Source organism: Rana temporaria, chromosome 1, assembly GCF_905171775.1.
Source record: "Rana temporaria chromosome 1, aRanTem1.1, whole genome shotgun sequence".
Taxonomy (NCBI): domain Eukaryota; kingdom Metazoa; phylum Chordata; class Amphibia; order Anura; family Ranidae; genus Rana; species Rana temporaria.
The window spans coordinates 164,263,282-165,276,646 of record NC_053489.1 but is presented as its reverse complement, the minus strand read 5'-3'; the positions used below and the strand labels follow the sequence as shown (position 1 = coordinate 165,276,646).

General features: G+C 43.3%; 3 protein-coding genes across 5 annotated transcripts; all 3 read left to right on the top strand.

Moving 5' to 3' along the window:
* The first annotated feature begins 27,505 nt into the window (after positions 1 to 27,505).
* HSPB8 (heat shock protein family B (small) member 8) lies at positions 27,506 to 110,570 on the top strand. The gene is made up of 3 exons (XM_040345564.1): positions 27,506 to 28,314; positions 66,228 to 66,291; positions 109,400 to 110,570. Exons 1-3 carry the CDS (start codon positions 27,936 to 27,938, stop codon positions 109,557 to 109,559), a joined length of 603 nt encoding a protein of 200 aa, XP_040201498.1. The 5' UTR covers positions 27,506 to 27,935; the 3' UTR covers positions 109,560 to 110,570.
* Positions 110,571 to 266,844: 156,274 nt separating this feature from the next.
* CCDC60 (coiled-coil domain containing 60) lies at positions 266,845 to 609,791 on the top strand. Of its 2 annotated transcripts, none has more exons than XM_040345544.1 (15): positions 266,845 to 266,933; positions 274,255 to 274,559; positions 412,752 to 412,841; positions 432,227 to 432,309; positions 487,704 to 487,901; positions 493,576 to 493,689; positions 521,912 to 522,013; positions 527,305 to 527,395; positions 534,231 to 534,501; positions 548,700 to 548,787; positions 567,038 to 567,121; positions 571,328 to 571,468; positions 572,684 to 572,818; positions 573,310 to 573,499; positions 609,092 to 609,791. In XM_040345544.1, the coding sequence occupies exons 2-15, from the start codon at positions 274,260 to 274,262 to the stop codon at positions 609,203 to 609,205; spliced, it is 2,001 nt and encodes a 666-aa protein (XP_040201478.1). In that variant the 5' UTR covers positions 266,845 to 266,933; positions 274,255 to 274,259; the 3' UTR covers positions 609,206 to 609,791. The 2 variants fall into 2 exon arrangements, with proteins under 2 accessions (XP_040201478.1, XP_040201486.1); XM_040345552.1 differs by lacking the exon at positions 609,092 to 609,791 and adding an exon at positions 574,047 to 574,214.
* Positions 609,792 to 619,963: 10,172 nt separating this feature from the next.
* Positions 619,964 to 940,246, top strand: SUSD2 (sushi domain containing 2). 2 transcript variants are annotated; one of them, XM_040345523.1, is made up of 27 exons: positions 619,964 to 620,327; positions 739,915 to 740,119; positions 742,437 to 742,588; positions 747,408 to 747,575; positions 750,117 to 750,291; positions 754,075 to 754,279; positions 759,738 to 759,823; positions 763,045 to 763,313; positions 763,400 to 763,534; positions 776,392 to 776,616; positions 783,379 to 783,627; positions 794,543 to 794,809; positions 796,348 to 796,524; positions 797,330 to 797,534; positions 799,438 to 799,589; positions 800,747 to 800,914; positions 802,038 to 802,212; positions 804,942 to 805,143; positions 807,435 to 807,520; positions 808,405 to 808,673; positions 816,846 to 816,989; positions 818,889 to 819,044; positions 822,953 to 823,201; positions 826,175 to 826,441; positions 826,874 to 827,050; positions 924,820 to 924,916; positions 939,351 to 940,246. In XM_040345523.1, exons 1-27 carry the CDS (start codon positions 620,261 to 620,263, stop codon positions 939,403 to 939,405), a joined length of 4,782 nt encoding a protein of 1,593 aa, XP_040201457.1. In that variant the 5' UTR covers positions 619,964 to 620,260; the 3' UTR covers positions 939,406 to 940,246. The 2 variants fall into 2 exon arrangements, with proteins under 2 accessions (XP_040201457.1, XP_040201466.1); XM_040345532.1 differs by lacking the exons at positions 924,820 to 924,916; positions 939,351 to 940,246 and adding an exon at positions 835,257 to 835,359.
* Positions 940,247 to 1,013,365: the final 73,119 nt, after the last annotated feature.

The window sequence follows — 1,013,365 nt, the reverse complement described above, 5'->3', positions numbered from 1 at the left end:
TTTGGTAAGTTGCCAAGAGGGACACCTATGGAGGACAGACAATCATGCCCAAAGAAGCTTCCAGGAGACAGCAAGAGACTACCCAAGCTGGCTGTAGCTGTCAGACCACAGGAGATCGCCAGTCACAGATCACTCAGCAGCAGGCACACAGTTGGCAGGTTAGTGGGGAGATAAGGCCGAGGGTGAAAGAGGCCCAGAGCAGTGGAGTAGAGGTAGGCAAATGGTAGAGGGCTGTAAACTCCAGGATACCACTGCTGGCACATAAAGGCAGTCTCTGGCAGCACACTAGGCCATAACAGTGGTGTGCAGCGGTGACTGGGTGGGTGCATGGTTATAGAAGATCCGAGGACCGGAAGCTCGGCCAGGCCCACCGCGGCTCCCTCTCGCAGGATAGCAGCTCAGGAAACTGTGGTTCTTTACAGGCCTCACTAGACTGGATCGTGCCACTACGGACATCCACCAAGGGTCAGACAGGCCTCCGGACCGTGGTAGGTAGACGGATGGGCAGATAGGAGAGGGTTGTTGACCGTCCCTACCTCCAGACAGGCCGGGATCTGCACTTTCCCAAGAGACACATGCCAGCAAGATGTCGGCGGGCACGGGAGGACTGAGCTGTGCTGGGCAGGAGACCACTGGCGGAGCCACTGCAAAATAATGGCCCAGGACACTGCAGGGGACTGAGGGAGACAGACTGACGTGGATGTCGGCTCGGTTCAGGCTAATAGAAGCACGGATGGCTACGGATTATGGTCAGGAATGCTGGAGGTCCCCACAAACACGTCGGCCGCTGTTCACATCAGGACACGCCCCCGATTCAAAGTACTTTTTATGAAGACATAAAAAGGAAAGCATTTGGAAAATAAAAAGCTGCGCCAAAAAACAAAAAACAAAAAACAAAATACCACTAAACCAATATTGAGATCAATAATTCAATACAGAAAAACAGTTATAAGATTGAGCCAAAAAAGTCTATGGTAGCCAACGAATGCACTGAGTGTTGGTAAAGCTGAATTACACTGTTCATTGAACTGCAGGTGAAGACTCCTTAAAGTCTAGCATATTAAGGTTATACTTCTGAGACTCCAGACCACCAGGTGACATGCATACAATCAGTGTCAGCCCTCCACCGCAATAGTAAGCAGCTTACCAGATGGCAAGCTTTTCAAACGTTTGGCTATAGCCCAGCCACGGCCTTTTGATGCCTCAGGGACACTGGATAGAACGATTCGTCTCGGATCACCGATAGGTCTCTCCAGAACTCGTAGCAAACAAACTCCTAGCGGAAGACTGCAAGCCAGCCACAGATTATGGCTTCCCCAGGGTGACGAGTGGACCAATAGCCTCCCCAAATATTGGATCATATGGGTACAAGAGAAGGACGCAATAGCGTGATACCGCAAGGTAACAGTTTAATAAAATAAAGTAATGTACTTACAACATCGTGGAATAAAAACAGCATATAAACAGATAATTTTCAAAAGCCGGCTGGCTTGAAGGAGCCCTCCTCCTTAGCGTGGTGACGTCACTGACGTAGCCTCCCAGACGCGTTTCGTCACTAGTCGGACGTTCTCAATGGGGGTAGGGCTTGCGGCAGTGAGACACCAATAAATAGCAACCACTCATTGTGAAGGGCGATCCCGTGGAACCAAAAACACCATCTTTGTTGAGGTAAGCATGCCCATTCTAGCAGCGCGGCGTAACGCAGCCAGGGCTTATATCAACTCTAAAAATTAAGTATAAATTTAGATTTGAAAAACCTGCCAAATTGATTCTCCAGGTTGTTACAAATAATACGACTCAATACATGTCTGTAATTGAAGAAAGACGAAAGTGTCGACACGGAGGGGAAAAAAGTACATCCGGCACAAGATGCCTCCCTCTTTGCAACCCTCGCCATCTTGTGGCCAAAAACTATATTAAAATATATTAAAATATATTAAAAAAGAATAATGAGAATCCTAACCGTGTATATAAATTAAATCCCCTAACATGGGGAATAGGTGAAAAATTGTGAAAAAACAACTCTAAATGAGAACTGCTAAAGGAAAATTTCGATCTAAATGCAAATAGTTAGAAGCAAAATTAGATCCTTATATAAAGTGATAGGCAACAACTAAGATGCCCTTCATGCTAAAAGACACGACCTTTGGCCTTGGTGGCACTAGGAAAAATCGCCAGTTTGAGAAAAAGAGCCCCATAGGGGGCATAGAGTGCCTAAAAGGGCATCCGTGGGTGAAAAAAATGTTTTTATTACTTAATATCCACACTATATATCTGTGAAAATTAGTGAAAAATTATATATATACAAGTGAAATACCTAATTAGTAGATATTTTGCATGAAAATATATATTAAATAAAAATAATAAATAAAGAAAGAAAGAAATTTCTTTCATAACCTGGAGAAGTATATTTAAAAATATATTTATATTAAAAAATGTACATTCTTAATAAACATCTGTCCCCATAGGTGCCCTTCACAAAAAGTTCACATCAGGCATTATTTATAAAGGCGTTCACATCGGTTTCAATGTTTAATCCGTGGGGGGTGTAGGATTTCAGGCGATGTATCCACCCCATCTTCATTTGGAAAATTTCCCTGACCAAATTGCTGCCCCTCCAGTGTGCCTTAAACTTATCTATTCCTAGGAATAGAGTATTAGAAGGGTCCTTCTTATGTTTTAGTCTATAATGGTTTGACACGGAATGGTTCCTGAAACCTGCTAAGATGTTCGTAATGTGCTCGTTTACCCTTATTTGGAAGGACCTTTTGGTCCGGCCTACATATTGTAGGCCGCAAGGGCATTGTAACAGGTATACTACCCCTGTTGAAGCACATGTTATACACGGTGTGATCTTAAATTCCTTGGTAAAAGGCACAAACCCGACACTTCTTACATTTATAATACCCTTTGAGTTGATCAAAGAAGCCAATGCCTCTGAGGGGAGGGTCAATCACGTTGACTGAAATTTTATTTCTGAGGGACTGAACCCCTTTAAAAATCACTTTGGGTTTTGGGGGCAAGATATCCTTCAACACCGGATCACTCCTGGCAATATGCCAGTGTTTTTGAATCAAATGGGAGATAGACCGATGTTGAATAGAATATGATGTGACAAATGGCACACCCTCAAAATGATTATTCACCCCAACCAACCCTTTTTCCCGTAATAGTTCACTCCTATCCATGGCCTTAACTTGATTGAGTGATTCCCTCAGGGATTCTGGGCAATAACCCTTCTCTAATAAGCGGTCGGTAAGGACACCAGCTTGGATCAAAAACTCATGGGGATCAGATCCTCCTCAACCTAAGGTATTGGCTTTTGGGGACTCCCTTCAGCCAGGGGGCATGATGGCAACTGTCTATGGGGATAAATGCATTGCGATCCGTATCCTTGAAATACGTAGACGTAGAAAATGCACCATCTTTAATCCCGATCTTCAGATCCAGATAATGAATGCTGGTCTGGCTTGCCTCATATTTAAGCTCTATCCCCCTATTATTAGAATTGAGCTCATTGATAAATTCAATGAGGTCATGATGTTCGCCGGTCCATTGGAGGAGGATGTCATCAATATACCTTGCCCAAAGGGCAACTTGGGGTATAACTTCCGAATGGATGACATCCTCCTCCCACTTGGCCATGAACAAATTAGCCAAACTCGGGGCATATTTGGCCCCCATGGCTACTCCCGTGTCCTGTCTGTAGAATTAATTTTCAAACCAAAAATAGTTTGATGCGGCCGCAAATTTTAATAAGGCCATAATGAATAAAGAGCCCTGATTCCTTGGAAAGAAAATAGTGGACCGCCTCCACTCCCAAATTGTGGGGTATGATGGTATAAAGGGACTTCAGGTCGATGGTAACCATTCACATCCCGGAAGTGACCGTAAGGTCAGACAGGATGTTCATGATATGCCTCGAATCTTTAACATAGGAGGGGATTTTCTTCACTATAGGTTGCAAATAAAAATCAATATATCTGCCCACCCGGGAAGTAATGGAATCAATACCACTTACTATAGGACGTCCCGGGGGCAGACTGGATCCTTATGCAACTTTGGAAGATAGTAAATAGTCGGAGTCCGGGGGGCCTTGGGTATAAGGAAAAGTTTCTCCTTAACCGTAAGTATACCCTCAAACACTCCCCTCTCCACTAGAATTTCCAACTCTCTTTTGTACTTAAGTTTGGGATCACCGGGTAGGCTAGAGTAGGTGTTGGCATCATCCACGATGTTATGCATCTCCCTCAAATAATCTACTTTGTCAAGAACGATAATGCCCTTATCCGCCGGTCTGATAACTAATTCCTTGATCTTACAAAGGGAATCTAATCCCTCCTGTAAAACTTTATTGCGTCTAGCTTTCTTTATATCCATTGCCTCCAGGTCTCTAAGTAAAACACCCCTAAAAATTTTCAGGGACGGTGCCAGTCCACCGGGAGGGTTGAATAAAGATGAATAGGACAGGCCAGAGTGTACATAGCCGTTATGAAAATATTTATTAGTGGGAGATATGCCGACCATGTACTTCTTAATATTGATTTTCCTGATGAATTTGTGTATGTCCATGTATGTTCCGAACTTGTTCAGACTCTGAGGGGGTGCAAATTTAAGACCCTTATCCAACAGGGATTTTTCAGAATCTGTCAAGGTTTTTGTGCTCAAATTAAAGATGCCCCTACCCCCTAGGTTTTGGAGCGTTTGGGCTGCCCTGCGTTTCCTCCCCCCTCTAGTCCCTCTCCTCTTTCGCCTAACCTTTTGGTGCCCTGACCGGGCCTGTGAAAACCCCAATCCGAAGAACCGTTGGGGGCCAAAGAGGCACCGGACAAGGTGGGGGCATTGTGATGTTGGAATGGAGGGGGTGCAAACCAAGCACCTCCACCCGGGGTAATGAAATTGGATGTATCTGAGGTTTGATAGTTATCAGGTCCCACTCTATCACTCAAAGGATTGCCTACCAATATGCACCAAAATTTGCAATGTGCCATTTTTGGGCAGTTTATTTCTGCACATATTCCTGTAATCATCTTCTTACAAGTAATCTTCTGCAAACAATTTGTTGAATTTGCTTGCATTTTACAGCTCTTAAACAAATAAGTTGCTCTTAAAATTGGTTCCTGACAATTCTTATAGGGCTTCTATTCAATGATTACAGCAATATGTGACTTGGTGGATTTCAGTTACAGGTCTTTATCTTGACAAGATGTGTTGGTGTTGCTGAGAAGGAACACACCATACTTCTTTAAAGGGTTTGTGTCACCAGAATGTAGATATGAACCCATGCATAGCTGGCTGATGCTTACAAACAGTAAAAGATCAGTCTACTCCACACTGATACTTCTATTTTTATAAATCACAGAGACTCCCACAGGAGATCACCTTGTGTGCTTTCCTGGCTTTACCTCCTCATTCATTGGAGCTCTCCACTGATCTGATTACAGCAGGAGTCTGTGTAATAGCTTACTACATTCTCTTTAATGGAAAATTACAGACACAAGCAGCGTGGAAATGGATTTTCTGTGTCAGGTAAAAATTCCAGTTCGGGTGCAAAGAAGGTGCCTCCAGAATCATCAAGAGATATAAAAAAAGCCAACAAGTTATTCAACTCCCTGGAACATCTGCCAAAATGTAAATGCTAATACTGCAAAGCATGACTCAAGAATAATAATAATAATAATCAAATGAGATAAGTGAATTGGTACATCTCAGTGCTGCTGATCTCCTCAAGCCGCTTTCTATATGAACTCACTCCAGTATCAGCTATACATCTCAGTGCTGGTGTCAGTGATCTCTATCCCAGTTCTGGTGTCAGTGATCTCTATCTCAGTTCTGGTGTCAGTGATCTTTATCTCAGTTCTCTCTATCTCGGTACTGGTGTCAGTTCCCTGTATCTCAGTGCTGGTATCAGTGCTCTCTATCTTGGTGCTAGTGTCAGTGCTCTCTATATTCCTGCTGGTGTCAGTGCTCTCTATCTCCCTGCTGGTGTCTGTTCCCTTTATCTCCGTGCTGGTGTCAGTGATCTCTATCTCAGTTCTAGTGTCAGTGATCTCTATCTCAGTGCTGGTGTCAGTGATCTCTATCTTGGTGCTGGTGTCAGTGCTCTCTATCTTCATGCTGGTATCAACACTCTCTATCTCAGTGCTGGTGTCAGTGCTCTGTATCTCAGTGCTGGTGTCAGTTCCATGTATCTCAGTGCTGGTGTCAGTTCCCTGTATCTCAGTGCTGGTGTCAGTTCCATGTATCTCAGTGCTGGTGTCAGTGATCTCTATCTCAGTTCTGGTGTCAGTGATATCTATCTCAGTTCTGGTGTCAGTGATCTCTATCTCAGTCCTCTCTATCTTGGTACTGGTGTCAGTGCTCTCTATCTCAGTTCTGGTGTCAGTGATATCTATCTCAGTGCTCTCTCTCTCTCAGTGCTGGTATCAGTGCTCTCTATCTTGGTGCTAGTGTCAGTGCTCTCTATCTCAATGCTGGTGTCAGTTCCTGTATCTCAGTGCTGGTGTCAGTGATCTCTATCTCAGTGCTGGTGTCAATCATCTCTATCTCAATGCTGGTGTCAGTCATCTCTATCTCAGTGCTGGTGTCAGTCATCTCTATTTCAGTGCTCTCTATCTCGGTACTAGTGTAAGTGCTCTCTATCTCCATGCGAGTTTCACCACCTCAGAGGTCTCGTCATCCCAGTCGGACAGCAGTAGGTCCCACCAGGACTCCCTGTAAGGGACGAAGAGCTCCTGTCTGGAAATAGCAACAGAATAGCCAATCAGCAGGCAGTGCTAGCGCAGGATGCAGAGTGGCTGCCCCACCAAAGCTGAGGATCAGCACTGGAATGAGCTGGGATTTCTCAACACAGTGGGGCACTGCATAGGCGAGGATGAGGGAGGGGTCGGGGACTGTCAATCACAGACAGGCACACTGGGACACAGGTAAAGAACTGAGCTGTCTTTACTGTTTGTGGCACTGATAATCAGGAGGAAGGGAGTGGAAGAGATGGGGATAGGGGGTGGGTATAATGGCCATTTGCTGTGGCTCAGAGAGGCTGGAGGAGGACAGATGGGGGCCTGGCTCTCTCTTATGGTGGTAGCAGCCATATGCAGAATGGGGTTGTGGCACAGTAGCTCCATCTTTCAGCTGGAGCCCCTGATCCCCCCGCCCTGATTGACAGTCCTGGAGAAGGGCAGCCCCGACAACCCTTCTCCCCAGGACCCCCCCCTACCCCTCTTCACCACTGGTAACCAGACATATGCCTCCTCTAGGTGTGTTGGAATCCTTTTTGAGGATACCCCAGTTGGGGGTGACTGGGGAAGACCTGCGGCTCCAGTGCAGTGAGAATATTTAATTGCATTATTATTTTGCTCCGGCTGCTGGAAGGTGTCTCCTCCCCTTCTCCAACTCCCTTGGACAACACAGCGCTGACCCCGCCTCCTCCACAAGACACAAAGCAAAAGTTCCAGTCCTCTCTCTCCATTTTTGTCAGCCATGGTCCTAAATACCCAGAGGTGGCTCTTTAATTAGGCAGATTAGGTGGCCGCGAAGTCCCTGTGATTGCGAGGTCTTGGGCAGCCACCTAATTAAAGAGCCACCTCTGCTGGCCATACAAGTTTGTTGATCCATCCTCTTTCAACCAAAGCTACCCATGGTTGGATTTGTTACAAAGTTAAAAAAAATAATCAGTTGAAACCTGGACAAAAAGTAATAATACCTTCTACAATGCAAGTTGAAAGATAACTTTTGAATGATTTCCCCACCAGTTTTTCATCTATGAGATACGGGGTTGGTTTGTGAAAGACAAACTGTGATGCAATTGCCTATATGTCTCAGTTTAATTCTCCCTGCTAATTTAATGCTGTGGGTTAGAGGTAACAGGTATTTTCATGTGTGACTCATCTCTCTGTGAAGACTGGTCATATGTTAAATAAGGCTGGCTTTTGAAAGGCCTTTAATTGTGTGATAACACTGTCTAAAAACCTATTGATGCTCAGAGGTGTTAATAGGTGTCAAGCTGCATGCAGGGACGAAACGTCTGCCTAGGAAACTCAGTGTGTGAAGGTGGTTTGTTGTTATGCTGTTTAAGGAATGTGCAGTGATTAGACATGATAATTATCAGTCGGTGCCGACCTGTCTAGAATGTTTAAGTAATTAGCCTTAGTGTGTGATTAGGGGGGGGTGGAGATCTCATTGTTGCTTTAATGTCTTGGACTGTATAAAAAGCTGAGAAGAAAACCATTAAAGTGTGTTGTTCCAGCAGTAAGCTTGGCATGTGTGGCTTATTGGGGCGACTCCAGGAATATTCCCCCTTGTGGAATATTGGGTGATTATCTTTATGGGAAGAAGGGAAGACTTTGACGGGGATATCATTCTAATACCGTCACAAATGGTTGAAAGCAGCGGGATTTTCCCTTCTATTCCCCTTTACACCCGGATTCCAAGCAGACACTGGAAGAACTACTGGAAGTTCGTGGAAGGATTGCTAGCAACAAAACCAAGCGGGTCATCATAGCAGAATTAATGGAGATAGACCAGGAGGACGGGATTGCAGCAACGCCAGCAGTACAAGAGATGGAGACACCAGTGATTCAGGAAGAGGAATCACCAGCCAACAAGCTAATGAGAGAGAAGCTAGCATGGTTCGGTCCGAACCCAACAGCGGATGTGGTGCTGAAAGTGATGGACCTGTTAGCGAAGGAAGCTAAACAAATAAGAGACAAACAAATAAGAGACACAGAACTACAGGAGGCTAAACAAATAAGAGACGCAGAACTACAGTTAAAACTGGCAGCAGTCCGACAAGCAGCTGCACATTCTCCAAACAGTGAGTACAGCACAGCAGACACAAGGAAGATTCCGTTTAGCGCTTTTAAAGCTTTTGATGAAAAGGACTGTGAAATTGATAACTACCTGGCAGACTTTGAGCGACAATGTAACCTGCACCGAATAGCTAGAAGAGAGTGGGTTGCAATATTGTCAGGCAAACTGTCAGGCAAAGCTTCTGATGCTTTCCGGACCGTGCCAGATCAGGATATCCATAGCTACTCCAGGGTTAAAGAAGTGCTCCTGGCTCGTTATGCAGTAACCCCAGAGTCCCACCGACAGAAGTTCAGGGACTCACGCAAAACCACGAAAGACTCTTACGCGGAATGGGCATGCCAGTTATCCCTGTCGGCCTCTAACTGGGTTAACAGCAGCCAGGCCACCACCGCAGAGGACATTTTGCAACTAATGCTCCTGGAGCAATTTTACAATCACATCCAGACGGACGTCAAAGACTGGGTGAGAGATCGCAGGCCCATGACTCTACCAGAGGCCGCTAAGTTGGCGGATGAATATGCGGAAACTCGCAAGACGAACCAGGTCACACCACAGGTACAACCTCCACGACCAACGGTGCCCTCACACCCACCAGCCGCTAGATACCAACCTCCTAACAGACCGGTGACATCTAGCCCTCGCTATCCACGCCAGGAGGACAACGAACAACGCTGCTTCCGGTGCAAACAGCTGGGTCACTTCAAGCAGAATTGCCCCATGAATGACACCAGGTCAAATTGGTCTCAACCTGGGTACCGCCCACCAGCAGCAGCCCATTGTGTAGACTCGGCTTGGGATCTCCAGGAGCTGGGTCAGGAAGAACCATTGGACACCCTTTACGAAGTCCTCACGGTACAATCTGTTATTACGGACAACAGGGAACACCATTGTCAGCTGGTCATGGGTGACAGCCATGAGCCGGAGGGGCCTTGGAGGGAGCTGGGCAGAAAGAGGCACCGCGACTCCAGGAATATTCCCCCTTGTGGAATATCGGGTGATTATCTTTATGGGAAGAAGGGAAGACTTTGACGGGGATATCATTCTAATACCGTCACACAAACATACTGTACTAATAATTGTGCAAAGGAAGTAGCACTTTGTAAGGGGATTTTCCTTAGTGAGTGAGGTGAAGCTCTGCGGACTAACATCATTCAATCATGTGCAAGCAAAAATGCTGTTTTTTTAATTCCCCTTGTGCATGATGGGGTGTTCATTTCAAAGTGACATTTCACCACATTCACTAAGCTCTGCAAAGTGCAACTTTCCAAGCAAAGTGCAGCTTATATACTGTATATGATGCAGCTTCAACCTTGTTGAAGGGTCTGTCCAGTGATTATGAAAAGATCCTGTGCAGTTTTCTGTTTTTTTTTTGTCTGTGATTGGATTCCAAAATTCATCTGTCTGAGATTAATTGAAATCTTGGGAATGTGCCACAAATTCATCATGGTGTGAATTGCAATATATCTCTACATGTTACAATAATAAGTTATATTAAAACTGAAATGTATTATTTTAGTTTAGGATACAATAGCAAAAGGTTAGAGATTCTATTTTTATTTTATTTTTTTATTTCTGTCTCTGTCCCCATTGAGAAGGTTTTCTGTCAAATCTAAAAATGTTGCAAATGGAAAAATCAAAAATATTGCTCTTGACAATAGCTTAGCTTTCAAAGTGAAAACTTGACTTATTTTATTCATCAATGATATATAACCATGAGTCTCAAAAGTACTATCAATCTTTGTTATTTATATCATTGATGAATAAAATATGTAAAGCTTCAACTTTTGGTGGCTGAGCTGTTGCCCACATCCCTATTTCTGATTTCTTCTTTATACAGTCTTTTGGTATGGGGCATCAGATTTCAGTGTATATTATACAGTATGTATGCATTCATGTTTCTTATTATCCCATAGTTGGCTAAGGCGATGCAGTCCCTGTGTTAGATTTGAAATGCTGTCTATATCCATATTGTAAGGATATTTCTCTTGTCTTCCTGCTCGTCTCAACAGAAAGTGAGGGAAATTCTCCCTAATGGGTACAGAGGGCCAGATCCACAGCCGCCGAGCGCAACTTAACTTTTCAGAGTTAAGTTACACTGCCGCAAATCTCCCAAGTTAGGTGCCGATCCACAAAGCACTTACCTGGAAATTTGCGGCGGTGTAACTTAACTCTGTCCGGCGCAAGGCGTTCCAAATACAAATGGGCGATTCCCATTTAAATTAGGCGCGCTCCCGCGCGGGACGTACTGCGCATGCTCCGTCGGGTAACTTACCCGACGTGCATTGAGCTAACTGACGTCGCTCCGACGTCATTTTCTAAGACGTTAACGTAAATGGCGTCCAGCGCCATTCACGAACGTCTTACGCAAACGGCGTATAGTTGAAAATTTCGATGCGGGAACGACGCCCATACTTAATAGGGCTTAGTCAAATAGGACCTATTTTTACGCGGCGTAACTCGACGTAAACGACGTAGATTTAGCGCGACGGGCCCGTCGGAACGTTCGTGGATCGCCGTAAGTGTTCATTTGCATATTCTAGGCATATTCTAGGCCGGCCGCAATGGCCTCGCCACCTAGCGGCCGGCCTAGAATTGCATCCTTAAGATCCGACAGTGTGGCCCCATACACACCATAGAATCTATCCGCAGATAAATCCGTGCAAACGGGTTTCAGCGGATAGATTCTATGGTGTGTACACTCCGTGGGATATTTATCCGCAGATAAATCTCCCCTGGGATGGATTTCCAGCAGATGGATATTTGCTGACATGCTCAACAAATCCATCTGCTGGAATCCATTCCAACGGATGGATCCGCTCGTCTGTACAGACTTACCGGATCCATCCGTCTAAAGGGATTCCCCGCACGCGTCGTAATGACTTGACTCATGCGTGGAATTCCTTATATGACAGCGTCGCGCCCGTCGCCGCGTCATAATAGCGGCGACGGCGCGACACGTCATCGGCAGAGGATTTCAGCGCGGATTTCAATGCGATGGTGTGTACACGCCATCGCATTGAAATCCTCTGAAATCTTAGAGAGGATTTATCCGCGGATACGGTCCGCTGAACCGTATCTGCGGATAAATTCTATCGTGTGTATGGGGCCTGTAATTCAATTACACATGTCGGATCTTCTGCCTATCTATGGTAAACTGATTCTGTGGATCAGTTCAATAGATAGAAACAGGGATACGACGGCGTATCAGTAGATACGCCGGCGTATCCCTTTTGTGGATTACCCCCAGAGATTCTAAAACTATAAAGACTGAGCTTTAAAGAGTTTGTTTTCTAAGAAAGCGCACAAACAATGTACAAGGTACAATAATGGTGTAGGTGTATACTGTCCTCTACTGTCTGTAGGTGGCTCTACTGTTCAGAGAGAATATTTATGTACATTACTTCCTGTTTCCCAGACCCCCAGAAGCAGAAAGTGGAGAGAGAGAGAGAGAGAGACAGACAGAAAACTAAGCCACATGAACTTGTACTCACAGGGGCGGCTACTACTTCTGTATTTTCACCCAGACCATAGGCAGAGACTATTCAGGAAGTAGTCTCATGCTCTAATAGTTTAACTGCAGCTGCCCATAGCTTCATAGAGTGTGCATCTAAATCCTTGTGACAGACTTAACTCTGTCCTATTGTTGTTATCTTACTTGAACAGTGTCAGATAACTAGGGGGGAGATTCAGAAAGAGATACGACGGCGTATCTCCTGATACGCCGTCGTATCCCTGAGATCCGACGGTCGGATCTATTCATAAGAATTAGTTACGCATAGATCTCCCTTAGATCCGACAGGTGTAAGTGACTTATACCATCGGATCTTAGGCTGCAATCTCCCGCCGGCCGCTAGGTGGCGCTTCGGTTTTTTACGCGACGAATATGCAAATTCCGGTTTCCGCCGATTCAGAAACGAACGCCCGCCCGTCGCTTTTTTTTTACGTCATTTGCATTCGGCTTTTTCCGGCGTATACTTACCCCTGCTATATGCGGCGTATCAAATGTTAAGTATGGCCGTCGTTCCCGTGCCGAGTTTTGAATTTTTACGTCGTTTGCGTAAGTCGGTCGCGAATACGGATGGACGTAATTTACGTTCACGCCGAAACCAATGATGTCCTAGCGAAAATTCAGGGACGGCGCATGCGCATTTAAATCGGCGCGGGGACGCGCCTGATTTAAATACTACACTCCCCCTAGCCGCGGAATTTGAATTCCGCCGGGGGAGTTACGATCCGCCGGTGCAAGTTTCGAGGTAAGTGCTTTCTGGATACTGCACTAGCCTCTCAAATTTGCGCTGGCGGATCGTAAATCAGACAGATTACGCGGATCTAAAGATCCGCTAATCTATCTAAATCTAGCCCTAGGTCTGTAATAATGTATGTGTGTAGTGGTCACCTTCCAGTATATTACATGCATACCCCACTTTTAAGTACACAATGTACTTGGTGAACCTATTTATTGCAGTAGAATTTATATGCAGCCTCTGCTATTTTAGTTAACCCTGTTCCTTCTGGTCTGGGATTCTATTGGTAGTTTTAGCTCTATAACCAACATAGGCTAGAGACAGGTTAACCATCCGGAGGCAATTTCTGATAGTTTAAGGTCCAGTTGCATGTCAGATTAGAAACTACTAGGGACTAAACTGTAGAGCAGATAGGCAGACTCTGAGTTCCAGTGCCACACCTTGGTTTCTGTGTGTGAGAAGCTGCGTTCCTTGCTGGTTGGACAATGGATGAAGGGTCTTCCCATTACCACTGTCTTTTAGCTAGATTCATAAAGAGTTAGGCCGGCGTATCAGTAGATATGCCGACCTAACTCGGAATCTGCGCCGACCTAAGTTTAAGTGTATTCTCAAACAGAGATACACTTAAACCTATCTAAGATAGGACGGCTTGCGCCGTCCTATCTTAGGGTGCAATAATTAGGCTGGCCGCTAGGTGGCGCTTCCATTGCGGTCGGCGTAGAATATGTAAATCACTAGATACGCTTATTCACGAACGTACGTCCGCCCGTTGCAGTAAAGATACGCCGTTTCTGTAAGAGATAGGCCGCCTAAAGATAAAGCTGCCCCTAGGAGGCATAGTCAATGTTAAGTATGGCCGTCATTCCCATGTCGAAATTTGAAAATGTTACGTCGTTTACGTAAGTCGTCCGTGAATAGGGATTTACGTCATTTACGTCCACGTCGAAACCAATAGGCCCGTGCGGCATACTTTGCCGCATTGCACACTGGGACATGTAGGCGGACGGCGCATGCGCCGTTCCTAAAAAACTTCAATCACGTCAGGTCAACACAAATTAACATAGAACACGCCTTCTCAGCCTATTTTGAATTAGGCGCCCTTACGCCCGCTCGCTTTAGGCTACGCCGCCGTAACTTAGCAGGCAAGTACTTTGAGAATCATGTACTTGCCTCGCTAACTTACGGCGGCGTAGTGTAAACACGATACGCTACGCCGCCGCAAAGTTAGGACGCCCTTTGTGAATCTAGCCCTTTGTCTTCAGGTCTCTGACACAAGGATGGTTGCCACATCACAATCACCCTCAGGGGCCCCTGCAAACTTTACTGCAACATTCACCTGAAAGTATCTCTATTAATACCTACAGTGGTGATCGAAAGTTTGGGCACCCCAGGTAAAAATGTGTATTAATGTGCATAACGAAGTCAAGGAAAAATGGAAAAATCTCCAAAAGGCATCAAATTACAGATTAGACATTCTTATAATATGTCAAAAAAAGTTAGATTTTATTTCCATCATTTACACTTTCAAAATTACAGAAAACAAAAAAATGGTGTCCTCAAAAGTTTGGGCACCCTGCAGAATATATAGCATGCACTGCCCCCTTTGCAAAGCTGAGACCTACCAGTGTCATGGATTGTTCTCAATCATCGTCTGGGAAGACCAGGTGATGTCAATCTCAAAGGTTTTATAAGCCCAGACTCATCTGACCTTGCCCCAACAATCAGAACCATGGGTTCTTCTAAGCAGTTGTCTAGAAAACTGAAACTTAAAATAGTTGAAGCTCACAAAGCTGGAGAAGGCTATAAGAAGATAGCAAAGCGTTTTCAGATGTCAATATCCTCTGTTCGGAATGTAATTAAGAAATGGCAGTCATCAGGAACAGTGGATGTTAAAGCAATATCTGGAAGACCAAGAAAAATATCAGACAGAACAGCTCGCAGGATTGTGAGAAAAGCAATTCAAAACCCACGTTTGACTGCACGATCCCTCCAGAAAGATCTGGCAGACACTGGAGTTGTGGTACACTATTCCACTATAAATATACTTGTACAAATATGGTCTTCATTGAAGAGTCATCAGAAGAAAACCTCTTCTCCATCCTAACCACAAAAATCAGCATTTGAACTTTGCAAATGAACATATAGACAAGCCTGATGCATTTTGGAAACAAGTTCTGTGGAGTTTGGAGAATAAAGGGCACAGAATTTAATGAAAAGAACCTCTGTCCAACTGTTAAGCATGGGGGTGGATCAATCATGCTTTGGGGTTGTATTGCAGCCAGTGGCACAGGGAACATTTCAAGAGTAGAAGGAAAAATGGATTCGGTACCATAATGCTTATGTGGGTGGTGCTTAACACACCCTATTGGGGACACTTTGGAACAACATTCGCTAATGACTGCACAGCAGGCGGAGGCCGCAGTCATGCAGCATTCTGTGCAATGAGACCAGTCCCAGTATTTGGGGAGCCGGTGTCTACTGAGGGGGTCAAGCACCACCCCTTCACTACCAGAATATCCTCCACCCTTGCTATGTCACCTTGTTTCCTGGCTGGTTGGTTGCTTTAGCAAGTGACACAAACATGGTAGTCCTTAGCAATGGCAATATAACCTCCTTAGGATAACTTCTCTGCTCGTTAAACCCATGTACTGTATCTTCTCTGTTGTCTTTTCAGTCCCCTGTTGTAAGCCCTTTTCTTTTTATATGCCTTACGTGCACCAATTTAAGGACTTCAGACTAGGCAATTTAGATGAACAATAAAAATCTTTTACTGACATTATAGTAGAAAGAGACATTTGAGGAGTACTTGATAACATATTTTAACACATTCCTAACACAGTTCTCTAAATGTGAGAATGGTTGACTCATGAGGTAGTCATACCCTATTTAGGTAGTAAGCCCATAAAAGAGTCCTTTCCATTGCAAAAGTCTATAACTGGCAGTAATCCACATGAGGTAGTGATAATAAGCAACAGGTAGCACAAGTCCAGGTAAGTACATATGCTTGGCTCCCTCCAAGAGGTGGTCCAATCAGGCAGAGTAACATCTACATTTTGGCAGGCTTTCCCCTAATAAATATCCCAGGGCACTGATGAGCACCTATTTATATGAAGTGACATGTAGGGGGCAGTAACTTTCCTGAAAAGCGTGTGAAAACCTGGCCAGTAGCTTTAACCCTTTTTGCTCAGTAATCCCAAACCCACAGGTCAAGCAAGGACACAGTGCAATCTGTATACATTGTAACAAACAGCTTTTATACTCAACTACAGTTGAAATTCGCAAATTTAGAGTATATACCCAAATAGAAGAAAAAGCTTTTACATTTTGGGAGCATCTAATTTAACATTAAGTTTAAAAAAAACAACATATTCCTTTACAATCACTTTAAAAATAACATACAATACTGCTATAACTATGGCGTGTTAGTAATCTGAATACTCTTCTAAATGATGTCATTCAACATGTTTCATCTTTTCAGATGTGTGGGTCATATTAAAGAATTAATGGCAGAATTCCTGCTTCTTACAAGCTCTAGTGCTAGAACGTCAAGGATTTCACAGAGTCATCAGCTGGAGCTACGTTGGCACATTCCTAGAAGGTTGCTAATTTCAGCTCACTAGTGTATGAAAGCTTTACTGGTCAAGGGGATTTAGGGATCCAGTTTGTTTTCTGCTGATGAATCATAATGCACCGGTTTGTATTGAAGGCTACCACGTGAAAAGAATCGTTTTTAACTTTAATCTAATTCTGTTGGTCATTTTTGTGCCTAGAATATGGCAAACATTGTTATTAACACAATTCGTTCAGTTTGTATCCAATGTGTAGGCCCTTACATTACATAGCTAGTGGGAGAGCTAAATAAGATTGTACAATCATATTTTATAGTGTATGCTCAGCTTTAGGGATTCGTTGTGGCTAGTGTTAGGCAAAGGGGTTTAGAGTTTTAGGAATCAAATTTTGGGGTGAAGGGGTAAAGTGTTAATCTAAATGCTAAAGTCCAGTGTTAATAACTACATGGTAACATACAGTATTTAGTGTTGTGGGGATGGGGGGATTGTTGGGGAGCACACATATGCTCTGGAAGTGAAGTGTCATGTATTATAGGAGTACCTTATTGCAGGGGATACTTTACTACCTTGTAACGATGGACAGCTCTAATATGCGGTGTGGCAAAGTCGCTTGGTTTTTGGCAGAAATATTGATAAATGCAGCGTAGCAAAAGTCACAAAATAGCAATAAATACGGCTTTATTGCATCCAAAAATAATACAAACAAAAAGGCCTACTCCATCTTAGGAGGCTAACTAAACAGTAGTATCCCTTACTACGTTTTACTGGTGCGGCTATTCCGGCCCCCAGTATAAACAAACAAAACGGCAGTTCAATATAAAGAATTGGTTCTGACAGACCTTATTCCTCAGGTATACAGACAGCCTCCAGTCTGTCCATCCAGCGCAACCTGGATCTCACACTGAGCTCTCACTCTGCCCAGTCTCTATCAGGTGTAGGCTAATTAATAGGGAGAGAGAGGAAGTTTACCTGTTGGGCCAGGCTTAACCCTTTCCAAGACAGGGAAAGCTGACCTTTCCAACCTCTCAGGCCTCATACACACGACCGGACATGTCCGATGAAAACGGTCCGCGGACCGTTTTCATCGGACATGTCTGCTGGGTGATTTTGGTCTGATGGCTGTACACACCATCAGACCAAAATCCCTGCGGACAAAAAGCGCTGTGACGTGGCGGTGACGTTTACGCCGCGACGTCCACAAACAAGGAAGTAAAATGCTTCCACGCATGCTTCGAATCACTTCGACGCATGCGGGGGATTTCTGTCCGCTGGTTAGGTGTACTAACCAGCGGACATGTCCGACGGACAGCTTTCCAGCGGACAAGTTTCTTAGCATGCTAAGAAACTTTTGTCCGCTGGAAATCTGTCCGCTAGCCTGTACACACGATCGGATCTGTCCGCTGAAACTGGTCAGTATTTGCAGTGTTGACCCTTCTTTTTCAGGACCTCTGCAATTTGACTGGGCATGCTCTCAATCTACTTTTGGGCCAATTCCTGACTGATAGCAACCCATTCTTTCATAATCACTTCTTGGAGTTTGTCAGAATTAGTGGGTTTTTGTTTGTCCACCCGCCTCTTGAGGATTGACCACAAGTTCTCAATGGGATTAAGATCTGGGGAGTTTCCAGACCATGGACCCAAAATGTCAATGTTTTGGTCCCCAAGCCACTTAGTTATCACTTTTGCCTTATGGCACGGTGCTCCATTGTGCTGGAAAATGCATTGTTCTTCACCAAACTGTTGTTGGATTGTTGGAAGAAGTTGCTGTTGGAGGGAGTTTTGGTACCATTCTTTATTCATGGCTGGGTTTTTGGGCAAAATTGTGAGTGAGCCCACTCCCTTGGATGAGAAGCAACCCCACACATGAATGGTCTCAGGATGCTTTACTGTTGGCATGACACAGGACTGATGGTAGCGCTCACCTTTTCTTCTCCGGACAAGCCTTTTTCCTGATGCCCCAAACAATCGGAAAGAGGCTTCATCGGAGAATATGACTTTGCCCCAGTCCTCAGCAGTCCATTCACCATATTTTCTGCAGAAGATCAATCTGTCCTTGATGTTTTTTTTTGGAGAGAAGTGGCTTCTTTGCTGCCCTTCTTGACACCAGGCCATCTTCCAAAAGTCTTTGCCTCACTGTGCGTGCGGATGCGCTCACACCTGCCTGCTGCCATTCCTGAGCAAGCTCTGCACTGGTGGCGCTCCGATCCTGCAGCTGAATCCTCTTTAGGAGACGGTCCTGACGCTTGCTGGACTTTCTTGGACACCCTGAAGCCTTCTTCACAAATGCAGTGGAATTTTTTTATGGGATTAAGTTAATTTTCACGGCAAAGAGGAACTTTGCAATTAATTGCAATTCGTCTGATCACTCTTCATAACATTCTGGAGTATATGCAATTTCCCATCTCAAAAACTGAGGCAGCAGACTTTGTAAAAATTAGTATTTGGGTCATTCTTAAAACTTTTGGCCATGGCTGTACACTAATAAGGCTACTGATTGGTGCCTGTAAAAGTTCACTTAGACTTAATGTACACAAGACGATTTTACAACCTCTCCTGAACGATTTAACTTGACAGATAGTAACCCATGTTTAAAACGTCTGATCTGCCGCGTTTTGCATGCTGCATTTAGCCGCGTGTTGCCGCGTTTGCGTTTAGAAGTGTTTCTAAAAAAAACATATGTATATATATATATATATATATATATATATATATTTAAATAGGCAAAAACAAAAAATGCCTGTAAATGAAACGTGGCTAAACGCGGGTTACCACGTTTAGAAGCATTTGGCGCTTGAAATGCCTCTAAACTCAGCATCTGAACTCATTTTTTTGCTTTCCAAGAAAAGCTCTATACTCAACTGCCTAGAAACGACTATAAATGACCCTGTGTACATTTACTGATAAGATAACATAGAGGAGAGTTCAGGAGCAGTTGAAAAAAATGCCCAACTTCTCCTAAACGTTTGTTTACCAGAAGCAGTGTACACAAGGTCTTACATTTACAGTCTCCTCACAATCCATCCCACAATGTTTGATGACGTCATCGGAACATGCGCAGTCTGTCCGTTCAGTCATGTCGGGCCATTTCTATCCCCTGTAAACGGCATAGCACGGAAGCATCGCGATAGTGTGCCCATCTCCTATCCTTCCTGGTTCTCCACTTGTGACTGTTTGAGACGTCACACAGGGGGAGTATACCAGGGCATTCATTTTAAGTCATTGCCAGCTATGAACAGCGTAGCTCGGTTGCAGTAGTAACGGCGATCAAGATAGAGGCTTGGATTAGACGTGGTACCTCAGATAATCTTGCTCTTTCCTCTTTCTTACCCTTACCCTGTTTTTTTATGAATGGGCTGTAAAATACAGGCAGTAGTGTGGACCAAAATTACAATCAAATGTGAAATGTAGATAGCAATATTTGTTCTCTGTTATAAATCAGGCCCTACATATTGAAGCAATGGTAAAGGGTTATACTTTAAAAAATATATATCAGAAATGGCAGCTCCTATATATTTCTATCCTGACAGGTTCCCTTTAACTATGTTCAGATAGCTTTAGAGCCAACATTACATCATAGGTTTACATTTAATTGAACAAACCCTTCTCCCATTAAGGCACACCTTGTACCTGCATTATGTGCATTATTACTAAGCCTATTGTTTTCTAAATCCTCAGATCAAGTCAGGCCTTGTAATTTATTTGGTTTACATTCTATAAGCAACTAAACATTTAATATATCAAAAAAAAATCTTCATATATTAGAGCAGACTTTTATATTATTTCTATAATGAGACCAGTGCGGCAATTAATAGTGCAGTTTTGGACTAATCACGGAACAGGGATTTCTTTTATATTTTGTGATTCAAGCCATTTAACCTGTATAGCTGCACTATTCTCTCGCTGGTGATTTCTGCTAGTCCCATGGTTGCCTTTTATTTAATTCTTAGTTTTGAATAATCACAGGCTATTGGATAATGGATTTGCTGTCATTAGAAACCAATAGGGGTATTGCCATGAAGCTTTACAATACAACATTGTAAGAAGGTTAAAGATAACATAGGATTTTTAAGTAATAATTTGCACAGTTTTCATGGAAGGTTGTTGGAAGGTTCAAAGTGAAATTAGCCTAGCATTCTTTTTAATTTTATTGGAATTCTTTTACAGTTAATTTGTATTTGATCTGGCAATCATTTTTTTTTCACGGCTTTAAAGTATATGTAAACTCTAAATGTATTTCCAGTATGTATGGTATCCTTCATCACTTTATACAGTTTTATTAACTAAATCATTTGTTTGAGAATATGTTGCAAAGTTTTTACCTGGAGATTCTGCCAACATCAGCACTTCCTGTTAGGCCCCGTACACACGACAGAGTTTCTCGGCAGAAATCACCGAGAAACTCGGTCAAAACCCGGATTCTGCCGAGAAACTCTGTCGTCTGTACAGTTTTGGCTCGATGGAGCCGCCGAGGAGCTCGACGAGAAAATAGAGAACATGTTGTTCTATGGGAGAAGGCGGCCCGCCGAGCTCCTCGGCGGCTTCATCCCAAAACTCGACGAGGAACTCGACGTGCCAAGCACGTCGAGTTCCTCTGTCGTGTGTACGGGGCCTTACACGTCGACGATGTTAAGCCACTGTTTCACAATTAACAGCATTATTATCAACTTGATCAAGATGGTTTTCTTATCTTAATACATAGAAAATGAGTTCAGTTATAACACCCCCCCCCCCCATATTTTTACTTTTATCCTTGGCCCCACTCCATGCCAGCATTCTGGCCTAGGCCAGAATGACACATATCTGGCCCTGCAGCCGCCTGGGATGCTTACATCACATCTCCCAGGAGGCAGCAGGATTAGCACCCAAAGTGACTGATTCGATGGTTGGGGGGGTAAAAGGGAGATACTGAACTAGGTTGTCTCTTCCATGTGTAGTCCCTTTTGAAGTGTTTGACAAGGAGGCAACACAAGAAAACAATTGGGATACAGTGATAGAGTGTTGTCACAGAAACAGAAACATGCCATTGTGCCCTCTACTGATGTACACATTTTTTAGATACATATTTATTTGCCTGGGACACACCAAGAGGTATATGTATGACTCCACTTTACAGATGTCTTAAAGTGGAGTTCCACCCATAAATATAACATTACATCAGTAGTTTTAAAAAAATGTCATTAGTCCTATAAGAATTTTTTTTTTTTTAGATGCCTTCAAAGTGTTGTTGCTAGGCAGAATAGTTAATCTTCCCTCTTCATGTACCTAGGTGCTTAAGCTTCCTAACCTACACCGCACACACTCCTGGGAATGTAGTGGGTGTAACTTTCCAGGAGTCTGTGCACTCCCCAATCTCGAAGAATCATGTGACTTGGACAGTACAGGTGCTGAAACCTGATCTGAAACCTATTACACTGCTTGTGCAGCACTGAGCATGTGCGAGATCTGCAAGGCTGAAATCCAGGAAGTCATACAGTCTGGCTTCATGATGCCCACACTTAAGATGGCCCCAGTCAATTTCTATTTTATAAAGTGTCTAAATGCTGTAACAACCTAACAAAACGGACCTTAGTTTACAGACTAACTTTACTAGAATACATTAAGCTTGTGTATTACAGGGGCATTTATATTTAAAAAGTGAAATTGTGGCCGGAACTCCGCTTTAACCAGTTTCATGGACACTATGAATGTTTACTGTATTGTTTGTAATATAATTATCTCCTGTAATCATCAACTCCATCATATAGTAGTATTTTTTTTTTTTATATGGATTAAGTTATTTCAGTAAATATACTGCATTATGGCCACTAGATAGAGCTAACGATCATAGGAGATAATTATATTACAAAATACAGGAAACATTTGCATTGCCAGTGCGAAAGTTTAAGACATTAGCACAGCGAGTATTTTATACATAGACCCCCAAGTCTTACTTCTTACTTCTGTTCAACATTATAAGGCAGTTTTCTAGTAGTTTCTAGTGTTTTGTGGATGTTGTCACCTTTATATATTTATTTCTGTTGAATGAAAGACTTGCCAAATTTCCATTTGAAATTATTATTTGTTTCATTGTAACATCACCTGTGTGAAGTGGCAATTTTTTCTTCTAAATGGACTTTTTTTATTATGGGCAGTAGCAATACTGCATTATGGCCACTCGCTTGAGCTGATTAGCCTAGGAAATCCATAGGATTTTTTTTGGTAATAGGAGATTCAATGTAGACACTACCTGCCTGAAGTTTGCATGTTCTCCCTGTGTCTATATGTGTTTCCTCCGGGTACTCCGGTCTCCTTCCACACTCCAAAGACATGCTGGTAGGGTAATTGGCTCCTGTCAAAATTGGCCCTAGTATGTATGAATGTGAGTTAGGGACCTTAGATTGTTAGATTGTAAGCTCCTTGAGGGCAGGGACTGATGTGAATGTGCAAATGTGAATGTAAAAGCGCTGTGAAAATTTACGGCTCTATATAAGTACCTGAAATAATTAAATAAAATAAAACAAACAGTTCTATGGAATGCTAGAAGGAATTAGAAGATACTTGTAACAAATGGCAAGTCCCTCTCCAATAGTTACATTTATTTGCTAATTCCATCTAGCGATATCTGGAATTATTCACTGGACAAATGGCTATGCATTTTTTTTTTATAATGCTGTATAGGTCTATTACACTATTCTAACTTAAACGAGCCACCTAGTGCTCCGGGCATTATAGACTTTGTTTTAAAGTGTATGTGTAGACAAAACTTTTTGAATTACTTAGCATACGATTAGAACCCTTGTTAAAACAGTATTAAAGTTTGCTTATGACTTGTACCTACAAGTATAATGAATACATGTACCATTTAGGAGATATTCACATTTGTATAGGCCAGTGACATCACCGTCACATGCGCACTGCACTCTGAATGGACGGCATACTGGAGTATGCTGTCCATTAAATCACTGTACTGTGACCGTGACTCCAGCATGCATAAAAGGGAGTGACTTAATTGCACCCTGGCCATTCAAATGGCTGGAGCTCGCCAACCAAGAAACAAGACATGCAAATGAAAGCGATAATAGCAGCGACAGTGCGCCTCTGGCTTAATTTTAAGGTAAGTCTGTCATAATATGATAGTTTGTGGTGCATACTAGCACATTATGACTTAAAATGATGGGGGCTCAATTTTATTTCTTGGACTTTACAACCCAGTAGCGTAGCTAGCACATCTGTTACCCAGGGCTGGTAATTTTTTTGCACCCCCAAGAAAAATGGTATGTGGCAATATAGAAGTGCCGTGCCAAAACTGTAGGTGTGGTAAGATTGCAACAATAGTGGGAGGGGCTTAAATTGCCATATGCTTTAATGACTGTGCCACAAGCGAATATGTAACAGACAGTACAGGCTTTAGATCCAGGCTCTTTCTCTCTGAGGCTGGAAGGTTCTTCAGGTACCCTCTTTCTTAGTCCAGAGGGCTTTCACTATCCCCCTCTTATGGTCCAGGGCCTCCAGACACCTGCTGTCCTAGGCCAGGGCCTCCAGAAACACCCTCTCATAATCTGGAACCTCCAAGCACCCCCTAATTTAGTTAAGTATCTCCCTTGTAACTTCCTATTCAGGGGCCTTTGCCACACCAACCACCATCTCCTAGTCAAGAGCCTCTTCTGACCCCCCTCTCAGTCCAGGGATTCTTTTGCACTTCCCCCTATTCCAAGGCCTGCTCTACAGCCCACCCCCCACAAGTTCAGTGTCTCCTCTGCACCCTGCCTTCCAAAACTAGGTCCTTTGCCACACCACTTTTCAAGTCCAGGACCTCCGCTACACCCCCCAGTCCAGGGCCTCCGATGTACTCCCTTCCTAGTCCAGGGCCTCTTCTGTATTACCCAGTCCAGGGCCTCAACTGCACCCCCCAGTCCAGGGCCTTCTGTGTACTCCCCTCCTAGTCTAGGCCCCCCTCTGCATCCCCTAGTTCAAGGACTCCTCTGCGCTCCCTTGCTAGTCCAGGGCCAGCTCTGCACTTCCCAGTCCAGGGCCTTGTGTATACTGCCCTCCTAGTCCAGGGCCTCCATTCCTAATCCAGGGTATTTGCCACACCAACCCTTTCCTAGTCCAGGGCCTCCTCTGCACCCCTCCCCCACTCCAACACCACCTCTGCACCCCCCCATCAGCCCAAGGCCCCCACTGCACCCCCAGTCCAGGTCCTTCTCTGAGCCCCCTCAGTCCAGGGCCTTCTGCACCCTCTCCTTGTCTTAATAAATGCCTTCCAGTTCCACAAAGGCTCTCCCATGCTGAAGCGTCACTGTGGAATGCCTTTCTGCAGGAGGAGCAGGGTGATTCAGTGCTAGTGCGCCTGCGCAGTCTCCCTCAAATTTGGTTCTCCGCTATTTGGCAAACTATGTAGACTATGTACACTTGATGGGGTGGCAGTGACACTCTTAGAGCAGCACTTCCCAGCGTGGGTGGGGGTGATGGAACCCCTGGCGGTGCCCCCCTAGATGCATCACCCGGGACATGTGCACCCCTGCCCAGCCCCCCCCTAGTTTTGGCCCTGCTACTACCACTTTAAGTTTACTGTTGTCTATGTCCCTGCTATGTAGATTCACATTCTCCATTTGTCCTGGTAATGACAGAAAGTGATGGGAAACCCCAAATTTTACAGTAATGAACACATTTACAACTGTCTAAAACAGGAGAACTGTTTGCTTTGTAGGGGTTTACCCGTATTGCATCTCTGGGACAAAAAGTGATGGGAAGTTAGGAAATCTCCCCAAAAGAACTAAAAATTAACCGACCCTTCCCTACCTTATACAAAACTAAAAAAAAAAAAGTTTTGACCATATATATATTTTACAGGGGAGGATCATCTTCTGGGGAGGAGGGACACTTATTAGAAAAAAAGTATGTAGGCATAGGATACACACCCCAATATGCCCCGTTAAAGTAGAATTATATAGAATTTTTTTTTTATTTAAACCCACAAGTGTTTTTTTTTTTCTTGTTTCTTTTTTTTTACCACCTCTATTCCTTTAAACTGGCTTTTGAAATTTACAGAGGCGGCAATTTAGAATTTGGATAGCCATTAAATGTTTAGCACTGGGAATCACTATCTGAAAGATAAAAAGTTCATTTTATATACAACTATATAGATCAGATGAAAATGAGGGACAAATGAGGATGAAAGAGGGACAAAGGGACTTTGTTCCAAATCAGGGACTATCCCTTTGAAATCAGTGACAGTTGGCAGCTGTGTCGTTATGTAATGGTTTATATGGCAATGACAACAAGACGGCCAGTAGTGTTTTTTATAGAAAAAGTGACTACAATATCTCTCTATCATCTGTCTTCCATATGCAGTATACTATGGGCTAGATTCAGATAGCCCGCCGTAACTTTGTGCGGGCGTAGCGTATCTGAAATACGATACGTCGCCGTAACTTAGTGAGGCAGGTTCTGTATTCACAAAAAACCTGCGCCCTAAGTTACGGCGGCGTATCGTAAATCTGCCGGCGTAAGCGCGCCTAATTCAAATTGTGAGGAGGTGGGCGTGTTTTATGTAAATAAAACATGACCCCACGTAAATGACGTCTCTAACGAACGGCGCATGCGCCGTCCGTGAACGTATCCCAGTGCGCATGCTCCTAATCACGTCGCAAATAGTCAATGCTTTCGACGTGAACGTAATTTACGCTAAGCGCTATTCGCGAACGACTAACGCAAACAATGTAAACAACGTAAAATTCGACACTGTCCCGACTTCCATACTTAAAGTGGAGATTCCCCTAAAAAAAAACTTTTAACATTGCATTTATGAGATTAATGACTATTAGAATCGGCTGTTTTTTATAAAAAAAATATGTCCGTACATACTGTTTCCTATATGTGTTCTCACCGCCGCTTCCGGGTATGATGGTCGGGACTGGGCGTTCCTACTTGATTGACAGGCATCCGACCAACGCATACAGCGCGTCACGAGATGCCGAAAGAAGCCGAACATCGTCGCGGCTCTATACGGCGCCTGCGCACCGACGTTCGGCTACTTTCGGAAAATCGTGACGCGATAGATGCGACCGTCGGAAGCCTGTCAATCAAGAAGGAACGCCCAGTGCCGAAGACCTTACCCGGAAGCGGCGGAGAAGATGTATCTCTAAAATGGTAAGTACTGCTTCGTTTTTAAAAAAACTAGCCGATTCCCCTAGACAAAATGAGCATGAATCTAATCTTAATTTTTTTTTGAGGGGGAACTACCGCTTTAACATTGGCTATGCCTCATATAGCAGGAGTAACTTTACGCCGGAAAAAGCCTTACGCAAACAAAGTAAAAAAATCCACCGGGCGCACGTACGTTTCTGAATTGGCGTATCTAGCTCATTTGCATATTCTATGCTGAAATCAACGGAAGCGCCACCTAGCGGCCAGCATAAATATGCACCCTAAGATACGACAGCGTAGGAGACTTACGCCGGTCGTATCTTAGCAACATTTAAGCGTATCTCAATTTGAGCATAGCTTAAAGTTGCGACGGCGCGGATTCGGACTTACGACGGCGTATCTACTGATACGCCCGTTGTAAGTGTTACTGAATCTAGCCCTATACGTATAATCCTTGATGTTGAAAACAAAAATATGAAGCATAAAAACTATATTATGTACCGGATCCAAATATATAAGAGAGAGAGAGAGAGAAAGAAATGAGCAAATTTAAATGATTAAAGTTTAATTCCAGTAATGAAATCATAATTCAAGGAATGGCATCTTCTAAATGCAGATGCACACTCATACTAATGTGTTCAGACACATCCCTGCTGAGCATAGAAAAAATGGATGAGAGGAGAGGGGGAGGAAAACGAAAGGAGGGCCCTGCAAGAGAAGGCCGTCTAAAATTGGACACCCTGAGTAACAAGTCCAGTCCCTTCTGGGAGTCATCAGCTGTTACAAAAGCAGATTCTTGGAGGGTGTTTCATAGGCTCCAAATACCCAGCTGACAGGCCACAGGCTGCAAGCATTAGAAGAAGATATAAATAGGAGCCATTCACTGCAGCACAGAAGTTTACAGAACTTTCTCGGCTGATGGCTGTGATGTTTATTTTAGCCAGTGCAAGGCACTTGCAGTCTGAAGCCGGAAGATCAAGAAGCTGTACTCACTCCCAATGACTCTGCTTAATTCCCTGAAGAATCCAGGTTACTTTTAATTTATCTTGGCTCAACTTCGCTCCTTTCTTATTCATTCATTGGAAATATACGAGCTCGACTGCAAACATTATCTGACCGTCAGCAATATCATTTGGAAATAACAGAGACTTGTCTCCTTTGACATCTCTTACATCTTTGTTGCAATATGGCTGACAGTCAGTTACCTTTCACTTGTCATTATCCTGCAAACAGGACCAGGGGAGCCCGCGATCCTTTCCGTGATCAGGGTCTGTCATCCCGTCTCCTGGATGATGATTTTGGATTTCCAGAAGATTTAACCATGGACTGGCCTGACTGGGCAAGGCCCAGACTCACAGCCTCCTGGTCGGGTCCTTTAAGATCAGGCCTAGCAAGGACTGCTGGTGTCTCCCCTCCTGGATATAGTGCCCGCTATACAGGATACCCCGAAGGCCGTAATACTGTGCCTGTCCCCAGCCAGCCCTGGAAGGTGTGTGTTAATGTACAAAGTTTCAAACCAGAGGAGCTGACAGTGAAAACCAGAGATGGATTTGTAGAGGTGTCAGGTGAGTGATGATGAAAGTAAAATAAATGCTTTTTCGTTGACGTTTGACAGTCTTTTCTAGCAAATTTATCTTTACAAAATGCGTTATGCTAAAATAAGATCCTGGAATTAATAAATCATGTATAGTTTAATCCTTAAGAACACACATTTGAAACAAGAAAACTGAATTAAAGGTGTTGTAAAGGTTTGTTTTTTATTTTTTAAATGTAAGCTAGTGCATTGTTGTTTCACTTACCTTTTCCTTTGATTTCCCTTCAGAATGTTTTTTTTCTTTGTCTGAATTTCTCACTTCCTGTTCCTCTTCAGTAAGCTTGCCCCCATCATCCGAGCAGTTCTGGCTGGGGGTTAGTCAGCTTGCTCGCCCCCTCCCTTGGGACTACATCCCTTTACAGTGTCTCCCCGCAGGCATGTAGTTTAGTTTATGTTTTTAGTTTATGTTTAGTTTAGTTTATGCAGGAAGCATAAACTTTTTACCATACATGTGGTAGAATAATAGATAGAAAAGTAAGAGATTTAAGCATGTCATAGACATGACATGACATTTGTCCAGTTTGGCTGTTTTATAATGTGTATGGTGGTAGGCAAACACCCCCAGTCAAAAACTGTAGAGGAACATTGAAGGGCAGATAAAAAACCCTGCCCGGTTTGCTTTGCTCTTGCCCAGGAAAACTGGCACTGACACCGTCTGCCTGCATTTCTGTCCTTTCCCCCACTGACATATTCTTGCTAAGTCAGCAGAGCTAACTTGCAGGTTTATAGAGCACTTGGCAGTACTCAAATGATTTGCAGTACTGAGAGTAATCAGGCTTTTCCTATACACCGGCCCTACAACTAAATTGTATGGGCAAAATTAGGGCTAGTGTACACAGGTGTTTGAGACTGAGATGCATTTGCCATTCCTTTCCCTTGCATTCATATTGACATGATGGAGGAATAAAAACAAAGCACAAACCAACTTTACATCAACCGTAAAAAGGATCTCGAAATCCCTCATACCAGAACTCTTGGTTTTCTACAGTCCTGGTTTCCTCTGACTGACCATGTGTGCTAAACTTCTGAATTATGAGGGGAACAATAACTGTGGCCAAGTGAGGACACCACACGTGACCATAGTGAGTGCCACACATTTTTGATATGTAAGCAGATACATGCCAACCTTGAAGAAAGGGCACAGTCATACAAAACAGATTATCATTAGGTTAGGTTCTAAATAACCTTGCTGGCCTGGAAATTAGGAACCTTTATGTTGTTTCTTTAGCCAATAAAGGTATACCTGGCTCTATTTTATTTTATCAGTGGCTTCAAGTGCTCACACAAAGTTTGAAGCCTAGTATACAGGATGAGATTATCGTTTTTTTTTCATGCTAGTCTCCATATCGGAAATGAAGATGTTATTAAAGTATGAAAATTCTTACATGACAGAATAAAAAGTTGGAAGTGATGTACGGTAATTATTGTAGAGTATTGTTGGTTTAAAAAAGTTTTTGCGTTTGTCCCTTCAAAAAATTACGGACGGAAGCTGTACTAACGATCAGATTATCGTACGATCGCTTCAAAAGCGGTATTTTTTGTACAATTTTCTGATCAAGTGTATGACCCTTGAGACCAATTCAGACAAATTGTGTGACAAGCTTACAGTATATGTGGTGCTAAATACTGCAACAGCAAACCTAAGGGACTACCAATTCTTTCTTACAAATGTAAGACATATAAGTTTGCACTCACTACCACCTTGCAGCCATGGCTACCCAAATTATCCGTAAAAAATTCTTGTGACGTTTGTGATATGTACTAAAGGAATGTTTGCATTAGTACTAGGGTTGTCCCAATACCACTTTTTTAAGACCGAGTACAAGTACCGATACTTTTTTTTCCAAGTACTCGATACCGATTGCCGATATTTTTTTATGTCATGTGACAGTGGAGCTAATCTGCAGCACTGATGACGCGCGTGGACTGTGTCAGTAGTTTCTTTATATTTTTATTTTTAATTTGTTTTACAATTTTTTGTTTTACAATTTATTTTCTTAAATTCTTTTTTACAATAATATTTGTTGTTATTTTTTTTACAATGCTTTTTTTTTTATTTGTTTGGTATGGGGGGGGGGGGGGGTAGGAGTGGACGGTGTCAGTGTGTTTTTTATTTTTTTTTGTTATTATTTTTACAATTTAACCTTTTACATTTTTATTCAAATGTTTATTTTATTTGTATTAGCCCTGACAGACCCCTGACATCTCTACTTTGAGGCATGGAAAGGAACTGAGGATAGAGATTACCCAGTTACTTTCTCTGCAGCCTCATCTGCACTGAGATGAATGTACAGGAGACAGAGGCTCCTCTCCATTCATAAACTGAAGCATCGTAAACATGCTTACGATGCCCAGTTTACAATGCTCAGTTATGAATGGACAGAGTCACTGACTTTGTTCTTTCAGAAAAGGAAGGAGCCGATAAATGACAGATTTACCGACTCCTTCCTCCGCTCTCCATCCTGACAGATCCAGGACAAAGGGGGCAGAGGAGCACGGAGGAGGACAGAAGCATAGAGGGGGAGGGGGAGCGGAGCAAGGAGGAGGACAGAAGCACGGAGGGGGAAGCGGAGCACGGAGGGGGACCGGAGGAGCCTGGAGGAGCATGAAGGACAACACAGAGGGGAACTGGAGAAGGATACAGGGACAGTCAGGGGTGATCGGTGCGGCGGTGGGGGGGAGTTACAAGCACTGATCTCCCTGTATAGATCTCAATATAGCAGCTGAAAAACGCAGTGGGGAGAAGGAGAAGCGTCTGTAAGCTGCTACTAGTATTGGTATCGGGACAACACTAAGGCCCCTTTCACATGTATGGATCCAGTGAGGATCCGTACATGTATTTCCTTTTGCTCAGCGGGGGTCGCTCCGTTGATCCCCGCTGAGCCGGCAGATGACAGGATGGTCCCTGCACACTGTGCAGGGACCGCCCTGTCATTAACGCTAATTGGGCACATGCTTAACCCCTTGAGTACCTAGAAAAGTCAACCCCATCCCAATGTTATTAGCACAGTGACACTGTATAGTATGATCACTGATCGCTGTAGTAATGTCACTGGTGATGTCAGTGTCAGTTAGTTCTCACCCAGTGTCAGTTAGTGTCAGATTTTCCGTGGCACTGTCCCACTATAAGTCACTGATTACTATTATAAAAAAAATTAAAAAAAAATACAAATTCTAGTATTTATACCAAAGTTTGTACTGTAGATGCTATAACTTCCACACAAACCAATCAATATACACCTTTTGGGATTTTTCTTCTACCAAAGACATGTATGTGTTTTTTCGTTAATATAGTAAAAAACAAAAAACACGTGGTGATTAAATACCACCAACATAAAGCTCAATCTGTGTGGGGAAAAAAAGGACAAATTTCATGTGGGTACAACGTTGCACGACTGCGTAATTACCAGTTAAATGTAGCGCAAGTGCTAAATAGCAAAAAAATTGCCTGGTCATGAAGAGGGTAAAACCTTTTGGAGTGGTTAAAATGTACTATATGTATTGAATATCTTCTGTTTTATGTTTAGTTTTATACATTCCTTGTCTGCTTCTATAAACCTTAAAAAATGTACATTTATTGTACTTGAGGTAACAGAATTGTACTAAACAGGGAGTGTTACATGCAAGGCATACAATTCAGTTTCAACTGTACTTTACTCCTAATCTATAGATAGGTCTGTTATTTTATTGCTAAGATCACTTTACTGTCGGAAGGTTTTAAAACATTTCTAGAACTTCTGTTCTCTAGCTTTTATGTAAGTACATTTCTCTGCCAAGGAGTATAGTTAACAAGCTGTGTGGCAAAGGCCTCGTGACAACTACTGCTGGTAAACGGACATTTAGCAGTTGGCCATTTTTTCAGCTGCTCCTGTCCTGAACTCTCCTCTATGTGATCTTATCAGTAGATGTACACAAGGTCGTTTATAGTCGTTTCTAGGCAGTTGATTTTGGAGGCATTTTTTTGGAAAGCAAAAAAATTAGTTCAGAGGCATTTCAAGCGCCAAACACTTCTAAACGTGGCCGTGTTTTCAGTTTTGCCTATTTAAAAAAAAAAAAAAAAAAGATTTTTTTAGAAACGCTTCTAAACACAAATGCGGCAAAACACACCTAAACGCGGCATGTAAACACGGTAAAAACCTCACAGGTGATTTCTGGACATTATGACATCAGCTAAAAATAGAAGTGATTCACTAGTGTGTTCACCACATGATTGTAATATGTCTGCTTGTCAGCAACTGTGCAACTCAACACTAGTTCTTCATAAATCACAAGGGATTTCAGCAAGCCTTGAGATCATACGACTCATCTCCTTCTTTTGTAACTGGTTTATGAAAGGCTATAAAGGGTTACTTACTGACATATTTTATTTATCATTGCTTAGGCTGCATTCACACCTCGGCGTACAAAATCGCGGCGTTTTGTCCCGCGAAATGCGGCGACAAATAGCGGCGTTTTGTACCGCGATTTGCGGCGACAAAACTACGCGATTGTGAATGCAGCCATAGTCGTGATCCCGCAGACATTGCTCCGCACTCTGTACAGACCGGGAGATCAGATCCCTCCTGCTGGCCGCCTGGCCCGCACTCTGCCCTCCTTCTACCAGCCTCTGCCATGCTGACAGCACCTACTACTACCACCAGTCTGCAGCCTCATCTCAGCCTGATGACTCATCGTGCCATGTCCGCCCGGCTTGTCACATCGGCTTCCGGGCGGCCTCCAGGTCAACAACAATCCGGTGATGAGCTGAGCATGTTGTGATGTCTCCCTGCCAGCGTCTGAAGAGGAAGCAATGATTTCATTCCAGCGCCCGCAGCGGGACTGTGACTGCTTGTCCCCCGCCTCCCTCTGCCCAGCGGGGAGCCGCCTACCCTCTATGGAGATGGTTCACATCTCCTATGCCGAACGCAGAAAGACGCCTGAAAAAAAGGCTCGGGACTTTTTTTCAGGCGACAGGCGTTCGGCGTGGAGATGTGAACCATCTCCATAGAGGGCAATGTTACATCATCCCTCTGGCGTGTCGGGGCGGCAGCGGGCGTCACACTACAGGCGACAAAACGCCTAGGTGTGAATGGGCTCTTAATCTGTCATTTATGTGGTCAGGGCCAACTTTGGATTTATGGCCTTCCAGTAGAACTTCCGTTTGTCCTAACCACTTAAGGACCGCCTAACGCTGATATACATCAGCAGAATGGCACAGCTGGGCACAATCACGTACCTGTACGTGATTGTTTAATGCCCAGCCGCGGTTCGAAGCTTCGTGGCCGCAGGACCCGCGGACCCGATCGCCGCCAGAGTCCCACGATCGTCCCCAGAGCTGAAGAACGGGGAGAGGTGTGTGTAAACACACCTTTCCCGTTCTTCACAGTGGCACTGTCATTGATTGTCTGTTCCCTGATATAGGGAAAGGCGATCAATGACGTCACACGTCCAGCCCCGCCCCCCTACAGTTAAAAACACATATGAGGTCACACTTAACCCCTTCAGCGCCCCCTAGTGGTTAACTCCCAAACTGCAATTGTCATTTTCACAGTAAACAATGCATTTTTATAGCATTTTTTGCTGTGAAAAAGACAATGGTCCCAAAAATGTGTCAAAATTGTCGATGTGTCCGCCATAATGTCGCAGTCACCAAAAAAATTGCTGATCGCCGCCATTAGCAGTAAAAAAAATTATTTTTATAAAAATGCAATAAAACTATCCCCTATTTTGTAAACGCTATACATTTTGCGCAAACCAATCGATAAACGATTATTGCGTTTTTTTTTTTCAAAAATAGGTAGAAGAATACGTATCGACCTAAACTGAGGAAAAAAAATGTTTTTTTTAGATATTTTTGGGGGATATTTATTATAGCAAAAAGTAAAAAATATTGTCGCTCTATTTTTGTTTATAGCACAAAAAATAAAAACCACAGAGGTGATCAAATACCACCAAAAGAAATCTATATTTGTGGGGAAAAAAAGGACGCCAATTTTGTTTGGGTGCCACGTCGCACGACCGCACAATTGTCAGTTAAATCTACACAGTGCCGAATCGCAAAAAGGGGCCTGGTCCTTTACCTTCATTTTGGTCCGGGTCTTAAGTGGTTAATCTCCAGTCCCTATCTTGGTCCTACTCTAAACCAAAGTTGCAACTTCAGATATCATTCATTGGTGAAGGCAGCATTCTTCTCAAGGCAATCTAGATAGGCAGGGCCGTCTTTAATGTTGATTGAACCCTGGGCAAAAAATTTCTTGGGGGCCCCCATGCAATTTTGCTCTCCACCTGCTCTGAGACATACAATATGTATCAGCTAGACCTAAAATCAGTTTAATGTATCAGATCAGGCAGTAATTGCGATCGGTTGCCAGAGGTTACAACATATCATTACCACTCACTGACTGGTTGCTAGAGGTTACAGCACACAATACGGCATACTGATTAGTTGCTAGAGGTTACAGCACATGATTTATTGTTGTTGATTGGCTGCTAGAGATTACTGAACAGTAATACTGCTCACTGATTGGTTGCTAGAGATAACAGCACATCATCTCTTCACTGCAGAGGGGAATGATATACATATGAATGCGGCCTTTATTTACATATGAATGTCACCGGACTAAGCTATTTACACATGAATACAAATGCTATTTACATATGAATGCTCCTCTTATTTACATATGAATGACGGTTATTTACATGTAAACACAGGGTCTGCAGGTGAGTCATCTGTACACAACAATAGAGCAGAGCTGGGCAGTATTAGTAGCAGTCCTTCACACTGAGATATCAGGACACAGCACAAGACTAGAACTTCAAGGGACAAGGGAATTTAAACTGGGATAGTTGGCAAGTATTAGGCAGCTGCTTTGGGCCCCACAACAATGACAGGGCCCAGGGCCGCTTCCCCTTTTGCCCTGCCTTAAAGACGGCCCTGTAGATAGGAAAAAGGAATGTAGTAATTGCACAGGTGAAGAGTGTTGATAAATAATAAAAAAAAACAACTGGCATAAAAATCAAAAGATTGCCGCACTAATAACTTATTAACAATATAATAACTAAATAATTGCGATTAGTCCATTAACTGTCCAAACATGAAGAAATCCTTGAAATTGTGTCTCTTGGGGTGATAGATGACAGAAACGCCCAAAGTGCACCTTCCACCGTGAAAATAAAATATGTGCCCTTACCGGATAGCTAGACTCCACATTATAAGACCCTGTAAGACATAGATTCACACATCATTGAAGATTCATCCATTGGAAACAAACTAAAATGGCATTGAAGTCAGCCTTGCTGGTTTCTTCCTTTCTTTCCCTAAGATAAAGGGAGATAAGCACTTGGTAGTAATGTCCCTCTGGTCACAGCTGTGCTGGTGGCTCCCAGCACTTCCTAGTCCACAGGTACACTCGGGGGAGGCCACCGACATCTCTTCTGGAAGTGCTGGGAGCCACCAGCACAGCCGTGACCAGAGGGACATTACTACCAGCTGCAGCTCATCCGCTCCTCAGAGATGAACCCTGTATTATGTCTACCAAGCACTTGTCTCAATACAGGGACAAGCTGCAGATGGTAGTAATGTCCCTCTGGTCACGGCTGTGCTGGTGGCTCCCAGCCCTTCCATAAGTGACATCAGCGGCCTCCCCAAGTGTACCCGTGGACTAGGAAGTGCTGGGAGCCACCAGCACAGCCGTGACCTGAGGGACATTACTACCAAGCGCTTATCTCCCTTTATCTTAGAGAAGGAAAGGGAGAAACCAGCAAGGTTGACTTCAACACCATTTTCATTTGTTTCCAATGTATGGATCTATGTCTTACTAGGCTCCTATCACGTGGAGTATAGCTATCCGGTAAGGGCACATCTTTTATTTTCACGGTGGAAGGTGCACTTTGGGTGTTTCTGTCATCTATCACCCCAAGAGACACGATTTCAAGGATTTCTTCATGTTTGGACACTTTATGGACTAATCACCACAACCTAAATAGGAGCTTATGGCCTGGTGGATGTTCATGAAATCAGCCGCATCTGTCAATGTTCCTGCAATAAACCAGTGGGAAGGAGAAATTGATCAAAGTTGTGCACCTGTCTGTTGCTTCAAAGAAGAGGATACCATTGTAGAGAGTTGGGGCCAGATTCACATATACTTGCGGCGGCGTAACGTATCGTCTATACGTTACACCGCTGCAAGTTTTCAGCGCAAGTGCCTGATTCACCAAGCACTTGCGTGTAAACTTACGGCGGTGTAACGTAAAGGCGTCCGGCGCAAGCCCGCCTAATTCAAATGGGGCGTGTACCATTTAAATTAGGCACGCTCCCGCGCCGGACGTACTGCGCATGCTCCGTTTTGAATTTTCCGCAACGTACTTTCGTATTCCCGGTCGTCTTACGCAAAAAAAATTAATTGAAATTCGACCCGGGAACGACGGCCATACTTTAACATGGCTCGTCTAAAGTTAAGCCATGTTAAAGCAGGCTTAACTTTGTGACGGGAAAAAATGACTAGCGACGACGTAACGAACGTGAAAACCTTTGTGGATCGCCGTAAAACCTCATTTGCATACCCGACGCTGGAAAACTACGCAAGCTCCACCCAGCGGCGGCCAAAGTATTGCATCCTAAGATCCGACGGTGTAAGTCAATTACACCTGTCGGATCTTAGGGCTATCTATGCGTAACTGATTCTATGAATCAGTCGCATAGATACACTCAGAGATACGACGGCGTATCAGGAGATACGCCGTCGTATCTCTTCTGTGAATCTGGCCCTTGGTGTCTGGTGAGATGGGCTATGGCTGCACAAACAATGCAAATTAGGCATTTCTTGGTACCTATTGCAATCCTTGTCAATGCCAATCAAAATGATGGGGGTCCAAAGCTGACACTTTGCCTGGGGCCACTTTATGCCTTAATTTGTCTCTGAGTGACAGCTGATATTTCACCAGGATCATACATTTATAACAAAGTTCTGTAAGCATCCTTTTGCAGGAAAATTGTTGGACTCCAGCCCAGCCTGAAATGTAAATAGTAGCAGTACGAAAGGGACATGGGGACCTGTCCACGCTGTTGCATATTATGGCTTAGCAGATTGGACACTAGCTATAAAGGGTACATTTTCCTTAGACTCAAATAAATATGTTCATGAAAAACCCTGTTACTGTGATACTTATTACTGGGGTTGTTAGTCTTGTGAAATTACTTTACAGTTCTCATAATCACACATTCTTTTTTTTATCAGACAACGGAATTACGCTTTACAATTCACAACTAAACATTATGTGATAAATGTTCTAGTAAAACATCAGGAAATGTGAAAATCATGTTGTTCACTAACTCTTTTAACTGAGTTTAAACAAATAATGACTACAATTAAATTGTTAATGATTAAAAACTAAGGTTGTAGATTGGAATTAACAAATGTCTTTCTGAATTGGGAACATTTTGATCTGTCTCTACCCAAGATAAAGAACTTTCAGAGACTAGAAGAACACTGCGCTCACCTTTGTCTTAGTTGTAGTGCGTTTTATTACTGTTTAGTGGGGCATACTGCTGTTTGGTCTGATCTGGAACAAAGAAATACTGAATTTACATGCAATACAAAGCTATTTGGGGCAACACAGTATAGTGCCACCAATTGTTATTCTATACTGTTCCTTTAAATGTATTATCATCATAATAGTAGAGCCAAAATCATCATAATAGTGCTAGTGGTAAATCAACTATTTTTCAGGTTTGGCTTTGTAGCACAACGTGGGTAGAATTTTGAGTATAAAGTCCAGTGTATACTGTATATACTGTAAATGAGCTGGACTGGTGGAACCTAAGGGTTATCTTGCAAAAAGATGTATATGGGCAAATGCTGAAAGAAACCCCCCCCCCCCGGGGGGAAATAGGGAAGAAAATACCCCCCCAGGATAAAGAAGCCACGGATCGTGCCACATTTAAAAATGGTTTTATTGGTTCAAAATTGTCAAGAACATAAATTACAGACACTCAAAACCCTTCACCAGCACCCAATGTCATTAAAATTAATAAGACAACGTTGTCTATATTAAAACTTGGCTACGTTACAAAGTGCATGCATGCAATGATACTCTAGCTGGGTAACCAACTGGAAAATATCCAGTTAGCTACACAACAATAAAAAGGGGTCAGCCAATTAGACTGACCAGATCATATTAAGGATATAACAGTGTATAGTGAAAATTGACTAAGCACAGGGGCTCATCTATGAATGTCATCAAACATTATAGTGACATCACAATTGGATATAAACTCCTGTATTAAGGGGCTGTAAATACAAAACATTCAGTAGGGTGGATCAAAGACACTTGAAGCCAATGCTGGGGGGCAGAAGGCAGGATAGCAAAAGTGGCAGCATGCAAAACAGGTCCAGGATAGCAAGATAGCAAATAGCTAGATAATGCAACAGTCACAAAGCAAGAGCAGCTGTATATTTGCTTTGGACCAAAGGTCCGCTCACCAAACCCGGATATGTAGAAGGGATCATCCTAAATTTGAAAGTTCCTCCTCTCCATTTAATAGGAAGTCGGTCATAGCAGGCCGCTACAAAATCAAAGCGGCGGGATATACCCACAGATGCTGTGATAAGATCTTCTGTTATGCCTTTAGCACGGGGGGATACGGATGTCCTTGGTGAGGCTTCCAGGTTGGTGATATCCAAAGTGATGGTCCGCATTTAGTGGCTGCCTTTCCTGCTAATGCCATGGCTCAAACGAGCGTATCAGGAGCCGACTTCATAGTTGTGTCGGTAGGGGCAAGCCCAGCTAAGCGCAAAGGGCATGCGTCCGTGTAACGTAGACTGTCAGTGACGGTATTGACGTCACAACAATGACATTTGACCTGTTTTAACCAATAGCAATGGTTTTCATCAAATGCTATCTGGGTCGTTCTTGATTTTACAGATAGATGTTGACACTGAAAAGAGCAACATGGACATCTGTAGGGTTATCCTATATACAGGCAGTCGCCTAGTTACATACATCCAACTTACATACTTGCAAATAGAGAGAGACAATAGGAAGTGAGAGAAAATCTACCCCATGGAAGGGAAATTCACTCCTGTAAGAGTTATCATGGGAAAAAGGTGTCTCCACTGAAGTTTTATCGCCAATCCTTGTTTCCACGACAACCCAAAATTTTCAAAATCCAATTGTCACAGGGACAGTAAGTGAGGTTAAATTTTCTTAAAGCGGAGATCCACCCGACTTTTTTTTACCTGTCCAGCGTGCCCGCGATGTCGGCAGCCGAGGCCGCGCAATCGCTCGTCTCTCGGCTGCCCCCGCCGCCATCCTCGGTGAGGGAATCAGGAAGTGAAGCGTTGCGGCTTCACTGCCCGGTTCCCTACGGCGCATGCGCGAGTAGCGCGGCGCGCCCTCACTGGTCTCTGCTCTCTCCTGGGACCAGTGTGTTTCCCAGGAGACAGAGGGGTGGAGGGGGAGGGGAAGTGGCGTGACTCCCATGGTAGTCTATGCCTGGAAGTGGGTGCAAATACCTGTCTTAGACAGGTATCTGCACCCCTTTCCCCCCTGAAAGGTGCCAAATTTGACACCGGAGGGGGGTGGGGGAGTCCGAAAAGCAGAAGTTAAATTTTTGGGTGGAACTCCGCTTTAACAGAGGCACAGACAGTAATACAAACATTACAGGGGTGTTGGCCCTTCCCTATGCTATCCAAAAAACGTAAAGATATTTTTTTTTTGGCTGTAGTTACAGTTAAAAAAATTACCTGTTCAAAATTAGATATAAATTCAACTTAAAGTGATTGTAAAGTCCCGTGTTCCAGCACAGATGTCTAATGAAATTGCCCCTAAATTCGCCAAAAGTAGACGGTGCCATTGTCGGCAATAAGCGGCGATTTGACATGTCAAATCGCATGTCAAAATGGCCCGATGTGAACATTCAGCTCACTGTCCCTTGAGCCACGGTTTAGGCCTCGTACACACGACCGGACATGTCTGCTGAAACTGGTCCGCGGACCAGTTTCAGGGGACAGATCTGATCGTGTGTACAGGCTAGCGGACAGATTTCCAGCGGACAAATGTTTCTTAGCATGCTAAGAAACATGTCCGCTGGAAAGCTGTCCGGCGGACATGTGCGCTGGTTAGTACACCTTACCAGCGGACAGATATCTCCCGCATGCGTCCAATGGATTCGACGCATGCGTGGAAGTATTTTACTTCCTGGTTTGGTGACGTGGCGGCGTCAACGTCACCACCACGTCACCGCGCTGTCTGTCCGCGGGGATTTCGGTTTGATGGTGTGTACAGCCATCAGACCGAAATCTCCGAGCGGACATGTCCAATGAAAACGGTCAGCGGACCGTTTTCATCGGACATGTCCGATGGTGTGTACGAGGCCTCAGAAGACAGTTGATGGCATCACCTGTAGTACCCAAATTTATAGAAAGATATCAGTCTTGCATTGATAAGCAGTTATACTACTAATTAGTATTAATATATCCATATTCAAAAGCATAGAGTATAGCAGGTGATTAGAGCGGTTTATTTATATACATGTGTTCATGATACTCAACAACATCTTAGTAGAAGGTGCCAATTTTCTGATGTGTGATGTGAAAAATTCTAGAAGGTGCTCATTTGTTCAGTTTGTAAGACTGCTGTCAAATGTGTCAAATGGCTGTGAAAAAAGGCAAGGCTGATACAGCAGCTGGTGTCAATGCTGTTAAGTGCAGTGTAGGGAACACCTACAGATTCCCAACATAACCACAGCTGTCCTTCTAGGCCAAGCCAACTTCACCAGTGGTGTCACAGGGTACGGTCATTTCTGTTCTAGTTTAATAATAAATGGAAATAAACTTATATTGGTTATTATGTCTTGCCCTATAAATTCTTTCTAGTGATGTTTTCCACTCACTTAGGTATGCATACCTCCCAACTTTTTGAGATGAGAATGGGGGGCAGGCATTAGCAAAAGTATGTAGGCATAGGACACCCCCGCTACGCTCTCTTAAGCACTTCAGAATTTACCCCCTTCCTGACCAGAGCATTTTTTTTTGCGATTCAGCACTGCGTCGCTTTAACTGACAATTGCGCGCTCGTGTGATGTGGCACCCAAACAAAATGTTTCCCCACAAATAGAGCTTTCTTTTGGTAGTATTTGATCACCTCTGCGATTTTTTTTTTTTTTTTGCGCTATAAACAAAATAATTTTTAAAAAAATTTTGCTACGCAAAACCAAATGTCAATAATTCAGCTCTGGCCTATTCACGAACCTGGAAATAACTTCAGGAGACATGTCGCCGGTCACAGCGGTGTGCGGGGCCGCTGCAAGAGCTTTGAGTAAGGCCCCTTTCAGACTGGGGCGGGAGCTGCGGTGGCGGTATAACGCCGCTAAAAATAGCGGCGCTATACCGCCGGAATTGCCGCGTGTATCAGCCGCTAGCGGTGTGGTATTAACCCCCGCTAGCGGCCGATAAAGAGTTAATACCGCCCGCAATGCGCCTCTATAGAGGCGCATTGCGGGCGGTATTGCCGCGGTTCCCATTGTTTTCAATGGGAAGGAGCGGTGAAGGAGCGGTATACATGCCGCTCCTCTCACCGCTCCAAAGATGCTGCTGACAGGAGATTTTTTTGTCTCCCGCCAGCGCATCGCCTCAGTGTGAAAGCCCTCGGGCTTTCACATTGAGTCTGCAGTGCAGGAGTTTTTCAGGCGGGATAGCAGCGCTATTTTTAGCGCTTTACCGCCTGAAAAACTCCTCAATGTGAAAGGGGCCTTAGTGATCTAAGGTAGTGAATAAAGAGCTCATTATGCCTTTGTCTCACTGTTTTTTTGGGGGGTTTACAACCACTTTAAAGAGGAACTGCAGTCTGCTCATGTAATTTGTAATAATTTGCCATTCTTAAGCTTCCCTCCAACCACTTTGCATATTATTTTATATATACTGTGATTCTGTACTTGCCAAATATGCTGCAGAAAAAAGTCTGGCTGCATTAATTTTAACTGTGAGCAGCTGAAGCTGCTGCCTGTTCACTTCCTGGATTTACACAGACACACAGAGGAACTGCAGCTCTCATTGACCCTCTCGTGACTCATTCCCCCTCCCTTCCTGGCAAACTGGCAAGAGAGTGTTGTGCTTGATATCATAAGCCTAGGCTTTTTATAAGAAACAGGAAGTGGGCTGTATAAGGTATTTACAGGAAAAAACAGAATATCCCCCAAAGGGTGGGACTTTACAAGTGACCATAAACGAAGTAATAATTGTATAAAAAGTTGCAAATTTTATTAATTACACATAGTATACCAATTGTATCAACAATATGTACATCATGAATACAAATCATTCAAATACGTAATTGAACAGGAAACACAAGGCTGCTTAGAGTCACACCCTAAATTTGCTACTTTTTATACAATTGTTACTTCGTTTATGGTCACTTGTAAAGTCCCACCCTTTGGGGGATATTCAGTTTTTTCCTATATTTACAAGGGATGTGGTGACCTTTAAACGCACACAAATTCGTGAACGACGGAGCTTTTCTTTTATAAGGTATTTACTGGCAGAAAAAAAATGTTTTACTATCCAACGTTAAAACAAGGGCAGAAGATTTAGTAGATGGAAAGATGAAAAAATTACTGAAGTTCCGCTTTAAGCACTCCAGAAATTCTGACATGTGGGAAGCACATACTGTACTGTGCAGAGATAACTAAAAGCCCAGAGGGTCAAGCTTTGGCTTGGCCTCCTAATATAAAATTAGAGCAAAGAAAACTATAGCACTAGTTAACCACTTGAGATCCGCGCTATAGACAAAAGACGTCCACAGCGCGGCTCTCAAGTGCCAAGTGGATGTCTTTAGACGTCCTTTTATGTGCATTACCCGCGCGCCACTGGGGGCGCGCAGCAGGTTAACACTGTCCCGGCGCATCGCCGAAGAGCTGATGCGTGTACCTGGCGGCCGCGATGTCCGCCGGGTACACGCGATCGTCGGTAACACAGAGCTCCACGTGCTGTCAGAGGATAGGAGACCGATCTGTGTCCCTTGTACATAGGGACACAGCCTCCCCCAGTCACCCCCCCTCCACACACCCAGGGAATACATTTAACCCCTTCCTCACCCCCTAGTGTTAACCCCTTCCCTGCCAGTCACATTTATACAGTAATTAGTGCATTTGTATAGCACTGATCGCAGTATAAATGTGAATGGTCCCAAATTTGTGTCAAAAGTGTCCGATACGTCCGCCGCAATATCGCAGTCTCAATAAAAATCGCAGATCGCCACCATTACTAGTAAAAAAAAATAATAAAAAAAAATCATAATTCTGTTCCCCATTTTGTAGGCGCTATAATTTTTCGCAAACCAGTCGCTTATTGCGATTTTTTTTTTTTTTTACAGAAATACGTCGAAAAATACGTATCGGCCTTAACTGAGAAAAAAAAGTTTTTTTAAAAAAAAATTGGGATATTTATTATAGCGACAAGTAAAAAAAATATATATTTTTTTTAAATTGTCGCTCTTTTTTTGTTTATAGCGCAACAAATAAAAACCGCAGAGGTGATCAAATACCACCAAAATAAAGCTCTATTTGTGGGGAAAAAAGGACGTCAATTTTGTTTGGGAGCCACGTCGCACGACCGCGCAAATGTCAGTTAAAGCGACGCAGTGCCGGAAGCTGAAATTTCGCCTGGGCACGAAGGGGGTTTATGTGCCCAGTAAGCAAGTGGTTAAATATATGCCAACAGCAAACAATCAAGTTTAATCTTGAAGTAGGGAATGAAGGATGGATGGCCGCACTCCAAAAACCGTACAGGTTGTCTTTTATTAAATGAACAGCAAAAGCATTACCAGATCACAGCAACAGACATTGACATTCTAGACCAGACCTGGGCAAACTACGGCCCGCGGGCCGTATACGGCCCGGCGGACCTTTTAATCCGGCCCACCCCCGCCGCCGCTGCCACGTTAATCACCGCGGCGGGGAACATTACAGACAGCGTTCGTTTGAACAGCTGTCTTCCCCGCCGCGCATAGACACTCCCCCTTGGACGGATCTGTCCAATCGTGAGCAAGGGGGAGTCACATAGACACTCCCCCTTGCTCGCGATTGGACAGATCCGTCCAAGGGGGAGTGTCTATGCGCAGCGGGGAAAACAGCTGTTCAAACAAACGCTGTCTGTAATGTTCCCCGCCGCGGTGATAACAGTAGGCAGGGCTGGGAGGGGTCACTGTGCCCATCACACGCAGCCACTTGTGCCAACACATGCAGCCACTTGTGCCAACACATGCAGCCACTTGTGCCAACACACGCAGCCACTGTGCCACCATAAATTGTCGCCACTGTGCCAATCACACGCAGCCACTGTGCCAATCACACGTAGCCACTGTGCCAATCACACGTAGCCACTGTGCCAATCACACGCAGCCACTGTGGCAATCACACGCATCCACTGTGCCAATCACACGTAGCCACTGTGCTAATCACACGCAGCCACTGTGCCATCACATTCAGCCACTGTGCCCATCAAACGCAGCCACTGTGCCAATCACACGCAGCCACTGTGCCAATCACACGTAGCCACTGTGCCACCATAAATTGTCGCCATTGTGCCAATCACACGCAGCCACTGTGCCAATCACACGTAGCCACTGTGCCAATCACACGCAGCCACTGTGCCTATCACACGCAGCCACTGTGCCAATCACACGCAGCCACTGTTCCCATCAAACGCAGCCACTGTGCCAATCACACGCAGCCACTGTGCAATCAATTGTTGCCACTGTTCCCAAACACAGCCACTGTGCCAATCACATTCAGCCACTGTGCCAATCACACGCAGCCACTGTGCCAATCACACGCAGCCACTGTGCCAATCACATGCAGCCACTGTGCCCATCAAACGCAGCCACTGTGCCAATCACACGCAGCCACTGTGCCAATAACACGCAGCCATTCTGCCCATCAAACGCAGCCACTGTGCCAATCACACGCAGCCACTGTGCCCATCAAACGCAGCCACTGTGCCATCACATGCAGCCACTGTGCCAACACACGCATTCACTGTGCCATCAATTGTTGCCACTGTGCCCATCACACGCAGCCACTGTGCCATCAATTGTCGCCACTGTGCCCATCAAACGCAACCACTGTGCCATCACACGCAGCCACTGTGCCATCACATGCAGCCACTGTTTAATCAATTGTTATTGATTAAACAGTGGCTGCCTGTCCCCAGCCTCTGTCCCCCTCCTGTGTCATGTCCCCAGCGTCTGTCCCCCTCCTGTGTCATGTCCCCAGCGTCTGTCCCCCTCCTGTGTCATGTCCCCAGCGTCTGTCCCCCTCCTGTGTCATGTCCCCAGCCTCTGTCCCCCTCTTGTGTCATGTCCCCAGCCTCTGTCCCCCTCCTGTGTCATGTCCCCAGCCTCTGTCCCCCTCCTGTGTCATGTCCCCAGCCTCTGTCCCCCTCCTGTGTCATGTCCCCAGCCTCTGTCCCCCTCCTGTGCCATGTCCCCAGCCTCTGTCCCCCTCCTGTGCCATGTCCCCAGCCTCTGTCCCCCTCCTGTGCCATGTCCCCAGCCTCTGTCCCCCTCCTGTGCCATGTCCCCAGCCTCTGTCCCCCTCCTGTGTCATGTCCCCAGCCTCTGTCCCCCTCCTGTGCCATGTCCCCAGCCTCTGTCCCCCTCCTGTGCCATGTCCCCAGCCTCTGTCCCCCTCCTGTGTCATGTCCCCAGCCTCTGTCCCCCTCCTGTGCCATGTCCCCAGCCTCTGTCCCCCTCCTGTGCCATGTCCCCAGCCTATGTCCCCCTCCTGTGCCATGTCCCCAGCCTCTGTCCCCCTCCTGTGTCATGTCCCCAGCCTCTGTCCCCCTCCTGTGTCATGTCCCCAGCCTCTGTCCCCTCCTGTGTCATGTCTCCAGCCTCTGTCCCCCTCCTGTGTCATGTCCCCAGCCTCTGTCCCCCTCCTGTGTCATGTCCCCAGCCTCTGTCCCCCTCCTGTGTCATGTCCCCAGCCTCTGTCCCCCTCCTGTGCCATGTCCCCAGCCTCTGTCCCCCTCCTGTGCCATGTCCCCAGCCTCTGTCCCCCTCCTGTGCCATGTCCCCAGCCTCTGTCCCCCTCCTGTGCCATGTCTATAACAAGTACTCGTACCAGTTTTCCAACAATGATATTTACTGCTTTTTATAAAGAAATACAATTGATTTTATGCAGTATTGAGTTTAGCCTTTTGGCCCGGCCTTCCAAAATATTTTTAGTTTCTCATGTGGCCCCATCGAAAAAATAATTGCCCACCCCTGTTCTAGACTATCCTAGACATTGACCTCTATGTCCATATATATATGTAGATGTATTTCTAATACACCAACATAGTGATCTACAGCACACCTCCCCCGATCATGATTCATGACCGGGATGAGGCTTTCTTACACATGCTTACTATCTTCGACATTGACCTCCATGTCTATATATATATGTAGATGTATTTCTAATACACCTCTCGGCATGTGTCACTAATATAGCAATTTTAGAGACGGAACCTCTTCACTTTCACTTATATATTTATAATGAATCTTATTTTTCATTTTCACTCATACACATTATTTCATAGTCACTTTTATCACATGTTAAATATGTATATATAACTCTCTTTATTTTTACACCTTTTTTATATTTATTGCTTTGTACCAGCATTTGACAGTATTTGATTGTATTATCTTTCTTCATATTTTTATTCACTCATCCATGCACAATTGGTTCATGTATAAATGTATGTTGATTATGGTTGTATTCTGGCACTTTTGGTTTTTTTTCACATGTCTTTTGGTATGCACAGGTAGGCTGTGACTTGGTATTGGCTTCAGGTGTGTCCTGTTACCATGGGCCACCCCCAGCCAATTATTCAATCAGGTCACATGTCAGCTTTGGATCTCTCTATATATATCAAACAGTTTTACTGCATGTTAGCCATGAATGAGCACTGATTTTGTGCGAAATGTCGGCTGTCCCCTGTTTCTGTTGCTGTGATCTGGTAATGCTTTTGCTGTTCATTTAATAAAAGACAACCTGTACGGTTTTTGGAGTGCGGCCATCCATCCTTCATTCAACCTTTATGCTTGCCTAGTGCACCGCCAGCATGACCATATAGTAGACCCACCTGGAGCGGTGACTTTCTTTCTTGAAGTAGGGAATGTTTTGGATTACTACGGGTATTGGGTATCATAGAGACATAACTTTTCTCTTGTTTTTTTGCAAATCAGCTTTACTGTGTAATATTTCAATGGTATTCTCTGGTCAACATCTAAGAGTTTACTAAAAGACAAATACTATAGTTAAAATATACAGTAGGTAAACACAACATACATAAACATATAATTCCCCTTCGCATAGCTGCTAGAATTTTGATGCCGAACAAGTGTCAGCCAATCATGCATGATATTATCTCAGAGGGCCTTGATTTCCTCATTATATCATGTCTCACTAATTAGTCTCTAAAATACTGTTTGCAGCTAAAAGACTCGTTTCACAAAACACTTTTAGTGACAGTTTACCCAAAGTAAAACAAAGGCAGTGATTGCATTTAACATTTAAAATCAGATTTTTTATTTATAGTAAAGAGTTAAAGATTAAAATTACAATGCAGTGAAATCAAAATCTTAATTCTACACTTTCTGGCTGAATTAAACACATTTCAAACCCTACTCATCCCCCAAGAAAACCAGACATGTATATATATATATATATATATATATATATATATATATATATATATATATATATATATATATATATATACACACACACTATGGGGCAGATCCACGTACCTGCGTGCAATAATACGACGGGCGCAGCGTATCTAAGGCCCCGTACTCACGACCAAACATGTCTGCTGAAACTGGTCCGCAGGCCAGTTTCAGCAGACATGTTTGGTCGTGTGTGGGCGCGAGCGGGCCGAATTCCAGCAAACATTTGCCCGCCGGGCCTTTTCCCAGCAGACAAATATTCCTGGACTTGTTTTAAAACAGTCCGCTGGAATTCTGCCCGCTCGGACATGTACGGTCGTCAGTACAGACCTACCGTACATGTCCAGGCGCCCGCCGTCCCTCGCATGCGTCGAATGACTTCGACGCATGCGTGGAAGCATTTTAAAGGCGGGCCGCCCACGTCGCTGCGTCATTGTCGCGGCGACACCGCGTCATCGACGCGGCGACACCGCGGACACGCCCCTCGTATTGTTTACGCGCGGACTTCTGTACGATGGTGTGTACAACCATCGTACAGAAGCCCTCTGGCAGACATGTATGGTGAAAACGGTCCGACGGACCGCTTTCACCATACATGTTTGGTCGTGAGTACCCGGCCTTAGATACACTACGCCGCCGTAACTTTTTTTTCCGATTTATCAAAGAATTTGCGCCGTAAGTTACGGCGGCGTAGTGAAAAAGCCGAACGCAAACGACGTTAAAAAATGCGCCGGCCGGATGTACGTTCGCGGATCGCCGTAACAAGCTTATTTGTATACTCGCTGCGGAATTCGACGGAAACGCCACCTAGCGGCCGCTGAAAAATTGCAACTTAGATCCGATGGCGTACTAAGACGTACGCCTGTCGGATCTAGCCGAGATGCTGTCGTATCTTGTTTTGAAGATACAAAACAAAGATACGACGCACAAAATTTGAAATTACGCGGCGTATCAAGAGATACGCCGGCGTAGTACTTTTGTGGATCTGCCCCCCAATTACCAAAAGTACTGGGACGCCTGCCTTTACATGCACGTGAACTTTAATGGCATCCCAGTCTTAATCCATAGGGTTTAGAATTGAGTTGGCCCACCCCTTGCAGCCATAACAGCTTCAACTGTTCTGGGAAGGTTGTCCGCTAGGTTTAGTGGTGTGTCTATGGGAATGTTTGGCCATTCTTCCAGAAGTGCATTTGTGAGGTACTGATGTGGATGAGAAGGTCTGGCTCACAGTCTCTTCTCTAATTCATCCCAAAGGTGTCCTATCAGGATGAGGTCAGGACTCTGTGCAGGCCAGTCAAGTTCCTCCACCCTAAACTCGCTCATCCATGTCTTTATGGACCTTGCTTTGTGCACTGCTGCCCAGTCATGTTGGAACAGGAAGGGGCCTTCTCCAAACTGTTCCCACAAAGTTGGGAACATAAAATTGTCCAAAATGTATTGGTATGCTGACACCTTAAGAGCTCCCTTCACTGGAACTAAGAGGCCAAGCCCAACCCCTGGAAAAACGACCCCACAACATGTTCCCCCCTCCACCAAATGATTTAGACCAGTGCACAAAACATGAATGAGCGAGTTTGGGGTGGAAGAACTTGACTGGTCTGCACCACCTGACCTCAACCTGATAGGGCACCTTTGTGATGAATCAGAGCGGACACTGTGAGCCAGGCCTTCTCGTCCACATCAGTGCCTGACCTCACAAATGCACTTCTGGAAGAATGCTCAAACATTCACATAGACACACTCCTAAACAGGGGCGGACTGACAACTCATGGGGCCCCCGGGCAACAGGAGATCATGGGCCCCCCTGTATCCCTCAAGCTACACCCACACACATCATGGGGGAACACAGCAGGGCCTAGGGGCATGGGAGCAGATAGCTGGGCATGGGGCACAGAGCAGGGTGTGGGGCAGACATCAGGGCATGGGGCACAGAGAAGGGCATGGGGTAGACATCAGGGCAAGGGGCAGAGATCAGGGCAAGGGGTCACAGAGCGGGGCATGGGGTAGACAGCAGGGCATGGGGGCACAGAGCAGACAGCAGGGCATGGGGGCTCAGGACACATCACAGGGCCAAAAGGAGGGGATTGGGCACACAGTGGGACATATAGTAGGGCATTGGGCACACAGTAGGACACATCATGGTGCACACCGTAAAGAAGAACATCATGGGGCACACAGTAGGGCATATCACGGGGTACACATTAGGGCATGGGGCACATAGAAGGGCATGGGGGCACACATCGGGGCATGGGGCACGCATGGGGGCACACATCAGGGCAGGGGGCACAGAGCAGGGAAAGGGGGCACACAGAATATGAGGCAAAGAGCAGGGCATGTGGGCACAGAGCAGGGCATGGGCAGGCATCAGGGCATAGGACATATATCAGGGCATGTGGCAGAGAGCAAAGTATCGGCAGATATCAGGGCATGGGGCAGAGAACAGGGTATGGGCAGATAGCAGGGTATGGGGCAGAGAAAGAGAGAGAGCAGGGTATGGGGCAGAGAGAGAGAGCAGGGTATGGGGAGAGAGAGAGAGCAGGGTATGGGGAGAGAGAGAGAGAGAGAGAGAGAGAGAGAGAGAGAGAGAGAGAGAGAGCAGGGTATGGGGAGAGAGAGAGAGAGAGCAGGGTATGGGGCAGAGAGAGAGAGAGCAGGGTATGGGGCAGAGAGAGAGAGCAGGGTATAGGGTAGAGAGAGAGCAGGGTATGGGGCAGAGTGAGAGCAGGGTATGGGGCAGAGTGAGAGCAGGGTATGGGGCAGAGTGAGAGCAGGGTATGGGGCAGAGTGAGAGCAGGGTATGGGGCAGAGTGAGAGCAGGGTATGGGGCAGAGAGAGAGCAGGGTATGGGGGAGAGAGAGAGAGAGAGAGCAGGGTATGGGGGGAGAGAGAGCAGGGTATGGGGGAGAGAGAGAGAGCAGGGTATGGGGGAGAGAGAGAGAGCAGGGTATGTGGCAGAGAGAGAGAGCAGGGTATGTGGCAGAGAGAGAGAGCAGGGTATGGGGCAGTGTAAGAGCAGGGTATGGGGCAGAGTGAGAGCAGGGTATGGGGCAGTGTGAGAGCAGGGTATGGGGCAGTGTGAGAGCAGGGTATGGGGCAGTGTGAGAGCAGGGAATGGGGCAGTGTGAGAGCAGGGTATGGGGCAATGGGAGAGGAGGGTATGGGGCAGTGGGAGAGGAGGGTATGGGGCAGTGGGAGAGGAGGGAATGGGGCAGTGGGAGAGCAGGGAATGGGGCAGTGGGAGAGCAGGGTATGGGGCAGTGTGAGAGCAGGGTATGGGGCAGTGTGAGAGCAGGGTATGGGGCAGTGGGAGAGGAGGGTATGGGGCAGTGGGAGAGGAGGGTATGGGGCAGTGGGAGAGGAGGGTATGGAGCAGTGGGAGAGCAGGGTATGGGGCAGTGGGAGAGGAGGGTATGGGGCAGTGGGTGAGGAGGGTATGGGGCAGTGGGAGAGCAGGGTATGGGGCAGTGGGAGAGGAGGGTATGGGGCAGTGGGAGAGGAGGGTATGGAGCAGTGGGAGAGGAGGGTATGGAGCAGTGGGAGAGGAGGGTATGGGGCAGTGGGAGAGGAGGGTATGGAGCAGTGGGAGAGGAGGGTATGGAGCAGTGGGAGAGCAGGGTATGGGGCAGTGGGAGAGGAGGGTATGGGGCAGTGGGAGAGGAGGGTATGGGGCAGTGTGAGAGCAGGGTATGGGGCAGTGGGAGAGCAGGGTATGGGGCAGTGGGAGAGGAGGGTATGGAGCAGTGGGAGAGCAGGGTATGGGGCAGTGGGAGAGGAGGGTATGGGGCAGTGGGAGAGGAGGGTATGGGGCAGTGGGAGAGCAGGGTATGGGGCAGTGGGAGAGCAGGGTATGGAGCAGTGGGAGAGGAGGGTATGGGGCAGTGGGAGAGGAGGGTATGGAGCAGTGGGAGAGCAGGGTATGGGGCAGTGGGAGAGGAGGGTATGGGGCAGTGGGAGAGGAGGGTATGGGGCAGTGTGAGAGGAGGGTATGGGGCAGTGTGAGAGGAGTGTATGGAGCAGTGGGAGAGGAGGGTATGGAGCAGTGGGAGAGGAGGGTATGGGGCAGTGTGAGAGCAGGGTATGGGGCAGTGTTCAGGATGCTGGGCACATGTACAGGGACACAGCAGGTCAGGACAAGCTTTCCTTCAGATGCAGAGTAGCGCGGGAAGCGGCTGTAAACATACCTCTCGTGATGCGCTCCTCCCCGCCGGCCCCCCCTCTCTTCTCGTTCGTCCGAAGTGATGACCAATAGAAGCACCTGGGGTAGACGGAAGGGGAGGAGGGGCCGGCCGGAGGAGCGAATCACAAGAGGTCTGTTTACACTGCAGTCTTAGCAGGACGCAGTGATTCGGGACCCGATCTACCCGTCAGCAAGATGTGATTGACGGGTAGATGGAAGGGGAAGCTCAGCTGTCATGGGGCCCCCTACTGGTCACGGGCCCTCGGTCCGTGCCCGAACTGCCCTATGGTCAGTCCGCCCCTGCTCCTAAACCTTGCGGACAACTTTCCCAGAAGAGTTGAAGCTGTTATATCTGCAAAGGGTGGGCCAATTCAATATTGAACCCTATGGACTAAGATTGGCATGCCATTAACGTTTGTGTGCGTGTAAAGGCAGGCACCCCAATACTTTTGGTAATATAGTGTATATAATATATATATATATATATATATATATATATATATATATATATATATATATATATATATATATATATATATAATATATGTGTATATATTTATGTTATGCATTTTTATGCATTTATATTTTTGGATTGTGGGAATAAGCTCACCCAAATACAAAGACAATATACAAGCTCCATATAGATAGTGGCTAGGGAATGTAGAAACTTGAATCAAACAGAATCAGTCATGGCTCACCTAAGTGTAGGAGTATTACGTGCCTAGTGCTTTTTGTACAATTATTATACCTTATACCACACCATGTGCCAAGGATAAAGCAATGCAATCCCACACAATTGGATGCAAAACAATGCTATGCAAATACTGGAATAATGCAATAAAAAACAAAGCACACTCCCATAGTGAAGTATTAATAGAATCAAATGCAGTGTCTTATGAAAGTAATTTATGTGGGTGATTGGAACAAAAGGTTTTTCCAAACACAATAGAATGTGGTGCTCGAAAATGTCTCAAAGGAAACATATTTGTAAGATAGGTAACATATCCATAATGTTCATGTAATTTGCAACAATGTCCCTGGCAGCTTGACCTGTAAGAATAAAGTTTTATTAAACCCAAAAGTGAACATTTATTATATTGCAGTTTACCAATTCTTCGATGTGATGGCTGCATATGTTTTCTTTTTAAGGCATTCTTTCTTTTATTTTCACCCGGTGATCTGGCCAATAAGTCTGTTGTTTTTCAACAGAACAGGCTGTCCTGCAACTTTATCGGTTAAAAGTTTTGAGACAAACCATTTACCACTGACAGGGGTGCTATCAATGACCAGCTTTTATTTATTCATTTAGGTTCAGTGCTGGGACACGGTCATCTATCGCCAAGGCCAAAGATGCCAAACTGTCCCCCCCCCCCCCCCCCCCTCCATGATGTGCAAGCTTAGGAGATCCTACACCCAGCAGTCACTCGCTTGTTAAAGTCACTGCTGCTGCCACTACTTCTGTCAGCCTTGGACCAGAAAAAAGGCGCCCCCCCATCCCTACAGTAAACCATTGCACCCAAGGCAACTGTCCCTCCCGCCCACCCCATGTCTGGGCCCTGGCTAAGTTCACGCCTATGCAATTGTTGTGACCCGTGTTTACGTAGTATGGCCCCCCCTAAAGTCATAAGAACCGTAAACTGGTTCTTTCTTTAGAAAGTTTGGAGACCCCTGGCATAGTGTTTGGCATTAAAGTGGTAGTAAACCATTCCATATACCCAGTGAAGTGACTGGCCTCAGGTGATACACAGAGATGAAACAAATCCTGCTACATAAGATGTAGCGGTTTATCTGCAGTCTTCTCTACGTCTGTTCAAAGTCTATAATTTATAAAAGCTTGTCTAAAAGTTCAGATAAAAAGGGGGCGGGGAGCTGAAACAACATTCTGAAAGCTCTGAAAGCTCTGAGAGCTGAATGGAGGGAAGGGACACGCACCCCTTCATACAGCACACAGGAACAGAGCTGAGGCTGTCAATCAGCTGGCGTTCACTCCCTGTCACCATGTTTCTCTTGGTGTCAGGAAAACTTGTCAGAAGCGGTTTATGCTGATAGCAAAAGAATGAGGCAGCAGACAGAAATTACAATTTGTGCTCTTAATTGAGGCAAGTACACACTATAGAGGAATATGATTTCTTCATATTTCATGTCTGAGGTTTACAACCACTTTAAGTTTTAAAATAGCTATGCTAATATTGTGCAATTGTACATTGCAATATGCTATGTATTTAATGAGCCTGTGTCTCGGTGTAGGTTTGATGAATGACTGACTGTGGGGGAAGGCAATGTTTTGTAGCTCCGTTTACTTTTATAGGGAACACATTTTATTCACTAGATTCAGTAGATTTCCTCAGCATGCTGAAGCATGTTAATGGAAGTAAAGCAGTTTTATTTCACAGTTTTTTCTATGGTCTTTTACTTTTTTAAGCATATTAATTTCCGTTTACTCGCATCTCGAATTATTAAAAGTTTTCCTGCATTTTTATTTATTTACATGTGTTGAAATCAGTTGCATTTTGTTTTCAAAAATTATTAACCCAACAAAAATGTCACGCTGCATGTACATACATGTATGTAGAAGTAAGTGTTTGTTAACCATATACACTTTAACATTTCTAAACTAAACTACATTTATTTGATTCAAAACTGTAAACATTTGCAGTTTGCTGCTCTTGTAAATGTGACGTAATATGCTCATAGTCAGTAGGTCCAGCTTTGCACTGCTTGAACAGCCAGATTGTACTAATTATTAGCTGGATTCAGAGAGAGCGCCGCATCTTTAAGGCGGCGTGGCGTATCGTATTTAAGCTACGCCGCCTTAAGTCAGAGAGGCAAGTACAGTATTCACAAAGTACCTCCTAACTTACGGCGGCGTAGCGTAAATGGGCCGGAGTAAGCGCGCCTAATTCAAATGAGGATGAGGGGGCGTGTTTTATGTGAATGGGGGGTGACCCGACGTGATTGACTTTTTTTACGAACGGCGCATGCGCCGTCCGTGTACATATCCCAGTGTGCATTGCTCCAAAGTACGGCGCAAGGATGTATTGGTTTTGACGTGAACGTAAATTACGTCCAGCCCCATTCACGGACGACTTACGCAAACAACGTAAAATTTTCAAATTTCGACGCGGGAACGACGGCCATACCTAAGATTGACTAGGCCAGCTATTTGATGGAATAACCTTACGCCGGAAAATGCCTTACGTAAACGGCGTATCTTTACTGCGACGGGCGCACGTACGTTTGTGAATCGGCGTATCTAGGCATTTACATATTCAACGCCGAACTCAACGGAAGCGCCACCTAGCAGCCAAAGGAAAAATTGCATCCTAAGATACGACAGCGCAGGCCGTCGTATCTTAGCTAGGTTTAAGTGTATCTCAGTTTGAGCATATGCTTAAACTTAGGACGGCGCAGATTCCGAGTTAGGTCGGAGTATCTACTGATACGCCGGCCTAACTCTCTCTGAATCTGGCTATAAGACACAAAAGGGAACACTAGGGGACGCCAGACTAATGCTGGCCATACACTATACGAAAAATCGGCCGAAATTCGGTCGTTCAGACAATACGTTTGTTTTTCGAACAGTTAATAGGCACAAAATCGATAACCGTTGGGACGTTTTTGAGCCAAAAAGACGAAGGGCAAGTTTGGAAATTTTCTGCCGAACGAACGATAAATCGGAAGGTTAATGTGTTTCCCGTCCGAACTTTCTGCACTAGGTATATGTAAAAAAAACTAACCAAATGTTTTAATTTATGTCCACTGAACGATTTATCGGTCATTACATGATGGCAATATCGTTTGCGCTAATGACCGAACGCTCGTTTTTCGAAAGTTCGTTCAGACGATTTTTCGAAGAGTGTATGGCCAGCATTAGTGTAGCAGGTAGAACAAATGGATTTATTAAAAGCCAAATGGCAATTTACATAAAGGTTAACATAGGTAGACATATTAAGAGGTTTATGGCCAATGTAACTGAGCTTCCTGAGGTCATGAGGAAGCCCCGTTACTTCGGCCGTAGACCTCTTGTATGTCTAATTATTGTATCCTTTATGTAAGTTGTCATTTGACTTTTAGTACATCCATTTGTTCTACCTGCTACACTTAGTCTGGCGCCCCGTAGTGTTTCCTACGGAGTTTACCTTTCTCTATGGGTAGCTGCCACTGAGGCTGCACATATATATATATATATATATATATACAGTGCTTTAAGTGGGCCGGAACGCGGCGGTACTCAGTACCGCCACTTCCAAAAATGGCCCTGGAGAGTACCAGCACCTCTCCGTGTGCCCAGTACGTGGGTTTCCGGTACCGGAACGCAGCGGAGAGCTAGCTACAGCATTGTAGTCAGGGGCGTCTCCAGGGTGGGGCCTGAGCGGGCCACGTCCCCCCCAATTTTACTGTGTGCCCCCCCAAGTAATGTTGTCTGTTTGTATTGCAGACAGACCGCGAAACAATAGCCGCCGCGGCTGTCCGCGATCCGTCTGCGGCGCTGAATGACGGAATCATGACTGTTATTGTCATGTGACGTCGCCACAGTGCTGCTAATTATCATGGGAGTTGTAGTCTCCGCGGCCATGCGGGCGGCGTCGGCTACGTGCTTGAGTCAAGCTCAGCCTGCTCCCGGGGGGTGAAGACGAGTCAGTCAGTTACTGTGAGAGCAGCGGAGCCAGGCCGCGTGCTGGACCAGACCTCCCATTTGCCCGCCGACTTCAGTGCCTGCCTCGCTCTGCTGCCACAAGGTAGGTCAGGAAAAAACATAATTTGATGGCAATTGGAAATACCATTTTATTGGTGGTGATGGACAATTTTCATTTCTGTTAGCTCCCTCCATGTTACCTCCATGAGAGCTCATTATATATATATATATCAGTATTGGGGGGGGGGGGGAGCACCGGCGCCTAATAGAGTACCGGCACCTCTTTTGGCCCACTTAAAGCACTGTATATATATATATATATATATGCTTGTCTCATTTGGACTTTAACTAATAGGCTTGTAATTTGTGCATACCATTAGAGCATATCGGTCTTTCCTGCGCCATTCAGAATATTTTTTTTTTAATGAATGCACAGCATCTGTTAATTCTGAACTGACATTCCCACTGTGTGGGAATGACAGCTTCATAGATATAAATTGAGCCTGTCTCTCGCTAAACATTACCAACTCACTGCTAACTTAAAACTACCAGAGTTTTTTGTCCAAAAGTCTCATACACACGGTCGGACTTTGTTCGAAGGGCGTCGGCCGTAAACTTGGTATGCATACACACGGCAGGACTTTTCCAGCCAACAAACATGAACGTAGTGACGTAATTGGCGTACTATGTGTTTTCTGCTCTTTAGTGCCACCCTTTGGGCAACTTCTGCTATTGCTGGTTTATCTTTTGCATTGGTTCTGAGCATGCATGTTTGTACTTTGGACTTAAGTCCGATGGATTTCTGTACACACGATAGGACTGTTGCCAGAAAGTTTGTCTGTTTGCAGAGCGAACTTTTGTCAGATGAAAACCGGAAAAGTTTGTCCAATGGAGGGTACACACGGTCAGATTTTTTTAAAAACCTGGTCATTTAGAAGCTTGTTGTCAAAAAGTCTGACTGTGTGTATGGGCCTTTACAAGACCAAGCCAGATTCCTGCAGAATTTTCTAAAGGTCTCTTGCATGTGAACATAATCATTTATTTTTGTTTATACACAGAAGCGTATAGGCGTGTACAGGTGCATACATGTATGTAAATCTGTGCAAACAAAATTCTAACCATAAATGTGAATTTTGTTTTGGAAAAATTGTACCTACTGTAATGCACATGTGCCAGGTACAAAATAAATCTGTTTTAAGGTTAGTTTACACTATGAATTGCACATAGTTACATAGTTAGGTTAAAAAAAGACACATGTCCACCTAGTTCAACCATAATCGCACTGTGCGTTCCTGTGTGATTCACGTGCAATCAGGGTGCAGTGTGATTTCAGTCCATTCATTTCAATAGGCTGAAATCACGTTGGACCGATCCAAAAGTAATGCCTGCACTACTTAAAAAAATCACACAGCAACTGGATCACATGATACTCTAGTATACCATGTGATCCAGGGCAGTAAATCCAAAAGTAATGCCTGCACTACTTAAAAAAATCACACAGCAACTGGATCACATGGTACTCTAGTATACCATGTGATCCAGGGCAGTAAATGCACCTGCACCATGTTTTGGTGTGAACTGGCCCTAATAACATCTGAGATTCCATTTGAGTGGCAGGGCTGGATTACATTTTAGAAGCTTTCAGACAAAGTTAGTTGACTCAATAATGGCAAGATGGAAAGCCCTGACAAAAAGATTTTTAAGAATTTCTAACAAGAGTTTAAATGAAATTCTACTGGTGTATAGCCAGCTTTCCTGTTTTACCAATTAGTAGCCTTTCAATATCTTAACCCAGCCCTTTAAGAGGTTTCTGATGCTGGGGGTGGGGCAGGGTTTATGATCACGTGACCGCTAGTTTTTTTGGGGGGTAGGGGCATCCGGTCGGTCAGTTAGGAGCCTGGCACTTACCCCCTCTATGATGGGCAGCACTTCCCGACAGACAACAGCTACCCCTGCTCTCTTCCTAGGCATCACTGCAGCTTTTCCTTCCCCTCTATTGTGGGCAGTGCTTCCCGACAGGCAACGGTTTCCCCTGCTCTCCTCCTGTTATGTACTGGAACGTACCTTGTAGCCAGAGCCTAGTGTGCAGGAGGAGGCCTCTCTTACAGCCCCGGCTCTGGAGCTGCTGGAGTTGGGACAGCAAGCTCGGGAGCACGGCGAGGTAGGAGTGCCTGGTGATGATAGCAGCTCGGCACGGTTGGTGGTCCTTCGGGACGGTGGTTGTAGGAGACAGCGTCTCTGGAGCTGGGACAGGCACTGGATAGCAGAAGCTGGTGAAGCAAACCGGGTAAGCAGATAATCAGGTGGGTTAAGCAAGCGTAGTCAGATTCAGGCACAGGGTCTGGTAACGGTGGGCAGGAGAGCAGAGCGGAGTCAGAGCAAGCCAGGGGTCGGAGTGGAGAGGGTCGGATGGTCAGACGGAGCCGGGTCGGTTTGAGGTAACAGGTTACAATAGGTCACAGATCTCACTGATACAACGCTGCAGATCAGACAGCAAAGTGTCACTGCAGCTGCTAGCTTTTTAAAGGCTGAGTGGCGCCAATCGCGCATCAACGAGCACGCGCGCGTTCTCGCCATCGTGCACGTGCGCGTGTAGTAGGCACATGCTCGCGCATACGTGCGCGCACATTTGGCGCGCAGATGCGCACATTTGGCACATATCCGTGTGCATGTGAGGCGCGCCTGCGCACATGAATAGGTGACTGGTTTTGATTCTGACCATTAGTATGTGTGCGCATGCGTGCACGCCGGAGCCTATTGGCAGGTCCCTGACACCTCCTCTGCATCACTGCAGCTTTTCCTTCCTCTCTATGGCGGGCAGTGCTTCCCGACAGGCAATGGTTTCCCCTGCTCTCCTCCTCTGCATCACTACAGCTTTTCCTACCCCTCTATGGCGGGCAGTGCTTCCCGACAGGCAATGGTTTCCCCTGCTCTCCTCCTCGGCATCACTGCAGCTTTTCCTTCCCCTCTATGGTGGGCAGGGCTTCCCGACAGGCAGTGGTTTCCCCTACTCTCCTCCTCGGCATCACTGCAGCTTTTCCTTCCCCTCTATGGCGGGCAGTGCTTCCCGACAGGCAATGGTTTGCCCTGCTCTCCTCCTCAGCATCACTGCAGCTTTTCCTTCCCCTCTATGGCGGGCAGTGCTTCCTGACATACAACGGTTTCCCCTGCTCTCCTCCTCAGCATCACCACGGCTTTTCCTTCTCCTCTATGGCGGACAGCGCTTCCTGACTTGCGGCATCTTCCCCTTCCCCTGCTCTCCTTCTCTGTATCACGGCGACTTCTGCCATGCGTCTCCTCCCTCCTCCTCCTAGGCAAATTAGATTGCTTCTCCTTTTGGCCAGTCGGGAAACGTGTCTCAAAGCCACGGTTTCCTGATTGGCGGAGTGTGAGAATAGTGAATATTCATTAGCTATTCTAACACACCTTGGTGGGCTCTGAGCGCAATGCTCTGTGCCCAGAATCCACCCTATTTTGAAGCCTATTATAAACACCCCCACCACTGTAATTCATGCGCCTGAAGTCCTGAAAAGGGCCCGACACATGAATAGGGGGTGGCATGGATAGGGGAGGCGGTGCCTGTGTGGCCTTAATGGATGAGGCTGCCTCTGGTGACTGCCACGATTGGCAGTTAGAAGCTGACTGGCTACCATGCGCAGCTGCACCAGAGTCTGAGAGCACCAGTTTTAGTAAATCAACCTCAGAGGCTAGCATGCAGGGACATTTAAAGGCAGGAAAAAATGCCTTCAGAAGCAGCAGAAAAAACATCCGATATGCATGAGACCTAATGCTTCCATTGTTTCAACCCATGCTCAGGCCAACTGTCTGAATCCAAAATGGTGGTGTCTCCTGTAGATTACTAAAATGCCACACAATAACTATTATTAGAGCTAAAAAAAAGAGAGTTCTATTTTCTAACATCTTTAACCAACTTAAGTGTGAAAAGGATTCTTGGTGGCAAATGACCCTTCTTACACCCTCAAGTAACAGCTGCATCAAAGGACTTTGAGGATGCGAATAAACCAAGGAACAGCTGACAGGGAGGGGAGAATCAGGACAGTGACTGCTAGCATAGATCATTTTTATAATTAAGATCCATTAAAATAACTAATGTACTGCCTCATTACTGCCACGTATATAGTGCGTTTTCCGCAAATGAAACATGGAATGTTCAAAGGTCAAATGAAAATTATACAGACTAGCTCTCTAAGTGTTTCACTGCTGCTTCCAGTGTTCATCAGGCCAATTAGAGGAAATAAAAAAATATACACTATTTGTGCACGTTAGCTAAGTAGTCGACTGATGTGATGACACAGTGGAGCCAAAGCTAAGATTTCTGTCTGGAAAAAATGACAGGCTGGCATTGGAGAAAAGAGGCATTAGTACTACACTGATGCATTGCTGGATGAGTACCCATACGTCAGTTGAAAATTGTCTATCCTCCTGCGGTTTACAAAGCGAGCAAAGACCTTTCTTGTACTAAGAGAGGTATGGACTGCAGAGAGAGAGATATAATTTTTCCCCTGTACAAATCATTAGTAAGACCTCATCTGGAATATGCAGTTCAGTTTTGGGCCCCAGTTCACAAAAAGGATATCGGAGAACTGGAGAAAGTGCAGAGAAGGGCAACCAAACTGATAAGAAGCATGGAGGAGCTCAGCTATGAGGAAAAATTGGAGGAAATTAATTTATTCTCTCCTGAGAAGAGGAGATTTAGGGGAGATGATAAGCATGTATACATTAGTGGTCCATATAGTGAACTTGGTGTTGAGTTATTGACTTTAAGGTCATCACAGAGGACAAGGGTTCATTCTTTATGTCTGAAGGAAACTAGATTTAATCTCCAAATATGGAAGGGCTTCTTTACAGTTATGCCGTGTACACACGGTCGTTATTTGTGATGAAAAAAACAACATTTTTAAAAACGTCATTTAAAATGACCATGTGTGGGGAAAACACCGTTTTATGTCTTCTGAAAAACGACAAAAAAAAAATTCGAACATGCTTCAATTTTTTATGTCGTTTTTCAAAACAACGTTTTTAAACCTCAGAAGCAAGTTATGATGCGAGCTTGAATGGAACAGAGTACCGTCGTACGTGCTGAACGTAACCGCGCTTTGCTAAAGCATTTTGAAAAAACGATGGTGTGTAGGCAACGTCGTTTTTTAAAATGAAGTTTGAAAAACGTTGTTTTGTTTAATGATAAAAAACGTCATTTTATTTCATCACAAAAAACGACCGTGTGTACACAGCATAAGAACTGTAAAAATGTGGAATAGACTCCCCCAAGAACTGGATCTGGCCAGCTCAGTAGATTGTTTTAGGAAAGGCCTGGATTATTTACTAAATGCACAAAATATAACTAGATACTAATATTTATAGGTAAAGTTGATCCAGGGAATATCTGATTGCCTCTTGGAGGATCAGGAAGGATTTTTTCCCCCTGCTGGAACAAATTGGATAATGCTTTATTGGAGTTGTTTTGCCTTCCTCTGGATCAACTGAGTGTATATTGAGGTTTTCTTTTTGAGTATGTTTTTTTTTTCTTTGTTGGTTGAACTGGATGGATTTGTGTCTTTTTTTCACGGCTCGCAACCCACGGCTGGGCTCTGAAAGGGGATGTATACATACGTCCATGTGCCCATCCGTGCCATTCTGACGACGTATATCGTCGTGCGGCGGTCCTTAAGTGGTTAAAATAGAGCAATGGGTAATATCGTGATAATGACTGCCCAGACTGTATGACACTTTAGGATTGTGGTCTGCGGTGATTCCAGGGTAGAGTTCAAATCAGCTGGCAGATAGACAAGCCGTGTGGTCAGCTCTAGACACGTTTCGTCATTTCGTATTTGTCAAGAACATTAGGTAAATGTATGTCGGAAGATATATATATTTATATATAACATTAGCATCGGATATAAAGATCACAGTGTGTCCCTACATTTCAGGTGTAAACATAACAGAGACCCTTCTGGCCTCATATTTTGGGGCATCGATAAACTGTTCCCCCCTTGGAAGGGATGTAATCTGGAGCAACTGCACTTCACAAAATGCACAGTCTATTTGTCTTTAGTAAATCAACCCCACAGTTTTGGCTCCTTGCACACAGGTGTCACAAGTTCCTGAGTGAACATCAGTAAATTATGACACCCGTGTGCAAGGGGCTTAATATAAAAATGCATGTCAATGTACCAAAATGCATACAAGTCTTTTCCCAACAAGCTGTCATATAATGCTGATTTTCTGCCCTCCTTGGATCTTATATTGATTTTATATAATGGTGTATTCAGCAGCGAGAGGTGGAAAGGAATTGTGAAAGTAAATTTCGCAGTGACCAATACAGCTTATCATGCTTCAACGAACTAAACTATTAGGTTTGGTGGGATAACCCTTTGGTAAGGCAAAAAGCCTTCAGCAATGCTAAATTCTGTTTGGCCGCTATGGGTATACAGGCAGTCCCGGAGTTACTAACATCTGACTTACATATGACTCATACCTAAAGTGTTACTAAACCCACAACAGTAAAATCAGTCTATATATGCAGGAAAGCATGCTTGTTATGCTCACTGTGGAACCTAAGGGGTTAATCCTCTGAATTGTGTAAAAAGGCTGTTTGAACCTGTCTTCTCTGATCCTAAAATATTTACTGATAATACAGAGCCAGGGGACAGGCTGCACATGCCCAGATTGGTGTGTATTGCTTTTTTTTTTCTTTTTTTCTTGGGAGGGTGTATGTGGTAAGCACAGGGCCAATCAGCACTGAGGGTAAGGGGTCCTGAATTCTGATAGGACAGTCGGTGCAGAATGAAAACTCCTCCTACAAGCTTTAACCAGACATGGATAGAAGTCACAAGACTTCTTTATACTGCTGATGAGAAAAGGTATTTAGCCATTTATATTAACTAAAATAATTGCATTTCCATGTTCTGTGTACTGTGAAAGACCAGGTATAGTGAATGCAGGGTCCTAGGTTTAGTAACACTTTAAGAACAGAGGCAGCGTGACATCAGGCTGGTCCCAGACACTGCCGGGTGGCCATCTCACCAGATGCTACCACCTACTGCAGCCCTGTCGGCAATCCCAAATCACTGCATGGCCAGTTAACCCTTCCCTATGCTATCTACATTTTTGGGCTGGAGTTACACTTAAAAAATATATTTTTTTTAAAAGGATCAAGTATATATATATTTTTTAAATAACAAACATGTTATACTTACCTCCACTGTGCAGCTCGTTTTGCGCAGAGTGGCCCCGATCCTCGTCTTCTGAGGTCCCTCGGCGGTTGTCCCAGCTCCTACCCGCATCAGCTAACCCCCTTCATGGGAACTTCTCTCCCAAGGGGGTTAGCTTGCGGGTGTGCTCCCGTGATGCAGCCGGCTCAGGTAAGCAAACATCAGATGTTTTTTCATCCTAATGCATAGAATGCAATAAAGTGGATGTAAACCCGAAATGTATTTATTTATTTTTTTATGTCACAATTTACATTATACGATTTCCTATCATCTGTGCCCAGTCTTGCTACACAGAGTTCATCCAGCTCTGAGCAATTCTCTTTTATTGTTCAGTGAAATAAAACGAACTTACAGAGAAAAACCTTAGTCCGTTACGCCCCCTTGCTGTGAGTGACAGGTTATTTACATATCTCAGGCACTAGCCTGGAGACAGCTATTATTTTTTAATTCCCACCCCCACTCCTTTTCTGAAGTCATGTTGTTACTTTTCTGGATTTTGACTGGATGTTAGTGATCATAGCATAATTTAGTGTAAATAATACATAGGAAAAAAATGCATGTTGACAAGGGGAGTGTAGAGGAGGGCGGGGAGTCTACTGACATCACGACTCCACCCACAGAGCTCCAGACAACAGATATACCCACAGAATCTACAGTTTTTCAGTTCTCATAACAGACAGAGGGGAAACATTTGACAGGTAAGGATACATGCAGTAGGCAAGTATATCCTTATAGATCAGCACTATGGTAGTAGTTTAGAAAGGATGAGAGTGGCTTTACATCCACTTTAAGGTGAAGAAACATGAACCTTTACAACCCCTTTAACCACTTCCCGCCCGGTCAATAGGAGATTGACGTCCGGGAAGTGGTTGTGAAATCCTGACTGGACGTCTATTGACGTCCTGCAGGATTTCATGCCGGCGCGTGCCTGTGGGGGCGGGGTGTCAGTCTGTCTGTCAGTCTGACACCCTGCATCTCCAATCTGATCACGATGTAAACAGGACGAGCCGTTGACCGCTGACAGAGGTGAGTAGAGGAGAGCTTAATGGCGGCTCTCCTGACGGGGGGGTTTGCGCTGATTGTTTATCAGCGCAGCCCTCCCTCGTATCCCCACACTGGACCACCAGGGAGTGCCCCCCAGTGCTCAATAGAGCACAAATAGATAAACAAAAAAAAAACAATAACAAAAATATATGTTTTGAATGCAATTTATGCCAATCAGTGCCCACAAATGGGCACTGACTGGAAACATGGGCACTGACTGTTCCCAGCAATGCCATCAGTACCACCCCTCAGTGCCACCCAGTGTCCATCAATGCCACCCAGTGTCCATCAGTGCCACCTCTTAGTGCCCATCTATGCCCAGTGCCCACCTATCAGTGCCCATCTGTGCCACCCATAAGTGCCCATCAGTGCCGCCCATGAGTGCCCATCAGTGCTGCCTATGAGTGCCCAGTGCGCCTATGAGTGCCCAGTGCGCCTATGAGTGCCCATCAGTCCTGCCTATGAGTGCCCATCAGTGCCGCCTATGAGTGCCCATCAATGCCGCCTATGAGTGCCCATCAGTGCAGCATACCAGCCCCGCCCATCAGTGCCACCTATCGGTGCCCATCAGTGCCACCTCATTGGTGCCCACCAGTGCCACCTTATCGGTGCCCACCAGTGCCGCCATATCAGTGCCCATAATTGAAGAAGAAAATGTACTTATTTACAAAAAAATTAACAGAAAACAAATAAAAACTGAATTTTTTTCAAAAATGTCAGTCTTTTTTTAGTTGTTGCGCAAAAAATAAAATTTTATTTGGGTACAGTGTAGCACGACCGCGCAATTGTCATTCAAATTGCGACAGTGCTGAAATCTGAAAATTGGCTTGGGCGGGAAGGTGCGTAAGTGCCTGGTATGGAAGTGGTTAAGAACAATCCTAAAGAATCTATCTTGTTTGTAACCCATTAACTTCCTGTACTGCCCTTTGCACATCAATATTCTTCACCTTGCCTTATAAATTAAGCCAGTTTAAAAAATATAAAGTAGTTATGCTGAATGAATACATTTCCCACAGTCATTTTTTTTCTAAAGCTATAAACTAAATACATTGTTAGCTGGTGTTTCTATCTGTGTGGCTAAATCTGTCTATTGATGTTTCCTTTTCTAGGTAACCATGAAGAACAGCAGAAAGAAGGAGGAATAGTCTCAAAGAACTTTACCAAGAAGATTCAGTGAGTACTTTGTTGGCTGATCACAGCTAGTAGAAGCGGCTGACTCCTTGTTCAGTGTCATTTTGTGAATGCCAGCAATGATCCCTATCAGCTTGCGCTATTTAAAGCTGCATTCACGATTATATGAAGTATTAAGATGACAGCAGGTCATGTGCTAGTAGCACTATACAAAAGCTATACATCATCATTTCCTTCCATTAACATCCTGGTAAATGGGGTGGTTATTGACACGTCTGCCCCTCTCCTGTCTAGGCTCTTTCTCTTTAGATCACCGATGCTACAATTTTTAAGAGAACATGGTTGAAATAGACAGCAGCTTAAAACGAGGAACATAAAAGTGGCTCTTCGAAATCTCTATTAAACTTGATCCCTTGACAGCACTTAAAAGTATCAAAAACATAAAAGAACAGTAAAGTATACACCGTAGACATCAATATTTTTTTTCTTCCTCATGCAACACAGTAAAGGCCCCTTCAGACAGCTGTGCATTTAAAATTTATACAGTATGTTTTCATTCGAGTGTTCAAGTGGAGTTTTAGCTCTACAAGGGTCTTCATGCTATTTGTGCTTGTGTATGTTTTGAAGCTAAGATATATGTAGCAAACCCCCGAGGGAGCTGCTTTTGTTTGTTCAGTCCCTTACTCTGCCTTTCAACCCCAATGAACTGTCCCAGCCCCTGTGGCACACCTAGCAATGTGATTAATGGAATAACCTAGCAGGAATACACAACACAGTTCTTCTTGTAGTTTACTTGAAGAAAAGTAAAATTCAGGTTAACATTAGTCAGCCAGGACCTGAGTAAGTACCCAGGACTTGGTTGAAACAGTTTAAAGAAAACAGTCAGGAACACTATGCAAACAACAAAAGCAATAGGCAACAATGAATGAATGAATGAATGAAAACTTATATAGCGCAGCACATGCGAATTTAACCGCCTCTGTACAGATTAAATAGACTCCCCAATAACTTTTGGTGTGTGTGGGATGCTGTGGCTAAAGGGGAACCCCAGGCTGGCCTACGATACCTCCAGTACACACCCAGTGAAATGATATCAATACCCGTGGTGTGTCCCCTTTAACCAGTTCCCGACCCCCGCATGTACATGTACGTCCACAATATGGCACGTACAGGCACATGGGCGTACACGTACGTCCTCGCCTATTAGCGGGTGGGGGGTCCGATCGGGACCCCCCCAGCTACATGCGGAGGTCGGGTCCGCTCGGGGAGCGATCCGGGACCACGGCGCGGCTATTTGTTTATAGCCGCTCCGTCGCGATCGCTCCCCGGAGCTGAAGAACGGGGAGAGCCGTGTGTAAACACGGCTTCCCCGTCCTTCACTATGGCGGCGCATCGATCGCGTCATTCCCTTTATAGGGAAGACACGATCGATGACGTCATTCCTACAGCCACACCCCCAAACAGTTGTAAACACATACTAGGTGCACCCTAACTCCTACAGCGCCACCTGTGGTTAACTCCCAAACTGCAACTGTCATTTTCACAATAAAGAATGCAATTTAAATGCATTTTTTGCTGTGAAAATGACAATGGTCCCAAAAATGTGTCAAAATTGTCCGAAGTGTCCGCCATAATGTCGCAGTCACGAAAAAAATTGCTGATCGCCGCCATTAGTAGTAAAAAAAAAATAAAAAATAAAAATGCAATAAAACTATCCCCTATTTTGTAAACACTATAAATTTTGCGCAAACCAATCGATAAACGCTTATTGCGATTTTTTTTACTAAAAATAGGTAGAAGAATACGTATCGGCCTAAACTGAGGAAAAAAAATGTTTTTATATATGTTTTTGGGGGATATTTATTACAGCAAAAAGTAAAAAATATTGCTTTTTTTTCAAAATTGTCGCTCTATTTTTGTTTATAGCGCAAAAACTAAAAAACGCAGATGTGATCAAATACCACCAAAAGAAAGCTCTATTTGTGGGGAAAAAAGGACGCCAATTTTGTTTGGGAGCCACGTCGCACGACCGCGCAATTGTCTGTTAAAGCGACGCAGTCCCGAACTGTAAAAACACCTTGGGTCTTTAGGCTGCATATTGGTCCGGGGCTTAAGTGGTTAAGATCAACTGCGGTTAAGTATTTGGGGATCTAGATCACACGAGATGTCAGCGAATACACTGGAATAAACCTGGCCCCTCTACTATCTAAGCTCAGGCAGAAAAAGGAGATCTGGGGGCGCCTCCCTCTGTCCACGGCCGGGAGATGCAGCCTGATTAAAATGGTTTGGCTTCCCCAGATACTCTACATACTCCATAATTCACCAATGTGGATTAATCAGGGGTGGTTCAAACGATTGGAGACCCTATTTCGCGAATTGATGTGGAAAGGTGGGCAGGCAAGAATTGGACTTAAGATCATGCAGCAGCCGGCCGGGGGGGGAGGGATGGCGGTTCCGTGCCCAAGAATCTATTTTCTTGCATCTCAATTACAGCATATGGCAGGCTGTGACCATCGAGAAGACCGCTTTAAAATATTGCTGGTAGGGTCCCCACATAGAAGGTTAATAGAAGTTTTGGAGGCAAATTCATTTGCATATAAATGTCCGACCATCGAGTTATTAAATAAGATGTGGAGGACAACAAAGATGCTGTTGGGATACAGTGGCATATCAGAATTCGCTCCACTCTGGTATAACAAAAATTTACCAGAAGTTGAGGGGGTAGAGAGATGCGGAATATGGGAAAGACAGGGAATCACACGACTGCTCCATTTGTATAAAGGGGATACAATGAAGACGTTTTCGGATCTAAGATTAGAATTTAACATCCCAAACAAAACTTTCTTTAAATACCTCCAGGTTAGACATGCCTTTCAGACCCAGTTCAAGACCCTCCCATTAATTAGGGCTAAGACTCCTGTCATTAATAAAATAGCCCAAAAGGGTTCATATCTGAACTATATAACAAACTGGGCGACAGGATTATAAACCAAAAGGGTAATATAAGGAGTAAAGAAAGTTGGGAACGGGACTTGGGTCCAATAACCCAAGAGAGATGGGACAGGATCTTGGCCAGAGCGACATTAGTGTCTATTGCCCCCCGCACAGAGACTGTCTCACCTCTTTTTGCTGCATAGAGTATATTACACCCCCAAAAAAATGCACCAATTTGGCTGGAAACTGGATGACCAATGCCCTAGATGCTCTGCTACCGGTGACCTCGTCCATATTTTTTGGAGATGTCCTAAATTGTTTAGATACTGGACTGAAGTCATCAACAAGCTTAACAACGTTTTTGGGACCTCATTGGTACTAGAGGCTAGAACCTGTCTCTTGGGAGACATGGAAGACGATAGTCTTCCCCAGGGGACAATGGAGGGGGTATTGAGAGGCCTATTTCAGGCACGTAAATTAATTGCCCAGCGGTGGCAGGCGCATGATCCTCCATGTGCTAGGCACTGGTCTGAAACAATAAATAGGTTAATAGAGAGTGAGAGAGTGATATATGTTAAGCAAGGAAACCACAAAAAATTAGAGAAAGTGTGGGGACCTTGGTTGAGATATATGGGCCTCCCGAGGCAGAGGTAAAATGCCTATGAGTAATAGAAATCTCCCTCCAGTCAATAAGGCCGGGAAACCTGAAAATAGTCAAAACAACGGCAAACCATATTTGAGTTGAATTTCGTATCCTTCCTTTTTGAGTCTTCCTCTTCTTCTTTTTTTTTTTTTTTTTCTTTCTCTCTCTCTTTTCTCCTACCTGATTCCTTTGGTTTGAAAGATACGGAGGCGACCTGAGGGGGGGGGGAAGGGAGGGCGGGGAAGGGAGGGTAGGGAAGGGGGGTGGGATGGTAATGTTATTATATATATATAGGCAGCAGGATAAAGTCACTCTGAACGTAGGTACTATGTAAAAGTTATAATACTCTTGTTTGTTTGTAAACATATCACATTTTGTAAAGAAAGAAAGAAATATAAAATAAAAAAAGTATTAAAGTAAAAAAAAAAAAAAAAAAAAGATCAACTGCGGTAATGTCCTGGAGGCAAAGCTTTGCGTTTTATTATCTTCACTGGCAATGTAGGAGCTCTGTGGACAATATTTGGATGTGGTATTCTATGAAAAGCATTAAAGGTTTCTGGGCAAAGCCCTCTCACCAAATCCTGTACACAGTCAGCGGTCCTCCCCTGATCGATCGATCTTCGATGCAGGTTTGTCGCAGTGGCATTCAGTCCTTGAGCTATTGCAGGGTGTCCTTCTTTAGCATGGACAGTCTGTTCCTCTGGGCTGGAGCTGCATGAACAATCTGTTCCTCTGGGCTGGAGTTGCAGGCTGTGTGCCCCTTGGTAGGGCGCAATTCCATACACACATAGAGTGCAGGAGATGCTCTCCTGATGGGGTGCAGGCAAAAAAGAGGCTCTGGCCTAGTTCCTCTTGCTTTTTATCTCCTCCCCCACAGTCCTTTGCTGGTGCCTGATGATTGGCTCAGGCTCTTCCAATAGGGAGTTTACAGACAACTTCCAATAGGGAGTTTACAAACAAGCAGTTCTGGGTGTCTGTGAGAAGAGAGAAAGGGGAGGGGGGGTGAAAAAGCCCACGCTGCTGCAACAGACAGCTCTGCCCTACAGCTCTGCAACTCTGCTCTACCTGCTACATATATATATATATATATATATATATATATATATATATATAGTGATTAAGTGCAGCACTGTCCTATATTATCTTTCAATTTTGTCTTATATTACCACCTACAAACATATATTTTAATGTGTATAACGTGTGTAATGAGTGATGGTGGGAACCCCTCTCTGGTGTATCTCACCTTTGTACATATATATATATATATAATCAATAAACAAATTATGTTAATAAAAAACACAAAATTATACGAAATACAAAATCATAACTTGTGAATAGTGTTGGGCAAACGGTTCGGCCTGAGCATGAATTAGGGTTGTACATTGGCTGTTCACCCGCATTTCCCCCACCGACTGCCCTGCAAAGCACTTCATGCTGCACAGTGCATTCTGTTCCCAGATTGGGCAAAGTTTTGCCTGATCAGGGCGCAGTAAAAGCTGGTTGTTAAGGAGCAGGGCTGGGAAGCCGGGCACGGCATCCTTAACAACCGATGAGTCATCAGCTGTCAACGGGCATCCCCGCTGATAGCTTATGTAGCGCTCACCCCAGAAGGAGCCGCTGGTTATAGATTGGGATGGCGTGTTACCTCTATGAGCGTCTAGGGGTAGATAGATGAGAGCAGCAATGATGGAATGTCCAAACAGCAGGTGTCACTTGGATGAGAGCTAACTAACTCTCTCATCCCCCTCTAAATTTAGAATAGCACCTGTACTGAAAGTACACAGGCGCTACACATAGTAAAAAAAAAAAAAAAACATTTGCTGGTAAAAAAAAAAAACTTTGTGGGCCCGCCCCCCCAGTGGGACCTTTGGTCTGGTATAGATTTTAAGTGGAGTACCATGCTAAAATTAAAAGAAAAAACAGCATGGGGTCCCCCCCAAAGTCCATACCAGACCCTTATCCGAACATGCAGCCTGGCAGGTCAGAAAAGAGGGGGGGGTAAGCGAGCGCCCCCCTCCTGAACCACACCAGGCCACATGCCCTCAACATGGGGGGGTGTACTTTGGGGTGGGGCTCTTGCAAATCCAAAATAAAATGTTTTTAAAACACTGAATATGTGACCATATATACAAGAAAAAATAAAGTCCACGTAAAGTAAAGTCTTTAGGCCTATCTAGCATCATTAGACAACCCTGTTTGACCATCTTGTAACAAATGTATCAAGCGTTTTACCTGGTGTTCTGGTTAAAAGAGCTGGAGAATCCTGAATGGTGAATTTGGAGAGAACCATCTAGAGCAGGGATATGCAATTAGCGGACCTACAGCTGTTGCAAAACTACAAATCCCATCATGCCTTTGCCTCTGGGTGTCATGCATGTGGCTGTCAGAGTCTTGCTATGCCTTATGGGACTTGTAGTTCTGCAACAATTGGAGGTCCGCTAATTGCATATCCCTGATCTAGAGCATGGAGACCCTTGATTTAGAGAGATTTTTTTTTTTTAACCTAGTAACTATGGGCCAGATCCTCAAAAGAGATACGCAGACTTAACTGCTGTTCAGTCTGTGTCTAACTTTGGAAACGATCCTCAAAAGGCTTTTTCCAAAGTTAGGCAGAAGATCAGGCATGTGTAATTGAATTACACTGCCGAATCTTAGGATGCAGTACCGCATCCGCCGCTGGGGGCATTTCGAGTCGAAATGCCGTTGCTAGTATGCAAATTAGCACTTAAGGCGATCCACAAAGCTTTCCAGCTTCGTTTTTTCGCCGTAAGTGTTATTTTGCAAGTGTAAAACTAGGGCTGATGTTACAAAGTGTAAACTAGTCACACCATGTAAAAGCCCATTCCAGCGACGGCATTTGGTATGCATTCCCGAGGGAGAACTCCACGGCAATTTGTAAAGACAAAACCGGCATGGGTTCCCCCCCAGGAGCATACCAGGCCCTTAGGTCTGGTATGGGTTGTAAGGGGACCCCCCTATGCCGAAAAATCGACGTAGGGGGTCCCCCTACAATCCATACCAGACCCGTATCCAAAGCACGCTACCCGGCCGGTCAGGAAGGGAGTGGGGACGAGCGAGCGCCCCCCCCCTCCTGAGCCGTGCCAGGCCGCATGCCCTCAACATGGGGGGTTGGGTGCTCTGGGGCAGGGGGGCGCACTACGGGCCCCCCCACCTCAGAGCACCCTGTCCCCATGTTGATGAGGACAGGGCCCCTTCCCGACAACCCTTGCCATTGGTTGTCGGGGTCTGCGGGAGGGGGCTTATCGGAATCTGGGAGTCCCCTCAAATAAGGGGGCCCCCAGATACCGGCCCCCCACCCTAAGTGAATGGATATGGGGTACATCGTACCCCTATCCATTCACCTGTAGGCAAAAAGTTAGTTAGTAAACACACAACACAAGGGTTTTTAAAATATTTTATTATTCTGCTCCGGATGCCCCCCCTGTCTTCGTTATTAGCTCAATTAGCAGGGGGGGCTTCTTCCGCTCTCCGGGGGTCTTCCACTCTCCGGGGGTCTTCTCCGCTCTCCGGTGGGGGCTTCTCCGGACTCCGGGGGGCTTCTTCCATCTTCTCCCCTCTTCCGCTGTTGACTCGGCGAACCCCGGTTCTTCTGCAGCTCTCCGGTGCCTTCTTCTTCAGCGCTGGCTGCCTGCTATGTTTGTGTGTTAGCTCGATTTCAAACAGGCAGCCAGCGCGGTCTTCTGTGACGTCAGGGTCTTCTGTTCTTCTCCCCTTCTTCCGATGTTGACTCGTCGCCTGTTGTCGCTGTAATGATGGAAGCGCGCCTTGCATCCCATTTATATAGGCATCACCGTCCCATCATGCTCCGGCAGGTACCCACGTGGTGGGTGCACGTGGGTAGGCACCCACCACGTGGGTACCTACCGGAGCATGATGGGACGGTGATGCCTATATAAATGGGATGCAAGGCGCGCTTCCATCATTACAGCGACAACAGGCGACGAGTCAACATCGGAAGAGGGGAGAAGAACAGAAGACCCTGACGTCACAGAAGACCGCGCCGGCTGCCTGTTTGAAATTGAGCTAACACACAAACATAGCAGGCAGCCAGCGCTGAAGAAGAAGGCACCGGACATCTGCAGAAGAACCGGGGTTCGCCGAGTCAACAGCGGAAGAGGGGAGAAGATGGAAGAAGCCCCCCGGAGTCCGGAGAAGCCCCCCCCGGAGAGCGGAGAAGACCCCCGGAGAGTGGAAGACCCCCGGAGAGCGGAAGAAGCCCCCCCTGCTAATTGAGCTAATAACGAAGACAGGGGGGGCATCCGGAGCAGAATAATAAAATATTTTAAAAACCCTTGTGTTGTGTGTTTACTAACTAACTTTTTGCCTACAGGTGAATGGATAGGGGTACGATGTACCCCATATCCATTCACTTAGGGTGGGGGGCCGGTATCTGGGGGCCCCCTTATTAAAGGGGACTCCCAGATTCCGATAAGCCCCCGCCCGCAGACCCCGACAACCAATGGCAAGGGTTGTCGGGAAGAGGTCCTGTCCTCATCAACATGGGGACAGGGTGCTCTGAGGTGGGGGGGCCCGCAGTGCGCCCCCCTGCCCCAGAGCACCCAACCCCCCCATGTTGAGGGCATGCGGCCTGGCACGGCTCAGGAGGGGGGGGGCCGCTCGCTCGTCCCCACTCCCTTCCTGACCGGCCGGGTAGCGTGCTTTGGATACGGGTCTGGTATGGATTGTAGGGGGACCCCCTACGTCAATTTTTCGGCGTGGGGGGGTCTCCTTACAACCCATACCAGACCTAAGGGCCTGGTATGCTCCTGGGGGGGGAACCCATGCCGTTTTTTTCTTTGAAAATTGGCATGGAGTTCTCCCTCAGGAATGCATGCCGCTGTCATTTTTTTTTTCTCGACGCAACTTTTTTAAGCCGTCGCGATCCTCAAAACTCGGCGTAACGTAACTTCGCGCATGCGCAGTACGGCCGGCGCGGGAGCGCGCCTCATTTAAATGGGACTCGCCCCATTTGAATAGGAACGCCTTGCGCCGGCGGAATTTTAGTTACACAGCCTGAAATTTCTAGATAAGTGCTTTGTGGATCGGGCACTTAGGTAGAAACTTTAAGGCAGTGTAACTTAAATGGGATTTTTTAAGTTACGCCAGGTTTTTGTGGATCTGGCCCTATGTAACTAAGCCTCAAGTACTTAAAGTGTCTCTAAAGGCTGAAGGTTGTTTATCCTTATACATTCTATGCATGAAGGTAAAAAACTTTCAGCGAGCAGCTCCCCCCTTAGCCCCTCCTAATATTTACCTATGCACGATCTTGATCCAGCAATGTGCATGAGAGCCGTGGCTCTCTCGGGTCTCTACCACTTCATGGGCTGAGATGCATTAGCAGGAACCATTGGCTGCCACTACTCTCTGTTACACCAAGTGAGGAGGGAGCAGGGGGCGGGGCTGAGCCGTGCTCTCTGTGTCTTATAAACACAGAGGCCCGGATTTAGATACATTGGTGTATCTTTTGGCGGGCGTAACGTATCTCAGATACATTACGCCGCCGGAAAATACTGCGCAAGTTCCGTATTCAGAAAGAACTTGCGCCCTAAGTGGTCCGGCGTAAGCCTGCCTAATTCAAATGGGGATGATGTGGGCGTGTTTTATTTAAATGCATGGTGACCCCGCGTATTTCACGTTTTTTACGAATGGCGCATGCGCCGTTCGAGAAAGAATCCCAGTGTGCATGCTGGAAATTACGCCGCAAATCGTCCTTACTTTAGACGTGAACGTAACTTACGTACAGCCCTATTCGCGAACGACTTGCGCAAACGACGTAAAATTTTCAAAACTCGACGCGGGAACGACGTCCATAGTTAACATAGGATACCCCTAATATAGCAGGGGTAACTTTACGCCGGAAAAAGCCGAACGTAAACGACGTAAAAAATGCGCCGGGCGGACGTACGTTTCTGAATCGGCGTATCTACCTAATATGCATATTCATCGCGTAAATATACGGAAGCACCACCTAGCGGCCAGCGTAAATATGCAGCCTAAGATACGACGGTGTAAGACACTTATGCCGGTCGGATCTTAGGGAAATGTATGCGTAACTGATTCTATGAATCAGTCGCATAGATACGACAACACAACTTAGAGTTACGACGGCGTATCCGGAGATACGCCGTCGTATCTCCTTTCTAAATCCGGGCAAGAGTGTTTACTGACTCGGCAAGGGAGAGGGGCCCAGAGCGCCTGCAGGGGACCTGAAAAGAGGAGGAGCTGGGCTGCTCCGTGCAAAACCACTGCACAGAGCAGGTAAGTATAACATGTTTGTTATGTTTTTTTTTTTCTTACAAACCCCTACCGTAAAAAATAGTAAAGATTATCCTGTCCTTACTCACTACTACAAAACAACGTTGCCTATAAAAGAAGAGAAGATATACTTTCTGGTTGCCCATGTGTTGATAAGCCACATTTTTGCTGCTGGGCAGAGCGGCGCGCTGTCGTCACCCAAGAGCTCCAAACGTTTCCCCAGAGGACGGGTGTCTGGAAATTTGTGTACCAGCCGGCACCTCAGATTTGAAGGCATTATTTTACTGCATGCTTGTAAGTGCAATACAACTTTTTAATAAATGTTTCTACTCATTTAATGCGCTATGTGGAGCTGTTATTGTTTTTTACATGGTGGGCATTTATGCTGGTGATCTGTAATCACTTTTGGATGAGACCCAATGTTAAGGATTAAATTTGTTTGAACTGCGTGGCTGGAAGTGACTACCTATTATATGCTGTTCATGATCCCCTGTCATAAGGGATCATGGCGATCTGGTAAGAAGCCAATTCATTGTTTGGTGGAGGATACATCACTTTTCTTTGGACACGTTTTCAACATATTCTGGAATTTGGCACAGAGCACAGGTGTTTAACATTTCATATGTTAAACATTTATGGACTTTATTTGCTATAATATTTTAAAACTCCTAATTTAACATTTTTGCTTAATTTTAAGTAGATTAATTTGAACGCATTATTTTATTTTCATTTATTTTGATGTTCACTATTTAATGTCATCACTGACTCACTGTTATTGAGGGGTATAATAGTGCTCTATAGTGGCAATCAACCTCTCCTGTTTTGGTATATTAGTGATTTACATATACCATCATGCACTATTTATGTACATTTTTGGGATATTTTTAATGTTTTGTGATCTTAACATTTTTTTCACATGTTTTAGAGGTAGCGCTATTTATATTTTTCTCACATTTTTGCTGCTCCCTGGCTTCCATGCGTGTAGAATAATTGCTCCCCCTGCCACAGGCTGTGCTCTCTGCCGTACGTTTTCCATACTTCTAGTACGTCTCTACAGAAAGTACAGGGCAGCAGGAGGAACCACAGTGTGCAGCAGGAGTAGCTAGGGTGACCACATGTCCCAGATTGCCCGGGACAGTCCCGCATTTTGCAGGTCTGTCCCAGGCACATTCATTCCAGGACAATACAGTGTCCCGGAATGAAAATGACACAGCAAACCCCCGGGCCAATCTTATGCCCCCAAAAAAGGGCGCCACATCACCGCTTTACTCACTGACAGTACTTGTCCTGGCCAGGAATCCCTGGAGGAGCACAATCCTGCCCTCTGCTTGTGATTGGAGAAATCCAAAACCCCGCCTCTTGTGTTCAATCACTGTGCTGTGATTCATTACAGCACAAGCTGATTTTTGGGAAGGGAAGGTGTCCCTGAATGGTAGGCATCGTACAACACGACCGAGAATCTCATTGTAAATGAAACATCGTTTTCCTCGAAGAGGTTCTTGTCAGGCTTGTCGAGAATCTTGTCAAGCTTTCCTTGCATACACACTGTCAAGACAAAATCTTGTCGTTCTCAAATGCGGTGACGTACAACACGTACGACGGCACTATAAAGGGGAAGTTCCATTCCATTGAGGCCACCCTTGGGGCTGCTTTTGCTTATTTCATGTTACTGCGTGTTAAGTAAAAGTTTGGTGAGAGATGATTCACGCTTTTCAGTCTGTTACAGCGTGACGAATGTGCTATCTCCATTACGAACGCTACTTTTACCGAAGGTGCACTCCTGTCTCATACTTTATTCTGAGCATGCACAGGTTTTTAAGCATACACACGAACGTGTTTCTCGTCGTAAACCAGCCCGACGAGAAACACGACGAGGAAATTGAGACTCCGAAGAGAAATAGAGAACATGTTCTCTTTTTTTCTCGTCGGAGTCTCAAAAAAGAGGACATGTTCTCATTTTTTCTCGTCGAGATCCACGACATACACACAACCGTTTTCCTCGGCATAAAAGCTCTGCCAGCATTTTTCTTGATGGACTTTGTCGAGGAAAACGGTTGTGTGTACGACAAGTGACAAAATCACTCTGCTCATCCCTACCTACAGCTACCAGTCAGATCTTATGTTTCCTCAAAGAACCGCTGAACAAAAGAATTTCTGACCGATTACTATGGCCTGCTGCCTTCTGCAAACATAAGCACAGTTTACACACGGTATAAATTACTTTCTATTGTAAATGATTTCTTTTGTAAAGTTTCTGAATGCAGAGGATCTTTCTAGAATTCCTTGTATGGTTGAAAATGTGTGATGACAAATTTGGCTTCTTGCCATAATCCTAGCTGATTCCCCTTTTCTCTGCTTACAGAACAGAACTCCAAGGCATGCGTTGTAGATTAAACAAAAAATTACAAGGATGTGTAAAGCAGACAGTTTGTCAGTTTATTTATACAGATTTACAGGGTTAAAATACGTCTCATGGAGTATTTTGCTTCTGCAAGTTATGTGGATTATGAGGGTACTGTGGGTAGTTTGTTAATAAGTATTTTAAACATTATAGTTTAAAGTGGTATTAAACTTAAAAGCAAACATTTATTATATTGCAGCTTACCAATATTTAAATGCATTTTTTTGGCTTTCTTTCTTTTATTTTTACTGAGCGATCTGGCAAGTATGTCTGTTGCTTTCCAAAAGAACATGTTGTCCTTCAGATGTAGAAGTTTGAGGACTGAAACAATCAATTTCTCACTGACAGGGGTGCTTACAATTATACGCTTTTATTTATTTTTGTAAAACCTTTATCCCAAATAAAATAAAATAAACTGTTGCTGTAACTGCTTAACCACTTCAGCCCCAGAAGAATTTACCCCCTTCCAGACCAGAGCACTTTCAGCTATACGGCACTGCGTCGATTTAACTGACAATTGCGCGGTTGTGCAACGTTTCACCCAAACAAAATTGACGTCCTTTTTTTTCCCCAAATATAGCTTTCTTTTAGTGTCGCGCACATGCCCACTAAGCCGCAATTTAAAGAACACGTACCTTTACACCCATTTGCACAGCCGTGCCATTGTGCCGACGTATATCGTTGTGTACTGGTCGGCAAACGGTTAAAGAGTGTTAGCTGGAGTTTGTTTTCAAATTGTAGGTAAATCTAAATCTGCTAGTACATCTAACACTACCCTCTACCCAGATTACCAATGCTGCTGTCCAAAGGTATCTCTGTTGCGTTTAAATTCAGAATGCAGACATCTTAATAAGGGAGATGTTCTACTGGCTGGATCACCAGGTAAAAATAAAAGGAAAAAGCCTAAAAAAAGAAAACAAATGCAGCTATAGCACATTGTGTAAGAAATGGTAAAGTGCAATATATTAAATGTTGGTTTTAGGCCTAATACTGCTGAAAATGTCACCCTTAAAACAATGTTTGAACACATAGCAGTTCACTAACTAGAAAAAAATAACATAGTTTTGCAAGGATTGTTCATATTTGATTACTTTGCTAATATGATACGGAATGAGCACAGCCATGGTGACCAATTATCTACAGTGATGCTAGGTTGACTGTATTGATGGCCATGGTTTTAGGCCTGGTTCACACCTATGCATTTTTTAGTGCATTTTCAGTTTTGCAGAAACACACCACAGTCCATTTAACATGGTTTCCTATGGGTCATGTTAACATCTGTGCATTTTATGGTAAGGGCCAGGAACTTTTTTCTGGTTTTTGGTTCCATAGACTTCAAAGAATCAAAAGCGTGCATTGAAAAAACGCAAAATACACCTGCAATATGCAAACTGCAACCTGAGAATCAGGCCTTAAGGCTGGATTCACACCTATGCAGTTTTAGTGCTTTTTTGCATTTTGCAGATTTGCACTACAGAACGTGTTCCATAGGAAACCATGGTAAATGGGCTGTAGTGCAAATCTGCAAAATGCAAAAAGCACTAAAACTGCATAGGTGTGAATCCAGCCTAAAACTGTGGGGTTGATTTTCTAAAACTGGAGAGTGCAGAATATAGAGCAGCATTGCCAATCAGCTTCAAATACAGTTTGTTCAATTAAGCTTTGACAAAAAAAAGAGGATTGGTTTATATGCAAAGCTGCATTCAGATTTTGCACTTTTCTGTTTTAGTAAATCAACCTTAGTTTGTTCTGAACTCACAAATTCCATAGACATCCTCTTTATCCCTTGGGTATTGGAGCCACTGTGTTATCGAAAACTATTCCAGCATTGGATACATGTCTGCTAAAAACAGACGGATGGTGGTCCTATTCCCCATTGGTTCAGCAGATCGGATGGAAAGGGACACACAGTCCCTTTCCATCCGATTGCCCCATAGAGGAAAGCGGGACTGTGTTCATGTCCTCTCTGCATAGTGGAGCGGACACGGACCTGTCGCCCGCCTCCTCAGTGGGGATCAGGGGAGAGATCCTCACTAAGCAAGTGGATTGCGCTTAGCGGAGGTGCCTGTCTGAAGGGGGCCTAAGAGAGTACTGACATCTGCTTTTGATGGTTTACATCAAACTGCACTTTGATGTGTTTTGAAAGAGAAACTACATGGACCCATACTAAATACAATACAAACAATAATAAAACGGATTGCTTGTGGCACCACAAACTTAATAGATAATGTGAATTATGGTGGCTACCAATGCTGACCTTTGAAAATACTAGTTCCTGTGTTATGAAGTCTCAAAGGGTACACACGATCGGATATTTTGACAACAATTGTTTGATGGACGTGTTTTAACGGATAAGCTGACCGTCTGTATGCTCCATCGGACAATTGTTATCAAAATTTCCGACAACAAATGTTGGATAGCCAGGCTCTCAAATTGTCCGACAATAAATGTGTTACGTCGGATCATCCGATCGTGTGTACACAAATCTGTCGGACTAAAATCCAAAGTACAAACATGCATGCTCCGAACCAATGCTAACCATCAGACAACATAAGCCGAAGTTGCCCAAAGGGTGGTGCTAAAGAGCTGAAAAACAATGTAGTTTTGTGTATGTTGGCTGAAAAGGTTCTGGCGTCTGTATGCAGAACAAGTTCACGGCCAACGCCCTTTGGACAAAATTCCACGGATTTATCTGATGGAAGTCCGATCGTGTGTATGAGGCTTTAGGCACTGAAACTTGTTAGTTTGTAGAGAAAAATAATTAAAAATATTAACTGGGTACATAGGGCCAGATTCACAAAAGAGATACGACGGCGTATCTCCTGATACGCCGTCGTATCTCTGTTTTAGGGCCGTTCTAACTATGGGACTGATTCATAGAATCAGTTACGCATAGCTAGCCCTAAGATCTGACAGGTGTAATTGAATTACACCATCAGATCCTAGGATGCAATACTTCGGCCGCCGCTGGGGGGAGTTAGCGTCGTAAACCAGCGTCAGGTATGCAAATTAGCAGTTACGGCGATCCACGAAGGTTTTTCCCGTCGTTACGTCGGCGCAAGTCTTAGTTTCCCGTCGCAAAGTTAGGGGTACTTTAACATGGTGTAAAATTACTCCACCATGTTAAAGTATGCCCGTCTTTCCCGCGTCGATTTTGAATTTTTTTGTTTTCCCGGCGTAAGTACGTTACGCACGTCGCGATTCTCAACACGTCGGCGCGTCGTAATTTCGCGCAAAGCACGTCCGGAAATTTGCGAACAGAGCATGCGCAGTACGTCCGGCACGGGAGCGCGCCTAATTTAAATGGTACCCGCCGCCATTTGAATTGGGCCGCCTTGCGCCGGACGTGTTTACGATACACCGCCGCAAGTTTACTGGTAAGTGCTTTGTGGATCGGGCACTTAGACTCAAAACTTGCGGCGGTGTAACGTAAACGGGTTACGTTACGCTGCGCCGCAGGTACGAGAATCTGGCCCCTATAGAATAACATTAGCACCTACTCTAAATATCCTGCTTCTTCATTAAATCAGATTTCTGTGTTAATAAGTACAAAGAACAATATGCAAAAAGTAAACACAACCAACCAGAAATCACAGGTCATCGCTCAGACTGCACTAAATTGCTGAAGCCTGATCTTTGATTAGATGCTACTGTTTACTGCATATCTTTACCTCTGTTCACTGTCATGAAATATACCCTAGAGACCGGTACGTCATGGTAAGATGCTTAAAAACCAGAATGACTCATAACATTTTGGCTGCTACCATTGTACTGTACGCAGATTCCAAGTGGCTCCCTTAAGCTTTATGTGATTTTACAGAATCTGGAACTTGAAAGGAGGTAATTAAAAATGTATGCTATGTGGTAAGGTACAGACGCCAGCTACAAATAAATTGTAGGGGCATTTTTATACTTGCTTGTCTCTTGATGACGCACAAGTCAGGGTTCATTCATAGGTTTCTATACATATAAAGAAGAGGAGATAATGTAATAATGAACTTTGATTGCAAACATTGTATGTATATTTCATTACAAAAACAGTGGGGGAGATTTACTAAAATTGGTGCACACAGAATTAGTTGTAGCCGTGTATATTAACCAATCAGCTTCTAACTTCAGCATGTTCAATTAAGCTTTGACAATAAGCCTGGGTTCACATTGGAGAAATTTGTTATGCGATTTGAGAGATCAAATCGCAGGACATGTGGCAGCCTATTGGAGGCAATGGCACTGTTCCAATTGGTGCGACACCGATTTTGCAGCGCCGCATCGATTTGCAAAAGTAGTTCCTGCACAACTTTTGCCAATTTCAGGTGCGACTTCAATAGACATCTGTGCATAAAGCCACACAGATGTCCATCTGAAATCGCATTGACCTTGCTCAAGTGAAGTAGCGCGATTTCCAAGTAGCATCAATGTGAACCAGGGCTCAAAACTAGAAGCTGATTGGTTACTATTCACGGCTACTCCAGATTCTGTGTGCACCAGTTTTAGTAAATCTCCCCCCAGTATATTTAGTACATAAAGTAAATAAAGTCCTGGCATTGCTTGATATAAAAGTATAGATCCCAAATGGGCATCGACTCCCTTTGTCACCTTTTCCTCCTCAGCTGACCCTGCTTTGGGAAAGGTGTGTCTATTAACACTTGATATCACTTAAAGCAGTATTAAACCCTGAAGCAAGCATTTATTACATTGCAGCTTACCAATTCTTAGATATAATGGCTGCATTTGTTTTCTTTTTAGTCTTTCTTTCCTTGATTTTCACCTGGTGATCTATCCGGAAAGTCTGTTGTTTTTCAAAAGAACACACTGTAGAGGTAGAGGTTAGAGGGTCGAGACACACCATTTACCACTGAAATTGGTGCTTACAATGATTAACTTTTATTTATGTAAAATCTTTATTCCGAAAGGAAAAAAAAATAGTTACTATTACTGCTTAAAAAGTGTTACCTGGGACTTTATTGTATCTAAATACAAGTACATCTAACAATCAGATTGACAATGCTGCTTGTCAAGGGTGTCTCTATTGCTCCTTCTTCCAGAGTAGGGGCACTTTAATGCAGGAGGTGTTACTGGCCAGATCACCAGGTGAAAACAAAGGTAACTAAGCCAATGCAGCCATCAATGGCTTCAATGGATTGGTAAGCAACAATATATAACATTTTTAGTTTTGGGTTTAATACCACTTTAATTATTGTATATGTTATGTTAAAACAATGGAAACGTAAGTGATAAGTAGATATGACAATTTTTGTAAACAGAAAAAAAGTATGGTAAAGTAAAATCAAAGACATTTTTTTTTAGATTTGCTAATGTGAGGGATTAGAACCATTGTCAGGTTTTATTTCTGTCTTTATTCCCATTAGAGAGATTTACTCTCTCTAATTGTGCTGATCACCAATATCATCGGGAATAAAAGTGAGGCTTAATCTAAAAATGTCACTTGCCACCAGAACAGCAATAGAGGGGAATTTTTCCAATAGGGACACTTACTTGTTCATGTGATAACTGTCTAATGGCCCATACACACGATCCGACAACAGCGGTCCGACGAATGTGTTTTATCAGACAATCCGACCGTCTGTAGGCTCCATCGGACAATTGTCGGAATTTCTACGGACAAATCTTCGCTGTGCATGCTCTCAAACTTTCCGACAACAAATGTGTTACGTCGGATCATCCGATTGTGTGTACACTAGTCCATCGGACTAAAATCCAAAGTACAAACACGCATGTTCTGAACCAATGCTAAACATCGGACAACAATAGCAGAAGTTGCCCAAAGGGTGGCAGTAAAGTGCTGAAAAAACATGTGATTTGGTGAATGTTGGCTGAAAATGTTTTGCCGCGTGTATGCATACCAAGTTCACGGCCAATGCCCCTTCGGACAAAAATCCATGAAAAAGACAGATTGAAGTCCGATCGAGTGTATGAGTCTTAAGAGGGGATAATCCTCACATAGGAGAGATATTCTCCCACTGCTGGTTGCATCCACGGGACAGGAAGTGAAGGGAAAATTCCCTATGATTTAGAGAAGGCAAAAAATGTACCCTATTGAAAATGAGAAAACATTTTTTTGCCTTGGATGTACTTTAAATAAAAAAAAAGTTCATCTAAAGCCATAATATTTGTGTTTACTTTAAATGGCGTAGGATATGGTTAAAGCCCCTGTCAGGTTTTTCTGTATCCCTGGTGGGGAGATTCACCTTGCCTTTTTGTCTTGAGGATCATTGTCATAAGGACAGAAAGTGAAGGGAAATGCTAAATTCTAGCTGTCACCAGAACATAAATAAAATAGCAATAAAATAAAATAAAATATCTTCTAATAGGGACATCTGTTTCATTGGCAACTAAAAGAGTATTTTTTCTCACTTCCTGTTGCGTCTCCAAGACAGGAAATGAAAGCAAATTTCCTTAAATGGACATAGAAAGCCGAAAAGAGAACAAAATCTCACAAGGGTTTTAACTAGGAGGAGAAAAAAGTGTTCGGTCTCGTACACACGACCGAGTTTCTCGGCAAAAACCAGCAAGAAACTTGCTGGGAGATATTTTTTTGCCGGGGAAACCGGTCGTGTGTACATTTTCGTCGAGGAAACTGTTGAGAAACTCGACGAGCCAAAAAGAGAACATGTTCTCTATTTTCTTGACGGGAATGAAGAAAATTGGCTTGTCGAGTTTCTCGACAGCCTAACAAGGAACTCGACGAGGAAAGCGATGTGTTTCGCCCGTCGAGTTCCTCGGTCGTGTGTATGAGGCCTTCTACCTGGAGATCTTGCTAATACAGCACTTCCTGTTGCAGGCTGACAATGCCTCCCAATTAGAAGTGGCGTTGTCATCCTTCTGTGTGCTAGGGTTGCCACCTCATCCCTTTAAACCCAAACACATATGAATTACATACGAGGCTAATTTAATGCAGATAAGTGAGTTTAATTACCACCTTAATCAGTCAAAAAACCTGTGTTTGAGGTGGCAACCCTACTGTGTGCGCTCCTTTAGTTGGCCACTGACCTGCTCTTTAGGTTTGGCCAACTGAAGGATGTCCAGTTAGGAAGCTTTGCAACAGATTCACAAAAAAATAAAAATAAAACATTTTTTAAAAGAAAAACCTTATGCATGAAGCAAAACATACAGAAAAATAGATTTTGAGATTACATACGCTTTTTTTTTGGTGTAACATGGTAATGTATCCTCATGAGGATAAGACTGAAAACTACGAATATTTTCATACACATAAACATTTTATAAACATAGAAAAGTGACAGCAGAGAAAAGACAGAATGGACCATCGAGTCTGCCCCTTGTTTTTTTTTTATACATTTTCTTTTTTTAAACTTTATCTGGATATAAATATAAGCAGACTTGAGTATAGACATAAACAGTTGTAACCGAGCTTCGATCTAGAAGGATACATAAACCAGGCAGGCTACTACACGCTACATTTTTATTTGAGCCTGGTAATACAAATTGGAGGGAGGTGTTACCCAAAGCCGTCAGTTAAGTTCAAGCTGTTCTTCCAGTGTAAAGTGTATTTCTAGAATGACATCTATAGTGGTTAGCTTAGCTCCAGTTGGTCTGAATTTTATTAAATAAACCCCATAGATTGTTGGCAGCAGATTCAGGCTATGTAATCAAATCTATTTCATTTGATCTTAAGAGAAATCTGTGCTGTCTCAATATGTCTTTGATTTTCTTGCTGTTTTTCGAGCCATACCTGCCATAATGTCTATATCACTTTTCTAGGCAACCAGACAAATGATAGGCCAATGCAATAATGCTGACAGATTGTGCAGCAAAATATTACGTGCATTACCTTGAAAGTCTTCATGTCAAATGTCTTCCATAAGTCTTTGATAGGATATGCCACTTTTATTTTAGTTTTCCTTAACCGTGATATTTCTCCTCTCTTCCTCTAAAGCCTCGTACACACGACCAAGGAACTCGACGGGCGAAACACATCGTTTTCCTTGTCGAGTTCCTTGTTAGGCTGTCGAGGAACTCAACAAGGCAAGTTTCTCCATTCCCATCGAGGAAAAAGAAGACAGGCCTCGTACACACGACCAAGTTTTTTGGCAAAAACCAGCAAGAAACTTGCTGGGATTTTTTTTTTGCCGAGGAAACCGGTCGTGTGTACTTTTTTCGTCGAGGAAACTGTCGAGGATCCCGTTGAGCCAAAAATAGAGCATGTCTTCTTTTTCCTCTACGGGAATGGAGAAACTTGCCTTGTCGAATTCCTCGACAGCCTAACAAGGAACTCGACGAGGAAAACGATGTGTTTCGCCCGTCGAGTTCCTTGGTCGTGTTTACGAGGCTTCATGCTCTCTTTTTGGCTCGACGGGATCCTCGACAGTTTCCTCGTCGAAAAATGTACACACAACCGGTTTCCTCGGCAAAAAAAAAATCCCAGCAAGTTTCTTGCTGGTTTTTGCCAAGAAACTCGGTCGTGTGTACGAGGCCTAATGGTGACCTCTCAGAAAACTCTCCAGTGAGGATACAGACCACCGTATTAGACTAACAGAGATTTTAACCTTTTCCCACTCTGTCCAACACTGGAACTAAGATCCAATGTCTAACTTTAATAATTATAAATCTGCATGGGTTGACATCCTACTAGCAATGTATGAACTTGAATAGTGTGCCAGTGATAGGGTAAAATATGACATGGCAGTAATAGAGGGGAAATTCTTAAATAGGAGCATCTGTTGTAAGCTGTCTAATTCTCACTACATGTTACTTAATTTATCAAAACATTGGAACCAGAGGTCCTAACTAAACTATCCAATCATTTTCTATACAATCAGGCTGGCTTTTGCACTACAACGTTTTTCGTTGATTTAAAAGAGTTTGCATTGTGTGTGGTGAGCTTAAAGCGGATGTCCGCCGAAAAAAAAATATTAAAAGCCAGCAGCTACAAATACTGATCCTCGATTTAACCCTAATGCCATGTACACACAACTCTTTTTCCAGTCGGAATACACTCTGATGGTTTTTCCGACAGAGTTCCGACGGAATTCTGCTCAAGCTGTCTTGTATACACACAGTCACACCAAATTCCGACTGTCAACAACGCGGTGACGTACAACACTACGACGAGCAGAGAAAAATGAAGTTCAATGCTTACAAGCATGAATCGACTTGATTCTGAGCATGCATGGTTTTTAGTCCGTCGGGAATTGCATCAAGACGAATGGAAATTCTGATAGAATTTTTTTTCATCTAAAAAATTGAGGACATGTTCTCTATCTAATTCTGTCCGAATTTCCGACGGAAAAAGTCAGATGGGGCATACACCTGGACGGAATATCCGATGAAAATCTGACTTTTTCCGTCTGAAATTCCAGTTGTGTGTACGAGGCATTACTATCCATGAAGGGGGTGGGCCGGGGACAGTGGAGAGACACACAATGCATATTTTTAAAGGCTCAGATCAGCAAATGTGAATATCATTTTTTCCTGCTGTATAGAACACTGCCATGTATAAAACATATGCCATTTGCAAGATCTGTACAGCGCAGTGCAGCAAGCAAGTAGACCTGATTGGTTTACTGGCTTCTCTGTAAGGCTGCAGGGCGGAAATAGTTAACAGCAAAAAATTTCAATCCATCTGTTTTAATTTCTAGTTACAACAGTAAATAGGACATCATTCACAAGAGCAGCCATAAAAGAGGAAGATAAAAGTGATTTAAATACCTTAGAACTGCATTGACACACCATAGGATGCATCTGTTGTACACAGAGACATGTATAAATCAAAGTGCTGGGAAGACCAGGTCTGTTTAATACTCACCCACTGAAATGGAGGCATAGGGCTACAAAACTGGATCTAAACTAGCATATCGTTTTGGTGGATAGGTCTTATGAAACACAACCAGTTGTTAGAGTACAGCCATAGGTTATTATAATTTAGATGGAGTGGAAGAAGGTTCCTATGTAAGTGTTTAAAGTAGAACTTTGACCTCCTATCAAAAAAGTATGTGCTGCTGCACTTACTCTTTTTTCTAAGTCCCCCTACAAAGTCCCACCTGTTTTGTTTGCCAGTGAAGGACAGACATCTGCAGCTTTCTGTGATGGTGTGGCAATGATGCTGCATTGCTCCACAGAGCAGACTTGCCACTCTTATCTGTGCTATGTCTGCTTGCACAACAGCGACACAAGGGTTGCAGGGGGCAGGGCTATTAGTATTGTCACTGCTGACCTTCCAGACTTTAGCTTGTTAGTTAGCATACTGGCACACCTAGCCCTGCTTTCTGGTTTGACTCTGCTGCTAAAATCTTCCCACTGTAAACTGCAGTGTATGGGAGGGGGAAGAATGTGTGACACAACTGAAGGAGGATCAGGGACAAAAAAAGAAAGTTTTCTGTTTACTCGAGAGTTGTGCATCAAAGAGCATTTGGATTTGGCATGTGTTTAGACTCTCAGTCTTACAGTAGAGTACTTAAACTGTAGTGTCCCCTTTCATCTCAGTTATTGAGTTACTTATTGTAATTGTTATAGACAAAAAAACATGTGGTCAGTTGCATACTAAGTAGGGGGCGGGGGGGGGGGGGGCGTGCCGCACCAGGTGCCACACACTGGGGGGGGGGTGTCAGGCCGGCGCCCCCCCTCCACGACTGAAGAAGACTTAGCGGGCACCGGGCGGCATGGCATGGTGACAGGGAGGCAGCGGCAGTCTAGGTTACACACAGAGCAGGCTGAAGCCTGGCTTTACAGGGGGGGGGGTGTGACTCGAGTGATACCCGTCGGCACAGATGTGGTATAGCTTAGTTTACTGAGCCTGATGTATGTCCGTGGGCAGGACAGTGCTAGCCAAAATGCACTGATGGACCAGTGTTTGGGACAACAGAGCAAGAGGGCAGCACCAAAGCAAAATATTTATAATCTGAATTTATTTTGTTTCCCTCTAACTGGTCATCTCAGGACACTTGGGGGTAAATTCAGCAGTGGGACTGAAAAGGAAGGGGAGTGCATGGGTTGCAACAAGTATCATCAAGGTACCGCATAGACCCCAAGATCAAAAAAAATATTGTACTACTGCACATACCACTCAAAAGAATATGGTTTAGGTCACCTTTCCAGAGTGTTCTCTGACTCCTGGGATTTACCTGGGTTGCATGTATGTTTGAAGGTCCTTGCAGTTTGTTTTCAGCCAGGTGCATGAGCGGTAGGCCCAAGAACTTGTGCTAGGGATTAGAGCTGCACAATTAATCATTAGAAAATCACGATCTCGATTTTACCCCCCCTCACAATCTCTATTGCAGAGTTTCCCGATTCTTTCATGTAACAAGTATAGAGAGCTCTCTGCTCACTTTGGCAGTCTGACAAGTTTTTAACAACAATGTCTGTGCTAGTAGATAAGTAGAAACATTGTAACTCTTTTTAGTTAGATTAAAGGGATAAAACTTTTGTGTGTAAATGCAGGAAACGTAACCACTTAGGCCCCTTTCACACCTGCGGACCGTATATCTGCCTTTTCATCCCTCCGTGTGCGGATGAAAAAGGGACATACATTGGTCCCTATGAGATTGCAGGTGTCAGCAGATGAACATCCTCTGACACCCGATCTCACCCACCTCCGCATTCCTCCGATTCTGCAAATGGAGGAAAACCCTATTTTTCCTTTCGTCTGCGGATCGGATCGGGTGAACACGGACAGACGGTCCGTGTTCATCCGATCCCCCCATAGGGGAGAGCGGAGAAAAGACAGGACGGTCCCTGCACAGTGTGCGGGGACCGCCCTGTCATCCGCTGGCTCAGCAGGGATCAATGGAGTGATCCCCGCTGAGCAAGTGAAGGTTCACGGGGCGGATCATTACTGATCTTCCCCGTGTGAAAGGGCCCTAAAAGTATAAACCTTTTTCTGACACTTGCTTCTTACAAAGTTAAAATCAGTATTTTTTGCTAGAAAATTACTTGGAACCCCCAAACATTATATATATGTTTTTAGCAGAGACCATAGGGAATAAAATAGCGATTGTTGCAATATTTTATGTCACACTGTATTTGCATAAAAGAAACAGTAAAGTTAGCCCAATTTTTTTGTTTAATGTGAAAGATGATGTTACGCCGCGAGAATCGTGATCTATCTGCAAGCAAAAAAAAAACATGATTCTCATTTTCGCCAGAATCATGCAGCTCTATTAGCGATGGAGCAACTACTTGAATGAAGCTGGACTGAAATATTATCTTTTTGCTGAAAAGTGTCACAAAGTAGCTGGCTAGAAGCTGCCTTTTAAACATTGTAAAAATAATTCTTTGATTGCAGACCCAGGAAACTTTGACAGCTCTCTTAAGGGCCAGTGATTACCGAAAGTCTTCCCCCAAAGGTCCTTATTATTACTACTACAACTTCACCAGACTTGTCCTATGTGTGTGCTGTTGTTGGGTATCCTTCATCTCCAAACCCTCTCTCCAAAACTTGAGTTTAACAAAAAAAAAAAAATACTAAAAAGATTGGTACCCAACTTAAATTCTGCCCCATCATACAACAAGGATCAGGCTACCTAGGGGACCTCATTAGCCACCAAGGTATAAGGGTGCAAAATTTTGCAAAACATTGTGTCTGTATATATTATGGATCTTAGTCTGAAAGGGAATGAAAACATCCATTAATCTAGTAAATGTTACAATACTGTATTTTATGCTGAAGAGCAGCTGAATCACTACTGGCTGTATGACTCTTGCTTGGATCTGTAAAGTACAAATCCAGTGATTTGCAGTATAGACATTAGAATAATAGGTTTGTAGTCATTACTTCAAGTGACTGGAATGCTTTTTTAAAAAGGTAGGATTTCACGTGGGAAGATATGTTTTTGACGGCTACTGAAAAGGGGGAGGAAAAAGCTCTCTACATCATGCACACAGCAGCAAAATAGCTTTAGACGACATGTTTATAACAATAATTGTTTCCCTCCTCTAAAGGACCTTGAGCTCATGCAGATGAGCCGAGTGTTGGTTTAGCTGAATTCTTTTCATATCAGCTCTGTGCCAGCATAGACCTACTGCAGACATTGTTCAAAAGTTTATGCACATAAGAGTTTTTCCTCTGGCTCTTGTGATCAAAAGAAACTTTTATATGGCTTTCTTTCATGGATTTAAATGTTCTATTTCTAAATTATCCCTATTTTTCATGTCATGCAAAGGTGAACTACTGTGATGAAGTCCATCTATCCATAAGGCCTGGAAGTCCTTGTTAATCTTGATGGATGTTATCACTGAACTCTCTTCACCATCATTAATCTTTTCTCAGGAATTTGCAACTGGTTCTTGGCTTTAACTGAACACTGCACAATGGTGAATGTTCTGGATCTTCCAGATATATAGATATAGCTTATGTGGGAAACAATAGATAACCACCAAGAGCAGTGTAAAAGGCACAACAAGTCAACACGTTATATTAGTCTGCTTACAAACCAGTCAATATGGTGGATTAATATATACCTCTATTCTTTGTATAGACACTTTGAGTGATGGTAATGTATTTGCAAGCCATGTGAACCCTTTTACCTACATCTGAAAGTCATTGTAGGGTCAAAATTTTGTTATCTTGCCTGTGGTTATTGCTGAAAAATATGGGATCACCCACCCCACATCTACTAAGAAAAGTGATCTATATTCTATATTTATGGTCGTTACCCTCTGCCCGAGAGAGATGTGGATCACATAAACACGTGACAAGACTTACAACATAAATAGACCTGAAGTGTGTCTTGGTGGTCTGGTCAGTATGCCAAGAAAAGAGGGCATACCCAAGGTAAGTAATGGGTAGTTAATTGAAGAAGGATATGCTGAGAAGTGCCCTGGAAAAGGGAAGGGCGGGAGGGTGTCGAATGCGGTTGAATGGGCAGACTCAGGGACATAAGGTGAGCTGGGAAGAGTCAGCCCAGTGACGTGTAGTACCGCACACTGAACCGACAAAGAGCATGTGTGAGTGGGCTGCTTAAATACCCATTGGGCTCCTCCCATAAACTCAGGCCACCATACTGGCCTTCATATTTATGGTCGTTACCCTCTGGCCGAGAGAGATGTGGATCACATAAACACGCGGCAAGACTTACAACATAAATAGACCTGAAGAGTGCCTTGGTGGTCTGGTCAGTATGCCAAGAAAAGAGGGCAAAAGACTCAGATAAGGAAATAGCTTTTATTGATTTCTTGTATTTATTGAGCCAGCTTGGTAACGGCTTGTGCCATTTCTTCCTGAGGATTTGGGATGTATGTGGCAAAACAAGGAGACTTCCATCAGCCTGGTATCTTGATTACGTGGTCTGGTACTCCCTGTTGGGACGCAGCTGAGGCTGATCTAATTCAGAAAGAATGTCCAGAGAACTGACTGGGGTTTGAAGCCCAAGTTACTTAGGAGGATTCTGACATGCTTGACACACTTGCTGCCACTCAGGGAGCTGGTTTAGAAAGGGTAGCAACGAGCTACCATCAGATTGGCTGGGTAGATGGTGCAGTAGTTGGTCGAGCACCGTCACTGGGCGTCAGGCATTGTTAGTCTGAAACAGGTTGATGTCAACCCCCAGGGCTGGTTTGTTGCGTTTGCACACTGAGAGTGTAGTGGTTCAAAAGCAAGTCGGGTGGCATCGGAACAGTGTCGGACTGCTGTAGCCGCTGACTGTAAATTCACTAGGTCGTAGGGAACCGTAGAAGGCCTGGTAGATGGCTGTTTGGGTGACTAGGCTGGGCAAAGCCCTAAACGGAGAACGAGTAAGGATTTCAGACATGTCCCTAAAGAGGGCACTCTTAAAGGGTAGGCACTTGCCACTGACTACAGGTTGGTGCTTCTGTATGCCCTGTAGGAGGGACTTGACTGCATGGGTTCGAGAATACTGACAGTTTCCTGGGGTCCTGCAAGGACAGGAAATGCTGGGCACCATCTAGATATGGCGTGATAGTATTGTGAGAAAGGGTCAGCTGCGTGTGGCAATATGATATGAAGGCTAGGACTTGTCTAACTATTGCTGCTCCGGGGCAGGGGGCCAGGTGAGATGCGACTTCAGTCCATCGTCAGCAATGACCAGGGTGGGACAGGGATAGTTGTTGGGTCGGCTCCAGGCTCTTGCTGGAAAAAACAAAGTAAGGTTGGAATGGGACAGCGCATCAGCTGCGATTTTGCATTTGCCTGGAATATGTCTACAGAAGATATTAACTGGTGACGGAGTGACAGCTGCGCGAGCCTGCGCAGAAAGGATGTAATGGGGAGTGACTTAGATATACCTTAATTGATGATGTCGGCTGTGGCCTGATTGTCTGTGGTGAAGAACACTGTCTGTCCTGTTCAAGTGTGGCCCCAGACCTGGGCAGCTGCCACGATGGGGTACAGCACGAGGCGCGATGAAGACTGGGTGAAGCAGAAATTTAAGAGAATTTCTGGGGGCCAAGGTTTGGAGAACCAGTGGAAGCCGAAAAATGGCCGCAAAAGCCTGTGGTGACTCGGCTGACACTGCCGGAATGAAGATTGAAATGCTGTTCTATCAGGTGGGGAAGTTGTCCCACATAGCTAAGTCTTCTACTGATGCTTGGTCTAGTTTGAGAACTTGGACTGGATCTTGCATTGGTGTGAGAAAATAAAGACAATACACAGGTGCTCAACAAGACAATATACATGCACTCGCTGACCAACGTGCGCTTGGAGACCAACGTGCGCTTGCAGACCAACGTGCGCTTGCAGACCAACGTGCGCTCGCAGACCAACGTGCGCTCGCAGACCAACGTGCACTCGCAGACCAACGTGCACTCGCAGACCAACGTGCACTCGCAGACCAACGTGCACGCGCAGACCAACACGCACTCGCTGACCAATGTGCACTCGCTGGTGCTGGATGGAAACCTGAACAAACCTCAGGGAAAAAGACAGAGAAAAGATGAGTGGCTCGCGTGCCACTGAAGATAAATGGTCAACTGGGTGCCACTGTGTGTTTGTGTGGCTGATTGTTTGTCACTGAGGTGTGTTGATGCACAGGCAATAACTTTGGTAAATAAATGAGAGAGAACCGCGTACAAACAACTTGTAAGTTCCGCTGCGGGAACTAAAACACACACGGAATGGGGGAAACAATGAATGGCAACGGTAGAAAGTATGCAATGTATCTGATACAAATCGGTTATAAAGAGAAATGACTGATACAACACGGTTGTAAAATGCATGAAATGAATCTGATACGAATCGATAGTAAGGAGTATTGAACAAATAGGTTGTAGAGTGTATGCTGCCCCTTGCTTCGAAACCGAACACCTACCAACCACCCATCCCCCCAGGCTAATCAAGTGCAGAAAAGGCACTAGGTGGGTCCAATTAGCACCTCAATCTGCCAAAGAACCCATACAAACAATACATGCTAATCTCCAAATGGATGAGACAGCAACCATGGACAGTAAATTTTATAACCAGCGAAGCCTGTGGCGAGTGATATCAGACAACGACTGACAGTGGCTCGGAGGCTTGGATTTACAAATGAATTGTATGTTTGGCAGGAGGAAGTTACAAATGTACCAAGCCTGTGCCGAACGATGTTCGAACAAGAGCAACAATAACTCAGAGGCAGTTTTTTTACAAAAGGGATGCAGGATAAGAAGCATAACGAATTGCAAGATTGCACATGATACGAAAAGGTTTGAATACTACCTGCGACAGTAAGCAGGAACCGCCGACGAAGACCATGAACGGAGAAGCCGCAATGCACTTGGGATGTCGAATGAGATTGAATGCGCAGACTCACGGACATGAGGTGAGCTGGGAAGAGTCAGCCCTGTGACGTGTAGTACCGCACACTGAACTGACAAAGAGCATGTGTGAGTGGGCTGCTTAAATACCCTCCGAGCTGCTCCCATAAACTCAGGCCACCATACTGGCCTTCTTATTTATCAGTACATTTTTTAAATTAAAGGATATAGGAATATCCATAGGTGTGCGCACAGGGTGTGCCGGGTATGCCCAGGCACACCCTAATCACCCTATGCGCATTAGTGTTATCACTCTGTGTAGCAACAGGAACATGGGAACGATCTCCCTCTTATCGGTTCTGCCATAAGAGAAGTGTTTATGCTCTTCTCTTTCACTGTGCCAGCAGGGAGATCAATGGATCAATGTGCCAGGGTCATATATATATATATATATATATATATATATATATACTCATGCATGTGTGTTTGAGTTTAAGGGTGCACTAATGCATTAGGCTGCACACACCTATGGGAATATCAAAGCTATCTAGAATACTGTAATTTTTAAATACCGGTAGCTATGAGGCACACCATACTGGGCCCTTTATAGATACTGTGTATTACTGCATGTATCAACATATTTTGCAAGCATTAGACATACATTGTAAAATACTATGACCAAGTTTATAAAGGCTTAATAATAGGGTGATGTTACTGTAACCCACTAGGCTGAACTGACAATTCTCAAGCCTATAAACCCAGTACAGGAGAATAATAAGACGTATACGCATTCACTAATTTAATGCTCAGGCTATTTTAAAGAAGTATCCTACTTTACAGTCTCAATATTCTTTCCTTCTGGTTCCTTGCTAGTTGACCCGACTGTTTACAGCTGTCAGGAGCAACAGCAAAATGATATACCATGTTAGATATTGACAAAAGTAGGGAAAATAGATTTTGGGTTGATACCATTAATTGGCTAACTACAAAATATGTAGTGCAAGCTTTTGAGTAAAACTGGCCACTTCTATATAGTGGAATGAAATAGTGTGTGTATGCCACTTATATAATTAGGTGAGACTCGTGGACTCATTCTAACAATTGGATTATGGATGGGCAGATAACCTTCTTGCCTATTTATGATCACTCTTATGCATCATACACACGATCGGATTATCTGATGGGAATTATGTGATGGCAGGCTGTTGTCGAAAAATCCGACCATTTGTATGTTCCATCGGACAATTGTTGCCGAATTTTCAGCCAACAAATGTGGGATAGCATGCTTTAAAATTGTCTGCCAACAAACGTGTGATATTGGATTATCTGTTTGTGTGTACACAAGTCCATCAGACAAAACTCCAAAGTACAAACACGCATGCTCAGAAGCAATGCTCACCATAACACAACATTAGCAGAAGTTGGCCAAAGGGTGATGCAAAAGAGCTGAAAAACCATGTAGTTTCATGTTTGTTGGCCGACAATTCTTTGCCGTTTGTATGCAATACAAGTTCCTGGCCAAAGCCCTTCGGAAAAAAAATCCTACGCTTTGTCTGCAGAAAATCCAATCGTGTGTATCAGGCCTCGTACACACGACGAGTTTCTCGGCAGAATTCAGCCAGAAACTCGATCGGAGCTGAATTCTGCCGAGAAACCCGGCGTGTGTACACTTTCGGCAGAGGAAGCCGACGAGTTCCTCGTCGAGCCAAATAGAGAACATGTTCTCTATTTCCTCGTTGTTCAATGAGGAAAGTTGGCTCGCCGAGATCCTCGGCTGCTTCACACAGAACTCGACGAGCAAAACGAGTTTTGCCCGTCGAGTTCCTCGGACGTGTGTACGGAGCCTGAGGCTTTAGTCTACCTCTTTGACAACTGAGACAAAAAAAAACAGGCAAACAGTGAACCAGCTGTTTTTACTCAGTCAGATCTGACTGCTAGACTGAGAAAGAAGACCGTAATCATACGCTTATTTATGTTTTCTGGTGAGCTGTGTCTCTGGATGCAGCTTTCTGATCTGCTTTTACTCTGGAGACAAAAAAAGTTTTTAAACGCCAACTCCGTGCCCCACCCTATCCCCTCATCCTTTACCAGCATGTTATGTTTTTTTTTTTACCTACCTGTTTCTGATGTTTTCAAAACCAGGTAAGCATATTGAAGATTAATGGCAGAATGGACATTGACATGCACAGAGATACATGAATGATGTATTGCCAGTGCACTCACGTGCAGAGAAGGGACAGAGAACTTAGCATGTACCAAGTTCCCATCATTTTGCAGCACGGCTAAGCCAATGGCATCCTGCTAATGCATTGAGCAAATATGGCTACCATCATGTACACATGGCTACCAAATTTCACACCAAAAATAGATACATTAAAGAAGTGTTCCAACCTGGGAAAACAAAATTAAAAGTCAGCAGCTACAAAAGTAGCTGCTGACTTTTAATATATGGACACTTACATATAGAGGCACCCCAGCCGATGTTCATATCGGCTATCGGGTGCTGCCTCCGCCATCTCCTTCAAAAGAGAACGGTAGTGAAGCCTTTTGGCTTCACAGACGGCTCCCTACTGCGCAGGCATGAAGCATGCTGCACTGTCTAACTGGCATGGCAGCGGAGGAAGGAACAGCACCGTCTCCCGGAAATGGGGACAGGAACAAGCAGAAGTTTGTACTTTTGGATGGAACTCCGCTTTAAGCCATTCCCATTCACATGCATATCTGCTGTTTCCCATAACATACAAAAAAAAAAATGATTGGAGATGGTAAATGTTCCAGTAATACACTGCACTATTTTACTCCTGACAAGCATATGGGTTGTTTTCATCTAGGGTCAATCATCTGTCCTCAACCACAGGTAATTGCTTAATGTACAATTACTGTACATCCAAATACAGCTATGGCCCATGTCAGCCTGTCATTGTTTTTTTACAGGCTGAGCGGCTGCAACTATTCACCTTCACCTGTGAATCCAGCCACAGCTGGCAATGTGCGGATGAGGTCCTGATTTGCTTTTGCACTTGATTTCATACTGCTATCACATATAGAACTCTAATGCCGCATAAACACGATTGGACATTCTGACAACAAATGTTCGATGTGAGCTTGTGTGTATGCTCCATCGGACATTTGCTGTCGGACATTCCGACAGCAAATGTTTGAGAGCTGGTTCTCAAATTTTTCGCCAACAAAAGTTCTTGTCGGAAAGTCTGACTGTTTGTACACAATTCAATGTAGGAAAGGGTTAGATCCCCCTGTCAAGTTTGTATTGCTGTCTGTATACCTACTGAGGAGGTTCACCCATTCATTTATCCTGGTGTTTCCTATATATTCTAGTGTTTTTTAAAAACTGAAAAACGCTAGAAAAAACGCTGGATAAAAAATGTGGCTAACAGCATTTTTATGCTAGCTTGTAGTAACGTTTTAGTAGCTTTTATTAGAGGTTTTACAGTGCATGAAGGAAAAGAATGCTTAACAAAAGCTTTTTAGTAGCGTTTTTTTTTCTGCTGGGAAAATGCTCCCAAAAAGTCTACAAAACCATTTTTTTTTCTACTCCTAAACACTGAAGCTTGAAAAATGGTAGCATAAAATAGTGTGTATAGACACATAGCATAACACTATTAGCTTCTAGGAGCAGAAAACAAAATGCTCATAATAGTTTTTAGGAGCTTAAAAAAAAAACTTAGTGATCTTTTGTTCTGGACTAAATGATATTCAGCAATATACAACCCTTTTCATGTGAGCCAAGGGGTCCAATGCTGCTCTCCCTGCCGTGGGCAAAACGGTAAATGCTGTAGAGAGCGGCATCATGTCATTTTGTGGCCCCATTATCTTCAGCATTAAGGATCCACAAGCTTATATGAGGGGGCAAAGGGAAATAAATCTAGAGCCCCAAGTTGGGCTTTTAATATGTAACCATTATTTAGATTTCATTCCATTAAAAAGAAAACTTTAGCTCCTCCAATCTTCTGTATCAACTGTCTTATGAGAATTAAACCATATATACACATTGTTATATTCATATGAGAGTACAAACTTCAAATATTTATCTGCTTTAAAAAGGATACGATGTACTTTTGGCATTTAATGAAAACATATTTTTGCTAGTGAAATAGTCTGTTCTATTCTGTATTGTAAAAATAAGAAAATGGCTGATTTCCTACATTGTGGCTGGGTGAGGGTTTGTTTGCAATCTCTACATGTGGCAGACTATCAGAAAGATTTGTCTGCCAGCGGTGAAATAGCTGGATTTGCTGGTGTATGGCCATTCTTTTTTTTATTCTGCCCTAAACAATCTGAAAATAATTGGAAAAGGAATTCATTTTCGCCATTCCCATACTCTGAATATCTCAGCTAAACCGCATAAAAATGTTCTGCATTTTAATGCCCATTTACACTAAAGTCTCCATAATCTGCCTCTTTACTGTCAGTAACAATCTACGCCAAGCATATGCCATAAAACTTTATAATATGGATTCATCAGACAATTACACTTGTATGAAACTGGCAGTCAGCAGACAAAGAACAAGGAGTAGATGATAGGTTTCATTGAAGTTTCTACAATGGAGACAGGATCATGATTCATATATTTAAATGGAAATTGTACCTCTGAGTGAAAATAAATATTATCATGCAGAAGTGCAAAAGAAACACCATTCGAGTCTATGTGACTAGTAAGGGAGACGTATTAATGTGGCAAGACACATTATTATTGCTGTAGTTATACATAGGTCTCATTGTGTGATTTAGAACAGCCTATTATGTCATGACAGATGCATAAACATAATCTAAAAATCACACAGTCATACGAATGTTCATGGTTCAACACACACCTGGCCTAGCCATACATAATTCAGTTTCTAGTGAAGGGACCATGCCCCAAAGATTAATTTTAATAAATACAAACAAGAGCAAAAAATACATTATTTTTATATTATATATATATATATATATATATATATATATATATATATATATATATATATATATATATATGTATATATATATATATATATATATATATATAGTGTCATTAGCTACTTTTCCCTCCCTGCGAGTCCACTTAAAATATAAGCTTGCTCAATTTTAAAATGTTAATAGTAAATGTTCTACCTCTGAGTATGCACAATGGGGATTACAGTATTTACTAAAGGCAAATCCAATTTGCGCTTGAAATTGCACTGAAAGTGCACTTGGAAGTGCAGTTGCTGTAGATCAAAGGGGGACATGCAAGGAAAATAAAAAACAGCATTTTAGCTTGCACATGATTGGATAATAAAATCAGCAGAGCTTCCCCTCATTTCAGATCTACCCCTCAGATTTACAGCTACTGTACTTCCAAGAGCACTTTCAGCGTAATTTCAAGTGCAATTTGCACTTGTAGTTTGCACTTGTAGTGCAAAGTGGATTTGCTTTTCGTAAATAACCCTCAATGCCTACTATTGCCTTCATGATTTTTTTGTGCCCCTATCTGATTTAGTTTTACTCTGTTACTGAGCTGGATTTCAAATTTTAGCCCCCCCATCTTTATGGTCAAGCATTTACTAGCCAATTAGAAACCCATTCTGGTCCCTGGGAGGGCAGTTGGTGGAACTTAACCATGAAGTCAAAGGAGGTCAAGCCGCAGTAACAAAGTAAAGCTGGAGAGGAGAACAGATGAGCCTTTCCTGGGTTATAAATAGACATGTGCACACTGAAAAATTTTGTTTGGAAATTTTGTTTTCGTCCGAAAAATACATGTATTTAGTTACTCCTGAAATTTGTTTTTATTTATTTTGTTTCGTTAAAAAATGCATTCGTCTGAAAATCTGAATTACGGTCGAATCTGTCAATTGAAGGCTTGTGGTGTCTGTCGAATGTTCTAAGAAGATTCGACGAAGCAGCTAAACTGTACGACACCGCAATTGTACATTTCCGGTCGAATGCTCCGCCCACAAGCTATAGTAGAATTCTAATGTTGTGCGACTAGTAATAATTCGAGATTTTCCTAGCTTGTGACGGAAAATATTGATTATATGAAGACAGGAGGCGAGTATCTTATGCATTAATCCTTCTTTATTAATGCTCACAGCAGAAGTGTAAAACATCTAACGTATGTAATAAAAAGAAAAAACTGGTAGAACCACACCTCCCAGCAGTCCCATGGCCTAAACCACTCCCATACTAGTCTCTATAAATGGACTGCTCTCATCTAGGATCTTCCTCTTTCTTTGTGTGAATGCGAGGTGTCGTTTCTAGCCTCTGATTATCGACTCTTCGACCAGCCGGCCCCTTATCCGTAACCGAAGACTTCCAAAGAAGAGTAGGCTGTAGGTCCCGACTGTGCTGGGCCACGGTGTCGCGTCGACTTGCTGATTGAACCGAACAGGGGAACATCACCCTAACCATAGTTTAAATGAAAATTCCAGGTAATAGATATGTCAATAACCTGAAACAAAACACAAAACGTGAAAGGGTTGGGAAGGGAGGGAAGATACTCGCCTCCTGTCTTCATATAATCAATATTTTCCGTCACAAGCTAGGAAAATCTCGAATTATACATCAGACAGGAGGCTCATATCTTATGCAAGTTCAAAGCTAACACAGCAGAAATATATGTATATACCAAAAGGAAAAACAAGACAGTACATAACAATCAGCATCATAAAACAGACATGGCAACATGATCTTCTGGTCTGAAATAAAAAAGACGGAAGACTGATTCAGAAGACCAGTCGGCCGCCATTAGCAGATCAGAGAGAGAGCCTCCGGTCGCCATCACCTTGGTAGCCATGGCCCCTCTGGAGGAGTGTGCTCCAAACAGGGTGATGTCTATACCAGCCAGAGCCATGGTGGATCTAACCCAACGTGCCAGGGTGGCAGTTGTGACTGGGTGATGGGGTCTGACGTAAGAAACTAATAATTGAGAGGAGTTTGGACTACGTAGGTCCGCAGTGTGCGCTTCGTATGCCTGTAGACATTTGACCACACAGAGTCGTGGGTGTGAAGGGAAGAAGGGATAGAAGACCGAGTGCAGACCGGTCTTCGTCCTGCGGACTATCGTGAACTTGACACCCTGAGGTGAAAATTGGCGTCTTGAAATGTCCAAGGCTCTAACGTCGGAAACGCGTTTTATAGAAACCAGGCAAAGCAGGATAGTGAGCTTGAAGGACAGCATCTTAAGAGACAGCGAATCGTTGTCTCCCCAGCCCGAGAGCATGGTAAGGACCCTAGAAACGTCCCAGGTGGACTGATACTTAGGCCGCGGGGGTCGTTTGAACCTGATACCCCGCAGAAGTTTGCAAATCAGGGGGTGTTTGCCTACAGGCATGGAATCCACTGGGTAGTGGTAGGCCGATATGGCTGACCTGTAGACATTGATGGAACTATAAGCCTTGCCAGAGGAGAAAGAGTCTGCCAAGTAGTTTGCAATGACGTTTACAGGGGCACGCAAGGGATCAACTTGCCGTTGGTCGCACCAACGTACCCAGAATTGCCAGGCTGATCGGTATGCCGACCGAGTCCCGGGGGCCCAGGCCATGGCGAGGAGGTCTCTAGCCGAGCTTGAAAGGCCGTCACCCGGGTCCGGCACCCGGAGACCAGCCACGCCAGGAGCGTCAGAGTGCCTTCCTCCACCAGGGGATGAATGCCCTTGGTCGGGTGAGACAGGATACGAGGGAATCGGGGAAGGAGTCTGGGATGGTCGATGATCGAGTCCAACAGCAGGGGAAACCAGGGTTGAGCTGGCCACCACGGCGTGATCAGAACCACCGTAGCTCCCTGATTGGTAATTTGTAGAAGGACCCTGGGGATCATCGAGAATGGGGGAAACGCATAGTGCGTACCTCCTGTCCAAGAGTGGCGGAAAGCGTCCACAGCCGAGGACCCTGGGTCCGGTCTCCAGCTGAAGAAGTGGGGCAGTTGGTGGTTGAGGCGAGAGGCGAAAAGGTCTATGCCCAAGGGGCCCCAAAGTAATTCTATTTGGGTGAAAACCGAACGGTCTAAACCCCAGTCGCTGGAATCTACCAGATACCGAGAGTTCCAGTCTGCTACTGTATTGGAGACCCCCGGAATGTACTCCGCTATAAGAGAGATGTCTCGAGACAGACAGAAGTGCCAAATCTCTGCAGAGATGTCCGCTAGAATTTTGGATCTGGTACCTCCCAGGCGGTTGATGTATTGAACCGCCGCAATATTGTCCATGCGCAATAATACGCAACAATTGGTCCGTGTTGCCAAGAAACTCTGAATGGCGAAGAGAGCCGCTGAGAGTTCCAAAGCGTTGATATGCAACAGGGATTCCTCCCTGGACCAGATCCCTCCCGTGGACCTCATCCCCAAGCGGGCGCCCCAGCCCCGTCGGCTCGCGTCCGATTCTATGACTACGTCTGGTCGTGCGTTGAAAATCGTCCGGCCGTTCCAGTCGGTGGCGTGACGGAGCCACCAGCGTAGTTCGGCCCGAGCTTCTGGGGATAGGGACACTTCGTCCGCGTAGCGAAGGCCCTGACGCAGGTGTAGGATTTTTAACCTCTGGAGGGCTCGGTAATGTAAGGGAGCCGGAAAGATGGCTTGAATGGACGCAGCTAATAGGCCCACTATGCGTGCCAGGACGCGTAGGGATAGGAAACCTTTGCGCAAAACCGCCCTGATCTCTTTTCGGATTAGGGCCAGCTTTGCGCTGGGCAGTCGAAGGATAGCGAGGTGGGTGTCTATCGAGAAACCCAGAAATTCCATCTCCTGAGCCGGGACGAGAACCGATTTCTCTCGGTTGATAATGAAGCCCAGGGTTTGTAACAGGTCGATGGTCCAATTCATATGGCGATAGGCCATATTCTTGGAGTGAGTTAGTATGAGGAGGTCGTCCAGATAGATGATCAGACGCACTCCCCTGCTCCTCAACGCTGCCACGACCGGTTTCAGCAGCTTGGTGAAACACCATGGGGCTGAGGACAGGCCGAACGGTAGGCACGTAAATTGCCAGATGCGACCCCACCATCTGAAACGGAGGAGATGTTGGGAGTCCGGGTGCATGGGAACTGTGAGGTAGGCGTCCTTTAGGTCCACCTTCACTAACCAGTCCCCGGGGGTGAGTAGGTCTCGGAGGCAGTGAATGCCTTCCATTTTGAAATGTCGATAGGCGACATGTTGGTTCAAGTCCCGGAGGTTTATGACCGGGCGATAACCCCCCCCTTCTTCTTGACTAGGAAGAGGTTGCTGAAGAAACCCGGTGATGGGGTGGTGACTTCGGTGACCGCATGTTTGGCTATCAATTCCCGAAGTTCGGTGTCTATGAGGGTCACGTTTTCTTCTGAAAAATGGATAGGGGGTGGCAATATCCCCAGAGTCGGTGGGGACACAAGGTCTATTTGGAAACCTGTTACTGTATTCAGAAGCCAGGAGTCTGCCGTAATCGCAGACCAGGCGAGCGTAAAAAACATTAGGCGGCCTCCCACCGGTATGAGGGGGAAGGGAATGGGTGTGGTACTCACCGGAATACGGGCGTGAACGAGGGTATCCTCTCTGGCCGCGTCCCCTCCAGGGTCTCCCACGGGGAGGGAAGAATGGTGCCGGTTGCGCGGTGGTGGTATAGTGGGTGGGAGCCTGAGTATAGTGCGTTTGAGCGGAAGACCTCTGGAAGGGTCTGCCCGAGTTGTATCGGCCGGCAGAGCGGCCCCTGTATCTGCCGGCCCGGGGAAAAACTCTGGCATTGTTGGGTTTTTTCAGGGACGTTTGTGCCTTATCCAGGCTGTTGAACATACCGACAAATTTATTAATGTCCTTTATTAAGGACTCGCCAAAAAGCATGCCCCCTGCTGAGGGGCCTGGCTCGGACTCCGCTAGATGGGCTAGCTGTGGGTCGAGGCGCATGAGTATAGAGCGCCTGCGTTCAACTGAACAGGTGGTGTTGGCATTGCCCGTAAGGCATATGGTTCTTTGGGCCCAACCGCGAAGTTGTGTTAGGTCAACCCCTTGGCCTGTTGTCGCGGATTGTTCCGCTAAGTTCAGAATTTTGGTCAAAGGCCCGAACAGGTCCAGGATGCGGTCTTGGATACTTGTAAAGGACCGGTCTATCCTTTCTTAGGCATTTTACCTGTTTTCAGCAGGTATTTCATTAAAATGGGGTCCACTGTAGGTGTGACAACCGCCTTCATGGGGATATGCGGGCGGGGGCACTCCGCTCTAAGCTTATTGCGATTGGATTTATCCAAAGTTTTGCGTGCCCAGAGTTCTACATATTGGGACACGTGGGGCAGTGGGGACCAGTCCCCGGAGTGAGGATGGGAAATAGTGTCCGGGTTAAATAGGGGTTCCCCCATGGCGTCTAGTACGTCTTTGCCCTGGTCGTCAGGGTTGGCATCCGGGAGGATTGCCGAAGCCCCCGCATCCTCTTCCTCATAGTAATCAGATCCTGAGACATCTGATTTATCCGACTCGGCGGATGAATCGTCGTCCGACTCTAAAACGTATGAGTCTGGTTTGGCTCTCTTAGCTAAACCGTGCCTTTTTGTTGACTCTCTGAGGCTCAGAGGTTGAAAGGGATCTGTAGGATGCGTGGGGTGGCAGTCCGTGGAAGGATCTGCTCGCCGCATATTATTAGCTTCCCCTGCCGGGGAGTCATAAACCGTCACCACATTCTTCCTTTTATAGGAAGATTTTCCTTTCTTTGTGGTCGGTTCTGTGCCGAGGGGTACGGGCACAGGGGGATGAGTGGATTGGGATGGTCCGGAAGCGGCAGCTATTGTCAGTGCTGCTTGGACAGATTGGTTAATGATGTCCTGTAGTTGGGTTGTACTAAGGAGATGAGTTGGTTCTAGAACCAAGTCCTGCTCTAATGGGGAGGGGGAACCTTCCTCTGTCATGTTAGTGAGAGACAGCTGCGGTTGAGGAAAAATATATATAAATAGAGAGCGATGGCTCTGTAGTACTTAGAGATTCTAATAGGAAGTTTGGAGAGAACTGTGGGCACAGGGCATGGGTGGGAATAAAATTCCCAGGACAAAAATTGTGGCAGAAATTTGTGGCAGAGAACTATACCAGGCTCTCCCTCCGGTCACCAGCGCTGACTGGCATGCGACGGGAGGAGAGCCTGGGATCGATTGCGCTCTGGGGGCGAAGTCTCGCGAGACTACGGCTCCCAGGCGTCCATTGGCTGAAAAGACCGAGGGGACCCGCCTCCCGAGTCCAGCACGTGAAGTGATAGGACGGCGGGGGCGGCTCTGCGGGGATAGAGCGAGGCGGTGGATCCGCCTCCTTGGCGACGCGCGCTCGTTCTACAGAGGGGTGAGGAGAGGGAACATGCCCAAGATGGCGCGCCGCATGGGAGAAGGAAGGCAGGTAAAGAGAGAGGATGCGTATGGCCGCTGGTGACCGCTGACGATCGCGGTCCCAGCGGAACAGGGGTAATGTAGTACAGCACAGAAAGGAGTTAGACAGGTGAGAGGAAATAGCGGTAAAAGAGGATGCAAAGAAAATTTTTTGGTGAATGAAGCCTTGGGTGGCAAGGCAAGGTTATCTGTAAACCGTACTATGAAAGATATATATAATGACAAATAACATATTATCAATATCAATATCAATATATATCAAATCATTTGGTGATACTTAACTTGCTCCGCCGTGAGCAGAAAGAAAGAGGAAGATCCTAGATGAGAGCAGTCCATTTATAGAGACTAGTATGGGAGTGGTTTAGGCCATGGGACTGCTGGGAGGTGTGGTTCTACCAGTTTTTTCTTTTTATTACATACGTTAGATGTTTTACACTTCTGCTGTGAGCATTAATAAAGAAGGATTAATGCATAAGATATGAGCCTCCTGTCTGATGTATAATTATATTTATTAATTATTATTACTAGTCAACCAACATTAGAATTCTTCTATAGCCTATGGGCGGAGCATTTGACCATAAATGTCCACTCGCGGCAATCGTATGGCTTTAGCTGGTTCGTCGAATCTTCATGTCTCTATAATGTCAAGTCTTTTCTCTCTATGTCGAATAATCTTCAACTAACAGAGTTAGGTTAGGCACATTCGACCACAGGTTCGATAGACACAGATTGCTATTGTCACAGTCATGTTGAATCCTCTATCTATATCAAACTGTTGTCGCAACTAAATGAAAATAAAGCATTTTATATGTCAGATCTTTCAGATTTCGGATTCTGCACGTTTGTTATCGTTTGTTAAAACGTACGCAAATATCCCAGAAATTCAGATGAAAATGCATTCGGACGAAAACGAATTCACATTTCTAGTAATAAAAAGGAATTATGGGCCAGATCCTCAAAAGGGATACGTCGGCATAACTGCTGTTACGCTGTCGTATCCCTGTTTCTAACTATGGAACTGATCCACAGAATCAGTTTTCCATAGTTAGGCAGAAGATCCGGCATGTGTAAGGGACTTACACTGCCGGATCTTAGGATGCAGTACCGCATCCGCCGCTGGGGGCATTTTGTGTCGAAATGCCGCCTCGGGTATGCAAATTAGCACTTACGGAGATCCACGAAGCTTTTCAGCTTCGTTTTTCTCCGTAAGTTTTAGTTTGCAAACGTAAAATTAGGGCTGCTTTTACAAACTGTTTACACCATGTAAAAGCAGACCCTTCTGTCCAGCGACGCGATTTTTTTTTTGTTTTGAATTTTTTTTTTTCACCGTATTTTTTTTTTTTTCCTGACGCAAATTTATTGACCCGTCGCGATCCACAAAGCTCGGCGTAACGTCATTTTGCGCTATGCACGACGGGAAAATGACGTCACGAGCATGCGCAGTGCGGCGGGCGCGGGAGCGCGCCTAATTTAAATGGGAATCGCCCCCATGAAAAGAGGAACGCCTTGCGCCAGCGGAATTTAAGTTACACAGCCAAAAATTTCTAGGTAAGTGCTTTGTGGATCGGGCACTTAGGTAGAAATTTTAAGGCAGTGTAACTTAAATGGGAAAAAATAAGTTATGCCGGATCTTTGTGGATTACCCCCAATATATTGCAAAGGAAGAGACTTGGAAATGTAAAGACTTTCCTTACTTTTTTTCAGTTTAAAGGCAATTTGGAATGGTGCATATTGTGTATTCTTCCTGTTCAGTATAAGTCAAGTTTAGTCAGTTGGAATGATGCTCTAGTATACTAAATCACAGGTGTACCTGTTGTACTTACTCCTGCTATAGGCTATTCTGAAGACACAGCTATGGGGAATAGCAAAGATCATTAAGAAACAAAGAGCACATGTAGCCTCTAACCTCTGTGTACCCTCAGGCCTCGTACACACGATAGGTTAAACAGAGGACAACGGTCTGATGGACCTTTTCATCGGTCAAAACCGATCGTGTGTAGGTTATTTAACCATCGGTTAAAAAAAAAAAAAAAATGTTTTTAAATAAAACCGATGAATTCCTAACCAATGGGAAAAAAATGATCGTTAGTAGGCACAACCATCGGTTAAAAATCTACGCATGCTCAGAATCAAGTCGACGCATGCTTGGAAGCATTGAACTTCATTTTTTTCAGCACGTTGTTATGTTTTACGTCACTGCGTTCTGACACGATCAGTTATTTAACTGATGGTGTTTAGGTTAACCGATGAAAACGGTACATCGGTCCGTTTTCATCGGATGGACTGATCGTGTGTACGCGGTAGACTTGAGCATTGCAAAGTAGACACCACACAACTAGTTGTTTTTTTATTATGAAGGGTGGGGCCTTAAATCGTAGGCCACTGTAGTCTTCAAGATCTAACAACAACAATTGATTGTTGGTGCCACCTTTTCTACCTTCTTTGTGATTCCATTGGCCCATTACTATGATTTTCAGGACACGGAGAAGGCAAGTGCAGTAAGGTTTAGTGATTACGATCTCTGAGCAGAGGCAAACCAGATTAGAGCATCCTAGGATTCTGATTCTAGGTTCCTTAAAAGTATTTACAGGAACTGCTTTGTCTGTAACACGGCCTGTTACATACCTTAAGGTACTGACAGGTGTGCTTTATGAAAAAAGTTACAAAATAGTGAAGGAATCTTGTAAGCATCTAAATATCTTGCCATATTTCATCATATAAATACTGTATGTTCACTGCTAATTTACAGTTTTTGAAGTCATTGGTTATATATTTTTAATTTGAAAAATTATTATTACATTTCCTTCATAACTGTGGTTTATAGGCAGCTAAAATACGCCACTAAGTATTCCTTTTAATGCTTTACAATGTTTGTATTTTTGTTATATGAATACTACTAAATTGCATATTCTGTATCTTCTCTTCCAGGTTTCCTCCAGAAGTTGATCCCCTGACAGTATTTGCCTCACTTTCTCCAGAAGGTCTTCTTATTATTGAGGCTCCTCTGGTCCCTCCCTACCACCAGCAAGGAGATGACACATATACCTATGAGCTGTCTCTTGACCCCCAAGAAGTCGCTTCTTCCTAAACTTTGCCATCTGAAATATTCTCTGGAGAGTCTCTCTAGTATTCCATACACAGTTGCATTAGTGACCCAGTGGATTTGATTTCATATGTTTCCTTTTACAATATAAACCATTTTTTGGATCTCTAACTATAGACATCTGGAACAAATGCACTAGATAGGCTTTAGCTGAAGTAACGGCAGGTCTGTTTTGATTTATTGGTAATATGGATTGGTGTTTTTATATGTAGGCACACATGAACAATTATCAATAGAAATATAGAAATATATTAGGTTTATCTGTATACTGAGCATATTTTTTATGAAATAGGTGTGCCATTTTTACAAAAAAGGCTGTCTGTGATTGACTGGAGACAAATCTAATCTTATATAGAAGTAGAGGATAGGTTCATTATTATGTATATGAACAATCCATGCTAGGTATGCAGGGGATTACATATTCTAAAGCAGGAACCCACTAAACCACATAATCCAAATTCTGCAAATATGTAGTCTGATGCTGAAAAAAATTAAATAGAAAGAAGTTCTGTAAGTTTACATTTTTTAAGAAATAATATTGTATCTATTTCATGACTTCAAGATCAAAATTATCACACAAGACTACAGATTGATTTAAACACTATTGAACAAAGGCAACAGTCACAAGGGCATTTAAATATAGGTCTGTACACATCAACATGTTTTGTTGTGAAACAAGGCCTATACAAGCAGTTTACAGGTAAATAATGATTATAATAAGCCACTCAAGTCATAATTTCAGAAAATAACAGACCAATTTGCAGCACAAATGCATATTCTTGAGGTCTTACATGCTCTTTAACTTTTGTTGGTATACTTTACTTGAGATCACAAAAGCTGAGCTTTTCCATTGTGCACTGTGGAATGACATATACAATTAGCTTACCTAGTGTGTGAAATAAACTAGGTCTGTATGTATATTCGATTTTAAGGGGTGTTCTTTTTCATTTGTTTGTCATGCTAAAACTATTGAGATTAAATATTTATAAACTTTAATGGAATGTGTCTGTGGTTTTAATTTAATTTGACCTAAATGATAATTAACCAGTAAACTTCTTAATGATTCTGTTAAGCAATACTTGACTTTAAACTTGGTCACATTGCATAACTTAAGTAAAAAAAGGAAGAAAAATTGTGTTCCGGTGTATGGCCTCTTTTTTATTGTGTGTCAAAGTCAAAGGTCTGAACCAAGACAGAGGGCCAGATTCAGATAGATCAGCGGATCTTTAGATCCGCGTAATCTATCTGATTTAAGATCCGCCGCCGCAAGTTTTAGAGGCAAGTGGGTAATTCACAAAACACTTACCTCCAAACTTGCGGCGGCGGATCGTAATTCCTCCGGCGGAATTCAAATTCCGCGGCTAGGGGGAGTGTGTTGGGCAGTATTCCAACATGATAATCCCAAACACACCTTCAAGACGACCACTGCCTTGCTAAAGAAGCTGAGGGCAAAGGTGATGAACTGGCCAAGCATGTCTCCAGACCTAAACCCTATTGAGCATCTGTGGGGCATCCTCAAATGGTATTTGGAGGAGCGCAAGGTCTCCAACATCCACCAGCTCTGGGATGTCGTTATGAGGACTGGCAACCTGTGAAGCTCTGGTGAACTCTATGCCCAAGGGGGTTAAGCCCCCAAAATAATGGTGGCCACACAAAATATTGACACTTTGGGCCCAATTTTAACATTTTCACTTAGGGGTGTACTCACTTTTGTTGCCAGTGGTTTAGACATCAATGGCTGTGTGTTGAGTTATTTTGCAGGGATAGCAAATTTACACTGTTATACAAGCTGTACACTCACTACTTTACATTGTAGCAAAGTGTAATTTCTTCAGTGTCGTCACATGAAAAGGTATAATAAAATATTTACAAAAATGTGAGGGTGTACTTATGTGAGATACTGTGTGTGTATATATAATGTGTATATATATATATATATATATATATATATATATATATATATACAGTATGTATATAAGAAGGCCAGTATGGTGGCCTGAGTTTATGGGAGGAGCCCAGAGGGTATTTAGCAGCCCACTCACACATGCTCTTTGTCGGTTCAGTGCGCTTTACTACACGTCACTGGGCCAACTCTTCCCAGCTCACCTCATGTTTGTGAGTCTGCGCATTTAATCGCATTCCATATGAATTGCATTGTGGCTTCTTCTTTCGTGGTCTTCGTCAGCGGTTCCCGCTCACTGTGGCAGGTAATATTCAAACCTTTTTGTATCATGTGCAATTTTGCGATTCGTTATGCTTCCTGCATCCCTTTTAAAAAAAAACTGCCTCTGAGTTGTCACTCATGTCCTGACATCATTCGGCACAGGCATTGTACATTCGTAAGTTCCTTCTGCCAAAAATACGATTCATTTGTAAATCCAAGCCTCCAAGCTGCTGTCGGTCATTGTCCGATATCATTTACCATAGGCTTCACTGGTTATAAGATTCACTGTCCATGGGGTTGCCGTCTCATCTATTTAGAGATTAACATGTATTGTTTGTATGGGTTCTGTGGCTGGTTAAGGTGGTAATTAGACCCACCTGGTGCCTTGTCTGCACTGGATTAGCCTGGGGAATGGGTGGTTGGTAGGTGTTCGGTTTCAGAGCAAGGGGTGAAATACACTCTACAACCAATTCGTATCAGATTCGTTCAATACTCCTTACTATCGATTCGTATCGGATTAATTTCATTCATTTTTACAACCGATTTGTATCAAGAGTCATTTCTCTTTACAACCGATTCATATCAGATACATTGCATACTTTCTACCATTGCCATTTGTTGTATCCCCCATGCCGTGTGTTTTAGTTCCCACAGCGGAACTTACGAATCATTTGTACACGGTGCTTCTCTCATTTAAGTTACCAAACCAAAGTTGCTTTCTGTGCGTTATTCACAGAGTCACATCACACTTTTCGGAAGTGTTGCACACCCGCTTCAGTCCAATGCGAACCAGTCGCATGATCACTGGTAGGATATGATACCGTGTTTTGTCATGTCAAAATTCGTGGCCACTTGCAGTACCTTGTTCGGTTCCCGCAGTGGAACTAACGAGTCATCTGTACGCACTTCATGCGTTATGATTTCCACACCAAACCTGATGGTTTTGCCTTGTGCACAGCATCACGCCACACTTTCAACATATGTTGCACTCCCGCCACAGTCCGCCACAAACTCACTCGCATTGGCCCACTGTCGCAAGTAAGATTCGTTACCATAATCTTTATATCACACCAATTCGTTACCATTCGTTGTCTCCCATATCCCATATCGTCGTCCCTATCTCTTATACTGCTCGTCTAAGGGTACGGTAAGTCACCAAACAAACATGCAGCCATGCAAAACCATCTCAGCAACTGTCACTCTTGTCGAGACCCTTGCAAACGCAATATTGTCGCAATATTTGTCGAAAATAAATAAATAAATACACTCTTTTTGCCACCACACAATTTGAGAAACATGCAAATCATCTCCGCAGCCTGACACTCTTGTTCAGACCCTTGCAAAAACGCAACATCATGTCAGCGACCTCTCACTTGTCAAAGAAAAAAATAATAAATAAAAATAAATACCCCTTTTGTCACCACGCAATCTCGTCCCAGTAACCGGACACCTGTTGAGACCCTTGCAACCATGTAAATCGTCTCAGCAGTCTGGCACCCTTGTCGAGACCCTTGCAAAAACGCAACATCATCCCAGCAACATCTCACCTGTCAGAAAAAAAAAGAAAAAAAAAGAAAGAAGTGTAAATAAATAAATAAATACCCCCTTGGTCACCACGCAATCTCGGCTCAGCAACCTGACACCAGTTGAGACCCTTGCAACCACGCAAAATCATCTCAGCAGCCTGACACCCTTGTTGAGACCATTGCAAATGCAATACTGTCTCAGCAGCCCCACACTCATCAAGACTCTTGCAACCATGCAATACTGTCTCGAGAAACCTCCCACTCATTAAGACCTTTTGTGACCACGCAGCCTCGCCCCCAGCAACCGGACATTTATTAAGACCCTTGCATCCAGACAAATCATCTTAGCAGCCTGACACTCTTGTTGAGACCCTTGCAAATGCAATATCGTCTCAGCAGCCTCACACACACTGAGACTCTTGCAAACACAATATTGTCTCTGCAAACCCGACTCCCATTCAGACCCTTGCAGTCATGCAATATCGTCCAACAGTTTGACGCTCATTTGAGACCCTTGTAGAACGCAATATCGTCTCAGCAATCTCACACTCGTCTAGACCTTAGCAACCATGCAATCTTGCCTCAGCAACCTGACACCAGTTCAGACCCTTGCAGCCATACAAATCATCTCAGTAGCCTGACACTCGTTTAAGACCCTTGAAAAACGCAATATTGTCTTAGAAACCACTCACTCGTATGGACCCTCGCAACCAGGCAGTATCATCATAAAAAAGAAAAAAAACTCAAAATTCATCGAGACCCTTGCAACCACGCAATGTCAGTCTCAGCAAACCAGACTGAGACCCTTGCGAACACACAATGTCATCTCAAAACAAACCTTCATACTCATTGAGGCCCCTGCAATCATGCAATATTGTCCCAGCAACCTGACACCCTTGCAACCACACAATATTGTCTCCAGTAGTATAAAACACTTGGCGGCACGCACCTACGTGCAAACCCGCATACAAACTAACTTGCAAACACACCTCAGTGACAAACAATCAGCCACGCAAACAAGCAGCGGCACCCAGTTGGCCATTCATTTTCAGTGGCACATGGGCCACTCATCTTTTTTCTGTCTTTTTCACTGAGGTTAGTTCAGGTCTCCATCCAGCACAGCGAGTGCACGTTGGTCAGCGAGTGCGTGTTGGTCAGCGAGTGCACGTTGGTCAGCGAGTGAACGTTGGTCAGCGACTGCACGTTGGTCAGCGAGTGCACGTTGGTCAGCGAGTGCACGTTGGTCTGTGAGTGCACGTTGGTAAGCGAGTGCACGTGTATTGTCTTGTTAAGTACCTGTGTATTGTCTTGATTTTCTCACACCAGTGCAAGATCCAGACCAATATCTCTAAATAGTCCAAGCAGCAGTTGCAGACTTAGCTATGTGGGACAAGTTCCTCACCTACCGGTACAGCGTGTTCATCCCGGCAGTGTCAGCCGAGTCAAGTCCCTCCTACAGGGCATACAGAACCACCAACCCGTAGTCAGTGGCAAGTGCCTACCTTTTAAGAGTGCCCTCTTTAGGGACATGTCTGAAATCCTTACTCGTTCTCTGTTTGGGGCTTTGCCCAGCTCAGTCATCCAAACAGCCATCTACCAGGCCTTCTACGGTTCCCTATGACCCAGTGAATTTACAGTCAGCGGCTCCAGCAGTCAGACACTCTTCCGACGCCACCCGACTCACTTTTGTACCACTACACTCTCAGGCCCCGTACACACGACAGAGGAACTCGACGTGCTTGGCACGTCGAGTTCCTCGTCGAGTTTTGGGATGAAGCCGCCGAGGAGCTCGGCGGGCCGCCTTCTCCCATAGAACAACGAGAAAATAGAGAACATGTTCTCTATTTTCTCGTCGAGTTCCTCGGCGGCTCCATCGAGCCAAAACTGTACAGACGACAGAGTTTCTCGGCAGAATCCGGGTTTTGACCGAGTTTCTCGGTGAATTCTGCCGAGAAACTCTGTCGTGTGTACGGGGCCTCACAGTCTGTGAACGCAACAAACCGGCCTCGGGGTTGACATCAACCTGTTTCAGACTAACAAGGCCTCACGCCCAGTGACGGTGCTCGACCGACTACTGCCCCATATACTTAGCTAATCTGATGGCAGCTCGTTGCTACCCTTTCTAACCAGCCCCCTGAGTGGCAACCAATTTATCAAGCATGTCAGGATCCTCCTAAAAAATTGGGCTTCACACCCCAGTCAGTTCTCTGGACATTCCTTCCAAATTAGAGCAGCCTCAGCTGCCTCCCAACAGGGAGTACCAGACCACGTAATCAAGAAACTCGGCCCATGTAAGTCTGCTTGTTTTGCCACATACATCCCAAATCCTCAGGAAGAAATGGCACAAGCCTTCACCAAGCTGGCTCAATAACCACAAGAATCAATTAAGAGTTATTCCCCTATCTGAGTCTTTTGCCCCCGTTTCTTGGCATACCGACCAGACTACTAGTGTTGCTCACGAATATTCGTATTGCGAATATTCGGCTCGAATATGGCATATTCGAGTATTCGCGATATATTTCGAATTTCGCAATGAATATTCGCAATTCCGAATATTCACATTTTTTCAATTTTATTTTTAAAACAGATCACATCCTATCGAAGTCTAAAAGCATTGCTGGTATGATTAGAGACCCTGGGCCGAGTAGCTAAGCTGAGGCGATCCTTTTATGTTGCCGAATATAAAAAAAAAAAATTGCGAATTTTCGCTAATGCGAATGCGAAAATGATTGCGAATTTTCGATAACTGTGGTAGGAGAACTCTGATTGTCTCTGATGCAAAAGGGGGGGCTTTGTGTATGTTTCTGTTATGAATATTTGTATGTTTGATATTATTTTTTTTTGTAAGAAGGAAAAAATTGCGCATACCTTAAAAAAAGGGGAGAATACAGCAGCAACTCAAAAATGTTATACAACATAAATTAATACAAGACAGAAAATGGAGTCGCTCTACAAGAATAAAAAATATGTCTAGTGACAAGACATGTGGGCAAATTATAAAATAAGCAAGCGCAAATAACTTGTGAAATACACAGTGAAACAAATATATAAAGAAATATAGTCCCAATAATAGAAAAATAATCTTTTATAAAAATGTCTTTGATATATGAAGTGAAAAAAAGTCCAAAGCATGCAGCATGAACGTGTTCAATCTTCAAGGTGTTTGATTGACAAACGGCTGTGACAGATGGATAGAGTAAAGAATCACCACCAATGCAAAACACTTTTTATTTTCTATTGTAAAATATCAAGAATATTCTGAGCCAATCAGAGTGCTCCTTCCGCATTTGCCGAATATTCGCAATTATTTTGTATTGTAAAATATCAAGAATATTCTGAGCCAATCAGAGTGCTCCTTCCGCATTTGCCGAATATTCACAATTATTTTGTATTGTAAAATATCAAGAATATTCTGAGCCAATCAGAGTGCTCCTTCCGCATTTGCCGAATATTCGCAATTATTTTGTATTGTAAAATATCACAAATATTCTGAGCCAATCAGAGTGCTCCTACCGCAGTTATCGAAAATTCGCAATTATTTTCGCATTCGCAATAGCGAAAATTCGCAATTATTTCATTTCGATAAAATATCACGAATATTCGAATTTAGCGAATATATCTTGAATATTCGACTATATATTCGAGATATATCGCGAAATCGAATATGGCGTATTCTGCTCAACACTACAGACCACCAAGGCACACTTCAGGTCTATTTATGTTTTAAGTCTTGTTGCGTGTTTATGTGATCCACATCTCTCTCGGTCAGAGGGCCACGACCATAAATAAGAAGGCCAGTATGGTGGCCTGAGTTTATGGGAGGAGCCTGGAGGGTATTTAAGCAGCCCACTCACCCATGCTCTTTGTCGGTTCAGTGCGCAATACTACACGTCACTGGGTCGACTCTTCCCAGCTCACCTCATGTTCGTGAGTCTGCGCATTCAATAGCATTCGATACCCTTCCGTTATTCCCTTAGCATATCCTTCTTCAATTAACTACCCATTACTTACCTTGGGTATGCCCCCTTTTCTTGGCATACCGACCGGCATACCGACCAGACCACCAAGGCACACTTCAGGTCTATTTATGTTGTAAGTCTTGTTGCGTGTTTATGTGCGATCCACATCTCTCTTGGCTAGAGGGCTACGACTATATATATATATATATATATATATAATATACAGTACAGACCAAAAGTTTGGACACACCTTCTCATTCAAATAGTTTTCTTTATTTTCATGACTATGAAAATTGTAGATTCACACTGAAGGCATCAAAACTATGAATTAACACACATCTGGAATTATACATAACAAAAAAGTGTAAAACAACTGAAAATATATTTCATATTCTAGGTTCTTCAAAGTAGCCACCTTTTGCAGCAGACACATCTCTAGAACTGTTAAGAGGAGACTGTGTGAATCAGGCCTTCATGGTAGAATATCTGCTAGGAAACCACTGCTAAAGAAAAGCAACAAGCAGAAGAGACTTGTTTGGGCCAAAGAACACAAGGAATGGACATTAGACCAGTGGAAATCTGTGCTTTGGTCTGATGAGTCCAAACTTGAGATCTTTGGTTCCAACCCCCGTGTCTTTGTGTGACGCAGAAAAGGTGAACAGATGGACTCTACATACCTGGTTCCCACCGTGAAGCATGGAGGAGGAGGTGTGATGGTGTGGGGGTGCTTTGCTGGTGACACTGTTGGGGATTTATTCAAAATTGAAGGCATACTGAACCAGCATGGCTACCACAGCATCTTGCAGCGGCATGCTATTCCATCCGGTTTGCGTTTAGTTGGACCATCATTTATTTTTCAACATGACAATGACCCCAAACACACCTCCAGGCTGTGTAAGGGCTATTTGACCAAGAAGGAGAGTGATGGGGTGCTGCGCCAGGTGACTACCTCTTGAAGCTCATCAAGAGAATGCCAAGAGTGTGGAAAGCAGTAATCAAAGCAAAAGGTGGCTACTTTGAAGAACCTAGAATATGAAATATATTTTCAGTTGTTTCACATTTTTTGTTATGTATAATTTCCACATGTGTTAATTCATAGTTTTGATGCCTTCAGTGTGAATCTACAATTTTCATAGTCATGAAAATAAAGAAAACTCTTTGAATGAGAAGGTGTGTCCAAACTTTTGGTCTGTACTGTATATACCATATATCGGGGCTCAAAATTTCAAGTCCTGAGCTACTAGCCAAGCCTCAAGTGTTACTCGCCACCAGTTGTCCCACCGAGCCCGCCTGCCCCTAATTCTGCCCCTAAACACACTCTCATAAAATGACATTCAAATGTATTATGCAGAATTAAGTTATTAAAATAAATATTAACAACAACTGTTACTGTGCCAACCAATGCAGGCTGCGTGTGTCCACCATGCAGCCTTGTGCCCACCAATGCAGGCTGCGTGTGTCCACCATGCAGCCTTGTGCCCACCAATGCAGCCTTGTGCCTAGTGCCCACCAATGCAGCCTTGTGCCCACCAATGCAGCCTTGTGCTCACCAATGCAGCCTTGTGCCCACCAATGCAGCCTTGTTCCTAGTGCCCACCAATGCAGCCTTGTGCCTAGTGCCCACCAATGCAGCCGTGTGCCCACCAATGCAGCCGAGTGCCCAGTGGCCACCATGCAGCCTTGTGCCACCAATGCAGTCTTGTGTCCACTATGCAGCCATGTGTCCAGTGCCCACCAATGCAGTCTTGTGTCCACCATGCAGCCTTGTGTCCACCAATGCAGTCTTGTTTCCACCATGCAGCCGTGTGCCCACCAATGCAGTCTTGTGTCCACCATGCAGCCGTGTGCCCAGTGCCCACCAATGCAGCCTTGTGTCCACCAATGCAGCCTTGTGTCCACCAATGCAGCCTTGTGCCCACCATGCAGCCGTGTGCCCACCAATGCAGCTTTGTTCCCAGTGCCCACCAATGCAGCCTTGTGCCCACCAATGAAGTCTTGTGTCCACCATGCAACCGTGTGCCCAGTGCCCACCAATGCAGTCTTGTGTCCACCATGCAGCCTTGTGTCCACCATGCAGCCGTGTGCCCAGTGCCCACCAATGCAGCCTTTTGCCCACCAATGCAGCCTTGTGTCTACCAATGCAGCTTTGTGCCCACCAATGCAGTCTTGTGTCCACCATGCAACCATGTGCCCAGTGCCCACCAATGCAGTCTTGTGTCCACCATGCAGCCTTGTGCCCACCAATGCAGTCTTGTGTCCACCATGCAGCCATGTGCCCAGTGCCCACCAATGCAGTCTTGTGTCCACCAATGAAGCCGTGTGCCCACCAATGCAGTCTTGTGTCCACCATGCAGCCATGTGCCCAGTAATGCAGTCTTGTGTCCACCATGCAGCCGTGTGCCCAGTGCCCACCATGGAGCCTTGTGTCCACCTTGCAGCCTACCTGTGCAGCCGAGGAGAAGAACAGGAGAGCCGCCCAGGTGTTCAGAGCGCAGCGGGGGGAACACAGTGATAACAGCTTTCATTTCAATAGCTGTGTTCCCGCCGCGCAACGTCATATACAGCCCCGCCCCCTGTGACGGGTGATCTGTCAATCAAAGTCCCGGGACCAGGGGGCGAGGCTGTATCTGACAGCGAGTGGCGGGGAACAGGGCTATTGAAATGAAAGCTGTTATCACTGTTCCCCCGCTGCACTCTGAACACCTGGGCCGCTCTCTCTCTCTTCCCCCTCCGTGATCGCTGGGAAAAGGACTCCCATTTGACACAGGCTGACGGCTCGCCCCCCGACTCCCAGGCAGCCCTTCCTCACCAGCCCTCAAAATCCACTCGCAAAATGCGAGCAGAGGGCTGCCGTATATAATATAATTTCTATATTTGCATGCCCATACTAATGTTCACATATACCTGTACATGTTTACACAAGCACATACTAGATCTCAGTGGTCTATCCTGTATTCACAGAGCCACTCTACTCTCCCACCCTATCTAACCAGTCTGATTCTCCTCAGATGCTGAAAAATCAAACATGGACATAAAATGACTATATAAACATACATCAAACTGCATAGTTATTACAAAATGTATATCCGGATTAGAACATTTTTAAATAGCATTACAACAAATAACCAAGATTGAATTATTTATAAAAATAGAAAAGGGCATTTTTTTCATTAAGGCCCAGATACTCCACATTGCCTTTACCCTGTATATCCATTTACATTCTGATAGTAAGAATAATTTGTCACAATCTCCACCTCTTTGGCATATGACAATTTATAAATAATTTAGGAAAATTAAAGGTGGGGCAATGAGGTTTCTGTTGAAAAGATTGACTGCTTCTGCAAAGCAGATGTACCGTATATGTTTCAAATTCTGAATAAAAGGGAAACAGAAATGCACAGGCTGGCATAGCTGACCTGTCCTTATGAAAAGCTTGGCTGCCTACCTGTCATTCTGGTCCAATGGATCCAATGCTTTAAGTTACTGACCAATAACAAATATGAAGATAAGGTGTTCTGATATACTTTGCTGCTGCTTGTTCTGGGTCAGTGACTGTAGAAATATTAAATTAAAAGACAGCCATGCAGTCTGCATGTTTAGAATAAGATCAGCAACAGCAGGCTACATATTCTTTTCAGTACTGGTTTCCATGATAGTGTGTGCATAGTCAAAACATTTATCTTCTGTTTAGGGTGGAATAGGGATAGATCCAATCAAGCTTTTATTGTTGTTCCCCCACTAGGTAGATTCAACCTCTATATTTATCTGGTGACCATTGTCATAGAGACAGAAAGTGAGAGAAAATCCAATGTATTACAGCTGTCACCTCTTCCAGTGCCGATTCTCCAAGATGGGTGTTACCTCACTTTGTAAAGATTTCCTCCCACTTACTTTGTGTCGGGACAGAGATTGAAAACAAAACTCCACCATGGGACGCAGACAGCAAAAATATAAACTGAGGTTTTGTCCATTTCCTACTCTATACCTAAAAACTAGGTTTTGGCATATACACACTTTCTGATGTCGTAGTGAAATAGTTAAATATATGATAACTAATATTAGGTCACATTAAGAAATTACAATGCCTACTGTATGTACAGATGAGTGCAACCAAAGAGGAAATTAAGTTGAGCACTCAGTCCTACATCTATATGACTATACTTCAGAAAACATGAACTCATTTTTTCTAAATGGACATGCAAATGGCATGTGTAATGGTCAATGATCACTTGTACCAACATACACAATGATGCATACCACAGCTCAGCCAGACATGGAGCACAGACCCATCTTTTTTTTTCTTAGAACATTGTTTTATTTTCACTTCAAGTTAAAGGGGTTGTAAAGGAAAAAAAATGTTTTCATAATAAGCATCCTTTACCTGCAGACATTCCTCTTTTCACTTCCTCATTGTTCGTTTTTGCTCAGAAGTTGCTCTATTTCTTCTCTGTTCTGTTCACTTCCTGCTTGTCTGATTTGTACTCACTACCGTGAAGGGAGGCTTTACTGCGGTGGTTAGTGACGTGCTCGCCCCCTCCTGGGAACTACATCTGTGCGGCAGGACGCTCTCTACGTGTTAGAGACTTCAAGGAGGTGTGAATTACTGGTCGTGCCGCAATGCATACTGGGAAATATAGTTCTTACATGAACGAGCACCGCAAACCAGGAAGTGAATGAGAGAACAGAAACTAGAACGCTGGAGGTGATATAGACGAAGAAGTTTAATATGTATTTACTCATTTTTTAACAGAATCATTACACTATTCTGTCTGTCTACCTTGCAGACATTAACTTTAGGCAAAACATTTTTTACCTTTAAATAAAGAAGTAGATCTCATAATCTGTTTATGAATGTGGCCCAGTAACCCAGAACTCACTTTAAATAACAGTTTTTGATTGTCAATCCATGCTACCAATATATTTTATACCATTGTGATCGGTAGAGATGACCTCTTCCATACAGGTTACTACAAATTGAATTGAGTGACATGCAAATAATTTATAATCATATCATCAGAGATGACATCAATCACGTAATTTCCCTCTGTTTAATGAGCAACTCAATATTTTGCTTTGGGCTAAATTAAACTTTTGTTTCTTCAGCTTGAAATAAAAGCGCGGACTCACTGAAATCTTATCGAGGAGTTTATAATGATTTCTATGTCAATTACATTACGCTTTATGTGTATACAGCTGTTATTGTGAGGTTTTTATGAGTAAATTTGTTTTACATTTTATAGTTTCCTATTTTCCTTAACACACACTTATTGGCGCCTAGAATTTTAAGGTGAATGTATATGGGTCATGATGCTTAGGCCTTATTTACAGAAAGAACCTAATGACACTCATAATTTTGTAAATGTAATTTTTTATTTGGCTAATGTTCAACTTGGCCCAATCATAACCCTTTATATAATGACTGTGTACTCTCTCTTTATGTTTTTAAACTTCAATTCTGCTGTAATATGAGCAGGAAATAAAGTCCTAATGATAATTAGGGGGTTGAGAAAATCAGCATTCATTTATTAAAATTTTAACTTTACATAGATCAAATCCCAAAATAGGCTAATTTAATAAAGGCATTTTGGGCCAGATCCACAGCCCGGCAGTGCAACGTAACTTTTTAGATTTAAGTTACACTGCCACAAATTTCCTAAGTTAGGTACCGATCCACAAAACACTTACCTGGAAATTTGCGGCGGTGTAACTCAAATCCGTCCGGCGCAAGGCGGGCCAATTCAAATGGGGCGAGTCCCATTTAAATTAGGCGCGCTCCCGCGCCGGACGTACTGCGCATGCTCCCAACGCTTTTTTCTCGACGTGCATTGCGCGACGTGACGTAATTTTTTGAACGGCGCGGCGTGTAGCGTATTTCCGTATTCCCGTATGGCTTACGCAAACGACGTAAAATTTAAAAATTCGACGCGGGAAGGACGGCCATACTTTACACAGCAGAACGCCTGCTGTGTAAAAGTAGGGCTGCCTCACAAAAGTGTAACTAAGCGACGGGAAACTAACGTAGCGGCGACGTAGCGAACGCAAAAAAGCTTTGAGGATCGACGTAACTCCTCATTTGCATACCCGACGCTGGATTACGACGCAAACTCCCCCCAGCGGCGGCCGCGGTACTGCATCCTAAGATCCGGCAGTGTAAAACAATTACACCTGCCGGATCTTAGGAATATCTATGCGTAACTGATTCTGTGAATCAGTCGCATAGATAGAAACAGGGATACGACGGCGTATCAGTAGATACACCGGCGTATCCCTTTTGTGGATCTGGCCCTTTGTCTTTTGACTTGATCCCTGTAATCCTTTTCTTAAGTTATTCTAATAGTCATTAAGGTCACTCTGCAATTGTATTTAGTGTCACAATCTGGAATCAGGCTTTGAGGACAGTGGCTGAACCAGTAGAGAGGTTCATGCAGTAGTCAGCTGGATGAAGACGCAAGCAGATCCCCCTAGTGAATGATGTGGGCTCACTCGAGGTGTGGGGTCTAAGCACTAGTTGTTCTTCACCAAAATTCCTGATGGTGGAGATGGGTTTCACTGCATGCTATTGCTGAGTCGCAGCCCTCTGGATTGTCCCAGCAAAAAGAGAGCAAGTGAGGGTCAGGTAGTGGATGTAGCAGATAGGGAACCAGCTGAAGCATAATGGTAAATGAAGGAACTCCCGCGCTGTCTCAAGCTAACTCTAGGGGGCACTGCTGCAAGACACCTGTAAATCTAATTCAAAGAAATGTGTAAAAATTTTAATAAGGGGGTGCTGTCTGCGCTGTGAAGGGACAGAGAAAGTGGATGGCTGTCCTACAGCCAGTGAAAGAAAAAATATGTAATAAAAGTGAAAGGTAAATGAAAAATCTACCACAATAAAACTGTGAAACAAATACCAGAGTGAATGTGTGATACACTTAAATGGTCGGCACGAACAAATGCATGAAGCTGTGACCAGTGCATGTATTGAACACACAATCCAAATAGAGTCCAAAAAACAAAGATCCAAAACTTGCTGAGACAAATGTCTAAAAGTTCTGGGTGATAGTGTCTCCCAACACCAATAAATGAAGTGTTGTACACACACAATACTTGTGAGATTCTTCAGTGATACACATCTGTGTCTGCAAGCAGCTTACCTCACTGCTGTAAGATACACAGCAAACGCAGACCACAGAGTGTAGACATAGATGGTATATATGGCATGATGTAGTAGTTTCCTTTCTGTTGCTGCAGTCCTCTCATAAGCAGATATACACCTTACATGGAGATGCAAAGACAGGGAGAGAAATCATAGCATACCTCAGACAAGGAACCAAAATGGGACAGATAGCAATCTCACACAGTTGCACTCACTTGTATTAAATGAGCGTGGGCAATACTCCACAAACGCCGAGTTCGTAAGCCCTCAGTCAGTGTGTGGGTCTGATCTAGTCCCCTTCTGTTAACAGGCTCACACACTTCCTTCTCACTAAACTCCACCAAAGCTCCCTCCCCCTGAAGCATAGTTGATAACCAAGCTTAAAGGTCAGCAACAAGTAATAATTGAATAGAATCAGGCAGAAGCATAGTTGATGAACAAAAAAGGGTTGATAATGAGTGGTAGCCAAGAAAAGGACAACAGCAGGTATACAAGGAGCAAGATATTGTCTGGAGAGAGCACAATAATCTGGCAAATCGGAAGTGCATGGTGTGAATATAGGAAAAATGCACTCAGGATTCGCATTATGACAGAGTGCTAAGCTTCGGAGCAATGTTTTTGAGTAGAGAAGACTGGCTCATCAGAATTGGTAGTCCCAAAACGGCTGGAGCTTGAAGTGTCTTGGGTGGGATGTAGCCTTCAATCCCAGTGTACAGGTGTGCAGATTAGTTATAAGCCAGGCCTGACTATAGCTCATTTGGAGACAGAACTCTATCAAGAGAGAGCCAGGAGTGACGTGTGTTCTTGCCAAAAGCCTTCACCCCATGTTGCCGGTATTTCTTGCCCACAGCACTGGGAGAGTCAGAACAGCTGCATAAGTCTGGGGAGACTGAGAAAACTGATGCAACTAGTGAGTCTAGGAGAATGAATGCAGTCTGTAAGTCTCAGAAGAGTGAGAGAGCTTGGGGTCTCAGAGGAACCCTCCTGCCCAGCAGTGTGCCTGTGCTGGGGGCTGTAACTAAAGGCTGAGTGAGCCAGGAAAACCCAGAGAGCCAAGTCTGTGTAAACGGAGCTTCGCGCCGTATTGCGTTCCATGAAGGAACGCATACGGCGACCGTGCACTGACGTCATCACCTGGCGCCGCGTGCGTTCCAGCGTGGAACGCGGAAGTGCCAAGCGTAATCAATGCTCAATTCGGCACATATGCTTTACTCTAATAAATAGAACAGTGTGTTTACTACACGCTGTTCTAATATTGTCGGCCGTAGTCGGACCATGCTACAAACAAATTACTGGCACAAATCCCCCTCAACTGAAGATCATCACAGCCGGATCAATGCACCACCAAAAGCTACAACTTAACTCTGCTAAGTACAGACTACCCTTAGTAGCTCAATGCATTCCTATATGTGAGTGAAATGATGTAGTGAACCCCCAAACTCTTTTTCTCTGATTAGAGTGACGCCTGGGGTCCCGTACTGATAATCGCTTTACATAGAGTAGTGCATTGAGATCCTTTCCTTAATGCAGTTGTGCTTCACTCACATTCATCGTAACCTTTTAAGGCTAGGGGTTGAAGGTATGTTGTAATACCTCCACCCTTAGTAGCTCAACACATTCCTATATGTGAGACAGATGATGTAGTGAACCCCCAAACTCTTTTTCTCTGATTAGAGTGACGCCTGGGGTCCAGTACTGAAAAATCACATTGCATAGAGACGTGCATTGAAGTCTTTCCTTAACCGCAGTTGTGGTTCACTCTTGTTCACCGTAGTTTGTGACAGTCTGAGAGGCCAGGGACAAGAACAGGGATGCTGCTGGAAAGAGAGCCAGTTGGCTCTGCATTTTTGTTGACTTTTTTCTGCGGGAAACTGGAATTCCCTGCATGGTCAACTAATGTGCTGAACTTTTAGTCTGAAAGTATGCCAGAAAGCCTCAAACCACAAGTTTGGACCGTCACAACTCATTGAAGCTGCTCACCACCACTGAGCATAATTACCCCAATATCACAGGACATGGCTTAAATAGGAAGTTCATGTGAGGAAAGAGTTCAATATTTAACAGAGATGAGGTATAAAGCAGGAATGTCTACCAGACTGGGTTATTTCAGGTCGCACAATGAGAAGAGACAGACAATGACGAGGTTCTGGATTCAGATCTGGATCCTGGTATTTCACCTTATTGACAAATAATGCTGATTCTCTGTCCAAACATGAGGCTTGAGAAGCAATGTAGGAATGCATTGCTAAACCAATTATTTAAAGCCCAACCCATAGAAATGTCTTGTGTTGAGGACGGGGATTGTTTGTAGCCGACCGGCTTCTTATTTTTATTGTTTATATTCATCTGCGTAAGTGTAAGTGTATTTTTTTTGTTCCAATAAACAAAGTGTTAGACGTTTTTAAGCTATGGTTCAATTTATCCTTTTTCTGGGCTGAATATTGCTTACTTACTGAATATGGATTGTTGGTTACTCTCTTATCAGTCTTATAAGCTCACACACATCAGCTGTGACACTCCTGCAAAGTTAAAGGCCCTGGCTGGGATTAGCCATCTGCAATCCTTTGAGTGTTATCTGGTAAGTAGGATCTCCGTGTGGTGGTGGTGCACATGTCCTATTAATATTCACTGGGTGTTTTTTGTACAATTTGCCATTAAGACATCTATCTAACATCTAAGTGAGACGGTGTCACACTATGATCCTTCTTTTTTTTTTTTTTATTTGATTGTCATATAAACATACGGGCCCGGATTCAGATACGAGTCTCCAGGTACGCCGTCATAACTCCAAGTGTGTGGGGTCGTATCTATGCGCCTGATTCTTAGAATCAGTTACGCAAAGATTTCCCTAAGATCCGACCGGCATAAGTCTCTTGCGCCGTCGTATCTTAGTTGCATATTTACGCTGGACGCTAGGTGGCGCTTCCGTATATTTACTCGTAGAATATGTAAATTTGGTAGATACGCCGATTCAGAAACGTACGTCCGCCCGGTGCATTTTTTTACGTCGTTTACGTAAGGCTTTTTCCGGCGTAAAGTTACCCCTGCTCTATGAGGCGTAGCCAATGTTAAGTATGGACGTCGGGCCAGCGTCAAATTTTGCCGTTGTTTACGTTGTTTGCGTAAGTCGTTTGCGAATAGTGCTTTGCGTAAGTTACGTTCACGTCGAAACCAATGAGGCTTTGCGGCGTAATTTGGAGCATGCGCACTGACATACTTCCACGGACGGCGCATGCGCCGTTCGTAAAAAGCGTCATTTACGTGGGGTCACGAGTAATTAACATAAAACATGCCCACCTCCTCCACATTTGAATTAGACGGGCTTACGCCGGCCCAGTTACACAACGCCGCCGTAACTTACAGCGCAAGTTCTTTCTGAATACGGGACCTGCCGCTGTAAGTTACGGTGGCGTAGTGTATCTGAGATACGCTACGCCCGCCGAAAGATACGCAAATGTATCTGAATCCGGGCCACGGAGTCTGTGGGGCTTAGGAGTCTGCACATACTGAGATTTGGAAGTCATCGCCATTCATATAGCATTTCCGTGAACACCCATTAGGATAAAGGCTGGGGCCGGGTTTAAGCCATCTGCTTACTTAGCTTACTATCTGGTAAGCAGGTTTTTTATTTGGTAGTGGTGCACCTGTCTACGAACTATTCACTGGGTGTTGCAATAACATTGTATGTTTGTGCTGGACTGTGTATAACCTCACCATCGGACTTTTCTATCAGTGAAATTTTTCTTTTCCAACCCATAGAAAAACCTTAGTTTAAAAAGTTTTTCCTGGATCTACAGTGATGTCATGGGTCCTCTTCACATTATTCTGCCTATGGCATTAGCTAGCTATTACTAAATGCTGCAGAGAACCACAAAAAAGTCAGACCACTCTCTGCAACATTCTCATGTGAGTCCAGAACAAGAGGAGTAGCCCTGACATTTGCATGACGTGGGTTGAATGGCAATGGGATTCAATTCAACCTGGTAGAGGACTGATGCTGGATCGGTGAGCTGATGAATCTGTCAGGAGATTGCCAAAGCCACCAGAGTTATTGTTAGTAGCTTCTAGTATTACACTAGCTGTGCAGGGTAGGGGATCCCAGTTACTTGAAGCTCCTTAGGGGGTGTGCTACATTTACAAGCATGGCTATACAGAGAAACAAACCCCTTGGCAAGTAAAACAGTAAGCTCAGTACTCAGTAACTCTGCTTGCATTTAGCTGTTTGCCTGAAATTCATTTTAATGCAGTTTGATACATTGGGCTTGATCACATTTATAAAAACATAAACCTTCAAATTCCCTCTAAATGTGTAGACATATTTGCAGGAAATATGAAAGCAGCTTGTATACATTTTGTACTGCAGCACTTTAGGTAGGCATCCATTAAAAGACAACTTCAATATTAGTGTAAAGGTAAACCCTTCACCCACCTAAATGTATTGGTCATAGTTAAATTCTTACCTTCATCCCTATTCATTGCAGCTTCCAGCCCTCCAGTACGGACTATCAATTGAATGGAATTAAAGAGGGTCTTGGCGTGTGAGTGCACTAGACATAAGAACTGGATGGGACGTTTTGTCTTCAAAGTTGTGTGGCTGAGGACAGGGCCACATAATAAAGAAATTGTGATAAAGATATTTATTTAGGTATGCTGCCTTCACTCAGGAGGTTTATTCAAAGGACTTCATTAAAAGAGAAGTTGTACTTTAGATAACTTTTAGACCGTGTCAGCTTTTTATTGTTTATCTACCGATAGAACAAATATATACTAATGAACATATGAACATCTAAGTTATTGGTAATATATTGTATAATAGCCGCTGTTGTCATGCACAGAAAAAATTGTTATGGATACTTATGTTGTGAACAGGGGTCAAGTCCTGGGGAAAAAAGTGTGGGAACTCCCACCCAAGATCCACTTCCCCACCAAAGAAAAAAAAATGATACGCTCATATGCATAATTACTAAACCGCATGTTTGTTTTTTTTTTCGATCCACTGTACCTTAGTAATCCTTTATGTTACTGGCCGCTTCCTGTATATGGATTCATCGGGTAGTGTGAGGGTATTCTGTCACTTCCTCGATGCCGCAATGTCTCCTGGGAGCTTTTGTCATTGTTCCCAGGAGCAAGCAAGTTCTTTCTAAATCCTGCGATAACTCGCAGCAGACCTCCGCAATGTCTCCTTGGAACAATGACAAAAGCTCCCAGGAGACATTGTGGCATCGAGGAAGTGACGGAATACCCGCACACTACCCGATGAATCCATATACAGGAAGCAGCCAGTAACATAAAGGATTACTAAGGTTCGCCTGCCCCTGACAGTGACTCGAGCTGGGCATCGCCGCTTAGTGAAGGATTGGCTCGGGTGGCTCGGCTGCTCTCGGCTGCTCTAGTCCTGCAAAGGGAACTGCATTCCTGCTGTGAAAAAAGTGCAGGGACTCCCTTCCCATGCGTTCCCGCAGGACTTGAGCCCTGGCTGTGAAACAATGTGTAGCGCTACCCCCGAAGGAGCCGCTGGTAGTAGATTGGGCCTGTACTCTGTACTCTGTACTCTGTACTCTGCTTTAACACCCCCCAAAATGCCCCAGCTACATACTCCCCCTGCTTTGACTCTTTGGTCCCCAAAAACATTCAAAATGTTGGCTCTGTTACACATGTTTGCCTCTAGGCGGTTGCATAAGTCTGACAGAGGAGCCTCCCACCAATTCTCATGTGATGGGGAGCTGTTCTGTGCACTCACAGCTGTCACTATGGTATCTAGTACAGATGTGTCAAGGGGTGAGATGGGGTCGAGGCTTTCTGATTCAGCAATAAAAGGACCAGGCATCTCAGAATTTCTTCTTACAGCAGGGCACATCTCTTCAGAGCATTTTTCCAGCTGGTCATAGGTCGGTCTCTTGGATTGAGAAATGACTCTTTGTTTCCTTTGCTTCACTGGTGCTGACACCGAGGGCTCACTGGCCACCTTTTACTGTTTAGCCGTTTTCTTCTCATGCAGTTTAGTTGCTTTTGTCTTTGTTGTGGATCCTTTTCCATCCACCAAGGAAGAGGGAGGCATCTCTGGCCTTTCTGTTGGCAGAGAAGATAAGGGATCACATTTGAGGATACCAGGGGCTAACAGCTGCTTCACCAGATCTGTGTTTGTCCCTATGATTAGCGGACTGCTTGGGGACCCTGGCAACCGAGGACACACAATAGCTAGCGTGTCAAATTCCTGAGGCTTCCCAGTCCTCAATGGGTCACATGACAACTTGATCCGCAGATATCCGTCACAAGGGTAATCTTCTGCTTGAATACCCTGAATCTCCATATCTTCCAACTTTTGCAGGGGCATGTATGACAAATACCTCTTGTAAAAACCTCTGGTAAACAAGGTTACGTGACCCACACCTCCACAGCTAAAACAGACACCTTGGTTTGTTGGCCCCTGGCGAAGTGCAGCAAACGAGAGCGGGGGTCCATTCTGCCCTGTGGCACCATTGTCGGACAGCTCAATATGTTTTGTTGTCGGCTGGTTCATCGCCTCCGGCATCTGGGCCACCTACATCTTCAGTGCAGCTATCTCAGACCTGAAATCCAATGCATCGGTCACCATCTCCATTATTCTGGTCAGCTGAGTCTTCAGAACCCCGATCTCTGAATCGCTATCAGTTGTGCTGACCACTCTGACTCCCACAACAGGTTCAGACTAGAGTTGAGCGAACCCGAACTGTAAAGTTCGGGTTCGGTACGGACTTTGGGGTTTTCCCGAACCCGAATAATTGGAAAAAGTTTGGGTCCGGGATCGGAGTTCGGGGAAAAAAAATGCGCGGAGGTCCCCGCAAATTCAATAACCAGACCCTTCAGGTCTGGTATGGATATTAAGGGAAACCCCGCCGGCAATTTAAAAAAAATGACGTGCGGTTCCCCCTAAATATCCATAACCAGACCCGTTATCCGAGCACGTTGACTTGGCCGGCCACAGAAAAGAGGGGGAACAGAGTGCGGCCCCCCTCTCCTGAACCGCACCAGGCCACATGCCCTCAACATGGGGAGGATGTCCCCATGTTGATGGGGACAAGGGTCTCATCCGCACAATCCTTGCTCGGTGGTTGTGGGGGTATGCGGGCGGGAGGCTTATCAGAATCTGGAAGACCCCTTTAACAAAGGGGACCCCCAGATCCTGACCCCCCCCGTGTGAAATGGTAATGGGGTACACTGTACCCCTACCATTTCACGAAGGAAGTGTAAATTCTTGTAAAAAAAAAAAACACACACACCGTAGAATAAAGTCCTTTCTTTAATAATTAAAAAAATAAAAAGAAAAAAACTCCAGCGGTGATAATCCACTCGTTCCAGGCTTCCTGCTCCAACGATGTCTTGATCCAGCGACGAGTGCGGGTGATCTCCAGCGATGAGAAGATCCAGCGAAGGGTGATCTCCGCTCCAGCGATGAGAAGATCCATCCATCCTGAGCGCAGCATCGCCGACCTCCTCTCATCGCTGGACACAGTCCAGCGAATGACGCGCTGAAGCTGTGACAGTACTTATATAGAGAAGGCAGGGCCACCCGTCACGTGACCCCGCACTCTCTGACGTACCCTCTGCTATGTCACTGGGGAAGCCCAGGAAGAGGGAAGACTCTGTGTCCAGCGATGAGAGGAGGTCGGCGATGCTGCGCTCCGGATGGATGGATCTTCTCATCGCTGGAGCGGAGATCACCCGTCGCTGGATCTTCTCATCGCTGGAGATCACCCGCACTCGTCGCTGGATAGGGACAACGTTGGAGCAGGAAGCCGGGAACGAGTGGATTATCACCACTGGAGTTTTTTTCTTTTTTTTTTTTATTAATAAAGGACTTTATTCTACGTTTTTTTTTTTTTTTTTTACAAGAATTTACACTTCCTTTGTGAAATGGTAGGGGTACAGTGTACTCCATTACCATTTCACACAGGGGGAGGGGTCAGGATCTGGGGGTCCCCTTTGTTAAAGGGGTCTTCCAGATTCTGATAAGCCTCCCGCCTGCATACCCCCACAACCACCGAGCAAGGGTTGTGGGGATGAAACCCTTGTCCCCATCAACATGGGGACATCTTCCCCATGTTGAGGGCATGTGGCCTGGTGCGGTTCAGGAGAGGGGGGGGGGCTGCACTCTGTCCCCCCCTCTTTTCTGCGGCCGGCCAGGTCAACGTGCTCGGATAACGGGTCTGGTTATGGATACTTAGGGGGAACCGCACGTCATTTTTTTTTTTAATTGACGGCGGGGTTCCCCTTAATATCCATACCAGACCTAAAGAGTCTGGTTATTGAATTTGCGGGGATCTCCGCGCATTTTTTTTTTCTAAAAGTCCGTGTCCCATTGACTACAATGGGGTTCGGAGTTCGGGTTCCCGAACCCGAACTTTTTTTTTAAAGTTCGGGTTCGGACCCGAACCCGAACATCCAGGTGTCCGCTCAACTCTAGTTCAGACTTTTGACTTGTCTTGTGCTTCCACTCCCTTTCCACCTCCATATTAGCTGCTTCGCCATTTTTTTTCTATGAGTACTTCATCTGGAATGGAAGGATCGTCTAGATACTGCCTTAATTGGAACTTGACACAGTCACTCCTCAGCCCTGTGGTCATGGACCTCAGGAATTTCTTTTGGATCAGTTCAGTCCCGAAGTGTTCATCCGAGTCTTCTTCCTGTGAGGCTAACAACAGTCGGTCCTTCAGCTCAATAGCCCTGAACAGGAAATTCTGAGGAGTTTCTCCACTGTCCTGTGGCAGATTTATCAGTTGGTGATAAAGTTCAGAAGCATTTTCCTGCTTGAAATGGCTTTTTAATATTCTCCTAAGTTGCACTAGGATTAGTCCATTCTTCATTTCCAGCATATTTCTGAGGCTTAGGCCAGGACTAATGGCTTCTACCACAGCTTCCACAATCTTGGACTCAGGATACCCTTTCTGTAGCCCCATGTCGATCTGACGCATAAAGTTTGTATAGGACAGCTTGTCTTTCTGTTCCTTTTCGCCTATCTGGCCAGCAATCTTAAAGTCCTTTTTGATTGTTACTTCTGGCAAGTCACAGTGAGGAAGTCTTCGAGTAACTGAGACAGGTTTTTGTTTTAGATGGCTGTCGCTCGAGCCCTTGCTCTTAGTACTTAGCTCTTTTACCTGCTCCTCAACCATTCTAGAGGTTTCCTGGAACTCCTCTTGTATAATGCGATATTGTCGCTTCAAAGTGGCTAATTGCTGTTCCAGTTGGGGATCTTTCTTGTTGGAGCTTGATACTTCATCATCGTCCCTCCTGGGTGTGACGAACTCTAGCCCACTTGTGGTCAGAGATGACCGGGAGTACACTTTCCTTGTAGCTGACTCCCCCTGCTTTGAACTGGTAGTGCTCTTGTCTGGAGCCTGTGGATGTACTATGCAAATCTTCATCTCGTCAGTCAGGTGCACACTCTTTCCACGGAAACTCTCTGGTATTTTCTCTCTCCATTCCAATAGTGCATGGGTGCAGTCAGTCCCTCGAGCTGGCCTGAGGGCAATCTCCCATGCTTTCCTATGAGGAGATAAATGTTTTACAATGGTCCTGACCTCCTCTTCATCCCAGTTCTCACCAGGGAGTTCAACCGCCACACTTGCTTCTGGGCGCGCGCCTTCCGCTTCGCACCACTGAACCACTGTAAGGGGGTCCATACTAGCACCAAAAGGGCGGGCTTTACTTGCAGAGTGACAGGATTCAGGACGAGCCCCCACATGTAGCGCTACTCCGAAGGAGCCGCTGGTAGTAGATTGGGCCTGTACTCTGCTTTAACACCCCCCAATAATTTGGTCTCACTGCCCTTGACACAGCTGTGGTGCAGTGCTGATGTAAAGCTCAATAATAAATGACAGATAAATAGACACAGATTATATTCACTTTACCTGTGTTGTCACCCAGGCATACACTGTTAAACCTGCTTGGAGAATTAACAAGCCTCACAACAGATTGTGTTAAAGCAAAAAGATAACTTTACTAGAACAGGTTTTATCGTTAACATGGAATCACAATTGGTATACAACAATGAGACAAGAGGCTATAAGTGGCAACCGCCTGAGAGCCTCCTGTATTGCTTCAGCAGGAGTGTCTCCAAGTGGGACTAATGCTCAGGCAACAACCTCAGCACTGAGCACCTTCCCACTTCCAGCACACCATGTAGACACTATGAAACCCACTATGTGGCACACAGTATTTGGCAAGAATGATATATCACAGTATAATTAACTCAATATCCCCCCCTTACAGTCTCTAGTAAGTGGTAACAGCACTGCAAAGCCTTGCGATAAGAATATAGTATAGTCTCTGGTCTTCTTTCTTCTGCTATCTATAGTGAAACAAAGATTGTAATCCAAAGGGCTTTCTGATCAATAAGCAATGTAAACAACATGGAACTGTAGTTTAAATTGAGAAAAGTATCTGCGCACTCCTTCCCAGAAGCGCACCTTCAGCAGCAGTCACCAAACAATCAATTCAGGCTTGAGGCCTATGCACATGTGGCTCTATTGAACTGAACCACACGATGTCCAGGCAGATGGATGCCTCCGCTCCACAGGATCGACCACACTGTCACGCTGTTCTGCTTCACAGATGACCAGGAGTTCTTGGTTACCTCCTTCAAGAGTCGCTGGTTTGATCACACTGCTGCGTTGTTCTCTTTCACAGACAACCGGGTGTTCTCAGTTACCTCCTCCAAGAGTCACTGGTTTGATCAGCAAAATGTAGGCCAGAGCTCTGTGGAACACACACACACACAGAGCTCTGCTGCAGGCCATGCGTCCCAGGAAGAAGAGACCTAAGATCGCCGCTACAGGGCTTTTCTATCTCCTTCCCAGCATGCACTTCAGCCCCAAGTGTTCATGGGTAGGTGATTTGCATAATTCACTGTGCTCTTGAAAAACAAAATGAATGAAGTCCATTTCACATTTTAACCACTAGATGGTGCCAAATACCAGTTTATAGAATTTATAGCATTAGTCATGAAACAATACTGCACAACATTAACATTACATTAAAAGGCAAAAATGCCCCCGCTACAAATGCATAGATCATGTGCTCTGCAATTTCAGAAACGGTTGCTGTGCCTGATAAAGATCGTTCTATTTTTTGTACTTTTGAAACGCGTTGGATTTCGCTGCCTGTTATCTCCAAGAACTGTCTGTACAATGTTCTTGGTGTCTGATGCAGTTACTATGTATCCTTGTTAGATGTTCATGCATTTCTATTAGGGATGCACCAATTCCGATACTGGTATCGGTATCGGTGCCGATACCGGAAGTTACGTCGTTTGGGAGAGGACCGCCTCCTCCTCCCCGGGGCCAATCGCAGCTTGTCACTTGTGGAGGCGGGACTGGTCTGTGAATGACCGTGGTGTTCCTGAAACAGTGGCACGTGTGAGTCCTGCCTCTCTGCCTGGTGCGCTGTTTATCTCCTTCTGAGGTCTCCCTCTGATCACTCTGTCAGTGCCCCCCCCCCTCTGTCAGTCAACCCACCTCTATTAGGCCCCCCTGTCAGTCAGCCCACCTCTCTCGATCAGCCCACCTCTCTCTATCAGCCCCCCTCTGTCAGTCAGCCCACCTATATTAGCCCCCCCTATCAGTCAGTACACCTCTATTAGCCCCCCTCCCCCTCTGTCAGTCAGCCCACCGCTCTCGATCAGCCCACTTCTCTCTATCAGCCCCCTTTGTCAGTCAACCCACCTCTCTGTCAGCACCCCCTCTCTGTCAGCACCCCTCTCTGTCAGGACACCCCTTTCTGTCAGCCCCCCTATGTCAGCCCCCCATCCCCCTCTTTCTGTCAGCCTCCCTCTGTCAGCCCCTCTGTCAGTCAGCTCACCTCTCTCTGTCCGCCCCCCTCTGTCAGAAACCCACCCCAATTCCCTCTCTCTGTCAGCCACAGCAGAGTGCACTGTGCCAGCCACACACTCACTCTCAGTAGGGAGCTAGGCCAGCCACCCTGCAGCAGAGTGTACAGTGCCACCCACCCACTGACTCACAGCATGGAGCGAGGCTAGCCAGCTACCCACAGCACGGTGCACCATGCCAGCCACCCACCCACTAACCAACAGCAGGGAGCCAGGCCAGCCACCCACAGCCACCTACAGTGACCCACCCACAGCAGGGCCAGGGTGCCAGTCAACCACCCATGGTGACCCATGGTCACACCAGGAAACTAGCCAGCCACACACAGGAGCCAGCCAGCCACAGTGGTTGACCCATCCACAGCAGGGCCAGGGTGCCAGCCAGCCACCCACAGGAGCCAGCCACAGAAGACACAGGAGCCAGCCACAGCTACAGTACCCATAGTTAAGGTAAGAGGAGTGCTACACAGTGCCAATTTTATTTTAATGAGGACCAGAGTGAATTAAGGTGTTCACTGTACACTCTGTTGGAAGGGGGCCCCCCTCCAGGTCCCATTATACTCCTTTTCAGTCTGTAATGGGGCCTGGAGGGGACTCTTTCTAACAGAATCTCTAATGGACACCAAAAGGGCCTCTGTTAGAGAGACCCCCCAGGTCCCATTAGACTCCTTTGAAGTCTCTAAGGGGTCTTAGAGGGGGGTCTCTCTCTAACAGACTTTCTAATGGACACTGTTAGAGAGAGACCCCCCTCCAGGTCCCATTAGTTTCTGTTGTAGTCTGCACTGATAGGGCTGCACTGATGAGGCTACACGAGCAGGGCGGGTCTTAAACAGGAGGGGGTGTTGCCTAGACAGGAAGGGATGGGTCATATTTAAATTAGGGGGTGCACGAGTTTAGTCAGGCCTAGGGCAGCACAAAACCTAAATACACCACTGCCATGCCCCCATATTTCCCAATAACCCTCCTATCCCCATCCTCTTCCCCCCAGCGATCACAGGCTTTTCCATCCCAACACTCCCACCCCACAATTCCTATTTCATCCCACCCTCAACTACCGCTACCCACAAACCACATCTCTTCCTAGGCGATAGGTATCTGTATTTGGTATCGGTGAGTACATGATGTCAAATATCGTACTCGGTGTCAAAAAAGTGGCATCGGTGCATCCCTAATTTCTGTGTAATCTACCTTTTAACCATTGTTGTTCTACTTTTGTGGAGCACTTATGTTTTCATGTAATCTTTGTAATAAACATTTTTTTGAATTTCTATTGCCTTTAAAATCCCAACTTTTGAGGTGCAACCTATTTGAAAAAGTACTATTCTTTCCCAGTTTTTAGCTAGTAACAGCTTTAGCATCTGACAGTACCAGCTTTGTTGGGAGAAATATAGACACCAGCTTGTCAGTGCGCATACAAACAATGACCCTCCCACATTCTGTTCACTGGAAGTCTCTACAGCTGCTGCTGTACATTGATTTTTAAACTCCACTGCCAGCAGTTCTGGATCTCATATTATATTAAACATGAGTTTGCCATTTTACTTCTAGGTCATTCTGTTTCAAATGACTTATTTCATGCTCGGTTTTATTCGAGTAACGGAAAAGACTTTATTTATATCAAGCTCAGCAAAGCTACATCTATGACATCACCAATGATGCTGTTTTTTGACAACTAATTATACTAAATGTATATTTAATTTGTATCAGCTATTTGTTAATCCAGAAAAGACAATGAAGGGGAAGCATTTGGGGATAATGTGCCTTCAGTAAGAGGGTCATACAATTCTAACTTTGTAAACATTGATTTGCAATAGCCGAAGGCTGCACAAACTCTGATTATAAACATGATTACTTACATTAATTATTCTTGTCGGAATAGCAATGTGGAGATTTTACTGCAAATAAAGCCCACAGGGGTTTCTAAATCTTTCGTTTTCCATATAACTTTGTCATATGTCACTATCCCAAAAATTATATAAAAATAATATTCAGCAAAATGCTTTAGAATATTAAACTTTTCTAGGAAACTAGTGAAAATAATGCTGCGGGCAGACAAAAAAAAATATATATATATATTTAATTAAACCTCTCCCAAGAGAAATGCAGAAGTTGCAATTGCTGACCTCCTTCTGTAAAAAACAAGTTACCCAGTAGCATTGGCAGAACCCACTGGCATCAATACTTTCTGAGTCACTGATCCAGTACAAGGGCATCTCAAAAAAGTAAGAAGTTCTTGTGCCAGATTCAGATACATTGCAGTATCTGTCGGCGCGGTGTAACATATCTCAAATACGGTACGCCGCCGTAACTTAGGGCGCAAGTTCCGTATGCAGAAAGAACTTGCGCCCTTAGTTACGGCGGCGTAACGTATGTGTGTCGGCGTAAGCCCGCCTAATTCAAATGGGGATTTTATGTAAATTCACTGTGACCCCACGGCATGCGCCGTTCGTGAAAAAATCCCAGTGCGCATGCTCGAAATTTCGCCGCAAGTCGTCATTGCTTTAGACGTGAACGTAACTTACGTACAGCCCTATTCGCGAACGACTTACGCAAACGTCGTAAAATTTTCAAAACTCGACGCGGGAACGATGTCTATACTTAACATTAGCTACGCCTCATATAGCAGGGGTAACTTTACGCCGAAAAAAGCCTAACGTAAACACGTAAAAAAATGCACCGGTCGGACGTACGTTTCTGAATCGGTGTATCTACCTAATTAGCATATTCATTGCGTAACTATACGGAAGCGCCACCTAGCGGCCAGCATAAATATGCAGCCTAAGATACGACGGTGTAAGACACTTGCGCCGGTCGGATCTTAGAGAAATCTATGCGTAACTGATTCTCTGAATCAGGCGCATAGATACGACCACGCACACTCAGAGATACGACGGCGTATCCGGAGATACGCCGTCGTATCTCGTTTCTGAATCCGGGCCCTTATCTGCATAGTTGTTTTAAGTCAGTGACTGAAATCATTGAAGGGAAATTTTAGCTGGCAGCCAGTTGACTGGCATTTGCATGCTTCTATAACCACTATAAAAGAAAAATAAACTCAGTCCAAGCTTTAGATATACTTTGTAGTGTATCAGGACCACATGTAGTGTACTTTACCCTTTCTCTTGTAGCTTTGGTGATTCATGTGCATCCTGAGGTTTCTTGTCATAGGGCCCACTAGGCTTCCCATAGTTTCTGGGTAAAAAACTCTAGACATCACTCCTCCGGGGGCACCCTATGGGCAATCATGTCTGGCCTAACCTGATCCCCAGGCTCCTCTGATCTAGTTCGCTGTCCCATCCAGCCTGCTTTCTCATTCCCTTCTGCACAAGTCCATGTCCAAAGTAGCTCCCAGCTGGAACAGAATAAACATCAGGCTCCCTAACAAAATAGTAACTTAATAGTCAACCATATAGAATAATGGAGACACAATACTTTTAAAAAATATATATGTTTCAACATTTCTTGTAAAAAGGAAAATAGATTAGTTACAACAATCCTTGGAGGAGAACGATGAGAAGACCTTCATCACATCACCAATATAATGTGTCCAAGCCATCCTAATGAGGAGGGGTGCTATATGTAAGTTTTACCTCCCAAGCAGGGGCAGTCCCCACATTTCTCTGACCCTACATTGTAATTTCTGTGTGGAGCTCATTTAAAACGGAATAACATCCTCTGTTCTCTTCCTCAGCACTGGGAGGTTCCTACATCTCTGTCCAGGGGCTCCACCCACTTAGCCAATTACACAATTGCAACAACACCCATGAGTGGCAGGAAGCATTGGCCAACAACAACCATAGGATGAGATTGTAGGCAGGTGCAGTCTATATTCTTCACTGCAGGTGGTACTCATCCACAGCAGAAATGCAGATGGGGGAGGAAGTTGAGATGAACCTAGTTCCTCTATGGCCCGGCAACCGTGGGCCGCGATCTACCAGTTGTAGCCAGAAAGGCAAAACATTTGTACAGTATATAGATATGAAAAAATTATGAATATTTATTTATTTTTTATTTTTTATAAGTGATCCCATATGCTCTGTTCTCAGCAGCACAAGAGCTGGGGGAAGAAGAAGCAGCAGTACACTGAACTTCCCAATTAATGGCTGTGAGGGGGGGTCAGGATAAACTTGCTCATTGGAGGAGAGCACACTGAGATCCTAGCACAGCTAGAGAACCGAATACGCTGCGCTGTCCTGCTTAGTGTGGTCAGTTTTTAATAGGAAAGAAGAGGGGCTTGCAGGAACACAAAGGAAGCAATACAAAAAGAACAGAATTATTTTTCATACAGGTTCGTGATACAGCAGGCACATATCAGGAATATGAAATGTTGGGTTTATATATTCTTTAAATTCTCATATAAGATGTAACATATTAATGTAATTTTTAAAGACATTCAACATTTTTAAATCAGCAGGTTTCATTAAAGTAATGCATATAGCTAGATTCAGGTAGATTTCTGCATCTTTGAGGCGGCGTAGCGTATCGTATTTACGCTGCGCCGCCGTAAGTCAGAGAGGCACGTGCTGTATTCACAAAGCACTTGCCTCCTAAGTTACGGGGCGGCGTAAGCGCGCCTAATTCAAATGAGGATGAGGGGGCGTGTTTTATGTAAATTACTTGTGACCCAACGTGATTGATGTTTTTTACGAACGGCGCATGCGCCGTCCGTGGACATATCCCAGTGTGCATTGCTCCAAAGTACGTCGCAAGGACGTATTGGTTTCGACGTGAACGTAAATTACGTCCAGTCCCTTTCACGGACGACTTACGCAAACGACGTAAAATTTTTGAATTTTGACGCGGGAACGACGGCCATACTTAACATTGACTAGGCCAGCTATTTGTTCGACTAACTTTACGCCGGAAAAAGCCGTACGTAAACGACGTAAAAAAATGCACCGGGCGCACGTACGTTTCTGAATCGGCGTATCTAGTCATTTACATATTCTACTCCGAACTCAACGGAAGCGCCACCCAGCGGCCAGGGTAAATATGTACCCTAAGATATGACGGCGTAGGAGACTTACGCCGCTCGTATTTTAGCCTAATTTAAGCGTATCTGGTTTCCAGAATACGCTTAAATTTAGGACGGCGTAGATTCAGAGTTACGCCGACGTAAAGCTATCTGAATCTAGCTAATAGTGATCTGCACTCACCACCAGTTCAGGCACTTTCTAGTTTAGGGTGACAATGCTCTGTCCCATGTATCCCAAGTGTCCTTCTGTGTTTTCAGCCTGTCACACAGGCTTCCAAAGAGACCACAAGTGACCATTTTACCATAAATTCTGAATGTAATGGCCCACTGTTGACACTATTAGGAAAACCTCCCTGAAAAACTATATGCAGTCATTGCTGAAAAATGCATGCTTGTAGATAGGTAATGGCTGCAAAAAGGGTGCAGGAGATGAGCAGTACTGAGATGCAACCATGAATGAAAAACAGGTTGAAACAAGTATTTTAGGATACAGTGCTTTAGCAAACTAATTGTCATTCAGTTAGCTTACAACTAAGTGACGCTAAACTCTTGTTTAAAAAGAAAATATTTTATTCAAGTATGCATTCGCGAACAAAATAAAATCTTGCTGATCTGGGATTATTAATAACTAATGCTTAATGTGCTATGACACACTGAATGTATATAAAAAACATCATAAAGTGCAAAAAATAAAATAAAATAAAAATAATAATATTGAAAACACTTCAAAGTCTGTGTATAAAGTGAATCCTGATAATTGATGAAAAAAAGTCCAAGAATAAAAAACAGGAAGATGTCCCCGGAAGACGTCACATGTGTCGAAACATGTCAGGCAGAGCTACATGCTGACAGCATCGCGCCCCACGTGACCCCGAAAGTGCGGGTGATTGCTTTTATTTGCCGGCAAACTTTTATCCATGTGTGTTAATATTTTATTCATTGTAAGTAACTATGTGTCTTTCCTCTCAAGAAAATCATCCTAATAGTATTACACTATTGGAGCTTTTCATTTATTTGGTTCATCTCCTGTTCCTGGATGATTTAAATGTCCCGCTGTGAGGGGAGATTACGTTGAAGGACCCATCTAACCTCAGATTGCCCCAGTGGCTTGGTTTCTGCTACCCTGCAGAGGTTATTTTGCCTGCTTGTTTGACCATCCTAGCGATAGATAGTTCCAGCTATCTGGTAAGAGTCCCTGATCACTATGTGTGGGGTGCCACAGAAGGCTTTGCATCACGTCACTTGGTGGTGGTACATCTGTTTTTTATTCTTGGACTTTTTTCATCAATTAAAAGGATTCTCTTTATACACAGACTTTGAAGTGTTTTCAATATTAATATTTATTTATTTTTCACTTTGTACTTTATGATGTTTGTTATATACATTCAATGTGTCATAGCACTTTAACCACTTCCATACAGGGCACGTATACACCTTCCCGCCCAAGCCAATTTTCAGCTTTCAGCACTGTCGCACTTTGAATGGCAATTGCGCGGTCATGCTACACTGTACCCAAACAAAATTGGCGTCCTTTTTTTCCCACAAATAGAGCTTTCTTTTGGTGGTATTTGATCACCTCTGCGATTTTTTTTCTGCGCAAAAACTAAAAAAAGACTGGAAATTTTGAAAAAAAATACGTTTTTATTTTTTTCTGTTAATTTTTTTGTAAATAAGTACGTTTTCTCTTTCAATTACGGGCACTGATATGGCGGCACTGATGGGCACCGATGAGATGGCACTGATGGACATCGATGAGGTAGTACTGACGGGCACAGATGAGGTGGCACTGATTGGCGGCGCTTGTATGCAGCACTGATGGGCACACATAGGCGGCACTGATGGGCACACATAGGCGGCACTGATGGGCACACATAGGCGGCACTGATGGGCACTCATGGGCGGCACTGATGGGCACTCATGGGCGGCACTGGGCACTCATAGGCGGCACAGATGGGCACTTATGGGTGGCACTGATGGCTAGTTATGGGTGGCACAGATGGGCACTGATAGGTGGGCACTGGGCATGGATGGGCACTGTATGGTGGCACTGATGGACAATTTGGGGTGGCACTGATGGACACTGGGGCGGCACTGATTTACCTATGTTGCCAGTCAGTGCCCATTTGTGGGCACTGATTGGCATCTTTTTTTTTTAATGCTTTTTTTTATTTATTTTTTTACAGACTTTTTTTTTTTTTTTTTACAGCTTTTTTTTTTTTTTACGGACTTTTTTTTTTTATATGCCCTTCCCTGGTGGTCCAGGGTGGGCTTCCCTGGTGGTCCAAGTGGCTACCCGAGGGGGGGCTGCGCTGATAAACAATCAGCGCGAACCCCCCCTGTCAGGAGAGCCGCCGATAGGCTCTCCTCTACTCGCGTCTGTCAGACGCGAGTGAGGAAGAGCCATCAACGGCTCTTCCTGTTTACATCGTGATCAGCCGTGATTGGACACGGCTGATCACGTGGTAAAGAGTCTCCGTGAGAGACTCTTTACCGAGATCGGTGTTGCGGGGTGTCAGACTGACACCCCGCAACAATGATCGCCGCGATGCACGCCCCCGGGGGCGCGCAGCGGCTCAGAATCCTGAGGACGTCATATGACGTCCAGTCAGGATTCTACAACCACTTTGCCGCCGTCAATCTGTCATTGGCGGGCGGCAAGTGGTTAAGAATTAGTTGTTAATAATTTTTATTTTGTTTATGTATGTTACTTGGTTTATATCACTTGGTTAATTGCTGCAGTCCTTATTTCACATTCTAATTACATTCACTTTAGCGCAGTATGTCACCCTTTTATTGATTAAACTATGCATTCATAACTTTAAAAAGTGCCTTCTAATTCACTCAGCCTTCTCCAAATCTCCAAATCCCTTTGCTTTTGCTGCTGTGATCTGACTTCAGTGCCCACCAGTGCCAACTCATCAATGCCCACCAGTGCAGCCTATCAGTGTCCATCATTGCCACCTCATCAGTTCCAACCAGTGCAGACTATCAGTGTCCATCAGTGCCCCCAGTGCAGTCTATCAGTGTCAATCAGTGCCACCTCATCAGTGCCTATCGGTGCCACCTCATCAGTGCCCATCAGTGCAGCTTATCAGTGCAGCCTATCATTGCCCATCAGTTTATATCAGTGCCACCTCATCAGTGCCCACCAGTGCAACCCATCAGTGCAGCTTATCAGTGTCACCTCATCAGTGCCCACCAATGCAGCCTATATGTGCCACCTCATCAGTGCCCACCAGTTCAGCCTATCAGTGCCCACCAGTGCCATCTCATCAATGCCCCTTCCAGTGCAACCTACCAGTGTCCTTAAATGCCACCTCATCAGTGCCCACCAGTGCAACCCATCAGTGCCCACCAGTGTATCCCATCAATGCAGCCTATCAGTGCCACCTCATCAGTGCCCACCAGTGCAGCCTATCAGTGTCCATCAATGCCACCTCATCAGTGCCCACCAGTGCAGCCTATCAATGTTCATAAGTGCCACCTCATTAGTGCCCTTCAGTGCAGCCTATCAGTGTCAATCAATTCCTCCTCATCAGTGCCCATTAGTTCAGTCTATCAGTGTCCACCAGTGCAGCCTACTTGTGCCCTTCAGTGCAGTCTATCATTGTCCATCAGTTTCTATTTGTGCCACCTCATTAGTGTCCACCAGTGCAGCCTATCAGTGCCCACCAGTGCCATCTCATCAATGCCCACCAGTGCAGCCTATCAGTGTCCATCAATGCCACCTCATCAGTGCCCATCAGTGCAGCCTATCAGTGTCCATCAGTGCCATCTCATCAATGCCCACCAGTGCAACCAATCAGTGCCCAAAGGTTTCCATTAGGATCACCTCATCAGTGCCCACCAGTGCAGCCTATCAGTGTCCATCAGTGCAGTCCCATAAATGTCTATCAGTGCACCCTTTCAGAGGCCATCAGTGCCACCTCATCAGTGCCCAGAAGTGCAGCCTATCAGTGTCCATTAGTGCCACCTCATCAGTGCCCACCAGTGCAGCCTATCAGTGTCCATCAGTGCAGTCCCATAAATGTCCATCCGTGCACCCTATCAGAGGCCATCAGTGCAACCTCATCAGTGCCCACCAGTGCAGCCTATCAGTGTCCATCAGTGCAGTCCCATAAATGTCCATTAGTGCACCCTATCAGAGGCCATCAGTGCCACCTCATCAGTGCCCAGCAGTGCAGTCTATCAGTGTCCATTAGTGCCACCTCATCAGTGCACATCAGTTCAGCTTATCTGTGCAGCCTACTATTTCCCATCAATGCCCATAGGTTTCCATCAGTGCAGCCTATCAGTGTCAATGCAGCCTTAACAGACAATCCACACAGGCATCTCATTGGGGAGAAGCCAAATAACCTACCTGCCCTAGCCCCTCCCTCAGTGCAGACTCCCCCTGACCTTTAGGATCCAGCATTTGAACTATTTTCACTTCTTCATTTATGAACTGTATAAAATCCTGAACAAGAAGGGCTCTTTTATTTCAAAGGTGCATCTAGAGAAAACGAAAGCTTGAATATCCTCACAAATGCTAGGTGGATTATTCTACAATTGTTTTTTGTTTGTTTTTTGCAGCTGTTCAGTGTGGGTGCTGACTGTATTGTTTAGCATGCAGATAATCTGAAAATATGTACAGCTAACAAAAGGAGGATAAGTACTTTTTGGAAACTCTGCAAAAAGATTTAAATGTATTATCTGTAGCAGATTGTTATTATTTATTCTTTTGTCCCATAACATATATAGAGATTGGAATAACAGTAAAAAAGATATTAGTGCTGCTTCATGGAACTGCTCAGTCATTGTATATGCAGGAGTTTGTTCCAGTTATGCACTCTAGCATCTAATGCAGCGAACATCCTGTATAGAAATGACTAATGCCGAAATCAAGGCAAACTGCTGCTAATAACTAGATTGCTTAAAGCTCTTTTCAAATACATTTCTTTAAATGCTGTATTTTATGTTGCTATAAATTGTTTTGGAAGTAGTAAAGAAATTAGTATTGAGGTGAAAAGAAAGTGTAGTGAATGTTAAGGTGCTTTCATACACATGTGGTTTGTAACTGGAAATACAGTCTCATAGCTCCCAACTGTCCCTGATTTCGAGGGACTGTCCTGGATTTGGAACAAAGTCCCTCTGTCCCTCTTTCCTCCTCATTTGTCCCTCATTTTGGTTTGATCTAAATATTTGTAATCCACTGCTAAAACATTCATCCAGTTTCTAAATTTCCACATTGGTAAATTTCAAAAGCCAGCATAAAGGAATAGTAGTGGTTATAAAAAAAAAACACACATGTGGGCTTAACTAATATTTTTTTTTTATAATTATTTTTTAAGGGGGCGTGGCAGTGGGCGTGTCCTATGTCTACATACTTTTGCTAATCGGTCGTCCTCGTTCCTATCGCAAAATGTTGGGAGGTGTGCAGTCTGTATGCTACATTTTCTGATTATTCTGTTAAATAGCTGGATTCAGGTAGATGGACGCATCTTTCATGCGGCGTAGCGTATCGTATTTACGCTACGCCGCCTTAAGTCAGAGAGGCAAGTGCTGTATTCACAAAGCACTTGCCTCCTAAGTTATGGCGGCGTAGCGTAAATGGGGCCGGCGTAAGCGCGCGTAATTCAAATGAGGATGAGGGGGGCGTGTTTTATGTAAATGATTGGTGACCCGACGTGATTGATGTTTTTTACGAACGGCGCATGCGCCGTTCGTGTACATATCCCAGTGTGCATTGCTCCAAAGTACGCCGCAAGGACGTATTGGTTTCGACGTGAACGTAAATTACATCCAGCCCCATTCACGGACGACTTACGCAAACGACGTAAATTTTTCAAATTTCGACGCGGGAACGACGGCCATACTGAACATTGGCTAGGCCACCTAGGGGGCAGCTTTATCTTTACGCTTGCGTACCTCTTACGGAAACGGCGTATCTTTACTGCGATGGGCGCACGTACGTTCGTGAATCAGCGTATCTAGTAATTTGCATAATCTACGCCGAACTCAACGGAAGCGTCACCTAGCGGCCAGCGTAAATATGCACCCTAATGCCGCGTACAGACGGTAGTTTTTTGTGTTGAAAAAAAACGACGTTTTAAATCATGAAATAAAACGTCGTTTTTGAAAATGAAGTTTAAAAAACGTTGTTTTATTTCATGATTTAAAACATTGTTGCCTACACACCATCGTTTATTCAAAATGCTCTAGCAAAGCGCGGTTACGTTCAGCACTCTTTTCCATTGAAGCTAGCTTCATAACTTGCTTCTGAGCATGCGCGGGTTTAAAAACGTAGGGCCAAATCCTCAAAAGGGATACGCAGGCGGATCTGCTGTTCCGCCTGCGTATCCCTGTGCCTATCTTTGGAACTGATCCTCAGAAGCAGTTTTCCAAAGATAGGCAGAAGATCCGACATCTGTAAGAGACTTACACTGTCGGATCTTAGGATGCAGTACCGCATCCGCCGCTGGGGGCATTTTGCGTCGAAATGCCGCTTCGCGTATGCAAATGAGGACTTACGGAGATCCACAAAGCTTTTCAGCTTTGTTTTTTCTCCGTAAGTTTACGTTTGCATGCGTAAAATTAGGGATGCTTTTACAAGGTGTAAACTGTTTACACCTTGTAAAAACAGACCTTTTTTTCGATCGCCGCTATTTTTTTTTAAATTTGATTTTTTTTTTTTTCGCCGTATCTTTTTTTTAATCCGTTGCAACTTTATTGTCCCGTTGCAATCCACAAAGCCCAGCGTAACGTAATTTCGCGCGATGCTCGTCGGGAAAATGACGTCACGAGCATGCGCAGTACGGCCGGCGCGGGAGCGCGCCTCATTTAAATTGTCATCGCCCCCTGGATAACAGGACCGCCTTGCGCCGGGAGAATTTAGGTTACACTGCATGAAATTTCTAGGTAAGTGCTTTGTGGATCGGGCAGTGTAACTTAAATGGGAAAAATTAAGTTAGGCTCCATTTTTGAGGATTTGGCCCGTAGTTTTCAACGTCGTTTTTGCCCACACACTATCATTTTAATTGACACATTCGAGCATGTTCGAATTTTTTTTTGTGATTTTTCAGAAGACATAAAACAGCGTTTTTCCCACACGCGGCCATTTTAAATGACTTTTCAAAAACGACGTTTTTTTTCATCACAAAAAACGACTGTCTGTACGCGGCATGAGATACGACGGCGTAGGAGACTTACGCCGCTTGTATCTTAGCCTAATTTTAGCGTATCTGGGTTCCTACGTGAATCTAGCTAATAGTGTACAGTACATAATGCTAAGAAAATTAAAGCGGAGGTTCACCCTAGAAACATGTATTTAACATTCCATTCAGCATAATTCCAACATTTACACTATGCCGTTTTTTTTTGCTGTACATACCGTCTTATTGTTATTTTCCACCCGGCTTCCGGCTTCTCACTCCCGTGGGAGTAGACGTTCCTATGCAGAGGCTAGATGATTGTCGCCTTGTGAAAAACTTCCCCCCATCGCATAAGGCGCGTAACCAGTTTTCCGAAAGTAGCCGGCTCTATACGGCGCCTGCGCAGTCAGCTCTACGCGGCAGGCGCAGGTGCCGTATAGCGCCATGGGGTCGTTGCGACACGACCCCATGCTCCAGGGGGCCAGTGCGCCCCCCCCATATGCCTGAATAGGAGGGCAGAGTCATGTAGAGGAACTGATCCCTCCATGTAGCTGCTGAATTGAGTTTTCCCTCTTCTCCCTCTCACAGACATTCAGTGGCTACAGGAGGGAATTGCATACCTCACAAATTTTTGAGATGGGAATGAGGGACACCTATCAGCAAAAGTATGCAGGCATAGGACACACCCTTTGCCACTCCCCTTAAAGGGGAATTGTACAAAAAAACAAGATTGGTTAAACCCACAAGTGCTTTTTTTATCCACTACTATTCCTTTATATTGGCTTTTGGAATTTACAAATGCAGCAATTTAGAAATCAGATGAAAGGTTTAGCGCTGGAAAACACTTTTTGATAGATACAGATTTAAGTGTAAAAGGTAGTCTTATACGCCAGCAAATACAGTATGGGCCAGATTCATGAAGACTTACGACAGGCGTATCAGTAGATACGCCGTCGTAAGTCCGAATCCCTGCCGTCGTATATTTAAGCGTATTCTCAAACTGAGATAAGCTTAAACGTTGCTAAGATACGACCGGCGTAAGTCGCCTACCCCATCGTATCTGAGCTGCATATTTACGCTGGCCGCTAGGGGCGTGTACGCTGATTTACGCCTAGAATATGTAAATCAGCTAGATATGCCTATTCACGAACGTACGCCCGGCCGTCGCAGTAAAGATACGCCGTTTACGTAAGGCGTTTTCAGGCGTAAAGATAAACCACCAAAAAGATGGCGCAGCCAATGTTGAGTATGGACGTCGGAACCGCGTCAAATTTTTCACGTTTTACGTCATTTGCGTAAGTCGTCCGTGAATGGGGCTGGGCGTAAGTTACGTTCACGTCGAAACCAATGAGTCTTTGCGGCGTAATTTGGAGCCTTCGCACTGGGATACGTCCACGGACGGCGCATGCGCCGTTCGTTAGAAACGTCAAATACGTGGGGTCACGAGTATTTAGCATAGAACACGCCCCCAACCAGCCTATTTTGAATTAGGCGGGCTTACGCCGGCCCAGTTACACTACGCCGCCGTAAGTTAGAGCGCAACTTCTTTGTGAATACGGGACCTGCCGCTCTAACTTACGGCGGCGTAGTGTATCTGAGATACGCTACGCCCGCCTATAGATAGGCACATCTCTGTGAATCTAGCCCTATATGTTTTTTGTATGTATTTATGTGTATTTTGAGAATGTTTTGTATTTTTATGAACGATTTGCAAATTGTTTTGCAAAGTATGTAAGATTTGTATCGGTAAAACATGTAATAAAAACTATTTAAATAAAAATGAATGGGGACCAAAAAAGATCACTATATATTCCCTATAAATCTCTGCCTGGTTTTTGGTATACTTTAGAAAAAATTACCCTGTTATCTGGATTATTAATTTTGGATGATAATAAGCTTTCATAACATAGTTGCTGTGGCTAGGGGCTTATATATACAGTATACGTGTTTATGTATATATTGCAGTGTTTTGTGCATGTGTGTGTAGCAAGGTCTCTGGCCTTGTCCAGTCTAACAAAGACCTCCAAGGCCAAAAATCTCCCAGCAGGTCAAGGGATTCAAGAAAACCCCTACCTACTGGCTGAGATACCCCATATACCCATAACCTGACCTTGGGTTGCCCTTATTATATCTAGTACCACCAAGTTCCTGGACACCTAGTGGTAGAAGAGAAAAGTGCAACAAGGCCAAACTTAGGGAGAAATCAATATATCTCTATCAATCGACCAAGATGACTACTCTTGGCAAGAAAATTTGTGAGGAGCTCCCTGACTAAACCCCAGGGTGCTACATGTGTATAGTGCACATTGTGTATATGTTTGGTGTATGGTGTAGATTGGGTGTATACTTGTGATTATAGTGCAGGACTATGTGTAGCTTTGTGAGTAAAGTTCAGATTTTATGTATGCTTATGTGTATGTTTATATGTAAAATGCAGAAATGTAGGTGTTCTTTACTATCAGGCAGAAAACCTGTCATTATTATTGTCTCTTAACCTCCCTGGCGGTATGATTATTTCAGAAAAAAGGTGCTGAAAGCGGTACCATTATTTGCAAGGAAATTTGGCGTTTTATACTGTAGGCCTGTAATTTTTAGGAATAACTCACTTAAATCTGACCAAACAAGAGACTAGTAGGCATCCCGGGTATGACATTTTTTTAAAAACAAAATTATAAATTATAATAAAATAAATAATTATAAATAATTATAACAAATAATAATATAATTATAATAAAAATCATTCAATAATGTAATCAACTCAATTCCACTGAAATTTGCTCAGTTGCAGAATTGTCGCTGTCATTACTTTTATTTTTTTATGACGAATTTCCCCACAAATCGCTATCGCACAATTCTGCAAGTGATTAAAATGTATTATCGCTGTTTTCTAGCTGCTCTAAAACCATTTTTGACATAAAGGGACACTTTTGGTTGCTATGGACAATCTACAGTTTGCAGGCAGAAAGAACAGTTTTTATTATATAAAAGTGCATGCAGGACACTGGGCAGACCACTAGGGACAAGGGGTGTGTGTATTTTTTTACATACAGTACTGTAATCTATAAGATTACAGTATACTGTATGTATTGTGTTTGTTTACGTTTTTGAATTTGGCGCCGTTCTCCACTCCCGTGCATCGTAACGTCGCAGGGAACGGAGATCGGCGGCACACAGAGGCACTGTGTGAATCAAGCGAGGTCCCGCTCGCTCACACAGCGCGGTGGCATCGCTGGATCCAGGGACAAGGTAAGTAACTGTGTCTGTGGCTGCAGCGAGGCAAGCCCGAGTCTGACTCAGGGTTACCGCTTTTGGTATACAAATCTCACTCCGAGTCAGACTCGGGAATACCGCTAGGAGGGTTAATAAACCAAATTCCAGCTGCATCTTCCAGTAGCGCTTATCCACTCCTGCTTTCCTCTTCACATTACTGACACTCATACCCTCTTTCTCCCTTCCTTCCTTTTCTTTCTCCCATAACATCACTTATCTCCGCCAACTCATCTTCTCCAATTCACCAATCCATAGTGTTGTTCTCTTCACCCACCTCCCTTTTCTATAGCACTGCTTATCTCCTCCTTCCTTTCCATAACTTTGCTTACCTCCTCCACCTTCAATCTCTATAGAGCCACATGCCTCTGTCTCTCTCCATAACATCACCTATCTTCTCTACCCCCCCTCTCCATAGTGCTATCCCTCGTCTCCACCTTCCCTCAACTATAGTGATGCTGAGCTCCTCCACCCCCCTTTTCCACAGTGCCTCTCCTTTCCCCCCCATAGTGGCACTTAGCTCATCTTTGGTCAAATCTCTTAACATTTGCAGTGACAGTACTTTGTAATTATGAATCGTGACACTGCGTCTTATGTCTTGTTGTTATTTTGCTAAAACACCACTAGTCATGAACCATGTAAAATAGCTTTAATTCTGGCTCTGATAATTGGTCAATAGTTCCTTCATGGGCTAGGTTTAACTGTTAATAGCATTTAGTGTACTTATAGTATGTAACGTTGATAATGTAATGTAACAGCATGACTATATCATAACCACCAACATAACCCACTCTATATTGTACAAAATGCTCTGATCCTCATCATCTCTTCATGAACTCTTGCAAAAAGTCAGTTCAACATCTGCTGACCCTCGATCTCATCGGTCCCTGCTATGGTCCGATTCTGCAGACGGAGGAAAATCCTATTTTTCCATCTGTCTGCAGAACGGATCGGGCGAACACGGACAGACGGTCTGTGCTCATCTGATCCCCCCATACGGGAGAGCAGAGATCTGACAGGGCGGTCCACACTGTGCAGGGACCGCCCTGTCATCTGCCGGCTCAGCGGGGATCAACGGAGCAATCCCGCTGAGCAAGCGGATATGAACGGTACGGATTCTCAGAGGATCCGTACGTGGAAAAGGGCACTTAGGTGATTAAATCAGAAAGGTAGGAAGACACACTGGGTGGATTTACTGAAGACAAATTGACTGTGCTCCAGAGCTTAATAAATAAGGGGAACCTCTGCTGATTGCCATCAACCAATCATGTGCAAGCAAAAATGCTGTTTTTTTTTGCATGTGGTTGGGTATTCTTTGCAAATTGAATCTTCCTATGATTTACTAAGCTCTGGAACAACTGCACATACAAAGTGCACAGTCTATGTGCCTTTAGTAACTCCACCCCAATGAAGCAGAATAATGAAACACCTTTGAAGTGGCAGAGAGGAAGCAGTATTCCAGGCAAAAGAGACCCTTAATCTTAAACTAGCTCTTCAGGTGGGCATGAATACTCTTCTTTTGCAGGGTGTGTTTTATTTTTTGAAGTTCCTTCAAGCTATTCCTTAATATTTAACCACCCAACCCTAACATTTATAATATCCCCTAATTTCAGCCATTAAAGTCTAACTCAGGGCACAATAATTTTTGTAGCTACAGTATATAGGGCTTATTAAGTGTGCAGTGCAGTAAGCTAATGTCTGATTTGTTAGAAAGGTTTAAAACATTGCTCCTGCTGAACTTCTGCCCCCCTCCACTGTTATGAGTGTTATGTGTATAAATAATACCAACCCTGGTGTTGTGTCTATGCTCCCGCTGTGATGGCCAACGTAGACGGGGACAGACATGGCATCAGTGCTGGTGTCTGTCGCACACACAGCACTCTTTATGGTGGGGGGCAGAAATTACAGTACTATCCAGCAAAACTGAAAAAAAAAATCAACTTCACTAAAGAGGTAAACCTTCAATAAGCCCTCTAAAATAATGAAATCCTTACCCTTAAAACACCTAACCCCTAAGGCCCCTTTCACAAGGGTGCCCCCGATAAGCAGAATCCGCTTGCTCAACTGGGGATCTCTCTGCTAATCCCCGCTGAGCAGGTAAATGACAGGTCCGTGTCTGTTACACTATGCAGAGCAGACACAGACACAGTCCCACTCTCCTCTATGGGACAATCGGATGGAAACAGACCGCCTGACTGTTTCTATCGGATGCCATCCTATCTGCCAGATGAATGGGAAATAGGACCACTATCCATCTGTTTTTGGTGGACAGGATCAGATCAGATGGCGGTGGGTGTCCGCTGACATCCGCTGCTCCAAAGAAGAGACTGGAGGGTCCGATCAGGTCCACCTGAAAAACAGACAGGCGGACCTGATCTGACAGTCCGTGTGAAGGGGGCCTAAGTGTAACACTAATCTGAGCTAAGCCTTGAGACTAATTAAGCCCTGTACCACTGGATACTCATCTCATTAAAAGCCTCTGTGCTAATAACATGGGGCCAGATTCTCTAAGATCCTGCGGCGGCGTCGCGTAAGCTATTTACACTACGCCGCTCCAACTTACAGGAGGAAGTGCTGTATTCCCCAAACGCTTGCTCCGTAGTTTGCGGCGGCGTAGTGTAAAAGGCCCGGCGTATCCCCGCGTAATTCAAAGGGGGCGGCTTATATTTAAATTAAGCGCGCCCCCGTGCCGATCGAACTGCGCATGCGCCGGGCTAAAAATAGCCCAGTGCGCATGCTCCAGTTCTCGACGGAAAACGTCAATGATGCCGACATGTGCGTCATTGACGTAAAGTCGTATTCAAGAACGACTTACGAAAACGACCTACCCGACGGGAAAAGACGACGTGGACCCGACGCCATACTTAACATGGCATACGTGGGACTGGCATAAGGTTACCCCTCATATAGCTGGGGTAACCTTACGCTTATGCAAACGGCGTAAGCGACGGTTACGCAACGCGATTTCGTTCGGGAATCGGCGTATCAGGCTCATTTGCATAAACAAATGAGACCTGAACGTAAACGCCACCTAGCGGCCGGCGGCGAATTACATTTAAGATCCGACAGTGTAAGTGATTTACACCTGTCGGATCTACAGCGTATCTATGCGAAAATGATTCGTGTCAAAAAACACTTGTGTCAAAAAACAGAGATACAACGGAGTTTCCTGAGATACTCCGTCGTAACTCTTCTGAGAATATGGCCCATGATGTTCATGATTCAAAAGCATGCAGCAAAGAGATCTCAGAACCAAGATAACCTGGTTTAGATATTTCTATAGAAAAAGTGGGTGCCCCTTTACAATATTTAAGGGTACATGACTTCTGCAAAAAACATTATGACTATAATCAGTACAGACTGAGCCAATTATTTGGAACATTTTCCAAGAAGCCATTATAAAAACACCTATTAAGTTTGTATTCATGTATTCTTTTCACAGCACAAAGGAGGCAAAAAATATTTGTGTCAGTGATTCAGTATTCTGATACAGGAGTTTAGATTAATAAATATACATTGTGTACTGCTGACAAAGCTCAGCTTGGAAATGTACAGACAGTTTCTTATTTTTATGGAAAATAGAAAATCTTGCTAAAGTGTTTGTGACAGAAGGTTACATTTATTGTCAACTGAAAGAGTTATAATATTCAAAGTGAATACTAAAGAAAGCGTTGGATAATTGTTACATAATTCCCAACTGCATAATTCTAAACCCTAGCTGGTTAGTGTATTTATTGATACACTTGTATGAAATGATCCCTTAAAGAGCAACTTTTCTTTTTTTGTTTAATTTTGATAAATTGTGGAAGGCTTAGAACTTCCATTGGCGGTTTTATTGCTGAGTGTGTCCCTAATAGACCATATTGGATGCCATGCTTCCCTAGGCACACCTAAATAATAATGCCCTTGTACATGTTTCGCCCCTCCAGCTGCTAGAATGTGCTGCTGAAGGAAACCTTTAAACTATTTAAACTGTATTGTTCACCAAACAAGAGGAAGCAAAGGTGGTCCTGTTTCCTTCTACATTTCCATTTCTGCATTTAGCCAGAAACAATCAAATGAGGGCAAACATAATAAGGAACATGTTACTGTAATTTATACATTCTGAGGCTTGTTCTACCCTATCCCAGGTATTTATGGTGAACCCTAGAATGGCAATGACAGCAATTAAATCAGTGGTAAATTAATAACCACTTGCTTACTGGGCACATAAACCCCCTTCGTGCCCAGGCGAAATTTCAGCTTCCGGCACTGCGTCGCTTTAACTGGCAATTGCGCGGTCGTGCGACGTGGCTCCCAAACAAAATTGGCGTATTTTTTTCCCCACAAATAGAGCTTTCTTTTGGTGGTATTTGATCACCTCTGCGGTTTTTATTTTTTGCGCTATAAACAAAAAAAGAGCGACAATTTAAAAAAAAATATTTTTTATTTTACTTGTTGCTATAATAAATATCCCAATTTTTTTTTAAAAACTCTTTTTTTTCTCAGTTAAGGCCGATACGTATTTTTCGACTTATTTTTGTAAAAAAAAAAAAAAAAACGCAATAAGCGACTGGTTTGCGCAAAAGTTATAGCGCCTACAAAATGGGGAACAGAATTATGATTTTTTTTATTATTTTTTTTTTTACTAGTAATGGCGGCGATCTGCGATTTTTATTGGGACTGGCATATTGCAGCCGACGTATCGGACACTTTTGACACAAATTTGGCGCCATTCACATTTATACAGCGATCAGTGCTATAAAAATGCACGAATTACTGTATAAATGTGACTGGCAGGGAAGGGGTTAACACTAGGGGGTGAGGAAGGGGTTAACTGTGTAGCCTGGGTGTGTTATAACTGTGTGGGGGGAGGGGGGTGACTGGGGGAGGTGACCGATGCTGTGTCTCTATGTACAAGAGACACAGATCGGTCTCCTCTCCTCTGACAGCACGTGGAGCTCTGTGTTTACACACAGAGCTCCACGTCCCTGCTGTCACCTGCCGTGTCACCGACGATCGCGTGTACCCGGCGGACATCGCGGCCGCCAGGTACACGCATCGGGTCTTCGGCGATGCGCCGGGACAGTTTTTACCCGCCGCGCGCCACCCAGTGGCGCGTGCGGGTAATGCACATAAAAGGCCGTGTTTAAACGGCCACTTGGCACTTGAGAGCCGCGCTGCGGACGTATTTTGTCTATAGCGCGGATCTCAAGTGGATAAATGTAGCATTTATAAAATTTACTGGTGCATATGTTTGTTACTTACCAAAAAAAGAGTAAACATGAGTTAACTTTCCAGCTGCTAATGACAGATGAAAATTCCTCTCAGCCAGGTTTCCTCTAGAGGTCACTAGGTCATCCTTGTGCATTGACCCCCAACATAAGGGGACAGTTTTCCACTAAAATCCAAATTACGTTTTTTTCTCCACTAACTATCAATGTAAAGACGTACTATACTGACTACCAATATAATGTGCCACTACTGGACATCCAATATACAATATCACTTTTCCACTGACCATCGGTGTAATGGAGCCCTACATTCCCTACAATATAAACCTTTTCAGGGTTCACTTCTGTATGGGGCTCTATTAGATACATCCCCCCTTACTTTCTCTTTTGGGGGCAGTATTTTACTAGACAGGAACTGAGGGAAAATCTGCACCAGGAAAACAGACAACAATAAGCACACCACAATTTAAGTAAGAATACACATCCCTCTTGAATTTAAATAATATTAACTTATTTTAGAGCTTTTTAAAATAAATAAATCAATTATTGTTGTATGTCTAATTTTTGTCTGTCGCTTTTCCCTTGTAGCTTTAGCCTCTCTTCTTTTTGCATCCTACCTTCTTCTGATATCACCTAAATTCTCTACTTTAACCCTGTGATATCATCACAAGGGTTGCCAAAGTCTTAACTTAGCTGGAAATGGCAGTAGACACCCCCATGCCATTCCTTTTAGATGCAGGATGCATTCTTGGATCCCTCCTCCTAAATGCAGCAGATAGTTACATAGGACCAGATTCTCAAAAGAATTACGCCAGTGTATCTACAGATACACCGGCGTAATTCGGAAATCCCGCCGGCGTATCATTGTTTTGTATTCTCAAAACAAGATACGCCAGAATTAGGCTAGGATCCGACTGGTGTAAGTCACTTACACCGTCGGATCCTAAATGCAATACTACACTGGCCGCTAGGTGGCTTTTACGTCGATTTCAGCGTCGCATATGCAAATGAGCCGAATACTCCGATTCCCGAATGTTTTTGCGCCGCTTTGCCGTAGTTAACGTAGTTTCCGTAAGCGTAAGGTTACCCCTGCTATATGAGGGGTAACCTTACGTCGGTCCGCCGTATGCCATGTTAAGTATGGCCGTCGGGACAGCGTCAGGTTTTTCCATCGTTTACGTAACTCGTCGCGAATAGGGCTGTGCGTTAATTACGTTCACGTCGCAACCAATGTATTTGCGGCGTACTACGGAGCATGCGCAGTGGCCTACGTTTAAGGCCGGCGCATGCGCAGTTCGTTCGGCACGGGGGCGCGCTTAATTTAAATACAAGCCGCCCCCTTTGATTTACGCGGGGATACGCCGGGCCATTTAGACTACGCCGCCGCAAATTCCGGAGCAAGTGCTTGGAGAATACGGCACTTGCTCCAGTAAGTTGCATAGGGCATATGGCATACGCTACGCCCCGCTCGTAGATACGCTGATCTACGAGAATCTGGCCCAGAGTTGGTAAGGTTAATTAAAGACAGCACTCCATCCAGTTCAAACTGTGTGGGTGTTTATGGCAATACCACTTCCCATATCCCTGTATATTGAGTTTTTTTTTTTAATTAACAACACTTTCTGCTGAGACCACCGATTGTGGGAGGGAGTTTTGTATCCTTACTGCTCTGACAGTAAAAGACACCCTATGCATGTAAATTGCTTCTCCTACAACTTCATTGAGCGGCCTTGTGTCTTCTTAAGCTCACTAAGACTAAATAATTTTCTCCCTATGCTAGAATCACTATTGAGATATTTGTACAGGTATATTGCTATCATATATCCTTTTAAACATCTCTTCACTTAGGTGATTATGTTTAATGCTTGTAGTTGTTCCTCTTAACTGAGGTCCTCCACTGACTTGTTAACTTTGTTGCCCTTCTCTGGACCCTCTCCAGCTTCAGCACATGCTTCCTGAGAACTGGTGACCAGAACTGGATGGTATACTCAACATGTAAATACCCTTTTTATGCACACTAATAGTCAGGCCCGGACTGGGACAAAAAATAAGCCCGGGCATTTTAGACTGAGCAGCCGGGGGGGATTTATAATTTTCCTTCCACTTCACAATTATGTGCCACTTTGTGTTGGTCTATCACATACAATCCCAATAAAATACATTTAAGTTTTTGGTTGTACCATGAAAAAAATTGGATAATTTCATGGGGTAGTAATACTTTAAGCACTGTATACCAACTCTATATAATTTATGAATAAATTCAACAGAATTGGTACAGGACAAAGCTTTGGTGTACCCCACTCATGATTCCAGACCTTTACAGACTTTACAGACTACTTATCACCACTCTTTGAATGCACTCCTGTAACTAGTCCAAGTACATACATTGTCCAAGTACATACATTGCATTATTATCCATGCCAACAGACCTCAATTGTACATTAAGGCCCTGTACACACGAGGAGACATGTCCGATGAAAATGGTCCGCGGACCGTTTTCATCGGACATGTCTCCTGGAAGCTTTTGGTCTGATGTGTGTACACACCATCAGACCAAAATCCCCGCGGACAGAGAACGCGGTGACGTAGAAGACACCAACGTTCTCAAACATGGAGGTGCAATGCTTCCACGCATGCGTCAAGTCAATTTGACGCATGCGCGGGATTTCGGGACGCTGGTTACATGTCATAACCAGCGGACATGTCCGATTAGGTGTACTAACCATCGGACATGTCCGACGGACATGTTTCCAGCGGACAAGTTTCTTAGCTTGCTAAGAAACTTTTGTCCGCTGGAAACCTGTCCGCTAGGCCGTACACACGGTCGGACATGTCCGCGGAAACTGGTCCGCGGACCAGTTTCAGCGGACATGTTCGACCGTGTGTACGCGGCCTAAGAGTTCATGGGGAACTGTATGAATGATTTTCCAAAATCCAGATACACCACTAGGGATGGGCCACCCGCTGGTTCGGTTTGCACCAGAACGCCTCGAACAGGCAAAAAGTTCTAGCGAACATGCAAACCTATTAAAAGTCTATGGGACATATGAACATGAAAAATCAAAAGTTCTCATTTTAACCACTTGCTTACTGGGCACTTAAACACCCCTCCTGCCCAGAGCAATTTTCAGCTTTCAGCGCTCTCACACTTTGAATGACAATTACTCAGTCATGCAACACTGTACCCAAATGATTTTTTGTCCTTTTTTTCATACAAATAGAGCTTTCTTTTGGTGGTATTTGATCACCGCTGGGTTTTTTATTTTTTGCGCTATTAATGAAAAAAGACTGAAAATTAAAAAAAAAACGTTTTTTTCTTAGTTTCTGTGATAACATTTTGCAAATTATTAACTTTTCTTCATGATTTTTGGCCACAATTTATACTGCTACATGTCTTTGATAAAAATAACCCAACATTTTGGGAAATTATTTGGTTTGTGTGAAAGTTTTATGCCGCATACACACCATCACTTTATGTGATGAAAAAAAACGACACTTTCTGTGAAGTAAAAAATGACGTTTTTGAAACTTCAATTTTCAAAGACGAAGTTGCCTACACACCATCGTTTTTCTCACAATGTTCTAGCAAAGCGAGGTTACGTTCCACCACGTTTTACCATTGAAGCTTGCTTCATAAGTAGCTTCTGGGCATGCGTGGATGAAAAAACGTCTTACAAAACGACGTTTTTTGCTACACACGGTCAATTTCTGTGAAGTAAAAAGTGCACTTTTGAAAAACGACACATAAAATTGAAGCATGCTTCAATTTTTTTTGGTCGTTTTTTACAAGACATAAAACTACGTTTTCCCCCACACACGGTCAATTAAAGTGACGTTTTTAAAAACGTCATTTTTTTTCATCACATAAAGTGATGGTGTGTACGCGGCATTAGAGTCTACAAGCTATAGTGCAAATCATAAAAAATTATCACATCTGATCACACCTGATGTACTGAAGGCCTATCTCATTTCTTGAGACCCTAACAAGCCAGGAAAGTACAAATGCCCCCCAAATAACCCCTTTTTGGAAAGTAGACATTCCAAGGTATTTATTAAGAGACATGGTGAGTTATTAGAAGTTGTAATTTTTTCCCACAATACTTTGCAAAATTAAGTTTTTTATTTTTTATTTAAACATTTTCTCAAAATTGTCATTGTAATAGCTTATTTCTCTCAGATGACATGTGCATACCACAAATGACACCCCAAAATACATTCTGCTACTCCTCCTGAGTAGAACGATACCCCATGTGTGAGACTTTTTCACTGCCTGGCCACATATAGAGGCCCAACATGCAGGGAGCACCATCAGGGGTTTTAGGAGCATAAATTGCACATCTAACTAATTGCACAGCTGTGCACTGATGAGGCGGCACAGATGGGCAGTGATTGGCACAGGTGGGCACTGAGGTGGCACTGATGAGGTAGCACAAATGAGGCGCACAGATGGGCACTGATTGGCGGCACAGGTGGGCACTGATTGGCGGCACAGGTGGGCACTGATTGGCACAGGTGGGCACTGATGAGGTGGCATAGGTGGGCACTGTGCAGATTATCACAGGTGGACACAGATCCCTATGGGCACTGTATGGGCACTGGGATGGCACTGGGTGGGCACTGATTGGCGGCACAGGTGGGCACTGATTGGCGGAACATGTGGGCACTGATTGGCGGCACAGGTGGGCACTGATTGGCGGCACAGGTGGGCACTGATTTGCACAGGTGGGCACTAATGAGGTGGCATAGGTGGGCACTGCGCAGATTATCACAGGTGGACACAGATCCCTATGGGCACTGTATGGGCACTGGGATGGCACTGGGTGGGCACTGATTGGCGGCACAGGTGGGCACTGATTGGCGGAACATGTGGGCACTGATTGGCGGCACATGTGGGCACTGATTGGCGGCACAGATGGGCACTGATTGGCACAGGTGGGCACTGATGAGGTGGCACAGGTGGGCACTGCGCAAATTAGCACAGATGGACACAGATCCCTATGAGCACTGTATGGGCACTGGGATGGCACTGGGTGGGCACTGATTGGCGGCACAGGTGGGCACTGATTGGCGGAACATGTGGGCACTGATTGGCGGCACATGTGGGCACTGATTGGCGGCACAGATGGGCACTGATTGGCACAGGTGGGCACTGATGAGGTGGCACAGGTGGGCACTGCGCAAATTAGCACAGATGGACACAGATCCCTATGAGCACTGTATGGGCACTGGGATGGCACTGGGTGGGCACTGATTGGCGGCACAGGTGGGCACTGATTGGCGGCACAGGTGGGCTCTGATTGGCGGCACAGGTGGGCACTGATGAGGTGGCACAGGTGGGCACTGCGCAGATTAGCACTATGGGCACTGGGATGGCACTGGGATGGCACTGTATGGGCACTGTAGTCTTGTGTATCACTGTAACACGGTCTGTAACACTCACAGATCTTCTCCCTCCTCACGCGCTGTCTCTGTGTGGGGAGGGAGAGGCGGCAATGAGAGATGATCTCATATGTTTACATTTGAGATCATCTCTCATTGGCCGCACAGATCGCATAGAAAACGGCCACTCTTATTGGCCGTTCACTGCGATCTGTGATTGGCTGTGTCCAAGGGACACGGCCAGCACAGAATTTCCCTGCTGCACGCTCGAGAGCGCACGGGAAACGAGCAAAGGGGCGGACGTCAAATGACGTCCTCCTGGATTTTCAGGTCCGCGCTGAAGCCGTCATTCGGCTATAGCGAGGGCCTCAAGCGGTTAAAGGCTTATATGCACGTTATTGCCATAAAAAGTATATGGGGACGTGTACCAATGCAAAAAAAAAAAGTTTTTAAAATAATCGTTTCAGGAGCAGTGCTTTAAATGATGTTTAAAGTGAAACAATTAAAATGAAATATTCCTTTAAATATCGTGTCTGGGGTCCCCTTAGTCTGCCTGTAAAGTGGCGCATCTGTGCGATGTGTAGAACAAGCCGCAGCAATAATGACATTTCTAAAGGAAAGAAAATTCCTTTGGGTCTTGTATGGATTTTAAGGGGGACTCTTAAATTTAAAATGTTCTTTTAAAAAAAACTGCCGTGGGGTCCCCCCCAAAATCCATACCAGGCCCCTATTCGAGCATCCAGCCTGGCAGGTCAGGATAGGGGAGGACAAGCGAGCGTCCCCCTCCTGAACCATACTAAACCACATGCCCTCAACATGGGGGGTGGGTGCTTTGGGGCAGGGGAGCTTTGCGCCCGACCATCCCAAAGCACCTTGTCCCAATGTTGATGGGGACAAGGGCCTCTTCCCGACAACTCTGGTCAGTGGGGCCCCCAGATCCCCAGCCCTCCCCCTGTGTGAATGGTTAGGGGTACATTGTTGTTTCATATTTCCACATCTACAGTCAGATATGTTATTTGTAATTAGTAGATCAATCAATGCATTACTTTTAGCCTGGGGCATCCACCAATTCACACATGAAGTTGTCCTGCAAGACATTTTAAACGTGACAAGCCTTAAATGAGTGAGCAGTCAATATCTGGATATGTGAATTCTCCCATTATAATACCATTACCCTGCATCACCTCCATTCCTAACTGTGACAAAAGATCAGACTTCTCCTCATTCTTCAGGTTAGGGGGCATGTAGCCTAGGCCCACTATTAATTTCCCATTAGTTTTTTCCCTTTGACACTTCAGCCACAATAATTCCACCTCCTCCCTTGCCCTAATAGCAGTGTTGTCCCTAATGTTCACTAGCAAATCATTCTTGACATACAGGCACATACCCCCTTTTCTACCCTCCTTGTCCCTCCAATGCAAGGCATACCCCTAAACAGTCACAAGCCAGTCATGTGAGCTGCCAAACCAAGTTTCTGATATTCCTACAAAATCCTCCTCATGTATCAGCAGCTCAAGTTATTAGCTAGACTTCTAGCATTTGTGTACATTAATTTTCATTTTGTACAGACACATATTATTTTCTTCTTAGTTGCTCTGAGGCTGCAATTTGATTCTGCCAACCTACTCACCTTGGGTTTAGGTATTCTAGGCACTTTACCCCTATGTGTCCTTCTGTGATTGGTGGACATGGGGAGTGCTATCAGTGGTGACAATGCCTTAAATCTTCATTTACACTTGTATGACTCCAAAGTTGTGCCGACTTTGGATGGGTGCAACTTGGCCAGTGATAATGGACAACTTGCTCACAAATGTCATTGTATAACATTCAGATACAACTTTCATGCAATTTATAAGGGTTAACATTGAAGTCTATGGCCCTTATGTTGCATGGAAGTTAGACCAAAGTAGTGCATGAACTACTTTGAAGTTGCTGCAACTTTAAGTCGCACATATATGAATGGTTATCATTGGAAAACCTGGGGAACGACTTGTCAGGCAACTTTAATGTCCTCAGTTGCATGACAAGTTACACAGATGTGAATGGAGCCTAAACCCTCCTCCCCAATGTATGCCAGGAGGCGGCTGCACAGAGTGACAATTTAATTAAAATTGCATTGTCACTCTGCAGGGGAAGGCTCGGGGACTGTCATTATAACCAGGTATTTTTTTTTTAATGAATTAATATTGTTAAAGGTAACTTTGTGGGTGGGGGGATAGCAAATAAAGAAAAAAATAATATAGCACATTTAAGCATGTTATTAAAAATTACCTTTCCTTTTTAAATCTACAGCCACTGTAATTTTCTGAGAATACAATGCAATATGGCTACCTGGAGTTGTTCTGTACTAGTGTTGAGCAGAATACGCCATATTCGATTTTGCGATATATCTCGAATATATAGTCGAATATTCGAGATATATTCGCTAAATTCGAATATTCGTGATATTTTTTCGAAAAGAAATTATTGCGAATTTTCGCTATTGCGAATGCGAAAATAATTGCGAATTTTCGATAACTGCGGTTTGAGCACTCTGATTGGCTCAGAATATTCGTGATATTTTACAATACAAAATAATTGCGAATATTCGGCAAATGCGGAAGGAGCACTCTGATTGGCTCAGAATATTCTTGATATTTTACAATACAAAATAATTGCGAATATTCGGCAAATGCGGAAGGAGCACTCTGATTGGCTCAGAATATTTGTGATATTTTACAATAGAAAATAAAAAGTGTTTTGCATTGGTGGTGATTCTTTACTCTATCCATCTGTCACAGCCGTTTGTCAATCAAACACCTTGAAGATTGAACACGTTCATGCTGCATGCTTTGGACTTTTTTTCACTTCACATATCAAAGACATTTTTATGAAAGATTATTTTTCTATTATTGGGACTATATTTCTTTATATATTTGTTTCACTGTGTATTTCACAAGTTATTTGCGCTTGCTTATTTTATAATTTGCCCACATGTCTTGTCACTAGACATATTTTTTATTCTTGTAGAGCGACTCCATTTTCTGTCTTGTATTAATTTATGTTGTATAACATTTTTGAGTTGCTGCTGTATTCTCCCCTTTTTTTAAGGTATGCGCAATTTTTTCCTTCTTACAAAAAAAAAAAAATATCAAACATACAAATATTCATAACAGAAACATACACAAAGCCCCCCCCCTTTTGCATCAGAGACAATCAGAGTTCTCCTACCACAGTTATCGAAAATTCGCAATCATTTTCGCATTCGCATTAGCGAAAATTCGCAATTTTTTTTTGTATATTCGGCAACATAAAAGGATCGCCTCAGCTTAGCTACTCGGCCCAGGGTCTCTAATCATACCAGCAATGCTTTTAGACGTCGATAGGATGTGATCTGTTTTAAAAATAAAATTGAAAAAATGCGAATATTCGGAATTGCGAATATTCATTGCGAAATTCGAAATATATCGCGAATACTCGAATATGCCATATTCGAGCCGAATATTCGCAATACGAATATTCGTGAGCAACACTATTCTGTACATGCATTCTGACAACTCCCCAGAAACATCATTTCCTCCTTGTGTGATTGGCTCACCAAACTTCCCAGAAGTCTGCCTAAGATACATGTCAGATTTCAGGCATCCCCTGCAACAAAAATTTCATTTTTGGAGAGATACTCATGAGTTCTCTACAGGTGCACACCTTATAGTTAATTATGAAACCACTCCCATCAGACTCACTCACTACAGAGGCACAGATAAACACACTTCAGAATAACAAAAGGTAGGAATCTGCAACAAAGGTTGTTATAATCATTGCAATGTGCATAGATCACCCAGATTACAATTTAAATATATTTGTTAGCATTACAACGTTTTATTTTATATTTTTACTGGTTGTTGAGTGGCCCAAACCAGCTTCTCCTTGAACCCCTTGTCATCAGGAGCCCTGGACCGATGGCTACGGGAGCAGGGTGAAGAGAGACCGGGAGGGAGAAGACCTCCCTGACCACCAGAGAGGTGAGGAGCAGCAGATGCAGCATACCTGATACAACAGTGCCATACAGAGCCTGGATTCCTCCGCCCTCCTCTCCACTCCCAGCTCTGACAGTGGCTGGAGGACAGGCGGATCGGGGCCCCCTGAGGACCCGCAGGAGGCGCAGGCAGCCAGAGACTGCTATCTACCCTCCTCTCGACTTCCAGCACTGACAGCGAGCCTGGAGGAAAGGCAGATCGGCCACTCCCAGGACTGGTGGGAGGTACATGTAGCCAGGGACTGCTATCCGCCCTCCTCTCCACTTCCAGCTCTAAAGGCAGCCAGTGGACAGGCTGATTGGGGCCCCCCTGAGGACCATTGGGAGGCGCAGGCAGCCAGGGACTGCCACCGGAACAGTCCACGGTTTATGAATCCGCCTTGACGGAGCAGAGCACCTCACCCAGAAGGAGAATGGGACCTGCCCGTTGCTGGCCAGCATGAATGTCTTATGGAAGGCTCTGGGCATCTGTCTAACCTCCCTCTCTCACCCACCTTTCTGACCTCTCTCTCACCCCTCTATCTCTGAACCCTCACTCACCCCCTCTCTCTCTCAAACCCCTCTCCCTGACCATTCTGTCTCTCTCACCCTCCCTCTCTGACCCCTCTCTCTCTCTCATCCCCCTCTCTGACCCGCCCTCTCTCTCATCCACCTCTCTGACCCCTCCTCTCTCTCACCACCATCTCTTTGACCCCTCTTCCTCTCTCACCCACCTCTCTGACCCCTCTCTTTCTCTTGCCCCTCTCTCTCCCCCCCTCTCTGGAACCCCTCTCTCTCTCTGACCCCTCTCTCTCACAGGGGGGATATGATCAACATGTACAAATATATAAGAGGTCCATACAGTGTACTTGGTGTTGAGTTATTCACTTTACGGTCAACACTGAGGACAAGGGGGCACTCTTTACGTCTAGAGGAAAAGAGATTTCACCTCCAAATACGGAAAGGTTTTTTCACAGTAAGAGCTGTGAAAATGTGGAACAGACTCCCTCCAGAGGTGGTTCTGGCCAGCTCAGTAGATTGCTTTAAGAAAGGCCTGGATTCTTTCCTAAATGTACATAAAATAACTGAGTACTAAGATTTGTAGGTAAAGTTGATCCAGGGTAAATCCGATTGCCTCTCGGGGATCAGGAAGGAATTTTTTCCCCTGCTGTAGCAAATTGGATCATGCTCTGCTGGGGTTTTTTGCCTTCCTCTGGATCAACTGTGGGTATGGAGTTGGGTGTATGGGATTGTATTGTGTTTTTTATTTTGTTTGTTTATTTTTTTGAGGTTGAACTGGATGGACTTGTGTCTTTTTTCAACCTGACTAACTATGTAACTATGTAACTATGTAACTTTCTCTTGCCCCACATCTCTCTCTCTCTCTCTCTCTCTCTCTCTCTCTCTCACCCCTCTTTTTCTCACTCCCCCTCTCTGGCCCCTCTCTCTCTCACACTCCTCTCCCTCTCTCTCTCACCCCTCTCTCTCTCACCTGCCTCTCTCTCACCTTCTTCTATCTCTAACACGCTCTCTCTCATTTGCCCACCCACCCTCTCTCTCTCACACCCCTTTCTCGCTCTCTCACATGCAGGCAGGGGGAACTGAGTGGACACTTACTAATAGGTGACAGCAAGTGAGTGTCACTGATCCAATCTGCACCCAGCACTGCCACTGACCACATCCACCCTAAGCACTGCCACTGGTCCCCCCACACCCTTCCACTGATCCAATTCCCCCCTCCCAAGCACTGCTACTGATCCCATCCCCCCAAGCACTACCACTTCACTCATCCCACCCCCCAGCACTGCCACTGATCCCATTCCCCAAACACTGCCACTGATTCCATCAACCCCCCAGCACTGTCAATGGTCACACCTCCCTCTCCCCTCCACAGCACTGCCATTATACAATTCTACCCCCCCCCCATTCCTCCCACCACCACAGCCACTAATCACACCGACCCTATCCCCACTAACCAATGTGGTGATGATGTGCAGTAACCTCTAGAAACCAATCAGCAAGCAAAAATTATGTGTATTTACCTCTAGCAATCAATCACAATTACTGCCTGATCTGCTACACAAAACTGAGTTTAGCTTCTATTTATTGCAAGTCTCAAATCAAGTGGAGAGCGAAATTGCATGTGGGGGGCCCAAAGAAAATTGTCGCCCAGGGTCCAGTCAATATTAAAGATGACCCTGACCCCAGTAAATTGAGCCTGGTATCCACAAAACAGGTATATATGTCAGATCTAACTGCAGCTGTGAATGAGTAATGACCTATTCACACCTTAGTGTCCTGGTACATTGCGTTAACATATGCGCATTTAGGAGCATGTGCACAACCTTTTTAGGCAGTAATGTGGGTGAGTGGCTGGAGGGTGGGCACAGCAACTCAGCTGCCTGATCTTACCTCCCCCAGCCGCTATGTGAAATCCCCTAGACAGCCCATTTAAAACGTGTGAGCTGGCAACACAGAAAAACATAAAAAACAAACATGCACCTTTTTGCAATGCAGCACACCACAATGCACGGTGGTCATGAGTTGTGGTATGCATTACCATAGGGCATTGGGGTGGCAATCAAAATAAAAGGTGTGTAACGTGATGCACATGTTATTGTGCACATTACTGGAAAGTACAGTACCAGACATGTGTGAATGTGCCCTATATCTTTTGCAGGTATGGCTGTGCACAGCTGCAAATAAGAAATGTTTGATTGAAATTGCCAATGTTCAGCCAGTTTACCTGTATTTCCTTCCACTTAACAATCAACTTCCACTATATTTATATCGTTCTCTGTGGTTTGATTGAATTTCACCTTGAACTGTTTGTTTAAGCGTAGGAACATAATGAGCAGCACACATTCAAGTGATTGGAAAATAATGAACACGTTTAAACAACCCGGAGAGCACAAGAAAATGGCAGCTGTTCGTTCCATAAATGATTGTTCGTTATTCAAATTGGGAGATAACACCGGTTCTTCTTTGCTAAGGCTCATCAATTAGATGCACAATTCTTCTAGCTAAGTTGAAGTATATCTTTGTAAGGGGTAATTTTCTTCCTTTCCAGCTGCAGAACCACGTACATTTACCATTTGTAGAATGAATAGAGAAATGACAGACACACCTCACTGAATTTGTCCAGACAAATCATTTTACAGAGGAAAAAGTCATTTCACGTAGACAGCTAACTCGTTTCTTAGAACTAGGTACATGCATGCAATCAGATTCATGCTTAAAATGTCTCCTCATTTGTAATTCTCGTAATGTGGGACCAGTGACTTGTGACTGTTTACATTGCATTGATGTTTTTTTATTGAATTCAATTGGTTCTCTTAAACATGCAATGCCTCCAAACCAGGCAGCAAACAACCCTTGCTAAATAATTATCACAGCCAAAACAGCAGCATGTTTACATCCACTCACTGCAGAATAATTGCCACCTGTATTTCTTCAAAGACTCTCTCAATGTACATTTTAGTCTTAGCTAAGGAAAGGAAAATGAGGAAACACAAGTAATACGATGTAATTGAATTACAGATCATAGCAAAATAATGCATATACCGTAATTGAAAGGCAATGATTTTTTTTTTACAAAGAAGTGACCTTTAAAGGTACTGTAATCTATAGCTTTTATATGAAATGTTTTTTATGTGTATGAAGTAGTGTTTAAAAGAAACATAGAAGCATGTTTTAAAGATTTAATACTTGTAAACAGTAATTGGCAAACGTAAAAGCATTATAAATTGTCCTACCTTCACCTGCATAAGATTGTGTTTCATTGTGTCATTTGGTGTCCTGTACATATTGTACATCCTATAGTAGTAGGGTGACCAGACATCCCCGGTTTCCAGGGACAGTCCCCGGATTGAGGATTCTGTCCTGGACCAAGTCTGTCCCCGGATTGGATTTGAACAGGGGCTGGGGCAATTTCAAAGACAGTCAGTGCAGAATAAAAAATAAAAAAAAAGTCTGAATTACATGCCCCCCCTCTCTTCCGATCCTTCTAGCTTAGGGGGTGTATTTTTTTCCATTATCTGTGCCCCTTTCTGATGATCATTTGCTGGTCGGAGCGGAGGGAATATTTCTTCAGTTTTGGGTGCATGCCCATTCAGCTCCACTCACATGTTCTTCTGCCTTGGCTCAAGTCCCGGCCTGCCGCCTGCATGCCTATCTTTTTGCCTTCCCTGGTGGAGTGATTTTCCTCCACTCCCCACCCAGTAGTAGCCGAGGCCTGGAGAGCAAGACTTGATAGGCTATGAGGCGGGCGGCGGCGTCAATGGGCAGAGAGTCACTGATTTCCACCATTACTAGTAAAAAAAACCTTATACAGTATAGTAGAGTAAATCTTCACATTCTGGTGTTAAAAGTTTCTGCCTGTGTTCAAACATGTTGCATGGCTGTGCACAGGTTAATGTATGACTTCTGTCTGTAATCTAAGAACTGACACTTCCTGTGAAGAAACCATAATCACACAAGCAGGAAACTATGTTACGTGTTTTATGTCAATACGTCGTGACCCGACGTAAATGACGTTTTTTTGGAACGGCGCATGCGCCGCCCGTGGGGATATCCCAGTGCGCATGCTCGAAATTAAACCGGAACAAGCCAATGCTTACAGCGGTGACGTCATTCTACGCAAAGCCCTATTAGACGTAACATTTTCAAAATTTGACGCGGGAACGTGGATCGCCGTATCTAGCTAATTTGCATACTCGACGCGGAATTCGATGGAAACGCCACCTAGCGGCCAGCGTAAATATGCACCTACGATCCGACGGCGTACTAAGACGTACGCCTGTTGGATCAAGCCCAGATTCCGTCGTATCTTATTTTGTGGATACAAAACAGAGATACGACGGGGGAACTTTGAAATTACGCGGCGTATCCATAGATACGCCGGCGTAATTCATTTAAGGATCTGGCCCTATAATAATGTGAACAATTCAGAATGCAGGAATGTGTGTACATGTAGGCACACTCCTATGAATACATGTGCATATGCGGGTGGATGTATACTGTACATGCATAGGCACAATTACCTTTAAAAAGCAGAAACTACCTAAAGTAGGCTTACATGCTAATGCATTAAGTTAACCAGTGAGAATAGAAATGAACAAGCTGCTGTTGCTGTTTGAAGGTGTGGCCTTTATTTATTTATTTATATTTTTCTGGTATTTATATTGGGAAACAATTTATGTAGAGCTTTACATACCATACATTTACACCATTTTCTACCCTCAAGGAGCTTAAGGTGGCCATACATGGATCGAAATTTCTAATTTCAATCAGTGTGTCCATACCTGTTCGATAGAAATTGATCGTCAGATCAACTTTTGTAGAAATGTCAAGTTAAAAAAACCTTTGATGATCTGCAGATAATGGGCTGCAGCTGCTAATCAGTGTATTCTGACAGCACCGGTTCTGTTGTCAGAACACAGTGTCATAGTGGCAGGGGGAAGGAGATTCCTCCCTCTATTTCTCTTGTGGGGATTGAGGAATATATTCATTATATTCCAAGGTCCCGACAGCCTATTACTCCATCTCCAGTTCTTCCAACCAATAACTTATCCCATCTGGGGTGACCAGCTGGGTATTTAAGGAGACCTGCCCCCTGCCAATCCAAGTTGAAGATTGGTCAGGGCTCCTTAGAACACCCCATGCAGTTCCACCTCTCCTCCTCTCCTTCTAGAATCCTATAGAAGAAAGAGGGAAGTCTCAGTGATGCTGCCTGTGAGTCACCAGCTGCTAACTCTGAGCCAATCCCAGCCCACATAAACCAAAACAAACAGGCCTGCCTAAATTTACCTACTCTACAAAACAAACATCCTATTCTAGCACCTACCTAAATAGAGGGTGCTACACTTCTTTTAAAGGGGTTGTAAAGGTAAAAGTTTTTTTACCTTAATGCATCGCAAAAGCTTTCCACCATGTGACGGAGCTCGCATGAACGTGGAAAGCTTTTGCGAGGAGGAGCAGAGACAGCCGCCGAGGGACCCCAGAAGACACGGATCCGGGTCACTCTGTGCAAAACGAACTGCACAGTGGAGGTAAGTATAACATGTTTGTTATTTTTAAACCAAAAAAATCTTGCCTTTAGTGTCCCTTTAACTTAAAGCAACTCTGCTGCTAAAATCCATGTTGAAAACAAAGCTATTGCTGCAATGAAGCCATTGAATTCTCATCTCTCATCCACCTGTGCTGTTGATCTGCACTGTTGTGGAGAGTCAATATGCAGAACCCAACACTTCACAATCCAACTCCCATGACTTTTCTTTACAATAGCACAGATCGGTCAGTGAGTATTCAATTTCTTCTTTGCAGGAACAGCTTTAACATTGATCTTAGTGACAGAGTTGCTTTAAGCAAAAGCTATTTCCTTTCCTGTTTTGGCAAAGGATTTTACGACAATAAGCATAACCTGGGCCGATTACTGTTTATTGTTGCTAATCTCTTTATATAAAGAGCTATATAATTGTAGAAATTATGGTTAAAATGATGCTATATACTACCAACAACCAAGTATATAATACATTATGAAGGGCAACCCCTAAACAGGTTTTATGACATCCCAAAGGAACATACATCCGAGATTGCGCTAGGTACTCAGTAGTTCCATCTGTTTAAATAGGATTCTAGAGCTAATACAGTAATAGGAGCTTAGGAAGGTTTAAAGAAAGAAAGGAATTAGAAGGTATTACCTTTTGTAAATGGTAGTACAAATCTTTTCTGTCTTAAAAAAATTGAGACATTGATTAAAGGTACTGAGCTATCTATTTTTTTAATTGCTTATTTATTGTCATTCTAATTTCTCTTAAGTTTATTTTTTGGTATCTAGGTTTTTGTTTGAATATAATATTGTTACTACATTTATGTATTTTGTGGCGATATCTGTACAGTTGAATACATTTTTTTTTTTTAATTTTCCAAGTAACAAATAATATTTTATTTACATCATTCCACAATCAGAAAATCCTATTCCTTCTACACTCGCTTGTGGTTCCCCTTCTTAAATACTCAAATTATCCCACACAGACTGATTCTTTACAAAATATAAAGATTAGCTTACATAAACATAGATTGATGGCCCCCAATTTTTTTCCAATTCCTCTTTTTGATATCTTATTTCCTTCTTTACCTTTTTATTTTTTACTCCTTATTTTAAAGTATGTTTTTGGTTCCTTGAAAATGAACCACTCGCTCCAATATGTTCAGAAACGTATCCAAAGTATCATTATATGTATGCATTATTTCTTGCAAAAAATGTCACAAATATAGGGCCTGATTTACCAAGCCTTTACTCCATGACTCATGGAGTAAAAGCAGGAGTAGCAGCCGTTTGGCCATTTACTAAAGAAATACGCTGCTAGTGCAGTGTATTTCCCTAGTTACTAATGTGCTCCGTGCGCCCAGGAGAGGGTGCATTGTGCACCAGTACAGACCTGGCGCACGGCACATTAAACTGTAAATTGCGGGGGTTTGGGCGGGAGTTTATTAGGGGGGGAGGTGGGGGGATGCAGGGGAAGTGAAGTGACATGTGTTTTAAAGTGTTTGGCGGGCCGAATTGAAAGGGAAAGTGTTTTTTGAAAACAGATCCCCGTACGCTTGCACAGTGCGCCTGAACCTCGGGAGGTTCATTTGCATACTGGGCATGCGCAGAGAGAAAAGTCAGGGATTCCCGTGCGCCTTGTCAGTACGCCGTGAAAATCTTGGTAAATACCAAGCGGCGTACCCGTGATTGCGCTGCGTGACGCAGCACACGGGAATCTCCGAGCTGTTTTCAGCCCTGAAGGGGAACTCGGCGCCAAATTTCAAACTTGAAATCGGCGCGGGTCCCCCTTCAGGGCTACATTAGGCTCTTAGGCTTGGTCCGGAACGTGAGGGGTTAAACCCGCGCCGATTCGGCGCGGGGGTCCCCCCCAGATCCAAACCAAGCCCTCATCCCAAGCATGCAGTCTGGCCCGGACAGGAATGGGGGAGGGGACGAGCGAGCGCCCCCCCCCCCTCCTGAGCCGTACCAGACCGCATGCCCTCAACATGGGGGAGTGTGTGCTGTGGGGGAGGGGGGCACTGCCCCCCCACCCCACAGCACTCTTGCCCCCATGTCGATAGGGACAAGAGCCTCTTCCCGACAACCCTTGCCATTGGTTGTCGGGGTATGCGGGCGGGGCTAATCGGAATCTGCGAGCTCCCTTTAATAAGGGGGCCCCCAGATGCCGGCCCCCCACCCTATGTGAATGAGTATGGGGTACATCGTACCTCTACCCATTCACATGGGGGAAATGTAAAGTAAAAAAAACACACCACACAGAATAAAATATTTTATTAATCTGCTCCGGAGCCCCCCCTTTCTTCTTTAGCTCTCTTAGAAGGGGGGGTTTCTTCTCTCCCGATCTTCCGCCGGGACCCTGGGCTTCGGTGATTTCTGCCGGGGGAGGGCGCCATCCCTCGGTCCTCTCCGGAGCCTTCCGCCGGATGCCCCCACCCCATTTAAGCTCTTTTTCATTAGGGAGGGGCATCCGGACTTCGGGGTCTTCTGCCGGGGGATGGCGCCTATCCCCCGGTCTTTCCGGTGCCTTCCGCCAGGGTTCCGGTCTTCCTGGTCTTCTGCCGGGGGTGCGCCAACTCCCAGGTCTTTTCTCTTCTGTCTTCTCTGCTCCCTCTTCTGCCTGGCTCCCCCGCGGAGCCAGGGCTTTCTTCCGTCTTCTTTCTTCTCTCTTCCTTCTTCTGCCTGTCTCCTCCGCGGAGCACAGGGCTTGTCTCCGCTGTCTTCTTCCTTCTCTTCCATTCGATGTTGACACGACGAGGTTCCGCGCTGACATGCCGTGTCAGCGGCGGGCATGGACTTATATAGGGTAATGCCACCATGTGACCTCAACCCATGTGACATCACATTCCCTGGGCATGATGGGAATGTGATGTCACATGGGTTGAGGTCACATGGTGGCATTACCCTATATAAGTCCATGCCCGCCGCTGACACGGCATGTCAGCGCGGAACCTCGTCGTGTCAACATCGAATGGAAGAGAAGGAAGAAGACAGCGGAGACAAGCCCTGTGCTCCGCGGAGGAGACAGGCAGAAGAAGGAAGAGAGAAGAAAGAAGACGGAAGAAAGCCCTGGCTCCGCGGGGGAGCCAGGCAGAAGAGGGAGCAGAGAAGACAGAAGAGAAAAGACCTGGGAGTTGGCGCACCCCCGGCAGAAGACCAGGAAGACCGGAACCCTGGCGGAAGGCACCGGAAAGACCGGGGGATAGGCGCCATCCCCCGGCAGAAGACCCCGAAGTCCGGATGCCCCTCCCTAATGAAAAAGAGCTTAAATGGGGTGGGGGCATCCGGCGGAAGGCTCCGGAGAGGACCGAGGGATGGCGCCCTCCCCCGGCAGAAATCACCGAAGCCCAGGGTCCCGGCGGAAGATCGGGAGAGAAGAAACCCCCCCTTCTAAGAGAGCTAAAGAAGAAAGGGGGGGCTCCGGAGCAGATTAATAAAATATTTTATTCTGTGTGGTGTGTTTTTTTTACTTTACATTTCCCCCATGTGAATGGGTAGAGGTACGATGTACCCCATACTCATTCACATAGGGTGGGGGGCCGGAATCTGGGGACCCCTTTATTAAAGGGGTCTCTCAGATTCTGATAAGCTCTCCGCCCGCATACCCCGACAACCAACGGCCAGGGTTGTCGGGAAGAGGCTCTTGTCCCTATCGACATGGGGGCAAGAGTGCTTTGGGGTGGGGGGGGCAGTGCCCCCCTCCCCCACAGCACACACTCCCCCATGTTGAGGGCATGTGGTCTGGTATGGCTCAGGAGGGAGGGGGGCGCTCGCTCGTCCCCACCCCCATTCCTGTCTGACCAGACTGCGTGCCTGGGATAAGGGCTTGGTTTGGATCTTGGGGGGGACCCCACGCTATTTTTTTTTGCGCGGGTTTAACCCCTTATGTTCCAGACCAAGCCTAAGAGCCTGGTATGCACCTGGAGGGAACCCACCTTATTTTTTTTTTGGGGGGTCTGGAGTTCCCCTTCCTGAACAGCGATCTGTCATTTACACATGTCAGTCCCCCCCCTACAGTTAGAACACACCCAGGGAACATATTTAACCCCTCCCTCGCACCTAGTGTTAACCCCTTCCCTGCCAGTGGCATTTTTTGAGTAAGCAATGCATTTTTTACAGCACTGATCGCTAGAAAAATGCCAATGGTTCCAAAAAAGTGTTCGATGTGTCCGCCATAATGTCGCAGTACCGATAAAAATCGCTGCTCGCCCCAATAACTAGTTAAAACAACAAAAAAAAAAAATTTGTAGACGCTATAACTTTTGCAAAAACCAAACACTAAACGCTATTTGCGATTTTTTGGAACCAAAAAGATGTAGAATACGTATCGGCCTAAACTGAGGGGTTTTTTAGTTTTTTGAATATATATTTTTGGGGATATTTATTATAGCAAAAAGTAAAAAAATGTTTTACATATGTGGGCGGGACTTACGCAAGTCCCGCCCACATATATAAACATCGTTCAAACCACACATGTGAGGTATTGACGCGTGCGTTAGAGCGAGAGCAATACTTTTACCACTAGACCTTCTTTGTAACTATAAACTGGTAACCTAGAAAAAAAAGAAAAAGGTCGCCTATGGGGATATTCACGGAATTCATTTTGGCCCCATTGCAGGAGTGTTTCCAATAGTAAAGCGTGACATGTAAGATATCTATTTACTCAGTGTAACATCATCTTTCACATTATCCCCAAAAATTGGGCTCACTTTTGTGTTTTGTTAATTTTTAACCACTTGAGCCCGGACCATATTTCTGGTCAATGACCGGGCAAGTTTTTGTGATTCGGCGCGGCGTCGCTTTAACTGACAATTGCGCAGTCGTGCGACGTGGCTCCCAAACAAAATTGGCAACCTTTTTTTTCACACAAATAGATTATTAAATGTGCGTGTTTACTTCTGTCTTTAACACCTCCCCTTCAGGCTGGAAAGCATCAGATCAGGGGAAACAAAAAAAAAAAAGCTCTCATTCCATTGCAGCTTGGTTCCTACATGTGTGATGAACTGAGCATGCTCAAACACTTAGAAAAAAAATATCCTTTCTTTTTAAAAGGTGAAAAACACTCATTGGATGCTCATAGAGCGTGGTTTGGATTAATTGCAGGTGTGCCCAATTACAAGCTCACCCAAACTAGAGACTGCAATTTGTTCATGTGATTTCAATTGCTTCATTACTAGCACTGTTATAAAAAGCTTGGATCGATCAGTCCTCAGCTGCCCTCAGAAGGGGCAGGCTGGCAGAAATGCTGTTGCTAAACACAAATGTGGTTTGTTGCATGGGTTTTGTTTTATTTTGCCAATGGTTTTGGTTTATTTTTAAATGATGTTCACTTTGATGTATTTGTCTATGTGGCCTTATTTTATGAAAAATGTGTGAAGCTATGGTTATTTAGAATTTTGAAATGTATTTTTGTTTGTTTGTCTTTTTTTGCTTTCCTTGTTTTGTTGACCAATAAAAATTACTTTAAAATTGTTAAGTTTGTCTTTTGTTACTTTTTCATGCTACATATGTTGACAGCTGCAGCTGAACTAGGTTTGGGCCTAACAAATTATGTGTGATTTTTGTCTAAGCTTCTTTCCTGGTGTGTAATCATGAAATGTTTGCCATGTTTATTCTCCATGACTTTAAAGACAAAAACTGGTAAGTATTTTATTTATTCTGCAGTGGTCCTCAGCCCTCAAGTACCCCCGACAGGACATGTTTTGGGGATTTCTCTTATCAAGAATTGCTGTCCAGACTGTATTTTAAAGCACATGTGCAAGATGAAGGAAAACCTGCAAACATGGCCTGTGGGGGGGGGGGGTTTGCTATTGGTGGACAGGCTTGACGTGCTGATTTACAGCACTGTGCTTAAATCTAGCGCAAGGCAATCCTATTCAAATTGTGGGTGTTTGAGGGAAGCCAAGTGAGTGTTAGAACCCCTGCTTTGTGTTTTTTTATTTTTGTGTTGAGCTTTGTGTCCCTTTTCTTAAAATTGGCTTCACTTCCTGTCACACAGCTGAACAGGAAGTGAGGTTAAAACCCTACCAGTGTCATTAAGTAAATTGCACTCCAGCACTGCTGTGTACACCCCAAATCATGGGTCTTCAAACTACGGCCCTCCAGTTGTTCAGGAACTACAATTCCCATCATGCCTAGTCATGTCTGTGAATGTCAGTGCATTACAAGGCCTCATGGGATGTGTAGTTCTAAAACAGCTTGAGGGCCGTAGTTTGAGGATCCCTGCCCCAAATGATTATTTAGTTTGGGGTTTAGTAAAGGCAAAGCCACTCTGCAGTACAAGCATAGTTGCTGAAAATCAGAGAGGAAGCACTGATGGTTTTAACATCCAATCCTGTAGAAGCAAAGTTGTTTTGTTTTCTTTCTTCCTTGCTTTGCACTTGTAGTGCAAAGTGGATTTGCCTTTAGTCAATGGACCCCAAAGTCCAAGATCCCTAATAATTTGGGGTGTACACAGCAAAATGCTAGAGTGCAATTTACATAATGGGAAACTATTTAGATTGATCTCTGTGTCCCCAAGAAAAGATATTAGTAAGGTTTTACCCTCACTTCCTGTTTGGCTATGTGACAGGAAGTGAATGAATTAGAAAGGGTGAAGACACCTCACAAATGTTGTCACTATCAGGGGTGCAGACATCCCCAAAAAAATTAGCAGATAATACTTATTTGCAAATTAATAATTTTTTAGTTAACATTGGGTGGGGTGCTCTAACACACACATTCATACATATTAGCCACGCTGTATCCTGGCCTATTGGCATGGTTATATTTTCTTAGGCCTCTCAATAAAACTCTATGAAATTTGTGCTTAAACTAGAACCAGGGGCGGACTGACAACTCATGGGGCCCCTGGGCAATAGAAGATTATGGGGCCCCTCTGGCTTACAGATGGCCACCACGCCAGGAGGTAGTGCAGAGGCGGGCAGCTAAAATCTTGGGATATTCACATTAAAAGCATGTCATTTTCGGACATATCAGGGACAGATCTAAAAAAAAACACAGATTTTTACATACTGTCCCTGGTTTTACTGAGCCTGGCAACCCGGATGGGGCCCCCTAGTGGCATGGGGCCCTCGGGCAGTGCACGAGTGACTCAATGGTCAGTCCGCCCCTGACAAGAACTATAATCAACAAGTTTTATTTTCTTTAATTTTGGATAGTGAGGAAGGGTTATAGGCCCTGTCAGTTTATTTTGTATTATCTGTGTCCAATTGGGGAGATTTGCCTTCACTTCCTGCCCCATAGCCAAACAGGAAGTGAGAGAAAAACTATGCAAATTAACCACTTCCCACCCAGCCTATGGCCGATTTACGTCCGGGAAGTGGTTACACAATCCTGACAGGATGTCCTGCAGGATTTCATGCCGCGCGCGCCTGTGGGGGCACGCAGCGCGGCGATCGGTGATGCGGGGTGTCAGTCTGACACCCTGCATCTCCGATCTCGGTAAAGAGTCTCTCACGGAGACAGACGCGAGTATAGGAGAGCCGATCGGCGGCTCTCCTGACAGGGGGCGTTCGCGCTGATTGTTTATCAGCGCAGCCCCCCCTCGGATCACCACACTGGACCACCAGGGAGTGCAAAAAATAAATAAATATAGAAATAAAAAAAAAAAAGCATTAAAAAAAAAGAAAAAAGATGCCAATCAGTGCCCACAAATGGGCACTGACTGGCAACCTTGGAAAATCAGTGCCACCCCACAGTGTCCATCAGTGCCACCCCACAGTGTCCATCAGTGCCACCCCACAGTGCCCACCTATCTGTGCCCACCTGTGCCACCCATAAGTATCCATCAGTGCCACCCATAAGTGCCGCCCATAAGTATCCATCAGTGCCACCCATAAGTGCCGCCCATGAGTGCCCATCTGTGCCGCCCATGAGTGCCCATCTGTGCCGCCTATGAGTGCCCATCAGTGCCGCATAGCAGCGCCGCCAATCAATGCCACCTCATCTGTGCCCGTCAGTACTACCTCATCGATGTCCATCAGTGCCATCTCATCGGTGCCCATCAGTGCCGCCATATCAGTGCCCGTAATTGAAAGAGAAAAACTTATTTACAAAAAAATTAACCTTAAAAAAATAAAAACGTTTTTTTGTTTTAAAATTTGCAGTATTTTTTTAGTTGTTGCGCAAAAATAAAATTCGCAGAGGTGATCAAATAACAAAAAAAGAAAGCTCTATTTGTGGGGGAAAAAGGACGCCAATTTTGTTTGGGTACAGTGTTGTATGACCGCGCAATTGCCATTCAAAGTGCGACAGTGTTGAAAGCTGAAAATTGGCTTGGGCGGGAAGGTGCGTAAGTGCCTGGTACGGAAGTGGTTAAGGGAATCCAGTGCCCCCCAGAACTAGTGTGTGGGTCCCCTGAAAATTACTGGGCGGGTCATACAAAAACAGGGTGTGGCTTTGACAGGAAGGGGTGGGTCATTTTTCTATTAGGAGGTGCAGATATGTAGTCAGGCCTAGGGCAGAACAAAACCTAAATATACTACTGCATATTAGGGCTTATTTAGACCGGATCCGATTTACAGCGTGATTTTATATTGTGGGAGGAAACCCACGCAGGCACAGGGAGAACATGCAAACTCTATGCAGATGCTGTCACGGGCGGGATTCGAACCAACGACTCTTTTGCTGCTAGGTCAAAGTGCTATACACTACACCACTGTGCTGAACGAACATGATTGCAGCTGAAAGCATGAGAACTTTTATTTTTTTTTTCAATACCATGCTTTCCAGCCTTATTGACCCCGCCTCTCTCCATAAAGAGGACCTGTCACACACTAGTCCTATTACAAGGGATGTTTACATTCCTTGTAATAGGAAGAAAAGTGATCCAAAATCAAAAAAAGTGTCAAAAAAGTGCAAGAATAAAAATATGAGGTAAAAAAAAAAAAAAAAAAAAAAAAATAACGCCCCTGTCCCTAGAAGCTCGCACTCAGAAGCAAATATGCATGTAAGTCCCGCCCACATATGTAAACACCATTCAAACCACACATGTGAGGTATTGACAAGTTAACATTTAACTTAGAAGGTCATGTGCGTCAGAGGGGGGCGGGGTCACAGAGCGTCACACAGCGGGGGAATTCAATTTCAATCGCGCCGCCCGGAGAAGAAGTTCCCGCCGTGTCACACTCATGTGACCCCGCCCCCCTCTGACGCACATGACCTTCTAAGGAGTTTACTTGTGGCGTCAGAGGGGGGCGGGTCCCAGGAGCGGGAAGACGACGGCCAATTCAAATTCAAACGCTGGGTCCAGAGAAGACACAAGATGCGGACGAGAAGGCTGGCGGACCGAGAAGAAGACCGCAGAAGACACAAGATGCGGGACCAGAAGGCTGAAGGACGGACGGAGAAGATAGAAGACGACGTCGGGCAAGATGTGGACGAGAAGAAAGAAGCAGCGGAAGAAACCCGAAGGAAAGAAGAAAAGAAGATTTTATTAAAAGATTTGTCAAAAACCGGCTACTGTCATTTTTAACACTTTGACATTTTTTTTGGGGTGAAATGGTAGAGGTACAATGTACCCCATTACCATTTCACACAGGGGGGGGGTCAGGATCTGGGGGTCCCCTTTGTTAAAGGGGTCTTCCAGATTCTGATAAACCTCCCGCCCGCATACCCCCACAACCACCGGGCAAGGGTTGTGGGGATGAGGCCCTTGTCCCCATCAACATGGGGACATCCTCCCCATGTTGAGGGCATGTGGCCTGGTGCGGTTCAGGAGAGGGGGGGGGGCCGCACCCTGTCCCCCCCTCTTTTCTGCGGCCGGCCAGGTCAACGTGCTCGGATAAGGGTCTGGTGTGGATTTTTAGGGGGACTCCACGCCATTTTTTTTTCAATTTGGGGTGGAGTTCCCCTTAAAATCCACACCAGACCTGAAGGGCCTGGAATGGATATTTGCCGGGAACCGCACGTCTTTTTTTTTTTTGTTTTTTACGGCGGGGTTCCCCTTAATATCCATTCCAGACCTGAAGGGCCTGGTAATTTAATTTGGGGGAACCCCTACACATTTTTTTTGTTTGTTTTATGAATGAATCCCTTTAGAATTGTCAGAGCCGACAATTCATTATAGCCGCGTGTGAATTTTTAAATGACTTTTTTCCTTCTGAATGTCATTTTGTGCAGGGGGAGTTCTAAGTGCGGGAAAAATGCGCTATTTCACATGCTGACATTACACCCCCCCTAGGTACGAAATTTAAAGGAATATTTCACTTTTATTGTTTCACTTTAAGAATTATTAATTTCACTGCTCCCGAAAAAACGGCCGTTTTAAAAAATAAAAAAAGCATTGATACATGTTCCCTGGGACAGGACTGAGGTCCCCAAACACTTTTTAGGACAAAACTAGCAGATTAGCCTTTAAAATTAACACTTTTGATTTCTCCCATAGACTTCTATAGGGAGTTTGGCGCGGCTTAACATATTACTTTCAATGCGCCGGCTGCTACGCTGGTTCATGCGCCCAATTAAGCCTCCACCCGGAGTACTAATTAACGCATGAACCAGCGCAGCGCACAGAGCATAGTAAATCAGGCCCATAGTCTGCTTTCACATTCCATTCCTTAAAGTGGAGTACCACCCTTACATGGAACTTCCAATTCTGCGGTTCCTCCCCTCATCCGGTGTCACTGTTCTGTCTCTAAGACAGATAGCTAAACCTTCTTGTCCCATAAACTTCAGATACCATATTTCTTTGATCTCAGTTTTATTAGAACAAGCCAGGTGAAATTTTTCTAAGTTCTCTAAGGGGTGATTGCGGTAGATTGAGAAATACATGTCTTGCTTCCTGCAGTATCTTCTCAAAGAATGGTGGCTACTTCACTTCCTGTGAAGATTCTACCCAAAATTCCCTGCTTACTAACAACTTCCTTAACTACACATACAGTAAATTAAATAAACAGAACAACTGCAGCAATATCAAAATAGAACGCTAGATGGAGCCTGTTGACCACATATGATTGTCTTATGTAAATTATGAACCTTACATGTAATTTTAACAACAGATACAAATAATCAGCATAGACATCTGGTGGACAGAACAGTCACATTTGTCACCTTTCGGGGGGGGGGGGGGGGGGGTGGAACAGATAACTGTATAATACAGGTATTTGCTCCCACTTCCGGCGACAGATCACCGCAGATTTCGTGGTGATCTACACCATGTCCGGCCCCTCCTCTGTCCCCCCTGCTGTCTTTTGAGAGACACACAGGTCCCAGATGACAGCAGGGACCAGTCAGATCATGCAGTAGGGAACCAGGCTGTGAAGAAGCAAGGCATCACTACCTGATTCCCTTACTGAAGATGCCAGAGCCTGCACCTGGGAGCCGAGGGACAGATCGGCTTTGGGTGAGGACATTGTGGGTGCCCTGGACAGGTAAGTGTCCTAATATTAAAAAGCAGCTGCTGTATGTGTAGCTGCTGACTTTAAAAAAAAAAAAAGGTGGAACTCGGCTTTAATTTCTTTGATTTCCAATACTTTGGAATCAACACTTTGGCTGGTATTTCTTGAATAATGTTGGCAATTGTTCCTCAAAACACCCGGTTCTCAGGCACTGTCACCAAACAGGTCCAAATAAAATGTTATATATTTTAATAAGTATTAGGTAGGTTAGGTATTGTTTAGAAGGTGGCATATACAAATAAACTCTCTCCCTTCCTTGTGATGGTGTGAAAGGACTGCCAATGCCTGTGGTATTGTCACTCAAATATCCATGTATTTTCTCTTGCATTCCAGGATGATGTTACCCCAGGTCTTCTGAGTACCCAGGGTATAGAAAAATTGGTTCTAAGGTCCCCAAACCAGAGAGCCAAAAGGGGGGAGTTGGGCCATGGTTGGACTATCGTGGTACTAATAACATAGGTATAAGATGTAAAAAGAAACAGGTAAATAATAAAAAACATTTTTATTGAATACAGTATCAATAAAGACATAAGGGGGGGTACAGAGTTAAAACATACAATGACCAACAAAACACCAGTGTAGTGGTCCCCAGAAGGGGGAGAAGAACAGTGGGTTGAAAGTCATATCAAACATCTTTACTAGTTTCGCGGCTTCAGCCGCTTCATCAGAAGAAGGTCTAAAATTAAAATGACAGGCGTCAAACAGTTAAAGATTAAACAGCAATTGCAAAAGATACATTGGGGAACAAAGGACTCAGCTGCTCACCTAAAGGCCCCCCCGCAGGAGGCAAGGAGGGCAGTCGCCACCTCATTGGGTCCCGGAGGGCGACAGAGGGGTACATGTATGGACGAATGGACCTACTGATGGGATAAGTGAGGTAGGAAAAATAATTAATATACTAAGCCCGGACTGTAAATAAAGATGGTGGTGCAAAAAACGTGATAACACCCGGTGGTACAATTCAAATAAATAGTGGTGCAAAAATTGAGTAGTGAGGTAGGGTGGGGATAGGGAAGCAGATAGAAACAGAGAGCATAAGGGGAGGGAGGGGAGAGTAGGGAAGGGGGGAAAAAAAGGAAGGTGATAGGGAAGAAGGGGAGGAGGTAGGAAGGGATGAGGATAAATAAGAAAAGTAGGGATAGGGGATGAAAAGGAAAAAAGAAAAAGGAGGGGAATGTGAGGGGGTTACCTTGAATACAAGGAGGTGTATTACATGTAGGGGGCCCTCGGAGAGAGAGCCCTGGTTAGGGTTTCTCGATGGAGCCACATATAACCTCCGCTGAGGGGTGTCCATGATAATGGACCCCGGAAGGAGGGGGACCGCAGGAGATCCCATGGTGGCGTCAGGGTAGTGACGCCTACCAGTGGCACCTAGATAGAGAACACAAAATTTAGTGAAAGGTAGGTCAATAAGGATAGGAAGGGGAACGGGGGTGGGGTGATGGAGGTGGAGAGGTGAAGGGAAGGGCTGATAGCAGTCTGAAGGCACACTAAGGGAAAACGATAAATGACTTACTGTGCACCTGGTGAGGCCACAGAGAGCCCGGGGTCCATCGGCCATAATGGGGAAAGCAGGAAGTACCTGCTTTTATACCCCTCTTCGAGTCAGCTGGCAACCTGCAGCAGACGCTAATGGGAAGCGTCGCCGGGTCTGGGCGCGTTGCATGACGTCAGCGCAATGGTCTGCGCATGCGCCATGCAACAGGTGTCCCGCGATCTAAGGGCGGAAGTACACACTACCGATTCTCCCTGAAGGGCACAGCCCCAGGGGTGGGGCTCGTGTTCCAGTGGAGACGATGACTGAGTCACCAAGGGGAGGCGCCCAGGGCCAGCCAAACCAACCCGCAGAGAGTGGGAGTGGTGAGCAGCCGACTCCAAATCAGGGGGTGAATAAAATGTAAACACATAGGGCCTGATTTACTAAGCTATGTGCGCTGCGCTGGTTCATGCATTAATTAGTACTCCGGGTGGAGGCTTAATCAGGCGCATGAACCAGCGTAGCAGCCGGCGCATTGAAACTAATATGTAAAGCCGCGCCGAACTCCCTATAGAAGTCTATGGGAGAAATCAAAAGTGTTCATTTTAAAGGCTAATCTGCAAGTTTAGTCCTAAAAAGTGTTTGGGGACCTCAGTCCTGCCCCAGGGAACATGTATCAATGCTTTTTTTATTTTTTAAAACGGCCGTTTTTTCGGGAGCAGTGAAATTAATAATTCTTAAAGTGAAACAATAAAAGTGAAATATTCCTTTAAATTTCGTACCTAGGGGGGGTGTAATGTCAGCATGTGAAATAGCGCATTTTTCCCGCACTTAGAACTCCCCCTGCACAAAGTGACATTCTGAAGGAAAAAAGTCATTTAAAATTTCACACGCGGCTATAATGAATTGTCGGCTCTGACAATTCTAAAGGGATTCATTCATAAAACAAACAAAAAAATGTGTAGGGGTTCCCCCAAATTAAATTACCAGGCCCTTCAGGTCTGGAATGGATATTAAGGGGAACCCCGCCGTAAAAACCAAAAAAAAAAAAGACGTGCGGTTCCCGGCAAATATCCATTCCAGACCCTTCAGGTCTGGTGTGGATTTTAAGGGGAACTCCACCCCAAATTGAAAAAAAAAATGGCGTGGAGTCCCCCTAAAAATCCACACCAGACCCTTATCCGAGCACGTTGACCTGGCCGGCCGCAGAAAAGAGGGGGGGACAGAGTGCGGCCCCCCCCTCTCCTGAACCGCACCAGGCCACATGCCCTCAACATGGGGAGGATGTCCCCATGTTGATGGGGACAAGGGTCTCATCCCCACAACCCTTGCCCGGTGGTTGTGGGGGTATGCGGGCGGGAGGTTTATCAGAATCTGGAAGACCCCTTTAACAAAGGGGACCCCCAGATCCTGACCCCCCCCCTGTGTGAAATGGTAATGGGGTACATTGTACCTCTACCATTTCACCCCAAAAAAAATGTCAAAGTGATAAAAATGACAGTAGCCGGTTTTTGACAAATCTTTTAATAAAATCTTCTTTTCTTCTTTCCTTCGGGGTTCTTCCGCTGCTTCTTTCTTCTCGTCCACATCTTGCCCGACGTCTTCTTCTATCTTCTCCGTCCGTCCTTCCGCCTTCTGGTCCCGCATCTTGCCCGTTGTCTTCTCCGTCCGCCTCCTCGTCCGCATCTTGGGTCTTCTGCGGTCTTCTTCTCGGTCCGCCGCCTTCTCGTCCCCTGCGTTTGAATTGTAATTGGCCGCCGTTTTCCCGCTCCTGGGACCCGCCCCCCTCTGACGCCACAAGTAAACTCCTTAGAAGGTCATGTGCGTCAGAGGGGGGCGGGGTCGCAGAGCGTCACACAGCGGGGGAATTCAATTTCAATCGCGCCGCCCGGAGAAGAAGTTCACGCCGTGTCACACTCATGTGACCCCGCCCCCCTCTGACGCCACAAGTAAACTCCTTAGAAGGTCATGTGCGTCAGAGGGGGGCGGGGTCACATGAGTGTGACACGGCGGGAACTTCTTCTCCGGGCGGCGCGATTGTAATTGAATTCCCCCGCTGTGTGACGCTCTGCGACCCCGCCCCCCTCTGACGCACATGACCTTCTAAGGAGTTTACTTGTGGCGTCAGAGGGGGGCGGGTCCCAGGAGCGGGAAAACGGCGGCCAATTACAATTCAAACGCAGGGGACGAGAAGGCGGCGGACCGAGAAGAAGACCGCAGAAGACCCAAGATGCGGACGAGGAGGCGGACGGAGAAGACAACGGGCAAGATGCGGGACCAGAAGGCGGAAGGACGGACGGAGAAGATAGAAGAAGACGTCGGGCAAGATGTGGACGAGAAGAAAGAAGCAGCGGAAGAACCCCGAAGGAAAGAAGAAAAGAAGATTTTATTAAAAGATTTGTCAAAAACCGGCTACTGTCATTTTTATCACTTTGACATTTTTTTTGGGGTGAAATGGTAGAGGTACAATGTACCCCATTACCATTTCACACAGGGGGGGGGTCAGGATCTGGGGGTCCCCTTTGTTAAAGGGGTCTTCCAGATTCTGATAAACCTCCCGCCCGCATACCCCCACAACCACCGGGCAAGGGTTGTGGGGATGAGACCCTTGTCCCCATCAACATGGGGACATCCTCCCCATGTTGAGGGCATGTGGCCTGGTGCGGTTCAGGAGAGGGGGGGGCCGCACTCTGTCCCCCCCTCTTTTCTGCGGCCGGCCAGGTCAACGTGCTCGGATAAGGGTCTGGTGTGGATTTTTAGGGGGACTCCACGCCATTTTTTTTTTCAATTTGGGGTGGAGTTCCCCTTAAAATCCACACCAGACCTGAAGGGTCTGGAATGGATATTTGCCGGGAACCGCACGTCTTTTTTTTTTTTGGTTTTTACGGCGGGGTTCCCCTTAATATCCATTCCAGACCTGAAGGGCCTGGTAATTAAATTTGGAGGGACCCCCTTTTTTTTTTTTTTTTTTTAATGAGCAATGACTCTATTCTTTATAGCCATGAGTACTTTAACCACTTGCCCACCGGGTTAATTCTGGCACTTCTCTCCTTCATGTGAAAATCACAATTTTTTGGCTAGAAAATTAATCAGAACCCCCAAACATTATATATTTTTTTTTAGCAGACATCCTAGGGAATAAAATGGCAGTCATTGCAATACTTTTTGTCACACCGTATTTGCGCAGCGGTCTTACAAGCGCACTTTTTTTGGATAAAAATCACTTTTTTGAATTAAAAAATAAGACAACAATACATTTTGCCCAATTTTTTTCTATATTGTGAAAGATAATGTTACGCCGAGTAAAATGATACCCAACATGTCACGCTTAAAAATTGCGCCCGCTCGTGGCATGGCGTCAAACTTTTACCCTTTAAAAAACTCGATAGGCGACGTTTAAAAAATTCTACAGGTTGCATTTTTTGAGTTGCAGAGTAGGTCTAGGGCTAGAATTATTGCTCTCACTCTAACGATCGCGGCGATACCTCACTTGTGTGGTTTGAATACTGTTTTCATATGCGGGCGCTACTCGCGTATGCGTTTGCTTCTGTGCGCGAGCTCGTCGCGACGGGGCGCTTTAAAAAATTTTTTTGGGGTTTTCTTATTTATTTTTATTTAGTTTTATAATGTTTTACACTGAAATAAAAAAATAAAAAAAAAATGATCAGTTTTCTTCCTATTACAAGGAATGTAAACATCCCTTGTAATAGGACTAGTGTGTGACAGGTCCTCTTTATGGAGAGAGGCGGGGTCAATAAGGCTGGAAAGCATGGTATTGCAAAAAAAAAAAAAAAGATCTCATGCTTTCAGCTGCAATCATGTTCGTTCACCACAGTGGTGTAGTGTATAGCACTTTGACCTAGCAGCAAAAGAGTCGTTGGTTCGAATCCCGCCCGTGACAGCATCTGCATGGAGTTTGCATGTTCTCCCTGTGCCTGCGTGGGTTTCCTCCCACAATATAAAAACACGCTGTAAATCGGTTCCGGTCTAAATAAGCCCTAATATGCAGTAGTATATTAAGGTTTGGTTCTGCCCAAGGCCTGACTACATATCTGCACCTCCTAATAGAAAAATGACCCACCCCTTCCTGTCAAGGTCACACCCTGTTTTTGTATAACCCCGCCCAGTAATTTTCAGGGGACCCACACACTAGTTCTGGGGGGGCACTGGATTCCCTTAACCACTTCCATACCAGGCACTTACGCACCTTCCCGCCCAAGCCAATTTTCAGCTTTCAACACTGTCGCACTTTGAATGGCAATTGCGCGGTCATACAACACTGTACCCAAACAAAATTGGCGTCCTTTTTTCCCCACAAATAGAGCTTTCTTTTGTTGTTATTTGATCACCTCTGCGTTTTTTTTTTTGCGCAACAACTAAAAAAAGACTGCAAATTTTGAAACAAAAAAACCTTTTTCTTTTTTTAGGTTAATTTTTTTGTAAATAAGTTTTTCTCTTTCAATTACGGGCACTGATATGGCGGCACTGATGGGCCCCGATGAGATGGCACTGATGGACATCGATGAGGTAGTACTGACGGCACAGATGAGGTGGCATTGATTGGCGGCGCTGCTATGCGGCACTGATGGGCACTCATAGGCGGCACTGATGGGCACTCATGGGCGGCACAGATGGGCGGCACTTATGGGTGGCACTGATGGATACTTATGGGCGGCACTTATGGGTGGCACTGATGGATACTTATGGGTGGCACAGGTGGGCACTGTGCATGGATGGGCACTGTGGGGTGGCACTGATTTTCCCAGTCAGTGCCCATTTGTGGGCACTGATTGGCATCTTTTTTCTTATTTTTTAATGCTTTTTGTTTTTTTGTTCTATATTCTTTTTGTTTTTGCACACCCTGGTGGTCCAGGGTGGGCATCCCTGGTAGTCCAGTGTGGTGATCCGAGGGGGGGCTGCGCTGATAAACAATCAGCGCGAACGCCCCCTGTCAGGAGAGCCGCCGATCGGCTCTCCTATACTCGCGTCTGTAAGACGCGAGTGAGGAAGAGCCATCGATGGCTCTTCCTGTTTACATCGTGATCAGCCGTGATTGGACACGGCTGATCACGTGGTAAAGAGTCTCCGTCTCCGTGAGAGACTCTTTACCGAGATCGGAGATGCAGGGTGTCAGACTGACACCCCGCATCACCGATCGCCGCGCTGCGTGCCCCCACAGGCGCGTGCGGCATGAAATCCTGCAGGACGTCCTGTCAGGATTGTGTAACCACTTCCCGGACGTAAATCGGCCATAGGCTGGGCGGGAAGTGGTTAATTTGCATTGTTTTTCTCTCACTTCCTGTTTGGCTATGGGGCAGGAAGTGAAGGCAAATCTCCCCAATTGGACACAGATAATACAAAATAAACTGACAGGGCCTATAACCCTCCCTCACTCTATCCAAAATGAAAGAAAATAAAACTTGTTGATTATAGTTCTTGTCAGGGGCGGACTGACCATTGAGTCACTCGGGCACTGCCCGAGGGCCCCATGCCACTAGGGGGCCCCATCCGGGTTGCCAGGCTCAGTAAAACCAGGGACAGTATGTAAAAATCTGTGTTTTTTTTAGATCTGTCCCTGATATGTCCGAAAATGACATGCTTTTAATGTGAATATCCCAAGATTTTAGCTGCCCGCCTCTGCACTACCTCCTGGCGTGGTGGTCATCTGTAAGCCCAGGGGCCCCATAATCTTCTATTGCCCAGGGGCCCCATGAGTTGTCAGTCCGCCCCTGGTTCTAGTTTAAGCACAAATTTCATAGAGTTTTATTGAGAGCCCTAAGAAAATATAACCATGCCAATAGGCCAGGATAGAGCGTTGCTAATATGTAGGAATGTGTGTGTTAGAGCACCCCACCCAATGTTAACTAAAAAATTATTAATTTGCAAATAAGTATTATCTGCTCATTTTTTTGGGGATGTCTGCACCCCTGATAGTGACAACATTTGTGAGGTGTCTTCACCCTTTCTAATTCATTCACTTCCTGTCACATAGCCAAACAGGAAGTGAGGGTAAAACCTTACTAATATATTTTCTTGGGGACACAGAGATCAATCTAAATAGTTTCCCATTATGTAAATTGCACTCTAGCATTTTGCTGTGTACACCCCAAATTATTAGGGATCTTGGACTTTGGGGTCCATTTACTAAAGGCAAATCCACTCCTACAAGTGCAAAGCAAGGAAGAAAACAAAACAACTTTGCTTCTACAGGATTGGATGTTAAAACCATCAGTGCTTCCTCTCTGATTTTCAGCAACTATGCTTGTACTGCAGAGTGGCTTTGCCTTTACTAAACCCCAAACTAAATAATCATTTGGGGCAGGGATCCTCAAACTACGGCCCTCCAGCTGTTGTAGAACTACACATCCCATGAGGCCTTGTAATGCACTGACATTCACAGACATGACTAGGCATGATGGGAATTGTAGTTCCTGAACAACTGGAGGGCCGTAGTTTGAAGACCCATGATTTGGGGTGTACACAGCAGTGCTGGAGTGCAATTTGCTTAATGGGGACACTAGTTAGATTGACCGGTGTCCCCAAGAAATGACACTGGTAGGGTTTTAACCTCACTTCCTGTTCAGCTGTGTGACAGGAAGTGAAGCCAATTTTAAGAAAAGGGACACAAAGCTCAACACAAAAATAAAAAAACACAAAGCAGGGGTTCTAACACTCACTTGGCTTCCCTCAAACACCCACAATTTGAATAGGATTGCCTTGCGCTAGATTTAAGCACAGTGCTGTAAATCAGCACGTCAAGCCTGTCCACCAATAGCAAACCCCCCCCCCCCCACAGGCCATGTTTGCAGGTTTTCCTTCATCTTGCACATGTGCTTTAAAATAGTCTGGACAGCAATTCTTGATAAGAGAAATCCCCAAAACATGTCCTGTCGGGGGTACTTGAGGGCTGAGGACCACTGCAGAATAAATAAAATACTTACCAGTTTTTGTCTTTAAAGTCAGGGAGAATAAACATGGCAAACATTTCATGATTACACACCAGGAAAGAAGCTTAGACAAAAATCACACATAATTTGTTAGGCCCTAACCTAGTTCAGCTGCAGCTGTCAACATATGTAGCATGAAAAAGTAACAAAAGACAAACTTAACAATTTTAAAGTAATTTTTATTGGTCAACAAAACAAGGAAAGCAAAAAAAGACAAACAAACAAAAATACATTTCAAAATTCTAATTAACCATAGCTTTACACATTTTTCAGAAAATAAGGCCACATAGACAAATACATCAAAGTGAACATCATTTAAAAATAAACCAAAACCATTGGCAAAATAAAACAAAACCCATGCAACAAACCACATTTGTGTTTAGCAACAGCATTTCTGCCAGCCTGCCCCTTCTGAGGGCAGCTGAGGACTGATCGATCCAAGCTTTTTATAACAGTGCTAGTAATGAAGCAATTGAAATCACATGACCAAATTGCAGTCTCTAGTTTGGGTGAGCTTGTAATTGGGCACACCTGCAATTAACCCAAACCACGCTCTATGAGCATCCAATGAGTGTTTTTCACCTTTTAAAAAGAAAGGATATTTTTTTTCTAAGTGTTTGAGCATGCTCAGTTCATCACACATGTAGGAACCAAGCTGCAATGGAATGAGAGCTTTTTTTTTTTGGTTTCCCCTGATCTGATGCTTTCCAGCCTGAAGGGGAGGTGTTAAAGACAGAAGTAAACACGCACATTTAATAATCTATTTGTGTGAAAAAAAAGGTTGCCAATTTTGTTTGGGAGCCACGTCGCACGACTGCGCAATTGTCAGTTAAAGCGACGCCGCGCCGAATCACAAAAACTTGCCCGGTCATTGACCAGAAATATGGTCCGGGCTCAAGTGGTTAAAAATTAACAAAACACAAAAGTGAGCCCAATTTTTGGGGATAATGTGAAAGATGATGTTACACTGAGTAAATAGATACCTTACATGTCACGCTTTACTATTGGAAACACTCCTGCAATGGGGCCAAAATGAATTCCGTGAATATCCCCATAGGTGACCTTTTTCTTTTTTTTCCAGGTTACCAGTTTATAGTTACAAAGAAGGTCTAGTGGTAAAAGTATTGCTCTCGCTCTAACGCACGCGTCAATACCTCACATGTGTGGTTTGAACGATGTTTATATATGTGGGCGGGACTTGCGTAAGTCCCGCCCACATATGTAAAAATTATTTTTACTTTTTGCTATAATAAATATCCCCAAAAATATATATTCAAAAAACTAAAAAACCCCTCAGTTTAGGCCGATACGTATTCTACATCTTTTTGGTTCCAAAAAATCGCAAATAGCGTTTAGTGTTTGGTTTTTGCAAAAGTTATAGCGTCTACAAATTTTTTTTTGTTGTTGTTTTAACTAGTTATTGGGGCGATCAGCGATTTTTATCGGTACTGCGACATTATGGCGGACACATCGAACAGTTTTTTGGAACCATTGGCATTTTTCTAGCGATCAGTGCTGTAAAAAATGCATTGCTTACTCAAAAAATGCCACTGGCAGGGAAGGGGTTAACACTAGGTGCGAGGGAGGGGTTAAATATGTTCCCTGGGTGTGTTCTAACTGTAGGGGGGGGGGGGACTGACATGTGTAAATGACAGATCGCTGTTCATGAAGGGGAACTCCAGACCCCCGGAAAAAAAATAAGGTGGGTTCCCTCCAGGTGCATACCAGGCTCTTAGGCTTGGTCTGGAACATAAGGGGTTAAACCCGCGCAAAAAAAATAGCGTGGGGTCCCCCCCAAGATCCAAACCAAGCCATTATCCCAGGCACGCAGTCTGGTCAGACAGGAATGGGGGTGGGGACGAGCGAGCGCCCCCCTCCCTCCTGAGCCATACCAGACCACATGCCCTCAACATGGGGGAGTGTGTGCTGTGGGGGAGGGGGGCACTGCCCCCCCAACCCAAAGCACTCTTGTCCCCATGTCGATAGGGACAAGAGCCTCTTCCCGACAACCCTGGCCGTTGGTTGTCGGGGTATGCGGGCGGAGGGCTTATCAGAATCTGAGAGACCCCTTTAATAAAGGGGTCCCCAGATTCCGGCCCCCCACCCTATGTGAATGAGTATGGGGGTACATTGTACCCCTACCCATTCACCTGGGGAAAAAAATGGAAAAAAATAATACACCACACATGAATAAATTAATTTATTAGTCAGCCGGGGGTCTTCTGCCGGGGCCCCCCACCACCACCCCATTAGGCCCCGGGCTTCGCCATCTTCTGCCGGAACCCCCTTCACCAGTGAGGCTCCTGCCTTTGGGGGAGGGTCCCGGGCTACTACGACGGTTTCTGCGGGGGGGGGGGGTGCACTGGCACCCCACCCCCGTCTTCAGCGACGTAATTCACCGGGACCCCCTTCACCAGGGAGGCTCCTGCCTTTGGGGGAGGGTCCCGGGCTTCCACGACGGTTTCTGCGGGGGGGGGTGCACTGGCACCCCACCCCCGTCTTCAGCGACGTAATTCACCGGGACCCCCTTCACCAGGGAGGCTCCTGCCTTTGGGGGAGGGTCCCGGGCTTCCACGACGGTTTCTGCGGGGGGGGGTGCACTGGCACCCCACCCCCGTCTTCAGCGACGTAATTCACCGGGACCCCCTTCACCAGGGAGGCTCCTGCCTTTGGGGGAGGGTCCCGGGCTTCCACGACGGTTTCTGCGGGGGGGGGTGCACTGGCACCCCACCCCCGTCTTCAGCGACGTAATTCACCGGGACCCCCTTCACCAGGGAGGCTCCTGCCTTTGGGGGAGGGTCCCGGGCTTGTACGGTGTCTTCCGCCGGAGGGCGCCACTCTCCGGGCTTCTGCGATGCCTTCCGCTTCTGCCTGTCTCCTCCGCGGAGCACAGGGCTTGTCTCCGCTGTCTTCTCCCTTCTCTTCCATTCGATGTTGACACGACGAGGTCCGGCGCTGGAATGCCGTCTGAGCAGTGGGCATGGACTTATATAGGGCAATGCCACCATGTGACCTCAACCCATGTGACATCACATTCCCATCATGCCCAGGGAATGTGATGTCACATGGGTTGAGGTCACATGGTGGCATTGCCCTATATAAGTCCATGCCCGCCGCTGACACGGCATGTCAGCGCGGAACCTCGTCGTGTCAACATCCAATGGAAGAGAAGGGAGAGGACAGCGCAGACAAGCCCTGTGCTCCCGGAGGAGACAGGCAGAAGAAGGAAGAGAGAAGAAAGAAGACGGAAGAAAGCCCTGGCTCCGCGGGGGAGCCAGGCAGAAGAGGGAGCAGAGAAAAGACCTGGGAGTTGGCGCACCCCCGGCAGAAGACCAGGAAGACCGGAACCCTGGCGGAAGGCACCGGAAAGACCGGGGGATAGGCGCCATCCCCCGGCAGAAGACCCCGAAGTCCGGATGCCCCTCCCTAATGAAAAAGAGCTTAAATGGGGTGGGGGCATCCGGCGGAAGGCTCCGGAGAGGACCGAGGGATGGCGCCCTCCCCCGGCAGAAATCACCGAAGCCCAGGGTCCCGGCAGAAGATCGGGAGAGAAGAAACCCCCCCTTCTAAGAGAGCTAAAGAAGAAAGGGGGGGCTCCGGAGCTGATTAATAAAATATTTTATTGTGTGTGGTGTTTTATTTTACTTTACATTTCCCCCATGTGAATGGGTAGAGGTACGATGTACCCCATACTCATTCACATAGGGTGGGGGTCCGGCATCTGGGGGCCCCCTTATTAAAGGGAGCTCGCAGATTCCGATTAGCCCCGCCCGCATACCCCGACAACCAATGGCAAGGGTTGTCGGGAAGAGGCTCTTGTCCCTATCGACATGGGGGCAAGAGTGCTGTGGGGTGGGGGGGCAGTGCCCCCCTCCCCCACAGCACACACTCCCCCATGTTGAGGGCATGCGGTCTGGTACGGCTCAGGAGGGGGGGGGCGCTCGCTCGTCCCCGCCCCCATTCCTGTCCGGGCCAGACTGCATGCTTGGGATGAGGGCTTGGTTTGGATCTGGGGGGGACCCCCGCGCCGAATCGGCGCGGGTTTAACCCCTCACGTTCCAGACCAAGCCTAAGAGCCTAATGTAGCCCTGGAGGGGGACCCGCGCCGATTTCAAGTTTGAAATTTGGCGCGGAGTTCCCCTTCAGGGCTGAAAACAGCTCGGAGATTCCCGTGCGCCGCGTCACGCAGCGCATTCACGGGTACGCCGCTTGGTATTTACCAAGATTTTCACGGCGTACTGACAAGGCGCACGGGAATCCCTGACTTTTCTCTCTGCGCATGCCCAGTATGCAAATGAACCTCCCGAGGTTCAGGCGCACTGTGCAAGCGTACGGGGATCTGTTTTCAAAAAACACTTTCCCTTTCAATTCGGCCCGCCAAACACTTCAAAACACATGTCACTTCACTTCCCCTGCATCCCCCCACCTCCCCCCCTAATAAACTCCCGCCCAAACCCCCGCAATTTACAGTTTAATGTGCCGTGCGCCAGGTCTGTACTGGTGCACAATGCACCCTCTCCTGGGCGCACGGAGCACATTAGTAACTAGGGAAATACACTGCACTAGCAGCGTATTTCTTTAGTAAATGGCAAAACGGCTGCTACTCCTGCTTTTACTCCATGAGTCATGGAGTAAAGGCTTGGTAAATCAGCCCCACAATGTAGCAAACGGTATGATAATTAAGAAAGAATACACACAGTGTAAATACCATAGAACTACATAAGAGTTGTATAGTAAAATTCCCAATAGGTAGTGGGCATCAAGGTAGACTTAGAACAACAGCTTGGCAACGCTAGGGGCATATGTAAAATGGGGGCAAAATACCTAAGATGGCATGGTCATGTGTTCCACTGCGGCAACAATTGGCCCAGGGGAATCGCAGCACCCAGATGGAACCAGTGACATATACCGAAGGTGGTGGGTAATACTAGAAGTGTCCTTGCGACGGTAGTTGCGTTGGGCACAAATAAGTATAGGATCTGGACACGTGGAGATTATCCGGTCCAGCCTGGTGGTGACTCAAACTAAGGACCAGAGGGACAGACCCACTTCTCATGTCTGGAGTTGGCATAGCGAATAGCAAGGTAGGTTTTACATATGCCCCTAGCGTTGCCAAGCTGTTGTTCTAAGTCTACCTTGATGCCCACTACCTATTGGGTATTTTACTATACAACTCTTATGTAGTTCTATGGTATTTACACTGTGTGTATTCTTTCTTAATTATCATACCGTTTGCTACATTATGTGTTTACATTTTATTTACCCAATGATTTGGACCTAATGGCAGTCAGGGGTCCATTGTCCAGCCTGTAGAGTTCTGTGCATCACTCTATGGATATGCCTCCCCATACCATCACTGACCCACCACCAAACCGGTCATGCTGAACGATGTTACAGGCAGCATAATGTTCTCCACAGCTTCTCCAGACCCTTTCACGTCTGTCACATGTGCTCAGGGTGAACCTGCTCTCATTTGTGAAAAGCACAGGGCACCAGTGGCAGACCTGCATGTGACTTGCATGCCTCATAAAGTGAATAAAACTTAAACCTTTCGGATTGAGCCAAATCCCCCTTTATTTGTGTTTCACATGCTTCTCCTCCCAGACACTGTAGCTTGCAGTGGGAGGGTTTCAGAACAGATGAGCTGAAGCTACAGGCTTGTGAATCAGCAGGGACAATGCTGATAGCCATGTCCCCTGCAATATATTTTCATCCCACTGGAGGGCAAGCAAGCACAGACTATGTGAGAGTGACAAACAAAACCAAAGAAAATTCCCAGCTCAACTTACCGACCAGCCTGCAACCAACTGAATTATCCTGTCTAACAGTATGCATTAAAAACGGGGGTTTAGCTTGCACACATTTGCAAATACATGCATAAGCTGCAGAGCCACTTCACTGCCCCCCCCAGTATGCTAGGTGTCCAGTGCGCCCATGTGCCTTTAAGGAGGGTAGGCTCCCTCTAGGCTCACCTGCCCTCAGGTATGTACGCAAAAAAAAAAAAACAGCATACTGTCGGTCTCATAGGTCGCCTCCATGCAATGTTAGAATTTTTTTTTAGGGTGAACACCCGCTTTAAGGAGGGGTGGGCTCCCTCCAGGCTCACCTGCCCTCTGCCTGTCCATTATAATGTATGTGCTTCTACCATGGTGGCTCTCAATATTCAGAGTTAGGACTGCACATAATATTGGGGTGCCGTGAAATGGCTCTGCAGTTTATACATGTATTTGCAAATGTGTGCAAATGAAACCCCTGTTTTTAACGCATACTGTTAGACAGGATAATTCAGTTGGTTGCAGGCTGATCGGTAAGTTGAGCTGGGAATTTTCTTTGGTTTTGTTTGTCACTCTCACATAGTCTGTGTTTGCTTGCCCTCCAGTGGGATGAAAATATATTGCAGGGGACATGGCTATCAGATAATTTGGTTGGTTGCAAGCTGGTCGGTAAGTTGAGCTGGGAATTTTCTTTGGTTTTGTTTGACATGCTTCACCCTTCTATGTGCTCCTTGCTGCAAAGTTATAGGCATGGGCAGTGGCCATTTGTTTGTACTATATGAGAGTGCCAACTCTGCTGTGAATTCAGTAGCAATGCAGCACTGTTGCCACACCATCACTGGAAGTTACATCATGTGGACTATGCCAGATTCAACAGGTATTTGTAGAACTTTGCAGAGGGCTAAGAGAAAGCTGTAGGTGATGATTTGCTTATAACCAAATGCCAAAGCACATACCTGTATTTTCTTTGAATAGAAAACCATAGTTCTATAGAGCAATTTGGCAGGTCATATGCAATGGTTTGGAGGATGCCCTAGAGGTTAATAAAGGTCAAATGCTAAACCAGATAAATACAACCTTGGCAGTGTGGCACACAGATTCCTTATTCCTCTTCTATAAATGACAGCTCCAGGAACACAGAGAAGCTTTTATTATAAGCATTCGAGACAATATGCACCTAATTTTATTAAAAGGCTTTTCAAACTTGGCATTTTTACAGGACAGAGAATGGTTCAACCTGTCAAGCAAAGTTTGCATTAATGCAGAGTCATTTCCGTATTTCACCTCTTTATTTGCCTATGAAAGGAAAAATGAACGGAAATAGCTAAAGGCCAACCAATCTACTATAATAATGGCAAAAATAGTTTTTTTCCCCCTTTGATCAGCAGCAAGGTGAAGCTTTTATGAAACAGGTATGTATAATCATAATGAAAAAAGTGAATTCTGAAAACTACACTCTATATTTTTTTCCCAGATTTTAATATATTTTCATTTTAATATATTTAAATATCCATATAGTTATCCTGGTATTATGTGCAAAAATATGAGAAATTACACATTTAGAATATTCATACATGCTTCTGTCTAGTTACTAATAGGAATTTGCTATTAGGTTGGCTGCAATTACAAAGGGTGCCTTGTTCTCTCCTCATAAGAAAGTCATCTTTAGGAATTAACAAAACTGAAGTTTTGTCAAAAAAAATTATAATTTTGATTAAATGTCTTCATTTGGCAAAATGTTTTTAGCTTGTAAGGTTGCAGCGAGGGTTAACTTGCTCTTGAGAGCACCTGCTCTTCTGCCAAAAGATGACCTCTCATTAGTCTTATTATTTTATCTTTTTTCACAGAAAAAAGAAGGAAAAACAAAAAACTGAAATCAACAGTGCAGGAATTAAGATCAAATAATATTCATAATAATAATAGTAATAATAATAATAATAAAAAAAATATATATATATACATATATATATATATATATATATATATATATATATATATATATATATATATACATACATATATATATATGAAGGAGAAAAATGGGATATACTGCGCTACTAAACACATCAAAATTTAAATGCCGCAGCTCATAATGTAGGACCATACATTAAAACAAATACAAAAAAGAAAAAGTAGAGCTGCGCAACACAAAAAATGATAAAGTGAATTACCATGAGTGCCAAAGCTGAAAAATCAATAACCAATGTGATGTGAAACATAAAGAAAAAACATATAATATATATACATTTAGGCCCAGATTCACGTAGGAGATACGACGGCGTATCTCCAGATACGCCGTCGTATCTCTGAGTCTGAGGCGTTGTATCTTGGCGCCTGATTTAAAGAATCAGATACACCAGAATTTCTCTAAGATACGACCAGCGTAAGTCTCCTACGCCGTCGTATCTTAACTGCATATTTACTCTGGCCGCTAGGGGCGTGTACGCTGATTTATGCCTAGAATATGTAAATCAGCTAGATACGCCTATTCACGAACGTACGCCCAGCCATCGCAGTACAGATCCGCCGTTTACGTTAGGCTTTTTCCGGCGTAAAGTTACCCCTGCTATATGAGGCGCAGCCAATGTTAAGTATGGACGTCGGGCCAGCGTCGTTGATTACGTCGTTTGCGTAAGTCGTTCGCGAATAGGGCTGTGCGTCATTTACGTTCACGTCTAAAGAATTGGCTTTTTGCGGGTTAATTTGGAGCATGCGCACTGGGATACTTTCACGGACGGCGCATGCCCCGGTTGTAAAAAGCGTCATTTACGTGGGGTCACAATAAATGATCATTAAAACACGCCCACATGTTCCATATTTGAATTAGGCGGGCTTACGCTGGCCTATTTACGCTACGCCGCCACAACTTTGCTTTGAGAATACTGCACTTGCCAGTCAAAGTTGCGAAGGCGTAGCGTTAATAGGATACGTTACGCCCGCTCACAAATACGCGTTCCCTACGTGAATCTGGCCCCTAAAGTGCATATATAGTCCATATTTGAACCAACAAAAAAGAAAAAAGCAATATCAAATCACTGATGAATTGATATGATAGTCCTATAGTAAGATACACAGTGCAGCAACCAGTGAGCAAATATAAATACTGTGCGAGGAAACAGCAGAACCACAATGTGTCACCAATCACACCTGTGCACCACCACCTATAAAGTTGTATGCTTACCAGAGGTAAGCTGTAATGGGCCAAAAGTATTGGACTTGTTCCCAGTAGATAACGGTCTCCAATGGAAGGGAAAGCAAGCGATCAGATGAAACGATCTGAATAGGCACAAAGGCTGCAAAGCTCATCGTGGATACCCAAAATGAAGAGAGACTCACATAGTGTGTATCATATGGTGAATCAGATTTAATAACTAAAATGGCAACTTAGGCCCGGCTTCTCAGAGGACTTACGACGGCGTAGCGCCATGTACGCCGTCGTAAGTCCGAATCCGAGCCGTCGTATCTATGCACCTGATTCTTAGAATCAGTTACGCATAGATTTCTATTCTATCCGACCGGCGTAAGTGTCTTACGCCGTCGGAGCTTAAGTGCATTTTTACGCTGGCCGCTAGGGGCGTGTAAGCTGATTTACGCGTCGAAGTATGTAAATCAGCTAGATACGCGAATTCACGAACGTACGCCCGGCCGGCGCAGTACAGATACGCCGTTTACGTTAGGCTTTTCCCAGCGTAAAGTTGCCCCTGCTATATGACGCATAACTGCTGCGTACCAATGTTAAGTATGGCCGCCATTCCCGCGTCAAAATTTTACGCCGTTTGCTTAAGTCGTCCGTGAATGGGGCTGGACGTCATTTACGTACACGTCGAAACCAATAAGTCCTTGCGGCGTACTTTGACGCAAAGCACACTGGGATATTCCACGGACAGCGCATGCGCCGTAAGTGCAAAACGTCAATCACGTCGGGTCACAGCACATTAACATAAAACACGCCCCCCTGTTCAACATTTGAATTAGGTGGGCTTACACCGGCCGATTTACGCTACGCTGCCGCAACTTACGGAGCAAGTGCTTTGAGAATACAGCACCTGCCCGTCTAAGTTGCGGAGGCGTAACGTAAATCGGATACGTTACGCCACCGCAAAGATACGCTGTTCTACGAGAATCTGGCCCTTACAGTTTAAAAGAGTAACAAACATCCGTATAGGACAAAGGAGAGCCGGCCGGCATGCGATCTCCCGTTCAGAGCGATGACGTCAGCTCTGGAAGCATTGAACTCACGCGATAGAGAACGTCGGTGTCGTCTACGTCACCGCGTTCTCTGTCCGCAGGGATTTCGGTTTGATGGTGTGTACAGCCATCAGACCGAAATCTCCGAGCGGACATGTCCAATGAAAACGGTCCGCGGACCGTTTTCATCGGACATGTCCTGTGGTGTGTACGAGGCCTAAGAGTCCAATTTTTTACCACACATTAAACGTTTTTACCAAAATTACTACACTATAGTAGTCTCCTCTCCTCCTTTTGGGCTTTGGCTGGAGCAATCCCCCAATGCCCCCCTCCCCCTAGTTCAGCTACCCGTTTTAGGACACCGTACTGTGATAATTAAGGGACCACTCGCTTGGATGCCCCACGGACACAAGGAGGCTGGGATTATCCGTATGTGCCTATTATACAGAGTTGGGAGATGAGAGTTTTGGGAGACAGGTGGAGGATCACCAAGATGGTTCAATACTTCAACTAAAGCAGGGGTGTATCGGAATTTGGACTGTCAGGAGGTCTTGCAGCCTCCCATCTATGGGAACAATCTCATTATCTACTATTTTCTATTTATTTCATTATTGAACCATTTTTCATCATGGACATTGATGGTCTAGGTCGGCACGTTTTGCACTTTTATATAGAGTCGTTGCATCCAGCAACAGTTCACGTTTTTTGTGTTTAATCACTACTTTATACAGGAGCACTTTTACATTGGTTTTCTATGTTTATGCATATTGCTATTAATGTCTGATTCTACACGGTAATATCACATTGCCTGTTAACTGTATCAGCATCACGTCACATGGTGTTAGTATTATACATATATATGTATGTAACTTTAGTGCTAATCATTTTCTTTATATATATTGTGGTTCCGCTGTTTCCTCGCACAGGATTTCTATTTGCTCACTGGTTGCTGCACTGTGTATCTTACTATAGGACAATCATATCGATTCATCAGTGATTGGATATTCCTTTTTCCTTTTTTGTTGGTTCACATATGGACTATACAGGTGGTTCTAAAAAAATTAGCATATTGTGATAAAGTTCATTATTTTCTGTAATGTACTGATAAACATTAGACTTTCATATATTTTAGATTCATTACACACAACTGAAGTAGTTCAAGCCTTTTTATTGTTTTAATATTGATGATTTTGGCATAAAGCTCATGAAAACCCCAAATTCCTATCTCAAAAAATTAGCATATTATGAAAAGGTTCTCTAAACGAGCTCTTAACCTAATCATCTGAATCAACTAATTAACTCTAAACACCTGCAAAAGATTCCTGAGGCTTTTAAAAACTCCCAGCCTGGTTCATTACTCCAAAACGCAATCATGGGTAAGACTGCCGACCTGACTGCTGTCCAAAAGGCTATCATTGACACCCTCAAGCAAGAGGGTAAGACACAGAAAGAAATTTCTGAACGAATAGGCTGTTCCCAGAGTGCTGTATCAAGGCACCTCAGTGGGAAGTCTGTGGGAAGGAAAAAGTGTGGCAGAAAACGCTGCACAACTAGAAGAGGTGACCGGACCCTGAGGAAGATTGTGGAGAAGGACCGATTCCAGACCTTGGGGGACCTGCGGAAGCAGTGGACTGAGTCTGGAGTAGAAACATCCAGAGCCACCGTGTACAGGCGTGTGCAGGAAATGGGCTACAGGTGCCGTATTCCCCAGGTCAAGTCACTTTTGAACCAGAAACAGCGGCAGAAGCACCTGACCTGGGCTACAGAGAAGCAACACTGGACTGTTGCTCAGTGGTCCAAAGTACTTTTTTCGGATGAAAGCAAATTTTGCATGTCATTCGGTAATCAAGGTGCCAGAGTCTGGAGGAAGACTGGGGAGAGGGAAATGCCAAAATGCCTGAAGTCCAGTGTCAAGTACCCACAGTCAGTGATGGTCTGGGGTGCCATGTCAGCTGCTGGTGTTGGTCCACTGTGTTTTATCAAGGGCAGGGTGAATGCAGCTAGCTATCAGGAGATTTTGGAGCACTTCATGCTTCCATCTGCTGAAAAGCTTTATGGAGATGAAGATTTCATTTTTCAGCACGACCTGGCACCTGCTCACAGTGCCAAGACCACTGGTAAATGGTTTACTGACCATGGTATTACTGTGCTCAATTGGCCTGCCATAGAGAATCTGTGGGATATTGGGAAGAGAAAGTTGAGAGACGCAAGACCCAACACTCTGGATGAGCTTAAGGCCGCTACCGAAGCATCCTGGGCCTCCATAACACCTCAGCAGTGCCACAGGCTGATTGCCTCCATGCCACGCCGCATTGAAGCAGTAATTTCTGCAAAAGGATTCCCGACCAAGTATTGAGTGCATAACTGAACATAATTATTTGAAGGTTGACTTTTTTTTTATTAAAAACACTTTTCTTTTATTAGTCGGATGAAATATGCTAATTTTTTGAGATAGGAATTTGGGGTTTTCATGAGCTGTATGCCAAAATCATCAATATTAAAACAATAAAAAGGCTTGAACTACTTCAGGTGTGTGTAATGAATCTAAAATATATGAAAGTCTAATGTTTATCAGTACATTACAGAAAATAATGAACTTTATCACAATATGCTAATTTTTTGAGAACCACCTGTATATGCACTTTGATTTATATATATTATATGTTTTTTCTTTATGTTTCACATCACATTGGTTATTGATTTGTCAGCTTTGGCACTCATGGTAATTCACTTTATAATTTTTTGTGTTGCGCAGCTCTACTTTTTCTTTTATATATATATATATATATATATATATATATATATATATATATATATATATATATATATATATATATATATATATATATATATTCAGGGTTTGACAAATTTGCTTGGAATCTAGGAGCCAGCTAAAAAAAGTTAGGAGCCAGGGCTAAAACCTGGAAGCTGATTCGCTACTATGCACAGATTCTGTGCTCCAGATTTAGGCTGGATTCACACCTATGCATTTTTTGTGCTTTTTTGCATTTTGCAGATTTGCACTACAGAACGCATTCTATTGGAAAACAAATTATATGGACTGTAGTGCAAATCTACAAAATGCACAGGTGTGAATCAGGCCTTAATAAAACTCCCCCAATGGCTCCTATAATCCCAGCATGTATTGGTATACTGCAATCAGATTCCAATAGGCTGCCCTATGTATGTGCAAAAAAAAAAAAACATGCAGGAACACACAAGCATTTGCTAGATGCATTGGGGGGGGGGGGGGGGGGGGGGGGGTGGCATGCATAATGGTAGTTGTGCACGGCTGTGATAAGAAAATCAAGATGATGCATCTAGCGTGAGGATCACCCTCTTGTAGGCAGGGGTGAACTCTGACCTTCCCCATGTACTGGCAGACAGTGTATTCCTCCTCTGATCACACCTTATGTCTGTACACAGGGATATGTTGTCATCATGGCAACTAAAGACACCGATAGGACATCAGGTCCGTGAAGTGACGACTGCAGCAGGCAACCATGTTCCCAAATCACTTACCTCATAGAAACACAATGGAGGGTCACATCTCTTTAATTACACGTTGGGCTCCATGGCATTGCCTTCCACATGCATGGTGCAAAATACTGCACGGGTGCCCCGAGCCTGGAAAGTTGGTGTACAGGAACCGCAGTGTCTGGGATTTTTCTCCTTTGGTTACAAGACTGAAGCGACAAGTACCGAGCGGATCACTATTTGCCATGAAGAGAACCGGATCCTCCCGTGAAGGTGCTCTCCTCGTTCACACGGATAGGCTCACTATCTGGCAGCTGTATAGGGGAGGCACTGGAACAGGCAGGGGTTTTGCATGTGGAGGATGGAGGGCAGGGACTGAGCTGTTGTGGGCCACACACTCCATAGCAAGTAGTGCAGTTCGGAGACAAAAAAAGGTGACGGAAGAAGTCTCCGCTCAGTCAGACAGCAGACTCCTTCCCGCTGGGCTGCCGGAGAGCATTCCGGGAAATGTAGTTCCGAAGTTGTTAGATAGCAGTGGGTGTGGTCAGTGGAGCGCAGCGGAGTGATATGTATTGGGGAAAGCCGGCCCAACACGCCCCCACTTCCCCCGCCGCGCGATCGCGTTGGACCGCGGCGGCAATTGAGGCCGCAGCTTTGCGGCCTTCTGCTGGCCTATGGATCCTTCCTTCACCAGGCGCCAGGCCGCGAATTTTAGTCGCAATGGCGACCTGGCGTCCGGATTTTGTCGAGCCCTGATATATATATATTATTTTTCGCTCTATAAGACGCACCTGACCATAAGACGCACCTAGGTTTAGAGGAGGAAGGCAAGAAAAAAAAGATTCTGAACCAAATGGTCTACTAAACTATTTACCAGTGCCCATGAAATGCAGCCTGACTTGTGCCAAAGAAATCCCTCCCAGCATAAATCCTCACTCTCAGAAAAAAATCCTCCCCCATCTCAAACTTGTGCCGTCGTCTCTCCCCTCCCGGTACAAACCCTCCCTCCCCCAGCTGCTTCTCCTGTTATGTAAGAGCAGCCTGCTCTGCTGGGACTTGTAGTGCCTCTGTGGGGGGCTAAGATATGGTAACCCGCTCTGCTGGGAGTTGTAGTTCCCTAGACTGTGGGGAAACTGAGGAATCCTCAGTCCCCCCACAGAGGCACTACAAGTCCCAGCAGAGCGGGTTGCCATATCTCAGCCCCCCACAAAGGCACTACAAGTCCCAGCAGAGCAGGTTGCCATATCTCAGCCCCCCCATAGAGGCACTACAAGTCCCAACAGAGCAGGTTGCCATATCTCAGCCCCCACAGAGGCACTACAAGTCCAAGCAGAGCGGGCTGTCACCTGTCCTTACATACACAGCATTAGGAGATTGCACAGCCTTCCATCCACTCACTCATTGGCTGCCATAAACTCCTCCCCACTCTCCCCTCAAAATAGTGTCCTACCTGAGTCTGGGCGGCATGTCGGGCTACATAGTGGGGCATCGGCAGATGCGGCCGCGAGTGCGCACTGATTGGGAAATTTTAACTGTGCAGGAGGAGGCCGCGGTAACCGGGACTTGAAAGTACAGGTCGGGGGGGTTTTCGTGCGGGTAGGGCGGCTTTTTTGTGGGGGGGGGGGCATTGACAGAGGCGGCGGGGGGCAGTGCCTGATGTTCATTCTGACCATAAGACGCGGAGACATTTTCCCCCATATTTATGGGGGTAAAAAGTGTGTCCAATGGTCCGGAAAATACGGTAAATAATAATAGAAAGAAAATAAAGTAAAATAACCGCGCTTAGGAAGCACTAAATGGAGATATGTAGCAGTGTTAATAGGAACATAAGTAAAAACCAAACATAAAGTATATAATCCAATATAAGAATAGAGGTGAAAGACTGCAGCCCCCCCAAAAATGTGATCCCCTAGAGGATACAGAGAATAATAGCAATGGTGTGGGGGTAGTGGCGCTGTCTAAATGAAGGCTGATAGTACTCAGAAGTTGGTATGTAACGGACTATATTAGCCTCAAAGCCGTGTGTGACTAATGGGTCTACAATATAGTGCCTCCTTAAGTTAGTAAGTGATGTACCAGTGGTATAATAATTGTATAATTGTATAATAACTGACATGAGTGTTGCTATAACCACATGCAGTACATAACATAAATTAGTGCAAAAAATACAAATGAATATAAATGTGACCAACGTTGAATAAAAATGATATGGGATAGTAACAGACAGCACTGATGCTGAAACTAAAAGTGTCCAAAAAAGTATCCAAAAAATGAAAAGTATCCAAAAAATGAAAATATTAGTAATCCATAAATAACAGCAGTCCATATATATGAACCAATGTGAAAAAATAAATAAAGTGACAGCAGTCCATAAAGGTGTATCAAAGGTGATAATTGGTGACCATGTGACTTTCCAAGCAGGTAGGTGATCACAGTATGCGATAGTGCAATTATGCGCAGTGGGTCCGGTGCTCCCCCTCCTGGGTCCCTACTCACCAGAAGCACTCACCCCTGCAGGGGTAAAGTGCATAAAACGTGGATGATGTCCAAACGACTCAGGTCCTCGCTCTCCTTATGGATCCTATAGTCCAGCTGGTGCCAAAGGTCCTAGGTAACCGAATTCCAGCACCAAAGCAGTCCAATACTACAACATTTCCTTCCTTCCTATTGTGCTATAGCCAGCAACACTAATCATTGTTTTCTTCCCTGCTGGCTGAAAACAATGATGTGCTGGAATTCGGTTACCTAGGACCTTTGGCACCAGCTGGACTATAGGATCCATAAGGAGAGCGAGGACCTGAGTCGTTTGGACATCATCCACGTTTTATGCACTTTACCCCTGCAGGGGTGAGTGCTTCTGGTGAGTAGGGACCCAGGAGGGGGAGCACCGGACCCACTGCGCATAATTGCACTATCGCATACTGTGATCACCTACCTGCTTGGAAAGTCACATGGTCACCAATTATCACCTTTGATACACCTTTATGGACTGCTGTCACTTTATTTATTTTTTCACATTGGTTCATATATATGGACTGCTGTTATTTATGGATTACTAATATTTTCATTTTTTGGATACTTTTCATTTTTTGGATACTTTTTTGGACACTTTTAGTTTCAGCATCAGTGCTGTCTGTTACTATCCCATATCATTTTTATTCAACGTTGGTCACATTTATATTCATTTGTATTTTTTGCACTAATTTATGTTATGTACTGCATGTGGTTATAGCAACACTCATGTCAGTTATTATACTCACTATACCACTGGTACATCACTTACTAACTTAAGGAGGCACTATATTGTAGACCCATTAGTCACACACGGCTTTGAGGCTAATATAGTCCGTTACATACCAACTTCTGGGTACTATCAGCCTTCATTTAGACAGCGCCACTACCCCCACACCATTGCTAATAATAGAAAGAACGCTAATGAAATTAACTACGTTACCCTAAACACCTCCCCAAAAACACACTGTCTAAGAAAGAGATAACAGTCGTTTTTTTCAAGAAAATTTTGCCTCAGTAGTTCTTTGAGCAGAATTGAGAGCTTTTGCTTCAGAAAAATGTCACCAATCGTGAGTTCGGTCATTTTACAGCAAAACCATTTCACCAGAATTTATCTTCCTGTTCCTAGGTTTCTGGACATTTTGCTTACATTTTAGCATGGCATCTTGAATAGGCACTAGTGTTATTGGGTATGTTTGAAGAATTTTATTTTGTGCGCTAAATACTTATGTTCACCACCTATACCAAGGGTCCTCATTTCTGGCAAGTACAGTACCTTGTACTGTAGCTCATGAAAGAGAAGCTATAATGGCTTATGTTTTAGTGTGATGTTTTATATCTTTTTACAGTCTTTACAAGTGAACATTTTAAACTTTCATCTGTGAATGGCACTTGTGTTAAAGAGCATACTGGGAATGCTTTCAGACTGTCTCGCTGTAACTGAATCTCCACCAGGGGCGGATACAGAGGGGGGGCAACAGGGCAATTGCTCCCCCTGAGAAAATAATGAGCGAGTGAGCGAGAGGACGGGCAGGCTGGTGAGTGAGCAATCATGCTGGGCGATAAGGCTGGTGAGCGGGCTGGAGTGTCACTGAGCGAGCGGGCAGGTGTTCTGTCAAGAAGCCGCCGCTACCCATCTAGGGTGACCACATTTCCAAACTACCATTCAGGGACACCCCCCTTCCCAAAAATCAGCTTGTGGTTTAACGAATCGTAGCACAGTGATTGGACACAAAAGGGGGGATATATGATTTCTCCAATCACAAGCAGGGGGCGGGAAATGTGCTCCTTTAAGCATTCCAGGCCAGGACAAGTACAGTCAGTGAGTAAAGCGGTGATGTGGCGGCCTTTTTTGGGGGCATCAGATTGGCCAGGGGGGTGGATGTGTGAGTTTCATTCCAGGACACTGTATTTTCCTGGAATGAAGGTGCCCGGGACAGACCTGCAAAATGCGGGACTGTCCCGGGTAATCCGGGACACGTGGTCACCCTATACCCATCTGAATATGCAACTAAAGTGACGTTGCGTCTCGGCCATCTTGGTACACCTGCACTTGTCCACAGTAAGCCTAGAGTCGGCAAGCGGACATCTTTATACACCCACCGGAGTCTTGTTTTTCAAGGTTATTTTTAACAGTAAACTCAACTTATATTTCACTACATAAGCTGAGTTTACTGTTAAAAATTACTTTGAAAAGCAAGACTCTGGTAGGTGTATGAAGATGTCTGCTTGCTGACAAGTGTGGGTGTACCAAGATGGCCACAATGCAACATCACTTTGGTTGCATACTCTGATGGGTAGTGCCTTTCTGACATCATCTCTCCCTGCCTGCCCTCACTCTGGGGCACAGCCACTGGCAAGTGACAATCTGCATCTTGTGGCAGGCAACAGTGGCAAGTGACACGCTCAGGGCTCCCACCGATTCTGCATTATGGCGAGTTGAATTTTTTAATTTTATATTACAATGTAATAATAGTAATAATGCCCTTCAATAATCCTGACACCATATCAACCAGCCAATTTTCTGGTAGTGCCCCTCCCGAGACTAGACTCTGGATCCGCCCCTGATCTCCACATGTCCAGCAAGGAGAAGCTTAGAGTAAATATGGGCAATGATGTCATAGGGAGCTCCAATGACCAAGTTCTTTGAGAAATTATGTTGTAGGAAACTCCCAAGTTCCTTGGGCACATAAAACAATATCTGGATTTGACATGTTAATTTCAGAAAAAGGAAGACATCTCTGGGAATTGCAGGACACTGAAAAGGTAAATATTAGTTAAAGAAAAGATTAATAAAATATTTTTGTGTGGTGTCTTATTCTTATCGTGTTAACTTACTCACACGGTTAACTGGTCAGTGGTTTGAAGTCAGCTGCCTGAACTTCCCTTGCTGCAACCTTGTCCTGTGCATCAGTTCTTTGGGAAAGAGACCTCCATTTTTTATAGAAACCCACTGCCAAAGTGCACCCCAATGCTGAAGGGCATATGGGCTGGAGTGGCATTGCTAGGCGGGTGCGGGCTGCACCTAGGTGACACCCGCCAGAGGGGTGACACCCGTGGGTATCGGCACCACCAATCCCGGCCGCTGCCCTGTACCTCACAACGCGGCTGTGTTCCTCAGCAGAGCGAAACGAACCCGCCGCCCCCTCCTCTCTGTTTACATCCACAGAGGAGGAGGAGCCCACGCTCGAGGTCTGTTCTGAGGTCTGTAAGGTAAGGGGGGCGTCTATACTGATGAGGAAGGGGTGTCTAATGCTGGGGGGGGTCTGCACTGAAGGGGGAGGGGGGATCTGTAGTTAGTGGAGGGGGGTCTGTACTGAGGGGGGACTATAGGTGGTGGGGGGTGACACAATTTTTTTCCGCACCGGGTGACACCAACCCTCGTGAAGCCACTGGTGGTCTGGTATACAAATAGCAGTGAATTTGCAAACTTGGCCCTCCCATGCTATGGGAATACCAGCCTATATTTTATGTCAGCCTGTATTTTTGTACCATGGACAGCAATTGCTGCAAATGAGGGATTTGCTTGATTTTGCTTCTCACAAAGATATGACCAGACTTACAAAAACTCTACTGTACTTCAAATATTCAAATGGCATTTGCCTCATCGACATTTGATTTTACAGTATTTGTCCAACACTAGTTATTCGTTTATATTTTTTCTAAAAGTTCTGAACTTTCAGACATATTTCCTATACTTACCAATAAAATAAAGTTTCCGGGAACACTGACGTGATCCAAAAAAAAAAAAGAAAAAGATATATAGGAGAGATGGGATATATAAGCTTTTACTCTTACCAGTGGGAGGTGGAGAAGAGCATCTTTCTGAACCTGAAAGAAATACAATGAAAAAATTCCTTTCTGCACTTGAAGAAAAAAATATTAAATGAGATTCTGGGCATGAAAAGAATAGAAAATGCCTTTATGAAAAAAAAAACATTAAAAAATACCTTTATAAAAATTACCAAAATGTCATGCAGATTTGCTATACTTTCCTTTTGTATATCCTTACTTAAACCAACAAATTCTTGCATGTTTGTATATTCCCCTGATAAAGAAAGGAAGGAAGGCAGAGAAAAACAAGGGATATTTCCGGTACTTGGCAATTCATGGGTAACTGTTAAAAACTGAAAATTTATTGCCAACACTTACCGTAATTTTCCTTTCCTGATAGACTCCATGGCAGACTACGTGTGGGTTAACTCCGCCCCTCTCCACTGCTATAGGACCCCCTAACCATAAATTTGAGCTCACCTCCATAGACAGTATTCCGTAATTAGCCGACTCTCAGTCCGACTCTTATATTCGTATTTATGGGTAGGAACTCCGTCTGCCATGGAGTCAATCAGCAAAGGAAAATTACGGTAAGTATTGGCAATACATTTTCCGTTTTCCTGACAGACTCCATGGCAGACTACGTGTGGGAAATAACTAGCCAATCCACGTGGGAGGGTATGCTGAACAAAATATTAAATCTTTCCCGTCAAATGACAGGATTCTCAGACCAAAATTAAGAGGAAAAGGAAGCAGGCTCGATACAATAATGAGACATAAAAGCGTTGATCTAAGACCACGAGGCTGCCCTGCATATCACATCAGGAGCCACATGTCGAGCTGCTGCCCATGAGGCTGCCATGCCTCTGGTGGAATGAGCCGTCACCGCCTCTGGAGGAGCCAAGCCCTTTGCCCTGTAAGCTTGTTGAATGGATTGAACAATCCAGGCCGCTACCGATCCTGAAGAAGCGCATTTTCCCTGTAACAAAAAGAGATGATTGGAACGTCTGAACGAAGAAGTGACTCGTAAGTATTCCCTTAGGGTTTCACCCATATCTAAGGAATGAGCTTCTGCGGATTCTGGAGATAGGAAGTACTATCTCTTGGTTTTCATGTAACACCGAAGTAACTTTTGGCTTGGAACCAGGGATGGGAATAAGGACCACCTAGTCTGGAAAGAAAGTCAGAAAGGGTTCCTGACATCCCAAAAGCTTATCTCTGATACTCTTTTAGCGGAAGTAATGGCCACCAGGAAGGCCAGTTTTATTGACAAGTCCTTAATTGAAAGATCTTTGTTGTTGAGAGTTGACAATGCATCAAGGACGAGTGGAAGATCCCATTTGGGGAATCTAGGTTTCCTCTGAGGCCTGAGTCTTGATGCCCCATGAAAAACAACTGCCGTATCAGTGGGTGAGATGCCCATGATGTTCCTGAGAATGCTGATAGAGCTGAGGCTTGCACCCTTAAGGGAACTAATAGACAAGGAAAGAAAGGTCCGAGCCAGACTGGAGAAACTGAGGATGTCCTGAACTCCACATGATTTTCCTGCAGAAGTAGAAAAACTTGGCCCATATTCTACTGTAGACTTTGTATTAGGCTTTCTGGAACTCATGAGGGTAGAAATAACTCTCGACGCACACCCGAGTCTCTAGCCTCTCCCCCTCAAGAACCAGACCATCAGGCCTAGTATCGCTGGGCAGGGGTGCAGGGTCGCCCCCTGAGAAAGAAGGTCCGGCCCAAGAGGGAGAGGCAACGGGTCCCAGAAGCTCAACTGGTTGAGAAGGGGAAACCACGGTCTGCTCGGCCAGTAGGGTGCAATTGTCTTCACCTCGACTGTCTCCGTCTAAAGCCTCTGTATGAATTTGAGAATGATCGGAGGTGGAGGGAAAAGCATACGCCTTGTTGAAATTCCACCGACCTGTTAATGCATCCACTCCGAAAGCTTGACTGCAACAAACTCGTGTAGTACTTGTAGATTTTGTAGTTACAGGGGAACGCAAACAGATCCACCTTCGAGATCAATTCCCAACGATAAGACCCACTTGAAGGTCTGTGGGTGCAGTGACCATTCGTTGTTGTCTAGGTTGCTGTGAGACAGGAAGTCCACTTGAATGTTCTGCTCCCCTGGAATGAAGACTGCTGACAGATTGAGCAGGTTCCTCTGAGCTCCCAGGTCATGATTGGCTCGACCTCTTGGAGGAGGGAGGAGCTCCGAGTGCCCCCTTGTCTTTTCACATATGCCATAGCTGTGGTGTTGTCCATCTTGACTTCCCCTTCAGAAGGTGGGAAAAAAGATAGAAGTGCATACCATGCCGCCCGAAGTTCCAGAATGTCTGAACCTGGAATGTGGATACGGGCATACCACTTGCCTTGTGCTAGTTCTGATCCAAAAATGGGCCTCCCCAGCCCGCATTGCTGGCATTGGATGTAACAGTCGCCCAATGGATGGGGGCAAGAGAGTGGCATGTCAATAGGTTTTTGTGTTGAAGCCACCGAAGGAGACTGTTCCTCATTAACTGAGTGATCCGGATCAACTGACTGATGTCTTCCAACCTTCATTGATGAAGGAAGCCCGCTTGAAAGGGGCGCAACCTCCACATTGCCCATTTGACCATAGAGTCTGTGGCCACCAATGTGACGAATATCTTTAGGCACTGTAAAGCCCTCAGGAGTGAGGAGTCTAGGGTTAGGGAGAATCTTTCCCGAATAACTGAAAACTTTTTTTTTTTTGAAAGAGAGATGGTGTTCTCTATGGTATTGAACCGGGCTCCCAGATAGATTAGGCACTGGGTTGGTTCTAGCTGTCTTTTCTCTCTGTTTTTAGAAGCCATACTAACTCCATTCGTGTGGAAATCACCTGTTTCTTGTGAACTAGAAGTTGCTGCCTGTCTTGGAATAGTACTAACAGGTCATCCAGGTAGTGGTATAGTCGTACCCCTTGTGTCCTAAAAAAAAACACTCCTGCCAAAAGATCCTTTGAAAAGACTCTTGGAGAAGTCGTCAATCCGAACGGAAGACATATAAACTGTAAGTGCTCTTGTCCGACCTGGAACAGAAGATATTTGTGGAATAGCTCTGCCACTGGCACATGAAAGTGCTCGTCCCTTAGATCTATTGAAATTAACCAGTCGCCTGGTTGAACTCTTCTCTGGACGGTCGAAAGTGATTCCATCTTGAATTGTTGAGATAAGTAAGATCCATCACTGGGCACCAGAAGCCATTTTTTTTATATAGTAGAAAGAGGGGGGAGTATACTCCCTGGAATTCCTCGTTCTTCTGCACTGGCACCACCGGCTCGCGATCTTTCCGAGCGTTTACATATGACAGCAGGACTTGTCATTTTCTTCCGATCATGGTAGTGATGTGGACATGTCTGTGGGGAGGAATCTTGGTGAAGGACCACGTGTGGCCTGTGGAGACTGTTTTAATGGTCCAATAATCTGAGATCAATGCCACCCAGACGTGCCGGAAAAGACGTAAGCGAGCTCCTCTATTCCAATTCCAACTTCTCCTGAAATCCTGTCCGGATTTAAAAGAAACATGCTTCCCTTGAGTGTTCTGTACTGCATCTACGCTGAGGTCTTCTTTGGTTAAACAGGCGCCTATCCCGGGTAAGGAACCCCGACTTCCCGCCTGTGGCTTTTAAAATAACGCTATCCCGCTTGTTACCAAACAAGGATGACCCCTCAAAGGGAATTTACATCATGCCTGCTTAGAGGCTGGGTCAGCAAGCCAGGGGTGCCGCCATAATGCTCGTTCGGTCATGATTGATGCTTCCCCCCAAAAAAAAGGCAACTGTCAATTTTAGTTTTTGCACCACTGATCCTTGTGCCAGTTCTTCTGAAAACTCCTTTCAGAACAGAATCTACCTTTTCAACCCAGGCCTCCAAAGCTTTGGAAGTAACCGCAAGGGCCAGGGCTGGTTTGCAGGCCATTCCAGCTAAGCTGTAAATCCTTTGAAGTCTTGGTTAATTCTGCATTCTAGGACATCTTAAAAAGATACCGTATCCTCTAGTGGAAGGGTGACATGCTTCGCTAGGCGCGTCACTGCTGCATCAACAAGGGGAGCATTTTCTATATGCTCTTCATCCTCGGCTTTAAAGGGATAGAGTTTTGAGGTTTTGTCTAGCATAGAAACCTTCTTATCCCCCTTACTCTATTCTTCCTCAAAAAACGTCCTTAAGTCCAGAGGGAAGTGGAAAGTTGGAACATTCTTTCCCTAGTTGTTTGAACAGCTTCCTCTGTTTCTCTGGGGAAGCAGCAGTATCCTCCAATTTTAGGGTCTCCTTGACCTCCTTGATTAGTGGGGAGACTAAAGCGTAGTTGAACCCACAGAATAATCATCTCCCTCCATCTCGCTGTGCGAGGAATCATGGGAGGCACCATGAGGCTGGAATTGGCCGGGATCCTCCTGGGCCTCGTCAGCCAGAGAGCCAGAGAAGGTAGTGGACTGGCTCCTCATGTGGGAGGTGTCTAGTTCCTTCATAGACTGATGCACCACATGTTTAACAAGAGACTCAAGATTTTGCTTTTTCGTCTCTTTCTCACCAACCGCTAGGGCATAACATGGGTCGCATAGCTATTTGTCCCTGGGACTCTGGTCTTACATCCCAAACAAGCTCTGTGATCCGAGCGACTATTGCGGTGGTGGTAGCGGTGACTAGAGGAGGAATGGGAACATCTCCTATGCTTAGAGGAGGAATGGAACGTCTCCTATGCTTAGGAGGAATGGAACGTCTCCTATGCTTAGGAGGAATGGAACGTCTCCTATGCTTAGAGGGGGAATTTGAACGTCCCCTGTGATGAGGAGACTCAGACGGAGTATACGTCTGGATCTCAAAGAAGAATGATGGTGTTGCGGCCTGGCAAGGTCCCTGTCCCGTGAATGACAACCCGACTTAGCAGGGCTAAAGGAGAGACGTACGCTACAGAAAAGGAGAGACACACAACCAGGATACTATTCACATCTCCTAATGCACAGCGACATACACCATCCCCCTTCCCTCATCTGCACATACCTTGTGCGAAAGGGCTGGCCAGACGGAGGCATAAAATGTGTCCATGATGTAGAACCACCAGGCACAAAATATCGAGGAAAAACAAAGGCACAACCAGAGCTGGGGACACGCAAAACAAGAGGAATAGAAATACCTTAAAAATACACATATATATATACCTATACATATATACACATACATGTATACACACATATTCAATTATTTATTTATTATGTTTTTCTTATACTACCCCTTTAAGAGACCTGGTAGCAGTTGCATTTGGCCTGCTTACCTGCCCTTAATGCGCGCCGTGCTCCGGGATGCTGCCGCAGTAAGCCCACAGGTATCCACCTGTTTTAGGGCTACACAGCATTTTAAAAATAGTGCCAAGATGACGTCACGGCCGGTCTTCTGATGCGCGCCTGGGGTGAAGGGACCGGCCGTACTGCGCCTGTGCAATCTCGGTCCCCTCCGACTCACCGCGCATGCGCGAAACCAAGCCTCGGTTTCACCGCGGCCTCGCGCATGCGCAGACGTGCGCCGCTCCGGGAACCCGGAAGAGATGGGGCATCTTGAAACGCAGGAAGCGTTCCATGCACCCAACGAAGAACCAGGATCCTGGAATTAACTGAAAACAGTAAAAGGGGGGACACACACAAAAACGATCTGCCATGGATAAGAAAAAAAAATAAGAAAAAAATATAGCGCGACACATGCGAACTTAATCGCCTCTGGGTGCTTGATGTACCTGACTCTTTTGATATCAAAAGAGATGAGTTTTGATCTTTTTCCTGAAGGCTAAGTGGTTCTCCTCCAACCGAATGCTGGTTGGTAAAGCGTTCCATAGTCTGGGACCTTGGACCGCGAATCTTCTATCTCCTTTGGTTTTGTAGTTGGCTTTCGGTATCTGAAGAAGATTTTGATTGGTGGATCGCAGAATGCGATTGGGATTATGGGCTTTTATTTTTTCGCATAGATAATGGGGAGCATTCCCATGGATACATCTATGGGTTAGACACAGTGCTTTAAAAGCAATTCTGTCTTTTATTGGCAACCAATGAAGGGTTCTCAGTGAAGGTGAGATTGATTCCCAGGGCTTTTTCCCGGTCACTAGTCTGGCGGCCGTATTTTGAACGACTTGCAGACGAGCGATTTGGTACTTTGGGAGTCCGAGGTAAAGGGCATTAGCATAGTCCAGTCTAGAGTTCACAATTGATCCCACTACGACCGCTATGTCTTCTTTGGGAATAAAAGGAGTCAGTCTGCGTAGTAGGCGCAGCAGATGGTGAGATCCGCTGACTACCGACCCTATTTGTGCGTCCATTGTCATGTCGGAGTCGAAGATGACCCCGAGACTTTTGACTTTGGCGCTAGGGGAGATGATTTTGCCCAGAATGGGCAGGGGTATCCACAGTGTTGCATGTTGATTCCTCCGTTTGGCGTGAAACAGGAGAAGTTCTGTTTTTGCTCCGTTGAGTTTAAGGTAACTTTTTGTCATCCAGTTCTCTATCAAAAGAGGCATGTCTCTAGATTGAGGTGGTGATCCTTTCTATTGCAAATGCGGAAATACAGTTGCGTGTCATCTGCATATGAGTGATAAAGCATTTTTTTGGCTGCTGATGATTTCAAAAAGAGGACGAAGATAGATGTTGAATAACACCGGCGACAGAGGCGATCCTTGAGGGACTCCGCATGATACTGTGCGTTTCTCAGAAGTGAAGGGTCCTAGCTTCACTGTTTGAGATCGGTTTTCCAAAAAAGAGGAGAACCAAGATAAATCGCCCTCTGCAACCCTGGCTACTTCAGTTAGCCGTGACAATAATAGTTTGTGGTCTACAGTGTCAAAAGCTGCGCTTAGGTCTAACAGAACCAGAAGACAAGATTCTCCTTCGTCTGCGGCCTCGAGAGAGTCGTCCCATATTTTAAGCAATGCTGTTTCCGTCCCGTGTCCTGGTCGGAAACCCGATTGAAATGGATCAAGTAGGTTGTGGGTATCTAGATGCTGTTGCAGCTGTTGTACCACTACTTTTTCCATGATCTTTGAGAGTACATTTAGGCATGTTATGGGACGGCGGTGGAGAGGGTCCTTGGGGTCTAGTGTGGGTTTCTTCAAGATGGGTTTGATTATGCCCTCTTTCAACAGGGAGGGCACTATGCCCTCCTTGAAAGATTGGTTTATAAGCTGCGTGATGGGAGGTGCCAGGATGTCGACACATTCCTTCAGCAGTTTAGTGGGGATGATATCATTCGGTGCTGTGCCGTTACGCAAGGCACCGATGATGTTCTTAGTGGCATGGATAGAGATGGGTTCCAGCGTGAACTTACCTGATTGTGGTGGATTGTTGTGGGTATAGTGTGAATAATTGCAGGGGGATTTGAGGGGGGTATTGTTTTGCTGAATGCTTTCACGGATTTCCCCGATTTTATTAATGAAGTAATCCGATAAATCATTGCAAAATTCTTGGGTGTCCGAATTGGGGACTTCAAGACAACCTGGATTCATGGTCTCAGTGACCAGCTTGAAGAGTTCGCGGGGGCGGTTGAGGGCGCTGTTGATAGCCTTAGAAAAATAATTTTTCTTGGCTTTGAAAATTTATTTGTGGTATTTTCTTGTTATTGCTTTGTAGAGGGAGAGGTTTTCCTCTGAAGTGCTTCTTTTCCAGGCGGCTTCCGCCCTTCTGCGCTCTTGCTTCAGTAACGCCAGTAGGTTGTTGAACCAGCTGGAGGAATTTTTTCGGATGCACGTTTCACGTTTCGGCGCTATTAAGTCAGCGGACTGTAATAGGGCTGCGTTTATGGCATCCAGTGTTTCTTCGGCCGTTTGATGCGGCTGTATTGTTTTTATTTTTTCCCTTAACGTGGTTTTGAAGAGTTCCGAGTGGAGCTTCTTCTGACATCTAGTCCAGTGTGTTGTCACTGGTTTTGATGTTTTTGTTAGAGGGGGGATTTCCGAAATAATTAATTTAATTGCATGGTGATCAGTCCATGGCAACGGTTCATTTTCCAAGATTTTTATTTCCAGATCTTGTCTGAAAATAAGATCGAGTGTGTGACCTGAAGCATGTGTGGTTCCACATACTAATTGTTGTAGCCCTAAACCTTCCAGATGGTCAATACAGGCGTCGGCAACAGGGTCTTGTGGGGAATTGGCCCAGAGGTTGAAATCCCCGAGCAGCAAAAAGTGTTTGCCGTTAAGGGTGTAAGTGGAAATAAACTCTGTCAATGATGGTTACAGCTGCGATTTTGGACCGGGTGGTCTATAGCAGAGTAGAATCCGGACGGTCTCCTGGGAATTTATTTGCAGTTGTAGAGTAAGGGTTTCCATGAATGGAAGACGGTTCTGAAGGACTGGTTTGGTGATCGCAAGATGAATCTTATGGATCACCGCCAGGCCTCCTCCTCTTTGCCCTATTCTGTTTTCCATTATGATACGAGCCATGGAGTCTGTCAGGAAATGTATAATTTTTATTTCATCTTGTTAAAAGCATTTACAGACATATGCTATTAATAAAAGATCATTTGTTTTATCAAACATATACATACTATTAATATAGTGCATTATCATTTATGCTATCTCCATATCTACCCAGAACATATTGTTGATCATATTAATCGCAATATCGCATTGTCACTTTAAAGTGCATTAAACCCACATCATTAAAAACTATCAATAAATGGTATATTGCATGATGTTTAGTCACTGTGGGATTTGTTTTCTGTATTCTACAAAAAAAAGAGTTGATCATGCTGTTCTCTGTCTCCTCCTTGTGTCCACATCCCCACTGCAGTTGTGGATTTTGCAGAGCAGTGTTGGCAGCTAGTGCACATGCTCAATTTTTACTCTCAGCATTTTCTTTCTATCACATCTGAGAAGCCCATGTGACTATAGAGTCACACATGTGGGCATATATACAGTGGTAAATTACATCCCACTCCCGACCTTCTCATCCATGCCTACTGACCAGCTAAACACAATGGGGGCTATATATTATATGTAGATTAATGGTGGCTTCACCTCCCAATTATTCTAAGACTCAGGCTGGGGGGGCTTTGCACAGCCTGTGACTGGCAGAAATCCACCCACAACATGTTATTTCCACAAAAAATAAAATAAAAAAGATGTTATACTTACCTGCTCTATACTTACCTGCTCTGTGCAATGATATTGCACAGAGCGGTTCCTTATCTGGAGTCCCCCACTCCGTCTTTCTCTTGGTGTCTCCTAACGAAGTTGTGTTTCAAAGGGGCACCTGTGTTGGCGTGCTCCTGAGCCAGTCTGTGTGCGTCCATAGACACACACAGCACTGGTAAGCCATGCCTCCGCTCTCAGTCAGTTTAATTGACAGCAATAGGAGCCTGTGGCTTTACCCATTGTGATGGATCTCAGAAACCCCAAGTGGGCACATCTGCCAGACCTGTGTCTAATGTCCTCCAAACGCACCCGCAGCCTGCAACCTCACCATACCCAGCCCTTAACCCCTCAATCACGAGGCAAGCCACACAGGTGTTGAGGGTTAAACATGCAGAGCATCAACTGTTTATTAAATACAAAACATATACCTTTACACACAGTTAGGGACAATCCCCTTAGTTTTGTCATAGAGGGGAGGGGGTAGGGGACAAGGAAGAACCAATGGGAACTGAACACTTGTACATTGAAACAGACTACAATTAAACATGAAGGGATTATGGTAAGCAGACAGCCTCTCAAGACACATCCCCTGCGGCGAGATCTACACTACAGTCCAGACCATTGTCTATTAGGTGGATTCAGATAGAGTTAGGCCGGCGTATCAGTAGATACGCCGACCTAACTCGGAATCTGCGCCGACCTAAGTTTAAGTGTATTCTCAAACTGAGATACACTTAAACCTATCTAAGATACGATGGCTTGCGCCGTCGTATCTTAGGGTGCAATATTTAGGCTGGCCGCTAGGTGGCGCTTCCATTGCGCTCGGCGTAGAATATGTAAATCACTAGATACGCCTATTCACGAACGTGCGTGTGCCCGACGCATTAAAGATACGCCGTTTACGTAAGGCATTTTCAGGCGTAAAGTTATTCCATCAAATAGCTGGACTAGTAATGTTAAGTATGGCCGTCGTTCCCGCGTCGAAATTTGAAAATGTTACGTTGTTTGCGTAAGTCATCCGTGAATAGGGCTGGAGGTAATTTATGTCCACGTCGAAACCAATAGGTCCTTGCGGCGTACTTTGCCGCAATGCACACTGGGTTATGTACACGGACGGCGCATGCGCTGTTCGTAAAAACGTCAATCACGTCAGGTCACCCCCTATTAACATAAAACACGCCCCCTCAGCCTAATTTGAATTAGGCGCGCTTATGCCGGCCGCATTTACGCTACGCTGCCGTAACTTAGCAGGCAAGTACTTTGTGAATACAGTACTTGCCTAGCTAACTTACGGCGGCGTAGTGTAAATACGATATGCTACGCCGCCGCAAAGATGCAGCGATCTATTTGAATCCAGCTATATGTGCCATTTACCAACACAATTAGACACAGCAACAAGAGGGTGGGGGAATGGGGGAGAAGGGATGTAGCATTATATTACATGACATTACATTACATTAATGCCAGCTTGTCCCCAGGTCTCCAGTTTATTCTGGGCCATAATCTGTGGGTAGGAGGCCAGCCCACAGTCCCTTTCAAAACACACAGTGACAGTGGGTTCTGCCACATTTCTCCCCTTTTAAAAACAGACTAACCAGGTTCCTGACCCTTAACTGGTCTGGACCTTCATTAGTCACAAACTTCCACCCCAGGCAAACAGGAAAAGGAAAAGTACGACTCTGGCGCTGGGGAGCAAAACCACACATACGGTCTCCCGTGAATAAAAACAGCCGCTGCAGAGTAGGGACAACTGTCTGCACTCCACTGATCCAGGGCTGGATTGCAGATATTGGGGCGAGCAGAATAATCCTCTGCACCGATGCCAGCGCTTTAGCTTGTAGGGAACGTAGGCTGGTAGTGCTATGCATTTGGGGAGGAAAAGGTACTTGCTTTTCTCCTGGTGTAGTTACCAGCCGCCGAGAAGTTATCTTGCAGGGACTATCTCCCAGACTCTCCATCTCTTTTTCTGATGCTGGGCAGAGGCCAACAGCGCTCTGCTCCGTAGCCAGCGCTTCTGCTAGGGGGACATATACAACGGTAGAGTTCAGCCGCTGGAGAGGGGGAAGGGTTTTCTCCCCTCCTGGTTCTGTGACCAGCTGCTGAGTCAACTTGACAGGGGCTGTCTCCCAAACCCTCCAAAAACATACTGAGGGCTGGGCAGGGGCCAGCGGAACTCTGCCCTGTAGCCAGCGCTTCTGCTGTGGCACTGCATGCAATACTCTGGCCTTGCTGCTGATCACCATTTACCAGCCTTACAGCGCCCGTCTCAACTCCCCCTTCTGAGACCTTTATGCTATTAGCTTGTCTCGCTGCCTAGGGAACCTCCGGTGTGTTCTGGAATTCTAGAACTTGCAGTGCCCTCTGTATCATCACCGCTTCTTCCATTGTGGTTAGGACGGGAAAACGTAGGGGCACCCCTGGCCCCATTTGCTCCGCATCTTCGTGACTGTCCGCTATTTCTCCCATACAGTCTAGCTGCCACTCCTCATCGCTCCCAAAGTCTGGGTCTCCGTACATTTTTTGATGGAGCAGCCCCATGCCGCCGTAGCCAATGCCTTCTGTCGGGCTGCCATCTGCTGTACCTGGCCACAGTTGAGCCGCAAACCACCAGAGGGCTCTGTAGCTGGCGTCCAGCCTCATCTCCTCCTGGACCAATCTTCTGAGCTCCGTTTTCCACTCATCTCACAGTCATTCCCTCAGGAACACCTCTCGCGCACGTTCGACTCGAACATCGTATGTTCGTCCGTTTGTTGAAATACGAATGTTATGGGCCGTTCTTGCCAAATTCGAGTGGCGTGTCACGCCCCATAATTCAGTGCATTGCTGGCTGATGATTGGCCAAGCATGCACTATGACCGGCATGCTTGGCCAATCACAGCTTACAAAAAACGGAGAGCCATAATTGGCCAAAGCCAGGGTGGCTTTGGCCAATTATGGCTCAGGGGGTTTAGTACACGCCCCACACTATATAAGGCCGCCTGGAAGTTGGCCTTATGTAATGTGTTGCGGTGGTTTACAGAGACAGACAGAGAGAGAGAGAGAGAGAGAGAGAGAGTGTCATTTTTTGGAGTTAGATAGAGCAGGCAGGCAGGCAGGCTAGTCAGTTAGAGTTAGAGTGTGTAGAGGATATATATGCATCCCAGGTGTTATATATACTGTATATTTATACACTGTATTGAGTTTAGCTGGATCCGCTCTTCCTAATATACTGACAGGCAGGCAGGTGATTGTGCTAGCTGCAATATTTTCACTTGGTGTACTGTCTGTGTTCTCTGCACAGTGTGCACCTAAAGCTACGTCAATAGATTTGCTGGTGTTCTCATATTTATTCCTACAGGCAGGGATCTGCTCATATTAATACCACATGCAGGGGATCATTCTGCAAGTATTTTCACGTGGTGTACTGTCTGTGTCCTCTGCACAGTGTGCACCTAAAGCTACATCAATAGATTTGCTGGTGTTCTCATATTAATTCCTACAGACAGGGATCTGCTCATATTATTACCACAGGCAGGGGATCATTCTGCAAGTATTTTCACGTGGTGTACTGTCTGTGTCCTCTGCACAGTGTGCACCTAAAGCTACGTCAATAGATTTGCTGGTGTTCTCATCTTAATTCCTACAGGCAGGGATCTGCTCATATTAATACCACATGCAGGAGATCTGCACGTATTCTCACATGGTGTACTGTGTCCTCTGCACAGTGTGCACCTAAAGCTACGTCAATAGATTTGCTGGTGTTCTCCTATTGATACCACAGGCAGGGATCAGCAGGTATTGTCAGTATTTGTGCAGCTACATCTCCCTGCAGGCCATTAGTATGTCTGGAAGGACAACAAGGAGAGGCAGAGAGTCACAAGCCGATAAAAGAGGGCAAGCAGGCTCTGCGTCTAGAGGCAACAGTGCTGGTCGTGGACACGGTGCATCCTCCTCAGCATCTGGCCGTGGGACACGCTCGTCCTTTTTTTCCACAGCTGGCCGTGTTGAGCCGCAACATGCCGAAGACTTGGTAGAGTGGATGACCAAGCCGTCCTCATCCTCATCATCCTCTCTCACCCAGGCTCAGGGTACTTTGTCTGGCAAAGCAGCTGTCAACGCAGCCTCTTCCCTCTGCTTAATGGCATCAGTCACTCCTTCCCTAGCCCCACCATGTCCTACTGCTGCCTTTTCAGTTGGTAGATTCTGCCCCCTTCCGTGAGTTTATGGAATGTGCCGTACCTCAGTGGCATGTAGATAAGTGATAGTGAATGGGCTGTGTATCTAAATGAACAAAAAGTGATACAAAACTCACTGGGTGGGTGAATTGACCACTAGGGGCAAATAACCTCCTGTTAAGTGAGATGAAATATAAAATATATCAATAAAACATAAAAGCAACATGAACTACCAGTGCAAGTACGTGGATGCTCAAAACAAGCAATTGAAATAATAAATCATAAACAAAAAATATATATGAATAAATCCAGTGAATACACATAAGCGTGTAGTGACAGGTACACAGGTGTGTAATAAAAAAAGTCTTATGGACGGTGATTCCAAAGAAAAGCCAAACTCCAGTGTTGAGAGAGCAAACTTCAGGGCAGACACCTCTTGTGGTTCCTATGTACACCTTTGTATATAGCTGGAGGGCTCCACATCAGATTGGCATATAAAAGAAACAGCAAAGGGATAATGGCGTAATACTGTGAGGGTGCTTGAGAAATAATAAATCACATAGACATGCACTCACATGGAGGCCATGAATAGTGGGCCTATCTCCAACAAACGCCGAGGTCCCAAGTGATCCTGTGTGTGTTCATGAATTTCTCTCTTCCAAATCCTTCACTTCCTTCACCTCCTGACTTGTCACATAGTAACAAGTGTATCACTCAGAGGATGTAGGTAGAAGGAAAGAGAGGGAAGCACATAGTATAGTTCCACAATAAAATATTTAATGAAAAGATAAAAATAGCACTCACATTTGCAACGATGGTACAAAGTCAAAACACATACGAGCGGCCAGCTCGTCTCCCTGCCGTCAGAGCGTGTTGGATCTAGTGCTCCTGGTCCCTACGTGTGTCGTCACACCATGTGACTTTATCAGGGGATGACACTAGACGTGAGCCATGGTCTTAAATAGACTGTTAAAATGTCTGCTGCAATGGGCGTCCGTCGGCAATTTTGCTGAAGCCCACTATATTCCTATGTGCGGCAGGAATGGTATAGCTGCCGCCATATTGCCTAGGTCTCCAATACTATAGCATATGCTCTAGTGGGCGGAGATGACACAGGGCTAGTATACAGATAAGGGGCACACATTGGTATGCACAGAATCTGTCCAAAACAGACATGTGGATATTTTAAAACTTGATGCAAGAAGGGGACAGAACGTATCTCAGAATAAGATAGGGGTAAACAATATGATATAAGTGAGATCAGCGGCATAACAGTGTTGGGTGGCTGACCAACATAAATACATACATCTTATCACAGAATGGGACAGCTACATAGAGCTGACCGTATGTTAAATATAAAAGCTTAAAAACTTGGATAGGGCCAGAGCCTTGCTGGTATCTATAACGAATGAAGAGACATGTGTATGAAATATAAAACAATATCCTATTTATTATTATTTAAAAAAAAATAATAATAATATTTGAAAAAATATTTTATTTTATAGTTTAAAATATATAAAAAAAAAAAAGTGTGAAAGATAAAACGGGGGGGGGGGGGGGGGGCACTGGGATATATAGGAGCTCTAGAGCAGGGGTCTCAAACTGGCGGCCCTCCAGCTGTTGCGAAACTACAAGTCCCATAAGGCATTGCAAGGCTGAAAGTTACAAGCATGACTCCCAGAGGCATGATGGGACTTGTAGTTTCGCAACAGCTGGAGGGCCGCCAGTTTGAGACCCCTGCTCTAGAGCAAACACTCCTGACATAGAACATATGAATACAAACATACAGAGTCTTGGTAACAAAATGCTGGATCAGCCTGTATAGGCATATGGAAGAAAAAATCTGAAAAAAAAAAAATCTATGGCCCGGATTCACAAAGGAGTTACGACAGCGTATCTCCAGATATGCCATCGTAACTCTGAGTGTGAGGCGTCGCATCTCCGCGCCTGATTCATAGAATCAGATACGCCTCACAGTTGCCTAGATACGAGTGGCGTAAGTCTCTTACGCCGTTGTATCTTAGGGTGCATATTTACGCTGGCCGCTAGGGGCGCTTCCGTATATTTCCGTGTAGAATATGCAAATTAGCTAGATACGCCGATTCACGAACGTACGTGCGCCCGGCGTATCAAGATACGTCGTTTACGTAAGGCGTCGGACCGGCGTAAAGTTACCCCTCATAAAGCAGGGGTAAGTCATGTTAGGTATGGACGTCGGAAACGTCCGAACAGCGTTGTATTTTACGTCCTTTGCGTAAGTCGTCCGTGAATGGGGCTGGGCGTAGGCTACGTTCACGTCGCATTAGCATTGAGCAGGCGTAATTTACTTTGAAAATTCGACGTGATACTGAGCATGTGCGCGCATGCGCCGTTCGATAAGAGCGTAATTTACGTGGGGTCACAAAACATTTACATACAACACGCCCCCTACCAGCCTAGTTTGAATTAGGCGGGCTTACGCCGTGTCAGATACACTACGCCGCCGTAACTTAGAGCGTAAGTTGTTTCTGAATACGGGACCTGCCTCTCTAAGGTACGGCGGCGTAGTGTATCTCTAGTTTTCCTCAAGGATTTTCATCCATATTGCAGGGACCAGACATTTCATTAAAGCCGCAAGCAGTTTTAAATTACTTTTTTCTTATAGTAATGTCATTTTGTGCAGGGACAGTTCTAAACACGGGAAACATGTGCCACTTCACAGGCATACTATAGACACCCAGCAGGTACGATATTTAAAGGAATTTTTCATTTTTTTTTCACTTTAAGCATCATTAAAATCACTGCTCCGGAAAAAACACCAGTTTTTAAAACTTTTTTTTGCATTGATACATGTTCCCTGGGGCAAGACCCGGGGCCCCAAACCCGTTTTAGGACAATAATTTGCATATTAGCCTTTAAAATGAGCACTTTTGAACTTGAACGTTCGAGTCCCATAGACTTCAATGGGGTTCTAAAAGTTTGCGCGAACGTTCAGTCCGTTCGAAGGTTCTGGTGCAAACCGAACGGGGGGTGTTCGGCTCATCCCTAGCCATAATCTGTGGGTAGGAGGCCAGCCCACAGTCCCTTCCAAAACACACAGTGACAGTGGGTTCTGTCACACCCATATGCATCAGGATTTGGCACTCCATTCTCTTGGTTTACTTACCTATAAATATTCTAGTGCACCATATTAAATATATTTAAAACAAATGTGAATAAATGTACTAAACAGCAAGACTAGTTCACCATTTTATAAATGCGGAGTGAAAAGAAGTGGTATACCAAAATGATCTCCAAACCGTTCCTCAAAAATAGTATATTTTTGGGGGTTTGTCACCTGTATTATTAGGTCCCCATTTTGCATTAGAGAAGGCATCTATTAACAAATTGTGTAAAGACTGTACATTGTATTAAACCCAGAATTTTGTGGAGAGGTTTTTTTTAAAGGAAAGGGCCAGGGTTCATCTCCGTGAGAGGGTCAGTAGTGCATTCAAAACCTTTTTGTGCTGACAAGAGGGAGAAGGGAAGTCCTGTAAACTTTAACGGTATTGTGCACTTTCAGCTGTTTTTGTTGTTTTAACCAGATATTAGTGTAGGTATATTCCCTGTGCTGTTTTTTTGCCTTGCCCTATTATAATTGACTCACATGTTGTGCCTACAGTTTGTAGTGTCATGGCTGATCAGCTTCCCTATGTCCATGTTTTGCAACCACTAGTCTGTCCCTATTCCAAGAACATTTCCTGACACAGTGACCAATGCATGCATTGCCATCTACTTTCAATTGCATCACCAATATGGAAGTCATACAAATAAATACAAATAAAAAAAAGGCATCTTCCAGCTGTTTTGTAAGCTCTCTGTATGTCTGTGAATGCTTAGCCTGTTTGTGGCTGTGTCAGAGCTAATTACTCTGTAGTTCTCCCCTGAAGAGCACTAGACTGAGAGGCCCAGTGTGCCACAAGTTAGCCTGCAGTTTCCTAATTGTGTATTCTTATCTCCTTTTTGCAGTGCTTTTTTTAACCTGATTCCTTTCACAGGTGTGGTTATGCTGTACTCAAGTATGGGCATCATCTGCTATTCTACAGGCTTAATTTCCTTCCCTTCCATCACTTCCTGACCCGCCTCCTAGTTTGCATGCTTATATAAGACATTGCCTGAGCAACTTCTGTTTGCTTGCTACTTGTGTATCCTGTACCTAACTGCCCATGTACCGACCCCTGCTTCATTCAGCGTTAATGCATGTTTGCTGCCTGTCCTGACCCCAGCTTGTCTCCAGGATTTTCTGTGGTCTCCTGCTGTTTGTACTCTGCACATGCGAGTGGTTTCTGCATCCTCAACTGGGCATACCTGGGGGGCCGTGACCGGGTTCTAGCTTGCTGAAAGTCCATCCCCACCATCAGGGGCTCTGGTGAGGAAGCAGGCTGTGCTTAGACTCCGTGCCCTGGGGAACCTTGAGTTGGAGATCTACAAGGGTTTACTACCACAGACACTTGACACAGGGATTATGGAATATGTTGTTTCTTCATAGGAAATGTTAGTTCTCACACAACAAACAGAGGTCATGCATTAACATGTGCAGTGACATGCGACATATAAAAAAACTGACATTTCTGACACAGTCATTCTTAAAATGCAGGCCATGTTTGGAGGATACATTGTCAATTAGAGTGTTCTCTTCACAATGCTGCAGAAAACACTACATGATAGAGGGACTTAATCACATAACTTTGACAGATCATGTGACCAGCCTTTCTGGATTCTAGTACTCTTTCCCTTTATTCATGTGCCAATATACAGTCTTACAGCCTTACTCAAAAAGGTCTGGAATGATAAGTGCGGTACCCCAAGCCTCTGCCCTGTACCAATTCTGTTTAATTTATTCATAAATGATATTAAATTATAGAGTGGGTATACAGGTATTTGTTAAAGCAGTAGTATGACTGTGATGAAGCCATACCACTGATTTATAAATTGGCCCCCTAATTGATCATACAATTATAGTAAAGGCAGACCCTCCCACTTAATAGTCAATTTTTGAAAATTTACAAATATCTCCAAAAGACATTTATTAATATTTACAGAACATAAGCTGGTAAGACTTGCAGTGAAGCAATGCATATAGATGATGTGTTTGTAGCATCTTCAGTAAAATACTAAAGCTGTTTACTGTACTTACTATTTACCCATCCTCATCATGAAAATAGTAACCTGTCATTTGAAATTTGAAAATGTTCCAACCAACATTACTTTTCCCCTTTGTTGTATTTTTCTCCCAGTGGACAGTTAAATTAGTTTTCGTTTCGTAGTTGAATTACTCTAATAATGTGAAATGTAATTGTTTCTCTACAACAATGACTGCAAGGTAAGAAAAACAAAGGCAACATTAAGAAGATGTCAAAGGACAAACACACAACTTTTTATTCACCCAGCCTCAAGGGATACTGTTAACTGGATGCTTAATGGCCTTACAGTTTAACGATCCTGGCATGCTGACACAGCAAATTCAGGCTGCCAGTCTGTGGGTGAAGATTTGGAAAATTACAGCAACTTGAAGAAGAATGTTCTAGTCCTGCAATGTGCCACGCTGGTGCCCTATGTTCTCAATCATAGACATCTACAGCTATTACTCTAAAAAGTTGGCTCGGAGATGAATACTGCTGACAGATAGCTAATGGCAGAGATATACTTCGATTAAGCTGTGTCTTAAATCTTACAGACACTAGCATAAATATCAGTCTGTAAAGTCTTGTAAGGTATTGACCAATGTTATACTTTGTCATAAAGGAAATCTTCACTTTTAACCTTATTTCACAACATTCCCTTCACATGGTTTCAGAATTAATGAACTTCTAATCTACCATCATACATTAATACACTTCTGATAAACCATCATGATGTACAATTCATGATGAGATTTCCACGCTCCAGTGTTCTCCCACCTACCAACTTACCAGATCTGCCATCACACTCAATTCTTTCCTCCTCTGACCCAATTACTACTGAAGATATAGCTAAACCCCTTTCTGAGATTCACCCCACCACCTGCTCCCTAGACCCCATACCCTCACAACTACTATACCCTCCTCTTCACTCTGTTCTACACTAGCTCACTACACTACTCCAACTTACATTTTCAATCTCCCCCTCTCCTCTGAATTTGTTCAATCCATTCTCAAACATGCACTGGTTACCCACCAGTTTAAAAAATGTAAGTGTAGCGCCTGGTTACTTCCTGGTTACTTCCAAGTACCGGTGCTATTGAAATTTAGAGGGTGATCACAGCATTAGTAGACTGTGTTCCAAACTGTTATGTTCAAAACAAGGTCTCTGTCTCAGCTCTGTGCTGTGGGCTTATTCTGTCGTACTGGGGCGTTCTTCCCACCCCAGTGCAGTAGATGGCAGCAGTGGATTCAAGGTTTAGGCAATCAGGAGGTTTGAGACTCGCTGTGCATGCTGGGGGAGGGTATTTATGGGGCAGATGCCATTAGTCTGGGCTGCTTCTTCCAGTGTGGCACCCAACATCACGGCGCCCCAGCGTTATGGCCCACCTGACCGGGGCGTGCGTGCCACGTGGTGTTCCTGGATCCGGGACCATGTTGGTCCGGCACATTTGAGCAGCGGCAGGGATCCAGTGATCGACTGGGTTCATATTTTTGAAGATCCCAAGCGGCATAGCTGTTCGGTGGGGAGTCCATCTGCAGAGAGCCAATGAGAGGCTGGCGATCCAAAAGGATTACGACAAACCACCGGGGATCAAGGATTTCTCATCTGTCAGTCGGTACCTGAGCGACTAGAAGAAGGAGATCCAGGCGCAATTCCTTAAGGAGGGTAGTCTCCGTAATTGTAATCAGTGAGGGCCTGTGGCAGAGGTTTCTCCCTGAGTCCATTCCAGGAGGGTCTGTGGCAGAGACATTTCCTCAAGTTCAAGTTCTTTCCTGGAGGTTCTGTGGCAGAGATTTTTCCCAAGAAAGGTTTGAGTGATACTCCGGCTGCCAGGTCAGTGAGAGAGGCCTGTCCGGGTACGCTAAGCCCACTCAGGCAGGAGTGGTCCAGAAAGTGGTACATGTGGGAGCAGGACTGTTTCCAAATACTACGCCTGAATCTGCTGTTCTCCTTCTTCCTTCAACTCTATCCTTTCATCACCAGTTTATTGTTTTTACCCGGCTGGGTAATAAAGAGCAGAGCAAAAGACACCTGTTGCGGACAATTGTTTTACTACTGCTATATGCACCATACACCCCTAGGAGTTCAGAGAGCCACGGGGTAAATGTGTCACCCAAAACAAACCAGCAGCTCCTCCGGGGGTAGTGCTACAAAAGACTAAACTCTTTGATCCTGTTTGCCTCCAGTTTCATTGAACACTTTGTCCACAACTGTGTAAATTGTTACTGTCTGATTACATCCTTTTAGACGCCTACGTTTTTGCTTCCAGCTGCAACATTCCATTAAAACTGCCATACTAACACCAAAGACTTGCTATCTGATAAAAACCATTGGCCACTATTCCATTATACTAATATTCTCAGACCATTCAACTGTCTTTGATGCAATTGAGAATCAAGTCACTCTCTTGGCCTCCATGATTCTTTGCTCTTTCCAGATTTTCCTACTCCCTGTCTCATCATACCTTTAGTGTTCCCTACAACTCTATCTCCTCCTCACCTATTCAATTTTCTTTAGGGGAACCCCAAAGCTTTTGTCTTCAGACCTCTTCTTTTTTCTCTCTAGACATCTTCCCTTGGCCAGTTGATAACTCCCAGTGGCTTCCAATACCACTTGTATGACAATGACACCCACATCTATCTCTCTACTCCTCATCCCACCCCTCAATCTCCTCATGTATCATTAATTTACTGTGTGACATCTCAGCATGGATGTCACATAATTTCCTTAAACCCAATCTTTTAAAAACTAATCTTGTAATATTGCCTCCCTGGACCACCCCCTTTGACTTTACCATTGAGCTTAACAGCATACATATCAGTCCCTCAATGCATGTCAGGGTGCTACAGTAATCCTAGACTTTGACCTCTCCTGTGGGCCACACATCCAATCACTGTCTATATCTTAACCTCTGTAACATTTCCAAAATTCACACCTTCTTAACTAATGACACCATAAAACAACTAATTCCTTGCCTACTGCAACTTTCTTTTGCAGTAGTCAATGAAAGTGTCTTTGACCTTAGATTTCTAACATAAGGTCCATCTTGAAAGGTGAGCAGGTTTCCATTTTAAGGTGGAAGCGCTATGTCTTATCAAGTTAAGGTGGAGCTGCACAAGGATCATCATACTTTTTTTTTAAATCATTTGTTTTTATTTGATTTTCTTAGTTCAGCAATTGACAGATACAAATAACATAGTTACAAAATAAAGAAATAACCAAGTAGGATAAATGAACAACAAAAAAAGAGGTGTACAGTTATTTTAAGACAACAAAGAATATCTTCTTCCTACTATCCCCCTTGTGTCTGTTCCCTTGTGGCTCCCTTACCCCCCTCCCACCCTCCCTACCCCATCCTTGAGGAGCGTATCTCCCTTATAGTTGCTTGCCCTAGGAAGAGAATAGACCACACAAATATACTCCGTGAATCCTTAGGTTATTGACGGGGAGAATCTTCCAGGAAAACACTGTGAATAAATACCCTGCTAGGGGGCCCCACAAAAAAAGTGACGGGGCGGATAGACCACAAGAGACCATTGTAAACAGAGAAAGTGGGCTCATGGTGAGCCAAGGCGGATTCCATCACTGGGTCTCTCTACAAAGGTTCTCCCACAGCCCTCAACCAAGGCCCCCATAGTCTTGCAAATTTCCCATAGTTCCCTTGTCTAGTGAGGCTCACTCTTTCTCTGGAGATGGTTAAGTTATTGGTCGCTACCCAGTTTTCTACAGACGGGGGATATGTGATTGCCATTTTTGGGCTATTATCTTGCGTGCCTGAAAAAGGCATCTCAATACTGCTTCCAGATTGCCTGATGGGACTCTGTTGTCCTCCATGCACCCTAGGAGGCAAGGCATAGCCTCTGGGTCAAGGGAGGACCCAAAAGCCTTGTTGATCCTCTCAATTATCTCCACCCAATAGCTATAAAGCCTTGGGCACTTCCAAACCATATGTATGAGATCTCCTTTAGCTTTACATGTTGGGCATTCATTGTTTTGCCTCCACCCTAGTTTGAACTTCTTTGGGGGGTATAATATACCCTATGCAATAAAAACAGGTGGGACAGTCTCTGCACTGGAGCAATCTAAACCAATGCTCCTCGTTGCAACATCTTGTCCCACTGTTCAGGGGTTACTATCCCCACGTCCCTTTCCTACCCATCTCTGCTCTTAATGGGGCCCGCTCTGCTTATTGCTCTAGCCCCTGGAGGTATTTATAGAATGTCTTATTTGGTATATTGTATTCCCTGGTCAATTCTAAAAATGTTTTCATGATATCACCCTCAAACAGGTGTATTAAACGGTTAATGCCCTGTCTCTCCCACTCCCCAGATTTCTCTATACTCATTACTTCCTGTAAATTTTTGTTGCTCCATAGGGGGAAAATTCTGTTACCCAACATACCCCAGTAATACCTTTGTGGTCTGCCATGTTTTACTAACTAATTTTCTAGTCGGGCATTTATAGAAAAAAAAATCTGCCTCTAAGGCTTCCACAAGTAGTCTATGGGGATTCCCTGTTAGCAACAATCGGCTATTGGGACTATCTAGCTCTGTGGTTCCACAACCCGCCAGATGTTGCAACTGAGACGCAACAAAGTATAGTCTTGGGTGTGGAACCGCCATGCCCCCTCTTTTACAGGGAGTTGTAGCGTTTGCAAGATAATCCTGGCTTGGCCCCCCCCTCCATATTAATTCTCTGAATAGTGACTCAATTCTCTTAAACCACATTTGCCCTATCCAGATCGGGGAATTGTGGAGCAAGTATAGTATCTGCGGGTGCCATATCATTTTTATTACGTTGCACCGTCCTGCTACAGACAGCGGGAGTCGTTTCCATATGTCGCTTTTTTGTTTTAATCTAAGTAAAAGTGAGGCAATATTAGTATTAGCGTATTGGGTAACATCCTTTGTAACCCAAATCCCTAAGTATTTTAATTTGGTGACCACACTCAGTTGGGAAACACCTGGCAATATCTGGGGACCAAGTGGATCCAGTGGTAGCAAGGCGGATTTTTCCCAATTGATGGCCAGGCCTGAGAACTGTCCAAATTCCCCAACCATTTTCATCACTCTATCTGGTGAGGTTCCAACATCTCCTAAGAAAAACAGAACATCATCTGCGAACAATGCAATCTTGTCTTCCCCCGTCTGTCTTCTAAGCCCCCTTAAATCCATCCTCGATCTGGCCATAATTGCCATAGGCTCCATAGCGAGGGAAAACAAAAGGGGGGACAGGGGACACCCCTGTCTCGTCCCTCTCTCCAAGTGGAACACTTCTGACAGCTCGTTGTTTATTCTGATTTTAGCTCTTGGTTCACTGTACAGTAGTTTAACCCAACTTATAAAAAGAGGTCCAAAGCCAAAGTCCTCTAGCACGTCAAGTGACAACACCGCTCTAGAGCCCTCGTTATCTGTTGGTGTCTGTAAATTTAGAAAGAGCCTTCTAATATTGGTGCTATTTGCCCTGCCTGGTATAAAACCTGACTGGTCTGGATGGACAAGATAGTTGATACATCTATTTAAATGAGTGGCGAGTACTTTGGCTAGGATCTTTACATCAGTGCATAATAGGGAGATTGGACGGTAGGATTAAGGGTCCAGTTGGTCCTTCCCCTCCTTGTGAATTACGATGATAGTCGCTTCCAACATTGAACTAGGAAGTACCCCCTCTCTTGCTGCTCCCTCCAGTGTCCTCAGCAATTCTGGAAGCAGTATTTCACCATAACGTTTATATACCTCTATTGGAAGCCCATCAGGGCCTGGGGACTTCTGGTTGAGCATTTCGGCCACTGTTTGCTGTATTTCCTCTAGGGTAATTGGTGCCTCTAGATCCCGCTTGTCCTTAACTGGCAGAGTGGGGACTGATATTGCCTGAAAAAAGCTTCCATAGCTCCACGCCCAACCCCCTTTTTGGATTTATACAGCGCTTTATAATACTCACAAAACGTGTGTATCACCGCTTGACCATCAGTAGAAATTTCTCCTGCTGTTGTCCTTATTGCTGGAACATTTGATGGAGGGGAGTTGGTTCTACACAAGAGAGACAGCATTCGCCCTACTTTCTCTCCCTCCCCAAATTGGCACTGCCTCTGTAGTATTCGCTTGTTCTCTGCCCTTCTCCTGATAGCCGTTTTATACTCTAACTGCTTTTCCAACCATTCTTTCTGCCTGGTTAGAGTGGGCTCCTCAATATACCTCATCTCTGCTTGGGTAGCCTCAAGTCCAAGCTTGCCCTCTTGCTCTCTGCCTTCTCTTTTTTCTCTTGCTACCTGCTGGATCAGGAGGCCCCCAAGGAAAGCTTTCAAGGAGTCCCAGACCACCCCCGTTGGCGCCGACCCCGTATTAATTTGCACATACTGTGGAGTGTATTTCCGCGCCAATGTGATAAGCAAAATTATTATATCACTATGTGAAATAAAAATAACTACTTATAGTAACAAGAAGCTCCTCTGAAGACAAAATATAAATATATACTGTGCAATGGAATAGAAATGTGGAAGAGGGCGCTAGTAAAATAAATCACCTAATGTGATTAGTTCCTAATAATTGGGACACCCTCACTAGGAGGATCCCAAATGGCAGGGTGATACTACTAAATTAAACACTCTGATATGTATGGATCCAACAATCAATAAATCTCTACCTAGAGATATCTAATGTGTACACAAATAAATCCAAAGAATAAAGTCTGTGAATTTTTTTTTTTAATAAATGCAACAAAATAGTATAAAAAACAATAAATAAAATTTGAAAAAAAAAATTTGTGGAAAAAAGTGTGTCTCTCGATTAACACAATTTAACACAGTTCATAAGAAATCGCCTTCACAGGATAATTCCACATTTCTATTTCAATTTAGGCACCAGGTTTCCCAAGTCACCAATCAACTCGAGCTACCCCGGATTAATTTTCCACTCGTTGCAGGAAGCCTTAGCCCCGATCTTAATTGTCAGCACCAATGGGGAATGGTCCAAAACCCCTCTAGGACCGTACTCAACTCTATCCCCTTCACCAGGGGCAGTGCTTCCTCGCTACCCAGAGCCATGTAAATTCTAGAAAGAGTGCGATAAGAGCTAGAATAGCATTATATTGACGTGTCTGTGGGCAGCAGGTTCGCCATATGTCCCTCATCCCCATTTCCTCCAGGAACCGTGCCAGTCGACCCTCACTTGGTGTGCTGGTTTTGTTCACAGGAGGAAATCTATCCAGGCTTCTTTCCAGGACCTCATTATAGTCACCGACAGCTATTACTGGATCATCATACTTTGAAGTTTATTACAGACAGACAGGATTAGAGGAAAGTGCAAGCAGGATTACTTATATGGCACTTAATTTAATGGAGACTTTTGCCACTTTTGCCACTTGCAGGATTATACAGGCATACAATCTTGGGGACCAAGTTGAGTGGCATCACACAATGTGAGTGTTTTAAACCACTTGTTTTATGGAAAGCACTATGGATTAGCTTTATGTTTTGTTTTGAACAAAATACCTGTGGATTTAAAATCTCTTTAAAAAGTCTGGAAAAGTATATGTAACCCCTAAAGGGATACACTTGGGTGTAGACCTTCTTGTTTATAAGAGGGCCAACAAAGAAGGTGAGCACACACTTCAGGTGCTTCTAGGTACCAAAGCTGCTAAAGCAGAGATTAAGAAAGTGGAAGGATTCGACGGAATATGTTACCAACGGAAAACGGATTGATATTGAACTGTGGGTGTTTATAGTAGGGTATAACTGTGACATAGGAAGCACTTATTGCACTTTCAGGTAATAAAGTGTTTACACATCAAGCAAAGAGCATGTTATATTTATATTTATGTATTGTTGCTGTGACCAAATTTTTTATGTTTTGGTGATTTTAGTTTTTGTAGACAGGTAGGCCCAGATTCACATACGCCGGCGCATATTTTTGCGGGCACAGCGTATCTAATATACGCTACGCCAACGCAGCGCACAGAGGCAAGCAGTGGATTCACCAAGCACTCGCTCCCACTCGCTCTTAAAGATACGCTGGGTTTCCTCGGCGTAAGCCAGCGTAGGTGGAAGTGGGCGTAAGCCATGCTAATGAGGCGTGACCCCATGCAAATGATGGGGCAAGCGCCATAGTAGTACTTAAAATGAACGGCGCATGCGCTGTCCCGTGGCCGCATCCCTGTGAGCATGCTCAGAATCACGTTGAAACTACTCCCTAAGATACGACAGGTCACTGCCTACGACGTGAACGTAACCTACGCCTAGTCATATTCACGTACAACATAAACGATAAAAGATACAACGGCTTGTGTTCCCTGGTCCATACCTTTGCATGAGTTGCGCCTCCTATATTGGGAATAACTTTACGCCGGACATACGACTTATGCAAACCGCGTATATTATGCGCCGGGCGCAACTACGTTCGTGAATCGGCGTATATCCCTCATTTTCATATGTGCATAGAAAATCAATGGGAGTGGAAAATGCGCCCAGCGTAAATATGCGCCCACGAAACGACGGCGTAGGCAAGTTACGTCGGTCGTAGGAAGCCTATTTTAAGGCGTATCTCAGATTGTGGGCACGGCGCACAGATACGACGGCGCATAGATAGACTTACGCAGCGTATCTCGAGATATGTCGGCGTAAGTGCTTTGTGAATCCGGGCCGTAGTTTTTGGTTTAGCACTGCATTCATTGAATTACTATCATTATTTACAAAATGTGTGAATCACAACGGAATTCTGGCTTGATTGAATAATTGATAATCACTTTTAGAGTAGTGCAGGAGGATCTCATTATTTTTTAACACTTGCTCTGATTTCCAGCATGTTGATGCAAAGTCAAACTTCCTCTAGCAACCAAGTCCCTTGCACTGAAAGCCCACCCGGGGCTAATCTTCAGCCCAGCAGGCTGGCAAACATTCTAAGAACTTTCTACATCTTTGGGGGGAAAGTGTTTCCCCAACCACATCACCAAGTTGGAAATCCACCAGGCAAGGGAGAACCTGGCCTTTAAATTCAAATGTATAGGATGATCTAATGTCCATGTCTGTTTGTTCCTTGCTTCCAGAATGTTGAGTTGTAATGGTCTGAAGTGAAACTGGTTATACAGAAATGCCTTGAAGGTGGATACCATCACTTCCAAGACCCTCACGCAGGCACAAATCAATGGCTACCATTGAACTGAAGGGTCCAGGTATAAAAATGGAGGGAAATAATTGGCCATATCCAAAATTGGTGTTAAGTACTACATTCAGTGAGTTGTCCAAATATCCCACAACATAGAAACAATCTAGAACAAGGGCAAGCAGCTTGGTGAAGACCTTGCATGCTGTGGGCAGACCAAGGTGAAGGGCAACAAATTGGTAATGGTAAGCTCCCACAGAAAAACAGCAGGGTCTGGTCCCTCAAGGCTCAGCTAAGGAGTCAACCTATTACGAAAGTTGTAGAGGGAGCCACAGTTACTGTGGAGCAGCTAGAAAGCTTGTGAGAAGAGTCTTGGGGGGGAAAAGGTAAGCTTCTTTCAATAGAGAGGAGACTTGGTATATCAAAGAAATTCTGTAGGTATAGAATGAAGTAAAACTTTGACTACAAAGTTTCAGACAGGCAAAAAAAGTCTAGAGCTGTAACTACTGTCACAGGTATAGTTAATTATTTGTTTGGTACACACATAGAACTACTTTAAATGTCTGCTTACATCACATTGTTTAGAAAAGTAATGCAGTAAATGACGCATGAAATGACATTCAGTGGAATGGAAGATAATGCATTGTTAACAGCTTATTACTACATTGCGCATTCTGCTGGATGCTTGTTATGTGCTGCATTTTAAAAACAAAGTAATCAAAAGGAACATTAAATATAAACTCTACTTTTGTGAAAAACCACAAATAAATATTCGATATTGCAGACACAACCAATGTGTAAGAAAGTTTTAGCACTGTATCATGCTCTTATTTCACCAGCAGATTCTTATTGTAGAATGGATTGGGCATGTGCTCTCTGTGTAAAGCCATACCCTATAGACCAACAAAGCTGATTAATCCTTAAAGTAAACCTTCATCCATATTTATAACTTATATCCTCTTCTCTGACTCTTTTTTTTTTTATATACAAAATATTGTATTCTTTTTTATTTAGGTGAGGATGAAATATGCACTGAACTCTCATATACTGTGTTTCCCTGAAAATAAGACACTGTCTTATATTTGTTTTTCCTTTAAGAAGACACACTGCGGCTTATTTTCAGGAGATGTCTTATTTATTAAGTATGGTACAACAATCTACATTTATTCAAATTCAGTTAAGTCGTCTTCTTCTGGAACATCGTCATAACTCTTCAAACTCAGAATTCCACCCTGAATTTCCTGTGACTCTATTTCCTTTAGAAACATTGTCCCCAATCTTTCATGTCGAGCAATAGTGCTCTCATTAAATGAGCAGCTCTTATCCATGTAACCAGCTCGGAGTGCATTGGCAACAACGCTGTGAGTGATTTTATCCCATGAATTCTTCACCCAAATTATGACCTATTGCAGGCTAGGTTTCACAAAGTTTCCACGCTGATTTCTTGTCATTCTATTTTCAATGTAGTGGTTAATTTCCATATGCAAATGGTCTTTGAATGGCTTGTTTATTGCAATATCAAGAGTCTGCAGATAGGCCGATATTCTTCTCTCTGCAAGGAAGTTATTCATGTCTTTAGTGAGTGCTGGCTGAATCCCAGACTAGCAGACCACTTTGGCCACCTCGCAAAACAAGTGGAAGCATTAAATCAAGCCACTTCCTTAAAACTGCTTTTGTGCACCCGGCTTTTTCGGTTTCAAGAACATAAATGCCGGACACACGTTCAATCTTATCTTTCTTGCCCTTAGTGATGAAAACAGGTGTGGCTTTCGTTCCATCCAGACGAATTGCCAAAATACAGGTAACACGTGAACTTTAATGACCAGTGGAAGGAACGTAGATTGAGGAGGCACCCCTCCGTTCAATTGTTGTTTGGGCTAATTGACCCATAAACACTGCAAAGTTGGTATTTGGAAAAGTAGATGCCATCAACAAAGGACTTGAATGCAAGTACTCGCGTAATAACTTCAGCATCTTCCAACTTAAACAGTGTTGTTGATTTTCTGAGAGACAGTTCATATCGCTGAAGGAAGCCATCCAGCCAGTGTTGTGATGCTTTGAATTCTGGGGATATGTCGAATTGTGGTGCCATTGCAAGGGCAAATGCTTGAATATCAGCCCTGCGCACAACCAAAGCCTTTGCTCTCCTGTCAGCAACCCATTCACTGATCATGTCTTCCAGCTCAGGAAATAAAGGTTGCCGTCCTGAACCACACTTGCGCTTCTTAGCATTTCCTCTGTCCACATGTAGACTGAGGTTATCGTATTCTGCCCGCCATTTTTGGACCATTTGGATATAAAAACTTATTTTGTTTGCAGAAAGTCGTAGGGCCAGATTCACAAAGGACTTACAACGGCGTATTTCCTGATACGCCGTTGTAAGTCCGAATGTGAGGCGTCGCATCTCTGCGCCTGATTCATAGAATCAGATACCCCTCACTGTTGCCTAGATACGAGTGGCGTAAGTCTCCTACGCCGTCGTATCTTGGGGTGCATATTTACGCTGGCCGCTAGGGGCGCTTCCGTAGGTAGATACGCCGATTCACGAAAGTACTTGCGCCCGATATGCCGTTTACGTTAGGCTTACGTCCGGCGTAAAGTTACCCCTGCTATATGAGGCGCAGCCAATGCAAAGTATTGACGTCGGCAAGCGTATCTTTTTACGTAGCAAGTGCTTTGTGAATACTGCACTTGCCCGTCTAAGTTGCGGAGGCGTAGCGTAAATAGGATACGCTACGCCCGCACAAAGTTACGCGCTCGTATGTGAATCTGGTCCGTAAGATTCTTGCCCTGGGAGTCCTCCACAATTCCTTTCTTGTACTCAACAGAATAAATCTTTCTTTTTGCACTCTTGTCTGGTTGTACAGATACTCAGGAAAAGCAGAGATAGGCCAGCAAAGCTGATGTGTAAGGGATGACTTATTTATCAGGGATCCAGTGAGAACTGGATCCAATCTGCACAGTGGAGCTGGGATGATCTCTCTGGGCTCAGTAGCAGACTGCTTGCTGAAGCTTTTCCCCTATCCCCTGGTGTTTGTGTGGGGTGAGAGAGACCCACAGACTGATGCTGGTCAGTGCTGAGGAGCAGCTTTACTTCTTCCCCTGTGGACACACAATACAGAGCATCCTGCTCCTCACTTCACTGAGGAGACTTTTACTTTCACTTTCAAAGAACGACCAGGACCTGACAGGGGGAGTCGACCTTATTGATGGGGCTGCCTGCACCTCTCCGGTCACCTCCGAGATAGCAGCTGTCATGATGGGGCAGATGAGAAGGGCTGCCCGACTTCTTTTCCGCTCCACACCAGTATGCTACATAGTAGCCACGCCTATCACTATGTCTTACGTCTTCCTTACCGATCTGTGCCGGTACGCATAGCCACGCATATTACTATCTCTTATTTTCTGGGTATGGCTTATATTGCACAAATGATTAGAAATCCTGCTACAGCTTATTTTATGGGTACTGTATGTATTATTTTTGAGGGAAACACAGTATGCACAGACACGCCATGGGATCTATAGGACCTGGCAGAGCTAGGCTACATATCTGCGTATTTGCAGAATTGCAGTCTTTGGGACATGGCAGAGAAGCACAGCATCTCTGTGCATACTTGAAGTGAGGTTGATGCTATTCTGCGCATGTGAAGACATAGCACATGTCTCTTCCAGATCCCAATGATCGCACGGCATAACAGCGTATGTGTAAAATGGCACAACAAGATGGTGGTGCCGAAGCACAGTGACAAATAAGAACATTGGAAATCAATTTACAGGGAACAAAAAATACCAGATATGGGGTGATGTTCCTCTTTAAACATTAAACTTTAAGAAAGTTTTTGGTATTTGACACCTAAACTTCTTCATATTATTCACCCAACAGTGAGTGATCACTGCTGGAGATGCTTTAAAGAGTGGGATTATTTATTACATATACCTTGGCAGTGTCAGCATATCGAACCGTATTGGCAGATGGACTATCACTTACTCCAGTGGTTATTCCATTTTTTCTTCTCCTTTATACCTAAGGTACAGTGAAGGAAAAAAGTATTTGCTCCTCTGCTGATTTTGTATTTTTGCCTTCTTACAAAGAAATGATCAGTCTACAGGTATAATTTTAATGGTAGGTTTATTTTAACAGTAATGCCGCATACACACGATCATTTTTCGGTATGAAAAAAACAAAGTTTTTAAAAAATGTAATTTAAAATTATCATGTGTGGGCTACACATCATTTTTCGGGTTCTAAAAAACTACAACTTTTTTTTTTCAAACATGATGCATTTTCTAACGATGTTTTAAACGATGTAGTTTTTCAGGTTGTAAAAAATGATCGTGTGTGGGCTAAAACAACGTTAAAAACCCACACATGCTCAGAAGCAAGTTATGAGATTGGAGCGCTCGTTCTGGTAAAACTACCATTCGTAATGGAGTAAGCACATTCATCACGCTGTAACAGACAGAAAAGTGCGAATCGTCTTTTACTAACAGGAAATCAGCTAAAGCAGGAAGAAATTTTTTCCCCTGCTGTAGCAAATTGGATCATGCTCTGCTGGTTTTTTTTGCCTTCCTCTGGATCAACTGTGGGTATGGAGTTGGGTGTATGGGATTGTATTGTGTTTTTTATTTTGTTTGTTTATTTTTTTGTGGTTGAACTGGATGGACTTGTGTCTTTTTTCAACCTGACTAACTATGTAACTATGTAACCAGGGCCGCTGATAGGGCAGTACAGGCAGCCCTGTTGTACTGGGCCCGGACCCCAGCAGCTCCACAGGGGGGCCCAGACAACTTTACAGTTAATTTCTGTCTATTAAAGAAATACAGCTTTCTAAACTTCACCTCCTTCCCCCGCTACTACTTGCTAAGGGAAGGGGCTGTAATTACACATTCCTGGGCCCCATCAGGTCATCAGAGGGGCCCAGGATGTGAGCGCAGTGGTGGGACAATTTCTTGTATTTCGGGCGGATGTACATAAAACTGTACAGCACATTACTCTGCTTTTTAATTAGTCCCGGATATTGCTGCTCACTGCCTTCCCTGGTGGAGTGATACGATGCTGCAATCCGCCTCCTGTCCTCAACGCCTCATGTGCAGAGTACTGCAGACTGCCGAGACTGAGATGAGGCTGACAAGGGAGCAAGAACCCGGGCACCATGGCTGCAGAGCACACAGTGAGTGGAGCACAGAGGATAGACTCCTCACTGTGTATGGCTTACACACAGCATGGCAAGTTACAGTATGTTTATTTAGAACTATGATACTTACACAGGCAGCATAGTTAGCATGTGCTCTGTAATGATCTGTCACAGTGTGTCAGATTGCTGTTGGGTGCTTACTTTGTTATGGCTGTACTGGGTTAAAGTTTGTAACGCACAGTACAGCCAAAGTCAGAACCCAAAAGCCATTTGACACTGACAGATCCATGACAGAACACATGCTGACTGTGCTGCCTGTGTGATTTTCATAATGCTGGTGAAGATGCAGTGAGATGTTGCTTTACACTTGCATTTGGGGGGGGGGGGGCAGTAAACATACATGTGCCCCCCAACCACCCCCCTTTAACCACTTCCTGTGCAGCGATGTACTGGTACATTGCTGGATTGTAAGGGTGATATCTTGATCATCGCTACAGCGATGATCAAGATATCATTTTTTAGCCCCAGCGATTCTGCACAAAGTAAAAAGTAATCTTAGTGGTTAAAAAGCCCCTGGATTACTTTTACAGTCAGTGGAAGGGGGTTCCACCACCTTTGCTGGGCTCTCCAATGCAATAGGGTCCTGTGAGCAGCAGCATCAAGTTCCTGGGACACAGTGAGTAGAACTAATGTAGTTCCTCCCACTGTGTGCTGTCAGAAACCAGGAACAATTACTGGCTTGAACAAGCAACTGATCAAACCGATCTGGGTTTGATCAGATGCTTTGGAGGCCAGAGGATAGATATGGGGTCTAATAGACGCCAGATCTCTCCATAAAGGGGACCTGTCACTGCTCCATGCTATAACTAGAGAGGTTGTTCATTACTTCTGATAGAAATAAAAGAGATACAAAAAAAATGAAAGACACAGTGAAAACATTTTTTGTTAATAAAATAAAATTGAAAAAAAAAAATTAAACCGTCTCTTTCCCCCTGTACTGATAAGCCATAATGATTGTGTGTGCATATGTAAACGGTGAGAAATCTGCAGAGGTGGGGGGGAGGGGCCTGGGGTGGGGTTGAGGGCGGGATTAAAGGGGGCCCCGTCAGGTAGTCTGTACGGGGCCCCATAATTTCTAACAGCAGCCCTGTATGTAACTATAAAACGTTTTGTAGGTTTCGCAAACTTTTACAGAAAATTTATCAGAGGATTCTCGGAAATCATCTCTCCCATCACTCAACTTACTAAACAAGGTGTCAGATTCCATTGGTCTCCTGAGGCTCAGACTGTATTTGAGACTCTGAAAAAGCTGTTTACCTCCACATCTGTCCTGAAACACCCTGATTCGGCCCAGCCATATGTTTTAGAGGTGGACGCATCGGAAACGGCGGTTGGAGCTATACTTTCCCAGAGGCAAGGACCCAAGGCTCTGTTGCACCCTGTCGCCTTCTTTTCTCGCAAATTGTCCAGTGCTGAAAAGAATTATGATGTCGGGGATCGCGAACTCCTAGCGATCAAAGCTGCACTGGAAGAATGGAGGTACCTATTAAAAGGGGCTGCACATCCAATTTTAATCTACATGGACCACAAGAATCTAGAATATCTGAGACTGAATATCTGAGACTGAAACCCCCGGCAGGCCAGGTGGGCACTTTTATTTTCTAGATTTACCTTCCATTTAACATATAGGCCAGGGTCAAAAAACATAAAACCAGATGCGTTGTCCCGCATGTTCAGCAAGTCACAAGAAACCTCTCCGCCAGATACCATCCTGTCATCCGGCAACTTCCTCCTATTACAAGAAAACTTGATGACCCAAATCAAGCAAGCTTGTGTAGGTAACCCTTCGCCACCCAGGCCCACCCTATTAGCAAGAGATGGGCTACTTTGGTATGGAGACAAGGTCTTTGTACCAGAAAGTCTGCAAATCCCCACCTTGCCACGACCACATGCTTGCAGGACATTTTGGCATTAATTAAACGTCCTAACTAATGTAACGAACATTTTGGTGGCCCGGAATAGCGAAAGACTTTAAAAAGTATGTGGAATCATGTATTACTTGAATTCGCAACAAAAACAGCAGATCCAAGGCCTGGGGTCTATTAAAGCCACTTCTGGTCCCGAGTAGACCTTGGCAGATGATTTCCATAGAATTTATTGTGGAGTTGTCGCCATTCGAGGGCTGTAATACTATTTTGTGGTCGTCGACCGCCTGTCCAAGATGGCCCATTTTCTGCCCATGAAGGGCACTCCCTCTGCACAAGAGATTGCACAAATCTTTATCAAAGAGATTATAAGGCAGGACAGGAAGAGAAGGGGGGAACTGATCTTAAACCCAGGCAACCAAGTTTGGTTGGCAACCACAAATTTAAAACTCGCTTGCCCCTCGAAGAAGCTGGGACCTAAGTTTGTGGGGTCATTCCCAGTGAAGAAACGGATCAACAATGTTGCATACGAGCTTGAGCTACCGGACTCTTTCAGGATCCATCCCGTATTTCATGTAACCCTACTAAAACCTGCCATTCCTGATCCGTTCCCTGGTCGAGATGTTGGTCTGCCTGAACCCGTGTTGGTACATGGCGAGGAAGAGTTTGAAGTGGAAGCGGTATTAGATTGCAGGAAAAGGAGGAATCAGGTTCAGTACCTAATTAATTGGAGGGGATACGGACCGGAGGACAATTCCTGGGAACCGGAAGGCAATATTCATGCCCAAGAGCTCGTCCAAGCCTTCAAGAACGCTCACCCTGACAAAGTGGCCAGATTAGGCATCCGGAGGCTGCCTGTTAGGAGGGGGCAATGTCAGGAAGGGCATGCCAACGTCCAAGATGGCGGCCGTAGAAGACGGCCAGTGACTCCAGTTCCTGTGAGAGCGCCGTTGGCGCGCATGCGAGCGTGCGTGCACGCGCCGCGGCGTGTACCCCATGACCGTTAAGTGCCAGAGAGGCCATTTAAACTGGGTCAGTTCCCGGACTCAGGTGCTGTCCGTTTTACAGCGTTTGTGTTCCTGATTTCGGTATCTGATTCCTGTTCATGTTACCCGACCCGGCTTGTCACTGACGCTCCTGCCTTCTGCCTGCACCTGACCCGGCTTGTTTGACCTTGCTTCTGCCTGCCTCTTCTGCTACCTCGCTGCCAGCCCAATACCGACCCGGCCTGCACTTTGACTCCGTTCCTGCCTTCACTTCTGTTCCTGACGTGCCCGCTAGTGTATGACCCGGCCTGCCTGAATCCGCTATCTCTCCAGTCCTTCTGAGTCCTGTTGAGCACCCATCCATCCGCAGCCTCATCTGCTCTCCTGTCTGTGGTGTTCCTGCACGAAGTCGCCCCTGCTATCTGCTGACAGCTGTTCCTGGTCTTCTCCTGCACCGGTGTCTTCCGCGGTCTCTTCAAAGGGTTCCAGCCCAGTGATTTCATCAGCGATCCTTCCAGGCACTCGTGCGACTCTGTACTCTTGCGCTTCCTGTCTGCTATACCAGGGGCTCGGAGTCAGAGCTGTAAGAGAGGCCGTCCTCCGCACATCATGCTCTACTACCAGGTACGTGACAGAAAGCCTTGCAACAACAACAAAAAATTGCTATTATGAGGAAGGTTGCTAAAAGTAACACTGACCTCAAGTCCCCAATAATAAGAACAAAAAGGCAGCAAAGGGGATTGTTGCCTAAAGAGCTAGAAATCAGAATTAAGATATGGTTCCCTAACTGATTCTAATCTCTCCCTGTGCAGTTTGTCAGCTTTCCCTATTCTTTTCCTACCGCAGCTTCCAGTGCAGTAACACTATGGCTGCTCTGTGCTCCCTTATTATACAGTGAGGGGGCTGGCTTATTAGAAAGTCCCATTTTGGCTCTTCCATTCCTGCTGGCCATGGTTCATAGGCTATGCAGTGCATTGTTTTTTTTTTAATCTTCTAAATTAATCTAGACAAAAACTCATCAGGATCGTGAATCTCAAACCCACAGGAATCACCTGCAACGCATGCTTCTACCTAAAAGTTATTTTCAGATTAATGCAGTTAGTGTTCATGGTTACTGCATTTAGAAAGAGAATCCTTTATTTGCAGTTACTGTGCTATCACTATTACACAAGAGTTTGTTTACCCCTACCTACATCATAAACGGCATAGATAAGTCATTCTGTCGAAGAGAACTGTATGGGCAATCACTCATCTGTAGCTTGAATTTCAAGCTGTCACAACTCTGATTGACAGTGCTATTTTTTAAAAGCTGTGGATTAATTTTCCATTATACGAGTACAAAACCAGAAACATACTGGGGATTTTATGCACAACACGTGATTCTTCTAAGAATGGTAACTTAAAGCGGGGGTTTACCCAAAAAAAAATTTTTTAACATTACATTCAGCCGAGTTGTCAGAATGACAATCGGCTGTTTTTTTTATTTTTTCCCCGTACATACCGTATTTTCACCGCCACTTCCGGGTATGTCTTCTGCGGGACTGGGCGTTCCTAATTGATTGACAGGCTTCCGACCATAGCATACTGCGCGTCACGAGTTGCCGAAAGAGTCGCCATTCGTTCGTGAAAACATTTACATGGGGTCACGGCTAATTTGTATACAACACGCCCACTACCATCCACATGTAAATTAGGCGGGCTTACGCCTGCCTATTTACACTATGCCAGCGCAACGTACGGCGCCAGATCTTTGTGAATACTGGTCTGGGCGCCCTATTTTACGTTGGCGTAGCACATATGAGATGCGCTACGCTGGCCAAAATATACGCAGAGCTACGTGAATCTAGCTCTTTGTGTACAAAAATGTTTTAATAAACACAAAATGCCAGTACAAAAATGTAATAAGTAGTATCACATCAACAGTAAATAATACATCCTGGTAGTAGTTGAACAAACAAGCAAGGTTACCCGGTAGGAGCAAGGATTGCAAGGGGAATTTGAGCCTTATGTGGATCATGTTTAAAGGTTAAGAGCAATGATTTAGATCATGGGTCTTCAAACTACGGCCCTCCAGTTGTTCAGGAACTACAATTCCCATCATGTCTAGTCATGTCTGTGAATGTCAGTGTGTTACAATGCATCATGTGGTCATGCGACTAAACTCAAAACAGCACAAGGTGTCGAGATGTGGGCGGGCAACTATGCATTTCAGGGTCCCCCACCCCTTTGTTAAACTTGGAAAAGGGAGTAGGGCCCCTGAAATGCATAGTTGCAAACTTTTGATTCTGATAGAAGTGTGCATTATTGTTAAAAGTGGATACTATTTTATTATTCTTGTGCCCTGGCAACTTTGTTTCTTTTTATATGCTGGACTGGATTGTGCCCAGGAGCCTTAACCCTTTGTCACCACTTGCGGACTCACTTTGGACTCTGTATTCTGAGCACCAGGAAATTTCTGCTTCACCTAGAAGCTGTAATTCCCTTCTCACCCTTTTGTAGTCACTTCATCCATCTCATTTATTGACTCACTCTGGCTTTGCCTAATTATGTGCTGTAAGCCCTGGAAACATATGTGCTGCTTGCACATATAGGCCCAGATTCACATACATCGGCGCATATTTATGCCGCCATAGCGTATCTCCTTTACGCTACGCCGACGCAGCGCAGAGAGGCAAGCATGGAATTCAGGAAGCCAGTGCTCCCAAAGCTGCGTTGGCGTGGCTTAGATTTCCAAGGTTTAAGCCGGCAAATGATGGTCCGAGCATGGTGCAGTGTTTTCCGCCCGGCGTATCATGAACGGCACATGCGCAGTAACGCTGAAGTCTGCCCAGCACCCCTGTGCGCATGCTCACAACTACGCCGGCGCAACTTCCTGAGATACGCCGGCCCACCGGCTTACGCCGAGCACATAAATACGCCCAGCCATACGCCCGTCCAGCGCAAAAATACATCCGTTTGCTTTTTTCCCCCCTGGAGCAAAGTACTTTTGTGGAGCCATGGCAGCTGCTAAGATGGATAAGGAGAGGAGGAAGAAAAATTTCTCCATGGAAGAGAGGGCTATCCTGACCTCTGCAATAGGCCAGTACGATGCCTACCTCCATGGTGCACACAGTGCCAGGACCAGCAAGGCACGGAAGAGGGAGATATATGAGAAGATCACCCTGGAGGTCAATGCTCTTGGGCATGAGACCAGGACCCCCGATTATATCCTGAAGAAAATCAACGATATGAGACGTCGGGTCGGGGATAATCTGGCCAGCATGAGGAGGCACCTCAGGGGCACGGGAGGAGGACCAGCTTTATCTCTGAGGTTGACACCGGAGGAGGAGGTGATCGCTAGCTGTCTGGGGCAGGAGCAGGTGGAGGGCATGGAGGGCTTTGACTTGAGGAGAGGTAAGTGTGTTTTATTCCACATTCGGTGTGTAGCATGTGAGGGGGTGGAAGGGAATATGTGACAAGTGTGTGGGTCCACCAACATGTGAATGTTTTGTGTCATCCACAGATATGCTGGAGGGAGCTGGGCCGTCGTCTGCCGGTGTCCGACCCATGCCATCCCCGGAACATCCTCTGCCTCAGCCTGACCCCCTGGGAAGCCCGGTTATATCGGTGGAGGGGAGTGCCCACACCTCTCCTCTAGAGGTTGTTGTGGAGGAGCCGGTGGATCTCCACCAGGAGGAATGCCTCTATTTTGAGGAGACTTCCACCTTCCCCGGACCCTCAGATACCTCCCCGCCCATCAGGGCAACCCGCTCCAGGGCTACCCCATCCAGGGGAACCCCCTCCAGGGCTACCCCATCCAGGGGAACCCCCTCCAGGGCTACCCCATCCAGGGCTACCCCGTCCGGACGGGCACAAGCCTCTCCATCCCCCAGGAAGGCTTTACGGAAGACCAGGGGTGCAGCAGGATCCCTCCAAGAAGGGCTGCAGAGGGAGCAGGCCCGGCAGACACGCCACATGGGTGATCTCGCCTGTGACCTGTGCCGTGTGGCTGACAGCCTGGCCTCCTCAGCCAAGACCCAGGCGGAATGCACAGTGGCTGTGCAGGGCACCGCAGCTATAGAGGTACCAAAGTGAGGTTAGTTAACTTGTGGAACGGGACAAGAGTTTAATGGTAGTTTCTCCAATGGCAAGTGAGCATTAGCTCTTTATAATATTCATTAATATCATCTGCCAGTGCTGAGAGAATATAGGGCATCATTATCTAGGTCTAAGGATAACATGTAAGTTGGTAGTTGAGATAGGTTAAAATAGGCATAAAAAAAAAACAAGATTGTGCCCTTGGCCTATAAGGGGTCAAGAAATAGGTATTCAAAGGTAACGTGAGGCTTTGGGAAGTCTGGGGGTAGGTGGACAGGGAATAAATATTTAAGCTGCAGATTTTGGTATCTTTCTTTGTCCAATATGCACCAATTACAGAAAATGAGTCTAAATAAATGTAACCACCATCAAAAAGTCATTATTTAAAAGCATCTAATAATAATAGTGCAGCGCAAAACAAACAATTTTAAACTATACATACAGAAAGTTAAAACATATGATATATGATATATAATTAAAAATTATATAATAAAGTCCATATAAAGTGCTCAAGTGCAAAAAGATGATCCAAATCGGAATATAATAGTGCAAAAATCCAAAGGGTGATATCCAGAAGGAACCTCCACCAAATAGCAGGAATGGCCTCTCACCTTACAACTTCGACCTGCAATAGGTCACAAAGCATAATCAGAGAACCACCTGTTCTCAGAGGACAGCAAGCAATGCAGCAGTAGAACCACGATATCAGTCAGACTCAGGATCAGGACATGGCAATCAGGGCATAAAAAACAAAGGAGAGGAAATCTAGTGCTCTCTGAAGCCAAAATACATTTATTTAAGAATAAAAAACGAATACACTCACTGTATAAGCACTCTCAAACGAGTGCAGCGAAACAGCATAAAACATCCATAAAAGCATGGGTTTCAGTCTAGGTCGGCGATCGCGGTTGACGTCTCATGTGGCCCCTTCCCCTCGTACGACGTTACGTCCCTATGAGCGGGACTTCATCAGCGTGGGGTGAAAAAAGGCTGCCTTTTTTCACCCCACGCTGATGAAGTCCCGCTCATAGGGACGTAACGTCGTACGAGGGGAAGGGGCCACATGAGACGTCAACCGCGATCGCCGACCTAGACTGAAACCCATGCTTTTATGGATGTTTTATGCTGTTTCGCTGCACTCGTTTGAGAGTGCTTATACAGTGAGTGTATTCGTTTTTTATTCTTAAATAAATGTATTTTGGCTTCAGAGAGCACTAGATTTCCTCTCCTTTGTTTTTTATGCCCTGATTGCCATGTCCTGATCCTGAGTCTGACTGATATCGTGGTTCTACTGCTGCATTGCTTGCTGTCCTCTGAGAACAGGTGGTTCTCTGATTATGCTTTGTGACCTATTGCAGGTCGAAGTTGTAAGGTGAGAGGCCATTCCTGCTATTTGGTGGAGGTTCCTTCTGGATATCACCCTTTGGATTTTTGCACTATTATATTCCGATTTGGATCATCTTTTTGCACTTGAGCACTTTATATGGACTTTATTATATAATTTTTAATTATATATCATATATCATATGTTTTAACTTTCTGTATGTATAGTTTAAAATTGTTTGTTTTGCGCTGCACTATTATTATTAGATGTCAATGTGAGGTGTTTTATTTGAATTTACCTTAGTGCTGGCTTGCATTTTTTAGTTTATATTTACATTCCAGCGCTGAATAATTTTTCTTTATTATTATTTAAAAGCACTCTTGAGTCACCCATAAAGGTTGAGCTCTGTGGTAAATTCTGGGTTCCATAAGAACCCACGTAGAGAAACTGTATTGGGAAGTTAGGTTAAATTTAGAGTGGTACATTGACCAAACGTGCAGGATATGTGCTGCTGTGGTGCTAAAAGGAGTAAAGTCTCTGGGGCAGATCCACGTACAGCGGCGCATATTTCCGCCGGGCGTAGCGTATCTAAGATACACTACGCCGCCGTAACTTACTTTTTTTTCCCCTAATCCTCAAAGAATGCGCGCCGTAAGTTACGGCGGCGTAGTGTATCTTTGGCAAGGTAAGGGCGCGCAATTCAAATCAATGTGATGGGGGCGTGTTTTATGTAAATACGTTGTGACCCGACATTTTTTTTGAACGGTGCATGCGCCGTCCGTGGGGGTATCCCAGTGCGCATGCTCGAAATTAAACCGGAACAAGCCAATGCTTACGACGGTGACGTTATTCTACGCAAATCCCTATTCGCGAACAGCTTACGCAAACGACGTAAAAAATTCAAATTTCAACGCGGGAACGACGGCCATACTTAACATTGAGTACACCACCATATAGCAGCTAAAACTATACGCCGGAAAAAGCCGAACGCAAACGACGTAAAAAAATGCGCTGGCCGGACGTACGTTCGTGGATCGCTGTATCTAGCTAATTTGCATACGCGACAAGGAATTCGACAGAAACGCCACCTAGCGGCCAGCATAAATATACACCTACGATCCGACGGCGTACTAAGACGTACGCCTGTCGGATCGATCCCTCATTCCGTCGTATCTTGTTTTGTGGATACAAAACAAAGATGCGACGCGGGAACTTTGAAATGACGCGGCGTATCAATAGATACGCCGGCGGAATTTCTTTGTGGATCTGGCCCTCTATCTGTAACTGAACCCCTCACAGGGACCCTGGCAGTAACTGAGCCCCCCACAGGACCCCTGACAAGTAAAAGGGCCTAACTATTTCTATTTCAAACTCCAGACAAAATCCAAAGAACCACAAAGAGAGCACTGGAGGACTGTCAGTTGACCATCCACACTATGTAATATTCCTAGATCCATTATTAGATTATAACGTTTATCTCAGGACTTTTCTTTTTAGTTTGGAATAGGTTGGGTAATTATTAAAATCCCTTTTTTTGTTTTGTTTTTTGCTGCTTGTCTTTCATTGGGGAGAGAGGAAATCTCAAGGTAAGGGAAAATCCAATCCTAGATAAATGTCACCATATTTCTGTTGACAAGTGTAACTTTCATGATTTCCTATCACTTTCTGACAAGTGGAGATTAAAACCCAACAACGCTTCTAATCCTTTCCTACTCTACCCAAAAATAAACACTAGTTTGTAATAACCCTTGTCACTATCACTTTTGCTAGCTAGTTTTTACTTTTCCCCAATCTATTAAAACCACAAAAAAGTTGACTTTAAATGTTTGAATATTATTCCTTATGTATTGTTTGAAAGTACCCACACAACAAGGCTATCTTTCCAAGTTATATGAATCAGATAATGAATGCAACAAAACAGATTTATATATCATATTAATCGATTTTCATTTATGCAACATCCATTATTCCCCATTGTGAGCTCAGCAATCAATCTTACTTCATGTTTACTGGAATATAAACAAATTTCTAATGAACCAATACAGGGAGATAGTAACATTCTAGTAAGTAATGGAAAAGTGAAATATCATTTTTTTTCATAATAAAACCTATTATGTTATGCTTACAAAATAGAAACATGTTTTAACATAGCTAGGGGCCTGTTCACACAAGCATTAAATACACTGGGGTAGATTCAGAAAGAATTTACGACGGCGTATCTATTGATATTCCGCGTAAATTCAAATCTGCGCCGGCGTATCTTCTTTCTGTATTCAGAAAGCAAGATACGCTGAAATTAGGCTAAGATCCGACTGGCGTAAGTCTCTTACGCCGTCGTATCTTAGGGTGCATTCTCACGCTGGCCGCTAGGTGGCGCTTCCATCGTTTTCGGCGTAGAGTATGGAAATTACCTAGATACGCCAATTCACAAATGTACGTGCACCCGGCCTCGGCGTAACGTTGCTTCTGCTTCTATGAGGCGCACGCAATGTTAAGTATGGACGTCGTTCCCGCTTCAATTTTTTACGCCGTTTGCGTAAGTCGTTCGCGAATAGGGCTGGATGTCATTTACTTTCACGTCGAAACCAATACGTTGTTGCGGCGTACTTGGGAGCAATGCACACTGGAATATGTACACAGCGTTCGTACAAAACGTCAATCACGTCAGGTCATCATAGATTTACATAAAACACGCCCCCCCTTCCACATTTGAATTACGTGCGCTTACGCAGCCCCCATTTACGCTACGCCGCCGCAACTTAGGGAGCAAGTGCTTTGTGAATACTGCACTTGCTCCTGTAAGTTGTGGCGGCGTAGCATAAATACGATACGCTGCGCCACCGTAAGATCAAGCGCAGCTACCTGAATCTAGCCCACTGCATTTAAATCCTTATTGCATACAGCTGTAGTATTGTATGCTATGGACCCATTCACACAGTTTTGGTGCGTATTAATTGCTTAGTAAACCAAAATAAGAAAAATCTGTACCAACTGTTTTTTACTTGGTACACCAGTTTACATTTGTGTAAATGTTTACCTGAGTAATGTGTAAATGGACATGGCCATATGTGCCACTGCTGCTGGGAGAATGCAAACATGAACAATGTTCATCAGCAGTGGTAGCTGTGCATGCATAGAATGAATGACCAAATGCTGAGGTCATACTTGCGCTTGTGACACTACCTACACATTTTTGAGGTTTAAAAATTCCACCTTGGCCCCAAATGAGTCAATCACTAACCAGCAGTGGGGCCATACCGCCCAACTTTTGAACTTCCAAATGAGGGACAATCAAGGGTGTCCAACGTCTTCATGGTGGGAGGAGGCATGGTTAACCAAAACCCAGACTTATTTGTGCCTATAAAAATATGTGTAGCACTACCCCCGAAGGAGCTGCTGGTTTGTTTTGGGTGGCATGTTACCTCTGTATCTCCGCCGTCTAGGGTACTTGATGAGAGTTGTAGTAAAGGGAATGTCCACAGGTGTCTTTCTGTGCCTTTATTACCCAGCCGGGTAAAAACAATCAAACAGTTGAAAGGTGAAGGGATAGCAAATAGAAGACAGCAGACCAGGTGTAACTGCATACGGGGAAACAGTCCTGCTTCCAACAATACTTTACTTTGCTACTCCAGCCAGAGTGGGTGTAGCGCACCTGGACAGGCCTCTCTCACCAGCCTGGTAGCCAGAGTGTCACTCGAACTTAGGATTAAGTCTCTGCCATAGACCCTCCCATAGACCCTCCCAAAAAGAATGGAGACAATTATGGTCCAGAATCCTCTCTCTGTAGATTCGGCTCCTTCAGGTAAATTCCGGAGGATGACCTGAGTCCCCGGACGAAAGGCTAACCCACAGTACAGCCAAGCTAGAGCAGAGACCCAATCAAATGAATTCAGAGCCAACAATTTCTCTGAATTCTCCCCCTAAATTTAACATAGCACCGGCTCTGAAGGTAGCCCGGCGCTACACACTCCCCCTGTCAAATAGACACTGTCCTCAGTGTCAGAGGAAAAAAATGGTGTTCAGTCCTGAACACCTACCTGGATCTGCTTGACAGTAAAGTAAAGAGAAGAAGAGGTACAACAATATAAAATATATGTAATACTTTTTTTTCACATTATGATACACTTGACATGTCTAACTATCTAGTCTGCCCATTCTCCGACAAAACACTGTTTTGATGAGATCACCAAACTGGTCAGTCGCAGCCAGGACGCTATCAGTGACATCGTACCTTACGCCTTCTTTCTGGAGCATGGATTGCATTGTGTCATTGATCAAGCCATCGAGGGGCAGGAGCAGGAAGTTGAGGAAGTCGCAATGCTGAATGAATTCCCAGGAGGGGCTACTCCACCTGAGACAAGTCAACAACGGGAGTCTGAAGAGGAGTCAGAGGAGAATGGTGCTGGGGGGGGGATGAGGAGGAGCAAGAAGAGCATGCTTTAAACCTTTATTGGATCCCTGGTGTTGTCCGTGGATGGGGGGAGGAGAACAAGGACGACATTATCCTAGATGATGAGCGGGAGCCAGGCCACTACACCGCTTCCAGTTTAGTGCAAATGGGGGCCTTCATGCTCCGATGTTTAAAGAGGGACCCCCATATAAAAAGCATAAAGGGCAAGGACCAGTACTGGGTGGCAACGTACTTAGACCCCTGGTACAAACAAAACAAGGCGGAAATGTTACCACCATCACAGAGGGCTATCAGAATGCATCACTTCTAGGCCTTCTTTCGAGAAATGCTGCATTCTGCTTTTGCGTGCAGAAACAGTTGCGGGTACCAATCCAACAGCGCCTGCAAGAAAAGGGCGGTTTGAAGATGTCACTAATGATATGAGATCATTCTTTCAGCCGACCCATCGACAGCTGTCCTCCGGATCCAGCATCAGGGAATGCCTAGACCGACAGGTGTCCGACTACATCGGGTTAACGGCCGATGTGGACGCACTTAGAAGTGATGAACCCCTGGACTACTGGGTGGGCAGGCTTGACCTCTGGCCAGAGCTTGCACAATTTGCAATGGAACTGTTGGCTTGCCCCTCATCCAGTGTCCTGTCCGAAAGGACGTTCAGCGCAGCAGGTGGGGTCGTGACCGATAAGCGCACTCGCCTAGCTCACAACAGTGTTGACTACCTCACATTTATAAAAATGAATGAAGCATGGATCTCGGAGGAATTCAACACATGTGACCAGTAGACCATGTTTCATTCAAATTATGGTGAACGCCTGTGGGCTAATTTTTTGGGCCTGTACTGGCCGACACTTTATTCTGTATCCGGTGAATGCCTAATATACCACCAGCCACAGAATACAAAGTTGTTTGCTGCTCGGTGAACGCCTGTGGCCGTGGGCTAATTTTTGGGGCCTGTAATGGCGACACGTACTTCTGTATCCGTTGAATGCCTAATGTACCACCAGCCACAGAATACAAAGTTGTTTGCTGTCCAGTGAACGCCTGTGGCCATGCGCTAATTTTTAGGGCCTGTAATGGCCGACACTTACTTCTGTATCCGGTTAATGGCTTAATGTAACTTCAGCCACAGAATACATAGTTGTTTGCTGTCAGGTGAACGCCTGTCTGGTAATTTTTGGGGCTTGTAATGGCCGGCACTTACTTATGTATCCGGTTTTTCACTTAATACTTTTGGTAGGTCAGTGTCCATGTTGTGGGACTATTTGTGCACAGCTAGTAAGTATTTTGTGGCTGAAAATATGACCTGAAGGTTTTTAATATTTGCCTGCCATTAAAGTCAATGGGGCCCGCCGCGAACTTGCGGTTCGCGGACATTTGCGATCGTTCGCGGTTAGCGTTCACGAACCGTCCCGTCGGATGTTCGTCCATCACTACCCACCACCTCCTACTGGTATCCTGGTCTGTCAGTGTCAGTGCGGCATAAGTACATTAGATGAAGAATGTGGTACTACAGCGCTACTACTATATAAATCACAGGAAAAAACACACAGCAAAAATACCCAAATGATAAAGCTGCACACACAAAAACGGCGTACAAAACCAATAGTGCAATTAAAACATAGGTGTTGCGCTAATACCAACAATTGCTGCTGTAGATACAATAAGTGCTAATGATACCACGTACACACCCTAACTTAATAGAAGGTATCAATCAATAGTGCAAATTGAAAAATGCAAAAAATTATAAAAATTATATATATACACATTAAATGAAAAAAAGGATCCTTCCTAATACCAAGATCCTAATACGTGCACAAAGAACAATAAACCAAGGGAGGGTTATTGTTAAAACAAGTAGTGACACACTATTTGCAAAAACAGTCCTTAATCAGCTAACAGACAATGCAAAAAAGACTTGATTGAAAACGAAGGGATTTGTCCTTGGCTGTATTGAGACTGCTGTCAATATGTGATGTACTGCAACGAATGACCATCCATTCATCCGGAGTGAACAGCTCATATAAGGAGAAAGAAACAAACCATAGTGAAAAACTGTATGCAAAGGGAAAAGGCAAGGTAAACAGTGCGATAATACACTCACGAAACCCCAGATAAGTGTCAGCTTTCAGAAGGCAGCTTTGAAACTGCTGCTCAGTGTTGCGATCTCCTCATTCGGACAGATCTCCCGTCGATCGCGCCACTAGGCTCCTCCCCCACGCGTTGCGTCACTAGGCATGTGACTTAATCATGGGTTGCCATGTGACCATGTTAGCCGAGCTTTTATCTGAGCTGGCAATGGAGGAAGGCATAAGGAGGAGGGACCAGTCACATCATTGCCAGCAGACATCAAAATTAAAAGAAACCGGATTTAAAATATACAATGATACAATGACTTTAATTACACACTTTGAACAAATTAAAATTCAAGTTAAAAAAGGTACTTTACGTAAAACGGAAGCATACTATGCCCCCAGAGGTGACGTGCGGTGACGTCATTACGCTTGGAGGAAGGGCTCCGCTCTGTATACATGCCGGCCGGCAATTTTAAATGCTCCTTTGATTACCATATCATGTGAGTAACCCCTTTATACTGTTTTTAATAAATATCTTAAACCACGGAGTTACGCTATGTCTGCCGTTTTCTTTTTTGTGCGGTGACGACTTTGCTAACTATCGAGGGTGCAAGTGGCGATTCCTACCAGGAAGTGGAATCTCCCCAAAGGCCGCGGCTGGGTCACAGCCGACTGTTGTTTGAGACTGGAGTTCTGGTAAGCTGCTTCTAATACCGGTGGTGGGATCTCACACATAGTGTGCTGTGAATCACGGTGGACCCTCTCTCACATATTCGGTGTCTCTGTTAATCTCTGGGGAGCGAGTGCTACATCTAGGAAGTGGTTGTTTCCCCCCCCCCTCCTCTCCTTAAAGGCCGCGGCTGGGTCACAGTCGACTGTCGTTTTAAGTCAATGACCTGGTAAGCTGCTCATGACTCTGGCAGTTGAGTTCTATTAAAGTGTGGACCATCAGGGTGGAATTCATCATTCCATATATTAGGATCGTGGAACCCCTGGAGAATATTATTGACTTTCCTTCCTTTTAACCCCTGAGGTTTACTTTATTTAATTGACTTTATAACACACGAAGTCTGGGTGCCATGGCGCAGTTCTAACCCCCCTTTTTTTCTTTGCAATAACAGTGGTTGTTCTATGAACATGGCCAAGCACACATCAAACCAGCGCACTCCCTCCAGTGGATAATAGTATTATTGTGTTCGACCAAATACCTCAGATAAGACCTTATGTAAGCGATACATCGCCATAAAAAAGCACAGAATCATACAATTACATGGCCACAGACTCCCTGCTTGTAGCACAATATATTAGCACTTAATAGCCAGTAATCAATGTATAGCCTACATTCACATTCTACATGTGATAATTTATCCACATTTACATTATACATCTTTAAAAATTAAAAGAGAAGGTTATATAAAATATATAAAATAATAATAATGTTACCCATGATTAATAATCCGCAATAAAACAATTTTTAAGTACATTAGATGAGACTCTCTCTCTGCGCCACTGATCGGCTGATGAGAGAGAGAGACTTGTGCACGATGGGCAGAGGAAGCAGCAGCCACAGAGCAAACAAGCGAGTGTGACATGATGATTGTCACAGCGATTATCTTGGGGGGGGCAATTTCCCTGTTGCCCCCCTGGGTCCGCCCCTGGTTCTGGCACTGGGCTCCAGGACACCAGCCCAGATCTGCGGGACACCGGCACTTACTTCTCGGGATGGTCCCGCAGAACCTGGGACAGTTGGGAGGCATGCTGCCAGCAAGATCCTGCATAAATGTGAAAATAATTATTTCAAGTTTGCCTTTACCAATGAGAATTCTTAGCCTGGAGACTTGTTATGATTACTGACCAGAGCCATCATTTTTGTAAATACTCTAATATTTACATATTGTATATTGGTTAGTATCACCCATCGACATTTAACCGTCATTAACTGATGCGTTTCAAGTATTTTCTCTTTATCAGACTGAACCTTAATTCAATATTGTCAAAAAAAGCATGGATCAAATTATGCCAATCAATAATATCTACACACAGGAAAGAAAAAGAAAATCACTGTCCGATAAAAAAAGGAAAACTTACAATATCAGTGAGAAGTATAATGCCGCGTACAGACGGTCGTTTTTTGTGATGAAATAAAACAACGTTTTATATCATGAAACAAAACAAAGTTTTTGAAACTTCAATTTTAAAAAACGACGTTGCCTACACACCATCGTTTTTTCAAAATGCTCTAGCAAAGCGCGGTTACGTTCGGCACTCTTTTCCATTGAAGCTCGCTTCATACCTTGCTTCTGAGCATGCGTGGGTTTAAAAACGTTGTTTTAAACATCGTTTTAGCTACACACTGTGATTTTTTATGACACAAAAAACGACACAAAAAATTGAAGCATGCTCGAATTTTTTTTTTGTCGTTTTTCAGAAGACATAAATTGACGTTTTCCCCACACACAGTCATTTTAAATGACGTTTTTAAAAACTTTGTTTTTTTTTTTCATCACATAAAGCGACCGTGTGTATGCGACATAAGATAGTCAGCCTATGAAGGTTAAACCAACCCAGTCCATGCAATCCTATGATGGTCAGGTCCAACAAAGGGTAAATGCATTGGTAAAAGACAATGAAATATTGGTGATTGAAATGTTCACGTCAGTTTATTTATGTTCAGGAGAGTATAAAAATTATTGACAAATGTTCAGCCCATATCTGTCTTTTATCTATCTTGTTTTTTGGAATGTTATTATAATAAAAACTGCCAGACTTTTTACTATATGGTTGTCTGTAAAATTGGCTGAACTTAAAATCCTGCATACACCTTTTAGGATGCTTGCACCAGTGGTAATGTCAAGTCACACTTAAGACAATTACATTCATGGAATTTCATGTTGAACTTAAGGAAAGGGTAATCAATTGGCAGGCTTTTTATATTGAGGGAAAATGGGCTTTGTTATTTCTGATCTTCTTCCGAAAATGCCTTTCTGAAACGTTGAACCTCTGACTTCAATATTCTTTCAGCCACTGACGCTAAACATTTATGTGGCGTGTGTCATCCTACAAAGTATAATTTCTTATACTGCCTGCTTGTTCTGAGTCAGTAATTCAGAAAGTATTGAAGACAGTGGATTACAATGACAGCCAAATGAATAGCATTTTGCAACAGTAGCCTCTATGTTCTTCTAGACGTGGGTTTCTATTGATTTATAAATTCTCTATCCACTTGACCTCTGGAAAATTTACCCCACCTTCATGACCAGGCCATTTTTTGCAAAATGTCACTGAGTTATTTTAACTGACAATTGTGCAGTCATGTGACACTGTACCCACAAAAATGTTATGTTTTTTTTTTACCTACAAATGGAGCTTACTTTTAGTTTGATCACCATTGCTTTTTTATTATTAGTTGTGCTATAAACAAAAAAAAGAACAACTTTGAAAAAAATAAATTAAAAAAAATTACTTTCTGCTATAAAACATATTCAATAAAAAATAAAATAAAAAGTCTTTATCAATTTAGGCCAATATATAATCTGCTACATATTTTTGGTAAAATAAAAAATCACAATAAGCGTATTTTGATTGGTTTGCAGGGAAAAGAAGAAAGGTAACAGCACTCTCTGCAGGGACAACCCAATCCATACACCAGATCCACTCACAGGTGCTGAGGTACTCTCACTGCATCAGATAATGGAAGTATATGATTTCTATGCCACATCTTCAATTGCCCCTTTTCCCCTTCAGGTCTGATTTGATATACTAGTAGTCCAGGGAGCTGTTTACAAATAACATAAGGTTGCGGCCTCCATCAATCAGCCAACTTATCTTTCCCTGGTACCCCCAGGTTTTTCAGCAGCACTCGATCTCCCAGTTGTAAATCCTGTATTCTCACTTTCAAATCAAATTTCTGCTAATTTCTCGATTCCCTAGCAGAGGCATGTTCCATTGCTTTCTCATATGGCTGTCGCAGGTTCTTCCTTAATCTGTCAACATAGCCTTTATGGGACATCAAAGAGATGTTGTCAATTGAAGTACCAAAAGCTAAATCAGCAGGAAGACGAACTTCTCTCCCAAACATGAGCGATGGGGGGAATAACCAGTGGCATCACTCACAGCACTGTTGTAAGCATGCACCGTTGCTGCGATATGGTTACCCCAATGCAGCTTCTTTTCTGAAGGCAAAGTCGAAAGCATAGTATAGTAGTAAACCTTGGCTACATATAAAACTAATTTGGGTACATTTTTGCATGACCGAGTAATTGTCAGTCAATGTATCACAGCACCTAAAATGTAAAACCTGCCTGGACAGGCAGAGAATTCAACATGCCATTCCACAGGTGGTTAAGCATATCTGTTGACTTATCACAGACTGACTGGCTTCTAAGATTTAAGGAGGATCTGACAAGCTGTCACTGTCCTGTAGTGTATCCTGTATACAGTGTACAGTAATCAGATGAACCCCCATATTTAGGTGCAGTGCATTCTAAACATTAAAAGCTGACTAGTTATCTGTAATCAATGTAATTTGTCTTCCATCTCTTAAAACATGTCATATTAACAATAGAGCTTCAGATTAAATTGATAAGGCTGATAGTAGGCAGGTTATATGATTTCCTGAACTAGGCACCAAGATAAAATTTGTTTTTCATGCCCATTCACCTTAGGACCACTGCTAGCCAATAGAAGCTAAGCATTTATACCCACCCTGTCCCCTGACAGTTGTGACTTTTTTAGACTTAAAGCGTTTGTTACCCCAACACTTCATATTCTTGATATGTGTCTGCTGTTCTTTGTATTGCTTCCTTTGTATGAAATCCCTGGTGTTCTTGCCAGTCCCTTGGCATTCCTATTAAAAACTCACCACACTAATGCCCTGTACACACGATCACTTTTTGTGATGAAAAAAAATGACATTTTTAAAAATGTCATTTAAAATTATCGTGTGTGGGCAAAATGTCATTTTATGTCTTCTGAAAAATGACAAAAAAAAAATTTGAACATGCTTGAATTTTTTATGTCATTTTTTTAAAATGTCATTTTTTGTGTCATAAAAAATGATCGTGTGTGGGCAAAAATTACGTTTTAAACCCACACATGCCCAGAAGCAAGTTAGGAGATGGGAGGTAAAACTACCATTCATAATGGAGTAAGCACATTCATCACTCTGTAACAGACAAAAAAGCACGAATCGTCTTTTACTAACAAGTAACCAGCTAAAAGTAGCCCCAAGGCGAATAGAACTTCCCCTTTAGAGTGCCGTCACTTTGTTCATCATTTTTCAAAAACGATGGTGTGTAGGCAACATCATTTTTAATGATGAAGTTGGAAAAATGTCATTTTTTTTCATGATAAAAAATGACATTTTTTTTTCATCACAAAAAGTGATCGTGTGTACGGGGCATAAGAGCTGAAATCCTGCTCTAAAAGTACTATTAGGTCAGGAGCTATCAGTATTATTTCTGACAACTAAAGAAAACTTGTACTGAAATTAATGTATAGGTTACCATTGCTAATCTGTTTTTGAAAATATTAGTTGCCTGGCAATCTCAAGCCTATCTAAAAATCATTAGAAGTCGGAAGTCCTGGTCTGTTTACTTCTCATATGTCAGTGACTTAAAATGCTAGTCACTTGGCAATCATGCAATTCCTCTTTAGGTATTGGCCAATGGAATTTTATAATTGCTAAGCAAATAGAATTTTTAGAAGGAAAAGGTAGTATTGGCAGCTTTTATACTACATTTCGTACAGTTTTTGCATACTCGATTTGGCTTTTGGGGAGGGGGCACGCTGTTTACAGTATCATTGTACATGCATCATCAATCACTCCGCCTTCGTTTAAGGGACTGCTGTCATTTTGCTGTGACAGCTGGTATATAGGCAAGAGCGGGACCACCCGGTGACGTAACTGGATGACCCCGTCCCCTCTAACATCACATGACGTTAGAAGGGGCTGGGTTACTCAGTTACATCATCGGGTGTTCCGGCTCCTGCCTAACAGCTGTCACAGCCAAGAGACAGCAGTCAGCAGAGCTTTTTTTTTTCTGGTCCATCAGGCGGTGTGATTAAAGATGGATGGACATCGCGGGACACTTTTTTTTTTAATAAAGGAATTGTCAAAAACTGTCTTCTGTGGTTTTTACCTTTTGACACTTTTTTTGGTGAATGGGTCGGAGTACAATGCACCCAATACCAATTCACATAGGGGGGGTAGGGATCCGGGGGCCCGCTTGCAGACCCCCACAAGCAATGGCCAGGGTTATTGGGATGAGGTGCTTTGGGGGGTCCCCAAAGCACCCTCCCCGTGTTGAGGGCAAGCGGCCTGGTATGGTTCAGAAGGAGGGTGCTTGCTCGTCCCCCCCCTTTCTTGACCTGCCAGGCTGCTTGCTCGGATAAGGGTCTGGTATGGATTTTGGGGGGACCCAGCGGCAATTATTTTTAAATAGACCCAAAGGGCCTGGTATGGATATGGGGGTGGGGGGCGCACGTTGTTTTTTTGGCATGGAGTTTCCCCTAAAATCCATACCAGACCCAAAGAGCCTGGTATGGACTGGGGGGTGGGGGGAACTTGTGCTGTTTTTTTCTTAATTCTTTCATAGGGTTCCCCTTAACCACTACAATACACTGTATGACATACTGTACACTGCACTGTGTATATATATATATATATATATATATATATATATATATATATATACTAGACTGCCTACTGTGTATGTACGTGTATATACTGTGTATATTAAAATGCCTGCACGCCAATAACTAACCTGCCTCTAGCTAATGTTCTCTCAATCATAACACTATATATGTCCACCATGTAAGCAGTCATATATAGTGTGGGGCGTGGACTTAGCCCCCTGAGCCATGATTGGCTAAAGGCACCCTGTTTTTTTTAGACTTGGTTCCACTTTGATAGACTTAAAAGAGGGACTGTCTATTAAAAAAAAAGTATTACTGGGAGCCATATCATTTACAGGCACCTTTACTCCCAGTTTATATCCACTAAACAGGCCTAACTAGATTCAATGAATATATTTGATAGGGAATTTAGTACAAACCTAGCAGACAAACAATGACTTATTTAGTAATTGGCAGTTCATTTTCAAATGCCCTGGGCTGTACAAGATTAAAATATACTTGTAAGAGCAACTTTGGTTTGTGTTGTTCACTGGCTTCCCTGTCATTAGTAACGCAGGCACACAACAAAGGCAATGCTGCTGTCTCCGGTTACACTCAGAACCATTACCTCCTACACACACTATATGAGATCTCTCCAACAAACATTGCACTTCTCAATAGGCACTGATCATGTCCTTAGTTTACACTCCTTCCATCTCCTCCTACTCCACTCACAGGACAAAGAACTGACCAAACTCCAATAAAAGGCTTAGAGACAAACCACTTTACACTCATGGGAGGGGAAAAACATGATTTCAGTTTATAACTTTAAGTATCTGTATTTGTTTAGTTACGTGTTTTAACTCTATTGTAAACAAAAATGAATAGTAGACACACCTGTAAGTAAAGCTAACTGGTTCAATTGTATTATTAACTATTTTGTACCCCCCCTCCCTTGCTAAGTCTAGTGACCCAAACATTCTGGTAACTAGTGGTAACCTTGTCTGTGTCTGCTTCAGGCTCTGCTAACTATTATTTCATTCATGTGGAGGGAAGTCCTAGGATTTCCAAGCAGATTCTACGGCTGTCATTTGAGGTTTGCATTTTACCATTTCACACAATTTTTTTTATATATTTCATATGTAATGATATAATTCGTTTTTATTTTTCTAACACAATATATATTAACATGTTTAACATTATAATGGAATTAAAATGTAAAGATATATATATATATATATATATATATATATATATATATATATATATATATATATATATATATATATATATATATATATATATATATATATATATTATATAATTTTTTTATTTTTTTTTAACACATTTAAAAAAAAATAAACATATTTAAACACATTTCTTATTTGTTTCCAAAGACAATCCCAGGTTTCCAAGTTATTTTCATTTCTGGAAACATAGAAAAGTGACAGTAGAAAAAGGCAGAGCAGTCCATCGAGTCCGCCCACTGAAACTGTCGCACTTTTGGGGATTAATTTCCGCTTAAAAAAAACAAATTTGCAGCAAAATACTGAAATTTAACTGAAGGTGCTACTCTCAATTTCTTCTTGAGTAGCTTATTAAAAAATCTACAAGTTGTTAAGTGGGTGTATTTTTTCATTTTTCTTTGGATTACTTTGATTTTTTTTTTGTGCATTTGATTATTATTAGTGTGATGTCAATTCACATTTTTATTTTACTATTTTTTTCACTATCTGTTCTTTTCTTATTAAAAAAAAAAAGTTAACAAGCCCAACATAGGGCTGTTTTTTTTTTTTTTTGCCATAAAAATAAACAGGTCCAGAACAGTTGAAAAGAGCTTCTTAAACCATTTTATGCCACGTACACACGATTGGTTTTCCCTTTGTAAAAAGTCAGATGTGAGCTTTTGGACGGGAATTCCGACCGTGTGTATGCTCTATCTGACTTTTTCTGTTGGAATTTCCGCCAGCAAAAGTTTAAGAGCAGGTTCTCTATTTTCCCAATCAGAAAATCCGCTCGTCTGTTTGCAATTCCAACGTGCAAAAAAACATGCATGCTCAGAATCAAGCAGAAGAGCAGAACTGCCTATTGAACTTCATTGATCTCGGATCGTCGTACGTGTTGTACGTCACCACGTTCTTGACGGGCGGAATTTGGTGTGTATGCAAGACAAGCTTGAGCAGAATTCTGTCTGAAAAACCATCCAAGGTCTTTCTGACGGGAAAAACGATTGTGTGTACGCATTAGAAGCTGTTTCAGGGATTGTGTCGAAGCACATTTTTTTTTTTTGCATCAGACAGGTTTGGCATTCCTATAGAAGTCTAATGCCACGTACACACGGTCGTTTTATGTGATCAAAAAAAATGACGTTTTTAAAAACGTCACTTTAATTGACCGTGTGTGGGGGAAAACGTTGTTTTATGTCTTCTAAAAAACGACCAAAAAAAATTGAAGCATGCTTCAATTTTATGTGTCGTTTTTCAAAACGTCAACTTTTACTTCACAGAAATTGACCGTGTGTAGCAAAAACGTCGTTTAAAACGACGTTTTTTCATCCGCGCATGCCCAGAAGCTACTTATGAAGCGAGCTTCAATGGAAAAACGTGGTGAACGTAACCTCGCTTTGCTAGAACATTCTGAGAAAAACGATGGTGTGTAGGCAACTTCGTCTTTGAAAATTGATGTTTTAAAAATGTCGTTTTTTACTTCACAGAAAATGTCGTTTTTTTTCATCACATAAAGTGATGGTGTGTATGCGGCATAAGAATGCAAATCCCACTTGATAAGGAAAAAATTCAGGTTAGGAGAAGATCAATTGCACCTGTCACTGAATTGGATACCATCAATACAAGCCCATTGCACCCATAATAGTCATCTAAAATCACCTTTATTTTGCCCCCTACCTTGTTTTTTCTGAGAACCATCACCATGGTACCATTTTTTAGCCCAGGTTCACACTGGGCTGTGGGAGTGAAGCCGTGTGAATTCAGCTGAACTCGCACAATTTCACTCCCGCTGGCAGTCCCGATTTCAGAGACATCTTTGCAGGTTTCTGAACAGATATCAATGAAAATCGCGGCCTGAAATCGCAAAAAGTAGTACAGGAACTACTTTTTGAAATCGGTACAGCGCCGCAGATGCGGTGTCGCATCGATTAGGACGGTGCCATTGCCGACGATTGCCGGCAAATGCTGCCAATTTGAGATGCGATTTGACATCTCAAATCGCATCTCAATTCGTACCAGTGTGAACCAGGCCTTAGAACTGATGGTCGGCTCTCTTGTAATAACAACCAATGTGGCTAAGCAGCCACTCCATTGCTATCACAAGCTGAGGGATGTCCCACCGGGGGACCCGAGAGATCAGCCGACACATCTGCCCGAGACCCGAAGAAAGCCGGGATTGGCTTTGATCGGGTCTCGGATGTAGTAACCCAGAAGTGACATCATGACATCACTTCTGGTTTACTGGTATCTTAAAGGCAGCAGTTTTAAAAAATCAAAAGTATTCAAAAACGCAGATCCTGGCGTTTTTAATGCTTTCAAGTGCAATGGAGGGATTTGGGGACTTATAGACCCCAGATCCCTCCATAAGAATACCTGTCACATGCCTATTGCTGTCACAAGGAATGTTTACAATCCTTGTGACAACAATAAAAGTGAGCAAACAAAACATTTTTTAAGCAAAAAAAAAGCGTAAAAAATAAATAAAATAATAATAGAAATTAATAAAAAACAAAAATTAACCTCTTGACCACCGCCCCATGTCAAAAAGACGTCCTCTTTTTAAAGTTGCTGCCACAACCGAGATATTCATCTTTTCAGGGGGCGGTGGTGTACACGATAACGGCGGTCTCCGCGGCGGATTCGCCGCGAGATCGCCGTTATCGGTGGCGGGAGAGGGCCCCCCCCCCTCCCGCCGCTCTCCTGCGCCCTCCGCCGCTTACCGGAGCCGTCGGTAGCGGCGGAGGGGATCGGATGTGTCCGGCAGCTGAGCGGGGACGGGACTGAAGGAGAAATCTCCTTCACCCGTCCTCATAGCTCTGCTGGGCGGAAGTGACGTCAAAACGTCAGTCCCGCCCAGCCTCTTAAAGAAACATTTTTTTTTTTGTCATTTGAAAAAATGACTTTTTTTTTTTTTATTTTTTTTTTTTTACCTCCCCTCTCCTCCTTCCCTTTCAGAAAACACTAGAACATTCTAGAAATAAGTGAGAGGCCTGCGAGTCACCCATCTCTACTCTGAGTCATTCCCAACCCAAATCAAAACACACCCAGGCTTCTACACCTGTAAATAAAAAGTGCCAGAAAAATCCTGGTCTTCAAGTGGTTAACCATTATGCCCTGTACACATGATCGGTTCATCTGATGAAAATGAACCAATGGATTTTTTCATCAGATATCCGATGAAGCTAACACACCATCGGTTAAAAATCTGATCGTGTCCAACGCAGTGAAGTAAAAGTTCAATGCTTCCGAGCATGCGTCGATTTGATTCTGAGAATGCGTGGATTTTTGACCGATGGATTTCCCCACAGACGATCGTTTTTTTCTATCGTTTTTTTTAACCATACGAAAAATGTAAAACGGGTTCTATTTTTTTTCACCAATGGGAAAAAAACTGATGGGGCCCACACACGATCGGTTTGTCTGATGAAAACGGTCCGTTTTCATCAGACGAACTGATCGTGTGTACAGGGCATAAGTATATATATATATACACAACAGTACAAAACATCCTTTATATCAGAGGTGCTTATTACAATACATACATTCACCGTACAAACAGATATTATCAGCGAAGGGCCTGCTATTGCATTCTGGTGGAATTTTGCACATATACCTGGGTGTAGATATATATATATATATAATATATAATATATATATATATATATATATATATATATATATATATATATATATAAAATATATATATATAGATATAAAATATATATTTATTTATTTAAAAAGATACCTTCAGATGAATGTTGCAGCAACGTCCTGTTTCAGGGGCTCCTAGGGATGATGCAGTGTCTGCATTGTGTCGCAAACCTGAAGACAAACCTGTTGTAATGAGGAGACCCTCTAGCCATTTCTCAACCAATCTGGAACACAGTCCTAGTTATCTGACACTGTGCATGTGAGATGGTGATAGGACAGAGGATTCATGAGGAGTCAGCAATATAAATACTTGCATAATTGTCTCTTCTGATCTGGTATTAGTAGCATGGACAGAGCATGTGGCAAAGACCCTGTCCCTTTCCACTTCCTTCTTTCAGGATCTTTTTCCAAGAACCCCGAGTCAGAAAGTGATATACATAATTTTAAATTACAGTGATAGTAGCAGCTGACAGTGTAAGGCAACAGATCTATACACAGCCAAAAACAACTTAGTGGTTAGCATTGCTGCAACTTCTTATGAACCTTTTTCAATATTATAGTGTAGCACCCTCTACCTAGGTAGGTGCTAGAGTTGAGATTTGTGTCAGTGCAGGTAAATTTAGGCAGGCTAGCTGAAAGCTAGGCCTGTTTATTTTGATCTGTGTTTGGGAGTGGTTTAGAGTGGCTAGTGATTTACAGCTAGTTTCATCTTTTGGTTACCTCCCTTCTGCTTCTAAAGGCTTCTAGAATGAAGGCAGGAAGAGAGGTGGATATGGCTGGGGTGTTCTAAAGGAGCTCTGACCAATAACCAACCTGGGTTGGCAGGGAGCAGGCCTCCTTAAATACCTAGAGTCAGCGCAAAAGGGGGGAGTTGTTCAGGTGGAAGAACTGAGAGATGGAGTGTTAGGCCGTCTGGGTCTTGGAAAGAGCCCCCCAGACTGAGAGGGGGGTCACCTTGGGCCAGGGGCTCAGAGCTGTGAAGGAACCCCACACAACTCAATGGGTGTCCTGAGCAGGAGAGGACAACAGGAACACTTCTGGGCAAGTCTTCAGGAGGTATATACTCAGTGTCGGTGAGTGACGTGCACAGTTAGGAGAGCTGGGAGAGGCATGCCAGGAGTGGATGTAGAGCCAGCGGAAGAGACTGTGATGTTACTGGCATTGAAGTGGGGCGGCTGCAACCAGGAGATCTGTCAGCACAAGACTGACTGGGATCAGTAGTCCACCTCAAATACAGCTAGCACTAAAAGACTTTCTTCTGTCATTGGTTGCTACACCAAAGGGGCCCGTAGTCCCTGCCAGCAAATGGCAAATCCCTGAAGTTGAGTTTAATTCATAGTTGGGCCTAACCATGTGCTAGCTGTGCCAGGAACCAAGTATTGCACAGGTGGGAAAGTAATAGTCTAAAAAAAGTGTTGTGCTGGAGAAGTCTGGAGATTTAGAGAATGTGAATAGAGGTTCCAATCAATCATCTCATCAATTAATACTATTGATTCTGGGCATCCCATAATCCCTTTACCCCATCCAAGTTTAATCCCTCGATAAAATAAAATAAACAAAGCTGTTGGACTGTTCATTGTCTGGAGACAGGGCCGCCATCAGGGGGGTACAGGCAGTACACCTGTAAGGGGCCCGGATGGCAACCCCCTTTTTTTTTTAGATTTTTTTTTTTTTTTTTTTAGGGGTCCGGAGGTCCCCAGGGGCCCAGAGGCCCACTGGGCCCCATATGGAAACTCCCCCTTTTTTTATTATTTTTTTATAAAAAATATATAAATTTTTTTTAAATATATTTTTATTTTATTTTTTATTAAAGGGCCAATTTTTTTATTTTTTTTAGAGGTCCAGAGGTCCCCAGGGGCCCGAAGGCCCCCAGGGCCCCGGATGGCAACCCCCCTTTTTTTTATATAAAAAAAATTCTAATATATATTTTTATTTTATTTTTTATTAAAGGGCTATTTTTTTAGGGGTACGGGGGGCCCGGAGATCCCCAGGGCCCAGGATGACAACCCCCCTTTTTTTTATAAAAAAATAAGTATTTTTTTATAAAAAAAATAAGTATTTTTTTATATATCTTTTTATTTTATTTATATTTATATATATATATATATATATATATATATATATATATATATATATATATATATTATTATTATAGGGCCCAGAGGTCCCCAGGGCCCCGGTTGGCAACCCCCTTTTTTTTAATAAAAATGTTTTTATATTATTTTATTTATTTTTTTCTTTATATATATATATACATATATATATATATATATATATATTTTTTTTATTATTAAAGGGCTCAGAGGTCCCCAGGGCCCCATGTGGAAAAAAAACTTTTTTTAATTTTTTATAAATGTTTATTTTTTTTTTTTATTATTAAAGGGCCCAGAGGTCCCCAGGGCCCTGGATGGCAACCCCCCTTTTTTTTTATAAATGTTTATTTTATTTTTTTATATATATTTCTTTTTTTATTAAAGGGCCCAGAGGTCCCGGATGGCAACCCCCCTTTTTTCTAATTTATTTTTATAAAAAAATAAAAATCTGAGGTCCCCAGGGCCCCGGATGGCTACCACACTTTTTTATATATATTTTTCTTTATTTCTTCTTTTTTTTGTAAAGGGCCCCCCACGCTTCTCAATTCGCACCAGCCCCCCCCCCCCCGCTTCTCAATCTCAGGCGGCACCCCCCTCGGTTCTCTGCTCCAGGGGGCCCATGCCTGAAGCTGTGTAAGGGGTCCCATATTTCCTGATGGCTGCCCTGTCTGGAGAGTGACTGGAAGTGAATGCCAGGCTGGGGCAGGGTGACAGGTGGAACTACAACACTCATCGGCCTCACGGTGTACCGGTACAATCGTTTGTCCCAAACGCTGTCACTGTCATTATTGCTAACAGCTTGTCCTGTAAATGTGGAAACAATATAGATAGCAGGTGAAATGAAAAAGGAATCTGCACACTAATTACTATTATTATATGTAATAAATATTGTCTGCAAAAACAATAATACATAATTTGATTAGAAGTGCCTTGTATATGACTCCACCTTGTAATGCAGTTATTTTCTGTGATTAATGGACTTGAACGGAAGTTGTCTTTTATGACCCTGCTTTCTCTGTAATGGATTAAAGTTATCTACCACTATGCTGCAGGGTTGCCAACTTTCAGTAAATTTACGAACAGTTTGTAAAATCTGTACTTTTTGCATCTGTCCTTGATTGTCCATTACGGACATGTAGGCTGCATGTCCGTAACTGACATTCATTACCAGATGCAACAATTATGGATTTTACAAACTGTTTTTAAATTTACTGAAAGTTGGCAACCCTGCTATGCTGCCTTTTCTTCAAAACAGTCCTGTACCTGTTGCACTTGTGTACCATGACTCACATGGTCTGACACAGTTAATCTCAGGGGTGCAGCTGCTAAGTATATACCCATGGAAAATCAGCTACTGGATGTGGGATCCATAAAGGAATACTTCAGCTTCAGGAGCATGCAAGTAATATTGTAATGTTTAGAAATGGATTTTGTATGTTGTTTAAAGGTTTCATGAGGACAGAGATGCCAGGAAATGCAGGACATAGTGACCCCAGAAGTTATATGGTCATTCAACCTCTTCCAATTCCCAGCCAGAAGGGACTGAAAATCCAAGCCAGAAGTGCTACCCATTACAACTGCTGGGTACCCTGCCGAGATGAAATATTTAGGGACAACTACTACCGCAGACAGAGGCAATTGTCTCAACAAGGATATAATTCGCCCAATTACAAACCCTTTGAAGAACTGGGACAGCCTCTCTTCTTGGAAGTGAAAAAACTCATCCTTCAGTCACTGGGACAAGATGAACTGGTAATTGATGTTTATTTAGTTTTTGTTTATGTCATTAACACAAGATTGTTTCTTCTTTTGCATGTACATGGGTTAGTGGAGTTCTCAGCTGCTGATCACTAGATTGTTAGACTGAGCAGCAGGTTTTCTCTTCACAGATGTGTCTACATCTCTGTAATCCATGTGGCACCAAAACTACATTTGCAAATTTGCAGACAACAAAAGTTAACATAATGTAGCAGCATACACTCAAAAATATGTTCTTCTTTCCTGTTTAGTATCCAAAAGTATATTATTCTGTTGCATTTTAAAGTATATCAAAGCCAAAGACAAAAATTGGACTATATTGTAGTTTACTAATTCTAGATGTGGTTGTATTAATATTCTTATCTTAAAGGGGTTGTAAAGGTTAGGTTTTTATTTTCTAAATAGGTTCCTTTAAGCTAGTGCATTGTTGCTTCACTTACCTTTTCGTTCAATTTCCCTTCTAAATGTTTTTTTTTTCTGAATTTCTCACTTCCAGTTTCTCCTCGGTAAGCTTACCCCCATCATCCGAGCCAATCTGGCTGGGGGTTAGTCAGTGTGCTCGCCCCCTCCCTTGGGACTACATCCCTGCAGGGAGACAATGTGAACCCTGTAGACTGTACCTGGACCCTACTTTGTGGGGCTTGCCTGTAATGTTTGCTTTGGACACTAGATTCTGTGTTAGTCACTCTCCTTGGCAAGAAGCGCAATATGTGAAGTTAGCTTCAGAGTGCAATACAGGTCCTCTATGTTTCCCAGACCCCTTGGGGGATATGCCCACCATGACGAATGAAGCATGGAACTTTTATTGGCCCAGTGTTTTGGATATGGTAGGACCTGGCTTTCATGTATTAGGTTCCTGTCTTAACAATGCTATCCAAAGAGCATATGCTATTGTTCGTTTTTGTGGTATTGTGGTATCCCCTGCCATATTGTCTGTCTCTAACGCTTCTCAAGGAGTTGTTTTAGAATTCAGTTTGTTTTTCCCTCATATCAGAACAACTCTGTTTGGCAGAGAATGCAATAACTCTACTCAAAGAAGGTAAACCTTTCCAGGCATAAATCTCTAAACCAAGACTTAACACTTGCTTTCATTGCAATTCCTGGCCTACCAAGCCCACCAAGACTTTCCAGAATCCCCACTTCTGGGTTTTCTATGAACCCATTGCATTCCTGTCTCAGGTTACCTTGATAACCTCGTGTTCAAGGACTCCTCAGCCAAAACCGTATATCTGCTAACATCCAAAGGACCATCCAGTTCCTTCAAACCTTTGGCTGGATGGATAACTTTCCAAAGTATGCCCTCCAGCCCTTCAACCCTCCAACTGTCTGCAGTACCTGTGTCTAATCTTGGACGCAGCCCACGTCAGAATCATCCTCTGTCAAGAGATTGTCAGATGCCAACTCTGCCCCAGTCTTACAGGGAAGAGATTACAACTCTTTGATTGTTTAGTAGAGCATACTCCCCACAGGTATCCAAACTAACCATTACCTTTCTGAAACTGATAGCCACCAGATCATCTCTACTCCCTTCTACAAGGTTACCCACTCAAAGTACAGTCGGACAATGCCATAGCAGTGGCCTACATAAATCATTAAGGGGTTATCAGAAGCATGAAAGCCCTGAAAGAAACACGTTGAATCCTCTCAGGGGCAGGAATATACATTCCAGCCCTCTTGGTCATCCACATTCTGTAAATGGGAAACTGGAGGGTAGATTTTTTTTAAACTATCAATGCCTTGATCTGGAGAAGTGGTACAGTTGCACAAATACCATCAATACAGACCCCCCCCCCCCCACTGAGTGAGTGAGTGAATTACTTATATAGTGCTACAAATGCGAACTAAATCGCCTCAAGGCGCTTGGCATCCATTTCCTTCAGTTTAACCCTCAGAATAGATGGGTCTTTAGTTTTTTACTGAAGGCCAGGTGATCAATTTCCATTTGAATATTAGTTGGTAAAGCGTTCCATAGTCGAGGTCCTTGAACTGAAAAACGATATTCTCCTTTGGTCTTATATTGGGCTTTGGGAATTTGTAATAATTTTTGGTTAGTTGATCTAAGAACTCGATTTAGGTTTTGTTGTTTTATTTTCTCACTTAAATATACGGGCGCGCTTCCGTGTACACATTTGTCCGTTAGGCATAAGGCCTTGAAAGTGACTCGGTCCTTTATGGGCAGCCAATGGAGGGATCCCAGGGACGGGGTGATTGGTTTCCAGGTTTTTTTCCCTGTTACCAGTCGAGCTGCCATGTTTTGGATGATTTGGAGCTGGGCGAGCTGGTACTTTGGGAGTCCGAGGTAAAGGGCATTTGCATAATCCAATCTGGAGTTAATGATTGACCCTACCACTACTGCTGTGTCTTCTTTAGGGATGAAGGGAACCACTCTTCATAGGAGCTGTAGAAGATGGTGCGATCCGCTAATTACTGATCCTATTTGTGCATCCATTGTCATGTCCGAGTCAAAGATGACTCCTAGACTTTTGACCTTGGTGCTAGGGGTGATGGTTTGTCCTAAAATGGGTGGAGGGGTCCAGGTTGTCCTGGCCAGTTTCCTCCTGTTTGCATGGAGTTGAATGATTTCTGTTTTTGCTCCATTGAGTTTGAGGTGACTCTCCGTCATCCAGATGTCTATCTGAGTGAGGCATTGTTCTAATGCGGGGTAATGGTTCTTTTTGTCGCTGATACGAAAATAAAGTTGTGTGTCATCGGTGTAGGAGTGATAGAGAAGGTCGTGATTATTAATAATTTTTAGTAATGGGTGGAGGTAAATATTGAATAGCACGGGCGATAGGGGAGATCCCTGAGGGACTCCGCAAGACACGCTGCATGATTCAGATGTGAAAAGTCCTAGTTTCACTATCTGGGATCGATTTTCCAGGAATGATGAAAACCATGGTAGATCCGAGTCTGCCACTCCAGCTATCTCTGTGAGCCGGGTTAGCAACAGTTTGTGATCTACTGTATCAAAGGCAGCACTGAGGTCCAGCAGTATCAGGAGAGAAGATTCTCCGTCATCTGCTGCTTCGAGGGCGTTGTCCCATATTTTGAGAAGCTCTGTTTCTGTCCCATGACCTGGTCGAAAACCCGATTGTAGTGGGTCCTCCACATCTCTGTGAGGTAGGCATTTAGCAGGAAAGGCGATCAACTGAATGATCAGGCATAGCTTAAATGTAATTTACAGTTTCCTAAACAGGTGTAAAAATAGAAGCAATAATGGAAAACAGTTTCAGGATTGCAAAAATACTTACACTAAGGAATAATGAAAGATGCACATGCATTGACTCTTCACAGCATAATCAGGGTAATGTATGGCTGCATATCATAGGCTCTGTAAGACTATAACAACATAGGGTCAAGCTGAGATTTACTACTTTAGTAAAACCCTACATAACATAAATAATTTCAATTGTCCTCAAAAACAGCATCCCTCACAGTGAAATCCATTGTAACAGAGGTGACAACTGGAGGGATCCAAAGCCCAAGGTTGAAGTGGCACCACACTGGAACTGCAGAACTCTGTTTGCAATCATAGAGGGGCTATTCACAGTAGCTGGGTCCTTTGGAAAAGCTAATTGCTATAAGGCTTCTGACCAGCTGCCCACTAGCTTTGACAGTGAAAGGCCTTTCACCTGGCTGTTTTGTAGAGTGATTTTACCTAAAGAGACCAGATTGTTTAATCTACTTTCGGGATGTTGGAAGCAAAGACAAAATACCCGCCAAGGAAGTGGGATTTTAAGAGCAACTTGGTAAAGAGTTCAACAAGTATATTGAATTTTTTTTAAAAAGTTATTTAAAAGCTAATAGATGCATACATCACCATCTGAAATCTAAAATAAAAAAACAGTACAGTATTTATTGGTGTATAACACGCACAAGGGTATAAAACGCACCCTGACTTTAAGAGGGAAGTTTCAGGAAAAACCTTTCCACAGCCCCCTGCGTATAACACACAGGCACGGTTTACCCTCTATTTTCAGGGTAAAAAAATGAGTGTTATATACCAAGCGGGAAAATATCGGTTAACTTTATTCCGGCCAACCTAATCCTCTCTAATCCACACAACTCTTACATCTACCACAGGGAAGGCCAACCTAGCATCCCCTTGCATAAAATTAAAAAAAATAATTAAAATATGAGTGTGATCAATCGCTGACAGAGTAAGTGAATATTCTTTGCAAATAAAATCTTTACAAAGATCTTCACCTACCTGCAAGACGACTGCCCCATCCTGCCCCATCCTCGTCGCTATCTGTAAGGTTGTAAGATTGGTGCAAAATTTGTGCGGTGAATACATTGAGCTTGATATATTGATAAACATGTGAAAATTCTATTTCATCAATGCGCCCACAAAGCAAACTGAACAATTCAATCTTAATGTAACAGTATTTATGATGTGCACACATCGTGAAGATGTGCACAACTATGAGAGTGTAGGGCAATATCTAATTTGGTTGCATACTTTTCCACTTTATGTGGTTTCAGCACACAAAATATAGACATAGAGCTAACACTTTACTTTCATTAAAATAGTGTTTTTGAGAACCTCTGACAACCAACTGTGGAGACAATGAGCACGTGTAATAAACATGTGTATTATGCACAGTACAGTTTAAGTGCATCAGCCAAGGTTATGTTATATACAACATAACATAAGAAAGCAAAGGTTAGGGGTATGCAATGTGCTACTTCTTACACTGGAGTCACTGGCACTGGGAGTAGCGTCCTATACACTGGTATCACTGTCAATGATAGCAATATGGCCCCTTACATTGGTATCAGTAAGAGTAGTGAATGCTCCACTAAAAACTGTATTGATGTAAATCAATATGCTCAACAGTGTCCATCTAAGCTATAGGCAAAGTAAGGCAGAAGTTTTACCTGCCACAGTGTGAGGCGGCTAATGGGGTGCTATAAAGGCGCTGGAGGTTGTTTTTAGGTTGAGCCCTGGAGCCGCCCTTATTCCCTCAATCAAGCTATCTATGGGACATCAGAGACTCCAGCAAACAGCCAAAGACAGCCCACATCAACAGAAACCTTGGTTATTCAGCTCAGAGTTTTTAGGTTAATAGACTATTGCTTTCCAATGTTATAACAGAGGCTAGACTGGCGACTAGGATATCTGTCAAGATGGCAGCAAATTGTGACTGTCACAAAAGACATAAAATCTTTATGGTCTTGGATCTTTGCTAAACATCAGAACCTCGTCTCAAGTCCATGGTCACCTTATATAACTCTGCTTTATTATACCCTTATTCTAAAAACAAGTCATACACAAACTACATAAAAAATAAATCAACAAAGCATACGATTCTGTGATATAGTACACAAAAAAAACCTACAAAATTTTAGAAAAAACAAACATTATTTTGAAAACAAAAGGAATACAGGTTCTTATCATTGCTCACATCTGAAATGCGGGAAAACAAAATGTTTGATCATTAACAGACAAAAAAATCTAACATTTTAGGAACGTAATTAGCTGATATTTTCCTTTATTTTATGTTGTTTATCACAAGAATAAGAAAATGTTGAATGACTGAAAATAAAAAATGCAGCACAATTTAAGGTACTCCAGCTCCATATGTGATGTTCAGATAAATACATTTTTAGGAAGAATAGTCAGAAAATATTGTTTAGCTTAGAAGTATGTTTATGGAGAACATTAAGGTAAGCAATGCAGCTTGCATGCTAATTAGGTAGCTGACTGCAGCCTTGATGAGACAGTCTATTTGCATTAACCAAAGCAGATAAGCTTTTGTTTATGGAAGCACTAGATGTAGTTTCTCACGTACTTAATAATAATCTTTTAATTACTTTTTAACATAACCTACAAACAGATGGCATTTTATTTAACATATTAAATGTACTGCCACAATTGGTTTTGGATGACAGGTTACAGGGCTAGTAAAAAAAAACTCTCCTGGATGTCACTGTCACTATAATGATGTCTGTAGTTGCCCACAAATAGCAGTTGCTCAACTTTATCACAGAACTTTCAGATACATTTGTTAAATCCACCATACTAAACTAAAACTCTGAGAAAACAGCTAAAGTACACACTAATATTACATACATGGCTATTGTTTTACCTGCCAAAGGATTTGTAATTCTGTACAGCCAGTTTGGTATTTTCCATATATATTCTGCACTGTACAACCAAACAGGTGACATCCAAAGTTCCTATACGAACAATTCATCTTTGTTAAGCATTGTGGCCTAGAAGTGTGAATGCAACATATAACCTCACTGGACATTACATAAACATATCTATTCGATGAGTAGGAAGCTGATCCAGGAAGCAGTTATCCTAAGACAGGAGGTAACAGATAAAACATACTGACTAGCTGAGTAGTGTGTGTATCATAAGGTTGGCTGTCAATTCAGAAAACATTCATGTATTTTGACTGTTTAATTAGCCGTTTGCACATAATTCACTCTAATGGCACGTACACACGTTTGGAATTTCCGACAAGAAAAGTTCGATGTGAGCTTTTGGTCAGAAATTCCTACCGTGTGTAGGCCCCATTGGATATTTTCTGGCGGAATTTACGACAGCAAAAATTTGAGAGCTGGTTCTCAAATTTTTCGGCGGGAAAAGTTCTTGTCGGAAATTCCAATCGTCTGTATGCAATTCCGACGCACAAAAATCCTACGCATGCTCGGAAACATTGAAATTAATTTTTCTTGGCTCTTCGTAGTATTGTGCGTCACCGCGTTCTTGACGTTCGGAATTTCCGACAACATTTGTGTGACCGTGTGTAAGTTTGAGCCAGAATTCCGTCGGATAAAAGTCCACGGTTTTCTTGACAGAAATTCAGATCGTGTGTACCCGGCATAAGGATGAATTCCAGCATATTTAATTTTTGGAAATTGTTTTAAATAGAAAATCTGAATCACTCCAACTCATGCTGGTAGTAACAACAAAAGGACCAACTCAGATAGGGATTCAAGAACACTAGATACTGCTATCTTACATGATTGGAAGTATCTTCATGATGTAGTTTTCATGTATAAAAGTGTTATTATATGATGGGTGCAATTATTAAGGATGGCATATTTTGGAGCTCTGGTTCATACTTTGTACCAGAACTCCATGAAATGTATTTATGCCCCATCTGGCACTACTTTCAATACAATAAACCTTTAAATGGCTTCACAATTCATCATGTGGTGCTTCATGATCATTGTAGGCTTTCAGCGTACTTGATAGCAGCAAATGTGATAGGCCAAGCCTCTGGCTCATTCTTCCATTTCACAGACTGGATGACTCACTTGACTTTCTTATGCGTGTTATAAAATATCTCAAATTGTTCCTCAGTGATCAGTTTGTGCTTCAGTTTCTATTTCAGTCCCTGAAAAATGAGATGCAGAAACATTTTGATGATTTCATAAAGTGGAAGGAAAAAATAGCAGTGAGGTACCAGATCTAAATGTCTTTATTGGCTCCAATCACATTTTTGACAAGAAGCACTCGAGTAATTCTCGAGGGTTTTAATTAGCACATGATAGCCATGACTTTGTGAATAACTACACCTCATCTTCATTATACTAATGATTTAATTTTCCTTAGACCTTTTGAGAAGTATTTCTTTCAGGATGGTAATGTGTGCTGACATGCATTTAACTCCTCTAGTGTTCAGGCTCATGGTTGAACAACTTTCTGTCAACACGACTAAAATTGAAAAGGTTAAATCTCTTCTACTTCAAGACCCAATGTTGCAAGTATTGGTGTTTTCATTAAAAAATTACTAATTTTCTCACCTCTTTGGTTGATTATAACATGAGTGTATACACTATTTGAAATTAGATGTACCAGAATTCTCTCTTGGATCATTTGTCGTGATTGGAGAGCAATGACATTTAGGAAGGAATGCTGACGTAAATGTAGAATTACGGTATTCAATATGCTATATATCTTTAAATAAGTAGTTCAATTCAATTTCCGTAAAGTTTTATCTTTCCAGATTTACAGATCTGCCATTTAAGGTGCCTATACATGGGATAAGTATCTGGTTAATCAATCCTACTTATAGTAGGTGCATACCATTCCTCCAACTTCATATGTGCTTATTTGTAGCGTAGCAATTATGGTGATACAGCAATGATATCTGATCATCATGTGTTTATTTCTATTGTTCCCTGTTTAGTGTAAATGTTTTCAATACCACCATAAGTCCACGTCTTTAAAGTGGAGTTCCACCCATTTTTTTATGTTTGTCTGTGCTGCATGCTCTAATCTCATAGTGTTCAGAATGGACAATTTTTATTTAATTTGTTGCTTGTAAATACCTTTATTTTGTAGTCCTTCATTACTTCCTCCTCCTTATTAGCCTAGGCTATTTGCAAGGGTTTCTGGGATAGGCATCGTGTTTCCCAGTAGTCCTTGCAAACCTGACTGAAACCTATTACATTGCTTGTGCACTGAGCATGTGCGAGATATGCAAAGCTGAAATCCAGGAAGTCATACAGTCTGGCTTCATAATGCCCACACTTAAGATGGCCACGGTCTATTTCTAGATTATAAACTATCTAAATGCTGTAACAACCTAACAAAACGGACCTTAGTTTACAGACTAACTTTACTAGAATACATTAAGCTTGTGTATTACAGGGGTATTTATATTTAAAAAGTGAAATTGTGGGTGGAACTCCCCTTTAAGTTCTGACCAAATTTCTGTACACCTAAATTTGTTATGGAATTTGATTCTTGGAATGAAGCTTAAGGTATATGGAAAGGTACATGAAAAAATAACAAATCCTGGACTGCCGCACTCCACTGGCGTCTTTATTGTGTAAAATCAATGAAATCCAATACAATGCAGTCAAATAAAAAGTGGTCAAAACAGAAATACAGTGCCTAATTGTTCCTAAAGCCTCATACACACGATCGGACTAACATCAGACTTTTACATGGATTTTGCTCCGAATAGGCGTTGGCCACGAACTTGGTATGCAGGAATTTTTCAGCCAACTTTCACCAAATCACATGGTTTTTCAGCTCTTTACCGACACCCTTTGGGCAACTTCTGCTATTGTTGTCTGATCTTTAGCATTGGTTCTGAGCATGCGTGTTTGCACTTTGGACTGAAGTCCGATGGAATTGTGTACACATGATCGGATTAGCCAACGTAGGACATTTGTTACCGTAAAGTTTGTCTGTTTTCACAGCAAACATTTATCCGATGAAAAAGCGAAAAGGTTTGTCTGGTGGAGCGTACACACGGTCGGATTGTCTGCTAAAACAGGTCCGATCGTGTGTGGGCCTTTAGCCTGAGTGTCAACTCTATTGCAGGCAATTCACTATCTTCTGCATTTCCACTTTGTGTGCACATGAGAAAGCCATGAACATCCTCTTTCCTGTTACAGTGTTGTAACACACCTGGGTGGGATCAGAGCGCACTCTCTGAGACCCGAGCCCACCCTATAGTGAAGCCTATTAGATCCTCTGGCTCTAATAGGTGCTTCAAAAAAACAATAGCCCCTCCACATTGGCCCTTTTGACTGATGTAACCAAGGTAGTGTTCAGTGATGGGATTACCCCTGTAGAAGGCTTGTTACAGTACTTACAATATTGGAAATAATTCTGACTGGTCTTTGTAGGAATGTCCAGGACAAGACCATCTTGCAGTAGTTCCTTGTGTGATCCATTCGGGACAAATAGGACCGGTGCCGTTGACCTGGACCTGTCCTCCATGTCTGCTAGCTTTGCTTTATATCCATTTATTGTCAGCTTCCCTTTCATCATGGGCATCAACTAGATCATTTATGGTGGAAGCATATTCTTCCATTTTTGTCTCAATGTGATCCACTCTATTTCCCACATTTTGTATGACTCTGTTAAAAGGGTGGAAAAATGTGGCCATGTCAGTTTTGAGTGTGCTCCGCAATGAGAGAAGCATTTCTTTTAAAACCATATCTAGCATGGGTTGGTTCTGTGTGGGGAAGAATTCTATCAATTCTGACAGTTCCCTTGTGTCCTCCTCTGAGGTCGGGCTCACAGTTGGTCTCAATCCATCGTCATTCAGCCTAGGTTTTGCCTTTGGCCGGGCTGCGGGATGATGGGGTAGGGGGGTAGTAGTACTTGTCACTGTGGGATCCATCATTTGGGGAGCGATTACCTTTTTTTCATGCCTTAGTCTTTGATGAGGCTTTCGGAGCTGAGTAGACCTCAGCGCCATCTTGCCCATCACCCCTGCTGTTCAATGTGCAGAAGTCCGTCAGGCGCGGGGGTTTTCAATCATTCTTCCATTTCGTGGACATGATCGTGGGGTACCTGGGCTATTTCCACTGAATTGGGGTGAATAGCTGCATGGATGGGTTGCTTTGTGTCGCTATAGTCCCTGTTTCTCCGGAGCTCCGGGATCATACATCCATCCAGCTTCCGTGCTAGGCCACGCCCCCACCCTCCACATTGGAAATCATGGTCCCATGTCCTGAAAGGGGCCAGACGCCTGGATAGGGGAGGTGGTGGATGACGGGGGGCAGCGCCCGTGCACCCTTAATAGACGGGCCACCCCTGCCAGAAGCCCTCAATTACTCACAAACATCCACCTGATCAGAGTGCCTGTCCATAAGGTCAGACACACACTCCTTGTCTGTATCTATTTCACTGCCTGAAACAGGCACTTTCTACACACAGTGACCATCTTTTACTTTATATAATTTCAATAGTAAACCCTGAATGAGATCAATATACCCAGGAACCATCCAATCAGGCTTGTCCTGCACTTGTATTGAGCAAGACAGTAAACAAACAGTTCAGTGCTGGAGGGCATTGTAGAGCAAGTCCATTGCATAAAACAAAGTATCTGTTTGGCTGAGCTACTTACTAAACTCATGTCAGTTCCTGAATAACAGGGTGTCCACTAACAGACAACATATGTAACTTTTTTTGTGTTTTATCAACAATGCAACAAACACAAATAGAACATCTGCTTTCCAAATCACTAACTAAAATTAGGTCATGCCTAACAGGGCCCCTTAATGGCAATTCCAAAAACTTTTTAGTGTTTTGTCAGCATTTAGTCTTTTCACACAGCAGCAGACTCTCACAGTAGAGAGAGACTAAAGGTGAGAGAGACCCTTTAGCATCAGGATGCTTGCATATAAAAATACCCGTAGATAGCCAATGCTAGTTAACCATTTGACCACTTGACCGGAAGATTTACCCCCCTTCATGACCATGGCCATTTTTTACAGTGCTGTGTTACTTTAACTGACAAGTGTGCGGTCGGGCTACGCTGTACCCAAATAAAATGTATTTCATTTTTTTTGCACAAATAGAGCTTTCTTTGGTGGTATTTGATCACCTCTTTGGTTTTTATTTTTTTGGCCATACGAACAAAAAAAACACACAATATTTTTTACTTTCTGCTATAAAATACATCCAATAAAAAAAATTGAAAAAACAAACAAATTTCTTCATGAATTTAGGCCATTATGTATTCTGCTACATATTTTTGTTAATAAATAAAATAAAAAATAATCCCAATAAGCGTATATTGAGTGGTTTGTGCAAAAGTTATAGCGTCTACAAACTATGGGATATTTTTATTTATTTATTTTACTAGTTACTTATAGCAGGACTGCGATATTGCGGGGGGACAAATCACACACTAACTGTCACTATACTAATGATACTGGCTTGGAAGGGTTTAAATCAGTGGCGATCAAAGGGTTAACTGTGTGCCTAGCTGGTATTTCAGTGTAGGAGGAGGTGCTTTTACAACTTTTACTAGTGGAAGGCATTGATTGGTTTCTGCTTTACAAGCCGTCTTGTTTACATAGGCAGATAGCCGTTCTGTCTCTGTACCGATCAGCTCCCGATGTGTATACTCACAGCGGGTCGCTGGCATAGCGTGCACGCGCCTCAGACCCGGAAGTGCAGGATTATGTACTAGGCCACCTTTCCACTGTATTTGTAAGTTAAAGGGTCAGCATGCGGTTAATGGAGTCTACCCACAGGTAATATGTGAACCTATGCATGAGGGCATTATCCCTCTCAAAGCTGTATAAAGCTTTTTATATATAAACAAGCATAAGGTCTATCACTGTCTAAGGATGCAGTTAATGCACATTCCAGCAGTGAAAGTGTCCCTGTTCAGGTGTAGGTCTCATGGGAGTCAGGGAGGTTTTGCACCAAAAAAAGGATTAACTATAGACAGACAGGCTTCCTACCTCCTCAGAAAAGTGGTGCTGCATGAAGTAGCAGTGTGGCTTCTGTGTTTTGGCTCGTTAGCCTTAACGGGGTTGTAAATGTTCATGTTTTTTCAACTTAATGCATCCTATGAATTAAGGTTAAAAAACATCTGACAATTACCGCCCCCCCCCCTCCTCAGCCCCCCATTTTACTTACCTGAGCCCTGGAAAGTCCCACATTGTGAACACGCTGGAAATTTGCCCGGGCTTCTCGACTCTTCATTGGATAGATTGATAACAGTGCAGCCATTGGCTGGGGCGGGGGCCGAGTCCTGCATTCGGCGGTTATGGACTCGGTATCACCGCCGCAAGGTAACTCCATTGGGAGAGCGCTTCCCAGAGGGGGTTATCTGAGGTAGGGAGGAGCCGAGAGAGCCACCGGGGGACCCCAGAAAACACAGTTCGGGGACACTCTGTGCAAAACGAGCTGCACAGTGGACATGTTTGTTATTTAAAGCGGTTCTCCACCCTAAAGTGGAGTCCCGCTGATCGGAAACCCTCCCCCCCTCCGGTGTCACATTTGACACCTTTCAGGGGGGAGGGGGGTGCAGATACCTGTCTAAAGACAGGTATTTGCACCCACTTCCGGCCCGGCATTCACGGGCAAAAGACGGGCATTCCGTCATATCCCGTCGCCCCCCCCGTTGTGTGCTGGGAACACTCGGCTCCCAGCACACAGCGGGAGCCAATCGGCGGGCGCGGCGCGACTCGCGCATGCGCCGTAGGGAACCGGGCAGTGAAGCCGCAGCGCTTCACTTCCTGGTTCCCTCAGCGTGGATGGCGGGGGGAGCAGCAGAGTGACGAGCGATCGCTCGTCATCTGCTGCGATCGGCGCTGGACTCCAGGACAGGTAAGTGTCCTAATATTAAAAGTCAGCAGCTGCAGTATTTGTAGCTGCTGGCTTTTAATATATTTTTCCCGTGGCACATCCGCTTTAAAAAAAAATCATTTTGAACCTTTAGTATCACTTTAATGACAAGTGCTTTGACTAAGTAATTGCCTGAGAGAGATAAAGTTTGGGCCTTTGCGGAGACATACTAAAGGCATACTAAAGGCCAAAAATACAAGAAGCTTGAATATTTCTGTTGTATTTGAATACCTGCTATAAAGGTCTTGTTGACAACTAAAAGTGAGTGGAAATCTTTAAAATGCAAGTTAGCGAGAAGATTGAGTCCCAAAGCTCTACATTTGAAGCTGAATCTCCAGAATTGGTGTTCAGATGTGGGCAGAAATTGTGTCACTGTTCACTTGAAAGCAAGTTCTTCTATGTTGAACATTTGTATGCTCTATGCTAAGGATTCATTGACACGGCACATTGTGCATGCAAGTTGTTGTGGACTTTGTAAGCTGTTTAGCTGCAATATGAGGCTCATGAACAAAATAGTAAATTGACAGAATTGTATGGCTCTTAGTAGAGTGAAAGAGCTGGTGGCTTTTCAGAAACATGAGGCGAGTGCTTTTACCCATAACAACTCTGGTGTCATTAGACTTGGTGACTTTTTGCAAAAGATGGTGCCTTCTCATAGGCATAGGCTAAGGCTGCTTTTATGCTGATGGTCTGTGGTCTATTGCGGTGCAATGTACCTGTGGTTTTCCTGCAGTTAGCTGCACTTTGCCATAGACATCTATTATATCTTGCAGGTGTGGCGCACTTTCTGAAAAGCCAATTGCTTCCTCTACCGCCGACTTTATTTACAACACTGATGCTCTCAGATGGAAGGTCGGCAACCTGCAATCTGAGCTTGCCAACCAACCATCCCAGAGCAGGAGGTCGCGGGCCACATCAGGGGGCTCCACAGGCCACATGTGGCCCCCGTGCCACTGGTTGGGCACCACTGCTTTAATGTGTCCATAAGGTGCCCAGTTTGGTCTTTCCAGTTTTCAATATTTTTTATATTCCAGTCATAGTCAATAGATTGTTGTGCCTTTCATGCAAGTGTAGTGTATGTGGTATAGCTAAGTGTATTTTTTTTTCTATTCTGTCTTTGGTGCATGAAACATTGACTAAATGAAAATGTAAATTAATGTTTTCAAAAGCAATTCATTTTCTCTGTGTTTCCAGCCACTTAAAAAAAAAGATGTGCTCCCTGATACCATCAAGCTTTCCACAAGGCCTGCATTAGCCAAGCAGCCACATTGATCCAGACTGTGTAGGAATGAATGATATAGTAATGCTGAGCTGGTCTAGGAGTCCTGCAAGTGAATGTGAAGGATTAGCAGGACTAGGAAGCAGTAAAAACATACTTTAGATTGGTAAACATTAGCAAACATTGCAAGTGCGAGTTACCATAGAGACCCTTTAGGCTTAATTAACGTAGCTCACATTGCTTTTTATAACCTCAGAGGTTTGAGTTTTATTTTGTTAATATGTGAAATGTAAAGTATCCTAATTATCTTTCTCAAGTGCTCATCAAGCTGCTCAGTATTACAGTTTCCTTTTTAGTACAAGCAAACACAAAGCTTCATCTGTCTGAAATGATATTGTAAAAACGTCTGCTCACAAAGTAAGAGCTTTTTTTCATCTTCAAGCATATTATTAGTGTCTGCACTTAAAACAACCCGTTGATGTTAATACAGTAAAAATTGAAAGAGCCATTGTTTTAAAGTGGCCACCATTTTCCCGTTTCTCTTTTTGCTGTGCTCTGAAATGTAAAGATGTAAATTGCGGGGGAAAATGGTAGAAAGTGGAATATCAGAAAATCAAAGGTGTCTCTCATAGTACATAGTCAATAGGGCAATCGCAGGTGCCTGGTGGACATCACGGCCGCCGGGCACGCGCACGCAAACACACCCCCTAGACAGTCGGGAAGCCCAGGACATCATATGACGTCCGTCCAGGATGGGAGATCCCTCCTGCAGACGTCATATGTACATGGGCGGGTAATGAAGTGGTTAAAAAAAATGTACACAAACCCCAAAGGTCCCCTTAAATGCATAGCAGACCTCTAATAGTCTGTTATGTATTGTTAGGGACCTTTGGAGGGGTATGTGTCCTTTTTTTTTTTTTTTAAAGCATCTGGCAATGAATTATTATTTGCAGGCAATTGTAACTGTCATTGTTTTTCTTTGTAAACGTCACAACACATTCTACAGCAAGAATTAAACAAAATGCATAGAATTTCCCTCAAAATGCACATCAGACCCTTTGAGTCTGTTATTGGTTCCCCAAAGGGGAACCTCATGCAAAAAAAAAAAAAATGGTGCGAGGTCCCCCAGGAAATACAAATCAGACCCTTTAAACCCCATAAAAAATGCATGGAACCCCCCTAAAAATCTATATCAGAGTATTCTTCCTCCTGAACCATACTATGCACCAATATGGGGAAGCAAAAGGTTCCTGGCTGCAACCATGTTGATGAGGAAAAGAGCCTCTTCCCCCCAACCTTAGCTGGTGGTTGTGGGGTCTGCAAACAGGGGGGCTTATTGTAATTAAAAAATTGTAAATCCTTATTGTAAATCCATCATTAGCAATCATTCCCCATACATTGTTTTTTGTGGCTGTGGATTCCTGGCTATGTAAGTAAATGGGCCAGGTAATTTCAGTGGTTGGTAAGGACTTTCTTAGGAACCACCGGCAGATAGAAACTTTTTTTGTTCAACCACACCAAGTTGTTTGGCATTTGGGAGAACATCTGAACAGCCAGGGTTTAAATTAAAACTTATGTTCAGACCAAACACTGAACTCATCCCTAATCCCATGATCCTTACTCTACAAACAAGCTCCCGAGGAGTGAAATGCATTGGTAGATCAAGTGGATCAGTTTGTGCATCAGACGCTCCAAAAAAATGTATATGAGACTTTAAAAGGGAGAGTGGCTTCCTTTTCTTTTCTTCTGTCTAAAAGTGGAATAAATATTATTTGAAGCGGGGGTTCACCTGAAATTCTTTTTTTTAAAAGCCAGCAGCTACAAATACAGCAGCTGCTGACTTTAAAAAAATTAACACTTACCTGTCCAAGTCGCCCACCGAAGCCGAGCAGTAGCTTCCCCCGCCGCCATCCTCGGTAAGGGAATCGGGACGTGAAGCGCTGCGGCTTCACTGCCCGGTTCCCTACTGCGCATGCGCAAGTTGCATTGGGCAGTTCCCACTGGTCCCGTTGTGTTCTAGGAGCCGAGTGTTTCCCTGAAAACAACGGTGGGGTGACGCGGAGGGGTAGGACTCCAGCGGGAGTCTTTACCTGGAAGTGGTGCAAATACCTGTTTTATACAGGTATCTGCACCCCCTCCCCCCTGAAAGTTGTCAAATGTGACACCGGAGGGGGGGGAGGGTTCTGAAAAGCAGAGGTTCACTTTTGGGTGAACCCCCTGCTTTAAAGCAAAACTCTGTTATTGGCAAAAAAATCCCCCATTAGTACACCCTCCTACACAAAACAATAAACAGTTATTACATTTGTGAAAAGTCTAATTGAATTTTCAGGAAGTCCTCTATGTAATGCAAAAAAAATGCAGCATCTGTTATGCCAAGGGGGAGCTGTTAGAACAGGGATTACATCATATCCTCTCCACTCTCTCTACAGGAAAAGGAACTACATTTCTCATGAACCTTTGAAAACTGCAGTGAATGTGGGAGGGTACATTAGGCCTGTACATTTTAAATTTGCCCACTTTAACATAAATCACACACCCTCATTCTCAGCCACACTGCTGAACTCACAAGACAGACAGTGAGGTGGAATTTTTATAAATGAAAAGCATGCATATGCAAAATGTTTAGTTCATTCTACGATAAGGTGACCAGATTTTTAAAATGAAATTTCGGGGACATATTTTTTTTTTACTAGTAATGGCAACAATCAGCGACTCTTTGCCCGTCGCCGCCCGCCTCACAGCCTCTCAAGTCTTACTCTTAGGGCCCTGGCTACTACTGGATGGGGAGCGGAGGAAGATCACTCCGCCAGGGAAGGCAGGTCGGCTGGCCAGGATTTGAGCCGAGGCAGAAGAACATGCGAGCGAAGCTGAATGGGCATGCGCCCGAAACTGAAGAAATATTCCCTCCGCTCTGACCAGCACATGATCATCAGAAAGGGGCACAGATAATGAAAAAAATAAACCCCCCTAAGCTAGTAGGCACGGCGGAGCAGGGGTGTTTAATTCAATTTTTTTTAATTTTAATTCTGCACTGACTGTCATTGAAATAGCCCCTGCCCCCTATTAAATCCAATCCGGGGACAAAACCAGGGACAGACTTGGTCCGGGGACAGTGTCCTCAATCAAGGGACTGTCCCCTGAAACTGGGGATGTCTGGTCACCCTATTCTACGTAGTCTACGTTCATAACATTTCTCTCCCTCCAGGCAGAACAGCAGATAAACATATTGCTCCTACATGCTTTATTTAACAACCTGAGGCCCGAGCTATAGCCGAATGATGGCTTCAGCGCGGACCTGAAAATCCAACAGGACGTCAATTGACGTCCGCCCCTTTCCTCGTTCCCCACGCGCACTCCCGAGCGCACAGCAGGGAAATTCTGTGCTGGCCGTGTCCCTTGGACACAAAGGGGACCCCCAGATCCTGGCCCAACCCCTATGTGAATTGGTAATGGGGTACCCCTACCATTTCACGAAGGAAGTGTAAATAGTTGGAAAAAACACACACACACACACTGTAGAAAAAAGTCCTTTATTAATAAAAAAATAAAAAATCCCAGCTCCCTGCTGCTGTTTTACAGATTGTGTAGTTCAATTCAGGTCACTATACCACAGCAAGCTGGTGACTAGTGGGGTAATCAAAATCTCAAGTTCCTTTGGTTTGTAAAGCTAATGATTATCTAGGAAACAGCTATTGGCAGTTTATATAGTAAGGAATTGTTGAATGCATATGAATTTCATGCTGGATTGTCAATGGCAGTGGTGTTGGTGGCAGTTTTCTGTAAATTGGAGTACACAGAGACAGATGTCATTATAGCAGTTACAGAGGCTGGCCAATGGCTACTTCTTGTTCAGCATGACCTGTGTATTATTTGTCAGTATGGCCTTGTATGATTTATGCCTGCTGTAGTGTCTGGACAAAGAAATCCATTGTAGCTTTATGCATGAACAAGCTTTTAGTGTACCAGCTTGAACACTACTGACAAGCTGCAACAGCACAGCATTACCATTACCAAACAAAAAGGTAATACGGGATGGTGAGAAACTTAAAGAGTACAATGGGCTCACTCTACTGCTATTTCTTGTCAGATGAAGTGACCTTTTCCGTAGATTACGGTTATATCATTCCCTCAGAAGGAAAGCAAAAAGATTGTATTTTTAGCAGACTGAATGTCAGTTAATTAGACTGCAATAAGACTGTAACCGCTTACATTAACTGCTCAGGTAGGGGCAGCAGAGGTTGACAGCAAATGTGTGGCTGTACACAGAAAACAGCTTTTTGATTTTCCAAGCGTTTAGATTGTAGAGGGATCATTTACACATTTATAGGGCTTAATTGCCTCTCACAGTTTGCTGCCAGCAAACAATAGCTGTGAAACTGTTTAAAGGGGCATTCTCGTCAATTTCATTTTTGTTTTAGAAGTTTGTGGCGATGATTTGTGTATATATTTTATCATGTAAAATGCCTTTTTATATTTGTATTTATTTTAATGGTCCTATTTGTTGTACTTTCTTTCTTCCTTTCTTTGCTACTAAGAAAATAAAAAGATTTAAAGTGATTGTAAAATCATGTAATTTTTTTCTATAAAAATAACAAACATGTTATACAGTAAAACCTTGGTTTGAGAGTAACTTGGTTTGAGAGCGTTTTGCAAGACAAGCAAAATGTTTTAATACATTTTGCCTTGATATACAAGCGATGTCTTGATATAAGAGCAGCGGCATGTCACAACTGAGTATAAAAAAGAAGAGAGGAGCCTCTAAATGTAGCAATATGGTTACATTTAATGAAGGTACAACATTTAGCAAACTTATTGCTACACTTAGAGGTGCCTCTCTTTTTTATACCCTGTAAAAAAAATGCTTTGATATACAAGTGCTTTGGATTACAAGCATGTTTCTGGAATGAATTATGCTTGCAAACCAAAGTTTTACTGTACTTACCTGCTCTGTTGCAGTGGATTTGCACAGAGCAGCCCAGACCCTCTTCTTCTCACTCCCCTTTTCTGTGCTCCTTCCCTCCCTCCTGTTGAGTGCCCCTACAGCAAGAAGCTTGCTATGGGTGCACCCGAGCCGAGTCACAGCTCCCTGTGTCCACTCAGACATGGAGCCGTGGCCTGGCCCCACCCCGCCCGTCTCTCTCCTGATTGGCTAGCTGACTTTGATTGACAGCAGTGGGAGCCAATAGCGCCACTGCTGTGTCTCAGCCAATCGGGAGGGAGAGTCTCTGACGGCCGAGGAACTTGTGGACATCGCTGGACAGACATGGGGATCAGGTAAGTTTAAGGGGGGCTGGGGGGAGCTGCTGCACACAGAAGTTTTTTTTTTTTTTTTTTTTTTTTTTATCTTAATGCATAGTATGCATTAAGATAGAAAAATATCTGACTTTACAACCCCTTTAATATTATTATTTTTTTTTTTTTCATTTTGGATGGATATTTTTTTTGTTTTGTTAATTAGCCGTTAACCCAGTTAGTTAGATATCCCTTCATATCCTGTACCATAGCTAAAACAGGAAGAGAGAGGAGATCCCAACAAAACCCCATATTGTCAGCAGAATTAGTGCCCCCATTGCACAAGTTTCCCTCTATCCTTGATGATTGACAACTCAAAATTTGTGACATTCTTTTATTTTATTGTCCTATAAACAGGACAAATAGAAAGGGATCTCCCTAAGGGGGACAGTTAGCAATACAAAGCTAAAGTTAGTAATAAAAAACTAAGTTACTAGCTACTAATATTATACTGTACTATAGCTAATAGTACATTAGCATGATTGTCATTGGAAAGAATACTATTTACATTTGTGGTCAAGGAACCCCTAGCAACCCCTGAAAAACCCTAGGGTTCCATGAAACCTTGGCTGAGAAAGGTTGCAAAGCGCCTCTGCAGAGGCGCATTGCCGGCGGTATAGCCGCGGTGTCCCATTGATTTCAATGGGCGGGAGCAGTGGAGGAGAGGTATACACACCACTCCTTCACCGCTCCAAAGATGCGGCTAGCAGGAGGTGAACAAGCAAGCTATCGCTTGTGAAACGCGTCTACCATCCATTGCCTGTATCTGTCTGACCCTTTTGACAATAAAGATGACATCAAGATAATTTGGAGTTTTAGTGTGCGACCAATTTCTTGTTTTATAGGACTTTTTTTACCGTCCTGCTAGCGCACCGCTCCAGTGTGAAATCCCTTGGGCTTTCACACTGGAGACACAGCAGCGGCTGTTTAGGGTCAAATTGCAGGCCCTATTTTTTGCGCAATAGCGCCTGCAAAACGACCCAGTGTGAAAGGTGTCTAACTCCCACTGCAGATATACAGCTATGAGGTTGCAGGCAAAGAAGTGCCTAGGCACTGGGAGAGTGGTATCATGAGTTCCCTGAGCTTTGTGCATCTAGCAAATGCAATCTCCTAACTAGCCCTATAAAGCTTCATGTTGGATTCATATTATGAGGTCCTCATGTGCATTGCAGATTCAACAGCAAATTTATATTTTTTTGTAAATACAGATAAGGTGTACTAGTAATGTGGGTTACAGTGGTTGTAAACTGCATAGCATACTAGCTCATTATGTAATACTCACCTGGGATCGAAGCCCCCGTAGTCATCCTCGTACACCGCTCCGGCGGCCGACATCTCTCCCAGGGGTTACTTCCGGGTATCGTGGCTCTAGCGCTGTGATTGGCCGGAGCCCTGATGACGTCACTCGCACGCATGCGCGCAGGAGCCGCCAGTCACTGCGTGGCCTCCTTTAGAAACGGCACGGTCGCCGTTTCTAAAGTGCAACTGCGCTGTTGTCTACGACGCACGCACCATAGAAATCGGCGCCCGTCATTATTGTAAATATCTCCCAAACCGTGGAGGTTTAGGAGATATTTCGAGCATCTACAGGTAAGCCTTAATCTAGGTTTACCTGTAGGTAAAAGTGGTTGTACAGGGTGTACAACCTCTTTAAGATTACGCCTATATTGTGACAAGCTCACTATAGATTAAAAGGCAGTGGCACCAGCGGAGCACTTGTACATCATGCTAACTCTGACATTAAATACAAATAGAAATATCTAAAATACAAAATTTCCATCCAAACATTCCATTTATATTGGAAGTTCACAATCATAAAGCTGGTGTACGTTTAAAAAGCATGCGCTGCTGAGCAAACCACAATCACCTGCACATATGCGCTCAAAGTTGTCCATATATCTGTGTACTTTGCAGACATTAAACATTCTGTGAGTGTGTAAGGAATCTGCTGCTCTCTACTGTCTGAATTTGTAAATGCCTGTAAATATATTGGCCCGGATTCACAAAGCACTTACGTCGACGTATCTCCAGATACACCGCGTAAGTGTAAGTATGCGCCGTCGTATCTATGCGCCGTGCCCATAAACTGAGATACGCCTGAAAATAGACTTCATCCGACCGACGTAACTTTCCTACTCCGTCGTATCGTGGGCGCATATTTACGCTGGGCGCATTTGCCGCTCCCATAGATTTCCTATGCACATATGCAAATGAGGGAGATACGCCGATTCACGAACGTAGTTGCACCCGGCGCATAATAGACGCGGTTTGCGTAAGTTGTACATCCGGCGTAAAGTTATTCCCAATATAGGAGGCGCAACTCATGCAAAGGTATGGACCAGGGAACACAAGCCGTCGTATCGTTTGTCGTTTACGTAGTACGTGAATAGGGCATGGCGTAGGTTATGTTCACGTCGTAGGCAGTGATCCGTCGTATCTTAGGAAGTAGTTCCGACATGATTCTGCACATGCGCACTGGGATGCGTCCACGGGACGGCGCATGCGCCGTACGTTATTCGTATCTTTATGATGCTCAATCCATCATTTGCATGGGGTCACGCCTCATTAGCATGGCTCACGCCCACTTCCACCTACGCTGGCTTACGCTGAGGAAACCCAGCGTATCTTTAGGAGCGAGTGGGAGCGAGTGCTTTGTGAATCCAGTGCTTGCCTCTGTGCAGTCTATATTAGATACGTTACACCCGCATAAATATGCGCCGATGTATGTGAATCCGGGCCATTGTGTATGCACTTCCTGGCCCTGGGTGTTCACTTTAAAAAGCCTGGAAAGGAGGAAGCGGAGAGAGAGGAAGTCTCAGCTACATGTCCTGTTCATGCTGCTAAACCCAAGCCAGGGACTATTATGCTATTATGCAAGTATTCTTATGCTCCTATTTGTAATAGTTTAAAAGAGAAGTCTTTTTTTATTTTGCTAATCATACTTACCTCGGTGGATGAAGCATCAGACCAGTCTCTGCAATGAGAACCGAGCCACCAAACATTGCCAATGGCTCGGTTCCCACTCCTCCCCAAGCAGAGCAATGCTGACTGTCAGATGTAAACAAATGTAAACAAACAATGGTTACTCGCTGTTCCAAGCTTCTACTCCTCACACACCAATCCTGTGTGAGGAGGAAAATTTGGGAACAGTGAGTTACCAGTTAACACATCCTCTAATGTGCTAAAAGGCTGCTCCAAATAAAGAGAACCTGTCAAATCAGCACATCAAGGAACCTGTCAGTGCATCTCATCAGTGCAGATATCAGTGGATATGTCAGTGCAGCCCATTAGTGCAGAAATCAGTGGATCTGTCAGTACAGCTTATCAGGGCAGCAATCAGTGGATCTGGCAGTGCCATCCATTAGTGCAGCCAACAGTGGACCTCTCAGTGCAATTCATCAGTGCAGCCATCAATGGATCCATCAGTGCACCTCAACATTGCAGCTATAAGTGGACCTGCCAGTAAAGTCCATCAGTGCAGACAGGATCTTTCAGTTCAGCCCATTAGTGCAGTGGATCTGTCATTGCAGCTTATTGTGGAATTGTCAGTGCAGCTCATTAGTGGAGCAGTCAGAGGATCTGTCGTGCAGTTCGTCAGTAGACCTGTCAGTGCAACTCATCAGTGCAGCCTTCAGTGGAACTGTCAGTGCACCTCATCAGTGCAGTCATCAGTGGAACTGTCTGTGCACCCCATTAGTGTAGCCATCAGTGCAGCCTAATTAGTCAGGAAATTAAATGTATAATTTATGTCCTTAAAATGCCTAAAGGTGCTACTTGGATGGTGGGCCTCTGTATGTGGCCAGGCTGTGAAAAAGTTAACACATGTGGTATCACCATACCCTGGATGAGTAGCAAAATGTGTTTTGGGGTGTAATTGCAAGTATGCCTATGCTGTGTGTGAGAAATAACTTTTTGTGTTTAAAAAAAAAAAAAAAAAACGTTATTTTACCAAGAATTGTGGGAAAAAATGACAACTTCAAAAAACTGTGCATAGGGGAACAATCATCATACTGGAACAAAAAAAGGCCACAAGCTTGGGAGTACACAGCTGTCTATAATGTCTTTGTATGCTGTAGCATTACAATATACCTCACTGGAACTCCTGAACTCAGTAATTTGGAAGGGTGCCATCACTTTTGACCATATACTGTATATTAGGTTTCTGTGGGTGTTGAGATCAAGGAACACTACCGCAGAGACAGTAGGACTTGTATTCTGCATGGAATAATTGTTTAATGCTCATAGTGCAGGTTTAATCTTTGAAATCTTGTTTAAGTCTAGAAAATCCTATATTTGTAAAAGTCACTGTAATGCTGTTACGTGTTCTAGGTGAAATGAGAAAATAAATCAGATTTGACACTGAGTTTTTTTATGCCCCAAAGGGCTTGTTATGGTTGGAAATGTACTAACTTTTCAGTTCTTTTTGATCAGGTTTTCCACCTGCATTTTATAACTTTAGCGGTTGCCTTTGAATTATTTGGGTATGTTGTGTTTTGATCAAGTAAATAAAAAAAAACAGATCAACATATTTATCAGTTCGAACAAGCCCTACATTTATATTGATGTAGCAGTGCAAATTCCAGGAGTGGACAATAGTATTGCTTGGTTTGCATACCGGAAACAACATTATCACTAGTACAGTTTTTGTCACAGTTTAGTCTTTCCAAAACCATTAACCAATCTAAGTCACTGGGGTTGATTTACATAAGGCGGTTAGACTGTGCACTTTGTAAGTGAATTTGCTCCAGAGCTTAGTAAATGAAGTCAAGCTTCACTTTGCAAAGAATATCCAATCACATGCAAGGAAAATAAAAGACAGCATGTTTGCTTGCACATGATTGGATGATGGAAGGCAGCAGAGCTTCCCTTTATTTACTAAGCTCTATTAGTAAATATTAGTAATTAGTAATATTTACTAAGCTCTAGAGCAAATTCCCCTGCAGAGCGCAACTGCACTTGTCAAGTGCACGATCTGTTTCCCTTTAGTATATCATACCCAGGGCTGCTGTTAGAAATCACGGGGCCCTGTACAGCCTACCTGACAGGGCTCCCCAGGCCCCCCACCCCCAAATATATCAAAACAATATTTTCACAAACAAATACACTAAAATCATTATTAGCGGAAACAAACATTTGTGAATTATCTCTTTTTTTAAAGTTTTGAAAAATCTTTAAACTTTTTTGTTAATATAATTTAAAGAATGTTAAAATGTATTAAAATGTAAGCCATCAGTGCCATGGGGGCATCACAGTGACATGGGGGCACAGAGGGGGATCAGAAGCAGGCAGAACAGGAAGTGGGAAGTAATTCTGTAATTGTCCCTCCATCCCACCACAATGATTTCCTCTGCTGCCCGGGCCCCCCTGTTTGCCCGGGCCCCCTACAGGAGGGTTGATGGTCCCCCCCTTTCAGCGGCCCTGATCATATCCATTATATGCAGCTGTTCGTGTTACTAGTGCCGAATCTCTTCAGGATTAGTCTGTCGTTTAGCACCAATTAATACTACTATCATTCTGCTAATGAAGGTGCTAGCAGAATTTTTAGTTAGTGCTATAACACACTCTTGCACCCAAAGGGTACTGCCGCTGCCAAATATAGACCTGTAAAAGCACTAAACAAATTTCACATTGCTCTTGCACTTCCTGGGCTCAGTCATGTGACACTATTGAAAAGGTAGTATGAATCCACGGAAAAAATATATGTATATAGGTTTTGCAGGGAGGACAATGAAATGAATGCAAATAAATCCAAATAAGTATAAAATAATATCGGTTGGTAACCATTGGCTCTCTGTGAATATTCTCCCTTTTGTTTTTTTACTCTTTATTTATCATTTTTCAGTCATACACCATTGTATAACTTGGTATATTTTCGAAGTACCAGTACAGTGTACTGTATGGTTAATCACCCCTAACCCAGTATGTGGGTGAGGCCTTGCAAATCATTGTTTAGCAATGCACATCTTTACAATCATCAATGTGTATGAACTAATCTAGACTGCCACTTTACCGACTTAAGTAATCCAATCAGAAAAACTACATCTGTTGGTAGAATGACCAATCTTTACAATTTAGAGCAAGTGCTGCAGGAATAGGATATATGCAGAGAGCGAGAGAAGGGGGAGAGAAAGGAAAAGAAAATAGGGGGAGATGGGTAGTACTAGGTGGGAAGAAGGGGCATGGAACGACATGGTTTCTAGATTTGGCATAGACCCCCTAGCAACTGATTCAGGTGTCTAAATGGAGGCTGCCAATGTAGCTTGATAATGAGCCAAAAAGATAAAGTTGGTCCAGTAAAACCATTTCTTACAGAACTTCTCTTCAGTACTATTGACTGTAGCCATCAATTCCTCCACCAAATATATCTTGCTGATCTTGGTGAACGATAGGCTAAGCGTTAGAACAGTATTTTGCTTCCAGTAGAGCAGAATGCTTGATTTTACCGTATTGAGTGAAGCCTCATACACACGTTCGGTTTTCTCGGCAAGAACCAGCAAGAAAACTGCTGGCAGAGCTTTCTTGCCGAGTAAACCGAGTGTGTGTACGAGGCTTTCAGGTTTCTCGTCTGGAAATCTGGCCAGAATCTCGACGAGAAAACTAGAGATCCTGCTCTCTATTTTCTCGTCAAGATTCTTGTCGGCATGTTTCCCGACGAGAGACCCAAGAGTGTGTATATATACCTGTTGCCTTGGAAATAATAAGGGGGCCCCCAGATCCCGGCCCCCCACTCTATGTGAATGAGTATGGGGTACATCGTACCCCTACCCATTCACCTGGTGGTAGAAGAATGTCAATAAAAAAACACTACACAGGTTTTTAAAGTAGTTTATTAGGCAGCTCCGGGGGTCTTCTTCCGACTTCGGGGATCTTCCGGCTTCTCCCTTCTGCCGGGCACCACCGATGTCTTCTTTCAGCTCTTTTACCAGCGGCGGCCCGGTCTTCTTCCATCTTCCGACGTAATTCCCCTGCCCCCTTATGTCGTCACCACCCGGAGCATCCTGGGACTGTGACGTCATAAGAGGCCTATATAAATCGCCGCGCACCACACACCCAGCATTACAGTAGAAGGGAACGTTGAGTGAACATCGAAGAGGAGAAGAAGGTGAAGCAGAAAACGGGGCCCCTGCTGGTGAATCAGCTGAAAGATGATAGCGTTGGTGCCCGGCAGAAGAGAAAAAGAACCGGAGAGCGGGAGAAGAGAGCGCAGAAGTCGGAAGACCACCCAAAATCGGAAGAAGACCCCCAAAGACGGAAGAAGAGAGAAGACCGGGACGCCGCTGGTAAAAGAGCTGAAAGAAGACAGCGGTGGTGCCCGGCAGAAGGGAGAAGTCGGAAGACCCCTGAAGTCGGAAGAAGACCCCCGGAGCTGCCTAATAAACTACTTTAAAAACCTGTGTAGTGTTTTTTTATTGACATTTTTCTACCACCGGGTGAATGGGTAGGGGTATGATGTAGCCCATATTCATTCACATAGGGTGGGGGGCTGGGATCTAGGGGCCCCCTTATTAAAGGGGGCTCCCAGATTCCGATAAGCCCCCGTCCGCAGACCCCAACAACCAATGGCCAGGGTTGTCGGGAAGAGACCCTTGTCCCTATCAACATGGGGACAAGGTGCTTTGGGGTGGGGGGGGCACAGGGTGCCCCCCTGCCCCAAAGAACCCCCCCATGTTGAGGGCATGCCGCCTGGTACAGCTCAAGAGGGGGAGCGCTCGGTCATCCCCACCCCCTTTCATGACCGCCCGGTCTGCGTGCTCAGATAAGGGTCTGGTATGGATTTGGGGGGGACCCCATGCCGTATTTTTGGCGTAGGGGGTTCCCCTTGAAATCCATACCAGACCTAAGGGCCTGGTATGCTGGTATGCCGTTTTTTTATTTAAAATTTGGCGTGGAGTTCCCCTGTGGGAGGGAGGGGCTTGCCTTAGAACAGGATCACACTGGGGCGACTTCCTGTAAAGTTGAACAGGGATCCGACTTTGAGGCGACTTCCATTGAAATCAATGGGTACAGGTCGCCTAGAAGTCGGATTGAAGTAGTACAGGAACCTTTTCTGAAGTCGGAGCGACTACAGTAGTGTACATTAAGACGGCTCCCATTCACTTCCATTAATTTTCTCGACCGCGTGACTTGGGGCAACTTGGGGCATCTTGAAGATCGGATCCTGGGTCGCCCCAGTGTGAACCGGCTCTTACCCATGCAGGGTATGTGAGAACAAAACCAATAACTGTGGTAAAAGGGAGCTCACCGCTTAAAGACTTAAGAGACCTAAGATAACAGCTGATGAACAGCACACCAAGCTGACCCATAGGTGATTTCACCTTTTTTTGATAGAGTGGTCTTTTTTCTTGTGGGTCAAAGTTCCCTTGAGGAAATAACTTGTCAGGACCTAGACTTGAACCTGGGACCTCATCTGTGTCTGGCAGTGAACCTTCTCACTGAGCTATCTGGGATGCTGGACAGCTCCCTGTCTGATCTGCTGGACAAACCCATCTGATCCATTGAACATTCCTGCCTTGTGTCTTGATTGTCTTGAACCTTGAACCCCTTGCTCCTCCCACAGACTTCCTATAAAAGCCTTGTCTCTGCACTTCCTCTTTGCCAGGTTATTGTGCCTTCCCAGCCAGCGCCTTGCGATTTGTCTGCTCTGCTGCCATTGTATCTGCAACCACCTGTGTTTGACCCTCGGCCTGTTCCTGGACTTCTCTATTGCCTGATCCCAATCTGCAACCACCTGTGTTTGACCCTCGGCCTGTTCCTGGACTTCTCTATTGCCTGATCCCAATCTGCAACCACCTGTGTTTGACCCTTGGCCTGTTCCTGGAATACTCTACTGCCTGTATACCTGTTCTGTCACTGCTATAGCAATTTGGCCTCTGAGCCTGACTCCAGACCGTGACATAACTATGTATGCTCACTGCACCATCTCTCCTATTTTTTTAAAACCCCTTAAAATTACTATGCTTCCCACTTTTCTGAATCTGTGTTGATGGAGGCTGACACGATTAGTGTGTTAGAGTCCAGTAGGGAGTTCAGTTTGTGTAGATGGAATCATTGTAAATTTTCTAGTAGTTGTCATTGACTGATTCCAACCTTTTCTTAAAATGATAGGTATTGTAAAGGGGACAGGCTCAATTAGTAGTTGTGGCGGTAAAACATGCAAGAGGCAAGGACAACCAGAACAGTCAAAGCAGGACTACTATGCACTTTTAATAAGCGAGACAATAAGAAAGAGAGGATGCACTCAATGCAGGAGTGCTTTATACAGCAAATCCATAGCATAAAACAAACCAAAAGTTAGCTTTTCTGAACCACTAACTAAACTCTGACTAACTGGGTGCTCACAGTAATGGGTTCCGCAAAACAAACGTACATATAACTTTTTAGTGTTCTGTCAGCAGTCAGCCTTTTCACTCAGCAGCAAGCTCTTACAGAAGATAGAGAGAGAGCTCTCGGTATCAGTTAGCTCACATATAAAAAAAAGCCAGTGGACAATTGAGCAGTAGCGGCTGGTGGTGTATTTTTTTTGGAGGGGGCGGAAATCTGTCCGCCGCCAAGCCCCAACTCCCCATCCCTCCCCTGGCAGTCGGTCGTGTCTCTGCCCCCCAAGCCCACCCCTTTTTTAAGCCTAATAGAGCCTCAGGCTTTAATCATGTGCTTCTAAAAAACAAAAACTCCTCTTGTAATCCATGCATCCGGCGCCCTGGATGTAAATTAGGGGACAGGCGCATGGTTCAGGAGGGCTGCGTCCTTGCGCCCCATATGGACGGGTTGCCGCTGCAACTGAGACTAAAAAACAAGTTCTGGCAAACAGGTAAGATATGGACCTAGGAATGGAGTCTTATCCTACAGAGCCTCCAGGAACCAGACCAGATCTATTAAAACAAAAAAAAGTTTGTTTTCTCCACAACTGACTCAAGATTCTGGAGCCCCTTAACTTTTTCAGGTGAGAAACCTAGGCAACACATATACATCATCCACAATCCTGTCAGCCATGACCTCACAGTATGTACAATATTTATTCATGTTTATCCATGGTTTCTTAGCTAGGATGCACAAGCATGGGGCTTGATAAATTGAACTCTGCAAATTCATACACTCTGATTAAATTTTTGTGTATTTTGAAAAGTCTCTTCCATTTCCTAAATTAATTTTTTTGCAAAAGGGTATTTGAGGAGATAGAGTTAACATTTACTCTGTTTCTAAAATAAATCATGCTGTAAGGCTGAGCTTTTGATAGACTTAGGGGAAAAAACATGTTTGTAAGAAGGATGGCAGTGACTTTGAATATCACTGAGCTATGAAATTGGAAATTATTTGTACACAAAGTATGTTACATTTTTGGAGTTCTGACATTAAATTTGTTACCAGCTGAAAGTGAAGGTCAGAACCAGAGGAAGCCTTCAGGACAATGCCAGGGAGGTTTTTAGTCAAATGTGTGGTTTATGTGATTATGTACAATGCATACATTAGAAACTTAAAGTGCACCAGTCTCGCTTGGGTTTATGGAAGTATATTAATATTCACAATTGTGCTGGATTACGTATGAAATATTTATACCTGCCCACTTATTTAGCTTTACTTTGTCTATGGACAATGCTCTAGCTCAGGTGCGGCATTGGCTGTCCTGTCAACCATATGCCTTAACTTTCAACTGCAAAGTCATCCTTCGACTAAAACTCAATTTATATAAAAGGTTTGAAAGTTGAGCAAGGTGCATTGTCTGGCACTTAGACTATTAATTTAGTGATCAGACCCTGGCAAGATCTATGATTGTCTGGAACTTCTTCATTTCAAATTATTTTGCAATGACATTAAGGAAACTTAATATGTATGCAATTTAAACCTTTTCATGTACTATAAAAGAATGGAAAAACAACATTTACTTAAAGACATTCTAAGCCTAGCTTCACCCAGAAGGTTTTTTACCTTAACCACTTCAGCCCCGGAACGATTTACCCCCTTAATGACAGGCCATTTTTTTGCGATACTGCACTGCGTTGCTTTAGCTGACAACTGCGCGATCGTACAACGCTGTACCCAAACAAAATTGAGGTTCTTTTTTTTCCCCACAAATAGAGCTTTCTTTTGGTGGCACCTCTATGATTTATTAATTTATTTATTTGCGCTATAAACAAAGAAAAATAACTATCCCAAAAAATAAATAAATAATTCTTCATCAGTTTAGGCCAGTATGTATTCTTCTACATATTTTTGGTAAAAAAAAAAACGCAATAAGCGTATATTTATTGGTTTGTGCAAACGCGTCAAAAAAATTGAGGATATATTTATGCCATTTTTATTATTATTATTATTTATTTTTTTATCAGTAATGGCAGTGATCAGCAATTTTTAGTGGGACTGCAACATTGAAGCGGACAGATCTGACACTTTTGAATATTTTTTTTTTGGGACCAGTGACATTAGTACAATGACAGTGGGATTATTGTGAAAAGAGATATATGTTAATGCGCAACCTGAAGGTCGCATATCTCAGCGACTAATGTGACACAAAATGATAATGTGTAGATAATTATATAAAAATATATATATATATATATATATATATATATATATATATATATATATATAAATATATATTGAATTCCTAAGATGGTGAAAGTGATCAAATCAGGAACACACAGCGTTACATCTAACCCTCATTGGTCATGATAAATAGTCATTCAAGTCCATAGAAAACACAAAATAAGTTAAATGAGAGGTCCTAATTATGAAAACAATGTGAAACAAAGTGGCAGTCCAAATATGTAGCAAAAACAGAAACAAAAAAGTGAAGTCCGTGAAGGATGTAACACTCTGGCGATTGGATTGCAGATTTTCACAAAAAATCTTCAGAACTAAACACTTCTGCTAAATAGATAATGTGGCCGCTTACCGGAACAGATGGACCCCTATTACAGAGATCAAATCAGCTCAGCACATACAGGGTGATTCGTCTGGCTCCAAACGTGGAGATCAATCCTCAGCAGGGAACAGCCTTTGGTTGTGGTCCCGGAACCTTCAGGATGAATCACTGGAATCCTGGGTGCACAGACACCGTCTCCTCTCAGGACAGCAGAGGGGGCGTTCAGTAGGCAATAGGTAGAATGATGAAAAAAAAGAAGGAAAAACTTCATGGTGCAGTAAAAAAACACTTGCCCTTTATTGATTGAGCAGGTTGCTGACATCCAAAAAAGTTACAGAACAAAATCTTAAAACAAACACACATGCTGCTAGTGACTCGGCTCACGCCTGACCAGCTGGTGTGTAATGACGTCAGAGTCCTTAGCTCCGCCCAAGGGGCGGAGAAGTGTTTAGTTCTGAACATTTTTTGTGAAAATCTGCAATCCAATCGCCAGAGTGTTACATCCTTCACGGACTTCACTTTTTTGTTTCTGTTTTTTTTACATATTTGGACTGCCACTTCGTTTCACATTGTTTTCCTAATTAGTACCTCTCTATTAACTTATTTTGTGTTTTCTATGGACTTGAATGACCATTTATCATGACCAATGAGGGTTAGATGTAACGCTGTGTGTTCCTGATTTGATCACTTTCACCATCTTAGGAATTCAATATATATTTTTATATAATTATCTACACATGATCATTTTGTGTCAAATTAGTCGCTGAGATATGCGACCTTCAGGTTGTGCATTAACATATATCTCTTTTCACATTTTTACTTAGTTCTCTATTCAAACTATTATTTAATTGCAGCACCTTTTTATTTTCTACACAATTTTCATATAATCTCACACCTGTGGTTTGTGCGCTGGATCCTTGCACCTAGTAGCACTAATTAATACACACTCAATGTTGGGTTAGCGCGGATTTACTCCATTTACACAGTGGGATTATTCCCTGTCACCGATCACTGTATAAATTACATTGGCATTGAAGGGGTTAACACTAGGGGGCGATCAAGGGGTTAAGTGTTCCCTAGGGAGGTGTTTCTTACTGTGGGGGGAGGGGACTGACTGGGAGTAGAGAGAAATCGCTGTTCCTGATCACTAGGAACAGACAATCACTCTGTACTTGCCTGTCAGAACGGTGATCTGTTTACATTGACAGATCCTCATTCTGGCTCTCTGTGGAGCGATCGTGGGCCACGCGGATCACGTGTATCAGCTCTGGCTATAATGCTATAGCCGTTAAAGGGACCACCATACCGGTACAGCGATTTGCGCAGCCGAGACATTCTCCCGCAGTTGCGGTGGCTAGTCGGCAAGCCGTTATTGCATAGAATGCATTAAGGAAAAAAAACGTTCTGCCTATAGAACCACTTTACCTGAAAACACATATGACAAGTTACAGAAAAAAGAAGTCTCCAACTTCAGATGCAGTGTGAGACAGCGCAGTGGCGTCTCCAGCTTTCATATTTAGGGGGGGCACATGGGGGGACATGGACAAAAGTAGGGGGGGCAACTATAAGATGCAATTATATATATTCTGGGGCCCTTTACTACGATCCCACAACAGGCCCTTTCATATGTTCTGCAGTAAGCTCCCTTCCTACTATACTGGGGCCCCCCAGGGTGGCAGAAAACAAGAGATATATGTCACCAGCACATCAATAAAAATATAAGGGTCCAAAGCAGTGGGAGAACTATCAGGGTTGCAAAGGTTGTCTTGCCACCGGGCCCTGGTGTTCTGCCACTGTGGGGTTCCCTAGCTGTCCCTGTCCCTATTGACAGCGCTGGTCTGGCATCCGTTTCCTTGGCAGCGGCGGCAGTCTATTAGGACCTAGTGCTGGTGACATTATGGATGCATGCAGGGGAAGGCTGGCACTATTGGTTATAGAGAGCCGAGCCCCCAGCTGGTCACCTAGCAGCAGTAATGCTGTATAAACTTCTCTGTTGACATGCTGATCAGGATGTGATTCAGGTGATGCTCCCAGTCAGATCTAATAAACACAGTGGGGGTTATTTACGAAAGGCAAATCCACTTTGCACTACTAGTGCACTGAAAGTCGCTGTAGATCTGAGGGGGACATGCAAGGAAAATAAAAAACAGCATTTTAGCTTGTACATGATTGGGTGATAAAATCAGCAGAGCTTCCCCTCATTTCAGACCTTCCCCTCAGATCTACAGCGACTGCACTTCCAAGTGCATTTGTAGTGCAAAGTGGATTTGCCTCTCGTAAATAACCCCCAGTATTTATTAGCATCAAGAGTACAACCACATATATATAATCAACCATATGTTCCGCAGCCATGTGGGCTCTATGCCTGTAAAGTGTGGGCTTTGATCAATAAAATCACTGATATTTAACACTAGGATTTGACCAGGAGCATCACCTGGATTGCATCACGATGCTACACGATGAATGAATGAATGACTTGTATAGTGCTACTCATGCGAACTGAATCGCCTCTGGGCGCTTTTTCCAGCCACGAAAAAGCGCCCCGTAGGATTGTGACACGCTTGGGACACACAGCTCATGATGCTCAACTGTCTACAACCAACAGAGATGGGCTTGGGTGTGTTTGAAATCCCACATGCCTGATCTCCCGCCAGGAAGCCGACAATCCACAGTGCTAATCACAGTCAGTGAGACATTTCCTGATCTGTGCAGAGCTGTGGACCGGGAAATGTCTCACTGCCTGTAATTAGCGCTGTGCAGCTTCCTGGCGGGCTCTGGCATGTGGAATTTTGAACATGCCCAGCCTATCTCTAACAACAAATTGTGCTGGCCCTTCTATACATCAGCCCCATAAAGTAACCAGCACTGGGTTCCAATGTGCTGCCGCCACTGCCATTGAGACAGAGGCCAGCGCTGTGAATAGCCAGGACAGGACAGCAACTCTGGTTATTCCAGCACTGGTCCACACTGGGAGGATTCCCCCATCCATCTATAATGTGTAGATGGGGAAATTGGATAATTTCTTTTTTTTTTTTTTTTTCATTCAACCTAATAGTTGAATGAGAAAAAGTGATCTCAATGTATGGGCTGCCTAAGAGCTAAGACCAGCCATAGACAGTTTTAAATTTCAGCTGGCTCAGCAGGAACTGGCTGAGATTTGAACCATTAATGAGCAGATTCTCTTATGATTATCACTAGTGGTTGCTATAGCCACTAGTGATAATCACTGTTTGTCGGGAGAATACAATTGCTGGGCAGGAGGGATATTCACCTGTCAGCACTGTCTGTGTTGATGGGGGAATCATGCAAGTTTCTTTCCTGCAATCTGTGGATGCAGGAAAGAAATTTGCACTGTCTATTACCTGCCTAACTGAAAGTGAAAGTAAATTGTGAATGTTTTGAAAGAACAGGAGAGGGGAGGGAGACAGACAGATGGGGGAGAGAAGGAATGGACATAATGCAGTTCAGTGCAGTCTGCAGTCTGCGATCCAAGCTAGAATCTCAGGCATCATTCACACACAGCCAGGAATGCTGCTGATTTTCATATTTCCCACCCACACATCCCCTCTCTTCAGATACAGCACACCGGGATAGTGTGGGCGGGACTGGAATGAGGAGGAAGAGCTGTATTCCCTGCTTGTATGTGAGGAGAGTGAGGGGGGTAGCTGGACTCGCTGGACTGTGAAAGAGTGTCATAGACTGACACTTAGCTTGCAGTCACCACTCTCAGAATTTACAGGCTGGTTCTCCTGTCCTAAGGATGGGAAAAATCAGTCTGTTTTTTCAGTAACTGAGATGAAGGCCCCCAACAGTGCTCGTGGAGTCCTTCCTGCAACTCGCTCTTCTCCATGCCAATGAGGATGCAGGACCTGGTGGCTGTGGTTGTGTGAGCGCTCGTATTATGCAGTGTCAGCGAGCAGAGGGAGGGGAGAGGACTGACTGGGGATGCTCCCCCTCTCAGGAGAGACTGTGTTACTCCAGCGGCGGCCCGAGCAAAATACAAAAAAAAAGCAAAAAAATATATATTTTTTTTGGGGGGGGGGGCACATGGTGGGGCACACCATAATGTTGGGGGGGGGGGTCAGGGCCCCCTCTGGTCCCCCCTAGGGATGCCATTGGAGACAGGGAATTCAAAATAGTTACAGTTTAGGGCTAGGTTCTCACAAAATAATTTAACATTCCTGACCCACAGATGAAACGCGTTGCTTTTTATCTGATGCATGGGGGTGCCACTAATTATTAGCCACTTCAGCCTTTGAAGACTTTACCCACTTATTGACCAGCCATTTTTGCGATACGCCATTGCGTCGCTTTAACTGACGTTGCTGTACCCAAATTAAATTGATGTCCTTTTTTTTTCCCCCACAAATAGAGCATTTTTTTGGTGGTATTTGATCACCTCTGCGGTTTTTACTTTTTGCTCTATAAACAAAAAAAAAAAAACAACAATTTAAAAAATATATATATACATATATTTTACTTTCTGCTATAATACATATAAAAAAATGTAAAAGAACTAATTTCAAATTTCAATTTAGGCCAATATGTATTCTGCTACAAATTTTTGGTAAAAAAAAATCCCAATGAGCGTATATTGATTGGTTTGCGCAAAAGTTATAGCATCTACAAACTACAGGATAGATTTAGGGACTTTTTATTTTTTTACTAGTAATGGCCGCGATCTGCGATTTTTTTTTTTTTTTTTTTAGCGGGACTACGGCATTGCGGCAGACAAATCTGACCCTTTTTGGTGACCAGTGACACCAATACAGTGATCAGTGCTAAAAAAATGCACTGATCACTGTATAAATGACTCTGTCAGGGAAGGGCTTAACACTAGCGGGCAATCAAGGGGTTAAATGTGTTCCCTGGGAGGTGTTTCTAACTGGGGGGGGTGTTACACTGGAGGAAGAGAGAGATTGTGATTCAGCTTAGCTGAAACACAATCTCTCACTTTTCCACCCTGATGCCGCGTACACGGTCGTTTTTTGGCATGAAATAAAATGACATTTTTAAAAACGTCATTTAAAATGATCGTGTGTGGGCTTCACATCGTTTTCCGTCTTCTGAAAAACGAAAAAAAAAAATTCGAACATGCTTAAATTTTTTATGTCGTTTTTGAAAATGTTGTTTTTTGTGTTGTAAAAAATGACCGCGCGTGGGCTAAAACGACGTTTTAAACCCGCGCATGCTCAGAAGCAAGTTATGAGACAGGAGCGCTCGTTCTGGTAAAACTACCGTTCAGAATGGAGTAAGCACATTCATCACGATGTAACAGACAAAAAAGCGCGAATCGTCTTTTGCTAACAAGGAATCAGCTAAAAGCAGCCCAAAGGCGAATAGAACTTCCCCTTTCGAGTGTTGTACGTCACCACGCTTTGTTCATCATTTTTCCAAAACGATGGTGTGTGGACGACATCGTTTTTTATGATGAAGTTGGAAAAACGTTGTTTTTTTTCATGATGAAAAACGTTGTTTTCTTTCATGAGAAAAGGTGATCGTGTGTACGGGGCATGACAGATCAGTGGTGTGCTTTGTTTACATCAGCAAACCTCTGATCCATCTCTCCTGTGAACAATCAGAGGGTCGCAGCGGCCGTCAGACCTGCTGATTGGTTCCCGCTGTGTCCAATCATAGCCGGAGAAGCGCCCCCCCCCCCCCCTAAACCGCGTACACAAAATTACGTACAGGTAGGTGATTCATCATGGATGTGCAGCAAACAAATCTGCAGCAACAGCGTGATGCTATCATGTCAATATGGACCAAAATCTGTGAGGAACACCTTGTTGAATCTATGCCACGAAGAATTAAGGCAGTTCTGAAGGAAAAAGGGGGTTCAACACAGTACTAGCAATGTGTACCTTATAAAGTGGCTGGTAAGATATAAAAGAGAGAGAGAGAGAGAGAGAGAGAGAGAGAGAGAGAGAGAGAGAGAGAGAGAGCTCAAAATGTCAAGTCCTGAGCTACTAGCCAGGCTTTAAGGGTTACACGCCACCAGTTGCCCCGCACAACCCCTACCATGCCCAGCCCCTAATCCTGCCCCTAAACACGCCCTCATAAATTATATCATGAAATGGCACTTAAATATCTTATGCAGAATTAAGTTATAAAAATAAATATTAACAACTTTATCCGTGCCCAAAAATGCAGCCTGCCCGTGTCCACCAATACAGCCTGTGTCCGCCAGAGCAGCCTGTGTCCACCAGTGCAGCCTGTGTCCCCAATGCAGCTATGTGTCACCAATGCAGCCTGTGCCCGCCAGTGCAGCCTGTGTCCCCAATGCAGCCTGTGCCTGCCAGTGCACACTGTGTCCGCCAGTGCAGCCATGTTTCCCCAATGCAGCCATGTGTCTCCAATGCGGCTGCATTGGAGACACATGGCTGCATTGGCGTGTGTCCCCAATGCAGCCATGTGTCTCCAGTGCAGCCATGTGTCTCCAGTGCAGCCATGTGTCTCCAGTGCAGCCATGTGTCTCCAGTGCAGCCATGTGTCTCCAGTGCAGCCATGTGTCTCCAGTGCAGCCATGTGTCTCCAATGCAGCCTATGTGTCTCCAATGCAGCCTATGTGTCCACAATGCAGCCTATGTGTCCCCAATGCAGCCATGTGTCCCCAATGCAGCCATGTGTCCCCAATGCAGCCATCTGTCCCCAATGCAGCCTACCTGTGTAGGGGAATAGAGGAGAGCCGCCGCTTGGTTGATCAGAGCCCAGGGAACATAACAGCTTTCACTTCAATAGCTGTGTGTTCCCCGCCACGCGCGTCATATACAGCCCCTTCCCCCTTGCCCGGGCACTATAATAAACAGATCACCCGTCCAATCCTGGTGGCTGCAGCTGCGGCGGTGGCTCTCTCTTCCCCTACGATTACTGGGAGAATGGCTCCCATACAACCCAGGCTTTCGGTGGCTCTCGCCCCCCCGCCCCCACTCCCAGGCAGCCCACACTCGCTAGCCCTCAAAATCCACTCGCAAAATGCGAGTGGAATTTTTGAGGGCTGTATATATATATATATATATATATATATATATATATATATATATATATATATATATATATATACACACACACACATTAAAAATATATAGAGAGTATATTATACAAAGCATTTCATACTTGCTGCTTTACAAATGTGCCTGCAAATAATGTGCATATTATTTAGAGAATTAAGTCAACACACACAGCCATCCATTTTAAATGTTACGCACTGAATTTTGCATGCATTTTTACTTTTCTTGCTTTCATGTAAATGAAAAATATGTTAACATCTTCAACCATGAGAAATATATCTGACAACATATCACACACTCAGAATCAAAAATAATGAAGCATCACATACTGCCAGCCAGGCATCCCTCTTGGGGACCCAGGCACTGCCTGCCATGGAGATTAAATACACTTGCTTTTCATTTTATTTATTGATAGCGTGAACTGGTTCATTATGCTTGATTTTGACTAGTGGATGCTTTACCACAAACCCTGTGGATCCCGAGCTTGCAGGAATGCCTGTGCTTGCAGATACCATGTATAATCTTTATTCTTAATAATTAAGTGTTTTCATTAAAACAAAAGTCACACAATTATGGTGCATTTTCATGCGCAGGGTACCATGCGTTATTTTACTTGTTCACATGGATTGCACTAAGGCAGCTCATTACATTTAAATGGGTTGCCAAAACACTGCAATGGATGTTAGATGCGCTTGACCTTTTTGTTAAACGTAGCGCATTACACTGCACAGATTGATCACATCTGGTGCTCTAGCGCACTGCAACACATAAGCCTTAAGATCTGGCAAGGTGTGATGCTGTGTCAGTTAATATTAATAATGCTACCGCAAAATTTTGTAGTTTGTTTTGATGCATTATTATGCATCGCAGTATTTTGCAGTAAAATGTGTGCTTTACTGTGAATTACCACACATGTGGATGTGGCCAAACACAAAAACCTTTACCAGGAATAAGAGAAACACTAGAAACTGTAATCTGCTCACATAATTTGTAATAAAAACATATTTTCCATTCTGAAGCTGCATATGCTGCAGGAATCCCCCACCACTGAGTCTGGCTGCAACCATTTTAACTGTGGGCAGCTGAAACGGCTGCCTGTTCACTTCCTGGATTTACACAGACACACAGAGGCACTCCTCCAGCTCCACAGCTCTCATTGGCCCTCTTATGACTCACCCCCCTTTCCCTTCCTGGCAAAGAGCGGTGCATGATGCCATAAGCCTAGGCTTTTTACCAGACAAGACACAGGAAGTGGGTTGTATAAGGTATTAACTAGACATGTGCATTCGTTATTGTCCGAATGCATTTTCGTCCGAATTTGGGGATTTTCGTGTTCATTTTAACAAAACGATAACGAACGCGCAGAGTCCGAAATCCAAAAGATCCAAAAAAATGCTTTATTTTCGTATACATTATATTTTCATATTGTTGTGACTCTGTCTGCAGAGTGGCAGCAGGTTCTTAAAGTGGAAGTAAACCCTTCAATTTGATAGTTACAAAAAACAGTTAACATTCCCGGCATGCCGGAAATGCTAGCTGTCATATTTGCTTGTGCTCTCAACCAAACTGTCAAACCATCCAATGGCTGGTTTTATAACAGGTCACATGTACAGCATCATGGCAGTTACAGATTAAACAGAGGTTATGATGGCTGCTTCCTTGGCTGAAAACGATAGGAGGGTTTACTTCCACTTTAATCTATGCTGGCATTGTAAGGCGGAGTTATCTCCTTCAAGATGGCGCCTATATTGTTTTAACTTCGACATCATCTGGACAGTCAGGGAACAGCACAGGAGATAGAGCACCTTTTCAAATAAGTTATAAATAAACACCAATCCTGGAGCATTCCCAATCACACCATCACCAGCAATAAGGCACTTTTGGCATACCTGCCAACATTTTGAGATGGGAATGAGGGACACCTACTAGCAAACGTATATAGGCATAGGACACACTTCCTGCCACATCCCCTTAAAGGAGAATTAACCAAATAAAAGGGTTAATTAAATCCACAGGGGCTTTTTGCACCACTACTTTTCCTTTATATTGACTTTTAAAATTTACAAATGTGGCAATTTAGGGTGAATTTGGATGAAAGGTTTAGCACTGGGAAACACTTTTTGAAAGATAAAACGTGCATTTTATATACAACTATATAGATCAGACCAAAATGAGGACAAATGAGGAGGAAAGAGGGACATTGCTCCAAATTAGGGACAGTCCCTCGAAATCAGGGACAGTTCGAGAGCTAGGCTTTTGGAATTATTTTTCTGCAAACTGACGCCACTTATATCAAAATTGTTGCTCTCTTCTTACCGACACCAATGCTGGACATTATTTTTCTTCCTATTGACACCAATGATTAGGGCATTATTTTTCCTCTCAGTGACCACCAATGCAGGAGAATATTTTTCTCCTATACCACCAATGCCGCGGCATTCTTCCTCCAACTGGAACCACTATATCAAGGGAATTTGTTTTCCTCCCCCTGACCAAAGATATTTTTTGCTCCAAATAAATCTGTTGGTCTAAATACCGGTTCACACCAGAATTATACAGAAACATGCTGCACATTCCTCTGTGATTTATGTGTGTTCCCCTGCAGTGTGATTTATAGCCCATTCATTTGAATGGGCTGAAAATTGCACCAGAACACACAAAAAGTGGTGCAAGCACTACTTTTGAAAAACATGTTTCACCAAATCGCATTGTAGTGCGTTACCACATGATGTGGTGCCTGCAAACGCACCGTGTACAACTAACAATGTATTGACACCAGCAGCAGATTGCTCTCAGGATGGACCACCATTCTAAAAGGAGCACCACACACACCACTTGATAGAATATCCTTAAAGTGTTATTAAACCTACAACAGTAAAATCAGTCTGTATATGCAGTAAAGCATGCTTGTTATACTGAATGAATGAATGAATGAATGACTTGTATAGCGCTACACATGCGAAACTGAATCGCCTCTGTGGAACCTAATGGGTTAATCCTCTTCATTGTGTAATAAGGCTGTTTGATCCTGCCATCTCTGATCCTCCCCTTCTTCCACTGTCACAATCCATCTCCTGATAATACAGAGCCTGGAGGCACTCTGCACATGCTTGGATTGGTGTGTATTGCTAGAGAGTTTTTATTTGTATATTTATAAGAGGATGCATGTGATCAGCACAGGGCTATCAAGCTAGACAGAGGGCCGGGGGTCATGCAGCCTTGTAGGGCAATCAGGGCAGAATGAAAACTCCTCCTACAAGCTTTAACCAGACACTGATAGAAGTCACAAGACTGCTAATGAGAAAATATATTTAGCAGTTTATATTTACAAAAATAATTGCATTTCCATGCTCTGTCTACTGTGGGACCAGATATAGTGAATGCAGCAGAGTCCTGGGTTTAGTAACGCTTTAATCCTAGTACACACAGGACGAATGTTGGGCGGCATCAGCCATTTGGGCCGTGTATATGGCAGCCGGTCCAACAGTTGAAGGCTCATGGCCAAAAAAGGTGTGAGAGCCCAGACCGGAGTGTTTTGGCGACAGGGCTGCCCCCGGTCAGAACACAGTAGCAAAGCAGAGGAGATCGTTGTACTCAAAACGTGTTGTTAGTACAGCGGCTCCGACCTTGTGTGTACTAGGCTTTACTGTCACTTACTTTGGGAGGCTCTAGGTATCTCACTCACCATGACTCTCGCTAAAACTGACTGCCTAGTAAACTAGTTTCTGACTATTACTATAATGCCGCGTACACACGACCGATTTTAATGTCATGGAAAAAACAACGTTTTTCTCAATGTGATTCTTGTCAAGCCTGCCTTGCATACACACGATCGTGAAAAAAAAATGCTCAAGCAAAGCGCGGTGACGTACAACGGCACTATAAAGGGGAAGTCCCATACGGATGGCACTACCCTTTGGGCTGCTTTTGCTGATTTCATGTTAGTAAAAGTTTGGTGAGAGACGATTCTCGCTTTTCAGTCTTCGTGCTTTTCAGTCTGTTACAGCGTGACGAATGTGCTATCTCCATTACAAATGCTAGTTTTACCAGAACGAGCGCTCCCGTCTCATAACTTGCTTCTGCACACCTGTGGTTTGTGATCATGGTGTCACTAGACAGCTACAGTCTGATGCTGCGTACACACGACCGTTTTTCATGCTGTGAAAAATTCCATTTTTTAAATTGGTCATTAAAAACGATTGTGTGTAGGCTCCAGAGCATTTTTCATGACGTGAAAAATGACGACGTGAAAAACGATGCGAAAAATTAGAGCATGTTCAAAAATCATGTCATGAAAAATGCTCTGGAGCCCACACACAGTCGTTTTTAATGACCAATTTAAAAAACAGCATTTTTCACGTCATGAAAAACGGTCGTGTGTACGCAGCATCAGACTCTAGCTGTCTAGTGACACCATGATCACAATCCACAGGTGTGCAGTTACAAGAATCTATAAAAAGCAGTGAATTACAGGCATACCCCGGTTTTAAGTACACAATTGGGTTTATTTACTAAAGCTGGAAAGTGCAAAATCAGGCTCACTTCTGCATAGAAACCAATGAGCTTCTATCCCCAGCTTGTTCAATTAAGACTGGTAATAAAACCTGGAAGCTCATTGGTTTTTATGCAGAAGTGAGCCTGATTTTTTGCTTTTCAGCTTTAGTAAATAAACCCAATTGTGTACTTAAAACCGGGGTATGCCTGTATATGTACATTCTATCAGATAAGGTTTTTTCATGACATAAAATGTTGTAAAGAACAAATGAATGAATTAGGTAATTGAAATATTATGGCTTACACCCATGATTAAGTCAAGTGACCATTGACGTAACGCGTGGGGGAAGAGTTACGAGCGGGACGGATAGTTGATCCGAATGAGGAGATGAAACATCAGCTGAGCGGCTCTATGAAGGATTGGTGCACTAGTTATCTATGCATTGTTTGAACGGCAGTATCGTGAGTGTGCTATTGCTAGAGAATCATCTTGTGTTTCTTTGGTGCCCTACCATCTGCGCAATGAGTTGTTTCTTTTCTTTTCCATGAGCGGTGTCTGTGTGGAGGAGATCCCTTATCTGTGAAGCAGGAGTGTGTCTGTGATCACATCGGATTTTTTATCACTGCACTGAACTGGGTGTTGTTTTTCATTTGAACCACTGGTGCACATCTTAAGCACAATTGGACATATTTTGTGGATTTGTTCTTATATTGTTTTTTCTGTGTTATTATACCCAGAGCTTTAATCACTGTTTAGCACGGTTAGCATCATTATTTAAGTTAGTAATTAGCGCAATTATTTACATATTTCACTCTTTCACTTTGTTTGACCCACTACAATATTTTTGCAGCTTTTTATTATTTGGTGATTTATTAATGGTTACTTTTGATTATTTAATTTAGCGCTGTAGTATCATTTTTCACATTATGGCTTACACGCTGTCTCCCTCTTAGTTAGGAAAAAGGAAACTGAATGCTTAGTATTTTTTCCATGTAAAGTACTTCATTTTTTTTTATGGTAATCTTTTGCTTTGAAATAAATGTTGCAGTCTGGTGTCAATGAAGTGGTGACAGGAGAATCATTCTTCCCGATAAATTGCGCAATTACTGTTCAGAGGGCGAATCCATCCCCAAGGTACACATATGGCTGATAGTTGATTCTCCTTTTTATTCTGCTGGAAGTAGCTGTACACTTTGTGTTACCGCAGATATACACCTGTGTGCACTACTGTCCTTAGAAATCTACGCTGGTTGAACATAGCTATCTGGAGTACCAGCTCTCTGGACCATTTTACTTTACCTTATCTCCTACCTTATACCTTATCTCCTCATTACAGCAATTACTGTTTTTCTGTTCACCTATATTATTTAATGTGTATTGCACACTGGCAGTTTTTCACTGACAGCTGGCAAAGGCAACCAGCAGCCCTAACTGGGCCAGAGATATACCAAAGGAAATAAATGAATAAGGGAATAGTTAAATCGCTATGGTTCACTTTTATTATGGACTCACATGAGCACAGGGATGTACGCATGCATGGCAAAAGCAATCACTAAACCTATCAAGCAAATCATACACTGATGTTCAATACATATAGTCATGTGAAAACGGTCGACTTTTTCAACATATTTGAACAGACAAACATTAGATCTTGATTCAGATATTGCCTACAGATAAAGGTGATATAAACATATGTACTCGAGTATCACATCTATAATAACAAAGCGACAGAAGCTCTAATTCCTTCCCATTTAATTAAGAAAATGGTTTGTTGTATTCTGTGTTCCCACTGAATGGATTTTCTATCACTTCCTCCCATGAAAGTGATGGTCATTCTTCCTAACTGGGACATATGCCACAATTAAACACTTTGCGCCTGCGCTATAGCCAAAAGACGGCTATCTTGCGTGCTTAAAATGCCAGGAGGGCATACATGGACGTCCTCCCATTCTCACGCCACCTGTGTGCCCCAGGGGTCGCGCTCTGTGATTGCCCAGTCCTTGGGAATTGGCTGATCACAGAGCAGGGTAAAGGGCCAGTGACAGCGGGCCCTTTACCACATGATCATCTGTCAGCCAATGACAGCTGATCACAGAAGTAAACAGAAGCTGGCTTCCGGCTTTTTTTTCTCTTCACGCTGTCAGCATTAGGAAAGAAGAAAGCCGTTAACTGGCTTCTGCTAAAGCGACATTGGTCCCCTTAGCGATCACCAGTACTGTTACTCAGTGCCCTCCAGTGCCACCTATCAGTGCCATTAGTACTGCTAATCAGTGCCCCTCAGTGCCACCTATCAGTGCCCATCAGTGCCTCATCATCAGTGCCTCCTGATCAGTGCCCATCAGTACCACCTATCAGTGCCACCTATCAGTTCCACCTCTCAATGCCGCCTATCAATGCCCATCAGTGCCACCTATCAGTGCCCATCAGTGCAGCCTCATCAGTGCTTCCTGATCAGTGCCAACCAGTGCCACCTCATCAGTGCCCATCAGTGCAGCCTATCAGTCGCCATCAGTGCCACCTAATCAGTGCCCATCAGTGAAGGAGAATTTTTTTATAACAAAATATTAAAAACGTTATTTTATTTTTTTTCAAAATGTTCGTTCTTTTTATGTTTGTTTAGCAAAACATAAAAAAAAACAATGGTGATTAACCACTTCCCTACCGGGCCTATTCTGGCACTTCTCTCCTTCATGTAAAAATCATATTTTTTTGCTAGAAAATTACTCAAAACATCCAAACATGATATATATTTTTCAAAGCGTGAGGGCTCTGAAAGTTGGCCTGGGCAGGAAGGCAGTAAGCAAATGGTTAAAAAACAGACACGGCTTGTATCCCTTCCCCAATTTGTTTGAAATGATTTTAGCTGATGTTGGGCTTTAGGGTATGATCAGTGTTAGTGCTATAGAGAAGGTTATTGTGTTATTGTTGGAGTTACAGGTAGAGTAAGGTTAGTGTTAAGCCCCGTAAACGATCAGATTTCCAAGCAGGAATTGTGTGATGACAGGCTCTTGGCGTAAAAATCCGACTGTTTGTACGCTCCATCGGACAATTGTTGTCGGATTTTCCGCGGACAAATGTTGGATGGCAGGCTTTAAATTTTTCCGAGGACAGCGCTCTGTTGTCGGATTTTCTGATCATGTGTACACAAGTGTCGGACAAAAGTCCAAAGTACAAACACGTATGCTCGGAAGCAATGCTCACCAAACACGACATTAGCAGAAGGTGCCCAAAGGGTGGCGCTAAAGAGCTGAAAAACCATGTAGTACGTAACTACGTTTGTGTTTGTTGGCCGACAATTGTGTGCCGTTTGTATGCAAACAAGTTCCTGGCCAATGCCCTTCGGACAAAAGTCTGAGGCTTCGTCTGCGAAAAATCCAATCGTGTGTATGAGGCTTTAGACTTGGGGTAGGAGGAAGGGTTCGTTTGCAGCGGGCCTTTGAGTAAAGCATCCCTCTTTGTGATGAGAGAGCTGTGTCGCAAACTAGCATTTTCATGCCTTATTTTATAGTATCTGTAGGTACTGTATATTATAGTAAGTAAGCCTTGCTTCCTTTCTTTATGGAGTAAAACAAAACAAAAAAAAAGCTATGTGGATTACAGGAATTTTTTCTTAAGTAATTAATCATAAAATATTACAGATAGCCTCATTTACAGAGTTAATGTCTCAAAGCCACTAAATATGCTTGTTTTGAGAAAGGGTATTCTAGGTAACAGTCCAATAACAGAAATGTCAAAGATATTTATTTCAATTTTTTCAAATTAAAACAGACCCCCCACTCTGACTGAAATAAAATGTGCTGTCCAAAACCAGGCCTCTGTTATAACCTCTTTTGCCCAGGAAAGCAGTGCAATATTTTTTTCTGTAAATATTTTCTTGCACTTTCTTTTTCTTTTACTTATTTAAAACAGATGTAAAAAAAAAAAAAATCATTAAGATGATTCTCTAAATTGTCTAAATAAGAAAGTAAAGACTCCTTGCCACTTTTGAAGAATGCTTCCATATTTAAAGGCCTCATCCACACTGGTTTCTTGTAAATGCTGTTTATCCCGAAAGGAGAAAATCAGAGTTTACAACCTCACCTAAGCTGCATTTTTTTCAAAACAGTTTAGGTAAGTTTAGCAGAGATTGGAGTTTATTTATTTCATTGGCCGGAATTTTAATTTGTTCTAGCCATTAAAATAAATAAACGCTGAAGTGCTAAATATGCCTAGAGATAGTGCATGTTTATGTGTGTTTATGAGCATTTAACACCATTCAGCAATTTTTGTGGTCAGAATTCCCGCTCCTGAACTCGATTTTAGGGCATTCAGAAAACAGTCTATAAACTCCTCTGCTGATAAACTGCTAAAAACGTCCACGTGCGCATGAACACATGGGATAACATTAAGGGGAGTTTAAGGGAAGAAGAAAATGCCCAAGCTCATAAAAATGTGAATTTAACAGCAGCAGTGTACATGTGACCCTTAAGAGGAATTGTGGGTAACAATATTTTGACATTGGGTACTCACAACATGAGTAGGAGTACAATGTACCCAGGGCCGGATTCCAGACAAGGCCAACAAGGCCAGGCCTCGGGGCGGCAGTGGGTGCAGGGGCGGCACTGCGGCTGAGAGGAGAGGACACTTTTACTTTCATATCGGGAGTTCCCCCCTGTCATACGGATGGTAAGAGGAGAAAAAACAGATGGAAGAGGAGGTGAGATAGTTCTTGGCAGCAGCAACCCCCCTCCCGGTTCTCAATGTAATTTTGTCATTTTCGGCAGCAGCACCCCCCCAATGCTCAATGTCATTTTTGGCAACAACACCCCCCCCCCCGCTTCTCAGTGTCCTGCCGAAAAAGTCCCCCGGCGGATAATGTCCCCCCTGTACTGCGCAGGCGGGGGCGGCATTGAAGGACCTGGCCTTGGGGTGGAAAAGGGAGTAAATCTGGGCCTGAATGTACCCCTATTCATTCACATGGGAAGGCCAGGATCTGGGGGCCCACTTGTTAAAGGGGGCTTCCAAATTATGATAAGCCCCCTGTCCACAGACCCCCAGAACCACCGGCTAGGGTTGTGGGGAAAAGTGCCTCGTCCCCATCAACATGCCCCAAAGCCCCCCCCCTATATTGTGGGTACGTGGCCTGGTATGGTTCGGGGGGGTGCTCGCTTGCTCCCCCCTTTCCTGGTCTGCCAGACTGCATGCTCGGATAAGTGTCTGGTATGGATTTTGGGGGGAACCCCATGCCATTTTTTTAACACATTTTTGTATTGCCGGCATGTTTTTTTTCTTTCATTCAGCTTTCACTGGGGAAGACAGTTGATAACTTGTTAGTTGTTAGGTTTCCCGGCCCGCTCCTTAATATTCAGCTATTCACTGTGCCCTGATTTGGCAAAGCCTTACACCTTACCAGTGGTCAGGTATATTTCTTCAACCAATCAAGGCTTAGAATGTACTGTACAGCGCGCAGTGCATTGTGGGGCACTCAGTGGGATGTTTGCCCTCCCCGCAAATTTGGGCGTTCGGGGCCAAACTGATGCTCAGCATCGAACCATTCACCCATTACTAGTAACAAATATGAAGCAGGTGTTATCCCAATTTGGCTGCAAATGTGGTAATAGACTTTAAAAAATAAATGTGGGATTTTTATTTTTTACCATACTTACCTAGGTGGGTGCTGCATCGCTCTCATGCTGTATCTCTCCCCCACTGGCTCTAAGGCTGTGAACTGAGCAATCAAACACTACTGCACACTCAGTTCTCAGAGCTCCCTGAGCAGAGAGCTGCCCCACACTGGAGCTCTGGGCTGTGGAGGGGGTGGGAATGGCTGGCTCAGGTTCTCAGCCGAGGGGCTTAGTTGGGTGCTGGTCCAAGCATGTGGGCAGCTCTGTGATGGCAGCCGACAGAGGGCTTCAGCCAGCTGTTTGCTGAAAATTGGTCACAGGAGTGCAAAACGATCTGCACAGGAGAAGTACAGCCAAATGGGCTTCTCATTTAAATTGCATGTCTGAAATCTTCTTTAAATGTTCTAAGGCAGCTTTCACACTGAGGTGCTTTACAGGTGCTTATTAAAAATAGCGCCTGCATATCGTCTGTAAAGAGCCTCTCCTTTCACTTCAATGTGATTTCTAAAGTTTCTAAAATTCGTATTTTTCACATCTAGAGTGGTTTACTCTAAAAGCCCGAGGGCTTTCACACTGGAGTGATGCGCTGGCAGGACAGTAAAAGAGTCCTGCAAGCTGCATCTTTGCAGCGCTGTAAGAAATGGGCACTGGGCAGCGCCGCCCAACCGGGCTTTGCGAGCGATTTTACCCTTTTCCGGCTGCTAGCGGGGGTTAAAAGCGCCCTGCTAGAGGCTGAAAAGGGCCGCAAAAAATACGGTAAAGTGCTTCTAAAAATAGGGAAACTTTACGGCTGAGTCCCCCAACGCCTCGGTGTAAAAGTAGCCCCAATTTAAGGGATGGAAGCACACTTTAGAAACAGCATGTATTTTTTAGACCAGACAATTATTAAATTATTCTCTATCTACAATTCTTTATGAGCTATAGTTGCAATCATATTAGTGGTAGGTATTTTGGGGGCCACTACTTTAGTTACATTGTGGCTTGGAGTTGCCCTTGGTTCATCCAATTCCCGGAGCTGTGATGACTGCCGGGGCCCCCCCTCCCCTTCACCATGTCCCCATTGGTGGGTGTGGGGGGTGGGCGGGCACCCGCCAGGCATCAACGTTATGTGCTTTACGTCATATGTGTGACGTCAATCCGACGCCACGCTCCGACGTTGTTTCCATCTTGTGACCCACACGAGGGGGTATTTATTGCCAGTCTCCGGACAGCATTTCCTGTCCGGATTCATGTGCAGCCCCGTCGGATCACGCGACATGACGTTGGTGGATACCCTCGGCCTGCTGGCTCGACCAACATCCCTCACTGTTGTACTTCACCACCTTCACCTCCAGACAGCGTGCAGGACACACAAGGTCTGAGCCTCTTCTTTCTCTTCATGGTTTTAAGGTACTTCCTCATGGTGTTGGTTCCCCTTGTTGGGCTTTTTGTGGCACTGAATTGATCACTATTTCCGGTGACACTCAATCTTCCTTCTTACACAGTGGTGTCACCCAATCACAGCTTTTTCACTTTCCTTGCCCTCTGGCTCATCTTTTTTTCTTTCCCCCGTCCAGGTATCAGGCTGTATTAATTATATTTACCCTGTCTTCTCCACAGAAACTCTCTGGAAACTATATACAGTACTTACCTATACTATGTATCCTGCTCCATGGGTTTCATACTCACTGTTATACGGTCACAATGTGTTTTTTGGTCAGCCAGCGTAGCCTTGGACTATGTTGCCTCAGCTCCGGGGGGATGTTACACTTGTGGTTCCTCCAGCCACCAACTTAACCATATGTATCATATATTACCCCCAGGTAAGAGTGTTTGGGAAATGTTTTCATTCCCCCTCTTTCCAACTATTTCCCCATGCCTTGCCTATGGAATTATTTTGCACTTACCCCCATCATTTTTGTTTTATTATAGATAACTTGTTTTTAATCGCTCCTGATGATTGGGAATACCCATGAAACACGTAGAGCTACTCAACGATTGTTACATGCTGCTCCCTTGCAGAATTGTGTTCAAAGATTCAACTGTTTACAGTGTTTACGGCTATTCATGGTCATATGTATTTGTTCACCATTTCTACTATGTTGGAATATATGTGTACTTATAAGAACCATTAACCTGTTATTTATTGTTACTGTTACTACAGGTATTACCATTATATTATATTGTACCAGGAATCAATAAACACAAATGCAATTTTATTTTTATTTAGCAGGGTGCTTCATTTAAAGTCCCAAAAATCCCCCCTCTAACCCAATTTTCATTCCCCCTCTTCTCTAAAAGTAGCCCTAGTCATTTCTCAAATTCATATTTTTCACATCTAGAGCAGTTTAATCATGCAATATTGACAGATTTACTTGGCTTGTTTATTCTTTTTTAGTAATGTATTTTTAATGAGAAAATAAGAGATTTTAGTTTTCATGTATCATTTCATTGTTGAAGTCAATAGGAATCACTCTTGTGTGAGAGGATCACAGGCAGGGCTCTTTCTGCCCTGAGGCCGGGTGAGAACGTTGTGTAAGGACAAGGTTATTGCCTCATGTGCGTCTGATGTTTCCTGCTGCCAAAGATGCTAACAAAGCAATGCAGGGATTTTCAGCATTTCAGTAGAGATGAACAAAATATCCATGTAAATGTAATATGCAAATACAGTGCTACCTGATGTGAAAAAAGGTATCAAATATGATATTAAGCAGCGCTCAAGAGAATCAAATAAAAAAACACACATATAATATTGCTAGACTATTAAGTGAAAAATAATGAGTGATCCAACCTCTATGTGAAACAATATATCGGTGTCAAAAAATAGGTGTCAATAATACACCCAAAATAACAGGTTGGCAAAAAAAAATTATAAACTGATTGTGTGAACGTAAATGAAGTTCATAAATGGAGAACAGAAGAAATCCCTTCACGATCTTCAGACAGTGCTTTCACCACACCACAGTGACTGCGTGATTCCACCACCCATCAGAATGCAAACTCACCACAATAAATGGCCTGACACTCTCGTGTTAAGGCACACAGGCTTTTTAACTGAACCACTCAGTTTAATTGATGGAACTCCCTTTTTGGAAACTGGAGCACTCAGTTAAATAAATGGAGATCCGTTGGAAAAAGGAAAAACTCCAAGATGACAGCCACATGTATAATGAAGAGAGAGAGCACAATAGTGTGATATTGCAACACAACTTTTAATAAAAACACTAAAAATCTCCCAATAGATGCACTCACAAAAATGACTCTTGTCATAAGCCCCCAGCCTCGCCAACCTGTTCATGGCTGAGTGGGAGGACAGGCATGTTTTTCATAACCGGAGACCCCAATTATTATTTTATCGGAGATTTATAGATGATATTTTATTTATATGGGAAGGATCGCAGCAAGATGCACTAAAGTTTCTGGAAGACCTCAATAGTAATCCCAACAACATTAAATTGGAATATACAATTAGCGGAAATATGGTCAACTTTTTGGATGTCACTATTCAAAGAGAAGCAAATAAACTAAAGACTAAAGTCTTTTTCAAGCCAACTGATCGTAACAGTTATTTGTCCATTAATAGTGGACACCACCCAGCATGGATTAAAAATATCCCTAAGGGGCAATTTTTAAGAGTTTGTCGCAATTGCTCAGATGCCAATGATTATCTCTCACAAGCACAAACACTGAAGAATAAATTTGTTCAGAAGGGATGTGATGAGCCAGCTCTGAACACAATGATTGAAGAAATTGCTGCTATCCCTAGAGAAAAATGCTTAGAGAAGAAGGTAGAACAGCCAAATAATAACCAACACCAATGGGGCTTCCTGTCTGGGTTTCATGCCCAATACAGGGAGGTAGAGGCTATCATCAAGAATCACTGGCACATCCTGGGGAAGGACAGACACTTTGCCGAAATACTTCCGAGTCAACCACGATTCATCTATAGGAGGGCTCCTAATTTCGGCGACAAGGTGGTCCGCAAGATTCTAGATCCCCCAGATCAGCAGGCCCTCAGAATAGATTTCAAGGGGTTCTACTCGTGCAGGAAATGCATTTGTTGCAGAACTGTGCAGATAAGCAATAGAGGAAAACAACAGGTCACGAGCAGTGATGGGAAGATTTTCTCTATTAAAGAATGTATCACCTGCAACTCTTCTCATGTAGTATATTTGATTTGGTGCCCATGTGGACTACTTTATGTAGGAAGAACTAAGAGGTTATTGCGGATACGAGTGGCTGAACACCTGGCAAACATAAAGAAGGGCTTTGATTACCACAGTGTGTCAGTCCACTTTAAGGAAAAACATAACCAAGATCCTTCGCTAGCTCAGTTCTGTGGCATTGACTGCGTACACCCTTCATGGAGAGGTTCAAACAGGGTGAGAGATTTATCGCAGCGAGAAACTCAATGGATCTTTCTTTTAAAAAGTCAATTTCCGAGGGGCCTTAACATAGAATTGGACATGAACTGCTTCATCAGTAATGTTTAGACTAGGAGCAAGTTTTAAGGTGTACATATATATAGTATGGTCATGAATTATGTTGTTACAAGGGGGCCAGACAACTGGGCCACCCACTATGATCATGGGCTCTGTATGACTATATAATTAAATTTTTGTTATGCCATGCATATGGAGATGATGAAGTTCACCCACTTTAATTTGAACCATTGCATGTCTAAACTTGCCCATATTTATGTATATCTCGTTCAAAGTACATGCCCCAGTGTAAAATCGTTTTTCCAGTTCATAAAATCTTTTTTAAAAATAATAATTTTTATATATATATAAAAAAAATGTTTTATTCATTTTGATTACCACCATTTTATTGAAATTTTATGATGGATAATAATATATGCAACTCTTCAATATAATTTTAGGAATACCGCCTATACTATATGTATTTAATTCAGTTTTATATATATTTATGGTTGATTATGTGTTTTTAGATTTTGGAATAATATATATTCTTTTTTAGATTCATATAACCATGTAGTATGCTCTCACTTTAGATTAATGAGAGATATTGTACTTTGTGTTTCTGACTTTACACTGTTAGATCGTGTTTGTATAGACCTGGAGGTGACTCGTGGTCATGGGGACACCCGAATGGCTGTTAGTTATTTCTTAGAGGGATATCCCCCTTCTTTCAGTTTGCAGTACACTCTATGCTTGATGGGTGTCATACACCAGTTTCACCACTGGGGTTAGACACTGTATCGAATATAGGCAGTGGGAATGGGTGTCATACACCAGTTTGACCACTGGTGATAGACACCTCATTGAATACAGGCAGTGTGATTAGGTGTAGTACACCGACGTCACCACTGGGGGCCTCCACCTCGCACACATGATTATGCTGCTCTGTTTGGTCAGAGCTGCACACTTGCATGCCAGCACAGCTGAGTGGGACATTTGTCCACACAGCTGATGCTTGTAATGAACGGAAGGCGTGCACCAATGTGCAAGTGAGGGGGGGACCTTGGCAGCTACATATAGCGGCATGTGACATCTGGTAAGCATCCCCATGATTAAATCAGTATGATGAAACATGTCGGGGCGTGGGTACTAAGTTACAACCGCATACCTTAAACTGAACTGGTCGGGTGTGGAACGGTCCATCTGTCACCAACATAGTCATCTGAAGAGCGACTCCAGTACACCTTTATAGGGCTGTGAGTAAACCTGGGCTATTTGTTGGTCCGCCGTGACCACTGGTTCACCTGGAGGAAAATTTTCGTTTGTGTTTACACCGTGTGATGTTTGGATTTAATCACTGCTTATGACAAGAGTCATTTTTGTGAGTGCATCTATTGGGAGATTTTTAGTGTTTTTATTAAAAGTTGTGTTGCAATATCACACTATTGTGCTCTCTCTCTTCATTATACATGTGGCTGTCATCTTGGAGTTTTTCCTTTTTCCAACGGATCTCCATTTATTTAACTGAGTGCTCCAGTTTCCAAAGAGGGAGTTCCATCAATTAAACTGAGTGGTTCAGTTAAAAAGCCTGTGTGCCTTAACACGAGAGTGTCAGGCCATTTATTGTGGTGAGTTTGCATTCTGATGGGTGGTGGAATCACGCAGTCACTGTGGTGTGGTGAAAGCACTGTCTGAAGATCGTGAAGGGATTTCTTCTGTTCTCCATTTATGAACTTCATTTACGTTCACACAATCAGTTTATGGATTTTTTTTGCCAACCTGTTATTTTGGGTGTATTATTGACACCTATTTTTTGACACCAATATATTGTTTCACATAGAGGGTGGATCACTCATTATTTTTCACTTAATAGTCTAGCAATATTATATGTGTGTTTTTTTATTTGATTCTCTTGAGCGCTGCTTAATATCACATTTGATACCTTTTTTCACATCAGGTAGCACTGTATTTGCATATTACATTTTGATTGTTTAACTTTTAGAGCAGCAGCTCACATATATTTATTTATTTATTTATTTATATTATCAATATCACTATATTTTCACTTATATTCTCCAGTTACGCGCAGTGGGGGTGGCTCAATTAGACGGCCCTTATTTCCACCTTTTTCCCAAAAATATCCATGTAGCTTATAACCAACGCAGAGGAAGCTGGTATTTGGACCACGTGTGAATGTAGACCAGTCTATCTGACTTAGTGTGGATTTTAATTTTGCTTTTATTGAAAGTTAAATTTGAAAAATGTGTGCAACCACATTCCATACCAGCACAGACCCTTAAACACTCATCAACTTGAAAGATATTAGCCAGTTATATTTGCTTCTAGATAAAAGGAATAATTGCGCTAAACCCAGATGTGCACTTGTATTAAACTTATGACCAAGTACATGTGCAAAACCATTGAATTTATATGATATATAATTCAATGGAGTCAGGGGGTCGTAATTGCCTTGCCCTGCTAGCAATAATGTATATGAACCCAGTGATCAGTAACACAAATGATTATAAACCATAACTCCAATGATTGTTGAAAAGGAAAATAACAAAAATAGTGATATAGAGTCCAAAAATAAAATTTAGAAAGTAAGTGATAAGTCCATATGGCAAATGAAGACACCCGTGAAGATTCCAGGAATGTTGTAATTAAAGCACCAAACGTGAATCCTCCACCAATCATGCAGCTGCTTACCAGAAATCAAGGTCCTGCCGGACCACTATCAACATATCTCTCAACCAAAGATCTTTAAGGCAGTAGTGAATCCTCCACTTGTACTAGAACCAATCCGTACTCAACGATGGATATAGAAGACAACAAGACAGAGCTCCACATGGCATAAAATCCGGGTGATTTATTTAAAAACAACAGTAAACATATGTACATACAACTCACATTTAAGTTGATAAAACCAGCATTTGGCCTGTAACGCCGGCCGGACGTATCCAGGAACAAAAAGCCACTCGTTTGGAGAAATGAAGGGGATGGCGTCCACACGTCACTCACTCCACCCGACGCGTTTCGTGACAAGATCACTTCGTCTCGGGCCCCAAACGAGTGGCTTTTTGTTCCTGGATACGTCCGGCCGGCGTTACAGGCCAAATGCTGGTTTTATCAACTTAAATGTGAGTTGTATGTACATATGTTTACTGTTGTTTTTAAATAAATCACCCGGATTTTATGCCATGTGGAGCTCTGTCTTGTTGTCTTCTATATCCATCGTTGAGTACGGATTGGTTCTAGTACAAGTGGAGGATTCACTACTGCCTTAAAGATCTTTGGTTGAGAGATATGTTGATAGTGGTCCGGCAGGACCTTGATTTCTGGTAAGCAGCTGCATGATTAGTGGAGGATTCACGTTTGGTGCTTTAATTACAACATTCCTGGAATCTTCACGGGGTGTCTTCATTTGCCATATGGACTTATCACTTACTTTCTAAATTTTATTTTTGGACTCTATGGACTCTATATCACTATTTTTGTTATTTTCCTTTTCAACAATCATTGGAGTTATGGTTTATAATCATTTGTGTTACTGATCACTGGGTTCATATACATTATTGCTAGCAGGGCAAGGCAATTACGGCCCCCTGACTCCATTGAATTATATATCGTATAAATTCAATGGTTTTGCACATGTACTTGGTCATAAGTTTAATACAAGTGCACATCTGGGTTTAGCGCAATTATTCCTTTTATCTGTTATTTACTTTGTTTATACACAATCTAATTGCTGCTTATTAATCCCAATCTCTCACCCTAGCGCAGTTGTTCCCAATTTTTTCCTATATTTGCTTCTAGCCCCAAAGCAGTATCTGTTAGGCCCCGTACACACGACCGGTTTTCTCGGCAGAATTCAGCAAGAAACTCGATGGGAGACGTATTCTGCCGAGAAAACCGGTCGTGTGTACACTTTTCGCAGAGAAACCCGTCTGGAAACTCGTCGAGCCAAAAAGAGAGCATGTTCTCTATTTCCTCGACGAGCAAAACTATGTGTTTTGCCCGTCGAGTTTCTCGGTCGTGTGTACGGGGCCTTACACTTTTCATCTGTTTGAACATAATCAGGGGGTATTTTTAAAGACACTTTTAAGACTTCCGATGTGCCGCCACACATATGCTGGCACAGACGACAGATTCATGTACCTGTTTTAGACAGTTACATGAATCTGGGACATGCACTGCACATGGAGGCCCACTTCAGCCTCAATGCAACTCTACTCCCTGCAGCTGCAGATGGCACATGAAGGGTATAATGGGAATTCACAAACACTAGTTCCCCATTAAGTCTAGGTACTGTAGGACATGTCCTTTGTATTGATGCCTGTTCTTTTAGTGGAAATCAACCAACCGACCCCTACCCCCACCCCCTGCAGTCACAAACTTCTGGTTTAGTGAGAGTTAACAGAATTAAGGGGCTATTTGCACAAATGCTGCATTCATAGAAGTCATACTTGAGCTTTTATAAATGAAATAGAATCGGTGAATGGAGAGTGGGGACTTTTCAATCATCCGCCGATCTTCAATTCTTAGATCCTGTTTCATTATTAGAAGATGTAGTATGGTTTCTATGAATGGAGCAGCTGGGCAAAAAAAGGCAGGCATAGTCTGGCTTTCATGAATAAAGCCTGAGACAGCTACTTCGTCCTATTGACCCCTGCCGCACCAGAAAATGACAGCTGTATGGGTGGGTGCATGCATAGATGGAGGAGGGTTTTAACTAAAAAAGAGAAATCAGCACAAGGGACAGATCCCAATCAAGTACACATGGAGTGGAACATCATGCAGCATCAGCTAGTTCAATAAAAAACAGCCGACATTCGGCTAGTGTATACGGCAGCCGGTCCGACAGAAGCCGGCCCTTTTGGCTGGCTTCTGTCGAAGGGGCATAACTGAAAAAGGTCTGCTGATCAGCTCCTGATCAGCAATCTCAGCCAATAGCTGAGAGAACTGACCAGTATGTTCTGGCGGGGGGCCATTCCCCTGTCAGAACACAATAGTTTAGCGGGGGAGATCACTGTACTTACATTGGATTGTTAGTACAACAATTCTACCTGAGCTCTTCAGTTTTTTTTTTTCGTTCAGCCTGCTGGGTTGAATGAAAAAAAAAAAAAAATACTAGTGTGTGCCAGACTTTAAAACTAAAAATGACAAAGTTTACATATCTACCTTGGTCCAGCTTGGACCAATATAAGTGTAGCGCCCATGTACTTTATAGTACTGGTGCTAGTCAAAGTTAAACTCTGATCCAGATTGTTAGTAGCAAATTGCGGTCTCTGTCTCAGCTTGGCTGTGCTGTGAGTTCGTTCTGCTGTGCTGGGGTGTTCTTCCAGCCCCAGTGCTGTAGGTGTCAGCAGTGGAGTCGAGATTTGGGTGCTCTTCCCAGCAGCCAATCGCGAGGGTTTGTCATCGCTGTGCACGCTGGGAGGGGTATTTATGGGACAGACGCCATTGGTTCTGGGACTTCTTCGTCCAGTGTGGCACCCACCTTTAGGGTGGCCACTTTGCGGCGCCGCGGCGTTATGGTCTACCTGGCCGGGGCGTGCGTGCCACACGGTGTTCCTGGTTCCGGGGCCATGTTAGCCCGGAGCATCTGAACCAGCGATGGGGATACAGTGAGCGACTGGGTTCCCTCTTTTGAAGATACCAAGCTGGGTGCTGTTCGGTGGGGGAGTCGGTCTGAGGAGCACCATTGAGAGGCTGGCGGTCCAATAGGGCTTGTGTTCATTACTGAACACAGTAGGCTGCTAGCTCAGCACAAGCAGCATTCTAAGAAAAGTTTAATTTTCTCAGTGAATGCAGAGTGTTCTCTGATTGAATAAGGGGGAGACAGTGATTTTGGGCCACTTGGAATGGGACCCATAAGCTAGTGAGAGATCACCTACCTACTACAATGATTGCCAGCTTCTAGAAGGATACCACAGGTACATACTTAAAATCAGTGGCGGCTGGTGCTCCATTTTTTGGGGGATTGGGAAAAAAAACACCCATGCCCGCCCACTCGCAAAGCCCGCCAGGCCCACACTTCCCCGGCCCAGGTTGCGGGCCGCTTCCCCCGCTTCTACTCCTGGCCAATCTGGTCTTAGCACCCGCTTCCTGTCCTGATTGGCCAGGAGGAGAAGCAGGAAGACAATAGTGAATTTTGATTCACTAATGTCACAAGTGGGTGGGCCTGTGGCGCAGAGCACCTTTTTGAAGCCAATTAGAGCCTCCGTCTCTAATCATGTGCTTAAAAAAAAAACTCTACGCGTCCGGGGCCCTGCATGGAGATTAGGGGGCTGGCTCATAGAGATTAGGGGGGCAGAGCCCCTGCACCCCTTATGGACCATCAGCTGCTGCTTAGAATAGTCCTAACCAGACAAATGTAAAAATTGCCACACCTAAACTTCAGCTTACAGCTACAGAGGGCTTATACAATTCATTAATGACTCTAGTTGACAAAGTGAAGAATGAGTATGAATTTTACTTAAGTGAACCAGTATGTTTTTGGGCCATTGGAACCCCAGTGAAATAAATATTGTCGTTGGTGGCAATCAAACCCTGGCATTGCAGGGAAAAAGCCATTTAGAAGCCATGCTGTTGGTGCTGATTCCATATTAGAAACTGCTCTGTTCTTGCTTAGTAGAATATGAAGGAGGCATATGAAGAATGTTGCAAAGTAACAATTGTTTTCCAATACGCAACACCCAGAGAGTGTCTGCTGACATGTCTGTTTTGCAAATGTCCAATGTAAATGCTACTAACAGTGGCGGCCTTTCCTGGGATAGCATTTAATGTGCTCTTAGTGTGACTGTAATGATTCCAGGTGCCAGTATCTCTGAAGATGTTCCCAGCAGATCCGACAGCTTAATGACATAGTTTTCTGAAGTATGCTGTCTATAAAAACAGGACACTGGAATAAAAATGAGAACCAGCAATCCAAGCAATAGGCCTGTAGTAATGGTTTGGCTGTTATTTGGAGGTCTATCATTACCATCGTGGGGTGCCAAACTGATGGCTGTCATTTATCCATACTAAGGGCAAATTTCTTGTCTTACAGGCTCCTGGAGAGGGAGTTCATGTTCTTACACATATAATATGTACCCTACTTATGGATATGACCGCTTTGCTTTAATCGTGGGATAGCTGAGATAAATTTGAAAATGTAACAGAGGTCACCTCATTGTTATTTACACGTAGTAAAAACGAAGAATGCTACATTTCTTATTTATAAGCAGGAAAACAAAGGCATTTTTCTAAGTGTGTGAGTAGTTTCAATTTTTTTATTGGGTTTATACAACAATGTATTGTATACAACTTTTACAGCTTTTCACACCAATATATTGTTTAATTCGTAGCTGGTCCTATTGAATAACTTTTCAATTAGCCCAATTTATTCACATAAAGGCCTAATGCACATGGGAGGTTTTGCCCATTAGCTTCAAATACTGGCATTTTCAGGTGCCCAGGAAGAGGTACAGCCAGGGCTGAAACTAGGGGGGGTAAGGGTGTGGCTGCCCCAGTCATGGCATTGGGAGGGGCTCTGCAACTGGTACTCCTCTAGCAGCTGAAGGGTCACTTCTCTTCTTCTACCTCCCGCTAGCATTCTGCTGCTGCAGGAGGAAAATATATGGATCGGTACGTACCTGTAAAGCTGACTCTCCTGTCCTTCTTTTTCCCCACTCCACTCCTCTGCCCCACCCCCCTTCTCTGGTCCCCCCTTCGCTCCTCTGCTAATGGAGCACAGGTGACCAGAGGAGCATAGGGGGGCCGGAGGAGCACAGGGGGACCAGAGGAACACAGGGGATCAGAGAAGTTTGGGGGGGACCAGAGGAACACAAGGTAACCAGAGGAACACAAGGGGGTCAGAGGAACACAGGGAGGCCAGACGAACACAGGGTGGACCAGAGGAACACAGGAGGGCCAGAGGAGCATAGGGGGGCCAGAGGAGCACAGGGTGGACCAGAGGAACACAGGGGGACCAAAAGAGCGGGGGGTACCAGAGGAGTGGGGTTGGTACCAGAGGAGCAGGGGGGACAAGAGGAGCACAGGGGAACCAAAGAAGCATGGATTGGATTGGATTGGATTGGATTGGAATAAATACTTATAGAGCGCCGAATGCGAGTTGGGGGACCAGAGGAGCAAGAAGGAACCCAAGAAGCAAGGGGAAACCCAAGGAGCAAGGGGGGGCCAGAGAAGTACAGGGGGACCAGAGGAGCACAGGGGGGACAAGAGGAGCAAGGGGGACTAGAGCAGCAAGGGGGTACCCGAGGAGCAAGAGGGGAACCCAAGGAGCAAGGGAAGAATCCGAGGAGCAAGGGAAGAACCTGATTAGCAAAGGGGAACCAGAGGAGCACAGGGGGAGCAGAGGAGCACGGGAAAATCAAAGGAATACAGGGGGGCCAGAGGAGCACATTAGGGGGGCAGAGGAGCACAGGGGGGGGGGCAAGAGGAGCACGGGATAACAGAGGATCACAGGGGGGGCAAGAGGAGCATGGGATAACAGAGGAACACAGGGGAACCAGAGGAGCACAGGGGGGACAGACAACTGACTCAACAGCTATGGCCTGGGATTTTCCTACTTTTCTGCCTAATCCCCTGTCTATTGTATCAGCTACCCTGCTTGCATTATCTTTTTCACAAGGGTGGGCAGACTTTGCCAGCAAATCCGCCTGCTCAGCATGGGATCTCTCTGCTGATCCCTGCTGAGCAGGCGGATGACAGGTCTGTGTCCACTCTACCATTGCAGAGCAGACACAGCCCACTTTCCTCTATGGCAACCGATCCACCAGACGGAGGGAACAGATCCCCTATCTGTCTATTTTTAGCAGATAGGATCAGTTTTGATTTTGGCAGGTATTATTGGACACATGTCCATTTACACGTGCCACTCCATAGAGGGCAGTGGAGAGTGCACCTCAAAAAAAAAAAAAAACTGACAAGCGGACCCGATCAGTCCACCCGTGTGAAAGAGGCCTTACACTGCCAAATTGCTGAGTGCTGCTGAAGCCACTATCCATGGGCGTAGCATCAGGGGTCACAATGGCATCCCCACTTATGCTCTCATGGTGCCTCCCTGCAACACTGGACAGGAGCGTGGCATTTACTAAACTTGATTACATATATTTCCCCCCTGCAGAAGCTGCCTGTTTAGGCATTTTCAGCAGTTTGGCATCTTCATCCAGGGTACTAACTGGCTTTGTCTTGGTAAGGGGGGGCGCCAAACAGATTCTTTCCCCCGGGTGAAAGAATGTCTGTCAAATTGGCTGGATGTGGTTGGAAGCTGTACCAAGTGGTACTTGCATTGAGGGCCATGTGCGTTCAGGGACGTATGCCCCCAATACAGGAATTTTGCAATCGGGGGGGGCATACATCCCTGAATAAATACAGCCCTAAATGTAATTACCTCTTGATACAGCATCTAGCTGCTGCATATTTCAGCCTGTCATAAACTGCTGCTGGCTGTGAGGCTGGAAACTGCACCTGTGTCTCCTGGGTACCCAGGAATACTGGGACTTAGCAATGATGTGCCAAACTGCTAGTGTGCTTGTAGTCTTATAAGGAAGTGCTACACCCGTAGGAACCTCTAGAAGAATGCCCAGGATCGTTTTCTCAGTAATTGCCCCACAACCAGGCACACAATTCTGATCACTCTTCAGATTCATTAACCAGTGTAGGGGTATGCTTTTCAGGATGCTTTAATGAAAACTTGAACTTGGATAGGTAGTGGGCAATTGTAGAATACTTCAGTAACCTTTAGTAGCAGTTTGAGGATACTAAAATTTCTCCTTTAGAATTGTGAGTCAAGGCTCTGCACAAGTAAATGATGGACTGAGTTTTGTAATTGCAATCTGAGAAGATTAATCTTTCTCTTTGTACATCCCAGCAAACAGTGTTAATTTGTATGTCATTATTTCAATTTAGTTTTAGTCATATAGCTGGATTCAGGTAGGGTTACAGCGGAAAATTGCACCCTAAGATACAACGGCGTAGGAGACTTACGCCGCTCGTATCTTAGCCTAATTTAAGCGTATCTGGTTTCCAGAATATGCTTAAATTTACGCCGGCGTAGATTCAGAGTTACGACGGCGTATCTACTGATACGCCGGCGTAAATTTAAGCATATTCTGGAAACCAGATACGCTTAAATTAGGCTAAGATACGAGCGGCGTAAGTCTCCTACGCCGTTGTATCTTAGGGTGCAATTTTCCGCTGGCCGCTAGGTGGCGCTTCCGTTGAGTTCGGCGTAGAATATGTAAATGACTAGATACGCCGATTCACGAACGTACGTGCGCCCGTCGCAGTAAAGATACGCCGTTTTCGTAAGAGGTACACCGGCGTAAAGATAAAGCTGCCCCCTAGGTGGCGTAGCCAATGTTAAGTATGGCCGTCGTTCCCGTGTCGAAATTTGAAAATTTTACGTTGTTTGCGTAACTCGTCCGTGAATGGGACTGGACGTAATTTACGATCACATCGAAACCATTACGTCCTTGCAGCGTACTTTGGAGCAATGCACACTGGGATATGTACACGGACGGCGCATGCGCCGTTCGTAAAAAAGGTCAATCACGTCAGGTCACATAACATTTACATAAAACACACCCCCTCATCCTCAATTGAATTAGGCGCGTTTACACCGGCCCCATTTACGCTTTGCCGCTGTAACTTAGGAGGCAAGTTCTTTGTGAATACATCACTTGCATCTCTGACTTACGGCGGCGTAGCGTAAATACGATGCGCTACGCCGCCTCAAAGATGCGCCCGGCTACCTGAATCCAGCTATTAGTCTTTTGACTAAATTACCATTTTTGTTTTTGTCGTATTTTAGTCATTTGAATTGTTTTAGTTTTAATTATATTTTAGTTGACTAAAATCTAATGGTTTGGTTAAATTGTAATGCATGATTTAAGCATGTTATTATTTATAGTATTAAGGTTTAAACATGCACTACAGACACAGATTTAGACCCGGTTCACACTGGGGCGGCACGACAGGCGGCTCAGCCGCCTGACGTGTCGCGTCCCATTCAATGCAATGGAACCGTTCTAATAGGAGCGACGCAAGTCGCTCCGACTTAGAAGAAGGTTCCTGTATGACTTCGGGGGCGGCCTAGGGCGACCTGCATTGACTTCTATACAGAAGTCGTTTTGCAAATCGCCTCTGAAGTCGTCCTCAGGATGACTTGCAGAGTCGCCCCCGAAGTCGTGCCGCTGCTGTGTGAACCGACTCTTACTGTAGTTGTTGTGATATATAAAATTCTTTATAAATAAAACCAAGTTTCACAAATAAACAAAAATATTGCTTTTTGACAAGCAGAAGTACAACTTTAAATTATGTGTGTATGTACAGTATATATATATATATATATATATATATATATATATATATATATATATATATATATATATATATATAAACTATATTGGCTGTAATGCCATTTCACATATTACCTGAATATATTAACAATATTAAATATTAAGAAAAAATATAAATAAGAAAATCCTTTTTCTTATGTTTTTCTTGTTTCAGCATCTTAGTAGGTGCCCCTGACTTATTCTAATGTGGTAGTGCAGTGTTAATTTTGACATCAAATTTAAATTTAGTTTTAGTCTTTTGACTAAAGTGTCATTTTACTTTTACGTGTATTTGCCATCTGAATTTATTTAATCTTATTTTACTCAATGAAAATAGTGTTACTTTCATCAATGAAAATGGTGTTAATGTTGTAGATGAAAAACACTGCGAGAAAAGTCATTTCACTTTGCATCAAATAGATTTAACTCTTCAGAACACCAGACACAACGTCACCTTTAAAGACTATTAGCTGGATTCAGGTAGAGCGGCGTATGTTTAAGCGGGCGTGGCGCATCTCATATGCGCTATGCCGACGTACAGTGCCGGCCCAAGACATGGTGCTGCCTGGGACCAAGAATAAAATGCTGCCCCCCCCCCAAATGGCACAGTGTCAACAATGGGAACAGTGGCGACAATGGCCGCAGGGGTGACAATTAAAGGGCACAGTGGCAACAATTGGCACAGTGGCGACAATTGATGGCACAGTGGCTACGTTTGATGGCATGGCACAGTGGCTGCGTTTAATGGTATGGCACAGTGGTGACAATTGATGGCACAGTGGTTGCGTTTAATGGTATGGCACATTGGTGACAATTGATGGCACAGTGGCTGCGTTTGATGGCATGGCACAGTGGTGACAATTGATGGCACAGTGGCTGCTTTTTGATGGCATGGCACAGTGGTGACAATTGATGGCACAGTGGCTGCGTTTGATGGCATGGCACAGTGGTGTCAATTGATGGCACAGTGGCTGCGTTTGATGGCATGGCACAGTGGTGACAATTGATGGCACAGTGGTGACCATTGATGGCACAGTGGCTGCGTTTGATGGCATAGCACAGTGGCTGCGTTTGATGGCATGGCACAGTGGTGACAATTGATGGGCCCAGTGGCTGTATTTAATGGTATGGCACAGTGGTGACAATTTATGGCACAGTGGTGACAATTGATGGCACAGTGGCTGCATTTGATGGCATGGCACAGTGGTGACAATTGATGGCACAGTGGCTGCTTTTGATGGCATGGCACAGTGGTGACAATTGATGGCACAGTGGCTGCGTTTAATGGTATGGCACAGTAGTGACAATTGATGGCACAGTGGCTGCGTTTGATGGCATGGCACAGTGGTGACAATTGATGGCACAGTGGCTGCGTTTGATGGCATGGCACAGTGGTGACAATTGATGGCACAGTGGCTGCGTTTGATGGCATGGCACAGTGGTGACAATTGATGGCACAGTGGTGACCATTGATGGCACAGTGGCTGCGTTTGATGGCATGGCACAGTGGCTGCGTTTGATGGCATGGCACAGTGGTGACAATTGATGGGCCCAGTGGCTGCATATGATGAGCACAGTGAGGCTGCAATAGTTTTGTTTTTGTTTTGTTTTTCCCCGTTTGCGCCCCCCCAAAATAATTTTGAGCACCAGTCGCCGGCCACTGGACAAACTAATGAATACTAGTTTGCAGACAGACAGACAGTGCACAGCTGCCCAGTAGTGTTGCTCACGAATATTTGTATTGCGAATATTCGGCTCGAATATGGCATATTCGAGTATTCGCGATATATTTCGAATTTCGCGGTGAATATTCGCAATTCCGAATATTCGCATTTTTTCAATTTTATTTTTAAAACAGATCACATCCTATCGACGTCTAAAAGCATTGCTGGTATGATTAGAGACCCTGGGCCGAGTAGCTAAGCTGAGGCGATCCTTTTATGTTGCCGAATATAAAAAAAAAAAATTGTGAATTTTCGCTAATGCGAATGCGAAAATGATTGCGAATTTTCGATAACTGTGGTAGGAGAACTCTGATTGTCTCTGATGCAAAAGGGGGGGGCTTTGTGTATGTTTCTGTTATGAATATTTGTATGTTTGATATTATTTTTTTTTGTAAGAAGGAAAAAATTGCGCATACCTTAAAAAAAGGGGAGAATACAGCAGCAACTCAAAAATGTTATACAACATAAATTAATACAAGACAGAAAATGGAGTCGCTCTACAAGAATAAAAAATATGTCTAGTGACAAGACATGTGGGCAAATTATAAAATAAGCAAGCGCAAATAACTTGTGAAATACACAGTGAAACAAATATATAAAGAAATATAGTCCCAATAATAGAAAAATAATCTTTCATAAAAATGTCTTTGATATGTGAAGTGAAAAAAAGTCCAAAGCATGCAGCATGAACGTGTTCAATCTTCAAGGTGTTTGATTGACAAACGGCTGTGACAGATGGATAGAGTAAAGAATCACCACCAATGCAAAACACTTTTTATTTTCTATTGTAAAATATCACGAATATTCTGAGCCAATCAGAGTGCTCCTTCCGCATTTGCCGAATATTCGCAATTATTTTGTATTGTAAAATATCAAGAATATTCTGAGCCAATCAGAGTGCTCCTTCCGCATTTGCCGAATATTCGCAATTATTTTGTATTGTAAAATATCACGAATATTCTGAGCCAATCAGAGTGCTCCTTCCGCATTTGCCGAATATTCGCAATTATTTTGTATTGTAAAATATCACGAATATTCTGAGCCAATCAGAGTGCTCCTACAGCATTTGTCGAAATTGCGCAGTAAATATCGCATTCGCATTTTGCGAAATTTCGAAAAAATATCAAGAATATTCTGAGCCAATCAGGTTGCTTCTACCGCAGTTATCGAAAATTCGCAATTATTTTCGCATTCGCAATAGCGAAAATTCGCAATCATTTCATTTCGATAAAATATCACGAATATTCGAATTTAGCGAATATATCTCGAATATTCGACTATATATTCGAGATATATCGCGAAATCGAATATGGCGTATTCTGCTCAACACTACTGCCCAGGCCCCGGCCCAGCACATGTCACATTGCCACAGCTACTGAACTGTAAGTTTAGTTACCTTTTCTTTAGGAGTCAGTCATGATGCACAGTACCATCCATGTCATGGATGGTACTGTGCATCATGACTGACTCCTAAAGAAAAGGTAACTAAACTTACAGTTCAGTAGCTCAGCTGTGTGGCAATGTGGCATGTGCTGGGGCCTGGGCAGGGCAGCTCTTACTTATTGCTCATGGATTCCATGAGCAATAAGTAAGAGCTGCCCTGCCCAGGCCCCAGCACATGCCACATTGCCACACAGCTGAGCTACTGAACTGTAAGTTTAGTTACATTTTCTTTAAGAGTCACTCACTGTCTTAGAGGCTGGCCGCTGGCTCACACTGTCAGTCAGACAGTCTGGTCGGTGGTCGGCATCGTCTGGTCCACGTCCACAGGCAGCACAGTCAGGTCTCGAGAAGAATCAGGATGGATCATCCGATCATGGAGGAGGTGCAGTCGACTCGTGCGGAGCAATTTGGCGTGGAGGAGCGGCGCACTGTGAATGCTGGGGTGGTCGCAACCTCCTCGGCTCCTCCTCTGCTCCTCCTGATGTAATCACTCACTGGGTCTCTCTGGTTGCTAGGCGCCGGTCAGCACGGCTCTCCGCGGCGCTCGTATGTTATTAGTGACTGTGAGTGAGACTTTCAAATTCTGCCGGCCGGCGGCCGGATTGCCGCTCCCTCCAATATGCCGCCTGGTACCATGGGTACCATTGGGTCCCATGGTAGGGCCGGCTCTGCCGACGTAACATAGAGAGGCAAGTACAGTATTCACAAAGCACTTGCTCCCTAAGTTACAGCGGCGTAGCATAAATGGGCCGGCGTAAGCCCGGGTAATTCAAAGTAGGCTGGTAGTGGGCGTGTTGTATAGTAATGAATCGTGACCCCATGTGAATGCATGGCCGAACGAACGGCGCATGCGCACGCAATCACGTTGCAAATACTCCCTACAATACGACGTCACAATGCGTACAACGTGAAACCTCACTTACGCCCAGCCCCATTCATGTACGACTTACGTAAACAACGTAAAATCCGATGGCACTTCCGACGTCCATACCCTAAACGACTTAGACCAGCTTTTTGGTGGTTTAACTTTATGCCGGAAAAATGCCTTACGTAAATGACATAGATTACAGAAACAGGCGCAAGTACGTTCGTGAATCAGCATATCTAGCTCATTTACATATTCAACGCGTAAATCAACGGAAGCGCCCCTTGCAGCCAGCGTAAATATGCACCCAAGATACGACGGCGTAGGAGACTTACGTCGGTCGTATCTTGGCCAAATTCAGGCATATCTGGTTTCCAGAATACGGTTAAAGATACGACGGCGCACATTCGGACTTACGACGGCGTATCTACTGATATGCCGTTGTAAGTCTCTCTGAATCTGGCTAACTCTAGCATAAGAGGGATGGCAGCAGCACACAGTTTCTAGGATTTGTCACAACAGTCTGTACTCATTACTGTCCTTATTTTTAATATAATAATATAAAATATAATAACCAATAATTGGTTGCCTCCTTCCAATATATTCCAGACACTTTCACCCTGTGATACCAGACTAGATCCTCAGTTCAACAGTTAAAAGTACAGGTGATGTGGCTGTTTAATGGTGACTGCTATCCTCAGAGAGCTGACTCCGTGGTAAACAAAAGAGGGGTAGAGAAAGGAAGCGCCACCTAAGTGCAGTATTAAAGAGGTTCTTTTAATGACACATTATACAAAACACACTTACAAGAAGGCAAGGAAAAAATGTTTGTCTATAACATCCTGTAGTCCTCGTCCCGGATCCATGGGCTGCTTGGAAGTGAAGATAGCAGAATGTGTGTAGCCTTCAGGCTTGTCCTGTGGCCATCAGGATGAGGCCTGGTTTAGCATGGAGCGCACGTGACGTCGCCAATCATGTGACAAGTCACGCGATTGCTTCCAGGAACACTTCCGGGAAGAGGGAGAACAAGGGCTGATTGGGCTAAGCGCTCGGAGCCACTTCTCCTTCTATTGGCTAATAGAAGGAGCAGCGGCTGCACGGTTGGAATTTGGTCTGACAGTGTGTATGCAAGACAGCTTGAACAGAAAATTACATCCGATTGGGGACCTCTGGGCTCCTGGGGACCTCTAGGCCCTTTAATAAAACACAATATATATATATATATATATACATATATATATATATATATATATATATATATATATATATATATATATATATATATATATATATATATATATATATATATATATATATATATATATAAAAAAGGGGGGGTGTTGCCATCCAGGGGCCCTGGGGACCTCCGGGCCTTTTAATAAAAACAAACCTTTTTTGAAAATATATATATATATATATATAAAAAAACTATTTGGAAAAAAAAACGAGGGTTGCCATCCGGGGCCCTGGGGACCTCTGGGCCCTTTAATAAAAACCAAAAAATATATAAAAAAATAATGACATTTTTTTTATAAAAAAAAATAAAAAAAGTGGGGGGGTTGACCCTGAGGACCTCCGGGCCCCTTACAAAAATAAATAAAAATAAAAATAAAAAAATAAAATAAAAAAGGGGGTTGCCATCGGGGCCTCTGGGCCCCTTACAGGGTACTGCCTGTACCCCCCTGATGGTGGCCCTGGATATTGATCACAATACTGTGACAGGTCACAAGACCTGATGAAATGCACTCAGACTTCAGACTTTGCTTCAGACTCGAAAAACAAGTGGCCATAACACATATTTGTAAAGCACATAGCTATGCTTTGTCAATTCTTTATACATGTGTGGTATATCTTTTTGAAGCAGCAATAAGACTGTGGTAAGGAATGATATACATCTGTTTTTAAATGGGGCTCCATGATTTTCTAGGGCCTTTTTTGCACTGGCACTGTCATACCTACATTTCTAAAAGCATATAAATGCATGTGATGATTTTTCAATGGAGCCATTCAGAATTTAGGTGTGATTTGTTTATCTGCGTTCAGAAAGAATAGAATTCATGCACACAGTGGGGCTGATTTACTATGAACAATGCGCTGCGCCATTTCATACATTAATTGGTGCGCTGGATAAATCATTAATTGAGCGTGTGTACTGGCGCAGCAGACGGACGCAATGCAATAATAAATATGTAAACGGTATAAGCGGCGGAACACCCTTTAGAAGTCTATGGGAGAAATCAAAAGTGTTAATTTTAAAGGTTGATATGCAAGTTATTGTCATAAAAAGTGTTTGGGGACCTGGGTCCTGCCCCAGGGGACATGTATCAATGCAAAAAAAGTTTTAAAAACTGAAGTTTTTTCGAGAGCAGTGATTTTAATAATGTTTAAAGTGAAACAATAAAAGTGAAATATTCCTTTAAATTTCGTACTGGGGGGGTATAGTATGCCTGTAAAGTAGTGCTTGTTTCCTGTGCTTAAAACTGTCCCTGCACAAACTGTAATTTCTGAAGGAAAAAATGTCATTTAAAAGTACTCGTGGCTATAATGAATTGTCGGCTCCCGTCAATACAGAGAAAAGTCATTGATTAAAAAAAAAAAAATGTGTGGGGTTCCCCCAAAATTCAATTACCAGGCCCTTCAGGTCTGGATATTAAGGGGAACCCTGTGTCAAATTTAAAAAAATAAATGACGTGGGGGTCCACGCTTCAGGTCTGGTATGGATTTTAAGGGGAAATTTTAAAATTAAAAAAAAAAAATCCCGTGGAGTTCCTCCCAAAAATCCATACCAGACCCTTTTATCCAAACACGCAAACTGGCAGGCCGCAGGAAAATAGGGAGGGGCGAGAGAGCACCCCTCCTGAACCGTATCAGGCCACAAGCCCTCAACATGGGGAGGATGCTTTGGGGGTCTGTGACCCCTCAAAGCACCATGTCCCCATGTTGATGGGGAGAAGGGCCTCATCCCCACAACCCTTGCCTGGTGGTTGTGGGGGTCTGCGGGCGGGGGGGCTTATCGGAATCTGGAAGACCCCTTCAACAAAGGGGACCCCCAGATCCCGGCCCCCCCTATGTGAATTGGTAATGGGGTACATTGTACCAAAAAAAAAAAAAGATTCCAGCGGTGGTAATCCACTCTCAGTCTCCGCTCCAACGCTGTCGGTATCCTGCAATGGATGCTCTCGGGTTCCAGCGATGGATGATCCAGGTCCAGGCTCCAGGGATGTCCAGCGCAGCGCATCCTGTCTTCACCGGCGATACCCCGGGAATATCGTTGCTGCAGCCTGACAGGTCTCTTATGTACTGAGGAGGGGGCCACCCGTCACGTGACCCCACCCCCCTCTGATGCAATGGGAAACCTGCGTTACATCAGAGGGGGACCGGGGTCACCCGCACGTCACTGGGAAACAAGACAGCGGAGAAGACCGGGCCCCCCGCTAGTAAAAGAGCTTTAAGAAGAAAGCGGTGGAGCCCGGCAGAACCGAGAACAAGACAGCGGTGAAGACCGGGCCCCCATGGTGGACCCCGGCAGAAGAGAGAACAAGACAACGGAGAAGACCGGGCCCCCGCGGTGGACCCCGACAGAAACTCCACCGAACAGAGAAGACCGGGCCCCTGCTAAAAAAGCTTCAAGAAGAAAGCGGTGGAGCCAGGCAGAACGCCCCCCGAATAAGGCGGAGAAGTCGGAAGAAGATCCCCGGAGCTGACTAATAAATTACTTTAAAAACCTGTGTAGTGTGTTTTTTTTACTTAAAATGTTTACCCCAGGTGAATGGGTAGGGGCACGATGTACCTCATACCCCGCCCGCAGACCCCGACAACCAACGGCCAGGGTTGTTGGGAAGAGGCCCTTGTCCCTATCAACATGGGGACAAGGTGCTTTGGGGTGGGGGGGCCGCAGGGCGCCCCCTGCCCCAAAGCACCCACCCCCCCGTGTTGAGGGCATGCGGCCTGGTACGGTTCAGGAGGGGGGACACTCGCTCGTCCCCACCCCCTTTCCTGACCGGCCGGGCTGTGTGCTCGGATAAGGGTTTGGTATGGATTTTGGGGGAACCACCACGCCGTTTTTTTGGCGTAGGTGTTCCCCCTTAAAATCCATACCAGACCTAAGGGCCTGGTATGCTCCTGAAGGGGAACCCATGTCGTTTTTTTATTTAAAATTTGGCCTCTTCAACCCACGCAAATGCAGTTACGCTACTTGACATTTATCAAGAAAAAAGTTACGTTCACTTTCTATTTAGGCCATATTTGTTACACGGGCAGTTGTTACTACACTTCCTCACATCACCCCATAATATTGTCACTTATTTTAATTTTCGATTTGAAGATGCCGTGCGCCATGTCCGAAGTGGTGCACTGTGCGCCTCCCCCCGTGCGCATAGTGCATAATAGTAAATAGGGAATAGCTCTGCGTTACCAGCGCATTAATTTCGTAAATACCGAAACGGCCGATGCGCTGCAAAACAAGGCGCAATGGTTTCGTAAATCAGCACCAGTGTATGTGAACAGCAGCAGCTGCCAGTGGCGGCTGTATGATTCATACTCTGTAAAAATCAATAGCCCATGTCACTGCTGTTTGCTTGTAACTGCTCATCTGAGAGGTTACATGTGAATAAGGTCACAACTGGCCCCGAGTCCATGCAGTGTGCATCCAGAGGCGGCATTTCTGCTCAGTTTTTTGCCACACCCAAACTGGCTGCAGCTATTTGACTAGTCTGTAAGCAGCCATAGTATCCAGAGGTGGTCCCTGTAAATGTAGCCTAAAAAGGCTCAAACGTCCCTTCCTTACATACATAGAAATACTGGCGCATTTTTATTCTGTTTACAAATGGATCTCAGAAATCTCATTCCCTGCCCACGTGTTTGGCTCGCTGCTTTTCTCTGTTGTCTGCACAGGGCTTAAAGTAGTTCTAAAGCCTAAAGGTCTATGCATTCTATGCATTAAGGTTAATAAAACTTTCTATGTAACAACATCCCCCCCACCCCCACGTATACTTACCTGAGCCCATTCTTGATCCAGTGCTGTGCATAAGAGCCTAGCCTCTCCTGGTTCTGTCATTCCTCTCTAGACAGATTCATAGCAGCAAGAACCTTTGACTCACGCTGCTGTCAATAAAATACTGTAACGAGGAGTAGGGGCAAAGCCAAGATGTCTGGTCTGTGTCAATGATCGCCGACAAGGTGGCTAGGTAACGAGCCCGCACAAGTTCCTCCATGGGTAGTGGCTTCTAATGGGGGCACTCACCGAAGAGAAGGAGCCAAAAGTTTCAGTGGGGGATGGTACCAAAATAGTGTCAAAAGTGTCCAACAGTGTCCAAAGTGTCCAACAATGTCACAGTCACGATAAAAATCGCAGCTCGCCACCATTACTAGTAAAAAAATATATAATAAAAATACCATAAATGTATCCCCTATTTTGTAGACGCTATAACTTTTGCACAAACCAATCAATATACGCTTATTGTGTTTTTTTTTTTTTTTACCAAAAATGCTCTGGTCAGGAAAGGGGTAAATCCTTCTGGGGCTGAAGTGGTTAAGCATCTTAACAAAAATTGAAAATCATTTTTTTAGGGAAGCTATAAAGAATAATAAACTTTGTTTTACTACTATATACATTCTTCGTTTTAGAAATAAAAATGTGTTAGCTCAGGTGACAGCACAGCAAAATTAGCTCCCTTTCAGGCAAAATCTCACTCACTGAAAAACTTCAAACTGAACTGTCCCACTCTTATGCCTCATTTTCTGGTGTATATTTTGCCTTTAGCTATTGAGTCCAGTAAACAGGACCAGGTGACAAAACAGAGCAAAACATGTGAAAATTAGCCATATATACCACCTTGTGGCTGAATAAAAGACTTCAAAATACTTAAAGCGGAGGTCCACCCTAAAAAAAAAAAATTCGAGAAAAAGGCTCCAAAATGTTTTATTTTTTTTATATACTTACCAGAAATCACTGTTACTAGGCAGATAATCCTAATCTGCCACTTAGTAGTCTTCATTCTTCTCCTCCACGCGTTGTCTTCTGGTACATTTGGGCACACTGTCTTCTGTGCCTTTTCTTTAATATAACAGATAATATAAAGAACAGAATATAAGTTCAGGCCCAGCAAATGTTCTGCATACTATAATTGTATACAGAATGTATATGTCTACTAATCAAAAGATAATCACAAGGTTTAGGCCTCATGCACACAGGGCATTCGAAAACACGACCTGTAAAGCCACTACCAACGGCAAGAAAAAACAGCTGTAAAAACTTGCTTTTAGTAGCTTTTTGCATTGGCGTTAATGCACATTTAGCCGAGCTAGCTTTTAGCAGCGTTTCTCTGCCTCATGATGATCCGGCTTGCAGTGCGGCATGTGCGCTGAGGATCTTGAAGGGGAACCCTCGCCAAAATGAAAAAAAAAAACTGGCTTGGGGTTCCCCCCCCCAAGAGCATACCAGACCCATATCTGACCATGCAGCCCGGCAGGTCTGGAAAGGGGGGATGAGGAAATGTCCCTCCCCTCCTGGACCATACCAGGTCACATGCCCTCAACATGAGGGGTGGGTGCTTTGGGGCAGGGGGCCTCAAAGCACCTTGTCATCATGTTGATGGGACAATGATCTCTTCCTGACAATCCTGGCCAGTGGTTGTCAGGGACTGCGGGTGGGGGGCTTATCGCAATCTGGAAGCCCCCTTTAACAAGCCCCCAGATCCTGGCTCCCACCCTATGTAAATAAGTATGGTGTACATTGTACCCCTATCCATTCACCCCCCAAAAAAGTGTCAAAAACAGTACACAGGTTTTTAACAAAGTAATTTATTAAAGCAGCTCTGGCGTCTCTTCTCCTTACGATTTTTTCTCCCTCCGGCGATGTGTTCATCCGCTGCTGGTTCTCCTCTCTCTGCTTTGTGTTCTCCCGCTGGGTTCTTCCCCTGTGTTCTCCTGCTGTCTTCTCCCTCTGTTCTTCCTCCGATGTTCTCCCGAAGCTCTCTCCCACTCTAATGCCGGGTCCGCCATGGGGCAGGGCCACTCAATGACATCATCCAGAGGCCCAGTCTCTTGTGATGTCACTGTCCGAGTCATGATCATCGGCGCACAAGTCGCACCACAAGTTGGATCATCATGATCTGACATGTGGTGTGACTTCTATTCAAATCAATGGGCTCTCATAGGAAACCATTGATTTTGACATGTCAAGAAAAAAAAAAAATGCTTGACAAGGCTTAGTGCGGCTGTATTCAGCTTTTAACAGCGCCAGATATTTTTACAGCTGTAACACCAGTCCTCAGAACGCGCTAGCCCTGGGTTTCCGTACAGCTTGGAAACCCCTATACCACTTACAGCTTGTCAGGTCACTTGAGGCCAGATGACAGATGCATACAGCTGGGGTGAGGAGCAAACAGCTAAGCTTGTGCTGCAGATGGAGCTCTGGGTGGTTCAGGAAAGCAGCTCCATCTGAACACCGACATGGTTTGAAGTTAGAGCAGAGATTCCCCAGGGCGCAGAGTCTAAGAGCCAGCAGGTTTTCACCAAAGCCTCTGACTCCAGGTCTCGGCTCCCAGGATTTCCCAGCTCACGCATACAACAGGCTCTAGTGGATGGAGAGAAAAAAGCAGTGCAGGGCAACAAGGAATAGTCAGAAGGACAAGCCAATGGTTGGGGCAACAAGCAGACAGGGATGATCAGGCCCTGTGTGCACATGGCCCTAATATTAAAGATGAATTCCAGGTATGGTAATTTTTTCATAGTTACATTTGTCCAGCTTGGACCAATGTAAATATGTACGTGCCATTCCTGTAGGATCCCTCTAGAACAGGGGTGTCAAACTCAATTTCATCATGCGCTGCATCAGCATTATGATTGCCTTCAAAAGGGCCGTTTGTATCTGTAATATTAGATGTCCAGTGCATCCCCTCCCCTTTACATTAGATGTCAAGAGCCACCCCACTATCAGTTGAGTCCCCCACTCTCCCTTACATCACAGTGCACCCCCTTTCCTTAGACTGCTGCTGGGAAGAAGCTGCATGCATTGCTTGAAAGCAAAAAGTAAGGCCCCGTACACACGACCGAACATGTTCGGTCGTGTGTAGGCCCGAGCGGACAGGATTACAGCATACATTTGCCCGCCGGGCCTTTTCCCAGCGGACAAATATTCCTGGACCTGTTTTAAAACAGCCCGCTGGAATCCTGTCCCCTCGGACATGTTCGGTCGTCTGTACAGACCTACCGTACATGTCCGAGCGCCCGCCATCCCTCGCATGCGTCGAATGACTTCGACGCATGCGTGGAAGCATTGAACTGGCAGGGCCGCCCACGTCGCCGCGTCATCGTCGCGGCGACGGCGCGGCCACGCCCCGCATATTGTTTACGCGCGGATTTCTGTATGATGGTGAGTACAGCCACCATACAGAAATCCCCGGGCATACATGTACGGTGAAAACGGTCCGGCGGACCGGTTTCATCGTACATGTATGTTCGTCTGTACGCGGCCTAAGGGTCTAAAGTAGGAATGCAGGAGAGGTGCGGGGGCCACATGAAATGGCCTGGAGGGCCGGATTCGGCCCGCGGGCCTTGTGTTTGCCACCTCTGCTCTGGAAACCACTGTAGTAGACACTGCGACTCTAGTGATCTCCACTAGAGTCCAGGTCCAGTGCTGAGCGGCTACCCTGCTGCATTGTAAACACTAAACATCACTCATTCAGCATGGGCACCCCTCAGAGAATATGTTGCATTTTCTCAATGAATGGCATGCAAAACTTTCCCTCATTTGACAAGATGGAGAGGCAAGTTGGTGACACCACAATCTTTTCAGTCTAATCAGAGATTACTTTACGTTCATTGAGAAAATGCAACCTGCTGTGTTCAGTGAACAGTAGTGCATCCCCTCACCATGGGACCTGGTAGACAGTGTGGTGCCTATTACAATGATTTACCTCTACAGGTATGGCACATACTGTATATACTTTCATTGACCCAAGCCTAATATCAATATCAATGTATAAAAAATTACCATACCTGTAATTCAGCGTTACAGATTCCAGCCTCCCATTAAAGTGGTGGGACTTTGACTTTTGCAGCTCACACAGCATCCACGAGGCTCTGGTACTTGAAGTGGTACAGAATCTGTTCTACCCCATTCTATAAGAAGGCTCTTCTATTGTCGCATTCTATTGTCGGAGGCGTGCTGTATGCAGCCCACTGTTGGCTGCCAATGATGGTGGATTTATGTGGGGCCCACAGGAAAACTGTTCTGTTTTTAAGCTGAATCTGTTTTTCCAGTGGTGGAGTCCCCGGATTAGCTATCATGGACATGGTCATTTTACCCACTAAATCTTGCAAACCTGTTTAATTTGCAGATGTCAGATGGGCATTTTATGCATATGAGTCATTTTATTAATTTGCAAATTATGTAGAATTAAGCTTCTCCAAAATGTCATTTGAAAAAAAAAGACAGTTTAGATCCTTATTTTGACATGCAGCAACTCTTAATAGATGCGACTGGAAGCTTTAGTCATGCAGCCTCATTCACAACACAGATGCACGACATGAAAATCGCTCAGTATTTTGTGCTTGTAAATAGCCTGGTGGCTGACATAGTAATTTGTAGTTCAGAGCTGAGCAGCTGGCAGCCTCCCCCCATACCTCCACCTCGCAAGCTGTCTTCCACTGGTATGAGATGAAAGCAGCATCTTAACTCTTCTAGCTTCTTCACGCTTGGCATTCACACTTTTTACAGCTAAAGCAGCAAATACACAGCAATGAATATTAGAAAAAAAAAAGTTTTAAGAAAGCAGCCAAACTTTTCTAAGCCTGGCTGTGGTACTTGCAGAACTGTGATTGGCAGTAACAGCTTCAGCAACACATTTGAATTTGTTTACTTGTTTGTTTGTATGTTATAATTAGAATAGATTATATTTTCTTGTTATTTTAAAGTTAACGATGATGCAGTATTATAGCATCTGCCAGTAATACAACTTAATTAAAAGATGATTTGAAACAAATCCTTGTTTTTAGACCTTGTTGTAATCTGGTATAAGTATTGTCTAAGTAAAAGGGGCGTGTGTATTCCTACTTGAATCTTTGTATGCTTTGTGTCTTTCTTCCATCTGTTCGATAATCCAATGCAGTGGTGGCTGGTGTTTTTTTTCTTTGGGGGGTGGCAAACAACATCCCACCTCCCACCTCCCACCCCCGTGGCACCTCAACACCCCCTGGGCTGTGTGCCAGTCCACCAGCACTTACCTGATTGGCTGGAACATCAGGGATAACCTGGCAAGGCATCTTGCAGCATCTTCCGTGTCCTCTGCCCTTCTGAGATCACTTCCTCCTCACCTCCTCCTAGGTGTCAAATAGGATCACCTAACCTTTAAGCCAATCGGGAAACAGGTAACAGACCCACGCTTCCTGATTGGCTCTAATCAAGTGCTTCAAAAATACACCCCCGCCGCTGTAATTCAGGCCCTGGCTTCCGAAAAGGCGCTGGACGCCTGAATAGAGAGTGGCAGCGGCGGCCATGGATAGATTCATGCTATGCATGAATCTATCAATTATTCATAGAGGGGGTGACAAGGACAAACGGGGGGGGGGGACACCACTGATCCAATGTGAAACTTTGCTACTGTGCAGAATAAAGACCAGTCACTGTTGCTCTCTCTCTCCCTGTGCAGGGTGACTGGTCTTGTCTCCGCCCATTCCTGGAGTTTTTTGTAGGCAGTCTGTACTGGGTGGGGCGAGGGCCGGTGCAAGAATTTTTGTCTACACAGGCAAAGGTGCCCCCCATCCCCTTTGTACCACCCCCTCCCCTTCACAATGCAACACCCACCCCCATATAGTATACACTTTATTTATTTAAAACAAGTATTAATGAAAGTCATGGTTTATGCCTATTATTTATTGCACTAGCACTTTCAAATGTTTCTATATACATATTAATTATTCTTAATATCCATCACATTGCACTTTATTGTCAATGATTTCTTTGCCCCCTCTCCTTTGCTCTGTCCCCATGTCCTTTTCTCTGCTTGCCCCCATGTCCTCTTCTGTCCCCATCTCTCTATGTCCCTTGCTTTATCCCCTTTTCTGTTCCCATCTATGTTCTCATTAGTCCACCTGTCTTGCTCTGTCTGATGTAAATGTCAGAGGACAGTCAGACACAATAAAGCACCTTGCCATACCTTACCCTACTGAGGGATCCCTATATGTTTTACTACTACTATTCCTGATCCTGTGCCTGCTTGCCCATCCCCCACGTCTTACACAACATCAGTTCCGCGGCAATTGTCTCTGGGCTGATGCTTTTGCTACCGTACAGGTGAGAGGGAATAGTCATAGTTATATGTTATATTGTGGGGGTGGAAATGAGTGTTCGGAAACCAAAGACCATCACCTGCCCTGCATCTGGGAGAAAAGAGGAGGAGGTGCCAGGAGAGCAGGTGGAAGTTAGTGTGGAGGCAGCGGCTGAAGTTCACATCGTTCACATAGACCAGGGCGGTGTTGCCATCACGGTGCACTATGCTCAGCTAGGTAAAGGTGTGAGCAGGCCTGGTGCCAGCATAAGCACTTTTTGAAGGACCACAGGTTTTATCGTCCCCCCACCCTGGTGCCCTGAGGTGGCTGTCTAAGCTGCATTATGCTGGCCCTGAGTGAAATCTGATGGATCCCTCCCACAGTTCTGCTTACTCCACAGCAGCAGTGGCTGGTGCCTAAGGGGCACAGGTTCGCTGCCCCCCTAGTTTTCATGCAGTTTGCATGCAGGGCACCGGACTCATAGCTTTTTTTTTTTCAAGCACATAATTAGACCCTGAGGCTCTAATTGGCTTGAAAAAGGTTGGGCTCGGGCCGCAGAGCACACTGTCACAAACCACTTATGACACTGGCGAATAAATATTCACTATTGGTTTTTGGCTTTTCCGCCTGGCCAATCAGGGCAGGAGGTGGATATAATGAAGACTGTGCTGGCCGGGGGGAGTAGCTGGGGAAGCTACGGCAGTGGAGGGGTGAGTGCGGACCTGGGGGGGGGTTGTTTGTCTCCACCCCCCCCCCCCCCAAAAAAAAAAAATTAAGCACCAGCCACCACTGCTCTACGGGCTATGAACAGCATAGTGATGATGTCACTTCTAGCTTTATAAGTTAATAACTAGGTTCACAAAGGCATTTGGTGTACCCAAGTGAATTTCTATCCTTTTGTGGCTATTGAGAAATATATTAACATGAGACAGTTGGTGCCCGTAGTTTAGCTTTAAACTTTATAAGATAATCGATGAAATAGGTGCGTACAGATAGATCTTAAAAATCTGTTTACTTAGCTTGAATAACGATAGCCATAAATCGAAATGCCATTCACAGCTGTTTGTTCTAGAGAGTCCTTACATTTTACAGCATTTCTAAAGCCAAAACTTTTTTTTTTTCAATTTAGAAGGGTTTTAATTGCTGTCTGTGTCCTCACTGGGGAGATTCATCCTCCCTGTAGGAATGCATTGCTGGCAGAGTAAAATTATGTGGCCATAAGCTGATTTGAGCGTAGTGTTATACACAGTAAATAAACATTCTGGTAATTATCACCCAAAAAGTTAAGGGTCAAACAATCCGCACTGTTACCAGGCTTAGTACAACCAATCAAGTCAAATTGGTAACTAGGGAATCGGTATGAGAACAGGATTGGATGCTGAATGAAATTCGCTAGACACTGCCAGGTCAAGAGTATTTATAATTGTCTGACCCATCCCTTCCATTCATTGAATTTCAGTTCTTTCAATCATGGAGGATCAACATCACGTGTGGGCATTACCTAGGCTGGTCTGCATGCAAATAAGGCCAGTCTATGAGTGCACACTCCACTAGATTGACATCCACTCATCAAGGCTTTTTCATATTTCCATAACTCCTCATAGGAGCCAACTCATTGCTTGCATTAGGACTAAAGGCTCATGAGGAAGTCGTAGCTATGACTAAGCATTGATATCCAATGTGAAACGCGTCAGCTGTTTTTCCCACTGTGTGCTGATACTTGTAGTGCATTCTTCCTTTACCCAATAAAGGGCACGTCTTTTTTAAGAAATTGGAGTGCGGCTGTCCGTATCTTTCTTCTTTTGCATATCCCGTGCATTGCCGGCACCCATTGGTTCCTGAGTGGACATTGATTGTTCTAGTGTGCTCACCTGGAGCGGCAGCCTTCCTACCTGCTCATGAGGAAGTACTGAGGAAGAATGCTGTGATCTTTTCAGAAAGCTGCTGTTTCCTCTCACCAGATATGACCTGCCTGCGATAAAAAGAGAAGCACAGAGACCGAGTAATGACATCTTTGTATCTAAAATAAGGAGTGTAATGAAAATGGAAACATTTTATTCAAAAATGTCATTAGCATGTCGATTAGAAGGGAAAGGAGGAATCAAAGAACGACAAATATAAGCAGATTAAACTTGCTCTCTAAGCTAGTATTTATGCACATTGCTATTTGTAGTCCCTGCTGTCTTGACCAACTGAGTGAAAAATCAATATTCTGAGAAGTAACTTGGTCACTGCTTTCTTGTTTGCATAATTTGTTCTAAAATAACGTTGCAATGCCGATTTCCAGTCAGAGCACACACCCAACCCTTGGGCAGGTTTTTTTACATAAGAAAACTATTTTACATTTCCAGCTTTTAGCTTGTCCTTGAGAGCTTCCAAATACCATCCTATCACAGTGCTGTATTTTCTACTATGAAAGTATTTAACAGTATGTAACCTTTAACAGAAAACAGATAAATTACTCCCCTCCATGTTTTCATGCAAAACATACTGGGGTAGATTCAGATACAATGGGGCAGATTCATCAAGGGGATACGACTGCGGATCTCCTGATCCGCCGTCGTATCTCTGAGATCCGATGGTCGGATCTATGCGACTGATTCATAAGAATCAGTTCCGCATAGATCTCCCTTAGATCCGACTGCTGTAAGTGCCTTACACCAGTCGGATCTTAGGCTGCAATCTACCGCCGGCCGCTAGGTGTCGTCGCAGTTTTTTACGCGTCGGATATGCAAATGAGGAGAACCGCCGATTCAAGACCGAACGCCCGCCCGTCGCTTTTTTTTAACGTCGTTTGCGTTCGGCTTTTTCCGGCGGATAGTTACCCCTGCTATATGAGGGGTAGCTAATGTTAAGTATGGCCCTCGTTCCCGCGCCGAGATTCAAATTTTGACGTCGTTTGCGTAAGTCGATTGAGAATACGGATGGCTGGAATTTACGTAGCCGCTGAAAACATTGACGTCCTAGCGACGTCATTTGGAGCATGCGCACTGGCAAATTTCGCCGGCGACGCATGCGCAGTTAAATCGGCGCGGGAACGCGCCTGATTTAAATTGTACACTCCCCCTAGCCGCGGAATTTGAATTCCGCCGGGGGAGTTACGATCCAATGGTGCTATTTTCGAGGTAAGTGCTTGGTGAATCATGCACTTGCCTCGCAAAATTGGACCGGCGGATCGAAAAGCTGATAGATTACGCGGATCTAAAGATCCGCTAATCTATCTGAATCTGCCCCACAGGCGCATATTTACGCCGGCGTAGCGCATCTTATTTCCGCTACGCCGGACCAGCACGGAGAGGCATGTACTGTATTCAGAAAGATACTACTCACCAAGATGCACCAGCGGAACATATTTTCGATGGCGTAAGGCGGCGTAACTGTAAGTGGGCGTCACCGCATGCAAATGATGGTCCGATCGTGTCGCAGAAAGATACATCGGGCGTATCTTAAACGGCGCATGCGCTGTGACGTCGCCAGACTGTCTGCCCCCATCTGCGCATGCGCACAACTGCACCCGGCGTAACCCCTAAGATACGCCGGCCCACTGCCTACGCCCAGTGCATAAATACGCCCAGACATGCGCCCGTCAAGTGCAAAAGTACCCAAGCATTTTTTATTACTGCTATGAATTTTGTTTCTTGATTTTTGTGGCAATTATGTCTGCACCAGAGTCTTCTAGTGACCGGCGGATGACAAATTTTAGCGCTGAGGAGAAGGCTATAATCATAGATGGGCTCTCCCAACACGGCGCCCGCCTCTATGGGCCACAGAGTGGCAACACTGGCAAAGCAAGTACCAAGTACTTGCGGGCAATCTACTATCGGTACACCAACACCAGATTATACCAGGAAAATTTCCCTGCCCCAGCTGCTGCAGCGCCGAAAGAAGTTCTATCCCAGCCATCCACATGCCCAGTGGTTGAATGCTAGCTTAGCTAAATTGCTAGCACTTCAACTGCTGCCTTTTCAGTTGGTAGACTCTGCCCCCTTCTGTGAGTTTGTGGCAGGTTCCCAAATGCCACTTTTTCTCACGGAAGGCGATTCTGGCTCTCTACCGGCATGTGGAAGGCAATTACCATGCCTCCTGGACAGGGTGGTCAGTGGTAAGGTGCCTATTACCGCTGACTCATGGTCCAGCAGGCATGGACAGGGACGTTACCTATCTTTCACCGCGCATTGGGTGACTCTGCTGGCAGCTGGGAAGGATACAGGACAAGGTACAGTAGTGTTGGAGGTTGTTCCGCCACCACGCCTCCAAAATGCTACTACTGGTGATTGTGACACACCTCTCTCCTCCACCCCCTCCTCTTCTTCTTCCTCTGTGGCCTCTTCCTGTGCTGATTTGTCCTCAGAACCAGCGGTGCTTCGTAGGCATCCAAGGGGCTACTCAGGTACGAAGGCAAAAGATGCCATGCGGTGCTTGAGCTGGTGTGCTTGGGGGACAGGAGCCACACTGGGGCAGAGGTTCTGTCAACTCTGCAGGGGCAGGCTCAGAGGTAGTTGACGCCATGCCAGCTTAAGCCAGGAATGGTGGTTTGCGACAATGGCACCAACCTCCTCTCCGCCCTCCGACAGGGACAACTGACCCATGTGCCCTGTTTTGCTCGTGTCCTTAACTTGGTGGTGCAGCGATTCTTGGGCAGGTACCCGATTCTTACAGGATGTTCTGAAGCAGGCCAGGAAACTCTGTGTGCATTTCCTGCCCAAGAACTGCCTAATTTGTGACATGCCCACCAGGTCGAATTCTACATTGGCCATGTTGCAGTCGCTGCACATGCAGCAAACGGCCATCAATGAGTATCTGTGCCAATATGGCACCAGTATGAAGAGACACCTCCACCAACGGTAGTAATGGCCGCTCACCTCACAGCTATGACCCTCTGTTAGATAAGGTCATAAACAGCATTCCCATAAGGGTGTCTCCAAAAGGAAATCCAGCAATGATACAAATATTAGAAAGCAATGGTCTCCAAAGCAAGGTCAGCAATCGAGCATCAGATCCAGGTATATAAAAGAAAAACAGCACAAAGTGTTTCTCCGTGCAGGTTAAACAGTAAATTTAAATTAATAAAAACGCACTTACAGAGCAAGGCACTCAGTCCAGTGCCAGGAAAAACAAGCGTGTGTGTAGCTATGATCGCTGGTGACGTCACGCTCTCCCTACCGAACGTTGCGTCCCTGGGGCGGGACTTCTTCAGCGGATGAAGAAGTCCCGCCCCAGGGACGCAACGTTCGGTAGGGAGAGCGTGACGTCACCAGCGATCATAGCTACACACACGCTTGTTTTTCCTGGCACTGGACTGAGTGCCTTGCTCTGTAAGTGCGTTTTTATTAATTAAAATTTACTGTTTAACCTGCACGGAGAAACACTATGTGCTGTTTTTCTTTTATATACCTGGATCTGATGCTCGATTGCTGACCTTGCTTTGGAGACCATTGCTTTCTAATATTTGTATCATTGCTGGATTTCCTTTTGGAGACACCCTTATGGGAATGCTGTTTATGACCTTATCTAACAGAGGGTCATAGCTGTGAGGTGAGCGGCCATTACTACCGTTGGTGGAGGTGTCTCTTCTTATTTTCACGCTACAGCACCTGCATGATTTCTACTCATCACCCGTCACTTTAGAAAAGATTCATTTTGGACTTTCTATTTTTTGGACTTTTAAGCGCTGCACTATCTATTTTACATTTACCCTCAGGAATTTTATTAATTGAATCCCAGTGTTCAGCTGCTTGTTTTATGTGTTTTATTGCGCTGATTATATTTTCTACTTTGCAATATGGCACCAGGACAGGGTCAGGGGAGCTTGTTTTTTTCCTCCAAGCCAGTGGGCCATGATCAGGGATGCATGCACTGTCCTGTCACCATTTGAGGAGGCCTCAAGGATGGTGAGCAGTAACAGTGCATGCTTCAGTGACACTGTCCCTCTTATCCACCTGTTGGAGCACACGCTACGTGGAATAATGGACAGGGCAGAACAGAGGGAGGAAGAGGAGGACTTCCTTACCTCTCAAGGTCCCCTTTATCCAGACAGTGTTCCTGCTTGCCCGCCTATCACACAGGAAGAGGGCGAGGAGGAGGAGGATTGTGTCAGCATGGAGGTGGAGCCTAGCACTCAGCATCAGCAGCAGTCTTCAAGGGATCAATTACAGTCCCAAGAAACCCATGGACGTGGCTGGGACGAGGTGGCTGTGGATCATGTAGTCCTCAGTGTCGCAGAGGACTACGCACCAAATGCCTCAGCAAACCTATGCTGTATGGCCTCCTTGATCCTGCAAAGCCTGCAGAAGGATCCTCGTATTCGTGCTATCAAGGAGAGGGATCATTACTGGCTGGAAACCCTCCTTGATCCACATTACAAGGGTAAGGTTGCGGATCTTATCTTGAAGGCGCAGAGGGAGCAGAAGATGAAACATCTTCAGGAGGCCTTGCAGAAAGGTCTGTGCAACACGTTTCCAGAGACTGGGAGGTTACAAAATCCTGGTCCTGGACAACGTGTTGCTGAAGCTTCGGTCAGTCAAAGAAGGAGCGGTGGAGAAGGTGGCTGTCTGACCGATGCGATCAGACAATTTTTTAGTCTGCAGCCCCAAGGTATGACCGGTTCCATTAACCATTGCCAGCGTCTGTTTTACATGCTGCGGGAATACCTAGGGGCAGGATCAGGCTTGGACACCTTTCCCTCCTCTGGGTTACTGGGTCTTGATGATGGATCACTGGCCAGAGCTTGCACAGTATGAAATTGAGCTACTGGCCTGTCCTGCATCCAGAGTTATTTTGGAACGCACATTCAGTGCTGCTGGAGGCTTTGTAACCGATCACAGGGTGCACCTCTCCACCGACTCGGTCGATCGACTGACCTTCATAAAAATGAATCAGGCTTGGATCACCACCAGCTACCAAGCACCTGATGCTGATGTAACTGAATATTTTTTTTGGAAATGTCAGATCCCTTTAAGACTGCCTATGCTGACGCTGAGTGACTATCCTATCCCTCCTCAATGATCATGCTGATAGCTTGTAAGAACATTTTTGGTTCTGGGCACCGCCACCAGTAGCTAAGGCCCAATTTTTCTGCCCCTGTTTAACAGGGGCGTGTGATTACAATTTTTGATGCAATACTTTGCAGCAGGGCTCATTCCTGCGCTCCAACTAGAGTATCTATGAGGTGTTGCAGTGTTGTGGCACCCTCACCAGTGCCTAAGGCCCAATTTTTCTGCCCCTGTTTAACAGGGGCGTGTAATTACAATTTTTGATGCAATACTTTGCAGCAGGGCTCATTCCTGCGCTCCAACTAGAGTATCTGTGAGGGGTTGCAGTGTTGTGGCACCAGTGCCTAAGGCCCTATTTTTCTGCCCCTGTTTAACAGGGGCATGTAATTACAATTCTTGATCTAATATTTCACAGCAGGGCCCATTCCTGCGCCCACCAAGAGTAACTGTGAGGGCTTACAGTGTTGTGGCACCAGCAGCACCACCACCACCACCAACAAAGGCCCAATTTTTCTGCCCCTGTTCAACAGGGGCATGTAATTACAATTCTTGATCTAATATTTAACAGCAGGGCCCATTCCTGCTCCCACCAAGAGTAACTGTGAGGACTTACAGTGTTGTGGCACCAGCGCCAGCACCAAAGGCCCAATTTTTCTACCACTGTTCAACAATGGCATTTAATTACAATTCTTGATATAATAGTTCACAGCAGGGCGTTCCAGTGCCCACCAAGCCTAACTGTGAGGGCTTACAGTGTTGTGGCAACACCAACACCTAGGGCCCAAATTTCTGCAGAGTATATACGGCAGGCCCCTACTTTCAAACATCCAACTTACGACTCCTACTTGCAAACAGAAGGAGACAACAGGAAGTGAGAGGAAATCTACCCGTAGGAAGCAAAATTCTCTTCTGTAAGAGGTGTCTTCTGTCCACTGATGCTTTATCACCAATCCTTGTTTCACTAAAAAACCCAAATTTTCAAAAAAAACATTTGTCATTGGGACAGAAAGTGAGGTGAAATCTTCTGAACAGATGCGCACTGACAGCAAAACAAATGTTACAGGGGTGATAACCCTTCTCTATGTTTTCCAAAAAGCTTAAAAATAGATTTTTTGGCTGGAGCTACACTTTAAAAAAGTACCAGTTCAAAATTACAAACAGATTCTACTTAACAACAAACCCACAGTCCCTGTCTTGTTTGCACCGCCTGTAATACTGCTATTCAAAGTATATAGGGCCAAAGGGGCTGGTAATGACTAGTGTTGAGCAGAATATGCCATATTCGATTTCGCGATATATCTCGAATATATATTCGAATATTCGAGATATATTCGATAAATTCGAATATTCGTGATATTTTATCGAAATTAATTGATTGCGATTTTTCGCTATTGCGAATGCGAAAATAATTGCGATTTTTTTAATAACTACGGTAGGAGCGCTCTGATTGGCTCAGAATATTCGTGATATTTTATCGAAATATCGCAACATGCGAATGCGATATTTATTGCGCAATTTCGAGATATGCTGGAGGAGCGCTCTGATTGGCTCAGAATATTCGTGATATTTTATCGAAATATCGCAACATGCGAATGCGATATTTATTGCGCAATTTCGAGATATGCTGGAGGAGCGCTCTGATTGGCTCAGAATATTCGTGATATTTTATCGAAATATCGCAACATGCGAATGCGATATTTATTGCGCAATTTCGAGAAATGCTGGAGGAGCGCTCTGATTGGCTCACTCTGAAATCGAATATTCGAGATATTTTAACGCAATTTCACAAAATGCGAATGCGAAATTGATTGCAGATATTTCGAAAACTGCTGTAGCAGCACTCTGAAATCGATTATGTATGATATTTTAACCAAAAAACATATTGCGATTGCGATTTTTCGATCGCGCATGCGCAATTGCGCGAACAACACGCGACCATTTCCTGGAGCCTTGCCAGTTTCCAACTTATGATCGCAGCGCAATCACACAGCAACATGGTTGGAAGCAATTTCACTAAGTCTGAGGAAAAGTTGCTGATTTGTGTAAGTATTTTGACCACTGTTATTTCATCATCTTCAACTGCATTTTAGTCTAGTTTAAAAGTTAGTATATATGATCAGATATTAGTATTTCACAAAAAATGTGTCTCCTGCTTTTACAAAACTACAAGTCCCAGCATGCCTGGACAGCTGCAGACACCCTGGTTGGCAAATGTGTATTTAGGCACTTTTCCTTGTTATTTAGCATAATGAATTTAACATTTTTTTGGACATAGGACGTATGCGAACGTCCTGACTTCAGTGTCCTCAAGGCCCAAGGACGTTCGAATACATATTGCCCTTTAGATGTTGCAGAACTACAACTTCCAGCATGCCTGGGAATGCTGGCACTTCTAGTATTGTAAGTTCTGCAGGCCCCCATTTTTCAGGCCTTTATGCACGGGTCTCTAAACTGTGGCACCCTAGATGCAGCAAAAGTAAAATTCTTAGCATGCACTGACAGACCGTGGCTGATGGGAGTAGTAGTTTTGCAACAGCTGGAGGTGGACTGGTCTTGAAACCCAGAGTTAGGTAACAAACCCGTAGTGTTTTGCAACCATTCTGCCTCCAGCTGTTTTTTTCCTGTTGAAAAGCCTGTGGCGTGCAAAACACAACCCAAAAACTCCACCCGGATGCAGTGAAAAATGTGCACACACCTAAAGAGTGACATCACAAAAAACTGCGACGGTTGCATACGTCAGTGGTCCTCCGAAAAGGTCCCGTCTCTGACCCCCCGGGGCGTTAGGCTCCTGACAGGGAAAAGAGTTAGCAACGCATATCTCCCCTATACGTGTATCCTGTGTTGTTAATAATATATTCATAATTATGCAAATGATAATGGCTGCTATATTTATGCAAAAAAGGTGGCGACCGAAATGGCAGGATATAAAATCTGTCATGTTACCCCTGTCATTGATTAATAAGGCGAGAATGCTTCCAATTGTTGAATAGCATACATTTACGTCATATATCCATAAGGCTGTCAACAGAAGTATTACAATATACTGTGTTCTTCATCTTGCAGAAGTTCCTGGAAACAGGATACGATAAGCTGCGGAGGCAGCCAGAGAAAAGGGCTGTGGTCAGCGCCCTAATCGCTGACTTTGGCGGCCAACACGACCACAATGCGATTGTGAAGAAGTGGTCTGACCTGAAGAGGCGCCAAATGGATCAGGTCAGACGTCTTCGGGCTAAATATCATCCAGGTAAGTTATTGTTGACAGTTATGTTTTTTTTTAAAAAAGTGTATTTTGTGCGTGAACTCGAAAGAGAGAGGAGCCGGCCTGCAGGAGTTGGGAGGCCTCCCCCAGAGGCAATCTGCCACCTTTCTCCATGCCCCGGTTGGCAATGGCGGGTGTGAGGGGGTCCTCCCAACCCAACCTCGCATAGCACACCCACCAGGGGCGGGGCTGAGACCACCAAACTCAATTCACAGGTAGCCGAGAGCGGGATCCGAACCCCTAGCTGCAGAGGTGAATCACTTGTCAGTGCAGTGGCAATCGCGTGGAGCCACCGCAGCTCCTTTGGTGACAGTTATGTAAGGTCATATGTAATTCATGTAAGGTCAGATGTTGTTAACCAAGATGCCATGTTGTGCTAACATATATCACCACCAGCCAAGGTATTCATAGTACTGTTGAAAAAAGACATGGGACAGCAGACAGGAACACAGAAGTTATGTGGGAACATACTTTTCCCATTGCTTTGCATGGGACTTTAAAGAAAAACCCCGACCATGGCAAGTGGGGGTGGGTAAGGTTTAAACCACCTATCCTATGTTTGTGGCTGACATATAAGTAACCTGTGTGCCAAGTTTCATATAAATATCTTTAGCCGTTTGTACGTGATGCTGGAACATACATACATACATACATACATACATTTATGCACACACACACGTTGAGTTTTATATATATAGATTACCACTAAATTCCTGTGTTAGGAGTGGGGTTGTTATAGTAATCCCGTGTGCTCCATCAGGCCCTTTTTTTAACATGAGATGGTCTGAACAAAACAAAGGAGACAAAAACAGCTCATTTTAACATGGTGGCATCCCAGCTCACGCTCAGTCCCCTGTAGTGCCCACAAGACCCTTTAATATAACATTGTCCCATTGGTTAACTGTCTATATAAATCAATTTGTATTCATATACAATACAGCAGAGTACACAGAATTTGCATACGTCATTAGAAAACATTTTTATAATATATGAACATTGTGTTATTATAGGAGCTCCAATGCCAGTTGTGCGCGCCAAGCGCAGAAGGCGCCAGGCCGATGAGGAGGAGGAGGAGGATGCGGCAGAGGAGGATGCGGCAGAGGAGGAGATGGATGAGGAGGAGCAGCCAGGGCCCTCCCACTCCCCAACCCCAGCTCCTGTTGAGGAGCAAGCTGAGGAGCTTCCCCCCCCCACCACCCCAACTTCTCAAGCAGAAGAGCAGGAGGAAGAGAGCGGTCCTGTGAGCCTCGTTCAGGAAGGTAAATATGTGCACAATGATTAATAACATTTCAACAATAAAATGTAGATATAAAAATGGACAACATATAAAGCGCACCTGTCAGATTGTAGAACCATAATATGGTATTGATGCTAGAAGTATACAGGTAGTGCATAATTATTAGGCAAGTTGTATTTTTGAGGATTCATTTTATTATTGAACAACAACCATGTTCTCAATGAACCCCAAAAACTCATTAATATCAAAGCTGATTTTTTTTGGAAGTAGTTTTTAGTTTGTTTTTAGTGTTAGTTATTTTCGGGGGATATCTGTGTGTGCAGGTGACTACTATTACTGTGCAGAATTATTAGGCAACTTAACCAAAAAATAAATAGATACCCATTTCAATGATTTATTTTTAACAGTGAAACCAATATAACATCTCAACATTCACAAATACACATTTCTGACATTTAAAAACAAAACAAAAACAAATCAGTGACCAATATAGCCACCTTTCTTTGCAAGGACACTCAAAAGCCTGACATCCATGGATTCTGTCAGTGTTTTGATCTGTTCACCATCAACATTGCGTGCAGCAGCAACCACAGCCTCCCAGACACTGTTCAGAGAGGTGTACTGTTTTCCCTCCTTGTAAATCCCACATTTGATGATGGACCACAGGTTCTCAATGGGGTTCAGATCAGGTGAACAAGGAGGCCATGTCATTACTTTTTTTTATTTAATACCCTTTCTTGCCAGCCACGCTGTGGAGTACTTTGACACGTGTGATGGAGCATTGTCCTGCATGAAAATCATGTTTTTCTTGAAGGATGGTGACTTTTTCCTGTACCACTGCTTGAAGAAGGTCTCTTCCATAATCTGGCAGTAGGACTGGGAGTTGAGCTTGACTCCATCCTCAATCCGAAAAGGCCCCACAAGCTCATCTTTGATGATACCAGCCCAAACCAGTACTCCACCACCACCTTGCTGGCGTCTGAGTCGGACTGGAGCTCCCTGCCCTTTACCAATCCAGCCACGGGCTCTTCCATCTGGCCCATCAAGACTCACTCTCATTTCAGCAGTCCATAAAACCTTAGAAAAATCTTTCTTGAGATATTTATTTGCACAGTCTTGACGTTGCAGCTTGTGTGTCTTGTTTAGTGGTCATCGTCTTTCAGCCTTTCTTACCTTGGCCATGTCTCTGGGTATTGCACACCTTGTGCTTTTGGGCACCCCAGTGATGTTGCAGCTCTGAAATATGGCCAATCTTGTGGCAAGTGGCATCTTGGCAGCTGCACGCTTATTTTTTCTCAGTTCATGGGCAGTTATTTTGCACCTTTGTTTTTCCACACGCTTCTTTTGTTTGATGATCACGCTTCAGAAGCTTTGCAACTTTAAGAGTGCTGCATCCCTCTGCTAGATATCTCTCTATTTTGGACTTTTCAGAGTCTGTCAAATCCTTCTTTTGGCCCATTTTGCCAAAGAAAAGGAAATTGACTAATAATTATGCACACCTGATATAGAGTGTTGATGTCATTAGACCACACACCTTCTCATTACAGAGATGTACATTACCTAATATGCCTAATCTGTAGTAGGCTTTCGAGCCTATACAGCTTGGAGTAAGACAACATGCATAAAGAGGATGATGTGGTCCAAATACTCATTTGCCTAATAATTCTGCACTCCCGGGATGTGTTAGACACATAACAAGTGTATACACATGATAATGATTGATTAATAAGCAAAAAAAATTTTTTATTTATTTGGTAACGTTATTTGAAATCCAAATGTTTTTTTATTATATCCTAACAGTATCAAGAAAGATGATGAGGCAGAACGCGCTCATAAAGACAACCCACCAGAGGATCCTGGTAAATCAGCGCCAGATCCGCTACCTGACTCAACAAAATGTGCTGCTAGAGCAGCAGCAATCAAAAAATATTGCGGAGATGGAACGGCTTCAGAAGCTCAATCAGAGTTATATCTGAATTTATTTTTTTATTAATAAATATTATTTTTTGGAAATGTTTCATTTCTTTTTGAGATAGATTTGTAGGTTTTTCAACACATCTAACTTCACATCAAACAAATCAACATCAACACATTTAACTTCATAATAAGCAAAAACATTTTATACTATTATTTTATTTAACAGTAACCTAGGACAAACTAAAGCACACGACACAGACACGACGAACACAAAATAAACTGTTGAAAAATGAACATAACAAAAGCAACAATATATATATATATACAAAGAGAGAGAGAGGGAGAGCAAGAAAGAGAGAGAGAATGCAGATGAGCTCTTGCAGACAGCCCAATGGTTGCAGTATAAATGCCGCAAAACAGGGTTTAACATAAGGTTCATTGTTATAGTTACACTTGCTGTTTAGATCCGGTCTGGTAGCTTGTAGCGGAGGCTGTTGGTGGATCCGCTGTGCCAGAGAGGTCATGAAGCTTTACTCAGCATGGAGGCAGCAGCAGGAGTATTAAAATATAATATAACTAGACAATGCATTTCCTGAGGAAAATGCGAGTGGGAATGCTGAATAGCTTAATTGGTGAGCCCCTTGCCAAAGACATTCACCATAACCACTACACTATCTTTAGGACACACAGCTTCTTTCTCTATCTGCAAAGTATAGAGTATGCTGACTTCCTGGTCGCCCCTCCCCCCTCAATAGGTTTCCCCTCCCCCCCAGGTCAGTGAGGAGGAATATTGCACTGAGGTCAGGAAAGTGATTTATGGAAAGAAATAACATTACAAACGCTTTTAATTCACAGATCTAATACATGATTTAAGCCTCCAAACAAAGCTTAATAAATCCTCAAACGTACATGCAATTGATACAACGACTACACCGTTTGAAATACACGGCCCTTGTAAACGCATCGATATGAAATTTATGTAGATAAACTTAAAAATGTGGCCATGTCTGCGATTTAGAAAAGAGCGTCTTTGTGAGTTCTGCAGCAACATTTTTTAGATAATTTCACATGAGAGTCTATGAGACATAATTTCTGGCTGTTGCTCCAATAACTAAAACTAAAATACGTATCGCAGAATTGATCACATTGCCATAAACCAGACAAGCATAGCTACGTTTTGATATAAAAATTGTGTATGAAAAGTAGATCTTGTGGGCGTGAGACCAATTTGTTTCCCCTTTTTGTAAAGATATTTTTAATTACAAAGATCTCCAATGTTAAGGTCACATGACAGACTCTAAATCCCCTCCATAGGATTACATTATAACCTATCGCATTTTTGTGAAAAATTCGCAAAACGTAAATTGCGTTTTCACCAAAAAATTGTAAACGATAACGATCTGAAAAGTCATAGCCGGATAGCTAAATATTTTGTGACCGCTTTACAGTTTTTTCAGTGTCTGTAAGTGAAAGTATGAAGTAGCTGAAACTTTTGGCAGGGCATGTGAATTCAAAGGGGAAAAGGATGTTCTCATTGACTTCAATGTTAAAAAAAAGGGTCTAAAAGCTTAAAATTTATAAAAGTAGAAAAAAACTTGAAGAAGTCCCATCATTAGCTGAAAGAGACGAACATTTTTACAGTTGAATGGTCTCAATAGCTGAAAGTATGCCGAAGTTACGCAGAACCAAAAAACGTAAGGAATAATAAGATTACTAAATTTACGTATATCAATACTGGAAATGTTTATTAAAGCATTCACACTAATTAAGATTAATACATTTACGGGTATCCATACTGGGAATGCTTATTAAAGCATTCCCACTAAGTATCACACAGGCATGATTTACAAGCAGTAGTGGTAATAGTAATAGATAGCATAAAAACACTTGGGGAATACTTTACAGCATCAGTAGTGGTCATAGTAGTCAATAGTGTACCAAAAAATTGGGACACAGGTGTCTTGACTGAGCTGTAATAGTAGTAGTAGACATTGACAATACAGTGTCAAATCACTCGGGCAAGAGGTGCCATGATGAACAGCAGTCTTAATAAGAGTATATAGGGTGTGAAATAACTGCTGACATAGGTGTCTTGACTGGGCAGCAGAAGCAGCAGTAGTAGTATTAACAGTAGTAGTTGACACAGAGTCATATCACTTGGGCAGGAGGTGCCATGATGAACAGCAGTAGGAATAGGAGTATATAGAGTGTCAAATAACTGCTGACATAGGTGTATTGACTGGGCGGCAGCAGCAGCAGCAGAAGCAGCAGTAGTAGTATTAACAGTAGTAGTTGATACAGAGTCATATCACATGGGCAGGAGGTGCCATGATGAACAGCAGTAGGAATAGGAGTATATAGAGTGTCAAATAACTGCTGACATAGGTGTATTGACTGGGCGGCAGCAGCAGAAGCATCAGTAGTAGTATTAACAGTAGTAGTTGACACAGAGTCATATCACTTGGGCAGGAGGTGCCATGATGAACAGCAGTATTAACAAGAGTATATAGGGTGTGAAATAACTGCTGACATAGGTGTCTTGACTGGGCAGCAGAAGCAGCAGTAGTAGTATTAACAGTAGTAGTTGATACAGAGTCATATCACATGGGCAGGAGGTGCCATGATGAACAGCAGTAGGAATAGGAGTATATAGAGTGTCAAATAACTGCTGACATAGGTGTATTGACTGGGCGGCAGCAGCAGCAGCAGCAGAAGCAGCAGTAGTAGTATTAACAGTAGTAGTTGACACAGAGTCATATCACTTGGGCAGGAGGTGCCATGATGAACAGCAGTATTAATAAGAGTATATAGGGTGTGAAATAACTGCTGACATAGGTGTCTTGACTGGGCAGCAGAAGCAGCAGTAGTAGTATTAACAGTAGTAGTTGATACAGAGTCATATCACATGGGCAGGAGGTGCCATGATGAACAGCAGTAGGAATAGGAGTATATAGAGTGTCAAATAACTGCTGACATAGGTGTATTGACTGGGCGGCAGCAGCAGCAGAAGCAGCAGTAGTAGTATTAACAGTAGTAGTTGATACAGAGTCATATCACTTGGGCAGGAGGTGCCATGATGAACAGCAGTAGGAATAGGAGTATATAGAGTGTCAAATAACTGCTGACATAGGTGTATTGACTGGGCGGCAGCAGCAGCAGCAGAAGCAGCAGTAGTAGTATTAACAGTAGTAGTTGACACAGAGTCATATCACTTGGGCAGGAGGTGCCATGATGAACAGCAGTATTAATAAGAGTATATAGGGTGTGAAATAACTGCTGACATAGGTATCTTGACTGATCCAGAGGAGTCATGGGAGAAAATCATGTGGTCAGATGAGACCATAATATAACTTTTTGATCATAATTTCACTAACCGTGTTCGGAGGAAGAATAATGATGAGTACCATGCCAAGAACGCCATCCCTAATGTGAAGCATGGGGGTGGTAGCATCATGCTTTGGTGGTGTTTTTCTGCACATGGGACAGGGTGACTGCACTGTATTAAGGAGAGGATGACCGTGGCCATGTATTGCGAGATTTTGGGCAACAACCTCCTTCCCTGAGTTAGAGCTTTGAAGATGGGTCGAGGCTGGGTCTTCCAACATGACAATGACCCAAAGCACACAGCCAGGATAACCAAGGATTGGCTCTGTAAGGAGCATATCAAGGTTCTGGCGTGGCCTAGCCAGTCTCCAGACCTAAACCCAATAGAGAATCTTTGGAGGGAGCTCAAACTCCGTGTTTCTCAGCGAGAGCCCAGAAACATGACCGATGTAGAGAAGATATGTGTGGAGGAGTGGGCCAAAATCCCTCCTCCAGTGTGTGCAAAGCTGGTGTAAAACTACAAGAAAGGTTTGACCGCTGTAATTGCAAAGAAAGCCTACTGTACCAAATATTAACATTGATTTTCTCTGATGTTAAAATAGTTATATTCAGCACTGTAAATACATCAGGTCCGGGGCTTCATCAGGGAATGCATGACAAGGGACCCTTCAGCGCCCTGAACCGACGACGGGTGCCAGAAAGTCACCGCCGATCCAGGACTCATTCATCTTTATGAATGTGAGTCTGTCCACGGAGTCTGTGGACAGACGGGTCCTCTTGTCCGTGACCACCCCACCTGCCGCGCTGAATGTCCGCTCAGATAGTACGCTGGAGGGGGGGCAAGACAATAACTCCAGCGCATACTAAGCGAGCTCGCGGCAGGTGTCCAATCTGGCAACCCAGTACTCCATGGGGTCGTCGGTGCTCATACTGTCAGAAGCACCGACGGACGCCATGTAGTCTGCCACCATGTGGGCCAGCCGCTGGTGGTGACTGCTGCTGCTGCTGGTGCTGGTACTGGGTCGCTCGGTTTGGAAGAACATCCTCATCTCTTCCATTAGGTCCCCTGCTCGGCTGCTGCTGGGTGCAGCCACCTGCTGGGTGAGATGAGGGGGGACAACTGGAGGCCGGGGAGTTGCCTGCTCCAACCGTCTGACAATGCCTCCATCCGGTGCTGCCTCCGGCTGGCTGGGATGAACTGCTCCAGTTTCCCCTTGCACCTGGGATCCAAAAGGGTGGTCATCCAGAAATCATCCCTCGTCTTGATGGTCTTAACCCGGGGGTCCCTCCTGAGGCATCTCAGCATGTGGGCAGCCATGGGGAAGAGCACAGCCCACTGTGACTCCTCAATGCTGGCCAGGTGAATGAGGTGCGACTCTTCATCCCTGAGGCGCTGCTGGTCAAACTCAGAGATGCCCAACCCCCGAACTATCGGTGCCCCCAACACCGGCTCTCCCTCCTGACCAGGCCCTGACTCCGGGACGACACCAGCAACCACCTCCTCCTCCTCTTCATCATCATCCTCCTCCTCCTCCTCCTCGTCCTGGCCCTGGTCTCGGTGGAGCATTGCTGACTCCTCCTGCTCCACCAAGGCACTCTCCCCAGCTTCGAGCAGGCGATCTAGTGTCCTCTCCAGCATGAACACTATTGGCAGCACGCTATTGAGGCCGATTTGCTCACTGCTGACCATCTTGGTCGCCTGCTCGAAGGAGGACAACACTTGGCAGACCTGGTTTATCTGCCCCCACTCCGCACAGGCGATGAAAGGGAGTTGTGGTGAAGCCCTCTCAGTGCCTAGTTCCATCAGGTACTCCCTCACCGCCCTTTGCTGCTCCCACAACCTCTTCAGCATGTGGAGGGTGGAGTTCCACCGCGTCACACTGTCCACAATCAGCCTGTGAAGGGGCAGATTGTACTTCCGCTGCAACTTGGACAGGGACGCGGTAGCGGTTGGGGAGCGCCTGAAGTGGCTGTCAATCCTACGCGCCTTTGCCACAATGTCACTCAACCCTGGATAAGTGCGCAGGAACTTCTGCACCACCAGGTTGAGGACATGTGCCAGACAGGGCACGTGGGTCAGACTGCCAGCACTAAGGGCGGCGAGTAGGTTGCTGCCGTTATCGCAGACAACCATACCTGCCTGGAGCCTTCGGGGTGTCAGCCACTTCTGGACCTGAGCCTGAAGTGCTTTCAGCACTTCTTCTCCAGTGTGTCTCCGGTCCCCTAAACTAACAAGCTGGAGCACGGCCTGACAGCGCACGTGCCCCACACTTGAGTAGCTACGGGGGCGCTTGCTGGGAGGCTCAGCAGCTGCGGAGACAGTGGCTTGAGGGAGACCAGCAGTTCTCCCCTGGACACCCCGGGGCGGCACCACAAGATCGGTTGCCGCCGATCCCTCACCGACGCCTCGGAGGGAAACCCAATGGGCCGTGAAGCTGATGTAGCGCCCCTGCCCATGCCTGCTGGTCCAGCCAGATGAACCCTGTCGCTGACAGCGTGATCCAGCGACAGGGTTACATTCTGCACAATGTGCTGGTGTAGGGCAGGGACACCAGTCCTGGCAAAGAAATGGCGGCTGGGGACACGCCATTGGGGTTGGGCCTGCTCCAACATCTGCCTGAAGGGGTTGCTGTCAACTATGTTGAAGGGCAGCAGATGTTGGGCAATAACCCTTGCCAGGAGCCCATTGAGGGAACGCACACGTCGGTCTCCAGGGGGGAAGGGAGTGGTGCGGTCAAAGGCGTCTGAAATCGACGCCTGGCGCCGGACGGCAGTGCGGGACACAGACGCGGAGGGTGCTGTGGAAGTAGAGGTCTGGCTGCCGGTACCAGTACCTCTACTAGAGGGAGCGGGGGGGCATGACCTGCTGGAAAGAGATGAAGATGTGGCAGGGGCTGCTGTACCCTGCTCACTTGTGGTGGTGGCGCTGCTACCACCACCACGCTTCATCTCGTCATACACCGCCCAGTGGTTTATCCTCAGGTGCTGGTTCAGGGCTGTGGTACCCACCCGAGCCAAACACTTCCCTCTCTTCACCCTCACTTTACAAATCCGGCAGATGGCCACGGTAGGGTTGTCTGCCACCAGGGTAAAGTAATTCCAGACAGGTGACTTCAGCACCGCCCTCCTGTCAGATGGGGTGACGCTTACTTGCACCTGCTGGGACTCGGTGCGCACAGGTGGATCTGCCTGCTGCTGCTGCTGCTGCTGCTGCTCCTCCTCCTGACACCTCCTGCTGCCATCACCAGTGGAGACCCTGACGATGGTCTCCCTGGTGGTGACCTGGCACACCGTTTCACCAGGGTGCCTACCTTCCCCGTCGTCACTGACGTAGTGAGCCGACGCGTCAGATGGCAACCATGATGGGTCACCCTCTTCGCCCCCAGAGATGTCAGACCAAGGGCTGAAATGTGTTGGTCTGAGGGAACCAACTGACATGGAGCCTCTAGCCTGGCTCCGCTGTCCCCTCACCCACGCCTGGGTCTGACTAGGTGCTGCTGTTTCCTGCACCAAAACAGCAGCACCAGTTTGAAGGGATGTCTCTGGGATACTGCCAGCAGGTATCCCATCCTCCTCATCCATCCCTTCAAAAAGGTCCTGACCATCAGGACAGAGCTGGAGGTCTGCCTGATGCATGGCCTCCCCCAAGATATCCCTATCACTGTCGCTGTCGAACAGTAAGATGCTGGACTCTTGGGGGCTGGGGGGGGGTACTACAGGCACCGGAGTAATGGTGGTACTACTGTGAGTCGGGACCGACGACTCAGTGGCACTGCTGTGCCCCATGTAGTCCACCACTACTTCAGCCTGAGATGGCAATATCGGGCGGCTGCCCGATAGGAAGAACTCCCGGATCAGGCGTACTCCCCTTGCACCCGATCCTCTACCACTAGTAGGGGCACGAGAGGTACCCCGTGCTGGCAGTGATCCAGCACTGGGAGTAACTCCCCTACCCCTGCTGCCACGGCCACGGATGCCGCTCATTATTGCTGATATGTGTGTGGGGGGGGTAAACTTTATTGGGGGGGGAAATGTGAACAAAATGTGTTTTTGTGTATTTTTTACAAGACAGGCACGCAGACAAAGACGTACACAGACAGCTACTAAACTATAAGAAAAGTAGTACACCAAAGACAAGGACTACAAAATTAAAGAAAAAAAAAAAGCACTAAACAAACACTAACTTTTTTTTTTTTTTTTTTTTTTTTTTTAAACACAAAACACAGACACTAAACACACACTAAGCTAAGCTAGATGAAATAAATGTACACTAACAGTGTGTACACTTACTACACAAAATTTAACTAAACTGAACACAAAACTTAGCTTTTAGAAAAGCTCTTTAGGAAAAACTAAACAAAATGTGAACTGAGATGCCTAGCAAATATCACTGAACAGCGAACCTGCAAGATCTAACAGTAACACAAGATGAACAAAACTTAGCTTTTAGAAAAGCTCTTTTATAAAGCTCAGCAAAATGTGTACTGAAATCTCTAGCAAATATCACTGAACAGCGAGGATTGCAGGATCAAACAGTAACACAAATGAACAAAACAGCACAAAACAGCACAAAACGTAGCTTTGAAAAAAGCTCTTGGGTCTATTGCTTTGAAAAAAGCAGTTGATATACTGGAAAAGATCCACTGGAATCACTAAATAGCAATGCTGGTGATGATCTAAATCAATCAGGAACAAAGACACAGGAACACAGAAACAGCCTCCACACTCTATAGCCAGCTTCTGAATCTGCAATGAAATGGTGCTGGGAGTGAGCTTATATAATGTCCATGCAGGCAGGTTCCTATTGGTTGCTAACCTCTGACGAGTGTGGAAGGAGAACTCTGATTGGCTCTGATGCAAAAGGGCGGAGCAAATAATCGCGCAATATTCCTATTGCCGAATATTCGCATTGCGATTATTCGGCAATATAAAATGATCGCTTCAGCTACTCGGCCCAAGGTCTCTAATCATACCAGCAATGCTTTTAGACGTCTATGGAGATCACTAGGATGTGATCTGTTTTAAAAATGAAACTGTAAAAATCGCTCTGATGCGGAAGATCGGGGCGAGGAAAGTAATCGCGCGATATTGCGTTTGCCGAATAATCGCATTGCGATCTTTCTGGAAAATTCAATGAACGCTTCAGCTACTCGGCCCAGGGTCTCTAATGATACCAGCAATGCTTTTAGACGTCGATGGAGATATCTAGGATGTGATCTGTTTTAAAAAAAAAATTGTAAAAAATCGAATATTCGGAATTGCGAATATTCACCGCGAATTTCGAAATATAGCGCGATTTCTCGAATATGCTATATTCGAGTCGAATATTCGCAATGCGAATATTCGTGAGCAACACTAGTAATGACCTGGGGGGAGGGGGGGAAACCCATGCTATTTTTCTCAATGATTTTCATCCATATTGCAGGGACCAGACATTACATTAAAGCCGCAAGCAGTTTTAAATGACTTTTTTTCTATAGAAATGTAATTTTGTGCAGGGACAGTTCTAAACACGTGCCACTTCACAGGCATACTATAGACACCCAGCAGATACGATATTTAACTGCTTGCCGACCAGCCACCGCAGTTATGCAGGTCGGCTCTGCTGGGCGAGATCACGTAGATCTACGTCATCTTGCCGTTCAGCCAATATGGGCGCTCGCGCGCCCCCCGTTTGCCCTTGATGCTGACGCGCGTGCCCGGCGGGTGAGATCACCGCCGGGCACCCGTGATCACTCGTTACAGAACAAGAACACACACACAGCTCCCGGTCCTGTCAGGGGGAGAAATGCCTGATCGTCTGTTCATACAGTGTATGAACAGCGATCAGTCATTTCCCCAAGTCAGTCCACCCCCCCTTCAGTTAGAACACACCTAGGGAACATACTTAACCCCTTCCTTGCCCCCTAGTGTTAACCCCTTCCCTGCCAGTGGCATTTTTATAGTAATCAATGCATTTTTATAGCACTGATCGCTATAAAAATGTCAATTGTCCCAAAAATGTGTCAAAAGTGTTCGCCATATTGTCGCAGTACCGATAAAAATCGCTGATCGCCGCCATTACTAGTAAAAAAAAAATATAAATAAAAATGCCATAAAACTATCCCCTATTTTGTAAACGCTATAACTTTTGCGCAAACCAATCAATAAACGCTTATTGCGATTTTTTTTACGAAAAATATGTAGAAGAATATGTATCGGCCTAAACTGAGGAAAATAATTTTTTTTTATATATTTTTGGTGGATATTTATTATAGCAAAAAGTAAAAAATATTATTTTTTTTTTCAAAATTGTCGCTTTATTTTTGTTTATAGCGCAAAAAACAAAAACCGCAGATGTGATAAAATACCACCAAAAGAAAGCTCTATTTGTGGGAAAAAAAGGACACCAATTTTGTTTGGGAGCCACATCGCACGACCGCGCAATTATCAGTTAAAGCGACGCAGTGCCAAATCGCAAAAAGTGGCCCGGTCATTGACCAGCAATATGGTCCGGGGCTTAAGTGGTTAAAGGAATATTTCAAATTTTTTTTTTTTTTTACTTTAAGCATCATTAAAATCACTGCTCCTGAAAAAACTGCAGTTTTAAAACTTTTTTTTGCATTGATACATGTTTCCTGGGGCAAGACCCGGGTCCCCAAACCTGTTATAGGACAATAACTTGCATATTAGCCTTTAAAATTAGCACTTTTGATTTTGAACATTCGAGTCCCATAGACTTCAATGGGGTTCTAAAGTTTGTGCGAATGTTCGGTCCGTTCGAAGGTTCTGATGCAAACCGAACCGGGGGATGTTCGGCTCATCCCTATTAAGGAGATATTCTAGTGAGCAGTAGCCGGTGAGGTCCCCGTCACATGCGCTCTGAAGGAACAGCATACCTTTGTATTGTGTGCTGCGACTGAGACGTGACGTTATCGCTGCTTGGCCAATCAAGTAGCCACAGCCCGGGAACCCGGACAGAAAACTAGGTGAAGGTGGAAGCCTCTGCAGCAATGACATTACACCCCTGGAGGGCTTAATTTTAGGGCATTTTTTTAAAATTATTTATCACCGCTTTAGGAATTAATGGCACCACTGTAAAGAGCAGCATGTTTTTGTGCTTTGCCGGAAAATGCGTAATTTATGCGCATGTTACACTACATACTGGTGTGAACAAAGCCTTGCACTTGAACACTTGCTTGTCATTGCATATATGATAAACCCATACATTACCTAATTGTTGGATGAGATGCTGAAAGCAAGTCACTTGTAAAGATATAAAAGTATAAGGTCATAGTTTGTCAATAAGTGTTGTTTTTGTGTAGCCTTGAAAAATGATTTTAGATGCGGAATAAGAAAAAAAAAGTTACGACCATCTCTTGATATTGCTAAACGGAGTTAATGGCTACTGAAATGGCCTCTTCTATTGAATAAAAATGAAACAAAACTTCAATATTTCTTATCTTCCTCCATGCAGAAATTCCGAAGAGACTTGGAAGACTTCATAATCTCACTGAACTTGCGTGGATCAAAGTTGTTGTTTCTTTCCCTTTTCAAAACCACAATGTCTGTCTCATAGTACACTGCTTTTTTGGAATTGAAACTCAATCAATAGTTCAAGGGCTTACACAAGATGCACAGTGTTTTTGAGGCTGATAAGATCTATCCATTTGATTAAAAGCTATTTTTCATGGGGTTAATGGTGCATTTATTGCTGGCGTCCATGCTCAGTCATATGGCTAATGGGAGCTCAGAGAGGAAGGCAGACTGTGTACATATTTATCGCATGCATTCATATCTTAGAATTAGAACACCAGGTCACACCAACAGAAAAGGAGTAGAACAGTGTAAGCATGAGTTGCATTGCCACCTAATGGCTACTTTGTATAACTTCACCTTCTAAAAAAAACATCAAAATCTGTAAAAGAATTGGTCATAAATAAGCTGTACAGTGTTTGTAAAAGATAAAAAATATACTCAAGTTTTAAAGTACTGCGTAAGATATCCCCAAAATGATATCAATTACATTGTGCTTTTCTCCAATCTAATCTATCCTAAGTGAATCAAGTGCAATATCCTGTTCTCATTTGCCTTCCAGATTAACCATCTATGCATGGATATTTTCATTAAAAAAGTGTCTCGTATTACATTCAATCTGTGGATTTTTATATTGCATACACATTATCTTGATTTAGTACTGCACAACAGAAAAATAATATTGGTTTGCAACACATTTGTGCCAATTATAGCAATATTATACAAAATGTTGTAACCTCATCTACATAATTGTGTAAACTGTTACTTGTAGTTCTGTAGTTTTTTGGGGGGTTTTTTATTGAGAAAAAGACGTTTGCAGTACAAAATGACAATGAGATATAAAACTTCTTATCGAAAAATCATTTTGGTTAAGATCATCCAAATAGTTAAATACTCAAGGTTAAACATGAAAATCATAATGCTATATGATCTTATCAGCTACATGGTATGTCAAACAAGACTGTAGCCAGAAAGTCAAAATCAACAAAAATAAAAATAAAACAATAACTCAGGTCATTCTTGAAGAAGAAAAGTGAACCGAGGGTTCCATTTAGTGTCGTAGATAGGGATGGAGTCATGCAGTGAGTGAAATATTTTTTCCGATAACATTTGATCAACTCGAGAGATAACTTGCGAGAATGGGACTTTGTTAGACTTCCAGTTAAGGACAATTGCCCAATGCAGCGCAATACAAATAGTGTGTAATAGTTTCATTAGGGGCTTCGGGATGCCAGGGATTTTTTTAAATAGCAGACAGTGAGTAGGTGTCAGAGCCATGTGACTTCTCGCCAGCTTGTCTATTAGCTCCAGAGTCCCCCTCCAAGTAGGTTGCAGTGCTTCACATTCCCAGAACGTGTATAAAAAAGAACCTGGAAGAGCATATCCTCGGAAACAAGATGAGGAAGTCTGCGGGTAGATCTTTCCCAATCATACAGGAGTATAGTACCAGCGGGTAAATAATTTGATCGCTGTTTCCCTAATAGTAAGAGATTTGGTGCATTTATGCATATTCTGCAGTCTTTGTGATCGTATTCCAAGTTTAATTTGCTTTCCCACTGGGTCATATGTTTTAATTTGGGACAATCTTTTACCATCTCTATAGACTTATACAGCCCGGAGATTAGGCCTTTCTGCCTAGGGGCAGTCTGACATAGGTAAGATGACCAGATTTTTTAAATGAAATCCGGGGACATTTTTTTTTTTTTTTATTGGCAAATGATAAACCTATTTTATACGCATATTTTCCTCAAATTATATATGCCGTCGGTGGTGTAGCGTGGGTTATCAGTACCTGGGACAAGACAAGAAATCCCCCCCCCCCGCCAGACTTTTAGCACTCCCTGAGTCCCTTCCACTAGTACAGTAGTACTGACCAATTTGATTCCTACACTGACCTACCTGACCACTGCACTAACCTACCTGATTCCTACACTGACCACTACACTGACCTACCTGATTCCTACACTGACCACTACACTGACCTACCTGATTCTTACACTATCCACTACACTGACCTACCTGACCACTGCACTAACCTACCTGATTTCTACACTGACCACTACACTGACCTACCTGATTCCTACACTGACCAACCTGATTTTTACACTATCCACTACACTAACCTACCTTATCCCTACACTAACCTACCTTATCCCTACACTGACCTACCTGATTCCTACACTGACCTACCTGATTCCTACACTGACCTATCTGATTACTACACTGACCACTACACTGACCTACCTGAGTCCTATACTGACCACTACACTGACCTACCTGATTCCTGCACTACTCACACTCCCCCTTACATGAACAGTGTAGATAGGTTGATTTTTCTTACTTCTCCATGGCCTCCATGATAATCCATCGAAGCAGGGCTCTCCTTAGCACCAGGTACAGTTACAGACACACAGCCACGCCTCAGTATCCCCTGCCAGGAGCTTCTCCAATAGCCGCCGTACGCTCTGCCCCTCCCCTCCGCCGTTCTCACACACACACGGGCCGCCCACACCAGATGGATCATGGGGGACAGGCTGGACCACAGGAGTCCCTGGGCAGGGAGGAGGCAATACAGCACACTTGGAGGGGGGGGGCACAGTAATGATTTTGCACCCCCCCTAAATGTTGCACCTGGGGCAGGAGTACCAGATGCCCTCCCCCAAGCCACTACAATCCGGGGACAGACTGGCTCCGGGGACATTATCCTGAACCAGGGGACTGTCCCTGGAAACCAGGGATGTCTGGTCACCCTGCTCAAAAGAGGTGTGCAACTCAAAAGGGAAAATTGCGTAGTGTGTCTGAAAAAAGTAACGGATTTGCAAGTATCTATAAAATTCTCGTGCTGGGATATTTTTTTGGGCCTGCAGCTGGGAGTAAGAGACAAACTTCTCATTCTGCAGGAAATTCTCCAGTGTTGTCAAACCTTGGTCTGCCCACCACCCAAAAGCATCAGGGTCTTTAAAGGCCGAGGTGAACCTAGGATCACCAAGGAATGACGCACATGGGGGGACTTTTTGAAAAAAGTGCTAGTTTTATTTTATAAAGATCCCATAATTTCAACCCATGACTTATCCCCAGGTTCCAAGAGCACAAATCAGAGGCATGGGATTTAGATGACCACAGTGGGCCAGATCCACAAAAACCTGACGTAACTTAAAAAATCCAATTTAAGTTACACTGGCTTAAAGTTTCTACCTAAGTGCCTGATCCACAAAGCACTTATCTAGAAAATTCAGGCTGTGTAACTAAAATTCCGCCGGCGCAAGGCGTTCCTATTCAAATGGGGCGAGTCCCATTTAAATGAGGCGCGCTCCCGCGCCGGCCGTACTGCGCATGCGCGTCGGCCGTACTGCGCATGCGCGAAGTTACGTTACGCCGAGTTTTGAGGATCGCGACGGCTTAAAGTTGCGTCGGGGAAAAAAAAAATGACAGCGGCATGCATTCCTGAGGGAGAACTCCATGCCAATTTTCAAAGAAAAAATCGGCATGGGTTCCCCCCCCAGGAGCATACCAGGTCCTTAGGTCTGGTATGGGTTGTAAGGAGACCCCCCCACGCCGAAAAATTGACGTAGGGGGTCCCCCTACAATCCATACCAGACCCGTATCCAAAGCACGGTACCCGGCCGGCCAGGAAGGGAGTGGGGACGAGCGAGCGTCCCCCCCCCTCCTGAGCCGTGCCAGGCCGCGTGCCCTCAACATGGGGGGGTTGGGTGCTCTGGGGCAGGGGGGCGCACTGCGGGCCCCCCCACCCCAGAGCACCCTGTCCCCATGTTGATGAGGACAGGACCTCTTCCCGACAACCCTTGCCATTGGTTGTCGGGGTCTGCGGGCGGAGGCTTATCGGAATCTGGGAGTCCCCTTTAATAAGGGGGCCCCCAGATACCGGCCCCCCACCCTAAGTGAATGGATATGGGGTACATCGTACCCCTATCCATTCACCTGGAGGCAAAAAGTAAAAGTTAATAAACACACAACACAAGGCTTTTTAAAATAGTTTATTATTCTGCTCCGGACGCCCCCCCTGTCTTCGTTATTAGCTCAATTACCAGGGGGGGCTTCTTCTTCCGCTCTCCGGGGGTCTTCCGCTCTCCGGGGGGGCTTCTCCGGACTCCGGGGGGGCTTCTCCGGACTCCGGGGGGCTTCTTCCATCTTCTCCCCTCTTCCGCTCTTGACTCGGCGAACCCCGGTTCTTCTTCAGCTCTCCGGTGCCTTCTTCTTCAGCGCTGGCTGCCTGCTATGTTTGTGTGTTAGCTCGATTTCAAACAGGCAGCCGGCGCGGTCTTCTGTGGCGTCAGGGTCTTCTGGTCTTCTGGTCTTCCGATGTTGCCTCGTCGCCTCTTGTCGCTGTAATGATGGAAGCGCGCCTTGCATCCCATTTATATAGGCATCGCCGTCCCATCATGCTCCGGTAGGTACCCACGTGGTGGGTGCCTACCCACGTGCACCCACCACGTGGGTACCTACCGGAGCATGATGGGACGGTGATGCCTATATAAATGTGATGCAAGGCGCGCTTCCATCATTACAGCGACAACCGGCGACGAGGCAACATCGGAAGAACAGAAGACCAGAAGAGAAGATGACGCCACAGAAGACCGCGCCGGCTGCCTGTTTGAAATCGAGCTAACACACAAACATAGCAGGCAGCCAGCGCTGAAGAAGAAGGCACCGGAGAGCTGAAGAAGAACCGGGGTTCGCCGAGTCAAGAGCGGAAGAGGGGAGAAGATGGAAGAAGCCCCCCGGAGTCCGGAGAAGCCCCCCCGGAGTCTGGAGAAGCCCCCCCCCGGAGAGCGGAAGACCCCCGGAGAGTGGAAGAAGACCCCCGGAGAGCGGAAGAAGAAGCCCCCCCTGGTAATTGAGCTAATAACGAAGACAGGGGGGGCGTCCGGAGCAGAATAATAAACTATTTTAAAAAGCCTTGTGTTGTGTGTTTATTAACTTTTACTTTTTGCCTCCAGGTGAATGGATAGGGGTACGATGTACCCCATATCCATTCACTTAGGGTGGGGGGCCGGTATCTGGGGGCCCCCTTATTAAAGGGGACTCCCAGATTCCGATAAGCCTCCCGCCCGCAGACCCCGACAACCAATGGCAAGGGTTGTCGGGAAGAGGTCCTGTCCTCATCAACATGGGGACAGGGTGCTCTGGGGTGGGGGGGCCCGCAGTGCGCCCCCCTGCCCCAGAGCACCCAACCCCCCCATGTTGAGGGCACGCGGCCTGGCACGGCTCAGGAGGGGGGGGGACGCTCGCTCGTCCCCACTCCCTTCCTGGCCGGCCGGGTACCGTGCTTTGGATACGGGTCTGGTATGGATTGTAGGGGGACCCCCTACGTCAATTTTTCGGCGTAGGGGGGGTCCCCTTACAACCCATACCAGACCTAAGGGCCTGGTATGCTCCTGGGGGGGAACCCATGCCGGTTTTGTTTTTTACAAATTGACGTGGAGTTCTCCCTCGGGAAAGCATACCAAATGCCGTCGCTGCAATGGGCCTTTACAAGGTGTGACTAACTTTACACTTTGTAAAACGAGCCCTAATTTTACACTTGCAAAATAACACTTACGGCGCAAAAAAGAAGCTAGAAAGCTTTGTGGATCGCCTTAAGTGCTAATTTGCATACTAGCAACGGCATTTCGACTCGAAATGCCCCCAGCGGCGGATGCGGTACTGCATCCTAAAATTAGGCAGTGTAAATCAATTACACATGCCGGATCTTCTGTGTAACTTTGGAAAAAGCCTTTTGAGGATCGTTTCCAAAGTTACACACAGACTGAACAGCACTTAAGTCGGAGTATCTCTTTTGAGGATCTGGCCCAGTATTCCCAAGAAGGTGAAATGGGACGATTGAATCTTGTTTAAATCTGACCCAAAAAAAAAAAAAAAAAAAAAACACCATACAAGAAAAGCGATACTAATGATGCAAAACCAATATAGAGATGCAATGGGCTGGCACGCAGAACATGAGCATATATAACGCTCACTCTATGAGGTTGAGTCTGAAGTGAAAAAAAAAAAAAAAAAAAAATCTGACCCAAGGGACTTTTGAATTCTTAATATTCCATTGAGCCTGTTGTGAGAATCTACTAGCTAAATAATACAGCCATACCTGAGGCGCCCTAGTCTATACAGGCAATACAGTACTCCCATAGAGAATCTTGGGGGCTTGTTCTTCCATATGAACCTTTTAAAATGTGCTTGAAGCTTGAGAAGATAGGACTTAGATATCTTAATGGGCAGTGCGCGGAACAAGTATAACAATTTAGGGAGGATTATCATCTTGATTGCTGTTATTTTCCCTAGGAAGGAGATACTATAGGGGACCACGTTTTAAGTACAGTGGAACCTCGGATTGCGAGTAACGTGGTTAATGAGCGTTTTGCAATACGAGCACTGTATTTAAAAAAAAAAACTTGGTTTGCGAGTGTTGTCTCACAAAACAAGCAGGATTCAGGCCAAAGCGGTGTGCATTACCGCGTTTGGCCTGACGTGGGGGGGGGCGGAGCCAAGTGGCGCTGAACTGCGATCAACGCCTTTCGGAAATGCATGGAAATGCCAGAGAACAGCTCGGCTGACATCGGCAAACAGCGGTAACGGAGTCTTTCCGAGGTTTGCCGAGGACAGCCGAGGTGTCCTCTGGCCTTTTCAGACGTTTCTGAGGCTCTTCGGTGCCACTCCAACCTCCGGCCACATGCGGTATTGCATGCCATTGAAGTCAATGCGGAACAAATTATTTTCGTTTACATTGACTTCAATGGGGAAACTCACTTTGATATGCAAGTACTTTGGATTATAAGAATTCATCTGGATCAAATTATGCTCATAATCCATGGTTCCACTGTAACTGTTTTAGATTAGAAATCATGAGAGGGAAGTTATGGTCAAATAAACAATTATAAAATTATAATATCCAGGAAGCTTTACACCCAAATAGGAGATGGAAGATCTAGCCCATATACGGTAAATTAAAAGGATTTTTTAAGAGTCTCCAGCTCGGCAGGAGAGAACCCCACTGGGAGAACCACCGATTTGGACACATTCAACGAAAGGCCAGAAATATTGGCAAATACTGAGAGGGTTTGAAGAAGGTTTGGCAGAGTGATTGGTTGGTGAGAAATAAAAGCACATCATCTGCATACATGCAGAATTTATAGTGGAGGAAGCTTTGTTGTAACCAGAAATATCCGGGTGTTGCAGTATAGCAATGGCTAGAGGCTCGATAGCCAGAGCGAAAATGAGTGGAGACAGTGGGCACCCCTGCCTAGTACCCCTACCAAGCCCGAAAAACTCTGAGCTACATCCAGGGATTTTGACACGCGTTCTGGGGTTTTGCTATAGAGCTTGGAAGGCCTGTAAGAAATCATTCTGAAGGCCATAGCACTGTAAAAAAAACAAGACTTTAAATTCACTTAACTCTTTGGTCCCTGAAGGGACCACATGGCCATGATTTGAGACTAGAAGAAATGAGATTTAACCTCAGAGTTTGGAAAGGGTTCTTTAATGATAGTGCAGTAAAAATGTGGAACTTCCTCTTCCAGGAAGTGGTAGCTGAGAGTGTCGACAACTTCAAAAAACTTTTAGATGTCTTCCTCAGAAAGCAAAATGTACAGAGCTATGGGAATTGTTTAAGAACAAGAATCATACTCATATACTCATATACTGTACACACACGCAAGTTGAACTGGATGGATCTCTGTATTTTTTTCCATCTCAAAAACAAAAGTAATTTTATGCGGCACAGATACAATGTTTACATATTGCGCATTACCCTAATCAAGACCGGTTTTCTTTAGAGCCGGTTCACACAGGGGCGACCTGTCAGGCGACTTAGCCGCCTGACAAGTCGTGGTCTGCTGTATTCAATGGAACCGTTCTAATAGGAGCGACACAAGGTTCCTGTACAACTTTGGGGATGACTCGGGGCGACTTGCATTAAATTCAATACAGAAGTCATTTCATTTTGCAAGTTGCCTCTCAAGTCGCCTTGAGATCGCCTTGCCGAGTTGCCCCCAAAGTCGTGCCGCCTGTGTGTGAACCGGCTCTTAAATTTCATGTTTACAACTTTATAATTAATATTATTTATTTAATTTTCATTGTGAAAAAATGTTATTGAATAGTACAGAAGTAGTGTACAAATAAAGTAAATACAATATCATACAGTCAGGGGTGAGAAGCTCAATGTTAATTAATTGAGAATGTAATAATAACTATTAAATATTATTGAAATAAGATCGATTAAAACTTTAGAAGATATTTACAGTTCTTCAAAAGGTGTCAAGCCTAGAGATATTGTAAGAGTAACCTTCTTATTTGCGTTCTTGAGTAATTCAGATTATCATATAATTAAAAAAACAGGAGCTTCAAATCATAAAGAAAAATTCTAATTATTACCAGAAAATAAAAAATAAGTAAAAAAATAAAGAACAAGTAAAGAAAAGGGAAGGAGAGAAGAATGGAATGGAAGGGGTCCGCAAGGTCAGGCCGAGAGACTCCACCACAACTAGAGAGAGATGTATTTGTTCCTATTGTTCTAGTCACCATGGCAAGAGTACCGTACTATCAAAAGATGATGGCATAGCATATGCGATCCTGGGTTTCCACATTTTCTCAAACTGAGGGATCATGTCCGTATCTATAGCTAGCATCTTGGCATGGGTCATAGTGTTGTTCATTTTAGTCACCGCTTAATTTACCACTAACTTTGAAGATTTCCATGCTTTTGCCAAAGTCTGTTTAGCTGCTGTGAAAAGCTGCAATAGCAAATAAAATTGAGAATGTGAAATACCTTCTGGTTTCAAGTTGAGAAGTGCCGTGGCAGGATCTAAATGAATATTCTTTCCACTTAGTATTGATGCAATCTTGAATATCCCTATCCAAAATTAGTGTTGAGCAGAATATGCCATATTCGATTTCGCGATATATCTCGAATATATATTCGAATATTCGAGATATATTCGCTAAATTCGAATATTCGTGATATTTTATCGAAATTAATTGAATGCGATTTTTCGCTATTGCGAATGCGAAAATAATTGCGATTTTTTTAATAACTGCGGTAGGAGCGCTCTGATTGGCTTAGAATATTCGTGATATTTTATCGAAATATCGCAACATGCGAATGCGATATTTATTGCGCAATTTCGAGATATGCTGGAGGAGCGCTCTGATTGGCTCAGAATATTCGTGATATTTTATCGAAATATCGCAACATGCGAATGCGATATTTATTGCGCAATTTCGAGATATGCTGGAGGAGCGCTCTGATTGGCTCAGAATATTCGTGATATTTTATCGAAATATCGCAACATGCGAATGCGATATTTATTGCGCAATTTCGAGATATGCTGGAGGAGCGCTCTGATTGGCTCAGAATATTCCTGATATTTTATCGAAATATCGCAACATGCGAATGCGATATTTATTGCGCAATTTCGAGATATGCTGGAGGAGCGCTCTGATTGGCTCAGAATATTCCTGATATTTTATCGAAATATCGCAACATGCGAATGCGAAATTTATTGCAGATATTTCGAAAACTGCTGTAGCAGCACTCTGAAATCGAATATGTATGATATTTTAACCAAAATACATATTGCGATTGCGATTTTTCGATCGCGCATGCGCAATTGCGCGAACAACACGCGACCATTTCCTGGAGCCTTGCCAGTTTCCAACTTATGATCGCAGCGCAATCACACAGCAACATGGTTGGAAGCAATTTCACTAAGTCTGAGGAAAAGTTGCTGATTTGTGTAAGTATTTTGACCACTGTTATTTCATCATCTTCAACTGCATTTTAGTCTAGTTTAAAAGTTAGTATATATGATCAGATATTAGTATTTCACAAAAAATGTGTCTCCTGCTTTTACAAAACTACAAGTCCCAGCATGCCTGGACAGCTGCAGACACCCTGGTTGGCAAATGTGTATTTAGGCACTTTTCCTTGTTATTTAGCATAATGAATTTAACATTTTATTGGACATAGGACGTATGCGAACGTCCTGACTTCAGTGTCCTCAAGGCCCAAGGACGTTCGAATACATATTGCCCTTTAGATGTTGCAGAACTACAACTTCCAGCATGCCTGGGAATGCTGGCACTTCTAGTATTGTAAGTTCTGCAGGCCCACATTTTTCAGGCCTTTATGCACGGGTCTCTAAACTGTGGCACCCTAGATGCAGCAAAAGTAAAATTCTTAGCATGCACTGACAGACCGTGGCTGATGGGAGTAGTAGTTTTGCAACAGCTGGAGGTGGACTGGTCTTGAAACCCAGAGTTAAGTAACAAACACGTAGTGTTTTGCAACCATTCTGCCTCCAGCTGTTTTTTTCCTGTTGAAAAGCCTGTGGCGTGCAAAACACAACCCAAAAACTCCACCCGGTGCAAGGAAAAATTTGCACACACCTAAAGAGTGACATCACAAAAAACTGCGACGGTTGCATACGTCAGTGGTCCTCCGAAAAGGTCCCGTCTCTGACCCCCCGGGGCGTTAGGCTCCTAGGCTCCTGACAGGGAAAAGAGTTACTGTGGTCCATACAGCCGAAGCCATATGGACCCATCTCGGTCCAAGCAGCGCAATCAACACGCGAACAACACGCGACCATTTCCTGGAGCCTTGCCAGTTTCCAACTTATGATCGCAGCGCAATCACACAGCAACATGGTTGGAAGCAATTTCACTAAGTCTGAGGAAAAGTTGCTGATTTGTGTAAGTATTTTGACCACTGTTATTTCATCATCTTCAACTGCATTTAAGTCTAGTTTAAAAGTTAGTATATATGATCAGATATTAGTATTTAACCAAAAATGTGTCTCCTGCTTTTACAAAACTACAAGTCCCAGCCCAGCCCAGCATTTTAGTCTAGTTTAAAAGTTAGTATATATGATCATATATTAGTATTTCACAAAAAATGTGTCTCCTGCTTTTACAAAACTACAAGTCCCAGCATGCCTGGACAGCTGCAGACACCCTGGTTGGCAAATGTGTATTTAGGCACTTTTCCTTGTTATTTAGCATAATGAATTTAAAAAATTTTTGGACATAGGACGTATGCGAACGTCCTGACTTCAGTGTCCTCAAGGCCCAAGGACGTTCGAATACATATTGCCCTTTAGATGTTGCAGAACTACAACTTCCAGCATGCCTGGGAATGCTGGCACTTCTAGTATTGTAAGTTCTGCAGGCCCCCATTTTTCAGGCCTTTATGCACGGGTCTCTAAACTGTGGCACCCTAGATGCAGCAAAAGTAAAATTCTTAGCATGCACTGACAGACCGTGGCTGATGGGAGTAGTAGTTTTGCAACAGCTGGAGGTGGACTGGTCTTGAAACCCAGAGTTAAGTAACAAACACGTAGTGTTTTGCAACCATTCTGCCTCCAGCTGTTTTTTTTCCTGTTGAAAAGCCTGTGGCGTGCAAAACACAACCCAAAAACTCCACCCGGATGCAGTGAAAAATGTGCACACACCTAAAGAGTGACATCACAAAAAACTGCGACGGGTACATACGTCAGTGGTCCTCCGAAAAAGGTCCCGTCTCTGACCCCCCGGGGCGTTAGGCTCCTGACAGGGAAAAGAGTTAGCAACGCATATCTCCCCTATACGTGTATCCTGTGTTGTTAATAATATATTCATAATTATGCAAATGATAATGGCTGCTATATTTATGCAAAAAAGGTGGCGACCGAAATGGCAGGATATAAAATCTTTCATGTTACCCCTGTCATTGATTAATAAGGCGAGAATGCTTCCAATTGTTGAATAGCATACATTTACGTCATATATCCATAAGGCTGTCAACAGAAGTATTACAATATACTTTGTTCTTCATCTTGCAGAAGTTCCTGGAAACAGGATACGATGAGCTGCGGAGGCAGCCAGAGAAAAGGGCTGTGGTCAGCGCCCTAATCGCTGACTTTGGCGGCCAACATGACCACAAGGCCATTGTTAAGAAGTGGTCTGACCTGAAGAGGCGCCAAATGGTTCATGTCAGACGTCTTCGGGCTAAATATCATCCAGGTAAGTTATTGTTGACAGTTATGTTTTTTTTAAAAAAAGTGTATTTTGTGCGTGAACTCGAAAGAGAGAGGAGCCGGCCTGCAGGAGTTGGGAGGCCTCCCCCAGAGGCAATCTGCCACCTTTCTCCATGCCCCGGTTGGCAATGGCGGGTGTGAGGGGGTCCTCCCAACCCAACCTCGCATAGCACACCCACCAGGGGCGGGGCTGAGACCACCAAACTCAATTCACAGGTAGCCGAGAGCGGGATCCGAACCCCTAGCTGCAGAGGTGAATCAGTTGTCAGTGCAGTGGCAATCGCGTGGAGCCACCGCAGCTCCTTTGGTGACAGTTATGTAAGGTCATATGTAATTCATGTAAGGTCAGATGTTGTTAACCAAGATGCCATGTTGTGCTAACATATATCACCACCGGCCAAGGTATTCATAGTACTGTTGAAAAAAGACATGGGGCAGCAGACAGGAACACAGAAGTTATGTGGGAACATAATTTTCCCATTGCTTTGCATGGGACTTTAAAGAAAAACCCCGACCATGGCAAGTGGGGGTGGGTAAGGTTTAAACCACCTATCCTATGTTTGTGGCTGACATATAAGTAACCTGTGTGCCAAGTTTCATATAAATATCTTTAGCCGTTTGTACGTGATGCTGGAACATACATACATACATACATACATACATACATACATTTATGCACACACACACGTTGAGTTTTATATATATAGATTACCACTAAATTCCTGTGTTAGGAGTGGGGTTGTTATAGTAATCCCGTGTGCTCCATCAGGCCCTTTTTTTAACATGAGATGGTCTGAACAAAACAAAGTAGACAAAAACAGCTCATTTTAACATGGTTGCATCCCAGCTCACGCTCAGTCCCCTGTAGTGCCCACAAGACCCTTTAATATAACATTGTCCCATTGGTTAACTGTCTATATAAATCAATTTGTATTCATATACAATACAGCAGAGTACACAGAATTTGCATACGTCATTAGAAAACATTTTTATAATATATGAACATTGTGTTATTATAGGAGCTCCAATGCCAGTTATCCGCGCCAAGCGCAGAAGGCGCCAGGCCGATGAGGAGGAGGAGGAGGATGCGGCAGAGGAGGATGCGGCAGAGGAGGAGATGGATGAAGAGGAGCAGCCAGGGCCCTCCCACTCCCCAACCCCAGCTCCTGCTGAGGAGCAAGCTGAGGAGATTCCCCCCCCCACCACCCCAACTTCTCAAGCGGAAGAGCAGGAGGAAGAGAGCGGTCCTGTGAGCCTCGCTCAGGAAGGTAAATATGTGCACAATGATTAATAACATTTCAACAACAAAATGTAGATATAAAAATGGACAACATATAAAGCGCACCTGTCAGATTGTAGAACCATAATATGGTATTGATGCTAGAAGTATACAGGTAGTGCATAATTATTAGGCAAGTTGTATTTTTTGAGGATTCATTTTATTATTGAACAACAACCATGTTCTCAATGAACCCCAAAAACTCATTAATATCAAAGCTGAATTTTTTTGGAAGTAGTTTTTAGTTTGTTTTTAGTGTTAGTTATTTTCGGGGGATATCTGTGTGTGCAGGTGACTACTATTACTGTGCAGAATTATTAGGCAACTTAACCAAAAAATAAATAGATACCCTTTTCAATGATTTATTTTTAACAGTGAAACCAATATAACATCTCAACATTCACAAATACACATTTCTGACATTTAAAAACAAAACAAAAACAAATCAGTGACCAATATAGCCACCTTTATTTGCAAGGACACTCGAAAGCCTGACATCCATGGATTCTGTCAGTGTTTTGATCTGTTCACCATCAACATTGCGTGCAGCAGCAACCACAGCCTCCCAGACACTGTTCAGAGAGGTGTACTGTTTTCCCTCCTTGTAAATCCCACATTTGATGATGGACCACAGGTTCTCAATGGGGTTCAGATCAGGTGAACAAGGAGGCCATGTCATTACTTTTTTTTATTTAATACCCTTTCTTGCCAGCCACGCTGTGGAGTACTTTGACACGTGTGATGGAGCATTGTCCTGCATGAAAATCATGTTTTTCTTGAAGGATGGTGACTTTTTCCTGTACCACTGCTTGAAGAAGGTCTCTTCCATAATCCGGCAGTAGGACTGGGAGTTCAGCTTGACTCCATCCTCAATCCGAAAAGGCCCCACAAGCTCATCTTTGATGATACCACCCCAAACCAGTACTCCACCACCACCTTGCTGGCGTCTGAGTCGGACTGGAGCTCCCTGCACTTTACCAATCCAGCCACGGGCTCTTCCATCTGGCCCATCAAGACTCACTCTCATTTCAGCAGTCCATAAAACCTTAGAAAAATCTTTCTTGAGATATTTATTGGCACAGTCTTGACGTTGCAGCTTGTGTGTCTTGTTCAGTGGTCATCGTCTTTCAGCCTTTCTTACCTTGGCCATGTCTCTGGGTATTGCACACCTTGTGCTTTTGGGCACCCCAGTGATGTTGCAGCTCTGAAATATGGCCAATCTTGTGGCAAGTGGCATCTTGGCAGCTGCACGCTTAACTTTTCTCAGTTCATGGGCAGTTATTTTGCACCTTTGTTTTTCCACACGCTTCTTTTGTTTGATGATCACGCTTCAGAAGCTTTGCAACTTTAAGAGTGCTGCATCCCTCTGCTAGATATCTCTCTATTTTGGACTTTTCAGAGTCTGTCAAATCCTTCTTTTGGCCCATTTTGACAAAGAAAAGGAAATTGACTAATAATTATGCACACCTGATATAGAGTGTTGATGTCATTAGACCACACACCTTCTCATTACAGAGTTGTACATTACCTAATATGCCTAATCTGTAGTAGGCTTTCGAGCCTATACAACTTGGAGTAAGACAACATGCATAAAGAGGATGATGTGGTCCAAATACTCATTTGCCTAATAATTCTGCACTCCCGGGATGTGTTAGACACATAACAAGTGTATACACATGATAATGATTGATTAATAAGCAAAAAAAAAATTTTATTTATTTGGTAACGTTATTTTAAATCCAATTTTTTTTTTTATTATATCCTAACAGTATCAGGAAAGATGAGGAGGCAGACCGCGCTGATAAAGACAACCCACCAGAGGATCCAGGCAAATCAGCGCCAGATCCGCTACCTTATTCAGCAAAATGTGCTGCTGGAGCAGCAGCAATTAAAAAATATTGAGAAGCTGGAGCGCCTTCAGAAGCTCAATCAGAGTTATATCTGAAATTATGTTTTTATTAATAAATATTATTTTTTGGAAATGTTTCATTTCTTTTTGAGATAGATTTGTAGGTTTTTCAACACATCTAACTTAACATCAAACAAATCAACATCAACACATTTAACTTCATAATAAGCAAAAACATTTTATACTATTATTTTATTTAACAGTAACCTAGGACAAACTAAAGCACACGACACAGACACGACGAACACAAAATAAACAGTTGAAAAATGAACATAACAAAAGCAACAATATATATATATATACAAAGAGAGAGAGAGGGAGAGCAAGAAAGAGAGAGAATGCAGATGAGCTCTTGCAGACAGCCCAATGGTTGCAGTATAAATGCCGCAAAACAGTGTTTAACATAAGGTTCATTGTTATAGTTACACTTGCTGTTTAGATCCGGTCTGGTAGCTTGTAGCGGAGGCTGTTGGTGGATCCGCTGTGCCAGAGAGGTCATGAAGCTTTACTCAGCATGGAGGCAGCAGCAGGAGTATTAAAATATAATATAACTAGACAATGCATTTCCTGAGGAAAATGCGAGTGGGAATGCTGAATAGCTTAATTGGTGAGCCCCTTGCCAAAGACATTCACCATAACCACTACACTATCTTTAGGACACACAGCTTCTTTCTCTATCTGCAAAGTATAGCGTATGCTGACTTCCTGGTCGCCCCTCCCCCCTCAATAGGTTTCCCCTCCCCCCCAGGTCAGTGAGGAGGAATATTGCACTGAGGTCAGGAAAGTGATTTATAGAAAGAAATAACATTACAAACGCTTTTAATTCACAGATCTAATACATGATTTAAGCCTCCAAACAAAGCCTAATAAATCCTCAAACGTACATGCAATTGATACAACGACTACACCGTTTGAAATACACGGCCCTTGTAAACGCATCGATATGAAATTTATGTAGATAAACTTAAAAATGTGGCCATGTCTGCGATTTAGAAAAGAGCGTCTTTGTGAGTTCTGCAGCAACATTTTTTAGATAATTTAACATGAGAGTCTATGAGACATAATTTCTGGCTGTTGCTCCAATAACTAAAACTAAAATACGTATCGCAGACTTGATCACATTGCCATAAACCAGACAAGCATAGCTACGTTTTGATCTAAAAATTGTGTATGAAAAGTAGATCTTGTGGGCGTGAGACCAATTTGTTTCCCCTTTTTGTAAAGATATTTTTAATTACAAAGATCTAGAATGTTAAGGTCACATGACAGACTCTAAATCCCCTCCATAGGATTACATTATAACCTATCGCATTTTTGTGAAAAATTCGCAAAACGTAAATTGCGTTTTCACCAAAAAATTGTAAACGCTAACTATCTGAAAAGTCATAGCCGGATAGCTAAATATTTTGTGACCGCTTTACAGTTTTTTCAGTGTCTGTAAGTGAAAGTATGAAGTAGCTGAAACTTTTGGCAGGGCATGTGAATTCAAAGGGGAAAAGGATGTTCTCATTGACTTCAATGTTAAAAAAAGGGTCTTAAAAGCTAAAAATTTATAAAAGTGTAAAAAGTAGGAAAAAACTTGAACAAGTCCCATCATTTGCTGAAAGAGACGAACATTTTTACAGTTGAATGGTCTCAATAGCTGAAAGTATGCCGAAGTTACGCTGAACCAAAAAACGTAAGGAATAATAAGATTACTAAATTTACGGATATCAATACTGGAAATGTTTATTAAAGCATTCACACTAATTAAGATTAATACATTTACGGGTATCCATACTAGGAATGCTTATTAAAGCATTCCCACTAAGTATCACACAGGCACGATTTACAAGCAGTAGTGGTAATAGTAATACATAGCATAAAAACACTTGGGGAATACTTTACAGCATTAGTAGTGGTCATAATAGTCAATAGTGTACCAAAAAATTGGGACACAGGTGTCTTGACTGAGCTGTAATAGTAGTAGTAGACATTGACAATACAGTGTCAAATCACTCGGGCAAGAGGTGCCATGATGAACAGCAGTCTTAATAAGAGTATATAGGGTGTGAAATAACTGCTGACATAGGTGTCTTGACTGGGCAGCAGAAGCAGCAGTAGTAGTATTAACAGTAGTAGTTGATACAGAGTCATATCACATGGGCAGGAGGTGCCATGATGTACAGCAGTCTTAATAAGAGTATATAGGGTGTGAAATAACTGCTGACATAGGTGTCTTGACTGGGCAGCAGAAGCAGCAGTAGCAGTATTAACAGTAGTAGTTGATACAGAGTCATATCACATGGGCAGGAGGTGCCATGATGTACAGCAGTCTTAATAAGAGTATATAGGGTGTGAAATAACTGCTGACATAGGTGTCTTGACTGGGCAGCAGAAGCAGCAGTAGCAGTATTAACAGTAGTAGTTGATACAGAGTCATATCACATGGGCAGGAGGTGCCATGATGTACAGCAGTCTTAATAAGAGTATATAGGGTGTGAAATAACTGCTGACATAGGTGTCTTGACTGGGCAGCAGAAGCAGCAGTAGCAGTATTAACAGTAGTAGTTGATACAGAGTCATATCACATGGGCAGGAGGTGCCATGATGTACAGCAGTCTTAATAAGAGTATATAGGGTGTGAAATAACTGCTGACATAGGTGTCTTGACTGGGCAGCAGAAGCAGCAGTAGCAGTATTAACAGTAGTAGTTGATACAGAGTCATATCACATGGGCAGGAGGTGCCATGATGTACAGCAGTCTTAATAAGAGTATATAGGGTGTGAAATAACTGCTGACATAGGTGTCTTGACTGGGCAGCAGAAGCAGCAGTAGCAGTATTAACAGTAGTAGTTGATACAGAGTCATATCACATGGGCAGGAGGTGCCATGATGTACAGCAGTCTTAATAAGAGTATATAGGGTGTGAAATAACTGCTGACATAGGTGTCTTGACTGGGCAGCAGAAGCAGCAGCAGTAGTATTAACAGTAGTAGTTGATACAGAGTCATATCACATGGGCAGGAGGTGCCATGATGTACAGCAGTCTTAATAAGAGTATATAGGGTGTGAAATAACTGCTGACATAGGTGTCTTGACTGGGCAGCAGAAGCAGCAGTAGCAGTATTAACAGTAGTAGTTGATACAGAGTCATATCACATGGGCAGGAGGTGCCATGATGTACAGCAGTCTTAATAAGAGTATATAGGGTGTGAAATAACTGCTGACATAGGTGTCTTGACTGGGCAGCAGAAGCAGCAGTAGCAGTATTAACAGTAGTAGTTGATACAGAGTCATATCACATGGGCAGGAGGTGCCATGATGTACAGCAGTCTTAATAAGAGTATATAGGGTGTGAAATAACTGCTGACATAGGTGTCTTGACTGGGCAGCAGAAGCAGCAGCAGTAGTATTAACAGTAGTACTTGATACAGAGTCATATCACATGGGCAGGAGGTGCCATGATGTACAGCAGTCTTAATAAGAGTATATAGGGTGTGAAATAACTGCTGACATAGGTGTCTTGACTGGGCAGCAGAAGCAGCAGTAGTAGTATTAACAGTAGTAGTTGATACAGAGTCATATCACATGGGCAGGAGGTGCCATGATGTACAGCAGTCTTAATAAGAGTATATAGGGTGTGAAATAACTGCTGACATAGGTGTCTTGACTGGGCAGCAGCAGCAGCAGAAGCAGCAGTAGTAGTATTAACAGTAGTAGTTGATACAGAGTCATATCACATGAGCAGGAGGTGCCATGATGAACAGCAGTAGGAATAGGAGTATATAGAGTGTCAAATAACTGCTGACATAGGTGTATTGACTGGGCGGCAGCAGCAACAGCAGAAGCAGCAGTAGTAGTATTAACAGTAGTAGTTGATACAGAGTCATATCACATGGGCAGGAGTTGCCATGATGTACAGCAGTCTTAATAAGAGTATATAGAGTGTGAAACAACTGCTGACATAGGTGTATTGACTGGACGGCAGCAGCAGCAGAAGCAGCAGTAGTAGTATTAACAGTAGTAGTTGATACAGAGTCATATCACATGGGCAGGAGGTGCCATGATGTACAGCAGTCTTAATAAGAGTATATAGGGTGTGAAATAACTGCTGACATAGGTGTCTTGACTGGGCAGCAGAAGCAGCAGTAGCAGTATTAACAGTAGTAGTTGATACAGAGTCATATCACATGGGCAGGAGGTGCCATGATGTACAGCAGTCTTAATAAGAGTATATAGGGTGTGAAATAACTGCTGACATAGGTGTCTTGACTGGGCAGCAGAAGCAGCAGCAGTAGTATTAACAGTAGTACTTGATACAGAGTCATATCACATGGGCAGGAGGTGCCATGATGTACAGCAGTCTTAATAAGAGTATATAGGGTGTGAAATAACTGCTGACATAGGTGTCTTGACTGGGCAGCAGAAGCAGCAGTAGTAGTATTAACAGTAGTAGTTGATACAGAGTCATATCACATGGGCAGGAGGTGCCATGATGTACAGCAGTCTTAATAAGAGTATATAGGGTGTGAAATAACTGCTGACATAGGTGTCTTGACTGGGCAGCAGCAGCAGCAGAAGCAGCAGTAGTAGTATTAACAGTAGTAGTTGATACAGAGTCATATCACATGAGCAGGAGGTGCCATGATGAACAGCAGTAGGAATAGGAGTATATAGAGTGTCAAATAACTGCTGACATAGGTGTATTGACTGGGCGGCAGCAGCAACAGCAGAAGCAGCAGTAGTAGTATTAACAGTAGTAGTTGATACAGAGTCATATCACATGGGCAGGAGTTGCCATGATGTACAGCAGTCTTAATAAGAGTATATAGAGTGTGAAACAACTGCTGACATAGGTGTATTGACTGGACGGCAGCAGCAGCAGAAGCAGCAGTAGTAGTATTAACAGTAGTAGTTGATACAGAGTCATATCACATGGGCAGGAGGTGCCATGATGAACAGCAGTAGGAATAAGAGTATATAGAGTGTTAAACAACTGCTGACATAGGTGTATTGACTGGGCGGCAGCAGCAGCAGAAGCAGCAGTAGCAGTATTAACAGTAGTAGTTGATACAGAGTCATATCACATGGGCAGGAGGTGCCATGATGTACAGCAGTCTTAATAAGAGTATATAGGGTGTGAAATAACTGCTGACATAGGTGTCTTGACTGGGCAGCAGAAGCAGCAGTAGCAGTATTAACAGTAGTAGTTGATACAGAGTCATATCACATGGGCAGGAGGTGCCATGATGTACAGCAGTCTTAATAAGAGTATATAGGGTGTGAAATAACTGCTGACATAGGTGTCTTGACTGGGCAGCAGAAGCAGCAGCAGTAGTATTAACAGTAGTACTTGATACAGAGTCATATCACATGGGCAGGAGGTGCCATGATGTACAGCAGTCTTAATAAGAGTATATAGGGTGTGAAATAACTGCTGACATAGGTGTCTTGACTGGGCAGCAGAAGCAGCAGTAGTAGTATTAACAGTAGTAGTTGATACAGAGTCATATCACATGGGCAGGAGGTGCCATGATGTACAGCAGTCTTAATAAGAGTATATAGGGTGTGAAATAACTGCTGACATAGGTGTCTTGACTGGGCAGCAGCAGCAGCAGAAGCAGCAGTAGTAGTATTAACAGTAGTAGTTGATACAGAGTCATATCACATGAGCAGGAGGTGCCATGATGAACAGCAGTAGGAATAGGAGTATATAGAGTGTCAAATAACTGCTGACATAGGTGTATTGACTGGGCGGCAGCAGCAACAGCAGAAGCAGCAGTAGTAGTATTAACAGTAGTAGTTGATACAGAGTCATATCACATGGGCAGGAGTTGCCATGATGTACAGCAGTCTTAATAAGAGTATATAGAGTGTGAAACAACTGCTGACATAGGTGTATTGACTGGACGGCAGCAGCAGCAGAAGCAGCAGTAGTAGTATTAACAGTAGTAGTTGATACAGAGTCATATCACATGGGCAGGAGGTGCCATGATGAACAGCAGTAGGAATAAGAGTATATAGAGTGTTAAACAACTGCTGACATAGGTGTATTGACTGGGCGGCAGCAGCAGCTGAAGCAGCAGTAGTAGTATTAACAGTAGTAGTTGATACAGAGTCATATCACATGAGCAGGAGGTGCCATGATGAACAGCAGTAGGAATAGGAGTATATAGAGTGTCAAATAACTGCTGACATAGGTGTATTGACTGGGCGGCAGCAGCAACAGCAGAAGCAGCAGTAGTAGTATTAACAGTAGTAGTTGATACAGAGTCATATCACATGGGCAGGAGTTGCCATGATGTACAGCAGTCTTAATAAGAGTATATAGAGTGTGAAACAACTGCTGACATAGGTGTATTGACTGGACGGCAGCAGCAGCAGAAGCAGCAGTAGTAGTATTAACAGTAGTAGTTGATACAGAGTCATATCACATGGGCAGGAGGTGCCATGATGAACAGCAGTAGGAATAAGAGTATATAGAGTGTTAAACAACTGCTGACATAGGTGTATTGACTGGGCGGCAGCAGCAGCTGAAGCAGCAGTAGTAGTATTAACAGTAGTAGTTGATACAGAGTCATATCACATGGGCAGGAGTTGCCATGATGTACAGCAGTCTTAATAAGAGTATATAGGGTGTGAAATAACTGCTGACATAATTGTCTTGACTGATCCAAAGGAGTCATGGGAGAAAATCATGTGGTCAGATGAGACTATAATATAATTTTTTGATCATAATTTCACTAACCGTGTTCGGAGGAAGAATAATGATGAGTACCATGCCAAGAACGCCATCCCTAATGTGAAGCATGGGGGTGGTAGCATCATGCTTTGGTGGTGTTTTTCTGCACATGGGACAGGGTGACTGCACTGTATTAAGGAGAGGATGACCGGGGCCATGTATTGCAAGATTTTGGGCAACAACCTCCTTCCCTGAGTTAGAGCTTTGAAGATGGGTCGAGGCTGGGTCTTCCAACATGAGAATGACCCAAAGCACACAGCCAGGATAACCAAGGATTGGCTCTGTAAGGAGCATATCAAGGTTCTGGCGTGGCCTAGCCAGTCTCCAGACCTAAACCCAATAGAGAATCTTTGGAGGGAGCTCAAACTCCGTGTTTCTCAGCGATAGCCCAGAAACATGACTGATGTAGAGAAGATCTGTGTGGAGGAGTGGGCCAAAATCCCTCCTCCAGTGTGTGCAAAGCTGGTGTAAAACTACAAGAAATGTTTGACCGCTGTAATTGCAAAGAAAGCCTACTGTACCAAATATTAACATTGATTTTCTCTGATGTTGAAATAGTTATATTCAGCACTGTAAATACATCAGGTCCGGGGCTTCATCAGGGAATGCATGGCAAGGGACCCTTCAGCGCCCTGAACCGACGACGGGTGCCAGAAAGTCACCGCCGATCCAGGACTCATTCATCTTTATGAATGTGAGTCTGTCCACGGAGTCTGTGGACAGACGGGTCCTCTTGTCCGTGACCACCCCACCTGCCGCGCTGAATGTCCGCTCAGATAGTACGCTGGAGGGGGGGCAAGACAATAACTCCAGCGCATACTGAGCGAGCTCGCGGCAGGTGTCCAATCTGGCAACCCAGTACTCCATGGGGTCGTCGGTGCTCATACTGTCAGAAGCACCGACGGACGCCATGTAGTCTGCCACCATGTGGGCCAGCCGCTGGTGGTGACTGCTGCTGCTGCTGCTGGTGGTGGTACTGGGTCGCTCGGTTTGGAAGAACATCCTCATCTCTTCCATTAGGTCCCCTGCTCGGCTGCAGCTGGGTGCAGCCACCTGCTGGGTGAGATGAGGGGGGACAACTGGAGGCCGGGGAGTTGCCTGCTCCAACCGTCTGACAATGGCTGCCTGCAGTTCCTCCATCCGGTGCTGCCTCCGGCTGGCTGGGATGAACTGCTCCAGTTTCCCCTTGCACCTGGGATCCAAAAGGGTGGCCATCCAGAAATCATCCCTCGTCTTGATGGTCTTAACCCGGGGGTCCCTCCTGAGGCATCTCAGCATGTGGGCAGCCATGGGGAAGAGCACAGCCCGCTGTGACTCCTCAATGCTGGCCAGGTGAATGAGGTGCGACTCTTCTTCCCTGAGGCGCTGCTGGTCAAACTCAGACATGCCCAACCCCCGGACTATCGGTGCCCCCAACACCGGCTCTCCCTCCTGACCAGGCCCTGACTCCGGGACGACACGAGCAACCACCTCCTCCTCCTCTTCATCATCATCCTCCTCCTCCTCCTCCTCCTCCTGGTCCTGGCCCTGGTCTCGGTGGAGCATTGCTGACTCCTCCTGCTCCACCAAGGCACTCTCCCCAGCCTCGAGCAGGCGATCTAGTGTCCTCTCCAGCATGAACAGTATTGGCAGCACGCTATTGAGGCCAATTTGCTCACTGCTGACCATCTTGGTCGCCTGCTCGAAGGAGGACAACACTTGGCAGACCTGGTTTATCTGCCCCCACTCCGCACAGGCGATGAAAGGGAGTTGTGGTGAAGCCCTCTGAGTGCCTAGTTCCATCAGGTACTCCCTCACCGCCCTTTGCTGCTCCCACAACCTCTTCAGCATGTGGAGGGTGGAGTTCCACCGCGTCACACTGTCCACAATCAGCCTGTGAAGGGGCAGATTGTACTTCCGCTGCAATTTGGACAGGGACGCGGTAGCGGTTGGGGAGCGCCTGAAGTGGCTGGCAATCCTACGCGCCTTTGCCACAATGTCACTCAACCCTGGATAAGTGCGCAGGAACTTCTGCACCACCAGGTTGAGGACATGTGCCAGACAGGGCACGTGCGTCAGACTGCCAGCATGGAGGGCGGCGAGTAGGTTGCTGCCGTTATCGCAGACAACCATACCTGGCTGGAGCCTTCGGGGTGTCAGCCACTTCTGGACCTGAGCTTGAAGTGCTTTCAGCACTTCTTCTGCAGTGTGTCTCCGGTCCCCTAAACTAACAAGCTGGAGCACGGCCTGACAGCGCACGTGCCCCACACTTGAGTAGCTACGGGGGCGCTTGCTGGGAGGCTCAGCAGCTGCGGAGACAGTGGCTTGAGGGAGACCAGCAGTTCTCCCCTGGACACCCCGGGGCGGCACCACAAGATCGGTTGCCGACGATCCCTCACCGACGCCTCGGAGGGAAACCCAATGGGCCGTGAAGCTGATGTAGCGTCCCTGCCCATGCCTGCTGGTCCAGCCATCCATTGTCAGATGAACCCTGTCGCTGACAGCGTGATCCAGCGACAGGGTTACATTCTGCACAATGTGCTGGTGTAGGGCAGGGACACCAGTCCTGGCAAAGAAATGGCGGCTGGGGACACGCCATTGGGGTTGGGCCTGCTCCAACATCTGCCTGAAGGGGTTGCTGTCAACTATGTTGAAGGGCAGCAGATGTTGGGCAATAACCCTTGCCAGGAGCCCATTGAGGGAACGCACACGTCGGTCTCCAGGGGGGAAGGGAGTGGTGCGGTCAAAGGCGTCTGAAATCGACGCCTGGCGCCGGACGGCAGTGCGGGACACAGACGTGGAGGGTGCTGTGGAAGTAGAGGTCTGGCTGCCGGTACCAGTACCTCTACTAGAGGGAGCGGGGGGGCATGACCTGCTGGAAACAGATGAAGATGTGGCAGGGGCTGCTGTACCCTGCTCACTTGTGGTGGTGGCGCTGCTACCACCACCACGCTTCATCTCGTCATACAACGCCCAGTGGTTTATCCTCAGGTGCTGGTTCAGGGCTGTGGTACCCACCCGAGCCAAACACTTCCCTCTCTTCACCCTCACTTTACAAATCCGGCAGATGGCCACGGTAGGGTTGTCTGCCACCAGGGTAAAGAAATTCCAGACAGGTGACTTCAGCACCGCCCTCCTGTCAGATGGGGTGACGCTTACTTGCACCTGCTGGGATTCGGTGCGCACAGGTGGAGCTGCCTGCTGCTGCTGCTGCTGCTGCTGCTCCTCCTCCTGACACCTCCTGCTGCCATCACCAGTGGAGACCCTGACGATGGTCTCCCTGGTGGTGACCTGGCGCACCGTTTCACCAGGGTGCCTACCTTCCCCGTCGTCACTGACGTAGTGAGCCGACGCGTCAGATGGCAACCATGATGGGTCACCCTCTTCGCCCCCAGAGATGTCAGACCAAGGGCTGAGATGTGTTGGTCTGAGGGAACCACGTGACATGGAGCCTCTAGCCTGGCTCCGCTGTCCCCTCACCCACGCCTGGGTCTGACTAGGTGCTGCTGTTTCCTGCACCAAAACAGCAGCACCAGTTTGAAGGGATGTCTCTGGGATACTGCCAGCAGGTATCCCATCCTCCTCATCCATCCCTTCAAAAAGGTCCTGACCATCAGGACAGAGCTGGAGGTCTGCCTGATGCATGGCCTCCCCCAAGAGATCCCTATCACTGTCGCTGTCGAACAGTAAGATGCTGGACTCTTGGGGGCTGGGGGGGGGGTAGTACAGGCAACGGTGTAATGGTGGTACTACTGTGAGTCGGGACCGACGACTCAGTGGCACTGCTGTGCCCCATGTAGTCCACCACTACTTGAGCCTGAGATGGCAATATCGGGCGGCTGCCCGATGGGAAGAACTCCCGGATCAGGCGTACTCCCCTTGCACCCGATCCTCTACCACTAGTAGGGGCACGAGAGGTACCCCGTGCTGGCAGCGATCCAGCACTGGGAGTAACTCCCCTACCCCTGCTGCCACGGCCACGGATGCCGCTCATAATTGCTGATATGTGTGTGGGGGGGTTAAACTTTATTGGGGGGGAAAATGTGAACAAAATGTGTTTTTGTGTTTTTTTTACAAGACAGGCACGCAGACAAAGACGTACACAGACAGCTACTAAACTATAAGAAAAGTAGTACACCAGACAAGGACTACAAAATTAAAGAAAAAAAAAAAAAGCACTAAACAAACACTAACTTTTTTTTTTTTTTTTTTTTTAAACACAAAACACAGACACTAAACACACACTAAGCTAAGCTAGATGAAATAAATGTACACTAACAGTGTGTACACTTACTACACAAAATTTAACTAAACTGAACACAAAACTTAGCTTTTATAAAAGCTCTTTAGGGAAAACTAAACAAAATTTGAACTGAGATGCCTATCAAATATCACTGAACAGCGAACCTGCAAGATCTAACAGTAACACAAGATGAACAAAACTTAGCTTTTAGAAAAGCTCTTTTATAAAGCTCAGCAAAACGTGTTCTGAAATCTCTTGCAAATATAACTGAACAGGGAGGATTGCAGGATCAAACAGTAACACAAATGAAAAAAACAGCACAAAACAGCACAAAACGTAGCTTTGAAAAAAGCTCTTGGGTCTATTGCTTTGAAAAAAGCAGTTGATATACTGGAAAAGATCCACTGGAATCACTAAATAGCAATGCTGGTGATGATCTAAATCAATCAAGAACAAAGACACAGGAAACCAGGAACACAGAAACAGCCTCCACACTCTATAGCCAGCTTCTGAATCTGCAATGAAATGGTGCTGGGAGTGAGCTTATATAATGTCCATGCAGGCAGGTTCCTATTGGTTGCTAACCTGTGACGAGTGTGGAAGGAGAACTCTGATTGGCTCTGATGCAAAAGGGCGGAGCAAATAATCGCGCAATATTCCTATTGCCGAATATTCGCATTGCGATTATTCGGCAATATAAAATGATCGCTTCAGCTACTCGGCCCAATGGCTCTAATCATACCAGCAATGCTTTCAGACGTCTATGGAGATCACTAGGATGTGATCTGTTTTAAAAATGAAACTGTAAAAATCGCTCTGATGCGGAAGATCGGGGCGAGGAAAATAATCGCGCGATATTGCGTTTGCCGAATAATCGCATTGCGATCTTTCTGGAAAATTCAATGAACGCTTCAGCTACTCGGCCCAGGGTCTCTAATGATACCAGCAATGCTTTTAGACGTCGATGGAGATATCTAGGATGTGATCTGATTCAAAAAAAAAATTGTAAAAAATCGAATATTCGGAATTGCGAATATTCACCGCGAATTTCGAAATATAGCGCGATTTCTCGAATATGCTATATTCGAGTCGAATATTCGCAATGCGAATATTCGTGAGCAACACTATCCAAAATATCTGAGCTTTCGGACATGACCACCAAGTATGGAAATGTGTACCTATGTCAGAACAACCCCTAAAACATTGTGCAGAGTAATTCTTTGCGTGTTTAGCTATCCTAGCAGGTACCAAGTACCATCTCATTAACACTTTATAGTTTGCCTCTACCGCCTGTATGTTGGGTGAAGCTGTTTTTGTGGTATTCCATATCTGATTCCAATCTGAGTTGTCTAGTTACTGCCCTAGATCCTCCTCCCATTTCCGGACATAAGGTGGTTTATCTATTCCAGATTGGACTAATGCATGAGAATATAAGATATAGATATTATGCCTCTCGCATGGGGGTCTTTCTTACAAAACTGTTCAAGACTAGTCAAATGAGTGAAAGATATTTTGTTATCCAGAAGGGTGTGTAAAAGTTTTTTATTTGAAGATATCTAAATAACTCCAATTGTGGTAGGCCGTATGTTTCTCTTAGGCCCCATACACACCATAGAATCTATCCGCAGATAAATCCCATCAAATGGGTTTCTGCGGATAGATTCTATGGTGTGTACACTCCGTCGGATATTTATCCGCGGATAAATCTCCCCTGGGATGGATTTCCAGCAGATGGATATTTGCTGACATGCTCAACAAATCCATCTGCTGGAATCCATCCCAACGGATGGATCCGCTCGTCTGTACAGACTCACCGGATCCATCCGTCCAAAGGGATTCCCCGCACGCGTCGTAATGATTTGACGCATGCGTGGAATTCCTTATATGACAGCGTCGCGCCCGTCGCCGCGTCATAATCGCGGCGACGGCACGACGCGTCATCGCCAGAGGATTTCCGCGCGGATTTCAATGCGATGGTGTGTACACGCCATCGCATAGAAATCTGCTGAAATCCTCGAGAGGATTTATCCGCGGATACGGTCCGCTGGACCGTATCCGCGGATAAATCCTCTCGTGTGTATGGGGCCTTAGGGTTGGGAACGGAATAAATGAGGATGCGTTTTTACAAATTTATACAAATATAGGACATCCCGCGAAGCCCATTCTTTAAAGGATCTAGGGGAGACCCATGCAGGATAAAAGGCAGGGTTTTTGTAAAATGATAATAAAGGATTATGGAGAGATTGGAATCGGTTTCTAATTTTGAATCTATCCCAAAGGAAAAGAAAATGCTTAATAATGGGGTTTTGTAGCACTTTACGGTCTTTTGGTCCAAAGTAAGTTGGAAATTGGGATCAGGTCACATTCAGTTGCTTCTATTGACACCCATAGTGGAGTTTCATTTTGCGCATGGTATTTGGTGAGCGTTGCTATGTGTGCCCCCCTGTAATAGTATGCAAGATTAGGACATCCAAGACCTCCATTTAATTTAGGGAGATATAGAGTATGCAACTTTATTCTCGGTTTAGAAGTGCCCCAGATAAATGACGATGCTTTCCTTTGTAATATTCTTAAATAATATGCTGGAATTTGGATAGGTAATACTCTGAATAAATATAGTAGCTTAGGTAGTATCGTCATTTTGACTGCATTGATTCTTCCAAACCATGATAGTGGGAGTTGAGACCATGAATTTATTAGATTCGATACTTGTTTTAGAATTGGAGGATAGTTGTATAAGAATAGTTCTGTTCATGATGCTGTTAGATGTATCCCTAAGTAAAGGATAGATCTATCAGTCCATGTAAAGGGTAAACCTATTTTAGCAGAGCTCAGTACGTACGTTATACATTTTTTAAGATTAATGTATAGTCCAGAAAGTGTCGCAAAGTTATTGAGGATTGGGATGAGATTAGGACCTGATACTTGAGGGGATGAAAGAAATAGGAGGATATCATCTGCAAATAGACATATATTGTGCTGGTGTCCACCTATTTCAATTCCAGTAATTTTGGGGTTGGATCTAATTGTTTGCACAATCGGTTCAATTAGGAGAGCAAATAATAATGGAGAGAGTGGGCATCCTTGCCTAGTCCCTCCCTCAATATTAAATGGGTCAGACTTATATCCTGCATATGCTTTTGGCTTATTGTATAAAGCCATTATCCAATTTGTGAAGTTTGGGCCAAACCCCAATTTTTGTAAGGTATATGTCAAATAAGATCACAAACGGCGCTAATGGTGACAGTTCTAGTGTAGATGCACAAGGCACCACGTCTACACTCCAATGTTGCGTGAAGGAAATCAGTGAGGTAAAGGCAAAAAAGTTCCAAATAGAAGTGTGGTCCACTTTAAGAAAGGACAGATAGTAAGCACCTTCCACCCGAACTCCTCTAGAGACACCACGTGGGACACAATAAGCCCCCTCTGGGGTACACACTCACCAGAAAGTAAATAATACAGGGCGATGTATGCGTAACTCCAAACTGATAATCAGCCTTCAAGCAGGGTAATCAAACACATCTGTATAGGAGCTTGAGAATATGTGTAGGATGAAAAGCAGTAACCTTATGTTCCGGTGTCTTCTTCAAGAAAAGATGGACCTCTCTGTGGGAGAAGGTCATGTGAGCATGTATCCAACAAGGGATAATACCAAATGATCCATGCAGCAGGAGTGTCTCCAAACTGGTGAGCAGCAAAACCAGGGACTGGTGAGTGTGTACCCCAGAGGGGGCTTATTGTGTCCCACGTGGTGTCTCTAGAGGAGTTCGGGTGGAAGGTGCTTACTATCTGTCCTTTCTTAAAGTGGACCACACTTCTATTTGGAACTTTTTTGCCTTTACCTCACTGATTTCCTTCACGCAACATTGGAGTGTAGACGTGGTGCCTTGTGCATCTACACTAGAACTGTCACCATTAGCGCCGTTTGTGATCTTAATATCTGTGCATTTATGCTCTCTTAATTTTGATCATTTTTATCATGTTTTTATTTTTTTAAACGGCTGCTCCCATTACCGTAATATACAGATTGCTCTGTAACCTGCGGAAATCTGTTATTGGATTTTGCAATAGTTTTTTCTGTGTTGGCGCAGGGAGGTGTATTGTAGGCCTTTAATTACACTTTTTTCTTTTATATGTCAAATAAGGCCAAGAAATAGAATCAAAGGCTTTTTTGATGTCCAATGAGAGAAGACATGAGGGGATACGACGTGTTTTAGCAATATGCGTTAAAAGGACCGCTTCATGCCCTTGCCTGGCGAGAGGGCATGAAGCCAACTTGGTCCCGGTGAACGAGAGTAACAATGATTTTATTGAGGCGGCTTGCTAAAATGTTTGCTAATAATTTGATATCCGTGTTTAACATGGAAATAGGGCGTTGATTTGAACTAAGGGTATCATCTGTATGTGGTTTTGGAATCATGCATATGATAGTCATCAATGATTCTTGCCTAAAGGATTTATTTTCCAGTAAGTCATTAAATGCTTCTGCTAGTAAGCGGGAGATTATGGGCCATATTCTGAGTAAAGTTACGATGGAGTATCCTGAGTTACTCCATCGTAACTTTACTCAGAATATGGCCCATAATCTCCCGCTTACTAGCAGAAGCATTTAATGACTCCCTTTTTTGACCCGTGTATCTATGCTCCTGATTCTCAGAATCATTTTTGCATAGATACACTTAAGATCCGCCATCTGTAAGTCACTTACACTGGCGGATCTTAAATGCAATGACGCCGGCCGCCGCTAGATGGCATTTACATGAAGGAGTCATTTGCATATGCAAATGATCCTTCTACGCCGATTCACGAACGAGTTCGCGTCGCGTAACCGTCGCTAACGTTGTTTGCGTAAGCGGAAACTTACCCCTGCTATATGAGGGGTAAGTTTCCGCAAGTCTCGCGTAGGCCATGTTACGGATGGCGTCGGGTCCCCGTCGTGTTTTTTTCGTCGGATACGTCGTTTACGTAAGTCGTTCTTGAATACGACTTTACGTCAATGACGCACACGTCGGCGTCATTGACGTTTTCCGCCGAGAACTGGAGCATGCGCACTGGGCTTTTTGCAGCCCGGCGCATGCCCAGTTCTTTTGTATCGGGGGCGCGCTTCATTTGAATAGAAGCCGCCCCCTTGGAGATCCGCCAGGCTACGCCGGGACACTTACACTCCGCTGTCCCAACTTATGGAGCAAGTGGTTGGGGAATACAACACCTGCTCCAGTAAGTTGGGACAGCGGAGTGTAAGTGCCCTAAGCGAAGCAGGCGGATATTTACTCAGAATATGGCCCTATGTCCTTAAAAGTTCGGTAATAAAGGGCCGAGTTTCCATCTAGGCCTGGTCTCTTATTTGTTTTAAGCTCTTTAATGGCTGCTGCTACTTCTTCTCCTGTAATGGGTTTTTCTAATATAATTTTTTGAGATTCATTCATCTGTGGAAGGTTGATATGTGAGAAAAAAAGAGTCTGCAGCAGCAGTATTAAAGGTATTTGATTCAGTATAAAGTGCTTTTAAATGAGAACTGAGGGCCAGATCCTCAAAAGGGATACGCCGGCGTATCTACTATACGCCGTCGTATCCCTGTTTCTATCTTTGGAACTGATCCACAGAATCAGTTTCCAAGAGATAGACAGAAGATCCGGCAGGTGTAATAGTTTTACACTACCGGATCTTAAGATGCAGTACCGCGACCGCCGCTGGGGGCATTCATCGTCGAAATTACGCGTTGGGTATGCTAATGAGGAGTTATGTCGATCCTCAAAGCTTTTTCGCGTTCGCTACGTCGCCGCTACGTTAGTTTCCCGTCGCTTAGTTACACTTTTGTAAACCAGCCCTACTTTTACACAGCAGGCGTACTGCTGTGTAAAGTATGGCCGTCCTTCCCGCGTCGAATTTTTTAATTTTACGTCGATTGCGTAAGCCTACGGGAATACGGAAATACGCTACGCGCCGCGCCGATCAAAAAATGATGTCACGTCGCGCAAAGCACGTCGGGAAATTTGAGTCACAAGCATGCGCAGTACGTCCGAGGGGGGGAGCACGCCTAATTTAAATGGGACTCGCCCCATTAGATTAGGAACGCCTTGCGCCGGACGGATTTGAGTTACACCGCAGCAAATTTCCAGGCAAGTGTGTTGTGGATCGATACCTAACTTAGGAAATTTGCGGCAGTGTAACTTAAATCTGTTAAGTTACGTTGCGCTGCGGGGCTGTGGATCTGGCCCTGAATGTCTGCACTATTTTAAGTGGGTTACTAGTGGATGTATTATTTGTCAATTTAAGTTTAATAGGTTTAAATGATTTGTTGACGGACCTAAGTGTTCTAGCTAGAAATGTTGCAAATTTGTTAGATTTCATGTAGAACGTGTGTTTGGTTTTATGCAGTGATTTTTCGGCTGAATCAGTTAGGAACAAGCCATATTCTAAACGCGCTTTTTCTAGACATGTTTTTGCGGCGGTTTTAGGATCATTTTGGAAGGCTATAAATGATGTGTTAAATTCCTTTTCTAATTTTATAGCAAGATTTTTACGTTCTTTTTTAAATATCCCCATTTTCTGTTGGAATGTACTTCTTAAAACTGGTTTGTGTGCTTCCCAAATTGTGAGTGTGGAAATGTCGGGGCTCGTATTATGGGTTAAATACTCTTTTAGGGCCTGTTCAATTGTTAGGCAATATGTGGGATGTTTAAGTATTATGTCTGGGAAGTACCATGTTGGGTCATGTTTCTTAGGTATTGTTGAGGCAATGGTGGTGTATACAGCTATGTGATCAGACCATGGGATCGGTATAATATTAGAATTAACAATTTCTGGTACCATGTCTATTGTTAAGAAAATGTGATCGATATGATGCGATGATTGGTGTGGATTAGAATAATAGGTGTAATTTCTCTTTGTAGGATTAGATTCTCTCCAAGAATCAACCAATTTATACTTAGATATTAGATTAGAGAGAGTTCTTTTATTTTTATATCTTGGTGGGGTATATAGGGTTTTGTCCAGAAACGGGAGGAGGACCTGATTGGAATCACACAGACAAACAGCAAAGCTTTATATCAAAAACAATAGACAGTAGCAGATGGGACAGAAACAGGTAAGGCTGGAATTCTGCCCAAAGTTTTGAGTGAAATTACTCTTTAACCACTTGCTGACCAACCGCCGCAGTTTTACGGCGGCAGGTCGGCTCTGCTGGGCGAGATCACGTAGATCTACGTCATCTCGCCGAGCAGCCAATAGGGGTGCAAACACACAGCTCCCGGACCTGTCAGGGGGGAATGTATGAACAGCGATTTGTCATTTTCCTCAGTCACTCCACCCCCCTTCAGTTAGAACACACTCAGGGAACATACTTAACCCCTTTGTCGCCCCCTAGTGCTAACCCTTTCCCTGCCAGTGGCATTTTTATAGTAATCAATGCATTTTTATAGCACTGATCGCTATAAAAATGCCAATGGTCCCAAAAATGTGTCAAAAGTGTCTGATGTGTCCGTCATAATGTCGCAGTACTGATAAAAATCGCTGATCGCCGCCATTACTAGTAAAAAAAAAATATTAATAAAAATGCCATAAAACTGTGCCCTATTTTGTAGACACTATAACTTTTGCGCAAACCAATCAATAAACGCTTATTGCGATTTTTTTTTACGAAAAATATGACGAAAAATACGTATCGGCCTAAACTGAGGGGAAAAAAAATATTTTTTTTATATATTTTTGGGGATATTTATTACAGCAAAAAGTAAAAAAAAAATTATTTTTTCAAAATTGTTGCTATATTTTTGTTTATAGCGCAAAAACTAAAAACCGCAGAGGTGATCAAATACCATCAAAATAAAGCTCTATTTGTGGGAAAAAAAGGACGCCAATTTTGTTTGGGAACCACGGCGCACGACCGCGCAATTGTCAATTAAACAACGCAGTGCCGAATCGCAAAAAGGGGCCCGGTCATTGAGCAGCAATATGGCCCGGAGCTGAAGTGGTTAAAGAGGAGCTGACACCTCAGATAGGTGCAATGTTTCAGCAGAAGTCCTCTATGCACTGTTTGCATCTAAACTATTTACATATTAACCCATAGTTTTAGAATTTACATCTTTCCCCAGCCTTATTTATTCTCTGCAACACATACCAATGCTACTAACTTCTCTATTAAATGCCTTTAAAATATATACACTGAATCTTAACGCATTTTGTTTTCCAGGACACAAAAAATGACGATACAGTCAATGAAAATGATACTCAAGAGGAAAACAGATCTGAAAGCTCCTCTAGACCACCTATATCAACATTGGTGAGATAAGAATGATCTCAATCATACTAGAGTAATTAAATGTATTGCAGCTATTTATTTATATTTATCAAATAAGTTATAGCTGCTATTCCTGTTTTTTGCCTACTGTTGCACTGTTTTATGTTGTATCAGATCTTTGGTTAAATCAAGCTGCATTCAAGCCCCTGACTAAACAAGCTCCAAAATATTTTTTGTTAAAGTTGCATGAACAGTTCATTATCTCCCAGACTGAATTACAATTTAGTACAATGATGGTCATGATAAAAAAGAAAAATATGACGCGCTCCCTCTTTTCCCCAAAAAATACTATGTGATGTAAATACAAAATAAATAAAATAAAATAGTGACCCCTAGTGTGAGTATTGCATATGACACCAAAAATATATTATATACGTCACAATGAAAGTGATATGTGCCACCAGTGACCTCTAGTGTGTACAAAAATTATAACACATATACCAACTAACAATAATATGTACAACCAGCGACCTCTAGTGGTTACAAAAATTATAAAACACACACACACACACACATATATATATATATATATATATATATATATATATATATATGGCAGAGTCCATTAATCCAGTGATATCTTCTGTGAACTAATCCTGTCCACACACAATCCAACAGTGAATGATAACAAATGAGTGACTTAACACCACGTGTACCCTCCACCTGTCACACTATGTGCTCACCTCCCAGAGCGGCGCGGCCCCCAATTGGACCAAGTAGCACCTTCCCCTTTGGGGTCTCAAATCCAGGATCTTTAAGCTCCCAATCATAAACTCCTGCAAGCGTGATCCCTCATATGATGGCAACATAAGGGTAAAAAAGGAACAAGCATAATGTAATACTGTAAAACATTTTTTTTTTTAAAACAGAAGCAACTATTCCACTCACATTTAGGAATGCACTATCCCTGGTGCATAGATGTGATGAACTTGAAAATATACAGATCCGTCCCTGGGGGCACAAAATCATCTGCAAGTCCTCCTAGGAGGGCAGCAGGGCTGAAATGCAGATCTTACTGATTTATAGCTGTCAACTTATTCAAGAAACTCAAAGGACATCAGATGTTTAAAGCTTGCAATTTTTACATACAGTCAGCTCCATAAATATTGGGACATCGACACAATTCTAATCTTTTTGGCTTTATACACCACCACAATGGATTTGAAATTAAACAAACAAGGTGCTCTTTAACTGGAGACTTTCAGCATTAATTCGAGGGTATTTACATCCAAATTAGGTGAACAGTGTAGGGATTACAACAGTTTGTATATGTGCCTCCCACCTTTTAAGGGACCAAAAGTAATGGGACAATTGGCTGCTCAGCTGTTCCATGGCCAGGTGTGTGTTATTCCCTCGTTATCCTATTTACAAGGAGCAGATAAAAGGTCATTTTAAGTGTGCTATTTGCATTTGGAATCTGTTGCTGTCAACTCTCAATATGAGATCCAAAGAGCTGTCACTATCAGTGAAGCAAGCCATCATTAGGCTGAAAAACAAAACAAACCCATCAGAGAGATAGCAAAACCATTAGGTGTAGCCAAATCAACTGTTTGGAACATCCTTAAAAAGAAAGAATGCACCGGTGAGCTCAGCAACACCAAAAGACCCGGAAGACCATGGAAAACAACTGTGGTGGATGACCGAAGAATTTTTTCCCTGGTAAAGAAAACACCCTTCACAACAGTTGGCCAGATGAAGAACACTCTCCAGGAGGTAGGTGTATGTGTGTCAAAGTCAACAATCAAGAAAAGACTTCACCGGAGTGAATACAGAATGTTCACCACAAGATGTAAACCATTGGTGAGCCTCAAAAACAGGAAGGTCAGATTAGAGTTTGCCAAACAACATCTAAAAAAGCCTTCACAGTTCTGGAACAACATCCTATGGACAGATGAGACCAAGATCAACTTGTACCAGAGTGATGGGAAGAGAAGAGTATGGAGAAGGAAAGGAACTGCTCATGATCCAAAGCATACCACCTCATCAGTGAAGCATGGTGGTGGTAGTGTCATGGCGTGGGCATGTATGGCTGCCAATGGAACTGGTTCTCTTGTATTTATTGATGATGTGACTGCTGACAAAAGCAGCAGGATAAATTCTGAAGTGTTTCGGGCAATATTATTATCTGCTCATATTTAGCCAAATGCTTCAGCACTTATTGGACGGCGCTTCACAGTGTAGATGGACAATGACCCGAAGCATACTGCGAAAGCAACCAAAGAGTTTTTTAAGGGAAAGAACGTTATGCAATGGCCAAGTCAATCACCTGACCTGAATCTGATTGAGCATGCATTTCACTTGCTGAAGACAAAACTGAAGGGAAAATGGTGAAAGAATAAGCAGGGACTGAAGACAGTTGCAGTAGAGGCCTGGCAGAGCATCACCAGGCATGAAACCCAGCATCTGGTGATGTCTATGCGTTCCAGACTTCAGGCTGTAATTGACTGCAAAGGATTTGCAACAACGTATTAAAAGTGAAAGTTTGATTTATGATTGTTAATCTTTCCCATAACTTTTGGTCCCTTAAAAAGTGGGAGGCACATATACAAACTGTTGTAATTCCTACACTGTTCACCTGATTTGGATGTAAATACCCTCAAATTAAAGCTGAAAGTCTGAAGTTAAATCCCATCTTGTTAGTTTCATTTCAAATCCATTGTGGTGGTTTATAGAGCCAAAAAGATTATAATTGTGTTGATTTCCCAATATTTATGGATCTGACTGTAGTTAAATGTAAACTGGTATGTGCCATACATTTGGGATTACTTTAAATCACTGTAGTAGGCACTGTTACTAAGGTGATCTCCACTATCTTCTGGGTCCCATGCCGACCACCTGACCTGCTGCTTACTGAACACCGGTGGTCGCCTGCTCAGCATGGTCACCATTAGGGATGAGCCGAAAACACCCGGCTCATCCCCACAAACCTTGCTTGGTGGTTGTGGGGGTCTGCGGGCAGAGGGCTTATCAGAATCTGGAAGCCCCCTGTAACAAAGTGGACCACCAGATCCCAGCCCCCCATGTGAATTGGTAACTGTACCCCTACCATTTCACCCAAAAATCATCCCCATGTTGAGGGCATGTGGCCTGGTATGGTTCAGAAGGGGGGCACACTCTCATCCCCCATCTTTTCCTGCGACCTGCCAGGTTGAGTGCTTGGATAAGGGTCTGGTATGGATTTTTGGGGGGAACCCCACACCATTTTTTTTAAATTGTGACGTGGCCTGCCAGGTTGCATGCTCAGATAAGGGTCTGGTATGGATTTTGAGGGGACCCCTAAGCCATTTTTTTTAAAAAAATTGGCGCAGGGTTCCCTTTAATACCCATACCAGACCTGGTAGGGAATTTGGGGGGACCCCCACGCATTTTTTTTTTACATTTTGATTTGGGGTTTCCCTTAATATTCATACCAGACCCAAAGGGCCTGGTAATGGACTGGGGGAACCCATGCAGTTTTTTTCAATGACTTTTATCTGTATTGCCGGGACCCGACAATTCATTATAGCCACGAGTAGTTTTAAATAACTTTTTTCCTTTAGAAATGTAATTTTGTGCAGGGACTGTTCTAAACACGCGAAACGTGCGCTACTTTACAGACATACTGTAGACACTCCCCAGGTACGAAATTTAAAGGAATATTTCACTTTAAGCAATATTAAAATCACTGCTCCCCAAAAAAGCTGCCGTTTTTAAAACGGATTAAAACATGTCCCCTGGGGCAGGACCCGGGTCCCCAAACACTTTTTATGACAATAACTTGCATATTAACCTTTCAAATTATCACTTTTGTTTTCTCCCATAGACTTTTAAAGGGTGTTCCGCGGCTTTTGAATTTTCCGCGAACACCCCAAATTGTTCTCTATTCGGCGAACAGGCGAACACCCGATGTTCGTGTCGAACTTACGTTCGACTCAAACATCGGGCTCATTCCTAGTCACCATTCAGAGAACACTTTATGTTTTTCAAATGAATAGACTTGTGCATTTGTTTTCGTCGGAATTCATTTTCGTCCGAATTTCAGGTATTTTCGTTATCATTTTAACAAACGATAACGAAAGCACAGAAAACGAAAACCAAAATATCTGATATAAACAAAGGGCCAGATTCACAAAGGTTAGCGGATCTTTAGATCCGTGTAACCTATGTGTTTTAAGATCCACCCTCGCAAGTTTGTGAGGAAAGTGTCAAATTCACAACACACTTACCTCCAAACTTGCGACGGCGGATCCTAACTCCCCCGGCGGAATTCTAATTCCGCGGCTGGGGGAGTGTACTATTTAAATCAGGCGCGCTCCCGCGCCGATTTAAATACGCATGCGCCGTCCGGGGAATTTCCCGGCGTGCATTGCTCCCACTGACGTCAATAGGACGTCAGTGGTTGCGACGTGAGCGGGACTTGCGACGCGCGTGTTCGTGAATCGGCGTACGCAAACGACGTAGGAAATTTCAAATTCGACGCGGGAACGACGGCCATACTTAACAATACTTACCCCTGCTTTTAGCAGGGGTAAGTATACGACGGGTACCGCGCTACGGAAACGACGTAAGAACACAGCGTCGGGTCCGCGTACGTTCGTGAATTTCGCGTATCTCGCTGATTTACATATTATTCAGTGTAAATCAGCGGGAACGCCCCCGGCGCCATTTTTAAATCCAAAAAAAGATCTGACAGTGTAACACAGTGTGACACTGTCGGATCTCAGCCCTATCTATGCGTATCTGATTCTATGAATCAGGTGCATAGATAGGACCAGTAAAAATCAGAGATACGATGGTGTATCTGAGATACTCCATCGTATCTCTTCTGTGAATCTGGCCCAAATGCTTTATTTTTGTTTTCGTTGCAGTCGAATGTGCCTAACCTTAACTCTATTAGTCCAATATTATTCTACATAAAGAGAAAAGATTAGATATTATAGAGACATGAAGAAGAGGTCGACATAGAGAGAAAAGATTCGACATAGAGTGTAAAGTTTTGACAAAGAGAGAAAAGATTCGACATAGAGAGCTATAATGAAATGTCGGCTCCCAGCAATTCAGAGAGAATTTATTCATAAAAAAAAAAAAAAATGCGTAGGGGTCTCCCCAAATTCAATTACCAGACCCTTCAGGTCTGGTATGAATATTAGGGGAACCCCGCCGTCAATTTTTTTTTAAAAATGACGTGGGGTTCCCCCCAAATATCCATTCCAGACCATTCAGGTCTGGTGTGGATTTTAAGGGGAACTCCACCCCAAATTTAAAAAAAAATGGCGTGGAGTTCCCCCAAAAATCCACACCAGACCCCTTATCCGAGCACGCAACCTGGCCGGCCACAGAAGAGAGGGGGGCGAGAGAGCGGCCCACCCCCCTCCTTAACAGTACCAGGCCACATGCCCTTAACATGGGGAGGATGTCCCCATGTTGATGGGGACAAGGGCCTCATTCCCACAACCCTTGCCCGGTGGTTGTGGGGGTCTTCAGGCGGGGGGCTTATCAGAATCTGGAAGACCCCTTTAACAAAGGGGACCCCCAGATCCTGGCCCCCCTATGTGAATTGGTACCCCTACCATTTCACTAAGGACGTGTAAATAATTGTAAAAATACTCACACAAACCGTGGAAAAAAGTCCTTTTTTTAAAAAATTCATAAATCCAGTGGTGATAATCCACTCTCGACCCCCGCTCCAACGTTGTCAGTATCCAGCGACGGGTGATCTCCTCTTCCACCGGGGTCCAGCGATGAGAAGATCATCCAGGTCTGGGATCCAGAGCGTAGCATCGCTGGCCGCCTGTCTCCACCAGAGGGGGACGAGGTCACGTGATGGGTGGCCCCGCCTCACCTATATAAGAACTGTCACTAGCTCCAGCCGCCTCATTCGCCGGGCTGTCTCCAGTGGAGACAGACGGCCGGCGATGCTGCGCTCTGGATCCCGGACCTGAATGATCTTCTCATCGCCGGACCCCGGCGGAGAGGAGATCATCCGTCGCTGGATAATGACAACGTTGCAGCCGGGATTGAGAGTGGATTACCACCGCTGGATTTTATTTTTTATTTTTTAATAACGGACTTTTTTCCACTGTGTGTGTTTTTTTTTAATTCTTTACACTTCCTTAGTGAAATGGTAGGGGTACAATGTACCCCATTACCAATTCACATAGGGGGGGCCAGGATCTGGGGGTCCCCTTTGTTAAAGGGGTCTTCCAGATTCTGATAAGCCCCCCACCCGCAGACCCCCACAACCACCGTGCAAGGGTTGTGGGGATGAGGCCCTTGTCCCCATCAACATGGGGACATCCTCCCCATGTTGAGGGCATGTGGCCTGGTACAGTTCAAGAGGGGGGGCGCTCTCTCGCCCCCCCTCTTTTCTGCGGCCGGCCAGGTTGCGTGCTCGGATAAGGGGTCTGGTGTGGATTTTTGGGGGAACTCCACGCCATTTTTTTTTAAATTTGGGGTGGAGTTCCCCCTAAAATCCACACCAGACCTGAAGGATCTGGAATGGATATTTGGGGGGAACCCCATGTCTTTTTTTTTAAATTGACGGTGGGGTTCCCCTTAATATCCATACCAGACCTGAAGGGCCTGGTAATTGAATTTGGGGGGACCCCACGCTTTTTTTTTTATGAATGAATTCTCTCTGAATTGCCGGGAGCCGACAATTCATTATAGCCGCGAGTGATTTTTAAATGACTTTATTCAACATTAGAATTCTTCTATAGCTTGTAGGTGGAACATTCGACTGGAAATGTACGATTGCGGCATCGTACAGTTTCGTTGCTCCGTCGAATCTTTTTTTTTTTTTTAAGATTCTGTCGAATCTTCTTTTTTTTTTTTTTTAAGATTCCGTCAAATCTTTTTTTTTTTTAAGATTCCGTCGAATCTTCTTAGAACATTCGTCAGACACCATGGGCCAAATCCTCAAAAGGGATACGCAGGCGGAACTGCTGTTCAGCCTGCGTATCTCTGTGCCTATCTTTGGAACTGATCCTCAGAAGCAGTTTTCCAAAGATAGGCAGAAGATCCGACATCTGTAAGAGACTTACGCCCCATACACACGATAGAATCCATCCGCAGATAAATCCCAGCAAATGGGTTTCTGCGGATAGATCCTATGGTGTGTACACGCCAGCGGATCTGTTTCCGCGGAGAAATCTCCTCTGGGATGGATTCCAGCAGATCGGATATTTGCTGACATGCACAACAAATCCATCTGCTGGAATCCATTCCAACGGATGGATCCGCTCGTCTGTACAGACTCACCGGATCCATCCGTCCAAAGGGATTCCCCGCACGCGTCGTAATGATTTGACGCATGCGTGGAATTCCTTATATGACAGCGTCGCGCCCGTCGCCGCGTCATAATCGCGGCGACGGCGCGACACGTCATCGCCAGAGGATTTCCGTGCGGATTTCAATGCGATGGTGTGTACACTCCATCGCATCGAAATCTGCGGAAATCTTTGAGAGGATTTATCCGTGGAAACGGTCCGCTGGACCGTATCCGTGGATAAATTCTCTCGTGTGTATGGGGCCTTACACTGTCGGATCTTAGGATGCAGTACCGCATCCGCCGCTGGGGGCATTTCGAGTCGAAATGCCGCTTCGCGTATGCAAATGAGGACTTACGGAGATCCTTTGTGTTTTCTGCGTAAGTTTACGTTTGCATACGTAAAATTAGTTCTGCTTTTACAAAGTGTAAACTAGTTACACCTTGTAAAAACAGAGGGCCAAATCCTCAAAAATCCTGCCTAACTTATCTTTTCCCATTTAAGTTACACTGCCTTAAAATTTCTACCTAAGTGCCCGATCCACAAAGCACTTACCTAGAAATTTCAGGCCGTGTAACTTAAATGTCTCCGGCGCAAGGCGGTCCTCTTCTGCAGGGGGCGATGACAATTTAAATGAGGCGCGCTCCCGCGCCGGCCGTACTGCGCATGCTCGTGACATCATTTTCCCGACGGGCAGTGTGCAAAATTACGTTACGCCGGGCTTTGTGGATTGCGACAGGACAATAAAGTTGCGTCGGGTAAAAAAAAAGTTACGCGCCAAAAAAAAAAAAAAAAAAATTTAAAAAAAATCGCGGCGATCGAAAAAAAGGTCTGTTTTTACAAGATGTAACTAGTTTACACTTTGTAAAAGCAGAACTACTTTTACGTATGCAAACGTAAACTTACGCAGAAAACACAAAGCTGAAAAGCTTTGTGGATCTCCGTAAGTCCTCATTTGCATACGCAAAGCGGCATTTCGACTCGAAATGCCCCCAGCGGCGGATGCGGTACTGCATCCTAAGATCCGACAGTGTAAGTCTCTTACAGATGTCGGATCTTCTGCCTATCTTTGGAAAACTGCTTCTGAGGATCAGTTCCAAAGATAGGCACAGGGATACGCAGGCTGAACAGCAGTTCCGCCTGCGTATCCCTTTTGAGGATTTGGCCCAGACCTTTTTTTCGATCGCCGCGATTTTTTTTTAATTTTTAATTTTTTTCGGCGCGTAACTTTTTTTTTACCCGACGCAACTTTATTGTCCCGTCGCAATCCACAAAGCCCGGCGTAACGTAATTTCGCGCGCTGCCCGTCGGGAAAATGACATCACGAGCATGCGCAGTACGGCCGGCGCGGGAGCGTGCCTCATTTAAATTGTCATCGCCCCCTGCAGAAGAGGACCGCCTTGCGCCGGAGACATTTAAGTTACACGGCCTGAAATTTCTAGGTAAGTGCTTTGTGGATTGGGCACTTAGGTAGAAATTTTAAGGCAGTGTAACTTAAATGGGAAAAGATAAGTTAGGCAGGATTTTTGAGGATTTGGCCCCATAAGCCTTCAATGACAGATTCGACCTTTTAATTTGGATTTTCGGACGAATGGAAAAACAAAGTAAATAAAAATGAATTTCGGGAGTAACTAAATACACGTATTTTTCGGACGAAAACGAAATTCCGAAACAAAATATTTCAGTGTGCACATGTCTACAAATGAATGTAAAGTGTTTTCTGATTGGATGAGGTGGAGATCATAACTTCACCACCCTTATGCCGCGTACACACCATCGCTTTCTGCGATGGAAAAAAACGTCATTTTCAAAAACGTCAATTTAATTGACTGTGTGTGGGCAAAAACGTCGTTTTATGTCTTCTAAAAAACGACAGAAAAAAATTGAAGCATGCTTCAATTTTATGTGTCGTTTTTGGCCGACGTCGTTTTCTGTGTTCTAAACATTGACCGTGTGTACGTAAAAACGTCGATTTAAGCCCGCGCATGCTCAGAAGCAAGTTAGGAGACGGCAGCGCTCATTCATGTAAAACGACTGTTCAGAATGGAATCAGCACATTCGTTAAGGTGTTTTTCAGCTTATAGACAAGAAAAGAAAGCGCTTCTTTAACCCCTGCTTTTAACTGCTACCCAGAAATGGACGTTTGTTGCGGCTGATCTTGTTACATAGTTATGACAAGCTTTTAATTAGTTTCTTTCTTGTTTGATAATGTTTATGTTTGTGTTCTGTTATTTAGTTGTATCTTCCATCTTAAACATTTTAAATATATATATTGGTCCACCTTTTTTTTTTTTTTTTTTTTTTTGTCACCAATTTGATTAGTAATCTCTATTTTGTGTTTATTTAGGAGTGTGTGAAGTGTCTGCAACAACCTAATTTTTTAGTTAACTCACCCACAAGCATGTTTTTTTACCTTGTTAATGTTTGCATTATTTATTTTGTAATGGGTCTGCCCACTCAATAATGATCTCTCAAATCTACAATAAAGAAACATGGTGAAATTTGGCTGAAAAATTAACATTTATTTTAGTCTTCCTAAAAATTTCAAAAAAAAAAGGTGGCAACCCAAAAACACAACATAATAAAAACAAAGATGCCAAGGTAGGCAGCACTTTAGAGCATGCTTGATTTTTTCTGAAAACAAGGGTCCCCGAAGCCACAAATACAGCCTGTGAGTCCACATTAAAATTCCATCAGGGGCACCGTATTATTTCTTGGCCTTTTTCTTCCCAGCAGCCTTCCCTGCAGTCTTCCCTGCAGCCTTCCCTGTAGCCCGAGTCCTTGGGGGCTGGGTTCCTGGAGGAGATGAGGTGGCAGGAGCCAGAGCAGCCTCATGAAGTGGAGGAGCAGGAGCAGGTGCAGGAGCAGGAGCAGGAGCAGGAGCAGGAGCAGGAGCAGGAGGAGCAGCAAGGACAGGAGGAGCAATCCGCACAATGTGGGTGTCGTCATCGAGCTGCCCCAGGGATGCCATGGTTATGGCTTGGAAGATGAGGAGTTCGCAGCGCACACGCTGGCTCTGCTCCAGATTGTACAGCTTGGCTGCAATGAGCGCTGCGAACCCCTCAACTTCACTGGGTGGCTCTCGGATGGCTGCAGTAGCTTGGCGAAGCAGGCCCTGGGTCTCCTCCTCCATACTCCTGAGCCGTTTATTGGGATTGCGGAATGGAGGGATCCGGGAGATGGTATCCCGCCGGCGTGCCTCCTGGGTCCCACTGGGGCCTGCCACCTCCTGGCTCCCAGTGGGCTCTGCCACCTCCTGCCTTGCAGTTGGCCCTGGCTCCTCCTGGCTCCCTGTGGGCCCTGTCTCTTCCTGGCTCCCTGTGGGCCCTGGCTCTTCCTGGCTCCCTGTGGGCCCTGGCTCTTCCTGGCTTGGGTCTGCCTGTGTATCAAAAAAAGGAACATATGTTATTTGTGTTTGTCATTAATCACACACATTTTTACAATCATGAGTGATGCAAATTGAATGTCAATATATATTACACACAGGGTCGCCATCCCTAATTATGTGGCCCCTTAAACACCTTCAGACATGGTCCCCCTGGAATTATGTGGGTTGTTGCATGCCTAATTTAGCAAATAAGTGGCCTTTTCCCCAAAAATTATTTTATTCAATTTAGTGTCAACTAGATAGTACTCAAAAAGGGTGTCTTCCATCTGGGACCCCTTGCAGGTGTATTGCGTTACTCCCCCCTACTGGCCTATCTGAAAATGCCACCCACTCCTTCATAAACATTATTAATTTGCCCATTTTGACCCCATCATGTTTTCCCACTACTGACTATTGATCCTATCCCTAAACTTACGAGATTCACATAGAATTTAGAACAATAGTAACATACATTTACCATTATTACTATACTTGTCATATACTAACTAAATTCATACAAAAAACACATACCATGCTCCATGGGTCACAATTGGGGTCCTCCAGGAACTCTTGCTCTTCCTCCGAGCTTGCCTGCTCTTGTCTGCAGGGAACACTGGAGGATTGGCTGCTGGGAAGCTGGGAGCTACCTCTTGGGGGAAGGGTAGACATGGATGCCCTGGTCTCAATGTGGTCGTCCAGGAACTGCAGCTGACTATAGTACCACAGGGTTGGTTTGTATATGGAGTCAGCTGCAGCCCCAGACCTCATTGAGGCCAGGACTTGGACCCGTTGGGCCCTGTAGGTGCCCCTGATGGAATTTAGTTTGCTTTTCACAGTGGCTGTTGTGGCGTTGGGGACCCTTGTTTTCAGAAAAACAAGCATGCTCTGTCTAGCTTTCTCCCTGGCATCTTTGTTTTTATTTATTGTGCTTTTGGTTTGCCACAGAACAGGATGTTCCTTCCATTTTTGTATGAATTCTGTCAGGAAATCAGCATCCTTGAAGGGATCCATTCTTTCTGCACATGAAACAGAAGCCAAAACATAATGTAATTAAAGCCACTAGCTTACTTCCCCTAACTAGCCCACAAACTCATTCCCTATTCACTATAATAAAGTCGGAATAAAAAACTTACGTCTCGTCGTTATGAAAGATCGTGATTTACGCCTTCTTCCACAGACTATGCACGCCGTTTACAAACACGTCCCATCCCTTTTACACTACGCACGCGTGACGCTCCGCACGACACCCCGCCCCTGACGTTCGGTATCGTCCTTTCCACGCCCCTTCTCTGTCGTTTGGTGAGTGAGAAAAGATGGACAACATGGAGGTGTATTCTAGCTCAAGCCAGGAGGCAGGCCAGGCCCAACCACGCCGCAGATTCCGCTGCAGAGCCTCCAATATGAGTTTTCATGAAATGGTGGAGATGGTCACCATATTGAGGAGGGAGGACTATGATGCCAAGCATGGCCCCTACATGCATCCCAATAAAGTCAAAGCCCAAATTATGGAGAAGGTCATCCGTAGGCTCCAGCGGAAGTTTGGGAAAACCAGGAGCAGAGAGCACCTGCGCAAAAGGTGGTCGGATTTAAAAAAAAGGGAACCCCACCAACTTTACAGAATTAATAGGGTGATTCGAAGAAGAAGTAAGTTTTTTCCATGTGTATTAATTATTTTGGTGTGTTCTTTGTGCCATTTTATTTTTTTTTGCAGGTTGACCATAAAATGAATATTATGAATGTGGACGCATGATGCAGTCGTCGTAGTCGTCGTTCATTCGCTGACTTTCAATAATCCAATACCATATTAATGAGAAATGGCATCATGCCTAGTTTGCATGTGCAAAGGGGAGTTGAAGCACTGTATCTGAACTAAAATCGTAAATTTAGGAATTGTGGGCGAATGAACGACGACTCCTATGACCAATTAGTCGACACAAATATGAAAGTTGTGACATTTTTGGGGCTTAAAAAAAAGGTGTATTCAATTCTGGAATTGATGGAAATGTGTTTCAGCTTATTTTAGAAGAAACGTAAATACCTTGAGATTCCCAAAAAGGAGCGTTTGCTACTCCTTTTTTTATTGAACATGTGTACTCAGTAGCACAATTGTTTGTCACAATCACAACCTATGTTGGGTCACACACAGGGGTGAGCAGATCCAGGGGAGACTTGGTTAGCTTACATATCTAAAAATATAAATTTGGTCAACACATTTGACATTACTTTGTGAATGGATTAAATACTGGTCTATTTTCTTGATAATTGTTTAAAAATCAACAATATTGCCCTTTTGTTTATAATTTAGTAATTTTTTGGTGTCATTTCAGGCCGCTCGTAATGTTTGAACCTCATGTTTTCCCTTTCTTCAATCTTGTAGGGCACAATGAAGCAGAAAGGCAGGAGGCACAAGCCAATCAAGCCACACCCCCGAGGGATGTAGAGGAAGAGGAACCTGCCTCAACATCCGGTAAAGTAACATCTACCACATTTTCTGTGAATATAGATATAGGCATACAATCTTTTAACACATGTTTTGGTTCCACATTTCAGGAGGAAATCGGGCTGGTCAGGGACTGGACACGTATAGTGCCCAGCTCCTCATCGGCGAGGTTCTCACCTGCAGGGCCCAAGTCGAGGACATACGTCTGGCCTGCCGTGAAATACGCCACAAAGCGAAGACGCTGGAACGGCAGCTTAAAAATTTTATTAATGTTTTGGGGAGGGTTTAATTGTTTGTGTCATTTTTATTTCCCTTGAATTTTAAAAACACCAAAAAAAAAAAAAAAAAAAAAAAAATTTTTGTACTAATCAAAAAAAAGACAAAAAAAATATAAAAAAATTATATTTTGTACTAATCAAAAAAGACAAAAAAAAAATTAAAACAAGATTTTGTACTAATCAAAAAAAAAAAAAAATTTTTTTGTACTAATCAAAAAAAAGACAAAAAAATTATAAAAAAATTATATTTTGTACTAATCAAAAAAGACAAAAAAAAAATTAAAACAAGATTTTGTACTAATCAAAAAAAAAAAAAATATTTTAAAAAATGATTATATTTTGTACTAATCAAAAAGAAAAAAGTAAAAAATAAATAACATTTTGGACTCCAAACAATTTGTGTGTAGTTATTGGTATCAATGCAGACTCATTCAATTACTCAGGCATATTTGTAGAGTTATTAAGATTTAACACTCATGGGAATTTATGACATCCCAAACACATGGCTGGATGAGAACCTAGGAAAAAGAAACATTACCCCCCAAAACTTACAAATAAATAAAATCTAAAAAATAAACACTGTTTCATCAAACAAAAAGTAAATTGTATTCTTTAGTCAAGATCAGGCATTTCAATGGCCCCCCTCCCCATAAAATAGTCCACATATGATTGACGCACTGCACGTGCGGTTTGGGGGGCCAAGCCTCTATGGCTAGCCTGATGTCCCGGGTCTGGAAGCCACAACATCAGCCTCATCAGGCAATACCGTCAGATAAGTTTGTGAATTTCGTTTTAAAAAATTGTGTAAAATGCAACAACATAGGATGATGTAATTCCATTTGTATTCCGCAAGGTTTATTGCTGTTAAAAACAATCGGAATCAGCTGGCCATGATTCCAAAGGCATTCTCTACCACACGTCTTGCTCTGGCCAGCCGATAATTAAAAACCCTCCTCTCATGGGTGAGGGTGCGTACGGGAAATGGCCTCATGAGGTGGGGACCCAAACCAAAAGCCTCATCTGCAACAAACACGAAGGGCAGACCCTCTTCGTTCTCCTCCGCAGGTGGCAATCCTAGGTCCTCCAACCGAAGCCGTTGGGCGAACTCCGTCTCCGCAAAGACACCGCCGTCCGACATCCGGCCATTTTTCCCAACATCCACGTACAAGAACTCTTAATTGGCAGAGACCACCGCCATCAAAACAACGCTGTGGAACCCCTTGTAATTGAAGAAATGGGATCCACTATGGGGTGGGGGCACAATGCGGATGTGCTTGCCATCAATGGCTCCTCCGCAGTTCGGAAAGTTCCAACGCTGGGAGAAGTCCGCTGCCACAGTCTGCCATTCCTGTGGCGTGGTGGGGAACTGGATAGAAAGAAAATAAAAAATACATTAAAACAAAGATTTTGAACAGAATATAGCTAAAATTACAAGGGATCCCACCAACAATTCCACAAAAAAGGTTAGTATTAAAAAATAACATGTGAACACTAAGCATATTAATCACCCCCTCTGATGTTCAAAAAATATATTTAGGGGGAGTGGGGCTCAAGATGAGTTTCTCACATGAGAAACAACCCCACAAAAAAAAATATAAATAAGAAAAATAATTATTATATGTAGTTCAAAAATCTAGGGGGGGGGGGTTTGGACAATGGAGGCCACAAATAAACGGGGATATAGGGACACACAAAATGCAGCACTACAATGGAGGCCACAAATAAACGGGGATATAGGGACACACAAAATGCAGCACTACAATGGAGGCCACAAATAAACGGGGATATAGGGACACACAAAATGCAGCACTACAATGGAGGCCACAAATAAACGGGGATATAGGGACTATGCTAGGTGGGTTTGGCCACAACATAGAATGATGGACAGGTTGGCTAAATTAAATAAACATGTAGGGCTTTACAAATTGTGTAGAACAGCATACATAGAGACAAAGTGAGCATTCTGAGCATATTAGAAAAGTTTTTTTTTTACTTTTTTTGGGACATAGTTTGACCATTGAAAGAACAACACTTACCTTAACATAGTCCTCCTGAAGAACCTGAATGATGGCCGAACAGGTCTCCGGGATTATGAGGCCCAGAGCCTGGGGGGAGATGCCCGTCGAGAACTTCAAGTCCTGCAGACTTCTCCCTGTTGCAAGGTAGCGCAACGTAGCAACTAGCCTCTGCTCAGCAGTGATGGCTTCCCGCATAACGGTGTCCTGCCTGGTGATATATGGCGACACCAAAGCCAAAAGCTGCTGAAATACGGGGTCAGACATCCTAAGAAAATTCCTGAAATCATCAGGGTTATTTTCTCGGATCTCCCGCAGCAGAGGCATATGAGAGAACTGGTCCCTGCGTAGCAACCAGTTCTTGGTCCACAACCTCCTCCTCACCCTGTTCATGGACCGTCGCTGGGATGCAGCACACATCCTAACAACAAGCACAGCACGATCTCGGCGACGAGTTCGTACCCGCAACATGGCTAGAAAACGGTCGTCAAATCAGATCAGACTAAAAATTACGCCCTGAAGTAAAGAATGGCCTTTGAAGAACGACCTGCTAAACAGCACCGTGCACACAAAACGTAATGCCAAAACAAATACGTCCTTAGTACAAGCACTGTATCACAGATCCGACAACAAATAGACAAACTGTACGACAGAAAACGAAATTTAAAGCACAGTCACTGAAAATCACGAATCGTATCTCACCAAACTTTTACTAACACGCAGCAACACGATATCAGCAAAAGAGGCCGTCTTCCGCATGGAAACGACCCTTTATAGTGACGTCGTGCGTGATTGACGGAACTGCGCTGTGCTAGAGCGTTGTGAAAAAGCGATGGTGTGTATGCTACGTCGTTGTTCAAATTGAAGTTTGAAAAATGAAGTTTTTTTAAAGCACATAAAGCGTCGCATTTTTCCATCGCAGAAAGCGATGGTGTGTACGCGGCATTATTCTCCACCTTGTCAAATCAGAGAACACTTTGCACTGAGGAATTGCAAATGATCCCTCAATGGCACCCATGCATAGTCACATAGTTACATAGTTGATAAGGTTGAATAAGGACAATAGTCCATCTAGTTCAACCTGTGCTGTGTGTGTGCGTGTAAAAAATCATTTTCCATATCCCTGTATATTGTTTTCACTAAGATGCAGGCCCAGGAGTCTTTTAAAACTAGCCAAACTTCCTGCCGACACCACCGATTGTGGAGAAGAGCATCACATCCTTACAGCCCTATCTATTTTATGTGGTGGGGGGAAAAAATCACAAAGATTGGCTTTTTCTTAATCTTCTTTCTATCTAGTATTTTTTTCCCATAAAGTGTCCATTGAGGAAAGCAGAAAAGGGAACCATTTAAGTTGAAAATACAATAAAGTTTGATAAGATTACATATACAGTAGATTTATGTAAAATAGTGGTTACATAAAATAGTGTCTATCAGTAATACCATATTCATAAAAGTACAGAATGCCATCATTTGACAAATTTTATTATGAGATGAGATTATGATTATGAGACACTCAATATCCGCTTATTCACAACTTGTTGCCATAGCATATCTTTATTTTAGTACTTTTTAGGATCCATTAAATTGAACAATACTTACAGTAAAGTTGATATTTGTAAACACCAATTTAATTTTAGTCTTTCATTATCAAAAACGAAATAAAAAAAATAAAAAATCAATCTCAGATAAGACTTATTTAAAAACACTTTCTTTCTGTCCAGCGCTTTAGCATTAGTACAATGTACTACATTTAGATACCTGTTGTTGAAGAGGGCTTCCTGTCAAGAAGATTTTAAAATCTCTATGGATTGGTCTGTAGATATTTTCTTGCATAGTGCTTTGATAAGAAGGGTAACAATTTAATAAAAAGGTGAATAGGTTCGATGTTTAAAATGTTTTTAAAAAACACACCTTCCCCGTTCTTCATTGTGGCAATGTCAGCGATCGTCTGTTCCCTGATATAGGGAAAGACAATCACTGACGTCACACATCCAGCCCCGCCCCCTACAGTTAGAAACACATATGAGGTCACACTTAACCCCTTCAGCGTCCCCTAGTGGTTAACTCCTAAACTGCAATTTTCATTTACACAGTAAGCAGTGCATTTTTATAGCACTTTTCGCTGTGAAAATTACAATGGTCCCAAAAATGTGTCAAAATTGTCCGATGTGTCCGCCATAATGTCGCAGTCACTAAAATTTGCTGATCGCCGCCATTAGTAGTAAAAATAAAATTATTAATAAAAATGGCATACAACTATGCCCTATTTTGTAAACGCTATAAATTTTGCGCAAACCAATTGATAAACGCTTATTGCGATTTTTTTTACCAAAAATAGGTAGAAGAATACGTATCGGCCTAAACTGAGGAAAAAAATGTTTTTTATATCTTTTTTTGGGATATTTATTATAGCAAAAAATATTGAATTTTTTTCAAAATTGTCGCTTTATTTTTGTTTATAGCGCAAAAAATAAAAACCGCAGAGGTGATCAAATACCACCAAAATAAAGCTCTATTTGTGGGGGAAAAAAGGACGTCAATTTTGTTTGGGAGCCATGTCGCATGACCGCGCAATTGTCAGTTAAAGCGACGCAGTGCCGAATCGCAAAAAGGGGGAAGGTCCTTAACCTGCATAATGGTCCGGGTCTTAAGTGGTTAAGCTAGTGCATTGTTGGTTCACTAACCTTTTCCTTCAAATTCCCTTCTAAATGTTTTTTTTCTTTGTTTTCTTTGTCTGAATTTATCACTTCCTGTTCCTCCTCAGTAAGCTGTTCTGGCTGACTAACCACCGCTCGGATGATGATGGTGGAAAGCTTACTGAGGAGAAACAGGAAGTGAGAAATTCAGACAAAGAAAAAAAACATTTAGAAGGGAAATCGAAGGAAAAGTTAAGTAAACCAACAATGCACTACTGTAGCTTAAAGTAACCTATTTAGAAAATAAAAAAAAACTTTACAACCCCTTTAAATATAATACACTCCACATATAATTTACATAGACTATTACCAACACATTTAGTATCCAAAGATGTTTAGATTCCCTATGATTTTATGAGACAGCAACCCCCACAATATTCAGCAAGAACCCGGGAACAAACAGATAGGGCGAGGTCTATTGTAGATAAGTGGCTGGGGGGCCACCCCATACTTACACTATGCCCTTGCTGTAACTTGTCCCCATCATTAAGACCCATTCCATGATGAAGTTGTGTAAAATCCTGAATCTTACTTAATATAAGCCTCTTGCATTCGTCCAACAGCAGAGCTCCGGAAGAAGGAGAAGCAACAAAAACAGCCAATCAGTTGTGTGGTAGTGCAGGGAGCATGTTGATAGGCGGACAGAGGACAGTGACAGAGAGACAAGCTTAGCAGTCAGAAGCTCCTCCTTTCACTGTGCAGTCATGTTACTAAACTGCAGCAGAGTAAAAATCAGGTCCCCTTCCCCATTGCTCCCAACTGTTCCTGATTTCGAGGAACTGTCCCTGATTTTGAGGGACTGTCCCTGGTTTGGAGCAATGTCCCTCTGTCCCTCATTTCTCCTCATGTGTCCCTCATTTTGGTCTGATCTATAGAGTTGTATATAAAACACAGTTTTTATCTACCAAAAAGTGTTTTCCAGCACTAAACCTTTCATCTGATTTCTAAACTGCTGCATTTGTAAATTCCAAAAGGAATAGTAGTGGTAAAAAAAAGCTTGTGGGTTTAACCAATCTTGTTTTTTTGTACAATTCTCCTTTAAGGTGGCGTGGCAAGGGGTGTGTCCTATGCCTGCGTACTTTTGCTGGTAGGTGTCCCTCATTTCCATCTCAAAAAGTTGGGAGGTATGCCCTTCCCTGCCAGACAGGGCTCTGTGAATCTCAGCACTGGATAGATAGATGTTTTTTTTTCAACCTGACTAACTATGTAACTATGTAAAACAGATCCATTGTATGTATTTCATCTGTGTATTTAGCTGTTTGCTTGGAGTTTAGCTTTAGGAAGGCTTCTCTAAATCTAAATTTTTCTTCTTTTTTTTAAGCCTTTATCACCTGGACCCTCTGGGTACTTGAGACATAAGGAAAAAAACGCAAACGGCTTTAATAATGCTCTCAGCCACACCAGGTAAGTTATCAATAAAAACATAATTTGTAATTTGGTTCTACAGAGTTTTGCACAGACACAAAGAATATGTTACTGTACTAGCAATGTGCAAGTTTACAGCGCTACAAATGCATTAATTCACAGATCAAATATGCTGCATAGATAAAAGTGTAATATTGCTCTGGCTGGTGTGATCTTCTATGTATGCTATTATGCACACGTTACAAAACTATTGGAGTTGCAGGGGTTTCTTTTGGCTCTATTCACACTTGTGCGACTTGTCATGCAACTTTGGAAATCAAAGTTGCAGGACAAGTTGTTCCCATGTTTTCCAATGATACCCATTTATATATATACGTGATTTAAAGTTGCAACAACTTCACAGTAGTTCATTCACTACTTTGTTCTAATTTTCATGCAACTTGAAGACCATAGGGGCTGTAGGGGCTGCTAAGTGATGTGGCCCACCTGTCACCCTTCCGGCCCAGCATTCCCTTCCCAAACACTAAAAGCTAGCTGTCCTACTGGTGGACTACTGCTCCCTCTTCAGGCAATGCCAGCCCTCCTGGCTACAGCTGTCCGACTTTACTGCCCATGACATTGCAATCCTCCCTACTGGCTCCACACCCAGCTCTGACTTTTTACTCTCAGTCCTCTCTGGCGTGCCTCTCCAGTCCTCCTGACTGCACATGTCACTCACCAGCCCGCCTGGCTGCAAATGGTGGTTTCCTCCTGAAGACTTGCCCAGCATTACTAACTTCTGGTGTCCTCTCTGACTCATCCTGTGCCTTCTGTCTAAATCCTTCATGCTTTCTTGAAGGTCTCAGTCCTGCACCCGAGCCCCAGGCCCAAGGTCACCCCCCCAGACTGGGGAGCTCCCTCAAAGGCCCCAACAGCCTAGTACGCCATCATCAGTTCTTCCACCTGACAACTCCTCCCAAACTGGGCTGACCCTGGGTATTTCAAGAAGGCCTGCCCCCTGCCTATCCTTGTTGGTGATTCGTCAGGGCTCCCAGAGACACCCCAGACAGCTCCACCTCTCTTTCTCTCCTCTTCTTCCAGAATCCTGTAGAAGAAAGAGGGAGGTGACAGTGAAGTGATGCTGTCTGTGACTCACAGCTGCTGCTCTGAGCCGCTCCAAGCCCACACAGATCAAAACAAACAGGTCTAGCTTCCAGCTAGGCCTGCCTAAATTTGCATGTACTGCAAAAATCCTATATGTGCAACAGTTGTCCATTATCACTGGTCAAAGCAAAAGTTGCACCCATCCAAACTTGTGTCAAAGTTGCGTCAAAATTGCACTAAAGTTGCACTATAAGTGTGAATGGAGCCTTATAATTAACATAACAATTCTATATTATGTTGTGCAATTAGGTATTTACTTGTACACTCCTTTTAAACAAGAACATCTATGGTTTGCCTGGGAAGTGGATCTTACTTTCATTCTAGTATTTGTTTTGAAGTCAGTGTTCTATACTTCTGAACAGCCAGAATATGAGCCTATCAAGTTGCAGGGAAGTAAGTTCCATGCAGGAGCTGATTTACAAAAACAAGTTAAGGCTAGTAGAAGATAGGAGAAGATTATACGCCAAATCACCATATACTGTAGGTAATGAAAGGAAAATCCAGATGGCTGTACACCAAAATGAGATCCAAATGTCTTTATTTGCATAAAACCATGAGGAGCACTAAATATACAAGCCAAGGGAGACCCAGCTTAAATGTTTTGCACAAAAATTGTGCTTTCTCAAAGCCCATTCATTTAATTTATGAACTAGTAAGTTATACCTAGCCAGACCCTCCCTTGTGGAGGTGTCAGCAGGTTAATTAACCAATTTAATAGAATGTTCTTATCATTGCGTAACAAACAAAAACTTGTGTTACAAAAAACAAATAATAATGTGTAAAAGTAATAATACAAAAATATATATACAAAATATGCAAGATTAAAAACATATGAAATAGTACAGCCAGACCCTCTTTTATATATTTATACGTTATCCATTAATATGTATTTAAGGTAAATTCAAAAACTAGACTACTAAAGAGAGGAACAGCCCAGGTAACAACATAAAAGCGCCACTAATGAGGGGAAGAAAAAAAGTATATATTTTTACCTCCAGAAGTGGGGGGTAGCGAGGGGGCTCGTTTTTCCCCGTCCCTCGCCAAGCTATATATGGGTTGGTAGGAGAGGATCCGCAATTTTGGGAGTATAAATCCATTTAGGTCTGGGATAAAATTCTACCGTCACTATATAGATGACATTTTGTTCATCTACACTGGTCCTCCAGACAGTTTCAACAAATTCCTGGATTATTTAAATGATAATCCGCTTAATTTAAAGTTTACTGGACAATTCAGCCATGATACTATCCCCTTCTTGGATGTCACTCTGCAGGGAATGGATGGTTGCATGACTTTTGGTCTCTACAGGAAACCCCTGTCTGGTAATTCTCTCCTCTGAGCAGATTAATGTAGGCCAGTCCTCCCTTGCTTGTACATGTAGTGCCCTTCATGTTCTTTATGGTTTTATGCGAATAAAGGCATTTGGATCTCAGTTTGGTGTGCAGCCATCTGTATTTTCCTTTCATTATTGCTTCAGCTATGACTGGGCGAGCACCCTGCAGTGTGAAGATCATGCTGTTGGGGGTTGGAGTCGGCTCACCTGTGACCAGTGTGGACCTTTTGTGTGTTGTACCATATACTGTAGGTGTGGTCTCAGCAGCCATACTTGGACCTAAACAAAACCAGCCAGAGAAGAGGTATGGCCTCAAACATACAGTAGCTGCCCAATGAGACACAAGTGGCTTAAGATTATAAAAATGTATATAACTTTATTAATATGAAAAATGTTTATTACAAAAACCACCAGATCCCTCCACCTATAAAATTAATATATGACAATGTTGTGGAGGGATCTGGTGTTTTTGTAATAAACATTTTTCATATTAATAAAGTTATATACATGTTTATAATCTTAAACCACTTGTTTCTCATTGGGCAGCTACTGTATGTTTGGGGCCATACCTCTTCTCTGGCTGGCTTCCCCTATCTTTTTAGGAGCTGATTTACTAATAGGTATGTGAGGCATCTGCCTAAAGGATACTTTTCCATGTATAACTATTATATTTTCTATCATCAAATGGAATAATAATCTTGAATAAGGTTACATACTGTAACATCTCTGATGTTAGTTATGCAGAACGAGCGCCGCTGTATCTCATCCAGCCAGCTGCGCTCCGTTCTGTAAGACGTCCGCGTCACTTCCTGTGCGCGGGCGTCTGCGTTCCACGCTGGAACGCGGAAGTGCGACCAGCGCTCCTCTCCGATTTCCCCGCGAAATCGGAGCTATTTAAAGCCCCAGAGATGACGGCAGGGTGTTCCGTTATTTTGTCGGATACCTGCCGTCACCTGGGAACACCCTGCCTGCACCCAGAACCTCAGGATCTTCCACAGACCTCCTCATCCCTGCCGCTTCCAACCCTTGGACCACAGAGACCTCTGATCATCTGTGCCTGACTTGTACTGGCCCTTACAGCCTCCACTTCCAGAGACAGTCTCATTACAACCAGGAACCCGCTGCACAAGGACTACAAACCCCAGCAGAACCGCAAGTATCTTTGTACCTGATACTAAATATCTGTCTACATATTTACTGCTTACATTGTCGGCTGCAGTAGGTTCTGGTTACTTTGTGTCCCATCAGACTGTATCGGACTGTGCCTATATATAAGTTATCTCTATCAATGTGAAGTAACATTATAGATTACCATTTACCAAAGAAGGAATCATATAGTACTCACACATTGTTCATCATCATCATTTATTATTCTCACATGAGTGTTCCTTATAGTTTATGAGACTTCTCATTATTATCTCCACACATTAGCTTATGAGTTAATAAGCTATAGGTCATGTTGGTTTCGGTTTGAGGATATGATGATTTAACCCCGAACTTTCTGAATACATAGAGAGTAGCTGGTGGTTAGACCTGACAAGCCTCTGCATCTGCGATCCAACACAAACAACTAGATCTACACCGCAGTGTGATCACATACCTTACATAATAACGGAACCCCTTAAAAAGAAATTGTAATGGATCCAGCAGAGCTTACAAACCACCTTGTTGGACTCTCACAAAGAGTCGACAACCTCACTACCACTATGAACGAACTTCATGTAGAAAATGATGCTTTACGCAACCAAAATTTTGTCCAAGCTAGGGACAGACCTGAACCTAAGGTTTGCCCCCCAGAACCCTTTTCAGGAGACCGAAAGATTTTTCGTCAGTTCATCAGTTCTTGCCGTCTCATGTTTGAATTGCGCCCCCGCACCTATTATTCAGACAGGGTTCAAATTCTCACCCTTATTTCCTATTTAAAAGGAGAACCTAGAGTCTGGGCTGATGCTTATGTACAAGAACATGGTGATTTACTTGGTGCATTTGATACTTTTTTGGATGAAATGTCACTTCTATATGAAGATCCTAATAAGCAGCTTACTGCTGAAAATACTATTAGAAGCCTTAAACAAGGGAAAAGACCAGTAGAGGATTTCATATCAGAATTTAAATGTTGGAGCCGGGAGACCCAGTGGACTGATATTGCCTTGAGAAACCAATTCAGACTTGGTTTATCTGAACCAATGAAGGATGAGATTGCACGTGTAGAACTTCCTCCCACTTTAGAAGATCTTATGCATCTTTCACTCACCATGGATCGTCGCCTCAGAGAAAGGAAGGCCGAACGTGTCAACACTTATCTTCCTCCACAATTCAGAAGGTCTAAGTCACCACCAAAAGATGTCCCCATGGAATTTGGTGCTGTCAAAGGCCCCTTGTCACAAGCTGAGAAACAATGCCGCAGAGCTCATAACCTCTGCCTTTATTGTTCAGCTCCAGATCACATTGTCTCCACCTGTCCACTCCTTAAGAGGAATTCTGAAGGTAACATAGCTAACATATGTAAGATTATTCCACCTGGTACTACCACTAATCGTTTTATTTATGTCACTCTTACCTTACAGTGGGACCAAGATAGAATTACCATTGACGCAATGGTCGACACCGGTGCCTGTGGCAACTTTATTGATTTAAAAATTGTGAATGCAAATAAAATTCCGTGTGTGGTTAAACAAAATCCTCTCTCTGTCACTTTTATTGATGGTTCTAGTTCTTCTTCTGGCCCAATTTCCTCTCAAACCTCACCCCTACTGGTCACTTGCGCGAATAACCATACAGAGACTCTTGTCTTTGACGTCATTCCATCTCCAATATTCCCGATTGTCCTAGGGCTACCCTGGTTACTACTTCATCAACCAACTTTTCTTTGGCCTAACCACTCTCTCAATTTAAATTCCACCTTCTGCCAGAATACTTGTTATCCCATACATACGATCCTCTCCACAGAAATTTACTGTAATGATCTACCTACTTACTTACAAGATTTCTTAGATGTTTTCAGTAAGACTAACGCTGACATTCTTCCCCCTCATCGTATATACGACTGCCCTATTGATTTAATTCCAGATAGTCCAATCCCTACTGCTCGTATCTATCCGCTCTCACAACCAGAGCTTGTACATCTGAAGGTCTACCTAGATGAAAATTTGAAAAAAGGCTTTATCAGACCTTCCACATCTCCAGCAAGTGCCGCCATGTTTTTTGTCAAAAACAAGGATGGATCCCTACGCCCTATCATTGATTACCGAGCTTTAAACAGTATCACCGTAAAGAACCGCTACCCACTGCCTCTCATTCCAGAACTCATCGAACGTCTTCAAACTTCAAAAGTCTTCACAAAATTAGACCTCAGGGGAGCCTATAACTTAATCAGAATTCGACCAGGAGATGAGTGGAAGACCGCTTTTAAAACTCACTATGGACTCTATGAATACACTGTAATGCCTTTTGGGTTATGCAATGCACCCGCGACATTCCAGTGGTTCATAAATGACATTTTCCGAGACTTGCTTGACATCTGTGTGGTAGTATACCTGGATGACATATTGATTTATTCTGATACAATTGAGGAACACACTAAACATGTTCGTTGGGTTCTGGCTAGGCTCAGAACACATTCTTTATATGCCAAGCTTGAAAAATGTGTATTCACCCAGTCTAGCATTTCTTTCCTAGGCTACCAAATTACACCTGATGGTATCCAGATGGATCGCTCTAAGGTGGATTGTATTATTTCCTGGCCAATTCCCCAATCAAGGAAAGCTCTCCAACGCTTCCTCGGTTTCTCCAACTACTACCGGAAATTTATTAAAAATTTCTCAGCTATTGTCAAACCATTGAGTGCCCTCACCAGCACGAAGACACCTTTCTCCTGGTCTAAGGAAGCCCAGAGATCCTTTGACTCTCTTAAACTGTGTTACACTACAGCACCCATTCTACAACTGCCTAACCCTCAATATCATTTCACTGTAGAAGTGGATGCTTCACATTATGCCTTAGGTGCCGTACTTTCACAACGCCCAACCCTTTCTGAACCATTACATCCCGTAGCTTTTTACTCCAGAACCCTATCACCAGCAGAAAAGAATTATCCTATTGGAGAAAAAGAACTTCTTGCAATCAAAGATGCCTTAGAGAATTGGAGACATTTGCTGGAGGGTTCTACACACCCAATTACCATTCTCACGGATCACCGTAATTTGCAACATCTAAAAACATGTAAGACACTCTCAGCCCGCCAGGTCAGGTGGAGTCTATTCTTCGACAGGTTTGATTTCTACATCTCCTATAGGCCTGGTTCACAAAACATCAAGGCTGACTCCCTCTCACGAATGCATGAGGACCAACACACTGAGATTATGCCTCTCTCTATTATCCCATCTAATAGATTCATTGGTGTTTCCACCTCTTTCAGGCAGTTAATTTCTCAATCACTCACTAGAGATATCTCCCCTCTACCAAAGGATCTTACCAAATCATCAGATGGTGTTTACACCCACAACAACAAGATCTATGTTCCTCCCAATCTACAACTTCTACTACTTAAACATCTTCATGATTCACCATTAGCAGGCCACCCCGGAATCAACAAGACTACTCTTCTTGTTAAAAGAGACTATTGGTGGCCCAATCTATCTAAGACCATCCATGAATATGTTAAGTCATGTGAAATCTGTGCTCGCAACAAACATTCTAAGAAACCCCCTTTTGGACTACTCGCCTCTATTCCAATACCTAACAGACCATGGGATGTTGTGTCAATGGACTTTATAGTTGATCTCCCTAGATCAAATGGTGCCAATACCATCATGGTGACGGTTGATCTTCTCACCAAGATGGCACACTTTATCCCTCTAAAGAAGTTACCAACTTCCCTTGAGACAGCGAAAGCCTTCATTTCCAATATTCTCAAAATACATGGACTTCCTTCTCAAATAATCTCGAATCGTGGTTCTCAATTTATTTCTAGATTTTGGAAGTCCCTGTGTATAAGTCTACATATTGACCACCGAATGTCCACTGCTTACCACCCTCAAACAAACTGTCAAACAGAACGTATCAATCAGATCCTTGAACAGTACTTAAGATGTTACTGTACACATCTACAAGACGATTGGTTTCAATTGCTTCCACTAGCTGAATTTTCTTATAACAACTCTACCAGTTCTTCATCCAGATTCACACCATTCTTTGCCAACTATGGTTTCCACCCTAACAGTCTGCCAACTACCTACACCCCAAATAGTGTTCCAGCAGTTGATAATTACCTTTCTACTCTTAAAAATACATTAAGTGCTCTACGTTCCAACTTGGATATTGCTCAACAAAGACAAAAGAAAAATTATGATGCCCACAGATCAGCACCTCCTACATACAAGGTCGGGGATTTGGTTTGGCTATCCACCCGAAATCTTCACCTTAAGATACCATCAAAAAAATTAGGCACTCAATTCACTGGACCTTTCCAAATCTCCCATCTGATTAATCCTAATGCTGTTAGACTACTTCTACCCACAGATTGGAAAATACATTCATCATTCCATGTATCTCTCATTAAACCTTATATTCCTAACCCATTCCCTAACAGGAAACCATGCCCGCCTCCACCTGTGGAAGTGCTTGGTCAGACTGAATACGAGGTTGAAAAGATTTTAAATTCCAGGAGACGTGCTTCCACCCTTCAATACTTGGTACGATGGAAAGGTTATGACCAACTCGATGACTCTTGGGAAAATTCCTCAGACATACATGCCCCTCGCCTGATCAGATTATTTCACCAAAGGTACCCTAACCGACCCTCTCTATCTGGGAGCACTAGAGGTGCCCCCTTGAGGAGGGGAGTATGTAACATCTCTGATGTTAGTTATGCAGAACGAGCGCCGCTGTATCTCATCCAGCCAGCTGCGCTCCGTTCTGTAAGACGTCCGCGTCACTTCCTGTGCGCGGGCGTCTGCGTTCCACGCTGGAACGCGGAAGTGCGACCAGCGCTCCTCTCCGATTTCCCCCGCGAAATCGGAGCTATTTAAAGCCCCAGAGATGACGGCAGGGTGTTCCGTTATTTTGTCGGATACCTGCCGTCACCTGGGAACACCCTGCCTGCACCCAGAACCTCAGGATCTTCCACAGACCTCCTCATCCCTGCCGCTTCCAACCCTTGGACCACAGAGACCTCTGATCATCTGTGCCTGACTTGTACTGGCCCTTACAGCCTCCACTTCCAGAGACAGTCTCATTACAACCAGGAACCCGCTGCACAAGGACTACAAACCCCAGCAGAACCGCAAGTATCTTTGTACCTGATACTAAATATCTGTCTACATATTTACTGCTTACATTGTCGGCTGCAGTAGGTTCTGGTTACTTTGTGTCCCATCAGACTGTATCGGACTGTGCCTATATATAAGTTATCTCTATCAATGTGAAGTAACATTATAGATTACCATTTACCAAAGAAGGAATCATATAGTACTCACAAATTGTTCATCATCATCATTTATTATTCTCACATGAGTGTTCCTTATAGTTTATGAGACTTCTCATTATTATCTCCACACATTAGCTTATGAGTTAATAAGCTATAGGTCATGTTGGTTTCGGTTTGAGGATATGATGATTTAACCCCGAACTTTCTGAATACATAGAGAGTAGCTGGTGGTTAGACCTGACAAGCCTCTGCATCTGCGATCCAACACAAACAACTAGATCTACACCGCAGTGTGATCACATACCTTACACATACTCAGTATCAGAATATTGCAAGCTACTTTGGAAAATGTTGTATCCTCTGATGTGATTCTAACTGAGGGGTGTTACTTAAGCTGGTCATACAGTTTGCATATTTTAGCAGGTTCCTAATGAACCAGCCAAAATTAGCTATGTAGGACATAATTTCATTGATTAGTTAAATCCAAAGTACAATTTCTTAACTCTTCCTTACCTTAAATGGTTTTCTTGAGTCCTTCATCTAATATGGACACCAGGTACACCCATCTTCTTCTCCAGTACATAGATTTTTGTCAAGGACCACATTTGTTTTAAAAGTCACTGCACCACCCTGGAAACATTATATGAAACATTATATGAATTTGGAGCAATATGTATCATCCTCTGTGTGAGAATTTCACCCTCCTTAGCATGCAGAGTGATAATTCCTTTTCCTTGGCTTTAGAATTTCTGCAGTAGGGGAGTGATTATTTATGGGGTTATTGAATGGAACCTTTAACATTCTTTGACATTGCAAACTGAGGATATGATGAAAACATGCATAAGTGAAAATGTTCATTAATAAATCAATTATCAACATTAAAAATAAGTTATAATCATCCAGAGATTTAGGCAGCTGAGGTTATGAAGATCTTTTCTTGTTGTAATTGAGCTCGGCCCCATCTCTTCTACCTCTTAAGAGTCTGTCTTCTTCCCTGAGAAAACAATTCACAATAAAGTACCAGCAGAGTTGTACAATAGACAGGGACGGATTTGCTCTCCCTGCCGCCCCAAGGCCAGGTTCCACAATGCACCCCCTCCCTGCCAACCGAACCCCCCCCCCCCCCCCCAAATCAACAGAGAATGTGCGGCACAGTAAGTTCAAATATGTTTTGTTTGTTTTTTTACTTTATCACTTTTTTTTATTTTTATTTATTTGTAGCTTGTCGCTTACTTTTTTTAATTTTTGTATCGTTTTCTTATTATTTTTCTTATTCTTTCCTTTTTTATTTTATTACTTATTATTTCTTATTATTTATTTATTTGTTATCAATTTTTTTCACTTAACTTTTTTGCTATCACACAGGAGAAAAACATTTCCTGTGTGATAGCAATTGGAGGTGACATGTACTCTTTATTGACCCTGTCACCTCCAAAACAGGAGCCCTAGCACTGTGCTAGAACTCCTGTCACAGCTGAGATGGGAAGAGCACAGCTCTCCCCTCTCACTTCATACATCGGCAGCAGGGACAGAAGACAGACTCGGTGGCCGGGGGGAGGACGGAGTCCCGAAGACAGAGCCAGCAAAGAGAGGTATGTGGGGTGGGGGGAGAGGGGAGGACGGACGGGAGCACATATTTTACAAGTGATTTCGGCGACATCGCCGCAATCACTTGTTAACGAGCGGGCGGATTCCCCCATAACTTACTGCCCTTAACTGTATGTTCCGGGCGTCGGGGGACTCCATGCCACTGCCGCCCCTTGGAGCCCTGCCGCCCCAAGGCCTGGCCTCAGTGGCCTTGTGGGAAATCCGGGCCTGACAATAGATAATAATATTAAGGTTAAGCCCAACACTTCGATATTTTAAAACTCTAGCTGCATGGATCTACAGTTTGTTTTAACATTTTTTTACTATATGTAACCTTTGCTTATACATATTAATTATATACATAGTAGAATTAAGCCATTTTGACAGATTCACTTTATTGATATAAGAATCCAGTAGGTGTTTCAACCCATTGGATGGGCTTTCCTTTCAGAAAGTAATATTCTGAAAATATAGAGGACAAAGAGAAAACTAGACAATTTTTTAATTACTAAAGTTTAATGTTTTTACCCCTTTAAAATGAGGACACGATAGACAGAGAACAGAACAGCCTTTCAAATTGATCATTATAATTATTGTTTTTTCCTTGCACTATTTAGCCATAGGTAATGAAAATTGAGGCCCAGATTCTCAAAGGGCTTACGACGGGGCAACGCCATGTAAGTCCTAATCTGGGCCGTCGTATCTATGCGAATGATTATTAGAATCAGTTACGCATAGATATCCATTAGATTCAACAGGCGTAAGGCTCTTACGCCGTCGGATCTTAAATGCAATTTTTTTTTGTCCGCTATGTGTCGCCTCCATCTAGATACGCGAATTCCCGAACGTACGCGCGGTCGACGCAGTGAAGTTACAACGTTTACGTTAGGTTTGCGCGGCGTAAAGTTGCCCCTGCTATATGAGGGGCAACCAATGTTAAGTATGGCCGTCGTTCCCGCGTCAAAATTTACGTAGTTTGCGTAAGTCGTCCGTGAATGGGGCTGGACACCATTTACGTTCACGTCGAAACCAATGATGTCCTTGCGACTTCATTTGGAGCAATGCACCCTGGAATATTTTACGGACGGCGCATGCGCAGTACGTTCGGCGCGGGAACACGCTTAATTTAAATGCTACACGTCCCCTACCCGCCTAATTTGAATTAAATGAGATATGTTACGCCCGCACAGTTTTGCGCGATTCTACGAGAATCTGGGCCTAAGTGTCAATAAACCTCTAACCTGGGAAAAGATGGCATACTATATATTTTACTGTAATTACAATCAACTATAGTCTAAGTCATTCATCCGTACTGATCCCCTGACATGTTGTTTTTTTTTTTTTTGGTCAATGCAGCCTGTGAAACCTAAGCACAACATATTGCAATGAAGCTAATGGCATAGATCTCCTTCCCTATACACTTTGCCAGAAGTGCTGCATTTATTCACAGGTTAAAGGAGTTCTCTGACCTAAAACTTTTAACCCCCGCTGTGCCCGGGCTGTAAAAATATACAAAATAAACTTTCACTTACCTGCCTACGATCCCCCGTTGTTCCGATATCGCCGTCCCGTTCTCCGGTCCCGGTCTCTTCCGCTTCCTGTGTGTCGGTGACTCATAGTGCGCTCAGCCTATCAGCGGCCGCGACGGGACATTGAACGGGACGGCGATATCGGAACAACGGGGGATCGTAGGCAGGTAAGTGACAGTTTATTTTGTATATTTTTACAGCCCGGGCACAGCGGGGGTTAAAAGTTTTAGGTCAGAGAACTCCTTTAAAGTAGTTTAGGATAAAATCTAAAATAGAATCATTAAAGTCAAATATTAACAGTACAATTGAAAATCTTTTCCCCAGATGCTGCAATTATGCCTTGTATAACATAATGAATGCATTGCTTTGTTTGAGAGGGTAAATGCATTTATCTACCAAAGTAAGCCAACATGAATCCTAAAAAATTCAATACATAATTCACATAGACCCATTTATTCATGTAATCTAAATTGCCCAACAACTCCATTAATACAACTCAGTACAGTATGTCCATCATAAGCACAATGCATACACTTCAAATGGATTTAAACCACATGTTTCTGATAATTATATTGCATTGTGTGTTTTTGTTTTTGTTTTACTAAGAACATTTCTAAACCAACATACTTATTGGCCGCAAAGACGTTTCCAGGAAAGAAATGAATAGCTGAAAAGACTTGTCCTTGAGTTAGATTATATTGCAGTCCTATATTACATCTCCATCAAAGATTTGAAAGCCTTGAGTATAAACCTCTGGACTGTGTAACACTAGATAAATAGTATAAAATAATCTTGATTTTGAGTATATGCCTATTTTGTTTGTTTTCTGTTTATGGTTCGTTAACCACTTCCATACCAGGCCTATTCTGGCACTTCTCTCCTTCATGTAAAAATCATAATATCATAATTTGTTTTGCTAGAAAATTACTCAGAGCCCCCAAACAATAAATATGTTTTTTTTTAGCAGACACCATAGGGAATAACATTGCGGTCATTGCAACTTTTTATCTTGCACGGTATTTGCGTAATAATTTTCCAAACGCCTTTTTTTTGGGGGGAAAAAAGTAATAAAAAAAAAAAATAACAAAACAGTAAAGTTAGCCCAATTTTTTTGTATAATGTGAAAGATGATGTTACGCCGAGTAAATAGATACCTAACATGTCACGTTTAAAATTGCGCACACTCATAGAATGGTGCCCAACTTCACTTAAAAATCTCCATAGGCGACGCTTTAATTTTTTGTACAGGTTACCAGTTTAGCGTTACAGAGGAGGTCTAGTTCTAGAATTTCTGCAGCGCTCTCTAACGCACGTGAGGATACCTCACATGTGTGGTTTGAACGGTGTTTACATATGTGGGCGGGACTTACGTGACTGTTCGGTTTTGAGCGTGAGCTACCAGGGACAGGGGCATTTCAATTTTATTTATTTTGTATTACATTTTTTATTTTACTTATTCTTTTAATTTTTTACGCTTTTTTTGACATTTTTTGATCACTTTTATTCCTTATACAAGGAATGTAAACATTCCTTGTAGTAGGAATGGTTAGTGACAGGTCCTCTTTATGGACAGATGCAGGGTCAAACTCTCCTCCAGGCTGGAAAGCATGAGATGGGGAAAAAAACTTCACCAATCTCATGCTGAAGGTCACGATCGCGGCTTTGTTTACTTCATAACGTCACGCCCGGGCCTCCGACTGGTCACCGGAAATCTCTATCGTCATCAGTCAGCGCTGGACGATTCTTTCTCCGGGCCCCCCATGGCACGGGAGAGCCCGGAAAAGCACCGGATGGCGGCGGGAGGGGGAATGTCCCCTCCTGTCGCCTATAAGAATGATCAAGCGGTGGAACTGCCACTATGATCATTCTTATTGTGCACAGAATTGCCGGCTGAAAAGAAGGATATCTGAATGATGCCTGTAGCTGCAGGCATCATTCAGATATCACCGCACAAAGTCAAGAACATCATTTGATGGTGTGCGGTAGGGAAGTGGTTAATACTGTTAATAGTAATATCTTTTAGGATCTACAAGTAATCAGTACGTGTCAGAGACAACAGTGACATTTGTAGAATATTAAAGCCACTGCACATCATGAAACAAAACCAGGGCGTGTTCCCAGTTCATATCTTGTAAGTGATTGTAAAGCTTGATTTTTTATTTTTTTCAACAACAAACATGTTATACTTACTTGCTCTGTGCATTGGTTTTTCACAGAGCAGCCCCCATTCTCCTCTTCTCGGTTTCTTTCTTCTGGCTCTTCCTCCCCTGCAAGTGTCCCCATCGTAAGCTGCTTCCCATGGGATCACTCATGCATGCTTAATCCCAAGCTGGGTTATTTGCATCTATTCAGCTACACAACCTGGCTAGGCCCAGCCCCAGCTCTCCACTCACAGGTTTTGATTGACAGCAGCAGGAGCCAATAGCTCCCACTGCTCTCAGCCAAGCCTGTGAGAGCCAGGAGAGGGAAGAAGAGCTGCTGCAGATGTGTAAAGCTCTAGGCCAAGATCGGGTTCAGGTGAGTATGTATGTGAGTCAGAGGGGAAGCCACTATTAAAAGGTTTTTAAACCTAATGCAGAGCATGCAGAGGTTTCCTTCCCATTGCCTTCTGGAAATTTTCAGAATATAGGGCTGGTAGAGTCAAATGAGCAGCTTGAATAGTTATTGTGCTTCAGAAAAAACCTGAGGAGGTGTGTCCAGTGGGTGGATGGGAGGAGTATAAATAGTCCGGGGTCTGGAGTAACCATGCTCTTGTCCTGCTAGAGAGGTTTCACAGCCTTAGGGGCGTGGCTCCTTTGAGACAGTTCCACTGGAGTTTGCTGGTGTTCATCGAGGTCCCAGCTGTGGCAGCGCCGGAGCCGTGAACCCGAAAAGGATTGCAGAGGGCAAAATGTCAGCTCCCTCAGCATGGCCTGGGATCAGATGCCGAGGCCTCATGCTGAAAAGGTGAGTATTTCATAATGCCAGCTATAAATTATTACTCACAGAGTCAATTATTACTCACAGAGCCAATTATAGTATAAACTATTACTCACAGAGCCAATTATAAATTTTTGCTCACAGAGCCAATTACGGTATAAATTATAACTCAGTTATAAACTACTCCTCACAGAGCCAATTATACATTTTTACTCACAGAACCAATTATTACTCACAGAGCCAATTATAAATTATTACTCACAGAGCCAATTATTACTCACAGTCAATTATAATTTATTTACAGAGCCAATTATTACTTACATAGCCAGTTATAAATTATTACTCACAGAACCATTTATAAATTATTAATTACAGAGCCAGTTATAAATTATTACTCACAGAGCCAATTATAGTATAAATTATTACTCACAGAGCCAATTATTACTTACAGAGCCAATTATTACTTACATAGCCAGTTATAAATTATTACTCACAAAGCCAATTATTACTCACAGAGCCAGTTATAAATTATTACTTATAGAGCCAGTTATAAATTATTACTCACAGAGCCAGTTATAGTATAAATTATTACTCACAGAGCCAATTATTACTCACAGAGCCAGTTATAGTATACATTATTACTCACAGAACCGATTATTAATCACAGAGCCAGTTATAGTATAAATTATTACTCAAAGAGCCAGCTATAAATTATTACTCACAGTCACAGAGCCAATTATTACTCACAGAGCCAGTTATACATTTTTACTCACAGAGCCAATTATTACTCACAGAGCAGCCAGGCAATGACCTTATTACTCACAGAGCAGCCAGGCAATGACCTATTACTCACAGAGCAACCAGGCAATGACCTATTACTCATAGAGCCAGTTTAAAAGAAAAAGGATCATAGTTACCAGGAAAAGAACACTCTCAGTCTCCTGCCGTGGAGCATCAGATCTAACCCCTTCACCAGTGGGAAGAGGAGTGGGCGTACACTTTCCCTATTTGAGGCCACAGCACCTCGCTGGCTTTCATGTGCAGGAGGAGTATAGGACCCGCCTCCTGCACTTGCAAGCCAGCAAGGTGCTGCGGCCGCATCTAGGGAAGGTAGTGGCCTCGACTTCGGATTCTCCACTCCTGGCGTCCAGGTCCCCAGTTGACAGAGGCTGCGGGGCGCATGTGCGAACCACAACTTTCAGTTGCCATGGTGGGCGGGGGAATGGAGAGACTTGCCGATCCTCCCACCGTGATGGCATATCCACCCGCGGCCATCCTGCCAACTATTTTTAAGACCGGCGGCCTCCGGCCCACCGGGAAAACGTCCAGTCTGCCCTATGGTCAGTCCGGGCCTGGTCCATGGAATAAAGACTATTCAGATGGGAAGCTTAGCCTAGTGGAGCATGTCCTCCCGATTCAGTGCTACTGGAGTATCCTATACCACCCTGCACCTCTCCCTTCTTTTCAAATTTATAAGCAATAAAGCTTCAAAAGACAATCCCTATACTGTTTACTGGAGCCAGGGTAAATGGACTGTTGCTGGGGTGACTGGTAGCCCCTGGAAAAAGAACAAGTTAATATCAGAGGCTCCTGTGGGGGTAGCGCTACTTTGTATAAGATGAGTTAAATAAAATAGGGCTTGCAGTTTATATTCCACCCAGGAAAACAATATGAGCTAGCAAGATTTATCATAATTAAGAACATACAAAGTAAGTTAAAGGGGTTGTAAAGGTAATTTTTTTCCCCCCTAAATAGCTTCATTACCTTAGTGCAGTCCTCCTTCACTTACCTCATCCTTCGATTTTGCTTTTAAATGTCCTTATTTCTTCTGAGAAATCCTCACTTTTTGTTCTTCTGTCTGTAACTACACACAGTAATGCAAGGCTTTCTCCCTGGTGTGGAGAAAGCCTCTTGAGGGGGGAGGGGTGAGCAGGAGTGTCAGGATACTCTCTACTTTGCAGATAAAGGAGCTGTGTGTTAGTGGGCATCCTGACACTCCTGCTCGCCCCCTTCCCCTCTCAAGAGGCTTTCTCCACACCAGGGAGAAAGCCTTGCATTACTGTGTGTAGTTGTGACGATCCTGTCTTGTTATTTTTTATATTTGATTAATTGGATCTCAACTGCGGAGGTTTCTCAGTGTAAACCAAAAGTCACTCTATAGTATGGTTAAGAGTTAATGGTTTATATCATCACAACCTCAGATAGAGCACCAGCATAATCAAGAAAGCTTATTAACTCATAAGCCTTTATAATGCAGTTTAAAGTCACAGTCTATGAATAAGTAGGTATAAGGTTTTTGGTAGCTGTATTACTTAATGTTTCTTACTGAAAGCAGTGCAGATAGAGCCAACACATATATGTATATATATATCACAAGCTGAGACCATGCATAAGTATATTCAGGCAGGACTTGGATATTGAGATATGCAATTGATAGACAAGCACAGTTCAGTATAGGCTGGAGATCTTTAACAATTTGTGTAGAGATACTTGCGGTACTGCTGGTAGAAACAGAGATGGCTATATTCAGGTCTGCAGAGTGCTGGTACAGATGGGAAGCCTGAGAAGCTGATGGCTGAAGGGTGAGCTGATCCCAATCCTGGATGGACAGACTGTGGGCAGAGGACTGCAGGGAGCGCTGATCCTGGTGCTGGAGGGACGAAGAGAGTGTCTCCTGATAGCAGGTCCACAGGGCTTGAGGAGCGGGTCCTGGGTGACGGCAGGGGTCCAACAAAATAGCGGAACACCCTGCCGTCATTGCTGCGTGTTTAAATAGCCCGCACAGCGCGGGAAACGAGGAGTCTCGCTGGGGGCGCGCTTCCGCGTTCCAGCGTGGAACGCAAGCCGCGGCGCACAGGAAGTGACACGCCAGAGTCAGGGAGACGAGCGCAGCTAACAGGATTAGGTAAGGCTGCGCTCGTCCTGTTCAATACAACGCCAGTAACGTTACATACTCCCCTCCTCAATGGGGCACCACCAGCGCCAATAATAGGTGAAGGACGAGTGGGGTACCTCTGATGGAATTGTCTAATTAAACGAGGAGCATGAATGTGGGAAGAATTTTCCCAAGAATCTTCAAGTTGGGAGTACCCTTTCCAACGTATTAAATATTGAATGCCAGAACCTCTTTGTCTAGAATCCAGAATCTTTTCTACTTCGTATTCTGTCTCGCCCAGAACTTCAACTGGTGGAGGAGGTTGGGCAGCCCTGTTGGAAAATGGATTGGGTACATACGGTTTTATAAGAGAGACATGAAAAACTGGATGTATCTTCCAATCAAGGGGTAAACGTAGTTTTACTGCATTAGAGTTAATTACTTGAGAAATAGGATATGGACCTATGAATTGACGACCCAACTTTTTCGATGGTAAATTTAGACGTAGATTTCTGGTAGACAGCCAAACTAGGTCACCAACGTCGTAAGAAGGAGGTACTGACCTATGAAGATCATAATTTCGTTTTTGTCGTGTTTGCGCACTTTCTAGGTTTGACCGTATGATTGGAATGGTGTTTTTTAGGGTGGTGAGATAATCGTCTACTGCAGGTACTTCGTTAGAAAGAAATGAAGTCGGTAAACTGTTTGGGTGAAACCCATAGTTGGCAAAAAATGGTGAGAGTAGTGACGAAGAGCTGGTTGAATTATTGTATGCAAATTCTGCATGGGGAAGTAGTTGAAACCAGTCATCTTGGAGATGAGTGCAGTAACAGCGTAAATACTGTTCCAAGATTTGGTTAATACGTTCTGTCTGTCCGTTCGTTTGAGGATGGTAGGCCGTGGACATTCTATGATCAATTTTCAGTGCCTTACACAAAGCTTTCCAAAACTTGGAGATGAACTGAGATCCTCGATCGGAGATAATTTGAGTGGGTAACCCATGCAACTTAAGAACATTGTTTATGAAAGCTGTTGCTGTCTCTAGTGAAGTTGGAAGATTCTTTAAGGGAATAAAATGTGCCATTTTAGTGAATAGGTCTACAGTGACCATAATGGTATTAGCCTCATTCGATCTAGGAAGCTCGACTATAAAGTCCATTGATACAACCTCCCATGGTCTGTTGGGTATTGGGAGGGAGGTAAGTAGACCAAATGGCGGTCTCCTAGAAGATTTGTTGCTGGCACAAATCTCGCAGGAAGAAACATATTCTTGCACCATTTTAGCTAATTGAGGCCACCAATAGTGTCTTTTAACAAGATGTATTGTCTTGGTGATTCCGGGATGACCAGCTAATGGAGAATCATGTAATTGTCTAAGTAATAACAACCGTAATTTTGAAGGGACATACAATTTATTTTTATAAGTGTATAATCCGTCTGTTTGTTTTGTAACACCATTAGGAAGCTCAGAAGTATCTGTGGATATGGTTTGAGAGAGTAACTGTTTAAAGGAAGTAGTTATTCCTATGAATCGGTTATCAGGAATGATAGAATGAGGTGGTGACTCGGTAGAACGGTCTTCATTCATGCGGGATAAGGAATCCGCTTTTAAGTTTTGTGTACCCGGTCTATAGGAGATTTGAAAATCAAATCGATCAAAGAACAAGCTCCATCTCACCTGACGGGCAGACAAGGTTTTGCAGGCCTTCAGATGTTGCAAATTTCGGTGATCTGTCAAAATAGTGATCGGATGTGTAGAACCCTCAAGAAGGTGTCTCCAATTGGCTAGAGCATCTCTGATTGCTAGGAGTTCTTTTTCTCCAATTGGGTAATTCCTTTCTGCACTGGTTAAAGTTCTGGAATAGAATGCCACTGGATGTAAAGGTTCAGACTCATTTTGTTGTTGTGAAAGTACTGCGCCTAATGCGAAATGTGATGCATCAACTTCTACGGTGAAGAAGAATGAAGGATCAGGTAGTTGGAGAATAGGGGCAGTAGTATAAGATTGTTTGAGTGTCTCAAAAGCTGCTTGTGCCTCATTAGTCCATTTGAAAGGTGTGTTTTTACTTGTTAGGGCATTCAGGGGCTTCACAATCTGCGAAAAGTTTTTAATGAATTTTCGGTAATAATTAGAAAAACCAAGGAAGCGCTGTAAAGCCTTCCTAGAATGGGGAACTGGCCAGGAGAGAATACAATCAACTTTTGAATTGTCCATCTGTATACCTTCTGGGGTGATTTGGTACCCAAGGAAAGAAACACTGGTCTGGTTAAAAACACATTTTTCGAGTTTGACGTAGAGGCAATGTGTTCTGAGTCTGCCTAAAACCCATCTGACATGCTTGGTATGTTCTTCAAAGGTGTCGGAATAAATCAAGATATCGTCCAGATAGATCACGACACAAACGTCTAGTAAATCACGAAAAATGTCATTAATAAAACGTTGGAAGGTTGCAGGTGCATTTGATAAACCAAATGGCATCACTAAGCACTCAAATAAACCGTAACGAGTTTTCCACTCGTCGCCTGGACGAATTCTGATCAAATTGTAAGCACCCCTGAGATCTAGCTTTGTGAAAATTTTAGAAGTTTGCAGCCTTTCTATTAGTTCTGGAATTAGTGGCAATGGGTAACGATTTTTTATCGTGATGTTATTCAATGAACGATAATCGATTACAGGTCTGAGAGATCCGTCTTTTTTTTTTACAAAGAACATGGCAGCACTAGCTGGAGAGGTAGAGGGTCTAATGAAACCCTTTCTAAGGTTGTCATCCAGGTATTCCTTGAGATAACCCAGTTCAGGCTGTGATAATGGGTAAATTCTCGCAGTGGGAATGGTAGCCTCTGGGATTAGATCAATAGGACAATCATAAATTCTATGAGGTGGAAGGGTCTCAGCTTTGGTTTTGCTGAAAACGTCCAAGAAGTCCATTAACTTAGATGGAACACCATTGAAGTTTACATTATTTACAAGAGAGTTATGTGAGGGATAGCAAGTATGTTTGCAGTAAGGAGAATCTAAACAAAGTGAAGTTTTGGACCAATGAAAGGTTGGTTGATGGATGTGCAATCATGGTAACCCTAGAACGACCGGGAATAAGGGGGGATGGGATGATGTCAAATACAAGATTCTCCATATGTACATTATCACATGTAACTAATAATGGGGCGGTTTGAGACAGTACTGGACCAAAGGAGGATTCGGATCCGTCAATGAAAGTGACAGACGAGGGGTTTTGCTTTAACTCAGAAGGAATTTTATTTAATTTAACAAAACTCAAATCAATAAAATTGCCACAAGCACCAGTGTCGACCATCGCGTCAATGGTGGTCCTATCTTGGTCCCACTGTAAAGTAAGGGTGAGAAAGATGTATTGGTTAATATTTTGACGAGTTTTGGGTTTTGTCAAGTTTAAACTACTAATATTTAAGTTGTTACCTTCAGTTTTACTCCTTAGAATGGGGCAGGTAGAGACCATGTGGTCAGGGGCGGAACAGTAGAGACATAGATTGTTGCTTCTGCGTCTCTGTCTCTCAGCTGGGGTCAGTGGGCCCCTAACTGTACTAACTTCCATAGGAATCTCTTTGGGAGGTGATCTAGACCTCCTGATTGGTGCCGGTTGGTAGTAGTTCGCTCGTTCAGCCTTTCTTTCTCTGATGCGTCTATCAATTGAGAGGGAGAGATGCATGAGATCTTCCAGGGATGCTGGAATCTCCACACGTGCGAGCTCATCCTTGACGGATTCGGATAACCCAATGCGAAACTGATTCCTGAGAGCTATATCTGTCCATAAGGTTTCACGACACCAGCATTTGAACTCTGAAATATAGTCCTCCACTTGTCTCTTTCCCTGTCTCAAATTTCTGATGGTATTTTCAGCTGTAAGCTGTTTGTTAGGGTCCTCATAGAGTAAAGACATCTCATCTATGAAAGTATTGAGGGCGCCTAGTAGATCGCCGTGCTCTTCAACATAGGCATCTGCCCAGACTCTGGGTTCCCCTTTAAGGTATGAAATTAAAGTCAAAATTCTGACTCTGTCAGAATAATAAGTCCGTGGACGTAAATCAAACATTAACCGACATGAACTGATAAATTGACGAAAATTTTTCCTGTCACCAGAAAAGCATTCTGGGGGGCAGACCTTAGGTTCTGGTCGCTCCCTGGCTTGAGCAAAATTCTGATCCCTGAGGGCCTCATTTTCTAAACGGAGATCAGTCAAATTAGCAGTAAGTGTATCCACACGTTGTGACAAGCCCACTAAATGGTTTGTTAGCTCCGCTGGATCCATAATGTTAAAGGTTCCGCTATTATGTGACGATCCTGTCTTGTTATTTTTTATATTTGATTAATTGGATCTCAACTGCGGAGGTTTCTCAGTGTAAACCAAAAGTCACTCTATAGTATGGTTAAGAGTTAATGGTTTATATCATCACAACCTCAGATAGAGCACCAGCATAATCAAGAAAGCTTATTAACTCATAAGCCTTTATAATGCAGTTTAAAGTCACAGTCTATGAATAAGTAGGTATAAGGTTTTTGGTAGCTGTATTACTTAATGTTTCTTACTGAAAGCAGTGCAGATAGAGCCAACACATATATGTATATATATATCACAAGCTGAGACCATGCATAAGTATATTCAGGCAGGACTTGGATATTGAGATATGCAATTGATAGACAAGCACAGTTCAGTATAGGCTGGAGATCTTTAACAATTTGTGTAGAGATACTTGCGGTACTGCTGGTAGAAACAGAGATGGCTATATTCAGGCCTGCAGAGTGCTGGTACAGATGGGAAGCCTGAGAAGCTGATGGCTGAAGGGTGAGCTGATCCCAATCCTGGATGGACAGACTGTGGACAGAGGACTGCAGGGAGCGCTGATCCTGGTGCTGGAGGGACGAAGAGAGTGTCTCCTGATAGCAGGTCCACAGGGCTTGAGGAGCGGGTCCTGGGTGACGGCAGGGGTCCAACAAAATAGCGGAACACCCTGCCGTCATTGCTGTGTGTTTAAATAGCCCGCACAGCGCGGGAAACGAGGAGTCTCGCTGGGGGCGCGCTTACGCGTTCCAGCGTGGAACGCAAGCCGCGGCGCACAGGAAGTGACACGCCAGAGTCAGGGAGACGAGCGCAGCTAACAGGATTAGGTAAGGCTGCGCTCGTCCTGTTCAATACAACGCCAGTAACGTTACAGTAGTAACAGACAGAAGAACAGGAAGTGAGGATTTCTCAGAAGAAATAAGGACATTTCAAAGCAAAATCAAAGGATGAGGTAAGTGAAGGAGGACTACACTAAGGTAAAGGAAGCTATTTAGGGAAAAAAATGTTTTCCTTTACAACCCCTTTAAGTGACGACTCATATCAACTTCAGGATTAGTGTGAAATGTCATTGTAGCCTCTAAAAGATGTGTATAGTGTATTATGGGTAATACTACCATCATCCAAAAAGTTTTGAAGTATAGAGATCGGAATTTTTTTCAGGATTAGTGCCTGATGGTTTAGTATCATATTTTCGTGTGTGCATTTCTTAATGGAATATTATGATTAGCAGATGAGATAATATGGACTTAAGGTAATGTGATATATACAGAAAAATAAAAAGTGTTGCCAACACAAGTTCAATTTACTATTGTGTAACAGTTTCGGTAAAGAAACTGTGTAACATTACAGAATAAAATAGTCACAAAGATTTTATAGGCTCTTCACTTAAAAGGGAATTCTATATATAAGTGCACCGCGTGAAAGGTACCAACGCAATATGACTGGCATCAATTAGCAGACTTTTTTGTTTATGTTCTGATCACAGCCTAGGCTATGCTTGGCATGCCTTCATCTGTGCCCGCAGATGGAAAAGTCACATATTCCCCTTAATTGGGCACTAATTGATCAATCTTGGCCTGCACACCATAGATGAAAGTGCCTGTATTCTCAGAACACTGTATAATCATTAGAGGGAACATGCTTTGCAACTCTAGTTGTGCCCAATTATGCAATATAAATGAAAATTGATGCCATGCACACAAATTCAGCTTTAGAACACTGTGACATTACAGTATAGTTCTTTTGCCCTTCGTAAATGAGAGTAGGGATTATAGAACATATTTGGAAACATGAGCTCTGCTTATAAAATTATTGCAGATGCCTGAGAAGTTTTCCTATCTAGTCTATAGCTGTCATTCCAAGACTTAAGGATACAGCGGCTCACCTTCTGCTGTAATTATCAAAACGCTATCTAACAAATTGATAAATCTGGCAAATCGAAGGGCTTCTTGCTCTAATGATCATCTGAATAACAGATGCAGTGTTTGATATCAAAATTATAGTATAAAATCTACATATGTTTTTCTGGAAATGTTTGCGCTAAATACAATTTCTTGGTACTGATGGGCACATACTTTAAAATAAGTAAGTTTGTAAACATGCCCTTGGCAGAAAGGGTTTGTTTAAGGGAATTGATAAGTACAGACAAAGACAGACAGTAGTACATACTCTAATGCCCCATACACACGAGGATCAGATTTTCGTACAGCAAAAGTCTGATGTGAGCTTTTGAATGAAAATTCTGACCGTGTGTATGCTCCATCTGCCTTTTGCTGGCGGAATTTCCGCCAGCAAAAGATTGAGAGCTGGTTCTCAATTTGTCTACAGTGGCTGGGCGCTCCAGGCGGCAGTGCACCCTAGGCGGCTGCCTAGTCCGCCTAGTGGTAGCGCCATCCCTGCCCTCACATATGGGATGTTCCCAGTACAAGGGGGAGTCCAGGGAAGTCTCAGCCCTCCTCAATGTATAGAATCCCCCCAGCCATGTCAGTGTCCAGGCTGGACCCTCCTGCATCTGACCTCTTGGTGAACTTGCAGTATCTCCGACTCCAGCTTAAAAGCATGTATCCCCAGCCAGGCCCCAAAATGACTGAGGACAGGTGGGGGGGGGGTGGCAACGAGAGATGAGGGAGGTGAGGAGGAGAGATAAGAGCAAGTTAGTGAGAGATGTAAGGGGTGGAGGGGCGGTACCAGCTTACATAGCAGCAATGACAGATAGAACACTCACTGTTTGGCGGAAGGCAGTCGGGATGCAATGTTTTGTGGAGAGCTGATGGCCCGCCCATGCGACCTGATGTCTGAGGGGAGTAGTCTGTAATATATTTTTTCTCACGTACTGGCCAGTCAGGTAACCCAACTGCCCACACACAGGCACAGCAGCATAAAACCTGATGTGACAGAGCGGTCGCACAGTACAACTATTAGCAGTGCTGGCACTTCACCTGCGCCCCCCCTTCAGCAAATTGTACCACCCAAGGCACCCGCCCCTTCTGCCCCTGCCTTGTACCGGCCCTGGTTACAGCAGCCTTTATATCTATATTAAAAAAAATACATTTAATCAAATGTAGCGGGGTCATTCTGCCAGAGTTCAGTGGCAGAACTTTACCTACGCCTGTAAATATGTTGGATACCTTTACACAAGTTATGCATTGCGGGACTACAAATAGCAGGAGAAATGGACTACATTTCCCGCAATGCTTTGCCCTCCAGGAGGATGTGACGTTTAGCTCGGACCGTTGAGGGAGGTTACTTAAGGAAGGGGAATGGCGCTCTTTCGCTCTCTCGGGACCGGCCTTCTCTCCTGTGCGGAGCTGCGGACGGAGACAGCTGTGTGTTTAGGCCAGAAGCCTGGACCTAGATTTGCTGAGAGACCAACTATCTGGACGGAAGCAAGATCCCAGCACCACGCCAGTGCTCCCGGAGTTGAAGAGGCAGCCCAGCTGACAACTGTAGCAGTGGAACACTCTCGTACGAGATACTGTGTGCCGTGGAACAGCAGCTCATCAGCGCATCCTGATCCCAGAGGAGAAATCAGGCGGTTCGGCCCGTTGGGTGAGAAAGCACTTGCTCGGCATCTAAATCCCTAGTCATCATAGACATCCTGTTGTGTGATTCCTTTTCTTAACCGCTACCTGTGGATTACAATTTAACGTGCACCTACCGGCCGCCACGAAACATTGACTACTTAGAGAGACTGCCCGTTAGGGGCACTCGCGAGTATAAACTGACTTTGAATTTAGGCGATTGGTACCATTCTTAGGTTCAGAATATCTTACTAATCTACTTTAATTGCTGATTCTTGCAAGGGCCCTTGCAAATCAGGTCGAGTTACTGCTGATTGGTTGTGTTGTGTTAAATTCCTATGACTGTTATTTCAGAGTTTCTTACAGTAAACTTACCCCTTCTATTTCCAAGTTTATTCACTGTGTGGAGTATGTTTTCTTTCTTGCTCAAAGGGATCGTACCATTTCAGTAAGTAATTTACTGTCATTTGTTATTGCATATTTTGGTTCAGCTATTGTGACTCCAGCCCAGCAAGGGTCACCATACCTCATTACCAAACTTCTGATGTGTCAAGGGAGGGTTTGAGCTATTTAAACAGGGGTGAGTTGAGCCAAAGAGAGTAGATCCCAAATCAATCAGCGGCTCTTTCGGGGGTAGTGCTACACAAATAATTTAATATCTATAGTGGCTGTAACCCTGGACCCTTCCTATATCATATGGCCATTTGTCTTTATACATTCATGTCATGTATCATGTATCGTATAGCCTATTTCATACCCTATTACCCTATTTGACCCTCCATCTTAAACGTCCAAAAAAAAAAAATCCGGAATTTTCCAATTCCTATTTCAGAACGATACACTCCTACCCCTTGATCCCTCCACTCCCTCGCCCACCTCACCTCCCCACTCTGCACGGCCATTTTAACTCATCAGCCCTCCCCCCAAAATAGGAAAAAAATATATATTCCGATGCAACTCAAACCAATCCTTTTAAAAAAAAAGGGGGGAGTGGCAGAAAAGGTTGCGGGGTAGGTGTATGGATTTTTAGTTGTGGGGTAGGTGTATGGATTGGATTGGGATAGAGTTCTATAGCGGTCCAATCTGGAATTGGGATGGGTGCGATAGCCAGTTTTGCGAACATCTCTGATATTGGAGAGTAAAAGCGCAGCAGAAATGATTGTTGCCCTTTTTGTATGGACAAGGAAAATGGAAAGCCCCGAAACTTATAGAGGCTTCAATATACGGCATATCTGCAACGTATATCTTGAGAGGTCGGTCAGGACCTGTATCACGGCTCCATTATAGTCAACAGTGCCTAATGACCATGTCTTACGGATGATCTCCTCTTTGATAGTGTAGAAATGAACTCTACATAAGACATCTCTGGATCTGCCATCTGGCAGAGTAATTGGCCCTGTGTCCGATGAACCCTATCCAACTCAAGGTCGGCTGTTGGGTCCCTGCCCAAGACCTTATTTAGTATTGCTATAACAGTGGGACGTAGCTCTTTAGCTGTAATAGCTTCAGGTATACCCCGTAAATTTTAATTGTTCCTTCTGCTCATATTTTCAAGATTGTCCTGTTGAAGTCGTAGAGCATATAAATGCTGCAACTGAGAAGTTAACTTAGCCTCTAGGTTAGCCTCTAAGTTAGCTATTTTTTGGTCATTTGAGATCTGGTTTTGCTCAATAATATCCACCCTGGATGATAAAAACTGTAATGATCCCTTAACTTCCCTAAAACCTCTCTAAATACTGTTTGTAGAGTTATGCCCTATACACACGATCAGTTTGTCTGATGAAAACGGTCTGATGGATTTTTCCATCAGTTATCCAATGAAGCTGACTGATGATCAGTCGTGCCTACACACCATCAGTTAAAAAAACGATCGTGCCAGAACGCGGTGATGTAAAACACAACGACGTGCTGAAAAAAATGAAGTTCAATGCTTCCAAGCATGCGTCGACTTGATTCTGAGCATGCGTGGATTTTTAAACGATGGACGTACACACAGACGATCATTTTTTTCTATAGGTTTTTTATCCATCAGATAATTTTAAAACAAGTTCCTAGTTTTTTGACTGATTGATAAAAAACTGATGGGGCCCCCACACGATAGGTTAGTCTGATGAAAACGGTCCATCAGACCATTTTCATCAGACAAACTGATCGTGTGTACGCAGCATAAGATTCATGCGATCCATGTCTGCCTTGGTAGATAATGAAGAAAAGTCCTGGTATCTGGGTCAGCAAAAAGAGCTGAGAGACCAGAGGTAGAGGTAGAATGTACTGTGGACCAGGGCCAATCTGCCCAATAGGCTCACTATGCAAGCCGCTTAGGGCTCCACAAAGCTGCGGAGGGCCCCCCAAATTACTAGAGGCCCCGCCTAGTGAGAAGTAATTTTCGGCTCCTCACCCCGCTTCTCAATGGCTGCATGGGAGAAGAGGTATGAAGTCAGCACCCCCCGCTTCTCACTTTAATGCAAGATTTAATTTTCGACAGCAGAATAGGGCCCCAGGGAGGTCAGGATCGGCACTGCTGTGGACTGTACAGGATATAGACGTCTGTGAAGCATCCAGATTTGCAGTCATTAAAGTCTGTGTATTTACTATCTCTGGTGTCTCTAATGTTTCTGGTATTTCTGATATTTTACCTGGTACTTTAGAAAGTGCTGTAATTTTAGGTTGAGCTTCCATAACGGTATCTTGTATGTGTGTGCTTTGTTTTAATATGAAAAACTTACATTAAATCTGAGCTGATGTCCATACAAAAATTTGAAATACATGTCTGTTCTTTTCCAACAATATAAAATGAACACTACCTTTTTAGGGTTTATTGTCCCTTTAACAAAAAGTACCTGACTTACTCTGGCTTGAAACTTTGTCATATCAGTTACCAAGGAAACAGAAAAATCATTGCAATTTTGCTGTGAGACAAAAATCAATTTAATTGCTGTGGTCCTAACATTTTTCACAGTCATATTTTCCCTATTTTATTCTAAAGGACTTTGTTCTTTTACCAGAAACAATGACTCTTATTAATTAGACAGCATTTGTGGCAAGATATACTTGTTTAAGTGCGCAATTGTATGAGTCATGGTGTGTGTTTTAATATAGGATTATGTCTGAGAACTGTTTGTTTGTGAGGTGGGAATGGAAGTAACATTTGAATGATTCTTCTTCTTAGTTTTGTAATCCACTTGCCATTAAAAGTTCAGAACAAGGCACTTGGCTCAAAGGTGTTTTTGTACTCTCTAGAAAGGGATATTTGTGAATTAGGGGTAGTGACTTTTGAGATGGTCCACACAGTGATTGTGGAGCTTGTTTAGCAATACAGACCACACCAGATTGGGAATGTACACATTGAGGTTGATTTACTAAAGGAAAATAGACTATGCACTTTGCACTTTGTTGTACACAATTTCCGCAGAGCTTAGTGAATGTGCTGAAACCATTCCTTCATCCAATCACGTGCAAGCAAAAATGCTTTGTTCATTTTCATTGCACCTGATTGGGGATTCTTTACAAAGTGAACCTTCACCACATTCACCAAGCTCTAGGGAAAAGGACCGCAATGGCACTTGTTTATTGCCTTTAGTAAATCAACCCCTGTGAGTCGCCTAGAACTATCCTCTTCTAAATACACATCTTCCTGAACACTGATAGCACTACAGATGCAGGTTTGTTGCAGGTCTTACCATTAGACTGAGGATGAAAAGCATAGGATAGATTAGTTGTTACACCCAAGGCTGAGCAAAAGCTTTTCGAAAATTATACATTTATAAGTAAACTGTACTCCTCTGTCAGACATCACATTGTCAGGAATTCCATGAAGTTTAAAGACTTCTCGAACTATTAACTCCTCAGTTTGTTCAGCAGTGAGTACTTCCTTGATTGGTATAAAATGAGCCATCTTAGTGAGACGATTACCAGGATAGTGGTAATTTATTTTAAGGTGGGAAGATCGACCAAGAAGTCCATGGTAATTGACCCCCATGGTCTTGATGAAACAGGCCATTGTTGGAGTAACCCCAGATGAGAAAATCTGGGTGTCCTATTGCATGCCAAGGTTAATGCACTTAGGATGATGATTGAGAAGTGGGTCATTCTTATATACCTCTTTCAGAAGATTCAAAAATGTCTTCATACTCGTGGCTTAGAAACTTAGAAAGTTCATTTGAGGCAGGATTGTTCATTCAGAGTTGCTTTCCTGGAGAGGGCCAAACAAACATCCAAGATAGGGCATTAGCCTCACCTTTCCTTGACCCAAGGCAATACAAATAACAAAATTGAACCTGGAGAAGACTAGAATCTAACGTGCTTGTCTAGATGACAATCTTTTGGCAGAACTAACACATGTTTTATTTTTATGATCCATAAGGATGGTCTTCAGGGTGCTTACCACCTTCCAACAGATGTTCCAACTCAAACAATGCTTCCTTAATTGCCAGTAACTCCTTATTTCCAAAGTCATAATTCTTCTTGGCTGAAGTCAAAAGTCAAGAGAAATAAGCACAAGGATGAAGCTGCATCTTTTCTCCAATTTGTTACAAAAGGATCGCTTCCACAGCAGAATTCGAAGTATCAACTTCTACGATGACAGGTAGTTCAGGATCTGGATGTACCAGTATTGATGCAGTAATGAAAAGAGTCTTTAGTTAACTAAAGGTAGCATGTGCTTTGGATGCACACAAACAAGGTATTCCTTCTTTGTCTAAAAAAAAAGGTATAACCTCTTATCTGGGCACTCTGAAACCAACAAAATAAATACATTTAAATAATTTAATAAATTAAGGTGAGCAGCCTGTAGTATAACCATGAAGTCAAAATGTGAAAATAGAAATTAATACGCTCAATAAAACCAACTCATGTGATATCAATTACTAATACAAACATATGCATGTGACAAATGGTGTAAATAAACTTTTAAAAATATCATAATAAAATTATGATGGTAAAGTCCATGAACTGCCACCAACCGATTCTTCAATCCAGTGCACAGTAAAAATGCAATTCAGTGAAAAAGGAAAGGTGCCGTCCTCCACCAATCTAGGCAAATATCCTACTCACCGGATGGATCTGACACCCATGACAGGTGGCAAATAAGCAGAGGATGTATATTCTAATGTCTCCACCGAATACTGGCGCCTCTCTCCCCAAACTGTGTGGGCAAACAAGATTTGTTAATGAGAAAAAGAAAGTAGAGCTCCTCATGGTATAGCTTGTAGCCGTTTATTTGAAAAATATACTCATTCCATTAAGAACACATAAAATGGAGCCAGTACGCCAAGTTGCGCTCCACCTGCGGCTCCAACCACAATGGTGGAAGTGACGTATCACGCGCGTAAATCGATGCATTTTGTCACCACGTCTGACGTCCTCAGGGCTTAAATATGGATATCTTCTTGTCCAGATTTCTTCATCAGCTGTGTAATTGGAGCAATTACCTTGGAGAAATTCCTTTTGAATCTTCTGTAAGGCTCGGTTCACACTGTATGCCGATGCAACTCACAGCAGGGGTCCTGCGTGTCCTGGTTTACTGTTTCAGGTCAGAATTCCGACCTGAAACGGACCAAAAGACGCACAGGGCTCCTGTGCAAATTTGCATCAGAGCCGCATTGGAGATATGTGAACTGGCTCCAAAGAGTCTGTCACATTCTCCTGCTATTGTGAATTGGATACGAGGACCCCGCATCCAATTCGCAATAGTGTGAACCCGACCTAAAAGTTAGCAAATCCAACAATTCGTTGCATTTCCTTAAAGTGGTATTCCACCTGAAAATAAATAAAAAAAAGTCAGCAGCTACAAATACTGTAGTTGCTGACTTTTAATATATGGACACTTACCTGTCCAGGGAGCCCATGATGTCGGCACCCCAACAGATTTTGAGATTGGCTGTCGGGTGCTGCCGCTGCCATTCAATGTAAGGGAAACCGGCAGTGAAGCCTTTTCGGCTCCTCTGCCAGTTCCCTTTTGCGCATGCGCAATGCGCGCTGCACTTTCTAACTGGCCTGGTGGCAGAGGAGGGGGGCGAACGTCCGAGGGACAGCTCTGCGGCCCTGTCTCCTGGAAGTTGGGAAGGGTACCTGTTTTTGAAAAACAGGTACCCGTTCCCCCCTGAAAGGTACCAAATGTGGCACCAGAGGGAGAAAGGAAGAAGATAAGTGGAGGTTCTACTTTTGGGTGGAACACCGCTTTAATGTCTCTAGGAATATAGCATGACAGGTCCTCTTTACAGTGAGATATGGGGTCAATAAGACCTCACATCGTGCCTCTAGGCTGGGAAGCCTGAAATAATAAAAAAAAAAAACATCCTGGCTTCGATCAGAGCGGTGAGTTGGAAGAAGCACCGGAGGGCGACGGGAGGGGGGACGTCCCCTTTCGCCTCCCATAAGAATGATCAAGAGGCGGAACAGCCACCATGATCATTCTTATGGTGTAGAGAATCGCCGGCTGAAAAAGATATCTAAATGATGCCTGTAGCTGCAGGCATCATTCAGATATCCCTGCACAAAGTCAAGGACGTCATATGACGGCCGGCGGGCGGGAAGTGGTTAAAACGCATTTTTTTCCCAGAGTATTTTCTGGGTATTGCATTTCCCCAATTTTTTTCCCCTAAATAGCTTCCTTTACCTTAGTGCAGTCTTCCTTCACTTACCTCATCCTTCGATTTTGCTTTTAAATGTCCTTATTTCTTCTGAGAAATCCTCACTTCCTGTTCTTCTGTCTGTAACTACTCACAGTAATGCGAGGCTTTCTCCCTGGTGTGGAGAAAGCCTCTTAAAGGGGGAGGGGGCAAGCAGGAGTGTCAGGACGCCCACTAACACACAGCTCCTTTCTTTATCTGAAAAGTAGAGAGTGTCCCGACTTGCCTGCTCGCCCCCTCCCCCCTCAAGAGGCTTTCTCCACACTAGGGAGAAAGCCTCGCATTACTGTGTGTAGTTACAGACAGATGAACAGGAAGTGAGGATTTCTCAGAATAAATAAGGACATTTAAAAGCAAAATGGAAGGATGAGGTAAGTGAAGGAGGACTGCACTAAGGTAAAGGAAGCTATTTAGGGGAACATTTTTTTTACCTTTACAACCCCTTTTAAGACTGACAAGCTGAATAAAATCCATTTTGTGATGGAATTCAACTGACAGAACCAATTAAGATAATGAACATGTTCCAAATTTACATTTTTGATTTTTTTATATATATAATTGCTCCTCCTTCCCTTTCACTTGCTTGATTCATGTTCAGTATTATTGCTGGTGAAAGTGATAGCTTTCTATATATTTTCAGCTGTAAATGGAACCCTTTACCAAAACTAACACCAGTATGAGTAGGTTTTCTTTTAAATAGAAAGCAGTTTTCAAATAACACCATGTACTGTAAGCAAATTAGAGTTTGGCATAAAATCTGACTGGTGATTGTAGGATATTTCTGCAATTTCAGTTTTTTCTGTAGTTCTGACTGGCAAGTCACACGATTAACAGAAGTAATGTCTTAACGGTGATGGTCTCATATCCCTCACCTAAGGAATACATCAGCCCCATAGGTGTGCGCAGCCTATTAAATTAGGGTGTGCACCCCAAAATTTAAACACACATATGTGTGTATATATATATATATATATATATATATATATATATATATATATATATATATATATACATATACATAGCAGCAGGGCAATAGACAGCGTCAGTAGAGCAGGGATTGGTGTCAGTAGTTTATCTTTATTATTATTTTTTATTATTACTTACCATTTATTTAAAATTTTTAACCATATTTTTTTGTGATCATTTTTTATTATTTATTTTTATACATTTTTTTTAGGAGCCCCATTGGGGGGCGTTGGTGAAATATTAGGGGTCTAAACAGACCCCTGATGTCTCACTTTTGAGACAGAGAATGGGACTGAGGACAGAGATTCCCCTGTCCCTTTCTCTGTAGCCAAGCAGCAGGGGGAATCTGCTCAGAAAAGGGTGATTAGGGTGTGCCCAGGCACACCTGGCACACCCTGTGCGCACGCCTATGATCAGCCCATCTATGCACATGTGTAATCTGGCTTTCCAACCATTCCTCTGGACTGGCAGATTTTCATAAGAATGAGCTGTTAATCAACCATGCTTTAGGTATATAGCACTAGATAAGGCTGATAAAGGCAAAAATTATCAAAGAGCTCTTGCTATAGGCACAGCATATTTGCAGACATATTATGCACACTACTGTAGCAATGCGAAATCAGCACCCACCCTCTACACCCCAGCAATGGTGTCCCTGGTGTTTTTTTTATGGGGCTTATTTATAAAGTGGTGTCAGGCATCTGTTTTCTACTACATTTTTAAAGTATTGTTCAGCTAACTGCTGTACTGAAAAAACAGTGAGACTAGAATGTCAAAAGTTTAAATTAACCACTTAAGGTCCGCCCTAAAGCAGTTTTACTGCTACAGGGCGGCACCTATGTGCTGGATCATGTATATACACGTGATCTGGCTTTTCCTGGTAGGGGGAACACATGCACACAGCGGTGGCTTACTCCTGGTGTGTGTGATCACAGTATGAAGATTCACCCTGTTTTCCACATATCACTACTCAAACCGTTTCATGAAAATCTTTTTTCTGGAAGATTCTTCCACCTCCTCCACCTGTCGGGCCTCATTCACACGAGGCGAACTCCGTTGCTACGGAGTCCGCCTGCTCTCGCCAGCTCAGCGGGAGATCAGTCCGCAGATCTCCGCTGAGCCGATGGATGACAAGCTCCTCTCTGCTCACTGAGCGGGGAGGGGCTTGTCGGGCACCGCTGTCTCCTATGGAGCGATCTGATGAAAACGGACAGCATGTCCGTTTTCATTAGATCTTACCCGATCCGATCCGCCATGGACGGATGGGGACGTGCCCCCATACATCTGTTTTTAGCGGATCGGATAGGGTCGGATGTCAGCGGACATGTCTCCGCTGACATCCGATGCTCCATAGGGATGCATGGAGCGGCCGTTCAGGTCCGCCGTCAAAACTGACAGGCGGACCTGAATGATCCGTCCGTGTGAATGGGGCCTTGAGGTACAAGGTGAATAAGAATTTGTGGTGGAATATGTTAGACAATCTTCTTGTCTTGTACCTTGTTTTTCATAAAACCTTGAACTCTTTGCTCCTCCCATAAACATCCTGATTTAACCACTTCATGACCGCCCTATAGCCAGTGGTGTATTTAGGTTTTGTGCTGCCCAAGGCCTGACTAAACTCAATTTAAATATGACCCACCCCCTTCCTGTCAAGGCCACACCCCTTTCTGTTTAAGACCCACATTTTCGAGTGGGGACACTAGTTCTCAATGCCTGGGTGGGGGGAATGGATTCCCTTAATTTGCATAGATTTCCTATCACTTCCTGTTTAGCTATGGGGCAGAAAGTGAAGAGAAATCTCTGCAATGGGACAGGGATGGTAAAAAAAATCTGACAGGGGCTATAACCCTCCCTTACTCTATCCAAAATGAAAAAAAAAAGTGTTGCCTTTAGTTCTACTTCAAGCACAAATTTCTGATAATTTTATGGAGAGGACTAAGAGGATATAACCATGGTACAGCAGAAAACATATAGCACAGTGAGGAAGGTTTATAGTCCAGGATGATAGGACAGCCCAAATTAGAAACAGCTTGCGTTACACCAACAGTGTAGCACAAGCCAGCGGGGACTCTTTCCATGCTGCCCCCCTGCGAAGTGCTGCCCTAGGCCCGGGCCTTGTTGGCCTAGGCCAGGATACAGCATTGCCTATAGCAGTTTTACACCCACAGGGCTGCCTCTGTGTGCAGGATCATGTATATATACATGACCCCGCACTTTCGGGTAATAGGCACGAATGCACGCTGCTGGCTGATCGTTCCTGCTGTGATTATGCACATCGGGAGCTGATAAGCGAGCACGCTAACTCAATGTCTGCCAGCCCCCACTGAACATCAGCCAGAGAGACAGAACTGCAATATTCTTATGTAAACAAGGCAGATTGCCGTTCTGACAGGAGGAAAGGATTCGGTGTCTCTGCAAAGAAGGGACTAGGATCCCTGTCCATCCCTAGTAAAAGCACTTCCCAAAGTTTAGAAAAAAAATGGTCAGGCACACAGTTAACCCTTTAATCGTCCCTGATGTTAACCCCTTCCCAGCCAGTGTCAGTGTGAATTTTTAGCACTCATCACTCTAAGGGTCCTTTCACACCAGCGGACCGTTCGTCCGTTCATTACAAGTCCGTTAACGGACTTGTAATGAATCCCTATGGGAACGCGTCCGTTAGCGGATGGAGCATCCGCTAGCGTCCGCGTCAGTCGGGATCCGCTTTTCCGAACGGAAGAAACCCTATTTTTCTTCCGTTCGGCGGAACGGACCGGATGCAGACGGACAGACGGTCCATCTGCATCCGGTCCCCCATAGGGGACAGCGGAGCAGAGACAGGGCGGCCCCTGCACTGTGTGCGGGGACCGCCCTATCCGCCGAAAGCTCAGCAGGGATTCCCGCTGAGCTTTGGCAGACACACGGAGCGGACCCAGAAACGGTCCGTTTCGTGTGAAAGAGCCCTAATAGTGTCACTGGTTCCCAAAAAGTATCAAAAGTGTCAGTTAAGTGTCAGCCGAAATATCACAGTCCCGCTATAAGTCTCTGATCTCTGCCATTACTAGTAATAATAAAAAAACTCTGAAAAAAAAAAAAAACTTTTTCTTTGTTTCTGTTATAAAATTTTGTAAATAAGTACATTTTCTTCTTCACTGATGGACACTGATGAGGCTGCACTGACAGGTACTGATAGGCGGGACTGATGGGCACTGATGATGTGGCACCAATGAGGTGGCACTGATGATGGCAATGATATTTGACACTGATAGGCACTGATAGGTGGCACTGATGGGCACTAATAGGTGGCACTGATATAAGGCACTCATGGGCACTCATAGGCAGCACAGATGAGCACTCATAGGCGGCACTGATGGGCACTGAAAAGCTGCACTGATGGGTACTTATGAGTGGCACTAATTGGCTGCACTGATGGGCACTTATAGGTGGACACTGATGGATATCAATGGGCACAGATAGGTGGCACTGATGAGTCGCACTTATGAACACTGATAGATGGCACTGATGGGCATCACTGCTATGGAGGCACTGGCAGGTATTGATGATGGGCACTGATTGGCATCATATAGGGGGGCTACGCTCATAATCTATCAGCACAGACCCCCCCTGTCAGGAGAGCAGCTGATCGGCTCTCCTTTACTCGCGTCTTTCAGACACGAGTGAGGAAAAGCCGATACACGGCTCCTCCTGTTTACATTGTGATCAGCTGTGATTGGACACAGCTGATCACATGGTAAAGCGTCTCTGTCAGAGACTCTTTACCTAGATTGGAGTTACAGTGTGTCAGACTGACACACCACAACAGCGATTTCCGCTCTGCGCAACTAAACGGGCGCGGCAGCTTGTTATCCTGATCATATCATATGACGTCTGGTCAGGATAACAGAACCACTTTTCCGATGTCATATTGCTATATGGCAGGCGGGAAGTGGTTAAAGTAACGCAGTACCATATCACAAAAATTGTCCTGGTCATGAAGGGCGGTAAATCTTCCAGAGGTCAAGTGGTTAAGAGGACTGTGTTTTTTGGGAAAAGTTGTGTATTCTGGTAAAAAGGTAAAAGCAGCTGTGAAAAATTAACAAACCTGACATATTTAGAGAAAGAAGCAGTGGCTTATTGAAGTGTGTCTGGGCAAAAAACACAAACATATTATGCATATTGTCTATGTGCATGACATGGTGTATGCCTTTTAAATTGCAGCATGTATTTTGCAAACATTAACCATTGTTCTACCAGAAATGCAGTGTGCTTCTAATTTCCTGATAAGGCTGACAATGCATTCACTGTTGTACCAAAACCTCAATCAGCTGTCATCTTACTACAGAAGTTATGATCTTACTGGACTACTTGCAGATCAATAGGTATTTTTCTGTACTTGCAGGGTTTTAAAGAGAGAAAACATGGGGACATGTGCATGTATTGTGGAGATGTACGGAAAGTTATTTTTATTAGGTCCAGACATACACTTTTAATGCAATTATATTCATCAGTGTCATAGTGCCATACTAACCGGACAAATGTTTTGTTTTTGGACTGGACTAAAATAGGAATTTTGGAAGAAAAAAATCTTTATAGAGCACTGTTTTTATATAATGGCTTGTGTTTGCCTGGTACATTAGATGTGTTCATCTGTTTCAGGCACAGAATTGTGCTGGAAGACAACACTCTTCCTAAAGTCATTTGTATGCAAATATTTACCATGTCACTTTTTATCCACAAACATAAGAGATATACAGAAATGAGAACAACATAAATTTCCCCCAAGGCAATGAAAGCAATTTGAATTTTCAGATACTACCATATGAAGATAAGCAACCTGGCAAAAGGAAAAATGATTAGATATTATTTTAAGGTAAAGAATTAGCCCTAAGATAGGACATTATAAATAATGAATATGGTAGAAGTCTTGAATAATTTGTTTATATTTGGTCAGTAGAAATAGGCGACAGGAGAATAAATACATGAAATGAGCTTAAAGTATGTGTATTAGTACCCTGTCAACTCAATAGTAATGTTTAGCTAACTTTAATTTCACTTAAGAGGTATTATATATTATGTATGAATAGTATATAGATCAATGTTTATTAACGTGGACCTGTCATTTCAGATTTTATGACAACTGATGAGGGTTAAAAGTGATAAATGATGTGCACACACCCCCCCCCCCCCCAGTTACGATTTTAATTTATTCTGTAAAAGATTACATTTGAAGTCTTTTCTCTCCTATTTAAACCAGTTGATCTCAACTTGATTGAGAATAAATGTATAAAAAAGGGCAACGATAAAAGCTTAGGTTAGGGTAAAGTTATGTGTGATTATGTATGGGAAGAGAGGGTGCTACACATAACTGCAGAGATTAAAGAAGAGTTTCACTAAGTACAGTTTTGATATAAATGTCAAATAGCATGAGCAAATACAGAACACTAAAATGTTTCACAAACGCAGTTGGAGAGATTTACTAAAAATGGTGCACACAGAATATGGTTCAGTTGTGCATAGTAACCAATCACCTTCTAAATTCAGCTTGTTCAGTTAAGTTTTGACAATAAAACCTGAAGGCTAACTGGTTAATATGCACAGCTTGTATGAAAAAGAGTGGTGTACTGCGGTAATTCGATAAATAGTAAAGCGGCAACTGAAAATGTTATACAACACTAATAATAATGGTCAAAGAAAGAGCTGCTCTGTTGTAAGCTAAAATGTGACACTAGTGAAAATGAAGTGCTAGATAAATATCAATTAAAATTAAGAAACACCAACTGAGTAAAAAATAAAAAATAAATTATATCTGTAAAAAGGTCTGTGAATCATCAATAAGATAACAAGAAACCTAAAATGTATCAAGTGAATAAATAGCAATCAGTCTGAACAAACCCAAAAAAAAAATCTTTAGGAATACCATTAACAATAACGTCAAAGGTAAAAAAAAATGTGAATATATTAAAAAATACTAATGCAGGGTGTCCATATAAACTTAAATATTCCCAGTGTTCAACTAATCCAATAGTCCAGGAAAAAGTACTGACAGGATAGTGCCTCCACCAAACAATAACACTGCCGTTTACCAGATGGATGTGATCTCTAACTGTAGGAGATCAATATGCACATATGGTTGATATCCCAGCCTGGGGTCTCTATTGGTAGCATAATTCCCTCAGTGTAATTCAATATTGCATAGAAAGAAGATGTCTCAAACAACATATAAATTCAGGATGCACCACATAAAAAAAGGAAGGGACTGGCATAGCGTAAAACCCTTAAATTTTTTAATAAGTAACATAAAAATGCACACTTACATCGAAGAAGTGAGATAAGGCATATAAAATACAATCAAGCCGGCCAGCTTTTCGATTCAGCAGCCTGTATCATCCGGGTCTGGCGCACAGCACTGTGATGTCAGAACGTCGTTTCTCCCAACATTTCGTCACTAGAGGGACGTGTTACTTATTAACATTTTTAAGGGTTTTACACTATGCCAGTCCCTTCCTTTTTTTATGTGGTGCATCCTGAATTGCTATGTTGTTTGAGACATCTTCTATGCAATATTAAACTACACTGAGGGATTTATGCTACCAATAGAGACCCCAGGCTGGGATATCAACCATATGCGCATATTGATTGCCTACAGTTAGAGATCACATCCATCTGGGAAGCAGCAGTGTTATTGTTTGGTAGAGGCACTATCCTGTCAGCACTTTTTCCTGGTCTATTGGATTCGTTGAACACTGGGGATATTTAAGTTTATATGGACCAGCTGCATTCGTTTTTTTTTTAATATATTCAATTTTGTTTTACCTTTGACGTTATTGTTAATGGTATTCCTAAGGATTTTTTGGGGTTTGTTCACACGGATTGCTATTATTCACTTGATAATTTTCAGGTTTCTACCTAATTTAGGAATTTACCCCTTCTTGTTATCTTATTGAGGTCTCACAGACCTATTTACAGATATCATTTTTTTTTCACTCAGTCAGTGTTTCCTAATTTTAATTGATTTTTATCTAGCACTTCATTGTCACTAGTGTCACATTTTAACTTACAACAGCGCAGCTCTTCCTTTGACCATTACTATGCACAGCTACACCAGATTCTCTGTGCACCAGTTTAGTAAATCCCCCCCAATGTTTATAGTTTCCCCATACCATGTGGATGCATTTGTGTTGGCAGTCCTTCTCCTTAGGGTCTGTGTTGATGGGCTTTGGGCTTGTGTTGGTGAGCAAATATAGCTTGCTCATATTGCTGTTTACTGTTACCCCTAGTGGCTTCCATGTCGGTCTCTCCTTCTCTCTCGCCACCAAGCACGGAACCCTGTGTCACATCACTTTACTGACACTTTAGCATTGTGACCTACAGTAAACCTCCATCTGATCTGCCTTTGACCTCCTTCTAAACTGCCTCAATCTACTTACAGCTGCTTTTGTATTCCCATTGACTTGTATGGGGAGAGAAATAGTTATAAATGTGAAAACATCCTGTTGACATAAGCGCTTAGTATGTCATATCCTCACAGCTCCAACATTAGACAATAAAACCTCTTCTCTTATGATTCAGTTTGCATATGGCTGTAAACATGGTGTTCAAGATATAACATTTTTCAAAATGCACGTAAGCTGCTATCTTATTTTTGCAATCAAGAAAAGATAAAAGTAATGGAAAAAAATCTGTAAAAAAACTTGTAGGAAATCAAGTTAGGTTTGCCTTGTATTTCTTTGAGTTCAAATGTGCTTCATAAGTCGCTTTACTATGTCTTGTTTGTACAAATCTTGCAGATTTCACCTCTGTAACATCTCCAAAATATGCCCCTTTTGAACTGTTGAAACCACTGAGCAACTTATTCACTCCCTCGTTATCTCTCGCCTTGACTATTATAACTTCCTCCTCATTGGCCTATCTCTCCGCAAGCTATCCCCTCTTCAGTCTATCATGAATGCTGCTGCCAGACTCATCCACCTTACCAACCGTTCAGAGTCTGCCACCCCTCTCTGCGATTTCCTCCACTGGCTTCCCATTGCCCAACAAATAAAATTCAAATCATTAACAATAACATACAAAGCCATTTACAACTCTTCCCCGAGCTTAATCACAATCTAGTCTCCAAATATCACCCAAACCATCTTCTCCACTCCTCCCAAGACCTCATGCTCTCTAGCTCCCTTGTCTCTTCCCCCCATTCTCATTTCCAGGACTTCTCTAGAGCCCTCCCATCCTCTGGAAGTCACTACCCCTATCTGCCCGGTTATCTCCTACTCTGTCCACTTTTAGGCGATCACTGAAAACTCATCTCTTTAGGGAGGCTTATCCTGCAAACAACCGAACCTTCCTCTTCCCTCATCATTTCATACCTCACAGTTACTAACTTTTGTTACACCAGCCCCTCCCTATTAGATTGTAAGCTTGCAAGAGCAGGGCCCTCCTATCCCTCTTGTATTGAATTGTATTGTTGCTGTATTGTCTCCCTTTATATTTTAAAGCACTGTGCAAACTGTTGGTGCTATAAATCCTGTATAATAATAATAAGTTTAACTCACAGCAGCTTATTTTCTGCCTGATAATAAACAATCACTAGTACAGATTTTAGCTGCATCTGCTCACTCATACTATGTGTGCAGTGAACTATATTGACATCACACAAGCATTGCCAGACCTGTCAAGTCTATTGGGAGACTCAAGAGTTATCTTATATTTTGAGGTGGTCTATTGGAAGCGTGACTAAATCTCTTGGATCTTAGTGATCCTTCTAGTGCTGCAACTGCCCCAGCCACTTCCACCCCTTGCATGCAATTAATACACTTATTGCTCCTGGGTTGTGAGGAAGGTAAAGATTCCTGGGAAGGAAAGACAAAGGGAGCCAGCTATCCAGCCACTGTAGGAGGACCAAGTTCTGGACATGAAGTAGCTGAAGATTAGGGTCAAGAATCTACTCTATTCCTGAAATCTCACTACACATTTCCAGTCTTCCCCATTATAACTACCAGGATTCACCACCACAGCTTCCAACAACCTAACCTGCAGTATACTGTTTACCATTACCCACAGTGGCCAGCATCTCCATCTTTTCCTCTCCCACCACCAAGCATGTGACCCCCCCTCCATCACCTTACTGCCATATTACCACCATGGCCAGACGAAATTGCCACTGCTGGAAGTCAAGTGATGCCATTATCTGTCAGGATGCCAGAACCACCATTACTGATTCCAGCAGTGTCAGTACAGTACTGCTTGAGTCCATGGAGGTACCAATTTTGTACATAGTGTGTCTCTACATAGATGATGGGAAAGGTGAAGGCTGAAACATTTATCTTGTGAAGATTTGGAAAGCCCTGTACTTTCAGAAATGTTGGATACTACAAGAATTGGCTGCATGGGAAATCTTTGTATAGAACTGGAGCATTTATATAGTAACATGAATCACCTAGAAAAACCATACCCCTTATTTAAATTAGCCGCACTCACTTTTTGCTTTTGTACACAAAGCATGTTTCTACCTCATTAGCCTGGTAAGCTTCTACTAAACATGCTCAGAAATCCTTATGTTGCAAGCTTACCTTCAAATAAGAAGAGATGTATTTAAACTAAATTTTATGTTTTACCTGGAGTTTTTCTTGAATATATATACAGTTGTGCTCATAAGTTTACATATCCCGGCAGAAGTTATGATTTCTTGGCCATTTTTCAGATGATATGAATGATAAAACAAAAAACTTTTCTTTCACTCATGGCTAGTGTTTCGCTGAAGCCATTTATTATCAATCAACTGTGTTTACTCTTTTTTAAATCATAATGGCAATAGTAACTATCCAAATGACCCTGATCAAAAGTTTACATACCCCAGTTCTTAATACCATGTATTACCCCTTTTAACATCAATGCCAGCTTGAAGTCTTTTGTGGTATTTGTGGATGAGGCTCTTTATCTTTATCTGCCCATTCCTCTTGGCAAAAAAGCCTCCAGTTCCTGTAAATTCTTGGGCTGCCTTGCATGAACTGCACATTTGAGATCTCTCCAAATGGCTCAATGATATTGAGGTCAGGAGACTGGGATGGCCACTCCAGAACCTTCACTTTATTCTGCTGTAGCCAATGACAAGTCCACTTGGCTTTATGTTTTGGATCATTGTCATGTTGGAATATCCTAGTATGTCCCATGCACAGCTTTCCAGCTGATGAATGTAAATGTTCAAACGTTATCAAAAAATATTTTTTGATAACACATTGCATTCGTCTTGTCAACAATTTTGACCAAATTTCCTGTGCCTTTGTAGCTCACACATCCCCAAAACATCAGCGATCCACCTCTGTGTTTCACAGTAGGAATGGTGTACCATTCATCATAGGCCTTGTTGACTCTTCTTCAAATGTAGCATTTATGGTTGTGGCCATAAAGCTTAATTTTGGTCTCATCACTCCAAATGACTTTGTGGCAGAAGGTTTGAGACTTGTCCCTGTGCTGTGTGGCGTATTGTATGCGGGATACTTTGTGGCAGCCATTTAAGTAGCAATGGCTTTCTTCTGGTGACTTGACCATGCAGCCCATCTTTCTTCAAGTGCCTCCTTATTGTGCATCTTGAAACAGACACGCCACATGTTTTCAGAGAGTCCTGTCTTTCACCTGAAGTTATTTGTGGGTTTTTCTTTGCATCCCAAACTATTTTCCTGGCAGTTGGTCTACCTGACCGTGGTTTGGTTTCAACAAAACACCTAATTTTCCACTTCTAGATTAGAGTTTGAACACTGCTGATTTGCATTCTCAATTCATTGGATATTTTTTTATAACCCTTTCCTGTTTTATACAGTTCAACTACCTTTTTCCCCAGATCCTTTGACAATTCTTTTGCTTTTTCCATGAAACGTCAGTGCAGCACTGGACAAAAGATGCAAGGGTCTGTCAGGAATCCAGAAACTCATTGACCTTTTATACACACACTAATTACAAGCAAACAGATCACAGGTGAAGATGGCTACCTTTACTAGCCATTCAAACCCCTTTGTGTCAATTTGTGTGCGCATTATCAGGCCAAAATCACCAGGGTATGTAAACTTTTGATCAGGGTCATTTGGGTAGTCACTGTTGCCATTATGATTTAAAAAGAGAAAACACAGTTGATTGATAATAAATGGCTTCAGCCAAACACTAACCATGAGTGAAAGAAATGTTTTTGTGTTATACATATTCTCTAAAAAATGGCCAATAAATCATAAACTCTGCCAGGGTTTGTAAACTTATGAGCACAGCTGTGTATGTGTGTGTGTGTGTGAAATATATATATATATATATATATATATATAAATATATATATATATATATATATGTATATACTTAAAAATGCACTGTGTATATATGTGTATATATATATATATATATATATTGTGTGTATACAGTGTGTGTGTGTGTGTATATATATATATATATATATATATATATATATATATATATATATATATATATATACTTAAAAATGCACTGTGTATATACATATATATATATATATATATATATATATATATATATATATATATATATATATATATATATATATATATATATACAGTACAGACCAAAAGTTTGGACACACCTTCTCATTCAAAGAGTTTTCTTTATTTTCATGACTATGAAAATTGTAGATTCACACTGAAGGCATCAAAACTATGAATTAACACATGTCGAATTATACATAACAAAAAAGTGTGAAACAACTGAAAATATATTTCATATTCTAGGTTCTTCAAAGTAGCCACCTTTTGCAGCAGACACATCTCTAGAACTGTTAAGAGGAGACTTTGTGAATCAGGCCTTCATGGTAGAATATCTGCTAGGAAACCACTGCTAAAGAAAGGCAACAAGCAGAAGAGACTTGTTTGGGCTAAAGAACACAAGGAATGGACATTAGACCAGTGGAAATCTGTGCTTTGGTCTGATGAGTCCAAACTTGAGATCTTTGGTTCCAACCCCCGTGTCTTTGTGCGACGCAGAAAAGGTGAATGGATGGACTCTACATGCCTGGTTCCCACTGTGAAGCATGGAGGAGGAGGTGTGATGCTGTGGGGGTGCTTTGCTGGTGACACTGTTGGGGATTTATTCAAAATTTAAGACATACTGAACCAGCATGGCTACCACAGCATCTTGCAGCGGCATGCTATTCCATCCGGTTTGCGTTTAGTTGGACCATCATTTATTTTTCAACAGGACAATGACCCCAAACACACCTCCAGGCTGTGTAAGGGCTATTTGACCAAGAAAGGGGAGTGATGGGGTGCTGTGCCAGGTGACTACCTCTTGAAGCTCATCAAGAGAATGCCAAGAGTGTGCAAAGCAGTAATCAAAGCAAAAGGTGGCTACTTTGAAGAACCTAGAATATGAAATATATTTTCAGTTGTTTCACACTTTTTTGTTATGTATAATTTCACATGTGTTAATTCATAGTTTTGATGCCTTCAGTGTGAATCTACAATTTTCATAGTCATGAAAAAAAAGAAAACTCTTTGAATGAGAAGGTGTGTCCAAACTTTTGGTCTGTACTGTGTATATATATATATATATATATATATATACATAAAACATACAGTGCAATTTTAAGTATTCAGATCCACTTTACTTTAAGTGAAGTGCATTCACTTTTTCAATCTTGATATGTTGCAGTCTGATTTGTTTAAATAATTTTTTTAAATAATAAAAAAAAAAAAATTGCAAATGTGTGAAGAAGGAAAAAATGAAATATCACATTGTTATAAGAATTCAGACCCTTTGCAACAACATTTGAAATTTAGCTCAGATTTCTCTTGATCGTTGCTGAGATGTTTCTATGCCTTGATTGGCATCCACCTGTGGTAAATTATGTAAATTGATTGGACATGATTTGGAAAAGAACACAACTCTCCAAAGACCTCACAACTGAAGCCTCGTACACACGACCGAGGAACTCGACGGGCGAAACACATCGTTTTCCTCGTCGAGTTCCTTGTTAGGCTGTCGAGGAACTCGACAAGGCAAGTTTCTCCATTCCTGTAGAGGAAAGAGAGAACTTGCTCTCTTTTTGGCTCGTCGAGTTTCTCGACAGTTTCCTCGACTAAAATTTACACACGACCGGTTTCCTCTGCAAAAAAATATCTCCCAGCAAAATTCTTGCTGGTTTTTGCCGAGAAACTCGGTCGTGTGTACGAGGCCTGACACTATCAGAGCAAAAGCCATAAGGTCAAAGGAACTGCCTGTAGAACTTATGCCGCATACACACGATCGGTTAAACCGATGAGAATGGTCTGATGGACCGTTTTCATCGATCAAAACCGATCGTGTGTGGGCGCCATCGGTTATTTAACTATCGGTTAAAAAAAAGCCAACTTGTTTTACATTTAACCAATGGATTCCTAACTGATAGAACAAAACCGATAGTCAGTAGGCACAACCATCGGTTAAAAATCCACGCATGCTCAGAATCAAATCGACGCATGCTTGGAAGCATTGAACTTGTTTTGTTCCGCACATCGTGTGTTTTACGTCACCGCGTTCTGACACAATCGTTTTTTTAACCGATGGTGTGTAGGTGCAACAGACCATCAGTCAGCTTCATCGTTTAACCGATGAAAACGGTCCATCGCGTGTACACGGCTTTAGAGATATGATTATTGCAAGGAACAGATCTGGGGAAGGCTACAAAAAATTCTGCTACACTGAACATTCCCAAGAGCCAAGGCCTTCATAATTCTCAAATGGAAGAAGTTAGGCGCAACCTGGAATCTATGGAAAAAACCTTGGGAAAAACCCTAGGAAAAACACTGCGCTATCTAGTGATAAAAATATTGAAATGTGATAAGTGACAAAGCAGCTGGTACCTATTGCTCAAAATACCTAAAGCAAAAAAATAACATACAAAAGAAAGGTACAGCGCTAATTAATATGTGAAAGTTCAAAATGTGTGAACAAATGAAAAAGGATGAATACCAAATAAATGAATATTCAATAATGTTGAGTGATAATAAAAATATAACAGTCCATAAAGTGTCCAATAGTGAAAAAACGAGATTGATAATCTTCCACCAAGAGAAAGCACCAGTGTGGTAAAAATCCAATCTGCTTACCAGATCCACTGACCGTTTATTACAGCGGTCAGTTGAGCCCAGAGATATTTATAGTCCTCTCAAGCAGACTGATATCCAGCAAATGGAAAGAGGAAGAGTAAAATCATCAGCTTCAAACTCCAATGAATAAGAAATGAACGCTCATATGATTAAGGAAAAAAAAGAGAAGAACAGGGATGCTCCATGGTGAAGTACTGCGAGTAAAAGGTCTTTAATGTAAAGTATTGCACTTACAATTCAGTAGAAGTAGAATGGCTTGTAAATAAACACAGCGTGTGCGGTCAATCGAATCCTAACAGCTGTTCTCCGTGTGTGTGGCTCTCTTCCGTACAGGCGATGACGAGATGCGCATTGGCCACTCCTACGTACGTTTCGTCGTAAGACGTCGTCGGGGATGGACCAAATGACGCGCACGCCATCGCAAAGACTTTAAATAGTGTCGAATTGCCATCTTAACTATGGGCAAACACTAAGGGCAATCGGAACGGCTTAATACACACTGGAGAATGCTCATATAAACACATGAGACTGATGGAAAACAAAATGCAAGTGACTGCCATCTTGTGGAGAAATGGGAGAAGAGTCTTACATCACATGGAGACACAGCAATAGGAAACGAAGGGAAACAATATACACATTATACAAATCATATAAATAAATAAATAATTACATAAATAAATATATGCATGTGCAATCTATACAATTTATGACAGTATAAAACCTTTATGATAATATAACAATATAAAACCGGAATAAAATGTATTTTTACTATTAAAAAACGTTTTAAAATGTTATTAAATAAAAAATATTATTTAATATTCTTTATTAAAAAAACTTTTTGTTATTATAAACGTGGAGGGAAACTATGCGTTACTAAGAAAACAATTGATGTCCCACTCCACATTTAACCCAAAAGGAACAAAACTTTTCATAATAAAGATCCACTGGGTTTCAGATTTAGATATAGAGCGTACTTTATTTGTGCCTCTCCAGGGAGCGTTGAGTTTTTCAATAGGGAGGAATAAGGTTCCATGAATCTGTTTGTTGTGGTATTTAGCATAATGCTTTGACAAATTATGCTTAGGGAAGCCACGACCTACATTACCAACATGTTCTTCCAGTCTAACATGTAACGCTCGTTTTGTACGTCCTATATATTGTTTAGAACAAGGACACTGTATAAGATAGACTACATGGTCGCTAGTACATGTGATGAATGAGTCTATGTTATATATCCTATTGGTCTGGGTGGACTGAAATGATAAAAGTTTACGTCCACGGAAAGAATTAATTTTACAAATATTGCACTTTCTACAAGGATAAAAACCCTTCATGTCTTGAAAGAACTGTATTGTGTTTGGTGGATCAATCACATTCGGGGCAACCCTCAAACGTAACGGCGGTGCTCCTCTAAAAATGACAACTGGTTGATCCGGGATTACTGGGCCCAAAACACGGTCATTTTTCAAAACGTTCTAATGTTTTTTTAGAATTTTTTTAACAGAAAAATGCTGATTTGAATAACCAGTAATCAAGGCAAAATTAAATTTTGGATCTATACTGGTTTTCGGAACTCTATTGGCAACAAGTAACTGATTTCTATCAAGTGCACCCACTTGTTGGATGATCTCATCAATGGTGCCCTGATCATAGCCCTTTTCCAAGAATTTTGTTTTCAGAATGCGGGCCTGTTGGAAATAATCGTCTGATGATGTGCAGTTTCGCCTAATCCTCTGGAGTTGACCCTTAGGGATGGCTTTAAGCCATTGGGGATGATGGCAACTATTAAGAGGAATATAGGCGTTGCGATCCGTTGTTTTGAAATAAGTGATGGTTTTAACCACGCCATCCTGGACCAAAATATTCAGATCTAGAAAATGGATCTCGGAATCGCTGGCCTCATAAGTTAAAATGATGCCTCTATCATTCGTGTTCAACCTAGCGAAAAAGTTTTCTAAAGAAGGGAGATCACCCTCCCAAATTATCAGGACATCATCGATATATCGTTTCCACAGCCTCAGTTCACTCGGGGGATTTGTATCTATTATGTCCCTTTCCCAGAAGGCCATGAAAAGATTGGCTAGGCTCGGGGCAAATTTAGCCCCCATTGCCACGCCCCTTGTTTGTAAATAAAAATTCTTTCCAAACCAAAAATAATTATGAGTAGTTGCAAAAATTAATAAATTGATGATACAATCTTTTTGAATAATCGAAAGAGTAGAATCCTGTTGAATGTAGAAACGAACAGCCTCTAATCCATGATCATGTGAAATGATCGTGTAAAGGGAATTTACGTCAGCAGTTGCAAGGATAAAACCATCCCTCCAACCACAGTCATTTAGCAAATTAATCACTTGTGTTGTGTCACGTAGATACGACGGTGTAGTGACAACTAAAGGTTGTAAAAACTCGTCTATGTACTTGCCCAAGCGTGCCGTTATTGAATCCAATCCACTGATAATAGGACGCCCTGGTGGATTAATAGAGTTTTTATGCACCTTGGGCAAGTAATACATGATGGGAATCCTGGGTGCTGAAGGTACTAAAAAAGCTGTCTCTTTTTTATTTAATACCCCGAGAGAGTAGCCTTCATTAATCAAAGTCTTTAATTCCTTTTTATATTTAACCGTAGGATTGATAGCAAGCCTGCTATAGGTGGCGGTGTCAGATAACAACCTGTCCATCTCGGACAGGTAATCAGCCTTATTTAATATCACCACACCACCACCCTTATCAGCTGGGCGTATAACAATATCATTGCGTGCACAGATTTGTTTTAAGTTGGTCTGGAACTCAATGTTGTTTTTTATCCGCGGGATTTTAAGGTCCACAATATCCTTCATGACTAATTCCTTAAAAGTCTGAATGGATGGGGCCATAAAACCAGGAGGATTGAACACAGACGCATTGGATAAACGTGTGTGTTTAATAGGAACCGTGCTATTAGTTGACATAGAAGGCCTAGATGGAGGCCCAGTAATGGGAACAACAGGCTGAACTGTAGCTAGGCTCCCAATGCCAGATGAATTAAGCATAAAATGTCTCTTAATGCTTAATTTGCGAATAAATTTGTGTGCATCAATAAAAGTCTCAAACTTATTTAAAGCACGAGGAGGCGCAAATTTGAGGCCATGACTTAAAACCGACTATTCCCCTGTAGTTAGCTGGGCAGAGCTCAAATTGAACACCCCACTGATATTCACTGTTTTCTTCTCTTTGGCCCTGACCCGCCTCCCCCCTCTGATGCCCCTCTGTCGTCGTGAGCCCTTTTGGGCCTGGGAAAAAAATGCACAGGCTCATTTCTATTCAACATAGACGGTGAATCTAATTCTCGTCTAAATCTAGTAGACTGATTAATATATTGGACCGGATGTCTCGAAATAATTGGTTCAACTTCCACCTCATCCCTATGATGATGCATGAGGGGCGAGAATCTATTATGCATAGTAATTCTATTTTCCCTAGGGTGAAACCTAGAATCTTCCAAGAGCTGTTCACCCGGCCAAACTGAGCAATCAGGAGAAGGGCTTTATTAAGAGAGGTGACCAAGATACAAATTGTCACTCTGACTAAGCTCCAGAAAGCCTGCGTGGAGATGGGACAAAGTTCCAGAAGGACAACCATCACTGCAGCCTTCCACTGATCTAGGCTTTTTTTGCAGAGTGGCTAGATGGAAACCTCTCCTCAATGCAAAACACATTTAAGCCTGCTTGCAGTTTGCAAAAGCACCTGGATGACTTTTAGACTGAGGAACAAGAGTCCCTGAAAAAAAATTTAGGAAATGGAAATGGGACTTAAAATGAAACATGTCATTGTGGGTAGTAATAATATGCATGAATGAATAAGGTAAATTAAAATTTGATTTGATGTCATTAACCCCTGAGGGTAGTCCATTATTTTTAGAGAATAATAAAATAAAATATAGTACAGATATAATCATAAAAAAAATTGTATATAATGTGTAATAATAGTAATGAATTTAATGCAAACAAATCAATGGACATGATTAATACAATTCTTACAAAGAAATACCTAAATCAATAAGTTTACAAATCGAAAATACATAAAATGATACAAATACAGACAAGTAAGAGTAATATTGATGGAATTCATAATTAAAACAAGCTTTAGCTAGGCACCCTTAGTTGAAGAGCCAGCGTGTTTCCTGGCTTCCTGCTAATCATCACGGGTAAGATGCACATGTTTACTAAAAAATAATAAGGTAACTATTAATAAATAGAACCTTCTAATGAAAGGAAATTATCAGAGACAGCAACTTACAAAAAAATGCTTACAGAATGAAACCCGCAAGTTATGCTCAATTCCAGCAATGGGATTGAATGGTGGTCTGAAACAAACTGTCTCACCCAGGGCCAGGGGAGATGACAGCCATGGACTAACTCAGATGCCCACACCCCCTAACCAATGGGTGTCGTGTATGCACATTTAGACCAAAATCTGTGAAAAAATTTAATGTAAAATGTAAAACTGTAAACAACAGGTACAAATGTGACTGCATTGGTTAGGTGGTGTGGACATCTGGGTTGGTCCATGGCTGTCGTCTCACCTGGCCTTTCTCCGACTTTTTGGGGGGTGGGTATTACCCTGCCTCAACCCTGTGTGAGACAGTTTGTTCCAGACCACCATTCAATCCCATTGCTGGAATTGAGCATAACCTGGTTTCATTCTGTAAGTATTTTTTAGTACGTGGCTGTCTCTGATAATTCCCTTTCATTAGAAGGTTCTATTTATTAATAGTTACCATATTATATTTTAGTAAACATGTGCATCTTACTCCTGATTATTGGCAGGAAGCCAAGAAACACGTTGGCTCTTCAAATAAGGGTGCCTAGCTAAAACTTGTTTTAATTATGAATTCCAACAATATTACACCTTCTTGTCTGTATCTGTAAATTTATAAATTGATGTATTTCTTTGTAAGAATTGTAGTATTCATGTCCATTAATTTGTTTGCATTAAATTCCTTATTATTATTACAAATTATATACTAATCTTTTATGATTATATCTCTACTATATTTTATTTTATTATGCTCTAAAAATCATTGATTATCCTCAGGGGTTAATGACATCAAATCAAATAAAAAGGTACTTTATTAATTCATTATTACTACCCACAATGACATGTTTCATTTAAAGTCCCATTTCTATTTCCTATATTTATTTATTTTCAAATTAGTTAGGGATAGAAGCATGCCATTGTTATATCATGTTTGTGATAGGTCACCCTTTCTAACTTCTCCCGAACAAGAGTCTCTGGTTTAATGAATCCAAGGTTGAACTGTTTGGCCTCAATTCTAAAGGTTATGTCTAGAGCAAACTAGGCACTGCAGCGATATCCTCAATAGGGATGAGCTTTGTGTTCGACTCGAACGTATGTTCGACTCGAACATCGTCTGTTCGTACGTTCGACGAAATTCAAACAAAATGGGTCGTTCGCGCCAAATTTGAGTGACGCGCAACAGCCCATAATTCACTGCGGCATTGCGCGCAGATTATTGGTCAAGCATGCACTATGACCCTGCATGCTTGGCCAATCACAGCGCGCAAAAAACGGAGAGCCATAATTGGCCAAAAACAGGGTGGCTTTGGCCAATTATGGCTCAGGGGGTTTAGTACACATCCCACACTATATAAGGCCGCCTGCAAGCCGGCCGCGTGTAGTGTGTTGCGGCGTTGTTAAAGAACAGATCAGACAGTCAGTCAGTCAGTTAGAGAGAGAGAGAGAGACACACACAGTGTCTTTTCTGACAGACAGACAGACAGACAGACATTTACAGTGTGTAGAGGATTTAGTTATACACTGTATAGCTTAGCTAGATCAGCTATTCCTATTTGGCAGGCATTTGGATTGTGCTAGCTGCAGTGCTCTAACGTGTTGTATTGCCTGTATGCTGTTTAGTTTACACCTAAACATAGTACTCGGTGTTAGTGCACGTGTGCTATTTAATTGCACTTAAACGCAGTTGCTGTTACTGCAACCGTGCTGTTCATTTGCACTTAAACGCAGTTGCTGTTACTGCAACCGTGCTGTTCATTTGCACTTAAACGCAGTTGCTGTTACTGCAACCGTGCTGTTCATTTGAGTGAGTGAGAATGTCGTTCACAGTCGGTAGAAAACGTCGGAAAAACGATCATGCAGTACGACGATACGAAACTTGATTTTGGACTTTATGATCAGTGGATGAGTTTGTGGGTTAGATATGGGGAGAAAGCTAAGGCTTGACTGACATTAGCTTTGTTTGCTTAATTTTGACTTGCAGAAATAATGGAGGCCTTCAGAGAACAGGAGTTCTTCACAGAATTTGTTCAAAGGGGGCCCCGGATGGCAACCCCCCTTTTTCTAGAATTTTTCTTTCCCAAAAATGTTTTTTATTGAGCCAAGATCTGCCATTGTAATGGCCCCCCCACCCTAAAATAATCGACATATTGTTGCCACACAGCACGTGCGCATTGGGGGGCCAAGCCTGCATGGACAGTCTCACAGGCCACCACCACTGGAACATCAGTGGCCTCATCAGGCACAAGTGTCATGTAGTTTGTTGAGGGTCTCTTTAGGAAATTGTGCAATATGCAGCAGCAAAGTCTGACATGGTTCAGATTCTACTTAACAAACCTACAGTCCTTGTCTTGTTTTGCACCGCCTGTATACTGCTGTTCAAAGTATATAGGGCCAAAGGGTCTTGTCAGAGCCGATCCTTCCTGAGCCTATGCTCACTATGCAAGCCGCTTAGGGCCCCGCAAAGCTGTGAAGGGCCCCCCAAATTACTAGAGGCCCCGCCTGGTGAGAAGTCATTTTCGCCCTCTCACCCCGCTTCTAAACTCGCTGGCTGAGTCATTTCCGACAGTAGAACACCCCCTCCCCCTGCTTCTCAACTTTCTTTAATGTGACAAGTCACTTTCGTCAGCGCCCTCCGCTTCTCATTTTTAATGTGCCAGGTCATTTTGCTTAGGGCCCCAGGGAGGTCAGGATCTTGTAATGACCTGGGGGGAGTGGTGACGGGGAAACTCATGCTATTTTTTTAAATGATTTTTATCCATATTGCAGGGACCAAACATTACATTAAAGCCACAAGCAGTATTACATTTATTTTTTCTTAAAGGTAATCTCATGTTGTGCAGGGACATTTCTAAACACGTGCCACTACTATAGACACCCAGCAGGTACGATATTTAAAGGAATTTTTTTTTTTTTCACTTTAAGCATCATTAAAATTGCTGCTCCAGAAAAAACTACAGTTTTTAAAACTTTTTTTTTCCATTGATACATGTTCCCTGGGGCAAGACCCGGGTTCTCAAAGACGTTTTCCAACAATAACTTGCATATTGGGCTTTAAAATGAGCACTTTTGAATTCGAACGTTCTAGTCCCATAGACTTCAATGGGGTTCTAAATGTTCGCGCGAACGTTCGGTCCGTTCAAAAGTTCTGGTGCGAACCGAACGCGGGTATGTTCGGCTCATCCCTAATCCTCAATGAAAAGTGCTCAGGAGGACCTTAGACTGGGCTGAAGGTTTACTTTCCAACATGACAACGATCCTAAGCACACAGCCAAGACAACACAGGAGTACCTTAGGGACAACTCTATGAATGTACTAGAGTAGCTCATTCAGAGCCCTGACTTGAACCCTATTAAACATGTCTGGAGAGACCTGAAAATTACTGTCCACCGATAGTCCCCATCCAACCTGACTGAGCAAGAGAGTATTTGCAAAGAAGAATGGCAGAAAATGCCTCAATCCAGGTGTAAAAAATTTGTCTTGTCATACCCAAAAAGACTGGAAGCTGTCATTGCTGCCAAAGGTGCTTTGGCAAAATACTGAGAAAACGGTCTAAATACTTAAGTACATGTTATATTAAAAAAATATATATTTTTAGTAAATTCACAGACATTTCTAAAATTCAGTTTTCACTTTGTCATTATGGGGTACTGAGTGTAGATTAATGAGGAAAACAATGAATTTAAACAACTGTAGTATCAGGCTGCAACATAACAAACTTGAAAAAGTGAAGGGGGTCTAAAGTTTTTATTATGTTAATTACCATTATTACCCTTCTCAAAAATATAATCATGATTGTGCATTGTGTTTTGATTGGCAGAGGATTGATTACCAGTGTAAAGCAAGGCCGACAATACTTTCACATGCTACATCAAGAAGAGGAGGCCAGAAAAATACAAGTACAAGAGAATCAGCGACAGCTGCATGAGAGGAACAAGACTGAACCAAGGCCATTCAGAGACTCTGATGGGGACAGTTCTGCAGATGAACAAGACATCGGTACAACTCATAAAACAAGGTTATTTTTCTTCAAGTATTTTTCTAAGACCTTTAAAAAAAGTATATTCCAGCTTTGAAGAGGTACCGATGAGTTTACCCACTCTCTCAATTTCATGGGTCATGAAAGTCACATGGGAGATTAGGATTTATTAGAGATACTCAATGCAATATGACCAGGCTTTTTATTTTTTATTCTTTACTACAATTACATTTAAAATGATTGAATCCTTAAAAGGGGTTGTAAAGGTAAAGTTTTTTTCACCTTAATGCATTCTATGCATTAAGGTGAAAAAACATCTGACAATACCGGCCCCCCAGCCCCCCGTTATACGTACCTGACCCCACGAAAGTCCCACGCTCGCCCCCGAAATCCTCTTCGCTGTTGAGCCTGGCTGTTGATTGGCTACAGTGGAGGGATTGAAAGCAGCGCAGCCATTGGCTGGCGTTGCTGTCAATCACACCCAATGATGCGGCACGCCGGGGGGCGGACCGAGTGATACATGGCTATGGCTGCCGCTGTATCACGGGAACGCGCCCGCAATAACTCAACACCATGCGAGCTTGCTCGCATGAAGGTGTTGAGTCCTTGCGGGGGGAGCCGAGACAGTCGCTGTGGGACCCCAAAAGACCAGGTTCGGGGCCACTCTGTGCAAAACAAGCTGCACAGTGGAGGTAAGTATAACATGTTTGTTATTTTAAAAAAAAAAAACATTTCTTTAGTTATCCTTTAAATTCATCATTCAATTTATTTTTCTTTATTAGTGTGTTCCTTATGCAGAAAAGGATGAAAAGGCATACTTTTTTAATATATTTATTATACAGAGCAATATTTATTATACAGGAACTTTTCATGGATGTGCGATTGAAGGGAGGGTGGCACATGGTCTACATCACAGAAAATTGTCACCCAATACTTACCATAATTTTCCTTTCCTATCTTATCCTCATGTCTGCAACAGTGGGTCAACTCAGCCCCCTTGACCCCTGAGGACCACCTTCTACCTCAGAATAAAAGACAGACACCCCCCAACCCTCAGGTGTTCCATAACTAGACTGCGACAGGAAAAAGAGAGTGAAAAAGTTTGCTGATATGAGGATAAGCCAGGAAAGGAAAATTACGGTAAGTATCAGGTAACAATTTTCCGTTATCCTGGCTCACCTCATGTCAGCAACAGTGGGACTTACTAACCAATCCAGGGCAGGAAAAGAAAAAACAAGAGACAACTTAACACCCTTTTGCTTGCCAAAAGAATCTTAATTACTGTTTAAGGCTGCAGATACAACAGCGGAACCGAAAAGAGATAAACTAGCTAAGGGCTACATCCGGGTTGTTGTGACGTACAAAGGTGGACTCAGTACTCCTGCTGGCTGCCTTGCAGATATCAAATGCAGAAACCTTTGCAGGAGCTGCCCATGATGCCGCAACCCCTCTGGTAGAATGAGCCTGCACTTCCGGTGAAGGTAAGCCTTGCTTGGTATAAGCCACCTTTAAAACTTCCAGAATCCAAGTAGAACTTGTCCTGGAAGAAGCCTTTCTTTGGGCCTGCTGGGAGAACAAAGAGGCTGTCAGTTTTCCCTAAACTTTCTGTTTTGATGATGTAAGCTGAAATTAGTTTCATCATATCCAAAGAATTGAAATCTTCCTGACTTGAAGAAGAGGGTTCAGGTAGGAAAACTGGAAGAACAACTTCCCAGTTGTCATGAAAGCTTGATGTGACTTTGGAATGAAGTGGGTAGCAGGTCTTGGCACTACTTGATCTGGAAGAATTAGACATTAGGGTTCCTTGCAGGATAGTGCTGCTAATTCTGAGACCCTCCTTGCAGACGTGATGGCTAATAAGAAAATCACCTTCAAGGTGAGATACCATATTGAACAGCTTTCAATTGGCACATATGGATCCTACATTAATACCCTGTGAGCACCAAGGCCAAGTCCTAAGATGGAAAGATACTCTTCCTTGAAGGCCGAATGTGCAATGCTGCCTGCATAAAGCGCTTCACCATGGCATCCTCAGCCCGCCTTGTCCCCGTGAGAGATGACAGTGCTGATATTTGAACTTATAAGGAGTTGTACGCTAGGCCCTTGTCCAGTGCTAATTGCAGAAAACTTAGTACGTCAGGCAGCCCAGAAGAAAAAGGTGAGAGATCCTGTTGTCGGCAAATTACACAAATCTCTTCCATATACGTCTCTACTACTCAACTGGGATGATTCAATATCCAGGCTGTCAAGTGAAGTCTCAACTAAAGAAGAACCAAGCTTCTGGTGTCCCTTTGTCTCTGGACATAAGATACTGCTGCCGGTTTGTCCATAAGAATCTTCACTCGACGACCTTCAATAAAATCTTGGAAATCTAACAAGGCAAGGTGCGCTGCTTTCAGCTCCAGGTAAATGGCATGAGATCTTAAACTCTTTGTCCCTGACAGTGAGCCCTCCTGCCCCGGAGACTGGAATCTGTAGTCATAATAATCCAATCTCCCGGGCTGAGAGGCATGTCACGGGAAAAATTCTCCCTTGAAGTCCACCACAAGAGATATACTTGGATACTCAAAGGGAGAAAGAACCAATTGGTCGAATATAAGGTGATTCCACCAACCTATGAAGAGTAAACTTTCTGATGTGTAAAAGATTTTTGCTGCATGGATTCTGTAACAGCCTGCTGGATATAGGATTTAACTCTCTATCAATAGAAATCTCCTTCAAGCATTCAGCACAAATTCTTTTTTTCCGGGTAAAAAGCACGCCCAACAAAGACCCTGAGCTGGACAGCCCATCCCACTTGGACCTGGACCTGGAGAAAACAGCTTCATATATAATGGCCTGTGCTGAGTAACTGGGGATCGGCCTGCCTCATGGCCAGAATGGGAACTGTAAGAGTGGTTTCTTCTGTAATCCAGAGAGGAGGAATGATGGAGGGACTTTGATTTATTTGCATGCTTGTGTTTGGGACTAGAATTCCTGAAACAAGCAATACCAAAATATTAGAACAGTGAAAGAAAGTAGCACTCTTTTAAAAACTGATCGTTGCCTCCCCAACCTTTTTGCAGACGTCAGTGCCTCCTGAGCATGCCGAGGAGGAGGAAGGGAAGAAACACTGTGCCGACAGCTACATGAAATATATGGCTCTTTTGGCCATTTTACCCACACCCTGGCACTAAGGGGTTTCTAAGATAAGGCAGATTTACAGCCAACATACAGAACTTCCAAGTCAGGGAGAGGCTGAACCCCGACAGGAATCTTGGTAGGGAGGAAATCTGAGACCATCTATTCCTTCATTCATCTGAGGTAAGAGATAGGTCTCCTGGATCAGGACCAGAAAAAAGAACACATGAGGGTAGGGGTCTCTGTCTTTTATTCTGAGGTAGAAGGTGGTCCTCGGGGGTCAAGGGGGTGGCGTTGACCCACTGTTGCTGACATGAGGTGAGCCAGGAAAGAGAACATGCTATGTATCTAGCCTATGTATTTTCCATGTAATTATACGGCTAGTCTAGACACAAGGAGCTTGATGTAAAAACAAAGATGACTGTGTATTACCTGTGTCTTGTAATACTTCCTTTCAGATTCTAAAACTCCAATCCCCCTCGTTTTGCTAATAGTGCTGGATTTGCTTTCAGCTGTTTAGGAGTAACCAGACAAGAGAAGTGAAAAGAAGCACAAAAAGTTAAGGAAAGAGGCATTTAATAAAAACTGCAAAGCAATAATGATGCCTCAGCTCGTGACAGGTATTTTGTGCATATTGTCATGCTGGGCTACAGCAATATGGAGGAGACACTGGCCCAGATTCTCGTAGATGCGCCTATCTATAGGCAGGCGTAGTGTATCTCAGATACACTACGCCGCCGTAACTTAGTGAGGCAGGTCCCGTATACACAAAGAACTTGCGCCCAAAGTTACGGTGGCGTAGTGTAACTGTGCCGGCGTAAGCCCGCGTAATTCAAAGTAGGCTGGTGTGGGCGTGTTTTATGCTAATGAGTAGTGACCCTACGTGATTGACGCTTTTAACGAACGGCGCATGCACCGTCCGTGAACGTATCCCAGTGCGCATGCTCAAATTTACGTCGCAAATAGTCAATGCTTTCGACATGAACGTAACTTACGTCCAGCCCCATTCACGGACGACTTACGCAAACAATGTAAAATACAACACTGTTCGTACGTTTCCGACGTCCATACCTAACATGACTTACCCCTGCTTTATGAGGGGTAACTTTACGCCGGCGTATGTCTTACGTAAACAACGTATCTTGACACGCCGGGTGCACGTTTGTTCGTGAATGGGCGTATCTAGCTAATTTGTTCCCCTGCCCTCTCTTCTACCATTACCCTTTTCTTTTGGATAGTGCATACCCAGTCGGAGGGTTCACAGTTTGGCATCTTCTCTCTGAGCACTGATGACCCTGTCACAGCTCTGCTGGCACAAATGATTTTTTGTGGAACGAGTGCCTAGTTTTCTTTTGCTAAACTACTTAACCACACTGTCTTCATCTGAAAAGCATAGTAACTTTATTATTAGGAATGGGCTTGGGCGTGTTTGGGATGCCACCTGCCCGATCCCACCAGAAAGCGGACACTGCATACCGCTAATCACAGGCAGTGAGACATTTCCTGGTCCACAGCTGCACAGATCAGGAAATGTCTCAATGCCTGTGATTTGCGGTATGCAGTGTCGGGTACCTGGCAAGATCCCAATCACGCTCAAGCCCATCTCTACTAATTGTATTGTAGTCCTCAGATAAAAACTGACAGGGCTAAATAGTTCCTTTGGGATAATGCAGGAGATGTGCAGAGAACACAGGGCACCTCTGTATTTCTGGCAAGATTAACAGTGTTTTTGCCCTTATAAAGCAGATATAACGAAAGGCTTTCATTGGTGTATTTAACAGAGCAAAAGGAATCAAATACCAACAGCAATGAACTTATTGTTCATTGTTAGGGTTAACATACATAAACTAAGAAGCTATCTTTTAGACATGCACATTTACATAAAATCCCAGAGTACATTTTGTAGATTTGAGGTTTGGCGCTTGCTTTGATTCTCTAGACACTGGCCCACATGTGCCTTATGTTTAATATAACCCTGATTTTCAATACAGAGATGCACCCTGTCCTCTGTACTGCATCAAATCAGAAAATACTCTGAGCTAATGTGCCAAGATATACAGGAGGGGTAAAAAAACAGGAATTCCTATATTAAGTCTCCAGAGTATTTTATTTATGGGCAATGTGTGAATTTCAGCTGAATCCCCATACCTCTCCAAGTTCACTCACTGCTAATGCTCCTAATTTAGCAGGTTGTATTTTGCTGCTTTTATCACCTTTATGCACTGGGCTGTGTAGACAGATGGGGAGACAAGCTGTTAGGAAGTTTGCTGCACTGTTGCTGTGGGGAATAGCTTACTCTATGAATGTACTATGTCTTTTTTTCTTTTTGCTGATATCTTCATGTTACAGTCTTTTCTTAGGGGTATTTGTGTAAATGGGCTTTTGGTTTGAATTATTTGCTTAAAGCAATGACATTAAAGTAATATTTCCAAAGCTTATGACACCTGATGCAGAATTCATGCGGCGCGGTTATAATATATTGTAATGCAATTTGTTCTTCATTGCTTGGCATTCAGCACCATGGAGCATGTTAGTGCTTTATTTACAAGTCATGTGTTTTTAGTAACTTGGATGAATTTATTTCTCCCTCCAGGTTCTTTCTAACAGAACTTGAAGAGCAGCAGAAAAAACAGAAGAGATCAATCAGCCGTCCATTCACTCCTATGCACAACTGTCTCCTTTCCAAGCAAGTCCTTGAAGCAGACCCGTAGGTTTTATCGCACTTTATTATTATTAGAAAAATACTTTGTTCTGGCTATGCACAACGCAGTTTTACAAGGGCACTGATGTACAGCCAGATAGAATATGCTAAACAATAAAATCAACTTGGTGTATGCTATATTTTCCTGTATAAATTGTTATATAATTCATGTTTTTGATTCAAGAATTATCTATTTACATGGCTTGTCCACAATATCCCAACAGCTGAATTATATGTATTACATAGGTCTCAACTGTCCTTGATTTAGAATGTCCCTCTGTTCCTCTTTCCTTCTCGTGTATCCCTCATTTTGGGTTGTATATAAAATTAACTATTTATCTTTCAAAAAATGTTTCACAGGGCTAAACCTTTTATCCAAATTCTAAATTGCTGCATTTGTAAATACATTTTTTGTATAACTATACTTTTAAGGGAGTGTTGCAGGGTGTGTTTCCTATGCCTACTTACTTTTAGCTAAAAGGTGTCCCTCATTCCCATCTCAAAAAAATTGGGAGGTATGGTATTATGAGCAACTAAAGGTAACCTGCACAAATAGACACATGTATGAATATACTAATAGGGGTTAATCTACTAAAAATGGAGAGTACAAAATCTGGTGCAGCTTTGCATGATAGCCAATCAGCTTCTAATTTTGACTTGTTCAATTAAGCAGGTTTCCCGTTGCATCAGAGGAGGGTGGGGTCACCCGTACAAGTCACTGGGTAACCACGGCGTTTCCCCTTGCACACGTGACGGGTGGCCCCGCCCTCAGCATAAAAGAGCTGTCAGACCTGAAGGGTCTGGTATGGATTTTGAGGGGGACCCTTACGCCATTTAAAAAAAAATGGAACAGGTTTTCCCTTAATATCCATACCAGACCTGAAGGGCCTGATATGGATTTTGGGGGGGACCCCCACGCATTTTTTTTGTTTCGGGGTTCCCCTTAATATTCATACCTGACCCAAAGGGCCTGGTAATGGACTAAGGAGGAACCCATGCCGTTTTTTTTTCAATTACTTTTATCTGTATTGCCGGGACCCGACAAAAGCTGTGAGTAGTTTTAAATGACTTTTTTTTCTTTAGAAATGTCATTTTGTGCAGAGATTGTTATAAACACGGGAAACGTGCACTACTTTACAGTCATACTATAGACACCCCCAGGTACGAAATTTAAAGGAATATTTCACTTTTATTGTTTCACTTTAAGCATTATTAAAATCACTGCTCCCGGAAAAATTTCAGTTTTTAAAACTTTTTTTGCATTGATACATGTCCCCTGGGGCAGGACCCAGGTCCCCAAACACTTTTTATGACAATAACTTGCATATTAACCTTTAAAATTAGCAGAATTAGCGGAAAGTTGGTCAGGGGGCCTGAGAGGAATATCAGCCAGGCATTTTCTGTGATCAAGTGAAGCTGTGATCAGTGGCCACAGGGAAGCAGAAATTGGAATGTCATGCTGTTCACTCACATTGCACTACTTTGTCAAGGGTTCTTGCCTGTAATGAGCCTTTGCTGAGCTAGTAACATCCTGCTAGTTCCCAAAGGAGTGAGCAGCAGGTGCTATGCACTGGAAAACAAGATTGTGCAGGAGGAAGGAAGAAGAGGACTTTTTGTAAAAAAGGAAATAAGTTGTCCCCTGTGTACATAGTTCTGGAAATTTTTCAAGTTGGGCATCCCATAATTCCCTGCCCATTCCAAGTTATACACCACTAATAAAACATCAAAAACAGCTGTTTTCTGCATTGGAATGTATGAAGGAAATGGTGTGTGACTGTTAGGACTTCAAAGAACAACTGCATTTATATGGAGATTAACTGCTTGCTGACCGGCTCACGCCGACATACGTCGGCAGAATGGCTCTGTTTGGCAAAGCCCTTTATTGCGGGCACCAGAGCCAGTGCAGGGATTTGTGTGTGTAAACACACAAATCCCTGTTCTGTCAGGGGAGAGGAAACATATTGTTTGTTCCTACTAAGTAGGAACAATGATATGTCTCCTCCCCCAGTCAGTCCTATCCCCATACAGTTAGAACACAGTTAGGGAACACACATTTAACCTTGATTGCCCCCTAGTGTTAGCCCCTTCCCTGCCAGTGACATGTATACAGTAATCAGTGCATTTTTATAGCACTGATCGCTGTATAAATGTCAATGGTCCCAAAAATTTGTCAAAAGTGTCCGATCTGTCCGCCGCAATGTCACAGTACCGCTAAAAATCGCAGATCACCACCGTTGCTAGTAAAAAATAAATAATAAAAATGCCATAAATCTTACCATAATTTGTAGACGCTATAACTTTTGCGCAAACAAATCAATATTATTTATTAACTTTTTTTACCAAAATTATGTAGAAGAATATATATTAGCCTAAACTGATGAAGAAATAAATGTAAAAAAAAATGTGGGGCTCTTTATCATAGCAAAAAATAAAAAATATATATATTTTTTAAATTGTCACTCTTTTTTTGTTTATAACGCAACAAATAAAAACTGCAGTGGTAATCAACCACCACCAACAAAAAAGCTCTATTTGTGGGAAAACAAGGATTAAAATTTGGGTAAAGCATTGCATGACCACGCAATTGTCAGTTAAAACGACGCAGTGCCAAATTGTAAAAAGTGCTCTGGTCAGAAATGGGGTAAAATCTTCCAGGGCTGAAGTGATTAAATTATACACAGGTAGACTCTATTTACTAATTAGGTGAATTCTGAATGCAATTGGTTCAACCAGATTTTAATTAGGGGTATCTGAGTAAAGGGGGCTGAATACAAATGCACGCCACACTTTTCACTTTTTTTTTTTTTATGTTGAAAACCATTTATCATTTTTCTTCCACTTTACAATTATGTGCCACTTTGTGTTCTATCACATAAAATCCCGATAAAATACATTTATGCTTTTGGTTGTAACATGACAAAATGTGGAAAATGTAAAGGTGTATGAATACTTTTTCAAGGCACTGTATTACTGGATTCATCACAATTTATTTGATTATATAGCATTGTGATTTTGTTGTGCACCAGCGCATCATTACTATTGGTAAAAAGATGAGGGATGGACAGCCGCACTCCAAACCAAACAGGTTGTCTTTATTCAAATCAACAGCAAGAACACAGCAGATCACAGCAATAGGAACAGGAGAATACCGACGTTTTGCACTGGCTTCAGTGCTTATTCATGCCATGAATAAGCACTAAAGCCAGTGCGAAACGTCGGTATTCTCCTGTTCCTATTGCTGTGATCTGCTGTGTTCTTGCTGTTGATTTGAATAAAGACAACCTGTTTGGTTTGGAGTGCGGCTGTCCATCCCTCATCTTTTTACCAATATTTGCCTTAGTGCATTGCCTGCACCCTTGGAGTCCTATATTTTTGAAACGACCCTACAATAGACCTACCTTGAGCGGTGATCTTCTCTCTCAGCGCATCATTACTACTTTAACAATCAATTTGAACCCTTACCTTTTTAAAACAACCTATTCAGTTTAAAATAGAAATACAAGGAAAAGCATGTTTGTGTATATATACTGTGGCTGAATTACCAGGGTCACAGCAGTCACATTTGTGACCAGGCCCTGGCATTCCATCAGTGTGGGGGGCCCCAAGACCCGGCATCTCCCCCTATACCTTCCCCCTCTGTATCTCTGGCTGACAGCTAGCTATACAGTGGAGGGGCTTTTGGCAGCTCTGTGGTGTCCGCAACTCTGCAGGACGTCCCTCTGGCTAGCAGTTCACTTCCTGAATCTATATAGTGGAGAGGGGAGCGCCCTCCGACTCTGCCCCCTAGCTCTGCCCCCCAACGGCTGTTGCTTCATGGCTCTAAGCTTCTGCAAAGTAAGCCAGTTTTTACATTTGTTTAGTTGTAGCTTGTGAGCATTCAGGAATTACTATAAAATGTGGTATGAATGGCAAGGTTTAAAAGCTTACTTGGTGCAACAATCAGTCTGCAGTACAACAGGTTCTATGACCACAATGAGCGGAGGCTAAAAGTGAAGAAGCCCCACCAAATAGGCATCAAAATGTATGGAAAATAAAACACAGAGCCTGAAAAGAACAGGGTCAGCTAATTTAAAGTGGAACTTTTCTGAGAAAAGGAAGTCCTGTTAGATCATCTCAGGCAGGCTCTTTTTGCAGGTATAGCTATGTAAAACATAAAAAATAAGTTCTTATACTGTTCAAAATCAAGTAATACACTGTCTCAACCTACTCTGCCCCTGCTCAGTTGCTCTCCATTTTTAGGCACTTTTAGGGACTGCTGAATTTATAGAGGCCGATCTGCTGACAGTCTTAAAGCAGAAATAAATCCTCTTGTACATTAAAGGCAAGATGCTTCTGTTTGATCTGCAAGTGCCATGGTGCTGCACATGTGATCAGTTATGACACCAGTCATTTGATGGTTTGACAGTTTGGGTAGAAGGAAATGTGAGTTAGTAATCCCAGCATTCAAGGAATGTAACTTTTTGGAAACTGTTAAATCGATTGGTTTAGTTTCACTTTATGATTTTTTGCTGCTCAGGGGCTTTGGGCTTCAGCAAAATGGCAGCCTCCAGCAAAAAGAAACGGGAGCAATGCTGGAGGCATTTTATAGCACACACTGATTTTGTTAACTTAAAGGGGTTGTAAAGGTTCACTTTTTATTTTCTAAATAGGTTATTTTAAAGTGGAGGTTCCCCCTAAAAAAAAATTCTAATAATACATTGAGAAGACTGATTACACTGCGGGTATGCTGTTTTTTTTTCCGTACATACCTCGTTATCGCCGTTTCATCCCTCAGCTTCCGGGTATGATTCTTGCTGGACTGGGCATTCCTAGTTGAATGACGTTCCTCCGACCGGCGCATACTGCGCGTCATGACTTTCCGACAGAAGCCGAACGTCATTGCGCAGGCGCCGTATAGAGTCGGCTCTATATGGCGCCTGTGCAGCGACGTTCGGCTTCTTTCGGAAAGTCGCGACGTCAAGTATGCGTCGGTCGGAGGAACGTCAATCAACTAGGAACGCCCAGACCCCGAAAGAATCATACCCGGAAGCCGAGGGATGAAACGGCGATAACGAGGTATGTACGGAAAAAAAAAATAGCATACCCGCAGTGTAATCAGTCTTCTCAATGTATTGTTAGAATTTTTTTTAGGGGGAACCTCCACTTTAAGCTAGTGTTGTTTGTTCACTTAGGCCCCATGCACACGAGACGCTATTACAAACGCCTCTAATCTCAGCTTTTCAAAGGCAAAAACCGGTATTTAAAACGCCCGTTTTTTCCGCGAATTGCGCAGCGTTTTGCCGCGATTTGCGGCGTTTTACCGCGATTTGCGGCTGTCAGCGTTTATCTCCAAAACACTGTAGACCCTCCCCAAGCTCAGAATCAAACTATTTGTGCCACGTTTTCCCGTGTTTAGCGGCGTTTTGCCGCGATTTGCGTCTAAACCGCAAAAGCTAAAAAGCTTCTGAACCCAAAATTTTGGGTTTGGAAAAACGGCCCTAAACCCAACTGCTTTGAAACGCCAAAAAACGTGATCGTGTGCATGGACACATAGGATAACATTAAATGTGTTCAGGGGCAGTTGAAAAAAATGCCCAAATGCCTCTGAACTCGAGTTTAGCAGCGTCTCGTGTGCATGGGGCCTCACTTTTCCTTCCCTTTCCCTTCTAAATTTTTTTTCTTTGTTTTCTTTGTCTGAATTTCTCACTTCCTGTTCCTCCACAGTAAGCTGTTCAGTTAGTTGTTCTGGCTGACGAACCACCGCTCGGATGATGGTGTGAAGTTTACTGAGGAGAAATAGGAAGTGAGAAATTCAGACAAAGAAAAAAAATGTTTAGAAGGGAAATGGAAGGAAAAGCTAGCTTAAAGGAACCTATTTAGAAAATATAAAATTAACCTTTACAACTCCTTTAATAATTAATGTATGTTTCTTGCTGAAGAACATTATTTTTTTATCAAGTTCATATGTGTGTAAAGTTCTGCTTTAACTTGTTTACTTGTTGTTTGAAGACCGTAGGTAATTTAAAAACATACACCCAGATAACATATCAACATTTGCTGTTGGAGAGTGTGTGTTTTTTTTTTTTGAGAAGTTGTCCAATGCCTTGTACACACGATAGGAATTTCTGATGGACTAAAATCTGATGGAATTTTTCGTCAGAATTCCAATCAAGCTGTCTTCCATCAGTCTTGCATACACACTGTCAGACAAAATTCCGACTGTACAAAACACGGTGACTTAAAACACTACGACGAGCCGAGAAAAATTAAGTTCAATGCTTCCGAGCATGCGTCGACTTGACTCTGAGCATGCGTAGGAATTTTCTCCGACGGAGTTCCATAGGATTTTATTCCATCAGCAAAATTTAAAACATGTTCTATTTTAGAAAAAAACCCTATGGTCCCACATAGAAATTTCTGATGAAAAAATTCCAATAGACTGTTTTCATCAGAAATTCCTATCGTGTGTACAAGGCATAAGTTCCTCAGATGCCAAGCAGTAAAATGCAGTAGCCATTTGTTGCCCATACCAATGAGCATAGGCAGTGTTGTGTGCGCTGGATACTTGGCAAAATAATCAGTAAGAGATGCTTTTAATAAAGAAACAGGCTTGCTGTTAATAAAGAGGAGTTGTGTTCCGGTGACATTTACTAAATAGCTATATTAAGAGTTTATGCTGGTGAAGATGAAGCAATCAAAGACTTATTGCCAGTTTTTCTGTAGCAGTTGGACGTCCATACATCGAGAGACACATTTAGGACTGGCTGCTTAATGCTAATAGAGATAAAAGGGGAGGCCTGTCAAGTAAATGATTACTTCCCCTGTGAGGTGCCATTCTACACATCTATAAGGTAAAAAATAGAGTTTTGCCATAAAGAAATATACAACTTTATTTCAAACAGGATAGTTTAATTCCAATTTATATGACAGATAGATCAATAAATTAGCTTGTTAAGCAATTCATTGTTTATTTTTTGAAGCAACCTTTTGCTGTTGGTAAAGAAACATGTTTTTTTTTATGTTGTTTCTTTTGTTGCTACTTGTTTAAACTGAAATATACATTTTTGGCATTTGACAAGACATCTAATTAAGCAAGACATAGAGTGTCCAGTCTTTTTTTTTTTTTTTTTTAATTTTTTATTTATACGTAGCAGGAAACTGGTCCACATGAACCACAACACATACATTACAGTAATTGCATCTTCAATATAAAGGACAAGGGTTACATATATACGTACATAGGAGGACGGTATATCGGGGGCATTATCTGGTACCAAAAGAGGTGTAGGCCACGCCATATAAATTCCAAACCCCCGTATCACCCCTGCGGCCTCTGGAGTATGTGCCTCACTCGCCCTCTTTCAAGGGGTCAAGTCTGGTAAGGAGTCGACCGTATGTAAGGAACAGTGGGCTCAGTTCCCCCTTTTTCCGTTTTCTAAGCGTTAGTCAGTAGAGAAAAGAGCGTTAAATAGAGAGTAAGTGCCGCCATATTGGCGACTAAAGAGGGATTGAGAGAGGTTGTGTGGGAGGGGGGTAGTGGGATAAAAGAGAAGTAGGATAAGGATGGGGTGGGGGGAGTAAGGGGGGGAAGAATAAAAATAAAAAAGAGGGGGGGGGAGAGTCGCGAGTACGGAGTTCACCCGTTCCGGGGGTCATCGGGTCTCAGTGGTCCCATCCAGGAGTTCCGCCTGTCCGTTAGTCTCCCGGTCAAGTGAGCAGCGTACACTTTCCGTCACCAGCTCGGACTCCACTCTAAGAGCTTGTCCTTCCTCCGAGTATCTAAAAGCGTTCCACAGCCTCCATGTCTGGGTGTATCGTTCGGTCCTGTCTTGTTTCGTCAGTGTCAGATCCTCCATTGTATTAATGTCGTCCACTTTCCGCAGCCACATGGCCACTGTCGGTGGGTTTGGAGACCGCCAGCATAGCGGTATACATGCTTTTGCCGCGTCTAGGAGGTGTCTGACAACTGACTTCTTGTATATTCGCGTCGGAGTTTCGTTTACGTGGAGGAGAAAGTATGCTGGGTCATTTGGGACTGTACGGTCCGAAAACATCTGCGTTATCCGCCGAATTTCCCCCCAGTACGTCTGCAGTCGTGGACAAGACCAGAAGACATGGAGCATTGTGCCCTCACCTGTCTGACATCTCCAGCAGAGGTCTGGTAATGATGGGAACAGTCTATGTAGCAGGTCCGGTGTTCGGTACCATCTCGTCAGTATCTTAAAATTTGTTTCCTGTATCTTTGTACAGATCGATGATTTGTGTGTAAATCTAAGTATGTGACTGACCTGAGTGGGCGTAAATTGGCAGTCTAGATCCCTCTCCCACTTACCTAGGCTCGGAATCCGGTGTTCTGCCGGCGGTGTGATCAAAATTTCGTGCATTAGTGACAGGGCATGTGGGAGCGGTTCCGACTCACCGCACACCTCCTCCAAGGCCGTAAGGGCGTGTCCAGTCCCATGGGGCGGGGCCAGCGTGCGCAGAAAATGGCTCAGCTGCCCTGCTCTCAGAAAATCCAGCCGGTAAGAGCCCGACGGATCCATGAGTTCTGCCGTCGTCCTCCAACGGCCAGCGTCGCTAAAGTGTGAGGCCTGGTAGAGACCCGAGTCTCGGAGAGCGCGAAATTTGCCATCTGTAAGGCCCGGCGTGAAAGATGGGTTACCCAAGATCGGGCGTAGGGGCGAGGTAGCCGATGCTAGGTGATACCGCGTAAATAGCCTCGCACAGACCGTAATGGTGTTGCTAATCAACGGGTGATTGTCTACGTCTCTTGATTTTATAGTTTGGCACCAAGGGGCGGACCGTAACAGTACGTCGCACTGCGCCTGTTCCAAATGTGGCCACAGTTTGGTCTGTGTGTGACGGCACCAGTCCACTAGTCGGTTCAGCTGCGCCGCGTAGTAGTACATCCGCACGCTAGGCGCCGCGAGGCCACCGTTATTTTTGGGTAGGTAAAGTATCGATCTGCTGAGCCTAGGATGTTTGCCCGCCCACATAAATGTCCCGAACATCGATTGGACTTTCTCAAAGTAAGCCGCCGGTATGCGTATGGGGAGCGCCTGTAGTAGGTATGTGAATTTCGGTAGCACTGTCATTTTGAGAATACTGCATCTCCCGAACCACGAGTGCAGTCCCGCAGACCACTGATCTAGCTGCTTCTGAACCGTTTGAAGCAGCGGGGGAAAGTTGAGTTTAAATATATCCGATACTTTCGGTGGAATACGGGTCCCGAGATATGTCAGGGCCGTATCCGTCCATTTTAAATGGAAATTTTGTTTGAGGTTCTGCAGTCGTGTCCGGGGGATCCTCACCCCCATCGCTTCGGACTTAGACATGTTTATTTTCAGGTGTGATATCTCGCCGTACGTGTCGAATTCTCTCATGAGGGCCGGTAGTGAAGTCGCTGGGTTTGTCAGGGTGAACATCATGTCGTCCGCATAGGCCGATACTTTATGTTGGCGGCCTCCTATGGCTATCCCCGTAATGTCTGGGTTCAATCTGATCCGTCTCAAAAACGGCTCGAGCGTCAAGGCAAAGAGCAAGGGCGAGAGCGGGCATCCCTGCCTGGTTCCGTTTGAGATCGGAAAAGGGTCCGACGTCACACCATTCGCCCTCACTCTGGCCGACGGACCCGTGTACGCCGCTGTTATCCAGCTCATCATTTGCCGTCCCAGTCCTATGTGCCTGAGAGTCGCAAACATAAATCGCCAGTTCACGCGGTCAAATGCCTTCTCGGCGTCTGTCCCTACAAAAACTGCAGGCGTTTTCGTGGTGTTGGTGGCGTGCAGTAAGTTTAAGACTTTGGTCGTGTTATCTCTGGCCTCTCTGGTCGGCACAAAGCCCACTTGGTCTGGGTGTATCAGGTCTGGGAGGTGTTTCTGAATTCGCGTGGCGATAATTTTGGTGAATAGTTTTATGTCCGAATTTAATAGCGATATAGGGCGGTAGCTGCCGCATTGTCCCGGGTCCTTCCCCTCCTTATGTATCACTGCTATCTGCGCTTGCAGGGTGGAGAAGTGGAAATTCCCTCCTGCACTCAGTGTGTTAAACAGGTGTAGCAGTCGGTCTCCCAGGGAAGGGAGCAGGGTCCTATAATAAGGAGTCGTGAATCCGTCCGGGCCTGGGGCCTTTCCCGGCTTGACGGTCTTCAGGGCTGTCTGAAGCTCTAGCATGGTGATTGGCTCGTCTAGTAGGTCAACCACTTCCGGAGTAAGCGTCGGCATTTGGGAGTCGGAAACATAAGTCAGGGACCGGTCCGCACCCAGGTCTGGGGAGTTAGAGGGGAGATTATACAAGTCTCGGTAGAACTCTTTAAATTCGTTGGAAATTTGTTTAGGGACTGACACTTTGCCACCTGTGTTCGTTGTAATGTGCGGGATGTACGACGCTGCTGTCTGCGTGTGTATCGCTCTGGCTAACATTTTCCCGCATTTGTTTCCTGACTCATATACTGTCCGTCTACAGACCTGCATCGCCGCCTTAGCCTTATGACGCAACAGGTCTGTAATCTGTCCTCGGGTGGTGTTTAAATCAGATGTTACCTGCGCTGTCTGTTGTTGTTTGTGTTGGGTCTCAAGGGATTGCAGCCGCAAAAGCAGCGCATCTAGTTGTTCCGTTCTCTGCTTTTTCAGCCTTGACCCGTGTTTGATTAGTATTCCCCGTACTACTGCCTTGTGGGCCTCCCACACCACCCCTGGGTCGCTGTCCGTGGTGGAGTTTGTGTTGAAATAGTGGCCCAGCTCTCTCACTACCTCTGTGATAGTGTCCTTGTCCTGCAGCAGACTCTCGTTAAGTCTCCACGGCTGTCTTCGGTCAGTCAGGTTGTCTGTTAGGTCATACATCAACAGTATTGGTGCGTGGTCTGACCAGGTCACCGAACCTATCAGGGCTTTTTTAACCGCCGCTAGGTGCCGGTGAGGTATCAGGAACATGTCAATTCTCGAATAGGACTGGTGTGGTGTCGAGTAGAAGGTGTAGTCCCTCTCGCCCGGGTGTAATAGGCGCCAAACATCCACCAGTTGGTGTCCATGGAGCGTCGCGTGAACCCGTTTCCGAAGGTCCCCCGAGATAGTGGATCGTCCAGTGGAGGTGTCCTCCTGGGGTATTAGGGGAATGTTTAAGTCTCCTCCTACTATCAGTTGGCCCTTCGTAAAGTGCTTCAGTTGTGTCAGCTGTCTCGCAAGAAATCTGTCCTGTCGGTCATTAGGGGCATAGAGATTTGCAATGGTTACCTGCGTCTGTCCGATGCGTCCCTTCAGGAACAGCGAGCGGCCGTCCTGGTCTCTTCTCACCTCCCCAAGGGTCCACGGGATCCTGGCCGAGATGAGGACGGACACCCCTCTGGACTTAGCCTCCGTGTACTGGGAGTGGTATACCGTGGGGTAAAATCTGTTCTTCAACACCGGGAGGTTGTTATCTCTAAAATGTGTCTCCTGGAGTAGGACCACATCCGCCCGCATCCGGCGCATGTCGTGTAGGAGCATCCTCCTTTTTTCCGGGATATTTAGCCCCTTGGCATTCAGCGACACTACTGTTAGCGTGTCCATCCTCGCGACTCGGGTTATGGGAGTGATAAGAGGGTAGGGGTGGGGAGGGGGGGGGGGGACGGGTGCTTAACAGGTAAGCTGAGTCCAAGAATAGGGGGGGTAGGCAGAAAAAAAAGTCTGCAAGGAAAAAGAATAGTGTAAGATAGAGGTTTGAGTTAGGAGGCCAGCACAAGAGTGTGCGGCAGGAAAAAGAGAATCTAAAGTAGCCTAAACGGCTATAACACTCGCCAGCCGTTGGCTGGAGTTCGAGTGTGGGCCTAAGTGGGTAGGTAGGTAGACAGGCACAGTGGAGCAAGCCCCCGGACTCCGTCTCCCTCCCCCCGGCCAACAGTCGGTAACAATGCAAGGCAAAACAATCGTATTCAACATGTCAGTCAGCAGAAACATTGCGAGAATGGTCTATCTAGGCATAACTACTTTTATCTTGTAATAAACTTATTATGCATTTAACCATGTAACAGTAGCATTATCTCCTTTATATCTGGAGGCATCAGCCTTCCTCCGTATTTAGTTCAGCATCCAGGGCCACATTAATCATAGAGCCGTCTCACCGCCCATCCACCCCCTATTTACCTTGGTGTGTATATCCCATCCCCCTCTCCCCTCGAGCCCCCCACCTCCCGGCCAACCATCAGAGCTAAACATTCCGTCTCTGTTTCCTGCTTTAGGTTGCTTCGTCTCAGTGTTGTCCCCCAGCAAGTCACCAAACAGGTTCCCCCAGGTGTCGCCTAGGGGACTCTCAGCCTCCGGGGCTCGGCGGGAGTTCAGACCTCACCCAGGGCCACCGGGGAGCCCCCCGGCGGTGTGGGGTGTACCGTGGTGCCAACCATCCCCAGCTCCTGACACAACGTCCTGCATTCCTGGCTAATTAGGGGCAACATAGGTATCCATCCCCCACCCCCACCCCTCTCGGGCCATCCCAGTCAAGATCCGCACATCGCGGCACGGCGATTCCTCCAGAATGGGCAAGCTTCCGGCAGAGTGTACAAGCCAGAATAGGCTTCCTGAGAGTGTATGCTAAGGATTTGGAAGGTTCCTTGTCCCGATTCTCGTATCAGTGGCCCTGTTCCGCTGGGGTGGTCTGGACAGTGTGGTTTAACCCAATTTCCATCTCCCTTCCCATATTCCTGGGGACGGGAAGGTGTTGCCGGGCCATAACAGGGGGATGGGTCTGCTCCTGTAATCTCCCCTGGACTTACTCCTGGTACTCGTGGCGAGATCCTGAGCAGGGGGGGCCCACAAGGAGCAGGGACAGGGTCGCCAACTCAACTGTGGAGGATCTTCTCCAAACTTTGGCATAGTGTCATAACGTCAGGGGGGGTTGAGCACATTTCAGGTGATCAGCTGCGGCCCAGGGCCTACTCACGGTTTAACCTTGTAGTCCTCCTCCAGAAGGGGCTCTCCGTCTCCCCCTACCCTGTCGTTGCTGGCGTGGTGGGTACGGAGCTCCAGCATTGGAGGGGCCCGATCTTCCGACCTGTCTAGGTAGAATTTGGAGCCAGTCAGGTACCGGTACTCGTTCCGTTCCCAGGAACTGGAATAGACCGGGCAGGTCCGTCGGCGTCTGCAGGGTGTAGGCTCGGCCCTCTTTACGGAAGGTCACTGAAAGGGGATACCCCCATCTGTAAGTGTGTCCGTGCTCCTTGGCCAACTCCAGCACGGGCTTTAACATTGCCCTGCGTCGTAGTGTCGCCCTGGACAGGTCCGGTAATATTTTGACTTGGGCTCCTTCCACCTCAATTGCGCCGTGTTCCCAGGCCAGACGAAGGATGCGTTCCTTCTGTGCGTACCGCAGCAGTCTACATACCACGTCACGGGGCCTACCCTGGTCCGGGTTCCTCGGGCCTAGTGCCCTGTGCGCCCGGTCTATCTCCACCTCTTCCGCCGGTTCTCCCAAGATCTCCCGGAACAGGCCCTGTAGTCTTCCATCTAGTGCCTCCGCTCCCACCTCCTCCGGTATTCCGCGGATCCTCACGTTATTGCGGCGGCTCCTGTCCTCCACGTCCTCCAGGTGGAGCTGCAGTGCGATCGCCGTATCCCGGTGCTGGTCTCTAGCCTGTTCTAGGCCCGACACCCTCCGCTCCAGCTCCGCCAGCGATGTCTCTCCCGTCGACACTCTGTCTGTTAGGGTGGAGACCTCCGCTCGGACCTCTTGGAAGTCACGTCTGTGTGTCTCCTCTAGGCGCAGGATCAGGGCCTCTATGTCCGACCGCGTAGGCAAGGCCTGTAGTAGGGTCCGTATGTCCTGTTCCGGCGGCTGGCCTCCCGGAGAGTAGGCCGGGGATGCCATGTAGTGTTCGGAGGCTTCCGTGGGCGTCGGCGACACGGTGGGTTGCTCCGGGTCTTCAGGCTGAAAGGTCCAGAGCTCCGGCTCCAAGTTCTCCGGCGAATCAGCCTGTGCGCCTCGTGGTGCTGCCGCTCCCGCCCCGGTTGATTTCTGCGGTCTGGGCTGGAAAAAAGTATGTAGATCCCCCGTAGCTGCTCCAGAACGGGTCACGCGAGTAGTGGGTTTAGGTCCGCTTTTCTTCTGTGATTGCATGCCGAGTTTTTAGGGCGTTTTGGCCGGTAAAAGAGGGTTTCAGGCCGGGAGCTCTGCTATCTCACATCCTCACTCAGCCATGTCCAGGCCACGCCCCTCGAGTGTCCAGTCTTGATTATGCCTTACCAGCATGTGTGACGTGTAGTAGTTATATGTGGACTATTCAAGGGCACGCTCCCGCTGCTATTCCACCCACTGGCATTAAGGTTCATTAAACTCTATCAGCAGCAGTGAAAAGTGCACCTCTCCTGATCCATTTTTCTTGAGCACAGTGGAAAGCATCTAAAGAGGGACATGACATGTTCAGGGCTTGACAATGCACTTGGCAAAACTGTCAAGCACAGGTGTATACTTCTGGAGCATTGTGTATAATGTTCAATAAACCCTAAAGATAGTATAGATGGCCTCTCCATCGACTGCTCAGATGTGCGGAGTATAGCCAGGATCAGCCAGGGCTCAGGTGCTCTTGAAATACCTGTGTATGCCTATCCATTTTTTTTTTGCAGCCTGTTGATCTTAAATAACTTTTTTTTACACATTTCTGATGTTGTATTAATCTCCTGGAACTTTTACATATTTATATGTATGTACTGCACGTTATCCTTTTTTTTTACCCTTTGCATAAATGTGTAATATGTATATAGTGGCTCCTGTACAAAGAAATGTAAATGGCTTCTGGTCAATTTTATATTCATTTTGAGTTTATGTATTTGTTTTGGAAAGTTGATGTAGGGAATGTCTGATTGCCTCTTGGGGGATCGGGAAGGGTTTTTTTTTTCCTGCTGGAGCAAATTGGTTAATGCTTTATGTTTTTTTGCCCCCCTCTCTATGGACCAACTGTGGGCATAGGATACTATATATGACGGTTTTCTATTTGCGTGTGTGTGTTTGTTTTTTCTTTTCCTTTTGGTTGAATTGGATGGATTTTTCAGCTGGGTGGAATCTTTTTTTTTTCCCTCAAGATTAACTATGTAAACTAATATTTTATAGTTGGTTTTCTATACATTTTAAATATTGGTTATACAAACATTATGGCAATTATGGTTCTGTACAATATATGACACGCTATAGCTATAAACAATAAGAAAGTAGCTTTTAAAAAATATAAAAATGAAGGAACACCAGTGTTGTTTAAATGTTACAAAGAATATAACAGGATATGCAAAAAGGAAATCAAGGATGCAAAAATTCAAAACGAACGACAGATTGCAAAAGATAGTAGGACAAACCCCAAAAAATTCTTTAAATATATTAATAGTAAAAAGGTGAAGTCTGAGCATGTAGGCCCCTTACAAAATAATCTAGAGTGGGTGACTGGGGACAAAGAGAAGGCAAATTTATTAAATGTTTTCTTCAGCTCTGTGTATACAATGGAGCATGGGGGAGCTCATGTCCAAAATGGGGGTGGGAGTGACACAGCCCCAAATCCACAATGGCTCAAAAGTGATATGGTCCAAAAATATTTAGACAGAATAAAGGTGGATAAAGCACCTGGACCTGATGGCATCCATCCACGGATCCTAGGTGAGTTGAGCTCTGTCATTTCAAAGCCACTGTATCTAATATTTAGGGACTCATTAAAGACAGGAATAGTACCACTGGATTGGCGCAGGGCCAATGTGGTGCCCATATTTAAAAAGGGAACAAAGTCTTTACCAAGTAACTATAGACCTGTTAGTTTAACTTCTATAGTTGGGAAGATACTGGAACGTTTAATAAAAGACCACATGGATGAGTTCTTGCTGGAAAAAAACTATTTAAGCAGCAGACAACATGGATTCATGAAAGACAGAAGTTGTCAGACAAACCTGATTTCCTTTTATGAAGAGGTAAGTAAAACCCTGGACAGAGGCGTGGCTGTGGACGTGATATATTTGGATTTTGCAAAAGCGTTCGATACAGTTCCGCACACACGGCTCATGTGTAAGGTAAGGTCTACAGGATTGGATATATCAGTTTGTAAATGGATAGAAAACTGGCTGAAAGACAGAATTCAGAGAGTCGTGGTTAATGATTCTTACTCTGAATGGTCCAATGTTATGAGTGGTGTACCCCAAGGTTCAGTGCTGGGACCCTTACTTTTCAATATATTTATAAATGATATTGGGTCTGAGATCAAAAGTAACATTTCTATCTTTGCAGATGACACCAAGCTATGCAGTGGAATAACGTCCTTACAGGATGTCTCCAATTTACAAGCCAACTTCAATGCTCTGTCTGATTGGGCGACTAAGTGGCAGATGAGGTTTAATGTAGATAAATGTAAAGTTATGCACTTGGGGGCTAAGAATATGCATGCATCATACATACTAGGGGGAGTACAACTGGGGGGGTCTGTAGTGGAGAAGGATCTGGGGGTTTTAGTTGATCATAAGCTCAATAATGGCATGCAATGCCAAGCTGCGGTTTCCAAAGCGAGCAAAGTCCTTTCTTGTATTAAGAGAGGTATGGACTCCAGAGACAGAGATATAATTTTGCCCCTGTACAAATCATTAGTAAGACCTCATCTGGAATATGCAGTTCAGTTTTGGGCACCAGTTCTCAAAAAGGATATAGGAGAACTGGAGAAAGTGCAGAGAAGAGCAACCAAACTGATAAGAGGCATGGAGGAGCTCAGCTACGAGGAAAGATTAGAGGAACTAAATTTATTCACTCTTCAGAAGAGGAGAATAAGGGGGGATATGATCAACATGTACAAATATATAAGAGGTCCATACAGTGAACTTGGTGTTGAGTTATTCACTTTATGGTCATCACTGAGGACAAGGGGGCACTCTTTACGTCTAGAGGAAAAGAGATTTCACCTCCAAATACGGAAAGGTTTTTTCACAGTAAGAGCTGTGAAAATGTGGAACAGACTCCCTCCAGAGGTGGTTCTGGCCAGCTCAGTAGATTGCTTTAAGAAAGGTCTGGATTCTTTCCTAAATGTACAGAATATAACTGAGTACTAAGATTTGTAGGTATAGTTGATCCAGGGTAAATCCGATTGCCTCTCGGGGGATCAGGAAGGAATTTTTTCCCCTGCTGTAGCAAATTGGATCATGCTCCGCTGGGGTTTTTTGCCTTCCTCTGGATCAACTGTGGGTATGGAGTTGGGTGTATAGGATTTTACTGTGTTTTTTTATTTTGTTTTTTGTGGTTGAACTGGATGGACTTGTGTCTTTTTTCAACCTGACTAACTATGTAACTATGACACTGGATTCACAGAGCATGATGGATTTTCTAAAGCGTAAGATTGCTGCACTGAAGGGGCACTTTGGACCAGCTTTTATTTTAAAAAGCATGAATTGCCACCAGGGAATGGGGCATTTTTTCACCCTTGACTTCTTTATTCCAGATAAAATAGAGCAAAAGTCAGTCCCACTACTGTTCTCACTACTGCTCAAAAGGTTAATGTGTAACTAAAGGCAAAACTTTTTTTTTACATTTTGAAAGTATCGGAGGGTTTTAACACCTGTCAGTTTTTATTTTTGCCATCTGTGTCCTTTGGGGATATTTTTCTTCAATTTCTATCCCATAGTGAAAACAGAAAGTACGAGGAAATCCCTCCAAAGTGAGGGAATCCCAGGGTGTCACCAGGGTCACCAGAACTAGTGTCTACATTGGAAGGTTTCCCCTTTATTACTGTTCTGGTGACAACCCAAAATTTAGGAATTTCTCTTACAAATAGAGAGGATGAATCTCCCTAATGGGAGCACAGACAGCATTAAAAACTGACATGTATCCTAATCACTCTACACCATATCCCCAAAAAAAAGGCTTGCCTTTAGTTACACATTAAGACGTCTATAAAACAAAGACCTAAGCCCTTTAAAAGGGAACTAAAGTCCACAAATACTCACCTTCATTTGAGTGATGCAACATCTGTGAGCTACCTCACCAAAATCTTCTCCCAAGCTTCTTCCAGGACACAGAGTCACCAGCTGTCTTCATTGTTAGGCACCGGGTGATGTAACTCCAGTGTATGCACATGGGAGTTCATTCTTCCTGGCATAAACCAGAAAAAATTACACTGAGCTGTGCATGTGCAGCTCTGTGTAAAAATGATTGTGAGGAGGAAGGTAAGAAGACTTTTATTGTGGAAGTAGCTTCTGTCGTAAAAAAAGCTTCTTGCTTAAATTTTTGGTATAACACCCCAGTTCTGCTTTAACCTCCATTTAGTACAGTCTATCTGACTATATACTACCTACTGACACAAGCAATACACAGGTGATTTATCAATATTCCTAGGTAATGTCAACAATCCTATCTATCTATCTATCTATCTCTATATATATATATATATATATATATATATATATATATATATATATATATATATATATATATATATATATATAGACTTGAAAATGAGAACATTGGTAAGTATTGTCAAGAGCTGGAAGTAGAATGATGTGAGGCAGGGCAAGATGTTTATAGAACACATTTTTTATGAAAGGTTAATAGAAGTGCCTGTAGCAAGATTTTTTTTTTCAACTATTCCTCCTGAAAGATGATATGTAGCATTGTATAACAAAGATGAATTTAGTAAAAGATGTCTATGGAAGTCAAAAGCAGCAGCTAACCCTGTGCAAAGTAAATTTGCAATGTTTTTGCAACATTTTCAAGCCTTTATAGAACAAGTGTGGCAAGTTCATTCATTTTTACAACAAACTATTTGGAATTCAAAAATTATTCTATAGACATTTGGAGATTATTACTGAGTTACAGCCTTTGTAAAAAAAAGAACTCTTTATTTGTAGAATAAAGAAGAGCTTGCAATTGCTATTTCTTATTGAATTCCTTCTTGAATAAATATTGCTTCAATGCAGGATTGTGTAATAGTTTGCTAAATATTCAGTCTATCCAGTCTAATCAGCTTCTTAAGTCATGGCATCTTAACATGTTTCCTTTACTTTCCTTTCCAAAACAAATTAAAATGAGCCTAAGTAAATTAACTAAAGAGACATAAGGTATGGTTGATTAACAGAGTTGTGCAGGATATTCTCTGTACTTTCATGTGTTGTCTGTTTAACCACTTCAGCCCCGGAAGAAGTGGCTGCCCAATGACCGGGCCTTTTTTTGCAATTCGGCACTGCGTCGCTTTAACTGACAATTGTGTAGTCGTACAACGCTGAACTCAAACAAAATTGACGTCCTTTTTTCCCCCCACAAATAGAGCTTTCTTTTTTTTTGTCATTCAAGTTTAAGTTTATTTTCAGAAAAAAAAATCAGTACAATGTAATGAACATCAATGAAAATTATTACAGTGTGGCATACAATCAAAAACAACATGGTACATTTAGTTCATTTCCTGCCCTTCCATTCCACATTGAAACAAAGCACCATTAAAACGTAAAAGAAATTGTGAATAACAAAAAATAATAAATATATTGAAGAGAACAAAATCCAACCCAATTGTCCTCCCCCACCCCCAGAGATACTATAATCCGTATAATCCCAAATAGAGCTTTCTTTTGGTGGTATTTGATTATCTCTGGTATTTTTTATTTTTTTGCTATAAACAAAAAAGAGCAACAATTTTGAAAAAAACACAATATTTGTGCTACAATAAATATTCCCAGTTAAAAAAAAAAATGTTCTCAGTTTAGGCAGATATGTATTCTTCTACATATTTATACAATAAGCGTATATTGATTGGTTTGAACAAAAGTTATAGCGTCTACAAAATAGGGGATAGATTTATAGCATTTTTATTATATATTTTTTTACTAGTAATGGCGGCGGTCTGCGATTTTTATCAGGACTGCAACATTATGGCGGACACATCAGACGCTTTTGTCACATTTTTGGGACCATTGGCATTTATACAGTGATCAGTGCTATAAAAATGCACTGAATACTGTAAAAATGTCACTGGAAGGGAAGGGCTCACCGTATAACGATGGCGACTGGTCGGCAAGTGATTAACCTGTTGAAGCTAAACTCCAGACACAAATGAATCTGTACTAAGATACAGAAAGATGAAACAGATAGTAAACCTATGTCGCTGTGCAAATCACCTACTTTTAAGCATTCCTGCACTACCTGCAATTCTGATGACCCAGCTCTGCTGTAAGGCTCATATTTTTGTTGACCTGGTCTTCTCTCTACTCCCTGGCAATCCAACATAGCAGCTCTATAACATAGTGTTCACCCCAAATAAAAGTATATGTACACAAGCAGGTCACCCTGGTGGATGATGTGGGCTCACTCAAAGCCAGGGTCTAAGCACTAACTGGTTTTCTTCAAAGCACCTGATAGTGGAGATGGGTTTCAATGCATGCTATTGCCAAGTCGTGGTCATCAGGATTGCCCCACCAGAAGATGAGCAAGCCAGTCTCCAGAGGAAGATGGAGCAGGTAGGTTTTAAGCAGAGCCAATAAACAAGCCAAAGGTAGGCAACAAGTGGTTGCAGATTGAGATTAAGTAAAAGCATAGTCAAGAAACAATACAAAGGTTGGTAACAAATGAATCAAGTTGAAGCATAGTCGAGAAACAAGCAAAAGGATGGTAATGAGTAGCAGTGAAGATGGCAGCAGGAGTAAAAGGAGCAAGATATTGGCTGGAGAAACGATACTATGGCAAACAGGAAGTGGAGATTCATGGCTTGAATTAGGAAGTTCATGGTATGAGCAAAGGGTTTAAGGTTCACCAAAAACAAGGCACAAAGAAAGGTTGTCCAAGGAAGCAGGCAGAGAGCTGTTCAGCATCTCAGGTGGCACAGCAAGATGGAACACATCCAGACACCACAAGGATTCCAGGTTCAGATCCAAATCCTAACACATAGGTACTGTTAGGCCAAGGTTTTCCCAGAAACACTATATTTACAGGACCTTTACTAAACTTTATACTATAGGTAGAAGTACAGTATTTTGCTAAAATCCTTTATGGAATTTTTATGAAGGAAGTCAAGGGTTGTACTCAGACTATCTGTACTTCAAGCGCAGATTGTATTTTATGGCTGATTGAGCTTGCTCCATCAGTGCTAGAGAGGTGTATGAATTGAGCAGGATTGGGGTTCCTGACAATGCATCCTGAGAAAACATTGGTACACCTGCTGTTCAGCCTCTTCCCTTTTGGGCTTTTGTCCTGTAAGAAAAACTACATGAAAGGTCTGTCTCTCTCCACAGGCACTTGGGTCTAGGGGATGGAAAGAAATAGGGTCTCTAGGGGAGGAATTTCTGAAGATGCTGGCTGCTGGAATCTAAAAAGTGCCTGGCCTATTTAGGAAACAAGCTGTAACTGTCCCCACCCAAAAAAATTGAAGAGTGACTGGTGGAGTGGAAAGTATATCAAGTATATAAATGGCACCTTTCCATTTTATCCTCCCTTGGAAAATAAAGACTAACGTGCCACTTGAATCTCAATTGTCAAGGAAAAGGGCTCTGTAAATGTCCAGCCAGCATAGTCTTTCTTCAGAAGAAACTTTGTCAGAAAAAAAAATATTAAGAAGAGAGTCTAGCCTAATGTTTAAGACCATTATTCATCTCAGAAACTCCTGATACCCATCTCATCCTCCTTCCCGTATTGCAACCTGCAATAAACTAGCTCTTGTATTGTACTTATTAAAGTGACTGAAGCCCACCCTTTTTATGTATTGATAACCAAAACTTTTTTTTAGCTTAGGATAGTGCAGGGAAGGATTAAACCCATATGTCTATGTCCTGCTGGGAAGATTTTTCTTCACTTCCTGTTTGGAGACACAACAAGAAGGGAGAGGAAATCTCCCAAAAGCAAGGGGAATTTCTCTCTTAGATGGTTGTCAAGGAAACATGTGTCCCTATTGAAGGATTTTCCCTCATCTGTTGTTATTACCCCATACTTGCTGTGTTGGTCAGGGCCAATCCTAGGGTCACAGACACCTGGGTGCAGAAATATTTCTGGCGCCCCCACATGGGCGCGGTCATTTTTACTAACCCCTCCCCTTTACAAATGTTTCTATGGCAACGACTCAACTACAGAAATGCTCCCCCACAAAGTCTTCATTACCCTGGGATCCTTACATGATCTCTTAACAATAAACAAAATACAGGAAGAGAAGCAAAGTACTTTATTGAGACCTGGAGGCGGGCCTCTCTGATGGACACAGAGAGGGCTTCTGTTAGAGAGTCTGTTAGAAAGACCCCCAGACATACTACAGACATGATACAGGAGTTGGTCAGAGACTGCAGACATGATACAGGAGATGGTCAGAGACTACATACATGATACAGGAGACGGTCAGAGACTGCAGACATGGTACAGGAGATGATCAGAGACTGCAGACATAGTACAGGAGATGATCAGAGACTATGCAATCTATCATGCCATAAAACATCTGGAGCAGGGGCAGCCCAGAGCACGTGTAAAGGTTCTCTCTGCAGCCCAAGATAGAGATGGGAGGGGGAGGCATTCCAAATGGAGTTGGTAGAGACAGTGTGGGATCCCAGACTCCCACTATGAGGAATTCATTCCTGCACATCAGCACTCAGCAGCCACTGAAAACTAGAACCCTTGTGTCTGGAAGAGGAATGGCCCCTCCCCCCAGCATTGCAAAAAGGAGGGGAGAACTCTGGCACTTCAGTGCCCCCACATCTTCAGGCACCTGGGTGCAAAGCACCCTGCGCACCCTGCCTAAGATCGGCCCTGGTGTTGGTGCACTAGACACCAAGACAAAAAGACGACTGAATATCCCCAGTGGTGACACAAAGGGTCTATTGCTCTCCAGTCTGGACGAAACTATACATACACTTTAATTCCCATTTCTGCTATGTACAGATCCACGCAGAGTTTAATATAAAGAGAAACAAAGAAATAAGCTAATGCTGTGCTCTTTCTGTAAAAACTCAGAACTTTGTTAAAAACTAGTATCACGAGTGCACTATATAAAATGCTTAATTGTAATATAAAAAGATTTGAACTAGTAAAAAGAACTGTACAATCAGATTTAAAATGTGGATTTAAATTTTTTAATAAAATACTTAAATAATATTGACGCCCAGAAAAAAGAAAGTTTACCTTTAGGTTGATATAAGCTGTGATGTCTCATACACTACTCTTTGGGGAGCCCACTCATCATGTCTGGCCGAAAAGCATGTTGAGTTGCAAAATAATGATCTAGGGACCTAAGCCTGACTGATGGGATGATCGAAAGGCCTTGTGTGTGTCCTGCTGTGACCCCTTGTCATTGTCAATGCTTTACACACAAATACACACCATCATATATTTTACTGAAAGCTCTTTTCTTTTTTGCAGACCTTATAAAGCATACTGTCTATATGTCTTTTTGATGATACACATTTTATACTAGCAGTTAACCAGGGGAATATTATCTCCATCTACCCAATCTGTCTATCTTAAATTATTCACATAACAGGTTCATGAACTCCCTTCAACCTGCAGAATTCTTTAACTACCCTTATCAGATACTCTTGGGAGTTGCACACACATTCCTGTAATTAGAAATGGATCTGTCATATTCAGCATTATGTGTTTCATACAGCACGGTTCTGGCGAGGATGAGATTTTAAATTAGATTTTCAGATGTAATGAACAATGATTCTTCATACTTCTATCATGTCAGTCAACTTATAATCCTCTTATAAGTGATAGTTACTGCTAAAACATTTTATCACATTTTTACTATGCTGAATTGTTGGAGGTCTTTTATTAGGTAAGTCACATTTAAGCTGCAGGATAATACAAGCATTCAGTGTAAAGCTTCTGCTTTGAAATTGTATTTAAAATTTTATTGGCCAAGCCCCCATTTTGACTAGGAAGAATGTTATTAACAAACGTTGCAGCCTCTTAAAGGGTAGTTTAACCTTTTTTCAAAAAAAAAAAAATACACCCATCTTGAAAGAAGCAAGAATGTGCATATATTATTTATTTTGCATCTGAGCCTTCAAAGTATTGAAACCATGCCTAGTGAATAACAAATGCAATACTCTGGTTCCTGTGGGCTCTTCCTACAGCTCAGGTCCATACTGAGGTATGGACTTTCAGTTTCAGATCTGGAGGAAGTATCATGGAATACAAGTGTGGTGACTTCTCTGCTCTTGTGCTCCATGGAGAACTACAGTCCCTATACTGTGGTTCCAGTCAAGACTGCAATGGCGAATTCTGCTTTAAAGGATCAGGTGGAGAGAAGAGCCCCTGGATTCTGTAGATTGAGGGGGGAGTTTGAGGATGGGGGCTGTGCACTCAATTTTTACTAAATGGTCTAATTTGTACCAACAAGAAATTCCCTCTAATCATTTAACCACCTGCTTTATCTATTAAGACAAGATAGCACACATCTATTGATTCATGGTTTGAATACAAACTTCCTCCTTTACTATGTAATTGGAAACCACATAGATAGTTTATGAAAGTAAGTGGCATACAAATAGTTACAACCAATCTTAAATTTAGAAGATAATCTAATACAGAGAAAAACTTTTCTAAAGTGATACTAAACACACACTGTGTAATTTACAATGTCTCCTCTAATTCTGTATGTTAATGATGCCACTGTAATTATTTTAACCTCTTCACGCCAGCCTCAGACATCCTTTCGGCATGCGGGCCTTCATGCTGAGCTTCCGAATATATGCAGCCCGGTGTAAACCACTTACCACACTGAGAGTGAGCTCTATGCACGCTCCCAGCACTGGAGCCAACGGTTAACGGAAAGCTCCCGACGCATACTGGTGATCGAGAGCTTTCCGATCATGTGACCACTGTGACAGCCAATCACATCGGTCACGTGACCTGAATGCCCGCCTCCGCCACCCAGCATTTAGAACCCTTAAAGGGACGGGAGATGACCAGCGGGAAGGGGGTAATAAAAAAAAATGTAAGTACCTTTTTCCTAATCGAAATACAGCTGTCACATGACCCAGATCTTTCCCATCCTGTCTGCATGGAAACATAAGCAGGAGGAGCTTCTAGTCCTCTGTTGTTGGTCACATATTAAAAAAAAAACAGCCTTTGGAACAATGGGGCCCTCAGATTCCCCCCCCCCATTATGTGAATGAGTATGGGGTACATAGTACCTCACCAGAAAAGTGTAAAAAAACAATACAAGTTTTTGACAAGTGATTTATTAAAAAATAAAAAACAATTTTCCCCGATGTAGAGCCATCGTCGATCACCTCGGACTCCGGTCTCGTCGAAGGCTCCCGCCGTCTGCCTACTCCTCCTGACACGTACCTTGGGAATGAGCCTGACGTGCAGAGGGAGACCTCTCGTACCGCCCTCGTTCCAGGATCACTGGGGTTGAGACAGTGACCGTAGGAGCACAGTGGTGTATGAGTGCCTGCAGAGTCTCTGAGATTGGAGATGAAGGCTAATGAGAGGGGCTGGAGCACTGTAGGTGCGGGTCAGCTGGATGCAGATCATTGGATGCAGATCAGCGGATGCAGGTCACCGGATGCAGGTCAGCGGATGCAGGTCAGTGGATGCTGATTAACTGGTTAGCAGGATGCTGGTCAACAGGATGCAGGTCAGCGGATGCAGGTCTGCAGACGCAGGTCACCGGATGCAGGTCAGCGGACGCAGGTCACCGGATGCAGGTGCGCCTGAGAGCAACATGCGCATGCAAGTGCAGGTGACAGCAGGAGAGGAATCAAACAGGCCAGGTCATACACGGAGGATCAATACAGACAAAAAGCAGCAGGCAAGGAATGGTCAGATTTCAGGCTGGATTCGGCAACAGAACAGAGCAGGTCAGGACTGGAGATGGCAGCGGAGTCAGAAAGCCAGGTCAGAATGATGCAGGTTCAGGATCAGGTCTCCGGATAGGATGCAGATCAGACAGCAAGGACACAGTGCTGCTGAGGGGTTTAAATAAGGCAGCCTGTCGCCAATCATTGGAATCAGTCTGCACTGTTAACCCTTAGGTGGCAGATCCCTGACACCTCCATTTGATATTTCTTGAATAGCTAAGGAGCGGGCCACCTAGCAAAGTTACCCAGTGGCCCAGCCTTCTTGTGACATCATTAGCCAAAGCATGCTGGGTCATTAATGTCACAAGGCATTGGGGTCACCAGATCACCAGGGCCTGATATGCATTCTGTTTTCTTTTCAGAATTTTCTATTGCTGACAGCTGATGAGTCATTGATTGGTAAAGATGCGATCATTTTTCATCCGATCCGAATTCAAATCATTCCGAAAATTATATGAAACGGAATGTAACAAATTTCAATGAAGTTCGTTACTATTTTATTTGGAGATTTGGGTGCATCCGAATCTCTGAATAACCAAAAATGTGTCCAAATTTTTTTCTGACTGAAAAACAAATGGCACACATCTATTTAGAGGTCTACCTACAACTTTTACAAAAAAATGTTTTCTTGATTAGTACAGTACTATGACAGTAGGGATTATTTGTAATACAGCCTCCCCCTCTTCCACTTTCAGAGTTCAGCAGATTTCAGTTACTATTCTATAGGTGTGTGCAAATTGAGGCCCAGATTCTCAAAGGCGTTACGACGGCGCAACACCATTTGCGCCATCGTAACTCCTCATCTGGCCCCGGGTATCTATGCGACTGATTCTTAGAATCAGTTACGCATAGATACCCATTAGATCTGACAGGTATAAGGCTCTTACGCTGTCAGATCTTAAAAGCAATTTTTTTTCCCGCCGCTAGGTGTCGCATCGTCGTTTTCCCCGTCGTCTATGCAAATGAGGTAAGTACGCGAGATTCCCGAACATACGCGCGGTCGACGCTGAGAATTTACATCGTACGCGACGCGTAAGGTTGCCCCTGATTTTATGAGGGGCAACCAATGTTAAGTATGGCCGTCGTTCCCGCGTCGAATTTAAAAAAAATTACGTTGTTTGCGTAAGATGTCCGTGAATGGCGCTGGACGCCATTTACGTAAACGTCTAAGCAAATGACGTCGGGGCGACGTCATTTAATACGCCGATTCACGAATGTACTTACACCCGTCACAGTAATCTACGCCGTTTACGTAATGCGTACGTCCGGCATAAGTTTACTCCTCATAAAGCAGGTGTAAGTCATGTTAAGGTATGGACGTCAGAAACGTCGGAACAGCCGTCGTATTTTACGGCGTTTACGTAAGTTGTACGTGAATGGGGCTGGGCGTAGGTTACGTTCACGTCGTAGGCATTGAGCCGGCGTATCTTAGGGAGTATATGCGACGTAATTCTGAGCATGCGCGCGCATGCGCCGTTCGTACGGCCATTCATTTACATGGGGTCACGATTCATTTTATACCTGCCTACTTTGAATTAGGCAGGCTTAAGCCAGCCTATTTACGTTACGCTGGCGTAAATATGGGAGCAAGTGCTTTGTGTATACTCAGCTTGCCTCTCAATGTTACGTCGGCGTAGCGCATATGAGATGCGATACGCCGGCAAAAGATACGCCAATGTACCTGAATCTGGGCCTCAGCATATAACTATAAAATGGGCTTTTCAGTGCTCCATCTTTAGGCATGTTTCATATAGTTAAAAGAAAAACAAACTGTTGCCATCAAAAATGCAGGCGAGTGAGGTTTAGATTGGACTCTACGCAGGGCCGGATTCCAGACAAGGCCAACAAGGCCAGGCCTCGGCAGTGGGTGCAGGGGCGGCACTGCGGCTGAGAGGAGAGGACACTTTCACTTTCATTTCCGGAGTTCCCCCCTGTCATGTCACGGATGGTCAGAGGAGAGGAAACAGAGGGAAGAGGAGGTGAGATGGCTCTCAATGTAATTTTCTGCAGCAGCAAAATCCCCCCCGGTTCTCAATGTCATTGTCAGACCCACCAATGCTCAATGTCACCCCCCTGCTTCTAAATTTTCGGCAGCAGCACCCCCCCCCCCCACCTCTCAATGTAATATTCGGCAGCAAACCCCCCCTCCTTCGTGTGTTGCCGAAAAAGTCCCCGGATAATGTCCCCCCTGTACTGCGCAGGCGGGGGCGGCATTGAAGGACCCGGCCTTGGGGCGGCAAAGGGAGTAAATCCGGGTCTGTCTGTACGACCTCCTATTAGTTTATACTAGTACATGTGATCTTTCATGAATTACCATGTCATTTTTAAACACATGAAAAAACACCACTAATTTAAGTTTATGCCATGTAATGCATACATTTACATTTTATCTGTTAAAAACAAATTGCTAACAGTTTGCCATTCATTATATTATGCTTCTTAAAAGCATGCATTCAGTATGTATAGTATGTCATATGTCACTGTTTCTTTTCCAGGGACTCCCTGTTCCGCCAGCTCTGTGCCCTCCATTGGCTGTTAGAATCTTTAACAGAGCAGTCTGGCCTGATGCGACCTGTATCCACCTGCTGGAATTTAAGGTATAATTCTTCGGACATTCAAATAATTACGCAATGCAATTTTTTCACATCACTTATCTGATCAAAAAAAAACACTGTGCTGTGTTGTTTGTCACTAGTAGCTTTTTCTAGACGTTGACATTGTTTTCATCCTTCAGTGCATCTTAATGGATCTTAATATTTTGTCAGCTGTTCATAAACTTTATAGGAATTGCTGGATAGAATTAATGCATGAGCAAATGTGTCTGAGTTCAGTTTGTGGAGCATTCTTCAAACACAAAGTCTAAAAAAATGGGGGGTTAAAACCAAACCCTATTGAACTCTATGGGGAGTGAATCTTGATTATCGATTTCTGTCATTTTTAAGACGGAAAAAAGGAATATTCGCTATTGTCACACTGATCCTCCTCCTGGCTAATCAGCATAGGTTTGCGCACAGGGTGTGCCAGGTGTGCCCATGCACACCCTAATGACCCTGTACAGCACAGATTCCCCCTCCTGCCCCTCGCAGCGCTTCTGGCTTCCCTACTCTCCTCTCCCCCTAGCTGTTGTTGCGGGGATGTTTTAGGATAAATTGGGGAAGGGGCTGGTAAATATGTAACTTATCGGCCCCTTCCCATTGATCGTGAGTGATCGGTTCTATGTGTTTGATCGTTGGGGTGTACACCAGTGGCGGCTGGTGCTCAAATTTTTTTGGGGGGCGCAAACGAAAAAAAAAATTGCATACACCTGACCTTCCATTAAATACCCCAATTGCCAAAGCAATCTGCATATAACTAGCAGTAGATATATTATATATTATATACTATAAAAAGTCTGTAAATGAATGCAATGGATTTCTCCATCTGTAACAAAAATCCTCCGTGCAATGATTGTAATGAATTGAAACCAGATGTCAGCATGATATACCCCCATGTAACTATGCCCAGTATATATACCCCCATGCATGCCCAGGAGCCGCACACACACACACACACACACACGGGGGGGGGGGGGGGAGCCCACTGACACAACCCACGTGCAGTAGTACAAAGCACGGATGCTGGAAGGCAGCTGGTGGTGTGAAATTACAGATAAACAGATTAAATCAGCACCAACCCTTTTGATGATCATAAGGAGAAGCTAGCTTTTTATTTTCTCCAGTATTGGCAAATCATGGTCTGGATCCAAGAGCTTAGAGACTTTGTAGAGTCTTGGTTGGGATGAAGGCTCTAATTCTAGGTCCAACTTTTGCTCACAACCAGCATCTCCTGATTACTAAGGTGTTTACAGGGTTTTTATGAGCTGTCTACATTTCATGGTTCCATTAGGCTCTGGAGTCAGGGTGTGGGCCGGTGCAGCAGGTAGATGTGTGACAGTGCACTTGTGCATACAGGGTATGGGTTGCAAGGATTGTCTGCTGGATGGACAGACAAGGGCCTGACTGTGAATGCTCAGCCCTGTGTGCGATCAGAAAAACTAAGACACAATACCTGGGCGGTGGTGGCGGCGGTGTGGTGTCACTGGCGGCGGTGTCACTGGCGGCAGTGTCACTGGCGGTGGCGGCTGACTCGGCTGTGTGTGTCCCAGGCGGTTTAGCGAATCAGGTTACCGATAGCCAGAACCGGTCAACCTGATTGGCTGAGACGCCAGACAGTCTTATCCAAGGAACGCACCCCGGTACGTTCCCTGGATAAGCATCCGGAAGGCTGAGGGCTGTACTGGGAAAGCCTATCAGAGCCGCTGGCTCTGATAGGCACTTCCGTACAGCCAACCAGCTGCCGCTATTCAGGTGGTTGGCGCTGATATCCGACCATCTGAATCCGGCCAGCGGCGACAATAACATCGATTCATGCAATGCATGATTCAATGTTATTAGTCAGTGGTGTGTGCGGGAGCCAGAGGGGGCGGCACTCCAGCGCCCTCTATGGACGAACCGCCACTGGTGCACACCCTAATGCAATAGGCTGCGCACACCTATGCTAATCAGGAAGTGGGTTCTGAGACCTGTCACCCGATTGACTAACCGGACAGGCGATCCTATTGGTAGCCTATTAGGAGGAGGGAGGAGACTCACGGCGGAAGACGTCGTGATGCAGAGGAGGAGGAGACGAGATGGAAGCCGTTGCCCATAGGAGCGTTGCCCGGCCACGACCTACATGGGGTAAGTGTGGGGCTGTACGATGAAACGACGGACCGACTCACAACCCGCAGGGGGGTGGGGGTGTGGGTGACCCGACCGACTGACAAAAAAAAACACCAGCCACCACTGGGGTGGACAGTAATAGCAGGTGCGGAGGCGGAGCCAATTCGCATGGCTAGCGGCCACGATGTCTGCTAGCCACCAACGATCGCTCCACAGAGAGCCAGAACAAGGATCTGTCAATGTAAACAAACAGAACCATGTTCTGACAGGGAAGTATTGATTAGGAACAGCGATCTCTCTTTACTCCTAGTCAGTCCACTCCCTTCACAGTTAAAAACACCTCCCTTGGGAACACTTAACCCCTTGATTTTCCCCTAGCGTTAACCCCTTCCCTGTCAGTGTCATTTATATAGTAATCAGTGGCTATTTTAAGCAGTTCCAAAAAAGTGTCAAAAGTGTCCGATCTATCCGCCGCAATGTTGCAGTCCCGCTAAAAATCGCTGATCATCGACCATCACTAGTAAACAAATAAATAATAATAAAAATGCCATAAATATAACCCCTATTTTGTAGACGCTCAAACGTTTGCGCAAACCGATCAATATGTGCTTATTGCATTTTCTTTAACAAAAATATGTAGAAGAATACATATTGGCCTAAACTGAAGTGGTTAAACAGCAACTGATGTTGTTGCTAACACACACAAAAGTAGTGGTAGAAAGCATTGTTGGGTCTTTGCACTGTGAACAGCAGAGTAGCACAATACAGCACTGTATAGCAGCAACTATCTGTCTCTACAAAGTTTATTAAAATAGAGCATTACAATTATAGCACTGTACGGCACTGTATATCCAGGGCCATCTTTATCACAGGGCAAAAGAGGCAGCTGCCCCGGACCCAGTCATTGTTGTGGGGCCCAAATCAGCTGCCCCTTGAGTCCACACTGCCTGCAAATAGTTGATAAGTGGATTTGGGAGGGCCCAAGAAAATGTTTGCCCAGGGTCCAATCAATATTAAAGACGGCCCTGTGTATATCACAACTATCTCTCCCTTATCACACACTGTCAATTCTTCCTATCTACTCCAACATGCAGGGACAAATCACTGCTGGGAACACTGGGCCAGATTCAGATAGAGATACGACGGCATATCTCCTGATACGCCGTCGTATCTCTGAGTTCCGTCCGTCGTATCTATGCGACTGATTCAAAGAATCAGTTACGCATAGATCTCCCTAAGATCCGCCAGGTGTAAGTGACTTACACCGTCGGATCTTAGGCTGCAATCTCACGCTGGCCGCTAGGTGGCGCTTCCGTTTGTATACGCAACAAATATGCAAATGAGGAATTATGCCGATTCAGAAACGAACGACGGCCCGGCGCTTTTTTTTTACGTCGTTTGCGTTCGGCTTTTTCCGGCGTATAGTTACCCCTGCTATATGGGGCGTATCCTATGTTAAGTATGGCCGTCGTTCCCGGGTCGAATTTTGAATTTTTTACGTCGTTTGCGTAAGTCGGTCGCGAATATGGATGGACGTAATTTACGTTCACGTCGAAACCAATGACGTCCTAGCGACGTCATTTGGAGCAATGCACGCTGGGAAATTTAGCGGACGGCGCATGCACAGTTCGTTCGGCACGGGGCTGCGCCTGATTTAAATTTTACACGCCCCCTAGCCGCGGAATTTGAATTCCTCCGGGGGATTTACGATACGATTTACGATACTTTAGAGGCAAGTGCTTTCTGAATAAAGCACTTGCCTCAAAAACTTGCGCCGGCGGATCGTGAATCAGATAGGTTACGCGGATCTAAAGATCCGCTAAACTATCTGAATCTAGCCCTCTGTCTTTTAATAGCAATGGGTCTGGCACACAACAAAATCCCCTTATAGGCTATTCTAAGCCACCTGACCTAAACTGGAAAATCAGGAAGTGTATTATCAAGTAAACAGTTCTCAGTGTCCATGGATGGATTGGATTTGCAGCAAACCCATGCTCTACCCCAACCAAAAGCTACGACCCCCATACACACTATTTGATTTTCTGCAGATTTTTTTCTTCAGATTTACCAAAACCATGTAGTGCAATGCCCTGCCTGATTGCATACAAATAAAAAATTCTTAAGGTTTGACCTCATATTATTTGCTTTTGGTAAATCTCAAGACAAAAATCTGCAGAAAATCTATGTATAGTATGTATGGGGCTTAAGTTCCCTAGAACAATGTTGGATATAGGGCTAGATTCAGCATTGATTTACGCCGGCGTATCTATAGATACGCCACGTAAATTCAAAGCTGCGCTGGCGTATCTTCTTTCTGTATTCAGAAAGCAAGATACGCCGACATTAGCCTAAGATCCGACTGGCGTAAGTCTCTTACGCCGTCGTATCTTAGGGTGCATATTTACGCTGGCCGCTAGGTGGCGCTTCCATTGTTTTTTTCGGCGTAGAATATGCAAATGACCTAGATACGCCGATTCACAAATTTACGTACGTCCGTTTACGTTAGGCTTTTTCGGCGTAAGGTTGCTCCTGCTATTATGAGGCGTACGCAATGTTAAGTATGAACGTCGTTCCTGCATCAAATTTTGAATTTTTTAAGTTGTTTGCGTAAGTCATTCACGAATAGGGCTGGACGTAATTTACGTTCACGTTGAAACCAATGACGTACTTGCAGCGTACTTTGGAGCAATGCACACTGGGAAATTCCACGGACGGCGCATGCGCCGTTCGGGAAAAACGTCAATCACGTCGGGTCACCAAGAATTAACATAAAACACGCCCCCTCATCCTCATTTGAATTACGTGCGCTTACGCCGGCCCCATTTACGCTACGCCGCCGTAACTTAGGAGGCAAGTGCTTTGTGAATACAGCACTTGCCTCTCTGACTTACGGCGGCGTATCGTAAATACGATACGCTGCGCCGCCGTAACAATGCGCGCCCCTACCTGAATCTAGCCCATAAACTTTAAACCCACCCAATCTCTTCTGATTTCAATGGCAATCTGTTGCAGTTCAACTTTTATATTTGTAAGTTTGAATTCACACAAATTAGATCCAAGCTCTAGGATATTAAAATCTTTGTATCATTCTTTCTAAACTTGGTAAATTGTATGGTGTGTATATATTGTGTGCATGCCATGTAAGCTGGAAGATGTTAAACTAACCACACTCTATTTCTTTAAACCAGAGATCCTGGTGGCTGTAAAACATCATTAAAACAAATCAATAGAGAAAAGGAAGTAGAAATGAAGTGGGAGCAGTTTATAATGCCAGGGAAGGTAAATTATATATATTTTTACTTCCTATAACTGCCAGAAATATTTTACCATGTTTTACAGGTATAAATAAATTTAAAGTCCTAAAATGTAGAGCTAAATATTTCAGCTAGTTAATCTTGTAGTGCGAAAAATATATGGAGAGAGTTTGGCTCATCGGCCATGCCCATATATTACACTTGCAAAAACTGTAAAGCTGTGGTATGCTTGTACTAAGTGGAACCCATTATTTTATGTTATAGTGATGTACAAGTCCCACTGGAGTTAAAGTACAATGCCATAGAAATTAATGCTGCATGGATTTTTAGGGAAATATGGAGCTGTTTTCCAGTGTAAATTACGATAAACTCTTTCCAATTCTTTAAATCTCGAATGGCATTTTATTTCTGTGAATTGTGGCCAGTGTTTCAATCTTAATTTTCCCAGTGGTTGGCTTAATAAAATATTTTTGGAGATTGACGCGCAGACTGCAGGCGACATCCAAATGAAAACAAACGTGACAGGAGGAAAGTGTAAATTTTATATTTTTAGTTCTATTGACTCCCTTTTGATCAGTGACTATGAAATTGCCCATTAAGAAAGATAAACATGTATGGAACATTTATGAAGCAAATTAGCAACACTATTAGCTGCAAATCAGGCTGCCTTTCACTTAGCAAAGCCCATGGGGCAGTTTGTGTGTATTTGTGACCCCTACACCTGTCCGTTTGGGTATCCAACTGAGACAGATTTTGTATGGGTCTGAAAAAGGTTTATCACAGCAGAAGAGACAAAGGGCCAGTTAATAAGTGGTCAATGTCAGATTTGATTTAGTGGCAGTGCTACTTTAGAGCAGCTATGGGAGGAATGTACAGGGTGGGCCATTTATATGGATACACCTTAATAAAATGGGAATGGTTGGTGATATTAACTTCCTGTTTGTGGCACATTAGTATATGTGCGGGGGGAAACTTTTCAAGATGGGTGGTGACCATGGTGGCCATTTTGAAGTCGGCCATTTTGAATCCAATTTTTTTTTCAATAGGAAGAGAGTCATGTGACACATCAAACTTATTGGGAATTTTACAAGAAAAACAATGGTGTGCTTGGTTTTAACGTAACTTTATTCTTTCACAAGTTATTTACAAGTTTCTGACCACTTATAAAATGTGTTCAATGTGCTCTCCAGTGACATGCGGCGAGTGCTACGCTGTGGGCTCTTGCTGAATGAAGCTAGGACAGCCACTGATGTTTCTTCATTAGTGACAGATTTCATGCGTCCACATTTTGGCAAATCCAACACTGAACCAGTTTGACGAAACTTAGCAAGCAGTTTGCTAACTGTAGTGGGAGATGGGTGGTCTCGCATTGAAATCTGCTGCAATGACTCGGTTCACCAGACATCAACACAATTTCTATCCGCTCCGCACGTGTTAACCTCGGCGACATGTCAATAGCTGTAAACAAAGAGAAACTTGTAAATAACTCATGAAAGAATAAAGTTACATTAAAACCAAGCACACCATTGTTTTTCTTGTGAAATTCCCAATAAGTTTGATGTGTCACATGACCCTCTTCTTATTGAAAAAACAAAAGTTGGATTCAAAATGGCTGACTTCAAAATGGCCACCATGGTCACCACCCATCTTGAAAAGTTTCCCCCCTCACATATACTAATGTGCCACAAACAGGAAGTTAATATCAACAACCATTCCCATTTTATTAAGGTGTATCCATATAAATGGCCCACCCTGTATTATTGTATTATTGTAAACGTCTGTTGGATTCATTGGTGTTGATTTACTAAAGGCAAACCAGGGGCGGATCCAGAGTCTAGTCTCGTGGAGGGACACTGGCAGAAAATTTAGCGGGCAAATTGTCGGGGCAATGGTTGGTGTTGGCGCTTCAATCATCACGGCTCCATGGTTGTTATGGTGTCAGGATCATTGAAGCGCATTATTTCTATTACTACATTGTAATATAAAATTAAATGGTCCTACTCAGCATAATGCAGAATCAATGGGAGCCCAGAGTTTGTCACTTGCCACCGTCGCCGGGTATACCAAGATGTCTGTCGCTTCAGTTGCATATTCAGAGGGGGCGTGGATTCCTGACACAGAACGCCTGCCTGCTCGCTCAGTCACACACTAGCCCACCGGCATGATTGCTCACTCATAGCCTACTCTCCAGCATGCCCGTCCGCTCGCTCACCCGCTGGTCTGCTCAGTCACCCCGCCGGCTCATCCGCTTGTTATTTTCTCAGGGGGAGCAATTGCCTCGTTGCCCCCCCCCCCCCCGGATCTGCCCCTGAGGCAAACAGACTGCTCACTATGCAATGGAATTTTCACATTGTACGGTAATTCTCCATTGGTTTAGTGAATAAGCTGAAGCTCTGCTGACTTTAGGGTGGCCAACTTTTCTTCCAGCTAAACCCGAACACTTTAGCGACGCACAGCAATTTTTTTTTGTTTAGGGGGAACACTGTGGACTTTTGTGTTGAGCACTGATGTAAGGAGATTTCTACTCACCAGAGCCCCCCCCCCCCTCTATCTGAGTCCCCCTTTACTTTAGTGTACTCACTCACTCAGTGGCAAGAGAGAGAAGGGATGGAGGGGGAAAACTTCAGTCACATACAGTGGATGGCGAGCTCACTTACCCGAGGATTGATGCTCAGGCATCAAAACATTTCATCCACCATGTATCTGCCGGCTACTGGACCCAGGTACACCTGGCCTGTGGGCACACCTATGCAGTCAGCGGTTGTGGTACTTAGTTAGTTGGGGAGTCACAGCCCAGCCTAAAAAATATTTCCGGGTTTCAGGCAGTCTAAAACCTGGACACATGATTCAAAACCTGGAGAGTGCAGTTGAATCCCTGACAGGTGTCAATCCTAGCTGACTTCCATCATCTAATAACATGCAGGCAAAAATACTGTTTGCAGCCTGTTTGCCTTTAATAAATCAAACCCTTGTCTTCACTGGCAGAAATGCTAGATGGTGCTAGATGCTGTTTTGTGGGTTGACTACAGCTGAGCTGTATTTAAGGCGTTTGCTCTTCTCCAGTGATGATTATATGCAAGGGCAAATTCAGGCATCAGCTACTAATATCATGATGGGAAACAATGCCAATGGAAATCACGTTACTGTTGCACTGCAGTTTACTTTAACTTTGGCTTGTGCAAAGCTGCTAGCAGCCAGTGAAATCTGCCAAGGTGTAGCTGCACTAGCCTGTTTGTACACCAGAGGGCAGCCATAGATTTCAGAGCATGATTTCCAGTTCCAGTACACAGATTTACATCATTTCTAATGTAACACGTTGAAAGTAAAGTAAGTTTTACTCAGAAATTACAAAGGTTAGAATAGTAGTTATGTGTGAACCTGCACAGTGTTTATTGTTTATTTTTTATGTGAGCTCTATATATTCTCCTTGATTTTGCTAATCTATTTACATCAATGAAATGCATGTTTTATTTTCAGGGTAAACGCTGATTCACTGTCGGCTCAGGGTAGATTGTGAAGGATGCTATATGAGTCCTTAACACTCAAAAGCATGATGTGGGCTGAGGCAGGATTCATGTTCAGTTACAGGTCCAACATTCTAGGGAACTTTACATTTGTCTTCCAAGCAGTGTGCTCTTAAATTTCACTTAAAGTGAAACTTTATTTCAGAAAATTAAGTCCTGATAGATCACTTCAGACTTGCCCAAGTATAGCTATATAAAACATTAAAAGTAAGTGCCTATGCTGTTTAAAATCCAGTAAATGCTCAGTTGCTCTCTATGTTTAGGCACTACCGAGTTTGTAGAGGCCGATCTGCTGAAGTCTTAAAGCGGCATTAAACCCTCCTAAACTATACAGCCAAGGAAGCTGCTTCTGTTTGATCTGCAACTGCCATGGTGCTGCATATATGATCAAATATGACACCAGCCATTTGACGATTTGACAGTTTGGTTAAGTAAACAAGCAAATGTGACATTCCAGGAATGTAACTTTAAAACTGTTAAATCAGTGGGTATAGTTCCACTTTATGAGTTACTTCTGTTTGGGGGCTCTGGGCTTCAACAAAATGGCTGCAAGAAGAAGCAGGAGCAATGCTGGAGGCAATTTACAGCACACACTTATTTACAGAACATTATTTTTTTTTTTTCAAGATGTTATGGGTAATGTTCTGCTTTAAAGGGTCACTAAAGGAAACATTTTTTTTTTTAGCTAAATAGCTTCCTTTACCTTACTGCAGTCCTGGTTTCATGTCCTCATTGTTCGTTTTTGCTTTGATGTTGCTGTAATTCCTCTCTGTTCTGGACACTTCCTGGTTGTCTGTTTCCTGATCACCACTGTACTGGGAGATTTCTCACTGTGGTGACTAATCAAGGAGGTGTGATTACTGTGTGTCTAAAACTCCTCAGCACCAATCCAGTTTCGTTTTGCAAAACCTTCACTGCCCTCTATTGGCTCTCTGGCTCTTTACATCAGAGAACCAGGAAACAACAGCAAAAACGAAACTAAACTGTAGGTACATTATATGATTGTGTTTTTATCTATTTTTAATCATTTTTAACCACTTCCCAATGGCCGTACGACTTTATACGGCCGCAGGGTGGTTGTAATTCTCTGACTCGCCGTGTTTTTACGGCCTCCGCTCCTCCTATCCACTGGGGGGCGCACGAGCGCGCCAGTGGCGCGCATGCCGGCTGCATCACTGAGATGCCGATGCGCGTGTCTGGCGGCCGCGATGTCCGCCAGGCTCCCGCGATTGGCGGTTACAGAGACAAGGACGTGGATCTGTGTTTGTAAACACACAGATTCACGTCCTGTCAGGGAGAGAGGAGACCGATCTGTGTCTCTTGTACATAGGGACACAGATAAGTCACCTCCCCCAGTCAGTCCCCTTCCCCCACAGTTAGTAACACTAGGCAGGGTACACATTTAACCCCTCCCTCACCCCCTAGTGTTAACCCCTTCAATGCCAGTCACATTTATACAGTAATTAGTGCATATTTATAGCACTGATCGCAGTATAAATGTGAATGGTGCCAAAAATGTGTCAAAAGTGTCCGATGTGTCCGCCATAATGTCGCAGTCCCAATAAAAATCGCAGATCGCCGCCATTACTAGTAAAAAAAAATAATAAAAAATAATAATTATGTCCCCTATTTTGTAGGCGCTATAACTTTTGCGCAAACCAGTCGCTTATTGCGATTTTTTTTTGATTTTTTTTTACCAAAAATATGTAGAATACGTATCGGCCTAGACTGAGAATTTTTTTTTTTTAATTGAGCTATTTATTATAGCAACAAGTAAAAAATATTTTTTTTTTTTCAAAATTGTCGCTCTATTTTTGTTTATAGCGCAAAAAATAAAAACCGCAGAGGTGATCAAATACCACCAAAAGAAAGCTCTATTTGTGGGGAAAAAAAGGACGTCAATTTTGTTTGGCAGCCACGTCGCACGACCGCGCAATTGTCAGTTAAAGCGACGCAGTGCCGAATCGCAAAAAGTCCTCTGGTCAGGAAGGGGGTATATGTGCCCAGTAAGCAAGTGGTTAAAAGGAATCAGTTAACTATTATGTCTCTATACCCTGTAAACAGTCTCTATACCCTGTAAACATTTTTTTTTCCTTTAGTGACCCTTTAAAGCTGTACTTCAGGCGAGCAGCTAAGTATGCAAATAAAGGACATATAGGTTTGCTTTTTGACCCGCCAAAGTAGTTGTATTTCTATGCATTCAGTTCTGAGAGTTATGCCGCGTACACACCACGATCAGTCAATCCGATGAGAACGGAACGATGGACAGTTTTCATCGGTTAACCGATGAAGCTGACTGATGGTCCGTCGCGCCTACACACCATCAGTTAAAAAAACGATCGTGTCAAAACGCGGTGACGTGAATTTTTAACCGATGGTCGTACCTACTAACGATCGTTTTTTTGCTATCGGTTAGAAATCCATCGGTTAAATTTAAAACAAGTTGTCTTTTTTGGTTAAATAGCCGATGGCCCTAACACACGATCGTTTTTGACCGATGAAAACGGTCCATCAGACCATTCTCATCGGTTTAACCGATCGTGTGTACGCGGCATTACACAACTCTGCCACATAGCAAAGTCTTATCTGAAAGAGTAGGAGATCCGTTTTTTCTCTGCTGAAGTTAAAGTGGTAGTAAACCAAAAACCAAAAATATTCTATATTGCAGCTTCCCAATCATTAGGTGTTGTGGCTGCATTTATTTTATTTTTCAGGCTTGTTTCCCTCTGTTTTCACCTGATGATCTGGCCAGTAACACACCTCGTTTATTAGAGTGCCCCCACTCTGGATGAAGGATCACGGGGGCACCTTTGGACAGAAGCATTGTCGGTCTAGGCTCACACAGCAAGTACACAAGCAGTTACAGCAACTGTTAGCAGGGCTGATACCTAGTAAAAATGTACGTACTCTGCTTGTATACATTTAATGATGTGCTAATGAATGTAGACCTGTAATAATTTATGTATTGTATATCTGCCTGGAACTCAGCTTGAAGTTACATGCACTTTATTCATATATACCTACATTTGCATTTATAGACTGGTCACTAGAAATTCAGTAAAGTATTGTTTTTTGTAGTTAAAGAGTGATAGGAGCAGGCACTGTGTAGCTTTTGTACTTACATTTAAAACCTTGAGATGGTTATCCAGCACCATCATCTCTTTTCACTGCTTTGCCTGTTTTGGAATTGGAGGACAAAAGGGCAGAGAACATTGCACAAAAAGCTTCATAATGATAACTTTATGCTACCTAAATCATCCTCTGTCCAAAATGACATTGTTTGGTACAGAGGTCCTTTTGCATTATGTAATCATTTCCATATTTTATAATTTATAGGGTAAAAGACAAGGTCAGAGATTTGTTCGTGGTCACAACAAAGGAGCCCGCAAGTTATCATTCCTCAGCATCTCTCGATTTAGTGGGCTTTCATCAGCTGTCACACCAACCATGGGCAGTGTCTCTTCCCTTCTTCCAAGCTCAGATGAGATGCCATCATCCTCAGAGGGTCTTCAAGATGGTGGAGAGGAGATAGAATCTACTCTTAATAGTTCTGTTCATACGCCAGGAAAACTGAGCAAAGAAGAAGATGAAGAACCTCTGTCAGACTGTAAGTGTTTTGGAACTTCATGTATTTAAAAAAAACAAATTAAAGGATTAGTGAATGCAGTGTCAAAATGTACAAATCAGATACCCATATTAATTTTTATACTCCACAAAAGTTAAGTTGAATTTGACTAGTTGCTGCAAACAGTATATACCGGTACATGTTCCTCTATTGTCTTCCTCAACTTTCCCATCTTCCAGCCTTTAAGGCCCTGTTCACACTTTGCATGCTCACAGTTTTGTGTGGGTGATTTTTACATGATTCCGCATGTCATGCATAAGGCAGCCCATTTACTTGAGGCAACAAAATTATTTTAGGGCATTTTGGAATAGCCTAATCCCGCGTACACACGATTGGAATTTCCGACAAGAAAAGTTTGACGTGAGCTTTTGGTTGGAAATTCCTACCGTGTGTAGGCCCCATCGGACATTTTCTGTCAGAATTTCCGACAGCAAAAATTCAAGAGCTGGTTCTCATATTTTCTGATGGGAAAAGTCCTTGTCGGAAATTCCAATCGTCTGTATGCAATTCCGACGCACAAAAATTCTACGCATGCTTGGAATCATTGAACTTCAAATTTCTTGTAGTGTTGTACGTCTCCGTGTTCTTGACAGTCCAAATTTCCGACAACATTTGTGTGACCGTGTGTATGCAACACAAGTTTTCGTCAGAAAAAAATCCACAGTTTTCTTGTCGGAAATTCTGATCGTATATATGTGAATGGGACCTAAGATTTGCTCTTGAAGAACCTTCTCTTTGAACATCCAACTTTCTTTATGAAAGCAGCATGCAGGAATTTTCATCCGGTGATAGACTGAAGATGCCCAAATGAAAAATCAAAACTTTTTTGTATGCCTCTGCTTTCCAATGCTTGCCCTGGAAAATTCAGAAAACACACATCTGCCCTAAGAAATGACACTCAGACAGAAGTCAAATGCAAGTAAAATTTCAATCAATTAGTCGTGTGATCCATGTACCTCTGCCAGACAGTATAACAACATCCTGTACCTCCACGGCAATTAAGCAGTATAGCTTGGTCCAGGAAACACCCCAATCCGCTGACTGAAATAAAGGAGCAGCAGCAAGTCCATTAGTCATCACTTTGTTCTCTCCTTCTGTTCTCTTAAAATAATAATCTAAACCAGTGATGGCAAACCTTGGCACCCCAGATGTTTTGGAACTACATTTCCCATGATGCTCATGCACTCTGAGGTGTAGTTGAGCATCATAGGAAATGATACTTCCAAAACATCTGGGGTGCCAAGGTTGACCATCACTGATCTAGACTGACTGCTCCCATGAACATGCCGGACTAACAGTTGTGTGCAATGTAACATACTTTGATTGGTTCCTAAAGCTTGATCTGCCTGTCCCCACCCACTGTGCAATAGATTACAGAATAATATAAAGACAAATTTAAAAAACTTATACCAGTGACGTTAACAAAAATATATTTAATACTTTTTAAATTCTACTCTATGGGCCAGATCCACAGCCAGCGCCGCAAATTAAGTTACTCAAAACGTATGTCATTTAAGTTACGGCGCCCTAAGTTGGTGTCGTAATTGCCGTATCCACAGCGCATTTGCGCACAAAATTGCGCTTGCGTAACTTAAATTCCGAGGCGTAAGGCGGGGTTATTGCAAGTGGGAAGGAAGTGGGCGTGCTTCATTGTAATGAGCCGTGACCCCATGCAAATGAAGGGCCGGCCGTACTGCGCATGCGCGCACAAATCTGCTTCTCACTGGGCATGTGCAAAACTTTGCTCGGCGCAATCAGTGAGATAGGTAAAAGGCCAAGCGTACTTAGTTTGAGGATCGCCCTGTGTATAAATAGCCCCAGTCAAACACACTTCCCTTGCAAAAGTATTTCCCTGTGTTACCCTTCCTAGAGCAAGTTGCTTCTGCTCTGAATGTTTGTCTGTGTTTGTTGGTGAGTTGTGTGTGATAGAGAAGTTTTGGAGGAGTATTACATAGTAGTTGGTGTTTGTTTCTGCTAAGTGTATTTTCTGTTTGTTTTTTTCTGAGTGTATATTTTTTTTTTCTGATTGTATTTTGTGTTTGTTTTTTGCGTGTTTGTTTTTGAATTTGTAGTAGCTGTCTGCTTGTGTGTTTTGCTTTTTGTGTGTTTCTTCTGTGAGTGTTTTTGTTTGTTTGTTGTGTGTGTATTTTTGTTTGTTTGTCCTGTGAGTTTCTTCTTGTTGCTGAGTGGTGTCTGTGATGGCACCCAAGCGCAGGAAGCTCAATTTTAATCAGGTTGAGAAGCAAATCCTTGCTAGGTCCATCGTCCTATATGGGCGCTATTTACATGGGCCCGAGAGCCGGAACACCTCCCCGGCCCAAAGGAAGGCGATTCTAAAGAAGGTTACGGATCAGATCAATGCGGCAGGGGGGGGAGATGAGGACCCCCGCTGGCATCCAAAAAAAGATAAACGATCTTAAGAGCGTGGTCCGGAACAAGGTGGCTAAGATCAATGCCCATGCCAGGGGCACTGGAGGAGGGGGACCCTGCCCCATCCGTCTGAGTGAGGAGGAATGGGCAGTGGCCCGGTGTTTCCAGCCAGAGCAGGTGGTGGGCCTGCGTGGATATCAGACAGGTGTTCCTGTGGGGCCAGGTAAGTTTTTGGTTTTTCTATCTGGTGATTAGCATGAGTGGGTGGGGGAAGGGAAGATGTGCCAAGTGTGTGGATCCTCAAACCTGTGATTGTTTTGTGTCCTCCACAGATGACCAGGAGATTGCAGGCCCATCAGGCCTGGAGGTTGCTGGCCCATCAGGCCAGGCTGCTGCACCACCCCAAGGACAAGAGGCTGCTGAGGAGTCCCCAGGGGAGGGGAGTGGCCAAACCTCCCCTCATGAGGAGGTTGAGGGGGAGGAGGATGAGGGGGAGGAAGATGAGGGGGTGGAGGAAGAAGATCTTCAAATTGGCCGGGAAGTCCTGTGCAAATGATGACCTTTGAGGATACCCTTGAGGCTACACTTGAGGCAACCCCTGAGGCTACCCCAGAGCCTACCCCAGAGGCTGGCAGCAGTCAGGCCACCATCAGGGGTAGCCCCTCTCACTCCTCCCCCAACAGGCCGCAACCCACAAGGGTCACTCTCCCCCCTCCTCCCAGGTCACAAGCCTCAGGGGCAGGCAGGATGGCGACCCAGGAGACCAGGGGGGTGGCCGAGTGTCTGCCGACCAATCTGCAGAAGGACAATGCCCGGCAGACCCGCACTCTGGGTCAGATAAAAGTCATTCTGACCCAGTTGGAGCACAGCCTGGGTGTAATGAAGGAGTCACTGGGTCATGTGGCCACCAACTCATTGGCGGTCATCACATGTTTGTGTGAGCTGCAGACCGCCACAACAGGCGTGGCCCAGGAGGTGACTGCCCTGACCCAGGCTGTGCAGGACAATACCCGGGCTGTCCAGGACAATACCCGGGCTGGCCAGGCCAATACGGCTGCCGTCACTGCCTGTCTCACAAGGATAGCAGTGGCCTTGGAGGGCAGGCCAGCAGGAGGACAGACCCCAGGGGAGGCTCCTGCTTCCCCTGCTCACTCACCCCCCCATGAAGATACTCCCTCCCCTGCTAACACCCCCCCATGAAGATTCTCCAGTTGGCCGTGGCCGTGCCCGTGTCTGTGCCCGTGGGCAGCCCAGACGGAGCAAACGCCACCGATATTAATTTGCAGGGGTACTTTTGATTTTTTTTTTTTTTTTTTTTTATGATTTTGTTTGGTAAACTGTACTTATGATTTGGTTTATGTGTGTGAATGATGTGTGAATGTGGGGGGTGGCATTGCTGATTAAATAAGGGTGTCACCCTCAGTTTTGGTGGAGAAGGCATCCCCAGGACCAGGGAGAAGTGATCCCAGGTTCCTGAATGGTGTATGAATGCACAGTAACAGAATTGGAGCCTTGGCGGGGCGTTACTGCTCCCAAGTACCAATGGGGGGGGGGGGGTACTTGGATCTAATCCAATTAGATGTGCATGTGATATGTCTGTGCTAGGGACCACAGTGGGTGTGCATGCATGCATTCTCATTGTGACATAATTAATGTGTGTGTTTACTGTGCAAAGATGCATTCTGCGAGGCGTCTCCTGACTGCTGTTCCCTCAGAAGAGGGGGTACCCTCGGTCACTGAAGTCACTAGTCTAGCTATGCGCATGGATGCCCCTGGCATGTTGGCATACAGATTGTAGTCCAGCAAGTGTGTGTGCTCAGCTCTTCCTTAATGGTGTTGCTTTAGCTGACCTTTACACGGCATGTGTAAAATTAGGGCACCTTTTATAATGTGTACATTTACACATTGAAACTAACAGAAGCGCACAGGGCGTAATCTACGGCGCACACACTTAATTTTGTGGATCGCCCTATCTCCCTCATTTGCATCTTTGCCTATCAAAACAGCGGCGTTTCTAGCGTAAATTGCGCACAGAAAAGCGCCGGTGTAATTATATTAGGTAGGACGGAAAAAAAGGATTTTAAGGCGTATCTCGTTTTGAGGATCAGGCGCAAATATACGCGCCGTGTAAATTTCAATTACGCCGCGTATCTCGAGTTAAGTCGGCGCATCTGCTTTGTGGATCTGGCCCTATGTGCCTGGAATTCAGCTTTGAAAGTAATAATGTCTTTTAGAGATCAAAGAAAATTAATTGATGGAGACCCTTGTGAGACACTAATGAAAAGAATCTTAGGCCTCGTACACACAACAAAATCCATCAAGAAACTTGGTGGCAGAGCTTTTTTGCTGAGGAAAACGGTCGTGTGTATGTTTTTCGTCGAGAAAACTGTCATGGATCTCGACAAGAAAAAAAGAAAACAAGTTTTCTTTTTTCTCGTCGGGAGTCTCAATTTCCTCGTTGTGTTTCTCGTCGGGCTGGTTTCCGACGAGAAACACGTTCGTGTGTATGCTTAGAAACCCGCGCATGCTCAGAATAAAGTATGAGACGGGAGCGCACCTTCGGTAAAAGTAGCGTTCGTAATGTAGATAGCACATTCGTCATGCTGTAACAGACTGAAAAGCGCGAATCACCAAACTTTTACTTAGCACGCCGTAACATGAGATTAGTAAAAGCAGCCCCAAGGGTGGTGCCAGTGGAATCAAACTTCCTCTTTATAGTGCCGTCGTACGTGTTGTACATCACCGCGTTAGAGAAAGACGAGATTTTGTCTTGACAGTGTGTACGCAAAGATTTTGACAAGATTTTCGACAAGCCTGACAAGGAACTCGTCGAGGAAAATGATGTTTCTTTTACGACGAGTTTCTCGGTCGTGTGTACGAGGCCTTAATCATGTGTGCATAGTTTTTATGTCTGCCAAAGCCTTACCACAGCATGTGTACCGGCAGCAGGTAGTACCTCTAAAGGCATGTATTGCCAAAATGGCTTTAAAACCCATCCTGTGCTTTAACTGGTTTACAGAATCACAGTACTTTAGTCTGGTCATGATGTTGGAAGAATTCTGGATTTATGAGCTTCCTTCACTGTCTATAATACTGATGGATATTTATTATTTACAGACATATGCCAAATCTGCAGATATTGTGCTGTCTTATAAATAATGACCTTGAATTACCAACATGTCTCTCTGCGGTAATCAATATAGATGGACCTTGCATATTAATAGAAAACAAAGGAATCTTTCTGTGTTATTCAGTGGCCTTTAGACAAAGACTGTATTTACCATAGGCTAATCGTAGCAATGTAAAGTATACAAAGAAAAGATGCATGTAAAATAATTGCATAGTAACCATACGGCATTCAATTAAACATTCAATTAAACTCCAGGCACTGTGACCTCCCTGCCCTGCAAGGGTTAAATGCTTGTTAGGTCTAGGGGTAGAGAAATAATACTTGCCTATTTCTCAGTCCAGCAGCCTACTTCCTACTTGTGCGATTGGATCCTGCGGCCTCCTCTCTGTGGCACTCTTGCTGGAGGTCACAAGCTGACATCATCACAAATAATGCAGGACTAAACTTCCTGCAGTTTACATGAGACCAGCCAGGTCCCCACTACAAGTCAAAGTGAAGAAGATCATCAGCTGCCAGGGTAGTGAGATAAGTTTTACAGTCTAGTCTACTCCCCAAACATAACAAACATTTAACCCTTGCAGTGCGTGGTCCCATTTCTTTTTCTTATTTTAACCCCCCTGGCGGTATTCCCGAGTCTGGCTCGGGGTGGTATTTCATTACCAAAAGAGGTAACCCCGAGCCAGACTCGGGATCGCCTCGCAGCAGCCACAGGCATGGTTTACTTACCTTGTCCCTGGATCCTGCGATGCCGCCGCGCTGTGTGATCGAGTGGTGTCTCCTCGCTCGATTCACAGTGTACCTGTGTGCCGCCGAGCTCTGTGTCCATAGCAACCAAAAAGTGTCCCTTTATGTCAAAAGTGGTTTTAGATCAGCTATAAAACAGCGATAATAAATTATTATCACTTGCAGAAATGAGCGATAGCGATTTGTGGGGAAATTTGTCATAAAAAAATAAAAATAATAATAACTGAGCAAATTTCAGTGATTTTGAGTTGATTACATTATTGAATAATTTTTTATTATAGATATATTATTATTTGTTATAATTATTTATAATTATTTATTATATTATAGTTTATGATTTTGTTTTTCAAACTTTTTCATACCCGCGATGTCTACTAGACTCTTGTTCTGACAAATTTAAGTGAGTTATTCCTAAGAATTACAGGCCTACAATGTAAAACGCCAAATTTCCTTGCAAAATAATGGTACCGCTTTCAGCACCTAAAATCTGAAATAATCATACCGCCAGGGAGGTTAACCTCCTAGAGTTCAGCTTTAAATGCATTTCATAAGATTACCTAACATGCACAGCTACTGGATATATTATGGTGGGTGTTTTTTATGAAGGGATGATGGTGCGGCTCTGGTTTGTCTCTTTTTGATCTGTATAAGACAGGCTTAGCTCCGACTGGTTCTGGGCCTAGACCTGAGATCATCATCACACCAGTTCACATTTATTATTACTACTTTTATTATTATTATACAGGATTTATACAGTGCTCATGGGCATCCGCTGAAATTTTTTCAGAGGGGGGGCGCTTCGGCAGCAGCGATACACAGTCCCATTTTACCCTTTATTCGACCACAAGCAGGGGTTAAAAGCGCCCCCCCCCCACGTTAAACTGTAAAAACACCCCACTGTGCCCCCTGCATCTTTCAATATCTCTTTGTCACTACTGTGTACCCCCTCTCCACAACTGCACCTCTGGACCCCTTTACATTACACAGCACCCCACAGCTCTGGACCCCTTTACATTACACAGCACCCTGCACCACTGGACCCCTTTACATTACACAGCACCCTGCATCACTGGACCCCTTTACATTACACAGCACCCTGTATCACTGGACCCCTTTACATTACACAGCACCCTCCATCACTGGACCCCTTTACATTACACAGCACCCTGCATCACTGGACCACTTTACATTACACAGCACACCTTTTCCTTGACTGAAACACTACACTATTATGACAGTATATTTATTTCAGGTCTAAAAGAGGAACCTTTTAGAATGAGGGACAAATGGATTTGATTCCAGAAGAGGGACAGGCACTCTAAATAAGTGTAAGGGGTTAGCTCGTGTGACCCCTTGGATAGGTTCACCACACACTGAATTTATACAGACAGGCAGTCGAAGACGGTTGAAAACAAATAGGTAGATTCAGTAAGAGTTAGGCCGACTTATCAGAATCTACGCCGACCTATGTTTAAGCGAATGCTCAAACAGAGATACGCTTAAACATATCTCTAGAAGCGCCACCTAGCGGCCATCCGAAAAATTGCAATCTAAGATAGGACGGCACAAGCCGTCCTATCTTAGATTGCAATTTTTCGGATGGCCGCTAGGTGGCGCTTCTATTGCAGTCGGCGTAGAATATGTAATTGAGGAGATACGCTGATTCATGACTGTACGCCCGGCCGACGCAGTACTTTTACGCCATTTCCGTAAGAGATAGGCCACGTAAAGTAAGAGCTGGGCCCTAGTTGAAATAGTAATGTCAAGTATGGCCGCCGTTTTTCGAAATTTTTACGTCGTTTGCGTAAGTGGTCCGCGAATCGGGATTTACGTTGTTTACGTCCACGACTAAATCAATAGGTCCGTGCGGCGTACTTAGCCGCAATGCACATTGGGAAGTGTAGGCGCCCGGCGCATGCGCAGTAACAAATGAAACATCAAAAACGTAAGGTCAAGCCTCATTACCATTAAACACGCCCCCCTAACACACATTTGAATTTGGCGCCCTTACGCCAGCCCCCTTTAGGCTACGCCGCCGTATATTAGTAGGCAAGTACATTGAGAATCATTACTTGCCTAGCTAACTTACGGCGGCGTAGCCTAAACACGCTAAGCTACGCTGCCGTAACTTTAGTCCATTGTACCTGAATCTAGCTAAAAGATTTTGGTTTATTCTTCCATCTTGCTGGAAACAAGTGCAAGCATCCAAACAGCATAAACAAAATCAAACACAAAATAAACCCTGGCCACTCTGGGCATCTACCTTCCACACAGGAACCTATCAATGGGGTCTGGCACAGCCTAGTGCTGGGCAGACAGTGCTGGTCATACAGCATAAAAACAATAGTCTTTTGATTTTTATCACACAGAAAAATCAATCCTCTCCTCACCTCCTCAGAAGACTTTCAGTACTGCTCTCTTTCACTCAGAAAGCCTCAGCATGCAGCAAATTAGTGGTAATCCTCTGGACTACTTATAGAGGCCTTAATTGCCTCATTCTGAACAGCTGAAGTCTTCCAACGCCCTTAGACCTTCTCTGGCTATGTTTGCAGCCGACGCCTAATAACAATTGGTGTATGGTCTAAGCAAGGCAGAAATGTATGTCCCGTCTGTGACAACACCCACAGATTTACCTGACTTCCTGTCACATAAGGGACAACTAGAAACGATGCCATAGGCTACAACTCTGTGTTGTGTTTGCTCTGCATTTCCAGACATGCTAAAAACACATCAGAAAATAGTCTAGTGTTACCTGTGGCAACAGATGTTGGAACAAACAAAGCACAGGCCTTGTAAACTATATAAAACGGTGCTCCCCTCCCTCTGTCCTCTGGCGCTCGTATCGTATATCACGGACCTGGGTCTGTGTGCAAGGTCCCGCCCCCCTAGTTCGGCTCGTGTGATAGGCGGCACTAGAAGATTATAAGACAAGCCGAACTAGGGGGGTTGGACCTTGAACACAGACCCAGCTCCATGACATACGATAGCGCCGGAGGACAGAAGGAGGGGAGCGCTGCAGTCGCCGCATAAAGCGGCCCCAGGGCCAGTTCGGCCCTGCTCCTGGCTCTCCCTGTCGATTCCAGGGGGGGACAAATGACCCCCCTTGCCCTATGGAGCGGACGCCCATGATAGTGCCAACAGTTTTGTAGAACTTTACAACCTGAGGACAGACAAAACAGTTACAATACAATTCAATACAAGAGGAATTAGAGAGCCCTGCTCGTTAGAGCTTACAATCCAGGTGGGAGAGTCAAGTGATACAAAAGGTAATAAATATAGGGGATGAGCTGCTCTTAACCTCCCTGGCGGTATGATTCTGTCTGGAATTACGTACCAAAAGCGGTACAATTATTTTGCAAGGAAATTTGGCGTTTTAAACTGTAGGCCTGTAATTTTTAGAAATAACTCACTTAAATCTGACCAAGCAAGAGTGTTGTAGGCATCCCGGGTATGATTTTTTTTTTAAAACAAAATTATAAATTATAATATAATAAATAATTATAAATAATTATAACAAATAATAATATAATTATAATAAAAATTATTCAATAATGTAATCAACTCAAAATCACTGAAATTTGCTCAGTTGCAGAATTGTCGCTGTCATTATTTTTTTTTTTTATGACGAATTTCCCCACAAATCGCTATCGCACAATTCTGCAAGTGATTGTAATTTATTATCGCTGTTTTCTAGCTGATCTAAAACCATTTTTGACATAAAGGGACACTTTTGGACAATCTACAGTTTTTAGGCAGAAAGAACATTTTTTATTATATAAAAGTACATGTAGGGTACTGGGCAGACCACTAGGGACAAGGGGGTGTGTGTATTTTTTACATACAGTACTGTAATATATAAGATTACAGTATACTGTATGTAATATGTTTGTTTACTTTTTTGAATTTGGCGCCGTTCTCCGTCCCCGTGCGTCGTAACGTCGCAGGGAACGGAGATCGGCGGCACACGGGGAAACTGTGAATCGAGCGAGGAGGTCCCGCTCGCTCACACAGCGGGGTGGCATCGCTGGATCCAGGGACAAGGTAAGTAACTTGCCTGTGGATCCAGCGAAAGGTCCAGCCCGAGCGTGACTCGGGGTTACCGATCCTAACATTGGAAACCTACCCCGAGTCACGCTCGGGTTTACCGCCAGGGAGGTTAAAAGAAGGATTTTTAGGGATCACCTAAAAGTGGACAGAGTAGGAGGCAGTTAGACAGATTGGGTAGGCAGTTCCAGAGGATGGGAGAGGCTTGGGAATAGTCCTGTAAGTCACCATGGGAGGAGGTGACAAGGAAACTAGAGAACAGGAGGTCTTGAAAGGATCAAAGAGAATGACTCTTGACTCTGAAACTGTTTAATATTGACGGGGGTTCTTACTGTACAACACTCAACTTGTATTTATTCATGTGAAACCATTATCCCAAAACTGTTGCTGTAACTGTTTGTGTAAATGAGTGTGAGCTTGGGTTTGGCTTCAATTTGATAGTGTCCCTAAATCTGCTATTACGTCTAACACTCCCCTACCCCCAGACTGACAATGCTCCTGTCCAAAGGTGCCCCTGTACTCTTTCATCCAGAGTGGGGGCACTCTAATGCAGGAGGTGTGTTACTTGCCAGGTTACCAGGAAAAAACTGAAAGAAAAAAGTAAAAAATCAATGCAACCACTACATCTATATGTTGGTCGTGAAAACCGGTCGTGTGTATGCTCCCTAGCAGTTTTATCGGCAAAAAAACTGCCCGCAAAAAAATTAAACCAGCTCTCCTTTTTCTCATCGTGTTTCCCATCAGTCTTTTTCTCATCACGAAAAACGGACGTGTGTATGCTTTTCCGAGGGGAAAAAAATTGCGCATTCTCAGAATCAAGTATGAGACGTGAGCGCTCGTTCTGGTAAAACTAGCGTTTGGAATGGAGATATCACATTTGTCACGCTGTAACGGACTAAAAAGCGCAAAGACTGAAAAGCGCGAATCGTCTCTCACCAAACTTTTACTAACACGAGAATCAGCAAAAGCAGCCCAAAGGGTGGCGCCATTTGAAAGGAACTTTCCCTTTATAGTCCCGTCATACGTGTTGTACGTCACCGTGCTTTGGTCTGACGTTTTTCTGCATGAAAAGTCAGGCTGGAGAGGAATCACGCTGGGAAAAACAACGGCTTTTTGCACGTCAGGAAAAACAATGGTGTGTACAAAGCATCAGGATTGGTAAGCATCAATATTTGTTACATGGCTTTGGGTTTAATCATTCTTAAAGCAGAATGAGATTGTGGAGAAATTGTTAAAGTGATACTAAACACTGTTTTAATTGAAAAAATATACCTTTTTTCATAATTGATATACAGTTGTTGGGTGAGCCAGCTCTTACCCAGCCCATCACTGATGAAAGACGAGGCTGTGTGGTGGAGGTGGGATCTCACTGTAGAAAGACAAGTCTGTGTGCTGGAGGTGGGATCTTACTGGAGAAAGACTAGTATATGCCCTGAAGGAGGGATCTTACTGGAGAAAGACCATTATGTGTGCTGGAGGTGGGATCTCACTGGAGAAAGACTAGTCTTTGTGCTGGAGGTGGGATCTCACTGTAGAAAGACAAGTCTGTGTGCTGGAGGTGGGATCTCGAGAAAGACTAGTCTGTGTGCTGGAGGTGAGATCCCACTGGAGAATGACCCGTCTGTCCTCTGGAGGTGGAATCTTACTGGAGAAAGACCAGTCTGTGTGCTACAGGTGGATCTTACTTGAGAAAGATCACTCTGGGTGCTTAAAGAGTCACTAAAGGAATTTTTTTTTTTAGCTAAATAGCTTCCTTTACCTTACTGCAGTCCTGGTTTCATGTCCTCATTGTTCGTTTTTGCTTTCATGTTGCTGTAAATCCTCTCTGTTCTGGACACTTCCTGGTTGCCTGTTTCCTGATAACCACAGTACTGGGAGATTTCTCACGGTGGTCACTAATCAAGGAGGTGTGATTACTGTGTGTAAAACGAAACTGGATTGGTGCTGAGGAGTTTTAGACAAAGTATCACTGCTCTCTATTGGCTGACTGCCCTCTAGTGGCTCTCTGTACATCAGAGAACCAGGAAACAACAGCAAAAACGAAACTACACTGCAGGCACATTATATGATTGTTTTTTTTATCTATTTTTAATCATTTTTAAAAGGAATCAGTTAACTATTATGTCTCTATGCCCTGTAAACAGTCATTTCAGCTAAAAAAAGTTTTTCCTTTAGTGACCCTTTAAGGTGTGATGTCTCTGGCAATGGAGCAGGGATAGTCTGTTTGGATGGACTGTGTCAAAGTGAAAAGTATATATAGCTCAGGATAGGAAGAGATATAATGGGCCAGATTCACAGAGGAGATACGACGGCGTAACTCCTGTCCTATCTATGCGGCTGATTCATAGAATCAGTTCCGCATAGATAGCCCTAAGATCCGACAGGTGTAATTGACTTACACTGTCGGATCTTAGGATGCAATACTTCGGCCGCCGCTGGGGGGAGTTTGCGTCGTATTCCAGCGTCGGGTATGCAAATGAGGATTTACGGCGATCCACAAAGGTTTTTCCCGTCGTTACGTCGTTGCTAGTAATTTTTTCTCGTCGCAAATTTACACCTGCTTTAACATGGCTTAACTTTAGTCGAGGCATGTTAAAGTATGGCCGTCGTTCCCGGGTCGAAGTTAAATTTTTTTTTGTTTTCGCGTAATACGTCCGGTAATGCGAATGGACGCTACGCACGTCGCCGTTCTAAAAAATGATGTCACATCGCGCAAAGCACGGCGGGAATTTCAAAACTGAGCATGCGCAGTACGTCCGGCGCGGGAGCGCGCCTAATTTAAATGGTACCCGCCCCATTTGAATTGGGCTGGCTTGCGCCAGATGTGTTTACGATACACCGCCGCAAGTTTACAGGTAAGTGCTTTGTGGATCGGGCACTTACACTGAAAACTTGCGGCGGTGTAACGTAAACGGGTTACGTTACACGGCCACAATTCTACGTGAATCTGACCCACTATGCCTTTTATGCTATACAAAAATAAAAAAACAAAATAAAAATCTTCCTGTCTGTAACCTTTTTTTCTGGGGAAAAGTTCCACTTCAAGTCTGAAAATGCTGATTGATTTGTCATATCAAAGCTGATGGTTCGGTATTGAATTGACTTTAGCAAAATGAATCACCTGCCATTTGCAAATGCCTTCTCATTAGAATTCCACTTTATTGAAACCTCTACTTAAATGAATTGTGAGTTTGTTTACAATATTATTTTATTATTTTATATAGGTATTACAGGGATTTACCTTATACAAAACAGGTATATATATGAAGACCATCTACATATACTTACAGAATATAGTATATATTCTTACATATCTTCAGTACATATCTTCTCTAAAAATAAAAAAAAATAAAAAAACAGAAAAAATAAAAAAGGGTGCTCCACTTTAGCTTATAGAACCGATCGGATGTTATTCCAAGCATGAAAGAAGAGAAAGGGAAGAAAAAAGAAGAATAAAAAAATAATTGTGAGTTTGGACTGAAACTGTACTTTAAAAACGTTACATCTTTCAGGCCTATAATTTTCAGGGCACGAAGGGCTCTCAAGTGCATTTTGTATGTCATTCTTCTTAGCTGAATTTGCATTCCTAAAAGACAAATTCTAATTGGTTGATATTGGTTACTGAGATTTCCCTTTATTAATAAGCCTGGGTTTCAAGTCAAGTTGGCAAGTTTATTTGCAAATAAAATAGACACTGCAAGAGAGGGAATAAATCTGCACATTCATAATTTATCCGTTTTAGATTTATTGTAAGTAAAATGCCAAATAAAAAGCTACTGTTTCATGTGTAAGCGTGCAAAAAAATCGAAAGCACATTTCACTGTTGTGTGATTTTTTTTTTTTTTAAGAGTTCAATCAACTATCTTAAAATGTCACTGTTTAATGCTTTCAGATATGCAGACCTTGCTGAAAATGATTGGAGAAAGGGTGAGCAAGGAATTAGATGAAGAAGAAAGTCAATCCAAGTACAAGTTTAAAAGGTATGTATTATGCACTCAAAACACTGAGGACTGAAAATACATTAAAGTACTGTGGAGGAGCCAAAGAAAATTTGTTAACACTTTTTTTTTATTATTACACAAATTCTAATAAACAATGGCAAAGAAACAAGGAGCAGAGAAATCACCACTAGGCTTCAAACTGCAACGCCAAAGAAATAAGTAAAAAAAAAAACAATTTTTTTGTTAAATTACGTATTGATTATCATGAAATATATAATGCATTGCAGCGCCATCCTCCAGTCCCTTTGTCGCTATTCTGTCCTGTAGTGAAATAGGAGCCTGGAAAAAGGAACCACAGCACACAGAGGACTAGGCATCCAACACTAGGCTGGAAGTGGCAGATACAGAAGATTTTTCAGCCATGCCTTTGGTTTGAGATTTAGAAATAGGGCTTAGACAGGGTTTCATTAAAGTGTGTTACCCCAACATTTTATATTCCTGATATGTGTGTGTTGTACCATGTACTCGTGTTAAAAGTACCCTGTTCTCTCTGTGTTGCTTGCTTTGTGTGAAAGCTCTGATAATCCTGCCTGTTCGCCGCTTTCCTATTTCATACTGACCATTCTAGGCATGAGAGCACACAGTGGCGTAGCGTAGGATGTCAGCACCTGGGGCAAGTCAAGTAATTTGCGCCCCATAACCCATGTACTCCCTTCCACTAGTACAGTATTAAACCCCTTACCCTCTAAACATATGTATTGTATTTTAGGAAAATACTGATGTAATTAAAGTAAAATGCATCTGCGTCACTGCCCCCCCATCACCCCATGTATTATATATACACTGACCTTCCCCCATCACCCCATGTATTACACACTGCCCCCCCACCCCATGTATTATATATACACTGACCCCCCCATGTATTATATATACATTAACACCCCCCCCCCCCGTGTATTATAGACACACTGACCTCATGTATTATACACTGTGCCCCATCACCCCATGAATTATATATACACTGCCCCCCCATCACCCTATGTATTATATATACACTGCCCCCCCACTCCATGTATTATATATACATTGCCCCCCCCCCATGTATTATATATACACTGACCCCCCCCCCATGTATTATACACTGTGCCCCATCAACCCATGTATTATATATACACTGACCCCCTCACCCCATGTATTATATATACACTGACCCCTGTGTATTATATATACACCAACCCCCATATATTATATAAACTCCAACCCCCATACATTTTATAAACACTAACCCCCATATATTATATATAATATATGTTGTTAGTGTATATACAGTACAATATATGTTGTTAGTGTTTATATAATATATGGGGTCAGTGTATATATAATATATGGGGGTTAGTGTATATATATAATATATGGGGTTAGTGTTTACAGTATATAATACATGGGGTTAGTATATATATAATATATGGGGGTTAGTGTTTATATAATATATGGGGGTTGGTGTGTGTATATATAATATATGGGGGTTAGTGTATATATAATATATGGGGGTTAGTGTATATATCATATATGGGGTTAGTGTATATATAATACATGGGGGTCAGTGTATATATAATACATGGGGTTAGGGAGGTGGGCAGTGTGTAATACATGGGATGATGGGGGGGGGGGGGGGGGGTCAGTGTATATATAATACATGGGGTGATGGGGGGTCAGTGTATATATAATATATGGGGGTTGGTGTATATATAATATATGGGGGTTAGTGTTTACATAATATATGGGGTCAGTGTATATGTAATATTTGGGGTTAGTGAATATATATTATATGGGGTTAGTGTATATATAATATACACCAACCCCCATATATTATGTAGTGCCCCTTTACTTTCAGAATGTTAAATTTTGTGGGGGAATGAGAGAGTTATGTTGCTCTCATTCTGGAATTAGTTAAATTTGTCTGTCGCCAAATCTGGATTGTTCTGTGGGTCAGTCTGCGTTTCCAGGGATGCAGTTTCATCTCTGGGCGGCAGGTGGTGCCAGAGAGGTCCAGGCGGAGCCGCTTCTTCCTATTTCTGTGGCGGAAGCCGTTGTTCTGGGTTCTTCGCGGGTTCCTGGTTCCAGGTGCGGCACCGACCGTTAGGGTGTGCGCACATCGCAAGCCCCACCACTATGGCCTACCTGGTCTGGGGTCGCACGCTACGCAGAGTTCCTGACTCTGGACCCTTCCGGCCTGGAGCAACTGATGCTACCAAGGGGCCTCAGTGACTTACTGGGTCCCCACTTCTACTGAGAAGATCCCAAGCTGTATGCTATTCGATGGGGGATCGGCTTGAGGAGAACCCGGAGGCAGGTTATCCAAAAGGGCTTGAACGAACCATCGGGGATCTGGTGACCGGACATTGACAGGTACACTTGCACTGTCAACCGGTGATCCTAACGTAATTTACTGGGAGGATTCGCTCTTCTGATCAATCTAATCTTGCACTAGGCCTGTGGCAGAGGCCTCAACATTTAATTAGAGCCAAGTCAGTGGCAGAGACTTGTTCTTCCCAGAAGCTTTAAATGGTCACTAAAGGAAAACATTTTTTTTGCTGAAATGACTGTTTACAGGGTATAGAGAGATACAAGTTAACTGATTCCTTTTAAAAAAGATTAAAAATAGATAAAAATCAATCATATAATGTGCCTGCAGTTTCACTTTCGTTTTTAAACTGGTTTCATGTTTCTGTGAAGTAGAGAGAGACACAGAACAAAAACAAACAAATCCAGGGCAGTGTTTTGTTTCTAAAATGAATCTGATTGGTTCTGAGGAGTTTTAGACACACAGCTTGGACCACAGTGAAAAGCTGCCATGAGATTTTTCATATGGAGCCAGACAAGCAGGAAGTGTGGAGATCAGAGCAGAATTACAGCTACTTCAAAGCAAAAACGAACAATGAGGACATGAAACTAGGACTGCAGTAAGGTAAAGGAAGCTATTTAGCTAAAAAAATATTTTCCTTTAGTGATCCTTTAAGTGACGCTCTGGCTGCCATGCCTGTGAGAGAGGTCTGTCCAGGGGCACTTCACCCACTCCGGCGGGAGTGGCGGCATACTGATACAACTATCAGAAGGCAGGACTGCTTTCTTCATCCAAGGCCTGATACCGCAAAGTTATTCTAATTTCATCAACCTTTCCTGTCTACCTCAAGTTGATGTGTTGGTCGTGTTGGACCAAGAAAATAAAGCATTCAGAAAACCTTATCTACAGATTGGACATTCGATTACTGCTCTGCTCACTACCTTCACCCCTAGACATCACATAGAGGTGACTTAATACGCCGATCCCAAATCAATCAGCGGCTCCTGAGGGGGTAGCGCTACAATTATATACACCAACCCCCATATATTACATTAACACAAACCCCCATATAATATTATTATTATTATTATTATTATTATTATTATTATTATTATTATTATTATTTTCCAAAACAATGTTTATTGTATCCTCTCACACAGCCATGTCATTTATTCACAGCAATCAAGTCTACAAGTCCCACCCTCCACTGCGGCAGATGGCTTGTAGATGTTAGCAAACTGTGAGGTCACTAATGAATTTATTGACACTTCCTTCAGCTTTGTAACTGTCTGCCAGTATGGAGATACGGACAGGCAAGCTAGAGGCAGTGTCAGAAGGACCCTGACAATGCATCCATAATTTAATGATCATGGGTGCAATGCTCTGCAAGCGTATCAGAAAATAAATGAATGCACGTTCATTTTTGTCCTGCAAAAATTTGTGCATTTAGAAAAAAAAAAGGTAAAAGGTAAACTTATCCTTTAAAAGAGCAGCATGCTGAGCATGGCTAGAACATATTCAGGCTTCATTATACTTGTAGATTAATTTTTTCTAAAAAAGCTATTTAAATACTGAATGATAAAGCATGCTTAATGTTGTAAAATTTGTTTTTCATGGCCCAAATCACGTATTTTAATATAGAAGCTGAAGAACATGTTTTACCTATATTGACTTTTTTCTACGCAAATTAGTGAGCCTAGGCTCATGTATTGCAACAAGAAAAGAGACACAAAGCAGCGCCCTCTGAGCGTAGCAAGTGTGTTTAATATTGGGAATGTTTAAAAAACATATGAATCACCTACTCACATGTCTGATGTAGGTAAACAGCATAGTACATTGTAAGGGGTTCATCCGCGGGGGTCCCGGAGAAGACGAGATGTCCTCACGCTGACATGTGGTGTCCTGATCCGTACTGCAGCGTCGATGGGAACCAAAAGAGCCCTCGGAACTGAAGTGCGCAGTGCAGGTCTCCACTGTGTGCAGCTGTGGCTGCCGACTTCACATCCGGGCGCGGGAGGTGCACGCGTTCGAGGCTTTCCAGTCTCTTCTTCAGGCATAGTAGTGGCCATCTTTCCGGAGCTCAATATGTATACAAGGGAAAGACCGCCCTGGGTACTCCGATTGGCCAGATCTTGATTACGGAACATCTAATACCCCCCACGAGACTTATATACAAAAGTACCATTAAAAACAACATTTATATAAAAACATTTATACGAAAAATATATATATATATCTCTCAGTTGATTAAGACAGCGGCGGTTTGCCTAAGTAGTCATAAAAATAAAATTAAGAAGGCTCTATATTAATACGGCAATAATATGATGGAAATTAATAAATAATATAATATAATAATAAGAAATATATATAAGTAAATAAGTAGAAACAAATACAAATTGCTGCACAAAAATGCTGCACAAAAGTGCTGCACAACAACTACCGCTGTGTTAACCTCCCTCATACACACGGCATATAATATATATACTGCCTAACTGGGGGTTACATATAGTAATTAATATACATATATAAGGAATATATATATATATATAAAAAATATACATATATAAAAAGAAAAGATTATTAGAATATATTAAAATATTAATATCTAAAAATGTTCTAAAGTGAGGAGGGGGAAGGGAAAAGGAAGAGGGAACTATGGCGTTGACGTCACCTATAATCACTCTTAAAGTTTTATCTGAATCAGGTATATTCTGATGGACTTTATGTATTATCAGCTATATTGTATTGATAGAATATTGTAATCACATTCTAGATCACACTACCCCAGCATCACAATACCCCAGCAAAATATATTCATAATAGAATATTAATCTCTATACCCTCGTTTAAGCCTCCAGGTGAGAGGCTATCGAGGGTAAATATCCAGAAATTCTCCCTCTCACATAGACGCTTATAGCGTTCAGCTGGGGGGAGGAGTCTGGATATTGCCTCAAGGACCCATACACGGAGTCCCTCAGGAGATTGTTCATGATGTTCCTTAAAGTGGCGGGCTACACTGTACTTATCCAAGCCTTTTTCTACGGTGTTTCTATGTTCACCAAACCTCTTTCGTAGGGTGCGTATAGTACGTCCTACATAAAACAGCCCACAAGGGCAAGTTAGACAATATACAACGAATTCTGAGCCACAATTGAAGAATTCGGGTATAGTGTATATTTTACCTTTACATGTAAATTGTTTTTGTCTATGGTTTACAAACTGGCATGTGAGGCACCGTGGTTTTTTACACTGGTACATCCCTTTGATTTGGAAGAACGTCAGTGGGGCACTAGCTTGGGGTTTTTGTTTTTTCGTTATTTTGCTCGGGGCTATCAATGTCTTGATGTTCCTGGCTCGTCTATAGCTCACCAAAGGTCTATCGGAAATGGCCGATTTTAAATGGGGGTCTTCCCTCAAAATGGGCCAGTGCTTCCGTAAAATTTGTTCCATTCTACGATATTGGTTGTGGAACTGGGTGGTAAATCTCACTGGTTGTTGTTGATTATGATGCTTTTTGTCACTTTTTTGTAGAACTTCTGTATGTAGATATCTCTGGAAAGCTTCTTCAACTAGGGGTTCCGGATAATCCTTGTCCACAAATTTATTTTTGAGAAGGCACCCATGTGTAATATAATCTTCCGTACGGGTACAATTATGTTTCAGTCTACAAAATTGACTCTTGGGAATATTGTTTACCCAACTCGGGTGATGACAACTTTGATAGTGCAGGTAAGAATTACCTGCCATGGGTTTAATGTAATTTTGGGAATGAATAACATGATTGGAGTCATGGGATAGTTCAAGGTCAAGAAACACTAGGGACTCTGTGTCTGTGACAAAGGTAAAGGATAGTCCCATCGTATTGGAGTTGCAGTGCTCCACAAAGGGTAAAATGGAGCATTCCGGGCCATCCCAAATAATAATAATGTCGTCTATATAACGACCAAAGAAAATTAGATGTTTCGCAAATGGGTTGTTATACCAAATATTTTGTTTTTCCCAGTAGCCCATAGTAAGGTTTGCATAACTGGGGGCAAAATTAGCCCCCATAGCAGTCCCTTGTGTCTGGATGAAGAATTCCTTGTCTAATTCAAAATAATTGTGGGTAAGACAGAATCTGAGGAGATCAACAAGAAAATAAGCTTGTCGTCCATTTAATATAGGGTCCTCATTAAGGTAGTATTGGGTGGCAGAAAGGCCTATGTCGTGTGGAATTGACGTGTATAACGATACAACGTCTAGTGAGAGCCATCTATAGGTGTCTTCCCATCTATAGTTCTTAAGCGTGTCAAGTAATTGAATTCCATCCTTAATATGTGATGGAAGGTTTGTAACAAGAGGTTGCAGAAAGTGGTCAATATAAATAGACAAGTAACTAGTCACACTTTCCATGGCCGCAACAATTGGTCTACCTGGTGGATTTTCAGAGTTCTTATGAATCTTGGGCAGGTGGTAAAAATATGGGGTTTTGTAAAAATCATGAACTAAAAATGCGAACTCGGTTTTGGTGATCAGACCATCTATTTTGGCTTTACCAACTAGTTCACGTACTTCCTGGGAAAAGTCTGGGAGGGGATCCTTTTTTAATTTTTGGTAGGTATTGCTATCAGATAACAACCGTTTGCTTTCTTTGATGTAATCTATCGAGTTCTGGACTACTATGCCACCCCCCTTATCAGCCAATCTAATGACTATATTGGTGTTGTCGGTAAGTTTTTTCAGGGCTATCGACTCAGCTGAAGTTAGATTGGACGAAGGTTTATGTAATGACACCTCCTGACACATTCGCTGGATCTCGGTATGTACTACCTGATAAAAACTTTGTACAAATGGTCCTTTTGAAAAGGTGGGATAGAATATTGATTTGGGCCTGAATCTTGTGTTTTGTATCGGTGGTGAAGTAGATAAATGTTGTGACAGTTGTTCTACAAAATCGTCTGAATCTTCAGTATATAATAGCTCTAAATGGTCTAATGCCATCCTTTCTGGGGCGGTGCAATCCTGAAAATGATCATTATTAGTTGATTTTTCTAATAATTCATCGACAAAGGATGAGTTAATTGTACTGGTGTTGGTGGCCGCCTTCATATTAAAAAACCTTTTTACGGTGATATTTCTGGTGAACCTATTCAAGTCCAGGAACAATGTAAAGGGGTTTGGTTGGGCTGTAGGCGCGAAAGTGAGTCCCCTAGCCAAGAGTGACTGTTCTGCAACAGATAATTCATGACTAGATAAATTGAAAATTTTTATAGTTTTCGAAATTTCCCCTTGTGTCTTCCTTGATCTACGTCGTTGTCCCCCTCTCCTGCCTCTATGGACAGCTTTCTTTTTGGGCAAGACAGGGGGGCAAGTACCAAAAAAGAAGGAGAAGTGGATGGCTGGGGCGTAAGGCCTGAACATGACAGAATATCTATGTCATTATTAATAACTGAATCAATGAGGATCAAGTTGGATTCTAAGGGAGGCTCAATTTTCGCTAAAATGGTTTGGACACTAGACACGGTAGTAGAAGTACTTATCAAAGTAGTGGACCTAGGTGAATCCTGGATTGTACCTGATGTGGTTGTGATCACTGATGTGGTGCCTTTGCACTCACTGGATACAGTGGTGGCAGGCCCCTGTAAGGGGGGGGTTGCACCCTGGGTATCTATAACACTAGGTGTGGTCGGTGACTTGGATGAAGTCATTATATTGGCTTTATCCGTTAGTGCTTTGGTCTGGAAACTTGGTCGTATACGGGGATTGATAGTCAGACCGGTATGTTTAGCCAAGAATTCCCTGGTAGGCTGGGGTGTACACTCCATCAAAGGCCTCAACATTGGGATTTGTGTATCTCTATATGCTGACTCTTGGGTGGTAGGAGAGACTTGGCTGGGAAATTTGGGTTTCTTCCAGCAGAAGATTTTGTTGGAATTATAATCATCAAAATCCCTCCTAATCTTCTGCTCCTTTGTGGAGCACTGCAACTCCAATACGATGGGACTATCCTTTACCTTTGTCACAGACACAGAGTCCCTAGTGTTTCTTGACCTTGAACTATCCCATGACTCCAATCATGTTATTCATTCCCAAAATTACATTAAACCCATGGCAGGTAATTCTTACCTGCACTATCAAAGTTGTCATCACCCGAGTTGGGTAAACAATATTCCCAAGAGTCAATTTTGTAGACTGAAACATAATTGTACCCGTACGGAAGATTATATTACACATGGGTGCCTTCTCAAAAATAAATTTGTGGACAAGGATTATCCGGAACCCCTAGTTGAAGAAGCTTTCCAGAGATATCTACATACAGAAGTTCTACAAAAAAGTGACAAAAAGCATCATAATCAACAACAACCAGTGAGATTTACCACCCAGTTCCACAACCAATATCGTAGAATGGAACAAATTTTACGGAAGCACTGGCCCATTTTGAGGGAAGACCCCCATTTAAAATCGGCCATTTCCGATAGACCTTTGGTGAGCTATAGACAAGCCAGGAACATCAAGACATTGATAGCCCCGAGCAAAATAACGAAAAAACAAAAACCCCAAGCTAGTGCCCCACTGACGTTCTTCCAAATCAAAGGGATGTACCAGTGTAAAAAACCACGGTGCCTCACATGCCAGTTTGTAAACCATAGACAAAAACAATTTACATGTAAAGGTAAAATATACACTATACCCGAATTCTTCAATTGTGGCTCAGAATTCGTTGTATATTGTCTAACTTGCCCTTGTGGGCTGTTTTATGTAGGACGTACTATACGCACCCTACGAAAGAGGTTTGGTGAACATAGAAACACCGTAGAAAAAGGCTTGGATAAGTACAGTGTAGCCCGCCACTTTAAGGAACATCATGAACAATCTCCTGAGGGACTCCGTGTATGGGTCCTTGAGGCAATATCCAGACTCCTCCCCCCAGCTGAACGCTATAAGCGTCTATGTGAGAGGGAGAATTTCTGGATATTTACCCTCGATAGCCTCTCACCTGGAGGCTTAAACGAGGGTATAGAGATTAATATTCTATTATGAATATATTTTGCTGGGGTATTGTGATGCTGGGGTAGTGTGATCTAGAATGTGATTACAATATTCTATCAATACAATATAGCTGATAATACATAAAGTCCATCAGAATATACCTGATTCAGATAAAACTTTAAGAGTGATTATAGGTGACGTCAACGCCATAGTTCCCTCTTCCTTTTCCCTTCCCCCTCCTCACTTTAGAACATTTTTAGATATTAATATTTTAATATATTCTAATAATCTTTTCTTTTTATATATGTATATTTTTTATATATATATATATATTCCTTATATATGTATATTAATTACTATATGTAACCCCCAGTTAGGCAGTATATATATATTATATGCCGTGTGTATGAGGGAGGTTAACACAGCGGTAGTTGTTGTGCAGCACTTTTGTGCAGCATTTTTGTGCAGCAATTTGTATTTGTTTCTACTTATTTACTTATATATATTTCTTATTATTATATTATATTATTTATTAATTTCCATCATATTATTGCCGTATTAATATAGAGCCTTCTTAATTTTATTTTTATGACTACTTAGGCAAACCGCCGCTGTCTTAATCAACTGAGAGATATATATATATATTTTTCGTATAAATGTTTTTATATAAATGTTGTTTTTAATGGTACTTTTGTATATAAGTCTCGTGGGGGGTATTAGATGTTCCGTAATCAAGATCTGGCCAATCGGAGTACCCAGGGCGGTCTTTCCCTTGTATACATATTGAGCTCCGGAAAGATGGCCACTACTATGCCTGAAGAAGAGACTGGAAAGCCTCGAACGCGTGCACCTCCCGCGCCCGGATGTGAAGTCGGCAGCCACAGCTGCACACAGTGGAGACCTGCACTGCGCACTTCAGTTCCGAGGGCTCTTTTGGTTCCCATCGACGCTGCAGTACGGATCAGGACACCACATGTCAGCGTGAGGACATCTCGTCTTCTCCGGGACCCCCGCGGATGAACCCCTTACAATGTACTATGCTGTTTACCTACATCAGACATGTGAGTAGGTGATTCATATGTTTTTTAAACATTCCCAATATTAAACACACTTGCTACGCTCAGAGGGCGCTGCTTTGTGTCTCTTTTCTTGTTGCTTCACAGATCGCTTCATCTGTCAGCTGGCAGCCATCTAAGCAAAGCATCGTTTCATTATTCAGTGCTGTGGACTTTTTAATTGATGGACTATAGTAATTCCATATGAGCACTATATATTCTTCATTTTTTAATTTCCACATAATTAGTTTGAAGTTCTATTGTTCCCAACCTTTATCCTTTGTTTATGGTCTATAGAGATATTAATGGGGAGAGCGCTTGATACTATGTTTTTTTAGGCTCATGTATTGCGAATATGTATTTGTAAGTTTGAACTTTAGGTAAGTCTTAATGTGTTCTAAAACCTTTTTCAACTCTTTTCTATACACTGAGCCTGTGGTCAGGACTCTGGTTTGTTTGCTGGCACTAATTTCATCACAGCAGGTGCTGTTTACCTATTGTATTCACTGGGATATATGCATATTATTTTGTTCTTTTTAAAATGTTTACTTTTCATGTTTGCTAAGGCAATGATTTGGATCATGACATTTTAAATGTTTTTATGCCTTAAAGCAGAGTTCCGCCAATTATTATTTTTTTTTAAAGTCAGCAGCTACAAATACTACAGCTGCTGACTTTTAAAATAAGAACACTTACCTGTCCAGGGAGCCTGCGATGTCGGCACCGGAAGCTGATCTTTCCCTCGGTTCTCGGGTGCTGCCGCCGCCATCTTCGGTAAGGGAATCAGGAAGTGAAGCCTTGCGGCTTCACTTCCTGGTTCCCTACTGCGCATGCGCGACTCGCGCTGCACGATCTGAATATATATAGATCAAGAAATAAAACAATATAAGAAAAAAAAGCAATATTTGAGTAGTTTAGGAGAAAAATAACATAAACACAAAATAATAATTTTATTATTATTAACTCCATCATAGTAGGATTTCGAAAAGCGGAAGTTCCATTTTAGGGTGGAACTCCGCTTTAAGGAGAGAGCTATAAAATGTTATGTGCATTAACTTGTTTATGTATTGTAAATACAGTATAATATTATACATGTTATTATTACCACCATACGAAAACTAAAGGGGATATTTTAGGGTGGAGAGTGAGGGAAGGGGCTAGTAAGTATGCCATTTACCAGCCCCTTCTTTTTCAAAATGAGCACTCACTGTGTTCATTTATAACTGAAGTATAAAAAACTGTATTTACTATGCTTCAGCTTGTGAATGAATAGGAAGCTGCTCAGCAAGGAGCACTTCCCACTCATTCATTGCCATGTGCAGCTGAGGCTGCAGAGAAAGGCATTTATGTTTGAACTTTGGGTGCACACCCTAATGCAATAGGCTGTGCACATGTGCCAAAGCTAATGATAATAAATTCCCTTAACTGCTTCAACCCCGGGACCATTTCGCTGGCCAAAGACCAGGCCACTTTTTGCGATTCGGAACTGCTTTGCTTTAACTGACAATTGTGCGGTCGTGCGCCGCTGTACCCAAACAAAATTGATGTTCATTTTTCCCCACAAATGGAGCTTTTTTTTGGTGGTATCTGATCACCTCTGCGGTTTTAATTTTTTTGCGCTATAAACGAAAATAGAGCGACAATTTCGAAAAAAGTCAATATCTTTTACTTATTGCTATAATAAATATCCCCCAAAAATATATATAAAAAAAATGTTTCCTCAGTTTAGGCCGACACGTATTCTTCTACATATTGTTGGGGGGGAAAAAACGCAATAAGTTATAGCATCTACAAAATAAGGGATAGTTTTATGACATTTTTATTAATAATTTTATTTTATTAATTTATTAATAATTTTATTTTTACTAGTAATGGCAGCGATCTGCAATTTTTATTGTGACTGTGACTTTATGGTGGACACATCGGACACTTTTGACACATTTTTGGGACCATTGTCATTTTTACAGTAATCAGTGCTATAAAAAAGCACTGATTACTGTAAAAATTACACTGGCAGTGAATGGGATAATCACTATGTGGCGCTGAAGGGGTTAAGTCAGTACTAGGGAGTGCTTCTTACTGTTAGGGGGCGTGGCTACGAGTGACACGTCACTGATGACCGTTCCCAATTACGGGGGAACAGCCATCAGTGACATGTCACTAGGCAGAATAGGGGAATGCCTTGTTTACAAAGGCATCCCCCTGTTCTGCCTCTGCTGACCGCAATCGCGGGCCGCTCGGGAACATCGAGTCAGCAAGTAATTAAAGCTGAAATTTAGCTATTTTTAGTGCAGTCTTAGAAACAATACTTTCCAGTAATAAATATTTTGTAGGGATGCCTGTCCTCTTCCTGTCTCTGAACTTCTGGTGATATACAGGGGTTAATAGCATCAGGTTACAGGCTGCACTGCCATGAAAAAGTTGGGCCAGGATATGTCCCTGTGGCATATCATCATGTGTGCGCAAGTGTGTGAGGGACACGTGGGCCCTTTTTTTTTTTGTCACAATGTAGAGAATACGATTTCCTATCATCTGTGCCCAGTCTTGCCACACAGAGTTAATCCAGCGCTGAGCAATCCTCTTTTTATTGTTCAGTTAAATAAAACAGACTTCCAGATAAAGTCCTTGCTTTGAGTGACAGGTTATTTACATATCTCGTGCACTAGCTTGCAGACATGCACAGCGTCTGTAAAAAGTGCCCAATTCACATCCCCCTCCCCTCTCCCCCTCTCCTCTCCCCTACAGCTCTCCTAGGATTGGCTGTCTTTCCTGTGTTTTGACTAAATGTTTTCAAAACATTTATGGCCAGATTCACGTAGAGCCACGTATCTTTTGGCCGGCGTAGCGCATCCCATTTGCACTACGCCGACGTAACATAGTGAGGCAAGGCCAGTATTCACAAAGCACTTGCTCCGTAAGTTACGTCGGCGTAGCGCAAATGGGCTGGCGTAACCCCGCCTAATTCAAAGCAGGCATGTGGTGGGCAGGCTACATTTAAATTAACCGTGACGTCATGTAAATGAAGGCTGTTCGTACGGCGCATGCGCGTGCATGTTGAGAATCACGTCGCAAATACTCAATGCTTTTGATGTGAACGTCACCTATGCCCAGCCCCATTCACGTACGGCTTACGCAAACGACGTAAAATACGACGTCCATACCTTGCATGGGCTGCGCCATCTTTTTGATGGTAATCTTTACGCCGGAAAAACGCCTTACGTAAACAGCGTCGCTTACTGCGACGGGCGTACGTACATTCGTGAATCGGCGTATCTTGCTCATTTACATATTCGACGTGTAAATGAACGTACACGCCCCTAGCGGCCAGCGTAAATAGGCAGCCAAGATACGACAGCGTAGGAGACTTACGTCGGTCGTATCTTGGCCAAATTCAGGCGTATCTGGTTTCCAGAATACACCTAAAGATACGACGGCGCACATTCAGACTTACAACGGCGTATCTACAGTAGATACGCCGTCGTAAGTCTACGTGAATCTGGCTATCAGTCATTTACCAGGATGTGTTATGTGGGGGAGGGGTGGATTTCTCACTTTTTATACTTACACCCAGTAAGACTGATGAACTTATGGCTGGTTCACATTAGTGCACTGTGCGAGATCGCAAGTGATTCGCACCGCACTGCTGTTCATCTCACATGCGATGCAATTTCAGCCAAACTATATGGCTGAAATCGCATCTCATTTGGACCAAACACGCACAGGACCCTTTTTTTGGTCCACAACAGAATCGCATAGGTGTTTACATCCAGGCGATCCGATTTATGTCTTAACTGTCAGTTTGCAGTGTGATATGCGAGCTGAAATGGGGGTGTCATTACCATTGTATGACACTCCCCAGCAGTTCGCATATGGCACTGTGAACTGCCATGCGAGTCGAGTGCGATGTGGGAACCCGCAGTGGATTTGCAGGGTTCCCGAATCGCACCAGTGTGAACCGAACCTTGATGGGAACAGTCAGGTGACATTTGTAGGCTGTATGCTTTGAGACTTGGTTCACACTGGTGCGATTCGGGAACCCTGCGAATCCACTGCGGGTTTCCACAACACACTCGACTCGCACAGCAGTTCACACTGCCATATGCAAACTGCTGGGGAGTGTCATACAATGGTAATGACACCCCCATTTCAGCTCGCATATCGCACTGCGAACTGACAGGACATAAATCAGATTGCATAGGTATGAATACCCATGCGATTCTGGTGCAGACCAAAAAAAGGGTCCTGTGCGTGTTTGGTCCGAATGTGATGCGATTTCAGCCAAACAGTTTGTATGGCTGAAATCGCATCGCACAGACATCGCATGTGATCTGAACAGCAATGCGGTGCAAAACATAGGAATGCGGAGTGTACAGTGATGGGTAGTACAGTGTACAGTGATGGGTAGTACGTGCAGATAATTTTTTTTATTTTACAATTTTATATATTTATTTTTTCCAGAGATTTTTTGGGACCAGTGGATTTTTTTTTTTTTTTACAATAACATTTTTTTAATTATTTGTTTTACAATTTATTTTTGTACTATTGATGGGAGGGTGGGGTTTTTGACATTTGACATTTGCAGGAGGCATGTACATCCTTATAGATCACCACTATGGCAGTACTTTAGAATTGATGAGAGTGGGTTTACATCCACTTTAAAGAAATCAGGAACAAGGCGAAAAAGGTTAAATTAAGTTTATTAACATAAATATACAGTGCCTTGGAAAAGTATTCACCCCCCTTGGCTTTTCACCTATTGTGTTACATTACAGCATTTAGTTCAATGTTTTTTTTAATCTGAATTATATGTGATGGATCAGAACACAATAGTCTGAGTTGGTGAAGTAAAATTAGAAAAATATATACATAAAACTATTTTTCAGAAATAAAAAAACTGATAATTGGCATGTGCGTATGTATTCACCCCCTTTGTTATAAAGCCCATAAAAAGCTCTGGTGCAACCAATTACCTTCAGAAATCACCTAGCTAGTGAAATGATGTCCACCTGTGTGCAATCTAAGTGTCACATGATCTGTCATTACATATACATACCTTTTTGAAAGGCCCCAGAGGCTGCAACACCGAGGCACCACTAACCAAACACTGCCAAGGAGCTCTTCAAACAAATAAGGGACAATGTTGTTGAGAAGTACAAGTCAGGGTTAGGTTATAAAAAAATATACAAATATTTGATGATCCCTAGGAGCATCATCAAATCTATCATACCCAAATGCAAAGAACATGGACCAACAACAAACCTGCCAAGAGACTGCCACACACCAAAACTCACAGACTGGGCAAGGAGGGCATTAATCACAGAGGCAGTACAGAGACCTAAGGTAACCCTGGAGGAGCTGCAGAGTTCCACAGCAGAGACTGGAGTATCTGTACATAGCAATAGTTTGCATCATCTGGGGTATGCAAACTATTGCGAAATGCGTCGGGACTCTGCTGCTGCCATGCGCAACCTTTTATTGATGCCCTTTGTTTTCAACTTAACTGTAAGTGTTTTTAACCTTTAATAAATTTTCACCATCATTACGGTATTACACTATGGGACTTCGTTTTCTTTTATGTTCCTTGGATATGGTCTGATCTCTTGGGAGACACCTTCAAGACGTTGCCATTCCCCCTGCTCTGGTTTTCAGTGATGCTTTCCAGCCATCGTTCCTTTCATGTACCTAGATCCGATTGATGTGGTTTCACCAACTTACATACAGTCTATATTGACCCTTTAAGCATATGTTTATTAGGGTTCAATATTTCCGGTAAGCCTCCCTTCCTGGTGGTGGTTACTTTTTCACATAATTGTCTATTCCATTTCACCGTGGTGTCTTCAATCGTCCATCACAGGAGATTATTTACTGGCGGTGCATTTTTCCAGTGACTTACTGTTTGTTATATATGGACTCACTGCTTGCTAACTTCTCATATATGGACTGTTCATTTGTTCACATTGTTGTACGATTTACTTTGTTATAATATTTACATTCATCACTTTTTAGCGCCACTTAATTGTTTTTTGTATATTTCACCGCTTTCTTGTTTCACTAGATTGTTTGTGGCTGCTTTTCACACTGATAGCGCGAATTTATTCTTGTTTTTAAGTGTCTTGATAACGGCATCTGTCCCTTGGACTCTTATAGATACCAAATCAGTGTATAGGCTAAAATCCAAGATGATTTAGACACCCTAGCTAATGTTAAAAGCAGCAACATAGAGACCAAAACATATAGTTACCCTGTTTACCCAACTCCACCAACTAGAGAAGGCCCACAAAAAGAGTTTAGCTCACTCAACAAACTCATCAAAGTTAGAGAGGAATTGAATAGCCTCCTATTCTGGAAAACTAACGGCTAGCTTGGGCCCAATAGTCACTGTATGAATTTTCCATTAAACCAGGCACCATGATTGCTAGAGCCTTGCATAACCCCAAACTAAACCTATATCTCACATATAATGTTCGGGGAAAGAAGTGTCTACCTCACATGTCATGGCTTCTGTAGTTTTAGAGTTTTTTCATAAACTATGCAATCACCATTCGTCCCCTGACTCTCATGAAATTCGCAACAGACCTTGCCCTAATCTACATCCAAGCCTCTGGGATGCCTTCTCTATCCCAACTGACCAGAGATGAGATGGAATCTCTAATCATAATCAAGGAACTAGCTACTGCTATTGGACAGTTTAATACCAGAAAGGCCTCATGGCCCAATGGGTTTACATTGCCTTAATAAAAAACCTTATTTGACCAACAATCTCCTCATTTTGACTCATGTTTTTCTATAGCCAATGATATTCAGAACATAAAGTATCTTACCACCACCCTACACAACTCTGAGGAAAAATTCAGGCTGACTTGGAGGCCGGGCAATGCTTCATATTCATGTATACTTATCTGAATACTATTTTACACACCACAAACCCCCAAGGCCAATGACCATATTAATAATGCCTGTGTCTAGTGGCCTTATGCTCCTTTCCGCCTATCCCTCTCTTTCCTCTCCCACTTACTCCCCTCCCCAGTAAGAACGTTCACTTCCTTGCTCCCACCAAGATCTTTTCTGTACCTTGCTATCTTTCCTTGTCTTACTCCCTAACAGGATGCCTACTTCATTTTCTTCCGCTAACTTGATCCTGATAACTTGCCCATATCTTTTTAGTTACTGTTATAATCCTCCCTTCAGCCTATCGACAGCACTCTCTACTCTTCCTAGCTGGTTGTTTCCAGTATGGGAGAGCTGAGTGGCATTGGAGTTTTGCTTTTTGTTTTACTTCTATTGCTGTATTGACCTTATCAGCTAATATACTGTATGTGTTTTCCATGAACTTTGTTTGTATGTGACTCTGCAAAACTGTACAGAACTGCTATTGTCCCCATTGGATCCATTTGTGAAATTCCAAATGTTTTTTTGTTACTGTCTGTATCTAAACAGTTTATAACTTGATGTTACAAGTAAAGAATTAACAAAAAAAAAACAGTAGGTTAAAATACATTAAACATTTGTGTAAAAAGCTGTTAATGTAAGGAACATACCTGTAGGCCATTTCTGTCCCACCCAAAGAGGCCAGGCTTAGTTGTAGTTGTGTAAACAATTTAACAACTTGAGGGCTTGTATTAAAAAGCAATTGTTCACATGTAGAAGAGGATGGCAGTGTGTCCTATGTCATGAAACCAACTATAAATCCACAGCAAAAATGATGCATTGCGTGTAATTTGTATTTTCTACCTTTGGATTACCAATTTCCCCTCCAGGAACAGTTAAATGGGTGAGACTCCTTTGACAATTTTTGCTTTTTGTTATGTAATTTGTATTGTTATATATTATGTCTCAATTTTTCAGTACAGTATAAGTATAATTGCATCAATCCTTGCCATTTTATTACAATGTGGAATTAAATTTCATACTTTTTACACAGTGACATATCTTCAATAGAGAACAAGGAAACATCGACTAAAGATGTTCATGTTATTCCCAGAAGCGTCACCCAGAGACCAAAAAGGTGAAGTTAAAGGCTAAATTAAGATAATTTAAAAATTGTCACAAAAACATTGGTAACAAATTAATTTCACTATAAACACCATATGTACAGGTATGGTAAAATATTCTGCCCTATTTACTGCCCCATTCACCTTAGCCATAAGGTATATTTTCCCAATGAAGTATACTGATTAAACATAGATGAAACAATTATTCTAATTCAGAGCTGGGTGATCTGCTCAGACCTGAATAGAAAAAGATAACATTTATTTTTTGACAAGCTCACTGGCTGGTATTTTATTTTAGTTCATAAACGCACTGCTCATTCTCATTACTTTATGGACATTCTCCATAAATTAATCTATTAATAAGAAATTATATTGCAGAATAGAGCTACAACTGCATAGCATACATGATACAAAAAGTGAGTGAGTGAGTGAGTGAGAAACTTATATAGCGCAACACGTGCGAACTGAATCGCCTCTGGGCGCTTGGTATCCATTCCCTGGGCCCTCAGAAGAGATGGGTCTTGATCTTTCTCCTGAAGGCCAGGTGGTTTACCTCCAATCGGATGGTGGTTGGTAGAGCATTCCATAGTCTGGGTCCTTGGACCGCAAATCTTCGTTCTCCTTTGGACTTGTATCTGGCTTTGGGTATCTGGAGTAGATTTTGGTTGGTGCATCGCAGAATGCGATTGGTGTTGTGAGCTTTTAGTTTCTCGCATAGATATTGGGGGGCATTTCCCAGAATACACTTATGCGTTAGACAGAGAGCTTTGAAAGTGATTCTGTCTTTTAGGGCAACCAATGAAGGGATCTCAACGAAAATGAGATTGATTCCCATGGTTTTCTCCCAATCACTAGTCGAGCGGCCTGTATTTTGAACGACTTGCAGACGAGTGATTTGGTATTTTGGGAGTCCAAGATAGAGGGCATTTGCATAGTCAAGTCTGGAGTTGATAAGTGTCCCCACCACGACTGCTATGTCTTTTTTTGGGATAAAGGGAGTGAGTCTGCGTAGAAGGCGCAGCAGATGGTGCGATCCGCTGACTACTGACCCTATTTGTGCATCCATTGTCATGTAGGTGTCGAAGATGACCCTGAGACTTTTGACTTTGGTACTGGGGGTCATGGATTGACCCAGAATGGGCAGGGGCGCCCATGTTGTTGCGGGATGAATCTTCCGATTGGCCTGAAACAGAAGTTCTGTTTCTGAAATTCTGTTTTTTTTAGAATTGGTTTGATTATACCTTGTTTCATAAACCTGTCAACCTTGAATGACAGGTTTATGAGCTGCATGATAGCTGGAGCCAAAATATCGGCACATTCTTTCAGCAGTTTAGTGGGGATGATATCATTAGGCGCTGTGCTATTTTGCAGAGTCCTGATGATATTTTTAGTGGCATCGATGGAAATGGGCTTTAGAGTGAAGTTAGGTGATTGTGGCGGAATTATGTGGGTATTAGGTTTGTGATTTAGGGGGGGGGGTAGGTGGAGGTTGTATTTTGCTGAATACTTTCACAGATTCTTTCAATTTTGTTGATGAAATAATCCGATAATTCATTGTAAAATTCTTGTGAATCAGAATTAGGGGCTTCTAGACAGACTGGGTTCATGGTCTTGGTAACTAGATTGAAGAGTTCACTGGGGCTTTTTAGGGCATTGGTGATAATATTGGAAAAATGATTTTTTTTTGGCAATAAAGATTTCTTTATGGTATTTTTTGGTTATTATCTTATAAATGGTGTGGTTTTCCTCTGAAGAGCTTATTTTCCAGGCTGCTTCTGCTCTTCTGCGCTCCTGCTTTAGCAACGACAGCTGGTCGTTAAACCAGCTGGAGTTGTTTTTCCGGATGCACGTTGTGCGTTTTGGCGCTACTAAGTCAGCTGACTGTAGCAGAGCCTTGTTTATAGCATCAAGAGTTTCTGTGGCTGTTTGATGTAGTTGGATTGTTTTTATCTTGTTCCCTAATGTAGTTTTAAAGAGTTCTGAGTGGAGCTTCTTCTGAGATCTAGTCCAGTGTGTTGTCACCGGTTTTACCGTTTTTTTTGAGGGGGCGTTTATGTTGATTGTGAATTTAATGGCATGGTGAACAGTTCATGGTCGCGGCTCATTTTCCAGAATATTGATTTCCAGATCTTGTCTGAAAATGAGATCGAGCGTGTGACCTGAAACATGTGTGGGCCCACATACTAGTTGCTGCAGACCTAATCCTTCCAAGTGGTCAATGCAGGCGTCTGCGACGGAGTCCAGTGAGGAGTTGGCCCAGAGTTTAAAATCCCAGAGCAGCAGGAGATGTTTGGTGTTTAGGGTATAGGTGGAGATGAACTCTGTCAATGACATGAGCAGGTACGTTTTTGGACCTGGTGGTCTATAGCACAGGAGTATATGAACAGTGTCCTGGGGATTAGTTTGCAGTTGCAGAGTGAGGGTTTCCATGAATGGAAGTGAGTACTGAAGGCCAGGTTTAGTGATCGACAGGTGAGTCTTGTGGATCACCGCCAGGCCTCCTCCTCTTTGCCTCACTCTGTTTTCTGTTAGAATGCGATAATTCTCTGGCACCAATTCTCCCAGAATGGTGTTACAGTCAGCTGTGAGCCAGCTTTTTGTGATGAAGAGGCAGTCTTAATCGTTTTGTAGAATGAAATCATGAATTTCTTGTTGGTGTTTTACTGCCGACCTTGTATTGACCAAAGCGCATGATATGTGCTTAGATTGGGGTAAATGCGTGTAATTTTTGACTGTCGATCGTCGATTGATTCTTAACAGTTGCTCATTCCTTAGAGCTTTTTTGGTGACGGCTGGTAATATTGAGGCGAATGGCTTTAGACCCCAAATGATTTCTGAAGAGTATCTCAGATTAGACATAATCGAAGAAAAACGCTGGGGAAAGTGATAATTGATCGGGGAGGTATTCAACGATGATGGGAAGGGCGATTTCCAAATCGCAAAACACTCGGCAAATCTTCCTCCCCATTTGATCCAGAGGAAGGCGAAAAAACCCTGGCCGTGCTATGCCAATCTGCCGTGACCGGGGAAAAAAATTCCTTCCTGATCCCACAAGGGTGATCGGGGGAGCCCTGGATCAAACACTAAATGGTGGCGGACTCTGGAATTGGAGCTGTTGGACCTGAGGATGTGGGGGTGGGAGCCAAATCCCAGCTTTAGGGCTGGGGAAGGGGAGTGGGGCTATGTCCCAGCAATATCACAGTTGCTGGGGTGTAGCAAGATGGCCGCCGACCGGGACTAGGCCCGAGCCGGGGGCTGTGCAGCTGGGTGAGGCCCGGTTGTAGGGAGGAGGGGGCTCTGGGGCACCAAGGGGCGATGGTAGAGATCCTCCAGGGGCAGGGGTGGTTTAGTGAAGTTTGAGGGGGTTTGTGAGAAGCAAGCGCGGCGCACTGCTAGGCCGCGACTGAAGCCGTGGACTTTCCTAAATGCAGTCGCCGCGAGCTTGCCGCGGAATTGTTCAGGCCGAGGTGGGATTGAGGAATGGAGGCAGCGAGGATGCCCCAATTGCGGCTGGGAGTGTGGGGGATGGAAGATCTATCCGTTATCCCCTTTGTTGGGCAGCAGCCGCGACTTATCATGAAAAGGACGGTCGTGAATTAGCCCAAGGGGAGGTGGATAGGCCTGAATGAAAAAAGGCCTTACCTTGATGATGTTGGGGAGGAAAGAGGGAGGCCAAAGGTGGAGGAAGAGTAGCTGTCCTGGATTCTGGCTGAGGAGACCCCTGCCTGTCTGGCCCTAGGAGTGAGAGTTATAAGTCGGCACTGGGGGGTGCAGAGTCCTGCTGGATGTCCGGCTGGATGTAGGAGGCTGGAATATCGCTGGCTGGACTACCTAACCTTCCTCTGGCATCAGGTGCTTCAAACCTCACTGCAAGCAGAACAGAGGGCAAATGACAATTTATTCCTCCTTGTGATCCTACAAGTGAGAGCAGACTTGTGCAGTAGTGGGTGTTCCTTTACTGCTAAATTCAGGCACCATCTAAACCTTCTGCATTTACCTTTTTTTATGTGGTATGTCTCCATGAAGAGAGAAGGTCTGGCGGGCTGCAGAATGTATGAATGAGCTACTGTCACTCATACTGCTGGGCATTGGGAGCCACTTCTGTTGTTGCCTGCTCTACTCTGAAAACTTGGATTGTACCTTTATCTCATTATGTAAAGTGTCACATCATGTTTCTGTATCCAGTAAGTTGACAGCCATTACTGTTTTGTCTTTTTTAGTTCCCCTGCTTCAGTGTTTTCACCTACAAGCCTCTTCATTAAGAAGAAAAGTAAGATGCCCTCAGAGATGAGGGAGCTGTTCTTTGAGGTTGCCGATGAAGCAGATATGTATCTGCATGATAAAGTGAAGGCCATGGAGAGGCAAGTACAAACATAAGAATAGTAATGCAATATAATACTATAGTGTACTCTGGGTGCAATGTTACTGATGGCACAATTATCACATTATATATATCAAGGAGCTAGTAGCTATCTGGCTGCCATGCTGGCCTCTTACTTCAAAGCTCATCTCCAGGAAGAAAAAAACCTGTTCCATTTATGCCCCCTGTATCTAAAAGCTCCAATTTCTTATCTAAAACTCTAGTCGCATGACAGGCCATGTCCCAGATTCTTGTCTTTCTGGTCTCTCTTGTGGGAGACTCCAGTCTACAGTGCCCATGTTGCTTCCTGGTGAATTGGGCATTGCCTATATTGATTACCACAAGTGTCCATCAAGTTTTCTAACTTAACATCATGATAAGTGGTGGACACAAAACTGGTCGACTGAGCAACAGTGAGAGATGAAAGAAAGTTCCAATCAATGGTCACTACTAGTGAAAGAGAAGCTGTGAGGGGTCAGGTGACTGAGTTTTTAGGGGTTTTAAGAAAAGGGTGTTTTTTTTTATTTTAAGTCACTGGTCCAAAATAAGTATCTGGATTTGAGTTTTGTGTTCATTGTGTATTTTCTCATCTGCATGCTTGTTCTGGGTAAGTGACTCACAAAGTGAAAGTCAGTGGTAAGCATTTCATCCAGACAACTAGTATTTTTGAAGTTTTTAATATCCATTAATTGCCAAGCTTCTTTTTGCTCAGGAAGAAAACATGTGTCACAAAATGTATTTTTTATATAGTTGCACTGAATAATGCATGTCTTTATGCAGAGAGCAACACCACTCCTGAAATATCATAGTCTTTCATTTTGAATATTAAATGGTAAATGCTCTATTTGCTTGAGTGCATTTATTATTATTATTTATTTTTTTGTAAATCTAAAGGATCTTAGCCAACAAAAGAATTATATTTGGTGTTACTAATCCAAATATAGATATATGTGTGATTTTAAATCTGCCAGAACCCTGGGCCACTATCATTTTCAGTGTGTAATGTTTTTCTTTATGCTGTTTGTAAGTTTGTTGACTCTCTAAAGTGTGTTGTTCAGTCATTCAGCTTATCGAACGTATTCTTGGAAATCAATAAAAATGTACTGATTAAAAAGAAAAACTGTCAGAAATGCAGTACCATAGCACATACCATGATGAGTTTGGTAGTTTTAGGTTCTAACATTACCTTTTTTTTTAACAATTATTTCTTTGTTAGGAGACGTCAAGAATTCAATACCCAAAAGTATCACTCTTTGGCTACAATCAGCAATTTTCGCCAAGATCTGGAAAAAATTCGAAAAACGTGCTGCCAGGTTAAAGAAGAAAAAGATTACACAGACACGAAAAACTGGTGTGTAGCAGATGTGCACTTGTAACATTATTTTTTATATTATACACAGTACAACCAGGTATAGATATTAGCTTTTGCTTTATTAGAAATGTTCACCTTCTCACACCTGGAATTATTATTATTACAGGTCCTCATATAGCGGCATCAATTAACACAGTTCTTTACATACAGTATATATTGTACATTCACATCAGTACCTGCCCTCAAGGAGCTCACAATCTAAGGTCCCTAACTTACATAAATACATACATACATACAGTATACTAGGGCCAATTTAGACTGGTACAAATTAACCTACCAGCATGTCTTTGGAGTGTGGGAGGAAACCAGAGTACATGGAGGAAACCCAGGCAGGCACAGGGAGAACATGCAAACTCAAGGCAGGTAGTGTCGTGGTTGGGATTTGAACCAATGACCCTAGTGCTGCTAGCTGAAAGTGCTAACCACTTATCCACTGGATTATAATCAATTGTATATGTCTATGATTGTAGGTTTGTGGTTTTACAGTCCAGGATTCCAGAAGACATGAAAAACAACCAGAAGATCAAAAAGATTTTAGAAAAGCTTGAAAAGTTAGAAGAGAAACAGTTTGTCAGAATACGCATCAATTCCTTTCTGAAGGTGCTAGCTGGACTTCGTCATTGGGAACTGTGTTCTCCTGATATATGTGTGGCTATAGAGGTAAGCAGGCAATCACTGAAAATAATAAAAAATGGCAACTTTGTAACAGTAAACTAAAACTAAGGAGAAGGAGAAGTAGAGAGTGCATGTTGCAGAATGGAAGACTAAGTAGGAGATAAAATAGCTGATTGGGGAAACAAAATCACCAGCAGTCTATTTAGTGTTTTGCAAAGCATTTTGCTGTGGATTTTCTCTTCATGCATTCACTGGAGTGCAGAGTGGAAATGTACCACTTAATCAAAGAAAACAACTTTATCAAAAGAAAGTGAGCCTATGTGCCCCCCAGCATTTACAAATAATATAATGGTTTGAGGCAAGTAGCAATAAGATACAGTATGTAAAGTACATAGGTGTATTTGAGAAGTAATTTTTGTTGGCGTTAGATAAAGCCTGAGCATGTTTTAGTAAGCATTAAAACCAAATCTACCATACAATCTTCAGTAAAGTGTGAACAATGATATTATGATGGTACACTCATAGCATATACAAAGCTATAAGACTTTCTCTTCTGCTTTCAAAAAGTGCATGACACAAATGTTTTTTTTAGAATTATCCATAATGTTGTTAGTGAAATGGAAAGAAAAGGAATCCGCAGCTCCAGGTGAATGCAATACCTTGATTGGAACCAAGTAGGAGTGCTAGCCCCGGCCCACCTCTGTAAAAACTTAAAAATAAGAAATGGCTGCACTATTACCGCTAATGATTAAGCACAGATCAGATGTGTGAAACGTGTCTATGTGACTAACACCTGGTGTTCCTGGTGTATTCTTCTTCTTTTTCTCCGGTGTTGTTAGTGCCCAGGTGTGAAAAGGAAGAATGTTTAACCACTTCCCGCCTGCACGGCGGGTTTTTACAGCCACAATGCATCTCTTAATTGCCGGGAGGCTGTCTATATATGGCCCCCAGGCCACTGGGGGGCGCGCGAGCGATGCCGGCGGTGCGCGCGCACGCCCGCCACATCAGTCAGGTGCGGATGCGCGTGCCTGGCGGACGCGATGTGCGACAGGCAGCCACGATTGGCAGTCACGGAGACAGGGACTTGGAGCTCTGTGTGTAAACACAGAGCTCCACGTCCTGTCAGGGAGAGGAGACTGATGGTGTGTCCCTTGTACTCAGGGACAACCATCGGTCACCTCCCCCAGTCACCCCCCACAGTAAGAATCACTAATTAGGGAATACATTAACCCCTTCCTAGCCCCCTAGTGTTAACCCCTTCCCTGCCAGTCACATTTATACAGTAATCAGTGCATATTTATATCATTGTTCGCTGTATAAATGTGAATGGTCCCAAAAATGTGTCAAAAGTGTCCGATGTGTCCGCTGAAATATCGCAGTCCTGACAAAAATCGCAGATCGCCGCCATTACTAGTAAAAAAATATAATAATAATAAAAAAAAAAAAATGTCATAATTCTATCGCCTATTTTGTAGACGCTATAACGTTTGCGCAAACCAATTACTATACGCTTATTGCGATTTTTATTTTTAACAAAACTATGTAAAAGAATACGTATCGGACTAAACTGAGAACATTTTTTTTTTTTTGGATATTTATTATAGCAAAAATTTAAAAAAAATTTGTTTTTTTTTTCAAAATTGTTGCTCTATTTTTATTTATAGCGCAAAAAATAAAAACGGCAGAGGTGATCAAATACCACCAAAAGAAAGCTCTATTTGCGGGAAAAAAGGATGTCAATTTTGTTTGGGAGCCACATTGCACGACCACGCAATTGTCATTCAAAGCGTGACAGTGCTGAAAGCTGAAATTTCACCTGGGCAGGAAGGGGGTATATGTGCCCAGTAAGCAAGTGGTTAAAGTATGATTAAATACTCCTGTACGACAGTTCAAACAATTACTATGTGATGCACAACCCTAATAAAATACGGTTTTCATTAGTCCTTGTTTCCTGAGGACAGTTCCCGTATCAAATAGGGATTTGGTTTTGTGGGTGTGGTTAAAAGTAGGCCTGTTCATGAGGTGTCCTTTAATTTCATTTTGAAAATCTGGTGACTTTATAATAAATTAAACCTTTTAAATTACCTTTCCTAATGGAGCCAATCCTCCTTCAGTTGTGCTTCACATGCTCCCTCTCCCAGACACTACAGCTCACAATTAGAGAGTTTTGTGCTGTCAATAGAGAGAACCGTGGGGGGGGGGGGACAGGTTTGTGAATCAGCAATGACAATGCTCATAGCCACATCCGCAACATTTTTTTTTATCCCACTCTAGTGTAAGCATACACAGCCTATATGAGAGTGACAATGCCTCTAAATTCAGGAGTACCATTGTTTTCATACCACTACAGGAGTGCATAAGTCAATTTTGATGGCAGAATCCAGATATTTGTAGAACTTTGCAGGGGAATTAGAAGAAAACTGAAAGGAGGCCATAATTATCTACTAAGAAGAAGAAGAAGTAAAAAAAAACACACACACACACACTTTTTAACGAATCCAGAGGTTTTCCTGAAAAGAAAACCAGCTAATAATTTGCCGGACAGGTTCAGAACAAATAAATTTCAGCTCTTGACAAACTATTGACGTAGTAAATAATTTGGGTAGAATAAAATGAGATCGCTGTGAGACAACTTGACGTTGCAGCCCTGACATAGCTTGGCAGTGGCGTAACAACCGGGGGGCCGCTGGTGTGTCTGCCCCGGGCGCTGAGCAGAGGGGGGGCACCGGCGCCCCCCAGTTATTATACCGGGATGAGGTGGGTCTCTGTTGCTGCGGTCTGGACTCTTGCTGCGGTCTGGACTCCGGTCAGACTCGGACTCTCTCTGCTCCGTGACTGCCCTGCGTATGTGCAGCCGCCGGGCCGCTCGTAGTGTCGCCCCCCTCACGCAGGCAGCAGGCTCCTCCCACAGTGAGTTAGCAGGTTCAGAACGGGGTCTGTCTGCTCTGTGTTGTGTCCTGACTCCTGGGTATAGCCGGCCCGCTCGGTGGTGACAGTCACAGGTGTGGCACTGCCTGGTCAGGTCAGTGATATCATATGTATGCTGTGCTATCAGACAGTATAAGGTGTTGGGGATGGCTGGGTGACCGTGATGGGTCCCGGTCTCATGTGGGTTAGTTTAACTTAGTTAGTAAAGGTAGGGGCCCAGTCCCAGTTGTAGTTCACAATTAATACAATGCCATTATAGAACATAGAAATTCTATGTTCTATAATTGCATTATATTAATTGTGAACTACAAGCTGCCAGTCCAACTGGGACTTGTAGTTCCCTGTAACTGATATGAGGCTGTATTAAAGTACTAGAAATACAATGCCTTTATAATGTATAATGTTGCCTTTATAATATATGTTTCTATTGTTTTTTCATAAAAGTGTTTTTTCATAAAAAATGTATTGCTCTTTACCACCATTAAAAATTGAATGCTCTTTATCAACATTAAAAATGTAATGCCCTTTACATGTGTTTAATTATCCTTATAACCAGAGCGGATGTTTATATAAGGGGGGGGGGGATTCTTTTTTTCCCTGGGCGCCCATAACTCTGGTTACGCCACTGTAGCTTGGCATTTTTTCTGTTGCTTGGTGCCGTGGGTAATATTACTCAGGAAGTAAGGAAGAAAGGTTTCCCCGTTTTTTTGTGGGGCTTTTAGGCAGCAATGTCAAAACAGTAAAATACTGGTATCTATATAGAAATAGTATTTATTGAATAGAAAAAAGCTTAGATGTCGCAGTATATAAAAGTTACAGCATAAAAACAAATGTAATGGTAAAATATCACATTCCATGGTACATTAGACATATTCATTACACATGATATAGTATTCCATATTGTAGTACAATGTTGATCGCCGACGCGTTTCGACCAATTAGGGTCTCTTCAGGGGGATAATTATTTCTAAAAAGTATATCACAAAAATATAAAATTAATATAAAAATAACATGTCAGTAATACATCGCATAGATTCTAGCAGGAGATATATTTACTGCTAAACATGAAATGGACGATATTGAAGCCACTGAGTAATCCGAGGGGACCCATGGGAGCCCCCGCATTCCCGAGGGTGAGGGGTCCACCCATAGGGGTCTTCAAGGAGCCTCAAAAAATTGACACCCCGCCGGCGGAGGAGGAGCCGCCACCTGCAATCAATACCCAGAATGGCCATGTATAGTTAATTGAATGAGTAATTACAAACAAACCTATCAAATTGATGGCTGGAATGTATATTTGTAAAAGAGAGTAAGGGCAGAAATATAATGTTAGATAAGGCATTCCTGAATATTCCAAAAAGGAAAAAGTTGACTAAACAATAAGGAATAATAGAAGGTAATCAAATGTGGGGTAGTGAATGTAGAAATGGTAACATGATGTGAAGCGTACTGAGGTGTGTAAGTGTGATGTGAATAATAATAAATGTATAAGGGTGCAGCATTAGTGCGAGTGACAAACTGCCAATGAGATGAGTGGATAATGGTTATAGTATAGAAATATAAAATAAATAAAAAAATTGTATATGAATGAATTAACATAAATGTGTAGATACAATAAATGGGGTGGAAGTAAATGTGAGAGCATTATTGGGCAAAAATAATAAATAATGTGTACGATCAAATAATAGCAATAATGTCAAAAATGTAAAGGTTGGAAATTTGTATATGTAGAGTGTAAATTAACAGATGCAAATATTACCTGGTGCATTGATGTTTGTATTATGTAGCTGAGTATAGTAGGTAGTTGAGGGCCTGACGGCAGATATTGCAGAGCAGGCAAAGGTGGAATGCCAAAACGGTGTGGATGCAATAGCATCCAGCCTGGTGTGGGATATGGTGTGCATTCCCCAGAGGCCAGACATTAAATAATGCCCTAAAAGTGGCAATCCGGGTGATCCAGCGCAGGCTTGTGGCTCCCCCCACCAGCCGAAAGAGGCGTCGTTACAGTCCCCTGGACGGAGACCATGTGAGGCTCCCTCGGCGTCCCGGAAGGCCGGAAGAGCCCCGACCACTGTCGTCCTCTCCGCCGCAAAACGCGTGACGTCATGACGTGTGCGCACGCCGATCTCTCGCTCGTGCGCACTAGTCCAGACTATCCAGAGAGGATCAAGGGACGCCGCCGGCAAATCTGAGACATGGTATTTTCCATGGCAAGAAGCTGAGTGGGTAGACTTGAGAAGGAAACAAAATTAGTGATTTTAGCCCAAAGATGTTAAGATGTTAACAATGAATGAGAAGTGTTAAAGAATCTATCCAATCAACGCTGAGACTCAGTGGAGAAGGGGACGCGCAGGTGAATGGGCTCAGGTAAGTAAAACGGGGGGCTGGGGGGCCCGTGTTTGCCAGGTGTTTTTTCACCTTAATGCATAGGATGCATTAAGGTGAAAAAACACGAATCTTTACAACCCCTTTAAGATTGTGGCAGAGGTTAACCTTGCAGCAGGGCAACAACCCTAAACATTCAGCCAAAGCTACAATGGAATAGTTTAGATCAAAGCATATTCATGTGTTAGAATAGCCAAGTCAAAGGCCAGACCTAAATCCAATTGAGAATCTGTGGTAAGACTTGAAAATTGCTGTTCACAGAAGCTCTCCATCCAATCTGACAGAGCTTGAGCTTGTATACAAACTTAAAGAGGAATGGGCAAACATTTCACTCTCTAGATGTGCAAAGGTGGTAGAGACATCCCCAAAAGACTTGCAGCTGTAATTGCATCGAAAAGGTGATTCTACAAAGTATTGACTCAGGGGGGCTGAATACAAATGCACACCACACTTTTCAGATATTTTTTGTAAAAATAATTAAAAAGCATTTATCATTTTCCTTCAACATTGTGTTGGTCTATCACATAAAATCCCAATAAAAATACATTTAAATTTTTGGTTGTAACATGACAAAATCTGGAAAATTTCAAGGGGTGTGAATACTTTTTCAAGGCACTGTATTACTGGATTCATCACAATTTACTGATACCCAAAACCTGTAATGAATATGAGCACTTTATAAGTTATAGGCTGCAATAATAGGATATCACATAGCAAGCACACACTGGGGCAGATTCAGGTAGATCAGCGGATCTTTAGATCCGCTGGATCTAAGTTTTTTACGTTCCGCCGGTGCAATTTAGCGAGGCTAGTGCATGATTCAGCAAGCACTTACCTCGCAAACTGCACCGTTGGATCGTAACTCCCCCCGGCGGAATGCAAATTCCGCGGCTAGGGGGAGTGTACAATTTAAATCAGGCGCGTTCCCGCGCCGATTTAACTGCGCATGCGCCGCCGCGAAAAATTCCAGTGCGCATGCTCCAAATGACGTCGCTAGGACGTCATTGTTTGCGGCGGGTACGTCGATTGCGGCCATCGGGATTCCTGATCGCGTTACGCAAACGACGTAAAAAATTTAAAACTCGGCGCGGGAACGTCGGCCATACTTAACATTAGCTACGCCTCATATAGCAGGAGTAGCTATCCGCCGGAAAAACCCGAACGCAAACGACGTAGAAAACGAGCGACGGGCGGGCGTACGAACGTGAATCGGCGGTTTTCCTCATTTGCATATGCGACGGGTAAAAAAAAGCGACGACACCTAGCGGCCGGCGGGAGTTTACAGCCTAAGATTCGACTGGTGTAAGTCACTTACACCAGTCGGAACTAAGGGAGATCTATGCGGAACTGATACTTATGAATCAGTCGCATAGCTCCGACCGTCGGATCTCACAGATCCGACCGTCGGGTCTCACAGATACGACGGCGGATCAGGAGATCCGCCGTCGTATCTATTGCTGAATCTGGCCCACTGAAACTTACTGTGAAAAAAAGATCCAATACTCTCACATAGCCTTATGTTTATTTACAGTTTTAATTATAAACTGCTGATTGTTTTTTGGCACAATGGAGCAGCTATAAAAGTGTGATTCATATCTTACATTTAAATCCAGATCCTCTCTACCTAAATAGCTTTGCAAAGTCACTCAACCATGTATGAACAGTTTTTTTTTCAAGCTTGTTGATATATTAGCAAACAGAACCACAAAATAAGCTCTTAAATTAGGAAAAATTCCAAAATGTGTTTCCCCCACACAGCTAGAATGAGGGCCTATTGTTTAGAGTCTTACATCTTCATAATAAACAGTATACCATTCACTTTATACACCTTGACAAGAAAACATTATAAAAAGTAAACTGCTCCATTAAGTTGATATAATTCTTCTATACCCAACAATGCATTAAGTGCTGATAGATCCCATAAAGCAAGAGAAAAAAAAGAAAAGATATAAGAAGCTGTGCTAGAATCTTCACAAATAATATGTTATGCTATGGTGGTGCTATTCCTCTGCCCAAAGAGCAGTACAGTATGTAAAGTGAACCTTTGCGCATTGAGGGTAAAATAGCAGGTTCCATTTTGTAGTGTACCTCTCTGGTTCTGATACTTATGTTCTGCCACTGCTTTGTATCCCTGCCAGAGAACTAAGCACAAAGCCATTTGTTAGCTTTCTACGATTTACAGTAACTCTGCATTCAGAGAGAATCCCAAACCGTTAAAACAGACACATCCTGCAAATTTCCTGATCTGGTGTAATGCATATTGCCAGCAACCTCCATCCTGGGCTGAATAGAGATATCTGTCTGATTATCAAATATCCCAGCACCTACCCTACCAGTCAGATAAAAATATACATGGAAGTTGCATGGCCACTTTAAGGCTTGTCTATAACATGGGTTCCTACTCCTAACAAGAAGAGTACAAACGTACCAAAGCATTAAGTTATTAATGAGTCTTTGAGTTTCCCCATTCCATTTTCAGCTGCTCGATCACTTAAAACTTTTCTAAAAAGTTTAGGTGTTGGAGGCTAACAATGCTAAGCTACTGCCTTGCAGTTTTCAGTAGAATTTTCAGCCTGATATGTGTTCTTCTTCAGGTAGCCATTGAGCTGCCTATCTAATTGACGTGATAGGAAGCTCAACCGCTAATTAGCATGGCTGACACCGCTACCATTTCTGAGGCAATGGTTTTGTGTTGTCACTTTGTAACAGAAATTGCTGTTACTGGCAGGATCTCCATGATCTTTGTAACAAATTCACAAAAATATATTTACTTATATACAGAGGCATTATGTCAGGGGATGCCCACGCAGGCATCCGAGTACTGGGTAACAGGTCAATGGGCTGCACTAACGGAAACAGGCACCAAGATAGTGAAAAATATATGTTTTATTAAAGGTTAAGCACACGTGTAAAACAATCATAGAAAACCCCCAAGATGAGCAAGCATGACACAGCAAACCATAAACCACCAAGCAGGTAATGCAGGGATGAGACACAAGCAAGTCCAAGGTTCAAGCCGGGGGTCAAGGATAGGAGAGAGCAGCAAAGTCCAAAAGTACAAGCCAGGGTCAATAAGCAACAAGGGGGGAACCAGAGTCCAGGGCAGGGAGCGAATCAGGAACAGGTTGGCTACAGCTATCAGATCAGGCAGGGAACAGGCTGACAAGCAAAATACTGAAGCCCTGAACTCCAGTTTAGGGCGGGCTTAAATACCTGTGCAAATACACATTGGGAGACACCTGCTGGTGGCCACCAGAACTGCACCCCTGTTACTGGAGGGAACAGTGCCACCAGCAGGTGACCAGAGTCATGACACAGATCATGACAGTTCCCCCCCCAAGGGGTGGCCCCTGGACACCCCATTCTGCCCTTGCCCTGGTAGTGCATGTGGATGCAGAAGAGTCCCAAAAAGTCCTTCGGTCCCAGTCTTTTAACCCATTGGGAGACCAGCCCCCCAAGTCCGGAAACGGAACCTGCATCCTACCACCACCAGGGTCTGGAAGTTGGTATCTAGAGGTGAAAACAGGCAGGGCAGTGAACTCAGGGAAAGTGACACATCAAACTGAAAGTCAGGCACGTCAGGCTGGAAGCCAGTAACCAGGACACCAGGGTGGACAACAGGAACCAGGCCGCCAGACTGGGCCGCAGATGGTGGCAGATCAGCAGACGTGGCAAATCAGGCTGGGTAACAGGCTCCGGGTCATTGAGCTGGGCGGCGGACAGGAACCCCTTGGGCTGGGCAGCAGACAGGAACCCCTTGGGCTGGGCAGCAGACAGGAACCCCTCGGGCTGGGCAGCAGACAGGAACCCCTCGGGCTGGGCAGCAGACAGGAACCCCTTGGGCTGGGCAGCAGACAGGAACCCCTCGGGCTGGGCAGCAGACAGGAACCCCTCGGGCTGGGCAGCAGACAGGAACCCCTCGGGCTGGGCAGCAGACAGGAACCCCTCGGGCTGGGCAGCAGACAGGAACCCCTCGGGCTGGGCAGCAGACAGGAACCCCTCGGGCTGGGCAGCAGACAGGAACCCCTCGGGCTGGGCAGCAGACAGGAACCCCTTGGGCTGGGCAGCAGACAGGAACCCCTTGGGCTGGGCAGCAGACAGGAACCCCTCGGGCTGGGCAGCAGACAGGAACCCTTCGGGCTGGGCAGCAGACAGGAACCCCTCCGACTGGGCAGCAGACAGGGGCTCAACAAGTTGGTATGTTGGCATTGCAACGTCAGGCTGGGCAACTGGCACGTCAGGCTGGGAAACTGGCACGTCAGGCTGGGCAACTGGCATGTCAGGCTGGGCAACTGGCATGTCAGGCTGGGCAACTGGCATGTCAGGCTGGGCAACTGGCACAACAGGCTGGGCAACTGGCACAACAGGCTGGGCAGTTGGCACAGGAACGGATTGGACCGCTGGCACTGGAACAGGCTGGGCGGCTGGCACTGGAACAGGCTGGGCGGCTGGCACTGGAACAGGCTGGGCGGCTGGCACTGGAACAGGCTGGGCGGCTGGCACTGGAACAGGCTGATCGGCTGGCACTGGAACAGGCTGATCGGCTGGCACTGGAACAGGCTGATCGGCTGGCACTGGAACAGGCTGAGCGGCTGGCACAAGCTGAGCGGCTGGCACTGGAACAAGCTGAGCGGCTGGCACTGGAACAGGCTGAGCGGCAAGCATTGGAACAGGCTGGGCGGCTGGCACTGGAACAGGCTGAGCGGCTGGCACTGGAACAGGCTGAGCGGCTGGCACTGGAACAAGCTGAGCGGCTGGCACTGGAACAAGCTGAGCGGCTGGCACTGGAACAAGCTGAGCGGCTGGCACTGGAACAGGCTGGCCAGCTGGCACTGGAACAGACTGGGCAGCTGGAACAATGGGCTGGGTAGCGGGCACTGGAACAGACTGGGCAGCTGGCACTGGAACAGACTGGGCAGCTGGAACAATAGGCTGGGTATCCGGCACTGGAACAGACTGGGTAGCTGGCACTGGGACAGACTGGGCAGCTGGAACAATGGGCTGGGTGGCTGGCACTGGAACAGACTGAAGCAGGTTGGCTGAAGTGGATGCAGATTGGGTTAGTGGCAGGATCGAGTGGGTTGGAAAAAACCTTTTCTTCTTCTTTGGTTTCACCACTGAGGATTTGTATATGGGTATTGGGTTGGAGGTAATGGATACAGCTGGTAGGGGTGAAGAGCGGAGAGGTGGTGAAACAGAGGGTTTCGACCTTGAAGAGGATTTTGGTGGAACAGACGGAGGCAGTTGAGAAGCAGCAGAAGGGTTAAAGGCAGGATAAGTGCAGCAAGAGGAAACAGGGGACTGGTACTTTGTTGTTAGCAGGGTGTATTGTTCAGCAAAAGTGGGAATTGGGGGTAAAGAAAAAGACATCCCAGCAGGTTGGTAACTAGAAATGGATGGTTGGGAGCTGACAGGGGCTGAGTACAACAAACTGGACCAAGCTTGTAATAATGGTTGCACAAAATCAGATTTGCACACGGCTAGTCTGACCAGAGACTGCACAGAATTAATGCATGCTGCAATCACCTGTTGAGGACAAGCTGAGTACTGCTCATGAAAAAAGGCTGAATCATCTTCCAACAGCCACACCAAGGACTCTACCTGAGCTGCACTAAAAGGAGGTGTATAATCATCACGTCCACTAGCAGCATCAGACTGAGCCAACTCTGTGCAGATCCGAATCAATGGCTGCACATCATCAAACAAAACACTGCCATGATCAACAAAAACGTGAGCCATACGGACACATTCCAATAACTGCTCTCTAGTGTATTCACTTAATTCCTGATAGCAGAAATCTCTGTCATCTGTTGCCAGGAGTGACAGGTACAAAATATCTTCCAGATGCATTTTATAATAGCAAATGCCCAGAGCCAATTTCCCAAGTGCAGCCGACCTGTTTATAGGGCTTCAGTATTATGTCAGGGGATGCCCACGCAGGCATCCGAGTACTGGGTAACAGGTCAATGGGCTGCACTAACGGAAACAGGCACCAAGATAGTGAAAAATATATGTTTTATTAAAGGTTAAGCACACGTGTAAAACAATCATAGAAAACCCCCAAGATGAGCAAGCATGACACAGCAAACCATAAACCACCAAGCAGGTAATGCAAGGATGAGACACAAGCAAATCCAAGGTTCAAGCCGGGGGTCAAGGATAGGAGAGAGCAGCAAAGTCCAAAAGTACAAGCCGGGGTCAATAAGCAACAAGGGGGGAACCAGAGTCCAGGGCAGGGAGCGAATCAGGAACAGGTTGGCTACAGCTATCAGATCAGGCAGGGAACAGGCTGACAAGCAAAATACTGAAGCCCTGAACTCCAGTTTAGGGCGGGCTTAAATACCTGTGCAAATACAAATTGGGAGACACTTGCTGGTGGCCACCAGAACTGCACCCCTGTTACTGGAGGGAACAGTACCACCAGCAGGTGACCAGAGTCATGACACACATCATGACACATAATGCCAAACATACTAAAGAATAGATTTTGTTTAGAGTTTAATGGCTTGCCGACCAGCCACCGTCATTATACTGTGGCAAGTCAGCTTGTTCCTGTGGACCGTCGTAGCTGTACGTCAGTCCCTTTAAGCGGGACAACCGGCGGCGCCGATGCTCCTGACTGGCAGTCGCGCTGACCGCCGGCCACAAGCGATCACGGGCATGAGAGGAAAAACAGGGACCTGTGTGTGTAAACACACACATCCCTGTTCTGAGAGGAGAGGAGATGCAGATTGTGAGTTCCTACAATCTGCGAACCACAATCTGCCATCTACTATAGTGAGTCCCCTCCCCCAACAGTTAGAACAAACATTGGGAACACAGTTACCCCCTTGATCACCCCCCAGTGTTAACCCCTTCGCTGCCAGTGACATTTACACTGTAATCAGTGCATTTTTATAGCACTAATCGCTGTATAAATGCCAATGGTCCCAAAAATTTGTCAAACGTGTCCGATATGTCTGCCATAATGTTGCAGTTCAATAAAAATTGCAGATCGCCGACATTACTAGTAAATAATTAATAAATAATAAACATGGCATAAATCTATTCCATCTTTTGTAGACGCTATTAGGGGACATACTAAAACATTTAATGTGAAAATGGCTTAATGTAGCTTAACAAGCAAAAAAGTGCCTAAACCTCAATCAATTGCCCTGAAACTTTGTACAGCCTAAAATCTCGACCTTCCAAACCTATCCTATACGTTTTGTGCAATTTGGTGTTCCAGAAGGCAAACTAGGGACATTAAGCTTGTTTTTTGGGGAGCTTAATGTGGCTTAACGTACAAAAAAGACCTTAAATGTTAACCAATTTCTCCAAAACTTCACACAATAGAAGACTCTATCTATGCCAACATATTCTGAAAATTTCAGCTCAATTGGTTTATCACACCAAAAGTTATTCACATTAAGCTATATTTTACAATACTAAAACATTTAATGGGAAATTGGCTTAATGTAGCTTAATGAGCAATAAAGTACCTTAACCTTAATCAATTGCCCTGAAACTTTGCACAGCGTAAGATCTTAACATTCCAAACCTATCCTATGCGTTTTGTGCGATTTCGTGTTCCACAAGGCAAACTAGGGACAATAAACTTGTTTTTTTGAGAGCTTAACGTACAAAAAAGACCTTAAATGTTAACCAATTTCCCCAAAACTTCACACCATAGACGGATCTATCCATGCCAACATATTCTGAACATTTCAGCTCATTTGGTTAATCACACCAAAAGTTATTCACATTAAGCCAATTTTACATTTAATATGAAATTGGCTTAATGTAGCTTAATGTAGCTTAACGAGCAAAAAAGTGCCTAAACCTCAATCAATTGCCCTGAAACTTTTCACAGCTTAAGATCTCAACATTCCAAACCTATCCTATGCGTTTAGTGCGATTTGGTGTTCCACAAGGCAAACTAGGGACATTAAGCTTGTTTTTTTGAGAGCTTAACGTACAAAAAAGACCTTAAATGTTAACCAATTTCCCCAAAACTTCACACCATAGACGGATCTATCCATGCCAACATATTCTGAACATTTCAGCTCACTTGGTTAATCACACCAAAAGTTATTCACATTAAGCCAATTTTACATTTAATGTGAAATTGGCTTAATGTAGCTTAATGTAGCTTAACGAGCAAAAAAGTGCCTAAACCTCAATCAATTGCCCTGAAATGTTGTACAGCCTAAGATCTCGACCTTCCAAACCTATCCTATAAGTTTTGTGCAATTTGGTGTTCCACAAGGAAAACTAGGGACATTAAGCTTGTTTTTTGGGGAGCTTAATGTGGCTTAACGTACAAAAAAGACCTTAAATGTTAACCAATTTCCCCAAAACTTCACACCATAGAAGGCTCTAGCCATGCCAACATATTCTTCAGCTCACTTGGTTAATCACATCAAAAGTTATTCACATTAAGCTGTATTTTACAATGCTAAAACATTTAATGTGAAATTGGCTTAATGTAGCTTAACGAGCAAAAAAGTGCCTAAACCTCAATCAATTGCCCTAAAACTTTGCACAGCTTAAGATCTCAACATTTCAAACCTATCTTATGCGTTTGGTGCGATTTGGTGTTCCACAAGGCAAACTAGGGACATTAAGCTTGTTTTTTTGAGAGCTTAACGTACAAAAAAAGACCTTAAATGTTAACCAATTTCCCCAAAACTTCACACCATAGAAGGATCTATCCATGCCAACATATTCTGAACATTTCAGCTCACTTGGTTAATCACACCAAAAGTTATTCACATTAAGCCAATTTTACATTTAATGTGAAATTGGCTTAATGTAGCTTAATGTAGCTTAACGAGCAAAAAAGTGCCTAAACCTCAATCAATTGCCCTGAAATGTTGTACAGCCTAAGATCTCGACCTTCCAAACCTATCCTATAAGTTTTGTGCAATTTGGTGTTCCACAAGGAAAACTAGGGACATTAAGCTTGTTTTTTGGGGAGCTTAATGTGGCTTAACGTACAAAAAAGACCTTAAATGTTAACCAATTTCCCCAAAACTTCACACCATAGAAGGCTCTAGCCATGCCAACATATTCTTCAGCTCGCTTGGTTAATCACATCAAAAGTTATTCACATTAAGCTGTATTTTACAATGCTAAATCATTTAATGTGAAATTGGCTTAATGTAGCTTAACGAGCAAAAAAGTGCCTAAACCTCAATCAATTGCCCTAAAACTTTGCACAGCTTAAAGCGGGGGTTCACCCTTAGAGGGCACTTTTTCCCCTTAGATTCCTGCTCGTTTTCTGTAGGGGAATCGGCTATTTGTTTTAAAATATGTGCAGTACTTACCCGTTTACGAGATGCATCCTCTCCGTCGCTTCCGGGTATGGGCTGCGGGAATGGGCGTTCCTTCTTGATTGACAGTCTTCCGAGAGGCTTCCGACGGTCGCATCCATCGCGTCACGATTTTCCGAAAGGAGCCGAACGTCGGTGCGCAGGCGCAGTATAGAGCCGCACCGACGTTCGGCTTCTTTCGGCTACGAGTGACGCGATGGATGCGACCGCCGGAAGCCTCTCGGAAGACTGTCAATCAAGAAGGAACGCCCGCTCCCGAAGACCCATACCCGGAAGCGACGGAAGAAGATGCAGCTCGAAAACGGTAAGTACGGATCATATTTTAATACAAATAGCCGATTCCCCTAGACCGAACGAGCAGGAATCTAAGGGGAGAAAAAAAAAAATTAATACATGGTTGAACTCCCGCTTTAAGATCTCAAAATTCCAAACCTATCTTATGCGTTTAGTGCGATTTGGTGTTCCACAAGGCAAACTAGGGACATTAAGCTTGTTTTTTTAAGAGTTTAACGTACAAAAAAGACCTTAAATGTTAACCAATTTCCCCAAAACTTCACCCTATAGAAGGTTTTATCCATGCCAACATAATCAGAACATTTCAGCTCATTTGGTTAATCACACCAAAAGTTATTCACATTAAGCTATATTTTACAATGCTGAAACATTTAATGTGAAATTTGCTTAATGTAGCTTAATGAGCAAAAAAGTGCCTAAACCTCAATCAATTGCCCTGAAACTTTGTACAGCCCAAGATCCCAACTTCCCAAACTTATCCAAGAAGTTTTGTGTGATTCGGTGTTCCACAAAGCAAATTAGCGACATTAAGCTCCTTTTTTAAGGAGCTTAATTTAGTTTAACGTACAAAATAAAGACCTTAAATTTTAACCAATTTCCCCAAAACTTCACACAATAGAAGACTCTATCCATGCCAACAAATTCTGAAAAGTTCAGCTTATTTGGTTAATCACACCAAACGTTATTCACATTAAAGCGGTAGTTCACCCCCCCGACACATTTTACCATTGAGACAGGCATTGTAGCGCGAGCTACAGTATGCCTGTCCCGATTTTTTTAACCCCGGACTCACCTTGTAATCCGACATCGTAGGTTTCGGCTCCCGCGGGGAATGGGCGTGCCTATGGAGAGGGAGGATGATTGACGGCCGGCCCTGGCACGTCACTCTCCCCGAAGACAGCCGGAGTAGGTCTCGGCTCTTCACGGCGCCTGCGCACAGGCTATGCGCACGCGTCGTGAAGACCAAGCCTATTTCGGCTATTTCCGGAGAAGCGTGACGCGCCAGAGCCGGCCGTCAATCATCCTCCGTCTCCATAGGCACGCCCATTCCCCGGTATCTTCGATGGACGACTACAAGGTGAGTACGGGGGTAAAAAATTTGGGACAGGCATACTGTAGCTCGCGCTACAATGCCTGATTTTAAGGTAAAAGAAAAAAAATATATTTTTTTTTGGTCGATAGGGTGAACCCCCGCTTTAAGCTATATTTTGCCCTTCCCTGTCTCAGTGCCCAACAATTCAGCAGCTGTCAAAATAAATAAAAAAAGAAGCAGGCTGACAAAGTTTATCAACAAACACTTCACAGAAAGTTACATTGAAACATTGTATCAATTGTAATGCTCTGTGTTCTGAACCTATATAGGGATGAACTTTGATTTGCATGTGAAGAGAGTTAAAGCAACCACAACCAATTAAACGTTCCTCTGTTGAACCCCTTATTAACCCTTTAGTTTTCTCTAATCAGCACTGATTAACTCTATATTCTATATTTTTTTCTTTTCTTTTTTATTTATCTAATAGTTAAACTTATTTTTTGGGTTGTTGTTTGCTTTGCTTATTAATATTTTTTACAACTTTATACATATATTTACTGCTGAAAAAAATGCCTTTTGTTTAGTTTTATTACATTAAATTGTCTAAGGATTGCAAAAAAAAAAAAATATTGTTGCAGGACAATATTCACAGAAAGAAAGCCTTGTTTGACCTTAAATAAAAATTGTATGTATTACGGTGTTATCTTAAAGCGGAGTTACACATAAAAATGGAATTTCCATTTTTCGGAATCCTCCCCCACTCTGTCACATTTGACACCTTTCAGGGGGAGGGGGAAGCTGATACCTGTCTAATACAGGTATTTTGCTCCCACTCCTGGGCATAGATAGCCGCAGTAGCCGCGGATATCTACGCCATGTCCGGCGCCTCCTCCGTCCCCCCGCTGTCTTCTGGGAGACACACAGGTCCCAGAAGACAGCAGGGACCAGTGGGATCGCGCAGAGCGACTCGAGCTTGCGCAGTAAAGAGCCAGGCTGTGAAGCTGCAAGGCTTCACTTCCTGATTCCCTTACCAAAGATGGCGGCGCCTCCACCCGAGAGCCAAGTGACAGATGGAGAAGAGAGAGGCGGCTCGGCTCGAGTGCCCCATAGCAAGCTGCTTGCTGTGGGGGCAGTTGGCAGGAGGGAGCGGCCAGGAGCGCCAGGGAGGGAACTGAGAATAGAAGGATCAGAACTGCTCTGTGAAAAAAACACTGTACAGAGGAGGTACAGTATCTCACAAAAGTAAGTACACCCCTCACATTTTTGTAAATATTTTATCTTTTCATGTGACAACACTGAAGAAATGTCCTTTAAGAGCCATAGCAGGCGTGTGCCCACTGCACGGTGAGGGACCCAATGCGCATGGCCAGCAGGCGCGTTCGCCACCGTAACCAGCAATTGCAGGCATGAGAGCCAGGATGGGGATTTGTGTGTGTAAACACACAAATCTCTGTTCTGACAGGGGAGGAGAGACAGATTGTCTATTCCTACTAAGGAGGAACAAAGATCTGGCTCCCCTTCTTGTCATTCCCATCCCCTCACAGTTAGAAACACACTAAGGACACATTTAACCCCTTGATCACCCCCCAGTGTTAACCCCTTCTCTGCCAGTGACATTTGCACAGTAATTAGAGCATTTTTATAGCACTGATCACTTTATAAATGTCAATGGTTCCAGAAAAGTGTCAAAAGTGTCCAATCAGCTCACTGACATTACTAGCAAAAAAAAAATAATTCCATAAAAATGCCATAAATCTATTCCCTATTTTGTAAACGCTATAACTTTTCCCAAACCAAACAATATAAGCTTATTGCTATTTTTTTTTACCAAAAATATGTATAAGAATACATATTGGCCTAAACTGATGAAGAAATTGTTTATAAAACATTTTTTGGGGATATTTATTTTAGCAAAAAGTAAATTCGCTCTTTTTTTGTTTATAGCGCAAAAAATTAAAACCGCAGTGATGAGCAAATACCACCAAAATAAAGATCTATTTGTGCGATAAAAGGACGTCAATTTTGTTTGGGTACAACGTCGCACGACCATGCAGTTGTCAGTTAATGTTAAAGTGGTTAATCAATAGCTTTGAAACTTTGCACAACCAAAGTTTAAGGGCCCTTTCACACGTACGGACCGTATGTCCGCATTTTCATCCGTCCGTTTGCGGATGAAAACGGGACATACATTGGTCCCTATGTGATTACGGGTGTCAGCGGATGAACATCTGCTGACACCCGTAATTTGTCCGCCTCCGCAAAGATCCGCATTTGCAGATGAAAGAAACGCGGAGGAAACACAGGGCGGTCCCTGCACAGTGTGCGGAGACCGCCCTGTCAGCTGCCAGCTCAGCGGGGATTTTACAGAGATCCCCGCTCATTACTGATCCGCTCCGTGTGAAAGGGCCCTTAATCTTCCCAACCCTATCCTGAAAGTTTTATGGATTTTGGTTTCCCACAAGGGAAATGATTGACATTTAGCTTAACCACTTCCATACCGGGCCTATTCTGGCACTACTCTCCTTTATATAAAAATCATAATTTTTTTGCTAGAAGATTACACAGAACCCCCAAATATTATATATATTTTTTTTAGCAGACACCCTAGGGAATAAAGTGGCAGTCATTGCAACTTTTTGCCTCGCACGGTATTTGCGCAATAATTAAAAAATAACAAAACAGTAAAAGTTAGCCCAATTTTTTTAGACCCCCCTACGATACAGACCCCCCCTACAAAACAGTCCCGCCTACAAAACAGACCTCCCCCCTACAAAACAACCCCCCCTACAGTGCAGACCCTCCCCCCTACAATACAGCCCCCCCTACAATACAGAGCCCCCCTACAATACAGCCTCCCCTACAGTGCAGACCCCCCTAAAACAGTGCAGACACCCCCCCCTTCAGACCCGTAATGCACCTCGCTCGGCTCAGATGATCAGCGCGCCACGTGCTGCACACACAGCAATTGTAGACTACACGGAGGAGGGGGAGGAGGCACGGCTTCACTCTGCTCGGCTGGGTGACTGCGAGACAGTCACAGCCGAGACTTATCAGAGCCGCAGCACGGCCACGAGAGAAGGGGATCTTTGCGGCCGGGTCCCGGGTCTGCCGATGGGATGGGTATCACTCGGGTGCGGCTCGCACCCCCCCTGCAAAGCTAGGCGGCTTCAGTCTGCTGTGTGTTACCTAGGCTGCCTCCCTGTCACCACGCCATGCTGCCCGCTGTCTCTGCCAAGTCTTCAGTCACGGAGGGGGGCACCGGCCTGACACCCCCTGGTGTGGCACGCCCCCCCCCGCCCCCGACTTAGTACGCCACTGCATTATGCTCTTTTTACACTAAGCCACATGTTTTAGGGTTGTAAAATGTGACTGACATTTGGTGTGATTAACCAAATGAGCTGAAATTTCAGAATATGTTGGCATGGATAGAGCCCAACGGCGGATCCAGGGGGGGGCAACAGGGCAATTGACCCCCCCCCCCGAGACAATCATGTCACATTGGCTTTAAAACAAGCATTTTTTAAAAAAAACTGCCTTGCGGTGCCTGCAGCTGCCGCTGCCGAGTCTGTCTCTCTCATCACCAGGGCCGGACTGGCCCAGTCCGGTAGGCTGCCTGTCCTGAGGCTGCTTTGAGCTGTAGCTGACTGCAGCACTCCCCCTCTCTCCTGCGTGTATGACACCGGGCATCTCTCGCTGTGTGTGAGAGCTGGGTCTGTGTTCGGCTGTGCTGCCTTGCTAGACCTGCTTGTGTGATAGTAGATGGAACTATCACACAAGCCCGTCTAGGGGGGGACCTTGCTAGAGCACACTGCCCTGCCGAACACAGACCTACAGCTCCTGTTTGTTCCATGACACACTTCGGGAGAGGAGATACCTGCTGTGTGTGATCGAGGCAATGCCATGGTGAGTGCCATGCACAGTGGGGCTTCATTCATATACAAAAGTGGGGCTGCATTAATATACAAAGTGGGGCTGCATTAATATACAAAGTGGGGCTGCATTCATAGACAAAAGTGGGACTGCATTCATAGACAAAAGTGGGACTGCATTCATAGACAAAGTGGGACTGCATTCATATACAAAAGTGGGACTGAATTTATATACAAAAGCGGGACTGCATTTATATACAAAAGTGGGGCTGCATTTATATACAAAAGTGGGGCTTCATTAATATACAAAAATGGGGCTTCATTAATATACAAAAGTGGGGCTGCATTTATATACAAAAGTGGGACTGCATTTATATACAAAAGTGGGACTGCATTAATATACAAAAGTGGGGCTGCATTCATATGTACAGTGAGGCTGCAATGATGGGCACTGATGAGGCTGCATTGATCTCTTGTACCATGACCATCCCTTGTACCACGTCTGCAGTCTCTGACCATCCGTTGTACCATGTCTGCAGTCTCTGACCATCTCTTGTACCATGTCTGCAGTCTCTGACCATCTCTTGTACCATGTCTGCAGTCTCTGACCATCTCTTGTACCATGTCTGCAGTCTCTGACCATCCCTTGTACCATGTCTACAGTCTCTGACCATCTCTTGTACCATGTCTGCAGTCTCTGACCATCTCTTGTACCATGTCTGCAGTCTCTGACCATCCCTTGTACCATGTCTGCAGTCTCTGACATCCCTTGTACCATGTCTACAGTCTCTGACCATTTCTTGTACCATGTTTGCACTCTCTGACCATCTCTTGTACCATGTCTGCAGTCTCTGACCATCTCTTGTACCATGTTAACAGTCTCTGACCATCTCTTGTACCATGTCTGCAGTCTCTGACCATCCCTCGTACCACGTCTGCAGTCTCTGACCATCTCCTGTATCATGTCTGCATTCTCTGACCATCTCTTGTACCACATCTGCAGTCTCTGACCATCTCTTGTACCATGTCTGCAGTCTCTGACCATCTCTTGTACCATGTCTGCAGTCTCTGACCATCTCTTGTACCATGTCTGCAGTCTCTGACCATCTCTTGTACCATGTCTGCAGTCTCTGACCATCTCTTGTACCATGTCTGCAGTCTCTGACCATCCCTTGTACCACGTCTGCAGTCTCTGACCATCTCCTGTATCATGTCTGCATTCTCTGACCATCTCTTGTACCACATCTGCAGTCTCTGACCATCTCTTGTACCATGTCTTCAGTCCCTGACAATCGTCTACAAACTATGGGATAGATTTATGGCATTTATATTTAAATATTTTTTACTAGTAATGGCGGCGATCATTGACTTTTTAGCGGTACTGCAACATTGCAGCGGACACACCGGACACCTAATTGAGTTCTGTAAGCAACACCTTATTTTCTGGCAGTGCCCCTCCCGAGACTAGACTCTGGATCTGCCCTTGATAGAGCCTTCTATTGTGTGAAGTTTGGGGGAAATTGGTTACCATTAAGTACGTTAAGCTCCCCAAAAAACGCTAGTTGTTGCTAGTTGCCTTGTGGAACACCAAATCGCTTGAAACTTATAGGATATGTTTGAAAAGTTGAGATCTTAGGCTGTGCAAAGTTTCAGGGCAATTGGTTGAGGTTAAGGCACTCTTTTGCTCGTTAAGCCACATTTAGCTACATTAAGGCAATTTCACATTAAATGTTTTAGCATTGTAAAATATAGCTTAATGTAAATAACTTTTGGTGTGATTAACCAAATGAGCTGAAATTTTCAGAATATGTTGGTATAGAGTCTTCTACTGTGTGAAGTTTGGGGGAAAATGGTTGACATTTAAGTTCTTTTTTGTACGTTAAGCCACATTAAGCTCCCAAAAAAACAAGCTTAATGTCCTTAGTTTGCCTTGTGGGACACCAAATCACTGGCAACTTCTTGTATAGGTTTGGAAGGTCGAGATCTTGGGATGTGCAAAGTTCCAGGGCAATTGATTGAGGTTTAGGCACTTTTTTGCTCGTTAAGCCACATTAAGCTACATTAAGGCAATTTCACATTAAATGTTTTAGCATTGTAAAATATAGCTTGATGTGAATAACTTTTGGTGTGATTAACCAAATGAGCTGAATTCTGAATATGTTGGCATGGATAGAGCCTTCTATTGTGTGAAGTTTGGGGGAAATTGGTTAACATTTAAGGTCTTTTCTGTACGTTAAGCTCCCCAAAAAACAAGCTTAATGTCCCTAGTTTGCCTTGTGGAACACCAAATCACATGAAACACATTGGATAGGTTTGGAAGGTCGAGATCTTGGGATGTGCAAAGTTTCAGGGCAATTGATTGAGGTTTAGGCACTTTTTTGCTCGTTAAGCTCCCAAAAAACCAAGCTTAATGTCCCTAGTTTGCCTTGTGGAACACCAAATCGCACGAAACACATAGGATATGTTTGGTACGTTGAGATCTTTAGTTGTGCAAAGTTTCAGGGCAATTGATTGAGGTTTAGGCACTTTATTGCTCGTTAAGCTACATTAAGCCGATTTCACATTAAATGTTTTAGCATTGTAAAATATAGCTTAATGTGAATAACTTTTGGTGTGATTAACCAAATAAGCTGAAATTTTCAGAATATGTTGGCATGGATAGAGTCTTCTATTGTGTGAAGTTTGGTGGAAATTGGTTAACATTTAAGGTCTTTTTCGTACGTTAAGCCACATTAAGCTCCCCAAAAAACAAGCTTAATGTCCCTAGTTTGCCTTGTGGGACACCGAATCGCACAAAACTTCTTGGATAGGTTTGGGTAGTTAAGATCCTAGGATGTGCAAAGTTTCAAGACAATTGATTGAGGTTAAGGTACATTATGGTACGTTAAGCTCTGTTTTAGCATTGTAAAATATAGCTTATTGTGAATAAATTTTGGTGTGATAACCCAAATGAGCTGACATTTTCAGAATATGTTGGCATAGATAGAGCCTTCTATAGGGTGAAGTTTGGGGGAGATTAGTTAACATTTAAGGTCTTTTTTGTACGTTAAGCTACATTAAGCTCCTAAAAAAACAAGCTTAATGTCCCTAGTTTGCCTCGTGGAACACCAAATATCACGAAACTTATAGGATAGGTTTGGAATGTTGAGATCTTAGGCTGTGCAAAGTTTCAGGGCAATTGATTGAGGTTTAGGCACTTTATTACTCGTTAAGCTACATTAAGCCATTTTCACATTAAATGTTTTAGTATATCCCCGCTATTAGGCAGATTCAGAGAGACTTACGCCAACGTATCAGTAGATACGCCATTGTAAGTCCGAATGTGTGCCGTTGTATCTTTAAGCGTATTCTGGAAACCAGATACGCCTGAATTTGGCCAATATACGACCGACGTAAGTCTCCTATGCCGTCGTATCTTGGGTGTATATTTACGCTGGCCGCAAGGGGCGCTTCCGTTGATTTCCAAGTTGAATATGTAAATGAGCTAGATACGTCGATTCACGGACGTACTTGCGCCCGTCGCTGTAATCTACGTCGTTTACGTAAGGCGTTTTTCCGGGGGAAAGTTAAACCACCAAAAAGCTGGTCTAAGTCGTTTAGGGTATGGACGACGGAAGTGCCGTCGGATTTTAAGTCGTACATGAATGGGGCTGGGTGTAAGTGCGGTTTCACATCGTACGCATTGTGACGCCGTGTCATAGGGAGTATTTGCAACGTGATTCTGCATTCACATGGGGTCACGATTCATTTCAATACAACACGCCCACTACCAGCCTACTTTGAATTACGCGGGCTTACGCCGGCCCATTTACGATACGCCGCCGTAACTTAGGGAGCAAGTGCTTTGTGAATACTGTACTTGCCTCTCTATGTTACGTCGGCGTAGCGCATATGAGATGCGCTACGCCCGCTTAAACATAAGCCGCTCTACATGAATCTGGCTGTATAACTTTTGCGCAAACTAACCAATATATGCTTTTTGCTATTTTTATTACCAAAAATATGTAGAAGAATACATATCGGCCTAAACTGAGGAAAAATTCGCTTTTTTTAAAAAAAAATTGGGCTATTTATTACAGCAAAATGTACAAAATATTGTGTTTTTTTTCAAAGTTGTGACTCTTGTTTTGTTTATAGCGCAAAAAATAAAAACCACAGAGGTGATTTAATACCACCAAAAGAAAGCTCTATTTGTGGGAAAAAAATGACATCAATTTTGTTTGGGTACAAGGTTGCACGGCCGCACAATTGTCAGTTAAAGCGACGCAGTGCCGAATCGCAAAAAATGCTCTGGTCATTGAGCAGCCAATTCTTCCGGGGCTGAAGTGGTTAATACACAGAGTTAGTACAGGCAACATACTGTAAATATATTAGCAGGTAATCTCTGTGTATTGATATACAAATATATACTTTTCCTAACACTAATTTGCAAAGGGCTACCCCCAACCCCCGTATGAGATTAGAACACTGCAAAATGAATGGCAAGAAGGATATACTGTACCAGAGCAACAAAAATGTTTGACTAATAATGCCTCGTTTCCACTGAGTGGATCGGTTCGGTACGGTTCGGTTCGGTACGCTATTTTGTGTGTTTCCATTATGAAAGTGTGCCATAAAACCGAACCGTACCGGACCATTCTGGGTCCTGCTTCAGATGTGGGGCCATAGAAAATGGAACGGTTCCATTAGGGCGGAGATGCAATACATTCCACTGATTGGTGGACGCGCTAGGCATTTGCAGTGGAAACGCTTACGAGAATAGACCGGTCCATTCTAAAACTTTCCAAATGTACTGACCCGAACCGTTCCGTTCAGTGGAAACAAGGCATAAGAGTCCCCAATATGCATTTGGATTGTCCTTCTGCTGTATATGACGGCACAACATTTTTGCTTTAAGCTACAATTGCAGTATTCATCCAAATGTTGTATATAATTCATATCCATAATTTATATCAATGCCAGGCTTTCATATGTTAAAATAAAAATTATCAAAAATGTGTCTGGTCATTAGTAATACTAGAAAAATGTAAATGGCCAGGAATAGTTTCCTAGTAAAATGTATCTCTCGTAGACATACTATAGGTGGGAAAATTAAAGAGTGGTGCCTGCAAAGCCAATTCTGCTCCTAATTAACAAAAGGGGCTCAGGCCAGTATACTTGGAGATGTCCCGCTAAAAATCGCTGGTCACTGCTATTACTAGTAAAAAAAAAAAAAATTATAATAAAAATTACATAAAAATATCCCCTATTTTGTAGATGATATAACTTTTGCCCAAACCAATGAATATACGCTTATTGCAATTTTATTTACCAAAAATATATAGAAGAATACAAATTGGCCTAACTTGATGAATACATTCATTTTTTTTTTATCATTTTTGGGGATATTTATTATAGTAAAAAAAAAAATGTTTCCAGATTTTCGGCATTTTTTGTTTATAGCGCAAAAAATTAAAACTGCAAAGGTGATCAAATACCACCAAAAGAAATCTCTATTTGTGGGAAAAAAAGAACATAAAGTTTGTTTGTGTACAACGTTGTATGACCGCGCAATTGTCAGTGCCATATCGCAAAAAAAATAGCAGGTTTCTTGTGCCATTATAATTGGGGCAAGAACCTTTGTTAACTCTCCACAGGGAGTGTGGAAATAGACAAACGGCAGCAAGAAAAATACAGAGATCTTCTGTTGGACAAGCTGTTTCAAGTATTCGATTATTTTACTTCTCTGTTTGCAAGTCGCAAGTCAGAAACTTTGAATTTTGGCTAAACTAAACCTGTTTTGGGAGATTTATTATTAATATACAGAATTTATATAAAACCAATAGTTTTCACAGAACTTTGCAAAATAAAGGAAGGCATTACAGTTGTAATACAACTGAAGACAAGAAGGTTAGGGAAACCCTGATTGTAAAACTTATACCGCGTACACACGATCAGGCTTTTGCCCGGCCAAATCACATCGGAATTTTGACGCAATTCTATCGGAGAAAAATAGAACATGTTCTATATCTAAACACCGGTGTAATTCATCGGGATTTCCGATGAAAAACTCCAATGGGGCGCTACACACGATCAGAATATCCGATGGAAAAAGTCTGTCTGACTTTTTCCATCAGAAATTCCAACCGTGTGTACGTGACATAACAATCTAAAGGGCAAGTGATACAAAAGACAGCAATCTCTGTATGTGGGGTTGATTTACTAAAACTGGGGAGTGCAAAATCTAGTGGAGCTCTGTATAGAAAACAATCAGCTTTCAAGTTTTTTTTGTCAAAGCTTAATTGAACAAGATACATTTAGAAGCTGATTGGCTGCAATGCACAGCTGCACCAGATTTTGCACTCTCAAGTTTTAATAAATCAACCCCATAGGCTGCTATTGCTAACATCACTCTCAGAAAGCTAATGGTCTGGGTGTCTTTGGAGCAGACATACCTTTATAGAGAAGACAGAGTGAAGGCAGAATGCCATATTTGTATGAAAGCCTTTGAATTAGCATTGTATCTCCAGAAATAATGGTCTGCAATGGCAGCATATGTCTCCCAGTACAGTTTTCCTTTAATATTATTTATTTATTAAAATTCTTAAAAGTACAAAAAAGTACAAAACGCAGTCAGTTACCCGTAGGCCTCGATGCGCCGAGAACAACAATACAGCAACAACCAAAAAACACACACAGGCAGCGGAACAGATCAAATTTAAAATAGTTAGCAGATCAAAGAACTATAAAAACCTATGTAATTCCATAGGCTAGACTGAAAAGCTCAGTTTTTAAAAGCTTCCTGAACTTAAAAAGATCATTCTCAAGCCTTAATTTTAGAGGCAGGGAGTTCCAAAACTGTGCTCCCTGGACCGCACTCGTCCTCCCTCTGCATTTTTTCTTACGAAATTTAGGAATCACCAAAATTTCCAAATTAGCTGACCTTAAGGTACGGTTGGGCACATACTTGGTGAATTTTTCCTGCAGGTACACTGGCCCCTTGCCATGGGTAGCCCTGTGCACCATGCATCCAATCTTAAACAGAACCCGTTCCTTCACGGGTAGCCAATGCAGGGCTCTCAGCGATGGCGTGATGTGGTCACGACGACCAACACCCGTGAGTAGCCTCGCAGCGGCATTCTGAATAAGCTGTAATTTGTGCATGATGTTATTAGGTAAACCCAAGTACAAAGCATTACAATAATCTAAACGACTTCCGATAATGGCATTAACCATGGAGATCTTATTCGACTCTTTAATGAAGCGAAAAGTTGACCTCAGGAGTTTCAAGTGAAAGTGACAAGAACTCACCACCTGGTTTACCTGTGGTCGTAGCGTCAATCTCTCGTCCAAGATTATTCCCAAATCCCTGACCTGGGTGACTGGCACTGGGACCGATGAAAACGAGTCCGGCCAGGTAGGGAAACTGCCCGACCATGGCTGATTGCATAAAACCATGCACTCAGTCTTGGAGCCATTGAGCATAAGATAATTGGCCCCCATCCAGGCTTGAATTTCCTCCAGGCAGGTGGCCAGAGTTATCTGAGCCCCCCCATCCCTGGGCAGAGGAATGTAGAACTGGGTGTCATCAGCGTAGACATGAAAAGATAGGTTGTGGCGGCGGATGATATATAGCAGAGGCCTCATATAGATGTTGAACAGGAGCGGCGATAACGCCGACCCTTGAGGGACTCCACAGGACAGGGGACTTTTAGAAGAGCAGTGCAGTCCCAGCCTTACTCTCTGAACCCTGTCCAGCAGAAATGAGGTCATCCATGCCAATGCTATACCATCAATGCCTGCCACAGTCGATCAAGCAGTCTAGAATGATCGATGGTATCGAATGCTGTCGACAGATCCAGCAATACCAAGGCCGAAACCTCATTTCTGTCCAGGGCCCAGAGTAGATCATCCTGGACTTTGGTCAAGGGGGTTTCAGGACCTCTTCCTGGTGGGAATCCAGATTGAAAATCATCGAGAATGGAATTGGACTCGAGATGGGGCTGAATTTGCCACACTGCGGCTCGTTCCATGATTTTTTCCAGAAACGGTAGAGTTGAAATGGGATGATTATTGCTCAACACGGAGCGTGCCAGGTTAGATTTCTTCAGCAGGGGAATAATCACCGCCCGCTTCAGAATACCCGGCACTGTTCCGGTGGAGAAAGAAGTATTTACAATGTCGGCAATAAAGGGGGCCAATGTCTCTGCGGCGTCCTTCACTAGTTGCGCAATGCAAGGATCAAATGATGAGGACGAGGCTCTAAGAGACTTGAGGATATTCAGAATATCTAAAGTAGAGACGTCCACAAAACTAGAGAATCTTGTACCTTCATAGATGGGACAAGATTCCTCAATATCTACTACTTTGATATTGTTCCTAATAATTTCTATCTTTTCGTTAAAATAATTTAATAAAATATTACAGATCTCTAGTGAAGCTTCTTCTTCCGGCTGTCTACATACTGGATTAGCTAGATTTTTCGCAACTGTAAAGAGTTCAGCTGCAGCATTAGCAATTTTTTCAGAGAATATACTTCTGCCCAAATTTTACATTTACACACATAAGCCTTATTTGTTTACTTTACTCAGCGGCGTTGCTATGGGGGTGCGGACCTCACCGGGTGACACCCGCCAGAGGGGTTTATTGTTTATTATTGAATATTTTTGTTAAGCGTTAAATCACATAAGTATCAAAACGCTACCCGGCGATGGGACCAGGTGCCATTCACCGTACATACAATAACAACAGTAAAATCACAGACATCAAAGCCGTTAAAACAGAGAAACAAGCAATAGCATAAATCAGATAAAAATAGAAAAGATCAGTAAAAATAGAAAAAAAACAGTAAAAGACCCCCGAGAAGAAAAAGAACCCCTGTCACCCTGTCAGTTTCCACCCCCTGTCGCACAGCCATCTACCCAGCCTCACTCCACAGAAGAGTTTTCAGTCCCCTCCGGAACTGGAGCAGGTTTGAGAGCCAACGGCAGGAAGTTCCACTCTCTAGGTCCCAACCTCGAGAATGCTCTGCCCTCTCACTTTTTTAATCTAAACTTTGGGACCTCCAGGCGGAATTGAGTGGCCGCTCTTAATGAACGGCCAGTGAGATGTCTAGTCAATTTCGCCTGGAGGTAAGTAGGACCTAATTTATTGAACGCCTTAAAAACTAATATTAAAACCTTGAATCTGATCCGCTGCCCCACAGGCAGCCAATGAAGGGCTGCCTGGTGCCCAGAGGTCGGGCAGTGGCCTCTCAGATTGAGGGCTAACCTTACCGCTTGATTCTGGACTTTCTGTAGTAGATTGTAGTGTTGAGCGGAATACGCCATATTCGATTTCGTGATATATCACGAATATATAGCCGAATATTCGTGAAATATTCGCTAAAATCGAATATTCGTGATATTTTATAAAAAAAAAATTTTTGCGAAATTTCGCTAATGCGAATGCGAAACTGATTGCGAAATTTCGCTAATGCGAATGCGAAATTGATTGCGAAATTTTGAAACATTCAATTTCACATGCCCTTTGGAAAAAGTGTGGTTTTACGTAATGGACCCTGCAACTAACAAGGTATTAATAAAATAAATACATTATTATATAGATTTGAGGGTTTACTTTGACCAATTTGTATATTGATTAGTTTAATAAATATTGAATAACCATAGATTTGGAAAATACAAGTAAACCGTTTACGTTGACATCTCTTAAATGTCTTTATGTTAAACAGTTATTATTCTCATTAAAGAGGTGAAATGCAAATGATGATGACACGGGACAAAAGATGGAAAATTCTTTGAAGATGTGATACACTGGAAAAACGCACAGAAACACTCCACTCTCTCCTATGACAACTGTGGTAGGAGAACTCTGATTGGCTCTGATGCAAAAGAAGGGCGGAGAAAGTATTTGCGAATATTCGGAAATCGAATATTTGCGATTGCGAATATTCGGCAACATAAAAGGATCGCCTCAGCTTAGCTACTCGGCCCAGGGTCTCTAATCATACCAGCAATGCTTTTAGACGTCGATGGAGATCACTAGGATGTGATCTGTTTTAAAAATAAAATTGAAAAAATATTCGGAATAGCGAATATTGGCCGCGAAATTCGAGTTATTCGCAAATATTCGAATATGCCATATTCGTAACGAATATTCGCAATGCGAATATTCGTGAGCAACAGTAGTCGTTTGATCTGGTAGTGAGGTAAACCAGCCAGCAGCCCGTTACAGTAGTCCAGATGCGGAAGGATGAGAGCGCGCACCACAGCGATCCTGGCCTGATCAGTCACAGTCATCAGTCACAGAAAGCGGTGAAGCAGCCGCATTTTAAATTGGCAAGTTTTGATCACCTGGTCCACGCATGGTCCCAGGATTAGGACCCAGCGTCCTCACCGTAGATGCAGATTTAGGGAACTCCCCACCTTCCTCAGGCCATGATAACACCCAAACCTCTCCCGGAATGTTGCCGGACTGCAGCACCTCTGTTTTGGCCTGGTTGAGCTGAAGGAAATTGAGCCCCATCTATCTTTTGATGACGTCCAATCCCTCAATCAACCTAGCCCCAGCCGCAGGAGAGTCGGCCGAAATTCTGGAAAAGAGTTGGGTGTCGTCAGCATACGACTGAAAACGGAGTCCCATCCCCGCTATCAAGGCGAGGGCGAAGGTAGATGTTAAATAGGAGGGGGAAGAGGGGAGAACCTTGGGGAACACCACAAGTCACCTTTTTAGGGTTGGAATAGTGATCCCCTATCTTCACCCTAAACTCTCTATCCTCCAAAAACGAAGCGAACCAAGCCAAGGCTGGATCGCTTACCCTCGCCACCTCCTGTAGTCTCGAAAGAAGGATTTGATGGTCTACCGTTTCAAATGCTGCGGAAAGATCTAAAAGGACCAAGATGGAGCGAAAACCCCCATCCGCATCCACCAGTAGGTTGTCCAGAACATCGATCAAGGCCGTCTCCGTCCCATGTTTGGGACGGAACCTGGATTGACACCCGTCCAGTAGGTCAAACTCCTCCGCATGGGCTTGAAGCTGACTGCAGACTACCTTCTCTGCAATTTTAGCCTGGAAAGCAAGACCTGCAATGGGGCTGGATTTATTGGGGTCCAGCAGGTCAGAGCCAACCTTTTTCAAAATAGGTGTAACAATAGCCTTCTTAAAAAAAAAAGGGGACCGTGCCTTCTAAAAATTAAAGATTAATAAGTTTAGCGAGGTAGGGAGCCAGAACTAGTTTGGCCCCTTTAAAAATATTACCGGGGCTGGGGTCACTCGGGGGCGCAGAATCCTTGGCCTGGGAAATAAGTCCCAGGACAAAGTCCGCGGTCATATCTTTAAAAAAGAACTGAGGGTGGTCAAGTAAAATTGGCTTTATATCAGACTGAATTGGGGCATTTAACCGACCATTCAACTCTGCTGATATTTTTAGGCCAAGATGTATTTTTTTTATCTTCCTGACAAAAAAATTGGCAAACATTTGGGCTGTCTGAGAGGAAACCTCCGCTTCTAAGTGAAGTGCCCTCGGGGAAGTAAACTCCTGCACAATTCTAAAAAGTTCCTTGCCATTATTGTTGGCTTTCTCCACCCACGCTGCCACAAAAGTTTTCTTTGTGAGCAGGATGGCGTTCTTATAAAGCCCCATATGGGATTTCCATAACATCTTTGAATCCGGGGAGGGATTCTTTCTCCACACCCGTTCCAAAGCTCTCCCCTCTCTCCACTGCACCTTAAGAGCCTCAGTATACCATGGGGCAGAGCTAAAAGCCCTACCTACCTTCTTTTTTTCTGTTTAAAGGGTGCCACTATGTCCAGGGCCCCCACAATACCATTATGGATAGCCCTGAACACAGTCTCTACATCAGATTCCGGAGTGGAGACCAGCTCTCTCTCCAGTAAAGAGTTAAACCTTTCTTGTGGGAAGTCCCTAAAGTTTCTGAAGGAACAGTCCTTCATTATAGCGGTGTAAATGTTTTCCTTTAATAAGAATAAACTAGTAAATGACACAGCACAATGGTCTGTCCATGGAATAGTCAAAGTGGCCGTGAAATTAAGACTTATTTCTCTAAAGAGAATCAAGTCTAAAGCATGGCCAGACTAATGGGGGGGCCCCGTCTCATCACAGGAGTGAAAAAAAATCTCTCACTTCCTTGATACTGTGGTCTTCAGACCAAATGTTAAAATCGCCCAAAAAGATCGCGGGGTGGGGTCTACAAAGTGTATTCATAGCCCACTCCCAAAATTTAGCCAGACTAGCAGTTTTCAAATTAGGGCAGATATACACTACATGAAGGTCCAGGAGGACCTTGTCAACACCTAAAAATTGGATTGAGAGAATCTCGCATCCCTTCATATTCAGTTCTTCCATCTTTTTAACTTTAAAATTTTGTTTAAAAACTACCGCTGTCCCTCCACCTCTCCCTATAGCCCTGTTTTGATAGATAATCTTGTAACCTGGGGGTATAGCAGACGCTATAACAGGTCCGCTAGCCTCATCTAACCATGTCTCTGTAAAACAATAAACATCGTAATTAGTTTCTATAATGAGGTCAAATATAAAAACATGGTGAGCCTTCATGGAGCGAAGATTCAGAAGCATCCATGTCAGCTCACTCCGTGCCTGCTGTTGTATATTACTTCTGCAAGAAATGTTATTCTTCATTCTCTTATTTTTCTCCAGTTTATCATTGCCCTGTCTCGTAATCCTCCTACTGACCCTGTCCTTCCCATGGAGTGTTCCACTAATGTGTTTGCCCCCCTGACAAGCACCTCTAGCGTTTAAACTCATAGTAATGCCATACTTTTCAATCATATATTGTCCCTCCACAGGAATGCTGCCAAACCTAGCCCCAAAATCATACAAAGATCTTAATGTGACCCCAGAATAACTAGTTCTAATAAATGTATCCATTATACAAAAAAAAAGGATGTAAAATCTTTATGCACAGGCTACTTTTTTTTGTTTTTCACTAGAAACCTCACGGTTAAAAACCCTTGATGTTAGCCTGCTATACATCCAGGATTTCATAGGTGACACAGATGTGACATAGATGTCAATATTTCAACATTCCTGTAAATGTAAACAGTGTAAAGTCTCTTATCAGGTTGCCTTCTGATTATAAAATCATAAAAGTGCCTGAACAGTGGCCAAACAGGTACACGTCTTATAATAATAGTCCAATTTTTCACTATCTCAACAGGCAGTGTGCAGGCTCTATTTGCTATGTTTTTCAGGCTATTACTCACAAACACCCCCTTGTTGCTCTGGTCTCTGCCCGTTTTTGCGGTGATCCATTTTTTACAGCCAATGCGCTAAGATGAAATATCTGCAATTCCTGCGCTCAAAGTGGTGCACCATTATTTTCAATTTGTTATTTATTGACAGTTTGTGCTGAGGGGGGATCTGTGAAGGGAGATGGGGGGATGATTTATGCTGAGGGAGGATCTGTGTAGGGAGATGGGGGGATGATTTGTGCTGAGAGGGGATATGTGCAGGGAGGGGGGAGATGGGGGGAGGATTTGTGCTGAGAGGGGGGGGTCTGTGCAGGGAGGGGGAGGTGAGGGGATGATTTGTGCGGAGGGGGGGTCTGTGCAGGGAGATGGGGATGATTTGTGCTGGGAGGGGGGATCTGTGCAGGAAGGGGTGAGATGGAGGGATGATTTGTGCTGAGAGGGGGATCTGTGCAGGGAGGGGGGTGATTTGTGCTGAGGGGGATCTGTGCAAGGAGATGGGGGATGATTTGTGCTAAGGGGGATCTGTGCAGGGAGATGGGGGATGATTTGTGCTGATACGGGGGATCTGTGCAGGGAGATGGGGGATGATTTGTACTGAGAGGGGGGATCTGTGCATGGAGATGGGGGATGATCTGTGCTGAGAGGGGGGATCTGTGCAGGGAGGGGGAGATGATTTGTGCTGAGAGAGGGGTCTTTGCAGGGAGGGGGAAATGGGGGGATGATTTATGCTGAGGGGGGATCTGTGCAGGGAGATGGGGGAATGATTTGTGCTAAGAGGGGGGATCTGTGCAGGGAGGGGGAGATGGGGGGATGATTTGTGCTGAGAGGGGGGATTTGGGGGGAAAAATAATTTGTATAAAAAGGAGGTGGTTTGGGGGGATTTATACTGGGAAGAGGCATATGGGGGACATTTTGTGCTGAGAAGGGTTTTTTTTTTGTGCTTAACGGGGGTATATGAGGGTGATAACTTGTGCTGGTAGGGGTGAAATGGAGGGGAAGTAATGTGCTGAAAGGGGGTATTTGTACTGGAAGGGGGCATATGAGGGTGAAGATTTTTGTTAAGAGGGGGAATATTGGGGGGTGGGATTTGTGCTGAGAGGGGGGGATGAGGGAAGGAGAAAGAGGAATTGTGCTAGGAGGGGGTATATGGGGGTGAGGGGCACTCTGCACATAGTTCTTTAGATGATGGGGGGGGTGGGTGACACCAACCCTAGTGACGCCACTGACTTTAAGTCGCTAGGGTTGGTGTCACCTCGTGCGGTAAAACATGGTGTCACCCCCCCTAGTGACGCCACTGACTTTACTACCTAACTTTGAATGGCTGACAAGCTAAATATATGATTTTCTAGTATGCCAATTAAAGTGCTATTTTCTATTTATTCTTAATCCATTTATTAACTATATGAAAACATTTCAGGGTTATGTAAAGTGAATCCCCCCAAAAAAAATAAAAATGTAAATGTTCTGTTTTTTTAATCAAGGCAGACAATGATTTGGTTATAGGCTTCCTCTTCAGGTCCAGCGCAGTAATTCATCCTGGCTTTCCTTGCTATTTACTGGGAGTCAAGAACCTGCAGATCCCTTAACAATGCACATGTCTCTCTTAATAAGGACAACCAGTACCATGACCAGTCACTTTAGGTGTTTGAGACCCAGTGAGACATCTGCATTTGGAGCTTCAGCTCTACGCGTTTCTGTGCTGGCATATTGCACAGAAGACAGTGAATAAAGCGACAGAAAAGGGAAGACTTTACCAAACTGTAGATCATTTTGGGAGTTCAGCATGTACACTTTAAAAAACTTATCTTAGTGAATGGGTTAAAACAAAGTGAAAATTCACTTTGCAAAAACTAAAGTGTATGTAAACCCTCACATACTGTATGCCGAGTGAAGTAAACACCCTTGGATGATACACAGAGATTAAACCAATCGCCCTACATACATAAGATTTACATGTATCTGCTGTCTTCAGCTTGCTATATGCTTTAGAAAGTGCACATGGTTTTTAGAGATTTTCTCTTCCTGTTTATCACTGGAAGTGTAGTCTTGGCATACACTGTGTGACAGCTGAATGTAGGAAAGGCACACAGCCCCCCCCCCCCCCAACATAGGCAGAGTAAGGAAGAAATGTGCAGAGCTGTGCTGTAACAAGACCAGCTCTCTGCTAATCTATTTATAGCACCCACCCCGACACAAATTTCAGGCTGATTTGATCTCAGTTGTCTGAGAACTTGTCCTAAGTTATCATGTTGATAACAGAAGAACGGAGCAGGAGAAAGACACATGACTTAGGGCTTTGGAGAGAGATAAGAAAACACTACAGATACATGTGCTTACATAAAATTTCACGAATCAGGTTTACATCCACTTTAAGCACAAAAACCCAACTATCCCATAGAAATACAATGTGATTCATAACATGATATATGGACAACTTGGATGGAATTGGTGCAGATGGGAAGAAATATTGCTGTTAGCTGAAATTACTAAAACAAGTGAAATGTATTAGATATCTCAACATAGGATTGACACTCTGTTAAACAGGCATAGTTCAGTATCCTTACATTGCTTATTATTTACCCAATGTGCTTTCTTGTTTTGCAGTTTGTAAGGGAGCATCTGGTGCAAATGCCATTAGAGGATTACACAGCTTGGCTCCAGACAAGACTGGCTTCTTCACCATCCCATAGAGTCCAGAGTGCACCTCCACATAGATGACCACTGCAAGGCTGAATATTATATTGGTCATAGTCAAAGAATACAACACTACTTGTTATCTTGATTATTTTTCACCAGCAACACTGAATGACCTATGGTTTATATATATTTACATTATCATATATATCATTGTTGTCAGCTATACAATAAGACCTCTATGAAATGTATCACTGGATAGCAGAATTTTTTTTCAAGACATCATATCTTGGTAATTCTGTTGTTTTAGTCCTCAGTATTTGTGGAATCGTTCACAAGCTATGCAGACATTTATCCAAGCAAACATACAAAGTAAAGCAATCAAATCTCAGTCTGTAAAGACTGAAAATAAGGCATAGTTTAGATCGACCCTCTCTAATTCAGAATTGTAATTTTGCAGCATATATACTTAAAAAAGTGTCAAACATTGTAAATACTACTCCAAGTTTAAACATTAATCCACAGATCATCTATCTGTTATAGCATTGCTTTGTTTTCTCTACAGATTGTTCATTTTGCCTATTCCTGTCCCTATGCTTATTTGCATGCAAATCACACTTTTTTATGCATTGTAAATATTTCCAATAAAGCAAAAAGTATTTTGATTAAATATCTGCTGACCATGTTTTATAGTTTTGACAATTGTGTGTATTCATGTTTAACTAATATAAAGCCCTGTACACACGGTCCAAAATTTCGTCAGGAAAAAAAACGTTCTTTTTCCAGACAAGATTCTTAGCAAGATTTTCTTGCCGGCCAAGTGTACACATGGCCATTCAAAAGAACCGCCGTTCTTTTGAATGGAACGAATGCGATGACGTCATCGTCACATTCGATGCAGTCGCCGCCATCTTGCTACACCCTACCTATGCCTTAGAAGATACCGCGAATGCGTCAAAGTAATTTCGAGCATGCACATGTTTCTATGGTGACAGGTAAGTATACAGACACTCGGGTTTCTCGGCAGGAAAACACTGCTGAGAATCACGACGAGAAAGTAGAGAGCAGGTTCTCTATTGTTCTTGTCTAGATTCTGGGCAGTTTTCTTGACGAGAAACCTCAAAGCCTCGTACACGCGCACGGTTTACTCTGCCAGCAGTTTTCTTGCTGGTTCTTGCCAAGAAAACTGTGCGTGTGTACGAGGCTTGAGAATTATATATTGTAAACCCACATCTAATGATTGGTAAACTACAAAATATAAAAAATTTTGTTTTGGGTTTAATTCTGCTTAAAAGTCGGGCAGACTGATATAGAAAAAGCAGAATTGATATAGAAAAGGTAAGACTTTAATTATCAGGAACCGCAGTAGAGGCGATTATTCCCAAAGTAGGGAGTACCGCCTCTGCCTCCCCTTCATTGCAAGGAGCAAAGCACCATGCGTAAGAGGCCGAAGGTGAGGGCAGGATGAATAGGCTGCCGGTTCAGCCCTGTTAGAAGATTTTACAGGGTGCTCTATTGCTTTGGATTAGTGAACATTTGAGTCATCCTCCAGCAAAGGAACTTGTGTGATCCACTCCAGTAGAGTTACAGATACATTTTGGCAGCACTTCCCCCGGAACAGCTCCTAAAGCCCCTTTCACACTGGCAGAGTCCCCACTAAACAGGCGCATGACAGGTCCGTGTCCGCTCCGATGATACAGAGCAGACACGGACACAGTCTGCTGTGCTATATGGGCTGTCTCCATCCAACCGTCACCCAATCTGATCCGTCTGTTTCCGTCTGGATGTTGATCAGATCGGGATTCACCACTGATAGTAGAATGCGGGCATTGAGAAGAAAGAAAAAAATAACTGCATACAGCCCCCCCAATCCATACCAGGTCCTTCAGGTCTGGTATGAATTTTAAGGAAAACAACATGCCAAAAAAAATCCATACCAGACCATTATCCGAGCATGCAGCCCAGTCAGAAAAGGGGGCGGGAGCGCCCCCTCCACCCTCCTGAACATACCAGCACATATGTCCTTCACATGGTGGGTGCTTTGGGGCAGGGGGCAACCTCTACTACCCCTACTCATTCACCAAAAAAAGTGTCAAAAATAAATAAAAAACAAACACAGTTTTTGACAAGTCCTTTATTAAAAAAACAAAGTCCCTCAAAGTAAACCAAGTGGGAGTGGTCTCCCCGCTGGGCATGCTGGGAAAGGGTACTTAAGGGGCAGATGCCAATTTTTGGGGTCCTTCGCCTCGTGGCCCTCCTGGCGCGAGGTACGTGTCGTTGTGATTTTCAGTCTCGGGCCAGGTTGGCCTGAGGCTGCCTTTCTACCAAGTAGGCTCAGCTATTCTGGCTGGGGCCTACAACTGCAAAGAGATCCCAAGCTGTCCGTCTACTAGAGGAAGCTACTTAATGGAGGAAACCAGAGGAGGACCTGCCCAGGAGGAGACCAAGCGGAAAGGCTAATGTCTCAGGATAGGCCTGATGACCCTATTAAGGGGGATCTACAGCTCAAGTTACCCTACAGTTTCGCCGGGTTGGCTTAGAGGCTCTTTAACTGTATGGCTGGAAGTTCGGGTGTTAAGGTCCCGTGGTAGAGGATTCCGAACTGTTCGTTTTGCTCCTAACCAGTCTGTGGCAGATACTGTTGTTGATCATTGTTCGTGCATCATTCCGGCTGCTAGGCCAGGTGAGAGGAGCCTATCCGGGTTAACAATACCCACTTGAGAGGAAGTGGTGAATGATTATTGGGACTTAGAAGTTTTTCTTCAGTGATCTGTACTGTGCACCTGAACTTTCCCCTTCCCTCCTTCATCCTTCTACTTTCCTGCAATTTAAGAGAAAAATAAAACCTAACAGCTTAAGGTTTTACGTCTCGTGCGGACATTGGAGTTCATTACAGACTTTCTTTCCCTAGACGACGAATATTGAGGTAACGTACAAGGCCCAAATTTAAACCAGCAGCTCCTATTGGGTAGTGCTACATATATAATCCTTTCCCACTTTATTCTAAACTTAAAAAAATGCTGACGTTGAGCTTCAACTGCTTATTTTTAGAAATAATGTCATTCTACAGCTCTGGATTACAAACACACATGCAGCTGAGAGCTAAAGTCTGAACCCAGATCTGTAAAGAGCAATTCTGGAACCTGTTCAGCGCTTTTTAAGGGTTTATGAGAAATGGTCCTCTCTAAATAGGATATTGTGCCTAAATATGTAGGTAAATAGGAGAACCAGAACCTTCACCAAGTGGAAGAGTGGGTTTGATAATAAAGTTGGGAGTGCCTTTACCCAGGACAGGGCCTATGTGAACACAGGGGATTCCCTTCCTGGAAAATTAACCAGTAATCTAATCAAAGTATGTTGCAATTGGGAGCAGAGGTGATACTGCAACCAGCATGTAACAATAACCATAAGTATTTAGATGCACACCATCATGTAAATAACACAAGCTTTAAAAAAAAAAAAAAAAAGATTAATAATAGTATATATAACCAATGTAAAAACAGGTATTATCAGTAACGGACCCCACGTGAATCCTGGTGGAATTGTACACATATACACAAGTATTGTTGTTGATACGAATATCTCCAGGTGAATGTTGGATAGAAGAAGTTCCTGGACTGCCGCACTCCTTAAAACGATGTCTTTATTTGTACAAATAAAATCCAAAAACAACCAAAGCAATACAGTCAAAACGTGGTGAACAGCAAGAAAAAGGTGGCTGACATGTTTCACCTCATGTGATGCTTACTCATTATAGCTAGTGAACAATGACAAAAACTGTGTTTAAAAAGAGGAGGGAAGAAAAGGTGAATGGGGTGTTTCACCAATTAACCCACAGGTGATCGTTAGTCAATGGAACACTTTGATGAACCCTGATGTGTCACACATGGACTGCTATCGTGTATGGGATTAAATAAAAAATCTCATACCAGTGATAAAAGATGACAAAAAAAAGGATCATCATCTGTGTCGGTGTGTAAAACAAATATATATCATAACCAATATGGTGAAAAAAGTGATGTGTATACCATGAATTAATAAAGTATTAAACAATACAACAATGATAAATAAACAGATGATTGAATGTGAAAAAAGGAAAAAAATTGTGTATCGGTATGTGTATAAACACACACAGACATATAAAATGTCACAAAATTCATACACAATATTTGTGTACTGTGATATAAAATGATTTGAAATGAACATATATTGCTTAAAGCGGGCTTTCACCCAAAAAAAAAAAAAATCTTGGTCTACCATGCCATCCAGCATACTAGCGTCAGCTACAGTATGCCTTTATTATTTTTTTTTGCCATGTACTTACAGTTTAATCCTTTACTTTAGTTTCAGACTCCCGCGAGAGTAGGCGTTCCTATGAAGAGGGGAACATGATTGACGGCCGGCTATGGCGCGTCACGCGTTCCGAAAATAGCCGAGATAGGACAAGGATCTATACGGCGCCTGCGCAGTCAGCTCCTAGTCTGTGCGCTGGCGCTGTATAGCGCCGTGAAGAGCCGAGTCCTATCTCGGCTATTTTCGGAAAGCGTAACGCGCCATAGCCGGCCGTCAATCATGTTCCCCTCTTCATAGGAACGACTTTCCCCACGGGAGTCCAAAACAAAACTAAAGGATTAAACTGTAAGTACAGCGCAAAAAATAAAGGCATACTGTAGCTGACGCTAGTATGCTGGATGGCATGGTACAAAGTTGTTTTTTAGGGTGAACCTCCGCTTTAAAGTGGATGTATTAGGCTCATATAATGGTCTAAATGGTCATTGATGAATGATATCAAATATAGAGCTCATTAAAAAATAAATAAAAAAAAGAATTATATGTAAATCACAAATATGTAAAAATATGGTATTGTATAAAAATAGTATATAAATGATTATGATACTATACGCTGTACCATGTCTTTCTGGTTTGGATGCCATTTTGAAGCATCTATATATCCTCATAATATTATGCAAAAAATGCTCAAAGAAACACATACTAATGTAGCATGGAATATAATGAACAAACCAGAGATGACATTATGGTATGCGTCAAGGGCAGAACTCTTCTAAGACCCCATTGTCTTCCATCTTCCATTTTCTATATAAATTAAATGATGCAAACAGCACAGGATCATGTGCAGAAAAACCATAGACGCAGTCCACAGGTGCATCTAAAAATAAAATAAAGAATAGAAATAAAAAATGGAAGAATAAAAGGTGAAAAATGCTTTGACATTCACAGTGTTTCAAAAAGTGTTGCCATCTTGGATTGTACCAATAAAATATGCAGAAATGCTGTAATTGACCAAAGCTGGATGTTATAAGTCTTATACCTCATAAGGAACATAATTACATACTAAGGTTTCCAATTTCAATCTCACTTCCTCCAACAAGGATTTTGAACAATGACATGGAATTTGTGCCATATACTGTACTGAACTAATCTGTTCCAATAAGGCAAAAGATCAATAATACAAAAACAGCACAAAATCCCATTCCCCCTATTCCCACTTCAAGACCTGTGTGAATGAATAACAGGAGATGGGTGGTATGTGATGTGGGAGGGGGAAGTCTGGATGCTCAAAGAGAGATGAATCACATCTTGTCCTGGGCAGAAAGGCATATTCCTTGCCTGTCTGCGGTCTTCATTCCAGGGGTAGAAAGTTGGCAGGCGGATTTTTTAAGCTGCCAGCAGCTGAGTCCAGGAGAATGGTCTCTACACCCAGACATATTTCAAATCATATGTCAGAAATGGGGTACACCAGATGTGGACCTGTTGGCTTCTAGGTTCAACACAAAACTGGACAACTTTGTGTCAAGAACAAGAGATCCTTTTGCTCAAGGGTCGGATGCCCTGACAATTTAGTGGGATCAATATTCTCTGATTTATGTGTTCCATTCAGTTCCGCTTCTCCCATGTTTTCTTCATAGAGTCAAGAGGGAAGGAAAGCCGTTGATTTTGGTCACCCCGGCTTGGCCCAGGAGACCCTGGTATGCAGAAATCGTAAGGATGGCAGAAGGAAGACCTTGGGTTCTCCCACTATGCTCGGACCTACTATCGCAGGGTCCAATATTCCATCCTGCCTTACAAAGTCTAAATTTGATGGTTTGGCTGTTGAAACCCACATTCTGAGAAAACGTGGGCTCTCAGGTCCAGTCTTATCCACTCTGGTTAATGCTAGGATGCTGGCCTCCAGGCTCATCTACTACAGAATCTGGAAGGCATATGTTTTCTGGTGTGAACCCAGAAGATGGCATCCTAGGAAGAATGTCATTAATAGGATTCTTTCCTTTGTTCAGTTGGGCTTAAATATGAGGTTGGCCTTAAGCACTATCAAGGGCCAAATCTCAGCCTTGTCAACCGACTTTCTTACCTACGGTGGTTTCAGGATTTCATCTGAATCAAGATATAGTACTACCGTCTTTTTTTTCCAGATCCGCAGTCTGCGGAAAAAGAGAGTCTACACTCTCTAGATGTTGTAAGAGCGGTAAGAGTTTATTTGCAAGCTACGGCTCAGATACTAAAGACTGATGGTCTGTTTATTCTGCCACACAATGAAGGGCCAGGCAACGTCAAAATCTACTATTGCATGTTGGATTCGACAAGTCATTATTCAGGCCTATGGTTTAGAAAACAAGATTCCTCCTTTTCAGGTGAAAGTGCACTCGACTAGAGCAGTTGGTGCTTCATAGGCAGTGCATCACCAGGCCTCCATGACTCAGATCTGTAAGGCTGCTACTTGGTCTTTGGTCCATACATTTACTAAGTTCTACCAGGTAGATGTGAGAGGGTACAAGGATGCCGCCTTCAGGCATAGTGTACTGCGGGCAGCAGTATAGATCCTCTGGCTGAATGTCAGTCTTTATTCTGATCTCCCTCCCCTCAATTTAAGCATTGCTATGGGACATCCCATTGCGTAATTAAGGCTCTGTGTCCCGTGATGTATGAGCAAGAAAATAGGATTTTTAAATATAGCTTACCCGTAAAATCCTTTTCTTGGGACTACATCATGGGACACAGTGCTCCCGCCCCTCTTCGGAGTTAAACGTGGGACACTTATTGCTTTGCTACAAAACTGAGGTACTCTCCATTTGGGAGGGGTTTTATAGAGGAGGAACTCAATTCTAATTGGGTTTGCCAGTGTCCAATCACCTGTGGTGACTACATAACCCAATAAGTAATTAAGGCCTTTGTGCCGTGATGTATTCCCAAGAAAAGGATTTTACAGGTAAGCTGTATTAAAAAATCCTATTTCTGCTACATGTCTTTGGTAAAAAATGTCAATAAATAGTATATTAATTGGCTTGTGTGAAAATGTTTAGCCTCTAAAAACTAGGGGGCAGATCCACAGACAGAGTACGCCGGCGTACTCTACTGATACGCCGGCGTACTTTCAAATTACCCGCGTCGTATCTTTGGTTTGAATCCCCAAACCAAGATACAACGGCATCTGGGTTAGATCCGACAGGTATACGTCGTCGTACACCTTTCGGATCTAAGATGCAATACTTCAGCGTCCGCTGGGTGGCGTTCACGTCGTTTTCCGCGTCTGGTATGCAAATTCGCTATTTCCGTCGATCCACGAACGTACGAGCGGCCGGCGCATTTTTTTACGGCGTCTCTAGATGGCTTTTTCCGGTGTATAGTTAAAGCTGGTATTTTGCGGCTTATAGTTAGACTTGCCATGTTAAGAATGGCCGTTGTTCCCGCGTCGAAATTTAAATTTTTTTTTTTTTGTGTAAATCGTCTGTGAATCGGGATGGACGTAATTCACGTCTAAGTTAAAAAAAAATATGTTGTTGCGACGTAATTTAGCGCAATGCACGGCAGGAAGTTTAGAAACGGAGCATGCGCAGTTCATTCGGCGTGGGGACGCACTTCATTTAAATGAAACACGCCCCCTAATCGCCTATTTGAATTCCGCCGCCAGAGATACACTACGCCGCCGTAACTTACGGCGCAAAATCTTTAAGGATTCGAAATTACGCCAGGTAAGGTACGGCGGCGTAGCGTATCTCTGATACGCTGCGCCGATCTATTTCTATGTGGATCTGGCCCTAGGTATATATACTGGAATTTACGCAGCTTTTACTTTCTGACAGTACAAAACCCCCCAAATAACCCCTTTTCAGAAAGCAGACACCCCAAGGAATTTGCAGAGAGACATTTTTTAAAGTGGTCACTTTAATAAGATATTTCTCACACATACTGTAGGTATATGTGAAATTACATCCCAAAACTGATTCTGCTACTTCTCCCGAGTATGAGGATACTACGCGTGTGAGACTTTTTTTTTTTAAGCCTAGCCACGTAAACGACCCGAAATTCAATGACCCCTTTGAAAGCCTGAAGGTTCAGAATTTCCTTTTCTCTTTTTTCTTTTTTTTTTTACACATTTTTCTTTTTTCTTTTGGATCACTTTAATTGTTTTCACAGGAAATGTAAATGTACACTGTGGTAGCAATAGGCAGTGACAGGTACTCTTTTCTAAGATATATGGGGCGTATTAGACTCTCTCCTCTGCTCTTAAATCATCTGATCATACCAAGATTGGTGTGATCAGATGCCTTTCCAATTTAAATGCGGCGCTGTTTATATCCGGCGAAACTGGCGTGATGAAAATGCTTTTAGCTTCAGGTTTCTTAGACCATAGGGATGATCAGTTCTATGGTCAGCTGGCGGAACCGCCGGATGCATTCTTGTGTTCCCTGGTGGGGAGGGAGAGTCAGAGAAAACTGTGGAAGGCGGCAGGAGGGGGGAAGACGTCCCCTCCCAATGCTTGTAAAAGCAATCTAGCAACAAATTAGCCACTAGGATTGATTTTACATGAAAGCTGATCGCTGGCTGAAAAAAACCTGCACCTGCAGGCATCATTCTGGTATAACCACTCAAAGTCCAGTGACGTACCAGTACATTGCTGGTCCTTATTGGGCATATACAGTATGTAATGTTCTATTCTTTCATGCAGCTTGTGGGCTGAATAAAAAAAAAGAACCTAACAGATCCCTCAATTCACTTAGATCGATGTGAATAAAGAAATCGCTGCCAGAAAAAGTGAAAGAAAAATTACGCCAAAGCATAGGGGTGATCCGCCAACTGACCAACCCAGGCCCCCATGCTTGGGCATTTACATTCTTTTTCGACTGCGAATGAGAAACCTCCTTATGAAAGGAGAAACATCCTTATGTAGTGCTGAAATCACTGACATATAAAAGCACACCCTGCTGCTGTCAAAATAAACAGATCCAGTGCTGAACTCAATAAAACAACTTTTCTTTTTAATTAAAATCTGTGCCAAAAAAAAGAGAAAAATAAATATATGTCGAAGCATAGGAACGATCCACCCACTGACCACCCCAGGCCCCCATGCTTGGGCATATATATTCTTTTTTTTAACTGCAGATGAGAAATTTCCTCCAGCAGTGCTGCCAGCCACTGTTGCTGTCAGACTGAACAATAGCATTCCTGCAAAGCAAACAACAGTTAACAATAAAATACAGTAACAACAGAACGTTAACTCATTAAACAACTATTTTTGTGATTTTTCTGTGTTTTTTTTTTTTTACTTATTTTCTACTTTTTTGTTACTTCTAAACTGTAAACTTTCCACCTTGTGGGAATGTGTACCCTAGACTGTGTCGTGCTGTACCCTATACTAATACTCCACTAGTGTGTTGTTGCGATGGAATGCAGAGACCAGGTTGGCCAGGACAGGAGGGACAGAAAAAGCATATGTCTCTTCTTTTTCCGTGTCTTCTACAGGCACAACACCTTATTTTGGTGACTTTTAAGTTAAAGGGGTTGTAATGGTTTATGTTTTTTCACCTTAATGCATCCTATGCATTAAGGTGAAAAAACACCTTGCATTCTCGGGCCCCCCAGACCCCCGTTTTACTTACCTAAGACACGAAACTCTGTGGGTGTGATCCCGCAATGGTTTCCCCCAACTTGAGGTGGCTTGTCATTGGAGATTGATAGCAGCGCAGCTATTGGCTCCCGCTGCTGTCAATCAAATCAATGACGCAGCGTGCCAGGGAGCTATGGCCGCCGACTTTATCACAGGAGCGCGTCCGCAAGCTAACCCCTGTGGGAGAGCACTTCCCAGAACGGGGGTTAGCTGTTGCGGGGAGGAGCCGAGACAGCCGCCGAGGGACCCCAGAACAGGAGGATCGGGGCCACTCTGTGCAAAACAAACTGCACAGTAGAGATAAGTATGTTATGTTTGTTATTTATAAAAAAATAAAAAATAAATCTTTACAGCCACTTTAAGGAACCAGGAATGGCATCAGGAAAATGTCTCTCATGCAGCTGGCTCACTGCACCTGGATTGCGAGCTTGGGCCACAGCCACTCTTTCCTCCACATTATTTAAGAGACACAGCTCCCACCATTTTGGTTTGCTTGGTCCTGTTGCCTTTCTTTTTTTGTTTAGACCCATGCTGAGATTGATTGAGAAATTTAGGGATTAAGCCATTCTCTCTGTTTGTTTGTTTTTGGCACCTATCGTTTTACTGCTGGAAATAGGCAGCTGAACCCACTAGTACTGATTGATGTGAAGCTTTGTCTCTCCAGGAAATCAGAGAATTAATTTTTACAATGACCAAACAAAATCTAATATTATAATGTACATGTTTGTGTGTGCATAAACAGCAATGGGGAAAAAATAAGTATTTAGTTTAGGAGTACAGTACATTTTCATGGACTTTAGCTATGATAAAGAGAGTACATCCAGATCAGAATAACTTGTGTCTCAGATGTTTACCAGCCTCTGCTGTGTGCGCCTGACTCAGAGTGAATGGTCTCTGTACCATAGAATTGCTTCCTGTCAGCAGAGTATAAAACCTAGAACTTCGCTCATGCTGTCAGTTGTTCCCTGGGAGAGCTGCCAGGCTCACTGTGTAAAGTCTAATCTCTGCTGCCTTAGAGCCTGGGCATGTACTACTACAGCCATTCCTTTTTGTTTTAGGGAGTCGCTGTGTGCTTCTCCCTATAGAGCTGAGAACTAGGGCTAATTCATGTGTGAATCAGCAACATCTGTGTGGTATCAACATCCTTCACCCAACTGGCAGCCCTGCATCAGATTCTGCAGGTCTATTGTCTTGTTCCAGCCTGGCAGCTGATGTGAGAGAGATTGCAGTACAACATGTCTTTATCGTTGCACTTCACTTTGTGTCTGCTCACTCTGTTTTACTGTGCCTATGAAATCTCAGGTAAGTCCACAGAGCCAATATACGGTATATAGATATATATGCGCATTTGTGTGCGTTTGTGTGATATGCCAGGATCCTGACTTATGCCGTTAGCTTTTTCCTCTGTTACCATTGTATTATATACTTCTCTAATAATTATATAAAAATGTAATTTTTAATACTGATAACATTTGTATACAGTAATGTAATATCAGTACAAATAGGATGCATATAAGATAGGGTGACCAGACATCCCCGGTTTCTGGGGACAGTCTCCGGATTGAGGACACTGTCCCCAGACCAAGTCTGTCCCCGGATTGGATTTGAACAGGGGATGGGGCAATTTCAAAGACAGTCAGGGCAGAATAAAAAAAAACTGAATTACACCCCCCGGTCAGCCGCTCCTACTAGTTTAGGGGGGGGGGGTGTATTTTTTTCCATTATCTGTGCCCCTTTCTGATGATGATGTGCTGGTCGGAGCGGAGGGAATATTTCTTCAGTTTCGGGTGCCCATTCAGCTCCACTCACATGTTCTTCTGCCTTGGCTCAAGCCCTGGCCAGCCGCCTGCCTGCTTATCTCCTTGTCTTCCCTGGCGGAGAGATCTTCCTCCACTCTCCACCCAGTAGTAGAACTTACCAGGCTGTGAGGTGGGGGCGACGGGGAGAGAGCCGCTGATTGCCGCCATTACTAGTAAAGAAAAAAAAAAATATGTCCCCAGATTTCATTTAAAAAATCTGGTCACCTTAATATAAGAACTGGCAGATGAAATATGACTGAGTAATGAGTATGCCTGGATACTGAAAATCAACAACTCTATGAGTCTATACTTCTCAAGTCATAAAGTATTTTTCATTTAAAGTGAGCCTGTGCCCAGACTATGCCTTTACATTTTCTAAACAAGCAGTAAACACACTTTAAAGCAAGCCCCCCTGTGTAACTATAAGCATTGTGGAGAAACTTCACTTAAAAATATACAGCAGAGGAACTGAAATCTTATTTCTTTCCTATTAGTTTTTTGTGCCCCAGCCTTCTAGTGCAGGGGTAGGCAACTTTTCAGAGATGGAGATCTACCTGAAGAACATAAAAGACATCAAAGATCAAGGGGTTCCGCGCCCATATACTTTTTAAATAAATTAACTAGCAAGGTCTAACTAAATAGTAAGAAAAACATAGAAACATATGATAAAACAAATGTAAAAATACAAACTTAGCCTAGCTTAAAAGTAGATAGTGTCAGTAGGGCAGTGGGTGATGTTAGTAGGGCAGTGGATAGTGTCAGTAGGGCATAGGTTGATGTCAGCAGGACAGTGGATGGTGTAAGTCAGTAGAGCAGTGGATGGTGTCAGTATGACAGTGGATGGTGTCAGTTAGTAGAGCAGTGGATGGTGTCAGTAGGACAGTGGATGGTGTCAGTCAGTAGAGCAGTGGATGGTGTCAGTAGGACAGTGGATGGTGTCAGTTAGTAGAGCAGAGAATGGTGTCAGTAGGACAGTGGATGGTGTCAGTCAGTAGAGCAGTGGATGGTGTCAGTAGGACAGTGGATGGTGTCAGTTAGTAGAGCAGAGAATGGTGTCAGTAGGACAGTGGATGGTGTCAGTCAGTAGAGCAGTGGATGGTGTCAGTAGGATAGTGGATGGTGTCAGTCAGTAGGACAGTGGATGGTGTCAGTTAGTAGAGCAGTGGATGGTGTCAGTAGGACAGTGGATGGTGTCAGTCAGTAGGGCAGTGGATGGTGTCAGTAGGACAGTGGATGGTGTCAGTTAGTAGAGCAGAGAATGGTGTCAGTAGGACAGTGGATGGTGTCAGTCAGTAGGGCAGTGGATGGTGTCAGTAGTTTTTATTTTTATTATGTTATTTTTTTTCTTAATTTTTACAACTTTTTAAAATTAAATGTTACCATTTTTTTTTTTGTATTTTTTAGGATCCCTGTTGGGGGGACTTTGGTGAAATAACAGTGGTCTAAACAGACCCCTGATGTCTCACATTTGAGACAGAGAAAGAAACTGAGGCCCCTCAGCTGCAAGTGGCTGGGGATTCTATTTTTAACACCACCATCCCTATTCTGGCGCTCTAAGGCTGCTGCCTAAGCAGCCTTATGTTGGCGCTGGCCTTATGTTGGCGCTGGCCCTGTCCACAGTAGTGTCCTCTGCCCCCCACACAGAAATAACCTCTGCCCCCATAGCTTTCCTTAATACCAAGCTGGTGATTGGTTGTTAGGACTGCCCCATGTCCTAGCAACCAATCATCTGCCAGTTAACTTGGCCAGCTCTCGTCCTCCATCATCAGTGCAGAGCTGTGTAGGATCTTGCTCTCCTGTGAGGAAGGATGAGCGAGGAGGCTGGGGGAAGGACTGACGCTAAAGTAGCAGGGGTTGGCAAAGTAGAAAAGTGTTCCTGATCGACTCGACACCCGTCTGCGGTCGACAGGCCGATGGGCGTCAATGGGTTACCGACCTCCATTAGTGTAAACAAGCAGCATGTATTTTTAAAGTAATATTAAAGTATTTTTTTCTTTAAATAACAAACCTGTTATACTTACCTGCTCTGTGCAGTGGTTTTTACAGAGCCATCCAGATTCTCCTCTTCGCAGGTCCCATGCTGGTTCTCCTGGCTCCTCCCTCCTGCTGGGTGCCCCCCACAGCATGCAGCTTGCTGTGGGGGCAGCTAAGCAGGGTCGCTCCCAACCCACAGCTCTGTGTATCTATTCACACACTGAGCCATGGCAATTCTTGCTACTTTGTCCATGCTACCCTCTATCATCTGTGTTTTACGCAGTTATTTTCTAGGTTTGGTGTCTTCAGTCACCCTAATTGGTCAGACCCAGATGACAGAAGTCCAATGCATGCCTATATGAGACTTAGTTTTTTCCGAGCAAAGAATCATGACAGTTTTCTACACTGAGCTGTGCATGTGAGGCTCAGTGTATGCATAAAAATGTTGACAGGGAGTGAGAAGCTTTTCATAACAGAAGAAAGATACAGTATAGGTTTTCATGTCATGGAAAGCCTATCGGTCAGCATTTCTTTAATATACAATAGGTGTTTACTGTAATCTCAATGAGAATTTTAAAGCCTGTTTCTCCAGTGTGAAAGCCAGAGGGCTTTCCCACTGTAGCGGTGCGCTAACAGGACGGGAAAAAAGTCCTGCTAGCCACATCTTGGGAGCGGTGAAGAAGCGGTGTGTATACCACTCCTTCACTGCTCCCACCCATTATAATCAATGGGACAGCGTGGCTATACCGCCGGTAATGCCCCTCTGCAGAGGCGCATTGCGGGCGGTTTTAACCCTTTCTCAGCCGCTAGCGGGGGTAATATCGCCCTGCTAGCGGCCGAATAGCGCAGCGAAATTAGCGGTATAGCATCGCTAAAATTAGTGGCGCTTTACCGCCACAGCACCTCCCACCCCAGTGTGAAAGGGGCCTAATTCTTTGTGGCATAGATTCAACAAGTTGTTGGAAACATTCCTCAGAGATTTTAGTCTATAATGGCTTGATAGCATCATACAGTTGCTGCAGATTTGTTGGCTGCACATCCATGATGCAAATCTCCTGTTCCACCACATCCCAAATGTGCTCTATTGGATTAAGATCTGGTGATCTTGGAGTACAGTAAACTCATTGTCATGTTCAAGAAACCAGTGGTGAGATGATTTGAGCTTTGTGACATGGTGCATTATCCTGCTGGAAGAAGCCATCATAAGATGGGGACACTGTAGTCATAAAGGCATGGACATGGTCAGCAACCATACTCAGGTAGGCCGTGGTGTTTAACCACTTCCATACCAGCCCATTGTAAAATGACGTCCACAAAGGACCTCTAACGATCCGGGTGGACATCATATGACGTCCTGGGCTTTATGGGGGGATATCTGAATGATGCCTGCAGCTAGAGGCATCATTCAGATATCCTTCTCTTCTGCCGGCGATTCTGCACAACGTAAGAATGATCATAGCGGCGATTCCACCGCTAGATCGTTCTTACAGGCGGCGGGAGGGGACATCCCCCCCCCTCCCGCCGCCATCCGGTGCTTCTCCGGGCTCTCCCGTGCCACCGGGGGCCCGGAGAACGAATCGTCCGGTGCTGGCAGGAAGCATAGAGATGACTGGTGACCAGATGGTCACCAGTCATCTCTATGACCGTCGGAGGACCCGGGCGCGATGTGATGACGTCAAGGCCAGGTCCCCTTAAGTAAACAAAGCCGCAATTGCGGCTGCTAAGCAACAGTAAACATGAGATCGGTGAATTTTTTTTCACCGATTTCATGCTTTCCAGCCTGGAGGAGAGATGTGGGGTCTTATTGACCCCACATCGCTCCATAAAGAGGACCTGTCACACACATTCCTAGTACAAGGGATGTTTACATTCCTTGTAATAGGAATAAAACTGATAATAAAAAAAAAAAAAGTGTAAAAAAATAAATAAATATGTAAAAAAAAAAAAAGAAATAATTTTTTTTTTTTTAACGCCCCTGTCCCCAGTAGCTCTCGCGCAGAAGCGAACGCACATGCAAGTCCCACGACATATGTAAACGCCGTTTAAACCACATATGTCAGGTATCTCCACGTGCGTTAGAGTGCCAGCAACAATTCTAGCACTAGACCTCCTCTGTAAATCTAAACTGGTAACCTGTAAAAAAATTCAAAGCGTTGCCTATGGAGATTTTTAAGTACCGAAGTTTGGCGCCATTCCATGAGTGTGCGCAATTTTAAAGCATGACATGTTAGGTATCTATTTACGCGGTGTAACATCATCTTTCATATTTTACAAAAAAATTGGGCTAACTTTACTGTTTTGTTATTTTTTTAATTCATGAAACAATTTTTTTCCAAAAAAAAGGCGTTTGAAAAATTATTGCGCAAATACCGTGCAACATAAAACGTTTCAATGACCGTAGTTTTATTCCCTAGGGTGTCTGTTAAAAAAACATATATAATGTTTGGGGGTTCTGCGTAATTTTCTAGCAAAACAATTATGATTTGTACATGTAGGAGAGAAGTGCCAGAATAGGCCTGGTATGGATGTGTGTATAACTGCCCGGTATGGAAGTGGTTAAACGATGCTCAGTTGGTACTAAGGGGCCCAAAGTTTGCCAAGAAAATATCCCCCACACCATTACACCACCATCATATGTTATTCTTTTTACGTCTGTCATGCTTTTACCATATGAAGTTTTTTTGCGAAGCTGAATTTTTCTATCTGTGTGCCCAATTTATTATGTGAAGAATGTATTACCACTGAGCACTTTATACCCACTCATTAAAAAGGGGTTATAAATTCTGGTAATATATTTTCATTTTAATTCTCCAGCTTTACTTCATTTTACTGGTATTTCATGTTTGTGTATACAGCGTACACTGATCGTCACCAATTTATGTTGAGTTTTGTGTGAGTTTAATGTTGCTCATGTTTTCATGTGTGAATATCACAATATTAGTGCTGACAGCTTTTCTCTGTTTCTTTTGTGGATTTTCTAAGCACAGACTTAAAGCATATGATTTGCCTATTATACACCATTTTGATTATAAGAAGAGAAAACAGCAAAAAGATTGTTCATCCAATGGGACAAAGAACAAGATTCCAGTTTTTTTTCTGGTGATGCTGATCAACTTTCATATGCACAGTATAATCTTTTTTTTTTAGGCGAATTAACATTCCACTCACAGTTGCTCATTTCTTAAGACCACTGTCTAATACCAATAGAAGGTCAGGTCATATGTTAGTTCAAGCAGTACAGCAATCTGAAATCCCTTGTAACATAAAAGTTGGCAGATGTTAGAATGAACTCTTTGCAGCCTCCTGTATAGACAAAATGTATTGATTTAACCCAATGACTTGGTACACAGGGCCACTTGGCAATCTTCTGGCTTTGCCCTGAGCCACTCTGGGAGGAAGCTTAAGGCTATCCAATGTCCTCTTGGCTGAACACCATTGTGCTCTCAGTAGCTTAGCTGCGTGTCCCAATTCCTGCCCAGGACATCTACTGCAGGATTATGCTCTTGATTTTTCAGCATCCAACGTCCATAGCAAATAGCAGATATAATGGGAATCTCACAATCAGCAGAGCCCCATTGTCATTAATAATAAACATTTGACCAGCATAGGAAATAGCCTAATAATAATCATTTTTTGCCCCACTCTTTGGTAAGTGCAGTACCTTTTTAGAGATGCCACTCCTCTGGTGATATTAGTGGGTGGACCAAGTACCCTTTGGTATAAGCTGTGGGTGGAGCCCTGAGCAGAAGGGAGTATAGGAACAGGTCACTCCTGACCAACGTCATGTAGGTCCATGATCTGTGTCAGACTGATACCCCCTATGGGGTTGGACTGTCCAGAGGGACTCACAAAGGAGTGGGTGGAAGGATATCGTCTACCCCTGACATACTTCAGTCTACAGGTCTGTAGACTGGAGTGTGGAGGCCTTTTGTGCCTGGGCTCAGGAACAGGGGATCCAAAGCTGAAGAACTCAGGAGAGAGTACTTGGAAAGGGGCTGCTGTTCAAAAAGCTGCACGTCTGCAAACATTATGCTACGCACTGTAAGAACTAATGGAACTGTGGTGTTGTGTGCTTTACAGAGGAAGGTATGTCGCTATGTTAGTGAGTTTTTTTACAGAAAAGCATTGAAACAGCATCTTAAATGTACATTCTTTATTCTGGGAAACAGGTCTCCGGACAGGAACATGTGGACACAGTGTAGAGGGTGGGTCTTTCAAAGTCTCTCTAAAAGACTGGTTTGTTTGTATTGTGGTGGAAGAATTCCCTTGGGCTTTGTACGCAAATCCACACTGCGCCAAAATGTGCACTTCATCGTCTTAATGCACACAACGCACAAAACAATTCCTTTGTGCTTAAAAGCACGTTTGTATCAAGCTCTTTGGTACAAGGAATGTGAAGTACTTCATGGCACCAGGTAGAATCAGAAACGATGCTGCCTGCTTCAATCTGGAATCTCAAGCTTCTGGGCAGAGCACAGAAACTCAGGTTCTTTTATTCATTGGAAACAAAAGAATAACAAAGCAGGAAGGGATGGCCCCAACAGCCAATCGCTTCCCTTAATACAAAATGACATGACAGGAAATGACAAACAGTAAAAGGGGAGGGCACTCAAAGAAAGGCAGGGGAGGGAGTGCACACACCAAATCTTATTCAGCATGGAGCCCAATCAGATACTGCTCAAAGTAAAACAATATCTAAATAAGATCATTCTACTTGTTCTTACAGGCTTGAGACAATCTGCGGGGACATTGCTACTGCTGTTGTCAATATACGGTACACCGACAAGGCAGATATCAATGTCCTTTTAAACAGATATGTATCCATAAGGGGATAACGAAGTCCGCAAGAGAGATATAATAGGTTTCTCTTGTTATGCGGACTTCGCTTCTCTAATGTGTATAGTCATTGGAAACCAAGCAGTCCAGCGCATTGCGCTTGATATCTACAAACCAACCGAAGCCCCCACACACAAAGAACATGTTTCAATTCCATAAGAAGGTTTTAATACTGACCGTTTTTACCGCTGGTCTAGATTCAACCCAAGTGCGCTCTGCAAGAGCGCTCCTCGATTAAACATCAGACACAGGGAGACAGATGACAATCTATAAAACACACATCCTAGAATAAAATGTCCACATATATAAAATGTCCACAACAGTATCCAGGGGCGGACTGATATTCGGGCACTCGTGCACTTGCCGAGGGCCCCATGCCACTATGGGGCCCCATCAGGGTTGCCAGCCTCAGTAAAACCAGGGACAGTATGTAAAAATCTGTGTTTTTTTACATCTGTCCCTGAAATGTCCCTTACCGACATCCTTTTGGTCTAAAAATCCCAAGATTATAGCTGCCCGCCTCTCCAGTACCTTCTCAGTGTGTGTATGTATAGTGTGTGTGTGTGTACTGTGTGTCTGTATGTGTATTCTGTGTGTATATTGTGTGTCTGTGTGTGTATACTGTATGTGTGTGTGTATACTGTGTGGCCCCATAATCTCCTATTGCCTGGGGGCCCCATAATCTCCTATTGCCCGGGGCCTCATAATCTCCTATTGCCCGGGTGCCCCATAATCTCCTATTGCCCGGGTGCCCCATAATCTCCTATTGCCCGGGGGCACCATGAGTTGTCAGTCCGCCCTTGTTTGTATCCTATCTGGGGAAGAAGCAGAGTGGGACCTGGGCCAGCTTGGTGGAAACACTGTCCAGGTCCCTTACACACTTGCATGAATGTACAGTACATGTACTTTTACTGGGTGAATTTCTACGAAAATGATGTATAAATACATCCCTTAGGCCCCGTACTCACGACCAAACATGTCTGCTGAAACTGGCCCGCAGGCCAGTTTCAGCAGACATGTTTGGTCGTGTGTGGGCGCGAGCGGGCCGAATTCCAGCAAACATTTGCCCGCCGGGCCTTTTCCCAGCAGACAAATATTCGTGGACTTGTTTTAAAACAGTCCGCTGGAATTCGGCCCGCTCGGACATGTACGGTCGTCAGTACAGACCTACCGTACATGTCCAGGCGCCCGCCGTCCCTCGCATGCGTCGAATGACTTCGACGCATGCGTGGAAGCATTTTAAAGGCGGGCCGCCCACGTCGCCGCGTCATTGTCGCGGCGACACCGCGTCATCGACGCGGCGACACCGCGGACACGCCCCGCGTATTGTTTACGCGCGGACTTCTGTACGATGGTGTGTACAACCATCGTACAGAAGCCCTCTGGCAGACATGTATGGTGGAAACGGTCCGACGGACCGCTTTCACCATACATGTTTGCTCGTGAGTACCCGGCCTTAGTGTTGTAGATTTCAAGGTTTTCTCTGCAAACCACTTTATCTACTACGGAAAGTGTGGGAAACAAACTAGTTTTATTTTTGTATACATGCTGTGTTTGATGTTATTGCATATTTTACAGATAAGAAAAGTAAGATGTTGACGCTGCAGTGTTCGCATACCTCCCACTGACCTGTACACTCTGACAGCAAATTTACACATCTCATCACTTTTACTCTGAGCTTATATTTAACTTAGGAATGTTTACTGATAGGTTAAACAGCATAGGCAGTTAACATGCATATACAGTATCTCACACAAGTGAGTACACCCCTCACATTTTTGTACATTTTTTTATTATATTTTTTCATGTGGTAACACCGAAGAAATTACACTTTGCTACAATGTAAAGTAGTGAGTGTACAGCTTGTATAACAGTGTAAATTTGCTGTCCCCTCAAAACAACTCAACACACATCCATTAATGTTTAAACTGCTGGCAGCAAAGCTGAGTACACCTCTAAGTGAAAATGTCCAAATTGGGCCCAAAGTGTCAATATTTTGCGTGGCCACAATTATTTTCCAGCACTGCCTTAACCTTCTTGGGCATGGAGTTCACCAGAGCTTCACAGGTCGCCACTGGAGTTCTCTTCCACTCCTTCATGATGACATCACGGAGCTGGTGGATATTAGAGACCTTGCGCTCCTACACCTTCTGTTTGAGGATACCCCACAGATGTTCAATAGCGTTTAGGTCTGGAGACATGCTTGGCCAGTCCATCACCTTTATCCTCAGCTTCTTTAGCAAGGCAGTGATCATCTTGGAGGTGTGTTTAGCGTCATTATCATGTTGGAATACTGCCCTGCGGCTAAGTCTCAAAAGGGAGGTGATCATGCCCTGCTTCAGTATGTCACAGTACATGTTGGCATTCATGGTTCCCTCAATAAACTGTAGCTCCCGGTGTCGGCAGCACTCATGCAATACCAGATCATGACACTTCCACCACCATGCTTGACTGTAGGCAAGACACACTTGTCTTTGTTCTCCTCACCTGGTTGCCGCCGCACACGCTTACCACCATCTGAACCAAATCAGCTTATCTTGGTCTCATCAGACCACAGGTCATGGTTTTATGTCCTTACTCTGCTTGTCTTCAGAAAACTGTTTGCAGGCTTTCTTGTGCATCATCGTTAGAAGAGGCTTCCTTCTGGGAACCAATTTGATGCAGTGTGTGGCGTATGGTCTGCGCACTGACAGGCTGACCCCAACCCTTCAACATCTGCAGCAATGCTGGCATCACTCATATGTCTATTTCCCAAAGACAACCTCTGGTTATGATGCTGAGCATGTGCACTCAACTTCTTTGGTTGACCATGGCGAGGCCTGTTCTGAGTAGAACCTGTCCTGTTAAGCCGCTGTATGGTATTGGCCACTGTGCTGCAGCTCAGTTTCAGGGTCTTGTTCTTCTTATAGCCTAGGCCATCTTTATGTAGAGAAACAATAATTTTTTTCAGATCCTCAGATAGTTCTTTGCCATAAGGTTCCACGTTGAACTTCCAGTTACCAGTATGAGAGAGGGAGAGCAATAACACCAAATTTAACACACTGGCTGCCGATTCACACCTGAGACCTTGTAACACTAACGAGTCACATGACACCAGGGAGGGAAAATGGCTAATTTGGCCCAGTTTGGACATTTTCAGTTAGGAGTATACTCACTTTTGTTGCCTGCGGTTTAGACATTAATGGTTGTGTGTTGAGTTATTTTGAGAGAACATCAAATTGACACTGTTATACAAGCTGTACACTCACTACTTTACATTGTCTGGTGTGGATTCGTGGGGGAAAGTATGCATTTTTTTAGAGGTATACCCTTAAAATCCATACCAGACTCAAAGGGTCTGGTATGCATTTTAGGAGAAACATGTACATTTTTGGCCAATGGCATTTGATTTATTACAAGCACAGAAAGTACTCCAGAGACCCCCCAAAATACATATCATAGAAGACTCTTGGGGGGGGGGTGCAATATGGGTCTGTGTATTTATTTATTTTTTTAACCTCCCTGGCGGTATGATTCTGTCTGGAATTACGTACCAAAAGCGGTACAATTATTTTGCATGGAAACTCTGCGTTTTATATTGTAGGCCTGCAATTCTTGGGAATAACTCACTTAAATCTGTCCAAACAAGAGTCTAGTAGACATCTCGGGTATGATAAAGCTTGAAACACAAAATTATAAAATTCTAATATAATAAATAACTATAAATAATTATAACAAATGATAATGTAATTATAATAAAAATGATTCAATAATGTAATCAAATCAAAATCACTGAAATTTGCTCAGTTGCAGAATTGTCGCTGTCATTACTTTTATTTTTTTATGACGGATTTCCCCACAAATCGCTATCGCTCAATTCTGCAAGTGATTATAATTTATTATCGCTGTTTTCTAGCTGCTCTAAAATCACTTTTGACATAAAGGGACACTTTTGGTTACTATGGACAATCTCCAGTTTGCAGGCACAAAAAAAAAATGTTTTTATTATATAAAAGTACATGCAGGACACAGGGCAGACCACTAGGGACAAGGGGTGTGTATTTTTTACATACAGTACTGTAATCTATAAGATTACAGTATACTGTATGTAATGTGTTTGTTTACTTTTTTGAATTTGGCGCTGGTCTCCGCCCCCGTGCGTCGTAACGTCGCAGGGAACGGAGATCGACGGTACGCAGGCACTGTGTGAATCGAATGGAGGACGCGGCTAGCTCACACAGCGGGGATGCATCGCAGGATCCAGGGACAAGGTAAGTACAGTAACCTGCCTGGAAAAGGTAAGCCAGGTTGTTTGCCAACTTTTCTTATGTAAATGTCAGTAAAAATGACTGCCTCTGGTTGCATGGAATTTTTACTTTTTTTTAATTATTATTATTATTATTATTATTATTGGTATATGTTCCCCAGTGCAGTGCCCACCCCCACACAATTTTTTTTAGTTTTTGACACCCCTATGCATACTGTATTAGCCCACAAAATTGGCATTTTTTATTTGACAGATTCGACTCATTAATTTCAATGAGGTTTGGGTTCTGCATCCAAACTTCTTTGAAGCTCCGCAAACCCCTGCCAAAGCAAACTCAGGATTGTTTGGCTTATACTACTCTTGGATTGAATTTACCTCCTCTACAGCATATACTGTAAAATGATCATGTTGGCTCCCTGAAAGTGGTTGCCATTGTCATTTGGAGGGGAATGGGAAAAGTACATTGCTCTGACCAATAGACCAAGGTGGCTTTTTATTGCTTTTCTTATTTCTTCCTCTTTTTCTGTCTTGAGATTTGATTTGGAGTCTTCACTTGTTAGTCTGTCATTCTTTTCTGAAGTTGTATGTGAATTAAATTATGGAAAATAACATTGTTTATTACTTGCAAGTTTTATTTTTGGTGACTATACTGGAGTGACACCCAATTCCTGACCATTTCCATGTATGGAAGTTTCTTGTGATGCCCCATACACACGACCGGTTTTCCCGTCGGAAAAACTGCAGTGAGAGCTTTTGACTGGGAATCCCGACCGTGTGTATGCTCCATCGGACTTTTTCCTACAGGAAAACTACCGGGGAAAAAAAGAGAGCAGGATCTCTTTTTTCCCGTCAGGAAAAAATCCTAGCGGGAAAACGGTTTGTCTGTATGGAATTCCGATGGGAAAACAACCATGCATGCTCGGAAACAATTTGACGCATGCTCGAAAGTATTGAACTTCTTTTTCTCGGCTCATCGTAGTGTTGTACGTCACTGCGTTCTTAGTGCACGAAAGTTCAGATAACTTCTGGAAAACCATATTTTTTTTTCCAACTGGAAATTCCGATCGCGTGTACGCAGCATTACAGTTATCAATAAAATGCTGTATTTTCCGGCGTATAAGACGACTTTCTAACCCCTTAAAATCTTCTTAAAAGTCGGGGGTCGTCTTATACGCCGGTAACCTAACCTTACCTTTTCCCAGAATCGCGGCCGTACGATTTTTCAAAAGCCGCGCCTCCTACGTCTTCTGTTCTGTGATAGGCGGAAACACTCAGCTTCCCAGGAGGCACTGTGTTCAGTGTCCGCCTATCACGGAGGCCCTCGTACGGCCGCGATTCTGCATGTCTTAGGATAAGGTAAGGGCACAGTCTGGCATGTAATGGGGCACAGTCTGGCATGTACTGGGGCACAGTCTGGCATGTACTGGGGCACAGTCTGGCATGTACTGGGGCACAGTCTGGAATGTAATGGGGCACAGTCTGGCATGTAATGGGGCACAGTCTGGCATGTAATGGGGCACAGTCTGGCATGTAATGGGGCACAGTCTGGTATGTAATGGGGCATTGTCTGACATGTAATGGGGCACAGTCTGGCATGTAATGGGGCACAGTCTGGCATGTAGTGACACAGTCTGGCATGTAATGGTGGCACCGTGAGGCGAGGCATGACTAGTAGGAAGAGGGTAGTCTTATACTGCAAGTATATCCCAAAACCAACATTTTGGCTGGAAAATTAGGGGGTCGTCTTATATGCCCAGTCGTCTTATACGCCGGCAAATACGGTAGATCAAAAAAAGGAAATTGCCGCTAAGAGTTTTGCCACCAAGCTGAAATGTTAATGAATCTTGATTTCTGAGCAACAGAACAACAGATCACTGTCACTGTTACTGATCCCTTGGAAAATCATTATGACATTTTTGACGACAAATCGAGAGGGGGTAATCGCTGCAAGAAAATTGACTGTGTGTTATCAGCCTTATTTATTGATGTAAGCCATACATTAATTTGCCTATTTTTAGGTCTATTTACACCAATCTGCTGATGTAGGCTGCTGTGTCTGACGTTTTAGTTATCGTTTCAAATTATGCCACTTTGATTACTTTTTAACTGTAAATACGTTTTAAATATTTCAGCATAGTTCTTTTAATCTACGTTTCTCCAGCTAAATGAGGTTCTGTGATTCATGCTGTCTGCTGATAACTGCATAAAGTACTTTCAAATCTGGAATGTGTTTAATAATTGCTCTGTATGACTCCTCTCAGTGTCTTGTACACGTTGAGAAACTTACATCTGATCTGTTAGGCAAAAGGAGAGATTCACACACGGTCAAAGGTCCTTTAGTGAGGAGCTACCCAAATAGATAAAGCATTAATTTTTAGCTCTTAAACGCTTTTCCTACAGGATAATACTGAAAGACACTAGTTAGTATTTTCAGTTGTCTGCATAATTTATTGTACAATTAAACATTAATTTTTACTAAAGGACAGTTTTAGGCAATAAAAATATTAATTTTCTATACTCACAGCCATAGGTGTGCGCAGCCTATTGCAGTAGGGTGTGCACCCCAATTCTCGCCCAGAAGTGATTCAGTTTGCATGCGCCGCGCTTTATACGTTTTTCATTCATTCATTCATTCACAAATGAATACCGCCTGCTGTCACAGAAAGGAGGCTCTGGTGGTGGGAGATAGTTGATTGGGAGCATATTACGTTACACCCGAAATACGGGTGTAACCTGTTCCTACTGTTGAACCTAGCCTTTAATATAATGGGGGCATTTACACTGGCCACTGGCATCCCCAACCACCCACCTGGTGCTGTCCCTTGATAATACTAATGCACATGGGGTGATTAGGGTGTGCCCAGACACACCTGGCACACCCTGTGCGCACGCCTATGCTTACAGCTCTAATAGGCTCAGAAGATTCACCCTAACCTGAATTCTGTATAAGTAGCCCCCTGTAGTATAAGCATGCACACACCAGTAAGAAGGTAGAAGGACCAGCACATACAGTATTTGTATTGACCCAAAGGGGTAAATGCTTTCGCATCACCATCAAGACAGCCAAATATGGTTTGAATTTGATTGATGGCTCTGAGAAATGTCTTGGCGCTGTCATTTTTTTTTTTTTTTTTTACATTAGGTTTTCTGTGTATGAGACATAGCAAGGAAGGTGTTCTACGATCACCAGCAGGAGTGTTCTAGGGTTAAGATTACTGACAATAAGCTTGTGAGGTGGGTTGTTACAGTACAACAATGTCTGCAGAAACCTGATCTACTTACCAGCTTAGCTCCCAGTATGCCTTTGAAGGCCTAAACCCTAACTGGATAACATTTAATTGACTAAAACATACTGTATCATAAATAATTACCCTGATTTTGATTTATAATAAAATATTTTTTACCTTTATAACATTTTTTTTTGGTGCTGCTGACTGTCTACATCTTTATTTTCTGACTCTTCCTATCTACATGGGCTCGCTCCAGGGCCATCTGCACATCATTGCTCTGGACTGGCTTGCTGAGAGTGACAATAGCAGGACAAGCCTGTCAGTGTGTTGCCAGGCTTCTCACTACAAAAGGGGGGCATGGAGCAGCTATAGTGTCAATGTACTGGAAACTGTAGCAGGGAAAGAATAGAAAAGACTTTAAGCCCTGGTTCACACTGGGCTGCAGGAGTGAAGCCGTGCGAGTTTAGCTGAACTCGCACGATTTCACTCCCGCCGGCAGTCCCGATTTCGGCCGCGATTTAAGGGACATCTGTGCAGGTTTATGCACAGATGTCTATGTAAATCGCGGCCCGAAATCGCAAAAAGTAGTACAGGAACTACTTTTTGAAATGCGGCGTCGCACCGATTAGGATAGTGTCATTGCCGACAATTGGCGGCAAATGCCGCCGATTTGAGATGCGATTTCACATGTGAAAACGCATCTCAAATCGGAGGAAATCGTACCCAGTGTGAACCTGGGCTCAAACTGCAAAGGGAAAGATTCAGTGTCAGTTAGGAAAAAACTGTACTTTAATTCTGATTGCTATCTCTTCGTGCAATCAATATCAGTTTATATGTTAGTATAGGGTGGAGTGTATTACTATAGCATGAGTGTGGTTTGTCATAGTATCATCCCATATATACAGTCATGACCAAAATTGTTGGTACCCCAGAATTTTTTCTAGAAAACCAAGCATTTCTCACAGAAAAGTATTGCAGTAACACATGTTTTGCTATACACATGTTTATTCCCTTTGTGTGTATTGGAACAAAACAAAAAAAGGGAGGAAAAAAGCAAATTGGACATAATGTCACACAAAACTCCAAAAATAGTCTGGTCAAAATTCTTGGCACCCTTTCAAAATTGTGGATAAATACGATTGTTTCAAGCATGTGATGCTCCTTTAAACTCACCTGGGGAAAGTAACAGGTGTGGGCAATATAAAAATCACACCTGAAAGCAGATAAAAAGGAGAGAAGTTCACTTAGGCCTTGTACAGACGAGCGAACATGTCCGATGAAAACGGTCCGCGGACCGTTTTCATCAGACATGTCTGCTTGGAGGTTTTGGTCTGATGTGTGTACACACCACCAGACCAAAATCCCTGCGGACAGAGAACGCAGTGACATAGACGACACCGACATTCTGTGACACGGAAGGTCAATGCTTCCACGCATGCGTCGAATCAATTTGACGCATGCGCGGGATTTCGGGCCAACGGACATGTGCGATGAGTTGAACTAACCATCGGACATGTCCGACGGACAGGCTTCTAGCGGACAAGTTTCTTAGCATGCTAAGAAACTTTTGTCCGCTGGAAACCTGTCCGCTAGGCCGGAAAACTGTCCGGTAGGCCCTACACACGGTCGGACATGTCCGCGGAAACTGGTCCGAAGGACCAGTTTCAGCGGACATGTTCGGTCGTGTGTACAAGGCCTTAGTCTTTGCATTGTGTGTCTGTGTGTGCCACACTAAGCATGGACACCAGAAAGAGGAGAAGAGAACTGTCTGAGGAATTGAGAACCAAAATTGTGGAAATATATTAACAACCTCAAGGTTACAAGTCCATCTCCAGAGATCTAGATTTGCCTTTGTCCACAGTGAGCAACATTATCAATAAGTTTGCAACCCATGGCACTGTAGCTAATCTGCTAATCTCTCTGTGCTTGGACAGAAGCGAAAAATTGATGAAAGGTTGCCACGCAGGATAGACTGGATGGTGGATAAGCAGCCCCAAACAAGTTCCAAAGAAATTCAACTTTTCCTGCAGGCTCAGGGAGCATCAGTGTCAGTGCGAACTATCGGTCGACATTTAAATGAAATGAAATCTTATGACAGGAGACCCAGGAGGACCCCACTGCAGTGCTGACACAGAGACATAAAAAAGCAAGACTACAGTTTGCCAAAATCCTTCTGGGAAAACGTCTTGTGGACAGATGAGACCAAGATAGAGCTTTTTGGTAAAGCACACCATTCTACTGTTTACTGGAAACGGAATGAGGCCTACAAATAAAGGAACACAGTACTTACAGTGAAATATGGTGGATGTTCAATGATGTTTTGGGGTTGTTTTGCTGCCTCTGGCACTGGGTGCCTTGAATGTGTGCAAGGCATCATGAAATGTGAGGGTTACCAAAGGATTTTGGGTTGCACTGTAGAGCCCAGTGTCAGAAAGCTGGGTTTGCGTCCGAGATCTTGGGTTTTCCAGCAGGACAATGACCCCAAACATATGTCAAAAAGCACCAGAAATGGATGGCACCAAAGCGCTGGAGAGTTCTAAAGAGGCCAGCAATGAATCCAGATCTAAATCCCATTGAACACCTGTGGAGAGATCTTAAAATTGCTGTTGGGGAAAAGGCGCCCTTCCAATAAGAGAGACCTGGAGCAGTTTGCAAAGAAAGAGTGGTTCCAGCACTGCCTTATCCCTCTTGGGCATGGAGTTCACCAGAGCTTCACAGGTTGCAACTGGAGTCCTCTTCCACTCCTCCATGATGACATCACAGAGCTTGTGGATGTTAGAGACCTTGTGCTCCTCCACCTTCCATTTGAGTATGCCCCACAGATGCTCAATATGGTTTAGGTCTGGAGGAATGCTTGGCCAGTCCATCACCTTTACCCTCAGCTTTTTTAGCAAAGCAGTGGTCATCTTGGAGGTGTGTTTGGGGTCGTTATCATGTTGGAATACTGCCCTGCGGCCCAGTCTCTGGAGGGAGGGGTTCATGCTTTGCTTCAGTATGTCACAGTACATGTTGGCATTCATGGTTCCCTCAGTGAACTGTAGCTCCCCAGTGCCGGCAGCACTCATGCAGCCACAGACCATGACAATCCCACCACCATGCTTGACTGTACACAAGACACACTTGACTTCGTACTCTTCACCTGGTTGCCACCACACACGCATGACACCATCTGAACCAAATATATTTATTTGGGTCTCATCAGACCACAGGACATGGTTCCAGTAATCCATGTCCTTTGTTTGCTTGTCTTCAGCAAACTGTTTCCAGGCTTACCTGTGCATAATATTTAGAAGAGGCTTCCTTCTCGGATGACAGCCATGCAGACCAATGTTATGCACTGTCAGGCGTATGGTCTGAGCACTGACAAGCTGACCCCCCACCCCTTCAACATCTGCAGCAATGCTGGCAGCACTCATATGTCTATTTCCCCAAAACACCCTTTGGATATGAAGCTGAGCACGTGCACTCAACTTCTTTGATTGAGCATGAGGAGGCCTGTTCTGAGTGTAACCTGTCCTGTTAAATTGCTGTATGGTCCTGGCCACCGTGCTGCAGCTCAGTTTCAGGGTCTCTGCAATCTTCCTTTAGCCTATGCCATCTTTATTAGACATGTGCATTTGTTTTCGTCCGAATGCATTTGCGTCCGAATTTCAGGTATTTTTAACAAACGATAACGAAAGTACAGAGGACGAAAACCGAAAGATCCAACATAAACAAATGCTTTATTTTCGTTTTCGTTGCGGTCGAATGTGCCTAACCTTAACTCTATTAGTCCAATATTATTCTACATAAAGAGAAAAGATTCGACATAGAGAGAAAAGATTCGACAATATAGAGACATGAAGAAGAGATTCGACATAGAGAGAAAAGATTTGACATAGAGAGAAAAGATTCGACATAGAGAGACATGAAGAGTCAAATTTTTTTTATTTTTTTTAAGATTCTGTCGAATCTCCTTTTTTTTTTTTTGGAGAACATTCGACAGACACCATAAGCCTTCAATGACAGATTCAACCTCAATTTGGATTTTCGGACGAATGCATTTTTTTAACGAAAAACGAAATAAATAAAAACGAATTTCGGGAGTAACTAAATAAAAAAAAATTTCGGATGAAAACGAAATTACGAAACTAAATGTCTAATCTTTATGTAGAGCAACAATAATTTTTTTTCAGATCCTCAGAGAGTTCTTTGCCATGAGGTGCCATGTTGAACTTCCAGTGACCAGTATGAGAGAGGGAGAGCGATAACACCAAATTTAACACACCTGCTCCCCATTCACACCTAAAACCTTGTAACACTAACTAGTCACATGAGACAAGGGAGGGAAAATGGCTAATTGGGTCCAATGTGGACATTTTTACCTAGGGTTGTACTCACTTTTGTTGCCTGTGGTTTAGACATTAATGGCTGTGTGTTGAGTTATTTTGAGGGGACAGCAAATTAAAACTGTTATACAAGCTGTACACTCACTACTTTACATTGTTGCAAAGTGTAATTTCTTCAGTGTTGTCACATGAAAAGATATATTAAAATATTTTCAAAAATGTCAGGGGTGTACTCATCTTTGTGAGATACTGTATATAAAAAATGTAAATAGGATTACAACCAATCATAATATCATATGAATGCCTGATTGTAATACGCGTCACTTCCTGTTAGAGCCACCAAGGGTGATCTCGATGGCTCTAACAAGAAGTGACGCTTGCGCTCCACGGACCGCATGGGAACCAAGAAACAAAACATCAACGGCTGATTTATATATAAGTTTCCTCATGCTAACTGCGCTAACCGAGCGATTACGCTCTAAACTTCATTTTGCTTGAGAAATTGTGTTTTTGTTACGCATATTATGTAAGGGGTTTTGGGGATTGTAAATAAACTTTAAAAAAAGGCAATATCACACTATGTGGGCAATTTATTTATTTTCTCCACATACGTTTACCAAATCCTCTTCATAAGTGAGACTATTATTAAGTGGAATGTACAGCGGTGGATGATCAGTGAGATTAGGCGCATTTTATTCAGAATTCTGGTGAGTGCATGCCCTAGAGGGGAGACACACGCATGTGGTGAAGTTTTGGTGAAAGGTGCACGGATTGAAACTGCTTACTATTTGCAAAACTACTGTACTCCTCCACATCATCTAATTTCCCTGTATAAACGATATATGGTATTTATTGTTTTAGTTAATCTGAGGTCAGCGTTACCTTTTTAGCATGCTGTCTTAGAGCCGGTTCACACTGGGGCGACCTGGGATCCGACTTCAAGTCGCCCCAAGTTGCCCTAAGTCGCTCGGTCGAGAAAATGAATGGAAGTGAATGGGAGCCATCTTAATGTACACTACTGAAGTCGCTCCGACTTCAGAAAAGGTTCCTCTACTACTTCAATCCGACTTCTAGGCAACTTGTGCCCATTGATTTCAATGAAAGTCGCCTCAGAAGTCGGATCACTGTCTTAACTGAAGCAACAATACAGAAAATGACATACATTTCTCAGGCAAACCCCTCCCTCCCACAGAGCTGATTGTTGTTTGATTGGTCACTGGAAAGCCTCCTGTCCTGGAGGCGACTTGAAGTTGCCTTGTACTGTCCTGGAGGCAACTTGAAGTTGCCTTGTAAGTTGCCTGATGATTCATACTCAAGTCGTGTCCAAGTTGCCTCCCAAAGTCGTGCTAGAAGTCGTGTTGCACCTGTGTGAATGGGCTCTTATCCATAACAACTTTGTTTTTGTTTTGTTTTCTGCTGCAAGGATTTCCAAAACTAACTTTCGAATCAGTATCTTGGAGTTTTTATTTATTTGGGGGTATATTATTTTTACTTCATGATGTTAGAGTCTTTGAGTTTACATTTCTTTTAAAAAAGCAAGGTATTTCTTAAAAAGGTGTGCTTTTGTTTTAGGGGGCACTGTTGGGGATGTATTGATTTCTATTGTATGTTGAAAGACCCTTTTAACTTTATTTTGGCATTTTAATTTCTTTAGGGGATTTCTTGGTTTTTATTCTATGTTGATCAGGCCTTTTTTTCTTATTTTGTGTTGATCAAAGGGCAGCATTAATTTGTTCCTGATCTGCTTCTTGCTCTGCAACTGATGTTACCAACTACATTATTCCTAGTAGAATGTCTCTTCATTGTGTAGAAATCCTAGATAGGTGCTAGGTTAAATACATTTAGTTCTGGGCCACTGTATTCATTGGAGTTGCTTTTCATTGTTAGGCAAATTTCGTTTTTTATTCTGTGTAGCTGTGTTTGATTTCTCTGGTCCGTTCTGAGTTTCCGTGGCTGCAGGATTAACTGCTTTCCCTTATTTGTCCAGAAATATTCTGGAAGATAGTCTAATTAGCAGCTAAATATTTATGCATCACTGGCCAATCCCAGGGGAGAGGTTCCCAGATGGTGGCTGGGAGTTTGTATAAATGCACTGAGACAGAGCAGTAAGGTCTTTTTCCTTGAGCAGGGGATCACAGCCTAGGTGGACTGTTTGCCCCCTAGGCAATTCTGCCATGTGTCTGTGGTTTATCAAGGTCTGTCAGTTGGGCTGGCTGGAGAACTACTTTGCTGAGAGTTTTCTGAAGCTACCTGATGAGCTGTCCGAGAAGCCTGGTATCACAGGGTGAAAGTGTCTGGAAGAAATTTGAAGGAGGCAACCAATTATCCAAGGACATTAGTAAGTACAGACTGGTGTGAAAGATGATATAGACTGTGTGCTGTTGATATCCCTCTATGCTAGAATCAGCATGTTTTAAAGGGGACATTGTGTCTAGTGTCCTGAATAGCTCAGTCTACTTAATTTTTAGTGAATGGACTTTGCTCACATTTCCAAGAAGAAGATTGAATGTTCTCTGGTTGTTGCTACAAAACTCAGTCTATTAGCTAGATTCAGGTAGGCAGGCTTATCCTTGTTTACACTACGCCGCCATAAGTTAGCGAGGCAAGTACATGATTCACAAAGTACTTGCCTGCTAAGTTACGGCAGCGTAGCGTAAATGCGGTGGGCGTAAGCGCGCCTAATTCAAAATAGGCTGAGGGGGCGTGTTTTATGTTATTTTGGGTTGACCTGACGTGATTGACGTTTTTTTTGGAACGGCGCATGCGCCGTCCGTGTACATATTCCAGTGTGCATTGCGGCTACGTATGCCGCACGGTCCTATTGGTTTTGACGTGGACGTAAATGACGTAAATCCCTATTCATGGAAGACTTACGCAAACAACGTAAAATTTTCAAATTTCGACGCGGGAACGACGGCCATACTAAACATTACTATTCCAGCTATTTGATGGAACAACTTTAGGCCTGATAATGCGTTATGTAAACGGCGTATCTGTACTGCATCGGCCGGGTGCCCCATAATGCACTGCAAGATGGCAGTGCATTTCTGTATGATGATTGACCTGCATGTTTGGCCAATTACAGCACGCTCTGCTGAGAGAGTCATAATTGGCCAAAGGCAGGGATTACTGCTCCCGAAAAAAACTTCAGTTTTTAAAACTTTTTTTTGCATTGATACAGCCCCCCACAAAAAATTTAAAGTCAGCAGTTACAAATGCTGCATCTGCTGTCTTTTAATATATGGACACTTACCTGTCAGGGAGCCCCAATGTCGGCACTCCACTGTTTACACTGTCCCTTGTAATAGAAATGACATGCCCTCTTTATAAAGAGATCTGTGGTCAAAAAGACCTCAAATCTCTCCTTTAAAAGCAAAAGATCATTGGCTTTAACCATTTCAAAACCAGGCACTTTCCCCCCTTCCTGCCCAAGGCAATTTGTTTCAGCTTTTTGCACTGTTTAAATAACAATTTTGCGGTCATGGTACACTGTACCCAAACAAAAATTGTATAATTTTGTTCCCTCAAATAGAGCTTTCTTTTGGTGGTATTTGATCATCTCTGCGGTTTAAATTTTTTGCTAAAATTTTTTAAAAAGGGCGAAAATTTTGAAAAAATTAAGTTTTGCGTTTATTTCTGTTATAACATTTTGTAAATAAGTAAGTTTTTTCCTTAACTGATGGGCACTGATAAGGCAGCACTGACGGGCACTGATAAGGCGACACCGATGAGATGGCACCAATTAGGTGGCACTAACGGGCACTCACGATGGGAACTGATAGGCACTGATAGGCGGCACTGATGGGTGGCACTGATATGCAGCACTGATGGGCATTTATAGGCGGCACTGATGAACACTCATGGGTGGCACTGGTGGGCATTGGTGTGCACTAATGGGCACTGATAGGCGACACTGATGGGCACTGAAAGGTTGCATTGATGGGTACTTATGGGTGGCACTGATGGGCACTGGTAGATGGCACTGATAGGCATGCCTGTTGGCACTGGCAGTGATAGGCGTTGTAGGTGGGCATTGATTGGCAGATGCCTGGGCATTAATTGGCAGTTGCCTGGGTAAAGATTGACATTTACTGGTGGTCTAGGGGGGGCAAACCTGGTGGTTCTGTGCGGGCATCCGAGGGAGGGCTGCGCTGATAAACTATCAGCACAGACCCCCCTGCCAGGAGAGTCGCTGATTGGCTCTTCTCTACTCTCGTCTGTCAGACGGGAGTGAGCAAAACCGATCAAATCGGCTCTTCCTGGTTACATCGTGATCAGCTGTGATTAGACACGGCTGATCACGTGGTAAAGAGTCTCCGCCGGAAACTCTTTACCTAGATCGGAGTTGTGGTGTGTCAGATTGACACACTGCACCACCGATCGCCGTGATGCGCGCCCCCGTCATGTGATGTCCGGTCAGGATAACAGAACCACTTTGCCAACGTCATTTTGCTATATGGCGGGCAGCAAGTGTTTAGAAAAAAAAAGTTTACTTTAATTCTCCAAGAACATAGAGGTGATCAAAGTGGATCTACTCTTTGATTGCCTGTGTGGAAATAGTAAGCCCGAAAAACAATGGCGAGTGGCAGGACGACCCCTCCCGACGCTTCTGAAAGCGTTCCAATGGCTCATGAGCAACTCAGAGCACTTTTAAGAGTAAGTCAGCTGCCGGCTGAAAAAAAACAATACGGGGGTTATTGCTGATATCTTCAGCAATAATCTCCCTGTAAACCACTCCCAAACCACAACGTATATATACTGTATGTATTGCAGTCGGCAAGTGGTATATTGTATGTACAGCAATAAATTTATGTGGTTAAATGTTTTATTTAATCATATCCCAGACATTTTGATCTCCTGTATTTACGTATGGAAGATGAGCATGAGAATTTTATTCTACAGGTATATTGATATCTTCACATGTTGTCCACAATATACTGTATTCCATTCAAGTTTTGCTTCAGCTCATACCGAGAGCAAAAGTCCCTGTCAGGGACCATGGAACTCGTGTACAGAGGTAGATTTTAGAGCTCTGGAATACTCTGGAGGGTGTTGGTTGTTAAAGCAGGGCTGTCTTAATGAGAGGGCACACCTGGGCACTGCCCAGGGGCCCCAGCTGCATGGGGGGCCCCTGCACTTTCCCCAAAGCAGCTTGTCCTTGAGCCCCGGCTACCCCAAAATTGGGGCAGCCCGGGCTGCCCCTCTACATCCCAGATGTCCCCCCAGCACTCTGACCCCTCTTCACCCTAGATATCCCCTACCTCCTACCTACTTGATTTCTGTTTACCTGCACTGTCTCCATTGTAGGGGCCCCAGAACATTACTTTGCCCAGGGGCCCATGATGCTATTAAGACAACCCTTTGTTAAAGTGTTACTTTTAAAAGTCTCTGGTGGTAAGACAGGTAAGGTTCCATTCACCGGCTATGTTTTAATTTTCTTCCTTTTTTGCAGCCATTTAAGATGGAAAAAATGGTGTTCATTTGACTAATACAAATAAATGGCACACTGGTCTACATAAAAAAATTTAATAAAAAATCACATAAAAGAACATTCAGGTAGACATCATCTGTTTTTTCAGGCTGTTATCTTAAGTCTGTGAGTAATCTAAGAAAAAAAGGTTCAAAAGTATAATTCACATTGTATATGGTCGTATTATTTTAATAAGTAACTACTCTAGACAACAGTCAAGTGTAAGATACAGTGGTGATTATGTATCCAAGTACTGATAACAAAGAGGTGAATCCCTACCCTAGTGACCCTGGTTCAAGCTATGAACTCAAGAATGTGATTTATGTAAGTGTGAGAACACAACATTCAAATTTCAATTCAAATTTAAAAACGTATTATATTGGGAAATTATTGGAGAATAAATATTTACAGGGGGTTGTTTATAATAAAGCATCTCTAGGTTTTGTTTTTGTACAAAGCCAATTTAGAAATAATTGCTTGAAGTGTATGTCAGGGCACCATAAAAAAAAAACATATTCAGTACATTTTTCCGGTTTATGCATAGTTCCTTATGTTTTATCAATTTAAAATAATTGCAAGTACAGAAAATGTCCTGTTGATCTAACAGAAACCCAGCGTGTTCTCTTCCTTGCATAGGGCTGACAACAAAGTGCTTTTGCTGCTCTAAAATCCCAACCAACATTGTCGGTCCTGGCTGCTGGACTACATAACTCTGCATATCCCCTGCCCCTCTTTGTCCCATGCTTTGTGCATTTATTAATTATTTTCCAGGTAAACAATGCAGCTATCTTGACTCACAAGACAAATTAACTTGCCAGCACAGGGACAAATCTCTTGGGTGGTGTAGTTCTGGAGAGTGTGTCTTGGTCAGTAGGAACTAAGAAATACAAAATTCCCCAGCACATGTGCCAGCTAGCTAGCAAGTTAACAAAGTCTAAACTAGCCTTTTTCAACCAGGGTGCCCAGGCACCCTGGGGTGCCTTGGGGTTTCTTTATGAGTGCTTCGGTAAAATGCCTAAAAATTGCCCCAAAATTGTATACAAGCCAGTGGGTGTATGAAACCTGCCTTTTTAGATACACAAAACCACAGGATTTCATTGTACACTATTACAACCTTCTAGCTACCAACCTCCTAATGACCAATGACATCATTAGTTGATAAGGAAGATGTCATCCTTGTTTGACCCACCCTTGCCTCTCTACATCAGCTTTTTGGGTCTCATTAGCTAAGTGATGGAGGAAAACCTTAGGAGAAGAGAAACACTACTAGTCAGTTTTCAAAAGCCTTGAAAGAATAAATCACCTCTAACTTTGGGTGTCCTATGTGTATTGATGTTGCTGCATTATGTAAAACTATTAGAATGGCTTTTACATTTTAGAATGGGGCGCCTCAAGACTGTACATATTTTGGAGGGTTCCTCAAGATTGTCCAGAAATGTCAAGTTTGAGAAACACTGGTCTAAACTGTTTCAACAATTTGTGTTAAAAACAGCACACGTTTGCAGATAACCAGTGTTAGACCAGTGTATTTTTTCCTATACTTAGCTCCCAACTAGGGATGTTCAGGTATTCAGACAATCACAATCACACATACCTAGGAACTGCTAATGCCATAGTACATTACCCCAGCCTCATAAGCAAAGCGGTGGGGATAGCATAGCATATTTGGGCACTGATGTCACCACTATTTCTGCCCCTTCCCTTATATAGCTGATGACAGCTTGACGAGAGGTCATTAGGCTAATGGTAACGTTGGAATCGGTCATGTGCGCTGAGTCTTTGGGTTGTGTTTTTCGGACATTTTAGGGGGATTACATTTTGTAATTTTTTTAAAAAAAGGACTAAAGTGTGGGAGTCTTTATAAAATAACATTTCATATTTGATTAGCCTATAACTAACTTTAAAAAGTACAGAAATGAGCACCCATCAACTACCCCTCCACTAATTATACATGCCTAGAGATGATATCACAGGGAGAAATAAAAGCTATTTTGCACTACAGGAACAAGGTAAAAAAAAGGGACATGCTCTAGTGGGTAAGCAGGGGATTTGCAAGTATGTTTGGATAATGGCTGGACCCATATTTTAATCTATAGTAATCTCATGTCAGCCATAATTATTGTCTTTCTAATATGCTTTGAACAAGAAACATTTGTGTTAATTCTAAATAAGAAAAAGTCCCTCCACCTCCCACCTATGCCAGACGCTCCCCTCTCTCCCACCCTTCTTTCTAGACTCCTACACCCCCATGTAGTTCTCCATATATATATATTTTTTTTTAAGTCTATCCTCATAGATTCCAGAAACATTTTCTATCCGGTCTTCTTCTGTACTACTCAAATACTTCATATTATATATGTAGTCAATTCTTTTAAACCGTTCCTTTATTGTAGGTTTTTCTGGGTCTAACCATTTTCTTGGTATTATTCCTTTGCTGCATTTAATGGGAATGGTACAACTGTGCTCTTATACTGTTTTGCATTTGCTTAAATTATATATTAATCTATTGTAAAGCATTTTTTTTGCAGAAACTTCATTGGCTTCTGAAAAACTGATGCTGCACCATATGCAAAACTACTGGCATCAGCTGACAATATCATTCACTCCCATTACTTCTTATTGATCACAAAGCATAAAATAAAAACACCAGTTTGAATTAGGCAGAATTTTGAACCACTTCCCGCTGTCATATGACGTCATGTACTTTGAGTGGGGATATCTGGATAATGCCTGCAGCTACAGGCATCATCCAGATATCACCACTTTCCGCTGGCGATTAATCAATCTTACAGGGGACAGTCGGACAGATTGGGATAGGGAGTTCCAAAGGATGGGAGAAGCTCTGGAGAAATCCTGCACGCGAGCATGGGAGGAGGTGACAAGGGATCTAGAGAGCAGGGGGTCTTGGGAGGACCGAAGAGAGAGGTTTGGTTGGTATTTTGGGACTAAGTTAATGATGTAGCTGGGGGCAAAGTTATGGATGGCTTTGGAAATTATTGCTAGTACTTTGAATTTTTTTTATTGGGTGAGTGGAAGCCAGTGGAGGGATTGGCAGAGAAAGGTGGAGGGCACTTAATGGTTGGTAAGGCGGATGAGTCTTGCAACGGCATTTATGATGGACTGAAGGGGATAGTCTATGTAAAGGTAATTCAATGAGGAATGAGTTGCAGTAGTTGAGGCAAGAGATTACCTCAGCCTATCTCAGCCTTTCCAGCCTGGGGGAGAGATGTGGGGTCTTATTGACCCCACATCTCTTCATAAAGAAGACCTGTCACGCACTATTCCTATTACAAGCGATGTTTACATTCATTGTAATAGGAATAAAAGTGATCAGATTTTTTTTTTTTTTTTAAAGTGTAAAAATAAAAAAATGTAAGTAAAATAAAGAATAAAACAAATTAAAGTGCCTGCACTCTCACGCACATAAGTGAATGCATACGTAAATTGCGCACACATATGTAAACGGCATTCAAATCACACATATGAGGTTTCGCCACATGCATTAGAGCAAAAGCAACAATTCTAACCCAAGACCTCCTCTGTAACTCTAAATATGTAACCTATAAAAATTTTAAAGCGCCACCTATGAAGATATTTAAGTACCAAAGTTTGGCGCCATTCCACGAGTGTGCACAATTTTAAAGCGTGACATGTTAGGTATCTATTTACTCGGCAAAACATCATCTTGTACATTATACAAAAAAAAAATATACAGTGTTTTTTAAAATTCATGAAAACAAATTCCAAAAAATAAAACTTTAAAAAAAAATCGCTGTTCAAATACTGTGTGACATAAAAAGTTGCAACATGTTTTACATGTAGGAGCGAAGTGCCAGAATTGGCCCGGATAGGAAGTGGTTAATTTTTTTTTTCAGGATGTCATTTTGTAATATACACCTCACCTCACCTCTGTTTATTTTTTATTTGCCTAAAGGCATAGGCAAAGTTGTGTAACCAAGGTGGAACTTAGGAGCTTGAGGCAAAATCATACTTTAATTACAAAAAGCCTCTGGAAGCTTGAAGATGACTACACCTTGTTTAGAACTATATATATATATAGGGAGTGCAGAATTATTAGGCAAGTTGTATTTGTATATTTATAGTCTCTCTCTCTGTCTCTATAGAGAAACAGATAGATATATGTATGTATATATATGTACAAAAATGTGGAGTAGCGCTAAAAAAGAGCCCCTGCCAGACAGGATCAGTCTACAATCAGTGTAGTGAAAGGAGCAGCTATTTATTCCCAGCAAAAGGTAGATTTCCAACTTTCCAGGATTGTCTATGTCAACAGTTGATCGTTGCTGTGCTGCGTAGTTTGCAACGAATGAAGTTCATCTTTAAGGAAAAAAATTCAGAAAGTAAATGGTGGCATATATCCAATTTCCTCAGAAAAAGAAAAATAGAGCTCCCATGGTGTAGTATAAAAAAGACCTGCCGATTCTTCCGTTCCACCATTGGCTGAGACGTCCCATTGCTGCTTACTGTGTATATCCCCTCTGCTCTGACTGATCCTGATGGATCATATGCTCTGGTAAGGGTCAGTGTGTGTACCGGTGGTGGTTTCTTCGTGTTCACACTGTCTGTTGCCAGTCACTGGGGGATGCACTTATGTGTTTTTTATCACACGGATTCACACTATATGAGTTTCTTTTCTCTTCTGGTTGCTTTATTGGTGGATTTGTGACCCCTGGAGGGATCGTCAAACAGACAAGTTCTACTACAACATACCCAGGGATTTCAGCTTGACTAGGTCCGTTAGGACCTTCCTTTGTGGTAAGGGTCAGCAAGTTGCATTGTCCATGTTGGAGCCAGATCTTTCTTCTCTGTTTCACATTGGGGTGTCACGCTCCAAATTTGATACACACTTGGACTATTAACCATTTGTTTTCACTTATTTGTACCACATAATTTTGATTGACATTGGTCTTTCACATAGCCTTCTGTCATCTGAAGGCCTTCAGTTTTTTAGCGCTACTCCACATTTTTGTATAAGATTTTATGTTAGTATAACATTTTTGAGTTAGCAGCTTGTTCACTATTTGTTGTTTTTTTTGGGTAAGCGCACTTTTTTCCTTTTTATATGTATATATATGTATGTATATATATATATATTTCAAATATAATTATAAGAACACCTTCACTAATATATAACCCCCCCCCCAGTTTTCTAAACTATTCTACGCTGAACCATTCCTGCAAATTTGCTTAGTTATGGTGGCCTGCTAAATTTTCTACAACCTCCTGGTCTCCGATGCCGGTTACTTCCCCCCAGATATGTCATTCTGCCACTGATGAATTATACATCAGACAGGAGGCTCATATCTTATGCATTATCTTTCTTTAATAATGCCCATAGCAGAAATACAGTAAACATTTATTGTAACTTAAAAAATTCAAAGAACTACCCTTCCCAGCAGTCCCTGGGCCAGTGTAGCCCCTCCCAGACCGTAGCCTATATAAGGGACTGTCTGAGGTAACCTATTCCTCTTTCTTTCTGCTCATAGCCAGAACTCAGATAAGTACATTACTCTATGTTTATAATTTTTATGTAGGCTTGCTTGTTATTTGGTTATCAGCAGCCTTTTTTAATTTGTGTAGATCCTAATGTCACATCGTCTTTCCACAGGGTGCTGGGGATCCCCCCCCCTCCCACCCCGGCTTTTATTACAGCTACGGAGGTTTTTCCCCTCCTCCGCTATTCCCTTCAACTTCCACCTGTATCTGTATATACCCTCTGATCCCCTCAGACCTTCATCTGTGTGTTGTTCTATCAACCTTCTGTCTTATGAAGCACAACTGATATTTCTAAAAATGATAAACGTTTAGTTTTTGCTGTATGTTTTTCCCACTTTGCTATCTGTGCCACCCGTTTTGTAGAGAACGCGGTTTCCTCTGATGTGTACATCTTACAGTCATTGGGCTTCTTTATTTGTTTATTTTACAATATACCGCTGCTTTGCTTCTTTTGTTTCCCCCCGGTGCGCTCTGCACACTGCTCGTTTTCTGACTGGAGGTAGGACGGCGCCATTTTAACATCTCGGCGCCTTTTTTCCTACCTCCCTTCTTCTCCTCAGAGCGTCTCATCTCTGAGGGGGGCGTGGCGGTGAGGATCTCCCTGCACCAATCGCGCTATTGTCGCGAATCGACGGCGCCATTGCTGCGGACCTGTCCTGGGGACCCCATCCTCCGTGTGCTAGGCCGTCTCTCCCCATCGCCGCCACGCCAGGGTGCGGGCGGCTGTATGGTTGGAACTCTGTGTAGATCTCACTGATCTATGCGAATCACGTTAGGCCGTAGTCTCGCGAGACTACGGCCCCCGAGCCTCACGTCTAGCTCCCCTTGTGGTGGGGAATATCTCCCCTCATCTAACTTCTGTCACTCACACCTAGCTGGTGGGGAATTCCTCCCCTCCCCTGCTTCTGTCACTCCTTCACCTTCAGTCACATTAAACATCAGTTCTTGTTCTGGGAATTTATTCCCCTGTAGTCTATTCTACATATAATGAATATATTAATAGATGTAAATAAATAATACATTTAAATAATTATTCGAATGAATAAATTATTGACTTATTAAATAAATATAAATAAATCAATGGACATAAATGTCTATAAATAAATAATTTATACAATCTATATGATTGAATAAATAAATAAATATATAAATATATATAATAAACAAATTTTAAATATAAACTATTAAACTATACTTTATATATAATTGAATAAATAAATACATATATATATATATATATATATATATATATATATATATATATATATATATATATATATATATATAAAAATAAATAAACAAATTATAACAATAATTGAATGAATTATAGAAATTACTATACAAGTTATAGTACATAACTTCCGTATCTTCCTGTGCTGCACGGCCGTGCTGTCGGCAGACATCTGACTCCTCTCCTGTGGCTGGCGACAGATCCTTTACTCCCTACTGGTGCCACTGAAGTGGTGGACGCAGCCCTGGAAGGCCCTACCTACCTCAGTGCTGCACTGGTTCCTGAGCTGGTTGGTTGGTCCGTCCAGACTACCAGGGCATCGGTTGCTCCAACCCACATGCACCCCTATGTCCGGATCTCCCGGCAAGGATATAACGCCCCTGAGTAGGGCATGGCATCCCGTATGCGCCGTCACATTAATGTGGCCTCCGTCTCCCCGGCAGGGGAAGTAATTAACATGCCCCAGGCAGTACCCTCCCAGGACTGCCGACCCATTGACTCCCCGGCAGGGGAAGTACATAACATGCCCCAGGCAGTACCTTCCCAGGACTGCCGACCCACGGACTCCCCGGCAGGGGAAGTAAATAACATGCCCCAGGCAGTACCCTCCCGGGCCTGCCGACCCACTGCCTTCCCAGACTCCAATCGACCCCCGAGCCTCGGGGAGATGCACATGCAGAGGCAGCGGTCCGCTAGACGGACTGAGCCAGACTCCTCGTGGACTCTTCCAGAGTCGTCCGCGGAGTACGAGGCGGCTAACACCTTTGAGTCTGAGGATGAAAATGATGATGATAATGATGATGATAATGATGATGATTATGTGAGCAGTGGGCACATGGCGCTCCATGACGACGCCAACCCTAGGTCCCAGGGTAAAACCTTATTGGACTCTTGTGGAGTACCATTTTTCGATCAGGAGGTGATTGGCCACCCACACTCGTGACTGGGCACCTCTACCTGAGGTGATCCAATAGATCGAATGCTGGACCCGGAGATCGATCGGTACGCTAACCGGACAAGTTGAGGGTGGAATACTCACCCTTCCATTACCAAATACGGTGGTGCTCACTCCAGAGGTGGATCCCATAATCATTCAGTATTCCAGGAAGGGAATAGAGAGGGCCTTTGGGACCTCACAGTACTGGGTCTTAGATCTCTGGACCTATCACCTAACCCTACGCCTTAGTGAGCAGGCTACCGCCTCTGTAAGCCGGTTGACCTAGCACAATGGGATCACGCTAATTGATGATATCTTTAAGACGGTAGGACAAATGGAGTTATATTACCAGGCGTATACCTGGTTCACCATCCCATTCGGTTTTTCAAACCTAAACACCGTCCTAATGGACAACAGGTTGCTGGACCTTGGACCAAACAGCCGATTGTAGAGATGGACCCGCTCTCTTTGAACTTCCTCAACAACATCTTCCCGATCAGGAAGAAGAAAGGCGGTTTTTCGTCCGGTGGGAGCTTGAGAAATCTCACCAACTTACTGCCCTGTGGAACAAGGGTGAGGTTGAACATCTACTTGAACGACCTACTTCTAATGGCTGGTTCCCCTCGCCTAGCGAGCGAACACGCCTCCTGGATGGTCGGATCGCTTCGCAATCTGGGACTCCTCATAGATCACGAACACCTATTATCTCCCCATTTCAGGAGATAGAGTTTTTGGGGTTCTTGGTGGACACCAATCGAGCGATCCTTCGGCTACCCATACCCAATTAGCCGCCATCCGCAAAGACATCAGTATCATGCTGGGCAGCAGCGGGTGTCCTTACGCGGACTGACTCGCTTAGTCGGCCTGTTCCCGGTGTCAATCCAGGCCACTCTCCAGCCCCTCTTCACTGTCGAACCCTCCAGAGACTCGAGACTCTACATCTTCGCTAGGGGCTTCGCTATACAAACTAAGTGAAGCCATGGTGGACCTACGGTAGTGGTTACGTCATGCCGTCAAACGGAACGGCGAGACATTTTCAACTCCTCACCGGATTTCGTCATAGGGTCGGATACCAGCCGTCTCGGCTGGGGTGCTCGGTGCAGTCCCTCGTCCTCCGGTAGGACGTGGTCCGCAGAGAACCCTCGGCTGCACATCAACACGTACACCCCTGACGGCCTTTTTTGCCATCGGAAGTCTGTTGCCGCGCACGTCCATCTGCTGTGTGCTATTGCGTTCGGACAACGTACCCGCAGTCCGGTACGTCGATCGCTTGGTGGGCCCCTGATCCAGAATCCTAGCGGATCTAGTAAGACTTCGGGCACTTCTGCCTGGAATGCAACATCGTCCCGATTGCGGGATATGCCACAGACTATCCCTATAGGGTGGCAGATTGGATTCTCGTTACCTGACCGATTCCAACGATTGGCGACCGCACCGGTCAGGGTCCCTGATCCTCGCTCACTTTGCGGATCCTTCTCTATGGACCTGTTCGTTCCCCATATCAACCACCAGTTTCCGCGCTCTTACAACCGGAGGCCGGATCCGGAGGCGCACCATGTGGACGCCCTCCACCAAACGTGGTCACAGGGGACACATTACGCGTTCCCCTGTTCCCGGTGACCCTCAGGGTCCTCCTTCACTTAGCGAGCCGGAGGGCATCAGTCGTGCGGTTCACTCCGTGGTGGCCGACGCAGCCATGGTTTCCCCTCCTTCTGAGGATGACGGTGGAACTCCCCAGGTTGTTTCCTCATTCCCCCCACCTCCTCGCTGGTCCGAACGGGGATCTGCACCCTCTACTCACGAAGCACATCCTACCTCTCCTCACATGGTTAGTATCGGGGTTCCGGTCGCAGACTACGACCTTTCGGGAACAGCTAGGGATTCCCTGCCTTGGACTGGGCCCCGGGACTAGATCGGCATCTCGATCTACCTGGGGACTCTGGGTTACTTGGTGTGATCAACGACGGGTCGACCCCGTTCAAGCGCCAGGGTCTGTAATAGCCAATTATCTGGCGGACTCTTTGGATCCGTTGGTGTGTCAATTTTGAAGGCGTTAAGTTTAAATCGCCCAATGTACCAGCACACTTGGGATTTTTCCAAGGTCATGATCATGTTCTCGGGCTGGGGGACGTTGACACTCTGTTTTGAGGTTACTGTCTTTCGAGCTTACTGTCTTCTTGTGTCTGATTTCCATCATCGTGGGTCAGACGTCAAGGCTTTGGACATATCCAGGCGTCATTCCTCGCCTCAGAGACTCAAGTCTTTTTCCGTCGTGCGTTGGACCAGACGGTACTTCGATCGGTTTTCTACCCGTTCTTCCCCGCACATCCACAACTGTATGTGGTCCGCTGTCTACAGACTTATATGTCCTTGACAGCCTCGCTGCGATCTTCGCAAGTCTTTCAACTCCTCGTTTCCTACGTTAATCCTCTCTTCCCGGTTTCCTCTGTGACTTACTATAGCGGCGGACTGTTGTCAGCGACCGCTTTTCCGCCAATCCCGCTTTGAACAGGAGGTACACATATCTATGTCAGTGTTGTGGATTATTTTGATTGTTATTGGTCATATGCATTGTTATAGCTTTGAACTTGCATAAGATATGAGCCTCCTGTCTGATGTATAATTCGAGATTTTCCTAGCTTGTGACGGAAAATATTAATTATATGAAGACAGGAGGCGAGTATCTTCCCTCCCAACCCAACCCTGTCACGAGGTTGTCTCTCTCTCGTTCTAGACTGATGAACCACACACCCTGCAAGTCGGAGGCTGATACGCCCCGGGAGTTCGTTTTCACTATCCCCGTTGGGATTGCTGTCCTTTTCGATCCATGGGTTTAGTTCACCGCAGATGGAGGTTCCTACTGCGTTCCAGATCCGGAGTCGGGATGCCGTTGACTGAATCCGTTGGTCCATGTTCCTGAGGACAACTGACCGGTCGGCTCCGAATGGTTTGGGTTTCCTATAGTCCCCGTTGGGATGAAGTTGGTCCGGATGAAGTTGGTCCGTGTTGGCCTTGTCCTTTCGTTTCCTCCAGATTCGGATGTTGTGTTCCGGTCGGAAGGTTCCCGGCAGCCGCGGAGATGTCTAATTGGACTTTCGGTTCCTGTTTACACTAATTCACATGAAGAAAGAGGAATAGGTTACCTCAGACAGTCCCTTATATAGGCTACGGTCTGGGAGGGGCTACACTGGCCCAGGGACTGCTGGGAAGGGTAGTTCTTTGAATTTTTTAAGTTACAATAAATGTTTACTGTATTTCTGCTATGGGCATTATTAAAGAAAGATAATGCATAAGATACTCGCCTCCTGTCTTCATATAATTAATATTTTCCGTCACAAGCTAGGAAAATCTCGAATTTCGTTGCTATTGCAACTTTCTCCAGAGGTTGGTATGACATTCAATATATATGCTCTTTTCCACCGAGTGCTCCAGGCTAAAAAAAAAACAGTACTACTTCAGCTAACAAAACACACAAGGCAGTAAAGATTTAGAGAATTCCATTGATGTAAAGTATCAGAACAAATCTGAAACATATGTGGCTAAATAGAATAAATACATAAGTCCAATCAATACTAATGCAAAACTTCAGATAATATATGTTGATTACTTTTAAAAAGACGCTAAACATACTATGAATCATATGAAAGACAAATTAAAAAGTAAATTACAAAACTGAATAATTAAAAACAATATGAAATTGATCATTACAATTAAGCAAATCTAAATAACAAATTAATAAATAGAATCAAAAATGTAGCTATGCAATACAATTTTATATCTCTGAACACATGGAAATATTTTTCCCTTTACAGGCATACCCCACTTTTAAGTACACAATGGGGTTTATTTACTAAAGCTGGAAAGTGCAAAATCAGGCTCACTTCTGCATAGAAACCAATGAGTTTTCAGGTTTTATAACCAAAGCTTAATTGAACAAGCTGGGGTAAGAAGCTCATTGGTTTCTATGCAGAAGTCTGATTTTGCACTTTCCAGCTTTAGTAAATAAACCCCATTATGTACTTAAAAGTGGGGTATGCCTGTACCCAAATTCCATTAAAATAGATATAAATAGGGACAATATTAAAATATTAATATGGGAAATATTAGGGACAAACTAAGCTTACCCAATAATATCTATCTAAACTTATCTAAGCAGACTAGCTCTCTGCCAACCCTCAGGGAGATAAAAGTAATGAGACTGACATAAGTATACAAGTAAAACCAAATGCCTCCTACAAATACAGTGGGGCAAAAAAGTATTTAGTCAGCCACCAATTGTGCAAGTTCTCCCACTTAAAAAGAGGCCTGTAATTGTGATCATGGGTATACCTCAACTATGAGAGACAAAATGTGGAAACAAATCCAGACAATCACATTGTCCGATTTGGAAAGAATTAATTTCCAAATTATGGTGGAAAATAAGTATTTGGTCAATATCAAAAGTTCTCAATACTTTGTTATATATGCTTTGTTGGCAATGACAGAGGTTAAACGTTTTCTGTAAGTCTTCAGTCACAGTTGTCACACACTGTTGCTGGTATGTTGGCCCATTCCTCCATGCAGATCTCCTCTGGAGCAGTGATGTTTTGGGGCTGTCGCTGGGCAACACAGACTTTCAACTCCCTCCAAAGGTTTTTCTATGGGGTTGAGATCTGAAGACTGGCTGGGCCACTCCAGGACCTTGAAGTGCTTCTTACAAAGCCACTCCTTCGTTGCTCGGGCGGTGTCTTTGGGATCATTGTCACGCTGAAAGACCCAGCCACGTTTCATCTCCAATGCCCTTTCTGATGGGAGCACGTTTGCACTCAAAATCTCACAATACATGGCCCCATTCATTCTTTCATGTACACGGATCAGTCGTCCTGTTCCCTTTGCAGAGAAACAGCCCCAAAGCATGATGTTGCCACCCCATGCTTCACAGTAGGTATGGTTTTATTTGGTTGCAACTCAGCATTCTCTCTCCTCCAAACATGACAAGTTGTGTTTCTACCAAACAGTTCTACTTTGGTTACATCTGACCATATGACATTCTCCCAATCCTCTTCTGAATCATCCAAATGCTCTCTAGCCACTTAAGGACCGGACCAATATGCTGCTAAATGACCCAAGGGGTTTTTACAATTCGGCACTGCGTCGCTTTAACAGACAATTGCGCGGTCGTGCGACGTGGCTCCCAAACAAAATTGGCGTCCTTTTTTCCCCACAAATAGAGCTTTCTTTTGGTGGTATTTGATCACCTCTGCGGTTTTTATTTTTTGCGCTATAAACAAAAATAGAGCGACAATTTTGAAAAAAATGCAATATTTTTTACTTTTTGCTATAATAAATATCCCCCAAAAACATATATAAAAAAAAAATTCCCTCAGTTTAGGCCGATACGTATTCTTCTACCTATTTTTGGTAAAAAAAAAAATCGCAATAATCGTTTATCGGTTGGTTTGCGCAAAATTTATAGCGTTTACAAAATAGGGGATAGTTTTATTGCATTTTTATTTTTTATTTTTTTTAGTACTAATGGCGGCGATCAGCGTTTTTTTTTTCATGACTGCGACATTATGGCGGACACTTCGGACAATTTTGACACATTTTTGGGACCATTGTCATTTTCACAGCAAAAAATGCATTTAAATTGCATTGTTTATTGTGAAAATGACAGTTGCAGTTTGGGAGTTAACCACATGGGGCGCTGTAGGAGTTAGGGTTCACCTAGTGTGTGTTTACAACTGTAGGGGGGTGTGGCTGTAGGACTGACGACATCAATCGAGTCTCCCTATAAAAGGGATCACTCAATCGATGCAGCCGCCACAGTGAAGCACGGGGAAGCAGTGTTTACATACGGCTCTCCCCGTTCTTCAGCTCCGGGGAGCGATCGCAACGGAGCGGCTATAAATGAATAGCCGCGCCGTCGTCCCGGATCGCTCCCCGCGGGAATCCGACCGCCGCATGTACCGGGGGGGGGGGGGTCCCGATCGGACCCCCGGCCCACGTCTAGGCAGGGACGTACAGGTACGCCAATGTGCCTGTACGTGTCATTCTGTGGACGTACATCCACATGCGGCGGTTTGGAAGTGGCTAGCAAACCTCAGACGGGCCCGGACATGTACTGGCTTAAGCAGGGGGACACGTCTGGCACTGCAGGAGTCCCTGGCAGAATAGTGTGCTACTGATGGTAGCCTTTGTTACGTTGGTCCCAGCTCTCTGCAGGTCATTCACTAGGTCCCCCAGTGTGGTTCTGGGATTTTTGCTCACCGTTCTTGTGATCATTTTGACTCCACGGGGTGAGATCTTGTGTGGAGCCCCAGATCGAGGGAGATTATCAGTGGTCTTGTATGTCTTCCATTTTCTAATTATTGCTCCCACAGTTGATTTCTTCACACCAAGCTGCTTGCCTATTGCAGATTCAGTCTTCCCAGCCTGGTGCAGGTCTACCATTTTGTTTCTGGTGTCCTTCGACATCTCTTTGGTCTTCACCATAGTGGGGTTTGGAGTGTGACTGTTTGAGGTTGTGGACGGGTGTCTTTTATACTGATAACAAGTTCAAACAGGTGCCATTAATACAGGTAATGAGTGAAGGACAGAGGGGCCTCTTAAAGAAGAAGATACAGGTCTGTGAGAGACAGAAATCTTGCTTGTTTGTAGGTGACCAAATACTTATTTTCCACCATAATTTGCAAATAAATTCTTTCCAAATCAGACAATGTCTGGATTTGTTTCCACATTTTGTCTCTCATAGTTGAAGTATACCTATGATGACAATTACAGGCCTCTCTCATCTTTTTGAGTGGGAGAACTTGCACAATTGGTGGCTGACTAAATCCCTTTTTGCCCCACTGTATAAACAAATCAATAAAAAAAAGATCCAAAGGGATGTTTGCACATACAGTGAGGAAAATAAGTATTTGAACACCCTGCTATTTTGCAAGTTCTCCCACTTGGAAATCATGGAGGGGTCTGAAATTGTCATCGTAGGTGCATGTCCACTGTGAGAGACATAATCAAAAAAAAAAATTCCAGAAATCACAATTTATGATTTTTTAACTATTTATTTGTATGATACAGCTGCAAATAAGTATTTGAACACCCGTCTATCAGCTAGAATTCTGACCCTCAAAGACCTGTTAGTCTGCCTCTAAAATGTCCACCTCCACTCCATTTATTATCCTAAATTAGATGCACCTGTTTGAGGTCATTAGCTGCATAAAGACACCTGTCCACCCCATACAATCAGTAAGAATCCAACTACTAACATGGCCAAGACCAAAGAGCTGTCCAAAGACACTAGAGACAAAATTGTACACCTCCACAAGGCTGGAAAGGGCTACGGGGAAATTGCCAAGCAGCTTGGTGAAAAAAGGTCCACTGTTGGAGCAATCATTAGAAAATGGAAGAAGCTAAACATGACTGTCAATCTCCCTCGGACTGGGGCTCCATGCAAAATCTCACCTCGTGGGGTCTCAATGATCCTAAGAAAGGTGAGAAATCAGCCCAGGACTACACGGGAGGAGCTGGTCAATGACCTGAAAAGAGCTGGGACCACCGTTTCCAAGGTTACTGTTGGTAATACACTAAGACGTCATGGTTTGAAATCATACATGGCACGGAAGGTTCCCCTGCTTAAACCAGCACATGTCAAGGCCCGTCTTAAGTTTGCCCATGACCATTTGGATGATCCAGAGGAGTCATGGGAGAAAGTCATGTGGTCAGATGAGACCAAAATAGAACTTTTTGGTCATAATTCCACTAACCGTGTTTGGAGGAAGAAGAATGATGAGTACCATCCCAAGAACACCATCCCTACTGTGAAGCATGGGGGTGGTAGCATCATGCTTTGGGGGTGTTTTTCTGCACATGGGACAGGGCGACTGCACTGTATTAAGGAGAGGACGACCGGGGCCATGTATTGCGAGATTTTGGGCAACAACCTCCTTCCCTCAGTTAGAGCTTTGAAGATGGGTCGAGGCTGGGTCTTCCAACATGACAATGACCCGAAGCACACAGCCGGGATAACCAAGGAGTGGCTCTGTAAGAAGCATATCAAGGTTCTGGCGTGGCCTAGCCAGTCTCCAGACCTAAACCCAATAGTGAATCTTTGGAGGGAGCTCAAACTCTGTGTTTCTCAGCGACAGCCCAGAAACCTGACTGATCTAGAGAAGATCTGTGTGGAGGAGTGGGCCAAAAATCCCTCCTCCAGTGTGTGCAAACCTGGTGAAAAACTACAAGAAACGTTTGACCTCTGTAATTGCAAACAAAGGCTACTGTACCAAATATTAACATTGATTTTCTCAGGTGTTCAAATACTTATTTGCAGCTGTATCATACAAATAAATAGTTAAAAAAATCATAAATTGTGATTTCTGGATTTTTTTTTTGGATTATGTCTCTCACAGTGGACATGCACCTACGATAACAATTTCAGACCCCTCCATGATTTCCAAGTGGGAGAACTTGCAAAATAGCAGGGTGTTCAAATACTTATTTTCCTCACTGTATATCTATAAATCATTACAATAGTAACATAGCATAGTAGGTGGTCAATAATCTATGATAATTAGTGGTCTAAATAAATGCACTTGTATAAAATAAGTAAAGGGCATACACATGTGTAAGGCAAATACATGTGAAAATACAGACCAATTAAAGATTGCTGACAAAACAGTTTATATTGAGTTAAACATTCAAACCCTTCAAAACGTAATGTGTCCATGTTAGGAATCTACTTAGTTTCTTTAGGTGAGATGCAGCTCACTCTATTAATTCCTCTCCAATAGTGATGTCGCAAACCTAAAATTTTCCGTTCGCGAAAGGCGAACGCGAACTTCCGCAAATGTTCGCGAACGGGCGAACCGCCATAGACTTCAATGGGCAGGCAAATTTTAAAACCCACAGGGACTCTTTCAGGCCACAATAGTGACGGAAAAGTTGTTTAAAGGGGACTAACACCTGGACTGTGGCATGCCGGAGGGGGATCCATGGCAAAACTCCCATGGAAAATTACGTAGTTGTCACAGAGTCCGTTTTTAATCCATAAAGGGCATAAATCACCTAGCATTCATAAATTGTTTGGAATAACGTGCTTTAAAACATCAGGTATGATGCTGTATCGATCAGGTAGTGTAAGGGTTAGGGTTAGGGTTACAGACAGGGTTAGGGTTAGGGTTACAGATAGGGTTAGGGTTACAGACAGGGTTAGGGTAACCCTAACCCTGTCTGTAACCCTAACCCTAACCCTATCTGTAACCCTAACCCCAACCCTGTCTGTAACCCTAACTCTAACCCTATCTGTAACCCTAACCCTATCTGTAACCCTAACCCTGTCTGTAACAAGGTTAGGGTTCACAGTGACAGACCAAACTCTGACAGACCAAACTCCTCGTTTAACGCACCGCAAACAACTGCAAACAGTCCATTTGCACAACCGCAAACTCCCCATTTACACAAGGTTGGATACTGTCAGGGAAGGTTCCCATTGCTAGTGTTAATGCCTGGTATTTGGCGTGCAGTACTGTGGCCCACCACCAGGTGTCTCCCAACAGTCTTGGACTGTCGGGGGAGTTCTTCCCTGGTGGTGCTATGTTATCCTTGGGCTGCAGTACTGGCGTCCACCAGCGGGGGATTCTTAGCAGTGTGGAGCACACAGCCCTTCCTGCATTCAGGTGTAACCTAAACGTAATTAACAGGCTTATATATACCCGGCGTGTGCAATCAGTCCTCGCCCTGGTATCGATCTACTTACCCTGATCTTGAGCTTGTATTTGACCCTGATTTCTGGACTTGATCCCTGGACCTGATCCTGATCCCGATCCTTGATCCCTGCCTGGACTTGTCCTCCCTGTGTCCTGATTCCTGTCCCCATCCTTACCCATCTACTGACCTCCCATGTGTATGACCTCGGCTTGGCTCGTTTATGAATACGGTATTCCCCTTTATTTGTACATACTGTTTGTCGTTTTATTGTGCACTGGTGGTTCACACATTTGTAAATAAACACCTTTTATTTCACTACTCACCTTGTTTGGTTCCTCTGTGCGGTCACACAGTCTGATCTACCAGCATTCCTGACAGATACCAAGCTAGCCATGTCCCGTTCCTTGTCCTCACTGACGTCATTGAATGTCTCTTCCTCCACCCACCAACGTACAACACCAAGGGTCCCTGAAAGGTGACAACAAGCCCCCTGGGACGCCTGCTGTGGTTGGTCTTCCACTGCCTCAAAGCCACCTTCCTCCTCTGACTCCTCTTCTTCAGACTCCTCTCTCTGCGTTGCCGCAGGTCCAGCAATCGACGACGACAAGGCTGCCTCTGGTGGTGATGGTGACCACAACTCTTCCTCTTCATGCTCATCTATGGCCTTATTCAGCACTCTTCGCAGGGCACACTCCAGAAAGAACGCATATGGGATGAGGTCGATGATGTTTCCTTGGGTTTGACTGACCAGGTTTGTCACCTCCGCAAAAGGACGCATGAGCTTATAGCCATTGTGCATGAGCGTTCAGTAACGCGGCCAAAAAATACCCAGCTCTGCAGAGGCTGTGCTCTTTTTTTTTTTTTAAATTAACAAAAATCTGTTCTTAACAGTCATCTCTGTTTTGTCCCCTATCAGGGGCCGGTGTATCGAATAGATTTTAGGAACCGGGAGATGGAAAAATATGCTTAGTCGGTCCTCTTACTTTCAATTTGGGGCACTGCGCGTGCGCCGTGTAATGTACTGTGCAATCCCAATTTGAGTGGTATGTTAAGTACTACTATTCATATCAGTTTAATCCCTGTTACGTCCCCTATCAGGAGACGTGTATGGAATAGAATTTAGACAACTGCAAAAAGTTGTCAATAGTTGACACACTCATGACATAAATTTTATTTCTTCTATGCGTCAATCTTGGTGTAGTGATGACTGTGCTCATGCGCACGTTTGGGAGATTGCAGGCGATGGGGGTTTTTCAAAGCCTATGGTCATGCTGAGGTAGTTCAGTGACAGTTAAGTGACAGTTAAGTGACCCAGAAAACAATGATTCTGCAGTGTGGGCCCATTGTTGGCCTAGTAGGCTTTAATGATCACCTTAGATGATCACAAATTATGTTTTTTCTATGCAAAATTATCCAGCCGATCGCTTTTGGTCTGTTCACAATGAAGCAACGACCTTATCATCTGGGGTGTGCCAACATTGCCATTGCCAACACACTCATAGAGGTGGTCGCTTCATTGTGATACGCAAGCCCCTTCACCACAGCAAGGTAACGATCACGAAGGGGAATTGACACATGTATGTGCCTTTTTTTTGGTTTGTTTTTGCAGCCACAGTGCAGCACCAGAGGCCATAAAAATTAGGCATGTACACATGCCTGAAAAAGTAGGTATTGTTTCAGCCGCTGCTACAGAAAAATTTATGTTTTCCAGGCAGAAAGTGCGCTAAAACATTGCGGCTTGAACCTTAGTTGGTGGCGGATAAGTCACGCAAGTCATCCGGCATGCAGAGATAAAATACAGCAGCGTGTGGACCATTTTTAGCCCAAGGAAGCTCATCTCATCAGGCCTTTAGTCAAATGTATCGCCCACTGTCAGTCCCTTCGGGATCTGTACTATATGCGCTGGGAGCCTGAGACACACACACGCTGCCTGGCAGGCAACTGCAATTAGATTACAGAGAAGAAAAAAATGCAGACTGATGGACTAGCCCTAAAAAGGGCTTTTTGGGGTGCTGTAAGGGTGATGTCCTTACAGCAGAGATCAGATGAGTCTTTCAGGACTGGAGTGGACACTGAATACACTGGCCTAGCTATCGCTTTCCATATTAAATCAGCAGCAGCTACACTGTCCCTCCTCTCACTAAGACTGCAGCTTCAGAATAAATCTAAAATGGATGCTGTCCAGGAGATGGGAGGGTCAGGGAGGAAGGGTATGCTGCTAATTGGCTGGAATGTGTCTGCTGACTGTGAGGTACAGGGTCAAAGTTTAATCAATGATGATGAATAGGGGGCGGATCGAACATCGTATATGTTCGCCAGCGGCGGCGAACGCAAACAAGCGATGTTCGCCGGGAACTATTCGCCGGTGAACAGTTCTGTACATCACTACTCTCCAATAAGGTCTGACACATTCTATACCCCAGAATTTCCGGGAATTAGGGTCTTGATTGTAAACCTCTCTATAGTGCAAAGAGACTACTACCATTTTTATAACCAATTGTGATGTTATTTATGCGTTTATATATATATATGTTTCTTAAAGGGGTTGTATAGGTTTATCTTTTATTTTCTAAATTGGTTCCTTTATCCACTTGCTTACTGGGCACATAAACCCCCTTCGTGCCCAGGCGAAATTTCAGCTTCCGGCACTGCGTCGCTTTAACTGACATTTGCGCGGTGGTGCGACGTGGCTCCCAAACAAAATTGACGTCCTTTTTTCCCCACAAATAGAGCTTTATTTTGGTGGTATTTGATTACCTCTGCATTTTTTATTTTTTGCGCTATAAACAAAAAAAGAGCGACAATTTAAAAAAATCTATATATATTTTTTACTTGTTGCTATAATAAATATCCCAATTTTTAAAAAAAAAAAAAAAAATTTTCTCAGTTAAGGCCGATACGTATTTTTCGACGTATTTTTGTAAAAAAAAAAAAAAATCGCAATAAGCGACTGGTTTGCACAAAAATTATAGCGCCTACAAAATGGGGGATAGATTTATAATGGCGGCGATTTGCAATTTTTTTTTGTCAGGGCTGTGATATTGCGGCGGACGTATCGGACACTTTTGACACAATTTTGGGACCATTCACATTTATACAGAGATCAGTGCTATAAAAATGCACTAATTACTGTATAAATGTGACTGGCAGTGAAGGGGTTAACACTAGGGGGTGAGGAAGGGGTTAAATGTATTCCCTCATTGTGTTCTTACTGTGTGGGGGGAGGGGACTGACTGGGGGAGGTGACCGATGCTGTGTCCCTATGTAAAGGGCCACAGACCGGTCTCCTCTCTCCCTGACAGCACGTGGAGCTCTGTGTTTACACACAGAGCTCCACGTCCTGCTGTGTAACCGACGATCGTGTGTGTCTGGCGGACATCGCGGCCACCAGGCACTCGCATCGGCTCCCGAACGATGCGCCGGGCACGTTGTTTCCCCGCTGCGCGCCCCCAGTGGCGCGCACAGGGAACAACAACGACAGGACGTCCAGGGACGTCCACCCGGGACTTGAGAGCCGCGCTGTGGACATCTTTCGACCATAGCGCGGATCTCAAGTGGTTAAGCTAGTGCATTGTTGGTTCACTTACCTTTTCCTTCAATTTCCCTTCTAAATGTTGTTTTTCTTTGTTTGAATTTCTCACTTCCTGCTTCTCCTCAGTAAGCTTTCCACCATCATCCGAGTGGTGGAAAGTCATTTAGAACAGCTTACTGAACACCTTACTGAGGAGGAACAGGAAGTGAGAAATTCAGACAAAGAAAACAAATAAAAAAAAAAACATTTAGAAGGGAAATCGAAGGAAAATGTAAGTGAACCAACAATTCACTAGCTTAAAGGAACCTATTTAGAAAATAAAAAACAAACTTTTACAACCCCTTTAAGTTGTCTCTTAAATGCAGCCAATATACTGAAGCCTGCAGGGGCACATAAAGCATACACTACATGAGTGGTATCACATATTCTATCTTCCATCCTATAGGTCTTTCTCCCCTGTATAGATGTAAATGTTTTATTCTTACATTCAACCCACTGGACTGACAACTAATATATCTTCCACAAGCAAAGAACTTTTTTTGGTCTTAAAAAGTAAAGCCGCGTACACACTACCATTTTTCATGTCATGTTAATAAACAAAGTTTTTCTCGATGTGATTCTTGTCAATCCTGCCTTGCATACACACGATCGTGAAAAAAAAAATGCTCGAGCAAAGCGTGGTGACGTATAACACATACAATGGCACTATAGGGGAAGTTCCATTCGATTGGTGACACCCTTTGGGCTGATTATGCAAATTTCCCTTCTCATTACCTGCTTCTGAGCATGGGCATTTTTTTCCCCGTCGTTAAAGCCTACACGTGACCGTTTTTCACGACGTGAAAAAGGACAACGTGAAAAACGACGAGAAAAAATAGAGCATGTTCTAAATTTTTTATGCCCATTTTTCACGTAGAGAAAAATGCTCTGGAGCCTACACACAGTCGTTTTTAATGACCAATTTAAAAAAAAAAATGTTCTCGTCATGAAAAACGGTTGTGTATACGCAGCATAAGAGTTCTCCTTGATGGGTCTAAGATATTTTTGACCTTGTGGCTGCCAAAATATAGGGGACTCCTATAAATTAACTTAGGTGTTTTAAATAAAAGGGGACCAACTACCTCATCATTCAAAAGAATGGGCCAATACTTCTCATAGATGTTTTCAATTTATTTATAATGTATGTTAAAGCCGGTAACACAACTCTACTGGTGCATATGCCTGTTTCTATCTCTCTCAGTTTCTGTACATAATAATTGTTCATTAGGAATCAGTGCAATATCCTCTATGACCTTATCTAATTGTCTAGAGGAATTCCTTTCTGTACAAATCCATCCTTAAGAACCCTAGTCTGGGAGAAGCAGTACTCATATCTAGTGCAAGTACAGTGCACGTGCATTATTTGCCTCTTTGGAATATTCTTAAAGCGGATGTGCCATTAAAAAAAAATATTAAAAGCCAGCAGCTACAAATACTGCAGCTGCTGACTTTTAATATTAGAAAAATTACCTGTCCTGGAGTCCAGCGCCGTCCGCAGCAGAGGATGAGCGATCGCTCGTCTCTCTGCTGCTCCCCCCGCCATCCTCAGTGAGGGAACCAGGAAGTGAAGCGCTCCGGCTTCACTACCCGGTTCCCTACGGCGCATGCGTGAGTCGTGCTGCGCCCGCCGATTGGCTCACACGATGTGTGCTGGGAGCCGAGTGTTCCCAGCACACAACGGGGGACAGACGGGAAGTCGGGAAAAACCTGTCTTTTGCCCGAACGTGTGGCCGGAAGTGGGTGCAAATACCTGTCTTTAGACAGGTATCTGTACCCCCCTCCCCCCTGAAAGGTGTCAAATGTGACACCGGAGGGGGGGAGGGTTCCGATCAGCGCGAGTTCCACTTTAGGGTGGAGCTCCGCTTTAAGTCCCCTTTCACACTTATACGACTTGTCCCATGATTTGTGATGGCAAAGTAGCCTGACAAGTCGTTTCCCATGATTTCCAATGACAAGCATTCATATTAGTACGACTTTAAGTTGTTCTGACTTCAAAGTAGTCCCTGAACTACTTTGGTCCGATTTTGATGCCACTTACACAGGCATTCCCTGAAATCGCTGCAAAATTTCAGCTGCGAAATCACAGTAAATTAGCATGACTTTGAAGTCGCAGTAGTGTAAACGGGGCCTAAGCCAGAAAGGGTGGAGGCGGCTATTCAGGAACAAATAAATATTCCTGTCTGTTTCCTTGAAATAAGTAACAGTATTCAAGACATGGCCTCCCCTTTGGATCTTAGTTAAACAGAACTGAAGTACCTTTTCTAGGTACTTCTGTACCAATAGGATATCATCTCTCTTATTCTAACCTCATTTTAAGGTCGGCACTGAATCCTTGTGTTCAATATTAGTATAGAGGGATGATACATCTGCTGTAACTAGATATATATCATCTCCCTCCAATAATACATTTTGTAACTGGGTAAGTAGGCCTTTGAGGCATGTCTTCCTGGAATCACTGACTCTAACTTTCTTAAAACCATTCCTTTGAAAGTGTCAACATAATGATTGTCACTAATCTGGGGATTAAAAGTGGATTTATTCATCAAATGACTGTATTCCCTATTCTGAGGGTTGCCTAGAAAATATTTGTTCATGTTTAGTTTCCTAATGTAGTTGTGTGTGTCTATAAAGACCTCAAATTTATTTAGTGTTTTCCTGGGTGCATATTTAAAACAAGATTCAAAATATTTAGTTCTCCTTAAATGAAAAATAACATTTGTTACCATTCTCTCCTTCTCTTTTTGGTATTGTACCTTACTCACACACAATCTCTATATCTTCTCTTGTTTATCTGCTCCCTTGAGCATCCCTACATAACCTTTCGCTCCTCTCCCCCACTGTGTTGGTCCAGGTTTTCACTTCTTCCCCAAAAAAAGCAGGTGAATGTCCATAATCTCTATTAGCCAGATTCACAAAGAGTTACGCCGTATCAGTAGATACGCCGACGTAACTCGGAATCTAAGCCGTCTTAAGTTTAAGTGTATGCTCAAACTGAGATACTGTACACTTAAACCTAGCTAAGATACGACGGCCTGCGGCGTCGTATCTTAGGGTGCAATTTTTCCACTGGCCGCTAGGTGGCGCTTCCGTTGCGTTCAGCGTAGAATATGTAAATGACTAGATACGCTGATTCACAAACGTACGTGCGCCCGTCGCAGTAAAGATACGCTGTTTACGTAAGGCGTTTTCCATCGTAAAGTTATTCCAGCAAATAGCTGGCCTAGCCAATGTTATGTATGGCCGTCGTTCCCGCGTCAAAACTTTAAAATTTTACGTTGTTTGCGTAAGTCGGCCGTGAATGGGGCTGGACGTAATTTACGTTCACGTCGAAACCAATACGTCCTTGCGGCTTACTTGGGAGCAATGCACACTGGGATATGTACACGGACGGCGCATGCGCCGTTCGTAAAAAACGACAATCACGTCGGGTCACCAATCATTTCCATAAAACACGCCCCCGATCCTCATTTGAATTAGAAGCGCTTACGCCGGCCCCATTTACGCTACGCCTCCGTAAATTAGGAGGCAAGTGCTTTGTGAATACAGTACTTGCCTCTCTGACTTAAGGCGGCGTAGCGTACATACGATATGCTACGCCGCCTTAAAGATGTGGCGCGCTACCTGAATCTGGCTATATATCTATAATCCTCCTCCTTCTCCTCATGTAGGGGGTTCATATGTATTTATAGTTGGAACTCCATATTGGTAATGATTGTCCTCCTGAGGTCTCTTATCACCTGATTGTATAAAGCTGTATTATACTTTGGAGTTAATGGGATGCCAGGGTTATTTCTCATAGGTACCCTAAATCTCTGTATGGTTCTCTGCTGTCCTTCTCCAATATTCTTCCCACTCCTTTTAGTGGTCAATACATCCTTTTGTAGTGTGGGTAAATTGAAACGCTTTTTAGTGGAAATGAACTGCACTGGTTTCTCTGTCCCTTTAATTTGCCAAGCATATAAATCTGCTAAATCTCTCTTATACTTCTTTCTCTTATTTTGTGTTTCTCTAGACACCTTTTGCAATCTCCTTTACAAAGTGTCATTGAACTTTTTGTATTCCGGAGTATCTAATAGGTTCTAACTTGCTTTTCAAAAATAGAATTTTGGTTTCCAATAAGGTCTTATTCTTAATTTTCCATTTAAGAATCAAACCCAACCACACCTCTTCAGATTCTTTATCATTCAAACCATCTTGTGTTGCCTTTTGCCATCTAAGGCCCCGTACACACGACCGAGTTTCTCGACAGAATTCAGCCAGAAACTCGGTTCAGAGCTGAATTCTGCCGAGAAACCCGGCCGTGTGTACACTTTCGTCCGAGGAAGCCGACGAGGACCTCGGCGAGGAAATAGAGAACATGTTCTCTATTTCCTCGTTGTTCAATGGAAATTTCAGCTCGCCGAGGTCCTCGGCGGCTTCACAAGGAACTCGAATGACAAAACGATGTGTTTTGCCCGTCGAGTTCCTCGGTCGTGTGTACGCGGCCTTAGTCTCCTTGTAATTAAATTTTCTTTCAAATATCTTTCCAGTCTAACAATATCCCACTAGTCTTTCCCCTTTTTTTCAAGAGCATTGCCTAGAAAGAGATCTGAACACACTTTCCTTATGTTTCCCCTTATCAGAAAAGATCTCACAAACCATTCTGTATTGTAAAAAAAAAAGTTCATGACTGCAGATTTTTCTGAATCTCTCACTTACTAATGGATATTAGAGTGCTTTTTAAAAATAAACACTTAAACCCACCCTGCAATAAGAACTTTCTTAAAACATGCAAACAAATAAACCCCACTAATATAAATATTCAGCTGCTGTGCTTAAACATCCCCTATAATATATTATACCAATGAAGCCAAAATCCACTTCATCTAGCCCAGCGCTAAAAGTTTTAAACACACCCAATCATGAGAAAAAAACACATAAACATGTACAGTATATTTCCTTATCACATACAAAACAAACATATACGTGAATAGCAAGTCTTAAACATATATATATATATATATATATATATATATATATATATATATATATATATATATATGTGAATAGCAAGTCACAAACAAACATATAAGTGAATAGCAAGTCACAAACATATACCGTAAATACTCGAGTATAAGCCAAGTTTTTCAGCCCTTTCAGGCTGAAAATGACTCCCTCGGCTTATACTCGAGTCAGCGTGTCAGAGTCCATTGCCGTGCCACCTCACCATGCCCATTGCAGAATTCGATCTGTGTACCCGAGTCCGTGCAGTGTTAAAAACTTGCGGTCCTCCTTGTGCTGTTCCGTGATAGGTGGAACACTCGGTTTCCCAGCAAACACTGTGTTCAGTGTTCCGCCCGTCATGGACGCCCTCTCGTCCGTGATAGACGAGGGGATGATAGGGCATCCGTGATAGGCGTGATATATATAGATTGTTCTCTTACTTATTTTAAAGTAATTTATTTGTTTATTCGTTCTTTCAGACCACTAATTATCATAGAATATTGACCACCGACTATGGTTACCTTTGAGATGGTCTGAGGATATACAGTATGTGCAAAGACCTCTTTGGATCTTTTATTGATTTGTTTTTATTTTTAGGAGGTATTTGGTTTTATATTTATGTCCATCGTTACTATTAACTCTTGCTCTGAGGTTTTTGCCAGATAGAGCCACTCTGCTTAGTTAGATAAGCTACCAGCTCTGATGATGGTCCATGTTTTGGTGGAGAGGAACATTTCCAAGTTATGTGGGTGGTATCAGTGGTTATCTGGTGGTCCCATGTGGAACTTCGAATGCGGCACTGAATAGGTATAGTGGGTGATGGCAAGTCTGTATTGTTTTTAAAGTGATGGCTATATTTTTCTCCCTATTTACAGAATACGACATACCCTATTTACTGTTCACCCCTGAAAAAGAAGGAGCTCATTTAAAAAAAAAATGTTGGATGAACCTATTTAAAACTGGACTGTATATGTTGACTAGGAATGTTGGGTATTCATGTGTTATTTTGCTGTAAAACATGATGCATGTACACACAAAAAATCAGCCATGATTTGATTTTAGATTTGTTTTTATTGTTTTGTATACAATAAAGATTGTCAGACATGTTTTTTTTTTAACACAGCGTAATATACAATATATATGTATATATATATAGTATAATATCCCAGCTGGGGGAGTGCTGGTGTTACTGAGATCAGGGATGTTGGCAATATTAGAGCAATTTCTAATTTTACAGTTACCTTGAGATAGGGTTAATAGAGTGCACTTTAGATTTGATAGTTTTATAGGTTTATCCCTAATATTTCCCATAAGAATATTTTAATATTATCCCTATTTATATCTATGTTAGTGAGATTTTTGTATAGGTACATGTTTCCATGTGTTCAGAGATATTACATAATTTTATTGTATACCTTCATTTTTCTATTCTACAGTGCATCCGGAAAGTATTGCCAATGCTTCACTTTTTCCATTTTTTTTTTTTGCTACAGCCTTATTCCAAAATGGATTCAATTAATTATTTTCCTCAGAATTCTACAAACAATACCCCAAAATTGCAATGTGAAAGACGTTTGTTTGAATTCTTTCCAAATTTATTAAAAATAAAAAACAAAAAAAAAAATAAAAAAAAATCACATGTACATAATACTTCACAGCCTTTGCTCAATACTTTGTTGAACCACCTTTGGCACCAATTACAGTCCCAACTCTTTTTGAGTATGATGCTGCAAGCTTGGTACATCTATTTTTGGTCAGTTTGTCCCATTTTTCTGTACAGGAACTCTCAAGCTCCATCAGGTTGGATGGGGAGGGTCAGTGCACAGCAATTTTAGGATCTCTCCAGAGATGTTCAATTGGGTTCAAGTCTGGGCTCGGTGTGGGCCACTAAAGGACATTCACAGAGTTGTCTCTTAGCTACTCCTTTGTTACCTTGGCTGTGTGTTTAGGGTTGTTGTCCTGTTGGAAGATGAACCTCCGCCCCAGTCTGAGGTCCAGAGCACTGTGTAGCAAGTTTTCATCAAGGATGTTTCTGTACATTCTCCCTCTCCTCTCTGCGGGACCAGCATCACTACTGTGGGCACCCGGCTGTGACAGCTTGCGGCTTCACAGCTGGGTGCACACTGCACATGAACTAGTTGCGCTGCACATCCTGAATGGGACTTTTCTGGGACACATTCTGTGATGTGTGCCAGAAGATTGTAGAGAGAAAGGGGCCACTTAGGCAGCTCGAGAGGAAGTGGGAGCTGGGTACCTGTCAAAACTAGGTACCTGCCCCCCCCCCCAAAAAAAATGTGGCATGTCAAGGGGTCAGGATTCCTTTTGGGTAGAACTCCACTTTAAGGGAGGCAGCTTGTGGCCAGTGAGGGTATTAAATTTCCTGAGCCAGGCATCAGTGAGAATAAACATGGCTTTAGGGTTTGTGGTCAGTAGGAGGAGGAGTAGTGCCCCATCATTGTTATTACTCGGAGTAATAGTTCCCCATTGTTGGTGTCAGTGGAAGGAATACTGCCTCATATCATTGGCAGAAGTAGTGCCCCAAAGGCTGGCTAAAGGCTAGCAAAGGGCCACATTCGGCCCTGTAGTTTGAAGACCCCTGCTTTATATTGATGGAATGCTGTATCTCTTGATTATCCACTTCCCGCTGTGTTTTGGTCCCGGTTTTTAAGTCTGGAGTGCATCGGCAGGTGGGAAGAGAGAGTATATATTGCTAGGAGGTATACTGTAGTTCCATCCTCTTGAGAAAGTTGTCATAGCAATAAAAGCAAAAAAATCAGGGAAAAAAACAACAGCATTGGGCAGAAGTTAGGGCAGAAGTTACTGACGCTGGAGATTAGGAGCCTGCAACTAACAAAGAGCGGTCAGCTGCATACCCAAGTCTGTTACAGTAGCACAGGTTGCTGGTTCAGTGTTGGAATTGATTTGTTTAAATTCTTAATTTATATTGCTGGCTTTTGTAAGTGTTCTATCTTGGCTTTCAATAAATGATCCGTTAAACATACTACACTGGTTTGGGATCCTGAAGTAGGATTGTATGCAGACCGGGGAGACTCTCCCTGGAAGCCGTTTAGGCTCATGTTCTCTTGAAAAAAGACAGACAGCGATCTGTTGAGTGAGGAATATGCACCGGTGGAAGAGAACACAGCGGACTCTTTGCATGAAGTGAATAATCACTTGGTGGAAGCTGTTTTGTCAATATTTATTTAACACAGAGATGTTTATATAGGTACTTTGGATGATTATGAACACTCTAATCGAGCTGTTTTAAGAGACTGTGATTAATATTCAGAGTCACTGAAAGAATTGCTATTCACTTACAGTATGTTTGTTTTTTATGTAGGAAGGAAATAATATACATGCGTATGTGTTTTTTTTTTGTCACAGTTAGGTGTGTTTAAAAGTTTTAGCGCTGGGCTTGATGAAGTGGATTTGTCTTCTATTATATGATATGGAATTATTAAGCAAAACAGCTGATTATGTATATTAGTACCATTTTGGTGTTTGTTTGTATGTTTTAAGAAAAGGGAATTGGTTAGTAGTGCAGGGGAGGCAGGTGCAGGGCCGGTGTAGTAAAAAATCCTCGGATTTTTTACTACACCGGTACTAGGTACTAGGGTACTAGGGTGGGTGGGAGGGGCAGATGCCCTGGGCGTGGTGTGGGAGGGGGCGTCATGTTGCCAGCAGCAGCATGCACAAGAATCTGTGCACATCACACCACTCTATGATCCCATCTGTAGTTGCAGCAGCCTGTCCAAAAACTAGGCAGACTTATTCCATTTATCCCCAAAGAAGACGTAGCAGTCGTGGTAGGAACAATTGTGAACTCCAGACTGGACTATGCAAATGCCCTTTACCTCGGACTCCCAAAGTACCAAATCTCTCGTCTGCAAGTCGTTCAGAATACGGCCGCCAGACTTGTGACTGGGAAAAAAAACATGGGAATCAATCTCGCCTTCGTTGAGAACCCTTCACTGGTTGCCAGTAAAGGACAGAATTGCTTTTAAAGCACTCTGTCTGACCCATAAGTGCATCCATGGGAAGGCTCCGCAGTATCTTTGCGACAAGATAGAACCCCACAATTCCAATCGCGTTCTGCGATCCACCGACCAAAATCTAGTCAAGGTACCCAAAGCCAGATACAAGTCCAAAGGAGAAAGAAGGTTTGCTTTCCAAGGTCCTAGACTATGTAACGCTTTACCAACCAGCATTCGGTTGGAGGAAAACCACCTGACCTTCAGAAGACAGATTAAAACTCTGCTCTTTTGATGTCAAGAGACAGGAACAACAAGCGCCCAGAGGCGATTTAGTTCGCATGTGCCGCGCTAAGTTTTTCATTCATTCATTCATTCAGCTACGTCCCATCACAAACATGAGAAGAATTCTCTCTCCCAGGTTTCATCTTCTATCAGTCTGGCCAGCTAGATCGGGGCTGCCTGTTACAGAGCTCCTCTACAGGTGGGCGGAGCAGGAAGACAACAGAACACAGCAGCCCTGATCTTTGCTTCCCGACCTGCAGACATCACAGCTCACCCCAGCATGAAGATGCATGTCAGACATGTCTTCTTCACCTGTAAGTGCCGACTACACTACTTTCCAAACTACTTTGCTGTACCATAAACCTGCCCTGTACTTTGCAAAGAAAGAAAAGGTAACATTCCTTATATTTCAGGAGTATAGTGGGACTTTTAATTTGGTACATAGATGTATTCTGTGGAGTGTGGAAAAAACCTGTTCCATTAAGAGGAGATGGGGAGGAGATCCAGTACTCATCTAACTTCCCCCTAGCTGTCCCCCATTCTGAACGTACTCTTTGCTGGGTACAAAGAAAACAACAAATTACCTGTTCTTATTAGCCCAGCCTCCTGTCAGTCTATTTAGCTCTTTCCTCATGGCCAACCACCAGTCATCGCCCGCCCCTCTACCACTTCAGTAAAATATGATATAGTGGTGATGAAGCACAGTGTCAATTTGCCCCGCCCCTTGCCGCTGAATGTGTAAGTTTCTTTCCTCTGTACTCTGCATGTGTGAACATGGCAGCATCAGTTCTCATGATCTCCTTCCTGTGTGACCTGATTCATTCATCCCCTGCCTCCCCATTACAGCTCAGAGCAAGAACAGGAAAGGTGCAGAAATGGAGGAGCTGTCCTGAGGAGTGAGAGCTCTGTACATGTGCAGGCTGGGGCAAAAGGCTGGGCGTTTCTAGAAGCTGTAGAATTACTGTATTTCAGCAAACTGCAAATGTCATGGAGTTTGATGGGAATCAGAGCTCCCTGTGTCAGAGATGTCTTTCCCAGTTTGATTCAGGAGTCCAGTGTGCTAAAGTGTGGAATGGTGGATCCTGTTTTCTATAGGCTTGTAAAGTATGTTCTGAACTAACCAATAAACTACTGTACCGGGAATGTAGTAACCGTTTAAACTCTCAGGATTACTTAACTCCTAGCAAACCAAACATTATTTCACAATTATGGTCCTGTTGTTGGCCAGAGAGGGCAGGTATACTACCCACCTGCCCCTACAGCACCAATCCCCCACCAGCCAGACTGGCAAATGACATTCCACAGTTTGTGTCAGCATGGTAACAATCTCAGGTGATGGTTTCTCTGCTCTCACCAACAACAGGATCACAAGTGTGAAATAGACATTAAAGCTGTATTAAACCCAAAAGCAAACTATTATATTGCAGCTTAGATGTGAAAGCTGCATTTGTTTTCTTTTTAGGCTTTCTTTCATTTGGTGATCCAACAAGCTGTGTTACAGAATAAAAACTGTTCACTGTAACTGATTTCAGGTTGGCTTTAATTTGTTGGTACATTTACATCTGCTAGTACATATAACAGTCCCCTCCTCCAAGACTGACATTGCTGCTGTTTAAAGTTGCCCCCTGTGCTTTTTCATCCAGAGTGGGGGCACTCTAAATATTGGTTTTGGGTTTAATATTTCTTTACGTGAACCAGGCAGGGTCCACTCATCTGAATAAGCAGATCAGTGGACCCTGCCTGTCCTAAAAAAATGTTAGATCTTCTAAACCCACCACGTCCACGTGTCTTCTGCACTCTTTATGTTGGTATAACGATCAGGTGTGTTTATTAGACATGAGTAAGATGCTTGATCATGCGCAACACTGGGAGGGAGGGGGGGGGCGCAGTTTGGCATGTTCGCCCTGGGCACTGTATGACCTTGTCCCGGCACTGGGTAGGTGAAAGCATTTAAGTACATTTATACATTTTTGCCCAATGTGTGGTTTTATTTATTTTCTTTTTATTACATTTATGCATGGTGTGAGCAGAGATCTAAGTAATGACTTAGCATTTTGATCCAAGTCAGCATAAGACCCAGAGAACTGGCTTTTTTAAGGAGGTAGCCAGAAATGAAGTACCTGTGTTCATCTTGTGACTGGTTTACTATAAAAAGCTTGAAAAAACATGATAGACCAAGATAGGTAGATCTAATTGCAAAAAGCAAGAACCCCAGTATGTTTGCAATAATGACACATTATTAAAAGTTCAAAGGTAAGCCTGTACACACGTGTGTATGTCGGTCTGACCGACGGAAGCAGGCAGTTCGCCAACTACTGTTGGACATGCATGCTGGAAAACCAGCAGCAGCCAACCAACTCCCAATTAGTGCTCTAAGCCAATGACAGAGCGCTGATTAGAGTGTTCTGGGTGGGGGCTGTCAGAACACAGCTCAGAGGGGGAGATCACCGTACTAACCTTGCATGGTTAGTATAGTGTCTCCGACCGGAGCTGTCAGTTTTTCTTGTACAACCCACAAAAAAAACTGTAGTGTGTACCAGGCTTTACCATCCGCCTGGCAGGAACAAATTTGGATAGGAACAAATTTGGATAGAATATTAACCACTTCAATACCCAGCAGTAGATATATGACATCCACAGATGGGATCTAGCATCCAAGGTGGACGTCATATTATGTTCTGGGTTTGTGGGGGGATATCTGAATGATGCCTGCAGCTAGAGGCATCATTCAGATATCCTCCTCTTCTGCCGGCAGGTCTGCACACGATACGAATGATCATGGCGGCAGTTCTACAGCTTGATCGTTCTTATAGGCGGCGGGAGGCCATCCAGTGCTTCTCTGGGCTCTCCCGTGCCATCGGGGGATTGTCCGGCGCCGGTGTCTTGTCACATGACGAGCGTAGAGATGAATAATAATAAATGGGTCATCAATATAACGAAAATAACGTTTTAGTTGTGCTGGTCTCTCACTAAATATGACCTCTTCTTCCCATAATGCTATGAATAGATTGGCGACGCTGGGTGCAAAACGTGCACCCATAGCGACACCAAGAGTTTGTAGGAAGAACCTATGGTCATACCCGAAGTAATTCCTTGACAAACAGAAATCCAATGCATCCACAAGGAAGCCCTGCAGTGAGATGGGTAAATCAGAAGAACTCAAGGCCCACTTAACTGCTTTAATAGCGTCCTGGTTACCTATAATTGTGTATAGAGAGCCCACGTCAGCCGTGACAAGAAGACTATTATCACAGGCTGGCGTGATTTGGATAGCATGTCTTGTATCCTTGAGATAAGCAATGGTAGTAGAAACCAATGGTTTGAGGAAATGATCAATATATTGACCCAGGCCTGCAGTAACCGAATCAATCCCATTAACAATGGGTCGACCCGGAGGGGTCAAAGCATTTTTATGCACCTTAGGCAAAAAATAAATGATGGGCCTTCTGCACGCACTGGGATCCAAATATAGCGATTCTTTCTTGTTTAATACCCCTGTAGTGAGGCCCTGTTTAATAAGTGATTGAAGCTCATTCTTATAAAGGAATACAGGATCATTGTTTAATAGTTTGTAAGTGGACCTGTCCGATAGCAATCTATTCATTTCCTCATTGTAATATATTTTGCTCATAACCACCAGACCACCCCCCTTATCGGCGGGTCTGACCACCACATTCTTATTTTTCTCCAAGGATGCAATCCCCAGTTTGAGGTATTGTGGATCCCTAACTTATTTAACTTTCATAGATTCCAGATCACTGGCAACCATGTTCTTAAACACTTCTATGTGCTTATGATCATATTTGGGAGGATTGAACACAGATTTATTAGATAAATTGGAGTGTACTCCTTGAAAGACAATGTGAACAGGGACAGAAATAGGAGTTGGGTGAGGTGTTCCAGGCTTTGAAAGAAAATACCGTTTAATATTAAGAGTCCTGACAAATTTTTGTAGGCTACTATAGGTCTGGAATTTATTAAAATTGCGAACAGGAGCGAACTTAAGTCCTTTGTCTAGGACCTTAAGTTCGTCTGCAGACAATTCTAGCCCACTAATATTAAAAACGCCAGCTCCTACTACCGTCTTTGCCTTTTGAGTTCTTCTCCCAGCTCTTCGTCCTCTCTTACCCTTCTTTTGCCGCCCAACTGGTTCCCCTTTGGGGTATGTCCCCATTGGTCTTCCCAGTGGGGCTGGCACTGTCCTAAAAAATCATAAGTTTGACCATTGTCATCATAAGATAGAGGTGCAAAGCGATTCTGAAAGGAAACAGGTGCCTTACTTTGCCACTTAAAGATTTCCCCTCCAGCAAAGTCTCCTGAGTCTCTGATATATTTGGTTTTCTTTTTATCTTGAACTTCTTTGTCCCATTTAATCATTTTATTTTTAAGTTCTCCTGTAAATTTGAGGAAATCAGAAGAATCCTGGAAGGGTAGAATTTTCTGTTTAATTTCCTCGATTTGTTTATCTAACCCTTTCATTTTCCTATGTTTCCTAATAAGAAGTAAATCTAAAAGATCTTAACCTTTCTGACAGAAAAAATTCTGCCATTCACGCATGGACTCGTCATCTACAAGACCATCATTAAGTCGGATATCCCATCTCAAGCGTCTTGGGATTAGCTTATTTTTGGTGTATTGCTCAAATGATGCAATATCCCACCAAGCTTTGATTTTTTTCTCAAAAACAAATCCCAATTTTTTAAAACGCACAGATAAATCATCTGGATTTATAGGTGATGGTGAATCAGAAAACACCTCATTAAGTTTCACCTCCCTGTGTTCCAGGTAGTGAAAAACATCCATAAGTGCAGCTAAAAGAAAATTTGATAAATGGCAATACTAAGGAAAACAGCAATCAGCGCACAAATGTTACAAATAAAACTAAATTGATTGCAAGCTGAACACCAACAGAGGCAATCACAAAAAAACTAAAAAAGTACAAATGATAAATAATAATAAAAGTGCAGCGCAAAATAAAGTCATTGACTGAAGAATCAAGAATTAAGATGACACCCAGTGAGATAGCAAAAATCTTCGGCAAATGTGATGATATCCTCCACCAATATAAGAAGTGCCTCCTTACCAGATGAGTTGGACCATATGTTTTCACAAGTGGTCAAAGACAGCTTGTTCTCACCATAAGGGAGATGGTGCAGTGGAGTCCAATGCAGCCGTGAATAGTAGGTCCAATGCGGAATAAAAAATAAAAACACGTTCTAGGTGTAGACTGTATTTATTCCAGGGAAAGGTAAAATACATCACTTCACCATACTACAGTCAGTCTGGTATGTCTGCAGACAATCTGCCAGAAAACAACTGGCCAGTAGGCGATAGGCAATGTAAAATAAAATAAAAACTCAGGGCAACAGCCACAAGCAGCAGCAGAAGAGACGCGGGTGACGTCACAGGAAAACTCCTCCCCCGTACGCACGTTACGTCTGGATTGGACTTCGTCAGCGGTGGGTGACCATTACCATCAAAGACAGGCGATACCCAACTCCGGATCATTCTTGACTATAATATCCAACATAATCAATTTGAGAAAATTGTTATGAAGCATTGGAATATTTCGCAGAAGGATCAGGTGTTGGGTACAATCATACCGCCACGTCCCAGGTTTATTTATCGGAAGGCACCCACATTGAGGGATGTTTTAGCCCCGAGTGTAGTAGACCCTCCGGTTGTAAAAGTAGGAGAGATTTTTCCCCTTTTAACTGGCTTTGATGCGTGTGGGAGGTGCCCACCCTGCAAGAAGTGTAGACAAAGGGTTAAAAAAACGTAAGGAGTTTGTAGCTTTGACTACTGGGAATACCTACCCTATTAAAAGTCTCATTACTTGTAATACTGTAGGAGTAGTGTATGTTCTCCAATGTGACTGTGGTTTACAGTATATTGGGAGGACCTCTAGACCTCTCCATGTACGCATTTCTTCCCCTCTCTGTTTCCCCTCCTTTGATAAGCGCGGTAATATCCATTTTTCCACTATTTATCACTGTCTCGCACTCATTACCGCAGCTATCATGGATGTCTTCTCATTTCTTGATAAGAGGCAGGTTAATCTTGAAGATGTTTTTAATGCTTCTGCACCTGTTAAGAAAAACAGTGACCTAGAGAGCCTCATGAGGAAGCTAGGGCATAATATGGAAAAAAAGATCAGCCTATGGTGGGACATAGTCACCTTTGAACGCTATATTAAGGATAACATTGTCCCACGGCGTCTACGATGGGATATAACCCCTAATGATGGCCTATTAGATCAGGCCTCAATAGACGAATGGTTTAAATTTTTTAACATCAAGGGGTCAGAACTTTTGATGTTCCTACTAGACAGGAAAAAGAGAAAGCTGAAACTGATCGAACAGATCATCCTAGAGGTCAAGGAAGAACTAGAAGCATATAAAGATTCAGGAGATCTCGTAAGATACACAACACAACTGAATAATGATTTAACAAAGAAAGACAAGGAAGTACAACACAGGAAAAGTAAAAAATACAGTCGCGATATGAATGATTTTAAAACGGATCATACGTTTAAATGGCAGAGCCAATCGGGCCGACCAGATCCCATCTCAACCTATTCCACACCAGAGAGAAATGTGAGGGTCTATTCACCCCCAAGAGTGATCAACTATATAGGGCCCACCCAAGAAACGCATGATAGGAATAGGCACGAATCGCCCCGGCAGTACAGAAATGAAGAGAGACAGGGCAACTATAATCAACACACTCCCTACCAAAATGAGAGAAGACCACCCCAAAATGAGCGGACACCACAGAATGGTTGGAAGAAACCCTTCTGGAAAAAACGCAGAAATAATAACAATGGCCATAACTATGGACAAAGACCACAACAAGACCAGAGGGATAATAGACCCCAGCCCCAAAACCAACGAGATAATAGAGGTGGAGGCTATGAGAATAGAGGTCGGCCACAGGAAACCAACTATTATCAGGGACGTCCAAATGAATACCATGAGAACAGAGGATATACACATGAACAGAGAAGAAGAAGCCCTGTTCGTTCAAATGATCGAAGAGAGGGAGATCGAGGTTATTACACTCATCACCCACAGGATAGGAGTCCAATCCCTACACGGAACTATTATGCACCCCTAGAACAGCGAACAGTGGATGATAGAGTGGAAAGACATCAAAATCCCAATACCTCTTCTTTTTTAGAGAGAGGTCAAGAATACCATCCGCCTCGACATACAGAGGAAATAAGAACCTACAGAAGAACCCCAGAAAGAAACGGGGAAAGCGAGGAGGAAAGAGAACACAAAAGAAAAAGAACAGAAAGGGAGAGGGAATCTTCAACTTAAGTGGACTCCCACTTACACATGAAGAGATTGGCGTCCTAGATAAAGGCCTCAAATACGCACCAGCGAAAAATCTGGATAAATTCCAGACATATATAGGAATTCAAAAGTATGTAAGGAAATTAAATATTCAAAAGTATATGATCAGTAACCCTTACAAAACTAGGACTGCCAATCCAGATGAAGAAATTAGACATAGTAATCTGAAGAATAAATCTATTTTTAATCCGCCTGTGAAAGATAATAAATGTGTGGAAGTCTTTAAAAGATTGGTCACAGGAGAACTAATGGACCTGAAAGTGAAAAAACAAGAAGAACCGAAACATATTAGGAGTGGAATACGCAAATTGATGAAAAGAAAGGATCTAGTAGTTCGACCAGCCGATAAAGGTGGTGGCATTGTGGTACTTTCCAAGGAACAGTATAAAATGAGCATGGAACAAATGCTAGGAGATACCAACACCTACAACCGCCTTCTGAGTAATCCCATGTTTAAATGCAGAAAAGCCTTGGAACAGATTGTACATTTAGGACTAAAAAGAGGAATCCTGGATAAGAAAGAAGCACAATATCTGATCCCTACATCATGTCGCACACCTATTGTATACTCACTCCCCAAAATACATAAGAACAGCACGAATCCACCGCCCAGACCTATAGTAAATGGAATTGATTCCTTAACTGCAAGAATGGGGCAATACATTGACTTCTATTTACAGCCAGTAGTTCAGAGTACAAGAGCGTATCTTAGAGACACAAAACAGATGTTACAATGCCTGGATGATATACCAAGAGATGATGGACCCTTTTGGCTAGCAACAGCAGACGTATCGTCGTTATACACGATCATACTACATCATCAAGCATGCGAAGCAGTCAAATGGGGCCTCAGGAAATATTCCCAGTTGCCCTGCATCCAACGAAAATATCTGGTAAAAAGTTTGGACTTTTGTCTTAAAAATAGCTACTTCTGGTATGGCGGCAATTACTTTTTCCAGAAAACCGGCGTAGCCATGGGGGCAAAATTTGCCCCTAGTGTAGCTGGGCTTTTTATGGCCCAATGGGAAGAAGGGAAAATCTTCTCTGAACCTCCTGATGATCTGTACATATATAAAAGATATATTGATGATATCTTCATACTGTGGAGGGGCGAGAAAGAAACGCTAGCAGATTTTCTACAAGATTTAAATACCAATGACAGAAACATTGAACTTTCTTGGGAAATCAGCAACAAAAAGATCACATTCCTAGACCTAGAGGTGGAACAAGAAAATAACGAACTCCGGTCTAAAACTCATTTTAAAAATGTGGATCGTAATAGCTACTTGCCGCTTGAAAGTTGTCATCACAGAAACTGGCTTTTTAACATTCCAAAAGGGCAATTAATGCGCCTAAGACGAAATTGTACAGACAAAGATACTTTTCTCACCCAAGCAAAAGACATGGGAGAAAGGTTTAAACAAAAAGGATACGACAATTCCTTTATTAACCAGAAGATTGCAGAAGTGGCAACAATGGATAGACAGACTCTTATGAGTGATAAGCCTAAACAAAAAATGCATAAAGACTTGATGCCTATCATCTTCGATTACAGTATACAACATAAATGCATTGAAAAAGTCATTAGACGCCATTGGAATATACTACTGGCTGACAAAGAACTGGGGGGTGTCCTTCCACCGATTCCAAAGTTCGTATATAAAAGGGCACCTACTATTAGGGACAAAATTGTTAAAAATGTGCCTGATCCGCCTAAAAATAAAAACAACTTCCTCTCTTTTTTCACTGGTAAAGGTTTTTTTCCATGCAAAAGATGCTACGCATGTTTGAGAACTCACAAACCGAACCAGAAGAGGAAAGATTTTACTGCAACTAGTACAGGAGATGTATACGAAATAAAAGAATTTATCTGCTGTAACACAGAGGGAGTTGTATACGCACTCGAATGCAGTTGCGGTCTACAATACATAGGCCGGACAAAAAGAGCATTACGAGTGCGTATAAAAGAACATGTCCAAAACATCCTTAAAGGTTTCGATAAACATAGTGTATCAAGACACTTCCTTACCCACCACAATAAAGATCCGACACATCTTAAATTTTGGGGCATAGAGCCCTATGTGAGACACTGGCGAGGCGGGCATAAAGTTAGAACATTGAGCCAGTTAGAATCTCGCTGGATATTTACTCTGGATACTTTTGCTCCCCGAGGTCTTAACATAGATTTTGATCTTAATTGTTTTTTAAGTGACCGATAAGACTTTATTTTTTGATTTATTTCTTGCTTCACTTACCCTCTCTGTTCTCTCCTTTTCGCTATCTAATATTGATGACGTAGATTGTTTTTAATCTGTATATGTGGATCTGTTCGCACACGTCATCTACGTCTTTTAACCTTATGTGGCATATCCATTCAATGAAATTAAATATGTCGACATACATTCATTTAAATTTTTTATACTTTTTAACATATATATATTTTTTAACAAATTATTCTGGCTCTCAATATTTTTTAATATACCAATTGAGCCTCAATCTTCTCGGTGCATTATGAGTGTGTATATACACATAAATTCCTGCTCCCCTGTGTTTTTAATTGTTTCCCTCGAGTGCTCTCTTGTGAGGACGCCGTGTGTCACCATTTAACAAGCATTGGCTTCAAAAAAATGGCCGCGGCTCCACTTCCGGTGGCTGCAAGGTGACTGCAGCTCCACTTCCGGCGGCGCTCGTTTTGATAGACGCCGCCGATACGTGATGGAAGCTTATTTGTGATGCTGGCCGAGGTCGGGGGGCCCCATGCAGGCCCCCGACCAGACATCAGACAGAATGGCTCACTTTTGTAAGACGTATCCCCAGCGCTCTGTGAGATGCTGGGGACGTCTTTTGAGCTACAACAAAATGGCGGCTGCCAGACTTCCTGTAGAACGCTGTGTACTGTCAACACAGGATGTTATGATGGTACAATGGGACTTCTGTGTTTACCCCCCCCATGGTCTCCGTCCCCTGGCTGTAGCTTTTAAGTTTTTTCAATTTTTTTCATTTTTTTCATTGTTAACCATATAAATGAGATGTCATATCTGTCACCCACCATTTGAATGCTACTAATTTAAATATTTTATATGCTGGGCGAAATTTTTTGATTTTTTGATTTTACTATTAAATGCCTAGCAGACTACGGGAAAATGGCTGCAGCTGCATTATTTACATGGCAAACAGCTGAGTTTACTTACAGCCTACTAAACAAGTCACCTTATAAAAAGGATCCCATTTATGCCTCTCACTACTCCTGAGGAAGTCACATGATAGTGACGAATGCGCATGAGTCCACTGAGAGGTATCGGAGGTGACGTTGGCGACAGATTGCCCCTCTTTTTTACATGCTCAATTGTATTTTGGATTATGTGAGTACCCCTGTCTATTTTCTTTGAGAATTAAAATTTTTAAAACGGTATCACACCATCGATGCTTTATTTCTTTGGGGCGAGAAACTGACCAATCTGGGACGAGAACTCCAAGGAGGACCTGCCGTTGTTGGATCAGAGCCCATCGAGTGAACCATCTAATGTGGTTGGATCTATATGCTGTTACCTTACAGCAGTAAGGTAAGGGGACATCCTTACTTACCCTAAAAGGATCACTGGATACCCATTTTCCTCTCACTCCATATTGCGGACCTACACTTGCACTTTTGCTTTCTTGGACTTTTGAAATTTTACTTATATTTTTTGCTAATATTTTTCAAACTCTGTTGATGGACTGTTTATCACCAGTATAGGAGTGTCACTTAGCACAGTTACCTGGAATTTTTTTTGCACCATTACTTATAGTGTATTTCATCACATTAAGAGGAACCTGTGTAGTTATATGATTTGCACCATTACTGTTATTGTTCACTGATCATTTATATTTATTTTTATGCTGATGCCATTTGGGCTATATTGCTCCTCATTTCAATTACACCTACTTTCATTCCCCTCCCCCACCTGTTTATTCACTTATCCATTCACCACTGATTAGCGCAGCACTACCCTCCCCATTTTCAATATCCCACCAAGCTTTGATTTTTTTCTCAAAAACAAATCCCAATTTTTTAAAACGCACAGATAAATCATCTGGATTTATAGGTGATGGTGAATCAGAAAACACCTCATTAAGTTTCACCTCCCTGTGTTCCAGGTAGTGAAAAACATCCATAAGTGCAGCTAAAAGAAAATTTGATAAATGGCAATACTAAGGAAAACAGCAATCAGCGCACAAATGTTACAAATAAAACTAAATTGATTGCAAGCTGAACACCAACAGAGGCAATCACAAAAAAACTAAAAAAGTACAAATGATAAATAATAATAAAAGTGCAGCGCAAAATAAAGTCATTGACTGAAGAATCAAGAATTAAGATGACACCCAGTGAGATAGCAAAAATCTTCGGCAAATGTGATGATATCCTCCACCAATATAAGAAGTGCCTCCTTACCAGATGAGTTGGACCATATGTTTTCACAAGTGGTCAAAGACAGCTTGTTCTCACCATAAGGGAGATGGTGCAGTGGAGTCCAATGCAGCCGTGAATAGTAGGTCCAATGCGGAATAAAAAATAAAAACACGTTCTAGGTGTAGACTGTATTTATTCCAGGGAAAGGTAAAATACATCACTTCACCATACTACAGTCAGTCTGGTATGTCTGCAGACAATCTGCCAGAAAACAACTGGCCAGTAGGCGATAGGCAATGTAAAATAAAATAAAAACTCAGGGCAACAGCCACAAGCAGCAGCAGAAGAGACGCGGGTGACGTCACAGGAAAACTCCTCCCCCGTACGCACGTTACGTCTGGATTGGACTTCGTCAGCGGTGGGTGACCATTACCATCAAAGACAGGCGATACCCAACTCCGGATCATTCTTGACTATAATATCCAACATAATCAATTTGAGAAAATTGTTATGAAGCATTGGAATATTTCGCAGAAGGATCAGGTGTTGGGTACAATCATACCGCCACGTCCCAGGTTTATTTATCGGAAGGCACCCACATTGAGGGATGTTTTAGCCCCGAGTGTAGTAGACCCTCCGGTTGTAAAAGTAGGAGAGATTTTTCCCCTTTTAACTGGCTTTGATGCGTGTGGGAGGTGCCCACCCTGCAAGAAGTGTAGACAAAGGGTTAAAAAAACGTAAGGAGTTTGTAGCTTTGACTACTGGGAATACCTACCCTATTAAAAGTCTCATTACTTGTAATACTGTAGGAGTAGTGTATGTTCTCCAATGTGACTGTGGTTTACAGTATATTGGGAGGACCTCTAGACCTCTCCATGTACGCATTGGAGAGCATGTTAATAACATTATAAAAGGTTTAAGAAACCATAATGTATCCAGCCATTTTTGACAGTTTAATAATAGGGACCATAAATGCTTAACATTTTGGGGACTTGAGAAGGTGCAGCCTCACTGGAGAGGGGGGAATTTTATTCGCCAACTCAGCCAGCGCGAATCCTTTTGGATCCATGAAAGTCGGGTTCTTGTTCCGGGGGGCCTGAACGTCAAGTTCAACCTGAACTGCTTTATTTCCAATAAATGATAGGGTTATGGTTTTCATTATTGTATTTTTATATACTGTTAGGAGAAAATATTTTCAGTATGTTACCTTACCCATCCTCTTGTTTCCTGTTAAGATAATATATAGTTTTATATATCTAGCCCTGCTCTATATATTTTAAAATATTCTTAACTAGTTTTTAGGGTTATTTTTGTGTTTTATTAAAAATGCATATTTAAGGTGTATATTTGCATATATTTGCATGAAAGGTCACGGGTGTATGTCTACAGTATACTATGATTAAAATTCTCCATGATACACATGGGTATTTTTAGTATTTACGCTAGTCTTATGGTGACCCCAGGGATGGATGTGTCTTAATTCAGCCGATGGGGTGTGTGATTTTGCCTGTGCTTCCGGTGGGGGCCGGCCGAATCACCATAACTCTCTCCTTGGTTACCAGACTGGCATTTATAGACGCTGGGTGACGTACCAGCTCCACCCACCGCTGATGAAGTCCATTCTGGATGTAACGGGGGAGGAGTTTTTCCTGTGACGTCACCCGCGTCCTTTCTGCTGCTGCTCGTGGCTGTTGCTCTGAGTTTTTATTTTATTTTACATTGCCTATCGCCTACTGGCCAGTTGTTTTCTGGCAGATTGTCTGCAGTCATATCAGACTGACTGTAGTATGATGAAGTGATGTATTTTACCAATCCCTGGAATAAATACAGTCTACACTTAGAACGTGTTTTTATTTTTTATTCCACATTGGACCTACTATTCACTGCTGCATTGGACTCCACTGCACCATCACCCTTATGGTGAGAACAAGCTGTCTTTGACCACTTGTGAAAACATATCGTCCAACTCATCTGGTAAGGAGGCACTTCTTATATTGGTGAAGGATATCATCACATTTGCCGAAGATTTTTGCTATCTCACTGGGTGTCATCTTAATTCTTGATTCTTCAGTCAAGGGCCCAGATTCAGGTAGAGCCGCGCAATATTTGCGTGGGCAAAGGGCAAAGATTTTGCTCTGCGCCCACGCAAATATTTGGATTTGCCCGCGATTCACGGAGCAGTAGCTCCGTAAATTGCGCCGGGCGCTATGCTAATTAGCCCTGCGTAAGGGCGCCTAATGTAAATGATCCCGCCGGGGGCGGGAATCATTTAAATTAGGCGCGCTCCCGCGCCGAGCGAACAGCGCATGCTCCGTCGGGAAACTTTCCCGACGTGCATTGCGGCAAATGACGTCGCAAGGACGTCATTTGCTTCTAAGTGAACGTGAATGGCGTCCAGCGCCATTCACGAATCACTTACGTAAACGACGTGAAATTTAAATTTCACGAGCGGGAAGGGCGGCTATACTTTAGCATTGGCTGCCCCTACTATGAGAAGGGGCAGCCTTACGCTAAAGTCGCCGTACGGAAACTCCGTACCTTGCGTGCGCAGGGCCCGCGCAACTTTTGTGAATCGGTGGTAGTATGCAATTTGCATACTATACGCCGATCACAATGGCCGCGCCCCCTAGCGGCCAACGCAAGAATGCAGTCTGAGATATGAAGGCATAAGGAGGCTTATGCCTGTCATATCCTAGGCTGCAGTCCGCGTAGCGATGTTCCTGAATCAGGGGCATTCGCTACGCGGGAGCAAAACAGCTATTGCGCCGCGCAACCTATGGTTGCGCGGGCGCAATAGCTTCTTGAATCTGGGCCAAGGACTTTATTTTGCGCTGCACTTTTTATTATTATTTATCATTTGTACTTTTTGAGTTTTTTTGCGATTGCCTCTGTTGGTGTTCAGCTTGCAATCAATTTAGTTTTATTTGTAACATTTGTGCGCTGATTGCTGTTTTCTCTAGATCTGCAATAGCACTTTTAATAAAAAATAACCTGATAAATCTCCATCACAAAGCCATCATCTGAAGTCTAGATGATAATATAAATGTATTCTTTTTTAAATAACTGTAAAGCCTCATACACACGATCCAATTGTTAGCAGTGGATTGTCTGTTGACGGACTGTTGTTCTAAAATCTTACCGTTAGTACGCTCCTTTTGACAATTGGTGTCCAACTTTCAGCCAACAAATGTTGGATGACAGGCTAGTAAATTTTCAGCGGACAGCGGTTTGTCGTCAGATTTTTTGATAGTACACAAATCCGTCACACAAAAGTCAAAAGTACAAACACGCAAAATCAGTGCTCACCAAACAAGAAATTAGCATAAGGGGCCCAAAGGGTGGCACTCAAGAGCTGAAATTCCTTGTAGTACGTCACTACATTTGTGTTTGTGGCACGACAATTGTGTACCGTTAGTATTCAAGACAAGATCCTGGCACACGCCCTTTTGACAAAAATCAGACGCTCGGTTAGTCAACAGGCTTTAAACTATTCTTCTAAGGCCAACAAGTTCATTACAAACTGCGTAAGTGCATATACCATTTACATTTTCCCTCTTTAGATTGTGGAAAACATCATAAATTGCACAAGGTAGCATTCTGTAGAGCTATAAGAATCTGAAAGATAAAATTATTGTTTTTCTTTATGACTAATGGAACAAATACGTTTCTAGGGGGCAGTACGTTTATTGCAGATAATTCTTAAAGGGTCACTAAAGGAATTTATTTTTTACTAAATAGCTTCCTTTACCTTACTGCAGTCCTGGTTTCATGTCCTCATTGTTCGTTTTTGCTTTGATGTTGCTGTAATTTCTCTCTGTTCTGGACACTTCCTGGTTGTCTGTTTCCTGATCACCACAGTACTGGGAGATTTCTCACTGTGGTGACTAATCAAGAAGGTGTGTCTATAACCCCTCAGCACCAATCCAGTTTTGTTTTGCAAAACCTTCACTGCCCTCTATTGGCTCTTTTTCTCTGTACATCAGAGAACCAGGAAACAACAGCAAAAATAAAACTAAACTGCAGGTACATTATATAATTGTTTTTTATCTATTTGTAATCATTTTTAAAAGGAATCAGTTAACTATTATGTCTCTATACCCTGTAAACAGTAATTTCAGCAAAAAAACTTTTTTCCTATAGTGACCCTTTAAGCCTCATACAAACGATCGGACTTCCATCTGACTTTTCCGTGGATTTGTGTCCGATGGGTGTTGACCGTGAAACTTGTTCTGCATACATACGGCAGAAAATTTTCAGCCAACTTTCACTAAATCACATGGTTTTTCAGCTCTTTACTGCCACCCTTTTGGCAACTTCTGCTATTGTTGGCTGATGTCTAGCATTGGTTTTGAGCATGCGTGTTTGGACTTTAGTCTGATGAACTTGTGTACACACTATCGGATTATCCTCCATCGGACATTTGTTGTCGAAAAGTTTGAGAGCATGCACAGCGAACATTTGTCCGTTGAAAAAACAACAACAATTGTCCGATGGAGCATACAGGCGGTCAGATTGTCCGATAAAACAGGTCCGTCGGACCGTTGTTGTCAAAAAGTCAGATCGTGTGTATGGGCCTTAAGAACCGATTATCCTTGTTAATTTTTTAAGCAAGGTTCATGTAGGAGAATCTAGGTGCTAAGATATGTATTGTTATTTGTCTATACACAATAAAACACATAGAGCTCAAAGGGCCCAACGAGTATATATAATGCAGACAAACATTAATTAGATTAAAGAGATTATGAAAAAAATATTAATAAACTGTTTTGTTCATATGAAAATGCTGAAAAGTATTTTTTAAACAATGTAAGATTATATTTCTTAACATTAATTTTTTTGTGAAGGAAAGTGCCATGTATTACTTAACCACATTTCTAAAAGTCGCTAGTTTGATTTTTTTCTGACCTGCAAAAGTAAAGGCATAATGAGCTAGTATGTATCTCATACTAGCACATTATGTGAAACTTACCTGCAAATGAAGGCCTTGTTGTCACCACTGGAGGCTGCATCCTTCTTCGCCCATTTTCCTTCCGGGTCCATGGACTTCAGCTGCATGCCTGGCCAGAGCCGCGTGACGTCACTCCCGAGCATGCGTGCGGAAGCCGCCGGTCAAGACACATGGCTTTCAAGAAACGGCACGGATGACCGTTCCTTCAGAGCACATGCACCGATGATGTCATCAGTTGCATTTACAGTAAATACATCTTAAACGGCGCACGTTTATGAGATATTAACAGTACCTATAGGTAAGCCTTATTATAGGCTTACCTATAGGTACAAACAATACATGGAAGTTTACTTCCACTTTATTGCTATTGTAAGCTTAAAGTAACATTTAAAAAAAACAATAATTCACGTAATTTATATGTTTTAAATACTTGTTGAAGAAAGTGTTGTAAAGGTTGCTCTGTTCCTTTATGTCTCTGGTAATCCTTTAGAGCAAGAAACCTCACCTCTTCAACCTACTGCCATGTCCCATTGTGCATGTGCATGTGCCCCTTTACACTGTGCACATAGCTCAGACAAATGCAAATCAGCATGGGATTTGTATATGAATAAACTGGTGTGTGGTTTGCATATGAATGAGCCAGTGGTGAGATTAGCATATGAATGAACTTGATCTGCTCATCCATATGCAAATCAGAGGAAGCTCCTCCTCAGCTCCAGTCACATTGCACAGCTGAGGGGAGGACTTATTGATGCCACCGGCCTTTTCATTACATCTAGTGAGTGAGCTTAGGTGGGAGGGGGTTTCCACTTTTCAGGAGGGAGGGGGTCTGTACTGAAGGGAGGAGGTCTATATTGGTGGTGAGGGGAGAGGCCTGTACTGGCAAGGATGGAAGAGAGGTCTGTACTGGTGAAGAGAGAGGGGTTGTATTGGAGAGGGGTCTGTACTGGTGGAGAAGGAGAGGGTCTGTACTGTATGGGGCTCTGTACTGGAGAGTGGGTCTGTACTAAAGGGGGAGTTAAGCACTGGTGGGGAAGGAGGGAGTCAGTACGTGGGCGGGGGTCGGTACCGAGAAGGGGCAGGGAGGGGGATCTGTACTGTTGGGGGAAATCTGTATTGGAGGGGAAAATGAGCTTGGGGAAAGAAGATCTGTACTGTCAGGAGGAGGGGGGGTTAAATCTGAACCATACAATCTCTGACTCCTGTACTATGAGTATTAAGCACTCTTGACCCCTGTACTCTGGAAAATAACCTTTCTTGGCCTATGTACTCTTTACAATGACCACTTCTGAACCATGCACTCTGATCCCTGCAGACTGTGAGCCACTCACTTCTGACCCCTGCACGCTATGTGTTCTGCACTCCTGCAACCTTAATTCTGTGCATTATGCACTTCTGACCCCTACACAATCTCATACTGCTGACCTCTGCACTCAGTATGCTTGGGTTTATATGACTAACTCCGGACTACTGCGCATATTATATACTACAGAAATTCTTCTTTAAGGTTGGCTCGCTGCAGAAAATCAGGAGAGGGTCTGTACTGTATGGGGCTCTGTACCAAAGGGGGAGTTAAGCACTGGTGGGGAAGGAGGGCGTCAGTACTGTGGGCGGGGGTCGGTACCGAGAAGGGGCAGGGAGAGGGATCTGTACTGTTGGGGGAAATCTATATTGGAGGGGAAAATGAGCTTGGGGAAAGAAGATATGTACTGTCAGGAGGAGGGGGGGGGTTAAATCTGAACCATACAATCTCTGACTCCTGTACTATGCGTATTAGGCACTCTTGACCCATGTACTCTGGACAATAACCTTTCTTGGCCTATGTACTCTTTACAATGACCACTTCTGAACCATGCACTCTGATCCCTGCAGAATGTGAGCCACTCACTTTTGATCCCTGCACGCTATGTGTTCTGCACTCCTGCAACCTTAAAGCGGGGGTTCACCCTAAAATAAAACTTTCTACCATGCCATTCAGCATACTAGCGTGAGCTACAATATGCCTTTATTTTATTTTTGTTGGGCTGTACTCACAGTTTAATCCGTTAGTTTCGTTTCAGACTCCCCACGGGGAGTAGGCGTTCCTATGAAGAGGGGAACATGATTAACGGCCAGCTATGGCGCGTCACGCTTCCCGAAAATAGCCGGAGTAGGACTCGGCTCTTCACGGCGCTATACGGCGCCTGCGCACAGACTAGGAGCTGACTGCGCAGGCACCGTGAAGAGCCAAGTCCTATTTCGGCTATTTTCGGGAAGCGTGACGCGCCATAGCCGGCCGTCAATCATGTTCCCCTCTTCATAGGAACGCCTACTCCCCGCGGGGAGTCTGAAACTTAACTAACGGATTAAACTGTGAGTACAGCTATTAAAAAAATAAATAAAGGCATACTGTATCTCACGCTAGTATGCTGGATGGCATGATAGACAACATTATTTTTTTTTTTTAGGGTGAACCCCCGCTTTAATTCACTAATGCACTTCTGACCCCTTCACAATCTCATACTCCTGACCTCTGCACTCAGTATGCTTAGGTTTATATGACTAACTCTGGACTACTGCGCATATTATATACTACAGAAATAATTTTTTAAGGTGGGCTCGCTGCAGAAAAGCATATGTAATAGAATAGTTACATTTTTTTAAATGAATGTGCTATGGTTTGTATGTGTTTGTTATGCCCCATACACACGATCGGAATTTCTGATGGAAAAAGTCAGACAGACTTTTTCCATCGGAAATTCTGACCGTGTGTATTCCCCATCGGAAATTCCAATGAATTCCATCGGAGTTTACATAGAGAACACGTTCTCTTTTCCTCCAATGGAAAGTCTGATCATGTGTATGGGGCATTAGACTCTCACGTGTGGCACAGTCATAAATTGACTGTGACATATGTATGATGTGTAGACAGTGTAGCAGTACTCAAAGCAAAAAGGTCAGTGTCAAATGTTGTGTCCTAAATATTTTATGTCCCTCCACTAAGAAAAAATATTGCACCCATACCAAGTCTTAGAAAGACCTTATCATGAGTAAACCATTGGGCACCATTTCACAAAAATGTCTGGAAACTGGAAAGGGTACAAAGAAAAGTAACTAAATAACAAAATGGATGGAGGCTCTCAGCTTAATGGAAAGCATAATTAAACTGAATAGTTTCACCCTTGAGAACAGGCAAATAAAAGGGTATATAATGGTTTTCACTGAATCTTCCCCAAACAGTGCAGAGGCCACCAATAACCCAATCAGCAGTCTATTTCCTCTGGCTTCAATAAATCGTTTAGGGGTTGTCTTTGTATGCTTTATTGCTTGTAGAACTTTTTGGGGTAGGGGTTCTATTGGATATCCCGAATAGCAACAGTAGAACACACTTCTCTAGGCTGAACTTCTCTGAGCAGTCTTTAATCCAGGGGCAATGGGGAAAGGCCAAAGCCAGGACTCGGTAAGAGTTGGTCAGAAAGAAAGCTATTCTGGTTGCCAATTTGACTCTACCAGCCCTTATGTTCTAGAAGCCGCCAGAAGGCTGAGTGAAATAGTCAAAACTGCAACCTGTGAGAATAGAGCAGAACAGCCCAGATAACTCAATAGCTATTTCAATGATTACATAGGAGCCTAAAAAATAACTAAATGTACCTGACATCCTAGCAGCCTATCCAGGAGGCTTCTACTCATATATATATATATAGTGCATATCAGGACCATACAAGGACATTTATCAGGCATCTGTACTCCCCGAATGTTATTTTTCTATGATGCAGTAGAGAAGAGCTTTGCACTTTTAAACATGCTTGGTAATGTGCCGATGACATGTGTTAATCATGTATACATCACGACCAGTTGGAAGTCATTCCAGCACCCTCTTTACCATACAGTCCATTTCAGTATGCTATGCAAAAGAAATGTACCTCATTCTCATGTGTATTTTAAGAGCTCTGAAACTGTGGACTATTCTTCCACAGGAACTGGTTTTAAAAGACTTATGCCGTGTACACACAATGTTTTTTTCATCGGAAAAAACGATTGTGTGTGGTCCCCATCAGACTTTTTTCCATGGGTGTAAAAAAATAGAACATGTTTTAAATTCTTCCGATGGAAAAAAATCAGATGGGAAATTTGGTCGTCTGTGTGGAATTCCCATATATATATATATATATATATATATATATATATATATATATATACACAAGCATATACATTTTACTTTATGCCACTTATTCTATTCTATGAAAACAGCAGCTTGTCAGCTTGCAAACATCCACAACATCAACACACTTAAAGCGTTTGTACATGAAAAAAATGTTTTCGTTTAAAATAACAAACATGTCATACTTAGCCCCACTGTGCAGTTCGTTTTGCACAGAGCGGCCCTGATCCACATCTTCTGGGGTCCCTCGGCGGCTGTCTCGTTCCTCCCCGCAATTAGTAACCACAGTAATGCGAGAGCTCGCATGGTGGTCATTAATTGCGGGCGCGCTCCTGTGATACAGCGAGTGCTGTATCACGTGGCCCCGCCCCTAGGCGCGTCACTGGATGTGATTGACAGCAGCGCCAGCCAATGGCTGCGCTGCTCTCAATCCCATCCGCTCTAGCCAATCAGCGGCCAGGCTGAGCGGCAAAGAGGATATCGGGACCGCGCAGGACTTTGAGGGGTCAGGTAAGTATAACGATCGGATATCTGATGGAATCTAATCCGATGGATTTTTTCGTCGTATACCTGATGAAGCTGACTTTCATCAGTCTTGCCTATACACCATCGGTCAAAAATCCGACCGTGTCCAACGAGGTGACGTGAAACACTATGACGTGCTGAGAATGAAGTTCAATGCTTCCGAGCATGCGCCGACTTGATTCTTAGCATGCATGGATTTTTGACCGATGGACTTCCACACAGACAATCGTTTTTTTCTATACGTTTTTATCCTTAGGAAATTTTTTAAAAAAATTCAATTTTTTTTCGCCGATGGAAAACAACCGATGGGGCCCACACACGATCGGTTTGTCCGATGAAAACGGTCCAACAGTCGGTTTTCATCAGACAAACCAATCGTGTGTACAGGGCTTAACTCATAGCTCAGCTCGCTTTGCAACCACTGTTCCCATCTTTGTTTGGCTTTTTCCTTTTTGGACAGTTGATTTTTTTTAACTAATGCCAAATTTGCATGTCCATGTCTAACTTCTGGGTTCATTTTTTAGGGTCATTCTTTGTTGAGGCAAAAATATGTGAGGAAAAAATGTTAAGTTCTTTCCTCCCTCCTGTTCTAGGCCAATGGCTCGGGCGGTTCCCCATCTGCAGGGAGATTGTATTCAGACACAGCCAGCACACTCTCCTCTTGGGAGTTAACTCAGATCACAGCATTATTGTTTGCACAGAATAAGTGGAGTGAAGTAAAATTTATATGCTTGCATATATATGTATGGGGAAAGGAAATTTCTCTTTTGCCCTAACGGGATTTAAATAATATTTTTAGCACTGCACTTTTGTATACCATATATCTATAAATAGTAGCGTTATAAAATGCTGATCCAAAGAGTTATGCAATTACGATTTGGAAATAGGAAGGCCACTTTTTACTGAGCAAATTGGACCAGCTTTGTATGGGTTTTATGAAGTTTCTTTGACTTTCACCTAATAAATTGCAACTTTAGACCCCTTTCACACTGAGGCGGTTTGCAGATGCTATTGTGCTAAAAATAACGCCTGCAAACTAACCCTAAACAGGGGCTGCTGTTTCTCCAGTGTGAAAGCCTGAGGGCTTTCACACTGGAGCGGTGCGCTAGCAGGACCGCTCCAAAATTGCTGCTAGCAGCATCTTTAGAGCAGTGAGAGTAGCGGTGTGTTTACCGCTCCTCCACCGCTCCTTCCCATTGAAAACAATAGAAAACCGCAGCTATACCGCCAGTAATGCACCTCTGCAGAGGCGCATTGCCGGCGGTATTAACCCTTTTTTTGCTTTAAAGCGGGGGTTCACCAAAAAATAAATTTTTAACATTACATTCAGCCAAGTTGTCCCAATGACAATCGGCTGTTTTTTTTTTCCCCCGTACATACCGTATTTTTACCGCCGCTTTGGGGTATGTCTTCTGCGGGACTGGGCGTTCCTAATTGATTGACAGGCTTCCGACCGTCGCATACAGCGCGTCACGAGTTGCCGAAAGAAGCCGAACGTCGGTGCGGCTCTATACGGCGCCTGCGCACCGACGTTCGGCTTCTTTCGGCAACTCGTGACACGCAGTATGGGACGGTCGGAAGCCTGTCAATCAAATAGGAACGCCCAGTCCCGCAGAAGACATACCCGAAAGCGGCGGTGAAAATACGGTATGTACAAAGAAAAAAAAAAAACAGCCGATTCTCATTAGGACAACTCGGCTGAATGTAATGTTAAAAAATAATTTTTTGGGTGAACCTCCGCTTTAAATTGAACCTATGGATTCCTAACCAATGGGAAAAAAAACGATCGTTAGTAGGCACAACTATCGGTTAAAAATCCACGCATGCTCAGAATCAAGTTGACGCATGCTTGGAAGCATTGAACTTCGTTTTTTTCAGCACGTCGTTGCGTTTTACATCACCGCGTTCTGACACGATCGTTTTTTTAACCGATGGTGTGTAGGCACGACGGACCATCAGTCAGCTTCATCGGTTAACCTATGACAAAGGTCCATCAGACCGTTCTCATTGGATGGACTGATCGTGTGTACGAGGCTTTAGTCTTCAGTCAAGACCAATGTCTCCGAATCAAAAATTACTTAAATATCTGGACTAAAAATAGCATATATTTTAACATCATGCTGGATTTTTATTCCTAAAGAAGTTTTTATACCAATGAACAATTTTTACTAATCCTAACCATGGACACCTCTTAGCATTCCACTTTCATTTAGAAATAAGGGTTCAGCATGAATCTTTTTGTCTTCATAAAAACAGCAAGAAATAAATGACTAAAGCACTGAGCAGTGCTTTGCAACGACTCATTGTTTCCAGACTGTGCACAACGTGTGTATTTTATATTGTGCGCAACATGCGTCTGTTTAATATTCAGCATTGTGAAACAGGTCTATCAAGGAATAAAGTACTTAAAGGGTCACTAAAGGAAAAACTTTTTTTAGCTGAAATGACTGTTTACAGGGCATAGAGACATAATAGTTAACTGATTCCTTTTAAAAATGATTAAAAATTGATAAAAAAACAATCATATAATGTGCCTGCAGTGTAGTTTCGTTTTTGCTGTTGTTTTCTGGTTCTCTGATGTACAGAGAGCCACTAGAGGGCAGTCAGCCAATAGAGAGCAGTGATACTTTGTCTAAAACTCCTCAGCACCAATCCAGTTTCGTTTTACACACAATAATCACATTAGTGACCACCGTGAGAAATCTCCCAGCACTGTGGTTATCAGGAAACAGGCAACCAGCAAGTGTCCAGAACAGAGAGGATTTACAGCAACATGAAAGCAAAAACGAACAATGAGGACATGAAACCAGGACTGCAGTAAGGTAAAGGAAGCTATTTAGCTAAAAAAAAAAATTCCTTTAGTGACTCTTTAACTATATGCTTTGTTATGTGCACAATTTATGAAGAAGCACATATCCGGTTAAGATACAGGCATTGTTTAGACACTCCCTGTGTTTTCATCCTCTGCCAAAGTAGGATATTTACATTACTGCCTAAGTGAAAGCTATTTACTGCTAAGCTTCCTGAAACACTTGGAGCATCCAAATGGGAACCTTGTTTGCAGTCAGTATCATACATTGTTTCTTCGGTTTTGATTTCTGGAAAATTACACCTCAGCTGGATGTCTCCTTTACAGCCAATTTCCATATATATCATTGTAATTGCAATATTCTGCCCTCCTGTTGTACTTAAAAGGACCACTATTACAAAAAATTTTGCAATATGGTAACTACATTTGGTTAATACTTATAATTATAGCATTTAGAATCATAAATCCTTTTCTTATTTCACATTTCTGTTTTTCTTCACATTTGAATGCTGACCATTGTTCTACAAAACAAAAAATATTGCATTCCCATAACCACATTTGGTCAATATTTACATGCCGACCGAAAAGGGTACCTGACCATTTACAGCGAGATAAAAAAGAAGCATAAATCACATAAATAAAATATAACTATTGTAAGCTCCTCTGGCAGGGCCAGATTTCACACTATGTACCTGTCTTTGTGATTTTTTTTTTTATGTGGTTAGGGACCTGACAGCGGGAGTTTACCACACACATTTGGGTGACTGCAGCCACCGGGATTTTGGATAAAACTGACATACAGATTTCTGCCTATCAGGTGGAAGCATTCGGGCCGCTGTGCTGCTGCCTGATTGCTTCCACACACCCCCGGTACTGGTGCCCCTGCCATGTATTCCTGGCTCTGCTTTGGGCCCGGGACTAACATGGTGGGTGCCAGCAGGTGGAGGAGAGGGAGAAAAAATGCGGTCACACATCCCCTTCTTACTGTGACTCCGAAAGCGACATGTATGACATCACATCTGGGTCATCCTGTCTATTTCCCTAGCTAGCGTAGCCTGGAAGGGGAATGTATTGCAATGCAGTGTGGATTGTAATACATTCAGTGGAGCCCAGAGGAGACATGTAGGGTCTTTTAGGGTCTCATTAAAGAGATTTTGTCACATAAAAATCATTACATAAAGGTATTTTTGTTTCCTATGTGAAAAAAAAAAAAAGCTAACTCCCCATTTTTTTTTTTTATGCAAACAAATAAAGGTAAACCAAAATAGATACAAATACACATAAAATCCCCCCCAGAATTGATGCACGTTCGAACACGTTCGAACAATACACGTTACATATTAACCACTTGCTTACTGGGCACATAAACCCCCTTCGTGCCCAGGCGAAATTTCAGCTTCCGGCACTGCGTCGCTTTAACTGACATTTGCGCGGTCGTGCGACGTGGCTCCCAAACAAAATTGACGTCCTTTTTTCCCCACAAATAGAGCTTTATTTTGGTGGTATTTGATCACCTCTGTGGTTTTCATTTTTTTGCGCTATAAACAAAAAAAGAGCGACAATTTAAAAAATATATTTTTTTTTTTACTTGTTGCTATAATAAATATCCCAATTTAAAAAAAATATATATATTTAAAAAAAAAAAAAAAAACATTTTTGTCAGTTAAGGCCGATACGTATTTTTCGACGTATTTTTGTAAAAAATAAAAAAATCGCAATAAGCGACTGGTTTGCGCAAAAGTTATAGCGCCTACAAAATAGGGGACAGAATTATGATTTTTTTTCATTATTTTTTTTTTTACTAGTAATGGCGGTGATCTGCGATTGCGACGCACGTATCGGACACTTTTGACACAAATTTGGGACCATTCACATTTATACAGCAATCAGTGCTATAAAAATGCACTAATTACTGTATAAATGTGACTGGCAGTGAAGGGGTTAACACTAGGGGGTGAGGAAGGGGTTAAATGTGTATCCTGGGTGTGTTCTAACTGTGGGGGGAGGGGGGTGACTGGGGGAGGTGACCGATGCTGTGTCCCTATGTACAAGGGACACAGATCGGTCTCCTCTCCTCTGACAGCACGTGGAGCTCTGTGTTTACACACAGAGCTCCACGTCCCTGCTGTGTTACCGACGATCGCGTGTACCCGACGGACATAGCGGCCGCCAGGTACACGCATTGGCTCTTCGGCGATGCGCCGGGACAGTGTTTACCCGATGCGCGCCCCCCAGAGGCGCGCGCGGGTAATGCACTTTAAATGACGTCCAAAGACGTCCAGTTGGCACCTGAGAGCCACGCTGTTGACGTCTTTTGTCAATAGCGCGGGTCTCAAGTGGTTAAAAACAAAAAAGTACAACGCTCGGTGAACCCAGGCAATCAATATACTAGGGTTGTCCCGATACCACCTTTTTGAGACCGAGTACAAGTACCGATACTTTTTTTCAAGTACTCGCCGATACCGAATACCGATACTTTTTTTAAATGTCATGTGACAGTATTTTTTTTTTTTCACTATTTTTTTTTTTTTTTTTTTACAGTGATTTTTTTATTTATTTATTTTTTAGGGGGGGGGGGTGAATTGTCAGTGTGTTTTTTTTTTTTTTTTTTTTTTACATTTTATTTTTATTTATTTTTTAATATTTATTGCAATTTTTTTTTTTTTTTAATCAGCCCTGTTGGGGGGCTTTGGTGAGATTTCAGGGGTCTTAACAGACCTCTGGCATCTCCCCTTTAAGACAGAGAAAGGGACTAGGGAAACAGATTCCCCAGTCCCTTTCTCAGCAGCTTCAGCTGAAATGAATGGAGGGAAGCTCCTCCATTCATAAACTGAAGCATCGTAAACACAGGAGGTTACGATGCTCAGTTATATGAATGGACAGAGTCGGTGACCACCGACTCTGTTCATTCAGAAATGGTAGGAGCCGGGCTTAGCGGCTCCTACCTCCGCTCTCCCCCCTGACAGATTGAGGGGGGAGAGCGGCACTGCAAAAAAAACTGCACGGACTGACGGAGAGATGCACGGACGGACGGACGGGGGGGGGGAAGGAGGAAATAACTGCACGGACAGACGGGGGGGGAAGGAGGAAAGAACTGCACGGACAGACGGGGGGGGGGGAGGAGGAAAGAACTGCACGGACGGAAAGGGGGGGGGGGAGGAGGAAAGAACTGCACGGACGGACAGGGGGGGGGGGAAAGGAGGAAAGAACTGCACGGACGGGGGGGGGAAGGAGGAAAGAACTGCACGGACGGGGGGGGGGGCGGGGAGAGAACGACACGGACGGGGGAAGGAGAGAGAGCGGCACGGACGGACGGGGGGAGGAGAGAGAACGGCACTAACGGACAGGGGGAGGTGAGAGAGCAGCACGGACAGGGGAAGTCAACAGCACGGGGGGAGAGAAGATTTGCAACTCCCCTGCCTGCCCGCCCAAGTATCGGGTGAAGCATCGGGAGCATTTCCCCGAGTACAAGTACTCGGGAAATGCTCGGTATCGGTCCCGATACCGATACTAGTATCGGTATCGGGACATCCCTACAATATACCATTAGGTAATATTGGTCTTTTTGAACAATGACAGCCAATGTATAGTTAAAATTATTGGTAAAAAACGTGACGTATATAAAAAGTAAACACCAAAATTCCAGTGCTCGGCGAATTATGATAACCAATATACAGTTGAAAAATAATGGTAAAATTATCTGTGATATCTGTGAAAAATAATAAGGAAAGTCCATAAACGTAATCCTTATTCAATTGAATGAATGGAAAAAGTTCATGAAAAGCTGATAAGTGGATAAGGGTGAAACAGAGATCCTCCACCGGAAAGAACACCCAATTATTGAAATGTAGTCTCCTTACCAGATCGATTGACCGTATTTCAGCGGTCACATGAGGCTCAGGGATGTTTAAAGTCTTCCCAATGGGACTATCTCTGAATGTGGAAGGTGTAGAGGACAATTCCAAATCGTGTGTACTTCAGAGAAACTTCAGTAGGACAGTAACCATTTAGGCTCCCAAAATCACGGCCCATTCATTTTACTGTCCTCCTGCTGATCTGTTTCTGAACGATTTGGAATTGTCCTCTACACCTTCCACATTCAGAGATAGTCCCATTGGGAAGACTTTAAACATCCCTGAGCCTCATGTGACCGCTGAAATACGGTCAATCGATCTGGTAAGGAGACTACATTTCAATAATTGGGTGTTCTTTCCGGTGGAGGATCTCTGTTTCACCCTTATCCACTTATCAGCTTTTCATGAACTTTTTCCATTCATTCAATTGAATAAGGATTACGTTTATGGACTTTCCTTATTATTTTTCACAGATATCACAGATGATTTTACCATTATTTTTCAACTGTATATTGGTTATCATTGTTCGCCGAGCACTGGAATTTTGGTGCTTACTTTTCATATACGTCACGTTTTTTACCAATAATTTTAACTATATATTGGCTGTCATTGTTCAAACAGACCAATATTACCTAATGGTATATTGATTGTCTGGGTTCACCGAGCGCCGTACTTTTTTGTTTTTGTTTTTATTTTGTCTTATTTACTTGGGTATCTTGAGTAATAGTACTGGCAGCTCTCTATACATTCACGTATGTTTTCTTAGTTCACTTATTGTGTTAGCGCAGTGTCTTTTTCCTCCCTCTTGTAGGAAGGAAAACTTTTTACACATTACATATTGTCGCACAGGCAGGAGTGAGAGCAATAATTCTAGCACAGGAGGCTTTCGAAGCGTCGACTATAGAAAATTGACAGGTGTAGTGTCCCTTAATGGGAATATTAAAGCCTTTGTGGGGATGTGAAATATATTTACCTTTAATCATAGAGTTACTGTACATTGGATACAAGATAAACAAGGAAAAGATCCCATATTTTTCGGTCCCAGAAATGTCAATTTGGGAACAGGTAGGGAAAATGTATCTGATTTTACCAATCGATCCCTGAGTGTTTTTCCTTTCCTATATGAAGGCATGGGTAAACTCCAAAATTCATCAATAGTAGGATAACTAGTCTTAAGTGTATTCCAATGTTTTTTAATAATATTACAAATTTTATGTGAAAAAGGATGATACTGTGAGACAAAAGGAATTCTTTTAACCACTTTAGCCCCGGACCATTTGTCAGCCTAAAGACCAGAGGTGTTTTTACAATTTGGCACTGCGCTGCTTTAACTGGTATTTGCGCGGTCATACAATGTTGTACCCAAACAAAATTTGCGTCCTTTTTTTCCCACAAATAGAGCTTTCTTTTGATGGTATTTGATTGCCTTTGCGATTTTAATTTTTTGCGATATAAACGGAAAAAAAAATGAAAATTTTGAAAAAAAATATATTTTCTACTTTTTGTTATAAGAGAAATCGAACAAACTCAATTTTAATAATACATTTAGGCCAAAATGTATTCAGCCTATATTTATTGTTTGTGCAAAAGTTATAGTGTCTACAAACTAGGGTACATTTTCTGGAATTTACAAAGCTAAGACTGCCTATCTCATTTCTTGAGGTGCTAAAATGGCAGGGCAGTACAAAACCCCCCCAAATGACCCCATTTTGGAAAGCAGACACCCCAAGGAAATTGCCGAGGGGCATGTTGAGCCCACTGGTAATTTAATTTTTTTGTACCAAGTGATTGAATAATGACATAAAAAAAATTACAAAAAGTTGTAACTAAATGATATATTGCTCACAAATGCCATGGTTATATGTGGAATTGCACCCCAAAATACATTCTGCTGCTTCTCCTGAGTAAGGGGATACCACATGTGTGGGACTTTTTGGAAGCCTAGCCGCGTACGGGGCCCCAAAAACCAAGCACTGCCTTCAGGATTTCTAAGGGCGCAAATTTTTGATTCCACTCCTCACTACCTATGACAGTTTTGAAGGCCATAAAATGCCCAAATAGCACAACCCCCCCCCCCCAAATGACCCCATTTTGGAAAGTAAACACCCCAAGCTATTTGCTGAGAGGCATGTTGAGTCCATGGAATATTTTATATTTTGCCACAAGTTTTGGGAATACGACAATTTTTTTTTTTTTTTGCACAAAGTTGTCACTAAAGGATATATTGCTCACACATGCCATGGGCATATGTGGAATTACACCCCGAAATACATTCTGCTGCTTCTCCTAAGTACGGGGGGATACCACATGTGTGGGACTTTTTGGGAGCCTAGCCGCGTACGGGACCCCGAAAACCAAGCACCTCCTTCAAGATTTCTAAGGGCATACATTTTTGATTTCACTCCTCACTACCTATCACTACCTATCACAGTTTTGAAGGCCATAAAATCCCCCCAAATGACCCAATTTTGGAAAGTAGACACCCCAAGCTATTTTCTGAGAGGCATGTTGAGTTCATGGAATATTTTATGTTTTGCCACCAGTTGCTGGAATATGACAAACTTTTTTTTTTATAAATATTTTTTTTTGCACAAACTTGTCACTAAATTATATATTGCTCACACATTCCATGGGCATATGTGGAATTACACCCCAAAATACATTCTACTGTTTCTCCTGAGTACGGAGATACCACATGTGTGAGACTTTTTGGGAGCCTAGCCGCGTACGGGACCCCGAAAACCAAGCACCGCCTTCAGGATTTCTAAGGGCGCAAATTTTTGATTTCACTCCTCACTGCCTATCACAGTTTCAGAGGCCATGGAATGCCCAGATGGCACAAACCCCCCCCCCCCCCCCAAATGACCCAATTTTGGAAAGTAGACACCCCAAGCTATTTGCTGAGAGGCATGGTGAGTATTTTACAGCGCTCATTTATTTTTGAAAATTAAGAAAGATATATTTTTCTTTTTTCAATTTTCAAATCTTTGTGACAAAAAGCAAGATCTGCAAAATACTCACCATACCTCTCAGCAAATAGCTTGGGGTGTCTACTTTCCAAAATGGGGTCATTTGGGGGGGTTTTGTGCCATCTGGGCATTCCATGGCCTCCAAAACTGTGATAGGCAGTGAGGAGTGAAATCAAAAATTTACACTCTTAGAAAGCCTGAAGGCGGTGCTTGGTTTTTGTGGTCCCGTACGCGGCTAGGCTCCCAAAAAGTCTCACACATGTGGTATCCCCATACTCAGGAGAAGTAACAGAATGTATTATGGGGTGTAATTCCACATATGCCCATGGCATGTTTGAGCAATATATCATTTAGTGACAACTTTGTGCAAAAAAAAAAAAATCTCTTTCCTGCAACTTGTTTCAAAATATAAAATATTCCATGGACTCGACATGCCCCTTAGCAAATAGCTTGGGGTGTCTACTTTCCAAAATGGGGTCATTTGGGGGGGTTTTGAACTGTCCTGGCATTTTATGCACAACATTTAGAAGCTTATATCACACATCACCCACTCTTCTAACCACTTGAAGACAAAGCCCTTTCTGACACTTTTTGTTTACATGAAGACATTTTTTTTTTGCAAGAAAATTGCGTTGAACCCCCAAACATTATATATTATTTTAAAGCAAAGGTCCTACAGATTAAAATGGTGGGTGTTGCATTTTTTTTTCCACGCAGTATTTGCACAGCGATTTTTCAAACGCATTTTTTTGGGCAAAAATACATATTTTGTTATTTTAATGCACTAAAACACACTATATTGCCCAAATGTTTGATGAAATAAAAAAGATGATCTTAGGCCAAGTACATAGAGACCAAACACGACATGCTTTAAAATTGCGCACAAATGGGCAGTGGCGACAAACCACATACATTTTTTTTTTTTTTTTTTTTTACTATTATTTCAAATAGTTTTTATTGAAATTTCAAAGTTCAACGTTACAGGTACGACAATAGTGCAAAAACAATGCAATATAAATGACAGCGTACCTATGATGAGTATAGAGTGATGTTGAGCACACATTCAAGATGTGTCAAAGTGATCTAGCGTAATATTTAACAGGTAACAGGTAACATGTGAATGAACGAAAATCTAACCAAAAGGGTCTCGGCTTCAACATAGAGTGCGTTGTGTTATTATGAAAACACATAGTGGGAGAGGGCAGGGAAGACCAGGAATAGGGGGGGACAGGGGGGACAGATGTGGGGAGGTAGAGGATGGGGGGGAAGAGTACCGTTAAGGGTCTTGTCAAGGGTCAAAGATCAAGAGTGTATCACTTGGTGTATGTGTTCGTGTACCAAAGGGTCCACGGATTCCAGAGGGCAAGGAGTTTAGAGTAGTTGGGTTTCCCCCGGGCTAAGATAGTTTCATATGTGCAATGGGTTTGTACTAAGTTAATTACTTCTGTTAGTGTGGGGACCTCTGTTGTTTTCCATTTTCTGGCTATCAAAAGTTTCGTTGCTAGAAGAACATGTGTGGTCACCAGTCGTAGGTGTGGTGGTAGATCGTCAATAGTCAAGTTGAGGATGGCCAGGGAGGAAGACAATGTTACGTGGTAGTGGAGGATGTCCTGCAGTATTGTCTCTACTGCAGTCCAAAGTTTACGTATACATGGGCATGTCCAAAAGATGTGTATGAGTGTGCCAGGTAATTTGCATTCCCTCCAGCACAGGTTAGAAGCCTGCGGGAAGAATTTGGCTATCTTGTGAGGTGTCATGTACCATCTCATTTGTATTTTTTGGGTGAGTTCCCAAAGGGAGGTGCAAGATGTGCATTTGTAAATACCCTTGATTGCCTTTTGCCATTGCTCGTCAGTGAATTGAGCCTGAATATCCGTTTCCCAATCGATCAGGGGTTTTGATTTATGAAAAATGGTTTTGTCTTGTAGGGTAGAGTACAATATGGAGGTGCCCTTTGGTTTGTTGGTGTCAGTTAGGAAGTAGTTCCAGATGTGAGTGGGCAGAGTTCCTTCTAGGGAAGGGTTCGCCGCTAGGCATTTTTGTAATCTGTAGTAAGTGAAATAGTCCTTGGCAGGGGCGTGGAGCTCTTGTTGCAATTGTAAGAAGGAGGTAGTAGACGCAAGGGAGCGCAGGTCAGAAGTGGAAGTTATCCGGTCTGAAAGCCAGGTCGGAATAGCTAAGTCAGGTGACAGTAGTGTGAGGGTTTCTAGCGGGACGGGTATTGGTTTGGTCAGATGGTTCGGCCATCGGGTAGTGTGAAGGATTTTCCAAGCCTTGACAGAGGCCTGAATGGTAGGAGAGTAGAGGGTCAATGGTGTGTTTTTAGTGGCCACGCTGAACAACCATCCAGATAGGGTGGGGCCTGGTGTCATGGAGTTTTCTATGTCCCCCCATAGTGTAGTGGGTGGGTTGGTGAACCAGTCTTTCATCTGGGCAAGAATAGAAGCCAAATAGTAGTCTCTGATATCTACATGTCCCATCCCTCCCATCGATCTGTGTTTAATGAGTTTAGAATGTCCGCACCGAGATTTTTTGCCTTGCCACACAAAGTGGGTTAAGATGGCCTGTAGCGATTTGAGATATGTTTGTGAGAGAGGAATGGGTAGCGTACGGAAAGTGTATAGAAGTTTGGGGAGCACCATCATTTTAAAGGCCGCCAGGCGACCTGCCCATGAGAATTCGTGTCTAGAAAGGTCAGTAGTGTCCTTGAGCAGTACTTGCTTAACGTTGGCGTAGTTACGTTTTGATAGGTCCGTCATTGATTTGGAAAGTGTCACACCTAGGTATGTTATACCGTCGTCAGCCCAAGAGTAGGGATAATTGTTTCTGAGTATGTTACTTGTAATTGCGTCCAGTCCCAAGTCTAGGATGTGGGATTTTTGTTCATTCACCTTGTAATATGAGACAGTACTAAATCTGTGCAATAGTGATTGTACCGAAGCCAGGGATGATATTGGGTCCGTCAGCATCAGTATTACGTCATCCGCAAATAAATTAATTTTGTGTTCTTTAGAGCCCAATTGGAAGCCTGTTATAGAGGAGTGGGACCTGACATGTTCCGCGAGGGGCTCCATGACCAGGTTGAATATGAGGGGAGACAAAGGACACCCCTGGCGGGTACCGTTGGTAATAGAGAACGGGCGTGAAAGTATTTCTGAGGTGTAAACCTGGGCCGAAGGGGAGGAATATAGTGCCAGTATGGCCGACAGAATAGGGCCTTGGAAACCAAATTTGATAAGGGCCGCTCTCATGTAGTCCCAATGGACTCTGTCGAACGCCTTCTCTGCATCCAAAGATAGGAGCAGAGAAGGCGTTCTTGTGGATCCGGCATTATGTATGATGTTGAGAATCCTGCGGGTGGCGTCGAAAGTTTGCCTCCCTTTCGTAAATCCGGACTGGTCTTTATGGATGAGTAGGGGCATTAAGTCAATCAGTCGATTGGCGATGAGTTTCGCATAGATCTTGGTGTCTATATTCAACAGCGATATAGGGCGAAAATTTTGCGCATGGGTGGGTTCCTTGCCTGGCTTCGGTAGTGTAACAATCAGGGCAGATAACATTTCCGGAGGGAGAGAGGAGGATGAGGCAGCGTCGTTGCAAACATTCGAGAGGAAGGGTGCTAACGTGTGGCCAAAAAGTTTGTAATACTCACTAGTGAGTCCATCAGGACCTGGGGATTTATTAGAAGGCAATTTCGAGATGGTTTGTAAGATCTCCTGGGAAGTGAACGGGGCGTTTAGCGTTAAAAGGTGTTCCTCGGACAGGCTAGGAAGGTTGATCTCAGCCAGGAACGATGAAATGTCCTGGGGGGAGGGTTGTGGTACAGAGGTGTCACTTTTCAGGTTATATAATGTATCGTAATAATGGCGAAAGGCGTCGGCAATAGCCGAGGGGTCTATAAGCTTTTGTTTGGAAGCAGGGTGGTAGAGATGGGCAATTTTTGTTTTTGAGTAGTGCCCTTTAATTCTTGCAGCCATAGCTTTCCCTGCTTTATTGCCTGTAGAGTTATGCGTGGCTTTGAAGCGGGTGTGGGCTTTCTCAAAGGAGTCTAAAAGATGGGACCTTAGTTCTTGCCTAAGGATACCCAGTTTGTGTTTAATAGTGTCGTTAGGGTGTGATTGATTTTGGGCTTCCAGCGATTTGATATCAGCTGTCAGGGAATCTAGGCGCTGTGATCTCCTCCTCCTCTCTCTAGCTCCTAGTTGGATAAGAATCCCTCGTATGAATGCCTTATGGGCATTCCAAAGAACCGAGTTATCGGCAACAGAATTAGCATTTAAGGCAAAGAATTCTTCTAGACATGTTTTGATGTGATCTAGGTAAAGCGGTGAGTTCATGAGAGTTGAATTAGCTCTCCAAATCTTCGTAGCAGGTGTGGTTGGTGAGTCGCTGGTGATTAACATGACTGGCGCATGGTCTGACCATGTGATAGTTCCGATCTCAGAGGCTGAGGCAGTAGGAAGGGTCCATTTATCAATCAAAAAATAATCAATGCGGGTGTAGGTATTGTGGCAGGGGGAGTAGAAGGTATAGTCTCTTTCGGTGGTGTGGTGGCAACGCCACACGTCATACAGATCGTGCGAGCGAATGAAATTGCCCATGGGTGACGAAGTCCTGCCAGGTCTGGATGAGGCGTCAATAGAGTTGTCTGGTACAATATTGAAGTCTCCGCATATGACAAGGCGGCCGTGTTTAAAGCGATCTAGTGTTTTCATCAATTTGGACAGGAAAGGGATCTGTCTTTTGTTGGGTGCATACACCGTTACAATGGTGTGTCTTATTCCATTCAGGGAGCAGTCTAATCCCAAGTATCTACCATTTGGGTCAATGAGGGAGTTGTGCAGGTCCAGTGAGACCGTGGACTTGAAGGCTACTAAGATTCCATTTTTCTTATCAGGCCCCGAAGCCTTATACAGGTGAGGGAAGTCTTTGTTCGTGCAGGATGGTTCTGCAGAGAGCTTAAAATGTGTCTCTTGTACACAGAGGACATCGCACCCAGAGTCTCGAGCGGTTTTCCACATTGAGGCCCTTTTGGCCGGGTGGTTCAGTCCTTTCACGTTGAGTGATAGGAACTTCGGCATCGTGTGAGGTAGTGCGTCGTGTGTAAGGAAAGGGTAGTACTCACAGTTCTCTTGGTGTGAAGATGGGCTAGAGGAGGATTCTGCAGGCCCAGAGGATCCGGTGGGTCACGAAGGCGGTGTCTTCAGTGAAAAGTATTCAAGCGTGTAGGTACTCTTCCAGGATCAGGACGGGTATAAGGAGAAAAGGATAACAGTTATTGGTAGGGTATACAAGTGCAGTGGGAACAGGGTAGGTGGGGAGGAGAAGGGGCAGCAGAACACTAACGAGGGTCAGTGGTATAACAACAGGACCACTGAGCGTTATCAGGGGGTAAGAGTTCGTAGGCTAACTGCAACGAGCAGGCACTGGACCGGAGTGCTAACGTAACTAGCTAGAGGATTGCACTGATCCATGATCACTTGATCTCGCCAAAGTGGGGACTTTGTGAGCGGGGACGATGTTTCTCCCCAGTTGGTGGGTGGTGCAGGTCTTCAGTTTCAGGGATAATTTTCCATTTCCTAAGTAAGGATATTCCTTCAGCCACTGTGTGAATGGCATGTTTCACCCCATTTTTGGTCACTAGTAGCTTGGTCGGGAATCCCCATTGATAGGGTATCTTGTGATTGTTAAGCGGCTTGGTAATGGTTTGGAGCTGCCTCCTTTGTTGTCTGGTGTATTGAGAAATGTCCGCAAACAGTTGCAGTTTGGAATAGGGCGGTGGCAGTTGTTCCAGACGTCTGTTTTTGGCTAGGAGCATATCTTTTGTGTGGAAAAAGTGAATTTTCATCAGTGTATCACGGGGGATTTCTGCAGGCAGATGGGGGGGCTTTGGTAGGCGGTGGATACGATCAATTATGGTTTCCACAGGGGGAAGCTCGGGCAGCAGGGTGGAGATCATTTTTCTAGCGTACATGTTTAGATCGGCGGGAATGATCGATTCAGGTATACCACGAATTTTTACATTATTTCGTCTCGATCTGTCTTCGAGGTCCGCCATTTTGGCCCGCACCCACCGCTGTTCATCTCTAACATGGTCATGTGCATCCACCAGGTCATTCACCGTTTCTGTCATGGCTCCCATCTGGTTCTCAATGTGCCCCATCCTGTTCCCTATATGCCCCATCTCAAGTTTAAAATCGGAGAACATAGTGGATATGTCATTGTGAAGGGAGCTGTGCAGGGTAATGAGCATATCCTTCAGCTGCGTGTCAACTACAGGCTGGTTTTTATGTGGGGAAGGCCGCAATAGGGGATGGTGCGGAAGGCAGTGTGAGGAGAGCGTCCATGTTAGGCCTTACCTCTGAGGCCTGTACCCCCGAGTCGAGACGCATCCGCGTCTTTGCCGGGCTGCTGGAGGTGGATGGCGGTCCAGGGATCACGGGTGTCGCTTGCGGCCGTTCAAACGAATCCTCCTCATCAGGCAGGTCCGTGTAGGCCCGATCGCCTCGCGGGGAGCGGTCGCGGGCGCCATCTTGGATATTCCCTCCGGGCGTTGTGGAGAAGAAATCCGTCAATTTACGGGGGATCCTGTATTCCTTCCGCTTGCGGGAGGTTCCGGGCTGGTTCCCCACTGCATGGGGGTCTTGGTGGTGCATTTTGGGTGAGTGGATCAGCGCTAAATGCAGATAATCCTCCGGTCAGTGCAGGAGCTGGAGATTCAGCCGTCCATACAGCTCGATGGCTAGCCACGCCCCCCAACCACATACATTTTTAAAAGCCTTTAAAAGCCTCTACAGGTTACCACGTCCTGACCAACCTGGTCAGGACAGGAGGGACAATAAAAGCGGGTGTCACGCCTAAATCCGCGTTTGCTGCAGACACAACATCTTCTTTGGGGGGTTCTTTTGGTAGGGGTACCAGGGAGGACAAAAGGAAAATGCCTCTCATACAGCCGGGTTAAACTGCATTTGCGTTGGGAAGGTGGGGAACAGCACCGTCTGGAAACAGAAGGGCTGCGACGATCTCTTCCTGGAATTTTAGGAAGGATCCTGTCCGTCCTGAAGCTCTGTATAGCACATGAGCGTTCAGCAAAGCCAATTGAAACAAATAAACAGACACTTTTTTGTACCAGCGTCTGGCCTTACGGGCAATTAGGTACGGCGACAACAACTGGTCATTGAGGTCCACCCCTCCCATGTTAAGGTTGTACTCATGGATACAGAGGGGTTTCTCCACAACACCAGTCGTCGTAGGAATTTGGACTGCCGTGTCTGCGTAAAGCGAGGACAGAACGAAAACATTCCATGAATCCCTCCACTTAACTGCTAACAAATTATTACACTGTAAGCAGGCTCTCTCCCCCTGACTAAAACGGGATTCTACAAGCCGTTGGGGGAAGCCCCGGCGATTAGGTCGCACGGTGCCACATGCCCCAATTCCACAATCAAAAAGGTGACTAAAAAGTGGCACACTTGTGTAATAATTGTCCATGTACAAGTGGTACCCCTATCTTACCAGCGCTCCCTATGTAATCTGGGCAGTTCTCCGGCTCTACGTGGCTATCTTTTCCCTCGTAAACCATAAAGCTAGATGTATAGCCTGTTGCCCTGTCACAAAGCTTATACATCTTGACCCCGTATCTGGCACGCTTGCTGGGAAGGTACTGTTTGATAGACAAGCGGCCAGAAAACGTAATCAGGGACTCATCAACGCAGACAACTTGATGGGGATTATACAAGGCTGCAAAACGTTCGTTGAAGTGGTTTATGAGGGTTTGAATTTTGTAGAGCCGATCGTATCCAGGGTCTCCCCGAGGACGACAGAGTTCATTGTCACTGAAATGCATGAACCGCAAGATCTGCTCGTATCGTGTCCTGGCCATGGAGGCAGAGAAATTGGGTGCGTGGACCAATACAGTGGGTGATCGTGATATTGGGCCAGATTCACATAGGTTAGCGGATCTTTAGATCCGCGTAACCTATGTGATTTAAGATCCGCCGCCGCAAGTTTTTGAGGCAAGTGGGTAATTCACAAAGCACTTGCCTCAAAACTTGCGGCGGCATATCGTAAATCCCCTGGCGGAATTCAAATTCCGCGGCTAGGGGGAGTGTACTATTCGATCGTAAATCGCATGCGCCGTCCGCAAATTTACCCAGCGTGCATTGCGCTAAATGATGTCGCAAGGACGTTATTGGTTTCGACGTGAACGTAAATGGCATCCAGCCCCATTCACGGACGAGTTACGCAAACGACGTAAAATTTTTAAATTGCGACGCGGGAACGACGGCCATACTTAACATTGGCTGCGCCTCATAGACCCAGGGGTAACTATCCGCCGGAAAAAGCCGAACGCAAACGACGTAAAAAAAAAGCGTCCGGCGGTCGTTCATTTCTGAATCGGCGTATCTCCTCATTTGCATATTCGTCGCGTAAATAAACCGAAACGCCACCTAGCGGCCGGCCTGGAATTGCATCCTAAGATCCGACGGTGTAACACAGTTACACCTGTCGGATCTTAGGCATATCTATGCGTAACTGATTCTATGAATCAGTCGCATAGATACGACCGACGAAACTCAGAGATACGACGGTGTATCAGGAGATACACCGTCGTATCTCTATGTGAATCTGGCCCATTGTGTCAATCTTGCTCCCTTTCTAGGCGAGATTGACCACCTACGAGTCCCATCGCGGGAGCCAGCGCCGAGCTGGCTTGCCGCGATGGGGAAAAAGCCACCATAGAAGCGACGGGGATCCGACTTGGATTCCCACCAATTCTACCCACGGCAAAAGGTATGAATCATGAGGGGGAACTCCACGCCAAATTTTAAATAAAAAACCGGCATGGGTTCCCCCCCAGGGGCATACCAGGCCCTTAGGTCTGGTATGGATTGTAAGGAGAACCCCCCTATGCCGAAAAACCGGCATGGGGGTCCCCCCACAATCCATACCAGACCCGTATCCAAAGCACGCCGCCCGGCCGGTCAGGAAAGAAGTGGGAACGAGCGAGCACCCCCCTCCTGAGCCGTACCAGGCCGCATGCCCTCAACATGGGGGGTTGGGTGCTCTGGGGCAGGGGGGCACACTGCGTCCCCCCCACCCCAGAGCACCCTGTCCCCATGTTGATAAGGACAGGGCCTCTTCCCGACAACCCTGGCCGTTGGTTGTCGGGGTCTGCGGGCGGGGGGCTTATCGGAATCTGGGAGCCCCCTTTAATAAGGGGGCCCCCAGATACCGCCCCCCCATCCTAGGTGAATGAATATGGGGTACATCGTACCCCTACCCATTCACCTGGAGGCAAAGTGTAAAAGAAAATAAACACACGACACAGGGTTTTTAAAGTAATTTATTAGTGAGCTCCAGGGCCCCCCCCTCTTCTTTAGCTCTTTTACGAGGGGGGGCCTTCTTCTTCAACGTCTTCGGCAGGGGGGGGGTTGTCGGTCTTCACCACCGTCTGGTTCTCTTCCGCTCTCATCTTCTCTGCTCTATGCTGTCGTCTCGGCGCTCCCCGCTTCTTCTTCTCCCGCTCGCTCTCCGGTGCCTTCTCCTTCGGGGCTGGCCACCGATATCTTCGTGTTAGCTCAATTACTAGCGGCGGCGCAGCCCGCTCTTCTTTGTCGTCTTCTGCCTTCTTCTCTTCTTCCGATGTTGGCGCAACGCTTCTTCCCACTGTAATGCTGGGTGCGAGGCTCGCACCAATTTATATAGGCCTCTTATGATGTCACAGTCCCATCATGCTCCGGTACCTACCGACGTGGGTAGGTACCGGATCAGGATTGGCGAATGCAGCAGGAAGGGCACGACGGGCCTGTCTTTTGTCTTCTTCTTCTTGGTGGCAGCGGGACACTACTTGTGCTTGCCACCTCGCCAGCTTGAACTTCACTTATGGGACTCGCCATGTCACCACGTGATACTGCAGTGCTGGATGTACGACCAGGATGTACTTGGCCTGCTGGTGCTTGCCAGTTCACCAGAAGGAACAGCGGCGCTAGTACTTCTCTGCTCCATACGAGAGCCCTGCGGTTCTTGCACCTCAGCTACAGCAGAAGATCGGGGCCTGGTACGCCTGACCTTGGCAGGGACCACAACTCCGTCGTCAGAGCTATCTGTCAGGGAGCCGCTGTCGTCTACAGGATCGTATTCTGAGACAGAATCTGACAGATGCATGACCTCCTCCTCACTATCTGTCATGCTCAGAAACGTGTAGGCCTCTACTGTACCTTCGATTTGCCATTTTGGGCTCTAAATTTAGGGGTACAGTAGTAAGATTCACAGGTAAAAAAGCACCTGACCTGTCAGCGACTGAGTCAAACGCTACCAAAAAACTGTTAGCGATCGCAGAGATCAGGCCTGACTCTGCGAACACTGCAGTTTTTGTGTTTTTGTGTTTTGTGACAGTGATCGATCGATGCTGCACTTGGGTGGGCTGGGCTGGGCTGGGCGAAGGGGCTAAACGCAGGTGCTAGCAGGTATCTGGGCTGATCCCGCTAACAATGCGTTTTTAGGAACCCTAAACTGCAGGGGACGCTAGTATAGATCTGATCAGATCAGGTATCGATCCGTTCAGATACTATACCACTAAGGGAGGCGTATGGTGCGTGCGTGGGTGTTATCGCTACTGGCACAAATCTGACGCTGCCTGGGGCGACGCAGACCCTATCTGGCACTAAAACCAAACTTTGATCACCCGCTGGGCGATCAGGGGGTTAAACCTTTATTGGGAAAAATATGGCAGGTGCCTTGATGCTATAAAAAATAAACTAGCTAAACTGCGTCACCCATGACACTTATACTGTGATCACTAGTGACAGGGGGTAACCAAGGGGTTAAACCTTTATTGTAGGGGTTAGGGGGGTCCCTATCCCTATTAGGGCCTAAGACTAATTACCCTAACACTTATTTTAGTCACTAATGACACTAATACAGCGATAAAAAAAAAATCTGATTGCTGTACTGGGTGACACAGTGACAGGCAGTGAAGGGGTTAATTAGGGGGGTGATCGGGGGGTGAATTGTGTGCCTACGTGACCTGGTGTCAGTGTAGTGTTGTGCAACTCACGTTTAGATGTTCTCTCCCTCTCGGTCTGGAACGAAAAGACCGACACGAGGGAGAGAACATCACTTTCCCTGTCAATGTTTACAGTTACAGAGACAGGGGAAGACAACCATTGGCTAGGAGTGATTACCAGGTCCAGGCCAGATTTCATTGGCCTGGGTCTTGAGATTCATCAGTTCTAAAACGAATCTGATCATCGGGAACGGCGGGGGGGGCGCACGCCGCCCCTTCGCCGTTCACACGCGCGACATATAGCTACGTGCTCTCGTGCAGGAGAGCCGACCTGTCGCCGTAAAACTTTTACGGCGGCAGGTCGTCAAGTGGTTAAACGATCTTTTAGGCATCCTGTTGGTGTTTAGATTTAATCGTTCTTTTTTGATTTAATGCTTCAGGATATTCTCTCTGGATAAGTTTTTTTCTCCATTTCATTTACTCTTTGTTGACAACATTGAGGATCAATAACTATTCTCTGAACGCGCATCAGCTGGCTTTTAGGAATCAAATTAAAAACGCTACGTGGGTGAAAGCTTTCAAAGTGTAACAATTGATTGCGATCAGTGGTTTTTACATATAGATCATTCATGATTTTCATATTATTAATACATAGAGTGATATCTAGAAAAGAAATTTCAGTTTTATTAAATTCCATATTACATTTTAAAGCGGGGATAAGATAATTGAGATAACAATCGAATAGTAATAAGGATTTAATGTCGCCACCAAACAATGCAAAAATATCGTCCACAAATCTATACCATCCTGGTATGTTCAAAAAATACATTATTGACATAAATCAATGAGACTTCAATCATGTTCATGAACGCATTTGCATAGGGGGTGCGACATTAGAACCCATCGATGCCCCTCTCAGCTGTAAAAAAATGGGTATCTTTGAAAAGGAAGTAATTTTCCTGAAGTATTATTTTCAATAAATTCAATTCAACAAAAACTCAATGGGGCAGATCCACAAAGCACTTACGCCGGCGTATCTCGAGATGTGCGGCGTAAGTGTAAATATGCGCCGTCGTATCTATGCGCCGTATCCCCAAAACGAGATACGCCTGAAAAATAGGTTTTTCCGACCGACGTAATTTTTCTACACCGGCGCATCCTGGGCGCAAAAATACGCTGGACGCACCATTGTTTTGCTATGCAAATGAGGGAGATACGGCCATCCACGAAATTACGTTTGTCCAGCGCAGGCTACGCGTTGTGTGCGTAAGCTGTACGTCCGGTCTAAAGTTACCCCTCATAAAAGCAGCTTTAACTTTGCACCAGACGTGTGCAGGTCAGCTTTAGCAGCACCGTTAGGGACGAGCTGAGCATTCACACTTGCAGGACAACAATCTGTATGCCAACATGCCAGGGGCATCCATGGTCAAAGCTATTCTACTGGCTTTAGATGCGCGTAGAAGGAGGAGGGCACGAAGGAGGAGGGCACGGGAGAGGATATACCGACCGCGCATAAACGTCTTTGGCATGGGGGATTCGGAGGTGTATCGCATCTTCAGATTCAGCCCTACTGCCATCCTGGAATTAACCACAACCCTGAAAGATGACATCACCAGCCAGACACGCCGCTCACATGCAGTGGAGCCACTGGTCAAGGTCCTGGCAACACTCCATTTTCTTGCCAGTGGCTCGTTTCAGCGTACAAGGGGAGTTGTGGCTGGGATGGCACAATCCTCCATTAGCAGATGTGTGCACCAGGTTGTCCCCGCAATCCTCAGACACATGGCCAACCAAATCATCAGACCCACCCAGGAGCATCTGCGGGTGAAGGCAATGCGTGATTTCTACAGAACTGCAGAATTCCCACGCACCGTGGGGGCCATTGATTGCACACATGTGGCACTACGGCCTCCCAATGACACAGAGCACATATACCGCAATCGGAAGCACTGGCATTCCATCAACGTACAGGTGATAGCCGATGCCCAATGCCTCATATGGCACATCCGTGCCAAACACCCAGGGTCCAGCCACGACAGCTACATATACCGTCAAAGCCCCATCCCAACAGAATTTGAACAGAACGTGTATGGGGACAGCTGGCTGGTTGGTGAGTGACATGGGAGTCAGGCATGACTGTCTGCCCCCATGATGCAGACATCACGAGGGGCACATGCACGACTAACATCCTCCTGTCTTTTCCCTTCCAGGTGACTCTGCATATGCACTTGGACCCCATCTCATGACTCCATACCGGAATCCCCAAACCCCAGGAGAGCAAAGATACAATGATGCACATGCACGTACCCGTGGAGTGGTGGAACGCACCTTTGGCCTCCTGAAGTCCCGTTTCCGATGCCTGGATAAGTCTGGGGGTACCCTGTTGTATTCCCCAAACTTTGTGTGCCAGATCATCGGTGCATGTTGCATGCTGCATAACTACGCTATGAGAAAGGGCCTGGAGATTGACATACGTGATGACCTGACCCCCGAACCAGACAATCCCCCCATAACCGAGGCAACCCCGTCTGCTGAGGGAACAGCAGTCAGGAGTTGCCTTACAGTAGGCATCTTTGCACGTTAAACACACACATTCATCATGGCACAAGGAGAATGCACGCATGCACACCCCTGTGGTCCCTAGCACACACACCCCACATCCTCATCTAATTGGATTAGCCCAAGTCCACCATTCAGGACTTGTGAGCAGCAACACCGCGCCAAGGCTCCAATTATGTTGCTGGACATTTATACACCATTCACACGGACCTGGGGATCACTTCTCCCTGGTCCTGGGGATCCCTTCTCCACCACAACCGAGGGTGACACCCCTTTTCCGGCAGGAATGTCACCCCCACATTCAAACATCATTCACACTGTAGCCAGCACTACTAACCGTGTGATGGGTCTACAAAATAATATAAAAACTCATAACCTGAGTAAACTAAAAAAGAAACATAAAACACTCATAACCTGAGTAAGAATAAAACAACAAAAAAAAACTACCGGCGCTGCCGTGTCCCACGCCTGCGGCGGCCACGGCCCAGGCTCCTCAGGGGAGACTCATGGGGGGGAAATCAGGAGAAGGAGGAGCATCCCCTGGTCTATGCCCACCTGGCGGCCTGCCCTCCAACGCCAGGGCGATGCGGGTGAGGACCACATTGGTGTCCTCCTGCAGCCTCACCCCCGCCTGGATGGCTGCCGTGTTGGCTCTGTCAGGGCACGCACCTCCTGACCCACGCCTGCTGTGGTGGTCTGCAGATCATACATGCAGGTGATCACAGCTAAGGAGTTGCATGCCACATCCTGCACAGACAACTTTATGGAGGCAATGCTGTCTGCCATGTGCTCCATACTCTGGGCAACCTGAGCCAAATGGCGGTTCTGGCGGGCCTGGTCCCTTCGTAGGTTTTCAGGCAGAACGTCTGCCACCCCCCTTGTCTTCTTGGTCGCCTTCCTGGGTCCTGATGTGGCTTGGGGCCTAGGAGAAGGGGAGCCCCTTGGGGGGAAGCCCTGTTGGGGGAGGAGTGGGAGGGTCTACCCCTGATGGAGGCCTGACTGGTGCCAGCCATAGGGTAAGACTCCTCCAAATGGAGAAGGACCTCACTGCCACTCATCACCACCTCCTCCTCAACCTCCTCATGAGGAGAGCTGTGGCCACTCCCTTCCACAGATGACTCGTGGCTCAGGTGGTCTGGCCAGATTGCCCAGCACCCTCCTGCACATCTGTGGATGAAAACATTCACAGGTTGGAGGATCCACACACTTGTCATATGTTTCCTTCCACCCCCTCACATGCTACACACCAGATAGAAAAAAAAACACACTTACCTGTCCTCAAGACCTCCTCAATGGAGTCAAAGCCTGGAACTCCCTCCACTTGATGCCTGTGGAGGCACTGGGCAACCACACGCTCCTTAGCAGTGAGCGTTAGGGTAGTTGCTGGTCCCCCTCCAGTGCCCCTGGCATGAGTGGTCATCTTAGCCAGCTTACCTCGAACCACGCGCCTCAAGTCATTAATCTTCTTTAATATGTCATTGGGGGTCCTGGTCTCACTCCCCAATGCATTCACATCATCTGCAATCTGTTGCAGGATCTCCCTCCTCCTGGCCTGGGTGGTGTTGACACTCTCTGGCCCATGGAGATAACGATCATTCAGGGCAATGGCCCTGACAATGATGGCCTTCTCCTGTAGGGAGTAATTCAGCTTCCTCTTTTTCCGAGCTGCTGACATGGCTCCAAAACACACTGACAAACACCGACAAACAACAGAACAAAAGCACCTTGCTTCAGGGGGGCAAACAAGAGGATGTACTTTTGCACTGGACGGGCGCATGTCTGGGCACATTTATGCCCTGGGCGTATCTCACTAATTACGCCAGGCCTAGTTCCTATCTCACTGATTACGCCGGGCCGAGTTCTGAGCATGCGCAGAGAGGCGCTGAACATAGTCAGCGTCACTGCACATGCGCCGTCCGGTCGGCCCTTCATTTGCATGGGGTCACGGCTCATTTCAATGGAACACGCCCACTTCCTTCCTGCTTTCAATTACGCCGGCTTACGCCTCGTAATTTACGTTGCGCCGGCACATCGTCGGGCGCAAATACTCTGAGGATACGGCACTTGCCTCTCTAAGTTGAGCCGGCGTTACGTAAATGAGATGCGCTACGCCAGTCTATATATGCGCCAATGTACGTGGATCTACCCCAATATGTTTACTCTCATATGCACCTGAATCGTTCAACAGCCGCTGACATGCTTCAATCCCTAACTCATGAGGGAATACTGTGTAAAGACTAGAAACGTCCCATGTGACCAGAATGGAATCAGGTGACAACTGTATTTTGGATTTTATCAAGAAAATCTGTAGTGTCTTTTATATATGATTTAAACAGTTCAACAACTCATCTATTGCATCTACTGGGTCATGAACCACTGTATCCAGGCCCGGACTGGGACAAAAAATAGGCCCAGGCATTTTAGACTGAGCAGCCAACTTTTGCAGGGGGGGGGGGCTCGGTAGACATTTGTGGGTGGCTGGTGTCGAACCTCCACACTGTAATGTACAAGGGGACCAGTGGCGGCTGGTGCTCAAAATTGTTTGGGGGGGTGCAAACGAAAAAAAAAAAAAAATTGCAGCCTCATTGTGCCCATCACATGCAGCCACTGTGCCATCAATTGTCACCACTGTGCCATGTCATCAAACACAGAAACTGTGCCATCAATTGTCACCACTGTGCCATGCCATCAAACAGCAACTGTGCCATCAATTGTCACCACTGTGCCATGCCATCAAACGCAGCCACTGTGCCATCAATTGTCACCACTGTGCCATGCAACACAGCAACTGTGCCATCAATTGTCACCACTGTGCCATGCCATCAAATGCAGTCACTGTGCCATCAATTGTCACCACTGTGCCATGCCATCAAACACGGCAACTGTGCCATCAATTATCACCACTGTGCCATGCCATCAAATGCAGTCACTGTGCCATCAATTGTCACCACTGTGCCATGCAACACAGCAACTGTGCCATCAATTGTCACCACTGTGCCATGCCATCAAATGCACTCACTGTGCCATCAATTGTCACCACTGTGCCATGCCATCAAACAGCAACTGTGCCATCAATTGTCACCACTGTGCCATGCCATCAAACGCAGCCACTGTGCCAACAATTGTCACCACTGTGCCATGCCATCAAACGCAGCCACTGTTCCATCAATTGTCACCACTGTGCCCCATGATGCCACTGTGCCCTTTAATTGTCACCACTGTGCCCCATGATGCCACTGTGCCCATTGTCACCACTGTGCCCCATGATGCCACTGTGCCCCATGATGCCACTGTGCCAATTGTCACCTCTGAGCCCTTTGTCACCACTGTGCCCCATGATGCCACTGTGCCCATTGTCGCCCCTTTCCCTGTAAAAAGCACTTACCTGAAGCTTCTATGTCCTCCCTCGATGTCTTCTGCCGCCGTGGTGAAGCTTCAGCCAATCAGGTTCCTGATAACCAGAATCCGGGAACCTGATTGGCTGAAACGGCTGTTTGTCTTATGCAAGGACCGCAGATTGCCTGTGCTCCGAGTATAGACATCCGAGAGCCGGAGGGCGGTACTGGAAAAGCCTATCAGAGCCGCTGGCTTTGATAGGCAGTTCCCCTCAGCCAACCAGCTGCCGCTATTCGGGTAACCGGCGACCCACGTCCGGTTATATGAATAGACCAGGCAGCTGGCAACCAACCAATAACATACATTCATGCACGAATGTGTGTTATTTGCGAGAGGGGGTGGCGCTGCATTGACGGCCGCCAGAACTGCGGTTAAAATGTTAAAATGACATTTTAGCCGAATAAAAGTTCTTAAAGGGCCCGTTTTTTTGTGTGCGACTGTGGGAGGGGGGGGGCGGCGCTCGTGCGTCCCTATGGACGGGCCACCACTGCAGAGGACACTGTAATATAAAGGGAACTGCATTGTAAAGGGGTACTGCAATGATTACAGTGCGCCTTTACAGTGCAGTCCCCTTTATATTACAGTGTCACAGTCCTATTTTGGCCATACAATGCTAGTACTGTCTGTCTCCTATTGTGCCCACACTGCCCAGTGACACTGACCTGCTCTCTTTTTGGGGGTGCGGTACAGCGTGGCTCTCTCTCTCTGGAGGTGCAGGAACAGTGTGACTCTCTCTCTGGTGGTGTGGTACAGCGTGGCTCTCTCTCTGATGGTGTGGGTACAGCGTGGATCTCTCTGGTGGTGCGGTACAGGGTGGCTCTCTCTGGTGGTGCGGTACAGGGTGGCTCTCTCTGGTGGTGCGGTACATGGTGGCTCTCTCTGGTGGTGTGGTACAGGGTGGCTCTCTCTCTGGTGGTGTGGGTACAGCGTGGATCTCTCTGGTGGTGCGGTACAGCGTGGCTCTCCCTCTGGTGGTGCGGTACATGTTGGCTCTCTGGTGGTGCGGTACATGGTGGCTCTCTCTGGTGGTGCGGTACATGTTGGCTCTCTCTGGTGGTGCGGTACATGGTGGCTCTCTCTGGTGGTGCGGTACATGGTGGCTCTCTCTGGTGGTGCGGTACATGTTGGCTCTCTCTGGTGGTGCGGTACATGGTGGCTCTCTCTGGTGGTGCGGTACATGGTGGCTCTCTCTGGTGGTGCGGTACATGGTGGCTCTCTCTGGTGGTGCGGTACATGGTGGCTCTCTCTGGTGGTGCGGTACATGGTGGCTCTCTCTGGTGGTGCGGTACATGGTGGCTCTCTCTGGTGGTGCGGTACATGGTGGCTCTCTCTGGTGGTGCGGTACATGTTGGCTCTCTCTGGTGGTGCGGTACATGGTGGCTCTCTCTGGTGGTGCGGTACATGGTGGCTCTCTCTGGTGGTGCGGTACATGGTGGCTCTCTCTGGTGGTGCGGTACATGGTGGCTCTCTCTGGTGGTGCGGTACATGGTGGCTCTCTCTGGTGGTGCGGTACATGTTGGCTCTCTCTGGTGGTGCGGTACATGGTGGCTCTCTCTGGTGGTGCGGTACATGGTGGCTCTCTCTGGTGGTGCGGTACATGGTGGCTCTCTCTGGTGGTGCGGTACATGGTGGCTCTCTCTGGTGGTGCGGTACATGGTGGCTCTCTCTGGTGGTGCGGTACATGGTGGCTCTCTCTGGTGGTGCTTGGGCTATTAGTTCCCCCAGCACAGTCCTCTTTCATTGTGCATGTCTCCTATAATAGCTGCTATAAGCACTGAGTCCTCTGCGTGTTTTTGGGATCCCCCCAGCAGAGTGCATGCTGGGGAGTGTAATCAGCTCCCTGCTATCTCTGCACACCTATCTCTGGGACTACATTTCCCATGATGCCACTCTATTTCTTCTGATTGGCTGCTGTTGTGGGGACATCTCCTCACATGTGCTGCTGAGTCCCGACAAGAGAAGGGGAGGGGGTGAGGGGGGGAAACGTCCTGCCAGCAGCCTGCAGCTCTCCCCCTTTCCCCACCGTGCAGACACCTTGGCTGGAGGAGCAGCCCCTGGGAGCAGAGGAGCGGAACTGTTGGTATCGGCTCTGAAGCTGAGCTGTGTGTGAGAGAGACACACAGCTCAGCCGATGCAGCCGAAAGTCCCGCTGGAGACACAGACACGGCCGCATAGCGGTAGTGGCGAGCGGCGGCCACGGCCTGTGTTAACCATGTTCAGGCCGCGGTCGGCGCTTACCTCCCGCTGTGCGGCCTGAACAGCAACAGGCTACGGCGCGGGTGGCCCTGGCCGGGTCGGCCCACCGGGCATATGCCCGGTCTGCCCTATGGCCAGTCCGGGCCTGACTGTATCTACTACTTTTTTACCCACGGCAACAACCAATTCCGTACCAGGAGGGGAGGCAGGAGATCAAAGATGAAGCGTAGCGAGAGGAGTGACTACAAGACGTCAGAATCGCCAGAGACGGTGAACGATAATGTGGTACATAATATATCTTCAGTTTCTTTAACAGAGACTGAGTTATGTGTGTTGAATAAAGGTTTAGGCTTTTGTCCTAAGGATAAAATGAATGGCTTTGTCTTAAAGCAAGATCTTTATCGTTTTTATAGACAACTAAGATTTAAAGCACATTTTTCGGGTCAACCTGTTATTGAACCATATTTTTTTTTATTATTATCTATAAGTGATTTGGGTTTAAAATCTAAGAATACCAGAGTACCCCCTACTTCCTATTCTGCCATTGAGGTGTTCATTGAGAAAGTGGATAATGATATTAAAACTTTTCTAAGTGATAGTAATAAAATCGACCATACACCAAACAATTTAAATCAAGAAGAAATTACGGCATTAAACTCCTTGTTGTCCCGGCGAGATATTACTATCAAACTGGCCGACAAGGGGGGATGAAACTGTAGTATTCCTTACTTCTGAACATCCAGTCACACCTGTGATATATATATATTACCTTAGATTCATAAGGACCCCATCAACCCTCCAGGACGCCCTATTGTTTCTGGGATGGAATCTGTGACAACACCACTAGCACAGTATTTAGATAAGTGCCTTACACCTTTATTGTGTAATACAAAATCATATATAAAAGACACTACAAATTGTCTTGATAAAATCCAAAATATACAGTTGTCACCTGATTCCATTCTGGTCACATGGGACGTTTCTAGTCTTTACACAGTAATCCCTCATGAGTTAAGGAGTGAAGCATGTCAGCGGCTGTTGATCGATTCAGGTGCATATGAGATACGCAGCGTAAGTGCACATATGCCCTGTCGTATCTTTGCTCCTGACTCTGAAAGCAAGATACGCCTGAAACTAGGCTTCATCCGACCGACGTAAGTTTCCTATGCCGTTGTATCGTTGGCGCATATTTATGCTGGCCGCATGGGGCGCTCTCATTGATTTACGATTCGAATATGCAAATGAGTGAGATACGCCGATTCACAAACGTACTTGCGCCCGGTGCATTAATATACGCGGTTTACGTTAGTCGTACGTCTGGCGTAAAGTTAAGCCTCATAAAGCAGGTGTAAGTCAGCAGCATCAATGCAAAAGACTGCACCAGGGAACACAGCCGTAGTTTTTTTACGTCGTTTACGTAGTACGTGAATAGGGCTGGGCGTAGGTTACGTTCACGTCGTAGGCAGTGATTCGACGTATCTTAGGCGTTCGTTCCGACGTGATTCTGAGCATGCGCAATGGGATACGTCCATGAGCCGGCGCATGCGCCGTTTGTTATTCGTATCTTGATGGCGCTCGGCCCATCATTTACATGGGGTCATGCCTTATTAGCATGGCTCACGCCCACTGCCACTTACGATGAGTTACGCCAAGGGAACCCAGCGTAGATTTGGGAGCAAGTGCTTTGTGAATACTGTGGCCCGGATTCACGTAGAATGGCGTATCTTTGTGCGGGCGTAACGTATCTTATTTACGTTACACCTCCACAACTTTTACAGGCAAGTGCCGTATTCTCAAACGAAAGTTGCGGCGGCGTAGCGTAAATAGGCCGGCGAAAGCCCGCTTAATTCAAATGTGGTAGATGTGGGCGTGTGTTATGTAAATTTTATATGACCCCACGTAAATTACGCTTTTTACGAACGGCGCATGCGCCGTCCGTGAAAGTATCCCAGTGCGCATGCTCCGAATTAACCCACAAGAAGCCAATGCTTTCGACGTGAACGTAAATGACGCCCAGCCCTATTCGCGAATGACTTACGCAAACAACGTAAAATTTTGAAAATTCGACACGGGAACGACGTCCATACTTAACATTGGTACGCCGCATGTACGCCTCATATAGCAGGGGTAACTTTACGCCGGGAAAAGCCTAACGTAAACTGCGTATCTGTACTGCGTCGGCCGGGCGTACGTTTGTGAATTTGCGTATCTAGCTGATTTACATATTTCTAGGCGTAAATCAGCGTACACGCCCCTAGCGGCCAGCGTAAATATGCAGTTAAGATACGACGGCGTAAGGGACTTACGCCGGTCGGATCTAATACAAATCTATGCGTAACTGTTTCTAAGAATCAGGCACATAGATATGACGGCTCGGACTCAGAGTTACGACGACGTATCTGGAGATACGCCGGCGTAACTCGTACGAGAATCCAGGCCAGTGCTCGCCGCTCTGCGCTACGCCGGGATCTTTTCCTTGTTTATCTTGTATCCAATGTAACTCTATGATTAAAGGTAAATATATTTCACATTTCATATCCCCACAAAGGCTTTAATATTCCCATTAAGGGACACTACACCTGCCAATCATCGTATGTGGTATATGCTATCAAATGTCCATGTGGATTATTATATATTGGAGAAACCACCCAAAAGGAAAGGATCGAATAGCCCGTCATAAGTATTCAATCAGAGATAAACTAATACAGCTACCACTTGCCCGTCATTTTGTAGAGAAAGGACATGCTGTCTCACAATTAAAGTATATGGTATTAGAAGGCATTGAAAGAAATGGGAGAGGTGGTGATCGTGAACTTACCTTGAGGAGACGTGAGGTACATTGGATACATTTTTTCAATGCTATCACTCCTAATGGATTAAACACAGATTTGGATTTATTTTTATGATTCATAATTTTTTATCGATGCATATGGGTCTGCATTTACTTTTTTCAATATATATTCTTGCAATATTTTGAATACTTTTTTGGTATGTAACCTTAACGAGAATATTTGGAAAAATAAAATCATTTTAAGTGCAGCAACTCTTGAACTCTTTCTCATATATATATGGTCGGTGGGAAGACCTGTTTGCTGGCACTTGTTGTATACTGAGCAGGGGCGGACTGAAAACTCATGGGGCCCCCGGGCTTACAGATGGCCACCATGCCAGGAGGCAGTGCAGAGGCGGGGCAGCTAAAATCTCGAGATTTTCACATCAAAAGCATGTCGGTTTCGGACATATCAGGGACAGATGTAAAAAAAACACAGATTTTTACATACTGTCCCTGGTTTTACTGAGCCTGGCAACCCTGATGAGGCCCCCTATTGGCATGGGGCCCTCGGGCAGTGCCCGAGTGCCTCAATGGTCAGTCCGCCCCTGATACCGAGTGCAGTTCTCCTCCACTTCTTTGCATATATATATATATATATATATATATATGTAAATATATATATATATATATATATATATATATATATATATTACACACACACACAGTATCTCACATGAGTGTACAGCTTGTATAACAGTGTAAATTTGCTGTCTTCTCAAAAAAAAACTCAACACACAGCCATTAATGTCTAAACCGCTGGCAACAAAAGTGAGTACACACCTAAGTAAAATTGTAAAAATTGTGTCCAATTAGCCATTTTCTCTCCCCGGTGTCATGTAACTTGTTACAAGGTCTCAGGTGTGAATGGGGAGCAGGTGTGTTAAATTTGGTGTTATCACTATCTCATACTGGTCACTGGAAGTTCAATATGACACCTCATGGCAAAGAACTCTGAAAAAAATAATTTTTGCTCTATATAACCACTTGCCCACCAGGTAAATTCTGGCACTTCTCTCCTTCATGTGAAAATCACAATTTTTTTGCTAGAAAATTAATCAGAACCCCCAAACATTATATATTTTTTTTAGCAGACATCCTAGGGAATAAAATGGCAGTCATTGCAATACTTTTTGTCACACCGTATTTGCGCAGCGGTCTTACAAGCGCACTTTTTTTGGATAAAAATCACTTTTTTGAATTAAAAAATAAGACAACAATACATTTTGCCCAATTTTTTTATATATTGTGAAAGATAATGTTACGCCGAGTAAAATTATACCCAACATGTCACGCTTAAAAATTGCGCCCGCTCGTGGCATGGCGTCAAACTTTTACCCTTAAAAATCTCGATAGGCGACGTTTAAAAAATTCTACAGGTTGCATTTTTTGAGTTGCAGAGTAGGTCTAGGGCTAGAATTATTGCTCTCACTCTAACGATCGCGGCGATACCTCACTTGTGTGGTTTGAATACCGTTTTCATATGCGGGCGCTACTCGCGTATGCGTTTGCTTCTGCGCGCGAGCTCGTCGGGACGGGGCGCTTTAAAAAAAATTTTTTGGGTTTTCTTATTTATTTTTATTTAGTTTTATAATTTTTTACACTGAAAAAAAAAAAAAAAAAATTGATCACTTTTATTCCTATTACAAGGAATGTAAACATCCCTTGTAATAGAAAAAAGCATGACAGGTCCTCTTAAATATGAGATCTGGGGTCAAAAAGACCTCAGATCTCATAATTAGACTTAAATGCAAAAAAAAAAATTAAAAAAAAAAAATGTCATTTTTTCAAATGACAAAAAAAAAAATGTTTCTTTAAGAGGCTGGGCGGGACTGACGTTTTGACGTCACTTCCGCCCAGCAGAGCTAGGAGGACGGGTGAAGGAGATTTCTCCTTCAGTCCCGTCCCCGCTCAGCTGCCGGACACATCGGATCCCCTCCGCCGCTACCGACGGCTCCGGTAAGCGGCGGAGGGCGCGGGAGAGCGGCGGGAGGGGGGGGGCCCCTCTCCCGCCACCGATAACGGCGATCTCGCGGCGAATCCGCCGCGGAGACCGCCGTTATCGTGTACAACACCGCCCCCTGAAAAGATGAATATCTCGGTTGTGGCAGCAGCTGCTGCCGTTATCGAGATATTCAACTTTAAAAAGGAGGACGTCTTTTTGACATGGGGCGGTGGTCAAGAGGTTAAAGATGGCCTAGGCTATAAGAAGATTGCCAAGACCCTGAAACTGAGCTGCAGCATGTGGCCAAGACCATACAGTGGTTTAACAGGACAGGTTCCTCTCAGAACAGGCCTTGCTATGGTTGACCAAAGAAGTTGATTGCACATGCTCAGCGTCATATCCAGAGGTTGTCTTTTGGGAAATAGATGTATGAATACTACCAGCATTGCTGCACAGGGCACAGGGTTGAAGGGGTGGGGGTCAGCCTGTCAGTGCTCAGACCATACGCCACTCACTGCATCAAATTGGTCTGCATGGCTGCGTCCCAGAAGGAAGCCTCTTCTAAAGATGATGTGCAAGAAAGGCGGCAAACAATTTGCTGAAGACAAGCAGACTAAGGACATTGATTACTGAAACCATGTCCTGTGGTCTGATGAGACCAAGATAAATGTATTTGGTTTAGATGTTGTCAAGTGTGTGTGGCGGCAACCTGGTGAGGAGTACAAAGACAAGTGTGTCTTGCCTACAGCCAAGCATGGTGGTGGGAGTGTCATGGTCTGGGGCTGCATGAGTACAGTTCATTGAGGGAACCATGAGCTACAGTTCATTGAGGGAACCATGAATGCCAATGTACTGTGACATGTAGAACATGAAGTGGTAGTAAACTGCAGTGGATGGAAAAAAAAATCCCCTGCAAGGCAATGTCATAATATGCTAGAATGTATCACATACTAGTACATTACTAGCACTTTTGAAAGACTTACCTTAGAATGAAGCCCTCCAGTGGCGTGCTGCAAACCCATGGATCCCAGTTACCATTTATAAATGCAATGGGGTAATTCAGGGAAAGATGTAAATCTGTGTGTAGGGAGAATTTGTTTCTGTAGTGTACTATATTATGAAAGATTATTAGAAGCTGCAGTAAGGTAAGCTGCATGTTCTTGTGCACCCCTGCGTTCACAATTCAGAGACCAACAGTACTTTTTAGGATGTAGCACCCTCCTAGATATTTTGCTAGTTTAGGTAAGTTTAGGTCTTGTGGCTCTCCTGTAATCTCATGTAATCCATAAAGCAACTTGTGATTACTTTGGGCTGCTCTGGGCTTTGGAGGGTGCATTTTTGATTGTCTCCCCCTGCCTTTTGGATACTTCCAGAATAAGGTGGGTGGGAGAGTAAAATGAGCCGTCTGAATAATTATGTGGTTCCAGATAATCCCTGGGGGAGGTTACCCAGAAGGTGGCTAAGAGTGTGCATGAATAGTTTGGAGCCTAAGACAGCAGGGTTCTTTTCCATGGGGGAGGAGAGTTTCCCAGCCAGAAGTGCTGCTGTCCTTCTAGGTAGCCCAGATGAAGATTCTGCTTGTACTTATCAAGGTCTCAGCTTTTTAAGAGCTGTTGACCCTTTTCTGCTAATTCTTTGAAGCTAAGAGAGTGGTTTACTAGGGACCATATCTGGAAGATTCACAGAGGAAATTGTCTCACTGAGTCTAGATGAAGGTGTCTATGTACCTGAAGGCTTCTAGTGACTGTTTAGTGACTGTTCCTTAGTATCTTAGTATTAGTGCCTTATTAAAGGGGGCTCCCAGATTCCAATAATCCTCCCGCCCACAGACCCCAACGGGCAGGGTTGTCGGGAAGGGACCCTTGTCCTCATCAACATGGGGGCAAGGTGCTTTGGGGTGGGGGGGCGCCCCTGCACCAAAGCACCCACCCCCCCATGTTGAGGGCATGCGGCCTGGTACGGCTCAGGAGGGGGGCGCTCTCTCGTCCCCACCCCCTTTCCTGTCCGGCCGGGCTGGTGCTCGGATAAGGGTCTGGTATGGATTTTGGGGGGGCCCACGCAGTTTTTTCTGCGTGGGGGTTCCCCTTAAAATCCATACCAGACCTATGGGCCCGGTATGCTCATTTAAAAAAAAATGGCGTGGAGTTCCCCTTCATGCACAAGTCGTGTACAAGTCGCATGCCAAAGTCAGATCTGTTAATCCGACTTTGATCCGACTTCAGAAAAAAAGTAGTGCAGGAACTACTTTGAAGTCGGCACGACTTAAAGTCATGCCAATATGAATGGTAGACATTGAAAATCATGAAGAATGACTTGTCATACGATTTTGCCGTCCAAAATCGTGGTACAAGTCGTATAAGTGTGAAAGGGGACTTAATGTCTTTTTTAGAAAAACTGCAGTTTTTGTTTAGCTCCTGCCCAACTCCCCCACCCCACACATCCTTGTAGGCTTTGTTGTTTTATTGTTTTTGTTTACATTTAAATATATTATTCCCCCGTTTGCCAAAGTTGCCGTCAAAGTTAGGCAACCCCCCACTTAATGTTATTATTTATTACCATTTTGTTTGTTATTTCGTTTTTTTTATGAAACCAGCTGAATTTTGGCACTTGGTATTAATCACAGAGCTCAGACTAGGAGAAGCAGAAGCATCATGAGGAGTCCATCAATTGTACTGCACTTGTTTTTTTTGTGCTTTGTTACATTACATATCAATTTTTTTAATGTTTAAAAAAAATAAAACATTTCTGTGTATTTGTTTCAAGGAGATTTATGCATGGGGCAATTATTTTAGCAGACTCTGCTCTCTGTTCATTTTATTTCACTGTATACCTACGACTCAGAGACTACCTGACTAAGAACAATAGACTATAAAATAGATTATAAAATGGGCCATCATGCATTCTATTGTAATATAAATGTCCTTGTACATGTTATTTGAAAAGACAACAACATTATTTGACACCTGAATAATGCATATACATCCAATTGTTTTTATCTAATGTCTAATGTCCAACATTTAATTATAACAGGTAGCAGTTTTATATTTATTAAGTAAGTACCTCAATCCATGCATTAACAGGAAGTGAATACTAATAATGTGGATCCTATTTATAATATGAAATGTAAGTTCAGTGTTTTGCTTCACATAATTAAGCATAACACACATCATAAACTCATTTCAGGCTTAGGCACCCTTGGATACCGTGTGTAATAAACACATATTTAGCTGAAGTCAGCTGAATAAGCACACACGCTCTGTACTAAAAGTGACCAGCCGCGGCTTACTATGAAACCAAGTAACTGCTTTCCCATTTGATTTTGCATTTGAAGCTGCTTTTAAAAAGAAAGCAAATACAGTACAGAAAAAGCTGTCCAAAGTCAGCTGAAACAGCTTCACCTTTTGGGCATTACTGCCGAAATATATCTATTCTGGACAGGGCTGCTTTTCAAATGGTTTCAATATTTGAGTCTTTTGAATAATTAATGCATTGTCTATCTATGTCTTAATGAAACTAAACTCTCATCTCCCCACCATCAATGTGATGTCCACAAGCTCTCTTGCCGTGGCCAACATTTTTGCCCAGGTTTGGCATTTTTGAACATCCTGGATCATGTAAATCCCACCCATGCGAACCCTCAGTGTAAATTTTTTAGATTTTTGTAAGCAGGCATGTAATAAGCTTTTATTACAGAAGAAACACCTTCCTGCTAGCAATCATCGTGAGACCGAGTGGTAACCGATCAAGGGGGAAAGGCAGGGGAAGTTAATCAGTGACTGTAAGGCTTTTCCTTCTGAAGGCTATTCCTTTTGAAATACAGCACTAAACACAATATAAAAAACAGTATCAACAATATTGAATATTGGCATGCATTAAAAAGGGGATTCCAGAGATAAAACGATAATTCTTCTGCTCTACAAGACTCTGGTCTGGTCTGGCCGCACCTGGTGTATGCTGTCCAGTTCTGGGCACCAGTCCTCCTCAGGAAGGATGTACTGGAAATGGAGGGAGTAGGGCAACAAAGCTAATAAAGGGTCTGGAGAATATTAGTTATGAGGAAAGGTTCCGAGCACTGAACTTCTTCTCTCTGGAGAAGAGACGCTTGAGAGGGGAAATTATTTCAATTTACAGATACCATACTGGTGACCCCACAATAGGGATAAAACGTTTTCATGAAAGGGAGTTTAACAAGACATGTGGTCACTCATTAAAATTAGAAGAAATGAGGTTTAACTTTAAACTACGTAGAGGGTTCTTTACTGTAAGAGCGGCAAGGATGTGGAATTCCCTTCCACAGGCGGTGGTCTCAGTGGGGGTCATAGATTGTTTCAAGAAACTATTAGATAAGCACCTGAACGACCACAACATACGGGAATATACAAGGTAATACTGACATATAATCACACACATAGGTTGGATTTGATGGACTTGTGTCTTTTTTCAACCTCACCTACTATGTAACTATGTAACAAAGTAACTTTTTAATGATTTTTTTGTGAAAAAGTCCACATTTTCCTTCACACACTTGAACTATCAAACTCTGTAAAGCTTTCTATTATGTTCCATAGGGGGGCGCTGTTCGAGGGAGTAGGCAGAGACAAATTGATGAAAAGCTTAATGCAGTAAACATTTTATTGGAGAATTTGACAGGCATAGTAGACCTAATGTCCATTCAGAGATTGCTACTCAAAAGTATGCCAGTACTATTGAGTTATCTTCCTGTCAAGTTCTCCAATAAAGTGTTTACTGCATTGAACTTTTCAGCAATTTGTCTCTGCCTACTCGCTGGAAGAGGGCCCCCTTATTGAAAATGTTTTGCCCCTCATTTGGTCTCATGAGTTAGGGAGCAGAGACCCAGGTTTAACCCTTATCCTTTCCCTTACATGCTACTTTGGATATGCCCATGTGCCTGTTTTTTTTTGTTGTTGCTTAGAAACATCTTATTAACCTGCTGTGTATTAATCACCAGAAGACAGCCGACCACGTAATTTTGGACACACACCGACTCACTAAAATTGCCTAGCAATTGCAAGTTGGACACCAAAAGCATAATATATCATATTATGGGTATGAATAGATGAATCACAGCTCCCACAGCCTTATCTCGTCTCCAGGCTCTCACAGAGATGAATCAGGTTGATAGTATATGTAGATACCAGAAAAAAAAAAGTAGTGCGATACCATACAAATAACTCAATCCGTTTTTTAACATCTTATATAGTCACATAAATAAAACAAATCCTGTATCAGACTAGCGTTCTGTGAAGCTTCTTATTAACCTGTGTGTGTTTGTCATGTACAGTGGTGGCCGCTCATAAGGGGCTCAGGGCGCCGTCCCCCTAATCCATGCGCCCGGCCCCTAATCTCCATTCAGGGTGCCAGATGCATGGATTTCAATGGAGTTTTTTTAAGCACATAATTAGCGACTGAGGCTTTAATAAGCTTCAAAAAAGGTGGACTTGGGGCACAGAGCACTGTTCCCCCGAGCCCACCCACTTGTGTGACATTAGCAAATTGGGGAATCTGTGACCTGGTTGGGGTAAGTGCTGGGGTAGTGGGTGGGTGAGAAAATCCACAATCGATTGTGCTATGGGGGGTGGGGGGTGTGGCCTTGAGAGCAGGGTGAGGTAGGAGTGCCTGCAAGATCTTCTGTTATTGCAGAGGTGTGTGGCAGGTGCGTCAGTAGAGTTGGGCTAGATAGCTGAAGCAGAGGATGACAGCAGGAACAGCAATGCAGGCATACAGCAGATGGAGGATCAGCGTTACCAGGCACTATGCAGCACAGTTGGATGACTGGATGCAGGGTCAGACAAGCCAGGTCAGCAGGGATGACCAGATATAAGCATAAACAGCAAGCAGAGAATGGTCAAGATGCAGGCAGAATTTGGTAACAGGATAACAGGCAGATGAGAAGATATAAACAAAGTTTTAAAGTGGATGTAAATCACATTCATGAAATCTGACCTGTGTATTTCTGTTGCCTTGTGTCGGGGAGGTAATTTAGCGACAGATTAGCAGAGAGCTGGTCTATTCACAGCACATCTCTGCAAGTTTCTTTGTTCCTCTGCCTATGTAGAAGGGTAGGGTGTGCCTTTCCTCCAATCAGCTCACACACAGTATCCAAACTCCCCTCCCACTGCTGAAACAGAAAGAAAATATTATAACACAATGTGCACTTTCTAAGGAGTCTAGGAAGCTGAAGACAGCAGATATACATGTAAAACATATTTGGTGAGATTTGTTTTATCTCTTTGTATCATCTGAGGCTGTTCACTTCACTGGGTATATGGAGGGTTTAAATCCACTTTAGGGCAAGACGAGGTTAGGACAGGTGGAATGCAAGTGTGGTCAGGATAAGCCGTTATCAAACACAGGAATCAAAATACATGGCACAGGAACATGGGTAAAGCTGCAGATCAGACAGCAATGCACTAGTGCAGCTGCTGCCCCTATATAGGCCATTTGGTGCCAGTAAATGTCTTGCACGTGCATTCGCACACTCCTTCGCACCTCTACTGCCCCAAAGATGCTGCTTGCAGGAGTTTTTTTAATGTCCTGCCATTGCATTGCCTCAGTGTGAAAGCACTTAGACTTTCACACTGAGACTGCAGGGAGGTGTTTTTCATGTGCTATTTTTAGGACAAAAGCGCCTGAAAAATGTCCCAGTGTGAAAGGGGTCTAAGCCTGACTGGGAAATGCTTCCTCTGTCCCTGATGTTATCAAAGTTGTAGATAGCACAAGAGAGACTGAGTGGCACCATAAGCTACATGGTGTTGCTGGTATATGGCCGGACGTTACCTATGTTGATTGCTTTACAACTAGACATAAGTCAAGCATGGGGTTATACCTTTATAAATTTACACTTGTTATAGGGTTGTTTAATGTTCATAGAGTAATTCTAAGGTGAACTTCCACTTTAAGGTGAAGTGTCCACTGTAAAATCCTACCAGTGTTGAATTGTGTATGAAACAGTAAATCTGCTGCTGTGATCATAGAGGATTTCTTTGGCCCTATGCTTTAGTGGCAGTTCACACTTGTGCGCTGTGAGACATTGCTGTGTGAGTCGGGTGCGATGCAGGAACCTGCAATGGATTTGCAGGGTTCCTGCATCGCACACGTGTGAACCGGCACTTAAGAAGACAAGTAAGCTTGTTCTGTGCAAGTAAATGAGCTGTTATTACTTCCGTGAGAATAAAATGGTGATATGTAGGAGTCATTCATTAACTGAATAATCTGTAACTAAATGTCTTTTTGCTACTTTTCATTAAAGCCTAAAACACAACTAATTGCTGCTCAATTTTACTACACGAAATATCTGCAATATTAAATATCTTAAATATCTTAACTATAAATTGTTTGCAAGCTCAGCTCTAAGGTGAGAGTTTAATTTAGCACAGAAGATCAGCAGAATGGTAATTCACTTATTAACTCAATGCTATACAGAATACCATTCAAACTGACCACAAGCACTAGACTACATTGTAAAGATTCCATGGATCTTGGAGTTACTATTGAAGAATGGAACATCCAGGCAAATAAGCGTGCAGATTTATCTACCCAACCAATAGAGAAATGTTCTGACAATTACAAATAACCATAATTTGGTGATATGCCTCCTTAGAAATACACTTTTATATCTAATCTGAGAGGATTCAGAGTGTGTTGATCAGACACTAGGGAACGCAATAAATCTTTGTTCTCCTATCATGGAGCTAAATATCATCACTTATTAATTTCACGTTGGCCACTGTATGTCTGCATTAATCTATATCTAAAGCCATGATTTATTTTTTATTTTTTGCTAGAGTAGGGGGTAGTTAAAACCTTTGGCCATTAAAATGTATTCACTCTCAAGCATTTAATGCGCCTAAATGTGCTTAGATGTGCAGCGCCTGGCTACTTTCATAGCCGGTGCTGCTGTAAATTTAGAGGGGGTCAGAGAGTTAGTTGCCTCTGACCATGTTTATTTTGGCTCTGTTCCAGCTCTGGCTGTGCTGTGTGCCCATGCTTGCTGTCTGGGGACTTTCAGGTACCCCCAGACGGTAGGTGGACTTTCAGGTACCCCCAGACGGTAGGTGGAGTCAGGGTCGTGTGGATACTTCTCCTCAGCAGTCAATCAGGAAGGTTGATTGCCTTGCTGTGCATGCTGGGAAGGGGTATTTAGAGGGCAGATGCCATTGGTTGTGCGTCGTCACCTTGCCGCCATCCACCTGGGCAGTCGTCCCACCACCAACGTGTGTGGCCCTCCTGGCCGGGGTGTGTGTGTGTGTGTGTTCCAGTGTTCCTGGCTCCGGGACCACGTTGGTCTGGAGCACCTAATCTACCTGTGGGCCAGGTGTGTAGACTGGGTCTGCTATTTGCAAGTGGTCCTGGGCTGCCCGTCCCATGGGAGGAAGCAGATCGATGGAGAACCTGTCTGGGAGATACCGAGCACGAGGCTGGTGTCTTATGATAGGCCTAATTGCTCATCGAAGGACACTTAGTTTCTGAGAGGCTGGACGGAGGTTGCCTATCAGTTCATGACATAACTAAAGCTGTTTTGAAGGAGATTCGGGGGCTGAATCCAGTTGAGAAGGATTTTGGACCGAAGCTATCTCCACCTTTAGGAGGGTCTGTGGCAAAGACTTCACCCTAAAGTTTCTGGGTGACACTCTGGCTGCTAGGCTGGTGAGAGAGGCCTATCCAGGTGCACTATACCCACTCTGGCTAGAGTAGCGAAGAAAGTTGTCGTTGGAAGTAGGACTGTTTCTGTAATCATTTACACCTGAATCTTTCGCCTTCCATTTCTTCTATCCCTTCACCTTCTCTACCATTTACCATTTTTACCCCGTTGGGTAATAAAAGCACAGAAAAGACACCTGTCATGTGGACATTAACTTTATTACAGCTCTCATCCAGTACCCTAGACGGCGGGAAGATATTGTAGAGGTAACGTGCCACCCAAATCAAACCAGCAGCTCCTTTGGGGGTAGTGCTACAGACGCATTTACAACCATCAAGTGTATTTCTGCCAAACGGCTCCTGCAAGGAGGAAAGGTGTCTCGTAGCGATGGGCCTGTGTCCTAGGAACCTTACTTGCAGTCCTGGCCAAAATGGTCACAGGACAAATGAAAGATTATTTTTAGATTGTAAGCTCTAACAAGCTGGGCCCTCTGATTCCTCCTGTATTGAATTGTATTGTCTGCCCTCATGTTGTAAAGCACTGTGCAAACTGTGCAATCTTGTATTATAATAATAATAACAATAATAATCTCCCCAGTGGGGACATAGAAAGGAATAACAAGTGCTAACCCTGTTCTATTGTAAAAACTTGATTTGTATACAATGGGGACCTTGTTCTGGCGATATGGCCAACTCACTCTGGAACTTCTATTAGGTATTTAGACAGGCACATTCATTTCAGCAATTAAATATACTTGGCAATGGCATGGGTGTAATCATTGAAGCGATTATGAATGTACTGTAGTGTATGTGGCAACTATGTTCAAATTCATTGTGGCAGTCAGCAAAAAGTCACATTAATATATTTTCTGAGTAATGGAAAGATGTTAAGAATAGAGATTACATTTTGGTGAAATTGACACAAAGTAAAATGATCTTTTACCTTCAGCAAAACTATGGCTTCTATTTTTTTATTTTATCTTTTTTTACTATTTTTCTTCTCTAATGAGTCTAATATGGGCCATTTTGTAGCGCAATAACAGGTCCAAGAGTATAATGGAAACTTCTGTAACCATCCAGAAGCATTTAAAGTCATATGTACTCTTAAAAACAACCAACTGAATGTGATAATTGAGTAACAGCTCTTAATTTTCTCAGAACTTTCCTTATTTGTACTTAAACCACTTTGAGCCACTGTACAGTGAAATGTATTCTAAATATTTGTTCTCTTATAGGTCAACTGGAGTCATGCAATTCACAGTGTGGTAAACAGCTCCAGAATTGTTCCTGTCATTCAAGTTGTTTGAAACAAAGTATCTGCTGTGCAGATTATCAGAAAATGTGCCTCCAAATTTCACCCCATTCAGGGACACTAATGGGAGGGAAAGACTTTAAAATTCTAAACATAACTTACAGTTCTACTGTAAATGTGACATGCCGGTGAGTATTGACACTTTTAATACTTGTTAAAATGAGTAAAGTATTGTGCCATAGGCAATAGCAGGAAAGCACACATTTAAGTGATGACCTTTCTTGGCTAACTAAATATATTTTGTCATGTAAGTTTTGGAGAATATTCAGGCAAATTATCATGAAAGTGGTATTGGCTATATTTTTCCACCGAAGCTGGCAACACAATACTTGTTCAGCATATTTCCCTCAATGTGATGAATCCTGGATAGTGCTGGCTGTTTGGAAGACCTTTGTCTAGCTACTTGCTTACTGGGCACATAAACCCCCTTCGTTCCCAGGCGAAATTTCAGCTTCCGGCACTGTGTCGCTTTAACTGACTGACGCTTTAACAAAAAAAAAAAAATCGCAATAAGCGACTGGTTTGCGCAAAAGTTATAGCGCCTACAAAATAGGGGACAGAATTATGATTTTTTTTCATTATTTTTTTTTTACTAGTAATGGTGGCGATCTGCGATTTTTATTGGGACTGCAATATTGCGACGGACGTATCGGACACTTTCGACACAAATTTGGGACCATTCACATTTATACAGCGATCAGAGCTATAACAATGCACTAATTACTGTATAAATGTGACTGGCAGGGAAGGGGTTAACACTAAGGGGTGAGGAAGGGGTTAACTGTGTAGCCTGGGTGTGTTCTAACTGTGTGGTGGGAGGGGGGGACTGGGGGAGGTGACCGATGCTGTGTCCCTATGTACAAGAGACACAGATCGGTCTCCTCTCCTCTAACAGCACGTGGAGCTCTGTGTTTACACACAGAGCTCCACGTCTCTGCTGTTACCGGCTGTGTTCCCGACGATCGCGTGTACCCGGCGGACATCGCGGCCGCCAGGTACACGCATCGGGTCCCCAGCGATGCGGCGGGTAATGCATTTAAAAGTGGCGCGCGCGGGTAATGCATTTAAAATGACGTCCAAAGACATCCACTTGGCACCTGAGAACCGCGCTGTTGACGTCTTTTGTCAATAGCGCGGGTCTCAAGTGGCTAGAGTAGCAAGCATTCCAGAATGTTTCTGGCTGTCCCTGTTTGCATTTTGACGTTCATATATATATATATATATATATATATATATATATATATATATATATATATATAATGCCCCATACACACGACCGTTTTTTCCGTTGGAAAAAGTCAGATGAGAGCTTTTGGCCAGGAATCCCGACCATGTGTTTGCTCCATCAGACTTTTTCCTACAGGAAAACTTCTGGGGGAAAAAAAAAATGGCAGGATCTCTTTTTTACCATCAGGAAAAAATCTTAGCGGGAAAACCGTTCGTCTCTATGCTTTTTCTACGCGCAAAAAACCACGCATGCTCGGAAACTAATCGACACATGCTCAGAAGCATAGAACTTAATTTTCTCGGCTCATCTTAGTCTTTTACGTCACCGCGTTCTTGGCAGTCAAAAGTGTGACCATGTGTATGCAAGGCAGGCTTGAGAGGAATTCCGCTGGGAAAACCCTTGTTTTTTTTCCTGATGGGAATGAGGCCATAACGAATATTTAAATATGTATATATTAGGCTGGGTTCACATATGAGCATGCACCGGCAAGTCCGGTGCCTCCTCATTCACCGTTTCAGGTGCGATTACAGCCTGAATTTTTGGCTGAATTCAGACCTGAAAAGAACCAAAAGACACACAGCGTTCCTCACACCGGAGCCACTTCGGAGATATGTGAAAGCGGCACCATAGAGAGACGGTCAAAATCTCCTGCTATTGCAAATTGGATGCAATATATCCGCATCTAATTGGCACTAGTGTAAACCCAGCCTAACACTTAATTTATGCAAAGTATATAGATCTTTATGGCTGCAAAATAATTCAGGAGCCAGCACAACAAAGATGATTTGATGGGGAAGGGAATGATTTTTGATCTGTGGTAGTAGAGTCATAAGGATGGGAGAACTGGAGATTGTCATTTGATTGTGGGGTAAAGCAGTCCCCCCTGCCCCTACCCAGCTTTATCAACAAAATATGGTGTCACTCCAGGTCAGTCCACCCTTACCCACCACAGTTGTCACTGGCATTCACTGTTTCAGGAAAGATGAATAGTGGCCCACTGACATGTCAGTGGGCCGCTATTCATCTTTCCTACCCAACATTACGTGAAATGCTGCCACAGCTACTAGCATTAAAGTTCCAGGTTATGTGCAGAGATCTCACAAACAAAAATATAAGAAACTGTCAACTGGTTTATCTCTTTGCATCTAATTAAAGCTGAAATGTCAACTTTCGTTGGGCTAAGCTAAGAAATTAACTCTATATTTCTCTATTAACAGGTTCAACAATGAAGTAAATACTCAGGGTTATGTTGATCAATCTGGATATGCTCACTGCATTTCTCCACTACTGTTCCAGACTGGCCATGTCAAATTTTCTTTGTCGTTAGATGGGGGGTTAAACTTTGGACCATCAGGAACATGGTTAGCTGGTAAGGTTCTGCAGATGATTTTTACAGGAAACTTTCTAAATGAGAACATCCCCAAGCAAATAGAAAAGGCATTCCACAAACTCTCATGCCCTGTACACACGATCGGTCCATCCAATGAGAACGGTCTGGTGGACCGTTTTCATCAGTTAACCGATGAAGCTGACTGATGGTCAGTCGTGCCTACACACCATTGGTTAAAAAAATGATCGTGTCAGAACGCGGTGACGTAAAACACAACGACGTGCTGAAAAAAATGAAGTTCAATGCTTCCAAGCATGCGTCGACTTGATTCTGAGCATGCATGGATTTTTAACCAATGGTCATGCCTACTAACGATTGTTTTTTTTCTATCAGTTAGGAATCCATCGGTTAAATTTAAAACAAGTTGGCTTTTTTTTAACCGATGGATAAATAACCGATGGCGCCCACACACGATCGGTTTGGACCGATGAAAGCGGTCCATCAGACCATTCTCATTGGTTTAACCGATCGTGTGTACGCTGCCTCAGTGATGTGCAGGGAAACATTACCACTATGGTTAAGTCAGCAATTCCAAAGCATACGTGAACCCTACTGTTTTTAGACACTCATGAACTACTTTTGTTTATGATATCAATCATATCATTTCAAATAACAAAAATTTTAAAAAAAATTAATTGAACTTCTTAGGCCTCGTACACACGGGCAAACATGTCCGATGAAAACGGTCCGCGGACCGTTTTCATCAGACATGTCCGCTGGGATCATTTGGTCTGATGGCTGTACACACCATCAGACCAAATTCCCTGTGGACAGGATACGCAGTGACGTGGCCGCGGCGTGGCCGCGCCGATGATGCGGCGACGTGCGCGACCCTGGAAGGTCAATGCTTCCACGCATGCGTCGAATCACTTTGACGCATGCGAGGGCTTTCAGCCGAGCATGTCATACAGACGACCGAACATGTCCGACGGACAGGCTTCCAGCGGACATGTTTCTTAGTATGCTAAGAAACATTTGTCCGCTGGAAACCTGTCCGCTCGGCCGGGAATCCGGTCCGGTCGCCCGTACAGACGACCGAATATGTCCGCGGAAACTGGTCCACGGACCAGTTTCAGCAAACATGTTCGGTCGTGTGTACGAGGCCTCAGCGGTAATGGGACTGAAAGTTCACTTTCTTTCCTGTCTCAAGGCCAGGACTGTGGGCAAACTGAAGTGATAGTCATCTGTGTATGTGTTGTCCCTGCCAGCTGTCTTGACGAAACATTTGCAGGCCAGGAGGTATGGCTGCCTATGATGTTGAATGATGTTGAATACTGAAAACACAAGCTTACAGGAATGCTGCTAAAAGGCATGGTGTGTTGTAGTTCCAAGGCAGAAGCATCAGGGGGACAAAGCTACCACAGAAGCCTTTGTTTAGCATTTACTTTAAAACAGAAAGGCCACAAGCAGAAATTAGCAGGATCAACAGGTATTTAATAAGGCTTTACTAACTCTAAAATCGCTGCACATCAGCAACCACAAGGCAAAAGGGAGCTATTTCAAGAACAATACTTTCTGTGTTTACATAAACATTAATTCAGGTTTTTATACTAAGAGAGGATTTGTCACAGAAGGGTAGCTTGGTACACAAGCAAGTCTAAGAAAAAAGGGAAAATGCAAACGCTGAAACATTTTTATTTTATTTACAATAGCTAAACTACTACTATGTCCCCCCACATTGTTGCCTTATGTTTGGTACACTTAACATCAATTGTGATCTTCAATAAAAGAATGTAATGTACTTTTCCTGCATTGCATTTTACATTTAGAAAAATAAAAACTCCATTAAAAAAGTCTAAATTGTATGGTTCGCTATAAATATTCCTCACGTATTTGTAAAATACAGTATGGTAAATATTCATGTTTCACATTTGGATAAAAAGAACTGCAGCACTTGTAAAACATGTATCAATATTCCTGTGTCAATAAAGTGCAGAGAAATGCAGCTACATCAAATTAGATATGCATATATCAATTAATGCGTAAACAAAACCATGTGCCATATAATAAGATGCAACAATGAAGTGCAATAATAAAATTAAGACTAAAAATCCTTGTGGAAATAAAGTGACTTGGTACAAATGCTTGAACCCGTGAGAACCGTCACCCCAGTGAGATGAAAGGCTTACTGGAACTCCAGCGACCCCCCCCCTCAGGCCTCGTACACACGACCGAGGAACTCGTCGTAAATGAAACATCGTTTTCCTCGACGAGTTCCTTGTTAGGCTTGTCGAGAATCTTGACAAGCTTTCTTTGCGTACACACTGTCAAGACAAAATCTCGTCGTTCTCAAACGCGGTGACGTTCAGCACGTACGACAGCACTATAAAGGGGAAGTTCGATTCCACTGACACAACCTTTGGGGCTGCTTTTGATAATCTCATGTTACTGCGTATTAAGTAAAAGTTTGGTAAGAGACGATTCACGCTTTTCAGTCTGTTAATGCGTGACAAATGTGCTATCTCCATTACGAACACTACTTTTACCGAAGGTGCGCTCCCGTCTCATACTTTATTCTGAGCATGTGCGGGTTTCTAAGCATACACACGAACGTGTTTCTCGTCGTAAACCAGCCCGACGAGAAACACGACAAGGAAATTGAGACTCCCGACGAGGAAAAAGAGAACTTCTCTTTTTTTCTCGTCGAGTTCCACGTCAGTTTTCTCGACGAAAAACATACACACGACCGTTTTTCTCGGCAAAAAAGCTCTGCCACCAAGTTTCTTGATGGATTCTGTCGAGGAAAACAGTCGTGTGTACGAGGCCTTACTCAGGGAGGTCACGAAGAGTTAATTGGATCAGAGATCCTCAACCATGGACATCAAGATCTCCTGGGCGTCTCAAGTCTCCTGGGCGTCTCCCACCAGGAGCCTCCGTATCCCGGGCGGTAATCTGACTCCACTGAGTCTCCAATTTGCATAAAACAAGGTAAAAACAAGGAGCTTCCTTACAAGTAGAAAAAATCCTCAACACAGACATGTAGAAGTGATCGCATATGCGCAGAGCGTGTGAGCGTGGTGCTAACACGTCTTCTACGCGTTTTACAAGCGCTGCACTTCTTTTTATCCATTTTGACTTTGTGCCTAGTATTCAGGTTATAGTGTTCAGCTGCTGCTTGATATATGTTAAACTGAGCATGGATATTTCACCCATTTACATTCATGTTTCACATTTGTCTATGGCCAAATTTGTTAAAGATTTCCTTCAGATCTGGAATGGATTTTAAGGGGAACCCCATGGCAAAATTAAAAAACAAACATTGTTGGGTCCCCCTCAAAATCCATACCAGACCCTTATCTGAGCATGCAGCCCAGCAGGTCAGGGAATGGGGGGGGGGGACGAGTGAGAGCCCGCCTCCCGAACCATACCAGGACACATGCCCTCAACATGGGGGGATACGTGCTTTAGAGTGCTTTAGAGCAGGGGGTGAGTCTGGGGGTCTGTCCCCCCACTCCAGAGCACCTTGTCCCCATGTTGATAGGAAAAATGGTCTCAATCCCACAACCATGCCCAGTAGTTGTGGGGGTCTGTGGGCAGGGCACTTTTTGGAATCTGGAAGCCCCTTTAATAAGAGGCCCCCCAGATCCCAGCTCCCCCCTATGCGAAGAATGAGGTAAGTGAAGGAGTACTGCACTAGGGTAAAGGAAGCTATTTAGGGACAAAAATGTACCTTTACAACCCCTTTAATATAAGGACACTAACCTGTCCAAGGATCCCACAATGTGGGCACCCCAAGCCGATTTGTCAATCGGCTTCAGGTGCATGCGCCGGGATTGTAAGTAGGCTTCACAGCCAGTTTCCTATTGCACATGTGCAAGTCGCATTGCACTGTCTAAATAGTCCCGTCGTCATCTGGGACACACACAGGTCCCAGAATGCAATGGGGGGAAGAAGGATAGGTCAGGCATGACGCAGATCACTGTGTGGCAATCGTACCAGGAAGTGGGAGCGGGTACCTGGCAAAACAAGGTACCTACTTCCCCCCCAAAAAGTGGCAAATGTGGCAGTGGAGGGGGGGTGCGAAAAAAGTGGAGCTTCCCCTTTTGGGTGGAGATCTGCTTTAAATTGTATACAGACAGTCTGAGCCCCTATAATTGCAAAAATTTAAATCACTGTTTACTTGGGACTTTCGTAGAGCATCCAATTTTTTAGGAGCTTTTAAAGCATATCTATGATCAAAATATAAAATTACTAATTTATTTCGGCATTGTATTTCAATTATTTCTAGCCTGCTCTTATTAATCCGAACCATCTTGAAAATTGTGAACTTACTATGTGAAGATCTCCATACATTTAATTCCTTAAGTACTGTGACACATGTTCACTGTGCCCTGGGAGTAGGCACTGCTGTGTCACACATTTCACAGAGCCTGCCCTCTGATCTACATAGGTGCTGGGGAGAGGAGTTTCAGGAGGCTGAGTCAGTACAGGAATAACTGTTTGCAGACAACAAGGGGCCATGGGGTATGTAGTCCTTAGAAACAGAAGAGGACAAGTTGCAAAGCATGCTGGGAATCCAGGAAGCTGTGGAAAGAGATGGCCAGCAGAGAGACAGCACTGGTAACATTAAAAGGAAATGTTTAAGTACATTTATATTGGATTGTCAAATACAATTATTGATTTTATTGCTTTTAAAATGCTGATGTTGGAAAATGAAAATGTATGCTGTGTGATCAAAGATTTCCTTTAAGGGCAGGGACTAACAAGAATGACTTGTGGTGCTGTATAATTTTGTTGGTGCTATATACACAATTTGTCATTATAAAGCCTATTGTTTTTCTGATTTGTTTTACTCTAGTTCATCATAGCAAAGCTTCAGAGTTGGAAAAGAGTGTGCTGGTTAATTCAAAAAAATGGCAATATTATGGAACACCTGGATATAATGAGACACTCTCCATGACCTGGAATGGTAGAACTCTTACCACTCAACACATCCGTATAGAAGTCTGGGGCTATAATGAGACAGGTGATATGATGTGATGAAACATGATAATAACCTTTTGTTTATTATATACTGTAAATAACATAAGCACACATCACCACTCAAATTAAATAATAACAAATGCATTTACTATGACTTAGTTTATTAAAAGGGTAATTCCACCTTCTTCTACATATTGTCAAACTTGACTAAATAAGAAAAGATGAGAAAATCAACTCTGTAAGTTGTAATTTAGTAGTCATTGTATTGATTTATGATTTTAAAAGCTGATAGTAAAACCTGTAAACCTAGTAGTAAACCTGTACTTTGCCCATAATAGACACAGTAATACACAAATTGATGGGGAATACTTAAAGTGATTGTAAAGGTTTTCTTTTTTTCTTTAACCACTTCAGCCCCGGACCATATGGCTGCCAAATGACCGGCACTGCGTCGCTTTAACTGACAATTGCGCGGTCGTGAGACGTGGCTCCCAAACAAAATTGACGTCCTTTTTTTTTACCACAAATAGAGCTTTCTTTTGGTGGTATTTGATCACCTCTGCGGTTTTTATTTTTTGCGCTATAAACAAAAATAGAGCGACAATTTAGATACAAATTCAATATTTTTTACTTTTCGCTATAATAAATATCCCCAAAAAAGATATAAAAAAACAAATGTTTTCCTCTGTTTAGGCCGATACGTATTGTTCTACATATTTTTGGTAAAAAAAAATGTAATAAGCGTTTATTGATTGCTTCTCACAAAAGTTATAGCATCTACAAAATAGGGGATAGTTTTATGGCATTTTTATTAATCTTTTTTTTTTTACTAGTAATTACGGGGATCAGCGATTATTATCATGACTGCGACATTATGGTGGACACATCGGACACTTTTGACACTATTTTGGGACTATTCACATTTATACAGCGATCAGTGCTATAAGAATGCACTGATTACTGTATAAATGTGACTGGCAGAGAAGAGGTTAACCACGAGGGGCCTAGGAAGGGGTTAAGTGTGTCCTAGGGAGGGATTCTAACTGTTAGGGTGCATGGCTATGAGTGCGACGTCACTGATCGCTGCTCCCGATGAGAGGGAGCATACGATCAGTGACAGTGTCACTAGGCAGAATGGGGAGATGCTTGTTTACACTTGTCTCTTCCCGTTCTACAGCTCTGTGACCCGATCGCGGGACACCGGCAGACATTGAGTCTGCTGGTCCCGCATTCTTGGTCACGGGGCTCGCGGTAGGGGCACACACGCGCTTGCACGATGGGAATTTCAAAGTGATGGATGTACATGTCACTTTGCCCAGCCGTGACATTCTGCCAACGTATATGTGTGTGAGCCGGTCTTTAACCGGTTAAAAATAACAAACATATTACACTTGCCTCCTCTGTGCAATTGGATTTGCACAGAGCAGCCCAGATCCTTCTCTTCTCGGGTCCCTCTTCTGCTCTCCTGGCTCCTTCTTCTGAGGGTACCCCTTCAGCAGGCAGCTTGCTACAGGGGCACCTGATTTTACGCCGATGTACATGGATCTGCCCCACAGTGTTTTAGATGATCTCACACTGCAGCTATGAGGCTACATGACAGGCATACCAGGGTACAGTCACATGTCAAAAAGTTAGCTATGTAATTTCAGGAAGAATTCAAGAAAAAATATTCAGTTTTGGCAAAATTATAATTTCTAGTTGTTCTCTACAAGGTAGATGTTCAAGCTTAAAGGGGTTGTAAAGGTACATTTTTTCCCCCCTAAATAGCTTCCTTTACCTTAGTGCAGTCCTCCTTCACTCACCTCATCCTTCAATTTTTCTTTTAAATGTCCTTATTTCTTCTTTGAAATCCTCAGTTCCTGTTCTTCTGTCTGTAACTCCACACGGTAATGCAAGGCTTTCTCCCTGGTGTGGAGTGTTGTGCTTGCCCCTCCCTTGGACTACAGGAGAGTCAGTACACTCTCTACGTTGCAGATAAAGAAAGGAGCTGTGTGTTAGTGGGTGTCCTGACTCTCCTGTAGTCCAAGGGAGGGCGTGAGCACGACACTCCACACCAGGGAGAGAGCCTTGCATTACTGAGTGGAGTTACAGACAGAAGAACAGGAAGTGAGGATTTCTCAGAAGAAATAAGGACATTTAAAAGTAAAATCGAAGGATGAGGTAAGTGAAGGAGGACTGCACTAAGGTAAAGGAAGCTATTTAGGAAAAAAATTGTACCTTTACAACCCCATTTAAATTCAGGCTCTTTAAAAACATGAATCCACCCAAAACTATTATACCAGGTTTTGTTAGATCTAGGAAAGTATAACTACCTGACAATTTCTTATTTCTGTTATTGGTGAGATAATGTATCTTCATTTGTGGGTCTGAAAGCCATTATACAGGGTTCTTCCTGCACTGTGTACAAAATAGCATTTACTTTAAACTATTTGAGAGTGACTGAAATTTTACTGCCATTGTTACAGGCCTGAAAGAGAGTAAAACAACTTATAAAATGTAAATGTATATTTTGCTTGCTGTAAATCTTGCTTGTGCCAGTTCATCAGCCCTGCCTAGTAAGGTATTATCCAATCTAATTTTGCAGGGGAACGATACACTGAATCATGGCAAGCTGATTGGACCTACCTCTACACACTTGATCCAAGTCATCCAAATAACGGCAACCTAACATTCACTCCAGTTCCTGCACAATCTCCCTTTGATCAGTGGGATGTAGGGATGTTGAGGATCATAGCAAGTGAAAAAAATCCTGGGGAGAGGTACAGTACGCGTTAAAGCAGATTACGGTAGCTTCTAACAAATAGAATTGTTTCAAGAACATTACGTTTGTGAGGACTGTAATTAATTGACAAATCAATGTGTAAGACAGCGGTGCCCAACGTTTTAAAGAGCGAGGGCCACTTTAGCGACTGGATAACCAGCCAATGAGCGGACTCTGCTTATGCAGAGGGGACAAGGAAACAGCCCGCTCTACTCTATGGGGCCTCCAATCTGATCTGCTCAGAGCTCAAGTCCTGCGGGAACGCGTGGGAACGGAGTTCCTGCACTTTTTTCACCGCAGGAACGCAGTTCCCTTTGCAGGACTAAAGCAGCCGAGCCGCCCGAGCCGATCCTTCACCAAGCGGCGATGCCCAGCTCGAGTCACTGTCAGGGGCAGGCGAACCTTAGTAATCCTTTATGTTACTGGCCGCTTCCTGTATATGGATTCATCGGGTAGTGTGTTCCAATGACAAAAATTCCCAGGAGACATTGCGGCATTGAGGAAGTGACGGGATACCCGCACACTACTCGATGAATCCATATACAGGAAGCGGCCAGTAACATAAAGGATTACTAAGGTACAGTGGATCGAAAAAAACAAACAAAAAAAACATGCGGTTTAGTAATTATGCATATGAGCTTATCATTTTTTTTTTTTTGGTGGGGGAGTGGATCTTGGGTGGGAGTTCCCACACTTTTTTCCCCAGGACTTGACCCCTGGATCTGCTCAGACGGAAGAACGGATCCCCTTCTGTTTTTTTTATAAATTTTTTTGCCCCACACACTACAAGGGTTAAATGTTCATTAAGTTTAGGGTGTTGCAAAAGAGGTTGTAATACCTTCTCCTAGCTCTAGTAGGCTCCCTCAGTTTGAGTGACCAATCTACCACAGTCACTCTGACCTGCTGCCATTACACTCTTGCCTACATCTCATTTGGTACAGGGTTAATGGCGGTGCACTAAACGTGATGCCGCCAAGGTTCAGCCCAAAGACCAAGCTTCCGAGAGAGAACATCACAAAAGCCTGCCGGAATTGGATGTTTGGTAAGAAATACAGTCTCTTCTGCAACCCCCTTGACTTAGGGAACATTTACCCTTATAGTGTGGGGGGCCCCACAGCAAATTATTTTTTTCACTCAAAGTTAGGCTTTAATGATTGTATAGCCTGCAGTTATTTTTGCAACATGGTAGTAACCAAAATTGTGCAACTTTTTTATTTGAAAGAGTGAGTGAACTCCTAAAATGATTAGAAAACTCACTTAGTAATTGCAATATTGACACCAATTTTTCTCTTTTCAAGGTTTTATTACTATTATTATCTAGTCTCTCACGTGCCTATACCATCAGTGACTTGATTCTTTAAGGCGCCATTCACATCTGTGCCTTCGGGGAAAGTGCAAATTCAGAGAACGCACAAAAAATGCACATCCATTTGTTTTTAATGGCACCCCAGATTTGGAAAGCAAACACGCATTTTGATGCACACAGAAATGTGTGGCAGACGCTTTAAAACACGCAGCAAAAAAATGCACAAACCGGATCGTAGCAAATGCTCCATGGGCTTCTTTGCCATGTTTGTTGCATGTAGGACAGCCTATTGAAATCAATTGTCTGCCCTATGTGTGCCAGAAAAATGTGTGAAACACACGTTTAAAAAAAAGCGCTAGGTGTGAATGAGGTCTTAATTATAAATTGAAATAAATACAGACTATAACAATTGGTGTCAATGCTGGTTGATAAAAAAAAAAATGTGTTTTATTACTATTACATAATTATTACTTAAGTACTTAAGGTACAGTCACATTCTAGAAGCCATTTATGCAGAGAAACAGAAAATCCAAAAAGTCCAAAAATGTTTTTTTACAACTGTAGTTAACAAAATAAACAGTTTAGTTGTTTTGACACATTTACACTGAAAATAGCATAGTCAAATTTGTAGAATCTTTTGTTGGTATATTAAAAGATTTGTTTTTCCTATTATTTACAGTAATTTCTGGATACACTCAAAATTAATCTGTAAAGCACAATAGAATTCTAGAATGTTGAGGATAAAATATTCACATGAACTGAGTGACACTATTGTAGACATATTGGCCCAGATTCACGTAGGGCGGCGTAAATTCATATTTACGCTACGCCGCCGCAACTTAGAGAGGCAAGTGCAGTATTCACAAAGCATTTGCATCTGAAGTTACAACGGCGTAGCGTAAATGTGCCGGCGTAAGCGCGCCTAAATCAAATGAGGAAGAGGTATGCAAACTAATCATGACCCCACGTAAATTACGTTTCGAACGAACGGCGCATGCTCAGTATCACGTCGAATTTTGAAAGTAAATTACGCCCGCTCGATGCTTAGTCTACGTGAACGTAACCTACGTACAGCCCCATTCACGGACGACTTACGCAAACGACGTAAAATACGACGCTGTTCGTACGTTTCCGACGTCCATACCTAACATGACTTACCCCTGCTTTATGAGGGGTAACTTTACGCCGGCGTCTGTCTTACGTAAACGACGTATCTTGATACGCACGTACATTCGTGAATCTGTGTATCTAGCTAATTAACATATTCAACGCGGAAATATACGGAAGCGCTACCTAGCGGCCAGCGGAAATATGCACCCTAAGATACGATGGCGTAGGAGACTTACGCCGCTCGTATCTAGGCAACTGTGAGGCGTATCTGATTCTATGAATCAGGCGCCGAGTTGCGACGGACCGCACTCAGAGTTACGGCGGCGTATATGGAGATACGCCGTTGTAACTCCTTTGTGAATCCGGGCCATTATGTATTATTTTGTTGTATATTACATATTGTGTTATTTTCTGCTTTTAATCTGGTCGGCTGCTGTATATGTGCCATCTATAAATCACATATTGTAAGTGCAAACTTAAAATCAAGCCAGGTTGAGATTCTTTATATAATATTATATCTATTATCCGCCATATGGATTTATTACATATCCACTTATTCCTAGAATGGTGTTGTTCTGCATATTCTACACCCATGAAGAAAGAAATTTATTTCTGAAACGCGTTGATTGATTTCTGCTTGACTGGTCCCTAGGTGACCACCACTTTGTCAACGGATATTGTGGAACACCTGTTTATGATAATTTGGATTTTTTTGTTTTATGTTATTGTACTACATCAGCCACAATCTGCTTTTAACAATGTGTTGATTGTCCTAATAAAGCTTGCACTCATATTTGATACTATGTAAACTTTTATACATCATCATTTTTACCATTTGGGACTTTAAAGTCCCTAAGGGGGGTTTCTCTTTGCACATTTAGACTACTGCACACATAGATCCATTTCTGTGCCAGTGTTGTTCCAAGTGTGCTAAGTGCTCGCCTTCTGAGTTCTCTCTGGATTTAGAAGGCACGGTTTACACTTTCTTATACAAATTTATATTTAATGTACTCTTGTCGAGTGCCATTTTTGACACACATTTCAGAGGGATCTTACTGGAACTGGCATAATATGCAATGAGGCTACAAATGTATGCAACTTACATACTATACAGATCCATTCATTTTGTTTTGTGTTCATGTAGTTCAGCTGAACATTACCCTGTTCCTTTGCTATTCAGATTTACTTATTTACTTATTTCTTAAAAACACCTCTCATGCATGAAGCTGATAAAGTATTTGTTGTAAGTATTTGAGCAAAGATAACGGGAGGTGCTATCATTTTTCTAACACATTTCTAACACATTCAGTGTGATGAGTTTCCTGCAAATAATCTCAATACAGCATTTTGTTTTTGTATACACAGGAACGTCCACGCGATATGGAGTCCTGTCCATGCCTTAGCCTGGCACTTATCAGAAAGTTTCAGGGCTGATCCTGCTCGCTGGGCAACAGATAAGTGTGTGGAATGGAGATCTGATGAGAAGAACAAACTGCCTGACTTCTTGACAGAAGTTGCAGACTGTCCTTGCACTTTGCAACAATCCAGAGCTGACACTGGTAGATACCATGTATGTGCCTAATGGGTTCAAACAATACATTTGGTATAGTTAAATGAGTATCATTTTAAGTGGAGGTTCATACCTTAACACATTGGTCTCCAAACTGCAGCCTGGGAGCCGGATGCAGCCCTTTGCTTGCTTTTATCCGGCCCTTGAGGCATTATTCCTCCCACTGACATTTACAATGATGACACCAATTATGGGGCACTGTTTCTCCCATTGACACTAATAAGGGGACAGTATTTCTCTCATGGACACCAACGATGGGGCACTATTTCTCTTATGAACACCAGTGATGGGACACTATTCTTCTCATGGACACCAATAAGGGGGCACAATTCCTCTTTCTGACACCAATTATGGGGCTGTATTCTTTTAATTGACACCAATGATGGGGCATCGTTCTCCCCCACCAATGCCAGGATATTTTCTTCTTCCATTGGCCACAGTCCAGCCCTCTAAAGTCTGAAAGGCCCTTTTTTATAAAGTTTGGAGACCCCTGCTTTAACAGAAATATGGGCAAGTGTGATATGAAAGAAAATGAAAAAGCTATTGCGCTAGCTAGAACCTAACCATCATTTAAGGGGGCACATAAGAGGGCCAGGAGAGTGGTAGAGAAGACCAAGTGAAGTGGATGCAGCTCCTCTTAGATTAGGCCTTGATATCCTGGTATAGTCTGTGAACTTCTTTTTTCACAGTACTTCATGCACTCTAATATTTAATTCAAACCAACACCTGTCCCATCTCTCCCTCTTATATTGAGGCCTAACCAAGCGGCTTACATGCTGTCCAGTGACTTCACAATATTTGTGGCTATTGTGTCTCAAATCACTCAAATTTTTATTGCAAGATAAAACCTGCCTGGTGTCTTTCTATTTGCAGTAAATAGAAAGACACAAGGCATATTTTCACAATTTTCAACCTTACAGTGATAGAAAAACCTAGAATTACTCTTGTCAAACCTTGGGATGTCAGCTATAAACTGACTGATGTGATCTCTTCCTCCTCTTTTTCCATAACGTTGTTCTTTATTACTTCATCTCCAACTTCATCTTCTTCTCCACAACCACCAGTCCACCCCCTCCTCTATTTCTTCCAATCCCACCAATCCTCTGCCAAGCAGATAAAGCCTGCCCTGTACTTTCATGCAACGCTGTATCCTGGCCTAGGGCAGCACTTTGCAGGGGGCAGCACGGAAAGTGTCCCCGCTGGCTTGTGCTACACTGTTGGTGTAATGCAAGCTGTTTCTAATTTTGACTGTCCTATCATCCTGGACCACAAACCTTCATCACTGTGCTATATGTTTTCTGCTGTACCATTGGCATTGTTCTATCTTCTTAGTCCTCTCCATAAAATTATCAGAAATTTGTGCTTGAAGTAGAACTATAGGCATCTTAGATAGAGTAAGGGAGGGTTATAGCCCCTGTCCGTTTATTTTTTTACCATCCCTGTCCCATTGCAGAGATTTCCCTTCACTTTCTGCCCCATAGCTAAACAGGAAGTGATAGGAAACCTATGCAAATTAAAGGAATCCATTCCCCCCACCCAGGCATTGAGAACTAGTATCCCCACTTGAAAATGTCAGAAAGGGGTGTGGCCTTGACAGGAAGGGGGTGGGTCATATTTAAATTAGGGGGTGCACAAGTTTAGTCAGGCCTAGGGCAGCACAAAACTTAAATACACCACTGCTTTCATGTGAAGGTAATCCTTCTCTTTCTTAAATTGTCCTCCTCTAATCCTCAAGGCCACAGAACAGCCACTTGCCTACAAGTTCTGCTAATGCACCCTTTCATCCTCCTTCTTTTAAAGGGTTCAGAGCAGCCACTTGTCTGCAAGTGCTGCTAATGCATTATTTCTCTCCTCCTATTTCTCTTCAATGGTGCTAAGCATCTATTTTTTCTTATGCTGCTGTAGAGGATACAGTATTATAAAAAAAAGGGGCCAGCAACAGGATAGTTTTCATTAAGAATAATTAATACTATTAACCTGACATATGTCTAACTTTTATTGTATCTATGGGTATAGGGGGTGCAGGAAATGTGAATCATATTATGTAAGGTGGTTTAGATGCACACTATTTTATGCACTTTTTTTCAAACAATGCAAAACAAGGGAAAAGACCCCTATAATAGAAAAAGTGGCTTAGGTGTTGACAATTGAAGAGCCAGGCATCCGTTTTTCCACCAGATAATGGATTTGTGTGTGTACAGATCTGTGTACCCCAGCACTGCAGTTTAAAAAAACTTAGTAAGTTTACATCTACTTAACCCCTTCACACCTAGGGGTAAAACAAATTTTAATGCCTAAGCACAATTTTGCTAATTTGACATGTGTTAGTAAAACCATACATATTACAGCTACTTTTTGCATCCAGTTTTTTTTTTCCAGGACAAATTGGGCTTTTATTTGGTAGTGAATGGTTATGTATTTCTCCTTATTTTATTTATTATTGTTATCAAAGGAATACTGGCCCAAATTAGTAAAAAGATATATATTTTTTTAAATGTAGCTGTATATTTCTTGTTACTACCATAACCTACCACCAAAGAACAACCCAAAAAAAATTCTCCTCCTTTTCCTGACGATTGCCGTGATATAATGTATGTGTATGTTATTATTTTTTTTGTACCCGTAGTACAGTCCAATAGTGCACATTTTGCTTCTTTTTTTTGTCCTACCTAAAATACACTGGCACTAATTGACACTGATTCTAATAAAAAAAATCCTGTTCAAAATATAATGACCCTGACCCTTGACCCAGGCCCTGACTTTGACCCAAACACTAACCCTGGCACTAACCTAGATCAAACCTTGATCTAGCTATTATATATATATATATATATATATATATATAAAATTGCTAGATCAAGGTTTGATCTAGGTTAGTGTGTAATATATATATATATATATATATATATATATATATATATATATATTAGGGCTGTTACTGATCAAAATTTTTGTGTTTGATTAATCGTTTTTTTTTTATCGATTAATCGACTAATTTCGATTAATTATAAAGCATATACAGATCCAACTACTTTTAGCTGATCTCCTTGCAGGCCGATTCCCAGTGCAGCTACCAACCACAGGGAAAATGGATAGCAGGATACAAAAAACACACAAAGGCAGTGCTCGATGGGAATAGCATTAAAACTTTCATAGTCTTCAAGTAGGTAACCAAATAAATATTGCACTGGAGATAAAATCGATGTAGCTACATAAACTGTAAAAATGGTGCGAGTAATACCAACGGTACCAAAAGCAGTCATAAAAACATGTAGCTAAGTATGATACTGGTATAAAAATGTGTACAACGATACCACTGCTGAATCCAGATGAGGAGAGGTTAACATCAGTCCATTGGCATGTAGATGTTCCGTGAAGGGAACTATCACAACTCCCAGTGGATGGTTGTAGAATCCCAGGTTGATAGAGGGAAGTGATAGAGGGAAGTGTAACAGCCCTTGTGTGTGGCAGAAAGTGAGGTCCCGCCGGCATGCAGATATGAAGGCACAGCAAAGGAGCCCCTCAGATGGACACGGCAAGCCCCGCCTGTGTCCGTGACGTTACCGGATCTCCGACGGAACTCCCTGAAGGCCCAGAAGCCAGCGGAGAGGTGAGTACCAATCAAAAGAATTTTAAATCGATCCAAAAGATTTTGATCGATCAAAAAAATTTAAGATTAATCGATTAATTAAAAGTTAATTTCCACAGCCCTAATATATATATATATATATATATATATATATATATATATATATATTACACACATTTTTTCCTCTCTGCAAGGAAAGAGAAACATACATTGTATCTTTCCTCTCCATTCACAGAGAGAGAAACACAGGGGTGGGCTTCAGAGTGACTGATTGCTGGGGTAGCCAATCAGAGGCTACCACAGCGATCAGGCGACCCAGAATCAGGAGTTCCAGATCCCGGTCGTTAGTAGTGGGCCCAGTGCTCTTTGCGGCGTGTTCCCATCACAAAGGGAGATGCACATATTTGCGGCCTCACGGAAAAAAGCCCAGTGCAGTGAGGCCGCATATATGTGTTGTGCCAGAGGGGTTAAAACACTCTGGTCTACAGTGCCTAGACGCTCTACACTAATTTGTTCTTATGAATTTTATCAGCAGCACTTTCTATGCTTTCCTTATCTGAGATAAGAACATTATCAATATTGTTGCTCCGAACCCAACATTATCAAACACCAACTGATTGGTCCTTCTAAATGGTCTGACCTAAGTTCAAAGGCCAGGAAGTGCATTATGTTTAGTTGGTTGCTATGGCAGTAAAATCATGCATTAGTTTACTGGGTCTGCAAATCTCAAGCAGTCTGGGTTCCCTTCAACTAAAGTCTCACCCCTACTTATAGGGTTGTACAGTCTTTCAAATGCAGCATCTAAGCCTTACTCGCTTCCCACTTAGTATCTATGTCAAAACTCTATTTCTTACCAGTTCACTTAAATCAGAGATGGGATCTGGCTGGGAGTCTTGAGACTGGGTGATGCAAGTCTTTGGAGCAACTCTAGAGAGTTAGTGAAGTTTCTTTAGAGACTGGGAGAAAACTAAAAATAGTGTGTAACTTCAGAGTATACGGGAGATTGATATTACTGCAAAGTGTCTATATATACTTTTCAATGTGAATCTAAACTTTCCATGGTGTATTCTGAGACCCCCTATCCCAGTAGGTAGGTTTTAACTTAAGCCCATATTCAGAGCTCATGCTGTGCTCCTTGTCTGTTTCACCATCCAATACAAGGTGCATTGCATTGCATCATGGGATGGTTGGTGGGATTTCATAGATCCAAGCTAGAGCTAAAATTTAGACTTCTCTAGTGATACAAACATACAAATATAAGTGCTCACTAATTATAACATTATCCATAACTACGCTTCTGCACTGCAGCACCAAGAGATTGTGCCTTTGAGCCCTGGTTCGCACTGACTGCAGGAATGAAATTATGCGAGTTTAGCTGAACTCGCACCATTTCACTCCCACATGTCAGTCCCGATTTTGGCAGGGTTTCTGTACAGATGTCAATAGAAATCGCACCCCGAAATTGCAAATAGTAGTACAGAAACTACTTTTTGATATCGGTGCAATGCCGCAAATGTTAAGGAAAGTGCCATTGCTGGCAATTGCCGCCGATTTGACATATCAAATCGTACCAATGTGAGCCAAGGCTGAAAGTGGGTTCAACTAAAGAACAAAATAAGTATCATGTGCAGAAGGAAAAGTTAACTGTGTGTCTACTGGAAATGGACCAAAAAGCACCCTAATTTTAGTAGAGAACAAGATAATCATATGCAATTTTCATCATTTGTACCCTTGTCAGTCCTTCACAAGAAATACCAACAGCACAGACAATTGAGGCAGAGATAGTTCATACTTTAGGACAGATCATTCTACACAAATAGAAAAGTAAATTGTATATGAAATTAATATATTTTCTTCTGGATCTTTCAGACAGATTATGGATGCAACATTGAAAAGGGAAGTGTGTGCACCTACCATCCTGGTGCTGTGCACTGTGTGAGGAGCATACAAGCAAGGTAATGTGTAGAGTCATACTCCACTAAATTATGTCATTCATGATGTCTTGTATCAGTATAATAGCCTAGCTAAACTACTTACTAAAATTCCCATAGGGAAATCTGCTTTTGCTAATCTCGTGTTACCGCATGTTAGTAAAAGTTTGGTGAGAGACGATTCGTGCCTTTCAGTCTGTTACAGCGTGACGAATGTGCTATCAGTTGTCAGAACCAGCACATGCGTATCAGGTGTCAGAAATGTCAGATATTCTTGCTAGATTTCAAGCAACACCAATTTTAATCCCAGTTATAAATCCAAACAATTTTCACCCTGATGTAATGGGAAACTTTTTTTTATATATACACAAGCAAGTATATCCATGAAAGCTATGGTGGAAAGGAACTACAGGATTTAAAAGGACCCCAGTTGAAACAGTGTGTAGCATGGTAGAGTCTTCTTAAAACAGAAGGTATTCACATGCCTCGTTCCATCACGTATTCTATTTATTTATTTTTAAACACCTCAATGCCGCGTATACACGACCATTTTTAATGGTCTAGAAAAAACAACGTTTTTTTTTTACGTGATTCTTGTCAAGCCTGCCTTGCCTACACATGGTCGTGAAAAAAAAAAATGCTCGAGCAAAGCGCGGTGACATACAACACGTACGACGGCACTATAAAGAGGAAGTACCATTCGGATGGCGCCACCCTTGGGGCTGCTTTTGCTGATTTCATGTTAGTAAAAGTTTGGTGAGAGATGATTCACGCTTTTCAGTCTTCGTGCTTTTCAGTCTGTTACAGCGTGACGAATGTGCTATCTCCATTACGAATGCTACTTTTACCGAAGATGCACTCCCATCTCATACTTTATTCTGAGCATGCGCGGGTTTCTAAGCATACACACGAACGCGTTTCTCATCGTAAACCAGCCCGTTGAGAAACACGACAAGGAAATTGAGACTCCCAACGAGAAAAAAGAGAACTTGTTCTCTTTTTTTCCCGTCGAGATCCACAACAGTTTTCTCGACGAAAAACATACACACGACCGTTTTCCTCGACAAAAAAGCTCTGCCACCAATTTTCTTGATAGATTTTGTCGAGGAAAACGGTCGTGTGTACGAGGCCTCAGAGTGGTTGACTTGGTATAAGAAAAATGTATGTTCTCAATTTTGCTCGGGCTTGCATCCAATAGAGGGGGTGGATTTACTAAAACTGGAGCATGCAAAATGTGGTGTAGTTTAGCTTCCAGGTTTTATTATCAAAGTTTAAATGAGCAAGCTGAAGTTAGAAGCGGATTGGCTACCTTGCACAGCTGCACCAGATTCTGAGTGCTCCAGTTTTAGTAAATCTCCCTCAATATTCTTTGCTTATAATGTTCCTATTCTTTGTAAATCAGCATTGACATATATTCTTTGTATAATGATTCCTAATGTCTATTTTAATTTTGTTTCTCAATTCAAACATACTGTATATGTTTAGTGCTGTATTTAGACATTCTGACCTTTCCACACATGAATGATAGAGACTTTTAATACAAGCTCCACAGCTTTTCTTTTTATTCATAAATTTGCAGAAGATTGAAACTAAATAAGAATGAAATTGTCACAGTTTGTATATTTTAAATGTTGATACCATCCATCTTACCCTGATGCCCTAGGTGCTAGGGTACAAGTGCTATTATGGATATGCAACCGATTTGTGTGAACGTGTCCAGGTACATTTTCTAGAGACATAGGGATTCATTTACTAAAGGCTGTTTGCTTTGCAACGGAGTTTACCCTAGAGCTTAAAGGGGTTTTCCACCCATTTTTTAAGTTTATTAAAAGTCAGCAGCTACAAAAAGTGTAGCTGCTGGCTTTTAATAAACTGACACTTACCTGCTCCAGCGTTCCAGCGAAGCGCCGGCGTCTTCATTGTCACTGTGGGCACCCGGCCGTGACAGCTTTCGGCTCCACGGCCGGGCACCCACGGCGCATGCGCGAGTAACACTGCGCATGCGCGCGGCGTGGCCCGGCGCTGCGCTGTTTGATTGGACAGGCGATCGCCTAGGACCTGACGTGTCCTAGGCGATCGCCTACAGGGAGGGGCTGCCAAAAGGCGATTAAGCTTAATCGCCTTTGCAGCCCCTCGGCGGAAGGAGGAAGTGGGACAGGAAGTCCCCTTCTCCTGAAGCCCCCACTCCCCCCCCAAAAAAATTACATGCCAAATGTGGCATGTAAGGGGGAGAGGAGTGGGTTAAGAGGAAGTTCCATTTTTGGGTGGAACTCCTCTTTAATAAATATGAAGTTTCAGTTTGCAAAGAATACCAAATTATGTGCAAGGAAAATTAAAAACACGATTTTGGTTACACATGATAAGATGATGGCGGTCAGCAGAGCTTCACCTCATTCATTAAGCTCTGGAGCAATTTCCCTTGCAAAGTGCAACTTCAATACCAAAGTAAACCACATTTTTGCCTTTAGTAAATGAACCCCATAGTTTTAAAGCATTCTTGTTTGATGGGGTTCCTCAAATGTTATAGTGTCCTGATAGCATTCCCATATTTTCTAAACATTTCTGGAAATGCCCCTTTGCATGTATTCAGCTAGTCTCGGAAATTCTCCTTCCATGCATAGGCTCTAATATACTTTTGGCTGTAACATTCATTTAGCTTCTTTTTAACCTGGCCAGTTGCCGAATCTACACCACCCTGTCGAGTTCACACTCTCCTGTAGTTTCACAGAATACAGAGGCAATGTAATTGAATGGCTAACATAGCTAATGGGTGCTATTTGTGGTGGAGTCATATTTTTTGATGCTCACCCAGTAACACCCACATAAATTAAATGAAAGTGCTGTAGTCCTCCCACCCACTGCCAGAGAAGAGAGAAGTGGAACTAACTGATTATGTGACTGCAATTTCTTATTTTTTTTTTTACACCAAGAAGCTATCTTTGAACAAAGGCAGAAGACAAAGGGTTAGAATTGGAGTTATGCTTTAAACTCTTTTAACGATAGAAACTAGAATGACTGGACACATGGACACTGGCTTAATGTGCTTCTCTATGGAATGAAAACTAATCAATGTTGGTGGGAGGGGCCAGCAGGGTGCTGAGCATACCTTCCTGAATACTTCACAGCTCCCTGCTTCCTGTAAAGCACTGTTTAATGTATCATTAATATAAACTAAATCATATTGTTACCCAAGCGTGTATTAACAAATTTCTGTTGCTTATCTGGGGCTTTTTCTTTCTCTATAGCCCTCGGTATGCAGCGGGGCAGCAGTGCTGTTATGATGCCCATGGAGTACAGGTTCTTACAAGTGATTCAATAGGGGGCAGCACACCAGACCGTGGACATGACTGGGGTTCCCCACCATATAGAAAGCCTCCCAGAATACCAGGCTTCTCTCACTGGTTGTATGACGTAATCACATTCTACTACTGTTGTTTGTGGTCAGATAACTGCCAGTACTACATGGAACTTAGACCCTCCAGCGACTGCCACACTTATAAACCACCAAAAGTCGGTATGTTAGAACGTTTGTTCTAGGACATTGCTTTACAATTTATATTTTTAATTTGAAAAATAATATTTGTGTCTCTTCTTCTGTAGCTTCAGCATTTGGTGAGCCTCATGCTTATACATTTGATGATGTGCCTTACACCTTTAAAGGTAAAGGGGAATATGACATGGTGGTTTCTACAAACCCAAATCTAAGGATTCAGTGTCGGACGTCACCTTTTTATGGTATGTTAATCAGATAGATGCATGTTCTGACCATGGATCTTTGGAAATTCACACAAGTGAACCTATGTGCCTTAATTATTAAAAATAAGTCAAGATGTTTGCAGGGGCAGGATAATACACCATCTTTTTATGTAAATGCAAAGGTTTAATCAGCCTATATTTGCCTGATTCCTTCTTTCCTCTCTCAATCAATGCTAAGAACTTTTTTTTTTCTTAAACAAAACATTTCTGTTTTCATTACATACCTTATTTTTGACCCAGTGATGTCATCACTGGCTTAATGTGCTTCTCTGTGGAATGAAAACTAATCAACGTTGGTGGGAGGGGCCAGCAGGGTGCTGAGCATACCTTCCTGAATACTTCACAGCTCCCTGCTTCAGTACTCCTCTCAAAAACAATGGGATGGGTCTTGGTTAGTCTGGGTGAGTGGGCAGGCTGCATTTGCATGAATAGGTAACACCTACATATCCCTTGATAAAAAACAGTGCTATTGGTTGAAACATGTCGGGTAAAATATCATCGCTGTGACGCCAACATCATCACTGGTAGGCTGCCTCACATGGATAGAGAAAAATTGGGAACAACTGCGCTAGGTTGAAAAATCGGATTGACAAGCAGCAATTAAATTGTGTATAAACAAAGTAAATAACAGGAAAAAAAGGGATAATTGCGCTAAACCAAACTGTGCACTTGTATCAAATGAACAATTAAGGCATGTGCCAAAGTGCATGTGCTAAACATCTAAATTAACACTCTAAAAATGAATACTTATATGTATCGCATGGAGTCAGGGGGCCTGAAGCCGCCTGGCCCTGCTGAGCAATAGTGTGTAAGCCCAGTGATCAATGACACAAATAAATGTGAAAAAATGTGACAACACTAATTGCTGATAAAAATAGACCACAGAAGTGATGAGTGAAGTCCATGAAATCCAAAATGAAAAAAAAAAAATATAGAAATCAAATGTGTGATGAGTCCATATAGCAGAGAAGACACCGTGAAAGCTTCAAAATGCTGTTGCTAGGCACCAGACGTGAATCCACCACCAATCATGCAGCTGCTTACCAGAAATCAAGGTCCTGCCGGACCACTATCAACATATCTCTCAACCATAGATCTTTAAAGCAGCAGTAGATCCTCCACTTGCGCTAGAATCATGCCGTGCTCAACGATGGATATAAAAAAAAAAAACAGAGCTCCACATAGCATAAAATCCGGGTAATTTATTTAAAACAGGAGTAGACAGATATACAACTCACATTTCGTGAATAGATCACTTCGCCTCGGGGTACGTACCCCGAGGCGAAGTGATCTATTCACGAAACGCGTCGGGTGGAGTGAGTGACGTGTGGACGCCATCCCTTTCATTACTCCCACGAGTGGCTTTGTCCCTGGATACGTCCGGCCGGCGTTACAGGCCAAATGCTGTTTTTATCAACCCAAATGTGAGTTGTATATCTGTCTACTCCTGTTTTAAATAAATTACCCGGATTTTATGCTATGTGGAGCTCTGTTTTGTTTTTTTATATCCATCGTTGAGCACGGCATGATTCTAGCGCAAGTGGAGGATCTACTGCTGCTTTAAAGATCTATGGTTGAGAGATATGTTGATAGTGGTCCGGCAGGACCTTGATTTCTGGTAAGCAGCTGCATGATTGGTGGTGAATTCACGTCTGGTGCCTAGCAACAGCATTTTGAAGCTTTCACAGTGTCTTCTCTGCTATATGGACTCATCACACATTTGATTTCTATATTTATTTATTGCCTCACATGGATGCATGCGCTCTGCGCTCAGATGGGCTCTGTTTGATCAACACACCTCTGAAGCCTGCCTCTGATACGCTCGTTTGAGCTGTGTAATTAGCGGGAGAAGGCAGCCACCACCAACCAGGAAGTCTGCAAAGGACATCCATGCTCCTCCTAGCCAACGGATAGCAGGAGATTTCATCCCCAGAATGGGGGCTACTGTACCTTGCCGGTATATCAAAGAGCAAATGCAGACAAACAATTTCATACACAGCTAAAGCACAAATACATTAGATTTTAGCAGCCAGAACCTAAGACTCATGAAGGCAATCTTCCCAAATCATCTTTGCTATATGACTTCACAACATAAGACAGCTCACAAAGCCTTTTCTCTGTGCAAGTTGTATGCCACACTCCTTCCTCTGTCAGCTGTTTGCTTTATGTTGGATTAAAAATGGTATCATTAAAAAGTATTTCATGACACTTTAAAGTAGTTGTAAACCCCTTACATTCATCCAGTAAAGTGATTGGCCTCAGGTAATACACAGAGATTAAACAAATCCTCCAACATAAGTTGTACCTATTTATCTGCAGTGCTCCCTTCCTATATCTGTTTAAAATCTTGAATTTATAATGCTTGCCTAAGCTGTCAGAGCTCAGTGGGGAGAGCCCCCCCCCCCCACACACACACACACACGTTCACACAGCACAGCACCCGGGAACAGTGCTGAGGCAAAAAAATTATTTAGAAGGGAAATCGAAGGAAAAAATAAGTGAACCAACAATGCACTAGCTAAAAGGAACCTATTTAGAAAATAGAAAACAAACCTTTACAACTCCTTTAAAGAGTGATAGTTACATGTAATGACATACTATATTTCTTCCAGTAACAGCATGCAGCAGGGAGACTTTTACTTAAAGGGGTTGTAAACCCTCGTGTTTTTACACCTTAATGCATCCTATGCCCCCCGTTTTACTTACCTGAGCCCCGAACTTCCATGGGCATGATCCTGCATTGCTCTCTCCGCGGCTTCTTGACTCTTTATTGGATAGATTGATAGCAGCGCAGCCATTGGCTCCAACTGCTGTCAATCAAATCCAATGGCGTGGCCGCCGGGGGGCGGGGACAAATTATACACCCGGCGTCTATGGACGCCAAGTATATGACACAGGAGCGCGCCCGCAAGGTAACCCCCAGAGTTTCCCAGAGGGGGTTATCTAATGCGGGAAGGAGCTGCAATAGCCGTTGTGGGACCCCAGAAGAGGATGATTGGGGCCACTCTTTACAAAACAAACTGCACAGTGAAGGTAAGTATGACATGTTTGTTATTTAAGAAAAAAAAAACTTGAACCTTTAATATCACTTTAATTCTGTGTTCATGCACATACTCTGGAGATTGATAACTGAGAAGTCTATGAGCCATTAATGAACATACAGTAAAATGGAAATTAATCACGAGGAGTTATCAAGTACTCTGGAGACTGGTTAACACACACAGGAGAGTGGACATTGAGGGAGAAACATACCTACTGCGGGGACTGATCACTGAGGTGTTAATGGATATACTGTACACTGGAGACTCATCATTGATGAATTAATGCACATACAGTACTGTGGAGTAGGGATGAGCTTCGTGTTCAAGTCGAACCCATGTTCGACTCGAACATCGTATGTTCGACCGTTCGTCGAAATATGAATGTTACGGGCTGTTCGCGCCAAATTCGAGTGGCGCGTCGCGGCCCATAATTCACTACTGGTCGTGTCCTCTGTAGTTTGCACCTAAAGCTACTTGGCATGTACTGCCCGTGTCCTCTGTAGTTAGCACCTAAAGCTACTTGGTGTGTACTGCATGTGTCCTCTGTAGTTTGCACCTTAAGCTACTTGATGTGTACTGCCCGTGTCCTCTGTAGTTTGCACCTAAAGCTACTTGGTGTGTACTGCACGTGTCCTCTGTAGTTTGCACCTAAAGCTACTTGGTGTGTACTGCACGTGTCCTCTGTAGTTTGCACCTAAAGCTACTTGGTGTGTACTGCACATGTCCTCTGTACTAGTTTGCACCTAAAGCTACTTGATGTGTACTGATCGTGTCCTCTGTAGTTTGCACCTAAAGCTACTTGGTGTGTACTGCACGTGTCCTCTGTAGTTTGCACCTAAAGCTACTTGGTGTGTACTGCCCAAGTCCTCTGTAGTTTGCACCTAAAGCTACTTGGTGTGTCCTGCACGTGTCCTCTGTAGTTTGCACCTAAAGCTACTTGGTGTGTACTGCCCGTGTCCTCTGTAGTTTGCACCTAAAGCTACTTGGTGTGTACTACCTGAGTCCTCTGTAGTTTGCACCTAAAGCTACTTGTTGTGTACTGCCCCGTGTCCTCTGTAGTTTGCACCTAAAGCTACTTGGTGTGTACTGCCCGTGTCCTCTGCAGTTTGCACCTAAAGCTACGAGGTGTGTGTACTGCCTTTGTCCTCTGCAGGCCATTAGTATGTCTGGAAGGACAACAAGGAGAGGCAGAGAGTCACGAGGGCAAGCAGGCTCTGTGTCTAGAGGCAACAGTGCTGGCCGTGGACACGGTGCATCCTCATCAGCACGTGGCCGTTGGACACGCTCGTCCTTGTTTTTTGCAGCTGGCCGTGTTGAGCCGCAACATACCAAAGACTTGGTAGAGTGGATGACCAAGCCGTCCTCATCCTCCTCATCCTCTCTCACCCAGGCTCAGGGTACTTTGTCTGGCAAAGCAGCTGCCAAGGCGTCCTCTTCCCTCTGCTCAATGGCATCAGTCACTCCTTCCCTAGCCCCACCATGTCCTCCTGAGAAGTCCCCCGAACTGTTTAAACACAGTGTTGGGTACATGTTGCATGAGGATGCGCAGCGTTTAAAAGGCTCCGATGATGGTACACAGCTAGAGGAAGGCAGTAACGTGAGCCCAGAGAGAGGGGGTGCCCAAGAAGGACAGCAATCTGGCAGTCATGTTCCCCCAGCTGCAGCATACTGCCAGGTTTTCTACAGTGATGAGGAGGAAAGGGATGATGAGGTCACTGACTCGTGGGTGCCTGATAGGAGAGAGGAGGAGGAGGAGGCACAGGCACATCTCCAACAAAGCAGGATTCCCTCCAGGGGCCAGCTTAAGGGCAGCACACCGACTGCATCACAACGCAGAGCTATGCATGTGCAGGGCGCTGCTGTGTCTCAGCATTATTCCAAAAGTTCTTTGGTGTGGGCCTTTTTTGAGACGAGTGCATCAGATCGCACCGCTGCTATTTGCAACATATGTCTCAAGCGTATCTCGTGTGGCCAAAACATCACCCGCTTGGGCACCACATGCTTGACCAGACATGTGTCGACCTGCCATGCAGTTCGTTGGCAAGCGTACCTCAAAGACCCACACCAAAGAACAAAGCGGACATCTCCTTGCCCCTCATCAGCTGGGATCTCCAACCCCACTATACCCTCAGTCCCCTCTGAAGCCTGCACTGATAGGACTGAAGGTGTAGAATTAGGTGTGTCACAGCCTAGTTCATACGGGCAATCTACTATCGGTACACCGATGGCAGATTGTACCAGGCAAATTTCCCTGCCCCAGCTGCTGCAGTGCCGAAAGAAGTTCTATCCCAGCCATTCACCTGCCCAGCGGTTGAATGCTAGCTTAGCTAAATTGCTAGCACTTCAACTGCTGCCTTTTCAGTTGGTATATTCTGCCCCCTTCCGTGAGTTTGTGGAATATGCGGTACCTCAGTGGCAAGTTCCCAAACGCCACTTTTTCTCACGGAAGGCAATTCCGCCATATGGAAGGCAATGTCCATGCCTCGCTGGACAGGGCAGTCATTGGTAAGGTGCATATTACTGCTGACTCATGGTCCAGCAGGCATGGACAGGGACGTTACCTATCTTTCACATGGCGCATTGAGTGACTCTGCTGGCAGCTGGGAAGGACGCAGGACAAGGTACAGTAGTGTTAGAGGTTGTTCCGCCACCACGCCTTCAAAATGCTACTACTGATTGTGACACACCTCTCTCCTCCACCCCCTCCCCTTCTTCTTCCTCTGTGGCCTCTTCCTGTGCTGATGTGTCCTCGGAACCAGCGGTGCTCCGTAGGCGTTCAAGGGGCTACGCAGGTACGCAGGCAAAGAGATGCTATGCGGTTCTTGAGCTGGTGTGCTTGGGGGACAGGAGCCACACTGGGGCAGAGGTTTTGTCAGCTCTGCAGGGGCAGGCTCAGAGGTGGTTGACGCCACGCCAGCTTAAGCCAGGAATGGTGGTTTGCGACAATGGCACCAACCTCCTCTCCACCCTGCGACAGGGACAACTGACCCATGTGCCCTGTTTTGCTCATGTCCTTAATTTGGTGGTGCAGCGGTTCTTGGGCAGGTACCCAGGCTTACAGAATGTCCTGAAGCAGGCCAGGAAAGTCTGTGTGCATTTCCGACGGTCATAAAATGCCAGTGCTCAGCTGGCTGACCTCCAAAGGGAATAGAACCTGCCCAAGAACCGCCTAATCTGTGACATGCCCACCAGGTGGAACTCTACGTTGGCCATGCTGCAGCGGCTGCACACACAGCAGAGGGCCATCAATGAGTATCTGTGCCAATATGGCAGCAGAACTGGGTCAGGGGAGCTTGTTTTTTTCCCCACGCCAGTGGGCCTTGATCAGGGATGCATGTACTGTCCTGTCACCATTTTAGGAGGCCACGAGGATGGTGAGCAGTGACAGTGCATGCATTAGTGAGACTGTCCCTCTTATTCACATGTTTGAGCACACGCTGCATGGAATAATGGACAGGGCCCTTGAGGCAGAACAGAGGGAGGAAGAGGAGGACTTCCTTACCTCTCAAGACCCCCTTTATCCACACAGTGTTCCTGCTTGCCCACCTATAACACAAGAGGACAAGGAGGAGGAGGAGGATTGTGTCAGCATGAAGGTGGAGCCTAGCACTTAGCATCAGCAGCAGTCTTCAAGGGATCAATTACAGTCCCAAGGAACCCATGGACTTGTATGTGGCTGGAATGAGGTGGCTGCGGATCATGTCGTCCTCAGTGACCCAGAGGACTCCGCACCGAATGCCTCAGCAAACCTACGCTGCATGGCCTCCCTGATCCTGCAAAGCCTGCGGAAGGATCCTCATATTAATGCTATCAAGGAGAGGGATCATTACTGGCTGGCAACTCTCCTTGATCCACGTTACAAGAATAAGGTTGCGGACCTTATCTTTGCCGGCGCAGAGGGAGCAGAAGATGAAACATCTTCAGGGGGCCTTGCAGAAAGGTCTGTGCAACGCGTTTCCAGAGACTGGGGGGTTACAAAATCCTGTTCCTGGACAACGTGTTGCTGAGGCTTTGGTCAGTCACAGAAGGAGCGGTGGTCGTCTGACCGATGCGTTCAGACATTTTTTTAGTCCGCAGCCCCAAGGTATGACCAGTTCCAGCAAACATCGCCAGCGTCTGTTTTACATGGTGCGGGAATACCTAGGGGCAAGATCAGACTTGGACACCTTTCCCACCGAAAATCCTCTGGCTTAATGGGTCTTGAGGATGGATCACTGGCCAGAGCTTGCACAGTACGCAATTGAGCTACTGGCTTGTCCTGCATCCAGCGTTCTTTCAGAACGCACATTCAGTGCTGCTGGAGGCTTTGTAACCGATCACAGGGTGCACCTCTCCACCAACTCGGTCGATCGACTGACCTTCATAAAAATGAATCAGGCTTGGATCACCACCAGCTACCAAGCACCTGATGCTGATGTAACTGAATATTTTTTTTGAAATGTCAAGACTGCCTATGCTGATGCTGAGTGACTATCCTGTTATGCTGAGTGAATATCCTTTTCCTCCTCAATGATCTTGCTGATAGCTTGTAAGAACATTGTTGGTTCTGGGCACCGCCACCAGTGGCTAAGGCCCAATTTTTCTGCCCCTGTTTAACAGAGGCGTGTAATTACAATTTTTAATGCAATACTTTGCAGCGGGCTCATTCCTGCGCTCCAACTAGAGTATCTGTGAGGGGTTGCAGTGCTGTGGCACCAGTGCCTAAGGCTCAATTGTTCTGCCCCTGTTTAACAGAGGCATGTAATTACAATTTTTGGTGCAATGCTTTGCAGTGGGCTCATTCCTGCACTCCAACTAGAGTATCTGTGAGGGGTTGCAGTGTTGTGGCACCAGTGCCTAAGGCCCAATTTTTTTGATCTAATATTTCACAGCAGGGCGTTCCAGCGCCCCCCAAGACTAACTGTGAGGGCTTACAGTGTTGTGGCAACACCAACACCTAGGGCCCAAATGTATGCAGAGTATATAAAGCAGGCCCATATTTTCAAACATCCAACTTACAAACGACTTCTACTTGCAAACGGAAAGAGACAACAGGAAGTGTCTCCTGTCCACTGATGTTTTATCACTAATCCTTGTTTCACAAAAAAAATTTTTTTTTCAAAAAATCATTTGTCATTGGGACAGAAAGTGAGGTGCAATCTTCTGAACAGATGCACACAGACAGCAAAACAAATTTTACAGGGGTGATAACCCTTCTCTATGTTTTCAGAAAAGCTTAAAAAAAGATTTTATGGCTGAAGCTACACTTTAAAGAAGTACCAGTTGAAAATTACAAACAGATTCTGCTTAACAACAAACCTACAGTCCCTGTCTTGTGTGCGCTGCCTGTATACTGCTGTTCAAAGTATATAGGGCCAAAGGGGCTTGTAATGACCTGGGGGGAGGGGGGCGGGGAAACCCATGCTATTTTTCTCAGTGATTTTCATCCATATTGCAGGGACCAAACATTACATTAAAGCCGCAAGCAGTCTTAAATTACTTTTTTCTTATAGTAATCTCATTTGTGCAGGGACAGTTCTAAACATGTGCCACTTCACAGGCATACTATAGACACCCAGCAGGTACGATATTTAAAGGATTTTTTTTTTCACTTTAAGCATCATTAAAATCACTGCTCCAGAAAAAACGACCGTTTTTAAAACGTTTTTTCCATTGATACATGTTCCCTGGGGCAAGACCCGGGTCCCCAGACCTGTTTTCCGACAATAACTTGCATATTAGGCTTTAAAATGAGCACTTTTGAATTTGAAAGTTCGAGTCCCATTGACGTCAATGGGGTTCTAAATGTTTGCGCGAACGTTCGGTCCGTTCAAAGGTTCTGGTGCGAACTGAACGGAGGGGTGTTCGGCTCATCCCTACTGTGGAGTCGGTTCATTGAGGGGTCAATCCACATAATTTGAAAGTGTTTATTGAGAGGTTGATACACATGGGGACTAATCATGAATGGTTTCAGCACAAACTTTGATGTGTCTTAACTGAGGGGTAAATGCACACATGCTGTTTTATAAGTGGTTAGGGCAAGTGGTGACAAATGTGTTTTTAGCTGAATGCAGTATTAGACGCTAATTATCTGCATAAAGAAAGCATGCACATTCCATCTATTGATGGATTAACAAATATTCTTTGGGGAAAGATATACTGGCATGGGAGGGAGAGTAGGTGCACTTATATTTTTGCAGTGCCCCCACCATCAGATATTATATACATACATATATTTAATGAGGTAAAGTGAATGCATGTAATGTTTTCTGGCAACCCACAAAAGCATTATTTCCAATGTTTGTTGCAGGGCAGATTTCATCATTGCAAGTGTGACAGTACTAAATTCAGATTAACTAATTTAAAGGAAGTTTCAATAATGAGTAGAAATGCTATAATTACTTCTGAACCTTTCATGCTGTGACACAGATATGGCCATACAGCCTGCTCATGGATGTACACCTCAAAGTCCTGATGAAACAGCAGGCAAGGGAGCTTTGTGTTACTACTGGAAAAATCCAATGTAAACAGGGATTTCCATTTGAACGGAGCACTTTCAGTCATCTTCATTTATTCATAAGCTAATATCCTATACCGGCCAGTTTATCATCTCTGCCAACATCTGAAACCAAAATAATCCTAATAGCATACCCTTTCTTGTCATTCCTCATTTGGCACAAAAAAATAAGCATATTCTGGAATTCTCACTCTATGTAGCAAACTGACTCAGATCCATGACCTCTTCATTTCTGTTTCTAATTTCTTTATTCATTTTCTTTAAAAGTATACGATTACACAACAAGCCGGCCGACTTTTCTCGACCTATCATCTCATTTTCCATACATTACAACTGGCTAATACATTAAATACATTTATAACATTATTCTATCATGTTACAGTCCACTGACGCAGTGTATACCATCTTAAATATATAGGCATCTATTGACAGGAACAGTCCTGGGGCCCTACTTTCTTTAATTTTCTCTACCACTAGGAGGGTTCTAATACCATTATCCCTTCCTTTTCTTCCTGGTATAAACCCCACCTGGTCAAAATGCACCAGCTCATTCATAACTAATTTCAGTCTCCCTGCGAGTACTTTCACGAATAACTTGGTATCTGCGTTAACGCAGATACCTAATTTCTAACATCATTCTTACGTTCCTTTGTTGACTTCCACTAACACTATCTCACATCTACCACGTTATCTTCTTTGATTATCCAAATGTAATCATTATCTTTTAAATTGTTTCCTGGGCTAACTAATTATTTATTTGATTGTTTCTTTGAATGCCTTCTTCATTTCCTTTCCACTAATATCTCTAAAAGCATTACAGATGATTTTAATAATGTTATTGTTGTTAATAGCCTTGTCCCATTCACCCAACCCTTTTGAAACACAGCACATTTGTGTGTGTGTGTCTATATATATATATATATATATATATATATATATATATATATATATATATAGATACAGAGCTTTTTTTCTCAGAAAATAGGTGCAGGAACTCAACCACGACCTGTTCAGATTTCACAAACAGTAGAAGGGTCTTAAAGGGGCATTAAATACCAGGATTGCATTACATACAGAGTGCAGAGCTGTCACTTGTAAACACAGAAACCAGACTTCTGTGTTTACAAGTGATTGTGGTGAGCGGGCACCAAAGGGTCTGAGCCAGAGGTGGTGGAACTGAGTTCCCCCAAGTTCCCCCTAAAAAAAAGCCCTGTATATATATATATATATATATATATATATATATATATATATATACATATATATATCAAAGTCTTATTTCCCACAAGCTCTTGTAATTTTTCCTCCACACTTTTTGCGGCTTACATCTATACGATAATATTTGTAGTTTACACCTTTACTCTCACTCTAGAACTCCTATGAGTGTCTTTTAATTACCCCAGGACAGTATAAGAAAAAGGCCTCGGCCCTGGATGTAATTTCCCCTTTACCAGAGGCCACGCTATTCTGTGTGGTTTATAACATAAAAACTTTTTCTGCGCCCTGTCCCTTCCTCTTGCTTTACATACTGTAAGTCAATGCTAATGCATGGAGTCTACCTAACCCAGCTTGACACCCTATCCATTATAGCCTACCAAAGTTAAAGCTGGAACCACTTTAATCCTTCCAGAATACTCCTGTTCAACACCTTTCCTTTCCTGTTCCCTCTCTGCACTCGGGTACTGTTTCTTCTTAGTTATGCATTGGCTACCATGTTCTTAGGTAATAGAGTTCAAAATTGTAGCTGAGATTACAGGTGTTCCCCATTCAGTTTGTTCCAGGGATAACAATAACCATTAGATCATTAGATTATCAGTGTACCCTAATCCCCCCTCCCCCCCCAAAAAAAATTGAGATTGACCATCATCTCACATTGATGGACTAATTTACCTAAAAAGTTCTTCATATCCTTCCTGTCCCATACATTTCCTGATGCTACCCCTAGTGCAACCTTTAGTATTCACATAATCTTCTCTCCCCTACTTCGGACACCTCTTCATGCTCTACCAAACCAGACTTCTCACGTACATCTCTGCTTCTTTAAAAATATCATCTAGATGTTATTCAGTACTCTCCATCCTTACTCATTGATTCTGGCAAGGTTTCCTCCACTATTTTACAAAGCACCAATTTGAGCGAATACATAGGCCCGGATTCAGAAAGAAGTATTGATACGCCGCGTAACTTCTAGGATGCGCCAGCGTATCTTTTTTCTGTATTCAGAAAACAAGATACGCCGGAATTTTGCTAAGATCCTACTGGCGTAAGCCACTTACGCCATCGTATCTTAGTTGCATATTTACGCTGGCCGCTAGGTGGCGCTACCGTAGATTTACGCGAGGAATATGCAAATTAGGTAGATACGCCGATTCACTAACCTACGTACGCACGGCGCTTTTTTTTACGTCGTTTACGTAAGGATTTTTCCGGCGTAAAGTTACCCCTCATAAAGCAGGGGTAAGTCATGTTAGGTATGGACGTCGGAAACGTACGAACAGCGTCGTATTTTACGTCGTTTGAGTAAGTCGTCCGTGAATGGGGCTGTACGTAAGTTACGTTCACGTCGAAAACATTGACTATTTGCGGCATAATTGGGAGCATGCGCACTGGGATACGTTCACGGACGACGCATGCGCCGTTCGTCAAAAACGTCAATTACGTGGGGTCACAAGTAATTTAAATAAAACACGCCCACATTATCCACATTTGGATTAGGCGGGCTTACGCCCATATATGCTACACCGCCGTAACTTCGGGCGTAAGATCTTTCAGAATACACTACTCGCCTGACTGAGTTACGGCGGCGTAGCGCATATAAGATGTGCTACGCCCGCAGAAAGATACGCTAATCTTTCTGAATCTGGCCCCTAGCGTCTCTCATTTCCTTATGTCATGTTTCTGCTCCTTAACCCTTTATATTATGTGAGTGGGGCTCTCCCAATTTGTATTGCCTATTTTTCGTTATATAGTATTTTGCACTATTATTGTAAGTTGTCATTTGCAGTGATTTTATGTAGAAATCTGTATAACGCACCCTTGTTTGCATCACTTACTTTGTAACTGGACAGGATAATGCTTTTTAATTAATTTGTAATGGTATTACTACTACTTATGATGGCATATAGAGGTTTTATAATTTTGTGGTAAAAGTAGATGCCTAGTCTAACCCTCCCATGCCCTCATCTATTTTATTCAGACCTTAGCTCCCCTCACAGTTTGGCACTCTTGTCATGTATATCTGGGACATACAATATTGAACAAAAATACAATTAACGTTTTTCATGCCTCTTCTATTAAAGCACCACTACCGCACAGTTATACCATCCATCTAGATGATGGTATTCGATCTCGGAGGTCGCTCCCTAATAGTATTAATATAACAGCCATTTCCTCAGTGGCTATGCAAGAAGAGGATTCTGATATAATTGAGGTGCGCCATGATGATGAATTCATAAATGAACTGGAAGTTCTAGTGAATGGGGAGAGCATTAGCTTTGAAGAGCAAAGTTGGATGGATATGAAAGGTAGGTTAACCTGACATTCATGTGAATGTATCGCACTCAGCATTTACAAGGAACTCTTCATTGGATGGACAGATTTGATCCTGATATGAACATAAAAAAGAGTTGCTGTAGGTGTGTAGATTGTTTAACTAGATCAACAATAAAAATAAGTAAATATTTAACTGACGTAATCACTCTCAGTATTGTTTCTTGCTCAATCATGCAAGCAGACTTGGGTATCAATATGCAGGCGTTGTCAAACAATCCAATTTCAATGCAAATGTGTGACATTCTGTCCATGTACTGTATGTTATGGGGATAATCCCTTCAGATTCACTCAATCCAAACCACAGTCAGACATTTTTTTAAGACAAGCATGTTTAACGTATTATATACTTTTGCAGAGCTGGCCAAAGTGCACTAGGTTTAGGTAAAATTAGGTGAAAAAAATCAATCATTAGATGGTCCAATTTTTTGGTGTGCAGCCACATACCGGAAACCTTTCTATGAAAGTCAGTCTATAGATCTAGTGTAGTAGCCTAGACATAACCTTCTCTCTGTAAACTGCAAGCAGCATGTACTTATACATAGCAGTGTATACATATACATACTGTATTCTTTAGCAAGGTAATCCATTTAAAAAATGTGTACAGACACGTCTCAATCATACTCCCATGCTTCCGAGTTCCCCTCAGAGCATGTTTCAGCATTTTTCTTTTTTATTTACATTATTCTTGTAGTTAAAAACTCTGTAACATCATCAGTATAAACAGCACACTTGATGTCTGCAAGGACCATGGGTATTTTTCCATACTTGCAGTGTTCATTCAAAGATTATCCTCATTTCTAAAACCAACCTTATTTTGTAAGCGAACAGCTCCATGTGACTGTAGGTTATATGCTGCCACCTTTAGGTGAGGACACTGGCAAACAAAGTTGCTAGGACAGCCCATATAACCCTTTCCAATCCCAGTGATGGATGACCTCTCTCTGCTGAGAACAGGTTTGTGGCTTGTAATTCCAATAATAATGGAAGATTAAAAACTATGGTTTGTTCTTCACATGGAGATATCCCTTCTCTCCCTGGCTACATTGATGTCACTATGGCAGTATGTGCAGCTTTCAGATTGATTGCTTCTTGGTGAACTATACTCAGATCCTATAATGTTGCCTTTGGTACTGGACTCTGTGATTGGTGTTAATCCACAGTACAGCGTTGCAACGTAGTTCAGTTAGCTGCAGAGTGCTCTTCAGGGCAGTGGCGAACTGCAACCAAGTAGTTACAGTTCTTAAAGACCCTGTGCATGAAGTGGGGAGTTCCCCCTGTCCAGTGGGTTCTTTCTTGGGAAGGAGCCAGCACCCTGGTATAGTGAGTCTAGGGCTTTGTCCCTTTCACCTGTGCGGTCCCCCCAAAAACCCTCTCATTTACCAGGCCCAGCCTTGGAGTAGTCCATGGGCACTGACCCTGTTGCAGAGGGGCTGCACTTTTTAATGGTCTGTTTTGGCCATAGCCTAGTGAGCACTACCCAGTTTTATGGTCTTGAACAAAATGTGTGCTATCTTACCCATGTTAAGGAGATTTTGGCACAGTCCCTGCAAAGTCCCTCCCTCCACCTGACTCAGGGTGCCATCTTGAGCACATTGCTCTGCTTCAGACAAGCACACCACTGCTGCCTCAGCTACCCTGCTCTGTATTGTGGTCCAGGTCTCTGCCTTTACCGGATTACCCAGCAGCCATCAATCTGATTAAGGTTGTGAGTACTCCTCAAGGGACCCCTTACCTCATGGCGGATGTCAGAAAGGAAATGAGATGAAGGAGCTGGCCAGCACACACTGTGTGCCATGATGAGGTTATTTAGGGTTCCTCTAAAAATTGCACCTAGGTCTTTGGAATTCAGTCTGCACTCAACCACGGCTCTCCAAGGGTACTCCCAATTCCTCCTTTTTAACTAGAGAGGAATTTTCAGCTTCCATAACAGCAGTTTTCCTGATAAAGATGAGGAGGGGGAGGAAGATGAGGAATTGAAAGGAGAATACTTGGAGTCTGAGAACTCCTCCTGAGAAGATGCACAGTTGCCCTTGATCTCCCCTAAGCTAAAATAAACCAATAAAGTAGTATTAACCCCTAGAGTTTTATGCTTAACACATAGAGCACAATAAAATAAACATTTGTGAAAAAATTATTACATTTCGTACCACAGCACATGCACTTTACAACTTGCTACAGGTTCCTGCTCTCTCAGTGCTGCTTCCCTGTTCTTCTGGTCTTTACAGTAAATAGTTAGCAGTGGACATTGCAGTCTCAAGTCAGTAAGTTAGCTTGGAGAAGTGAGGGGGAAGGAGGAGGGAGGAGTAGGGGAGTAATTTGCCGTCTTGGGGCTGTATTGATACACAGTGTAAGGAGACACAACTCTTGTCCCTGTACACAACACTGGCTCTAAAGAATGCTGCAAAAGAAAGGAGAAACAGAAAATCAACCTAAAAGTGCTAAACAACTGCAAAATCAACACTCCAAAATAGGAGATATAAAGTAAATATAATGTACATTTAAGAGTAAATGAATACATTATTACATGAGAATGGATATATTGCACTATTTGAAGGTTTACATTTATTTAGGATAAATGCATTGCCTACCAATGGTGCAATATATCCTTACTCATGTAATAATTCATTAATTAACTCTTCAGGAGTACATTATGTAGCGCTTGGTTGCTACAAGTAACTAGCATCCACCATATCACCCTGCTGCCAGACCTCCATCTATCACCTCAGAGACAATGAACAGTCATTCGCGTTGTTTTGTTTATTGGGGGATATAACTTGGTTGGGGAAAAGGGGGATATGGGATGCCCATATAACATGTTGCTTTGCCATCATATTAAAGAACTTGTAATTTGGTTGAGCCTTGAAGTACTGGTGCACAGATAATATCTACAGTCACTTCCCCTGCATCACCATGCAGACCATTTCTCCTCCTCTGCATAACTCCTGCAGACTGTTGCTCCCAGGACTTCTCTCCTCCTGCACAAACTTCACTGTAGATCCTTATCTTTCCTGTCACATCCTCCTCATATGAGCTAAAGAGTCCGCTCTGAACAGTCTCAATGGCTGGCTATTAAATGTGATGATACTAGGCCAGCGGTTTGCAATACCTCTCCCTGGTGGCCTATTAATTTAGTAGCACATGTAATATGGCGGACTACTGTTCCCAGAAAGTCTGGTCCGCAAATCCTGCGCCCTGGGGCCGCATCGATTAGACACTTTTCCCACAGTCTCTCCTCTGGCCTCACACCCAGCTCCCCTGGCATGCGTCATCCAGAAATCCACTGTGATTAACTCACTGACCTTTTCCTGCCCCGAGTCCATAATGGAGTACTTTAACTGGACACATGTTCCGACAGCTTCCCCAGCCCTTCTGATCCAGGACACTGCATCCATGACCGTGTAAGGAAGTAGCTCCCTCCCAGCTCTCCTGCCCCCCCCCCCAGATGGGGATGGCCTCCTGCTGCTGCCTAATGCTCCATTCTCCATGTCTTCCGGCCGACAACTCCTCCTCAGTGGCATGTGACCTCAGCTTATATGGGAGGCCTGCCCCATGCCAATACCAAGTGGGGATTGGTCAGGGCTCCTCACATGAGCTGCCTGACAATCCAGGCCTAGGTCAAGATTTAAAGGAGCCTGTGCCCTGTGATGTAAGATTAAGAAATGGGGATTGTTGATTTACCTGTAAATTTACAGTACAGAACACAGGCCATTTTTTCTTTTGTCTTGGCATTCTCCTCTGCTTGCAAAAAAAAGTTGAGGATTTCAGGGACTGTGAGGGGTTACAGTATATGGGTGTCCTATCAACTTTGTTTGCCAGTGCCCTCACCTAAGGATGCCCAGCATATAACCCATGGTCAAGACTTGAAAGAGCATGTGTCCTGTACTGTATTCCATAATAAGTATTTTATAGAAAATTCATACATTTTTCTTTTTTAAACAACCAGATTAACCTTATCAGGTACCAAATGTATCACCAACAACTCTATGCAGTTCTGTACCAAGCATTACCTGTGCCCGATTCCTTGTGTCAAAATAAAATGTTTTGGCAATTTAGCTATCATCTGCTACTAGATCCAGAAATAATCTAACCCCCACACTTACCACGCCAGGGTACTGGCTCCTTCCCAGGGTAGAACCCACCAGGTGGAGACTCCCTTCTTAGACCTCTACAGGAGGGCAAACCCCATGAAAAGGGTCTTCAGGGACTGCAGCTACCAGGATTTGGATTGCCACTGCCCTGGGCCTGTAGAGCACTCTGCAGCTACTTGCACCAGTACATGTTGTACTGATGTACCAAGAGTGAGCACCAAATGCAGATTCTAGTGGCAAAGACAACATTATAGGCCGGCCCCACCTTCCACGTGGATAGGTCTAGGTACAATTCCCTGAAGTGCTGCTAAGGGGCAACCATTCTAGAAGCTACAATCATATTTCCGCAGTATTGTGAATGCAGCCAGGGGGAGAAGGGATATCTCAATTTGAAGAACCAACAGCAATCTTCCAGGAATATTGGAGCATTACAAGTCAGAAAGCTGTTCTCAGTAAAAAGAGGTAGTCCATCACAAAAGGACACTAGCAAAAAACTAAGGATTGCTGGCAGTGGGAGATATAATATGTGTTGTCCTAACAACTTTGTTTGCCAGTGTCCTCACCTGAGAGTGGCAGTACAAAAAAGTGTGTCTACTGTACTGTATTCCAAGAAAATGATTTTACAGTAAGGTCCTTTTTTCTTAAATGGCCAGATTAATGTTATCAGGTACCATATGTACCAGCAACAACTCCATACAGGTCTGGGCCAAACATTACCCGTGTCCACTGTCCAGTTCCCTGCACCAAAACGGAATGCTCTGGTATTTTAGCTATCATCTGCTGCTAAATGCAGGGTACAGTTAATACAAGCATATTGACTTTGGTGATAACCTGTACATGTTGTGACAATTTTTTTTTTTTGCTGATTTTTTAAAATCTGTCTAAATTTCTAAAACATTTGAAAGTGGCTATTTTACCTTGTCTAAAGGAAACAAAAAAAGGGAAAAACGGAGGGCGCACCGACCTAGTGTGATACTGATTGGTGGATTTTATTTAAATAGTAAAAACAAATCATAATACTCACAAAGGGAGTGTTAAAAACAGGCCTTGAGTAACAATGCAGCAAAGAACCAACACCATCGGCATAACACGATATTCTTTCGATCCGTGATCGTGGCTAGGGCTGACGCGTTTCAGGGGAGAACCCCTTTCCTCAGAGCTAAATGGTCTGCAGTGCTTCCTCACCAAGGGACTTGTCTCAATAAATACTAACTTTAGGTAAGTGGTAAAGACACCCCTCCCATAAAGTAGGAGGTGCATGGCCGGAGACCCACCCACATGTCCACCACCTTTTCCTTCCCCTCTCTCCATGTCTATATCAAGCCATTAGTAGTTTGAATACACAGTCCAGAATGCACTAAACCCAGCAATGCATACAGAAATGTGAATACAAATAACTACCACAATATGGCATCAATATATATACACACACACACACCACAATATGAAAGACCTTTTCAATCAGAGCACTCAGCAGGTTGCTGCCTCCAGGTACATGGATAATCAAATCAGTAAGGTGCCAAAGTGTAGTGAAGCATCTCATAATCAACACTTCCAATAAGGGGCTATGTAGCAGGGAACGAGACGCTCCAGCCTGCTGGTTCTGCAAGCTGGAGCGCAGTGTCACCGTACATACGCCGCGCGCGGCGTCGATGACGTCACGCGCATGCGCAGTAGAACGCAGACTCGGCTGGAGCGCAAAAGACTTCCTCCACGTTGGGCGTGCGTTCCAGCAGCCACCTCGTCTAAGGAAGGTAGGCATAGCACTGCAAGTGGGGCTCGTGTGGCACATATGAGCAACTACATAGCCCCTTATTGGAAGTGTTGATTATGAGATGCTTCACTACACTTTGGCACCTTACTGATTTGATTAACCATGTACCTGGAGGCAGCAACCTGCTGAGTGCTCTGATTGAAAAGGTCTTACATATTGTGGTGTGTGTGTGTATATATATTGATGCCATATTGTGGTAGTTATTTGTATTCAAATTTCTGTATGCATTGCTGGGTTTAGTGCATTATGGACTGTGTATTCATACTACAAATGGCTTGATATAGACATGGAGAGAGGGGAAGGAAAATGTGGTGGACATGTGGGTGGGTCTCCGGCCATGCACCTCCTACTTTATGGGAGGGGTGTCTTTACCACTTACCTAAAGTTAGTATTTATTGAGACAAGTCCCTTGGTGAGGAAGCACTGCAGACCATTTAGCTCTGAGGAAAGGGGTTCTCCCCTGAAACGCGTCAGCCCTAGCCACGATCACGGATCGAAAGAATATCGTGTTATGCCGATGGTGTTGGTTCTTTGCTGCATTGTTACTCAAGGCCTGTTTTTAACACTGCCTTTGTGAGTATTATGATTTGTTTTTACTATTTAAATAAAATCCACCAATCAGTATCACACTAGGTCGGTGCGCCCTCCGTTTTTCCCTTTTTTTGTTTCCTTTAGTTTTATGAATTCCAACGATTCAGAGGAGGGCTGCAAGACTTTGGAAGATACCTTTTAATTGAGTTGCTATTGAGTTTCACCTTTTCTTCAAACACCTTTCCAAAAAAATACCGGAGCGCAGGAGATTTGTCTTTGTTTTATTTTACCTTGTCTACCAGTTTTCAGCAAAACATTTTTTTTCTGTTCATTTTGTTTAGGGGTTTTCTTATTCTCACCCTATAAGACCAATGTCACAGTAATGTTTGCCTCAGGAGCTGGGGTAGAAGTGAGAGAAATGGGAGGATTTCTCAGTCTGTCAATTCTTCTTCCTGAGATTTTCAAAAACAAAACCCAAGGACTTCTGGGAGTTATGAATGATGATCCTGCAGATGACTTCACGCTAAGAAATGGCACTGTTTTACCTTCTACTGCCAGCCCAGAGGAACTTTACCAGTTTGGTGCAGATTGTGAGTAAGCGCCAGGATGAATGGCAAGCATACACTATTTTTAATATAGAGTACTTTCTCAGATATTCTCCTCTGTTAGTTGCATATGGCAGTTCCAGTAATGTGTATATGTATAAACAGAATGTTCTGGCATCAAAGTGGTCTATACAGTCTGACCAGTTAACTTGTGTTCCCAGGGTTAAATAAGCTCCACCTATTAAAGTAACAAAGCACAAGGAAGCTGAAAATATACCTACTGTCACACACCAGTTTGTAGGGCCTAAGTTGAGTACCTTGTATTTGGAGGAAATACAGTGTAGATGGTACTAATGCCTTTTATATAACTCTTGTACGGTTGGTTTGCAGCAACAGATAAACTGATCTTCAGCACTGTTATCAACAGTTTAGGGAATTACAGATCCTCAGAAAAACAGTACATTTTACTAGAGGTTGGCATCCTTTATCAGAGGTAGTGTCCTTTCTGGGAAAAGGCAAATAATGCTCCTGCAATCTGCACCAGTTCCACATCTCTGCACCGTTCACCATGTGCATAGTGAGAAGGGAGCCTCTCTCCTAAGCTATCTCTCCTTGCCAGGAGCCTGACCCTGAACTAATCACTGTCCCTCACATGCAGGTTACTCTCCCTACCATTCAATTGCTAGAAATGTACCAAAATGATATGGGGCCTCTTATTCAAAAGGTTCCCTTACCCAAGATGGCCACCAGAGGTTGTAACATCCAACCACACAGCTTCTCACCTCTGAGACACAGATGGAGTCCATGAGGGACCATTTCCCCTAACAAAATTGCCTCCATCTGTATGATGGCACAGCACTACCTAATGGATGTAGAAAACCTGCACCTGCCTACAAGTGAGTTAGGAGAAGCAAAGACATTTTTTTAATTTAAAACCTTAAAATTAATCTGTGGTCGGGCTATGGACAGTCAAGTATTTGTAGAGTAATACATCTTCCTTCAAAGGAGAAGCACATGTTGTTGAAGCAGTTATCTTAAAAGCTCAGCTCCCTCTGCTTCCCCTCACAGAGCACCTGAGTTTTAACTTTAGAGATTAAAAGGCTTAAAGGCTGCTGACTCGTTGCAGGGAGAGCTGAACTTCTGAGAGAACAACTTCAACCACTTTAGGGCTTCCATTCTGAATGTTAAGAATGAATTGCTTCACAGGTCAATGATCTTAACATTGCAAACAAATACTAGTTACAGGGTGTATAACTTAATGACATTCTGTTTAAAAAGCTAAGAAAGCATTTTTTTAAGCATTTTCTGGGGCGAAAATAATTAGAGAAAATCAGGTGAAGGCATTGTCAGGTGGAATTCTGTGATCCCTGTGAGAGGTAGTAATAAATACACGTGAGGCCTTGTACTCACGACCGGATCTGTGCGCTGGAAACTGTCTGCCGGACAGTTTCCGGCGTACAAGGCTGATTTTTGTTTGGTTCCGCTGGCTTGTACACACCAGCGGACCAAATTACCGTCGTACCGGAACGCGTGCACGTAAACTACGTACGACGTCACTATAAAGGGGAAGACCAAACTTAATGGCGCCGCCCTCTGTTCCTCTTTTGCTAGTTACGGGTTTGCTCGTGTTAGTGAAGGTTTGGTTAGAGCTGATTCGCGCTTCTCGGTCTCCAGGCTTTGACAGCGTGTATTCACGGGTTCAGTGCGTGTGCTTGCGGTAACGTAGTTGTCATTCGGCTATAGGCTAGCAGGTTGTTTCTGCTTTAGCAGTTGCATCCTGTGCGCTCGTATCTGTTTGTCACACGTTCGTCGCAGGTAGTGCTGGATTTGCGAGTGCTTTCTGTTTGAGTGTGTTCTTGACTGACCAGCCGGCCGGTTTGAAGCCATGATGGAGCAGCAGCGTCAATTTTCGCGAGTTGGTGCTGTTTATGGGATGGCTGCTGGATATGTTCATTTTTCCAGTACTTTGGCCAGAAACAGGGGGCGGAGGCGTTTCTGGACCAAGAATTGGTTGCGCCAGCGTGACCAGTTCTCACATATGCCTCTGCTTAGGGAACTCCAGGAGAATAATCCTAATGACTTTAGGAATTTTCTCCGCATGACGGACCCCGTATTCAACAGTCTGCTGGAACTTCTGTCCCCCTATATCACGAGGCAGGACACTGTGATGCGCCAAGCCATCACGGCCGAGCAGAGGCTTTTTGCCACGTTGCGGTACCTGGCGACTGGGAGGAGCCTGCAGGACCTCAAGTTCTCGACAGGCATCTCTCCGCAGGCGCTTGGGGTCATCATACCGGACACGTGTGCTGCCATCATTAAAGTTCTGCATGAGGAGTATATTAAGGTAAGTTTCCTGGCTGTAATAATGTTGCCAACTAACTTTATTTTTAATTTCCCAGATATGCTGTGTGTTTAACTAACGTTCCCTTTTCTCCCTATGCATGTTGATATAAGCTTTACATGTTTTATTCTTGGCCTACCTGCATATTTGTCCCTTACCCAATATTAACCTGTCCAGCATGCTATCCTAGGGACAAACCCACCTTGCCATTTTTTAAAACAGGACTTTTTGGTTTTTGTGTCCCCCCCCCCTTCAAACTTTTATTGTCCCCATCAGAGGGCTGTGGAGTCTCTTAATGAAGTGGCCCTATATATTTCATTTCCCAAATTCTCCATGCACATTTTTCTAATGCAATTTTAATACTTTGAAGTGTCACAAGGATGCTTGTAGGATGTTTTTGTTCCAAAGTACTAAATCTCTTTTTTTGTTTGTCCCCACAGCTACCCTCCACACCACAGGAATGGCAGTCTGTGGCTTCCCAATTTGCCCAGCGGTGGGATTTTCCGAACTGCGGTGGAGCAATAGATGGGAAACACGTCCGCATTGTGCCCCCACCCCACTCGGGGTCCTACTATTATAATTACAAGGGTTATCATAGTATTGTGTTGATGGCGGTGGTGTCGGCACAGTATGAGTTTCTATATGTGGACGTGGGGAAGAATGGCCGGATGTCTGATGGGGGAGTGTTCGCACGGACTGATTTCTATGATCGTCTCCAAGCTGGTGGTCTGGCATTGCCACCAGATGAAGATAATGTGGAAGGACTTCCGTTTGTGTTCCTAGCGGACGAGGCTTTCGGGCTTGGTCCTCACCTCATGCGGCCTTTTCCCCAGAGGACCCTCACCTCAGAGAGGAGTGTGTTTAATTTTCGGTTGGCCAGGGCTCGGAGGGTAGTCGAGAATGCCTTTGGGATACTCACCAACCGGTTCCGCCTGTTCAGGACATCGATACATCTGGCGGAATATAAATTGGACACCGTTGTATTTGCCTGCTGCATTTTGCACAACTTTTTACGCAGGCACTCCCAGACGTACCTACCCGACATCGGTTCTGAGGCAAGACTACCCTCAGATCCCCTTCCCGGGCTGGACACTGGTCGCGCTGGCTTGGCCCCCCAATCAGCTCGTGAGGTACGCGACAAATATGTTGAGTACTTCATGGGTCGGGGGGCCATTGCTATGCCAGATCATATTTCTTTCTAATTTGGCCCCCAAAGAAAGGAATATTCTCACAAATAATAAATAATTAGACCATTGGACTTTATACAGTTGTTTGTCATTAATGCTTTTTCTCTTTTTATCTGTCTTCCTGGTTCTCTAACTAACTTCTTCAATTTTACTGCATAATTGATTTCTCCACTTTTAGTAAATAACCACATTTAGCACAGTATTCACTCATCTACAAACAGGGTATTGAGTCTAGAAATAAGAAGCAACTCCATTTTTTAATTTTGAGGTCAATTTTTTTAATTTTTGCTTGTTCATGACCCCAAAAATTATTTTATATTTTTTTCATTACTCCCTGCTTTTGTACTTAGGAGTCTACAAAAAATTTTTTTTTTTCAGGTAATTCAACAAAAAATATTATGAAGATTATACATTTTTTAACAATTTCACAGTTTTGTTTATCAAATATAGTTCGATTTATTGTTTACATATATATATATATATATATCTAGAATATTTTTGGTGGGGTGTTTACCGCCTTAGTATTTTTTTTTCTCGGCATATTTTTTATGCACCAAAACCAATATTTCTTACATTTTTTTTTTTAGAATTTTTTTTTTTTTTTTTTGGTGTTTATTCTTTATGGTCTAAACTTTATAGTATCCAAAAATGTACAACATGGTCAAAAAGTAAAAAAATAAAATTTAGAAAATATAAAAACTCACAACAGCAGTCAGTCATGGTGTGCTTTCACACTGGAACACGCCAAAATTTGAAGATACACACATTCAGTGCAAACTCGCCAAATGTCATTGGTTCAACAGACAAATGGCCACATGTGCTATCTGACATCATGGGTGATCAATGTCTGTGTTTTGTGGGAGCAAACCCTTCCTCTCAACTACTTGAGGATGGAGGAGGGGGTTGGACCCACAAAGCACAGACACTAGATATTCTGTGATGGCAGATAGCACATGTTGGCACACTGTGTGTGTATCTTCAAATTTTGGCGTATTCATTATTAAAACAGTAAAAATGTTTGTGGGGGCGGGGGATGGGCGGGGGGTGTTTCAGTCTTTGACACGGCCCATCATGTCAATAATATTTTTAAAATTAGATTCGATGACCATCATTCTTTGCCGCATATTGTCCATTTCCGTGCTCCATTCCAAAAGGACATTTGTTACATTCTGTTCCATGAGAAACATCCTTTCACGCATATTGTGCATTTCAGTGCTGCACTCCATTACCTGCTGAATAATTATAGCAGCACTTGCACGTGAAAATATTGACACACCATCCTCCTCCCCTAAAAAAAAAAAAATGGTCATTTCCAAAATTAGTTTTCGAGGAGGCCTATCTACATATGTTTTTTTGAATCAAGCTAGGGTGACACTGACCTGATGGGCTTCTCCTTTCCACCTCTTCGACATCTTCTATCACTCCTCCTTCTTCCACCACCTCCCCATCATCTTCTATCACTCCTCCTTCTTCCACCACTTCCCCATCATCTTGGACTCCTCCTTCATCCATCAATCCACCTTCTTTCAATTCGCCAAATTGTTCTTCCGCCACTTGCCCTTCATCTGCTATAAATTCTAAGTCCAAAATTACTTCTTCCTCCTCTCTTCCTTCCTCCTTTCTTCCTTCCTCCTCTCCTTCCACATCCTCCTCTCCTTCCACATCCTCTTCTCCTTCCACATCCTCTTCTCCTTCCACATCCTCTTCTCCTTCCACATCCTCCTCCTCCTCCACATGGCGAGATGGAAGATTTTGGCCTTGTCTGGCCCTCTCTGCCTCCTCCAAATGCTGGCGACTTCTTTCCCCTGAAATAAAAAAAAAAAATTGTAGACTCATCAGCACACAGATATTGGAGAGCATAAATCGCACACATTGCTTAGAAGAGGCTTTCATTTAGTTACTTTTATCTTTCACCAAACCTACATTTTGGAATTACTTCTATGGCAAGCTCTGATCCTGCCCCTTTTTAGCAAAGTGACACACATGGATGTCCCCCCTAAACAGTATTTCTGGGAGACCCTACCAAAACACATTTTTGATTTGGGGAGACACAGGTGCTCTGCATTGCAGATGTGAAAACATCTGCTTTATTACCACTGTTTTTAGAATGAATCCTGTTTGCCTTTCCCATTCTCCTAATTTTTTTTTTTAGAACTAGCTTTTACACAATGTTTACAAACAAAGTTTTTGGCCAGTGAGCCATGTCCAGGTGTGTTGTTCCTGGAATAACCGAGCCTTTCTGAGAAACTATGTGATGTTACGTGGTTTACTAAGAACACTATTTGTAAATATGTAGTTATTTATGTCATAAAAAATAAATGACAACATGTCTTTAAAATTACAAGCAGGCCAAGGTGGCAGATGGTGAAATATACATGGCAACACATTATTGCAGACAATCACCCACCCCCCCCCCAACCCCAATATATATTTACTTACTTTTACGCAGAATTTTAAGTATTTTCTTCATCTGATGTGGCTCCCTCAATTTTAAGTCTGACCAGCGTTTCCTCAGCTGTTCCTTGGACCTGGTGATCCCAAACATCCTCTGCATTCTCCTGGCCACCTTGTCCATAATATGTGCCTTTCGGCGGTTAGGGGTCTTGTATGGCCCTAATTCACCATCATAGTCCTTCTTTCGCATGATGTAAACTAACTCCACCATTTCCTGGAACCGCATATTAGTGGCTTTGTATCTTCTTGGCCTTGATCGGGACGTCCCTGCCTCTGTCCCTTCACTTGTGGCATGAGAGCATCGTGCCCGCTCGTGTGACATCGCCATCTTTCCTTTCCCACAGAGATTATGGGCGTGGAAAAGATGAATTCTTACGCCATGGGCGGAGAAGAGGGCGGCGTTTAATACATACGCGGAGTGTAGAGAATGCAAACAACGTGTTTACGTAGGTTACGCGGAGAATCTTCGATCGCATCCTGAACATACACAGTTAACGCCATATTTCCTAAACTAATTGATTAGGGGCCTAGCAAAGGTGACGAGGGCGGGGTTTAATAAATACGCGGAGTGTTTAAAAGGTGCACGCCGTGATTACGCATCTTACGCGGTAATTAGGCGAGCGTGAGAAACGAGGAGCGAGAGACAGGAAGGTAAGGAAATTAAAAATGGGATCAGCAGAGGCCTGGAAAATGTAGACACATGGGATGGGGGTTTGGGCTGTTGGTTGCACCCTTTTTAAGCTATTCTGTCTATGGGGTACCACAATGTTATTTTGGTATCCAAATGCTTTTGGACAACTCACAAAATAGAGATGTGAACAATGCTGTACCACATTGACAAGTTTTTGAATGGTGTATTCAGATCAGGCAAAGTATTGTTCAAGTGTTGGTTGTACAGAGGTCATTAGGAAGTGTCTTTTATGTCATCCATTGTCAAAGGCATGAGATTTACACATGAAAGAGTGCCTAGATGAATACTGTCATTTGTAAGCATTGTTTATTTTTGTATATTCAAAATATTTACTGCAATGTTAACAATGGCTCTGCATCTAGCAAATCAATGTTTGGTACAACCAATGCGGCCGAGCTGCCAATCATTGTTTAAACAAGATAGACTGTGTTTGTAATTAGATATAGGTTATAAATTTGAAGACACATATTATATCAAGGTCAACGCTGATCCTTTTGAATATTTATTTTTCTTTGGTTTATGTTTTGCAAATCTAGACTCCAAAAGAAATATCATTTTTCAAAAAGTGAAATGGACCTCCTACAAACAAAGGAAGCTATAGAGGCCTTACTCCAAAAATATCAGGAGACGCCCATCCTGTGGAATTCCAAGCACTCGTTATATTGTAATAAAGATGTACGAGCGGCAGCACTAGAAGAGCTAGCAAACTATATGCAAACATGGGTGCCAGGATGCACTGCCAACATGGTGAAGGATAAACTTGCCAACCTCAGAAGCACATACAGGAGAGCATACAAAGCTAATAAAAGCAAAAAATCGGGAGCAGCAGCAACACAAGCAAAGGAACCCAAACTGTGGTATTATAAACAGATGGCTTTTTTGCGGGACGAAATGGAAGGCAGGAAAACGATGTCGAGTCTTTCTTCCAACCTTTCGTCCATGCTACCTTCCAGCGGACATTCCCCAGATGACCACAGCCCTGCAGAGTCGGAGGAAGAGGGCCTGGCTGACAGAGATGCAGATCTGCCACCCTTCGATGAGGAGGTATAGTAGTTTCCTCTATATTTCTGGCGTAAATAATTCTTGGTGGATTAATGATTTGATATTGTAAAAGAAAAGTCAAGCTGGGAAAAAGCAAAAAAAAAAGGTGTACAGACAAATAGGTGTCAGGGATGACAACTGCAGGGGTCAGAAGTAGAGTGTATTCAAGTAATAATGAACAGAAAATACTAAACGAAAAGCATGAAAATGAGTGTGGTTTTATTTTGCGAAATTGTAAAAAATGTCCTTTTTTTTGCACACAGGAAGAAGAGATCAGCCAGGAGGTGGCAGATCCTCACGTGTCTGTCAGCCAGGAGGAGGCCGGGGTCAGTGGCAGCCAGGAGGAGGCCGGGGTCAGTGGCAGCCAGGAGGAGGCCGGGGTCAGTGGCAGCCAGGAGGAGGCCGGGGTCAGTGGCAGCCAGGAGGAGGCTGGGCCCAGTGGCCTGCAGCAGGTCCCCCCGGCCAGGAGAACCACCACCAGCCAGTCTTCTCCCCCCCAGGTGAGGCCATCAGGCCGAAGGAGGCAGTTGAGGCCTGTGGAGGAGGCAAGCCTCCGCATGATACAGGAGGCAAGCGCCATCATGAGGGCCCCCCTCAACCCCACAGAGGCCTTCAGTGCCTCATTGGCCCACGATTTGAATGAAGGGGAGGAGGACCAGAGAAGACTGGCAAAGGCCCTGATGAACCAGGTCCTTTGGTGGATGCAGAAGGGCCTGCTGACCCCAGACACTGGGCTATGTGACCCGGCCCGGCTTGCGGAACACCATCCTCCTGCTGCCACATCGACCCCACCTGCAAGACCCCGTGTTAGATCCGCTGGAAGGCTGCCTGGAGGGAAGGCTGGAAAGAGGAGGAAACGTTGATTCTCTGCCTTCCATTTCCTTCCACATAAAGGACATATTGTTTGGACTACCACAGTTTGGGTTCCTTTGTTTCTGTGCTGCTGCTTCATATTTTTGGGTTTGGCTCCTGAGGCTTGGAAGTTTATCCTTCACCATGTTGGAAATGCAAGTTTGCATATAGTTTGCTATCTATTCTAGTGCTGCCGTTCTGTTTTTTTTTTGTGATGACATTTGCCTAAATAAAAGGCTTTTTGCTTTCATTTGAAAACATGTCTATTGTTTGTTATACTGTGGGGATTATTAGGCAGCAAACCTTTAATAAATATACAATGGGTCATTTACAAAGGACACACTCCTTGGGGGGGGGGGACATTTGGTGTGCCAACATGGTTTAATATTCTCAAATGAAACACCAAAAAAAAAAAAAAAAAATTACAAATAAAAAAACATGTTAAAAAATATTAAACTAAATGGTGACATAACTAGAAACAACAAAAAACAAAAAAAGATGCACATTCCTTTACAAAAATGACTACTATAAATTATGGAGGACCACCAACCAAAACACACGTCTGGCATAGAAAACATTATTAAAGGATTACATCACAAGCAAGAAATGTGACATTTCAGTATGGGACAACTCTATTGAAATTGCATCAGCAAGAGAACGGGGTTATTCTAGCAAGAGAAGAATTAATAAAACGAGGCAAGAAAATGTGGTTTAGTGCGCCTTTTTAAGACATTGTTCTCTTGCTAGAATAAAAGGTTTCTAATGACGAATGTGCCATATCCCAAACAAACGCGAGTTTTACCTGAACGAGCGCTCCCGTCTCCTCATTTGGACTGAGCATGCGCGGGGTTTTTGTACGCTGCTTTTGTGTACAGACGACCGAACATGTCTGACGGACACGATTCCAGCAGACTGTTTTAAAGCAAGACCAGGAAACAGTTGTTCGTTGGAAAACGGTCTGGCCGACGAATGTTTGCTGGAATCCTGTCCGTTACTGCCTACACACGAACGAACATGTCCGCTGAAACTGGTCCGCGGACCAGTTTCAGCAGACATGTTTGGTCGTGAGTATGGGGCCTTAGAGTTACTCTTATACATTACTAAGTATGCATGCTCCTAAAATAAAAAATATATATATACCTGATGCTATTACCACTATGACACTTCTGATAAACATGTTTACATTACTGGAATGTCTACTTTGGCAGTATTGATTTTCTATATTGGTCTTACAAAAAATAAAGATGTGGGGTTGACATCTCACTCTGTTTTTATTGGGACCCAAATAACTTTTAATGCAATTAAGGATGGATCATGTGATCATTAATCATTTAACTGTTCTTCCAGATTTAGGCCAATGTCACACTGCCAAATATGCAACTGGCTACACCTTACCAAGGTGCACCTACCACTTTACCTGAAGGAAGTTGCTTCCTTACAAGCAGAATATTTGCAGAAAATTTATTGCTGTCTAGGGAGTAGTGACGGAATAAACATAGAAATAATTATAATAAATAATGGGATTTTATAGGTGCCAGCTAGAAATAAAACCCATAATAAATGTTAAAAAGATACTGCGTTACAATTATTACAAATATCATAACAAATTTTTTTAGGGTACCTAGATGCTTGTAACCAAACCCTTGTACATATTATGTACATACTGTCTTAGGCATAATCTATACCATCAACTTGTTTAATTAAACTTTGTTATGACAAATAATTGTTGATGGAATTTTAACAAGTAGTTTTTTCAACAAGTTTCATGATGAGCTTCTTCAGAAAGAAATACTACTTGACAAGATTGTGTCATATCACTCAAGGAGAAGGCTTGCTGTCAAAGATCACAACTCTGAGACAGTTGCCACCATTGCCCGGGCATGGGCATAAGTGAGCAGCAGGAGAAGCAGACAAGGACCAAGTACCCTACCTTAAAATCAGAATGAAGAGCCAGCCCAGGGGGGGGGGGGTGCTGTGAGCAGGGTGTATTACAGAGAGGGGTTCCTATAAAATATACCAGCTCCTAAAGCAAAGAGAGCTGGTCTCAGTCACTGGTGTAATAGCATACTTACACAAGTTTACTGGGGATGTGGTGCCTACATGACTTCCCATCAGCCGGTATATTAATATTAAACATCAACACCTTAGAGTAGGTTAGTGGATTTTCAATTCTGTAGTTGGCCTTTGTCTACACATGAAGTTCCTCTAGTAGTAAGTGCTCTATCCATTAGGTCTTTCTTATAATTATGTTGATTTCCTTAAAAATTTGGCAAATGTATATTACAGTATGTATAATTGGCCTTTAATTTAATTTATTTGCCAAAGGAATTGGTGACATTTTTTAATTCTTTTTTTCTCTTGCATTTTCAAAACACTTTTTTTTTCTTCCTCTAGGGTCAGTAACCAATCAGACTTCACTCTTTCAGTATGATTCTCAAATACTTCTTGAACAGTACGCTTTGAAGCATGATCCTAGTTTCATACCTATATTTCATATTGAGGATGAGCAAAGTGATCCACTGTACCAAGAGGTAGAAAATATGTGTGGCAATGATTCATTCTGCAGATTTGATGCCTTTACTACAAGAAAACTGGAAGTTGGTAATGCTACCAAGGTTTCACATCAAAGTCACCACATCTTGGTGGAGAACCTTAAACCAGGTAGATTAAATGTTCCTTATTATCTATGCTGTATGAGCATGTTCTAAATGCAGAATCACAATAAAGCTGAGCAAATGCAATAAGTTAGACTCACAAAAGATGTGCCTAAAAATGCCTGAATTATTGCACATTGGGTTAACAGATTGTGCCTATTTGTTGATGCATCACTTTTTTAAGAACTTGATTTAAAGGCACAACTTTTTTTTTGTTTTGGAGTGGAGAGGGATTAGACACCCTGTCAGGTTTGTATTGCTGTCTGTGCCCATTTGGGAGATCCCCCTTCTCTAGTTGCACTGTTTACCATTTTAATTGAGAGGGGGAATTGTCCAAAGGGGACGCTACTTATAATAATAATAATAATAATGTTTACACTTATATAGCGCCAATTACACCATTGCCGATGTGTCTAAGCGCTGATAATGGTTGTCATTATTACCCAACTCAATGGTACTCATTTTACCGACCTCGGAAGGATGAAAGGCTGAGTGGACCCCGCCGTGATCGATCCTGCAACCCTTGGTAAACAGGCAATCACAGACTGCTGCAAAGGAGCATTAGCCCCCTGCGCTATCTTACCAGATCTTACTTATGGTGACTTGGAGCCTAGGTTGCCAGGGAATTCCTTTAATTTGCAGGGATTTCCACTCTCTTTCTGTTCTGATATGGGACAGGAAGTGAAGGGAAATCTCCACAATGGGGCACAGATGGTGAAAAAGAATTTCACTCCTTGCCTCTATCTGTTGCCTCAACCAACAGGTGGAGGTAAGGACTGATTAGCATCATGGGATTTCTCTCTTCATGGCCCCACAATTCACATGTTGAGGACACATGGATCATGCTGCAAATCATGTTGGACATTGAAGGACATCAAAGGTCACACTCTTTAGCTCCCATGTTATGCTTGCCCTCCATCTGTCCCCCAGTGGGTCCTTGTTGGTTCCTTTCCTTCAACTCCTGGGTTAGACACACCTTGCTGCCACCTGTTGGTTTATTGGCTTTTGGGACGTTGGCTCAGTCCAATATTCACTGAATTTACATCTACTCCTGAAGAAGCGAGCATCGGCTCGCGAAACTCGTCAAGTTACACAATGCCTGTGTATTACTGTACATCAACAATTCTAAATATATATGTATGTGGCTACTTGGTAATGTGTTTTATCACTGCCAAGTTGATTGGCATCATTGTTCATGTATCTCATATACAATGAATGTTATACAATTTATAAAACCATGTTTACTTTATATACTCTCATTGACCATGTTGTGCTCACCTCATTTAAACCAAGGGCATAATTCTTCTTTGTTTCATTTAATTTGGGGATGGAGGTGTGTCTGACAACAACAGACCATTTTCTTTTGTATCTAATGGAAGAATGGACAAGTTATTTTTCAGGACAAAAACAGACAAGCTAACAAAAACATAACAATATCTACTTCAAAAACTATTTTTATGTGAAACAGTGTTCATGCAGTAGTACTTAGATGCACATTGTATTCTCTGTATTAACTGAAATTATTTCCTTGTGTTATTTTATCAGTGGTCACATGTGGCTGGCTTGGATCACCAGCAAATGGATCTAAGAATGGAACAAACTACCTAGCTGGCTTTACCATCACATTTAGTTGTAACAGTGGTTTTGTACTGTCTGGGTCCAAACAGCGAACATGCCAATCTAATGGAAATTGGTCTGGGGCACCAGCTCAGTGTTTATTAGGTAAGAAATGTAAGCCTACATAGTACAATTTTTAAACTTTTTTTAAGTTTTATTATACTATTGTTTGCGGCTGTTTGGAACTGGGGGTAATCTATTATTAACACCTTCACATGTTTTCATAAAGGCTACTGTTTTCAGGTCTCATTATCAAGATGATTTATATACATAGTATTCTGTTTACTTGTACACATGCTGCATTTATCTTTTAATATTCAGTGCTGCAATCAAAACTAGCACTCAAGTCTTAGTAGGACCAAGACCTAACCCCAGTAAGGGTTGCTCAGAAGACTGTAGAAGACTGCTTCCCTTAATGTTGTAGAAAGGGAAGACTTGTCTTGTAGATAATCAAATCATTAATGTGATGAGGTTACACACTAGAGGATTATTGATTGTGTCTTTCTGTTAAGTTGCTCCTAGATTGTTGTTATAATTTTTGGAGGTAACTAAATTAAGCATTATACAATTTGTCCAAAGGCACCAAAAGATTTTAATTTTATTAATGAAGGTGACAGTTTTCTGTGTTATCACAGACCTTCTAACAGATTCTGGATCAGCATGGTGTCAACAGCCAATCTAAGTCACAGGTGAAGTCTCATGCTCCAAGTTCTTGGGACTCAGGAACAATTGTAACACACATAGCACTTGATTCATTATCAATAGTTCAACTTATAAAGTAATAGGTCATTTTCAAAATCAAAAATAATGTGTGTTTAATCTAATTATTGTATATATTATACCTGGATATGTACTGTAGGTTGGAAATATAGGCTGGTATATTAATCTGATTTATTCTTTTATTAACCAGGAAGTGACAATTCCTGTTCTATGCAGTGTGGACAACTTTTGCGTCAATGCTCCTGTCATGTAACCTGTGAGAATCTTGGCAACTGCTGTCCAGACTACCGCACATACTGTGTGCGTATTACACCAGAGTCTGGCTTGTTGATGGGGGGCAGAGACTTTGTCATTTTGGGTGTGACCTTTGATGAAAGCTCTGTAGTGAAATGCAGGTATGGTATGTAAAAAGTTAAACTAGGAATGTAACTAAAAATATCATTGCATTCCTTTGAGATTATTGTGTAGGATTTACCAAGAGTGTAATTTTTAAACACAAAGAAGTCATCCAACACAGTTTAGCAGGAAGCACACACAAGGCATAGCCAAACAACGGTAGTGAATTAGATTATATATTACTGTAAGCTCTTTTAACAATAAAAGTTTTCCATTCCGCAGTTCATTCACAAGATGTAGATAGAACAAAAACTCTATAAACATTGTTTCATAAAAGAAGCTTGGAAAACTATCAGCAACACGAATATTTGTTATTTTCTTATATGTAATATATGTAGACATATAGCACACATAACCCAATATAGGACATCTGCTTCTGATATCCCTATACCCCACTCTTTAAGTGCCACATTTAAGAAAATATGTTTACCCTCTCTTGATAAGCCTGTTTTAGGATGAAAGGATAGTTCTGGAATAATATAAGGAAACATGTTGATAATGTTGCAGTATAGTCATAGAAATCAAGTCTTCAGGTATATTCTAACAGAATTAAAGCGGTGTTCCATCCATTTAAAAGTCAGCAGCTACAAAAAGTGACACTCACCTATCCCACGCTCCAGCCATGCACCGGCTTTGTTACTGTGGGTGACCGGCTGTGGCTTCACAGCCAGGTGCGCACTGCGAATGCGCGAGCCACGCTGCACGCTGTGATTTGGTACCTGCTCCTCCCCCCAAAAAAATGACATGCCAAATGTGGCATTTCTGGGGGTCACCTACACTTAAAGCAGAAGTTCAATTTTTGGGTGGAACTCCGCTTTAAGTTTGTTCTAAAAAAACCTGATCAAACTTGATAAAGGACTAAAATATAAAGTACGCTTCTAAATAAACTGCAATGTTAGTGCTCATTTGGAATTAGCAAGTTTTGAAATTTCTGCATAATTTAAACATACATCACCAATCTCCATGATAAATAAAAAACACTGGGCCTATAATTTAATTCACATTGGATAAAGTAATATGCCTTTTGATTAGCTTGCCAGCCTTCAAAATAATTAAGTTTAATTTACCATGTATTTAGGTCCAATAGCTTGTTTGTTTTAGATTGAGTAGGAAATTATTAAAACCCTTGTAAGTTGATGTTTTTGCTGTCTGTGTTTCCTTGAAGAATTTTCCGTTCACTTTCCCTCCTGTACATGCAACAGCAAGTAGGAGAAAATCTCTCCAAAGTTTTCTGGAGAAAATGTGTAATTTTTGGAATTTAGATCACGTTCTTCTTTGGTGATAATGGTCACCAGGATTGAGAGGTTTATTCTAGCTAGGGGGACACAGACATGAATAAAATCAGTTAGGTCTTCTAATCCTTCCCCACTCAAAAATTCAACCTAAAGAAAACCTGCCAAATACTTTTTTTTTGTTTCATACTACTTTTTTAAATAAAAGTAAAAGTTTGTAAACGAGCAGGCACCAGAAGGTGGTTCCTATTCTTTTTGACGTTAGCAAAGTCTAGTCTTTAGAAAAGTGTGCACCACCTTGACCATGACCCATTTTGTTACAAAGGGTTGAGTTTTTTTTGGATAAGGCTATACCAGACTACTGTCCCTCTGTTCAGTCAGACAGCCTCAATAACCAACTAGGAAACTCTAGCTGGACATGGAGATGGTGGTTGGGTGGAATTTACCCCTACTGAAGGAACTCAAGCCAATAATAACAAAATTAAACCAATTTCAGAGGAGAACACAGAGAATGGTCCTAGAACTAATAAAGGTAACAACAGTTTCTAGAACTAATAATGATAATCACAGGCACTTTGTATTGTATTCTCTTTTGATTTTAACTTTTCAGAAGTAAAAAATGTACAAAAAGTATACATTTATGATTATTGCATGCTGTATCTTTTATCAGGTTTAACCTAGAAATCCTTGTAAATGGTTATGTGGATGATATGAGAAAAGTCCATTGTGTGTCACCTCTATTGTATGAAACTGGACGTATTCCATTTGAAATATCTGGGGATGGAGGAACAACATATCCCCACTCTGGCACTTGGCTGTCAGGTAACTATGTGAACCTTTGCAGTGTATATCCAAGATAAGAGTAGCTTCAGTGTGAAGATTATCATCATCTTGTTACTGGGCCATACTATGCTTTACAGGGCACCTTTACATCCTTTGAATTCCAGCCAAAAATGTTTTACTATTTATGAACAGAATGGTTATAATATCTTAAATCAGGTTTCCAGACAAACTCTCAAACATAACATTTCTGCTTACTTTGGTGAGATTTCTTTTCAATTATTGTGGTGACTCTTGTACAGAAAGTGATTAATAAACTCCCCAATGATAAAGTGACATATTCTTGCCTACTCTATTCTAAACTCGAACAAAACTCTGGGAGGACTTCCATTTAATGAAAAAAAAAAAAAAAACTACACTTTGAAAAGATTTTCCGATCTTTATTGTAGAATATACATTGTGCCTAAAATTATTGATATGCTGGTAACGTTTTTTTTTTTTTTTTCAAAAGAAATGCCCAGCACTGAATTTACTACAATTACAATTTTAGAAGTAATAGTGATTACAATAGTGATTACCCCAATAAATGGTTTTCACACTGTCCACAAATCTACACACACGGACACAAACACAGTACATAAATTAATTATTTAGTTAACTGTTTTGAAAAATAGAATAATAGGACAAGTAAACTTATCTGCAGAGACACAATCAGTACAGTACTGACATAGCTAGAAACATGCCCATGGAGGCATAATCAGCATACTGACACAACTAGAAACATGTCTGCAGAGACACACTGACATAACCTAAAATGTTTCCATAGAGCTGCCACCAATACTGCAATTAAAGAACCAGATCTATATTTTCGTAGATGCAGAATCAGTACCATACTCACACAGCCAGGAACAATCAGTGCCATAGTGCTAGTAAAAATATATCTGCATGGACATACGTAGATGGGGGTCTTGAAAATCAGCCTGCAGATATTTGCTGACCACAGATGGCATTTATGAAAGTTATTCTGATGTGGACCTTAATTACAATTGAAATACTCACTTTTCTTTGCATGCTAGAATAAAGAGTATTGTTAGAAAATGAATAGAAATTTCTAGAGTTGGGTTTTAAAATATTGTGACTCAATAAGGAATGTGTGGGGCTGTTTTGAGAACTCATATTTTTTCCTTTTGTCACTACAGTGCATCCTGGGAAAGTGTCTGAGTCAGAAAAATGCACTCTCGAGAATGACACAAAATGGCAGTACTATGGCACACCCAATTATGATGGCACCTTGACAGTTAAATGGGATCCAAACACGTTTAAGGAGAACTCAATTAACATTGAGGTCTGGGGCTATGGGGAATCAGGTAACATTTAAAAGCAATGCATTATGTTCTTTTAGTTATTATTATTATTATTATTAGTAATAGTATGATAGGATTTGTATAGCGCTGACAGTTTACGCAGCGCTTTTCAACTTGAGGGTAGACCGTACAAATACAATACACTTTAATACAGTAGGAATTAAAAGACCCTGCTCGTTAGAGCTTACAATCTAAGAGGGAGGGTCAGGAGATACAAGAGGTAATAACTGTGGGAGATGTACTGATAGAGAAAATAAATGTACAGTTGTTAGGTGGGGGCCCAGATAGGCTTCTCTAAAAAGATGAGTTTTCAGGGATCCTCTGAAAGTGGACAAAGTAGGAGATAGTGGGACAGATTGAGTTAGAGCATTCCGGAGGACTGGAGAGGCTTGGGAGAACTCCAGGGGGCAAGCATGGGATGAGGTGATAAGGGAGCTAGAGAGCAGGAGGTTTTTGGAAGGAGGAAAGAGAACAATTTTGTTGGTATTTTGAGACCAGGTTAGTTATGTAGCTGGGGGCCAGGTTGTGGATGGCTTTGTAAGTTGTTGTTAGTATCTTGAATTTAATTTGCTGGTTTAATGGCAGCCAATGGAGGGTTTGGCAGAGAGGACTAGCAGACGCTGAGCGGTTTGTAAGGTGGATGAGCCCGGCAGCACCATTCATGATGTTCTGATGGGAGGATAGCCTAATTAAAGGTAAGCCAATAAGGAGTGAGTTGCAGTAGTCGAGGTGAGAGATGACAAGGGAGTGGATAAGAAGCTTTGTGGTGACATTGGTTAGGAAGGGGCATATCTTGAAGATGTATTGGAGGTTGAGACGGCAAGCTTTGGACAGCAATTGAATGTGGGGCCGAAAGTATAGTTCGGAGTCCAGGATTACACCTAGGACCTTGGCGCAGGGGGACGGGTTGATATAAATCAGGAGAAGAGGCACGTGGGGGAGGAAATATCACAAGCTTGGTTTTGGATAGTTAAAATATTTATTGTTTTATTAATGTCTGTGTTTATCTGTGAGATTATCATTCTTACCAGTCATTAACAGTTGTGATTGTTTTCCTCTTTTTTTAGAGAGCATGCAAATTAAAGTAGGAAATTAAATGTATTGTCTTCTTTTCTATAATGGACAGGAATCCCTTATACAGAGTCCTGGACAGCAGCCTGGAAATATCTCTATACCTTGGTACATAAATATACCAACAACGGGAGTTACACTTTTATCCCCAATCCAGCATTGCCAGAACATAGCATATATGAGGTTGGAAGCCTAAGGATTGTGCCAAGTCAACATTCTAATGGGGAGAGGTAATTAAACAAAAATAAAACAGATACATTGACACTATTTGAATTGTGCTATATGTTTTTAATTTTGAAAGAGTGGGAAGGGCTCAGAACCCCTGTTAAATTTTACCAGTAGTCTATATCACCCTTTAAAAGATGTATCCTCAATTTCTGATGGGATAGAATGTGATGGGAAATCCTTCTAATGTGGACACAGATGGTAACAAAATGCTTTTTTATTTGTTGATGTCACTATCTGGTTGCTGTTGCTGTCAACATCTTTGTGATCCAGTGACAACCGCTCCCCTGATTTATTTCTTGGTGTCACAATAATTACAATTATCCCAGTGAGATTATTAACACCAATAAAAAATAAAAAAAGATACTCAAGTATGTCCAAAACTAAAAGAACAAATTTTAGCTGGAGTTGGGCTTTAACTAATTTACCTCAGAGTTTGCAAATAATACTAAAACCCATAATGGTTGTAAAGGCTCAAGGTTTTTTACCTTTTTGCATGAAGGTAAAAAACCCTCTATGTGCAGCAACCCCTCAAGCTCCCTCGCCCCCAAATACTTACCCCTCGATCCAGCGATGTGTACAAGAGCAGTGGCTCTCCCGAGTCTCTTCCTCCTCATTGGCTGAGCCATTAGCTTCCACTACTGTCAATCACAGCTAGTAAGCCAATGAGGCGAGATCAGGTACATGGTCCTAAAATGTGCTCTGTGTGTGAATGGACACACAGAGCAGCGGCTCAGGAGGGAGCCTGCTAAGGTGCTCCCATTGCAAACTGATTGGAGCGCCGGCGAGGGACCCGAGAAGAGGAGGATCGGGGCTGTTCTGTGCAAAATCACTGCACAGAGCAGGGAAGTATGATATGTTTGTTATTTTTAAGAAAAAACAAACCTGCCTTTAATATTTTATTTTATTTCAGGTACTTATATAGCGCCATCAATTTACGCAGCACTTTACATATACATTGTACATTCACATCAGTCCCTACCCTCAAGAGCTTACAACCTAAGGTCCCTAACACAGATTCATACATATACTAGGGCCCATTTAGATAGGAACCCGTTAACCTACCAACATGTCCTTAGAGTATATGTACTGTATATGTCCTTAATTAAACTTTAATGACAAAAGTAACCAGTTGGTCTGCAAATATATTTATTTATGCAGGACCTTGAAAAAAAAAAGTTAGTTGAACATATAATTTATAACAAGTATTACTTGTTATAATAAGGTGTGATCGGCTATTGCTGCAATTAACACACCCAATTCATTTTGCATTTGAAATTATAACAAAGAATAAAAAAAAATCTTAAAAGAGTAAGCTTGTGTTCTAGGGCAGCTACGGCGGCTGGCAGGATCGTGCCGACTTGCCGCTGTATAATGACCGTGGCGAGCGGTTAATGTGTACCGTTTTCGTATGATTTTCGCGCTTGACCAGATACAATAAACGGCAAAAGAAAAAATGTTGTCGCGCGAGAATTTTTGTGTTTGCTTCCTCGGTTCCGACTTGTTGTGAAACATTGAGGAAAACCAGATGATCGTCCACCTGATTTTCTTATAGTGTTTTCCAGCCTCTAGAGCTACAATAAAATCACTGGGAGAAAGCAGTTACAGTAGCCCTCTTCCTCTGCAAATATTTGAATCAGTTAATATGAGTACAACTTCTTATATAGTCCTCTGCACAATAACAGGACTTTTCAATCCTGGATGGGTAAACAGAACGTGCATACATTAATATTTGGGTGATTTTATTAGTGTGATGTACCCACTGATTGAACCTCTCCTAGCCCCGACTATTTCAACCTCGTCAAGCTCTTCAGCATTAGCTAAAACCATCTTGGAACTGAGTTTAATAGATCTATGGTGGTCTTGTAATCCTGTTGACTCTCAGTTTTCATGGTTTTCTAAAACCTTTATGACCCTATACAGAATTGATATGGCCTTGGTAAATAGTTAATTTGCCTCCACAGTGTCTAAAAACAAGGCAGTCAGCAGAAAACATAGGAGAAGCAGCCATGTAGATTTAAAAACGGAAGTGAGTACTGCAGGACCACCCTTCCTCCATTCAGTATTTCCTGTTCCTCTCGGGACAGAAGACCTAATAGGGGTGGCCACTGCTGCTTCTTCAAAAGAAAAAAAAACACACAAAGCAGAGCCTGGCACTCCCTCTGTGGCCATAGAGTCATGTCTTACAGGCACCTCAAAAGCACAGAAGTCTCCACGTTAGCATCCAGCAGTGACTCCACTTTTTAGAACCATTAAGCTGCAATACCTGCCATACATTTGTGTCTTAATGGGGTAGGCGCCCCCCAGCCTCAGCAGGTAACCCAATGCTAAAGGGAAATCTGAGGCCTCCATACACCTAATACATTAACCCCCACAGCTGTGGAAGGGGGTTATAGCAACCAACAGGGGCCTCTAACTGGGCTGTCTTTTGTTTTTGTTTAGTAAACCTACTGTCCAACTTCTGCAGGACCATATCCAGTTAGTAGTGAGCAAAACCAGTGTTCTACAGATGGCTTACATTTGCATTAAACATAATTGGTCATTAATGGCGATGATTATTTTAATGCATTAGCATTACTGTTTGGGATGCCCACTGTCGGGATTGACAAATGTATGGCTAACATTATTTGTTGTGCTTTTCTGCCTTTCCTTACTTATCAAAATAATGAAAGTATAATAAATGCCCAATAAATGGGTTTATATAATGTAAACCAGACTTTGTTTGTGATCACAGGGATGTCCATTCATTATGGAGTGTGGATCATGCCATGGCATGGCACCTGGGTGAAGACTTTCGCAAAGACTCTGCTACCTGGGCATATAACAAATGTTTAGATTGGCATGAAAGTGACAAGAGTCTTCCTGATTTTCTCTCTGAAATTATTGATTGTCCCTGCACTATGGAACAAGCCAGAGCTGATACTGGGAGATTTCATGTACGTTATTTACAAACTATTTCTGTGGTCATAATAGAATACTTGGTGCATGGCATAGTGATACATTTAATTGTATATTTCTAATAATTTTGTTCTTGTAAGTATCTTGTAGCTTAGAAGATATTTACCATATACGCTTGTGCTGACATCATCAGTGCATGTGCACTGAAGAAACGTCCCGTGTCATGACTGGTGACCAGGGACTCCCACGTGCAATGCGCGTGAGTGACGTTACGCGACTCTGGCCAGTCACAGAGCCAGAGTCCACGGCCCCGGAAGGAAGAGGGGTGAAGCGGAGACAACGGGGACATCGCAGGCTTCGTTTGCAGGTAAGTGCAATATAATGGGCTAGTATGCGATGCATACTAGCCCACTATGCTTTTACTTTGCAGTGGAAAAAAGAGGAAGTAAACCACATCAGGGTTTACTTCCTCTTTAAGTGTGATCGAACCAGCAAGATGTGTTACCAAGAGCAGCAGCACCACAGCCTTCATTGATTTTTTTCTGTAGGACCTGTGTGTTACTGCAGCTCATACATTGTAACAATTATGTTTCTTTTTTTTCTATACTAAAGGGGACAATTGTTGTCCTCTCAAGCAGAGATTTCCAACAAGACACAAAATCTCTTAGTGCAATAATGAGCACCACCAGAGGTAAAAAAAAAAAAAAATGCTCTCTTGTATTCAATAAAGATGGACAATCTTTACTGAATCATTGTAAAGATTAGGTCAGTTCAACCCCCAAGTGCTTGCAGTTACCCAGTTGCAGTAGGAAGATACACTTGCCACATGGTCAGCCTGTAATAGAACTAAGGCATAAACATGCATGACTCTACAGACCATTTATACTTGCTTATGGCCAATGAAGACCTCCAGTGGCAGTAGTTTCTCTGGGGGAACAGGAGGCAAAAACTTCAGTATCGTGGTTGATCAGTCTTTCCAGTGATAGGAACAGGCCCGTGTCGGTGGTCATTGAGCATTTTTTTCTTTTGCCCGATTGTTGGGCTCTCGGCATCACGATTGATGTGGATCTGCATTGCTGGATGATCTGATTGATGATAGATGTTCATTGCAGAACTTTTTGAGGACTTCTCAAAAACTGTCTATATGTGTTATGTTTACACTTTAAAAAAAAATGTGTGAATATTAAAAGGATGAAAAGGGACTTTCTGATTCCAATCAGCCTCTTGCCCACAAACCCCCAACAACCACTGGACCAGGGTTGCGGGGAAGGGGACACCGTACTTTTCCAGGGCAGTGCCCCCTGGGAAGGTGCCCCATATGTTGAGGGCATGAGATATGGTATGGTTCAGGAGGGAAAGAATGCATCCCCCTCCTTTTATGGTCTGCCATGCTGCATGAACAAATAATTGTTTGGTGAGGATTTTTTGGGGGGAACTCACCCCTTTTTAAATTTTTTATTCTTTTTTATTTTGCATGGGGGCCTCCTTAAAAATGATACCGGACGTGAAGAGCCCGATATGAATTGTCAGGGGAACCCCTACATCCTTTTTTTTTTTTTTACTATCCGCAGATCCTTTATTTACATGGCTGTGGATCCCGGCAATTAAGTAATACATTGATTGAAATTAATGAGGTCAGGTATTGTCACTGGTTACTAAGACCATGACAGGTGCAGGCTCTAACTACTTACATAACAACTATAAACAGAAGAAGGAAGCTGCCATATATATAGTAGCAGGTGAAAAAGACATTGCTATAATTGATATCTGCTATCTGCCTAAAAAGGCTGAACAACTGGTATTCATACAAATGCCTCAAAAAGGTTGGCCCAAACCTAGTGGAATATCTACTATATGGCCTAAGCACTACTTATGTGACATCTACCATAGGAAAAGACCAGAGTTCAGAATGGGTATTTCATCCTATTAAATAAGGTCCCACAATGAAATAGCTAGGCTTTTGGTCATGTTACAAACACTGGAAAAAGCCTGCAGCAGCATGCTCTCCAGTAAGGGTAGGTATTTCAGCTTGTTTTTGCTCATTACCTAATCCAGACAGGTATCACCTTTTATCATAGAGTATAAGTCTACTAGGGGCACAACTTTAATTCTTTAAAGCTGGAAAATGAAGGACAGTTTTAATACTGTACTATAATGTATAATTAAAATTGCTGAAATTGTGTATCCCAAACATTTGGCCTCTGTCAACTTTCTAAAAATCTATCCCTGGTAACAGTGCAACAAAACATACTATTTACAATATGTGTAATGCTATAATACAGTAAAATTTCCAATACTTAATAACCAGAATTATGCTTCTATGTTGCAGCCGGATTATGGATGTAACATAGAGACTGGAAGCACATGTACTTACCATCCTGGAGCTGTGCACTGTGTTAGAGGCATCTACGGCAGGTAACTTTTATTCCAGTATTCTAATATTTGCTGTAATACATTATATCATAATCTGTAACAGACCTTTATGGACTTGTGCATCATTTCACACAACCATTATAGCATAGGTGTAATTATATGATTTCCCATAAAGGAATTATTAAGGCAGATTGCAAATGACCACAAAGAATAGGGAATGCTTAATCATAAAAGTTGCAGATCCTCTGATTGAACCCATTCATAATGTTGCTCAACCTGAAACTTATGCCGCGTACACACGATCGGTCAAACCGATGAGAACGGTCTGATGGACCGTTTTCATCGGACCAAACCGATCGTGTGTGGGCCCCATCGGTTATTTATCCATTAGGTTAAAAAAAAGCAATCTTGTTTTAAATTTAACCGATGGATACCTAACCGATAGAAAAAAAACGATCGTTAGTAGGCACGACCATTGGTTAAAAATCCACGCATGCTCAGAATCAAGTTGACGCATGCTTGGAAGCATTGAACTTCATTTTTTCTGCACGTCGTTGTGTTTTACGTCACCGCGTTCTGACACGATCGTTTTTTTAACCGATGGTGTGTAGGCACGACTGACCATCAGTCAGCTTCATCAGTCAGCTTCATCAGTTAACCGATGAAAACGGTCCATCAGACCGTTCTCATCGGATGGACCGATCGTGTGTACGCGGCCTTAGTCATTCTGACAACAGTCAACTGTTCTGCCTTGTCTGCTACAAATCTTTATCTAAAATATTGTTATGAAATGATGACTCTAGTAATATGTGAAATATACAAGCTATATAAAAATAATAGTTTTGAGATACATAGAAATGCATGAGAAAATAAAACTAGATCAAAGCAATATACTGCCAACAATAAAAATGTTAATTTTTTTCCAGTCCCACCTTTGCAGCAGGTCAGCAGTGCTGTTATGATAAAGATGGTTTCCAAGTCCTCACTAGTGATTCTATAGGGGGTAGCACCCCTGACCGAGGTCATGACTGGGGCTCCCCGCCATACAAGAAGCCCCCCAGAGTACCAGGCTTTTCTCATTGGCTCTATGATGTCATCTCTTTTTATTACTGTTGCCTGTGGTCAGATAATTGTGACTACTACATGAAACTCAGGCCTTCTAGTGACTGTCGCAAGTACAAACCCCCAAAAGTTGGTAAGTACCTATCTGTTACCAGTTACAAATATAGAATTGAGTTTGGTGCCAGGTTTGAGAAGGCACAAGCTAAAGATGTATTTCTATATCAGCATAAACTAGATAAAGTTAATGCTACAGTCTGCTTGCAATTATTTTTAATTTTATAGAAAGTAGTTGTGTGAGCTGTCTGCAACATGGTGATACTGGGAGATTCATATTATTGCATGCATGGGTTAATTCAAATATTTAAAAAATTAAAACACATATATATCTGAAACATAAATCACCCAACATTGTTAACAATAGTAAGATTTGTTGTATTAAAAAAATCATATCTGCACCACTAGAGTTTTTTTTTTGTTTAAAGTTACATTTTTATTGTGTACTCCAACAAGACAAGAGATCTTACAAAAAGGAAATAATAATACAATACTCAGAGGTTCAGCCTTTAACACTGTGCAATCAGAGCAGGAGTCACATATGCACCATTAGAGTTTAACCAGAATGATCTGTAACAAGAGTCTTTATTTTCCAAAAATGTTAAAACTGCCTGGAATAGAAATTGCTGAATTGAAAGCTAACGAAAGATTTGTGAGATGCTACCAAAATTAGTTTTCAGGCTATAATAAAAGAATCTCATAAATTAATAAATATTAGCTTGACCCATTTAAAAACATGTATAACGTTGACCCAGTTTAATACAGCTATTATTCGTGCCGCGCAGAGACATGATGCTGCCCTAGGCACTCATGAATGATGATTCTTTTGTACAGGCTCCACCCATTTTATCATGTAATTACCATTATTAAAAATGAAATAAGAATTGAATATTTGAAGCAGCGTGCTGTCTGCTTTATATGCAAAGCTAGTTTTCAATTGCAGAAACCACCAAGCCATATCTATTATACAAGTAGTGTTCATCAGGGCGAGAGATGATGGTAGCAAACCTGACCACCAGTTAAAGCAGGAGCTTAATTGGTGTTGAATTTCTGTATGTGAGCTCACATTCTGAGTTGCCAAAGTGCTTTCATCCACTTGTGGACTGGCTGGGGGTAAATGGTGCTTGGCTGTGGAATCGTATTATGAAGTTGTTTTACAAAGTAAAAAAATGAATGTACACATCTGCTGTCATCCCCCAGAGCTCACCATCTGACTCCCCCTTACAGCCTCTTCATTCCTTTCTCCCTAATGTTTTTTGCTACCCAAAATTGTGCATAGGCAACCAGACAAAGCAAATGTGTGTGTAGCGCCCCCTTACTTTCAGTATGGGCACTACGCTAAAGTTAGTGGGGAATGGGAGAGTTACCTTGCTCCCATTCACTATTTTGTTCAAATTGTGGGACTTCCGTCATTCCAGAAATGTCCACTGGGTCAGTCTGTGGTCCAGGGATGCAATATCATCCCTGGCCAGCAGTTAGCGCCAGAGGGGTTCTGGCAGAGTAAGTTTCTCCAGCAGCCAATTAGTGGAGTTCTTTTACCTCGCGGGGTGTGCTCGAGAGGAGTATATCTGTGACAGGTGTCATGTGTTCTAAATTCTTCGCGGGGTCCTGTTCCAGGTGCGGCATCCACCTTCAGGGTGCGCGCATCCATGGACCCCGCCGTCGTGGCCCACCTTGTCATAGTTTCAGACCGCTTGGACCCTCACCCGGAGGTACCAGGGGACCCCAGCGACTTGCTGGGTTCCCGATTCTACTGAAAGGATCCCAGGCTGGGTGCCGTTCGATTGGGGAGTCGGTTTGAGGGGGACCCTGAGGCAGGTCGTCTAACAGAGCCTGAACAAACCAATTGGGGATCCGGTGACCAGAGTACTGACAGGTATGTTTGCTGTCATCTGGTGACCAATGCAGAAATCTACTGGGAGGATTCGCTCCATCTATCTATCTAGCTCAGTTACTGTAATTGGCCTGTGGCAGAGGCCCGAGCCGGGCCTGTGAAAGTGGCCTGTTCCTCCCAGAAATCCTAAGTGGCATCTCGGCTGCCAGGCCTGTAAAAAGAGGTCTGTTCGGGGGCACTTTACTTACTCAGTTGGAGTGGGGACGAGTTACAAATTGGTACTATACAGAGCAGTACTGACTGTTCTATTTAATATCCAGGCCTGATACTGCAAGGTTCTTCCTCTATTCATCAACTTTGTCCTTCCCAATTGATGTTGATGTTGGCCGTGTTGGCCTGGAAAATAAAGCATTGGAAAAACCCTTTATTCACTGTCTGGACCTTCGCTCACTGTTTGTCTCTACAATTGCACCCCTAGACAACGCCAGGGTAACTTAATAGGCCGATCCCAAATCAAACAGCGGCTCCTTCGGGGGTAGCGCTACATGTGTTTTTTTCTTTGGTGGTGCCACCTATAGCTCTTCAACTAAATACTGGCTTACAGACACCATATGGGAAAACATGGCCATAAGCCCCTGACCGTTACATGAACCTTCAAGACCATTGTAAAAGTTGTATACAGTACAATTATAAACAGTGACCCGTTTGACAGTTCAAAGTAAAAGATGATGTGCAAAGCGGAGTGGCCAATGGCAACACAATTTTAGTTTATCATAGAAAAACACATATATGAGAGTCAAAGGAGATGCACACCCCCAAAAAAAAAATATTTTAGTTTAATGCTATGTACTGCAGTACTTTGCCATGTTTCATAACATTTGAAGATTAAAAAAACAGACACATAGCAAAAACTATAGGCAAATAATACATCCCTGTCACTCTCTCATTATGTGGATAATGAAAAAGTGATATGCAAAAAAATATTGATTAAAGTACATCTAAACCTTTGTACTGTCTTACTTTATTAGGCTGCCCCCACGGTGTCCACTTGTATTATACATACTTTGAGCCTCCATTTTGTGATCCATTTTGTGATTCACTGCTCTGCTGGCCAATTCGTACTGCGAGCTACTACTTGAGGTCGCCATGAGTATGGTGGTTTCCTAGAAATGGGGGTACAGCTTGCATATGCAGTGCGAATTATTACTCACTTTTGGGGAGAAATGCTGTGCGGGTCCAAAAGGGGCTACACATATTGCTGGATCAGGGCAAAAGGTAAGTAGCGAGACCTAGTGAACAGCCCTCAACTGGGTGGAAGCAACTTATTAAAACTGTGCAAAGGTTTAGAAGTTGTTTTTTTTTTAACAATACTTTTCCTTCATATTGGCTTTTTAAACTAACAATGTAAAGTTAGAGGTTGAGAGCTGGTTCACACTGGGGCGACTTGGGATCCGACTTGAAGTCGCCTCAAGTTGTCCCAAGTCGCGCTGTCGAGAAAAACAATGCAAGTGAATGGGAGCGGTGTTAATACACACGACTCCAGTCGCTCCGACTTCAAAAGAAGTTCCTGTACTACTTCAATCCGACTTGTAGGTGATTTGTACCCATTGATTTCAATGGAAGTCGCCTCCAAGTCTGATCCAAGTCTGTCTTAACTAAAGCGACTTTCCAGGAAGATAACATACATTTCTCAGGCAAACCTCTCCCTCCCCCTCCCTCCCCTAGAGCTGATTGTTGTTTGATTGGCCACTGAAAAGTCTCCTGTCCTGGAGACGACTTCAAGTCGTGTTGTAAATCGCCCCAGATCGCCCTGTGGTTCATGCTCAAGTCGTGTCGGAGTCGCCTCTGAAAGTCGCGCTGGAAGTCGTGTCGCCCTAGTGTGAACCGACTCTGAGTGAAATGTTTAGTGTAGTAAAAGACTTTTGATAAATAAATAATACTTTATAATAATTTGTGTATGGAAATCCTCTGAATGAATGCAAAATGACTGCGCGGCAAATCTAAATATATAAATGTTTAACAAATTACAATTAAAAAACTGCCGCTCCCCTTAAAAAAGTGTTATGCCGCGTGCACACAATCATTTTTCAGCATGAAAGAAAACGTTGTTTTTCAGCATGTCTAAAAAACAAAGTTTTCCCAACTTCATCATTAAAAATGATGTTGCCCACACACTGATCTAGCAAAGCGCGGTGACGTACAACACGTACGACGGCACTATAAAGGGGAAGTTCCATTTGCCTTTGGGCTGCTTTAGCTGATTCAGTGTTAGTAAAAGACGATTCACGCTTTTCTGTCTGTTACAGCGTGATGAATGTGCGTACTCCATTACGAATGGTAGTTTTACCAGAACGAGCGCTCCCATCTCATAACTTGCTTCTGAGCATGCGCGGGTTTTTAACGTCGTTTTAGCCCACACACGATCATTTTTTACAACCCGAAAAACGACATAGTTTAAAACGACGTTAAAAAATGCAGCATGTTCGAAAAAAATTGGTCGTTTTTCAGAACATGAAAAACGATGTGCAGCCCACACACGATCATTTTAAATGACGTTTTTTAAAAATGACATTTTTTTCATGCTGAAAAATGATTGTGTGTACGTGGCATAATACACTCCCAATGGCAATTATAGTGAATATAGGGGGCGCTGTGTAGAAACTGTTGTGCATCCCTACTACACTACATATATTCAAACACTATTTCACTATTATATGGTGTAGTAGGGATGCACTTCAGTTTCTACACAGCGCCCCCAATATTCGCTATGGAAATCCTCTGTACTAAAAAGGACAGCAGGACAACTGATAAAATAGGGGTAGAAGAATTTGGTTAAAAAAAAGGGTCAGGCCCTTCAAAAAAGAAAACCAGATGGAAGATATTCCTTGCAGATTGCAAATTTAGTTAGGGCTCCTATGAACCTGTTACCAATAAAATATGGAAGATTGTCACTTGGAGCACACTTTCATTGATGAAGTATGATTTTGAACTACTGGGATTCATGATTTCTTTCAGTTTGGACTATTTATACTTTTAGACTTTATATGAATATATTTTCAACAATTTATTTGTCTGCAATATATGAAATGTTTTAGGTAACATAAGAGTTGTTTTTGGATAACTTTTTACACATTTTTTGTATAGAGATTTTTATTGCATTTGATTTAAATTGCATTTGTGGGAATCTTTAGTTCTTTATGTAGTTTTGTGCAGCACATTCATACACATTCTCACACCTTCAGGTGAACTAGGGTGTATGCACCTATAGTTAGCAATATACAAGGTCCCAGATTCAAGAAGCAATTGCGCCTGTGTAACCATAGGTTACGCAGCGCAATTGCTTACTTGCTCCAGGGTTACGAATGCTCCTGATTCAGGAACATCGTAACGCCGACTGCAGCCTAAAATCTGCGTGGCATAAGGCTCTTATGCCACGCAGATTTTAGGCTGCATTCTTGCGTTGACCGCTTTGGTGCGCTCCAATTGTGATCAGAGTATAGTTTGCAAATTGCATACTAACACCGATTCACAATTGTTGCGCGGGCCCTGCGTACGCAAGTTACGTCGTTTCCGTACGGCGTGCTTAGTGTAAGGCTGCTCCTGCTAATAGCAGGCGCAGCCAATGCTAAGGATACCCGGCGTTCCCGCGTCGCGACGTTCGAATTTTACGTTGTTTGCGTAAGTGAATCGTGAATGGCGCTGGACGCCATTCACGTTCACTTTGAAGCAAATGATGTCCTTTGCCGCAATGCACGTCGGGAAAGTTTCCCGACGGAGCATGCGCTTTACGATCGGCGCGGGAACGCGCCTAATTTAAATGATTCCCGCCCCCGGCGGGATCATTTTCATTGCGCGCGCTTACGCCGGGCAATTTTGCCGGCGCGCCCTCGCAATTTACGGAGCTTCTGCTCCGTGAATCGAGGGCAGCTGCGCAAATTTGCGGGGGCGCAGGGCAAAATTGTTGCCCTGTGCCTCCGCAAAAAAAGAGCAAATCTCTTTGAATCTGGGCCAAGGGCTTTATCACAACCTTCAGCTGGTAAACAGTGTAGTGAAAGTTTTCTTTTCTACCTGTTGTAGAAGGAGAACATATCAAGTGAGATGTGTGCTCTGAACTGCTCACAGCCTGTGACTGTTTTTGTTTATACAATACCTCCATCTAGTGGTAAAAATAGGTTTCATTACACTCAATTTGTAAAACAAGCTCTTCAATATAATGATTACCTTAAAGAAAAATATGCTGCTGCAAGATAACGTCCCAATTTAATACATTTAATACAAATGTACTGTAATCTCTAATTTATAGAAATTGATCTGGACATTTGGTCCATTAATCAAACAGTGTAGAATATATAAAAACCATACAGTACAGTGGTGTAGTGAGTAGCACTCTCGCCTAGCAGTAAAAAGGGTTGCTGATTCGAATCCTGACCATGACACTACCTGCCTGGAGTTTGCATGTTCTCCTTGTGCCTGCGTGGGTTTTCTCCCATGCTCCAAAGACATGCTGGTAGGTTAATTGACTTCTGCCTAAAATAGGCCTTAGTATATGAATGTGAGTTAGGGACCTTAGATTGTAAGCTCCTTGAGGGTAGGGACCGATGTGAATGTACATTGTATATGTAAAGTACTGCATAAATTGATGGCGCTGTATAAGTACCTAAATAATAATAATAATACAGTACCTTCCAACGTTTTGAGATGGGAACGAGGGACACCTATTAGTAAAAGTATATAGTACAGTAACAATGGTCACCAGGACAAATAGACAAATAGAGAGAGGGTGAAATTCCCTAGCTGGAACACAAAAATGTAACCTAACACATGCATTGCTAATTTACTAACATACATATCAGTCTGGATGTCACACTACTTCCTCAAACTCAAAACTGAACTCGTAATATTTCCTCCCCCACATACCTCTTTCTCTGACTTCCCTGGCAAAATCGTGGCACATCTATTAACCCGTTCCTGCATGCCAAGGTACTAGGTGTTAACCTGGCCTCTGAACTATCATTTTGGTAGATACATAGTGGGAAACTGTTCTCTCTATACAGTATACAAACCACTCATCTTTTTATAAAGAAAAAGACTATTAACTAAAACCAACACTCCAAATATGCAAGATATTTTTGTTTATAATTCAACCACTAAAGATCAATATACAGTATAGATAGATAGATAGATAGATAGATAGATAGATAGATAGATAGATAGATAGATAGATAGATAGATAGATAGATAGATAGAACACGAGTCTCAAAGGATTGCTGCACTTAAACATGTATTGTTCCGATACATTCAAGCAACGTTGCTTGAATTTAAGTGCAGCAATCCTTTGGACTTTTTGGTTTATATGGTCAGTGGGGGGACCAGATTGCACTACACTGATTACAGACCGGGTGCTGCTTTCCTTAACCTCATTAGGGGGTTATTTACGAAAGGCAAATCCACTTTGCACTACCAGTGCACTGCAAGTACACTTGAAAGTGCACTTGAAAGTGCAATCGCTGTAGATCGCTGTAAATTTGAGGGGAAGCTCTGAAATGAGGGGAAGCTCTGCTGATTTTATCATCCAATCATGTGCAAGCTAAATGCTGTTTTTTATTTTCCTTGCATGTCCCCCTCAGATCTACAGCGACTGCAAATCCAAGTGTACTTGCAGTGCACTTGTAGTGCAGAGTGGATTTGCCTTTCGTAAATAACCCCCATTGAGTATCTATATATAGTGAATATAATAAGTCTCTTCCACTTATTGGGGTTGATTTACTAAAACTGGAGCACTCAGAATCTGGTGCAGCTCCGCATGGTAGCCAATCACATTCTAACTTCAGCTTGTTCAATTAGACTTTGTCAATAAAACCTGGAAGCTGGTTGGTTTCTTTGCAGAGCTGCACCAGATTTTGCTCTCTAAAGTTTTAGTAAATCAGCCCCAGAATGTCTTGTCACCACTGGGAGGTATGCATGAAAAGGCAAGCAGGTCAACACGAAAAAGGAGTCAACTTTTTATATTTCACTTTCAAAATACATAACTTATTCCCAAACTATATTTCTTAAACAATCTATAAATATTCCTTTCTTCAGATCCACTTGTACTCATCCCATACACTACTGCAAGATTTTTGTTTCTCTTTGGAATAACTAAATTTCAAATGTTCAAATCTTTTTCATTACATTTTCTATTTCTTTTCCCTCTTTGCCTTTATCAATAACCATACCACTACGACAAATCATTGCACCACCTCTTTTGGGCAGGGTCCTATTATTTTATTTTCCCTATTTTGTGTGTTGTGTACAGAGAATTATGGGGGTTTAAAAAAGTAAAGATAATGATTATAACTATTGAGCTACTATACTGAGATGAAGAGTACACAATACATCAATTTTTGTAACTGCATTTGTTATGTCTTTATGTTGCAGCATCTTCATTTGGGGATCCACACTTTATCACTTCTGATGGGTCTAATTTCACTTTTAAGGGTAGAGGTGAATACATATTGATTGAATCCACTAATCATTTACTGAAGATTCAAGGCCGCACTCAGGCTGCTAGGTTTGAAAATGGTAAGTGTTTGCCACCTGATATAATATTTGACTGATTTTAAATTACTCTGTTGTCAGTATAATGCTTCTCAGGCCTACAGAATCACAAAAGGTTTAAAGTGGATGTAAACCCTCACATATAACCTGTGAAGTGAACAGACTCAGATGATACACATAGATAAAACAAATCCTCCTACATAAGTTTTATTTGTATATCTGCAAAACCTCTCTTCTCTACTTCCATTCAAAATGCAGACTTTAGATACACACCTTCATCTGTCAGTATCACAGAGGAAGCTGCAGTTAGAGCTCTTGTACAATGTGTGGAAGCTGATAGAAATAAGCGGACACCCCCCCGTCACACAGGAATGACGGAACATGCAGAGATGTGTTGTGAATAGACAATCTGTGTGGTGAGCTCTCCTCCACCATCAAAAATGTATCTTATGTGCCAGGAAAACTTCTCAGAAGTCACACATGCTGTTAACGGAGGAACAAAGCATCAGGGAGAAATGACACTTAGAGCGTTGAAGGGAGATTTGTAAACACTACAGATATATGTACTTTGTTCAGATTTCATGACCACTTAACCTCCTTGGTGTCCCCGAGCGTGACTCGGGGTGGTTTTTCCATGCTATTATCGGTATCCCCGAGTCACACTCGTGGTAGATGTGCAGAGCGTGCAGCGGCGCGGCTTACCTTCTCGCTGAATCCACAGGCATGGTTTACTTACCTTGTCCCTGGATCCAGCGATGCATCCCCTCTGTGTGAGCGAGTCCTCACTCGATTCACAGTGTCCCTGTGTGCCGCCGATCTCCGTTCCCTGCGACGTTATGACGCACGGGGCGGAGAACGGCGCCAAATTCAAAAAAGTAAACAAACACATTACATACAGTATACTGTAATCTTATAGATTACAGTACTCTATGTAAAAAATACACACCCCCCTTGTCCCTAGTGGTCTGCCCAGTGTCCTACATGTACTTTTATATAATAAAAACTGTTCTTTCTGCCTGCAAACTGTAGATTGTCCATAGCAACCAAAAGTGTCCCTTTATGTCAAAAATGGTTTTAGAGCAGCTAGAAAACAGCGATAATAAATTATAATCACTTGCAGAATTGTGCGATAGCGATTTGTGGGGAAATTCGTCATAAAAAAAAAAAGGTAATGACAGCGACAATTCTGCAACTGAGCAAATTTCAGTGATTTTGAGTTGATTACATTATTGAATAATTTGTATTATAATTATATTATTATTTGTTATAATTATTTATAATTATTTATTATATAATAATTTATAATTTTGTTTTTAAAAAAAAATCATACCCGGGATGCCTACTAGACTCTTGTTTGGTCAGATTTAAATGAGTTATTCCTAAGAATTGCAGGCCTACAGTATAAAACGCTAAATTTCCTTGCAAATAATTGTACCGCTTTTGGTACGTAATTCCAGACAGAATCATACCGCCAGGGAGGTTAAAGGGATGGCCAAATCTGGACTAACCCTACTACCTGAGGTACTAACAGAAGCTTCTGTACTATAATAATGCTATTAATTTTAGGGCTGTGGAAATTAACTATTAATTCATCGATTAATCTTACATTTTTTTGATCGATCAAAATTATTTTGATTGGTACTCACCTCTCCGCCGACTTCTGGGCCTTCAGGAATTCTGTTTGAGATCCGGTGACGTCACGGACAATTAATCTAAATTAGTAGATTTACCCCCAAAAAATGATGTGCTTGGCCCTACTTAAAAAAGTTACCGGTATATGGAATTCTGACTTGCCAGTAGGATGCTACATTTTAAAAGTCTCTGATCAGCAGGTCAATGTAACCATTTTTAGGAGTGAAGGTATTGTCAACATCTGGACATTTTGCTCTACCTGATATAGGTATGTTTCCTATTATTCTGCAGGTTCTTTTACTTCAGTAACTGGCTTTTCCTCTGTGGCTATGCAAGAGGAAAGTTCAGATTTGATAGAGGTACGTCTAGCAGAAGACTCCAAAACTCTGGAGGTTCTCCTAAATCAGGAAGTCCTTCACCTTGATCGAACCTGGTTGGACCTGAAGGGTGAGTGCTCCAGCAGACTTGCTTTATTAGTCTGACAAATGTTGTTTATGTCATTATAATCAGCAGAACTCTACAGTGAAGTAGAACATAGAATTTACTGGCGTGCAACCTCCCTAACTCTGGATAAAATCATATATCTCTAGCCAAGGTTTAACATAAAATATCTATAAAATATCTGGTCTAAGTATTGTACATAGGTAAAACCTAGTTGTTATAAAATATTTTAGTATAGTTTTCAATCTAGTATAATCTTAGACATTGCTAAACATATACATAGTACATTAATTTACAACCAGTCATTATTTTTAACTTTGATATAAATATAGATGTGTGGTATTGTACATACACTATTAATGGGAAATCATGTTCACTTTCTCACTACAGCTTTTTGCTGAACAATGGTGTCCTGGTTATTTTTAATCTATATATAATCCGATTTTTAGCCAAACTTACTTTAATGTATTTTGTGCTGGATGTATTTTTTACAACGACTTTCACCAAGCTTTTTGTCAAATAATGACAACATGGATTATGCAGTCAACAAACATATCTCGATATACATTGATTGGCAGTAAGATAGTAAGATAACCTGATATTTTTTAATGTTTGTGTTAGGCCTCGTACACACGACCGAGGAACTAGGCGGGCGAAACACATCGTTTTCCTCGTCAAGTTCTTGTTAAGCCTCATACACACGACCGAGAAACTCGACAGGCGAAACACATCGGTTTGCTCGTCGAGTTCCTTGTTAGGCTGTTGAGGATCTCGGCGAGCCAAATTTCCCCATTCCTGTCGAGGAAAAAGAAGACATGCTCTCTTTTTGGCTCGACGAGATCCTCGACAGTTTCCTTGTCGAAAAGTGTACACACGACCGATTTCCTCAGCAAAAAAAAAATACCAGCAAGTTTCTTGCTGGTTTTTGCCGAGAAACTCAGTCGTGTGTATGAGGCTTTAGGCTTGTCGAGGAACTTGACGAGCCAATTTTCTCCATTCCCACCGAGGAAAAAGAGAACATGCTCTCTTTTTGGCTCGACAAGTTCGACAGTTTCCTCAATGAAAAATGTACACACGACCAGTTTCCTTGGCAAAAAAAACTCTCCCACCAAGTTTCTTGATGGATTCTGCTGAGGAAACTGGTCGTGTGTACAAGGCCTTACTGAAAGGTAGGTAAATGTGGTGGTAACTGTCACATGAAAGGCCAACATAAGTACCATGCTTATCCTCATTTTTTGGGAACACAGTAAAACCTTGGTTTGAAAGCGTTTTGCAAGACAAGCTAATTGTTTTTATAAATCTTGACTTGATATACAAGCGATGTCTTGATATACAAGAAGCGTCAAGTATAAAAGACAAGAGAGGCGCTGCTAAGTGTAGCAAAATGGTTACATTTAATGAAAGTACAACATTTAGCAACTCAAATTTTTGATGATTAAAACAGGCACATCTAAGTATGCAGGCATCTGGGGTAAAGCTGTCCACATAGACCGCCCTCCGCACCACCATCAATGTCATCCCGTCCACACTGTGCTCCACGAGCGCTTCAAGCCTCACTTTCAGATCGCTCTACTGCAGGGTAGTCTTCCCGTTCACGGTTGCAGACTGACAGCGGTGAGAGCCAGCAGTGCAGAGGACGGTCTATGTGGATAGCTTTACTTAGATATGCCTGTTTTAATCATCAAAAATTTGAGTTGCTAAATGTTGTACTTTCATTAAATGTAACCATATTGCTACACTTAGAAGCACCTCTCTTGTCTTTAACCACTTAAGGACCGCCTCCTGCATATATACGTCGGCAGAATGGCACGGATGGGCACAGGCACGTACCTGTACGTCCCCTTTAAGTGCCCAGCCGTGGGTCGCGCGCGCCCACGACCCGGTCCGAGGCTCCGTGACCGCGGGACCTGATCGCCGCCGGTGTCCCATGATCGGTCACAGGAGCTGAAGAACGGAGAGGGGTGTGTGTAAACACACCTTCCCCGTTCTTCACAGTGTCCGCTTCATTGATCGTGTGTTCCCTGATATAGGGAAACGAGATCAGCCCCGCCCCCCTACAGTTGGAAAAACATATGAGGTCACACATAACCCCTACAGCGCCCCCTAGTGGTTAACTGCTGTGAAAATTACAATGGTCCCTAAAATGTGTCAAAATTGTCCAATGTGCCTGCCATAATGTCGCAGTCACGAAAAAAATCGCTGATCGCCGCCATTAGTAGTAAAAAAAAAATATTAATAAAAATGTCATAAATCTATCCCCTATTTTGTAAACGCTATAAATTTTGCACAAACCAATCGTTAAACGCTTATTGTGATTTTTTTTACCAAAAAGATTGGACATTTCCTGACTTATTAATATCCAGTCTACATTAAGTGTCTTCATTTGAATTTGAATTTTAATCTCAATATTTTCATGTCTTTTTGCACAGGGTCACATTTACTGGGTTTACAAAATAAAGGAATTGTGTAGTTGACCCCACTATTCTCCCTAACCCTTCTAGATCGTGCCATAGCATTCATCTTTTCTTCTACCTTGTTCCTGTAGTAAGAAGCTTTATTCCTCCCTGTGATATCATTACCAAGCTTGGAAAAGCTTTGCATGGTCAGTTACTGGTAATTCATTACCTACTGAGCTCATTTTACCTATACACAGTGGGCCAGATCCACAAAAGGGATACGCAGGCGTATCTACTGAAACGCCGTCGTATCCCTGTTTCTATCTATGCGGCTGATTCACAGAATCAGTTACGCATAGATATTCCTAAGATCCGGCAGGTGTAATACTTTTACACTGTCGGATCTTAGGATGCAGTACCTCGGCCGCCGCTGGGGGCATTTCTCGTCGAAATTCCGCGTCGGGTATGCAAATTACCACTTACGGAGATCCACGAAGCTTTTTCCCTTCGTTTTTTTTCCGTAAGTGTTAGTTTGCCGTCGCAAAATTAGGGCTACTTTTACAAAGTGTAAACTTCGTACACCATGTAAAAGTAGACCCTTCTTTCCTGCGACGCTGTCAAATTTTTTTTTAATTTTTTGTTTCCCGCCGCAACTCTTTTTTTTTTCTTTTACGCCCGTCGCGATTTTCAAAACTCGGAGCAACATAACTTCGCGCAAAGCACGTCGGGAAAATCGTGTCTGGAGCATGCGCAGTACGTCCGGCGCGGGAGCGCGCCTAATTTAAATGGGACTCGCCCCATTAGATTGGGCACGCCTTGCGCCGGACAAATTTAATTTACACCGCTGCAAATTTCTAGGTAAGTGCTTTGTGGATCGGGCACTTAGGTAGAGATTTTGCGGCGGTGTAACTTAAATCCGAATATTTAAGTTGCGCCCGCTGTACGTGGATCTGGCTCTGTGTGTGGACATACTCTTGGGAGTCAATGCACCAGCACTGACTGGGATTTGAATGCAGGCAGAGGTAATGCATTGTCATGTCAACCAGGAAGTTGGAAGCTCACTGGATTGTTTTTGGCAGGCATTGTTATGTATTTGTTGCATTTTTAAAGAGAAAAAAACATAGATAAATGTGTATGTATTTCAGAAGTGTACTGGAAATATACTTTAACTCAGTGGGGTTGATTTACTAAAGGTAAATACACTGTTCACTTTGCAAGGGCAGCTGCACTCTGCATTTTCCTTTCCTCAGAACTTAGTGAAGGCGATGAATCCTCACATTACAAAGAATACCAAATCACAAGCAAGGGAAATAAACAAAAAAAAAAAGCTTCACCTCATTCATTAAGCTCTGGGGATAATTTACTTTCAGAATTCAACAGCATTTGCTAAATTAATAATCTATTTGCCTTTACTAAGCCAACCCAAGTGCCTTTAAATGTATTATTGCATATCTTTAAAACAGCAACAGCCATTGACGAGAAAAGAAAAAATAATATGTATATCTGTATTTCCCAAAGGGGTATTTTTATTTGCTGGCTCTAATCAAAGTATAACAGCAATGTTTTCCTCTGGAGCTGGAGTGGAAGTAAGAGGAGAAGAAGGGTTCATAAGCATTAATGCTCTTCTACCTCATGAGTTTATGAATAAAACACAAGGACTTATGGGAAATATGAACAATGATGCTACAGATGATTTTACATTCAGAAATGGAACTAGTTTGCCAACTAATGCCAGCCCTGAGGAGTTTTTCCAGCTTGGCGCCAACTGTAAGTAATGGTCACATTAGAAGTAACTTTAGCTATGTGTGATATAAGCAATTTTCATCATGTTCGAAAGGGCTGGAGAAAATACATTGTTTTTCAATAGGTATTGTTCACACCAATGTTTTGTTCAGGGCATTGAAAAAAAAAAAAAAAAACATTTTTATTGCATTATGTTTTTTTCTTTTTTTTTTTCTTTTTCAAAGTGGGCCCACCAGTAACATTAGAATTTACATTGACTGAGTTATAATTGGGCCGGCACCTTAGTCTTAAGCCCCATACACACTATGGGTCAGATTCACATAGGAGAGCGGCGGCGTAACATATCGTAGATACGTTACACCGCCGCAATTTTTCATCGCAAGTGCCTGATTCACCAACCACTTGCAATGAAAACCTACGCCGGCGGCCTCCGGCGCAAGGCGGGCCAATTTAAATGGGCGTGTGCCATTTAAATTAGACGCGCTCCCGCGCCGGACCTACCGCGCATGCTCCGTTTCCGAACTCCCGTCGTGCTTTGCGCGCCGTGACATAATTTTTTCAAACGGCGACGCGCGTAGCGTAATTCCGTATTCCCGGACGGCTTACGCAAACGACGTTGATTTTTAAATTTCGACGCGGGAACGACGGCCATACTTTAGACAGAAATACACTTGCTGACTAAAGTTAGGGCAGCTAAAACGACGACTAACTTTGCGAAGGGAAACTAGACTAGCGGCGACGTAGTGAACACGAAAATCCATCGTGAATCGCCGTAACTCCTAATTTGCATACCCGACGCTGGTTTACGACGCGAACTCCCCCCAGCGGCGGCCGCGGTATTGCATCCTAAGATCCGACAGTGTAAAACAATTACACCTGTCGGATCTTCTGGCCATCTATGCGTAACTGATTCTATGAATCAGTCGCATAGATAGAAACAGAGATACGACGGCGTATCAGCAGATACGCCTTCGTATCTCCACTGTGAATCTGGCCCTATCAGTTTTCCTGCAGGTTTTTCTCTTCAGGTTTACCAAAACCATGTAGTGCAAGGACCTGTCTGATTGCATACAAATTGAAACTCTTGAGGTTTGACCTCATACAGTATTAGATGGTTTTGGTAAACCTGAAGAGAAAAACCTGCAGGAAAAACTGATAGTGTGTATGGGGCTTTAGCAGTAAAAAGTAACACAGGACAAAAACCTGAATAAAGATGGTTCTAGTTGTCAGAGAAAGACGGAAAATGAAAGCAAGTTTATACTACAACTCTTTGAATTACACTTGCTCATTACTTAACATATATGCAGTTAAAGAAGCAATGCAGGCACATATTATACAAAATGCAGTTTATGCAGTTATGTATTCCTTGTAACCAAATAAATGTATTTTAAATGTAGAGAGCATAAGCACCTGAATTTGGCTTAATATCATCCTCTTTTAATCCCCTCTATAGTGGCATTAATGGCCCGTACACACGATCCGAATATCGGACGAAAACGATCGTCCGAGGAAGAATCGTACGATTTTCGATTCGTGTGTACACTACTTTCGAGAGCCGATCACGACAGTTCATCTCGGACAAGCACAAAAATTTTCCTCGTACGATGCAAGATCGTACGATTTTCGTTTAGGCAGTATAGTTGTCGTTCAAAGATACAATACAAATACATTACAACACATGACATCACTTCCAATTTTTCTTTTCTGTCGTACGAGAATTTTCGTGACTTTAATAACCTATTCAATTTCTACTTGCGACTATTAAGTGAAAAAAGTTGTACGATCTGTCGTACGATATTCGGATTGTGTGTACGGCCCATTAAACTGAGAGAGGTACGTGAAGCACTAAGAGCCAATCATTTATGTTAAATGTATATGTACAAGCTTACAGAAGGAGAAATCAAATAAAAAAAAAAAAAGGGATGGGCTGCCACTGCTCAGTCGCTATTCAATAACAAGCTGGAAGCAGTGAGATGATCTAGCTTTTTTGCAAGTAATTGTTTTTTAAAAAAAAGAAAACTTTACAAACATGTCATATTTGCAGCCCCAAAATTCCTCTTCTGGGGTCCCCCAAGAGCGTACTACGGTTTCTATGAATAAAAACCTGATCTATGAATGGAGAACAGATGGATGGTTGAAAGGTCCACCTTTCATAGATCATGTTTCATTCATAGAAGTTGTCTTACAGAATGTGAATGGAGGAGCTGGGCTGGGCATAGCAGGGCACTCTTGATGACTGCCTGTCACAGCTCCCTTAGGCTGCATTCACACCTAGGCGTAGGCGATTTGCGGCGTTTACCACGATTTGCCGCGACAAATTTCGGCGTGTTTTACCGCGATTTTCGCTGGAGGGGTGATTACACTTTGTGTAATATGGCCGAACGCCGAAGACCCCTGAAAAAAAGGGTCAGGGACTTGTTTTGAGCTTCAGGCGTTTCGGCGTTCGGCGTGGACATGTGAACCATCTCCATAGCCGACAATGTTAAATCACCCCTCCAGTGTATTGCAGGCTGCAATAGCGGCGGGCGGCGGGCGTGAAAACGCCTAGGTGTGAATGGAGCCTTAGTTCTATTAACCAAAAGATTGTGACGGTAGGGGGACATCGGAAGATGAAGATCCTTAGGAAAGCAGGATCCAGCAGCACAAGGGACACATAAGATCAATAGTAATTAATGTCTTGTATGCAAATGTTTGTTTTTTATTTTGACTAAACTTAGTCTTTAAATTGACTACAGTATTTTTTTTTCTTCTCAGCTATAATGAACAAAAATCGTCAATGGCTTTGTTAGCATGGCCTTCCCCCATACATCAATCCATACAGTATATCAGTATTTAAATACACAAATGGATTAGTCACACCATACCTGTGTTGAAAGAGAAACTACAGTTTATTGTGTTTTTTTATTTGTGGATTATTGATGGCTTGGGTGCACAACATAAAAGTTAAAATAAAGTGGTAACATTTTTCATTTGTTTATATTGTCTCTTTTTTTTCAGGGCAAGTGACCAGTGACAGCTCCCTCTTCACCTATGATTCAAAGTTCCTATTAGATAACTATCAGGTTAAACATGACCATGATTTTTTACCCACATTTTCAGTCCAAGAAGATCCTAATGACCAATTTACAAAAGACGTGATTAAAATGTGTGGAAATGATCGTTTCTGTAGATTTGATGCTCTTACCACAAGATCCCTTAGGGTTGGAAATGCAACAAAATTATCACATGACAATCACCAAAAATTGGTCCAGGTTCTGCAACCAGGTAGGACAATAAAAATAATTTAATGGGTCTGGAAAATGTGTTTATCAGCATATTTTAGAGTATACAGTACATCTCAATATAATACAATAAATCACAATACTCCCTTATATCATACTGGAATTTCATTGAAATTAAAGTATTTATATAGCCCCTACGGTTTTAACATACACAATTACACATACACAAAAAGCAATTTCTTCACAACAGCAAAATAATGTTAGATACTCGTGAATAGTTTTCATTGGAAGCTTGAGTGTAGGGAATGTTCCAAATAGCCTCCCATGCTGAGACTTGATTCCACATATTTTAATAGAGAGTTTCATAAGTTTTTTCATAAAATGAATGATTAACGTTGAGGGCAGTGACGCATATAATACCCATCATCATATAAGTTGTTATTATTAACTGAATATCATCTTTGCTTTCTCTCAGTGGTGTCATGCGGCTGGTTAGAACCCCCAAAGAATGGAAAGAAGGAGGGAACAAGCTACTTGGTTAACTCTCAAGTTAAAATCATCTGTAACAAAGGATACGTGTTAAAGGGTTCCTCTTCACGCACATGTCAGCAAGATGGCACATGGAATGGGCAGACCAGTCAGTGTGTAAATGGTAAGTGTTCTGTTGCCTTTGCTTTGTTCTAACTACTGTAGGAGTCTGGTGGTCAACTCTTATGCCGCGTACACACGACCGTTTTTCGGGATGTAAAAAATGTCATTTTTTTTTTATGTCATTAAAAACGATCGTGTGTGGCCTCCAGAGCATTTTTTTAACGACATAAAAAATGGCCATTAAAAATTTAGAACATGCTCTAAATGTTCATGTCGTTTTTAACGTTGACGTTTTTAACGTCGTAAAAAATGGTTGTGTGTGGGCTTTAACGACGTGAAAAAAGCGCATGCTCAGAAGCAACTTATGAGACGGGAGCGCTCGTTCTGGTAAAACTAGCATTCGTAATTGAGATAGCACATTCATCACGCTGTAACAGACTGAAAAGCACGAAGACTGAAAAGCGTGAATGGTCTCTCAAAGTTTTACTAACACAAAATCAGCAAAAGCAGCCCCAAGGGTGGCGCTATCCGAACGGAACTTCCCCTTTGCTTTGCTAGAGCATTTTTTTTTCACGATCGTGTGTAGGCAAGGCCGGCTTAACAATAATCGGGTTGAAAAAAACGTTGTTTTTTCTAGACCAATAAAAACGGTCATGTGTACGCGGCATTATGCATAAAAAATGGCCATACATAATGGGACCCATTTATAAGCCACAAGAGAAATGGGTAAGTAAAGTGCAGCACTGGCTTACATCAACAGCAAATGCAATAGCAGATCTACAATTTGAATTCTACAATATGTTTCAGTCAGGAATTGCTGTGAAATTGTGTCAAAATCAATGATTAACTTCTTATAAGGATTTCTTGACTTTCTCTGAAATTACAAAGTTTGTTTTTTTGAGGGGTGTTCAACTCAAACTCAATACTCCTCTTGGTACTTTTTACACAGGCCACCTTTGTCACTATTCATATTGTATAACAATCTCTCTTAGTGTATGGCCAGCTTAAGGAACCTTTGTATTCAGTGTATTCATGCTTACCTTATTACATTTAGAAACAATGAATATTAACTTGCACACAATCATTTGGAGTCTTGGGATATTGGGCTTCTGCAAGTTTCTTGATCTTACACAAAGCAAAATTGTCACTTCTAAACCTAAAACAACAACATTGTTGAAATGTGTGGATATTAATTTTGCTCATGTTGGATGTGAAGGGACATGAGACAAGAAAACAATGTGAGATCTTCTTCCTCAAATACATTATCCCTCCTCCTCACTACCTCTCCTCTGGTCCTCTGCACGAATATCACTTTTTATTTACTTACCTTTATTTTTTAAGAAATTTTCTGGCCACACCACTCCTTGCAAATCATTCACCTAGTGAGGCAAATGATCTGCACTGTCCTCCTTTTGTTTCCTGGGATATGCATGTCACATATACCAGAAGGCAAACCCTTCCATTCAGCAAAGAAGGAGGGTGGGCCTAGATGCGCATCATCAGCCAAGCCTGGAACAACCGGCAGGCTCTTGACATCGCACCAAAATATGGCGGTGCTCGACAGAGTGCTCCCAGAAGAGAATAGGTTCTCAGCTGGACAACGCTGGATCTGCTGGGTGGATGAGTATCCGAAATGTGCAGAACTTGTAACCAAATAGGTAGGGGTTCAAAAAATGCGAAGGGAGGGTGAAAATCTGCTTTAAGCATCTTTCTGGTATGATGTACTTGAATCACACCCGAGGATTCCCTTTATCTGAGCTTGCAGTGCAGATGAACCCATAAAATGCAAATCTGTACTTTGTTTTTGTTTTGTTTTTTCACTATCACACAGAGTTTAAGTAATAAATTATTAACCCCTTCATGACAGAATGTCAAACAAATCTTAATTTCTGAACACAGCTTTGCAACTTTGAATTGTTAGGCCCCATACACACGGTCGGACCAAACCGACGAGACTGGCCCGTCGGACCGTTTTCATCGGTTCACCTCTGAAGTGGCCGTACGGCCTGATATGTGTATACACCATCAGTCCAAAATCCGATCGGGTCAGAACGCGGTGACGTCAAACACACGACGTGCTGAATAAAACTAAGTTCAATTCTTCCAAGCATGCGCCGACTTGATTCTGAGCATGCGCAGGTTTTGAACTGATGCTTTTCTGTACTAACCATCGGTTTGGTCCGATGGGGCAGCGGTCCATCGGTTCGGTTTTGAAGCATGTTTAGCAATTTTGGACCGAAGGAAACTAGACCGATAGCCTATACACACGGTCGGTTTGGTCCGATGAAAATGAACTTTGGTTCATTCTCATCGGACCAAACCGTCTGTGTGTACGGGGCCTTAGTGAAATTGTACACAACTACTTAGTGTATGCAGGAGAATCATACCTTGTTTTTCTCAAGACATGATTAGTAGTTTCTGTTGCCATTATGATTTAAAAAGAGTAAACAAAGTTGATTGATAATAAATGGCTTCAGCCAAACAAAAACCACGAGTGAAAGAAAGGTTTTTGTGTTATCATTCATATTCTCAAAAAAATTGCCAAGAAATCATAAATTCTGCCAGGGTATGTAAACTTATGAGCACAGCTGTATATGTGGCTACACAGGATTAAGACCCATTTGAGGCTGCATGTGAGGCTGCATATAAGTATGCTCGGTGGGAAGGGGTTCATATGTTTTCATTGTCAATGGATCTGTGCTTTTGTATTTGTACATTTTATGCTATAAAAATTATTCTTCACAACATTTAAAACATTTAACTCCAGGTAAAATACACATACGATAATACCCTGGATTCTGAGTAATGTGTGTTTCGCAATATGAGCTATTATTTTTTTTAAATCCTGACTTATCTGGGGTGTGCAGTACCACATTTGGCCAGAGGTCCGGGGGGGGGGGGCGGTGACACTCAATGCTGTGCGTGGACACTTGGAAACACTCAGAAACACTCCGTTCTTGAGTGTCTTGGAGCCTCTCTAAATTGTCTTCACGTGCATCCGAGCGGTCTCCAAGTGTTTCCGCATGTCTCCTGGGCCCCCCACCTCTGGCCACATGCGGTATTGCATACAATAGCAGTCACTGTGGAACTAATTATCTGAGTTTCCATTGACTCCTATGGGGAAACTCGCTTTAATATATGAGTGCTTTGGATTATAAGCATTCTTCTGGAATGAATTATGCTCGTAAACCAAGATACCACTGTATTAAACTGCAACTTTCAAATAGTTCCAAATTGATTACGAAATTAATACATTTAGTTTCAATTACAGTAATTTATGCTTAGATTATCTATCTGTCTGTCTGTCTGTCTGGCTATCTATCTACAGTTCTGCTCATAAGTTTACATACCCTGGTAGAATTTATGATTTCTTGGCCATTTTGTATGAGAATATGAATGATAAACTTTTCTTTCACTCATGGTTAGTGTTTGGCTGAAGCCATTTATTATCAATCAACTGTGTTTACTCTTTTTAAATCATAATGACAACAGAAACTACCCAAATGACCCCGATCAAAAGTTTGCATACCCCAGTTCTTAACCTTCTTAGCGGTATTCCCGAGTGTGGCTCGGGGTGAATTTTCCATACCAAGAGCGGTAACCCCCGAGCCATTCAGTCTCGTAGCCATAACCGGAAGTGAGAAGAAATCCCTGGTTGTCACCAGGCTCACCAGTACTAGTATCCCCACTGGAAAATTTCCCCTCTATTCCTGTTCTGCGGACAAACCAAAACTTGGGATTTTCTTTTACTTTCATGTTTACCAGTAAACATGACAGACAGTGTAAATCTCCCTATTAGGAGCACAGAAAGAAATTTTTTAAAAACTTACTAGATGTTCGAATCCCTCTTCACATTATCCAAAAACTAAAACAATTGTCTTTAGTTATTTTTTGTTACTTTGTTTATCTTTTAATATTTCTGAGTCACTAACCCAGAAAAGTATGAAGAAAGTGAAATCAGACTGAAATTAAAACTCCTGATCTGCCTACTTATTCCAGGTCAGTAACTCAGGACATGTAAGCCAGGCATCTAGCATTTTATAAAAGAAAGGTCAGCAATGGTAGTCTCCATATTTATCTTGGCACCGGTTCCACTTGGCTGTACATGGATTAGCTTCTGATGAACCCTAGATCACAGGGGAAATTACTGTAATCCTTTATAATCACAACAAAAATATGTAGATCCCACTGTTTGCTTACTGTGGATACAAGCACAGGCATGTATCTCACAGGCCACAGAGTTAGTCAGGATTGTGAGAGTAGAGATATAGTAATAACTGTTAATGTCAATATTTAATCTTGGACTAAATTAATAAATATTCCAGATATTAGTAGGTGTATTTTTATGTGCTAAGTACAAATAAACAAGGAAAACTACTTCTATGCCATTGATTAGCAGCAAAGCGGAGACTTAAAAATCTACCTCCTTAGCAGGGCTGGACTGGGACAAAAATTTGGCCCAGGACTTCATCCAGACTGGCCCACTTTAATTTAAAAAAATGCTGCCCACCCCGCTTAAAAAAAAATCACGCCCAACAAAAGGACCCTACATTATATATCATGAGAGGGTGGGAGAGAGAGAGAGAGAGAGAGAGAGAGAAAGGGGGGGTGAGTGTGAGAGAGGGAGTGAGTATTGGACCCCTTTCACACTGAGGCGTTTTCAGGCGCTTTTGGGCTAAAAATAGCACATGTAAAGCACCTGAAAAACGGCTCCCCTGAAGTCCCAGTGTGAAAGCCAGAGTGCCTTCACACTGGGGCGCTGCGCAGGTTGGGCATTAAAAAAAGTCCTGCAAGCAGCTTCATTTGTGACGGTGGAGGAGCAGTGTATACACCGCTCCTGCCCATTGAAATGAATGGCCACCGCTGCTGAAGCGTCTGCAAAGCACTTCGGCAGCAGCGCTACATGGGAGCATTTAACCCTTGATTTGGTCGCTAGTGGGGGTTAAAGGCGCCTGCTAGAGGCGAAATAGCGCTGCTAAAGTGACAGTAAAGTGCCGCTAAAACTAGCAGCATTTTACCGTCAATGCCCGCCCCAGTGTGAAAGCAACCCAAGAGTCAGGGAGTGAATGAGACATAGGAGGGGAGTCTGAGAGACAGAAGAGCGGGGACTGAGAGACAGAGGAGCGGGAACTGAGAGACAGAGGAGGGTGTCTGAGAGACAGAGGAGAGGGCTGAGACAGACAGACCACATAGCACTGTCCCTTCCTGCAGCCCTTCCCCCCTTTCAGTGTGCTGGCATGTATGTACAAGATGCTGGGTACCTGATGTCCAGCAGTGGCAGCGCCGAGTCTCCCTCTTGATCCGGGGGGTTCTCTTGCTGCTCTGCAGATGGGATGAGTGGCAGCAGTGGGGGGTGGGATCAGTGGCAGTGGTTGGGTGGGGATGGGATCAGTGGCAGTTGTGGCAGTTGGGTGGGATCAGTGGCAGCAGTGGTGGTGGGGGGATGGGATGAGTGGCAAGTGTGGTGGTTGGGGGATGGGATGGCATAAGTGGTAGTGGAAGGGGGGATTGGATAGGATGAGTGGCAGCGGTGGAGGGCATTAGATGAAATGAGTGGCAACGGTGGTGGGAGGATGGGATCCGTGGCAAGGGTTGGGGATGGGATGAGTGGTGGGGGGATGGCATCAGTGGCAAGAATGGTGGTTGCAGGATGGGATCAGTAGCAGTAGTGTTCATGGTGGGGTGGATTAGTGGCAGCAGTGGTGGTGGTGTGGGGGAGTCAGTGGCAGCAGTGGTGGTGGTGTGGGGGGGTATCAGTGGCAGTAGTAGTGGTGGTATGGGGTATCAGTGGTGGTGATGATGTAGGGGGTATCAGTGGCAGTAGTGGTGGTGTGGGGAGTATCAGTGGCACTAGTGGTGGTGTGGGGGGTATCAGTGGCAGTAGTGGAGGTGGTGTGGGGGGTATCAGTAGCTGTAGTGGTGGTGCTGTGGGGTATCAGTGGTGGTGTGGGGGGTATCAGTGGCAGTAGTGGTGGTGTGGAGGGTATCAGTGGCAGTAGTGGTGGTGGTGTGGGGGGGTATTAGTGGCAGTAGTGGTGTTAGTGTGGGGGGGATCAGTGAAAGTGTTGATATTGAGGGATGGGTGCCACTAACTTGCAGATAACTTGGTTCCCCCTCCTTGCTAGGTGAGCAGAGAGGATGGTCAGGGCCTGTGAGTACCAGTGCTTGCAGGCAAAGCCGGAGAAGATGGGCGGAACGGGCGGGAACTGTGCCCATGAGTGCAGGAGGAGAGGTTGCGGGCGGGGACTCACCGTGAATGACCAGTGTCATTCACAAGTGCAAGTGCGACTGGTGCCTTGCGAACCTGGTAATTCCGCCACTGCTCAAAGTAATGGCTGCGCAAGCCGCCCAGCCATTACTTTGACAGGCTGTCACTCAAACTCACCCACTGAGCATTCGGCCCACCGGGAATCTCCCGGTAGTCCCGACGGCCAGTCCATCCCGGCTCCTTAGCAATATAAAAATTCTGAGAGGTGAAGATCCTTTGCAATTTCCTAGTTTTCTGCAACTTTTCTATACTTGGGAACCTGGAAATGTGAAGATTAAAGTTGATAAGTGCAGTCAGTAAGCAAGAAGATTCTTTACTACTAGCACATAAGAATAACACATTGGTGGTGACTAGGTGTTGATAATTTAGTCGTTTATTTGGTTATTGACAGCTGGCCAGATTATAGTGTGATACTGTAGCTGTGCAACTATTATGTGGTATTGGGGATGAGCATCTGAAAGACTTTGCTTACCCAGGTCCATTAAGACCATTCAGATCTTGTTCATTCTGAAAGAAGTCAGCCTCTCTACACCTTGGTTGCCCTGTGCACCTTTCATAGATAATGACATTCATTATGCAAATTACACCCAGGTGAAGGAAGCGAGTGTTCCTCCAGTGGCCAGTAGATGGCACTCAAGATCCAGGAAAGCTGAACCGCAGATTAAGGTGAGCTGTAGCACTCCCGTGTTTCACAGGAGCATAACGCTGACACTGATAGGGTTTTCAGTGAACATAGCAGTGGTCGTCAGGTAGCAAAAGCATCGTACATCGACTAGTTTTGTGACCTAGAACGGTCACTTCGTCTGGATCCAGATGCTTTTGCTACCTGACGACCACTGCTATGTTCACTGAAAACCCTATCAGTGTCAGCGTTATGCTCCTGTGAAACACGGAAGTGCTACAGCTCACCTTAATCTGCGGTTCAGCTTTCCTGGATCTTGAGTGCCATCTACTGGCCACTGGAGGAACACTCACTCTAATTTTGTACCAGGAAAGACACCTTACATCTCCACAAGTGTTTACAAACGCCAACTGTGTCTGCCAGGACTGCCTAAACATCACACAAGCAGACAGATGGCTTACAGGGACTTTATGGAGAGAACTGTGTCAGACCTCAGTAAGGGTAAGAACCCTCTATAAATCTAGGTATTTCATGATCTGTATGTGAGAACAATCCTCTAACACTACATAGGATATATATTCCTTTTGAACTAATCACCAGTTGATTGCATCCCCCCCTCCTCTCCTGCCTGCATTAACACCGAGACTATTCATTGTGTCTATGCTGTTTCAAGCTGAACCTGCAGTCTAAGGCCCCGTACACACGAGGAGACATGTCCGATGAAAACGGTCCACGGACCATTTTCATCGGACATGTCTCCTGGGAGCTTTTGGTCTGATGTGTGTACACACCATCAGACCAAAATCCCCTCGGACAGAGAACGCGGTGACGTAGAAGACACCGACATTCTCAAACACGGAAGTGCAATGCTTCTACGCATGCATTGAATCAATTTGACGCATGCGCGGGATTTCGGTACGCTGGTTACACGTCATAACCAGCGGACATGTCCGATTAGGTGTACTAACCATCGGACATGTCCGACGGACATGTTTCCAGCAGACACGTTTCTTAGCTTGCTAAGAAACTTTTGTCCGCTGGAAACCTGTCCGCTAGTCCGTACACACGGTCGGACATGTCCGTGGAAACTGGTCCGCGGACCAGTTTCAGCGGACATGTTCGACCGTGTGTACGGGGCCTAACGAGTCCAAGGGAAATGTATTACCTTCCAAGCAGCAAAATCACTTCATATTACTTCATATTGAGGTTTGATAATTGCTTCAAGTTTGGTAGCGACGGTGATATCTATTCCTTGTATATTCATGGCAGCCACATGCCTTTATGAATGGACCTGTCTGAGCCTATTTTGCATAGAATGCGCATAAGGACTATTTTTGTTTGATCTTTATCAATTTGTGATCTTGCAATTTGTTCCAGAGCATTTGGAGACATCCAGCAATCAATTGAGCACTTCCTGGACACTTTCCTTAAACTGATCGGCTGTACACATTCAATATGTTTGTTTGAATTTGCATCTGCTTCCCCCCTTTTTTTCATCCATATAAGTGGGGTCAGCCATACATATATCTATATATATATATATATATATATATATATATATATATATATTTTGTCAGCGATCAGTTTCCATATTGGAGGTTTGTGTTTATCTCCTCAGTCAGCAGCGGTTGGTCTGTCTTTTAGCAAACGTTTAACCACACGTTGTCATTTTGCATGTAGCTTTTATAGATAACTCTACATTGGAGGAACGGGTCCCACTCGGGAGGCCTTTGTACCACCCCAGTTGGACCTGTATATATTAAACTGTGTATGTATTCATCAATAAAGTTTCTGGTATCATTCCATCCGACCCTGTTGCTGATTCTCCCTCAAAGACATTATTTGAGACCTCTGTCTCATCCACCTCTTCTTCTCTTTACTTGAATATGACCATCCTGACCAACCATTTTTAAAGAACTAACAACTTTATAAATATATTCACGAAGTGGGTCATAGCAAGGTAGAGCAGTAGGTACAAACTTAATTTTACAAAGAAAAGAACTGAGACGGTGGATCATATCAAATATTATCTCAAAGCTAAATGTATATAAGCATTTTTTTCAAAAACCAACCCTGTTTAGTAGTCTTTGTTGTAACATACTTCTTGCAGCAAAGTTAACTGGCATCTTTAAGTAACAGATTTTCCCAGTCATAATGATTTATGTATACATTCCACATACAAAAAACAATGTTTGACTTTTCTGTACAGTTTGCAGACAATTAGCTACCCAATGACACTTACTGTGGTCCGAAAAATTCTGACTGTCACTCCCTCATCATGTTCTCACTTACCAAAATACACCGAGGAACTTGGCGGGCCGACTTTTCCCATTGACTAACGAGAAAATAGAGAACATGTTCTCTTTTCGGCCCGACGAGTTCCTCGACGGGTTCCTCGCTGAAAAGTGTACACACGACCGAGTTTCTCGGCAGAATCCAGCTCCGACCGAGTTTCTGGCTGAATTCTGTCGAGAAACTCGGTCGTGTGTACGGGGCCATAGATATATTGCAAGTACTGAGTTTGATGTGTCTCTAAAATAGTGGCCTTTCCCCTCAAGCTATGATTCCCAGTCTCACTGTGGCCCTGACCTCAAAGGTGCTGCTGGAATTTTTGGGCCCCTTTAGCCTTTGTACTGGGCAATTGTCCTGTAGCTGCACCAAACACTCACTGACCCACTGACAGTGACAGACAGACTTTAACACTATCGGTCTTCTTTTTGCAATTTCATTTGCTCAACGTTCTAGGGAAGAGAGGGATGGGTTTACAGTATACCCAAAAAACAGCAACAAAAAGTCCCTCCATCCTGTAGTATCTTGTAGCACCTTTAACCTCTGCTATGGGCTAATACAGAATTGGTAGGTCAAACAGACAGCGACAGTTAAGTATCTAGGGGCCCCTAAATATATTTGTTAACTGAAGGGGGTTATTAAAGGGCAATACTAGGAGCACCATGCCCAAAAAGATCATTTAAGGAAAAATGTAGTTTAATAAAAAAAGACTTTAGAGGTGCTCATGAAAATCAAATTAAAACCATTGAAATTAATTGATAACAAGAACAGAATGGTGCTAGGAGAAAGCAACCCCATGTCTCCAAATGTATGCAAGTGTAGATAATTTTAAACACCACATAATCATATATGGTAACTCCAACCCATATATTTAAGCCAGATGACAGTCCCTATAGTACATAAGTATAAGCATATTGAACGTAGCTTAATCCAAAAATGTTCTCTTTACGCATTTTAATGGTGACTGCTTCCTCAGGAGATCAATGTAGAAGGTGCAATATGCAAAACATGCCCATCCTCAGGTCCACCACAGTTACAGGATGAGGACCGCAGCACCAGGTCCCCCTACATGCAAGAGCAGGGACCAATCAAGTAAAGGCACATGAATTGACATTCACATAGAATAATAAACACTGATTCAGGCCGTTACTCTGGGCAGAAGGAATGCCTCAAGGTAATCAACTTGTCAAGGCCAAGGGTCTGGACCCTTTATAGCCTACAATATTGTATCTTTTTTATCCATTGGAGAGCACTCCCTAGTAGCAGAATGTTCTGGAGCTTAGGGAAAACCCAGCAAAACCAGATAACTTAAACAATCAGAGTTAATGTTGCAGCAAGGCTGTAGCCAGCCTTAACTATAAGCAATGGACACTCCAGCTTATGGCAGGGTCTTTGCAGCACCTCTGTGGCCACACAGCTGGACCTGTTAATTAGTTGCTTAAATCCCAAGAACTGAATCCTGAGGAGTTACTTGACGTGGCACATGCTTCCTCATATCTGGAAGTGTATTGATATTTAAAGTTGCAGCCGTGGTAAAGGCTCCAAAGAGTGCCCAGGATGGGGAGGAAGGAAATTGTCTTCAACCATCCAGTAAACCCTATGGGCTAGATTCAGAAAGAATTTAAATTCAAATCTGCGCCGGCGTATCTTTCTGTATTCAGAAAGCAAGATACACCGAAATTAGGCTAAGATCCGACTGGCGTAAGTCTTACGCCGTCGTATCTTAGGGTGCATATATACGCTGGTCGCTAGGTGCCGTTGCCGTCGATTTCAGCGTAGAATATGCAAATGAGCTGGATACGCCGATTCAGAAACGTACGTGCGCCCGGCGATTTTTTTTACGTCGTTTGCGTAAGGCTTTTTCCGGCGTAACGTTACTCCTGCTATATAAGGCATAGCCAATGTTAAGTATGAACGTCATTCCCTCGTCGAATTTTAAAATTTTTACGTCGTTTGCGTAAGTCGTTCGTGAATAGGGCTTTGCGTAAATTACGTTCACGTCGAAAGCATTGACTATTTGCGACGTGATTAGGAGCATGCGCACTGGGATACGTTCAAGGCCGATCGTGAGAAACGTCATTTACGTGGGGTCATGTTTTATTTGCATTAAAACATGTCCACCTTCTGACAATTTGAATTCAGCGCGCTTACGCCGGCAGATTTACGCTACGCCGCCGCAACTTACGGAGCAAGTGCTTTGTGAATAATGCACTTGCCCGTCTAAGTTGTGGAGGCGTAGCGTAAATAGGATACGTTTCGCCCGCATAACCTTACGTCCCCCTACCTGAATCAATCCCTATATATGCACTGCCTATTCCTATCAATAGAAAAGGTGTTTATGACACCCTTTATAAATTTCACCTCAATATCTAGAAGTAGTTAGTCCTAGTCAATTGGACTTTTTCTGTAATGTTGAAGATGTATTGCAGCTTGTCTAAGCCACTTCTTCAGTTCCAAGTGTCAGCAAAATGCCCCAGACTATGCCAGTGCCTGATTTAACATATAAAAAGCAAGTTTTGGAAAGCCAATGCATAACCATTGCATAGCGAAAACTGGAGGGCCAAGAAGTGGAGAAACTTCATTGTAGATCCAGGTGGGTCCAAGGGGACAGAGCTGGCAGTACAAATCACAGGCTGACAGCTTTTGGGCAGGCTCTGTTAGTTTAATTTTTCACATTCTACATGTTTATTATAAAATGTTACATTATATTTCATTAAAGACCTTCAGTTAAAAATAGATCTCGTCAGTGCTGATTTTTAATAACAATAGCTGACTTTTAAGTGAGCGGATAAGGAAACAAGCTCAGAAGAAATAATGAGCCAAGTCAAAGTGTGTGAACAGATGTTTCCCCATGCATGCAACAAAAAATATAAATGGCCAGCTTGTTGGAAATATACAGTATATTAAGCATAATAAGAGACACATTAATCAAAGTAAATGATGAATCTGTGTTCCTTTTCACACACCATATTTATGGTGTCTGTCCCCACATGAAGCTTGCAGCTGTCCCCTCTGCTCAAGCAGCAGCTTTATAGATAAGCTAGGCTTGGCTTCAGTTTAAAGGCTGCTCTATGTCATTCATCCATGCTTCCAGACATGGGACTAAGCATTTATTTTTCAGAAGCTGGCCAGCCCTAAATGTTCCATACTTGTCGCGTGGCACTGTTCAGGGCTCTGATGAATAGTTTTCTAATGAGTGGACGGACAGAAGCCTACTTGCTGAAAATGTTTAGATACAAGTTCTCAGATAATGAGATATGCAGAAATTAGCAATATTGCATCCCAGACATACTGTCACACATGAAATATTCATATGGTATATTCAATAGTGTGCCTCTTGAACAGTGAGCAGATGGAGGAAGAACCAATACATGTTACAAACAAAGAGCTGGCCTTTAAAAAGAGCAATTACAGTCATTCTTCATTTATCTTGGATAAAGGTTGGATAAGACCTCTTAAATCTGATATACAGAATATATGATGTAAGGTGGAGATGTATTTTCTTCAGCATCAGCACACCTTTCCCCTGCAGTTCTTTTTCTGGATCCACACACAAATGTCCAAGTGTCTTCCTTACTGGGCACTTAAACCCCCCTCCTGCCCAGACCAACGTTCAGCTTTCAGCGCTGATGCACTTTGAATGACAATTGCGCGGTCATACAGAGCTGTACCCAAATCATTTTTTTTATTATTTTTTTCACACAAATAGAGCTTTCTTTAGGTGGTATTTAATTACCCCAGGGGATTCTATTGTTTGCTAAACAAACAAAAAAAGATAGAAAAAAAATCAAGTTTCATAGTTTGTTATTTTTTTTGCAAACATATAATTTTTCTCCTTCATTGATATGCGCTGATGAGGCTGCACTTGTGGGCACTGATAGGCTGCACTGGTGGGTCCTGATAGGCACAGATTAGGCGAAACTGTTGTGCACATGCTCTCTTTGATCAGGAATGATGGCCCTCTAACAGCCGCCGGTGATCGGCTTTTTTTTCTCCTCACACGGAGCCGATTACCGACTATGTTTACATCACATGATCAGCTGTCATTAGCCGAAAGCTGGTCACGTGGTAAGGGGTTGAGAACGACCCCTTACTCCGATCTGTGATCAGCCGAGTCTCAGAGACTCGCTGATCAGAGCATGCTGCTCGAGCATGGGAGAATGTCCAGGGACGCCCTCCCGGCAAATTATGGCCACGCTGTAGCTATCTTTTCGGCTATACCGCGGATCTGAAGTAGTTAACTACACAACACAAGCTACACATTTAAAATAAGTGGAAATTTTAAGAGAACATACAGAGACTGTGCCCACAATGGTTAAAGTGGAGGTTCACCCGAAAATGTAAATTTTTAACCTTAGATTCATGCTCATTTTGTCTAGGGGAATCGGCTATTTTTTTTAAAATTGAAGCTGTACTTACCGTTTTAGAGAGCGATGTTCTCCGCCGCTTCCGGGTATGGGCTGCGGGACTGGGCGTTCCTATTTTGAGTGACAGTCTTCCGACAGGCTTCCGACGGTCGCATTCATCGCGTCATGATTTTCCGAAAGTAGCCGTATAGAGCCGCACCGACGTTTGGCTTCTTTCGGCTACTCGTGGCGCGATGGATGCGACCGTCGGAAGCCTATCGGAAGACTGTCAATCAAAATAGGAACGCCTAGTCTCGAAGACCATACCCGGAAGCGGCTGAGAAGATTGCTCTCTAAAACGGTAAGTACAGCTTCGATTTTAAAAAAACTAGCCGATTCCCCTAGACAAAATGAGCATCAATCTAAGGTTAACATTTTTTTTTAGGGTGAACTCCCGCTTTAAGGGGCTTAGCTAAATGATACTGGTCTCTCTAAAAACACTTGTTACATAGCTGTTATGCTGAGATTTTGGCTACAATACTTTGAATTACCAACACTTCAACTCCCTTCATGAGGGGTCCCTCCTGGACAACACGGCCAATCTTTCTTATGTTTCAGTTATCCCCAAACCGGGTAAGGACCACTCTGATGTCAGCAATTACAGGCCTTTATCTCTAATCAACAATGATCTAAAGATACTGACAAAGATACAGGTCAATAGATTATATAAATTTATAGGAAGCTATACACAAAGATCAGGTGGTCGTCATCCTGGGGAGACAAGGCCCAAATCAGATACATAGAGCAGTAGTTATAGTATCCCTTTTACAGTCAAAATGGGCTGGGGTTCTGCATCAGGAGGGGTTCCTGCTAACAGTAGACCTACAGAAAGCTTTTGACACTGTTGACTGATCATACCTATTCAAGGTCCTTAATAGATGGGGATTTGGCCCAAGATTTGTGCAAATTATACAAGCTCTATATGATCGACCAAGAGCCCAGGTCAAGCTTCAAAGCTGTTACTCAAACCCTTTCTCAATGTCTAAGGGGACTCAACAGGGATGCCCTCTTCCCCCTATAATTTTTTGCCATTGCAATCGAAAGCCTGGCAAATGCAATTAGGGAGCACCCTGACATTCATGGGGTGAGATGTGGCCAACGTTCACATAAATGTGCCCTATTTGCTACTGTTCATCACCTCCCCCTTATTTCTACTCCTAATATTGTTAAACTCTTACAGGACTTTGGGAGGGTCTCTGGACTTAAAGTAAACATGTCCAAATTGTTAAATATTTCCACCCCGGTGCATTGGTTGAATGGCTAAAAGACCACTTTGATTTTGTCTGGCATTCGTCACACATTCCTTACCTGGATATCAACTTGGCAGTCAACATAGATCAACTATATAATAGCAATTACCCTCCTATGTTTTAAAAATTGGGTGCGGACATGCCCAGCTTGGGACAGGGTAACCTGCCATGCCTGGGTAGGGTGTACTCGAACAAAATTATCCTCTTTCCCAGGATCTTGTATCTTTTTCGCTCCCTTCAAATTCCGGTAAAGAAGCATTTAGAGCATTTAGAGAAGCTTCAATCTCAGATTACAAAATGTATTTGGGGAAACAATGCCTTAAAATCGTACTATATAGAAGACGCACACAGGTGGCTCAATTGGCACAATTCTCTACTGTCTATGCTTCTGGCAATAAACCAGATTGGGTTGACATGTAGAGACAGATGGTTCTATTACACGCGATTGACTTTTTGATATGGGCTTCCCCCAAACAGAGGCCCCTACCCTTTCACATTCATTGGCTTTATGTGAGTTTTTATACAAATCTCCTCACTTGATATCGGGTATCTGCCCGTTAACCCATCTGTTTAACAACCCACAGTTTCCACCTGGTATGGACATTAGGGCATATAAATGGTGGACGGACAAGGGCTTATACAGAATAGGCCACTTCATGTCCTCTATGGGACCTCTGATGCTAAATAATTGTGTCAGTAAGCTGGATATGCCCTCTTCTGAATGGTGTAGGCTACACCAAATTCCCCATTTCTTATAATCCATTTGGGACTCAAAACCTGACCAACCGAGAATTACTACAGTATATATGAAAAGATAAGATGGTGTTCTGAAGCCATGGATCAGAGGAGAAATATCATTAATCTATGCGGCACTGGTGGAGAACCTAGAAAAACCTTCATATGCTCTGAACTTGGGAACGTGATGTGGAGGTCAGTTGGGAAGCAGAAACCTTGTTCTCTATATTTCAACAAGCTTTTAACCTCCCTGGCGGTATGATTATGTCAGGTTGTTGATGCTGAAATGGGTACAATTGTTTTGCATGGAAATTTGGCGTTTTATATTGTAGGCCTGTAATTTTTAGAAATAACTCCCTTAAATCTGTCCAAACCAGAACCTAGTAGACATCCTGGGTATGATAAAGTTTAAAAAAAAAAAAAAAAAAAAATTATAATTTAATAAATAACTATAGATAATTATAACAAATAATAATAATAATAATAATAATATAATAATAGTAAAAATTATTCAATAATGTAATCAAATCAAATACACTGAAATTTGCTTTGTTGCAGAATTGTCGCTGTCATTACTTTCAGTGTTTGTTGACGAATTTCCCCACAAATCACTATTGCTCAATTCTGCAAGTGATTCTAATTTATTATCGCTGTTTTCTAGTTGCTTGACATAAATGGACACTTTTTGGTTGCTATGGACAATCTACAGTTTCCAGGAAGAAAGAACAGTATTTATAATATAAAAGTGCATGCAGGTCACTGGACAGACCACTAGGAACAAAGGGGATGTGAAATTATTTTATACAGTACTGTAATCTGTATGATTACTGTATGTGTACTGTGTTTTTATTTACTTTTTATTTTGTACCGATCTCCGCCCCGTGCGTCATAACGTCGCAGGGAACGGAGCTCAGCGGCACTCGGGGCACTGTGTGAATTGAGCAAGGCGACTGCCCCCCTAAAACAGCGGGGAGACATTGCAGGATTCAGGGGACAAGATAAGTAAACTCTGCCTGGATACTGCGATGTGATCCCGATTCTGGCTCAGGGATACCGCTAATGGTACTGGATTTCCACCCCGAGCCAGACTCGGGATTACCGCTAGGGAGGTTAAAGGCATGGTAAACGCTTCCTTGATGGAAGCCAATCTAAAGATTATTAGACTTGAACTCATATTTTATTTATTCCCCCAGTGGAACAAGTTCATATAGCACTTAATTTAATTTTGATTAGCTACTCTGCTGCGAATTAAAAGCATTTATTTTGCTGTCTGTAGTTGCCTCCCATTCTGAAACCCACTTTATGGGCGTTTCTGTGCAGGAAAATGCAGCCAGCACCCTCTCTCTAAGCTGACTGTTACTCTCATGAATGAACAGTAAAGCATGTTTGTTTATAATAGTAAGAATTCATTCAGCATTATGAAGTGGTATAATCTATCTGCCTGGTCTGAGTACGTTTACAAGTAGTAAGCTCAGGGCCGTCTTTAATACAGTATGGTTTGGGCCCTGGGCAAACATTTTTTTTGGGCCCCCCTCCAGCTTATTTTGGGCCTGGCTGGTTCACATGTATGTGTTTTGGCGGCCCTCATTTGTGCAGGCACAGCAGCCCATTCATTTGAATGGGCTGCCATGCCTGCATTTCCTGCAGAAAAAAGGTGCATTCAGCATTTTAAAAATACAGTTGCCTTGAAATCCATTCTGCTTTTGCACCATGCTACTTACCTGCAGTTCTTGCACACACAAACGCACTGTGTTTTTAAAAGCGTGACCTAAACGTCTAAAAATGCAGCAAGTTTGACAGTGCGGGAACTGCAGATAAGTCACAGCACACAGCAGAATGGACAGACAGTGCTGTATTTCAGTGCTTGATGGGCATAGGTGTGCCATGTGCGCAGCCTATTACATGAGGCATGCTCTTTTCTTTGCAGGAAACGCAGGCATGGCGGCCCATTCATACATGTGAACTAGCCAGGCCCAAAATAAGCCCATCAAGCAGTTAAATACAAACAGTAATTCCATGTGCTCTGAGGCCTTACTAAGCCTGGACTGCAGGTCTGGTCTGTGATTAAAAGAGTTCCTCTAATTTACACATGGCATGGCATGGGGTCCCATGGTGCTAAAGCAGAATGGACAGACGGTGCTGTGACCCCCATGCCATGCCATGTGTAAAATAGAGGAACTTTTTAAAACACTGACCAGACCTGCAGTGAATTATCAAATATTATAAAGACTTTGGGCACACTCTACAGAAAACTTCTATTTACAATATAGATTAGCAAACAGTGACATACCTTGAGGAGCAGGACATGAAGAAGTCAGCCTCGGAAGAGCAAACTGGGGATGTTATAAAATCACATTCTAAAAAATGTTTATTCTGGTCAGCTCAGGGCTGCACTGGCTGGGAGTTTTATTGTTCCACCCTTCATCTGGAAGAAGTTTTTGGAGTTTGGGAAGACAGAATTTAAATGACCAGTCTGAATATTTAGCAGACCCCAGCCAATCCTTGGGTGAGGTGTGCAGAGGATGGTGGCTGGGCGAGCTATTAAATAGTTATAGGAAGAGAGGGGCTGCCAGCCCCTGGCTCCCATGGGTCTGGATGTAAGGCCACTTACAAGAGGAGGCACCTATGGACTGATTCTGTTCCACGGTTTTGTGAGTAGAGCCTCCTATCTGTTCTACAAGCTGCTTCATGGTCCCCAGCCATGAACCTATAGACCAGTGATGGCAAACCTTGGCACCACAGATGTCTTGGAACTACATTTCCCATGATGCTCATGCACTCTGCAGTGTAGTTGAGCATCATGGGAAATTTAGTTTCAAAACATCTGGGGTGCCAAGGTTTTCCATCATGGCTATAGACTATTCCAGTGTAGCTTATCTGTTCTACAAGCCGCTTCATTGCCCCCAGCCTTGTACCTATAGACTGTTCCAGTCTTGCTGCATCTGATTTATTAAATATCTCATGGTCCCCAGCTGTGAGTAAAACTATGCTACTTTAGAGAAATTGTCCTTTGACAATTGTGTTCCAGCTTTTTGGAGTATCCTGCACCACCCCAGATCCCCTCCCCGGTCCTTTAAGCAATACAATACAGAAAAAGACAAACTCTTAGACTGGTCAATGAGCTGTATTATAAGGACTGTAGCTGTGTGCCTGGCGGCCTCTGTACTATAGTGGGAATGAACCTGGTAACATCTGAGGCCCTTGCGAGGGTACCGCTACAGATGCATGCTTCCAAATCAATGTGCATGAGTTCTGCTGAAAAATATGTACTGCATTTATATGATATGATAATTTGAATGTTGATTGAAAGCATTAAAGTGGTAGTAAAGTTCAGGATTTAGAAAAAAAACTCTTCCTGCAAGGTAAAGCCATAATGTGCTAGTATGCTTTGCATACTAGCGCATCATGAAAGAATTACCTCGGGATCACATCGCAGTATCCAGGCAGAGTTTACTTATCTTGTCCCCTGAATCCTGCAATGTCTCCCCGCTGTTTTAGGGGGGCAGTCGCCTTGCTCAATTCACACAGTGCCCCGAGTGCCGCTGAGCTCCGTTCCCTGCGACGTTATGACGCACGGGGCGGAGATCGGTACAAAATAAAAAGTAAATAAAAACACAGTACACATACAGTAATCATACAGATTACAGTACTGTATAAAATAATTTCACATCCCCTTTGTTCCTAGTGGTCTGTCCAGTGACCTGCATGCACTTTTATATTATAAATACTGTTCTTTCTTCCTGGAAACTGTAGATTGTCCATAGCAACCAAAAAGTGTCCATTTATGTCAAGCAACTAGAAAACAGCGATAATAAATTAGAATCACTTGCAGAATTGAGCAATAGTGATTTGTGGGGAAATTCGTCAACAAACACTGAAAGTAATGACAGCGACAATTCTGCAACAAAGCAAATTTCAGTGTATTTGATTTGATTACATTATTGAATAATTTTTACTATTATTATATTATTATTATTATTATTTGTTATAATTATCTATAGTTATTTATTAAATTATAATTTTTTTTTTTTTTTTTTTTAAACTTTATCATACCCAGGATGTCTACTAGGTTCTGGTTTGGACAGATTTAAGGGAGTTATTTCTAAAAATTACAGGCCTACAATATAAAACGCCAAATTTCCATGCAAAACAATTGTACCCATTTCAGCATCAACAACCTGACATAATCATACCGCCAGGGAGGTTAAAAGCTTGTTGAAATATAGAGAACAAGGTTTCTGCTTCCCAACTGACCTCCACATCACGTTCCCAAGTTCAGAGCATATGAAGGTTTTTCTAGGTTCTCCATTACCTCTCTATTTGGTGCATGTCTAATCTCGCTCAGGAGGAAGTGATATTCTTGGAGCTGAGGACTGCTGAGACTGCCTTGAGATGTTACATACCGCTTAAATGGTCATTCACAGATCTGACAAGGCATGATGGGAATTGTGGTTCCTGAACAACCGGAGGGCCATAGTTTGGAGACCCCTGCCTTAGGGTAAGAGTCAGTGTGATTGGGTGTTGATGACAGCTTCCATCTATTATCACAACAGATCAGGAACATCACTCTGAAAGGCTTATGAACTTATTATGTATTATGGACAATATTTAATACAGCGCTGCACCCTCATCATATAATAAAGGGAAAAAGGCAGCAGAAGAAGAATTAAAGTCACTTCAAGAAAATAAAACCTGGACACCCACAGAGCTCCCTCCTAACCACAAATAGGAAGTAAGTGGACTTTCAAAGTAAAGTCAGACACAGAAGGGAATATCCACAAATACTTGTTACCATGGGTTACTCCCAGTAACTTGGTGAAGATAACGATGAAACACTCATGTCGTAAAACACTCTACCAGAGTGCTTCTTAGCATTGCGCAGCGGTCTTACAAGCGCACTTTTTTGGGAAAAAATTCACTTTTTTTTATAAAAGAATAAGACAACAGTAAAGTTAGCCCAATTTTTTTTTATATTGTGAAAGATAAATGTTACGCTGAGTAAAATGATACCCAACATGTCACGCTTCAAAATTGCGCCCGCTCGTGGAATGGCGTCAAACTTTTACCTTTTAAAATCTCCATAGGCGTAGTTTAAAAAATTATTTAGGTTGCATCCCTTGAGTTTCAGAGGAGGTCTAGGGCTAGAATTATTGCTCTCACTTTAACAATCGCGGTGATACCTCACTTGTGTGGTTTGAACACTGTTTTCATATGCGGGCACTACTCAAGTATGCGTTCGCTTCTGCGTGCAAGCTCAACGGGACAAGGCTATTTAAAAAGACATCAGATCTTATATTTAGACTAAAATGCAAACAAAAAAAAAAAATGTGTCATTTGAAAAAATGACAACAAGAAAATTTGCCTTTAAAAAGCATGGGTGGAAGTGACATTTTAACATCGGTTCCGCCCTGCTATGCTACGGAGGCAGGTGGGGGGCCATCTTGCCCTTACTCGTATCCCAGCCGAGCAGGAGATAGGACCCAATCGCCTCCGTCGCTGCCGACGGCTCCGGTAAGCGACGGAGGGTGCGGGAGAGCGGTGGGAGGGGGGCCTCTCCCCCGCCGCCGATAACAGTGATCTTGCGCTGAATCTGCCGCGGAGACCACCGTTATCGTTTAGAGGACCGCTCACTGAAAAGTACCGATGTATACTGTATGTACATGAGCGGGTCCTTAAGTGGTTAAGGAAGATCTCTACATGAAGCAACCACCAGGGTTTGAACATGAAGACAACCTGACAAACTTTAGAAGAGCATCTACAATCTTAAGCAATCTGAAAGGCAAAGTACAAAGTACTTACCAGAGAGGGATTCTCAAGAAGTAAAGTAGACCCCTGTCTCTACTCCAGGAATCAAGGAGACAGATGGATATACATCCTTATCTATGTTGATGACATTATAACATTACATTGTTTTCAACAAGAAGAGGATTTCAATCAGATAGTTCAGAAGCTGAAAGAAAAATGTTGAAATCAAAGAGCTAGAGAACATTAGCTACCAATCCCAATAGAGAGAGAAGAAGATGGAAGTTATCTTCTCAACCAATCTCAGAAAATCTCCAAAATCTTGGAACAATTCCATATGCAAGATGCAAAGGAAGTGAAAACTCCTATGGAACCAGGCTATCAAAAGAGCAATGAAGCAAAAAACTTGCTATCCAACAAGGACATGTATCGGTAAGCTGCTATATGTTGCCACTGTGACAAGACCAGACATAGCTGCAGCAGTGGGCATACTCAGCTCCCCATCAGCATGACTGAAATGTAATAAAAAAAGAGTGATGCAATACCTCAAAGGAACAATTCAGATGAAGTTACATTACCAGCAACATAAGATACAAAACTGGTCTGATATGTGGATGCTGATTGGGCTGGGGACTGCACAGACCACACATCCACAAGTTAATTCATATTCCAGTATGGGGAAGGAACCATAAGTTGGTCTAATCAAAAGCAAGCAACTGTTGCTCTATCTTCAACCGAAGAGTGCATTGCAGCAGCACATGCGTGTCAAGAAGTGATATGGATTTGTCAACATTTTGTGGATATTGGGGTAGACATATCAAAACCAATTCCCATTTTTGAAGACAACCAGGGATGTATAAAGCTTACGCAATCAGGACGGGTCAATCCTATGACCAAATACATCGACGGCAAGTATCATCTACTGAGGGATAATCAAAAACAAGGTGTTATTGGCATTTAATACTGCCTGTCAGAGGAGATGACTGCTATTGCACTCACCAAACCTTCGTTGAAGGAACGTCATAGTTATTTCCAGAAGAAGCTGAATATAATTTTACAAAGCAAATGCTGTTAACAAGAGGTGTTGGAAGAACAGCATGAACTGACAATACTGTATGCATATCTGTGCAGCAGGTGGCACTGCAGCATTATAGTGTGTATTCTACGGTAATGTAATCAGAGGAAGTATTATCTTTCTCAGTGTATGTGTTATCTTATATTCCTGCTTCCTGTTACATGAAAATAAATGTTCTGATATTTCTCCATGAAATTAACACGTATTGCTGTATACAAGAAGCTTCCAGCACATTACAGCAATACTCTGCACAATAATATCAGAGGGTGACTGCAACCCTCAACACCAGTCACTTTTTAGAGTTTATTAAATGCAAAAGTCATTTGTATGTTTCCAACTTGTCTGAACACGTGGAAAGAGAAATAGAAGACAAGTTGTTAATATGGCCTTTCTGTGTTGTTTTAATTGGGGGACACAAGTTATTGCAGCAATGCAAGAGTCAAAATGCCACTATTGTCTAAATAAATGTGCTGAATGGCAGTGCAATGCTGCCAGGACAACTGGAAGATTGTGTGACAAATCTTATAGTTATGTGTTATTGATGCACACATTACACCTCATTAGTACAGCACTGGAAACATCCACTGCCATTTGTATGGGGGGGAACATTCGCGTTGTTTATTAAGCAGCTGCAGCTGTTTGGTGTACAACTACAGGATACAAGTGCAGCACTGTGCCCCAATTGAACGTAGGTGTGAGTTACAAATGAAGACAGCCACAAGTGTCAATATTTTCTATTTTTAATTAAAGCAGAAAGTACAGACTTCAATTACTGCTGTGTCGCCGGGGATTTCCATGGAGAGACATGACAAAAGAAAATAATGAAGAAATTGTAGCATTAAGAATTGTTCAGGCTTTTATCTAGCTTTTAAAGCTGAATTCCCATCAGCCTTTATAAATATGTATTGCGTGGATACCCTCCCAGATAGTAAGGGTTAAATGCGTGTTTAGTCTATGCAATGTGTAAAGAAGATGATTCTGCAAACTTTTTAATATTTCTGGAGAAAATATGCAGCAAGAAAAGTTTCAGTAAAGCACAGCTTCTGATTTGCATACGTGTTCCAGGTCAGTGGCTCAAAACTACTGAAGACAGTGGATCAGCATGACAACCAGGTATTATTTTTAGAAGAAGGCCAGTGATGGCAGCATCCCTATTTATCTTATGACAGGTTTAGCAAAATTTGAGTATAGCCTCAAGTAGGATTAGTTAATAATAAAATTAAACGTACCATCATCCAAATAACATATAGAAGGATTGGACCAGGTAATGATATGGTGGTGGCTGCTAGTACTGCCTAGACCAATAACAATCACCCAGAAAAAGGAGAGTATTTTGATGGACTGTCTCGGTACTGATGACAAACAATTAGTTGTCATCAGTACCGATGATTTAATATACATAAAATGATACAAAAATAAGTAAAAACACATGAGCCAAACCCCACAGATACAGCAGTTGTTACTAATGGGTTACCCCGTAAGGTGTCTGTTGTAGTGGAGAGTGGCCCGGGTTCGGAATTCGGGAAAAAAAATGCGGAGGTCCCCGCAAATTCAATAGCCAGACCCTTTAGGTCTGGTATGGATATTAAGGGGAACCCCGCCGTCAATTTAAAAAAAATGACGTGCGGTTCCCCCGAAATATCCATAACCAGACCCTTCATGTCTGGTATGGATATTAAGGGGAACCCCGCCGTCAATTTAAAAAAAATGACGTGCGGTTCCCCCTAAATATCCATAACCAGACCTGTTATCCAAGCACGTTGACCTGGCCGGCCGCAGAAAAGAGGGGGGGACAGAGTGCGGCCCCCCCCTCTCCTGAACCGCACCAGGCCACATGCCCTCAACATGGGGAGGATGTCCCCATGTTGATGGGGACAAGGGTCTCATCCCCACAACCCTTGCCCGGTGGTTGTGGGGGTATGCGGACGGGAGGATTATCAGAATCTGGAAGACCCCTTTAACAAAGGGGACCCCCAGATCCTGACCCCCATTCCCCTGTGTGAAATGGTAATGGGGTATTAAAAAAAAAAAAAAAGAAAAAAACTCACGATAAAGTACAAGGTACAATTAATCATTGCACGTTGCGCAATGACGTTTTTGAACATAAAATAAGACAGTAGCTATAAGTAGCCACTAACAGTGCATACAATGCAAACAAAAGGTGGAGAACGCAAACTAATGGTCTACAAACATCATTTGATCCCCTCCACCGGTGTGACACCCCAAATGGGGTCTGTTTTGTGCCACAGAAGTGGAGAGGCCGAGTATCACTGAGTATCCTCTGCCTGAGATTAAACTATTTCCCAACAGTCCGTATGAGAGCTTCTAGAATTAGTGGAACTAAATATTGCATGGTTAGTACAAGAACATTGCTTGGTCAAGAAAGACATAACCTTGGATCTATATAGTTAGGTGGTAGTCGCAGCATCGGTCCAGTCTGTCCACAGTTGCCACAGTGTATTAGATGCTGTGGTTCAGACTGGAGGGTACCTGGAGAGAAGATGGAAGATCAGGAGTGTGGCAGTCCAAGAATGTCTGTGTTGTGGTGAAAGGAAAGCTGCGGATAGAGCAATATGTTAATCACACAAATCGTGAGAAAAAAAAACAATGAGAAGCAACCGTTAGTGGAAAAAAAGACAGATATGGCGTGAAGAAGGTTCCGAGAGGTAGTGCAAAGCATCGTGATATCCTCTAAGCGGGGGTACAAACAGTTAGTAATGAGGGGAGCTGAAAAAAGAGAAACAAAGGTTCCAAATTCGGAGCACAGGGGAGCTGTGAAGGTGTCGTTTGGGCCATCGTAGTGGAGATACTGCAGGGTTTTTAGTTGCGGTCGCGGTCCAGGTTCCTGCGGGGAGCGGTGATTCCTCCACTCTGTGGAGAAGATTTGGGCGGTTCTGGAAGTATGTCCCATGAGTACAGGAGTCGCAGGCCCTTGTCAAGATCACTGACGGTGTTAGATTGGCCATTCCTCGTGATGAGAAATGTTGCTGGATAGCGCCACTTATACGGTATCTTATGGTTCTGTAGGCCTTTGGTGACTGGATTTAATTGGCGTCTAAGTTGAAGCGTATACTTGGAGAGGTCTGGGAAGAATTGGACCTCCGAATAGGGTGCAGGCAAGGGTGTTTTAGCTTTAACCCCCATTAGAAGCTTTTCTTTGATGTGGTAGAAGTGGATCCTCATCAGGACATCCCTAGGAACAGAGGCGGCTAGATGGGATGGTTTAGCAATCCTGTGAATCCTGTCAATTACAACATCTCGGCGGGCGCTTCTGGGATGATGATATGTATCAGCTCTTTTACATATCGTGGCAGGTCCGCAGGTAACAGTTTCAGGGATTCCACGCAGTTTAACGTTATTTCTGCGGGACCTGTCCTCTAAATCAACCAGCTTGGCGCGCACCCATGTTTGCTCCTCTTTCAAATCATCATAAAAAGTCTATGACTTCATTCACTGTGGTTGTACATTCAGTAATTCCCCTCTCCACAGTGGTCACTCTGCTATCCAGGGAGTGGATGTCTGAGGAGATTTTTAACAAACAGAGAGGATAGATCCGTCATGAGGGATGTCTGTAGTGAGAGCAGCATGTCCTTCAAGGTAGTATCAATGACAGGCTGGCCTGAAGTGGGGAAGGATGCCATAGAGGAGTGTAAGGCCTGGTTGGAGAGAAGGGGATTGAAAGCCTGCGCCTCAATTTGTGTATGCAGCGGCCGCTGCGGCGGCGTGTCTAGCCGCATTTTGGCTTTCGCCGGACTTCTGGGGAGGGGGTCACTCTCTGGGGGGTGTGGGGGCAAGGATGTGGTACCTGCTTGAGGTGAATCCTCAGGTAGATCGTCCGGGAGGTCCGTGTAAGAGGCTCGTGATGCGGCCGGGCCGGCGCCATCTTGGATTGCGCCAGACATCACCGCCGGCTTGTAGGTGAATTCGGTGAGTTTTTGGGGCTTGTAGTCGGTGAATCTCTTCCTGAACATGACTGCCAGGTCCACCGCTGATTCTGGAGCAAGGATGGCCGTGTATTGCGTCGGGATTATGGCCCGCACCGTTGTACTTTGTCCCCTGGCTGAAGAGCTGTGAGATCAAGCGTCCATCTTCAGCTACGGTTGGCCACCACTCCTCAGGGTCACTCAGAATGACAAAATCTGGAACTTCCTCCTCCCAGCCACATACTACTCCCAGGGGTACTGGGGTTGGAAAGCCATTGCTTAAAGATTGACGCATGTCTTTCTCTCCTTCAAAGCCTGTGAAAGTGCCAGAATCCTCCTTCTCATTCTCCTCCACTCTCTCCTCCTGTGTGTTCTGTGACATAGGAATGATAGTGTATGGATAAAGCGGACCTTGAGAGGAAAGGAAGTCCTCCTCTTCCTCCTGCTGCTCTGCCTCCAGTGCCCTGTTCATAATGACACGCAGAGTCTGCTCCACCAGGAACACAACAGGGGTTAATGTATGCACTGTCACGGCTCACCATCCTTGTGGCCTCCTCAAATGGTGACAATACAGTGCATGCATCCTTAATGATCAGCCATTGGCATGGGGAAAATAAGCAGAGGTGGCCTGAGCCTGTCGTTGTGCCGTACTCGCACAGGTTCTTGTTGACGACCCTCTGCTGCATGTATAGCCGCAGCAGCATTGCCAAAGTCTAGTTCCACTTGGTGGGCATGACACAAATCAGGCGGTTTACGGGCAGGTGGAATTCCCGCTGAATTTTAGCCAACAGAGCACTGGCTGTGTATGACCACCTGAAATGGCTACAGACTCTTCAGGCCAGCTATAGCACATCTTGCAACCCTGGGTACGTATTTAGTAAACACTGCACCAGGCATGGCAGATGTGTAAATGTTCCCTGTCTAAGGGCGGACAGGAGGTTGAAGCCATTATCACACACCACCTTTCCTAGCTCCAGCTGGCATGGTGTGAACCAACTCTGGGCCTGTCCCTGCAGAGTTGCAAGATTCTCTGCTCCGGTGTGGTTCCTGTCCCCTAAACATACCAGCTGAAGCACTGCGTAGCACCTTTTAGCCTGACTCATGGAATAGCCCTTTAAACGCTTAGGGGGTACCTGATTTTCATAGGACAATTCTGCAGAGGAGGGCATGGAGGTGGAGATGGAGGAGGGGGTAGTGCTCACAGGTCTGGCATCACCACCACCAGCTGTATGGAGATGTGGGGGCACAACAAGCTGCAGCACCGAGCCCTGTCCTGCATTATTTCGAGTTGCAAGCAGTGTTATACAGTGTGCTGTGAACAAAATATATTATCCCTGCCCATGCTTGCTTGACCACATGTCAGCAGTAAGGTGGATTTTACGGCCTAGTGCCTTTCCCAATGATGCCAGAACATTCCCTTCCATGTGATGGTAGAGAGATGGAATGGTCTTACGTGAAAAGTAGTAGCGACTGGTAACCTGCCATTGTGGTACAGCACATTGTGAAAATTCATGGAAGGGAGCAGAATCCACCAGGCTGAAAGGCAGAAGTTGGAGAGCCAACAGCTTTGACAAGCTTGAATTTGGACGCTGGACCTGTGGGTGGCAGGGACTGTATTTTTCCCCCCCTTGCAGCACATGGGGCAGAAAAATTTGCCAGCTACAGTCTTTAGCTAGTGGTGTGCTGCTGGCAGATGTGCTGCTAGCACCTGGAACAAAAAGAAAAGAGGATGTGCCAATCTAAGTGCAGCAGAATCAAAATTTTAACCCCCCTGGCGGTATTCCCGTGGTTACATTTTTGTGCTGCGATCGGTAACCCCGAGCCAGACTCGGGCTCGCCTCGCAGCATCCACAGGCAGTGTTTACTTACCTTGTCCCTGTATCCTGCCATGCCACCGTGCTGTGTGAGCGAGCGGTGTCCTCCTCGCTCGATTCACAGTGCCCGTGTGCCGCCGATCTCCATTCCCTGCGACGTTACGATGCACGGGGGCGGAGAACAGTGGCAAATTCAAAAATGTAAATAAACACATTACATACAGTATACTGTAATCTTATAGATTACAGTACTGTATGTAAAAAATACACACACCCCTTGTCCCTAGTGGTCTGCCCAGTACCCTACATGTACTTTTATATAATAAAAACTGTTCTTTCTGCCTGGAAACTGTAGATTGTCCATAGCAACCAAAAGTGTCCCTGTATGTAAAAAGTGATTTTAGAGCAGCTAGAAAACAGCGATAATAAATTATAATCACTTGCAGAATTGAGCGATAGCGATTTGTGGGGAAATTCGTTATAAAAAAATAAAAGTAATGACAGCGACAATTCTGCAACTGAGCAAATTTCAGTGTTTTTGATTTGATTACATTATTGAATAATTTTTTATTATAATTACATTATTATTTGTTATAATTATTTATAGTTATTTATTATATTATAATTTATAATTTTGTTTTTCAAACTTTATCATACCCGAGATGTCTACTAGACTCTTGTTTGGACAGATTTAAGTGAGTTATTCCTAAGAATTACAGGCCTACAATGTAAAACGCCAAATTTTCATGCAAAATAATTGTACTGCTTTTAGCACCTAAAACCAGAAAGAATCATACCGCCAGGGAGGTTAATAAAAATGTGTATAGCACACAGCCAAATGGTTACTCACAAGATATAGGGGATACAAGGCATATAAACTTTTCTGATCCGATGTCGCTTCAAGTGTCTAGCGATCCCTGGTCCCAAACAATGTCCTCGGCAGACAGGGAAGCTGGTAATGATGGAATTCCAGTGTCCCTGGAAAGCCACGGGGGAAGCAGGAACCGCTGATCGAGATTGCGTGTGTGTCAGCGTGGAGCGGAAGTGACGTGGAGCTCCGTTTCTTGCTCCACGTCACTTCCGGTGTGACGACGGTGCGTTGGTCTACCAGTGTTCTCCCCTCTCTCTAGGCTCATGTTCGTGTCATCCTCAACCTTAGAACCAACTACTGAATCCAGTAATGGCTGGGCATCATCAAGAAGAAAGTGGCTGATGCTGTGGTCAAATAACTCAGCTGACTCCTTCATGGCTGATATTGGGGCTATGGCAGGAGTAGATGTGGACAAGGAGGCAGGTTTATCCACTCTGGCAACTGCAGGAAACTGCACACTTGTCTCTGCTTGCGTGACAGAGGATGAGACAGGTTTAGTAACCAAGTCCACCACCTCAGCATGCTGTGGCTGGATAGCATGTGCAAACTCACTAAACAGAGGAAATTATGCTCTGCCTGAGGACCATGTCCACATTTGCCTGTGGACACATTTGTTGCTGGCCCCCTTACAGTACCAAGGGAATGTCTGCCTCTCCTTGTTGTCCTCCCAGACATTATTGGGAGGGAGAGGGCAGTGCTTAACCACGCCGATATACGTCGGCAGAATGGCACAGCTGGGCACAGGCACGTACCTGTAGGTCGCCTTTAAGAGCCCAGCCATGGGTCGCGTGTTCGCCGCCGGCGGCGGTGCGCTCTCGACCCGGTCCTAAGCTTAGTAACCACGCCCGTGGGACCCGATCGCCGCCTGCGATCGGGGTAACAGGAGCTGAAGAACGGGGAGAGGTGTGTGTAAACACACCTTCCCTGTTCTTCTGTGTGGCAGTGTCACTGATCGTCTCTTCCCTGTTATAGGGAACGACGATCAGTGATGTCACACCTACAACCGCGCCCCACTACAGTAAGAATCACTCCCTTAGGGGACACTTAACCCCTTAGTGGTTAACCCCTTCACTGCCATTGTCATTTTCACAGTAATCAGTGCATTTTTATAGCACTTTTCGCTGTGAAAATGACAATGGTCCCAAAAATGTGTCAAAAGTGTCCGATGTGTTGCCGTCTATAATGTCGCAGTCTCAAAAAAATAAAATCGGCATTAGTAGTACATTTTTTTTATAAAAATGCAATAAAACTATCCCCTATTTTTTTTTACCAAAAATAAGTAGAAGAATACATTTCAGCCTTAACTGAGGAAAAAATATGTTTTTTTATATATTTTTGGGGGATATTTATTATAGCAAAAAGTAAAAAATATTGCATTTTTTTTCAAAATTGTCGCTCTATATTTGATTATAGCGCAAAAAATAAAAACCGCAGAGGTGTTTAAATACCACCAAAAGAAAGCTCTATTTGTAGGAAAAAAAGGACGCCAATTTTGTTTGCGAGCCACGTCGCACGTCAGCGCAATTGTCAGTTAAAGTGACGCAGTGGCAAATCGCAAAAAGGGGCTAGGTCCTTAACCTGCATAATGGTCCGGGTCTTAAGTGGTTAAAAGCAAATGTAAAGAAGAAGGGGAAATCTGTACGTAGATGCACTTTAATCAATGTAAAGTGGTGTTTGGTGCACTTTAATTTGAGTACTCACACTACACAGACATACTCCACAGATACACTATAATATACTGCAATATAATGTGCCAAACATACAGTGATGCACAGAACTATATGGCATTTAACTTGCAGTAACACACGCAGAAGTAAATGGCGTTAAACTTGCAGTAACGCACACAAAACTATATGACCTTAAACTGCCAGTAACGCACACAGAAGTAAATAGAGTTAAATTTGCAGTAACACACAAAACTATATGGCGCTAAACTGGCAGTAACACACATTATTAAATGGCGTTAAACTTGCAGTAACGCACAAAACTATATGGCATTAAACTGTGAGTAACGCACACAAAACTATATGATGTTAAACTGGCAGTAACGCACACAGAACTATATGGCGTTAAACTGGTAGTAACACACATACGTAAATGGCATTAAACTGGCAGTAACACAATCAAATAAACAGTGTTCAACTCTCACTACACTGATGCTATCTAAACTGTCCCTACTCTAGCTATAGACTAATGTAAAGATTACTAACCATAGGCGTGCGCACAGGATGTGCCAGGTGTGCCCAGGCACACCCTAATTACCCTTTACAACACAGATTCCCTCCTACTTCCCTGGCTCCCTCCTTGCCCCTGCAGTGCTGCCGGCTTCCCTCCTCTCCCGCCAGCTGTTGCTGCAAGGATGTTTTAGGATGAGTGGAGGAAGGGGCCAGTAAATATGTAATTGACCATCCCCTTCCCTTTTTGAATGAACATTGTAGTATGTTTTTGATCTTTGGGGTGCACACCCTAATGCAATAGACTGTGCACACCTATGTTACTAACACAGTCTCACTACACTACAATGAAACTATCTGAGCTGTCCCTACTCTAGCTGCACATTATGCAAAGCTTAATGATGGTCCACCTCACTACACTCACACTATCCCTAGACTGACACTAAACTAATATTGTTTATTGCTTATTGCTTGTATAGCGTAGAATCACCCGAAGGTATCGAAACGCTTCCAGACCTTAACAATTCACAACAGGACCGAGTGTTACAGGCATAAATTAACATAGTAACCATATAAAATATGTACCACAATTAAAATCAAATAATAAAACAAAAATATAACACCATAAAACCAATACAGTACAAAAAACATAGAAATCACATAAGACCAAAGGAGAGACAACACGCAATTCCCAACAGATCTAGCAGTGCTTCCCGCCAGAATGACCCTAACCTCACTCTTCCTATCAATCTGCCTCTGCCCACAGATAGGTTTTTAGATCCCTCCTGAATGTGGGTAGGTCAGGACTCTGTCTAAGACTTAGGGAAAGTAGATTCCATTCTCTCGGGCCAAGGACAGAAAAAGCCCTGCCCCCCCATTTTTTCAGCCGACTCTTTGGCTGTTCCAAACGGAATTGGCAGCTCCATCTAAGGTAGCAGTAAGTAACATGTCTATTCAATTTCTCACAGAGATAGGCGGGTCCTAGCCCGTGAAACACTTTAAAAACAAGTGTTAGAATTTTAAAACGCACCCTCTGACCAACTGGCAGCCAATGCAGGGCAGCCTGAAGTCTCGCGGTGGGGCAGTGGCCTCTGAGATTTAATGCAAGCCTTACCGCCTGATTCTGGACTTTTTGAAGTCTCCTAATCTGGACTACATTCTACATTGACAATTGAGCACAGTAGCACAGTTTAGCACACTAACTAACTAATAGCACTGGACAGAGCCCTGTTCTATCTCTCTCCACGCTGAAATAACACTGAAAATGTCTGCCATTGAAAGAATACTTTTATACTGTGGGCTGGAAATGAGCCACAATTGGATAAATCATGACTCTGACAGTGCTCTGTGCCCTGATTGGCTAAAGCTTTCACTGCTTCAGCCAATCAGGGCTTGCAATGCACTGTTCAGCACCGCAATGCATTGTGGTTGGTTTGGGGGGTCAACATAGCATTTGTACTATCAAGAGATATAGTGGGGAGGATCAGAGGAGACAGGATCAAACAGCCTTTTTACACAATGCAGTTGATTAACCCCTTTGGTTCCACAGTGAGTATAACAAGCATGCTTTACTGCATATACAGAGTGATTTTACTGTTGTGTGTTTAGTAACATATTAATACAACTGCTGAACCTGTCACATTCATCAAGAGTGCCAACTGTGCCTGCCGTTTCTGCCCCTCCTTTATAGCCATTGTACTAAATATTCTATCAATGAAAAGCGCTCTAGCGGTGGATGGGTGGATGAATGAAAGGTCCACTTTATCTAATCGAAAAGCTGTTTTTTAAATCATGGAAGCTATAGTACAGCCCTTAAGAATAGAGGAGGGGGTGCAAAGAGTGGGCATAGTGGGCTTGGCTGTATTAACTCCTCCAAGTACCATCCCGTGTGTTGATTTTTTTAAATGTAACTAGTTTTTAAAGCTGGCCATACACCAGTAGAATTTTGTTTGACAATACATTTTTCAGAATGTTTGTTAAATTTTCTAATAGTTATTGGGGTAACGGGGTTAAGTAGACATTGTTTTTTTAACCATTGTGATGAGAAAATTCAAAGACTCGATGGAACTAATTTCTTAGCAAAAGAAACTCTAACTGTGAATATGGTTTTCATTCAGGAAAAATTATACATATTGTAATGTACATTCTCTAGGCACAAAAGAAACTTGTTTAATACGTCTGGGATTCTATTCAAGCAGCAGGTCTAGATGAAATTTTAAGCGCTTTCAGACAAAATTAGTTGTCTCAATTTTGGCAATATCAAATGCTCTGATGAACATGTTTTTAACATTTCGAAGAAACGTTGTAATTAAATTCTCTTGGTGTGTGGCCAGCTTAACCACTTGCCGACCAGTCGCTGTCATTTTACTGCGGCAGGTCGGCTTGTTCCTACAAACCGTCGTAGCTGTACATGAGTCCCTTTAAGCTGGATAGCGTATGCACGCCTGCTGCACAGCGGAGGTGCCGATGCTCATGAGTGGTGCTCGTGATGACCGCTTGCCATGAGTGATCACAGGCACGAGAGGCAGAACAGGGACACGTGTGTGTAAACACACACATCCCTGTTCTGTGAGGAGAGCAGATGCAGATCGTGAGTTCCTACAAGCTGGGAACCAAGATCTGTCATCTCTTATAGTGTGTCCCACCCCCACAGTTAGAACACACATTAGGGAACATAGTTAACCCCTTGATCGCCCCCTATTAACCTCTTCCCTGCCAGTGACATTTACACAGTAATCAGTGCATTATTATAGCACTAATCGCTGTATTGCTGTATTGCAGATTGTTGTCATTACTAGTAAACAAATTAAAATAATAAAAATCTATAAATCTATCCCCTATTTTGCAGACTCTTTTGAGCAAACCAATCAAAGTACACTTTTTGTGATTTTTTATTACCAAAAATATGTATCGGTCTAAACTGAGGAAAATTGTGCAATGGAGCCAAGCAGAGCATCCAGAGCCTCGTGTGCGGGTCTGTGGTATAGGAGCAAGGCACACTGGGACCGGGACCATCAGTGCTGTTTAGACTGGAGTTGACAGGTGGGATTACTTGGCTTGGAGAGAGCATGGTATATGTTGTGTCAGTGAGGTCTCATCATCATCTGTGCTACTGCACACTGCTGTCAGTGTCACTGTGAGAGTCAATTTTATGTGTGTGTGTGCCGCCCATTCTGATTTCTTGCCCTCTTAAAGCCTGTCCCTGAGCTACCTATTTACTATATCGAAAATAGAATAGGAAATATGTTCTTTGCCTTATTACCTACCTTAAATCATATTGCTAATTGCTTATTGTATTTGTTTGTAGCCTAAATACTCTAATTTGCACTTAAAGCTGTAATTTTGTAACTTTTGGAAATGCCAGTAAAAACTTGGCTGTGCCAGTAAATTTTGGATGTTGTGTCTTTCAATCTGGTAGGTTGGCAACACTGATACATACGCATGCACGCATGTGTGTTTGAGTTTTGGGGTGCACACCCTAATGCAATAGGCTGTGATGTCCACTTCAGAACCTTCAAATTTTTCTGCTGATGTAACCACTAGAGTAGTGGTCATCGACCCTGTTCTCAGGGCCCACTAACAGGCCAGGTTTTATGTATTACCTTGGGAAGATGCAGACTGGAATACTGCAATCACTGAGCAGCAAATGATATCACCTGCCATGTATTTCAGTTATCATGCAAACCTGGCCTGTTAGTGGGCCCTGAGGACAAGGTTGATGACCACTGCACTAGAGGGTTGACTTACAGAGTTACATAGTTACTGTAAGGTACCTGTGAAAGGTAGTGTCCGAAGTGGAGCTTGTATGCTGAGGATTCAGGCAAAACATCGTCAGGCAGATTCGGTCGGCAACAGATCAGGCAAAGTAGTACACAATCGAAATCCAAAGAGTGGTCAGGCAGGCAAAGGTCATACACGAGCTGGTGGTGAAGTGCTAAATCGGCAAGCTGGAGAGTAGTCAGGAATTCAGGCAGGAGTTCCATACGAAAGACAAGATCACAGAGCAGTCACAACACCCAGGGAACTAATCCACATAAATGGGCGCTGAGTGATAGCATCACTTCCTATTTATAGGCTGCATAGATATTTAAATTGTCCACAGCTGGCAGCAGGTGGAGCTAGTGAGTCCGAGGTAATGCTGAACACTGCAAGGACATTCCCAAGGACCAGATCTCCTCTGTAGCACAGCAGGTAAGGCTACGGCCGTGAGACTAGAAAGGTCCCGGTTCGAATACACCCAGGGACATGACAGTTACATAGTTAGTCAGGTTGAAAAATAGCACAAGTCCATCTAGTTAAAAAAGAAAAAGAAGGTGGCTTGGCCGTACTGGAAGATGGCTGCTTAACTCCTTGGCTCCCGCTGCTACAGATCTTCTTTTATCCACCGGAGGATAAATATCCGTGATTGATGCAAATTGGATGTACTAAAAGATTCCCTAAACACCGCTGATCCTATATACGGATTTTTATGGGAATTGATTATCGATTTTGGAGTAAAAACCTTTGATCCACCTCAACCACTTTGGAGACCATTGGAAATTCTCCCTGGGACTTACCACAGGTATCACCCACTTTTTTGATTAATACTCGCTCCAAAATGGCATCTGATAAAACAGATGGCCTTTTGAACATTGGGTCTATACAACCCAGCCTACTGGATCTTAAATCTGTAGCGACAGACATCAAAGAAACACTGTCGGCAGCCATTGCTGAACTGAGGGTTGATTTGCACGACATAGCTAAACGCGTGCAGGATGTTGAAATTTCTACAGCTCAACATGATACGGTAATCCGACATATGGCTTTAAAAATGGACGCTCACACATTGCAATTGAGAGATCTCCAACGTCAAACTGAGGACTTGGAGAACAGAGGACGGAGACATAATATACGTATTAGAGGTCTTCCTGAAAAAGTTGACAATGGTCACCTCCTTGACTGTATTACTGAACTGTTTAATGGGTTGTTGGATAGACCTCCACGTACCGTTATTAATATGGAACGTTTCCACAGAGCCCTTAAACCCAGGGGGAAAGTCACCGACCCCCCAAGGGATGTAATCTGCTGTTTGGTTGATTATAGATTGAAAGAGGATATTCTTAAATGTGCCAGAAACAAAGACAACCTCACTTACAATGGTTCACGCATACAAATCTTCCAACATCTGTCTGGCATTACTCTTAAGAACAGAAGGGATCTTAAACCTCTACTTGGAGTTCTTCGTGACAAAGGCATTGTTTACAGGTGGAAATTCCCATTTGCACTCTCTGCGACACACCTAGGCCACACAGCCTTATTGAGAGTACCTGAGGAACTCAGAGCCTTCTGTGACGCACTTACCATACCACTTGTTGATGTCCCCGACTGGTACGCGGAATTTCGCCAGGTGCACAGGAAGAAATACCCTATGTCATCTGATCCAATGGATACACAAGCTGCCAGACTCCGTAGGAGGCGTTCTCCCTCCTCTGACAAGAACTCCTACTCATCCAGTGCTGAACCGACTAACTCTCCCCGCTCGCGGAAATCACGCCAGGACTACTGAGGAACACAGCTGTTTCACGCGCGTATGATCCGATGCAAGCATTCCCTCGCATCATGCAGTCCGCGCGCTACCCCTATCATCTATCCCCACAAGCGGCTGCTGCATCGAAAACTACTGGAGGACTTTGCACACATGTGATCCGATGACGCTGCCTCCCATGCATCACGTGACCCGCGCGCTCAACCAATTATCCCTTTCTACTCACCACTACCAACATGTCAAAACTGTTCGGGTTTATAGCTGACCTACAGACCTGAGCATCGTAGGTTGTATCTATGCATATATGTGTAAAATGCCTTTGCTTTTTAAAGGTTCCTTATACTTTCTCTGCCCTCTCTTGTGATTGCTTTCAGTGATTGCTTTCTCTTTTTTTTTTTTTTTTCATTTTTTTTTTTTAGATCTTGAAATTATTTTCATACATAGATTTTAACTGGATTTTAACTCTGGGTATTGACAAGTTGATACATTGGTAGTTCAGGATGACTAGTTACATTTAATTCTTTTCAGTATTAATGTCATTACACCTATTCACCAGTAATGTTTGTTTACACATTTATATTGAATTATTTCACACTAGTAATATCGGTTTAATTTTTTTCTGTCTGAACCTTTACTATTAAATGTATCTTTGAATGCTATTCGCTGTACTCATCGATTTTTCTTCCTTATAGTAACTGTTCATTATTTTCTGGTACACATTTCCGCATATTGGTGTGTCACTTAGAATGTTTGCTCACATTACATTATTCTCCTATGTTGGTCATTGAGGCGAGATCTTGTTATTGTTGTTTAAAATAACACGTCCTAACCTTTCCTCATATTTTTTTTTTTTTTTTTAAGATACTACTTCTAATGCCAATCCAAACGAGATATTATATTATAATATATCGGATTTCTCTGTGTTTAACTCAATGATAGCATCTGCCTTCAGACTCCTTCTATTTTTGCGTTTTCTCAAGATAGGTACTTCAATTGTCTTGAGAATCCTCTCCGTTCTAATATTCCTTACTCTTTTTTTTTTTACTGACTGTAGCGGCGGGATATGGGTCCTATTGTTTAGTTCCTTCTTGTTTCGGACATTCCAACCCCCTCTCAGTGATAGAGTTCTGGGTACTGCTCTCTCCGATTGCTTACCCTTTGCTTTATTCTGAACGGAACCTCCCTCTTATTTACGGTTTAGAGAACTAAACCCGTTTCCTCCGTAGGTTTTTTAATCCCCCCCCCCCCTTTTTTTTTCCCTCTCCTTAACGTAATCTGATTTGATCTACTTCCTTTCCTCAGTTTTTATTCCCTTTCGGTCATGAGGTATAATGCCTCAATCAAATAACTCCACCGACCCCCCTCTAAAGGTTAATTTGTACTCTTTAAACGTTAAGGGCCTTAATATTCCTGAAAAACGATCGAAACTATTCCTACTACTAAAGCTGACATAGTTTTCTTACAGGAAACACATTTTAAATCTAACAATATACCGAATTTTCATAATAATTTGTACCCTATTAAATATCACGACACCAATCCTGATTCTAAGTCAACGGGGGTTTCTATCTTTATTTCTAAAAAATGCCCACTACAAGTTCTAGATTCTTTGATAGACCCTGATGGCCGTTATGTTTTTCTGAAAGGTATTCTCTACAATAAAAATGTTACTTTAGCTAACATTTATGTTGCTAACAAGCAACAGGTTCCGTTTATCAGAAACACCCTTGACTATCTCCACCGTTTTCAGTCTGGATTGCTAATATTGGGTGGAGATTTCAATGTTGCTCTTAATCCTTTGATTGACTCCTCATCGGGTACCTCCACCTTACCCTATTCCGCACTTCGTTCAATTAAAAATGTACTTAGAGATTTAACTCTACATGACACATGGCGCACTTTGCATCCCAACACCAAGGATTACACTTTCTTTTCACCACCTCATAACAAGTACTCTCGAATAGATTACTTTTTCCTGAACCAAATAGAACTTGACTCGTTAATCTCCGCATCTATCGAACCCATGATTCTTTCGGACCATCATCCGATTTCTATTTCCCTCTCTTTTTCCACTAGACCTATCAAATCGTTTATATGGAGATTAGACAATTCCCTACTTAGAAATATTGAAAATGCGTCCTCGATTACCTCCCACCTAACACACTTTTTTAAAGAGAATGATTCTTCAGACATACAACCCTTGAACCTCTGGATGACTCACAAATGCGTCATTAGAGGCATACTTATTTCCATGGCCTCAAAACGAAAAAAAGCTTGACAGGCTCGTATAACTGCGTTGACTGATAAAGTTCATGTACTCGAAAACAAACATTCACTAGCGGTTGATGCATATAATGAACTTCTTCATGCCAGGGAACTTTTACTTGAAGAATTAGACAGAACGACTAAACATAAATTTATGCTATTCCGCAAGCTTTTTTTACGAACATGGCAACAAGTCCGGGAAATTGCTTGCAAATGCCCTAAGAACTAAAAAAGCAAACTCTACTATCCACTCCGTATTAGACTCTTCAGGGGAAAAATCTCTACTGACCCAGGTCCAAACCAATCCACCCACAGGAAACAATTGATCACTGATTTCTTGAAGCTTAATTGCCCTAATCCAATCTCTAAAATAGAAGCTGACAAATTGGATGGTCCTCTTGAATGGGATGAATCGTTATTAGCTCTCAAACAATTGAATACTGGTAAATGCCCAGGTCCTGACGGACTAACTGTAGGCTATTATAAATCCTTCACCGACATTGTTCTCCCCTATTTTTTAAAAGCCTTCAACTCAATCCCGATCATCCACCTGACAACAACAGGGATCTTTTAGAGGCACACATCACGATGATACCTAAGCCTGGCAAAGATACACTTCTAGGGCCAGATCCACAAAGCAAATGCGCCGACTTAACTCGAGATACGCGGCGTAATTGAAATTTACACGGCGCGTATATTTGCGCCTGATCCTCAAAACGAGATACGCCTTAAAATCCTGTTTTTCCGTCCTACCTAAAATAATTACACCGGCGCTTTTCTGTGCGCAAATTACGCTAGAAACGCCGCTGTTTTGATAGGCAAAGATGCAAATGAGGGAGATAGGGCGATCCACCAAATTAAGTGTGTGCGCCGTAGATTACGCCCTGTGCGCTTCTGTTAGTTTCAATGTGTAAATTTACACATTATAAAAGGTGCCCTAATTTTACACATGCCGTGTAATGGTCAGCTAAAGCAACACCATTAAGGAACCATTAACCATTAAGGAAGAGCTGAGCACACACACTTGCTGGACTACAATCTGTATGCCAACATGCCAGGGGCATCCATGCGCATGGTCCCTAGCACAGACATATCACATGCACATCTAATTGGATTAGATCCAAGTATCCCCCCCCCATTGGTACTTGGGAGCAGTAACGCCACGCCACGGCTCCAATTCTGTTACTGTGCATTCATACACCATTCAGGAACCTGGGATCACTTCTCCCTGGTCCTGGGGATCCCTTCTCCACCAAAACTGAGGGTGACACCCTTATTTAATCAGGAATGCCACCCCCACATTCACACATCATTCACACACATAAACCAAATCATAAGTACAGTATACAAAACAAAATCATAAAAATATAAAAAAAAATAAAAAAAATAAAAAATCAAAAGTATCCCTGCAAATTAATTGCGGCAGCGTTTTCTCCGTCTGGGCTGCCCACGGGCACGGACACGGGCACGGCCATGGCCGACTGGAGAATCTTCATGGGGAGGGGTGTGAGCAGGGGAGGGAGTATCTTCATGGGGGGGTGGGTGAGCAGGGGAAGGAGGAGCCTCCCCTGGTGTCTGTCCTCCTGCTGGCCTGCCCTCCAAGGCCACTGCTATCCTTGTCAGACAGTTTGTGAGGGCAGCCGCATTGGCCTGGCCAGCCCGGGTATTGGCCTGGACAGCCCGGGTATTGTCCTGCACAGCCTGGGTCAGGGCAGTCACCTCCTGGGCCACGCCTGTTGTGGCGGTCTGCAGGTCACACAAACATGTGATGACCGCCAATGAGTTGGTGGCCACATCACCGAGTGACTCCTTCATTACACCCAGGCTGTGCTCCATCTGGGTCAGAGTGACTTTTATCTGACCCAGACTGCGGGTCTGCCGGGCATTGTCCTTCTGAAGACTGGCCGGCAGACGCTCGACCACCCCCCTGGTCTCCTGGGTCCCCATCCTACCTGCCCCTGAGGCTTGTGGCCTGGGAGGAGGGGGGAGAGTGACCCTTGTGGGTGGCGGCCTGTTGGGGGAGGAGTGGGAGGGGCTAACCCTGATGGTGGCCTGACTGCTGCCAGCCTCTGGGGTAGGCTCTGGGGTAGCCTCAGGGGTAGCCTCAAGTGTAGCCTCAAGGGTATCCTCAAAGGTCATCATATCAGAGGCCAAAAGGACTTCCTGGCCAATCTGCAGATCTTCTTCCTCCACCCCCTCATCCTCCTCCCCCTCATCCTCCTCCCCCTCAACCTCCTCATGAGGGGAGGTTTGGCCACTCCCCTCCCTTGGGGACTCCTGCCCTTCTTGGGACTCATCAGCAGCCTCTTGTCCTTGTGGTGGTGCAGCAGCCTGGCCTGATGGGCCAGCAACCTCCTGGTCATCTGTGGAGGACACAGAACAATCACAGGTTTGAGGATCCACACACTTGGCACATCTTCCCTTCCCCCACCCACACATGCTAATCACCAGATAGAAAAACCAAAAACTTACCTGGCCCCACAGGAACACCTGTCTGATATCCACGCAGGCCCACCACCTGCTCTGGCTGGAAACACCGGGCCACTGCCCATTCCTCCTCACTCAGACGGATGGGGCAGGGTCCCCCTCCTCCAGTGCCCCTGGTATGGGCAGTGATCTTAGTCACCTTGTTCCGGACCACGCTCTTCAGATCATTTATCTTTTTTTGTATGCCAGCGGGGGTCCTCGTCTCCCCCCCCCCCCCCGCCGCATTGATCTGATCTGTGATCTTTTTTAAAATCGCCTTCCTTTGGGCCGGAGAGGTGTTCCGGCTCTCAGGCCCATGTAAATAGCGCCCATATAGGACGATGGACCTAGCAAGGATTTGCTTCTCAACCTGATTAAAATTGAGCTTCCTGCGCTTGGGTGCCATCACAGACACCACTCAGCAACAAGAAACTCACAGGACAAACAAACAAAAATGCACACACAACAAACAAACAAAGACACTCACAGAAGAAACACACAAAAAGCAAAACACACAAGCAGACAGCTACTACAAATTCAAAAACAAACACGCAAAAAACAAACACAAAATACAATCAGAAAAAAACAAACACAATATACAATCAGAAAAAAAAAAAAATACACTCAGAAAAAAAAAAAAATACACTTAGCAGAAACAAACTACTATCTAATACTCCTCCAAAACGTCTCTATCACACACAACTCACCAACAAACACCGACAAACATTCAGAGCAGAAGCAACTTGCTCTAGGAAGGGTAACACAGGGTAATACTTTTGCAAGGGAAGTGTGTTTGACTGGGGCTATTTATACACAGGGCGATCCTCAAACTAAGTACGCTTGGCCTTTTTTACCTATCTCACTGATTGCGCCGAGCAAAGTTCTGCACATGCCCAGTGAGAAGCAGATTCGTGCGCGCATGCGCAGTACGGCCGGACTTTCATTTGCATGGGGTCACGGCTCATTACAATGAAGCACGCCCACTTCCTTCCCACTTGCAATAACCCCGCCTTACGCCTCAGAATTTAAGTTACGCAAGCGCAATTTTGTGCGCAAATGCGCTGTGGATACGGCAATTACGACACCAACTTAGGGCGCCGTAACTTAAATGACATAAGTTTTGAGTAACTTAATTTGCGCTGCTGTTTGTGGATCTGGCCCCTAGTCTCTAATTATAGGCCCATCTCCCTCCTAAATCTAGATCTAAAGCTTTATGCCAAAATTATTTCGAACAGATTACTGCCCCTGATCCCGAATTTAATCTCACTTGACCAGGTTGGTTTTGTCCCTGGTCGTGAATCTAGGGACAACACTCAAAAGGCTATCAATGTCAATCATTGGCTAACTAAACACTCTAAGCCCGGATTCTTTCTTTCTCTTGACGCGGAAAAGGCGTTCGACAGGGTTGCATGGGATTATATGACTGAATGCCTAAAGACCATCAGACTTGGAGACCGCTTATTGCGTTATATTCTTGCCCTTTACTCGTCTCCCACTGCACGGATTCAAATTAATGGACGCCTGTCGGACGCCTTCTCCGTGTCAAACGGGACCCGCCAGGGGTGCCCCCTATCTCCAATCATATTTATTCTGACTCTGGAACCTATTCTTAATAGAATTCGAAATAACCCAGATATTAATGGTATTAACATCAACAACAAAATATATAAATTGGCCGCCTATGCAGATGACATCCTGCTCTTTTTATCGGATTAATACTTTACCTAATCTTTTGAAGGACTTCTCCACTTTCTCTTAGATCTCCAACTTATCCATTAATTTTGATAAATCCAGGGCTCTAAATATCACTCTGAGACCTGATGTGATATCACTATGTAAACAGAATTTTCCTTTTAAGTGGGAGGAACGGTCTCTGTCCTATTTAGGCATACACATACCTCTTCAACTAAAAGACTTGTATTCTTCCAATTTCCTACCTATTCTTAAATCCATTCAAGAAGACCTGCTGAGGTGGGACAGAGATGTTTTCTCCTGGTTTGGGAGAATAGCCATAATCAGAATGAATATCCTCCCTAGATTCTTTTGCAAGCCATCCCGATTAAATTGCCAGCATCCTTCTTTAATTTGTATAAAAGAATATGCCTGAAATTTGTCTGGAATTCCAAGCAACCTAGGATTAAATGGGATATTCTAGTCAATCCTAAACTGTTGGGTGGGATGGGACTTCCGAATCTACAGAAATATTATTGGTCTTGCCATCTATCCCGCATCATTGACTGGCACATTCATAGTAAGACGAAAGCTTGGGTTGACCTGGAGGGACTATCATCTAAAATCCCATTAAATCGACTCCCTTGGACCAAGCCACATAAAATACCCCGTGAAAATAGTGTCCACCCCCTTACGGGTCCCACGCTTCAAATTTTTAGATCATTATGTACTAAATTTAACATCTCGTCCTCCCCGGGTCCGATGACCCCTATCCCTGTGATTCCAAATCTTTTTCCTGTCTCCGCAAGTTCCTTCTCCATTGATCCTACCTTGACTTCCACTATAAGAGCGGAACTTTTTTGTTGATGGCAAACCTTTGGCTTACGACATCTTTTGTCTTACATTTCCTGACTTCAATATTTCTAAAATGGACTATGAGATCATTCTAAATTCTGTAGTAAAATCTATCCCTCCTCTACTTTGGAATAGGCCCAAAACCATATTTGAAAAATTATGTGTTGATAATCATCCCCAAAGACATCTTATCTCGAAAACATACTCTCTTTTGTTTTCTGATACGGAACTTGAGAAGGATGGAAATGTCCTGCATTGAGAGAGAGTTCTTGATTTACACCTCTCTACCACTGATTGGCATCATATTTTCACTAATATTCATAAAGGTTCAATGAATGTGCTTATTCAGGAAAATGGTTATAAACTTTTCTCCAGGTGGTATAGGACACCCTATGTCATTCATAAATTCAGCCCTACCACTTCACCTACTTGTTGGCGCTGCAAATCCTCTTTAGGAACACTCCTGCATATTTGGTGGGATTGCCCCGCTATACAAACCTTTTGGAAAGAAGTTCACCGTATTATCCCTCTCATTACCTCTCACTCTCCAAATTTCTCCGCTGCCCAATACCTGCTACACCATACCTCCTTATCCCATCACTTATACAGAAATTCAATAGTTTTACAACTGATTAATGCAGCCAAACTCTGCATCCCGACACACTGGAAAGACGCTTCCCCTCCTAGCATTTTGGAATGGTTCCGAAGAATGTAACGGATTGCGGAAATAGAGGACCTGATCTTTCAATCATTGGATTCCCCCAATAAGTTCCATGATAGATGGAATTGCTGGACAATCTTTACTAAATCTGCTGAGTTTCGAACACTGACTCACCATTCTGACATTACTTGAAATCGTTCTGATTTCTTCTAAAATTTTATAATATCAACTGATCCGCTCCCCCTCCCCCTTTTGTTTTTTTTTCTCTCCCCTTTTTGTCCCCTTTTTTTTTTTATATACTATTGTTTATTTTGATTGCATTATTTCCGATGTAATATACAGTCATATCCTTCGATCTGATCCTAATGGACCTTTTTAATTGTTTCCATTGATATGTTAATATGATGTGTTTTTGAATGGCTTTTTCTGTTCTGTGGATATTGCTGATTCACCTCATGTTGTATACGGTTTGTCTGGATATATTTTAATATATGTATTGCTTTATATATGTATTATTCTTTTTCTGAAATACCAATAAAATACTTAAACAAAAAAAAAAAAGAAAAACAAAAAAAATACAGTCCCATATACACAATCCTTCACCCACAGTTGATCCAGAGGAAGGCGAAAATCCCCAGCAAGGCATGCTCCAATTTGCTACAGTATAAAAAGTAAATTTTGCGCAAGAACTTTTCAGAATATTGTTATTGGAGCAGCATAGTCAGTGTAAAAAGCAGCACATAGAACAAGTATCTGGGGTCAGAAAAAGTTCAGGCTGTTAGGGTGGTGATGGGAGATGTGCGGGTATGTTTAGATGGGGGTTTGTACTCAGGGACCATGTTCCAGATCTAGGAGACAAACAAGGAGAGAGGCGCCTCTTGGTGCAATACTTTAAAACAGTTTAATTTTTAAAAAGCCAAAGGTTAAAAACCACTCACATTTTGGTAGTCAAATAAAGGCATGTAGATGCGATTCTCCAGAAGGAGAAGTGGGTGTCATCTGGTGCGTCTGGTGGATTTCTTCCTCGGGTCCCTGGTATGGCGCTGTGAAGTGGAGGGGATCAGTCCTTCTGCTGCTGATGGTATCTGGTGGTTTGCGGTGGACGGGGCGATCCTTAGCAGACACTGCATGCGTGGGTATACCGATGGGCGATGGGAGATGACGTCACCAGGTAAGCGACGCGTTTCCGAATGCTTGGCAGCGAATGACAGGGCTGCCGCATTCCTTTATCAAGCTAGTGACAGGGGAGCAGGAGCTAAACTTTGTATAGTAAGGAAGTGGGAGGGGCAAGTTGGGAGCAGACTGCGATAGGTTAAGAGCTAAGAACTGGGCGGAGAGAAAAAAAAAAAACGGAAGTAAAGATAAAAGTGACAGTAGAGCAAAAACGACATATGGGCATGAAAGAAAGAATGTCAGTAGTAAAAATGTAAAGCTATATTATGGTGATGAACTAGAAAAAGAAAAGGGGTTATATGACTGAGGATAGGATTAATGTATAACTAAAGTGGGCCAAGAAAAACAGGGGAAGGGGGGGAAGGGAGTTTTTGTTTGGAAAAAAGGGGGATTTGGGTTATAAAAAGAGGGTAAAGAAAATTAAATGTATACATATATATTTAATAATATGTGGCCAAAATAAATAAATAATAATAAGGAGGGGTTATTTATAGGATTTTTTAGGGGGGTTGATTTGAAAAAATGGAAAAAATGGGATTTAGGTTTTAATGATAGTGAAAAGTGAATTTAGTCAAAGGTATGTATACATATATATATATATATATATATATATATATATATATATATATATATATATATATATATATATATATATACATATAAAAATATACACATATATATGTATAATATGTTGGCCAAAAATAAAGAAGGGTTATATGTGGGATAGGATGGGAAACAGGGGGGGGGAGTAGGGAAGGGATCTAGTTGTCTATGTGGATGTATGTGTATAGTCACACCAAGGTGGGGAGAGATATACATACATATAGGAGTTGACATAAGATAAAAGCAATATTGATCCGAAACATTAAATGAAGTGAAACATTACATGCCAGAGGATGAAAGCTTATACAGTCGGAACAAAAACATTATTATGAACAAACAATATTCTTAAGAACTGCAAGAATATATATATATATATATATATATATATATATATATATATATATATATATATATATACATATATATATGTAAAATACCTTGTTTATATTGTACCGAAGGTAATGGGGAGGTGGGGGGGAGGGGAGAGAGGAAAGAGAAGAAGTGGGGCACAGGAGGGGGAGGGGAGAGGAGGGGGAAAGGAGAAAGGGGGGGTGGGGACAGGGTATTCGTTTTCCATATTGAGGTAATACGTACACCCGCCAAGAGGCCCAGACTATAAAAGGACACCCGCCAAATAACCCAGACTATAAAGAGGCCTGAAAGTAAAAAATAGTAATGAAGGTATTAGCAATGGATTTTTATCTGGTATGATGGGGGATGAGGAGCTGTAAAGGGAGGGGTTTTTTTTGGGGGGGGGAGAGGAGAAAGGGGGGTGGGGGGGAAAGAAGGAAAAGGGGGGGGAAAGGGGGGGTTTGGGGGGGAAAGAGGAAGGAAAAGGAATAAGTGGGAAATAGATAGTTATAAAATGGTGGAGATTTCAATGCTCTCATTGATGCCGCCGGGCAAGAGGGTTTCCAGGCTGTAGATCCAGTATGTTTCGCGAGCACACAGTTTTTTGAATCTTTCAGCTGGGGGGAGTGTTTTGTCCATTTGTTCTATTACCCAAACTTGAAGTCCAGAAGTAGATTGTTGATGTAGCATAGTGAAGTGTCTGGAGACACTGTGCGGGTCCGTGCCACCCTCTATGTTCCTCCTGTGTTCTCCAAACCTCTCTCTTAGAGGTCGTATGGTTCGCCCTATGTAGAGGAGGCCGCAAGGGCAGCTGAGACCGTATATAACAAACTCCGAGGAGCAGTTATAGAAGTCTTTTAAAGGATATGTTTTACCTTTTGTATGAAAGTTTTTTTGTCCATGTTGGACAAAATTACATGTTTTGCAGCGGGATGTTCGGCATTGATACATGCCGACTAAGGGTATGAGGGTTGGTATAGAGGATGTGGTGGGGGTAGGTTTGAGTTTGCTCGGAGCAATTTTATCTTTGAGGTTGGGAGCTCTTCGATAGGTGATTTTTGGATGAGCTGGGAGGATGGGTTTGAGATGAGGATCCTGTAAAAGAATATCCCAGTGTTTGACTAATATGCTTTCCATTTTTTTATATTTATGGTGAAATGTGGTCATGAACCTGACTGGATGGTCATCCATAGTTCTTTTGGGTTTGGATGGTTTTCCGTTCAGATAAAGTTTGAATGCTTCATCAGTTAAGGTTTCTGGGTACTGTTTCTCGGTAAATTTCTTTTTGAGATGTTGACTGAGTTCTATATAATCCAAATCTTTAGTACAATTTTGTCTTAGGCGACAGAATTGACTGTTGGGGATGTTGTTTTTCCAACTAGGCAGATGACAGCTTTTGAAATGTAAATATGAGTTTCCTGCTGTAGGTTGTGTATAATTCTTGGCCCAGATGGAGTATCCGTCATGTCCCAATTCAAGGTCGAGAAATGTCATGGAGGTGGAATTTGATGCGGATGTGAACGATAGGCCATATTGGTTGCTGTTGCAATGGTTGATGAATGGAGGAATGAGTTCTTGGGGGCCATCCCAGATGATGATGATATCATCAATGTAGCGTCCGAAGAAAACTATATTGGCGGAAAACGTGTTGTTGCGGTAGATGTGGTTGTTTTCCCAGAAGCCCATGGCCAGATTTGCATACGAGGGGGCAAAATTGGCCCCCATTGCGGTGCCCTGTATTTGATGATAAAAGTCTCCATTGAAGATGAAATAGTTGTGTGTTAGGCAAAAAAGCGTGGCTGTGATGATAAAGGTAGCTTGTCGGGGATTGATAAGAGGTTTGTTTAACAGGAATTGTTCCAGTGCCATCAGTCCAAAGGAGTGTGGGATGGATGTGTATAAGGAGCAGACATCAAGTGAGAGCCATGTATACGTTGGCTCCCACTGGTATGGGGATAGAAGCTTGAGTAAGTGTGTACTGTCACGAACATATGATTCTAGTTGGAAAACAATGGGCTGCAGAAATTGATCAATGTATAAGCTGAACCCTGTTGTGATGCTATCCATGGCTGCCATGATAGGTCTTCCGGGAGGGGCTGATGGGTTTTTATGTATTTTGGGAAGGTAATAGAAGTACGGAATCTGAAAGATGTTTTTCCGTAGGAAAGAACTTTCTATCTTTGTAATAATGTCATCTTTGAGTGCCTGTAGTATGAGGGTCTCAGCTTCTTTTGCAAAGGCTGACGTGGGGTCACTATGGAGTTTGGTGTATGTGGTTTCATCAGAGAGTAGTCTGGAGGCTTCCTTTAGGTGGGCTGTTTTGTCCAAGAGTACAATTCCTCCTCCTTTATTGGCTGATTTTATTATGATATTGTCGGTATGGATGAATTGGTCTAGGGCTTTTATTTCAGACGGAGATAAGTTGTTAGTTTTGGACATGGATGTGGAGTTGCACATTTTGACAAGGTCTGCGTAAACCACTCTATAGAAGCTCTCTATATGAGGGCCCTTGGAGTGTGTTGGGAAAAAGATGGATTTGGGTCTGAGTGAAGAGCGAGTGATGGGAGGGGATGTGGCGAGATGTTGCGTGTATAGTCCCTTTCCCCCCCTTCCCCCGTTTTTCTTGACCCGCTTTAGTTATACATTAATCCTATCCTCAGTCATATAACCCCTTTTCTTTTTCTAGTTCATCACCATAATATAGCTTTACATTTTTACTACATACATTCTTTCTTTCGTGCCCATATGTCGTTTTTGCTCTACTGTCACTTTTATCTTTACTTCCGTTTTTTTATTTTTCTCTTCGCCCAGTTCTTAGCTCTTAACCTATCGCAGTCTGCTCCCAACTTGCCCCTCCCACTTCCTTACTATACAAAGTTTAGCTCCTGCTCCCCTGTCACTAGCTTGATAAAGGAATGCGGCAGCCCTGTCATTCGCTGCCAAGCATTCGGAAACGCGTCGCTTACCTGGTGACGTCATCTCCCATCGCCCATCGGTATACCTGCGCATGCAGTGTCTGCTAAGGATCGCCCCGTCCACCGCAAACCACCGGATACCATCAGCGGCAGAAGGACTGATCCCCTCCACTTCACAGCGCCATACCAGGGACCCGAGGAAGAAATCCACCAGACGCACCAGATGACACCCACTTCTCCTTCTGGAGAATCGCATCTACATGCCTTTATTTGACCATCAAAATGTGAGTGGTTTTTAACCTTTGGCTTTTTAAAAATTAAACTGTTTTAAAGTATTGCACCCAGAGGCGCCTCTCTCCTTGTTTGTCTCCAATTTGCTACAGCAAGGGAAAAAATTCCTTTCTGATCCCCCGAGAGGCAATCGAATTTTTACCGGATCAACTTTACCTATAAATGTCAGTACCCAGTTATATTATGTACATTTAGGAAAGAATCCAGGCTTTTTTTAAAGCAATCTACTGAGCTGGCCAGAACCACCTCTGCAGGGAGTCTATTCCACATTTTCACAGCTCTTACTGTGAAGAAAACTTTCCGTATTTGGAGATTAAATCTTTTTTCCTCTAGACGTAAAGAGTGCCCCCTTATCCTGTGTGATGACCTTAAATTGAATAACTCAACACCAAGTTCACTATATAATAATAATAATAATAATAATAATAATTTGGTTGCCCTTCTCTGCACTTTCTCCAGTTCCCCGATATCCTTTTTGAGAATTGGTGCCCAAAACTGAACTACATAGTCCAGATGAGGTCTTATTAATGATTTGAACAGGGGAATAATGATACAGTTGGTCCCCGGGTTACAAACAAGATAGTGACTGTAGGCTTGTTCTTAAGTTGAATCTGTTTGTAAGTTGGAACAGGTAAATTTTTTAAGTGTAGCTTCAGCCAAAAAATCTATTTTTAAGCTTTTTGGAAGGGTTATCACCCCTGTAACATTTGTTTTGCTGTCTGTGCCCCTGTTCAGAAGATGTCACCTCACTTTCTGTCCCAATGACAATTGGATTTTGAAAATTTGGGGTTATTGGGGAAACAAGGATTGGTGATAAAGCATCAGTGGAGACACCTTTTTCCCATATTAACTCATACAGGAGAGAATTTCCCTTCCTAGGGGTAGATTTCTTCTCACTTTCTAAGTCGTTTGTAAGTCAGATGTTTGTAAGTATGGGACCGTCTGTATCTCGCTCTCTGGAGTCCATACCTCTCTTATTACCTCTCTTATTACAATAAAGGACTATTATTGAGCTTATGATCTACCATAACCCCCAGATCCTTTTCCACTACAAATTCCCCTAGTTGTATTCCCCCTAGTATGTATAATGCATGCATATTCTTCGACCCAAGTGGATAACTTTACATTTACCAACATTAAACCTCATTTGCCACTTAGTTGCCCAATTAGACAGTGCATTGAGGTCAGCTTGTAAATATGAGACATCCTGTAAGGATGTTATTCCACTGCATAGCTTGGTGTCATCTGCAAAGACTGAAATGTAACTTTTAATCCCAGACCCTATATAATTTATAAAGACATTAAAAGGTAAGGGTGCCAACGCTGAACCTTGGTGTACACCACTGATAACCTTAGACCATTTAGAGTAATGCCGCATACACACCATCACTTTATTTGATGAAAAAAAACGACATTTTCTGTGAAGTAAAAAACAACGTTTTTGAAACTTCAATTTTCAAAGACGAAGTTGCCTACACACCATCGTTTTTCTCACAATGTTCTAGCAAAGCGAGGTTACGTTCCACCACGTTTTTCCATTGAAGCTCGCTTCATAAGTAGCTTCTGGGCATGCGCGGATGAAAAACCGTCATTTTAAACGACGTTTTTGCTACACACGGTCAATTTCTGTGAAGTAAAAGTTGACGTTTTGAAAAACGACACATAAAATTGAAGCATGCTTCAATTTTTTTTGGTCGTTTTTTAGAAGACATAAAACGACGTTTTCCCCCACACACGGTCAATTAAAGTGACGTTTTTAAAAACGTCATTTTTTTTCATCACATAAAACGACCGTGTGTACGCGGCATAAGAATCATTAACTACTACTCTCTGAATTGGGTTTTTTAGCCAGTTTTCTATCAATTTACACATTGATCTTTCAAAGTCTGTAGACTTTACCTTACACATTAGTCGAGTGTGGGGAACTGTGTCAAACGCTTTTGCAAAATCCAAGTATACCATGTCCACAGCCACCCCTCTGTCCAAGGTTTTACTTACCTCCTCATAAAAAGAAATCATGTTTGTTTGACAACTTCTGTCTTTCATGAATCCATGCTGTCTGTTGCTTAAAAAAAGAAAAATTCCAACAAGAACTGGTCTATGTGGTCTTTCATTAAACTCTCCAGTGTCTTCCTGACTATAGAAGTTAAACTAACAGGTCCATAGTTACTTGGTAAAGACTTTTAAATACGGGCACCACATTGGCCCTATGCCAATCCTGTGGTACCATTCCAGTCATTAACCCCCCTGGCGGTATTCCCGAGTCTGACTCGGGGTTACATTTCTGTGCTGCGATCGGTAACCCCGAGTCAGACTCGGGCTCGCCTCGCTGAATCCACAACTAGAAAACAGCGATAATAAATTATAATCACTTGCAGAATTGTGCGATAGCGATTCGTGGGGAAATTCGTCATAAAAAAATAAGTAAGTAATGACAGTGACAATTCTGCAACTGAGCAAATTTCAGTGATTTTGAGTTGATTACATTATTGAATAATTTTTATTATAATTATATTATTATTTGTTATAATTATTTATTATATTATAATTTATAATTTTGTTTTTAAAAAAATGTCATACCCGGTATGCCTACTAGACTCTTGTTTGGACAGATTTAAGTGAGTTATTCCTAAGAATTACAGGCCTACAGTATAAAACGCCAAATTTCCTTGCAAATAATGGTACCGCTTTTAGCACCTTTTTTTCTGAAATAATCATACCGCCAGGGAGGTTAATGGAGTCCCTAAAAATTAGAAATAATGGTTTTCAAAATGACAGAGCTCAATTTTTTTAGGATCTGTGGGTGGATGCCATCTGGTCCAGGTGCTTTATCCACTTTTATTCTGTCACTTTTGAGCCATTGTGGATCATTTGGGGCTGTTTCAATACCATTCCCATTATGGACATGAGCTTCCTCATGCTCCTTTGCATACACAGCGCTGAAGAAAGTATTTAATAAATTTGCCTTGTCCTTGTCCCCAGCCGCTTATTCTAGTTTCTTTTGTAAAGGGACTACATGCTCAGACCTGACCTTTTTACTTTTAATATATTTGAAAATAAAATTGGGGTTTGTCCTACTACCTTTTGCAATCTGCCATTTGTTATGAATTTTTGCACCCTTGATTTCCCTTTTACATATTCTGTTATATTCTTTGTAGCGTTTAAACAATGATAGTGTTCCTTAATTTTTATATCTTTTAAAGTTCTTTTCTTATTATTTAAAGCCATTTTAACTTTGGCCGTGAGCAACATAGGTTTTATTTTTAGCCTTTTAACCTATCGCAGTCTGCTCCCAACTTGCCCCTCCCACTTCCTTACTATACAAAGTTTAGCTCCTGCTCCCCTGTCACTAGCTTGATAAAGGAATGCGGCAGCCCTGTCATTCGCTGCCAAGCATTCGGAAACGCGTCGCTTACCTGGTGACGTCATCTCCCATCGCCCATCGGTATACCTGCGCATGCAGTGTCTGCTAAGGATCGCCCCGTCTACCGCAAACCACCGGATACCATCAGCGGCAGAAGGACTGATCCCCTCCACTTCACAGCGCCATACCAGGGACCCGAGGAAGAAATCCACCAGACGCACCAGATGACACCCACTTCTCCTTCTGGAGAATCGCATCTACATGCCTTTATTTGACCACCAAAATGTGAGTGGTTTTTAACCTTTGGCTTTTTAAAAATTAAACTGTTTTAAAGTATTGCACCCAGAGGCGCCTCTCTCCTTGTTTGTCTCCAATTTGCTACAGCAAGGGAAAAAATTCCTTTCTGATCCCCCGAGAGGCAATCGAATTTTTACCGGATCAACTTTACCTATAAATGTCAGTACCCAGTTATATTGGGCCAGATCCACAAAAACCTGGCGTAACTTAAAAAATCCGATTTAAGTTACACTGCCTTAAAGTTTCTACCTAAGTGCCTGATCCACAAAGCACTTATCTAGAAATTTCAGGCTGTGTAACTAAAATTCCGCCGGCGCAAGGCGTTCCTATTCAAATGGGGCGAGTCCCATTTAAATGAGGCGCGCTCCCGCGCCGGCCGTACTGCGCATGCGCGAAGTTACGTTACGCCGAGTTTTGAGGATCGCGACGGCTTAAAAAAGTTGCGTCGGGGAAAAAAAAAAAAATGACAGCGTCGCTCGGCATGCATTCCTGAGAGGGAGAACTCCATGCCAATTTTCAAAGAAAAAACCGGCATGGGTTCACCCCCCAGGAGCATACCAGGCCCTTAGGTCTGGTATGGGTTGTAAGGAGACCCCCCTACGCCGAAAAATCGACGTAGGGGGTCCCCCTACAATCCATACCAGACCCGTATCCAAAGCACGCTACCCGGCCGGTCAGGAATGGGAGTGGGGACGAGCGAGCGCCCCCCCCCCCTCCTGAGCCGTGCCAGGCCGCATGCCCTCAACATGGGGGGGTTGGGTGCTCTGGGGCAGGGGGGCGCACTACGGGCCCCCCCACCTCAGAGCACCCTGTCCCCATGTTGATGAGGACAGGACCTCTTCCCGACAACCCTTGCCATTGGTTGTCGGGGTCTGCGGGCGGAGGCTTATCGGAATCTGGGAGTCCCCTCAAATAAGGGGGCCCCCAGATACCGGCCCCCCACCCTAAGTGAATGGATATGGGGTACATCGTACCCCTATCCATTCACCTGTAGGCAAAAAGTAAAAGTTAATAAACACACAACACAAGGCTTTTTAAAATATTTTATTATTCTGCTCCGGATGCCCCCCCTGTCTTCGTTATTAGCTCAATTACCAGGGGGGGCTTCTTCTTCCGCTCTCCGGGGGTCTTCCACTCTCCGGGGGTCTTCTCCGCTCTCCGGGGGTCTTCTCCGCTCTCCGGGGGGGCTTCTCCGGACTCCGGGGGGCTTCTTCCATCTTCTCCCCTCTTCCGCTGTTGACTCTGCGAACCCCGGTTCTTCTGCAGATGTCCGGTGCCTTCTTCTTCAGCGCTGGCTGCCTGCTATGTTTGTGTGTTAGCTCGATTTCAAACAGGCAGCCAGCGCGGTCTTCTGTGACGTCATCTTCTCTTCTGTTCTTCTCCCCTCTTCCGATGTTGCCTCGTCGCCTGTTGTCGCTGTAATGATGGAAGCGCGCCTTGCATCCCATTTATATAGGCATCACCGTCCCATCATGCTCCGGCAGGTACCCACGTGGTGGGTGCCTACCCACGTGCACCCACCACGTGGGTACCTGCCGGAGCATGATGGGACGGTGATGCCTATATAAATGGGATGCAAGGCGCGCTTCCATCATTACAGCGACAACAGGCGACGAGGCAACATCGGAAGAGGGGAGAAGAACAGAAGAGAAGATGACGTCACAGAAGACCGCGCTGGCTGCCTGTTTGAAATCGAGCTAACACACAAACATAGCAGGCAGCCAGCGCTGAAGAAGAAGGCACCGGACATCTGCAGAAGAACCGGGGTTCGCCGAGTCAACAGCGGAAGAGGGGAGAAGATGGAAGAAGCCCCCCGGAGTCCGGAGAAGCCCCCCCGGAGAGCGGAGAAGACCCCCGGAGAGCGGAGAAGACCCCCGGAGAGTGGAAGACCCCCGGAGAGCGGAAGAAGAAGCCCCCCCTGGTAATTGAGCTAATAACGAAGACAGGGGGGGCATCCGGAGCAGAATAATAAAATATTTTAAAAAGCCTTGTGTTGTGTGTTTATTAACTTTTACTTTTTGCCTACAGGTGAATGGATAGGGGTACGATGTACCCCATATCCATTCACTTAGGGTGGGGGGCCGGTATCTGGGGGCCCCCTTATTTGAGGGGACTCCCAGATTCCGATAAGCCTCCGCCCGCAGACCCCGACAACCAATGGCAAGGGTTGTCGGGAGGAGGTCCTGTCCTCATCAACATGGGGACAGGGTGCTCTGAGGTGGGGGGGCCCGTAGTGCGCCCCCCTGCCCCAGAGCACCCAACCCCCCCATGTTGAGGGCATGCGGCCTGGCACGGCTCAGGAGGGGGGGGGCGCTCGCTCGTCCCCACTCCCATTCCTGACCAGCCGGGTAGCGTGCTTTGGATACGGGTCTGGTATGGATTGTAGGGGGACCCCCTACGTCGATTTTTCGGCGTAGGGGGGGTCCCCTTACAACCCATACCAGACCTAAGGGCCTGGTATGCTCCTGGGGGGGAACCCATGCCGGTTTTGTTTTTACAAATTGCCGTGGAGTTCTCCCTCGGGAAAGCATACCAAATGCCGTCGCTGGAATGGGCTTTTACAAGGTGTGACTAGTTTACACTTTGTAGAACCAGCCCTAATTTTACACTTGCAAAATAACACTTACGGCGCAAAAACGAAGCTGGAAAGCTTTGTGGATCGCCTTAAGTGCTAATTTGCATACTAGAAACGGCATTTCGACTCGAAATGCCCCCAGTGGCGGATGCGGTACTGCATCCTAAGATTCGGCAGTGTAATTCAATTACACATGCCGGATCTTCTGCCTAACTTTGGAAAAAGCCTTTTGAGGATCGTTTCCAAAGTTACACACAGACTGAACAGCAGTTAAGTCGGAGTATCTCTTTTGTGGATCTGGCCCATTATGTACATTTAGGAAAGAATCCAGGCTTTTTTTAAAGCAATCTACTGAGCTGGCCAGAACCACCTCTGCAGGGAGTCTATTCCACATTTTCACAGCTCTTACTGTGAAGAAAACTTTCCGTATTTGGAGATTAAATCTTTTTTCCTCTAGACGTAAAGAGTGCCCCCTTATCCTGTGTGATGACCTTAAATTGAATAACTCAACACCAAGTTCACTATATAATAATAATAATAATAATTTGGTTGCCCTTCTCTGCACTTTCTCCAGTTCCCCGATATCCTTTTTGAGAATTGGTGCCCAAAACTGAACTACATAGTCCAGATGAGGTCTTATTAATGATTTGAACAGGGGAATAATGATACAGTTGGTCCCCGGGTTACAAACAAGATAGTGACTGTAAGCTTGTTCTTAAGTTGAATCTGTTTGTAAGTTGGAACAGGTAAATTTTTTAAGTGTAGCTTCAGCCAAAAAATCTATTTTTAAGCTTTTTGGATAGCATAGGGAAGGGTTATCACCCCTGTAACATTTGTTTTGCTGTCTGTGCCCCTGTTCAGAAGATGTCACCTCACTTTCTGTCCCAATGACAATTGGATTTTGAAAATTTGGGGTTATTGGGGAAACAAGGATTGGTGATAAAGCATCAGTGGAGACACCTTTTTCCCATATTAACTCATACAGGAGAGAATTTCCCTTCCTAGGGGTAGATTTCTTCTCACTTTCTAAGTCGTTTGTAAGTCAGATGTTTGTAAGTATGGGACCGTCTGTATCTCGCTCTCTGGAGTCCATACCTCTCTTATTACCTCTCTTATTACAATAAAGGACTATTATTGAGCTTATGATCTACCATAACCCCCAGATCCTTTTCCACTACAAATTCCCCTAGTTGTATTCCCCCTAGTATGTATAATGCATGCATATTCTTCACCCCAAGTGGATAACTTTACATTTACCAACATTAAACCTCATTTGCCACTTAGTTGCCCAATTAGACAGTGCATTGAGGTCAGCTTGTAAATATGAGACATCCTGTAAGGATGTTATTCCACTGCATAGCTTGGTGTCATCTGCAAAGACTGAAATGTAACTTTTAATCCCAGACCCTATATAATTTATAAAGACATTAAAAGGTAAGGGTGCCAACGCTGAACCTTGGTGTACACCACTGATAACCTTAGACCATTTAGAGCAGACCTGGGCAAACTACGGCCCGCGGGCCGTATACGGCCCGGTGGACCTTTTAATCCGGCCCACCCCCGCCGCCGAAACCGCCGCCGCTGCCACGTTAATCACCGCGGCGGGGAACATTAGACAGCGTTCGTTTGAACAGCTGTTTTCCCCGCCGCGCATAGACACTCCCCCTTGGACGGATCTGTCCAATCGCGAGCAAGGGGGAGTCACATAGACACTCCCCCTTGCTCGCGATTGGACAGATCCGTCCAAGGGGGAGTGTCTATGCGCAGCGGGGAAAACAGCTGTTCAAACGAACGCTGTCTAATGTTCCCTGCCGCGGTGATAACAGTAGGCAGGGCCGGTGTAGCAGTAAGATCGGCATCCCAAGAAAATTGGCATCCCTTGTAGCAACTGAGCATGTGCCGATTTCAGTCCATTGAAATCGAGCGCAGAGCTGCTGCACTACAACACAGCTGAGTCAGATTAACTCTGCACGCGCCGAGAGCTATTGCCGAGGAACACTGCATCAGGATGACCGCGGGGGACACAGGCTTGTATAGGCTACCTACGGGGGGGATCAGTCTGTATGTCCAGGGGGGGGGGCAGTCTGTATGTCATGGGGGGGCAGTCTGTATGTCACGGAGGGGGGGGGGGTGCAGCCACTTGTGCCAACACACGCAGCCACTTGTGCCAACACACGCAGCCACTTGTGCCAACACATGCAGCCACTGTGCCACCATAAATTGTCGCCACTGTGCCAATCACACGCAGCCACTGTTCCCAAACACAGCCACTGTGCCAATCACACGCAGCCACTGTGCCAATCACACGCAGCCACTGTTCCCAAACACAGCCACTGTGCCAATCACACGCAGCCACTGTGCCAATCACACGCAGCCACTGTGCCCATCACACGCAGCCACTGTGCCAATCACACGCAGCCACTGTGCCAATCACACGCAGCCACTGTGCCAATCACACGCAGCCACTGTGCCAATCACACGCAGCCACTGTTCCCATCAAACACAGCCACTGTGCCAATCACACGCAGCCACTGTGCAATCAATTGTTGCCACTGTTCCCAAACACAGCCACTGTGCCAATCACATGCAGCCACTGTGCCAATCACACGCAACCACTGTGCCAATCACACGCAGCCACTGTGCCAATCACACGCAGCCACTGTGCCAATCACACGCAGCCACTGTTCCCATCAAACGCAGCCACTGTGCCAATCACACGCAGCCACTGTGCAATCAATTGTTGCCACTGTTCCCAAACACAGCCACTGTGCCAATCACATGCAGCCACTGTGCCAATCACATGCAGCCACTGTGCCAATCACACGCAGCCACTGTGCCAATCACACGCAGCCACTGTGCCAATCACACGCAGCCACTGTGCCAATCACACGCAGCCACTGTGCCCATCACACGCAGCCACTGTGCCCATCACACACAGCCACTGTGCCCATCACACGCAGCCACTGTGCCAATAACACGCAGCCACTGTGCCCATCACACGCAGCCACTGTGCCCATCACACGCAGCCACTGTGCCCATCACACGCAGCCACTGTGCCCATCAAACGCAGCCACTGTGCCATCACATGCAGCCACTGTGCCAACACACGCAGCCACTGTGCCAACACACGCAGTCACTGTGCCATCAATTGTTGCCACTGTGCCCATCACACGCAGCCACTGTGCCATCAATTGTCGCCACTGTGCCCATCAAACGCAACCACTGTGCCCATCAAACGCAACCACTGTGCCATCACACGCAGCCACTGTGCCATCACATGCAGCCACCGTTTAATCAATTGTTATTGATTAAACAGTGGCTGCCTGTCCCCAGCCTCTGTCCACCTCCTGTGTCATGTCCCCAGCGTCTGTCCCCCTCCTGTGTCATGTCCCCAGCGTCTGTCCCCCTCCTGTGTCATGTCCCCAGCGTCTGTCCCCCTCCTGTGTCATGTCCCCAGCCTCTGTCCCCCTCCTGTGTCATGTCCCCAGCCTCTGTCCCCCTCCTGTGTCATGTCCCCAGCGTCTGTCCCCCTCCTGTGTCATGTCCCCAGCCTCTGTCCCCCTCCTGTGTCATGTCCCCAGCCTCTGTCCCCCTCCTGTGTCATGTCCCCAGCGTCTGTCCCCCTCCTGTGTCATGTCCCCAGCGTCTGTCCCCCTCCTGTGTCATGTCCCCAGCGTCTGTCCCCCTCCTGTGTCATGTCCCCAGCGTCTGTCCCCCTCCTGTGTCATGTCCCCAGCCTCTGTCCCCCTCCTGTGTCATGTCCCCAGCCTCTGTCCCCCTCCTGTGTCATGTCCCCAGCCTCTGTCCCCCTCCTGTGTCATGTCCCCAGCCTCTGTCCCCCTCCTGTGTCATGTCCCCAGCCTCTGTCCCCCTCCTGTGTCATGTCCCCAGCCTCTGTCCCCCTCCTGTGTCATGTCCCCAGCCTCTGTCCCCCTCCTGTGTCATGTCCCCAGCGTCTGTCCCCCTCCTGTGCCATGTCCCCAGCGTCTGTCCCCCTCCTGTGTCATGTCCCCAGCCTCTGTCCCCCTCCTGTGCCATGTCTATAACAAGTACTCGTACCAGTTTTCCAACAATGATATTTACTGCTTTTTATAAAGAAATACAATTGATTTTATGCAGTATTGAGTTTAGCCTTTTGGCCCGGCCCTCCAAAATATTTTTAGTTTCTCATGTGGCCCCATCGAAAAAATAATTGCCCACCCCTGATTTAGAGTAATGCCGCATACACACCATCACTTTATGTGATGAAAAAAAACGACATTTTCTGTGAAGTAAAAAACAACGTTTTTGAAACTTCAATTTTCAAAGACGAAGTTGCCTACACACCATCGTTTTTCTCACAATGTTCTAGCAAAGCGAGGTTACGTTTCACCACGTTTTTCCATTGAAGCTCGCTTCATAAGTAGCTTCTGGGCATGCGCGGATGAAAAAACGTCATTTTAAACAACGTTTTTGCTACACACGGTCAATTTCTGTGAAGTAAAAGTTGACGTTTTGAAAAACGACACATAAAATTGAAGCATGCTTCAATTTTTTTTGGTCGTTTTTTAGAAGACATAAAACGACGTTTTCCCCCACACACGGTCAATTAAAGTGACGTTTTTAAAAACGTCATTTTTTTTCATCACATAAAACGACCGTGTGTACGCGGCATAAGAATCATTAACTACTACTCTCTGAATTGGGTTTTTTAGCCAGTTTTCTATCAATTTACACATTGATCTTTCAAAGTCTGTAGACTTTACCTTACACATTAGTCGAGTGTGGGGAACTGTGTCAAACGCTTTTGCAAAATCCAAGTATACCATGTCCACAGCCACCCCTCTGTCCAAGGTTTTACTTACCTCCTCATAAAAAGAAATCATGTTTGTTTGACAACTTCTGTCTTTCATGAATCCATGCTGTCTGTTGCTTAAAAAAAGAAAAATTCCAACAAGAACTGGTCTATGTGGTCTTTCATTAAACTCTCCAGTGTCTTCCTGACTATAGAAGTTAAACTAACAGGTCCATAGTTACTTGGTAAAGACTTTTAAATACGGGCACCACATTGGCCCTATGCCAATCCTGTGGTACCATTCCAGTCATTAACCCCCCTGGCGGTATTCCCGAGTCTGACTCGGGGTTACATTTCTGTGCTGCGATCGGTAACCCCGAGTCAGACTCGGGCTCGCCTCGCTGAATCCACAACTAGAAAACAGCGATAATAAATTATAATCACTTGCAGAATTGTGCGATAGCGATTCGTGGGGAAATTCGTCATAAAAAAATAAGTAAGTAATGACAGTGACAATTCTGCAACTGAGCAAATTTCAGTGATTTTGAGTTGATTACATTATTGAATAATTTTTATTATAATTATATTATTATTTGTTATAATTATTTATTATATTATAATTTATAATTTTGTTTTTAAAAAATTGTCATACCCGGTATGCCTACTAGACTCTTGTTTGGACAGATTTAAGTGAGTTATTCCTAAGAATTACAGGCCTACAGTATAAAACGCCAAATTTCCTTGCAAATAATGGTACCGCTTTTAGCACCTTTTTTTCTGAAATAATCATACCGCCAGGGAGGTTAATGGAGTCCCTAAAAATTAGAAATAATGGTTTTCAAAATGACAGAGCTCAATTTTTTTAGGATCTGTGGGTGGATGCCATCTGGTCCAGGTGCTTTATCCACTTTTATTCTGTCACTTTTGAGCCATTGTGGATCATTTGGGGCTGTTTCAATACCATTCCCATTATGGACATGAGCTTCCTCATGCTCCTTTGCATACACAGCGCTGAAGAAAGTATTTAATAAATTTGCCTTGTCCTTGTCCCCAGCCGCTTATTCTAGTTTCTTTTGTAAAGGGACTACATGCTCAGACCTGACCTTTTTACTTTTAATATATTTGAAAATAAAATTGGGGTTTGTCCTACTACCTTTTGCAATCTGCCATTTGTTTTGAATTTTTGCACCCTTGATTTCCCTTTTACATATTCTGTTATATTCTTTGTAGCGTTTAAACAATGATAGTGTTCCTTAATTTTTATATCTTTTAAAGTTCTTTTCTTATTATTTAAAGCCATTTTAACTTTGGCCGTGAGCAACATAGGTTTTATTTTTAGCCTTTTAAACGTGTTGCCCATGGAAATATACTTTGCAGTAAGTTTGCATACAGCCTTTTTGAAGAAGTCCCATTTCTGTTCTGTGTTCATTGATGCCAATATTCCCTCCCAGACTAAGTCTTGGAGAGCAACCCTCATTGGAATATTTGCTCTCTTAAAGTTAAGTGTTTGTTTTTATCTTTCCCATATGTGTTTTTTGCTTACAGCTAACATTAAATGAAATCATGTTATGATCACTGCTACCAGGATGTTCTTTTATATGATTATTGGTAATAAGCTCTGCATGGTTTGAGATTGCCAGGTCCAACAATTGGGGCCTCAATAAACTGGACCATAAAATTATCTTGTAATAGGTTTATATGTTTTTGCCCATTAACTGTCCCAGCAGTGCCATTACTCCAGTCAATTTCCGGGTAGTTAAAATTCCCCATTATTATCACTGTCCCAGTCCTTACAGCCCTTTCCACATGTGCAAGGAGCTGAGTCTCCACCTCCTCATTAACACTTTGTGTTGGTCTATTTCATAAACCCCCCCCCCCAAAACTTGTTCAAGGCACTGTACACAGGCCTTTTGATAGTTCTCATGGCTCTGTATCTAGCCTGCTCAGTGCAACCACGTGAGAGCTAACAAACTAATTGACTATTTATACACTAATTAGGCATGTGCATTTTGTTTCGTTCTTAATCGAAATTCGGACACATTTTTGAATATTCGGACATTCGGATGCATACGAATTCCCGAATTGTAATATAATGAATTTAACCGAATCCGAACGAACGTTTTCGAATCAAAAACCTGAGGACGAAATTCGATCGAATTCAAAAACGAATTCTATTCGACTCGAATTCGAAAACAATTCGATTTGAGAACAAATTCAAATGAAAATTTAAAGCAAATTTAAATCAAAATCTAAAAAATATAAATCGATTTCTAAAAAAGTATACAATAAAATAGAATATAAAATAATAAAACAATAGAATGAAAATCAAAGAATAGTAAAGAACAGAATGGAATTTAATAGAATGTAATCAAATACAATAGAATATGACCTGGCTTCTTCTATCTATCTTCTATCTATCTTCCATTTTCTGAAATTCGAAATTCATATAGAATGAACTCAAATTCGAATAGAAAAATATTAGAATAGAGTAGAATAAAAAATATATATATATATATATATATATATATATATATATATATATATATATATATATATATTTTTTTTTTTATTCTACTCTTCTAATATTTTTCTATTTGAATTTGAGTTCATTCTATATGAATTTCGAATTTCAGAAAATGGAAGATAGATAGAAGATAGATAGAAGAAGCCAGGTCATATTCTATTGTATTTGATTACATTCTATTAAATTCCATTCTGTTCTTTACTATTCTTTGATTTTCATTCTATTGTTTTATTATTTTATATTCTATTTTATTTTATTGTATTCTTTTTTAGAAATCGATTTATATTTTTTAGATTTTGATTCAAATTTGCTTTCAATTTTCATTCGAATTTGTTTTCGAATCGAATTGTTTTCGAATTCGATTCGAATAGAATTTGTTTTCGAATCCGATTGAAATATTATCGAATCCGGTCGAAATATTTTCGAATCTGAACAAATTTTTTGAAATTTGGTCGAAAACGAACGAATTCCGAAAACAAATTTAACACATGTAACAAATCTAACTTAACGAAATTAATTAAATAACGAATTAAAACGTAACAAAACAAATTTTTCCCTTTTGCACATGCCTAACACTAATTGCAATTTAAAAAGTCACAGATGTGGGAAATTAACCTTTAATTGCCATTTTAAACTGTGTTTTCCCACTTTGTATGTCTGTGCCAAGGCCAAACATTCCAGGGTATGTAAACTTTTCATCAGAGCTATTTGGTCGATATCTATTATCATTATGATACAAAAAGTAGCCAAACAACTAAGTTATAATAAATGTCTTCATATGATCAGTATCCTTTAATAAAAGACAGTTTTTCAGCATGATCAGTCATATTTTCATTTTCAATTTTTTTTTTTTGCCAGGGTATCCAGATTTTTGAGCAGCGGGGTATTAACAAATCACTGGTTTAGGGGCACTTATGGGTCTTACAGAGGAGGAAGAGCACCTGGGCATTCACTTCAAGCATAGAGTGCCGTGGCTACCCCAGTAACTAATATATATACTGTATATATATATATATATATATATATATATATATATATATATATATATATATATTGGTGTAGGGGGGGAGGGAGGTGCTTTTTCCAATAATTAGGGTGTTCAGAGTAGAAGGATCATTCTCTTTTCTGGTAGTTTGAAAAAGAGATATCAGTAACAGTGCTCAAATCAATCACCTTGCTATAGAACAAAAGTGAATAAATTGCAGTCATTACAGATTGATAGTGTAAGAGATTGTAAATGTAGTTCTAATATTGCTGATAAATTACTAGATATTTAAAATAAAATAGATATTAGCAGATTGTACATTAATAATGGGCTTAAAGATCTAGTTATTAATAATGTTTTACAACATATGGTCGGCTGAATGATTATCACTGAACTAGCAGAGAGAACGCCTTTTATATGCTCCCATGACGCCTAAAGGAATCCATCCCATTTTGAAAGTATTCCTCATGACAAGACGTTGTCTGCTATCCATGTTTTGCTTGGTACATTTTAGAATTTCTTGTGTTGTTTCTAAAGGGAACAGCTGTGGGATACATGATTTAACAATGCATTCCTCCACAAGATAAAACTGCACAGATTTCCCACAGGAGCAACATGAGAAGACAGATGCCTCTAAAAATACAAATCCCACCAACTTTGATTAGTGGGGAGCATGTTAAAATAGCATTGGATGATCAAGAGCAAGGATTATTTCAAGACAAGCAAAAGTACAACTCGCAGCAAGGGTTAGTGCTCAGATATAACGCAGGAAACTGGACAATAAACTGTCATTTCTTTGGCAATGTGACATCATAGAATACTACTTCAAAGTTTGTTTTATTTGACATCAGATATGTAAAAGGATGAAATACTTACCCTAAGCATGTTTAAAACTATCATAATACATTAGCATCACTGAAAGAAATCTCTAACTTGTACAGGAGACTATTAAAGCCTAAGTTTTGTTACATTTTTAAATTAGCACAAGGGACAGCACTTACATTTACTGTGCAGTGTCCCTTGTGCTGCTGGCTTCTCTCTAATGCCCCGTACACATGATCGGAATTTCCGATGATGAAGTCAGATGGACTTTTTCCATCGGATTTTCCAATCGTGTGTAGCCCCATCTGAGTTTTTTCATCGGAAATTCCGATGAATTCCATCTGAGTTTAGATATAGAACATGTTCTATTTTTTCCGATGGAATTCCGATGTGATTTGACCGGGCAAAAGCCTGATTGTGTGTATGCGGCATTTGTGGAACTACAAAGTGCTTAGACATAGCATGGCATGGGAGATATCCTTCCTCTCAGGCTGCCTCTATGTTTTTGGATGAAGACAGTGAGAGATATATAGTCATGTTGCAAACCACAACTGGGCAGGGCTGACACCATTCAGTCCAAAAAAATTATGTGTTGTCAGCCCAAAATAGGAAATTAGTTGTTTTTCTGCATACCTATTGAAGATATTTTTACTCATAGACAGGAGGTGATAGGATCTCTCTCTGGATAGAAACAGCAACTAATTGAAATTAATTTATCAGAGTGGGGGTGGGGATGGTTAAAACATCTGTCAGGTTTTTTTCTCTATAATTTCATTACAGGTGTGTTAGGAGAGCTGGGCACTCTCTCCCTTCTTTCATCTGCTGCAGCCACCTCTAGGAGTGCTCCCTTTCCAGCTTGACATACCCCCCTGCTCTTATTGCCCATCAGTGCCGTGCCTCCACAGGCAGAGTGCCAATTGTTAGGCAGAAGTACACTCAAGCAACCCTGCCTCCTCATACCTGATTACCTGTGGCAATGTGGCTTTCTATTTGAGCATCACAGGCCCAGAAATCTGGACTTCTGGCAGCTTCTGCTTTACTCCAAAATTGTGCCGTTGTTGTCTTGCTTTGCCCTGTTTCCACTGTTACCTTGCTTTAGATAAAGACTCTCTCTCTCTCTGAACACTGCTATCTCCGACCACAGTTTGAGTCATACATTTCCCCTTAGATGGCCACTTGCCAAGAACCTACCTCGGATCATGGATTGCTACCTTCTGGATACCTTCTGGATCATCTAGCACAGTACTTGAACTCTCCCTCTGGGGTCCTGCATTTCTCACCTAGGCAAGAATTATGTGCATATGTAGGTTTCCCTGGATATCTGCACATACGCAGGATCCTGTGCATGCATGAAGACAGCTATTAGGGAAGTCACAAACTTTTGTCATCTTTTGTGGGATATCACCATCATGTTCACAGATGTGTTGAGAGGCTGTCCTAAAACCCAAAGAGTGGTTACATTTGCACATGTGCCATAATGGTGCCACAGGAGGGGGTGAACTTCTGCTTCCCAATCTTATCTCAGCATGGGGGTGGGGGTGAAAAAAGGGATCAGAGCATGCAGCTCCATCTGTACTCTGTGCTGTATCTGTGACAGACACCACATAGAACACAAAGCAGATCAGTCCTAATTAACAAAGGGGTTTATGCCCTCTGATGGACTGCCTGGCACCCAGCCTGGGTTCCTCTGCCAATATACAGCTCCTCCACTCTGGAACCAGGAGCCAGATATTAAAGCTGAGAATTGCACCCAAGAACTAGATGACACTAGCTTAGGTGCAAACTGAACGGACTCTTTATTGTAAATTCCAATAAAATATATACCATACAAAATCAGGAAAGAGCTTGATCCCATTACCCTAAACAATGCAAAGTTTAAACAGTAATATTAGCTACCTTAAACAAACATAAACAGTAAGCTAATTACCATAAACATATAAACATCCCACAATAGTTTGGTAACAAGGTAAAGTGGACACAATAATAGTCGCATCTCAAAGAGGAATAGCAGACAGACAGAAACAGTATGTGACTCAATTAACAATGGGAATTCACACCTATCAGGCACACAATGGGAAAATTATATGAGAGAAAGACACTTTAGTAAACAGATTAAAACAGGAGAACCCATCATCAGGTTGTTTTGAGCTAATTATGTTAACATCTGCTCTGAGTCGGGGGGGGGGGGGGGGGGGTAGCAGTCAATTCTGGTTTGGGCACAAAGGCCCCAAATCTGTATCCGAGTCCTAGGCTCCCTAGGAGTCTGTATGTTTTAGGGGACATGGACCTGAATCTGAAGAAAAAACCTTCCAAAGGTCCCCAAGGCACACACCTTCCAAAGAATAGAGCCTTCTCAAGAGCCAGGGCCAGGGATGGACTGGCCATTGGGACTACAGGGAGTTTCCCGGTGGGCCGATGGCTCAGTGGGCCGGCTTCAGTGACAGCGGACCGCCGCCCCCTTCCGCTCCTCTGTCTCTCCCTTCCCGCAGCGCTCACCTCCTCTCCCTCCCCACAGCGCTCACCTGGGGGGAACAGAGAAGCAGGGGGAGGACCAGAGGAGCAGGGGGGGTGACAGAGGAGCATGGGGGAGGGGACAGACAGCTGACTCAACAGCTATGGCCTGGGAGTTTCTCACTTCTGCCTAATCTTGTCCCATAAGGGGGGGCACCAAACTGATTCTTTGTCCCGGGTGAAATAATGTCTAGCTTCCCCACTGGTACTGCCTATAAGAGTATCAGTACCAGCTGTTTTACTCTAACAAAGTAAAACAGCTAGTGGCTAGTGAAGGGGGAGAAGGGGCTTGGGTGGCCAGGGGGGGGCGGGAGTTGCCCGACCGCTGTGGGAGAGACCTGTCAAAGTGGGCCAGTCTGGATGAAGTCCAGGGCCACATTTTTGTCCCAGTCCAGCTCTGGCCAGGGCCCATAGTCAGTAGGCAAGAGGCTACCCTGCAGTCCCCTCCAAAAGCCCATGTCCCGGTTGGGTCTGTCACATGCCCTTTTTGTTTTGTAGGCAAAAGCTGTTCCTTTTCCACAGCTTATAAAAGTGGTGTAGACATAGAACCTGCACCATTCTTTGTTAATTCATTAAAATGTGCACATGTTCTGGAAGCATCAGAGTACCAGCAGGTATATCAGCTGTAAGAGAAAGGTCAGGCTATACCATCATTACACTATTTTTGCAGTACAGGATGCAAACTGGATCTCTTACATGGTGTCACCAGGAAGTGAGAGAAAAACCTACACAGACAAAGGACACAGATGGGAATAAAAACTTGAAAGACGTTCTGGCTTTTATGTAGTCAAAATCAATAAAATTAATTTGTCTGGAGTTGGTCATAAGTGGTGGTTCAGTGTCCCTGAGTACTAAATGTACTGCATGAAGCATCCTAAGATTCTTTTTTTCACGTGTCCTTAAAATCTTTGATGTCATAGTAAGCCAGTACAACAGAATGAATAAGGCCAATCCCATCATAAACTTAAAACAGTAGGTTTTCCTTGATTAAGAAATAATACATAAAAACCACAGACTTGTTTACAACAAAATCTGTCCGCAGGCTGCAAAGTATGTTCTAAATCTGCTCTGTTTGGCCCTAATGAAGGAAATCCTATTGCTCCTCACTTTAAACCATGGACATGTGGACATCTATATACAATGGAACAAAACAAAAAACATTACTGCTCTTTCTGCTTAGAGGCTCAAAGTGGAGAGAGCACACACACTATTGTCAAAAATCCCCCCATGTGTTTCACATCTATTATGACATTTACTTTATTCATCAAATGTTCTTAATCTGAAGCAGCATGTGTTTTAATTTCTGACATGGTGAATACAGATGTATTTTCAGGAATTTAATGCTATTTATTCTAGCAGCCTGTCCTGATAATTCCTTGTGTATTTTCTTAAACTTTTTTGTTTGTACTTGCCTGCAGCACTTATTGAAAAAGGAACTAAAGACAAATCTGATATTGGAACAATGCGTTAAGTCCAGTGGGTTTAAATAGTCTTTTTTACTTTTAACAATTTTACAAATGCTGAAAGTACTTCTCTCTCCACTAAACCAAGATAGGTGATGCAATACCCACTGAAACCTACCTTACTGGCCCTGTAATCAAGGCAAATGCTGTGTTGGGCGCCAGTGGGGCCACCCCTGTTATGTAACGAGTGACAAGCATGCCTAAAGACAAAACAGTCTTGGGGTAGCTTTGGTATAATATTAGCCCTAAACAGCCAGAAGCCCTTTTTTTATATCCATAGCAACTAATTCTAATTAACTTTCATGCCTGACTTATGTTAATTGTTGATAGCTAAATTTTGCTTAGTTGCCATGCAGTATTGCTGTTTGTGTTGTATTATTAAATAATGCAGTGGATTTTCCTTGTACCCAATGCATAGTCCCAGCTGCAAGCCAATTCTCTGCTCATCCTTACTCCAACAGAGTAATTGGAGCTTGCACTATCTTTGCTTGTGCTCTGTGCATCCAAAGGGCACATGATATGTGTTTTCCTACTTGCAGGTTTGGGGAAGTGGGGCACTGGGGCAAATAAATGTACTTGCTAAAAATGTAATAACTTCTTGTCACCCGCCTAACTCATATAGTATATGCGGTGGAAAATGGGTGGACTTTATCGCCCACACCTTGCACATGTGCGTCAATGGGCGCTGATATTTCTGTGTTTAGAATACGCTCACTGCAAGCTCTCAGCACAGATTGAGCTGTCAAAGACAGCTTTCGATCGACACTAACGAAGGGTAGCTAGTGTGACCGGCTGATTCTTCCCATCCCGGGCATTTGGACCCTAATAAAAGGATGACGGGGCTGGGAAATAAGGGGTTAATGTGATTGTAAAGTCTCATTTAAAAAAAAAAAACATGTTATACTTACCTGCTCTATGCAGTTGATTTTGAACAGGGCAACCCATAACCTCCTCTTCTCGGGTGCCTCTTTGCTGCTCTTGCCCCTCTATCCTGTTGAGTTGCCCCACAGCAAGCAGCTTGCTATGGGGGCCCCCAAGCTGAGCAGCAGCTCTCTGTGTCCATTCAAGCATGGAGCTTCCGTTCAGCCCTGCCCCCTCTCTCCCCTGATTGGCTAGCTGACTTTGATTAACAGCCGTGGGAGCCAATGGTGCCACTGTTGTGTCTCAGCCAATGAGGAGGGAGAGTCCCAGACATTTTAAAGGATTTGTGGACATCACGGGACAAATATGGGGCTCAGGTAAGTATTAGGGGGTGCTGGGGAGGCTGCATCCTAATGCATAGAATGCATTACGATAGAAAACCTTCTGCCTTTACAACTCCTATAAGGTTAAAATCACTAAGAGCCAGATTCACGTAGAATCGCGGTGGCGTAACGTATCCTAGATACGTTACACCGCCGCAATTTTTCATCGCAAGTGCCTGATTCACCAAGCACTTGCGATGAAAACTACGCCGGCGGCCTCCGGCGCAAGGCGGGCCAATTTAAATAGGAGTGTGCCATTTAAATTAGGCGCGCTCCCGAGCCGGACCTACTGCGCATGCTCCGTTTCTTAACTCCCGCCATGCTTTGCGCGCCATGACATCATTTTTTTGAACGGCGACGCGTGTAGTGTACTTCCGTATTCCTGGACGGCTTACGCAAACAACGTTAAATTTTGAATTTCGACACGGGAACGACGGCCATACTTTAGACAGCAATACACTTGCTGACTAAAGTTAGGGCACCAAAAAAAACGACTAACTTTGCGACGGGAAACTAGACTAGCGGCGACGTAGCGAACGCGAAAAACCGTTGTGGATCCGCCGTAACTCCTAATTTGCATACCCGACGCTGGTTTACGACGCATACTCCCCCCAGCGGCAGCCGCGGTACTGCATCCTAAGATCCGACAGTGTAAAACAATTACACCTGTTGGATCTTAGGGATATCTATGCGTAACTGATTCTATGAATCAGTCGCATAGATAGAAACAGAGATACGACGGCGTATCAGGAGAAACGCCGTCGTATCTCATTTGTGAATCTGGCCCTAAGTATTTAGTAATACTTAATTTATGGCACAAAAACAAGCTAAAGTAAATGGGCCCTAAGTAAAAATAATCATTCAAGTGGATCTTGCATGGCAATGCGTATCTGTTAGATCCTACTACATAAAATATAGTCTCCAAAAAAAAAAAACATACCCCATCCAACCCCAACCTTCTGCCCATTCCTAAAGACACCAATGACAACACTCACTGCTACTTCTTGGGAGACTGAGTACCCATAATATTGTAAAAATGAGCTCCAGCATAATGCAGAAATTAATTCTTGCAAGATTGTGGATACTGAGCTCTCCAAGGAGGCAGAGATAAGACACAAGTAATATTAAAGACATTTTTAGGAAATTAAGAGAAATTCTGGGTCCAAGGCAATTTTTTTTGTCTTCTAATGGTATATTTTTTTTCGCTTTTAATAAGTGTCGGGGGCTTACAGATAAATGGATCTTGCTGTTTTCAAGTTTTTTTTTTAAGCAAAGCATACATTTAAAATCAGAAGTGATACACAGTATATCTTCAGTAAGTATATTATAAAATGTCAGCATCAAATTCTAAGATGCTCTGTATTATACTCTTTGTTATGTATTGCCTTTGAAAAATGGTTTTACATATAGTCGGTTTCTTTTAATGACAAAGTGTTATAAGTGTGCCAGGAGATAGCTATTCAACAGAAAAGAGAATGAGTGTGTTAATGAATGGGGGGGCACTGATAGATTGCATGCATTCCTTCGTTTATACAAGACAACTGTAGAGATGTATTGTGCACTGCTGTTGGGAACATACCATGACGGTTATTTTCTCACATTAGTCAGGGATTTCATGAGGCTTGATGAAGTTTCTCAAAGAATGCAAACAATGTATCTATGAAATTTCCAGTCTGTGCTGAGGGTCCACCTGTTTGGGCTTTGGAAAAGTTTTAAAATCCCAAAAGGTTCTGCTACGCTGTCTGTCACAGAATACCAGGATTTCCTGAGTGAATTGTAAGACAATAGTAGACACTGTGCTTTAATGGCCCTGAATAGCTTATTGCTTGATAGTGGCCACTGTTCCCTTGGGATTCTTATCATTCAAGCTGGCCATGTTATGATTCCTTAGGGATCCACATCATCCATACTGGCCATGTGCATGACTCCCTAGGAACCCATAACATTCATTTTGCCCATGTACATGATTACCAAGGATCCATATCATCCACAAAACAATACTCTACCAGGTCACTTTAATCAGGACAGAAAAACATGGCATCCAATTCCAGTTGCCTAATTTAATAAAATATTACAAGGAACAAAGTGCAGTATCCATACCAACTAATCACAATCAATCTTGTATTGGCTAGACTTTAGTAAAGTAAATCCCAATTGCTTAATAAGGGTTGCTGCATATTGCATTTGTGCTTTGCACCTACTGATTTGTTTCAAATGCTGCTTTGTGTATTAACATACCTCCCTAGCATAGCCGTCTTTACCGCAGGGCAAAAAGGGGAAGCTGCCCAGGGCCCTGTCAATCTTTAGGGGCCCAATTTAAGCAGAGTTTCCCCTTAAGCCACGGTCTACCCGTCGCCTGACTGCACTTTCTGCGCACAGAAGCCGGCACCCAGCCGGGCCTGGCATTGGCGCACTGTGCAGTCTCTGTTGCTGAATATTTTCTCTAGCAAGGAGCGAGGAGAGAGGAGTGGGCGGGGCCTTGAGCTCCACTGACGCTCTGACCCCGCCCCTTGCTGTGAATGGTGTGTGCGCTACACTGCGGGAGGCCTCGGGGAGGTAGGAGCCGGACTGCGCAGTGGAGCCAAAGCAGAGTGTTCCTGTGAGTGAGGCAGCTCAGGCAGCCACTGATCAGAGCGAGCTGAGCTGGCAAGGACCGGACAAGGTAGGTCTTTCTCCTCCCTAGGCTCCTGCTCCCCATATAGGTAGTTAATCCAGACAGTTAGTTAGTAAATCCTGACCAGTCCAGGCTGTGGCTGTGTCCAGAAGGATTTATTTGCATGGCCTGGGCCACCACCAGACCAGGCACTGCTTGATGGGCCTACTTTAGGCCTGATTCACATGTATGCAAGTTGGGGGGACACATTTTCAAAGGCACAGCATCCTATTCATTTGAATGGGCTGCTATGCCTGTGTTTCCCACAAAAAAAAAGGTGCATGCCTTTTTTTTAAATTTTAGTGGCCTTGAAATCCATCCTGCTTTTGCACCATGCAACTTACCTGCAGTTCCTTCACTGGCAAGCTTGCTGCATTGTTAGGTATGTGGGCCATGCATTTAAAAACACAGTGCATTTGCGTTAACTGTGTCATGCAAACGCACTGTGTTTTTAAATGCATAGCCCACATACCTAAAAACGCAGCAAGCTTGCCAGTGCAGGAACTGCAGGTAAGTCGCATGGTGCAAAAGCATAGCCACATAAAATATTTAAAGGATATCCAAACACAGGATTAAAAAATAGTCAAAGTCTCTCAATGATGATAAACATTTTAATTATATTGTAATAAAAGGAAGGTGGTTATTTATATTTGTAGAGCACTTTGTTTCCTTGCAGCATGGAGTCCTGAAGCATAGTGTTTGTGTGTTCTTCCTTATTGTATGGGTGCTTTGTTTTCAATACACAACTTAAAATATACTGGAAGGTTATTATGCTTATTATTTAAAAAGGTTAGATACAGTAAAACAAATTACAAAATTCATAAAATAATAAAATATCTTCAAGCTGTATTTGGCTTCCAGAATAAAGGTAGATGGCACATTTTCTCTCTTTTGCATCTCACCCAACATTAAAGTACACTAGTCATAAGGAAAATATAGAGGCTGCAATAAATCAATAAATCAACCTCATTGTTTCTCGTTGTTCGTTACCAAAGGTGGTTTTTAGTTCCTTTTCCATAAGTGTTATTAAGTACAGGATGTCCTCACATGTAGTTTAAACAGCAGCATGAGATTGTATGTCTGGTCATCGTACTAATTTCACAGATCTTCTTAAAATGTTTTGCGTTATTGTTCATTATATAGTCCATGACCTGGACATACTTGGATGTACAGAGGGTAGTGTTCCTTCTGTACAAAGGGAGGTAAAACTAGTTCTCAGGTGAAATTTTCCTCAGTCAAGGAAATCTTTCATCATCTTTTTATGCGTTGAACTCTCTTTTATGACCTGGTTTTTATATGGTCCTGTTGGAGATCAAGAGCTGATAGTAAGGCGTGTGGAGGAGGAAATCTTGATGTTGACAGGAGATTACGCATACTCTACTTAAAGTGCTATGGGACCTTTTTTTTTTAGGTGAGTGATTTTACACACTGGGTATAAGCACTGGAGGCACTTTTGGTGGAATCATATTTATTTGGAGCACTTTATTTGTTTGTCTATCTTGATGATAATGCAAGAGACGTTTTTGCAATAATGGAAAAAATTGTAAATACGAGATTGGAACTTTTGCAAAAGATGATCTTTACATATATATATTTTCACTTTTCACTTTATTACAGATCAATTGTGTGTATGTAAATATATTGAATATAGCATTTTGTGGAAGTGAAGGTCTGCTGTGCTGGCAGCTATAGATGTAGTTACACCACTGAAACACGTCTGGGGAACATTTAGTTTTTTTTGTTTTGTAATAGGTTGGACCAGGTTTCTCCAGTGTCAGGTGAGTTAGTAAACAAGTCTAGGAAGGGGATTTAGAAGATCGAAGTTGGAAAGTTATAAAAAGGAGGGAAGAAGGAAAGAATTGTGGGGAATATAGAGTATTTAGGGAAGGAGGAAAGAAGTTAGTGAGAAAACAGGAAAGGAAACTCGAGGGTAAAGATGTATTATCAAAAGGAAGAGAAATCCAATAGTAGGGTAGTGCGTATGAAAGGGGGTTGAGAAGTGGGAGAGATGTAGCAGGGGTAGGGGTTGTAGTAGTAGAAACGAGTTGAGAATGGTTTTGTCTAGCCGCCACCAGTCCAATACTTGAACAATAACAGTAAAACCTAGCTAAAATATGAGGTAAAAAACGTTTTGGGTCATGGTGGCCTGGACTACCTTTGATTTTAAAGCATAAGGCTTAGGATTACAAGCCACCAAAATTGGCTAAATTAATTGAGTTGCTGCCATGTGATTGGCTGATTAGCATTTTGTGTTACCAAGCAATTGAACAGACTTAACTGAAATGATTAGTTGAATGCCCTGAGCAAAGCACTGGGACTCTTCTAAAGTGATCCATTGTAGCATGGGTTAGATGCCAGGTGGAAAAGCTCTCCTGTTCTTTGGTAGGAGCTTGGTAGGAGCTTCCTGTGAGAACCATTTGATGAATCTGAATTTTATGCATCAGGTGAAGGCATAAAAATGTTTTTGTGTCATTCAGAGAGCTAGATTGCCAGGCGCCACCGCAGTGCCCTTGTCTCATAGGAGAGACAATAGGGGGTGCAGTGCCCTATTCTAAGATCATCATCAGGTCTTAGAATAGTTGTTTTTCAGAATCTTGGATCTGATTGTTGTCTTTTGCAGCTAAAATCTCTTCCCTCAGAGGGATGTAATCAATCGTATCCCTTGGTGGGCCATCTGTCAAACCACTTGAGCACAGGGATCCGATGTAACCTGTCAAAGTCTATTGGAGACCCTAGCAGGTATTCCAAGAGGTTCTGCAATCGATTCAGGCAGGCTTCTAATTCTGATATTGTGCCTTCTAACTCGATTGTTGAGATCTTCAATGTATCTATTGAAAGAATCAGATGTGTGTTGTGAATCTCTATTTGTTATAGGGATTTCATGTATTTATCCCTTTTCCTGCTTTCATGGGCTGTCTTCTTGACTCTGACAGACATGGCAGCAGGATCTGTTAATGCATCCATAATGGCCGCTGGTAATGTGGACTTTGTGTCCACAGCTATCCTGGTCACCTCAGACAGGGAAGGCAGTTGGTGGGCATCAGAAGGAGTTGGATTGTCATTCATGTCTGCCATTTGTGGAGGGCCCAGGTGGGTTGTCCACCATTCCATCACCCTGGTTCTCTGACTTCAGAATTATAGCTACAAGGTACAACTGCAGCTGTCTAAATTCTAAATATGCTAACTGTTTTCTTTTTCAGTTTGTTATGAAGGTAAGATCTGCTTATACACCTTTTTCTCATAATATGATTGGAATTATCTCTTAAAGCGGAGTTCCACCCAAAAGTGGAACTTCCGCTTAATCCACTCCTCGCCCCCTTACATGCCAGGTCCACTCCTCGCCCCCTTACATGCCCTTACTTTTTGTAGCTGCTGACTTTTAATAAACATAAAAAACGAGTGGAACACCCCTTTAAGGCATGTTACAGGTTCACATTAATAAGCTGTAAACAATAGGCATTTGATATTTCATTAAAAAGACATTAGATCAACATCATAGTGGTTAACGCTCATTTTTTGTTGCCAATTGTTTTATGTTAATAAATGGTCATATTGCAGTACACATGGACATTTGTACGAAGGCATGGGTACTTTTTGTTTGACAGTATTTAGGCCTCTTTTAGATACAGTCTCTTATACAAATTATTTCTAAAAAAGATTTCTGTATCAGCAATAAATGTTGCTGTTATTTCATTAATTTCACCTAAGCACTTTTATGCTCAGTCCAGACTATTCAAATTATTTCTGTGCAGCTGTTTGGTAATGCAAATCTAAGCAATGAGCAAGAGCCATCAACAAGTTGCTGTGCGCAGCGTGCGCTTCCAGTGTAATTTAGTGTAAGCACCATGAGAAATGATTGAATGATTTTACCATGTCAAGAACAAAAAGGCAAAATAGCTTCTTCCACAAACTACATTTTCCTCTCATTTTTCTTTCCATTTAAAAATGCAAAAGCACAAAATCCTGGAAGGCATAATCTGTACTCCTTTTCAGTGTTGTTTGATTTCATGAATGTTTCCATGGAGTCATTCTGGTAATGATTAGTTTTAATATGCTTGTAATTACAACACCACTGGCTTGGTGGGTCTGGTAAAGTGGTGCACTTGCCTGTCACAGAACCAAGCATGGAATAAATTTGATTTCACAAAGCATATAGCTATAAGGGAAAGCATAAATAAATATATGCTTGTCTATTGCTATAAGGTAAAGCACACATAAATATATGCTTTTACTTTGCCTCCAGAACCACATGTCAATATGTCCCACTAACTTTGCAAATAGATTTTTGGCAAGCTGCAATTATATTGCTTGCCAATCTTTAGGATTGCGTGTACATCGCACATGTTCCCCAATCTGCAGGAAAAATGCACTGTTCTTTTGCAGACATACTCATGTGCCTTTTAATTCTTAATGGCATCGGAAAACGCAGCGCATGTTCGGGTGCATGAAACCACCCGAAAACATGCATTATGCAGTTCCATGTGACTGTTCCATATGGCTGCTGTTTTAAAAAAAGCATCAGGGACTTTTTCCCTGCATTTACCGTAGGCAAAGCAGTCCATTCAAATGAATAGGCTGCTGTGCCCATGTAAATGCGGCACGCAGGATCTGCTATAGTGTGAGCCTACTGTAGCTTAAAGCCTTGTACAAATCATAAGAATATCGGACGAATGATTGTCTGTTTTTTTTTTTTCATGCTAGTTTCATAACGAAAACAATTAGGTTACTAAAGTTATGAAAAATTCTCAAACAACAGAATACAACTTCGGAAGTGATGTAATGTATTGTATTGTGTGGTAATGTATTCTTTTGTTTCTGAGCATGTGCAGTATTGTTCTTCCGATTTTTGTGGGACCAAAACTGTACTGATTAAAATAACCCGATTTTTCTGACTTTAGTCTTCATTTCATTTCTTTTAGAAACAGAAAAACATTTGCAGCATTACAGTTGTCTTATATTTAGTTTACTTTTTATTTAGATAGATAACAACAATGCATTTGTTTTCAATTCTATTAAAAGATAGCTTAAAAATAATCTTTGTTTTGTTTTTTTATTCATAATAGGACCAAGGTAACTGTATCTAGACAAAAAATTTGAAAATCAAATTGAAACCGAAAAGAAAATGTAATTAAAACATATTATTTAAATGTCACCAAAGTTTTTTTTAACATTTCTATCCATCTGGAACACACATATGCAGTTACTGTGAGAGCCTAAATGCAAACGCCTCAACAATGAACATTATATTTGTTAAATATAGATGAAGTTTGGAAAATAAATCTTTAGGGTCATATTTATAAAGAAGTGTAGCACTTCCCCCAAAGGAGCTGCTGGTTTAGATCTGGGCTTGCCATTACCTTACTGTTCCATACGCTCGTTTCAGGGGTTCTCCTGGAAGAGTTGTCCATAAGAATGTCTGCACCAAACACAAAGTCTCTTTCAAGGGTTTTATTTAAACAAAATTCTCCAACAGAGGGGGTAGAGGGATAGGGAAAGACTCAAGTACTTCTGCTTTGAGGATCACGGGTACAACTTAGATCCAGAGGATTAACTCAGCTCCACACTGGATTTCAGCAACCACCAGATAGGCCTCCTCTCACCGTCCTAGCAGCTGGTGCGAAGCTCGACAAAGTCTCTGCCACAGACTTGATAAGTGTTGTCAGGCCGTCCCACGATCTTCTGCCACAAGATCATGCAACCAACTGCACAGTCGATATAGTTCCAACAGAAGTTACACGACTCACGGTGCCAAGAATCTTTCAGCCGGACCGGCAACACAGTGAGGCAAATCTGCTAGGGTACGTCCATCAATTGAATCCCACTGGTTCAGCTTTCTTCCGTAGATAAGGTAGCGAAGGACAAGTAGACTGGATAAGTAGACCCCAGACACTCCTGGGCCTACTGTCAGTTGCGAGGCCTCGAGCCAGCCAGCCCCGAGGCTACAAAACAGCTCACACATCCCTGAGGCCAGGAGAGCCCTCAGGTCAGGATCGGAAGATGAACCCCGTCAAACGGCATCTGTCCCTTAAGTACCCCTCCCCAGAATGCACGCCCCCTGAGCTGCTTCTGGGAAAGAGATACCCAATGCATCCAGCCTGCTGTCTTTCCAACCTTGACCTGTGGTAACAGCGACACCCACCGTCAAGGGGAAAGTTGTGCAATCCAGCTGAACTGAAACAGAACCAACAATTTAGCATAATCCTTCTGAGCCAAACTACTGCTCAGACAACTATAATTTAATACATAGTGCCCACTCAATGGGAGCAGGGCGCTACAGAAGTAAAACAGACATTCTCTGTAGGGGCATTTTCCAGGTTCATATGTTTTAAATTACAGTAATTGATTCTTCACCAAGTGAAAATGGTGAAAACTGCTTTATGAATGTTTTTAAATATTTTTTAAGTGGGCTTCAGGCTGGGTTCACACTTATGCAAATTGGATATGATTTTCTCCACATCCAATTCGCATGACAGGGGAGTGTACTTGCAATAGAAATGGTTCACCCACCTCCGCGCCAGCTGCTGTCCACATTTGCACAGGGTCCAGTGCGTTTTCAGGTCTGATATAGGTTCGAATTCAGGCAATAATTCAGAAACGTTTTACATCTTAATCAGTAAATAAGGACGCACCTGACCCCTGCTGTGAGCATATATATATATATATATATATATATATATATATACAGGGCTTTTTTTCAGGGGGTACTTGGGGGAACTCAGTTCCACCACCTCTGGCTCAGACCCTTTGTTGCCTGCTCACCACAAACACTTGTAAACACAGAAGTCTGGTTTCTGTGTTTACAAGTGACAGCTCTGCACTGTGTATAACCCCCTGAACTCTGCACTCTGTATGTAATGCAATCCTCGTATTTAATGCCCCTTTAAGACCCTTCTACTGTTTGTGAAATCTGAACGGGGTCGTGGTTGAGTTCCTGCACCTATTTTCTGAGAAAAAATGTATAATATATATATATACATGTGTGTGTGGGTTATGTGATCTGGAAAAGGTTAAACATGAAATTCAATATTTTTATAAAAAAAATCTATACAATTTTAGTGGAATAAAAGTGCCAAGAAAGCACAAATGGTTGTTTTGTAAAAAAATGTGCTAGTTAAAATTCTTAACAATTTAGTTTTTCTAGATAAATTGACATTTCCTGTAGATTGTGCTAAACTGTTTGAAAACTACCCAAGACTTCACAAAGAGAGAAAATCTAACTAATGTTATTTAATGATATAATGTCCTTAGTTTTGTTTTTGTTATTATTAATTATACTTAGTGGATTTTCTTCATATTCTCCCACCTACTGCCTGAAGAGTAATAGCTGTAAAACGTGGTATGCGAAAACTCCTTACAGCAATATTCTAATCACCATTTGTCTTAAAAATGTAATTCAATCATTATATTGTGCATGTTATGGTAAGTTCAAGTATTCATGGTTTAAAACTATATTATGGTAAAAGCAAAAAATATTTTTTTGTGCAATTTATAAACATAATTTAAATACCATATTTTAATATGCTGTTTTTGCTGATTTGCATATATTAGCTTGATACAACTTACAATTTGGCAAATCATCTTTTTTTCTGTTTGAGTCACCGGTTCCCATATGTAACCCTTAGGCCGAGTACTCACGACCAAACATGTTCGCTCGAAATGTCCGACGGGCTGTTTCCGGCGTACAAGGCTGTTTTTTCATTTGGCCCGCTGGCTTGTACACACCAGCGGACGATATTTCCCTGCGGACCTGAACGCGTGCACGTAATCCACGTTTGACGTCACTATAAAGGGAAAGGCCAAAGTCAATGGCGACGCCCTCTGTTCCGCTTTTGCTAGTTACGGCTTTGCTCGTGTTAGTGAAGGTTTGGTTAGAGCTGATTCGCGCTTCTCGGTCTCCAGGCTTTAGCAGGTAGTATTTTCTCGTTCAGTGCGTGTGCTTGTGGGTACGTAGTTGGCATTCGGGTACAGGCGTGCAGTTCGTTCTGCTTAGCAGATTCGTACTGTGCGTTCGTATCTGTGTGTCGTGCGTTCTTTGCAGGTACCGCTGGATTTGATTGTGCTTTCTGTTGGAGTGTGTTCTTGACTGACCAGCCGGCCGGTTTGAAGCCATGATGGAGCAGCAGCGTCAATTTTCGCGAGTTGGTGCTGTTTATGGGATGGCTGCTGGATATGTTCATTATTCCAGTACTTTGGCCAGAAACAGGGGGCGGAGGCGTTTCTGGACCAAGAATTGGTTGCGCCAGCGTGACCAGTTCTCTCATATGCCTCTGCTTAGGGAACTCCAGGAGAATAATCCTAATGACTATAGGAATTTTCTCCGCATGACGGACCCCGTATTCAACAGTCTGCTGGATCTTCTGTCCCCCTATATCATGAGGCAGGACACTGTGATGCGCCAAGCCATCACGGCCGAGCAGAGGCTTATTGCCACGTTGCGGTACCTGGCGACTGGGAGGAGCCTGCAGGACCTCAAGTTCTCGACAGGCATCTCTCCGCAGGCGCTTGGGGTCATCATGCCGGACACGTGTGCTGCCATCATTAAAGTTATGCACGAGGAGTATATGAAGGTAAGTTTCCTCATTTTAACCTCACAATGTGTCTTTAATAATGTGGCAAACTAACTTTTTATTTTATTTCCCAGATATGCTGTGTGTTTAACTAACGTTCCCTTTTCTCACTATGCATGTTGATATCAGCTTTTACATGTTCTTTTTATTTTGGCCTACCTGCATATTTTGATCTTACCCAATATTAACCTGTCCAGCATGCTATCTTCGGGCCAACCCCCACCATGCCACTTTTTTTTTTTTTTTTTGTTTTCTAAAAACAGTTTAAACACCCCCCACCCCCCCTTCAAAGTGTTTTTGTCCCCATCAGAGGGCTGTGGAGTCACTTATTAATTAAGTGGTCCTATCTATTTGTGGGCCGAAATTCTCCCTTCATAATTTGCAAATGCTATTTTAAAAATGTAAAGTTGCACAAGGATGCTTGTAGGATTATGTTTGCAATGTTTATGTGCCAAAGTACTAAATCTCTTTTTTTGTTTGTCCCCACAGCTACCCTCCACACCACAGGAATGGCAGTCTGTGGCTTCCCAATTTGCCGAGCGGTGGGATTTTCCAAACTGCGGTGGAGCAATAGATGGGAAACACGTCCGCATTGTGCCCCCACCCCACTCGGGGTCCTACTATTATAATTACAAGGGTTATCATAGTATCGTGTTGATGGCGGTGGTGTCGGCACAGTATGAGTTTCTATATGTGGACGTGGGGAAGAACGGCCGGATGTCAGATGGGGGAGTGTTCGCACGGACTGATTTCTATGATCGTCTCCAAACTGGTGGTCTGGCATTGCCACCAGATGAAGATAATGTGGAAGGACTTCCGTTTGTGTTCCTAGCGGACGAGGCTTTCGGCCTTGGACCTCACCTAATGCGGCCTTTTCCCCAGAGGACCCTCACCTCAGAGAGGAGTGTGTTCAATTTTCGGTTGTCCAGGGCTCGGAGGGTAGTCGAGAATGCCTTTGGGATCCTCAGCAACCGGTTCCGCCTGTTCCTGACATCGATACATTTGGCGGAATATAAATTGAACACCATTATATTTGCCTGCTGCATTTTGCACAATTTTCTACGCAGGCACTCCCAGACGTACCTAGCCTCCATGGGCTCTGAGGCAGGACTACCCTCAGAGAACATTCCTGGCCTGGACACTGGTCGCGCTGGCTTGGCCCCCCAATCTGCTCGTGAGGTACGCGACAAATATGTTGAGTACTTCATGGGTCGGGGGGCCATTGCTATGCCAGATCATATTTCTTTCTAATTCGGCCCCCAAAGAAAGGAATATTCTCACAACTAATAAATAATTAGACCATTGGACTTTATACAGTTGTTTGTCATTACTGCTTTTTCTCTATTTTTCTGTCTTCCAGGTTATCTCCAAAAATAGTGCACTTCTAGTGCCAGATTTACTTACTCAGATGTATTAACTAACCACATTTGCACATTATTCACTCATCTACTAACTGGGTATTCAGTCTAGAAATAAGAAGCCACTCATTTTTCTGCTTTTGATGTCACATTTATTTTGATTTTTTTTTAGTCATTTTTTAACAAGAAATGTGTATTTTTAGGCAGAAAACATTTCCTGCAAATTTTTGTAACAAAATATTGGCTTTAAATTATTTATTTTTTTGTCTTTATTGACAGTGATTAGCAATAATACTGATCGAAACACAATGTAAGATTAATTTCACTGAAACTATACGCAAGAATTTTTGTGCTTGTCTCCTATATATCTATCTCTAGATATATACACACTTCTAAACCAAATTTTTTTAGACTTTGGTTCTAAATTAAAGTTCTTATTTAGTTTGGTTTTCAATAACCCAGACTAATTTATGTATACATTTTTTGGGTTATTTTTTATTTTCTAATTATTTTTTGGGTATTTGTTTCGAAGACATTTATTTACATTTAGAAATGTTTGTGTATTGTTTTTATACAAAACATTTTTTGGCTTTGTATTTGTTTGTGTCTAATTTTTTCAACAAGATTTTAACACAACACAAATTTTTTTATTATTTTTAGAAAAATTAGTTAACTTCTTTCTTTAGGTGAGATTTCTTGTTCGTTTTGTGATCTGAAACTGGAAACATTTACAAACCAAAAAAGATCAACACCAAACAAAAATTTAAAAAAAGAACAGCAGTCAGTCATATGGATGGTGTGCTTTCACACTGGAACACGCCAAATTTTCTAAATGCACACATTCAGTGAAAACTCACCAAATGTCATTGGTTAAACAGACAAATGGCCACATGTGCTATCTGACATCATGGGTGATCAATGTCTGTGTTTTGTGGGAGCAAACCCTTCTTCCTCTCAACTACTTGAGGATCGAGGAGGGGTTTGTACCCACAAAGCACAGACAATAGATAGTCTGTGATGGCAGATAGCACATATTGGCACAGTGTGTGTGCATTTAGAAATGTTGGCGTATTATAAAGTACAAAAATTAAAAAGGGTTTTGTGGGCGGGGGATGGGCGGGGGATGGGCTTCTGTGGTTCAGTCTTTGACACGGCCCATCATGTCAATGATATTTTTGTAATTTTGTTCGATGACTAGCATCCTTTGTCGCATGTTCTCCATTTCCGTGCTACACTCTGAAATGACATTTCGCACATTCTGCTCCATGACTAGCATCCTTTCCCGCATAATGTCCATTTCCGTGCTGCACTCCATTAGTTGCTGTACAATTATAGAAGCACTTGCACGTGAAAAATGTGCTACACCATCTTCATCCCCTAAAAAGAAACAAATTGGCATTCAAAATATATAAATAATTTCCAGCCTATCTGCATATGTTTGGCCCTATTAATATAGGGGTGACACTGACCTGATGGCCTGATAATTTCAACATCCCCAATTTCTTCATCTTCTATCACTCCTCCTTCTTCCACCACCTCCCCATCATCTTCTATCACTCCTCCTTCTTCCACCACCTCCCCATCATCTTCGACTCCTCCTTCATCCATCAATCCACCTTCTTGCAATTCGCCAAATTGTTCTTCCGCCACTTGCCCTTCATCTGCTATAAATTCTAAGTCCAAAATAACTTCTTCCTCCTCTCTTCCTTCCTCCTTTCTTCCTTCCTCTTCTCCTTCCACATCCTCTTCTCCTTCCACATCCTCTTCTCCTTCCACATCCTCTTCTCCTTCCACATCCTCTTCTCCTTCCACATCCTCCTCTCTTCCTTCCCCAGCCTCCTCCTGCTCAACATGTGGAGGTGTTTGATTTTGCGGGTGTCTGGCCCTCTCTGCCTCCTCCAATTGCTGGCGTCTTCTTTCCCCTATAAGAAATAATAAAAAACAAAAGGGATACTCATCAGCACACAGATATTGGATATCATAAATCGCACACATTGCATAGACGATACATTTATGATGATTTTTGGTTGTTTATTCTTTCAGCAATCCTCCATTTTTGGCGTAGTTCTAGGCCAAGCTCTGATCCTGCCCCTTTTTTGCAAAGAAGTGACACACATGGATGTCCCCCCAAAACATTAATTCTCGTCGACCCTCCAAATAAATATCCTTTGATTTTTGAGACACAGGTGCTTTGCTTTTCAAGATGTTAAAACATCATCTTTATTTGCATTTTGGAGAATGAATCTTGTTTGCCTGTCACATTCACTCAATTTAATTTCTGTGATTTTGCTATTCAACAATGTTGGAAAACCAAGTTTGGGGCCAGTCAGCCATGTCCAGGTGTGTTGTTCCTGGAGTAACGTCACATTTTTGCTAAACAATGTCATATTACGCGTGTTTACTATTTCACAAAATTTGGTAAGGGTTGTTATTTGACATAAACACAATACAGTATGTACACGTGTTCAAAAGTACAAGCAGGCCAAGGAGGCAGATGTGAAAAAATACATGTCAACACATTATTGCAGACATTCCCCCCCCCCCCTTAAATAATATGGACTTACTTTTACGCAGAATTTTGAGGATCTTCTTCATGTGATGTGGCTCCCTCAATTTTAAATCGGACCAACGCTTCCGTAGTTGCTCCTTTGACCTGGTGACACCAAACATTCTCCTCATTCTCCTTGCCACCTTGTCCATTATGTGTGACTTTCTACGGTTCGGTGTTTTGTAGGGCCCACATTCACCATCATAATCCTTCCTCCTCATGATGTAAACCAACTCCACCATTTCTTCGAACGCCATATTAGTGGCTTTATATCTTTTAGGCCTGGATCGGGACGGTCCTGCCTCTGTCCCTTCACTTGCGCCATGAGAGCTCCGTGCCCGCTCGTGTGACATCGCCATCTTTCCTTCCCACAGAGATTAGGGGCGTGGAAACGAGGAAATGTCCCGTCAGGGGCGGAGATGAGGGCGGGGATTCTTGCATATGCGGAGTGTCGCGAATGCCAACAACGTATTGACGTAGGTTACGCGGAGAATATTCGCGCGATTCCAGAACCTACACAGTTAACGCCATATTTACTTTTTCAATTGATTAGGGGCATGGCAAAGGTGACGAGGGCGGCGTTTCATACATACGCGGAGTGGATAAAAGGCGCTTGACGTGATTACGTAGGTTACGTGTTAATTCAGCGAGCGTAAGAAACGAGGATTTTGAGAGAGGCAGGTAAGAAATTTAAACATGGGATCAGCAGCGGGCTCTAAAATGTAGAGCCATGGGATGGGGGTTTGGTCTGTTGGTTGCACAGTTTAATTAAGCTATTATGTCTCTTGGATACCAGAATGTGATTTTCGTACCCAAATGCTTTTGTAGACATCACAAAATAGAGAGGTCAAAAATGCTGTGACTCATTATCAATTATGTAGGGTGTATTCAGATCAGGCCAAGTATTGTTCTGTGTTGGTTGGACAGAGGTCATTAGGAAGTTTCTTTCATGTAATCAATGCTGAGGGGCAGGATATCTACACATGCAATAGTGCCTTGATGAATGCTGTCATTTGTAATAATTGTGTATGGTTGTAGATTTCTATTATTTCCTGCAATGTAACCAAAGGGGCGGCATGTATAAAAAAAATGTTTGCTAAAACCAACCAATGGGGCAGAGCTGGCCAGCATTTTCTAAACAAGAGACACTGTGTTTGTATTTCTATATAGGTACTACTTTTTAAACAACATATTCTATCAATGTAAATGCTGAGGCTTTTTTTAATTGTGTTTTTGGTTTCTTTTTATTTTTTCAATCTAGAATAAAAAACAGTAAATCATTACTTCACAATGGATCTCCTGCAGACCCAAGACATTATCCAGCATTTGCTGGATAAATTTAGGGAAATGCCCATCCTGTGGGATTCAAAGCAGCCCACCTACCACAATAAGGACGTACGAGCGGCAGCACTTGAACAGCTAGCAGCATACATGAGGACATGGGTGCCAGAATGCAGTGCCAACATGGTGAAGGATAAACTTGCCAACCTCAGGGGCACATATAGGAGAGCGTACAAAGCTCACCAAAAGCAGCTAAGATCTGGAGCAGCAGCAAGACCACCAAAGGAACCCAAGCTGTGGTATTACAGCCAGATGTCATTTTTGCGGGATCAACTGGAAGGCAGGGCATCAATGTCAAGTCTGAATCCCAACCTTTCCTCCACGCTACCTCCCAGCGGGACTTCCCCAGATCACCACAGCCCTGCAGAGTCAGATGAAGAGGGCCTGGCTGACAGAGAGGCAGATCTGCGCCTCTACGATGATGAGGTATAGTAGTTTCATAACTAGTTATGTAATAATATTAATTATTGTTTGATTCTTGACTTGATATTGGTTAATAAAATACAAGCTGGGAAGTAAAAATCTAAAATCGTGGAGGGGGGCGTGTCCGGATGTGAACAGCGGCGGACGCGCTTGAGAGGAGCTCCGGGTATCCTGATTGCAATCCCTTGCCATCCTTGCATCTGGCGACCTAATTTTGGCAATCTGACATACCTATTTGCTCTTCCCTGTCCCCGGGTGGGCCCTGTGAGGAAATTGAGTGAAGATTCGGTGGTGGAGGAACGGGAGCAGGGGGATTGCTCGGCCTCCAGCCGCCGCCATCTTGCTGTCCAGCGCCTGGCCGATGCGGACGAATCCCCGCCGAACCGAGTGGTGAGCAGCCATCCTTCGCCCCTGGGACTGACCCCCGTCCTCCGGTCTACCCCCTCACCTGTCTGGCGTGTTCCGGAGACATCTCGGGCCGCCGGGAGGGCCTGCGGAGGCCGCGGCCTAGCAAAGCCTGCCGGCCACCGCTGTTTCCTGAGCGGCTGCCCCGCCGAGGTGCACCGCGCTCGGCCCACAATCGGGGATCCTGCTGCCTCTGCCTGCCCCACCGCCCATCCACCTCCCTGAAGAGCCCTGCTGTGACTGACTGTGCGGGCGGGTGGTGGTGCCCTGGAGCCTTGTGTCTGCCGTTTTCCTGCCTGGGTTCCCCCTGCTTGAGCCTCCCTGATTAACCCCCTCACTGCCCATACTGAACTGACTCTGCCTGGGCGACTGTGTGTGGGGGGCTGGGGGTCACTGCAGCCTATCTCCCTGGACTGTGCTCTCCTGGGCTCATCCCCCACTGCGCTTTGGGCCACCCCCGCTGCCTCCTGGACATTGCCCTGGACAGGTGTTGCCCCTGCATTGGGGTCCCCCTCTAGCATCCCGTCTGATGTCACCCCCAAACAAGAAGGGGAGGAAGGGGAACTCCGGGGCCGTGGGGACCGGCTCATCGCCCCAGCGGCCTCAACCCTCTACCCCGCAGCCGGACCCCGTATTGATTGACAGATTCCGGGCCTTATTGGCTGACTTGGAGATGGATCCGGGAGGGGCTCCAGTGGCGGAAGCACCAGCCCAGCCGTCGCAAGATAACACAGCCACGATCCTTGCTGCGATCGAGCAGAGTAAGACCTCATTACTTGTGCGCATCGATCATCTTGCGGAGGAGTGCAATCTTATCAGAAATGACCTCGATAAAATAAGGGGGAGAATGGCTGAAACGGAGACCAGAATATCCGCTACTGAAGATCTTACTACCACCCATGCCTCCTCCATTGCCGAGCTGCAGCGCACAGTACAGTCCCTCGTCGCAAAATCTGACGACGCTGAGAACCGCCTCAGGCGCAACAATGTCCGGGTCCTGGGGTTGCCTGAGAGGGAGGAGGGAGAGCACCCAGCCGAATTCGCGGAGGAGTTCTTCAAAGACCTCCTGGGTCTCACAGATGTCCCCCCACCTACGTGGTTGAAAGGGCTCATCGGGTGCCCACCGGCCGCGCCATCCCGGGGAACCTCCCCAGGCCCTTCCTAGTCCGCTTCCTCAACTATCGGGACAGGGACAAGATTCTATCCGAAGCCCGCAAACATCCCACTCTCAATTACGGCAACGCCACCATTCTTCTCTTCCCCGACTTTTCGGCCGACTTACAGCGGAAGAGGAAGACCTTCAACGATGTTCGTAGACGACTCAGGGACAAGAACATAAAATATAGCATGCTGTACCCCAGCCGCCTGCGAGTCCAACACAATGGAGCGGTCCGATTCTTTGACAACCCAGCAGATGCCGATGACTGGCTGACCACCTTGCATTGAGGACCCCTCCTCATGAAGCCTTCAGATGCACGAACTTCCTTTATCCTTGCCTGTCGCATCCTACAAAAACTTCCTGTAATTACCGGAGCCATCTCACCTTGACCAGCACATCGTCAAGAGTCTTGCATTGAACCCCCCACGGTTCAGCTGTTTCACAAGCAGCGGGGGGCCTGGTGTTTTCTACACGTTTAGCAGACTGCTCACCAGGCCCCGCGCGCCTAGCGTGGAATCACGCCCCCCGCCTTCGCCTACTGTTTTTTTAGGCCAACCTGAGCTGGGAACCACTCCGAGGACCTAGGTACAGCACGACGTGTTGCCACCAACTGTTACCAGCTTCCCCCCGGAGAACTCCCACAAGTTCTCACGTGCAGCACTGAACTGTTGCTGAGAAAAGTTTAAGGGGTTACATTGTTATTTTCTGGGTATAAGCCCAATCTGTTCGCTCCTAAGTTCCCAGGGATGCTATCAGATAAGGGCAGGGTTAACACCTTGCTACCAGCAAGGGTTCTTTTGTTTCTTGTTATTGTAAGGTTTTTTTTGTCTGTATGGTTAATGCTTGGTCATGACTCTTCCTTCAGAGGGCTCTCTGGATCTATGCAGCTCTTGCTACACACTGTTGACGTCATCACACGTCTCCTTAATGTCATAATGGAATCCCCTAATGGCCACACGTGACATGTCCACCTTCAATGTCTTATCCTGGAATGTCCGGGGGCTAAATTCCAAATTCAAAAGGGCAGTACTCTTCAAGTATCTTAAGTTGCATTCCCCCCACATGGTATTGCTCCAGGAGACGCACCTTACGGGCAGTAAACTACTGGCGCTAAAGAAGCCGTGGATCCAGAGAGCCTTTCACGCCTCATACTCCTCTTATGCCAGGGGGGTCTCGGTGTTGGTCAGCAAATCCTTTCCATGTGTAGTGGAACAGATTCACACTGACCCTCAGGGCAAATATGTGTTAGTGGTTTTCACAGTCTGGGGAACGAGATATATTGTGGTTAGTATATACATCCCTCCTCCCTTCTCGGCCTCCACCCTATACACTGTCCTGGAACGAATTACCCCATACTGCCCTGCCAAGCTGCTACTCATGGGCGACTTTAACGCCATCCTAGCCCCGGACTTGGACAGACCTGTCCCCCCTAAACATTGCTCATCAGACCTATCCACCTGGGCACAAGCAGTGGGTGTGTCCGAGGTCTGGAGGTGGAAACACCCCTCGACTAGGGCCTACTCCTGCTTTTCCGCCACCTACAAAACGTCCTCACGCATTGACTTGGCTTTTGCCAATCCGTCCATGCTAACGGACGTCCTAGATGCTACATACCTGCCTAGCGGGCTGTCGGACCACTGCCCGCTCCTTCTTACCATCCGCTCCCCTGCCTCCCGCACCTCCGCCCTTTGGCGCCTGGGAACCCACTGGCTCTCCCACGCAGACTTGACTGACTCTATCCCACCTCACCTCACAGACTACTGGGAACTTAATGCAGGCTCCTCCTCCCCTGAGATCACCTGGGACGCCTTCAAGGCCTTCACTAGGGGCCAGTACATCTCCTCAATAGCTGGGATCCGCAGGGAACAGGCCACTACCACAACTGAGCTGCAGGGCGGGGTAGACGACCGGGCTAAGGCCCACGCGGCCGACCCCACTGACTCTAACTTTGAGGCCCTCGCTGCAGCAAAACGAGAGCTTCATCTCCATCTGACAGAACTTACTAGGTTGGACCTCTACCGCAACAAGCAGAGATTTTTTGAACAAGGGGACCGTAACGGTCGCCTCCTAGCAATGTTATCACAGCATGACCTACCCCTGACGGTGATACCCAGTGTGGTGTCTCCCTCGGGTGAGTCGGTCTCCTCTCTCCCGGACATACTAGACGTATTTCGGCAATACTATGGCTCCCTCTACACCTCCGTGTTGCCCTCGGATTTCAGGCCACAGGACTTGGCGCCTTGGCTGGACCCCCTGGCACTCGGCTGGCTTTCTGATGCGGAGAGAGAAACTTTAGTGAGACCCATTACCCCAGAGGAGGTTGTGAAGGCCATCGGATCCTTTCCTGCTGGTAAATCCCCAGGCCCAGACGGCCTCCCAATAGAATTCTACAAAGCACACGGGGACCTACTTGCTCCCAAACTAGCCCAGCTTTACTCTCACTGTCTGACGGAGGGCACCCTTCCCACATCAATGAGCCATGCACACATAATCCTAATCCATAAAGCCCCTAAAGACCCCACTTCCTGCGCCTCTTATAGGCCTATCGCCCTACTTAACGCAGACTTCAAAATTCTCACCAAACTGCTGACTACGAGACTACAACCCCTGTTGCCGTCTGTAATTGAGACTGACCAAACTGGTTTTATGGCTAATAGAGCCACTGATGTCAACCTGCGACGCCTGTTTACCAACATACACGCACAACACCTCAATGAAGGTTCCCGTGTGGTGGCCTCCTTGGACATAGAGAAGGCCTTCGACACTGTGGAATGGCCTTTTCTGTGGGAGGTCCTCCGTAGAATGGGGTTCCCCATGATATTTATCGCGTGGTTACAGACTCTGTATAAGCATCCTACGTCGGCTGTCAAGCTCGGGGGGGGACTGTCACAGCCCTTCCCTCTGTCCAGGGGCACGCGGCAGGGTTGCCCTCTTTCTCCGGCCCTTTTCGCCATTGCGATGGAGCCGCTGGCGGAGGCCCTACGCACCTCCCTGCACATCAGGGGTCTGCGCGTTGGCTGGTTGGAGGAGAGGGTCGCCCTGTATGCGGACGACCTCCTTCTTTTCCTCAATGATGCAGACTCTTCGCTCACGGGGGCATTGCAGATCCTGAACTCTTTCTCAGCTGTCACGGGCCTCAGGGTTAATTGGTCTAAATCTCTCTTGTTCCCTATAGACCCCGCAGCCCGCACCACCGCCCCCTCCGATATACCCCTACAATGGGTTGAGAGCTTCAAATACCTTGGGGTGGTGATCTCGAGGCAAGCTTCAGATTTTTTGCCCCTAAATCTATCCCCTGTGGTTCGGGAGACACGGCTGAGACTGAAGGCGTGGGAGTCACTTCCCTTATCATTGCTCGGTCGGATAAATCTCATAAAAATGAAAATCCTGCCCAAATTTATTTACTTACTCCGTCAGTCTCCGCAGTGGATTCCTAAATCCTTTTTTACCCGGCTGCATAGCCTCTTCGCCTCCTTTATCTGGGGGACCCAGTCCCCCAGGTACGGATGGTCAACGCTAACACGCCCGTCCTCCCAGGGAGGACTGGCGTGCCCTGACCTACATAAATATTTCCTGGCCGCCCAACTAGTTACAGCGGCCTGGTGGCTTACTCCCGATACGACAAACCCCGCCACCATGGTTGAGGCAGCGGTGGTAAAATCGTTGGAAGCGCTGAAATTTTTGCTTTTTCGCGGTCCCAAGGCCCCATACTCATTGACCCCCTCCATGCGCACCACGCTTCGTGCTTGGGGGGCGGGACTTAGGATTGAAAGATTCCCTAAAAATGCACTCTCTCCAGCTGCCCCCTTATGGTTGAACCCCACCCTTGAGCACATTTACAAATTGCCTGAACCCCACGCTTGGACCAAATTTGGTGTTAAAACAATGGCCCAGGTGGTCTCCAATCAGTCTCTGGCCCCACTCCCCAAACTGATTTCGGACTTCAACATCCCGCGGAGTTATTTTTTTAGATATTTGCAACTCTCCCATGCCTTCGGTCATCAATTCTCCAGTTCTCCCCCTCAGATCGTCCAGTCCTCATTAGAGACCCTCCTCAGGTCAGGGTGTACAGACAAACCCACCTCGCGACTGTACTCTCACTTAATAATGACCTCCCTCCCTACTCTGGAAAAACTCAGGAACAAATGGCTACACGACATTCCTGACTTTGACAATGACGACTGGGACGACATATGGGACTTCCCTTTCAAATCCCTGGTCTCCCTGCGAGACCGACTAATACAGTTCAAGATGGCTCACCGCGCATACTTTACCCCGCACAGGTTGCACAAAATGAACCCCGCCTCCCCCCCGGGGTGTTGGCGGTGTGGTACAGTACCTGGTGACTTTACCCACATTTTCTGGACCTGCCCAGCCATTGTCGACTACTGGAAGGAGATATTACGGGTCATTACACAGATCACCACTATATCGCTTCAACCCTCCATAGAAGTGTGTATATTAGGTCTCATAGAACAACTGATTCCCACTGTGGCAGGTCGCACTCTGGTCGGGCTGCTTCTCTTTTATGCCCGCAAGGCCATAGCCCTTAGCTGGCGTAAACCTACTCCCCCTCCTCTCTCCCTGTGGAAGCAACTGGTCAACAATAGCCTGCCTCTTTACAAAGATTGCTATGCTAATAGGGGTTGCCCTCAAAAATATGATAAGGTTTGGTCCAAATGGCTGGCGGATCCTTCCACAGCCACAGACCCAAACTCCACTTAATTCTCTGTTCCCTGCTGTTGCATAGGATTCCACGACTGCAATATATCATGTGTCTCTGAGCTGCAGAGTTTTTTCTTTTTTTTTTCTCTTCCCCCCCTTTTTGCTTTTTGTTTTGCCCGGAGTTGTCCTTCTACCCGTGAATGATGGCCCGCTGAGACCATTGTGATGACTTGAGCTCCCCACCCTAATTTATGTAACCAGATTGCCTCGTATCATATTTCTGTACGTGCCTTAGCCAATTTTGTCATGACCAATGTCTGTTGTTTTCTTTTTTTTTGTTGAATGTTTTAAAATTCAATAAACAGATTTACAAAAAAAAAAAAAAAAATCTAAAATCGTGGGCAAACAAATAGGTGTCAGGGATGACAACTGCAGGGGTCAGAGGGTGAGTCTGTTTTCAAGTTTAAATTCAAGGCAAAAAATAAGATTCAAGCATGAAAATGTGAGTGAGTATATTCCTAAATATATTACTACATGTCCCTTTTTTTTTACACAGGAAGAAGAGACCAGCCAGGAGGTGGCAGATCCTCTCCTCACTGTCAGCCAGGACGAAGGGGTCAGTGGCAGCCAGGAGGAGGCCGGGCCCAGTGGCGTTCAGCAGCTCCCCAGGACAAGCACCACCAGCCAGGCTCCTCCCCTTTATATTAGGCCACCAGGCCGTAAGAAGAAATTGGGGGCAGTGGAGGAAGCCAGCCTCAAAATGATTCAGGAGGCGAGTGCCATCATGAGGGCCCCCCTCAACCCCACTGAGGCCTACAGTGCCTCCGTGGCACATGACCTCAATAAAGGCACGGAGGAGCAGAGGCAATTGGCCAAGGGCATCATCAACCAGGCCCTTTGGTGGATGCAGAGGGAGCTGCTGACCCCAGACACTGGGCTATGTGACCCGGCCCGGCTTGCTGAACATCATACTCCTGCTGCCACATCATCCCCACCTGCAAGGGCCCAGGGAAGACCCGCTGGAAGGCAGCCTGGAAGGAAGGTTGCAAGGAAGAGGAGACGTTGATGCCCTGCCTTCCATTTGATCCCCCACAAATGGCATCTTGTTTGGACTACCACAGCTTGGGTTCCTTTGGTTATGTGCTGCTGCTTCAGATTTTATTTTGTGTGCTTCCTGAGGTTGGCTAGTTTATCCTTCACCATGTTTCAAATGCAAGTTTGCATGTATTTTGCTAGCTGTTCAAGTGCTGCCATTCTGTTTTTGATCCTTTTTATAATTTGCTCAAATAAAAGCCTTTTTGTTGATTTGAAAAACGTGCCTATTGTTTGTAATACTGTGGGTATTATTTTAGGCATCAAACATTACAAACAAATAAAATGTTTAATCTAAAATATTCACTAACTCATGGGGGGGGGGGGGCATTTGGTGTGCCAACATGGTAGACAATTTAAACAACCTTCAAAATAATCCTGTTAAATATACAAACAAAAGCTAAATCAAAACTATTTCCTATTAAAATATTCTAAATGGTGACATAACTATAAACACCTAAAGAAAGTGGGAAAGATAACCATTAAACATTAAAAGCAAAACATTTGAAATGTGGAGGACCACTAAAAATATGATACGTCGGGCCAATAAAAGTTTGAAAAAATCTTACTACATCACAGCTAACAAATGTCACTTTTCAGTATGGAACAACTCAGTTGAAATAACATGAGCTAAATAACTGATTAGTTATAGCAAGAGAAGAATTAATAAAACGACGGCATCAAGCGTTGGTTATTGTGTGGTTTGCTTCAGTGTTCTATTGCTAGAATTAATCTTTCTATTGACGAATGTGCCATATCCCAAACAAACGTGAGTTTTACCTGAACGAGCGCTCCCGTGGCCTCATTTAGTCTGAGCATGCGCGGGGTTTTTGTACGTTGGTTTTGTGTACTCACCACCAAACATGTCCGTTCGGACAGGATTTGAGCGGACGGTTTTAAAACAAGTTTGGAAATAAATGTCTGCTGAAAAACGGCCCGGCGGGCAAATGTACGGTGAAATTCTGTACGCTCGTAACTACACACGACCAAACATGTCTGCTGAAACTGGTCCGCGGGCCAGTTTCAGCAAACATGTTTGGTCGTGAGTATGGGGCCTTAGTGGGCAGGTGGCTTCTGATCACTCACTTTTCATGAACTTATCAATTAATTCTTTGTAAGCCACTGCCTCATCCTTTCCCAATGCTTATGAAGGAGTAGAACATTCTGTTCATGTCTCCACCCTGGAAAACACAGAGTATTAATGATAAAGCTGATTAGTGAAGAGGCTCAAATAAAAGATGAGCCAGTATCTTGACTGAATAACCGTTGATTGTGCTTTCTTATATGTCAGTGGTGCATAACCAGAGTGCGAAATGTCTGAATAAATCTTGCCCAGCACTGTATGCTTAAACTCTGCCAAACTAGTCTAGCCTGAGGCCCTTTATTGTGCATGCCCACACAAATTAGATTACAGCATTGAAACAGCACACTGAACATAACAATGCATGTCCAAGTGAAAGTTTTCCTACTTGGCCAGACAGGAACTAACAATTAACCCTGACATTTAAAAAGCATAAGCCAAAGTTTATGACTAGCCTCATCTCAGATGTATTAGTACAGTTTCAGTATTTACTGTTTATTAATTGTCACAAGGGAAACAAAGGAGGAGCCTCAGATAAGCACTGACTAAAGGGCTAATCTAGATGGTGAACCATTGAAGGCCCAAAGCACCCCAAACATGGCCCACAAGTATGATACTATGCCTGTTTATGTTGCAGGTGTATTTACCGTATTTATCGGGGCATTGCGCGCTCCGGCGTATATCGCGTACCTCTAAAGTGGACCCGCATTCCTGTAAAAAAAATCATTTTATTACTTACAGTTTCGGTGTCTTGCGCGGCGTCCATCGGCGGCCTCGTCGGGTCCGGCATCCGTCTGCGGCTTTGGTGGTGTCCTCCTCGTCGGGTCCGGCGTCCTTCTGCGGTGTCCTCCCCGCTCGATCCCTGCTTCCCGCGCTCAGTTTGAACCACTGCGCCGGCATATACCGAGCGCAGTACACTCGGGTATAGTTGGGCAGGCTCGGCTCCTCTCGCGGTCACGTCCTGTGAGTCCTGTACGTCCAGGACGTAACCGCGAGAGGAGCCGAGCCTGCCCGACTATACCCGAGTGTACTGCGCTCGGTATATGCCGGCGCAGTGGTTCAAACTCGGCCCGGGAAGCGGGTATCGGCGTATATCACGCACCCACGATTTTGCCCTGATTTCCAGGGGAAAAAGTGCGCGGTATACGCCGATAAATGCGGTACTTACTAACGTTCTGTTTCTATGTTAGTGTATCTAGCCAAAACTTTACTTTTTCATTTTGGATTGAGTGGGGAAGGGTTAGACATTCGGGCAGGATTTTATTGCTATTTGTGGAAGATTCACCCTTCAGATGTGTGTCAGGATTGTATTGCTATTTGTGGAAGATTCACCCTTCAGATGTGTCCAGGTGGTGAAAAAGAGTTTGATCTTTGAATCTGATGCATGTGAACTTGTGTAAAAAGAAATGTGGGTTAAAATCTCTGCCTACAGAAAAAAAAACTCAGGATATTCTTGCCACTGTCAACCTCAGTCTTCACAAAATTATTTCGAAGGCCTCGTTCACATCTCGCGATTTGGGATCACAGGCAGCAATTCTGCCCGCAATCCCAAATCACATGGAAATCGCTTCACAACACGCTGTGTGCATCTGCGTGCCATTACCCTACAATGGCACAACAAACACGATGCAATCCTGCCACGATTGTTGCACGGCAATTGCGGAACAGAACACCATTTTCAATTGGAAAAACACACCTTCACATTTACGAGTGATGCGTGTCACCCAAAAAGAAGAAGGAGCTCCTTTGTGCAAAGTACAGTCACCTAAAACAATTAGAATTTCTGTCTTGCCAATCTGACATCACATAACTAAAATCGAATAAGTTGCTATAGTTTCTGCAGTTTTACACATAAAGGTTTTTTAACATCTGTTTACAACGTCTGTCTCTCTAAATATGTATTTTTAATAATAGTCATATTGTTCTAAGAATATACTTTATTGACATTATGTACAAATTTTTTAATTCTTTATTTGTGAAATTGTGCAGAATATACACATGATGCCTTCTAAATCTGAATTTATCTGCCTTTCAGACAATACCCTGGGAATAGTCCTAGGATGTGTGTTTGGATTCCTTACTCTCCTAGTCCTCCTAATAATGATTGGCCTACATGAAAAGAAGCACAGTAGGTAAGTGATTTTCTCACCCCTAAACCAAAACTGTCCCTGTATAAAAGTGAAGGTATGCTTAAACATTTGAGCTGTTTCCTAGAGTTAAGTTCAGTAAGTCATTAATGCCATCCAGTGTAAAGAAGGCTGTTGACCGTAAACCAATTTTCCCTTCTTACTGATATCTATACTATTTTCTCAACAGGCCACAATGCCCATAGAGTACTCAATTTGTCTACTAGGCCATAGTCTACTCAATTTGTTTTGGTCTCTGACCTTTGGAAGACTGATAATGTCTACCTTCGCTAGCCCAGAACACAAAATAATTATTCATATTGGCTAGCAATCTCAATATTGCACTTTACATAACACAGACTGTCAATTGGGTTGTATACACAAGCCAATCATAACCTCCTCGACCAACATACACCAATTCTATCTTACACAATGGAGGAGGAACTGATGTTACTTTGATGTCATCCAAAAACACACCCTGCATAATTAGTCCCCACTGAGACTTACCATATGCACACAGCAACAAATTCTACACTTTTACTGAATTCTCTATCTGCACCTCTTACTATCCTGTGTTGATGGACATATTTGGCCATTTCTCCTCTGTCTTTATCTGTACACATTGATTTCTTGCTTGCTTACTGTTTTGCTTTAAACCTGTTGGTTGGCCTGTCATTGCTTCCCTTCCTCTCCAATTTGTGACTGTGACTCAAGCAACTCAAGGCTGCTTTCCCCTTTTGGGATATTACCTCTTTTAATAATGGGGAAAATTAGAGGTCAGATTTTAGACACCGCAGCACCCTTACCAGCTGTACAGTTTGTAAACTTTGCTTGCCATGCTTCAGGGTTCTGTGTTTTTTTCTAACTGTGTAAATGACTTTCTTGTGCGTGCATGTTACAGACCTCATCTCCATACATCCATACAGCATATAGACTGTATATATACGTCATTGGGTTGATGCAGCTTCATTAATCAACATCTTTACTATACTTCTGCCTGATTAGAGACAAATGCAGCCTGTTGTGTCTCCACTTACAATTGCCTGTAATTATGCTGAGTGCTATATATGTGTTTTACCACTTCAGCTCCAGAAGGTTCACTGAACTGAGCTGCTTTAACTCAGTGTTTCTCAACTCCAGACCTCAAAGCCCCAACAGGTCCTGTTTTCAGGCTTTCCATTATTTTGCACAGGTGATTTGATCATTTTCACTGCCTTAGTGATTACCATAGCTGTTTCATCTCAGGGAAATCCTGAAAAAATTACCTGTTGGGGGTGCCTTGAGGACTGGAGTTGAGAAACACTGCCTTAACTGACAATTGTGCAGTCGTGCGACGCTGTATCCAAAAAAACTGCTTTTTTACACAAATAGAGCTTTCCTTTGGTGGTATTTGATCACCTCTGCAGTTTTTATTTTTTTGCGCTATAAACAAAAAAAGACCAACAGTTTTGAAAAAAAAAAATATATTTTTTACTGTCTGCAAAGAATAAATGTAAAACATCGAATTTCTTCATCAATTTAGGCCAATGTGTATTCTGCTACATGTTTTTGGTAAAAAGAAAAAAAAATCCCAATAAGCATATAATGATTGGTTTGCGCAAAAGTTATATAGCCAGATTCAGAGAGACTGGCTTAACTTTGTGCAGGCGTAGCGTATCGCATATACGCTACGCCACTGTAAGTCAGAGAGGCAAGTGCTTTATTCACAAAGCACTTGCCTCCTAAGTTACGACGGCATAGCATAAATGGGCCAGCGTAAGCGCGCCTAATTCATGCATGCGCCGTCCGTGGACATATCCCAGTGTGCATTGCTCCAAAGTACGCCGCAAGGACTTATTGGTTTCGACGTGAACGTCAATTACGTCCAGCCCCATTCACGGACTACTTACGCAAGCAAGGTAACATTTTCAAAATTCTACGCGGAAACGACGTCCATACTTAACATAGGATACGCCTCATATAGCTGGGGTAACTTTACGCCGGAAAAATCCTAACGTAAACAACGTAAAAAAATGTGCGGCGTATCAATAGATACGCCAGCGTAACTTCTTTCTGAATCTACCCCCTAGTGTCTACAAACTGTGGGATATATGTATGAACTTTTTTTTTTCTTATTTTTTTTTTACTAGTAATGGCGGTGATCAGCGATTTTTAGCAGAACTGCGACATTGCGACATTGCAGTGGTCAAAGCTAACACTTTTTGGGGACCAGTGACACTAATACAGTGATCTGTGCTAAAGAAAATGCACTGTCACTGTACTAATGATACTGGCATGGAAGGGGTTACCATCAGGGGCAATTAAGGGTTAAATGCATTCCCTGGGAGTGCTTTCTTACTGTGTGGGGGATCGTTTAACTGTAGGAAAACAGAGATCCGTGTTCCTGCTTAGCAGAAACACAAGATCTCTGTCTTCCTTACTAGCACAACAGCTATTTGCCTTGTTTACATAGGCAGACCGCCGCTCTGCCTCTCTCGGGAAAATTGCCGGGCCCGCTGATTGGCTCCCACTGTGTCCAATCACAGTGGAAGTGGGGCTCTGGCGGCACATGCACGCCCTAGACCTGAAGAAAAAATAACGTACAGATATGTGATTTTGCACTTAAGGGTTGCCCTGCCACAGTATACACATGTACGTGGGGTGGTCCTTTAGTGGTTAAGAAAGACATGGCATGTATTTAAGCACGAATCCATCCAAAAATGTATTTTAGTTTAGAAAAGAGTTTGGCAGGGATTAAACTTCTGTCTGCTTTAGTTAGTGTAGGTCACCCTACTGAGATTTCCTATCCTGTCTCATGGAGAATGTCATAGTAACAGGAAGGACAGGCAGCAGTAAAAGTCTAGTAGAGGTTTTCTTTGTTCCCCATTATACCCATTTTTTCTGACTCTATCCAACTATGTATATTACTCTTTATTTCTTGGCCTACTTCCCAGACTTTCCAATACTACAAAAAAGTATTTGTTGGAGCTGGACTTTAAACTGAAAACCATAGGTGAAATGATAGTGCCCCAGGCTTTCAGTTTCCGTATGTCAGAAACTTTAAAATGCATCAATGCTAAATGGATAGATGTACCTGGCCAGAAACAGAACCAACAGTCAGGCCTCATACACACGACCGAGTTTCTCTGCAAATACCAGCAAGAAACTTGCTGGGAGATATTTTTTTGCCGAGGAAACCGGTCGTGCGTACATTTTCTTCGAGGAAACTGTCGAGAAACTCAACGAGCCAAAAAGAGAGCATGTTCTCTATTTCCTCGACGGGAATGGAGAAACTTGCCTTGTCGAGTTCCTCGACAGCCTAACAAGGAACTCGACGAGGAAAAAGATGTGTTTCGCCCGTCGAGTTCCTCGGTCGTGTGTACGAGGCTTTACACTTTTTTTAACATTACATAATTCTTGGAAGTGCATTACATTTGTTAATAATTCCTGCATGTGCAATCCTCACACCAACTTCTCCATTACTGTGTCTGATTACTTTATACAAGACTGTTCCAATTGTCGGGTGTGTACTTTTGCTCTCTGTGTTAACTCCACCATTCCGAATTACCTGTCTATCGAACAGTTATTCATTTGCTACAGATATTTATTCATAGTGGACTTCAATATGTATTACATATTATATTCATTTTAAATTATATTTTTAATCTTTTGCTATTAGATTATTTTACTAATATAAAAACCAATGGCTTCAATTGAGAATATACTGACTTACTATAACATTAAAATACGAGCAGTAACAATGATAAATATCTCAAATGTTCATTCTAGGTGCTATAATCTTTTGCAGCACGGAATTTTATATAATCAAATTAATGATTATAACCATGCTGCATCCTGGCAAAATATCAAACCATAAATGCGCTTGTTCCTGAGTCCTGGTTGACATGGGCATCGTTATATGATAATCTTACACTCATCCTTTTTTCCGTGCCCTGCACTCTTGCCAGAAGCTAAACTCTTAAATATGAGGAGGCCTATCCAACGTCTGTCTAAATTACACACTATTTTTAGAATTTTAAAAGGGTAGAATTACTTAATTTTGGAACAAATGTTCCCCCCCTAAATGCATTCATTGATAAAGTGTAGTGATAAAAGTTGTGCAGTAGATATTGCATACCTATTCACTAAAGGGAATTTACATGATGAACTCCTATCCCCTAGGGAAGAAATGCTGAACATGTTTAAAATGACAGAGGCTTGTACACAGAGATTTAAAGAGAGGTAATTGATATGCTGTTGCTCTGTTCAACACTTGTAGTCTCAACTCCCGTGGTTTACACAATGTGACCTCCAGTTACCAAATGCAATAATTAGAAGCACTTGTAGCAGCCAATTATAGCGTGCTGCACAGCGGAGTGAATTTCAATAAATGTCGTAAACTGCCAGGTGCATTCTGCACCTTTTAAAGTCAAACTTCAAGAAGATTCTGTGAATGTGATGAGGTGACACCTGGATGTTTGACCTAGCCACAGAGAAAACCCACTATACTTCATGGCAAACTAGTCACACACGTTTCTGTTAGGAGATTGCATTGTCAGAAGTATGTGCCATTGGATTCATTCTATTTAGGACTTTTCCACTTTGAACAAGAAATTGGGAAACTTCTTCAACGAGGGTCTGAAATGGGCCCAAAGTTTTAGAGATGATAATAAATGGTAAAATAAAAACATAAAGAAGGCATAAACTGCATTTCTTTTTTGAGTTTGTAGTTTTATTATTATTATTCAAAATGTATATAGCGTCAACAGTTTGCACAACACTTTACAAATTAAAAGGAAGCAGCACAGAAACAATACAATTCAATACAAGGGTTAGAAAGGCCCTGCCATCTACAAAGGAAGGTCAGGTGATACCAAAGGGAATAAGTGTGAAGGATTAGCTTATTGTAAAATATATATATATTTTTATTGATGCACATCATTTCTAATAAATAGCAGTGTACATAGAGTACCTTTATTTTAATCTGTTTCTTAGCAGTCATATGACCACACAGTGCATGGACCTAGGTGGCTGCTGCAAGAGCTGACAGTGATGAAGAATTCCTAGAGCAGTGACATCACCCCATCAATGCCAAAGCTCTAAGCTTTGTCAAGGTCTCCTTCCACCAGCCTCAGCTACTGTCCAGGCTCCGGAGATGTGTGGTCATGTGATCACTAAGAAACGGATAAAAAAAAAGTATTTACACTGCTTGGTATTAGAAATAATGTACAGGCAGAAGCAAGGCAACATTTAAAGCTTACTTATTATGGAGCATTTCCTTCTTCTTTAAGGTTGGACTAAGATAGATGGAGTTATTAGGTCAGGGAGTTCCAGAGAAAGAGAGAGGCTCTGAAGAAATCATTGAGCCAGGGATGGGAGGAGGTGAAAAGTGAACTAGCGAGCAATACTTAGCCTCATTATTTTACTGAGTGTTTCTACTGACCTGAGATGCAGTGGGGTAGATTTACTAAAGGCAAATAGACTGTGTACTTTGAAAATACAGTTGGTCCAGAGCTTGGTAAATGGGGTAAAGTTTCACTTTACAAAGTACACTTAATAACATGCAAGGACAATAAAAACAACAGCATTTTTGTTTGCATGTGCTTGGATGATTGAAGTCAGCAGAGCTTCTCTTAATTTACCTGCCGTGGAACATGTTGCCTGGTATGATTTAAATTGGGGGTACACTTGTTGCTCCCCTTTTCCTGGCTAACCAGGCTGCATGCCTGAATAACGGCCTTTAACCTCTCTGGCGGTATGATTCTGTCTGGAATTATGTACCAAAAGCGGTACAATTATTTTGCAAGGAAATTTGGCGTTTTATACTGTAGGCCTGCAATTCTTAGGAATAATTCATTTAAATCTGACCAAACAAGAGTCTAGTAGGCATCCCGGGTATGATTTAAAAAAAAAAAATTATAAGTTATAATATAATAAATAATTATAACAAATAATAATTCAATTATAATAAAAATTATTCAATAATGTAATCAACTAAAAATCACTGAAATTTGCTCAGTTGCAGAATTGTCGCTGTCATTACTTTTATTTTTTTATGACGAATTTCCCCACTAATCGCTATCGCTCAATTCTGCAAGTGATTATAATTTATTATCGCTGTTTTCTAGCGGCTCTAAAACCATTTTTGACATAAAGGGACACTTTTGGTTGCTATGGACAATCTACAGTTTGCAGGCAGAAAGAACAGTTTTTATTATATAAAAGAACATGTAGGGCACTGGGCAGACCACTAGGGACAAGGGGGTGTGTATTTTTTACATACAGTACTGTAATCTATAAGATTACAGTATACTGTATGTAATGTGTTTGTTTACTTTTTTAAATTTGGCGCCGTTCTCCGCCCCGTGCGTCGGAACGGAGATCGGCAGCACACGGGGACACTGTGAATCGAGCGAGGACGCCACCTGCTCACCCAGCGGGAAGGCATCGCAGGATCCAGGGATAAGGTAAGTAACTTTGTCTGTGGATGCTGCAAGAAGGTAAGCCGCGCCGCTGCACGCTCTGCACATCTACCCCGAGCGTGAGCATGGAAAACCCACCCCGAGTCACGCTCGGGGATACCGCTAAGGAGGTTAATACATTTTTAGGGGGACCTCACATCAGTGGTTTTTTTTTTTTACTTAATTGTATCTATGGCCAAAATGTTTAATCACATATTATTCTCCACAATGTATTCCAATTATTTATGGTCTACTCCTAATAAACTATACAATCTGTACACGTTTGAAAATTTACTTTTTGAAGAATACCACGCATTTACTTCCATTAATTATGTGACACATATTCACTATGCCACGTGAATGTGCTCTGCTGTGTCACACATTTCACAGAGCCCGTCTGCCAAGAGAAGGCATTTCAGGAGGCAGTACAGGAAAGTAAACCAAAGGAATGAGCAGAGGAGAAGCTGCAAAGCATGCAGGGAATCCAGAAAGTTGTGTAAAAAGATGAACAGCACACAGGTAGCAATCGCAACAAAAGAGGACATTTTTCAAACAAGCTTATATTGAATTTTCAAAAAAATAACAGTTTGCTTTGCTATTACAATGCTGATATTATAAAATTAAAGTGTATAGTGTGACTATAGATCTCCTTTAAAGGACCAGTATACCATTAGGAAAATTCAAAAAGGCGCAGAGTCTTGCCACTTATTTGCAAAGAAAGTAAAAAGTAAATAAAAACATTATTTTAAAAAAACATTAAAATGTCCTTTATTGAAAAATCCCATCATATAGTGATGTAGATCCACATCAATCACAATGACCCACTGCCCAACAATGTTCACTCTCCCCACTACTCATGTTCAACCTGAATCCAAAGCTCATCCCTAATTTTAAACAGAAAAAGCGTAAAGAGGGACATTGGGGTTGATTTACTATAGGCAAATCCACTTTGCATTACACAGGATAGGTGACATAGGGTGATGTGGCAGTAGCCAGGGCCATCATAATAGCATCATGGGCCCCTGGGCAAAGTAATGCTATGGGGCCCCTACAAGGTTACCCCAATCTACGCACCTACTCTTAAGAATGGAAGTACAATATTTCTACTTTACAGTGTGTCATTTGCCACCGTCCCCTGTCACCAGATTCAGTGTGTTACTTGCCACCAAATTCAGTGTGTCACTTGCCACCGCCACCTGTCACCATATTCAGCATGTCACTTGCCACCATCACCTATCACCAGATTCAGCATGTCAATTGCCAGCCATCCCCTGCCACCAGATTCAGCGTGTCACTTGCCACCGTCACCTATCACCAGATGCAGGGAGAGAGAGGCAGGAGATGGGATGTGTGATATGCTGAAGGGTGCAGAACGGAGCAGCGTGGGGATCCCTTCCAGGATGGCCACACCTCCCGAGCCGCTTGTCACTGCACATTGAGCAGTGAGGAGGATGGAGAGGCTCAGCAGCCATGAAAGGAGGGGGAGAAGAGGAGAAGCTACGGGTTTCCTGGCCATTCCCGGGTGTGCTGTGGATGTTCCGCGAGTGACGGAAGGTGTTTCTGAACTTTCTGGTGCTGCGGAGAGCCTTAGTTAGCTGGTATCTTCGGTGGTGATGTGGCTGTGCCCAGGGGTGCCTGCTCAGTAAGACGGCCCTGGCAGTAGCCCCTTTATAATCTTAGCAGTCCTTAACAACATTTGCATTTTTAATGTACATTCTTACTAGAACACACAGAAACATCGGGGGGTAACTTACTAAAGGCAAATCCACTTTGGCTACAAGTGCACTGTAAGTGCACTAGGAAGTGCAGTCACTGTAGATCTTAGGGGAAGATTGAAATGACGGGAAGCTCTGCTGATTTATATCATCCAATCATGTGCAAGCAAAAATGCTGTTTTTTTTCTTGCATGTTCCCCTCGAATCTACAGCGACTACACTTCCAAGTGCACTTGCAGTGCACTTGTAGCCAAAGTGGATTTGTCTTTAGTAAATAACCCCCCATGTTTCTGTGTGTTCTAGTAAGAATGTACACTAAAAAGTTAATCTCTCCTGCAAACGTTGTTAAGGACTGCTAAGATTATATAGGGGCTACTGCCACATCACCCTATGTCACCTATCCTAAAAAATATGTTGAGAAAAAAACTTCATTGAAACTTTTTTGTGCCCTTGCTAAGAGCATGAGTTCTTTGGCTGAGCAGGAACATTGGTCTGTTTCTAAAGTAAAGAGGCTAGTAAACATTAGCAGTTTAAAGCTCCATCTACTGAAAACAAACCTTCCAGTCATAAACCTCTCTTCCCAATGTAATCCCTATGCAATGGACAAGCAGGCTGCACAGTTTATTAGTGTCTACTGTTGGTTTATAGTCCCAAAGTTCACAGTAAAGTTGGACAGTTGCAAAGAAAAGAAAAGGAAAGCTAAAATGGCAAAAATTCACCTGTTGTTTGTTAATGATACAGTAAAAACAGGGGTGAACAGCGACACTAGATATGGTGATCACATAAAATGATATAGCAACTGAAATATAAAATGTGTGTATGAGTAAGCACACATCATATTAAAACATTTGTTAAAACATAATGTCCATGAATGATCTGAGATCTTGTATGATTAGCACCTGGAGGCAGCTCCCTTACTGTAGAGTGAAGTGATGGACTCTGTGTAGAAATGAGAATAGAGTGCAGTATAAATCATATATTTAATAAAAACAAGTAGTAACTCACAGGTTAAAGAGGAAGTAAACTCTCCCACTCTGATGCTTCTTTTCATTTAGCCCATTATATTAAGTAATTATCAATCTATAGCCACTGTAATCCAGCCCAAATGGCATATTACTTACTGTTTAAAGAAACTTTAAAAAAACTTTTTTTCAGATGTAAGGCAGTGCCATCTTAAGTATTGTTTTCTGAGTCCACATGTGTATTTCCGCCCATACATTGAGCACTTCCTGTACTGTTAACCAAGCCTCCTTCTCAATCCAACGTTTCTACGGCAACCCTGCTCATAGCCACGTGTTTAATTTCATAGTATTTACTTGTGCCGATTATCTAGTGTTTGTCTATGTCAGTCTTATCAGCTTCAGCTGATAAGACTGCAGTAATGCAGTCCGATGCCCAGGTTTACACTCCATGTGATGTCACATGGTCACAAGTGGTGTAGGAGGAAGCTCTAAGAGTGATTATGCAGTCTCGTGGGATTTCACTGTTGTGCCGTAGAAAGTCCTGATAACAGACAGACAAGCAAAGTGTGCCGTAAAAACAGAGTGTGCCGTAAATCAGAGGAGATATGGGCATGCTCCAGTGACGTCATTCTAAAGAGCAAAAAGGATTACAACAATACTAAGCAAGTAAGCATATTTCTACAAGCAGTATTCATTAGGGTTTTTTATGCTAATTTACATGGAATAAAAATGTTGGGAGAGGGTTTACAACCACTTTAATTTAGATGAGTTTAGTATGTGGTGAAAATCGTCCGTCCCAGAGTCTCACAAATATCACACCAGTGCCCCAGGCTACAAAGGGAAAACAGGACGCCAAATAGGACATTTATGAGACTCCAGGACTGATTATTTTCACCACATACTGAACTCATCTAATTTAACCTGTGAGTTACTACTTGTTTTTATTAAATATATGATTTATACTGCACTCAGTCTGGTGACCCTCTGTTCCCATTGTTAATGATACACCTACTATTGCCAAATATTCTATACTGGTCCTTCTACCAACAATACTTAAAAAGGTTGTAAACCCTTTTCTTTATGAATATAACAAACATTCCTATACTTATCTGCTCTGTGCAATCATTTTGCAGCCCCAATCCTCTTCTTCTGGGGTGCCCAGCCAGCGATCCAGGCCCCTCCTCTTCATTGGGTGCCCCCACGGAAAGCTGCTTTTGCTGAGGGCACCCATGCGGGTTCGCTCCCTAGTCCCGCTGCTGCGTCCATTGACACAGACAAAGTTGAAGAGCAAGAAGCAGTCTTAAGCTGGGTAAAAACTGTAAAAGCAAATGTAAATTTGCTCACTCTTCCGTAAACTTTGTGGGCTATACTGTATCTACAGAAGGAAAAGGAACTGATTCTGTGGAGGATGTGGTGACCTGGCCTTATCCCACAAGTTTGAGGTTTTGTAGGTACTATTCCTGCTTCATTGGAAGCTATTCCAAGATTACACAGACTCCTAATGACTTCCTGAAAAAAAACTCCTGTCACTGACAAAACCAGCAAAACCCTTTTCAATGAGAAATGGACTTCTGCTTGTGAGTAAGCTTTTTCTACAGCTATTTGTTGGCTTATGTAGACCCCAAAAAATCATACAGTCTATATCTGGATGAGTCCTCCATCAGAAGTATCCAGGAAGACCGAGGCCTGTTGCTTATATCAGTCAGAAACTTAAACTGGTTAAACACGTTGTTTTTTGTTTTTTTGTGTTTTTTTTGTTCAACCAGAATGTTGAATGAAAAAACCTCACAGATTCCCACATCCACCCAGGCAATTTGGGAGGAGGGATCTACCCTACCTTGCTATTGTATTCTGAGAGCAGGGACATTCCCCCCTTTCAAAATACACAAAATCAATGCTGCGGCTGTTTATTTAATAAGAGTATCAACTGACCTGTGATGCAGTGTGTTTGTTTTGCCATTTTCAATTATGGTTGCTGTGTCCTCTGTACTTTGTAATGAGGTCATCAAGCATACCTTCCCTATGCAAGGCTTTTTTGGATATGCCCTTATGACAACACTTGGACAGACAGCTAGAGGAAAGTGGACTGTTATTCCAAGGGCACAGACAGAAGTAACCAATGTATGGACTGGAATAGGACTGATGCAGTATCCCTCACTGGGTCATGTTGTCAGGACTGTAATATATAGGCATACCCCACTTTTAAGTACACAATGTGGTTTATTTACTAAAGCTTGAAGGTGCAAAATTAGGCTCACTTCTGCATATAAACCAATGAGCTTCCAGATTTTTTTACCAGGCTTGATTGAACAAGCTGGGGTTAGAAGCTCATTGGTTTATATGCAGAAGTGAGCCTGGTTTTGCGCTTTAGTAAATAAACCCCATTGTGTAGTATGCCTGTATATTAGTGTTAATTTTGAAGAACATGTAAAGTTTGATAGTTACTTGTTCCTATTATCCAATGCATGGAAGTTAAAATACATTACATTGTGGATCAATCTAATCCCATTTAAATTGGGACTCTACTTGTTATCCACAATACCTAACTCAGTGGGGGCACTATTGCTTATTAGAGATTTTGTCCTGTTCTCACAGGTAAAATGAAGGCTCTGCTCCTTAATAGAACACCAGTGGTGTCACAGCTCACAAGCAGCCTGGTGTAAAAATAGGGCTAAAGGAGGACATGTTGGAAGAATTATATTAAGCCCCACTTCCTGTACCAGTTTTTCTTTTTACCTCCCTGTCAACCAACTCTACATTATTTATAGTGAATGTTTATCTATTTATTTTATGTTAGCTGTTGTTAAATTACATTTTGGAAGGGCTTGATGTTTCCTTCAGTAATATTGTAAGTTTATCACACATTTTTTACATGCTGCTTGCATTGCTGTAATTACAGAGAAAGAGAAAACATGGCAGTAGACATGTTTTTAGAAGATTATCAATGTCATAATTGTCATAATTGGCTGAACAATATTCAACATCTTCCAAAGGTGTTACTAAGGGAAAGAAATTCAGGAGAGCTTTAGCTAGGGGGTATACTGTATTACCATATTTCATTAAAAAGAATATGTCAACATGTTCATGAGATTTTAGAATGTGTTTGACAATTGATACAAAACCTTACATAAATATTGTATCACAAACTCAACTGTATTAAGGCAAAATAACTTGCAGAAGGGGGCAAGGCGTGATGAATATGGTTGGAAGTGCTCCACAATCTCTAGCAGCTACATTTCCTTTCTTGGTTAATGCTTAAAACACCTATAAAACAACAGATTTTTTTTTTTTAACTCATGATCAAGCTATTTTGGTCTACCAATGTTGCAGTTTAGCTGTGTGGCCAGAACCATGAAGTTACTCCGATTTGTAAATATACAAAGAAAGATTTTTAAGGGCTATTTTGAACTATAACATTAAAACTGTGAGTGACCACATTATTTATTTAAAAGAATATATTTTTAGTAATAACAGAAGTCTGTGATTGATGAACGTTCATGTTAGGAATCTTACATTGGCAAGTTTGTAATTTTTACTCTTTTTATACATTCTAATATTAATCTCATAATAATAAGTATTTTCCAGTAGTTATAATAATCACAGTTGTGTATACTTGAAATCACTGAAAGAATGCAATCATGCCAGGAATGTACTTTAGATCTATAGCATAGCCCTAAATGAGTACAAGAGTCTAAAGCGCTTATGTTAATAATATATATAGCGAAGGGAATAAGGAGACATTACTGATGTCTTTCTGTCTCTGCCTTTGGTCCTTTCTAAGACACTGACCCTGCAAAAAGACACAAATTATGCAGATATGTATTCATTGTTACATTGTTAAAGCTGAAGTATGATACTGGGAGACAATAGGAAGTAGCTCATAAAAGCCCCCCCTCCCCCAACTGTGCATGATTGGAATAAGGAGGCTAATGTCTCTCTCTTTGGGGAAAAACTGATGTAGTAAAAAAAAGAGGATGCCCTAATGAATATAGAAAAATATGGTTAGCGTGGTTAAAAGCGCCTTTCTACTGGAAGGTATCCGAGATTATTAAGTACTGTAATATTTTCATATGCTGTATATACTCCTTATGTTATTCTTGAGTGAGGTATATTTATGTCCAAACTTAAATAAGGCTCATGCTGCCGTACAGGCGTATTATTATTATTATACAGGATTTATATAGCGCCAACAGTTTACGCAGCACTTTACAATATAAAGGGAGACAAAACAGTTACAATACAATAAAATACAAGAGTATTAAGAGGGCCCTGCTCAGAAGAGCTTACAATCTAATAGGGTGGGGCAGGTGGTACAAGTACAAGTATAACTCTCAAAGCAGGTTTGGGTTGGTGTTTTTTTATTTTCTTTCTTTTTTTTTATTTGAATACTGCATAATTCAGCCCTTTTGGGCTTTCCTTTTCATTATGTTTTTTGGATGTTTTTGAAATTTGTTATATTTTCTTTTATTTATTTCTTTTATTTTATTTTTGGTGTTTGTGATGTGTTTTTTTAAGTATGTTTGTATAAGGAAACATTCGCAATGAAAATAAAAATAAAATCTGTTACTTCCAGTGAAGTGTGCCCCATTTCTAGCTGCATGTATATTTTTTAATTACTTGAATCTGATATGGCATCAGCCTCTCACAGTCCTTATGCAATGAACCTTAGAATGGAAGGGGGGAAGCAGCACAACGAGCCAGTCAGTTGTGCTGCAGTACTCATGTGCTGAAAAGGAACATGCTGATAAGAGGAGAAAGAAAATTGACATACATGAACCCATCAGTGAGCTGCTTCTCCTTTCACTGTTCAATCACAGGGTGGGGGAGGGAGAAGATCGGTAACCGTTACTGTAGTAAATAAAATTAAGTCTCCTATCCTGCAAGACAGAACTGTACTTTTAAGCAGACACATGTACATTTAAAAAATGGATAGACAGAAATACAAATCTTTGACAGTAAAAACAGCTATCATATATGTATTGCATCAGAGTATTCAGCTATTTGCCAGTGGTTCAGCTCTAAGGATTTCTTTATTTGGGAATTTCAGTCTTTAGTTAAATACACGATTGTGTTTCTTGTTTAATGAAGGAGACCTTCTCTTGAAAGCACATGATACTTTTAATATAAATCATCTAATTTGACAACAGTTTTTTATTCTTCAGATAATATTTGCTTGAACAATTTTAGAATTCCCAATTAACGCAAGCATGCAGGGAAATATATTTATGCACACTAGCTACCTTCCTTTGTACTTACATTTTGATTAGTGAGAAGGACAAATATATACCAAAATTAATTATGTAAAAATAATTTTATTTTGCAGGAAAAAAGAGATATCTGTACCTTCCGTGACTTACAAGAAATCTAATGAAGTCTAGGAAGACTCAATAAGTGTGCACGTTCAAGCAATGAAGAAAGAAATCTCTCAGTGTAATGCTGTATGTATTACTGAAGAATTTCTAAAGTTCCACATTTTACAGTGTCCAGTCTTATAAGAAACAAATATTTCATTCCTGTTCCACTGAAGGAAAATGCATTCACCTGAAGTTTCAAAGATGACACTGCAAACTGCATTAACCGATTATGCTTGTGAAAGTAAACATTTTACTATAAGTACTTAAAATATGTTTCAAAACCTGAAAAGTCTCAATTATGCATAACACAATTAGCTCAACAGATTTGCACCCTTGCTGGTCACCAAGTACAATAATCTCAGAAAATTTGCAGCTTTTCTGTCTCTACTCAGCTGTAATAATGGAGCATAAAAGTGCAGTTTTGACAACTAACCAGTGGTTCCAATAAGGGCTAGGTCCCAAGAAACCCAAAATTACAATGATTCACTTTTCTTGCCTAATCACAACCTATACATTCTAAATGTATCTGAATCTAGTTCAGTATTTTTCCTTTATTTAGCTATAGTTATCAAATCAGTGACATGCTTATAGATCTCCGATAACAATGTACTCCCAAGACTGGAAAGTATGAGTATGACCTGTGGCATATGTGCAGTGCAGTGCACGATATTGTAAAGTGCTCCAATGCTTTGACAAGTACAGACATTCCTGCTCAACATGGTTGACCAAAGGGCCATCTTTAAAATACATTTCACTCCTTTCCTGGCAACCACAAGCAAGGTTATGTGGGGAGGTGAATGAAAGGGAGGATTTACTGAAGGAAAGCTGTGTTAAGCCTCGTACACACGGCCGAGGAACTCGACGTGCCAAACACATCGAGTTCCTCGGCCAGTTCAGCACTGAAGCCGCCGAGGAGCTCGGCGGGACGAGAGCTCCCATAGAACAACGAGGAAATAGAGAACATGTTCTCTATTTCCTCGTCGAGCTCCTCGTCGGCTTCCTCGGCCGAAAGTGTACACACGACCAGTTTCCTCGGCAGAATTCAGCCAGAAACTCGGTCGGAAGCTGAATTCTGCCGAGGAAACTGGTCGTGTGTACGAGGCCTTAGGGAACTGATTAGTCCATTTTTTTTTAGCCAGTTGAAAGGCGCACTGCAAGTAAATACAAATTATTAATAGAAAGGACAAGCACAGCAAGGACGCTTTTAAAATACTTGGTTTTCTGCGCTTTTACCTGCAAAGTTTTAAATTGGTGTTAAGGTCTCTTTAAAGATTCTATCACTCACCTGACAGGGCCATTTATTTTGCTTTGAAGGCATTGCATACTAAAGCCTTAAGGAGGATCTGAATCTTGTGGAAACAAAATAAACTATTTTCTAAATTACAAATGCAAATAGAACAAAAGAACCTCAAGTTTCCTTTCTCTCTGGCTTCTTTTCCCACACATTGCTCCCTCTTCTTGTTTCCTTCTACTGTGACTCAGGTACCCTCTTTATTCCAGCATCTGGGTCAGCAGTCCTCTTCTTTCTGGGTGACACTGTGTAATCCTCTGCATTCTCACATTGGTCTTCACTGGCTATTTCCTGGCTGCTAATATAGAGAGGCAAAGTCTCTAATGTAGAGATGTCGTATTAAGACAGCATTTAAAATGCAATGTTTGGCACCAAAGAGATTCATGGGAACAAATAGGCATGTATAGTATAGCAGAGAAAACCAGGCAAACACATTACACTCCACAACACTTTCCCCCCGAAAAATAGAATGTTTTTTAAGGTATCTATGTGTTCAGATACAACATGTAAAGATTGATAATAAATACAAACTTTTGCCTGTTGCAGCTTTGCAAATCTTTACACTGCTGTAGTCCTTTTTTGATGGGAAGGGGGGGGGGGCTTATGAGAAGTGGCCAAACAGGATATTGCACTATTCCTGTAGGTAAATCAGAGAACCACCACCTTCACTAAGAGGAAGAGAGGATTTGATAATACTGTACAATTGTCAGTGCCTCCACCCAGAGGGATTTCCCTTCCGGGAAAATTAATCAGTAACTTAAGCAAAGTAGTTAGGAGCAGAATAACTACTGCAACCAGCTTGAAACATTAACATAGATGCACACCAGTAAAGAAAAAATACAAGTTTTATATAGGAAGAGATCAACAACAATGGAAAAACAAGTATTATCAGCAAAAGGGCCCAATAGAAGTCCTGGTGGAAATGTGCACATATAACCTTGTATATATTGTTATTTATAAAGAAACCTCCAGATGAATGTTGCATCAGTTCAGTTTCCTGAGCTCCTGAGGATGATGGTGTGTTAGAACCTCATGAGCTGCTACGCAAAAAACAAACAAATACATAGATAAAAAACTGCCAGCACTACCCACACTTGTTATTTATATGATAATGCAAAATTGAATAACAAATGAGTGCAGTGCTAAGTGGACATAAATTATATGTGACCCTCTTGTCTGGATGATCAGTAGGGTATAGTGCTCAATACAATATACCAATCCTCAGTAAAGTGCAAGTGCTCAAAGCTCCACATGGATTCCCAATCATAAACAAAAAATAAATAGATACAGTAAATAAATAAATGAATAAAGTGATATAGATAAATGTGAATAATTTATGTAATAATGAAACAATATTCTTATAAACAATTAATCAATGACAAATAGCCCAATCTATAGTGAATATGGACAATATAATAGTCCGATGTATAGTGAATAAAGGTCAGATGCTGTAGACCGAAGCTCTTCACTTTGATCCACCTCTGTGCATGTGACAAATCACTCCTTGTGCGACCCTTACCTTAAGGCTTATTAAAAACACATGTAATAGTGGTTAATTCTCTGTGGTATTCCTCTTATTTGTTCCTCCTTCCTTTGGTATATATTTTAGGCAACCGATTCCACCATGTAATACTCCTTCCTGATAGTCACCAGAGCCCTCCTCTCACATCACCCACATGCAAAGTAAATACTGACAATAGTTTTTTTATCCTTTCACTTTATTAAATAATTAATTTACTTTATTTTTTGTTTATGATTGGGAATCCATGTGGAGCTTTGAGCACTTGCACTTTACTGAGGATTGGTAGATTGTATTGAGCACTGTACACTACTGACCATCCACGACAGGAGGGTCACATATTGCATTTATCGATAATTTATGTCCACTTAGCGTTGCACTCATTTGTTATCTGTTCCTGACTCCTGAGGATGATCGAAATCCATATTGCTGAGACATGAAGACAAGATCAGCAGTGATGGTAAGATCCTCCAACCATTGTTCAACTAGCTTGGAACGCAGCTTCTCACAGGCAGAAACCGTGATGTGGCACTGGAACTCAGAGTTGATTAGTTACTCTCCATCTTATTCCCTAGTAGCTTCTAATCTGTCATGAAACTGAATCTCTAACTACAAGAAAGTGTCATTGGATGCCTATCCTAGCTCTAGATATGTTTGTTATTGAAATCTAAGCTAAAAGTAGGTAAAGAATCCCTGACCAGAAGGGACAGGGTTACCTAAAACAACAAGAGCTGCATATAAACAGGTTCACCTACTAAAATGCAGCAAGGTGACTACTGATATATATATATATTTATATATATATATATATATATATATATATATATATATATACACACCCAGAAGCTATAGGCAACAATAGTAAACTGCTGTAAATCATGGGAACACTTGCCCATTGATCTCTTCTGGTCTGGATTTAGCAGCAGCTTTTCCATGGACAAGACATGTGGTTAGGCTTTTTTTCTCTCTACTTCTTCACCTTCCTCCCTCTGGGGTTTTCACCCCAACCCAGAGACAGGAAGTTCATACATAATATATCAGCAGCACAGGCTTTTACAAATACAGACAGTAGAAGGCAGCAAATCCCTCAAGCACAATACTTACCTGATGGATTTTGGATGTAGACAGGCATAATTCAATTGTATAAATAAAAAGTAATACACAGACTTAGAGTATATTTCTGACCACTCAGAGGAATCTGCAGACAGGTTCTATATCTACTACTTATTTCAACAGGGCTTAACGTAGCTTAACAAAAATCTTGAGCAAGTTTCCATAAATGTAACAGTCAGCAGCTACAAAAACTGTAGCTGCTGAATCTTAATAAACAGACATTCACTAGTCCAGCGCTGTCCTCACCTGGGCCAGTTCTTCATCAGTATTCCGGTCCCTGCCGCCACAATGTTAACTGTGGGAAGCCAGCTGTGACTTCTTGTGGCTTCACAGCCAACTTCCCACTGTTCATGTGCGATCTGCAAACGTGCCAAAACTAATTACCCGCTCCCTAAAATATTGAAATATTGAAAATATGGTAATGGTGGGGGGGGGGGGGAGTGGAACTTCCTCTTTTGGGTGAAAACTTTGATGAATGAACCCTCATAATGTAAGTAGTGTACTCACAAAACTAATGAGAACACCAAATAAGCTCTGTTTGGTATGCTATTCCATATTCACTTGTGTTAATTCCTCTGTGATGTAATAAATATTGTCTTAAAATTGTCTTTTGTTTTATTGATAGATCCAAGGAGTACACAACAGATCCAACATTAATGTGTTTTAGTCTATCAAGGCCTTACTCATAGTTCATGAACTATGAGTAAGGCCTTGATAGGCTGAAACGTGTTAGTATTGGCTCTGTTTGGAACATGTGTACTCCTTGGATAAAAAAAAGATACAATTTATTCATCCTCACCTGGTTGCCAACTTTATCTACATGGAAGGACTCTTGTATTGCAGGGTGGAGACCGAAAGACAGGCATAGTGAGTGGAAATAGAGAGCTCTTGCTGGCCCTGATTGCATGATTGGGTTGCAGTGGCATTATCTTGCATGTGTACGTATAGATATTTATTAAGACTGCAAAGATACAATGGTTCTTTAAAGATAATTTTTTATTTTTTTTTAAATAACAAACATGTTATACTTACCTCCACTGTGCAGCTCGTTTTGCACAGAGTGGCCCCGAAACTGGTCTTCTGGGGTCCCTCGGCGGCTGTCTCGGCTCCCCCCCGCATGAACTTTCCACCTTCATGGGAGCTCTCGAGCGCTCTCGTGATACAGCCGACACCTATAGCCGCTCACTGTATTACTCAGCCCCGCCCCCAGGCGGGCCGCGTCATTGGATATAATTGACAACAGCGCAAGCCAATGGCTGCGTTGCTTTCAATCAACCAAGGAATGAGCCGAGAAGCCGACCAAGAAGCCAGGGCGTTCACGGCGTGGGACTTTCAAAAAGGTTAGGTAAGTAAACGGGGGCTCGGGGGGGGCGCTAATGCTCGGATGTTTTTTGTTTAATGCATTCTATGCATTAACCTCCCTGGCGGTATGATTCTGTCTGGAATTACGTACCAAAAGCGGTACAATTATTTTGCAAGGAAATTTGGAGTTTTATACTGTAGGCCTGTAATTTTTAGAAATAACTCACTTAAATCTGACCAAGCAAGAGTCTTGTAGGCATCCCGGGTATGATTTTTTTTTTTAAAACAAAATTATAAATTATAATATAATAAATAATTATAAATAATTATAACAAATAATAATATAATTATAATAAAAATTATTCAATAATGTAATCAACTCAAAATCACTGAAATTTGCTCAGTTGCAGAATTGTCGCTGTCATTATTATTATTTTTTTTATGACGAATTTCCCCACAAATCGCTATCGCACAATTCTGCAAGTGATTATAATTTATTATCGCTGTTTTCTAGCTGATCTAAAACCATTTTTGACATAAAGGGACACTTTTGGACAATCTACAGTTTGCAGGCAGAAAGAACATTTTTTATTATATAAAAGTACATGTAGGGCACTGGGCAGACCACTAGGGACAAGGGGGGTGTGTATTTTTTTCCAGGGACAAGGTAAGTAACTTGCCTGTGGATCCAGCGAGAAGGTAAGCCGCGCCGCTGCACACTCTGCACGTCCACCCCGAGCGTGACTCGGGCATACCGATCTTAACATGAAAAACCAACCCCGAGTCACGCTCGGGTTTACCGCCAAGGGGGTTAAGGTGAAAAAACATGTACCTTTACAACCCCTTTAAGTTAAGGATGGTATTGTACATTATAACCTTGCTAAATCTCATGAAGGCATAAAAAAGCAGTGATGCAGCTGGTAACCTATCCTCATAGTGGTAGAAAACTGTTCATTCCTGGCCCTGCCCTAGCCGATCATTTGCCAAATGAATCCATTTAATCAAAGACAGTGCAATCTGCTGTGATTGTACACCATACATTTTTAGGTTGAAGTATAGCTGTAGCCATTTTCCTATGTATGGATTTTTTTTACAGAATGATCTGAGGCTCTGTAAAAAAGTAGATATATGGTCTACTTTTAAAGACCATATATTGGGAAATTACCAAGAACAAATATATTTGATGAGATATCGAAAAGAACTCTGATGATGTGAAAAATTCAAAACCCATTAGGTAGCACCCAGATTTGATGTGCAAATGGCATGGTGACAGCCAAGAAGGCCCAGCTTTAATAGTAGTCTGGAGGCACTTTAATGCCTTTCTGCCCTCAATCTGTACCGATCGAAAACCAATCTCAATCATAATATTATCATCGCAGCCAATCATAATGATCACATGAGTTCATTTACAAAACAAACCCACTGGCTGAACTGTCTTTGTGCCTCACACAGAGCGTGGAGCTCTGACAGCCAGCAGAAGCTGTTAAAGGTACACCAAAAAAAAACACTAGCTAAAAAAAACAATGCATGTAAACACTCACCGGCCACTTTATTATGTACGCCTTCCTAGTAACGGATTGGACCCCCTTTTGCCTTCAGAACTGCCCTAATTCTTTGTGGTATTGATTCAACAAACATTCCTTAGAGATTTTGGTCCATATTGACATGATAGCATCACGCAGTTGCTGCGGGTTTGTCGGCTGTACATCCATGATGTGTATCTCCCGAACCACAACATTCCCAAGGGGGAATCCATGCTTTCATGTTGTTTATGCCAAAATCTGACTCTACCATCTAAATGTTTCAGCTGAAATCGAGACTCCAGGCAACGTTTTTTCCAATCTTTTATTGTCCAATTTTGGTGAGCCTATGCAAATTGTAGCCTAAGTTTCCTCCCTGTTCTTACAGGACTGCCACCCGATGTGGTCTTCTGCTGCTGTAGCCCATTTGCTTCAAGATTCGATGTGTTGTGTGTTTAGAGATGGCATTCTGCATACCTTGGTTGCAGTGGTGGCTGGTGGTTGCAGTGGCGGTAGGTCGGTTCGTTGTCTAGCCTCGCACTTACCCCATCTAAGGACAATTGATGTGGGCACAGTGGGGACAATTGATGTGGGCACAGTGGCTACAATTGATGTGGGCACAGTGGGGAAAATTGATGTGGGCACAGTGGCTACAATTGTTGTGGGCACAGTGGCGACAATTTATGTGGGCACAGTGGCGACAATTTATGTGGGCACAGTGGCGACAATTGATGTGGGCACAGTGGCGACAATTGATGGCATGGCACAGTGGCTGCGTTTGATGGCACAGTGGCTGCATTTGGCATGGCACAGTGGTGACAATTGATGGCACAGTGGCGACAATTGATGGCACAGTGGCTGCATTTGATGGCACAGTGGCTGCGTTTGGCATGGCACAGTGGCGACAATTGATGGCACAGTGGCGACAATTGATGGCACAGTGGCGACAATTGATGGCATAGCACAGTGGCGACAATTGATGGCTGCATTTGATGGGCACAGTGGCTGCCTTTGATGGGCACAGTGGCTGCCTTTGATGGGCACAGTGAGGCTGCAATTGTCTTTTTTTTTTTTTTCATTTGTTTGCGCCCCCCCCCCCAAAAATGTTGAGCACCAGCCGCTAATGGAACTGAAATCCCCTTTCTTCCTCATTCTGATGCTCTGTTTGAAACTTCAGCAAGTTGTCTTCACCACGTCTAGATGCCCAAATGAATTGAGTTGCTGCCATGTAATTGGCTGATTAGCAATTTGTGTTACCAAGCAATTGAACATGCGTATCTAATAAAGTGTTCGGTAAGTGTAGACTGTTATGCGTTAAATGCATTGAATAAAGCATTTTCATACAGTTCACAGTGTATAAATAAATTAAAAAAAAATAATAATAAATAAGCACTTATTTATTAAAACAGTATACCAATATTATATTTTATATTAAAACAGAATACCACAGTGTACCATAGTATACCGTTTTACACTGTACAGTATATTGAAACAGTATACCAATCAAAACCTTTATTTTTTCCTAATAAAATATAAAAATGATTTGAGTGGGCAGATTAGGAGATTTGTTGTCAAGGTCACCAACACATCTGATGCTGCTAAATTTAGGTTTCAAACACCCCTGTTCATGTAAGGATTAATGATTATACATTTTTTACACTAGGTTAAGGCTTTATATAACTCATAAGTAGAGTTGAGCAAACCCGAACTGTAAAATTCGGGTTCGGTACGGACTTTGGGTTTTTCCCGAACCCGAATAATTGGAAAAAGTTCGGGTTCGGAGTTCGGGAAAAAAAAAATGCGCGGAGGTCCCCGCAAATTCAATAACCAGACCCTTTAGGTCTGGTATGGATATTAAGGGGAACCCCGCCGTCAATTTTAAAAAAAATGACGTGCGGTTCCCCCTAAATATCCATAACCAGAACCTTCAGGTCTGGTGTGGATTTTAAGGGGAACTCCACCCCAAATTTAAAAAAAAAATGGCGTGGAGTTCCCCCTAAAATCCACACCAGACCCCTTATCCGAGCACGTTGACCTGGCCGGCCGCAGAAAAGAGGGGGGGACAGAGTGCGCCCCCCCCTCTCCTGAACCGCACCAGGCCACATGGCCTCAACATTGGGAGGGTGCTTTGGGGTGCCCCCCAAAGCACCTTGTCCCCATGTTGATGGGGACAAGGGTCTCATCCCCACAACCCTTGCCCGGTGGTTGCGGGGGTATGCGGGCGGGAGGCTTATCAACGTGTTCGGATAAGGGGTCTGGTGTGGATTTTAGGGGGAACTCCACGCCATTTTTTTTTTAAATTTGGGGTGGAGTTCCCCTTAAAATCCACACCAGACCTGAAGGGTCTGGTTATGGATATTTAGGGGGAACCGCACGTAATTTTTTTTTTAAATTGACGGCGGGATTCCCCTTAATATCCATACCAGACCTAAAGGGTCTGGTTATTGAATTTGCGGGGACCTCCGCGCATTTTTTTTTTTAAAAGTGTGTGTCCCATTGACTACAATGGGGTCCGGAGTTCGGGTTCCCGAACCCAAACTTTTTTTTTAAAGTTCGGGTTCGGACCCGAACCCGAACATCAAGGTGTCCGCTCAACTCTACTCATAAGTATTTCTGCATGGGATGCATTTTGCTTCACCTCTGCTTCACACATTCCTGTTTTCCCTATTACACAAACCACAACACAATGTATCTGTGTGTGTGCTGCGCAAAAGACGTAAATCACCATCTCTCCATTGTATTCATTTGACTTTTTTATAAGTTTCATAGACGCATACAACCAGCTGGTATGCTGTGAAAAAACTTTCACAATAAAAAGGTGAAAAGAGCACATTATGTAAACCAGTTATATTTTCAAAGGAATCTGAATATTATAAAGGGAGAGACCTTGGAATCGTTTTGTAAAAACATTTACATGAAAAAAAAAATATAAAGATGTTAACACGAAATTTTAATTAATTAATGTTTACTGTTATGGCAGATAATTAACTCCTGGGAATAGGTAATCTTTCCTTAAAGGGGTTGTAAAGGTACAATTTGTTTTTCCTAAATAGCTTCCTTTACTTTAGTGCAGTCCTCCTTCACTTACCTCATCCTTCCATTTTAAATGTCCTTATTTCTTCTGAGAAATCCTCACTTCCTGTTCTTCTGTCTGTAACTCACCACCGTAATGTGAGGCTTTCTCCCTGGTGTGGAGTGTCGTGCTCGCGCCCTCCCTTGAACTACAGGAGAGTCAGTACGCTCTCTACATTGCAGATAGAGAAAGGAGTTGTGTGTTAGTGGGCGTCCTGACTCTCCGGTAGTCTAAGGGAAGGGGCGAGTACAACACTCCACACCAGGGAGAAAGCCTTACATTACTGTGTGGAGTTACAGACAGAAGAACGGGAAGTGAGGATTTCTCAGAAGAAATAAGGACATTTAAAAGCAAAATGGAAGTATGAGGTAAGGGAAGGAGGACTGCACTAAGGTAAAGGAAGCTATTAAGGGAAAAAAAATTACCTTTACAACCTCTTTAACATGCCATTAATATACTCCTTCACTTTTCCCTAGGGAAAAAATGCACATAAAAAAAGCCCATTGTTTTCAAAGTGCGGTTTGAGTGCAGTGAAGGAATCCTAGAATGGACGCTTTTCACCATATTCTATATAATTTGCTGTCTGTAGGAGTTTGTGGGAATGCTGTGAAAACGCACCACATATAGCATATAATATCTCGCTATTCTGCTAGAAAACCACAAAGCCAAACCACTGAAGTGTAAACAAGCCCCTAGTCTACCTTGCCCACTGGTCCTCTGGTTTTCTGTACTATCTGTTGCCATGTATATATTAAGAATATTGGCCTGTAAGATTATGCAGAGCGAGGAAACAATAACAGAACCGAATAATCAAACTTTTATGTAAGTCATGGACTGTCTCCAGTACACTTCATGGGCCGGAGTCAGAAAGAGATACGACGGCGTATCTCCTGATACGCCGTCGTATCTCTGATTGCGCTCGGTTGTATCTATGCGACTGATTCATAGAATCAGTTCCGCATAGATATCCCTAAGATCCGACAGGTGTAAGTGTCTTACACCGTCGGATCTTAGGCTGCATATTTACACTGGCCGCTAGGTGGTGCTTCCGTTTGTTTACGCGAGAAATATGCATATTACTATTTACGTTGATTCAGAAACGAACGACCGCCCGGCGCTTTTTTTACGTCGTTTGCGTTCGGCTTTTTCCGGAGTAAAGTTACCCCTGCTATATGAGGGGTATGTGCGGCGTATTCTATGTTAAGTATGGCCGTCGTTCCCGCGCCGAGTTTTGAATTTTTTACGCCGTTTGCGTAAGTCGTTTGCAAATTTACGTTCATGCCGAAAGCAATGACGTTTTGCAGCGGTTTTTTGAGCATGCGCACTGGGATGTTTTCACGAACGGCGCATGCGCCGTTAAAAAAAAACGTAATATACGCAGGGTCAAGCCTAATTTAGATAAAACACGCCCCCAACATCCCCATTGAACTTGCGCCCAAAGAACTTGCGCCCAAAGTTACAGCGGCGATACGTTACGCCGGCCGAACAGATACGCTCAGGTATCTGAATCCGGCCCCATGTTTTTATAAATGTCACACAAAGCACAGAACTGTGCGAAACAGAATTAATTCATAATATATATGGTGATGGTTTGTCCAGATCTTGTTTGCTATGAAAAATGTTTGGAAATTAAAAAATTAATAATAATAATATAATTAAAAAAATGTAAAAGAATGGGAGTTGCCTTCTGTTATGGATTTAGGTTAAAAAAAGGAAACCTTTGCACAAAACATGTTATATTACAGCCAGCTCAAAACTGACAAATACATAATTGGTATCTTGCTTTAGGCACTGAATATAAGTTATAATTAACTGGAAAGCTGTAACTACTTTCCAGTTATTATATAAGGCACAGATCACAACGTTAAAGTGTTTGTTACCCCAGCATCTCATATTCCTAATGTGTGCCTGCTGTACCATGTACAGTACTTGTATGGAAATATATCCTGTTCTATTTATATTGCTTTCTTAGGCCTCGTACACACGACCGTTTTCCTCGGCAAAATCCATTAAGAAAAATGCTGGCAGAGCTTTTTTGCAGAGAAAAACGGTCGTGTGTATGTTTTTTGTCGAGAAATCTGTCGTGGATCGCCATGAGAAAAAAAAAGAACATGTTCTCTTTTTTCTTGTTGGGAGTCTCAATTTCCTCGTCGTGTTTCTCGTTGGGCTGGTTTACGACAAGAAACACGTTCGTGTGTATGATTAGAAACCCGCGCATGCTCAGAATAAAGTATGAGACGGGAGCGCACCTTCGGTAAAAGTAGCGTTCCTAATGGAGATAGCACATTCGTCACGCTGTAAAAGACTGAAAAGCGCGAATCGTCTCTCACCAAACATTTACTTAACACGCAGTAACACGAGATTAGCAAAAGCAGACCCAAGGGTGAAGCCAATGGAATGGAACTTCCCCTTTATAGTCCTGTCGTACGTGTTGTAAGTCACCGCGTTTGAGAACGACGATATTTTGTCTTGACAGTGTGTATGCAAAGAAAGCTTGACAAGATTCTCGACAAGCCTGTCAAGAAACTCGTCGAGGAAAACAACGTTTCTTTTACGACGAGATTCTCGGTCGTGTGTACAAGGCCTGAGTGTGAAATCCCTGGTGTTCCTGTTAGTCCCTTTCCTATAAGAAACTGACCACACCAAACAGGAGAGCACCGTGTGGTTAGTTCTCTAGCTATGCTGGTAACTCAGCCTGCTCTCCTCCAATGATCAGACTTGTCCAGACACCCCCTCCCCCCTGCATAGCCATTAACTGGAGAGTTCAGTGTCCTGTTGCTTCTCCTCCCCCAGCTTTTGTAGCTGAGAACAGAGATGATGTCATCACTTATAAGAAAAAGGAAAAATAAAAGGTATTTATGATTTTTTTTAATATCTATACACAAATATTGTGCCTTTCATTTCAGTTTTAAAATGAATGGGTTGTTATACAAGGTGATCATTTACAATCATTTTAAAAGATGTATGTTTAGGGAACATTTGTTTATTCTTATCTTAAAGACGTTGTAAACCCAAGAAAAAAACGAAAAAAAAAAAAAAACCCTGTAAACAAAGGCATAATGAGCTAGTATGCATTGCATAATTAAGAACGTGTCCGCACAACACTAAGACGGCTGACATTTTCCCTGGAGCTTTTTCCGGGTTCGCAGGCTCCGGCGCCGTGATTGTCATGCGCGCTGGAGCCTCCGTTTACAGCACCGTGCTCAGAAGGACGCATGTGCCAGTAATGTCACTGGCTGCATGTAATGTAAACATCTCCTAAATGGTACAGGTATAGGAGATATTTTCACTACCTATAGGTAAGCCTTATTATAGGCTAATCTATAGGTAAATATCAGCAGAGGAAGTATACTTCTTCTTTAATACACATTTTTAAAACACATTACAGTGAAACCTCGGATTGCGAATAACGCTGTTAAAGAGCGTTTCGCAATACGAGCACTGTATTTTGAAAAATCCTAACTTGTTTTTTTTAGTGTTGTCTCGCAAAAACGAGCAGGCCAAAGCGGTGTGCAGTACCGCGTTTGGCCTGAGGTGGGGGGTGCCGATCGGGGCTGTTCTGAGCCATTCGGAAATGCTTGGAAATACTCAATTCCCAAGCCTTTCCGAGATTTGCCAAGGTCAGCCGAGCTGTCCTCGGGCCTTTCCAGCTGTTTCCGAGGCTCTCCAGCACCCCCTGCCTCTGGCTGCATGCGGTATTGCATGCCATTGAAGTCAATGCGGAACACATTATTTTCGTTTCCATTGACTTCAATGGGGAAACTCGCTTTGATATGTGAGTACTTTCGATTACGAGCATTCTCCTGGAACGGATTATGCTCATAATCCAAGTCTCCACTGTATTATTATTATACAGGATGTATATAGTGCCAACAGTTTACGCAGCGCTTTACAATATAAAAGGGAGACAATACAGTTATAATACAATAAAATACAAGAGGATTAAGAGGGTTCTGCTCAGAAGAGTTTACAATCTAATAGGGTGGGACAGGTGGTACAAAAGGTTGTAACTGTGAGGAATGAGCTGATGGAACACACATGATAAAACACCGTTACATGCCATTCATTATAAATAACAATCCAATACACATACACAGTAAAAAATAAACACACCTGCATTCTACCATATTCTGTGTGCTGTGGTGAGCTACATTGTTAAAAATTGTGATGTGCGTTTCTTTGCACTTTTTGAAAAACACAAAATGCATTGACACAGGAAAAAAGCATGTGTTAGCATGTGCACACTTAACCTGCTCCCTAGGAGCTGCATGTAGCCATTGGTAATAAAAACAAATAATTAGATTTATTTCTGCTAGATAGATGGTTTGTTGAATTTCTTTCACATTTTCCTAATTTTTTTTTCTCACTTTCATCCCATCTTCTCTATTTATTAATTTTTATCTCTGATCTTCTATCTTGGATCTTGATTAGCATAATATCCATTGAGGTGCCAAATGTGGATGCATTTATTTTGAAAGGATCTGTAATGGTTGTGATTTCTAGCCATTGCTTATAACATATCCAAGTCTCTAACTATCCTGCAGTATTTGACCATCTCTGACCACCTCCAGAATAGTGTAGCCCATGGGTGCTCAACCTGTGGCAGTCCAGCTGTTGCAGAACTACAAGTCCCATAAAACATTGCAAGGCTGACAGGTTTACAAGCATGACTCAGGCCTCGTACACACAACCGAGTTTCTCTGCAAAAACCAGCAAGAAACTTGCTGGGAGATATTTTTTTGCCGAGGAAACCGGTCGTGTGTACATTTTCGTCGAGGAAACTGTCAAGAACCTCGTCGAGCCAAAAAGAGAGCAAGTTCTCTATTTCCTCAACGGGAGTCTGATTTGGCTCGTCGAGATCCTTGACGGGCTGGTTTTCAACGAGAAACTCGAGCGTGTGTATGCTAAGAAACCTGCGCTTGCTCAGATTAAAGTATGAGGCGGGAGTAAAAGTAGCATTTGTAATGGAGATAACACATTTTTAAAGCTGTAACAGACTGAAAAGTGCAAATCGTCTCTTAACAAACTTTTATTTAACACGCAAACACATGAAATTAGCAAAAGCAGCCCCAAGAGTTTAGCCAGTGGAATCGAACTTCCCCTGCCGTTGTATGTGTTGTATGTCACTGCGCTTGAGAACGAGGAGATTTGGTCTTGACAGTGTGTACGCAAAGCAAGCTTGTCGAGTTCCTCGACAAGCCTAACAAGGAACTCGACGAGGAACTCAATGTGTTTCGCCCGTTGAGTTTCTCGGTCGTGTGTACGAGGCCTCACAAAGAGTAGCCTGTAGACAATGGCAGGTCCCACTTGAAGTCCTCTATAATAAGGGAGTTAAACTGTTAAAGGATATTTGCATAAATACATACATTTTTATTATCAAATAATTAGTGATCCCCAGGTTCTGGACATAAAATAAAACCCTAGTTTGAAAATAACTTTTTTTCCTATGTTAGAAATTCTACAGAATGACTCATTATCTTTATAATGCTTCAGGTAAAATCACAGAAAACTATACTACACATAAACATGGATATAGAAATGTTTTAAATTGTTCATGTTGTTTTTTAGTTTTTCTTTAATCTTATGGACATGCTGTATTTAAATAACGGCATATCCTTAACAATCCACTACTTGATTTGTGATTAATTGAAACAGGAAAATTCTAGACAGATCTGTCAGCTCATCTCTAAATATAAGACATCCTATTTTTATCATATGTGGTCAGACATCCCTATGGAAATCATTACACTCATCTAGTCCATAATTTATGAAGGCAACCGCTTATTAGGTGTTGTGCTTGTAGTTTGACTCCCTGTATAGGAAAATTTGAGTTAATATGCAGTTTTTCTGTGTCCAACCACACAGCCTAAAAGTTCTCCACCAGTAGGCAGAATGGTTTGGCTTTGGATCAAGGCTATTGAAGCTCCACACAATCTGTCAATCATGAAGTAGGAGTAATGTAACTCCAATCCATCCACATCAATCGTTTCCATACGACCACAAGTCCTAAAACCCTCTCAGCAGAAGCCAAAGTAAAACACATCATGGATTACCGATAGCCAGACAAAGGCTAATGATACAAACCATGAAAGGGATGTCAGACTTAGCGTTTTCAAGTGAAGCTTGTTGCAGCTCGGTTACAAATACTTAATTACAGTTTCACCATTTGGATTACCATCATTAACCCTTAGGCTGAAATTCTGATACTGCCTCAGCATTATGAGTCAGTACATCAAAGCTGCGCTAGCACCAATGATAGTCAGGATTATTAGGCAGTGTCATAAAATAGAAACTGTTACCCTATTATTTGTTGCACCAATTACACTAAAGAGCACATAGCTTAAATGGGAATGGCCTTTACTGATGTATTGCAATTTTAGTGTTTTTGTCTTAAAGGGAACATGTACTGGAAGAAACGTGTCGAATGCCTTTCTGTCATACTCATCCAGGGGCTTGGTGCTCTAACCAGAAACAAGGATGGAGCAAGTCATATTTTGATTGATATGCTTTTTAGTGTTGAAGCCATGGGATGACCAGGACAGCTATGCAGCTAATGCCCTGTACACACAATCGGACCTTTGTCCGACCAAATTCCCAATCGGAATTCCTAAGGAATTCCATCAGAGGAAAAAATAATATGTTCTCTATGTAAACTCTGATGGAATTCATCGGAATTTCCGATGGAATTACTCCGATGGGGCATACACACGGTCGGAATTTTCCGATGGAAAAAGTCTGTCTGAATTTTTCCATTGAAAATTCCGATCATGTGTACGAGGCAAAACACTTTCCATGAGATCAGCAATCATCTAAGCTACCATAACGCAGATCCAGTAAAAATTCCCAAAGCATTTAATCAAATGTTGGTGCAACACAGGCCTCGTACACACGACCGAGTTTCTCGGCAAAAACCAGCAAGAAACTTGCTGGGATTTTTTTTTTGCCGAAGAAACCGGTCGTGTGTACATTTTTCGACGAGGAAACTGTCGAGGATCCCATCGAGCCAAAAAGAGAGCATGTCTTATTTTTCCTCGACGGGAATGGAGAAACTTGCCTTGTTGAGTTCCTCGACAGCCTAACAAGGAACTCGACGAGGAAAACAATGTGTTGCGCCCGTCGAGTTCCTCGGTCGTGTGTACAAGGCTTAATAGTTTGCCAACGCCAAAAACTTTAAGCAACAAAGGTTTTCCCATTGTTTGACCTATTAAAGTTTTTTTTTAAATCTGACCAATATCTGTGTTTTGTATCTAATGAGTATGCAGCCTACACTGGCTCTTTCTGTAATTTTTTACAGTAAATATTTCTGAATTATTGGTGATTTAGCAAAGCAATTCCAACTAAGTTACCTGTTGACTTCGCAAAGAGTGGTTTGCGGCTTAGAACAGGGACATTTTATAAAATCCATAGTAATATAAAATAGCTGTTGATGGTATAAATTAATGCTGCTTGTAGAAGATCCACTCCAGTTTTATTAGGAACAGACAGACACCACTAGAGTCAAAGCTCTGTTCTAATGCCGCGTATACACGGTCGTTTTTCGGCATGAAAAAAAACGACGTTTTTAAAAACGTCATTTAAAATCATCGTGTGTGGGCTTCAGATAATTTTTCGGCTTCTGAAAAATGTTGTTTTTCGGGTTGTAAAAAATGATCGTGTGTGGGCTAAAAAGACGTTTTAAACCCGCGCATGCCCAGAAGCGAGTTATGAGACGGGAGCGCTCATTCTGGTAAAACTACCATTCATAATGGAGTAAGCACATTCATCACGCTGTAACAGACAAAAAAGCGCGAATCGTCTTTTACTAACAAGGAATCAGCTAAAAGCAGCCCAAAGGCGAATAGAACTTCCCCTTCAGAGTGCCGTCATACGTGTTGTACATCACCGCGCTTTGTTCATCATTTTTCAAAAACGATGGTGTGTGGGCAACATTATTTTTAATGATGAAGTTGGAAAAACTTTGTTTTTTGGACATGCTGAAAAATGTCGTTTTTTTTTCATGCCGAAAAACGACCGTGTGTACGTGGCATAACACTTTACGCTCTCTCAAAAGCATTTTTCTTCTGGCACTCTTTCACTGTTAACATACTAATTTTTTAGATGTATACTGTATACAATGACCAGTAACACACAAGTTAACAGTATGTGGGCTAATGCTAAATTCTAATTACATCCAAAGACTCAAGAGGATGTGATGGAAGAACCAAACCACAGAGATGTGGTTGCCCCAGATACTTTGATAACATTGTGAAGAATTCTAAATTACAGACTAGGAGATCTTGGAGCACTCAAGCCACAGAAATAGCTTTTATGCTTTTGAACCAAATATTTCAGGACTGAATGTATTTAATGCTCAAGAAAAGAAAAATAAAGTTTCATAAATGTATTCTGTCCAAACATCTCTTATTCCAAAAATATCTAATTCAAAGCATGCAAGAGAGTAATTCGCAAAACCCTTTTATAAAACCTTCATAGTGTGGGGTATACAAAAAGTATCAGGTTTTTCTGGAAGTCCCCTTGAAGGCTGTTATGTTGGGCTGATACTTCCAGTGTGGCTATCATGCTATTTATTATTAAGCCTGTGTCAAATGCCCAAGAGATCAGTGCAGGAACTATCTCCAATGAGATTTGGAAAACCGAGGTTTCAAAATAATTTACTGCAATTTGCTGCCCCTATTTTAACCACTTGACCTCCGGAAAAATCCCCCCCCCCTCCTGAACTGGCCACGTTATTTTAACATGACAATTGCGCGGTCATGACACGCTGTACCAAAATAAAATTCATGGCATTTTTTTCCCCATAAATAGAGCTTTCTTTTGGTGGTGTTTTATCACCACAGCGTTTTCTATTTATTGTGCTATAAACAAAAAAAGACCGACAATTTTGAAAAAAGAAAAAACTATATTTGTTACTCTCTGCTATAAAACATATCAAATAAAAAAATTGGAAAAATATAATTTCTTCAGAAATTTAGGTCAATATGTATTCTGCTACATGTATTTGATGGCACACATGGCCCCTGCAGGCAGAAGTGCAGGATAACGTATATAAATATCTGGTGTACAGCTGTCCCCCTATATAGTGGTTAATTTAATTTATTTTCTGAATATAAATTTTGTTAAATCATACCTTTTGTCCAAAAACACTGAATATATGAAAATATGAATAAACAGTTTCAGGGTAAAACCCTGTCAGGCCCACATGATGACGGCTGTACTCTAACGTTTGTTACATAAGGATACATATGATCATCTGGTAATGCACAATAATAATAATATCAGAAGTTGAGCAATTGCTATAAAATTCCTGAAGGCCACCCCTGCCTTCTAAGGCCCTTTCACACGATTGGACTGTTCAGGTCCGCCTGTCAGTTTTGACGGCGAAACTGAACGGCCATTCCATGCAGTTCTATGGAGCGTTGGATGTCAGCGGAGACATGTCCGTTGACATCCGAACGGATCCGCCAAAATCGGACGTCCTATCCATTTTCATCAGATCTCCCCATAGAAGACAGCGGCGCTGCACAAGCCCCACCCCGCTCAGTGAGCAGAGAGGGACTTGTCATCCACAGGCTCAGCGGAGATCAGCGGGGAGATCTCCCGCTGAGCCTCCGGGAGCTGGCGGGCTCTTTAGCGACGGACTCCACCTGTGTGGAAGAGGCCTTATGTCAATACTGGCAAATGGCAGAATTATCAGGTCACAACTTTAAAAATTATATTCATACAAACCAGACATAGCACCCTCGTAGATAGATGCTAGGATTAGTTAAATTTAGTTCTTGCTCACTGTGTGCAGTGGAGCTGTTTTTTTTTTAAGTTGGGTAAATTTAGTGGAGCTCACTGTAACCAGTGCAGCTGATTAATTAGTTCAGTGTTCTCAGCTGGCTCCCTCTGCCTTTCAGAGAGTGGAAAACTCTCTGGAACATAGGTGTGGAGCTATGCAGATGGCAGTATGAATATATATGTAGTCCTGACCAATCCCAGCAAGCAGGGCCCTGAAGGCTGATGGGAAACTGTGTAACTCTGAGAGACTGAGCTTCTGGGTCTTTTCCTGTTCAGGATCAGTCCAGCCGGGAGGCCTGCCTGGATGCTAAAGTTACAGAGAGCTGACTGAAGGCCTGTCTGCTAAAGATCTAGTCTGGCATCACTGGAAAAAGGGTGTCGCTTGGAAGTTGGAAGGAGGCAACCAACTATCCCTGGACATTTTGTGAGTACAGACTCCTGGGAGAGATCTTAGAGACTTTTGGGCTGCTGCCACTCCTCTTGTGCTAGAGAGTCAACTGTGTGTGTGTCTGTTCAAAGGGGACATCGGCTGATGTCCTGAAGAGCTTAGCCTAGCTCTCTGTGAAGGGACTCTGCTCTTAGTGCGCTAATGAAAGAAGTTTGCATTTAATTATTTCCACTACAAAGCTAAGTCAACAGTTTGCTATAAGCAAGGGCTTCTTCTTCATCCTTTCAGAAAGGAGTTATGCCCTGTACACACGATCGGAATTTCCAATGGAAAAAGTCAGACGGAATTTTTCCATCTGAAATTTTGACCATGTGTATGCCCCATTGGATTGTTTCCATCAGAAATTCCGATGAATTCCGTCAGAGTATAGATAGAGAACATGTTCTCTTTTACTCCGATGGAAAGTGATTTTGGTCTGACAAAGGTCCGACCATGTGTACAGGGCTCTAATTGTCCTTAGTCTGTACATAGCTCTGTTTGTGGAGTGTCCCACTCAATTCCCTATCCAAGTTCTCAAAAAAAAACAAAAAACAAAGATTGATTATTGAGGAAAAGTGTGGTTGTGATTGTTTGCCTGGCTGCAGGGGAAGAACCTGGGCACATTTCCAGTGGCTCCTTCGGGAATAAGTGCTACATTCACATACTCAGCCATCCAGAGGAGTATGGCTATAATCATAGGAATGAAAGCATAGCAGGAGCTGGATGCCACTGGAAGATATTTTTACTAAGGTTGTGAGGTGCTGGGAAGAATTTAAAGGTGGGGCTCAAAGCAGAGATGGAAAAAGGAGAAAAGTGGAATTTCAGGAGGGGTAGCCCCCCTGGGCTCTTCACTCTCATTTAAGAGAAAGGGGTCCTGTGCCATATGCACACTCCAGATCAGTGGCTTTCAGTCAGTGGGCCATTGTTTCATGCCTGCTTTGTCACCTAATGCTGACACATTGTACTCCAACATGCCCACTCTCTGTTCCAGTCACTCACAGCTGATACCTAAAACACACATGCGCAAACCACCTCACAGCTGTGTTAGAAGGCAAACAATTGGCCACTCATGTGCAGAGGACAGTCAATGCCAAACATAGACAGCTGGAATACAAGGGGTAGGGAACAGATGCAAGACAGTACACCCAATCTATATCATTCGTTACTAGCAAAGGGGGAGCACATCCTTGCCCTGAGGGCTGGACGACTGCATCTTGGTACTGACTGAAGGAAAATATTTTGGTAAGTAACTGCCACGCAGGAAAATTGGGAAAACAACTGACGTACAGTTTTTCTTAAAGCTGACATTTCATACTTTTTGGGCAGGAAAACAACACAAAATACATGAGTTATGTGTAACTGTTTGTATCATTTTACCTGCAGGCAACTATTTCTGGTAAAAAAAATATTGCCTGCTGTTACTCATCAGAGATACTGTCCTGGACAGCTGTCTTCTAGCACTGTAAAGGTTAACAACACCCATTGCAACTTTGTGCAGCTCACCCTTCTGCCCTCTATGCCATTCACAGAACTCCTCTATTATTGTCCCACAATGCAGTGCATTTTGTGAATGGAGGTGATGCAGTTAAATGACAGGATCTCCCTTGCCCATTAACGGAACACAATGCATTGTGGGACAGGGATAATGGGTGTTGTGAATGGTGGAAAAGACAGAAAGGAGTGGGGGAGTGTTGCAACTTTTCTTAGTATTTCAAGGCCTCTACCCATGCCACATCCACAATTCTAGTAGAAGAACGAGGGGGTTGTATGAATGTACCCTGCTAAAACTGGACTTTAATGGCATGACATGAGACAAGAGTCATTATAATAAAAAGTATAATTTTAATAACATCACATTAGGATATAAAAACATCAAAGAATGTACTGTAAAATAATACAATAAACTGTCTAACATCTTCTATTACACTTATATCATATGAGCTTGAGGTGTACAGGTAGCTTAGTCCTCCAAGGGTCAACACGTTTCGCAGTATAGTGTAGTTTCTTCAATTTGTATTCATATCATACTATGTAGAATATGATACTTATGGGTCTTGAAGAAGCTATACAATTCAGTGAAACGCGTTGACCCTTTTAGGACTAAGCTACCTGTACACCTCAAGCTTATATGATATAAGTGTAATAGAAGGTGTTAGAAGGTATATTGTATCATATTACAGTACATTTATTTTTTTATATCATAATGGGATCTCCTAAATTTATTTAGAATTTTAAATGTTGTAAATAAAATTATACTTTTTTTTACAATGGTTCTTGTCTCACGGCATGCCATTAAAGTCCAGTATTAGCAACCCCCTCCTTTTTCTCAGTAGTAGCGGCTGGTGTTAACCTTTACAGTGCCAGAACTGCCATTCTTGCATGGGACAGTATTTAGAATTTTTTACCAGAAGCAGCCGTCTGCAGGAGATAGGATACGCACCATTTTATATATATATATATATATATATATATATACTAATGTGTTTGGTGCAGTAAAAATATTATAATTCAGCGTTGAGAGTAAGTTGTGCTTAAAATGATGCGATCCATTAAGGAACATAGCTCACTTGCTCAATATTTTTTGGAGTGCATTAGTTCACAATAGTGTCTTTCACCTATAATTGAGTGATCCTGCAACATGCCTGATTGTGATGTTAGAACAAACACTGCGGTCTCTTTCTCACATACAGATAAATAAAAGAAGCACTAAGATGTTTCTCAGACTCACCAATCACATTCAAAGCTACCACTGAGGTTTAAATGTGTGGGCGATGCAGACAGTAGAGATAAGATGTAACACTGCGTAGGTACAGTGCAGTACAAACCAAAAAAAATACTTTATGTAGCAAAAGAGTTCTTGTGGACGCAGAGAACGTTTTATTACTTAACCACTTGCCTACTGGTCACTTTTACCCCCTTCCTGCCCAAGCCAATTTTTTAGCTTTCAGCACTTTCAATGACAATTGCACGGTAATGCAACATTGTACCCATATGACATTTTTATATATTTTTTCACACAAATATACATTTATTTTGGTGGTATTTAATCACCACAGTTTTTTTTTATTTCTTGCTAAACAACCAAACATTTTGAGAAAAAAAAAAGTTTTTCATAGTTTGTTATAAAACTTTGCAAACAGGTAATTTTTCTTCTTCACTGATTTGCACTGATCAGGCTGCACTGATGGGCACTCATAGGCTGCACTCATGGGTACTAATGCGGTGGCACTGATGGGCACTGATAGGTGGCACTGATGGACACTGATGAGGCTGCACTGATAGGTGGCATGTATGGGCACTGATAGGTTGCACTAATGGGCGTTGATAGGCAGCACTGAAGGGCACTGACAGGTGTCACTGATAGACGGCACTGATAGGCAGCACTGATGAGCACTGATAGGTGACCCTGATGAGAAAGCACTGATGGGCACTGATTGGCAGCACTGATGAGCACTGATTGGCAGCACTGGTGAGTACTGATTGGCAGCATTGGTGGGTACTGATAGGCAGCACTGGTGGGACTGCAGTGATAATTAGGACACTGATAATCATTGTAGATGTTCCTTTAACTACTTGCCGACCTGCCGCCGTCATTCTACGGCGGCAGGTTGGCTCTCCTGCGCGAGAGCCCGTAGCTCTACGCCGGCTCTCTCGCAGGCAACTAGAAGATCAGTGATTTCCCCTAGTGAGGCCACCCCCCCCCACAGTAAGAACACACCCAGGGACATACTTAACCCCTTCCCCGCCCCCTAGTGTTAACCCCTTCCCTGCCAGTGGCATTTTTATAGTAATCCAATGCATTTTTATAGCACTGATCGCTATAAAAATGCCAATGGTGCCAAAAATGTGTCAAAAGTGTCCGAAGTGTCCGCCATAACGTCGCAGTACCGAAAAAAAATCGCTGATCGCCGCCATTACTAGTAAAAAAAAATTATTAATAAAAATGCCATAAAAATACCCCCTATTTTGTAAACGCTATAACTTTTGCGCAAACCAATCAATAAACGCTTATTGCGATTATTTTTTACGAAAAATATGTAGAAGAATACGTATCGGCCTAAACTGAGGAAAAAAAAATGTATATATATTTTTGGGGGATATTTATTACAGCAAAAAGTAAAAAATATAATTTTTTTTTTAAAAATTGTCGCTCTATTTTTGTTTATAGCGCAAAAACTAAAAACCGCAGAGGTGATCAAATACCACCAAAAGAAAGCTCTATTTGTGGGAAAAAAAGGACGCCAATTTTGTTTGGGAGCCACGTCGCATGACCGCGCAATTGTCAGTTAAAGTGACGCAGTGCCGAATCGCAAAAAGTACTCTGGTCTTTGACCAGCAATATGGTCCGGGGGTTAAGTGGTTAATAGAAGCCAGTTATCAGCACTCCTCACGCTGACAGCATGAGGAAAGGCAGTTGATAACTAGCTTCTGTTCACAACGTAATCAGCTGCCATTGGACACAGCTGATCACCTGGCCTGCTGTGAAGGACTCAGCGGTCACAGAGCACACCGCCCGCACACCGCAGGGGTTATGCAGCCACAACGATTATGGGGGGACATCATATGACACCCTCCTGGCAAAGTAAGCCTACGCTGTAACCGTCTTTTGGTTTAGCAGTCTGGATGGGGGGGGGAGGAGTGTTACTATCAGATTTAAAAACACTAGAAAATTGAAACCAAACTCCAGCTAGTAATTTATAAGCAGGTTGAGTTATCCTATCCTTTTGGGATACATTTTTTACATAAATAAAAGCTGATCATTGTAGGCAACCCTGTCAGTGTTAAATGGTCCCACCCCTGTAACTGCTACATCTGCAGAAGAGCTTGTTCTTTTGGAAAGCAAAACACTTATTGGCCAGATCACTAGGTGAACATAGAAGAAAGAAAGTCTAAAAAAGAAAACAAATGCACCCATCACATCTAATGCCCTATGCACACGACCGTTTTTCTCAGCAGGAAAAAAAACAATGTTTTTCCCGACGTTTTTCCCAATGTTTTTCCTCTCAAGCCTGCCTTGCATACACACGTTCAGGCCAAATACCGCCCGTACACCACGTACGACTGGACTATAAAGGGGAAGTTCCATTCAAATAGCGCCACCCTTTGGGCTGCTTTTGTTGATCCTCGTGTTAGTAAAAGTTTGGTGAGAGACGATTTGCGCTTTTCAGCCTTGTGCTATTCAGTCCGTTACAGCGTGATAAATGTGCTATCTCCATTACGAATGCTAGTTTTACCAGAACGAGCCCTCCCGTCTCATACTTGATTCTGAGCATGCACACGTTTTTTTCCCCCTCGGAAAAGCATACACACGACCGGTTTTCCCAACGGGAAAAAGTCAGCTGGGAATCCCGATGGGAAAAAAGAAAACTGGTTCTTTTTTTTTTTCCCGCAGTTTTCCTGTTGGGAAAACTGCGATGGAGCATACACACAGCCGGGATTCCCAGCCAAAAGCTTGTGTGTACGAGGCATAAGGATTGGTAAGCTGTAATATGATAATATTTGTTTATATCTGCGCATATATATCAATTATTTCTAACATTATTATTGTGGTTTAGTTAAGTGCTTAATGATGGACCAGTTAGCATCTGATGATCTGGTTACATCGTACAGGTGATCACCGTTGCGGCCAGTATAAGTATGTCCCCTGGGATAACATTACATACATTTTCCCACAGCGGTGTCAGCTGGCAGGGGAGGGATGCACACAGGCTATTTGGATTGGCGAATCCCAAGGGAGGGGGGCGTGCCTGTAACAGGGATTGTCCTTTTAAAGGATGTCGGTGGTCAGTGCGTAACCCCGCTTCAGAAGACGTTTGATTACGAAACGCGTAAGGCGGAGTTACGCAGTGACGCTACAACTGGGTTCTACGCCAGCTGGAACGCAGGTGGATCGCAAGCCGCGGTTTCTAGCAGTGGCGCACATAGAAGGCCCCCGGCAGCGTGGTTTTTCTAGCTATTGTATAGCAGTTTTTATATACACATGTTTTATCTTTGTTTTAATATTGCTGGCCACTGTTGGTTATCATCAGTGTGGGCCAAATAAACCATGTTTTACTACACCATGAATGTGTTGTTTCTTTTTCTATCTGAGGATTACTACACCACATTGGAGGCCCTTCATCTAAACGGAGAAGGCAACTAGCTGGGAGAGAGCAACCGTGGGAAGTCTGCACTATATGCCATACAACCCCGGAGGGGAAATAGGAGCTGGTGATTGGGGACCCTTGAGGGGGAGCACCGGAGCCACTTGCGTACTTACCATCTGTGACATATAAGCACCTTCCTCACTAAGAGCCTGCACTTCCCATTCCCGGCTGGAACTTGGAACTTTGTTCATTCTTTGCTTGTTATAGTTAACACTCTGGGATGGACTTTGGCATATAAGTAGTGCCTAGTGTGTATCTAACTTTTCCTCTTCACACAATCACGTCCGATAGATACATTGTACCTGTATCTTAATGGGTGTTGATGGTTGTGTATGCTGTCACTTACCGAGTGTTTATTGACTTTATATATCGATTATCTGGTGTTTTTATACACACTAGGAGTTTTATTTGTTTTTCATTTATTATTATTTTTCTATATTATATATTCTGATTTATTTCATATAAATATCTGTATAAGGTGATTTATATTTTTGGAATTCATTAGACACATATGGTATTATTGTGGTTCACGGTATTACACATTTCCACTCTAAGGCCCCGTACACACCATAGAATCCATCCGCAGATAAATCCCAGCAAATGGGTTTCAGCGGATAGATCCTATGGTGTGTACACGCCAGCGGATCTGTTTCCGCGGATATATCTCCCCTGGGATGGATTCCAGCAGATCGAATATTTGCTGACATGCACAACATATCCATCTGCTGGAGTCCATCCCAACGGATGGATCCGCTGGTCTGTATAGACTCACCGGATCCATCCGTCCGAAGGGATCCCCCGCATGCGTCGTAATGATTCGATGCATGCGTGGAATTCCTTATATGACAGCGTCGCGCACGTCGCCGCGTCATAATCGCGGCGACGGCGCGACACGTCATCGCCAGAGGATTTCGGCGCGGATTTCAATGCGATGGTGTGTACACTCCATCGCATGAAAATCCGCCGAAATCCTCGAGAGGATTTATCCGCGGAAACGGTCCGCTGGACCGTATTCGCGGATAAATTCTATCGTGTGTATGGGGCCTTAGACACCACAGGGATTGTGGATATTCCTTTCACATATTTTTATAAACACTTGGGATAATACAGGCCTTTGCCCTGTTTGCCCCTTCTTTGCATTTTGGACATATATTGGGGCAGATCCACAAAAGAATTACGCCGGCGTATCAATACGCCGCGTAATTTTAAAGTTCCTGCGTCGTATCTTTGTTTTGTATCTACAAAACAAGATACGACTGCATCTGGGATCGATCCGACAGGGTCTTAGTACGCCGTCGGATCTTAGATGCAATTTTCCGGCGGCCACGAGGTGGCGTTTCCATCGTATTCCGCATCGAGTATGCAAATTAGCTATTTCCGTCGATCCACGAACGTACGAGCGGCCGTCGCATTTTTTTACGTCGTTTCCGTTCGGCTTGTTCCGGCGTATAGTTAAAGCTGCTATATGGTGGCGTACTCAATGTTAAGTATGGCCGTCGTTCCCGTGTCTAATTTTGAAAATTTTACGTCGTTTGCGTAAGTCGTCCGTGAATGGGGCTGGACGCCATTTACGTTCACGTCAAAACCAATGACGTCCTTGCGACGTCATTTAGCGCAATGCACGGCGGGAAATTTTAGGGACGGTGCATGCGCAGCTCGTTCGGCGCAGGGACGCGCTTCATTCAAATGAAACACGCAATGCACGGCGGGAAATTTTAGGGACGGTGCATGCGCAGTTCGTTCGGCGCAGGGACGCGCTTCATTCAAATGAAACACGCCACCTACCCACCGCTTTTGAATTCCGCGCCCTTACGCCGCGAGAGATACACTACGCCACCATAACTTATGGCGCAAATTCGTTGAGGATTCAAACTAAGCCAAAGTAAGTTACAGCGGCGTAGCGTATCTGACATCTGCGCCGGGCGCAGCGTAGGTACGTGGATCTACCCCATATTGTCTTTATTAGACCTCTTTGTAGAGGCCGACCCTTTAACACTCACCTGTGTTTTATATATAGGGTAGGCAGCGCCATCACCCCTTCCCTTTTACTTTTTCATATTTTGCACACCCCAGTGGGGAGTGTATTTAGGGGGGCAGCTACCGTAATTATAATTTATTACTTATATTTATTATCCCTTATATCCTGAGCGTAGTTTTTTTTATCTTATATTTTGTAATATGATAAATGTTTGTTTTTGGGTTTAACACCACTTTAATGCTTGCAAATGCTCTTAAATTTGTGATATTGAACTATTAGGAGACTTAGGCCCCATGCACACGAGACGCTGGTAAACTCAAGTTCAGAGGCATTTGGGCATTTTTTTTAACTGCCCCTGAACACATTTAATGTTATCCTATGTGTCCATGCACACATTCACGTTTTTTTTTAAAGCAGTTGGGTTTAGGCTCGTTTTTTCAGACGCAAAATTTTGGGTTCAGACGCAAACGTTTTTGCGTTTCAAAGCTTTGGAAAGGTCTACAATGTCTTTGTTATGAACGCTGATAGCCGCAAATGCGGTAAAACGCTGCTAAACGCGGCAAAACGCCGCAACATTCGCAGCAAAAACGGGCGTTTTAAACAACGGTTTTTGCCTTTGAAAACTTGAGTTTACATGTGTTTTCATTTGCTTCTCGTGTGCATGGGGCCTTAGGACAGTATTACAAAGCCTGATTTTACCCCTCCAGCATGGATCCTGTAACATTACAGGATCGGCACAGAAGAAGGTGGTATTTTCCAACCTAAAATATTTTATGATTTTCCAAAGTAGATGGAAGATTATATATATATTTTCTTTTTCAAAATTTGGTTATCCCCATCCAAGTATTTAATTTTCAAACATAGCAGAAAAAAAACTCACTGCCAGTTCATTGCTGCTAGCTAAAGCCTGAGTGTCTAACAGCAAGGGGCTGTAAAAAGATCTGACCACAATATGAACATTAGCAGAGTGAAATGAATGTTAATATCCAGGTTTCCAAAACAACTAGCAAACGCTGTCATACTCAGATTGTTAATTTCATCTGTTCTGCAGGGCTTCTGTCTTCAGGCATGCACAGGCTGGTTTCCTGGTAACTGTTCAGGAGGTGTAATTAATAACTTAAATACTTGTGCGTCAGCTCATGTATGTCAGACACCAAAAAAACAAAGGCAAATCAGGGGAGCGACAGAGGAGGCGGGTACAAGATGGCTATGATTGACTTGTAATGAAAAAGCAAGGCGTGTAACACAGCAGGGATCTCATATATACAATGATATGAGATAGCTTGTTTACAGGGTATGACCTTTGCCATGGCAGCTTAGTATTTCTTTTTATAAGGTGAGCAGGTCAGATGCCAGAAAGAAAGCAAAGATAAGACTACTTGGGGCAAAGATGGAACCTGACGAAACTATTTGCTGTCAAATCCTGAAAATGAAAGCCTACAGCGTTAGAGGGAATTATTTTTCATACGACATGTCAGCATGGATTTATATTACAGTGTGTTACATGAGAAGTTGAAGTTTCAATTATGATTTCACATAATACAGTACATGGAAAAGAAGGTTGTTTGATGTAAATAATGTTATTGATGCTCCCTAAAATCATACCTCCCAACTTTTTGAGATGGGACTGAGGGACACCTATCAGCAAAAGTATGCAGGCATAGGACACACCCCTTGCCACACCCCTTAAAGGAGAATTGTACAAAAAAAACAGGGTTGGTTAAAGTCACAAGTGTTTTTTTTTTACCACTATTATTCCTTTATATTGGCCTTTGGAACTTCCCAATGCAGCCAGATGAAAGGTTTAGCACTGGAAAACACTTTTTGATAGATAAAAAGTGCATTTTATATACATCTATATTGATCAGGCCAAAATGAGGGACAAATGAGGAGGAATGAGGGACATTGCTCGAAATCAGGGACAGTTGGGAGCTATGCCTAAAAGTAATTCTAAACCCAAAAGCAAAAATGTTATACATTGCAGCTTACCGATCCTTAAAAAAGAAGCTCCAGTCTCCCCCATAAAAAAAACTAAAAGTCAGCGGCTACAAATACTGTAGTTGCTGATTCTTAAAGAGGAAGTAAACCCTGATGGGTTTTACTTCTTCTTTATTTCCCTGCAAAGGTAAAGCATAATGGGCTACTATGCATCGCATAGTGACCCATTATATGTCACTTACCTGAAACCAAAGCCTGCGATGTCACCACTAGCAGCGAGCATCTCCGCAAACTCCGGCTCTGTGACTGGCCAGAGTCGCGTGACTTCACTCCTGCGCATGCGAACGAGAGCCACCAGTCACAGCATGATCCCTTTAGAAACAGCACGTTCGCTGTTTCTAAAGTGCGCCTGCGCCATAGACATCGGTTGGCTCTATCATAAATATCTCCTAAACCTCCATATTTCCAGCACCTACAGGGAAGCCTTAAAGCGGAAGTTCACCCTAAAAACATGTATATACCATTCCATCCAGCATACTGCCGAGATGTACAGTATGCTGTTTCTTTTTTCCGTTGTACATACCGCCGTATAGCTATTTTCCCCCCCGGCTTCCGGGTAGTGGTTCCCGCGGGAGTGGGCGTTCCTATTCAGAGACTAAGTGATTGACGTGATGACAAAAGCTTCCCCCCGGCGTATAAGCGCGTCACCAGTTTCCGAAAGAAGCCGAACTGCGAGTCGGCTCTATACGGCGCCTGCGCACCGACGTTCGGCTTCTTTCGGAAACTGGTGACGCGCATTATGCGCTGGGGGAAGCTTTTGTCACACGTCAATCACTTAGTCTCTGAATAGGAACGCCCACTCCCGCGGGATCCACTACCCGGAAGTCGGGGGGGAAATAGCTATACGGCGGTATGTACAGCGAAAAAAAAAAACAGCATACTGTACATGTCGGCAGTATGCTGGATGGAATGGTATATATGTTTTTAGGGTGAACCTCCGCCTTAATATAGGCTTACCTGTAGGTAATAGTGGTTGTACAGGTTGTACAACCACTTTAATATAAGGACACTTACTTGTCCAGAGATCCAGCAATGTGGGCACCTAAGATGACTCTTCAATCAACTTCGGGTGCAGGCATCTTCACTAAAGGAAACTGGCTGTGAAGTCTGGTTTCCTACTGTGCATGGACAAGTTTTCTGAATGGACCCGCCATCTTCTGGGACCTGTGTGTGTCTGAATAGACAGCTGCAGGGGGGAGAAGGAGGAAGGGCTGGATATACCTGTAGATCATGACCCGGAAGTGGGAGCAAGTATCTTTTAAATCCAGGTACCTGCGCCCCCACCCACAAAAGTGCCAAATGTGGCACTGGATGGGGGAGGGTACGAACAAGCAAAGATTTGCCTTTTGGTGACACTAACCATGTGCTTCTTAAAGTGATGCTAAAGTCTTGTTTCAAAATAACAAACATGATCTGTGCAGTGGTTTTGCACAGAGCAGCTCTCCTCTTCTCGGGTCCCGCACCATTGCTCCTGGCCCCCTTACTTTTGCCAAGTACCCTCACAGCAAGCAGCTTGCTATAGGGGCACCTGAGCCTGTGACTCAGCCTTGCCCCCACCCACTCCTCATTGGATCACTGACTTTGATTGACAGCAGCAGCAGTCAATGGCGCCCGCTGTGTTTCTCATCCAATCAGGAGGGAAAGTCCCAGAGAGCTGAGGCTATTGCACAACATCGCTGGATCGAGATGGGGCTTAAGTAAGTATTAGGGGGGGGGCTAAGGGGGCTACTGCACACAGAATTCTTTTTACCTTAATGCATTAAAAAAAAAAAAACCTTCAGCCTTTAGAACCACTTTAACGTAAAAAATTACCTTGTCTTGCTCTCAGCCTCCAAATTACCTTTGCTTGCACATATATAATACACATACATTTTCACAAGACGAATTCGCAATTTTTTTATTATTACATCAGTTAGTACATTCATGTGTGACATTTTGCAGGCAAAACTGGCTTTTTTAAGGGGATGGTTCATCTTGCTACACTTTTACCTATATATATTCATCAGTCCGTGTGTGTTTTTTTTATAAACCACATCTTGACAATTTGGCTGGTTACTTAGAGTGATAGATTTATATATTTTCTCCACTCTTAAAGGAAACATTACATAACCTATTTCTTTATATATATATATATATATATATATATATATATATATATATATATATATATATATATATATATATATATATATATATATATATATATATATATATATACAGTATATGGAAAAAGTTTGTCAAATACAATTTTTATATGGCGATAATTAATTGTTACAGTGTTCACATGCTCCACATTTAAATGATGCTCTTCTTTTACATGGATCCTTTTGTGTAGGGAAATTACTCTTTGTCAAATTATTTTTTAATGATTTTTTTGTAATTTTTTTATGTTACCTGTTGTCTGTCTGCCACTTGGCTACACATTTATCAAAATCTGCCAATGTTTCATCACCACCCAAGTTCATTAGCTTGTTCACAATACAATTGTTATCAATCAGATGATATCATTCTGACTTTCCTTCTTTTTATTTTTTTTGAAGAACACAGCAAATCTAATCTATCACTATATTTTGCTCTGTGATACGCTTTTTTTTAGAGTGCTCTTTTTATAAATGTTCTCTCTCAATCTAAACCTTAAAGTGGTTGTATGAGAATTTTTTTTTTTACTTTAATGCATTCTCTGCATTAATGTAAAACAACTTTTAATTGTAGCTTCCCCCTGCCCCTCCTAAAAACTCACCTGAGCCCGATCTCAATCCAGTGATTTACGTCTACAGGCTTGGCTGAAAGCAACAGAAGTCATTGGCTGCTGCCGCTGTCAGTCAAAGCCTGTGGGCAGAGAGCAGGCAGCGGGACCGAGATGCAATGGTCTCGGGATCGAGCATGCACAAGTGCCTCCTTAGGCAGCACCTTCCAATGGGGGGAGCTGCCAGGTGCGCCAGCAGGGGACTCCAGAAGAGGAGGACCAGGGCTGCTTTGTGCAAAACCATCACACAGAGCAGGTTAGTATGACATGTTTGTTACTAAAAGAAACTTTACAATCGCTTTAATTCCTTTACTTTCATATCAAAATCAGAATTTTCAGAACAATTTATTCTTCCTTTAAGATATTGAGCCACTGCTAAGTGACTGTACGCCCTCAAGATAGGGTTATTTCTTTTTTATTTTTGATATGAGCATCGCAGAAGCTAAGTGGTTAGCATTTCTACCTGGCCGCACTTAGTTCATCGTTTCAGATCTCAGCCACGTCTGGAGTTTGAATGTCCTCCCTGTGCCTGCGTGGGTTTCCTCCAACACTCCAAAGACATGCTGGTAGATTAATTGGCACCTGTCAAAATTGGTCCTAGTGTGTGTATGTATGAGGTTTCTTAGATTGTAAGCTCCTTGAGGGCAGGGACTGATGTGAATGTACACATATATGTATAGCACTATGTAAATTATGTACATGGAATGTGATATAGGGTGTGACATGGGGGATCATTAAATACTATAAGTGTCCCCGCACTCTGGTGTGCTCAAATTAATTTAAATTAAATTAAGTTTTGACTGCTGCAAGAAAAAGGTGTGTACTCCTTTAAGAATTAGTATGGGAAGTTCCTGCAATGTCTGTGCTCAGTAAAATATATAGAATCATAAAACATAGTCTACAATATCTACCATATAATCAACAATGTCTGGTATAACAAATGACAAAGTATAACAATAAAAGTTTATATAGTGCTGTCATTCTTTAATATTATACAGGATTTATATAATGCCAACAGTTTACGCAGAACTTTACTACTTGAGGGTAGACAGTACAAATACTATACACTTTATTACAGTAGGAATCAGAGGGCCCTGCTCAATATCGCGATGATTCCTTTAAAGTGCCATCTTTATTAGAACTTTGTCTGCATGGAGGGCACTTTAAAGGAATCATTGCGATATTGAGCAGGGCCCTCTGATTCCTACTGTAATAAAGTGTATAGTATTTGTACTGTCTACCCTCAAGTAGTAAAGTACTGCGTAAAGAATCACAGCACTATATAAACTTTTATTGTTATGTCTTGTCATACATAGCAGAAATTGTTGATTATATGTTAGATATTGTAGACTTTTTGTTATGATTCTACATATTTTACTGAGCACAGACAGCACAGGAACTTCCCATACTATTTCTTAACGATGGAATCGTTAACTCAGCACTAGATGCATTTGTAAGTCAGCTAACGACAGTGCAAACTGTGGTTTTAGGTTTGCCAGCCCACTTTTATCGGAAAAAGGAAAAGTAAAGTCGTTGCATCAGGTTTTCACACGCAGGTGTTTTTACGTTTCACACAGCAAAACAAGCAACAAAAAATGCTGAGGCACCGAGCTCACTCTTCACTCTTCAGCAGCCCTGCTGCTCTCTTGCACTGAGACCATCTCACCAGCTCTTCTGAAACCTATAGACACAGCTCCCTGCTGTATGTGCCCCCCACTGGTCTCCTAATAGATGTTCTCCTGACCCCCCCAGGCTTTCTCACTCCTCCAAGACTTTCAGATTCTTTCAGTCCCCTTAACTCTCCTAGTTGCCTAAGATCTCCCAGTCTCCCAGACTCTCTCAATTGCCGTCAGAAAATGCAATGTCCAGTGCTCCAATCCCGACGCGTATCGTCACATCACGTGACTTCATCAATGTCCAGTGCTCCAATCCCCTGATGAAGTCACGTGATGTGACGATACACATCGGGATTCGAGCACTGGACATTGCATTTTCTGACGGTCGGTAGACGAGCCCGCAGCTCGTGGATGTATGTCACCATTTTTAGCTGCCAAATGTGAGTTTGTTTATATACTGTTTTTACAATAAACGTGTTCCTACAGGATTATGCGATGTGTCTCCCTTCTCTTCCTCTCTTCCTCACATCCACTGCTACTCTCTGAGCCATTCGTTGCTGCAAGTGTGAATAAAGAAGACTAGGAGAGAAGACAAGCAGGACTATTGCGAGCTCGGCGCTCGTGGAGATAGGTTCATCATTTTTTCACTTTGAGTGAGTGCATTTGGTGCCTTATCCTGTTAGAGCCATCAGTAGGTTTACAGAGTTATATTTCCCCTTGTTGTTCCTCCACATGTGCATACCTACTATTGGGTCCTTCAAGTGAACTCCTAGATAGATCGTGTCAGCTGACGCCAGTGTGGATTATCAGGTTATCAGAGGTATAGTCGTGAGGTGAGCTGCTAGGAGCCACAAGAGGTGTGTGTTGCAATCAAAGTTTTTTGCATCTTTCAACACTTGGCTTTGGGATCACTATTTCATCTGTGTATTCACTTTCATCAGCATTTAGACTCACTATATATGTGCATGTACTGTTTATTTACTTTGTTGTGTATACTATTTCTATATTTTGTATAAATAGATATTTATGTAGTTACACTGTAACATCGGTTACATTTGTGGTTTATGATTAATAGTTATGACACACATACAGCTTATTTTATTTTGATAATTTTAGTGGTCTTCTCAGGCCACCCTCTCTTTATGCATTCAGTGCATTCTGATCACATTATTTCTCTTCCTCCATGACTAGGGATGAGCCGAACATACCCGCGTTCGGTTCGCACCAGAACGTTCGAACAGACTGATTGTTCGCACGAACATTTAGAACCCCATTAAAGTCTATGGGACTCGAACGTTCGGATTCAAAAGTGCTCATTTTAAAGCCCAATATTCAAGTTATTGTTGGAAAACGTATTTGAGAACCCGGGTCTTGTCCCAGGGAACATGTATCAATGGAAAAAAAAAAGTTTTAAAAACTGTAGTTTTTTCTTGAGCAGCGATTTTAATGATGCTTAAAGTGACGACAGTGACATGTCACATTAAAGAAAGTTGAGAAGCGCGGTGAGGGGGTGTTCTGCTGTCGGAAATGACTCAGCCAGCGAGTTTAGAAGCGGGGTGAGGGGGCAAAGATGACTTCTCACCAGGCGGGGCCTCTAGTAATTTGGGGGGCCCTTTGCAAATTTGCGGGGCCCTAAGCGGCTTGCATAGTGAGCCTATAGCGAGGATCGGCCCTGACAAGACCGTTTGGCCCTATATACTTTAAACAGCAGTATACAGGCGGTGCAAACAAGATAAGGACTGTAGGTTTCTTAAGTAGAATCAGAACCATGTCATACTTTGTTCCTGCATATTGCAAAATTTCCTAAAGAGACCCTCAACAAACTACATGACACTTGTGCCTGATGAGGCCACTGATGTTCCAGTGGTGGTGGCCCGTGAGACTGTCCATACAGGCTTGGCCCCCCAAAGTGCACGTGCTGTGTGGCAACAATATGTCGATTATTTTAGGGGTGGGGGGGCCATTACAATGCCAGATCTTGGCTCAATAAATTATTTTTTTGGGAAAGAAAAATTCTAGAAAAAAGGGCGGTTGCCATCCGGGGCCCCCTTTGAACAAATTCTGTGAAGAACTCCTGTTCTCTGAAGGCCTCCATTATTTATGCAAGTCAAAATGTATCAAAAAAAAACTAATGTCAGTCAAGCCTTAGCTTTCTCCCCATATCTAACCCACAAACTCATCCACTAATCATAAAGTCCAAAAATCAACTTTCGTATCGTCGTACTGCATGATCGTTTTCACGACGTTTTCTACCGACTGCGAACGACGTTCTCACTTACGCAATATCCCTTTATACACTATTAAATAGCCCACGTGCAGTAACAGCTAATGCGTTTATCGGCAATTAAATAGCACGCGTCCACTAACACTGAGTACTATGTTTAGGTGTAAACTAAACACTATGCAGGCAATACAACAGGTTAGATGCATCTAACTAGACTGCATCTAGCACAATCTACTGCCTAACAATAGGAATAGCTGATCTAGCTAAGCTATACAGTGTATAAATATATGTACAACGCTAGGATGTATATATATCCACTACACACTGTAAATTTAACTATACTGACTAGCCTTCCTGCTCTATCTATCTATCTATCTATCTATCTGGTAGAAAAGACACTGTAGGGTAGATTTACTAAAACGGAAGCACTCAGAATCTGGTGCAGATGTACATGGTAGCCAAACAGGTTCTAACTTTAGCTTGTCCAATTAGGCTTTCCCAATAAAACCTGGAAGCTGATTGGTTTCTATGTTGAGCTGCACCACATTTTGCACTCTCCAGTTTTAGTAAATAACCCCCTGTGTCTCTATCTATCTCTCTCTCTCTAATTGTCTGACTGTTCTTTTCTTTAACAAAGCTGGAACACACTACACGCGGCTGCCTTACAGGCGGCCTTATATAGTGTGGGGCGTGTACTAAACCCCCTGAGCCATAATTGGCCAAAGCCACCCTGGCTTTGGCCAAATGTGGTTCTTCGTTTTTTGCGCCTTGTGGTTGGCCAAGCATGCAGGGTCATGGTGCATGCTTGGCTAATCATCAGCGCGCAACCCTGCAGTGAATTATGGGCCGACGCGCGTCAATCCGAATTTGGCGCGAACGACCCGTTTTGTTCGAAATTCGTTGTTCGAAAGTCGTCGCAGACGCCATCACTTTTTTCATTTTACTATATTGTTGTCTATCAGGTAGATCACTTGGTGTCTGCAGCAGTATCCCCCCTCCCCTTTCCCCCATCACTCCAGTCCACTGACAGTGCGGGAGTACTTTTTTATACATCGTGTGTAGGCTCGATCAAACTTTTTCTGTCAGAATTTCCGCCAGCAAAAATTTGAAAGCTGGTTCTCAATTTTTCAGACGGGAAAAGTTCTTGTCTGAAATTCTGATCGTCTGTATGCAATTCCAAAGCGCAAAAACACGCATGCTCGGAATCAATTTGACGCATGCTCGGAATCATTGATCATCTATTTATAGCACCCATCTGACACAAATTTCAGCTGCTTTTATGGCCTGTAGTGTTGGAGAACTTTTTAGAAATGATCATGCTGATAAAAGAAAAACGGAGCAGCAGGCTGGCCATACATGTTCAATTTTCTTATACAAAGTTGTTTAGTTTTGACCTCATATTATATGTTTTTTGGTAAATGTAAAGGAAAATTGTACAAGAAAATTGAACAGGTATGGCCAGCCAAAGTAAACACTACCGATATATGAGCCCAGGTAAAATTTCATGAATCAGGTTTACATCCATTTTTTAACAAATTCCTTTTCACTCGTCTTGTAACTTTTTTATACAATATATTAGGAGAGCTGATTTTCTATGGCAATATTGATAGCGACACTGGTTTCCATCTTCCATCCTTGCGGCTGGTTCTCATACCAGGATCCTTTCTATAGACTAACTTAGATCTTATTAGGTATGTACCCACACCTCATCCTAGCCTTTATGGCAGGTCAACTGGTTCATTCCTCAGGTGGCAAGTCTATGGATGTATGCAAGTTTAATTAATACTCCAGTTACAACCCCATACAATTTTGTTGTTCCTGTTGTCTACTTGATATGATTCTTCCTGAGAACCACCTTTCTTTATATGTATCTTTCAATTGATTCTTCCTCTACTCTTTTTCACTTGACCTCTTCTAAGTTAGAGATAGTAATCTTGCCAGTTGATTTGGTTCTTTTTTTTTCAGTTCCTTGTTAACCGATACTATCACGTACCTGGTGAGGACTAGAATGTTGTGAAGGCCTCTCTTGTGCCTCCTGCCCAACACACCAGGAGGTGGAAACAGAGCGTTTAAGAGCATGGAGCGGCACGAGTGCCGAATTTGCTGGCTGGTGACGTTCGCTCTTAGGTGGATGAAGCTGAGGTTCGCAGTCCTAAGAGCAGGATACTGAAGCAGCTTGGCACCAGAGCAAGGGATGGTAGCAGAGTTGGTATGCAGGCAGAGATCGGCGGTAAAGCAAGTCCAGGAAATAGGCCACTGGGCGCCAAGTACGCATGCTAATTCGTATGCGCACATGTACATGTGCAAGTGCGCACAAATGAAAGCATGATGAACTGAAATAGTACATCTATTGCCTCTTTGCTTAGAAGTATTAGCATGTGAGCAATGCACGCGCAAACCAATACAAGTATAAGCACGCACTGTTCTGGGAATGGTTTACCTTACACATACACTGCAATGAGTGGAGCAAAGCTGGGAACTAGAAGGAGTGTTATGCAGACAAATCCAAACATTCTTGTGAAGTCTCATAAAGACCTGGCACTGGCAGTCCTTTAAAATCAGAAGACCACACTCACCATTAGGGTCACAAAAATCCCAGACAAACCATTGATAGTTTTTACATGAGAAAGACTCTACTGAGTTAGGCTGGGTAGGCAGACACTAATCAGATTTTGGCCATTCAGCCCACAAGAGACAGCGAGAAAATCACTATAATCTCCATTGTATTCAGGCAGCTGTGGTACTTGCAACTGCTGGCGCCTAAGGGACAGTGACACCACTCGGTCAATTTCTAAATTGACTTTTATCAAGCCAGATGGTGCTTGCAGGGCCACCCATGGCTCTAACTTCAGATTCAGCATTAATTGGCCACAATTTGAACTGTCTATACCCAGCTTTACCCTTGCTTAATGCTCTGCATGACCTTTGCATAGTTAAATAGGGTCTTCACTCTCTCAATCAACATTGACTATATTTAATGTTATGCTGCTAGCATTAGTAAATAGATAGAAAAGTAAATCATATCTACTTATTTAAACCACTTGACCTTCGGAAGATTTCATGACCTGGCTATTTTTTTCTGAAACAGCACTGTGTTATTTCAACGGACAATTGCGTGGTCATTCGACACTGTGCCCAAATAACATTTATGTCTTCTTTTTTTTCCACAAATAGAGCTTTCCTTTGATGGTATTTTATCACCTCTGCATTTTTATTTTTTGCTCTATCAAAACAAAAAAAGACTAACAATTTTGAAAAAAAAATAATAATTTCTGCTATAAAACATATCAAATTAAAAAAATATGAAAAAAAAATCAAGTTTCTACATATATTTAGGCCAGTTTGTATTCTGCTACATATTTTTGGTTAAAAAATATCCCAATAAGCGCATTATGATTGGTTTGCGCAAAAGTTATAGCGTCTACAAACTATGGGATATTTGTATGTATTTATTTATTTATTACTAGTTATAGCAGCGATCAACTACTTATAGGGAGATATTGCAGTGGACATTCTGACACTAACTGAAAATGTTTGGGGACCAGTGAAACTAATGCAGTGATCAAGGCCACAAAATATGCACTCTCACTGTACTAATGAAACTGGCTGGGAATGGGGTTAACATCAGGGGTGATCAAAGGGTTAAATGTGTTCCTAGCCTGTGTTTTTTTAAACTGTGGGAGGTGCTTTTACTAGGGGAAGACATGGATCCCTTGTCCCTGCTTTGCAGAGATACGGGATCCATGCCCTCCTTCCTGTCAGAATGGTGATCTGCTTTGTTTACATAGGCAGACTGTTGTTCTGCCTCTCTGCTGAAAGATCGGTAGGTGACGGAGTCCAGGGTACCTGCCGTTGTGCTCCCTATGTGTGTGACCACAGCAGGAGTGAGTCACAGGTGGCACGCATGCATGCCCCCTACCTATATATACGTGATCTGGCGCAGAGGTGTCGCCCTGTAGCAGTAAAGCTAAACAATTTTTTTGGACATTTTTTTTTTGTACATTTCTTCAATTTCTTCTTGGTTTCGAGGCCTAGGCAAGTGAATGCACTTTATATATGTATATATGATGTATTTATTGAATGTATATGAATAAGTAACATTATACAATAATAATATACATTTTTTGATAGCACTATACATGCACATTCACCCAGCACTTATAGTTATATAAAATTAATTATTTCATTTTTCAGGTTCACTTTAAGTTTATTCACCCGGATACACACATGTGCCCCTACAATCAACCACACATGTTTGCTATTAACCAAATTTCATTTAAATAATTGATTAGCTTCAATTAATTACACAATTGATCACATGTTTAATATGCAGTAGTATATATTTGTAGCAAAGTCTTGTGGTTGTATAGCTATGACTAAGCACTGTTGAGAGTGTGAAACGCGTCAGATTTTTTATCCTGTACCCTGCTGTGGTTTGTACTTTTGGTACTTTGCACAATAAAGGTGTTTTTATTGGAGTGCAGCTGTCCAGACCTTCCCTCTTCCAATGGCTATATGCTTAGCCTGCACCTGCTGCTTCCACCTTGAGGAGAGTACCATTTCCACACATCCACCTGGAGCAGTGATTCCTTCCCCGCCTAGGCAAGTGATGTCATACATCTCAGGAGACTTCAGGAGGGAAGGAGGGGATGAGGGGGTTTTCTCTGCTAAGTACACCCTCCTACATGCATGCATGAGCTAAGGGCAGATAGATTCCAGAAAGTAAATGCTACATAAATCATCTGACCTAGGGAGCTGTGGTGGCTCAACGCGATTGGCACTGCGCTGACAAGCCATTCACCTCTGCAGCTAGGGGTTCGGATCCCGGTCTCGGCTACATGTGAATTGAGTTTGGTGGTCTCAGCCCGGCTCCCGGTGGGCGTGCTATGCGAGGTAAGCCTGCGCTTAGTACGCCCACCCCCCTCCCACAAAAACCACCACACTTACACGCACTCGAAATTGGGTTAACATGCATGCACTTTGACCACGCGGTCTCTAAAAAAAGAGAGGCGAAGGACTAACGGGGCTGGTTGAGCGGGCTAGATCCTTTCACTCCCTTATAGGGAGTCCCTCTGCCCCGTTGGGCTTCAAAGCGGAGCAGGTAGGGCGGGCTGTGTGGGACCCCCACACACACCCGCCATTGCCAACCGGGGCATGGAGAAAGGTGGCAGATTGCCTCTGGGGGTAGGCCTGCCTACTCCCAACTCCTGCAGTCTGGCTCCTCTCTCGAGTACACGCACAAAATACACTTTAAAGAAAAAAATAAATCATCTGACCTTACTTAAAATGGCCATGGGGATGTTTTTCAATGTGATTTCTCAGCAAAACAAAGCATGGAGACATGGATGGATGCATTTGCTTTAAGTATTAAAAATGAAATAAATAGAGAGTTTGTGGTGCTCAGATTCAGTGTAGTTCAGCTTGAACACTTACTGAATTGTCCACTTTTGTCTCTGTGTATGACACTGTCACATTAGTTGCCATGCTGTCAGTCCATTTGCCAAAATGCTATCAGAACAGATTGCCAACCTCACGACCATCTTGCAGTTAGCAATTTTTCACAGAAAAAAAAAACTTGATGCTTATTTAATTGTTGACCTTTTAAATGTGACAAAAAGTCTGAGCCCTTCCCGTGTACATTCCACACTCCTGTGGGAGAACATAGCGTACCAAAATGTTATAGTGAATTCCTGAATGTATCTAAGGTTTTGCAATCTGAGTTGTGTATAAGGTTTCATTAAAAATATCTTCTAAATGCTCCAGCTATGTGGTGTTTTATTTCCTTTTACTGACATTTATATGTATTTGTTATTATCTTTGTTATTTGTTATTATCACTTAGCTTCAGAGAGCCCATTGGCACTCTTGGTTTATATATTATGGGGCAGATCCACAGAGAGAGTACGCCGGCGTATGTACTGATACGCCGGCGTACTTTCAAATTTCCCCCGTCGTATCTTTGGTTTGAATCCTCAAACCAAGATACGACGGCATCTGGGTTAGATCCGACAGGCGTATGGCTTCGTACGCCTTTGCATCTTAGATGCAATACTGCGGTGTCCGCTGGGTGGAGTTTTCGACATTTTCCGCGTCAAGTATGCAAATTAGCTATTTCCGACGATCCACGAACATACGCGAGGCCGTCGCATTCTCTTACATCGTCTCTAGTCGGCTTTTTCCGGCTTATAGTTAAAGCTGCTATTTTGCGGCGTATAGTTAGACTTGCCATGTTAAGTATGGCCGTCGTTCCTGCGTCGAAATTTGAATATTTTTTTTTGCGTAAGTCGTTCGTGAATCGGGATGGACGTAATTTACGTCCATGTCAAAACCAATGACGTCCTTGCGACGTCATTTAGCGCAATGCACGGCGGGAAATTTAGGGACGGCGCATGCGCAGTTCATTCGGTGCGGGGACGCAATTCATTTAAATGAAACATGTCCCCTACTCGCCGATTTGAATTAGGCGCCCTTACGCCGCAAGAGATACACTAAGCCGCCATAACTTACGGCGCAAATTCTTTGTGGATTCAAAGCTGCCAAAAGTAAGTTACAGCGGCGTAGCGTATCTCACATACGCTGCGCCCATCTAATTGTACGTGGATCTGCCCCAAGGACTGTAGAATGAATGCCGTGTACTGCCATTTTCAAAACGGTTAAATATTTCAGAAAGGTGGAGTTCCACTTTAACACAACGTATGACCTGACATAAACTTTCCTCCCAGATCATTTGTACGCTAAGGTAGAAATGTAAGCAATTTTATAGCGTAGCTAAGGCCGAAATTTTCTGAATGTAGTTACAGGACAATAAAATACATGATATAATAATTCTATTTGCCGTAGACATTAAATCATCAGCCTACTGGAACAACTTGTACCTACCACTATACTTGTGTTTGATTGATTCATTAGCACTGGTCTCATATCATAAATTTAGCCCTCGACTAAAGCTATGGAATAATCATTTCTCCTCAGCGACAGGAAATTCCAGTTCCTAGCATCAGCTACAATCAGGACGATCAATCAGCAGTTCGTTCGTTTTTGGGGATATGTCCAAAAAACCTTGCGTTAAGGATTGAGAGATATTTCTCTATTCTTTCTTCCTGACATGTACTGAATAAATTATAATCAGGCTGCCGGTCTGATTATTCGTACCATAGCAATGACTCTGCAATAATCTCTGCTGCTAGGGGCACATCTTTATGACATGACTCTATAGCAATATTATTACACTGTAAGCTTTGAGCCTCTCCAACCATTTCTAAAACATTACAAACAATAAAACATTAATTAACACTATATCTCAATGAATGCTTTCACTTTAAACTGCTAGTGCTGCTTTAACTGCAAATACACTATACAGTGAAACCTCGGATTGCGAGTAACGCAGTTAACAAGTGTTTTGCAATACGAGCATTTCTTTTTTTGAAAATCCTGACTCGGTTTGCTAGTGTTTTCTCGCAAAACGAGCAGGATTTAAGCCACAGCAGTGTGCAGCACCGCATTTGGCCAGAGGTGTGGGGGTGACGGAGCCGTGCGGAGCCGTTTGGAAATACTCAGAGCCTTTCCGAGGTTATCCAAGTTCAGTCCTCGAGCCTTCCTGAGTATTTCTGAGGCTCTCTGGCGCCCTCCCATCTCTGGCCAGATGCGGTATTGCATGCCATAAAAGTCAATGCGGAACAAATTGTTTTTGTTTCCATTGAATTCTATGCTTTAATATGCAAGTGCTTTGGATTACGAGCATTCTCCTGGAATGGATTATACTCGTAATCCAAGGTTCCACTGTATTACCAAAAGTATTAGTCCATGGAGTTTATCATTGAGTTTGCCAACCCTTTGTAGCTATAACAGCTTTAACTCTTCTATGCTGTCCGCAAGCTTTAAGGTTGAGTTGAGGTCAGTCAAGTTCCTCCACCCCAAACTTGCTCATCCATGTCTTTATGGACCTTGCTTTGTGCACTGGTTCAAATCATTTGGTAGAGGGGGGATTTTGGTGTGGGGTGATATTTCAGGGGTTGGGCTTGGTCCCTTAGTTCCCGTGAAGGGAACTTTAATGCCAAGATGATAAATACTCCGCTCTGGTGCCTAACTTCAGTAAAACAATCCAACATTGTGAGCCACATTCGTAGTAAATGCCCTTGAACTGCTCAGCAAGTACTCTGGGGTATGACATTCCAATAAACACCTTGGAACACTGTATGTCCTTTTAATGGCAATCACAACTTCTATATCGGCACTCTGAGAAGGCATTGTGCATCTAGGGAGGAATCGAGTCCCATAATGTCACTAGAAAACCTATTAACAACCTGAACATTCATTGCATTCCTCGGTACAAACATTTCAATTGAGCCAACATGATATTGTGTAGCAATTAAGGGAAAGTTGCTTTTATCTTCAGTTGTTACTTTTTTAACAGCATCCCCTTATTCATAGTTTTCCACACATCCATAGTTTACCATAGTTTTCCACACATTTATACAGTGCCTTGAAAAGTATTCATACCTCATGACATTTTCCACATTTTATTACGACCAAAATCTATTTTATTGGGATTTTATGTGATAGACCAACACAAAGTGGCACATAATTGTGAAGTGGAAAGAAAATGATAAATTATTTTTAAAAAAGTCTTACAAATAAATATGTGAAAAGTGTGGTGTGCATTTGTATTCAGCCCCCCTGAGTCAATACATTGTAGAACCACCTTTTGCTGTAATTACAGCTGAAAGTCTATTTGGGGATGTCTCTACCAGCTTTGCACATCTACAGAGTGAAATATTTGCCAATTCTTCTTTGTAAAATAGCTCAAGCTCTGTCAGATTGGATGGAGAGTGTCTGAACAGCAATTTTCAAGTCTTGACTAGGCCATTCTAACACATTGATATGCTTTATTCTAAACCATTCCATTGTAGCTCTGGCTGTATTTCTAGGGTGGTTGTCCTGCTGGAACGGGAACCTCCGCTCCAGTCTCAAGTCTTTTGCAGACTCCAACAGGTTTTCTTCTAAGATTGCCCCGTATTTGGCTCCATCCATCTTCCCATAAATTCTGACCAGCTTCCCTGTCCCTGCTGAAGAAAAGCATCCTCACACCATGATGCTGCCACCACCATGTTTCACGGTGCTGACGGTGTGTTTAGAGTGATGTGCAGTGCTAATTTTCTGCTACACATAGCGTTTTGCTTTTAGGCCAAAAAGTTCAATTTTGGTCTCATGTGACCAGAGCACCTTCTTCCACATGTTTGCTTTGTCCCCCACATGACTTCTCTCTTATGGCTTTCTGGATTTGTGAAGTGCATGACTAATAGTTGTCCTGTGGAAAGATTCTCACACCTGAGCTGTGGATCTCTGCAGCTCCTCCAGAGTTACCATGGGTCTCTTGGCTGCTTCTCTGATTAATGCTCTCCTTGCCTGACCTGTCAGTTTAGGTGGATGTTCATATCTTGGTAGTTTTGACGTTGTGCCATACTCTTTTAATTTTCGGATGATGGATTGAAGCTCTGTGAGATGTTAAAAGCTTGGGATATTTTTTTATAACCTAACCCTGCTTTAAACTTATCCACAACATTATCCCTGACCTGTCTGGTGTGTGCCTTGGCCTTCATGATGCTGTTTGTTCACTAAGGTTTTCTAAAAAAAACTCTGAGGGCTTCACAGTACATCTGTATTTATACTGGGATTCAATTACAGGCAGGTGGACTCTATTTAGTAATTGGGTAATTTCTGAAGGCAATTGGTTACACTAGATTTTAGTGTATCAGAGTAAAGGGGGCTAAATACAAATGTACGCCACACTTTTCAGATATTTATTTGCAAAAAAATGTGAAAACCATTTATCGTTTTCCTTCCACTTCACAATTATGTGCCAATTTGGGTTGGCCTATCACATAAAATCCTAATAAAATACATTTTGCGTTTTTGGTTGTAACATGACAAAATGTGGAAAATCTCAAGGGGTATGAATACTTTTTTCAAGGCACTATATTTTCAATGCTTGAAGTGTATATAAAGAGAATCAAATGCAAATGTATAGCATATTGTTAATTGTACATTAGTGCATCAATCCAAAAAGCAATGTGCAAAGGTTAGTTATTAAAAAGATAAGCTATTAATAAGATAGCTACCCTCTGGTAGCCAATCAGATTGTTTTTATCAGTTTATTATTATCACATGTGAATGCAGTGCTACTCCCATAGGAGTCCAGGTCTTCATAACTTCAGCCCACAGACAGGCACAAAACAGGCTCATTCACTCTTTTTCCAAAGATCAGTCTAAGGGATGTTGTTGTTTTTTTGGAGAACTTGAATAGGTTTGAGGGAATTGGTGGGATACTCCAAGATAGGAACCATGTACAACTGAGGACTTAATATTCCTTTCTACTTAGGTAGTAGTAGGGCCAGTAGAGCAAAGTCCCTTTTTCTTTAGTGAACAAGTATCTAGACAGAGCTCTTCAGGACATGATCCAGTGTCCCCTTTAACATACCCACAGATGACTAAAACTAGGCACTAGAGGGGTATCTAGAGCACAAGATCCCCAATATCCAGCAATGTCTGTACTCAAAAGGCCCAAGGACAGATAAATGCCTCCTTTCAATCTTCCAAGCAATGCCCTCCAGTGATATCAGACAGATCCGTGGGAGACAGATCCCCTCAGTCAGCTTCTTCTAAGCACTTGGGTCTCTGCATGGGACTGTATGCAGAATGCTACCTATAAATAAAGACTCCAGAAGCATAGAGTGGGTTAAACTTGGCCGCAGGCCTTTATTACTGGTATTATATTTATTTAATTTTCATCAATACTTTATTAATCTAATAACCATTGTAATATGACGAATAAACACATCACTCATTAACTTAAAAACCACCAACAGTCCTCAACCCAGCCACCACGACTCAGGTTGGATTAACGCTTTCTTAACTGACCCCTATTGTTCACAAAACCAAAAGGGGGTACCACGTAATAATTAGGCCGCGACAAGGGAGGGGGGGAGGGGTTACCTGATAGTCTGGTCACCACAGCTTGCTGCACCTTCCTTAAGTAAGCTTCCCAACTTCCAGAATGTTCCCTTGTACCCTGTGACCTAAATCTTGTCCCTTATTGGTCCCTGGCTTACCTCACCTATAGCCCTTACCTTACAGGTGTGAGAGGGAGCTAAGCCCGCCCCCCTGGGGCCTGTACCACTACCCACTATTCCCCAGGTGTGTGGGATTACAGGGGGGACCTAGAAACTTCCCCTCTGCAAGCATTCCCATGAGCTCGGGGGGCTTAAAACAGCTCCCTTCACTTTCATGGGACTGTATGCAGAATGCTACCTATAAATAAAGACTCCAGAAGCATAGAGTGGATTAAACTTGGCCGCAGGCCTTTATTACTGGTATTATATTTATTTAATTTTCATCAATACTTTATTAATTTAATAACCATTGTAATATGACGAATAAACACATCACTCATTAACTTAAAAACCACCAACAGTTTTGTATTTTGTCTTCTTCAAAATAAAGAACTTTTCAGTAAAAAAAAAAAACACCAACAGTCCTCAACCCAGCCACCACGACTCAGGTTGGATTAACTCTTTCTTAACTGACCCCACTAGCTGGACTTGTTTCTACTTATCTTCCTAGAAACAAGACCGGCCCAACCACCCCACCTTGCGGCCAACTCCACCATTCTCTGTAAAACATTATTGAATATGTCGAGCCCAATGTCTGAGAGATGTACTCCATCTAATCTGAAAAGCCCGACTACCGCCCCTTCCAGGTCTACATGACGAAAGGATAAACCCCCAACCGATGGCATGAACTTTGCTATTGCTCTATTTATCCTCTTCCTAACCCTTTCTAATGGGGAGTTCAGCCATATCAACCTTGGAGCAATTTCTGAAAAAACCAAACGTACCCCCGGGAAAGAAAGGTAAACTGACTCAAATCATATTTAATCTGAAAAAGCAGATCTATGGTCTTACTACACCCTATATAATTTCCACCGAGGTGAAGAATCAAAACATCCGGAATCGGCATGGATTGGAACATCACACTTAACTCGTCAAACAAATTTTGCCATACCATACCCCTCCTTCCATGCCAACAAATATTCACCAACTTGGGATCGAAATTCAAGCTTCGGCCCAGAATATGAAAGAGTGCCCTACGATCCATACGGATAAGGCCTGACCTGAAAATTAAAATAAACAGTGAGGGCGAATGTACAACTTATATGCATCTGACTGCCATCTACCGATGCGTTTAATGATAACAACATCTAAACCAAGTCTAGCTGCCTCTGTCGCCGATCCTATCTGAAAGGAGTTCGACGAGAGAGGCAAACTACCCATGTTCAATGCGGACAAGCATTTACGAAAAACGGTGTTGAACTGATAAATGGTCAAAGGAATGCCATTATTGTGAATGAAAAATGACTCACCCTCCAGACCTCTAACCTGTAAGAACTGACCAACTAAACTGACCGGGCAAATGGGAGAATCCGGAAAAGCATGCAGTGTTAGCCAAGTCCCCTTACCAAACTGGTCCGTTTTTGACCTTGGAACAAAAATAGAAAAACGAGAATCCACCCAAAACATGCTTCAACCTAAAATTGGACTCAGATTTTTTATTAGAGGCAATGATCTCCGATATCCTAAACACCCCGAAGAACTATAGTGAAAAAAGAGCACGAAAAAGAATCGCTTCGTAGCGTGAAAAACATATGGACCCGACCACCGAGCATAATTTGGCAAGGATAGGTGGAGTGACCGCCATTCTGTTATCCCTGTTCCAAGAACCTCTTTTGTAACCCTTTAATGCCTGATGCACAGAAAAGAAAGAAGAGCACGGAGGGAGATTATTCAGTTTCCCAAAAAAGGAAACCCCCGCCAAAGTTTTATTTACCTGGGACCATGATAAGGTGCTGGCCAGTAATTTATTCAGAAAGGATTAAACCAACCTTTCAGGAAATGCAAGCTGATGCTCCCCCAGGGAACCCAAATGGGACAGCCACAGCCGCCATGCCGAGGAATAAGCTGCCATAGTAGCGGGGGCGATGGATTTCACAATATTTGCACGCATACAGTCTAAATCAGATCCCATAAATGTGCCGGACACTGGATCCCCATCTCGTCCGCAGCTGGGAACAAAGACTTGAATCTCTTCATCTGTAACCATGAGAGAGAGTCCGCAATGTCATTTAGCTTACCTGGAATATAGCGGGCCTTTATCCAAACATTTAAACTCAAGCATTTAAATACAAGATAACGAATCAGGGAAATTACAGGTGGAGATTTTGACGACAAGCAATTTATCGCGAAAAGCACCCCCTTATTGTCAGTGCTGAAAAGTATTCTTTTATTCCTGAAATACTCACCCCATATTTCCAATGCAACCAAAATGGGAAAAAGTTCCAAAATTACAATGTTCTTAATGTGGCCTTTTTTTTCGCCAGCATGGATGCCACAGCGAAGCACACCAATGGGTTCTCCACAAGGCTGAAAAACCCACTGGGTCCGCTGCGTCTGTGAATAAGCAAAAATCCTGGTCAGTTACAAATTCGGATTGAAAAATTGCTCTGCCGTTAAATTTTTCCAAAAATTGCAACCAGACCAACAGGTCCTCCCTAATCTCAGAAGAGATTCTGATATGAGAGGTGGGAGATTTAAAACCCGAAATGGCCAGATAGAGCAGTCTAGAAAAAATCGGCCCAACCGGAAGAACTCTAGATGCAAAAGCCAAAAGACCGAGCAATTTTTTAACCTCTTTTAAAATGGCCTTCCTTTTCTTGATTATGATGTACAGATTGTCCCTCAATTGGGTAACCTTTTAAACTGGTAGCTCAAATTCCATTGCTACGGTATCAATGGTGATGCCCAAAAAAACTAGACGCGTTGTCGGATACAACGTCTTCTCATGGGCTAAAGGAATATTAAAGGACCCACAGATTTCCAAAAAGGAATTTAACACATTTGAGCAATCAGCCGAAGACAAACGTCTGAGGCCTCCACATGGCAGCCTTTGCATGAGAGGACAGTGTGTTGCCTCAGGATGGACTCCTCCACTGTTGGACAAGGCCCAGAGCTCTGTGTACTCTAAGAATAAATACAGTCCCCCAGTCTCTCTGGGATAGGCCAGGGCTGTGTCAATATTCATGCTGCTATCTGCATTGCTCCACACCTATCATCCAGAAATTCTCAAGTCGCATGGATACAGAGGTTGCTATCTAGCAGACTAGCAACAACGCACACACAGATCAGACCTGGCTAAACAATTGCAGCTAAATTAGTACAGTGAGCCAAACTATGCTTTGATTGCAACCAAAATCACAGCCACACTAGCTACTGTGTGGCAGATAAATTTACCAGTCAAAAACCAACACTAACATTTGTGTAACTTTCCTAGCACCTACCTAGGAGGGTGCTAGATGTAAAAGACACATGTTTGTTTGGTTGCCACAGGTCACACTCCAATTTGCAATTAGTTATCTGCATACTGGACTATTAAATGAGGCAAACTCTTTTTTTTTCTCCATTGGAAAATATAGAATGGAACTTTGTACCTCACTATATTGTAAATTGTCTGTGAGGAGGGATATAACCTTTTTTTTGTCTTGTGTGCTTTGGATACATTTCACTTCCTGTCTTGTGACCAAATAGAAAGTATTTTCTTGCTTACTGTAAGTGCCCCTGTTGGAGAGAATGAAGCACTTCCTGCATCAATGGCCACAAATTAAGTGAGAGAAAATCTCCCCAATTGTTACAGAAACAGTAATAAAAACCTAATAGAGATTCTCCCTCTTCATGGCCCTATAAAGCTTTTACTCCACCAAAAACAACACAGTTCTTTATGGGCTGAGCTGGTTGTTTAGTGTGTTGTTCAGGCAAAGGTTTACTGTTGTTTAATTTGTTTCTGTTATTCAATTTGTTTTTCGTATCTCATGTTCTAAGACCAACATGATTACATATTTTGTGACCAGAGATCACCTATAATGTGTCTCCTTCTCTATAATAAGCTCTCGACAGATGTTTCCTTGTCCTTTCTTCACACTCCGTTGATAACCATAGCTAAATAATCTACAGTTTAAAGACACAAACATGTCAGGACTCCCAAAATACCATCCCACGTCTTTTATACAGTTGTATTTTTCTGTCTCTATGGTGAGGATTAGCCATAGTCTTTAGTTTTGCATCCTTCTGTAGGCTTGGAACAGCTGGGCAGCTTCTGGGCATGTTGGCTCTTGCTTTTATACTTGTTTAGAAAAAGGGAACTTTCTGAGTTAAACATACATATATCTTATTGAAATGATAGATATCATGAGCTTACATATTTTCCTTTTAAACATACAAGCTAGTCCTCTATATTTTGAAACACCATTTTGCAATGATTCTAGTTAATGCAGCCTCTTTAGGCTGCTTATTATACAGCTTAGTAACACTGCCTAAAATATTATTAAAAGGGAATAACTGTTGATTTCAAATAACTAAAAGTTCACAAATGCCCTAACCCCAATATTATATACTCTATATACATCCATGTGTATATGTAGTTGGCTTTTGAGAATATTTTTTACCAGTGCATTTTCCTGAGGGCTTAACTCCTTAGGAAAATGTATTCAAATTCTCACCCCCAAATTAGTAAAGGATATGCTTACACTTCAGCTTCAAAGCATAGTATGTTCTGCAGTTTGTATGGTTTGCAGTCTAGACTTACAATGGGTGCCGCCATAGGCATCATTAAAAAATACTGTATAATAGAAATGTAATATTTTTTCTTTTACATGTGTTTAAGCAAAAATAGAATAGAAATGGGCCCCAAATTAGTGTTTTTTTTTTTTTGTATTCCACCTTTTACTATGTACAGCCTGGTATACTGTTGGGTATTTGCTATTAGATTTTTTGCAGCTATGCAAAATGTCAACAGAAGCTTGGTTCAACAAGTCTTCCTCCACCTTTGTATGCTAGTGAACACTCCAATTTTAGGTTAAGACTTTCCTTTCCCTTACTGTTTTGTAAATGCACAGTGGCAGCAGGTCTGGACAATCCAGCAAAGGATATTTTGAGCCTGTTTTGCCCACGCACACATTGAAACATTTAGATTGGATGCAGTTGCCTCTTCTGACATTTAAGGAAGAGGAAAACTTCTTCAATAGTTCATGTTCTAGGACTGCGAACCAGCAGGTTCTGGTCCTCAGGCCCACCACCCCTTTATATAAAGAACAAAAGGGTAAAACCTCTAAACTAAAATGGGGCCTTAACTAGCATGGGACCTAAATAAGGTATGTGTAATTCACAACTGTGTCAGTTAGCAAACAGGAAGTATTGTGCCACAAAAAAAGTACAAAGCCGCTCAATGACGGTAGTCACCAACAGCTCAGTTTATTGCAGAAAAAGCCGCTGCAACAAATCTCTCTCTCAACATTACTTTTGATGCATTTCATCTGTTAGGGCTTAATCGAGATTATCTTAGGATTCAACAGAAAATGTACAACTGAGAGCTGAGAATCTTTCAATATTACTTTAAATGATAAGGAAAAATTGTGGTTACAATACTTGTAATTCCATACCCTCCAACCAGCTGTATTACTTGTGAGTTTCAGCTTCAAAGAGAGGGGAACATAAAGGACAGTTTACTCAACAATATAAGAATTTAGGCATCCTGTTAATTTGTATACATCCAAGCAAGCATAAATTACTTTCCCAATGTATGGATATATCAAACAGAAAAGTAAAACTAGCGATTTTGCTAGTTGGTAAGAGGTTGTCCTCACAACCTCTTACCATACTCTCATTAAACAAGAACGTGATGTTGCTTAAAACCACTTGTAGCTGTGCAGCCCAAGGATGATGTCCAGGGAGACCCTCTGCACTCTGGCAATGCTCCAGAGCCCCAAAAAAAACAGAATGCAGAATTTTGTCTGTCCAGCAACATTCTGTCGTTTTCAAAAGCCCTTCTTTGCAAATAGACCCAAATCAGTACAATAGAAAAATGGCAGCACATTTGAAACAAAGGGTAATAATGACAGCTAGGGTCTGAAGCTGCAGACTAGTTTTGTCCTGTGACTAAAGATAGCAGGCAGTAGGAAGTGGGTACTCTTGATGACAAAAAGTAATAAAACAAACATACCCTGTCACTTACTGCGATCCAAGACACCCAGGAATGACGTGTGTACCTGCTACGTTGCCACATGAAGGTGTCTGGGTGAAAACATAGACGGAAGAATAATAGCAACAAATGAGAAAATAAAAGAGTGGGTTGGAGAGGGCAGGGTAAAGAAGGCAAAAGAAAATGGAGTAGGCACCAAATGTCAATATAAAATCACCTCAATTTCTGTAATGGCATAAAAACCTCATTCAGGAGATTTGTGGGGGCAGGCAGGAAGTGATTACATTTTTTGGGGAAAGTCATGAGCTATATAACAAGTCGTCCAATATAGTTTATTTAGATACCAGACCATTTAATTCTTAACCTGGGCTTTTATTGGTAGCTTGACCTAAAAATTCCCACACTGGAACTGAAATATTTTTTTAGGGGCTTCTTGAAGTTTTGCTGAATGCGTATAAAAGCTGAAGCCATTGTGAAATGCCTTATTTAAAGTGTTAGATTGAAATTTTGCTAGCCTCAGAGAAACCATGTACCATCTCAATAATGCCTTGTACACACGATCGGAATTTCCAAAGGAAAAAGTCAGACGGAATTTTTTCATCGGATATTCTGATCGTGTGTGTGCCCCATCAGACTTTTTTCCACCGGAATTTAGAAAGAGAACATGTTCTCTTTTTTTCCAACGGAAATTCCATTCGTCTGTAGGGAACTCAGACGGAGAAAAAAACATGCATGCTCAGAATCAAGTCGACACATGCTCGGAAGCATTGAACTTCAGTTTTCTCGGCTCGTCGTATTATTGTACGTCCCCGCGTTCTTGACAGTCGGAATTTGGTGTAACAGTGTGTATGCAAGACAGCTTGATTGGAATTCCGTCGGAAAAAGCCGTCAGAGTTTATCCCAATGGAAAATCCGATCGTGTGTACAAGGCATAAGAGTTCATTGTTTGCTTCCACAAGGGTGAAGTTACTGTTTATTTATTGGCGTATAACACTCACTTTTTTACCCTGAAAATAGAGGGTAAATTGTGCCTGCATGTTATACGCAGGGAGCTGTGGAAAGTTTTTTTCCTGAAACTTCCATCTTAAAGTTAGGGTGCGTGTTATACGCCTGTGCGTGTTATACGCCGATAAATACGGTAATTGAAACATTGGCCATAATTTCCCAAATCTGGAGTTAGATACCAAAATCTGTTTCTCATTTCTGAGAACATGCAATTGGGTGATGGCATGCTGATTCCAAATTCATGAGGGATACTACAAAACATATTGGTACTTAAAGAAAAATCCGCCCGCACTTTGAATACCACCACTGTGCCAAGAGAATACAATATTCGTATGATAATGAGCTGCCACTTTAAATAAAACAGTGTAAGCAATATCATAACCTTTCTCAATAAGCTAGTGATCAAAGGAAAAAAATAAAAAAATATAGTGGCGCTGTGTACTTGATAAACATAAAATCTACCAGATATTACATAAATTAAATGAACATTAATAACACCCTGTGACAAGTGAAAAAATATGGTTCAAAAAATATGTGCATATATATAATGAAAGTCCATAAAGTCCAGTGAAGTCTTTTCCAGTCTTTTTAAATCATCCACCACACCAGTGTGTTTCAGTGATTCCACTCCCCTCAAGAAACTCACTCACCAGATTTCAACCAGTTTAATAAAACACTTTAAAACACTCTTCAACATTTGCACTCACATTCCGAAAATTCAAAGCCAGCAAAACTGAAAATCACAGCAAGTTTTCAAATCTCTCAATCAGCGGTAAATTGCGTTCATGGTCTGCGGATGTATGAATAATCTCACCCCCTCCTCGGTTTTGACGTAGCACGTCACACGTCAAAGATGATGATTGCTGTACAGCCACGCCCCCGACATGTTTCGTCATACAGACTTAAAGGGGTTGTAAAGGTACAATTTATTTTTCCTAAATAGCTTCCTTTACCATAGTGCAGTCCTCCTTCACTTACCACATCCTTCGATTTTGCTTTTAAATGTCCTTATTTCTTCTGAGAAATCCTCACTTCCTGTTCTTCTGTCTGTAACTCCACACAGTAATGCAAGGCTCTCTCCCTGGTGTGGAGTGTCGTGCTCGCCCCCTCCCTTGGACTACAGGAGAGTCAGGATGCTCTCTACATTGCAGATAGAGAAAGGAGCTGTGTGTTAGTGGGTGTCCTGACTCTCCTATAGTCCAAGGGAGGGGGCGAGCACGACACTCCACACCAGGGAGAAAGCCTTGCATTACTGTGTGGAGCTCTGAACCTCCTCTCCTGGGGTCCCATGCCGGTGCTCTTGGCTCCTCCTGTTCTTTGTGTGCCCCCATAGAAAGCTGCTTGCTATAGGGACACACACCTATGGGCATGATGTTGAGCTGCGTATGTCTATTAACATACACAGCATGCCCTGCCCCCTGCTTACAGGATTTGACTGACAGCAGCAGGAGTCAATGGCTATTTATTTGGGAAGTGTAACCCTGGTATGCTCAAAGATAATACATTAAGCAACATAATGTATGGAAGGCCAAATAGTCATCTGATGTGGTCTATTAAATTTATTATTTATATATTATTTATTGCCTCACTGTAAGGAGGTCCCACTGTCAGAAAAGGGTGTCCAGGGGAAAGCACTGGGAAAGAAGGTGAAGATGAGATTAAAATGAAAACCATAAAGCTGTAGCTATAGAACAAATATTTTCAGACTTGTAAGTGTGTCACCGTAATAGTGATGCCATCTACTGTATACAGTCATTCATTTAAGCGATATAGTGTGAATGACAAGTGGGTTGGCAGTGTCCACCACCCATGAGCACTTAATGTCACTAGAGTGATAAGTGTGCAAAAAAGAGATAATCATTTTATCTTAAAGGAGATTTTCTATTTTGAAAGCAAATGTGTAGTACGGAAAACGTTATCTGAGACGGTGATTTGAATTGCAGGTAAAGTCAATAGCCCATGCATCAGCTCAATAAATCGCACAAAATGTTCCAAATGCAAGTAATGTTTAACACATTATGTGGGGAGGCAGTGAAGGCGAAGGTCTACCACTGCTTCTTTTTCTGTTCCAGACAAGAGAGAGTGTGCCACTGCCTACAATATTCGCAGTGGATGCTACATAAAACATATATAACATTAGAGGGCACCATGTATAGCCAGAAACACCAGACTGCTCACCACAAGGCTCAAAGTCACTGTCACCCACAATATGCAGTCCAGGGTTATTGTGAGTGAAAGATCTCCTGTATACAATAACATACAAGGCCCTTCAGAAAGTTGATAGCAGCTGCACAGCAAAGCAGAGGGGTAACTGTATCAACAATAGAGTGGGTTGGAAGATCCAATCCAGTTATCAATCAAGACAGATATTTGAGACCATATAAAAAATGTTTAGCAATATATTATGTGCAAGAGCAGTGGACTCTGTAAAAAAGGTGATGTGACATGTTGCCCTAGAGCTGAGGAGCCCACCCCCAAAGAGCCCGGTAAACATTAAACCCATAAAAAAGTAGCCTGGGGATACAAGGTGGGAGGGGTATACATGAGTCATACCTGTAGCATGCCACAAATTAGTTATGGATAATGGGCAATAAATCTATAATATTATATTATTATGATTATATAACATTATATAATATTATATATAACATCTTTATATTTTTATAACAGAAGTTGACCCAACTAAAATCTAATGCCGCGTACACACGACCGTTTTTTCGAGTTGTAAAAAATGACGTTTTTTTTAATGTCATTAACAACGATCGTGTGTGGGCTCCAGAGCATTTTTCACAACGTAAAAAATGGCCATTAACATGCTCTAATTTTTCACAACGTTTTTAACGTCGTAAAAAATGGTCGTGTGTGGGCTTTAACGAAGTGAAAAAAAACTTGCATGCTCAGAAGCAAGTTATGAGACGTGAGCGCTCATTCTGGTAAAACTAGCGTTCATAATGGAGTAAGCACATATTCATCACGCTGTAACAGACTGAAAAGCGCAAATCGTCTTTTACTAACACGAAATCAGCAAAACCAGGCCAAAGGGTGGCGCCATCCGAATGGAACTTCCCCTTTATAGTGCCGTTGTATGTGTTGTACGTCACCTCGCTTTGCTAGAGCATTTTTTTTTTCACGATCGTGTGTAGGCAAGGCCTTTTAAACGATCGGGTTGAAAAAAACTTTGTTTTTTCTAGACCATTAAAAATGTAATTTTTTACAACCCAAAAAACGGTCGTGTGTAAGCGGCATAAGTGTTATTGCCCAATGAATGAGAGAAAGGCAGGTAACAACTGTTTGTAAGGATTGCGTGCACAGCAGGCAAACAATTTATCATACAGAAAGAAGCTTTTGGCTTGATTAATGTGGGCATGGGAATTGTCCATGGCAGCTCATTAGCCAATGAATCATGGTGGCAAAAAAGTTTCTGAGAAACATTACGGTAGTACTGTTCAGTGGTTTTGAGCAGTCTGTGTAATGCAGAGGGAGAAAGGGGGCAGTGTTGTATATTGTCCCTTCTGGGTCCCAGATATTGCCAGATGGTTTGCAGAAATAGGCACAGATTTTAGTGCACAGTATCTGGCCCCATTATAATAGTGACAAGGGGGCAAAACATTTAAGCAGCCAGCCAACTAGATATAGAATTTTACAAGTAGGATGCAACCTGACAAGATTAATGTTCCCACTATATGCAGTGGGCTTAACCTTTTTTCATCAGTTATGCCTATTACATTTTTAAGACAACAGGCATTCTTGAAATGGAATGAATAGTATTTGACTTGTGTAAATTGTCCCTGGGGGTAATCTGTACATCTAGTTTTGTCTGTTGTTTTTAGCTTCTTTAACTGACAAAAACATATCTATACTTAAGATAGCAGGTGTGTTTTTGGGCATTTGTGTTGATAGTACAGTTCAAACTCAGTTCTTAGAATGTTCTGTACCTTGTTTGGGTAAGTTTTGCAAAAATCTTAAACTGTGCAATGTAAGCATATAAAGTGTCAGATTTTGACACTTTGGTCATTTTCTAAATATAAACTAGTACATAGCATTGTCTTTATTTTAATAACATGTTAAAAGCAGAAGTATTTATTTACAAACTGTAGAATGTCTATTTTAAAAAGATTGTAAAGTTTTGTTTTTTTCTCTAAAAATAACGATGTTATACTTACCTGCTCTGTTGCAGTGGTTTTGCACAGAGCAGCTCAGATCCTCCTCTTCTCAGGACCCGCTTTGGCTCTCCTGGCCCCTCCCTCCTGTCAAGTGCCCCTACAACAAGCAACTTGCTCCATTCAGACACAGAGCCCTGGTTTGGCCCCGCCCACCTCTTTCTCCTAATTGTCTGACTTTGATTGACAGCAGCGGGAGCCAATGGCGCCTCTGCTGTGTCTCAGCCGATCAGGAGGAGAGTCCCGGAGGGCAAAGGCACTTGTGGACACCATTGGAGAGAGATGGGGCTCATGCAAGTATTAGGGGGTGCTGGGGCGGCTGCTGCACACATAGCGCTTTTTATCTTAATGCATAGAATGCATTCAAGATTAAAAAAAAACTTCTGCTCCAGACCATTACTGAAGATGGGCACAAAAATACAAACCTAACCCCCAACTTTTTGAGATGGTAACGAGGGACACATATTAGAAATAGTACCGTATGTTGGCATAGGACACAACCCCTGCTACATCCCCTTAAAGGAGAATTATACAAAAAAAGATAAATTAAATCTACAAGTGTTTTTTTTTTTTTACCACTACTATTCCTTTATATTGGCTTTTGAAATTTACAAATGCAGCAATCAACCACTTCAGCCCCAAATTTTTATTAATATATATATTTTTTTACTAGTAATGGTGGCAATCAGCGATTTTTTATCATGACTGCGACATTATGGAGGACACATCGTACACTTTTGATGCTATTTTGGGACCATTGTAATTTATACAGTGATCAGTGCTATAAAAATGCACTGATTACTGTGTAAATTACACTGGCAGAGAAGGGGTTAACCATTAGGGGGCAAGGAAGGGGTTAAGTGTGTCCTAGGGAGTGATTCTAACTGTGTGGGGGCTGGGCTACATGTGACATGACAGTGATCACTGCTCCCGATGATAGGGAGCAGAAGATCAGTGTCCTGTCACAAGGCAGAACAGGGAGATGCCTTGTTTATACAGGCATCCCCTCATTCTGCAGCTCCGTGATTGATTGCGGGACACTGGCAGATATCGAGTCCGCAGGTCCCATGCTCACGGAGCGGGCAGCAGGGGCCCAGGGTGCAAAAATTCTTTTGTTTTTACTAATTTTATTACTCATATATATATATTTTTTTTTTTTCCGTTTTCTTTTTTTAGTGATAGTGACTCAGTAATTGGGTTGCACACTGCAGAAGCCAAGCATGTCTGCAATTCCTCGACTCTGCCTAGGCACACAGGCATTTAGCAGGGGGAAATCTTATGGCCAGGAGAAAGGGCAGACAACAACAAAAATTAGGTGTAGAATCCTAAGGCCATAGACTGCCCAAATCAGGTAACAGATTTTCTTCTAAGGTTGCCCTGTATCTGGCTCCATCCATCTTTCCATCAACTCTGATCTGCCTCCATGTCCCTGCTGAAGAAAAGCATCTCCACAACATGATGCTGCCACCACCATGTTTCACAGTGGTGATGGTGTATTCAGGGTGATGTGCAGTGTTAGTTTTACGACACACATAGTGTTTCGCTTTTAGGCCAAAAAGTTACATTTGGTCTCATCTGACCAGAGCACCTTCTTCCACATGGGCTGTGGATCTCTGCAACTTCTACAGAGGTACCATAGACCTTTTGGCTTTTTCTCTGATTAATGCTCTCCTTGCCTGGCCTGTCAGTTTCAATGGATGGCCTTGTCTTGGTAGATTTGAAGTTGTGCCATACTCTATTTTCCGATGATGGATTAAATGGTGCTCCGTGAGATGTTCAAAACTTGGAATATGTTTTTATAACCTAACCCTCCTGAATACTTTTTCAGGGCACTGTATATGTAAAATGCACTTTTTGAGTATCTTTCAAAAAGTGTTTCCCAGTGCTAAACCTTTCATCCAATTTCTAAATGTCTGCATTTGTAAATTTCAAAACTCAGCATAAATGAATAGTAGTGGTAAAAAAAAAGGCACTTGTGGGTTTAACTTATAATTGTTTTAAATAATTCTCCTTTAACCACTAGCTGACGGCCGTACGACTTTGTACGGCCGCAGCGCGGCTCTGAATCTCCAACAGGCCGTCTTTTTACGGCCGCCCCTTTGCTCGTTCCCCGCGCGCGCTCCCGAGCGCGCAGCGGGGAACTGCTGTGCTGGCCATGTCCCTTGGACACAGCCAAACACAGATCGCTGTAAATAGCCAATCACAGCGGCTATTTACAGCGCGATCTGTGCGCCAATGAGAGATGATCTCATATGTAAACATATGAGATCATCTCTCATTGCCGGCTCTCCCCTCCTCACACAGACACCGCGTGTGAGGAGGGAGAGTGAGAGAGATCGGAAACCAGTGCAAAAAAAAAAAAAAGTGACTAACAAGTGCCACCACCTGTGCCCCCCACAATACCACAGTGCCCTCCAGTACTACAGTGCCCCCCAGTACTACAGTGCCCCACACAGTACCACAGTGCCCCACCACAGTACCACAGTGCCCCCCAGTACTACAGTGCCCCCAACAGTACCACAGTGCCCCCCACAGTACCACAGTGCCCCCCACAGTACCCCCCAGTACCACCGTGCCCACCAGTACCACCATGCCCACCGTGCCCACCAGTACCACCGTGCCCACCTGTGCCACCATGCCCACCTGTGCCACCATGCCCACCTGTGCCACCGTGCCCACCTATGCCACCAGTACCACCTGTGCCCAGTGCCCATCTGCCACCTCAGTGCACATCTGCAATCAGTGCCCACCTGTGCCACCTCATCAGTGCCCACCTGTGCCACCTCATCAGTGCCCATCTGTGCCACAGTCAATCAGTACTCATCTCAGTGCCATCTGTGCCGCCTCATTAGTGCCATCTGTGCCCCCTCATTTGTACCATCTGTGCCGCCTCATTAGTGCCATCTGTGCCGCTTCATTAGTGCCATCTGTGCCGCCTCATCTGTGTCCACCAGTACACAGGCCTCATCGGTGCACATCAGTACCCATCTCATCAGTACCCATCTCAGTGCCATCTGTGCCGCCTCAGTGCCATCTGTGCCGCCTCATCAGTGCCATCTGTGCCACCTCATCAGTGCCATCTGTGCCACCTCATCAGTGCCATCTGTACTTCCCTGGCTTGTTAGGGTCTCAAGAAATGAGATAGGCCTTCAGTACATCAGGTGTGATCAGATGTGATCATTTTTTATGATTTGCACTATAGCTTGTAGACCCTAAAACTTTCACACAGACCAAATAATTTCCAAAAATGTTGGGTTATTTTTATCAAAGACATGTAGCAGTATAAATTGTGGCCAAAGTTTATAAAGAAAAATTAATAATTTGCAAAATGTTATCACAGAAACTAAGAAAAAATCATTTTTTTCCCAAATTTTCGGTCTTTTTTCATTAATAGCGCAAAAAATAAAAACCGCAGAGGTGATCAAATACCACCAAAAGAAAGCTCTATATGTGGGTAAAAAAGGAAAAAAAAAATTATTTGGGTACAATGTTGCATGACTGAGTAATTGTCATTCAAAGTGTAAGAGCACCGAAAGCTGAAAATTGGTCTGGTCAGGAGGGTGTTTAAGTGCCCAGTATGGAAGTAGTTAAGGGGGCATGAAGGGGGGGTCCTAAGCCTTCATACTTTTCTAATAGGTGTCCCTTGTTCCCATCTCAAAAAGGGAGGTATTCATTTTCTACAGGGTGGGCCATTTATCACGGTAAATTCACGGTAAAATAGTGGTGTTTTACCGCAAATTTACCGCGATTTTAACGCTCCGCTAAAGGCGTATCCAGTGTGAAAGGGGTCTAATGAAGAAACATCAGTGGCTGTCCTAGCTTCATTCAGCAGGAGCCCACAGCGTAGCACTCGATGTCACTGGAGAGCACATTGAACACATTTTATAAGTGGTCAGAAACTTGTAAATAACTCATGAAAGAATAAAGTTACGTTAAAACCAAGCACACCATTGTTTTTTTTGTGAAATTCCCAATAAGTTTGATGTGTCACATGACCCTCTTCCTATTGAAAAAACAAAAGTTGGATTAAAAATGGCCGACTTCAAAATGGCCGCCATGGTCACCACCCATCTTGAAAAGTTTCCCCCCTCACATATACTAATGTGCCACAAACAGGAAGTTAATATCATCAACCATTCCCATTTTATTAAGGTGTATCCATATAAATGGCCCACCCTGTATATTAACATTGTATATGAATTCAGTAGGGTGCCATAAGCAAATCTATTAAAAAATAAACTGTATTAAACAGGTACAGTGTATACAAAAAGTGAATAATAAGTTAAAGGTCTTCATCAAATGTTCCTGAGGTTGTAAGTAGCTTACAGTGCTTATTTGTTACACGTTTTTGTTTTAGAGTTGTAAACCTTCCTGCAGTTCGTCTGCCTACTAACTATAAATAAATAAAACAGCTTGGTTATGTTATATAACTTTATAGGTTTGTCTTATTTTTGTGCCATTTATATTCTATAAATGTGTGAACAATTTCAAACCTGTCAAATTGGAATAACTAAGATGAGCAGACATCCCTATATAGTGTTTCATCATGTCTCATAAATTGTACCTTACTCTGCAGTGCTGTAATACATTGTCTCCAAATTTTGGTTACCATAACAAAGAGTGCAGTGCCCAAGTACTACCTGTGTTTTATAGGTTACCACCCATCTGCCTAGGGACGACGCCTAGATGTCCCACATTACACAGGGCATACACAGGGCACACATTAGTTTGACATGCCTACATAAAGCAATGTCAAAAAAAGAACTCACAAACGCCTTCATATTACTTTGTTCGTTCCTCCACTCTGCCTATCCCCCCTCCAAAACTTTATAGACATTGAAGTCCAGTGTTGTCTTGGTTGAAGCAGAGGCTCTCCCTTTGCCCCTCTTTACCAGCACTGCCATCTTGTCTGAAGATCTGGTGCATGTGCGGACACACCACAAGTCTCTGCCTGGTTTATGGAACCTAGCAAAGATTCCATAGCATGTATGTACAGGTATGCTGCACTTCTTGGATGCTACGTCACACATCCCAGGACCCAGTCTGCAAGAGTCAGTCATATATGTGCAGACACACTGCATGGGTCTTCACCAGAGTACCTACAGACATAGCTCCCAACTGCCCCACTTTCAAAGGACTGTCCCTGATTTGGAGCAATGTCCCTCTGTCCCTATTTCCTCCTCATTTATCCCTCATTTTTGTCTGATCTCTATAGTTGTATATAAAATGCACTTTTTATCTTTCAAAAGGTGTTTCCCAGTATTAAACCTTTCATCCACATTCTAAATTGCTGCATTTTTCAATATTAAAAGCCAATATAAAGAAATAGTAGTGGTAAAAAAAAAGCATTTGTGGATTTAATTAACCTTTTTTTGGTTATTTTCCCTTTAAGGGGGCGTGATGGGGGTGTGTCCTATGCCTACATACGTTTTCTAGTAGGTGTCCCACATTCCCATCTCAAAATGTTGGGAGGTATGCCTACAGAGACCCACGATATGCATGCAGGCAAAGCCATGACATCATCCTGACAAAGCTGAAGAGATAGGAGAGAGGACATTACAGATATGAGTAAAGTACCAATGTAAGTTAAATCTGTACTGTGTATACCCAAATTATTACCCTCACATTGCAAAGCACAGCACCCAAAAATGCCATATATTTATTTGCAACAGAATACCGTATTTTCCGGCGTATAAGACGACTGGGCGTATAAGACGACCCCCTAATTTTCCAGGAAAATTTTTGGTTTTGGGATATATTTGCTGTATAAGACTACCCCCTTCTTACTAGTCTTTCTGGAAGGGGTAGCCAGAACCGCTGACAGAAACAGGCTTTTTCAAATCTCACTGTGCCATTACATTACATTCCTCACTGTGCCATTACATTACATGCACCGACTGTGCCATCACTTGCCCCCACTGTGCCATCACCTGCCCCCATTGTGCCATCACTTGCCCCTCACTGTGCCATCACTTGCCCCTCACTGTGCCATCACTTGCCCTTCACTGTCCCTGAGCTTGCCCCCTCTCTGTGCCTGAGCTTGCCCCCTCTCTGTGCCTGAGCTTGCCTGAGCTTGCCCCTTCTCTGTGCCTGAGCTTGCCCCCACTGTGCCTGAACTTGCCCCCCAGTGCAATCACTGAAAACAGTGCCATCACTCACTTTTTTTCTGGATAGACTTCAGACGAGGCGGTGCAGTGCGGTGACAGTCTCCGTGCTGCGCGTCAATGATTTAAAAGACGCGCCCTCTCCTCAGACTGTCCTGTGTTAGGCGGAACACAAAATTTCCCAGCAGCGCCTCTGTTCTGTTTTCCGCCTATCACGGACGTCTTCTCATCTCGTCCGAGGATGAGAAAGCATCTGTGATAGGAGGAACACAGAACAGAGGCGCTGCTGGGAAGATTTGTGTTCCACCTATCACAGAACACACTGAGGAGAAGGAGCGTCTTTTAAATCATTGACGCTCTCGCAGCACGGAGACCGTACCCGGCGTATAAGACGACCCCCGACTTTGGATGCGTATTTTATACGCCGGAAAATACGGTAAATGTTTTACAATTTACCTAAGTTGATGTACTGTATACGCCGAAATTCCTTCCAATACAGTGCCTGGGGGTCCCCTGAGTCTAACTGTAAAGTGGCAGATCTGTACCATGTTTAGAATCTGCTACAGCAATAATTGAATTTATAAAGCCCAAAAAAAACAAAAATATTTCTGCAAGCTGCCTTTATTTTGCTCAGCAACAATTGGGGAGCCAGAGTGTATGATGAGGCCCCAATGTAGTGCACTGGGAACAACATTAGAGATTTTTTGGATACATTCTGGTGTCACTTTGATTAAAATTGGTCTTTGGGTGCCGTGGCGCCTTCCCACTGTAACCCTTATAGAGCTAATCTTGATGAAAGCAAGAATTTGCCTTGCTGTAAAAAAATTGCAATGATATGCACCTGTCAGACAGGTACTGAAAAATTGTTTTTTGACCACCATGTCCACCTTTGCCTGTGGACACTTTTGTTGCTGGCCCCCTTACATTGCCAAGGGAACGTCTGCCTCTCTTTGTTGTCCTCCCAGACATTATTGGGAGGGAGGGGGTGGTGCTTATAAGTAAAGGAGAAGTTGAAATCTGTAGGTAGATGCACTTTAATCAATGTAAAGAGCTTTTTGGTGCCCTTAATTTGAATACTCACACTGCACAGACACACTCCACGGATACAATATAATATACTGCAATATAATGCGCCAAACGTACAGTGGCGTACAGAACTATATGGTAATGGGACCAGATGAATATAGGGTAGAGGCTGCTTGGACCCAACTAACCTGTCAATAGTCACTGGTCAAGGGGTTTGACTAGGATTTTCTAGGCTCTGATAACATAGACAAAAAAAATTATAAAAATATATTTATTAACATAAAAGAATACCATTTTAAAAGAACTTTGTGACTCTCTCCACCCCAACAAGATATTTAACGGTTCCTTCTGTTACCAACAGTGCTGTTTTATATTGTGGGGCTTGTCCCAAAGTTCTTTTAAAATTGTATTTTTTTTATGTTAATAAATATATTTTTATAATATTTTTTTGTCTATGTTATCAGTGCCTAGAAAATCCTAGTCAAACCCCTTGACCAGTGACTATTGACGGGTTAGTTGGGTCCAAGCAGCCTCTACCCTATATTCATCTGGTCCCATTTCCTATATTCAAATTTTCTGGATGATGGCACATTGATATATATTTTGTACCAGCTTTAATTGAGGCTATACTTTTTTTTTTTTTGTGCAGAATTATATGGTGTTAAACTGGCAGTGCAGTGACGCACGCAAAACTATATGGCGTTAAACTGGCAGCAATGCATGCAAAACTATATGGTGTTCAACTGGCAGTAATGTACGCAAAAATATATGAAGTTAAACTGCCAGTAACGCATGCAAAGCGATATGGCGTTAAACTGTCAGTAACGCACACAGAAGTAAATGGCATTAAACTGGCAGTAACACAGTCAAATATTCAACCGTCACTAAACTGACAATATCGGAACTATCCCTACTCTAGCTATACACTAATGTCAAGATTACTGACACGGTCTCACTACATTACACTACACTGAAACTATCTATGCTGTCCCTACTCTACACTAATGTATGTATAAATGAACGGTCTCACTAAACTACAGTGAAACTATCTGAGCTGTCCCTACTCTACACTAATGTATGTATAAATGAACGGTCTCACTAAACTACAGTGAAACTATCTGAGCTGTCCCTACTCTAGCTGCACACTATTCAAAGCTGAATGATGGTTTTCCTCACTACATTCACACTATGCCTAGACTGACACTAAACTAATATCTAATTCTACACTGACAATTGAAGCAAAATAGCACACTATAGCACACTAGATAGCTAATAGCATTGAACAGAGTCCTGTTCTATGTCTCTCCACGCCAAAAATCACATTGATAATGGCTGCAATTGCAAGAATACTTTTATACTGTGGGGCGGGAATGGGTCATGAGTGGATAAAGTCATGATGACAGTGTCCACTCATGACTTTGACAGTGCTCTGTGCACTGATTGGCTGAAGTTTTCACTGCTTCAGCCAATCAGGGCTTGCAATGCATTGTGGTCAGTTCGGGGGGCAAATGTCCCAAAAGTTCGGCTGGTTCCTGAACGACCGAACAGCAAAAGTTTGGCCCGAACTTATGCTCAGGCCGAACCGTTCGCTCATCCCTAGTGGTCAGTGCCCCTGTCAGAACACAATAGCACAGATCGCTGTACTAACTTCACTTGTTTTAGTACAGCGATCTGTCAGGTTTTTTTTGTTCAGCCCAAAAACCTTATAGTGTGTACCCCGCACTACCAACAAACAGCAGACTATTTTTGTTAGTTTTTTCTATTTTCTTGGATTAACCCGCTCGCTCCCTCCATTATCATCTTGGTGAGATATACATCAGGCTCACTCCAGTAACACCCTGGGATATCTACATCAGATCAGCTTATAATATATGACTGGAAAAGAGTTGGCCGCCTAAACCTGGAAATGACAGCCTGCTCCCAATGATGTCAGGAAAGTAGATAGTGGTATGAGACCCAGTGTGTGGTAGCCAAGAGGCGGATCACAGGAGGACAACACTGAATTTGATGGTCAGTTTAGTATGTGAATTCAGGTTTTCCCAGCATCCCAGGTAAGAAGGGGTTAAAGGCAACATTAACCCCAGAGAGTGAAGTTCATCTTTTGTATGTTATTGCAAAGTTATTTGTTTCATTTTTAATACATTTAATCTTTTTCTGAGGCAGCTATACTCATTTTGGATCTCTTCTGTCTTTCAAGCACCTTGGCGCTGTTACACACGTAGAGCTTAAAACATAACAGTCACTATAGCCAAGTGCATCTCGTAGTGTAGCTTGCCATACTTGCTAAAGAGCTGGATGTACTTTGCTCTGAATTTTTTCTAGCCAAGGGTGTCTGTCACTCCTGGGGCAACAAGGTTAGCATTACCGAGATCCACCAGGACATCAAAACACCATCTTGATTTTGCAGATGGCCTGATTCAGTCTCTCAGACACACACAAGAATATCTTGTTCTTACTTAAAAAACTGCTTCTTTTAACGAAATACTGGATCTCCAAAAGATTATTTAACTATTTAACAAGAGTATAGGCTGTTGCTATACTCCATGGTAAAGGAGTCCATACAATCTATAATAGACACATTTGCATATTTTACTACTTTCTTCATTAACGATTTTGGGTCAACTTTACATGTATGTTATAAAGTTTATATATTTTTAAACTGTATTTTACATATTTTTAACCATTTATGTAAAATCTCTATTAACATTTAATACAGGGTTTATCCATGACATGGATGTCACCAACGCTGTATCTTAGCCTAGGCCAACAAGGCACTTTGTAGGGGGGCAGCATTAAAAGAGTCCCCACCGGCTTGCGCTACACTTTTTGTGTCTTATGAGATGGACTGGGCCGCAAGACAAATCGATCTGGTGCCCCCATAAAACGGCCGCACTGCTGCCGGAATGATGGCGCATACACAAGGGACACTGACATGGTCACCTATACCTATCAGTTAGGTAGTAGGACTCTCCCGCAATCCTTTGCTTGTGTCAGTTGTACATATTAGAGAATTTTAATTTTATTTCTGTTGATTGCTGATGAGAAAAATAAACAGATGGATTCATTTGTTCCAGCCCCCAATCCTTCCTTTGCTCACTGCCTGAACCACATACCTTCATCACCGTGCTACATGTTTTCTGCTGCACCACTGGCATGGTTATATCCTCTTAGTCCTCCATATATTTAGCAGAAATTTGTGCTTAAAGTAGAACTATAGGCAAAACTTTTTTTTCTTCCATTTTGGATAGGGTAAGAGATGGTTATAGCCCCTGTTAATTTGTTTTTGCCATCTGTTCATTTTCCTTCATTTCCTGCCCCAACGGGAAGTGAGAGAAAATCTCTGCAGATTAAGGGAATCCCCCCAAAGTTCCCCAGAACTAGTGTCCCCACTGGACAATTTCAGGGCAGGTCTTAAACAGGAAGGGGTTTGGCCTTGACAGGAAGGGGTGGGTCATTATTAAATTAGGGGTTGCACAAATTTAGTCAGGGCAGCAAAAAAAACGAAATACATCACTGGATGTCACACAGTATTATGGATTTTATAAAGAGCAAGAACAGCAGAAGTGGTTTCCTTTCAGTCTGCATCCAGTAGAAACTCTTTGTGGCGCAATAGAGAACCAGGAAGGAGGAGATGAGTTATTTATCTGACTTTTCCAATTTGATCTTCAGCTACTAAACTGTAAATACGTTTTTTTTCTGCTAAGCAGTTGCCCTTCACCTGGTAAACATACAAAAATTAATCCTAGAGCTCTAATAAAAATATAAAATATTCATATGCAGTTTTAAAAAAAAATAGTTTTAATCCTGCATAAATAGGTTAAATACTGTGGGCCAAATCCTCAAAAAAGATACGACGGAGTAACTGCTGTTACTCCGTCGTATCCCTGGTCCTAACTATGGAACTGATCCACAGAATCAGTTTCCCATAGTTAGGACAAAGATCCGGCATGTGTAATTGAATTACACTGCCGGATCTTAGGATGCAGTACCGCATCCGCCGCTGGGGGCATTTTGCGTCGAAATGCCGCCTCGGGTATGCAAATTAGGACTTACGGAGATCCACGAAGCTTTTCAGCTTTGTTTTTTCTCCGTAAGTTTAATTTTGCAAACGCAAAATTAGGGCTGCTTTTACAAGGTGTAAACTGTTTACACCTTGTAAAAACAGACCTTTCTTGCTCGCGACGCGATTTTTTTTAAATTTGATTTTTTTTTTTGGCGCCGTATCTTTTTTTTTACCCGACGCAACTTTATTGTCCCGTCGCAATCCACAAAGCCCGACGTAACGTAATTTTGCGCTATGCACATCGGGAAAATGACGTCACAAGCATGCGCAGTACGGCCGGCGCGGGAGCACGCCTCATTTAAATGGTAATCGCCCCCTGGAGAAGAGGAACGCCTTGCGCCGGCCCGATTTAAGTTACACCGCTCAAAATTTCTAGGTAAGTGCTTTGTGGATCGGGCACGTAGTTAGAGATTTTGCGGCGGTGTAACTTAAATGGAAAAAGTTACGTTGCGCCATTTTTTTGAGGATTAGGACCTGTATATACAAAAAAGCTCTACATTCTCTTTGAGTTATCTATTATGATTTTAAGGAGCATACTTCGTTTTGAATTATGTAATGGTAACTTTATCGAACATTTAGCGATTTTTGTCAAAGTAGCCACATATTGTAAATGACGGACTAACTGTACTAATTGCAGTCAGTATAGCTCAGCGATAGGGACAAATGTGTTTGTTTAGCGGAATGGTTGCCTCCAACCATATGTCTAATACGCTGCACATTGGTCATATATCTAATACATACAAACCTTCTGCTCTTTGTTTAGACCACACGCACAATGTTCATTTTCCTCATATGAATAAAGAAGGCATTGATATTATGTTTTCTGATACTAATTACTGAGAATTGTTCCCCTACAGCCCCACAGGCTGTACCGCTGACTTGCTGACAAGTTTTATAACTACATCAGAGAAAAGACAGACAATGCTTAAGGGGTAGGACTGAGGCACAAAAACACAATTTTTTTTTATAATTTGTAACAGAAATTGACCAGGGGGTTGTTTCCCAACACATCTGTTTATATACTGTATACCAACTCTCAGGGAAGCTTATTTGTAGATGAATGCAATTTGTTGCATCTTTTTTGCTTCTGTTAAATAATTTATGTTTTTTAATGCCACTGTAAAAATAACAATGTCAACGTGTAATAAATTCATGCTCATTTCTTACTATTACGCTGTAGATCATTTTAGGTTGGATTCACACTGCTGCAGTGTGTTAGTGCATGCGTGTTAACATGCATTATGACTCAAGTTACATGCATTCTGTTAAGGAAGCCCATTTTTTTTTTAAAGGTAAATTGATCTATTCTTTGAACATACAGAAAGAGAAATATTTGTACAATATAGAGCACAATTGATTGATTTACATGTACAATATAGAGCCTTAGTATAAAAGTAGAATCATCAGTTATATACCTAAAGCCAAATCAGTCTTTCTATCATATAACTCAGACAACAATAATTACAACTAATATTCTCGCCGCCCTAATCAGCACACTCTTGTAGATATAGGTGAACAAACTATTAATCTGGTGGTGTCATCATTTGGAGTCCAGCCAGGGGGGGCCAAGGTTTTTCAAGGGCATCCTCTAGCCTCATATGTTAGCTTATACATAGGAATTACCTGGCTAATAAGACCAAAGCCAAAGGCCCAGATTCACGTAGATCGGCGCATCTTTGTGCCGGCGTAGCGCATCTCATATGCACTACGCCGACGTAACTCTAAGAGGCAAGAGCAGAATTCACAAAGCACTCGCTCCGGAACTTGCGACGGCGTAACGTAAATTGGCCGGCGGAAGCCCACCTAATTCAAAGTAGGTTGAAGGAGGGCGTGATACATGTAAATGAACCGTGACCCCATGCAAATGAATGGCCGAACGAACGGCGCATGCTCAGAATCACGTTGCATATTCTCCCTAAGATACGATGGCTCAATGCCTACGACGTGAACGTAACCTACGCCCAGCCCCATTCACATATGACTTACGTAAACGACGTAAAATACGACGGCTGTATCGTCGCTGTTCCGTCGTCCATACCCTAACATGACTTACCCCTGCTTTAGGTGGAATAACTTTACGCCGGACGTACGCCTTACGTAAACGGCGTAGATTACAGCGACGGGCGCAAGTACGTTCGTGAATCGGCGTATCTAGGTCATTTACATATTCGACGCGTAAATCAATGGAAGCGCCCCTTGCAGCCAGCATAAATATGCGCCCAAGATACAACGGCGTAGGAGACTTACGTCGGTCGCATGAAGCCAAAATTCAGGCGTATCTTGTTTGCTGAATAAATCGCATAGATACGACGGCGCATCCGTGGACTTAAGCGGTGTATCAGAAGATACGTCGGCGTAAGTCCTTTCTGAATCCGGGCCAATGAGTTTAATTGGGAGGTGTTTGGGATTTCCATTGCATTGCTATCAATTTCTTAGCATAGAAAAACAATAAGCATAGGAGGAGTTTCCTGCAGTTAAGAATGATGTCCTCCTCTAAATATACCAGTAAGCATTATAAAAGGTTACATATATTAGGCAGCTGAAGGACCCAACTTATAAAGTTTGTAACGTCAGGCCAGAAGGTATTTATAGGTGGACATTCCCGAACCATATGGTAATATGTACCATCAGTAGAGGGGCATTTAGAGCAAGAGGGGGATGGACTTTTACCTATTTAAAAAAAGAAAGGCAGCCCATTTATATGGACTACCTAAAAGCACAAAAAAAAACACAAAAAAGGGGTTTGCACCATTTACTGTAACACAGCACATGACAGCACATGGCAGTACATTACCGTGTTTAGTGGTGTGCTGCAAAACATGTGCATTAGCAAGGTGTATTGGGGCGGCATTCATGAAATAAATGTTACTGCAGCGCACCAAAGCGAATAATGTGCGATTTCTCATCATGCAGTAATATTAGTAAATGTAAAAGACTCCCATTTCAAAAAAAAAAATGTATTCTTTTTTTTTTATGCATACAGAAAAACAAAACATAACATATACAGTATATCCGACACAAAAACCTTTTATAGTCTCTAATGACAGAGCCATTTGGTACAACCAATCACAAACTGCCTCAATTTAAAGTGATTGTACAGGCTTGTTTATTTATTTTAATAAAATAACAAACATGTTCTACTTACCTGCTCAGTGCAATGGTTTTTCATCTCCCCCAACGAGTGCCCATAGCAAGCCGCGTGCTATGGGGCCACTTTTGCGTGCTCAAGCCCTGCACTGTGTGTCCATAAAACACACAGAAAGAGGCTCAGCCCCAACACCCACCCAACATCCTCGTCACTTGCTCTGATTGACATCAGTGAAAACGAATGGCTTTACAACCACTTTAAATTGGAAAGGCTGCTAACATGAGCATTAGTCGATTTCCAAAAGCAGATACAATACACCAATAAATATTTAAAGTCCCTTGCTTTAGGATCCTTAGAACTTAGCCAGAACTAAGCTGTACCTAAGCCTGACCGTACTAGGACATCTGAGACATGCTGATTAGAGAGAATCGACACTATGACTACTCCTTTGTTTGAATTTTTCCATATGTGTGTGATTGTTACATCCATGAAAGATCCATAATCAATTTACCCCTTAATAGTTAACCATGCTTGTAATCTACAGCCCAAACTTTCAAATTTCCATTTGCTGGCGATTTGCATCAACTCCAATGGTGGATGAGAAGTGACATGTATCGTTCCTCACAAGAAATAGAACTAATTGTCATATTAAACCCGCAAGTCGTTGGCTTCTTCAGGGGTGTGAAAATTTCATATATTGTACAATGTAATCTAGAAAAGAAGT

Bases quoted from the DNA above. Each gene is read 5' to 3' on its own strand.
- CCDC60 (XM_040345544.1), top strand. From the start codon at position 274,260: ATGAGGACAGAGATGCCAGGAAATGCAGGACATAGTGACCCCAGAAGT. The intron at 493,690-521,911 runs GTAGGTTTTATC...TTTCTTTTCCAG, and splicing joins CAAGTCCTTGAAGCAGACCC to GGACTCCCTGTTCCGCCAGC. The intron at 573,500-609,091 runs GTAAGCAGGCAA...CTTGTTTTGCAG, and splicing joins ATATATGTGTGGCTATAGAG to TTTGTAAGGGAGCATCTGGT.
- HSPB8 (XM_040345564.1), top strand. From the start codon at position 27,936: ATGGCTGACAGTCAGTTACCTTTCACTTGTCATTATCCTGCAAACAGG. The intron at 28,315-66,227 runs GTGAGTGATGAT...TTCCTTTTCTAG, and splicing joins TGGATTTGTAGAGGTGTCAG to GTAACCATGAAGAACAGCAG. The intron at 66,292-109,399 runs GTGAGTACTTTG...CTTCTCTTCCAG, and splicing joins AACTTTACCAAGAAGATTCA to GTTTCCTCCAGAAGTTGATC.
- SUSD2 (XM_040345523.1), top strand. From the start codon at position 620,261: ATGTCTTTATCGTTGCACTTCACTTTGTGTCTGCTCACTCTGTTTTAC. The intron at 816,990-818,888 runs GTAAGTGTTTGC...ATTATTCTGCAG, and splicing joins GGCTGCTAGGTTTGAAAATG to GTTCTTTTACTTCAGTAACT. The intron at 924,917-939,350 runs GTAAGTGATTTT...TTTATTTTGCAG, and splicing joins CATGAAAAGAAGCACAGTAG to GAAAAAAGAGATATCTGTAC.